The sequence below is a fragment of the Crinia signifera genome, chromosome 3, assembly GCF_055691185.1.
Source record: "Crinia signifera chromosome 3, ASM5569118v1, whole genome shotgun sequence".
Taxonomy (NCBI): domain Eukaryota; kingdom Metazoa; phylum Chordata; class Amphibia; order Anura; family Myobatrachidae; genus Crinia; species Crinia signifera.
The window spans coordinates 239220629-240374061 of NC_139219.1; the positions used below are offsets into that span (position 1 = coordinate 239220629).

At 41.7% G+C, this 1153433-nt stretch overlaps 2 protein-coding genes and 1 long non-coding RNA gene across 10 annotated transcripts in view; all 3 read right to left on the reverse strand.

Annotated features, from left to right (window-relative positions):
• Positions 1-4389: 4389 nt before the first annotated feature.
• NAALADL2 (N-acetylated alpha-linked acidic dipeptidase like 2) lies at positions 4390-575139 on the reverse strand. Its single transcript, XM_083177727.1, has 14 exons — positions 575012-575139; positions 337387-337897; positions 264219-264474; positions 254514-254633; positions 235373-235523; positions 191724-191864; positions 182184-182276; positions 171793-171998; positions 169279-169410; positions 139535-139675; positions 92291-92386; positions 32082-32175; positions 19033-19228; positions 4390-5105 (listed from the first exon to the last, which is right to left on the reverse strand). Exons 1-14 carry the CDS (start codon positions 575052-575054, stop codon positions 4907-4909), a joined length of 2379 nt encoding a protein of 792 aa, XP_083033853.1. The 5' UTR covers positions 575055-575139; the 3' UTR covers positions 4390-4906.
• Positions 575140-815800: 240661 nt separating this feature from the next.
• On the reverse strand, positions 815801-817291 carry LOC146062684 (uncharacterized). The gene is made up of 3 exons (XR_014471463.1): positions 817086-817291; positions 816899-816990; positions 815801-815861 (listed from the first exon to the last, which is right to left on the reverse strand). It is a non-coding gene; the product is annotated as an uncharacterized LOC146062684 (long non-coding RNA).
• A 204874-nt stretch (positions 817292-1022165) lies between these two features.
• The window catches only part of NLGN1 (neuroligin 1), a 966435-nt gene continuing 835167 nt past the window's right edge, over positions 1022166-1153433 (reverse strand). For all 8 annotated transcript variants that reach the window (XM_083177733.1, XM_083177732.1, XM_083177734.1 and 5 more), the window contains 3 exons: positions 1032962-1033174; positions 1025857-1026646; positions 1022166-1024735 (listed from right to left, as the gene is read on the reverse strand). In XM_083177733.1, coding sequence (XP_083033859.1) covers positions 1023919-1024735; positions 1025857-1026646; positions 1032962-1033174 — 1820 coding nt within the window. In that variant the 3' untranslated portion in view covers positions 1022166-1023918. The remainder of the gene's footprint in view (positions 1024736-1025856; positions 1026647-1032961; positions 1033175-1153433) is intronic.

A 1153433-nucleotide genomic window follows, 5' to 3' on the forward strand; every position in this document is an offset into this window, starting at 1 on the left:
CAAAGGATATATAGACTATGCTGCATAGTCTATTTCTACTTTCGATTCCATGCATCAGGTTCACATCAGGATTGGGTGTGTGCAAACATGGTACGATTTGCATGAGCTTAGTATCGATTTTGACTATATAGTCAAATTGCATAGCCCAAATCGTACCGTGTGTACACAGCATAACAGTACAGTATATCTGAAAGCAAGAGGGAAGAAAAAAAATATTTTTTTATTATGTACAGTATTAAAATATGGAGTATCCTATCACAAGTATAGTAAATGTAACAATTGCAGTACATTACAGAAATAGTAAAATAGATACTGTAAATCGTTATGAAAGTGAAACAAAATGTCTGCATAACTATCCTACTTTTATAAGAAAATGGAGTAAACAATACACATAGGTACACTTTTACAACCATTACAATGTTCAAAATACTTTTTATTTTTCAAAAAGCAATATATTTTATAATGTATTTAGATTTGGATTAAAATGGATTATGCCATTATTCATTTTAAAACAAAGTAGTAAGAACATAATCTGAGAGAGTAGGTAAAAGGAATTCAGCTTGTCATAGTTTAGGATTATGTAATGACAATTGCATAATATTGCTTAGAGATAATGTAACATTTTTCTACCGCTGTATAAATTATTAGGAGGCTGCAGCACTCAAAGAGAATGAGTAAAACGTGTAGTTTGTAAACCCCTACAGAGCTACAGCACTATGCGACATCAGTGTTTTGCCCTTTATGTTAAATAAATACTCACCGTCTACATTTACATGCGATGTGATTGTTTTTTGTTGTATGATTTTTTTTCCCTTTTGATTTTAGAGATGCTGTAATTCTTTAAATCTGTTTCTTGAACTGGTATGCCTAATAATTTCCCCAAAAAATAAAAATCTGCTTCAAAATCTGAAAATTTAGTTTGATTTGAAAAAAATAAAAAAAATAAAGTTGAGATTAGGGCCAGATCTTCCAATATGCAGCTGTAGTAGTCAGGGTAAAGGCACATGGTCCTGAGGAAGAAGCCTGCTAGGGCTGGCTTGAAGAAATATGATGGCTGTCTCTGTCTGCTCATTACAGCCTGCTAAGCAGTTTACTGTATACCTGTTGCACCCTTTTATATGGCCATCAATGTCATCTGTCAGGCACAGAGGTGTATAGGCATTGACACCCTTCTCTCTCCTTACATTCCCTCTGACAGTCAACTGTGCAAGCACCACCTCCTGGGCTGTACAAGAAAAACTAGGAATTAAATAAGTAGAAGCCAAGTGGATAAGAGAACTATTTAATGGCTTCTTGGTCTGTGATTATGGTAAAAGGTTGTTATGAGAGGGTATAAATGGATGTGAAAGTGAATTTATTGAAAGGTGCAGGGTGACAGGTAGTTAATGGGTGCATAAAGTGAATATATTCATATTTACTGTAAAGGTTGTTAATTGGTGCTAAGACGGGAGTTAATAGATGCTGTGAGTAAAATGTTATGGGGTGCTGAGAGTTTGGGGCGGGTGGGTTATTGGGTAAAAAGATAGTGTATCAATGGGTCCTTGTTAGGGGGAGGATATTGAGAGTAAATGTATTAATAGATACTAGGGATTTTAATGAGTGCTGGGGAGATTGTATTAATTAGTGCTGTGAGGGGTTAATAGGTATGTGAGAGGGGAGTTAATGATTGCTGTAAAAAGAGAGATATTTGGAGCTGATAGTAAAAGTATTACTAGATCCTCATAGGGGGAGGATCATGGTTTCTAAGAGAGGGTTAATGGGTGTTTGACATGAGTGGAATAATGCCGTGTTCTCACTGCGAGTGAGAAAGACACGGCTTTTACCCGGCATCAAAATGCCGGGGACTGCCGCGCTGGACACGGGTTTTTACGGCAGTGTGAACGGGTCAACCTGTGTCTGCATACCCGGATCTCAGACACGGGTAAAAAGAAGGGTTTTACCCGTGTATGAGATCCGGGTATGCGACTCGTTCACACTGCCAAAAATCCCAGGTTAAAAGGCAAATTCCCGGGTCGACATGCTAGACCCGAGAATTTGGCTGCAGTAAGAACGGGGTATAATAGATGCTGGGTGCGGGGAGGAGAAGGGTGCTTACAGTGTAGACAAAATTTTAATGGATGATGTGAGGGGAATTAATTGATGAATTTGAGATGATCAGGTTGATGAGTGGTGAGTGGAAAAATTGATTGATGGATGCTGTGTGGGGTAAGGTTAATGACTGATTACATGAATTGTTGGAGAGGAATGGGTTAATAGATGCTGGATGGATGATAAATGGCATTGATAGAGATGAAGGTTAATTGGTATATTGGGTGCATTGGTTCTGCAACAAAGTGTGTTACATTTTGGAAAAGATGGGATATATAAACCAGTGGCGCAATAAATGATACTTAGAATTTCTGTGTATCCGGACTCTTTTCCTTGTGAGATGGTGGTGGTAAAAGTGTGTTACATGTACAAACGGATTGTGCATACAAAAATGACTCCGTCCATTGTAATAGACTGAGATAAATGCCTGTGTGGTTTTATGTAAATTAATTTAAGGAGTGTATCAGTATGGTTAAAGTAATATCCATTTAATTAGGGATAACAATGTAAAGCTTTGCTAAGGGTGCATACAAACTTCTCTCCTGCCCTTTTTAAGTTATGTAGAAAGGTTTGTCCATGTTCAAACCAGTTTGTCTTTGGTTGAGCTAAGTTCATACACAATCTAGTTAATTTGTGCATGAACTAACAGATAACAAATAGTAGATGAATTTCACATTTTTAAATCGTTCTATTCTATGAAATGTACTATATTATGAGTAAAAAGGTTAAAATGTGATGAACTTTATGCTGTGAACAAAGTAATAAGCACAATTTGTATTAACAAAGTCTTCAAAATATTTTTAATACAAATTGCAAATCTGAAATGCAAATCAAAACATGAAAAACAATCTTTGAACATCAAAATGAAATCAGCATATGCTACAACAAGACCTCAAAAACATAAAAAATGCTTGAACCAGTGAAATTTGATACATTTTTGGATCAATTAAATATTTTCGAACATCTGGAAGTGCCCAATAATATGTTGCATTATAAATACTTGACAATTTTATATATCCCTATTGAATATATTATACTTCTCTGAATATATTATACTATATATTAAACTATGAAGTAATGTGGTTACAAATTTTAATAGCAATGTACAGTACCTATCCGTCATAAGATATAAATTAAATAGTGTGACAATAAAACTGTAAAAAAAGAAAAAACTAACAATAAAAATTCAGCATATTTGTATATATAAAGGTATTGCTGGCTGTTCGGCACTCCTGCTCACAAGCACAGATACCTAGGTGCCCTCCGGATCCAATAGGTAGTTAGGAAGCAAGCAATCAGCGGCACTCAGTAGGATTTTGAAATCATTACATTGTTATTTGCACCTTGACAAAGGGGCTAGTCCCCGAAACATTGTGCTGCTGATTGTTTGTTTCCTAACTATATATACATATATATATATATAAATAGATGGCGACCTGGCACTCCGGTTACTGCTGGCAATGGCCTGTGTGCCCCTGCAGATGTATACAAATGCTGGTGGTGATCCTAACTCTGTGGAGAGAAATCACTAGCATGGCATTCCAGGTCTTGTGAAAACAAAAAAAGCAATTTATTGTGCAACGGTTTCGGGGACCAAAACTCCCCTTCCTCAGGCTGTCTGCCTGAGGAAGGGGAGTTTTGGTCCCCGAAACCGTTGCACAATAAATTGCTTTTTTTGCTTTCACAAGACCTGGAGTGCCATGCTAGTGATTTCTCTCCACGGAGTTAGGATCACCACCAGCATTTATATATAGATATATCTATATATATATAGTATTCCAGTAAATTAACCAGAGAGGGGCACTCACCACCAATTTGCAGGTAAAACAACTCTTTTAATTGACAAAATACAGCATGATGTCTGTATTTTGTCAATTAAAAGAGTTGTTTTACCTGCAAATTGGTGATGAGTGCCCCTCTCTGGTTTAATTTACTGCAATACTACTTATATTTGGAATAGTGACTATTCTCTCGTGGAGCACCCCCTCATAACTTTATACTGGATGTGAGTGCGGATTCCTGGAATACTATATATATGTATATATATAACAAATTGGTAAAAAATGATAGTTAAAAAAAGGGAAAAATACACTTTATATAGTACCTTGGTAAATTTGCCCCTATATCAAGGATGGTTAAGATATTTACTCTGCATTTTTAATTTATACTTTATACCATTTCTAAGACATTCATTATAGGTTTAGAAAGTACTTCAAAACAAATCAAGTATAAAAATAAAAACAGTATTTATAAAAAATATACATAATATAAAAAAAAACAATATTTTTGCTATATGGATGACTAACTTTGTTAAATAATAAAATAAGGCTCAGTTTAAGTATACGTAAATTTTCAGTACATGTAATTTTACACAACATTATGCAGTTAATCACCAGAAAACAGTGGGAAGTTTTAACAAAGGGAAGAATTTCAATTAGAAATATATTGTGTATCTTTTAGTTTTGCATTTCGCGTTATTTATAAGGTATTTCATCACAGTTCATTCCAGCAGAACAAAAATCTCAGTCTCAAGGACTGACTTTTATATTATAACACCTCCACAATTGTTTCTTCAGGAAAGAGCAAAGTTGTCCAATTTTTAATGAAACATACTGTTGACCCTGTTTCATCACATTATTTGAAATAAGAGGCATTTGTACACAGAGATTTAAAAAAAACACAGTATATATGAGGTTTTTGCTGCTCTCTGCTCCACATACTGTAGAATTAGATATATCCCATTACCCGTGTGTTAAATATGACCTTTATTGAATCTGTGTGTGACAATATTCTTGTGGCTACCAACCAAGATAGCCTGTCAGTCTGTTCTATCTAAGCCATTCTCAAACACGTGTAGACTTTCTTTGAAATATAACTGAGCAGAGCTAATGCAGTTCAACACCTCTTGCAATGCCGTTAAAAGTGTTTCATTTGACTTTGTAATCTTGCAATGTTCTTGAGCTTCTTGAAGTATTGAAAACCAAGTTGATGTTCCATCCAGTTTGTACAAAATGTTTCTAAATGGAGAACAGGAAAATAATGTTAAGGCGTTATCATATTACAATATATACTATAGTAGGCTTTAGAAAATACTATTACATATACAATAAGCATTTATTATCTTTTTCAAATCTTATATGGCAATACGTGTACAGTATATCTTTCATGTTCTCCCCCAGTTTTAATGTTGTTGCTACAGAATTTATCATTAAATTTCATTTGTGTTATTTAAGTTTCAAAGATTCATCATTCGTAAGGGTATATTTACACAAGGAGTAAGCCTCTGCCAGAACAACATATCCATAGCGCTGGTGGGCACTGTCGGAGGCTGGAGAGAGGAGGAAGGGGATGGGGATGCGCGAGCAACTCACTCGCTCAAGCATCCCACTCTGAAAGGCAGCGGGGAGCTGGTGCTTCCCTGTCTGTCTCCACTTCAGGGAGACAGGCAGGGAGCGGGGGAGAGCAGGGGAGAGTGGGCAGCCAGCTACAGGGCTTCCGACAGAATGGGGTGATCGAGCGCTTTATGTGCGCGTGGCCCATTCTGTTGGACTCCGGCGGCTGGCGGGGGCAGCACATGGCGATTCTATCGCCAGTAGCCGCACTAAAGAGAGTGGCTCCATCTGTACTAAACTGTTGATTTTCCAGACATGGCAATGTTGTCCATAACAACCAATCAGATTCTACCTATCATTGAACTAGTAGCTTGTAAAAGATAATAGCTACTATCTAATTGGTTGCTATGGGCAACATCTCTATATCTTAAAACCTGCATTTTAGTAAATATACTCCCTAAGCAAATCTGAATTACATATGTGTCCACATACATCATGGTTTTATTGTGCCATGTATGGCACAATTTGGCATACCTTGTACTCTGCAAAAGTCACACTTTGTGATTTTTAGAAAGTTTCAGCAATTCCCCTATTAGTCTATGGTCTTAGGATTCAGCCAACTAAATATAATTATTAGTTTAATCCATTACAACATAAAAACATAAACACACATGTATATGTCACACATGCATACACACTCTAGTCTCACCTACAGGTGCATGTTGGGGATGGGTTACAACATAAAAACATAAACACACATGTATATGTCACACATGCATACACACTCTAGTCTCACCTACAGGTGCATGTTGGGGATGGGTTAGAAGAGCGGGTACAATAATATTAAGCCCTGCCTGCAAAAAGGTATGAATTGTGGGTCTATTGGGAGGGGTGTGACTAAAAGATACCACACCAATGGAATCTTGTCATATTGGCTCTGTGAGGCTTTGTAGTATCATAACCGTTCTCTTTTTTTATATGGCAGGGCTTTTGATTTTTTGTGCAGCAAAATACATGCAAATTGTGTGACAGTGATTCATTTATATTTTATTTGTAAGGTCTTCTGAGATTTTGGAGCATTTGTTAAAACACCATTAAAGTCAAAACTCCATAAGTTTTTGTCTTCAATATAACTGCCATTTTAAAAAACTGAAAGCAAATCCATGCATTTAAAAAAAAAATGGGTACTTATGTAGTATCTGGGCGTCCGATTTAGAAATCAGATCGGATCGCATCGCATCGCATCGATTCAATGTTAAAATGGTCTGAGTCCATTTTAACATAGAATTCAATGGGAAAAAGAATTCAATGGGAAAAAGGGGTCCTTTTCCTTTCCCCACTATCCAAGTGGGCATGGAGTTGGATATAAACCTGTGGCGAGCGTAGCGAGCCTCCGAGCCCGAAGCGTGGCGAGCGTAGCGAGCCCCGCGAGGGGACACAGAATACTTTTTAAGAAATATGCGTTCGCTCGCCACGCTTTGGGCTCGGTGGCTCGCTGCGCTCGCCACGCTATATAAAATCAACTCTATGCCCACTTGGATAGTGGGGAAATGAACAGGACCTTCTTAACATTGAATCCTATGCAAAATTGCATCGAATCGCATCGCATCTGATTGTATGCCTTAAGGTAAGGCATACAATCACAAAATCGGACGCCCAGATACTACATAAGTACCAAAAAATGTATCTGGTAAGTAAATCAGATGATGTATGGAGTCATAGAGATTGGTTGTGGAAGGGAAGTCAACAGATTCACACAAACCTACTTTAGCCAATGTATTAAATTTTAAGAAACCAGATTATGTTCAGCAATACACTAGCATTGTATTGGATGTAACATCATATGCTAATTGGTGTACTGTTTGTCCTCTAATAAACTGGATGTATCTTGAGGTATCTTGCATTTATGTTGTATAAACACATCAAACACATGAAATACACACTAATATATTTTATTTGTGCCTAAAGCAAGGTTTTAAAAAATTAAACAGTTTGTGAACAATCTCAGAAACTATGGGCCTTATTTTGGTTCACTCTTTCTGACAAAATCCTTCTTAGATGGACAAAACCATGTGCACTGCAGGGGGGCAGATGTAAAATGTGCAGAAAGAATTAGATTTGGGTGAGTTATTTTGTTTCTGTGAAGGGAAAATACTGGCTGCTTTATTTTTACACTGCAATATAGATCTCACTGTGAAGTAAAACCCCACCCAAATCTAATTATATCTGCACAAGTTACATCTGCCCCACCTGCAGTGCACATGGTTTTGCCCATCTAAGAAGGATTTTGTCAGAAAGAGTGAACTAAAATAAGGCCCTGTATTAGAATGCCAAGCAATCATGTCCTTGCACATATTTCGTGCCAGTTATAAGTTATTTCTCCAGTAGTGCCAGTTACAGATGTAGCCAGTCGTTTTTAGCAAAAAAAAAAAAAAATAGGCCCTATGTTTGAGAACCTCTGATCTATACAGTAGATGTAGCCATACTCATTTATCCACATCTTGGCATGATTGGTGCGACTAGTGTGCCCTTGAATGAGATGCACCTGTGCATGAATTTACTTTTAATGAGTGGCCGATCAGAAGCGACTAGTCCCAGCACAGCAAAATACAGGCTATCTCTGTCACAGTTCAATTTATAAATTACAAATTCCACAAAATGTGAATGCAGAAATTCAATGAAAACTGTGAATCTTGGTGTAAAATGTATAACATTCATATTGCACTACTTTGGGAAGTCGTGTTCCTCCTTAAATCAATTCACAACTAAAATGCCAATCACTACTGATATGGCAACACAAAAAAATTCATAACTCATATATTTATTTATATTTATTTTATCCTTCTGACCATATTTTTTCCCAGTCAATAATGTGATCTTTTTTTGTGTAGGTTAGAAAATTGGTCAGAATCTTAAAACTGGTAATAAAAATAATTATCTTTAAAATAGCATACAGTATCAGCAAGTTGGTCTGGTAAATATGATGGAATCTATCTTGATGTCAGTATATGCCTGCAGGATGCCTGTGGCTAGCATTCTGTCCACTTGAAAATAAATGAGTTCCGTACAAGGAATTCATTTGGTTTTTAATGTACATTGTAGTTGATATTTTTCCATCACTATTGTTGTAATTTTCATCATTGTACCCTTCAAAAGCTTATCCAATAAAAGCAAACATTACTCATTCAATTGCATTTATTTAAATATTTGTACACAACTAAAAGTTATCTGCTAATGTAACTATGATGTTCGTCCAAAATACAATGACAATTGTGAAAAACCTAGTGCTCAATCAGCAGCTAATAAGTCTTATGGTGTCCACCCTATGGCACCCTATGGCACCAATCGCAGAATCCAAAGTAACAAAGTTCAGACAAACCAGCGCTCAAAAGACTTGGGGGCTGCACGCTGTGATTCAAATCCTTTATTATTGATCACTCCTCTCCTACTTTTGAGGAACCCCAAACCGAAACTCACATTAAATTTCTGGCAGGTGTACGCATAAAGGTATCTTTCAGTTTTCAAACTGCATCCAGTTTATTGCAGAAAAGACAAAAGAACACTTACATTAGTATTACACGAGTTCACTGAAAGGTATCTTTAGCCTCATGGAAGGATGACAATAGTCACGCTCTTGGTAATGATAGGTAAGAAAAAAACGTACATATTGTATGGATTCAATCTTGCGTTCTTTGAAAGGTATCTTTTAATCCAGGGGTACCAATGACAGTCTGCCTCCACAATCAAATAAAGGGGATTTATTGATACAGACAAAAACTTTAAAACAATTAAAAACAGTTCACAAAACAAGGTCCAGGGAACACAGGGTCCACTGATTGGAATGTGGTGCTTCACGCTGCAGACGCCTGAGCACCTCCTCCAGATCACAGCTGTGTTGCGGTTTTGTCCCAGTCCTGGCTTTGCGGCTGAATCGATCAACGCGTTTCTAGTGCTGAGTGCACCCTTTCTCAAGATGGAGATCTTGAAAAAGGGTGAAGACGGCACCAGAAATGCATTAATCGATTCAAAATAAACTGAGTGCAGTTTGAAAACTGAAAGATACCTTTATGCGTACACCCGCCAGAAATGTAATGTGAGTTTCTGTTTGGGGTTCCTCAAAAGTAGGAGAAGAGTGATCCAGAATAAAGGATTTGAATCACAGCTTGCATCTCCAAAGTATTTTGAGCGCTGATTTGTCTGAACTTTGTTACTTTGGATGATGTTTGTCCTGCACAACAAGCTTATTATTATTATTATTATTATTATTATTATGTAAATAAAAAAGGATAACAATTAGCGCTGGAAACGTAACCTATTGGATGTACAGAAATGGTAGTGACAGGGGCACATTAACAATGGGGCGGTTGGAGCTGCGGCTCCATTCCTCCGCATAAAAATAGGCCCACGATCATGGCACCAGACAGACATTAGCTGGCCACATAGTTGGCCACAAATATTAAGTATTAAAAGTCCATTCATATTTTACACATTTATGCAATTTTTGTACATTTATATATTTAGAGAGACATTGTGGGATATAATGCATGGGTTCTACATGCTTATGTGGCATTGGTCTCACCTACTTGACTTCTCATAATAGGCCCTTGATCTCTTCTAACTCCATGCCCATTAGGACCTTATTCCGTCCATGGGTTGTGGACAAGTGGAAAAACCTTCCCATAAGACAGTAGAGAAATTTAAACATGCATAAGGATATCCTTACAAAGGAATAAGGATCAAATGGGCTCTGTGGTAACAATATGGTAAACAATATGGGGTAGATTATATGGGCCAAATGGTTGTTATCAACAGTCAAATTCTATGTGTCTTTATAGTTAGTCTTGGAGAGAGAAACTACCCAGTCTGCTCCTGCCTTCAATTTTATGTAACATGGCAGATAAGAACTGATGGCTGGTATGTTATCCAATTTATCCATCTCCAAAACGTAGTACATCTCCTCAGTGAGGTTGCAATGCAAATACAATGACTGAAAATTATACTAACTCAAAGATTATACTTTATAAGGCAGTTGTTAGATAACTATTACTCAACTGTGTGAAACACTAAGAATTGCCAGTGCCACTCAAAAGTTATTGTTTTGTATAATGTTTATTCTATGTTTAATAATAAATAATTAAATACACTAGACCAACTTGTCCTAAAGACAAGTCGGAACCCAATTTCCCTTGAGCTCCCCAGGCAGCTCCCCGTTTTTTTACATGCTATACATTGCATGCAATTTGATGCATGTAATTCCCTGGGAGCTGCAGGCGGGGCACAGGAGAATGAAAGAAAGCCCCATTCAATAGAGTGGTCTGTCGTTGAATGGCTGAGAAAGCTTTCTTAGTCAATGAGCCGCTGCCCAATCTTTTGTATGTTTTATTTTTTTATTAAAACATTCGCCACCTGCCGGGGATGCAGAGCGGGAAAAGCACTTCTCTTTCTCCTTGCCGTTGCTTCCCTGCTCTGCAGATAGGTATGTGCCAGCGGTGCGGCACCGCTTGCACACACCTACGAACAATGGCCCTTATTCTGGTTCACTCACAGAGTCAAATTCCTTCGATTTGGGTGGGGTTTTGAGATCAATATTGCAGTGTAAAAATAAAGCAGTCAGTATTTTCCTTGCACAGAAATAAAATAACTCACTCAAATCTAATTCTCTCTGCATGTTACATCTGCCCTCCCCCCCCCCCCCCCCCCAGCAGTGCACCTGGTTTTCTCCATTTCAGCCGGAATTTGCCTTTGCGAGTGAACCAGAGAAGGGCCTATATCAGATGCTATACTTCGCACCTGCTAAAAAGCACACGCAATATTGCGCTGACGGCTGCACATATCACTTATCTTATGTGCAGCCCATCCAACCTCTGACTCCAATCTGATGGGCAAGGGAATGTGCATCTGATCGAATCAAATGTCATACACATTTGGATTGAATTCACTCGATTTCTCAGCCCGATCTGCGGGAATCGGATGAAATCTGGCCCAAATTGCATAGTACCTTTAGGATTATGTATTTCTGATAAATTCCATTGCTCAATTTTCCCAGTGATCTCTACACCACTGCTGCTGCAGCAATGTAGGACTCGTTTATCAAAATGGGTGCATTGTGTGTGGTGTAGGCCACACATACTGTACCCATTATAAATATGCCAGTGAGTCTCAGTATCATGCTACTACATCAGTATAATGCTTGCCATCATTAATTCTTTTGTAAAATAGATTATAAATATTTTAAAGTTAGCAGCTTCACTGTCGCAGCAGTAAAGGTTCCAAATTTCCACTGGGTGCAAATAAGACGAGCTAACTTATAACCTGGGTAAACATGATTCCTTGCCAGCTTCTGTGCTGGGTTTCTGAAAGACAAGATGTTTACTAAATATAGAAACATGGCAAGACAAAGACAGATCCATTGGGACTTTACTTGTGAAACAGATTTGGTACGCTTTGCTGCAGAATCCTCATAAAGAGATTCATAAACAGACATTTGTTCATATAAGAAACATTTTGAACATAATAACAGTTCTAATTCAAGCCAGGGTTATTTTATGCAAATAGCTTCAAAGCTTTGCCAATACATTCTGTTCTGTTTTGTATCCAAAAATAATAGATACACAGTTTGCTTTTCTTATTGTTTTGGAACAATGATTCTTCTGTACAGAAACTTGTTAAAAACATAAGAAGCAACTTGCAGAGTAATCTTTGCCAAAAGTCCCTAATTTTCAAGGACATTTCAGGTTATAAAGTGTTGTTAGATATACTACCATAGGGTAAGTGTAATATCCCAAGTAATATAGGCATTGGTGAGTTTCTGGTGAGTCTGGCCAATGTTTTAGGGCAATTATTTTAAAGGCAATTATTTTAAACGCAAAACCAACCAAGTTTTGCTTTTTGATTAATTACCCCTTTAAAATATTTGGCATACTTGCTGGGATCTCAATGATGCCAGCACCAGGCAGGCTATTACATCTACCAGTATGACTTATTATAAATGACAGCAATCTACATTAATGCATCTGTGGTTAAAGGTTTGTAAGAAATTAAAAATAATTTAATATACAAAATAAAGAAATAAAGAAAAAAATATTATTGTGAAAATGAGTGCCGCCCTAGCGTGGAGCTGTTTGGAGTTTTTTTGTTTTTTTTTACAAATCTTGCATCTGTGCATTTAAAGTGGGCATGGCTAGAAGAATCATGAGATATGCCATACCAGCTTAAAGTATATCAAAGTATCAAATTACAATCTCCTGTCCACTGATGTGATTATGTGAGATATACATATATATATATATATATATATATATATATATATATATATATATATATATATATATATCCTTTTTAATGTGTAATGAGGCAAAAATACTAATGAACTAATAGCACTAGGACTCCAATATATAGAGAAGCCTTTGCGATGGCTTGGGGGCTTATCATACAGTACATTTGCGCAAATATATGTAACCAATATCTCTGAATTCTATTATCATGTAGTGTTCTAGACTGGTTAGTAATACCATTCAGCGAAGCTGGGGTAAACCATGGATTCTTATTTTCTCAGTATTACCCCTCCTTTCCATGCACCTGAATGGTATTACTAAACTAACTGAGCATCTGCCACTATCTACATATATGAATAGTATCTTTATTTTCTCTTCGTGTGTAGTTTAGTTGACTACACGACAACGGGCAGCACGGATGGTGTAATGGTTAGCATTACTGCCTCACAGCACTGAGGTCATAGGTTCGATTCCCACCATGGCTCTAACTATGCGGAGTTTGTATATTCTCCCCGTGCTGGCGTGGATTTCCTCCGGGTACTCCGGTTTCCTCCCACAATCCAAAAATATGCTGGTAGGCTAATTGGCTCCCAACAAAAATTAACCCTAGAATGAATGTGTGTGCGTGTACATGTGGTAGGGAACATAGATTGTAAGCTCCACTGGGGCAGGGGCTGATGTGAATGTTCAACTATACTTTGTAAAGCACTGCGGAATATGTATGCGCTATATAATAAACTGTTAATAATAATAATAATAATGTCCTATTAAAGACCACTTCATCTTCTTCATTGTGAATATAACTGTTCTTGAAATTAGAATGTCTATGTTCATGTTCTCTTCTATCCCAGTTGTCTCACCCCAGTTTGTCTGCTCCGAACCTTTAGAATGTAAGCTCTAACGAGCAGGGCCCTCTCTCCTTATGTACTTTTCCTAGAATATATCTCTGCCACTGTTATAATTGCATGTGTCCACTGTTGCAACTGTCTTTTTTATTTACCATTTACTTGTTCCAATTTGCATTTGTACTGTAAATCACAATCTTTCTTGTATTGTTCTTTGTTCATCTATGTATTGTCAGGCATTGCGGAACCCTTGCGGTGCCATATAAATAAACGTTAATAATAATAATAATAATAATAATAATAAATATGTCACAAATTTGAGTACACTCAATTGTGGTCCATGCACAGTGTCAATATAAGCACAATACACTTTGCCAACAGGTGCTTGTTTTACTCTATATTAGCCCCATTGCCCCATCTATATTTGTGCACTTATTGTACAGGGTTTAAAAGGATATATCAGATGTTACTTCTTTCCATTCAAGCAACAACCTGGTAGACACATTATTGTGTTCTGTTTGTCATATTAATATTTATCTTACATAACACCTTTTTCTTTTGCTTAATTTTATTCCAGTAACGATTACAATTTAAAATGATAAAATCAAGAATAAAATCTGTAAAAGACACAAAGCAGGGTGACATGAATTGTGCTGTTAACAAAATCAAATCTTCACTTCTATAAGGATCTTGTTATCAAGTTTGAGTAAAAGTTGTAACTGTGCACTGTCATAATGAAAAATGAATCCTGTACTGCAAAAAGTTTATTTAGAAGTGGGCTATACTTCGAAATTGGAGGTCTGGCCTTAGTTTATAAAAGAAACGTAATACAATTAATCCTGTGGAAACCAACAATACAATAAAGTATGTTCACTGTATGGGTAGTAAGAGTGGAGAAATCTCTACCAGGCACAAAGAGATATAGAAAATGATTGAATGCATTTTTTACATTAGACTATATATTTACCAATAATGATTACATTATATATTTGGTTACATTGGTTAAGGGAATTTAACTATTGCATTGCATACGGTAGGGTACAAGGTGTCACATACAGAGGTATGGGATGCAAAGTGAGTTATAAATGTGGGATAGGGTGTCAAACACACACAGGGGTGCATCACCTACACCCACGGTAGTTACACCACTAGTAGGTTTTAAATGATGCAGAAGAAAAAAATTTAATGAAGCATATACCCACTTAATATATCATTATATATAAATAGCGGAAAGTGATAGGGCTACTCCATTCAAGATCCACAGTTGGCCCCACTCCATATTAAGTTTGATTACAACTGAGCTGTGCTCCACCTCCTTATGTCTGTTTCCTGTCTCACCACTGCTTGCTTCCTGTTTTCTTTACTTCAAATTTTACTCCTCCAGTCACCCTTCAGCCTCAGTGTAGATGTTCTCCTTGTCCTATCCCCACTGTTTATGTCTCTATGACCCGCCTCTTATCCATTCGTCTCCAATGTGTATGTCTCCATGTTCATAAAAGGCATTGATGAGCCTTGGTTAAAAAGGCTCATCAATGCCTTTTTATCCCTTAAAAACCACTGCTTATCGGTAGATACTGTATATTGAAGAACTTCTATCACTGTGTGATTGAAAGCATCTTAATCAGTTGCACTACGATATGGCATGGGAGCTGTACAGTTAAGACAGCTGAGTGGATTGTTGGGACTTCACTTCCAGTGGTGGTAGATATTGAGAAGAAACGTTGCTTATGACGGGCACAAAGTATTCTGAAGGATCAAACTCACCTGTCTTAGAGATTATTCACACTCTTGCCATCCGGTAGGCATTTTAGATGCCTTAAGGCTAAAACAGGTAGATCAAAAATAGCTTTTTTCCAAGAGCCATTGTGCTATTGAATTCTTGTATCTGACATAGCAGGTTTTCTTAATGTATAGTGGGGGGGATTAGGTTTTATATATTGCTGTATGCTCTATTGTATCTGACTGATGCTAAACTGTATTATGTTACTATGCATGGTAATAACAATATAATATTGTATCGTAAAATCAACTACAGCTCATATTTTGACTACCAATACAGATGTAGCCCCTGCCATCCTTGGCCGGGGCTCGCCAGACCCTCCCCGCTGGCGAGCGCTGGCGGACAGGGGTTACACTGAACTGGAACATGCATGCGTCCCACATGCATGCACGTCCCAGTCTCTCGGCGGGGACGCTGCATGTCCCTGCCTGTCTCCGCTTAAGGGAGACAGGCAGGATTAGGGGGGCGCTCGGGGCGGTGACGGATACCTATGGCGACGGTGAGGGAGGCGGCGGGGACCGTAGACAGGCTCCATTGCCAGGGTTCTCGTGCGTGCGTGCCCCCTGGTGGGATGGCGGGGGCTGGGGAATTGCCCGCCCCTGCAAAGATGGGCTGAGCTCCAGCTGTATATTTATGTTTTTCTGTTTCTCATGAATTAGTTGTATAGAGATTACTTATACATTTGTGATTGTTGAAAATAAAGAACAAGGTCAGAGAAAGTCAATTTCTAAGTCAAATTTCTCCTTAGCAAATTCAGTACATAATCAGACATCAATAAATGTAATATATAGGGAAATGAATATTAAGCAACATATCTGATGAATATTAATTAGCATTATCATTCCACTTGATTTAAAATAATTCCAAAATTCATTAGCGATCACAAGTTACAGACTATGGGGGTTATTCTAATTCACTCGCAAAGGCACAATCACTCTCTAATGGACAAAACCATGTGCACTGCAGGTGGAGCTGATGTAACATGTGCAGAGAGAATTACATTTGGGTGGGGTTTGTACTTCAAACTGATATCTATGTTGCAGTGTAAAAGCAAAGCAGCCAGTATTTACCCTGCACAGAAACAATAAAACACCCAAATCTAACTCTCTCTGCACATGTTACATCAGCCCCGCCTGCTGTACACATGGTTTTGTCCATTAGAAAGTGATTGTGCCTTTGCGAGTGAACTAGAATAACCCCCTATGATCACATATTGTATAGCATATCCTATTAGTAGTTACAGTATATTAAGCTTAAAACACATTTTGAATATGTGTAAATAACTATATTGTTACAAATAAATGAAGCCAAAATGCTTGAATATTTCTTTATGCTCTCTATATAACCATATATCATCAATTCCAACATTTATAGACCTTTTACAAAGTAAACATTATTGAATAAAGGTCAGGATTGAAAATGAGTGGTTTTCACAAGTTAAGTAGAAGCATCAAGCCTTTTACAGTCTTTCATAGTCTTCTAGAGCAGTGATTCCCAACCCTGGTCCTCAAGTACCCCCAAAAGTGCACATTTTTCAGGTCACCCAGCAGGTGCACTCATTATTCAGACACATTTTAAAAGATCCACAGGTGGAGCTAATTATGACACTTGTGATTCTGTGTGGAGACCTGGGAAATGTGTTGGGGGTTCTTGAGGACCAGGGTTGGGAACCAAAGACATTGATACTCTGAGCTGAACGTAAATACCCACAGGGTGTTTGAATTTTGAAAATCAACTTCCAGTGAAAAATTAGAATCTTTTCTCTCTATTATTTATCTAATTTATAGTTTTGAGCTATCGCTATGATTATATACAATCAATACAGTTATTCATGAATCAAAACAAAGATTACATTTTCTGCAATGACAATAAACGCAATACCACCTGTGTTCTGACATTGTAGTAGACAAAATAGTTTATTGTAACTCTAGATTAAGGTTAATGTTGGTTTCATTTCTATTAAGATTAGCATGTCCATTGTAAGAAGAAGGCATTACAAAATTAGCATTTTTGTAGACAAAACAAAAGGAGAGTAGTGTCATCTTGCAAGGGACACAACTAAATATGTGTGGAAAAAATACATGAATACTTTATAGGGACAGCATGCTCAAAACTGTTATTTGCATAATTACACTCAGTTGACAGTATATTCTAGACATGATTTTACATGATATTACACAGCTTATTGAGCATACTGTATTTAGGTAGCTGATTTTGTCTTAATATATTTCCAGTAATTTCCATACATGGCCATATCCAAATAATATAATACTCTGTGACATTACATGTACCATTCTGTATTACTTGCTACTAAGCCATGACTCAAATCTATTGTGCCAAGGTCACCTGTCTCAATGTAAAAACCAACAGCGGATGATCATAGGCGCTGTATCCCCACTGTATGTGATAAATCCTTAGAGCAAAAATGTTTAGCCACTTCAACTGGACTCCACAACATGGTATTTCTTCCGTCTAGTCGTCCCCAATAGGACACTGTTAACTGACCTGTAACAAGTGCCCTATGTGCACATAATGGTTTCTTTAAATCTTCTCTAATACAGCACACAGATGCGATATAGAATCACCATGGTCCCACAGCCGGTGGCCGTTAGATTGGACACTCACCGAGGGTACAGGCCCTGTGTTCCTTGAAATGTTTCTTTCAACGGATTACTCCCCAGCATCTGGTGCGAATAGTAGTCAACTCCAATGGTCCATAATAAAACACTTTATTTTCAAGAAACAATGTCCAATATTCAATAAAAGCAGGATAAAAATTCATGTATCTCGACAAAAGGGAAGACACCTGGTACTTGCGGAGACTCTTGGGTACCTTCCTATCCGGATAGAGAAGGATCCCCCAGGTAGCTGAAGATGATTCGCAGCACAAAGTTCCACTACTATAAGATTTAGGACTCTTGTGGATGATCAAGGGCTGCAGTATCTAAGGCACAGTCATTATTCTAGTACTTTGTCTCAATGTGATTGACAGTAATACTCTGTTGAACACTTATGGGGATGCAGTCAGGATGCCAGCACTCAGTATACCGCCCAGACAGAGTGAAAACCCGCCCAGTGGAAGTCTGAGAATGGCTTACAAAAATATTGCAGATTGTCATCCAGCTGCAAATCCATCATCAACTGATTTCTCCAGTCTGTGCATAACCCTGAGCCTTCCACAACTCTGCGACAGATACAGGCTGATTGAGGATGGAGCTGACATCATATACCCTCCCCGAGAACACTTCGGCACGTCTGCATTTTCCTGATACTCACAGAAAATGGCAGGTTACCGCCCACAAATGCTGCTTCCTGGCACTTAAGTTGCAAGGGGACTGCAAAAAAAGAATTGCTGATGTTTGTTGCTGTTTGGCCTCCTGCATACATACTGCTATCCGTAAACATGCGTCATCATTCGATAATCGTTTGTCTTGCAAATTTGCACAACAGCAACCAGCCCTGAATAACCCCCATAGATTCTTTACCTATATAGAGTTTTTCTTCTTTTAATACTACTACTACTACTACTACTACTAATAATAATAATAATAAAAAGTCACAGATGAATTTGCCTGTATTGCTTAGTTGTACTGTAAAATGAACATGTGGAACCAACATTTCTAAGTTCCGTGAAAGAGTCCGATCACAATTTAAATAGCTTGAATAATCCAATCCATTCATAGCAAAATCCTTTTCTAAAATTCTACACTTACCTAGAAAATCCTGGTGGGGAGAAATTAACCAGGAAATTCTTTTCCATATTTTGAAGAATATCGTTTAACATTCTGACTCTGGTTGGATCCCTCTCTTTTGGGTCATTTGCTGGACGCATTTCATTAGACTGGAATAATTGTGCAGTTTCTCTTAAACGCCTGGCCATTTCCATTAAATTAGCAGACATGACATCACCTAATACAGATAACAACATACAGTAATCAATAATACAGTATTATGCATTTAATATTGATTTAGCATCACCATCATGACATTCGGTTTAACTTAAAATTAGTTTAAAGCTCATTTTTGCATGATATTTCATATTCACAAATAGCACTCTCCTATCCAGTGAAAAAGATTGATTTATTCACTTTTTGTAACATAAATTTATTGTTGCTGCACAGAAAATACGAGAAAGCAGCATTTTTATGAGATTTGAATTACATGGAGTAGCACATCCAGTGATAAAATTGTTGAATTTACAGCAATACCAAAATGGAAACATTGTAATAGCATAACACCTATAAATTAAGTTAACATGCTAGTTTATATTAACAGTTTTATTTATGGGTGAAAATTACTTTAGTTTTAATAAGGTTGGAAGTAGAATCTGCATAAAGGCAATAAATATATTTTGTACTTAAACAATAAAGTTTAGAAAAAAAGAAATACAATTACAGTTAGTAGCCAGCTTGACAGACACGAAAATAATGTAGGTGTCCAGACTAATATTCTCTTTTATGGAAAAGTCCTTGAAGTTTGGGGTCTGCAGAGACTCGGAATTTAATGTTTTGCTAGGAACTGAAATCAATATGTGTATAAGGGATACATACAGTATGTGTATTTTAGTCTGCTAATTAACTGTTCTAAATGCAAAAAGTGTAATAAGCAGTTATCATTGATGTGATCTGATGTTTGTTATTGATCTAAACAGTGTGTACTCTCAGTAGGACAGCAGGAGTCAATTACACGAAGATGTATTTTCCTTGTTAATGTTTATTTCTATTCTGTAGCCTCTTAAATCATGATATAAGATAGGACCATAATGCTACTGCATATTTTGCAAAGACTTAAGGGGGTATTCAATCCAGGGTATTTAACACCCAAATTAATTCCAGTGCTGATTTTTAGCCTGGGCAAAAAAAAAAAATTCACGTATTTTGCCGAATTTGCGGCCATTTTCGTCCATCCTGATTCGCCCCCACAAAAAGCGAAATGGTATTGGTGAAAAATAGACTCAAAAATGTGATTGAATACTAATCGGCAAATTATTGCCGATTTTTTGTCTGGCCAGGAAATTCAGGTGGGATTTAATACCCATCTTATTTGGGCAAAATCATCAGCCCTCCAATACACCTAAAATTGTGTCATCATTACACAATACACAATACTCTTTTAATTATTTTAATATTTTGCTATCTTTATCCTTTCTGGAAACTTTTTTGTGTACAACATAGGGAAAACAGGTACAGGTACAGGGCGTCTCAAACACTGTAATGCCTGGTAAGACCTGTGTCTGCAGCACTGGTCGTACTACTCAACCTCTACATTGCTTCAAGGGAAATGTGAACTTTATAAACTTTAGTCCTGGGCACCCTTTCTGTCTGGGCCCAGGACTGGAGTCTCCGCAGCCCCCCTTGATGGCTGACCTGCACATAGTATAGACATACTGCATAGGCCTTCATTTAGAGATGGATGCATTTTTTTAGTAAATTCTGTAAGAAATGTCTACTTCAAAATACAGCAGCATTTTTGCATCTTGAAATTTTGACATTTTAGGTATTCAAATCTCTTTACTTTTCCTCCATTTTAATCCTCAATATTATCATCTTTAGGGGTCCATATTCAAACAACCAATCAAAAGTCATTAAATAATGCAGCTTTTTACCATAATCCTCGTATATCTTTATGCCTGTTCACCAGTAGAAACAAAGATATATCTCTTAGCAACTGGGGATGCATCCAAGTCACACAAGGGGCCAAATGCAATAGAGTTCGAGATTGGCTACTGTGAGGGATGCCAGCGAATTTGGCTATTTTATTAAAGGGGCAATCATTTGCAAGGGATGTATATGACTTGCATATGATTGCGCTTTTACAAAACATCTGTGTTCAGACTGCATCCTGCATGGCTGCCAAACTTGGAGGTTATTTCATTTGGTCCAAGATAATTCTAGGTAGTGTGCAGTGTTTTCAAGGATACATTTCACTGTATTGAACTTTTTCCACACACTGGGGTCTACGCCCTGCTTATTCTGTCCAGTGGTGTAATTCCATGATGTCCTGCACTTGTCCTGGCTGTCCAATGCAATTTTAAAGTGCTCACAGGCTTTCTGGCAGCATGGGGCAGTGATATTGGATTTATATAGGGTGACCAAGGTTGGAGGGCCAACCTCCTCCCGCTGTAATTATACAATTTTGATACATTATACTGCACAGCACTATGGTGTATTTTCTACATTGCATCCCTGTTTTTAATTTGATACATTATAATGTATTCACAAGCAGTTTTTACGATATGTATATGCATTGGTAAGTGGTTAGCAAAGTCTTAGTGTTATCTGGTCACACCCCTTCTGGAGACTGGCCACACCACTAAGCATGGGCCCTTACCACTGCATTTCCCAGGTGGGCCTTTCATGCTCTGGCCTGACACTGAGGGAAACTGTCGTTTATTTGGATTAAGGTGGGTTTACATGACCCACTCCACCAATGAGTATTGGGAGAGTCCTATTTAAACCTGCCCCAATGTCAGAGCATCAATTCTATCCCAAGTGTATGGACATGTCTCCATTCTCCATGTCTCCATACTCTGCACTTCTGACTCATGGATTTTATCATTATTGTAAATTATTGCTGTTTCGCAGTGTTTTTTGTGTAGAGAACTTCGGTTTCAAAGGCATTATGCAGTTACTATTTGTTTCATTGGTCTTAAATTTCTCTGCTTTATGGATTATATGCTACAGTGAACCTATCATCTACACTCCAGAGACTACCTTGTATACTACTGCATATTTCTTGTGCTAGTTTCTCCTCCAATTACCTTGCATACTTAACCACCAGCAATAATCCTGCAAAGCTCCTGCTTCGCCTTTCATTCCTTTGGTGCTTGTATGCTTTTAGCATTTCATGCACAGGTTAAGTTTCCTGTGAACTGTGACAACTTACAGTACCCTTGGCCATCCCAATCTACGTTTTTAAAGAGGATTCCCCAAGTGTAAGAAACACTCAAAGCTAGATAGGGAAACATTCTGGTATACAGGTATGGAAATGTATAAGCTCACACAAAAACATTGTGGTTTCAGAGTAGAAAACACAAGAACTGGAAAACAACAAATAAAATATAAATATCTACTGTATTACTAGAGCTAATTATATAACATAATAGTGTCCACTGTTCTAACTCTAATCAGCATAGGCAAAAAAAAAAAAAAGAGAACAGTGGAGCATTGCCAAGGATATGTTCATATCATCTCTGCTTTCTCTCCGTCTACCCTAAGAGAACAATGTATTTTACTACAATGTATTCAAGGGGCCAAGGTATGGAATCAAATATTGTCATAGAAAATGAATACTCACGGCAGCCCCCTCCTCCACAGAGGTAAGAGCCACCATTGCATATATATATATATATATATATATATATATATATATATATATATACTGCATATGTATCCACCGTTAGGAGGAGGAGGAGACCCTATCTCTGTCCACCCTTTTGTCTGTGTACTATATGTATCCTTTGTGTCTTTCTCTTTATTTAATTCTGTATTTGTTCCTCTCCATCTTGTTTTGTACCCCTTTTTGGGTGTTTGCATTTTTTGGTGTTTATGCATACCTTTTACCCTTTAGGAGGATATTCAATCTCCCACCGCCATTGCCGATGGGGGCGATGGTGGCAGGGTTCTATTCAATGCTGTCTTCCCCGACAGCATTGAACGGGATCTCTGCAGAACATGCCCGACTTCACAAGCAGTCGTTCTGCCAATTCCCGGCCGCAGCTCGCCGATTCTCGTGGCTACGTTCCCTTCTCTGCACTGGGCAGACAGGACATTGAATCCTGCCTTCAATATCCCTGTCGAGCTGGCCGAGAACGGGACAAGGCCAGCCCGGCAGACGTGAACCAACATTGAATTCCCCCCTTAGTGTGTTTGTCTGTCTTCCTTTGCACCTTTGCTTCCAGCTATCCTTACATTTAGCTTTAGTAAGTACCATACATGTGGAACCATCATCATAGAAAAAGACCACTACTCAATAATTATTGTCCAATGTTTAAAGTTGTCAGCCAGCCCCTGAACTTTATTGTGTGAAGCAATCAGCTTAAAATAGTTATGGCCTATAGTCCAACTGAAACCATTCATTGATCATTCCAAGCCACTTCATAATTTACTATATAACCATGTTTAAAATCATTAAGCCACAAGATCCTTTTAATATTCTAAGTGGCATTGGCATGCAAAAAAAATACGCTTTTGGGGATGTGAATCATTATATTTACATTTTTACAATTAGCTTACAGTAGGTGAGAGGCACAGCTCATCTCAAAAATATCACAACCATTGCAAGCCTTATCTGTATGCATAGAACAGCCATGTTCTAATGCAAAATGTTTACAGATGAAACAGCTTTTATTGAGACATTTAAATTAATTATCACAAATAGATTTAACACTAGCACACTGTTTCCGTGTAAATAAATCTGTATCTGCAGTTAAAGTATATGATGTGTACCATATACAGTATTACAGCATAGCCTACTTCACCTGTGACTATTTGCAGTGCAATGTCTTGAGCATATCACCGCCAGCACCAAGGCTAAATGTCTCCTACAGAGAGGGTTAAATTCACCTTGATCATACACCTGTAACATATAGCTATCTATGAAAAGTTGCTTTCCCATAAATTGAAGATTTGTTTCTTAAACTGTCCAATCTGCAAAACTGTCCAAAATAAACCGTCAAAACTTTATACTGTGTGCATAGTTGAAAAGTGCCAGTTTGAATCAATCTATAAATCATCAATTCTAAAACTAACACTTTCATTGCTATGGCTTACTAAAATCTCAAACTGGAAGACAGGTTGAACATTTAATTGGAATACGCATCTTGCACAGCTTCCCTAGCAAGCACTGAAAGTGTTAACTCATTTTAAATGATGTGTTGTAGACACCAGCAGTTCTATCTGACCTATTTACCTGCAGCACAATTATATAACTTGGTGTAAAAGAGGAAATAAGTATATTAATGAGATTGGCCCTAAGCAATCTTCTTGTGTGATCTGCATCATGGGATGTATTAACTACTCACTACAGTATTTCTCATACAGTTATAGCTTATCTGTCTGTGAGATAAAGGATGACTATCATAGAAGTTAGGCAGAGGAGCCATGAAACTGCTCTTACTATAAATGTATCTGAGTTATCTTTCAGTAAACTTTAAAAATGTGATGCTTAATAAATAATTTGTATGTTTCCTCGTTTCAGGAGTCATAAAGCTCCCCTTCCAACTTTCCTCATATTCTCTCTACCTAGTGTTTAAAATAGGTCTTAAAATGCCCCTATAGCAAACTATGGGCCTGATTCAGACCTGATCGTATGCCTGCGAATTTGCATGGACAGCATTCAGTTTAGCCTCCGCCCTGCTCCAGTGAAATCCCGCCTTGTGAATGAATGTGCTCGGTGTGTAAATGGAGGTGTATGGCTGCACATCCGTTTGCACGAGAGTGAACATGTCCAAATCCGTTGGAGGCGGCAACATTTGAATGATTTAGCCCAGGACTTAATTGGCTGCTGTGATGAAAACAGACACATCCGAGCTGGTACTGACTTCACACCCTCCTTAACAGGCATTGGCAGAGCCTAATTAAGGCTGAAGGGATCCTTAAGACAAGGGGGGCCCCTAAGGACTAAATAAATCAACACACAGACATAGCATACATACAGCAAATGCACATGCACAGATAGCATACATACATCCACCTAACACACATACACACATACATACACATCATATAGAAATAAAACACAAAAGTGGTATGTACTCGCTGGAAAGAGGTGTGGTCACACAATAAGTATTACGACCTAGGTTTGGGATGCCCCCAGGCTTTTATTGAATCACAGCATCCTTTATTATCAGAATTTTATTCATGACACCCCTTCGCCAGAAATTTCTTATTTAGAAATTTTAAAAATGTATTAATTAAGTAGCTTCTGTTTATACAGTATGTCATGCATAGTAATAATTATGTGGTGAAGGACTTCTGTTTGTTCATATATTCTATGATTGGCAGACACCAGCATTGGTTTTCCTTTTAACCTTCTAACCTATGGCACCCCTGCAAGTGTCACAAGGCCAACACCCAGTTTGGGAACCATTGCCCTAGGCATCCAAATACCCTAGACATTGACCTAGTTTGCATATGCCTAGGCCCGTCTCTGGACATAATAATGAAAACATTTTTGCTGTTCTCTAATATGAACTGATTGGAGTGCATTTTCAAATTTAACCTATAGGACATTTTATATATAATAAGAAACATTACAGAAATGGTTTCCTAAAACAATCAGATCAAAGCAAATACAGGGAGGTGGCTAATTTAGGATGATCTTTAAAGTGAGGCAGTATACATAAAAATGGTGCATTCCGTTACGGTAGTGACAAATCCCCAAATGTAAAAGTTGAGTGCACTTCTTGTAAGGACAAATGTAATAAATAGAACTATTTAAAGGTTGACAAATCGACTGCAGTTTGAGTGCAAGTATGCTGGCAGAATGATCATTCCTGTTTGTTCCTTCATATTTGTCCTATAATATAATGAGTTAAGACAGCTTTTATTTATTGCATCCTCTTTGAGATACAGTATTACCTCCTACTCCACCAGACAGGTTGTAGCTCTTATATCATTCAAGATTTGTAGCACTATTTCCTGTGATTTAAAACAGACTAGTACAAATGAGTACAAAGTGTTGCTTTCACTATTTGTTTCCATCATGGCTCAAGATACAATCTTTGCTTTTTTCCAAAAATAATTTGTCCTTTTTTTTTTAACCAAATACCTAGACCAAGGTCATCCATTTTCAGAACACAAAGCTTTCAAAAGTGTCCCGATAAATCAACTCCAACAAATTACTCAGCAGTAAATTATCTGTCCTTCCTGCAACTGTAAGAACAGAGCGAGAGTGATCTGCAGCTATGAACCAGTATAATAAATATGTGGAGTGGATGGCCACTTGTCATACTGCGTAAAGTACAGGTCACAAACAACATAGGTGCTCAATGGACCTTCATTATTGAGAAAAAGCTTTAGCTATTTTCTTTCCTTTATGTTCAGCTTCATTGTATAAAATACATACAGTATAACAGTACTAATCTTGTGAACACAGAAAACGTTTGTACTAATGTATGTCAATGAAGTCAATTTTGCCACAGTTATGCAAGAATGCACCATGGAAAATGTTTAAGTGAAGAACCTGTGTTATCTTGAAAGCTCTCTGTTTAGTTTAGCTAGCTTGGGATATATAAAGTAAGCAAAAGAGAAAAAAAAGCATTAAATATCATTTAGAGCAGGCATTTCCAAACTGTGGCCCTCCAGATGTTGTGAAACTACACATCCCAGCATGCTTTGCCATAGTTTATTCCCTAATAGCAAAACTGAGGCAAGGCATGATTTCACAACAGCTAGAGGGCCATAGTTTGGAGGTGCCTGATTTAGAGTTTGCCTTAAATGCAATTTAATTTTTTCACCACACAACTTGCTCTCTCTTTATTGCAACCGTGCGTCTTTTCATGATATGGGTTTCTTGTCCTGGTGACAGGCACATTCTGCCCTTATGGTATGGCATACGTCTCAAGCACCAAGTGAACAAGGGGCCCGAGACAAAAGGAATGGTGTTGTGCTCCCTAGGGTGCACGGACAGGCGCTACCACGGGTGCTGTGCCAAGAGCTGCCACTTAAAAAGGGGTAGTCGGCCCCAAGAAAACAGAATAAACAAGAAAAAGAAGTGGCGCTGGTATTGATGAAATAATCATACAAATATTTAATAACAATTTAAATAACATATCATTAGACATTCACATACAATAATAAAAGGTGGGTCAATAACTGGACCAGAGGCTGAATGGATTGGACCCGAGCAAGATGGAAATGGGTAGTAGCTGGGGTAATAGGGGGAGTTGCCCAATATTTACCACTGTTGGTGATTATGATCCAGTCCCACAAACAGATTTCCAATGGTCCTCGAATGGGTGCGAGTGTGGGGGCCACAGTAGGTTGGAGGCCCAGTAGATGTTGTAGGGCTGTAGACTGTTTAGGCCGCAGTGTCCCACATCGCTTAGAGGTTCCAATAGGGGGATAGGATCAAATAGCAGGTGTCCTCAGGGTTGGAAATTTTAAGACCAACTGGTCAAAGATCTCAGTCTGTAGTGACCAACCGCGATTCCTGCTTGGAGAGATATCCACGTGGTGTCGGCAATAGTGGACCGCAAGTGCGGGATGGTATAAGGGCAATTGTTTCCCAAAGCTTGGAAATGGGCACCCAGTGCACTGAAGGTGGACCTTCAGTGCACTGGGTGCCCATTTCCAAGCTTTGGGAAACAATTGCCCTTATACCATCCCGCACTTGCGGTCCACTATTGCCGACACCACGTGGATATCTCTCCAAGCAGGAATCGCGGTTGGTCACTACAGACTGAGATCTTTGACCAGTTGGTCTTAAAATTTCCAACCCTGAGGACACCTGCTATTTGATCCTATCCCCCTATTGGAACCTCTAAGCGATGTGGGACACTGCGGCCTAAACAGTCTACAGCCCTACAACATCTACTGGGCCTCCAACCTACTGTGGCCCCCACACTCGCACCCATTCGAGGACCATTGGAAATCTGTTTGTGGGACTGGATCACAATCACCAACAGTGGTAAATATTGGGCAACTCCCCCTATTACCCCAGCTACTACCCATTTCCATCTTGCTCGGGTCCAATCCATTCAGCCTCTGGTCCAGTTATTGACCCACCTTTTATTATTGTATGTGAATGTCTAATGATATGTTATTTTAAATTGTTATTAAATATTTGTATGATTATTTCATCAATACCAGCGCCACTTCTTTTTCTTGTTTATAAGGGGCCCGAGACATACTGTAAGTTGGTGAGGGCATGTACTGTATTATGCTCAGTGGCACACACTGCAAAGGGTGTAATTTAACCCACCTTAGCAGATGTCTTGGGCCCGGCTGTCACAAACCTGACTTGATTCACATTTATTTCCTGATGCTGGCCTGGTTCCTAGCTGCTGCTGTTGCAGCTGCTTTCCATTCCTCAGTGATCAACTCCAATGAAGCTTCCTGAGTTCTGCACCAGTCACATGTTCCAGGTACTCAAGGTATAATTCTTGGTTCTGGCTGCTGCTGCAGCTGCAGACAATTAGCAATCACCTGGAGGAATATAAGCCAGCTTCCCAGAGTCCTCCTTGCCTTGAACAACTGTTCATTCTGCTTCCTGAGTGGTTACCCCAGAGACAGAGAGTTCCAAGGCTCCTGGTTATCCAGTCTCCTGTGATCCCATCTCCAAGTGTCCTGCTGCTGCTACTGCTGCTACTTACCTGGTTCCGGTCATCTCCAGAGACTCCTGCTATTCCATCCTGCGGTTGAGTGAGCAAGCTATTCCCTGCAGAGGATACCACTGGCACTGGCCAGCAATCTCCACTAGCTCCCAGGCTAGACCCCTTGGCTCCCAGGCCAAACTACCTTCAAAACCTATCAGTGACTTTCTTCCATCTCAGTCCTGATCTGCCGACAGGCACTTTCTACCTCAGTCGACACTCAGCTTCTGCCGTCTATTCCTGACTAACAACATCTGTGTCATCCCTGACGTCCATCAGTTGCAGCATCTGAGTATTGTCACGTTATCATCTATTGTCGACATTGTGTCAACTGTTTCCCAAAGGGCCTCCAGAGACTCTGTGCTTCCGTCATCTCCTGGTGACTAACAACATCCGTGTCATCTCCGACGTCCACCAGTTGCCGCATTCAAGCATTGTCACACCTACATCTGTTGTCGACATCCTGTGTCAACTGTTTTCCCAAGTGTCTCCAGAGGTTCTGTCACTCTCTCCAGGTTATCTACATCATGTACTGACGACGCCCAGGTCATCACCACTGGCTCCCAGGCCATCCCGCAGCTCCCAGGCTGCCAACTGTCATCACCGGCTTCCAGGCCGTCTCGCAGCTTCCAGGCTGCCAACTAAAACTCCAGCTCCCAGGCCATCCCGCAGCTCCCAGGCTGCCAACTGTCATCACCGGCTTCCAGGCCGTCTCGCAGCTTCCAGGCTGCCTACTACAACTCCGGCTCCCAGGCCATCCCGCAGCTCCCAGGCTGCCAACTGTCATCTCCGGCTCCCAGGCCGTCTCGCAGCTTCCAGGCTGCCAACTACAACTCCAGCTCCCAGGCCATCCCGCAGCTCCCAGGCTGCCAACTGTCATCTCTGGCTCCCAGGCTGTCTCACAGCTTCCAGGCTGTCAACTATCTTCCCCGGCTCTCAGGCCGTCTCCAAAGACATTTCCTCATTTCTCCAGTGTCCTCACTCCCAGCCCGCGTCCAGAGGACCAGGACAGGGGGCCGCGACCTGCTTGCCAGACGCAGCCAAGCCCATAGTTCCTTGCGGGACTCCCTGGTGAACACCGCTGGTAAGTTAGACTCCGCGCCCCTGCTTCTGGTCTCCGCCAACCCTCTGGTTCGCTCTGCTCGGGTTCCCAGTGTATGTCAGATATAAAGTCTCTTGCTCAAATCTACTCCCAGAGTTCCTCCTGTGTCAGCGAGGCTCCCAAGACTCCAGGCTTCCCAGTCTCATCTGAGAATCCATCCAGTTGCTATACCTGTGCCTCCAGTCGTCTCCCATCTGACTGTCGACATCCTACGTCGACAACTCCCGCAGCTTCCAGACTGTTCACTGTCAGTAGCCAACACTGAGTTACTGTGCCCTGCTTTCCCTGTGTAGGTCATACCAAACCTTCTATATCCTGCTACCCAGCGCCCTCCACTGGCCCACCACGGTCACAGCCGAGTACACAAGAACCCTCGGTGCTGACACCGGGTAATTTGAATCCCTCTTTAAATAAGTGCCCTGATCACCTCAACACTTGTAGTGGCGGTACTGTGACATGCTTCTGCTCCTGTTGTGACCAACTCTGTATACATAACAATTGCTAATTTTTATTGCATAGATGCAAATGATTTATATGGCACATAGTGCCTGATTGAGGCTTGATTGGACGTTGGCCTGTTCGCTAGGCTGTGAGTATACACAGCTAAGCGAACAGGTCTGAATAAGGTCCATAATGTACATGAAGCTGTCCATCGGTTTGTCTAGAAAAAGCTGTTATTACACTGTAAGTTGTAAATGTCTCTCACGCTGTGCTAGATCATTTTGGATAACCACTGAGCTACAGTATGATCAAGTTTGGTTTTCAAATATACGTATGCAACACATGATCATTATGATAATTACAATTGGTACAGTGGATAAGATTAATTAGATCAGGAATTTGTCTTTTAGCTCATCTGTTATCGAAGTCATCACTTTCTGGATGAGGTCAGAGGAAGATGTAGCAAGTAATGTTGTCAGGAGTATATATGCACATACCATGCAGGTGTATAAGGGTCTCTACTGTGTAGCGTGATGTAGATAAGGGGTACTACTGTGCAGCATAATGTGTCTAGAGGGCACTGCTGTGTGCACTTACCCTTTATTTTGGATGGTATGTAGGGTGCAAATTAATATTTTGTATGGGGGCCATGAACACTGGCCCAGGTTAAAGCCTTTGTATGAAGCTATATTATGTGAAAAAGTCTGGAGATTTTGTTATTTACCCCAGATTTATGTACATACTGTAATTTTGTAATGATAAATCTGATATGCGACACATATACATGATAGGAATTTCTACGATGCACCATGTACAGCTTTTGTTTATGAAAAGTTCTCTTGGTACTTGTGTAATATCTGGGCGCCCGATTTTTTTTATCGGGTCAGAAAAATTGGGTCGATTGCATCGCATGCAACCAAATCGCATGAGATGCGATGCGATCGGCCCGATTTTTACATTGGATCCAATGTTAAATGGTGCCTGAGACCCAATTTTACACTGGATCCACTGGGCATTCAACATTGGACCCAATGTAAAATCGGGTCTCAGGGACCATTTAACATTGGATCCAATGTAAAAATCGGGTTGATCGCATTTCATGCGATTTGGTTGCATGCGATGCGATCGACCCGATTTTTCCGAAAAAAATCGGGTCCTTCGCATCTGATTGTATGCCTTAAGTTAAGGCATACAATCAAAAAATCGGGCGCCCAGATAATACACAAGTACCGTTCTCTTATATTTCCCATTTGTCTATTTATTATTTAACACTAATTATATTGCATGGTTAAAGTCGCAGCCTAGCATCGCTGGTATGGATTCTGATGCTTTGCTGCATATGCGGTGCACATAAGATGCAAATATAAAGAATAGAACACTCTCTATGGGCATTTCGCACCACATTGAGGACAGATAAATAGATAGATACATAGATAGATGGAGAGAGAGAGAGAGAGAGAGATATACCAAATATTTTACTTATTGCTCGGTGAATACCAGTGTAAGGGCCCCTTGAATTAGATTACATTTACAATCTCTCATGGGTCCGGTGCCTTACATATATCTCTATTAAAAATCCAGCAAGTTTTGGCTTGTGAATGTTATAGAAAATAAAATTGGCTCTGCTTCAACAAGTAGTGTCCATTTTAAATTTCTGTTGTGCAGAAAAACAAGTTGTCTCCAACACAATGTAACCTTCATCTACCCTCTGATAAGTATTGCTGAAAAGTAGTGAAAACATCTGATTGACAAACCAACCTTTTTAGTGAGCCCTGGGAAAAAGAAAATGTGCTTATACCAAACAAAACAATAATAAGTGCAGACCAATTTATTCTTCCTATACCCCCACCAGTATATTTTAGCAAACAAACAATATGAGCAGCAGAGTGTACCTTGTGGATTACCTTTAATGTTCCTCTGAATTTCTAATGCTATATCTAAAGCATTAAAAGGTAGAACGGCATCACTAGCAATTCGGAGAACCATTTCTGAGGTCAGCTGGAAAAAAGAGCAAAACAAAGTGCTTAATTATATCATTTATTCAGCATACATTTAGAATGTAAGACATGTTACAACCATAAGTGTACATCCGTTTTTAATGCTCCTGATCAAAATGTATTGTAATAAAATATTAAAGTATATTTAATTTAAATTGTGATGCATTTAGGATGTAGTGTAATGCTACAAGCAGGTACAGACTGGGGCACTTAAATAGTCAGTCTAGTGGGCAAGTTTGCTTCAGGCATGTGCACGCTAAAAGGGACATGGCCACATCTCCTGGGGTGTGGTCAGGGCAGTAGAGAGCCTGACTGGGCCCAGGTAATTTTCATGGGGCATGTCCAAATTGTGGGAGGCATGGCCATACACCCTTAAAATATATTACAGAAAAAAAATAGCACTTCCATGGCCACACTGCAGCCCAGCACACAGCATGTGCTGTGAGAAAAAATAAAAAGCTGCTGCAGCTGCTGCCAGGTAATGGGACCCCCCCTCCAACACTGGGCCCCTCCATCAGATCTGGCTCGGGGTAATTAGTACCCCCTTCCAACACCACTGGGTTTGGCATTCCAGCACAGCCCTGCATTTCTATATATTGAGCAGCAAAGCAGAGTGCTGGGAGGTTGAGCTGCTTACCCATCCCTTGACTCTCTTACCCATCCCTTGACTATCTGTTTGCCATGTGCCTAAACAGCAGTACTCAGCCGGGCTTTTAGTGTGGACTGGCCTATCAAGCAATCAGCCATTCTGGTCTTTGCCCGAGGTTCCAGGTGGCCAGTCTGGACCTAGCTACAAGTGTATAATACATTTTCATTAAACTTTAAATAGCATGTACAATTTTTTCAAACCTCTAATGCAAATAAGAATTTCATAAAATGTTCTAGGTCGACGTCATTCAATTTGCATAAGTAGTAATCAAATTCATAAGCAGTCAAGCTATATCATTCACAATACAAAATCAGACACCTGGATATATTTACAGCCTGTGCACCATATATCTTGGATTTCAGACAGCAGATATGCTCACTACTATATTGTTTAAGTCATGCACATTTTATTATGTGTCTTAAGAGGGAATTACTACTAAAGGATGGTCTGTATTCCAGGACTCTGAACACTCTATAACATATTCCTTCATATTGCTTTACCTTTAGGACTATGATGCTTCATAGTCTTTCCAGCCATTATACCATTTCATATTTAAATATGCATCTTTTTTCACACAAGTCTTATGCTCTTAATAGTACAGCATGTGTTCTAAGATGACTGCTTATTCATTTGTATTGTATTAGGAAAATACAATATATGGATTAATAGAATGTATACTACATACAGTATAATGCACTTATACAAATGGATAACTTTTGGGGAGCATGCAAATCTCACTGGTATGTTTGAAAGGCTTGCTCCCAATGTTTGTTTTATGCCTTAAATGCTTCTAGGTGTACCCCTCCCAGTTATTAGGTATTATTATTATTAGTGATGGAGGCTATAGTGAGGAGAAGGTTAGTTCAAGCCAAGAGTGGAGGAGGCCATCATTATTTTTGTTTTTTTTATATCTTTTTTTAATTTTTGTATTTGATACTGAAATGGATACAGTTTCCTAGTGGCATATATTAGTATCTTCCCACTATGCCTCATGTGATTTTTGGGCTTCTATTCCATATTTAAGAATTCTAATGACATATAAATACTGTCTCAAGACCTTGTACAATGTCATTCCCATGCTTCTTTTTTTGTTAACTTAAACGTAGTGTTGTATCCTATACAACCTTGTAATGATTGCCAGTTACTGCATCTCACTATAAGGAATATGAATGCATTTATGAATATGATTGTGCATTTGGTCGGTGATGTACACTCTAGTCTGAGTATTAATACTAAATCTGCTGCCATAAATTGAATATTGGAGACAATTGTGCTGTGTAATATAAATTGGTGTTTTTTTGTGGCCACGCCCCTTCCCCATGAAGCCGCTCCACTATATTTTTGGCTTGAGCGTGCAAATGGGTGTATGGATCATGCAATCATTAGCCTGGTTACATCTGTACATCCTAAAGTACATATAATAGAAAACACAGATATCTAAGTTATATAAACTTGCAAACATTGTAAACCACCAATCAGAGCTTTGATAATCCTACATTATATGATAATAGCACTTAGTTTGGGTCATATGTTTATGTATTTCTAAATTGCAAGCTAACTTACCTGGAGGTCTCCAAAGGTTCGCCAATATGGTACTACAAGGATCAGCACATCCTCTAACTACTGATCCATATGCTCATACTATGCATTAGGTTATATACAGTATATATAAATGTCTGATTTAGCTTTATCCTGTCATTGTTTGGAAATATTATTATAACATTTGATTTAACCTACTATTGCTACTTAATTAAGTTGCCAACTGAAAGCTTCTAAATGCCAATTAAATGTTCAATAAGAAAGACACTTAATTTTAGGTACTGAAAGATAATTAGAGCAGTAAAATTTCATTTTAATGGAGTAAGCAAAACTGTTTTGCAGACAGGTTAACCCCAGAATTGCTTTTTTTAAGCTTTCATATTTAATAAAAGAAACATAAACATTAAATAAAGAACATATATGTGATAGTACTAATATGTATGATCAGAATTTTATGAATAGATAAATTCAAAGTCATCATTTATGATGGCCAAACATATAATTCTGTTTTACAATCTTATAAAGTTCATTGCACTTACTGTATATGCTCATAAGACTGAAGTAACCACCACACACAATTATTTGTATAGGGAAAAAATATATTATCCTTGCTCCGACATTGAAATCCCTAATGTTACAAGCCCGACAGTCGGGATCCCAAATTACAGGGCTTATTTTCCCTTGTGGGGGACCACAATCCTTATAGAGGGAGAAAAGAATAGGTGGTGAGCATAGGGTTTTGAATGTGCTCACCCTCCGGTCGGGCTCCTGACAGTCAGGAATCCGGTGATGTGGAAACGGCTGTCAGATCCCAACTGTCGGCGGGTTGTACCATACCCAATGAAATATAATGGGGCAGATTTATTAAGCTTGGAGAAGAGATAAACTGGAGATAAAGCGGAGAAAAGGTAAAAGGAGATAAAGCACCAGCCAATCAACTCCCAACTGTCTTTTTCAAACACAGCTGATTGGCTGGTGCATTATCTCCTTTTACCTTTTCTCCGCTTTATCTCCAGTTTATCTCTTCTCCAACCTTAATAAATCTACCCCAATGTCCCAAAGTATTTCAAGCAATTGGAAATAACAGGTCCTCTGTAACCTGTTTTGCTCCCATAGGGAGCTTTTTTAATGCAGACAAGTCGAGCCGTGTTAAAGACAGGGATACAAGTATATGATCCCTGCCAAAAACAGTCAGCAACCACAAAAGAACTAAACCCACTATTACCAGTATTCCCCTTACTTTTTTATATATATATATATTCTTTATTTTAGTTTTTCAGAGAAAAATGTATTTGTTACAGACTGTTCAAACATGGAAAGCTACACAGACTGAAATATGATCGTGACAACATATAGCACTATATTTGCATCAGTATAGGGAGGACATTCATCGTACATCAACCAAAGCTACATCAGATTCTATCCTTACATGGTGGGGAATCATATTTCTATTTAAGGAAAAAGGTAATCCAAACAGTCTCAAGCGCATTTTTCCCTGCTGCTGTTTAACCCAAATTGGAAAGGCTCAATCCCAATACACTTTCAAAATAGAATGCAAAAACAATATGTAGACGGGCTGACCACAGCGCAGGGATAATATATTCAATAAATCTGTAGGATTTGTAGGGAAACAATTTCTCCAAAATGAAGCCACGTGATTTCCGTTATCTTTAAAAATTTAGTCACTTTATTTTGCAAAATAAGATAAGATTAAGAGAACATCTAAATAATAATAAAAAGGGTGTTGAAACGCACTGTATGTCAGCCCATTTCAAAGCCGAACATAAATGCTCACCTAATAGTATTGTCAGCTTTAATATCATAGACTCCATTAAGGGAAATTGGAGAAGGGAGGACAAGAAAAGTGACCTAGCCCGTGCAGAGATGTGATGGATCTATGAGCTGGATACATTGCACCCAAAGGGGTTAAATGGGGAGTTCGAAGTAAAATGGTTTTTGTGATCGGCTCCCCTTTCCCCTTTCCTCCCTTCATATGTATGATATATTTTTTGTACTTCTGCCTCTTCATATTTTATGTATATATTTTATATTTTATATTCTATATATATATTTTATGCACATTATTATTTTTGTGCACATCATTATCTTTGTGCAATATATTGCAGCAGATAATTTTTCATGGTATTTTAGATGTATGTACAACTTTAAGAGAACCCTGGGTGATGTATAGTATAAGGGCCACCCAGGAACCAGTACACCGGAGCTCTGGGGGAGGTATAAATAATTGGGAGCTGCGGCCTCCAGCTGCACCTTGAGAAAGACCGATTACGGTAGAAACGCGTTGGTGAGCAGCTGGAGACCGGAGTTCTGAGAGGAGACAGCCACCAGACACAGGGGAGGAGTGCCGAGGGAGACGTTTGCAACCTCGGGCGGCTTAGTAAAATCATTAGCCGGGGAGAGACCACATACCAACAGTGGAGCATCGTGACATATAAAACATCTTTGCCACGACCCTGCCAGACTGCGAGCGCAGGCAGATTCTGACAGGAGAAGGCACACCTGTTATCAGCGATCCGTGCACCTAGCTCCAGGGTCTCTTCTGTTTTCCCTTACCACCAGGAAAACCAAATTAGCACAGGGAAAACCCAAAGGCTAACCACAGTGGAAGTGTGGCGCCTTAGGGGAGGAGTACCAGTGTGGAAAAATCCTGCTTAAGATCAGTGGATTTAAAAGGTGAAAAATCACATCCCCCAAGAGGTCCGGTGAGCTGTAAAATTTTCTCCTTACAAAGAATTTTTTTCGATGTTTTTTTCATGTGTTTGATGTTTTGTGGATTTTTTATATATTTTTACTGGATTGGTCTGATGGTTTGATCCATTTTTTTGCAAAATAAAGTGACTACATTTTTAAAGATAACGGAAATCACGTGGCTTCATTTTGGAGAAATTGTTTCCCTACAAATCCTACAGATTTATTGAATATATTATCCCTGCTCTGTGGTCAGCCCGTCTACATATTGTTTTTGCAATCATATTTCTATGTCTAAACAATTAAAACATTTAGAAACTGTAGTCGTATTAACATCAAAATTGACAAGACAAAGGAGATAGATGGGAGGGGGTTGAGTTTGGGAAGAAAGGGAGGTGGAGTAATGGGCATGGGAGAGGGGCCTCCAGACTGGGTATGTTTGGTAGTGAGGATTTTCTCCGGTCTTTTTGATAGTTTGTATTGGCGGTCAGGTTCATGGGGATTCTATTCATATATGGCCTTTTTAGGTGGTAGTGGTTTTAAAGTCGAGCCAAGAGAGCTAAGTGGCCGCATAATCTGAATGTTTTTCTAATGCTGAGTAATATATATCCTCCGTGGCTCTATAAAATTATTCTCTGGAACCATTCCTACACCATGGGGGACTCTGGAGCCCTCCAATGGACCGGTACCACAGCTCTTGCTGCATTGATAAGTTGTTTAAGAAGTGATCGCTTGTATTTTGAAGGAGGAGTGGTGGTGTTGGAGAGTAGCCAGAAGTCAATATTAATGGGGGTTTGGAACCCCAATATCTCAGAAGAAAGTCGGAAAGCTCTGTTCCAAAAGGCCGCGATCAGGGGGCAGTCCCACCATATATGTACCAGGGTCCCCCGTTCACTGCCACAATGCCAACAAAGGGAGGAGACTGAGGGAAACATTTTATGCAATAGAGTGGGTCACCGATACCACCAGTAAGCAATTTGTACTGCGTTTCCACTACCTCCAAACTCATAGAACAGCATGTCATAATGTCACAATGCTTTTTCCAATTTATATTTATCCCCGGGTGGGGGGGGGGGGGGGGGTTGTTTCAGAGTCCCAGGTTTTACAATAGGAAGGGATGTCTGTGGTATAATTATGTAGTATAATCTTGTAGATAACTGATATGACATGGACAGGTTCTGAGGAGTGGGAACACAGCACCTCAAAGGGTGTAAGATCTTTTGCCAATGGATCAGCCTCTGTTAATGGAGAAAATGATGTAGTTGGAAGTAAAACCAGAGTCTGTTGAAGGAATATTAGTATATGTGCATAGGTCACTAAAGTAATTAATCTTTCCCTCTGAAACCAAGTGTATCACCCAGGCCCGCCAGTTGCATCTAGCATACACCCCTCTCGTAATGCCTGGTGGGAAGCAGGCAGCCTTGCCTAGTGCCATTGGATATGGTTATTGGGCTGAAGAGTAATCCATTAATTCTTACCTGAGGGAGATCTATATAGGGCAAGGATTTTATGCAAAAAATTCTCACCTATTCCCAGGCGACGCAAAGTGGCCTCCATAAACAACAATCGAAGGCCTTTTTCGGCGTCCATGGAAAGAAGCATTACAGGGGTCTTGGACGTCTGGGCATGTGCTATCAAATCAAAAACCCTTATGGTGTTATCTCTTGGATAAAACCAACCTGGTCAGGGTGTATCACCCTCGGTATCAATGGGGTTAGGCGGTTTGTCAACAGCTTGGCATATAACTTAACATCTACATTTAGTAGAGATATGGGTCGGTATTCCCCTTACTTTTGATGCAGTTGGAGGGTAAGAGTACCGCACATATAACAGCTGTGTGCCACATCTTAGACAAACATTAAATCATTTGCATAATATATTCATATCAACGGCATTAAATCATCTACTGTGCTGAAATTCTCATATAATCATGTTGAACTGATATTATGAATCAGATAAAAATGTGTAACTTTATTGAATTCATTTGATTGGACTCTCTTTTTAACTGCCAGGTGTCCTATTATAACGTATATATTTTATAATAAATAAATGTGATGATATATATTTAATAATAATATATTTTTCTTTTTCTTTTTTTTTTAAACACACTTTATTGGAGGACACACGTCAAAATATGAACATAGTCTGAAGCATTAACATCAGTTACAATAAGTAAGTGACATAAACAATATACAGTTTCAGTATATCACAGAGAGGCGGTCCAGAGAAAAAAGGAAAAAGAAAAAAGGGGGAAGAAGAGAAAAGAAGGGGAAAGAAGAGGTAGATTTAGAATTTTTGTTTTATAGAGAGAGGTTGAAAAGAAACGGGAAAAGAGAGTGTAACAGGATTCCCATTTGCATTTGAATAATTAGTAGTCTACATGGCATATAAAATAAAAAATTGGTAGAAGAGGAGGAGGAAGGGAGAGGGTAGGGTAGAAAGGGAGGTACGGGAGAGAAAGGGAAGGGGAGGGGGTGGTCTCCATTATCAGGGGTCGAATGGCGGTGGTGAGTTCTGTTGGGACAGCCAGGGGGTCCAAACCTTATGGAAGGACTTAAGCGAATGGCGTATGTTAGCTGTCATAAACTCCATTTTGTAAATATACCACACTCGAGAGAGTATTGCTTGCATTGGGGCTGGGAGGGGTTTCTTCCAGTCAGCCGCAATTTGACAGGTCATTGCTGAAGAAATGTGCCTAAGTAATTTGTGTTGGTGGTAATTGAGCGCGGGGGGTTTCAGCGGTAGAAGAAAATATCTAGGGTCTAAAGGAACGGCAATTCCCAACAAACTTTTAAGTAAATCTACCACTTCTCTCCAAATTCCAGCAATTTTTGGACATGTCCACCAAATATGAAGAAAATTACCTTCTGTAGGACAGCCTCTCCAGCATCTATCGGATACATCAGGAAACATCCTATGTAGTTTGGAGGGGACGTAGTACCAACGATATAGAAGTTTGTATGTGTTTTCCTTAATTTTTACACAAATCGAACTGGTGGCCGCATTATCGCGTATTTCCTCCCAGTCTTCGTCATCTAAGGAAAGACCAAGATCTCTCTCCCAGGCTGATTCATGGGGGGCCCGAGGGGAGGATACGTAGGGGTCCAACAGAGAGTAAAGTGCGGAGATTAGTCCTCTAGAAGAGGTGCGCTTCCAGCAGATGTATTCAAAAGATGTCAGAGGTCTAGCATTTAGAATAGATAGGACTTTGGAATGAAAGTGCCGGATCTGTAGAAAGCGAAAAAAGTCCATGTTTGGAATTGCCGTGCCCTCCCGAATGTCAGAGAATTGAGGGAAGTTCGTATTGTCTGAGATATCATTTAAATAGTAAATACCATCTTTTAACCATCTGGATAGGGAGGAGCGTCCCAAGCCAGGGGGGAAGGCTGGGTTGTGGAATAATGGAATTAACGGAGAGGGGAGTGGGGCTAAGCTATATGTTTTATTCATTTTGTCCCAGACTGATAGGGTGTGAGATATCACTGGGTGAGACGTAACTGAATGCGGGCGTTTAGGTCTGGGCAGCCATAGCAGGGATGACAAAGTGGACAGGCCTATGTCTTCTGATTCTATGTTCACCCATACCTTCCGTGCTCCCCAAGGATTACACCACTGAACAGATTGTGATAATCGTGAGGCGTAATAGTATCTTCGAAAGTCTGGGATCCCCAACCCACCCTGGCTAGAGGGCCTCTGAAGTAATTTCAGTCTTATTCGTGGACGTTTTTTATCCCATATAAACTGGGTTGATTGGTGTTGTAAAGATTTGAATACATACGAGGGGACATATATGGGTAGGGTCTGAAAAAGATATAATAGGCGTGGGAGAATATTCATTTTAATTGAGTTGATTCTGCCAATCCAGGAAATAAAATAAGTGGACCATGTGGAGAGGTCTGTTTTAATCGTATCTAATAATCTCGGGAAATTGGCTTGAAAAAGTTGGTGGTGATGGTGTGTCAGGTATATGCCTAAGTATTTGACCTTCTTCCTATTCCAGTTACAAGGTAACAGGTTCATTAAGTCTAATTTAAGGGGTCCGGGTATATGAAAGTCAAGGACTTCGGTTTTCCCTACGTTTATTTTGTAACCAGAATACAGGGAATATTGTTGTATCTCAGCTAGTAGGAGGGGAATGGAGCCCGCTGGATCGGCGAGGGTTAAAAGCACGTCGTCGGCGTACAATGCTATCTTGTGCTCTGAAGAGCCAGTTTTGATGCCGTGGATGGCAGTGTTTTTGCGTATCCTCGCCGCCAGAGGCTCCATAACAAGGGCAAAAATTAATGGGGATAATGGGCACCCCTGACGGGTGCCATTAGATATACTGAAGTGTTCAGACCCCACCCCGTTAACGACCACCCGAGCGGACGGCGTGCGGTATAGGGCCTTAACCCCTTCCAGAAAGGATCCCGATATGCCCATCCTTTCTAAGACTGAGAAGGCAAACGACCAAGAAATACGGTCGAATGCCTTTTCTGCGTCCAAGGCTAGAATCAGGGCTGGGATTTTCTGCTTCTGAATTACATGGATGAGGTCGATCGCACGCCTTGTGTTGTCTGACGCCTGGCGACCAGGAATAAAGCCTACCTGGTCTGGGTGGACCAGGGATGGAAGCAAAAGTGCCAGACGACCAGCTAAGATTTTTGCGTAGATTTTTAAATCGACATTCAATAATGAAATTGGCCTATAGTTCGCACAGCTGGTTGGATCCTTGCCCGGTTTTGGAATCACCACTATATCCGCCAGGGTGGTCTTGGGAGAGAAGGAAGCACCCTATATTTTTCTTTTTCACTTCACAAATAATTGCCTGTGGTGGTTACTTTAGCCATATCAGCATATATCCGCAATGATCATTTGAACTGTTGTATAGGTTTTCAGGATTCACTTGTTTGCAGAGGTGTAAGTTCATCCCAGTCACCCCCGGAGGCAAGTTGGAATTTGTTGCCCCCTCCCCTTAAAAAAAAGTGTGACAGCGGCCAGGGGGTCTTGGTCGGACTCACAAGATTCAGCGGTCTGCAGCATGAATCAGCATCGCATGTCACAGTCCTACAGCAGCGGGGGATGCTTATTACAGCTGAGTGGTACCAGGCAGGTACAACTCCTGTCACCTTTATCAGGAGTTGGCAGGGCACCTGGGACAGAACCAAGCTAAATATGCAGGTACCCCATTAAGGCTTGGAACCCAGAGGCAGACAACTCCATTGCCTCTGGGAGTTATGCCTCTGACTTTTGGCGAATCCTACAGTAAGTCCAAGGTTGTGTTCATACACAAGCACTTTTAATCACTGCTGTTGAGTATCGATTTATCTGTATTATACAGAAGACAAACTTGGTTTTAAAACAGCAGCTTTTACAATTTGGTCTATAACATGCTTTGTAATCTTTTTTACATCATTGTATGAGGAATACAGGAAAAAAATAGCAACAATTTGTATCTTGTAAGTCTTATCTCTGTTTATTTTGCCTACTCTACAATGAGCTAGGAAAAAGCAGTCATTTTGCACTGGACCAAGGATCAATACTGTTTGCAATTAGTGATTAACCCACAATGCTAAGAAATTGTTCTAGTTTGGACAAATAGATGAATGCGTTGGTGGTGCTCCCTGGAGTCAGTATTAATGCAGATACACACTGAGAAGATGGACTAATTTTGAGCTAAGCTGGAGATTTAAATACATGTAGTTTCTTCTCTAGTATAACAGAATTGCTTGCATTTTTTTGGAAAGCCGATATAATTATGGTGATATGAATTTCTCTACAACCTCATATACCAGGAGAATTAGAGTTGATACCTATTTTCCAATTACAAGGTAGACCTTTCTATTATTTTTTATTTTTTTTTTACAGAAACATACAGAATTAGTGCTGCAATCTAGAATTCACCTAATCACTTTTCTTTTTGTTTGTACAAAATCTTCAGCTCCACATGATTTAAAACATGTAATTGCCCATTTTTCCCAATTATATTTACTGGAATGAACAAATATACTGTAGATTGCCCAGATTCCAAATGACAACCCTGTGTAGAGTAATTCATTTTTTAACTTTTTATCTGGAGTATGTTTAGAGTTGATGTTTCTCAAGATTAAAAACAACTGAGGCAACATTTCAAATCCTAATTAAACCTTGAAGGAAAACAGTACATACATCTGTCAAACATACCTTCAATTGGCATCAAAGTGACACACAGTAACACATTCCTTTAAAAAACTTAATTTTCCTCTCTACTTTAGTAATTATCAATAAATGGTACCGGAGTTAACTTTCCTGGATCAGTAGAAGACAATCGGTCAAAATTGACTTTGGTGGGATTACATGGAATATAAATGTATATTTTCACGTTCATAGATCAAGTACACGCTAAATGTTTAAGCTGATTTTGTTTCTTGTATACTGTATAGGTATTGTATTGTGGTACATTTTAAGAAGCTGTTAGCTAGGCATACTGCAATGATCAGCCCTTGAAAGTCAGTTTGCATATAGATAATACTAAAATAAAGCTTTTATGAATGAGCAAACATTTTGCAGATGATTCCATAAAAGATATAAAGTACCCCAGAAAGAGCTAGATTATGATATTTAAGATTATCAGATATTGATTATAGATATGTCAAACACCAAATTAACCTCCATGGCCACTTTGAGGAATATTTCTCTTTTGCTTATTCTCTACTGCAGACCAGTCTCAGATCTCATGAGAGATACTGTGGGTGAGATTTAATAGGATGAGAGATTCAGAAAGTGAGAGATTTGGTGAGAAATCTCCAGTTTTTTTAAAGCGGCAATCATTTACACTGCAAAACCAGTTTGATTTTGAAGTGTAAATTATTGCCGCTTTAAAAAAACTGGAGATTTCTCACCAAATCTCTCACTTTCTGAATCTCTCATCCTATTAAATTTCACCCTGTATGTTCTTCAGTGAGAACAAACATTTACGGTATAGTGTAGCTTCAGGCATACTGTTAACCAACAAGATTTAAGAAATAACAGAGACAAATTTAATTTGACAAACCGGGGAAAATTTACTAAAGGAAATTTGTAAAAAAATAGGTGTATTTCTATCCAGAAATATACTTATTTTTGACATTTACAATCCCGAAAATATGGCAATTTGTATTCTTATTGATAGCACATCAATACGAATACGAATTGTCGTATTTTCGGGATAGTAAATGTCAAAAATAAGTGTATTTCTGGTTACAAATACACCTATTTTTTTTACAAATTTCCTTTAGTAAATTTCCCCCTGTGACAATGTCAAAGCTCATCTTAAACTTCCTGGGATTGTGCTAACTTTTTAAGTATGTACCGGACAGTCAATATGAGCAAAAGTAAGCAATCTGTTGGATAGTTTAGCTTCTCAAGTGCACCTTCTGTTTTCAGTTGTGGGACTGATGTTAACCCTTTGAGTGCCAACATCTCTATGAGAAATGTGCAGCATTGTTCACATTTGTTATTTTAATTCAAATAAAAAAATGTTGTGTAAAAAAATGTATTTCCTATATAACTTAAACATTACAGGCCATTAAAATGAATAATAATGTTTGTGTGCCAATTTTTCCACCTATTATGACAAATTCATCTCTCACTCAAAGGATTACTAGAGAATTATACCCGTTAGTGTAGCAAATATTGTGTGAAATTCCTATAGATTGCAACCTTCAGTTTCCTAATGCTGTAATTGTTTTTTTGTTGCTGTTGCACTCCTGCTAAAGTAAAAACCCCTCCAAAAATGTTGACATCCCATGTACCTGCTGTGCGGGCTTATACAATTGGATTTCTACTGGACAGGGGGACAGGCCAATGTTGGAATCCATAGGTGAGTATGAATTAATGTTTGTAGTGTGAATTAAAGTTTTATTACTCTTATGTCTGTGTTTTTTTCACTATTATGTTTTGTTATAGAACTATAAGTACCAGCGGGCCCCTTTATGCCCCGCATGCTGGGATTTGTAGTGCCACAACAAAACACAGTAGTTTATGCTATAATGTACACAAAACATAAGCCCGGTGCCCACCACACTGTGGCACTGGGGACATCCCCAAGCTTCAGCCCAGTCAGTATGTATCCTGGAGGGGAGACCCCTTCATTTGGGGTCCCCACTCCCCCAGGGTCCCTGCCTGGGCTGATCAGTCAGTGGGATAATGATTTGACCAAGCTAACTACTATAGTTCCCACGGCTGTGGCATTACCTCCAGGCTGCTTGAACCCGACGCTGGTTGTCAAAGTACAGGGGACTCCTAGTAATTTGTGAACCAGGACCACCCCTTGAGCCTGGTGCTGCTTTAAGAAATAACAGGGAACCCTAAATTCATTGGCCCCAAGTTTATAAAACCAGGACCAGTTCTTTGAGCCCGGGGCTGGTTATAGTCATGGGTAGGGGGCATGCTGTTTTTTAAAATTATTAATTACATTTTTTTTTACACAGGTCAGCATTGCAGGGATCTGACTGATCCATGCAATCTTGCCGCTTTGTACATATTTGGCGGCCGTAAATATGGCTTCCAAATATGAATACAAATGCATATCAATACCGATGGATACGACCAGCTACAACATCGGAAAATACAAAACTTGCCCTATTCATGACTCATATTTTCTCCAGAATACGGCCATTGCTGGTCGTTTCCATCCATACCCAGGATTGCACATATCCTGGAAAAATAGAACATTTCCCCTACTGTCTCATTTGCACACCATATAATGTGTGCCCAGCATTTAACATTTAAGTTCCTCATGCAATACAGTGACTTCTCCCTGTGGAACAAAATATGTTAAACGATTTAATAAACCCCAATAAAATAGTTTGATAAGTAGGAATGAATAGTAACCTGTACTTGTAAAAAAAATGTTTTTTGAAATATAATTGATTCGTACTTAAAATCTGTTTTTTTTTTTACAAAACACAATTAAACTAGTTGTAAACTGCTTGAACAAAGTTTCAATGAGACTCTTACATCATGATTTACTGTAATATACATTACAAATCAAGAATTAGAAGTAGAACTGTGCAGTGTTCTTGAGTACAATTAGGAGTCAGTGGAACTGTTATTGTATTGTACATACAGTACTTTATTGTTGGAGCAGTACAAAAGTTCACAAAAGCCCCCCAGATTGCTTGTATGGTGGAACCCAACAGTACTCCCATAATATGATGACCGAGAGCAATTGTACATCATGTCAGTGCTTTGTCGGAGTCAGCATACTATTCCCACAGTGAAATATGAAATATATCTGTGTTTATTAGTATAAGAACAATAAAAGAACAGAATGTACTGAGTACTTCAATGTTTCACTCAATAATTCACAGCATTCATGCCATTTAATCAGGAGCAGAATTAGTAATGTTATGTAATAGTGCTATATTTGTCAAAAATAAATATTCAACACACGATTCAGATGACTTAGTCAAGAAATACATTTATACACACAAAGGAAACAAAACAGTTCAATAAAATGTTGAATCAATAAAACAAAGTCATACAAACTAGTACTGTATTTCATTGGGATTCAACAGTTTTTCTTTGATAATCATGGCATGAAAATGCTCCATATAGATCAGGCATGTCCAAAGTCGAGCCCGGGGGCCAAATGCGGCCCGTGCTGTAATTTTAAGTGGCCCGCAGCCTCCTGCTACAAGCAGGAAGAGCGTCAAACGTGGGAAGCACAGCACAGGACAATAAAGGTGGGGCACTGGCGAGCGTGCCTTTAGCTTGCTGTCTGCTGCAGTGAGGAGGTGCCGGCTGCCACAGTCAGATGTGTTTGGCGTTCTATCCCTGCTGCTGCAATCGTATATCACCCTACTCCACAATCACAGTGACAGCAGTGTTTGGGGAGGGGGGCAGCAAGGGGGAAGCTTGCTCCCGTAACATGCAGCGAAAAGAGAGGGCAGCAGCGGGAGCCCAAGCATATCCTGTTCCTGCTTTGCCTCTCCTTCATCTGACTCACACAAGGGTCTGGGAAACATACAGAGAAGAGAGGGGGCAGAGTGGGGGACATACACTGAAGGAGAGTCAGGCTGGGGGACATACAGTGAATGGAGGCAGTGATAGCTATTCAGAGAAGGGGAAGCAGCGGCAGGCTGGGGGACATACAGTGAATGGGGGCAGAGTGGGGTACATAGTGAATGGGGGTCATACAGTGAATGGGAGTCATACAGTGAAGGAGGGTCATGCTTTGGGACATACAGTGAATGGAGGGTCAGGCTTGGGGACATACAATGAATGGAGGCACTGATGGACATTAAGAGAAGGGGGCAGGCTGGGGGGAAGAGCGAATGGGGGACATACAGTGAAGGAGAGGCAGGCTGGGGAACATACAGTGAATGGGGGCAAGCTGGGGGAAATACAGTGAGGGGGAAGGCTGGGGGATATAGAGTGAATGGGGGCAGAGTGGGGGACCATTCTGATGTGATTAATGATTCAAAGAATGTCAGGCTGAATGGTCGGCCCCCACACATTTACACTTCACCAAATCTGGCCCTCGTCGCAAAAAGTTTGGACACCCCTGATATAGATATATTCATATTGGGTCAGGTCTTTATCCTTGAATAAATAAAACAAATACTGTAGGAATCCTATCTATTTGGGTAGTTTAGTTATATTCAATGAACTGCAACTGAACATATCACAGATAATTAAGTACAGGACTACCAAGAGTTTGAGCAGGACCAAATGCTAATTGGCACTAATGTAGAAGAGAATGCAGCTACACCTTTTATTAAACATTTTTTTTATAGAGGACTGTGTTGGAAAAGTCATTGGCCTTATTATTCACTGCATTGCACTTGTAAATAATAGGCAAAACCAAAATTGTCTGAAGTGGTTAGGATAAAAGTGTATTACTGATATATTTTTAAAAACTAAGTTAAGCAATTTACTGTATGCCTACCTGTCATCCTTAGGTTCGGTTATGTGGTAGTGTAGAGTTGTAATTCTGATTGTCCAGGGGTCCTGCAGCAGGGCAGCTGCACACCATCCAAGCATTAGTTTAGTTTGGTAGCTTATTGGTTGCTCCTCTTTCAAAATTGCACCAGCTGCACAGGTCCAATGCTGGTGATAGTTTCTTGCTACTTTGGAAGAAGTCCTAGCCCTCTATGCTGGACATCCTCCTGAGATCCTGTCCTGCGTGGCATATATTTTGCCTATATCAGGTTTTCTCTTGTCTTATTTATTGTTGTTTGTGTCTGTGTTTATGTAATAGTGATTTAGGTTTACCACATTTTATGGATACCTTTCAGTAGAATATAATCTGCATCTGCAGGTCATTTTCCATTATGCATAATGCATGTTAATTATTATTATCAGTGCCCAATTCCTGCCTTACCTCTGCCATATTCCTAGTCTGGCCTATATTACTAATCTAGTCTACTCTAGTGACTACTTTGGTCACTTACGGTTAAGCTCACACTGGCACCAGTAACATAAATCCTGGTGGCATCCCAGTACCTGTAGGCATATAAAGCCTTACAAGAAAGTGGTTGTTATAGGCTAGAAGGCCTGCTTGTGTCCTCTGTGAGTCTTACCCTTGAGTGCACAAGGGTTAATGTCCAGAAGATTGTCATCAAGTGTTCACACTACTCTGTGGTGTCTACCAGTCCGGTCACTCCTATCCAATCTCCACAGGTACTACCTCAACGCCATCCCAACTTGGTACCTTTTTGTGTTTGTATATTTTTGGTTGTGTGTTGGGTAGACACACGAGTACTGAGTAGGAAACGCTTCTCTGAGAGTGTGCAGAGTTCTGACTCACATCCAATTTTCTGTTTATTTAGTAAGATGGGAATTCTATTGAAGATAGATGATTTCCCCAAAGCAACATCCTATCTATGATCTTCTAGATGGTGCAGGCATGGACAAACTATAGCCCTCCAGCTGTTGTTAAACTATAAATCCCATCATGCCTTGCCAAAGTTTTGCTATTAGGGAATGCTAAAACTATGGCAAGGCATGCTGGGATTTGCAGTTTCACAACAGCTGGAGGGCCACAGTTTGTCCATGCCTGTGCTAAATTAATATGAAGCAGATTTTGATTGGTTGCCATCTTAGTAAATGAACCCCCAATGGCGCACACATTGCTAAATATTACAATTTCTGTGCATAGGATTTCCTACACACATTTACCACCTTGGTTTATCTTCTACTCCTGAAAATGTTTTTTTATATCTCAGAATACTAGGACATCATATTAAGAGCCGTATGCAGCACTGATTGCATAAGTGATCAGTACTAGTGAAAAATGAATCCTGCAACAGGCAGAGGCATTCGTGGGAGGGAATGAAGTGATCGGCATGACGAGGGCTAGGACTACCCATATATGCAGTTTCCTAGGCACCGCAATGTCCTCTGTGATTGCAAGCCCACATTTGGTCAAACTTACTCAAGCATGCAGTCGCCAATGAACATCATGATATATGGTTGGGATGGTCATTAAGAACTGCAATAGCATCACAGTTTTAGTAATCGCAAATGCAGGGTGGAGGTGGTATGCAAGAATCAGATATGCAAAGCTGCTTAGCATATGCCATCAATACTATTTGAGGGCCTATGTCCACAAATACATTGCATTCACTGTACTAATTTGAGAAATAAATTTTTTCATCAAAACTAAAGCTTCAAATTGAAGGAAACAATCCAGGCACACATTTTACATATTTATAGCACAGTTCTTATATTAACATAACAGTTTGCCTCTATTAATAGGATAATTGTGGTGTTCCTTACTGCATGTATGCTGTGAGTTAAACCACAGCAATCAATCAAGAGGAAAGATTGCAGCATTGATTTAAGCACAGTGACTAATAATGCTGCAGAAACATACATCAAATCAGTGTAATACAGTTAGACAGAAAAGTTGACTGATTTCTTATTTATGGGCTAATTTTTTGATATTCTTTCCCTGGAGTGTAACACTGAATAAACACACACACACAAAATGAAGAAGCATTTCTCTCTCACAAGCACATGACACAGACTGACTGATAAATAATTAAAACAGAACTATTTAAGATTTGAGAAACATGTAAAAAGTGATGTGCAAAGTCACAGTCACGCAGTTCTGGCACTGTACATGACAATTGAATGGTGCACCTTAATAGATTATTAAAGAAACAATAAAAAAAATGAAGTATACACGGTTCAAACTCAGCTTGACCAGAGAACTGTGGTCCTTATGTCTCTGCTGATTCTCCCCCATCCCCACATGCCAGACCTCATCACAGCTCCTGTGGGAGCAGTGTTGGACAGGCAGGTACTGCACTGTGAGCACTTCTGATGTGATCGGAATGTATGAGGCTGATGATCTAATGTAATTGACACTGCCAGCCATAACCCTACTTGTGGCTGAAGGTCACACTGTTGGGTGGCAACAGGCCATGTTCACAACTAGGCACACAAGTTTCAATGAGTTCAGGTTCCAGCACTATGGACTGTGCAGGCATGGTGGGAGGGAGAATAGCTGTAGTGTGGTCAGGAGGCAATTACAGCTAAGATTGCCACAATGTCACTAGCGGCAACAACCATGTCTGATATCTGGGCAGCACCTGAGAGGGAAGCATCTGCCCATGCCAGTCATTTAATAGGTCATCAGACCCAGCAGCAGCACTGCACCTCCAGCTATACTGTACTACTGAATCCAACTCTGAATACTCAGGGCCAGTGCTAGGGTGTCTGGTGCCCTCCTGCAAAATCTATATTTGCGCCCTTCCTCTCCTAAAGGGACAGCGCACAAAAATAAAGGCTGTGTTATCATAACGAATGATCATAGCCCAGTTTAATTACATCTTACAGTGCCCATGATTCAGAATACACCACATAGTAGTGTCCCTTGTACAAAATACCTGCAGAAGTAGTGCCCCTTAAACACCATGCCCACAGTGGTGCCACTAAAATACCCACAATAGTCCCCTTTATACATAACGCCCACAGTAGCGCCCGTTACACATAAAATGCACAGTGGTAATGCACCTTATACACATAATGCCCTCAATAGTAGTGACATAAGGTGTGAAGAGAGCAGAAGAGGAATTTCCCATGAGAAGGGGAAATGTGAGAGGAACAGTGAGTTGTGAGGGGAACAAGGGAAAAGTGGCTGCTGTTGGAAAATGGATGGAGAATAGAAATGATAGATGGGGTACAAGGAAAAAAGATAGAAGGGAGAAATCCAGATGCTGGGCAGAAAGAGGGTAGGATGGCCATATACTGGGCAGAGAGAGGGGGAGGGGTAGCCATATACTGGGACATATGTGGGGAGAGATGATGGGGAGAAAGTGGGGGACAGATGTTGGGTAGAGGGGGCAGTTGCTGGGCAGAGAGGGATGGGGGAAATGTGATATGCAGTGAGAGGGGAAGAGATGATGTGCAGGCAGAGGGGCAGATACTGGGAAGAGGGGTAGATGGGGACAGATGCTGGGGAGATACTGATAGGGGGTAAAGATTATGGGCAGGAAGATGGGAGCAGATGCTGGGAAGTTAGGGGGACAGATGTAGGGGAGAGGGGGGCGGATGTCAGAAAGGGGCAGATTCTGGGGAGAGATTGGGCGTGCAGATGTGGGGAGGGGGCAAATGCTGGGGAGAGAGGGATTGGGGAAAGATGATGGACAGGGAGAGGGGTCCAGATGATGGACAAGGAAAGGGGGTGCAAATGCTGGGCAGATAGAGAGGGGAAGGTATGCTGGGCAGAGAGAGAGGTGGAGATATGCTGGGCAGAGAAGGGGGGTATGCTGAGCAGAGAAAGAGGGGGTGATATGTTGGGCAGAGAGAGAGGGAGATATGCTGGGCAGATATATGCTGGGGAGAGAGAGAGGGGGAGATATGCTGGGCATAGGAGGGGCAGATACTGTGTAGGGAGAGGGGGGACAGAAGGTGGGCAGGGAGAGGGGAGACAGATGGTGGGCAGGTAGAGGAGGAGACAAATGCTGGGCAGGGAGAGGGGGCAGATGCTGGGCAGGGAGAGGGGGGGACAGATGCTGGGCAGGGAGAGGGGGACAGATTGTAGGCAGGGAGAGGGGGGGACAGATGATGGTCAGGGAGAGGGGGGACAGATGGTGGGCAGGGAGAGGGGGCAGATGCTGGGCAGGGAGAGGGGGACAGATGGTGGGCAGGGAGAGGGGGGCAGATTCTGGGCAGGGAGAGGAGGGCAGATGGTGGGCAGGGAGAGGGGGACAGATGGTGGACAGGGAGAGGTGGGACAGATGGTGGGCAGGGAGAGGGGGGACAGATGGTGGGCAGGCAGAGGGGGCAGATTCTGGGCAGGGAGAGGGGGGACAGATGATGGGCAGATAGTGGTGGGCAGAGAGAGGGGGAGAAATGCTGGACAGGCAGGGGGTGGTAGAGGTAGAGGTAGAGAGAGAGAAAAGCTGCACAGCCACAGACAGTGGAAGCAGGGGACACACTCACAGCAGACAGCCTCAGGTCCATGCTTTGCCTGTGAGATCCTCCGTGTTCCATGGAGCTCCTCCAATAGGGGTCTCTCATATTAAGCATGTGCCGAGCTCCTCCAATCACAGCTCGGCACATGCTGTCCTGGCCCTGATGATAACATGAGTGGGGAGGGGCTCGGCACCACAGTCACCAGAGGAAGGTGCAGGCCAGGACATCCCCTCCTGCTGCAGTGCTGCTATATCCCGACATAAGTTCTCTCTCCCCTCTGCTGCCAGCGCTGCTGCTTGCTATGCTATACACTGTGACTGACAGGCGCAGCAGCAGCTGGCAGCACCTTACATCACTGCACACAGTGGCAGAGCCGCAGGGCAGGGAAAGCACCTAAACAGTCCAGGGCCTACCTGCTTTGCAGGCTCTGCTGAGCGGGTAGCGCCGGACCTGTGAATACTGTACCTTGTACAGTAGTCAGCGGCGTAACTATAGCACCGCAGCCCCCGCCACCGCGGGGGGGCGATGTGCACATGGGGGTGCCGGGGGCTGCGGTGCTATAGTTACACCCCCCCAATCCCCCGCAGACTTACCTATCTCTCTGGTCCCGGCGGCTCCGTTCTTCTGCTGAGGACCACCACAAAATGGCCGCCCCCATATAGCACACAGTTCTCTGAAACTGTCTGCTGTATGGGGGTGGCCATTTTGTGGTGGTCCTCAGCAGAAGAAGAACGGAGCCGCCGGGACCAGCGCGATAGGTAAGGCTGCAGGGGATTGGGGGGGGGGGGGTTTTGCATTGGCGGCGGGGGATTGGGGGTGCTTGGCAGGGCGGCGGCGGGGGGGGAGCCCCAGACCCCCCTAACGGCGGGGGGGGCGCCCAAAACTTAGTTACGCCACTGACAGTAGTTGTGATTATGGTGGATCTGGATGTAGAAGCACAAATGAAAAAAAAACAAACAAACATAATACTGCTAATAATGAGAAGCAGCATCACTAACTTACTGCTTTTCATTGGATATTTGACATCTGGCCAAATAGTGGAGAGAGATAAAGTCAAAAGATTTAAATGACAAACTAATTACCATTTTCCCTACTACAATCTGCAAAATATTTGAAGCCAGTTGGTTGGTACAGTATCTTTCCATGTTAAGATTTGCTAAATCTTCTCTGCTATAGAACTGTACATTAAGTTAAGAATATTCTATTCACATTACTTATCTGATATTTATATTCACTTTACAACAGAACACAGATTCCCATTTTGATTTTTAAAGGAGAAAATAACAGATGTTTTATTTAATTGCATTTCACTTTATTTAATTTCATTAGTGTTTTGTGTGGTTAGCAACTTACTGTAGTGCAGCTTTCACATTGATTAATGAAAGTATTGGAGCTCTTTTCTCATTTCACTATATTATTATATTGTATCAGATAATACAGTATTATTTTGCAACTTTAAAATGAACTTATAACAGTTATAAGCCATATCTCTAAAGGCCCCCATTCACTAGGGAGTAGTATTGCATGCGGTACCTAACATGCAATGGGAAGCGGTCATCTATTAGAATAAACTTAGGTCTACAGTCATTAGGTCAACCCCACTAGGTCGACTGGCAGGAAGGTCGACCTGACTTAAGGTCGACATGGGCCAAGGTCGACATGACTTAAGGTCGAATTTGCATAAAGGTCGACATGAGGAAGGTCGACTGGTCATAAGGTCGACATGGGTTTTTCACTGTTTTTTGAGCCGACATGTGCCGACAGGCGGTATTTCATGCCCTACCATCCACTAGGGTGTGGTGGGAGAATAAAATAGTGTGCCGAGGGCAGCGAGGCACCGTGCCCGAAGCATCGCGAGCGAAGCGAGGGTCCGATTCTCATTGCCAACTGTGTCCATGTCGACTGTGTCGACATTCGGATCAAAAAACAGTGAAAAACCCATGTCGACCTTATGACCAGTCGACCTTCTTCATGTCGACCTTTATGCAAATTCGACCTTAAGTCATGTCGACCTTGGCCCATGTCGACCTTAAGTCAGGTCGACCTTCCTGCCAGTCGACCTAGTAGGGTCGACCTAATGACTGTAGACCTAAGTTCATTCTGACAGATGTACCGCTTCCGTGTAATACCCCGTTTACTCACCCAACAGATGCCGAGCAGTAAGATTGCATACGATACATTGTATGCTGTCCTTTTGCATACGATGTATCATATGCGATTCCAGTCATGGGTAAGGGCTGCAATAAATATTCATGGCAGTTCCTAGGATCTGCGACTGCAGTGTGAGGTGCCCTGCAATGTGGCTTGCATCACAATCACAGTAGAAAAATGACATGCAGGGGGACATTTACCAAAATGGATTCGTAGAAAAAAGGTGTATTCGTAGGGAGAAATACACCTTTTTTTTACGAATTTGTATTTTCGGGATTTACAATCCCAAAAATACAACAATTCGTAGTCCTAAAGATGGAACATTCGTATTTGTAGTTACAAATACGAATGTCTACACCATCGATAGAATACGACAGAAATCACCATTCAAAAGAATGGTGGTTTCTGATTTACTAAGCAGCCGTATGGATAATACGGCTGCTTAGTGGTGTAAAACACCCACGCAAATACGACAGGAAAATAGAACACCATTTTCATGTCGTATTTGCGTTTTTGCCTGCACGGATCAGTCAGATCCGTGCAGGCTTCGGTGTAAAAAAATAGAAAAATTAAATAAATTAAAAAAAAAACGGCGTGGGGTCCCCCCCACAGCCATAACCAGCACCAGGCTGACGGAGCCTGGAGCCGGTAATTAAAAATCAGGGAACCCGACAAATAGGGTTTCCCCGATTTTTAACAACCAGCCCCAGGCTCCTGCTCTGGGGCTGGTTCCCAAAATACGGGGGACAAAATGACTAGGGGTCCCCCGTATTTTAAGAACCAGCCCCAGGCAAAACCAGCCAGCAGGGTAATGCCACAGCCGGGGGGAGACTTTTTATACAAGTCCCCCCGGCCAAAGCATTCATCCCTACCGACCAGTCAGCCTGGCCAGGGGCCCTGGGGGAGTGGGGACCCCCCCAATAAAGGGGTCCCCCCCCTCCAGGACTTACCTGACCAGGCTGAAGCCTGGTGCTGTCCTCGATGCCCCTGGGCGGTGGGCATCGAGCTGATGGTTTTGTGTAAAAAATAGAATAAAAACCATTGTTTTTTACTGTGGCACTACAAGTGCCAGCAAGCCTCCCCAGCAAGCTGGGACTTGGATAACCACAAGTCCCAGCCTGCTGGGCATTAAAGGGCCCGCTGGGTCTTGTAGTGCCACCGTAAAAAAAATAGTTAAATAAAACACAGACACCCATTTTAAATAAAAGTTTAATACACACATTACATACATACTGATACTTACCTTTCTTGATCCCGTAGGTAGCCCTGGTCCTGATGTCCTGTGTCGTCCTCCAGGTCCATGTCGGCTGTCTGCGTCGTCCTCCAGGTCCATGTCAACGGTCCGTGTCGTCCTCCAGGTCCATGGCGGTGTCCGGGTCCGAAGAAATCCATGTTGGAGCTGTGGAAGGAAATCCTACTCACCTGTTCCTGCGCTGAAGAAGTCTTCTCTTGATCCGACGTAGTCCAGGTAATCTTCATGCTGTCGCCAGTCCCCGCTGTCTGCGCTGTCTGTGCATCGCGCTGAGGAGAGATGCTGAAGTTTCATATTCGGCGCCTCTCCTCAGACTGAATTCTATTGGCCGCCTAGCAGGCCAATCAGGAGCCGACTTTCTCGGCTCCTGATTGGCCTGCTAGGCGGCCAATAGAATTCAGTCTGAGGAGAGGCGCCGAATATGAAACTTCAGCATCTCTCCTCAGCGCGATGCAGAGACAGCGCAGACAGCGGGGACCGGCGACAGCAGGAAGATTACCTGGACTACGTCGGATCAAGAGAAGACTTCTTCAGCGCAGGAACAGGTGAGTAGGATTTCCTTCCACAGCTCCAACATGGATTTCTTCGGACCCGGACACCGCCATGGACCTGGAGGACGACACGGACCGTCGACATGGACCTGGAGGACGACGCAGACAGCCGACATGGACCTGGAGGACGACACAGGACATCAGGACCAGGGCTACCTACGGGATCAAGAAAGGTAAGTATCAGTATGTATGTAATGTGTGTATTAAACTTTTATTTAAAACGGGTGTCAGTGTGTTTTATTTAACTATTTTTTTTACGGTGGCACTACAAGACCCAGCGGGCCCTTTAATGCCCAGCAGGCTGGGACTTGTGGTTATCCAAGTCCCAGCTTGCTGGGGAGGCTTGCTGGCACTTGTAGTGCCACAGTAAAAAACAATGGTTTTTATTCTATTTTTTACACAAAACCATCAGCTCGATGCCCACCGCCCAGGGGCATCGAGGACAGCACCAGGCTTCAGCCTGGTCAGGTAAGTCCTGGAGGGGGGGGACCCCTTTATTGGGGGGGTCCCCACTCCCCCAGGGCCCCTGGCCAGGCTGACTGGTCTGTAGGGATGAATGCTTTGGCCGGGGGGACTTGTATAAAAAGTCTCCCCCCGGCTGTGGCATTACCCTGCTGGCTGGTTTTGCCTGGGGCTGGTTCTTAAAATACGGGGGACCCCTAGTCATTTTGTCCCCCGTATTTTGGGAACCAGCCCCAGAGCAGGAGCCTGGGGCTGGTTGTTAAAAATCGGGGAAACCCTATTTGTCGGGTTCCCTGATTTTTAATTACCGGCTCCAGGCTCCGTCAGCCTGGTGCTGGTTATGGCTGTGGGGGGGACCCCACGCCGTTTTTTTTTTAAATTTATTTTTTTTTCTATTTTTTTTACACCATGCAGCCTGCACGGATCTGACTGATCCGTGCAGACTGCTAGAAATAATTCGTATTAGCAGCCGTATATACGGCCGCTAATACGAATCATTACACCATCGGAGGGTTACAAAGCAGTCGTATATGACTGCTTTGTAACTGATCCTCCGGAACACGACTTTGCATACGACTTAAACAGTCGTATGCAGTCGTAGGGAAAATACCAATACGAAAAACTAGGTTTTTCATATTGGTAAATTTCCCCCGCAGTGTTTAACTTTTCATGGGATCTGTCACAGCAATGTGTCAAAATTGCAAAAAAAATGCCCATATCGCAGTAGTGGATGGCGGCCTTAAGATGACAAACCGTAAACCTGGTGCATGTTTTCTAAAGATTAAATCAGTATCGTCTGCTGATACAGATATGTTTATACACCCTGTACCCTGTACATGTCCTATACCGTCTTGAACTGTAAATGCCCCTATACATTGGGTTTGACTGTCCTTAGGACAAGTCGGACCAGTTTGCCCTTGATGTGTCAAATTATACATGCAATAAATCGCATGCGATTTATTGCATGTATATCTCTTGGGAGTTGGCGGGGGTGGGCAGTGGGGTCCGTGGGGAAGGCAGCGGGATCCCTGCGGCGTATGGCAGGCAGCGGGGTCCCTGTGGCACTGGTCAGCGGGTCCGTGCGGTGGATTGGAACTGAGTGAGTAGCGCTATTCGCCGGGTGGCGGAGTGGGAAGCGTTGCTGAATTTGGAAACACTGCCCAGGCGCTGATTGGCTGAGAGTCAGCCAATCAGCATCCAGTCAGTGTTTTCAAATACAGCAGCTCTTCCCGCTCCGCTGCCCGGCGAATAGCTATATTCACTCAGTTCCCATCCACTGGACCCCCTGACTAGCACCGCAGGGAGTCAGAACCCCGCTGCCAGCCGCATGCTGCTTCCCAGCTGCCGCTGCCTGCCCGGTCAATCAACCAGCTGGTCGGACCCTGCAGCCCACCCCCCTGCTGTATGCATCGGAGGTCCCAGGACGGGTTGTCAGATGGTAAGCAGGTCCGACCACCTGCTCGGGTCCGATGCGCACAGGACTGTGCATCACACCTGAGGGGACATTAAACTAAGCCGATTTGGGCTGATTTTACGGCCCGATTGCTCGCAAATGGCCCAAATCGGGCAACATCGGCTTGGTGTATGGGCACCTTTAGTCACCATTTTCTTGTTTTGTTTACTTGTTTATGAACTGTGTAACTGGGTACTATGTGTCATATATAAATAAATAAATAATAATAAAAATAATGATTATGCGTGTATGAACATCTTCACTTAAACATGTTTTTTTTACGTGTGCATCTTTGCTGCTAACATTCATGATATCCAATTGTACAATAATTCCTAGGTTTTAACTATACATATTATAGAGCTTCATGTGAGATAGTTGTTATTGGTGTTTATCTCTCTGCCCACATTTACAATTACTAGTTCTCTAGAGCAATCTCTCACTTCAGGACTACTGTAAACATTTAGAATAATAGCCCACTGCTGTTGATTTTACATTATAGTTATATTAGGGTAATCGTTAAAAACAACAGGAAGCTGACAAGAATGAAATCCAATACAAGTGCACATAGTGTTAAAGAAAATCCTTAGCAATTGTCTTATTATATTTAAATAAAATTTGAGTGTTTAACTTGCAGAAAAGACCAAGCAATTATAGTGCTGAGCTGATGAAGGACAGAATATAAGGATGGTTTCAGTTTTAAACAGGGTTTAAAGTGGTCATGCAGAGGTGGGGGAAATCAATTCTCTATGCCACCTAATTACCCCCCACCCCTCCCCCAATTAGGCAGAGACAGGGCCAATGGTTTTGGCATCACCCTGCAAACTAAAATGCTTTTCTGTGAGAATCACTGTGCAAGGCCAACGTGGAGGTTAAAATGTTCCACCTCACCATTGGAGGTGGTGGAACTTCCACCCCTTCCCTACTCACTTTAACCCTTGGTTTAAATTACTGTAGTATCAAATCTACAGGGTAAATCACTTAAATCATGTGGTTGCCTGAAGCTTCAAGGCTATAACTTATACAACAAAGTGTCCTATAGGCCAAACTTATACTGGACAAGGCTGTTACAGTATTTGTAATACAGTAAAAATGACTTACCAAAGATAAAAGAATATATAATTACTGACACATTGAATATGTTGGATAAATCATGTTTTTGAGATGTTCTACAGAGGAATGAAGACATTTGGTAATAAAATATACGCTTACATTACTTTGGGCCTAAAGGTAAATTTACCATTTACCTGCAATGAAAGGAAAAGCAATATCTGTAATATGTACTAACAGACTTGGTTAAGTTGGACCTACATATAAACATTTAAAGACCTGTGGAGAACAAGTTTCAATATATGTTTCTCAAATGTGAATATTTTAGTATCTATAATTTCATCTGCTAAGTGAACAAAAGGTTTGTATATGATGGATAATATGAGTCAGAAAGAAGGATGATCACAGTGACTAGTGCTACTGATAACTATCTCCCTATATCTTTGTTGAAGTGAGTACGAGATGACAGATTAACCCTCCATTGTTCTCCGTATATATTGTCCATAAAGCCCATTCAGAGTAATAAAATATTTCTTCCATGTTTCAAAAATTTAATGCTAGCATTACTAAGTGTACAACAAAATGTCAAGTGGTGCCGAGGGACACAGGAAGAATGCAATTTGATACCATATGTTGAATTATAACTTTCTAATTTTTCCTTTTCCACAAATTAGAAAGACACTTGCATAATCTTTTGAAGATTAAGTCTTTTAAGATCATAGCATATAATACTGCTTATTTCTGTTGCAGAGACAATATTACCATTCTTGGTTTTACACTATGTAAAATATATTATTAATTTTTAAAGTGCTCAGTACTATCTTTATTAATGTCTAATAAGGGGGGAATTCAATGTGGGGTCACGGCTGTGGAGTTGGCTCCACAGCCGTGACCCTTTCCCGTTCTCGGTCTACTCGACCGAGAAATCGACGAGCTGCGACCGGGAGCTCATCAATTCCCGGCCGTTCTCGGCAGAACAAGCCCAACTGCTTGTGTAGTTGGGCTCATTCTGCGAGATACCCTGTTCAATGCTGTAGAGGAAGACAGCACTGAATAGGGTCCCGCAGCCATCTCCCCCATCGAAAGATTGCTGCGGGAGATTGAAAACCCCCTATATACTGTATGTCTAAATATGTGCATTTTTGGTACTTGTTTAGTTTCATGGCGGCAGCTCGTGCTGCTCTAGCTAACCTGAAACACCCCTACCATCCACGCCCTCCTGAAGCGTGTTGAGATCAGCGAGCCCTGCCAGGGGACGCGTGATGCATCCTCCCGACCTTTTCATACCCCCACCATCCACGATGGCGTAGAGTTGATTTTATATAGTGTGCCGAGCGCAGCGAGCCACAGAGCCCGAAGCATGGCGAGCGCACACGGATAACTTCACATGTATTCCGTGTCCCCACACTATATAACATCAACTCCACACCGACGTGGATGGTGGGGGTATGAAAAGGTTGGGAGGACGTGTAACGCATCCCACTAGGCTTCACAGGAGCTTAGGAGTACCAGCGCTGGGCTGCCTTGGAGGAGTCAGCGTACGACGCTAATAACGTACATTACAGAAGTAAGGCGGCACGTGCTGCCACCCTGAAACTAAACAAGTAAGCAGCTGGCAAGCTGCCAGAATTCAAACAGTCGCTACATTCATAGCGTAGCTTAAGGCAGTCTGGCAAGCTGCCAAGATTCATAGCTAGAGCGGCACGAGCTGCCGCCGTGAAACTAAACAAGTACCGCATTTTTTATTATTCAGCCTTAGCATAGTTTAAATGTTGCCCTGAATTTTAATCTAATTTATAATTAGATGGTATAGTGATCTATGTACTATGCCTTGGATAAATATAAAGTCAATGTAGATAAAGTACCAGCCAATAAGCTCATAACCACCATGTTACAGGCCATATTACATGACAGTTAAGAGCTGCTTGTATCTTTGTCCTTTTAATCGCTCTCCCATGTTTAGTGGATAAATCGAATAGTGTTTTATTGCACTGATTTACTGTATACTGATTTTTTTTCTAGGTTGTGGAGTCTGTAAAAAAGGACAGTCAGACAACCTATGTGGTGAATTTCTTGATCACATAAAGTATGCAAACTAGATGCATTCAGCAACATCAATATTATGACAGTATACTAATGATTGGGTATTGAATAATTGTAGGAAAATAGGAGCAACCAATCAGAGTTTTGATGTCTGATTGCACAGCCAGTGGATTAACTGTAAAATGTAATCCTAATTTAGACCTACTGTGTAATGGATGCAAGCATAGAAAAATCTGGCAATCTCTCTCTCTGTCTGCATAGCATTTGTCCCCATTTTCTATCTCTTTGCCCAGCACCTGTCCCTCCTCTACCTAGCAGCATCTGTCAGGACGCCCAGCGATACCCGGAAGTGTGGATTCCAGTAGCACTGGACACTTACCCCTGGGCAATGAGCATGTAACCCCCTGGGCATTGAGCATTTAATCCCCCCTGGACAATGAGATTTAGGGTAACAAACATATAATCCCCCTAGGTAATGAGCATTTAATCCCCCTTGGCAATGAGCTTGTAGTAGTTACATAGTTACATATAGTGACATAGTAGATAAGGATGAATAAAGACTTGCGTCCATCAAGTTTAACCTAGGTTTAATAGTTTATCCCTTGTTATTTTTAGTGTATTCTGATATTTGTAAAGACAGATTATGATTCCTATTTGTACCCCTGGATGTTTTTAACCAATAGATGTTTGTCCAACCTTATTTTTAAACGTATTTATCTAAACTTGTGCCCACATGTCCTAGAATCCTTCCTTGCAGTAAAAAGGGTGCTTGACAGTTTCCTATATTGGCCCTTGATATATTTGTACATGTTGAGTATGTCTCCCCTTAAATGTCTCTTCTCTAGTGTAAACAGTCCCAATTTGCCCAATCTGTCCTTGTAGCTTAAATTATCCATTCCCTTGATTATCTTTGTTGATCTTCTTTGGGTTTTTACAGTTCTATGATGTTCTTTTTATAGTTTTGGGCCCAGAATTGTACTCCATATTCGAAGTGTGGTCTAACCACTGCTTTTTAAAGTGGCATAATTACTTTTGATTCCCTAATTTCCATACACCTTTTTATAAACATGCTAGAATTCTGTTGGCCTTTTTTGTTGCTATATTACATTGAGCACTTCACCCCAGTTTGTTATCTATATGGACTCCTAGATCCTTTTCAAATACTAAATTTATCCAATGCCTCCCCACTTAGGTTATAACTAGCACACTGGTTATGTCTCCCATGGTGCATAGCCTTGCATTTATCCACATTAAACCTCATATTCCACTTTTTTTGCCCACTCATCTAGTTTATTAAGATATTTCTGAAGCGCGGAGACATCTTCGGTTGATCTAATCGTTTTACTCACTTTTGCATCATTAGCAAAGATGGAAACATTGTTGAGTAATCCCAGCCCAATATTGTTAATAAATATGTTAAATAATGTGGGCCCTAATACTGAATCCTTTCGCACTCCACTTAGTACTGGTATCATATTTGAAACTGCACTGTTCACAACCACTCTCTGCTCTCTATTATACAGCCAGTTCCCTTCCCATCTACAGATTCTTATCCTCCATTTTATTTATCAACCTCTTGTGTGGCACTGCATGGAAAGCTTTATGTGGTATAATATGTATTGTGCATTATGGTGTGTGATATAATGTGTAATTGGCATTATGACATGTGGTATAATGTGTTAGAAGCATAACAATATGTGCCATAATGTGTAATCGGTATTACGGCGAGTGGTACTACGTGCAATAAGTATTACAGTGTGTGGCATAACGTGTAAAAGGCATTATAGTGTACATTTTTGCAGCGCGTGTATTTGCACCAATTCCTTTCAGGCACAGGGCAACAAAATGTCTACTTATGGCACTGCTGCTACTAGGCACATTATGTGTATGAGGCACTGCTACTAGAGGCATTCTACACCATTTTTTCAGTGTGTGTGTTTTCAGCATGCGCTGTCTCTTTTGTAAAGAATGGGAGGGAGCAAATTTATACTTTGCAGGGTGGAGACGAACACTGTAGAACCGGCCCTGATGATGATAAAAAAATAATAAAAAATTAATTATCAACATTTTAACAAATACATTTTCAAATAAAGTTTTGAGATGCTATTATATAGAATAGGTTATAAATGTTACATACATTAAGAGCTAACAAATTAGGTATTTTTATAGCTGGAGCATGGTTTATATGAGTTAACATTATTAGCTATCTCCTGATTTTCAAACAAACCCCAGATATGTTTTTTTATTTTTTATTTTGAACTACAGCATCTGAGACGGCCCCCATCGTGGATTAGCACTGCAGGAGATGTTGTAAAGTAATGTACTGTATTTCAGGTCAAGTCGACCCCCTCCACCCCTGGCGGGAGGGGAGGAGGCGGTTGACTTCTGCTGCATACTGTACACATTACTCCCTGGAAGAGACAATAGTGCAATGGGACAGTAGCCAAATCAAGTCCTCTTATTCTACAGTACCAACACTTCATGAACACCTACAGTATCTGGGGCACAGGTGTTCTCGTTACTGACTGACACATTATAAAGGATCCACAGGTGGAGCTAATTACTTCACTTACAGTATGATTCTGTGAGGAGACCTGTAAAACATTAACTGTTTTATTTGTCTAGTTTTGTTAAAACTGTTACATTTAATGGTCTAGTTTTATTAAATACCACTTTCCAAAATATTCGAATAAAATAAAAATTTTACACTGTAATCGAACACGGGTCTCCAGCATGTAGAGCCGCGCAGCTATCCACTACACTACGCAACACAGTCATATGTACAGTCTGTAGAGTGCTGATATAATCAGTGGCATCCGTAGCCCTATTGGTGAAAGGTGAAACTCAAGTGGCGGCAGCTTCTGAGACGGTCCCTTTGCGGATTAACGCTGCAGGAGAGGTTGTAAAGTAATGTACTGTATTTCAGGTCAAGTCGACCCCCTCCTCCCCTGGGGGAAGGGGAGGAGGCGGTTGACTTCAGCTGCATACACATTATGTACAGTACCAACAGTTCAAAATATTCAGCACTGGCTATGTGAACGTGAAGGTACAGTAAATATTTGTATAGGATTATTACACTACACAGCCCATTTGCTGGCAGCGATGTTCACGCGCGTCTCATTTGCACGCGCATCTCATTTCACATGCGCATCTCATACTGTAAGCGTGCTCTGTACGGCGAATGGCGGGATTCCATTGGCACATTACAGTATATCATTCCGACGCTAGCTTGATGGAGCATTAGCCACCCAGTGGTGGCGGATTGTATTGCATGGTGTGCACCCATGCCCCTTGTCTCCTTTTGTTACTCGCTGATTAATATCTACCTTTTCTACTCATATAGATGTTTGCAGAATGCATTAATATATTAATCTTATACATTTATAAAAATGTAAGTTTTTTTATGTATATTCATATATTCTCCATTATGAAATAAAACATTGTTTTGAGTACTTTTATTTATTTTGCTTCTTGTGAAGTACAGTACATTACCTGTAATTTAGTCAAGCCGTGTTTTCCTCATCACCGCAAGGGGTATTCGCATTATAATTTGAACACATATAATTGTCTACTGTAAGATCACATGATTACAGCACCTACATATTCCAAGTCCTTTATTACAAAGCAATATTAGAACATTCACTAACCCTGGCTACAGCAGGGCTTGTAAATTCATGGCTACAAAAGTGAATATAAATTTAACAAGATAGTTTCTTTCTTTGCTGTTCTATTTTGATGTTTGTGAAAAGATTCTTGTGATTTATCTTAATTATTTTATATACATAACGGTCTTATACCATCAACTTGTTATGCATTTTTGAACCCCTAATGCCGAAAAAGGTCATCAAAGGGGTATGAGTCATTAAGTATATCCATATTAGGTCAACATCATAGGCGAATCTAGAATTATGGTAATGGTTGGTCCCAGATCCAGACACAACAGCAGAGGGGACCTTTGCGCGGCGTAGCCGCATGGCAAAAAAGGGGCGTGGCCTCATGGGAGGAGGCGTGGTATCACAAAAAGGGGTGTGGTATTACACTTTAGCCCATACACAGTAATGCCCATTACACATTTTAGCAAACTCCGTAATACACATTACACAAAAAGCCACACGCCGTAATGCCAATTACACATAAGGCCACACACCATAATGCCCATTATACATTGTGCCACACATCATGATGCCCATTACATACTATATAACAAACCGTAATGCCCATTACATATTTGCCACATAAGTGCTGCTTACCTACGTGCTCATTGCTCGGGGGTTCTTGCTTGATGGCACCATAGTACCCATTACACATGATGCCGCACACCATAGTACCCATTACACATGATGCCGCACACCATAGTACCCATTACACATGATGCCGCACACCATAGTACCCATTACACATGATGCCGCCCACCATAGTACCCATTACACATGATGCTGCACACATAATGTTCCTTACACATGATGCTGCACACATAGGGGGAAATTTACTAATATGGAAAACCTAAAAATTCGTATTCGTATTTTACCTACGACCGATTACGAATGTGTACGAATGGTATTGTTGTAGAAAAAGTCGTGTTCCGGGCTTTAATTTACTATGTAGTCGTAATTGAAAAATTCTTATTTTTCGATGTCGTAGCCATTCGTATTTTGTTTTACAAATGTTTCGTATTTTTGTAGAATCGTAAATTGAAATACAAATGTCCTAGGGAAGTTTGTTTAAAAACCAGGATATTTTACGAATTTTCGTGAAATGAAATACAAAAAATTGTATTTAATTCCACATGCATCACTATGAAAATGAAACCAGAATCGTGATTGGTGTATTTGTTTTACACTTGGGAGGTCTCTCACAGCCATATATAAGTCGTGGAGGCGCCAAAACTTCAGTTTAATGTATAGCACACACTGTTTGCATTACAACACAATAGCACAGGTTAGGTCTGCAGAAACACTGCAAACCACAATACTCATCACTCTTTACAAGCGTTTGCCACCATTTCTGCCCTTGTAATTCCCAACCTTACTTTTCCAGATTTTTGTTCCCAACACTTACATCAGACATAACATCTGTAAGTGTGTACAGAACTATATATATATATATATATATATGCAGACAATAACATAATATCTGCTCATAACCTTCAATAAGAATTAATGATTCTCCTCACCTAATTTGACACACCCTTGTTTGCACAGCTCATCAGTGCAGCAGCTTACATCATTTCTTCATTACTCTGAAAGTCCAGAAGGTTACTGCTTTTCATCCTGGTTTTAGCCATTTGCAATATTACAGTGTTGTAAACATTATACCCACTAACTGCAGTTTTTATTGATCATGTGACCTGCTAATTGAATGTGTATTAATGCTGTGCGTCACTGATCTTGTTTAGGAAATCACAGGTTCAATCACATACATGTATGTTTTACTGTGTGAGTGCTTCAGGTGGGCTTTAGCTGCTCAAGGGTTATTAGTGGACATACATTTATTCTGCTCTCAGCACACCAAAATTTCACAATCCACATTTTCAAACTCTTGTGCAGTGCAGGTGGGGCAGATGTAACATGGATATAAACAGTTGTATATATTTCTATGATTTTTAATTCCTGTGCAGCCTAAATAATGTACTTATTTGTAAAAACACAGCACTTTACATTTCTGCTTCCACACACCCAATCCCAGGGCTGGCGCCACCACTAGGCAATGGTTGGAAGCAGGGCAGGAGGGAGGGCTCACTGCGCTGTGCGCAGTTCAGTCCCGATGCATGTTAACGACATTTTCCTCCACGCGTACAGCCGTTCAGCGTCTGAGGGTGAGCCAAGTGCTCAGCGCTGCCCGGCTGAGTGGCTGTACGCGGTGCGGGTGGAGGAAAATGTCAATTAACATGCATAGGGACTGAGCTCTCCCTCCCGCCCGCCCGCTCGCTCGCTGGACCGTCACCCGAGGTCCTCCTTAAGGGTGAGTGGTGTCCCCCCCCCCCAGGAGCAGCATGGCGGCCATATTCCTCCCCCACCCCCCCCCCCCGTAGAGCGGGTGAGCGCCGGGGCGCCCCCCCCCGCCTGGGGCGCTCCAGTGCCTTGCACCGGCACTGCCCAAGCCAATTGTATCTGACTCTGCACATGTTACATCTGGCCCACGCACTCTGACCCACGTTGTTGAAAACATTGAACTACCATCATAACAGAATAATAGGCATAGTGCAACGCTAACACAAAGTCAATTTGTACACTATAAATGTTACATAAACTCATGCCACAACACAGCATGTTTTCCTGCATGAGTGTGTGTTCTTCTCACACATGTGTATGGGGCTTGTTCTCCTGGGCTGGCTGGTACCAGGATGTCAGTTGCTGGCCATGTCTTTGATCAACTTAGCTGATGTATGAGTCACCATAACTGCTGGTTACAGCTGACTTTACAACAGTAACAGGTGTATTTGATCAGCTGTGTGTAGTGGTGCCTCGCTGACATCTGTCTTAGGGCCAGATGTACTAAGCTTGAAAAGTGATAAAATGGAGAGTGATAAACAACCAGCCAATCAGCTCTTGTCTGACAATTTTCAAACACAGCCTGTGACATGGAAGGTAGGAGCTGATTGGCAGGTTGTTTATCACTCTCTATTTTATCACTTTTGAAGCTTAGTGCATCTGGTCCTTAGAGAGATAGAGAGAGAGATATGGGGCAGATTTATTAAGCTTGGAGAAGAGATGAACTGGAGATAAAGCGGAGAAAAGGTAAAAGGAGATAAAGCACCAGCCAATCAGCTGTGTTTGAAAAAAGACAGTTGGGAGCTGATTGGCTGGTGCTTTATCTCTTTTTACCTTTTCTCCGCTTTATCTCCAGTTTATCTCTTCTCCAAGCTTAATAAATCTGCTCCTATAGAGGGAGACAGAGACAGATTATAATGTATTCATAATCACACAAAAAGCCAGAGAGATAAACACACATGTGTAATCAATTCCCTATGTATTGCATACAGCAGTTTATACAGTATTAGGGACTTACCCAGTAGCCAGCCCTCTGCCATTGGTCCGGCTTCAAACTCATCAAAGAGGACTGACTGGCCGAGGATATAGGAGTCATGACATGAGCCAGGGTAGCCTGCAAACACACTCATGATCTTAAGATTGGCATCACAGACCACCTGCACATTGGTACTTGTGCTTCCATGTCGGTTATAATAGGAACGGGCAGTATCCCGAGGTGGTCTCAGCGGAATGTGTGTGCAGTCAATAGCACCAAGCACATTTGGCATGCATGCAATGCGATGGAATGCTACCCTAACATCATGCCACTCTGTCTCCTGGCTTGGGAAGCAGATTAAGGCATCTATATGTGGCTGAAGGGCTTCAAGCACCTGGGTCAGGTACCTGGACAGTGTGGGCTGAGATATGCCAATGCCTTGGCCAGTGACATGTTGAAAACTGCCAGATGCCAGAAAGTGCAACACAGCCAGCAGTTTGTGCAGGCCTGAGACAGCGCATGAGTCGTCTTCTTCCTTGGCACTGCCAAGACATCAGGTCTCTCAAAGCCCACACTGAAGCACCCTGATATAGCATATAGTCTGCCATGCTAGAAGTCAGGAAGTGTTTGTAGGTAGTTATTTGGCTTTTATAAGGCACACATTTGGGATTACAATGGTCTGTGATGTATTGTTAAAATGATAACACATGTGTCCCATTGAAGCAGGCAAAAGACACTTCAAAATACACCTTGCAAAGGAAGGTGTATTTTTTTTCACGAGTTTGTTTACGAATCGTAGGTGTTTACGAATCCGATTTTACGAATTCACGAATACGAATTTTTAGTAAATGGTGAAAATACGCCTAGCCAATGCAAAAATCAGGCGTATTCTATCGATGGTGTAGACTTTTCGTAAACATGCGTAATCGTATTTAAAAATACGAATACGATCTCAATATGACATGTTTACGACAATACAAATTTCACGAATCTACGAATTTTGCACTTGATAAATGAACATTTCACGAATACGACAGAAATTCACGATTATTTCCCTACGAATACGACTTTTTTCTACTTTAAAATACGAATCCATATTAGTAAATTTCCCCCATAATGCAACTTACACATGATGCTGCACACCGTAATGCCCCTTACACATTAAGCCACACATTATGCGTTATGCCCTCACATACCGCCACTTGTAGCGTCCCTTAAGCAATGCCCCCAAAAGTGCCACTTACTGTAAATTTTTATATGAGCCTTCGCTGCTGCTGCTGCAGGGAGAGATGGAGAGCGGTGCAGCTGCTTCTATGGGTAGAGGAGCAGAGCGCAGAGCACGCTCCCAGTGTCCCCTCTAGCCGAGTGGACATTTGAAATATTGTGTGCGCTGTTGTTGTGCGTGACGTCGGGGGAGCACGCCGGGCGCCGGCACAACATGATTAAAGGGGGGGCAGGCTGAGGTGAAAGCGGAGAGAAGAATTGGAGCGGAAGCTGCAGGGGTGACAGTCATTGACAGCTGGGCAGAGAGCAGGGGGCTGCCCGGCTGTATTCAGAGCACTGCAGGTCACGGCTGTTTGAAATAATACCCCTTTCACAACAGAAAATGCAGGGATTTACCCGGGAATATGGTCCAAGGATCATGCAGGGACATTCCCATGCTCACCCCTTATACACCAGCCTAGTCCCTGCCTTTTCTGGTGTGAGGTGGAGAGACAACCACTCCCCTCTCCCTACCCCCCTTTAACCAACCAGCTATATCTTCGGAACCAACTGACCCATTTACATGAGACCAGTATCATATTGAAGAACTTTTGAGTTGGCTTCAAATGATTTTGGTCCCGTGAAACTGGGCTGTTTGGTTCCAGAGAAATATGCCCTCAAAGAACATAAACAGTCATGAAATTACATTTAAGAAATGAAAAAAATGGTGTAACCTCAATATCCCTGGAACCAATTAACCCATATGGATCCAGCCTGCTATCAGATTGAAGGCCCAGCGATTTGGGTTAGACTGAGATCAACCTCCAGTTTCAGTGATGCCGAAGGGAGAACTGGCAGCCGTTGAACTGGGTGGGGGTTGGAATTAGCGGGTCCCATGTTATCCTATAGGGAAAACGTTCCAGGTTTGCCTGGCCGTATCTCTGGTTCCCAGGGGGCTAGAGACACGGGGCTGGGCTCATTGGAAAGCCCCATCCCTCAGCTACAAAATGGGCTAATGGGTGGTCCTGTTCCCCCCCAGACCACCCTCTAGATTTGCCTATGGTCAACATGCATTGGATTGACCACTGAAGGTTGACATGGCTTAGATTGATGCATGAAAAAGGTTGACATGGCTAAGGTCAACAGGATTGGAAGATCGACACAGGCATTAGGTCGCCAATGGGAAGATCGACAGTCCAAAGGTCGACATGAGTTTTCCACTTTTTTTGTCCAAAATCTTGAAATAGTCTAAATGGACACCGTCAAAGTGTGCCATGTCACCTTGCATGTCTCACTGCGCTTGCCATGGTTCAGGCATGGTGCCTCACTGCACTTGGCACATTATTTTATTCTCTTGCCATGCCATGCCTTTTGGATGTCGACTTTCCCATTGTCGACCTTATACTTGTGTCAACATTCCACTCCTGTCAACTTTAGCCATGTCGACCCATTTCAAGTGCCAACTTAATCTATGTCAACCTTGAGTGGTTGACCCAATGCATGTCAACCTAAATAGGTTTGTCCTAATGACCGTATCCCCATTAAAGTTAGTATGAATAGATTATTATGGGCTTGTTCCAACCATTGCATCTGAATCCACAAATAAAACATTATGGGGCAGATGTATTAAGCCTGGTGAAGAGATAAACTGGAGATAAAGTGGAAGGAGATAACGCACCAGCCAATCAGCTGTGTTTGAAATATGACAGTTGGAAGTTGATTGGCTGGTGCGTTATCTCCTTCCACTTTTTCTCCAGTTTATCTCTTCGCCAGGCTTAATACATCTGCCCCTATGTATGTCTCATGTTTTTAATAAGAGCCATCAGTCCAATACTTTTTACTAAAACTACAGTATAATACAATATATACTCTTTGGGGGAAATTTACTAAAGGAAATTTGTAAAAAATAGGTGTATTTGTATCTAGAAATACACTTATTTTTGACATTTACTATCCCGACAATACGTTAATTCGTATTCGTATTGATAGCACATCAATACGAATACGAATTGCCGTATTTTCGGGATAGTAAATGTCAAAAATAAGTGTATTTCTGGATACAAATACACCTATTTTTTTACAAATTTCCTTTAGTAAATTTCCCCCTTTATGTTTTCTAGAAAGATGTCCATTATCAAATACTTATTTCTTTATCTGTATTTACCTGTAAAAATACAATATTAGTGATTTCTAAAATGAATTTATGATTACAACATAAAACTAAAGAATTTGGCAAGGAACTATCTTCTTTTAAGATTCAGAGTATAGTATTTAGAATTCAGTAAATGATGGCCTTGTCCTCAGTCATTGTGAAGGAGAGTCACTGTTACTATATTATTCTCTTGGTGAAAACCACAAATGAGTATCACATTAGCTGCCATATGATTTAAGGACCAACTTCCTTGCAGGACAATGTAATTCATTTATAGCACACTCAGGAAATGTCACATTAAATACTCTTCTAAATACTTCACTTTATCAGGCATTAATATAAATCTTTCAAAGGAATAATAGAATTAATTAAAATAAAAAAAAGCCAGGCTGGTTAGCAAAATTCAATTCTATTACATTTCTAATTTCTAACATAATACTACTTTATAGTGTTTATGTCTGCAGTGTTTATGGATATAGTTTGCATTAAAAATTTACATTTTCAGTGCTCAAACTGTGCTAAAAGTAAATTGATGTTAATAAAGGTTTATAAATATCATTCACTTACACAAAAGAACTGAGTAGAGTAGATAGTGACATTTTGTAGCCTTAATGAAATGATAATAGTTAAACCTGAATTGCTTACAGTTGTTACCACATTGTGTTCTTATTTTAACATTTTTAACTTCAATAGTGAATAATTGATTTTCTGTTTGTTTAAACCAAAGGGCAAACTTTTAAAAATATTTGATTAAAAACTATAGTGAGATGAAGCTCAGTGCGAACGTAGCTGCGAGTTATTTGATGTTTATTTTATAGTTCTGTTTTTCTACTTCCTGTACACTACGTAAAACATAAAGTATGAGCTTTATGTGTCATTTTAAAATGGGGTTTCCAGGGTTGGTGTAGACTGTTGTCAAAGGCTAACATTGCACAATAACTAAGTTTTAGGGGTTCACCTATTGGTCCTAAGGCATTGGGAAAGAGGATTTTCTCATTTCACCTGAGACTATTTGCATGGAATATACAGTATAGCTGTCTATGGGCAAGTGATTTCATGACATGTGTATACTGTAGTGCAGGAATCCCCAACCACGGTCCTCAAGGCACACCAACGGTGCAGGTTTTGTAGATATCCAGGCTTGAGCACAGGTGACTTAATTAGTATCTGAGGGATTCTGATTAAACCATCTATGCTGAAGCCTGGATATCACTAAAACCTGCACTGTTGGTGTGCCTTGAGGACCGTGGTTGGGAATGCCTGCTGTAGTGTAACAGTGAGTTTTTAGGGAGAGAGTTGACACATAAGATACTTATCTGGGGAGAGCATATTTGCACAAAAAAACAGCCAATCATGGGCAGGCATTGGGAATTCGACACTCATGATTGTCTGGTGGGTGGGCCTAGCCCCCAGTCTGTGGGTGGAGCCAAGGATGTAAACACAAGCTCCACTTGTGTCTACGGCTACGTGTGGAGCCGGAGAAGCACAGAAGACAGCAGGTGAGTATAATTTCTTTCCACAGGAACCCTTTATGGATTCGACATGGAGGACAGGCCTATGAGGGATGTCATATGTGACTATGAGTGGATTATTGTAGTCTGAAATTAAGTTTTACTTTTCATATGTGTGCATGTTTTATTTAACTATTTTTAAGGTTGTGGAACTGCAAGTACCAGCATGCCCTTTAATGCCCAGCATTCTGGGACTTATGGTTCTCCAAGTCCCTTCATGCAATGCAGGCTTGCTTGGACTCATAGTTCCACAACAATACATAATAATTTTAGTCTATTTTTTACAACAATGCCATCAGCCTGGTGCCCACCACCATGTGGCACCAGTGACAGCCCCAGGCTTCAGCCCAAGCAGGGTTAATCCTGGAGAGGGGGACTCCTTCATTGGGGGGTCCCCACTCCCCCAGGGTCCCTGCCTGGGTTGACCGGTCAGGGGGTAAATACTTTGGCCATGGGAACTTACATAAAAAGTTTCTCCTGGTTGTGGCGTTACCCTGCTGGCTTTTTGGGCCTGGTGCTGGTTCTCAAAATATTTGAACCCCTAGTAATTTTGTCCCCTGTATTTTGGGATCCACCACCTTTGAGCCTGTTGTTGGTTTTTAAAATTTTTGGAATCCCCTATTTCTTTTGGCCTGTGATTTTTAAAACCAGGAGCAGCTCTTGGGGGAAGGGGACCCCACGCATTTAAAAAAAAAATATTTATTTTTAGTATTTTTTTACACTGAAGCCTGCACAGATCTGACTGGTCCATGCAGGCTAAATACAACTCATTTTCCAGGCATCATTTTGACTGAAAGGTGAATGAACATAGTCAGAGCCAAACATAAATGTAGGCCGTCATATTTGCATGCGACTGCCTACGAATATACCTACAGTATTTCAGGCACATTCAGGTTAGTAAATATCCCCCTGTGTGTCTCTGATGTAGTGAGGTTTGTGATACCCAGCATAGCTGATGATACTTGTGAGTCACTGATGTGTGATGCACACTTAAGAGATTCGAGGTTGTGAGAAGTAACATACAGAAATACCTGGAATATGAATAAGCACATAATAGAGCTGAGAAGAACCCCATTTTAATAGAAGTTATGGATGATGTCCACATGGAATGCAGAAACATAAAGAAAATACAGATCTGTCCTTATACATTTTTTCTGCAGTTTTGCCAAATTGACCATATTGGCATACCAGGTTTCATGATATTCAGCTAGCGATGGGCAAATTTATTGCCATGATCTGTCAAAAAACATCTTAGGTGTATTGTGATACAACATGGATGCATCAGGAGATGGTGCTGTTTAATTTATTATATGGCATGTATACTGTATATCTGTGTGCAAATGAGTTTATGAATCTGCATATAAAATGCTACAGATGGAGCCATCCTCATCTAGCCCTTTAATAGGATTAAGTGAGTAATAGGATTAATAGGATGCTAGTCCCCTACTGTATTGTTCTATGTATTGTTTTGCATCTGAGAACAATAGGCCTTGGATAGCCATGGCTCACCATGGCTATCCAGAGACCGCGAGTCGAGGATGGCTCCATCTCGATGATGCAGCGTCCATAGATTTTTCCATGTCAAGTTCCTTTATGTTTTATATACAGACCCAGTCTCACACACATATACATGTCACATATCTAATTAATCAGCAGTTTCTTGAACCACATTGTTTTGTAGCTAAGACTTTGTTTTGGCAAGAAAAGATGTCCAATGCCAGAACATGGTACCTGACAGCTCACTCATGCCAGGAATATCCCACTGTGTGGTACATTAGGGCTAGATGTATGAGAACGTATCTGTACTTAGAATCAAGTTTAGCACACAGGGAGCTGAAAATAACAACTTTCTAAAAAGAAATGTTCTTAACGAACATTCACATTGAATGCAGAAGCTTCAGGCATTTAATAATGCAAATAATTTGACAATAGATCTCACTATTGCAGACTAGTGCTAGAGTAATAAGTCCACTCTCATGGAAGTCCTGAATGAAATGCATCAGGACTGGCTGCACTCAAAGCATTCAGTAAGGTACTGGCATAATTGGACAGTGTTCGGATGCACAAGCTAGCACAGGAGAATAATCAGAAGTCAATGGAATACACTGGACTGTGGAGCCCAACGCTGAAACTGCAAATGGGACAGCAGGAAAGAAACAGCAGAAGAGTAGTAGCGACTAAGACACTTTTATTGGAAGCTCTGGCTGTTGATTGGTCTCTGAAGGAACATGCAGGAGATTTGGACTAGACTTGGTTGAACAGCAATCAACTATTTATTAGTGAACAGCCAAATATTTATTATTATTATAGCTTGTAATATAGGGTCAATTCTAGATCAGTTGCAGTGATCCGTATTCTTCCCCTGCCCCAATGGTCAGGGTTTGTGCATGTGCATTTCTGCACATGTACAAACCCCAACATCGAACAGCTGCAGCGATTTACACACTTGCAGGGTGTCACATGCCACCGTGGCAGGCACAGTACTAACCCATCCATGTCCATTGGCCAGGGGGTTAGACGTCCTTGTTGAAAATAAGCACTGTATTTTATTAAAAATATGTATTTTAATTTATGTTTGCACATCTTCACTGCATGCCTCTTCAGATTTTAAACCTATGCCCACATCTATTTAATAGAAGGGTCTCCTTGAAGCATGCTGGTTGAACTATTGGGGTTCAGCAGTAAAAAAAAATACATTTAACATCCTTAGTTATCCCATATTAGATTAAATAGGTTGGTGTAGAACTTTTTCCCATATATTCAGATTTCCTTCCCTTGAATGTAACATGTGCAGAGAGAGAGTTAATCCACCTGTACATGGAGCGATAACTCTATGCATTTTCAAATAGATTGAATCGCATCTAGTTCAAAATGCATGAAATGGATTAAAGCATCATGCGTTTTGTACTAGATGTGATGCAATCTAGTTAAAAAAGCATGGACAGCACATACTTTATGTGGTGCTTGATGGGATGTGCGCGGGAGTGTGCAGCGCATCGCATCGCCCCATCCCATCGTGTGTGGGCGGCTTTAGATTTGGGGAAGGTATGCTGACACTGAAATCTAAATTGCATTGTAAAAATAAAGTAGCCAGTATTTACTTTGCACAGAACTAAAATAACTCACCCAAACCTAACTCTCTCTGCACATATTACATTTTCCCCACCTGCAGTTCACATGGTTTTGCCCATTTTGAGAACAAATTTGTCCTGTGGTCAGGTCTGAATTAAGCTGGCCATACACCTACAGATTTATTGTCTGATGTAGCTGGTCGGAATAAAAGCCTGGTTATGGATGAGAGCAAATGACAGTTGACTATTTGCTTGCAACTGCTGGAAAACTGACAAACTGTCATTAAGATATTACGAGATTTTTGTTCCAACCAGCACAATCTGACAATCATTCTTTAGGTGTATGGTCAGCTTTATGCCCATTGTGTAGAGAAAACAATAGGAGACGGCCCTGCTTTCAAGAAATATACAAAGAGAGGGAAATAAAAATGAAAATCCACTTTGCTACAAATATTCCCTTCTAGTGTTATGAAAACAGAAAATAAATACAAAAACCAACATACAACATCAGTGCTATAGCTCTAGTTTATAAAAAAAAAATAACAGTATTTATTATTTATCCATAAGGACACATTTGATGGACATATTGAAGAAATAACCTTCAGCAATATTGCATCAAACAGCAGTCTTTTTCAGTATTAGAGAAAGATTAGGGAAATGTTCAGTAATGTCATCCAACATGACAAGAGAAATGGTACCACTGAGACAAACAACATGGTGTGTGCTTGAGGATGTTTAGACATAAAAATGTGCTCTAACTCCGACATTGAAAAGTGTGATTTTCTGTCTCAAGTGTTTAATCCACATAATCACAGAAACCGTTGAAGGATAAGTAAATACATTTGGCACAGAATTAAACCCATCGGTTAGTTGACTAGCACAGTGGTCAAATTGTGTATTTTTGTTTAGTTTAGTTTAATTTTTAATTATCTCACTGAATGCATTTTGTATTTTTATACACAGTTATTATGAAAAAAAAATGTTTTCAATACATGCAGCACACAGACATTCAGTGGTGTTAAAATGCAAGCCCTTGGCAGCTTCTAAAAGTGTTAATTAATTAGAACATCTTTTACGGCAATATTTCAGACCCACATGACAGATGTATCTCTGATAGTCTTTTGGCAGCCTCTGCTATAGGCAAATAATGTGACAGGTGCATCTCTGTGCTACGTGCTTTGGAAAAAATATACAAGTGGATGGACTGAAGATCTCATACTAAACAACTCTTACACCATTTTATAATACAAAACATACATTATCATCTTATAACATAGAGCTGTGGTTTTGTAAAAATACAGTAGAACCAATCTTTTAATACAGTACTGTATGAACAATTAAAGACTTTTGATAAACAAGGATCATCATATGCAAGATTATCTTGCATCCTGGTATTTTATGAGTCATTTTTTTTCTTTACAGCTATCTTTAGTTTATGCGGTTGTCATAAAACCATTGAGGTTTCCCTTTGAATGTTGATAGATGGACAATGTTCCAGTGATGGCACAGAAAATGAAAAATAAATTACAGGGCAGGCTATGATCTCTGAACAAATTAGTCTCACGGACTATAGTATATATATCAACTAGCTTTGTCAGTATTAATATACAATCCTGTCAGTTGCATTTCTCCAATGATGAACACACACAAGTGGAGATGCTATAAAATTCTAAAGTAGACTACTAAAATGCATTGTTACAAAAAAATGTAATAACAGTAGTTTTTATCATTTTAGTTTCTTGAGCAACAGAGTGATTTGATTTTCTTATGCAGTTTAGATTATCAATCATTTAAAAATTGATTTAAAATAAGAGCAACTGATCTCAAGTGACAGTACTTTAGGTGTAGTAAACAACAGTTTATGTCTATATTTTCAATTAAACAAATTCTCCAAGAATAGAAATGGATATATTGTTCAAGATAATTTACAAGTTTCATGAAGCGAGACACAATATGATCTCTTTTTATATTTTTTTACTCGTTTTTTTTATTGTAATTTTATAGCAAAATACTGTAACACAGCATCATTAACGGTGGAAAAAGTCTTGTGGCATGACAAAAACATAGTGCGACTACTGAAAGCTGAACATAGGGGTGCATGCCCATACTTTACATGTTATTCAACTGTAATCATTTGTACAAACAGGCTGATTCACCGACCGTCGATATAGATTCAATATTGGAGAGCACAGGGAGACAGGGTGTCAATCGTATAGGATAAATGTGACGAATGAGGACCCTCAGGATAGATATAGCAAAAATATTTATATATGCTATGAGGATGTGCTACCACTGGACATGGTGTATAAGAGCATTTGGAAAGAAAAGAAAGTTTGTCCTTTTATTAAATTACTATAAAAAGGCTGCGAAATATATATTAAAAAAATATATAAATATATATATATATATATATATATATATATATATACATGTAAAATTTAGTGATGTTTAGACAAAACAAAGACAGTGGTGTTGTTAAAAAGGATAAGGTGGTGAGCAGGTGGCACACTGCTATTTAATTTTAACAGTTTCAATAATTGCTATGAGTTTTGGACCAGCGTCTTAGTGGTAAATAATTCAATAAAGGTGTTGACAGTATTCTAGTGTTGATCCTTTCATTTTGGCTAAATAGCTATTTAGCCAAAATGAAAGGATCAACACTAGAATACTTTTTTTGCAGCCTTTTAATAGTCATTTAATAAAAGTAAAAAAAAAAATTTTTTATTTTTAATAATAGTTTTTATTGAACTTTTAAAATACACATACAAAAAGATCAGGGTAAGGACTAAAATTAAATGGGGTTAGGATAAAGATAAAGGGGGGGCCAGATAAGACATATAAATAACATGTAAATGATAAGTGAGGGACAGTATAATTAATAGTAGATGATATTAAACACCACATAATGCACATTAAATGTGCATATTAATGATCAGGTAAGCCAACCTCAATATACGCAAGTATCAAACATAATTTTATAAGCAACTAGGTGCACCATATATAGGACAAATTGTATTTTCTTTCCCATAGATTCAATATTGGCAGCTGGCTTGCAAAGAGGAAGGAACGGTCTTGGGGGGGGGGGATTTTGTAGAAATAGGCTGAGCTGCACAGTCTATTTCTAATCTAGATTCCGGTGCCGGAATAAACAGGATAAAGTGCAAGGTGAAGGCTATTTATTATGTGCAAAGTGTACTAATACTAATAATTGTAAATGTTGGTGTGACTGGCAATTCTGGATAGGGACCTATACTGTTAATCACAAACTGACATTGCTGATTTTGGTGATACAGTAGAGATTACGGTACTTGTTTCCACATCGCATACCATAAGGCATACGATGGTATGGTATGCGATGTTAGCCGATGTTATACAATTTTAAATTGTATACCATCGAATTGTATGCCATTGTATGGCATATACAATGGTATACGATTTTAAATTGTATAAGCACCCTAATGGGTGTTTTCAATGTTAAATGTGCCCCTATAAGCTAAATAATTGCATAAGCTGCGCTCGCCACGCTTCGGGCTTGGTGGCTTGCTGCGCTCACCATACTATATAATATCAACTCCACGCCGATGTGGATAGTGGGGGTATGAAAAGGTCGGAGGACATGTACCGCCACCCCTCGCAGGCTCGCTGCGCTCGCCACGCTTTGGGTTGGCGTTGATAGTGGCAGTGGCGTGGGGGTGCATTTAACATTGTAAGCACCTATTAAGGTGCTTATACAATTTAAAATCATATAGGGGGGACCATTTAACTTTGAAAAAACCCATTAGGGTGCTTATACAATTTAAAATTGCATTGTATACAATGGTATACAATTTTAAATTGAATACAGTGCCATACAACTGAATATCGTGGGCGCCGTGCTAGGAAACAAGTAGCGAGATTACACAATATTCATAAAGAAAAGGAAGGGATAACAACAACAATTATTTAAGGGTGAAAATATAGGAAAATATTTGTAATTACTTATTCAAGATAATATAGACTCACATGCCTCTCCTCCTGTTTCTATTTCATACAATATAGCACACAGGTGGGAAGTGAAAACAGGAGCAGAGGCTTATGAGTCCATACTACCTTGAATAAATAAATGTACAGTTCTAGAGGCCTGTTTTAAAGTCTCACGTTACAGAATAGCACTGGCCAATCTAGAAATATGGGAATGGGTGGTCCTGAAAAGGGTGTGTGGTCTCCTTAAAAGGGGGTGTGGCATTACACATTATACCACATACCCTAATGACCATTACACCTTATAGCAAAACCCGTAATACGCATTACACATTATACCACACCCTGTAATGGCCGATACACATTATTCCCCATGCCATAATGCCTGTTTCACATTATTCTTCAAGCTGTAATGTTTATTACATATTGCCCATCCTTCTGCTTGGTACTCTATGTTGCGAGTTTGCAACGGGTACCAATATGTCCTGCCTGCGCATGCACATAATTGCTTATGCAGGCCTTCACTGCAGTCGCCCTTGGAGACTTGCTCAGTCTCCATGGCGCTTGCAGCAGGGGAGGCATACAGGAGGTGAGTAGGAGGCATTGGCATGAAAACACCCTGCATTTCCTGGTTGTACACACGAAAACCTGGGTGCACCCAGGAAAATGCTGGGCATCCCCGTGCAAACCGGGGTGGCTTCCTGGCTTCCATGGGTGGGCAGCTAACATCATGGGATGTCAGTTGCCCAACCTATTTACAGAGCAGAGCGCCTCTAATCTAAGTCACCAGAGAGTGAGTTACTGTAGATTAGCAAGTGCTTCTGAAATTATTTATGTGGCCTGTGACCATTGAATTATTTTGGGTCCCCAATGCAAGCCTGTGAATGAATGTTTATGCAAAACATCCATTCGCAGGCCTGCAGGAACTGGGTGGGCAGCGATGGGTGGGTGTTCACTCGGAAAAATCACTGCTTTGTGAGTCAACCACAATGAAGGCAATTATGTCATGCACTGTAATGCCCATTACACATTATGCCACACAATGTGATGTGCTCATATATTGTGCCGCACACCATGATGCTCATTACATTTTATACCAAATAACGTGATGTGCTTATACATTGTGCCACACACCATGATGCCCATTACATTTTATACCACACACTGTGGTGCCCATTACATATTATGCCACATAAGTGGCTATTTAATAATGTATGTTTAACTAAGGTCACAGCAACCATTATATAAACTAAGGTCACGGCAACCATTATATATACTTGTTTTTAACAAAACTCATGCATAGATAGTTTTAAGACTATAACAGCACCACAAAGTATTTTATCACAGTCAAGTAAATGAATTAAGGTATACGTTGGCATCAATTTGTTTTTCAATGTTTTTAATTGTGAATTACTTAAAAAATATAGAAATATTTTAAGTTAATAATTGTATTTAAAGTAATGTATTACTACTAACTCATTGGATGTGCAAACTAAAATGTATTACAATATAAACAAAATGTCTTTATTTTCTTAGTAATACTAAATAACATATTTCTACAAAAAGATGTTCATTGTGACTCATTCTAAACAACATCAAGTGCTCCTTTTTGGGTTGCAGATTCTAGGTCAAGAGAACTTGTAACATTGGACAATTGTGGTATTATTGTCAATCTACTAAGGTAGACTTTACAAAAATGTGAAACTTATGTGCATTGATAAAACTCTTGAAATGTGCATTTAGATTCCACTCCAGCTACAACCTTTAAATAAGTGGAGCACATTTTACAGTCCTTAGCAGGAGTATTTACTGGCTGACAGCCATTTGGATAATGGTATATCAGAAATAGAAGTCAATTGAGTTTTTCTATCCATGCCATTAAGTCTCCATCCATCCGTTCACCTACAGCATCCTACAGTATGTAGGGTGAGCAGCCAAACCAAAGTTAAAATTATTCTGCAAAGGATTGCACTTTGTTACACTTTTATCAGATGTGACTAAGAAACAAAAGATAATAATTATGGAAAAAAATTACTTGGTCAGATTTTATAATTAAAGCCATCCCTTAAAAAACAGCAGAATTCCTATAGTAATAAACCAGCTGTTTTTGAAAATGGCTGCTTTTTATTTAACATGCATCTTTTTTTTTATCTAACCTTACTTCAGCTCATAAAGATTTGATTGATACTGAGCACATATAATCAGTGAATGAGGATTTCTATCAACTTGGATACAGCTGACAATTGTTTTATTGGCCACATAAACAAATATGCAAAGTAATAGCTTCGCTGACAAGCAAATAAAAACAATGGAATAAAAACTCTACATCTTCATTGCCCAATACAATTGGATGACAATTCTCTATGGTGTCTGTGCTGAACAAAATAGAATTTGTGTTTTGAGTCTACGGATTCAAACAAAGTTACCAACCACATTAACTTAGAGGAAAGATTAGTAATGCTTACAGCAAACACATCTCCATAATACTGCCAATTACTGCTTAAGTTGTTTATTTTCAAAACAATGCATGTTAAATTGAATGATGCGGACTAGTTAAACAACAAAACAAATGGTATAAGAACAACAGGAAATGTTACTATTTTTGATAGAAATAGGGCAATCAGCAGATAAGGTGAACAACATGGTTCTCATAGTGGACAACTTTATGGTCTCGGCACTGAGGTCATTATAATACTATATATGTAGAGTTTGTGTGGCTTCTGCTTTCCTCCAACATTGCAGAAACAAATGATGGTAATTATCTTATGATAAAATTTACAGTCATTTTATGTTTTCATTTTTATCCATGCATTCCCTATGAATTTTATCCATGTCATAAGGAATGTATATTGTAAGGGCAACTGGGGACTGGTACTAATGTTGATGTCTGCGGGGCTATTGTATTGCCGCGTGCTGCAGCCAGGACCCACATATTTACCTGTCTGTGCAGAGGTCCCGGCCTGGTTCCCCTCCAGGCTTCTGTGAAATAAAGATAGTCCATCATAAAATGTCCGCCCCCATACAGCAGACAGTTGTCTGAAACGTTCTGCTGTATGGGGGCAGACATTTTTTGATGGTCCGTTTTCATGCCAGTAGAAGCCAGGAGGGGAGCCATGACTGACTGCAGACAAAATCTGTGGGTCACTGGCACAGCAAGCGTAGGGTAAGGCACAGGGGACATGGGGGGCATGGGCGGTAAGGGGTGGTGTTAACTTTACTGGGGGGGTGCTACCTAAATTTAGATAGTTACACCACTGCCAGAGCCCTATACCTCATTCAAAGTGGCTACAATTTCAACATGCTAAACTTTTTGGGCAAAAACAAATGGGAGAACTTATTTTGCCGCATTTTACAATTCATTATGATGCTGCCAAAGTGGGTAGGGTATGGTAGTGGTCAAAGACAACTGATGTTAAAAAGTGAGTTGACTTAAAGAACAACATTTTGTCCATACCTATCCAGTACTCATGGCAATCCAAGGTTCTATAGTATCATTGGTCCACCTCTGGCCCATTGGAACAGACTGTGGAAACTCTTTCATGTGTCTTTCCTATTTCCCACCTAACCTTTATATTTAATAACCCTGATTTTCCAATGGGAGTCACTGGTTCCACTGTTTCACATGACAACAATGCAAGGTACAGCAGGATGACTAGCTGGGGAATTCACTGCAAGCTTAATTGGATCTGCCCCATGTGAGATTTGGATATATTTGCAACTGAAGCATTTTGTGTAGGGGAGGGTTGTTTGTCCATCTGCCATTAGAACTATGACCCTTTTTGAGAACCCTTTAGGTCTTGCATATTTTCTCTCAAGGAGTTATAAACTCCTTATACCTTTTTCACATTGCAAATGTAATGTCATCCCCGAGATTTAGACCCAGTTCTGGCCCAGAAGTGACCCTGCATTTGTGATAAATCATGCTCTGTCATGAATTGAAAAACAGCACGCTCACCTGAGTGGATTGGGCAAAAACTCAGGGTCTACCCGGGATATTTGTGCTGTATGAAAGAGGTATTATTGAACATATGTACTCTGCTCTCAATACGTATGCTAGTGATTGAAGTGTGAACTTCAGATTTTTTTGATGATGATTGGACTAGAATCTTGTAAAATACCTATGCTAGCTCTGTGAGTTATTCTGTAATTGAGACCTCTCTCTTTAACTATGATATTTCCAGTGCTAGATACATGTTGGTGGTGTATTGAAGAAATAGACTCCCTGCTGCACATCTGATAGGACTGCTGACTACTTTTTTATTTTTGGGACCAAGCAGTATCTATCTTCAGACCAATGGTGGGCACTGAAGTCTCATCAACCCCTGGTTCTTGCTCCTCCTTATACCCTGGCCCTCTGGTGACATAAAAAAAAGCTTTATTGATGTTCCCAAAATGTGCAGCATAAGCTGTAATTCCAGTTCACTGGCAGTCTAATTCCCATCCCAATATGAAGGAAAGGTTCACCTCCATTGACATTGTATATGTCCATGGAGGATCTCTGGTTGACCTCTGAGAGGACACAGGAGTCAAAGCTATGTGTCATCCGTGGTTGAAATTGAATTCCGCACAATCACATCTGATGAACACTGTCTACACTGGGTTTCCTATTTTGTTTTCTATACTTATTAAGCTGTTTTCGTCACCTCTGCAGACAACTGGACCTTTTCAGGTGTCCTTCTGTTTTTATTCTGGGGCTCCAGCCTCTTTCCCTTTATCCTCTCCTTCTGTCCATTCCCCTTTTTTGTGCGTTGTATTTGTTTTTGTTTGTTCTTGTAAAGCTTGTTTGACTGGTATTGGGCAGGGTTTCATGGATATTGTTGTTATGTTTTGTACATATTTAAATGATCCACTTTTGTGGTGTGTGAGCTTTGCATGTTTGTATGCTGTATGTACTGCTTTAAGACTATTTATCAAATGTTATTCCCCAATTGAATAAAGTATTGCATTCTTTTCACTGAAAGTGTTTTTTAAAACAAAATGTTGGTGTGTATCAGCAATGGAATTATATATGGATAATATAAAGTAATAATAGTGATACAAATGTTTTGTGTGGGTCATAAGGGTGTTGCTAAGGGTTATCTTTAATTTGACTAAAGAAGCAAAATAAAATTTTGGTCTAAAGGTCTAATTTTCTGATGGATGTGTGTGTGAGCTGAGAGATTTCTAAATCTGGAAATAATCTGTCATTGAATGACAGAACTCATATCATTATGCATATTTCGGTGTACTAAAATAATAAAAACACCAAAGTAAAAATATACACACAAACAAAGCATGAAGCATTCTATTGCATGAAACGACATATACTTTGTAGATAAAATATTAGAAATAATTTTTGAAGTACAGTAAAAACACAATATTTTTTATTGTAAGTCTCAATTTAAGTTTATAAAGCTACTAAGGCCACAAGAAATATGTTCACTCAACTTTAAAATACCAATTACACACAATCGTCCAAGAGATATTGCATAATTCAAATCAAAGTAGTCACCAAAAGTCAAATGTGTAATTTGAAATGTATTTTCCTTTACATAAGTGGCTTTAAAAAGCTCATTTTAAAGGCAATGTTAATCTGATGTGACACTCAGTCTTGGAAATAGTACTTTAAATGCAGCAGGATTACTTTAATAATAATATATTGGGAGGAGGTCTCTGCTAAGGGAGTACTACATCATTAAAAAAATTGAAATATTCATTGGTTTTCTGCATCTCGAATTATATCATTTGAGAATTGAGTGTTCCCATATTTCTGAACAATTTAGAGAAAGAAGATATTTTAGAGTGAATTTATACAGCTATGTAGATTTAAGATTTATTTTACATGCCAAATACAGGTGTTAATATAAATAACTTAATAACTTAAACTGTGATGCTAAATATATAATTTTCTTTAATAACACATAGAACTAGCCTTTTGCAACCTCAGTATTTGGGTAACTCCAGGTTTACAATGGTTTATTTATTAAGTATTTTTTTTTAGAACTAACTGTTATGCAGGATTTATAGAAAATATTAGTCTAAATACAATACTGAAATAATAACACAAGTTTACTCCACATGTCTGGTGTATCTTCTATGTGGCAGTTTGACTAACTTTATGGTATAGTCAATAACCAATCCTGGGGTCAAAGAGATAGTTTAAGAGAGTAGTCAGTATATAGAATTGAGGTACTGAGGTTAGGTCAGGGTCCAAAGCTAGCTTCAAGGGTGGCAGTGATCCAAAGTATTTTCTTTTAAGTAGAGCAGAGGTCAGAGAAGGCAATGATGTACAGCAGGCATGTCTAAACTATGGCCCTCCAGCTGTTGTGAAACTACCTTGCCACAGTTTTGTTATTAGGGTATGCTAAAATTATGGCAAGGCATTCTGGGATGTAGCAATGTGTTGTACTCTTCGCAAAACTAAACATATGCCAATAAACACACTATACTGCTGGAAGTGATTTAAATAATATGTTTTATTTTGCAAATGGATATAATAGTTTAAAATGAGTGATTAATATTCAATGGACATTTAGCTAATACCGGTATACATACTGGGAAATGGTTTGACAATACAGGACACACATACATAAAACATACATTTTCAAGCAGTGGGGTAAAAAAAACTCCTTTTTAAGATAATGAGTGCTTCTGTCCTTTGGGGATCACTTTTTTCCCTTTTGTAGGTCAATTTAGCCTTGGATCTTTTGGTGCACAAAGTTCAATTTGTATCCAAATAATGGTCGCTTACCAGGATGCTGTGAATGGCTGAGGGTCTGCCGGCAGACTTCCCAGATGGACTGCGTGGTAACCTGCACAGTTCCAGTGGGATCCAAACTGTTCCAGATCATCAACTAGTTTCACCTAAAAAAGGCTTCGTCAGGAAGCTGAATAAGTCTGGTGCCTCTGCCACTCCTCCTAATATACGTGAATCCTGGGGCTTAGAGCGTGTTAGCATCACTTCCGCCCTTAGTCAGTGATGCTGCCATCTCGTCACTTCCGTTTTCTCCGTCTGGCTGTGGGGCTCTCCCGCTGTCTGTCAATGCGGGATATGTGTCTCGCGTCACTTCCGCCCTTCTTCTCTTCTATTGACCATTCGGCAATCAGGGTTCTGGGATCAATATGGTGAAGGCCGGTATAAGGTCCACCAGGAAAATTAACGCATCCTGTATCAAGCTTTGGAGAGATAAAGTGGAGGTTTCCCAAAGCATCCAATCAGCTTCTGCCGTTTCAAACACTGTGGGGTCTATGTACTTATCTCAGAGATCTACAGACAATTCCTTTGACTTCATGCTTAGATTGTGCTCTGAGATTCTGGGATGTGTAGTTTCACAACAGCTGAAGGGCCACAGTTTGGACATGCCTGATCTAGACAGAATAATAAGGATAAGAAGGCAGGAAGCCAGACATGAGGCTACTAGTATGCTGAGCTACTTTACCATAAGAAATGATTACACTGCATTGCCCACCTTGCTAATTAAAGGCATTCATTGCAAGTAAGGAACACTGAAGAGACTGGGAATTGTGGTATGGTGTGTCTGCTTACACAGAACCTTGCTGAAACCAATAAAATCATAAATAAATAATAATAAATTATATGTCTTTTGTTCAACAAGAAAAGTTTTAGATTTTTTTTACATTTCACTTTACATACAGTATTGCTTTATGTTACTCAATGGTAACAATTCAAAGATAAATCAATTTTCATTCCATGATGTAAAAAATGAAAATGAATAAAGTGCCAAGGGACAATATAATCTTTCATAGTCAATGAAGAAAGCATAATATTATTCTGCAAAAAGGCAGAAATGGATTTCCTCCTAAGAAGTCCTGCACTTGCTCATTTTGATGATGAATATTAAAATGTATCTAAAGTTCAGACAGCTTTTATCATAAGTTTCCATAAACGTATTTTTTAATGTCATATAAGTTTATTTTATTTTTAATCTTTTTATTGCGGTATTTTCATAAATAACAGGTGGAAGAGAAAGCCAGTATACATGATTGTTCAATCCATCTTCACATGTGTATATAGAGAAAGAAGCTATGATATATTTATGACACATCTCAAATGTATTCAATGGACAGTATACTAATATCAGATATTGTTTTGAACATACATGTTATCTTAAGAGGTTATACCTAAACTAGACTAATACTAAAGTTATACATAGTATTTAACTTCTAACACCACATAGACAGACAGGGAAGGAGAGTATAGGAAAGGAAAGGAAAGGGAGAGAATAGGGGGAGAGATGTCTAGTACAGTTATGTGAATCCACAAGTATTCCTTTTAGTTATTTCTAATCCAGAGAAATTTCTAAGGTAGAGGCAATATGCGTTTTAGTGGTATCATCAAGAGTATTAATAAATAAAGGCCATTTCAAATAACATTTATAAGCACCCTTTTGCAAATCCAGTCTTGCATATTTTCTTTCGAAATATAAGATCTGTAGAAGTTTTTGTTTTACAGACGACAATTGTGCAGCAGATTTTTTCATCCAGAAAATCAATATGCATTTTCTTGCCACTGTTTTTATTGTTAACCTAAGAGGAAGTCCATCTGCCAATTGTATAAGTTAAGTCCCATACATGCTGAAGGGTCCGCTCTCCAATTTACAGAAAACACCTCGTTAATAAAATTGACAGTTTTACACCAGAATCTTCATATTTTGTAACAGGCCCACATACAGTGAGCATAGTTAGCCTCTGCGATACCACATTTATTGCAGTGACCCATCTCCTCTAGCAGTGACCCATCTCCAATAGTAGTCTATGTTGATATGGTGTTATGTACTGTATGCTCGGTGAATGTTTCGCATATATACCTTTTGAAGATAAACAGATTTGAGAAGTTTTATATATATTGTATGCAAGTGTGTGATGTCATCTAACGTTTGTATAGTTTGTTGTCTGATTTCCATTTTCCTAACAATAGTGTCCACTGTGACATGTTGTTATAACATATTTTCATTATCATCTGATATAAATATTTTAATTTATATATTTTATATTATATATTTTAATAGCAATATAATTTAAAAGTGAGTCTATGAAGTTCACCTGCGCCAAAATAGTTGTAGCGGGGTATGTAAGTGCTGGGGCCTTAGTAGTAGTTAAAAAATGGAGAGAAGATGGTCCTGTCTAAATCTAAGTCTGTGTAAGAGATCACCTGTCAAAGATGATAAAGTAAAAATAAAAATAACGGCAAACTCCGTTTAACCTCCCCAGCCCTCTAGCTAGAAAAAATTTAAAAGTTTACAGTTAAGTCAGCTAAGACATAGAAAGTGATTTCTAATAGTGAACAATATTAGCAAACACATCAATATTAAACATATATAATTTTTAACCCTTTCACGAGAAAACACATGTCATCGTTATAATTAAGCATCCATTTGCAGGACGTAAGCCAAACACTACCCTAATCCATTGAGATGGTTTCATCCATTAGGAACGTCAGTGATATAAACATCAATTTAACATGTAGTATTGTTGGCAAGGAATTCCTCTGCATCTTTTGGAGAGTGGAAATCTTTGTAGCTTGATCCTAAAAAAATTCAGGGTACATCAAGTAAAATTTACGATTGTCCTTTGCTAGAATATTGGCGAAAAGGAACGTCTGGTTTTGGATAGTTCAATTGAAAAATCCTAAAAGATGCGAAGTGCATGGCTTTTCCATTTGATAGGGTTTATTTTTCCTAGACGCAGCCCATATTGCTTGCCTGTGCAAAAAATTAAGCACTTTAAAAATGGCTCGCTTGAGTTTGAGGCTTGAAATGACCCAATCTGTGTAGTCGTTCTATTACAATGTCTGAGCATTACAGAGCAATATTGAGTAGGGTAGGGAGTGTATTGTGTACAAAATGTTCAAGCTGGAGGCCTTTTACAGTTTCTGGCACACAAGAAACTGTCCAGCTGTCCAGCTGTCCAGGTCTGCTTTGTTCTCTGTAATAGTTTTTTTTTGCTGCAGGCATCCCTTGGGCGTTTATCCACATCTGGCACCATGTTGTGATCCCCTCTCCATTTCTCCTGCTGCTGTTGCTGCTGTGCAGGAAAGGCTTTCATCGCCGGGGGGAGCCTAAGTATTTATCCATGGCAGCGGCGGGCTGGCAGGGTGAACGGGAACAATGTCTCCGTGTTGCTGACAGCGTGATGGATGGTAGGGTTGAGGCGGGTAACAGAGTGGCGGAGAGAAACTGCTCACCTCTCCATGCCGGAACCGGAAGGCAATGTCATATAATTTAACAGAGAATTATTTAATTTAAAGCAGCAGCATGTGCCCACTACTTACATACTGAATCCATGTGCAAAGATTCATAATTGTTATTAAAATTGCTAATAGGAACTTCTGCTCTTAATACCTGAAAACACGTGGTTCTGAGATTTAACTTTAGGAAGACTGTGTAGTTCTTAAATACAGGTCACATTATGAAATGATGGCTATAAACAGATTGTCATTAGCACTACCTTTAGATGGAACAGATTGTTCATTTTATGAAGTCAGGATGTTATGATCACAGCTGTCCAACAGGAAGGGAATTCAGAAATCAAATAGTAAATCCCAGAGCACAAAAATGGCTGAGAATAAATTGAGCGCAAATGGATTGGATTTATCATGGATTTACTTCACTGTAATAATGAACTTAATATTTACACCTGCAATTTCCCTACAGACCTTTACAGAGATACAACAAGTTACATTTCTTGGATAGTTATGCCATGATAGTGAGCATGCAGCATAGAAAAAAATGCATTCTCCAATGTCCGAGGACAAAACAAGGTACGTTAGTTTTTATAACTGGTGTAGTATGCTAATAGTTGGCTAAACAGATGAAAGCCCTGAGAATGCAATATGGACTAGTTCATCTTTCATGCCTCCATCTTTTATGGACTCTCCTTATTCCAATCATACTACAGTATATCTGTAGAAGCCACACTCATATGTCAGATGCTAATCCTCACTGTATGATTTGATACTGGTGGCTGATAATGTCTCTGTCTTTCAGTAGCCACACACACTTTCCACACTGTCAACTTTTGTTAACTGTTATTCCACTATCTTAGTGTTGGTAGTATCTATTGTCCATATTAATTTAACTTTCTATTACTTGTCATTGTACATTTATTTGTATCATGCATAGAGGGGTTTATTTTGGTTCACTCCTTCTGGCAAATTCATTCTTAGATGGACAAAACCTTGTGCACTGCAGGTGGGGTAGATGTTACTTGTGCAGAGAGAGTTAGATTTGGGTGGGGTTTTACTTCAAAGTGAGATCTATATTGCAGTGTAAAAAGAAAGCAGTCAGTATTTTCCCTGCACAGAAACAAAATAACTCACCCAAATCTAATTCTCTCTCTGCACATTTTACATCTGCTCCCGACCCTGAAGTGCACATGTTTTGTCCATCTAGGAAGGAATTTGTCAGAGGGAGTGAACCAGAATAAGGCCCATAGTACCAATGTTGGTTGCAGCTAAGTGAATTTCTTCTTCTGCACACGTCTATATGACGCACTGTGCATGCACCCAGATAATGTGCACACAGAGTCAGAGATGCTTTTGAGGCACATGGGAGACATACAGTCTCAGAAATATGAAGTTGGGTGGGAGTTCCTGGATGGGGACATGGAAGTGGCTTAGTGCACACAAAGATATATATATATATATATATATATATAACCAAAATCCCTGCACTATCACCATTAACCCCTTGTCCCAGTTCCCCTACCCCATTGTTGGTTTGCTATTTACTACTGCTGCTTATATTGCCATTGCCTTGACAAAGGACCGCACCAGGACCGAAACGTCATCAGGCTATCGATTGGATTAAACTCTGGACTTATACTTTCATGAGAAGACTGGTTAGTGCTGTTTTTCCCTCTTTTGGGATTTCTTATCTTATTGTTATACTCCTGTGAGTGCCTCTGATATTCCTTTATATTGTTGAACACTGCAGAGTGTTCTAAGACAGGCACCAGGGCCAGTGGTCAACAGGAGGGGTTCAGTGCTGGTCTCCCCACTGCTATATATATATATATTTGTCACTCTTACCTTGGCAATATACTCATGACGGTAAAAGTAAGGATCCATTAGTTGAGTCCTTTTTTCATCAGTAATAAAAAATACTTCGGAGAGGAAGTTTGAAACCTGAAACCCGAAGGAAAATGCATTGAATACATTATTTATTATAATACAGAAAATACATGTTATGTTAGTAGAAAAATAAAATAAATTACAGATAGCTATATGCAATATGGGGAGATATAATAAGCTCTGGAGAGTGATAAAGTGGAGGAGCGACAAAGTACTACCCACTCAATGCCTAACTGCCATGTTACAAGCTGCATTTGAAAAATAACAGTCTGGAACTAATTGGTTGGAACTTTCTCTCTCCCCCTCTCTCTCTCTCTCTCTCTCTCCACTTAAACACTTACAACAGCTTAATAAAAAGCCCGGTACTTGTTTCCTATCTGGGCGCCCAGGTTTTCTACGTACGGCACCGTAATGAAATCGGATCGCATCGCATCGTACACATACACGATATTGAACGATGCGATGCGATGCGATGCGATCCGATTCGATTTCCCATAGGAAACAATGTGAAATGGCTCAATTTAGCCAAATTATCATAGGAACAATAGTAAATGGGCCAAAAACACCCCTGAACATTGAAATGTCCCCCCAAAAGTAGTTGACGCCACCCCGCCATCAACGTGAACCCGAAGCGTGGCGAGCGCAGCGAGCCCGCGAGGGGCGGCGGTACGCGTCCTCCGACCTTTTCATGCCCTACTATCCACTAGGGCGTGGAGTGAGAATAGAATAGTGTGGCGAGCGCAGCGAGCCACCGAGCCCGAAGCGTGGCGAGCGCAGCGAGGGGACGCGGATACCTTCACAGTTATACGCGTCCCCTCGCGGGCTTCCCAGGTGTCCATGGCGACGCGGACACCTGGGAAGCCCGCAAAGGGACGCGTTTACCTGTGAAGGTATCCGCGTCCCCTCGCGGGGCTCGCTGCGCTCGCCACGCTTCGGGCTCGGTGGCTCGCTGCGCTCGCCACACTATTCTATTCTCACTCCACGCCCTAGTGGATAGTAGGGCATGAAAAGGTCGGAGGACGCGTACCGCCGCCCCTCGCGGGCTCGCTGCGCTCGCCACGCTTCGGGTTCACGTTGATGGCGGGGTGGCGTCAACTACTTTTGGGGGGACATTTCAATGTTCAGGGGTGTTTTTGGCCCATTTACTATTGTTCCTATGATAATTTGGCTAAATTGAGCCATTTAACATTGTTTCCTATGGGAAATCGAATCGGATCGCATCGCATCGCATCGCATCGTTCAATATCGTGTATGTGTACGATGCGATGCGATCAGATTTCTCTACGGAGAATAGCATGGTGCGCAATTAACTTAGCGGGCGCCCAGATAGGAAACAAGTACCAAAAGCCCTTATGCAAGATTTGCCCATCTCAGCAAGGTTAGAATTAGATATTACTGTGGGTGCAGAATACACTACAGTACTTTGGAATAATGCAAAATGTGTATTTTTCTTAGCATCACTGAACATAAACAAAACACGGTACTTCTTTACTTTCACGGCGCCAGCATGGCGCTGCGCGTCAGAGTCCCATTGCGGGGCTCGCTTCGCTCACCCACGCTGCGGGCTCGGTGGCTCGCTACGCTCGCCACGCTAATTAAAATCAACTCCATGCCAACATGGATAGTGGAGGTATGAACTATCCATGTTGGCATGGCGTTAACTTAATTTATTTTACTTAATTAGTGGCGAGCGTAACCCGGAAGTACGCGCGGCGCCATGCTGGCGCCGTGAAAGTAAAGAAGTACCCAAAACACACTTCTCAAACATGTGGTGGACGCAAGTTTTGTCAACCCCTGTATCATATACCTACATTCCTTAATTCAAACAAGAAGTACATACAGTATAACAAGCATGTGGCTATAGGTTAGTGTAATATAAGTAATGGATGTTCGAATAATGAGATAAACATGATAAATCTGCACAATTCTGGATTGCAGATGGGAAAGCTTGACCAGTCGGGTAATAATAATGACATTACTCACTTTTAGGCAGCTTTCATCCAAATATCTAATATGTGGTTCAGGTTCTACATTATCCACATCTTCTGCATAATCAAATACTGTATGTCAACCATGTTGGCAGCTTCAGTGCCAGCTAGAATTAACAATGTTGTACTGTATGTCTGTACTTTCTTATCAGAACTTGAAACAAGTGTCTACAATGTTCTCATAAACAAATATTAGGTTGATGCTTCTGAGATCCTGAGTCATGTCAGCCAATATTCTGACACCATCTGGATCAATCTAGGGCCCTTATTCTAGTTCAAAATCTATCTCTCTCTGCACAAATTACATCTGCCCCACCTGCAGTGCACATGGTTCTGCCCCTTTGAGAAGGAATTTGCCTCTGCGAGTAAACTAGAATAAGGGCCTATGTGAGAATACAGCTTAGGATCGTTGAAGTGCTGCAAAACTTTATATTTACTCAACATACTGGACCATAACTAAAATACAAGATGCCTAGCAGCAAACTGTAAGGGTTGGTACTGTATGATGCCACTACCATTTTTCATTAAAAAAAACTCGCTGGTGTATCTGACCACTTATTATAATATGTATATATTGTTTGTTTCCACAGGTTTTAGTTAGTTAGCCTTTTATCCGTCTCTCAATCCCGGTTGATGCATTGTCCTACATAAAGACCTTAGGGCATTGGGGTTTGAGCGGGCCTAACACACTCCTTCGGACGTGACTTCTATAGGTGAATTCTAGCACTGCATGCATCAATCGACTACTGGGAGAGACAACAGAGTCAGATGTGGTGCGTGGTCAGTCTCCTTCTGTATTTGCAAAAGGGGATTCCCCAGAGTCCTAACATCTGCGGAGTGATGTGCAGGGTGATTACCATCAGAGAACCAGGCACTTCTTTGACCTCTTTATTCCAGGAGGTCCAGTGGGATACAGGAAGATTGTGGGGATACCCAGGTAGCTGCGATGGCAGTGCAGTTTCCTGGTGATGACCGGTATTCCTGTACAGCAACAGTGGTCCTGCCTTTAAAGAGACCGGAAGTCCTGAGAATGGGTTAGTCTGTCTCTTTTCCACCTTACCCATTATTCAGACCCCAAATGGTTTTGTGTGTACAACTGTCATAGGACACTACAGGGACTCCTGGGAATAACATATTTTCCTTGTAGTGGATTGGCAGCATAAACAGAATACCCCAAAGGTCCGGTAGATTCCAATTACTTTTACACTGTTTTCCTGCAATTGTGACTTTTTAAAGAAGTTTTTTTTTTGTGATTACTTTTTAGCCTTTGGATAAAAAACGATTGTGTGTGAACTTTTAAAGAAAGAGAAAATATTCTGTCCCTTTTTTCTGGAGATCACAAAGGTTTTTTTTAATTGGTATGTGAGTCATTCTACAATGCCAAGTATTCTCTAGATTGAAAGCCCAGCACTGTGATGTGTCTCTCTCTAATTTTCTATTTGAATCATTTGTGTTTTGTATAGTTTTGAGTTGAACTAATGTTTTTGGAGATCCAGGAGCAGCAGGATTGAGTTTAATGCTTGAGGTTGTCTGTCGTGAATAATATAAATTACCCACCTTGTCAATTTTTATTTTCTCGGGTGGTCCTATGCTTCAATTCCGGTCATATATTTACCGTTTGTGTCTCTAAATCTTAAGCCAATTTATGCTTAAACAGGCTTATCTAAATATGTTGACTCAGATGAAATAAACGTTTAATCTAACAGTTCAGGCCCCTTTTGGATTTGTTGTCAGTTAGTAATGAATGTACCTATATATTTTATACAACTTTGCAGCAGCAAAGACATCTAGGAATAATAATTTCTTAGACATGCTATTTAATTCTCACTAACTTGAATAAAGATCCCTTCATGCAAATTGTCAATATCAATAAAGATAGCATCACTCAATATTACACTGCTACACATGCTCTTGATTGCGATACAAATGGATTTGTGCCATATGGCTCAATCATTATCTAGTGCATTAGAATCATTACATTCTTTCCATAAATGGAATCACTGATCAGGTGTAATCAATGAAAGGTTTTGTTCTTTCATATAAAATTTGTGTAAAATAGTAATTTATCTTATTATTGTACATGAAAATGCAAGATGATTACATGATTGATGTTGACAGTCACAGAGTTGGAGCAAACCAGATTGTAATCCTGATGATGAAGCAGCTTGTGATAAAAAGGAACAATCTATTGATGTTTACTGTTATTGCTTTATTTTAAAGCAGAAATCGCATTTTATAGTTATGTAGTCACTGGAACCAAACCAATAAAATAAGGGAGTAAATTGCTCAATTTCTAAAATATTTTTTCAATCAGTGAACAAAACAAATACTTGGTAGAAGTTTTAAATATGAATATAATTTTTTTCCCAGTTGGTTCCGTTAATATCAGTTTCTTTATTTTCATATTAACAACATTGCAAGGATAGTGTTTAACAATAGATACAAGCAAATATACATGTTCTCATGGGATGCAGTGTAAATCCCGGCGGTCAGGATCCCGGCGTTCAAAATCCTGACGCCGGAATCCCGAGCGCCGAAATCCCGACACTTTCTCCCTCCGTGGGTGTCCACGACACCCTCGGAGGGAGAACAAATTAGTGTGCCGAGCGTAGCGAGGCACCGGGCCCGCTGCGTGGCGAGCGCAGCAAATCCACAAGGGGGGGCGAACCAGGTCCCCCCCTTGTCAGGATTTCGGCGGTCGGGATTCCGGCGTCGGGATTTAATAATGAATCCGTTCTCATAGAGAGAATTATTAAACCAAAATGATGTAGATTATTTAGGCGTAAACCAAATTTTATGTATAGATATGTCAATCATTTTCTGGAGTGTTTGGCTCTCTTGTCATTGTTATTTTTTTATTAAGTCATTTTAAAGTGAAATTCTGTTACACTGTGTAGTGAATTCCTGTCAAAATAGATATTGTGCCTCCTGAGGAAGTCTATATATTTTATACAGCTTTACAGCAGCAAGAAGATCTAAAAAACATTAACTGTTAAGGGCCCCTGAAGACTGAGTTTGGCTTTTCCTGCTTGATAAAAAAGTGTAATAGTAAACTATATTTATTTTGCTCAACATTAGTCTAAATAATATACATAATTTAGTAAGGTAAAACAAGTTATATGGCCTACACACGGGGTAACACTGCTGAGTGATCTGAGCAATGTCGGTAGCTTAGATTGCTCAGCAAGATCACTCAGCACACCAGTGATGTACCAGCGATATGTGCTGAGTGATCTGACAGGGCCAGTGTTCTCTGGTGAGAACACTGGCCCTGACCAGCGATTAAGTTGATTTTTTCAGCATGCTGGATATTAATAGCCGGGCGATATTATATATTATACATTAATTGGATGACATCATCGTTTCGCTATTGCTATGGCCCCCTACACACGGAGCGATGTAGGGGCATTTTCTAAGCGATCTAGTGAGATTGCTTAGAAAATGCCCTGAAATGTCCTGAAATCACTAAGGCCCTTATTCTGATTGATGCGGACTTTACCGCGTACTTACGGATCGCGTCTTTCTGACGTCTGCGCATGCGTGGAGAACGCTACGCGCATGTGCCACGCCTTGACTCGGTACCAGTCCGGCCAAATCCCGTCCAAAACTGTTCACCGCTATCAGTCGGGAAATAGGGGCGTATTATGGGCGTCATGCGGAATGACACATGGGCGTAGTTTCAAAGTGGGCAAAACGGGGCGGAAACATGGGCGGACACGGGGGAGTACACTTATGTTGGGGGGCGTACATTCGGAAACCACTCCGAATGCACGCGATGAAAAAAGGGCAGAAATGTGCGGTGTCCACAAGTGTACTATTGCTTTGCGGACACCACTCGTTCATGCGGTTGGCGAACGTACGCCTAATGACTCCAACCATTAACACCTGAACCCAATAGAATCTACTCCTTTACTCATTACTCACTAATAGGACGCTTGTCAGTGCTTTAATTGAAACCATTGCTGCTTCAAGGAACCCGTACTAAACACCCACATATGCTGTACTTGTCAGACACTTTCAAACTGCTAACAATGGACATGACAGAATATTAATACTAGCAATACACATGTGTATTTGACATGTACTCATGAAACCACACATTTTGGGTAAAGTAAACACATTTATTTATATTCATGTCACAGTCAATGCCAGTGTGATGCAATGACCATAAAATAATACATACAAACAATAAACAACATGGCAGGAATGCCGCAAAATAAATAATAATACTAAACAAATATAATTGCACACAGATGGACTCCAGCACCTCCTATGTGCCACTGCACATGCAGCCAGTGGGAAATGAGGAGGCTGCTGGCCCTTCTACAGCAGGGCAAGCTGCACCTGACCATTCAACAGCAGGGCACCCTACACCTGGCCCTTCTGCAGCAGGCCAACCTGCAGCTGTCTCATATGCACCATCAGCAGAATCATTTGGAACACAACCGGGGACTTCACAAGATAGTACCATGGCCATCACTTCAAGTACAGCTGACAGTAATGCCAGGCAAAAGAGGGCAACAGGGGAACCACAAAGGACATATGAAGCAAGGCCTCAGCTGGTTCCCCTCAGCACGTGATTGGACACAAGAAGCTGACACACACAGCACAATGGAAGATTTGGGAACACATAACGGCAGAGATTAATGCAGCCACAAGTTCATTTCCGACCACGTTTGGCCTTGGTAGGCTCCTTGGCCTGTGCAGCAGCTCTTCGGGGACGGCCAGATGCTGGGGCAGGTGGAGCAGATGATGTGGAGGGGTTGGCTGGTCTACCCCTCCTGCCAGCAGGGAGTGTTGCCGCTGGTAATGCACCAGAAACGGATGCCATTAGGACCCTGTTGCTGGTAACCAGCTCCACCATAAGCTCATTATGGTGGAGGAGGAGATCATTTTGGCGGGTGGCTTGCTCGGCCAGCACCTGAGCACTTGCAGCCATGGCCTGCATGCTCGCAGCCATGGACTGCTGGGTGCTGACCAAGCTCGCCAGGATCTCCTCGGTCCTACGCACCCGTTCTGATGCCAAGTCTCCCTGCTGGTTGATGTCCCCAAGCACCTCGGCCAAGGCGGCCAAATCGGCTTGGCCCGATGCCTGCTGCTGCACAGGCCTACCTCTGGGGCCAGGTGGCACGGACTCCTCCACCTCCTGAACAGAGTCGTCACCAAGCGGTGGGGTGTCTGTGGGCAAAGATAAACACAATTAGGAGACATTCTACGATAATTACTTGCACAAGTTTATGGCATGACCAATATTTACCTTCCAGAAAAGACGCAAACACTTCAGCTGGGGCCTCGCTATCCATAGTGCTCACCCCCCGGATCTCCTCAACTGATATGCAGCTCTCGGCCATCACCTCCAGGGGGGTGAGCTCTAGCCCTGATGGCATGGGGCCGGCCCCAGATGTCTGGCTGTGGTCCCACCGCTTGGTCAGCTTCCTCTTCAGGTTGGTTTTGAAGTCCTGCCACCTGCAATGTAAGTTGACATATTAATACATGTCACTCCCAATGTTAGCTGTTGCAGCCATTGCTCTGTGCTACATATTACAACATGTGATTATTGTCCCATATATAATATTACATGCAACTATGATATCAACCGTTACAATACACATTCACAATCACCGTACTCTAACTCACAATGAAATTACATGGCAATAATGTATGTGTATCGTAACAACCTCACGGGACATTTGCTAAATGCATCTAAGCATCAATTCAAACATTACTTGGCTATTACTGGCCACATGTATCACAAAACAACTTGCCTCTTCTTCACATGGTCCGTCTCACGAACTTGTGGCGCTACTTCATTAATCTCTGCCGTTATCTGTTCCCAAATCTTCCATCTGCGTGTGTGTGTCAGCCTCTCGGATGGACACTCTATCCAATCACGTGCTCGGGGAACCAGGATGGCCAGCTCCTGTGCTTCATATGCCTTATTTTTTTTGGGTGGTTCCGCTGTTGCCCTGGCTCGCCCCTTGCCACGTCCCTGGCCACGCCCCCTGGCACCAGTCGCTGCACTTGAAGTGCTGGCCATGGTACTACCTTGTGAAGTCCCCTGTTGTGTTCCAAACAATTCTGCTGATGGTGGATATGAGCCAGCTGCAGGTTGGCCTGCTGCAGAAGGGCCAGGTGTAGGTTGCCCTGCTGTAGAATGGTCAGGTGCAGGTTCCCCTGCTGGAGAAGGGCCAGCAGCCTCCTCATTACCCACTGTCCGCATGTGCAGTGGCACATAGGTGGTGCTGGAGTCCATCTGGTCAAATAGTTGCTGCAGCACTGGGTCCACCTCTGGTTGGGTTCCAGACATGTTAGCAACAACATTGTCACCTTCTAATACACCTTTATATACTGTTTGTGTAATCTGTTTGGCGGACATCAGCGGCAGCTGCGTTCCGTGCGTGAGCGTACGTCGCTGGTTTTTCGCGCCGCATACGGTGGCGGAAATTCCATTGTGTAAAACCTGGCGAAAGTTCGACATGAAATACTGGTCACCAATGCTAACATTGCATCGAATCTTCTGATACACCTGTGACTATTGCTCAATACACATGCTATTTGCTAGCATGACATGACATTTCATTCATGACTACTGTGGTATTGTGGCGTTTTAGTGCAAGCTAAAAGTAGCCCATTCCCTTAGAGAATCCAGGCCACAAGTCATGCAATACTCATCTCTACTGTTATAGACCACACATGTGAGAGCCCTATAAATAATGTCTTCCTGCTAGAATCATTTGTCTTCAGATCTGGACTTGTCAGGGTCTAAGGTAAGCTCTTCCATGCTCCTTGTAGATATGATATCCATTAACAATGTAAGTGTATGAATGTATGCACTATTGCCTCACTGACTACAGATTGTTGGGCCAGCAAAGTGGTGTATTATTATTGCAACATGTCACATGTTCACTATTTCACTCACAGGGCTTAAACCTGTGTGGGTTCATCTATTGCAGGACAACATGTCCCAGCAATAGATGAAATGTGTCATAGTACATGATGTCTGCAAAAAATGCTGACACCTTTATCTGTGTGTTTTGGACGGTGTGTATTGAGTTCATATTATTGTGTCATCATTAGAGAGTCAAATGGATCTGCGGGATTTCATGGGGCGGCCATCTATTGTACGTATTGAAGGCTACAAATCTATTTGTAGTGGGATATGGCCATTATGTGCATAGGTGCATCAGTATTTATGTTCATTTCTTTATAGGTTGCAGAAGCTATTATGCGCTACATGGAGAGGAGGCTAAGGGCACTTGCGGCTCTCCCCACTCGTCGGCCAAGGAGGCCAGGACGTGCTAGAATCTATCGCACACGGGTGACTCTGTTTGCTATGCCCGATGATGAGGTACTTACTAGGTACCGGTTACCGCCACATGTCATTCTGGATCTGCTCACCTTAATTCAGAGCGATCTGGAACCTCTACACGGGATCACGACAGCAATTCCGCCTCACACACAGCTGCTGGCGGTGTTGCATTTCTGCGCCTCAGGATCATTCCAACAAGTAGTGGCAGTACTTGCTGGAATATCTCAGCCGGCCTTCTGCCGAATCCTGAGGCGTGTGACGTCGGCCATGTTCAGGCGCAAGGGGCACTTCATGGCCATGACATTTGCCACCGAGACCCTGCGCAGAAGCCAGCAGGCCTTCCATCAAATTGCTGGCTTCCCTAATGTGATAGGGGCTGTGGATGGCACCCATGTACCATTTGTGCCTCCATCTCGAAGTGAGAAGATATATAGGAACCGCAAATTGTTCCACTCACTGAACGTGATGGTGGTATGTGGCCCATCCATGGAGATTCTCGCCTTCAACTCGAAGTTTCCCGGAAGTGCCCATGACTCTCATGTCATCCGACAAACCGGGATATGGCATAGACTCCAAGAGCTGGAAGGCCGTGATGCGTGGGTTCTGGGTGACTCCGGTTACCCATGTACGCCCTGGCTACTTACGCCGTACAGCTACCCAGCACCGGGCCCACAGGAGGCATTCAATCGGGCGCATGTTGCCACCAGGCAAGTGGTGGAGCGCTCAATTGGCCTTTTAAAAGGTCGATTTAGAGTGCTCCACCGCACTGGTGGTGACTTACAATATGCGCCTGAAATGGTGTCGAGGATCGTGGGCCTGTGTATATTTTTCCACAACATTGCTGTGCGGCGTGAGATACCCTTTGATGAGTGGGAGGTACCATCTGAGCCGCAAGATCCGCCCATGCGCCCATCCCGCGCCCCTGAATGCCGGAGGGGATACCAGCTGCGGGACTCTGTGGCGCAAAGATACTTCAGGTACATGTTATTGAGTTGACAGAACACACCAATTAATGTACAAATCACCCCTTCAAATAAGTACAGTGTGTTAGTTGTCAGTGTTACAACACGAAAATTAGCCAGGCTGCCCTCCTAATGGCAAAGAAATAGGAGATATTTATCATATGTGCTTAGTTTGGGGGGAAGTTCAATATAGGTGCTAATTATTATACCTTGGACAAGGGATCTTATGTGTTTGTTATATCTTCATTATTGTAGTTGATACTATCCCTGATGACTGGTGAGTACATTGATTTATTCTATCATGTGTTGGGGATTATTTCCTGTGTTGATGTATGATTTGTTTGCATATATACATATATATCTATATATGATGTTGGAATTTATTCACATGTTTCAACATTTCAAGGAGCATGCAGGCAGGCAGGCAGGCAGGCAGGCAGGGCTGGTGTATAATGCTGGTTTCAGGATACCTGCAAGTGTGTGTATGTGTCTTTTACACATAAATGTACGCATACACATAGATGCATAGAGTAATTAATGCTAACTACAGCTATGCGTTGCTAAGCTATAGCACGCGTTGCTTGGCGGAGCGCGGCCTTATTGGATTTGCTAAGGGCATACACACTGTGTTTTATATATATCAGATTTGTTCATTGCCATACATCAACACTACGGTTTTGAAGGCATGCGAATTTGTCACCATTTGTGTTGGCGCAGAGACGCTGTTAATGTCAAAATGAACAATAAAGTTATTATCACAAATAACTGTGATCAACCAATGCCACCACCTGATTGGTTGATAGATGCCATTGTCAACATGGCGGAGACACGAAGGGCAGAACCCTTCACGCATGAGGAGCTGCGAGTTCTTGTCTCCGTCATGGAGACAAGGCTGGGCCGTGCAGGGCCCTTTATAACAAACAGGCACAAGCGGAGGGCCTATGCTGCGGCAGGGCGCCGAATTTACGCCCGCACTCGGGTGCGGAGGTCCCTCGGGCAGCTGGAGAGGCGGTGGTCGGACCTCCGCAGGCGCCAGCCCCAGCTGCTTCACCAACTCAGGGGCGAAATAGCTGAGTGTGAGTATTTTAGCTATGAAATTTCGCACTTACAACATAGCATATATAAACAATAAAATGTGTCTCATGATAAGTGGGTGTCCATGGGTTTAAAAGTCCATAGACTGTTATGTGTGCTTCTTCCTGGTTAACATGCAGTCATGTGGCTTTTATATGTAATGGCATAGCATTGAGGATTCTGATGCATACAATGTGCCAGATCTAATATGTGTTACACATTGATAAATGCCTGGGTTGTAATGTGTGAACAAATTACTACCAATCACATACTAATTTAAATGTCACTATTTGGAATCCATTAACAGTAAGGAGCTACTTTCCTGCATCGTTTGCCATCATTATCACCCTTCCATGTATGTCTTGTTTTGGATTAATAAATGTGCCCCAATGAGCCAACATTGACCATGATGTTTTTTTCTACCACACAGCACGAGCCCGAGCCCAACAGGCCCGTCAAGAGGCGGAGGCAGGCCTGGCCCAGGACGAGGGCCAACACCCCGAGGAGGACGTGCCGGCAAGGGTGGAGGAGGAGGAAGTTGGCCAGGAGCAAATGGTGGAGGAGGAGGTGGAGGAGGAGGAGTTGCGTGAGGAGGTGGAAGATGAGTTTGTGGCGGAGGAGGAGGTGTTGGTGGCGGAGGAGGAGGAGGAGGAGGAGGAGGAGGAGGTGGTGGTGGTGGTGGAGGAGGAGGTGGAGGAGGAGTTGGAGGAGGAGGTGGAGGAGGAGTTGGAGGAGGAGGTGGAGGAGGAGTTGCAGGAGGAGGATGTTGTGCCCGAGGAGATGGCGGAGGAGGGGGCTGAGGAGGCCACAGTTGCCCCGGACACCTCCAATTCAGAGGGGGAGGAGGCGTGCCAGGCACCGGAGTCGGCGCAGATCGGTATGTTGACATAATGCATAATTCATGAAGTAGTTGTACTGGTATTTGTTTTTTAGCACTGGTGATTACAAATTTTGGGCCCATACTAATCATATAGACCCCAAAGTGGGTAGCTACAGATACAGGTACGGGTTAGATGGGGTGTCCAAGGCATCCCTTTCATCCAGGACACCTCTGAATTACACAGGTTTGTGGGATGGGTTGGAGGTCCATTTTGACTGCCACATAACCGTTGTAGTTAAACTGGATCCTGGAGTAAAGGGATGAGTGGATCATTTGTGGCTTAAATTCACCTGCTGCAAGCGTGGATTATGACCCATCAAATAGTGGAATCTATATTGTTGGTGAATGTTATTTATAAACTCTAGGATGTATGCTATAAATGGAGTATGGCCCGGCCTACCTTGGAATGGAGTCAGAAGTTGCCAGTGTCCCAGGAGCCTCCTCTACCTAAACACCCCCTGTACTTCCGTTTTTTTTTTGGCCGTCACAGAATTGTAGGTTGGTTTAGACAGAATTATGATTTTGAGGATGTGTACTGTGCATTCCTTACATTTGCATAACTCCCATGCCACGAACCATCACTGAACTTATAGACTGTGCAGATTGTGACAAGTTCTTATTGACGGAGCCCATGACCTGCTTGTCATTGGTTAGTCATGGGTGGGTTGTGACTGAGAAGAAACAATATGACTGTTATGTCTTCTGCAGAGTAAAGTGTATAGGCCAAAAAATACAGTATGTAGTAAATAACTTAGCATGTATGTATATATGTGTCATATCTATTTATCTATGTGTGTCTCTATCTCTCTACATCATGGGTCCTCAAAGTGCGGCCCTCCAGATGTTGTGAAACTACAAATCCCGCCATGCCTTGCCACAGTTTTAACACTTCCTTATAGCAAAACTGTGGCAAGGCATGCTGGGATTTGTAGTTTCCCAACATCTGGAGGGCCGCAGTTTGAGGACCCATGCTCTACATAGATATATATATATATATATATATATACACACATGTCACCTAGCATTTGTGCAATTTCTGTCGCAGTATGTGAAATGTATGCAAGAATAACATGACTAATTGTTGCCCCTTTGACATGCCCACAGATGACACCACACCGGCAGATGAGGGTGTGCATGGGGCCCTCCGGCGACTGGAGCACCATCTGCGGCTGGCGCAAGCAGACCTGCAGGACCTGAAGGACCTGCTTCTTTAATTTCTAATTTTATATTTTTTTCATTATGTTATTTGTCTCGTTAATAAAATTCTTTATGCAAGTTCACAGTTGTTGGTTTTATTTGCACTTTAAATAGTATATGTGTAGATTGTTTATAATCTTTTACACAGGGTGTAATACAAAGCATTGCACTTACATTGCTGTAAGGGTTAATGTGTGCAATGCATGTGTTAGGCATGCTTGTAAGGATATATTGGAATCTAATTGATTCCAATTCCAAATAAGCAGTTTTTTATGAGGATAGGTAATTGAATAAGTGGGTCATGTGATGTCTTGCAGAAGATACTTCATAGTGGGTTGTTTGGCGTAAATCCTCCGCTTACGTGCGGTAGCACCGCTTGGCTCCCGGTCGGATGCGGTATTCCCGAGCATACTCTGTAATACTCTGTAATACCGTGCCGAATCGGAGTGTTTCTCCCGCACACGCATGATTTCTATGTCGTCCGTAAACACGCCCTGTTCTTAAAGAGTGAGTCCGTCCGAATGCGGAGGACACGTGGGCGTTTCTACGGACGATGGCCGCATGCGGCAAAACACCGTGGCGTGCGGACCGCTCCGTAAGAATGCGGGAATTTCCGCACAGATCAGAATAAGGGCCTAAGTGTGTAGGCCCTATAAAAAAGGAATGTGTGGTTAAGACACTTATCAGTTAAGACACATGTTATTAAACTCTGTCCTCAGGAACCCACATGGTGCATGTTTTCAAGGTCACCTGCTGATGTTCCGGAAAATGTGATCTGGGTGGGGTCCTGAGGACCAAGTTTGAGAACCACTAATATAAGGCATTTCTTCCACTTTTTCATCAAGTGAGATACATGGTAAACAGAATCCTTGGGCGAAACGTAATAGATGGCAATTTTTGGTAATGTTTAAAAATCGCACCAAATCGCTCTTTTTGCCGCGAATTCACATATGTAAATGATATGCAAATTCACAGCAAAAAGTGAGATATGGTGCGATTTAGTACAATTTTGAGACTTGAAAATGTGCGCATTTTCAGACATACAATTTTGTGCACAAAAAACCCCCCAAAACAGCGTGGGGTCCCCCCTCCCGAGCATAACCAACCCTGTGCTCAAAGAGCCGGTCCTGGTTTCATAAAATCACAGGGACAAACAAGCTGGGGTTCCCTTGATTTTACAAAACCAGCACCAGACTCAAGGGCCAGTCCTGGTTCCCAAAATATGGAGGACAAAATTACTTGAGGTCCCTCATTTTTTAAGAACCAACACCGGGCCCAACATGCCAGCAGGGTAATGTCACTGCAGGGGGGGAGACTTTTTATACAAGTTCCCCCAGGCCAAAGCATTCATTCCTCTGACTGGTCAACATGGGCAGGGGTCCTGGGGAAGTGGGGACCCCCAAAGAAGGCCCCCCTCCAGAACTAACCTGCCCATGTTGAAGCCCGGGGCTGTCCTCGATGCCCCTGGGCGGTGGGCATTGAGCTGATAAAATGGTGTAAAAAATAGAAAGAATCCTATTGTATATTGCTGTGGAACTATGAGTCCCAGCAAGCCTGCACCGCATGCAGGAACTCAGAGAACCACAAGTACCAGCATGCGGGGCAAGAAAGGACCCGCTGGGACTTGTAATCCCACAGTAGTACAAATAGTTAAATAAATACACACACATACTGACAGTACAACTTTATTGCACACAGAGACCATCCATCCAATACTCACCTATGTTGCCACGGAGCATCAGTCCCCTTCTCCAGTAGTATCCATTTGGGTTACCTGTGGATAGAAAACATACTCACCAGCCGTCTTCAGGGCTTCTCCGGGACCCCTACACCACTGTAACCAAGCTCAGGTCTTCTATTTACTACTTGACAAGGGGGCTTGATGCTCTGTGGCAACATAGGTGAGTATTGGATGAATGGGCTCTGTGTGCAATAAAGTTGTACTGTGTGTATTTATTTAATTAGTTGTACTACTGTGGGACTACAAGTCCCAGCGGGCCCTTTATTGCCCTGCATGCTGGGACTTGTGGTTCTCCAAGTCCCAGAATGCGGTGCAGGCTTGCTGTGACTCATAGTTCCACAGCAATATACAATAGGATTCTTTCTATTTTTTTACACCATTTTATCAGCTCGGGCTTCAACATTTAGGTTAGGTCTGGAGGGGGGGACCCCTTCTTTGGGGGGGTCCCCACTTCCCCAGGACTCCTGCCCATGTTGACCAGTCAGAGTGATGAATGCTTTGGCCGGGGGGACTTGTATAAAAAGTCTCCCCCCTGCTGTGGCATTACCCTGCTGGCTGGTAGGGCCCGCCGGTGCTGGTTCTTAAAATACGGGGCACTCCTAGTAATTTTGTCCCTCGTATTTTGGGAACCAGGACCGACCCTTGAGCCTAGTGCTGGTTTTGTAAAGGGGGGGGGTTTGTCCCTGTGATTTTAGGAAACCAGGACCGGCTCTTTGAGCCCGGGGCTGGTTATGCTCAGGAGGGGGGACCCCTGTTTTCCTGTTTTTTTTTTGTATTTAACCCACAATGATCTGTGCATGGTTCTGCCAAATTCGCCAGTCAGAACCTGGTCTAATTTTTTGGCGATTTATGGTAACGTTTACCAAAAGTCACAACCTATTATATGTGCGAGTTAGATATTTTGTAATAGGAAAACATCTGGATGCGAATTGAAGTGTGGCTAAAAATCGCCACTTGAAAATGTGCGATTTCGCAGCAAAAAAGTGTGATTTTCTTTACCGCAAATCGCACCCTATTACCTGTACGACTTTTGGGAAAAGTGCGATTTTGGCTGTTTATGACAAAAAAAAGCACATGTCTAAAAAAACGACCTCTATTACATTTCGCCTTATGTGTCTAAATTCTTCCCTTAAGGATTACCCAAATGTACTGTATTATTTTGCTTGGCAGAATTTTAGGTACAATTCTCAGGCCTGGTTCCCAGGCCTATTGCGCACACTGCCAAATATTAACTGATAAAATATTGTTTCTGGTAGATTATATGATATGATCTAGACAATATCTATTGTGTATATCAAAATAATTGAGTCATAAGTTTCTTTTTATAGCATGCTGTAAGTACTTTCTCTTTAACAAGCAAAAGTTATAAACTATTATTACCTATACAGTATGTTCAGATTTATGCATTGTATAGCTTATCTCCCACAGTATAACTTTCATAGTGCATCTACCATTGCTGCCTCACCTTTTATACTTGTGAATGGGAGGTAAAACTTATGGACATGGCGGTTATGTTGGGAAACCCCCCCCCCCCTTTAGCATTAAGTCCCTTCAAGCACCCATTTTATGTTATCGCTTCTAGACATAACCAATTCCACCAACGGTAATCCTATGGAGTGCGCCCAACATGGCAGCCTCATCTGGCACCCTTTGTGGTAGGAATATAAACAACTCATAGAAGTTATTACCCAAATGTCTGCTTCAACTTACATTTATTGTGCTCTCTACAGTAGGATTTAAATTTTACTTCTGTATTACGCTTCTTTTTTATACCTTATTATTATTATTATTATTAGGTAAAAAAATTGAAAATATTTCAGCATTCAAATTCTCTTGCTGAATATGGTATAAAACCAATTGTTGATGCTTTGTCACATTACAGTATGCACGTTAGATTAACGACAAAGGAGGCCAACTCTAATATTTACCACAGTTATGCTGGCAATGTTTCCATACCCTATACAAATTAATTTTGATCCGCAAGGGAATGTAAACATCTGCTATAATACAGTTGCTAAGCTACAGTAAATATAAAGCCAAAAATATAACACTACTTTATGGTTATGTTTATCTTGCGGAAACACATACTGAATCTTAATCTAACTGGAAATATGCTGCAATAAAAAAAAAAATTGGTATGTTGTAGGGTGATAGGATTTTCAGTATGTTGTTCCCTCAGATGAACTATTTATCTGGTTTTCAATTGCACGGCTATATTGTACAATTTATCATCAGTTCTTGTACAACTATTGTTTTCAGTTATTCATTTAAAGCAAGCTTAATTTTCTTCACTCAAAGTTACCTTGTTTATCATTTATATTTAGTTATAAACTAACTGATACTGTACAGATAGGATACTGTTCAATAGAAATGCTTAGTCCCCCAAAAAAACAGAACACTGATGGTTTGTAATTCAGTTTAAAGACTACATTAAAAAATCAAACACATCATTATATTCCTGCATGCCTGATACAATATAATAATGGAATTTCTAATGCTGCATTGCAGAATAAGTAGGATGAATTCCGTAGGACGGCAGACAATAAATGTGAGTTAGTGATCCGTAACAAAAATATTTTCACTTTTGTTTTTCAAGCTATGACAGGATTCCATAATCATATTAATCAGTTAGTATAAAAATAGATATCATAAGTGAGTCATAAGCTACAGCGGGATATAATAAGCTCTTTCTTATAAGATTAACAAAATTATTTTATTGTTTACTTGCAATGTTTGAACTAGAGGACTATAGATTTTCAATGCATGTATATGCTAAAACGCACGTATAATTATTAAGTCAGTAATTACACTTTATTTATAAAAGTCTAAACTGGCAGATGCTCACTTAGCAAATATAAATAAACTGAATACTCTAATTGGCCATTCATTTATTCAGTATTTAAAAAGTCTAACCTGTTATAAATAAGTTTGATTTCAATTATTATTTAATGAAATGTGACAAGTTTAAGCACATATTCAGAATACTGTAGGGTTCATTTATAAATATTCAGATTTTATATATACTATTTCACACAGCATCATTTTGAAAAAGATTCCATGCTAAATTAATAGTTTCCCTGCTGATTGTTATTTGGCATCCCTGCTGCTTGTTCTAGTTTTTCCTGCATTCCTAATAATGTTTAGGGCAATTAATGACGTGACTATAAATTTTTAATATTTTAATTGTTTTCATGCTACAAACAGTAACTATGTATTTACTTTAGAGGGATAGCTTGTGAAAAATGCAACATACTGTACAGTAGTGTATGTTAATAATATAAAATGAATAGCTATCTAGCTACTGTAGATAGATAAAGAACCAGAGAACCCAGGTTTACCATAGTAAACTTACCCACCTTAATACACAAATGATTAAAAAAAATAATAGGTACTTGTTTCCTGCGCCCATCGCATAGCATACTTAGTGGTATGTGATGCGTGCAATGCGATATTCATGCTAAATTAAGAGTGCTTGTACAATGAAATATCGCATAGCATTGAATGACAGCAAATGGCTTGCGATGCAATGCAATTTTTAATTGTACAAGCACCTTGATGGGTGCTTACAATGTTAAATGCACCCCCATTGTCAACGCCACCCCCACTATCAATGCCAACCCGAAGCATGGTGAGCGCAGTGAGCCCGTGAGGAGTGGTGGTACGCGTCCTTCGACCTTTTCATATCCCCACTATCCACGTCGGCGTGGAGTTGAATTTATATAGTGTGGCGAGCGAAGTGAACCACTGAGCCTGAAGCGTGGTGAGCCCCGCGAGGGGACGTGGAATACGAGCCCGAAGCGTGGCGAGGGGACGTGCAATACATGCAAAGTAATCAGTGTCCACTCGCGGGGCTCGCTGCGCTCACCACGCTTCGGGCTCGGTGGCTCGCTACAATATATAAAATCAACTCAACGCCGACGTGGATAGTGGGGGTATGAAAAAAGGTCGGAGGACGCATACCGCCACCCCTCGCGGGCTCGCTGCGCTCGCCACGCTTAGGGTTGGCGTTGATAGTGGTGGTAGCATTGCCAATGGGGGTGCATTTAACACTAAAAGCACCCATCAGGGTGCTTGTACAACAAAAAATCAGATCGCATCGCATGCATCGAATGCCACTCTATTGCATGCAATGCGATTGTATAAGATGTAATACAATCAAAATCACGGGCGCCATGTTAGGAAACAAGTACCAAATAATGAGATTATAGTCCGTGCATTGATCAATGCACTTAAGCTTGCAGACCACCGCAAAGAGACCCAATTTCAATGCAAGTTCTTCTCTGATACCCAGACTCTTAAGAACCTGGCAACTGCTGTTACATCACAGTTAAACTGAACATATGCTTGCTTCCTGGTTTAGAGCTTTTAAGGTTAAACGATCACCAACATGACTTCTGAACTACCACTAAGGATGCAGCTGTCACAGGTTTAACCTCTTCAGTGGTATGCTCTTAAAATTTTCATGCATGCCACTGATTCCTAGGTGCGTGCTAGTGGTGCCTTCAGTGGTGCACGATCTGGCAGCACCCTTCTTCCTTAGTGGTAATACATGAGTTGTATTAGTGATTGTCTCACATTTAAAAGCCATGGATTAGTTGGCAGGTGAGCTCTTAACCAGGAACCAAGCATATGTATTCAATTTTACTGTGATGTGATAGAAGTTGCTAGTATCTTAAGAGTCTGGGAATTAGAAAAGGACTTGCAGTGAAATGGGGTCCCTTGAAGGTGGGCTGCAAGCTTAAGTGCATAGATCAATCCCATTATTTCCATGGACTTGCAGGAAGATGTTCTTTGACACGTTTCTCTACCAATCTGCCACATGCCCACCAGAGAAGCTACCTAATCAAAGATGTATTTGGCTAGTGAACAGAAGTACCGGTTAAATAAGGAATCTGCCAACATCTGCAATGAACATGAACCGATGCCTACAGGCTGCTGACACATATCACCCAGATAATCTGGATATACACATTTACAGCCTGTATCTGGGTCAAATGCTGCAGCTTTTTAAAAACCGAACTAAGGCTGTAAAGATCCATACCTTGTGAGTATACAAATAATACCTGCTATATGAACTCTGAAATATGTTTTGTACAGAACTTTTCTCTAAATTTGGGACTTATATATCAATAAATATCAAGTATTTAACCAACTAATCCCATTAGGAGACAGCTCATCTATCTCGCTTCTTAGAAGAATAGCGTGTTGTTTTAAAGAGATGTATTTTGCAATTGATATTAAATATTGTGAATATTTTTAATACTCACAATAATTAATATTATTTTTCAGTCCAGATCGGTTAATCCAATTATTGAGAAGGGGACATAAATAAACCAGTTAGCGCTTGCACGTAATGTTATTTATTTTGAAATCCTGGATGTGTGTGTATGTATATACAGTTGTGCTCATAAGTTTACATACCCTAGCTGAATTTGTGATTTTCTGGCCATTTGTCAGAGAATATGAATGATAACTCACAAACATTTGTTAGTGGTTGGGTGAAGCCATTTATTGTCAAACAACTGTGTTCACTCTTTTTAAATTATAATGACATCAGAAACTACCCAAATGACCCTGATCAAAAGTTTACATACCCTGGAGATTTGGGCCTGATAACATGCACACAAGTTGACACAAACAGGTTTGAATGGCTACTAAAGGTAACCATCCTCACCTGTGATCTGTTGCTTGTAATCAGTGTGTGTGTATAAAAGGTCAGTGAGTTTCTGGTCTCCTGAAAGTCCCTTGAATCTTTCATCCAGTGCTGCTCTGACGTGTCTGGATTCTGAGTCATGGGGAAAGCAAAAAAATTGTCAAAGGATCTGCGGGGAAAGGTAATGTATAAAACAGGGGTGATATCCAAACATTTAAGAATGCCAATCAGCAGTGTCCAAACTCTAATTAGGAAGTGGAAAATGAGGGATTCTGTGGAAACCAAATCACGTTCAGGTAGACCAACCAAAATTTCAGTCAGAACTGCAACAAAATTTGGTCGGAAAGTAAAAAAAAATCCCCAAATAACTTCAGCTGAAATACAGGACTCTCTGAAAAAAAGTGGTGTGGTTGTTTCAAGATGCACAATAAGGAGGCATTTGAAGAAAAATGGACTGCATGGTCGAGTCACCAGAAGAAATCCATTACTGCGCAAATGCCACAAAGCATCCAACTTACAATACTCTAAACAGCACAGAGACAAGCCTCAAAACTTTTGGAACAAAGTCATTTCAATGGATGAGACCAACATTTAGCTTTTTGGCCACAACCATCGCTGATAATTTGGGGATGTGTGAGCTACAAAGGCACTGGAAACTTGGTCAAAATTGATGGCAAAATGAATGCAGCATGTTATCAGAAAATACTGGAGGAAAATTTGCACTCATCAGCCCTGAAGCTGCGCATGGGACGTACTTGGATGTTCGAACGTAACAATAATCCAAAACACAAAGCCAAGTCGACCTGTCATTGGCTACAGCAGAATAAAGTGAAGGTTCTGGAGTGACCATCTTAGTCTCTTGACCTCAATATCATTGAGTCACTCTTAAGAGAGGCTCACTTGTTCAGTTCATGGAAGAGAGCCCAAAAATCTAAATCTACTGGCTTTATGGCAAGAAGAATGGGCATTTTTAATATCTGAGAAAATAAATAGCCTCATCCACAACTACCATAAAAGACTTCAAGCTGTCATTGATGTTAAAGGGTAAATACACAGTTTTAAGAACTGGGATATGTAAACTTTTGATCAGGGTCATTCGGGTAGTTTCTCTTGTCATGATTTAAAATGAGTAAACACAATTGTTTGACATTAAATGGCTTCCCCCAACCACTAACCATGAGTGAAAGAAAAGTTTGTGAGTTATCATTCATATTCTCTGGCAAATGGCCAGAAAATCTGAATGTTGCAATATGTAGACAGGATCCGAGGGACCTTGGAGGGGTTACCCCAGGAAATGAGGCGGCACTCGGTCGACTTTTTTAAAGAAATTTTATCAAAGTTGCAGATCAAAACATAGCAATAGTCGTCAACGTTTCGAGACTGCTAGAGTCTCGTCCTCTGGACGTGCGCTGAAAGGTGCAAGGTGCAAGTGCATATAGCAGGGGAGAATACAGAGTCGTTAGGCTCTCTTACCTTATATGTGCTGCGTGTGTGTAGGAGACGCTGTTCCCCGCCGTCAGGACTGAACGCTCAGCTTCCGGGTGCGTGGCTCCGCCTCTGTGACGTGGCCGTTGCCTAGACACCATTAGACGCTGTGTGTCTGAGTTCTCTGGCGTCTGGGGGAAGCCATTCTCGTAAGACCAGCTCGAAACTGCTGGAAAATAAGTGAAAATGAAAAACGTGCATAATCAAAACATAAGACGTGTTTGTAGCAGCATTAAAACACATTGGCAGCGTTAAACATGTGTATGGGAACCATATGGACTATATTTTGGGTTATATGTGAGAGGTCCAATAGCGCACTTTCTATCGGTGCTGGGACATACAGCTGGCATCCACTGCACTTTCCATGCTCACGTCACATCATGATACAAATAAATTTACATTGGGTGTCACTTGATAAACCATTACATATAGCTATATGTGCCTGTTTAGCGATGTGTATCATGTATATTGGTTAATCCAAGACAATACAAAGGGTGTTTTTTAAGTGGATGCTGTACTGATAATATATTATTTAGTTTTTTAGTTTTTGGGCAGAGAAATGACTCTGCTTACAACTTAAGACATTTTAAATGAATGAGTTCCAGGTGATTTTTTAATTTAATCCTGTTGGTGTCAGCGCGTTGAGTCGGAATATCCATGCCGACTCTCGCTGTGTCAACAGCTTCTGTCGATCACCTCCCCGTGGAAGTGGAGGGATGTGATCTATGATCATGCTTTTCAAGCTTTTCAACTTGTGGCCACACAGTTTAAAGTGCTTGGCCACTGGCTGTTCTATTTTATCACCACTGATGCATGCTTTTATAGCTGAGCGGTGCAGTGCCATGCGCTCCCTGAACGTCCTGATAGTTTGTCCCACATAATACTTGCCGCAAGGGCATATGATTATGTATATAATGTATTGGGACTTGCAGGTTACCACGTGATTAATCCTGCATTTTTGTCCTGTAATAGGATGAATGAATTCTGAACCTGCTAGCATCATGCTACATGTAGTGCATGTTGGGCATTTATAGCACCCTGGTTTTTTTCTTTGCACGTTAAAGATGGGATCAGTGATTTTAGGGGTAATGTTGGTTTTTACCAACATGTCTCATAGGTTTTTCCCACGTTTGTAGCTTGGCATTATTGTTTTATTTTAAAAAATGGGCAGAGTTTTGTCTGTGGTAACCAAGGGCCATACCGCTTTGGTCACTCTAGGGAGTGCCAGGCTGGCAGGGGTGTAAGTTGTCACAAAGGAATTTTCTCAGATGGAGATTTGTTGGATTTTTTTGGCTTGAGCAGCAGATCACGAGGTATTCTCATCACCTACATTTTTTGTTGTTTTAATATTGAGGGGTCGTAGCCTCTGTGTATAAATTTTGTGACCTGGTTATCTAAGGCTGTCTCGAGTGCTGTTGGCTCGCTGGTGATCCTTGCCACCCGGATCATTTGCGATTTAGGAAGCGCCCTCTTTAATGGAGGGGCATGGTAGCTACTGTGTTTGAGAAGGGTGTTCCTATCGGTCTCTTTGTTGAAAACCTGTGTGGTTATGGCCTGGTTAATCATTCTCCAAATTAACCTGTCAGACAGCCCCATTAAACTAACCCATGTAATGAGCAAAACCAACATTAATTACTTGGACGTTACTGTTTCTTTAAAAGATCAGGCCATAACCACACAGGTTTTCAACAAAGAGACCGATAGGAACACCCTTCTCAAACACAGTAGCTACCATGCCCCTCCATTAAAGAGGGCGCTTCCTAAATCGCAAATGATCCGGGTGGCAAGGATCACCAGCGAGCCAAAAGCACTCGAGACAGCCTTAGATAACCAGGTCACAAAATTTATACAGAGGCTACGACCCCTCAATATTAAAACAACAAAAAATGGAGGTGATGAGAATACCTCATGATCAGCTGCTCAAGCCAAAAAAATCCAACAAATCTCCATCTGAGAAAATTCCTTTGTGACAACTTTCACCCCCGCCAGCCTGGCACTCCCTAGAGCGACCAAAGTGGTATGGCCCTTGGTTACCACAGACAAAACTCTGCCCATTTTTAAAAATAAAACAATAATGCCAAGCTACAAACGTGGGAAAAACCTACAAGACATGTTGGTGAAAACCAACATTACCCCTAAAATCACTGATCCCATCTTTAACGTGCAAAGACAAAAACCAGGGTGCTATAAATGCCCAACATGCACTACATGTAGCATGATGCTAGCAGGTTCTGAATTCATTCATCCTATTACAGGAAAAAAATACAGGATTAATCACCTGGTAACCTGCAAGTCCCAATACATTATATACATAATCATATGCCCTTGCGGCAAGTATTATGTGGGACAAACTATCAGGACGTTCAGGGAGCGCATGGCGCTGCACCGCTCAGCTATAAAAGCATGCATCAGTGGTGATACAATAGAACAGCCAGTCGCCAAGCACTTTAAACTGTGTGGCCACAAGTTGGAAAGCTTGAAAAGCATGATCATAGATCACATCCCTCCACTTCCACGGGGAGGTGATCGACAGAAGCTGTTGACACAGCGAGAGTCGGCATGGATATTCCGACTCAACGCGCTGACACCAACAGGATTAAATGAAAAAAATCGCCTGGAACTCATTCATTTAAAAAGTCTTAAGTTGTCAGCAGAATCATTTCTCTGGCCAAAAACTAAAAAACTAAATAATATATTATCAGTACAGCATCCATTTAAAAACACCCTTTGTATTGTCTTGGATTAACCAATATACATGATACACATCGCTAAACAGGCACATATAGCTATATGTAATGGTTTATCAAGTGACACCCAATGTAAATTTATTTGTTTCATGATGTGACGTGAGCATGGAAAGTGCAGTGGATGCCAGCTGTATGTCGCCACACCGATAGAAAGTGCGCTATTGGACCTCTCACATATGACCCAAAATATAGTCCATATGGTTCCCATACACATGTTTAACGCTGCCAATGTGTTTTAATGCTGCTACTAACAACGCTTATGTTTTGATTATGCACTTTTTCATTTTCACTTATTTTCCAGCAGTTTCGAGCTGGTCTTACGAGAATGGCTTCCCCCAGACGCCGGAGAACTCAGACACACAGCGTCTAATGGTGTCTAGGCAACGGCCACATCACAGAGGCAGAGCCATGCACCCGGAAGCTGAGAGTTCAGTCCTGACGGCGGGGAACAGCGTCTCCTACACACGCAGCACATATAAGGTAAGAGAGCCTAACGGCTCTGTATTCTCCTTTGCTATATGCACTTGCACCTTGCAACTTTCAGCGCACGTCCAGAGGACGAGACTCTAGCAGTCTCGAAACGTTGACGACTATTGCTATGTTTTGATCTGCAACTTTGATAAAATGTCTTTAAAAAAGTCGACCCAGTGCCGCCTCATTTCCTGGGGTAACCCCTCCAAGGTCCCCCAGATCCTGTCTACATATATATATATATATATATACTTATATATGTATACTTTATATATACTGTATATATTATATAAGACCCCTTACTCGCTCTCAATCTGTATAGATTTAAAATGATTAAATAAAATAACAGGGCAGCCTTTTCCACAGATCCCCTGTTGGCAAGGGGAAGAACAAGGAATCTATATAAACAATATATATTGTATATACTGCCTCCACAGTTATGGTCTTTGTGACATCAAGAGAATCATGTAAAAGACTCATACATTTGGGAGCGACACTGCACTATTGTTATATATATATATATATATATATATATATATATATATATATATATATATATATATATATACACACACAAAATTCAAATCCGCGCAAAGTCTGGGACTTTTTGAAGAATGTCCGTCCCAAATCATGCAGTGCAGCTCACTTCAATCGAGGCTTGTCTCAGCCTCAATACCAAAAGGTGCATGTAAAAGAAACAGAATAAGGAGCGCACACGTGAGTAAGTTTATCACAAATTTACTAAAAAGTGTAATATCTCACATACATTTCAATAAATAGCAATCAGCATGGGGTTTCACATTCACACACAGCACACTGCGATCTAGGGGCTGGATAGCGTCTCCGGCAGATGGAACAGAGAGGCAGCGGTGTCCGTGTATTCCACAGGTCCTGGAACACACGGATGCCGCTGCCTCTCTGTTTCATCTGCCGGACTCACTATCCAGCCCCTAGATTGCAGTGTGCTGTGTGTGAATGGTGAACCCCAAACTGATTGCTATTTATTGAAATGTATGTGAGATATTACACTTTTTAGTAAATTTGCGATAAATTTACTCACGTGCGCGCTCCTTCTTCTGTTTCTTTATATATATATATATATATATATATATATATATATATATATATATATATATATATATATATAGGAACGTGGTATGACTTCTGCGCCTTCAGTGTATCAATAATCCCTCTTAGTTAATCAATATATGCGTACCATCAAATGAGTAGGAATTCTCATGTAGTGATATCTTGCTTTACAACGATCTCCTTCCCTAGCTTTCTCTCCTGTAGACACGTCTCAAGAAGGCGTTCCAGGCATAGGGAAAGTCGATGGGGGAGTGTATTATTACAAATATTCACTTTAGGGTGACTTAGTTGAATAATATTTATAAGTGCTTGTGCATGAAAAATATATAATTGGTGAACAACACCACCTAGTGGAATATTTAAAATGATCCACGTGCTGATCACCACGTGGATCATTTTAAATATTCCACTAGGTGGCGTTGTTCACCAATTATATATTTTTCATGCACAAGCACTTATAAATATTATTCAACTAAGTCACCCTAAAGTGAATATTTGTAATAATACACTCCCCCATCGACTTTCCCTATGCCTGGAACGCCTTCTTGAGACGTGTCTACAGGAGAGAAAGCGAGGGAAGGAGATCATTGTAAAGCAAGATATCACTACATGAGAATTCCTACTCATTTGATGGTACGCATATATTGATTAACTAAGAGGGATTATTGATACACTGAAGGTGCAGAAGTCATACCACGTTCCTATTTTTACCTATTGGTCTAATGGAAATTAGGCCAACCTGATGACATCTGATGACACAGTTTGAACTCTGGAGTGTTTTTAATAATTTTTAAATAGACATTTTTTGCGTTTTTTGCACACTGCACTGTGCACTTTATATATATTTATATATATTTGTAAATCACTGGTTAACACTTAGTGAGTGGCAGCGCTGTCTGTGCACCACACACCATATATATATATATATATATATATATATATATATATATATATTTAACCCCTTCCTGACAGAGCCAGTTTTTGCGTTCCTGACAGAGCCCTTTTTTTCAAATCTGACATGTATCACTTAAGTGGGTATAACTTTTTTTTGCTTTTACTTATCCCAGTGATTTTGAGATTGTTTTCTCGTGACACATTGTACTTCAAGTTAGTGGTAAAGTTTGGTCGATACAGTCTGTGTTTTTTTGTGAAAAATACCAAAATGTCGTAAAAAAAATGGAAAATTTTGCGATTTGCAAAATGTTAAATTTTCTGCTTGTGAGACAAATAATCTTACCACTCAAAATAGTTAATAACTAACATAGACCATATGTATACTTTATGTTGCCATCATTATTTCAACCTCATTTTCATTTTTTTGGACACTAGGAGGCTTAAAATATGAATAGCAAATTCTCAAATTTTCAAGAAAATTTCAAACACTGATTTTTTTAGGGACCAGTTCAGTTCTGATGTGACTTTGAGGGACTTGTATGTGAGACACCCCCATAAATGATGCCATTTCAAAAACTGCACCCCTCACAGTATTCAAAACAGCATTTTGGAAGTTTGTTAACCCTTTAGGTGTTTCACAGGAATTAAAACAAAGTGTAGGTGAAATTTCAAAATTTCATTTTTTTTGCAGAGTTTCAATTTTAATAAATTTTTCTAACGAATACAGTAGATTTTACTAGAGAAATGTGACTAAAAATTGATTCCCCCAATTCTTTGGTTTTCATAAATATCCTATATGTGGCCCTAGTGTGCACGGTGACCAAACCACAGGCTTCATAATAGAAGGAGCACCTACTTGATTTTGGAGCCTCCTTTTTATGAGATTATTTTTTAGGCACCATGTAGGTTTCTAGGCACCATAAGATGCTAAAAGTTAGGAACCCCCCCACAAGTGACCCCATTTTGCAAACTACACCCTTCAGGGAATTCATCTAGGGGTATAGTGTACATTTCAAACCCCCAGGGGTTTCACCAATTGTGGTACAACTGGGCAGTGAAAATAAAAAAAATAATTTTTCATTTTCACAGCTCAGTTGTATCAAAATTGGTGAAACCCCTGGGGGTTTGAAATGTACACTATACCCCTTGATGAATTCCCTGAAGGGTGTAGTTTGCAAAATGGGGTGACTTGTGGGGGGGTTCCACTGTATTGGTGCAACATAGCACCCACCATTCATTCCACCAAAATCTGTGCTGCAAAATCCAAAAATCACTCCTTCCCTTCTGAGTCCTGCCATGCACCCAACTGGTATTTTTTGGTCACATGTGAGGCATTGCCGTACTCGGGAGAAATTGGGGCACAGATTTTGGGGTGCTTTGTCTCCTTCATTCCTTGTGAAAATGAAAAATTTTGAGCCAGATCTGCATTTTTGTGTAAAAAAATGTAATTTTTTACAGAAAAATGCAGTTCTGGCTCAAAATTTTTCATTTTCACAAGGAATGAAGGATACAAAGCACCCCAAAATCTGTGCCCCAATTTCTCCCGAGTACGGCAATGCCTCACATGTGACCAAAAAATACCAGTTGGGTGCATGGCAGGACTCAGAAGGGAAGGAGTGATTTTTGGATTTTGCAGCACAGATTTTGGTGGAATGAATGGTGGGTGCTATGTTGCACCAATACAGTGGAACCCCCCCACAAGTCACCCCATTTTGCAAACTACACCCTTCAGGGAATTCATCAAGGGGTATAGTGTACATTTCAAACCCCCAGGGGTTTCACCAATTTTGATACAACTGAGCTGTGAAAATGAAAAATTATTTTTTTTTATTTTCACTGCCCAGTTGTACCACAATTGGTGAAACCCCTGGGGGTTTGAAATGTGCACTATACCCCTTGATGAATTCCCTGAAGGGTGTAGTTTGCAAAATGGGGTGACTTGTGGGGGGGGTTCCACTGTATTGGTGCAACATAGCACCCACCATTCATTCCACCAAAATCTGTGCTGCAAAATCCAAAAATCACTCCTTCCCTTCTGAGTCCTGCCATGCACCCAACTGGTATTTTTTGGTCACATGTGAGGCATTGCCGTACTCGGGAGAAATTGGGGCACAGATTTTGGGGTGCTTTGTCTCCTTCATTCCTTGTGAAAATGAAAAATTTTGAGCCAGATCTGCATTTTTGTGTAAAAAAATGTAATTTTTTACAGAAAAATGCAGTTCTGGCTCAAAATTTTTCATTTTCACAAGGAATGAAGGATACAAAGCACCCCAAAATCTGTGCCCCAATTTCTCCCGAGTACGGCAATGCCTCACATGTGACCAAAAAATACCAGTTGGGTGCATGGCAGGACTCAGAAGGGAAGGAGTGATATTTGGTGGTGGAATGAATGGTGGGTGCTATGTCGCATTAGCAAGACCCCCGAAGCACCAATACAGTGGAACCCCCCCACAAGTGACCCCATTTTGGTCACCAGCTTTGGGAGGGGGGCTGGCGCTGCGGCTGGCGGGGGGGTGGGAGGGGTGCTGGCGCTGCGGCAGCCGGGTGGGTGGGAGTGAGGGGGGCTGCCGGGTGGGAGGGGGGGGGGGGCTGGCGATCGGTGGTGATCGGTGCTGTACTTAACAGCACCGATCACCACCGATCACTGTGTTACCGAGCGGCTTAGCCGCCGGTAACACAGAAAACGCTGCAATTGGCTGTTCACATTTGAACAGCCAATCGCAGCGATCGCCGCGAGGGGGGATGTCTGCTGTCAGGGACAGCAGACATCTCCAAACTGTCACCGCGTCTATAGACGCGGTGACAGTTTAAAACCATGACGTATATATACGTCTTCGGTCGGGAAGTACCTCCCGACCATGACGTATATATACGTCATATGTCGGGAATATCTTTCTATATATATATATATATAAATATATATATATATATATATATATATATATGTGTGTGTGTATGTATGTATGTATATATATATATATATATATATATATATATATATATATATATATATATATATATATATATACACACACATATATATACACACATATATCTGTCTATATATATATATATATATATATACATATATATATGTGTGTATATATATATATACATATATACACATACATATATGTGTGTATATATATATATACACATACACACATATATATATATATATATATATATATATATATTTATATATATATATTTCAGTGCCTTTTTTTAATTTTTTTAACTCATTGCTGGGGTGGGAGGGGGGAAGCGCTGCGTGCGCTGAGGCTCCGTGCTGCTGCTGCTGCCGGGGGACCTGGCGTGCTGCTGCTGCTGCCGGGGGACCTGAGGGAGCTGCCGGGTGAGTGCCCGGCGGGTGGGAGGGGGGTGCTGCCGCTCGGTGGTGATCGGTGCTGCACCGATCACCACCGTTTTCTGTGTTACCGAGCGGCTTAGCCGCCGGTAACACAGGAAACGCTGTGAATGGCTGTTCAGATTTGAACAGCCAATCACAGCGATCGCCGACCGGGGGGGGCACCCCTGCCCCCCCTGGGCGGCGAGGGGGGATGTCTGCTGTCAGGGACAGCAGACATCTCCTAACTGTCACCGCGTCTATAGACGCTGTGACAGTTACAAGCCATGACGTACATGTACGTCAAATGTCGGGAAGTACTTCCCGACCATGACGTACATGTACGTCAAATGTCGGGAAGGGGTTAAATACCATACAAGTGGCACTCAGATCATCAGAAAAAAATCAGTCAAGTCATGAAGTTATGTCAACGTTTCATTTCCCAAACTGAAGTGTCATCAGGATACCAGATCTGTAGGATCCGGCCACGCTGCTGTGCAGTAGTGTAACTACAAAATATTTGACCCCCTGTCTGAAAATTTCAGCAGTGCCCCCCCAACCCCCTCACCCCCCCAAACCCCTCACCACCACCTCCCGCCAGTGAAGTTTACCCTCACTCACCCATCCGCTTGCCGCTGCTTGGTCCACGGGACCTGCAGATCTTCTTGCCTGTGGTCTTGGCACTCTTCCTGCTGCTAATGAAGAAGCACTGGGAGTCAGGACTGCAGTCAAGTAGATCTGTAGGTCCTTGCAGGCTGCAGTGTTGCAGTGATAGCCCCACAGACCCCTAACACCCACATTTACTCAGCGCCTCCCCGCCACCGCAGAGTCTGCAGGGCTATTGTTTCACCGCTTCTGCTGTGTATGACCCAACACAACCTCCTTGCGCCCAAGTGGGTCCCGCTGAACGGGACCTGCTTGGTAACTATGTGAGGCCCAGCGCATAGCCATTGCTGGGATCTATACATGTGGCCACTATCTAATACCAGCCCATTATAATCTGTTAAGGAGCTGTACTCCGTTTCAACACTGCTTCAACGGAAAACCTCTTTCCTGAAATATTACTCTATAAACTAACATAAAAGCTTTCCTGTAAGTCACATTTTTTTGTTTTTACAAAATCCACATACTGTACATAAAATGTAAAAAGAAATGCTGAAAACTATTGCTTTCATGTCACTTTTACAAAAGAAAACTCCCATTATATTGATTTAGATTTTTATACTTTATGTTAACAAAGTGATTTTTTTTTTTTTTTCAAGAAAGAATTTTTAAGCCCAAGAGTGTAACAGGGAATGGTAAAAAGTGGACAAATTCCTAATGGGATGAAAGAAAAATTTGCAATTCGGTTCTGACTTAAGATGCTTGATGCATTTTATTTTATTTGAAAGAAATATGCCTGTGAGAGATGTAATGAAACTTAAAAGTAACCTTCAAAAAATGTATGCATATTTAAAGATAAATAAAAATTGCTATGTATGCATTTTAAAGAGGACACAATGTCAACCTGTCAAAATTCCAAACTACTCAATATATATAACGTATGAAACACATTTACTGTAAAAAAATTAATTGTATTAGTTTGATGTGCCATGTAATTACACAATGCCATCCAAGTCTAGATTTTCTATGGTGGGTGGATTTTTATAGTTCTTTCTTTAGTAAGTATTTAATATTTTTATATGTTTTGTAAGATGGTGAAAGACCAGATAGAAGACGTATAAAACAGGTGTATTTATGTCAGAAAAAAATTATATAGCACATTCTCCTGAGGAAACCTCATCAAAGGAAAAAAATGGACATGCTAAAAATGTTCTGTGTTTTGCATCAATGTAGGTTTGGAATTGTTCATATGTGTTTTTAGGGGTCAAAAGGCGATATAATAATTACAATGCAAATTTTGCTTGGCAAACAATTAACAATGTATTTCATCGTGATGGACTAACAAAAGATGTCTCCAAACAAACTGCTGCAGAATATGATTCTCTGTTCAAGCATCAAAGAAGCAGGAATGAATGTGGGATAAACTTTACAGTGATAAATACGTGAAAAACTTAACAGGGTGGATTATCAACAGAGGATCAGTACACCTTCACAATAAAGAGAAACAACACAATGGTTGTTACCAACACAGCACCATCTATTGCCCCGAGTATAGTCTCTCAAACAAAGATCAGATTGCTGAGGTTGTTATATTCCAGGTTGTTATACCCCTTTACAGCTGTGCTTTAGCCCAGTGGTCAGGGAACTTGGTCCTCATTACCCCACGCAGTGCATGTTTTGCAGGTCTCCTCACAGAATCACAAGTGAAATAATTAACTCCACCTGCGGACCTTATAATATGTGTCTGTGAGTAATTAGTACACCTGTGCACCTGCTGGGTTGCCAGCAAAACATGCACTGTGTGGGGTAATGAGGACCGAGTTCCCTGACCACTGCTTTAGCCAAATAAAAACAATTTCCTTAGTATCCGCTGTATCATGAACATAATTCTGAGTTGGGAACAATGCAAAAAAAAAAAAATAATGGTGCACAAGGATAAACCATATGCGCAATGCAATGGGTGCAGAACAAATGTGTCCCCCTTTTTCATGTATAGCAGCATTCTATAGTGAGACCACAATGCTTAACCCTTTCAGGACCAACATCATGTCAGGCTCAACAGCCCTAGCGCTAATAGCAGATTCAAAGGCGGGTCACTTTAAAATAAGAACTTTAACATCATTCAAAATTCAATGTAGACCATTTTTTAAACAAACAAAAAAAATTAATTTAAACTTTTAAACCAGATTGTTCGAATTGCAAAAAAAAAGAGGCTGTACAGATGTAGCCCCTGCCATCCTTGCCCGGGGTCCGCCAGACCCTCCCCGCTGGCGAGCGCCGGCGGACAGGGACTACACTGAACTAGGAAGCGCGTGCGTCCCAGTCTCTCGGCGGGAACACTGCTTGTCCCTGCCCGTCTCCGCTTCAGGGAGACAGGCAGGGTTAGGGGGGGGGGGGGGGGGCGCTCGGGGCGGCAACGGCCAGCCCTGAAAAGATGACACAAGCCCCATCTTTAGATACACGCACCAGCTGGCTCATTTTTAAGTGAATGCATAGCGGGAGTATACACTGATTGTATGCCTCGCTATGTTGCATGTTGTATGTCGCATCACAGCGACAAGAGAACACATCTGTAAAGTACATTCATTATTTTTGCATACCGAATAAATACTATCTGCTTTTGCATGTAGCCCAAAACAAACATACAAATGTGTGTCCTCATATGGTTTTGCTGCAATGCATACACACCAGTCATGGCATAACGGGAGCAGGACTCTGACAGGCCTGCTTTACCATTGAGTCTTTCATTGAGTGTTATATGAGCTGGTTGTGGTGCAGAAACACATGGCATGTTGCAATGCACTCTCATCACAATGCTGCAACAGCAAGCTGTTATACACAACAAAGCTGTATTGGGACACATCTGTATAATAATAATAATAATAATAATAATAGTAATAACAATAATAATTATTTATTTTATATAGAAAAGTTCTACGAATATAATTTACAGTGCTTTACACTTGCCTTTGATTCACAAAACATAAAACAAGCTTAACTAGGTATATTAGTTAAATACTTGTGTAGGGAGGTAATGCTGCCCATACTCTTGTGAGATATTGTATACAATCATTCGATTTCGACCACTTCTGGCCGATAAATCGAATGATTGTATGCATTTTTAAGGGACTTTTCGACGTGATGCGTGGGCATGCCGTTGAATGTCGCGTCTACAGATATTATGTGCTGCACATAATACCTTTCAAATTGTAGGAGCAGTCACATGTGGTTTTTAACCACATGCGATTGCTTGAATAGAATCTGGGGGTGGGGGCGGAGGGGACGCATTCAGCGTTGTGGGGTTTGGTGACCAGGGGCCCTAGGGACCGCTGGCAACGTACCTGCGTCTCGTATCAGGGGGCAGAGGAGTAGTGTAGCGCTAGCAGTAGCACTTGCGGGAGGCGGGAGTCAGTGGTATTTTTTAAAATACTGGGCTGCCCTGTGATTGGTTGAGAGAGCTCAGCCAATCACAGGGCAGCTCGGTGTTTTCAACAAATCTTCTGCCACCGCTGACTCCTGCCACCTGCAATCGCTACTGCTAGCATACACTACTCCGCCGCCCCCTGCCTGCCCTCTTCCAGAACCCGATGTGCCATCGGAAGATGGCATTCGACATCGGGTGCCTACTTTTGATCCCAAAAATGTGATCGGATTCAATGGACATCGTACTTCGATGTCGCATCGAATCCCATCGCATAAGTGTATGGGTAACATAAGACTTGAGTTTATGGGGTCAATTCAATTAGGTAGAAGTTGCAAGATACAAGCTTCAATATGATGTCAATGAATATATCTAAATTAATTTTGCAGTCCTAAAAGCAACTTGATTTAAAGAAGTCAAAGAAAAGTCACTTTATTCCATTTGCATCTCATTTAGGGTGAGTAATGATACTGATAATCCTTATTTAGGTTTAAAATGTTGGAAAAACATGCTGCACATTCCTAGTATACCAGATTTTTCTAACACAATTACTGTGCATTAATGTGTGGATCTGAGCCCTCAAACATTGCACTGGACCAAAGAGTAGCTGCCAGGAGGAAGAGATAGGAGCCTACCATAGTAGGAGATTGTGAGCTTAGGAAGTGTGGTACCGGTTCTATCATATGTATGTATGTATTTGGTGTATTTATTTATTATATGTTTAACCTTTTCCTGACCACTTATCTTATTTAAATGTTTGAAACAGCCTATAATATAGACCATCTGTACTGTTAAATATTAATTATTTTCAGGGCTGTTACTACTCCCCCAATACTTACTGGAGATTTTGGATTACATTAGGATACCCCCCATCTTAAAATCCTGTGTGTGCCACTAATTTTACAGGCAAATATTGAATAAAGAGAAGTGGTGAATATTCTATTAGCCCTACTGTATTTCTCTTATAATTGTATAGTTTCTTAAGTGCTGTTTGTGGAATATTTTATGCAAATTGATGTTAATAAGACGTGATTTTTGATATGCATGACTTTTATTAATAAATTCTATGTATTACTTCAAGTCTCTTTAGAATTTATATTTCTTTCACTCCTTTCACTATTATATATATTTATATATGTACAATATATATTTTCCATTGTGTATTGGGTGCCACATTTTGCATGGCTAATCCTTACATTTTTTTCTTATTAGATATATATAATGAAATGCAGATTTAATAACATTCTCTAAGATATTTAATTAAGCGTATATCAAATCTAGAAAGCAAAGGAAAGACATTTCTTTCATATCAGTATAGATTTAAAAAAAAATGTATGCTAATACAGTATAACAACATCAGACACAAACCTTAACAAACAGAAGCAAATCCAGGATTATGCTCCTAAAAGATTCAGCTACTGTATGTAGATGACATGTAGATGACAAACATACCAATAAACATGTTTTGATCTAAGTAAACTTTTAATCCATTATTGTTTAAATCAAAACTAAAAAGACTGAAGGTTGCATCCTAAGTGCCTTTTTGCAGTAATATAGAAAATGTAAATGCTTTTAATATATTAAACTCTTTCAATTTATAATTTAGAAATATAGATTTACAACTTCAGACTGTTTATGCCAAGGTCTTTCAAAGAAATTATTATTTTCCCTTCTGATTTTATAGCAAGTGAAAAACAACATACTCTCAGAATATCCTAATTATTAATTTGTCAGATTTTGTATAATCAATCAAGCAAAAAATATGTAGAAACATATCAAGACTATATGAAGATGACGGATAAATTGCAGTCACATGACAGAGGGTAAAGAGGACCATGTTTATGAGAGTTTACACTCTAGAGCAGGGGTGACCAAACCTGTCCTCAAGATCTATCAACGGTGCATGTTTTCCAGGCAACCTGTGGAACTATAGTAGGAATGAATGCAGCAGGTTTTAAAATGTGACAGTTAGTAATGACTACAGCTGTGTAGCAGCTAGGTAACCTTGAAAACGTGGACCATTGGTAGATCTCAAGGACCCGTTTGGCCACCCCTTCTCTAGAGTTAGAAGGTAAGGCTATGACAATAGATGCGTTAGGGATAGTATATCAGATGGTTTTACTCAGAAATACTTTGATTAGTTGGGCAAAGAAGAGTCTTTAATGAAAAGATGAATTATGGGAGAGAGCTATCAAACTGAAAGTTGTGGGAGAGTTCAGCCAGATCAGATAGACTGTTCCTTAAAAGAACAGCTCTAGCAGGCCAGAGTGATAATCAGAGAAAAGGCCTGAGGGAGTGGGACATGTTCACAGATGTATGAGTCAACTAACTGGAAAGGATTTTAAAAGTGACAGTGAGTAGCATGAATTGGATTCTGGAGATTATGAGATACTGGTGTAGGAAGGAATTGCACAATGGTGAGAGGTAAATCAAATAAATCTTGGCACAGCATTTAGAATGAAGTGAGTGTGAATGTATCAATGAGAGGGGGAAGAGGTTGCAGCAATATAAGTTAGAGGGAATGTATTAGGGATTTTGTAGCAAAAGAGATACATTTTTGGAATCTACCAATGGCAACTAGGGATTTTTTTCAATTTGCAAAGACACCAGATGGGTTATTAACACAGGGAGAAAAGAATGTTATAAGCTCAGTTTTCGATATATATTAAGAAGGATATGGGCTATAAATGGCCACTGAACATGGGAGGGTGGGAGAAGAGAGAGAGTTGAGAGGAAGGGTAGGAAGCTCTGCAGCAGGAAGCCCATGATGAGATCCATCTGCAGGATTGTGGGGGCGGAGCTATGGGAGTCGCAGTCCCCCAAGTCTTGAGCCTCTTGGGACCTGCTTCCCACAAGCACTGTCCCTGGTGGCGGCTCAGCATGCCCTGAGCCCCGCTGCCAGGACCAAGCAGTGATGCCTCCTTCCACAGCTGGTTGTGCCACCGAAACAGACACCCACGCAGGTTGCTTCACTGTGCTGCAGGTGGCTTACCCCAATAATCCCAGTGTTACACCATTGGCTGACAGAATAAAATAGACATATGGCTGCTGATCTTATTCTGAACGGAAATGAAATACCCTACGCGTTTCGTCCATTAGGACTTCATCGGGGACATGTCAGAATTAGGTACATTAAAGTAAGTGGTCCCACCAAAGAGAATTAAAAAATGACTAGTGGAGGTGATCAGAAGGTTTATAAAAAAGGGGTTCCCCCAATATGGGATTAGCCAGTAGATGGACTTTGGCAATGTAAAACAGATGATGGAAGTTGTCACAATACAGTGGTTGGATTTTAAAGAGGAACAATCAAATTCACTGTAAGTCCTGTAGCTCTGTCTCTCCTGCCTCAAGGATTAGAGTTTGACACACTCTAATCCTTATTCAGAATTCATTCAGCAGAATATATATATATATATATATATATATATATATGTAATGAAAAAATCCAATACCGGCTCTCCCAGCTTTGTTACTATGCTGCCCTGGGTGCCCACCGCAGGGAGGTGGAAGCCTCCGCAGTAATACAAATACGTCTCAGCAGCACTCCATGGGTCAAAAGATTCAAACTGCAACAAGCGGCTTAGGTTTTAAACGTCAACGTTTCAGTGCCCAGTTTAATGTAGCGGCACTTTCGTCAAGGCATATTGTATGCCTTGACGAAAGTGCCGCTACATTAAACTGGGCACTGAAACGTTGCCGTTTAAAACCTAAACCGCTTGTTGCAGTTTGAATCTTTTGACCCGTGGAGTGCTGCTGAGACGTATCTTAACAATATCAAACAGAAGAACTTTCTTTTAACAATTTATACTGAGGCTGCGATACCACAATGTTACCCGAGGACCGGGTAACTTACATATAACATACACTTCCCAAATGTGGTTCAGCGCCCTTTACTCAATTGATAGTCCATACGTCATTTCTCCAAGATTCTGTTGTACGGCCAGACGGTCAATCAAACTTTGAAGATTTTAATAAATTGTTATCTTGGAGAAATGACGTATGGACTATCAATTGAGTAAAGGGCGCTGAACCACATTTGGGAAGTATATATATATATATATATATATATATATATATATATATATAAATATGCAGGGTTGGAGCAGCACAGCCACACAAAGAAACAGTTGCTTGATGGGTGCTACAACCTGGTTCCAGACATCCCTGGTTCCATAAATATACAGCGTTTGGCGGCACTCCCAATAATGACACAGCAACAGTCAGGTAGTAGGCAACGTTTCAAGGTCTTTAATACCTCGTCATCAGGACCTGATGACGAGGTATTAAAGACCTCGAAACGTTGCCTCTGTGACCCTCGTGAGTACGCTGTGCCTGACCAGTGAGGTGGCGTGAAAGTATTTCCACAACAATTTGCAGGTAACAGATTTGAAAATGATATGTCTATGTATATGAGAATAGTATCATTGCACTAATAAGAGCCGATAAGATGTAATTAGTACAGCATATTGCACTTCCGGGGTGTGGTATAATGGTTGGTCAGCTGGAGGGGTATTTAAGTCACTGAGTGGGCAATGGTATGTTTGCTTTATTCTGCCAAGGTGGTCTTGAAAAAGGTCCCACAGTGGACCGAAATGTCGACATCGCCCTGAGATATAAATACATTTTCTCCTTCTGATGATAATAAAGTCTGGTGAGTGCTCTCTGCATGGTTGCTATATTAAAATGTTGTTCTAATTGGACTACCTTTTTGAGATTGACACCCCAGCCGTTGCCATGGATAAAATTATGTGCTGTGCTACTCTGCTCTGGAATATATATAGATCCCCTGTGAGGCATGCTGATCCCTGCATAGTGCGTGGATACCAAACCCTGCCCAGCCTGTCTCGGCTGTCTAAGGCGGTGGGACGCACAGTTGGAAGCCGGTGGAAAGCAAGTTTGCTGCCGCCATGGCAACGCTGTTGCGGAGACCGGAAGTGCAGCTGAGAAGACTTCCGGGAGACAGTGCACGCAGCGGGAGACGCTGCTGACAGGTAAGGTCTTGGGGGTATATATGTGCATTGTTTGTTCTATGTGGTTGCTGTAGGAGGTTCTGAGGAAGGCAGTACGCTGCCGAAAGTACTTAACCGCTTAAATACAGTTGTATTGTACTTATACAGTCTCTGAGTGCTCTCTTTATTGGAAGTATATATATATACCCCATATACACCCCATTCGCAGGGATGGCGAGTGTTGTGGTACTCTGTATGTGTGTATATATGTGGGTTAATTTTTATTAACCTTTGTTACTGTGATCATAGCTTTCTCTTTCACCCCAGATGAGCTAATTTATCTGTAACCTGTTACAGCTGCCCCTTTAATTCTAAGTCAGGTGTTGTGTTAGGTGACTGCCTCATCTTTAAAAGCCATAAGGCACTTGGCAGGTGAGCTTTAAACCAGGAAAATACACATGTCCACTTTAGCTATGATGTGTCGGCAGTTGGCAGGCTCTTGAGAAACAAATGCTAGTGTAGGACTTGCAGTGAAATGGGGTCTCTTGGCGATGGGCTGCAAGCTTAAATGCATTGATCAATTCATGAACTAAAACCCCATTATTTATTTGATTGATTGTATACTAAGGTGAGTTAGTTCATTATGAAGAGTGTTGAGTCCCTGTATTTGTATTTATTAGAGCATGTGGTCACAGGCCACTTTCACCCCAACCTGGGAATGGCGAGTGCTGTTTGCACCCCATTCGCAGGGATGGCGAGTGTTGTGGTACTCTGTATGTGTGTATATATATATATATATATATATATATATAGGTACTTGTTTCCTATCTGGGCGCCCAGGTTTTCTACGTACGGCACCGTAATGAAATCGGATCGCATCGCATCAGATTCGGTACTCGATGATGTACGATGGCATACGATGCGATCCGATCCGATTTCATTTTAAATCGGATCGCATCGCATGCGGTGCACAATGCGATGCGATCCGATTTAATTTTTAGTGGACTGATAATGGCAATTTACCCATTACCAACGACACCACCACTATCCACGTGATCCCGAAGCGTGGCGAGCGGCGGCGGTACGCGTCCTCCGACTTTTTCTTACCCCCACTATCCACGTCGGCGTGGAGTTGAGAATAGAATAGTGTGGCGAGTGCAGCGAGCCACCGAGCCCGAAGCGTGGCGAGCGCAGCGAGCCCCGCGAGGGAACGCGGATACCTTCACAGTTATACGTGTCCCCTCGCGGGCTTCACAGGTGTCCGTGGCAACGCGGACACCTGTGAAGCCCGCGAGGGGACGCGTTTACCTGTGAAGGTATCCGCGTCCCCTCGCGGGGCTCGCTGCGCTCGCCACGCTTCGGGCGCGGTGGCTCGCTGCGCTCGCCACACTATTCTATTCTCAACTCCACGCCGACGTGGATAGTGGGGGTAAGAAAAAGTCGGAGGACGCGTACCGCCGCCGCTCGCCACGCTTCGGGATCACGTGGATAGTGGTGGTGTCGTTGGTAATGGGGCGGTAAATTGCCATTATCAGTCCACTAAAAATTAAATCGGATCGCATCGCATCGTTCAATATCGTGTATGTGCATTTGTGGTATCCGATTCGATGCGATCCGATTTTTATACGGAGAATAGCATGGTGCGCAATTAACTTAGCGGGCGCCCAGATAGGAAACAAGTACATATATATATATGTGTGTGTGTGTGTGTGTGTGTGTGTGTGTGTGTGTGTGTGTGTGTATTTTAAATCTTTGTAAAATCTTTGTAAGTAGTAATAAAATGATGACGATACAATAATAATTTAAATATAAAGCAAATAAAGAATAAAATAAATAAATTAAGAATGAGTGAGAGGGTCAAGTTATAATAATTTCATCAACATTAATTTCTACATGCCAGCAAATAATTGTTAAATTGTTTTCTTTATATTATAAAAACAATATCTGAAGATGTTTAATTAAAAAAGCTTTTTCTCTTTATCACATTTTCCACAGATAACACTTGGATGAAGCTTGAAAATAGAACTGACGTTTCACTTGGCTCTTTAGACCAGAAACATAAGAATAGTGGGATTAGTGTTAGTAATTTATAAAGGTGATACCTTCATACTGTGAGCACACACTGGAAAGTATGCAAAGCTTCATTATAATTACACACAGGGTGCCAAAAATATCACACAGCTCCATATTTATTCAAGAATCCATGGACACTGAGAGAATTTCAACTTTAAGATGATGTACAAAACAAGTATTTCTCTGTCATCGAATGTCAACTGTCATCATTAAAAAAAACTCCATTAGTCTTATATGATGTATTTTGAAGAACCCCCCCCCCAATCCTTTCTGTCATACTACCTAGAAATATATTTGTTTTTATTGATTATAAACTAAGTGCTAAATACAAAGATCTGGAGCACAAACTGTTTTGCAGCTGTTAAGTGACAGGAAAAAATGTGCATTCGACCAAAAGCTTGCCTTAAACATTGCACTTAGGTGAACCAGCAAATTCAAATTTAAAAATTCTTTATTAACATAATGCTTGTAAGCATATATATTTCAACTAGGTGATTCATCGCGCCCTACGGGCGCTCTTCACACCGTCGTAAGGGGCTGCGCCCCCTTAATTTGTGAACGTTTGTATATGAGAAATATGGTTAGAATTGTATGAAAGATGCCCTGTATTGCAACTTAGGTGTCCGCGAATTGCAGGAGGGGGGGTCGCGGAGGGTGCTGTGAATTGCAGGAGGGGGGGTTGTGGGGGGGTGGATGCTGCGAATCGCGGGAGGGGAGGGATTGCAGAGAATCGCGGGAGGGGGGTCGCGGGGTGGGTTGCCGCATATCGCGGGAGGGGGGTTACGGGGGCGGGGGTTGCGGCGAATCATGGTAGGGGGGGTCGCGGGGGGTGTGCCGTGAATCACGGGAGGGGGGGTCACGGGGTGGGGTGCCGAGAATCGCGGGGGGGTGTGTGTGTGCCGTGAATCACGGGAGTGGGGGTTGCGGGGGGGGGGGGGTGGGGGGGGGGTGTGACGCGAATCGCCACAAGAAAAAATCAAGACAGAAAGGTCAACACATGTAAATGTTGACATAAGTGTGGCACTTCATTGGTGTCCATGTCGACACATGAGAATGAATATGAAAACATTCAAAAAATGAAAAAAAAAACTTCAAAAACTCATGTCAACCTTTTTCATTGTCGACCATAGCCATGTCAGTGTTTTCCATGTGCAATTTAATTCTGGAGCTGCCGCGAATCGCGGGGGGGTGCCGCGAATTGCGGGAGGGGGGGTCGCGGGGGTGGGTGCCGCGAATCGCGGGAGGGGGGGTTACGGGGCGGGGGTTGCGGCGAATCATGGGAGGGGGGGTCACGGGGGTGTGCCGTGAATCACGGGAGGGGGGGTCACGGGGTGGGGTGCCGAGAATCGCGGGGGAGGTGTGTGTGTGTGTGCCGTGAATCGCGGGAGTGGGGGTTGTGGGGGGGTGTGACGCAAATCGCCACAAGAAAAAATCAACACAGAAAGGTCAACACATGTAAATGTTGACATAAGTGTGGCACTTCATTGGTGTCCATGTCGACACATGAGAATGAATATGAAAATATTCAAAAAATGAAAAAAAAAATTCAAAAACTCATGTCAATCTTTTTCATTGTCGACCATAGCCATGTCAGTGTTTTCCATGTGCAATTTAATTCTGGAGCTGCCGCGAATCGCGGGGGGTGCCGCGATTTGCGGGAGGGGGGGTTGCGGGGGGTGGGTGCCGCGAATCGCGGGAGAGCGGGGTTTATGGGGGTTCCGGTGGGGGGTTGCCGCGAATTGCGGGGGGGGGGTCGCAGGGGGGTGCCGCGAATCGCCGGAGGGGGGGTTGCGGGGGTGTGTGACGCGAATCGCCACAAGAAAAAATCAACACAGAAAGGTCAACACATGTAAATGTTGACATAAGTGTGCCACTTCATTGGTGTCCATGTCGACACATGACAATGAATATGAAAAAATTAAAAAAATTAAAAATAAATCTTCAAAAACTCATGTCAACCTTTTTCATTGTCGACCATAGCCATGTCAGTGTTTTGCATGTGCCATTTAATCCTGGGGCTGCTGCGAATTGCGGGGGGGGGGGTGCCGCGAATCGCGGGAGGGGGGTCGCAGGGGGGGTGCCGCCAATCGTGCAAGGGGTGGTTGCGGGGGGGTTCTTTTTGCCGCGAATCGCGGGAGGGAGGTCGCGGGGGGGTGTTTTTTCCGCGAATCGGGGGGGGGGGGGGGGTCACGGGGGAGGGTTTGCCGCGATTCGCGGGAGGGGGGGGTCGCGGGGTGGTGGTTATGCCGCGAATTGCGGGAGGGGTCGTGGGGGGGTTCTTTTTGCAGCGAATCGCGGGAGAGGGGGTCGCGTGGGTGTTTTTGCTGCGAATCGCGGTAGGGGGGGTCGCGGGGGAGCGGGTGTTTTTGCCGCGAATCACGGGAGGGGGGGGTGCGCGGGGGGGAGGTTTTGCCGCAAATCGCGGGAGGGGGGCGCTCACCTGGTGGCTGTGGAGTAGCAGTGCTGGGCAACATGGGAAGGCAGTGGGTGTCTGGCACTGTCTGTGGGCTCACTGGGCTGGTTCTCTGTCACATACCTCCCAACATGACCCTCTCCAGGAGGGACACAATGCTCTGTTTCTAGACTTCCCCTTAATGAATGATTGCCATCACCTGTTTTAAACAGGTTAATTTCTCAGAAAGGTGTTCAGCACAGATGAAGGCAATCACACATTAAGAGGAAAGTCCAGGAACAGAGCGTTATAGACACAGACACCCACTTTGAGTGACAGATGTAGCCAAATATATAGGAGATTGCAATGCAGACATTTTAGAAAAAAAATGTTTGGCAAGGGATCAAGATGCTAAAGTGAATATTTGTGAGAGTCAATTGTTGGAAAGTTAGCAATGCAAATGTCAAAAAATATTGGTTAATTTTTTTTTAGTGCTAATATATAAAATAGTAGTAGTAGTAGTATATTAGAGGGAACTAAGGTGTACTGTACATAAAGCAAAAGATAAACAAGGGTAGTTGCGCTAGATGACAAAATCAGGTAATGGAACAATTTAAGAAGATAAATGAAATAATATAATTTATATTAAGATAACACTTTTGTACTTAAAATTAAAATAAAACTGGCTTTAGTAGCCTTTAGGTAAAAGTAAATGAAATAACTGCTATAGATTGTGCTATTGTTTAATGTGAACTGTTCTTTCACAGTCACCTCAACTCCTTATGTGTCCTTTCCTTTTTTGGGCCAAAAAGGTGCAATTGGTCCCGTTGTGGGATCTTGTGTATTTTCCCACCACAGCTCTTCCTCCAATCCAAATAGGGAGATGATTTTTCCTCCACAGTGATGGAATATCTGAAGTCTGGGGGTTCCCTTCCACAGGCCAGTTGAAGAGGTGGTGTTCCTCCACAGCTAATAGCAAGGTCTGTTTGGGAGTCCTGTTTCCTGGGTCAGCTCTAATGGGTATGGCTGTCACCGCAGTTGGAGCAAGGCTCTCAGAGATGCATTTAGGATCGAGCTGAGCAGTAGCAGCAATTCCAGGTGTAACAATAACAAGTGCCTTGCTCCAACTGCGGTGACAGCCATACCTATTAGAGCTGACCCACAATACAGGACTCCGAAACAGACCTTGCTATTAGCTGATGCTGATTGCACAAGTGAGCGACTTATTTGTAGACTGCTTATCAGAAACAGAATCACTTTATTGGCCATGCATGCTCTCGTACACTTGGAATTGTCTGTGGATACAGTGCAGCTTTAAGCATGGTACAAGATGGATAACAGGACATACATACATACATTGCATCAGTTGCACATACAAATGTAAATTCACTTGTTATGATTTGCAAGGTCATAACATGTGAATTGACATTAGTATGCGCAACTGATGCAAGGTTTGCTTCAACCGAGTCAAGGTGTTGCTGCAATCCCGCTTGCAGTAATGATTTCATGGTAAATTGACAGAAAGAGAGGTGTTTACCAGGAGAAGTTAAAAAATTGCAGGCTTGACTTTTCAGATTTTGTATCTGCTGCCAGCTACAAGCTCATACATACAAAAACATGGTGCCTGTGTCACTACTATCATGTCCAGTTGAAGTAGCCATAGGGCTACCCATAATCTCAATAATTCTTGTTTTTTGCGCATAGGCTGCAAATCTGTACGAAATTTTAGCTTACTTTGTGGTGGGTCTGGTGGGCTTATCTCCATTTCTGAATTAGCAGCTCCATAGCCTAAAAAAATGCAATTGCCTTTACATACTCTGGTTCAGGCCATGAGGCTGTGTTGCCTCCATTAGGTTTTATATAGTCATTGGGCACTGGGTATTCAACCCCCACCGCTATTTCCGAGGAGGGAAATAGTGGTGAGGGCCTATTCAATGTTATCTTTCCCGACAGCATTGAAAAGGTGTCTCGTCAGAACGGACCAACTTTATATGCTGTCTGGCCTGTTTTGCCAAAACCATCCATGGATTATCAAGATCATGGTCATATCTCAACAATCCACGGCCATTTTTGCGGACATGCCCCCTTTCTCAGATCAGCACGTGGGACATTGATTCCCACCTGCCGATAAACAGGTGGGGGGCCGGAAACAGGCCTTGATCCTGACTCTCGGGATGTAATGACAGTCAGGACCCAGGATTGAATACCCCCCTATATGTCTGTTGTGCATGCCTGCAGTTCGGGTGCCAGGGGTGGCTGCATTTACGGTCACTGCTAGCCACAGTGATTGGGGTGCAGCTACTAGAAAAAATATAGAATTCAGCGCTTGAAGTGCCGGTATATTATACCATTGAGTATAGGTAAAATCCAGAACGGAACTCAAAACGCCTTATCAGACAGGTTCCATTCATCAAAATGCCATTCCAGAGCTTGTAGTGCCTGTCCCACCACCAGAGAGATGTGGAGAAATTACAGCCTCCCCATATGGTCTGGACTTTTTCGGTTTCAGTATGACTTTTTACTACCTTATGATGACTTAAAGTATTACATATTTTAAAAAATGTCTCTAAATCCAATACCATGAATAAAATGACTGTGTGCACAACCTAAGACATTCCACTTCCCAGTACATTGTCATGTGGAAGACAAATGCATTTGCTACTTACAGACGGATGAGGGTTTATTGCATTGTTTGTCACTCTGCTACAAAACATTAAATGAAGCCTCCCAGCCACGGTACATGTGGATAATGTGCACAGTGCACCAAGCAGCGGTACCCTCATTTTTTTAAGACAGAAATGTATTATCAAATTGCTTTGGGCACAGAATGCACATCACATTCAATGCTGCTTCTCAGATCACAGCCAACAGTTTAATAAACCCTGCTCCATATTCATTATGTGTAATTTGAGTTAAAGTGTGGAATACCTTGGTTTTACTATGTTCAAAAACAAAGTGAGCAGCTGGAATTCCAAGCTGGTTGATGAAGAAATCAGCATCTCCTGGTATCTGTGCGGAGCTAACATTACACTTGCGGCAGATCTCCTTCTCAGTACAGTTGGCTTGCACCTGAACATAAAAAGAATAAATGTATGCCAGCATTAACACAACTCTTCTTAAAAACCTGTTTCAATAATCATGAAACCCACATGACATTCATTTAACAGACAGTAACATTTATATTGTACGCCATTCAACCGATATATTGCTAAATGTTAAAATGTCTGTAGAATACAACATTGTTAGATGATTTAAAGGGAAATGATGTGGCTAAGTGCTTTCTGGTGTTTATTTATTTTCATTCTTTTTCATTCTCTTCTTCTTATGCGCACTGTTATACAAGTCTTGTAATTTATTTCTTATTAAATTTCTAAAAACCACATACGGTATTGTAACCGGTTCACCGTTCAGACAGGACACAGCAGGCAGTTTTCTGTATTTGTGCATGTATTTAATGACATACATGCCACAACTCCACTTTACAGCAACATAAGGTTCATACAAACAAACAACATCAAAGGGTATTTGTCCAAGCAGCGCTCCTTGCGCGCGGTGCATCAGTGGCTTTGGGCAATGGCAGTCTAAGCCTCTTGGCGCTACAACCCGTATGTCTTCTTACTGGCCCCTTGCTCTGTTTCTAGACTTCTCCCATAATTTATGATTGCCATCACCTGTGTTGAAGCAACGTTCTTATCAATTAACCTGTGTGAAACAGGTGATGGCAATCATACATTAAGAGGGGAGTCCAGTAACAGAGCATTCTGTCCCTCCTGGAGAGGGTCATGTTGGGAGGTATATATTTGGGTTACATTTTAATTAACCATTCTGTGTTTATAGCTTTCTTATGCACACCAGGTAAGCTCATTTATCCTAAACCTGTGACAACTGCTCCCTTAGTGGTAATGCAGGAGTTGTTTTGGTGATTATCTCGCCTTTAAAAACCATAAGTTATTTGGCATGTGAGCTGTAAACCAGAAAACAAGCACATGTTCATGTTAGCTATAATGTGTCAGCAGTTGCCAGGTTTTTTAAAAGACTGGTTGATAGAGTAGGACTTGCAGTGAAATGGGGTCCCTTGGCCCTCATGAACTAAAATCTCATTATTTATTTGACTGTTTTTTTTATTAAGGTGAGTTATCCTTTTACACCAAGGCAAAAACCCATGTTGGACCCAGGTCAGCATTGGTATAAAAGGGGCCAACCCAGGTCCTGACCAGGGTTTAACACTGGTTGGACCTGGGTCGTGGGCGGTGTAAATGGTCCCAACCCAGAGCCGGTATCCTGACGATAGTGCCATAATAAAAGACCACTGAAACATTGACACGAAAATCGACACTGTATCTGTCGTTTATTTCTTTATTTAGCTGAGTGCCACACCAGATCATCTCCTATGCCTTGCTTCACAGCTATGAAGGCACCAGCGACAGCTATTTCATTCAGCGTGGAGTGCCGATCCCGCAGGCAGCTATATATATAGATATAGATATATTTAAAAGCTATTTGGAGTGTAACTATATGGGCATCATTAAAATAAATTCTGATTGAATAATCTATACCTTATTGTATAAGGTCATATGCAGTTCTCCATCCCTAGTCAATATCCAACAGAGTAGAACACTATTAGTATTAACCCTTTGAGTGCCAAATGAATTTGTCAAAATTGGTGTGAAAATTGCCAAGCAAACAATTTTATTAATCATAATGACCAAATATGTTTCAATGCACAATGTATTCAACCTGCACTGTATCTGACCTGAATGGAATGCCATTTTTATGGTTTAGTGAATTTTAGGAAACTGCTCATCAAAAGGGGATTGGTACGAAATCCCGGCGGTCGGAATCCCGACGTTCAAAATCCCGACGCCTGAATCCCGACCGCCGAAATCCCGACAAGGGGGGGGCGTGGATCGCAGGGATTCCGATCGCAGGGATTTCAACTGCATCCCATCAAAAGGGCTGATTGGTCTAGGCTGCTTTTGGGTACAGATTGCCAGCCATCAGTGTCCCAGGGCACTAAAAATCGGCATATGCTGGGGGTATGTGCACTTGTGTAAAGAACATCTACATTTGCTATTTTACACATGGTTTAAGGTTTTTTTTATTTGTTAACTACTACTTCTATTGAGCAATATTCCACACACAATGCTTAGTACATTTCTGTGTTATATTGAAAGTTCTTGCAAGATGGTTCAGTTGGTTAGTGCTAATCCATTACTAATTTAAAAATAAATGTAATAGAAAGAACTGTTGTGTGTTTGTGCCGCTGCTCTGTTGCTTATATTAACCTGATAGCCTTTGGCCTATAATGGTAAACAATATTGTGAACTGTGAGGTGGTCAAACTGGAAATCATGTTATTGAGGCAAAAAATAATCGAGGAGCGAAAAAAGGCAAAAATTATGTTATTTTAGTGTTTTTATCTTTTTTTTTATTGCAGGTGAGGCAGTTTTGGCAAATTGAAAACCGTGATGGTGGATTGGACCCAAATCTAAAATCACAAAGTGTGCACATGTTTTGAGCAGAGCAGCAGTATATGCTGTGGGTGTGTGCACAGCATCTATCCAGTGAGACAGAGAGGCTTGAGGTATGGCCAGCAGCTCTCAGAGTGCTGTCATTACGCACAAAACTTCCTTGGTGGCCCCAAGCAGGACCTTGAGCTGAAGTGTAAGGGAATGTAGAAGGAGAAGGAGATCTGCACCCAGAGACAACACTCATTGTGAAGGGATTTTCTTACACCCCTATATATCAGTAGCAGCAGAGAGGGGCACATAACAGCATGCATCTCAACATTGGTGTCAATGGAGGAGGGACACTGTGGGGTGTGGCTTCACAGTCAAGTGGTGTGGCCTATGATCGTGGCTCTCTTACAAGGTCACTCCCCCATTTTTGCCACTGTGGGAGCTTGCTGCCTATACAGGGGTGTAAGAAAATCCCTTCACAATGAGTGTTGTCTCTGGGTGCAGATCTCCTATGCAACCATGTTATACTAGAAAGAAAATACTGGAAATAAAGAATTAACAAAATATATAATACTGTATTTAATGTAAATACAGTGTTTAAAAGCAATTGTGTTGTCACATTCCTTTTAACACATTCTCTGTGGGGAGACTTGTTTACCACACTGTCACTGCAGGAAGACCTTTTAAACTCCTTCTACATTCCCTAACTCTTCAGCTCAAGGTCCTGCTTGGGGCCACCAAAGAAGTTTTGTGTGCAATGACAGCAGTCTTTAGTCACTGCAGAAAATCACTACAAAATGTGTAGAGAGAAATCTGTTCTTGCTCATAAGCCCTCTCAATCATTCCTCCTTGGTGTCCCCTGACAAGTGGAGTCCAATGCTTCCATTGCCTCTGGGTGCTATGAATTGCTCCTGTATGTCATAGTAATATCAAACTGAACACTAGCAGTTCACCATTTCTCCTATACGTAATGGCAATGGAGGCCCAGAGTGGAATTTACAAATAAACACGCTCGTATAGTAAAGTAAATGCTATTGTCATCAAATCACACTGTAAAATCACAATTCGTCAGATGATGTATAGAAATGCTAGAAATGCAATGATCTTAATAATATTCTTATTGAAATACATGTATTATATAGGTGTAATTAGGCATCTAGTTGACCTGACATGAAGAGAGAAAAGTTCTTCTAGCAGGTGCCTGCATAGGTATCCATAGTATAAGAATTACATCTTTGACAGTGAGCATGCATACATCCAGTTGGCAGCCAGCCTGGATCAATGCAACCTTCATGTATGGTGTAGACTGCATAGTACCGACCCAATTGTGACTTCTTTGTAACCAGTGAGAAACGGAATAAGTGCAACCTTCAGTAATACTTTACTTGGGAAAGAGACACTTCTCAACAGAATCTCTTTACAGAGTAGCAAAACAATCAATTATTTGGTAAAGATCAGGACCTTGATTTACATAGATTATATTAACTGTACAGCAATTTCAACAGCTATACCAAGACTTTTGTATATTAACCCTTTGCGTGTCAACATTGCTGTGAGAGATCCCCAAAGGATCCTCTACAAATGCCAGCATTGCTCACAGCGACCGTTGTGTTTTTGGGGTTCAATACAGTATTTACAGTAACTAAACTTCAATTCATTTTCTTGGTTATATTTGTGTTAATTTATACTAAAAGAACAGTCGCTGTGAGTGGCGGTGGCATTTTTAGCAGATATTTTGAGGATCTCTCACAGCGATGTTGTCACGCAAAGGGTTAAACAATCAAGTAGCAATCCACCCCATCCTAATAGAAAACTCATTGGCTGAACAGCAGAGCAGCGAGGTCGTCCTCACTTCGAGGGTAGATTTAATAATGCTTATTAAAATAGACAAATGGTGTTGTTTCCCAGAGTAACCAGATTCTATAATTTCCTAGAATGCAATGCAATGAACAATGCCACTTTTTTAGTAGATATATTACCGAATGAGGACATTCCACTATTGCATCAACAAAACTTGTTTTTGCTCCTCAATTTTTTTGTACATACATCCATTTTCTGTAGTATTATTTCTTCATCCTATTACAATTCTACTTTGCCTGACAGCCCACACTTGATCCCAAGTATGATTTTTAGGCTGCTGCACTATCTGCAAACAAAAGCAGTGGTCCATCAATCTAGCACACTGGCGTAACTATAGCACCGCAGCCCCCGCCACCGCGGGGGGGCGATGTGCATATGGGGGCACCGGGGGCTGCGGTGCTATAGTTACACCTCCCCCCAATCCCCCGCAGGCTTACCTATTTCGCTGGTCCCGGCGGCTCTGTTCTTCTGCTGAAGTTCTCTGAAACTGTCTGCTGTATGGGGGCAGCCATTTTGTGGTGGTCCTCAGCAGAAGAACGGAGCCGCCAGGACCAGCGCGAAAGGTAAGGGTGCGGGGGATTGGGGGGGTTTGATTGGGCGGCGGGGGGCGCCCCCCTAACGGCGGGGGGGCGCCCAAAACTTAGCTACGCCGCTGATCTAGCACCATTTTGTTATTAGCTAATGCAGTCACATCTGATTGTATGAGCACATTTGATTTGATTTAACAGTTTGATAAAAGATTTGTGTATTTCAATAAACAATTTTTTATTAATACTCATTTTTCTTTTTTATATCCTGAAATGTTAACAATTGGCATACAGAACATAATGGGGGAAATTTAATAGGATGAGAGATTCAGAAAGTGAGAGATTTGGTAAAAAAAATCTCCAGTTTTTTTTAAAGCGGCAATCAGTTACACTGCAAAAACAGTGTGAATTTGCAGTGTAAATGATTGACGCTTTAAAAAAACTGGAGATTTCTTAACAAATCTCTCACTATCTAAATCTCTTGTCCTATTAAATTTCATCCTGTATACCCATTAGATATGGCATTTAGTTTTTCATATCCTTTTATAATTACATACCTTTTAAACAACACACACCTATTGTATCTAAATTAGGTTGAGTCTCTCATTTCCAAAAATCCAATATCAGAAATATTACAAAATCCAAACATTTTTTAACATGATTGAGATAGTGACACCTCTGCTTTCTGATGGTATAGTGTTATACAAAATTCAGTATTTAGTCTTGGGTCAAACCTACAACATATCTGATATATGCAAATATTCCAAAATATGAAAAAATCCAAAATACATCTGAACCCAAGCATTTTGCATATGGGATACCAATGATGAGCACATATGAAATAGTGTTTTTACATTAGTGCATGGTTGCCTTCTTTTAAGATGCCCTTTCCAGGATAGGGCAGCCAGCTTGGGGAAGCAGGAGCAAGGCTGGTGGTGTGACACTATTGGTGGTGTAGTGGTTGCAGGGATCACCAAAGGAAGGCTTTATTGGGGTTGTGGCCATTGCGATCACATCATCGAGGCCACACCTCTGTTGTGAAATGCCAGTACTAAAGGCATTGCAGAGCATGAATTGCATCACTTGATATCCAAGGACCCCCAAACCTAGGGGAGGGGGAATTTGCAGGAAACTAGGGACATTGTGCAGGACGTGCCCACCGTTCCAGGGGGCTCGGGAGGCAGTCTTCATTTTCTGGAGCCTCCAGGCCATTTCAGGAGCGTAGGCAAGTATGCATTTAGTGTGATTCTGACATTTACACATTTTTCTAATGATGACAGAGTGCAGTAAGCATGTGTTTGTTCAGTAGTAAACAGATGCAGACCAGAAAGATGTATAACTTGTGGATGGTAAGCAGCAGGTCTAAGTAGCGAATGATAACAATCCCAGCACTATCAAATCACTTTTAGTGGGTTTTATGTATGCCTTGCTGTTGCCTTTAGGTATTTTTTTTGTTTTTCAGGATACTTCATCAAAAAGGTATAAGGTATATTGTCCTTTTATGTTCATGTCTAAACAAACCATTTTTAATTAGCACATGAGATGTTTTACATAGTTTAATGCATATAAGAGTATGCATTTGTTATACAGAAATGGTAAGAGGATGTATGCTTTGTAGCCTAGGCCTGGTGCAAACCAGATGCATATACAATTCTTACTGAATAGCAAACATCTTCCAGTAGCTTCCACTATATTGCCTATAGTTGCAATTATTGTTTGTATTCTAGTAAAAAGCAATCTGCACATGTGATTATTATTATTATTTTTAATAACTCTGCTTCAACTGTTTTTTGGGATAAATAAAGGGAAATTCTAAAATTGATCTCTAATCTTCTTTAATTGTGACCAAGTAAAATTAGAATTCTAACCCAGAACTTTGTCAATACAAAGGGCCTGATTGAAACCTGCAGCCTAGTGAACAGGTAAACACCACCCACCCCAGGCTGAATGCCCGCCCTCTGCCGATTGACCCAGGCCGAATGCCCGCCCTCTGCGATTGATTCCCCTCTCTAACATACAACAGGATGTGTACACTAATGTATGCCCTCGCATGTGGCCGCAAGGAGGAGAAATCATTTGATGGTCGCTCACCATCAAATGATTTCTCCTGCCTTCGCTAGGAAAAGTCAGCCTGAAATGACTTTTCTAGTGTCCGCTATCCTACATATTCGGGCTGGGTGTTGACATCATGTGACGTTAGACGCCCGCCCCAAGCAGGAATCAACATGCCCCTGTTTGCAGAGGAATGCCCAGTGTTTTTATGGGGACACCAATAAAATGCTATGGCGTTTCCCTGCTCCAGACCTCTGCCCTTCCCCTTCCCTCTCACTATGGAGCAAACAGCTCGGTGAGCGCCAAACTCACCAAAGCAGTTCTCTCCCGTGTTTTGTGCATGTGCAAACCCCGACCATTAGGGACGGCAACAAATTTGGCCCATAACCAACTGACCTGAATCAGCCCCAAGTTTCAAGACACAGAGAAGAAAAAAAAATCCCAGTTTATACAGTTATAGAAGCATGATGGGCCTGATGTATCAAATGTCGAGAAGTGGAGAGTAATAAACTACCAGCCATTCAGCTCCAAAGTATCATTTTTCTGACCCAGCATGTAACATGACAGTTAGGAGCTGTTTGGCTGGCTGTTTATCACTCTCTGTTTTACCGCCTTTGAAGCTTGATCTATCTGGCGCGATATGTATTATGTATCCTACTTATACAGCCAAATCCACATTGACTACTTCACTTTAAACAAAACTAGAATTCTTTTATTTATATATATAATTTACAACATTAAACAGAACAGAATATTTCAGCTCTACATAAATTATGAATAATAATATGAAAATAATGAATCCAAATACTAATGAGGGAGAACTAGTTTCTCTATTAAATCATTTAGGCATTGCTTACATAGAACATTAATTGACATCCATTACTATATATAGTGACTGGGTTGCTTTGTTCTTCCCTTCAGTAACCATAGTCATTTTATAGCACAAAATAAGACTCCTAGTAATGTGAGCTAAGGCTGCATTATGCTCTCAAAGGACCCAGGACCACATTGTATGAAATGTCACTAGTACAAGAGAAATTATCTTTGAGCCGCATAACAGTCGAAGTATGTTTTTAAGTGGCTCAATAATGAATTCAAACATAGTAATATATTTTAAAATTAGTCAAAATCTTTATTAAATGTACGGCCTACAGTATAAAAACCCTTGACTATTCATAATAAGATGAATGTATTTATAAAGAATATCTTTTTTGCAGACAATATTTTTTTGATAGGATGTTTAGCCAAGTCATTTATATCTGAGAGTTGACACATAATTGCATTGCTGTATATATTAACGATGAAAGTCATTTAGTTTATTGGTCATTTCGAAGAAGAGGTCATTGCCTCTTGTTACAGAATCACCAATAACATGCTCTGTACTGTGTTTTATTATGCCAGCTAATGAAGCTCTTGCATCCTAGATCAAGGTAAGGCAACACAATTGTTATTTTTGAATAATGCATGTTTCCTGTCTGCTATTTCATGAAACCCAATGCTCATTGTAGACATTTATGCTTTTATTAGTCACCTCTACCATGTTCTCTGTGACATTTCTATAAAAATATCCATGATCCCAGCATGTCCCAGATTTACATAGTCCAATTATGTTTTCTCTTTTTAAAAATAACAAATGCTCAATATATTTAGTAATAAATTAGTCATAGTTAGCCCAGCGTGAATTAGACAATGTGAATGTTTTGTTGTGCAGGAGCAAAAAAAGCTAAAGACTCACTAATTACAGAAAGCCATGAGATTACTTCCTAAAAATGAGCTGATTGAGCTCTACCATTGTTAAGTTTCTTATTGAAAAGGTCAGCACTAATAGCTAACATAAGGTGCCAAGATACTTTAAAATACAAACCCATTCAATGCTTAGTTTAAGCTTATAACCTTCTATGCACACTTACTGGGATTTTTTTAAGCACATACAGTACTTTTAATATGTATTACCATAAGTGCTTCAAGTGTAGACAGAAAAATCAAGGAACTTGAGAGGTTTCTGGGAGCAAAGTAAAAATATTTTTAAAAGTTAAAACTCTGAGGCCAAAGCAAAAAATTGAATGTCATACTCTGCAACAATGTATGGCAAATAAATGTATTGAGTGATGTTAGTGGTTAAAATACAAAGTTTTCTGGGTATTTGCAAGACTTAACACAATCTGCTAAACATCCATTTGCATGCGTGCGGGGTAACTCAGTGTGTGAAGAGGGGGGGGGGGGTCATTCGTGCAGGTGGCAGGTGGTATTTAAAGCAGCTTTGCGTGAGAATTAGAATGGTCTCCTATATGTACTACTTAATGTCAAACAAAAACATATTTGTTAACCCTTTGAGTCCCAACGTTGGAGATTATTAAAATATCTGCTAAAACTCCCAGCATCGCTCACAACAACTGTTCTTTTAGTATAAATAAATACAAATACAGCCAATTCAATAAATTGACATTTACAGTAGTTAAATATTGCATCCAAGTTATGAGTGATGCTGGCATTTTTATTGGACATTTGGAGGATCTCTCACAGGCAAGTTAGCACTTAAATGGTTAAGCTTGCTAGAAGGGCACATATAATAATGTCTGTATCATACTATCGCAATTCAATAAAATAATAATTGTATGTGTGGACAGAGGTATAACTCTGGGAGGCAGTGGAGTAATCTACCAATGGGCTCCTGCTCCCAGGAGGGCACCTCTCCTCCTCCTCTGCAAGTTTGAATCAGTTAATTAAAAGCCGTCAATGTTGCTTCTGTGGCTGACTCCCCCTCCTAGCAGGACCATAGTTGTCAAACTCTATTTTAAACATAATATACATAACATACAGTACATACACATATATATTTATATAAGGTGCTGTGTGTGTGTGTGTGTGTGTGTGGGGGGGGGGGGGGGGGGGGGGGGGCGCACCAACATTTATTTTGCCTCCGGGCGACTGGGACAAACTTATGCCACTGTGTGTGGAATATATAGGCATATGTATTTAAAAAGATTGTACAGTACAAGAGTAATGACTGTAGCAGAAGCAATGTGGCACAACAAAATAATGTAGTCTAAAGAGAATATTTAGCTAGTTTTGAATAATTCCCTTTATAAATGTAAATAGCATATTTCATGTTATGTTTCCTAAATATAGAGTTTCAGCTGAGAATATATTTTCAATATGAAACAATATTATTGAAGGCTTGGCCTTTTACAACTACTTTATACATAATGATGTACTTTATAAGCATATTAATCTTCTTTGTGTGAAAATTGTACAAGACAAATGTGAAATTGAAATGACATGACATCTAATAAAATGTTTGTTTGTTTCACTTCTGCTATCACCATATCTATTTTGTTACAAGAGCCTCAGTAATGTATATTTAATTTGATTTAATATCTGTGTTCTTTCCTAATGTCCAAAACAACAAGACATTCTATTAGTTAAAGAAATACATCACAGTGGTGTAAGTGTGCTTTATGCCATGAGTTGTTACTTATCTGTGGAACAGCTGCTGAGTATTCTAATCTTATTCGTCACTCTTGTTCTGTGAACATATGTTTTATTGCAGAATTGTCTAATTTGTCATTGTTTCATTTACAGTACAGACACAGTATATTCTTTAGTTAGTCTTATGGTGATTTGAAATGAGGGTCAGTATGCATTTTATATGCTTGTTTCAAATTAAACCCCAGTGTGATTTGAACTGTTTTCGTATTGCATGTGCTACACGATGGCTGAGGTGATCGTTTAAGGTTAGTATGATATTTTGTTAGCCTACGGGTGTAAAAGGGTTGGGTTTAAGGGGCCATTTTAAAGTTTATATTGTGGGTGTCCTAGTTAGAGGGTCTCTATCTGAAAACTGAAAACATTAGCAGTAAAGCACTCTGGTGTGCCAGTGTTATATACAGTATATTTAGATGTTCATATCTGTAGTTTTGTGTTTTTCACCCTCATTTCTTCCTTTTCTTTCCCATCATCTCTTTCCCGCCTTATCACTTTCTCTTTGCCTCTTTCCCCATATATGACGTTTATGCTTTGACCAATATGTAGTGCCAGTGTCAGGTTTTTAGTTTGTGTTGTACTATATACTGGGGCCATACAAGAAAAAAGGGGTTCGACAGGAGAATGTCTGCGCACGGGATTGCTGCTGTGTGTATGTTCTGTGGGTCACTACACACCCACTCCTACAATACACCAAAACAAAATGAAAATACACTGCAGCGCTATCCCCTACTCAAATTTAGTTTGACACAAGTGGGTCTTTAGTGTTACTTGTAGCCAATTGGATTGTGTGTTCTCTCCAATAAATCTTCAAGGTAACACTTAAAGAACCCTACTGACCTCTAGTGGGGTCCCTATGTTCACATAAGGGTATCTTTATATTCCATCCAACCGACACAGCTCTTCCTAGTTCCGCTGACACCTTGTATTAAATCCTCATCATCACTGAAATGTATCCTTTACTGACCTGTATATAAGGCCCTATTTGCACGTAAAGGTTTCTTTTACTCCAAGCTTCCAAAACACTTGACACTCAGTTTTCATCAATCATATGGACATCAGAGATCCTATGGACAACCACTCACCTCAAAAAGAGGCCCTATTTTCACCAAAAGGTTTCTTTGGTCTTTGCCCAGCAACAGAGAATGTCATCAACCAGGATACTCCGTAAAAAAGGTGTTTATTCCAATTAAAAACAGACAATAAAACAAGCATTAAAAATTACACACAGTTGTGTGAGACCCAAAAATCACACTCCCTCCCTGCATCCGGAAGAGGGTGAAAGGTGTTGCTTAAATGGAAAAAGTAAAGCAATGGTCTCACCATCAGATGTGTCCCCTCCTCCTCCTCACCTTGACAGGTGTCAGCGGAACTAGGAAGAGCTGTGTCGGTTGGAAGGAATATAAAGATACCCTTATGTAAACATAGGGACCCCACTAGAGGTCAGTAGGGTTCTTTAAGTGTTACCTTGAAGATTGATTGGAGAGAACACACAATCCAATTGGCTACAAGCTACACTAAAGATCCACTTGTGTCAAACTAAATTTGAGTAGGGGATAGCGCTGCAGTGTATTTTAATTTTATATACTGGGGCCGCAGGGAAGAGCTGGCATGGACTGAACTGTACGAAAATATGAGGTTGTATAATGCTTCTCCTCATTCAGTAGCACCCTAAACAATGAGCAAAGCAGACAGAACAATACTAGGCTAACTAGGTATTAAAGAGATACAGACATAGGTCCACATTTTACAGGTTTGCGGATCATCTAAATGCCAACTGCTGGAAAGTCCGCCCACTGCACACCACAAATCTCCCCGCGTGCATGAGAATAGATGTTTGGCATAAACATCCATTTGCAGATTGCATGCGGGGCAGAAATTATTCTTGTAATCACACACGTGTATTCCAAGGCTTGAAATGGGACTTTGAACCTTTTCTCTAAAAGAGCTTAAACATTGTAATTTATTTTATTGACATCTTTAATATTTTTTAATATTTGGTATTGTATTTCTTTATTTATTCTTTCTATCTAGCCCTTTCCATTCTATTTAAGAGCACTTTGTTTTTATACTTCCTACAATTTGCCACGCCCATTCGCACAAAGTGGCTGCACATATGCAGTTGCCCAAAATTGCTCCTCTGTGTGGAAATGTAGGGGAGGATAGTGGTTAGAATTACCTCCCTAGTGCAAGATGCGTAGCTAAATAAAATTGTCCATACTGTAGATGTTCCCTTGATGTTCCCAGTTTGCATGCATAGAAATTAATATGTAAATGTATATGCATCTTTCAAATATATCAAGGGTTTAGGTGGGAGACATTCTTCATAGGAAGAGGAGCAACAGAACACGAGGATATGCACTGAAACTAGAGGGAGGAAGATTCAGGAGAAATTTGAGGAAGAATTACTTCACAGAAAGAGTAGTAGGTAAGTGGAATAGCCTCCCATCAGAGGTGTTAGAGGCAAATACAGTAGTACAATTTACACATGCTTGGGATAAGCATATTGATATCCTTACAAAAATATAAGGATCAAATATGGTTTGAGGTAACATGTTTAAACGAGGGACAGACTAGATGGGCCAAGTGGTTCTTATCTGCTGCCAAATTCTATGTTTCTATGCATCAGAGCAGTCTCCACTCACCTATCTATATGAAATCTGCTACCTGTAACTATCATTATCATCACCACCATTATCCTGCTACATTTGTATTAGCCTATACGTGGAGCAAAGACCTGGAAACAGACATGACCTGCAGTAAGTTGACACATCCTCACTGAAATCTGCCTACATAAGAACACCCAATTATAGTCCATGTACACCTTCTTATTTGCAAGCTGAAAGGTGCTGGAAATGTGTGACTGTGCAATGCTTTCTGATGAAATCTTGATGATGAAACACATAGTAGGAAGTAGCCTGTCTTCTTTCACCTCTATCTGTGCATTAAAGCGTGGACATTTTATATCTCTTGGTCCATTCTGCAGGATCTTAGACTGAAGCTTGTGTTTGATATACGACCCAGCTAGAGCTTTACGTGATAAACAGCAATATTGTAATCTGATGTAAGTACAGTTCAATACGTTACTTATGTATGTATGTATGTATATATATATATATATATATATATATATATATATATATATATATATATATATATATAAAATAGAGTGCATGAAATTTCAATATCCAGATCCGGGTTAAAATCAAAACAATTTGGTTTGCTGTACTGAAGCCTTTTTCGATTGCATATACATTTTTTTGTGCTAAATATCCTTTACATAAATATACTTAGTTTTACATATGTATGTCTTGAATAAACACTATTTTGGGCAATAAAATGAATGCTATTTTTATTTTATTGTAGACATTTATAGTAGATATCAATATGTTATTACTTAGCTGCTATTAGATGCACCAATTTTCTAAGCAACCCTTAAAAGGATTTTTTTACACATCATAGAAGAGGAGAAGGTGTATTCACAGTGATAGGGAGATAGCTAAGGTTTTTGTTCATTGCAGGTTGTAACATGTATGCTTGTAAAGTAATTTTCTTTTTCCTTCTTATTTAATCCCTTATACAAACAAGTTCTCCTATTGTGAGATGCTGACGATAACTACCAAAGTTCTGAAAATACATATATATTCTATATTGTAGATAGAACAGATACCTTCTTGGAAAATGCATACAAGCAATAATAAACTCCTTGCTGAAATAAACATATTGCTATCAATTAAGTGTATTTGTACTTCAAGCTTCCTATACAATTATTGTCCTTCTTCTGTATACCGTGCCTGTATTTTGCTATTTCTAATTTATCAGCCAGGCTGATTTTTGAAAAAAGATGTTTCAAATAAGATAAGTTGATTTTGGGAAGTTATTCTGTTTCTGTTAAAACACTCAAATTTTTACAATAACAAAATAATGTAATGTTACATTTTTAAAACTTGGCAAAGAAAATGATGAACTTTAGGAAACAGTAATGTAATTATTATTTACAAAAATAAATCCCATTCCTTTCCAAACTATAAATAATGCATACAAATACAAAAACATTCAGTGGAGATGAAATCAGTACCCCTTGTACATCCATCTGCTGCTCACTCCGGACACTAAGGGGAACAATTACTACAGCTGATAAAAATTGAAAGAGGTGATGTTAAATACATTTTAAAAAGTTGATCCAATGATCTCTACCATTTTCTAGGATGCAATTGAGAAATTATAGATATAATCTGATTGGTTGCTATGGGAAACATCACCTCTTTTCATTATTAGAAGCTTTAGTAAATTTAATGGGAAAATTCAGGGCCGGTGCAAGGCTTCTCAGCACCCTAGGCAAAACTTCAACCTACCCCCCCCCCTGGGAAGGTGGCCAAGTCCCCTGCTTTTCCTGGAGGTCCTCTGCACCCACAACAGAGTACAAGGAGAAGGGGCAGCAATGTAGGAAGTATGACTCAAGGGAAAGTATAGAGGTGAGGTCTTAGAAGTTCCACAGCCAACGCCTGCATTAAATACTACAAGGATCCTCATAGATATCCTTGATTTTTTTATTTGCAGACTTGGTGGCGCCCCCTAGATCCCGGCGCCCTAGGCAGATGCCTAAAGCTGCCTAGTGGTAGAGACAGCCCTCGGAAAATCAGCATTTGAGGCTCTTCCTCTAAATTGTACTTTATTAGGAACATGTGCTTCTGAACTGTCTGACTCATGTCTAAATCCCCATGACTATCCATTTACTCACATTCCATTCTTTGTGCTATCTTGCAATGTGGCAAAAGGTCTATGATTACTATAGAGACATGCCTTTTATGCACTACAGCAATTTAAGGAACGTTGCATTAAGCTAAGTGCACGTTACATAACCAAATGATCTCACTATTCTGGGGAGAATTGTTTTTTATAAAATTGAAACAGAATTTCCTTTTGTAAAATTTACAGTATATTAGTAGAACGGTGAAGCCGATATCTCACCAGTGATAAATACTTGGTTTACAAGACTTAGGTATTGATGAAACCAGGTTCTGTACAAGACAGATTTATTAAGCACAGTAAAGTGATAAAGTGCCTGGTTCTTTATCACCAACCAATCAGCTCCTTACTGTGAAGTTACAGGCTAAGTTTGAATTATTATAGCTAGGAGCTGATTGGCTGGTGTTAATGTTCCCGCCACATTATCACTTCACTAGAAATAATAGCTGTGCCCCACAGAGAGATGGTTCAATTCCAGGCTGGTAGAACATTCTTCATGGGCTTATAAACAGGCAACAGTTCAGGTCATTTCAGCAAAGGCATATTACATGACATGACACAACACAAAACAGTTTTTTTCTGACTTTTGCTCTATAGCATTGTGCTAGGTCATAACTGCCCCTAAGCACCCTCATCATGTCACTGCCCAGATAGTGTCACGCCTAGACACATGCCTCATGTGACTAGGTGGAAATACACACTGCATGCATCCCCAGCCCATGGGAGGGATGCTTGAACATCCGCGGCCCTCTCCGCCGCACATCGCTGGCTACCGCATATGCACTAGCAAAGGTCAGCTCTTGTGTTAGGAGCTGTCCTTTGCGTTGTGGCCGGAGATGCATTTGGGTCCCTGGCGGCTCCCCCATCCCACCCTGAAACAGCTGGATCCTGCTGCGGGCGGGTGGGCTCTCCTCCTCCTCCCTGCACCTGGAAGAGGATATACAGTGCAGGGAGGAGGATGTCACAGGTCTGAGCAGCACAGCACTGTGATGCCCGGACACAGGTGAGGGGGGGTCGTGCGAGGTGGCGTGGGTCCGTATGGGGTGGTGTGGGTGGCGTTAAGAAGCCCATAGGCTTCCATGCGGTATTGCCAGGTTTTGCTGGTAATACCCCCGCAATGAAAACCAGCCGTGTGGGTTTTCCTGCATATCAAAACATGGTAAAACTCCCGATAACGGGGGTTTAACCGCATATTTCGTTTAGAGAATCCCACCCCATGGCTTTTACTAAATGCATCACAATCCTACTTTGATACAAAAGGAAGACAAAAAAAAGTATTTATTGATACAGTAATTGTAAAGATACAAGTAACTTGTCACTAAAATTACTTTCTGCCATTGTTCATAGGTCCAGGATCTAAGCTGTTTTATTCAGTGCTGCCTTTAAAACCCAGTCAGCATGAGCTTTCTCCTCACCTTCCATCTTTTAAAACCAATATTTTGAAGCATTTATTAATCATTTGCATTAACACTCTGGAAACAACCAATTTTTCGTATGCCTACAATTTGGAGAGTAATCCATGAGACATACTTTAACACAATGATTGTTTAGGATAAAGTGCTGTTATACACTAGAGCAGTGGTTCCCAACCTGGGGTACTAGTACCCCTGGGGGTACTCTACAGACCAGTTGGGGGTACTTGAAAATAATATTGGTAATGGCGGACAATGAAAAGCTCTTTTGATGGCTGAAGAAGACCCATTGCCATGGTGACAAACCATGTTGTGTCATATGCCTGACCAGCAATCCACTGGGAGCTTCCCATGCTGCCCTCAGACATCAGCAGTCATCTGCCCAGCACTGACAAAGGTGGAGGAAGCAGCGGCATTAATCCTACCGGTGTTAGCGGGAATCCTGGAGATAATACACAACCAGTGTCTAGACACAGAAGGGCATGATTCCTGGCTGTATACTACTCCTCCGCTCCTCCTTAATATAAGGACATGCATAAGGATCCGCATACCGCTAAGTACTGTCCATATTTCAAAATGAGAGGAGGGGGTACTTATCAATGAAAAGCCTAATCAAGGGGTACGGGAGAGAAAAAAGGTTGGGAACCACTGCACTAGAGGGTTCATTGCTTACAGCACATGGATAGAAAATGGGATTGTATTGGGATCCTGGCATTTAGAATGCATGTAGCCATAGGACTGTTGGGTAGATGGTCATGATTCTGACACCTTTTAGGTAAGTATATTAACTCTCCACTCCCTACCTGCAGCCTAACATTAACCCTCCCCCACAGCATAACCCTAACTTTACCCCCTCCCAAAGCCTAACCCTAATCCTCCCCAGTATTGTTTCAATCAGTATGCAGGCACTCGGGATTCAGGTATTGGCATTGTCAGTGATGATGGGATACTGGAGCTGGAATTTTGACAAGTGTCTCTATTATGATTACTGGCATCCTGTCCACCGGATGCTAACCGGATCCCAAGCATCACCCCACATATGTAAATAAGAGCACACATGGTGTATACACACTGTTTTGGTAGAGGTAATTAGGGGATGTTGCATTTATTTATTTCTGCATGACATGCTTTTTAAAAAACAGCATATGGATAACTGACTCATTTAGTATTCCACCTTCAACCATGGTAACATTGGTTTCTAATTGAAGATACAAAAAGGTCACACGCAGCTAGAGCTAAGTTCAGTAATTGCTTGCTCAGTGTGTTTCAAATGCCAGATTTACAAATCAAAATAGTTGAAAGTGTGCAAATGTATTAAGCGTTAACTATTTTAAATGTGACAAAATGTATTACGATTTACAGTCAATTGCTGCAGATAGCAAAGCAACTAGCATTTTAATTAAATAAATGTAAATCTGTTGAATTTTAAAAGGGATTTGGTAATTATAATTCACTTAATGAGGATGCGCAAAAAAGGCTGAAAGAACTTGTGCTAGTAATTTAAAGTTCAGCAATGTCAGATGCATCCAGAAGTTAGAGAATAATCCAAATACAACATTCCCTGCAACTCTCTACACTCTGCATATTAGTTGCATACGCAACCATTTCAAACAACAAATATTGAGGTACAGTAGCAGTAGTTTGTTCACTTTATTTTCGCATCCTCCTAGGATTGTGTGTTATTAGGATGCCTTTAGTGATATGTACACAAGATTTGGTTTTGAATTGTATTTAAAGTTGCCCTTTTCTGTATGCCCTCTTCACAGCGCTCCCACGTGATCAGCCGGCCGGGGGCTGTACTGTTGCACCTGAGGATGGACGTAGCCTGACGTGGTGACGTCATCACAGGGCGCCTGATACCGGAAGACCAGCCGTGAAGCTCACGTGTGGGGTGTTGCCGGAGTGGGGGTAAGTTTGTACTGATTATGCATCTATATATGTTTGCACTTGTTGTATATGTTTTGTTATTCACCAGCCGCATTGTCCTGACGACGGGGCTTGACCCCCGAAACGTAGACAGGCTCAGCACCTTTTCTGGATTAAAATTGGTCCACATTTTGCCACATAAAACAAGTCTCCGAGTGCCTTTGTCTCCCCCAGCCCTATAGTTGTCTGCTGCATCCCATGCAGCTTTCTGACCTATGGCAACGGAGCAAGAACTTTTCCCCTGCAGCAGAAGCAAGTCCTGAGTGACGGTTCTCTCCCCTCTTTGCTATTTGTTCTCACACCCTGTTTTCATTGGACCCTAGTGTGAGTACAGAACCTGGCACCTGGCAAGCTGCTTGTTTCACCCCAGTCACATCTCCCCTCATCCCTGAGTGTGATCAGACATCGATTACCGAGACATACCTCCCTCCATCCTGAGGTTGAGGTCGGTTGTACAGGAACCACTGCTTCTTAGCAGTTACCTTTGTTCCTCATTGGACTATGACGAGCACACAACCTGAATTCCCTGCAGCAGCAGCGTATGTGTTACAGTGTGACAACATCGATTTCTTCAGTTATTCCGAAGCAGAGGCGGACGATATCTTACACAAGGACTCAGCCTTTGAGGAGACTTCCCCTGATAGCAACGACGATACCTATAAGGAGTGGTACAAGTTGAAGAAAAGGGAACTTGACTTTCTTTACCACTGCCGCACTCTTTCAGACTACTACAGGAATAAGCAGATTCCACGCGGCTTTAGAGTGCATAACACCCCCACTATTGGCCGTTACAGTGTTCCATTTTGTAAAAAATGGATCTCTATTCTTAATAAGTGTTCCATGGACCTTATTTTGTTGGTAATAGAGGAATCCACTAAAGAGTATAATCTGACAAAAGAGAAAATCGCCACCTTTGAGGCCGCCAAACTACCGGCATTAACCTCCGACACCAGCACTCAGTGGCTTGATAAATTGAAAGAACAACTTGATACGTACAAATCCGACCTACTACGTTTTAAGAAGGAGAAACTGCGCAAGGTCCAGCTCGATTACGAGCAACACTCAGTCTATCCTTGGCTTGGCAATCTATCGAGACCTCCTGCCCGAAAGAGATTTGGCAAACAATTCACACCTCGCCAACAGTTTACAAATTATAGCACCTCTGGAAGTGACACCGATTCCACTCAAAGAACTGGCACCAGCACTACCCGCGGTCCAAGCCCTTTAGGGGTAAACACCCGGGCTGGGGGCAGATCCGGCCCAAAAGACCTACCAGACGAGGGGGCCAGAACCGTCGAAAAAACAAAACGAAAACCCCCAAGGGGCCGCAGGACCTAATCTTTAACATTTCTTCTTTTCCTCTCACAACATCGGAGATGGCGGTCCTAAGTAAAGGCCTGTCGTTTGTACCGACACGAGGTCCCAACAAATTCCAGTGGAAGGTGGACACTTTCAAATTGCACAGGAAACTCAAATTAAGGGAGCACTTCGCCAAACAGTCCTCAAGTGCCCAGGAAGTATCTCTACCGGAGCCTATTAGGAACTTGGGTCCTAAGTCGAGATTTGATCCCATTTCTACCAACACGTCCCTCAAGACATTTAATCGCTTATTGGACTCCGCGCTCCCAGATCCCCCACCCCAGGTACATGCTAACCTTACTCCACCTGAACAGCTGGCCTTGAGAAATCTGAGCCAGAGAACTGATATCATCATACGGGGGGCAGATAAAGGGGGAGCAGTGGTAGTCATGGACACTAGTTACTATCGGGAAGACTGCTACAGGTTGTTAAATGATCCAGCTACTTATGAGAAACTGCGTGGCGACCCCACGGCCAGGTTTAAAAATGTGTTAGATAGCATTGTATTACAGGCTGTCACTGAGGGCACTATCTCAGAGGTGGTGGGCAATAAGCTACTTACCAGGTTTCCTGTTACTCCTATCTTTTATAGTATTCCCAAAATACACAAGGATGCGCAGCGTCCTCCTGGCAGACCCATCATTTCTGCCAGGGGTTCGCTGTGCGAACCAGTTGCAGTTTTTCTTGACACTTACCTGCAACCATGTATTCAAAATTTGCCTACCTACCTTAGGGATTCTACCTCATTGCTTCAAAAATTCAGGGATCTGTTACCATCACAGACCGAGACCACTCTTGCTACACTCGATGTAACAAGTCTGTATACCTGCATTCCCCACATGGAAGGGATCAGAGCAGTTATAAACCTCATACAAGATAATCCAGTGTACCTAGGCCCCAATGTTACCTTTTTTGCAAAGTTGCTTGAATTTACCCTCATGCATAATTATTTTTATTTTGATGGAGGCTATTATTTGCAAAGGACGGGGTGTGCGATGGGTTCCCCGGTAGCCCCGTCCTTTGCAAATGCTTACATGTGGCATGTAGAGAGTGATTTGTTCCTGACCAACCCGGTGGTGGCACCTTTTTTACAGATGTATGTGCGCTATATAGATGATCTGTATATCATGTGGAGTGGTCCCATACAACCCCTTGCAGATCTGGTCACTGCCCAAAATCAGTCCTCTCACCCCATCAAACTGACCATGACCACCAGTACCACCCAAATCTCGTTTCTTGATCTACAAATTTCCATGTCAGGGGGTATCGTGCATACTTCCCTGTTTGTCAAACCCACTGATCGGAACACCCTCCTTAGACACAATAGTTTTCATCCCCGCAACACCGTTGAGAGCTTGCCATATTCTCAGTTCCTAAGGGTGTGCCGGATTTCCGACACCCCCCGGGAGACTGAAAGGCAGCTTGATATTATGGTCAAGAAATTCGAGGAGAGGGGTTACCCCAGGTCAGGCCTATTAAAGGCCAGAGCCAAGGCACTTACACGTGATCGTGATGACCTTATCTCTAACAATACCACACTGTCAGAGAAACAACCATGTGTACCATGGGTGCAAGGGTTCAGTACCACCAGTAGAGATACCGCCCGTAAAGCTAAAAACTGGTGGGACATTGTTACATCTGACCCAGATCTCCCCATGTTCAAAAAAGTTAAGCTCATGCCCAGCTACAGGCGCTGCCCCAACCTTAAGGATCTTCTTGTGAAGACTGAAATTACCCATTTTGACACCCCACTCAGAAACACTAGGCCATCCAGAGTGGGTTGCTATCGCTGTCTGGGCTGCACAACATGCAGCTATCTATCTACCAGCACTGAAATCCGACATCCCCACACTGGCAAGAAATTTAAAATCAAGTGGCCCCTCACATGTACCACTAAATTTGTGATATACGTTATTTATTGCCCGTGTGGTCTGTTTTATGTCGGTAAGACAGACTGTGCCTTTAAGGTTAGGATGGCACAACATCGTTGTGCTATCAGGGCAGCACTGCAAACTGGCAAGAGCGACCAACCAGTGGCCAGACACTTTTTGCAATCGAAACATAGCATGGCCACGTTACGGTACAAAATCATCGATCATGTGCCAGCCGCAATTCGGGGCGGAGACCGATCCAAGAAACTTTTGCAACTTGAGTCAGAGTGGATATTTAAACTTGACACCATTCATCCACGTGGCCTCAATGACACTCTGGGTTTACACAATTTTCTTTAAGGACATGGTTTGTCATGAAGGACATTGTTCCTTCACTTTATACCATGTCACTTACAGCTTAGGTGGGTTTGACAACACCCCCTTATGATCCCTTCCTCTGGGCGTCCAGCATGACTTATACCAGTCACACATCCCTTTTTGGCCACATGCTACTAGAGCAGGTACATCTACCCATTTTTTTGTCATAATGTGTATGCCTGCTTGGTGCTCCTGTTTTATTGGTCCATGAGTTTGTATCATAGATGCTGATTACATCCATATGGCATACATCTACTATCAACTATTATGCCGTCAACATCCTCGATGACCCTTAGATGTTTTTACCTTTTTTTGTTTTATTCTTAAATATATATATATTTTTTTCATTTTTATTTATTCTTTTCATTTTCTTCATTTTTTATTTTGCTCATGTTTATATATATATATACATATCATGGTTGTTTCGTTCTTTATGAATCATACCCTGTGATGTTGACACTGCCCCACTAGATGGCAGTCATGTTTTGTGTTTCACATATCCTTCACTTCGTTTTTGATTTAGTTTGTTCACTTTATTTTCGCATCCTCCTAGGATTGTGTGTTATTAGGATGCCTTTAGTGATATGTACACAAGATTTGGTTTTGAATTGTATTTAAAGTTGCCCTTTTCTGTATGCCCTCTTCACAGCGCTCCCACGTGATCAGCCGGCCGGGGGCTGTACTGTTGCACCTGAGGATGGACGTAGCCTGACGTGGTGACGTCATCACAGGGCGCCTGATACCGGAAGACCAGCCGTGAAGCTCACGTGTGGGGTGTTGCCGGAGTGGGGGTAAGTTTGTACTGATTATGCATCTATATATGTTTGCACTTGTTGTATATGTTTTGTTATTCACCAGCCGCATTGTCCTGACGACGGGGGCTTGACCCCCGAAACGTAGACAGGCTCAGCACCTTTTCTGGATTAAAATTGGTCCACATTTTGCCACATAAAACAAGTCTCCGAGTGCCTTTGTCTCCCCCAGCCCTATAGTTGTCTGCTGCATCCCATGCAGCTTTCTGACCTATGGCAACGGAGCAAGAACTTTTCCCCTGCAGCAGAAGCAAGTCCTGAGTGACGGTTCTCTCCCCTCTTTGCTATTTATATATATATATATATATATATATATATATATCCAGGATGCTTAGTAAAAAGCAGGGGCACTCACCAGTTTAGCTTCAGTCAGCAATTTTAATGCAAAGAATCACTCAAAAAGTCGACGTTTCAACCCTCAAGGGGCCTTTGTCAAGACATAAAGGTTAGCCATCAGTACAGCAGACAGAGAAGATATATATATATATATATATATATATATATATATATATATATAAATATAAACACACACACAAGATGGCCATTGCGAAAATTTAGCATGCAACTAAAATACGATTAATTTCATAGTGAGGTTGGTGGTTTGTAATAGATGAAAGAAGAACTGGTTTATTTGCAGCCATTTCGAGTTGCTGAGCAAAACTGATCATTAGCTGTGCCATACCAATGCATCCAGGGAAAGCACTCTAGGGCCAAAAGTACATTTTTAACCTTGATTTATAAACAAACAATGTGCACTTGTAAACTAACAATTCATCAGAAGCGGAGAACTTAATATTAGTACTGTCACGACTGGGAATTGGTGGAACCAAGCATGACCTAAGTGGTTAGAGATGTTAGATAAATACAAGTGGAAGACTACACAGATGCAATAGCATAAGATGAAGAAACTTTATTCACACAATGGTAATGACGGTACTGTTATGGTTTTTGGGTGTTACCCCACAGCTGTGACCGCTGTTTAGGATAGCCACAGTGAACCCTATACTGCCTCTGTTGATCTGTCCCAATGGGTGGCAAGTACCTACAGATGCAAAGGCTTCACCTTTAATCACCATGTTGGTTGAACAAGGTACTTGAGATCCTCCAGAGACACGAAAGGCTCCTGAGCAAATCCCAAGGAAATTAGTAAATAAAACGTATAAGTGACCTCATCGCAAACCAAGGACGACCTAAGAAAATACACCATGTAAAAGCACAATATAACGCCACACAACAAGACAGAGCAATCGACACAAAGCGATGCATACCTGTACTTGCAATGCCCAGGAAACCACCCTGCGTGTGTGAGTAATAAACCAATAGGTAGTTTAGACCTGCAGCAATCATCTGGCAATTACAAAGGGAATGTACCTATATGGACCAGAGAGATCTAAAAATACTGTCCACTAGGTAACTGGCAAAAACAAGTAGGCCATGAATAAACCAGGGCTCCAGGTGGAGCACTTACAGTGTTCCAGGACTGGGACTGGAAGCAGGCAGGAATTTCCAGGAGCAAATTAGTCCAGAATCTGCTGCAGGAACCTGGAACAAACTGGAGGGCAAATGAATACCACCAAGGTGGAACTAGACTGCTGAAAGCAGTGAGCAAGAAACTGGTAATAGAAGCTTGGAAAAAGACAAAGGAGCTGGAGATAAAGCTATTACCGGCTTCAGGGTCTGCATCTGCAAAGAACATAACAGGAGCAAGCACCAATTAACACATGCCTCCTGAAGCAGAAATTACTGCATCTGAGACCTAAAGTTAATGAGCTAATTAAGTTAACAATCACACAGAATAGAGCTGCAATAGCACAGACTCACCACAGGAGGCCACCAGTGAGTCCCATACCAGAAACAGAATCTTGGTAAGCTCACAGAAACTTAAAAATAATGAGCCACAGTGGTGGCTCATGCCAGATACAGGCGAAAACTTGAGAGAGGCTGAATATAAGAAATAAAGTAATACTCAAGGTGAGGTTGTAGACTGTAGCTTAAGAGTTAAAGACTGTGGCTGTGAGGCTGAAGAATTGAAGACTGATTTTAACACTGAGGAAATGAAGACTGTGGCTTTATCGCTGAGGTGATGAAGATTGTAGAAAAGGATACTGTGGCTTTAAGGCTGAGGAAACAGGAACTATATATTTGAAATCTGTAGATACAAAACTGTGACTTTAAGGCTGTAGAAAAGGACACTGCTACTTTAAGGATATAGAAACAAGACTGTGGGTCTAAGGCTGTAGAAATTACACTGTGGCTTGGAGACCAACACTGGAGATGGTCTTGGAGAACAACACTGGAGTCGGATTTGGAGAACAACACTGGAGACGAACTTGGAGAACAACGCTGGAGATGAACTTGGAGAACAACGCTGGAGACGAACTTGGAGAACAATGCTGGAGACAAACTTGGAGAACAACGCTGGAGACAAACTTGGAGAACAACACTGGAGATGAACTTGGAGAACAACACTGGAGACGGACTCAGAGAACAATACTGGAGATGAACTTGGCGAACAACATAAGACGAACTTGGAGAACAACACTGGAGACGGACTTGGAGAACAACTCTGCAGACTGTCATATGAAGCAGGTAATGGAGTATGGGACTTGAACCGGTGAATAACCAGAGGACTGGACCGGAGACACAGGAGTAGTACAGCAGACTGTGACATGAAGCAGGTAATGGAGTATGCCAACTTAAACTCCTTGGGTTGCACTGATTGGACAGCAAAGCAAATGGGAATTGCAAAAACTGGAACAGATTCTGAATGGGACAATCAGTGTGAAGCAGGATACTTGCATGATTCTACCCAGCAGGTAACTAAGGAACTAATGGTTGCAGTAGATCTCACACAGCTAGGAAATCTACAGGTTGTCACACTCTGGGGATTTGTAGGGACTGGCAAATGGGGAGTAACCTTAGAGGAGATGGGGATTGGATGGCGGAAGCTTGGTGGATGGATATAGTGTTTCCTCATATACTAAGTGCCGGATGAATGGAAGAGAGGTTATGCAGAGGTTAGAAGCTTTAATGATAATAAGGTCTTGTGGTACAATCAATGAATAAACTGGAAAAGCATCAATCAATAATAACTGGCAACGTGAGACAGTAAGCAACAGGTTATACAGTAGCAGTTCGTATAACAAGGTATGGTCTGTTGCATAGGACTTGGATGAGGAACTGTACAGAAGTTAAAGAAGATTAAAGAACTGGAAGACCACTGTAGGAAGTTGTAGACAATGGCAAGGACCATGGAGAATACTGTAACGAGTAGAAATGAGTGAAGAACTTGGAGAATGTCTGTAATTAACTGTGAAGACATGGGGCTGTGAAGACTTGGGGTTGTGGCTGAGGTTAGCTGTAGCACTGGGAAGCACTTAGAAACAGCTGAGGATAACTGTAGAACTGGAATACACTTGAAGATAACTGTGGTACTTGGAGCCACCTGTGTATAACTGAGGCTCACTGCAATACACTTGAATATAACTGTGGTACTTGGAGCCACCTGTGTAACTGAGGCTCTTGGAAATGACTGAGGATAGCAATAGCACTGGGAAATAACTGTGTCTAACTGAGGCACGTGTATAACTGAGGCACGAGGCACTTGGATACAATTTAGGCTGCACTTGTATACAGCTTGAGAGTAACTGAGGCAAGAGGCACTTGGATACAACTTAGAATAACTGCAGCACTTGTACATAGCTTGAGAATAATTGAGGCACAAGGCACCTGGATACAATTTAGAATAACTGTGGCACTTGTATACAGCTTGAAAATAACTGAGGCACAAGGCACTTGGACACAACTCAGGATAACTGTGGCACTTGTATACAGCTTGAGAATAACTGAGGCACGAGGCACTTGGATACAACTCAGGATAACTGTGGTACTTGTATACAGCTTGAGAATAAATGAGGCACAAGGCAATTGGATACAACTCAGGATAACTGCGGTACCTTGAATATAGCTGAGAGACCCTGTGAGCTTTGGAGAACAACTGAAGCACTTAGAGGTAATCTCAACAGGAGAGAGGTGGGTCCCCTGTAGCACACTGGTGGGTCACTGTGGCACTGTACTTTTAAGGAACACCGGACAGGAGCATTAGCAGGTTAGGCAGAAATACTTGTGGAGTGCAAAGTGACTGAACCACTCTCCAGGAGGTAGACTGAAGCACTGACAGGGAGACATTGGCCAGATCCCTTTTTTCATGGAAAGACACACGGGATTGACTGGAGAAAACCCCTGGCAAGGGATTGGAGAAACCTTCGTCTCCAACATGGCTGCCTCCATACTGGTGACACTGCAGAGAACCAGGCACACCTCCTCCACAGACACGCAGCAGTTCTGCTCCTCCACTACACTGTGCTACAATGGCGGCCTCCACTGCCACACCACGCTGCCCGGATACCGCCTTCTGTGTGCACCTGCTCACTGGCGTTCCGACCACACCACATGGCCCGCAAGGCAGACAGCACGCCTACAACCGGCGGTAAGCCTGTGCGCGCTGACACAGGTACTGTATCAATTAGCATTACTACACAGTCTTTCAGGAAAGGAAATGTCAGCAAAATTGCAGTCTGGCCGCAGCAGGGCTGGAATACTATAGAACATAGCAACTTAAGAGCAGACATGACAGGCCAGGTATACAGGATTTATGCAGGATCATGACAGGTACCTCAATTATCGATTTTGGTTAAGTATGAAGGGAGTACAATGGAACGCCATTTCAATGTATGTCTAAGATGTTTCCTTTAATTTTAGACATACCTCAGGTGGGGCCCTTCCCCTATTATTATTATTGAAGAGGGATCCGGGTCTCTGGGCAATCTGCCTGCAGAGACGGGGAAGGATGTATCAGGGTGTGTGTATAGAAGCCTTTTCTGTAATCCCCACTGCTGGCTGCACCTGAAGTCCGGAAGGTACTGTAAGCAGCCTTTCTTCTCACTTTTTTATGCCCCAACTTTTAGCCCAAAGCTATAGGTTTGCAAGCAGGGGTGTGGTGCAGGAGGACGGTTCTCTGGCTTGTACGGAGGTCCACATGCTGTCATCCTGCTGCAGCTGCATGGACTGGCGCTCTGCTTCCAGACAGGACACATATCAAGTGCGTGAGTCCTGCAGCAGCACTGATGTTACTGTATCAGTGCTGCTAGTCCTATAAGCATGTGGAATCTGCTATGACACTGGCATTTTGCAGGTACCATTCAATGAAGCTGCCAGTTAAGGACCTGTGAGGCATCTATTTCTTAAACTAGAGACTTTAATGTACTTGTCTTCTTGCTCAGTTGTGCACCGGGGCCTCCCACTACTCTTTCTACTCTGGTTGGTGCTGTTCTCTGAAGGGAGTAGTATACACCACTGTAGGAAATGTTCAGTTTCTTGGTAATTTCTCACATGGAACAGCCTTCATTTCGAAGAACATGAATAGAGTGTCGAGTTCTCTTTTTTGGGCCATTTTAAGAGTAAAATCGAACCCGCAAATGCAATGCTCTAGATATTTATTTATTTATAGTTTCTTATATAGCGTAGCAGATTTCGTTACGCTTTACAATAGTAGACAGTGATAAAACAAACTGGGTAACAACAGACAGACTTGGAGGTTAGAGAGCCCTGCTGCAAGCTTACAATCTATAGGGACATAGGGGGAAACACAAAGACAGGCACCAGTAATAGCATAGCAGTCCCACCAAGTTACAAGTCCAGAAGGGAAGATATACAGTATAATAAATAAGTGCCTCAGAGGGTTATGCATGTCAAACTTAGATATGATAGGCTTGACTGAAGAGGTGAATTTTCAGGGAACACTTGTAGATAGTCAACTAGCTAAATGGAAGCCTAGCTTCTCTAACAAGCAAACCTAGTTTAGCTGTGCTAACATAATTCCACAAGGGTTTTCAAGGGTTTTCTAATCATCCATTAGTCTTCTAACGCAATAAGCAAACACAATCTACAATTAGAACACTGGACTGATGGTTGCTGGAAATGGGCCTCTGTAGATATTTCTTTAAAAACTAGACAATTGCAACTATTATAGTCATTTATCACATTAACAATGTATAGAGTGTTTTTGTGATTAATTCAATGTTATCTTCATTGCTTTTCTTTCAAAAATAAGAAAATAGCTAAGTGACCCAAAACTACTGAACGGTGGTGTATATAACATGAAAAGAATGCAGATAATTAGCTAAAGGAAAGCAGAAAGGTCACATAGAAAGTTTAAAAAATAGGTCTGGAATGATATCGAACAGTGGTTCCCAAAATCTGTGCCATTGCACCCTGGGGTGACTTGGGACATCAGGTTGATAGTTCAGATCTTATAAAAAATATTCATTGTCAAATGTAATAGACAAAATCAGTGCTTGAGGCTGCCAATCATAAACCGTGTGGACAAACACAAGCAAATATGTTCCCTCACAACATAATTAAACCTAGGTAAAACCTATTAACACAATTTATTTAATTTAATATTTTTTTCTACATTGTCATGAAAAAAGTTCTGATACTGTAGGGTACCGTGATTCAAAAAATTTTGGGAACCACTGATATACAGTAGAACATTGTAGAGGCACAGGATGTATGAGCAAAAATTAGCACAAATTAAAAAAAAAAGCATGTGGAAAATATGATACAGGTAATACAGTAGAAAGTTGGTCACTGGTGAGTTACTTTGACACAGGTGTTTTATATTACATTATACCATGTTAATAGAGCTACAGTAGTCCTAGGCAATGACATGTTCAATACAAGCCCTTCAAAATTCTCACAGCTACCATAGAGAGTAAAGTTACCTTTCTCGTGACTTCAATTGCCAATTGTTGAAGTGACGGTGATGAGAAAAAATTGAGGCTGCTGTTACCACAAACTGGCTTTCTCAAACCAATATATGCAACTGCATTGCTAGCAAGAATTCTCTGGAGATCCTGTAAGACAATTTACAGTATTTAAATAATTTCACAGATCCATACATGTATATTTAACAATAGGAAATGCTTTTTCAGACTTCTGGATAGAATTGAATTCACATTTATCTAGAAAAATCAACACATCCACTCAACATTTACTTAAAAGCTTTGAGTGCAAAACTATTCCTAAGGTTAACTGCCGGAAAAGGGTATTAAAATAGGTTCTTGACATAAGGAACACATCAAACATAGTCATTGCTAATGCAGTCTGCTCTCCACTACAAAACCACATTGTCACTTATAAATTCATACTTAGGTCAAAAAGACCTAAGTAGAAAATAAGTTAGATAAAACATTGGAACTGTTTGACTATGCCAGCTTGTTTGTCCAACAATGATACAATTTTCAGAAAATCTCATAGTGTGACTAGGACAAAGAACATAACCACAGATGTACTGTAGCCATGCAGGGTTGTCATGTTATTCACTCTCTTTTGCCCTATAGGTGTCTAGTGTGCCATATTAGCAGGTAGCGGAGGTTTTTTTTCCCCTTGTCATTTTTAGCTTAAAATTTTAACATTCTTGTGTTAGTTGTGATTGTATTGTGATGCAATTTCACGAATGCATTTTTTAATGTTGCAGTGGCATTAAAAAAAAATATTTGATTGATTTGACATGGAAGCTGACACACAAATGCTGGCCCATAAATGCTGACACCCAGACATGCAGACAGACACTGAAACACAAATAGGAATATGGCCTCTGACACATAGACAGATGCTGACATGGTGACACACAGACCCTGAAAGATGTTGACACAGATGCCGACACCACCACAATGACAGATGCTGACAGACAGACGGATGGACATAGGGATGCCAATCCAGGGCCATTTTTTCAATCACAGTATTCAGGATTGAAAAATAATCAGGTACTTGTTTCCTAGCACGGCCACACCGATTTCCATCGGGGTGGTTGTGTCGGCCAAATCGCATGCGATGCGACCCACGCAATCGACGCAATTTTTTAATTGAATCAAATGTGAATAGGGTCCCTAGGACCCGATTTTACATTTGATTCAATGTAAAATATTCCCTACACCCCCAATTTGACACCCTCAACGCCACCCCACGATTGATGCCAACCCGAAGCGTGGCAAGCGCAGCGGCGGTGCGCGTCCTCCGACCTTTTCATTCCCCTACTATCCACGTCGGCGTGGAGTTGAGAATATAAAGTGTGGCGAGCGCAGCGAGCCACCGAGCCCGAAGCATGGCGAGCGCAGCGAGCCCCGCGAGGGGACGCGTATTACTTCACAGGTATACGCGTCCGCTCGCCACGTTTTGGGCTCGGTGGCTTGCTTTTTTGATTAATATTAAATATTTTATTCAAACAAATCAAGTTAAATGTATGAACTTTAATTGACGGGATCCTCAACGAACATTGAGAGGCACTTATTCTTCCACTGTTTTATAACTCCCAACATTTGAACACATAATTTGAAGACAAAATACAGGTATTGTACACGACACTGCTCCATTTAATTCCTCAATACAATGCCCCTGTCACATGCAGTCTTGTCGTCCCTAATATAGCATACAAGCAGGCAGGACATTTGTTTAGGCTAGCTCACTTCATAACTGTGAGATGATTGGCTACATGTTGTTATATCTTGCACACTTCGAAACCAGGGTCATCTGGCCAAGTAGGAGGTACAAATGAACAAAGTACTATGGCCTTAGTGAAATGAGAGCTGTGATTTGCAGGTGCTTATTATTTCCTATACAAGTGGAAATGTGTTTGAAATAAATACTGTAAACTCCACAAACAGGCACACATTTAGTGAAGTACAGTATCGGGATCATTGAGATATATTTCAAAATAATTAAAAATATACAAAATTGATAGTTATTTAAATATGAGAAAAATATATTAATAACTTACTATAATAAAGAAAATGGTCTTAAATGCATATTTTAATTATTTATTGGAGGACACTTTTCAAAGTGATACTACAGCAGAGGTGTTACTAGGGGAGTGTGAGGAGGACACTCCTTGGGAGTGACACCAAAAATACTGTCTCCTCTTTGGAGACTGGGATTTGAGTTCTGCATTCTGACATCGTTGTGCAATGTCTGGCTCCTGTCACTGAGAATAAGCCAGCAGTGCAGGGAGTCTCCAACAGCAGACTAAAACTCCTCGAATGCTGAGTCGTCCATATAGTAAGGCCACATGATAAAGTCACATCCCCTTTCCTTGAGGCCCCACCTCTTTTTAGCATGGGGGGGATATTTGGCACACCAGGTATCATTGAACCCAATAACACTACTGGCTTTGATATATTTCAGTGTATTATAATGCCGTTTGAATTTGGACAAGTTTTGAAATAGTTTTGCTTATTTACCTTTCCCCATTTGTAAGATCCGATGTTACCAAATGGATTCCCGCCCCATGAGCAGAACACAATTGTCCTATGGGGTCGCCATCCTGTCTTAACCTTTTGAAGTATGGAGCTTATAATTGACAGCATAACTGCAGCTCCACTGGCCCACTCCTGTGGGTTTCCCTTGTATCCATCACTGTGGGGGCTACCAAGCATGATATATCTGTCTGGAGAAATGCATTTTATGTAAGTAAAATATTAGTAAACAATTTTACACAATGTTTTCTTCATTGCATCACTCTAATAATATTGTTGGTAAATTCTTAAACGTTTGTAAAGTTGAAAAATGCTGCTCAATAACTTTCAAAATGTTTATTCAAATAATGTAACACATTTATCATAATTTACCCCATTTGTAAAATATTTTATATGGACATATTAACCAGTTCAATTGTATTATTATTCATTTGTTAGATCAAAGAAGATAAATTACTAAAGGGTTTCTTGATGTATTTTAAACCAGCATTCAGCCATCATTTTGTAATGTGTTAATAAACCGCGAAACATAACATTTACATGTGCAACAGTTCTAGGAAGTTAGTAAGTGGTCATAGAACTTATCAAGTTTTAGGGAGAGGCTTTCAAAATGTTTTAGTCCAACCAACTTTAGGATACATAAGGATAATGAAAACTTTTGTGCTAAATTCAAAAACCTCAGTTGGGGCAAACAATCAAAGTCTAAGATTGTGTTGGTCACAAGAAAAAGTCCTGCATGCAATTTGTTTTACAATAAGAGGAGCGCTGCAAATACAGTGCATCTCCTTATATCCGCTACAGTGTTGGCTGTATCTATATGTTACTGGGTGACAATCCCGGTTATTAAGAAATCTGCTATGTATCAACTATTACCCCCCTATCTTTTTATATCTATTAAATCTATCAATCAAGTTATCACAACCCAGAGGGGAGACGCAATGCAGGAATCCGTGCACGGTGGTACCAGGTTTGCCCAGCAGATTTGCCTTGGCGATTTGTTTAACGCCATGCTGTAACCAGTCCACACTGTTTTTACTTTGGTACAAGCAAAACTTATACCAACTTGTGGCTCTACTATTTGCTCCATTAAAAAAATTGTTTTAATGCACCATGAAGTGCATCTTCCCATGTGTTTGTATTTATCTTTCAATATAGATCTATCTATCTATCTATCTATCTATATATATATAGATATATATATAGTGTGTGTGTGTGTGTATATATATATATATATATATATATATATATAAAACAGTGTATGTATGTATATATGAAAAAAAAAAAAATATATATATATATATATATATGTATATATGGGGAGAGAGAGAGAGATTCATGGCAGTCTGGCAATCTCCCAGCTGGTGCAGCTACCCCAGTGCCTTCTGGATCAAATTTGTAGAGAGAAGCAGAAACAAGCAGCAGCACTGATTTTCCAACAAATGTTTATTACAAGTTGTCCAAAACCAACGTTTGGGGGCTGGCATGCGATGCGATGCGATCGACCCGATTTTTACATTGGACAGGGCCGAAACTAGGTGTTTCGGCCCCCGGGTCGGCAGTCATTTGGTCGCCCCCCCCCCCCCCCAAAAAAAAAATCACTGCCTTGAGGTCAGGTAGCGGGGGTCCGGGGACTGGAGAAGGTTAACTCTGGCTCCTAGCGCTGACGGGCGGTGGGCGGGAGACAGATTTTGAAAAGACTTGCCGGACGCTGATTGGCTAGTCTTTTCAAAATCATCAGCGCTTCCCACCGCCAGGCAAATAGCGAGCGGCTGTGTATGTGAAAGCCGCCAGGCAAATAGTGAGAGGCTGTGTTGGCTGAATTCAGCCAATCAGCGTCCGGCAAGTCTTTTCAAAACCTGCTTCCCGCCCACCGTCCGGCAGCGCTAGGAGCCGGAATTAACCCACCAGTCCCCGGGACCCCGCTAGGACCTGGCATTAACCCACCAGTCCCCGGACCCCCGATGCTCATCCCAGGGACCACGCTGCTGGGACACCACACTAGCGCCCCCACCCTCCAGCGCCCGGTGCACGTGACCCCCTAGCCCCCCCCTAGTTACGGCCCCGCATTGGATCCAATGTTAAATGGTCCCTGAGACCCGATTTTACATTGGGTTCAATGTTAAATGCCCCCAGACCCCATTTTTTATTGTATACCCACCCTGTTAATACCCCCACTATCCATGTGGGCATGGAGTTGACTTTATATAGTGTGGCGAGCGCAGCGAAACACTGAGCCCGAAGCGTGGCGAGCGCAGCGAGGGGACTCAGAATACATGTTAGGTAATCTGCGACCCCTTGCGGGGCTTGCTGCGCTCGCCACCCTTCGGGCTCGGTGGCTCTCTGCTCTCGCCACACTATATAAAATCAACTCTATGCCCACATGGATAGGTGGGGTATGAACAGGGTGGTTATACAATAACAAATGGGGTCTGGGGGGGCATTTAACATTGGACCCAATGTAAAATCAGGTCGATCGCATTGCATCGCATGCGATTTGGTCGCATGCGATGCGATCGACCCGATTTTATCGGGTCCATCGCATCTGATTGTATGCCTTAAGTTAAGGCATACAATCAAAAAATCGGGCGCCCAGATAATACACAAGTACCGGTGTGGCACCTTGACAAAGGGGCGTGCCAGTCCAGAATCGTCGGTTTTGGTCAACTTGTAATACACGTTTGTTGGAAAATCCCTTTGAGTGCCACTGCTTGTTTCTGCTTCTCTCTCTCTCTCTGTGAGTGTGTGTATATATATATATATATATATATATATATATATATATATATAAAATCAGTGTTTCAGCATCATGTAAATTTGCTGAGATACATTTTAAAATACAATTCAGCATTGCATGTTATGGACCAGTAAACCGAATTCACTAAATGGTAATTTTAGTATTATTCTAATAATACTAATGTCACCCTTTTTGAGAGGATAAAATGCTGAGTAAATACATTTCTGGTCCAGAAGCAGGCATCCTATCATCTAACTTAGAATTAGGAAGGAACAGTAACTAATGTGTTACATAATATACACTACAAGTGCAGGTTAATGAGTAAACCATTAACCCTTGTTTGACTTCCTAAAGAGCACTATGTAATTATTGCCTATTTATTTTAAAACTAATTCTGCTGTAGCTACTTGCAGGAACTTGGCAGGGGTCTTCACTTCAGGTAAATATTGATAGAATAATAACACAACTGCACATTCACAATAGCTTAATAGTAATAAAAAGGTGAATATTGATAGAATAATAACACAACTGCACATTCACAATAGCTTAATAGTAATAAAAAGGCTTGATTGAATTCTTTGTTTGTCTCCTTTTAATGTTATGTCTTTGCAATAACACTTCTGACATGTGTTTACTGTTATGTCTCTTCTCCAACATTTGGCATCTTAATTAATTACCCCATTACTTCAACAATTTTAAAGTGAAATTCTTCAAAATAACCCTCAAAACTATTATTTGAACATTTACGTCCTTGATTCCTTAAATTGCTATTCTTTTTTTTTAATCAGCTAATTACTACTTGCAACAAGATAAAACACACATGCATTTCACTCCATGCTTACTTGCCATTCTCAAACTATGAACTGAAATAGATAACATGTTAAAAAAAACATGTATCTTAGATAAACTGTCCTTTCATGAAAATCATTTATTGGTATTAGGGGGCCTCGGGCCTGATTCTGGTTGACTCAGCAAGCTTCAAAGATCGCAGTTTACAGAGTCCCAGAGTGCACACCATGCCAAAAAAATGCCCCTCCTCACCACTGTATACCCTTGTATGCGCTTGCAGAAGGATAAATCATTTGATGGCTGGCAACCATTAAATGATTTCTACTGGACTCGCAAATATAAGTCAGTGGAGACTGACTTATATTTGCAGGCCCTGGGACGAAGACAGGGCGGGTGGCAGACATCATGTGACATCAGCTACCTGCAGCGGCACACTTCATCCCACCTGCATTTGCATTGGAGAGCCTTCTAATTTCATGGATACTCCGATGAAGCACTGGGCGTTCCAATGTCCCAGTGCCACCATGGCCCCTGTCCCACCTCCCCTCAAACAGCACAGTGACAGTGCAGTAGGATTGGAGACAGCTGAAAACAGCAAGTACTATACTGTATAAACTGTTTTCTCTCTCATGTTTTCTTTTGCGTTTTTTTCCTTCTCTTCCACTTATTGTACAGTATTCCAATTGTAATTGTATTGTGCTGTTTTATTGCATTGAGTTGCATTGTACTGTATTGGGTATTGTATTGGTTGTCTTAGGGTTTTCTTCTGTGGGGTCTGTATAGCTATATCATCACTGCTACAAGCAGTACACTTTTTGTCACTTTCCTTCCTTCCCCCTCTCTTTACTATTTATTATTTTTTTATTTATTTTCTGAAATCGTTATTGGTTACCATATAGATTCACTCCAGTAGCATAGCTCCCAGATTTTTTCATCGGGTCGGAAAAATCGGGCCGATCGCATCGCATGCGACCAAATCGCATGCGATGCAATTGACCCAATCTTTACATTGGATCCAATGTTAAATGGTTCCTGAGACCCGATTTTACATTGGGTCCAATGTTAAATGCCCCCAGACCCCATTTTTTATTGTATACCCACCCTGTTCATACCCCCACTATCCATGTGGGCATGGAGTTGATTTTATATAGTGTGGCGAGTGCAGCGAGCCACTGAGCCCGAAGCGTGGCGAGCACAGTGAGGGGACGCAGAATACATGTTAAGTAATCTGTTAGGTCAGGCCGCTGGCACTTCCTCCTGGCCCATGTAGCTGTAGTACTCTCCCTAAAATAATCATGAGTGGGGTTGGCAATCTCACTCAGTGCGTATCTTGCCAGATGTTTAAGCACTTGGATCAAAAGATCCAGGGAGTGGTTGTGAACAGTGCAGTTTCAAGTATGATACCAGTACTAAGTGGAGTGCCACATATTGGGATGGGATTACTCAGCAAATTGTGCATCTTTGCTGATGACACAAAACTGAGTAGAGTTACTAATTCAAGTGAGGATGTCTCCGTACTTCAGAACGATCTTAACAAACTAGATGAGTGGGCAAAAAATTGGAAGATGTGGTTCAATATAGATAAATGCAAGTGTATGCACCTTGGGAGACATAACCAGTGTGCTAGGTATAACTCAATTACATTGAGTAATGAAAAGGATCTAGGAGTCCAAATACATAACAAACTGGGGTGTAGTGCTCAATGTCACATAGCAACAAACAAGGTTAACAGAATTCTAGCATGTATAAAAAGGGTCATGGAAACTAGGGACTCAAAAGTAATTATGCCACTGTACAAAGCATTGGTTAGACCTCACCTTGAATCTGGAGTACAATTCTGGGCCCCACACTATAAAAAGGACATCATAGAACTGGAAAAAAACCAAAGAAGAGCAACAAATCTAATTAAGTGAATTGAGAATTTAAACTAGGAGGATAGACTGAGCAAATTGGAACTGTTTACACTAGAGAAGAGACGTTTAAGGGGGGAAATACTCAACATGTACAAATATATCAAGGGCCAATAAAAGGAACCATCAAACACCATTCTTACTGCAAGGAAGGGGTCTAGGACACAGGGGAATGAGTTTGAATTAGAAGAAAGAAGTTTTCGTTCCCTTAGAAGGAAAATTTTCTTTACGGTCAGGGCAGTCAAACTATGGAACTCCCTTTCTGGGGAGGTGGTGTCAGCAGACACATTAAATACATTTAAAATAAGGTTGGACAAACATTTATTGGTTAAAAACATCCAAGGGTACAAATAAGAATCATAACTTGTCTTTAAAAATAGCAGAATATATTATATAACAAGGGAAAAGCTATTATAACCTAGGTTGAACTCGATGGACGGCCTTATCTACTATGTAACTATGTAAATCGCAGAGGCCGTCCGCAGTCAAGGTTTGGACATGCACACAAATGAGAATGTGCAAACCCTGACCATTGGACCATCGGCCCTAATTCAGACCGATTCGCAGGGGAAATTTATTTCTTAAAATGGACAAAACCATGTGCACTGCAGGTGGGGCAGATATAACATGTGCAGAGAGAGTTAGGTAATTTTATTTCTGTGCAGGGTAAATACTGGCTACTTTTTTTGCACTTCATTTTAGATTTAAACTTCAACACAACCCACCCATATTTAACTCTCTCTGCACATGTTACATCTGCCCCACCTGCAGTGCACATGGTTTTGCCCATTTTGAGAACAAATTTGTACTGCGATCAGATCTGTTAAATGTGATCACCACTTGCTTCCTTATGTCACTGTAGTGGCATCTTAAACATACACATCTTTTTCATTTGTTCACCATACCTTCCAACATGACCCTTTCCAGAAGGGACACAATGCTCTGTTTCTGGACTTCCCTCTTAATTCATGATTGCCATCACCTGTGGTGAAACACCTTTCTTACCCAGTAACCTGTTTAAAACAGGTGATAGCAATCATACATTCAGAGGGAAGTCCAGAAACAGAGCATTGTGTCCCTCCTGGAGAGGGTCATGTTGGGCGGTATGGTTCACTGACCAAACACTTCCTCTCTCCTCTTGCCAAGGTAATTGGATGAGCAATGGTTGACAGTCATTGCATGTACAATGGAAGGCAGATGCTGGTATGCATAATTATAGTTCTTTTTTTATTGCTATAATTTTATTTAAGCATTGTGTAGTGTTAAGGCAATTTGATTGCAATTACTAAAGCTTAATTGATAACTGCATGTGTTACCAGCACAAGTTTATATTCTGTACAATACATAAAACAGTCCAGTTAATTAATCTCACCTCCTCAGCAAACAGTAGTTTTGTGTACCAAAGAATATAAATACATGTGATGCCCATGGGTGAGACAAGCATCAACATTATTTTCTTTAGAGAGTCAATATATAGGCAACCATTAAAAACTAATAACCATGTGTGTTATATATGAAGGAGTCAAAAAGAAAGCAACATACACCGATCAGCTGTAATATTAAAACCACTCACAGGTGAAGTGAATAACATTGATTATCTCATTAAAATTGCACTTGTCTAGGATTGAGATATTGGCCCTTATTCAGATCTGATCGCAGTACAAATTTGTTATCAAAATGGGCAAAACCATGTGCACTGCAGATGGGGCAGATGCAACATGTACAGAGAGAGAGTTAAACTTGGGTGGGGTGTGTTAAAACTGAAATCTAAATTGCAGTGTAAAAATAATGCAGTCAGTATTTACCCTGCACAGAAACAAATGGGATGCAGTTAAAATCCCGGCGGTCGGGATCCCGGCGTTCAGAATCCCGACGCCGGAATCCCGACCACCGAAATCCCGACCACCGAAATCCCGACACTTTCTCCCTCCGTGGGTGTCCACGACACCCCTGGAATGAGAATAAATTAGCGTGCCGAGCGTAGCGAGGCACCGTCCCCCCCTTGTCAGGATTTCGGCGGTCGGGATTCCGGCATCGGGATTTTGAACGCCGGGATCCCGACCGCCGGGATTTCATACTGAATCCAAAAAAATAGCTCACACAGATCTAACTTTCTCTATACATGTTGCAAATGCCCCACCTGCAGTTCACATGGTTTTGCCCATTTTGATAACACATTTGTACTGCAAACAGATCTGAATAAGGGCCATTGTATATTAGACAGCAAGCAACCAGTCAGTTTTTGAAGTTGATGTGTTGTAAGCAGGAAAAATGGGCAATGGTAATGATCTAAGTGACTTTTACAAGGGCTGACTTTTGATGGCTGGAGGGCTGGAGTCAGAGCATCTCAAATTAAGCAACTCTTGTTTGGAGTTCCCAGTAGGCAGTACCTACAAAAGTGGCCAAATTAGTGTTCATGGGCACTCAGATCTCATTGATGCATTTGGAAAGTCTAGCCCATCTGGTGAAATACCACACAAGTACTACTGAAGTAGTTGCTGTAAAAGTTAATGCTGACTATGACAAAAAAAACTGGTCAGAATGATCATGCTGACAACTGTCCACTAGTAAAAGTGCTTTTTAAGGGAATGTAAGGAAAATCAGTACTTGATTATGGAAAAATAGAAGAACGTGGCCTTGTCTGATGAATCCTGTTTTCTTTTACATCATGTGGACTATCTATTGTGTGTGTGTGTGTGTGTGTGTGTGTGTGTGTGTGTGTGTGCACAATTTGCTAGAATAGAGAAGAGATGGCACCAGGTTGTCTTATGGTAAGATTGTAAGCCAGGTAGTCAATGTGATGCTCTGGGCAATATTCTACTGGGATACCTTTGTTCCTTGCATTCATATGGTTGTTACTTTGACAAATATCACCTACCTAAACTTTCTCAAACCAGACTTGCTTCACATTTATTTTCTAGTTTTCCTGTGTCTCTAGGCTTGTTTGTATCCATGCTGCTGCTGCAGCAGCTTTGCATTCAAGGCTTATTAAAAAACATACAGGGATTACTGACACTCTAATTCTAGCACAGGTCACATGATCCAGGTATATCCCTGTAGTTCCACTATCTGAATCTGGCCTAATTGCGGCTGCGACCTGTAGCCAACCAGCTACCTTGAAGTATATAGGTCAGGCCACTGGCACTTCCTCCTGGCCTTGAACAACTAGTCTAAACCCTGAGTGACTCCCCAGAAGTCAGCCTTCCAGTTATCACCAGCAGATATCACTACTGTTCCTCAAGCCACCCACCTGGTCATCAACACCCCAGTCGAGGTGCCAACTGTCAAGTCAATGCAGTCCACATTTCCCAGGCCAATAGTGTCCACAGCTCCCAGGCCAACACAGGTGTCGACTCCCAAGTCAACGCAGTCCACGGCTCCCAGGCCGATACCATCTTTGCTCCCAAGCCGACACATTCCCCAGTTCCCAGACCAACTCCATCATTGACTACCAGGTCGACAGTCATTGACTCCCCTGCGAGTGTCCCTGGTAAACACCATCTGTCGGTTTAGACTCCACATTGAGTTATACTCACGCCTCTGATCAGAGTCACATCAACTCCTCACTTAGCTGTGTTCACAGTGCCCCATGTTATTGAAACTGCCAATAACTCAAGTCCCCAGTGTTCCAGCACCCAAACTGACTCTACCACCGGCTCCCAGGCCACACCCCCAGTTTCCAGTCTGACAATGATACACAGGACTGCCTATCACTAGTATCACCCACTGGCTATACTCAATCTCAGTGAGTGAAGACTCTTATTTACACATTCGGGATAAATGGACCAGGACAGAGGATATAATGCCCTGCCATTCTACAATAATTGTTCAAGAATGGTTTGAGAAATATAACAAAGTGTTTGAGACTTGGCATCCAAATTTTCCAGATTCGGATTTAGAATCTAGGGTATATGATGGAAAAAGAGTATGAGCCATGGAAGCCCAATCTTACAATTTACAGAACTTAAGGTATCTGTTGCGAATAATGGGGGTTATTCTAATCCACTCTTTCTGACAAAATCCTTCTTAGATGGACAAAACCATGTGCACTGCAGGGGGGCCAGATGTAACATGTGCAGAGAGAATTAGATTTGGGTGAGTTATTTTGTTTCTGTGCAGGGTAAATACGGACTGCTTTATTTTTACACTGCAATATAGATCTCACTTTGAAGTAAAACCCCACCCAAATCTAATTATCTCTGCACAAGTAACATCTGCCCCCCTGCAGTGCACATGGTTTTGCCCATCTAAGAAGGATTTTGTCAGAAAGAGTGGATAAGAATAAGGCCCAATGTCTTGTAACCAGATACCACAGTACAGGACAGAACACTTTAGAGTTCTTGTGGAGATCATTTCTCAACTGGTGAGAAGTGTATTTATATAAGTACAAGGGGGGGGGGGGTCTACACAATAATTGGTAAGTTGGTTTTAATGTTATAACTGATTGGTATATGAATTACAATTCAGTTATTTTATTTTATGGTTTATGACCTGAAACGGCTTTCAATAAACATTTATGGAAAACATTAGATGCATTTATGCATTCATACATACTGTAACTGCCCGTTAAGTGACTTGCTTTTTTGCAAGTTATCATTGGATGAATGGTTATCCGTGTTACAAAAGTGAAATGCACAGCACTGTAAAGCTAAGTGCACTATGTACATGTTGCTTTGTTTTATATAGAAAATACCATACCCTAAGTATTTTATGCTTGTTTTTACTTTATGCTTTTTGCTTTTTGTTTACTTTACATGAACTGCTGTCTTTTCATATATAATCAGAATGTGTTTACTTATAAAGGTTAATGGAATACATGTGGCCTTATGACAGCACCAGTAATGGAATTCCATTAATGTTCAGTTAACCAGATAGGCATGCTTATATATCTAAAGTACATTTTTTCAATTGTTCAGCTTGGAGAAATATGAAAAAAAGCTTACCTGGAAGAAGTGATCCTCTAAGGAAACCAATTGCGTTTGATATGCTTTTGTTCATTTGAATGGACTGGATATTTAGTTTGAGCATTATAAGATCTTTAGAATAAAAAACAAAAGTCAATTATAAATTGTTATTCCATCAAAAAACTGTACTATATTTGTAAAATATGTAAATACACAAAGAAAGAAATGTCCCGTTTATTTAGACATACCATACTATCCCTTTAAAAAGGCACACAAATGCATTACACCTACAGTAATAGTTGGGTATGGGGGTTCAAACAGAGATACAGTATGCAATTTGCCAGTAACTAATGAAGGGGATCAATCAAATTAATTACGGTACTCAAATTTTTACTATTATTATCATTTTATAGGGTACCACAAGGGCTCTGTAGCACTGCATCTGGAAAACACTACCGACACTAATGCTGCCCATGCACTTGTGAGATATTGCATGCAATCATTCGATTTCAACCACATCTGGCCAATAAATTGAATAATTGTATGCATTTTTATGGGACCATTCGATGCCATGCATGGGCACACCGTCTATTGTTGCATCAATAGATCTTATGTGCTGCACATAATATCTATCAAATTATAGGAGCAATCACGTGTGTTTTTTACCACATGCGATCACTCAAATGCAATCTGCATGTGGGGGGCAGAGGGCCTCTGATGGCTGCCCAATGTTTTCAATAATTCTGCCACTATCGCTGACCCCCCCGCCGCCCACTAGCTCTGCTTCTAGTGCTACACTACAATGTCACCCTCTGCCTGCCCTCTTCCAGCTCCCGATCGACATAGAGTGCTGGAAGGGCGTACTTTTTGTACCGCAAGATGCGATCGGATTCGATGGACATCGCACTTCGATGTTGCATCAAATCCGATCGCATAAGTGTATGGGTAGCATAAGTTACAGAATGAAATAAACAAGTTGACAGTTTCACATAGAGCGAATACATAATTACAGTGTGAAGTTAGCATAATTATGTGAAAAAGATAAATAGGAGTATACCGGAGAGTAGATGGGGTAGAAATCTAGAGTTAAAAAAACTGCTTTAAGGGCATGTTTATAGAATAGGCTAGGTGTAAACCTAATGGACCAAAGGAGAGCCTTCCAGAGAATGAGAGCATTCCATGCAAATATCATTAATGCAAGAGTGAAAAGTGGTTATCAGGAAGGTGGTGAAGTGACTGTCATTACCAGTGTGGAGAAGGAATGAGTATGTAAGTAAATGAGGCTGGAGATGTGATGTAGAGTATGTATAATTTGGTGCAAAGACAAAACTCACCTAGAAGTTGGTCCCTATGTTCATAAAAAGGTTTCTTTATTGTGGATTCCAAATGAGGACAGCTCACATCCAGGTACAAATACATATAGATTTATTCTAAAAAAAATTATAAAAGCTGGGCACAACGCTTGATGATTAACCCTCAGTCTCCTCATTCGGAGTGATGAGATTTAAGGCTGATCCAGCCTCAAGATGTCAACAGAAAGATGAAGGTCCCACATTTGCAAGTTCAAGCAAAAAGCACCAACATATCAAACATATAGGTCCTTATTCTAGTTCACTCTTTCTGACAATTTCCTTCTTAGATGGACAAAACCATGTGCACTGCAGGGGGGCAGATGTAAAATGTGCAGAGAGAATTTGATTTGGGTGAGATATTTTGTTTCTGTGCAGGGTAAATACTGGCTGCTTTATTTTTACACTGCAATATATAGATTGGGCAGGTCCCATCTTGGCAGGGGATGGTGATGGCGACGCCAGCCGCCATCCCCCGCCAGCGCCATCCGCATAGCAAGAAGGGGACGAGCGCACACGAGAGGCCGCGTGTCCCCTTCTGACGGCGCTTACAGACGCTCCCCCGGGTCACCGCCGGCTTGTCGGTGGTAACCCGGGGTCCCCGCCGCCTGCCCGCACCCTCCTAACCCTGTCCATCTCCCTGAGACGGACAGGGTTCCCATCGCACCGCCGACAGAGATTGAGACTCGCGTGCACGTGAGACGCACGCGCGTCTCAGTCAGATGGTGAGGCAGGCTGCTGGCGGATCGCCAGCGCTGACGTTCTGGCGATTCGCCAGCAAGGAAGAGGCCTCCCCCATCTGTAGATCTCATTTTAAACCCAAATCTAACTCTCTCTGCACATATTACATCTGCCCCCCCTGCAGTGCACATGGTTTTGTCCATCTAAGAAGGAATTTGTCAGAAAGAGTGAACTAGAATAACCCCCATAGTTCTTCCTCAGGGATCACCCTTAAATCTCATAATTCCAGGTGAGTAGACTGAGGGTTGATCATCGAGTGTTGTGCATAGCCTTTATGAAGTTTTAAGAATAAATATATCTGTACTTGTACCTTGTCTTTGTGGGTTCTAAAGCTTCTAGTATATAAAGATACCTTTATGTCTTCAAGTGAGACTAGGTACGTCTCACATGGTTTTCACCTTAGAAGATTAAGAAATTTATTTTGCCTAAAATAAGAATCTTTTTTTGTCCCTCTATGTTTGGAGATCAGGAATACCACCTCTTCTGGAAAGGACATTTGGGCCTATCCTGGGAACAGCGCAGAGGAGACTCATTTTTTTGTGTCTAGAAATACATCCTTATTCAGCTCATTCTGGTGGCCACAATGTTCTTTGTGTGCATACATGACTCAGAAGTGCTAAAATTGACTGGTACAGAAGTAGCGGTGATATAGATTGCAGGGCAGCTGATCTTCAGAACAGCTGTTTTTGCATGTTTAATTGCTTTGGTGTTTTAGCGTTAACTGTTGCTGGTTGGATATTTAATTATCACAATGTCCACAATGTTCTTTGTGTGCATACATGACTCAGAAGTGCTAAAAATTGGTACTTGTTTCCTAGCACGGCGCCACTGATTTTGATTGTATTGATCGGGTCGGAAAAATCGCCAACCAAATCGCATGCGATGCGACCGATGCGATCGACCTGATTTTTACATTGGAATCAATGTAAAATGGTCCCTGAGACCAGATTTTACATTGACTTCAATGTAAAAAGCCCCCAAACCCCCCATTTTAATAGCAAACCCCCCCTGATGGTTGAAATGGCCCCCCATTGTTAACGCCACCCCACTATTGACGCCAACCCGAAGCGTGGCGAGCGCAGCGAACCCGCGAGGGGCAGCAGTACGCGTCCTCTGACCTTTTCATACCCCCACTAGCCACGTCGGCGTGGAGTTGATTTTATATAGTGTGGCGAGCGCAGCGAGCCACCGAGCCCGAAGCGTGGCGAGTGCAGCGAGCCCCGCGAGGGGACGCGCATAACTTCACAGGTATGCGCGTGCGCTCGCCACGCTTCGGGCTCGGTGGCTCGCTGCGCTCACCACACTATATAAAATCAACTCCACGCCAACGTGGATAGTGGGGGTATGAAAAGGTCGGAGGATGCGTACCGCTGCGCTCGCCACGCTTCGGGTTGCCGTCAATAGTGGGGTTGCATTAACAATGGGGGGACATTAACCATACTTTCTAACCCTATACAATGAGAAATTGGCCATATTGGCCCATTTCCCATTGTTCCCTATGTAAAATCGGGTTGATCAACCCAATTTTAACTTTAAAAATAATTTAACATTATTCTCTATGGGAAAATTTAGGTTGATCGCGTCGGTCGCGTCGCGGCCCATTATAATGGCCCGCGATGGACCCGATCAACACGATTTTCTAATTTAACATTATTCTCTATGGGAAAATCACGTTGATCGCGTCGGTTGCGTCGCGGCCCATTAGAATGGCCTGCGATGGACCCGATCACCTCGATTTTGTCTTTCACCGGCAAATACACTGGTGATTGACATAAAATCGGGTCCATCGGGTAGATCGCATGCCTTAAGTACCTTAAACTTAAGGCATGCGATCAACCCAACGGGCGCCGTGCTAGGAAACAAGTACCCTAAAATTGACTGGTACAGAAGTAGCGGTGATATAGCATGCAGGGCAGCTGATCTTCAGAACAGCTGTTTTTGCATGTTTAATTGCTTTGGTGTTTTAGCGTTAACTGTTGCTGGTTGGATATTTAATTATCAGGGCAGCGCTCCCCCCCCCCCCCCCCCCCCCCCCCGATGAATGGGACCCTCGGAAGTAAACTCTGGATATTAACCAAGGATGACTTTAACCCTTTGTGTGCCAAGCAAATTTGTCAAAATAGATGTAAAAAATTGTCAAGCAAATATTTTCATTCATCATAATGACCTGTAGCGTTTATAATGTTTATAAAAATTTTAACGCAGTATTCAGTCTGGGATTTTGACTGTCGGACCATTCTGACAGTCAGAATCACGGCCGGTTTTCACTCTGATAGAGTGATACTCCACAAGTGGAATTCAGTGTTCCACCTGTCGAGTGGTGAAAAGTGGTCATGACATTGAAGAGGTACGTGAATAGTCGAGAAACCCCCATAAATTTGACAATCCAAAGCCAATTCCTGTCAGATCTCTTTTGTGGAAATCTGCCTTCAATGCTGTTGGAAATTTTTGACATTTACTATCCCGAAAATACGGCAATTTGTATTCGTTTTGATAGCACATCAATACGAATACGAATTGCCGTATTTTCGGGATAGTAAATGTCAAAAATAAGTGTATTTCTGGATACAAATACACCTATTTTTTTTACAAATTTCCCCCTTAATGTTAGCAATGTATGGTTTTGACACCCTTTAAAAATACTTAGATGTTAGATATATCATTCTAATTCATACTAAGAAGGGCCTCTGTATGGAAAAACATGTATATATCCTGCTTATTTCTAATGACTTACATTTCCAAATTAATTTTGTACGACATATTAAGATATTTTCTTATGATGGTTTTCCGGTAAAATTGCACAGCTCAAATATAATAAAGGCATCTTTTTAAAAAAGAAAAAACTTAAAAAAAATCAGTGAAACTAATGCCCACAAAAATAAATAATGTCTCAACAAGACAAATACAAGCAATCCAATATGACAGGTAAATTGCAAAGGAATGCTTTTATGCTGGTTAAAACAGCAACAGTTACTTGTTAAATTGATTTCATGTACGGCAAAAGTTTGCTAAACTACTTTAAACTGCGAGACTTGCTGACAGCATTTAGAAAATCTTATCAAGTTTAAAATTGTTTTATTTTTTTAACATCACATTTGGAATCAGAAAAAATATCTTCCAGTGGAAGGTAAAGTTAACAGTATTTGATTTAATTATGAAACTTGATAATGAAAAATAGTCAGTGACTTAGTAGATGGGATAAGGAAAAATAAAAACATGGGGGTAACTGAAAGCAATGAGGAATTTCAGGGTCATGTTGACATCTAAAAATTACAATCAAATAATGGTGCTGGTATTATGTTTTATAATAAGTTATCTATTCTATAAAATACCTGTTACTAGGTTCAACATTGGTATTTCATTTGCTTATTATGTAGTACAGTGCCATGTCATATTAAATACATGAAAAAACCCTATATAATATATCACACTGCTGGCTGGCTATCACTATGTACACTATGCCCTTACCATGAAGGCTTATCGGGGAAGCCAAAGAGAATAGTGTATTCATTACTGGCCAATGCAGTCACAGAAAAAAATATTAGAGAGTGTACACAGCAAAATATGATAAGCCCGTTTAAAAAGTAACAATGATTCTACAAACCTCACTAATGGAAGAATCATCAAGCTTACCAACCAATGGGGGAAGGAGGAGATCACCACCTTCTATTTTGCCTCCCAGTGCCTAGTATAAACTACATCAATGCTACCTACTGTGGTCTCCTTTAAAATAACGTCAATTTAACACTGGATTCTAAATACAGATGGAGTCTTAAAGTGGACAGTGTAAAGGTAATTGTGAATCCAGATAGATTTCCTGAAATCAGCCATATAACTGTGAGTTTTATATCTCCAGATGCAATTAATGCAAACTCCCTTCTTCCAAAATATTCATAGATGGCCATTGGCTGCTCGGTATACTAGAATTCTATGGTTTTTGTACTACAAGGTCTACAGCGAACACATTTTTATTTCATTACAAGTTGTTTTCAACACATGTTGATTCGTTACTGAAAACTATATGAAATGGATGATTGTGATTTCAGTGTTCATTATCAGGAAACATACTGCCGATCCATGATTAGACGCTATTGTCAGTTTGTGTAAATCAGCAATTAAAGTAACACAGATGTAGCATCAAAAATGTTTAAGATAGTATACTTAGCATATTAACGATTACAGCTCATAACTGTATATGTCTGTTTCCATGCTTTATTAAAAAAAAAAAAATTACATTTAGACAAGCCTTCAAAATTACCATTTATCAAGGACACATCATCTGGAGCATATACATTTTGGCACATCAATATGGGGTTTGTTACTGTAACATGGTGTTACATTAGGGAAGTGGATTAGGAATGGAGGCCTGCCTCTGATCTGGGAATACAGTAAGGAAGAGCAAGTAATTGTGCACCTGCACAAACAATGCAATTTAAGCATTGCAAACATATATTTGCATATAGGGTAAATACTGTCTGCTTTTGCATGTATTGTAGCCCACACATGATGAACATCTTTATGTGTGCACTGCTATTTAGATGAAAGTTTAGACACTTTCTTAAATCTTAATCTCTCTACACATTTTAAATCTGCCCACCTGCAGTGCAACATGCTTTTATTAAGGTTCACTCTTACTTGCTGTTTATTATGTTATTCACAAACCAGAATCAGGTTCTGAGACTGTTATTATGGAACTAGTGTTAAATAATAGAGACTGATCTATAACAGGGAGAGAGCATTGTACAATATATTATTTGAGTTTTACAACCTGGCCTATACTGTTGGACAGGGGCAGATTGGAAAATAAGAGTGGTCCTGGAGAAATTTCTAGAAGTTGCCTAAAATGGCACAAAATCAAATGTAGGTGGAACCAACAACAAAACAGGCAGGATAAATACATCACCGTACCTGTGTGAAAGCTGTTGGTTTCAATATACCTGGCAGTATATGTTGTGACAAACCACAAACTTCCACATTTCACATAACACCCCACCTCTCCAACTGAGACTGACCACAGACCCCAAAGCAGAATAAAAACTCATTACCCTAATCCCCAGAATATCAAAAATATATATCCCCACCCCTCCACCTGTGGAGCCCAGAAGCACCCCATAAAATGTTACACCCCCAGATAGCAACCACTCCTGTCCCTTTAATAGATGTCATAATGGATAGAGATGGGTGCCGGCCTTAGATGAGTATTTGCAGCATTAGATACTTTGCTGTGTGAAATGACAAATGTTGTGTGTGCGGCAGACTCAGGGGGATGGGGCCACTATTTTGGGCAGTGCCACATCTTAAAAAGAAAGTCATTGGCTGACAGGTGGCCTCACTGGTGCATCTGCCTCTGGTGCATCTGGAATCTTCAGTGTAGAGTCTAGGGCCAATCCATCCCTGCTGTTGGAGCAGGTATGTGTGGTATGATACAGGTATGTGGTGGGTGAAAATGTGGGTGATGTTATGCATGTTCTTAGCTGAACACAATCTTGCATTAGTACAAGGTAGTAAATCTGGCTTCTGTGGCTACTCACAAATACACACTTTGCATCCTAGTGTGCCATAATATATAACAGAATGGATGCGTCTGTGTGAGCTGTCACAGTTTTCAAAATATCTATCATAAAATTTGCAGGTTTGCAGCTGTTTTTAAACCCTACACTTACAAAATCTTGGGGTACGAGTGATAAAATGAATTTAAACCTTAATGGAATATAGGGGGTTATTCTCGTTCACTCTTTCTGACAAATTCCTTCTTAGATGGACAAAACCATGTGCACTGCAGGTGGGGCAGATGTAAAATGTGCAGAGAGAATTAGATTTAGGTGAGTTATTTTGTTTCTGTGCAGGGAAAATACACTTTGAAGTAAAACCCCACCCAAATCTAATTCTCTCTGCACAAGTAACATCTGCCCCACCTGCAGTGCACATGGTTTTGTCCATCTAAGAAGAAATTTGTCAGAAAGAGTAAACGAGAATAACCCCCATAGTCTTTAACAGAGACCTGAACTTTGTATGCTGAAAGCTCACACACAATTCTGATTGCAGATAATACGATATAAATGTATTTTTGTCCTCTGTTTTTGAAATACATAATACATAAAACACAAAAATTGTAGAATAAAATCAATGCAATATTTTAAGTAAACAGGGGGCCTATGTTTCCATTAACGTAGTTATTCAATATGCAAGCTAGTTTCTTTACCAACATCAAACCATCATTACTTTATATCTTATATGAAACGCTTCACTGTGATTTTTGTTTATTCACATCGTTATTTTGTTGCTTTGTGTCTCTCAAAATGAAATCTTTTTTTTTTCATTTAGAGAATGAGTTACCCTAGGCAGACCTAGAAACATTACAGATGTTTTCCTAGTAGAAAGTCAAGATCAAATTAAAGAGTACACAATGATAGATTTCTGTTGAGAGAAAAAATAAAGTGTATGCTGGAGGCATTTGCAGGAACTGCCCTTGGCTTTAATTCTAGTAATGCTAGCTGACATGATTCAGTCATAGTGTTAGTTGTCCAACAATATGAATAAACTCTATTCTGGTCTACTATCATCTTACAATGGTGATTTTATACAGAAGAATAGTTTTGCTGTATTTTATTCAATGTTGTGGTGCTGTATAGTAAAGCACTTCTATCAACGGTAATAAATACAGTACACAATACTTATGCTGTCAGTGATAATGCACATGTTGTAAGGTTGGAATATGTGAAAATGTAGTTAATCTGATCCTCTGCTTATCTGTAGTAAGTGAAGAGCAATACACATAAGGGGGGATTCTAGTTGACCCAAAAATCTGCGCGTCCTCTAAATGCAGCCAGGAATGAGTGTCTGCCCCCCCTCGCACATTGACTTCCCTGCACACATGCGAATGGATGTATAGCATAAATATCCATTCACAGCTATGCGTTTGGGGCCAGAATCATTCAATGGTCGCCGACCATTGAATGATTTCTACAGCACTCGCAAATCTAAGACACCTCTCTGGAATCTTAGTTTGCGGCATGCCTGTGCGTGAAGTGCTCGAGCAACTGACATCCACTAACGTCAGCTGTCCACCCCCGGCACCGGTGTCACGGGCGCATTTCCATGTGAACACCCACCGTTTTCATGGGAGTGCCATTGCAACGCTGGCCGTTCCCATAGACGCAACTCCTCCGCCCGCACTGCACCAAATGGCTGCACATGTGCATAAACTTTTAGGCGCATGCGCAGTTGCTAAACATCGCTCCCCTATGTGAACACGCAACTGAATCAGGGCCATACTGTGCAACTGGCTAATGTGGTTTGAAAACTACACATAACTTCTTCTAACCTTTTGAGATAGAAAATGAACTGTGTTTATAAACATATCATCCCATATTAATATATTGAGTAATGTTTAATGTTAGGTGTATTTCGTATTGTATTTGAATTCTATACTCTAACAAATGATTCTACTGAGCCACGACACTTAAAAGTCAAGTTAAATGCACATTACCTGTCTCAGGCATTTTAATTGGGTGGCACTCATCTGTTATTGCATTTTCTGTCACAGTAAATAGTCTTCTCAAAAGTGATACAGTTACAGGCTGCACCAACATTGATGTCACTTTTGGATTCATTTCCCAAGAGTTGGCATCTAAATAGTAATAATAATAAAAAGTTAGATGATAAAGTACACCTATAAGAATAGAACCAACATTGGCCAAGGAGAAACATGTTAATTAGCACATTGTATAATAAAATGGTATTAAAAATATATGTTTGCAGTATTGTGCAATGAATCACAGTTTATTTATTTAAATAATTTATTTATTTACAGTTTCTTATATAGCGCAGCATATTTCATTGCGCTTTACAATTGGAAACAAGGTACGTGTTTCCTAGCAGGGTGCCCAGTATTCTTACGTAAGCTACAATAGCAAAAGCGCATTGCATTGCATCTCATGGGCCATTATAGTTTGCATCCACTACTGTTTTGATTATATAAATTACGTACAGTTTTTATATAGTGTATAGATAACCATAATAAGAGTTTTGTTGTGTAAACATTTTATGGCTATTATTGCATTTAATGGGTCTTTTTTGTTGTTTAATTTTTTATTTGTGTATTTTACTGGTCCTATAGATTTAGTGTGATAACCAAGTTGGGTCACTGCCTCTCAATGTTTAAATGTACTGGGTAGACACATTTGGCTCAATGTTATCGCCGCTGATTTTAGTGGCTGTGTGGGATGCCAGATGTATTCTGAGTTTTTTTACAGGTTCAACCATTTACAAGGCAAAACCATGCCTTGTAAAGATTGCCTCCTTAAAAAAAAACTCTGAGTTCTGCCGGCATGCCACACGGCCGTTGAACTAGGAGGCTATTACATTTGACCAATGGTCTTATGTTACCATTAAATTGAGACATGGAGGATTTTAATATGTTACTCTTTTGGCTATAACATCTCTTATGATTTGGATAAAAATTTGATTTTGGGCATTATAAGTGTTTCTTCTTACAGTATTTTCTGAAACAACCTTTTTTCAGTTTACTTTGGGAACCATAGGGGTATTCAATTACGAATCCAAATGGCAGGACTTTCCCAACAGTCGGATTCTTGTCCATTTTCAACACGTTACAACTGTAACTCCACAGTCTGTATTCAATGTCCTGACAGTTGAGTGTCGGAATGGCCGCATTTTGTCGGAAATGGACAATAAATTGTCAAAATCAGCTGCAAATTCGATAATTACTGTATGTCTCCAACAATTCAGATTTGACTTTAAGAAAAGCATTTAATGCTGTTGGAAACAGAATAGGCGAGAGACACTATTTCCGCCAGCACAGATTGAATAGCTCCCTATGAGTTCTATAACAAACTGTTTGGATGACAGTTTTGCTCTATGCCATGTGGATTGCAGTCATTTGCTGTCTTTTAGAAAATTTGAGCCTGGAAATGTAAATGCCCAACTCCTATCCATGGTCTATGCCAGTGTTTCTCAACCTAGGTCCTCAAATACCCCCAACAGTGCACGTTTCCAGGTCTCCACACAGAATCACAGGTGACATAATAAGCTCCACCTGTGATCTTTTAAAATGTATCAGTGACCTGAAAAACATTCACAGTTGGGGGTCCTTGAGGACCAAGGTTGAGAACCACTGGTCTATGCTATTTATTATTTGTAGATACTTATGCAAGTTACTTCAATGCTCTTCCATAAGTTTTTTGTTAATACAGCATATTTAGAAAGAATAGTAAAGATGGAGGAGTTTGTAAAAGAACATTTAATCCTTATTTAGTTGAGGATATATCTAATGATCTTGATCATTAATAGTCCTTAGGGGTAAATATTCTGATTGAGGTTTGATATAAAAAAAACTTATAATAAATGATTGTACTAAAATATAATTATTAGAAACAAAAAGGCTGGTGGAAGAGCCAGGTGGCGTTTGCTTTTAGGTAATGATAGACATATCATGTGAGCCAATCAGGAAGAACAGCCTTTTTTCTAGAATGGATTTGCACCCTGTCCAACCCTTTCATTTTTAGCTGTAAATGTTCTTTTTTATAGCTTATTGTGTTCTTTTCTATGCTAACTTTGTCTTTCAGTCCTGGAATTATTGGTCATTGGTGGTCATATTGGAAATGAGACTTTCTGCACAGCAATCCCCATTGGCATGTTTTACTACTGAAAGGATGGGACATGGGAACTTTCTCAAGGATGAGTCCTGGGCCATGCCAATAATAGTATTGGTAACATACTTGTGGTTCAAATAAAGGAATCCATTTTTGTAGCTACAAAACAGTATTTTTAAAGACTTTTGGAAGTGTGAGAGAAACAAACTAGAGGGAGAGCACACCTGGAGTTGATACTACCTACAGTAATTGAACAGATATTTTATATAAAGTACAAGTTTGGTGACATTACGGGAATGGTGATGTGAAAAGAATAGAAGTCTACTGCAAAATAAAATAACTTTTTTGTTCTTTCTGCCAACTCTGTATTATTCCTAGATTTTGCTATAAGAGCTTTTTAACAGCTCCTCACAACTCAGGTCTGAAGGACACAGTGTGAAACTGATATAGAGAATCAGTAACACCATTACTGTGAGCTGCATGGATTTTCTTCCTTCAACCTGTACACTTCCTTACATAGTGTAATTATTACAACCTCCCAACGGCAACATGTAAGAGCAATTAAAGAATATTCTGTAACTTGTATGGCACTATAGCGATGACAGGTTTTGAAAAATAGAATGATTTTCATAAGTTGCTAACAATATCCGTTGTTCATTATTCTAAAAATATCACCTTAATACATGCACACTTCTATCACTCAATCCAATTAATTTTGCAATATAAAAGGCTAATGCTGCTCCTCACCTCTATGGAGGGAATTCAAATATTGTATGTACTGGTGTGCACTAGATGACAGAGCAAACCAAGTGTTGGTTCAATCAGGCATGCACAGCCACCAGCGCTGATATTACTGTTATATTGTTCCATTTTGACAGGCTGATAAATACAGTAGTCTTAATTTTGCATATTAATGAAGTTATACTATATAATATGTCTATTACATTTTCAGGACTGACAGAAATGAAAAATCTAAACACAAGGCACAATAAAAAAGAGAACATGGAAAATAAGACTTCTTTGATGCTGTAACATAGAACACGTGCACACGGAACTGTTTTTGGAGCTTTAGAACAATTAACAGTTTTGGTAACTTTGTGGTAAATGTTCTGAATTATGGGTTTGAAGCAGTGCATGTACAGCTAATAGCAAGCTATGAGAATCTGGCTACATCTCTATAGAAAATCACAGCTAGAATTTGATTGGTTGTTATGAGTAATGACTTCACTCTAGAAAGCCCTCTTCACTCTAGAAAGCCCTCTCTAATTTCTTATCTAAAATCAGTAGTTAAAAAAGTTTTCAAGAGTGATGCTTTTGTCCAAAATTTGCTCAGCACACAGCGATGTGTCAGCGCTGTGTGCTGAGCAATCTGTCAGAGCCAGTGTTCTCTGGTATAGGCCCTCACTCTGATCGGTTTGCTATGTTGTGAATTCACAACAGTGACCAATGTTTTCTGCCTGCACATGCACATAAATGCTGGATGAGTCCAGGAAACCGCTGGGCGTCCCAATGCCAATGGGGATGGCTATTGGCCTACTGTGGGTGGGCAGCTGACATCACAGGATGCACTGATCAGGGCGCCGCTAGTCTAAGGCACCAGAGAGAGACTTAGATTAGCAAGCACCACAAAAATCATTGGATCATCAGTGACCATCCAATGATTTTGTGCACCCACGCAGGCTGCGAATGGATGTTTATGCAAAACATCCATTTGCAGCGCTAGAGGGAAATCGGCAATTAGCGGAAGGAGGAGTGTTACAAGTCATGCAAAGCAGCAAACTAATGCTGCTCTGTGAGCCAACCAGAATAAAGGTCATGGTGACACTCCCTGCTGTATCTGCCCAGTGATGCTCACTCAAAGTCTCTTGAGATGATGATGCACATTTCAGAAAACACATCAGGGAATTGGGGAATTTCTGCTCGCTGACACAGGACAGATATTGGTGAGAGTGCTCTGAAAAGACTGCACTAGCACGGACTGTATCAGTGGTCGGAGCACTCATCAGGTACTGGATGCTGGACCCATAACGTATTTATGAGCTCTAACAAAGCCTTGTTACCACTAATACATGCACATAGAGTGGGGGACTTACAAATAACGGTACTTATGTATTATCTGGGCTCCCATGTTAAATGCACCTAATTTTTTCATACCCCTACTATCCAATTACGCATGGAGTTGATTTTATATAGTGTGGCGAGCGCAGCGAGCCACCGTGCCCGAAGCGTGGCGAGCGCAGCGAGCCCCGCGAGGGGATGCGGTCTCATAAGAAAAACGGGAGCCCAGATATTACATAAGTACCCAAATAACATACTAACCGGTTAAATAATATGTTTCATCAAGGAAAGCATGCATAGTAACTATCCTAACAGGAGCTATTGAAAGCCATTGAGTGTCTACTCATTGTATATGTGTGTCTGTCTTGTCTGTGTTGTTGGCCATATGCTTAAATATTTTTAATAAATTTATTATTTTGCACAGCGCTGTTTCAGTGTGTTTGGTGTTAAATACGGAAGACACTGAGCTGTGATGGGGCACTGGAGGAAGAGAAACTGAATGTGGCCCTCATGCCATCTCTCCAGAAATCTGGCTTTGATTGCTGTCCACTGCCATGTGAGAGAGGAAGTCCTGGAGTACTGGCCTAGTGAGAAATTTCCTGTACTCATAAATACCAAATCCACACATAAGGAAATCTACAATAGATTAGGTACTTGCGTAGTTTCATGGCGCCAGCATGGCGCCGTGCTACTTCCGGGTTCTACGCTTGCCACAAACTATCTAAAATAAACTAACTTCATACCCCCACTATCCATGTTGGCATGGAGTTGATTTTAGATAGCATGGCGAGCGTAGCAGCCACGGCAAAGCGTTATCACGCTTCAGCCATCTCCCTTGTCCCCACTATACACGGAAGGGAGCTGTATTAATATTGCACTGTTCGATTGCACATTTTTTGATCTCTTTGTTTATGTGATCTAAGTTTGTTTTTGTCCGTTTCAGGAACACCCAATCCGTTAGTGGCAGGCGTGGTGAGTATCCATGACGACAGGACGCCAGAACGTAGCACCCAGAAGGTAACCATGGTGACTGCCCCGCTGCCAGATGGACGTCAGCGTGACGCACGCATCCGGAAGTGATGCACGGGGAGACCCGGAAGCGCCCTCCGGAGCCAGCGGGCGGAAGCGAGACGCCGGGACACCTGAACCGGGGTAAGTAGTGATTGTGTTCATATATATAATAATGGAAGCCACACTAGCACCAGTCTTTCTTTGGATAGGTAATCTAAAAACCATTGGTATTTAGAGTGTACTGTATGCTTGGCCAATTGTTTCTCCTTCGTAGCATATTTCTTCATGCTGCTTAAAGAAAAGAAAGATTGTCTGTCTGACTAGCACGTAATTAAACTTCTAAGGCACAATACTAGATCTGAACTTGTAAAACAAGGGATTTTCTTTTTTACAGAATGATAAAACATTACGTTTTACTATGTACGCTAACCTCCCGTGGCACTAAATGGATTTTTAGAAAAGTAGCTTCCAGGTAGATATTCATGAAAATGTAAAATCACAATGCATGTACATTCACATTCTTGGAAGTTAACCCAAATGCAATATTTCTGACAGTGTGGTAAAACCTCCTTTGACATTTTGGTAATATTTTATTTATACATATTATAGCAGTTAGACAAGAATCGGCATTAAGTATGCTATTATTGTTAATGTAAAAAAAAATGAACCTCACAAAATTTTATAAAATGTTCATAATGTCAACACTTTCTAATGTAGAAATTGTTGAAATGACTACAATGTGTTTTTAGAGTGCTTCTATGGCTAACCCTAACACCAGGTCTAAAGTTCACATTTTGCTGGTGTCGACAATAGGTTAATTATGTCAACTGAATCAATATCAACTCTCTGGTGTAGACATTGTGAATGTTGACACATCGATTGGATACATTACAACTGCAATTTTTATATGTGAGACAAGATCTTACAAGCTTCTCCTTACACAATTTCAATACACATCTTAATAATGGTTATATTTACTAAAATAAGATTTTCATTGATTTTAAATCATTAATAATTGATAGCTTCCAGGGTTAAACACACATTAATGTACCAATCTTGAAAAATGTTGATTAAAAAATCACCTGTTAGTAAATCTGTGATTAAGACCTTGAAACCCAATGTCAATTCATAAATTGAGATTGAATTTGGGTGCCCCATCAGCTGAATCAGGAGCAGAAGTAGGCTTTGGTGATCTGGTGCCACAACATGCTGGTCACATTTGATGGCAATTACTCAAACTCTGTCTGGAAGATCATCAGTAACAATGAATACTGGAGTCACCATTTTGACCCCGAGAGCAAACAATAGTTGGCCCAGTGGACACCATTGGGAAATATGCCACCACAGAAGTGCTGACATAAATGCTGCACAGCCAACCAAATGGTGAATGTTGAGACCAAAACTAGTCATTTACCTACTGTACCAACCGTGCAGCAATGAACATAGCTGGGTACTGATATACCAATCAATGCTTTCTTCATGTTCTGGAAGCCATTTCAAGGTGCTGCACAAGAACATGCTCCTATCTATCACAACAATGCACCTACCCACAGCTACAGGATGGATATGGATGTTCTGGCCCAATAACACAACTATGAGCTTTATCATCTCCTATGTAGTCCAAACCTGGCTCCCTACAAATTCTTTGTGTTCCCTCAAATCAAACGCAACATGCTTGAGATTCATTCTAAATTGTTAAAAGCTGCAGTGGAGACCTTCTTTCAGCATGTAGAAGACACTGGATCACATTTTGCTGCACTTCACTTTCTTTTCAATTGCCTTCTTTCTGCAGATATTTTTTCTCATGATTTGTTCGCTTCTGTCTTCAATCTTGTCTGTTGCATTAGTGGCTCCTCTCTCTGCATCCCTCACTGAAAATATTGACCATAACGATTTCATGCCCAACATTCAGTGTGACCACTGGAGGAGGACAGGGGGAGGAAGGATGCTAAAGGTATTGCCGTAAGCAACATTTTATTTTTGATTTGCCCTGCCTTTGGCTTCCCTGGGTCCTCTATGCTTGTAAGTAAGTAAGTTTAATTTACATAGCGCACTTTCTCCAACAGGACTCAATGCTTGTGTGGCCCCAGACTGTAGCCCACCAAGCCTAGTGTAAATGATGGCCCTATTTTTAGGCAACACAGTGAACACCAATAATTGAATTGTGGTTGCATTTATAATGTTACATGTATATTGAGGATGAAAAATGTTATAATTTAATTTCACATCCTCATCCATCTGAGCATTCTGCTAATCTATCAGCTTCCCAGATGAGCAAATGCTTAGTTATTAGTAACATTACATTAAGGTGCAAATTTCATTCACACCATAGCAACCAAGCAGCATCTCCCTTTTATCTGTTTTATTCCAATCAGCAATAAGCAAATGGCTGAAATTCCCATACTTGCATTGTTTGTAAATAACTGTCACCTGCTAAAACCCCTTCTTTTTATCTAATTGCAGGGAGGGAACCCTGTGTCTTTGTGACTAAATAGACTTCAATATATATGTTTTAAAGACTTTCTAGCGGTCAAGCCACTTATGTGCCCCATACTGTAAATAAGGAAACATAGAAAGGATTCATTTTAAACAAATATCTAAATAATGTAATCTATAGTACAGCAATTATTTTATGAATTTTATGTAAAATTCCACTACATATAAATAGAATTATACTTTTATTATATATATATATATATATATATATATATATATATATATATATATATATATATATATATATATATATATAGACCATATTTACCTCTTTGGAGTTATCTTCACCCACCTGCATATATATATATATATATATATATATATATATATATATATATATATATATATATATTTGTCTCATTTGTCTGTTTAACAAAATGTATTTTCAATGTTGTAGTAATTTGACAATATAATAGTTTATTGCTCTTAATCAGCAATATATATGTTCAGCCATAAACAAACAATATAGTTTGCCTTTATAAATGTTGCATCCCTGCTAACCCCATACACTGTATATATGTCAAATCATATTTGACTTTAATTTCTGTTAGCAAAGGAATGGTGCGTTTCAAATTTGACCGTTTGCCAGATAGCTACAGAAATCAAAGATGCTAATTACCTGATTAACTCAGTACTGAATGATCATGCACTCAAATGCCTAGTTTATGGTTTCAGTAAGACCTAAAACTATCCCTTAATGACCATTCAATTTACTGAACAGTGAAAGGGTCTCATGTGATCATCTTTTGCGGGTAAGGAAAGCTTTATCAAAGCTTGTGAAATGATCAAAGAAAATAGTTCACATTAATATTTATCAAAGGAATGCTTGGAGCTGCATGTTATATCAGGAAGAGTACTTCATGCTGTTAGTAACAACTTGAAATACCTGGAGGTAAACTATAGGGTAAGTAGCTGACATACCAAAGCTTTTACAAAATTAAGAAACATGTCTATAAAATGAAGATGGGCACCTTATATTAACACATCTAGTGAGCATATTAAATAATGTACCATTGAACAAAACCTTATCTTCATTAGTCATTTAAATGATGTGTTTCTTTAGTACAGATGCAGCCACGCTTATCGCTACTGTTGGCCCACCATCTTGGCTTCGTTGTCTGACCATGGCGCACTAAGGTGTACTATGGAAAAACATGCAAAAGCATGTTATTACACTGGTAGCAAATGCTTTACTAACGAAAAATACAGTACACTAATGCGGATGGATATGTGAAGCACCATTGCCATTTTCCCGCTGTCTTTGCTTTCCCTCTACTTGTGTATACCAAGATTAGCTCCATAAGCATGGGCTCCATCATGGCCAATAGTCTGGGCCCACCACCATTTTGTAAATATGCTACATATTTGCTCATTCAGCCCCAGGGACTCCGTGGGGTAATGTATTGTGACAAGGATCACTTACACGGTAGTTCAAATGAAGACTTTATTCTTTAATTTATAAAGCAGGTCACAGCATACCAGATTAGTTCCATAGGCAAGTGTAGGCTGCAGCATACAGGTAAACACAGCATGAACAGAATCTTGCAATTGCTTTAGTTGTCCCTGCCATAGACCACAACCCAGCCTATCGCTTGGGCAGCTAATCCACCTTCGAGAGCATTTGCACTCTGCCCTCGAAACACTTATATCGGGAAATCGCTTCTGCTACTGCTCTAAAACGTGATCTGGATCCTCCACATTATTCTCATTTGGAGATATGCTGTCTCTGTCACACTATGACAAGTTTAGCTTCATAAGGGTGAGCTAAGCCCAGCATACATTTTCCTAGTCCATGATGCTGAATATGTGATTAAGTAGCATATTTACAATATAGTGATGGGCAGACTACTACTAGATTTTCAACAGTGTTTAAATTGAATTCATTTTTTAATACAATAGTTAAAAAAAAGTTTTTTGAAATCTTTCTTGTATCTAAAGCTGACCATACACTAGGATGACTTCTCCCCTTAAAGAAGTCCCCGGCTATCCCCCCTGGAGCTTCCTGGGACCTTTCCTGGTGGCAGAACTGCATGTGATATATTGCATGTGGTCATTTTGCATGTGGTATATCGCATTGCGATCTAAGATAAGCCTGCCCAGCTTGGAAGCAATCCAAGAGATTGCTTATGCAGTTGGTGTGACTCACAGTCTCCGTGCGATGCGCACAGACCACGCATCATGAACCTATGCTTCACAGAAACCTGGCTGGAAGACCATATTGCTGAATCCTCAGTGACTCTGTCAGGCTTCGGCCTCTTCAGGGCCGACCGCGACAAAGAGCTCTCGGGCAAATCCAAAGGAGGGGGCATCTGTCTGTACATTAACGACAGGTGGTGCACAGACATAAAGTCCCTGGGCAAGTCATGCAGCCCCCAACTAGAGACTCTTACCATCAAATGCAAACCTTTCTACTCCCCTCGGGAAATTGCCTCTATTATCCTAGTAGGAGTATACATCCCCCCACAACCAAGTCCAACAGAAGCCCAACTTCAGCTGGCCACTCTGATAACGGACACCGAACTTAGACACCCAGACTCGCTGCTCATTGTGCTTGGTGACTTCAACTGTGCCAACCTGAGCCAGGAGCTCCCAAAATACACCCAGCAGGTCACATGCCACACAAGAGAGGGGCGAACGCTAGACCACTGCTACACCACCATAAAGTCTGCATACCGATCCATACCCCATGCAGCACTGGGTCTCTCCGACCACTGCATAGTCCACCTTCTTCCGACATATATCCAGAAGCTAAAGTCTGCTAAGCCTGTTATCAAGTCTGTCAAAAACTGGTCAATCGAGGCAAAAACAAAGCTTCAGGCCTGCTTCGACTGTACTGACTGGATGGTGTTCGAAGCCTCTGCCTCTGACATAGATGAACTAGCGGATGCAGTCACATCCTACATCAGCTTCTGCGAGGACTTATGTGTACCAACCAAGCAAATCCGATCCTTTAACAACAACAAGCCATGGTTCGGTAGCCAGCTCAGGAAACTCCGCCAAGCGGAGGAGGCATAGAGCAGCGGGGACAGGACACAGTACAAAGAAGCCAGGAACTCTTTGACTCGGGGTATCAAACTCGCAAAAAGGGAATATACAAACAAGCTGACACACAACCTCACAGCAAAGGACCCTGCGGCAGTATGGAAGGGCATGCAAAACATCACAAATTACAAGAAAGCCCAAACACAGTCTGAAACCAGCCATGAACTTGCAGAAGACCTGAACAAGTTCTACTGCAGATTTGAGCAGGCCGTACCTCCCCCACTCCATCCCAAAGACCACCACACCCAGGCCCTCCACGTGGACCAAGGCGAGGTAGAAGCAGTACTCAAAAGAATAAAACCTAAGAAGGCTGCAGGACCGGATGGTGTGTCGCCATCCAGCCTTAGGACCTGTGCAGCTCAGCTCGCCCCCATCTTCACAACGATATTCAACTCCTCCCTGGACTTGTGCAAGGTTCCTGCCTGCTTCAAACGCTCTATCATCATCCCGGTCCCTAAGAAAACACCCACGAAGGACCTAAATGACTTCAGGCCAATTGCACTAACCTCAGTGGCCATGAAAGCATTTCAAAGACTAGTACTGAAGCACCTGAGAGAAGTGACAAACTCTCACCTTGACCCCATGCAGTTTGCCTACCGTGCAAACAGAAGTGTAGAGGATGCGGTCAACCTCGGGCTGCACCATATTTTACAACACCTCGACCACCAAGGCACCTATGCAAGAGTCCTATTCGTGGACTTCAGATCAGCATTTAATACTATCGTTCCCGGCATCCTGCAGCCAAAACTCCTCTCCTTAGGAGTCCCATGATCAACATGCTCATGGATAGTGGACTTTCTAACAGCAAGGGAACAGGTGGTCAAAGCCGGCGCCTTCTCGTCCAGCACACGAACAATCAGTACTGGAGCCCCCCAAGGATGCGTCCTCTCCCCTCTGCTCTTCTCTCTCTACACGAATGACTGCACCTCAGCTGAGCAGTCAGTGAAAATCATCAAATTCGCAGATGACACCACTATCATCGGCCTAATCAAGGATGGTGACGAGACCGCGTACAGGCATGCAGTGGAGAAGCTGACACAGTGGTGCAGCAGCAACAACCTCGATCTAAACCCCACCAAAACAGTTGAGATGGTGGTTGACTACAGGAAAAAAACAAATGCACTAGCCCCGCTAACAATAGCCAACGCAGTGGTGTCGCGGGTTGATTCCTTCAAATTCCTAGGGACAACCATGTCCAGTGACCTAAAATGGGGATTAAACATAACCACAAACATCAAAAAGGCCCAACAGCGCCTGTTCTTCCTGAGGCAACTCAGGAAATTCAACATCCCACAGGAGCTGCTGTGCGTATTCTACACCGCCATCGTGGAGTCTGTCTTATGTTCCTCGATCACAATCTGGTACGGTGGCGCAAGCGAGAACGACAAACAAAAACTGCAGAGGGTAGTGAAGACTGCGGAAAAGAACCTAGGGACCGACCTCCCCCCGATATGGGATCTGTTCTCATCCAGGGTAAGGAAACGTACTGAGAAGATCGCAAACGACAAGCTGCATCCTGGTCACAACCTGTTTGACATCCTACCATCCAGAAGACGGTTCAGGTCCATCCCTGTCAAAACGTCCAGGGATGCTTCTTTCCGTTAGCCGTCCATCACCTGAACAATCCAATCAAAGCGAATGCAATCCCAATATCAACAGCCAAACAACATGTCCCTACTTGGCGACCTGACCACCATAGTCGTAGCTAGAAATTAAATGCTTATAATGTCTTTATGTAATATATGTAATGTCTCCCTCCCCCCCTTTTCATCCCTGCTTGATGCTGCACTGTAATCCACAAAAAATTCCTAGTGTGCGCAAGCACACATGGCCAATAAAGTTGATTCTATTCTATTCTATTCTATCATATCGGAAATGCTGTCATTCATATGCAATTTGGGCTCTTTTCCTGTGATTAATAACAGCAATTGCAGGAAAAGAGCCCACATTTTATACAAATTCCCTAGTTTATGGTGACCTTTACTATATTGCTGATGCTAAACATATGGATTATTTAAAGGGTTATTTAAGCATTATTATCGTCATAAATTTGTATGGTGATAGTATCGCCTGGATAGTGGGTAATACAGGAAATACACAAAGAAGGGACATACAAGGTAGAGGAAATAAATGCAGACAACAAAGATTACAGAAGATCTTGCTTAAGCATTCTAATAAGAGGACACAGGGGGGTTATTTTGGTTCACTCTTTCTGACAAATTCCTTCTTAGATGGATAGAACCATGTGCACTGCAGGTGGGGCAGATGTAACTTGTGTAGAGAGAATTAGATTTGGGTGGGGTTTTACTTCAAAGTGAGGTCTATATTGCAGTGTAAAACAATGCAGCCAGTATTTACCCTGCACAGAAACAAAATAACTCACCCAAATCTAATTCTCTCTGCACATGTTATATCTGCCCCACCTGCAGTGCACTTGGTTTTGTCCATCTAAGAAGGATTTTGTCAGAAAGAGTGAACCAAAATAACCCCCACAGTGAGGATAAGGGGAACAAGGGAACTAGAACTAAGATTAGAATTTGTAACAGGAATGAGGTCACTATATTGTGCATTGTATAGGTGGCAGTATAATAAGCTCTAACAAAGATATGAGTTTTAAAAAAAGAGTTAAATATTTTGACTGATTAGGACAGTATCTTAAGGCCTAGCAGAATATTCCAAAAGTGGCATAGATATAAAGAGAGATGCTTTCTTAGACACAAGGTGAACCTAAGTGGACAAGAGGTAGACTATTTTGAGATGAGATTTGGCATGTATAATTGGTTAGTGGTGTTGATTGTGTGTGTAGGTAACGCTACAAATTTAAATTGGATTTTGAAGGGCACGGGTGCTTGCATTGTGATTTGTAATGTGGTGGCAAAGGTGAAGTGGAAGACCAGTCTTTATGCAGCATTTAAGATGCCATAATAGAGTTTGATGAAAATTGTCTGATCAGAAGAGGCTGCAGTAGTGGAAGATGATGAGTGGCTTGGGGGACAGAGGACATTGTGACCTTATAGGGAAAATTGAGTGGAGGTGTTGATCTTGGAGGAGAGTGGAGCAAGCTCTGTTTTGTAAATATTGAGTTTTAGGTAGCATTGGGATATCAATTCCCACCATGCCCCGAACTGTGTGGTTGTATATTCTGTATGTGTAGAATTGTATGCGCCACTGGGACAGGGACTGATGTAAATGTTCAACTATTCTCTGTAAAGAGCCGTGTGTGCTATATAAATAACTGGTAATCATAATAATAATGGTAATTATTCATGGAATACTGTATGTGCATATTTTATTTTTCTATTATTTGAAACACTATGCCCTGGATGGTGTGCACTGTCCCCTGTTGTAATCACTACTTTATATATATATGGGACAGTTTGAGATCCCAGTGTGAGGAGCTTTGCTGGTATAATGGTAATGAGATGCCATAAAATGGCTTCCCTACCTAGGGCACCCTTATGACTATAACACTCACACTATATAGTTCCCCTTTACATAATGTTGTTAGATGTAGTTTCCCTTTACAGAATATTTTAGAATGTACTCTATATACATTTAATTCTATAGTGTGAGGCATAAAGTGGCATATCCTCACATTACATTTAATACTTTAAGATACTAAAATATATACAATCAAATGAATGGAATTGCCTATGGTGTGATTCACTCAGACACTTTTAAATGCAATCTGGCTTTAGGTAGTCACCTCAAACATAAAAATCTAAAATCACATTGATGGCACTGTTAATAAGGGTGTTTCACAACCATTCAGGAAATATGCTCAGAGTTTGCAACGCACACTGGGTTTTCAAAGAGATAATTAGACATGGCAGCTCACTTATAATCGCAATCCTGTAACACTGCCATTAAGAGATCTTCAATAAAACATTGTAGGTAATGAAAAGGCAATGAATGTTCTATTGTCAGTTCTAAGTTTTAATCATAAGTAGCAATAATACAGCACATATCTTAAATGAAGCAAATAAATGCGATTGGAGGACAGAATATGAAACTGCTGCAAACCATGACAACATTCAGTCTTGGATTTAGAGGAGAAAATAAAATTCTATTTGGCGATGCTTTCTTTAATCTACCTGTACTAATAACTGCTAGTCCCTGTGGAAATTCATACATATGGCATTTTTCAGCAGAATGGTAGGTGATAAAAGCGTTATAGGGTTGTTGATAGCATTCTGCTTTTGGATTTTTTTTTCAGTTAAGGAATATAATGTTAGAAACTAATTTTTGGTGCAAAATTGTAAAATTGTTGATTAAATAAATGGAGTGTAAATTGAAATAAAAATTCAAAAAAAAAACAGTCATGCACTACTTCTAATAACACTCATGGAAATGATTGTCAACTTTTCCTTTACCTATAACTATATAATAATTGTAAGTGGTCCCATCCCTGACATGCACAGTTTCAACTTATCAGCTGCCACTGGTGATTATGGACATGGGCAACCATCTAGACTGGATAGTCTATAAGTATAGCAGGGATTGGATGGTACAGGGAAGAAGGGGGGGGGGTGGTCAGTATATAACATCCATTTTATTATTTTCAAATTCATATATACTACGATCCCTTGAAGAAGGACTACTAACAGTACCCAGAATTTCCCTGAATTCATCTGGGGGTCGAGCTTTCAACTTTGTTGCTCCAACTCTATGGAACTCTCTTCCTCACACAGTGCGAGAAGCCCCCACTGTAGAATCCTTTAAAAATAGACTAAAGACGTACCTATTTACTCAAGCATTTCACTGATATCTACTGTTAAGCTTGTTGTGTATTTTGAGCTATAAAGACAATGGTGAAGCACTTTGAGTACTATTGGGAGAAAAGTGCTACATAAATATCATTATTATTATTAATATTATTATTATTATTATTATTATTATTCTCATTATTTTCATTATTAAGAAATAAGTTTATTGAATTATACTAATATTATATCGGTATGTCCAAATAGTGATATATCTGAAACACTAGCATTTAAAAGCAAAAAAGACTGCGCGATGACAGTAATAACAATAATAACAATACAACAAAGCCAGAACAAGACTAGACAAATTGGAAGGAGAATCAGCAAGTGACATGTCAGCATGAAAAATAAGATTCAACAAAGTACAGCATGTCATAGACTTAGGGACCGATTCAGACCAAATTCGTCCCCGTCAATGATGGTGGGGGTCAGCACATGCACATAGGTGATAATGCGCATGTACAAAACCTTTGGCAACATTTTCATTTGACAGGGTTGACAAGCAGGGGGCATTGTGGGGTGCACCCACACCCAATTTCGGGGAAGACCATCGGTTTTAAAAGTAAGTCCTGGCTTACTTTTATCTGTGAACAGAGGAAAAATCATTTGATGATGAGTAACTATCGAATTATATTTTCCTCTGTGTGGGCACAATAAAGCGGATCTGTAAGTGTACACATCCCCTCACAGCGCACTAAGGGGATCTGACCGGTGGTGGGGGTGTGCATTTCACAGGGGGGGAAGTTATCCTGCTCCCATGGCAGCAAATATATACACAGCCTGGTGAGCAGGTCTGAATCGGGCCCTTAGCATGGAGATGATGCACAGGCCAGAACTCAGAAGTCATGAAAAGATTCAGTAGAATTTTGAGTTCAGAGGAGAAACGTGACAGAACTGAACTTGAAATGGTGCATAATAGTATTATTCCAGAACCCATTAAAGAGGTCAGTGTAGAAATGTGTCAAAAATTATAAAAATTGTCGGATGAGACACAATCGAACAGGAAAGGAATACTTGTTTTCATAATTACAGTACCAATGGAAGAGAAGGCAAAGGCAAAGGCAAATTTGGTGGACACAACATTGTTCTTAAGCCATTTAGGGGGGTATTTAATGTGCCCCCGCTATTCCCAACGGGGGAAATCGCGGCGGGTCCCTATTCAATGCTGTCTTTACCGACGGCAGAACGAGCCCAACTTTCGAAGCTGTCGGGCCCGTTCTTCAGATAACGGCCATTGGATTGTCACGATCCTGGCTGCAGATTGACAATCCATGTCCGTTTTCGGGGACAAGCCCCCTTTGCACCAATCGTCAGACAGGGCATGGAATCCCCATCTGTCGTTCAGCTGTTGATCAAAATGCAAACGGGCCAGGATCACAGCTTTCGGGAGGGATCGACAGCTGTGATCCTGGATTGAATACCCCCTTAGTATCGATATTTGAGAAGAAAGGTTAATTTTACAGGAAAAAGTCAACAAACTGTGATATCTAGATAATGACACAAACAAGTGGCTCAGGCAAACCACAAGTAGACAACATAGCAGATGACTGCAAACTCTCATATGTACTAAAGCAGGGGTAGCCAACTCCAGTCCTCGAGAGCTACCAACAGTGCGCATTTTCCATGTCTCCTCACAGTATCAAAAGTGAAGTATTTAGCTCCACCTGTGTTAGTCAGTAATGAGTGCACCTGTGTACCTGCGAGCTGAGCTGGAAAACGTGAACTGTTGGTAGCTCTCGAGGACTGGAGTTGGCTACCCCTGCAATAAAGTGCAATGTTAGTTACATTCCCCTAATTCTATTCCAATACCAGACATTTAAGCAATACACTGAAACAATGATGGAGGAATGTGCTCCTTTTTAGATGCAAGAGTGGTATGAATAGACTATTGAGCATTAAATAGTAATTATTTACAGTTTCTTATATAGCGCAGGAGATTCCGTTGCACATTACAATTGTATACAGTGATAAAGCAACCTGGGTAACAACAGACAGACTTGGAGGTAAGAGGGTCCTGCTGCAAGCTTACAATCGATAGGTACATAGGAGGGAAACACAAGGACAGCCACCAGTAATAGTATAGCAGTCCAGAAGAAAATTTATATAATACATAAGTGCCTCAGAGGGTTATGCATGTGGAACTTACTGTAAATATGATAGGCTTGCCTGAATAGGTGAGTTTTCAGGGAACACTTGAAAGTTTGGAGACTAGAAGAGAGTCTTATTGTGCGTGGAAGGGCATTCCATAGGGTGTGAGCAGCCCAATGAAAGTCCTGTAATAGTGAATGGGAGCTAGTAATCCATGCAGAAGATAGATGCAGGTCTTGTGCAGAGCGGAGTGGTCGTGTTGGGAGATATTTTGAAATAAGGGTACTTGTTTCCTAGCACGGCCACAATCTTGTGGATCGTGTACCTTTAAGTTAAGGTACACGATCCACACGATGGACCCGATTTCCTTTGAAATCAGGTCCATTTGGCCGGCTAGGCACAATATCGGGGGCATCGCGTCGGTCGGGACCATTAACATTGGTCCCGACGCGACCGACGCGATGCCCCCGATTTTTCCATAGGCTTCAATGTTAAAAAATATTTTAACATTGAAATCGTGAGGATCGTGTCGGGAAAGGTAAAATATCGGGGGCATCGCGTCGGTCGGGACCATTAATATTGGTCCCGACGCGACCGACGCGATGCCCCCGATTTTTGCATAGGCTTCAATGTTAAAATATTTTTTAACATTGAAATCGTGAGAAAATGTGAAAAATGTGAAATGGGCCAATATGACCCATTTCACATTATAGATGTCCCCGTCGTCACCCCACGATAGACGCCAATCCGAAGCGTGGCGAGCGCAGCGAGCCCGCGAGGGGCGGCGGTGCGCGTCCTCCGACCTTTTCATTCCCCTACTATCCACGTCGGCGTGGAGTTGAGAATAGAATAGTGTGGCGAGCGCAGCGAGCCACCGAGCCCGAAGCGTGGCGAGCGCAGCGCGCCCCGCGAGGGGCCGCGTATAACTTCACAGGTATACGCGTCCCCTCGCGGGGCTCGCTGCGCTCGCCACGCTTCGGGCTCGGTGGCTCGCTGCGCTCGCCACACTATTCTATTCTCAACTCCACGCCGACGTGGATAGTAGGGGAATGAAAAGGTCGGAGGACGCGCACCGCCGCCCCTCGCGGGCTCGCTGCGCTCGCCACGCTTCGGGTTGGCGTCTATCGTGGGGTGGGGTTTACGCCGTTAAATTTGGGGGGGTTGGGAATATTTTACATTGAATCCAATGTAAAATCGGGTCCCAGGGAAACGATTTACATTTCATTCAATCAAAAAATCGGGTCGGTCGCGTCGATCGCATCGCATGCGACCAAATCGCATGCGATGCGATCAACGCGATTTTTCCGACACGACCACCCCGATGTAAATCGGTGTGGCCATGCTAGGAAACAAGTACCGAAATAAGTAAAGAGATATATGCTGGTGTAGTATGGTTAATAGCTTTATATGTGAGTAGAAGTATTTTATATCAAATATGGCAAAATACAGGCAACCAATGGAGGGACTTGCAGTGCGCATCAGCAGACAATGAGCATTTTGCTAGGAAAATCAGCATAGCATCAGCATTTAAAATGGATTGTAGTGGCAAGAGTCTGTTCTTGGGAAGATCAGTTAGGAGACTATTGCAATAGTCAATGTGGGATATAATGAGTGCATGGATAAGAGATTTAGTAATGTCTTGTGTGAGATAGGGTCGTATTTTGGATGTTTTTTAGATGCATGTAACATGATTTGGAGACATATGGAATGTGGGGAACAAAGGACAGTTCGGAGGCCAGGATGAGCCCTAGGCAACAAGTTTGTGGGGTAGGGTAGAATGTTGAGTTAACAGTTATGGAGATATCAGGATGGTAACTGTTCTTGGTTGGTGGGAATATAATTAATTTTGTTTTGGAAATATTGAGTTTGAGGTGGCAAGAAGACATCCAAGATAAGATGGCAGAGAGGCATTCAGTGACTCAACCCACAACCACTGGTGACAACTCTGTGGTTGATAGATGGATGGATAGAAATGTTTTGGGATACTAATAGGAACAGTGACTCAAACACAGGCATTAGCCTGCAACTGTGATCCTGCACTCAGTAGAAATAACTCCGGGTTCTTACTTCTGGTGACCATGCTGCCTGTTTGATCCTCCTATCCTGCCTCCGTTCCCATCCGTTCCTACTTATCCTATTGTTTTTCGTTTGTCCACCCACCTCCTTTTAGTTTGTTAACTCTTATGAGTAGGGCCCTCCTTCCTCCTGTACTCACCCTACCTCTTTACCTCACCTGTGCTCCTGTCTGTTCTTCCCTTCCTCTACTTCATCTTCAGTCTCCTCGACAATTTTGACACCTACTTCAGAACTGATGCTGATTTTAGTTCTACCAGCTATACCCGTATTTATGCTTTATTTTATCAACACACCCTGTACGTTACCTTGTAATTTGTTTTTTGTTTGCTATGTACGGCGCTGCGGACACTTTGTGGCGCCTTATAAATAAACATACTACTACTACTGTCAGATGGTTGATGTTTGCCCGATGTGTGTCCAATGATTGCACCTCTGTATGTAAGATGTTATTCAGAAATGCATATTATTGGAGCCTCTATGCAAGTTGTTGGCAGGGCGGGCGCCCCAGCACTCACCCACTCCACGGGGGAGGGGGGTTTGATAATGCGGTGGCGGCCCTGTGCTCACCCGCTGCATCGCTCTACGGGGGGATTCACTCCATGGGGGGATGGTGCCTTGTGCCGGGTGATGCGGCGTGGCCATCACCGCCTCATCACTACATGGCAGGGACGGAGGGGGGGGGGGGGGCAGGTGAGGGGGGAGGAGAATTGCTGCTCACCTCCATGGCCTGGCGCTCACTCGCTCCAGCAGGGGGGTTGAGGTTGATGCGGCCATAGCTGCGTTGCTCCACGGGGGGGGGGGGGGGGTTGTGGGGGGGGGGGTAATATGCTAGGTGGGGGGATGAGGGGTGGAGAGTTGACACTCACCTCCATCCAGGAGGCAATGACTCTTGCTCATAACTTCCGCCCTCCAGTGGCCAGCACCCTAGGCAAATGCTTAATGTTGCCTAGTGGTGGTGCCGGCCCTGGTTGTTGGTCATGCATATTGTGGGAATCTCTATACAGATCACTGCAGCTGTGACATTTGCACACAGCAACTGCATACAAATGAACAGCTGCGAAGGCAGCATGCATCTATCTCTGAATGAGGCCCACAGCACAAAGACTTGCAGCTAACAGACTATTAACAATTCACTACCACCATAGGGGACAGTTAGGGAGAGCACCTAGGGATAGACACTGCCTGCTCTGTTCCCTATTATATATTGCTGAGCTTTTCTTCTATTCCCCAGGTCTTCCACCAGGAGAGCTATAATATACTTTACATAAAGATATTTGTGTTTTCATTCTGGGCACTTCATTCATAACACTCACATTTTATTTTCTCATATTCATTGCTCTATTCTCACCATTCAGGTTATTAAACACTGGTAATATTTAATATGTCATATGCACATACTGTACAAACTGTATATGCTTTCAGCTTCTTTACTTTTCTTGTACTCTGCTGCCTGTTAATATCTATATGTTATTCCCAAAAAAACTCTATAATGTTGTCCCTATTGTAGTATTTGTGTCAGCCCCACTCGCTGGCGGCATCCCCGACACCTCCACTCCCCTCTTACACAGGTTCCCCAGAAGCCGCTCTCCCCCTGCATCAGCATCCCTTCTTCCTGTAGCTTGGCAACCAGGAAGGCTGTGGTGCTTCCACCATTAGTCATGTAATCCTGTTTAAGGGATTCAGTGCAGCCCAGCCCCGCTTACTTTTTCTGCTGCTATTCACCTGCTTGCCTTCAGCTGCATTCTGTGCCCTGGCTGGTCATCTTGTTGCCTGCCGCTCAGCTCCTGGGATTTCATTCCATGCCTGGTTCTGGTTCTGGTTCACAGTATGTGCTCGTTTGGGAGCCCTGGCATTTTTTTCTATTTATCTTTATTGGCAACTTTGTGGACTGTATTGTTATTCCACTGGTCCTCAGTTGCATATGGTGGCTCTGGCCAGTCCAGAGTTCAGCACAGGTTGGCATTGTATATCACTATTTGTGCTTACAGGTTTTCACCAGTTTTTGGTACCTGTCATACTTTTGGTGTGGTTTGCTGTGTCTTTTGCGTGGTGTATATTGTGTTTTTGTGTGGCTTCTCTTTCTCACTCTCGGTTTTGCGACAAGGTCGCATTTAAGTCTCATTTCCCTGGTATTGGCTCAGGAGCTGTTAGCCATTGTATTTCCCAGTCAGGTCTTGTTAGCCAGTTTCCACTTTTTGACGGTTCCTATAGGATCACTAGTACAGATGGAGCCAGCCTCTTTCAATCTTGGTGCCCGCCAGATCCTCTCCTCTGGCGAGCACCTGGCGAACAAGGACTGGGACGCGTGTGCTTCTCACAGGCATCCCAGTATCACGGCGGCTGGCCAGCGTCTCCCTGCCTGTCTCCGCTTCAGGGAGACGGGCAGGGTTGGGGGGATCGGGGCGGCGAGGTGGACCAGCAGTGGTAGCAGGGGAGGTGGGTTTCTACGGGGTGAATGAGTGTCTCATGCGCGTGCGCCCCTGGCGGGAGCCTGCCACTGGCAGGGACTGGCGATACTTTTTCCAGCCCCTGAAGAGGCCGCCTCCATCTGTACCTTGTCCTTTCTTAAGGCCTGGTGGCACCAGTGTTGGGGCGTCCTTAATTCGCCCCTTCAAACGTGGCTATTGTAGGTGAAGCTTTAGCATTGGCAGGTACTAGACACCCTCTAGGATTGATCAACAGAGGAAGTATAGGACTTGCTGCGGACGTCCTAAACAGCGGTAACAGCTGTGGGGTTATACCCAAAACCGTAACAATTTGTTTGTATAAAGAGTTTCTATTTTCTATAAACTCCTTATTTATTGGCTCTTTTTCTACACACTAGAGTTTTCAATGTTGCATTTAAATGGGAGTCAAAGATGACATTGAAATGAATTTCTGCAGATGTGTTAGTGTAGTGCTTGAATGTATTTGGTGCTGCCAAATGAATTATTACCCAAAGTGCAGATAGCTGTAACCCACTGGCCATGGATCTGCCTAATGGGGGAGGGGGAGGAATTAGTTCCACCACTTCACAAGGACCACTGTACTACCCCTTTTCCACTAGCAATAGGGGTCGCACCTGGGATTTTGTACCTTGGTGCAACCTGACTTGCAAATGCTTTCCCATTAGAAGCCTGACCTGGCATAAAGCTGTGCAGGTGATGTCAATGGGAGGTGGGGCCGAGGCAGTGCTGGGACATGAGAGCATCTACCAGTGGTGGCTTTGTATTGCAGTGAATGGGACCCAGGTCGCATCAACCTGGGTTAACCATTTCCACTGCCCCTGCTCCGGGGTCCAACCCAGGTAACTATCCAGGTTGGAGTCTTAGGTCAGTCAACCCACTAGCAAGAAACCCGGGTGGATGTGTGTCCCCACACATTGACCCAGGTTACATTTGCTAGTGGAAAAGAGGTATAAGCCCTGTCTTAATGAGTCTAATCACTGCTACAAAAGAACAATGCAAGAGTACATTCACATTTACAGTTTAAGAATGTACAGGTATGCGACATAGGGCTACAGTTATCAAACCTTGTAGAGAGATAGCATGTAGTGCTGTTTACAAGCTCTTTTTGAAAATTGGCAGGATCTGATTGGTTGGTATTTTTCTCTCTTTACTTTAACTCTCTTCAAACTTTGATAAATTTCCCCCTTGGCCAATAAAATGACACAAAATGGATTCCATTAAAAGGGGGCACGCCATGTCTTACATCATGTATTGCTATGCTTAATCTATAAATTGTCATTCCCCAAATCCACTATGGCCCTAACTTCGCAGAGTTTGTATATTTTCCCCTTGCTTGCGTGGGTTTCCTCTGGGTGCTCCAGTTTCCTCCCACAATGCAAAAATCATGGGTTTGGGCACCCTAACCAGGACTTTAGACAAAACATTCACAACCATCTGTCTTTTTTTGTTTATATGTTTATTATCTTTTTTGTTTATATGTATCTCCTAATTGTATACTTTATAAAACAGTTTAAATCTAAAACGTTGCTGTACATATTCCAGAAAACTATTATGACACAACGGTTACTTCAGTGTTGTGATTTATTTTTGTTCTTTCTGTAATTAATTCTTTCAGTAATAACCAGTGCCTATCACACTTGTAACCTGTGTAGTGTACCCAAGATGTTAGCTCACCTGGCGCTTTCATGGGCAAGATGAACAACAAATAGAACTATTAATGCAATAGATACAAATGGAACCACACTCATTCACGCAGCTTCCGGCACCCCATTCAGCATGCCACAGCGTGAATGAGGTGCACGTGTGTTTGAGACGCTTGCATGCCCCATTCGCAGCAATGGATGCGTGAGCGTGTGAGATGCTCACGCGTCCCTATCCTGGCAAGTGGCAAGCCAGCTCAGCAAACAAGGGTAGCTTCATCTGTATATTGTATCTTAATCTCATTATCCTACACATTGTTACATACTGTACAGTATAAGTAGTGGCTGCCTTACCTGGTTCTCTCCTGTGTGTTGTAATGTATGAACAATGGCCCTGGCTCGGGTTGGCTCAGTAAGCTGTGTACATACCAGCTTACCAAGTGACTGAGACGCTGCCTGGCTGAACACCCCCCACCCCGCCTCTGAGTTTCCTTGCTACCATGCGAGGGTATGTATGTAAAAACACATCCCTTCTTATGCCTCCACTGGCAGGAGAAATCATTCGATGGTTGATGGTCCTCTCATGATTTCTCCTGCCTTTGCAAATAAAAGTCAGTGAAAACTGACTTTTATTTGCGAGTGCTATTGTGATAACTTCATATATGGGCATATAATGCCATACTAGTTATCCTTAATATAAGATACTGAAAGTTGTGTTGTGAAAATAGATGCTATCCCCACAGGGGACAGTGGGGCAGATGTATTAAGCATTAACCAGAGATAAATGCAAGGATGATAAAGAGAGATAAACCTCCAGCCAATCAGCTCCTTACTGACTTTTTTCAAACACAGGCTGTAACATGGCAGTTAGCAGGTGATTGGCTGGACGTTTATCTCTCCTTATCACCCTTGGATTTATCTCTTGTTAAAACTTAATACATCTGCCCCATTGTCTGAGTGATGAACAATTCCCAGCAGTCTCTGCAACTGTTTAAGAGGTCAGGAGTTGGTCACATGACCAGGGTCAGGAGATGACAGTTGAGAGGGAGCAACAGTAATGCAGTGCAGTCTTTGAGGGGAAGATGGAGAATCTCTGTGGAGAGGGGCAGTGAGTGGTGAGTGTGAACCTGGCCCCAAAAAGGCAGCCAAATCCAACATCAGGCCAAACCTCCGCTTCATACTTAGAAGGGAGAAGCTAATATAGATTGACAGCCCACGTCCATGTCTCCCCTATATAAAAGCTCCGCCACCATCAGCATAGCAGCAACTGACTGACAGCTGGAGGGACATTCGTAGTGATGGCGCTGTGAGGAAGGAACTTCCATATCTGGGCTAAATATTTATACAACTACTACCCAGTCTATAGCCCTGTTGCCTAGTATAAAGAGAGACTAATGATAAACATCTCACGTTGTCAGAAAGGAGTAGTTACTGCAGACATAGTGCTCAGAAAATTGGATACTGACAGGTTGTAACCATACTTGCCTACTTTTGAAAACGGGTTTCAGGGAGATTATAGTTGGTAGTAGAATTTTTTGCAAAGCGTCCCCATTGAGGGGGCGTGTCATGCTCCACCCAAAGGGTGTGGCTAGTTCCATATATGGAGAGATTGTGAAAAGAGATTGTGAACATGGCACCTAGAAGTGTGGGTGTGTACTGCTATATCTGAGTGGAATCTTTTAAAATGACTTATATCCAAATGTAGATGAGCCCCAAAGCAGTTAGTAAGAGCTACTATACTTGGTAAAGTGCTGAGAAATGGTGCTAATGATTCAATATAAATGTATCTCTCTCTCTCGTTCCTTTTTCCCCCAAAAGTGTAATGTAGGCTAGGTAAAATGAGGGAGATTGCTAGACTAATGAGGGAGAGAGGGAGATTGCTGTTATTTCAGGGAGTCTCCTGCAGAATGCAGGAGGGTAGGCAACTATGGTTGTAACAGAGCAGCTAAAACAGTACAGACTGACAGCTTATACCCACGCCCTGGCTGCAGCACCTTAGGAGATGTTAATACAGTACAGACTGACAGCCTATACCCACGCCCCGGCTGCAGCACCTTAGGAGATGTTAATACAGTACAAGCTGTGAAGGTTAACACAGATTTAATAAAGTAAAAGTGCATATGAAAGGCCTCAGAAACAGTTACTACAGCTCACCTCAGAAGGATACATGGTGACACAGTTAATCATAAGTCAGGGAGAGGAACAGATTATACAGGAGGAGCTCTTGTCTAAAGCATTAAGGAAGAGACACTACTAGTTACCCTGCACCTCGCTAATGTTAATCCCAGTGCCTGATGACAGTAACCAGTTTTCACTAAACTCACAGTTACCCTAGCTGAATAAAGAGGTTATACAGAAAAGCTAATTACAGTGAAAACCATTCAGTTTTCTTCACTAGAGTTCACCAATAAGAGTCTGTGCACAGTGAATAGATAATAGTCATTGGCAATTGAAACAGCGTAGGAGAATTGCACTCACCACCAATTGCAGTTGAGTACATCTAAGAACATTTATTCTAGCGTACATGTCATCTAGCTAAGTTAACTCATTGAGGATACAAATTAACTTTTGGTACCTTAGCCTTAAATGCAAAGTCAGCCAGCACAATTCTACTCAACATTTCCACCATTTGGAAAACATTTCTTCTGATAACTAAAGACCCTTGAAGTGAATTACCTCCCCAGGATATTAGAGAGCAGGATAAAAGACAGATATAATTAGAGGAGACTTTGCCATAACTCTTATAGAGCCTTTATTGGGCCTTCTTCAGTATTTATTTACCTTTCAACTTAGTTCGGAGATATTAACTAAACTTCTTCAAGGACTTGTCTAGTGCGAGTTCATTCAAGAAAGATAAAAGAAAAGAGTTAACTCTTAGGGAACTTATAGGCTGTAGCCAAATCATAAACTTAATGCATTAAGTAACCTTTAGAAAGGTGGTTGTTTAGATAAACATAGAGGGATAACCATTTGTATCGTTGTATTGTGATATTTATTGTGACCTGGAAAAGTGCTGTTTGTTCAGTGAATATTTTTACATCTGATTAACTTTGAATCTTTATAGCTACAAGGAAGCCGTGTTCCAGTCTAATAAAACTTCCTTTATTATACCTTTGTAATTTATTTTTGTGAAAATTATATGTTTATGATACTTAAACCCCTGTAAGGAAAGAAAGAAGATACTCACCTGTGATAGATTTCACACTATGACAAAGACAGGGCAGGTGGCTGATGTCCTGTGATGTCATCTGACTGCCCCCAGCAGGCATCAGCCTGTCTGCATACCCATGGTCCACTGCCATAACCGCCCTGTCTGCCCTCCCTCTCTCCACAAAGAATGGTCCAGCGGGTGTGTAACTCACTGAAACTGTTCATTGTCGTCTTCTGAACATGTGCAAATCAGAGTCAGAATCAGCTTTATTGGCCAGGTATACTTGCGTATACTGGGAATTTGATTTGGATGTGGTGCAACAGCCGTTTAGGTAACAGTTAAACAGTGACAGTACAGATATAACACATACAGGTATATGCTCGATGTGCCCTGGGGATTGTAGATGCAGGGAACATATATTCGCTGAGCTGCACAGTGCCTAGGCAGCCATTAGCGGCGCCACTGGTCATTGCAAACAGCCAGGTAGGTAACAATATAAGCAGAGACAGCACAGTTATCACACAGGGAACACCTACCTGCCGAGCTGCACATTGCCTAGGCAGCCAACAACAGCGCCACTGGTCATTGCAAACAGCCAGGTAGGTAACAGTTAAGCAGGGACAGTACAGTTTTAGGTTGCTATGCAGTGTGCGAGACAGGGGGGACACAGGACTGAGTGGCACAGTTCATGGAAGCCATTTTCTGCAACATCTTGATCATGCTGCTCAAAGGCAGCAGTAAAAATAATAATTTTATTTATATAACACTTTTCTTCCATAGCTGGCACACCCTGCCAGCTTGATGGTACAGCATACAGGCTTTGCATAAAGTAATACATAGCTTTCATCAGCTTAGAGGCTGGGAGAGATGGTAATTGGTGAAAAATAAAAATAAAATGAAGCAATGTTCGGGTGTAAGTCCATATTCAGTCCAAACTCCAGTCAAACGCATGCTTCAGCTGACATGCTTACAATGCAGGCTAGGATGGCAGGCAAGCCCTGAGCAGGCTTCCAAATATTTCCAATTTTAAAGGAAAGTTTGGGCTGCTGGTACAGGGGGTGGGGCTAGTGTTTGAACAAATTGGGTGAGCGGCCGCCGTTTAACCCCCTCGCCCCCGGCATTGAATACTACCCTTTGTGTTACTCTCTGTCAAACTGTTTAATGTAGTATAATATATGCATAGTGACCACATTGACTGGAACACATAGAATACTGTAGATAGATATAAAAATGTATCCTCTAGTATTCCATATCTATATTGTTACGGAAGATCCTGAGGCATCAACGACAACAAAACTATCATCTTGCATTTAATAATATGTGCCAGAAAGTCATGCAGCCATAAACACTATGTGCTTGTGTCAATCAAGATAACAGGAAACATTTCATTTTTGTACTGGACTTAAAGTAGATAAATGCCACATGTACACATCATCTGGTACGTCTTCATTAATATGACAAAAACTCTACCCGTAAGATACAAGGATGATATTACTCATACTGTATCTGCAGTAGAATATAATATTTAATATAAGATGATCATATTAATGTCAAGATGCATTGTCACATACAGTAGACATCACTTTACATAGAAGCTTTAGCTATTTCCCCAAAACGACATAAACATGCAGCATTTTTGCATTTGTGTCAAAGAAAACAGCAATTAGTAGTTGCTAATAACCAGCAATTAGTCTCATGTGACTTAATAGTGTCTTCCAATTACAGCAACTAGTATAGCTGTGATTGCTGTAAGGTTGGGGATGGCATTCCATGAATTTTGTTTGTAAATATTAGTCCCACTAATTTCGCTGTGAGTATTCAAGATTTGTCAGCGAATTGTCAGCCCAAACTTTTCATCCTGGAACTTTAATACAGTACAGCAATTAACTGAAAGCTATCTGCTAACTTACAGTAACTCAATGGTGTATTTGTAATCAGCGCAGATGTGATACTAAGTAGCCGTATATTGAAAGAAGAAGCCTTAATTAGATCTAGTCACACAACACTGATCTTATAATTATGTGATAAGTGCATGGTTCAAATACATCTCTCCTAACATCTACAAGGATCAGGATTGTAACCAGAAAAGAGGAAAGATGCAACAATGTAAAAAATCCACAATGAACAAATATAAATTTCAATGCACAATGGTACTGATTCAACAGAAGTTGCAGTTTTGCTAAAATGGCAAAACCGCAACTGTTGTCCCACGCATGCTGAGGGCTCGCCCAGCAAAGACAAAGGCAATTAGATTGCAGAAATCACTGTGGTTGCAGAGGTACCTTCTCAGCCTGGCTGGGAATACAGTTGCAACACCAGTATTTTTGAAGTCGCAGCAGCGATGTGCAATATCACCTAGCTGTCCTGAAAATAATATTTCTTATCCATTTCTTATCCATTCAGTGCAGCGCTGTACCTTCCTTTTTTTCTTGTTCTTGACTCTAATTAGGGGTTTATGGTAATTCCCCTATTGGCACAGCAGCAGCACTGAATATCTAATCAGCGCTCAGTATCATTCTGTGGAGTTTTTCGTTGTCCTGAAAATGGTCTGGACACTCTTGCATTGTCCTGACCAGGCCCAACAATGCCGCATCGCCGCCACCACTGCAGTTGTATTCTATCAGGATGTGAATGCACTTTGAGCTTCATGCTGCGGGTGCTGCGCATGGGCTGATGTGTGAAAATCACCTGAATACAATTTATGGACTTCTGCGAGGCATATTGAATTAGCCACAATGTACAGTGTCGACCCAGTGTACATACAAGAGCATGCACTGAGGAAATATTTCCAAGAAGTACATGTCCGTGTGCATTGAGACACAAACATCTGTGTTCTGTAGGAACAACCAGGCTTCTCCTGGAGAGGCAACAATTGAAAGTAGGATGTATGATCTAAAACTGATGTTAGACTGCAAAGTTGATGTTTAGGGTGCCAAACCCATGATTTTTGCAGTGTGGGAAGAAACGGGAGCACCTGGAGGAAACCCATGCAAGCAAGGGGAGAATATACAAACTCCGCACAGTTAAAGCCATAGTGGGAATCAAACCCATGACCTCAGTGCTGTGAGGCCGCAATGCTAACCTTTACATCATCAATGCTGCCCATACTATCTTTTATGTTCTAGAAGGTGTTAAATAAATAAGAAGTAAATTCTGAGTGGATGTTAGTAAATTCCTACCTATGTCTATGTTTATTTTTGCTGAATAAATAGTTGACCCTGTTTAAGACGGGAAAAAGCAATAAGATTTTATTTTTTACACTGTCTAGTTTATCCCAGATTGGGTATGGCTCATTTGGTCTACAGCATGATGGTCGACAAGCATTAGGTCAACACCATTAGGACACATTGGACAGATACACACAACAGAACACACACACATAACACAGCACATGCAGTACAACACAAACCCACATACATTACAACACACACCAAAAAACAGTACAACAAACACACAGAACACACACACTTTAACATTGCACAGATACTGAAACACACAGAACACACACTTAAACATTGCCAGGATACACACAACATACTACACATATATACAGTATGTAGCGCACCTCACACACTTACACATTGGACAGATACACACAACACACACACACATAACAAACCTCTAACAGTACAACACTCACCCACATTTACTACACACACCCTAAAACAGTACAACGCACACAAAACACACGCACTTAAACATTGCACAGATACACAAAGACACAACACACACATACAGTATTTATGTAACACACCTCACATACTTACGCATTGGACAGCTACACACAACACACACAAACACCCACATACACTACAACACACACACACAAAAATAGTACAACACACACAAAAACACAGAACACATAAAAAATAATTGCATCAAAGCATACCCTCCAACTGTACTGAATTTGCAGTTTTTTTAACAGTCTATACTGGGAAATAAAAAACGTATTGAATATACAGTTTTTTTCCCATATCCGTCTCTCCAGTCCTCCAGGCTGTCACTGCGCTCCCTGGCCGGCGGCACTGAGAAATCTTTGTCCTGGCCAATGCACCCGTTGATCAATACAAAGTTGGTACACTGCACTCACCCTGTTAGTCAGTTAGATGTTAGGGGCTGCTCTGCCTTAAGGGTGTCCCAGACACTTTTGGTTCATAGATAATGTTTGGTCGATGGGCATGAGTGCTGCCTGTATTTGTTTGAATGTTATGAGTGTAAGAAGTTGAAGTATAAGACTGAGATGAAGATTTGTCATGTTAAAGTGTACAATGTACTCAATAAATCATGAAAAAATATAGGTGTACATAGAAATACAATCAATAAATGAAAGTAGGATTAAAAAAAAAGTTCTGTTTCAAATGGAAATTGTTTCGATGGGGGTGGTTTGCGAAACAAATCTATAGGTGGGGGATATGAATATTGTGGGCTTAATTGGTGTTTGGTACACCTACAGGGGGTCCCCAGTTTATGGGAAATTTTCACTACAGTGTCACCGTAAAGGGATTCCCAATTGGGGTCCAGGTGGTCTTTTAGTGACCCCTTTACAATCCTGTAGGTATCTTCTTCTTGAACCTACAGTCTCCCTCAGTGATTGACTATCACTGAGGGAGACTGTAGGCTCCATTAGTAGAGGCCTACGGGATTGTAAATGGGTCCCTAGAAGACCACCTGGACCCCAATTGGGAATCCCCTACGGTGACACTGCGATGGTGACATTGTATTGAAAATGTCCCAACAATTGGGGACCCCCTTTAGGTGTACCAAACACCAATTAAGCCCACAATATCCATGTATAGATTTGTTTTGCAATCCACCCCCATCCAAACAATTATCAATTTGAATCAGAACTTATTTTTTAATCCTACATTCATTTCATGGTTGTATTTCTATGTACACCTATATTTTTTCACGATTTATTGAGTAAATTGTACAACGTGGTAAATATTCATCTCAGTCTTATTCTTCAACTTCTTACACTCATAACATTTAAATAAATGCAGACAGCGCTCATGCCCATCAACCAAACATTATCAATGCTGTTGATGCTTGTGATGGCTGGATCCAGTGGCGTAACTTGTGTAAGGCAGCCCCCGCCACTGCTTGGAGGAGCGGGGGCTGCGTGGGCGCCGGAAGCCTCTCACTCTAACCTGCAGAGCTGAGGTAAGGTCCGTCCTGTCTCACTCCGTCTCTCTCCCTCCCTTCCTCCCAGCAGCAGCAGCATTACAGGCAGGAAGTTCGTCTGTGTACACAGTACACACAACCTCCGTCCGCGCAGGCTGGGCAGCTAAGGAATTGTCCCTCTCCCTGCTTTCTGTTCTTGACTGTCCTGCTCCAGCGGCTGCCTTCTATTCCCCTGCACTCTGCACTCTGGTTACAGAGCCCTCCCCTTCTACAGGCTTCAGCACAGGAGCTGAACACAACAATAAGGTTAACTCTTTCAAAACCTGGTTTTCTACAGTGGTATGCAAAGCATTCAGTGTATGTGTCATCACATGTCAGCATATTTGTGTCAGTGTCTGGGTGTCTGTATTATGTCTCTAGATATCAGCGCCTGTCAGCATCAGTGTCTCTATGTGCAGTCCGTGTGTCAGCGTATCCCTGTGTATAGGCGTCTTTCAGTGTCCATGTGTCAACATATGTGTCTGTGTCGGCGTCCATGTATCAACTTGTCAGCGCCCGTGTTTTAGGATCTGTCCATTTGTCAGTATCTGTCTGTTTGTCGCCGTCTGCGTGTCCATGCGTTAGCATCTGTGTGAGGGGCTGGGGGCATGCCAGAAGCTCACAGAGCGCTTAGCATGCCTCCATAGTGATGAAAACGGGAGGCATGGCTTGTGGGAGCATTATTCCCAATAAGCCTTTCCCCCTCTCAGTGAGGTCACACCCTTTTTCTGGCGGCAGTGCGACTTCGTCGACAGCGGACATCTCGCCCGAGTTCAGTGCAGTACAAGATGTCCGCTGAATTCTGACATTTTTTTTAAAGGGGAATTAGCTTACAAGGCAAAACCATGCCAAACCATGCCTAGTAAGTTAATTCCCCTTTAAAAAACATCAGAATTCAGCGGATATCTCGCACTGCACTGAACTCGGGCGGCATGAAATTCAGGCCATAGTGTAAGGTGCATTTAGATTTGTGGAGTATAAGTTTAATGACGGCATGTGGCATATAGTGCAAGGGGCATTATGATGTGTGACGTAATGTTTAAGGGGCATGGGGGGGGGGGGGCGCCAGAAACTTTTTTGGCTGGGGGGAGCAAAATTTCTAGTTACGCCACTGGCTGGATCAGTAGATTGGCCTGGCGGGTGTAGGGAAGAATTTGGCCCATTGCACCCATTTCCAGTGGTGCATTGCAGTCTGGGTAGCGTGGGTCATGTCATGATGTCACGTGGCTGGACCAGCAAACCTGCTTCCGCACTCAGGGGCTGCCCCACTGTTTGGTGGAGACATCGGATGCATGTGCTTTACAGATCTCCAGATATCAAAGATTGCTGCAGCAACTCTGTGGCAGGAGTGGTGAGGGGAGCAGCAGTGGCAGGGAGCAGTGAATTTTTAATTAATTATGGTGCGGTAAGTAACACCCACACTGGTCTCCACGCACTTAGTGCCTGTAAGTACATACCTTAGAAACTGTACCCAGGGCCGGCCTTAGGCATAGGCCAACTAGGCAATTGCCTAGGGCATTTGGAATGCCTAGGGGCATCAGCAGCTTCTGCTGATTAAAATGATATGCAGCATGCCTATATTCTGTGTGTGAGTGAGGCTGTATCTACATATGAAATAGTGTATTAATGGAAATCACTGTAACATAGCATTCCGTATGCAGGTACAGCCACAGTCGCACACAGAATATAGGCATGCTGCATATCATTTTAATCAGCAGAAGCTCCTTGTGTGTGCTGGTCATAACAATGCAAATAAGACGAATTTTCAGCAAAAAAGGCACCGAATGGGTGTGCTGGTTCTATTTAAAATATTGCGGGTAGGGACACCAAAATGATGACTGCCATGATGAGGGTTGATGGTGCTGGGAAAGGGGAGACGGAACTAGTGGCAGTGCTAGGGGGCAACAGTCAAAATCTTGCCTAGGGCGTAATTTAGGCTAGGGCCGGCTCTGACTGTACCATTGAAAGTATAGAAACGGAGGTGTGGCCACACAACCTTCTCCGTGGCAACGCCCCTTTCTGGGTTGTTTTTTTTACCGATTTCTGACCCTCAGATGTTGGAGGGTATGTCATAGGTGCTAAATCTCAGGAGTGGATGTGGAATTCATGGAACAGTGAGGCAGATGTATCAAGCCTTAACAAGAGATAAATGCAAGGGTGATAAGGAGAGATAAACGTCCAGCCAATCAGCTCATTACTGACTTTTTTCAAACACAGCCTGTAACATGGCAGTTAAGGCCCCCATACACTATACGATTTGGGCACGATTTCACCCGATTCGGATGAATCGGGCCATGAAATCGGGCCAAATCGCATGGTTTGACAGCCCCCCCGATCCGATGCGCGGTCCTGTGCGCATCGGATCGGAGTCGGGCAGTCGGACCGGCTGCACATAAGATTTCCTAAATCTTATGTGCAGCCTCCGGGCGGGGGACCCCAGAGCCAGGCAGGAGGAGAGCGGGCAGCGTGAGCGGTGACAGACGCTGGGGAGGGCGAAGCTGGAGAGCCGGGCTGGGGACACAGGCAGCAGCGGGCGGGGGTGGACGCCGGTGAACGGAGCTGGCCGGGCGCAGCATGACCGGGGACGGGGAGAACGCTGCAAGAAAAAAAAAAAACATTACAAATGAATTGGAAGCCAGTGATTGGCTGAGAGAGCTCTCTCAGCCAATCAGCAATTGGCTGAGAGAGCTCTCAGCCAATCACTGGCTTCCAATTCATTTGTAATGTTTTTTTTTTTCTTGCAGCGTTCTCCCCGTCCCCGGTCATGCTGCGCCCGGCCAGCTCCGTTCACCGGCGTCCACCCCCGCCCGCTGCTGCCTGTGTCCCCAGCCCGGCTCTCCAGCGCCCCCCCACCGCCCGCTGCCTATTTGACAGCTACAATGCCCGGCTCCCCCCCTGTTGCTCCCCAGTGTCCCTCACCCCGCTCTCCCCCTGCAGCTCCCCGGGAGTTTTATATGATAAATCGCATGGCGATTTATCATATGCACAACTTGGCACATCAAGTGCCTTATCATGATGGAAACCTCCCGGGGAGCTGCCGGGGAAATCGGGTCCGACTTGTCCCTAGGACGAGTCGGGCTAATGTATGGGGGGCCTTACAGTAGCAGGTGATTGGCTGGACGTTTATCTCTCCTTATCACACTTGGATTTATCTCTTGTTAAGGCTTAATACATCTGCCCCACTGTGTTTTAAACAACAAAACCCCAACAGCTTTCATTGCCGTCATAGAGTATCAGTGCAAACACATTCTAACATTATGGTGAAGGCTTTAACAAATTACAATCTTAGGTCTTTGGCGTAGCATGAGATTAAATTTTACAGCAATTTTGGTAATAAAAAAAAAACAAGGTTTTCCCGGGCAACGCCAGGTGGGTCAGCTTGTCCATGAATAAAGGAAAAAGTAATTGTGAATTCTCATTTGTATAAAATTGGTTTCTACATATATGAATTAAAGCTTGCACCTAAATGGAAATTGCAATCTATAAAGCCATCCACAGCTGATGGTCTATTGAACAGATACATACATTTTATGATTATCAAGTGCAAAAGACCTGACTGTCCTTTTTGATATGATATGTTAATTAATGCAAATGACAGTGAGTGTAAGCCTATCCATTTATGAAACGCAATGAACAATCCAATCAAATGCTTGACCTGAATGAAATGGTAAATATTGCGAGAGCAGTAGCTGAATACAACATGAGTCTACTCCTTCCAGCTAGATAAAAAATATTGTCTAATGTAGAGAACCACTTAGCTAATTAATGCCACTAAATATTGTACAACAGCTACAGCTACAAAAACAAAATACATACACTCACCCTGATGAATTCTGGTAAGAAGCAACACATCAACATATTATGTTGCCTGAAAAATACAAGCCATTAAGAGAAATGGCAAATAACCTGGTTCAAGTTCAAGATGTTTGCATGAAAGATTTATTTGGGACACTTTGTTTTGCAATGGAATAACAACCTGTTCTTTCTGTCACTGAGATTAATAATGGAAAGGCAGAGGTTTTGTGGCCAATAAACTCATGCTTTTTGTGAAACACTGGTCAGTGAGAATGTAAGTAAGCAAGTAAGTAAAGAAGCATAACAGTTAAATGCAAGTTTGTCATAATTTCACCTGCAGTGCATGTGTTGAACTAAATTCACATATTCATCTATATGCGCAATATTGTTTATAGAGTAGTGCACTACTGCACAGTCTTTTTGTTCTCTAGGGAGGTTTCATGCCCTATGCCAAGATGGCCACAAGATCTCTACTGAGCATGAGTGGGTGATAATGAGACAGAAATCTGTTGCTTAGTTCCTAAGAGAGAACTAGTTATTAGAGCACCTGCTGTCAAGCTGTTCCTGCATACCTTCACTGCTTCTTGTTTGAAGCATACAATCACACATTGGTGATCTGTGTAAAACCTCACACTGCTCAATCACCAGTGAGTATTGTTGTACCTGATATATATATCTATCAAAACAACTAGTTAAGGAAAATCAGGGCTGGATTTAGACCTTATTGGGCCCTAGTCAAGAAACAGGTTTGGGATCCACTGAAATTATCTGTAATACAGTATTTCCACCCTTTTAGCAATGCCCCTTACACAGTATGCCACACAGTAATGCACCTTACACATTCTGACACACACCAGAATGCCCATTACACATTGTGCCACACCGCAATGCGCCTTACACATTATTTTGCACACCATAATGTCATTTATACATTATGCCACACATAGTAATGCCCATTACACATTAAGCCACACAACGCAATGTTTCTTACACATTTTGCCACAAACCATAATGCCAATTACACATTATATTACACCATAATGACTCTCTGCAATGCCCATTGCACATTATGCCACACATCATAATGCTCCTTACACAGTGTGCCACACTCTGTTATGCCATTTACACATTATGCCACATACCATAATGTCCATTACACACTATACCACACACTTTAATACCCATTACACAGTGTGCCAAACACTGTAATTCACCTTACACATTCTGCAAGACACTCTAATGCCCCTTAAATGTTATGCCACACACACCATAATGACCCTTAAATGTTATGCCAAACACCGTAATTCATTCTACACTTTGCTGTGGATTTGTGATCTGTGGCTGATATTGTGACAATCCACGGCCGTTATCGGCAGAACAGGCCCGACAGCTTCTGAAGTCGGGCTCCTTCCATTTCAATGCTGTTGCTAAAGACAGCATTGAATAGGGAGCCGCCGATATTTCCCATGTCGGAAATAGCGGCAGTACATTGCATACCCCCCTAAGACTCTTGCTAAAGCAATATTACTGTGTTACTGTATCATACAGCCCACTAAGCACTTCTTACAATGGGGCAGATGTATTAAGCCTGGAGAAGAGATAAACTGGAGATAAAGTGGAGATAAGGTAAAAGGAGATTAAGCACCAGCCAATGAACAATGTTTAAAAATGACAGTTGGAAGTTGATTGGCTGGTACTTTATCTCCTTTTACCTTATCTCCAGTTTATCTCTCCTCCAGGCTTAATAAATCTGCCCCATTGTCCCTCTTGGAAAGTGTCATGTTGATAGGTATGATTACCCACTGCCCTCCCTTTTACATTAGCAGTCACTTTACATGTGGCAGCCATTCTGTGGTAAATTTCTTGGGCCCGGCAGGGTACAAAAGCAAAATAGTTTGAAAACTCCAGCTCTAAGGTGATGAATCACCAGGTGAAGTATCTAAAGGTGCACTCTCTGCCAAACAGAGCTAGATGATGACACACAGGCTGAGACACAGTTCACACAGCAGTGCTGGATTCCCAGTAGTGGTGGGGTGTGGAGCTCTTCACCTAAATGTTTCAATGCCCTTCTGGCATCTTTGTTAATAGTTATTTGAGGTATGCATTTTACCAATCTTCTTAAGGTTCTTAAGGCATCAGTTCATATTTGCATTGGATAGAAATGATTTGGAAAATATATGCAAAACAAAGCTTTCCCCCCAAATAAGTAGCGATAGGCCTATTGCAAGTAAATACGATGTAATCCCTGAAATAAAACTAGATCAAATCAGGAGTCACAGTGGCACTTGCAGTTGTTTGAACATTGTGCAAAGCTATATAATCCAATAGTCTTGCTTTTGATTTACAATGCAATTATTTGAAATTCCCATTTACTGAATTTTTAGTCTTGGAACAGGGATGGGATGATGACTTACCATAAATTCTGCTGTGCTCCTGTAAACGCTCAAAACTAAATTCCATGGGGGGGGGGGATGCTAAATTTTGAAGCCAAATACAAGACATCATTAATTTCTTGGCTATAGAATCTGATCATTCCAGTATGAATTTACAGTGAAATATTAAGTACACCAATCCTAAATTATTTTATTTATAATTATATTAAAGACCCTTAGTAAAATGAGGTTTCTACATAAATGTAATGGTGTCCAAACATTGAAAAGAAAGTCGAACAACATTAATAAAAAAAAAAAAATATATATATATATATATATATATATATATATTTTTTTTAAACATTATTAAACATATGCAAAAATTGTCCTTTAACTATGCCCTTACTATATTATTGAAGGAAGAAAATGTGTAAAAATAAAATCATAGCTTTAAAAAATTATTATAATCCTGGATGTCCATAGTGATATAGACACTGGAACAAGTTTATTTTTGTCCGTTATGTTTAGTTTTATTGACTTATTGCAAAAATTACAAAGGGAGGATTAATTATAGCTGTAGAACAAACGAACAGAACAAATTAGGGAAAAAAAATACAAAATAAACATAGAACTCTCATATCTGGAAGCTGATTTACTTATTTACTTATCTTTGAAAATAGTAAGTTCTAAATGCTTTCGACTGCTATCTGATGTATCCCTCTGGATGGGTGAATATTTGAGTGTCCCACCATCGTTTATAATTCTTTTTGCAAATCAGTCCTTTTTTTGCAATGAACTTCATTGAGCATTAAATTGAAATGTTCTGCTTCAACTAAATGGTGTGCTGCCTATCATATATCTACAAGGATACATGTGTTCTATATTATTCTACTGAGGATTTCTGCACCCGCTCCATATAGATATCAATGAGTGCGGTCCATACAAGTTTATATATATATATATATATATATATATATATATATATGTGTATATTTACACAAACACACACATACACACACAAGCATACAAAATGGGCAAATACACAAATGGTCAAATGAAATATAAAAGTTATTTTGCAGTACCAATGAATCATTTATTCCTAAAGTTTTTTCAGTAATAAAAAGGGGAAATATCCATAAATGTAAGACCAAGTACTGTGTTAGTGTACGTACATATTAATATGGCAGCACTTGTACTCATGGAAAGGTATATATTTCAACATTAGTCAAAAAATGAGCAAGGGCAAAGCTAAAATGTAAAATGTTGCATTTACTTTGGAAGCTCCCAGGGCACTTCACAGAACACCAGGTCAGGTATAGTAATATATTGAGAAAATGTACAAGTATTTTCCCACTGAGCTGTCAAGGTACTTCATGCTGTGAATATCTAACACCCTTGTCTGACAGCCAGGAAATGGCTTCACATTTATTTCATCTTTACATTTACCCAGACACCTGGTTTATTATTGTACTTCAGATGATTTCAGGACAAAGTAAATCTATTTAAAATAAATTAATATTGGACCTAATACCAGATAATATCCCCTATACAGTATGAATAGTCTCACCTAAACTTCAGCAAGAGATGCACATTTTTAAAATGTGATTATTTTCTGAGCAAATGGGAATGTTAACATGTAGCCACTTTTACAGTATCAGAATAATCCAAAAAGAAACTATTGGATTTTGTATTTTTCTGTATACCGTACAACAAAAGGAGATTGAAAATATTGTCTGCATGCTGTAATTTATGGGAATTAGTCATCCTACCATCTTTCATCCTGATTCTGCAGCTGAGTCCATGACAATTTAGGGATGATTCTAGTCATTCTACATTATGGATGTGCTTGCTGCTTTGCCTTCAGTTGTTTTGGCAATAAGGTAGTTTGCTTATTTTATGTAGGAAATTGCTGCTTTCTAAAATACACCAGTTTACTATATGGCAGGGCGCTCCTTTTTATTACAACTTTCCCATTGCCAGTGTACATGCTGGGGAAATGTTATTTACTTTATTTGAATATTTATATTAAAATGAATTTTAAACTTTGAAAATGTATCTTTAAACTATTTAAACGTTTTGGGGGTACAACGATGGGATATGGTCACTAGGTTGACCCTGTTGGGGTCGATATGCATTGGGTCGGCCAATGAAGGTTGCAGGGCTTAGGTTAGTGGTTCCCAAACTTTTCTGCATCACAGCACCCTATATCAGAATCATATCCACAGCACCCCTAGGCCAAAAGTTTCGGTACTTATGTAATATCTGGGCTCCTGTTTTTCTTATGAGACCGCGTCCCCTCGCGGGGCTCGCTGCGCTCACCACGCTTTGGGCAAGGTGGCTCGCTGCACTCGCCACACTATATAAAATCAACTCCATGCGTAGTTTGATAGTAGGGGTATGAAAAAATGTGGTGCATTTAACATGGGAGCCCAGATAATACATAAGTACCAAAGTTTCTTATTGGGAAATGAAGACAAAAATATTCAATAAATAAATTATGTTTAAATGTCAACTTTAGGTTTAATTATGTAGTGAGTAAGAAGATTAGCTTCTGTTTATCCAAATAGTTTCTGACTGGCAACCACAAGCACTGGTTATGTTTATTATAAATAATTTGAATTGGTCCTGGATTACCAAGTCGAGGCACCCCAGGGTGCCACGGCACACAGTTTGGGAAGTACTGGCTTAGGTCAACACATTACATAGGTCAACATGGCTAAGGTCAACAGGGAACCGTGTCCCCATGCATGCTTTGGGCACGGTGCCTCGCTGTGCTTGGCACACTATTTTATCCTCCCACCACGCAGTAGTGGATGGTAGGGCATGAAATACTGCCTGTCGGCACATGTCAGCTCAAATAAAGTGAAAAACTCATGTTGACCTTATGACTGTCAACCGTGCCATTTTCAACCTAATGCTTGTGTCAACCTTCCAACCATGTGGACTGATTTCAGACACCGACCTAAGCCCTGTCAACCTTCAGTGGTCAACCCAATGCATGTTGACCTAAATTAGGTTGACCCAATGTTCCATACCCAAAGTGATACGAAGCTGCTGAACTCCATTTCAAAATGTAGATTACTGCATAAGAAAGGGAAGTGCCAAGATTTATCGATCAATTATCACAGAACAATTGTGTTGAATCGTACAGCAGCAAGACTGGGCATTGCCGTCTACATGCCGTATCATGTGTATTTACTCTGTTATTTTTTGTCCCATAGGGACCCGCTGCAGGCAACATCAGCAAGTTCCAATCGTTTTGGGCACCCTTATGCCCGGTTTCAGCCATTCCTGCCATCCCGTCTTCTCACACAGGGCTAGGTGCACTATAGCACCTGCCCGCTCCCCCCTTCTCACTTCGACGCAGTTTTCAGCGTCTGTGTTACCATGGCTCCCACACTCTGGGTTTTCCTGACACACCCCCCGGTGACCCCGACCTGCAGTCCTGTGCGCCTCATGACGTCATCGACTACCCGCCAAGGCTGTGCTGGTGTTGGTTGCACGAGGTTCCTCTGACCCCCCACATCCCTATAAATGTAAGTACTTTGTTTCTCACTTGCCATGTCTTGATAAAGGGCTTTGCCCGAAACGTTGACACAAGCTTTTGGTGTTTGACTATTTATTTGTGTGAATCTGCCGCCGTGCAGTATTGACAAACCTTGGGAGTGCCATCCTGCCTGTTTTTGCTCTCTCTCTCTCTCTCTCTCTCTCTCTCTCTCTCTCTCTCTCTCTCTCTCTCTCTATATATATATATATATATATATATATATATATATATATATATATATATATTAGCTATGACACCCATAGCATTTTTAGAAAGCAACAAGGAAAAAGAAGCAATATGGATAACTAGGATAACTAGCATCAGCAATGATCTTAAAAGCTTTTATTAAACTACATCCTCCAAATTTGACAAAGATTAAAAAACGACCAAAGTATATCATAAAAACTAGCTATATTTTACATGGTATGAAGTCAAAAATGACTTGGCCATTGCTCTAACAAGCAATCATGATTCTTTCTGACTCGTATTCTTTCTTTCACATTGTAATCTATAGCTAGCAGTGTTTTGCAATATAAATGTATTTTATTATTTCACATGTACAATATATAACTGGAATTTACTTGCCACTTCAAATAAAATATAATTTTATTATTAATACAACTGCTGGTTGGAGTGCTATTCTCATGAAGATTGATTTGTACACTTCTAGGATAACTGTTGTAGTACACACTCAGTAATTTCACAGCATTTACAATGCTTTCCGATCTAGTTTAAATATTCTGTTTGGTATAACTTTGTAGACATTTATTTGTATGGCACTGATTTTAATACTATGCAACTTTCTTAATGACAATAATGAATGCAACACAAGTAGATAAACATGTTGAAAAAAACTGCCATAAAAGCTTTTAATTGGGAAGGAACTAAGAAACAATGGATGAGATTTGATAGGATGAGAGATTCAGAAACTGAGAGATTTGGTAAGAAATCTCCATTTTTTTTAAAGCGGCAATCATTTACACTGCAAACCCAGTTTGACTTTGAAGTGTAAATGATAACTGCTTTAAAAAAAACTGGAGATTTCTTACCAAATCTCCCACTTTCTGAATCTCTTATCCTATTAAACTTCACCCAATATTTCAGGTTAATGTAACCTATCTAAGGTTTCAGAAAGAAGGGCTATGCCTCTTGTACATATCGGTGGATAATTATAGCAGAAAGTTGCCCACAATAGCTTACATTTATCAGTCTATAATTGTAGGCAGATTCTGCTCACACCTCCTGTAATCTGTTGCTGTTACTAATTGAATCAATACAGTGATAATACTGTAGCCTTGTCTACTCTTCTTGGAATTCTGTGAATGCTTCTACACACCATGGTGAGTACACAAATTTTTCTTTCAGGCATATTTAACACCGACAGATTCCATCTTATATAGACTGGCAAACTCCAGAGTAAGTAATTTCATCGTTTTTTAGTATGAATGATGAAATATACATAAATGTAAAAAAAAAACAGTAGTGGTCACTATTGCCTCAATTTTGAGTGTTAGAAATAACATCTAAATACAATGTATAACATGAATTATATAGATTTAAGACACAAGGTGAACAATATTATCCCAGGTTTAAGAAGCAAGAATCAGGGTCAGACACAAGGCGCATTTGTGCAGTCAAGCCTCAGGCCTGTGGTCAGTTTAGGTGGATATAGAGCTTGTGCCTCTGGTAAGTTACTCTGGGCATCAGACCAGGTCACTGTTCTCTTATTTTGAAATCAGGTATGGAAATTTTTGGGGGATCATATTACCTTCACTTTAAAATGTCCACTTTCACTACTGGGGACAACCTAGACAATATATGAATACGGTATCAGAGTACAAAACCATCATGCAAGAAGAAAATGTAATAGTAACTCACCAATTTTAAATGATTCAGAAGTAAATTGGATTCCTCCATTTTTTAAAGATACCATAAATGGTTTGTTGTTAAAACTTTGTTCCTCAGAATTATCACATGGGTCAATATAAATAAGCACTCCTCCAAATCCAATTTCTTCTAATAATGAAATCTATTAGGGAAACAAATGGAAATAATGTATCTTAGTTATTCTAACTTTTACAGATCTCACAAGCTTGTGTGTCATGATCATCTCAAATACTATGATCATAACACACACGTTAACAATGTGATTACACTGACCTATGCTAATATACATATATAGCTGTGTACAGATGTGTCCACATACATAAATCCTCAAATTATGGTTAATACAGTAGTTTCATTTGATGTGCTACAAACTTTTTTATTTAGCTGCACCATGTGTCCCACCAATGACTTCTTACAAAATGTGACTGACACCCGTGGCTGATATTGCTGTGCGGGAGGCAGGAAGTGATGTGGTGTACATCCCAGCTCCTGGTGGATGTGCAATGCTACAAGTGGAAGCAGCTTGGGTCCTGTTCTGACAAGTAGAGTATTGAAGCCCATATCAGAGGAGAGAATTATTGCAATTATTTCCCTGCATGATGAATTACCAGATTACTACATCTATCTGGATCATTATGATGACATTTTATATTTTATCCCCTGCACATGGTGAGAACTACAACTATTTACATTGGTTTGGGAACCCTGGAAGCACTGAACACTGTACGTATATTTTTTCTGATAACGAACCATGTTTACAAAGTATAGTCCCCAGCCAAGCACTTTCCCTGTCTTACCCTCAGCTCATTCAATACAACAACATCCAAGCTATATAAAAATACTTTTAATACTTTTATTTTTGAACATTATCATTGTTTTAGTCAAGTCACTATAATTCTGAAGGTCATGGTGGAACTCCCAATGTGAAAAGATCTACTGTAGTTGCAATACACATTAAAAGGCAGCTATTACATGAAAAAATATTTTTATTACTGAGATCTTCATTTTTGTATATTAATGCCACCCGGCCAAAAATATTATACCGTATGTACAAATCCTGACATAGTCATCCTGAGGTGTTTAAGGGCTAAATGTATGAAGCCTTGAAAAGTGCTAAAATGGAGAGTGATAAAGTACGAGCCAATCAGCTCCTAACTAGTATTCATCATATTCTACTTCATCATATTTCCAGGTTTAGTATATCTGGCCCATAATAATTTATTAGTATATATATATATATATATATATATATATATATATATATATATATATATATATATATATATATATATATATAATGGAGTTTTCCACACCAGTAGGTATGGAAGCAGAGCACTCTCCTTAAATCACAATTCAGCCATGTGATAAAACGAAAAAGTATTTAATTTCCAGCTCGGTCAACACAGCATATAGCAATCAGAGTATACAAGCCCCGACGTTTCGGTCCCAACATGGACCTTTATCAAGGAGCATTTTTCAATGAAACATCATGTAGTCAGCGGCGCAGGAACAGCCTGGACAAGGGCAGGGTCAGCCAGCTCTTGCCCTTGACCCTGCCCTTGTCCAGGCTGTTCCTGCGCCGCTGACTACATGATGTTTCATTGAAAAACGCTCCTTGATAAAGGTCCATGTTGGGACCGAAACGTCGGGGCTTGTATACTCTGATTGCTATATGCTGTGTTGACCCAGCTGGAAATTAAATACTTTTTCGTTTTATCACATGGCTGAATTGTGATTTAAGGAGAGTGCTCTGCTTCCATACCTACTGGTGTGGAAAACTCCATTTATCTAATTGGGGCATGCTGTTGCATGTTCCCTTGCCGGGCACCCCACTGCTGTCTCCATTTGGGTGAGAGTGCGGTCATTCCACTTTTTCTATATATATATATATTTTATGAGGGACGAATTCTGTATATGCCCTATCTATCTATCTATCTATCTATCTATCTATCTATCTATCTATCTATCTATTCCAACCATTTACACATACAAAACAATGCATGTTCTATACACAGACATTTATGAATAAACCGCTGTAATTAGTATGTAATCCTGACCTCAGAAAGCAATCTTCATATATGGCGTTATAAAGGGTAACTTGCAGACATGCAGGGCCGGCGCCACCACTAGGCAGCTTAGGCATTTGCCTAGGGCGCTGGCCACTGGAGGGCAGTAGTGAGCAGCGGCAAATCTCTGGCTGAGAAGAGCAGCAGGAAGAAGTTGGGAGCAGGTAAGTGAGTCGTCCCCCCCCCTACGCTCCCCCTGGATCATGCCCCCCCATGCTGGTCATTGTCTGCGTCCCTCTGTGGTGGGAGTAGCGCCCGTACAGACCCTCCTTGAGCCCACCCAGTGCTACGGCCTTTGCTGCATCTCTAACACCCCCTCCTGCGCCGCATCTCCCGCCACCAACTCGACCCCCAAGCCCCCCTCCCTGGTGGTGGCCGCATCCCCCCCCGTAGTGAAGCGGCAGCGCCATCCGCATTGAAACCCCCCCGGTGAAGCAGCAGCGCATGCACCCCCCCATGGAGCGGGTGAGCGCACTGGAGCCCCCCCCCCCGCCTGGGGCACTCCGGTGCCATGCACCGGCACTGCCCACATACTGTAATGTATTATTACCTGAAGGATGTTTGACTACATTTTATGCTGCTATGCCACTATACAAGTGATCGGAATGTGTGCTTCTTAAACTGCATTTATTGATTGATTCCGCTGCCGATTTATTCACATAAAAGTGGAGTTAAGCCTCTTCAGAAAGATATTTGTAATTAGCACTTAAGCTTTCTGGTATCTTTACAATGATAAATGCTCACTGGTCAGCAGACATTAATATTTAATAGTCAGAGTATTATTATTTTACAGCATCATAAAGTTTATTGCTTTAAATATGTTGAATACCATGACACATATAAAAGAGTGCAGCCTGAAACTTCTTTCTGCAAAAAGGATGGATTTGATATATAGTTTTTATGATAAATAGTCCCATGACAAACAGCATTGTGAATAGCTATATTCTGGCACCATCTTTTTTAAATTATTCTCAAAGTCAACATATTGTAAAAGCTTCCTTGTTTCGAGTTAAGAGCATGGCACATGCATCACAAAGAGACATGGTAAGCCAGCACTGAATACAGTTGTCTTCATTTTGTTATGGGAGCAACTTCAATAATGTCCTGGTGCATATTTCAGAAACATATTGGGGTTTACTGTATTTACCTAGATGGGAGTTCTATTGAAGTTGGGATGTTGCCCAAAGCAACCAATCAGCATCTACTTCTTATTTATTTTGCACCTTCTAGAAAATAATACAATCTGATTGGTTACTCATAGCGGTATCATATCTCCAATAGAACTCCCATAGTGAATAAACCCCATTATGTCATTAAATACATGAGCAGTATTTCTTCCCCCCTTTGGTTCACTGTCTTATAACAACACAAAATGTATCCAATTATGCAGAACACATAATATATTGAAAATAGTTCTCATATGCCTTACCCTCTTACATTGCACTATATTATACAACATCACATTAATAATGTCTAATTGTCATTGAGTGATACTAAAGGCTAACACTGTTCATCACCTGTGTGGGGGGAATTCAAGTGTTTTGCTTGCAAACAGCCACTAGATGGTGCTTAACAGAGAAATTCAAGTTTTTATTCATTTGAGCTTGCACAGCTGTTAGCGCTGACATTACTGTCATGTTCTGTTATTTTGATAGGCTAGTGACTAGTTCAACAATAACTCTGTCTGCATTAATTAGTGACTACAACCAAAGCTATTGAAGTTCCCATGCAAAACTGTAATAGTGAGTAGACATGAAAGGAGGCTTTATCGGTGAAGTGATAAAGTGTCTGGTTTTTACCACGACACCCCCACTATCAATGCCAACCCAAAGTGTGGCGAGCGCAGCAAGTCCGTGAGGGGCGGCGGTACGCATCCTACGACCTTTTCATACCCCACCATCCACGTCGGCGTGGAGTTGATTTTAGATAGTGTGGCGAGCACAATGAGCTACCGAGCACGAAGCGTGGCGAGCGGGCGCGGAATACATGTAAAGTAATGCGTGTAATATGTAATACACCTATTAAGGTGCTTATACAATTAAAAATCGTATAGGGGACAATTTAACATTTAAAAAACTTATTAGGGAGCTTATACAATTTAAAATCGCATCGCATTGCCTTGTATGCCATATACAATGGTATACAATTTTAAATTGAATACAATGCCATACGACTGAATATCGTGGGCGCCGTGCTAGGAAACAAGTACCGCCAAAACTGTTGAGGGTGGTTATGCCAAGATCAAAACCTAATCTTGAATTAGAAATCAAACCAAAATACGGGAGTCCACACACATATGTAAATCTTACACTGTAATGTTGTAGCATAAAAAAGGAAAGATTCATCTGGTCACAGCATTAGGAGGCTAATGCTTAAAGACAAAGATAATTGTTTCCCATTAAGACAAATTTGTTAAATTAAAATTTTCCTATTTAAGACTTGTCTTTCACGTTTCTGTTAATATGTCTAATTTTAATAAAATGTGAAATTACATTTAATTGTATTCTGTATTTAGAAAAGAACTTCTCTGTGTTAATGACTCTTTTAAGGAGCCTCTATAATCAGCTCTGCTGCAGCTGATACATCCATTGACAGAAGTCAGGAATATACTGTATCACAGTGTCACCTGCATCTGTTTTGCAGTAACATTAATGCATTTTTTAAGTAATAGGCAACCTCCTCTATTCACCATTCTGCATCTCTCGTCAGTTTATGGTGGTGTCAGGTGTGACAAATCTATATACAGATGGAGTGCCTGTCAGCCAGCCTGAATTGCCCGATCTCCTGTGCTTGCTCAAGCTGGTGGACAGTAGCTCCATTTGACTGAGAGGAGCAAGCGTCTAACACGCTTGCGCCTCCCAGTCAGCATTGTGGTGGGGAGCTGGTGGAGGGTAGCGGCATGCTCCAACAGAATGGGGCATGTGAGCATCTCGTGCTTGCATGCCCCCCTTTGTCAGATGGTGCACATCGGTAATTGGCAATTCTATCGCCAGGAGCAGCTCCATTGAGAGCTCCTCCATTTGTACCTGGGACTTGTTGTGCATAACTAATTTGTAGTAGGATAAAGTAACATCTGATCAATGTGGGATTGAGGGTCAGATTCAATAATCCTGGTGAAGGATAATGTGGCTGGTCCCTTGGGACCAATTCAGACCTGTTCATATGGGTCAGAATTTGGCCCCTTCTTTGATGGTGGAGGTTCTGCGCATGCGCGTATGTGCGTATTTGCAGACCCCCTGTGTGAACATCTTTGACAAGTATCACATTTGCCGAGGCGTTAACATGGGCAGGGGATGGGGGGCAAACAGGGGATGGCATCAGGTGAACGGACAGCATTTTATGGTTGTTTCCATGAAAACACTGGGTGTTTCCCTGGGAATGGCATGGGGCGGGCTGCTGAAGTTACAAAATGTCTTCGTCAATCAACAGCAGAAATAAAAATCTGTTTAGACTGACTTTTATTTCTGATGGTGAGAAAAAATGATTTGATGGTAGGTGAGGGGATGCGGGCGGCACTGGTGACAGGGGGCGGGCGTTCAGTGGAGTGTTGGGTGGTGCTGACCTGTTTGCTAGGCTGCTTGTGTATGCAGCCTAGCAAACAGGTCTAAACCAGGCCCATTATTATCAGCCAATCAGCTCCTACTTGTCATTTCTCAAACCCAGCCTGTAACTTGACAGGTGGGAGCTGATTGGCCGGTGATAAATTACCAGCCACTTTATCACTTCACCAAGCTTGATAAATCTTTCCCTCAGTCTTTAAGCATCTGAAGTCTACTTAGTTCCATCACCCTGTTTTGACTCTATTATTGGTGTAACTGACAGCTATGGGACTACGCATACAGTATTGTAGCGCAGTGAAGGGGCTCATTACTTCCCATTCAAAATACGTTTCTTTGTTCCATGCACCGTATGAAGTTTTATTTTCACTTTACTACATTATACCACTTATAAAATTCTTTATTGTGTATCAAGGAACATGGGATTGGGCTTATTGCATTAACAATGTACTCCGTTGTGCCTAAAATCAAACACATAATTACTATCTGTCTCTTTTATTTTCTCTTATTAATGCCTACTATTGGATCATACAGGACTGTTCAATTTGTACTCCTTTTATGTCTGACTCACGGTACAGAATGTCCGATACAAAAACAGATGCTGAACTTAGATAACACAGAAATTACAGGTGGATCAAAAGGTTTATTTGTTCAAAGAAAAAAGTAAATAATTTAAGGAAACTCTGTCAGAAATAGCCAAAAGCAGATATCTGCCACTGCAATGCCGTTATTATTATTTATCAAGTCTTACCAGGAAAAAAATACATTGTTGTCCCATTTATTTCAAGGTTAGCTCAGGGTTGAATATGGAAATCCAATTGCTGGTTATATAATGTTACTTATCTAAAGAGATTTCACAGTTATAAACTCAGTTTTAATACAGAGGAAGTGAGAAACCTGTAATGTTATGTATTAAAACCTTGACACTATTGAAAATGAATTAGAGCATAATAGTTTTTTTTCTTCGACTTAAACAAAACAACAATTTTTGGGGGATAAAAAATATTCCAATATTCATAATCAGGTGGCACTAAACTAAAAAAAATAAATAAATAAGAAATACTCAATAAAGGATGAAATAAAGATCATATAAGTATCCTAAAGTGTTAACAACAACAAATTATCCATCTGTACAAAATTACATTTAATGGTATCTTTATTATAATAATAAATCCTGTATCTATGTATCCGATCATTTCAAGTGGGCTTTTCATATTATAAATCAAGGCTTTATGACTCCTGGGAAATAAAATTATGTTGAATGCATCATTCACTTGGATGCTATACAGCTTGTCATACTGTAAGTGCATGTGAACAGCTACACCCCAGCCATGAACACACTGAAGGTTGTAATGTCAATCTTGCTGTCATGGGTGCAGAGGTCATGTGGTAGCATAGTTGCCTATGCCCGATGGCACCTGTCTATAGTTTTTTTATAATGAGGCAGAAGTTGGTAAATACATAGAATACAGATATAACCGCACTCATCGTTGACAATATACCATTTGTTGCAGCAAATCTGCACCCAAAATAGACACAGGAGCATGGCGATCGGGCAGAACCAATTGCCGCTGATCTCACACATGGCAATTGATGCGGCAACGAAGAGTATACATCTGTATGACATCAAATAATAACTACTTGACCCATCTATACAGTGGCACAACTACAGAGGGTGCAGGGGGATGCAGCTGCTATGGGGCCCTGTGGATAGGGGGAGGGTGGGGACAAGGCAATCCCACTACACCCTCTTAAAAATGTGTTGCTCACTTTTTTATTTGTCATAGCGCTGTCTTGGTGGGTTCAGGGCCCTGCAGTGGACTTATATGGAGACATAGGTGTACGCAGCACATTGTATTAGGGTGTGCACTGCTAGCAGCACCCATGAGCATGTTTAGCACTAATGTTCCCATTTCCGAATGGGGGTTCTAAAATGTCAGGGTTGAGGGCCACCAAAAGCAGAGATCCTTTTCTTTCATATGACAAGGTTTTACGTGGATTCAAGCACCAGAACCAGAGATATGGGGAACTCAAAGGGATCCCATTCATCCCATAGGACACATCCATGTTTAACCTGGACAGTAATACATGCCTGACCGGGCGCCATTGGGGGCATTATTTGGCTATATAAGCTGACAGTTTGTGAGATGTGATGCGTGATACTAGGACCTGCTGGCAGCTGGGTGGACGTGCAGGTGGCGGCAGGCAAGTGTGAGAGTGTAGCAGACATTACACACCCCATGTGTACACCTATGCATAGAGGGAGAAAGAAGCCGGAACTTCAATCAGCAGTGCCCTGTTGGGTGCAGGGCCTGTAGTGCACTTACACAGAGGGAAGAGGGAGGGGGAGGCAAAGCCACTTCTTCTGCAGATTCCAGCAATGTAGCTGAGCATGCAGTAGCAGCACCACTATACTGTAGGCTCAGCTACACTGCTGGAATCTGCAGAAGCTTTGCCTGTGTTCTCCCTCCATGTAAGTACACTAGTACTGGGCCCTAAATCTGACATTGCAGTGCCAACTTTCTGTGTAATTACAATGCTGGGACCTGTATCCAACGGCAGTGCTGATTAAAGTACCTCAACCATCCTCCCTCATGTAAGTGCACTGCCAGGGGCACCTGGAAGAGGGGACAGCTCCTTAATACTTAATGCTGTTAAGCAGCTTTTTAGCTCTTCCAGGTGTCCCTGCTGCGCTGATACATCGCTGATCTTTTCTGCTTACAGCGGCTGTCAGCTCAGCAGTTCTTCCAGCTGCTCCATGCTGACATGCTGCTCAGGTCTCTGGTGTGTCAGCTCAGTGGTGGGGCGCAGACAAAAGGGCAGGGCGCTTTCAAAACAGGCAGGGTGAGATGCCCTGCAAACAATGCTAGTGGGAACACAACTTTACAAGGCTCCATGTATCGCTATACTACCCTCCTTCAAGTGCTGCACACTGTATCTGTAAGGACTGGAGCCACAGCAAACAGAAAGTATAAAAGTAGGTGTTAAGGTACCTGAAAGTACATCAAATAGGAAACAAGGGATATGAATTCTATGGCACCAAAAAGTCCATTTATGTCACTTATCACAGCACCCAATTTTACACAAAAATTAGACTCATGCCAATTAGAAGGAAAAGCTATAATAAAAAAGACAATACACACTACAAGATATCTTTCCAGTCTGGCTGGTTGGAATAAAAATATGGAAATTTCTGGGTACAAATTTATAATTAACCATTTGCTCCCAAAAGCTGGAAAATGGACAAAAGCAGTCTTCTGCATAAATTGATTAAACCAATTTGTCTGAATTACCATTTTTGTCTGTTTTCCATGTTTAGGAGCAAATGGTCAATTGTCATTTGCTCCAAAAAATGTCAAATTTTCATTCCAACCAGCCAGATTAGAAAGATAATCTTATAGTGTGTATGGGCCTTTACAGCTCTGATTAGAGAAAATAATTTTAAAATATCCCTTAGGTTAAATTTTAGCAATTAGAAATACTTACCTTGCTTTGATAACAATTTTGTAGAAAAAGAGAACTGTTAAAGTGATTTCTATTACTTCAATCTGTTTTGAAGCAAGGTAATAAATAAGCTAATTTGTTGTCAGATCTCCCGGTTAGAAAGATTCAACGCAGTTTACTGTATACAGACCTTCACATTCATTTAAAGAAATTAGATCTACCAAAATTTGATGCAAAAATTAGATCATTTTCTCAATTTGTAGCCTTACGAAAATAATTTTTAAGACTGAATCTCAAAAAGAAAATAGTCAACATATTGTTGGAGTAAAAACAAATAGCTATTATTAGTAGTGTAAAGAAACCATCCCACCCTCCATAATTTACTGCTGACATGTTTATACCTCTGGACACAGATCTAGGTACACTGGTAATTTTGTAGATTATTCAAAAACAACCAACTTGTTTTTTGCTATTTCTTTTGTATGTTTGATTGTTTTGTGTATAATGTTTTAAATAATTAGCTTACTTATTATTTTTGTAGTCGCTAATAATAACAATGCTTAGATATTATAAAAAAACATATACACTTGCTTCTGTATCTTCTTTACTCACCTATAATAGAAACGTAAAGGTGAAAGTTGTTGGACATGTTGATGTAATTTGAATTAGAATTTCAATACTGTAGATACTATTGGAAAAAGTCACCATAGGATAATTCCATAGCAGGCCAAATACAGTTATAGCCAGTGCTATTTTTCATCAGGCTCCAGTAGGAACTGAGGCCCTTATTCTAGTTCACTCTTTCTGACAAAATCTTTCTTAGATGGACAAAACCATGTGCACTGCAGGAGAGGCAGGTGTTACTTGTGCAGAGATAATTAGATTTGGGTGGGGTTTCACTTCAAAGTGAGATCTATATTGCAGTGTAAAAATAAAGCAGCCAGTATTTACCCTGCACAGAAACAAAATGACTCACCCAATTCTAATTCTCTCTGCACATTTTAAATCTGCCCCCTGCAGTGCACATGGTTTTGTCCATCTAAGAAAGATTTTGTCAGAAAGAGTGAACTAGAATAAGGGCCTCAGTTCCTGCTGAAGCCTGCTGAAAAATAGCCCTGGTTATAGCTAAATTTATTAGACCATTTCAAAATTCAGATAAAATTCATATAAGAGTGAGAGCTTGCTGTACATTACTAGATTTTCCCCATTGTCTGACATTGCAGACCGTTGTTGTAATGCAGTAAGGAAACAATTATGATTATGATAACAGAACATTACATTCATGGTTCCACACTTTTGTGAGTGTGGTATATTAAAAAAGACAAACAAAGTTATTTAAATATATTTAGAGACAGAGCATATTCCTTAGAGCAATATAATCATTTGAATGCACTGTAGAGTCTAACAAGTTAGTAACCATTTGTGAATTGTATTTCTTCACTCAGCTGATACTTTTTCTGCTCCACTCCTCTTTAGTTTTTAAATCTATACAATTTGCATAAACAAAGGTTTACGAGGAGCTTCAATTCATACAAAACTGATTTTGAAGTAGTCTCCTCTTTGTAAATATTATTCAAAAATATAGGACTACTGCTGTGATGGGTGTGCCCAGCTTTGCTTACCATAAAGCGTTCACACTTGTACTGCACATGCTCAAATCATTGAAAATGATTTGCCTGTCAATCCTAGCTAGCCGGTTGTGACCGTTTTATTATGGATTTACATCTGCAGCTGTATTATGGACTGTTGGAAGTTATTTAGTAGACAAATCAGCATTTGAATACTACTAATTGTTTACATAGTAATGAACATACTATGTTACAGTACAAATATTTCCTCTAAATCAAGTTATCTTCTGTGATATCAGAAAATATTGAGTAACTGATAAACATAAAATTAAGTACCACTTTTAGGACTGATCAGTTGTTTTTCTTTATTATACTGTATTTATGGTATTATATGTATCCAGCATTTTAAACTTTGTTTTAACCATTTTAATGCATTTTTACAATGAAACCATCTCTAATATTTGATAGATTAGCCAATTGGAAATTATAATTTTTGTTTTTATATAGCCATTAACAGGAAATAATAGTACTTGGTATTAAGAATTATGGCTCTACATTTTTTTGTTTGTTGATACTGAAGTCCTTTTTACAGTGCTCTGGATATTAAAGTGCCTATGTAGGGTTTATTTATATTTTTGTAACACTGACAGACTACAGGGTATTTATGATCTTTGAAATAACAGGTTGCCCAGTCAACTTGCAATCACTTACAAATAAACGGTTGAAGAGTAGTTTAAGATTGGAAAATGCCAAATGTGTTAAGAGGGTGGTACAGACATTTTTTTTTTCAGTATCTAGGTATTTCTGATTCATGCTTCAATGTAACTGTTTTTAGAATGAGGTCAAAATGCGATGACAGCAAGAAAAAATAAAACCACATATGGCATAATGAATATAGGCCCTTATTCCGATCTGATCGCAGTACAAATCTGTTCTCAAAATGGGAAAAACCATGTGCACTGCAGGTGGGGCAGATGTAACATGTATAGAGAGAGTTAGATTTGTGTGAGTTATTTTGTTTCTGTGCAGGGTAAATACTGGCTGCATTATGTTTACAATGCAATTTAGATTTTAGTTTCAACACACCCCACCCAAATGTAACTATCTCTGCACATGTTACATCAGCCCCACCTGCAGTGCACATAGTTTTGCCCATTTTGAGAACAAATTTGTACTGCAATCAGATCTGAATAAGGGCCATAAAGCGCCAGTATTTCACACATATGAAGTAATTCAGATTGTAATTGAGAGTGAGCATTGTTAAAGGAATCTCTGTGAATTCTAATCTCCTTTACTCCAAACTATTCCAAATATACAATACTCTTATTACCGATAATTCATTCCAGTGATAGAATATTAAATATGCAAATGTGTGAAGTTTGTTTAAAAACTAGTCAAATATAATAGGATAAATTCAGTTCTCAATAAAAAAAAACTTCAGGAAACAAAGGATTCATACAATGGGAGGCCATTGCTTAGGAGCACAAGTAAATTATATTTTCAAATCACATCCTGTAAAGACCTGACACTATGATTACAACCCTTTTAGTAAGAGTAGTAATCAAAAGCAGCCAGAGTAGATAACCCGTTAATGCACTGTCTCTAATAGAAAGTCTAAAGTTATTGTATGGCTTTGTTATTATTGTACTGTTCAAAAATCTTAACTATTTGTTCGTTGGAATGATTCTGTAAATCGAAATAAAATATAATGAATCATAACAAATTTTAAATTTCTTTAAAATTAATTGTTACTTATGATGCATAGAAACAGAAATCTGAATAACATGTTGTTGTAGTGTTACTTAGCAAAGTCAGTATATATAAAACATATATCTTGCAACAATTTCTGCCATAGCCAGTTAAACTAAAAAAGTTTTCAAGATATTTGAAAAGTCCAACCATTGTGGTAATCTAAAATTCATCTGCCTTTTTTAATATGACTTTATCCACTTTATGGCATGGAAATCTCAACGGATTAAATATAGCATATTATGTTCTGTACAGTATATACAGTATACTGTAGCTTATGTTCTTCTGCGTACTTACTTTCCAGGGAAATCCTGACTCAATATTATATTTAACTTAATATTATTATTTTTAAATTATAATGTCAATACACTTACATTTCAAAAATGTATATAATATATTGTATGGGGGGGATCTTAGAATGCACACCCTATATACATGATATATCACATCTTTTGATTTGAAGGAGAACTGTTGGTCTCTTCTCCTATTGGCTTTTAAGATCTAGAAACTCACTGTAGACATAACTGAATGTCCATTTTCCCTCTCCATTGTCCTTCTCTCCAAGTCCATTTTTTTTCTCTGTGAGCATGTTCTTCTCCCTTCTTTTGGGTTATATGATATTGTGCACAGATGTGTAATAATTATCTGTATCATTATATATATATTCATTGTTATGCATTGTTTTTTACAGTGGGAACTATTTATATAATATGCTGCTTCCATTGCCCCTGAGGAAGTCTTTTTGACGAAACGTGTTGGGAATTTCATCTACGATCAGAAGTCTGAATAACATTTCATTTAATCATGAATACTGTTCTGAAACCCATTTTTATTGTGTCTATTGTTATTAGCATTTTTTATTCTTGAGAATTTTTTATTATTAAATAAGATTGTAATTTTTAAATTCATTTCTGGACGCCCTCCCTGATCTTCTTTCCTTTTCTCATTTCTAAAAAGCTGGGTCTCGCCTAACAGGAGATCTTTCAGTGGTGCAGCTTTTATTCTATCTGGGCGCAGTTTGGGGTCCCCTCTATTTCTTTATATATATATATATATATATATATATATATATATATAGGATAGTGAAGAAACAACAGCGGCACTCTGGGGATTTTTAGAAAAAATATATTTTCAGCAAAAAAAGCTTCCAACGTTTCGGGGTATGTGACACCCCTTTGTCAAGGTTATACGTGCATTGGAAGCTTTTTTTGCTGAAAATATATTTTTTCTAAAAATCCCCAGAGTGCCGCTGTTGTTTCTTCACTATCCTGTACTTCTGTTCCTGAAGGTTACCTGTACTGCTGGAGGAGTGCCAGGCCTACACCTCTACCTCTATATATATATATATATATATATATATATATATATATATGTGTGTGTGTGTGTGTGTGTGTGTTTCAACTGTATCTACTCAATCTAGTTTATTTTAACTAATATAAATTATATAAGACAAAGGACCTTATTATACTTAGTTCACTTCCCTGCATGTCCGCACAGAGAGCGATGGATGTTTGAATTATGCACATGCGCATACGTATTTCTGTGCATGTGCTGGGTGCGAACAGGCATGGCAAATTATAGGTTTGCAGTCCTAGTCACACCCATCAATGTGGGCAGAGGGTAGCGGTGGATGGACACACCCATGGGAATGCATATGTTTCATCAACAGATGTCAGCTGCCCACCCTGTCCTCATACAGGCCACACACAAAGCTAAGAGTGCCTTAGTGTTGCGTGTACGCTCCACATCATTCGATGGTCAGCATCTATCAAATTAAATGGTTCTTGCCCACTAGGCTACGAATGGATGTTTATGCAAAATATCCATTCGCAGCTATGCAGGCAAATTCGGTGAGCATAGGGGGTCAGACGGCCGTGTGAGAGGTAATCAATCCAGGATTGCTTGCGGAGACAATTAATATGTTAAAATGCCAAGAGATAGCAATAGCCTTGGGAAGAGAGAGATCCACTGGACTTTGCCAGTGGTTACCTCTGTAGCCGGCCAGCCTGTGATGAAGAAATGGTCACAGGTCCGCAGCTGTGGTTCCTGCCTGGCCAGTCACGTGAGTGCACCACGTGGTCCGGTAATCCCTGACATACGTTTCGCTGCGCTTGGTCACAGGGGGACACGTAAAAAAAACACCTAATATATCTGTGATGTAAGGGTGCCCCCACCCAGAGATTTCTTTTTTTCTCCTCCTCTCTTGGCATTTAAACATATTGCTACCCTAACTCCGGGGTGCACTACTGACTGTCCCACATATTGGCACCAACTGGCAAAATTAAGCCAAAAGGTGCTCAAGGACCCACATACCTTACACCCCAAGGTCTCAGTCAGTTTTCACTGTATTCAATATCATTGATCACATACAACCACCAGTGCGGTTATACTCAATCCTTCCCTCTCCCCAACATCCCTTCTTTCCATTTATGCAAACAGGACACACCGAATAGCCTGTGTTTGTCTTGAAAACAGCCCTCCGGAGTTGAATTGTCAACACAAAGTATACTGTTCCATTATAATTAAAAGCATTTTTACCTGCTATTGGTGGTGAGTTCCCTCTCTGGCTACCCACTAAATGATCAGTGGATTAACTAGGTGTGGGTTATATGATTACATTATGTGTTATTCATTTTTCATACCTTAGGAATGATACTGTATTGATGCATTTTAAAACTAAAGTATGCACTTTCTTTAGTTGTTTCTCACTATGAAATTTGACATTGGGGCTGATTCATATGTGCACATAGAGCAGCAAATTCAACCCCTCTGCCGATGGTGGGGGTCTGCACATGCACATAGGTGCTAATGGACATGTGCAGATCCCTTCAGCAAATGCCTTCAGTGATATTTTCAATGATCGGGGCGCTCGCTGCTTGATTGAAAGGCAGGGGGCATTTCCAGGGGTTGACACCTAGCATTTCATGGGCGCGCCCAAAAGTGGTGGTTGTGCCCATAGAAACACTGGGTGAGCCCCAGGGAACACAGGCATTTCCCTGCCTGCTCAGAGTGGACAGCCAACATCAGCGCCCGCCCTAATTCGCAGAAGACCATGCAGCCGAAAAGTAAGTCCTTCTTGGCTACCCTTCAGCTGCGAGCAGAGGGAAAATCATTCCATGGTAAGTAACCATCTAAGGATTTTTTCTCTGTGCGGGTGCATGTGAGCGGATGTGAAAGTGTACATATCCACTCAAAGCGTAGTGAGTGGTTTTGGGTGGCGGGAGGTGTGCGTTGGCAAGCAGGTCTGAATAATCCCCTCTATTTGTTAATAAAATCACTTTCTTTTTATTTGATATTCATGATTCTGGGTCTATTATGCACTTTTAATCTGTGTCCGCAGATAGTTACTGGTGTAGTTGAGAAGGAAGGAGGCCACCATCACTTTTATGGCATCCATTTGGGACACAATGGGTGCATCACTGATGTGGCTCTCTCACCTGGGACCTCACATCTTCTCAGGCTTCATCTCATTTTTTAATGTAAGATGTTTTTGGTTTGTTGTTCAGTCGCCTTGTGCCCCGATGCTATAATGCACTCATGATTTCAAAGTCTCAGAGCACTGCTACCTTCTTCTTCAATATACATATTCATCCATACCCAGAGGGCCAGGCTATTACATATCTATATAGTTAGATACACTTACTGTGCAACCACCGCACAAGCAGAATAAATGATAATCACTTGTTTTGTAGCAGAAATTAATAATTTGGTTTAACTTAAAGAAAAAAAAAACTCTGTAATACAGCAGTCCCATATTGTATTATGCATAGAGTACAAATGAAAGTAGAAACGTAAATTAAAAAATACATCCACAAAATCATATAATATAGACATGAACAATGACAATGGCTTTAATGAACCATTTAGACTCTATTTCTAGTGGAGACAACTAATATCATCACCATCATCACCAATATATATTTTATGTATCCCTGTTACAGAATTAATACAATACTACATCTGCATAGGCTTCCAATATACAGTAGCCAGAGAGCACGTGCAAAATTGTGCATTTGATAATTCTGTACAGCCAAATCAGCGAGAGCTCATCTCATTCACTTTGTTACAAAACCAGAAACTGATATTTTAGTTATGTAACTTCACAGATATAGCTTTAACAGTAAATACAATGAGTTAGCATATTATTCTATTAATATGTTGTAAGCATTTTTCCTGCACGGTAAGCAATTAAATTATTTTGGTTTCTGCAATAAATTAACTAAAGGTATTTGACATCAATCAGGTTTTGTTCCTAGGGAATTGTAGTTCAATTTTACTTAATTGGAATTGGGCATTGTGTATATCTTAGTAGCAGTGGGTAAAACCTATTATATACATGGATAAACTGGGAATATAGAAACCCATGAAGAGCAGGATCTGCTTGCAAGAGTTTACAATTGAGAAGAGGATACAAGTTACAAACAAATCTGTATTGGTGGTATAATCATATTAAAGGCAATATGTGTATGGTACATTCACACACTACTAAAGGTAATCCTATAATTAGCAAGGTCTTGAAAATTTGTCTGAAAATTCCAATAATTTTGTTTTTGGCCTATCAAAATCACAGAGTTGAATGAATTAATATTTGTCATCTTCCCAGATTTATTCATAAAATACAAATAATAATGTAAATTTTGTTTTCAATTACATTGGTTAATGGGATTCCTCCCAGTGATGATGCAAAGATGATGCTTGACCCTTGAAAACTCATATGTTCCCTGATGAAACGTAATTTCCATAAAGGTTCTAATTGCTGGGCGACAGTTCAGGAAATATATAATACTTTGAATAAGATGCTTGATACACTTGCATTGCTTAGTTGTCTACATTGATTTTTTACTGACTACATCAGTGGTTGAAGTGGGCTTTAATCGTAATACAGTAATGAAATTCCAATGACCTTTTCCTTACTGCCACTTCTAAATTGCCACTACAATCACTGGACGGCATGTCATTGTACCCAGTAATCACATATTTTTGTAAGGAGCTATGGCCATGCTCTATTGTAATTTACTATTTTTGCTGGTATGTTTTAGCACTGATGTATGGAAATTGTATGACCCATCACAGGTCTCACATGTGGGCCCATTCAGACCCATTCATACGGGTCCAGATTAAGACTTGTTTTCGATGGTGAGGGTTCTGCAAATGAGCATGCGCGAATATGCGCATGTACAAACCCTCTGTGCGAACGCCTTAGGCAAGTATCACACTCGCTCAGGCGTTCACCCGGGCAGGGAAGGGGAGGGGCAGGGGCTGGCAGCAGGGGAACACTCAGTGTTTTATGGTGTCCCCATGAAAACACTGGGCAGTCCATGGGAACACAGGCCATCGATGCTTGCTGGGGATGGGCGGCTGACATCACATGATGTCAGCTCCCCCAAAAACAAAAGATTGTATGGGAGAAATATCACACCTATATCTTTAGGACCTTATTCAGGTGCATGTGCTAGGTGCGTTCTCATGATAATGTGGCCATGACGGACATGCAGGAGACGGGCAGCTGACATCACCGGATTTCAGCTGCCCACCCATTTCCTCCTGAAAATGCACTCATATGTAAGGTTGCTCAGAGCAACCTTACATATGTGTGCATCTTCAACATCTTTCAATGGACGGCGACCATCGAAATATGTAGGAGGTTCCCACTGACCTGCGAATGGATGTTTATGTGAAACATCCATTTGCATGCTGTGCTAACGTACATACCTTGCGAATGGTGCGGCAACGTACCACCATTCGCAAGGCGGGGTTTGGCGGACTCATAATAAACCAGAATAACCCTGTAGATCGTAAGCGCTCTGTATTCTGTTTCTTAACTTCACTTTCTTTTTCATTTACAGTATGTGCTTTTTCTGCTTTTATGTATAATTAATAATTTTGTATAATCTGTCTTTCTAACTGCCTGGCAAGGTCAATTATTCTAGCATCTTACAAATAAAATGATTATGATGGTCTTCACTAAATGACCTGTTCCATTACAACATTGGTTTTTACTGCTACAGTACTACTAATTTCCGAACAGATTTTGTCAGTATGACATCTTATTTTTAATTGCAGTAGATGGTTTCTTATAAGAAAAACAAATCTACTGTAAAACATAGAGTTAAAAATCAAATCTTCAGACAGAGATCTCCTCTAAACCCAAGGGAAGTAGTTTATATCATACAATCATCATACGAAACTGATTGTTATAACTAGAACACTGTTATCTCAGTAGTCTGCAAAATCTCAAAACTCCATTGGAAATAAGAAACAAAGCCCGTTCTCTATTTTATAAAGGTCAGAAGAAGGTTATTGATGCTGTGGTCTAGGTAAGCTGGTAAATCTTTGCAAAATAACTCACCTCTTAAACACCATATACAGTATATTGAACAGCTGTTTCTCAATAACTGTGACAAGAGTAACACAGCCTGTAATAGTATATGGTGTCAAGGGGTCGCAAATAACTCCATAAAGCATTCAAATAACAATTGAATTAAATAATGTGATAAGCATCATGTTTTTTTTTACCTTTTAGATTTATGTTTTCACATTAACATATTAAGTTACAATTATTTAGCTACAACCAGTTATACAACTTACTAAGCCTTTGCATTGAGCAATATCCTATTTCACTATACACAGGGATTGATCTTGGTAAATAAAATTGTTCTCTCTGCAAAGAACCTTTTTTCATAATTGAGATCACACAAACTGCATTTTATCATACAGTACAGTATATGCACTGCAGCTTTCTACTAACCTTGTATAATAATGGTAGAACTCCTAGTTTCAATAAAGCAATAGATTTTCTTGAAATATTCTTTAATCGTATTACTTGTAGATCATCCACAGTCCCATATTGCACATCAATAACTTCACCCTTAAAAACAGAGCAACAAAAGGATAGATTAATTGTTTGGGTGAATAATGTAGGAAATATAGCATACACTCCATTTACAATATCACTGCATAACAAGTTTCTGGCCAACAATCCTGCCCTTTTCCTCCCTATTCCTCTCTAAACGGTCTTACTTTAATACCGTTATATCCTCCCAGTCCTGCAACCCCATTATATCTTTGTTAATTTCATTCCTTCATCTGCAACACTCTCATCATTGCCTGTCCTGTTTTTCTCCACCCACTTCACATCTAAAAGGAAATCCATATGCCAGGACATCACATCACACTAGATACTCTTTAACCCATTTTCTTCTTGGCTCCCTGTCCCCTTCATAACCTAATTCAAACTCTTCACACTCACTTATAAAGTCTTCACATAATCTATTTATCTCTGATTTATCTCCATTGACTCCCACCCAACCAATTAACTCAACAATTGAGTATCATTGCTCCTCCAAACGTATTACTTACTCAGAGTCCATATCCAAGATTTTGCACGTATATCTTCAAACCAATTTCATCTCTCCACATCTCTACAAAACTTTAATGGTCTCTCAAGAACCTCTACTTTATCAAAGCCTTCCAGCTTACACTGTAACCTATTGCTGCGTGCCCCCCAAACAGCTATTACTACAATTGGGACTGCCTCTGGAATCCATTTTGCAATGAATACAGATAAGATTAAAATAAGTTACATTTATGAAGTATTGTAGTGTGTGATACCATGTGTTTAAAAATACACTTGAATTATAACATTTATATGCTATAAGTCACTTTGAAATAAACTTTACACATTTCTTGTGAAAGTAAGTCTTATGTGATGAAATACTTTATGCAAAGCAGCAGTCATGCACAAGGTGTTATCTGTCATTGTTTTACAGAAGTCATCTTTTAACAACTCATCAACTAAAGATATATTTCACAAGGTTTGTATCTAAACATAATTTAGTCTCAAGTCTGACAGTGCACTCTGATATGTATCGTTAATTAAAAAAGCATGTGCTTCACCAAAGAACCACTATCTTAAAATGTGTTGCAGATACCAAATACTGTACAACAACACGCTGTTGGAGTAGAGTGCTAAATGAGGTCTTCTCTCTTGTTGCAGCAAGGTCCTAAAGTGCTGGAGTTGTTGTGTCACAATGTGACCTCCAGCCTGAATGTTTTACACTTAATGCTTGACATCTCCATATCCATCCTTCATAGAAGAAAGACAAGCCCCTCAGAGTTTCCCAGGAGAGGCTGCTACTTAGTCACTAAAGACCCTGCATACTCCTCTTTGTCATCACTGCTGTGTGTATAGTCTATGTGGGCACATAACCAATGTACAGTACATACTTTTTATGTATACAGGTGTGTGCTCCCTTATATGCAAGCCTCTCACATTTCCCCCACACGCTCCTGCTATCTTATATATGCTATCTTATATACATATTGCATTATATGGTTTTATTCCTTGGATGTATGCTTGGTTTTGCTTAATTAATTAGTCTTATTGTGCTTACATTCTCTCATGCACCCTGTTTTAGCCTATACTTCATAGCTTATGTTGACCATATCCCTAGATGATTAGTGACAGGTGTGTTGGTAACTGCTCATCTTTAAAAGCATAGTCTGCTATGAGTTTTATACCAGATAGCATGCCTGGTATCAAACATTAATGTGATAGCTATGTGTATTGTAGCCATGTTCAGCAATAGTGTTAGGACCTGCAGAAAAGTGGGAACCCCTGAAGGGGGCTGCAGGCTTAAAAGCATTGATCAATTCATGAACTAAATATCCACTATTTATTAATATCAGTCAATTTAGTGAGTGCAGAGCCCCCTACATTGTATGTGTATGTATATATATATATATATATATATATATATATATATATATATACTGTATATATATATATATATATATATATATATATACATTTTGTAGGGATAGCACTCTCCAAACACATCATCATCAGCCGGGGTGCCATATGTCAGAAAGTCACCAGTATCCAGGTACTTCCAAATTTGTATGGGAAAGATTGGAGACACTCACTGGACTTTCTTGTAGCTTTTTAATGGTACATATCACCTCAGTTAATCAGTGCATAACAGTGGGCATAGGTCGACGTTTCGGTCCAATGCAGGACCTTTCTCAAGACCCCCTTCCTGCTTTCTCCAGTTTGCTTAAATAGCAACCAGTGAAACATATCAGCCACTCCCCCTATCAATACAGGAAGTGTATATACTATGCCTGATGTTTGTACACCAACGCTCACTATCATAGGGTATCACTCCCACAATGCTGGCGTTATGTAAGCCAAATTTATCAGCTGTATCACATAATTAACATAAGGGTAACTTACAGCTATATTCTACATTCTTAACCAGTGCGCCCGTCCGGCGTGCGTTCTAATGGGCGGAATTGATAGGGCAGAACCGCTCCTAATCACATCACTTCTGCCAATACACAATACAAGGACACCTCTTATCTACACAGCTGGGCTGTTTTAACTGCATGGAATGCACGGCCATGGTTAAATGCGCACCACCTACATAGTCAAACTGCGCTCACTCAAGTAGAACGCACGGCCATTATTCCATGCATTCCATCGATGCATATCAATGTATAATAATGTTATTATACATTGATATGCATAGATGGAAAGAATGGAATAATGGCCGTGCGTTCCATTTGATTAAGCGCCATGGATGTATTTGCAAGGTAAAACTTCTGTGTTTTATATGTTATTATAAACTGACATGCATAGATTATATAGCTGTTTGCGATTGCATAATTAAGAGCTTGTAAGTTAAAAATAACGCTTTTTACAGTTTATACATTATTATACATTGATATGCATAGATGAAACGCATGGAGCAATGGCCGTGCATTCTACTTGAGTGAGCGCAGTTTGACTATGTAGATGGAGCACATTTAACCATTTAACCATGGTGTAGATAAGAGGTGTCCTCGTATTGTGTATCGGCGGAAGTGATGTAATTCTTGGGAGCGCTGGTTAAGAATGTAGAATCTATCTATAAGTTACCCTTATGTTAATTCTGAGATAAAGTTGATGAATTTGGTTTAAATAACGCCAGCATTGTGGGAGTGATACCCAGGGGAGGTGCCCACCTGCTCCACTTGGGGGGGGGGGGGGGGTTCGAGCAATGAAACCACTGCTGCGCTCTGGGGGGAAGGAGATCTCAAAGTGAAACACAATGGTGAGAAGGAGATCTCACCACACGCACTGATACACCATTGGAGAATTCACCGCCTATGGGGCTTAGCAGCAGCCAGCGGTGTGTGATTGGTCATCCGTGGAGTGACGTTGTCATCAGGAGAAAGGAATCTCCAGGCAACGGGGTCCATGATGGGACAAAGCTATTCAAGTCGCACAGCCAAGAGGGCAGCTGGGATCTCCAGAGTTGGGGAGTGGAGGAAGCGCATCACAGCCCAGAAGAGGAGGAGGAAAGATAGGACGGAACAGGGCATAGCGCACAGTATACAGGTGTCAGAGGTAAAGAGATGTTCAGTAAAAAAGGGCTCAGGTCATGGTACAGAGCAGACTGCTGCACCTGCAGAGCCATTAGGTGAGGCCGGCGCTATGCTCCGGGGGATGGGGGATGCGATGTGGCCGGGGGTGCTTTGCGTAGGGGGGGGGGGGGAGGGACCAGCGCTCACCTCAATCCAGGGGGGTCCCTGCTTCCAACCACCACCCTCCAGTGGCCGGCGCCCTGAGCAAATGCCTAATGCTGCCTAGTGGTGGCACCGGCCCTGTTAATACCTTATGATAGTAAGTGTTGGTGTACAAACATCCGGCAGAGTATATACACTTCCTGTATTGATAGGGGGAGTGGCAGATATGTTTCACTGGTTGCTATTTAAGGTCCACATGAGGCAGGGGATAGTTGCACACTGGATAGAGCAGGAAGGGGGTCTTGAGAAAGGTCCTGCATTGGACCGAAACATCGACCTATGCCCACTGTTATGCACTGATTAACTGAGGTGATATGTACCATTAAAAAAGCTACATGCAAGTTTGGTGAGTGTCTCCAATCTTATATATATATATATATATATATATATATATTATCATAGGTGTGCGCACATTAAGTCTTATGGGTGCACAGGCACCCCCTAATGCTGTGCCCACCCTTATGAACACATCCCTACCAGTAATACCTTTTACCAAAGACTTTTGCTTTTTAGAACTGTATTCCATTGAAAGAAGCGCCCATCAATCAATTATGTGTGTTTTGCATTGTTACTTGTACCAGACCATTGTCATATCACTACATATCATCCATATATGTTTTTTACTTTATTTGCATGTATTATTATACTGAGAGCCGTTTTATATATTGTAGTGAGTACCAATAGATGATGGTAGACACGCCTGATTGGCGCTGTTAGACACACCTAATGGGCGGTGTTATCCATGCCCATTATGTGGTGCTAGACACACCCCTTTGACGGTGCACCCCCTAATAAAATGTGCTGCGCACGCCTATGTATATTATACTGAATGGAAATGCCGGGTCTCCATAGTGATACATGTGTCACTATGACAACATCCGGTACTGTGTGTCTGCCTGAACAGCCCCCTGCGTCCCGTATACTGGCGCTTATGGTTCCTATCCCCGTGACTCAGTTCTGGGTGCAGGTACCTGACGCGGGGTGGAAGTAGGGAGGCGGTGTGACGGCGGCACAGAATCTGACATGTGAGTATGGTTCATTCCACTTCTATTTAAGGCTATATTGGGCATATACCTGTTGACACCCTTTGAGAAAGGCGCTGAGCGCCGAAACGGCCCGTCAGGGTATTGGTTTGACCCACGGCTGCTGCCACGAATCAAGATCCATGCTGTTTTCATGTAGATCTGCTGCTGCCCATGTTAAGTATTATGGCCTTATACATTGCCTCTAAATAAATGTATGCTTTTCTGCTTTGTTCATCAAGTGGATGTGCTGGTCCTATCATTGGCTGAATGCTATTGGAATAAGACATTATTGATTTATGACCTGGCACTCCTAAACCTCCATTTGAATTGTGTGCGTTTCTAAAAAAAAAAATATATACATATATATATAATATATATATATATATATATATATATATATATATATATATATATATATATATATATATATATATATATGTGTCCTGTAGATCGGCACTGCTGCTGAACAAAAAGATAAAATAGACATGTGAACCATAATATTTTAATCAATTTTATCTTTTGCACTTCCAATTTCTTATGAAAATGTATTTTCAGTTTGTGTGTTTCTTTTTTAAATGATTAAAATTATAACCACTGAAAAGTTTAGCTGTTTCAGTTGCTAAACATTACAGAAAGCCACACACACTTATATTTTCTTCCTGTATAGATGAAGCACCTTTTATTCCATATTGCACAATGACCCCGCACTGTGGAAGATGTACCAGGTCGTGTAATTTTAACTTCTCACATTTGATCACACTTTCTGAAACACTGTAGAATCAGTCCATCTGTTTTTCATTTAAAATATTTATTTATTTTTTTCTTTATGTTTCACAATGCCAAAGATTCATATATGCGTAACATTCTAACAGGCATAATAAACATAAGTATATACTTTTTCAAAGATTATTTTTATTGAAGCATGAAAGAAAACAGAAGAAATACATAATATACATGTCAATGATAATAAAGCTGAGCTCTGATTAATTTTAATATTAAGAACAATATTATATTAATACAATAATTTTTTTGAGACTTAAGAAATGTATTTAAAATCAAAATCATAAAGTCTTTGCATCCTCTTTGGCATCATTTCACTTGTTTATTACAAACCCTCAAACTAGAAAATTAAGGTGTGAAGAAAGGGGATTAATTATAAATTCACTAGGGGGGATATATCAAGTCTTCTAAAAAGTGTTCAAGAAGACAACTTGCCTATATCAACCAATCAGCTGCTACCTATAATGTTTTAGAATGTATGTGATAAATGCTAGATACAGGTAGAAGATGATTGCTTACTTAGGGCAACTCCTCTTAGATCTTCAAGCTGAACACCAAACCTGTGCACCAAATTGTCACATGCTAGGACATCCTTAGACTATGGCCCTGCCTCCTCCCAGCATCCATCACACTCCTAAACGTAAAGCAACGCTGAGGATAATAAGGTGAGTATAAGGTGAGTATAAGGTGAGAAAAGAGTGGCTGTTCATGTTCTTTGAGGGCAGATTTCTCTGGAACTAAACGGCCCAGTTTCACGTGACCAAAATCATTCGAAGCCCACCAAAAGTTCTTTAATATGATACTGTGTGTAAATGGGTTCGGAAGATATAGCAGTTAAACGATATAGCCGGGCTGGTGTAAAAGGGGCCAATCGGGGAATGTCCTTGCATGATCCTGGGACCATATTCCCAGGTAAATACCTGCATTTTCTGGTGTGAAAGGGGTATTATTTCAAATACCCAGGACCTGCAGTGCTATGAATACAGCCAGGCAGCCCCCCTCTCTCTGCCTGGCTGTCAATGGCTGTCACTTCTACCCAGCGGCGTCTGTCTTCCAGTTAGCACAAGCATGTATTCCCCCTCGGCAATGAGCATGGAACCCTTGGCAATGAGCATGTAGGTAAGCAGCACTTATGTAGCATCATTTTTAATAGGAATTATGGTGTTTAGCATAATACATAATGGACATTGTTATGTGTGGCTTAACATGTAATGGACATTATGGTGTACATTTTTAATGCATGCCTTTGGCATGCAATGTCCCTATTTATGAACCATATTGTGAATTATAGCTCTATCCATGTAGCATTATGTGAATTTTGTCTCAAACCGTGTGGCATTATGTGAATTTTGGCTCATTCCATTGGTCATCATGTGTAAGGGGAAGTAAAATAGGGCCTAGTATTTTGTTGCATAATGTGTAGAAGTTGTATATGGTGTGGTATACTACACTCAAGGACATGCCCGCTTTTGAGTGGCCATGCCCCTTTTTCCGGACGCACCTTCAGCGCGCACACAACTATATCCTTCACTTATGTCGCCTGTGTACTTTAAACACCAGGGCCTATTTTTAATCCCAATCCCACCCTCTATCCTCTCTCTCGTCGCTCTCTCTTGTACACTGGCACCACTAATACACCCCCCCCCCCAAACCCTCTCCTATCATGGTGCCTCCCCTGTCATTTTCTCCTGGATCTGCCCCTGTACCTTTTGAAGCATAGCAGATATTTACTTTTTTTCTTGCTACTGTCCCTATAATAAGACTGTGACACCCGGGAGTAGATATTCCAGAAGTTAACAATTTACAAATAAGTATTATGAAGTCTGATCCTTTGGTTAGATGTGTTACTGGTGTCTGTAGCTTCTAACAGGAATACTGTACATTTCACAGGCAACACACAATACAGTTCAAAATGTACTACACACAGATATTAATTACCCATTTTCTCCATAGGAATTTCAATTAACTCTGTAAGCTTTTCTCAGATGTAAGAACTTGAGGGGATTAGCCCATATAATAGCAATTTCGATTAAACTCAATATGCATGTTATCCATATACCCTTTTCATGCACAGAACAACAAAGTACATGTAATCTGACATTCCTAACACACTATTAGAAGTTTAAAACAATCACATTTAAAATACATTGAGGATAGTGCACAAGTTATCTTCTAAAATGAGCTAATAAAAGTCTGGAGTGAATGCAGAAACTAGACAGACTACAATAGATAAAGGACCTTATTCTGGTTGATTTGTTCGCATGTACGTTCGCACGCACTCATGCGATCAGTAGTCGCACGCACACAGACATGTGAAGCGACGGGTGTGTTCGCAACGGTACCCAAAGGGGAATGGACTCAAATTACCTGCACACTTGCATGCTCCTAGGCACATAGCCGTGCCCTCAAGATCATGCACTGTGTGTGTTTGCGAACATCCTCTGTTAAATTCGCAACTCTAACCATACGCAGGCTGAACCCCTTCTGAGCACTACAGTAAATTACATGATTTGGCTTATTTAATTGTGTTTATTGCATGTAATTTACTAAATTACTGGCCATTAATAATTGGCAAGGAAGCTTTTTTTTACATGGATGATTAATGTGTTTTTTATGTATTACTTCTGCAACTACATTGAAATATATGTCTCCTACAAGCGTGCTGCATATGAATGTAAACAACTCATATACAGATGAATCACCTCTCAGCCAGCGATGGGGCTCGCCAGAATGCCCCCTGCTGGCGATCGCCAGCGGAGAGGTGCTCGATGACTGGGATGCGCGAGTGTCTCACACGCAAGCATGTCCCAGTTTTCGGGCAGCGGGGGACAGGAACCCTACCCATCTATGCTTCAGGGAGATGGGCAGGGTTAGGAGGGTACTGGGAGGCAGTAGGGAGGGAAGTTTATGCGATCTGACCGACAGACCCCCGCTAAATGCCAGTGGCTCCATCTGTATAAAAAAAGATTTAAGCTTAGTTAAGAGCTGATTGGCTGGCTGTTTATCACTTTCCATGTTATCACTTTCAAGGCTTAGTACATCTCACCCTCTCTCTTTCTCTCTCTCTATCTTTTTTTATTTAATCGATTGACCCCCAGACCCAGAGTTTTTCTGGACCTAGTTTTCCGGTGTAATATATATATTGTAAGATATACATTTACCAATTGCCTCCCCAAACACATCACAGTCTGTGACTTGCTGGCAGTAGGTGAGGCTCCCTTATTTATATTTTGGACTGTGCTGTAGCCCCAGGTTTGCAACTGCCACTGGCAAGGAAGTTCAGGAACAGAGCATTTTGTACCTCATGGAAAGGGTTATGTTTGGAGGTATGATGTATAGTCTGCATAGAAGTGGTCATTTTGCCTAAGGGATTATGTCAGGATCTGCTCACCACTCCTTAGACTCTCTCTCGCGCTCTCTGTCAGCTGCTGGGCTCCAATAAGGTGCCTCCTCACTGACTGCCTCGATTGGGGCCAGATGTACTAAGCTTGAAAAGTGATAAAATTGAGAGTGATAAACCACCAGCCAGTCAGGTTGTAACTGCTATGTCACAGGCTGAAAAATGTCAGGTAGAGCTGATTGGTTGGTGGTTTATCACTCTCTACTTTATCACTTTTCAAGGCTTAGTACATCTCGCCCTGAAGGAAGGATCACATTGGTGCCCATCAAATTAGGATCTCTGCTCCTTGTGAACACAATGAAATCAGGATATGGACACTGTGGCCTCTTCTGCTCCAAGGTACTGCACCACTCTCTCATCCTCCTAAGATGGCTGCCACCTAACAGGCAACTGTTCCAACCAGCAGTTAAATCTTTCTCTGCTATAAGTGTAATAGTGTCCAGCCGGTGATACAGTCAGCTGGTGAAGGGGCACAAAAGTCACACTACAGTTCGTGGCAGCTCCAATCAATCAACCAATCAGCTTCTAACTGTTTTTTTCTCTATGCCCCTGAAACAACTTTGTTTAATCCCAACAATAATGTCATCCCGCTTTATACCAAATATACTGTAAAACTGACGAGATCCACCAAAGCTTATAAGTGTTTTATTAAAATGACCATGATAAATAGTCACATTACCTCCAGAGTTCCATTGGCAGAGTAAGCAGCATACAGAAACTCCTGACTTTTGGTCTCTTCATCACACTTCTGTCCGCCTGGATAATAGCACTGGCCATTGTTCAGAGTGATTGTATTTGGAGAGGAGCCTGGTAGGTCAAGTAATACTGAATAATTTACAAACTGAACTTCTTTTAAGCCCAGTGAAGTCCATAGAAGTGCAATTTTTTTTGCTGGGTCTGAGTCTGTATTATTGACAGAACTCTCTGTGAAATATCTGCAAGGCAAAAAGAAATGTTTTGTTGGATATGTAATGTATTTAAAAATGCACTGCAGACCTTTCTTCAGTATACAGTAGGGTTTTAGTCTATATAGGAACAAAAAAACAGATATTCTTGTTCTCGTCTCTTATTAACTATAAACAGATTTTTCAATAACAGGTGGGAAAAATGTCATTCTGACTGCATTTCGCATATTGAGTTTAGAACATAATAAATAACTTATCATTTAGTCTATTAATAATAAATCATACTCTGAGGTGTAATTTCACAATGTTCTCTGTTGATCAAAGAGTAAATAGCTATAAAATATAGTGCTAAAACAAGAATATAGAGTAATAACAACACATATACAATAAATTATTTAGAAATTAAAGGTCTCGTATAATTTAATTTTCTTGATTTTTTTTATAATCCTATATAATTAAGGCTAGCACTGCTCCTCACCTCTATGGGGGAATTCAAGTCTGTTGTGCCCCAACAGCTGTTTGGGTTGTTGGTACTGAAATGTCTGCCAAGTAGTTCTGTCATTTTAACAAGCTGGTAACTAGTAAATTTATAATTTAACACAATGTGGAAAATGGCAACAGTGTAATTGAAGTTTATGCAGTTATGTAGATGTTATAACATTTCATCTTTTCCTTTCATAACATTTGAATTTTTCAATGCCAATATACTATACTGTATTTCAGGGCTGCCACTAGGAATTTTGGGGCCCGGGACTGATTTCTAGTCCAGCCCCCCCTTCACTTACTGCCTAAATCCTGCTCCCTCATCCCCTCCTGCTGAACGCAACAGGTCCCCAAGACTTTTTCAATGCAGGATGCCGGTGGCCAATTAAAATGCAGCACCAGCTGGTGAGCCAATCAGAGCTCTGTTGGCTAATGGTAAACAATCTCTGATTGGTTCAAAAGCCAGTGCAGCATTTCAATTGGCCGCCGGTGTCCTGCATTGAAGAAGCCTGTGCTTCCTTCGACAGCACAGTGGAGGCAGTTGTGGGGGCTGTGTTGGGCAAAATTATTTGCCCGGGCCCTTCCCAGGACAGCTGTACCCCCAGCACCCCCCCAATTGGCGGCCCTGTTGTATTTTTAAAACAGATTATGCATCTTAAACTGTGTAATCCTAAAGAAAAAAGCAGCATGAATTAAGGCTATGGGAAAAACATTTGAGCAGTTATTCAAAATATGGAAATATATAACGGAACCTTGCTTGTTTCTGGTGAAACTCTATAGAGTTGCAAATACTAAAGGAGCAAGTTTTTCTACCTGTAATATCCCAAAACAGGATCAGCTGCAAGACCCTCACTATTAATTGTACCTACCACAAAGTTACTGTATGTGCGTTTACCTTACTTTAGTGATTTTTTTTGCACATTAATATAAAAAAACAACTATATCTGAGATTATTTTTGGCTTTCTACCACTTGCTTATAATACACCTGTACTTGCTACGTAAAACATTGGTATTTCCATGTCTGAAAGATGTTTTATCAACAGATGTTGCTCGGTAAGGTCGTGCAAGCCTTACATACAATATGAAATATGGTTATTTGAGAAGTTTAAACTGTGTCCACAAGCTTAGTGAATATTTATGGAGTAATAAAGCAAAAAAACAAAAAAAAAAAACAATGTTTTCTCCTGTTTAAACTGGTTATTCAGCCCACTTAAGCAATTTCCAATTTTTATCCTGGAAATATTTATAAAAGGGCTCTAATGCACGAATATTTATAAGAACTTTATAGAGGATGATTTCGCAAGAAAAAACTTTTAAACAAAAATATGTGCATTTTAAAATGAACTGGGATTTATTTGTATGGTTTTTATATTTAAGTGAGTTGATACATGATAATTTGACATATTCTAGTTTTATATTGTAAATTTGCCACCAGCTTCATAAGAAACCAATATACAGTAACTGCATCCACTTTTCAAATATGTCAGAGATTACTTCCCAGAGAGTCCTATATGCTCACATGCACTCAGTTGATCCCAGGTCTTGTGTGCCATTGTGCAGCCTGTCCTTTTAGATCTAGGTCTCGATCACATTGCACGCAAATCGCATGCAATTTGATCGCATGCATTGCAATCTAGTTCAAAATGCACAGGAATATTGTACCCTGTATGGGCACCTTTAGGTGCTAGTTCATTTGTGGTTTATATCCATAGGCGTGCGCACATAGAGTGTTAGAGGTGCACTGGCACCCCCTAATGCTGTGCCCGCCCTTATAAACACCTCCCTGCTGCTAGCAACCAGCAATACCTTTTACCAAAGACTTTTGCTTTTTAGAACTGTATTCTATTAAAAGAAGAGCCCATCATTCAATTATGTGTGTTTTGCATTATTAATTGTCATATCACTACATACCTATGTCATCCATATATGTTTCTGACTTTATTTGCATGAATTGTTACAGAGACTAATAAGATTAAAAACTGACTGAAATAGACAGTAGATTATGTTGTGGCTGAGAGACTTTTGATGATGGTAGCCACGCCTGATTGGTGGTGTTAGACGCATCCAATGGGTGTTGTTAGACATGCACAATAGGTGGTGCACCCCCTAATAAAATGTGCTGCGCACGCCTATGTTTATATCTGTTCATTTGATCTTTCTTTAAGGCTTAGTAAATACACACCTAAATCTTTTTCTGCTGTGCAGGTTCTCTACATATCTCTGACCACCAGTGACTACTGTTGTGTCTTCCTGAGACATCCAGCAACTATTAGTGCATGTGCTGACCTTGCTATGATAATGCTTTATATAGCCTCCCATACTGATATGATTCTAGTTAAATTATACTGTACATGTTTTCCAACCACCATGACCTCAGTTTGTGACTCCTACAATTATGCAAGCAGCCTGGCTGATTTGGTCTACAGTATCAGATCCTCTTTGCCATTTGTTTTGTACTGTATACCTGGTTTACCTCCAGTATATTGTTTGTATGCACCAGTCTTAATACAGGATAAACCTAAAGAGACTTTATGTGCTGTGCACCCTCGTACCGTGTGTGGGTACCTTAAGTTTAATTTTTCAAACATGGGACCCATTTATCAATGGCTGATAAAACCCATTGCCCATGATAAATGTTACTCCAGCCAATCAGCTCCTGTCATGTGTTCAGCTAACTGAGCACCATTTATCATATTCAACATGTTTTATCATTCATAATGAGTTTTATCACTCATTGGAAAATGAGCCCCACAGACTGTAACATGACAGTTAGGAGTTAATTGGCTAGTAATTTATCTCCATCTACTTTATCTCTCTTCAAGGCATAAACAGATCCCCATAGGCGTGTGCAGCACATTTTATTAGGGGGTGCACCGTCAAAGTGGTGTGCCTAGCACCACCTATTGGGCATGTCTAACATCGCCCATTGGGTGTGTCTAACATCTCCAATCAGACATGTCTACCATCATCTAATGACACTCATTACAGTATAAAATGTTTCTCAGCCACACCATAATCTCCTGCCTATATCAAATGTAATCTTCTAATTAATCTGTGTACCAGAACATGCAAATAAAGTCATAAACATATATGGATGGCGCAGGTATGCAGTGATATGACAATGGTCTCTAGTACAAGTAACAATGCCAAACACACATAATTGATCAATGGGTGCTCCTTTTACTGGAATACAGTTCTAAAAATCTAAAGTATTTAGTAAGAGGTAATGCTGGTATTGCTAGCAGCAGGAAGGTATTCATAAGGATGGGCACAGCATTGGGGGGTGCCTGTGCACCCCTAACACTCAATGTGCGCACGCCTACGCAGATCCCTTTGTTTTAAGCATGTAGGGAGATATGAGAATACAAGAGAAGAATATGTTTTATTCTGTTATTATGGTTTGGTTCTGTATAGTGCAGTGATGTGTGGCGAGGTGAGGCATAGCTTTCCCTGTCATACTCCAGTATACTCCAGGGATTTCACTATAAAAATGAAATGAACATTTACATTTAATAACTTCTTTGTATTATTCTAATCATTTTTATAGTCATAATTTTGAAGTAAAAAGTCTATGGCATGTGAGGCAGTGCCTCCTCTGACAGTGGCGCCGAGATGGGGGTGGCAAAAACGTTTTCCCGAGCCCAGGTCTGATGGAGTAGCCTGGGTCCCACTCCCCATTCCCCCATTGCAAGCAGCCAGGCAGTTGGAGAGAGAGAACAAGATGCCTCTGCAGCACAGCCTCTCCCCCAGCTCAGCACATGCTGCTCAATGCTGTGTGCTGAACTAGGGAGAGATAGAGGCAGCTGGAATGGCAGCCTATCTCTCCTTTTGGTGGTGTGCTATACCAACTGCACTCCCACTCTGCCCGCTAGAACAATGGGTTTTTTTTTCAAAGGGGCATGGCTATGATGCCTCGAAGGCCATGTCCCTTCCCAGTCACCACACCCCTTCATTTTACTGGTGCCCAGGCAATCTGTCAGCATCCCTGATCAATGGTACAGTATATTATTGTTCATTGATGCAATTCTGATTGTTGCAATCATCCTCTCGTATTCTGAAATGGTCACATCAATTGCACTGCATAGCCCCCTGCCTTCCATTTGTGCAAGCAGCATTCATCACTATTATCTGTGTTTGCACTAGCCATATAAATGGTGCAGGACATACAACTGAAGTCAGATGATCTCCACATACACTCACCGCTGAATAACCCTAAGCACTGTCTACATCAGGGGTGGTCATCCTGTGGCTCTTGAGCCACATTCGTTTCTTTTCTTAATGAGATGCGGCTCCCCAGCCACTCTGCCATGCTGCTGAACTCCCTGCTAACAGAGGCTGTCAGCTCTTCCAGCTGCCCCCTGCCACACTGACACACTGCTGAGTTTTCTGCTAGCAGCGACTATCAGATCCTCCCGCCAGCAAAGAGCCCCTCCGTGTATAGGCAGTTGGACTACTCCTGCAAATTTGGTGAGACAGGAGGACTAGATTTGCTTTTCCTGCCTTGGAAAACCCAGTCCTCTTGCTTGTATGAAATTATAAATGGAGATGCCAGGAAAGGATCCTTTTAGTGGCCATCTTATTTCAGCTTCTCAGTGGTGTGTTTATGCTGCTCTCTCCAGTGCTTCACCCCATTGGTCCAGCTTCTTTCCTAGGCCTGTAAGTTATTTAAGTCACTATTGGTGGATTCTGATTCAGCTGTAAGCTTAGCCTGCAATTGAGTGCTGCAATAATAATATAATAATGTCTCATTTGGGATTTAGCAGTGCATAAATGGGTTGCTAAGATTAAAATAAATGTGTCACAAGTTGTTATAAATAAATTAAATAAGCTGCTGGTTTAAAATAAATAAGAAGCATAAAGGTGCTGCTAGTTTGAAGATGAGGTGTCACAAGATGGTTTTATATAGCATAAATAAGCTAGGCCACAACCTATGTAAAAATCGGGGCATGGCCTTGTGGGAGCTAAGCCAAGTCCACTTTTTGCATGGTATCTGTTATTTGTCTTACCATAACATATTTTTTGTCTCATTACCTCTGATTGGGTATCCACCCCCTGGTATACATTCCCACAACCCCACTTCATGCAAATGCCCTATTTCTGCCCCAATAGAACCCATTATACTAGGGCTGGGCAACACCGGCCCTCCAGATGTTGATGAACTACACATCCCAGCATGCCTTGCATCAGTTTCAGCATGGCCACATAGCAAAACTAATGCAAAGCATCCTGGGATGTGTAGTTCATTAACATCTGGAGGGCCGGTGTTGGCCAGCCCTGGATTATACCATAACTGAGTTGTACAACTCTGGATTGCTTGTAAATGTTCTATGTTGTCTTGACCTCAATGCCTGTACAGTTTGCTAATCTGACTGCTTAAGTTATTAAATGCATCCTGGAATCAGCCCCCAAAATATGATATCCTTCTAAGCAGGTATGCAAATGAATTACACAGGCTAATTTATTAATGGAGCAACCACACACTGAACTTTATATCCAGAATCTTTTTGACACATTCCATTCAAGTTTTGGCCGCATGAGACCAAACAAATGATAAATAAGTGCCTGAAAAAAATCTAATATGTACAGTATAACAACATTATTTCGAGATTTTGGAGGGAACTCAATTGGAAAAGGAATGTAGCTTCAGGCTTTAATGCACATGTCTATTTAATTGCAATCCCTTTTTCACTCAAGACCAGGGCTATTTTTCAGCAGGAACTGTGGCCCTTATTCTAGTTCACTCTTTCTGACATAATATTTCTTAGATGGACAAAACCATGTGCACTGCAGGTGAGGCAGGTGTAAAACCCCACCCAAATCTAATTATCTCTGCACAAGTAACACCTGCCTCACCTGCAGTGCACATGGTTTTGTCCATCTAAGAAATATTTTGTCAGAAAGAGTGAACTAGAATAAGGGCCACAGTTCCTGCTTGAGCCTACTGAAAAATAGCCCTGCTCAAGACCCCTGTTAAACACCGATTAAAATTAACGTATTACTGTACATTAACAAGATACATGTTCCATGATTCATGTTTTAGCAAGGCCATGGCACCTGCCACCTGCACCTATCAGGGAAATCCCTGATAGATGCTGCTGGCGAAGGCTAATTGAATAGCACCTGGGGATCAGTCGTCGTGTGGTAAATTACAGTGGCTAATTGAATCCCCCCCTTAGTTGATTGACAACTATGGCCTTTTTGTAGAGTAAGTCTAACTTACATTCTGTATGTATGTTTCTTTTTACCAGATAGGCAAATGCATGCTAGAATACAGTCAAAGTTTTAGAACTTGCCATAAAGCTTCCTTCCTGTACAAACATGATTCAATATTTAGGTACATTGCTTAGATTAATAGATTTTGTGTAAACATCTGAGATATGATGTACAAAGTGGAAGAGATTGATTTGTCTGCGCCATTGTGTTCTGCAGGGGAAAACAATGCTTCGAAACATAATACCTACCACTGAGACATAAAATGTTTAGTCATAGGTATTAAGACCCATGCAATAATTCACATTTTAAAATTAATTTGAGAACCAGAAGTGTAATTGGAGTTAAATGACTTATCTGTTCAGATCAGCTTGACATAATTCATTACAAATGACACATTTTTAGAAGATTCAGTAGGCAGCTTTAATCTGGCATGTATGGAATTTCAGAGGCAAAATAACTGATATTTCTTTTAGCTTTTCTAAATGATTTAAACATTTTATTAAATCATTTCAGCAACTTGAAGAGTCACAGAGGAGCAGATCAATTCTTTAACTTCAACTTTCAATATTGCCTGTGAGGAATAAAACATATTGGCCTAGATTCATCAACAGATACTGTAAGAGAAATGGCCCAAACCCTATGCATAATAAATCAGTTTCCCAGAATAGTACAGAGTTATTTTAGACACTGATAAATCAACAGCAACGAATGCAAAAATGGAACATGTGTACAAATCTTTTTGTTTAGCATTTTAGCATTAATCAATAAAAAGTTAAAAGCCAGTGACATGCTAGCTTCAGGTTAACAACACAATTACAATTTTTTCCTGGCACTCATTATCTTTTATAGTAATTGCCGAGAAAGAGCCTTAAGGTGTGACCTAAAGCCAGAGATTAGTCTAACAAATGAATGTAAAAAAAAATTAGGATGTTTTACAGTTATAAACTGTCTTCCTTTATGGTATAAAAATTGATGATGCACTGTGGGCATTGCAGTAAAATAAAAGTGAAATACAGATTGTGATAATAGTAGATTTGAAAAGATTTAATAACAGAACAAATTGCAGTATTAATACTAATGTATTATAAGTTAAGTATTTAATGGATGGGGGTACCGCAGCAAGATATTAAGCAACCATGGCTGTCATCTATATATAAAAGGCTAACTACTCCTCACCTCTATGAGGTGACGTACTGCAACTGACCACTAGAGGCCACTCAACAGGCCAAATTACACTTTTGTGTGCTAAAAGAGGTCAAAACAGAAAGTGAAAGCAGGGACACTGATCTGTATCAAACATGCCGGACATGGAGCGAGGGAGCTGTGAAGACAGAGATTGGAGGTAGGACCTGGTAGGGACTGGGGGTAGGGTGCAGAGTTTGTGGGCTACAAATTGTCACAGCTCAAAGTATGGGACTGTGTGAGTTGATAGACCAAGGAAAAAATCTATATCCCCCACAAGTCTACGGGAGAGAACGGTGGAAAACTGGATCCACTATTGACAGAACAGATTTGGGAAGGCAGACAAACCACCAAAAACTAGACCAGTGAAAGCTGTGTAATAGGCAGTAACATGACAAAGATGGAGAATGGTGAGAGAGGTAACAGACCCAGGTAAAGTGGCCCAAAATCAAAGGACACCAAACTAGCCAAACAAAGAGAAGATTTATATCTCTGTAAGCAGGTATACCAGAGAAAGATGTGCCAGTTGGAGCTGAGTGGAAGTTGACTATATGATCTGGTGAGGAGGGAGGACCTACAAGTCAGACAACTGGGATATGGTCCTGGGACCAGAGCCTCCCTTATAAGAAGATATGATGAATACACATTTTGCTAATAAACATATTTGGATATTAGGGCTTAAGGGATAGGGGCAGAGGAAATAACAAGGAGGGTAGGAGATAAGATACCCAGTGTTTAAGGCGTTGTTCATTGCAGAGAGCTGTAGAACTACAAGTGCTAGCCTAACCAACATTTCTGAGTAATAAAAAATAACATTGGGTGGTCACTTGCATGGACTTAAAGAACAATAATTCCCAGCTTGTGGGGTATGGTCTGTCTTCTTCTCCAGTAGTGTATCCAGGAGGTAATAGAAAAAAAAAGATACATGACCATCAACATCAAATCAGGTGGAGAGCTCTTCTGGAGCTCAGCCCTGATTGGTTGAGGAGAGTCACAGTGTGACGTTAGTATATGGCTCCGGAGGTCACATGTATTTTTTTTAACCCCATGGACACCTTACCGGAGAAGAGGACCAACCTGCAAGGGAGCATGGCAAGGTGAGTATATGTATGTTTGCATGTGTGTGTTAAGGTATGATATTAAAGTTGTATTTTAAATTTTAACATTGGTCATGCTGTTCGATTACAAGTCCCAGTAAGCCTTTTAATGCCCCACATGCTGGGTCTTGTGGTTTTTTAAGTCCCTGCATGTAGGGGAGGCTTGCTGGGACTTGTAGTTCAACAGCACAACCTAATGTTATTTTTATTATTCTTTTTTTTTTTACACCAAAATAAACAATATCAGCATGGCACTCACTGCCAAAGGGTGCTGGGGACAGCCCTCATCTTCAGCCCTGGATGGGTAAAGCCTCAGGGGTCTTTTTTGGGTGGTCCCCACTTCCCCAGGGACCCCGTGCAAGTGCCCAGTGCAGGTTTCTTAAATACAGGGGAATCCCATCACTTTGTCCCCCTGTATTTGTTAAACCAGGACCGGCTCAAAGAGTCTGGGTTTGGTTAAGTTGGGGGGACCCCATGCCATTTTATTATTTTAGTTTTAGTTTTAAACACTTTTAAGTTTTCTACAACTCAGAAGCCCCAGGACCCAGGTGTACCCATACTTCCAGCTGTGTGCCCCCTATGGATATCTTCATGTAGATGAGGGAGCCAGGAGTGCAGTCTGTGATGGCAGCAGTGCCAGCTGCGGCAGGTAGGTGGGACATGAGAGGCACAGAACTCGGGTGGGGGCAGAGCTGCATGATGACCCCTCACATCTCTCATCCAGTTATGCAAAAAGTCTGAGTAACTGATTTTTTTTGACTGTAGACTTTATATTTCTTGGATCACTGACTGAGAGATTAGAGAAGTCATCACCCTGACGGTCAGCAACATGGAGTCACCTCCTCATGCTGAGATGGTTGTAACCCACTTTGGGGTCAGGACTAATACTTTGAAAACCTCTTCAATAGACCATGACCATAGTTAGATTCATGGTATCAATTACCCGAATAATTCCTCTGTTTTACCAGTGTTTGTGCCTGCATATTTCTGGCTGCCATATCTGGAGATCCCACCAGTGCTTTCCAGTATATCTCAGAGGTTGTTGGGGCTAAAGTCTATCCAGCTGGTAAAAGAGCAGTTCTTCACCTCTGACAATCCTGTGGCTTCCTCAATATGTTATCAACAAGGCAGACATCATAATGATGTCCTAGGATCAGAGATATCTACCCCCACATCATCACACCCCTGCTGAACCCATCATCCCCCATCCCCCATCAGCCCCTGGCACAGTAACCCAAAAGGAGACACGCTACTGCAGCCGGCACCCAAGCCCTCTATGGAGCCACGGCTGTCCATCACCCTCTCTTTGATAAAAGCAGCTGCAATCCAGCCAGGGCCATCAGCCGCAAGCCGGTTCCAGAGGTAAGCATGTCATCTCCGCACTGCCGCTACTAGAGATGGGTTGGTCATGAGTGAAACAGATCTTTTGAATGGTTCCTTTAAAAGTGTCAGTGAGCCGTTGCTCACTAAAAGATGAATGGTCATTCTTCAGTTCAGTTTGCCTGAGCACAGCAGTGCCACACATGGTAGCTTAGAGGAACTGTACTGACTGACTCAGGGCTGTAGTTCATTCATCTCTGCAGAGTCCAATCAACACCATGTCTGAGCTCAGCACTGCCACCTGTGGCATCTGAGATGTACTAACTCCAGAGAGTATTGCATTGGAGCTGCTGAGTGCTGAATAACAGGGCTGCTGCAAAACTTGAAGCACCACAGGTCCCAGCAGAGGATTTGATGCTGCTCACAGGAGTGTAACCAGTACCATAAGCAGCATAGTATCACAGAAAGTTGAGTAGAGTTTGGATAGGCAGTGCACTTTTTTTTTATTTTTTTGATCTGTGTTTGCTGTGCTGTGTAGTACTTTTAACTTTCATTTTACAGCACCAGATTCATGAAGTATGGATCCAGTGAACTGGGCTCCATCTGTTTGTGTCTTCCACATGCTTTACTTCCTGGTGTATCACACCTCTATTACACCACTAACAGCCGTGTGCTACATCATTGTCTGGTATCAAATGGCCCCCTGTCTGGCTTCATGTGGTGTTGAACACATTGAGGTTTGATGCTGTGGAGATAATCATTTTAGCGGCTTTATCAGACAAATGAGGTCCGGCGGCATATAGGATCTTATCGGTGTTCAGCTGTTCTGCTTACTGTTGGTTACTAGCTAAATTAAAATTTTCGGCTTATTAAATTAACATATTGGGGGAAATTTACTAAGATGAAAGTTGTATTTGAAATGGGATGAGCCAGCGAGCTGTCCAATAGAACCGGTTCTATTCACTAAGCGATCAATCAAGCACCACTCTCTTTAGTGAGTCACTTTGCCCATCTCTAGCTGCTTCAGTAGTCCAGGCACATCAAGGACACTTGCGGCTTACGTTGATACCCAGGCACTGGTAGAGCCGGCTGTAGGCTCCCAGCACTGCTCTTCCCAATGGAGTGTTCTGACACCTTGGACACTGTGCTCTATTGTCCATCGGCCTGTGGTGACCTGAGACCATCAATAAAATCACATACACTGACGGCTTCATTTGGAGACCACAGTGAGAGCTTGTAACACTGCCCAGGCTGACATTTCCATCCTGGCACAGCCTTGCAGCCCGGGACCATGGACCACTGGTGTGCTGAGAAATACTACCAGTCCAACAACATCACCCAGGTAGTGACACACTGTCTCACAAATGTATTGCAAGCAGGTTGCTTTGGCTATTGGGGCGTACATCACTATCTACAACACTTTTATAAAAAGTAAAGAGGAGGACAATACAGTAGATTTAATAACAAATTAGATAACCTTATACCCTTGATGTTGGATAGAAAGGACTTAATTTGTGAGTCAGGGACATTAGGTGCACTCACTTATTGCCTCCCCCCTCATCAGTGATAATTTGATGTTTTTACATATTTCATGTTTTTTATTTTTTATGTCAATTCATGTTTGTGTATATGTTTTCTAGTACCCGTTCAGTGTACAAGTGATTCCAACGGGGGATTTTTGAATGTGGTGAACAATTGTTGAGCCACAGTAAAAAAGCCTAATGGTAAAATGAATTATTATATATGAAATAATTGCATATTATTTTAAATCAATTGTTTGCCTGTGATGTAAGTGCCACTTGGATCCCTCTTGTTTTCTTTAGACTTCATAATGAGTCAAACATTGTGGGTTTGGATTACCTAAACTATACTACTATACAAACTATACTGTAGGATTGAATAACTGACATTCATCTTTACAGGATTGTAGGTTGCAATAGCAATGTATAATCAGTATATTATTTGCCAAATCTGTTTGTACTTGCTCCCACTAGTTTTCTTGGTGTGTACATTCTTGACAACAGTAGGAAGGTATGAAAATGCAAAGGAGGTCATTGCAAAACATTAGAATGCAGAGCAGACTAACCAGCTTCAGTGTCTGATGGGCTGGCCTAGTTGGACATCTGAGCGTCAGCCACTAGGAGGTTTGGCTAAGAAGCATTGCCTCCTTTTGCTCTGGTGCCATGAACAAGATGCCATCACTGAGGTGAGTGGTTTGCTTTCAATATCAGGGCCAATTTTTGGCAACTGTTTTTTGTTTAGGTTACAAACATTGGTACTTATGTAGTATCTGGGCGTCCGATTTAGATCGTATGCGATGCGATGGTCAAGATTTTTCCATAGGATTCAATGTTAAAATGGTCTGAGTCCATTTTAACATAGAATTCAATGGGAAAAAGGGGTCCTTTTCCTTTCCCCGCTATCCAAGTGGGCATGGAGTTGGATATAAACCTGTGGCGAGCGTAGCGAGCCACCGAGCCCGAAGCGTGGCGAGCGTAGCGAGCCCCGCGAGGGGACACAGAATACTTTTTAAGAAATATGCGTCCCCTCGCGGGGCTCGCTTCGCTCGCCACGCATCGGGCTCGGTGGCTCGCTGCGCTCGCCACGCTATATAAAATCAACTCTATGCCCACTTGGATAGTGGGGAAATGAACAGGACCTTCTTAACATTGAATCCTATGCAAAATCGCATCGAATCGCATCGCATCGCATCTGATTGTATGCCTTAAGGTAAGGCATACAATCACAAAATCGGCAGCCCAGATACTACATAAGTACCCAAACATTTTATACACTATTCCTTTAAGCAATGGTTTAATATATTAAAAATTAAGTTCATGTCTCATGCAAAATATACATTTTGTATATTTTATTATACTGCCCTGTATCATTCTCCTGCACTGATGTAGTTAACTATATCGGTGGCAACAGGAATCACTTTAGTGTGTACCCAGCATTAGATATTGGGGGAAATTTACTAAAGGAAATTTGTAAAAAAATAGGTGTATTTGTATCCAGAAATACACTTATTTTTGACATATTATGTTTAAAAGTGATCATTTTGTTAGTGTAAACCAATATAGAAGTCACAGCTTTGCTTTAAAAATAAAAGGAATAGGTACTCGTTATCTTTGAGTTGCTGACGGCATAAGTTCGCAAAGTGGCGCAGATCCAACAAACTTGAAAGGCAAGTTATAACTGTAGACGTTGCTCTGAGCACAGCTAGGAAAAGTGCGCCACCATGTATCCTGCTGTTTTTTCTCCATCTATCTAATACTTCCAGCAGTAATAGCTGGTGGCTATAGTTGTTATTGTTTTTGAGTTTTCCTGTGAAATCATTAAAAACATTAAATAAAAAGGACTGAAAACGTACACCTTTTATTCCTATAATGAACACCAGGCACATCTGTGGGCATAACTACCCAGCGAGTGCAGCTGCTATGGGGCCCAGAGCTGAGAGGGGCCCACCTTCCCAAGCAAAGTAACATGTGCTATATACATTTTTCATCATATGGTGGTACAAAGGGGTCCACACAAACCTTTGCTATGGGGCTTACAAATACCTCGTTGCCACACTTGGCACATCATCAACACTGATCTCTCCAAAGGCATGAGGTTGTTAGGTTAACAGTGTCTAGGTTGACAGTCATTAGGTCAATCACTATTGGTCATCAGGCAGTAGGTCGACACATGCAAAAAGTTGACATCCATTAGGTCGAAGTGGTCAAAAGGTCAACATCATCAAAAGGTCGACATGAAAAAGGTTTAGCGTGAAATTAGTTTTTCATATTTTGTTTTCTTTTTTAAAAATTACTTGTTTATAACTTACTATCCCAGTGGCTGAGGCAATGGAGTATAATAGTGTGCCAAGCACCGGTAGGCACTATGACCAAAGAATGGCGAGCACAGCGAGCCATGCAAAGGGATCCAGTACACTTATCCAGTGTCCATGTCAACATACGTCCACATAGACACAAAAAACCTTGTGTCAACCTTTTGCACATCGACCCTTTGTTAGTGTCGACCTTTTGGCCATGTCGACCTAATGCAGGTCGACCTTTTTCACTTTTTCAAACGTGGTCGACCTAATGACTGTCGACTTAAATCTTGTTGACCTAACAATCCATACCCTCTCCAAAAGAATTAATGTCGATGTGTAATTAACATGCACATTCTGATTTATGGTGCTGCTATTTGGATATTCAGGTCATGTGTGTTTTTTATGCATGATAGAACTTTTCCATATGTCACATCAGGGCTGGTGTTCCCCAATGGGCCTGACTGGCCAGTTGTACACACACTAAGCATGGCCTAAAGTGTTGCCATGTAATATTTATTTATTTTATTTATTATCAGTTTCTTATGTAGCGCAGTATATTCCTTTGCACTTTACAATAGGAGACCATTATAAAACAAACTGATACCTTTGACTGGCCTTCTGGGGCCTGGGGTCACTTTAGACAGGGTGGTCCCCTCCCCCTTGTTATTACTGGCTGCAAACTGGACAGGAGAATATTACTGTCAAAACTCAGAGTAAAGGCAGTATAAACATGGTGAATGGGTAACTGCAGGGGGGGATTAATATAAACATATATATATATATATATATATATATATATATATATATATATATATATCCTACCTGGATCCAGCCAGGCCAGGAGGTACCGTGATTGTATTACTAACCTTTGGAAGGCACCCCGGCAAGTTGTTCTCTTCTCCAGAGTGCCGAACAAACAGCGAAAGTATATATATATATATATATATATATATATATATATAAAATACCACATGAAAAGCCTGTGTTTGTCCCTCTGTACCTTACTCTGTAAGAGCCCTGACAGGCTCAGTGCTGCCTCTAATTAAAAACCCTACAATGATGAGGTCACTGCTGCTGCTGTACTCCAAGGGCGTGAGAAGCATATAATGAGCTCCACCAAGCAGAGCTCAGAACAAGCCTCTCAGCCTCTGACCTCTTGTGCAAAGTCTCATAGGACTTAGTCAACTACCAGTAATGCACTGCACACTTGTGCAATCAGTGTGCCTTGGCTCCTGATGCTCAGAACTATTAATCATTGTCACATTGGCAGATAGGCAAAGCTGCAGCACTACCCCACTCCCATGCACAAAACTTTTAGCTAAAAAAAACCCCACAGGGGGCCCCTGATAGATGGACCACAAGAAAATGATGGCACACAACTCTCTCCTCCAGGGGTGCCATCATTTTCTTGTGATCCATCTATTGTGGTTACCTGGCCGGCAGTCAGTGGCCACCTACCACCTTTCAGGTACTGCATATATTTTCATTTACCTTACCAATCACCCATGCACTTTCTTTTGAATAAATATAATGCAACTGAGAAATATCTCCTGTATTTTATGGTATTTTAACACACTGGGAGTGTGAACCAATTGATAGAGGATTAGAGAGCTAAATATACCTTTATATGAAAGAACCACTTTGTGGACACGTGAGTGCGGTACGCTCATTACATCAAAACATTGTCCAGGTGGGGGTGTAACATTCGTCACACTGCTGGTGACCTGACTGAAAGATACCTTTACACATTTGTCTTACTTCATCGCTGTGTGAGTAAGGGTATCCTTAATCATTGGGACCCATGTACCCCGTGTTTGTATCCCAATCTTCCTGGTTACCAACCTTGCCCTCTCAATTTCTCCCATCTTTTTCATAATGTATATTATTCAAGGAGAGTGTGAGAATATAATGTACTTACAGATAAAAATATAATCAAGGTTACAACATTGCCGAGTAGAATTTACCCATAAGAAATTGTTTACAGTTTGCATTTGGAGCGCTTAAGATGCACACATTTACATTGGCTGAGTTCTGAAAAAAAGACAAACATTATAATGTCTTAGACTCTAAAATCAGTATCCCATTACATCCCAACCCTAGGCTGATCATTCTTACTGTAGCAGTCAGGGGAGGTTGCTGGTAATGTTAAATTGAATTTACTCTAGGAGGCTTTAGAGAACAATTTAGATCTGTAGACCTAGGTCAACTTTAAGGTGTCCTTGGGAATATGTTGCTTCCAGTGGGAAGCTTATTTCTCCTTTAAAAGCAATGTCCCATCAAATAATCAAGTTTAGGCAGCATTTCAATTAATTCTAATTCTTTTTAGTATGCAAAATTTTTTTTAAAGAATTGAACTAAGTGCAATCTCTTTCTATTAACTCCTACATGTTCTGTATGTACACGTTTGAGGGGATAAGTGAAGCGGAAAGGTCTAAGCAAACAAATAACCTATCCAAGCATTATAACATTACCAATTATGATCTAATGCTCCTAACAAACTGAGAAAATGTGGTGTCCACTGTGTGTCTGTAGGAAACCCATATATTCAACTTGCAGGACCATTGCGATGATGACTAACTCTATCATGCCATAACACGAGGACATCTGTGAATATTCCTATAATACTAATGAGGTTGCTATACTGTGTAGTATGTAATCAAGCATCATCAGTAAGTACTTATTTTATGCTCTCAGTTTCCAATCATTTTAGTGTGCTTTAATATTCAGCCCCCCTTTAATTAGTCTGATTACTTTCTGTTCAACAAAAAAACATACTGTACAGTAATTTTCTAAAAACAAACCCACAAAATACTAAAAATGTACTTTTTATCTGTAAGTACATTATATTTAGAAGAAACACACACACACACACACACACACTATTGGTAGTAGTATAGAAGTCCAACTCATAAATATGCATAAAACTCCACTTCATAGCGACTATCTAATCTGCATTTGTCATCTTAAAATATCAGAATGATTTCAGAAAGCAGAGCTTGGGACTTGACAGAATACAAACAAGATGCTTGGAACACAACCTAAATTCTCTACCCTTGGTTATGTCTAGATAAAGTTCAAGTTGTCTCCTGCTAGATGAAGCATGAATCCTGTGAGACATTGCTACAGTGGTGTTGTTCCATGAGATAGGAAGCAATCCACGCTCAATGTCATTCAAAAAAAAAAAAACCTCAAGAAAAAGAAAACTCAAATCCCTTTTATACTCATTGTGTATCCAAAGATACAAACGAACATACATTTTTTCATAATATTTAAGTACTGTAATAGCACATAGAAAAACTATTGTTTATTTCTGTAAGACAAAAAAAATTACTTTTGTAAACTAGTAAAAGCAAAAATTATATAAAATTAAAATTGTGACTTTAATTAACAAACACTACACAGTTTCCAATTTAAATTTAGCAAAAAATGTTCTGTGAAAACATATCTAAATGCACTTATTATGTATCGGAGTGATAAAGACAATGAAATGAAACAACCTTTCTAATCATTTTAATGTTGTATTAAGATTAATATTATTTTAATGTTGCAAATTTTTATAACTTATATATGGTAAAAAGCTATTAGCTTGTGGAGTTTAATTGTCTAAGAGCCATTGTTTTGTTTCTTGCCCAGAGTTCCTCTACAGTATTTCCTCCCAAAAACATAATGACTTTGATTAAATAATTGGGAATGTACAGTAGCTTAGTGACCCCCTCCCGCAAAACACACACACACACACACACACACTCTGGACCTTATTCTGGTTCACTCGCAAAAGCAAATTCCTTCTCAAATGGACAAAACATGTGCACTCTAGGGGGGCAGATGTAACATGTGCAGAGAGATTTCGAATGTTTATTTTGTTTCTGTGCAGAGTAAATACTGGCTGCTTTATTTTTACACTGCAAGATAGATTTCACTTTAAAGCAAAATTCCACCCAAATCTAATTCTCTCTGCACTAGTTACATCTGCAGAGTAATTATAAACCCATGACAATGGCTTTCATGCATTGGCAAGGGTTAATACGCACTCTACCAAGAGTAATTAATTGATAAAAACTGGTAAAAAGTACTGGCCAGCCATTCAAACAGACAGAGACCTGTCAAACCTTAAAGACACAACATTAATGCCCTGCTTTAGAAGAGGTACAAACATCAGAGTTATGGTAGTAATGCAGATGCAGATGACATACAGCTGTACTTATCCTTTGCTCTGGGCACTGAGAACCCAATAGCAACCCTAAATGGCTGTCTAGCTGAGCTACAGGAATGGATGAGTGCCAGTTGGCTGAGACTGAATCCTGATAAAACAGAGGTCCTTATGATTGGACCTCAACATCAAAGGACAAGACTGCAGCACAGCCACCCAACTGGACTGACATTTGGGGGTACAGAATTACAAAACTCTGATCATGTGCGGAATCTTGGCGTGGTACTAGATGGTGGATTGACACTTAAACATCAGATATCAGCCACAATCAAATCCTCATTCTTTCATCTGAGGAACATAGCCAGAATCAAACACTTAATCCCATCTGAAGACCTGCCAAAAGTCTTACATGCATTTGTATCATCTCGTTTGGATTACTGCAATGCCCTTTACCTTGGTCTACCAGCAAAAGAACTGCACCGATTACAGCTGGTACAAAACACATCTGCCATGCTGTTAACTAAACAGCCCCGCTCTAGCCACATTACTCCCATTCTCTACTCCCTTCACTGGCTGCCAATAAAATGGCAAATAATTTTCAAGATCAATCTACTGAGCTTCAAAGCCCTACATGACCAAGGCCCAAGGTACCTGAAGCAGCTTCTGATTCCATACTGTCCCACCCGATTACTGTGGTCTGTAGATGAAGGACTTTTAGTAGTACCTAGGATCTCCCGTAATTCGTCTGGGGGTCAAGCTTTTAGCAATTCAGCTCCGACTTTATGGAACTCACTTCCCCGCACAGTTCGAGAGACCCCCACTCTAGAATGCTTCAAAAACAGACTCAAGACTTTCCTATTTACTCAAGCGTGTCCTTCAGTCCCTTAAGTATTGTTTATGAAAAGCTTTTCTGTACTGTATTAAATTCATTCTATCTGTTAAGCGCCTTGAGTCCTATTGGAGAAAGAGCGCTATATAAATAAAATTATTATTATTATTATTATTATTATTATTATTATTATTATTATTATTATTAGTACGGACCAATATCACTGGTGTTGATAAAATACCCAGCTCCCATTTCCAAACACAGCTTTTCAGGTTCTAACAAGCTGAGCTCCACTGTATGCTCAGCAGAAGGCATAAAACAGCATTAAATTAAAACAAAAAACAACTTAGTCCTCACTCGGGGCACTAGCTCATTTCTTTGACCCTCTTTAAAATGGGCAGCTAGTCCTCATCACAAAGTTTCAAAGTTCTCCTTACCTCATGCAGCTGTATACAAAGTCTCCTTGCATACTCAAACTAAAGATCACAAGCACACTCACAGAGATTTTGTGGTCTTTTCTGCCACCTGCAGATTTAGACACTGTCCACCTGGCCCCAACTGGTCATCTTGTGCACTGAGCTCTTTGGCTGCCATGGTCCCACTTGGACTGGATCCACAGTCAGTCTGACTTCCACAACACAACATGGACTGTACACAAAAGCAGCATTTTACTTGACTGCAACATTCTCTCCTGGACTGAATCCTTACACAATGACACCTGATAAAAGCAATCAGTCTCTCAGTCTTATAAAGTCATTTGATACATTTCTCACAGATAGAAAGTAAAACCTTGTGTATAGTTAGTGCTCAGATGAGCTAGGAATTGTGTTTATGGTTTGCTTTTACATTAGTAGAACATAAAAATAGTTGCAGCTACTGTACCAAGGCCTGATTCAGAGTTGAACGCTAATTAGAGAATTTGCAAGTTGAGCAATTATTGAATTACTGTGCATGCCTACCAAGAATCAAATTAGTGACAGAAAATGCATATGGATTGTAATTTTAATCCTCTCACAGTTTGACTAACATGAAGCCGGCATTTGCGGGTGGAAACTTTCCATTTGCTGGGTGTGTCCAGGCCTCTTGGGTTTGTGACGTTAGTGATGACCATTTCCAGCCGGTCTCAGTCACAGTTAGTGAAAGCCCCATATTCCTCCCGTTTGCACAAACAGCAAAATTCTTTTGATTTTCCTGGAATTGCATATGGATTTAAAAGTGGATGCCGATTAGGAATTCTTTCTAAATTCTCTCGCAATTTTGCAAAGGGTGGTTACTCTTTCTGTGTAGGTGGCAGCTTTCCCCTCACAGTCCATTGCGAAATATCACATTAGCAATCAACTACGAATCAGGCCCCAAGTACACTGGGCTTACATATTTTCTATTTCAGCTGCTAAAGAAAGTGCACCACCTGTCTACTCCAGCATACGGCAAAACTATCTGCTCTGCCTACTATACACATAATCTTTCTTGCTTTGCAGCATTTGTCCCCACACCTGTCTACAACTATATATATACCACATGGTTTTAAAATGAAAAAGGTCACCGGCAAACTGCTAGCGTGCATCTATAGGGTCCTTCTGCGGCATCCGTGTTCCACCAAACACTAGCGGTCAGCTTTCCTCTCCTGCATGTCCGGCTGTTCAGTGCGTCTGGGAGGTGCCGACCAAACGCGTTTCATCAGGGACTTCGTCAGTCCACTAACAAAGTCCCTGACGAAACGCATTTTGGCGGTATCATGTGGTACTCAAGCCCACACTAATGAACAGTGGAGTACAAGACGTAGTTAATTATTTTGATACTTTTGTATGGTAAATATTCCTTTATTAAACATGATATTACACCATGAAGTGCTTCCTTCTGTTTCCACTTACAGATGTACTTTAATCCTGTGTGGATCCCAGGATTCCCTTATCAGTAGGAAGCTGCGGTCTCATATTGACTCAAAACCTGGTGCCAGGAAAAGAGGACTCTGTTGGAGTACACTCATTTTAATGGGGCTATAGACACTGAATTTGTATAAGGTCTTATAAACAAGGCATCACAGCTAGCGCACCTTTAAGTTTTTGGTTTGCATATATATACACACACACACACCCACTTTAACCCCTGCCAAGGGGTATACAGTATTTACTAAAGTACGGATTTGGATCAGTATAGATGCTACCCTTAGAAACTAATAAGACTCTACTTATTTATATGGCAGCTTTTAGAAGATAATAACAAGAACCTGATTGGTTGACAGTTGCAGAAGTCACATTGAAAGCTGATGCTTGATTGCAGTGATTGCATCTATGGGGGTATTCAATGTGTAGGTCGCGGCGGTCGAGCTTGCTCGACCGACCGTGACCCTGTCCTGTTCTTGGTCAGCTCGACCGAGAACATGTAGGCGGGATTCAATGTCCCTTTGATAAAGCTGCCTGGAGCAGCGAAACCGGTCAAAAATCTGCCTCACCTTGCCTAACCAGCATTCACAGAAGGACTATTTTGGGATTACAGACCCACCCAACACCCTTTGGAAAACCATCATCCACCATCTGCCCCCACTTGCCCCCCCCCCCCCATCACCCACCTTTCCACCTCTCCAATTGGATTACAAACCCTGCAACTACAGTAGAGGTCGAGGACAACACCCCTCTCAATCCATCAAGCGGCAGGAGTTGGTGATTCGTGCCATCTTGGGCCACTCCTAAGACTAACATCTTGTCCTCCCTCCATATTGCACGTTTGGGGATACCATCACAGCTCCAATTGGACGTTGGTCACTTTCCCCGTTGCCAGGTGTGGGACATCAGTTTACACTCAATTTGGACGTTTGGGACTTCCTGGGTCGAACCCATCCATATGGTTATGGTCTGGTGAGAAGTTGCTTTTATTCTTAAAACATTATTGTTTTTATAGCCTGTTTACTTTCTGGCTTCATCATTTTAGAAGTGTTAATAAATTGTGATAGATCTAACCAATCTCCACCTCATTTTTATGCATAAATTTTGCACATAATACCATCTAATTAGCGCAGCCCAAACCTTTTTTCCTTTTTTGCTTGTGTACTTCCCGTACAGGACTAACTATCCTGTCCCAGGGCAGCTGCTTAGAAAGACAACTCAGGTCAGGCGCACCTGACCCACAATCCCTTTTTCTAGGGATTCAATGTCCCGCCTGCAGTGGGACGAGAAGGGGGCATGGCCGTGAGTTGCGGCCGGGAAGAGGCGAGCTGCAGCCATCAGAACGAGCCCGACAGCTTGTGAAGTCGGGCTCATTCTGGCGAGAAACCCTGCTCAATGCTGTCAAGGAAGACAGCATTGAATAGGGCCCGGCGGACATCTCCCCCGTGGGGAGATGGTCGGCGGCGATTGAATACCCCCTAAAGGTGGTGTAACAAAATAGTAGAATACTGGTGCCATCATTTTTTCCATTCTTTTGTCATTTGTTTTACGATTTAAAATATACTGTTGAATCAAAAATCTAATGCAGTGTCTAATTACTACTATATATGGAATAATCAATGATGGACACCAATTACTTTTGTAGCTTTCAAATTATTTAAGTAAGAAATACAGGTTATTCTTGTTTTATGGAAGGGTACCAACAATTTTGACCATGTCTGTATTTTTTCTATGTAAGAAGTTATTGCTGTTATGAATTTATTATTCTTCCAAATGTAATCTACTTGCCCTGAACACATTAAATGAAAATAAGGAATTTGAATCATTTTCTCTTGAGCTTCATTCATATTGTGGAAAATAATGATATATCCTGGTCGATATATATAACAATGACAGCTTCTGAATGTCTAACTTATCAAAGGCTGCAAGCTCTTACAATACATCGTTACATAATGTAGTTGTTCATCTTCCATTACTAATGGTTTAAAGATCTGTATTTTTGGACAAGAGCACTCAGGAAATAATCTATCCTTCAACTAACAAAAAAAGAACAAAATTGAAAACAAGAGCACAAAAGCAAATCTTGTATTACTGGCATCAAAATAGCTTGTTAAGGTATTGGTCTTGAAATATACGTCAAAAGTTTACACAACCCAGTTACATTTTCTTTATACTACATTCATTCTCTGAACATTGCCTTTCCTAACTTGCATCCTTTAGCATTGCTGAACGTCCACCAGATGGAGTACATTCAGAATACTTAACACTGGCAATTTCTGACAGTTTCATTATAAATATAAATTACAAAAATAAAATACATTTTTAATCTCAAACATTTACAATAATCCTTTGTTTTTAAATCTAAAAAAATCCAGGTTACAAAATAAACTCCTTATATTTTACCATCTAAAAGCAAATAGATAGAATCTGATTAATTGCTATGGGCAACAGTCCATCTTCAATTGAACTACCATTTTAGTAAATGTAACCCTTAAATTGGCAAAACCCAGCAATAATGAGCGAGATATGAGCAATAAGCAATATTAAAATACGGTACTTGTGTATTATCACGGCGCCCATTGCATCGCATACCACTAATTAAGGTATGCAATGGTATGCAATGGTATGCGATGGCATGCGATGGACCCGATTTTAGGCTTTTCCCGGGAAGAGTGTACAATTTTAATATCGCGTTGCATCGCATGCCATTATAATGGCATGCGATGCGACGCAACGCGATTTCAATGTTAAATGCCCAGGCAGACCCGATGTTTAATTGTATACCCACCCTGATGGGTAATAAGTATGTTATATGCCCCCCCATTGTTAACGCCACCCCACTATCAACGGCAACCCGAAGCGTGGCAAGCGCAGCGAGGCCGCAAGGGGCGGTGGTACGCGTCCTCCGACCTTTTCATACCCCCACTATCCACGTCGGCGTGGAGTTGATTTTATATAGTGTGGCGAGCGCAGCGAGCCCCGCGAGGGGACACACATTACTTCACAGGTATTACGTGGCCCCTCGCCACGCTTCGGGCTCGGTGGCTCGCTGTGCTCACCACACTATATAGAGTCAACTTCACGCCGACGTGGATAGTGGGGGTATGAAAAGGTCGGAGGACGCATACCGCCACCCCTCGTGGGCTCACTGCGCTTGGCATGCTTCGGGTTGGCGTTGATAGTGAAGGGGCATTAACAATGGGGGGCCATTTAACATTGTCAGTACCCATCAGGGTGGGTGTACAATGTAAAATCGGGTCTGGGTGCATGTACAATTTAAAATCGTGTATAATCGCGTCTCATCGCATCGCATGCGATTATATGGCATACGATGCAACTTTTTGGTTGTACAATGGCATGCGATGGAAACGGGGGCGCCGTGATAATACACAAGTACCTAAAATACTCTTATTAAATACTAAATATTAAAATACTATTATGCCACACCATAATGCCCCTTACACATGATGCAGCACACCATAATGCCCATTACTCATTAGACCTTATTCAGGTCAATTCGTAGCAGTGCTATGTTTGCAAGAGGACCGATGTTGTCTTACTACACATGCAAGTTTCTGTGCATGTGCATACGCAGGGTGCATACACCCCTGGTGAACAGTCTGTTCGCAAGGTGCATGCACCCAGGACAGCAGGCGGTGGGTGGAGAGTGGCGTTGGGTGGCTTCATTAGCATATGGGAACACCCAGAGTTTCATGGGAGTTCATGTGAGAATGCTGGGCGTTCTCCTGCTAATGAGGCTGTGATGCGGGTGCAGGGGGCGGGCAGCTGACATCACCAGATGTCAGCTGCCAGCCCATTTTCTTCCCAGAGTGCACGCATATGTCAGGTTGGTCAGAGCAACCTTACATATGCGTGCACCTTCCTCATCTTTCGATGGTCGGTGACCATCGAAAGATGTGGGAGGTTCCCTTTGGCCTGCGAATGGATATTACTGTGGGTACTTGTGTAGTTTCACGGCAGCAGCTCTATGCTACGTTTTCAATGTATCCTAAGATATGTTGTCAGCGTAGCTGGTGCCGTGAAACTACACATGGGAGCAGGGAGAGCAGGGTTTTGGGTGTTTTTTTTTTACTTACCACCCTCCTGGCGGTAATCGCCGTGGGTCATGGTCCCTCCCCGGTGGCAGCTTTCAGTCCCCTCCTCCAGCAGTCAAACACCGGCACCAGCAATGTACTTAATTCAGCGCATTGCATGGTTTCCCAGCTCCCCAAGCGTCACTACGCTAATTGAGTACATTGTCCGCTGCCAGTGCTGGAGGAGGAGGACTGAACTATGGCGCTGGGGAGTAACTGCCAGAGGAGGGGGACTGAACACTGCCTATCGGTGTATTGCGGGGACCCAGTGGACGCGGTGGCTGGGCCGGAGGAGGGTAAGTATAATGCACCACAAATACATATTTCCCCCACTTTCCACGTCATATCCCCACTATCCACGTCATACCCCTAGTATCCACGTCGGCGTGGAGTTGATTTTATAAAGTGTGGCGAGCCACTGAGCCCGAAGCGTGGCGAGCGCAGCGGGCCCCGCAAGGGAACGAAAGAGGAGGGAGGGGACGTATACGCTGCGCTCGGCATGCTTCGGGCTCAGTGGCTCGCTGCACTCGCCACACTTTATAAAATCAACTCCACACCGACGTGGATACTGGGGGTATGACGTGGATAGTTGAGATATTAACCATTGTGTAGTTTCAGGGCTCCAGAAGCACTTACGTAGTTTACGTAGGCAGCATAGTGCTGTGTTGGTTTTCTCAATACAGCACTACGTAAACCAACTAACTGCAGCTGTGAAACTACACAAGTACCTTACTCTGTAACATCCATTCGCATGCCCTGCATGCTACTCATGCTTGCGAATGGGTGGTGGCAGCCATCCATTTGCAAGGCTGAGTTTGGTTGATTCGCAAGGGTGGGAATTCGCATCCGAGCGAATCAACCTGAATAACCCCCATTATGTCGCACACCATAATGCCCATTACAAGTTATGCTGCCCACCATAATGCCCATTAAACATTATGCCGCACACTGTAATGCCCACTACCCATGATGCCACACACTACAATGCCCCTTACATATGATGGTGCACAACGTAATGCCCATTACACATGATGCCACACACTATGCTATACATAATGCCCTCACATAATGTCACTAGTAGTGCCCCTTTAGCAATGCCCAAAATATTTGCATACATACATACATACATACATACATACATACATACATACATACAGGTACTGCATGCTAGCATGAGGCCATTTAGTTTAAACAGCAAGCCACCACTGCACCACTACTCCATCTCCATTTATGAAAATTGTTTAATACTATAAGTTATTTTAAAAATGACATTATCTATTAACTAATCTATTTGTTTACTCTCTGTTATCTAATAAACTGTACTAAGAAATGACAAGGACATGACAGGTTCAAAATATTGAGGCAATGTGATAGTGGGCCTTATTCAGATCTGAGCTCAGTACAAATTTGTTCGGAAAATGTGCAAAACCATGTGCACTGCAGGTGGGGCAGATGTAACATGTGCAGAGACAGTTAGATTTGTGTGAGTTATTTTGTTTCTGTGCAGGGTAAATAATGGCTGCATTAGTTTTACCCTGCAATTTAGATTTCAGTTTCAACACACCCCACCCAAATCTAACTCTCTCTGCATATGTTACATCTGCTCCACCTGCAGTGCACATGGTTTTGCCCATTTTGAGAACAAATTTGTACTGAGCTCAGATCTGAATAAGGCCCAGTGTGTGTGTGTGTGGGGAGGGGGGGGTGGAGAGGGAGGGAGAAAATGGGCATGTGAGGGAGAATCTGATGGACTTAGGTGCTTAAGAATGAGCATTGTATGATTTCAAAGACAAATAAATCATCCAGAAAATGTATTTTGCGGTTTTTACTTTTAACATTTGTAACAACTCAAAATTGTGTGCTTGCCTCTGGACAGCAGTGGAGTCTAGGTAAATCATAACATGTAGGCTGCATCCTTGACAGGACTTATCCAGAAGAAGGTAAGGGTTATTATTTTTATTTTACAAAAGTTAAGGGTGCACAAGTGTGGGAAGTAATCAGTAAGGTTAAAATGATACCAATGCCACTTGCATAAGTCACAATGAGTTAAGGAGGAGTCACTCAGGTGAGCGAATCAGGACAGCTATTCTTTCCTTTTGCTATTCTGGTGACTGCCACTTTCCCCAAAGCATCTGACCACACCTTTAGTTTTGAATTAATATCTTACCCGTGCATTCCCACTGGGAACCCTTTTTGCCCTAGTCCAACACTTTTGATAAAGGGGTGTTGTGTGTATCCAGAGTAATTGTTCAGTGACAACTTACAGACTAATAACGACTCTGTACTTCCATTTTTGTTGCCATTGATATCTGCAAAATACATCAATGAGCAATTCATTCCTGCCTTCCTTGTTGCACTGACAAGTGTTTGGATGGATAGGTGAATTGCAAAACTATTCAGAGCAAATGAAAATTAGAGACAATAAATACATTTTTAATTCCCCATCGAATGTTTCTTTTCTCATAATGGATGTTCACTTCCATATACAATTGCATACTGTGTGATATGGTACATTTATTAATGTACTCAGACAAAGTATAAGGAATTCACTTTTGCATGATAATTCCTTATAATTCAGGAAATACAATATGGAATGTATTGTAAAAAAAAAAATTTTTGTAAGTGAATGTTTTTATTTAGCCTTAGCAAATAGTCATATTAGACTACGCATAATGTTATTGCAGAAAAAAATGATTTTATTGTGTAGTTGAATAGAGTTTCTCAATAAAAACACAATCCTGTTCGTTTACAATCACGAGCATCAAGGAGTATAATATTCAAATAAAGAAAGCTATGTAGAGTATAATAAGTATAATCAATCACTGATCACATTTTGTGTATTCCAGTAGGCACTAATATATTTCGGACTTCAGCCAAGCACGGAAATGAATATTGCCTTTTTCTAAACATGAAGTATTTATATAACAGCTCCATAAAGACAGGAGAAATTTAAATTGTATAATACAAAAATCACATTAAAGAAAATATTGCTAGTGTTTTGTATTCTAAATACCATTCAAATAATTTGTTTATTAATTATTTATTAATTTTCTAAATATTATACTGTAGTTGTCTCTGAAACTACACAAACACACTATTAGAAATATTTAATGACAAAACATGCATATTATTTTATTTATGCCTGTGAATGTATTTCATCTTATTTTGTAACTATAAAAGCAATATAGCTGTAATGGTGTATAACAGGCCATTGCTGCATTCTCACTTCTTATTCTTCTCAGGACCCCACACAGTGCATGTTTTGCAGGTCTCCTCACAGAATCAAATGATATAATTAGCTCCACCTGTGGATCTTTTAATGTGTCAGTCAATAATGAGTGCACCTGTCAGGTGACCTGGAAAATGTGAACTGTGTGGGTTTCTGAGGGCCGAGTTTGACAACCACTATTCTAGATCTCTCTGCTGCCTTTGACACTGTTGACTACTCTCTTCTCATACATACACTACAATCCCTAGATTTTCACAATACTTTCTTGGTTTTCATCCTACCTATCTAATCGCTCTATCAGTGTTTGCTCCTCTGATTCTACCTCCTATTCACTACCTCTATCAACCTCTACATCCTCTCTTGGCAAACTAATCAACTCTTCTGGATTTAAGTGTCATCTACATGCTGATGATACTTATATCTATCTATCCTCCCCTGAATTGTCCCCATCAGTATTGCTCAGTATCTCTGGATGCCCATCTGACATTTTATCTTGGATATCATCTCACTACCTCAAACTCAACATTTTCAAAAAGAATGAATTATATTCTCACCAGCTAAGAGTAGTTACCATCCTCATATCTCCATTACTGTTGGCAACAAGCTTGATGCCTAGGGGTTATCATTGACTCTGAATTGTCTTTATTCCACACATTCAGTCTATCTCTAAATCATGTTACGTGCATCTGAAAAACATATCTAAAATTTGACTTTATATCACACAAGACACTGCAAAAACTAATCCATGCACTCGTTATCTCACGCATTGATGATTGCAATAGTCTCCTTACCGGTCTTTCCAAGAACAGACTCTCGCCACTACAATCAATTTTGAATGCAGCTGCGAGGCTGATCTTCCTGACTAGACATTCAACATCTGCTGCCGCCTCTTCCCTCTCATATATATATATATATATATATATATATATATATATATATATATATATATATATGTATGTATGTATATATGTGTGTGTGTATATATATATATATATATATATATATACACACACACACACACACACACACACTGATACAGGGGGCTCAACACTAAACTAACTCACCTTGATATACAAATAATAAAATAAATAATGGGGTTTTAGTTCATGAATTGATCAATGTTTAAGAGACTATGTGTTAGTGTAGGAATTGCAGTGAAATGGGTTCCCTTGGCGATGGGATGCAAGCTTAAATGCATTGATTAATTCATGAACTAAAACCCCATTGTTTGTTTGATTATTTGTAAATTAAGGTGAGTTAGTTTATTATGGTGAGTATTGAGCCCCTGTATCAGTATTTATTAGAGCATGTAGGAGGGGCGGATCCAGAAGAAAATTACAAGGGGCACCATGATAGGAGAGGGTTTGGGAGGGGGAGTTAGTGGTGCCAGTGTACAGAGAGCAGCGAGAGAGTGGAGGAAAGAAGAGAGAGGGCCGGAATGAGATAAAAAATAGGCCCTGGCATTAAAAGTACAAATGCCCACCTTTATGTAAAAAATGAAGGATGCAGTTGTGCGCACGCCGAAGGTGCCCTCCGGAAGAGGGTGTGTGGCAACTCAAAAGGGGGAATGTCCTTGAGTGTAGTGTACCATACCATAATATACCAAATCTACACATTATGAAACAAAATACTAGAACCCATTATACTTGCCAAACGGAATGAGCCAAAATTCACATAATGCCTCACAGATTGAGCCAAAATTCACATAATGCCACCTGTATTGTGCCAAAATTCACATAATGCCACATAGATTAAGCCAAAATTCACAATATGCTTCAAAAACAGGGACATTGCGCGCCAAAGGCACGCATTTATTTATTTACAGTTTCTTATATAGCGCAGAAGATTCCGTTGCGCTTTACAATAGTACTCAGTACTCAGATGTAGTAAGCCATTATAATGTGGCCTTACATTGGGCTATTAAGCCCAGACATATATGTTACTGCTAATGGGATTGGTTTGGGAGTGTGGTGCCCCCTGTGTTGGTAGGGCTTGTCTGCTCCAGGTTAGCACACCCTAACACTTTATTAACACTTATTTTTTTCCTATCACATTGTATATATTTTGTATTTTGATCACACCTTCACTTCCCTACATAGCACCTATGTGCTTCGTATTAACCCCCACTAATTTTCATTTGTGTGCTGCCCTGGAGTACTCAGCCTGTGTCGGCATGTTGGGGGCCCACAACTCAGACCCAAACCCAGTATTAGGGACCCCCAGTGACAGAGATGGCGTACGGCCTGGGGGCTTACCCCTATATCTGCAGATATATGCAACCAAAATCTCTGTGTTATCTGATTATTATGTAGTTATGTTTCACTCAGTGTGCAATTGGGATACCAAATGTTTTTTCCTAGACAGAGTTACCCCTCCCTTTTGTCGCCTGAGGGACACACCTCTGATTGAGCAGCTTACCAACAAAAGTGTTGTGCGCTTTACAATAGTAGACAGTAATAAAACAAACTGGGTAACAACAGACAGACTTGGAGGTAGGAGAGCGCTGCTGTAAGCTTACAATCTAAATTTACACCATAATGCCAATTACACGTTAAGCCACACACCATAATTTCCATTACATATTATGCCAAACCGCATAATGTCTATTAAAAGTTATGCTACATAAGTGCTGCTTGCCTAAATTCTCATTGCCAGGGGTTCCATGCTTGTTGCCATGTGGGATTACATGCTCATTGCCAAGGGGGAATACATGCTTGCGGTCACTGGTCATCATCAGTAGACATTTTTACAGGGCAGACTAACCTGGAGACTTGCTGCAGCATGCTTAATATGGCTGTATGTGTCTCTGAGAAAAGAGCAGGGATTACAAACAGATCGAGGGCAGAAAACCTCAAAGTGCATCGACGCCCAAAACTGGGGGAGGGAGTTTACAGGAAAGAACAGCATCCCCTATGCTGGTCTTCCCCTTCCTGGTTCTAATGTGCCCTGTGCAAAATGAGTGATTACACCCAGTCTGTGCTCAATGCCCTGGTGGTCTAGTGGAATCCCTGCTGCAGGCAGCAGTGTCCACGCCAGCCGCCATGGGTCGTCTCCGAAAACTGCGGTGGGACATCGACTTAAATGCTTTCGCAGAGAGCTCTTACCTGCCTCTTGATGCTGGCCATGCTGTCCTTTGGGTTCAATCACCTGCAGTGCTAGCAGGCTGTGATGTCCCCCAACTGAAACACACACATCATGAAGCCAGCAGAGGTGTTGGAGCTGCAGTGCTGTAATTACTAGGACTAACAAAGATGCTTACTCATCAGTGTAAAAATGAAACACTTAAAAAAATTATGGGATTGCTCCAGCAATCCCTGCTAAATAACATGGTGCACCAGCATCCTGCTGGCACCAACAAAAAACTGATGAGCTGAACATGGAGGCGGGGTTATATGGAAGAGGAGCTGTGCATCCTGGGAGTCTCAAGAACTTAGCTGATTGGTGCCCAGTCCTCTGGATCAGCCTACAATTCTGATGTTATTCCTGTAGAACCATGAACCCCGAAGAAGAAAGAATCAATAATCTTATGTCTATTATCTAACTTAAAGATACCAGATTCTTTTGCAAGAGTTCTTCTTTTTGAATGATAGGTTTGCTACTCACTCAAAACTATTAGAGAAGAACAGATAAAAATAAGAATTAGATCTGATTTATAAGAATATCAGAAAGCATACTTGTGGAGAAACTAAAGATTGCATATGTATAACCAAATATTTATAAGCTCATTTATTAGATTCATCCATTATTTCACGCTGACAGGCTGACATATTAAAACACATAGAAAGTTATTTTTCTTCTACAAACATTAAGATGCAGAGAAATGGAAGGTGGTCATTCCATGTTCCTAGTAACAATTACTGTACTAACTGAAGTGCACAGACATCTTGTCACTTAAACCCTGACAGCACAGTTGTGTTACTATGCAATGTCCACTCGTAGTGTTTTAATGATCATGAATGCAATGTTTTATAGATTTCAATGTTTATGGTATTTGAGGTCTATTAGTATTTAAAGGACACGGAACACAAATTGCAATCAGTATACTTTGGTAGATCATTAAAATAACACAATGGGTAAGGTAATGCTGCATAACAATGTGCTTGCACAGATTTCCTGTCACTTGAGTTGAGATACAGTATAAAAGATGTGCAATCGCTGCATTGTTCTCTCCTCCCCAGAGCTCCAATGGTTAGAGGATGCCAATGAATGACAGGAAATCCATCTTACTGTATTCCTGTGAAGACTGTTCTCCCCCTTGGCAGCTTTGCAACAATCTGGTATATTCTAATTCATAAAATGGGGACAATTCAGTTGTGTGCCATGCTCTTGCCTGCACTTAAAGTGCCGCCGGTTTGGTGAACTTGTTTTGCATAGCCCCATAGGGCTGCATACAAATATCAGTGAGTTGAGATGAGATCGGGCTCAGATGATATCAGATTTCCTGGCATTCAAGTGATGCAGTGAACGGGAGACTGCAATTACATTTTGTGGAGAATAGGGCCTGATTCAGACTTGATCGCTAGGCTACGTATATTTGCTGAATAGCGAGCAGGTAAATGCCGTCCTGCCAAGTGAATACCCACACTAGCATGCGAGCGGATGTGTACAGCTCGCATGCGGGCTCAATGAGGAGAAATCTTACATTGGTCGTTCCCCATCGAATGATTTCTCCAGCCTTTGCTCTGAAGAGTATGTTTATTCTTACTTTTCAATTGCAAACTATCTGCGGAATTGGGGACAGGTATGTGACATCAGCTGCCTGTCCCAAGAAGGCACGAGCACACCTGGATTTGCACGGGTATGCACAGTGTTTCCATGGGTGCACCCACCATTTTGTGGGCATGTCCATAAATCGCTGGGTGGTCCCCTGCATCTGCCCCATACCTGCACTCTTCCTGCCATCCTGTTGCAAATGCCCTGGCAAGTGTGAAACTGGCAGAAGGCCTTTGATCCCTGGGTTTGCACATGCGCATATTCACACATGTGCATGTGAAAGCCCACACCATCAGCAGGGGGAGTAAATTCATCCCTGAGCAATCAGGTCTGAATCGCCCCGAAAATATGCCAGAACCTGTCCAGTTATGTGCCTGTGAATAAACTTCTAATACTGAATAACATTCAGTAATCATGACAGATATATAGGCCCTTATTCTGATCTGTGCGGCCAGATCAGAATATGCGGCCAGGACCGTGCAGGCGAATCCCCGCCTTCCATACGGATCGCCACCTCCGTCCGTACGCGGATATGTGGCGGTCCGCATGAAAGTGGACGGGGATACGCCTCCTCCATCTTGGGAGCAGCCCCTGCATTCGATGGTCGCCGAACATCGAATGCAGGGCCGCACGCTCCACCAGCGCCCGCCACCCTAGACCACACGGACACTTGTCCGTATGAAATCATGTATGGGGGCGGGCAGCTGACATCCGGCGATGTCAGATGCCCGCCCCCTACACATGCGTCACGGCTTCATTACCATGCATACGCCCTGCGTTTGCATGGGAACGCCCATGAAACGTGGGGCGTATGCATAGGGTAATGAGGATAAGTAGCCCCTCACGCCCCTCTCCGCCCCCTGTGCGGCGTCTAAAGAATACATGCGGCGAAACCGCTTGCACATGCGCAGAGTGACCTCTGCACATGCGCAGTCGCCAACCATCGGCGGTACGACCGCATGCGGAAAAATCAGCACCGATCAGAATAAGGGCCATAGAGAGGAAAAAGGCAATAATGGCAGGATCAGCTAAAATATAGGATATTGGGTCCCTGGATAAAAAATCCGATAGCAGAGTAAAGATGGCCATACATATACAGATTAATAGTCAGATCTGGCTGGTTGGAACAAAACCCTGGTAATTGATGAGAGCAAATGACAGTTAACCATTTGCTTTGAAATGCTTGAAAATTGCCAAAAACTGTCACTCAGATATGATCAGAATTTTGTTCCAACCAGCCAGATCTCACAATCAATCTGTAGATTTATGGCCATCTTAGCTCTATGTAAAGATTTACACATGATACAAGGATAAATAAAATAACATTAGACTAAAGTTAGAAAAAATGGCAATCACTAGCACTACACCTATGCAAACTGTGCTGCACACACATCATAACAATGGACTATGGAGAATGCAGAGTCAATGTGCCACTAACTGATACAACCTCATCACCTAACCATAGCCATTTTGCTAATCCCATAATAGTTATAGATTATAATAATGCAAGAAAGGACTGTGTGGCACCAATGATACAACCAAGAACCACCCCACTAAAGTAAAACCATTCTGCACATCCAATATATCTGAAGCAGTCCTGTCAACTGATGACCAGCACATCACACAGTAGATTTTTTTTTAATTTGCTCCCTCTGTAAAAATAGTTGTAGAGTTTAGTAGAGCTACAGAATCTGGTATGATAGGAATGACACACAAGATTCAGAATTTCAAAATGCTACTCTCAAAAACAAGTGTCAAATTTATGGGCAGAGGTTCCTAATATAATAGATATTACAATATGTATTCAGTTCTTGTTTAGTTTCACAGCGGCAGCATGGCCACGCGCTACTTCTGGGTCTGTGTCCCCTTGTGGGGCTCGCTACGCTCGCCCACGCTGCGCTCGCCATGCTGCGGGCTCGGTGGCTCGCTGTGCTCGCCACACTATGTAAAGTCAACTCCATGCCAACGTGGATAGAGGGGGTATGAACTATCCACGTTGGCATGGAGTTTCTTTTAGAAAGTGTGGCGAGCACAACCCGGAAGTAGCGTGCAGCCATGCTGCCACCGTGAAATGAAAGAAGTACCATGTATTCAATTAAACTTACTTTGGATAAGTATAGCAATAAACTAATAATATTACAATTACAATAATTTTCACAATATGTTCTACCATTGACAATAGATTGCAATAGAAGGGGGTGTGGCCTAGCGGTGCAGTGAGGATGACATGTTGACACACAGCTCCTGCACATAATATTTTTTATAAGGGTTTTCACCCCCTCTTTAACCCCCATCACTTTATAAAAGTGGTCCCCCTGACCCACCGAGTACACCCCCGGACTTTGAGGAGACACCGCAGAGCATGGAGTCATTTTATCTGACTCTACGGGTTGCAGCCCTCCCCCACCCTGTGGCCAGGACCTTGCTCCCATCTCCATACCTGGTGCATGGCTCCGGAAGACGGGTTGACACGCAGAATGGAAGTCAGTGGATCGCACTGCCAGCCTCAGTCCCCATCCCTACTCCTGAGATCTCCTGGGCACTAAGAGGCGGCTGTGCTTGCGGAGACCAGGAGGAGGCCATGGCTGAGGCTTAGATGCTGGAGCTCCCAAGATGCAGGGTACAGAAAGTACCCCTCTTGGCTCCCTACATAGGAGACTCTGCTTAACACTCACCCGTTGGCTGAGTGGTCCACCCGCTTTCCAGACTTAGCATGGTCCACCTTGCAACAACATTGTGCCCTAAAACCCCTCACCGACGCACTTCAAATGTTGGACTTGAAATATCGTTGGGGCTATCCATTCTCACTTCAGGTAAACCATAATGGTAAATCTGCAAATTTATCTAAACCAGCGGACCTACAAAACTTCTTTCTCACACTGGGAATTCAACTCATAGACCTTCCCGATTGGGAATTACATCTTCAGCAACCGGATATACCATCCCTGTAATATCAGAATGACCGATGGAGGCATGTTCCCTCTCCAAAAAGAAGAAATAAAAAATCACCCACCACACCTTCCTCTTCCGCCGTCACATGACTTATCTACACAGCTGATCAGTTGGTGAGATGAACGTTTCACCTGTTAATACCAATCACAATGTTGCCTGTTGCAGCCCTCTTTGCTACAAATGTGTTTTTTTCTTTCCTCCTCTAGGAGATGTTTTTGAAGACTGTCACTAGTTTTCACACTCATTGCATTTCATCTAGGTATCTCTATTCAGTCTGTCCTCTGACATTCTTTTTTTAGATTGCACTGTTTCAAGCCCATTTCCTCTGAGTTAAGAAATGTTACATGCGTTTTGATATGTTAGACAGAATGTCTCATTGGTTTAATGACTACAGTCCTCCTTACTGTCTCTGATAAAATTATACACTGACTGTAGGTTACTAATTTCCCCAGTTATCATTCACCACTTGCATAGTTATCAGAACACATTAGATTCCTATCCTTGGAATTCATCTTGCACACCCCCCGTTACAACCCCCATTTTGCTGCAGTCTGGAAAATTGGACCGGGAATAGACAGGATTCCTTTCCCGACCCAATTGCAGCTATATTCTCTCCTTCATGTTTTATTGTTAGACCCAGATTTAATAGTACACTTCCTACTGTTACCCCATGACAATTCCTAATACTCTAAAAATCGCCACATTCAATGTAAAAGCCCTAAACATCCCAGAGAAGAGGTATAAACTACTTAAAACCTTAGGGATGACAAAGTTGACATGCTTATATTCTGGGGAAGCACTTTAAACGGGGTTACGCTCCTTCAATTAAATGTCATTACTACCCACACATTTTTTATGGCCAACAATCCTGCTGGGAAGACACTAGGAGTGGCAATTTTGCTGGCCAGACATTTGGCAATAACTAATTTATCTACTCACAAATTAATAGAAGTGAGAGGTCTGTTGGTTAAATGTGATATCTATGGCCAACATTTCTTGTTACTTAATGTCTATTCCCCAAATGTTAAACAACCCTCTTTAAACTCTTCTACTCTTGAGAAAGCAGAATCCCTATTAGAGGGAATAGTTGTGGCGGGTGGGGACTTAAATTGGACTCTAGATCCCTCTAGAGCAGCGGTGGCCAACCCGCAGCTCGCGAGCCGCATGCGGCTCGCCGAGCTGTAAACTGCGGCTCCAGCCTCCCGTCTGCAAAGCAGGGTTTTGAATTTGGCGCCAATTCGGCTGCCAAATTCAAAACGCCGCATCGGCGGCCAATAGGAAACGACCGCGGTGAGCCATCAGCGCTCGCCGCGCCGTTTCCGCCCTGCCCCCGGCGTCTGACATCAGACGCCAGCGGGAGGGCGAAAAGTCTTCTCCACGCCGGCGGAGCGCAGGAGCGCTCCTGAAGACGCGAGAAGCCGCCGGAGGATGGCGCAGAAGACGGCGGCGGGGAGAAGAGTTCCGGCGCCGCTGAAGAGGCCAGAAGATGCCGGGATCAAGACAGAAGATCTCCGGCGCCTTCTGCAAGAAAAAAAGAAGATGGCTCCCGGAGAGGCCAGCGGGGGTGGGAAGCAAAAGAGCTGACGAAGCTCCCCCCAGCGGCCTCTCCCAACACCAGGTAGGGGCCTTTGGCCTCCTACCCTCCATCCACCCTAGACCACCGGGTGTCGGGCACTAGGCCCGTGGGCAAATTCAGGCCCTTCTGGCCTGTGTGCGCATTAGTCGGGCCCTCTTGGCCCGTGGCTCATTTATTTGTTGGGCCCTCCTGGCCCTCTAGGTGGGCCCTTTAGTTAGGAAGCTGGGCCCTCCAGCATAGGTGTTGCACTGTGGGCAACACCTGTGCTGGAGGGCCCAGCTTCCTAACTGTGGGGTCATATGATGTTTGGCACTGTGGGGGGGCATATGTTTGGCACATTGAGGGGCATGTGATGTTTGGCACTGTGGGGGGGCATATGTTTGGCACTTTGAGGGGCATGTGATGTTTGGCACTGTGGGGGGCATATAATGTTTGGCACTTTGCGGGGCATGTGATGTTTGGCACTTTGAGGGGCATATGATGTTTGGCACTTTGAGGGGCATGTGATGTTTGGCACTTTGAGGGGCATGTGATGTTTGGCACTTTGAGGGGCATGTGATGTTTGGCACTGTGGGGGGCATGTGATGTTTGGCACTGTGGGGGGCATGTGATGTTTGGCACTGTGGGGGGCATATGATGTTTGGCACTGTGGTGGGCATATCTGGCACTGGGGGCATAAAGTTTTGTCATGTGGCCACTCTCCTTGTGTCATATGACCACGCCCCTGACCACTCCCCTGATCACGCCCCTTTTTGGCGCGCATGACATTGGCTCTTTCGCTTGACAACTGATATTTTTCGGCTCTTTACCTCTGACCGGTTGGCCACCCCTGCTCTAGAGACTCCTCAAATAAAGCCCTATATACTGTAGACCAGATAAAGAGTATAGGAGAGTGAGGCGTACCCTTTTGGAACATCAGTTGATGGATACATGGTACAACAGGTATAGACAACACATTTTATTCATATGCCCACCAGACCTACTCAAGAATCGACTACTTGTTTCTCAACCACAGGTTTCTTCATTTACTATCAGACACCTCCATAGGTTCAATAAACTGGTCGGATCACTCCCCGGTCTACCTCCAGCTATCTCTCCCCCAACATTCCACAAAACTTCGGTTGTGGCGTTTTAATGACACCTTCCTACAAGACGCCTACGGCAAATCCCATTTAGAGTCGACTATTGACACTTACATAACAAGTAACGACCTAGCAGAGACATCCAAATAATCAGTTTGGGAGGCAAAAAAATGAGTTTTATGGGGTACTTGCATACAACTAGGTTCTTACCTTAAGAGGCAGAAAACAAAGAAAAAAGATACAATTAAATTGATAGAGAAAAACTCCCTAAACCCATCTTACTGTGTTGAACTTGAAGAGGCTCGGGCCGCTCTCTACAGACTTCTCTCAGACTCACTAAAACTCTCCTACAGTAAATGTAGAAGTTGTCACTACCAATGGGGAAACAAACCTGGCAAACTTTTAGCAAAATGAACCACAATATTTATTCACTATATTAAAGATGATCAAGGCTCCATACATAATGAGACTCGCAAGACAGCTGAAACATTTAAGACATATTACTCTAAATTATATAACCTATCAGCTAAACAGAAGACAGATGCAGATCAGTTGGCCCGTCTGGAAGATATATAGTCACTCGATAAGCCATTCCTTGTAGAAGAAGTGACCACGGCCATAGAGTCCTCTCCATCAGGCAAAAGCCCTGGGCCAGACGGCTTTTCCATTGCATATTACAAATCCTTTAAAGAGAAACTAGCCCCCCTTCTCACACAGACCTTTAACTCTATTTCTGATAAATCTAATTTCACCAAATATTCATTAGAAGCACATATAACAGTTTTCCCAAAAGAAGGTAAGGATCGTAATATCTGCCCGAGCTACAGGCCCATCTCGCTCCTAATAATTGATATTAAATTATTTGTGAAACTGATATCAAATCGCCTGAAACTCCTGTTGCCTAAACTGATCCATGGAGACCAGTTTGGCTTTGTGGCAGGCCGTGAAGCCAGAGAAAATACGACTAAGGTTATCGACCTGATACATTATGCCTCAGTTTCCTCAACACCCTCTATAATTCTATCAACAGATGCTCATAGGGTTGATTGGGGATTCCTGAATGGTGTTCTATGCCACCTCAGCCTGGGCCAGACTTATTTACAAAGAATAGAGGCTCTGTACAGAAACCCTAAAGTGAGGGTAAGGATAAATGGATCCCTGTCAGACCCGTTCGACATATCGAACGGCACTAGACAAGGATGTCCATTGTCCCCCCTCTTTTTTGTACTCTGTATAGAAGCTCTTGCTAGAGCTATTAGATTGAACCAAGATATCTAAGGGCTAAAGATAGGGGGACGGGAACAGAAATTGTCTCTTTTTGCCGATGACTTACTAGCTGTTATCTCAAAGCCAACCATCTCCCTTCCAAACCTTATGGCGGAATTCCAGAGGTTTGGAGAACTCTCAAATTTTAAAATAAATTATTCAAAATCTCTAGCTATGAATCTAACAACTTCCAATCACATAATTAATACTCTAAAACTCTCCTTCCCCTTCACATGGAGTGATGTGAAATTGAGATAACTTTTTTCCCTCAACTTTATACCCTAATTAAAACCCTTTAGTCTTGAATATCAGAGATGGAGAACCTTAAATCTGTCATGGTTTGGTAGGATACATGTGGTAAAAATTAATTCACTTCCAAAAATTCTGTATAAACTCAAAACACTCCCAATAGATATCCCTACGTCTTGGTTCCAATCCGTTCAGAATCTAATTTGTTAATTTTGTTTGGGGACGTACGACCCCACGCTTCAAACATTTTGTTCAGGCAGAAATACATCAGAGGAATGCAACTTCCACATATTCCAGGATACCATCAAGCGATTATACTAAATAGGATTTTGGAGTGGACCAGTGCGAAAGACACAAAATTGTGGGTATCTATAGAAGAAAAGTGTTTCTTAAAATATAGAGATCATCCCATGGCTACCTACTGTTCCTACAATAGTTCACCCAACTGTTACGCCCACCCTTAGGATGTGGAAAAAATTCTGTGGTCTCCCTCACATATCATCTCTCCCCTCACATCCTTTATCTATAATCATAATTTCTCCCCAGGCCTTCACACATCCTCTTTTGAAGCCTGGACGGAAGCCGGTATCTTTAGGTTGGGCCAGTTGGTAAACCTATGTGGTGTATGCACATTCTGGGATGTTCAAGAATCCTGGAATCACTCTTCCAGTGAATTCTGGAAATATTTTCAAGTTCATCATTTTATTACCTCCTCTTTTAAACTTTCGGACCTATCTAGGAACTTGACTTCTTTTGAACGCTTATGTGCCGACCCTCAAACACCTACACACACCATTTCACAACTATATACAAAGATCATAGATAATATTTTCCCCTTGTCTACCATATTTATGACTACTTGGGAAAAATATTTACATGTTTTAACCCACAATATAGACTGGGAGACTATATTTTGTAACACTCAAGCAAGCTCACTCAATCTAGACACATTGGAGAACCTATATCAGAATATATATCGATGGTATAGAATTCCCTAAGGACTCCACAAAATGTTCCCAAATGTGTCTAACAAGTATCGGAAATGTCACATTTGGTGGGAATGTCCTTCTCTTGCTATTTTTTGGGACAAAAATTTTCCAGTCTACAGAGGCAATTCTTAAGGGGACAGTAAATATTACATCATCAGATAATAAAACTTATAAAAACTCCCTTCTGAGACACCTGAATAATGTGGTCAAGGCTTTAATTCCCATTTACTGGAGATCTCATAGAGCCCCTTCTATTAAGGATTGGTTCAGGAAGATAGACTACTATATGGAGATGGAAGACCTCTTGTCCTTTCCCTTAGCCAATAACTCAACATTTTCTGCAACCTGGCTCCCCTGGCTGAAATTGATAGAATCTCAAATATACTCATCTTTATTAAAATTTACCCATTTATATGCTATATTTAACAATCTTCCTTGACAATAAACCGCTTTATAGCCCCCTGACACATTGTTAAATACAAATTTTCTTCTCCCTAGGACCGCACGGTTTCCACCCCCCACCTCTCCTCCCAATTCCCCCAATTTCCACCTCTCTCTATTTTGCTCCCTTCTTTCTCACTCACACTCTCATCTTTACTCGGTTGAAATTTGGTGTATGTATTACAAACCATTATTTTTCGCTTGATAACTCTACTGTTAAATTGATTTTCTGAGTATATAGAGGTACTATCACATGCCCTACTTTGCATACTATTCTACTGTATCCTCTATCTATCTATCTATCTATCTATCTATCTATCTATATATATATATATATATATATATATATATATATATATACATAGCTGAAGATATAGCGGCACTGGGAGACTTTTCAAACTTCTTTATTAGCGTGCAAACATACACAATGTCCCGACGTTTCGGGGATCAACCGTCCCCTTCTTCAAGGTGTGTAAACAAGAAGAAGGGGACGGTTGATCCCCGAAACGTCGGGACATTGTGTATGTTTGCACGCTAATAAAGAAGTTTGAAAAGTCTCCCAGTGCCGCTATATCTTCAGCTAATCGTATCTACATCTTAATAGAAGGCACGGAAGCAGCTGCAAAGACAAGCAGGAGTGCCGGACCGTCTACAAGTATATATATACATATATATATATATATATATATATATATATATATATATATATATATGAAAACAGACAGGCTGCGCTAGTCCTTAGAGATGTTTTCAAATCATAATTGTAGTACGGTGCAGCATCTCCAATAAACCGATCCCACGGATAGAATATAGAATTTTGTATGCAAAAGAATAAGAGATAGCGCACAATGAGCAGTATATTCAGGTGCAATTTATAAAGAAATAGCAGCTCACGTACATATTAGGTAAAAGATAAACAGCTTGCCAGCATGTATACACAAGGAGCAGCAGGTGGATGTCTCTTCTCAAACAGCGCTGAAGCTGCAAAGCATCCTTCGTCAAAGTCCAGACGAGACAAAACCGGTCGGGCGTGTTTCTGCTGTGACATACTTGGAGCAGGGAGTCTGTTTGATGGGACGTTGGAGGCTTTGCGGCTTCAGCGCTGTTTGAGAAGAGACATCCACCTGCTGCTCCTTGTGTATACATGCTGGCAATCTGTTTATCTTTTACTTAATATGTACGTGAGCTGCTATTTCTTTATAAATTTTACCTGAATATACTGCTCATTGTGCGCTATCTCTTATTCTTTTGCATATATATATATATTGGGAATTAATATTAAACAGGATATGACATCACACCTACCTCCCTATATATAGAGATCAGCCACCAGACTCTTTCACTTGCTGGCTGGACCTCAGAGAGCACACACATTCAGGATTACAATTGGGTAAGTCATTATTTTTTAATATGACTGCTTTGTGGAGGTTATTGAGGTTGACTTGGGCTAAATACGTGACTTTGTAATTTTTGACTATTAGGAATATCTCCTAAATTTTGCCTGCTCTTGCTGAGTTCATTTACTAAGAATTTGGTTGGAAATCAACAGAGTGCCTATTCGGGACTATAAATATTTCTGAGTAAGTGCTCTTTAGATATTATATTATTTATAATATTATTTATAATAAATTCAAATTACACACTACTATGTTTCTAATGTGAATTAAGGCCATATTCCAGTGAATTAAAATCAAAATCCTCTATAATTAGGTACTGGAACAGCCTTACAATATATAGATCCTTCAGTTTATAGGTGCAGCAGCACCCAAAGACGGTTCTCGTCCTATTACTATAAACCAAGGTATGTGTGTCTATACATCTATAAATGTTCCACCCCTTAAATTAATAATTAATAATAAAAAATATTATAAGATCAGTGTTGTATTAAGGAATACCAATATCCTTTTTATGATCCTAATAGGCATACAATAGCACTAAAGGATTAAATTTAGTCGCTTCCTCGTCCAGTAAAAACAACTATCTCTCAGAGCCTAATTGGGCGTTGAATGTTTAGAAGGTATGTACTGAACATCCCATTTTTTTAACTCCATTTTTTGAATTCCATATTCCATATTGTATATCATCTGTTCCCCCTATCCCCTTTGAAAAAAGAAAACCCCATGAATTGCATATGAATTGGGTGTAAATTACTTTGTATATTTAAATTTGTAATTGTTTTTTGTATATACTTTGTGATGTCTAAAAAAATTGTATACTATGTATTTTATAGAGAAAAAAACCCTGATGAAGTCTCCAAGTGAGACGAAACGCGTCAGGTTCTGTTTTAAAGCTCTGTGAAAATAAAAAGAAAATTATTCCACAAGAAACAAGAAGCTACAAGTGTTCTCTGTTCTTAATTTCATTTATTGGTTTTATCCATTTATTATTGTGTATGACATCACACAGTGTAAGGGCGCTGAAGACACTATTGTTGGTGTGTTTGTGTAAAGTTAGTTCCTACTAGTGGGGAACTAAGGGCCTTATTCTGATCGGTGCGGCCCGATCAGAATATGCGGCCACGACCGTGCAGGCGAATCCCCGCCTTCCATACGGATCGCCACCTCCGTCCGTACGCGGATATGTGGCGATCCGCATGAAAGTGGACGGGGATACGCCTCCTCCGTCTTGGGAGCAGCCCCTGCATTCGATGGTCGCCGAACATCGAATGCAGGGCCGCACGCTCCACTAGGTCCCGCCACCCAAGACCACACGGACACTTGTCCGTGTGAAATCATGTATGGGGGCGGGCAGCTGACATCCGGCGATGTCAGATGCCCGCCCCCTACACACGTGTCACGGCTTCATTACCATGCATACGCCCCGCGTTTGCATGGGAACGCCCATGAAACGCGGGGCGTATGCATAGGGTAATGAGGCTAAGTAGCCCCTCACGCCCCTCTACGCCCCCTGTGCGGCGTGTAAAGAATACATGCGGCGAAATCGCCTGCACATGCGCAGAGTGACCTCTGCACATGCGCAGACGATAACCATCGGCGGGACGACCGCATGCGGAGAAATCCGCACCGATCAGAATAAGGCCCTAAGTGTCTACAGCGACCATTTATTTTATTGTATTAGCGCATATTGGAGATTCTGCTTTGATATATATATAGGTACTTATGTATTATGTGGGCTCCCATGTTAAATGCACCCCATTTTTTCTTACCCCTACTATCCAACTACGCATGGAGTTGATTTTATATAGTGTGGTGAGCGCAGCGAGCCACCGTGCACGAAGCGTGGCGAGCGGACACGGTCTCATAAGAAAAACGGGAGCCCAGATATTACATAAGTACATATATATATATATATATATATATATACCTGTCAAATGTAAACACCAAAATTCTGTATCTGTATTTCTAAGTGATACTGTTCATATGTTATAAACTTTTATGATAAATTAATAAAAACAGTTGAAACAAAAAAGATTGCAATAGTAGTATGTATAGTAGTGTATAGTACAGCTTTAAGCCTCTTACAATGAGTAGAGAGATGCCATTGCTTTATTTACTTTGTCTTGTATGAGGCGTTCTACTGTTTCATGCAAATATAAATGATTAATCTCACCTATAGATTCAAAGTTCACACTTGGATCCACATAAAATGTCTTTTCATAAATCGTTTAAAATGTAACCATAGTCAGACAAGTGTTAAATGTAAGCTGGAATCATGGATATTGCATTGATTTATGAAGCAATCAATTGCTTCATGAAATTAGCTGTTCTGTTGTTAAAGGAATATGAAGGATAAATGACTTAATCTACTATGTAAGTAGTAAAGCCATGATCATGATATGGTGATAAGAACATATCAGCACGTATCTTAATGTACTGTACATGATACATGTACAACTACCTATATTATATCTGCAGGTTGCAAAAAGAAAGATTTCTTATGTTTACATTTTCCATTTGTACTCGTTTCATCTCACAAATATATAATATATACAATTATGTCTTTTGTTATAAGATAACACAGCTTTATAATTGTATTCATAACGTTATTACACATGCATTGTTTCATCGCAGTTGCAATGTTATTATTCTGCCTTTAGAATTGATCTATTGATCCCAAAATAACATGACTATCCAATAGCAAGCTATTGATAACATTGTAGTTTACTTATTTAGCAATACACAGTAAGGTATTTATTTTCAAACAAATTATATTGTTAAATGAACATGAATTGTCATGCAAGATATGGGGGGGGGGGTAGGTATTAAATCCCAGGTCCCGACTGTTGGTAAATCCCGACCCTGGGACCCTGGCCCGTTTTCGTTTTGCTCACCAATTTATCGGCAGACAGGATTCAATGTCCCGCCTACCGATCGGCAAAAAGGAGGAGTGTCTGCAAAAACGGATGTCAAGATCTGGCTGTGATTTCAACAATCCACATCTATTTTCGGCAAAACAGGCCCAACTGCTTTTTAAGTCAGGTCCATTCTGTCGACCTGCCTCTTCAATGCTGTTGGGAACAACATCATTGAATAGGCGCCTGACGCTATTTCCCCCGTTGGAGATAGCGGCGGGGATTGAATACCCCCCATAGAATGTTTCAATATAATAATCCTTCAAAAGCATTGAAAAGAGTTAATTATTCAGAGTTCTGAAAAGATCTGGAGCGATCATCTGCAGTTTAAAAGGACTGTTTTATATGTAAAAATTCAAATTAGCTGCGGTTATGTTTTGGCCAAATGATTACATTTGAATATATATTCTGAACAGCAAGAAACCTTGTGTGTATATAATTTTACTTGCCGCGTTTTTCCTCCCATTTTGGGAAATCCCTGCTGAGGATCTCTTATAAGCTCACAGTAGCATGCGGTGGCATCACACTGCTAACTATAGAGACAGGCTTGACTGCGCTGTCCGTCATGCTTCATCATATCAGTCTTCCATTGCATAGCATTCAGTACTCACACATGGGCTGCATCATGTAGTTACAAACAGCACTATAAACACATAATAACAAGTACTATTTTGGATTATTTTTATTAAATCCACAATTCATTGCTTTGCCCTCTATTTGTATAAAGAAATGTACAGCAATGATTATCATAAAATAGGCTGTCCAATGTGTACTCTACCATGGTGATCTTCTCTTACTCTTTGGTCTTGATCCAGTGGTAGATGATGTTTGCTACTCTACATAGTAAATATTCACAGATGTAGGCAAGCTTATCGTTTCCCTGTTACAGCCGTTTGTGCATATTTGGTACGCCAAAGTCATATCTGTGGCATGAAAATGCCACTCTGCGACATCACCGCTCAATGGTTTTCTATGAGGAGCGGGAGCGCATGGTGACAGGATCTCGCCAATTGGCGTGCTGACATACTTGGCAATTGGCGTGGCAACAAAAAGCATGTTTGCATCTGTAAGTGCTCTACTTTACCCTCTGAAGGGGCAGATGGAGATGAAAAATGAGCATGGGAGACCTACGTAATCAGCCCCACGGACCCGTGGTCAGGTTCTTCCCATGGTCAGGTTCTTCTTAAAAAAGACCCTACCATGCTGCATGCAGTTTGTAATGCAAGTCTGCCTGGCAGAGAGTCACTGAGGCCAAGTGGTATATCACCATTGTATCTTGCCGGGCCAATCTGGTTAGAGTGTTTTTCTCTTGTGGAAAGATAAGCTAAAATATAATTGATAACAGGAACCCAGACTTGAATAAGTTGTGTAGCATTTTTCCTTTGCTCATCTCACTAAAGTTGAGATACTTAAGGTAAGAATTATAAGATACACAAGATCTACTGGAAAACATTTTATTCTAGGATATGTCTAGAGGACAGTACTGTATATCCATTACACTTGATGTTTTGGAATGCATTAAGCAGTGTGGCTATTGAAACTGATCAAATGGCTGGATACTGATAACAGTGCCAACTAACACTTGGTTATCAGGACTCTGCGTTGTTCTGATGTACTGCATTACATGTTGTGAATATTTAAATATGAGTTAAATTCATATTAAAACATTGTATCGTTGCTAAAGGTGTCTGCACTACTGATATTTTGTTTTGTTTCACATGTATCATCTGAGGAACAAGCACTTCTTCTGATTATAATTAAGCAAAAGGGATTTATGACTTTATGATATCATCACTCTCTATGATAAAATACTTTTTAAAATGAGGGTGGTTATTGCTTTATTATTTGTATATGATCCAAGGAGGATATCCAATTAAGTATGATAATCTAACACGGTGTCCCCTCAGAATAACTTTCTGTTTGACTGTACATGTTCCCCCACATGTTTATATTGTTTATTGTTTATACTGTATACTGTTTACTTGTTACCCACCTGGCTGCTGCACAGCAAACCAAAAACAAATTCCTAGTATACGCAAGTATACCTGTCCAATAAAGCTGATTCTGATTCTAAAACATTGTACCTGATGTTTCATTGATAGATTCTTACAGGATATAATGCAAGAACACCCGAAAACATTTTTGCATGAAAATGTGGCTGCTTTTGGGGATATTATTTTGCCTTCCTGTGGCAGGCGAAGCAAAATGCCTAATAAGACACGCCTTGCACCCGCTTATCACAAGTTAATTGAAGTGACAAGTTGTTGTGCAGGCGTGTGCACTAATTGTTTGTACTGGTAAATTATTTTAGGAACCTAGATAGAGTTCCTTTAAGTGTGTCTGTGGGGCTCCTATGTCTTGTCAATTTGTGCATTTGCACAGACTTTGTTATTGCTTTGTGTATTCAATTAAACAGAAAAAGGTCAAATACATTTTTTTTTAATGAAATGTATTAGTTTTAAAATGATTTTCCCTATTTTTTGTTTACTACAATCATCTATTCTCCCAAATCTGTGTTCTCCCAAAACACCCCTAATATCTGCTTGTGTTTTGTCAGTCCATCCTTCACCCCTATATATCTATGTGTCTCTAGTCATTGTCCTTTTAACCTGCTCTTATGGGACTTCTCTTATGTACTATATTTCTGTTTCTGACTTTGGTCCAATCACATAGTTTTCTGCTAGGAAACGCTCTCAAACACATAGATTCTTACCAGTGGGGTAACTACTGTAAGGCAGCCCTAGCAGCCGCTTGGGGGAGCAAGCAGCAGCAGGGTCTGTGTGGGTGCCGGCACCCACTTGACACACTGTCATGCTGCTGCCTACCGCTGCCCACTGACTGAGCACTGGATGCGAGTCAGCTGCGGGTGGTGCCATGGCAGAGATGACAAATTCCCCCACTGATTCAATTGACTGTACACAGAGCCGGCTATTGGCTACTATGTACTGGATGGGCAGGTGGATGGGCATGCTAGGGCAGCCTGGGATGCATCGGAACCAAGGGAAGCAGCAGTGTATTCTGGTCTCTCTTTCTCTCTCCTGCCTGCTTCGGTTTCTCCGTTATGCGTGTGAAGTCATCACGTCACACGCTGGGGAAACATGCTAAAGAGGAGCTTGGAGGGGGGGGGGGGGCACCACACACTTTTTGGCAAGGGGAGAAAAATAGTTATGCCACTGATCCTTACATGTGCATTACAAGAAAATGGCTACCAGTCTTACACTGTGGACAGGTAGGAGACGATTGTCTTTTACAGGAAGGTAAATCCCATGAAAACCCTATTTGATCAGCCAAATCATATGCAAGATAAAATAGTTGATAAAATAGTTGATAAAATAGATTACAGAATATGCATATTATATGTAAATTGAATAAAGTATACTAATACAGTATCTGCATATAGCTGGAAGCCAAGATAAATAAGAACTTCCAAGACATGCTATCTCCTGCCAAGTCATGTTATATATCGTTTTGCAGATTGTTTATGCCTCTGAAGATATGGGTTAATTGAAAGAAGCCAATTAATTAAATCATGTTTTATTTCATGAAGTTTGTTTAATGTGCATTAATGTAAACCAAGTATATACTCTATATAAGCAGGCACACACAACACATTAACTAATTTGTATAAACACACTATGATTTATTTTGGGCTGCTTAATGTACAATAATTAATTTCGTACAGTGTACACCAACAAAAAACAAAGACGTGCACAGAGCTAGTAATACACCTGTCAGTAGCTGTATCCGGATGACTCGGGACTTTTGCAAATGAATTCTAGCGATAGTGGCTGCCACTACGAGCTAATCGCTTCTGATTGGTTGATTGTGGACTGACCTCTGAAGGTTATTCTTTCATCATTTATCTTGCCTATATTATGATATTTTTAGGGGTGAGCTGAAATATCATAATATTTCAGCTCACTGGTTCTTTTTGCCAAATTATCACAATTTTGGATACCCAATAAATTCAAGAAAAACTGAACCCACACATCCCTAGTTATTTTGTATAGTGCATTATTTTCCTTCCTTCATTTATAAAGATGCCTCCTTACACTACTTCATGCGTACCCCCCCCTCCCCCCAAGCTTTTGATTGCAGATTCTTTTGTCTTCGGACATGTACTCATAGCTGCACATGCCTCCATTGCACAGAACTTGAACTTCCCACCCTCCCTTTGCAAAATTATACGTAAAATACACTATGCTTTTCAAATGGAGACCCTGGGAATTCCTTACTCCTCTCATGCAACCTCTCTTTTCACAAAATGGAAAAGTTGGCACGTTTATACAACTGATGGAGAAGAAGATTCACTACTTTCAGAAACTGATTTATATTATTAGAGTGAGCTGCGGTTCTCATCTGTTCCTATTGTTATTGTCATTTTGTAATAGGCGCAATATTCATGCACGCGTTTGTCCTATTTTTCGTAACTAAGATTGGTAAATTGAATTGTGAATTTGTGTTGTTATATGCCTTCACGCTCCCTACTAACCTTTTTTTTTCTCTCTGTCCCAGGTTTTTTTTCTACCCCATTTACTTGTTAGATTTTTGTCTTTTTCTGTATATGCTTAGTACTACCATTTGTTGTATTGCTACAAAATTTTGGCGAACGAGGTCCTGGGTTGACTTGGCCATTTCAATCACCTTTTCACTGAAAATACTGTACAGTAGTATGTGTCTTATCCGCACAAAAAGATCTATTGGAAGCAACAAAACTACTTTACTAGAGTACCTTCTGCAATTTGATGTTCAACATGTGTACAGCTGTGTGCAAAGGCATCTAAATCTATATATAAGAAATGATATTGCACATAATATGTCATCAATTAACTAATTACTTTGCCCATAACCCATAAGTTAAAAAAATGCATTTTTCACCTGTGAAGGGAAGGAAGAAGAAATGCAATTCAGTAATGTGATCACTTACTCCTCACCTCCAGTTGATGGCTTTCTACAATGCAGCATCTGGGTTAACAGATGTTGCTGTCAATTTGTCAAATTTATGAGCAATAGATATTAATGCAGGCCACTTGGCATACCTCCAGTTCTTCACGTTATTACTTTTATATTGCTATTTATATTTACATTTATTTCTGAAGTGCCATTGAGTAATCTACAATTCATTCTGCAGAATATACCATGAAATGCAAGCAAGCACTTTAACGAAAGGGCAAAAATAGCAAGACAATAAGACTAGGATGACTTTCCATGTGTATCAGATATTGAATTACTAACAACCTGGTTTTGTCATGTAAATGATTGCTGCTGTATAAAATATGGGCAGACCCACAAGAAGTCCTGCTCCTCCGGCAGCATTACATTTACCCCCCCCCTATGGGAAGTGTGTAGATGGAAAGATGGGATGTAAGGTCAGAGCAGATGCTATTATAAAAATCATTTAGTTAAATTATGTATTAAATGGGGAACTATGGGGTTAATTTACTAAGATGGGAGCTCTAGTGAAGATGGAATGTTGCCAATAGTAACCAATTAGATTCTACTTCTTATTTATTTAGCACATTCTAGAAGATAATAGATATACTGTAATCTGATTGATTGCCCATAGCAACATCCCATCTTCAATAGAACTCCCATCTTAGTAAAAAAACATATGAATTCTTTCTTCACTTATGATGGAGGTACTTTGACTTGTATAGTTATCAAATCAGATATTTAAGTAAGTAGTAGGGGCACTACATTTTTTAGTTTATTTAATAAATGGAGATACAGTATGTGTACAGTACTTCTTCAGTAATGGAGGCACAATGAAAATAGATCATGTTAGACTCATTTAATTAGCTTCTATGAGGAAGTCAGTGGACTTAGGGAAATCTGTTGATGTAATACTTCTTGATTTTGCTAAAGCTTTTGATGGTGCCTCATAAAAGATTATTATTAAAACTAGGTAATTTAGGGTTAGGAGATAAAATTTGTAATTGGATTCAAAACTGGTTGCACAATTGGGGACAGAGAGTGGTGGTAAATGGCATATATTCCAGCTGGGGTAAGGTCCAAACTGGAATCCTGCAAGGTTCAATATTGGGACCCACCTTGTTTAATATATTAATTAATGATATAAGAAGTGACATAGTGAGTAAAATTGTAATATTTGCCTATGACACGAAATTGAGTAAGGAAATTAACTCAGGAGAGGATTTTGGATACAATCCAAAGTGACTTTATTAAACTGGAAAGATGGGTAGAAAGGTGGAAAATGCAGTTTAAGGTTGATAAATGTAAAGTAATTCATTATGGGAACAAAAATGAACATCCCATCACACAGTTTTTGTGTTTATTATAAAGCTAATGGAATTTTAAAACTCTTCAGCTATAGAAGCAAGTGCATCATGAGCCTTAGCAGTTGTTGAACTGGCTCTGTTAATTTATATGGTTTTCTGCTCTGTGAATGCATTCCAAAAATATCACTTACAGTTGGTTATGGAAATTCCAGCAGCCACGGAATTTCACAAGGAAATTTACCAAAGGTATATTCAGGCACTTGAAAGGGTTGCTTATCTAAAATCTGCTGCTTAGTAAGGGGATATAGTCAAGACCCATAAAAAGTTTAACAAAAGAAAAAGGACCAAAAGCAATGGAACAGTTCTATTCTTAATCTGTATATAATTGAAATGATAACAGTGGGATTCTCTGTGAAAATGTATATACATGTAGGTACATTTAATAAAATACAGCAGCACATAGACAAGCAGTGGCACTCCAACTGACTTTTAAGGTGCTTTTATTGTACAAAATATATTAATAAATTATATTAAAATATATTTTGAAATAAAAGCAGCACAATATCACATTGGGGTATACACATTTGTTTTAAATAGCACATTCAGGGTGATATTCAATCCTCGCCGCTATTTCCAATGGGGAAAATAGTGGCGGGTGCTTATTCAAAGCTGCCCTGCCCCACAGCATTGTAGAGGCAGATCGAAAGAACAGGCCTAATTTTATGAGCTTGTGATTGACTGGAGTGATGACCGTGGATCATACTCAGTAGAATGTTAGTTGGTCCGGTACCATTTAAATTTTCAGATGGGGAACACACCATAGTTGGAGTTGTGGTGCAAACAGCTGTAGTATAACCCTCTCTATAACCCTTTTGCTGGTAATATGCAGCTTTTTAAAGGTCTGGAACTTCAAGAACCATAGGTTCCAAAGGTGGAAAGACTAATTTTGTATCAAAAATTTTGCAAATGGAGACTGCATAGCGAGATACTTGATTTTAGACATCTGTAGCAATAATCTTGATTGAAACAACTCAATTCAATAATTAACAGGTGTGGCCAAATACCTTTGTCCATATATTGTATCTTGCCATTTCAAGCACCTTTTAATGCCCATTTTTGGTAAGTTTTCTGGAAGTATGGGGGTGATTCTCATTGCATCAGAATGGGGGCAAATTGGGTCCCATTCTGATGGTGGGGGGTCTGTGGATGTGCAAGAGCATATTTGCACATGAGCAGACCCCGGCAACGAACAGCTTAGGTGAGTTACACACTCGCCGGACCATTATTTGTGGGTAAAGCTGGCCGGGGAGGAAATGGGGCTCGTCCATGGGAACACAGCTGATGTCACAATACGCAAGGTGGCATACAGTACTTGCATGCAGAAAGAAGCATTGCAGAGTCAGATTTTGCAGTTTGTAAATTACCATTTTTATTTGCTTGAAATGATTTTGTTTAATAAAGGTAGCTGAGAACAAAGATGTTCTAGAACAGGCATGTCCAACGTTGGCCCTCCAGATGTTTTGAAACTACATATCCCAGCATGCTTTGCAATAGTTTTAGCATTCTCTAATAGCAAAACTGTGGCAAAGCATGCTGGGATGTGTAGTTTCACAACATCTGGAGGGCCAACGTTGGACATGCCTGATCTAGAACATCTTTGTTCTCAGCTACCTTTATTAAACAAAATCATTTCTCTAAATGCAACTGATTTATTCATTTTGAACTTCAATACAAATGCTAACTGGGATCATTCTGCACCTACAGCATGTACAGTAATTGATAAATTACCTTTTTAATGGTTGTTTGTTCAATTGTAGGTTACACTTTCAATAGAGGGGGTTTACTTTTTGTTTCCATGTGACTGTGCAATAATATGAGATGACTAAAAATAATGCGCTTCTGTAAATTTCTAATAAACTGCATCATGTTGTTATGGGAACTAGCTATATCTTTCTCACTGATCTCATGAAAGATGCGTTAACACAGAAGTCTAATTTTTATTTGATAGCTGCATGACATATTCACTTCATAAAAGCAAGGGTTTTACTAAAGAAGCATCAGACATTTTAATCAAATGAATAAATCACTGACATGTATCTGAAATTATCGCAGAAACCTCATCACAGGGAAAATGACATTTAACAGATCAACTATAGCTATAGCTGTAAACTCCTAAATGTAATTTAGAATCTATAGAAATAAAACAGTAAAATTAAATAAAAATAACTTTTGTAATTCATTAAGCTTATACTGTATACCCAAACCTAAAAGTAAGGTAATCCTCCAAGCAAAGTGATAGAGAAATAGTGAATTATTGAGAGCTTTTCCATAAAACCCTCTATTAGAGTTTAATTTTTATCATTACAGTTTTTAGAACGATCAGTCTAAATAAAACTGTGGGTCCTGACCCCAAAGATGGTCCCAAACTTCTCCTCCTGGGTATGCGACTGTGATCCAAGGAGTTTAAAAAATAATTTGAATTGTCTGTTACTTTAAACTCATTGCATTATTTTGTGCCTCCACAATGTTCCAATGCATGTACTGTTTGCTGACCACTACTAAAGGTAACCATCCCCACCTGAGATCTGTTTGCTTGTAATCAGTGTGTATGTATAAAAGGTCAGTGAGTTTCTGGTCTCCTGAAAGACCCTTTCATCTTTCATCCAGTGCACTGATGTGTCTGGATTCTGAGTCATGGGAAAAGCAAAAGAATTGCCAAAGGATCTGTGGGAAAAGTTAATTGAACTGTATAAAACAGGAAAGGGATATAAAAAGATATCCAAGCAATTGATAATGCCAATCAGCAGTGTTCAAACTTGAATTATGCAGTGGAAAATGAGGGATTCTGTGGAAAACAAATCACGGTCAGGTAGACCAACAAAAATTTCAGCCACAACTGCTACGAAAATTGTTCGGGATGCAAGAGAAATCCACAAATAACTTCAGCTGAAATACAGGACTGTGGTGTGGTTGTTTCAAGATGCACAATAAGTAGGCATTTGAAGAAAAATGGGCATAATGGTCGTGTCGCCAGAAGAAAGCAATTACTACGCAAATGCCATAAAGCATCCCACTTACAATACTCCAAACAGTGCAGAGAAAAGCCTCAAAACCTCTGGAATAAAGTCATTGGGAGTGAGGAGACTAAAATGTAACTTTTTGGCCACAAACAAAAACATTACATTTGCAGAGGCGTCAACAAGGCCTATGATGAAAGGTACACCATTCATACTGTGAAACACGGAGGTGGATCACTGATGTTTTGCGGATGTGTGAGCTACAAAGGCACTGGAAACTTGGTCAAAATTGATGGCAAGATGAATGCAGCATGTTATCAGAAAATACTGGAGGAAAATTTGCACTCATCAGCTCGGAAGCTGCGCATGGGATGTACTTGGACGTTTCAACATGACAATGAACCAAAACACAAGGCCAAGTCGACCTGTCATTGGCTACAGCAGAATATAGTGAAGGTTCTGGAGTGGCCATCTCAGTCTATTGACCTCAATATCATTGAGCCACTCTGGGGAGTTCTCAAACATGCAGTTCATGCAAGACAGCCTAAGAATTTACAGGAACTGGAGGCTTTTTGCCAAGAAGAATGGGCAGCTTTATCATCTGAGAAAATAAAGAGCCTCATCCACAACTACCACAAAAGACTTCAAGCTGTCATTGATGTTAAAGGGGGAATACACAGTATTAAGAACTAGGGCATGTAAACTTTTGATCAGGGTCATTTGGGCAGTTTCTATTGTCATTATGATTTATAAAGAGTAAACACAATTGTTTGACAATAAATTGCTTCACCAACCACTAACAATGAGTGAAAGATACGTTTGTGATTTATCTTTGATATTCTCTGACAAATGGCCATAAAATCACAAATTCTGCTAGGGTATGTAAACTTATGAGCACAACTGTGTGTATATATATATATATATATATATATATATATATATATAAACATAGGCGGGATGCCGGCACTCTGCTTCATCCTCAGAGTCTGAGCCCCGTGCCTTCAGAAGTGACCCGCAATGCTGGGTCAATAAATATCAGTGTAGTAACTGCGGCACTGGGGACTTGGAAAAAATACAACACACAGCTTGTGTCTATTTGACGTTTCAGCCCCTCCGGGCTTTTATCAAATGTAAGCTGTTTTGATAAAAGCCGGAGGGGCTGAAACGTCAACTAGACACAAGCTGTGTGTTGTATTTTTTTCCAAGTCCCCAGTGCCGCAGTTACTACACTGATATATATATATATATATATATATATATATATTGCAGGAGGAATCCGCACTCAAGGCCAACCCCTGTCAGCGTGTGGGGTGCTCAGCTATAGAATATTGCAAGGATATTCCAAATATAGTACTGGGGTAGAATCAAATGATCCACAGAGAGCACTCACCAGTCAAATGTACAATTTTAATGGTACAGTACTTTTTTTGCAGGGTATAATAAACCTTACTGTTGCAGGCAGTCAGTCGACGTTTCGGCCACTAGAGGGCCTTTGTCATGACAAGTCAGCTCAAGTCAGCAGATATGTCCGTACAGCACAAGAAATTCTATGACCTCATACTGCTCGTAATTGAGGAATCCAAGAGGGAACTAATTGCCACACGCAAGAAGATTGAATCGTTTGAAAGCACCAATCTCAACACCATAAAGAGCGATAAATCGCAGGACTGGCTAGCCCGTCTAAATACACAAATAGACCAGTATCAAAAAGAACTTATTCAGTTTTAAAAGGCGAAGTGTGATACTGTCAATCGCGATTACGCTGAATTTAAGGTGTACTGTATAGCTGGGCATACGGCCGGGAACAGCAAGAAGGCAAGAGACGCACACAGCGACGAAGGTATCAATTCGACACAGACAGGTCCAGTGACCAACCTTCATCTAGTGATACAGAATGTGTCAAGCGTCCAAGAGGCAGAGGCCGGGGAAATCAGCACCCCCCTCTAGGTGTTTTAACCCGGGCGAGGTGGGTCAGGTACGCAAAGAAAAAATGCGTCCCAGATGACATAACCCATAACTTGTCTTCAAGAACTCTCTCCCCTGCAGAACACACTGTCCTGAATAAAGGACTGTCCTTTGTTCCCACCACATCCCCCAACGACTTTGAAGATAAAATCGACTTATTCAAATTTGGAAGGCGTCTAAGACTGAGAGAACATTTTGGCACCAATCCCATTAATACGGGTGACCTGACCATCAGGTTGTCTAAAATCTCTACTTTTGACCCCAAATCCAACAATGTGGCTCTCAAATCTTTTTTGGACTACATGGACAATACTATAGTGTCCACCCCCAACAAATCTGGCGATGACACCCAGAACCTCACTGCTGATGAGCGTAAAGCCCTCAAAGACTTGGGGGGCTACACTGACATCGTGATACGCTCGGCGGACAAAGGGGGTGCCCTGGTAATCCAGGACACAGCAGATTACAAGTCCGAGATATACAGACAATTATCGGACGCCACCGTTTATCGTGAATTGAAGGAAGATCCAACTGCACTGTTCAAAAAAGAATTAGATGATCTGCTACAAGAGGGCACATCGGCCTTGATCATTCCAGATAAAATCAAGGATGTATTATCTACCGACCACCCTAAGGTACCCTTACTCTACACGATCCCTAAGATCCACAAGGACTCCAGTAAACCTCCAGGTCGGCCGATCATCTCGGCAAGAGACTCATTCTTCTACACTGTGTCACAGTTTCTGGACATGTTTCTGCAACCGGTTGTGCAGAACTAATCCACCTACCTGAAGGACACCAACACCTTCTTAAAAAACTTGATTGCCTTACCGTGTCTTTCCACAGGTTGTTTATTATGCACAATTGATGTGGTTTCCTTGTATACCTCGATCCCACATCATCGTGGTATAGAAGCGGTCAAACGTGCTGTTTTGGTGAGTGCAATGTATAAGGGCCCTGATGCTCTGTTCTTTATTCAGTTGCTTGATCTGGCATTATCAAGGAACTATTTTCTGTTTGACAACAGGTTTTATTTGCAATGCTCGGGGGTCGCTATGGGATCTTGTGTGGCCCCCAGCCTTGCAAATATATTTATGCATGAAATTGAACGTGACATCTTCCTCTCCAATCCTGCAGTTGCCTCGGCCATAATTGCCTTCTACCGCTACATAGACGATATTTTCTTGATTTGGTCTAAAAGTGAAAGTGAGTTCCACGACCTGATGACGTTAGCTAACAGTTGTGACAATTCCATTAAGTTCACATACGCATGTAATCCCACATCCATCAATTTTTTGGATGTCACTGTGACCCTCAACTCCAACAATGAATTGCAAACTACTCTGTATAAAAAGCCAACAGACCGTAACACTATTCTCCTAAGCACGAGCCATCACCCTCCTTCCCTGAAGTGGGGTCTCCCTTACTCCCAATTTCTGCGAGCTTTCAGAATCTGCAGCAGAATTGAGGATGCAGAGGTTGAGATCAATTCTATGATCACTGATTTCCTCTCAAGAGTTTACCCGTATACGCTGCTCAAAAACACTAAAGCCAAGGTGCTCAGACTTAACAGGAACACTGTCCTTAACACTGTTACCACCAAAAACCTAGATAATAAAATTGTCTGGACTCAAAAATTCACCACCAACAGTAGTAAGCTGGTCAAATCTGCTAGAAATGTGTGGCCCATCGTATCCACCAATAAATCCCTCCCCAGTTTGCGCAACAGCTCCTTCTTGCCCTCCTACAGGAGGGGTAAGAATTTGAAGGACTGGGTAGTGCATAACGATGTGAGTAAACACTGTCAGAAACCACAACCGCATTTCTTATCCCGTAATAACGGGAATTACAAATGCATTGGTTGCACGACCTGCTCTAGCCTAGAGAACGGCGATCATTTCTTCCATCATAGGACAGGAGAAAAATTTCTCATTAAATTTCCCCTCACATGTAGCAGTCGCCATGTCATCTACTATATTAAATGCCCGTGCGGTCTTTTGTACATAGGCAAAACCATTACTCAATTTAAAGAACGCATCGCTAACCACAGGTCAGCGATCAGGGCTGCCCTAGAAGGGAAAGGTGCCGAGCAACCGGTTGCTAGGCACTTTAAAGAGTTCAAACACCCGTTGCCTTTGATACGCTACAAAATGATTGACAGTGTCCCTATGTCCATCAGAGGGGGGGACCGTGATAAACTACTGTTGAGACTGGAAGCCCGGTGAATAGATCGCCTGCAGACGGTTCACCCATTAGGTCTCAATGAGCATCTCTCGCTACTTTGTTTTCTTTAATTAGTGTCATTTCCAGCTCGTTAATGGATCTGACCATGTTGTATTTAACCCGCACTCTGATTCTGCAATTGTTTGTCATGTCCACCTTTCTGTGATGTCGACCTATGGTTGATGTAGATTCTTTCATGTTGACCAGTGTTATATATATTTTTTTATCGTGCATATATCCGCAACAGTATTTTGCATTATGTTTGTACCGCACTGTCCATGAAGCCTGTAACATGTTCCTGTTCGTCAGTTTCTGCTGCTGATATGTCCCACTGTTTTTAATCATATTGCATTTTTTTCACTAGGTTCTTGGGTTACCTGTCACTCTCCCACTTTCACGCCCCCTGCCCTGACTGACACCGACACCCCACCGGCGCCAGGATGACGTCACAGGGTCCGGGTTGGCGCACTCACAGGGAGTCATTCTTGTCACTGGGTGGTTTGTACTTGATTGTCTGCATAAAAGTAAGTACTTCAGTTGTGTCATGCATGTCTTGATAAAGGGTTTCAGTACCCGAAACATTGACTTACCGCACTGCCTGTTGGCTGATTTATTTGCGTTGTACCTGTTGTTGGATGGATGAGTGCCGCATACCACAGTGCTTTCTATATATATATATATATATATATATATATATATATATATATATATATATGGAAGAAAGGGTTTTTGACTCTGCGCTGGGTTGTGTGTGCAGCACCACCAAAATTCCTCCTGTTAGTGAGGAACGGTGTAGTAATCAGGAAGGTGGTGGGTGATTGGGGTGCGCTACCTAGTAAAGAATCTGTACCTCCCAATACAACATTTCAATTTCAAAACAAAATACACATTTCTGAAATAGTGTTCTTGTATTTGAGGATGTTCCCAATGAATAGGCTCAGTCCATTTCTGGGTAAATAGTTGAAATGTTGTATTGGGAGGTACAGATTCTTTACTAGGTAGCGCACCCCAATCACCCCCCACCTTCCTGATATATATATATATATATATATATATATATATAAATGTTTTGCTTAATTTACTGCAGCTGTTACTTATTAATTGATTTTATCAATATGTTTCTTAAAGGACATGGCTGCCATTGAAAATAATTTGTGGCAGTTACTGCCGGCGGCAACCTTGGATAAGTGTAAGATGCAGGTGGCAGCTAATGCGTATAACCCAAGAATATGTGTCATTATCATTGAATCACATCATATTGATTCTGCTCCTAAGATGTCCATTTACTGGTATTATTCTCCTCATCCTAATCACTTAACTAGGAAGTGGGTATAATGTTGCAGAACCACCTACATTTCACTTCCAGGATCCTGGGAAACCACACAAAAATGCCAATGTTCCAGGAGGATCTTACTTACTCTCCAGAGGTTCCAGTAGAGTAGGTAATTATCAATAAAGTGTCAGGCTTATGAACTTCACATCAAAGCATAAAAAAGTAGTTTGTCCCCCATGTAGTTTCTCCCCAGGTTAGTAAATCTCTAAATGAAAAAAAAACAATAACAAATCATTATCAGCATTGTCTCTTTCACTTAGTGTTCCAAGACCAAAAGTTTCATCAAAATTTCACATCACTGATCTCTTCCTATTAAAAAACAATTTTCTTAGAATTTCTTTCCTCTCAATTACATTCTATCCATATGACAAATTGGTTTCAAGACCGCTGAAAAAAAGCAAGGTAGTCTCCTATTCAAGAGACTTTTATAACATACAATTACTTATATGGATTTATACTTTGACAATATCATTTCCATTACCCTCGATCGATTCATAGCAAAACTGCTTAACAGCCTTCATATATGTCACTTTAGGTTGAGTACTGAAAGCACAATAGATTAATGCAACAAAATATGATTCTGGTAGTTACACTGTGCTTGCCAGCAGTTTGTATTAACTATAACTGACCTTGAGTTTGATCTGTAAAGTATTAGAGAGAGAACTGTCAGTCAGAGATGTTGCCTAATAGTTTGTAAAGTGCATCTTTCTATAAGAACAATTTTTGAAAAAGGCTAAAGGGATTTATATGTAACATATTTAAAAGAAAGCTGCAAGCAGAGTTGATGCACTAGACATGGTAGTTTTCCACTAAAAAAAAAAATTCAGAATTTCAGATATAAACGGTATTGCCGACCAGTGTAATCTTTGCGTGGGTGGTTATTATTTTCATTACTATTGCACTATTGATAACTTAGAATATTAATACACAAATCCTAGCATTATTCCCTAATTCGGAATGTCTGCCAACACTCAGAATTTCCTACCATTGCGTAACTTTACTATGAATCATAAACTCTGTTTCAATATATCAATTAAGAATGATCACAGTAGGCAAGGCAAGATTACAAGTAGCATGTGCAGTCTTCCCACAGATAAGAAGTCATTACATTATTATCCATGGCCATAGACCACATAGGTTCCTTACAAAATAATAATAATAATAATAATAATAATAATAATAATAATAATAATAATAATAATAATAATAATAATAATAATAATAGTAATAATAATAATAATAATAATAATAATAATAATAGTAATAATTAATATTATTATTTAAAAAAAATGTCACCCATGTCTCTGTATTATTTTATATTATTAAAGCAAAGTCAACAATGATGTATCATATAAAATTATATAACTATCACAATATTCCATAAATAAATACTGAAAATACCTAAATAAATATAGTTTAATTCGTAACATAAAACAATTCAATCTCAAAGACTGTTATCCATCCAAATTTACAGTTGTAATAAATTGATGAGTTTATTCCCCAAATGAACGTCATGAAGAAATAAAATCAATAATATACCTTCTGGAGCAAATATGCTTTGTTTCACTAATGTGTGCGATTCAAAATTGCACATAACTATTTTATGAAGTTCTTTGTAGCTCCCAGTGAAACCTAATATAGTGCCATAGGCAGAAAATGAAGCTACGCAAGAGAATAATTAATAGCTTGAAGGTTTCAAGTTAAAATCAATTTAGATTTGGTTGACTACTATTCTACAAAGGTAAACTTCATGGGAAATATAATGCTGTATAGTTTTGTTTGATGGCTTTTTGTTCTCGTTAGGCTCTATATTTGGATTAACTTGGAATTTCAATTGAGCATTAGAATTTAGCATAACAAAAGTCTGTGTCAGGTGCTTAGATATTCAATATGATTGTTTTACTATCTGATTTGCTTTCATTAAAATAAAAAAAATGTTGAAACTTAATATATTACAACGCATAAATAAAGCTGTTTTCTTCAATATTAAATGTTATGTCTACATACTAATACTGTGAATCTAAAATATGCCATGGCATTTGTTTGAATCCAGCTGATGGATGACAGTTTTGAACGATTATCATTCAGTGCAGAGGTGTAACTCTGGGAGGCAATGGAGTTATCCTGCTCCCAAGGGGGCACCTCTCCAGCCCCATGAAAATTTGAATCAGTTCATTAAAACCCATTTATATCATCATGTGGTTGACTCCCACACCTAGCAGGACACACTGCTTTTTTCTAAACATCATTTTTGCAAGTGTCACACCTGTATTGAGCTATTTGCTTTTACATAGGAAGTAGGTGAATTCTACCTATATGAAGTTACTACAATACATAACTCTGCCCAATAGTACTGATTTTGAACTAACAATTAGATACAGTCAGAACCTGCATACTTTCAGTGCAGGAGCAAATAGCTCTATCAGTAAAGTGTCTGTCTCCAGTGAAACAGGTCACAGGTTCTAATCCTAGGCATGACTGCTAAGCAATGTACTGTATTTGCTTAAAATAAATGATAATGAAAACAAATGGGGTGCAATGTAACAAGACTCTAAATATTTCCTGGATTGTTCTTTTACATATTCATGGGGGAACCAGTATTTTTTTTGCCGCAGGGCAACTAGGACAAATTTACGCCACTGATTCAGTGTATGTACATGATCAATAACTGTTCAATATTGAGTGCTGGAAACTAAATCGGGACTGTTTGTTATCATGGCCAAATGTTCAGTTGGCCAGAATATCACTGTTCTGATTTCTTTTACTGAGGTTAAGATCGCTTACACACATCATTCACTGTATGAAGGCACACACATTTGTTCTGTCGCTCATGCCAATGGTTGGATCAACTGCTTTGGTTGATTAGCGTACTAATACTACTACTCTTTCAAATATATGATTCTATATAAAAAAAAGATCAAGTACACAATTGCACTGATATAATACTCTTTGGTATAATCCCTAGTTGAGTGTTTATGTAAAAATATAACTAGCTATGAGTCCAGTGTGTAAATGAATGGCTTTGTCTATAGTTTGACAACTGCAGCTCCAACAATTGACCTGACTTTATAAAAAGGAGCCAGAATTAGTCCCAATATGACTAATGCACTACTGTCACTATAACAGAGTGAATAGCCTCAATACTGGACCCCAGGGGGCTAATTCTGATTAGGATGCAAAGTGACTCTAATTACGACAGCCAAGAAAGGCACATTTGCTACCTTACAGTAATTTGAGAATCTGTAGAGTAAACTCAGGTTCCACGCATCTGCTAGCAGAGAGCCAAGCTGATTTAAGTCCACCTGCTGTCACCATCAACATTAGTAAGAGCCCTTGCTCAAGTGGCTCAGAATTGCAACTAGCACAAAACATGGTGGTTCCTTGTGCAATTGCATGTGCACCTGTAACTAAATTTATGTGTATGTGTATTATCCCACCATTACAACCTTGAAGGAAAGAATAGAAATCCTAAACACATCACAATTTATTTAACACAAGCATAAACATGCATTTACATTCATAACCATTTGAAATAATTTAGGGGCATATTTACTAAGCCTTGGAGAAAGAGAAAGTGGATGGAGACAAAGTACCAGCCAATCAGCTAGGTGGGTACTTTATCTAAATCTCTTTCAAAGACTTAGTAAATAGACCTCCTTGTCACCACTGTTTGCCTGTTTTACAACCCCTGAAGAAGACAATAGTGTGCAATATGTTGCTAAATTGGTATTATATTTTATGATTTCATAATGAGCCTATTATTACACCTATTATTCCTGAGAAGATTGAAATCAGCTTGTGTAAGTAAGTAACCTTGGTAAAATGTTATGGTTGCATTGTAATATATGGGATTATCATCAGGTATAGCATATGTAACGCTGCTGAATGCAAGTACCTAGATCATGTAGGACTGTAAGGTCATTGCTGCTGTGTTGCCATGTATTCAGGATACTGTATTTATGAAAAACAAATTAAATTCACCAAAAAAATGCAAATATACCAACTAATAGTAACATCAATTTTGAATACTAACTCTTTGGTGCAAGATGTAAACTGATGTTGATCACTGCTCATATCTATTTTCTTAAAGTGATCTTTCTTAAAGTGATCTATAAAACACACAATAATGCAAATAAAGTGACAATGCTATAACTTAACTCCCATTTAAAAAAAAAATATGCACAGTATACTGTAGAACTGTATATATGCTACACTTTTGGGAAGAGAGGACCATCCATATCTTGCACTTGAAGCCAAATCACAATAGATCACAAAATGTGACTTTGTCTGTGGTTGAATCTTATGTTTGCATTTATCACTTATTGCATAGTATCATGTTAATGTACAGAACATTTTAAATGCATGCACAAATTTAAAATAGATCAACAGTGTCCAAAGTTTAGAAATTCTACCTCATACCACTACAGCATTGGTGCAATTTTAATTGGGTACCTGTCTTTGAGGAATGTGTGTTCTCCCTGAGGGCCAGATGTACTAAGATTCAAAAGTGATAAAATGGAGAGTGTTAAACAATCAGCCAATCAGCTCCTACCTGCCATGTCACAGACAACATGACAGGCCGGAGCTGATTGGTTGGTTGTTTATCTATCTCTAGTTTATCACTTTTGAAGCTTAGTGCATCTGGCCATTTGTGTTGTTTACCTCACATATGCTAGGTTTTTTGGCCAAACAAAATGAACCCAAGTGTGTGTCTGTGTGTGTGTGTGTGTGTGTGTGTGTGTGTGTGTGTGTGTGTGTCCATGTAGTGGAGAACATAGATTAAAAACTCCACTGGGGGGGGACCCATATATATATAACTGTTAATAAATATTAATTAATAATTTAATATTATGGCTCCTTACTAGAGATGAGCAAAACTGTTGCAACAATACTTACAGTAAAGCATTAAACAGTATAACAGGGCATTGCAAATAACTGTGAATAATCTAATCTTCACCTTTTGCTTTGAATTCCTCAGTGTAATTGTAGAACTGCATTTTATGGGATTTATATTCTATCAAAGGATCTGGAATGGCCATATGGTTGTGGTGTGGTTGGTGGAATGATGGTGATTACGCAAAGCCATGTTACGCAGGTAAGGCAATGTTCTTGTAAGCATTTTTGGGGGGCTCATATCTGTTCCATTCTGGTGAATGCTGTTTGTAGATATGTACTTCTCAGAAGTAAGAATCCAAGTTGACCTTTATCAAGTAAACTAAATAAAGAAAGCAGTCAAGGCTTTCAAATCTCCTCTGCTTCTCATTTAGTTATAACTCATTTATTGCAAAAGAGCTGGGCAAGCAGCCAGTAATTGTTACATGAGATGTGAAGAAGCTGAGAAATTAAAATGTTCTAGAGTTTGACAATTTTCTGGTTGGAGCATTGTTAACAATTTTCAATGAGGAAACTAGTCATTTTAAAATAGCATTCATAGGTGTTGTATTTCATCCATAAAGTGGCAGGCAAATTAATAACAATGATTTGTAAAGCATATTCTTTATAAATTGTGTATATCAATTAAAAAAAGGAATCTAGACACTATTTAAATTACTAAACATGTTTATTGTATTTTAGCTTTTATCATCATTGTTTTACTATTTTTATTAAAACACTTAGGGCCAAAAGGAAGATTAAAAATTTATAAAATGGAGAGTGATAAACCACAAGCCAATCAGCTCTAACTGTCATGTTCCAGGCTGGGTTATAAAAATGACAATTAGGAGCTTATTGGTTGGTGGTATATCACTCTCTATTTTATCACTTTTAAAGGCTTGGTACATCGCACCCTTAATATTTTGAAGCTGGTGAATAACTTTAGTATTGTGAGAATATGTTACATTTTAGTATTATATTATACAGTATATGCGGTACAGTGTGGGTCTATTTTGCATATCAATGCCTAAGGCTTCTATGAGATGTGTTTAAAAGAAGGGTGCATAATTTTAATTGCAAGAACATTATTTAATGTCATTGATGTAATCATAGTTCTTTATTGCAGCATTTCAGTTTTCAACATGCACGCAAAATAATTTACAGGCGTTTAAAAGATCTGCAATACACAGAAACATAACAAACTACATAATTTCCTATTCCAAGCATACAGTACCTTCTTTTAAGTATTCTTTGAATGTATTAAATATATTCTCTTAAAAGAAAAGGATGTTAAATTATAGCTGCACTGGTTAAGGTGCAGTAATCTCATAGCAAAGAAAAATTGCCACAATGAAGGACATCGTAATGAGGGTGAATGATTTCCTATACTGAGTTAATGATATTTTAGTTGGCTGGTTCATAACCTTCAGTGGACAAGGCATATAAAATCATAATGAAAACATGTTTTGCTGTATATCATATGCTGAAAGATAAATAGATAAAAGACTATTACACAAGTAATAAAATGAATCAAATCCATGGAAAAAGTTCACCGTCTCTGCCAAAAACGATTTTAAGAATATGGTTTTTCTTGTATCCTGTTTCAAAATATTAGATTATTAAGTCTCCAGTATACAAAATAACACCTGGGTAAGTGTTTTCTTTCATGATACAGAAACCATTTATAGCAACCACCATCCTGTTATTCATAATATTTATAACCGCATATTGATGGTTTCTAGCGGGTATATAAATCAGATGGATAAATGGCAATGCACTTACAGGTTATACTTAAAAGTTTAAAGGCAAAGTCACACATTTTAAAATATTTATTGTATGATTTTTTTAATTTAGTATATTTGTATATTATTCTGTAGAAACAGGTTTCTAATTCTGTAATAAGGCATGGTACAAACAGTAATTGAATGGCCCATTTAAGCACCACCATTGATCATGTTGTAGACCTTCTGCTAAATTCATTAGAATCGAAAGAACACCAGCTTATCACATCTCCCCTCATTGTAGATAGAAGTACTCTACTCGTTGTTTTCTCAAATATTCAGAGGCTATGAGGGAAAACAGAATATTATGAAAGAGATAGGATGACCCTTGACTGTTTGTAGTTAGTAAGCAAAATCACTGCCTCCCTCAGATATGTATGATCCAACAGTAAGTAGAACCTAATATTTTTACATTTACTTTCTTGCATAAAACATAGTAATAAATAAATGTTTGATTTTTATCTCGTTAAAATAAAGTCTAGATGACGAATAACACACAATGACCAAACCCCAAAATAGCTGCAAATAGTGCAAACAGAATGACAATTCGGGCAGCACGGACGGTGTAATGGTTAGCATTACTGCCTCACAGCGCTGTGGTCATGGGTTCAATTCCCACCTTGAACCTAACTGTGCGGAGTTTGTATATTCTCCCCGTTCTTGCATGGGTTTCCTCCAGGTACTCTGGTTTCCTCCCACAATCCAAAAATATACTGGTAGGTTAATTGGCTCCCAACATGTTGTAGGGAATATAGATTGTAAGCTCCACTGGGGCAGAGACTGATGTGAATGTTCAACTACAGTATACTCTGTAAAGCGCTGTGGAATATGTATGCATTATATAAGAAACTGTTAATACATAATAAATAAATAATGCCCAAACTGACTAAATGCTATGTGCAGATTTGTGACACATGAAGCATTTAGGAATGATAAGAGTGCAGTCAAATGACGTCACATTTGATATCACATGGTTATATCACCTATGCAACCCATTAGAGTGCAGAAGATCACACAGAAGTAACAAGGTCACATGTAGTTACAAGAGTAACACATTATCATAATAACCAATAACAATTTTATATACTTAGAAAGAGACAGAAATGATGGTCTTTAGACATTGAATTAGCACTTGCAGTATGTGTCTTCTAATTAAGAAAAAATATTTTATTAAACATATTGCTATACACAATAGGCCTAATTTATGATTGTAGGGAATTGCACAGGAACAAGGAAATGGCTGTACAAGTCGGTGTAATTTAAACTCAAATGCTTCGGGAGGCATCTGTAGGATATAGAAATGTCCTGCATGCATCAGGTGCATCATTGGTCATGATTCGTCATGTTTGACATACCCCCATTTCGAAAAATTGTGTCAGGTGCTGTTCTCTCATATGTCAATAATCAAATCTGAATTACAGTAGTTACATTATACATAATGCTGCTGAGAAGCTACAATATATACACAGTTAAAACATGCACTGAAACCACTAAGGCAATACAAAGCTTAAATGAACAAAAACATAGGGCGGTATTCAATGTGAATACCGGCGAGGTGCAGCGAATCCTGTTTAGGATTCGCTGCACATTCGCCACGTTCCGGAGCCTCGCCGGCTCCGGTATTCAACGAGTCAGGGGCTCGCTGCCCCTGACCGGCGAATATGAGCTCCTGCGGCGAACGCCGCAGGGAGCCTGAGGACGGTGGCAGGCAGGGAGATGGAAGTCTCTCTGCCTGCCCCAGAGCGTATGTGGGGGGAGGTGGGCTCCACGGGTGCCAGGCAGCAGGGGACCGGGTATATTCACTACACCCGATCGTGCATATGTAACGATCGGGTGCAGTGAATATATGAATATCTAATGAGCGGCTCGGCTCCGGCGCCCCCTGCTGGCTGCTGTGTAAAAAAAAAATATATATATATAGATTTTTTTTTAAATTAAATATATATTCATGTGCTTACAGCACATGAATAAAAATAGCATGCCCCTCCTCAGAATAAAATTCCTGATTTTTTGACACCAAATGTAAAAAACAAAACACTTTATTTTAAAAGTTCACATTCCACTTTTCCATAAAAAGATAGCGATTGCTACTCGGTGAATCATGGCGAAAATAACCTTCAAATGTATTCGCCATCTGGTCATTGAATAGGGTGATTCACCGTTTTAGTCAAAAATTCGCCAAACAGCACAATCAGGCGAATCAGGCTCATTGAATACCGCCCATAGACTGAACTTAGTTTTGCCCCACTGTCCCTTATACATTACAACCAGAGCAAAGGAGTATGCTTGATCCATGTTTATAGTAGAATTCCCATCAAAGTACAAAGGCTCTAGAGAAACACAATGTAAATGTTTACTCTTCACATGTAAAGTGTAACCTGGTGAAACTTTAGATTAGGGGTAGCCAACTCCAGTCCTCGAGAGCTACCAACAATTCATGTTTTCCAGCTCACCTCACAGGTACACAGGTGCACTCATTACTGACTGACACATTTTAAAAGATCCACCCACAGGTGGAGCTAAATACTTCACTTGTGATTCTGTGAGGACACATGGAAAACGTTAACTGTTGGTAGCTCTCGAGGACTGGAGTTGGCTACCCCTGCTTTAGATCATTACCCAAATCATTAAAAATCCTTTTCCCTTAAGATACTCCCTGGTTTAGTGACCTTTATGGCATATAAAGTAATCGAGAGCGTGGGAAGTCCAGGACTGTTTATTACAAGGGGAGATTTTGTGCGTTTCAATGTTTCTTGTGCAATGAACAAAGTACCCATATATATTCATTTGAAAGTAAAAGTAAAAAAATGCAAATGATTTCCTATTATATCTAAATTAGAAAACTCGGTAGTTTACTAAGCTCCCAGAATAGACCCCCACAGTGTACAATCAGTAGGTCCTCTAATTTATCTGTGAGTAGCACCAGGTGATACAGTATATTCAGAAATATAATATGTATTAGCAAAGACTGGCACTGAGTCTAAGCCTTAACAGGTCTTTGCAAGAGCACTATTTTCCCAAATATCACATAAAGGATGATGCTGCTGGAAGAAGGTAGAAGGGCAATGGCACCGCACATAGGAACACTGGGCACTAATACAATGGTTTGCTTATATTGTACTGTACTGTATGTCAACTGGGCATTGGCATCTAGTTTAAGGAAGTCATGAGCATGATGTGGATGTGTAGATGTTATTGTGGGCTATTCTGATTTCAAATGGATGTCTTGCACCAATGTTACAAAAAGATCACATGTAGGCCAAACATGATGATAAAAAATGGAATCCCTTCCTTTCACTTTGAAAACTATAGTAAAAAGATGACAATTAGAATTACAGCAGGTAACTGAATGTATTTTACATACAGATACGTGACTGTACGTGTCCAGGATGGTCACACAGTTTGTATCTATTGAATATGTTAGCCAAGGTAGTAAGCTAAATGGGCCTAATTCAGACTTGATAAAAAATCTTATTTTTTCTCACATGGAGAAAACCATATGCACTGCACTTGGGCTGAAGTAACGTGCAGAGAGAGTGTTACATTTGGGTGTGGTGTGTTGTAATCTGAATTGCAGTGTAAAAATAAAGCAGCCTGTATTTACCTTGCAAAAAAGTCAAAATAACTCATCCAAATCTAACTCTCTCTGCAGATGTTACATTTGCCCCATCTGCAGTGCAGCATGATTTTGTCTGAATAAACCCCATTTGTTGGTGCTATAATGAAATTACAATCTGAGCCTACTCAAGGTACATACACTATGCAGGTATTACATCTTATGCTCAGAAGTTTGGCATGTAATTAATAAAGGATGTATTGTATGGGTATTTTGGATGAATAGTTTTAATCCTAAACTCTATGTTCATTGTACCTGTCTAAAACTATTTTTGCTTTATATATTGTGCAATATTACACAATTGCATTCCATAATCATTGCATGACATTTCACTTCCAGCAATTAGAATTCTCCTTCTTGGCATATTTTAATAGGGTACAAGAAAATATCTCTACCCACCCTCTTCCTTTGTTAAATTCCTTTCAACTTTCGATCTCATTGGAAACACGCCAATAGTGTGCATGGAAACAGACAAGGTAATGTTGCTCATGTTGAAATAACAGTCACTGAATGTTTAAAGTGAAACGGCTTGCTTGACCCCAAACAGCATAGATTTATTGAAGAAACATCATGTCAAACAAGCCAAATTGATTTTTGTCTGTGCTAGTCCAGAGTAAAGTTGTGGATATAGCTTGTCTAGGATTCAGTAATGCATTTGACATACTAGGAGCAGATGTGTAAGCTGCAAAGGTTAGCATTATCTTTGAGTTCAATTTACTGAATACTGTCTGTTATTGGACAATGACTAGTGGTGGTGGACTGTTGTAGTCAATAGGGCACATTTACAAGAGAAAGAGGCCAAAGTCACAGCTTAATAGACCAACACTAAGTTATTCTTTGATGATCTATAATGGCAAATTGTACTTGTTAGGTGTGCAATATTGTTCATGACCTTCAAAGATGGATGTTTGTCTATATTTGTTCTCTATTCATATTGTTATTAGTGAAATACAGGCTTATTAAAATACAGCACCAAGAACAAGCATTTTTAGACTGCATCAACTTATGTTACCAAATTGTTTCTGTAATCTACAAACACAATTAATAAGAAGCATAATATAGTATTGGCTTGGCTTGAAGTAGGCCATGGAGTGTCTATCACACTATTGCATTTAGCATGCATGCTTTATCTGGTCACTTTGTAAATCACACATTACATGTCTTTGACCTGGTCAATGACCATTTCTGTAATGGAACATATAACTTAACATTATAAGTGGTAATAAGGCATATTTGCCAATATTTGATGCTTATTATCAGGAGACTTCTGTTCAATTCCAAAGGAATGATTGAGTGATCCACTAGTAAGGGGAAGGGGGGTAAAACTCCTCACATGGTCACTTTTTCAACACAACAGATTGCAGTAACCCACACAAAGTGGACAGGCACAAAATGGACAGAGGTATGAGTACCCCCCATCCTGCCCAGTACACTAGGAGATAAGCAGAATGCTGGAGAGTGCTGCACTTTTCCAAATGTCCATGGAAATGCACATTCATTTTTGAGTGTCCTTGATAGGACATTTTCAAGAACACAATTTGACTGATAGAAAATATCCCCTCTTTCCCCTGTTGGTCTATAGGACATACCAACTGTGGTATTAGAAAATAATGCAGCTATAAGATGCATGACTATATAAGGAAGTATAGGCTGCAGTTAATGGCATCAGGAAACTTCAATCAATCTTCATTTAAGAGCTTCCTTAAACAGCCCTAGTGGCCCACAGTAAAGCAGAAGGCATTGTCCACCAAAAATCTCACACTTACTTGCAGAATTAATCTGAAACCCTGGACCCAAAAACATTTTTGTATTCTGATATCAATTTGATTTTTAGTAGGCTTTTTTATGAACAGTATACAATTAATGAGAATATTCTCAATACCATAAACAACAACAAAATCTTTTAATTATAACACTGAGCAATGTAATGTAACCGTTGCCGAAAATATATATCATTGTCATCAGAAACAATGATAAATTGCAGACACATACTGTAAAAAGTAGGATGCACATACCTGTAATATTGTTCAATATGTTCTTTTGTGATGCCATTTATTATCTCATTGATAACAGAGAGTTCAATTGAAGAAGCAGTTTCAATTGACAATACACAGTTACTGGATGGATTCTGTTTTGCAAAGTATCCTATTAATATTCCCAAAATAAATGTACATGTGAATGTGCAAAACATTTTTGGAATTGTACAAAAGTGTTGGGAGGGCTTTGGTTTTGATCCTGCCCAATGGGAAAAGTATTCTGGCTCCTCATCTAATCGTTGGAAACGTCCCTTAGGTGAAATTGACAGTTGGTTGGAGGTAGCTGTGTGAGATGGATTTGCCGAACTGTCCTCATGGTGGTGAGTGAAACCATCCGGCTGAAAGTGACTAGTTCCAAGTTCCTCCAGCTCAGTCTCCATGTCCCATTCTAGCTCCAAAGTAGACGAGGGAATGTCATCATTCTCCAAATAATGCAGATCTAATCCAGTTTTCATGTCAGCTCCTATTTTTTTATATGATGAATCCTTTCCTGTATAATAAAGACAGTGAAAAATGTTATGCTATGATACAGTATTCTATTATTTTAATGAAAAATCACTAAGAATGCCTTATGTCAAACTAAATATATATATATATATATATATATATATATATATATATATATACACACAGTCCAGTACGGAGCAGCACTTCCTCAATAGGTTCAAACAGATAGCGGTGCCTTCCAATTGTCCCCAAGGGGACCAAACATATCACCCAGACGGCGGCAATCAGCAAGAAATAGACTCAGGATAACAGCAGTATTTCCAATGTTTCGAACCTCTTTAATGGGTTCTTCCTCAGGACACAACAATACTGCTGTTATCCTGAGTCTATTTCTTGCAGAGTGCCACCGTCTGGGTAAAAAAAAAAATTATATATATATGTATATATAAAAGGTAGCGGTGTACGGCACATCCTCTGAGGAATAATACTTGCTGGGTGCCCTCTTGAAAGTAGATCAATACAACAGGAAGGTAAGCAGCACTCCAATTGTTTCATTGCCAAGCTAGGCATCGAAACATTACAATTAAAATAGTCTTTGGATTATTATTGTAATGCCGTTTACCTTACTGTTTATGTTATATACACACACACACACACACACACACATGTCGACTGTGTTGATATTTGGGACAAAAACTGTAAAAAAAACCATGTCAATCTTTTGACTTTAGACCTTGCCCTTGTCTAAAGCCCAATGCTTGTGTAGACCCAATGACCCTGTCCACCTAAGTCCATGTCAACCTTTTCAGGTGTCAACCTAAGCCCATGTCAACCTACAGTGGTCAACTCAATGCATGTTGACCTTAGAATAGTCGGTCCTATGGCCCATACCCCTTTCTATCAGCTCTCAGCATTCCCTAATGTGCTGGGAGCCATAGATGCACCCACATTGATGTACAGGCACCTTACATGAGAGATATGTCTATGTGAACAGATATGGGCATCACTCCCTCAATTTACAGGTTGTGTGCCATTCTAACCTGTGTTTTCTGTGTGGTTGTAGGTTACCTATGGTCTTGCCATGATGCCTAGATCCTGCGTCACTCATCCCTCTGGGACAAATTCCATTGAGGACAGATGACAGATGGATGGTTACTTGGTAGGTATAATTTTATTTATTTAACATGCCAATGTTTCTCACTAAAACTTGTGTATTTTTGTGTTTCACGTTTTTCTTCCTAATAACCTGGTGCATTATGTATATCACACTGTCTTTCTTCTATTAAACTTAGTTTATTCTTATTTGGTGACATATATAGATGTACAATGCAATTAGTTGAATCGTGCAATGTTTTTTTTTATAACAATTTATTAATTTTGACTGTACCCATGTGTAATAAGTCAGATTGGACTTAATTGTGTTGTCATTGGTAAGAAATCAAATATTTCAATATTGCAGGTGATTCAGGATATGGGTGTCACACTTGACTCATGACACCTCTGCAAAATCCACAAGGCCCTTCACAGCACCGCTATAATGAAGCACACATTGCCATCAGGAATGCACCTTTGGGGTGCTAAAATGTCATTTTACGTGACCGATCAGCTGATACACTTTATGTGTCACACAGTATATGACTGTGTTGAAATAGCATGTTTCCTGCAATTTTTGATTATGACAATTCAGTTTCTCTTTAAAAAAATATTCCCCCCAACCCCACCCAAGGGATTACAAAGAAGAATATTTTAAAAACACAGAAAAAATTATTTTACCTCTGGCATGTCAGATAAAAATGTCAGTGATTGTGAGAGTCTGAAATTGCTAAATAACATTTTACAATATGTCCAATCTAAATCATTGTAAAGCATTTAAACAACACATTTATCACAATGATAAAATATTTCTCTTGTAGAGTAGACTGAAAAATCAACTACTGTATGAAGCTTTTCAATAGTCTTTAAATGCCTCAAATCAGCATCAAGTGTGTTTGTCCTTATGTTGATAATCACAGTAGGTTAGACTTAAAGACAGTAGAATGCTTTTTAAATGATTGACTGGAGTGACCTGCATAATATTTCCATTTACTAGTTAATAGAGCTGCTTTATTTAAGTTTAATCAGCATATTCCCAATGTCAAAAGTCATGTAATAGTTTAGTTTAATATACTGTATTTTGTGAGCATAAATGAAACATGAAAGAGGTTTTTCTCTGAACAATGAAAAAAAACCCAGATAATTAATTGGACAATACTAATGTAATTTTTAATAAACAAAAAGCAATAAATATATGCATAGACAGTATGCCAAATAAGCAGTCTATTATGATTACTCCAACATCCGAAACACACACAAACATACTTAGATACTTATAGATACTGTATATACAGTATATATTCTCTGCTGTGGATTCATGCTGCACACTTCACCCTACCAGTCATTGACAACATCTATAAGTGCTTATTCGGAAATGTATACAAATTTGACTCTTTCCATACATTGGATGTAAACTAAGAACTATTACTAGTTAAAAATCGGTTTTCTAAAAAAACGCCCCTGATGAAGTCATGGCTATGATGAAACGCGGTGGGGTTTCTGCTTTGACCGAATGATGTACACCATAACAATGCTAAAAAGGATGTTGTATTGACATACCACAACAAATACTTGTAAACTGTGCTTGCATATCTGTGCCTGAGTGGCAATTCTTATGTTTTTAATACTTTTATGTATTAAATTTTCATCTTTGAACACAGTTGCTTATATTACTCTAGTGCCCTCTGAAACACTCCTTTTCATTGTTTCATCGGGTTCTATATAACAGAGGACCCTTCAGAGGTGCTGCTCTTAATACAGTGAGCGCAGATTGGGGACCCATTTATATATATATATATATATATATATATATATATATATATATATATTCATGGTATGGCCGGCTCTCCATCTTTACATATAACAAAAAACTATGCCTGGGTGCTTCCAGTGAGAGCACAGCTGTGATCCCCAAAATAGACAAGATATAAGGCCTTTTAGTTAGGCAACATTTCAATTGCTAACATGCATGATGAAAATTGCATCTTAGCAATTGAAACGTTGACTAACTAAAAGGCCTGGTGTTGTTATCCTGAAGTCCGGGGAGTGCCACCTTATATCTTGTATGTATGTATATATATATATATATATATATATATATATATATACTACTGTCTATATATAGTTCCGGGGTCCGGCACTCCAAGTTAACTGAAAGACGATATTCACTGGTGCCTTCACTTAAATGGTTTTACACCATTTCTGTATAGATATACAAGGGTGTGGCACTCAGCTTTGAAAATGTCCACTCGGGGAGGCAGGATTTCAACAACGTTTCAGTTTCTTTCATTTCAAACTGTTTTCAAGTGACTTGAAAACAGTTTGAAATGAAAGAAACTGAAACTTTGTCGAAAGACTGCCTCCCCGAGTGGGTATTTTCAAAGCTGAATTCTGCACCCTCGTATATCTATATATCTAGATATAGATCTATATCTATATCTATATATATATAGATATATAAATATATCTATATATAAATATATATGTAGCGTGGTGATCCGGTACAGCCACTTAGTCAGAATTCCTTTGGCGGGTGCCCGCAGTCAGCATACAATAGCAGTGCTATAGACCTCCAAACACTGCAGCACTTTGAAAAAACGTGATAAAATTTATTAGAAGCAACGTTTCAATACAGATAACTGTATTTTCCTCAGGCTGAGGAAAATACAGTTACCTGTATTGAAACGTTGCTTCTAATCAATTTTATCACGTTTTTTCAAAGTGCTTGAGTGCTGCAGTGTTTGGAGGTCTATATATATATATATATATATATATATATATATATATATATATATATACAGTATACGCACACAGTATATACTAACAATATCCAAGTCTTGCACTAATTATTTCAAAAGAACTATATAGATCGCCCACTATCTTCCAAATCCCTTTGTTGCGAGGATCATAGATTAGAAATATACAACAAAGAAGGATTGGTGCCCATATATTGGTCACAGCTTGGTAACCTATAAAAGGTCTGTATAATAATCCACATTTTGTTAATATTATTATTAAAAGACCATAAAAACGTAAAATGGTTTCACATCAATTTTCAATGGATCTTCACAGTTTATATAAGTACCCAACACGTTTCGTCATACTTTTTCAACACATGTCCAAAAAATCCAGACAACATTGAATACTCCCTTTAGATCTTTATCAGCCCTGCGCCCAAAGACAAAAATATACTGAATAAAATATTATTATTATTGTTACTAATGTAATTTCTGCAAGAAGGCTGATTATAGAGTATGTGACTGATGTTTCAGTCAGTGCCATTCACCAGACCATAAATCGTAAGACTATACTGTACTTTTAATACGGTCATTAGGTCTACAACAACTAGGTCGATAAGCATTGGCTCGACACCCCTAGGTCAACAGGCAACAAGGCCGACATGGGTTTAGGTCGACATGGGTCAAGGTCAACATGTGTCTAGGTTGACATGGGTCTAGGTCGACAGGTCATTGGGTCGACACAAGCATTAGGTCGACATGGGCAAGGTCGACATGGGGTTTTTCACTGTTTTTGAGCCGACATGTGCCGAGAGCGGTATTTCATGCTCTACCATCCACTAGGGCATGGTTGGAGAACAAAATAGTGTGATGAGCATAGCGAGGCACCGTGCCCGAAGCATTGCGAGTGAAGCAAGCAATGCGAGTGGATGCAGTGCACTTCAAACTTTGTCCATGTCGACTGTGTTGACATTCGGGTAAAAAAAAACAGTGAAAAACCTCATGTCAACCTTTTGACCGTTGACCTTGCCCATGTCGACATTATGCTTGTGTCAACCTAATGTCCTGTTGACCTAGACCCATGCTGACCTTGACCCATGTCGACCTAGACCCGTGTCGACCTTGCTGTCTGTTGACAGTGGTGTTGACCCAATGCTTGTTGACCTAGTTGTTGTAGACCTAACAACCCACACCCCTTTATAAGGCAAATACCTCATTTCACATTTGTACTGCCGCATTCCCAACAAATCTGATGGGACAGTTCTGATTTGGGGACCTTGACAGCTGTGATTTTCAGGCAAATGTTAGCATCTGAGGATGGATAGCGGTGGTGTTTGGATTGAGTAGGCAGGGTGTGGACAGATCTTGGGCTTATTATATCCCAATATTATATTTGGGATGCATTTACAAATCTCCAACTTGCTCTATTGCTAGAAATCCTGGTCTGGATCTAGTAGACTCTAAACATGGAATCCATAGTGAATACCAAACAACACCTGATTATTGTAGTTCTGGTGTCTATGTGGGTGGGGGAATGGGGTGCACAAAAGACATCTCTCACCAACCCTCAGATTACTCAGGATGCCCAGCACAATCGCACTGCTGAGGCTGGTAAATCTGCACAGGAAGACACAGGCACTCCCCTCAGCACACTTAAAAAACAGGACTGACAGTCACCCCAACCCCCCCACACACACACACACACAATTTTGCATGTCGCCAACCACTCCTCTAACCTGCAACAGACCAACCACTCCTCTAACCTGCAACAGCCTGTCAATCAGACTGATGCACCCAGAGCACTGTGAGCAATGACATCAAATTAGAGGCCAGATGCACTAAGCTTCAAAAGTGATAAGTTGTCACAGAATGTGTTTGAAAGATGTCAGATAGGAGCTGATTGGCTGGTTGTTTATCACTCTCCATTTTATCACTTTTGAAGCTTAGTGCATCTAGCCCTAGATCTGCAAATGCACAGTACCGTTTCTGCGCATGCACAGATAACAAACCATTGAAATGTGCATTAACATCAAGTTAACATACATTTCTGAATCAGGCCCTTTTACGTGCTATTGATTGTATGAATTGTGTAATAAAGAAAGGGAAAAGATAAATCAGGCAGACTACTGCAATACACTTTACAATACACATCTACTGTATGAAGAAACTGCTGCACAGTATTTGCCAGTCAGTTCCCCAGTCTGGTACATTTTGTAATATACAGTAAATACAACATGTAAAAGTTATAGAAACAATACATCCTATTATCAAACATGCCGCCCTTCCACTATCCAACTCAAAACCTGTGGCTGCTTGCTTGTCTCCATTGCTCTGTCCCATTATAACACTGTATGATTGCACTGACCACTTCGGATATAACTTGACACATCAATCCATTGCTATAAACTATGTCATATGTGTAACATCCATATTCATGGAACACATTAGTATATTTGACGCCTATCTGCACATTCACTTTCACCTGCAAGGGACTTAGCAATGCCTGGAGGACCACGCTGAAGCCAAGAAGACTGGTGTTAGACTCTATTTGCTGGTAATGATACTGTTTAAGGTTCTTGTGTAGTTTCACGGCGCCAGCATGGCACCGTGCTACTTTCGGGTTGGGTACGCTCGCCAAACTATCTAACATAAAGTAACTTAACTCCATGCCAACGTGGATAGTTAATACCTCCACTATCCACATTGGCTTGGAGTTGATTTTAGATAGCGTGGCGAGCGTAGCGTGGCGAGCGTTGCAGCCACCGAGCCCGCAGCGTGGGCGAGCGAAGCGTGAAACTACACAAGTGCCCTGTTTAATTCTGTCTGATTACTGTCTGAAGATGGCATAACCGGCGCAGTCACATCAGTATACTGTATACTAAATGTAATATATACTTTAATGATGACATGGTCTTAAATGGAACCCTTAATATGTTTTCTGGCACTCTGTAGTTGCTAGGTCTTGTACACATAAGTAGAATGATGACCAATATACTGTAATTACAATTAGTGACCAAAGAACAAAACTAGAGATAGCAGGTAAACCTGTCATACAGGAGAGGTACAACATGAGCAGACATAGGACCTTCTCGTAATTGATTTGGTCCTCCATGCGTTCGCATGGAGGACCAATGGTGTGTGTCTGCACATGTGCAGACGCAGGGTGTGTGCACCCATGGCAAACATTCTGTTCCCTGGGTGCAAGCACCCTACACAGCTGGCGGGGGGTTGGAGAAGGGTGGGGGGTGCCTGGCAGCCCGATTACCATATGGGAGCACCCAGCATTTTAATGGGTGTTTCCATGAGAACACTGGGCATTCTCATGGTAATGAGGCCATGATGCGGGTGTGGGGGGCTGGAAGCTGACCTCAGTGGATATCAGCTGCCCGCCCTGTCCTCGCACAGGGCGCCCGTAGTTTAGAGTCATCATATAGGTGTCTGAACTGCGAGCGCTGGAGAATCATTTGATGGTCGCCAAACATCAAATGATTTCTTCCTGCCTACGAATGGATGATTATGTAAATCATTCATTTGCAGGCGTGTGGGGATGGTCACACGTGCAAGGGTGGGCAGCCGGCACTGCGGGCCGCGTCTGATGAACTCGCAAAGCTGCGAATTTCACAGCCTTGCGTGTAAATCAGAATAAGGTCCAAAGTTTCTTGGACAATATAAACTTTAAGGCCAGGGCAATCGACCACCGGGGTTTCGACCGCCGGGATTTCAACTGCATCTCAAATACTGGATGCTTTATTTTTACACCACAATATCAGTGTGAACACACCCCACCCAAATGTAACTCTGTCTGCATGTGTTACATCAGCCCCACCTGCTTTTGAAAACCAACCCGAATCACCCCCATTGTACACAGGATAGGAATAACAATCTATAGAAAGCCCCTGAACAATGTCAGGCCTGCACTTATATGGGCACTGTTACTTTAAGACATATGCATAATCTAGATTCAGACCACGAGAAGCCCAAAATCAGCCTTGGGCAATGCTGTTAAAATTCTCTGTGGCTGCAAGTGGATGACACTTGGATTTGAAGTAAGTTTCTATAGTAATTGTCACTGTCATTTTTTTTTTCACTAGCCTGAAAAAATTCTCTTTTCAAATGTCTTTCATAATGCTTTTCACAGAAGATTGATTTATAATATAAAAGGGTCTAAATCTGGACACTCCTAATCACCTTTTATACTACTGGCAGCATGCAATTGGAAAGCCTTGCATTTTGATTGAAACCTTTCAGATTTAACCATTATAAAAGCAAAGCATTGTTCATTATTTGTTGATTCTTTAAAAAAAATACGCCACCCACATATATATATATATATATATATATATATATATATATATATATATATATACAGCATATAACACACAATACAGTAGGTGTCTATATATAAATATATATATATATATCTATATATATATATATACTGTAAATACGGAAAATATATATTTATTATATTAGTTTTCTAGACACCGACTGTATTATTTGTAGTATTGTGCACACACATACACATGCGCCTGTATGTATGTATGTATATATATATATATATATATATATATATATATATATATATATCTAGAGAGAGAGAGAGAGAGAGAGAGAGAGAGAGAGAGAGAGAGAGAGAGAGAGAGATGGAAGGAAGCGCTATATAGTGCAATATTAATTTGATAAAATGGATTTATTCCAAAGTAATTAAAAATAAGCAAATATTACAGTGCTCATACCCTGCTTTTCAGCAGTGTGGTCTAGAATACCACATGGTTTAAGATAATAATAACCCGGTCACCCGGTCACCGTCAGTCCAGGATGCCGCTTCCCAACAGGGTCCGCTGTGTCGTCTTTGTGCCGCCGGCACTTCACAGAGCAGATCAGCGTTTCACCTTGTTCCATGCGGCAGGACTTGCCTCTGGTGTACAAGTTGCGTCTGGTAGGGCACGCCCAAACACTTTTCGTCAATGACTTCGTCAGTATCACACATCCTTATATGTATGTATCACACAGCCTTAAAGTAAAATATTTTCTAAAACCCAGTGAGGAACAGAGATTAATTTGTCTTCTTTTTTGCACAAATGATATTTCCATAGCACATGTATTTGATCATCAGCAATCAAATAATGCATGACAGTAATAATGTAATAATATTTATCAGATATTTCCCTTTTACTGTTTTATTTATGTATATGGCCTTCGATGTTGAAAGATCTGACAATGAGCCCTTTGTTTTATTGTCATCCTACTTATCATTTGTATCTGAAACATATTATGTTAATTACATGCCAAACAATACTGTAGATACAGCTGGGATTGTATACAAAATAGGGAGAACGTTGAGGTGAGATGCAAAATTAAATGTACTCAATTAAATAATGGTAAAACTAAATACATTTTTCTGGGGGGGGGGGGGTTTATATTAAAATACACATTGATGTTTACCAATATAATATAAGGCACTAGGTATATGGGGTTAAATGCATTGTTGTTTCATTGTCATCCCCATTTGAGATGATGATGCGTTCCACTGGAAATCTCAAGGTGGAGTGTACGCTCTGTTTATTTCAAGTTTGTGGAAGGGAATTTCCGGGAACAATGGCAGCGCGTTTTACCTGAGAGATGGGTGGAACGCAAGCTGCTATCAAACCGGATTTGACCTATGGAACTTTTGGGGAAATGGCGTTGCATTCCACTGGTGGGAGGTGGAACGCAAAGCGTTATTACAGCGGATTTGGCCCTCATTTTGTTCTGAATGAGGACTACGTTTAACATTCTAAGAGCGCTAGGAGGCTCAAAATGAATAAGGTTAACCAAACCTGGTTGTTAAACACTTTATGGTTAAATTTGCACGTTTTAATTTGCAAAGCACTATGGGCCAAAATAGCAGTGCATTGTAGGGTGATTGTTCTAATTGTAGCCGTTTTTGTTTATTCTTATTAGTAGTAAAATTTAGATAGCCTGTTCAAATAAACCCCAAGGAGCTATGTGTATACACATCTTTATCCAATGGAAAAAAGGCTAATAAATGGTACAAAAAACACTTTTACCTACAGTAGCAGTATGTTGTAGTTGGGTCATATTGGCCCCGCTCCCCCATTTGACCCATGAATCATGGCAAATTGCCATTAGGAAGCAGGGCAGAGTAGATCAGGTCAGGGCAGGTAGTGATTGCTCCACTAATGAAAATTATAGTACAATCCACAGCTGTCGCGGAGGGATATGGCACTACAAAATACAATGCACAGGTACTGTACTGTAGCATGGCCTGACAAGTGACCCAGTACACAGTACAGTAAATGCAGGTCCCTTTTTAATAAAATAATATTTCAGGAGAACCTACATTATGACATTCTACAAGCCCTGTGCGTCCTTTTCCACTTGTGATACAAATAAATGCCAGTCTCCAAAATTGCTTTAAGTACCGGCTCCAATGTAGAGCTTGTGTACATCGCATAGTGGTTAGACAGCAGCCTGGGTTTAAAACCAGGGAAACCGTGGTAATTTTTTTTTTTGACTTTTTAATAATCACTACACTATACATTTATTATTAATATTATTACTACTACTACTACTACTACTACTACTACTACTACTACTACTACTACTACTACTACTACTACTACTACTATGTACTTGTTAAGCACTACAGAATTTTTGTGGCATAATATAAATAAAAAGTAATAATGAGAATAACAATAATAATAATAATAATAATAATAATATTAATGTGCTTTGGACCTACGGATATTTGTATAATATATGCCACTATAAAATGTACCATGTTTCTACATATGTTTTTTTTTATTTACTTTATTATTCTTATTTATCCCTTTTATTATAGCATATGGTAAGATGGCATTTCATAGGCAACCAACTCCAAGATAGAGCATGCAAACAGATGCTATACCATTAGTGCAGCCGAGGCAGTCAGAAGAAAAATGTCCATGGTATTGTAAGTTAACAGAATCAGGCTTGATGAAAAAAAGTGGGTGTGGCTTAGAAAAAGGAAATTGAATCACCACCAGGTGATAAAGGCGCTGGAGAGATGGGGTGCTTTGTTGTTAGGCAGCTCACACGTAGGGGGGTTCAAGCCCCTGGGGTGGATATAGGAAAAAACAAAAGGTTTGTGTGGAGCGCCAAATACAGTTAAAACACTGGATATTTGAAAAATAAGTGAATTTGATTAATTGGGTATCACAAAGTAAAAAAACATTTAATAATCACAACAAATTAAAAACATATACAATACTATGCACGTTGATTTTACACCTAAAAGACTGGTAATTGAGCTTTTGGAAAGATAGGCATACAGTATACCACTTGTCGTATAAATGAATAATGATAGGATACTTAAGTGAGTCCCGCTTGTTCCAAAGTCTTGCTACTCAATGGTTTGGGTTTGTTGAAGTCCCAGTAAGGGGGGGCAAGGTAGGGTGGGGGATGGTGGAAGTCCGGATTGGCTTGTACTTGTGGGATCCAGTTGGTCCTGCTGGAGACCTTGGTCTTTGGTTCCACTGGTGGGCTAGATGTAAATACCTCACTGCAGGGATGATAAGGCTCCAGAAGTTTAGCAGGTGGGAATCCCCAAATTGTACATCCAGATTGGAAGGATCAGCATGGATTGCTGGGTCCGTAAATAGCTGGTAGCTGGTTCAAGGGGTATTAGTGAGTATCTAGATGGTGGTCAAAATTGCAGACAAGGGTTGACCTGACGCGTTTCGTTGCGCTCTGGCAACTTTCTCAAAGGTATGCCACTGTTATCATGCTGTGGGTTTATATACCTGATAACAGGAAGTGCATCATCAACATACAGGAAACAGTTACCCAATTGATCATAAAAAATTAAATACACAATAATAATAAATTTATATGCATCTTATAAACAATATCGATATATTTAAGTCACATAGGAGGCAGTCTGATAGTTGTACATAACCTTAATAGGCATAAAAAGCATTAAGTAGGCTTCAAAAATACCTTTTCCGGTCGTTGGAACGCACGCCGTGTCCAACTTCCGGTTTTTGGAACGCACCATATTAATCTATGGGGGAGCCATATAGTTGTGGTACGCATGTTGTATAACATATTTATTGGTTGCGTATTTGTGCGCTTAATTATTAAGGTCTTAAGTGGGATTGGGGGAGGGAGTCTCACAATTTCGCGCTGTTTATAAACTGCGCTTAGAGCCGGCTATTAGATGCCGGAGCGTCACTTCCGGCACGTGATGCGCACTTCCGGTGCGTGACACGCACAGAGGGAGTGAAATACTTCCTCATTGCGTCTCACTCCAGTGTTACTAAGCGCTGGAGGAGAATTACCAAGGGGGAGTTGATGAAAAAAAGTGGGTGTGGCTTGTCTGACCTAAAGCGAGGTACACACCTTGCTGGTGTGACCAAGTGATGTGGCAATTCAATGTAATGCAGAGTTATAAGAAAAGATAATTGAGGGATACCTACAGAATGTGTATAAACGCATAAGCTAAATAAGTGATCTAATTGCACAATCCACCCAGTTGCAGAAACCACGCTAACGTGACCGAGTAGCATACAAGAATACTAACAAAACTAAGCACAGCAAACCATACAACAGATAAAAACTCCACAAAAGAACCGAGCATCTAATAAAAGAAAGAAGATGCCCAAGCAGAACTCATGGAACCCTGACAGGCTGACCAGAACAGACCAGAACAGGCAGATGGAAGGAATTGGATGCGAGACCAGGGAACAGAGGAATCCTAGGCAGTAACAGGTCGGCAGCAGGAGGTATAGCAAACAAGAAGCTATAACCGGTGGGGATATAATGAACTAACTGCCATAAAAAGGCAGCACAAGCCACTCTGGAAAGAGCCTGTTAGCTCATCCCTCCAGGCCAGCCAGCGGTGCCAGCTGCGGTTGGCATGCAACCCAGCATGCTGGTAATTAGGCACCTGCCGGGTACGGATGCAGAAGTGAGTGAGTAGAGTCTCTGGTTGCTGAGCGATCGGCTAACCAGACTCTACAGTGGCGGGTGTGCCATGCCACAATCTGCCACACGTCTGAGGAGACCTGCCGCAAGGGTCTGAAGTGACAGCAGCTAAAAGCAGAGGCATTAATTAGTTGTTTAATAGGTGAAAACATTGTTTAATAAAAGGCAGTGTGTGGTGGGCAGATTTGGGTGATTAACAATGTTTAAAGCAGTATAATGGTCCATGAAGATTACCACAGCAATGTGAACTTGAAACTTTGTTGTACCTACTGTAGATCAAGTACAATCTGAGTGGAATGTTAACTGCAGAGAGTTGATCATGAAGCAAGAGGAGAGATCGGCAGATGTTGCACAATAGGCTAAAGAGGTTTGGAGGGAATGAAAGAAATAGAGTGGTGTTGGATATAGAATATATTTTTTATTTAGGACTGGTGAGAACAGTGCTTATTTAAAGGTGGATGCTATCAGAGAGACACAGATTAAAGAGAAAAGCCAGAGACAGGTTGGACTGGCCCACAGGTGCACACGGTAAACCTTTCCCACAAGGATCAGGTTCTGACTGTGCACTTAAAGTACACATTATACATACTGTAGGTTACCTTATACTGCAAAGGGCGACAGGATGTATTGTCTACTGCTGCCCTTCAAAACACTGACCATGCAGTAGGGGAGAGGGAGAAAAGGGGTTGGATAAACTAGGGTAGAGATGGTATGAAAAGACAATGACATGCATGTAAAGACTTGAACTTCAGTTACTGGAGATAATAATTTCAGCAGAGTTGGCGAGTATAGGAGTAGGTCAATGTGGGATTCGCAAAAGCAAAAAATTCCACCTTTGGCGCTGTATGACTTAAAGCCGCAGGAGACTATAATGTTGGTCACCGGACCACACTAGATAGACAGAAAAATACAAAAGGAATAGTCTCACTTTGCGCTGATAGTACTGTCCCAACAAAATGGGTATGAGTCCACGTAATTTCCAGTAGTTTTCTCCCAAGATTTTTCAATGTGGAAAAAACAGAAGGGTAATGCAACAATATTAGGGTATATTGCAATAAATGGCAGTCTCTCTCCAATAATGTGAAGGGGACTATGAGGAAATAGTGCTCCCACAACAGCTCCCAAACGGTCCTGGGGAAATACGGGGTCACCTCACTCGTGTATAGATAAGCGGATGCTTACATGTATGCTTACATGTGAAAATGCAGGTGACTCATATAAAGGTTTCTTTCAACAGATGCGAAGTCTCACCATATCATTCCAATAAAAACGATATTTATTCAATATAAAACGGTGTAGGATCACAATTCATACAGCCAATGTACCATACTTGTTGGAACCCGGGTATATATGATGCAAATGAAACGAAAGGTACTCCAAAATCACCGAACAGGATTAAAAGACACTTAAAATATTCAACGCGTTTCGGCACACTGCGGTGCCTTTATCAAGAAGCGTGTCTATAGAAAAATATATATAAACAACATATTCTAAATACCAATAACGGCCATAGAATAAAACAACCATATATCAAGATATAATCATAACATGATATGGGCTTACCAGCAGCGAGTTCTCTGGTCAGCATAAGTGTGGGGGACTGTTTGCACAGCTCCCTCCACGTGTGACAGGGAATCCGGCAGAGCACTGCTCTCTGTTGTCAGGGTTTAAAAGCCGGCAAATAGGAAGTGCGGGGGCGCATCACTTCCTCCATATGTGGCTAGTGTGTGCTTGTAATTGAATTCCCCTGTCTGGCACGCTGGACGTTAGTGCGGCGGCGGCCATCTTTATTGTGGGTAATGGTGCCCTTATTCCATAAACGGAAAAACGGACATCTACTGATATGCAAACATAAAGCCTTTATAACGTGTGTGATGTTCCGGAGTGACTCCGTTCCGTTAGGAACGGTCTTTTACTCTTTTATCATAATCTAAGAAGGATTAGTATCCCAGTATGATTTTCTTATATCGGTGGCCATTTTTGTTAAGGGATAATTTGCCCTTCTTCATTATATCAGGCTAGAATGCCAGTTGTTAACATGTAATAGATGTTATAAACCCAACCATCCAGGTACCCACTAGTTCTATACCTTAATTATAATATGAAGTACATATAATTACATGAACAATAATATACAGAAAAAGAAATACAAAATAACAAAACAAGTACATAAATGATGAACTGAAAAAAATTTACAAAAACCATCTCAACTCAAAATCCACGTTTAAACCTGTGGGTGCAAGGGTGTTTAGATCAAAAATATATCTCATTTCTGTTTGAGCTAAACGTATATCCCTATTCCTAGTTCTCCAATTGTCCCGAACCCAGGATATGGCACAGAACATTTTTATTCCCTCAGTTTTACATTGATGTTTTTCTTTGAAATGCATAGAGAAAGGGTGACTCACATTACCATTCAGAATGTTGCGTACATGTTCTGCCCACCTTACTTTGACTTGACGTTTGGTCTTACCAATATAAGCGAGATTACAGGTACATATTATGGCATAGATTACATAACTGGTGTGGCAAGTAATGAAATCCTTGATTTCCACCCAAATACCATTAATCTCTACTTTAGTAAATTTGGTAAGTGAAGCTTTACATGATTTGCACATCCTGCAATCGCCGCAACGGTAAAAGCCTTTGTTTCTGGGTAGGAATCTTTTACCGTCCATATGTAAAGCACTAGTAACTAACCGATCTTTTATAGTTGGTGCTCTTTTGTAAATAAATATTGGTTTTGTTGGTAATGTTTTTTTGAGAATCTCATCTCTCAGGAGAATATTCCAGTACTTCCTGAAAACTCCTTCTACTTGTTTATGCCTTTTATGATACCTTGTATTAAAGGCTATAGTGTAGTTTTTCTTTCTTTCTGAGTCAGGAGCTTTGTTTGCTAAAAGGAGATTTCTGTCAACATCACCAATCTGATCGGCCACACTCTCCAAATTTTTTATATCATACCCTTTAATGACAAATTTATTTACCATTTTTTTGGCTTGTTCTGTATATTTTCTCTTTGAGGAACAATTTCGTCTTAGACGAGTAAACTGTCCTTTAGGGACATTATTAAGCCAGGTGTTCAGGTGATTACTGGTCTTGGGAATATACGTGTTGCAGTCTGTCGGCTTGTTGAAAGTGCAAGTTTCTATATTACCATCAATAATCTCTATTTGTAGATCCAAAAAATGGACTGTACTTTGGCTAATATCAAAACTTAGTACAATGTTTGCCTCATTATTGTTGAGATATGTGCAAAACTTTTTAAGATCTTCCTCACTCCCCCGCCAAATAAATAAAATGTCGTCGATGTACCGCCACCAATGCACCAGGTCCGCACTCCAGCCATGCCCCGTCCATACGTGGGACTCCTCCCATCTTGACATGAACAGATTAGCATAGCTGGGCGCGAACCTGGTGCCCATGGCGGTACCGACTAGCTGTTTGTAAAAAGAGCCATCAAAATTAAAATAATTATTTTCTAAAATGAAGGAAATTCCCTCTACAATAAAACCTCTCATATTGGCATCCATATTACTGGTGAACAGGGTTTTTTTGATAGCCTCTATACCCAAATGGTGTAAAATAATAGTATAAAGGGATGAGACATCCGCTGTCACCAAAAAGAAATTGTCACCCCATTGTACTTCTGTAAGACGATTTAAGATATCTTTCGTATCTCGTAGGTGTGATCTTTCTACCGTTACAAAAGGTTGCAGTTGATGATCTATATATGCTGAAAGATTTGCCGTGATGGAATTGGTGGCTGCCACAATTGGCCTCCCTGGTGGCTTTTCAGCATTTTTGTGAATCTTCGGTAGAAGATATAGAACTGGAGCTGAAAAATTCTCATTAATCAAAAATTCTTTTACATTTTTGTTAAACGTTCCTTCTTCAAACCATTTTACAACAAAGTCTTGGTACACTTTGAAGATACTATTAGATGGGTCACTTTTAAGTTTCTTATATGTGACTCCATCATTGAGTTGATGGAGGGCCTCTTCTTTATAGGAAGCCAGATCCATGATTACAATGCTGCCCCCCTTGTCCGCAGGCTTAATTATAATGTCCTTATTTTTTTGTAAGGATAAGAGTGATTCACGTTCACTCTTGGTCAAATTATTAGTGCGGTTAGGGGGCAGCATTTTAATTCTATTCAGATCCTCCAAGACACTCTTCTGAAATGTTTCCACACAACACCCTCTGCTGTGTGTGGGATTGAATACTGATTTTTTCTTGAAGGGTTCTGAGATAATTTCATTATCGTTGTCATTAGTATCGTCGAAAAATCTCTTAATAGCCAATTTTCGCACAAATTTCTGTAGATCAACGTATAAATCAAAATGATTTATGTCATTTGTTGGGCAAAATTTCATGCCCTTTTGCAACACCTTTTTCTCAATCTCATTTAAGACATACGAGCTGAGGTTGAAGATTTTAACACCTTTTTCTTCCTCAGTTTCGAAGAGACTATTATTATCAGAAAACGTTCTTTGCTTCTTTTTCTTTTTATTGTTTTTGTTGCTTCCCCCTCTCTTGCCTCGTTTCGATCTATGTGAGCAGGTCTTAGTTTTTGTTTTTTCTAAAACTGTTCTTTCTATTTGTTAATTATTCATTTTAATAAGGTTTAATTGTCCCTTTTTCTGAAACGTCCTCTCTCTAAAAAAGGCTTACGGGTTAGAGGCGTGTTATAACCATCCTCTCTTTGTTCATTGAGGCTCTCGAATCTGTTATATGTCTCAAATACAGGTCTCGGAGCTTTTCTCCATTTTTCATTAGGGGAATCTGTTCTTACTTCAAAATTGCGATTTCTTTGTCTGTTATGAGGAGGAACATAACTATTGAATGATCTATTCCCATCATGCGGTTCCCTCCGCCAACGGGACCGTTGGTTCAGAAAAGGTTCCGCACGGTGTAAATTTTCTCTTTCATCTCTATTTTTATAATAGTATTTTGAGCCTTGATATTTATCTGGAGGGGGTTTATAAGAACTTAAAAGTGGTGGAGATTCTTTTTCAGCGTTGTGCTGTTTAAATTGTTTGTTCCTAGGGTAATTTTGATTTCTTTTGTTAATAACAACTCGTGGGGTGCTAATTTGTTTAGCCTTATCTTCAAATATCCTAGTTTGTACTTCTGGATGATCTCTCCTAAATTTTTTTGATTTTTTAAGCATGAGATCTCTCTCATTCTTTTTGATTTTTTCCACTGTTCTCATCTCTAATTGTTTATAATCCTCCATGTCCACAAAAGGACCCACTAGTTTTTCATATTCATGTATTTGTTTTTCCAATTCCTTTAATTCTGTCCTTCGTTCGACTAGAATAAGGTCTATGAGTGCGAATGAACAATTATTTACAATTTCTTCCCACTTGGTCTTAAACATTGTAGAACCAGTATCAAAGGATGCTTTTTTGTCAATCCTGAGGCCTTTAGGTATAATATTTGCGGCTACATATTTTTCAAGACTAACGATCTCCCACCACGTCTTGTTCTCTTTTAAGAGGACATTCTCTAATTTATTCATAAGTCCCTCTAGAGTCGCATCCTCTAGATCTACATGGTGGGTATCGTCACTGAACGAAAAAGCATCCTTGATCAGTCTGTTTCTATTAACTCTATGTTGGAACATACTGCTGCCTAAGTGAAATAAACGGTGAAAACACAAGATATACAAAAGCAAAAAATTCCACCTTTGGCGCTGTATGACTTAAAGCCGCAGGAGACTATAATGTTGGTCACCGGACCACACTAGATAGACAGAAAAATACAAAAGGAATAGTCTCACTTTGCGCTGATAGTACTGTCCCAACAAAATGGGTATGAGTCCACGTAATTTCCAGTAGTTTTCTCCCAAGATTTTTCAATGTGGAAAAAACAGAAGGGTAATGCAATGTGGGATTCGGCATAAGGATGTATTAATTTTGTCTTTGAAGTATTTATTTATTTACAGTTTCTTATATAGCGCAGCAGATTCCGTTGCACTTTACAATAGTAGACAGTGATAAAACAAACTAGCTAACAACAGACAGACTTGGAGGTAAGAAGGCCCTGCTGCAAGCTTACAATCTATAGGGATATAGGAGGGAAACACAAGGACAGGCACCAGTAATAGCATAGCTTGTAGGTCCATATAATACATAAGTGCCTCAGAGGGTTATGCAGCGGTGTAGCTTGGTGCCACAGTGCCCGGAGCAAGGGCATACTTTGCGCCCCCCATTTGTAGCAGGTCAATAGCCACCCCACCTCAGTGGCAAATGCAGGATTTTCATGAGGGGGTTTCCACACACACACACACACCTATATTTTCACCAACTCACTTATAGCCAAACACACCCATTTCAAATACTAAAATATAATTAACATAATAAACTTTTTTGCAGTGCTGTGCTACTGTACCTGGTGTCCCCTGTGCAGCCTGCACTGCACACCATCAGGGGGGGGGGAGGCAGTAGGCTCTGCATGCTGGGCTTTCAGCACTGCAGGCAGAAGCCAGGGTCATCAGCGCTGTGGCCGGGTGTCAGGGTCATCATCACTGCGGTTGGGCGCCAGGGTCTCCAGCACTGCGGGTGGAAGCCTGACTTTCAGTGCTGCTCGCAGGAGACAGGGTTATAAGCGCTGTGGCCGGGTGTCACGGTCATCAGCGCTGCAGGTGGGCACCAGTGTCATCAGCGATTGAGGCGGAAGCCTGACTTTCAGCGCTGCGGGCAGGAGACAGGTTTGTCAGCACTGCGTGTGGGCGCTGCAAGCGGGAGACAGTCTCCCGCTTGCAGCGCCCACACGCAGTGCTGACAAACCTGTTTCCTGCCCGCAGCGCTGATAACACAGTTTCCCGGAGACTGTGTTATCAGCGCTTCGGGTGGGAGACAGGTTTTTCAGCGCTGCGGGAGGGAGCCCCTGCCTCCCCTTTCACTGAGCACGGCAGTACGCCACTGCGGGCGGGCGGTATACATCAGGGCAGGGATGCCGTTTGCGGTGCGTGGCTCCGGCGCCCTGTCAGCTTACTGCGCCCGGAGCTAACGCTCCGCCCTAGCTACGCCTCTGGGGTTATGCGTATGGAACTTAAATTATGATGGGCTTGCCTTAAGAGGTGAGTTTTCAAGGAACGTTTGTAGGTAACAAAACCACAATATATACTGCAGCATATATATATATATATATATATATATATATATATATTTCCTCTTAAATATATTCATGGTGTTATGTAAATATTTGCAAATTAGTGTGTTTTTCTTTTTTGCATTTTTAATTTATAAAATATTCTTTGTTCTGGACATTAGCTAGCTAGAAACTTGGTATTATAAATGTTTACAGTACCAAATATAAAACCTATTCTGACGTGTTGTGCTACTAACACAATGACACAAAGCATTCATACATGCACCTTTTGTCAAGGAATATGTGTACTTGCATGAAGTATATTGTTCTTCTACAGTGCAGTTTTTTTTTCATAAGAAAAGCTGTCAAGATAAAAACAATGTTTGTCATGTACACTTACAGAGGAATATTACATAAACAACAGAACGTTAAAGCTAATAATTGTGTTGTCATAGTAACTGGGTTATCAAATGGGAATTCTGGAAATAAAGAAATACAATATGCTGTACAGTACAAGATTATTTTTAAAAGTTCATTATTCCTAGAAGCTAAAAGTAGTGCCTCTGCCTCCAGGACATGTGCGCTATGATATATATCGGTAAGAGTTTGGGGCAAAATAGCTGGCAAGACTCTACAGAGCAATGTAACTATAATATGCTTTAGTAACCTTTAACCTTGCTCCAGACTGTGTTAAAATGAGCTGTCATATTTGAGAAATGTCAGAGCCTGGTCCTTTGGTTCTGTCAATGTTTATACCATAGAAAGATTTAGGAATTGTGCCCTCTGTTGTTACCTGGATTTCAAAATTCAAATTTCTTGCCATTAATAAACATTTGTAAAAAAGTATTTGATAATAAAGCCATATTTCTAGTCCAGGTTGGTACTAATTATAAATAAAATAGGAAATAATTACTTTTTTCCAAGTAATATTTGTTACTTGCTACAATTAGGTTTATTTGAGATATGCAAAGCCAAGTCAATGACTTTCTTCTTCCCTGCTCTAAAATACTCGGTCAGAGTAAAATTACATATGTATGTTCCTCTGCAACCAGAAATACAGCACTGTGTCTGTGTACTGCATGTTAGTATTTACAAAATGCTTCTACAGTACGTATTGTTTATAGTTATTAAAACTAGGAGATTTAGCACCTATGTCATACCTCGCAACTTTTGTCACTTTGAAATTGGGACCCGTCGTGCCGAAAAAGCAGCCAGCCTGGAAAGGGGGCAGAGCTTCCAGGCAGGTTGGCATGGCATGGCCTCATGAAGAGTGGCATTGGTCTATCACTGGGACCCACATTTTCATAATTTTGGGGGCATGCCCAGCACTTCCTAGCAGCTGGGCAGCCCCACGGTTCCCTCTGTGCACTTCCTTCCTCTCTGCACTGAAGAGATGCCATGCGTAGGCGCACACCAACTCTTCAGTGATCACTGGCTGCTTTGCATAACAGAGCAGTGGTGATCTCCGGCTCCCCCCCCCTGCCTGCAGGACATTGCTACCCACGAATGGACAGCGGGATAGTCTCTAATTAGTGATATTGTTCTGCTGTGATCGGGACAGTTATGAGGTATGCCTATGTTACATTTAAGAAAGTAGAGAGCTATGGACACATATAATCTCATTCTGTGTATTTCTTTGAAGTTTGCCCCAACATACAATATTTATAAGTATTTATTATAGCCAGGGTACATATAAGAACTAAGAAGCTCCTTATTAGTAGAGATGTGCAGTTTGGTTCTATAGAAATCTGAATCCACCGAAATGTCATGGATCTGAATAACTGAAATGAAATGTAATTTTTTGCAATCCAAAACTTGAAATTTGGATTTAAAATCTAAGTTCCAAATCACTTTGAAGATTGTAAGCAGGACACGGATCTGATCTCCTCAGCGGATCCAGTTTAGGTTTTGGTTTGCTGTAGATGCACAAAATTCATGTGGATTTACATTCCTATAAAATAAATCTCTACCTGAAAGAGATGAGACATTCCCTGTTAATAATGTACATATTAATAATGACCAAAGTATTGTTCTTCTGCTAATAAGGGAAGAGTCTTAGCTGCAGAATAGGATGAGTATCTTCTTACTGTGCTCATAATCATTAGTTTATTTATACTGAAATTGAATTTTGTGTTAATGCTGTTTTTACAGTAAGAAAACACGGCTTATAGCTCTATAGTTATAGTTGTTAATACATGTTTAATAGTCCTTTGTGAAATTCAATAAAAAAGATGTAGATCCAGCAGACTAGAAAAACGTATAATGATAATCCTGGCACTATCATATGTCTAGTGTATGTGCGGCTCAGAAACAGTGGCGGATTCAGGGGGGGGGCACCCGGGCACGTGCCCCCCCTGTCAATAATTTTGTAGATGAGGACCAGAGCTTTCCAACGAGCCTAGCCCCATGTCTCTAGCCCCCCGTGAACCGGAGATATCGCCTGGCAAAGCTGTAACATTTTTTCCCCATAGGATAATATGGGACCCGTCAATTCCGACCCCCACCCGGTTCCGACAGCTGCCAGTTCCCTCCCTGGCATCACAGGAGCTTGTGACTGATGTTATTCAATTCTAAATCGCTGGGCCTTCAATATGATACCAGGATGGTCCATATCGGTCAATCGGTTCCAGAGATATTGCGTGTAAATCGATTTTTTTTGTTTTTGAAATGTAATTTCATGGCTGTTCATGTTCTTTGAGGGCAGATTACTCTGGAACCAAACATTCCAGTTTTACTGGACCAAAATCATTCAAAGCCCACTCAAAAGTTCTTCAATATGATACTTGTCTCATGTAAATGGGTCAGTTAGTTCCGAAGATATAGCCGGTTAAATGAGATAACTGGTTAAAGGGGGGGAGGGGTGGTTTTCTCTCCCCCTCACACCAGAAAATGCAGGGACTAGGCTGGTGTAAAAGGGGCCAACCTGGGAATGCATTTTCTGGTGTGAAATGGGTATTATTTCAAATAGCTGGGACCTGCAGTGCTCGGAATACAGCCAGGCTCTGCCACTGTCAGTGGCTATCACTTATGCCTGGCGGCTTTCCCCCATTTACCACGAGCATGTATTCCCCGTTGGCAATGAGCATGTAATCCCACATGGCAACGAGCATGGAACCTCTGGCAATGAGCATGGAACCCTTGGCAATGAGCATGTAGATAAGTAGCACTTACTGTATGTAGCATAATTTTTAATAGGCATTATGGTGTTTGGCATAATACATAATGGACATCATGCCGTGTAACTTAACGTGCAATGGACATTATGGTGTAAATGTTTAATGCACGCCTTTGGCGGACAATGTCCCTGTTTATGAAGCGTATTGTGAATTTTGTCTTAATCTGTGTGGCATTATGTGAATTCGGGCTCAATCCGTGTGGCATTATGTGAATTTTGTCTCAATCCGTGTGGCATTATGTGAATTTTGGCTCAATCTGTGTGGCATTATGTGAATTTTGGCTCAATTCGTGTGGCATTATGGGAATTTTGGCTCAATCCATATGGCATTTTATGAATTTGTCTCAATCCGTGTGGCATTATGTGAATTTTGACACAATCCATGTGGCATTATTTGAATTTTGACACAATCCATGTGGCATTATGTGAATTTTGGCTCAATCCATTTGGCATTATGTGAATTTTGGCTCAATCCGTGTGGCATTATGTGAATTTTGACACAATCCATGTGGCATTATGTGAATTTTGACACAATCCATGTGGCATTATGTGAATTTTGACACAATCCATGTGGCATTATGTGAATTTTGGCTCAATCCATTTGGCATTATGTGAATTTTGGCTCAATCCGTGTGTTATTATGTAAATTTTGGCTCAATCCGTGTGGCATTATGTGAATTTTGACTCAATCCGTGTGGCATTATGTGAATTTTGTCTCATTCCATTTGGCATCATGTGTAAGGGGCAAGTATAATGGGGTCTAGTATTTTTTTGCATAATGTGTAGAAGTTGTATATGGTGTTGTACACTACACTCAAGGACATACCCCCTGTTGAGTGGTCACACCCCCTTTTCCAGAGCGCGCCTTCGGCGCGCGCACAACTACAGTACATCCTTCACTTTTGTCACCATGGTGGGCCTGCGTACTTTAAATGCCAGTGCCTATTTTTAATCCCATTCCTACCCTCTCTCTGCCGCTCTTAGCATGTACACTGGCACCACTAACACTGGCCCTCCCCCACCTAAACCCTCTTTTATCATGGTGCCCCCCCTGTCATTTTATCCTGGATCCGCCCCTGCTCAGAAACACTGCCATCTGTTGGCAGCGAGTGAAACTACATTTACTAGCTTTGGAAGAATTTTCTTTGAGTGTGCTTACACTGCCATCTGTTGGCAGCAAGTGAAACTGCATTTACTGTACTAGCTTTCAAAGCATTTATTTGTGCAGGCTTACTAGTATATATATTTTTGTCTAGTGCAGGGCTGGGCAACACCGGCCCTCCAGATGTTAGTGAACTACACTTCCCAGGATGCTTTGCATTAGTTTTGCTACGTGGCCATGCTGAAACTGATGCAAGGCATGCTGGGATGTGTAGTTCATCAACATCTGGAGGGCCGGTGTTGCCCAGCCCTGGTCTAGTGTCTGATTGTGTGTCTCAGAAACACTGCCACCTGTTAGCAGCACGTGAAACTACATCTCTTTCTCTTACACACATGCACAAACACAGAGGCAATCACAAGGTAGCTGACTAGCCTTCAAAGCATTTGCTTCAAAGAGGCTTACTCGTATAGCATATAAATGATGCACCGTACTAGACTTAAAACAAAAGCATGCTCCATCCATAACTGTCTAACTTAATGACTTTTTGAATAACTACAAAAACCTGTTAAATTGACAAAGCTAAGGCATACTGTACCACTACATGTACAATTTTTTTTCTGAATAAAGCCCTAAATAAAACAGAACAACAATGCCCCTAAAATACAGAAATACAGAACAAATGTACAGTAATAGTAACTAAAATTACACTGTGGCAAAGCTCACAAAGTACAGTTCTACATGGTTTTGATGGAGACATAGCTTTTATCAGTGGCGGAACTACCAAGGGTGCAGGGGGTGCAGCTGCTATGGGGGCCGGCGGCTTGGGGGGGGGGGGGCAGGGCAATGGACAGCAAGCACTCCCTGGCACCCTGCTTAGGGTATTTTTATTTCAAGGGAGCCGCTGCCGCGGCCGCCTGTGTGAGGCTGAACTGCTCACCGGAGAGAAAGTAAGAAGCCAGCTGGGGGGCGAGGGGATGGGGGAGAATGCGAGCCTGGAAGAGAGACTGTGAGGGAGGAGGGTTTGTCTGCTGCCTAGCTCTGGCACGGTGACGCCGGACTCCTGCACCCAAGGGGAAACTCTCCTCCCCTGTGAGTTTGAAACTGTTAATTAAAAGCCATCCATATCGCTTCTGTGGCTGACTCCGCCTCGTAGCAGGACCATAAATACATCACATTTGCATACACATGCATACATACAGTATATTTATATAAGGTTGGTGCTTGTGTCTTGGGGGGGGGCAATAATATTTATCTTGCCCCCAGACAACTGGGATGAACTTATGCCACTGCTGCCGCCAATACCCTCCCCACCACCTACACTCACTGTGGGCCCACGGCAGCCCCCGTTCCAGGCTCCTCATGCTCTCCATTCTCCCCGCTAGTGACAAACTTGTAGAGATAGCGTAGCGACATTTTTAATTTGCTGCTGTCTGTGAACTAATTACTGTTTGCAGATCGGTAGTCGCTCCTGATTGGCTGCTGGTCCGTGAGTTGTGATTTAGTTCAGAAGAGCAGAAAGTTCATAATGCTGCAGCGCTGTCTCTACAAGTTTGTCTGCCAGTCCTCAATCTGCTTGACTCAGAGACAGTCCTAATAGCAGCAGTCTCCTGCATTTCAGGAGTGCTATATCTGGGTCTACAATCTCGTGTCTTTGGGCGTGAAACACTAGTCCCATTTGTCCACCTGATGGTGGCCCTGCAGCAGCACGCACACCTGCCCCTCACACCTGCTATTGTCACATTATTAAATGGACCCCCATGCTCCAACATGTACTGTACTGCCCAGCAGTAAGGTGATGGTGCACAGGCCTCTCATACTCCCACACCTGTGAAGCAAAGAGGAGCCGCGGTGCCTGAGGAGCAGCGTGGCACAGAATAAGAAGGAACGGTGTGTCACATAATGTGTAATGGGCTTTGCGGTGTGTCGCATAATGTGTAATGGACTTTGCAGTGTGTCGCATAATGTGTGAGGGGCAGTACCTTTTGAAGCGAGGCCACACACCTTTTTTTTAGAATGTGTCCATTCTTTATATTTAAAATATCTATTGGAGTGCACATTTTTACTGTTCCCACTAATGGTGGCCACACATGGTGCGATGCGCACTGGTAGAGACCTGAGTTAGGGGTGGCCCCATTATAAATTTTTCTATGGGGCCGACAAAGTTCTAGTTACGCCCCTGGCTCTTATTGCTGTCAGGCTGCACAATGAAGCTGCAGTTAGACAAGTCAAACATAGTATTTGTGCAAAGCAGCTTTATATAGGTAAACAGGAAACTTTTAGCCTATGGGAAAGGAATAATATGAATTTAAAACCAGTCAAAAAAAAGATAAAACTGGGTGGAGTTTAGCAGGTGTAAATTTGCTGGTTCTGATTGGTTGGGAATCAATAGTAGACCCATTGAACTCCTCAGTTGGTACTAGTCACCATAAGCAAGCTCTACCATACATATAGGTTTTTTAGCTAAAGTATTTATTTATTTATTTATTTACAGTTTCTTATATAGCAAAGCAGATTCCGTTGCGCTTTACAATAGTAGACAGTGATAAAACAAACTGGGTAACAACAGACAGACCTGGAGGTAGGAGGGCCCTGCTGCAAGCTTACAATCTATAGGGATATAGGAGGGAAACACAAGGACAGTTACCAGTAATAGCATAGCAGTCCCACCAAGTTACAAGTCCAGAAGGGAAGCTATATAATACATAAGTGCCTCAGAGGGTTATGCGTGTAGAACTTAAATATGATAGGCTTGCCTGAAGAGGTGAGTTTTCAGGGAATGCTTGAAAGTTTGGAGGCTAGTGAAGAGTCTTATTGTGTGTGGAAGGGCATTCCATAGGATGGGAGCAGCCTGATGAAAGTCCTGTAATAGTGAATGGGAGCTAGTGATCCGTGCAGAAGAGAGACGCAGATCTTGTGCAGAGCGGAGTGGTCGAGATGGGAGATATTTTGTGATAAGTGCAGAGATATATGCTGGTGCAGTATGGTTAATAGCTTTATATGCGAGTAGAAGTGTTTTATATTGAATACAGTAAAACATAGGTAACCAATGGAGGGACTGGCAGAGCGGATCAGCAGACGATGAGCATCTTGCAAGGAAGATCAGCCTAGCAGCAGCATTTAAAATGGATTGTAGTGGTGAGAGTCTGTTCTTGGGAAGACCAGTTAGGAGACTATTGCAATAATCAATGCGGGATATAATAAGAGCATGGATAAGAGATTTAGTAGTGTCTTCTGTGAGATACGGTCATATTTTGGATATGTTTTTTAGATGCATGTAACATGATTTGGAGACAGATTGAATGTGGGGAAGAAAGGACAAGTCAGAGTCGAGGATGACCCCTAAGCAACGAGCTTGTGGGGTAGGGTAGATTGTAGAGTAAAGTAACAAGTTAACCTTTTTCTTTTCTTATCTACCTACTTATAGAGATAGCTCTCTTTTGCCAGATATTTGATGCTGCTACTTCCTGGCTGTTGCCAGGGTGACAATGATGATACAATGACTGCCACATCATAACTGAGGGCCTCGCAATCACATACTGTATGTTATTAGAAATCCTTCACTTTAATGAATCTTGGATTTGAAGAACAGTGCTGCTTTGTTGTGACTAAAAGTGTACATGCAGTGGCGTAGCTACGTGTTGGGCGCCCCCTGCCGTTAGGGGGGGGGGCGCCCCACCCCCCCGTCGCCACCCCGCCGAGCACCCCTACCCCGCCGCCCCGCCGAGCACCCCTACCCCGCCGCCCATGCAAACCCCCCCTCAATCCCCCACAGCCTTACCTATCGCGCTGGTCCCGGCGGCTCCGTTCTTCTTCTGAGGACCACCAGAAAATGGCCGCCCCCATACAGCAGACAGTTTCAGAGAACTGTGTGCTATATGGGGGCGGCCATTTTGTGGTGGTCCTCAGCAGAAGAACGGAGCCGCCGGGACCAGCGCGATAGGTAAGTGACAGTCTGCGGGGGATCGGGGGGGGGGGGTTAACTATAGCACCGCAGCCCCCGGCACCCCCACATGCACAGCGCCCCCCCCCCCCCCGCGGTGGCAGGGGCTGCGGTGCTATAGTTACGCCCCTGTGTACATGCATATTTGCAAATAATTAAAATGGTAAATTGCAGAATATAATTTTTACTTTCCTAAGAGTTTGCCTTTAAACTTGGTAATTAATCTGAAAGTTAGGCTGCAAAGTATATTTATATTTTGTTTATCTTAGTTAGTAAACTAAAGCCCATGAAGGCACAGACAGTTTGCTTTAAATAATGTGTTTTATTTTGAGTCATAAATTAATTCTTTCCTCCGATAGGATAGAAATATAACTTTGCTGATTTTTTTAAAACCAATATATTGCTATGAATCTAAATATAAAATATTGTTTTCTGATAGCAGAAAAAGTGTGGTAAATTACTTGCATCACTGCAGGGCTGGTAAAAATGTCAGTCTCTTCTTAAGCAATCCATTTTAAAAGCTACAGTTTGCACATATGAATCACTGATAGTTGTCACATTCTCAAGATTAACTGGATTTATGATGACCCTTAGTTTTTGCTAAACATTTGACTGTCCTGCCAACAGTGCCTGACAGGGTGTCCCTCCTCCTTCCATAAAGAGATCCCAAAATCAATCACCAGTCTTTGTCTATTACTGTATGTACCTACTATTACACAAAGCTCCCCTGTGGTAAGGTTTATTTTCTGTAGTGGCTATGCATAATTTTTTTTCAATATATTTTTTTGTTTTATTGAATTAAAATAATTCCCTTTATTAAGGCAACCTTTATTGCAATTTTCTTGTTTACATAACATAAATGGAGTAATGATGGGTACATGAAACCGTATTTGTGTCTTTCAAACAAACAATAATATAATATAGTAAGTAATATTGTAAATTATTAAAGGGTATCACAGAAAGGGACTTTTGTTATTCTATGGGTTTTTTATCAACTGATTGCAAACCTGGTCATACTGTACTACAATGATTACTGTCATAAGGCATTAGTTATTCATTTCACTCATACACAGTGGTGCAATTAATGGGGTATGGCGTACATGTAAGAAATATATTGCACGTCCCCCCGACCCACAGCCGCTGCTTTTGCACACTGGCTCATCAGCAGAATGGAAGTGATGTGACAGCTGGGTAGAGTGCAGTGGGCTGCCCTCTGAGCAGGTCTACGGATTTTTGAATTATTGTGCTGAGTTGCCAGCCAATAGGAGATTACGACAATATTTCAAATAGATGGGGACCATAGGGTAGAGGGGAAGCAGCGGCTGCAGGCTGCAAAAGCAGCGGCTGTGGGTTAGGGGGAAGTGGTTTCAAACAGCTGCATAATAGCCAAAAAGAAGCTGGGTAACCCACCAATGTACAATGGGTAACAAATATAAATAATAAATCAGTACATGGAGGAATCATATAAAACTATATTTAGTTTATCAAAATGAATATTATATATAAATATCATTACTGATAACAATATTTTATTCATAATGAGAGTGTAGAAACAGAAAAATATGTTCCAGCACTAATAACTTTTATTAAAGACACTTAGAAATTGTGAATTATAAAAAACCCTTTGTGTGTTACTGTATACTGGTTAAAAAAGTTAAATCAATATATAAAGTTAAATATGCACAGGCTCCTTTCAGTTTGCCAATGGCCTTACCCGATAAATGGCTATTTTAATAAAATGCAATTTGAGTTTTTAATTTCTTACAAAATGGTATAAATTACCACATTTTGTGGAAATTCAAATCTATGTAAATAATTTGGATTTACAGATGTATCCACTTATATCTAGCCTCCTTGAATGTTAAATGGCTCTTCTAGTCATGTCTAATTTGCAAAACAATCTAAATAGAATGCACAACCAGCTTTTGATGATAAAAATGATATGCAGCATACCTAGATTTTGTGTGCAACCGTTGCTGTACCTACATATGAATGGTACCCTACAATGTTTTCCTAGAAAACATTGTAACATGGCATTACATATGCAAATACAGGCATGGTCGCACACAGAATATAGACTGCCACATATCATTTCAATCATCAGAGTCTGCAAGGCCTCTTTTTGGCAAAAATAGATTCCCAAAGCAAACAGAGTTGCACGGGACCTTGATATTCACTCACACCAGGCACCTGCCGATGTCTGGCATATTGACACAACATGAATGATGAAACATCTGTAATTACAACTATTAGTGGAGTATCAATGCCTCCTAAAAAGATTTTGAAAAACTTCTCAAAAAGTCAATATATTTTTTAGTTAAATTAGCAGAAGACTCGTATTGTTCCATTAAAAATAATATGGTGGACTAAGATATACCAATGGAATTATCAAATGTTATTTGTGGACTACAGTACACTTAATATAAACAGCTGAGCTAATTCTGTCTTCAGTAAGCTGTTTACATAAACTTAACACATTAATAGTTGTGTAATTACTGTAACATCCATTGTAACATAGATGTTCTTTGTAATCACAATTTAATAGTGGAGTCTTATAGTACCATGCATCTCTTTTAATAGCATAGTGGTAGATGTTATCATGTAACCATTTAACTCACTGATCAGTTTATTTATGTAAACATTTTCTATACAGGTTGAGTATCCCTTATCCAAATATCCATTATCCAAATTATTCCGAAAACCATACTTCTCAAAATGTACTTTTTTTTTGTTGCAAAAAACCTACTGGTACATCTGCATGTTGCACTATTAAGGACATGTTATGCAACTGCCACTAAATATGTGCAATACAATGATTGCTTGGCATTTACATTCAGTGTCTGAGATAGCACACAAACTTTGTTCCATGTTTTAAAACCTTGTTTCAGGCACAAATAAAATATATTTGTGTGTATTTCATGTGTTTATACAACAAAAATGCTAGATACCCCAAGATACCTCATTCAATATAAAAATATTCCAAAATACGGAATAATCCATTATCGAAAAATTCTTCTGGTCCCGAGCATTTTGGATAAGGGATACTTTACCTTCATTTGCATAAGTACGAAAATTCCAAGTGGACTGGTTTACAAATGTACTGAGGTCATGTTGATCACAGACTGTTACTTTGCAAATATAAGGAGGGAAGTATATTCAACACAGACTAAGTATATTGTTTGAGGTTACTGTATAAATATATTTGTTCAGTTCTGTAGGTTAGGTATATAGCATATCTGAGGTCTCATTTTATTTATATAGACCCAAGATGCAGCTTTATGTATCTGCTAATGAATCATCAAGCTTACATCATGCCCTATGGGAATTGTATAGATTTATCTTGTGAAAAACACAGAAAGAGGGTTATTCCTTAGGGTGCCAACAGTCTGACCTGGGACTACATTCCTAATAACTTGTGAGATGAAAGAAGCAGATAACCTGTATCTGCTACTAACACAGTATTCGGCTGCTAGAAGCATATTGTCAACTGCTATTAGTAGACATTATATAGGAAGTTAATGCTTTAAGACCTGGGTCCCCTGCTGATCTGTCCAAGGTACTCAGTCATAAAAATCTACTCCTGGACTTTGTGTATAGCAACCATTATCTGATGCCTGGTTGCAGCTGCCGTTTATCACTTTTGGCAATATTGTACTCTATATTGAAAATGCATAATAATACCCTGATCCCCAGGTAGCTCCATGAAGATCACCCGACTATATAATTGTGCTTAACACTCTTGCATACAGTAACCATAACATTTGTTGGATCTTTACCTTCAGAAAGACCCAATCACCACTTCTAAAGCATTGCTCAGCTGTCAGCTGTTAAACAAAAGGCGCATGATTATAAAGTAAAACAACTACTTGGTAACTGACTACATAGCAAATAATTCAGCCATTAATTAATCTAGAGGAGAAATTAAACAAACACGTCAAGGAGGATTTCTTGACACATGTTGCACACTTGGAAGATTTTGTCAAAAATGGCTTTCATGTGCGAAACGTGAATTAATAAATTTCCCCAACATATTCCCATTTACGGATAAAAATCTCTGTGTTTTTATGGGTGCACTGATCGTGATTGATTAATTAATTGATTTATAATCCTGTGCATTTTTTTTTAAATTAATTTAGAAACATAAATATATTAATATACAGCTGCTGGATGACTTCACATATACACTAAACAACCACAGTACAACTTGAAACTAAAAGGCGCACTAAAACAAACTTCAAGATATTGCAAACACATACTGTAGTTTGTCATTCTGATACACAAAACCAAAAGCAAGATCCCACAGTAAATCTTTCAGATGACAAAGATTTCAATAATCTTATTAAGCCAACCAGACATGCCAACACGGGGGCAAACAGTTTTCATATATTAGGCATATTGAATTTCTAAACAAATATAAGTGATGAAAATAAGACAAGATGAGTATATTTTTGTGTAGATTTCGCAGTGCACTTACAACAATACTGCTTCTTACTTGTAGCCACTGATATCACGGAAAACATCATAAGATCTTGTAGATACTGTATATTCTACCATAATACAAAATGATGGACAATAAATCAATTTAATAGTCCTTCCCAAGTGTATGAAAGGTAGGGTTTATTTGAGACAAGAAAAATAAGAAAAGTATTCAACTATTTGATTATACAGTAGCGTTTGATAATCTTCTGTTCTATTTTATAAGAATAACTTTTTTTTTTTTTAAAGAAAACAGCTATTGGCAAAGCCAGTGGGGCATTCCATCAGTGAAGAATATATGTTACATGTTCATGTGCTGGAATATTGCAGCCTGATATCTCAGTGTGTATTGCTTCACAATTTACCTGATACAGTACCTACTTTATAGTGTACAAAAAATATATTTTATTGTTTTTTTGGGGGGGGGAATGGTATGAGTTTTTTGACAGACGGGACTCCGATGGCTGTTTCTCCGACATCAGAATCCCGACTGTCAGGAGCCAGACTCGGGGGCGAGCTACTCTGCGGGCTCAGTGGTGCTCACCACCTATTCTATTCTCCCCACGGGGGAAAATAGCCAGTGCTAATAGCCGGTCGGAATTACACTGACGGAGAAACGACCCTCAGAATTCAAAATGCGGATGGGTCATCCTCCCCCCTCCCCCTTTTTTTACATAATGGTACATTATTTACTTATATTTATAAAGCAACAATCACAATATGCATAAATGCACATTAATGGGATTCTAGGTACTTATGTATTATCTGGGCTCCCATGTTAAATGCACCCCATTTTTTCATACCCCTACTATCCAACTACGCATGGAGTTGATTTTATAGAGTGTGGCGAGCGCAGCGAGCCACCGTGCCCGAAGCGTGGTGAGCGCAGCGAGCCCCGCGAGGGGACGTGGTCTCATAAGAAAAACGGGAGCCCAGATATTACATAAGTACAGGATTCTGATACAAAGATGTGATGAACGATGAAAAGATAAAGGTCTCCTTGCCTAAATGAGCTTACAGTGTGCTTTATCATTGATAGAAAAAGGTAGCATGTCGTTATATCACCAACTAGGGTATAAGTGACATGTGAAGGTGAAAGGATTAATCGCATCACAATAATATGGTCTATTTAAAAGCAGCAAACATGTCTTTTACACATCCTGACAACATTAGTATTGAATTTAAGAGCTGATACTTTTAGGAAGACTTCAGTTACTCGTTGACTAATTCCATAATGGAATCAAAACATTATTTAATCCTAGTTATTCTATTCTAAACAAGTCTCTGCATTTTATGTATTGTTATAAAAATGAAGCCTATCTGACGTGTTAATTACCTTAGACAAAAGAGAGCACACTATTTAATATGATTTATTAGGACACAATTCCCAGTGCTTATTGAATAAAAATGGTGATAACATATTGACATACAGATATATCAATACAAAGTCATTTGAATTTTTAAGCATCTTCTTGCAAATCATTATGCACTTCCCCATCAAACTTTGTGCAATTGCACCAAACTCAGCACTTAACATCATAAAATAGCACTTATGCTGCAGTTTCTGTGTTTGCGGTTTGTAAATTACCTTTATTGACTTCAGGGGTGCATAATAGTTGCCAGTTGGCAGCTTTACTATAAACTACAGCAATTGTTTTGTTTTAATGTTTTGTTAATAGCTATCATTATAAATGGATGTAAAAATTATGCTAGTGTAATGAAAATGTGGACATTTTTTTATCTGAAAATGTTGCCAGCTCTCAGAAAAACCCACACTGATATTTAAAAAGTTATAAAAAAAAATCATTACCTGTACACAGCTCTTTAAAAATCATTCCTTTTTTATTTATTACCAGTTATTTATATAGGGCACACATATTCTGCAGCACTTTACAGAGAACATTAATAGGTGTATTCTAAATATGTTTTGATTCAATTTAGTATATCACACTATATAAAGTATTTGGAATTGTGTTCCTGGCAAATTCATTTTTCCAAACCTGCCAAGAAAAAAAAAACCATAAGAATTCCGAAGACAGAAAAAGTTGAACTGATCTCTGTGGTTGCTCCAGTGGAGCACACAACAACACACACTAGGCAAACAACTCTCCTCCTTGCATATAAACTAATGATTAACTAAAATTCAGAACACAAACTCAAACAATTGAGACAGATCACTACATCACAAACTCTCATCAAAGCCTTTAATATAATCCTACACCATGCAGAGAGACAAAATTAAAGCATTAATATGTACTGAAATGCAATAACGTTTGGATGAATGTTAAAGCAAAACTTGTATTAGTTTTACAAGATAAATTTTCAAACATCTGCTGTAGCTACTAGTGGTCAGAGAGAGTGAATTCAGACTGATGTCAAGAAAAAAAATATTCAGTGAAATGAATTAATCAGATTTTTGAGGATCAGCAATTTGGCTAGTTAGAGTGGGACACCTCAACATTTTATGTTCAATATGGAAAGCTGAGCAAATAAATATTAAATTAATCACAAATTAAGTAATTAATCATGAATCATGTAATGCTATTGACCTTTTAGTTTGGAAATATTAGGGAAGCGGTGGATCTTACCTCTGTGGAGGAGGGGGCTGCCACAATGCCCTCTCCTCTGCCACCGCTGCTGGTCCCTACAGCCGATCCCAATGCGGGCTCTACTTCGGGACTTTTTCATATGCAGTAGCTTCTTTGGTACTGTGCATGCGCTGTCCCCCAGCCTCTATGGGCTGCTTCGGCAGCAGTCCACAGACCCATATTCAGGGTCCCAGATCCAGGGAATGTGCAGTATTGACCTTGGTACTGCACATGCACAGAACCCCATTTTTATGGGCTGCCGCACAGCAGCCCATAGAGGCATCTTGGAAGGAACACACTAATGGGACTGCCTTGGGTGACTGTCAGGTCAGACTTCCAATAGGAAGTCACTGCCAGTCACAGTGAAGCCAGCGCAGTCTCACAGACTGCATCTGGCTTCAACAGTGTCGGATTTTACCTGTGCAGCCCTGCAGCCCATAGTCAAAAACCACCACTGTTATAGGGACTTCCACCTTCAGCAACTCTGCAACCAACCAACTTTTACTGTCGAATGCATCATTATTTATGTGATATATCAATATAAAGGACCAATAGCACACTCAGGGGGCTTTCCAGGTGACCAGAAACCACCATGCACTCCATCTGATTGGAAAATATAAAAGAAACACACTGGCAGCCCAAAATAAAGCCTGGTGGCTTGAAAACATGACCGATCCTGAAAACCCAAACAACCCTTTAACTTAAAACACACTCTGACACTTCTATGTGTATTTATGCTGATTTTTAAAAGCACAATGCTTTTACTAGCATGACACAGCTAGTAAAAAAAAGAGATATTGGGCATAAAAGGGCTGAGAAGTGGGATTTTACAACCCAGCTCTTCTTAATAAAACCCCTGAGGCAGCAAGACACTTTTATATTTTGCTGCCAAATTGACAGGAGACATTGCGGATGTCTTCATTGTATTTACAGGGCCACCCAGCAGCCATGTGGTGAGCCTTAATTTTATCCTCCATCATGTGTAAGAGCTATCGTGCACACCTAACCTGTGCTACCCACCCCCCACACTTCCCACTGAGTGACAGGTTCAAATTGTATCAGAAAGATTCAGACTTGTTCACAAGGCTGTGTATGTTTACAGCCTAGCGAACAGTGAAGCGCCACCCTGCCGAATACCCACCACCTGAGTACCCTTGCTAGCATGCAAGAGGATGTGTATGCGAACACATTTCCTTGCATGCTGCCAAACGGGCAAAAAATCATTTGATAGTCGCTAACTGTTGAATGATGTTTTCCCCAACGCTTGGCCGGAGACAAATTCAGGCATCTGTGTTCCCAGGGGATTGCCCAGTTTTCTTATGGGGATGCCCATAAATCACTAGCCATTCCCCTGCTACCACCTCCTAACCGCCCCCTCCCTCCCCTCACAGTGCAATACTCACTAAAGGTGTTTGCACAGGGGGGTTGCGCATGTGTATACCCCCACCATCGAAAACGGGGCCGAATTCGGACCCAACCGAATGGGTCTGAATCAACCCTGATATTTCTTGCACTGCTTTCTTCTTTACTCAGGCCAGAATGATAGCTGGCAGATTAATAGGCATACATAATGGTGGTCATGGTGAGGTGGGGAGGATTTCTATTAAGAGAAGATATTATTGCAAATGAAAAAACCCTAAATCTGATAATCCTCTTTTACCTGAATGTGTGTGTAATGGCAATTCATAACATACAGATGGAGCAGCTCTCAATGGAGCTGCTCCTGGCAATAGAATTGCCAATCGCCACTGTGCGCCCCATTCTTTTGTAGCCCTCCACCAGCTCCCTGCAGCCTCCTGCTGCTCACCTGTTGCCTCCTGCAGCCCCACTTGCCCTGCCATATCCCTGAATCAGAGACAGGAAGGGAATGCACTCCCCGCCACCACATTGACTGGAACGCACAAGGGTGAGAGACGCTGGCGCATCCTAGTCAGATGCAGCTCCTGTCTGCCAACCTGCACCAGATCAGGAGGATCTGGCGATAGTTCAGGCTGGCTGACAGGTGCTCCATCTGTATGCCACCAACTATATCTATACATGGTAGGGTGGTTACAATGTAATGGGCCTTGAAGAGGCTAAACTATGGTGTAAGCAGATTGGTCCCTCTCTAGTATAATCTAGTTGTATGAAGTGGAGTCTAAATGAGACAAAAATAGGTCATTTACAGGAATCTTACTCTCTCTAGTGGACCAGTTTTAAGACCTAATACTTGATTGCGTGCAAGGTTAGAGATAGCCTTTTTCTAACTGTTCTTCATTCTTGCTTCGGGATGCGGTCATCTATTAGAATTAGGTCTACAGTCATTAGGTCGACCCTACTAGGTCGACTGGCAGGAAGGTCAACCTGACTTAAGGTCGACATGGGCCAAGGTCGACATGACTTAAGGTCGAATTTGCATAAAGGTCGACATGAGGAAGGTCGACTGGTCACAAGGTCGACATGGGTTTTTCACTGTTTTTTGAGCCGACATGTGCCGACAGGCGGTATTTCATGCCCTACCATCCACTAGGGCGTGGTGGGAGAATAAAATAGTGTGCCGAGCGCAGCGAGGCACCGTGCCCGAAGCATTGCGAGCGAAGCGAGCGATGCGAGGGTCCGATTCTCATTGCCAACTGTGTCCATGTCGACTGTGTCGACATTCGGATAAAAAAACAGTGAAAAACCCATGTCGACCTTATGACCAGTCGACCTTCCTCATGTCGACCTTTATGCAAATTCGACCTTAAGTCATGTCGACCTTGGCCCATGTCGACCTTAAGTCAGGTCGACCTTCCTGCCAGTCGACCTAGTGGGGTCGACCTAATGACTGTAGACCTAAATGCAGTCTGACGAATGATCCCATTCCCTTGCTTCTTTATCACATACTGTACAATTGGGGCAGATGTATTAAGCCTGGTGAAGAGATAAACTGGAGATAAAGTGGAAGGAGATAACGCACCAGCCAATCAGCTGTGTTTGAAATATGACAGTTGGAAGTTGATTGGCTGCTGCGTTATCTCCTTCCACTTTTTCTCCACATTATCTCCAGTTTATCTCTTCGCCAGGCTTAATACATCTGCCCCAGTATTAGTACATAAGGCTCTGATTGGACTGGCTACAGGATACGTGTATTCTTATTATGCCACTCCTCTACATACTATAGTTCATGTATAGGCCAAGAGGATTAGAATTGTTTTACATTCTGCAGTTGATAGTTTTTTGCATTTGTTTTGCATTGTTGCTATTTGCCTGTTATGCATAGTTTTTTTTTTGTGTTGGCATTTTCTGCAAAATCCCTTCATTTGATTAGTCCCCACTGTGGCTATGTCAGAAATGTTGTATGTTCAAGTAGTAACTGACAGAGACGGTGCCCCTATGGACACTTATGCTGTCATGTATGATTATTTTAAGGCTTCTGATTACCTTACTGTAAACAACATCCCTCTCTATTTATAAACAGGTGTTTTAAAAAGCAGGAACTAAGCTACAGTATATGGCTAGCAAATGCAAGGTGTGTGCAATTTCGCAGAATGTTTTTGTATAAGAACTCACTTATACCTAGAATTGATAAATGGTCTTTCATGTTTTTAGTTATTTCAGGACTTTTGCTAAAATATATAACACATATTTTGAAACTGGTAGCTTTTGTGATTTTTAAATGGTCTTCCAGAGTGATCAAAACATGACTATGCAAATACATTTCTGTTCTATTAGACTAGCTGCAGAGGGAAGCAGTGTGGTCCAAATGCATTTTACTGTGGTCAACTCTTGTTAGAGTCTCCTGGGTTCATAAAGGGCAATTAGTAGACAATGCTCCAAGTTAGAAGCCTCAAATAAAAGATTCATACAAGGCACTACTCTTTCATTTAGATGATAAAGGAGATACAGTACAGTAGCTTTAGGGTAGTGTCAAACTAGCAATTTTTCACCTGCCGTTTTCCACATGGGAAAATCATTGAGCCTATTAGAGATATATGAGAGGAATTGCCATTGACATTACCCTTTGGCTGGGTGCCTCTACAAATGAACATATCTATTCTATATTACAAAAGTACATCAACGTCTTCACAATAAGATCTAACACGGAGAACAGATTTTTGGATGGATTTGTATTGTGTATTGTAAACACATTTCCAATGTACAGCAAATGATATAATAAATGACATGATCCGATTGCAAAAACACAGTGGGTTCAGTTTCATCTAAAAGAAAGTCATGAAGCTACTTGTGTAGCATAGAGTTAGGCAGGGCCGGCACCACCTCTAGGCAGCTTTAGGCATTTGCCTAGGGCGCCGGCCACTAGAGGGCGCACCACACGCTGCAGATTAGTGTTTGAGATTCCTTAGGTCAGCTCCCCCCACTTCCCAAGGAACAGAGGTGCGGGGGCTACCTAAATGTAACTTAAATGGCTAGGGCTGCATGTAATAGGCCAGCTCCCGCTCTGTACTACTGGACAGTGTGCACTGCGCGCTGTGCTCCGACTGACAGTCCCACAGTGACCGTCCTGCATGTGATCGTGAGCTGCCCTCCGCCACCGCCCCCATGGCATATTCACCCTATCACTGGCCATTCTCTCTCCCCTCCTCCAGCACCCGGCATATCCCCGCAGTTGCATACCAGCTGCAGCACAGTTGTAATCAGCCCCACCCCCTTCCTGTCATTGCTGAGTTGCTGCCAAATCCGAGGAGGAGCAGCAGCAGCCCTGAGCCAGGCCTGCTGGGAACAAGCTCCCCCCAGCAGTGAAGGAGAGTTGGTGCCCTGAGCTGGGAAGAGGAAACGACCTGCACTGATGGGGAGAGGGAGACCCGGAGCCATGGAGTGGAACCATGTGCTGCTGGAGGAACAGGAAGATGAAGCCCTGACAGGTACACATTCAGTGATGGCTGGCACAACACATAAAACTCTTATACCCCCCCTCCCCCCCTCTGGTCCTCTATTCCCCCCCTCTCTGGTCCTCTTATTCCACCCCCCCCCGGTCCTCTTATCACACCCCACCCCCCCCCCCCCCTCCACCCCCTCTGGTCCATCACTGTTGGAGACATGCCTGGCACCTATGGAGCTGCTGAGCTTACCACAAGATCTCTATGTGAATAGATGCACATGGCATCTATTGCTATCCCTAATGACCTAACCCAATCCACCAAACAAACTTGAATACCCTCACCCAGAAACTGCTAAATTATCAGGCTGGGAAACTTACAAGATGCCGTGGCCGCACTTTTCCCCTGAGGGGCTCTGTATTTTGTGTGTGTGTGTGTGGGGGGGGGGGGGGGGGGAGGGGGGAGGGGGGGTGTAGGACTGACAATTTGCCTAGGGTGCCGAGAAACCTCGCACCGGCCCTGGAGTTAGGTGTTGCATAATGATATACGATAAAGTACCTTTTTCTGAAATGCTGTTAGAACATCTCTATCCAAAAGGAATATTATTTTAAAGTAAACCGGGAATTGTAAAGTATAAATATACTTTCTACAATGTACAATAATAGTATTTATTGTCTTAGTGGTTCTTTTTTTGAATTAAGTGTTACTGATAAAATATTTAGATAGCTTTTAAGTAATGTCCCTGGATTTTATTGTGATCATCTTCCCTTTAATATGAATGTCGAAAGACTCTTATAAACTGAAGATAGGTTAGAAAACTAAGAACATGAGAAATCTGTTTACCATAAAAGCTATGCTACAAAGATTACTGTCATCTTGTCTTTAATGGGTTTTCAGTATTACCTCCTCAGTAAATTGAATGCTTTTATACCTCCACACAGATAGAAATGAGAATGATTTTTTTTTCTATATATATTATGATGTCCTATCTGTGATGCTTATATTATGCGAACTTGTACACCTGGCATTGGAATAATTACAATCATTCTATTGCAATCACAAGTGCATTCTTTACAAGTTACTCATCTCCTTTACTGTCATCACAGACACTGGTGGAAGCTGTCGGGAGGTTTTACTGTAATCATGTGCAAATCACGCAGAGAGTGTTTTGAAATTGTATGTGTGTGTAACACCAAGAGTACATCAAATTTCCAAGCTTGTGTGTCTTTCAGGCAAGTATACAAGAGCTTCTACATTGAAACAGATATTAGTTCCCAGCGACAGCAGCATCTTTTATTTTAGACAACAGAGAGGGTGTTGGGAGGGCAGACATACAGAGGCAGACAGGGTGATTTGATAATCCTGGCTCTACCATGGGGAACTTGAATAATAATGAAAAAGAATAAAATATGCAAAGGTTGAGAGAAAGCATATGAAACATATTTTCATTAGTTGAAGATGGTAGTCCCTAGGCTATTTCTTTTAGAATGTGAACCTTGTTATGCACACTGTGTGAGCATTCAGTGTAAACACTTGGGATGGCAAAACATATTAATGCACAGCAAGGATTGCACAGAACCCAGTCTGCTAACAAACACTCTATGCCAGGCATGTAACCCTTAGAGTACATTATTGCTTTAAACATTCTACATCATTGGCATCATCTGAATTCCATAAGACTCATCTGCTCTGCCAGCTGCTGAACATACTGATATTGTTCTTACATAGTGATTGTGATTCCTTAATCACCTCACGTTCCATATTTTAAATAATGCTAAGCTTGTATATTGGAGGTCATTTATGAATAGTGAATAGTTATTGCACTGTCTTGGAATGTGTGTGGCAGGCAGGACTATATCCATCGCATCCTTGTACAAGCTTAGAAGATACAGACTGTGGGAGGTAATATAGTCAATACATTGAAAGATTTGGGTTTTTGAAGAATTAGCACCAATAACACGTCACAAAATTAAGCAGAAAGTTCCACATATGAAAAATATACAGGTATACATTGACCAGGTGTGTACAGTATAAGGTGCATACATACCTAATCCCAGGGCTATTTTTGTGCAGGCTCCAGCAGGAACTGAGGCCCTTATTCTAGTTCACTCTTTCAGACAAAATATTTCTTAGATGGACAAAACCATGTGCACTGCAGGTGAGGCAGGTGTTACTTGTGCAGAGATAATTAGATTTGGGTGGGGTTTTACACCTGCCTCACCTGCAGTGCACATGGTTTTGTCCATCTTAGAAATATTTTGTCTCAAAGAGTGAACTAGAATAAGGGCCTCAGTTCCTGCTGGAGCCTGCACAAAAATAGCCCTGCCTAATCCTGACAATCTCTAACTGAAAGGGTTTGGAGTGGTGATACAAGGGGTTATAGAGATGCATGGTTGCATCATAAAAACAAGTAGAGCACTTTGAAACACTCCAATAGTTAAGCTACATTGTACTTAAACACTTATATAAGTTACATGTGATTTATAATAACCATTTCCATTTTTATATTCTTGAAATATTTTCTGATTTACATTCCACAGTCAGCACTTTGCTTGGTGTGCATGTGGTTTGTGGCACTTGTAAGCAAGAGGTGGCTATGTCAATCTTTTACCTGGTACTCACTGTCTGTCACTTAATACGATTGCTTCTTTTTTTTTCTATTAAAATATCAACATGCACTCAGATAAATGAGCACTAATTGGGCACTATAAGGGGTATTACAGTCTTAACGGACAAAGGGCCACATGTACTAAGCTTGAAAAGTGATAACATTGAAAGTAATAAAGTGCACGCCAATCAGCTCATATCTGTCATGGCACAGGCTTTGTTTGAAAAATAACAGTTGGAGGCTGATTGTTTTTTTTTTTTTATCACACTCCATTGTATCACTTTTTAAGGCTTAGTGCATCCCAACTATTCTCAAGTTTAGCAAGTTTTGGAATTGGACAGGTCTACAGGTTATTACATAATAAGCTAAAGGCTACTACAATATGTGCATTGTATACTAACAGCACACTTTAGATCTACTGTAACTCATTAGATTGACCCACACATTTCCAACAATAGTATGTTTATTGGTCATTAAACAAGTGACCCTGGGCCAGATTCTCTAAGCTTCAAAAGTGATAAAATGGAGAGTGATAAACAGCCAGCCAATCAGCTCCTACCTGCCATGTCACAGGCTGTGTTTGAAAAATGTCAGGCAGGAGCTGATTGGCTGGCTGTTTATCACTCTCTATTTTATCACTTTTGAAGCTTAGAGAATCTGGCCCTAACTGTGTAGAATGGACTCCTCCATCATGGCTTTTGAAGGAAGTGATTTTGATGGTACTGTATTTCTATGTAATGTAATTCAACTAGGTGCCTCACTCTAGTTCCAGGTAATAGTTTGTGCTGTATAACAAACTGAGGCCCGTTTAGTATTTTTGGAGCATGAACAGAATTACAAGAAAGTGATTGCTGTTTTTGTAGGTCAGTGTGGTTGTTTAGAAAGTTTCAATCAGTCATTGGGAGGGCACATTTTCATAGACGTTTATCCCAAGTTTGAGTGAGAGAAAAAAAAGTAATGCTACACTAATTGTTATTAATTTGTCAGTATTCTATTTCATATGATTATGGATTATGCATAAAACAGCCCAGTGCCACTTTCCAGTCATTGTGCACTGCACATGCTGACAAAGATGCCTTGTGGATTATCGCTGACAAAGCTGTTATAGAGTAATTTGTTCATTTTATTTTCATTAAAACCAAAATCCTTAACTGGAAGATCTTTATACTGTCCCACCACTGTTGCAAAGTTAACATCGAAACCATTATATCGGAACTCTAATCATATAACATATAGTAGGTAATAATAGTAGGAAGTTCTTTCAGTTGGTAATGTACAGTACTTTAGGATTTTTTGAAAATATAATATAGAGTAGTTACTATTTCAGTATATACTATATTGTGCATAAAACATTGTAACTTTGAAGTTACAGTAGTTTAAGGTATAGTGTAGTATAATTTAGTATGGTAAAAAGGTAGAATAGCATAGTGAATACAGTAGAGAGGCTCTAATACTGTAGGATGAGATCATATAGACCCTTATTCAGAGTTTGACGCAAGTCAGGTAAATGTTGTGTCTTAAGTAACAATGGATCCAATGAGTTATGTTAATGCTGCAGGTGCCATCTGTAATGAGATGCCTACTAATGCCTTCTCAGATCCACTGCATACTTCTGAAAACTCAGCATCATGGAAAGATTGGGGTCAATGAGTGGTTCATTGGACACATTTGCAACTCTAGGGTTTCTCAGACTGACAGCGGACAAACCTCCATTGTCAACATTACTCCCCGTCACTGCTCAAAGTTTGCACCTTACAACACCTGACTGCATCATGTCACACTGCAGCTTCAAATCATATGCAAATTACAAAACATTGGTCATTTGTGAACAATTTAAAATTCATTCACCTTTGAATCAGAACCATAGTGTTTCATATATGTAACTATGTTTAATAAAGCCAGAAATGCTGCTGGGACGAGGGCTTCCATGGTTGGTATTAGGTGATGCACTGTAAATCTCTACCATTTTGGGGGGTTTTGCAGTATAACAAGTTAGTTAGGGTACAAAAGATGTGTTTGCAGGTCTACTGGGTTCCATTTAATGGGCATACATTTCTCTTCACAAAGCAATGTGAAAGTAATGACTTATTATATCGTCATATTTATTATATGGTATACTTTACAAACATTTCAGGATGAAATGTTGCCCACTAAAGATACCTTCTTCCCCATCAAAAAGACATCACAAGGTTACGTCCTCGTTTTACAGATCAAATGGTATTCTCCTGCAAACTGGTGGGGTCCACACTCATATACCCTTTAACATCACAAATGCCAGGTCGAACCCAGAATTTGGACATGGGTCTGTCTGGGGAGCAACCCAGCATTTGCGAGGTGAAGCTCTCCACAGCGACCCAGCAATACGCCGAGTCGCTGATGTCATCGCAGGGCGGGTTGAAGTGGTGGTGCATCATCTGGGGGCAGCAAAGGAGGCAGCGCTTGGAACAGACACTGTCTCCTCCCTATAGTGTGAATGGGACCTGGGTCTCTGGACCCGGGTTACCCATTCACACTGCCCAGCAACCCAGGTCCGACCCAGTTAAAACTCTTCTTTTAACCCGGGTCAGATTGCTGTGTTGCTAGACCTGGGATTTTTCAAAAGGCCCTTTCACACCATACAGTAACCCGGGTCGGACTCAGGTTATTTATGCGGTTTGAAAGGGGTATTATAAATGACAGAACTATAATAAGGGAATACTGTATAATTCACTTATTAATAATGTGGTCAACTGCTGGGCACAAAGTTGTCATTTACACATTGGATTTCATATGTGCAACTACTCAGGAAACTTAATTTGTACATGCCTAAAAGAGTCACCTTGAGGTCATGCAATCTCAATAAGCTTTCAATATCACCTTGACACAAAGCAGTGTTAGCCACCTGGCTGCAATATAACAAGTCCCAAGTAGAGGAATAACAGTTTTTTTCATACATTGAAAATAAATTGCTTTATATCAGATATCTGCATTTGTCACCAGACAAATGACATACTCAAAATAAATGCGTAATCTAGGGAATAGCTCTACAGGAATGTGATTTATCTCATATAACATGCTTATTAATATATGTACGTTTACTGTCCTTGCACCATACTGTGATGCCATGAATATGCACCTGGTCTGTACTGATATCCATGTCTTGATTGTTATGTTTGTATCATTTAGGATGCAGCTGTCAGATTTCAGTAAAATTGATGTATTCTGTATTTTGTTTATCCATAGTCTCATGCTGTTTATTTGCAGTATAGTTTTTCTATTTGCCTAATTTATGCCTTTTTTGACAAATAAACTGCAATATTTTCTTTAACCCTATTTCCAGAAAACATGTGTAGGCCACGCATGAGCTGCAGACATTTATGAATTATGCCTTACATAAAACATCTCTACACAATGGTATGCCTTTTCAAATAAGCAGCTGCTGTAGGCAATTCAGTCTTAGTTGACAATAGTGATGTGTGCATTAGATGGAAAGCCCAGATGTTCCTCAAGATGGTGCTACGTCTCTTGTCATTGACAACCTCTCACAAGAACAGCCAAGAAAATAGACAACTAACAATCATTTGTAAATAAGAAAGCCCTTGGCAAATGTTTTAGAGAGCCACTGTGTAAAATGCAAATTATTTAATTATCTTTGCAGATTTTGATTTTCAGTGTGCCTATCATTCTTAAAAGGTAATCTTATCTGCATGACAATTAAAAGTGGAGCTGTTATGTTTTCTAATAATTTAACTGATCATTCAAGTATCACTTTCAGTTGAAATATAAGATTTATCAAAGCTGAGAGAGAGAGAGAGAACACCAGATGTATCAAGCTTCAAAAAGTAATAAAGTGGAGAGTGATAAACAACCAGCTCCTACCTGTCATTTTTTAAACCCGGCCTGTAACATGAAAGTTAGAAGCTGATTGGCTGGCTACATATCACTCTCCATTTTATCACTTTTTGAACCTTGAGACATATAGCCCTGAGAGAGAAAGAGAGAGAGAGAGAGAGAGAGAGAGAGAGAGAGAGAGAGAGTCACAGGATCACAGGATTCTGGGATCCTAGACATTTTTAAGTACATCAACCCTCAGGATTAATATAATTAAACCCTGGGTATTACTCGATTCAAAATATAGTGGGGTTTTCGAGGTGATACGTAACATCTTGATTCCAGCTGCTTAATTTGGTTGCTCAGGCACTGATAGGTTGGGATCAGTGACTGAGAGCAGCTGTACCATGAAACTCCAGCTGTTCTACTGCAGACGACCAAATGATGTGTCTGCTAACAGAAGTGCCTTCTGAGTGCCACTATTATATAAGGGAATTGAAAATGGAAGGGGCAGAGGGAGGGCAATGCCAAGTGGGGTGAGGGATAAGAGGGAGAGCAGGAAGAATTTCAGGTGGCACAGGGAGGGGTGGGGGGGGGGCAGATAACATGGATGGTAGAAGGGGTAAGATGGATAGCAGAAGGGAAATAGGGGAGATTGATAGTTTAGAAGACAGGAGGGGGAAGATAGATATCAGGAAAGAGTAGTGTAGAAGAAATCCAAAACTCAACATTAATCACAAATACTCAAGATTGGATCCTGGTAGTAGTGAAATCCTGGAATTACCAAATGATTTTGGGATTGAAATCCCTATTCATAACTCATGAACTGAGCCGGTATTATGGAGATAAATTGTCCTCGATTGTCTAGGTGATTTAATGCAGTCATTTTTATATTATAGCTCCACAAATATTCTATTTGTGTTTTTATGTTTATTTTTTTTGTATTTGCAATTAATTATTTTGTTTATACTTTTAATACACAGGACCAAATGCACCAAGCTTTAAAAAGTGATAAAGTGGAGAGTAATAAACAACCAGCCAATCGACTGGTTGTTTATCACTCTCCACTTTAACATTTTGGAAGCTTGGTGCATCTGGCCTACTGGTGCTTATATAGTCCATTTACCTATTTGTTATTCTAATGAGCTGGCACTGTGCTATCTACACTTTTGGCCCTTTTTTTGGACATTTTTCTGGTTGACATCCACTGATGCCAGCTGCCCGCCCCGAACCCACATTATGGGTGAATTTCCATGGGAACACCCAGCATTACAAGACTGGGCACCTCACCCCGCCCCAAGACCCTTGCCCACATTGCTACAGATAGAGCTATCCTCATCTAGCCTTTTAATAGGATTAAGTGAGCCAGAGCTGTCCGACTTAATCCTCTGCTAATCCCCTACTGTATTGTTTTATGTATTGTATTGCATCTGAGAACAATAGATGATAATACGCCTTGTTGAGCCATGGCTCTCCAAAGTAAGGACATTCGCCTTGCTTGCTCGCACCAAGCAGCTGCACATGCGCATAAATGAGTATTGTTCTATGTATTGTATTGCAGCTGAGAACAATAGATGATAATACCCCTTGTTGAGCCATGGCTCTCCAAAGAAAGGACATTCACCTTGCACACTTGCACCAAGCAGCTGCACATGCCCATTATGAGCATGTGCAGACACTCAAGATCGCTCCCCTGTGGAAACATGCAGGGGAGCATGCAGACTAGAATAAGGTCCATGGGCTAGATTCTCTAAACTAAAAATGTGTTAAAAAAAACCCTTTATCGTGGTTTTTACTGCATTGTGGGATGCTCTAAAGATCCCCTGCCGGGTTACCGTAACAGGGGGCATCACCAGCAAAAGCTGGCAATGCCCCATAGAAGTCTATGAGCTTCTATCGCAACCCACTGCCGCCCCTAACAGACCCCCGCCACCCTGCAGGGACCCCGCCGATCCCCGCTCACCTCCTCCATGCACTGTAAATCCTCTTCCTGGTGCAGGGAGGAGGAGGAGAGCCAGCCCACCTGCAGCAGCCGCTGCACTCGCCAGGTAAGGTAGGGAGGGGGGAGTTTCCGGGACCAGCTGGCTCACCGCAAAGGACAGCTCTTATTGGAAGAGCTGTCCTATGCCATAATTATTGCATATGTTAGAGCATATGCGATAATTATGTCAGCAATGTGCGGCGGTGTGCGGCAAAGGGCGGGCACGGATGTTAGAGCATCCCGGTCTTTCGCCATTCCCAGGAGGTTCCCAGCACTGGTGACTATCCAGTGTCAGACAGTAGCTATTCAGTGTTATCTATCTATCTATCTATCTATCTATCGATCTACTTATTCATCCTCATACCTATGTACTCACTAGATGGCACGTCAGAATATATCGTGCTTGTTTTTCTTTCTAACTTTATACTCATCATCCATACTGGACCTTAAAAACATGACACAAACCATCAAGAGTTCTAAAGGATTGGATATATTCCTTCCCTCTAGTGAAGTTACTCCATCGTATGTCCCATACTGTCACCCTGCCAATAGGTTTATAGTGAGAGTTTATATTACAGCAACTTTTCATTATGTCATAAATATGTACAAGATAATTACTACACTTAAGCATTTGAATTCACAAAACACCATCTAGCTAAGGAATAAATTAATAGTAACCTGTTAGCAAAATTAAAATAAATGAAGGATCAATTAATATACTTAGAGAATTGTTGTAAAGAGCTAAATAAATCTTGCATAAAATAAGATCCTGTACTGTACAGTAATTAGCATAGAAACTGCAAAATACACAAACATCTAAGCTGAAAACAAATATTGTTTTAAGGAGTATTGATGCATGTTTACAGTAGTTTAGTATGTAAAAGCTCAAAGCATATTTATGGTTCCCAGACAAATTAAAACTATCAGCAATGCTACCAAGTCCTGATTTAAATGTTCCTCGTAGCTGTTATATTTTATGAACAGGGACATTATTAAAAATAAAAGATCTCCACTGGCACATAAAAGAACACTGTTAAGAGATTAAATGTCAAGCAAAAGCCACATAAAGGCAGAATTTAGTGAGTTCCGAAAGGATTATCGGAGAACTTTTCTATGACCTGCATGTCACTTACAATAAAACCATCTGCACTGAAATAATGCAAAATTAAATGCATATTTAATTTCAAATGTAACAATAGAACAAAAAATAGCCAAAGGATTTAACTGTCATTTTGTATTTTGTTGTTTTTATGCTTTAGGGGATAATGTCACAAGAACAAAATAAGTGCCAGTATTAAAGGTCATGTCCTATACAAGTAGAAATGGGCTCCAGCAGTGTGGTGAATTGGCTTAGCAAAAAAAGAAAATATCCAAGTAGCTGGTTTTACTCAAAAAGATCAATCTAAATTCATAAAATATCATTAACTTAAGGTGCCCATACACGTTACAATTATTGTATACAATATTGTATACAATATCGCATCTCATCCGATCTCGGTTTTGCCATAAGATGAGATCTAGTACAAAAAGTATGTGCAGTACATACTTTTTGTACTAGATCCCATCTCATCTGATCTCATCGCAAAACCGAGATTGGATGAGATGCGATATTGTATACAATATTGTATACAATAATTGTAACGTGTATGGGCACCTTAAGTCTCCACATTTGTTTTCCCTTTAAACAATATGCTGATAGTTTAAACCAGAAATTAATTTATGACATTTCTGTGGTATGCTGTAATTAGAGTAAAAATTGCAGTTCCTAGTCACATTTGTGGAATCCTTGAATAGGATTTCCTAATGCATATTTATAAACTCCCAATGACAATTTAGAGAGCCCATTGAATGATTTCACAATGGTTAAATTAGGTTGTATTGTTTAAGCAACAAGCAAAACATTAACAACCTTTGACAATAATATGGGAGGAGAAAGACAAGCACAAGAAATTTTCTGTAAAAAAAATGACCTTTACCACAATTTTTTGCCCAATGTCAATGGAAGACCATTTTTATTTGCCCCAAACTGTAAGCATTTTTGGGAGAAAATACTGTACATAGAATTCAAGATAAATTCATGTGTGTTTGCATTTGCAAAACAGATAATTTATTGGGGATAATTTTGGGGGACCTCATGAAGTCCCAGAAAAGAATTCCAATAAGTGCCATCATTGTGGCTAATTGGGCAGGCCCTAGATGTTCAAATAGCCGCAGTAAGCCACTACTAGATCTGAATTCCTTTTATGGTAATTTATATTGGTGTACAAAAGCTCAAGTAAATTTATAAAGATAAAGCCACATAAACATTTATCTTTGTATAGTAGTATAATAATTCTTCTTCTTCCCACTATAATGCTCATATTGCCAAAACAGTTCAGATAAAACCACACAAATTTCTTGTACAACCATGGGGGATTTCAAATCAGCCGCTGCCATTCCTGATGGGAAAAATGGCGGCGGGGCCCAATTCAATGCTGTCTTTACCCAACAGCATTTAACAGGGATCTCGGCAGAACGTGCCCGACTTCACAAGCAGTCAAGCACGTTCTGCCGAGAACGGCCAGGAATTGACGAGCTTCCGACCTCAGCTCGACGATTTCATTCCATTTCTCAGGGCCACACCCCCTTCTCGGGACTCGGCAGGCAGGATATTAAGTCCTACCTGCAATATCCCAGTCGAGCCGGCCGAGAACTGGACAGGGTACCCTACATTGAATACCCCTATAAGTATGCTCACTGTAGGGCATGATACAAACTGAGGTCCCAAAAAGTATTTTGCGATGCTAATACGTTGTGAACCCAAACTAACAATATGCTCCTTTTACAGTGACCACAGTAAATTAGCAAGATTTGCACCAGCTAAGTGGCAAATTAGCCTCTCCAGTGGCTCAAATACAGTATAATGGCAAAACACACATAATTCATGTTCAAAAGAAAGATACTAATAATAATATTCTGCTGCAAACCAAATGGAAAAAAAAATACTTGGAAAATATTTAAACACACACTTACTACCTATACACTACAACTTACAGATGCAAAAATATTAAAACCTGAACTCCAGTCCCAGGCCCACACAGAAAGGGGTATAGAAAGAAATGTGGTGATCAGTGCGCTACTATCTGCAGCTGGTACTGGGACTTGTCAGGTCCCGAAATGAGAGCAAGAAAAAAAGGAAATGTACCAGTGCTGGCTGAAAAAATATAATTAGAACGGTATCCTGTACAATAAATTTATTAAAATAATTTCTGTAAAAAGCTGTATTATTTATAGCTTAGTATATGTATCAATGTAAAAAAGGGGGTTACAATAAAATATTGGACATTCAATATGCATCACAAATAGTATTATCAGGCATATATTGGTATATTACCACACGGACATCTCAGATGTAAGTCCCATTGGAGCAGGTGACCAGGTGGCCAATGACAGTCCCATAAACAGAGTCCAGTTGTTGTATTGGTTTCTCTGGTAGGGATGATGGTAAAACCTGGAGGATGAGTGTAAATTCCAGTCGCTGCCTCGGATTGTAGGTCCGGATGGGAGGGTGCAATTGCACTGGAGAGTCCGTTTAGGTCTGAAATTCGCCTGGCTTGTATGGATGCGTTTTTAGAATGTGGTCCAATCTTAAAAGGGGGATTGTAGATGGGCTCAACGCGTTTCTCTGGGTTCAACACCCAGCTTCTTCAGGAGCAGTGTAAATAATACAGCTTTTTACAGAAATTATTTTAATAAATTTATTGTACAGGATACCGTTCTAATTATATTTTTTCAGCCAGCGCTGGTACATTTTACAAAGTGCAATTTGTCATAAACAAAGTTCACATTTCCCTTGAAGCTATGTAGCGGCTGGGTAGTGTGGCCAGTGCTGCAGACACAGGTCTCACCAGGCATTCCAGGTGTACAAGAAATAGTAGGGGGGGGGGGGGGCTTTTTTATTTTGTCAGTCCCAGGCCCCACAATTCCTGATGGCAGATCTGGCAGTAGAACTCTGCTAGCATTCTTGCTGCTGAATTCCACTACAGCACTTCCTGACCATTAAGGGTTTCATGTGTATTGGGTGATAATCTAGGGTCAGTGGGGAAAACCAATGTGTTTTGTGGTGTGCATCGTGTGGACATTGTAAATTATCTCCAGTATTGTTTTAACTTTAGAATAAAATATCTTACCATAAAATACTGTACATAACTGAGTGAAACAACAAAAGATAAACTTCTGTTACTTTGTTCTAAATACTTAATTGCTAAATAATAAAGGGAAGATTGGAAAGGAAGAACATGTAAATCACAGAAATCGTTGAATTTTTCATGAAACAGTATTTAATGAAGCTTTAATTTTTTCATCAATAGCGAATCATAAAAAACTGTCCTCACGCTGGATAGCGAGCACCCTCATTAAAGCTGCACATGTCATCACTCGTTGTTTAACACATACTATTATTTCCATGGGAATATAATAGATTTTGAATAATCGTGCATAAATATTTCTGATTATAAACTGGCTACAGGGACAATGAGGATCCTTTTATTCAAGGAGATGTAATCCCAATTGACCTTTCACTCGCTGCTAGGCAATACAGTACAGTGCACAGTTTTACGATATGTTCTAACAATGACAAATGATGGATAAAACCAACAGGTCTGTTTATATGCACAAAATCCTCATTGTTAAAGGAAAACCTATTCACATATTTGAACAATACATTCAGATTGGAATAATGAGCTCTAATCCTTTTCAATATACACAAGAATTTCAGAGCGTTGAAAGATGGTATCTGTGTGATAAAGCAAACTGCATCTAGGCATTTTTCCTATTTATTAATATACATAATCAAAGAGAAATGGTCGGTCCTGTAAAACAAATAATACAATACTGTATGTACAGAAATGGAATGAATAGGTAAAAACACATGCAAAAGCATAGTTTTGAAGGACAAATAAAGGCAGATATACGCTTTGTTAAAATTAAAGGGAATTCCTGTTTTCTGTTTATTTCCAGCAATTGGTTATACTATGCAAGTAAGCAGCGTGTGTAAAAACAGTCTTGGAACGGGTGATTTTCCTCACAGCCTAAATTTGTATGTGCTTCGGAAAAAGGGTCTCACACCGGTATTTAACTATATATTTAAAGAAAGACATATACAGTATGGGATTATTCTAAATTGGAAGCAAAGTAAAAAAGAAAGCAAGTAACTGTAACTCGGTAACCTATGTCACACCGCAGGTGGAGCAGATATAAAATGTGCCGAGAGGCTTGTATTTGAAAGCGGTGTGCCTAAACACATATCTCTCTGAATATGGCCTCCAATATGAGCAAATCTGCTTCTCTGTATGCAACCACTATCAGCAACTCGCCAATATCACTCCAATAAAATGCCCATACTGTGAATAGGTAACCCCTTGTAACCCCAAGGAAAGCATAACACATTTATAATACACTTGTTGGTGCTTGCGCCTCAGCAACGCTGTACAAACACCATTATATTGGCCCCCAAAGAATTAAATAAAAAGCATTGACCCCACAGGAAAAAAACCTGACTCCCAACAGGTAACAAGAATGCTGACCTTCAATAAGGGGTAAAAAAAAAAACAAAGAAATCAAAAACATGCCCCCACACAAATAAACACACTGGCCCCTAAAGAAAAAAAAAACAGATAAACATTGGCTCAAACAGAAAACAATACACATGGCCCCAACAGGAGGAAAAAAACACACTGACACCAGACCAAAAAAAAAAAACCCCATTAAACATGAGCCCCCACAGGTTTAATATAAAAACAGGAATAATATAAAAACAGACCAGGAGTAGTGGTGTGGGAAGCAGTAGACCAACTGGAGTAGTGGCTGGGAGTAGAAATAGGCTGTGAGGGGTATGGTTACAGTTAAACTGTAGGGAGGGTATGGTCAGCGTTAGGCTGCAGTGGGGTGTATGGCTAGGGTTAGGCTGCAGGGGGATATGGTTAGAGTTTAGTTTGCGGAGGAGGTGTATGGTTAGAGTTAAGGGGTGCACACACAATGCAATTCGGCCAGGTGATTTTGACTTGATCGTCAAAATTACCTAGAAGGTTAGCCAGAATCTCCCCATATGAACACATCAGGCAATAACGATGTGTGGCCAAATAGACTGTGCAGGCAAGACAATTTTCACTAAGCCATCTGTCAGTGTATTTGGCCTTGGCTGAGGGAAGGCAGGATGTAGTTAGCCATCTTATCTCTAATGGCTAACTGCATCTTGATTAGGGACTCAGCTAGTGAAAATCGCTGAGACAAGTATTGTGTGTACACCCTTTAGGCTGGGGGGGGGAGGGAGTATGGTTAGAGTTAGGCTGTGTGTGGGGGGTATAGCTAGAGTTAGGCTGCAAGGGGTGCATTGTTAGAAATAGGCTCTGAGGGGAGAGGGGTTGTATCATTATAGTTAGGCTGTGAGGGGGTGTATATTTAGAATTAGGCTGTGAGGGGTTATATAATTAGAATTAGGCTGTGAGGGGTGTATAATTAGAATCATGCTGTAAGGGGGTATTGACAGAGTTAGGCTGTGCGGGGGTGTATTTCCAGGGTTAGGCTGCAGAGGGGGGGGAGTGAAGTTGCTACTAATCCGGCCCTCAGTGGCTTGAAGTGAGGTTGATCTAGAGGAATTTACTGGACCCATTCACTTCAGTATCTGCATCCCACCAGTGGGACATCTGGTTCCAAGGTTCCTTTCATGCAACCAGAGGTGTAGCTAGGTGCTTCGGTGTCCAGAGCAAGGGTAGTATGTTTTGGTGCCCCCTGCCTTTTACTGAATTGGGGGGGGGGGGGGGTGGCCAACATAATACATTTTTGAAAAAAAAATGTAGGGGTGGTTAATATACCCACCACTACAGATGGAGTCTTCTTCAACTAGCCTTATCTGGATATCCATTGCGAGCCATGGTGAGCAAAGGCCTATTGTTCTCATCTGCAATACAATACATAGAACAATACAGTAGGGGATTAGCATTGGATTAATTCCAACAGCTCTGGCTCACTTAATCCTATTAAAGGTCCTAGATGAGGATGGCTCTATGTGTACATCACTGACCCCTATATACACTACACTACTGACCCCACTATATCCTCTGCCACATTACCAACCCCTCTACACATGGCATTATATTATAGGGGGAACAAATTGAGAACTATAATACATATGCAACCTGATTCTGATTGGCACGGTCCCAGGCGTGTTCGCATGGGGGACCGATGTTTATGTTCTGTGCATACCGCTGATTAGAGAGCCAACCAGAATGACCCCATGATTCACAATGTATATTCTGTGGATTAATTGTATATATAAAGGACTTGGCCAGAGACTGATGCAGTTTGAGTAGGTACAGTATATCTGCTGGTTCCGTAGAGACAGCAGTGATAATGCTGTATGTAATGCAGTAGGTGGCATCTATTAAAAGCAGATGCCTCCTGCAGCAGTAGTTATCCGACCTGTATCCTAGGATGCAGTATCTGATCACTCTCTCAACATCGGGTAGTTTACGACACCCACGGGGACATGCAAGCAACCTGTCACAGAGGCCAGGAAATTTCTGTAAAACCATACAGATCCTTCTCCCTAAACAGTGGTGACACATGTTTGGGAAAAAAAAGAGAAGGGGAAAGGGCTTTTGGGACCATTGAATGTCTTAGCAGACCTAATAAAGTATTGTAATAGTATGCCTACTATAAGCAGCATGTATCTGTATTTAGAGTGGAAACTGTCATAGACAATAAGAAAGAATATGTCTAAAGACTACAACAATACAACCAAGTTGCTTATGTCCATCCCTACAAAATCCATTCTAGCTTTTCTTGAAATAAAGCTGATGGTAAAGCACATATACTGTAGCAAACAGAGATACTGGGCTGCTCCCAGAGACCAGTGAGTGCGGTGCCCACTATTACACAGTAACAGGTGGCAGGAGCTGCATGTAATTTTAAAGCACAATGTGCTGTCACTGAAGAGGAGTTGGCACTTTGGTGTCACCTCTTGGTGGGTAACAACCAGGTGTGGACCACACAGCCCCCACCCCCATTGTGACACCACTGCATCAGCATTACATGCAGCTCAAAATCAGACCCATTGCATGGCTTATATTCATGTATGTAAAAGTGGTTTTGATTAATTGTAATGGAAATATTAACAGAGAAAATATAAGGTAAAAAGTTTATGGTAATGATTAAAGTTAGCAGAATGAATATTTATTATTGCACAAAAACCATTATTTAGGGCAACTAGCTGTGAAGAAGTTGAAGGACCCATTTCCCCTTAAGGCACTCTAGTGAATCAGAGGCAAACAGTAAACATCTTATTAAACAACAAGTGCGGAAAAGCAAAAGACAGGAGCCTCTAGAGTCATGTTAATTATCTCAGGGTTGGTGTCAGTAAGAAGGCTGTCTGGCAGTTTCTAAGGCAGTCAGATGGTAGAGCCAACATTTAAACATCCCCAAGGTCTTGCAGTTACAACACTGTCATATTTCAAATGACAGGATATACTTATGAACACACCGACATTAACCTCCTCAATTATATTCAATGTCAAGGTTTCCTAAGTAGGCAAACCATTCATTTTTTATGTATATAGTTTAAAAAAAAAATACATGAAAGTAATATTTCCTGAGTGCAAGGAAAGCCTGTGAAGACACACTTTAACATCTTATCTATAAAAAAGCATTTAAAAATGTCTCTGTAAGATGCAATGTTTAAGAAAAAATTAAAATAAGCATAATTTGTCTGATGCATTATTCACGCTGTTTGTGAATTGTTAGTTTTTGTCACCGATCTATCTTAATATATGCCATGGTAAGTATTAAGCATAGCTATTCATGTATTTTCATATGTAAACATGTTTGTAGTGGGAGGGACAAGACTAAGCATTTAAACATTAAATACCGTAGCACACTGGATTAATGATGTTTGACTCACGATAGCCTTCTTAGGACCAGTTTGATGTTGACGAATTTCTATGTCAAATTAGGTTAATGCATACAGGCAATGGTATATCAGGGGGAGTGCACTGGGGCTCCCTGAGGACTAAATGTTTTTCCCTGTCACATTCTGCCTTCCCTGCCTCTTTATGTCACCTTCTGCCTCTCTCTGTACCCAGGATCCATGTTGCATATTGTGAACTTGGGTTGGGTGAAGGAGTGGGAATTATATTTTTGCACTTAGGCCCACCACCCACAAGTGCCCGCCACTGCATAAAGTTTTTTTCTGTATATTTTGCACTATAACAAGGGATACTGTATAGTTACTGTGGAGATCAATCTGAAGATCAAATAAACATCCAATCCTTGTGTACTTTCATCAAAAGGATCAGGAGGTCCAGTAGCTCATATTTAAACAGGACATAAGCAGCGACCTGTCGATCTGAACGTTTTATTTTAGGTTGCTTTTACTTTAAAAAAAATGTTAACTGTTAAAAGTGTCAGGAAATATTGCAATATATTTTTAATTGTAATATTTCTAGGCTAGTTTGTGAATGTTCAAATATTCTCTCTGTAAAGCGCTGTGGAATATGTGTGCGCTATATAAGAAACTGTTAATAAATAATAATAAATAAATAATTCTTGCTCTGATACTGGTTACATTTTGCAATAGAATGTATGGAGTGTGTCACTAGCCTAACTGGACTTAGTTGGTCGAAAGGTTAGGAGCTGCCTGGTGACCTGCTTGATACTGGTCACCTGGTTTCATTTCAGTATCCTTGAATATCCCCAGTGTGTGATTCCTGTGTGTTGTTAGGTCCCTATTCTCCTGTTATCCTATTAATTCTCCATAAAAAAATCCCACTTTAGGACGTACCCTTTAAATACAACCAGTCTTGAAAAAGCCTGAGAGCGAAATGCGCATCGGCAGTTCAACTCTGTAAATTGTTGTACTTGTAAATAATGTGTGTGTGTTGATATTGGTGTCCGTCAGATGATAACCTCATAGCGTGTATCTGAGGCAGAGACACAGCCTACCATTAGCACGGCATACGCGCCGGCTGATATCAAAAGTAAGGGAGCGAGTCCCCAAGCTGAGCGGTACACTTATCGGAGCTCATAGATCGGAGCCACGATAACAATAATAATAATGTACACACTACCCAATATAGGATACACATCTGATCTCTATGATGCGTACCAGCACTGTCTATTGATATATATGCGGCAGCACTGCAACACGAGGTGCCCAGAAATTCAGTGCAGAATATTTGGTGATACACCCCTACTGTGCGGATAAGAACCTGTGTATAGACAGTACTTGTGACACATGGAATATAGGCACCAAGTTATAAATTGATCCTTATTATACGGCCAGCACAGTCTACATATACATATGCGGCCAGCACTGTGTATTCACACATGTTGCAAACGATACCTGGTGATGCACCCTGAATGCACAGTATGTATAGCAATAAATATACACAGCATACAATTACGTTGAATAAGGGTTATTAATATCACACTACAGGTATATGCTGTGTATGATGATACACAGTATCTAAGTGACTAACATTGCAGCATCGTCACAACTGAATGATGAGAGACAGTGTAGTGCTCTGATCATACCCACAATAACAGCGTATCTATATAGAGAATCAAGTGATTTGGGGATCAGCCCTGACCTCAGGCTACAAGGGCAAAGTAACTACTGTATATGTAACCACATAATGAGTGTGATACAATCTATCAGTAAGTTAGTTACACCATGTGGGACATAACCTGTACAGACACAGGAAAAATACCAGCAACACAACAGTTTAAAGTACATCTGACTTGAAGGACACAGTGGTACAGCAATCATATACCAGGTACCGACACACCCACACACATTACTACAAGAAAATATATATACTGTACCTGTCATAAAGGTCTAAAAAAGGCTCTTACCATACGGCGATTTACAGAGTAAAACGATTTTTTAATTTTCTTAAGTTCTTTTCTATACTTCATCACTTTGTTTTTAAATATTTTGCTTCACCTATCACTGACACAGGGACACCGATCACCAAGTCAAAGAATTAATAAAATTGAAAAATGACCATTGGTGAAGGACGGTTTCATGATCTTTAATTATTATTATTATTATTATTATTATTATTATTATTATTAATAAACTTATTATCCAGTGTAATTTTAAGTCTCATCAGACTAGGTGGATGAGGAGTGCATCCAAGATGAAACTGATTTTCTTTTCTTTTGTTTGTGGACATCCTATTAATTCTCCCCATTTTCATCACAGCTAAAACCCGAGGTCCCAAGCCAGATCTAAAGAATTCCAGAATCATGAAAGAAAGGGAGTCTGTATGCTTCAATTTTCATTATGTAGATGGTTGACCAATGGCCCCCATTCTAGGCTAGTTGTTTTTTGTCAAGTGTTAAGTGTCACAACTGCATACAATAGTAGCCTGTTATTTCTCCATTTCTGAAGGCAGTGAAGGCGGATTTCGACAAAACAGATCGACTTTATTTATTAACGGTTTCTTATATAGCGCACACATATTCTGCGGCGCTTTACAGAGAATATGTAAACACTCACATTAATCCCTGCCCCAGTGGAGCTTCCAATCTATATTCCCTAGCACATGTACATTCACACACAGCCATAGGTTCATTTTTGTTGGACTTTAAAACCAGTTGGATTTGTTTTGTCAGAACTGGCTATGGCTTGTTGAATTCACGGCCGTTTCTTGACAATCCATGTTCGTTTTTTGCTGACACACCCCCTTTTTGCCACTCGACAGGTGGAACATTGAATTCCGCCTGTCGAGTTGCAGGCGAGCTGGCCAAAAGCAGCCTGGGATTACGACTGTCGGGACATTCCCACATTGAACACCCCCTTAAACTGGGTTGGAATCATTAGGGAGCTAATACTACCAAGTACTAGCAGTGAGGTTCCAGCATGATATGCGCTAATAGTAATAATCTGTGTGCAGTCAGTTGGGTTTTCCCTTATAAATTATTTCTGCTTGAAACATACAGGCATTATTGCACAAAGCCCCGCATCTCCCGCTTATCGCTGCCTATTACATGTAAAACCATTTGTTCAATTGATAGCTGCATGGAGCATGCTTTACTGAAATAGCCAATTTTTAGCAATTTTGCAGGCTTACAAATATCCTGATGTATTAAATTCAAAATGAATAAAAAATAGCCATAAAGATTAATTTTTGAGCATTACCCACAATATTGATTTTTTTCCCATGTTGTGAATACAAATCATTGGATTTAATAAGCTGACAGATACTAGAGTGCTGCCAAACACAGCAAAAAAAAAAAATGCCAGAGAGTAGACATTTATGTGACAGACGAAATGGCACAAATTGCTTGGTGTATGTGCTAAGCTGGCTGCAAGAAAGCAGCTGACAATGTAGACTGAAGCTAGTTCTGTGAAAAGAGCAATGCCCAGTGTGCTGAGAGATCAGGAGCAGGTGGATTGTGCTAATTAGAAGAAAGGCATTAATGGGTCCTGTTTGTGAGTCCTCTCAGGAGAAATTGTTAAATTATATTTGCCCTTTTGACTGGCAGACTTTAGAGGGGAAGTGTGTTTATAATGTATTTCTTTTTCAAGCTTGCTAGGATTACCTACAGTGGGAGGGGGGAAATGCTCTGTTCCTGGACCTCCCTGGTAATGTATGATTGCCATCACCTGTGGGGAGCTAGTTAATTGATAAGAAAGGTGTTTCACCACAGGTGATGGCAATCATACATTACCAGAGAAGTCCAGGAACAGAGCATTTTCTCCCTCATGGAGAGGGTCAGGTAGTATGTGGGACAATCAGGTGCTGTCAGAGCTTCTATCTCAGCTGCTTCGAGGGAGCAGTAATAGTAGCGCTGTATTGTGAATACTGTAATAATTCTAGGCATAACCAGTTATTATGATAGGGACGCACACTGCGTTCATTCGTGTAGTGACCTGCTGACCTGCTTCTGGGAGTATATGCAATTAAAAAAAACAGTAACCAAAGTAAAATAATGTGTGTGTATATATAAATATATATATATATATATATATATATATATATATATATATATATATATATATATATATATATAGCAGACAATAGGACCGGCAAACAACCACTGCTCCAACGCCAGTATGCTTTGCTGGGTGCCCCCACTAGGATGAATGCTTATGCGGACGGGGGGAGGTGCGGCACTCTCAGTCAGAAATAAAGACTTGTAAGTCTTTATTTCTGACTGAGAGTGCCGCACCTCCCCCCGTCCGCATATATATATATATATATATATATATATATATGTTTATGTATTGTGATCCAAAACAATAATATTAATAGTTAGTTTACTATTATATGAATACAGTTACAGTTGTTATACATTAATACAGACATTTAGAACTAACAATGAGAGCATTTACAATTACAGGCAGTATGTGAGTGTATGTATAGTGTATAGTGTGGGAACCATGGAGGGGGTGTGACTCTAGGCCGGCATCATGGAGGCGGCCATCTTGATTACATAATGCAATACCACATGACTGGCAGCCATTTAGGATGGACAATAACTCTTTCCCTATATTCATGAACACATTTACTTACAGTGCATTATGGGTCCTAACATACACAAGGTAACCACCAGCCTACATTATACAAGGTTATCTATGCATTCTAGAGAGGCTTACCTTAATTGTATATCATGATTTAAAAACCCACTTCATTCTACTAATATAAGTAAATACATACAGTATGCACTAGTTCTGATGCACAACAAAAAATGTACACAGTGTGATACCTGTGTCCTTCATGTCCTAACTATTCAATCCTGCCAATATGTATATATTACAAACTTAATCTACCAAATTAGGCATGCCCAGTTCCCAATCATAACAGCTACAGTTTAGTTCAGCCTTTCCACAGCATCCAGAACAAAAAAGGCATGATGTAATCACTTTAATTACGATAATCTAATACAGATATTTCACCTACAGTACCAAGCTAACCAACACTCCAATTATTCCAGATACAGTATATTCATACCTAACCATATTTGATATTAACTATGTTTCCTTTAAACTTCTATCAGTAAGTTAATACACAATGCTCCAAATCCAATCCATATTGCCAAGGGGGGGTATCATAGAAATTAAACCACTACTGGGAAACTTGCAGCACCAATGGTGCCGCTCAAGGCACTCATTGCAGAAGCCAGGAAATCTGACAACAGAGATGCATGACCTCTTTCCACCCCCTAAACATCAGTGAAACACCTCTGTTTTCCAAAATGGAGCCCATTGAAACCCCCTAAATGGCATCAGTCTTATGTCGGAATATGTCTTATGCCCCAGGATCTATTTGCAGAGAATGTGTCCAGTGTGATGAGATATAACCATACCTGAATGATAAGCCATGTTTTGTCTGTTTGGTGAAGAGTATGTATTGTAAAGCATAAAGTATGCAGTGTACTGTACCAGTCTGTATTTGAAAGCTGGGTGAACCTGGGCCAAAAACGCTACACACACCTTCCTGAGGTGCAAGCAGAAATGTGACAAAACTAGTGCTGCAGTGTAGGTTGCGGGCTTACCACATGAGCCGAGAGCATCTCATCCATATAAGGGGATTAAACAGTATTATTCTCTTCACTTCTCTAATACACACCACTTCTCCTGCTAACTGGATACTACCTCCTGCCTCCAGGTTTTCAAGACCCATTTCTTCACAAAACTCAGCCAACTCTTATCCTAACCCACTGTTATATGTCCAGTGTCTTCCCCATCTGTGTCATCCCTGTCTGTGTGGCCCTCACTTTTAGCATGTAAGCTCTCATGAGCAGGGCCCTCTTCCCTCATATGCCCTTCCTTCTTTTACTAACATCAAATATTTTATTCAATGGCATCTAATCCCTTGGTTTTATGCCATCCAAATACTTATTTTTGTATTTTTTTGCTGGGGGTTTTATTACTTGTCCTATGTGGTATTGAACTGTAAGCCACTACAAGTCATCAGTGTAGTGACATGGCATATCACTGAGATACTGTAATATCTTCTAAATGAATGCAAGACTGAGTAAGCTACTGTATAGATACTGTACATGCAATCAGTGTAGTGGCATGGAATATCACTGAGATAATATCTACTACACTAATGTAAGGCTGAGTAAGCTACTGAATAGATACTGTACAAGCAATCAGTGTAGTGGCATGGAATATCACTGAGATGATATCTACTACACTAATGTAAAGCTGAGTAAGCTACTGAATAGATACTGTACAAGCAATCAGTGTAGTGGCATGGAATATCACTGAGATACTACAGTATCTACTACACTAATGTAAGGCTGAGTAAGCTACTGTATAGATACTGTACATGCAATCAGTGTAGTGGCATGGAATATCACTGAGTTAATACCTACTACACTAATGTAAGGCTGAGAAAGCTACTGTATAGATACTGTACATGCAATCAGTGTAGTGGCATGGAATATCACTGAGATAATACAGTATCTACTACACTAATGTAAGGCTGAGTAAGCTTCTGTATAGATACTGTACATGCAATCAGTGTAGTGGCATGGAATATCACTGAGATACTACAGTATCTAATACACTAATGTAAGGCTGATTTAGATAATGTATAGATACTGTACATGCAATCAGTGTAGTGGCATGGAATACCACTGAGATAATATCTACTACACTAATGTAAAGCTGAGTAAGCTACTGAATAGATACTGTACAAGCAATCAGTGTAGTGGCATGGAATATCACTGAGCTACTACAGTATCTACTACACTAATGTAAGGCTGAGTAAGCTACTGTATAGATACTGTACATGCAATCAGTGTAGTGGCATGGAATATCACTGAGATAATATCTACTACACTAATGTAAGGCTGATTTAGCTAATGTATAGATACATGTGTAGTGGCATGGAATATCATCGCCTTCTTCAGTTCTTATTCTTCTTCATAGCATAGCTGGGCCTCTCACTGTAGTAATGAAGTGAGTGGCACCTATGTCAGGACACCGGAAAAGTTTCCCCTCAATTTGGATCTCTTCAGGATCTTCCAGGAGAGTGGACAAGTACAGTATAAATTACTGGCATATGCCAACATGCGTGTGGGAATTTTTTTTGTGAATGCATTTTACATGGCACATGTGATAGCAGCCAAGTTCGCTGGTGGTAATCATTTATAAACAAAAAATGCCTTGTAAATGATTGTCACCCGGCCTGCATCCCGCTCCGCTCAGCTCCAACGAACTCAGATGCTATTACATATGCCCCCAAGTCTGTGATTTTGAGCCCCATTGCCACGTAATGACACACACAAACTTCCAACATTCTACTGTACAAATATATAAAGATCCATTAAAGTTGAAATACACATACACAAATGTACAGTACGTGCACACAGCTGTCTCGGGAACTATTCACAAAGGATATCAAGCCAGGTGAAAAGGTAGCTCACCTAAAGTACTCCCAACTTTGAAGCTAGCGTGTTGCAGTACTATTATACATTATTAATAACGTTCTGAACATATTTCAGTGTATGGATCTTTTGCTTTTTAGTTTTAAAGTTAGATTTTACATGTTCTTTTTTCACAAAAATATTTTAGATAGATCTGTTCAGTAAGTCCCAGAGCACTTAGTTCAAAAAGCTGAAAAAATAACAACTGATTTTTGACCATGCTACCTTACTTCTGAGACTTTAGAGGCTATAAAGTATATTCCATATTAGTTCTGCAATAAAAATCTGGTTAATCTCTTCACTAAATAATTCAAGAGCAGAGTGAGCAACGGTGCTGTTAAAAGTTTGTTAACATGCATTTTAAAGGGGAAACATCACTGAAATGAAATAAATTCCATCTATTCTATTCTAAGTGTTTCATGAATTACAACTGTTGATCTAAGACCAAGGGAAAGATGTATCAAATCTTAAAAAGAGAGATACAGTGGAGAGAGACAAAGAGCCTGATTCAGACCTGTTCGCTAGGCAGCATATATTCGCTGCCTAGCAAAGAGGTAGATGCCGCCATGGCAAACATCTGCCCCCTGCTGAGCTAATTCCTACATTTGCATGCGAGTGGATGTCTATGCTTACACATCCACTCACATGTGGCCGGCAAGGGCAGACAATCGTTCGATGGATGCTCTGCCTGGACCTACTTCATTTCCATGCTGTCCTCCAAATTCGGGGTGGGTGCTGACATCATGTGATGTCAGCCGTTCACCCCAAGCAGGCGATGACATGCCAACGCAGGGGAACGCCTAGCATTTCTATGAGTGAGCCTATAAAAAACTGGGCATTCCCCTGCTGCCACCCCCTGCCTGTCCCCTTCCCTCTCTTATAAGGTCCCATAATTGGACAGTGCATGTCAGAGCACAAGCCAAGCATGAAGTCAAAGGAATTGTCTGTAGACCTCCAAGACAGGCACAAATCTGGGGAAGGGTATAGAAAAATATCTGATGCTTTGAAGGTCCCAATGAGCACAGTAGCCTCCATCATTCATAAATGGAAAAAGTTCAGAACCACCAGGACGCTTACTAACTGCTAACTGGCCAGCCATCTAAACTGAGCGATTGGGAGAGAAGGACACTAGTCAGGGAGGTGACCAAGAACCTGATGGTCACTCTGTCGGAGCTACAGCATTCCTCTGTAGGAAGGACAAACATCTCTGCAGCAATCCACCAAACAGGTCTGACTGGTAGAGTGGCAAGACTAAAGCCACACCTTGGTAAAAAGCACATGGCAGCCCACCTGGAGTTTGCCAAAATGAACCTGAAGGACTATGAAAAACAAAATGATATGGTTTGATGAGACAAAGATTGAACTCTTTGCCGTGAATGCTACATGAAGCATGATGGTGGCAGCATGCTGTGGGGATGTTTCTCAGTGGCAGGAACTGGGAGACTAGTCTGAATAGAGGAAAAGATTAATGCAGCAATGTACAGAGACATTCTGGATGAAAACATGATCCAGAGGGCGTCTGACCTCAGACTGGGGTGACAGTTTATCTTTCAGCAAGACAATAACTCTAAGCACACAGCCACTATATCAAAGGAGTGGCTTCAGGACCTCTGTGAATTATCTTGAGTGGCCCAGAATTGAATATGACATCTCTGGAAAAATCAGAAAATGGATGTGCATCGGCGCTTCCTATCCGACCTGATGGAGCTTGAGAGGTGCTACAAAGAGGAGTGGGGGTGAAACTTCCCAAAGATAGGTTTGCAAAGCTTGTGGCATCATATTCAAAAAGACATAAGGCTGTAATTGCTGGTGCATCAACAAAGTATTGAGCAAAGGCTGTGAATATTTATGTACATGTGATTTCTTCATTTTTTATTTTTAATAAAATTAGCAAAAATTAGCAATCACCAACGGTTAGGTGCTGATGTAAGGAGTATGGAGTAGATGATATTATAATTAAGAGAAGGAAAAGCACATGTGGGGAGTGGAATCTGCTTTCGAGAGATTCAATTCTAAAGGGAAGGGGCAGACAGACAGGGGTAACACAAATGTGGTAAACAGTGAGAATGGAACAGAGGGTTACGATGAGAGTTGGCTTGGTTTGGGAAGAAGTGGGTGTGGATATCCCTTTTGAGGTTTTATAGAGGTGGAGAGTCTGATAGAAAAAGTTAGAGAATTACACAGATAGGGAACAGCACATGCAAAATCTTGAAGGCTAGATTGGGAGGAAGTAATCTGTTGGCAGAAGAGGTGGTTTTTCTTTGTGGAACAAAGTGGGTGGTTGGGAGTGTGAATACAGATAAGGTCAGAAATGTAAATTGGAGAGAAATGGTTATTGTTGCTATCAGATGCAAAACAAAGGCACTGTTTAAAATGTAGGTACAGATTAACACATTATTAAGCATTGTTGTATTTTACATACTAATAGCAGCATCAATTCAAAAACAATATTGAGCATTTACACAATAGCCACTACCTTAATTGTAATATGTAACATAGCTATGTCAGAAGGTTGAAAGCCTTTGCTAGCATTAGATGTGCACTTTTAGTACTTAATTAGCTGATAAAACATTGGGATCCTGCAAGGTGCAACTCAAGTGCCTTGCTTACTAATGTGTTTGGTATTCTGCAAATGAATCTTCATGACAATTATATCCCTTGTTACTGTCAAAAGGCTACCATACCAATGTAATAACCAAACATAATAGAGTAGATGCCACTAATCAAGAGATTATTCTTTAAATAATTACAGGATTAAGACATAATCATCACCCAAGATATAATATAGTGCAGTACTTTTATGTGTATACAATCAGCCACTGTTCAAAAACCATGTGATTTCTACTTGGCATTGCTTCAGATCTGCTACTGTACAATGGAGATTTGTTCATAGCTGAAGTTTTACTTTTACTTTTGTTAAAAATAAAAGACAAAGTTACTTTTCAATCATCAGAAATGTGATTATAGAAAATTACTTTTAAAAATAGTTTTTGTAACAAGGGCATCTTATATCAATATATAAATAAATAGTAATATCATTTGTACATAAACGGACGTCGGTTGACAGTAAGTAGGACGACAATCAATAGATTGACCACTGTTGGTCGACAGTCAAAAGGTCGACACATGAAAGAGGTCAACATGCAGTAGGTTGACATGGAAAAAGTTGACATGGAAAGGGTCAACATGAGATTTTCGTGTTTTTTTTTTTAAAGATGTCTTTTTACCTTAACTATCCACGTGGACATACAGGGAGAATATTATAGCATATCAAGGTGTCTATGTGTTGACATAGACACCAAAAAACCCCCCGGAAAAACTCATGTTGACCATTTTCATGGCAACCTTTTCCATGTCAACATATTGATCGTGTCCACCTTTTGATGCATGTTGACCCTTTTCATGTGTCGACCTATTGACTGTTGACCTAATTACTGTTGACCTTATGACCCATACCCTGTGATCCTGAACGGTTTTAAGTCACAGAGGGGCAGATGTATTGAGCCTTAACAAGAGATAAATCCAAGGGTGATAAGGAGAGATAACCGTCCAGCCAATCAGCTCCTTACTGCCATGTTACAGGCTGTGTTTGAAAAAAGTCAGAATGGAGCTGATTGGCTGGACATTTATCTCTCCTTATCACCCTTGCATTTATCTCTTGTTAAGGCTTAATACATCTGCCCCATTATGCCAATTGCTTAATTTTTTATTTTTATTGATTAACAGTATTTTATATAGCACAGCATATTCGTTCTTCTTTACAATAGGAGACAGCGATACAACAAACTGGGTATTTACAGACAGTCAAAGGTGGGAGGGCCCTGCTCGCAAGCTTGCAATCTATAAAGAAATAGGTATTGATACATAAGGATAGATATTCTTTATTGCATTAATTGCATCAGAATGCAAATGTTTTTGGTGTGCTGTATGATACGGTGACCCTGACGTTTAGACAGAGGTCAGGAGGATGAAAAACATGAAAAAGAGAGTGGATTTGTGTGGACTGTACAGTGGGGATGTGATTATATAGGAACGGTATATGAAGATTAAGTGGCTGGTTATATAGAAAGAGAGAGAGAGAATAATATTGCGAACTGGCACTCTCCTCAGCTGGTTCAGCTGCCCCAGTGCCTTCTGGACGTATTTGTAGAGTAGGTAAAGCAAGACAGCGGCACTCGTAGGACTTCTATTATTAATGCATTACAACATTGCTGGGATGAACCTAAGGAAAAGTAAAAAGGAGTCTCACTGTGTGAACAGAACTTCTGCTAGTCTGCCTGGTGAGAGGAAGAAGTCTCACAGAGAGACTCCTTTTTACTTTTTCTGGATATACGATTATGCATCAGTTTATCTGGTTCACATAAATATAATGTAATAGGGAAGGAACATTGGAGTAGTCCATAAACCCCTTAGGTCATTTCTGCTAATTAATATCAATATACTATTAATTTGGATCAGTCCCCCTGAAGACACAGAAAGCTAGGAGGTTTTCCTTGCACGTCTAAAGAAACAAGGACACACTGATAATAATTTTTCCTTCAAGATATATTACATCTTCCTGAAATGGAGGATTTCTCCCTCCAATTTTAGGAAATATTAGTCCTTAAAATTTTTGGAGTTTGTTACCATGATGACGTCATTGTAGACGAAACGCGTTGGTTATTATTCTTATCATTTCTGTTTCATCTGTGATAACACGCTGAAGATCTTAATAAACGAATATTGGATGAACCCCACACACAGACATACACCAATCTCACCACTCTCAGGTTGGGGTGCAGTGCCTAGTGACCACTTTGCTTTAATACATAAAAGATAGAGAGCCCGTCTCATGCACACCTTTGTAAGCTTATTTATCTTAGACCTGTTATAGCTGCTTCCTTATTGGCAATTCAGAAGCTGTGTTGGTGACTGCCTCACCTCTTTAAAAGCCATAAGTTAGTAAGCAGGTGAGCTTAAAGCCAGTGAGCATACATTTAGTCTGACTATGTGTTAGCAGACCAGGTTTCTAATGGTGTGTACACACGGTCAGATGTGCCTTAAGATGCAATCCACAATCCGATCCGATCGGGATCGGATCGCAAGGCACATCCGATTTGCATACAAGTCTGACTATATATTTAAATGCTTTGTTAATTGATCATTCTGCACACTGCTTTAGATATCAGAAATGTGTTTTGTCAAACTTAATTTTGCAAGTTAAAATGCAAATCTCTGTTGCCTATGTTTAAGGGAGGAATATCTTATAACTCTTAATGACACATGCTATCTTACATGCTATTCATAGGAATGCATGGATGTTTATGTAAGCAACTTTTATTACCATTCATTGTAGTAGAGGGGCTGGGATTGGGTGGGGCGAGTCCAATTAATGAGTGCAGATGCAATTAAAGATCAGTAAATAGGCTGTGGGCATAATAGTTTGGAAGTGCATCATTTTTAAAGTGCGGCATAATTTAAATATAACTGTCGCGTTATACTGGCGTTACACTGAAGTGAAACAGAAGGACAGAAATAACAACTGAGAAAACCAAAGACTGCTTTGAGTGAGTTCAATTCATTCTCACAACATACTACCTCTGGCTGCTTAATCTGGCTATTCAACCATAATATCATCATTTTTACATCTGCAAACAACTTTTACTATCACTGTTAATGCTTGTATTTGCACTGTCAGTTTTGAAAATGCCAAGCTGTACCTCTAATGTCTTCACCTCCCCTGCTCTTCCATTGATAGTAGGTGTCCCCCAAAATTGTATTTTTGGCCCTCTTCTTCTCTATCTCTATACGTCCTCTCTGGGTGAGATTATTTGCTCACTCAACTTCCACTATCACATCTATGCTGATAACACTAAAATCTACCGCTCCTTCCCTGATCACTTTCCCTCTATCCTCACTCATATCTCCAACTCTCTCTCTGCTGTCTACTCTTGGATGACCCAGCTCTTTTTTAGACTTAAAATATCAAGGACTAAGCTGACCTCTTCCCACCCTCCTGCATAAAACCTGACCATCTCTCATCCTAACCTACAGTTTATGCTCACCTCTTCCCCTTCTGTTTCACCCCAGTCTGTCTAACCCTCCCCTTTAGAATGTAAGCTCTCACAAGCAGGGCCCTCTCTCCTTATGTGCCGTTCTTAGAATATATAAACCACTGCCACACTGATGCTTGCTTCAGTGTCCTGTCCCCTGATGCAACTATCCGTATTAACCATGTACTTGTCCTAAACTGTCTTGTGCTGTAAATCGTTATGTGTTTTTGCTCATAACTATGCTTTGTAAAGTGCTGCGGAATCTGTGTGCGCTATATAAGAAACTGTTAATAAATAAATATATAGTGCAGATCTGCACTATATAGTCAAGGCAGACAGGACTTTCTGCCTTGCGATACATGAACGCGCATTGGGATCGGATCGGGATCGGGATCGCAAGGGTTAAAACCCTTGCGATCTGCATCCGATTCCGATCCGATGTTGACTATATCGTCAACATCGGAAGGCAAATTGTACCGTGTGTACACACTATAAGAGTCTGGGAGGTAGAGAAAGACTTGCAGTGAAATATAGTCCCTTGGCATTGGGCTGCAAGCTTCAATGCATTGATCAATATTTTAACTAAAACCTCTTTATTTACTTATGCATTAAGGTGAGTGAGTTTACTATGGTGAGTTCTCGGCTCTCTTCTTTATATTTGTGAGCGTATATATTGCAAACTCCAAGCCATGGGGTCAGATTTCTAAGAAATTATGATGGAGATGGAGAGCGCACACATTAGACTAGTATAAAATAACCTTAAAAATATAAGCTTGCATACATCTCAGTCTAGAACAGCATGTATGTTGCAAGAGATCAAAAGATTGATTCACTGCATAAATAGACTGGTTTCTCTGCTCTGTTTCTGATCATCCGCAAGACTCACGCCTTCTCAATAGTGGATGACGTTATTCCATCAAGATCAGTAGGTTTCTCCAACATTTTTCGTCTCACGACTTAGTCAGGTTCAACTTGAAAAATATGCACAGTAATTAGATTGTGGAAGTTGTTGAATAATGTGTGTATGTAAAACCAGGGACAAATAAAAGAAGCCATGTAAATATTTATATTCTTGTTATTTTTTCTTTTTTGATTATTTTATATGTAATATTGCATTTTTTAGATTTTCTTGGTGTGCACAAAAGAATAAATAAAAAATAAGCGGCTGTTATTGAAATATGAAGTGGCATGCAAGATGGAATGCAAATATAGCATCACCAACGGGGAATAGAAAGTAGTGTGATATTACATTGATTTGGGATATGGTCATTGGGTCTACAGCAAGTTGGTCGACAAGCATTGGTTCAACACCGTTAGGTCGACATGGGGATAGGTCGAGATGGTTCTAGGTCGACATGGGGATAGGTCGAGATGGGTCAGGGTCAAAAATGGTTTAGGTCGACACAAGCATTAGGTGGACAGGTTCTAGGTCGACAGTCGAAAGGTCGCCATGGGGTGGCAGATACAGCATATTTCCACATGAGGATAATGTGGAAAATCCAGACCAGGTTCTAGAGCAGCAGCAGAAGGATATTTAGATCTAATCCAGGCTTCCTAACTGATGTGATCAGGGTTGGTCTGATTTAGCAGCACCTGTGCCTTTCTGATATAAGTGTTTCCAGGGCAGGTGGTCATTGTTCCTGATGGTGGAATAGCTGCCCAGGTGATAGGCCGGGGGTGTGGGCTACAGTAGAGACCACTGGAACATGCTGAGGAGTTTGTACTATACTGTGACATCTGTATACTGCAATGCTGTTTCCATCTTTTCCTATGCAGTTTAACTGGTATACTTTTTACCGGCTACAAAATAAAGACCAATACTTCATCTATTATATGTGATTCCTTGTCACAATAGATATATGATCAATAACTTTGATCCACTAACCAGGATGCAAATGGGGAAATGAGGCCGTATATTGAATAGGTATGGGATGTTAGATCTAGAGTGTCTAGGTCCACAGTCAAAATGTTGACCACTATTCGTCCACAGTCAAAAGGTTGACATAAGCAAAAGGTCATGCTTTGGGCACGGTGCTTCGCTATGAATAGAGAAGGTATGGAATTAATATTTGGATATCCTCTGTATATTTATGATCTCAACTAGATCAAGGGAACGATCCAAATTTGAAAGTAAACTGCAGATACACTTTTGGCTTGGGTAGATTAAATTGTAATTATTATCAAATTATTACATGAATGAATGTTTATTTGACATATGTAGTAGAATAAATGAAAATTAGATTGGATTAATCTGTTCTTTTCAACAGTTGATAAATGTTTCCTGAGTAATAAAGTTCAAAGGTAAAGGAATCATTTCCAATGTTAGTAACTGTTGTAAACATTTACTAATTGCCTGGTATACCCAACCTGGTATTCATTTCATTTGTCTCAGAATTACAAATTACAATTCTCTTCTACAAGGCAGTGAAGCAGCACAGTTCTGACATCACGCAGATTACCTGCATTAATCTTCTGGATTTATTGCCAAGTTTTAAAAGGTGAATTAAAATTAATAATATGAAAACAAATGTAGGCAGGCAGGAAGCATGAAATCAGACCTTTGCGCCTTACATAGATTGCAAATGAATTAGAAAAATTTGCAATTCTTTGTCCATCCTCCTCTACCTACAGATTTAGTTGTGTTATTTATTTATTGATTTCATGAATTTGTATTTAACTATAAGAAAAATTACGGACAATATCTAAACAATGTATTTGCATAAATAAAAATTGATCTAATAATGTATATACATTAATGTGTCAAGGGACAATACGGATGTGCCATGTTGTAGGCACTCATGTACCACCGTCCTTTGGCAAACAAACCAGCTTCTATTACTATCAAAATTTTTAACTCTTGCATATTTGAGTAATTTGGCCTTTATTTCCCTTCGAAGGTATTCTTTTTGGCCACAATTCTTTAATGACCACTTCTGGTCTGACTCCTACAAAGAGTAGATGGATGCAACTGGGTCACACTGGTTTCTGCCAGCTTTGATGGCACTGCTGGACATCTTTCAATTTTACAGGGAAATAACCATGATGTATCATTTAATTTGATTTTATGTGTTTTTAAGTCTATGGTGCTCAATGTTGCCCATTACTTTGTGCTTCTTTAAAGGAGCTTGAACAGCACATATTGAAGCCATATTCTGCTTTGAAATATTTGCCTGGCAGAGACATTGCAAATGCAGCATAAGGACCCTGTGTCTTGCCATGGTGTATGACCTGTGACATAAAACTGTCTCACCTTTGTAGTAGAGTCCATGACTGCAAGTTTAAGTGTAACAATAAAAACTAATGAAGTTTTCAAGGCTAAGGTTGGTCACAACAAATATTGACTAAGATGTCTCTTCTGTTAAATCACTTTGCATTTTGCTAACTGCAAGAAATAACAGGCATGCCATGGGGTCCCCTCAATGCTGCACCATGCTTTCAAGCTGGAGGATCAGTTCAGTAATAGTGCTGCCTGCTGAGGAGCGCGTCGAGGCTAGGACACAGAGAGTGAGTGCGTAGCTGATGCTGATCAGTGCCCCCTTCTCTCTCCTAGACTGAGGGCTCTGCTGGGAAGGTTGGGATGTGACTGACTAAATGATCTGCCAGTGGGGAACACAGTGAAGCAATAAGGGGATGTTCTGCCAGTCCCTGTAATGGGGAGAGTCAAGCAAACAGCAGTGGGCACTGGTAAGTGACCCAAAGGGGACATGGCAAATACTGGGGGGATGGAGAAATGGCTGACATTAGGGTGAAGGAGGTAGGGAAGCCAATCCCAGGGCAATTATTCAATCCTGGAATTCGGGATTTGAAAAATACACAATCCTGGGATTCCCGGGATCCTTGGATTGGCTTCCCTAATTAAAACAAAAGCCCCGGCTGCCCCACATTTGCCTTGCCTGGCCAGGTGTGGCCTGGAGCTGGGCGGGTGTGCGGCTGGAAGACGGGCGAGGTTGTGGCCAGGAGCTTGGTGTGTGTGTGGCACTTAGCCTGGCGAGTGGCAGGGAGCCAGAACGGAACAGCAATATGGGTGGGCATTATGGCTAGAGGCTGGCAGAGCATCTGAGTAGCTGTGTGGCCTGGGCAGTGTGACCTCTGACCAGGTCACACTGCACAGAGCCACATAGACAAGGATGGGAGAAACCGGGCATTGTCTGAGTGAGTGCTCAGACGAGAGCAGACTCAGTGTTAAGGTGCGTACACAAGGGGCAATATGATCGCTGGCAACATATTTCTAGCAATGTATTGCTCAGTGTCCCTTTTTCATCTGCGACCAGGGATCTCTGGTCGCAGATGAAAATGTCACACTGCCGGGTGAAGAGGCAGTGGAAGTCAGTGGTCGGAGGAGCATGCTCCTCCGACCAGCGACCATTCAGGGGCTGAAAACGGGAGCACGCACCCGGCGATTTATCGCTGGTGCACACTCCAATCATTGGCAATATGGTCGCTCAGTTACCATATTTCCAGCGATATTTGCAATAAACGCCTCCGTATGTCTAATGCTGTGGTCATTACAGATGGAGTATGTCCCATCCTTGCAGGGGATGGCACTGGCGATACCAGCCACCATCCCCCGCCAGCGTTATATAGATGGCGAGAAGGGGACGCGCGCGCACGAGAGGTGCATGCGTCCCCTTCCGACAGCGCTTCCATCCACTTCCCCGGGTCCACGCCGGCTTGTCGGTGGTAACCCGGGGTCCCCGCCGCCTGCCCGCACCCCCCCCTAACCCCCCCTAACCCTGTCTGTCTCCCTGAGGCGAAGACGGACAGGGTTTCCTTCGCCCCGGCGACGGAGACTGAGACGCGCGTGTGCGGGAGACGCACGCGCGTCTCATTATAATGGATGGCGGACGTTCTGGCGATCCACCAGCCAGGATGTACAGTACTCCATCTGTATGTGTGTAAGGGAAGCTACTCCTGTGAGTATTATGTACCTGGTGCAGTGTATCTTCCTATTCCTGGCGCAGTGTGAACAAGTGGCAATATGTGGTGTAATGTGAATAATGGACACTTCTGTGTGGTGTGATGACCACACCCCTTTCTCAAGGAGCCATGCTTCCTTTTTTCTAGGCACATCTGGCACGCACTTAGCCTATTTTATGTTGGGGGGTTGGGGCACTGATTCCCTTTTTTGTGCAAAAAAGGGAATCGTGCCCCAACCCCCCAACATAAAATGTCTATTCATGGCACTATATATATATATATATATATATATATATATATATATACGTCCACATCTGCCAACAAGCTTAATGTTTAAACATTAGGCTCCAGTGCCATTCAGTACTTCTTACAAATATCATATAAGGAAGGCACTCGGAGGCTTGGCCACACTTCCAGTCATGCTGCCGCTATTGCCAAATGAACTGCTTTTGTTAGCTTTACACTGGCATGTCTCATCAATGAAAAGCAAAGGGTACACCAGCAGGTACATGGCGGTTCCAATGACAATGGCAGCAGCAAAACCGGAAGTTCGGCCATGGAGCGCCCATGCCTCCAGGTGCCTTATAAGATGGTTGTTCACTCTTGTTCATTAATTTTCTAAATATATTGGAAACACACATACGTAATGATGTGAATGAGATCAAAATAATCTGCAAGTAACTATGCCCATAACAATATAAATTTTATCAACTACTCACTGTGGATCTGTTTGATTTGTGAATGCTCTACCAACAATAGCAAAGTTTAGTGCTGAAAATGATGGTATATTTTAAAAACAGACCAAGCAAATACTTATTTATGAAATATAATGTCACACTGAATAAATAAGAAAAATAAAATCCCAAAATATACTGGCTTCTAGCAAAAAAATTAACCTAAGCGTGTATGTGTGTCCATGTGGTAGGTGATATTGATTGTAAACTTTACTGGAGCAGCGAGAAATGTGAACCGCCAACTACTTTCTGTAAAGAGCTGTGGAAAAGTGTGTGCTGTAATATAACTTCCAACAAATATTCTTAAAGACAACCTCACTGAATTTGAGAAAAACCCTTATTGTCTCGAGTGATTGGGATATTACCGAATATTATCTTGAATTGTTCATCTCTGGATACAACCATAGTGATATCCGATTGCATTTCTCGCCCCTGATGAAGTCATGATTATGACGAAACACGTTGGGCCCTGTCATCAAATAAATTGAACAACTACAGTACAGTAATAAGAGCTGTACTCATTGTTCATCACGTGTATCTGTATATTACCTGATTACAGGTTATATCTGTATATTTTTATATATATCTGTATATTTTATTAAATATCAATTTATTTTAAATTGTCTTATATTCTGAAGCGCTCTCTGAAACTCATTTTCTTTACAAATTATATATATATATATCCAGAGAAAAGGGGATGTATGGCGCCACCTGTGTTTCTGAACTAATATGCACCCTAGTAATTGGGTTATGATAGGTAGCCTTTTAAGAAAAAAAAGGGGTGTCAGCTGGCCTTTAAGAAAAACACCTTGGTAAGGGGTGTATACAGAAACAGCAACAAATTGGATAAAGGCAATAGCGACTACATATACCTATACAAGAAACGTATCCGTTTGTAAGATACAAAAGATTTTATTGAGGTACAAAATTTGTGCACAATAGCACTATTTAAAAGAACAAACAATGAGTCTATATAGAAAAAACACCTACTATATAAAATATGCGAATTGGTATAAAATGGCCTACATATGAGATCGCTAAAAAAGGGGGGGGGAAGAGATAAATATATAAAAATATATATATATATAACAGGATAAAGGAGAAAAACGTTTTTTAAAAAAAGATGATATCGAGTATCACTTATCTATGTGGGAGGAGTCAGCAGGCAGTACCCAACGCGTTTCGTCGCAGAGACTTCATCAAGGGGTCTCACCACACGCTTTTGAAAAAGGAGCGCAGCTCCAAAACATTAGGCCTTTCTGCTCAAATACATGTATTTGAAAAGACCTCTGAGTGCCGCCTGTTCTTCGTTCTACTATATATATATATATATATATATATATATATATTTTTTTTTTTTTTTTAAATAATATTAGTTAAGTGGTTAATCAACTATGATCCGCTTAATATGCTTAAAATGACAAAATCACATACTGTAAATGAATTATACATTTATAGTATATTCATAGTAGCGGAAAGTACTCACTTTTCCCACATTTTGTGATGTTACAGCCTTATTCACAAATGGAATAGATTTTTTTTTTCTTAGAAATTATAAACACAATACCCCATAATGACGTGAAAAGTTTTGGGGAGATTTTTACAAATGTGTTTAAAATAAAAAAACTTTAAAAAATCACGTGTCCATAAGTATTTAAAGCCTTTGCAATGAAGCTCACAATAGTCATCAGTTGCATGCTGTTTCCACTGATCATCCTTGAGATGTTCTTACAGCTTAATTGGAGTCCACCTGTGGGATATTCAGTTGATTGGACATGATTTGGAAAGGCACACACCTATCTATATAAGGTTCCACACTTGACAGTGCATGTTGGAGTACAAACCAAGCATGAAGTCAAAGGAATTGTCTGTAGACCTCTGAGATTGTCTCAAGGCACAAATCTGTGGAAAGGTACAGAAAGATATCTGCTGCTTTGAAGGTCCCAATGAGCACAGTGGCCTCCTTCATCCATAAATGGAAGACGTTAGGAACCACCAGGGCTGAATCACACGTCTATTTATACTACTTGTGCACTTTACTTAGGGTTACAATTAAAATACCTTACATATTCAATGGCATAAGCAATGTACACCATTATTACTATGGGCCATAGAATGAGTAAAGCAACTTTCACAATAAGCTGTCGTTTCATTTTATTTTATGAGCATTATTTCAGCAATAACCCTACATTTTGTATCTGGCTTTGCCTGGTAGAATAAGTCTGCAGGGCTGGCTGCAGTACCTTGGTGGTAATGTAATATTGAACCAAAATTATTTCAATCTCGACTCATTACAATATCACTAGTTGATAAATTGCCTAGCATTGGCTGCCATAAACTAGGTGCCAGTAACTCGTACAGCTGGAACACCTGCCACCTTGACAAATCATGCCCCACGTCTGCTTCCAAATACACAATTTGCATACATTACAGAATATCTTCTAAAAGTTACCAATAATACCTCATAGCACACAAATAAAATGTGTCTTTATTTCAATCTAGATGCACAGACAATGTGCTGTTTTTTTTTCCACCTGAAGCGATTGCGCAGTGTTATGGGACATTTATGGAAAAATACTTATTTGTTAAGTACAGTTCCTGCAATGTTTGTAGCAAAGCGGGATTCTCAAGTCACAGCTGTTTTACTGTAATAGCCGGGGGGCAAAGTAACACTTTGGAAATGAGAGGCATATGTAGATTCAGGCAAGAATACAAAGGCAATATTTACAAGGGAAAATGTGATGCAAAACATCTCAGAGAAAACTGCTTTCAGCAAATATCTACATAAATTAGAATTTAGATGATTATTAGCATATTTCCATGGGGAACTGCCTCAGTCTTTTATATGCTATAGTTTTCCATGTAAATTGCATCACTACTAAAATTACATTAGAAGTAAAAAGAAAAGAAATATATACAATTTCATAACTGTCTTTCTATCTATGACCATCATTTATCCCATTGTTAATACTAAGAACCTTATAAATGTATTTATTTTGTAACAGTTTCTTATATAGCGCACACATATTCTGCAGCGCTTTACAGAGAATATTTGAACATTCACATCCGTCCCTGCCCCAGTGGAGCTTACAATCTATATTCCCTACCACATGCACACACACACACACACACAGACATTCTAGGGTTAATTTGTTGGGAGTCAATTAGCCTACCAGTATATTTTGGATTGTGGGAGGACACCGGAGTACCCGACGGAAACCCATGCAAGTACGGCGAGAATATACAAACTCCGCAGCTGGGCCTCCTAGCTTATGATAGTTTTTGGGGTGCCACACCCTGCACCTAGATATAGCGCTAGGGACCCCCAATATACAGAGAAGCCTTGACGCGGCTTGGGGGCATGTCATACACCTGCGCAGGTATATGTAACCAATATCTCTGAATTCTATTATCATGTAGTGTTCAAGATTGGTTGCTAAAACTATTCAGTGTGCCGGGGGAACCAATGTCTTGTTACTTACTAAGTATTAACCCCTCCCTTGCATGCACCTACAAAGTTTTACTGAACTAATTTGAGCATCTACCACTATCTGTATGTATGTTGTGAGAGGCAGAGAGGAGCTTGTATTAGGCGGAGATGCAGGTCCTGATATGCCACATGGAGTAGTCTGGGGTTGCTCCAAGGTAGGTAGCTCTTAGTTCAGATATACCAAGTAAGGAGCCATTATCATGTGGCTCCTTGCTGACTAATTGTAGAGCCAATTTAGGGTAACAGTGGTGTGGGGTGTGGTGCCCCTGGACTGGTTGGGCTGGGTGTCTTTAGTGCGGCATGCCATTACATTCTATTAACACTTTTCCCTCACTAACACTATCTCTCTCTTATTTTAATTACATTTCATTTATCTCTCTCTTTATGTATAGCTTCGGCTTCCTATCACTAATTATTAACACTTAGTATCTCACTGGCGTGCCGCGCTGGGCCTCCTAGCTTATGATAGTTTTTGGGGTGCCACACCCTGCACCTAGATATAGCGCTAGGGACCCCCAATATACAGAGAAGCCTTGACGCGGCTTGGGGGCATGTCATACACCTGCGCAGGTATATGTAACCAATATCTCTGAATTCTATTATCATGTAGTGTTCAAGATTGGTTGCTAAAACTATGTAGTGTGCCGGGGGAACCAATGTCTTGTTACTTACTAAGTATTAACCCCTCCCTTGCATGCACCTGAAAAGTTTTACTGAACTAATTTGAGCATCTACCACTATCTGTATGTGTGAGCCAATTAGCCTACCAGTATATTTTTGGATTGTGGCAGGACACCGGAGTACGCGGAGGAAACCCATGCAAGTACGGCGAGAATATACAAACTCCGCACAGTTAGGGCCATAGTGGGAATCAAACCCATGACCTCAGTGCTGTGAGGCAGTAATGCTAACCATTACACCATCCGTAAATGGATAAATGCAGGGGTGGATCCAGAATAAAATAGCAGGGGGCACCGTTAATAGGGTTAGGCACTCTGTAGAGGTTCAGGGTTAGGCTCCAGGAGGGGAGCTTTGGGCTAGGCACTGGGGATAGGGTTAGGGTTAGGCTGCAGGATGGGAGGTTATGCACTATGGGAGTATTAGGGTTAGGCTTTGGGTTGGTTTGGTTAGGCTGCAGGAGGGAAGCTTTGGGTTAGGCACTGGGGAGAGGGTTAGGTGTAGGCTGGAGGAGGGGAGCTTTGGGTTAGGCACTGGGGAGAGGGTTAGGGTTAGGCTGCAGGAGGGAAGGTTATGCACTAGGGAAGTATTAGAGTTACAGTACAGTACGACCTGGGAAAATATAGGGAAAACAAAGCAACCCTCTTCTGAATGATTTTATAATAATTTTTAATTTCAATTTATGAGTCTAATTAAGCACCATTTAGTTTAAGGCATACCTAATAAAAGTTAATTTTTATTTGCTATACATATACAAATTACAATAAAGAGTGCCCCAGAAAAGACATAATCAGTCTTCACTTGCACCCCTTTGCAAGGCCCCTCCCCCTAACAAAGTATTAGGGTTAGGCTGTGGGGGGGGGGGGGGGGGCTGTTTAGGTTAGGCTGCAGGATGGGAGGTTAGGGTGAGACACTTGGTAGAGTGTTAGGCTGTCGAACAGCAGTTTAGGATTCAGCACTATGGGTGGTTAGGTTTAGGATGTGGGAGATAGGTTAGGTTAAGGGGGGTGGTTAGGGTTAAGATGCAAGAGAAAACATGAGTGTGAGACTCTGGGGAGAGGGATAGGCTATGGGAGGGGAGGTTTAGATTAGGCACTGGGGAGAGGGTTATGGCAAAGCTGTGGAAGTGGAGGGTTTGGTTAAGCACTGGGGAAAGTGTTAGGCTGCAAGATGGGAAGTTATGCACTAGGGGAGTGTTAGGGTTAGGCTTGGGGGGGGGTTAGTGTTGGGCACTGTGGAGTGGGTTAGGCTGTAGGAAGGGAGGTTAGGTTTCAGCACTATGGGTGGTTAGGGTTAGGCTGTGGGAGGGAGGTTAGGCTAAGAGGGATGGTTAGGGTTAAGCTGCAGGAGGGGAGGTTAGTGTTAGGCACTGGGTAGAGGTTTTAGTTACTGGGATGAGAGGTTATGCACTAGAATTGTTTTAGGGTTAAGGTGTGTGTGTGTGAGGGGTAGGTTAGGCAGCAGGAGGGAGGTTAGGGTGAGGAACTTAGGAGAGAGTGAGCCTGTAGGATAGGAGGTTAGTTTTAGACACTAGGGGGTGAATTTATGAAGCTTGGAGAAGTGTTACCTATCCCCATAAAGAATGTTATGAGCAAGGTGATAATGGTTCAGCCAATCAGCTACAATATGTAAATTGACAGGTAAGAGCTGATTGGCTGAACCATTATCACCTTGCTCATAACGTTCTTTATGGGGATAGATAACACTTCTCCAAGCTTCATAAATTCACCCCTAGCTGTGGTATAGTTTAGGCACTGTGGGGTTGTTCTGGTTTGATGTGGCCAAGAGCCTTTACAGATACTACAGTGAGCTGCAGTTAGCAGTTAGCAGAATTGGGCATGTAGTAGCAGCCAAAACTGCACTGTATCTTTGCACACCAGGCAGCATGTTCCAAGCCCATTCTGCATTACCCATATCATTGTCTTAAGATCTGGGCAGTGCATCAGCTGGGTCTCATGCTGCAGAAGCTGTTGTGTAACTGCCTGCTGCCAGTAAACAGCTTCCCCAGCAGCACATCAGGTTTAATTTAAAAAAAAAGAAAAACACAAACAGAAGAGCCGTAAAATGACAGGGCCTTGGTGCCCCTTAACTCTGCCACTGGATGTATGGAATTATGGTCATGTAGTTAGAAGTTAGCATACAATATACTAACTGTGAAGACTGATCAGGTAACTAGATCACATGACACTGAATAAACAGCGTAAACAGTTTTAAATACTGATAGAAATGGATGTCATTTCTATGTAACTATTTGAGCATAAGTAATATTTATTCTGAACAACAAATAAGATTTTTACATAAATCACTACAAAAAACGCTAAAAGACTGTCAAAGACACATTGTGTGACATCTCATGTCACAAGTCTCCTTAACAAGTATACAAAACACAATGAACACCGACTAAAGAGTAAAGAAGCTACTTAAGCTATAAGTAAAATTTCCCACGCACACTGTAATCTGTAATTAACTTTTCATACTAGCGTTTTACAAAAATCTGAAGGAAAAGACAGATGTTTGGAGAAAGAATGGTTGAAAAAAATAAATCAGCATTCATAATATGTTGACATTTACAATAAATACATAATATACCATTACAAATAAAGGATATGATTCTTTAAACACCTTATTTGAATGACTTCTAAAATAAAATTCAATACAAATTTGCAGGGATTTCGTTCTATTTGAATTTCAAACAGAATTGTCTCAGAGTAACTCTTATCACTGTGGAAGGAATTAAATGACTTCTAACATGTAATTAACCTATACTGTAAGTGGATGTTTAGTTTCATGCAATCAATTTACTTCTTATTGAATAAGAAAAATAGTTTTTTTCTAATGTCATGCACTGTAGATTTTAATAAGGTAACTTTTTACATTTAAAAGTAATAATACATGAACTAAAAATACATTATAATTAGCTTTTTGATGTTTCTGGTCTCAAAGTAATTCTACACCAAACTATGGGGTAAACTTACTAAGGCAGGAGTTCTATTGCAGATTCTACTTTTTTTTTATTTAGCACTTTCTAGAAGATAAAATAATCTTATTGGTTGCTATGTGCAACATTGCATCTTCAATATAACTGCCATCTTAGTAAATTTACCCCTGTGTGAATTGGGGCTTCTTAACTACTCATCTGTGTAGCATAGCAACAGTATGGGGACCATGTCTGTTCTGTCCATATTCTGCTCCTGGGACCTGTACAAACAATATATATATATATATATGGCATGTATGTCCGGCACTCACATATGCAGGTATAATGCTGCCACTGGTGACTTCCTCAGTAAACCATATGACATATGCATCCCCCTTAGCAGGAGAAACAGCAGGCGGCACTCAGCTAAAAGCCCGCTGAGTGCCGCCTGCTGTTTCTCCTGCTAAGGGGGATGCATATGTCATATATATATATATATATATATATATATATATATATATATATATATATGTAGGTATCGGTCGGCACTCTTGCTTGCTGAGGCAAAGTTCCGTGGTGCCTTTCAAGTTTTAGTAGATAAACGCAGAATAAAGAGGCGGCACTAACGGGGTTAAGGTGAAAAAAGGTTGTATTAAAACACAAACAATGGTCACATCAGTTGCCCGACGTTTCGAGGCCAGAAGCCCCTTCTTCAAGGTGTGAACAATATATATATATATATATATATATATATATATATATATATATATATACACACACATATATAGGAATGTGGTGGTGCGGCACTCAAAGCCAGATACAGAGACTACAAATGGGGCCATTTATAACAATGTTTCAATTTATGACTACAGTGCCGCCGCTATATATATATATATATATATATATCAGATTAATAGAGAGCCGTCACTCAGGACTTAGTTTAGCTGTATAATTAAAACAATACAAATCTAAATACAATGCCAAAAGAATATAGCCCCTCCCCACCAAATAAATGAATTAATACGTTAGAATTGTATTCCTAGTAAAACAGAAGAAATTACAATTGTCCAGCGCCTGATATACATATAAGTGACTACTTGTTTTAAGGGGGTTAACACTATATACTGCAGTGTTAATAATAAACAGCTTTTAGTTGTAAAGACTCATGAGTTTTGCTACTTAATGTTGCCATCCACAGTCGATACAGTCGAAGCAGCCATCCATCATAAAAAGAACACAACAGATAAATTGACTTTAATTTACTATTTTTTATAATGACATGCATCACATATAATAATGTAGTTCACCATTAAGGAGTACCCCAGATAATTAGATGAAATATGGAGAATAAAGGGGATCAGGTCATTTTGTCAATTCGTTCACAGACAATGCTAACCACAAATAACAAAATGTGGTACCATAGTAAAATCAGAATGATAATTTATTGTGTGAAGATACTGTAGTAGGAAGGGGCAGGTAAACTTGATATACAGATACTGTATACACTTTATATGACTCCATCTGGGCCCCCTCCTCAATATTTGGCGGCACTGTACATTACGTTCAGTAGAGTCACTAGGAGACTTAGCGCTATCCCAGAGTCTACTACGGATTCGCAAGATTTTTTTACTGGCCATACATGAAACCCCAGGAAAATGGCTACTTCTCCATTTTCCTGGTGATTTTTCTGCAGCCCTTCTGCTGCCGACTTGGGATTATTGAGGGTAATTGTTTAAAAATGGGAGAAGGGTGTGTGGTGGATCCTAGCGGCCAATTTGCACTTAAAACACATTGCATACAAATATGCCAGTGGGCAGATATTCTTGAAATGCCGATTACTGACAATACAGATTTACTTGGCATAGCAAATGAAGATAAGGCAATTATGATGCGTGTTACTTTGACAAGGTATCCATTAATCTTGGCAAGGCAAAACATGAAACAAAAGTCCAACCAAAGTGTCTTTGCTTGGCAGATCCAGAAAACATGAACAAGTAATATGAACACATAATATTAACAGGAGCAGGAATCCAGAAAACATGAACATCAATGAACTAGCATTGATTGCTGGAAACAGACAGACTAAAGAGAAAGGAGTCAGGTGTAGTCCAAGCTGGTAATTGAATCATCAATTACCTGGCACCTTGGAGCAGAAGAGTCCAGAGAGCAGCACCTCTGGTAAAGATCAGTACTGTAGCTTACATAACAGTAGCCGTGGTGACCCCTGGTAAAGGGGGAAGTATAGTTCCGGGAAAACGCGCACATAAAAAGAGTATTAATAGTATCACACTAGTGGAAATGACTTTCAAAACTTGTTGTTAGAGTAAATGAACACTTTTTTTTATGATAAACAGGGTCAAATGTTAGGACAAGGATGCAAAATGATCATGTAAGGTCTCACAAAGAGACATTATTATTGAATTTCGCAGATATAGGCTTAGTTGCCGAATTCTGCATAATATAACTAAATAAAATGAGCTCTGACTTGCACAGCTAGTAGATTAACTATGGCAGCTCTGACACCCAACAGAATATACATATACAGATCTGTCTTCCATTTGGCAATTGTGTGTTCTCCACTGGGACACACCATCTACACAACAAAAGAATGTCAAAAGTTTAAAAAAAATATGTTGGATTTTATAGGTTAGGGACACCTCACTCTGTGGTTTGTGAACTCAGCAATAGTTATCAGTAAGCAGATTTATGCACCCACTAGCCCAGCTCGTCAGTCTGAGCCACTCTAGACTGATATTTCTTTCACAATCTATCAGAATACTCCCAGAATACTTCTAGGTTGTTTATTTCCCACAATGAGCATCCATGCAGGCATACTCTGCCATGAATATTTTACTTTTAACCAGCTTGAACACATGCATTCACCATAATGAAAAGCACAAATCCTTTACCTGAGGGGTTTTTATCTTAGCGTTCGGTGCATGTTATACAATGCAGACATCATAAATAACGAAGTTGGTTTCTTATATTTTGTCCTCTTACAGTGGTGATGATTTTTCACAAGGCAATTTTTATACGGCGTACTTGCTAAAATATATACTATAACTTGCAATTACTTTTTAATGTGAATACTTTAGTTGTGTTTTTATGTTTTTTTATATTATAATAATAATAATAATAATAATAATAATAATAATAATAATAATACATTGATGATTTCATAATTGTTTATTTTACATATACAGTACTTTACCTACTCAGTATAATTTTACGGTACACAAACTGAAAAAAATCATGATAACAAAACTCCAGAATAAATGATCTTGATCCATATTTGCCACAATGCACCGAAAATAATCCAATACACAATGGAATATTTTTTTATATAATAAATGACCCTGATTTGTATAGTTTTCACAATGCACATAATACAATCCAATATACCATAGCCGACTTTTTAGAATAAATTACCTTGATACTGTACATATTATCCACAATGCACCAAAAATAAACAAATACACAATGGAATACTTTTTATAATAAATTACCCTGCTCCATATTTGCCACAATGCATCAAAATAAACTTATAAACAATGTGTAAAACAAATGTTAAAAATGTCTAAATAGATCAGAGACTTTACTATGTAAAGTATATGTATAGCAGGGACATAACTACTTGTGGGTGAGTGGTGCTCCTAAAACAGGGGTGGGGACCCTTTTTTGTATGGGGAAAAAATCCTTCGGGGCCATATGGAAAAATTTCTCTTACAAATTGTCCTGCTGCAGCAATCCCACACTCCGGCGGCTGCCGATGAATAGGACTGACAGTCTCTAGCTGCTGTTGATTAAGAGGAATCTCACAAGAACTACCAACCTCTCTCGAGAATTCTCCTGTACTTGACTCCCGGCAAAAAGCCGCCTGGCGGGCGGGCCACTCAGACTGGCTACGGGGGCTGCATATGGATGCATGGATCAGCAAACTACAAGCCAGTAATGCCCCCCACAGCAGCCCAGAAATAGGACACTGCTGTGATTTCCAGGTGCTGGTGACCATGCCTACTGTGCGTCACGTCACAGGCAAAGGGTGCAAAGAGTGCTACAAGTGCCAGGTACAGCACTGATGTAAACCTTGTTCTCTTTGGTTTATTGTTGTAGAGGGGAAATTCATTTGGAACCAATGCATAATTGCTCATTTTGGCATGATGTATGAAAAATGTACAGTTTGCATAAAATCCATAGGCTCCATTTGTGCATTTTAATACTCATCTCTATGGGCTGCAAACTAAAATGTATGATTTAGGGGTGGTGTAGAGTGCCATTTATGGCATATAAATGCTGTCACAATGGTACATCACTGACAGTGCCCACATTAAATTGACCCTTATTTGGTCTTTGTGTTTTAAACAAAGGGGATAATTCTTCAAACATGTGTTTTTAATTGGCAACTAAACTGATAAATGTAGCAAATAAGTTTAAATATTATGCTGGGACTGCAAATAGAATTTACAATAGTGTACAAATAAATTGCTAATAAAAAACCAGAGAGTGAATAACTAAAAAACAAAGAAATATACATATTCATGGTTTTCACACATTAGCGATAGATAACATTCCTTATTTTACTAAATATCACAAACCCCCAAAGTTAAAGTGGAAAATACAGATGGGGATTCATGTTGTTTCTCATTTTATAAACCAAACAAATCGTAAACATTAAACAGTGCTGCTATAATGGGTCCAAAATGCTCATTAGGATTGTAGTAATAATGTTTCCTTTAGCAGAACTAACTCTCTGAGTTATTTCTCTAAGGCATTTTCAAATATATGAATGTAAGATGAAAAGAAAACAGACAGTGCGCTTATACGTATAAACACATTGCCTACTTACTGTTACATTACACTTCAAAATACTTTATATAACAAATTCTGTGTGTGTGTATGTATATATATATATATATATATATATATATATATCTCCATCCAAGAGAATTGCATACGCACGAACCTGTATAAAAAAAATACAGACCCCAACACCATCCTTCACTTCCACAGTTATCAGCCAGTCTCCATCAAAAAGGGTTTACCCTTTTCTCAATTTTTAAGAATTTTTGAAATTTTTAAGAATTCATAGGATCTCAGATGACATCACCAATACAGAAAAGGAAATAGATGAGATGATTGATCAGTTCTGTGTTCGGGGTACCACTTGGATGACTTCTTATTGGCTAAAAAGTTATGTATTTACCCAGAACACAGGCCCTTAAATCAGGCACTGTGAACACTGGGTGCAACACTACAATGTTGCACAAAAAACTATCCAAAAATGTACCAGGGACCTGTGGCCTGTGATACAAACATACAGAGACCTGAAATCCCTTAAACATACTAAAATTATGACTAGTTATAAAATTTAAGGGATTGGGTAGTTAAATCGGATGTGATTCCCCTGTTGTCATACAACCTGACAATTCAGACTAAGAGCCCTGGTTGTTATAAATGCACAGGGTGCACGACATGTTGTCACATGATTGCCACCAAATGGTTCTTTCATCCACATACAGGAAAAAAGTTTAATATTAGACATGTGTTAGGCTGCAATAGTTCATTCGTTATCTACATGGTCAAATGTCCTTGTGGTCTTTGCTATATTGGCAAGACCATGAGGACATTTAAGGAAAGAATGGCAATGCATCGCCATTTGATACGAGCTGTTTTGAAAGAAAAAACCTCTGATCAGCCATTGGCACAACACTTTGCGTCTGCCAATCATAATTTAGCAAATTTTAGACATATTATTATTGACCATGTCCCTCCTAGCAACAGAAGAGGGGACAGGAATAAATTGCTATTGCAATTGGAATCCAAATGGATTTTCTTGCTTGACATGGTTAAACCCAAAGGGTTAAATTACCAATTAAATTGGAATATATTCTTGTAATTTCTGTATGTGATGATTGGTTTAAAATTTGATTACTACAATGTACTATATGAAATATTCCGCTAATATCGCTCTGTTTTTTATGTATATATATTTGTGTTTCTGATTGTTGTTTCTGCACGTTTATGGTGATATGTCCACATATATTGTAATGTTAGCGTGCATGTTTCCCTGGCAACTGAGAGGCAGGACGTGGCTTGATGACGTAGGGTTTAGTCCCCGCGAGTCACTACTGGCCGGTTTGTGATTGTGGAAACGCCTACATGCATGTGGTTAAGGTATTCAAGGTGAGCTTTTGTACATGCCTGTTATCTCCTGTGTATGCTGCCTGACGAAGGGAAATAAATTCCCGAAAGCTTGCAAAAAAGGTTTGTTTGTATTTCTTCATTTCAAAATCCGCTGGGTGCCGCTTCCTGGATTCCGCTTGTATTATACTTGAGCTGGACAATGCGGCAGCTGCTGCTGAAGATAAGGAGGGTGCCAGTCATATGGATTCGTATATGTATATATATATATATATATATATATATATATATCGTGGAAAGACCGCACTCTCACCCAATCAAAGCAGCAGCGGGGTGCCCAGCAAGGGTACATGCAACAGCATGCCCCTAATAATAGTCCAGAATATCCACACACAGCGGTGCGGATGCAGAGCACTCTCCGTAATCACAAATCAGCCTTGTGATAAAAGAAAATAAGTTTTTTATTCCAACTGGGTCAACACAGTTATGAACATCTGAACATCTGAAGTATATAAGCTGTTTCGGTCCCAACATGGACCTTTATCAAGGAGCGTTTTTCAAATAAGCAACAAGTAGTCAGCGGCGCAGGAACAGCCTGGATACGGACAGTCATTACACCGACGTCAGAATCCCGACTGTTAAAGCCCTGACAGATGGGCTGCGGCTATTCTCCTTCATGGGGGTCCATGACTCCCATAGAGGGATAATAAAATAGGGGGTGAGGGTAGCAAGCCACTGTGCCTGCAGCATGGTGAGCACAGCGAGTCCGCAAGGGGCTTTGTTGTGCTCGCTCCACTGTCTGAGTCCCGGCAGTCTGGATTCCGACATTGGGCTAAAACGCAATTAAAATGGTGCATGGCCTACATCACAAAACTTACCCAGAAAGACTAAAACAACTTAATATGTATAGTATTAATATGTATAGTTTAGAGCAGAGAAGGGAAAGGAAAGGGGGGAAATTATAGAATCAAATTGTATATCAAATATATCAAGGGTTTTAACAAGGTACAGGAGGGAAACATTCTTCACAGAAAGAGCAGCAACAGAACACGAGGACATGCACTGAAACTAGAAGGAGGAAGATTCGGGGGAAATTTGAAGAAAAATGACTTCACAGAAAGAGTGGTAGATACGTGGAATAGCCTCCCATCAGAGGTGGTAGAGGCAAACACAGTAGAGCAATTTAGACATGCTTGGGATAGGCATATTGATATACTTTCAAAGGAATACGGATCAAATATGGTTTGAGGTAACATGTTTAAAAAAGGGGCAGACTAGATGGGCCAAGTTGTTCTTATCTGACGTCAAATTCTATGTTTCCATGTTTCTATACATTGTAATTTAGCCAACATATTTTACATAAAACAAATGTAGATGTGAAATACAAACTAGGATTTTCATATATATCACCTAAACAGAATGTCATTTTGAATGTTTTACTGATTATACAAATACCTTTACCTGTATAATCTTGATGGGTTTATACACAGGTAAATACGGTAGTGTTCTACTCATGTTTTCAAATAAAGAAAATAGAAAATGCCTGCAGGATGGAACAGGTAGAAATAAAACACAGATATGGTTATTGCACTTATGAAAAAACATGCTTTTTATGTTCTTCACACTATGAACAATTACAGCAGTAAATCACCTTGAGATTCAAAAGAAATTGAAACAGAAAGATGAATCTGTTTCCTCCAGATCATGAGAGATATAAGTCAAGATAAAGTAAAAATGTCCTCCTATAAAATATTCCAGTTGAAATTGTTGGCTGAAGTAAAAACACTGTCAAGTTTAATAGTTTGCCCGGCGTAAAGCAACTGCTTACAGTAGACATGTTCAGCTATTAAAAATTAAACAAAACATCTTATGCTCTTCTAAAACTTAAGGTTGTTTACCAAGGACAAACACAAAGTTCTTGCTAATAAAAGCAGACAAGATGATGCTGGTAGTTATTTTTTATTAATTAAGTATGATGCTCATGGTGTTGGTTAACATATGGAAGATGATGGCAGCCCTTTCCAATTGTACAAAAAGACAATCAACGGGATGTTGCTACAATTTATTCTCTATACCAGACTAATGCGGGCTATACATCTATGGCCTTATTCCCCATTATGCAGATCCGATATGTCAGAGAAGCAGTGAAAAACAGAATATTAAAAATATTTAACTAGCCAATGGTGATCATTTTATACGAGCAACAAGTTGGATTGTCAGGATGGGGAATTGACCCAGAAGATGCATAATATATGAACCTCTTAACTCATTTTAATATAACTCCACTTGTCTGACATGTAGAGGAAAGAGATTCTAGCCATTATAGATGAGGAAGTGGAGGAGGAAGTGGCATACAGCATACTATATATATATATATCGAATTTTCCACAAAAGGTAAACCATGCGCCACATAGAGATATTAGTCCAGTATTAATGGAACCTCCAGGCAATTCACTTGGGTTTTTTTAAACACGAAAAGGACCAGTTCGTCCCTGCAGCAACCTTTTTCCAACAGTAAGCCTCTGGGATCCACAGAGGAGATTTCTAGACAACCAAAGAGAAGAAAAAGGTGTGCTTCATAGTGCATTAAAAGAGACAATTTATTTTGGAAATAAAACAATTCCCAGGTACAGCACAATGACAGCCTCGTACCAAGTAGTAAAGCTCTGTGGACTGGCTACCACATGATGTGTACATACGATCCAAGGCAAAACTGCTCACAAGTCCGGACTCTCTGGAACTCCCTTCAGAACGCCGCCAGGCTGGTTTGCTGTGCAGAGGACGGGGGATGCCACCGGAGCAGAACGACACAAGGAGGTGTGTAGTGGGAAGGGTGAGCGACGTAGGCCACGCCCTGACGCGTTTCATCACAAGACTTCGTCAGAGGGCATGGCTACTACGTCCGCTCGCTCGGGTTTTATGGTACAATGACCACAACCAACAGCCCATGATTGGCTGAATCAAAGGAGGCGCAGCCGCGTACTAGATTGAGGCTGCAGTTCTGATTTACGTATGTAAACATAACGGAGCTGTTGTGTGGTACAATGACCACAACCAGCAGCCCATTATTGGCTAAAGCAGAGGGGTCGCGGTCGCATACTGGATCGCGGCTGCAGTATAGAAACATTTGTATATGCATAATGGAGCTGTTTTGCCGTGGATTAACCTAATCGGAATCGCATAGATATCATTAAAAATGTACATACATAGTATAATACAGCATATTTACATAATATAACAGATATAAAATTACAAAATACAAAAAACAAAAAAATATATATCCATATACATATATAGAGCAAGTCCAGTTATTACTGCTAGGCTGCAACAGTCCCGTCTAACATAATACAGCATTATATATCACATGTATACTGGTGACCCATTTGGTATCACCATGGCAGATGGAGGTGCAGATGATAAATTTGCAAACACACACACATATATATATATATATATATATATATATATATATATATATATATACAAATAGCATAATAATACAATATTTAAGAACATGTAAAAAACATGTGAAAAACATGTGAAGAACCAAGCGATCAATTGGCTTGTGTGTATAGCCACACCAATATATAGAGGAGCTATGGAATAAAAGATACAGAATAATACAAATACAAGAATACAGAAATACATGTAAAACTATGTGAAAAATCCAGCAATTAGTTAATAAAAGGCGTTACTTCATAGCCTTCATTTAAGCCTGCAGGGGCGAGAGTGTTCATTTTAAGGATCCACATAGTCTCTCTTTTTACCAGGAGTCTATCGTGGTCTCCCCTCTCTTTCCTTTCACAACCAATTCAATCCCTTTAAACGAAAGGCTACTAGGATCGCAAATATGCTTTTCCTTAAAATGTCTAGGAATGCTATGGTTGAGCACTCCGTGCTTGATATTCCTCAAGTGCTCGAGGATTCTCACTTTAAGACAACGCTTAGTTTTACCAATGTAGTTAAGCCCACATCCACATGATAATAAATAAACTACATACATAGAATTACAGTTAATACATTTTTGGACTTTGAAATCCGTGCCAGTAATGTCAGGACCCTTCTTCATATAAGGACACACCTTGCAGCGGTTGCAAGGAAAACTCCCCTTTAAAGATAAAAATGTACTACTGATAGGTTTATCAATAACATTTTCAAGCTGACTTTTTGATATAAGAGATTTCAAATTATTAGCCCTTTTATACACTATTTTAGGAAAATCTGAGATGGCATCTTTCAGGATCTAATTTCTAATTTCAAAACGTTCCAATGTTTTCTGAATATACATTTAATTTCCTTCTCGTCTGTGTTATATTGGGTAATAAACAAAACTTCTGAAGATCTGTTGGGATTTTCAGAATAGGGAGTGTCCTTCATCTTAGTCTGGAGTAGATGGTTTCTTTCGAGCTTTCTGGCCCTATCTAATGAAGTTTGAATAATACTGGTGGGATACCCTCTATCTTTGAACCTATTCACATAAATTTCAGATTGTTCCTCAAACCTGGTGAAATCTGAACAATTTCTCTGTAAACGGAGAAATTGGGAAAAAGGGATATTTTATATTTCCAGGCATTGAGGTGACAGCTCGTGTAATCCAAATAACTGTTAGCGTCCACTGGTTTGAAAAAGTGGACGTTTCAATTTTAGGATTATCTGGAAAATTCTCAGTGCTAAGCACAACATCCAGAAATTCTATCTTTGATCTCTGGAAGTTGGACGTGAATTTTAAATTAAAGGTGTTAATATTTAGCACATTCACAAACTCATCAAAGGATTTAGCTTCACCTCTCCATAAAATTACAATATTGTCTGTGTAACATTTAAATAGGACGATGTTGCCTCTCATATCGTCATCCAACGTTGTGGTTTCCCACTCGTCCATATAAACGTTAGCCAGACTAGGGGCACATATCGTCCCCATAGCGGTCCGGCGTATCTGCAGTAACCACTGCTCGAGGAACTCAAAATAATTATATTTGAGGACAAATTTTAAACATTCACATATAAAATTATTTTTAACGTGAGAGATAGAGGGATCTCTTGACAGGGCGCGCTGTTCAGACTGCATTCCCTTCTCAGGGGGGATGCACGTGTTCAGTGCTTGTACATCAATAGAGGCAAAGCAAAAATCAGGTTCCCAAACAATTGTGTCTGGTATCTGAAGCAAGTGGGTGGAGTCCCTTATATACGTTTAAATTTCTGGTACATATTTTTTAATAAAACAATCAACATACTCAGATACACGAGACGTTAGTGACCTGATCCCAGCCACAATGGGCCATCCAGGGGGGGCAGTAGTGCTCTTATAATCTTTTGGCAAGTGATAGAATGTCGCCAAGGACGGGGAGTTGTTATACAAATATCGATACTCGTCCATATTAATGGCTTTCTCAGCCAAACCTTTCTTTAGAATACCCTCAAGAACTTAAAGGTATTCCCTAGTGGGGTCACAAGGCAATTTCACATATGAATTAGTGTCAAGTAACAGCTTATATGCTTCATCGACATAATGACTCTGGTCCATAATGACGACACCGCCGCCTTTATCAGCACTCTTTATAACGATGGAGCTATCAGTTTTTAGCCCCTTCAGTGCTATTGATTCCTTAAAACTCAGATTATGACGGCTTTTGATGCTGGAGTCTATTTTTGCCAGATCTTTCTTAACCAATTCAGAGAAGAGGTCAATATACGGGCCCCTTGACTCTAGTGGGTAATAGGTAGATTTTAGTTTTAAACCAGAGCCGATTTCACTCTCTGGTGGTTTTTCAACTATTGGCTTTTTTAGAAAATGCAGTTTCAAAGTGAGTTTACGTGTGAATAAATTCAAATCAATTTGTAAATCGGCTTTATCAGGTCCATGTGCCGGAGCAAAGGACAAACCCTTCTGTAACACTGAAATCTCAACATCAGTAAGTATCTTTTTAGAGAGATTAAAAATACCAGTATTCTCCAAAGACCGTTGGTCTATGTATTTGCTGGCGTGATGCTTGTACTGAGATTTGTTGGATGAGCCGTTGCTTTGGTTCCCTTCTTATGGTATCCCTTTCCTCTACGTCCCCTAATCGTCCTTTTTAATGTTAGGGGCGTGCGGTTTGGGGCCGTTAGCGGGGGATATTCCGTATGGCACTGATCTAAAAAAAAAATATTTTCTTGTGTGGGTTGTAAGGCCTCAAATCTATTTTTATGAGTCCAATTTCTAGATTGGCCATTATTGAAAAATGGCTTATTCCAATATTTTTTAGGGTCCCGGTTGGTAACCGGCACTTTTTTCCATCTATATGGTGTATGGTCTCTATGCTAAGGTGGCCTATATCTTTTAGGGGTTAAGTGTGTCTCATTACTAATGGACACCCATAGCGAGCGGATGTAGTAGCCACGCCCTCTGATGAAGTCTTGTGACGAAACGCGTCAGGGCATGGCCTACGTCGCTCACCCTTCCCACTACACACCTCCTTGTGTTGTTCTGCTCCGGTGGCTTCCCCCGTCCTCTGCACGGCAAACCAGCCTGGCGTCATTCTGAAGGGAGTTCCAGAGAGTCCGGACTTGTGAGCAGTTTTGCCTTGGATCGTATGTACACATCATGGGGTAGCCAGTCCACAGAGCTTTACTACTTGGTATGAGGCTGTCATTGTGCTGTACCTGGGAATTGTTTTATTTCCAAAAAAAAATGTCTCTTTTAATGCACTATGGAGCGCAGCACCTTTTTCTTCTCTTTTGTTGTCTAATATATATATATATATATATATATATATATATATATATATATATATATATATGCATGCAAAAAAGAATAGAGAAGACGCACCAATGAGCAGAAAGTAACAACACTTTACTTATGTAATAAAGCTCACATACATTGGGGTTAAAAATCTTATGCTTGCCAGCCAGATACGATTTTTCACCGTCACAGCCCAGACATCAATATGTGGAAGCACCGCCGTCACTCAGCTGCCGCCGTCAAGCCACAGACCAGGGACCAGTACAACCAGAGTCAGGAGGATCGCCGGCTGGATCGCAGGTGGAAACAGGACGTCTCAGCGTCAGACCAGAAGGAAGCCACGCCCAACGTGTTTCGTCACACTGTCGGACTTCATCAGGGGGTGTGGTTACAAGAGGTGAGTATCGGGTATTTATACCCACCTTCTCTTCACAGGTGTTAACTATCTATGGCTAGTTTCATTCAATTAGCAGCATAATCTCACATACAATCAAAGTGCCACATGTTTACACAGACATGTATCATTATACAATCAAATACATAATATACAATGCAAAATACAGATCATTGCCGACATCTGACAAAAAACATATACAAAATACAGAATTCTAGTCCATTTAAAAATATACATATATATATATAGTACAAAAAATAAATATTAAAAAACATTTTATTAGATCTCCAATTCATTTAAAAAAAAAAAAATATATATATATATATATATATATATATATATATATAAATATCAATATAAAAATCAATCTATAAAAATGTGCAAAAAGGCATATGTAGCAGCAAAAAAGCGAAAATTTATATATACGCATATATTTATCTCAAAAGTCGGCTCCAATCTGTAACGAAATACATATTTAGTACATAATAAAGAAAAACAGAAAAACATCAATATAGAAAAATAGAGAGAACAGAAGAAATAGGAGAACAATTAGAATGTAATATACTATTGCAAGCAGGAGACCAAAAAATTCAATATACAGGTATGACAATCACCAAATGCAGAGTCGGCAGGGGGTCAGAGCTCCCTCTTATGGCCAAAGCTACAGAGCACAGCTCAACAATGCAACTATAGCCAAGGGAGGTCGACACACCATGTCAACTATTGCAAAAAGGGGGTGATGTCACAACCCTCGTTCAAACCACGTGGGGATAATGTACCTAAAGTATAAATCCAGAAGGTTTCCCTTCTACTGAGTTTTTTTAAAACATCTCCACCACGTTCATCTAAAGTAACATGCTCTATAGCTTTAAAAGACATGCTATCTAAGTCAGAGTCACAGCATGAAATGAAATGACGTGGGACGCTATGTAGGGAGACTTTATTCTTTATGCTACGAGCATGTTCTAAAATTCGTATTTTCAATTGTCTCTTGGTCTTACCTATATAGCGCTTACCACATTTACATTCCAACAGATACACAACGTTGGTAGTAGCACAACACATATGACTTTTGATGTCAAAGATCTTACTGTTGTCAAAATTACCAAATTTAGATCTCTCCCTGCTGACATGTCTGCACATTTTACATCGATTGCAGGGGAAGAAACCATTAGTTTTATTCAGCCAGGTCGAATCATTAGTAGTTCTTAAATTGCTAGGGGCTAAAATCGATTTCAATGTATTTGCCCCTTTAAACACTACTTGTGGTTTTTCAGGGATAACAGTTGGCAATTTTTTATTATTTGCCGAAAGTGCATAAACGCTTAATTAAGCCTCCGGGACGGCCGATAGTGGCTGGTATCGGATCAGCAACTTCAGCACTATCGGAGTTTGTTGATTTGCACATACGTAAATATGTTTTAAATTTACAGTCTTATCTCAAAGATTCCACGCAAGTTCTACGGTTTCTAGATGATTTTGAATGGAAGGAGGATTTTTTGTGGTGCACTATAGACGTTGAGGCGTTGTACACCTCCATACCGCATACAGGAGGTATGGCGGCTATTGAATACTACCTTAATAGAGATATGAGTTTGGACGCGGGTTTCAAAAAGTTCTTGTTGGAATGTGTACATTTTGTGATGAAGAACAACTATTTCATGTTCCAAGGGGAGTATTATCTCCAGCAACGTGGGGTTGCTATGGGGACCCCCTATGCCCCCAGTCTCGCCAATCTATATCTTGGTGAGTGGGCGGAGAACAATGAAGAAATAAATGTGCATTTTAAGGATCATCTAAAATGCTTTAAGAGATATATAGATGATCTCCTTATAGTATGGCAAGGAGATGTGGAGTCCTTTCAGACATTTATGGCTAAATTGAATATTAACAACTATAATTTACGCTTTACCAGTAATGTCAACAAAAGCAAGATTGAGTTCTTAGATCTGGTTTTGGATACTTCGGATTGGCCTAATACCCCTAAGATTATGTCTTATACATTTTTGAAAGCTGTCGACAGTAACAGCTATGTCGATTACCACAGTTGTCACTATCGAGGTTGGCTTGATAATGTACCCTATTCACAGTATATGAGGGTAAGAAAAAATTGCAGTACAAATGATACATTTGAGGAACAATCTAAGATTTTTGACAAAAGGTTTTCTGAAAAACATTATCCTGAAGCTTTGGTTATGAAATGTAAAAATAAGGCCAGAAATTTAGATAGAAAAAATTTACTGGAATATAAACCAAAGGTAAAGGACGATTCTGAGACTTTTGTGCCTTTTGTAACCTCTTATAATTCATTTGGTGGTCAGATAAAGGGTATCCTTAATAAACATTGGGATATTTTGCGTCTAGACCCACTCCTCAAAACTGTTATCCCTGAAAAACCACAAGTAGTGTTTAAAGGGGCAAATACATTGAAATCGATTTTAGCCCCTAGCAATTTAAGAACTACTAATGATTCGACCTGGCTGAATAAAACTAATGGTTTCTTCCCCTGCAATCGATGTAAAATGTGCAGACATGCCAGCAGGGAGAGATCTAAATTTGGTAATTTTGACAACAGTAAGATCTTTGACATCAAAAGTCATATGTGTTGTGCTACTACCAACGTTGTGTATCTGTTGGAATGTAAATGTGGTAAGCGCTATGTAGGTAAGACCAAGAGACAATTGAAAATACGAATTTTAGAACATGCTCGTAGCATAAAGAATAAAGTCTCCCTACATAGCGTCCCACGTCATTTCATTTCATGCTGTGACTCTGACTTAGATAGCATGTCTTTTAAAGCTATAGAGCATGTTACTTTAGATGAACGTGGTGGAGATGTTTTAAAAAAACTCAGTAGAAGGGAAACCTTCTGGATTTATACTTTAGGTACATTATCCCCACGTGGTTTGAACGAGGGTTGTGACATCACCCCCTTTTTGCAATAGTTGACATGGTGTGTCGACCTCCCTTGGCTATAGTTGCATTGTTGAGCTGTGCTCTGTAGCTTTGGCCATAAGAGGGAGCTCTGACCCCCTGCCGACTCTGCATTTGGTGATTGTCATACCTGTATATTGAATTTTTTGGTCTCCTGCTTGCAATAGTATATTACATTCTAATTGTTCTCCTATTTCTTCTGTTCTCTCTATTTTTCTATATTGATGTTTTTCTGTTTTTCTTTATTATGTACTAAATATGTATTTCGTTACAGATTGGAGCCGACTTTTGAGATAAATATATGCGTATATATAAATTTTCGCTTTTTTGCTGCTACATATGCCTTTTTGCACATTTTTATAGATTGATTTTTATATTGATATTTATATATATATATATATATTTTAAATGAATTGGAGATCTAATAAAATGTTTTTTAATATTTATTTATTGTACTATATATATATATATATATGTATATTTTTAAATGGACTAGAATTCTGTATTTTGTATATGTTTTTTGTCAGATGTCGGCAATGATCTGTATTTTGCATTGTATATTATGTATTTGATTGTATAATGATACATGTCTGTGTAAACATGTGGCACTTTGATTGTATGTGAGATTATGCTGCTAATTAAATGAAACTAGCCATAGATAGTTAACACCTGTGAAGAGAAGGTGGGTATAAATACCCGATACTCACCTCTTGTAACCACACCCCCTGACGAAGTCCGACAGTGTGACGAAACGCGTTGGGCGTGGCTTCCTTCTGGTCTGACGCTGAGACGTCCTGTTTCCACCTGCGATCCAGCCGGCGATCCTCCTGACTCTGGTTGTACTGGTCCCTGGTCTGTGGCTTGACGGCGGCAGCTGAGTGACGGCGGTGCTTCCACATATTGATGTCTGGGCTGTGACGGTGAAAAATCGTATCTGGCTGGCAAGCATAAGATTTTTAACCCCAATGTATGTGAGCTTTATTACATAAGTAAAGTGTTGTTACTTTCTGCTCATTGGTGCATCTTCTCTATTCTTTTTTGCAAGTTTTCCCCGTTGGATCATTGGCACGATCCTAGAGAGAGACTGCACACATTTGGGACTCTGATGTGGACTTTTACCTGAAAAGACACTGAGACTTTGCGCTGGGTATCTGTGTTTATATATATATATATATATATATATATATATATATATATATATATATATATATATATACATTGGAATCCGCACACAATTCACTGGTTCATCACGGTTGTGCTCACTCCGAGGCACAAGACCACCACATAGAATTTTGAAAGGAGGTCACTCATCAATTCGCAGATAAAACTTCTATTTATTCAATTCATTAAAATATTGAACCTCAGATAGTCGTCAACGTTTCGGTCCGCATTTCAGACCTTCTTCAAGACAGACATTACAGCAGCAAGAGATCTTACTCCAACAAAGACCTAATTTACACTGGTCCCATGGTGAACTTACATACCCACCCAAACAGGAAGTGCCGTCCAAAAACCAACAGAAATTCACTCAATTGTAATTTGCTTATACATAGAGATAGGCTAACTCCAGACTTATCCCAGACTAATCTGCATATATATCCATCTAGAGACATAGAGGATACCAATTATCATAACAAATATTCAAAAGGAACCCCCACTGACACCAGGTATATAATATCGACGTGCGTTCCAACTCCGTGGAACGCAACGCCATATTGTTTCCGCCACAGGCGATTGGCTTAATTCAGAATAAATGGCCAAATACATTAATCTACCTGCATCACCAGTCAGCAGACTAGATGTGTGTCCAAACACTGTCCCCCCATTCGGCATCACCCGACAGTGCCGCCGGACCGATCATCCGTGCAGCCTCGTTCAGTACTCCACAGTAGCACATCATCCGGATGTGACATGTCTGATGTATATCCGGTCATCTAAGGGGCACAGCACACACATCTAGCCTGCTGTTGTAACTAGAGATGAGCGAGTTCGGAATATATATATATATATATATATATATATATATATATATTCCTCCTGCCTAGAGGAATACATCTTTAACTATCATATTTTTAAGTCCAGAAGTTATGTCTGCCATCACAATGTTAGCGGCAGACTCTACCCCCTGGATCATATACAAAAAATATTACATACAATTTTGCAGACCATGCTGCTCGTTCAATCCTCTAGGTGCTATGGTGTCGAGCCTGAAGATCCACCTCGCTTCAGCCTGCAGGAGCATCCTACCCCTATTGTCTTGCCACTGGTTGGTCACTATTGCCTGAGCTCAAGGCCTGTCTAATGGCATGGCGATGGTTCGCCATTCGTTCTTTAAATTGGCATTCTGTCTTAGTAGTACAATCCACATGGGCAAGACAGAACGTATACAACAAACCTGGTAGAGCAGGTGACTGAGTGCTTAATCTGTAGCTTGCGGCCTGTGTGTGGGTGGCTTATGGTGTTCCCCACCAACATTGAACTGCATGTAATACACCCAACACACCTATAACAACCCTTAGGCCTTGTTAAAAAGTGGGCCGGAGCCACTTTTTTGTCCAGGTTAGGCACATCAATTTTTACCAAAAGATCCACCAGACTTTTGCCTCTTTTATATGCGGGCATAATGCTAGAGCCCTGCAAACTTTTTAGATCTTTATCTGTGGCCACCATAGGCCAAAGCTTTTTGACCTGTTTTGTTATTTCTTTGCTGCCATCCGCATGCTGTGTCACCCAGGGAATGCGTTTTTCTAGTGATTTATCTTTTTTGGTTGCTGCAGATAATACTTCACTTCTAGTCATGTGAAGCATTTTTTGTTTGATTTTGACTAGCTCTTCACTATTATAGCCTCTCTGTTCAAACTTGACCTGCATAACATCCAGATCAATTTTCACCTGTTCTTCTTCGCTAGTTATCCTCCTTACCCGCAACATTTGGGAGTAAGGAAGACCATAGCGCAGTGATCTGGGATGGCAGCTTTCTTGCCTCAATATGGTGTTACGGTCTGTTTCTTTTACAAACAAGAACGTGCTGATCTTACTGTTTTTTATAATGATTTTTACATCTAAATAGTTAATAGCTTCCCTGCTCATATTATAGGTGAGCTCCAAAAATCTCCAAAATGGCCATTAACTCCTCCTCACTGCCCAACCAAAAGATGAGCAGGTCGCCTATGTATCGAAGATATAATAATACCTTCTCTACATATGACGTCTGGTAAATGAGTATTTGATCTATGGTGTCCATGTATGTATTGGCGTAGGATGGGGCCACATTGGACCCCATCGCCACACCCTGCCGCTGCCTGTACATTTGACCATTAAAATAGAAAAAAATCCTATTTAATACCAGCTCCAGGAGATCCAGAAATAAACTTCGATCTGAGCGGTGAGCAATATGACCATTTCTATTATTATTATTACGTGATCCCACCGCAGTCTTCAAGCGCAAATTCGACCAGTATTTGAAGGAATCTGTCACTGACAATTTGATTCCAGACAACATATGCAACATCCTGATCACCGACTTTCCTAAGGTCCCTGTCCTTTACACCTTGCCTAAGATACACAAGGACCCTGTGAATCCTCCAGGACGACCCATCATTGCGGCCCGTTATTCACTCTACTATACTGCAGCGCAGTTTTTGGATCACTTCCTCCATCCTATTGTTCAAAAACAATGTTTAAAAGACACCACTGCCCTATTGAATCTGCTATGAGACATTTATTTATTTATTTATTATTTGCAGTTTCTTATATAGCGCAGCAGATTCCGTTGCACTTTACAATAGTAGACAGTGATAAAACAAACTGGGTAACAGACAGACTTGGAGGTAGGAGGGCCCTGCTGCAAGCTTACAATCTATTAGGTATATAGGAGGGAAACACAAGGACAGGCAGCAGTAATAGCATAGCAGTCCCAACAAGTTACAAGTCCAGAAGGGAAGCTATATAATACATAAGTGCCTCAGAAGGTTATGCGTGTAGAACTTAAATATGATAAGCTTGCCTGAAAAGTTGAGTTTTCAGGGAACGCTTGAAAGTTTGGAGGCTAGCTAAGAGTCTTATTGTGCATGGAAGGGCATTCCATAGGATGGGAGCAGCCCGATGAAAGTCCTGTAATAGTGAATGGGAGCTAGTGATCCGCTCAGATGAGAGACGCAAATCTTGTGCAGAGCGGAGTGGTAGAGATGGGAGATATTTTGTGATAAGTGCAGAGATATATGCTGGTGCAGTATGGTTAATAGCTTTATATGCAAGTAGAAGTGTTTTATATTGAATACGGTAATATACAGGCAACCAATGGAGGGACTGGCAGAGCGGATCAGCAGACGATGAGCGTCTTGCAAGGAAGATCAGCCTAGCAGCAGCATTTAAAATGGATTGCAGTGGTGAGAGTCTGTTCTTGGGAAGACCAGTTAGGAGACTATTGCAATAATCAATGTGGGATATAATGAGTGCATGGATAAGAGATTTAGTAGTGTCTTGTGTGAGATACGGTCGTATTTTGGATATGTTTTTAGATGCATGTAACATGATTTGGAGACAGATTGAATGTGGAGAACAAAGGACAGGTCAGAGTCGAGGGTAACCCCTAAGCAACGAGCTTGTGGGGTAGGGTAGATTGTCGAGTTGTCAACAGTGATGGAGATATCAGGATGGTAACTGTTCTTAGTTGGCGGGAATATAAGTAATTCAGTTTTGGAAATATTGAGTTTGAGTTGGCGAAGACATCCAAAATGAGATGGCAGAGAGACAATCAGAGACTCGGCCCAAAACCACTGGTGACAACTCTGGGGTTGATAGATAGATTTGAGTATCATCCGCATATAAGTGATACTGAAATCCGAAAGAGCTGATTAGTTTGCCAAGCGAGGAGGTATAGATTGAGAAAAGCAGAGGACCTAAGACTGAGCCTTGCGGAACTCCGACTGACAGAGGTAGTAAAGAGGAAGTAGAGTCAGAGAATCGAAAGAGCGATCAGATAGGTAAGATGTGAACCAGGAAAGGACTGTATCATTAAGACCTAGGGAGTGTAGTGTTTGTAAAAGGAGAGTGTGATCCACAGTGTCAAATGCAGCAGAAAGATCTAGAAGAATAAGCAGTGAGTAATGGCCTTTAGACTTAGCTGTTACCAGATCATTCACCACTTTAGTCAGTGCTGTCTCAGTGGAGTGTTGAGAACGAAAGCCTGACTGAAGCGGGTCTAATAGGGTCCAAAACAAGAATTTTTTCTCGATTTAACAGCGCTACAATGAGACCGCTGCTGGGTCGCTAGCCAGGAGCACCACTCCTATAGATACAAGCAAGCAAAGAATATAGAGTAGCTTCCCAGCGCTGGTCTATTCTTCTAGATATTATTCTCCCCTAAATTCAGGATTTGCTTCTGGGGTGTGTTGCTCATGGGACCACACTGACCTTGGTGTTGGTCCCTATATGCAAAACAAGGTTTCTTTCAGAACGCTCCTCAGACCAGATCCTTCTGTCTTATAGTAGAGAGGGAGAAAGTGGTAAACCAATATAACTGACCTGATAATTATTCCCTATATGCACATCATGGTATCTTTTATGGCTCCAAAACCTTCTGTTAGCTCCTCTATTCACACTCAATGAGTTAGGAAAACTGTACTGACCTGGCACCAATGCCCTATGTTCATATCAGGGTTTATTTAATGCGTCTCAGGATTCAAAGCCAACATCAAACGTCAGAGATTTCCAAAACTCCAAAATCCAAAAAACTGATAAAAAGCCAGTATGGAGAGGGACGGAAAACTCCAAAACTTAGACCCAAAAACAACCCTCTCTTCCGGATCAGAGAAGGACGTCCAGGGGTAGGACCGGTGGAAATGGTCTAGTCTAAAGTTGTCCGTACCTCATCCACACCACACCAACGCGTTTCAAAGTAAATTCTTCCTCAGGGTGTGTTAATGACATCTCTGTCTATGGTTTATATACCCTAACCTCTCATCTGGGGGTGGGAACAATCCTGCCCCAGTTCCAGGTAGGTGCTAAAAACCGGATAGTACTCCTTTATACAGATGCTCACAAAACAAATTATTAAAATCCAAAATACATCAATCTTATCCACAACGATCATAATATACACAATCCATAAAAAATATTTCATAAAATACATACAATCAAGTAAAATGAGGGTGTGCAAACATTAGGGTATACAGAAGTCCATCACGGGTTTCCGTGTGTGTCTGGCAATATCTTCCAGCGCACCGCTCGTTTTCGCGCCGCTGGCTGTGTGTGCAGCTAAACTGTAGGCTCCGGCAAGGAACGTCTTCCTGTCCTAATCGTTCCGTAAGCGGAAGTGCGGTCGCGTCATTTCCGCTTCGATGGAGCGCATACCGGTAGTTCATTTGACACGCAAGCCGCGTAATGCGGAAGTTCAATGCAACCATTCAGTTGTTTAATGGAAATGCATCGCGAATAACATAAAAGAGAAAAACAAGGTGTAAGTCATACAAATCAACAATCTTCACAATGATAACAAGTTTATGAAAGCATTAAAGGAATTCTCAACCGCTTATCCCTACTTAAATAGTATCTATGGCAGGCAGGATGATAACATTGGTTCAAAGAAACCATTTAAGCTCAAACTCGGCGTTGAGTCCCTGTGGAACCAGGGTCCTCAACTCATATATGGTACGCATCTCGAGTTTGGCCAAAAGTGTATCTCTATCATCTTGCCTCCATATCTTTGGTGCTGTTTTGATTCCACAGAAAGAAGATATATGGTTAACATCACCATTATGTAAATGTTTAAAATGGTTTGGGATACTATGCGTCTCGAGGCAGTTTTTGATATTTCTAGCATGCTCTGCTAGTCTGATTTTTAATAGCCTCTTGGTGCGCCCCACATACTGCATCCCACATGTACATTCTATAAGGTAAATGCAATATTTCGAATTACAAGTAATAAAATCCTTGATCTCATATTGTTTGCCGGTTTGGTTGGACTTATAGTGTGTTATTTTACTTGTGCTATGTTTACAACTTTTGCACAAGCTACATATACCACATCGGTAAAAACCGGTCGATAAAACATTACCCTTTAGGTTAGGTGTATTTATTACACTCCGGACAATATTCTCTTTAATATTCTTTGCCCGCCTGAACACAAACCTTGGTTTGTCCTCTATCATCCCCTTCAATAATGGATCCTTGGCCAGTATTCCCCAATGTTTTTTAACCACAGACTCAACCTGTTTATACTGAGAATTATATTGGGTTATAAAGGGTATATTAGCATTGGCAGTTTGGTGGGTAATTTTATTATCAGAAAGCATTATTTCTCGATCAATATTTTTACATCTCTCTTTTGCACTCTCTATTTTTTCTTTATCATAACCTTTAGTTATAAATTTATCTTTAAGGAGGGTCGCTTGTTCCTCCAGCCTATAGTAACAAAAACCCACTCTTACCTCAAAGACACTATAACCATTATAAAAATACTTAGTGGTATAGAGTGGAAATCCACATACAAGTTAGTTACAGCGGATGCGACATCTCTATACTCCATAATTGAACATAAAGCTGGTTTGGAGGCAGTACAGTATCATTTAGAAAAGGAGGAATGTTCAGCGGATTATATTGAATTTGTTCTTAAAGGGATAGAATTAATCTTAACAAATAATGCTTTCTGATAATAAAATTACCCACCAAACTGCCAATGCTAATATACCCTTTATAACCCAATATAATTCTCAGTATAAACAGGTTGAGTCTGTGGTTAAAAAACATTGGGGAATACTGGCCAAGGATCCATTATTGAAGGGGATGATAGAGGACAAACCAAGGTTTGTGTTCAGGCGGGCAAAGAATATTAAAGAGAATATTGTCCGGAGTGTAATAAATACACCTAACCTAAAGGGTAATGTTTTATCGACCGGTTTTTACCGATGTGGTATATGTAGCTTGTGCAAAAGTTGTAAACATAGCACAAGTAAAATAACACACTATAAGTCCAACCAAACCGGCAAACATTATGAGATCAAGGCTTTTATTACTTGTAATTCGAAATATTGCATTTACCTTATAGAATGTACATGTGGGATGCAGTATGTGGGGCGCACCAAGAGGCTATTAAAAATCAGACTAGCAGAGCATGCTAGAAATATCAAAAACTGCCTCGAGACGCATAGTATCCCAAACCATTTTAAAAATGTACATAATGATGATGTTAACCATATATCTTCTTTCTGTGGAATCAAAACAGCACCAAAGATATGGAGGCAAGATGATAGAGATACACTTTTGGCCAAACTCGAGATGCGTACCATATATGAGTTGAGTACCCTGGTTCCACAGGGACTCAACGCCGAGTTTGAGCTTAAATGGTTTCTTTGAACCAATGTTATCATCCTGCCTGCCATAGATACTATTTAAGTAGGGATAAGCGGTTGAGAATTCCTTTAATGCTTTCATAAACTTGTTATCATTGTGGAGATTGTTGATTTGTATGACTTACACCTTGTTTTTCTCTTTTATGTTATTCGCGATGCATTTCCATTAAACAACTGAATGGTTGCATTGAACTTCCGCGTGTCAAATGAACTACCGGTATGCGCTCCATCGAAGCGGAAATGACGCGACCGCACTTCCGCTTACGGAACGATTAGGACAGGAAGACGTTCCTTGCCGGAGCCTACAGTTTAGCTGCACACACAGCCAGCGGCGCGAAAACGAGCGGTGCGCTGGAAGATATTGCCAGACACACACGGAAACCCGTGATGGACTTCTGTATACCCTAATGTTTGCACACCCTCATTTTACTTGATTGTATGTATTTTATGAAATATTTTTTATGGATTGTGTATATTATGATCGTTGTGGATAAGATTGATGTATTTTGGATTTTAATAATTTGTTTTGTGAGCATCTGTATAAAGGAGTACTATCCGGTTTTTAGCACCTACCTGGAACTGGGGCAGGATTGTTCCCACCCCCAGATGAGAGGTTAGGGTACAGTATATAAACCATAGACAGAGATGTCATTAACACACCCTGAGGAAGAATTTACTTTGAAACGCATTGGTGTGGTGTGGATGAGGTACGGACAACTTTAGACTAGACCATTTCCACCGGTCCTACCCCTGGACGTCCTTCTCTGATCCGGAAGAGAGGGTTGTTTTTGGGTCTAAGTTTTGGAGTTTTCCGTCCCTCTCCATACTGGCTTTTTATCAGTTTTTTGGATTTTGGAGTTTTTTACCATGTTTTAATAAACCATTCAACACTTGGAAATCTATGACGTTTGATGTTGGCTTCAAATCCTGAGACGCATTAAAGAAACCCTGATATGAACATAGGGCATTGGTGCCAGGTCAGTACAGTTTTCCTAACTCATTGAGTGTGAATAGAGGAGCTAACAGAAGGTTTTGGAGCCATAAAAGATACCATGATGTGCATATAGGGAATAATTATCAGGTCAGTTATATTGGTTTACCACTTTCTCCCTCTCTACTATAAGACAGAAGGATCTGGTCTGAGGAGCGTTCTGAAAGAAACCTTGTTTTGCATATAGGGACCAACACCAAGGTCAGTGTGGTCCCATGAGCAACACACCCCAGAAGCAAATCCTGAATTTAGGGGAGAATAATATCTAGAAGAATAGACCAGCGCTGGGAAGCTACTCTATATTCTTTGCTTGCTTGGGTCTAATAGGGTGTTGGAGTTAAGAAAGTTTGTTAGGCGAGAGTAGACAAGTCTCTTGAGTAGCTTGGAGAGGCATGATAGCTGAGAGATAAGACGATAGTTAGAGAGAGAGTTAGAGTCAGAATTGTGTTTTTTTCAGAATGGGAGTAATCACTGCATGTTTGCGCAGAGACAGAAAAGTACCAGTAGCAAGAGAGAGATTGCAGATTTTAGTTAAGGTTGAAATAAGCACAAGAGATAGATTTTTAATGACTTGTGCAGGTATAGGATCAAGAGGAGAGGTAGTAGAGTAGGAGGATAAGAAGAGTGCAGATACTTCCTTTTCATTTGTGGGCTCAAACGAAGAGAAAGTGCCAGAGGGTTCAGGTGTGGCAGAAAGAGGGTTAGAGATTGTGGAGCATACCATTTCATCTTGGATGTTATCAATCTTGTCCTTAAAGTAGGAGGCAAGTTCTTGTGCACAGATGGTAGTCGGTGGGGGAGGAGGGGGAGGGTACAGAAGAGACTTAAATGTGTTAAAAAGTCGCTTAGGGTTGGTGGCATGAGAAGAGATGAGAGATTGGTAGTATGTTTGTTTGGCAGTGTCCAAAGCATTGCAGTAGGAGTGGTAGCTAGTCTTATATGTAAGGAAATCAGTAATATTACGAGATTTACGCCATTGGCGTTCAACTTTACGTGACTGATTTCGTAGTTGTCTTGTTGTGTTGGAGTGCCACGGTTGGCATCTAAGCCTACTTTGGGTATAATGGGTAGCTGGAGCTACTTCATCAAGGGCTGTTTCAAGAGTCTGGTAGAGGTGGGAAACAGCAGAGTCAGGAGAGGTAAATTTAGAAATTGGTGAGAGCTGCTGTTGCAGGGAGGTGGAAAGTTGTGGAAAATTAATAGCATTAGTATTTCTGCGGGTTAGAGTAGGCTTGCATGATTTCTGTGTCAGTGAGCTTGAGGTAATGGAGGAGAGTGAGAGAGTAATGAGATTGTGATCAGAGAGAGGGAAGGTAGTGTTAGTAAAATCAGAGACTGAGCACAGCCTGGTGAAAACGAGACATTTCACCATTGCCAAGCAGATGGCTACTATGTACCATTGACGTCATATCCCTGTACACCAGCATCCCACTCCATAGAGGGATAGCAGCTGTAAGAAGGGCTGTACATGACAGTGGAATATACACTGGCCCAGACATTGACTTTTTTATTAACCTTTTGGATCAAGCTTTATCTAACAACTACTTCCTCTTTGATAATAAATATTTCATCCAACTGTCAGGGGTTGCAATGGGATCCTGTGTAGCCCCCAGCCTCGCCAACATCTTTATGTCCGAGTTAGAGAATGACCTGTTCTTCTCACAGCCTGAAATTGCCAACAACATCAAGCTATACTACAGATATATAGACGATACTATTGTTCTATGGGATGGCACACAAGCTGGCTTCAACAGTTGCATGGAGGATATTAACAGCAAAGATCCGGACATCAAATTCACGATGAATTTCAGCTTTGAATCCATCAGCTTCTTAGACTTAATAATCACCCTGACAGCAGATCTACGCTTGGTAACATCTGTCTACCACAAACCTACAGACAGAAACACTGCACTTCTAGGCAGCAGTTTCCATCCTCCCGCATCCAAATGGAGCCTCCCTTACTCCTAGTTCTTGAGAGCCAGGAGAATCTGCTCAGAAGATGCCACGGCTGTCTCTGAAATAGACATCATGTCAAAGAAATTCGCAGCAAGGGGTTACCCACTAAAGCTTCTCAAAAATACCAAAAACAAGGTATTGGCTCTAAACAGGGACGATTTATTACATCCCAAGGACACGGCCAAGCAACCAGACAGAATGATCTGGTCCCAGTGTTATTCCACAGCCAGTGCTGAACTCGTCAAAACGGGCAAACAATTCTGGCCCCTAATTACAATGGATCCCCACTTGAACTGCTTCAAAGAGACCACCCTAATGCCAGCTTACAAACGCAGCAAAAATATAAAAGAAATGGTGGTATGCAATGACATTTCAGATTTGAAAGAAGCACCCCCTCCATCCTTCCTTAAAAGAAAGAACGGCAATTTTCGGTGCCTTAAATGTGTGACCTGTGGTGGGCTCACTCCACATCCCATAACACCCACACTCTGGCACCACTGTGATTGGTTGCCTACTTCACGTTATCACTAGCGCACACATCAGTCCACACACGCACACACCAGCACTTCAACACTGTCACATACACAGGGGCCGAGACGCCATCCCCTTACAGGTCAAGTTTCAGCACCCTGACCAGCGGCACACTCATTCCCCCCAGCGCGCTGTGGGACGGGACACGCAGCACATCACGGTACTGTATACCGTACACCCCTGGCTTTACATACACCCGCAGACCGACTAGACACTGCGGGCTGCCACCATCCTTGCATACCTCTCTCTGTGGTCACCCCTTCCTTCACACACATTTGGTTGGTGTTTTATACACAGTGGCTTTACTCTTTACTTTTCTTTATTATTTACATGTCACTTTGGTAACCTAGGACACAGTGATTGACACACGCCCCCAGGTGATGTAGGAAACGCTGGTGCAGGAGCGCCAGTGATGTCATCAGTTCCCCGCCGGGGGCCAGCACGGGTGGTGGTGACACAGAGTGATTTGACTGTTTGACTGCTATATATGTAAGTACTTTTGCCTCACTTGTTATGTCTTGATAAAGGGCTACCCGCCCGAAACGTCGATTTGCACTATACTTGTGTTTGTTGCTTCATTTGATCCCTGCTGCCGTGCAGTTTAAAAACCTTAGAGTGACTTCAGCGTTCTACTTGCTATATATATATATATATATATATATATATATATATATATATATATATATATAACATCACTTACCCTGCCTCCAAGAAGGAAAGGAACGGACCAGCACTCACAGGTTTTTGAAGAAAAAGTTTGTATTAGTAGTTTACAGCATGGTATAGTACAAGCAGGCTGACCCATCAGCCTGCTTGTACTATACCATGCTGTAAACTACTAATACAAACTTTTTCTTCAAAAACCTGTGAGTGCTGGTCCGTTCCTTTCCTTCTTGGAGGCAGGGTAAGTGATGTTATCAATTTCATATGGACCCTGCACCACTACCAATGCTTATACCCGCATCGGAGTGCCGTCTTGTACATCTCTCTATATATATACACAGTTATATATGTGTTTTATGCAGTTTTCTCCTGCCAAACAGTATAAAACTAAATTTTTCTAAACACTCTAAACAAATACACAGAGACAAAGTGAATGTTCTCCAGTGTCTTATTATTTCTCAGACCAACCTCTCCGCAGTTCACCAACTGTAGAGACGCTGCTGGTCAATTTTCTAAAGCCAAAATGAAAGTAATGAACAAGGACATCAATTCAATTATTTAATGCAGGATAGTGAGGTGCAAACAAAGCTCAAATCCATTTTCCCTTTTCATAATGTTGTGCATAGCAGGATTGCATCTTTTTACAAAAGACTAATCTTTTCTTCTGAATAATAAGAATATTTGGCAGATCAGGGCATCATTTATTTATACAAAATGGTTCAATCAAAATGTTGCGTTAGACACAGTTCAAAGACTTTGTGGTGACTTTACCTTTCTGAGCAAAACAATATTTAATGAGCAGTAAGTTGCTAAAAAATGCAAATATTAAAGTTGTTCCTCATTTTGCTTTTGGATTTCTGTATTGTAAAACTATATTAACTTTAATGTTTGTTTAAAGTGGTATTAGTCACTACTCTCTGTCTGGCATTATTTCCAAATAATAGTCACACAAGACAAATGGGGTTTTGTATTTCAAATTACAAACTCCACAAATATGACACATTAAAGACAGCCCTGTTCTTTCCTCGGTTAATTCAAATCTTAAATAAGACCTGTCACCAACATTTTATAAAAGAATGCATTAAAGCATTTTTATATAAAATTGCAGGTCTGCAGACTTTCCCTCTCGCTCTATATAAATGCTGACACAGCAGCTTTTAGAGCAAAAGAGTCAGCGGGGAATGACTTAATATATCTCCCACTCTGACCAAGGATTTTGTGAATGCAGAGCAAAATGAGGCTCTGACTGCTCAGTTAGGTGATGATATTAAGAATGTGCAAACGTTTTATGATGCATGAATATTTATGCTCACGCCACACACATTATCAAGACGATGTTGCTCAATGCTGGATCTGAAAGTGGAATGGTGAACTAGGTAAGTAAACTTCTACACTAACAGGAAAAACCCCAGATTTACAATTCTGGTAGTTAGCGAGCAGCATTCGGGGGTTCTCATCGGTTCATTTTAATGTACAGTAGCCAATTTTGAAGATATCAAAGTTTAAGTTCAAGTTTTTACAGTGTGGAGAGACATACAGGATGTATTCGGTGCTTTGATCCACCTTTCTTACCCCAGCCCCTTAAGTATTGATATGACAATGCTAAATCTTCTCCGTCAATGGAAAAGGTATCGAGATGACTGACAGACTATTTCTACAGTAGGTCAACAGTCAACAAGTTGACACTAAAAGGTTGACAAAAGCAAAGGTTGACATGGAAAGGTAGACTTTGAAAAGGTTGACATGATTTTGGAGTATTTTGTTTTAAATTTTTTAATATTTACTACATGGACCCCATCTTCTGTTGCAAAGCATGCGCTGGGATGCAGTATACTAATTCGGAGTACATGTGCTCAGGTGTTGATATGGATACCAAAAACATGTGAAAAACTCATGGCGATCTTTTCATGTATTGACCTTTTTCATGTCGACCTTTTGCTTTTGTCACCTTTTGTCAATGTCAAACTTGTTCAATAATGACCTTTGCTGTCGACCTAGACATTGTTTGTGAGCTATACCACAGCCAACGGAAAAAAAATTATATATATATATAATGACCACTACATAAAAGGAAGGGGAAGCATGGCAAAGTTGCATAACATAGAGTGGGTTGAGGGCATTGATTGGGTCCAGATTAGGTTCACAGCCACTAACATCCACAATCCCAACACCGACGGGGTCCTGAGGGCTCACAAAGGGATCCAGCCACTGCAGAAAGTGGGTCAGGGATGCAAGATATGGCAGATTTGCATAACATATAGGGGGGGAGAGGACATTGAGTTCATGAAAAAAAATCTGTGGTCAGATCCAGGAGCCCACCAGAGACAGGTGTATGCCAGTCACACCATGGGCATGGCGAGCGATTTCACTTAAAACAAAAAAATAAAAGAAGGATAAAGTTCAAGTAATGCTAATTGCACAGCCAAACCAGAGCAACGCCGGTTACCTCAGCTAGTAGGATTATAAATGTAGGTGTTTACTGTGTGCAAAACTATAACAAAATGGGGATTTTTATAATATTTCATTTACTCTGCAGCACACACAATATATTGTATCTGCAGATATATTGGACCATCTGCCTGTGTGTACACTTGCTGCAGGTACCACCGACACAGCTGGATGTGCAAATTCAAATATATGCACAGCTGTGACATCAGGATGACACATTGAGTGACCATTCAGTAAATGTGTGTACTGTACTTATCTGAATCGGCCACTCTTCAGGTCTGCTGAAATGTAATCCAAGTGTGTTCACAGCTAGCAGTAGCAGAGTAAACTCAACCCATGCTAACCGTGCCCCCAAACATGTCACAAGGAGGACAGGTCACTGGCCCTAGGAAGAAGAGTGATGCCTGAAGCATCCTAAGGACACTCTTCATGGCTATGCTCTACTGGCTGCAGGATGGAATTACTGGCATCCTGCATGCTAAAATAGGGCAGCAATGGTACCACTTGTGCACAATAGACCCATATGTACACTCACTGATGACTGATTATTCAAAACTTTTAATAGTAGGAATACTGTAGGCTATATTCTCAAAACTTAACATATAAAATGTAAATCCTTAAAAACCAAACCGGTGTATATTAATGGCATGTTTCCATTTCCTCACTTACATTAATATACTTATGTCTAATAGTTCCTAGAAACAGTCTACAACATTGTGTCATCTCTCTGTCGCCCCTTCCCAGTAGATGATAGCTCCTCTAAGCAGAGCCCTCTTCCCTCCTGTTGTCACATTTCACTTACAGCTCTCCCTTACTCAGCAACCATCGCTGTACGCGTACTCTCCAGATGGCTATGGCTCATCTCTATCTATGGCTGACAGCCTCTAGTAGTTCACTGATTACTCTCTCGCTACTCGCAGCTGTATTGTGTATGGAATTGTGGTGCTCTTTGTTACCTGTAATCTATTTTTATTATTTATTTACTGTTATGTTAAGTTTTCTCTCCCTGTACTGTTCTATTGTATGCCCTTTGTATGGCGCTGTGAAACATTTGTGGCACCTTAGAAATATAATATAATATTAACAATTGGGAATAAATAGCCTGAATCAGATTTCAGTGTTATTTTAACTAACTGTTATGATTATAAGAAGTAGGATGTGGGCAATGTTCACTCCTGAATTAGAAAATAGTTATTTTTCACCATTGCCAGAGAGGAATTATACCTTGGTCACAAATGTCTTTGTTCAGCAGCAGGTAGCCTATCTTGTGACACTCTCAGTGCTGGTGCACTTGCACAGTCCAACCGAGTATGATTGCTTCCTATATTTGAAGCTTGTATTCAGCTCTGCTGGCACATGCTAGCATAAGGGGGTATCTGCTCATTGGGTTTGCACTACAAATCCCACCCTGTCCCTGTTGTAGTGATTACTACAAACTCCACCCTGCTCCTGTTATAGTGGTGCACCACATGTTCCAGCCTGTTTGTGCTGTAGTGGTGTACTGCAAATCCGTAGGGTGTTCCTGCAGCGATTACTACAAATCCAAGTCTGTTTCTGGTATAGTGTTCTACTACAGAAATTATTCTGTTCGTGCTTTATTTAGCCTGAGTCTCTACAGTATATTTCTGTCTATCCACAATTGTCAACTGAGTATAAAATGGTTTCCAGCTTTTCCTGTGTTGGTGTAGTCACTCTCCTGCTCAGCTCAGCTATTTCCAGTACCTGTAGTACTGTGTATATATATCATCATATTCTTGCTGCTGAGCCATCCGCCATCAATACTATTCACAAGCACGGCTCCTACTCATGGGTATTCTACAATAGTGTTGTGCAATCTACACTGCTCTGTTGCATCCTGGGTGTTCACCAGCACCCATGTACTTCTCTGTACACCATGTTCTAGAATTTGATGCGATGCTATTGGCAACATCCCATCATCAACTCCCATCATAGTAAATTTACCCATTCAAAATAAAAAATAAAAGCTATTTTTTGTGTTATTAAATAATCTTATAAAAAAACAGAAGCATAAAATTAAAATGCAAAGAAGGTTGCTAAAGTTACATTTGAAATGACATTTATTTTACTCTTTTACTTCAAGTGAAATGTGCACAGTGTTCGCATTGTGCATGTGCGGTGGCTATTAGTGAATAACACGAAGCTAGTGTTTTGGGGCAGAAACATGGCATTTTCTTGGTGTGTTTGTGAAATTGCAGGTATACGCAGGCATTTTTGGGTGGGTCTCTGATGTCAGCAATGACCACTTCCAGTCTGGTTCTTTAGCAGATAAGCGGAAGCCCTAGACTGTCGCAGATGAAAAAAAACTGTTCAAAGGTTCATTTTTTGGAAAAGGATCTGCAAATTTATCACTGTTTGCAATGCTTTCGCAATTATGCAATGGGTGGTTATTCTTTCTGTCTGGGCTCCGACTTTTGAGCGTAGGCATCTGATTTTTTTCTAACTAGCAATCAATGCTGAATTATGCCCTTTACTATGAAATACTTTGTCAGAAAGAGTGAACTAGAATAAGGGCCTCAGTTCCTGCTGGAGCCTACTGAAAAATAGCCCTGCCCACTATCCACGTCGGCGTGGAGTTTATTCTATAAAGTGTGGCGGGCGCAGCGAGCCACGAGCCCAAAGTGTGGCGAGTGGGACACGGATTACTTTACATGTATTCCGCATCCGCTCACCACGCTTCGGGCTCAGTGGCTCGCCACACTTTATAAAATCAACCCCATGCCGACGTGGATTGTGGGGGTATGAAAAGGTCGGGAGGATGCGTAACTGCATCCCCTCACGGGGCTCACTGCGCTCGCCATGCTTTGGGGTGATGTGGATGCCGTGGATGCTGTGGTGCCGTACGTATGTAAATTGGACCTACTGCTAATACACAAGTACCACAAAAAAGACCATGCATAAAGTAATATTTACACATTTCCGGGAGAAATCATATCCATAAATGTTTGTCAATCAATCGTAAGGGCTGCTTGGCTATAACTGAAACAGAAATTATCTGAAGTATTTATTGCGATTCAGTTTAATTTTGACCGCCGGGATTATAACTGCATCCCTGTCTAACATACGTTAGACATTTTATATAGGGTACTATGCAAAAAATGTTTTTTTGTTAAAAATCTTTAATGATTTTGGCATAAAAAAAAACAAAGTACTTTATATCTATGAACGTTTATGCTTTGTAGTTGTAATCTGTTCATTGCATTGCTTTTTAGCGAGCACAGATGCAAGTGACAGAGCATGTGCTTATGTATGCAAACTGCTTCCTATTGAAATTCAAGCGTCACAGCGCCTTCACACTCACCATAAAAACTCAGCCTGTTTGCAGATTTGAAAACATATGTGATGCCTCTCAATGGGGAAGAGCAGCTATAACATAGGCCATTCTACTCCCCATTAGCTTATTTAAACATTATATCCTATACATATATGTACTGTATGTGCATACAGTATATACATACACAGGCATGTGTGCCCTGCCCGTTACAACTATAAATTGCCTTGATCTATCATTTATGTTTTACAGCATTTATACTGTATGAATGTATAGATATGATAATTGTGAAGGATACTGTAAAAGTTTAGTCCTATACTTCAGCAAAAGGGACGATAAAGTTATAATATTGTTTTTGCAAACAAAACTTTTTTTCTGACAAGATGAAATCAAAGTTTTTGATTGTTTTGCTGCTGCCTGTAACAAAACAATAAGGGATCCAACACATACTTAACTTTTGAAGGCTGACCTCTGGCAAGGCTGGGGTGAGGTACAACCAGATGGGCTGCAGTTCCCGGCATTACTTTGTGGGGAGCTATGCTACAATGACATGATTCACAGCAATTTATCACAGCATCCCACCTTGTACACATCACAAACAAGAATGAGAGGCGTTGTCCTGTTTCTTAGAAGTAAGGAGACTGTCACCCAAATACAGAATGCGCAAATACAGTATGTGTTACAGAGAATATACTTGGGAAAAGTACAGTATGCATACCTACCAACTAAAGCTGCCACCCCCTAGGGAGAGCTGCCAGGTAGGCACACCAGGCATGGTCCAGGGATAGGGGCAGTCCGGGGGCATGGAGATTCAATCACAACATTGCTGGCCCAACTCCTGCTACAAAATACCAACATTACTGGCATTGTAAAGTGGGGACATGGCTGCAATAATGTGATTCAGCCTGAATTTACTTCCAATCTGCCCTCTTTATCTCCATCACAGGGCAGCTGTGTGGGTGAGGGGAGGTGATCAGGTGTGCGGCTTGAATAGGTAGGATGCAGGAGACTTGCCCAATTTATCAGGTGGCCGGGAGGGCCACACAAATTTATGGAGCCTCCTGGCCATTCCTGGAGAGCAGGCAAGTATGACAGTGCTCAAAATATGAGTGCATGGAAAAATAGTGTATTTCTGTACCCGCTGTAGGCATTTCTTCATAATCTGCAGATGCACCTAGTTGGCTACAAGCCATCATCAGTGTGTACTTGCACCTACCTATAGTACAGGGATATTTAGCATGCAGATCTACAACTGCTGTAGAATTACACAATCCAGCACCATTTTAGAATGCCCTAATAGTAAATCTGTTTCAGGAAATGCTGGGATGTGTTGTACAACAGCAGCTGAAGTGACGTATTAAAAAATGCTCCTGCTCCTGATCACTGAATAGATAATGTGCGCATGTGCACTGAATCTATCAGTGCTGGAGACTGGGGTAGCCCAGCAGCTAGGAGAGTGCTAAGCAAAACTTTGAAATGCCAAAAACAAGGGTTGCAATGATAGGCCAGGCCCCCTCCACTGGGGACAATGCCCATCACTCCAATGGCCCCTCCCCTTTGTAGCCCTATTCACATTATCTATCAATATACCCCCAGGGGAGCCCTGCCTATTTTATCAGAACCGAACTCATCAATTTCTGACAACAGACCTGGTGCCAGAGTCACCACACGCGGCTTCTGTTGTGCTGCTTTGTACCTTCTCTCTTCTGAAACAGTGATGTGTGAAAGAAAGGACATATAAAACTGGGACCAAACTAAACATTGTCTGGTCCAGTCTGAAGTTATCTCAAAACACATACAGTATAGCAGTTATTAAGGCGCTATTAGCCACAATGCTAACATGGTTAAATTAGATGTCATTAATGCGAACATTTTGACATTAACAATATAACATTATGTTGATCTATTGAATGCCGACATTTTGACCATCAACACAATACACTGTTATAGTTTTTTTGACCTGACGAAGGGCAATAAAGCCAGAAAGATTGTTTGAATCAACAAAGCTTGGTGTCCCGAAATGTTATTAAGAAATCTGCTTTAACCCCTTCCCGACATTTGACGTACATTTACGTCATGGTCGGGTTGTACTTTCCGACACATGGCATAAATGTACGTCATGACTTTAAACTGTCACCGCGTCTATAGATGCGGTGACAGAGGGACGATGTCTGCTGTCATCTGCTGCTGACAGCAGACATCTTCCCTCATTGCCCAGGGGGGGCAGCGATGCCCCCCCCCCCCCATCGGCGATCGCTGCGATTGGCTGTTCAAATGTGAACAACCAATTGCAGCGTTTTCTGTGTTATGTGTATAATTTTGACTCTGCTGCCCCCTAGTGTCCAAAAATAAATAAAAGGAGGTTGAAATAATGATTGAAACATAAAGTATACATATGGTCTATGTTAGTTATTAACTATTTTGAGTGGTATGATTATTTGTCTCACAAGCAGAAAATTTAACATTTTGCAAATTGCAAAATGTTCAATTTTTTTACGACATTTTGGTATTTTTCACAAAAAAAAACAGACTGTATCGACCAAAATTTACCACTAACTTAAAGTACAATGTGTCACGAGAAAACCATCTCAAAATCACTGGGATAAGTAAAAGCAATAAAAAGTTATCCCCACATAAAGTGATACATGTCAGATTTGAAAAAAAGGGCTCTGTCAGGAAGGATAAAACAGGCTGCGGCGGTAAGGGGTTAAATGTTATTAAGTACCATCTGCTCTTTGCATTATATGTATATATATATATATATATATATATATATATATATATATATATATACTAGGTGATTCATCGCGCCCTACGGGCGCTCTTCACACCGTCGTAAGGGGCTGCGCCCCCTTAATTTGTGAACGTTTGTATATGAGAAATATGGTTAGAATTGTATGAAAGATGCCCTGTATTGCAACTTAGGTGTCCGCGAATCGCGGGAGGGGGGTCGCGGAGGGTGCCGCGAATTGCAGGAGGGGGGGTCGCGGGGGGTGCCGCGAATTGCAGGAGGGGGGGTTGTGGGGGGGTGGATGCTGCGAATCGCGGGAGGGATTGCAGAGAATCGCGGGAGGGGGGTCGCGGGGTGGGTTGCCGCAAATCGCGGGAGGGGGGTTACGGGGGCGGGGGTTGCGGCGAATCATGGTAGGGGGGGTCGCGGGGGGTGTGCCGTGAATCACGGGAGGGGGGTCACGGGGTGGGGTGCCGAGAATCGCGGGGGTGTGTGTGTGTGCCGTGAATAGCGGGAGTGGGGGTTGCGGGGGGGGGTGGGGGGGGTGTGACGCGAATCGCCACAAGAAAAAATCAACACAGAAAGGTCAACACATGTAAATGTTGACATAAGTGTGGCACTTCATTGGTGTCCATGTCGACACATGAGAATGAATATGAAAACATTCAAAAAATGAAAAAAAAACCTTCAAAAACTCATGTCAACCGTTTTCATTGTCGACCATAGCCATGTCAGTGTTTTCCATGTGCAATTTAATTCTGGAGCTGCCGCGAATTGCCGGGGGGGGGGGGGTGCCGCGAATTGCGGGAGGGGGGGTCGCGGGGGTGGGTGCCGCGAATCGCGGGAGGGGGGGTTACGGGGCGGGGGTTGCGGCGAATCATGGGAGGGGGGGTCGCGGGGGTGTGCCGTGAATCACGGGAGGGGGGGGTCACGGGGTGGGGTGCCGAGAATCGCGGGGGAGGTGTGTGTGTGTGCGCCGTGAATCGCGGGAGTGGGGGTTGTGGGGGGGGGTGACGCAAATCGCCACAATAAAAAATCAACACAGAAAGGTCAACACATGTAAATGTTGACATAAGTGTGGCACTTCATTGGTGTCCATGTCGACACATGAGAATGAATATGAAAATATTCAAAAAATGAAAAAAAAAACTTCAAAAACTCATGTCAACCTTTTTCATTGTCGACCATAGCCATGTCAGTGTTTTCCATGTGCCATTTAATCCTGGGGCTGCCGCGAATCGCGGGGGGTGCCGCGATTTGCGGGAGGGGGGCGGTTGCGGGGGGTGGGTGCCGCGAATCGCGGGAGAGCGGGGTTCATGGGGGTTCCGGTGGGGGGTTGCCGCGAATTGCGGGAGGGGGGGGGGGTCGCGGGGGGGTGCCGCGAATCGCCGGAGGGGGGGTTGCGGGGGGTGTGACGCGAATCGCCACAAGAAAAAAATCAACACAGAAAGGTCAACACATGTAAATGTTGACATAAGTGTGGCACTTCATTGGTGTCCATGTCGACACATGAGAATGAATATGAAAATATTCAAAAAATGACAAAAAAACTTCAAAAACTCATGTCAACCTTTTTCATTGTCGACCATAGCCATGTCAGTGTTTTCCATGTGCAATTTAATTCTGGAGCTGCCGCGAATCACGGGGGGGTCGCGGGGGTGGGTGCCGCGAATCGCGGGAGGGCGGGGTTCACAGGGGTTCCGGTGGGGGGTTGCCGCGATTTGCGGGAGGTGGGGGGTCACGGGGGGTGCCGCGAATCGCGGGAGAGGGGGTTGCGGGGGGGTGTGACGCGAATCGCCACAAGAAAAAATCAACACAGAAAGGTCAACACATGTAAATGTTGACATAAGTGTGCCACTTCATTGGTGTCCATGTCGACACATGACAATGAATATGAAAAAATTAAAAAAATTAAAAATAAATCTTCAAAAACTCATGTCAACCTTTTTCATTGTCGACCATAGCCATGTCAGTGTTTTGCATGTGCCATTTAATCCTGGGGCTGCTGCGAATTTAGGGGGGGGGGGTGCCGCGAATCGCGGGAGGGGGGTCGCAGGGGGGGTGCCGGCAATCGTGCAAGGGGGGGTCGCGGGGGGGTTCTTTTTGCCGCAAATCGCGGGAGGGAGGTCGCGGTGGGGGTGTTTTTCCCGTGAATCGGGGGGGGGGGTGTGTCACGGGGGAGGGTTTGCCGCGATTCGCGGGAGGGGGGGGGTCGCGGGGTGGTGGTTATGCCGCGAATTGCGGGAGGGGTCGTGGGGGGGTTCTTTTTGCAGCGAATCGCAGGAGGGGGGTCGCGGGGGTGTTTTTGCTGCGAATCGCGGTAGGGGGGGTCTCGGGGGAGCGGGTGTTTTTGCCGCGAATCGCGGGAGGGGGGGGGGCGCGCGGGGGGGGGGAGGTTTTGCCGCAAATCGCGGGAGGGGGGTGCTCACCTGGTGGCTGTGGAGTAGCAGTGCTGGGCAACATGGGAAGGCAGTGGGTGTCTGGCACTGTCTGTGGGCTCACTGGGCTGGTTCTCTGTCACATACCTCCCAACATGACCCTCTCCAGGAGGGACACAATGCTCTGTTTCTAGACTTCCCCTTAATGTATGATTGCCATCACCTGTTTTAAACAGGTTAATTTCTCAGAAAGGTGTTCAGCACAGATGAAGGCAATCACACATTAAGAGGAAAGTCCAGGAACAGAGCGTTATAGACACAGACACCCACTTTGAGTGACAGATGTAGCCAAATATATAGGAGATATATATATACACACACACACACATACACATTCTGCTGTTCAGTGTAATTGACTATATTAAGGAGCAGAATTAATTTAATCTGTCATTTTATTGTGGTGTATTGTGTTTAAATATCAGTAAAAATACACAGTAATTCACTTATATTAGACTAATAGAGATTAGACTATAATTATCTTTGGTGGAGATTTTATGCTTATTATGTAAAGCAACTGTTTGTTCTTCTTAGAGAAGAGGTACAATTAGCTTATAAGCATCAGAATATCAGAGATCTAAAGCCTTATAAGTCACTGCTTTACATTTATCTCTCTCTCTCACTTATCAGATTTTTTTTCTATACAAGATTCATAACCAAATCTGACTTAACTCTTGTCTTTCTTGCTATTTTCTTGTCTAATACTTGGCACAGTCCACATTTCAATGGCAGATCCTCTGGGAGACTACAGATGTGTCTGCATACATGGCCGTGACCTTGTACATGTTTAAAGCCCCATTTTACCCTGTAAATGGCTGCCAATGCATGCTCCCATGGGGCATTAATGACCCGTTCCACTGTCTGTATATGCACAGACGATGAACCATATCATTTAAAAGGGCCATATTGGCCCCCGCTCCTCCAACACATGGGATTTGTGACAACTTCCCGTACACATGTAATCGCTGCAAAAACATGTCTCCTGGGGATGCTTATCAAGAATTATGCTTCAGGGGCCTTAGCATAACCCTTGATCCCAGCCGGGATATATTGGGAGCCCATTCTAGTGGTTAGGAAAAAGTTAGAATAGTTAGAATTTCCGATTGTTCCCTGGAACTGGGCCAATGTAATGGAGTGTGTCTTTATTGCTCCGAATGTAAACCAGATCAGACATCTGACATCTGATCAGTATTTTTAGGGCAGGAAGAGTAAAGGATTTTTCAGACCAACCGGAATGCAATGTTCAGTATTACATTTTCAAGCCAGGATGTAATGGTAGCCAACGTAACACAAACAGCTCTATAAAGTCATAATGATTCCCATAAGATGCAATTAATAGTGGAAAAAAGGAAAAAATTATAAGTAGAGTGCATGAACTATTTTGACAGAAATAAATATATTTTGCCTTTTAAGGTTAAAATATTTTTCAAACGTTTATTTGTTACAATTGTGTTAGAAGTTTGTACTTGTAAGTGGATTTAAACATTGTCAAATAGAAATCACCCAAACAACTCAGTTCTAATTATGTCCAGCTTTATAGAGCTGTTTTGTATCAGACTTTCAAACTTGACTCGCGCATTACATCGGCCGGGTTGCATGATTAACATGGTGAAAACATCTGACATTTTAGTGGAAGCTCTTATTCCAAGCCAAAGCATCTGCCTCTTAAACCCCTTTCATACCGCACAAATAACATGGGTTCAGCAAAATAACATGGGTTAAAGGGAACCATGTTACGAAGCAGTGTAAAAGGGTAACTCGAGCGAAAAGGGTCCATTTCACGCTATAGGAAGGAGGCAGCATCAGCTACAAGCGCTGCCTCCTCCCCCATTCCCGATGACTCCTCCTCCACCCCCTTTGCGACATTAGAAACTTAGCTTATTGCCAGGTCACTGTGGGGGCTAAACATCGCAAATACCTGGTCGCTCCCGAAATGGACCCGTGTCCAATTTTCAGTTGGGACCTGGCATTTGCGATGTGAAAGGGGTAATGGGGAACTTGGATGCTATTATATTAACCGACTTTGTAAATTGTTACATTTTTGCAGAACAAATAGATATTTCACGAGATCAATCCAAAATCGTCTCCCAATACATACCGGCGCATGTGACTGTCATGTTACAGTATACTATTAAAATAACAGAAAGAAATGACTCTCTGTTGCCATACCTCCCAACTGTCCCAAATACTGCGGGAAAGTCCGGGTTTTCGGGGACGTTCCTGTGTCTCTCCCGCAGCTGGCAGTATCAGATGCTGGCCGGTGCTAAATAGATGATGTGCACATGCACACAGCATCTATTCTCGCAGCCAGAGGTGCTCGGAGCATGCCTAGAGGCTCACATAGCTTCTGGGCCATGCCCCAACAGCATCAAAAAGGGGGCATGGCCTCGCAACAAGATGTGATGCCCCCTTTACGGTAAGCCATGCCCCCTTATTTCAGGGCACCTCGCAACTTTGTCCCTCCCTGCCGGACCTAAAAGTTGGGAGGTATGTGTTGTGGAAATAATAAAGTAAAGATGTTTAAGGTTGATAATGTTTCTTTAAATAGAAGTGAAGCAGTAAATGAAAAGCATAACAATCCAAGATTCTAAGCTACTGAAACACATTTACTGCTGAACTTTTTATGTATAGTCTGTGACACCAACAGCTGTGTACTTTCCCAACACATTGTAGGTCATCGCATACATTCCAAGACTTGGACAGATCTATGGTAAGTATACAACCTCTCTCTGCTTCTGCAGATTCTTTCCTACATACAGATACATTCAAACCACAGCTTATAGCAACGGAAAGCTTCACTTTATATACTTGTGTACAATAACCCATTATAACCCAATTATTTATAAAGTAGAGCATCACATTGTCTTTGTACCCTGCAGAACAAAATAACAGAGAACTGACACTCACGTCTCTTCCTATGGCAGAATGCCACAAAATCATTTTTGGGCATCTGCTTGATCTTGTCCTCGTACATCATCTTTTCAGTTCATACTTCCAACACTGTCATATGCAAAATCATCAGCGACTTTAGCTGCCAAGAGGGTTTATTTTTAACAGCTTGGACCTATTTCAAATTTGATAACTTTTATCTCAAGTGTATTTGTAATTCTTTGACTCTCTGTGTTGTTAATATTAACAATATTTGGATTAATGTTGCAAACATGAAATTAGGAACAAACTTGGGGGGTTATTCTGGTTGATTTGCAAGGCTGTGAGCCTTGTGAGTCCACCAAACCCTGCCCGGCAAATGCTGGGGGCACCCCCCCCACACACCTCACAGCATGTGTTCGCAAGCACAGGCTGCAAATGGATGTTTAACATAAACAACCATTCACAGGCTGTGGGGGAACACCCACATCATTTGATGGTCACCGACCATCGAATGTTGTGGAAGGCACACACACATCTAAGGTTGCTCTGAAGTAACCTTAGATGTGTGTGGGCTTTCTGAAGGAAGTGGGTGGGCAGCTGACACCCGGTGATGTCAGCTGCCCGCCCCCGGTGCCCACGTCACTGGGTGATTTCCATAGGAACACCCAGCGTTGTCATGGGAACGCCCATGAAATGCTGGGCGTTTCCATGGGCAAGTCCCCCCAGCCCGCCCCCAGTTTGTTCACCGTGACCTCACGCACCCTGCGTCTGCACATGCACAGAAATGCATCTGCGCATGCACAGACGCAAAACATCCCCCCCGTATGATAGAAGGGTCCAATGCGAACGGACCAGAATAAGGTCCTCGGAGTGTGTAGAATGAGGAAACTGTGAGTGAGTTTTAATAAATTTGTACCGATATTTTTGTATTATATGTAATCACCCCATTGGTGCTTAAACAGTTACAATTGCGGGTTGTTGCAGTAGACAATATAAAGGTAAAGTAAATTGTGTACATAGATAAGGCCTATTTCTGAGTGCACATAAGACTGAATACAGATGCATTTAGTGAGTTTTGACAAACCATGCATGCTATATGGCAACCATACACACCTCTGCATATTTCCTGAGGATTTTGTGGTTTATTTATTAAGATGGGAGTTTTTTTAAAGATGGGATATTGCTGATAGCAACCAATCAGAATCTAAAAGGTAATAGATAGCAACATCCCATCTGCAAAAGAACTCCCATCTCAGTAAATAAAGCCTTTTGAGTGGGACACATCTCAGATATTTATGGTGCATTATCAGAGCATTGCTGCTGAATTAGGCCCCATATTCTTAGTAGAGATGAGCAGTTCAAACTTTTCAACTACTCGATTCTTTTTGCCGAAACTATTAGAAGTTCAGATTAACCTTATTGGCTACCCAAAACATGTGAGCCGTATAGCTACTAAGATGCCATTTTGATATCCGAACATAACTGAGCATGGGGAAGGGACAAGGCCTCACATTTGCCCCACCTGCAGTGCCTGCATGTTCTAATTACTTTGCATCCCCGTGTATTCGCACAGGAGACCGATGTTGGGCATATGCGCATGCGCATTTCTGCACATGTGCATATGCTGGGTGCATGCAGCCATGGCGAACAGACTGTTGACCAGGTGCATGCACCCAAAACTGCGGAATGCCCAAAGTTTCATGGGCATTCCCATGAAAACACTGAACATTCCCATGGTAATCGGCCTGTGACGTGGGTGCTGGGGGCAGGATGTCAGCTGCCCACCTACTTCCTGCCGAATGTCCACGCATATCTAAGGTTACCTGTGCGTAACCTTAGAAATACATGAACCTACCACATCATTCGATGGTCGGCGAATGGATGTTTATGTTAAACATACATTCACAGCCAGAACGTATGCGGCATGACAGGAGGAAAGGGCATACCGCCATTTGACGGGCGCTGTGTGGTGGTCTCACAAGGCTGCGAATATTCAACCAGAATAACCCCCATATTCCTGCGATCAGGTCTAAATTAGGTGCAAAGTGTCAATGAGAATGATAGAAACTGCTATACCTTATGGAAAAACTGGGGCAGTGCAATGCTTATGCATTAGAAAACACATTACCACACATTACCATTTAATTTACAATACATTTGCATTCAAAAAGACTATATGCTTCAGTTAAATCTTTACATTTAATTTGTGATTCATCGGTCATAGCTAGTAATATCTGCCTTTATATGAAATAAACCATTAAAAAAAAAAAAAAGTACATTAATTTGTGTTATATAAAGACCTCTTCATAGTAGTTAAAACAGCATATTTTTTTCTGTACAGTACAATATGTTCCTGATGGTGCAACCATATTGAACAGTTAAGCACTGTTCTTAAGGCTGCGATTGTCTCTTTCAATGCTGTGCAATACTTTCAATATGAAACATTGTGGGCTCCAGAGGTGGGGCTGCAGCACAATTCAAATATGGGAGCCACACCAACTGCCAGTGAGTCCGTTTGGTATGACGGTTGGTGGCAGTTGGTGGGTCTCCCCTATTTAAATTTTGAACTAGGCTGCAGTTTCACCTCTGGAGCCACCACTGAGCAGAAGATTTCACTAAAAATGAAACCTCTACTGTATAATTTTGCTACATTGTTATGCAAGCTTGCATGCTGGATTAATGATGCCTACCACCAAACTTTAATAACAAAACACTCACATGCTCTGTCAACCTATCCCCATGTATGACCAGGCCCAGGCATGACTCTGATTGCGTGAGGCCTGGCCATGCACCCTTAAAATAAAATACAGATAAAATAGTTACTTTACCACCTCCCTGGCCACACTGCAGCCCAGCACACAGTTGCTGGGTTAAGGAGAAGAACTGCTGCAGCTTCTTCTTCCAGCTAATGGGGGGAGGACAAGGGCCCCCACTGAGCCCTTCCATAAGACCTGGGCGTGGGTATTTAGTACACCCCTCCTCCTCTTGGCACATGTGAGTATCCTCGGTAGTATCACAAATATTATATTGCTTCACCATGCAATCTATGCAGGTGCACGTATGCACAACGAGTCCAGACCAATGGACATAGGGGTGTGAAGGTAATGCAGATGAGGGATCTATTTCACTGATTCAATTGGGAAGTAATGCCACAATGCGGACCTATGACACGGGAGCATTCAAGACTATAGGGGAGGGGGGTCAAAAATAGGTCAGGGTGGCCATTACTGTTCTGCACAGCAGATAGAATGGAGGTGATAAACTTGCAGTGCACCATATATTTTTACATCTGCAATAATTGGGAGGGGGGCGTGATGGCATTTTTGGGTCTCCAATCCAGGCTCAAATAGAACAGGGGCCCAATTCTGGGGTCAATCATGTATAATTTGTCATAAAAAAAGTAAAAAATTCTTTTGAAGCAATGTAGAGGTTGAGTGGACAACGGAGGTCTCAACAGGCATGCCAAGGGTTCAAGATGTGGAAGGGGGCGCTGCCTATTTCGTCCATATCGAGCCTCGCAATTTCTGATATCAGCCCTGGCAATATGTGTACTTTAACTATTAGTGCACTTACTGTCTGAAATGTACGTTATTATCTGTACTTATCAACTTGCAGCTCCATTCAATACTTTCAGATAATACAAATGGTAAGATCTTCAATTCTGGATAGTTTAAGTTTAAGAGATAAAGAAAATTAAGAAATGATACTGTATGTTGTAATATTGATGACCTGTTAGGCCGTTCTTCCTTTTGTATTTTGCATCCTTTTTGTCATCTTCTATTTTAATGACTTACTTTTGTGTACTATTTTAATCATGTGCTTAATCTTTAACGTCCTCTGTAACCGGCGATGCTACATAAATAAAAGTAATGAACATTTCATTTAGTGCTGGAAACTGCCATCTCTGCAGCACATGCTTATTCCATTTCTTGAATTTAAAATGTAGAGGCATGAAATTGTATCATTTAGTACTCAGTAGTTCTTAATTTCAAGCATGAACTAACTGACCAGATGATACAGTACCAGGTAATATATACATTTAAATGTTTATTTCCATTCCAAGGATGTGGACTAAGATTTATACTTACTAATTTTGAGGTGGAAATGGCATGCATTGTAGTAACGAGTCAAATGGTAGAGCTGATGGAATACAAAAGTAATAATTTTTCACTGTGCCATTTTCTTTCCTTGAGTAACTATTTCAATCTTTTCCAGGAGAATAGACAGATTTATCAAACTACATTTTCAGAGGCAATGAATTATACCACTGAAATTAAATTCTTCGACCCTCTAACTATTTTTGCTTTGTGATGAAGATGCATTTTGCTAAGGTATAAAACCATAGAAGCAGTAGAACATAATACAGAGAGAATGAGAAACTTTAAAAAGCGGTTTCAGTTTTGAAGCTTTAAGATGCACTGTGTAAAATAAATATTTGGACGCAGAATGTCTATTTTGTCCAAGACTGACATTTAGGTAATGTTCCACTTGATCTGTTGATCCACCATTGCCAGGTACACACTGGATTGCCGAAGGGGGTCTTAATGTACATTTCCCGGTACTGAAATGTAGTACATCTGGCCCATAGTCACCTGTTGACATAGACCCCCAATTAGTTTAGCACCTACCCTCGCCCAGATCATTTCACTCGCCATGCTTTTGGCCCACTTTACCATTCCCGATCGAAGTCTGCATGAATGTTACTGTATGAAAGTGTCCCAAAAATGAAAAAAAAAAGTGAAAAACTCATGTTGACTTTTTCTTGTGTCAAGGTTTTTTGCTTGTGACGACCTTTTGTCAATGTCAACCATTTTGCTTGTTGAACTTTTGGAGTTGACATATTGATCGTCGACCTACTGTAGATAGTCTAGACCTGTCAACATAATACCAAGGATACAGTAGCACACTGATTTCTAACAGATCCTACTGGTAATGTGGTTGCTTGTATGCAGAACTCCTGTGGATATCTAAAGCCCCGAACACACGGTGGAGATATATTGCTGAGCAATATATTGCTAGCAATATATTGCTCAGCAATATATTGCCCAGTGTCTCCTTTTGATCAGCGACCAGAGATGGTCGCTGATGAAAAGGAACCTCTGCTGGCGGTGCCGCAGAGGTAATTAGCTGGTCGCAGGAGCAAGCTCCTGCGACCAGCGATTAGAAAGGGGCTGAAAATGGGAGCGCGCACCCGGCGATTTATCGCCGGGGCACACTCTTATCACTGGCAATATGATCGCCAGCGACCATATTGCCAGCGATTTCAGCCCCTATCACCCCCGTGTGTACACAGCTTGAGACCCGGGCCATAAGAGATTTAAGAGCCTTGTACCTGAAATTAGTAAGCATGCTATTTTGATTTTTCATTATACTCCATCTGGGAATCCTAGATGTCTATCACATGCTGTAGATATCCTCAGTGGATAAAGATAACAATGGCATATACAGTAGTGTAATCTGTATTGCTTAATTATTTGGCAAAACAATCCCTGTACAGTTAACGATCAATTTACAGTAAAATAACAAAAAAACACAAAACGTCTCCATCCGGTAAACAGTTACAGGTGGCAGGATATAGATGTGGAGACTAAAATGGCTCCTAGAGAGCATGACATGTTTTATTTTCGATGTACAGTATGGTGCCTTAGAATTTTTTTGCAGGGTGGACTCAATTACATCGAAGGCTTCATCCAGACCATGAGACATAGCACTCATATATTGTATTTGTATATATGCTGCCTAGTAAGCCGGTATATATGCTGCCCCCCCCCCCCATGAATGCTCTCCACACACACACCGATTCTTTCAAAACTATTATACTTTAGTATAATATTTATAGGTTTTCAGTTAACCCATATATTTTAGCTTACAAATCTAAGCATTTACAACTTCACAATGAGAAATTGTTAAATTGCTTAAAAAACAGATGAAAGAAAAAGAACATCCCTTATTACTAAATATTATTTTCATCAGATACAATGACAATGTGTTTGTCCCTGAAAGCATTTGTGTCTGTGGAAACATCTATGTTATACTGCTTCTACATTTTACTTTGATCAGCTTTTAAGAAAGGAATTTTAGTTCTATGAGGAAGATACTATTCAAATTGACCCTATATCTTCAGAAGAATAAGAATATGAAGCATTACATGGAATGAATTCCATTTGCAGGATTGAGTCAGATTTATAAAATGCATTACAAAGCAATGATCCACATTTTTTCTTTTCTTTCAGTGCTCCTATTGTTAAATGAAAAACTCAGTAACATCTGAAAGACAGAGAAATATATATATTTTTAATTTTATTATTGTTTTTAACCCCTTCACGACATTTGACGTATATATACGTCATGGCCGGGAAGTACTTCCCGACACATGACGTATATATACGTCATGACTTTAAACTGTCACTGCGTCTAGAGACGCAGTGACAGAGGGACGATGTCTGCTGTCCCTGACAGCAGACATGTCCCTGCATGCCCAGGGGGGGCTGCGATGCCGCCCCCCCGTCGGCGATCGCTGTGATTGGCTGTTCAGTGTGAACAGCCATTCACAGCGGTTTCCTGTGTTACCAGCGAATCAGACGCTCGGTAACACAGGTGTCAATCACCGCCGGGCGTCAGGGGGCATGAGGGGGTCATCGGTGACGATGACACCTCACCCCACCCTCACCCCACCTGCCCCCAAGGCTGTGATTGGTCCGTGGGACCCACGGACCAATCACAGCCAAGGCGCGACATTTAAACTAACGGTGACTGCGCTGCAGACGCCATTCCGGTCTGGAATAGCGTGCAGAGCGGTCACCGTGCCTATCTGCCGTGATACTGACCTGATCCTTGCTAATACTTACCTGATCCTTGCAAATACCTTACCTGATCACTTGATCACTGCTTGTAGCGTGCTGGACGCTTCCTGGATCTGACTTCCTGAGACTTCCTGCTGCTGCTGCAGTGTGATAGAGAGATAGAGAGATAGAGAGAGAGATAGAGAGAGATAGAGAGATAGTGACAGAGAGAGCTATATTTTGTGTCTGCTACCCCCCCTTTTTGGGGGTGCAGGTTTTTTTTATATATAAATAACTGTGCTGCTGCTGCAGTGTCATAGAGTGATAGATAGTGATAGATAGTGATAGATAGTGATAGATAGTGATAGATAGTGAGAGATAGAGAGATTTGTGTCTGCTACCCCCCCTTTTTGGGGGTGCAGGGTTTTTTTTATATATATAACTGTCAGTGCTGCTGCTGCAGTGTCATAGAGTGATAGATAGTGATAGATAGTGAGAGATAGAGAGATAGAGAGAGATAGTGACAGAGAGTGATAGAGAGTGTATATTTTGTGTCTACTACCCCCCCCTTTTTGGGGGTGCAGGTTTTTTTTTATACATATAACTGTCAGTGCTGCTGCTGCAGTGTCCTAGAGTGATAGATAGTGATAGATAGTGATAGATAGTGATAGATAGTGAGAGATAGAGAGAGATAGTGACAGAGAGTGATAGAGAGTGTATATTTTGTGTCTGCTACCCCCGCCTTTTGTGCTGATCACTATATCTGAGGTGATCAGCAACTTTTTGGGGGCGCAGAGGTTTTTTTTTTTATATATATACATGTACCTGTCAGTTGCTGCCAGTTGCACTGTCAGTTGCACCAAAGGTTGTGCACCTGCTGCCCCTCACTGGTAATCAGTGTCGCATCACTGATCACCTTTTTTTTTTTTTGTGGGTGCTGTGTGGTCTTTTATTTAATTTTTTTTTTACACACACTGTGATTTTGTGGGTGTCCTGTGGCCACTGTGCGCTGATTAGTGACGTACATCACTGATCAGCTTTTTCGGCACAGGGTTGATCTATTTTTTTTTTTTTATCAAATTCCTGTTGCCTTTGAGCGCTGTTCAGTGACGGACGTTACTGACCAACATCTGTGCTCAATTTTTGGCGCAGGACCTTTTTTTTTGTTTTTTTAACCCCTTCAATTTTTTTTTTTTTAACCCCTTCAATTTTTTTTTTTTAACCCCTTCAATTTTTTTTTTTTTTGTATAAAGTATTTTTTTTTTTCTGCACTACATACACACTACACACTACATACCCCCCGGGTTGAAATAAAGTTTGTACCCCCCCCCTACACTATACACGTGTTGAAACATTTCACTACCAGTAACACAAAAATAAAAATGGCATCCCAAATGTCATCCCAAATGTCATCCCAGTCATCCAGAAGAATGTATTCAGTGGAGGAGGCATATGCCATGCTTGCCTCTGACTCTGACACAGCCAGTGAGGCAAGCGGGGAATTTGAAGGATTCGTCTTAAGCTCCTCTTCCTCCTCTGGTGATGAGGGACCCCCTCAAAGACGCCCCCGTAGAGCAGCTGAGACCCCCCCCCAATAATTGATCTCGTATGGACCCCACCACCAGACAATTTTGAGCCCCAGGTTCCTGAGTTTTTGGCCATGCCAGGAATCCAATTTGATTCCACAGGTCTCAGAGAAATTGACTTTTTCAAATTATTTTTCTCTGATGATTTTATAAATTTAATGGTGGACCAAACTAATTTATATGCCCAGCAGTTTATTGCTCAAAACCCCACGTCATCATTTGCTAGGTGGACCCCTGTAGATGCAGTAGAGATGATGACGTTTTGGGGTCTGGTGTTTCATATGGGCATAGTAAAAAAGCCACAAATTAGGCAATATTGGAGTACAGATGTTCTGTACAGCACCCCATTTTACCGTATGGCCATGCCCCGGGCTCGATTTGAGACAATCCATAAATTTATACATTACACCGATAATGCACAGTGCCCACCCAGAGATGATCCCACCTTTGACAGGCTATTCAAAGTCAGGCCGGTCATTGATCATTTCAGTGCCAAATTTGCAGAGCTATACATCCCTGATAAATGAATTAGTATCGACGAGTCCCTTATACATTTTAAAGGAAGGGTTAAATTCCGCCAGTACCTTCCCAGTAAGAGGGCAAGGTATGGCATAAAAATGTATAAGCTGTGTGAAAGCACCACAGGGTACACCCACAAGTTTAGGGTATATGAAGGGAAGGATTCAAGAATTGAACCGCCAAAGAGTGTCGTATTTGTGTTTTAATTAATAAATCTTTTATAGGGTTATCCTCAAGCCATCTAGTTCGACCTTGTTGGTAACGTACTAACGCACTTCTAACTTGTAAATACCTGTAGAACATTGACGATGGTAAGTTAAATTCAGATTGTAGGGCAGCAAAGGTTTTAAAAATTGCGTTATGGTAGAATTGACCTATGGTTGTAACTCCAAATTGAGCCCAAAGCCTACCCCCTTGATGCTTAATTACCTCCTCGAACTCTTTGATTAAAAATATAGAAGAATCTGGATCTATCCCTACACCATCCTTCATATTATTCAACACTTTCCAGACATTTAATGCTTGTTGTAAAATTGGGGGATACTGTTTCTGATTCCTAGCTGAGAGGAGTATTTGCATAGGAGAAATCTTAGAGTCTATAATTTGGATAAGCCTAACTAACTCTGGGGTCTGACTACCTTGATCAGTCCACACTTTTAGGTGCACTAATTGTGCAGCGTAATAATAAAACTTAAAGTTAGGAAGAGCGAGGCCACCATTATCTCGATCCAAACACAGGGTAGCCATTTTGACCCTCGGCCGTTTATTATTCCAAATAAATGAAGATAAAATACTATTGAGAGTCTTGAAAAATTTGTCATTAAGGTACACAGGAGTTTGTTGCAACAGATATAAAATTTTAGGGAGCACTACCATTTTAATCAAATTTACACGACCTAGAATAGAGAGAGGAAGTTTAACCCAGCTTTTACATCTATGTCTAAGTTCTGCCAAAGCCGGTAGCAAGTTATCTGATATAAAATCATCAGGATTGTTTGCAACCAAGATGCCCAGGTATTTAAACCTGGATACGATGGGCACCGCGCTCCCCTCCAGAGGAAGCTGGTCCAGATTGGCTGAACCTATGGGCAATATGTGGGACTTGGTCCAGTTTATTGTTAACCCCGATATTTCCCAAAAATTTTTTAAATGGTGGAAGACCTTGGGAAGATCATTAGATGGGTCTTCCAAGCCCACCAATAGGTCATCCGCATAGAGGAGAATAATGTTTCGGTTGGGGACAGTTCCCCGCGGAGAGGGACACAAACAGCCTCTGAGAGCTTGTGCAAGTGGTTCCATTACTAACGAAAAGACCAACGGGGACAGGGGACATCCCTGTCTCGTACCGCGGTATAGTAAAAAGGAAGATGATTTTAAACCGTTTATGCGTATGCTGGCTGTAGGCTTGGCATATAGGATCCGCATCCATTTTATAAACCCTGGGCCTAACCCCATAATCTCAAGTGTCTGCCAGAGAAAGGACCACTCGACTGTATCGAATGCTTTATTGATATCAAAGGATGCTACAGCCGCGCTCCGTCTTTCTAACCTTATATTCTGGATATATGTAAAAATTCTACGAAGATTATGAGCGGTAGACTTACCCCTCATAAATCCCGACTGGTCCGGGTGTATTAACTCCTGTGTAACTTGACTTAATCTATTTGCCATTATTTTGGCTATGATTTTCATATCAGTTGAAAGTAATGAAATTGGTCTATAAGAATTTACACTTGTGGGGTCTTTACCCTGCTTCGGGATAACCACAATGGTGGCCTCAGCCATTGATAAAGGTAATACCTCATTCTGATCCATCTCCTTACAAATTTCCAGAATTCGTGGTCCTAATAGTTCCACGAATTTCTGGTATATTTCTCCTGGAAGCCCATCGGGTCCCGGAGCTTTGCCTTTGGGCAGAGACCGAATGACCTGATTAATTTCTTCTAAGGTAAATGGTGCATTTAGAAGGGCCTGTGAGTCCAAAGACAGCTGGGGGAGAACAATGGAGGTAAAAAAATCTGCAGTCCCTTTTTTGGATACATTATTATTAGAGATATAGACTTGACTAAAATGGGTCACAAATTCTTTTAGAATATCAGGAGTGGACGTCAAGGTCTGGCCAGACTCTGTGCTAATCTTGGTAATTATATTTGAGGAAGCATCCCTGTTAATCATATACGCCAATGTCCTACCAACTTTATCTGAGTTAGAAAAGTTCTGACTAGCATTTGCCCTAAGCCGTCTATAATTAACTCCTTGCAGATATTCCAGCCAGGCCCCCTGGGCTTTAAGCCAAGCCTCTTTATCACTATCCTCACCCGATGCTAAATAGGTATTCTCAAGACTGGATACATTCCCACTCAGCTCCGCGACTTTACTGCGGTGCTGAGCCTTTAGATATGCAACTTGTTTAATCAATATCCCTCTTAAGTAGGCTTTAAAGGCATCCCAAACACATATAATCGGGGCAGAGCCCTGGTTGATCTCAAAAAATGTTTTTATCTCTTTTACAATTATTTGTTGATCCATCTGGGTTAACCAGAATGGCTGGAATTTCCATGCCCTCGGGCCTTCATCTTCCTCCATATCCCACACCATTAGCATGGGAGAATGATCCGAAATACCACAAGGAATGTACTGAATGGAGGAAATTTTAGGAAACACAGTATCAGAAGTCAAGATCAAATCCAGTCTAGAGAAAACCCGATGGGCGGGAGAGTAACAAGAATATTGCCTAATATAGGGGTTACGTTCACGCCAAACGTCTCTCCAGCCAACTTCAGCCATAAAGTCGGCAAATTTGGTACTTCCCCTATTAATTTTATTGTCATTGTTATACCAACGATCCAATTGAGGCGACATGATATTATTAAAATCGCCTAGGCAGATTACTAGATTTTCTGGATATTCCATAGAAAAAGTTACAGCAGCACGTATGACCTCAAAATTAAACGGAGGAGGAATATATACCGTTAGGAGAGAAATATCAACCTGGTTAATTCTACAATCAATGAACACATAACGGCCCTGGGGGTCGGTTTTAATTGTACGAGCTGTAAATGCAACAGACTTTTTCACGAGAATTGACACTCCCCTAGAAGAAGATGTAAATGGTGCATGATGATAGAAACCTATCCATGGACGTTTAAGGGCATGGGTTTTATTACTGCTAAGATGAGTTTCCTGGAGGCAGATAATATCTGCTCCCAGGTCTTTACAGTGTTTGAGGACTAGTGCCCTTTTAATTTTGCAGTTAAGGCCTCTAACATTCCACGTAAGGAATTTTACCATAATACAAATAAACTTAGATTAAGTTCCTTGCTTAATAGCATGTAGTACCATACCCTAGCATTCATAGTAAATAAGCATATACCTCGGTAAATAATATGGCTAATGCGGCAGCAGACCTTCTTACAATGATTAAAAAAGAAAAAAGGAAAAAAGAAAAAAGAAAAAGAAGAACCCTTACCCACCCCCCACCCTGTATTACCCAGTAGCCCAGGCATACCTACAATCCCCTCTGGCTCTCGCCCCCCCCCCCCCCCCCCCCCCCAAAAAAAAAAAAAAAAAAAAAAAAAAAGGAAACACACAAATATTACACTACGAAATTAAATAAGAAATCGGGCAAACACAAAACCAACGACCACCAGGCACTCTTTGGCTAGGTTTTATAGTTCTATAATGTCTAACCAATATGAGAATAACCTAGACGATCTGAGGCAGAAATGGGCCACGGAAATTCCTAATATTAATGACTCAGGGTGGCAAGCTGCGTTGATCATGCCCAAACTTGCGACAAACTCTGTCCGCATACAGCAAGTCCAATTCAACATCCTACATAGGACATATCTTACTCCAAAGAAGCTGAAATCCATGGGAGGCACTGTCACGGATCAATGTCCTAAATGTGGTATGCTGGGTGCATCATTCAGGCACCTCCTCTGGGAGTGTCACCAAGTACGTAGCTTCTGGGAGGCGGTCATAGGAGTTTGCCAAGTATTGGGGGTTTCCCGCGATGTGCTAACAGATTCCAATCTACTGTTGGGGACCTGGTCTGGTACGAGGTTTAATAAAGGGTTAAAGCAACTGTTAATAAATCTTAGTGCACTTGCTAAATTAATTATTGCACGGTATTGGTTGGCTCAGCGAGGGCCAATATTTCAAGAATGGTTGAATACGGTTAATAGTACTTATGAACACGAAAAATTTCACTATGCTATCAAAAAAAGACAAGATGATTTTCAAGCAATTTGGTATCTTTGGCGATCTTCACCTTATTATGTAGTAAATATCCATTTGTAAGCACACTTAAATGGTTCTTGCACTATTTTTATAATACTATTAGTTAAGAAAGTTTTCAATACAGGTCGGTAAGATCTGTGTTCACTTCTATGTTATTCTCTTAATAGGTAACTGTAATAAGTAATATATGTGTTGGGAATATGTGTATCAAATAATTTTGCTTGTCACTTTATAAATGTTTTTTTTTTTTTATTTTTTTTTTTTTTCCTTGCTTTGACCCATAAATCATGCTAGGCTATGCCAACAAGAGCTAAGGGGTTAGTTGGAATTGTTAACTGTACCATGGGGGGACCTAGATGAGTAGAAATAGGCAGTATCTTATCTGTTTTATCTAGCATAAGTGTATCAATGTAATCTGATTATATTATTAGATTTTGGCTGCGGCAGCCTGTCCTACGATTGTAATGTAGTTTAATGTTGTTACTTATTTTTCTTTTTCTATGTAATGTCTTAAGAAACTATAAATAAAGACTGAATTAAAAAAAAAGAATTGAACCGCCAGAATGCCCCCCCCCCCTCGTAGGTGTTAGTGGAAAAATTGTCTGGGATTTAATGCACCCCTTCCTGGATAAGGGTTATCACCTCTATGTGGATAACTTTTACACTAGCATCCCCCTGTTTAAGGCCCTTGGTTCAAGAGGTACAGCAGCTTGCGGTACTGTGCGCAAGAACCAAAGAGGCCTCCCCAAAACGCACATTGCCCAAGTAATGAGAAGGGGTGAAAGCAGGGGAATATGCACCGAAAATATGTTGTTGGTCAAATATAAGGACAAGAGGGATGTCCTTATACTGACAACAATTCATGGAGACAGTACCACCTCCATCCCTGTACGAGGTACCAGTACCCACACCTCAAAACCAAATTGTATCCTAGATTACAATAAGTACATGGGCGGAGTGGATCTTTCAGATCAGGTACTGAAGCCGTACAGTGCCCTGCGGAAAACAAATATCTGGTACAAGAAGCTGGCCGTGTATATCATCCAGATGGCACTGTATAACGCTTACGTGCTATTCCGTTCTACCGGCCAGAGGGGGACATTTATGCACTTTCAAGAGGAAGTCATAAAGGGCCTAATATTTGGGAACCAGCAGGCAGAGGGCCCCAGTACTTCTAGTACTGGCCCCCGTATTGTACCAGGGCAGCATTTTCCCAACGAAATCCCCTCCACTGCAAGAAAGGGCAGGACACAAAAAAGGTGCAAAGTTTGCTATAAAAAGGGAATAAGAAAGGAAACTATTTTCCACTGTAAAACTTGCCCCGACAAACCCGGCCTATGTATAAAGGAGTGTTTCAAAATATACCACACATCTATGGATTATTAGGTTCATCATTTCACCGTGCTTCGGGGGTCTTGCTAATGCCACATAGCACCCACCATTCATTCCACCAGAATCTGAGCTGCAAAATCCAAAAATCACTCCCTCCCTTCTGAGTCCTGCCATGCACCCAACTGGTATTTTTTGGTCACATGTGAGGCATTGCCATACTCTGGAGAAATGGGGGCACAGATTTTGGGGTGCTTTGTCTCCTTCATTCCTTGTGAAAATGAAAAATTTTGAGCCAGAACTGCATTTTTGTGTAAAAAAATGTAATTTTTAATTTTCACTGCCCAGTTGTATCAAAATTGGTGAAACCCCTGGGGGTTTGAAATGTACACTATACCCCTAGATGAATTCCCTGAGGGGTGTAGTTTGCAAAATGGGGTCACTTGTGGGGGGTTTCCACTGTATTGGTAATGCAACATAGCACCCACCATTCATTCCACCAAAATCTGTGCTCCAAAATCCAAAAATCACTCCTTCCCTTCTGAGTCCTGCCATGCACCCAACTGGTATTTTTTGGTCACATTTGAGGCATTGCCGTATTTTGGAGAAATGGGGGCACAGATTTTGGGGTGCTTTGTCTCCTTCATTCCTTGTGAAAATGAAAAATTTTGAGCCAGAACTGCATTTTTGTGTTAAAAAATGTAATTTTTCATTTTCACAGCCCAGTTGTACCAAAATTGGTGAAACCCCTGGGGGTTTGAAATGTACACTATACCCCTAGATGAATTCCCTGAGGGGTGTAGTTTGCAAAATGGGGTCACTTGTGGGGGGGTTCCACTGTATTGGTAATGCAACATAGCACCCACCATTCATTCCACCAAAATCTGTGCTGCAAAATCCAAAAATCACTCCTTCCCTTCTGAGTCCTGCCATGCGCCCAACTGGTATTTTTTGGTCACATGTGAGGCATTGCCGTACTCGGGAGAAATTGGGGCACAGACTTTGGGGTGCTTTGTCTCCTTCATTCCTTGTGAAAATGAAAAATTTTGAGCCAGAAGTGCATGTTTGTGTAAAAAAATTTAATTTTTCATTTTCACAGCCCAGTTGTACCACAATTGGTGAAACCCCTGGGGGTTTGAAATGTACACTATACCCCTAGATGAATTCCCTGAGGGGTGTACTTTGCAAAATGGGGTGACTTGTGGGGGGGTTCCACTGTATTGGTGCTTTGGGAGTCTTGCTAATGCAACATAGCACCCACCATTCATTCCACCAAAATCTGTGCTGCAAAATCCAAAAATCACTCCTTCCCTTCTGAGTCCTGCCATGCGCCCAACTGGTATTTTTTGGTCACATGTGAGGCATTGCCGTACTCGGGAGAAATTGGGGCACAGACTTTGGGGTGCTTTGTCTCCTTCATTCCTTGTGAAAATGAAAAATTTTGAGCCAGAAGTGCATGTTTGTGTAAAAAAATGTAATTTTTCATTTTCACAGCCCAGTTGTACCACAATTGGTGAAACCCCTGGGGGTTTGAAATGTACACTATACCCCTAGATGAATTCCCTGAGGGGTGTACTTTGCAAAATGGGGTGACTTGTGGGGGGGTTCCACTGTATTGGTGCTTTGGGAGTCTTGCTAATGCAACATAGCACCCACCATTCATTCCACCAAAATCTGTGCTGCAAAATCCAAAAATCACTCCTTCCCTTCTGAGTCCTGCGATGCGCCCAACTGGTATTTTTTGGTCACATGTGAGGCATTGCCGTACTCGGGAGAAATTGGGGCACAGACTTTGGGGTGCTTTGTCTCCTTCATTTCTTGTGAAAATGAAAAATTTTGAGCCAGAAGTGCATGTTTGTGTAAAAAAATTTAATTTTTCATTTTCACAGCCCAGTTGTACCACAATTGGTGAAACCCCTGGGGGTTTGAAATGTACACTATACCCCTAGATGAATTCCCTGAGGGGTGTACTTTGCAAAATGGGGTGACTTGTGGGGGGGTTCCACTGTATTGGTGCTTTGGGAGTCTTGCTAATGCAACATAGCACCCACCATTCATTCCACCAAAATCTGTGCTGCAAAATCCAAAAATCACTCCTTCCCTTCTGAGTCCTGCCATGCGCCCAACTGGTATTTTTTGGTCACATGTGAGGCATTGCCGTACTCGGGAGAAATTGGGGCACAGATTTTGTGGTGCTTTGTCTCCTTCATTCCTTGTGAAAATGAAAAATCTTGAGCCAGAAGTGCATGTTTGTGTTAAAAAATGTAATTTTTCATTTTCACAGCCCAGTTGTACCAAAATTGGTGAAACCCCTGGGGGTTTGAAATGTACACTATACCCCTAGATGAATTCCCTGAGGGGTGTAGATTGCAAAATGGGGTGACTTGTGGGGGAGGTTCCTAACTTTTAGCACTTATGGTGCCTAGAAACCTACATGGTGCCTAAAAAAAAATCTCATAAAAAGGAGGCTCCAAAATCAAGTAGGTGCTCCTTCTATTATGAAGCCTGTGGTTTGGTCAACGTGCACACTAGGGCCACATATAGGATATTTTTGAAAACAAAAGAATTGGGGGAATCAATTTTTAGTCACATTTCTCTAGTAAAATCTACTGTATTCGTTAGAAAAATGTATTAAAATTGAAACTCTGCAAAAAAAAAGAAATTTTGAAATTTCACCTACACTTTGTTTTAATTCCTGTGAAACACCTAAAGGGTTAACAAACTTCCAAAATGCTGTTTTGAATACTGTGAGGGGTGCAGTTTTTGAAATGGCATCATTTATGGGGGTGTCTCACATACAAGTCCCTCAAAGTCACATCAGAACTGAACTGGTCCCTAAAAAAATCAGTGTTTGAAATTTTCTTGAAAATTTGAGAATTTGCTATTCATATTGTAAGCCTCCTAGTGTCCAAAAAAATTAAAAGGAAGTTGAAATAATGATGGAAACATAAAGTAGACATATGGTCTATGTTAGCTATTAACTATTTTGAGTGGTATGATTATTTGTCTCACAAGCAGAAAATTTAACATTTTGCAAATTGCTAAATTTTCCATTTTTTCACGATATTTTGGTATTTTTCACAAAAAAACACAGACTGTATCGACCCAAATTTACCACTAACTTGAAGTACAATGTGTCACGAGAAAACAATCTCAAAATCACTGGGATAAGTAAAAGCAAAAAAAAGTTATCACCACTTAAGTGAGACATGTCAGATTTGAAAAAAAGGGCTCTGTCATGAAGGCACAAACTGGCTCTGTCATGAAGGGGTTAAAAAAATTCATGATTTTTTTGTATTAAACAAGGCAGACGATAAAAAATTGATGGCTATATCAAAATGATAAACTGAATTCAGCTGTATGTCAGAGTCAGTAAAATTATGTGAAAACACGAGTTAATGCAAAACTTAGAGCAATGCATTAATGGTATAATTATGCAAAACATCACTTTTTGTGGGATTCAGTATGAAATCCCGGCGGTCGGGATCCCGGCGTTCAAAATCCCGACGCTGGAATCCCGACCGCCGAAATCCCGACAAGGGGGGACGTGGATCGCCCCCTCTTGCGGGCTCACTGCGCTCGCCACGCAGCGGGCCCGGTGCCTCGCTACGCTCGACACGCTAATTTATTCTCCCTCCAGGGGTGTCGTGGACACCCACGGAGGGAGAAAGTGTCGGGATTTCGGCGGTCGGGATTCCGGCGTCGGGATTCTGAACGCCGGGATCCCGACCGCCGGGATTTTAACTGCATCCCCTTTTTGTGTACAAATAAAAGTAGAATAACTTGTAACTACAATGCAATTTGACACACTTTAATATTCAGAAATGTTGAACTGATGTCAGTGGTCATAGACCAGTTATACTCTTTTGCAGACGGATGTGAACAGCAAAAGATTTAACTGTTAAGGGGTGTACACACGGAGCGATTTTTGCTAGTGAGCGACTAAGCGGTTTGACTAAATGCACCAGTGATTTTGACTAAGCGATTATGTCTATGGGTGATTTTGACTATGCTAGAATTAACTTACAGTACTTGGTTGGTATTTAATTGCAGATCGCCTAGTGAATATCTCCCTCAGCAGTGAATACCAGCGATTTTGACTATACATCCAGTGATCTAATCAAAATATTCTTGTCTGGCAACTCTTTATTACTAAGCGATATTATAGGGCGATTTGTCTAATCTCAACAGCGATCTTTACTTACCGTCTACGCAAGTTTGACTATTTAGTCAAAATCGCTTAAAAGGATTGCACCGTGTGTACCCCCTTTAGAGTGAGAGCCCAGCTGGCTCTGGTCACATTTCATGTGATCATGCCGGATACGGGGGTTTGTTATCTTTTACTTAGATGTAAGACTTTTTACATATAGCAAATTTCTTAAATATTGTGAACATAGAACTATGGGGCCGATTAAGGATCACAATCTGAATTTGGCCCCAGCCCCGATGGTCGGGGTTTGCGCATGTGCAACCCTGGCAGCAAATGTCTTTGGTGAGTTACACACTCGCTGGGCCATTCGCTGCGAGAGGGCCGGGGTCATGTAGGGGGTGAAAGCAGTGGAATGCCCAGCGCTTTATTGGTGTCCCTATAAAAACACTGGGTGTTCACCTGGGAATGCAGGTGGGCCAATTTGAGGGGAGGGAGTGGAGTGACGCTGCCTGACTGTTGCTGACAGGGGCAGCGTAGAGGAGAGGGAAGGAGCCGGTTTGGGGATCGTGCTGCTGGCGCTGCTGCTGGGGGGTGAATGCAACTTTCGACCTCACATGCAGACGGCCTCCTGGGAAAGTTCCCAGTAACTTAAATGGCCAATCCGCCCCTGGCAACAACAATTTCAAATCTGCTGCGGACCAACAGCAAATCCGTACCGGCTTTGAGAGTGCCAAATTTGAATTTTGAAATAACATTGTCAGTGGGGTTTTTTCAGTCAGCGCTCGACATGCCATACATATACATACATATTGAAAGATAGCTAGGTGATAACAATAGGATGAGATATCCAGCTGCATGCCTGTGCTCTGTCATTCTGATAATAGACCTGTCACGACAATTTTTATGGAATATAGATGATGTTGCATTGTAATGTAAATAGCATATGTAGGGAACACAGGCATATATATGTGCAGAGACTCTGCATACAGTTGAAAAATTATAGGTACAATATAATAAATAAAGCAAAATCACCACAAATAATTTAAATATATAATTAATTTCAGTACAAACTCCTCGGGGCTAGCGACTTACTTCACATGATGTCAGCACACACCCCCTCTTCAGCAGACTCGGACGGAAATAAATGTCAGTTTAGACTGACTTTATTACTGAAGGGAGATAAATCATTCGATGGTCGGCGACCATCGAATGATTTCTCTCCCCTTCGGCCTGATGCAAGGGGCCGTGTACACATCCCCTCACATGGGCCCTTATTCTGATTGATGCGGACTTTACCGCGTTCTTACGGATCGCGTCTTTACGGCGTCTGCGCATGCGTGGAGAACGCTACGCGCATGTGCCACGCCTTGACTCGGTACCAGTTCGGACAAAGCCCGTCCAAAACTGGTCACCGCAATCAGTCGGGAAATAGGGGCGTATTATGGGCGTCATGCGGAATGACACATGGGCGTAGTTTCAAAGTGGGCAAAACGGGGCGGAAACATGGGCGGACACGGGGGAGTACACTTATGTTGGGGGGCGTACATTCGGAAACCACTCCGAATGCACGCGAGCAAAAAGGGCTGAAATGTGCGGTGTCCACAAGTGTACTATTGCTTTGCGGACACCACTCGTTCATGCGGTAGGCGAACGTACGCCTAATGACTACAACCATTAACACCTGAACCCAATAGAATCTACTCCTTTACTCATTACTCACTAATAGGACGCTTGTCAGTGCTTTAATTGAAACCATTGCACTTCAATTGCTGTAAGGGTTAATGTGTGCTATGCATGTGTTAGGCATGCTTGTAAGGATATATTGGAATCTAATTGATTCCAATTCCAAATAAGCAGTTTTTTATGAGGATAGGTAATTGAATAAGTGGGTCATGTGATGTCTTGCAGAAGATACTTCATAGTGGGTTGTTTGGCGTAAATCCTCCGCTTACGTGCGGTAGCACCGCTTGGCTCCCGTTCGGATGCGGTATTCCCGAGCATACTCTGTAATACTCTGTAATACCGTGCCGAATCGGAGTGTTTCTCCCGCACACGCATGGTTTGTATGTCGTCCGTAAACACGCCCTGTTCTTAAAGAGTGAGTCCGTCCGAATGCGGAGGACACGTGGGCGTTTCTACGGACGATGGCCGCATGCGGCAAAACACCGTGGCGTGCGGACCGCTCCGTAAGAATGCGGGAATATCCGCACAGATCTGAATAAGGGCCAAGGTACTGAGGGTATACTTCTGCAGTGACCGAGAGCCAGGTATTACCTAGTAACATAGTTAATGACATCAGTCCATCTAGTTTAACCTATATTGGATCTCCTGTGATGCACAGTATTCTATTTGTAAATGACCCAGATGGAGTAACTACCAATCTGATTCAAACCCCAAAATGGCAGTCCTATTTCTCTGTGGGTCCACTACCATACATTGTAATTTGTAATTAGAACCGTGGATATTCTTTTCCGCAAAAAAATTGGGTTCTTGTTTTGTTTCACGGCGGCAGCATGGCCGCCCGCTACTTCCGAGTTCGGTGCTCGGAATCTAAAATAAAGTCCATTCCAGCGTGAATTGGTTCATACCCCCACTATCCACATTGGAATGGAGTTGATTTTAGATAGCGTGGCGAGCGTAGCGAGCCACCGAGCCCGTAGCGTGGGCGAGTGAAGCGAGCCCCGAAAGGGGACACAGACGCAGCTGCGACTGAGACGCTGCCGCCGTGAAACTAAACAATTACCAAAAATTGTCTAATCCTTTCTATTGCAGAGTATTCCATATCTTAACTTCTTACTCTAAAGAAAAAACCCTTCCTTTACTAGTTGTGACATTGCCTTTGGTAAAATGATGTCAGTGACTGAACAAACCCTACTCTAGTGGAGAAAGCAAGGTATATGCTTAAGGATGCAGGTCTAAACAAACAGTTTAAGGAGGAAACCATGTCAACAGCAGATTATCTACAAATCATAACTAGTGGGGTGGCATTATTTTAATTTAAGTAACACATTTGTTTTAATAATTTCACCTCTTTACTAAATAATAAATAAAGACACAGACAACCAAGTAGAATTGGAAAGAAAGGTCACAGCTCAATTTATTAAAATTATATTAATTGTAATTAAGACCAAGGTGGCGTCATGAGCAGTGCTCTTTTGCTACAACCCGCAAATAGTTAGCTTACTATCCAAATGGGAGTGGCTTAACCACCCCCTGCACTACAGTGTTGGGTAGAAACCATTTCCCCTTAACTGGCAGAGTGCTAGCCCCTCCATAAGATGGCGACCTGGTCCTCCCCAAGGTATTGACCGACACGTCTTTCTCAAAGGGGAAATGCTAGTGAAAACTAGTTGTGCTATAAAATTGAGCTGTAGACGAGCTATGCTCTCCACCAAAGCAAGGTTACCAACCAAAGCCTGCCACCTAACTAAACCTAGCCATCTGGGAACTACCAAATTATTCAACAAAACCTTTTACTTTAATGACTCCATAAGGTCTGTGACAAACAAATCAAGCCCTGTAGGGTTGAGGTGAACCCCATCAGATCTAAAAAGCTCCACCTTTTCATAATGAATTTCTGGATGCTTTATAACCTTACCTCCTAATCCAACAACAAACCTAGAAACCGCTGCATTCAACTTCCTCCGTACCCTATCCAGTGCAGCTCCTCCCTGATCAGCCCTCCAGAAACACCAAGGAATTACCTCAGATGAAATAAGATGAACCTTTGGCCAATGATCCTTTATGACCTGTAGATCATGAATCGCTGACCTAATGAGCCCTTTACATGTCCCTAAGTCATTACCTCCGGCATGTATGATTAATGTATCCAGAAACCGCCATTTGCGATCACACTCCCACAATGTATATAATAGACTATGCCACCGAAGCCTTCTTACCCCAACCCATCTGATATTAAACTGGCCAGAAAAACTATTTGGGTGTCTAGCTGATCAAAATACAAATGAGTGTCCACACCCTCACAGAATTCCCAATCACACTGGTATGAATTAAATAGATAAACTGACGTTAATAACTCAAAGAATCTTAAAACCTGGCATAACCTCTCCCCTTCCAGCCAGCTGGCTTTTGGGATGACTGAAATACAGACATGGCTGTATTTTCAGATGTTACCTCTTTGGCTCTGTGCGATATTAAATGTGTAGCACTATCCCTTACTTGTTGAACCTGGCCCAGCTCTCAACTGAAAGGGCTGCCTCCTAGGTGGCTGTGATTCTGTAGGGATTCTTGACTAGTGCTTTACCTCTGACCACACCTCTACATCCTTAAAATCCAAATTAGAGACTTTCTTTCCATCCTGCTTCTTACAAAATACCTCATCATATTACTGCCAAACATTATGCCTACCGGAAACATACATGCCCTATGGAAATACTTTAAAATGTTTAAATACTCAGATGGCCTTGTCTCAAGATAGCAGGCTGAAAAACATAAATACCAGAAAGCCAATTTTGATAACTCCTTTTAGCTTCCTCAGCAACAGGCCCTGATGCCTTTGCCCTATCTAATGTTTTTTTTAGCTTCATGGGTGATTGCAAACATATACACAAATCTACCCATTCTGATCCTTTCTCTAACCTTTGACCTGAATCCCCTCCAAATAGCCGAGTTTGTGCAATGAACTGAATCACCGGATGTGTCCGGTAATGAACTAACTACACTACCGGACTGCCTTTTCTTTTTCCCTTTAACTTGCTGCGCAAAACAACGCATACGCTTGTGCAGCTTGCCACCTGAGCTTGAAGAATCTGAAGAAGATTCCATAGAAGAATTTAGCGCACCTGTGGATAAACATGAAGCAGAAGGTGTAAAAAAGTTGAGCAGACATCGAGAGTTAATCTCCATTGCATGGTGCGCCCACCATGTTTTAACTCAATGAATCCATTTGTGCTGCTGAATATAGCAGCTTGATATACTTAAGATGCCTGTAAACTGGGAAGAGGTGTATCAACAGGCAAAGGGGGCTGACTGATGCCTGCAGACTTTACCAGTGGCTATGCACTCTTCATATAATATTTTAGCTGCTTTGATTACCCCTTTACAAGTTTTGTTTGATTCTTTGTATTTTGCGAACGCCTCCTCATTCAAGCTATTTTTATAGAATTTAAAGGCTCTGGTTTTATTGTTGATAGCTGACCTTACTTCTTTGTCCAACCATGGTGGCTTTTTTTTGTTGAATTTACCTTTAGTTACTTTAGGAATGTATTCAATAGTTAGTGAATCAAGCACCTTTTTTAGAGTATCCCACATTTCCTCTGCATTTTTTCCCTCCATAACCGTTTCCAACCCAATTCCTGTTAGGGCTTCAATGAATAATTCAAAGTTCGCTTTTCAGAAGTGTAGTATTTTTGCAGATACTTTTTGATGTAATTTACTGAAGTTGATTTCCAGTGAAACCATATTGTGATCACTGTTCCCTAATTGTTCAATTACTTTTGTGTTTGAAACTAAGTCTGTGTTATTTGTTAAAACTAAGTCCAAGAGTGCCTCACTACGAGTTGGAGTTTCCACCGTTTGTGTAATAAACTGATCTTTAAGTAAGCTTAAGAACCCATTGCTTCTTGCTGATTTACCTGTTTCGTTTTCCCAATCAATGTCGGGTAAATTAAAATCCCCCATAATTAATACCTGACCCTGATTTGATGCTTGTTTGATTTGGTTTAAAAGAAGACACTCTTCCCTTTCGTTTATATTTGGTGGTCTATAGCATGTGTGTGTGTGACACCTTTTACCCAAATAAAAATGTGTAATGGGCATTACGGTGTGTGGTATAAATTGGAATGGGCATTACGGCATGTGATCTTATGTGTAGTGGGCATTAAGGTCAGTGGCATTATGTGTAATGGGCATTACAGCATGTAATATTATGTGTAAGGGGCATTGCAGTGTGTAAAATTATGCGTAAAGGGCATTAGCGTGTGTGGCATATGTAATGAGCATTACGGTGTGTGTCATTATGTATAATGGGCATCACAGTGTTTGGTATAATGTGTACTGGGCATTATTGTGTGTGCTATAATGTGTACTGGGCATAACGGTGTGTGCTATAATGTGTACTGGGCATTATGGTGTGTTCTATAATGTGTACTGGGCATTACGGTTTGTGGTGTAATTTGCTCTGGGCATTACGGTTTGTGGTGTAATGTGCTCTGGGCATTACAGTGTGTGCTGGAATGTGTACTGGGCATTACGGTGTGTTCTATAATGTGAATTGATACTACTATGTGACCACACCACTCCCCCCCCCCCCCCCCCCAAAAAAAAAAAAAATTGCCCTAAATTTTAAACTGTCCCTGTTTAATGTCACCCTTCTGCTGTCTGTAAGCACATAAATGGCTTCTGATTAATGTTTTTCTTTCTGTGCAAAACCAAATGCCAAATGTGTGCCTTTATATATATATATATTTTTTTTTTTTGGGGGGGGGGGGGGGGGAGACACTAAATTTATGTCTTGCCCCTGGCACCAGAAACCCTAGTTTCGGCCCTGGTTAGCAGAGAATGAAACACTACATCTATTAGCTTTAGAAGCATTTGCTTTGAGTGGGCTTACTAGTAATATATATATTTATATAGTTTTAACCACCCCATCCTCCCAACCAGGGCATAAAGTGGTTATACAGAGGTGGGGGAACTCATTTCTCTATGCCACCTAATTAATCCAGTACCCCCATTAGGCAGAGACAGGGCCAGTGGTAGGGTATTTGGAATTACTGTGCAAGGCCAATGTGGAGATTAAAATGTTCCACCTCACCATTAGAGGTGGTGGAACTCAGTTTCCCCCCGTTCCCCCTCACTTTAACCCTCGCTCCAAACAAATCCATGTCCTCCTGTGGGTAACTGCATTGCTATATCACAGCCTTTTGAACATATGTACCGTTAAGATAAAAAATTCTAATTCAGTACCTACTTTAAAAGAGAATATTTTATTGTATTCTAAATATTATTAACATAAGAAAAAGACAAGCTGGAAGCAGACTTTTTAGATTAAATTCAGTGCACGATTAGCCGTTTTTGAGTATTGTTGTAAATGGATTATGTATATAATATCTTCAGAATAATTAGCAAATAGAAATAAATAACATTTGTTGTTAGCTACATTAGAAACTGGAATCAGAAAAGATTAACCCAAAATCATACTGCAATCCCTTGCTGAAATGCAGCCATAGATGCTAAGGAAAATAGCAATAAAATTCTCAGGATATTCCAAAAAAGTAAATAAAACATGAAATGGAAATGTGTCTTTCTGATGTGTAGTACGAATAACAGTGTTATTTTACTTTGCATGTGGGATAATCTGTGCTCTGCAAAATGTTAAATAATAAATACATTTACCCATACATGCTGACTTTCAGTCTTCTTGCAGTACCTGAGCAGCGCACACAAATTAGTTCTACTGAATAAGCAACTACTACTAATGAACAGTAAGTGGTATAAATGTCACTAATCTGTCATCTACTTAGTCACCAAGATTTAAACTGGGGACACTTAAATCAATATAGGATGAGCTTTGAAAGTAGGAATTCTTTTTTGAAAGCCTGGTGCTTGAATAAATTGGGCCTGTGACTGTTCATGAAAAGGAAAAAAATTTACAAAGGAGAGCAGCGCCTTTAAACTACAATGATTGACACAATTGATGGTGAAAAAGTTTATAAGACATAAAATTGATAAAATACAATACAATGAATAACAATTAGTTGATTGATTAGCTCGCTCCTGAACATTACTTTACATGAATATGAATGGAGGGAATATTACCAGGGGTAGATACTTGGGTCACCGTCCATGGAAATGGGGAAGGGATGAGGGGAACACAGGTCCTCTCTATTGACACGGTCCTTGGTGTTATGCCGCTGGAGGAATCACCTTTGATAAAGCTACAGCCAGTAGTGAAACGCGTCAGGTGTTTCTCCACTCCTGGACAGAACGCTCCAATTGGGAATACCCTGCCTGGTCACTGTTTGTTACCACTTCCAGCAAGGAGACCTCTCCAAATTCATTGGAGTCTCCCACCATTAAACACCATTGGACCCTTTTGGATCCCACCAATTTTTGGGACATTTCCACTGTGACATCTACCTCCATCCATTGTCCCACCACCCCCAGTGGTCTGAGGGGGACACCACGAACCCTCAGAGGTCTATTGGGACTTCAGGAGCAACAACTTCCACCATCTGCCCCATTGCCATTCCTCCAGCGGCCTGTGAGAGACGCCGTAACACCAGAGAGGATATCGGGCTGTCGGGAAAACTAAAAGTTGGACTCCTCACAGATTCCTCCAGTGGCATAACACCAAGGACCGTGTCAATAGAGAGGACCTGTGTTCCCCTCATCCCTTCCCCATTTCCATGGACGGTGACCCAACTATCTTCCCCTGGTAATATTCTCTCCATTCATATTCATGTAAAGTAATGTTCAGGAGCGAGCTAATCAATCAACTAATTGTTATTCATTGTATTGTATTTTATCAATTTTATGTCTTATAAACTTTTTTCACCATCAATTGTGTCAATCATTGTAGTTTAAAGGCGCTGCTCTCCTTTGTAAATTTTTGTCTTTCTCTAGTAGAATATTAGGGATTGACTACCCCTAAAAAGAGCAGCTGCCTTTGTGTGAAAATCAGTTCTCATTCTCAAGCGCCCTGTCTTTGTCTCTAACGAGACTAGATTTTCTTGTTTTTGTTCATGAAAAGGAGCCTGGGATCTGCTCCCCAGCAGCTGACTATGAGGATTGTGATTAGGCATGTCCATGGCCACTTTTCGGGTTTTGGGTTCTGGATTACCTTCGGGTATTGGGTTCTAATAGGTTTTGCCAAACCACCCTTTTGGGTTTTGGGACATGATTTTTTTTTTTTAAAAGGTAAAATCGCAGAATTTTGTGGGTTTTTTTTTTGCTCCTACACTATTATTAACCTCAATAACATTAATTTCCACTGATATCCAGTCTATCCTGTATACCTCACATCTCACAATGTTGTCTTTAGGCCAAAAGGTTGAACTGAGGTACAGATGGAGCACCTCTCAGCCAGCGCCGTGGCTTGCCAGAATGCCCTTGCTGGTGATCGCCGGCGGAGAGGCACTCCTTCTGACTGGGTCTCGCGAGTGTCTCACACACACGTGTGTCCCAGTTTCTGGGCGGCAGGGGATGTGAACCCCACCCGTCTCTGCTTCAGGGAGAGGCAGGGTTAGAGGGGTGCGGGGAGGTGGTGGGGACCATCAGACAGCGGTGGGGACCAATGGTGAGCTCTATCGAAAGGGGAAGCGGTGGCTGGCAGCTGGCGATCCGATCGCCAGACCCCCGCTGAATGAGCCCAGCTCCATCTGTTGCTGGATGACTATGATAAGCCACACAAGTGGGCGGCACAAACACTGGACAGATATGGCACACTTAGCATCACCCCTGGACTGAGAACACATGGCGGCACACATGACATTATATGACACAGATGGGCTGATACAGTACACATGGAACCCCTGGGCTGATACCGCACATATGGAATTATACGGCACACATGGTGACACTCCTGCAGTAAAAAGAAAAAAAACGTTTTTATTCTTTTAATAAAAAAACAGCAGCACCCCTGAACTGATACGGCACACTTTGCAGCACCCCATAAATTATACAGCAGACTTGGCAGCAACCCATGAAATATATGACACACTTTGCTCACCCCAGAAAATGTGCATCACACATGCGGGCACCCCTGGACTGATACAGGACACATGGGGGGCACCCATGGAATTATACAGCACACATGCGGGAACCCCTGGACTGATACGGGACACATGCGGGCTCCCCTATACTGATATGGGACACATGCGGGCAGTGGCGTAACTATGGAAAAATCTCCCCCCCGCAACAACCCTTTTGCGCCCCCCCCCCCCCAGTTCGACCCCCCCAACCCCCTTACCCCCTGCACGTAGTGCCGCTGCGTCTGCCCAGGGACCTTCAGCCGGAAAATCAGTCTGCGCTGCGGCTTTCCGTCTCCCTGCTCTCGCGGCTCCTGCTGTGATAAAAAACATGTCACTCAGAAAATGGCTGCACCCGTACAGCAGACCGTTTTTAAGGATGCTAGAGGAGGCCTCCGCCTCCTCTAGCATCCTCAAAAACGGTCTGCATTAAGGGTGCAGACATTTTCTGTGTTTCACCTTTTTTTTTGCAGACGGAGCCGGGAGAGCAGGGAGACGGAGAGCCGGCAAAAGATCCCGTGGCAGGCGCAGCGGAACGGTAACAATAGCCCTGCAGCCCCCCCGGCGCCCTCACCTTCCAAGCGCCTCCCCGCCACCGCGGGGGCTGCGGGGCGATAGTTACGCCACTGCATGCGGGCACCCCTGGACTGATATGGGACACATGCGGGCACCCCTGGACTGATACGGGACACATGCGGGCACCCCTGGACTGATACGGGACACATGGGGGCACCCATCGAATTATACGGCACACATGAGAGTACCAATGGAATTATATGGCACATATTTTGGCACTCCTGCACTGATACGGGACAATGGGCAGCACAGCTGGACTGATATGACACACTTACCAACCCTTGCAGGTTAAAAAAAAACAACACTTTTTTTATTTTAATTAAAAAATGGGAGCAGCTCCCCTGGACTGATACGGGACACTGGACAGGACACCTGGACTGATACCAGGCAGCGCTGCAGTAAAAATATATATTTTTTCCAGAGAGCCCTTACTTGTCCTTCACAGCTGTTCCATATACCAGCCCCCTTAGTAGTGCCACATAATAGTACCCTTAGTAATGCCCCCTTAGTATAGTTTCCACAACAGTAATTCCCCCTTAGTAGTTGCACCCTGGCTACTCAGTAGTTCCCCTTAGTAGTTGTACCCTGCCCGCTAAGTAGTTCTCCCTTAGTAGTTCCCCTCTGTAGTTTGTCCCCCTCCCCTCTCTGCAGACAGCACAGACACATCCGTGCTGTCTGACTTTCACATGCTGAATGAAGAAGATGGCACCGGAGCTGGGACTAATATAGAGATCTGGATCTTGCAAGAATCTGAAGCAGAGTGATGTTGGTTTGCCCGTGCGCCCGGATCCAAGTCAGACGAGAAGCTCTGAGCCCCACTCGGATCCGGGCATGGATCCCTGGTGTTCGGGGCAGGCTCGGATTTGGGCAATCAGAGCCCACACATCTCTAATTATGAGTGTAATTTATACTCTATCTCTCTGTATATTCCCCAGTGCTTTTACAGAGTATATTTAATATTCACTTTCGTCCCTGCCCCAGTGGAGCATACAACCCTTGCAAGCACGGGGAGAGTATACAAAGGGGGTTATTCTAGTTGATACAATCCCATGCGTGTTCATGCAGGGGAGCGATGTTGAGCGACTTCGCATGTGTAAAGTTTTATGCGCATGTGCAGCTGCTTGGTGCGAGCGAGCACGGCAAACTGCTTGTTCGCTGTCCCGTTTGCACCTAGCAGTGTGGGCACTCCAATGAAAACGCTGGGCATTCCCATGTAAATGGGCCAATGACGCGGGTGCGGGGGGGGGGGGGGGGTCGGGCAGCTGATGTCAGCGGATGTCAGCTGCCCACCCACTTCCCGCACAGGGTGGTAGTAGATGTGAGACACCAGAAAGGAGTCTCACATCTGCGAGCGCTGTAGATATCATGCGATAGTCGGCGACCATTGCATGATTTCATCCCTGCAGGCAAGTTGCGAATGGATGTATATGCAAAACCTCCATTCACACGCGAGCGAGGAAAATCGACGTGCGAAGGGGGGGATTGAGTTTGTGATTAGTTCAAAAGAAAAGAGCAGCTACCAACAAGAAGGGACAGGTGTCCTAACATGAGATGAAATTGGAGAATGGAAAGTATGCAGGGAAAACCTGTGCGCACTACATATGCTAGTTGCCTTGTAGTAATGGCATCGGCTACATGTGATTTTTTTTTAAGAAAGTAAGCTGAGTGCTGGGGTTTTGAATAAAGCAGCCCTTAAGCAGCCCATACATGCTGCTATTTAGGGCATGCTTTCCGTGCTGTACTAGCACAGATCGCATTGCATTGCCTGTGCACACGTTGTGCATGCAAAGCGATGCAATGTGATGAAACCTAAGTACAAAAATTATGTGCAAGCACATACTTTTTGTACTGTGCGATGAGGTGCCGCAGGAGTGCGCACCTCAAAGCACACATCGGAACAGCACGCATAGCAGTGTGTATGGGCAACATTAGAGATGTGCAGGCTCTGATTTACTCTGATTTACTCTGATTTTAAAGCAGGAGCTTATTGACTATCCCAAATCACATGACAGTTGTTGACAGTTAATAGCCAATAAGATCCTGCTTTGAAATCAGAGTAAATCAGAGCCTGCACATCTCTATATTGAATATATATATATACAGTATATATACAGATGGAGCCGGCCTGGTCTTTGCAGGGGAATCGCCAGCCGCCATCCCCCGCCAGCCGCCATCTGATCTGCGAAAGGGGACGCGCGCGCATGAGATGCACGCGCGTCCCCTTCCGCTGGTGCTTCTCCCGGGTCCCCGCCGGCTTGCCGGCGGTCACCCGGGGTCCCCACCGCCTCCCCGCTCTTCCCCACCGCCTCCTCTAACCCTGTCCGTCTCCCTGAAGCGGAGACGGACAGGGTTCCCGTCACCCCGCCGCCTGGAAACTGAGACACGCGTGCGTGTGAGAAGCACGTGCGTCTCAGTCAGATGGAGCGCCGTGCCGCTGGCGGATCGCCAGCTGAGACAATCTGGCGATTCGCCAGCAAGAGGGAGGCCGGATCCATCTGTGTATATATATATATATTATCAGAAAAAAGCCAAACGCTTACAAGTCCTGATGATTGAAAATAATTGTGTGTGTGTGTGAGGGAGGGGGGGGGGGGGGGGGGTGTAACCACTTCTGTATTAGCCTACAGCAGCTCGAACACTTACTCGGACCCTGTAGTCAGCATGAGTAAAATACACAATATTTTCTTCCAGGTAATAATAATATATTTCAAGCATTGCTAAGTGTATATTTCTTTATTTTTTAGAAGCAAGCAAACCTTCATAAAATATACAAGATATAAAAATTAGTCTTGTGAAATATTGCTAATTACAGGTAGGTTTTATATTCCGTTTTATCATTCTTGCTTTCAGAGGGCTCGTAAACTTTAGTCTTTGCTGTCCTGACTTATGTACTGGCATTTTACAGATGTTTTACTCATCTCATTTGTTCTTCTATTCAAAAATAAAACATGGTTTCCCTGGAAACGGCCACATTACATGATAGTTGAGTTATCTCTGTTCTGCAGAATGTTTTCTTAACTTCTGTAAGAACAAAACCCGCACACATTGATAGAGAAAGCGATTGGAGTACTATTTATCCAGGGCTTAAAGTGGTCCTGGAGCGGTGGTTAGGGGAACTCCTTTCCCCTAACACCAACCCCCCCCCCCCCCCCCCCCCTCCAGGCAGAGACTAGACTAGTGCCACCAGGGAATCATATACACATTACACTGAATGTAGTGTAGATTCATATTACACCACATTCTAGTGCCCCTTCTGGATTCTGCACTACTGTGGACATTGGGCCGGATTCTGGTTCACTCGCAAAGGACAAAACCATGTGCACTGCAGGTGGGGCAGATGTAACATGTGCAGAGAGAGTTAGATTTGGGTTGGGTTTTTACTTCAAAATTATATCTATATTGCAGTGTAAAAAAAAAAAAGCAGCCAGTATTTACCCTGCACAGAAACAAAATAACACCCAAATCTAACTATCTCTGCACAAGTTACAGTAGCCCCCCTGAAATGCACATGGTTTTGTCCATTAGAGAATTTGCTTTTGCGAGTGAACCAGGATCAGGAGTTCTACTTATACACATCTGTATCTTTCAATCAGCAGCTCCGTGTCCTGTGTCACTCCAAAAGCTTCCCCACCTCTGAGACCCTCCACCCACATTGTCTTCAGCAAGCACAGAGCCTGCTCCTTTTAGTGGCACTTCTTCACTTTAGCGGCGGTGATGGCAGGACATCACATGCACCGTGCCAGAAGAAGCTGCTAGGACAGGCTTTTCTGTTGGAAGGCTTTTCTGTACAGGGCTGTGATAGAGGTGGAACTCCATTCCCTCCACCATAAGAGGTAATGGAACTCAGTTCCACCCCATTGACCCTCACTTTAACTGTTGTATTTATCATGATTTAAAAGAAGCATACCTATTCCACAGTGTATTTTGATAAACACATACCATGTTAATGTTAACTAGTTTGTACTGAAATTAATGATATATTTTAATTATTTGTGGTGTTTTTGCTTTATTTATTATATTGCACCTATAATTATTCAACTGGTACTGTATGCAGAGTCTCTGCACATATATATGCCTGTGTTCCCTACATATGCTATTTACATTACAATGCAACATCAGCTATATTCCAGGAAAACTGTTGTGACAGGTCTATTATCAGAATGATAGAGCACAGGCATGCAGCTGGATATCTCATCATATTGTTATCACCTAGCTATCTTTCAATATGTATGTATATGTATGGCATGTCGAGCGCTGACTGAAAAAACCCCACTGACGATGTTATTTCAAATTTGGCACTCTCAAAGCCGGTAGCCAATCAGAAGTAATTTACTGTTGGTCCTCAGCAGATTTGAAATTATTGTTGCCATAAGAGGACTGTACACCTACAGAGTGAGCTGTCATCTGCATTCCTGCCTGGCGCGTGCAGAGTGAGTGGCCTCTGCAACCCCCCTGCCCACCCTGGAGCCTGCAGAGTGAACGAGCAACCTCCACAACCCGCTCCTCACCCAGCACCTGCAGAGCTCCACAAACCTCCTCCCCTCCCAGAGCCTGCAGAGCGAGTGAGTGGCCACTGCACTAATACCCCCCTTTCTCATTGGGTGCCTACAGAGTGACTATTTACCCTCCCTACCCAGCACCTGCACAGCTCCACAAACCCCCTCCCAGCCTAGAACCTGCAAAGTGAGGGAGAAACCTACATGACCCCCTCCCCACCCGGCGCCTGCATACTAAGTGGTGACCACAAACCCCCTCACCACCTTGAGCAGCCTCTGAAACCCAACTCCCACTCTGCAGCTATACAACAGGCAACACACTGCACTCCTCTCCCAGGGAACCGCTGTGTCTAGTGCTGGAGGTAGGAATGGTTAAAGAGAAAAACTTGGGGAATGGGTAAAAAAAAACAGAATGCCAGACCGGACATGCTCCGTTGAACTGATTCTACTCTGCTAGATTATTTGAATTGATATAACAAATTTGAGCAAAACTGGCATTTTTAGCAGATATTTTGCACATCTCTTGCATAGATGTTGGCACTCAAAGGGTTAAGGGGCTTATTTTGAGTTGGGAGCAAAACAATATAAAGCTAAAAACTTTGAATCTGGAACAAACTATGGGCCTTATTCTAATTCACTCTTTCTGACTAAATCCTTCTTAGATGGACTAAACCATGTGCACTGCAGGTGGGGCAGATGTAACATGTGCAGAGAGAATTAGATTTGGGTGAGTTATTTTGTTTCTGTGCAGGGTAAATACTGACTGCTTTATTTTTACAATGCAATATAGATCTCACTTTGAAGTAAAACCCCACCCAAATCTAATTTTCTCTGCACAAGTAACATCTGCCCCACCTGCAGTGCACATGGTTTTGTCCATCTAAGAAGGATTTTGACAGCAAGAGTGAACTAGAATAAGGCCCTATGTTACTATGCAAGGGGTGCAAATACATTTATTAATTTTGCATGCAGGCTAAATACTGTCTTCTTTTGCCTGTAGCCCACAAATACACGATAGCTTTATTTTTACTCTGCAGTGATTATATATATATATATATATATATATATATATATATATATATATATATATATATGTAGAAGTAGAAGGAAGACCCCTAGACAGAGAGGAGGGGACCCATATGCAGGCTTCGAATGGGCCCCCTTCCCTCTGGTGGTACAGTAGATTCCGGCATCATGCCAGGGTCTGCACATTGACAGCTCTCTGGGAACAGTTACCACGTTCCCAAGGACACTTATTTTGGTAATGCATGAATCAGTAGAAAATAGCGAAGGCATCCATTTTCCCAGTGATTTTTGTTTCTGGGCTGCCACCACTAGACCACTGAAGCGATAGAGAGGTGAGTATAAATAAATGGGTGCAGGATGTGTGGAGTGTTTTCCTCCTTGGACCCAGGGGCCTTTGTACACAGTACAAGTTACACCCTTTATATATATGCCAACACCTCTGGAGAGATGTTGACCCATGTCATGTCTGGATAGGTTAACAATTCACTGATATTTGTAGGAACAGGGTCTTAGACCTTTCTACCCCATCCCATAACTACTCATTTGGGTTCATGCTGAGCAAAATTGGTGTCCATATCATTTGCAGAATGCTCCTAATACCAGTTCTACGACAACTTGGGACTGATAACAAAAATTATGGTATCCTCACTCCTCAACGACTATCAGCCTATCAGAAAGTGCATCACTGTACAGACCTTGTTGTGAGGTCTTTTCTTGTTGTGCTACGCCCCTGATGAAGTCATTTTGACGAAACGCATTTAGTTGTTTTTAATAAAGGATTATTGATTTGAAAGAGGTCTACATCTCATCTCATTTTCTGGGATTGACAAGAAAACGTCTTTTTAAAGTAAATATATATATATAGTGTGATGATGGCCCAAGACTTCACCCTATGTTCAGCCATTGTGGCTCTCCCCTGCATAGGTAAGGGCCTGTATACAGAAGAATCAGTGGCACTATTGTATTTGGTGCAAAAAAACAGCACTGTCCTTTTTATCCATTAATGTAACTACTACTACAATGGGAGCAATAGATGGGAGCCAGGCAGAAAGTTAAACAGGGTAAACTGGAGAGCGAGAAAGAGAAAGACAGGGGTGAAATCCAGCAAAAAATATAGGTTAAATAACATAAAGATATGTTTCACTACAGATTCCCTTCCTATAGCAGTGTGCTGTAGCGGATTGTGAATCATATGTATCACATAATGCCCAGGGCATATTCATCAATGCCAGATTCCAATAAGCTACACATCACAGTCATCTTCCATTATATTGTATGCATAGTTGACGATTATGCCTTGCGATGCAACAACTTGTGTGACACAAGACCCAGCAAACTGCTTATCAAGAAAATAATCTGAGACAAATGGAGGAAATTTACTAAAATGGGATATCTACTACACATGGGATGTTGCTATGGGCAACCAATCAGATACTATCTATTATCTTCTAATAAGTGCTAAATAAGAAGTAGATTCTGATTTATTGGTTGCCCAAGGAAACATCCCATGTGAAGTAGAACTCCCTTTGTAGTAAATTTCCCCCAAATTTCTCAAAACTGCAGGAAGGTGTTAATGAATAATATTTACAACATATTGGGGCAGATGTATTAAGCTTTAACAAGAGATAAATGCAAGGGTGATAAGGAGAGATAAACATCCAGCCAATCACCTCCTAACTGTCATGTTACAGGCTGTGTTTGAAAAAAGTCAGTAAGGAGCTGATTGGCTGGATGTTTATCTCTCTTTATCAACCTTGCATTTATCTCTTGTTAAGGCTTAATACATCTGCCCCTTAATGTGGGATGGCTAGATAGATAAAGATCTAATCTATCTTTATCAAACTTTCTATCTTTATCAAACCGTATGCCACTGTATAGAGACTAATGAAATACCTAACAGAAATTTGCTCTTTACAGATGTATCGGGTCTTGTCTTTGCTGGCGATCCGCCAGCAGCATGCTGCTGGCGGATCGCCAGCAACACGGCGCCGCTATCTGACTGAGACGCGCGTGCGTCCCCCACGCACGCGCGTCTCAGTGTCCGGGCGGCGGGGCGGCGAGGCGGATGCAATACTGTCCGCCTCCCGCTGGATATGCTGGGGGGGGGGGACCCGAGGAGGCTGCGGGGGGCAGCACCGTCGGAAGTGAACACGCGCGCACCTCGTGCAAAGATGAGACCCGACCCATCTGTATGTGTAAAAAAAAGAAGGATAAAACTACTGCATGTTCTATTATGTCATGCATGCTCTATTGAAATTGTCTCTAATAAATCCAATTGTATAACATTATTGCAAAGTATTATACAGGTTGAGTATCCCATATCCGAATATCCGTTATCCAAATTATTCCGAAAACCATACATTCCAGAAAGTGCAAAAAAAAATTGTTTTTGCTAAAAACTCACTGGGGACATTTGTAGCAGCACTGCTGAGGACATGTATATAAAACTAGCACTATATATGTACAAGAAAATAATTGCTTGACATTCAAATTCAATATCTGAGATATACACAAATTTTGTTTCATGTTTTGAAACCTTGTTTTTTGAACAAATAAAATATATTTGTGTGCATTTCATGTGTTTGATGTGTTTATACAGCATAAATGCAAGATACTTCAAAATACATAATTGAAATATTAAAATATTCCGAAATACGGAATAATCCGTTATCCAAAATTCTCCTGGCCCCGAGCATTTTGGATACGGGATACTCAACCTGTAGTAGAATGTGACTTAATATTCTGCATTTAGATGACTCCTTTAAACATTAACATAACCTATTTAAATAACCATAGAATTCATGCTAAATGGTGAGACACATACGTTTGTGCAATACAAATAATAAGATGTAACAGAAGCCACCTACTGTACATGATTTAAGTCACGGTTACCTTCATAGTTCAACAAAGCTCTCACTTTGTTGATTTCTTACTGTTGTTGATTTCAAAGCTCTGGGTGATTGATGGTTTCTCTATTCTCTGACATTTTTAATACACTGCCAGGCTTGAACTTTCCTCCTGTTAGATTTGACTTTCCTTTGTCCTGTGGTGCTTTTTTGTCCTTGAGCTCACACATCTACTTCATTCATATTGTAATCTCTTTAGGATTGTTAGCTATGGCCCTGTGAGTCATTCGTATTACAAACAGCCAAATGTAAATGTTTGCTGTACCTCTGTCACCTACAGTATCTGTTTATATGTTTCTAAATGCTATTCTTATCAGTAAGTTATAATACAAATACATACTGTATTAACCCTTTGAGTGCCAACATCTCTGTGAGAGATGTTCAAAATATCCGCTAAAAATGCCAGCGTTGCTCACAATTGTTATATAAATTCAAATAAAAAATGTGTAAAAAAATAAATAAAAAAAGATTATATTTCCTATATAAACTAAACATTACATAGAGTATCATTACGAGGAATAAAAATGTTTGGTTGGCATTTTTCATACTTATTTTGACAAAATCACTTGCCACTCAAATCTTTAATATGATTATTTTCATATATGATGATATATGATATTCTTATTAGTAATTTATCATACAAATACATATTAATTAAGTATCCAAAGCTTTAACATGATTATTTCCATATACAATATGATTATATATGATATGCTCCATTTAGTAATTAGTACTTTATTATACAAATACATATGAAGTATCCTTAGCTTTAACTTGATTATTTCCAGAAGACTATTTTATTTTGTATATTAAAATATGGTAGGGTTTCAATTCCTCCCCTATAATAACATTATTTGTTAATAGAGCACCGAGTTAAATTGTACATACAGTATCATTTCACATTTTATTATACACTAGTGACAGAGAAACGGTAATTATGGGCAATGACCACATACTGTACATTATTTTTATCAACTCGACAAGCTAAAAAGCTGAAAAACCACTGATCAGGGGCTATGGGACATTCTTGGAAGAGCTGCCCTGTTTATAATACACAATCTATTGAAAAGAATGGGACATTGGTAGCATAGGATGCGTTTTTTTAGTAAAGGTGTGATTTTTCAGTAGCGGGAGCGTGTTTTTTTTTTTTTTGTAAACAAAACGGCATGGTGTCTCTCCCCCCCCCCCCCCCCCCACCAGCATAACCAGCCCCAGGCTTTCTGAGTTGGTCGTAGCTCCAACAGCCAGTAGTGTGATGCCACAGCCAGGGGAGACATTTTATAGAAGGTAAAGGTAAAACATCACCACCTGGTTGATCAGCCCTGGTGGAGTAGGGTCTCCCTCAATACATGGATCCAACCCAGTCTTTAACTGTCCAGGGCAGAAGCCCAGGGATGTCCCCAGCAATCCTGGGTAGTGGGTAGGGTGGCCAATCCCGGGATCGGCGGGATCCCGGGATTTGGCCCCCAAAACGCCGGGATTTCAATCCCGGGATTGGAGTTTCCAATCCCGGGATTTCGGGATTAGATTGTGCATGCGCAGTCTAATGCCGGGCAGCGTCTGAGCGGGTGCTCAGCAGCTGCCCGGCTTCTCCCGTCCCGGGCAGCGCGGCTCTGCGCAGCGTGCCGACGTCAGAGGTCACGCTGCACAGGCCGCATAGGATTTCTCCATGTTGTCTGTGAGCTGTGACTGACCCCGGGCACGAACACCCGCCCAGCCACAGACCAGACCGCCGGCGCCCACCCGCCCAGCAGCAGACCAGCCCGCTCCCCATCATCAACACAGCTCCCACCCGGCTCCATCTCCTCTGCTCGCCCACCCACCCACCTGGCTCCCGGCCGCACCACGCAGTAAGTACATATGCGGGGCGGCCGAGGCATGTTTTTTATATTAGGGAAGCCAATCCCGGGATCGGGCATTTTTCAATCCCAAATTCCGGGATTGAAAAAATGCCCCGGGATTGGCTTCCCTAGTAGTGGGTGTCAGGCTGATAGTTTTTGTGTAAAAAAAGATAAATAAGAAATAACATTGGGTTGTGCTATTGAATAGCAAGTCCCCCCCACATATAGGGACTTGGGCAACCACAAGTCCCAGCATGTCCCCCCCACATATAGGGACTTGGGCAACCACAAGTCCTAGCATGCGAGGCACTTGGACTTGTAGTACAACAGCATGACAGCATTAAAATTGACAGATATCAATACCCTCAAAAGTACAGTTTTAATAACAAACTTGAAAGCACACAATTATACATGAAAACATACATACGCACCTTGCCACACGCTCCCATGCAGGTCAGTCCAAGGGGTTGAAAATAAAAACCACTTCCCGAACCATGTTTAGGATGCAATTTGAAAAATTGCACCCTATTACATTTGTTATTTTGATGTTTTCAATAATAAAACATCTGGATGCGATTTTTGAAGTGTGGTTTATTGATCAAGGCAAAATGTGCGGTTTTACCACAAATTGCACACTTCTACATGTGCGATTTTCAGAAAATGTAATTTGATCCAAAAAAATCACACATTCTAAAAATCGCACCTATTACATCTAGCCCATATAATGGTAGTTTATTTTCTGAGGTATGTCTCTTATGCAATTACAATGCACAATCATTTTTTGGGACTGGATGTGGTAAGGCAACATACTATTAGAAACAAACATTTAGTATATACAATTATGCAAATAAGGAGTATCATTATCTTCATTACATTTATCGCAATTTCTTTGTCAATATTTTTATTTTATGACCAGAATATTTGTGTTTCTAAGTGTATTTTCTCAAAATACATCCCATTGAAGCACAGTCTAGGCAAGATCCAAATTAACAACACCTCAAACCAACATTTCATTTGTGCACAGAGTCATAGGGGTGGAGGTTCTGAATACCAAGAAACCCCAGCTGACAGACCTATATTTTTTCCATGATTTAATCACCATACCTTCAGTAGTAGGCCAACCTTCTTTCAAAGACCCTTGAATTGTCGGTTGTTCAATGGGCACTTGTCTTCGCTATGTGCCTAAAGGCCGCCATACACTAGGCCGACTTGTCCGAAGGACAAGTCGGACCTAATCTACTGACAACTCCCCTGGGGGGGGTCACATACGATTTGGCACTTGATGTGCCAGGTTTTGCATGTGATAAATCGCATGCGATTTATCACATGCAGTGCCCCCGGGGAGCTGCTCTCAGCGGGAGCCGGGAGCTGAGCAGGGCATGGGGGCTGCAAGCAGGCAGCAGACGCAGTCTGTAGTACCTGCGGTGGAGGGAGCCAGATGCCGAGCGGGGGACTGCAAGCAGGGAGCCAGGCAGGGGAGGCAGTGGGCGCACTGGTCCAGGCGGTGAACTCCGCGAGGGGACCAGAGAACAGAGACCGGGTAGCATAGGGGAAGCCGGGCAGCAGCGGGCGGACATAGAAATGAATTAACAGTCAGTGATTGGCTGAGAGCTCTCTCAGTCAGAGAGCTCTCAGCCAATTACTGGCTGTCCATTCATTTTTATGTGCCTGGCTTCCCCTACGCTACCCGGTCTCTGTCTCTGATCCCCTTGCGGCGTTCACCGCCTGGAAGTATCTATTTGCGGCATCCCCCCCCCGCCCAGGATAGTGCGCCCACTGCCTCTCTAGCCAGGCTCCCTGCTTACAGTCCCCCGCTCGGCTCCCTCCACCGCACATACTATACGCTGCGTCCCCTGCCCGCCTTGGGCTGCACATAAGATTTAACAAATCTTATGTGCAGCCCGTCCGACCTCCCGAATCTGACCCGATGCGCACGGTACCGCGCATCGGGTCAGATGGGATGTCTGCACATGCGATTTGGCCCGATTTCACGGCCCGATTCCTCCGAATCGGGCCAAATCGGGCCTAAATCGCATAGTGTATGGCGGCCTTTAGCAGCTACTGTGTTCTCCAACTCTGCCTCAGTTCCTAATTTCACTATAGAGTTATTATTTTGTAGATCTCTGAGTGCCTTTATCTCAGGTACAGACAAGTTATCAAACATAGTACTCTTAGCTACATCTGAATAATAACTCTGTAGTGATAAGGAATGCTGACAAAGGTGGGGCAATAGTTAGATACAAAGGGCAAATGAGTCAAACTCATTGTCCATCTTTTTATGGGCTATTGAGGATACCATGGTGTTAACACTAAATAACCAAGCACTTTTTAATAAGAATATGTTTATACCTACTTCTAAGTCTAAAGCATTCTAAAATATGTTTTGTACAATATGTATACAGTATGTACTGTTTATGCATGCGGCTACGCTATGATGCTAGGATTTAGTGGAGTATAAATAAGCAATAAATAGGGAGTATAGTTGTCATGGCAACAAGAGAACAAACATATGGGCGTTCTTTGTAGTGGAAATGCATTTCTGGAAAGCATGTGTTTTACCGATGTGGTTACATATGAAGCAGTGCACGTTTTATTTATTTATTTATTTTCATGGATATTTGTTTCCTTAGTCTGGCTTCTGGTTAAAGGTCTTTTAACCCCTTGGGTGGTATGCCACAGCGGGCTGTCCCGGGCATACAACTTTGCATTAGGTGCATGCCAGTGGTGTCTCCAGCGGAGCACCACTGGCGTACTACCTTTAGGGGTCCTCTCTGTCACCCCCCTCCCCCACTCCTGTCACCTACCCCACCCCCACCCCCTCCACTCCGGCAATCGTACGCCAGAGCTCCCCTGCCACCATTCACTGTTTGCAATTGCATCAGTGACGTAGGCGGCAGGCTCGGGGATGGTCAGTGCGGCTCGGGGGGGGGGGGGACTAAGGAGAGTTCAGGCACCCAAATCCTACCAAGCCACCGCAAAACATCCCCAGCCTGCCACCTGTGTGATGATTGCCAGCGGCAGGGGGGAAGTGGCAGCAGGGAGCCGGAGCGGAGGGGAGCAGAGGTGAAGGGGGTAGCGGCTTCCTACTATCTGTGGCGGGTTTTGCTTGGACAGGACAAACCTGCCCTAGTAGGTTTGTCCTGCCCCAGCAAAACCCACCACTCAAGGGGTTAAGGTCTAGCACCTGACATTGTCATATTTCTACACAGTGGTGATTTTCTCATATATTTTTTTTAATGCAGATTGCACTATGACTATTTTAAAATACATTTGATCTATCTATCTATCTATCTATCTATCTATCTATCTATCTATCTATCTATCTATCTATCTATCTATCTATCTATCTATCTATACATTTTCATGTAAGTCTATCTACAATATGTACACTAGTTTAATTGACCTGGCATATACTGGGCCACCATGCTTAGCTCCACCCCCTAATGTACATACTGTGTTTGCCTCTGCATTTAGAAACCAAGTCATTTTTATGGAAAATAAGGCATTTGTGCACATACGCTGACAGCTCACCACAGTGTCGAACTGCTATCTATTTTTCTAGTTAGTCTTGGTGGATTACAATGTGCCCCATGCAGGCTGCTCCCACAACAAACAATGGTGTTTTAAGTAAGGTAACAAAACCTCTCATGTGTTTAAGGTTCTCAATTTCATTCTAATTTCCAACCAGGCCAGAGCAGGCCTTTTTTTTTTAACCTTGTTTTTTTATTTTTATATTCAAATCAGTACCTTAGTATAGGAGGACTTTAGAAAATTAAACACTGATGATTGGAAACATTATTTGAATATAATTGTTGCTGAAAAGCAGGTTGTAAATATAAAAAAATAGATAATATCTAGTCATTAGTATAGCAGATTTAGGGAGGGGAGAGGGGGATACTGTCAAACAGGATAAGGCAACATATTTCAGTGAGTCAATCCGGATCTATGGAGATTTAAAAATGTATGAAATATAAAAAATGTATCCATGAAAACTTTTCAGAATTATGTCTTTACATTATTTAGGCAGAAACTTATAAAATAATCACTGAACATAATTGTAATACTTATATGTTAAAGATCTGGCAATACAGATAGATTAGAAATCGTGTGTACCTCTAAAATGTTTTTTTCAGAGATGTTCATGCACAGTCATATGTGCTAAAGTTAAAATCAAGATAAATAAAGTTTTTGAATATACAGATGTAGCGCCTCTCATTCAGCCGGGTGCTGGCGATCGAATCACCAGCCACCAGCCTACGCCATCTGCCGGAAGAGTGTACCTGAACTGCCACAACTTCTGGGTCAACTCACACCCTAAAGCTCACACCACTAGCATCATATGGTATGACTTTTTCAATCCCTTATTAATATTCTTATTTTGTTTTTAATTTAATTTTATGTTTCTATTTTACTTATTTGTGGAACACGTGTATTTTTGGTTTTAACATATGCAAAATAAATATATTGAACCTGATACACATGCATTATGAGGATAATATGCAAAATCTCTTTCATTTTGATAAATACATCCATTGAATATCTGCGATCCAGTATCCCACCCCATCTGTATTCTAAAGTCAAAGTTAAAATCATATACAAAATATTTAACACATGAAATGTATCAAGGTTATGTGAAGGTTTATAATACAGTTTATTACAGTAGCTTTGAATTTATGATCTTTAATTTATACAGAGTTGTATGTGACCCCACAATGGTCCTGTGGTAGTTTCACTATAGCCTCAAATCATAACTGTGTTCTGTTCCGGATGGCTTACAGTATCTTCCACTATGACATATATTCCTGCATGCCTCTTTTCAAATTATCTTACTGCTACTGTCAGTCCTGTCTTCTCTTGTAGTTCAGTAGATTTCTACTGACCATCAGATGAGTATACATCCTGACATTCCGCAAATTCTATACAGATTGAGTATCCCTTATTCAAATATCTGTTATCCAAATTATTCCAAAAATGTACTTTTTGTTTTTGCTAAAACCTACTGGGTACATCTGTAACTACTGGGAACATGATATGTAACTGGCGCTAAATATGTACAAGAAAATTATTGCTTGCCATTCAAATTCAGTATCAAATTCAATCTTTGTTTCATGTTTTGGAACCTTGTTTCATGCACAAATAAAACATACTGTATTTGTGTGCATTTCATGTGTTTGATGTGCTTATACAACATAAATGCAAGATACCTCAAGATACCTCTTATAAAAATATTCCAAAATATAGAAAAATCCATTATCCAAAATACTTCTGGTCCCAAGCAGTTTGGATAATGGACACTCAACCTATATTAGAAAATATATTAGGCTAGAGCACAATGGGGTTTGACTGAATCATAAAGGACATACCTACTTTGGTTTGGCCATGCCCATGATAGGTGCTTTTATACAATATTTATGGAGGCATAGCCTTTGCTGAGTGAACCAATGGAATATACCCAAACCCTTTTGATGATGAAAAATTAAAACTACAATACAGAATTTTAAGATTAAACATTCTGATGGATGATAAGAGCTAAAAACTGTACTATATTACACTCTACAAAATAGGAGGTAAATTGTACGGTATAACAATGACAACAACGAGCACTGACCCCTGTCATACATACAGTATGCATATTCGAGGCTTAGGGAAACTTTGCTGTTGATAGGGCAATGTAATGAGAAACATGTATCAATTATTGGCAAATGCCGACATTGGAATATATTAAGAAAACTGTAAATACAGAAGATGTTGAGCATATTAGTGCACACTGCAGAGGCCTATTTATTTTAGTTGTATTTATGCATGATTGCAGAAAAAAGGCCAATTAAATTAATTTACATTTTTGTAAGTTCCCCAGTGTAACTGTACGCGCTAAGGAGATGATTTTTCATGCATTACTTTGAACCAAATTAGTACAAAAAGGAACATTCTAAAATATGCTGATTCTTCATTTGATTTCAGTTACAACTAAAAGCTAACCCACCACAATCTATCTCTTTCTAATCGTTTCATTATTGTAGGAGGAAGATATGCAGATGAGCAAATAACTCACACTGAGCAGTTCTTAGTATAATACAGTACATACAGTATATTCACCCGTACTCTAGTTTGATTTCACATAGTGAGAGGCAAAGCTGGGTAGGTTGGTCATGTGCCCGTAGGTGCTGAAGGAGGTTGTAGTTGCTGTTAGGTGAGATATGATTGAAGATGGATGGAGAAAAGGTGAACATTCATCCTTCACCAACTCCATTTGTGCCCCTGAACCTCACATGTAATGTGCAGATTTAAATAGTGTGTATTTTGGTGCACTGTTCACATAAAACCTTTGTAAAGAAGGAGCCGGAGACAGTGGTCTTTTCCCCACTGCTCTGCTAAGCAGCATAGCGTGTGTCAGGGGGTACTCTCAACTGCACCCCCCCCCCCCCCCCCCCACCACCGCGGGACACTGCCAGCCATGGGTGCAACAGTCACAAATAAGTTGAAAATCGGGACAGTTGGGAGGTATGCAAGCACATACATTATACATCGCTGAAGTCCAAACACATAATGGAATGCTCACACAATATACCACACTGCAGCACACTCCCCCCCCCCGCCACACACACACAGTAGGAACATTCATCATTCTAAATTATATAGCCCACACTTACTGCCATGATGTACTCACAGGCAGCAGTAGGCAGAGCATCAGTCACAGCCTCAGAGTGTCACAACCATGAGGCCACTGTGCGGCTGATCTCCATGGGTCAGAGAAACATGTAACAGGCTTCTCCAATCAGAGGTCAGCACATGCTCAACTGACCCTTTAGCACAGCCTCATGGCAGTAATAAATAATTCATAAGTACATTGACCCCATTGCATGCTGCATCTGCTGCTGCCAGTTTACTTCTCTGGGACTCCAAGAGTCTCTGGGCACCTCTGAACCTTGGGGCCCAGAATGGCTGTCCCCTTTGTCCCCCCTGTTACCATGCCTAGTTGGTACAAAGGTCCTCATTTATATTTGTACCTATTGCTATACAGGCTCGTTCCAGCAGTAGCATCATAGGTGTCCCTTTTTTTCTACTTACAATCTGACAGCTAACAGTCGATTCCGGAAAGGGCCATGAGTTGCCAGAATGTTTTTGGAAACCACTTCCTGGAAACTCCAAGTTAACACAACTAAATGGTCTCTTCCTGTCAATCTTTTCGTGATGGAATCTTCATTGTGAGCGAGATGGCAGCAGTATGTTAGCACTTGAGCATTGTAATCTCAGCACATGCACAGTCTACTGGTAACAGTCTACTGGTCAACTGCATGATAATGCCATAGCATACAAAATTTAATTAGAACAATTGTGCACCACAATGAATGAAACTTCCAGAATAAAAATATAATAAATGAACATCATTGAAAATCAAAACCAATGATCATTTTTTGCAGTTTTTCAGCATCGGATGATTATTCAGGAACATACTGTGCACTAAGCAATGTCATACATTCAGTGGCGTAGCTACGTTTTGGGCGCCCCCCCGCCGTTAGTGGGGGGCGCCCATACCCACCCCCTGCCGCCGCCCCGTCAAGCACCCCCCCCGGCCGCCCCGTCACCCCGCCGCCTATGCTAACCCCCTCCCCCGCAGTCTTACCTATCGCGCTGGTCCCGGCGGCTCCGTTCTTCTGCTGAGGACCACCACAAAATGGCCGCCCCCCTACAGCAGACAGTTTCAGAGAACTGTTTGCTATATGGGGGCGGCCATTTTGTGGTGGTCCTCATCAGAAGAACGGAGCCGCCGGGACCAGCAAGATACGTAAGTCTGCGGGGGATTGGGGGGGGGGTAACTATAGCACTGCAGCCCCCGGCGCCCCCACATGCACAGCGCCCCCCCGCGGTGGCGGGGGCTGCAGTGCTATAGTTATGCCCCTGCATACATTGGCCAGATTGTTCAGACAAATATATCAGTGCATAAACAGATTTACAGAAAACTTAAATATCCCATACTAAATATAGTTCAGCTACAATAAAGATCTAGCACATAATACAGATGGAGTACACTTGATTGCCATTGAATTCTCAATGTATTTCATAGCTATGGGAGGCAAAAATGACATCATACTATCAGGTACTGTAGGTTAATTGATTTTACTTCACTAATCAAATGATTACTTTTATGCGGTTAATTAGGCATTATCATGTATGATGTACTTAATCAAACTTCAATTCACTAGCATATTTTACAATGTAAGTTTGAATAATTTTGTTACAATTATGAGTAACTGGATTGGAAGAAATTATTATTGCAGTTATCCATTTGCCAATAAGTATTCTACACTCATTTATTAACTATTGGCTCGATTCAGAGATGTATGCAAATACAGTTGAGATGTATGCAAATGCTTTAATATGTATGCAAATGCAGTTTCAGCTGCGATTCAGTAAGCAGCGGCTGTGCAGAAATATACAAATGTCACAGCCACCGGGATTTATTATTTATTTATTAATTTATTTATTAACAGTTTCTTACAGTATATATAGCACAGTATATTGCATTGCACTTTACAATTGGAACAACAGTAATTGAACAAAACTGGGTAAAAACAGAAAGACATAGACATACATATGTTGAAAGGCCCTGCTCATTAGGAAATAGGGATTGATACACAAGGATAGGTGTCATCTATTGCATAATGTTCTTGGTGAGCTGTATGATATGGTCACCCAGCAATGTTGACCAGGAGGTCAGGAGGATGGGAAAGGGAACAGTGTCCGATTATCAAATGACTGCGCATACGTCTGGGCCTCAGCGTGTCTGAAGTGTTGGCACAAAGCAAAAAAAAAACAGCAACTTTTTTATACGGCAACCCAGCCATCATTTTATTAACAGGAAGTCGCCATTTGTGGGTGGTTTTCGGCCATTTTCGGGGAGTGTCAGGAAAAATGCAGGCATTCCCGGGTGTTTTCAGGGAGGGCTCGATTAGCCTGTGTCTGTCCCAGTTGTTTTGGGTTGGTCAGGGCTACACAAACACGCACTGCACACAGTTGAAAAACCATTTGATGGTGAGTTTCACAGAGAGCGGGATCATATTCCGGTGGGGTGGTGGCTATCTAGTTGCAGGACACTGCAATTTTGCATAGCAGCGATCAGTTCTGAATAACCCCTTAGTTCATCTAAACGTCACCCGCCACCTGCTGAAGGTCTGCCCACAGCCCACACGCAGATTGCACCCACACTCATGTGATTGGATGTTTTGCATAAACATCCCTTTGCAGCTTGTGTGCAGGTGCAAAATCATTCGATGGTCGCCAACTATTGAATGATTTCTACAGCGCTTGCAGATCTAAGACACCTCTTTGACTGCAGGCTCCCTTTACGACAGGGATGGGGAACCTTCGGCCCTCCAGCTGTTGTTGAACTACACATCCCAGAATGCTTTGCTACAGTTTTAGCATGGCCAAATAGGAAAACTGAAGCAGTGCATGATGAGATGTGTAGTTCAGCTGAAGGGCCAAAGGTTTCCCATTCCGGCTTTACGAGAAGAGGGTGGGAATCTGACATCCACTGTCATCAGCTGACCTCCCCCTGCACACAAATCATGGGTGATTTTCCATGGAAATGCCCAGTATTTTCATGGGAACATCCATGAAAACCTGAGCATTCGGGTGCGACTGCGGCCCACCATTGAAAAAGTCCTGCAACCAGGACGAAACGCGTTTGGACACCCACCCCACGCTTTTATCAGCTTTCTATACTGACCACTGCCATTGTGTATTGTTATTAATTAACCTGTGCTTTAATATAAAGGGACAGTAGTCAGTATCTCTTTTTTTTTAGTCATCTTCCCCCGTATGTCCACCTACTTGCACTGCACGGATACCCAAACATCAGAGTGAGATTCGCTGATACGTCGATACCACATGGTAAGCTACTACCATCATTTCTTCTGCACACAATTTGCATATCCTGAACTCCTGCCGTTATCTTTGGAGGTACACGCATCCACTCCAGGGTTTTGATGTGAAGGAATCCAGGCTACCGCTACACCACTATCAGTCATTAAGACATCAGGCATTGCCACATCGTGGGACAGGTTACTATACCATCACCCACTCTCCTGATCACTACCATCAACATCCAGCCTACAGTTATTGCTCCCAGTCTATACACCATCCTAACACCCAGCCTACAGTTATTGCTCCCAGTCTATACACCATCCTAACACCCAGCCTACAGTTATTGCTCCCAGTCTATACACCATCCTAACACCCAGCCTACAGTTATTGCTCCCAGTCTATACACCATCCTAACACCCAGCCTACAGTTATTGCTCCCAGTCTATACACCATCCTAACACCCAGCCTACAGTTATTGCTCCCAGTCTATACACCATCCTAACACCCAGCCTACAGTTATTGCTCCCAGTCTGCACACCATCACAACACACAGCCTACAGTTATTGCTCCCAGTCTATACACCATCCTAACACCCAGCCTACAGTTATTGCTCCCAGTCTGCACACCATCCTAACACCCAGGCTACAGTTATTGCTCCCAGTCTGCACACCATCACAACACACAGCCTACAGTTATTTCTCACAGCTCCCCATCATCTGTTCACCCCCATTACAAAACTTTTTAACTTCTGCAAATCCACACCAACCCCAGAGCACCAACACTCCCACTCCTATTGTATATGCTACTTTATTTGTTTTACTATGAGATATTTTATTAAATATATAAATGTGCCCTTTTGCTATATAGAAATTAAGCACATATCCATCCATGTGTACACCCCATAGCGATGGTGATGTGCGGTTCTGCACGTCGCCATCACCCTCTCAGATCTCAGCACATACAGGCAAAATCTAGTTAGATAGCCAAGCATGTGAATATAGAACACTGGTTAGCACAGATTGCTCAGCACACATCGATCTAGCCAACGGGAATATCAAAGGAAGTTGTCTACCCTAAATCTCTTAGCACGCATCGCTAAGCACAAGATGAGTCATGTATGGGTTTTTGGTGCTTAATAATTACCACCAACCTTAAATTGGACAACATCTGGTGATGTCATCTGCCAGCCCTCAGCAGCCGCATCACTGCCTAATCTCCATGGGAACTCGTTTTCATGGGAACACCCATAACGCTGGGCGTTCCAATGGGCATGTCCCCTCGCTGCCTCCCCAGGCCTGCACTGGTGGGTATGAATGGGAAGGCGAGCTAGCAGTTTGCCATGTCTGCCCGCATCCAGCGTATGCACATGTGCATTAGGGAAACATTAGAATAAGGTCCTATATGTGTATTGCAGAACTGCATTCAAACAACATTCATGGTTTAATACTGTACATATATTCCAGTAAATTGGAGTGTGTATGACAATTGCAAAAGCTCCATGAGTTATACTGGATTTATTTATTAAAAACATAATTATTTTTATTTATTTATCATGAATAATTTAAGCCATTATTTAAGACAATATTCTACTGATGAAGCTGCCGTGCGGATGCCAGGAGAACTCACTAAATGTCAACAGGATCCTGACGAAATTATTTATACTCACTGGTTAGCCACTGTGTCACTGCCTGAATATAGACACATCAATTACTGTTGCATGAAATTGAACTTTATCAAGAGTATGATGTTAGCGATGGTCAACAATTTGTATAGCATAAAATAAATGCTTAGCTTCAGATTTGGCTTAATTTATACATTCATGCTCCAGCAGTTCAAAGTGATGGAGGAGAAGTTTCTGGGTACAGTTTATGAACAGATTTAATATTACAATTATAATAGGTTCTAAGGGAAGCAAACTAATTTCTGAGCTGAACTGTGTTTTTTTGTTTTTGTGTATGTACAGGTTGAGTATCCCTTATCCAAAATGCTCGGGACCAGAAGCATTTTGGATAATGAATTATTACGGATTTCAGAATATTTTTTTATTTCAATTAGGTATCTTGATGTATCTTGCATTTATGTTGTATAAACACATCAAACACATGAAATACACAAATATATTTTATTTGTGCATGAATCATGGTTTCAAAACATGAAACAAAGTTTGTATACTATCTTAGGCACTGACCTTGAATGACAACAAATAATTTTTTTGTGTATACAGTATTTGTAGTGCCAGTTACATATCATGTCCCCAGTAGTGCCAATTACATATCATGTCCCCAGTAGTGCTGTTAGCAAAAAAAATGACATTCTGGAAACTATAGGCTTCTATTGGCTCACAGCGCAGGACCTGAGACTGCACAAGGGGGGAGAGCGGTGCCTGATGAGGGTAGTCCAGGCAGGCAGATAACCCTCCCCCACCCATCCAGTTTGTGATTCCCTGCCCTCCCTTATGCCCAGCTCACGATGAACTCCATCACCCAGCAAACTCCTGCCTAGTGCAGCGCCGCACCGAGGCCTCCCACAGCGACTGGGAGAGGGCAGCTGAGGGGCTGGACCGGGACAGGGACTGAGAGGAGCAGGAGGATGAGGACAGGGCCGGTGACAAGGAGGCCAGGCTCACCCTTATGGAGGAGGTACTGCTGCTGGCCTACACGGGTGCATGCTAATTGAGCTGGCATTCAGAGGACGGATTTCCCTGGAGGCTGGTGGCACCTTGACAACGGGCATGAAACCCCCTTGGCATTGATTATGAAGCCCCTGGCATCAAGCATGTAACCCCTGGCATTGAGCATGTAGGTAAGGGGCACTTATGTGACATAATATGTAATGGGCATAATGTGTAATGGGCATCATAGTGTGAGGCACAATGTGTAATGGGCATCATGGTGTGTGGCCTTATGTGTAATGGGCATTTCAATGTGTGGCCTTATGTGTAATGGGCATTATGGTGCGTGACATAATATGTAGTAGGCATTACAGCTTGCAGAATAATGTGTAACGGACATTATGGGATGCAATATAATGTGTAATAGGCATTATGGAATTTGCTATAATGTGTAACGGATATTATGGAATGCAATATAATGTGTAACTGGTATTACAGCATTTGCTATAATGTGTAACAGGCATTACGGCATGCAGAATAATGTTTAACGGGCATAATAAAGTACGATATTATGTGTAACAGGCATTACGGCATTTTTTATAATGGGCATTACGGTTTGTGGTATAATGTGTAATGCCACGCAAGGGCCCCTGCTCTGTGTTTATTTGGATCTGGGACCATCCATTATCACATTTCTAGATTCACCTATGGTTGTGATGCGTGGCGGGATGTACCGCAAGTGGTGGGCTTCATGTTTCTTTCTAAGGAGGTTATGACATATATATATATTTCAGCTTACAATATGATATGCACTTAATAATCACTCCTTTGTCCACACATTGAAAAATGTTAAATCTAACGATTTTGTCTTGCAAATCAGAATAACCATTCCCATTTGTATTTACTACTTGAAGTTTATTTGTAATTTTGGTGGCAGTCATGGATTTGTTTGGTAATGTATTATTGGCTTAATTTAACCTATGGTAAATTGCACATTCCTTCACAGTATAATCTTTTTAAGGTCAGGATGGGGGGAACTGTGGTTCTCACATAGTGTTTGTGAACAAGGTGAGTTTATTTTTCCTATTCTCATCATGAGCTGCCTGAATGGTAGATGCATCTAGTACGTGACAACTTCATTTTCTTCATCACTGCTTGGTATGACTTCCCAAGATGCTTCTGAACATAGTTTGAATAACACAATTTCCTTTTATGATTCTAAGTCAACTGAATCTGAAAACACAGATTGCTTTTCCTTACACACAACTGACACATTTGCTCCCATTATAAAAATAGAAAATTAAAGTAATGATGTAGAGTTCATGTAAAAGACATCTAATAAAAGATACATATTATGAAGTTTGCAGAGCTGGGTACATCTCAATTAAATACAGATGCAAATACAAAATAAAAGAACAAAATACTTTCCAATTTAAGAAAAATATAAACTAAATAATCCATATAGACTACAGTAGGGTAGTAAATAAAGTACCAACCAGCTCCTGTCATTCTTAAAAAACAGCCTGTACCATGGAATTATCAGGGGCATCGCTTACCCTGTTGACACATGGTATGGCTTTGAAGGCTCTATGCATTTACCTAAGGAGTAAACTACAAAAAAGGGTGTGGCTTCTTGGGATGGAGCATGACTTTGTGGGGTGGGGCGTGGCTTTGTGGACTTAGTGTGTTGTCTGCACCGCTGGCTCCTACACAATGACAGGAGCTCATTGCTGCATGTAATGTTACAGTGCAGTATCTGTCTCCTGTCACTGAGCAGGAGCCTTCATTTTGGTGTACGTCCTCAGTGGACAAGTGTACAACCTGTACGCCACTGGAATGGTTTGACTGGTACTATATCTCTGTCCACTTTTTCAATCTCCAAGGCATAATGAATAGATCCCATAATTTTTATAGTAGCAATCAGTGAGATCAAGCACTTTTTCAATTATAATTGCTGTCATCTCTCAGCCTATATTGTGAGCACACCTGAATCTCTATAATGCCTTTTATATAAGCTGTCAAATCATCTGTTCCATCGCCTTCCATAAAATCTGTGTGCTACATTAAAGTGGTAGCACATGTACAACAAAATACCCTTACGCTACTTAGCCTAGGTTTGCTTACTTGATCCCTTCACCATACTACATCTCTAAATATAAGGAGTCATAGTTATACAATGACATTAAATATTATGAATGGAAACATATTATAAAAAAAATTGTGGAGTATAAAATATGTATTTCAAACTAAATAAGATAATTATGCCCAACTCTAAATCAGCCCCTGAATAATGAGATTTATGATATGTCAGAGTTACTAATTGTTACCAAAATCACTGACATGGCTGTATACCGTGCCCAAAATTACTTGTTATGTAGGGAAGTTCTGGTCTATATTCTACTGAGAAACATGATTTGGAGTCAACAAATTTGCTTTCCCCAAAAGTCTATATCGGAGTTATTTCAATGTCCACATAATTGCCACTGTATCTTGTCAGAATTTATGTACATTCAGATGTTTTCTAAGAGTATGCTCTTTGCCATGTGAAATTAGTACAATTGGGCTTAACCATTGACTCTTTCTTTATGTCTAACACTGCTTCTTTGGTATTATATTGGTCTTAGGATAACGTGAACCGTTGTTCAATGTTTGTGTAATGTTTAATGTTGTTTTCCCAGTTATTTTAGAAAACAAATCTCTTATTTTAAAGCTGTGTACACGATGTATGATTTTCACTATATAGTCAAATCGTACAGAAAAATAGCCAATATGTCAGTGTTAACCCTGCATGTGATTCTAAAATAACTGAGAAAACAACATTAACCATTTGAGTGCCAGCATTGCTGTGAGAGATGTGCAAAATATCTGCTAAAAATGCCAGGGTTGAAGTCGAGGAAAATGAATCACTTAGTTATTGCCGTCAAATGACTTGAAGTCAATTAAACAGAGCAGGGGAAAACCTCTTGGAATGCAGGTAGGCTGATTCCTACCGGGAGCAGGCATCTGATGTCACATGACGTCAGCGCCAGCCCCCTCTTCTGTGTACTCCAGCGGAAATAAAAGTCAGTTTAGATTGACTTTAATTTCTGAAGGAGAGAGAAATTATTCGATGGTCGGTGACCATCGAACGATTTCTTTCCCTTTTGGCTGCATGCAAGAGGATGTGCAAGGGGTGTTTAGCGGGGGCGGCATGAGGCGTTAAGCAGCTCGCTAAGCAGCTATTCACACCCCCCAACACTCCATGTCTACCTAATCCCTTATTCTGCTCCATGTTACTACCTCAGTCCTTCTCTCCTAGTCTCCTACATCTTCTTCTCTCCTCTGACTCCCATACTCCCCTCTACTTCCCTTCCCATTCTGTCCTGATACCTCACTGCCCCACCACAGGCTCCACACATCAGTTCTGCCCTCTCCCTACTCCCACTATCACCTCACCTCTCCCCAATCAGTATAACACTATACTCCCTTCATGCCTGACTCCTGCTATTTCCCTTGCTAGCTCAGTGGACATCACCATAACTACACCTGCTGTATCCCAGCTTTCCAAATCTTTCTTGCCTGAGTGCTACAGCAATCTGATAATCTCATTCACATCTGCCCCAAAAACTTATACCCCTTATCATGTGCCTTAAGGAATGCAAGATCGGTTTGTAACAAATTACACCCCACTCATGACCTTTTTGTTTCCAACTCCCTCCAACTCCAGCACTCTCCACTGGGGGTCTCACATTCTCACATACTCCCCGACCAGAGGTCCACCATGGTGGTTGGGTTGGAGTCCTTCTACTCTCTAGTTACTCCTACCAACTCATACCCCAGAACCATCTTATGCATTCTCTACATTTGAGATACACTCTATAGGCCTCTTCCAACCTGTTAATCTTTGACTTGCTGTTATTTACCACTGCCTGGAACTCCCTCAAAATTTCTCAACAACTTTGCCTGCTGGCTTCCACTCTTCCTTTCTTCTGATGTCCCTCCATTATCTTACAGTAAGTGACTTTAGCATTGCTATCAAAATTCCCTCAGAAACCTCTGCCTCAAAACTCCTTAACCTTACATCTTCATATGCTCTCTCCCAGGGGACCTCCTCACCCTCCAATGAAAATTGAAGCTTACTTAATCTGGTCTTCACCTACCATTGTGATATTTCTTATTTCTCCAACTTCCCATTCCCCATTTCTGACCATCACCTACTCTATGTTATCACTAAGCATAACATTGAGGCTACTAACACCAACTTCCTATCCTCCCTGTTTGACACTTATCTCTCCTATTCTGAGTAACAATGGAGGAAATCACGCTCTGAGGCAGACTTCCTCCATTTCAAACGTATGCTTTTATCCTTCAGTGCTGCCCTTTCCCTTGAAAAACAATCATGCTTCAAGAACCTAATCTCCTCCCAATCTGAAAACCCCAATGCCTCTTTGAAACTGTAAGATCATTCCTCTGCCCACCACCACCCCCCAAAACCACCACCAGACCATCAGCAATCAACTACCTTCTCTCCCTCCCAATCCCTCCTCTCCCTTACCAATCCTAGCATCCTTCTCCTATGTATCTGGTGATAAAGTCATGACCCTTATCCATTCCTCAACCCTCACCTTCTCCACATCTGGCTCTATTTCCTCCCACCTCCTCCCCTTCCTCTCTCCCTCTTCCTGCTCCCATCTTCCCTAACTCTCCAATCTATCCCTTTCATCTGTCACTGTCCCATCTGCCTTTAAGCATGCTAATGTCTCTCCTAAAAAAAGACCCTTGATCCTAACCCTCTCTAACTACTGACCCATTTATCACCTCCTACAAACTCCTTGAGCGTATTGTCTATAACTTCCTTACTACCTTTCATTCCTCCCACTCCCTGCTTGATCCACTGCAATCTGGCTTCCGTTCTCTCACATGAAACTGCTCTCACAACAGTCTGCGATTCTCTTCATGTTGCCACTACTATCTGCTTATTCTGTTTGACCTTTCTACTGCTTTTGACACAGTGGACCACCCTCTCCTTCTCCAAATCCTTCACTCTTTGAAGTATCTGATTAATACTGCTCTCTCTTGGATATCTTCCTGCCTTTCTGACTGCTCCTTCTCTGTCTCCTGTAATGATTTCACCTCCCCTGTACTTCCACTGAATGTAGGTGTCACCTCTATGCTGATGATACTGAAATTGATCTATTCTCTCCTGACCTCTACTCTGCTCTCCTTACAAGCCCTACACTGTTTCCCCTTCCACTTCAGAATAGAATTCAAGCATCTTACACTCACTTACAAAGCCATCACCCATTCTACTCCTACCTACATATCTGACAGTATCTCTCTTTACATTCCTACCCACCCTCTTTTACCATGTACTTGTCTTAAATTGCATAGCATCATAATTCATTATTTTCTTGTTTTGCGCCCATCTATGTATTGTCAGGTGCCGTTGATACCCTTGAGATGCCATATAAATAAACGATTATAATGATAATAATAAAATACCAATGCATGGCCCAAAGAGGTTGGTAACACAAGTAGAGATACTGTAGACTGTGCAGACAAGACAATTTTGACTATGTATATGTGTACAGTGTATTTGGTCATAGGACAGAATTGTAAGTGAAGATAGTTAAACTCTCATAGTCAAAATTGTACAGTCAAATGCAGCCATGAGCCAGAAAATAACAAGCACAGAAATCTGCTGCTATCCCCAGATTTACATCACAAAAGCAGCGTCAATACCAAATGCCAGTATCTAATGACATCTTCATATGACATAGTAGAATAAGGGCTAAACTTCATATTTTTACAATGGGTACTTGCACATGCCCAGTTTATTTTCTTATTGAGAATTTATAATTATCGGTAAAAGTACCAATATTTTAAAATATTCTCCAAGCAATTAATAAGCCAGTGTACAATTTGGTGACATTCTGTTTTGCTGTAATCTGTATTGCTGTATTGTGGCATATATACATACAGTATGTAACAGGGTCCGAGTTTGCCAGAGCTGTGGTAGCTTGGTTACTCATGTAAAAGACAATTTGGTGAAACCCTCAAACTTCAGAACACTATTTTTGGAATTTGCATGAGTAGAGTACTGAATCATGTTAATGCTGCAGTCAATATATAGAAACACTATGTGCTCCTACTATAGTAATGGTGTATCAAGTTCATTATGTGATGTACAGTATGAGGCTACTGAATATTAGCAATTTTTTCCACTTCTGAAGTTGTGAAAACCCAGGTTTTTATAGAAGTAAATAATCAGCATATTAGTACTATAGTACATTGCATTAGCACATGTAGGGCCTATGTAAAATGATTCTACTGTAGTATGCTGGAGGTATGGAATGCAGACCAATCTAAGACTTTTTTTTTAAAGTGGAAATCATTTACAAGACAAAACCTTGCCATTCACTGTAAGAAACACAGAAGGCTGAATAAGCCTGAGGTGACATAAACCACTGAGGGTTCTCCCAGGGTACACTCTGCTGTTGATCACATGCTATTGTAATGAGGATGGGCACAAGGCCTATCAGAGCAGTGGGAGGGTTTAGACAGGGTAGGAATGATCACGAGTTTAGAGTGACCACCCTCTGTTCAAGAAGCTGGTAAGGCAAGAGCTGCATTTGCAGCACTCTCTCTAAAAAAAAAAGTATCTTATACTGTCTCTCTATCTTTTGCTAAATCTTTCTAAAATCTTTCACCTTCTCTCTCCCCTGTTAGATTCTTCCTTTTCTGTCCTTCTCTTTCTAGCTGGGTGCAAGCCCAGTGTAACATACAGACAGGCAGATCCCAGTGTAACACACAGACAGACAGACAGAGCCCAGTGTAACACACAGACAGACAGAGCCCAGTGTAACACACTGATACAGAGCCCAGCAGCTACATAAGGCTAATTTACTGCATCTTTAATTACTGAATCTATAGTTAAATGTACAGCAAAGCCCAGCAAATACAGATCAAATGAAAGTATGCATTGCCTAGCCAAAGTCTATGTGTGGGGTGTCTGTGAGTGAGCATGTGTGCTCATGCTGCTCACATTTCTGTGATACTATCACTATACTATTAGTCCAGATGCCCAATCACTTACTGCTGCTGCTACTGAGTCCTGAGCATACTGCTGGGCTAAATCTTCTGCTGGGATCTGTGTAGGTGCTTCTGCAGCAGCCATGTTATTCAGCTCTCATTATGTAATATACAGGAGGCAGTACATGTTAGCTACCACAGGTGGCAGTGCAGAGCTCAGACATGGTCTGGACTCTGCGGATCTACATTGTCCTGATGACTCATGAGTCATGCAAATAGTTCAGTAGTTCAATTAGTTCACTTCCTACAGATCCTTAAACTAATCTCTGACTCATACAGCCATAATGAGACTGTACAGTGCCTCTGGGCTGCCATGTGTGGCACTGCCGTGCTCAGGCACATGTATTGTGTGTATGGAGCAGAACTATAGTATGCACTGCCATGCTGCCTTCATATTAGGTCACGAGCTACACTCCCAATCATGTATAGTATGTTATATACTGTAGCTCTGTTTACTCCACAGGACAAAGATGGATATGGATGAACCTTCATAATACATAAAGTGGAGCAGTTTCCCCTAGCAGCCGATCGTCTTAGGTCACATTTAGACTGTGCAAGATAAATGACAGAAACTTACTGGATATTTTGCTAACTCTTTACTTTATCTCTCTCTAAAGTCAGTTGCATTGGGGCAAAGGGACATGTTATATACTGTATTTTAAAAGCAAAAATAGTGACAGTATATTACTCTGAATTTGGGTATTTTACTTGCATATTATGGAAGTTAAAATAATAGCCAAAATGGGATAAATATTGCAGAGCTAAACAATGAATAGGTCCCTATAGTGCCGCTTTCGCCCTTCCTAAACATTTTAACAGAGCTGTATTTTAAGGCGGTATTCAATACGGATCTGAGCCTTGACATTGCAGTAGATTGCCGTTTTTGAATGCCATTTGAATACCATTCACATCAGTCAACCCGTTTTGATCCCCTCAACACGTTTCAAGGCAGAATGCAGGGGGCAGGTCTGTAGTCTGTTGTTTTGCTAAATACCGTTTCGAGCCATTCTCACTGCATAAAAAATGTCCCATAAAACATGTAGGACTCTGCTTTTAAAGTTTTGAAATATCGGTTATCTTTAACTGGTAAATCAACTCTGGCACTTTCCGTTTGCCTTAAACGTGTTTGAAATGTGAAACAACGGCATTATACCGTTTTACAAGTGCAGTGTGAAAGGGGTATAAGGGTGCTGTATAATTTACTGCTTTTCTAAAATGAAAAATAATCTGATTTATTAAACCTATCTGATCATTCTAACAAGACCATTACTCCTCCAATGAGCTAGTATTAGAAATCCCTGCTCTGCGTGTAATAATGTAGTCTGGTTCATCTAGTTCTAATCGCCCCTCTCAGTCTCTGAGTTGGTGATGGAATAATGAGCCAGACAAACTGCTGTATATATGCTCGAGTGTAGGTCGACCCGAATATAAGCCTAGGCACCTAAGTCTTCAACAAAAACTGGGAAAGCTTATTGACTCGAGTGGGACCCTCACTTGAGTATAAGCCGAAACGGGCATTTTCAGCATAAAAAATGTTCTCAAAAAGTTGGCTTATACTCGAGTATATATATGGTAATCTTCTGAACTAATCTTTTGGGGGAACTAGATCATAATGAACTAGACATAATAGTCACAAAAATTAACTAGATTTCCCATCACTAAGGAGTAGGCCGGGGCAATGGCGCCTGGACCTCCTAGTAGCCTGGGGGGTCGGACAGAGCTAGTGCCCATGGCGCAACTTCCCGGGGGCGCGGCAGGGCCACCTGGATGATACCACTGCCCAGTCCCCGCCATTGCTCCTGCCACAGGCACTGCACGCCTCTCTGGCATTCCAAGACGGGCCAGCGGGGTGGCGGGAGACAGGGATGTAGGGCTGCTAGTGCAGGCTACTGGGGACGGCCACCCCCCTATTGTGGGACCCCAGTCACTCCTGTCCATCCCCGGGGACATGCCTCCTGCAGGACCGGCCAGGCGACAATGGCTGCAGAGGACCAGGCTGGTCCCACAGCGCTAAAGGGGGGTCTAGGGTAGTTCCCAAAAATACTTCCCCTCTGTTGGCTGACGCGGTGCAGGGCCCCTGCCACCTACTTCCGGTAAGGGAGTACAGCAGTTTATGGCCCTTCTGACTTCCTTTATGGACCGCATGTCTGGGCTTTCCCCTACTGGGGCTCTGCCAGCTCCCAACCCTGCCATTTTGCCAGCCCCTGCTGAGCTGCCTGGGGTTACAGCCTCTTCACAGGTGGCGCCCGTAATTGTGTCCCCAACTAGTGCCGTGGCCCGGGAGCTCAGGCCGGTTGCCACTTCGGCCTCGCAGGGCAGGCCGGCTCCTCCTCTGGCAGTTGTTCCTGGAACCTCGGCTATCGGGACCCCTGGCGTGTCCACGGCACTTCAGGTGATCAGCCCGGAATGGAGGGGCTAGCTATGCGGGCTATCGTGCCCAGGACACTGTGGTGCTATCAGGAAGGATGGCACGAGGGGGAACAGTTTAGGCTGTCTGCCCCTTCTGCAGGTAAGACACCTGGTGCGGCCATGGGGTCCTTTGTCTGGAGTTTGTACTCCTTGGGGTGTTCTGTTGCCTCAGTACGCAGGATGCTGGCAGGGGTGTCTTATCTTTTCATCTCTGCATGGTAGGGCGGACCTGTCCCGGTCCTTTCTGGTGTCCAGGGCGTTGCGTGGATGGCTGCGCACCTCGCCGGCGCTCCCAGACTGCAGGCGACCAATTGATTTGGCATTGCTCCCAGCCTTGCTGGGTGCCCTGAGGGACATTTGCTGGCCTGACTATGAGGTCCTGTTGTTCCGAATGGCGTATGCAATGGCTTATCATGGTGCCTTCAGGATCGGGGAGCTGGTGGCGCCGTCAAAGCGAATGCCCTCACCACTGACCGTGGATGACCTGGTGGTCCATGTGGATTCGGTGCTATGTCACCTGCGCCGTTCCAAGACGGACCAGGCTGGTAGGGGGTGGTGGCTGTCTTTGCTCCCATGTGCGGTGGAAGGGGTGTGCCCCGTGGCGTTGGTTACGGCCTTCGCACAGGTGCACCCAGACCTACCTGGTGCATGGTTGATGCATGATGATGGGTCACCGCTCACCAAGTATCAGTTTTGCCACGGATTGGGACGGGCGCTGGAGGCCACGGGTCTCGATCCAAAGGAATTTGGGTCGCATTCCTTTCGGATTGGGGCTGCTACCTCGGCGGCTGCGGAGGGCCGCTCCTATTCAGAGATTCAGTCTCTGGGTCGATGGCACTCGGCAGCATTCCGTAGGTACATTCGGCCGACTTTATCTATCACTGCTCACCATGGTCGACTGGACGCATAAGCGCTCGCCAACTTCCAGTGGGGGCCTTGAGGTGTGTTTTCACATCCGCCCGGGGGCACAATTTGGCTTCATTTACAATCTGACATGGCGTACCTGTTAGTTTACTCCGGGCGGTGTGTTTTGTGCCTCAAGAGCTGGTCGGCCACGGATTTCTCTTCCCTCTCTCTCTCTAACCTGGTTGGTGTGTGAGTGCTGGTTGCAATTGAGTCCCCTACTAACTAACCTCTTGTGTGCATATTTCAGGTCGACAGGACGTTAAGTCCGTGTGGATGTTGGGCCATTCCTTTGTGTACTGGGCCTCGCAGGCGGATCTCGCCTCTGATGTATGCATGTTCCCACAAGCTGAGGAGGTTAGGTGGCTAGGAGTACGGGGCATGAGGTGGTGTGCGCTGCAGGCTCAGCTGATGCTGGCCGTGAAGCAGTTTGGGGTCCCGAAGGTCGTTATATTCCACTTAGGCGGGAATGACCTTGGGCGGGGATCCGCTCTGGAGCTGCGCTCCGTGATTATCCGGGACCTCCACATCATTGCCCAATTTTTGCCATCTTGTGTGTTAGTGTGGTTCTCCATGCTCTCAAGGAGAGTTTGGAGGAACGCTAGATTGTGCCCCCGCCTGGAGCGTTCACGTAAGAAGGTGAACTCTGCGGTTGAGAGATACCTGCTAGTTAACGGCGGGGGTGTCATGACGCCATCGACTTCCAGTGTCCAGAGCTGTACAGGAGCGATGACATTCATCTGAGCACGCAGGGCGTGGCTCAGTTTTCTAGGCAACATATTGATGGTTATCTTCAAGGTGCTGAGCGTTATTAGTGGTGGCGGTGGCTGCGGCCTAGGGCCTGGCTGTGGCGGTAAAGAACGGTCATTCTTTAAGAACTCTGTATGTGTGTAGGTAGTGGGGTGCACTCTCCCTCGACATCGATTGTCATGGGCCATGCTTCTGTCCGGGGAATGGCCGTCACCACCAGGCCTGGTGGCTGACCAGGGAGAGTGGTCACCCAGCGTTGTATGTATGCTTAGTGATCTTTAACCCCACCTTTCCTATAGTGACCGTTCTTTAGTGCCGCCACCATTCATAGTCTTAGTTAATTGTCAAAATAAATTTGACATTCTTTTTGAAACGCCAGCACTTTGTGTCGTGTCTTTATTTTAAGTTAAGTTATATAAGGTTTAGAGTTAAGTTTGTATTTAGGTGTATCAACCGTCGGGGTGGGCCAGGGGGATACCCGATGGTGAGTTTAAATGATTGCCTCCTTAAAACATAAATCAGAGATCAGTCAGCATTCCGTACCTCCAACAAACCTGGATGTCATAATCTCAACAGGGTGAATAGGAGGAGCCATCCAGTCCCTAACTGCAGTTCCTGTTCTTTTTTTCCCAGTCTGAACCAGCCATGCTACTCTTCTGTGGGCCCACACCCTGAAACCAACAGTAAACTTATGTATAATATTTTAAGTCCCTACAGGTGCAGATATTGACCATGACAATGCACATACAGAATGACATGTTGCCACTTATTTTATGTAATATTTTTTCTTATGTTTCTTCTACAGGTTCTTGTATAGGCATACGTGCCTACTTTTGAAAACTAGTTTCAGGGAAATTATAGTTGGTAGTAGAATTGTGCACAGCGCCCCATTGAGGGTGTGTCATGCTCCACCCAAAGGGCATGTCTAGTTCCAAATATGGAGAGATTGTGAAAAGAGATTGTGAACTTGGCACCTAGAAGTGTGGCTGTGTACTGCTACATCTTAGAGGAATCTTTTTAAATGACCTATATCCAAATGTAGAAGCCGTTAGTAAGAGCTACTATGAAGAAGAAAATATGAACAGCGCCTCTTTGCTACAATGAAGTACACACAACCAAATGGTTTAAATATTTATATTATTCTTCTTTTTCCTGGTAATCTATTGTTAGGGTCTGACTACCCCTAAATTGAACAGCAGCTCTCTCCTTAGAGGATCAGCTCCTATATAGGCGCCCTTGTCTTTGCCTCCAGTAAGAGCGACTATACTTGCTAAAGTGCTGGGAAATGGTGCTGATGATTCAATGTAAATGTATCTGTCTCTCATTCCTTTTTCCCCCAATAATGTAACAGTGTAATGTGGGCTAGGTGACATGAGCGAGATTGCTAGACTAATGAGGGAGAGAGGGAGATTGCTGTTATTTCAGGGAGTCTCCTGCAGAATGCAGGAGGGGAGGTAACTATGATGTAACAGTGTAATGTGGGCTAGGTGACATGAGGGAGATTGCTAGACTAATGAGGGAGATAGGGAAATTGCTGTTATTTCAGGGAGTCTCCTGCAGAATGCAGGAGGGGAGGTAACTATGATGTAACAGTGTAATGTGGGCTAGGTGACATGAGGGAGATTTCTAGACTAATGAGGGAGAGAGGGAGATTGCTGCTAATTCAGGGAGTCTCCTGCAGAATACAGGAGGGTAGGCAACTATGTGTATAGGTGGAGCATATTTAACTTGGACTATCCACACAATGCAGTCCTTTCCATCAGAAGACTATGCACTGGCTCACCATGAAATGCTCTATATTATTCCTCTGTAATTCGAGGCATCATTAGACATGGCAGCTCAATTGTTTAACATACTGGTAAAATACATGTTTTTAGTTTAATGTTACCTGCTAACGCTCTGCAGGGAAAGTGATAGCAAAAAATGGTTGTTTAGCAATTAAATACATATTGTTCCTTTCTGAAGTCCGGAGCTGGCACTGCAGCAGTAAAGAAGTCTCTGGGAACAAGTAGTGGGTGCCATGTTCCTGGAGACTGATGCATGTGCAATAGACTCTGGCTTTATGGAGACTGCACATATGACTTTTACTCTCTTAAACCAATCCTTTCTTACTTATAAGCATATTGCAATGTAACAGATGTATCTCATACAGTATATGCCAACACAGTCATAATCTACCCTGATTTTGTGAGTTCTCCAGAGTAGACAACATTCCTGGATCCTATTTACAGCATTTCCCCAATAAAGTGAGCAGGCTTGTGATATTGCATCATTATGCCCCCACCACTGCTGTATAATGCTGAGATTTGCTACACTATGACATGCAGTCAATTGCTTTATGATGTTATACGCTTTGCACCACCTACGTAGCCCCTCTTGATTCTTAGGGTAGCAATAAAAAGTAGGTTTTATGCATCAAAGATGGCCATACACCTTAAGATGTCCAAGCAGCCAGGGGCGAATTTAGGGGTCAGGCAGCCCCTAGGCACAACATTTTTGCCCCCCCCCCCCCTATTATAATGTTATCATTATTAAGGTATGAGTCCTAACTTGCCAGTATACTGTAACCGTACAATGAGCCTAATGGGTAATGGCTGTAGGAGGGTCTAAAGACGGTGTTTGTTCCCCGAAACCATTGAAAGTCTCTGAGTGCCATTCTTATCGTCTGGATGGGGGAATTTGGAATAAATATATATATATATATATATATATATATACACAAACATATACATAAACACACATGTATATAAATATATATATATATATATATATATCTCCAAGAGGACAGGCACACCGTTCCCAAGATCCAGCTGCCGAGGTGCAGACGCCCACACACAAGTAGATATGATCCAAACACAGCGGCACTCAAACGGACTTGTATAATAAATGAAAACACCAAGCAAGGTATTTAGGTCAAAAGTAGCGACGTTTCGGAGGTTAATCCTTTATCGAGCAAAGCCAACACCAGAATGAATACAGACACTCACATAAATAGTACCTGGTCTCCTTGTAGCACGACAGCGTCCACCGGCGTGTCCGTCTCTCACTAGCTCCCGCACTTCCGGGTAGAGCATCAGCGCGTCAGTATACACCCGACATCCTGGGGGGCGTCCTGGTTGCTAGGCGACCATTCACTGCCGGGACGCTGTAGCTTGATTAGACATCTGCTACACAACGTCCACCGGCACGGTTGTCAATCACTAGTGCCCGTCCTCCCTGGGCGGGACCTGGCGCGTCACTACCTATTGCTGCCTCGGAAGGCGTCCTGGTTGCTAGGCGACCCTCCTGAGCCGGGACGCTGGAGCCTAGGAGATGAAAAACAACATAAATAACTGTGCAAAAAAACAAAGGGGAGAGAAAACAAGTGAACAAATAGATACAACAGTGCACCAATAAGCTGATTGGAGATATCATTATAAGCAACAAGAGAGCAACATCACATAAACATATTCAGCGACCATTGTTCATTTAAACCTCTTGGCCATACAGTATCCAATTTAAATATCCAGCGACTCTTCAGTTGCAGAAGTCGTCTGGCCCGATCACCGCCTCTGATGTCCAATGGTACATGATCGATTATAGTATAGCGGAGGCTAGACAGAGGGTGTTTAGCAGCAACAAAGTGGCGAGCCACCGGTTGTTCATGTTCCAAGTTGTTTTTATTAATGGCTGCCCGAATGTCAGTCCGATGATTTGCAATACGTTCTTTCAGTGTACGGATAGTTTTTCCGATATAGCACATGTCGCATGGACAACGAATAAGATATACAATAAATGTGCTGGTACATGTCACTGAAAGAACGTATTGCAAATCATCGGACTGCCATTCGGGCAGCCATTAATAAAAACAACTTGGAACATGAACAACCGGTGGCTCGCCACTTTGTTGCTGCTAAACACCCTCTGTCTAGCCTCCGCTATACTATAATCGATCATGTACCATTGGACATCAGAGGCGGTGATCGGGCCAGACGACTTCTGCAACTGGAGAGTCGCTGGATATTTAAATTGGATACTGTATGGCCAAGAGGTTTAAATGAACAATGGTCGCTGAATATGTTTATGTGATGTTGCTCTCTTGTTGCTTATAATGATATCTCCAATCAGCTTATTGGTGCACTGTTGTATCTATTTGTTCACTTGTTTTCTCTCCCCTTTGTTTTTTTGCACAGTTATTTATGTTGTTTTTCATCTCCTAGGCTCCAGCGTCCCGGCTCAGGAGGGTCGCCTAGCAACCAGGACGCCTTCCGAGGCAGCAATAGGTAGTGACGCGCCAGGTCCCGCCCAGGGAGGACGGGCACTAGTGATTGACAACCGTGCCGGTGGACGTTGTGTAGCAGATGTCTAATCAAGCTACAGCGTCCCGGCAGTGAATGGTCGCCTAGCAACCAGGACGCCCCCCAGGATGTCGGGTGTATACTGACGCGCTGACGCTCTACCCGGAAGTGCGGGAGCTAGTGAGAGACGGACACGCCGGTGGACGCTGTCGTGCTACAAGGAGACCAGGTACTATTTATGTGAGTGTCTGTATTCATTCTGGTGTTGGCTTTGCTCGATAAAGGATTAACCCCCGAAACGTCGCTACTTTTGACCTAAATACCTTGCTTGGTGTTTTCATTTATTATACAAGTCCGTTTGAGTGCCGCTGTGTTTGGATCATATCTACTTGTGTGTGGGCGTCTGCACCTCGGCAGCTGGATCTTGGGAACAGTGTGCCTGTCCTCTTGGATATATGCATACAGCTGCTTGTGGATTACAAGCGTCTGTGGACTGTGGCACCCGCCATTTATCTTCACTATTTGTACATGTCAAGTGATTCCAACATTAAGTCTGTGCCGCTGTTATTGAACCCACTCTAGGGTATATAGGATATAACAGCTGATTTTATCTGTGGTGAAGATACATCTGACTCCAGCTGCGTGATTTGCAACATGGCCTCGGGCAGTGAAGGGTTCAATATCTCGGCCTTCCCATTGGGTGAAAGACTGAGATTTTCTGAAGATGAATCAACTGCAGTATTATTTAAAGAGAGATTTGCAGAGGCTTTGGAAGCACCGTCAGCAGATGACATATTCAACGATTTATTTAAACTCAAGAAAAAAGAAATTGAGTTCTTATTGCATGGCATTACTCTTTCTGAGTACTATAGGGCCAAAAAGATACCTCGCGGATTTAGGATCAAAAATGTTCCCACGATTGGGCGTTATAATACGGAGTTTTGCAGACGGTGGGTAGCCGTTTTGAATAACTGTTCTTTTGACCTCATCACACTGGTCATTGAAAAGTCAGCGCGTGAAATGGTTGAAATTCAAAAGAAAATTGAGGAGTTCGAACAGAAGCACAAGGAAACACTTGTTCAAGACACATCCACTGATTGGATGAAAAAACTTAATGACCAATGTGAGACTTTCAAGAAAGACCTTGTAGCCTTCAAAAGAAATAAGTTTGATAAAGTAAATAAAGATTACGCTGAATTCAACGTCTACCAATGGGCCTCCGGCTCCACCAAGGCATTTCGGAGAAAAACACGACCAAGGAGACAATTCAATCGAGGTACCCAAGATACAGAATCAAGTAGCGAGTCAGCATCCTCGCAACATGCCGACAGACAAAATCGCCAGGTTCCAAAAAACGGGCAACGCCCCCCCTCTGGAGTGAGAACCAGAGCGGGGCGAGAAAGAGATTCCGACCCACTCGTCGAGGAGGAAAAACTAGAAGGGGCAACCAGAACGACAAAAAATCGCCAGAGAAAGCCTTAATATTTAACCTTTCCAACAGGACCTTGACCGAAGCTGAAACCACGGTGCTCAACCGGGGACTTTCATTTATCCCCACCCATAAATTCGATGAATTTAAGTGGAAGGTCGATCTCCACAGACTGAACAGAACTTTGAAGCTCAAAGACCACTTCAGCAAAAATACGGAGAGTGGTATCGACTCTCCGGCTGATCAGCGCGATCCCTTTAAAAAGAAATCTAAATGGGATCCACCACCCTCGAATTTATCGATTCAGAGCTTTATAAAGGTTATGGATGTCAAGGTCAACAATGAGTATAAATTACTCCCCCGCCACTCCAACCTCCCGCGTGCCGAATGGGATGCCCTCAAAGCATTGAAATCATATGATGACGTGATAATCCTTCCTGCCGACAAAGGCGGGGGGATTGTTGTGTGGGATCTGGAGTCTTATAAACAAGAAGTCTACTCCCAATTGAATAAACCAGACACCTATTTTGCACTTGGCACAAACCCCACACCAGTTTACAAAAAAGAGCTGGATGACATTCTCGCCTTGGCTGTGTCGACTGGCTCCATGTTGCCCAGTACGAGAGAATTCCTAACCACGGAATTCCCTAAAACTCCGTTTCTATATTGCCTCCCCAAGGTCCACAAGGACTCGGAACACCCACCCGGCCGCCCGATTATTTCGGCTCGTGAATCCTTATATAGTCCTATCTCAAGCTTTCTGGACCATTTTCTGCAGCCATGTATCCAAAGACTTCCGACCTATCTACAGGACACAACGTCCCTACTCAACAAACTCCGCCAATTTGGAGATGCCATACCCAACATGTGGTTATGCTCGCTGGACATTTGCAGTTTATACACCAGCATACCACATGATGGAGGGTTGGTGGCAACTAGCAAGGTGTTAAAGGATGATCCACTGTACAATGGTCCACCTATCGAGTTGTTCACTCATCTATTGCAACTGACTTTAACAAGGAACTTCTTTCTTTTTGATAGCAGGTACTATCTGCAGCGAACGGGGTGTGCGATGGGGTCTCCCGTCGCACCCTCGTTCGCTAATGCGTACATGTATGAAGTAGAGAAGGAGTTCTTCCTTGATGCCCCATGTGCCAAGGACATTGCCCTATACACTAGATACATCGATGATGTCTTGTTGTTTTGGGTAGGCACTGAGAGTGACTTCATCGGATTGATGGAAGATATCAACAGCCGTCCAGGTCCTATTAAATTTACATACAATATGAGTCAGGCTTCAATTCATTACCTCGATGTACTGATTGGGGTTCAGGATGGTAAACTGACTACTTCTGTCTTTTCAAAAATCACCGACAGAAACACACTGTTGGATGCAAGAAGCCATCATCCCCCGGCTCTAAAAAATGGGCTTCCAGTATCCCAACTAATCCGGGTTAAGAGAATCACCAGTGAACCTGACCAGCTTACAAGAGATTTGGACATGATGTCCAACAAGTTCAGAGAGAGAGGCTACTCCAGCACGGTCCTCAAATCGGCCAGGAGAAGAGTAGATGCTCTATCACGAGACTCACTATTAGAAAGAAAAACTTCTAAGGTCTCGACTCTCACTGACAGGATTGGATGGGTCCGTGATTTCAACAACGCTGATGAATGTATCTCTAAGACATCAAAAGCATTATGGCCTGTGATCAGCAGTGATAAAAATTTGGGTAAATTCCGCAATGCCTCCATCATGCCCTGCTATAGACGGGGCCCCAACATTCGGGACTGGGTAGTCCGTACAGAAATTTCAAACAGACTACCTTCAAACACCCAAGTCAAAAGCGGTGGGTGTTACCGCTGTACGGGATGTACTACCTGCAGCGGTTTAAATAACACCAAAGTATTTTATCATCCTCACTCTGGCTCGAAATACTTCATTAAATACCCATTGACATGTACCAGCACATTTATTGTATATCTTATTCGTTGTCCATGCGACATGTGCTATATCGGAAAAACTATCCGTACACTGAAAGAACGTATTGCAAATCATCGGACTGCCATTCGGGCAGCCATTAATAAAAACAACTTGGAACATGAACAACCGGTGGCTCGCCACTTTGTTGCTGCTAAACACCCTCTGTCTAGCCTCCGCTATACTATAATCGATCATGTACCATTGGACATCAGAGGCGGTGATCGGGCCAGACGACTTCTGCAACTGGAGAGTCGCTGGATATTTAAATTGGATACTGTATGGCCAAGAGGTTTAAATGAACAATGGTCGCTGAATATGTTTATGTGATGTTGCTCTCTTGTTGCTTATAATGATATCTCCAATCAGCTTATTGGTGCACTGTTGTATCTATTTGTTCACTTGTTTTCTCTCCCCTTTGTTTTTTTGCACAGTTATTTATGTTGTTTTTCATCTCCTAGGCTCCAGCGTCCCGGCTCAGGAGGGTCGCCTAGCAACCAGGACGCCTTCCGAGGCAGCAATAGGTAGTGACGCGCCAGGTCCCGCCCAGGGAGGACGGGCACTAGTGATTGACAACCGTGCCGGTGGACGTTGTGTAGCAGATGTCTAATCAAGCTACAGCGTCCCGGCAGTGAATGGTCGCCTAGCAACCAGGACGCCCCCCAGGATGTCGGGTGTATACTGACGCGCTGACGCTCTACCCGGAAGTGCGGGAGCTAGTGAGAGACGGACACGCCGGTGGACGCTGTCGTGCTACAAGGAGACCAGGTACTATTTATGTGAGTGTCTGTATTCATTCTGGTGTTGGCTTTGCTCGATAAAGGATTAACCTCCGAAACGTCGCTACTTTTGACCTAAATACCTTGCTTGGTGTTTTCATTTATTATACAAGTCCGTTTGAGTGCCGCTGTGTTTGGATCATATATATATATATATATATATATATATATATATATATATAATATATACACACACACATGTATACAGTATAAATATATATATAATATATACACATATATATATAAATATATATATAATATATAAACATATATATATATATATATATATATATATTTATATATACATATATGTGTGTGTATATACACACACATTACATATATATAGATCTCGTTCAAATGTAACTTTAGCCCACCTCATAACATGGAGTATTAACTTTATGTGCTATGACTGTCTCAGTCAGTCTCTCAGACACTGACTGACTGAGCGCAGGATTAGCTCAGCTCAGCTGCTTTCCACGCCCATTGGATACACAGCAGCCAATAGGCTGTGTGTATACAGTAGCCAATGGGCGCTGGAGGCAGTGAGCCTGAGCACAAATCAGCTTACTCGGCGAAGATGCAGCCTGGGGGGGAACCATGGATACAGCCCGACAGCCACGCCGCTGGTGATCTACTACTGTCTGTGTGCATGGCAGAGCGGGAGGGTAGCGGCGGGTAACGAGCGACGCTGCCGCTGACATATGATGATGAATCATGTCAGCGGCGGCGCCACTTGTCACTTGCCGCTTCCCACCCGCTCCGCCTCTGCCATGCTGCTATGTAAAAGAATGGCAGCCCGCAAGTGCCGCCCTTGATTTGTGCCGCCCTGAGGCCCGTGCCTCACGGGCCTAGGCACAAATCCGGCTCTGCAAGCAGCCACAAATGTACTGGTTTACGAGAAATCTGTTAATGAATGAAAGCAAATGACAATTGACCGTTTGCTCCCAAATTCTGTAAATCAGAAAAATAACTGATGTTCAGAAAAATTGGTTAAATCAAATTTATTTAACCATTTTATCTGTTTGCTTGCGAGCCTGTTGTTTTCTCCCATTCATTGCCAGATGGGTGGTTGGGTGACTGAATAGAAATACAGTTACCTGATATGCCCTTAAAAAATGAGTAACACTAAGTACATTTTGTACCATTACCTGCTATAATGTAGTTTTATTTCAGAGTAAAGAGTCATGAATATGAATTAGTTTTTGACTTTACATATAATTTTCATACCAATACTTTAAATAAACTAAAATGTCACCTGATAAAAAAAAAAAAACACGAAAGAGAGAGGTTTCAATAGCAGAAACTATGACATGGCCCCATAGACCCATTGAATAAGTGATAACATTGCATGAAAATACATATGTATTAAGCTTACAGAGTAGAGTATTAGAACAATATGTCTTTGCTGTCATCATAAATGTACAGGGATTTTCTTTTGCAAAACAATGAGGTATAAAATGTTGTTACTGTTTGCTATTGTTATCCATGAGGCCAAATAAAAGGAAATACAGCAAGTAAAAGAAGCTGTAAACCACAGGTCTCTAAAATGTGCCACTAACATAATATGGTTAGAAGGTATTTCAGCCTCGGAGAGATCTGTAGCTTGCCTTTATCGGCCCTTGCGCTGGAATAAAGTGAGGCTCTAAAAGTAATGCAACATCAGCATTTCTGCTCCCAATATGTTAAAACCCAGGTTTTTATCTACATAGCGGCATAAAGAACTTTATCTAGAAGAAACTGACAGTCTTAAGCATAGATTATAAAGGAGGAGCAATAATGGTAAGTTCCAATAAGGAAAAACTAGGTGACCCATGCAAAAATTTCGCACGCAATTAAAATACGATTGATTTTATAGTGAAATTGGTGGTTTGTAGTAGGATAAAAGAAGAACCGGTTCATTTGTAGCGATTTTGAGTTCCCCGTCTTGCACTGAGGTCCGTGTGAGCTCAGGCTGTTGCAGCTGCATGGAGCTCCAGGGCTCTGCTGCTGGACAGGATGTGGCGTCAGTGGACAGCATCCGTGTTGCGTGTGCACATCTTGCAGCTAGGCTGAGCAGCAGGATCTCTAAGTAGCTAAGCTTTGTTTTTGGTGTCAGTGGGGGGGCTGAGACTGAACAGTGGTCTGGTAGCAGCACAGGCGGTAATCTACCAGTGTTGCTAATGTTATTAGCATGTGGAATCCATGTTTTTCGTACACTGAGCATATCTGGGGAAGCAGGAAAGTGGTGGGGCAGAGCTTACTTTGGCAAAGTACATTTTTAGCTTTGATTTTTAAACAAACAATACAATGTGCAATTGTAAATTAACAATTTGAGTGGAGAACTTCATCTTTAATATCGACTAATTTATCGATTTTAGTTTAGTATGAACATAGAAAAAGGGATCATCATCAAAAATCACCTTCTAGAAATAATATATACAGAATGATGATTGTGGTTCTATTGTTTCCTCATGTTATGCAATGCATTGGGACATTCATAACTCCAGAGGGGAGGTATGTGAAGGCCTAACACAGTAATTAACATTGATTTGTAAACAAACAATACAATTTGCAATTGTAAATTAACAATTCTTTAGAAGGGGAGAATGTAATCTTTCAAATGGTACCTCATTTATCGAGTTTGGTTAAGTGTGAAGAGAGAAAAAAGGAGCGTTATAAAAAATCACCTACATTGACACCATGACAATATTACAGTTTGTGCACAAACATTCCCAAAGTAGAGAAATTATCTGAAGCACATAACTGTACTATTTCTCTAAAACCACCCTTTTCTTATAAAATGATTGCATAGTGTCAACTACTGTATTTCTGTGGTTTTAACTAACCATGACAGTAGGGGACAGCATGCATTGGTGTGATTCTTTATATTATTTACTTATTATATACTTAATATATACATACAAACATAAGCATACATACAAACTTTTTTCCTCCCAGATAAGAGCTCTTGTACTTCAAAGAGTAATGGGGGGCATGCATAAATGGAGGGAGCGGTATAGACAGATGGTGCAGATGGAGGGAAATGGGGCATAGAAGGAAGGGCAGGGCACCATATGAGGACACAGACTGAAAGATGGATTTGGGGTACATAGAGGAATGGACAGAGCAACTTATGGGAGGACAGACTTACAGATGGTTGGGGGGGCATAAAAGTTCTCGGCAGCAGCGTCTCCTGGCAGCGGCAACTCCTCCTCCTTATGTTGTATAAACAGAACATGCACACTTTAAGAAATAAATTATTTCAGCGACAGGTTCTGCCACACGGCTGTAGGTAAAATTATTGGTTTGTTTGGGCCGCCACAAAACAAGCTGCCAATGCTCCAAAAAGCACCTAACGCAAACAAAAGAGGTGCAAGATGGAAGTGTCCTTCTGAAAAAAGATGTTGATGGTAAATATTGGTGGTAGGGACAATTCCACATCGCACCTCTTTTCTTTGCATTATGTGCTCTTTGGAGCATATTTTGGCACAAATTTGAAAACTTCTATCCCGTCTGCCACTGCAGTGCCACTCCTAGATGTGCCACATGTTTGTGCCACCCTCTCAAGTCGCTTAGCTTAGTCATTCAGCTACCTTGGTGCAACCTTTTGCCCTAAAAACAATATTTTCAGCTGTGTTCAGAATAGACACTTAGTGGAAATGAATATTATTGAGGTAAATAATACTGTAGGAACAAAAAAAAATCTGTAATTTTTGAAGTTTTTATGATTTTTTTTACCAAAAAATACAGATCCAAAACCAAAATGGAAGAGTAGTTTAACTAAACCAATCCAGACACAAAACACGAATGGAGATCCAGTTTCAAAACCCAAACACAAAACCCGAAAAGTGCAAATCCCTAATATATACAGTTACAAACACACACACACACAATTCTGTACATGCACATGCATACACATAAAGCATACATACACACAGCAGACACACATGTAGCATACTGCAGATACAAATACAACACAGTATGTACGCACACACATACTGTAGCAAACAATTGTACAGTATGCACAAACACATATTATACACTCACAGCATATACACACACAATGACAGACATAACATACTGTACATACACCCAGCATACACACATCATGTATACACACATTACTATACATATACTGTACACAGCATGTACACACACATTACATTCATACACACAACATGTACTGTACACACATTTCTGCCATTCCCGGGGACATCTCTATTGCACCTATGCAAACCACTGGGACCACCGCATCATTTTCCTGATGATTTTTTTGCAGCTCCAGTTGCCGTGGTATGCCAGATGAGTAAGTATAATTCTATGGCCCTCCTGGACTCAGGGGCATAGGCGAATCTAGAATTATGGTAATGGGTGGTCCCAGATCTAGATATAACAGCGGGGGGACCTTTGCGCGGCGTAGCCGCGCGTCTAAAAGGGGGCGTGGCCTCATGGGAAGGAGGCGTGACATCATAAAAAGGGGTGTGGTATTACACTTTAGACCAGGGGTGTCCAAACTTTTTGCGATGAGGGCCAGATTTGGTGAAGTGTAAATGTGTGGGGGCCGACCATTCAGCCTGACATTCTTTGAATCATTAATCACATCAGAATGGTCCACCACTCTGCCCCCATTCACTGTATGTCCCTCCTTCACTGTACATTCCTCACTCTGCACCCATTCACTCTGTCCCCCAGGCTGCCCCCCTTCTCTTAATGTCCATCTGGAGGCTGCGGGCCACTAGAAATGACAGCACAGGCCGCATTTGGCCCCCGGGCCTGACTTTGGACATGCCTGCTTTAGACCATACACAGTAATGCCCATTACACATTTTAACAAACTCCATACTACCCATTACACATAAAGCCACACGCCGTAATGCCAATTACACATAAGGCCACATACCATAATGCCCATTACACATTGTGCCACACATCATGATGCCCATTACATACTATATAACAAACCATAATGCCCATTACATAATTGCCACATAAGTGCTGCTTACCTACGTGCTCATTGCTAGGAGGTTCTTGCTTGATGGCACCATAGTACCCATTACACATGATGCCGCACACCATAGTACCCATTACACATGATGCCGCACACCACAGTACCCATTACACATGATGCCGCACACCATAGTACCCATTACACATGATGCTGCACACATAATGTCCCTTACACATGATGCTGCACACATAACGTCCCTTACACATGATGCTGCACACCGTAATGCCCCTTACACATTAAGCCACACATTATGCGTAATGCCCCCACATACCACCACTTGTAGCGTCCCTTAAGCAATGCCCCCAAAAGTGCCACTTACTGTAAATTTTTATATGAGCCTCTACTGCTGCTTTTGGGAGAGATGGAGAGCGGTGCAGCTGCTTCTATGGGGAGAGGAGCAGAGCGCAGCGCAGAGCACGCTCCCACTCCCCTCCTGGTGTCCCCTCTAGCCGAGTGGACATTTGAAATATTGTGCTTGCTGTTGTTGTGTGTGACGTTGGGGGAGCACGCCGGGCGCCGGCACCACATGATTAAAGGGGGGGGGCAGGCTGAGGTGAAAGCGGGGTGAGCGGAAGCTGCAGGGGTGACAGGCTGACCCCTTATACACCAGCCTAGTCCCTGCATTTTCTGTTGTGAGGGGGAGAGACAACCACTCCCCTCTCCCTACCCCCCTTTAACTAACCAGCTATATCTTCGGAACCAACTGACCCATTTACATGAGACCAGTATCATATTGAAGAACTTTTGAGTTGGCTTTGAATGATTTTGGTCCCGTGAAACTGGGCTGTTTGGTTCCAGAGAAATCTGCCCTCAAAGAACATAAACAGTCATTAAATTACATTTAAGAAATGAAAAAAAAAAAAAAAACGGTTTAACCTCAATATCCCTGTAACAAATTAACCCATATGGATCCAGCCTGGTATCAGATTGAAGGCCCAGCGATTTGTTTTGACTGAGCTCAACCTCGAGCTTCAGTGATGCCGAAGGGGGAACTGGCAGCCGTTGAACTGGGTGGTGGTCAGAATTAGTGGGTCACATGTTATCCTATAGGGAAAACATTCCAGCTTTGCCTGGCAGTATCTCCGGTTCCCAGGGGGCTAGAGACACGGGGCTGGGCTCGTTGGAAAGCCCCATCCCTCAGCTACAAAATGGGCTAATGGGTGGTCCTGTGCACCCCCGGACCACCCCCTAGATTCGCCTATGCTCAGGGGGACCTGTACTAGAAAAGCCAGTGGGATGTAAAGCCCTTTATATAAAAAAATATATGACTAGGTTTATACTTAGAATCACATTTCTAATATAACACCCCCTTCTTAATACAGGCTGATTCAAAAGTCGCAGTACACCATTTTGTTTCAAAAACTGTGCAGGAAATAGGAAAACGAAATACTCCAGTTAGATATGTTCGGTACATACCCTAACATATAAAATATTGCCCACCTCACCCACACCTTACTGGAGTATGCAGTTTTCCCATTTCCTGCACAGTTTTTGAAACAAAAGGGTGTACTGCGACTTTTGAATCCCCCTGTACATTAATCTCTTACCTGTCTTAACTAATCATATATCATCAGGGTTCCATTGGTTTATGGATGTCAGTTTTCATATCTGTCATAATACAGTAGGTAATAATCTGTAACTGTACAATTCTACAGAATATATGTGGCTTGTAATATAATAATAATAACTGAAATTTAGATCTTGTACGGTGTATTCAGTATTTTTAAACAAGTCCCATACAAATTAATTCAGAGCTTCTGTGCTGTAAAAATGAATACAGATAGAGGTTTTTGCAGGATAATTATTTTTCGATGTCTACAATACAAAATGAAAAAAATGTTTTACAGTCTACTCAAGGTCTTCATTCAGTAAAGGCTTCACAATGACATTTTAAAAGCAAGAAGTCAATAGGAATCTTCAATATCGATTCTCATATCTTGAATATTTCTAGTAAACGGATTACAGTACCTTGCAGAGATAAGATTCTGAGTAGTATTTTTAATCACAATGCATTTAAGTAGTGCACAAAGTAGTAGAGATATCCCCAGTGTTGTTTGTAATGCTGCATTTATTCAGTACAGTTTTATTTGTGCAGATAGTTATATTCACCTGAACCACTGGACATTTCAATTTAGAAAGTAGAAAGAAAAAAAGAATTTCAAAGGATGTATTCCAATGATAATACAAAATACATAAATATCATTTTAGAAAAAAAAATATCTTAATGCTGATTTCTCCTCTTCTGTTGAAGGAGTGAAGTTTGCAGAAGTGTAATGTATTATTTCCTGTAGCTTAACAGCCAGGCTATATAAAATATATTTTATTGACTATGGGTAAAATGTGTCATATAAATTGGTAAGATTAATGCATTTCTCAATTAGATTAAATGAATAGTATATTTTACAAGTATAAACTGTATCATTCCACGTATATCTTATCTGGAGACAGGACAATCTTTCTGTATAGGCACACTGGGCAGCTGCCCAGAGCCCCACAATTCAAGAGCCCTTTGAGCAGGTTCGGTTGCTGGTCACACAATCGGAGCAGCCATGAAGCTTTGTTTAGCTCAGGGGTGGTCAATAAGCGGCCCTCCTGCTGTTGATGAACTACACATCTCAGCATGCCTTGCATCAGATTCAGCATGGCTAAATAGCAAAACTAAGGCAAGGCATGCTGGGATGTGTAGTTCATCAACAGCTGGAGGGCCACTTATTGCCCACCCATGGACTAGCTCAGGGGTTCTCAAATTATTTTTCTGTGGGACCCAGTCTGACAATAAAAATGATTACAGCATCCCAGCAAGTTACAGAAGAATGGCCGCCACGTGATGTCAGCAGATGGCACAGGCATGGCAGCATTGTGAAGGCATAAAATGATACGAGGAGTCTGAAGTAAAACTCAGTTTAACTAGTTTTCCAGACTCCTTGGATGAGAGATTAGAGAGAAATGATCAGCCAGGTGGTCAGCATCATGGACTTGTGACCCCATGCTGGGATGGTTGTGACCTACTTTGGGGTCAGGACCCATAGTTTGAGAACCGCTGGTCTAGCTGTATTTCGGGCTGCAGAAAGGCAATGAATGGCTGACAGTATGCGGATTGGTGAATGGCAGGACCTATGCACCAAGCAGAGTGAATTATTCTCTACCTTCCTCACAGCCTGCAGCCAGACAGTAAATGGCTGTCAGTGTAGTTATCAGTGGATGGCTTGAGCTATTCACAAATCAGAGCCATTCACTGTATTGAAGCATGTTTAGAGCTGGCATGGGACCACAAACAAGGCATCACATGCATTCTCCTGGTGGGAGTCTGACACTGTTGCTTTTTGATGACTGCTGTCTCTGGCTGTTAAACTTCAGATCTAGAGCCCTGGATAATCCTGGACTTCAGCCCATAGGCTTATCGTCTGTACTTACAAGTACGTCCAGTGGCGGTCTTTACCTATGCATTGCAGTACTGCAGCCCGCAGGTAAAATGCATCACTGTCAATGTCCGTGAGAATTCAGTGGCTTCACTGTGACTGGCATTGACTTCCTATTGGAAGTCTGACCTGACAGTCACACATAGCAGTCCCATTAAGAGGTGTACCCTTCCTCTGTTGCTGCCTCTTTGCCATCTATGGACTGCAGGCAGCCCACAGAACCTGGGGTATCCGCATGTGCAGTACTGAGGTGGATACTGCACATGTGTCAGTACCAGTGCCTGGCACTGGTACTGGCCAGGTGCTCCCCGGGGATCACCTGGCCCCGGGGAGCATCAGGTGATCAGCAGGGGAAGAGGGGAATGAGCATTGTGTCCAATGCAAGCCCCCCATCTTCAATAAGGTAGGAGCGGCTGCTTTGTATGTGTTTTTCATTACAAACTATTTCTGCTATTGTAAACTACCAAAAAGTAACCACTAAGCAAACATTATAAACCCAGACAAAACTCAGTTTTCTTCCAAAAGAAAGAATATATTTCATAACTTAAAACTGTGTAAAAAAAAAAGGAATAAATAAATATTTTTTTTTTTTTTTTTAAAGTGTGGGATCCCCCTGTCTGGCTATAACCAGCTCTGAGGTCATTGAACCGGTCCTGGTTTTAGAAATTCAGGGGGACAAAAAAGTTGGGTCCCCCATATTTCTATAACCAGCAGCAGGCTCATGGGCCAGTCCTCCGACCAAAGCATTAACCCCTGACTGGTCAGCCTGGGGCTGTCCCTGGTGCCCCTAGGCAGTGGGCACCAGGCTCAAAGCCAAAATGTTTAACAAAATAGATATTAAAACTATTGGGTTAAGCTGGTGAACCACAAGTCCCAGTCTCACTGGTACTTGTAGTTCTACAACTCAACCAATAGTCAAATAACACACAGACACCATAGAAAAATAAAACTTTACTTCTTACTACAACCACTCATTCTGAGTTCCTGAAAAAAGTTGGACATTCTAGTCTCCGATTTAGAGCCACAGCAATTAGCATTACATTCTGGCCCTTATCTCTAAGAAGTATATTTATCACTATCCACGGGAGGAATGTAATGCTGTCTAATGTGGGGTACACACCACGACGACCCGCTCACGATGCACATTGTGAGCGGGTCGTCAGTGTTTCTTCCGATCCGATGGCGACCCGCACCCGGCTGTATGGTCGTTCTTCAGATCCTACCTGCTGCAGGCAAGATCTGAATAACGACCGACCGACCGACCTGCAGGACCTCGCATCGGATCGGTATCGGTCCACACCAGGACAGAAAAGGGCCCAATCACCACACAATCTACATCCAATTGGTCGGAATTGGATCTAGATTGATGGGATCGGGCCCTAGTCGTCCTGGTGTGTACCAGGCATTAGTTGATCGGCAGTGTGGGATGCCGGCCAAACAACATTTTTTTTTAAGTGGCAATCACTTACAAAGCAAAACCATGCCTTGTAAAGGATTGCCTCTTTATAAAACATCCAAGTTTAGCCGACATACTGCACTGCCGCCCATCTCGGGCAGCATTATATTCAGCCCCTCAAGTGAGGAGGAGACATTATCAAATTGCTCCAATCTGTGAAATGATAATTGAACACTGTACATTGCAAGGTTGTATCAATTATAGCATGCAGGAACAGAGCTTGCAGGAAAGTTATTTTCCTGAAAATGCACGAAGCAGCCTTTTTGGGGTATTTTTTACTGCCACCAACCCCTTTGCACCCAGCAATCAGTGTCCCGGTGTGCGCTGTCTGGCTCTAGTCTCCTGATCACCAGCTTCTAGCTCTGTGAACCCTTCATCTGATCTGTGTTGTTCTGTAAATGCCAGTTACAGCAGACATCAGATGACTGGGGCCACAGTACACGTTGTTGCTGAACAGATGACCAGTTAGTGTCTTTAAAAAGAAAACTTTTTTTATGATTAGCCTGTGGCTTTATTTAACACACGTCTGATCGTAGGCACTGGTTCCCAACTCTGCAGAACAGAGAATGGAGCCGGAAACAAGAGAAAACCTGTTTCGGGATAAAGATATCACAAGTCTTCCTCTGGTATTTTTTCACAGTTTGGGAAATGTGATTTTTTTTTGGGAAAAAAAAATGGGAATGAAAGGTTTTGGAGTAGTTTTCATAGAAACTGCTTCAAAAGATCTTTAATACATTTCAGTAAAACTAAAATAACATGAAAAGTTTGTGAAAATAACCAGATTCACATAATATTAGTAAACAAATTTTTAATAAATGGAGATGAGTGGGATCAGTTTTCCGATAAATCAGCCTATATGAACCTTTGGGTTCTGAGGGAATCTGTGCCATGGGTCCTGCTTTCTCACCAGGGCCCTTATTCTGATCGGTGCGGATATTCCCGCATTCTTACGGAGCGGTCCGCACGCCACGGTGTTCTGCCGCGTGCGGCCATCGTCCGTAGAAACGCCCACGTGTCCTCCGCATTCGGACGGACTCACTCTTTAAGAACAGGGCGTGTTTACGGACGACATACAAACCATGCGTGTGCGGGAGAAACACTCCGATTCTGCACGGTATTACAGAGTATTACAGAGTATGCTCGGGAATACCGCATCCGAACGGGAGCCAAGCGGTGCTACCGCCCGTAAGCGGTGTATTTACGCCCAACAACCCACTATTATGTCAATTCTGCAATACATCACATGACCCACTTATTCAATTACCTATCCTCATCAAAAAATGCTTATTTTGAATTGGAATCAATTAGATTCCAATATATCCTTACAAGCATGCCTAACACATGCATTGCACACATTAACCCTTACAGCAATTGAAGTGCAATGGTTTCAATTAAAGCACTGACAAGCGTCCTATTAGTGAGTAATGAGTAAAGGAGACGATTTTATTGGGTTCAGGTGTTAATGCTTGTAGTCATTAGGCGGTCCGTTCGCCTCCCGCAGGAACGAGTGGTGTCCGCAAAGCAATAGTGGCCTTTTGGACACCGCACATTTCTTCCCTTTTTGTTCGCGTGCATTCGGAGTGGTATCCGAATGCACGCCCCCCAACATAAGTGTACTCCCCCGTGTCCGCCCATGTTTCCGCCCCGTTTTGCCCACTTTGAAACTACGCCCATGTGTCATTCCGCATGACGCCCATAATACGCCCATATTTCCCGAATGATTGCGGTGACCAGTTTTGTACGGGATTTGGCCGAACAGGTACGGAGTCAAGGTGTGGCACATGCGCGTAGCGTTCTCCACGCATGCGCAGACGCCGTAAAGACGCGATCCGAAAGTATGCGGTAAAGTACGCGTCAATCAGAATAAGGGCCCAGGCTTGGAAGCAAACCATAATCATGTCAGTATTGGATCTTACAGATTTTAGATGTCTCTCCTGCGTGGTTTTGGGTGGCATTTCACACACATTAGTCTGCTAGGGGAGAAATTTATTACAATTTCAGTTGTTTTTACTGGCGCACTGCCCAGAGTTCTCAATGGCAGCATTAGTCCTCATTAACCCATTATTAGTGCACAACTAGAGTCACACTTGTGCTACCAAGGAAGCTTTAAAGCGAGGAGTCACTGTTTGACATGTCCTTAAGTAACTTGATATATGATTAAATTGGATGTAGGCAGTCAGAGAAACTTTTTTTATAGTGCATAAAGGAACAACTATATATATATATATTACTATCATTTTTTACCTAAATCATAAAAGGCTAACATTGCTTTTCACCACCATACGGGGGAATTCAAGTGCTGTGCATGCCAGATGTATGATGACCTCTGAAGCGGACATGTGTATAACATCTTAAGCTTTATAGTTTAAAAAAACAAAGAACTTTGTGTTTTTATGTGCCCCGCGCCGCAAAGACTAATACAAAAGGGTATCAAAATTCATTTTGAAATGGTAAGTTGTGGGTGTGGGAGGAAACCAGAGCTCCGACGAAAGCCATGCAAATTTGGAGTGTACATATAAGTCAACAAAGATGTCTCATCATAACCAGGAATAGAACTCATGACCTTAGTGCTGTGAGGCAATAATGCTAACCACTACCGCATTCCTGGTAAATACTGTATGTCACAGTATCTTTCATTGATACTTAAGTAGGTAATACAGAAGAATACGGATATTGTTATTCTATAATTTGAGATACCTTAAACAATGAAAATAAAAATAAATAGTCCTTAGAATTCAATGAATAAGCCTTGCTACATTTTGTTTTCTTTAGGCTACGGCACTGTGATTTCAGTTATAGAAGATATTATTTGTTGACAAAGCAAGTTCTCTTCAGAAGACAGTAAAGGTCAATATGCTATTACATTTATTGAACAATTAAACTATGCAAGATGCAATTTTAAACTTAAGCCTGAAGGCAAGAGTTGAATTATTAAATAATGCATAGCTCTGTTGTGTTCCATTGTATTCTGTTTCTAAACATCATACACATACAGTCGTTATTAATGTGCATAACACGAAGTATAAAAAGATGTCAGTGTTTAATACAATAAAAAATGTTGGTATTATAAAAACATGAAGTGATTTGTGTACATACTGTACAACATGCAATTAATCTTGATATACTGAACACCATAAAGACCATGTACTGCATTAATGGTCTCACAGGGCCTTATTCTAGTTCACTCTTAGAGGCAAATTCCTTCTTAGATGGACACAACCATGTGCACTGCTGGTGGGGCAGATGTAACTTGTGCAGAAGAGAGAGTTAAATTTGGGTGGGGTTTTTCTTCAAAGTGAGAACTATGTTGCAGTGTAAAAATAAAGCAGTCAGTATTTTCCCTGCACTGAAACAAAATAACTCACCCAAACCTAATTCTATCTGCACCTGTTACATCTGCCCCCTGCAGTGCACATGGTTTTGTCCATCTGAGAAGGAATTTGCCTCTAACAAGCTAGAATAAGGCCCATAGTCTTGATACTAGAGAGAAGGTAAAAGCAATTGTGCAGCTTGTGGCAAACTGGAAAATGTGATTCTACGTCTAAGATATTGGGGTTATATTGGAGGGTTGACTTTATTTGACATTCTTTGTACAGAAATAAAAGACCATGTCCTCATTTAGACAGGCCATGCTAACCAGTCACTAATGGGAACCTCTTGTCTGGATATAGTTTCGTCCACAGTGGACTTGGGACCCTCGTAATTACCAGCATTCTACATCCTTACAAATAACAAATTCACACACACACACACACACACACACACACACACACACACACACACACACACACACACACACACACACACACACACACACACACACACAAGGATTAAATCTCTTCTAGCTATTACAACAGCCAGGATTGCATACATTGTATGTAGTAGATTGGTTATATACTGGAAGGTTGAATAGTGTACTTGAGAGATTTCATTACTATTAGTGTAATATTTTCATCAGTTTTGCTCAGACCAATAGGAGCGTACAAAGCTATTGGGCCATATGTATTACAGTGGGCCAGATATGATACAGTGAAGAGTGATACACTACACACCAATCAGCTCCTAAAGTCCCATACACACTGGGCAATATAATGAGGGATATTGCTCATTTTGGCCCTTCTGAACGATTTTGTTCATTATAATTGGCCAGTGTGTATGCTGTGCCCGACAAACGATAAGGTCTCCTGCGTGTCCATGACAACCACCATCAGCTGCACATGTACAGACAAGGGAGGTGATTATTAATGAGGGCCATCATGGCCTCTACGGATCCCCATGGCCGCTGATTTCTATGAAGGTCACATAAGTATAGAGTGCATGTACCCTATCCGTCATTTTTCAAACACTGCTTGTAACATAGAAGTTAGGAGCTGATTGGCTGGTACTTTATCACTCTCTACTTTAACACTTTTCACGGTTTAGTACATATGTCCCAATATGCTCCTGTTTACACAAATTACTAACTAAGGCACATAAAGGTGTCATGCCAATGGGTGGTACAGACCGTGCACTTAAGTATTCTCTATGCACTAGATCCCGCATAACCTCAGACATTTGTAAATATTCTATAGCCCTATGTACTATACCAGCACAACACCTACATGTTGACACATAACCATAACCATGTCTATGCTACATAAAGCAGGTGTCTTCAATCCATGGCCAGTGTACCGAGCTGTTCTCCATGGCCCCCCGACTGGGATAATTGAGTGCTTCCAAATGATATAGTAATATCTCACAAGGCATTTTGTATTGCTTAAATGGGCTGCTAGATTTAAAGGGGCTATACAGTATGTACATTAAATGGGCTGCTAGATTGAAATACAGGTGTTATATACATTAAATAGGCTGCTAGTTTAAAGTAGAGATGATAAAAAGCATAAATTAGCTGCTATAGTACTTTGAAGCTGAGGTATCACAAGATGGTACATTGTATAGCGTAGATGTTCTACTACTATAAGGTCTTAGATTCCTCTAAGAGTCTAAATACCTCAGTATAGCTTAGTGGCCCTCTGGAATTGTTGAATTGTTTAATGTGGCCCACACTGTCTCAAAAGTTGAAACCCCTGACATAAAGCCTAAGCCTTCTACAGAAGAATTGTAGAAGATAGTGGATAGTGGAGACGGACAGTCGTGGATGCCAGTAGCATACAGTATTGCTACAATGACTAGTTCTTCTTTCATGTCTCCTACCACTAGTTACTGTCTCTGTTCATTCCAACCATACCACACCACCTTTAGTTGTGCCAGTCGCCAATGGCTGCTTTAATGTTGTTGGCAGATAGTGTTCCTGCCCTAATCTCTTCATGGAGAGAAGATCCCCATCACTTCTAGTGGTAATAGATTTTTCATGTGGACAGGGTCATTTTTACCTTTTTTGCATGTCATTATATCTTATTTGTGTAATATAATCTCTTCAATGAACAGAACTGCATAATACTGTATGTGGGCTGATTATTATTATTATTATTATAGTATTTATCATTAATTTGTACAGAAAGTACAAAAGTTACATTAATATTAGAAGGATTTCTGTGTATGCAGAGATTGAGAAGAAGAGTTTGCATACTGCAAATGACCAGTTTAGTTTAATACAGTTGATTTTTCTACTGTCATCAAGCAGTGCGTGACCTCTGTCAAGTTATTTATTCTGCTATCCATCTTCCATGTAATAGTAAAAGGGTCTAAAAATAAACATCACATGTGAAGAAATCCATATCACATTCTATATAAATACCTATAAAAGGTGCAGTTTGGTATTCAATTTGCTAATTGAATCAAATAATGCACACAGCATGTGCTTCTACGCATGGTTTGTATTTAAAATAAGTTTAAAGGATATTTTACCTGTGGCGGTAGATATATTTGCATGACTGTACAGAAAATAAATCATCTATGTATGCTAATAATATCCCTCCCGCATAACCTCACCTCCCACAATGTCACTGTCTATTGATGAAACAACGATCTCTTCTAGCACCTAAGCATGATGCCTTGGCGTTATTCTTCACTCTTCCCTCTCCTTTAAAACTCTCATAGTCCTGTCATTTCCTCATCAAAAATATTTCCAGGATCAGGCCTTTTCTCACCCAGGATGCTACAAAGACCCTCATCCACTCACTAGTCATCTCCAGACTGGACTACTGTAATCTCATTTCTGTCCTTCCTGACAAAACACCTGCACTCCAATTTATCCTCAATGTTGCTCATGTTCCATTTCAAATGTACTAATGTATGTCCACCTCCCATCTCTTACAATCTACATTGGCTCCCCTTTCCCTTCAGAATACAATTCAAGCTCCTTGCCCTCACTTACAAAGCCACTACTCATTCTACTCCCACCTACATATCTAAACTTCTCTCTTCCCACTCCCGATCTTTCCACTCCACTGATGCATGCCGCCTCTCCTGCCAACTAGTTACTTCCTCCCATTCCTACCTCCAAGATTTTGGTAGTTGTGCTCCTTATCTGTGGAATTCTCTACCTCCCCTTATCAGACACTTCACCTCCATAAAAAACTTTAAACGGACTCTCAAGACCAACCTAATATTTGCTTCAGTGTCCTTGTCCCCTGATGGATCTGTCTTTTAAATACCATGTACCTGTACTTGTGCTAAATTGCCTTATGCTGTAATTCGTTATTTAATTGTTTTATTTTTTTACTCATTTATGTGTTGTTAGGCAATGCGGAACCCTTTTGGCACCATACACATAAACATTAATAATTAAATGTACTTTTTTTTAACACAGTTATTTCTGGTAGCATTATCCAATAGCTGGCACCACAACAAAACTATTTAATTGCTTCTGCATTCAGATGATCAGCTGCTAACGCTGGCATTTCAGCCCGCTACTCATGTGAAATGTGTTAAAAGTGACCAACCCAAATGTGATTATATGCATTGCGACCATTACTTTGGTTGGGTTGAGCTGCTTTAAGCAATTGAATATGGCTCAAACCACCCCCCTTTCTGTCACTAGAGGGGAGATCGGTAGCGATAAACAATTGAACTCCTTCTAAACTGTGTGAACTTTTAATATACAGTAACATCAACTTTAAAACAGAAGCTATTCTATTTAAGATATTCTATTAGAAGCATGTCAACCTAGAAATTTCTGCTGAGAGGTTATTGAAAAATCTCAGATATTGTTATCTATCTGTTAAAGGTCAATCTTAAAATATATAATATATATAAAATGATGAGTGATTGATATATAAAAGGTCAATCACTCATCACCTCTATGAGGTGAAGTACCTGCACTGACCAATAGAGGCCACTCGACCGAGCAATTAACTCGTTTGTCTGCTAAAATGTGTCATAACGAAAAGTAAAAGCTATTTTTGCAGGGACACTGATCTGTTTCAAATTTGATGAATATAGAGAGAGGAAGCTGTGAAGACAGAGATTGGAGGTAGGAACAGATAGGGACTGGGGGTGGGGTGGAGAGTTTTTGGGCTTAAAACTGCCACAGCTCAAAGGTAAATTAAAAACGGCCACAGATCAAAGTGAATGTACATTGCAGAAGCCATAATTTTGAGTTATATATAATTTAACACACTTTTAGAAATGAAAGAAAAAAAGGACAACCAAAGCTGGCTATGTTTCTCAAATATTTTTGAAAAGTATGAAGGTTTCTTTCAAATAAACATTTTTTTAGGACAATATAAAAATCATATAAAATTAATTAATGTTTCTCATGGTTTAAAAAAAATAGTAATAATAATATTAAAATAGTAGTATACCCTTAAGACAGATTTCATGTTACTCCTAGATCCAAGATAAATAGCAGAGGGTGTCTGTTAAACCATGACAATCATTCATTGTTTTTACATGATTTTTATATTGTCCTAATAAAATTGTTTATTTGAAAGAAACCATCATACTTTTCAAAATTATTTGAGAAACATAGCCAACGCTGGTTGTCCTTTTTTTCTTTGATTGTTTATTACAGATGAAGCGGGTCTCTTCTTTGCAGGGGATGGCGATGGCGACGCCAGCCCCCATCCCCCGCCACCCACCATCTGTATTTGTGAAAGGGGACGCGCGTGCACGAGATGCATGCGCGTCCCCTTCCGACGGCTTCCCCCATGTCCCCGCCGGCTTGTCGGCGGTCACCCGGGGTCCACACCGCCTCCCCGCACCCCCCCCCCCCAACCCTGACCGTCTCTCTGAAGCAGAGACGGACAGGTTCCCATCGCCCCGCCGCACGGAAACTGAGACGCGCGTGTGGGTGAGACGCACGCGCGTCTCAGTAATATGGAGAACCGGGCTTCTCCATCTGTATATAAGGACTGACAAACCTTAAACCAGCTGCAGTTAGCCACGCACCTTATCCCTTTTTATCCTTTTCTACACTTTTAGAAATGATTATACAAACAATAAGTCAGGAGACTGTTTTTCCACAAATGTATAGCAAACACTTATAAATGCTTCCTATCGGAGATACAGTATGGTGCAGAGAATATACTGTAGGAGCACAATTTCAAATGTTCTTACTCTCCCTATATCATTCTCCCAAGAATGAACGCTCAGGCTAGATTATTAGATATATGTAACTCTGCATTGTTATGCCATGGAAAAGCACTGCCAGCCCCAACCCGGATTAATAGAGACAAATGAAAGAATACATAGTTGCAATTATTCTGCAGTAAACTAATCAGACCAATTTCTAAGACTATGCAGCCATAAAATACTTTAAGTATAGACAACATGTGGCTACTCATTTTTCAGTCCTCATTAGGGCTACTTCATATATTTGCAAAGGCATTACATTGCTTTAATTTTGTAAAGTAAACAAATTGTTTTTACTGATGACAAATGTATAGAAATCTTGCGTAGGCATTTATGGAATGCCACTAAAAATCTCTGGGTTGTACTGTAGTAAAAGATTCACTATATGGCTCCTCACAGTTTGTAGTAAAATGAGGAAACCAATTTTTCATTCCCATGTGAGAGAACTGCTGGTACAAAAGATCTTTAAATGCCACCACTTATTGTATGGAGCTTGAGTCTTGAAGGAAAATACTATTAATTAGGTGAGCACAGAAATCACAATAGCGTGCTTTATCAATATGATCAATACCCAGACACACAATGAAATACCCAAGGGAAATCTGTCTCTTTTATTTTACACTCCCTGTTCACACATTTATTTAGCATTTTATCTTAGTCCCTATATTTTGTGTATTACATTTTTATGTGGACATGTGATGTTCTTTGATGATCAATGGGAACATAACTAGTTCTAAGCTTCATGTTTTGAAATAGAAGATTCAAAAAAATATTTTAAGGGCTAAGACATTTCATAATTTAACAATCCCTTAAGATAATGGTTTGTGAGCCTTATTCTTTAACATATTGATATAGTACCTGTGGGTCTTGGACCTAAGCTACTCTGTGCCTGTGAATAATGCACACATTGCATTGGAAATGTTATATGGCAGTAATCAATATGGAGTCAGCTTGTGTCTAATTTGCATTTTATAGATTTTGAAGTAATATTGTGTCCAAATAAAAATATAGCAAGAGACCATGAGGCAGGACACTGCAAGGGACATTACTGTCCCTCTGATGACCTGTGAGAAATTAGCACACTGGTTCAAGTGTAGTTATTATGCATCAAATTACATTTTGCAATGTTACAGTTTATTAAGCTCTGGGAAGAATATGATGGAAATAATTATACATTGTATTGATAAAAAGATAACATTAATAATATTTCTTTAATATTTATAACATCTGTGAGTGATAACTCCCCAATGTGAAATGGTTGACTGGATAAAGAGAGTGGATCAATATATGGATTTAGTGTGATCCACTAATTGATATGTTTTGCATACTAATGGCCACAGGTGATCAGATAAAATGCCTGTAAGACTTAAAGACATTTATCTGACAGCCAGACACCCATCAGATATCATGGACATGGTATTATCATAGGTATTTAAACTTTACATGCCATTGCCAGTATTGAGTCAGTATCACTCTGCCTTGCATACTGCATTATCATAGGTAATTGTGCAATTGTATTAAGAATTACAGTGAGTTAGAATGTATTAGTGGCTGGGATGTATGCAACCTCTTACCATTTGTTTATATTTATTGCTAGTGGGAGAGGGGTACTGGCTGGTTGTGGTCTCAATCAATGAACTTAGAAACAGCTTTTAGTATTCATAGAGGCTACCAGGCTGACCATTGAAAGCTGACTATTGATATTTTAACAATTTTGAAAGTAGGAAGATTTTTAAGTAGGGAGCAAACAGTTACATAGCTTAATACAAAAAGGTGGGACAACCAGCGCTTGATAGAAACTTGATCGTGAGCTGGAGATCAGAGCACAGCTGACGTTGCTGGTGGATTAATAACCACACTTACTTTATAGTTCTATCTCGAGTTCACGTAACAGTTTCTTTAAGCAGGAAAATATGTTATCCTGGACACTTACTTATTGGTTCAATCACGAGTGCACAAAAAGGTATCTTTGTTTCTTCCAAACATCAACATCAATCAATGGAATTAAGCAGATCGGGTACAACTTACTTTTTATTTCAGACTCGCGTTCACATAATGGTATCTTTAAAATCAGGATCCAGTCTCCAGGGATTGGTCACAAAGATTTATTCAAAGATATAACACGATAAAAACACACACGGAAGGGGATCCAGGACACTGCTGCGGGATGGAAGGTTCTTTGTCTCAGGCGCTGCAGACGCATAGGACAGAGCCGCAGACGGTTCCCGTTCACCTTGTCTGACGCGCTGGAATAAGGTGAGCCAGCAAGCAGCACTGACGTCAACGCGTTTCGGATTCCTCCTTCTTCAAGACGTACTGCTGTCTATCACAGTATTTGATTTATACTGAATGGCAAAGTCACATGATCGTGTTTCCACCTATCATGGTTCATACCTGTAATCTATGGGACCCGGCTCTTTTATACTAATCAACATATTACCGCATGATAACGGGAAATACATACATAAATACATGGCATTACATATCAAACATATAATATGAGTATATAAAAGTACAAATATTACAAAAGTACAAAGCTACAAAAATGTAATAAAACATCAATAAAAAATATTTTTTATATAAAAACATCGGTGTCATAAAAACATTGATACAAAAATTCACATATATCATAGTAATATATAGAGCCGGGTATCAGAGAGGGACAGACAAACACAGAAACAAGATATTAGTAACAAATATACAACAGAACACCCTAAAAGAATATATCCTGTTAGATAAACCATTTATATTCGAAATCTACATTAAGACCTCTCGGAACCAGTGTTTTGAGTTCGAATATAGTCTTCATTTCTAGTTTTACTAAATCCTGTTCTGTGTTCTTGGTCCTCCAATTTTTGTTACATATTTTAATGCCACAAAAATGTTTTAAAAATTTAACATCACATGCATGTTCTTTTTTAAAATGTAAAGACACATTATGAAGTTCATTCCCTTTCTTAATATTGCGAATGTGTTCCCCTAATCTTTCTTTGAGCATTCTGCCCGTTCTGCCCACATATTGGGTACCACACACACATTCCAACAAATATATGACATTTTTAGTCCCGCAAGTAATAAAATCTTTTATAGTGTATTCGTTTTTGTGCACTCGTGATTGAACCAATAAGTAAGTGTCCAGGATAACATATTTTCCTGCTTAAAGAAACTGTTACGTGAACTCGAGATAGAACTATAAAGTAAGTGTGGTTATTAATCCACCAGCAACGTCAGCTGTGCTCTGATCTCCAGCTCACGATCAAGTTTCTATCAAGCGCTGGTTGTCCCACCTTTTTGTATTTGCATATTGTTTCCATTGTTTGGAGGATTGGATGGCCTCCAGGGGATAATACTCAGCTGCTTTTCCACTAGCGCTAGTTCCTATCATTTTCTTGTCAGCATTCTGGTTGTTTGTCCATCTAGATTTGGAACTTAGCTGCTTGGAATTATGTTTAAACATCGGAAAATCCGTGTAGAAAATATTGATAATTTGTTCTCTAAAGGGATAGATGAAATGCCCTCTGTGAGTGATGAAAATCTAGATAATGTAATGTTTAAAATTGAGAAATTACTTATAAAAGAAGGTAAACTATGGTGGGAAACCGCCACCCTGGAAAGATATCTAAAAGATAAAATCATTCCAAGGGGCCTGAGAATCGACAAATTACCATCATTCACCACAGAAACAGAATTTTTTAAAAAAGATTGGCTGGCAATTTTAGACCATTGCGCCAATTCATTAATATAACTTATTATCAAAGAGAAAAATCATAATCTAAAAACTACAGAAAAAGAAGTAGAGGATCTCTACACTCTCATTAAACCATACGCCAAATCAGCTGAATATAAAGAACTTGAGAAAAATATTATGGCCAAAATAGATAAAAATGAAACCGAATTAAAAAATAAAAAGTATAAAAAATATTTGAGAGATAAGAAAGATTATGAAACCGGAGATCAGTATAAATGGAAGGACAGTAAAGCCCCAATAGAAAGTGAGCTTCCACCTAAACGTGATATCAATGCTGTAGAAACTAATCAGGTACAGAACACCCCACGCAGAAAATTTGATAGGTTTAAATCTAAACCATCGATAAATACCAACCATCGTATCAATTACCAGACAAATTTTCGCCCATATAACCAGGAAAATACTAGGTCATGGGAAAAGAAAGATAGCCCCAATTATAACTATCATTGGGAAGGAAATAATAGAGGTGAGAACCCCCGCCGCCCAAATCAAAAATATACGAAACCAGCCGAACAAAGGCAGAGATATTATAAGAGACAAAATGATCAATTCCCTGATACTCCAAACAATTATGGTTGGAGAAATAAACAGGATGAGGGAGAGAATAGGTCCCGTAACTATCAGGGAAAAGAAAAAAGATTAGATTCTAACAATCATTTTTTAGACAGGGGCTGGCGGAGAACCAACTTCAACTAAAATCTTTTACTAAAAATAAAAGAGGTAAAAGAGGTGGTTCCAATTCTAATTTAAATCTGTCAAAAAAACAGCGTGCTAAAAATAAAGGTATCACATCCATACCAAGTACCGTGGGAGAAAGTCCTACAGAAGAAAGTAATATTACTAATGAAACTGAAAATAACAGCGAAAAATCTCATAAAACAAGTATATTTAACCTGAGCGACTATGTTCTTACAAAGGAAGAAGAAAGTATCCTTGAGAAAGGGCTTAAATTCTCTCCTTCTAATCATACCAATGAATATGAGGTCTTTACCGACCTGCAAAAATTTATAAGAAAGCTCACGTTGAAAAAATTCTTCTCTGATACAGAGGAGAACGATCCCGCTGTTAATATAGTGGAGGAACAGGTTAAAGTATTTAAAAGAAAATCTACCTTTTTCCCCAGATTTAAAAAAGGATGTTTCATAGATGTCTTTGAAAACTTGGTAAAAGATGATTTAGAAAAGGTTTCCTTGAAAAAAGTAAAAAACCCCAATCTTACTAAATCTCAAAAAATGGCCATAGATAGTCTCAAAAACAATAATCAAATTATCATCAAACCGGCCGATAAGGGCGGAGGGATAGTCATCCTGAACAGGGATGACTATCATGCAGAGGTCATGAGACAACTTTTGGATTTAAATACGTACAAAAAGCTCTGTTCAGACCCATCAAGCAAAATTCAAAAGAAAATGGATATCTTCATCCAGTTATATTTGTCACTGGATGTTATTACAGAGAAGGAAGCTGAATATTTACATGTTGAAAACCCTTCAATCCCAGTGATCTATGTTCTTCCTAAGATCCATAAATCTGCCACTAAACCACCAGGCAGACCTATTGTGGCCAGTATTGGATCGATTACATCGAATCTGTCATGCTACTTGGACAATAAAATTCAGCCAATAGTAAAAACTACTAAATCCTACGCCAAGGACACTATATCGGTACTTAACAAAATTAAAGATATTAAGTGGGAATCACATTTCAAATTGGTAACTGCGGATGTAAAATCCCTCTATACTATTATACAACATGTAGATGGTATAGAGGCTGTAAAATATTTTTTGGTGAAGAACAATACCAACGAAAAAATGGTTAATTTTGTCACAGAGGGAATAGAGTTGGTTTTAACAAACAACTTCTTCTGGTACGAGGGAGACTTCTTCTTGCAGGTAGCGGGTTCAGCAATGGGTGCCAAGCTGGCACCAGGATATGCCAACCTGTTCATGGCTCATTGGGAGGATGAGCAGGTATGGACGGGTCATCCCTGGGTTGCCAGCTTGGCCCTATGGACCCGCTATATAGATGATATTTTATTTGTCTGGAGGGGTGATGACGAATCCCTACAAGATTTCTGTCAATACCTTAATAATAATTTATATAATATTGAACTGACGTATACTATCAGTGACAGAGAGATAAATTTTCTGGACCTTACAATTTATGTTGAGAATGAGGTCATAAAGACAAAAAACTTCGTAAAGCCCACTGATTGCAACTCCTATATAGGATGTGATAGCAATCACCATAAAAAGCCTCCCCAAAAGTCAATTCCAGCGTTTAAGACGGAATTGTACAGATTTGGAGGTATTTAATTCGCAATCCCGCATTATGAGAAAAAATTTCTTGGATAAAGGATACAGTCCATCAGTGGTCAATAAAGCTTTAGAACAATATAAGACCTGTTCTAGGAATGATTTGTTACAAGACAATCCAAAAAAGGTGAATAAAGAAGAGCAAGAAATAGCCTTTATCACCAAGTTTACTTCGCAACACAAAGTAATAGAGAAAATTATTTCCAATCATTGGAATATTCTCACCAAAGACCCTCTGTTAAACAAACATCTAGGTCCTAGCCCAAAATTTGTATATAGACGGGCAGACAATTTGCGGAGCATGCTGGTGAGAAGTGCCTTACCAGTAGATAAAAGACCTTCACGTATAACATCAAAAGGCTTTTATAGATGTGGCCAATGCTCTATGTGTAAAACTTGTCAGACAGAAAATAAGATCACCCAATACAAATCTTCTGTCACGGGACATGAATACACTATAAAAGATTTTATTACTTGCGGGACTAAAAATGTCATATATTTGTTGGAATGTGTGTGTGGTACCCAATATGTGGGCAGAACGGGCAGAATGCTCAAAGAAAGATTAGGGGAACACATTCGCAATATTAAGAAAGGGAATGAACTTCATAATGTGTCTTTACATTTTAAAAAAGAACATGCATGTGATGTTAAATTTTTAAAACATTTTTGTGGCATTAAAATATGTAACAAAAATTGGAGGACCAAGAACACAGAACAGGATTTAGCAAAACTAGAAATGAAGACTATATTCGAACTCAAAACACTGGTTCCGAGAGGTCTTAATGTAGATTTCGAATATAAATGGTTTATCTAACAGGATATATTCTTTTAGGGTGTTCTGTTGTATATTTGTTACTAATATCTTGTTTCTGTGTTTGTCTGTCCCTCTCTGATACCCGGCTCTATATACTACTATGATATATGTGAATTTTTGTATCGATGTTTTTATGACACCGATGTTTTTATATAAAAAATATTTTTTATTGATGTTTTATTACATTTTTGTAGTTTTGTACTTTTGTAATTTTTGTACTTTTATATACTCATTTTATATGTTTGATATGTAATGCCATGTATTTATGTATGTATTTCCCGTTATCATGCGGTAATATGTTGCTTAGTATAAAAGAGCCGGGTCCCATAGATTACAGGTATGAACCATGATAGGTGGAAACACGATCATGTGACTTTGCCATTCAGTATAAATCAAATACTGTGATAGACAGCAGTACGTCTTGAAGAAGGAGGAATCCGAAACGCGTTGACGTCAGTGCTGCTTGCTGGCTCACCTTATTCCAGCGCGTCAGACAAGGTGAACGGGAACCGTCTGCGGCTCTGTCCTATGCGTCTGCAGCGCCTGAGACAAAGAACCTTCCATCCCGCAGCAGTGTCCTGGATCCCCTTCCGTGTGTGTTTTTATCGTGTTATATCTTTGAATAAATCTTTGTGACCAATCCCTGGAGACTGGATCCTGATTTTAAAGATACCATTATGTGAACGCGAGTCTGAAATAAAAAGTAAGTTGTACCCGATCTGCTTAATTCCATTGATTGATGTTGATGTTTGGAAGAAACAAAGATACCTTTTTGTGCACTCGTGATTGAACCAATAAGTAAGTGTCCAGGATAACATATTTTCCTGCTTAAAGAAACTGTTACGTGAACTCGAGATAGAACTATAAAGTAAGTGTGGTAATTAATCCACCAGCAACGTCAGCTGTGCTCTGATCTCCAGCTCACGATCAAGTTTCTATCAAGCGCTGGTTGTCCCACCTTTTTGTATTTGCATATTGTTTCCATTGTTTGGAGGATTGGATGGCCTCCAGGGGATAATACTCAGCTGCTTTTCCACTAGCGCTAGTTCCTATCATTTTCTTGTCAGCATTCTAGTTACATAGCTTAAGCCTGGACTTATACTGGACTTAAACTGGACAGAAACTGACAACCAACTTGGTATCTTGGTATCAAAGTGACACAGAAAGACAGAAAACAACAGCAACTCAGAAAACCAAGGGACTGCTTTGAGTGAGCTCACTTCATACTCACAACATACTACGCCTGGCTGCTTAATCTGGTTATTCATCCGTAATATCAACATTTGTACAACTGCCCAAACTTTAAATAGCACTCTTTATGCTTGTATTTGCACTGTCTTTTTTGAAAATGCACAGCTGTACCTCTAATGACTTCACCTCTCCTTCTCTTCCATTGATAGTAGGTGCCCCCCAACGTTTTATTCTTGGCCCTCTTCTTCTCTCTCTCTCTCTACATGTCCTCTCTGGGTGAGCTTATTTGCTCACTTGACTTCCACTATCACATCTATGCTGATAATACTGAAATCTACTGCTCCTTTCCTGATCTCTCTCTCCCTCTATCCTCACTCATATCTCCAACTGTCTCTCTGCTATCTACTATTTGATGACCCAGTGCTTTTTTAGACTTAAAATATCAAAGACTAAACTGACCTCTTCCCACCCTCCTGCATAAAACCTGACCATCTCTCATCCTAACCTTCTGTTTATGCTCACTTCTTCCCATTCTGTTTCACCCATGTCTGTCTAACCTTCTCCTTTAGAATGTAAGCTCTCACGAGCAGGGCCCTCTCTCCTTATGTGCCTTTCTAAAGGTGCATACACACGGGCTATAATTGCTGTAAATTTGGTCCCTGAGCGACCATATTGCCAGCGATTGGAGTGCGCACAAGCGATAAATCGCCGGGTGTGTGCTCCTGTTATGATCGCAAGCTCCTGTGACCAGCTGATTCCCTCTGCGGCTCCCCCGGCAGAGGTTCCCTTTCATCAGCGACCATCTCTGGTCGCTGATGAAAAGGAGACACTGAGCAATATATTGCTAGCAATATAGCGCTGAGCAATATATCGCCCCCGTGTGTACACAGCTTTAGAATATATAAACCTCTGCCACCCTGATGATTGCTTCGGTGTCCTGTCCCCTGATGCAACTATCCGTATTTACCATGAACTTGTCCTGAACTGTCTTGTTCTGTAATTCGATATGTGTTTTTTCTCATAACTATGCTCTGTAAAGCGATGCGTTATATAAAAACCTGTTAATAATAATAATAATAATGGACAAACAATGTGAGATAGCTCACAGTGAATGGCCACATGATATTTTTTATTTATTTTATTTATTACCAGTTATCTATATAGCGCACACATATTCCAATGCTCTTTCAGCCCCTGCCCCAGAGGAGCTTACAATCTATATTCCCTATCACATGTACACACATACATTATATGGTTAATTTGTTGGGAACTACTACTAGTATATTTGGATTGTTGGAGGAAGCTGGAATACCCGGAGGAAACCCACACGAGCACACGGAGAAAATACAAACTGAGTAGAGTTAGGGCCATGGTAGGAATTGAACCTTTGGTCAACGTGCCCATATCAGGTGAATGCACAGATAATTGTATGCCCAGCATTAGTAAGGATACTTACATTTGTGACTGATAACACACCGCCAGTTTAAATGAACCAATTCACTCTACTGTATACAGTACTTCAGTTGTTAATAAATACAATGACTGTAATTTTAATTTAAACGTGAAGACCTCAGCAGTGATCTCAAACCATCCGATGGTTGACAAGGTAAAAAATAATTATTGTGTGGTGTTTGGTTTTCAATGTGACTGACTGATATTTTTTTTTTTAAATGATCAATTATAGAGATAAAACTATTTAAAAAAAAAGCAGGTTATTTGTTTCTAATAGAATATTTCCTCATTAGCTTTGTCTGTTTAAGAAGCGGTGCTTGTCTTGGCCCTTTAGTAATGCCACATTTTTCCATCCAGAAATTGATTGCATTCTGAAGGTATTAAAGGTTTCAAATCCCTTCACTTGTGAAAAGCTGCGTGCATGCATTTCACAGGCGAATCACCCCTGATTTATAAGAAAACAAGGCTTCCCATTCATTGGAATGTCTTAGTACTGCAGTGTTTAATACCTGCAAAGTACCGTGCTTTTCAGGTTTCCAGTGTGCTAAGATTCTAAAGCATTATAGTAATCTATAAAAAACAGTCAGAAACAATGTATATTTTCAGATTAAAAAATATATTTTATTGTCTTCTTTCTAATACACTTCTTTTATCTTTAATGCCAGTGGTATGAGGGAGATAATTCAGAACGTATTATCATAAAGGTGAATACTGCTACTGAAGCTTTTGTGATAGGAAACAAAGGCAGTTATAAAGATTTTCTTTTTATCCAGTTATTATTTTACAGTCAGCTGGACAAGCTTTGCACCTTCAAGCTTTATTTTGTATGTTTGCAACAATCAGGCAACAGTTCAAAGATTTACAACCATAGTAAGTTTATTATTTTTCCCTTTTATTTAATATAATCAATATTACTGCCTCCTTCTTTCTCGCTTACTGTGATCTGTAGATGAAAGACTATTAGCAGTGCCTACTAAGATGGGAGTTCTATTGAAGGTGGGATAATGCCCATACAGGGCCGGCGCTACCCACTCAGCGGCTCCTGCGGTGCAGGGAGGTGCCGGACTGAAGAGGCGCTCAAGCCTCTCCCTGCACTACCCCTCTGCTTCTGCCGGGACACAGTGCCTCCTGTACTGCGCCTGTCATACAGACAGCGCTGCCTTAAGCACAGCAACAATGCAGAGCTGACTACCGCATCGGCTATCGCTTAATCGGGTCTTCCCCACGTGAGTATCCCCTTTACCAGTATTTTCAGCAATAGCCTTGGACACCGCTGGGGCAGCTGCAATGTTGCTGTGCTTTGCGCTGCCTGTGTGGCATGCGCGGGACACGCCTTGAGCTGCAGCTACAGCATGGACAGCCCTGCTTTCTCCTCACTGCCTGGGGTATGTGTACTGGGCTGGCTACCATCAAGCCCAAAACTGCTGGGAAAGGGGGGAGGGGTAAATTTTGAGGTGCGCCTTTGGCGTGCACTATCACTGGTTTTGGTGTCTCTCTCTGTGTGTGTGTGTGTGTGTGTGTGTGTGTATGTGTTTGGGGTACCAATTAGTTTTCTAACTAGGGCACCAAAATGTCTACATATCTACATATGGTATTGCTGCTACTAAGCCCAATATGTGTTTTTTATTGTGCGTCTTCAGCAGGCATTGAGGGCGCACATTTTTAGTTTGCAGGGGGGTGCTGAACATCCTAGAATCGGCCCTGTGCCCATAGCAACCAATCAGATTCTATCTATTATCTTCGAGAATGTGTTAGATTAATAAGTAGAATCTTAATGGTTTCTATGAACATCCCATCTTCAATAAAACTCCCATGTTAGTAAATTCACCCCAAGTGTAACTGTTTCCTCAAGCATTTTAGTATGGGTCTAATTAAAAGTTGATCGCAAATGTCAAATATTTTTCAAATGGACAAATCAATACTGCACTGCAGGTGGGGCAGATGTAACTTGCAGAGAGAGTTACACTAATTTGCAGTGTAAACTAAAGCAACCAGTTTTTAGACTGCACAGAAACAAAATAACTCACCCAAATCGAACTCTACCTGCACATGTTACATCTGCCCCACCTGCAGTGCAGCATGATTTTGCCCATTTGAGAAAGATTTAGCATTTGCGATCAACTCTAAATCAGGCCGTATATGCTTTTAGCTCCTAAAAACAAATAAACTAGAATAAAAAATACAAGCAATGCCAAGCTCTTTCTGTTATGTTTATTTAGTATCTTGTGTTTTTTAAAATTCAAATCTAAAGCACTTTGGGGAGAAATCAAGGTACCTGTGTAGTTTCACGGAGCCAGCATGGCGCCGTGCGTCTGTGTCCAGCTGCGGGGCTGTAAACTCCATGCCAATGTAGATAGTTTGTACCCCCACTATCCACGTTGGCATGGAGTTGATTTTAGATAGCGTGGTGAGCGTAGCAAGCCACCGAGCCCGTATCGTGGGTGAGCACAGCGAGCCCCGCAAGGGGACACAGACGCAGTAATTGAGTGGATTTCCTTTTAGTATTGCTTGTAAGGATGGAATTTAATTTTTTTTTTTTCTAGTGCAAGAAGTTTGGCTGCAGATACCACTTTCGGACAAAAGGCCTGGGTCTATCTACCTGCAAATTTCCCAGGTCTCCCATCTCAGTCATTCATACTGCACCAAAACCCACACTGAACCTGGATCTGTCCTGGAATTTGGTGTGTGTTTAAAGGGGACACTTTCATGTATATTATGCAGCCTTTGATATTTGTTAATGTCACATTTGTGGTTTTATTTCCTATTTAAATCCATTTTCCTGTAAACCTTTGCTACTTACTAGGAAATTATTATTCGTTTTTTTTGTTATTATTACGAAGGTGCTCCCATTCACTTTCCCCCTCCCTCACCCAGCTATTTGTCAGTATTACCATTCCTCAGGTGCAGATCTGAACTTCTCGTATGTAAACTTCCTGTAAGTATACAACATGTGCACAGGCTACTGTGTAATAGCCTAAACTTAGCTGAGTTATACCATATCCATTAGCCGAAAAGACAGTCAGACACTTTTCTTCCAAATTGCATCTAAAACCTTAGATTGGGTGTGCTCACACTACAGGTGACCCAAGTCAGACCCTGACAAAAACAAAGCAGGGACTTCAACCCTGGTTATTTCGTTTCACACTTACTTCATCAACAGCGCAGGTTGATGTGCATTCATGGGCAAAAATCTGGGATTTTGCTGGACTTTATGTCGGAATAGGGTATAAGTAGGCTTGTACTGTAATTGTGCAATGACTATTAATTCTGGCAATATCTTGTACAGTGTGGCCTCACCCCTCAAAACAGCAGTCAGAGAACACCTATTGGTATAAAGGTGTCTTCTGGAGAATTGGTCTGAGTTTAGAGGTCATGGAGTTTATTTATGAAGTGGCATCTTTGTTGCACAGTGGGTATGAGGTGTAAGTTTTATATGGGTATAAAGCCAAACTTCATATACTGTAAATATAACAGTTTATGGAAAACACTGGAGGGACCCCTAGTATTTGAACTCGGGAATGGATTTATACAACTTTGGTCCTAAAACAAGATTGATACCCCTTTCACGCAGAAAATGAAATTCTCATTACATACACGGCTTTTTCTGTGTGAAAGGGTCCATCCAGATCTTAAATGCCGGGTCTCCGACCCTGCAAACTCCAGGGTTGGAGACCCGGAGTTTAAGATCCGTATCAACCCTTTCACACAGACATAAACCCCGTGTAATAGAGCAAATTACTGGGTCTAAATTTTAGACCTGAAGATTTGCTCTCCAGTGTGAAGAAGGTCTGACATTCCGTGGCCGAATAACCCAGCGCTTCAAATGCGGGGTAATTGCCGGTAAATGCTGGGTTATTCAGCAGCCTGTGTCTGAAGGCGGCATAAAGCACTGCAACACAATTAAATGGCCAACTTTGCTTGTAATTGTTTATGCAGATCTATTGTTACTAGGCAGATCTATATAGTAAAGAAAAAAGATCAATAAAACTTTTGAACAATCCTATAATTCATGCATGTCTCCTATTCATGTGTTCATAAGAAAATACTCTCTTATTTGAATCTAATATTATACATATGCATACATAATATTTATAGTATTGAATGTTGAACATATATTACAAGTATTGTACTGAAGACAACTGTATTGAAGAAACAGAGAAACAAATTAGAATACATGTAGTATCATGAAATGCACAATAAGATCAGCCAACACAAAGAAACTAAAAGCGTCATCCAACACTTTAATTAAATGTAAACCACAGTTGGAAAAGTGTGACCCCTCTTGTGGCGGATTTCATAAAGCCTACCCATGTTTACTCAGAACTTTTAGTTACAGACAGGCACTAGCTGTAAGTGACCTTAGTGGAAGGGGTAATCTGACAGCCAAAGCCAAGCATGCAATGTAATGAGACATGCAACGTTCAAGGGAATCAAATTCATGCTGAGATTTATTCTATGATCCTTGTTACTCACAGCAAGTTACTGTATGATAATGTAAATTAGACATTCAGATATTTCTCTTTTATCTTTTATATAAAACTACAGCCCAGGAATTATCTTTACATGCATTCGTACACTGGATGTGTTTTTCTCATATTAAACATTATTTAAAGCTCTATGAATTCTGCCTTTGATAAATGTTCAACACATGTAGAAGTATTGTCACAATATTATTATTATTATTATTATTATTATTATTATTATTATTACCAGTTATTTATATAGTGCACACATATTCTGCAGCGCTTTACAGAGAATATTTGACTATCCACATCTGTCCCTGCCCCAGTGGAGCGTACAACCTACCGTATATTCCCTACCACATGTACAGATGTAGCCTGTCTCATTCAGGTAGGGGCAGCCCTCTCCATGGGCAACAGAGTTCCCGGCCAACGTCCGCCGCCTCCTCCCCCGCCACCGCCGATGGTCTCCCTCACCACCACGACCCCCCCCCCCCTAACCCTGCCCATCTCCCTGAAGTGGAGACAGACAGGGTGCCACTGCCCAGCCACCGAGAGACTGGGACGCGCGTGAGGCGCAAGTGCGTCCCATTTCAATGGATTTCCTGTCTGTCAGCGCACACCAGAGGGGACATTCTGGCGGGCGCCGGGCAAAGATAACAGGGGCCCCATCTGTACACAACACACATGATAGATAGATAGATAGATAGATAGATAGATAGATAGATAATAGCATTCACAAAACATCAGAACCACTTATCTCTAGCTTCAGCCTGGTCTCTCAGGGCAAATGCAGGAGATAATCAGAAGCCATATTATGCTATAAAATTAGAGACTGAGGGGCATACAGTATTTACTAAAGTGTGGGTTTTTCAGAAGTGATGTTGCCCGGATTAATCAATCAGATTCCAGCTATTGTCTTCTGGAAGGGGCTAAATCAGACGTATAATCGAATAGGTTGCTAAGGGCAACATTTCCACTTCGGAAAACCCGCACTTTTAACTACACCCCTGAGGGTGGGATTTATGCAGGGCAGGATTAAGCTTTTGGAGAGCCTGGGGCACTAAAAATCTCTTGGGCAGTAGTGTTTGGTGCTCCTAATTTAACTCCCCCCCTACCCCGCCCCAACCCCAGTGTATTACTTACAATCCAACAAGAGGTAAACAGACAAATCACTGATTTCTCCTGTGGTTATTCTCTGATCGATGCTTGCTGCCATCCACATAAAGGAGGACAATAACTTGACACATTTAAGCATAGCTGTAGAAGGTGTGCAGGCCCCAGAAGGTTAACTACAGTATGTGCTCAGCTGCTGCTGGTGAATGCAAGAACACACATGCATATACTATAAGTTTCAATTTTTATGGGAGCCCCAAGATGCACTTTATGCATCAGTGCTGCTACTTGCAGTGTTACATAATGATAGCTTCCCGCAGACATTATTAAAGTGACCCATCAGTGTGCAAACAAGGGTCAACATTTTTGAAAATGGAAAAAAACAGCGCATACCACCCAAACAAAGAGATTTGGTCTCAACTAAAGGGGTCTTGAATTTGTGAGAATGACTCTTCTGTAAGCCACACCTCATGATTTCACCACTATGGGGGCATGCCTCTCTGGGCGGTATTCAATGAGAATACCTGCGAGGTGCAGCGAATCCTTTTTAGGATTCGCTGCACATTCGCCACGTTCCGGAGCCGGCGGGCTCCGGTATTCAACGTGTCAGGGGCTCGCTGGTCCTGACTGGCGAATATGAGCTCCTGCGGCGATTGCCGCAGGGAGCCTGAGGACGGTGGCAGGCAAAGAGATGGAAGTCTCTCTGCCTGCCCCAGAACTTTGTGGGGGGTAGGTGGGCTCCCCGGGTGCCAGGCAGCACAGGCTGCCCTCCGGGGGTGCCAGCAGGGGACGTATATTCACTATACCCGATCGTAACGATCGGGTGCAGTGAATATATCAATATGTAATGAGCGGCTCGGCTCCGGCGCCCCCTGCTGGCTGCTGTGTAAAAAAAAATATATATATATATATATTTTTTAAAATTAAATATATATTCATGTGCTTACAGCACATGAATAAAAATAGCATGCCCCTCCTCAGAATAAAATTCCTGATTTTTTGACACCAAATGTAAAAAACAAAACACTTTATTTTAAAAGTTCAGTCTCAGTCTCAGTCTCCTCGCTGGCGAGGCTGCTGGCGGGTCGCCAGCGCGTACGTTCTGGCGACCCGCCAGCAAGGATGGGACAAGACCCATCTGTACCCTATATAAGGATCATCTTTTATGTTTACATTGTACATATGTGTCTCTCATTTGTATATACATATGGTTGTTGTTTGAGGATCTGTGAATGCATATTTGTAATTGAAGCATTAGTAAGTTGAGCACCCCCCCCCCCCACACACACACACATACACACACACAAACACACACACACACACACACACACACACACATTGTCATTCAAATTACTTTCAAAGATTCCTGACAATAAGAACCAATTTGTGGAAATATTTTAGATTCGTACAAGTAATGTATGGTACAGTAACAAAGTAAGTCTATTTTGTTCATCAAGTAGGCGTAATAAACTAGTTATACTTGTTTGGAGTAACAGCTCCTTCTGACAACAAGCAAACTAAGAATAGTCTTAGCTGTCACAATTATATGCATACGAGTTTCCCACCTGTATTATAAGTTTAACTGTAGAACATTATACATGTCTATATCAAGTACATTTGCTGTAGACTGTGCCAATATATTTTATATTTTGAAGACGTACTGTATACAGTATATTGATTTTATTACATAAACTTAACAAACTTGTGCTTGAACAATTTTACTTCTGACATTTTATAACAACGAGTTAGCAAAATTGGATTTCCTTTTAAAACTACTTTTTGCTCTTTGACTTAGAAGAATTTTGTATCATTTTAAAATGTGTCATTTACTTCACCTATGACATGCCAGGTTTTACTGTTTCAGAGTACAGTATATTATCTGTGCTGCAGAAACTATGCATTACTTAAAAAGAAAAAAAAAAATAATAACAATTGCATTTTGTCATTTGGCAAGCTCTACTATTATAGTACTGACATTGATTTTAATTTGTTTACTTGGATTGTTTGCCCATCACACCCACTGATGTACATGTAGGCCTTCCATGAAAAGGTAAACAGTACAGCACAAGATCATTGGAAAAATGCCCAGTACTAACAGAAGGTTGTAATATGGTCAATGCAGTAAGAAGATCAGGTAACTCTTTGGAAAATGCAGTGACAAAGAATGACCTTGTAATTGCTGCTGGATCAATTGCTTGTCCTGGTTGATCTCCATGGTATGTCAGATTGAAACAGGAATACGTTCTCAGTGCCCTGTTACAAGACCTTTCCAGTAGGTTAATACAAAACTATGCTTCTATACAAGAGAGATGCATCTCTTAGTGGGGGTAGCAAACCCGGCAGAATACAAACCATCTCATGCATTAGGATGTTGTGTATCAGTCTTTGCAGTGAAGAAAATACTGACACATTTGATTTAAGTGTAAAGCTGGCAAAACAGAGCTTGGTAAATATAGATCAATAATTACTGTATGCATATTCAGCGCAGAGAGCAGACTTTCGGCATAGGCCTCCACAGACATTCTTAGGCATATTAGTGATATCAGAGTACAGTAAATAGTTTTGGTAGAACAGATGAAATGTGTGTGCTGAGGTATTTTCACTGCAGTGTGAGAACGAAATATGTTTGGCTCAGGTTACACAGTAAATCAGACGGGCCCTGAACAGTTCTGGCATCTTATATAGTCAGGTGCAATAGAGGCCAGTGTCCCCAGAGAACAAACATCTATTTCATTGCTTACATTTAAAATAATACATTACACTGCCAACAAAAGAATTAGGCAAAATGAAATATGTAGTTTATCTACTCAAATTTACTGTGATAAATATTTAAAACATATATTAATTGGTTATAAAGAGCTACTGTACATCTGAAAGTAAAGTATAATTCTCTGTTCCATCCAGATTTACCAAGAATACATTGCAGAAGAGACTAGAACAAAGGTGCAAAAAGTACTGTATTTATGAATGGGAAAAATGTGCCTACTGATAGCAACAGTACACCAACCCCTTAAGCAGTGGCGAACGATAGCACCGCAGCCCCCGCGGTCATGGGGGGGCGCTGTGCATATGGGGGTGCTGGGGGGGCTGCGGTGCTATAGTAATCCCCCCGCCCCCCATCCCCCGCATGCTTACCTGTCCGCGCATCCCGGCTCCCCTCCTGGCTTCAATCAATGCTATGGAGTCGGACCACGATAAAATGGCCGCCCCATAAAGCAGACTGTTCTCTGAAACTGTCTGCGGTATGGGGACGGCCATTTTATCGTGGTCCGTCTGCATAGAATTTATTGAAGCCAGGAGGGGAGCCGGGACGCGCGGACAGGTAAGCATGCGGCAATGGGGGTAGGGGGCACGGGGGGCCGGACGGATGGGCGGGGGGGTGTGCCCCCCATTAATGGCGGGGGGCGCCCCAAACAAAGCTACGCCGTTGCCCTTAAGGCAGGCATGTCCAAACTATGGCCCTCCAGCTGTGGTGAAACTACAAGACCCATCATGCCTTGCCATAGTTTTGCTATTAGGGAATACTAAACTTTGGCAAGGCATGCTGGGATGTGTAGTTTCACAACAGCTGGAGGGCCATATTTTGGACATGCCTGCATTAAGGGATGGAACTGTAGGTCTCTGTTGCAAAATCTAAACTATTGTTACTTTGGTACTTATATGTTAGTTGGGCGCCCACTAAGCTATTTGCTTAGTTTTCCGCGGCCGCTTGCCACGCTTCAGGCTCACGCTTGCTACACTATATAAAATCAACTCCACACGGAAATGGATAGTGGGGGTATAAGCGTACAAACTATCGTGGGCACCCAACTAACATATAAGTACTGTTACTTCTGATAACATCTCTCTTCTTAACATAAACCATACAAATATTTTACCAGCATTGCTGCCTTTTAGGAGGCTCCCAAATAAAGAAGAGCCATATAACTACTATAAAGGCCATATTACTTTTCTAGACATATAGTAAGCATCCAGTACCATTTATTACATAAGTATTAATAGCCACAGTATTTATATAGCACCACTGTTCAGGGGCATAAATTCCAAAGGCAATGGAGACACCTGCCTCTTGGTTCCAATCCCTAAATGAGCATCTGCATATACAGCAGCGTACTCACTGTTGCTGCAGAGCTAATCAACTCTGTCCCAGGAACACTGCTAGTGATCATTTGCAATAGGAGAAAGGATGTCTCCTCCCTGGTACCACTCAACCTGCACTGAAGCAAGGAAGGACGCATTCACTGCTGCTGCTCGACTGTGCCACCCAGCAATGACTGCAGATTGATGCTGCAGATGGATAAATCTTGCCAAACTGACCCTGACCCATGCCCATTGTCACACCTTTTTTTATGGGGAGTGGGGCACCAAATTTCTACTTGCCTCTGGGCAACTGGAATAAACTTATGCTGGCCATACACTTGTCCAATTTGCCCACTTTTCCCCTGATTCGTGACAGATTGGGAGGAGAAATCGGGTGAAAAGGAGCCAAATCGGATGTTTGATATCTAATCCAACTCAGATGAGCGGTCATGTGTGCATAGGATTTGGAGATTGGATCTGCTTGCACAACTGACCTCTAACACGGCCAGCCTCCCGGCACTGGGGAATGGGATTGCATGCATTATATGGCATGCAAAAGTACAGCATTTGATTTATTGCATTTGATCCTGCCGCACGGGAAGCTCACTGGTGGTTAAAGGGAATTCTTATGTGACTTCTCCCTCCGAAGTCGAATAAGTGCATGGGGGTCTTTACACCTCTGCCCCTGTACAGTATATTACTACTGGTACCTCTATTGCTTCTCAACCGATTCCAGGCTGAAGGAGTTACAATGAGATTAAGGGTGAGATTCTCTATTACAGAAATGCGGTAAAAACCCCGTTATCTGGGTTTTTACCGCATTTCTGTATTCTCTAACCCCCCTCCGCAGTGTCACCACTGTCACCACTGTCACCACTGCGGAGGGAATCGCCAGCAAAAGCTGGCGGTTCCCTGCAGAAGCCTATGGGCTTCTTACCGCAGCAGTGTGTGAGGGATCCGTCACGGATCCCTCCCAGCATGCCCTGCGGCCGGCGCGTCAGTCTGCGCATGCGCAGACGGACTCCCGGGTCATAGACCCTTGAAGTCCAGCAACGGCGCCGCATCGCAAGGGACAGCTCTTACCGCAAGAGCTGTCCCTTGCGTTAATGACCGCATATTTTAGAGAATATGCGGTCGTTAGAAATGCGGTGGCCGGCGAAGAGGGCTGCGAATTTTAGAGAATCTCGCCCTAAATCTGAGACTAGCAGATGTAGTTTATATACAAAATCATGTGCCACCTTTTCTTACTACTGTGATTCAACCTCTCCTGGCACACAGTAGTGAAAGAAGAAGAAGAAGGCCAGGACACTGCGACCAGATTAGGGCCACCTGTACAGTTTAATGCATGACTTTTTTTTTTTTTATTATTATTTATCTGTGCTTACACTTTTTACACAATTATAAAGGTTGTGTTAGGAGCAAATATGCCAGAAAAGTAAAACATTTCCTTTCAGAATATAGATACAGTAGTATCTACTGTTACTTCCTGCCTTTCCCTGTAATACTGTACAGCAAAAAGAAACTTTCACTTTCTCTACGAAGCCTCATTTAAATCTTGAACTACTGGGACTGCCTTCATTATATGTCATTTTTATATATTTATTTTTATTTAAATAGATTAATATGAATATATACTGTTAATCTACCTATCCACATACTTTAAAGTATAATGTCTCACATAACTGGGTATAATGTCACCCCTCTAAATAATTCATCCTACAAAGTACATACTATACGTTTGGCTTATACCATATTTCCATGTGTTGTCTTTCTGTAAGCATTACATTTCAGTGCAGTGCCTCTAATATATATTAAACATTCATTTATTAATCCTGACAACATAGAACTGATACTCCATAAATATGAGTAAACAGAAAGAAAAAGCAAATTGAAACAAACTCATGCGTCTGAAATACATAGAACACAAACGAAGAAACGAGATGATTAAATATAATGTTTATGAGCTAGCTGAACACAATGTCACATTACTAACGCAAAACATAAAAATTGCACTAACTATTTGATCTGATACAAGCCGAGCCTGTCAAACTGACAGGTACAAGATGTCTGGACTGCAAATTTTCAAGAGAGGGGCATGCCAACTCTAGCACACTGCTGCATATCATGTTAGCACTCACACATTACGTTAACAAAGTGCCACAGAAAAAAAAACAACATTACTCAGAACACTTTCGCCTTTTCAATCACACCACATTTTCAATTAGTCATGCTTTAGGTATGAAAACACCAACACATGCAGTTGCAAGAGGCAATACAAATTTCACAGACTGCAGAGGCTAATCTAACACCTGAACTCTGGAAAAAATCACTTAAAAAGCTGTTGAACTTACCTTGCAGAGACATACTGGCAGAATTTGATTCCTTTTCACCCATTGTAGGTATAATGTAAAAAAAAGCAAAAAAAAACAAATGAAGGTAGCTGGTTCACTTTGAATAACTTACTGTGCAGGCTGTGACCTCCTGACTCTGTAGCGTACTGTAGTGCTGCAATAGTATACCTATTTAGTTAGTGAATAATTAGCAACCTGTTTCCTGAGTTACCTGAGCTTGCCTGACCTGTTTCTCTATCAACTGACATCATATCCTTTGATCTACAGTACCCTGTTCCAGACAACATGCCTTTATTTCTCTTGTAACGTATATGTGCTTTAATAGATTTGTTATTTAATATTGCAGTCTTTAAATAATTATTGTTGGTGCATTTTTCTGGAGGTCATTTACAAAGTACAAAACAGCAGCACGGCAGCTCTAGACCCGCCATGCTCTTTTATTTCACCAACTGCACCCAGCTGAATATGCAAACAGGCTCATAGCTTTGGAGGGAAGTGCAACCATGAGGTTTAATTTGGCATAAATTATTATAATCAATTAATAGGAGAGAGAGAGAGAGAGAGTCCATTGCAGATGTGGTCACATTGCCATGCACATCTATTCCCATTCTGCAAAAAGGCTTAAGGTGCCCATACACGGTGTAGAGTATCGCATGTGTTTTGAACTAGATGCAATGCAATCTAAGTCAAAGAGCACGGAGCACATTGCACTGTGTGGGCACCTTTACAACTAAGGTAATGGATACAAGTATATGGTGTATAGGAAATTTATTGAAAAAAATACACAATGAGTCTGGCAAGATGGGGGGTAGTTACAGTTACTGAACTGTAACCGGGGTAATGTCCAGAGCTCAGGGTACTCCCGCTTCACCCAGGTGGTGTCTGCGGTCTGTTCCCCCGAAGAAATAAGAATTGTAGTCCCGCACAATTGTCCAAACATGCACTTCACTTCGTCCGTAGCACAATAGAGGTGGCGTGGGGGGGGGGGGGGGGGGTTGGGCAATATAGTCTCTGCGGGTCTAGGCAAGTGCTGCCGTGGCACCAGGGGCCGGCGTCCCTAGCACCCCCGGTGGTGCACTGACACACTTACCTGATACCTTCCGGCTTTAGGTCCTACGATTGTCCCTCGATGCGGCTCAAACGAGCGTCCTGTGTGGATGTGTGCAGCGTGCGGAGTTGCTGGAATTTGCTGGATGTCCTTCCGTGTCTCTCCCACGCCGGTGGTACACACTCCCCGAAGCCGCTGGGAAACGTGCAGCGGGAGTGTTGTGTCGGCGGAAAGACACGCGCTCAACTCTCATGTGAGAGGAGACTTGTGTTGAGAGGTGCTGATCCTCTCCAGTCCATGAACCGGACTCACCATTGCTTCCTGAAGAAGACCCAGAGGGTCGATACGCATTCGAGCTACACCAGTAGGACCTAAAGCCGGAAGGTATCAGGTAAGTGTGTCAGTGCACCACCGGGGGTGCTAGGGACACCAGCCCCTGGTGCCACGGCAGCACTTGCCTAGACCCGCAGAGACTTTATTGCCCAAACCCCCCCCACGCCACCTCTATTGTGCTACGGACGAACTGAAGTGCATGTTTGGACAATTGTGCGGGACTACAATTCTTATTTCTTCGGGGGAACAGACCGCAGACACCACCTGGGTGAAGCGGGAGTACCCTGAGCTCTGGACATTACCCCGGTTACAGTGCAGTAACTGTAACTACCCCCCATCTTGCCAGACTCATTGTGTATTTTTTTCAATAAATTTCCTATACACCATATACTTGTATCCATTACATTGGTGTTAGCGCAGGTTTCCAATCTCTTCCTCTTGCATATCACTAGGAGGGGGCCTCCCTCTATTATTGGTACCAGCAGCTGCACTAATATACCTAAATCAGAGCGCCATTCCACATTTGTTTTGTACCTTTACAACTAAGCAGGGGACTTTTAAGAGAGGAGTGGGACTGTGTTTAGCTTCCTCCATCCACCAGGCTCCCTTGTCTCAGTCAGCAATGCTGTAGAGTCTGAACTATACAGAGCTCAGACTCTAAAGCGTATTGCAGATCTCTGATAAAATGGCACGGTGGCCATTTTCCCAGTGATTTTAACATGGCGTATGTGCAAATCACAAAGAAAATTGCAGACATTTTGTCTGTCAGTTTTACAATGCTGCTGCCTTGTCATGGGCAACCGGAGGGGTTAGTACTCAAGAAATAGGTGCAGCATGTGCAAATGCCGGTGCAGATAAGAGATAGCAAATTTTGAGTTACCTAATAGACTGAATGCAGCCGCGGTTAGGTTTTGGCTATGACCCCAGTCCCTTTCTGCCTGTGAATGGATGTTATGCACATGCAAGTGAGGGAGCAAAAACCGGGACTTATGGTGAGTAGGATTAAACAGTCTAGGCTGGTATCAATTACTAAACAGAGAACCTGAGAATGCTATTGGTGAAGATCACCCATTTGTGACTTTCGGCCTTATTCTAGTTCACTCTTTCTGACAAAATCCTTCTTAGATGGACACAACTATGTGCACTGCAGTTGGGGCAGATGTTACTTGTGCAGAGAGAATTCGATTTGGGTGGGGTTCAAAGTGAGATCTACAGTATATTGCAGTGTAAACATAAAGCAGCCAGTATTTACCCTGCACAGAAACAAAATAATTCACCCAAATCTAATTCTCTCTGCACATTTTACATCTGCCCCCCTGCAGTGCACATGGTTTTGTCCATGTAAGAAGGATTTTGTCAGAAAGAGTGCACTAGAATAAGGCCCTTTATGCATATGCTGATATAAATCAATTACTTCCATGTATCCAATATGCAATTAATGACATCTATCAGTCCCATACATGCAGTAATACAGATTGTGACATCCTTAGATGTCACCATCAGTCACACCATGAAATTTGCTTCAGCATTTTGGCAAGTGCAATTTTTCCATCTGGTCTCCTATGTGAGTGGCCAGGTGCCTGTGTACACAACCCCTTGTATAGACAAGCAGTGACACTCACATAAAACACCCATTAGACAGAATATCTGTATAGGCAGAGAGGGTGTGTTACATCAGCTCTAGCCTTGATCAGCCTGTTTCTATCACACACTGGTGGAAGGGTCAGAGTTATGCAAAGATTGCAGTCACTGGAGAAAGCATTTGATGGCTAAGGAGTTGTGTATGGATTTTCAGATGGATGAAAATTGGCAATATTTTTTCAAGCCATTCCCAGTTTTGTACAGGGCAGGTTTTCACTCTGTCGGGGTGAAAATAATGTATAATTTATGCCCCCTCTTCCACTCCAATCCAAGTTCACAATATACAACACGGCAGTAGGTGGCAGGGAGAGGAAAATGGTGACAGTGAGAGGAAGAGGGTGACAGGGTAAGGCAGGGGGAGGTAGAATGGACACAGAGAAAGAGTGTCACACTGGAAAACAGAGGGTGATGGGTACAAGCACAATATCCTGCATTGTGCAGATAACAGGGGGCAGTTATCTTTGTGGAGGCAGGAACACAGTGGTCCATGCTCTGTCTTTGACAGGACCCCAGCCCTTGGCTTTCCTCAGTTTAGCACTTGGTCAGACATACCCTGACAGAGCCAAATACACCATTTGTGAGCTGCTGTTAATTCACAAACAGGTGAATCAGAAAAATATACAGCTGTTTGGTAATTACAGTAGAAGCATCATGTGACTGATCATCAGCACTCATAGCTGGCAGGACTCTATCAGTCCGGAACATAAGGTCATCCCGGCCTTCGTTAGGAAAGGGCCAGGTCCCTCAGGCAGTGGGGACCACTGTGCTCCATATCCTGGGCCATTCATCGAACATTGCTCAAAATGGTCTGCAGGAGGGCCAGGGGATAACTCATTGCTGGTTTGGGCAGCAGTGGGTCCCTTCGTCCTCGGGGGCCCCCAGTGAATTTCACCTGCGGCACCAATGATAGTTCTGCCTCTGTGTGGAAAAGAAATACAGCAGGCATTCCGATGTGGTGACTGGAGGGTATTCTGAAGTAAACACAAAGAAATATTTGGATTGTGCTATAAGAGTGTCGTGGCAATGAAAGATGCTGCAGTCTCAGACACATATAGTTCTTCAGAGGCCATATTCAGTTGCATTTACTGCTCCTGCCAAAGGGCATGTCCAAGGCCATGATCATATGCATTCACTGCTCCTCCAAAAGGGCATGTCCAAGGCCATGATCAGATGCATTCATTGCTCATGCCAAAGGGCATGTCCAAGGCCGTGATCAGATGCATACACTGCTGCAGGTCTAAGGGAGCCCCGTCGGTGGTTCTTAGCAACATAAGCACAGCCTCTCTGGCTTGCCACAAGCTATATCTGGGCTGGATACAGACGTGGACTGACTTTACATGGCAGCCATTAGGTGTGGTAATGTATGCTTTTTCTTCCCTGTTTGGGCAGTCCCACACAGAATACATATTTCATTATTCTAATCTATGATGATACTGTTACAGATCCCACGTCCAACCCGGCATTGTGACCTGGCTTCTCAGCAACGTAAGCACAACCTCTGTGGTTTGCCACAAGCCATATGTTGGCTGGATACAGACTTGGACTGACAACGTGGCAGCCATTAGGTGTGGTAACATACGTCCTTTCTTCTCTGTGTGGGCAGCTCCACACAAAATACATATCATTATTGTAGTCTATGCTGACACTGCCACAGATTTTTGCCCCCTATGCGATGAAAGATCGTATAAGCACCATAAAGGGTGTTTTTAAGCACCCTAATGGGTGCTTACAAAGTGAAATGCACCCCCACGCCCCCCCCCCCCCCACTATAAACGTGTACCCGAAGTGTGGCGAGCGCAGCCAGCCCGCGAGGGGCGGTGGTACGCGTCCTCCGACCTTTTCATACCCCCACTATCCACGTCGGCGTGGAGTTGAGAATAGAAAGTGTGGCAAGCGCAGCGAGCCACCGAGCCCGAAGCGTGGCGAGCCCGGCGAAGGGACGCAGATACCTTCCCAGGTATCGGAGTCCCCTCGCGGGCTTCACAGGTATCCGCGTACGCTCGCCACGCTTCGGGCTCGGTGGCTCGCTGTGCTCGCCACACTTTCTATTCTGAACTCCACGCCGACGTGGATAGTGGGGGTATGAAAAGGTCGGAGGACGCGTACCGCCGCCTCTCGCGGGCCCGCTGCGTTTGCTTCGCTTCGGGTTCACGTTTATCGTGGGGGGGGGGTGGCGTGGGGGTGCATTTCACATTGTAAGCACCCATTAGGGTGCTTATACAATGTTTAATCGCGTCGCATCGCATTGTATGGCATTGTATGCCATGTACAATGTCATACAATTTTAAAATTGTATGACATTGTACAGCATTGCGCGATATCGCGTCGCATCGCATACCATCGTATGCCTTATGGTATGCGATGCGATGGGCGCTGCCAAAATACACAAGTACCCCTACTTCTTTTGTCCCCCATATCTCTGAATCCAGGCACAAAAGATTTGGGGGGTGGGCTATGGGGATACCACACATAGCTGTTTTTTTTTTTTTTTTTTTACTTTTACACACAGAAGCATGCACTGATCTGACTGATCTGTGCATGCTTCTGTCAAATTTGCCTGCCAGAAGCAGGTCTATTTTTGTGCCTTTTTTTAGACAGGACAGGTGTGCAATTTTTTGGTCACACTTAGCATTCCAGTTCTAGAACCTTATTCAAAGTCTTCTGGCAAGGTCTTGCAATAAGATTAATGATGCACTGATGAACTACCATTGCCTGCATAGTTGCACACATTAGCCTGGTTGCTGACTTGTGCATGCAGAGGAACTGAACTCCTAAATAAGGACTTTCTGCTCTAGTAAATTTATACAGTTTAAAAATCAATTATTAAAAATACTTTTAAATGTATGCAATCATTTTTTTATTAATAATGATTTTATTTTTTTATTGAAAGCCTGACAAATTCTATAATAGGCATCTTATGCACAATAGTAATTTATTTCCTGTACTATACATAGTGAAAATGAACTGCATCCTTCTGATAAATGTGCACTTGTATTGTGGGAATTTTGTTTTTATCCAAAGCAATTGCAACTGTGGATGAAACATTTGTACACTACTGATTGAGTTTACTCAATTAAACAAGTTTGCAGATACTGGGCCATATGTAATAGGGTGTTAGAATCAGTCAAGTGAGAGATTTTGGAAGATTTTTCCCATTGTTTTAAAGGGCAATAAATTACATGGCAAAATCAATCTAGTTTTGCAGTGTAAATGATTGCCGCTTTAAAATAAAAAAAGGGAAAACTCTCCCAAAATCTCTTTCTGATTGTAACACCTTATTACATTTGTCCCACTGTATGTGACATCATGTCCAATTGCAATTGAGAAAGTCCACCCAAACAGATGAAAATGTAAGACTTGTTCACTGCTATCGGTCCTATAGAGTGTTTTCTTTCTAATTCACAAAATTGTAGAAGAAAACTAAATTTTTACTTTTAGTAAATGACTTTCAAAATTTACTACAAAACAATTAAGTGCAATATAAATAATTAAAATATAGTTACTGAAGAAATAGAAAATAAAATGTTTCACATCTACATAGGAACCTTACTGCTGCTTGAAATAAAGATATTTTATGTTTTAAAAATGTTCTTTTCTTACATTATGAAAAAGTCTCATGTGTGTGACATTAACATAGTTTTACCTATTATTTTACAGTTAGAGCCTCCGTTGAACTACATGCAGAAGAACACTTAGGACGATCAGTGTAATGAGGTGTCCTTTCCGAACCAACTATAACAAATACTTTAAAGCATATGCATGTTCACGGTGATAAGACGGTCAATGTTGAGGAAGACACTGGTCATCTACTGTATGCTATGAGGATGAGTCATCGATGAGGATTAAACACAGATAACAGCTGGTGATGAATCAGAAGCCTTTCCACTCTGTTATGATGGGAAATATAGTGAAAACAAAAAAATGAAAATAAATGAATAAAAAAATGTAAAACCATAAATATATTAATTTCAAGGGAGACGTGCTACTATATTGGTAAGAAATGTTTACACAGTCTTAGTGCTGCAGCTATTCATTATACCTGTTGAAACAAAAATAAATATTTAATTGAATAAAATGTGTCCATGCGTTTTGCTAACAACTCATGAAAGTGATAATGGGGCAGATGTATTAAGCCTGGCGAAGAGATAAACTGGAGATAAAATGGAAGGAGATAACGCACCAGCCAATCAACTTTCAACTGTCATATTTCAAACACAGCTGATTGGCTGGTGCATTATCTCCTTCCCCTTTATCTCCAGTTTATCTCTTCACCAGGCTTAATACATCTGCCCCAATGTGACAGGTGATTCAATACATTCTCTAGGCATGTTAAAGAAGATGGTTTCGTTATAGTCAATATCTTAATATTAACTATGAGTTTATCTCTTTTTAGACCTTTTTCAGACCTTATTGACAACTTGAAATATTGTCAGGGCCAAATTAAGGCAAAAACTTGGTCCAACTCTTGGTGTCCTCCTCTTGGCTCCTCATTAAAATCCAACCTCCTCCATCATGCATCCACCGTATTGAACACAGGGCAAGGAGACTGAGCTGCTTGGCCAGTCATCCATACATCTCAGCCTCAGACTACTAACACAGAGACATATCAATATTTTTATTTAAAGATGGTATTTTAACAATTAATGTAGGATTTTTTTTATATGACTCTTCTTACCTATTAGTATATACTCTTACAATACAAATATAATTAAAATGACATACACATGTGTATCATTCTCTGTATTAAAATACACATAACAAGGCTCACCCTGCAGGTGATATAAACTCCAGACAGTACGGGGGCATTTTACTGAGATGGTAGCTCTATTGAAGATGGGATGTTGCCTAAAAGATGGCTATGGTCGAATAGTGACAGTAATAGCATATGTATACATCAATAACTAATTCCTAGTTAAGGGTTGTTTACCAAAAAAGTGCTTTGGAAGTGTATGCACCTTAAGTTAGGTCAAAACATACCTATTAACCCTTCATTAAAAAAAATCTCATAGTATTATTTTAACTAAAATCTAGTCTAACGGTCCTAATTTATAGGTAACACCACACTTAGATTGTAACAAAATGATTTAGTACCTTGTAGGAATATTATAGTGTTATCAAACCTATGTTTTGGTATTAAGTGAAGAGAATATAGCCATAACTCTGGTGATACCTGGACTATACATAACCCAAAAGGATACAATATTATATGAAAAAGTCACACTGAAACAGAAACATTTATCCAACTAGTATCTAAAATTCCTCTTATCATAGATAAAATAAAATCTAATATACTGTAGTCATTGTGTTTTTGTTTTTTTTGTCAATCTATCTCTCCTAGAGCTATTATAAAGAATACTAACTCTTGGTTATGTAAAGAGAACCTTTCCGGAAACACAGGTTCTCTATTATTATAAAGTGGATAGCTCTAGTAATGAAAGATGCAAGAAAGGACACCGGCCAACAACTACTAAATTGGTGGCTAAGGGTATCTATTACAAATAAATGTGGAAGTGGTTCATTGGTCCTCAGCATGGAATCTTGCTAAACATTACTGTAAACCAACTGATCTTCAGAAGGTCATGTTTCTCAGTGCAACCACCAGGAACAGATTCCTGAAAACAACTCATTGCTCATCAGAAGGCTTTGCATCTATCAACAGCTAGTGAACATTAGAATGTTCACTAGCTGTTGCTAGATGGAAAGTTTCCCGATGAGCAAAGAATTGTTTCCAGTGATCTATGAGCTTAATTTGAAGGAATGGGATTGCCACTTAGTAACAGCAACTATTGTGTTTCTCATTTCACCTATTATAATGTCTATTGTTTCTGCTTCAAAATGATGGATATCTAAAACTTTGTTATCTCATTTTACATAGACACTAGAAGGATCAGGAAAAAGCCTCAAACATTTGCTCTTAAAGTGGTTAAATGACTTTGGAATCATGTCATCATCTTGTTTTTCCCAACAGTTATATAGTAACATTCACAAGTTGATCTACGTGTTTAAAGCATTCTTAGTCAAAGACACTGGTTATGCCAAAAATAGTATTATTTATATTATGGTTATTGGTTTGTGGCCTTCCACAACTGGGTGTGGATGCACTTTCACAAAACCACAAATATGCAAGTGAATTATTCATGCACACAACACGTTCCTCTTCATTTCTCCTGGATTTGTCAAAAGGAAATTACATTTCTTATTGGCATATGCCTCCAGCAGAATTTGGGGATTTTACTACCTATTCTTATTAGCTGGTTTAGCTGTCACCTGTTGCTAGGTGACAATCCTATTCCCAAGAAAAAATCCAACTTCCAGGTCATTGATTCCTGCTAATGTACATCATTTTGTTCTGGGTTGTCCAGTAGTCAGGTACACAGTTCCAATCTAAAACTGGCCTGTGACATTTATCTACTACTGTCCCAATATCTACATGTTTATTTGCTTACTTGAGCAATACAGTATATTCTTAAAATATCTTGGGAAGCTTATAGACTATTTGCATCATGATAACTGTCAGGTTTGTCTAAACTTGTGCTCCTGCTGTGTCATAAGTGGGCCAGTGGTGTCCACTGAGAAGAAAAACTTGGGACGGCTAATACATTATATCACTTGCATATACTGGAAGTGAGGTGAACAAGCAGCCTGGACAATACTCATGGATACTGAGGACACAGGCAGTATTAGAGAATTGGTGGATACCCGAAACAGAGGCCCAGAATCAAACCCTGTGGTGGTCTTCTCCTGGAAACCCAACAAGGGATATGGGTTTCGCTGCATCTGGCGGGCAGGTTACAAGTCTCTGTCATTGCATGTGACTGCTGAACTTGACAGAGAAATAGCTTAGGTATTGGATTGGGATCTGATGGTCTAGGTTTCAGTCTGAGGCTGGAACTCTATGGTTTGTGTATCAGCATGATAATTGATGTTCAGGGTATTGGCCAGGGAACCAATAGTCAGGTATTGGCCTATAAAACTATGGTCAAGGCATTGGCTTGACAAGATGCTGCAGGAGACTAGCTGAAAATCATAGTAATGCTCTGTGAGGATGGAATCACAGGTGCAGGATCAACTACACAACTACACAGAAGGTGGATTGATCAGGATGTGCAGCAGGTGAAGCAACAATTAACAAATCTACAGGAAGTGACAAGTAGTTCAAGGCCCTGGAGACTTGTCAGAGCTGCCTCCTTAGTGGATGATGATTAGAGGAGTTAGGCACATGACTGCAGAAAAACAGAGGTTTGGACCAAGGCAACAACTCAGTGGATTGGTTAACAGAGGCAGGTGATTGCTCTGGGGCTTGTGGTTTGTCGTTCAGTGATCAGCAGATCACAAGTGCCATAGCAGTGCCCATAATGCAAATACCATGTGGAACAAGCAGGGTGCATAGTGGAGGAATGCTTCCGTGGGTATCAGTGAGTTAGCAGTCAGAGCAAAAAAGAGGTGTTACCAACGTGGTGGTGAACTAGGCGCGTGATATGAGTGGTTTCTCAGGATTCAAATAGCAGCTGCTTGTTAGTGGTTATAGCAGACCACTTTAATAAGGTAAACAAGAGAAAAGCAAACAAGGAAGCAGCGCTTGGGTTTATACACTAAATGCAATGGATTGATGAAAAATTTGAAACATTTATTTAAAAACATTAAAAAGAGACAAATTGACATATATGGCACTTTTAAAACTGTACCACACACTCCTTCTATAGGCTTTGGCTGGCTGATTAATGTTTAATCAGGGTCCAACTGGCCTGGCGCGGGACCAAATAAATCCCTGCTGCAGGGATCCTCTTACTACCATCAGGAATGGTGTCATGCATGGTTGGTCTGGTTCCTCCGTTATTGCCCTGGGTCACTAGTTTTAATTTAGAGACTAAAAATAATGTATTAAAGCTCAGACAATATCTGTTTATGCAGTGCTGCAGATTTTGCTGTGACAGTGTCCTCAAATTTGCTGAATGACATAAGACACAGTCACTCGGCCAATCCAAGCACAGACAAGCCCCCATCCTACATTGACAGGAATGTCGGAATTTGCAGGACTGGAGCAAGTACAAAAAAGAGTTTAGTGCCAAAACTGTGTGTGTGTATGTGAGCCACAAGGTGTGTGTGTGAGAGTTACAATGTGTGTGTGTGTCAGTGTGTTTATGTGTGAGGGAAAGTGGGTGCAGCACAGAGTGTAGATTAGATTGTGTCACAGAGGCACAGTGTGATTCAGCATATGTGTGAGATTTAGAGTTATTCTACAATGTATGTAAAAGAAGAGGCACAGAGTATACACCAGTTTATGTTTGAGGCATAGAGCATGCATTGGCAAATGTGTGAGAGCCACAGAATGTGCTTTGGGATGAGTATGAGTGGCACAGTGGACGTAATAGTGTAATAACCTTCTTGAGTAAGTATATACAGACCAATTATAAGTTCAAATATTTAGTAAAATTGTATTCACTACAATATCAAACAGATGCAATTATTATACAGACACTGTACAAAGTTTGTTATACAGGAGGCCAACTGGATTCCTCTTGTGTTTTACAAAACCAGCTTCTCTTAGCCTAGAATCTAAGCGATTAGTGCAACATACACTACAATTTCAGTATATAGCTTTAAATTTAATAAAATAATATTATTAACTTGGTATTTCACGTTGAAACATAAAAAAAACCATAGTAAAAAAAAACACAAATTTTAAATTGTGCAATTTGGTCTATACCCAAAGTCAGTTATGTGCACTCAAAAGTCCTTTTGATAAAGAGCTCTTTTCTAATGGTGTGTACACACAGTAGACAGCCGTACTATTCAATCCCAATGCGATAGGATCGAATCGGGATCGAATTGCACGGCAAGCCATGAGACAAGCATGCAATTTTGACATTTTAATACAGAAATGTACTGTGCTGCCCTAGTTAGGGTTTCTCAAGTTGAATCCACCATTTTGTATGGATGTTATATGATGTATTGTTATATATTTGTTATCCTTTGCTGCCATCTACTGGCCAATGTTATATTTACCTCTGTAAGTTAATGTAATTAGCATATGTATGTGTCATGTGACTACTCCTGTTCTGTAAGCTCACTTCCAGTTCCTGTGTCAGCCTCATGTGTAGCAGACATGTTTTCCTGAGCTGCAGAAAGGATTTTGCTTTGACCTCTATGTATCATCCCTCAAGGTATATCTGTGCATCATCTCAAGGTACAGCAATAAAATATCTAAAGCATTACTATTGTATCCTCCTCACTGGATCCTTACATGCAACTGGTGTTGCTAAGGGAATTTAACATAGCGAGTTCACTATCTTCCACTGTTTGCATAAGGGTTGCCACTCACAACTATCAGAGACTTCCTTCACGTGCATCTGTGGCAGAATAGTCAAAGCAAACCTAAGTCTACAGCATCTGCATGTATACACATAGTCTACAAGCAAGTTTAGAGCTGGCCACCATCTTTTGAGAATATATGGCCACAAGTGCTTCCTAACTCAGCTCTCCACCTATAAGTTAAAGCACAATTCTACCTTCAAGAGGCACGTCTAAGCAAGTTATAACATGTCCACAAAAGTTTCTGTGGATTCCTTCGTGGCTGCACAAAAGCAAGTCCATCATGCCTCTGATAACTCAGACGTACAGGAAGTAGAGTTCAAGCTTACTGAAGGACAATATGTACGCCCTAAACGTGTGTTCAAACCTACACAAAAGATTAGAGAGACTTTTGAGACAACCAGAGACGAATTTAAGGACAATTTAGATGACTTATGGGAAAGAGCGGAACACCACATAGCAGCTCTTCCACGCTTTAACAATGATGCAACAGAGTTAACCGCGGTTTTGAATCGCTTATCTACCACCTATTATCGCTACCAGAGACTGTCCGCAAAATACATCACATTTCTGGGTAATTCTGATTTTGATGATGCCTCAGCAAAGCTAGCTGAGATAGAGACTCTACTCCAAAGAAATAATGCTTTAGTTCAAGATGCCAAAAATAAAGCAGAATTCCGCATCGCACACTTACAAGAAGTTAGGTGACATCGATCAACTTCAACCAAGCTTACATCCTCATCTGCCAGATCGTCTCGTTCCAGAAGGTCAGCTTTACATGAGAAGCTAATAGAAATCCGTGCAGATACAGAAGAAGCTAGTGTAAGAAGTTCTTTTGCTAAGAAGGAAGCAGAGGTAAGAGAAAAAATGGCACGGATGAAGGCTGAGGCAAAGATCCTCCAAATGGAAAAGGAAGAAGCAGCTGCCTTAGCCAAACTGAAAGTCCTTAAACAAGCATTAGGCCAAGGTACTGATCTGAACCACTACATCCCAGGAGAAGTAGAAAACCCAGCAGACCGCACTGCTATTATGTGCTAAAGCAACTAACACTATACCTCCTGCTTACCATGAAGATTCAGCTCTCAAAACAGAAGCTTCTAAGTTGCACATACCGATGCCACCCCCAATCTTCAATGCAGACATACCGACACAGCAACAGGTGATGCCACCTACCCATGACAAGGTCATTTCTAGCTACAAACTAGCAGATTCCCCAGTAAATAAACCACAGCTTAATCCCTATGCTACATCATTTTGGCCTGACATATCTCAGCCTTATACGCCAGAGAACTTACATGCTCCAGCGGCACCACAAGTTCATCCAGCAACAAGGAATGGGAGAACAGACATGTCTGACCTTGCCAGATACATGATACGCAGGAAGCTTATAAACACCAGTCTCTCAAAGTTTGATGACTCTGCTGAGAACTATAGAGCCTGGAAATCGACCTTTGAAGCTGTAATCCATGATCCTAACTTCACCGCCAAGGAAGAACTTGACCTGCTCGTCAACTGGTTAGGCCCAGAATCTGCAGAACGCATCAAGACATTAAGAGCAGTTCATACCAGCCACTCAGAGGAAGGACTTGCTGCAGCATGGGAGAGACTTGAACAGACTTATGGCAGTTCTGAAGCTATAGAAAGTGACTTATTCAAAAGACTTCAAGCCTTCCCAAAGATAACTAGCAAAGACAACCACAAGCTCCAGGATCTAAGCGACCTATTAAAAGAATTAGAGCTAGCCAAGTTAGATCCTCGTCTGACAGGACTGAGTTACCTTGACACTGCTCATGGCGTGAATCCAGTGGTGTCCAAACTACCTTATGGCATGCAGGAAAAATGGGCAGACCAGGGTTCCAGGTACAAAAGAGAACACAAAGTGTCCTTCATCCCTTTCTCTTACTTTTCCAGATTCATCAGTGACCAAGCTCGGAAGAAGAATGATCCCAGCTTTGACTTCACTGAACCTATTCCAGCAGCTTCATCATCATCCTCAAGGTATGATAACACTGCTACCAAACATAGAGATTTAAGGAGAACAGTATCTGTCAGAGAGACTAACGTCCCACTTACTGCGCCCTCCTACACCAAACAAGATGCTCCTGCTCTTAAACAAAGGGACTCCAGTCGTGTGTGCCCTATCCACAAAAGGCCTCATCCACTAAAGGAATGTCGTGGGCTTAGGGCTAAGACTTTGCAAGAGCGCAGAGAAACTTTAAGAGAGCTTGGAGTGTGTTACAAGTGTTGTGCCTCTTCAGACCACATTGCAAAAGACTGTAAAGCTACTGTCAAGTGCACCGAATGCAATAGCGATAGACACGTTACAGCCATGCATCCCACTCTACCTCCAGAGAACACACAACTTTCAACAGTGCCTAACCCCGTTACAAAACATGGCGGGGAGCTACAACCTCAAGACTCAGCTACACCCACAGTTTCCTCATCATGCATGGAAGTATGAGGGGAAGAGAACAATCCCAAATGTTGTGCTAAGGTTTGTCTGGTCAAGGTCTACCCAGAAGGGCAATCTGAGAAAGCCACCAGAATGTACGCCATTATAGATGAACAGAGCAACAGGTCTTTAGCAAAACCTAAATTCTTTGAGATCTTCGGTATAAAGGGACAAGCAATGTCATATTCCATTGACACCTGCTCCGGTCATACAGAGACTTTCGGCAGAAGGGCCACTGGCTATGTTATCTCCTCAATCAAGGGGAATACCCACATACTCTTACCAACATTAATTGAATGTGACCAGATACCTGATGAAAGAGAAGAAATTCCTACTCCAGAATCTGCACTTCATCATCCTCACCTTAAACACCTTGCTAAAGAAATTCTTCCGATGGACATGAATGCTGACATTCTAATACTACTGGGAAGAGACATTCTGAGGGCCCATAAGGTACGCCAATATTGCAATGGTCCAGACGACGCCCCATATGCACAAAGACTTGATTTAGGCTGGGTAATTGTGGGCGATGTGTGCCTGGGCAAGAGCCATAAACCTTCTCAAGTTAACGCTTTTAAAACTTATGTGCTCTAAAACGGTTGCACAACTCACTTCAAGCCATGCTCACATCACTATGAAGTGAGAGAAAAGTTCTCTGACCTCATCCAGGTGCCAGAAGTAATTCCTACACCTTATGATAATTTAGGAAGATCATTGTTTTGCACAACGCAAGATGACAACAGAATAGCCTTGTCCATAGAAGACAAAGAGTTTATTAAGATAATGGACAGTAGATTTTGCAAGGATGAATCCAACCACTGTGTTGCACCTTTACCCTTTCGGAATGTTAGAACAAGACTCCCAAACAACCGAGAACAGGCTTTATCCAGATTCATGTCATTGCAACGTACATTAAAAAGCAAGCCTGAAATGAAAGATCACTTTGTGACCTTTATGAATAAGATACTTCAAAATGACCATGCAGAGCTAGCTCCACCCTTGCAAGAGCATAAAGAATGCTGGTATCTTCCCTCCTTCGGAGTATATCACCCATGTAAACCCAAGCAAATCAGGGTGGTATTCAACTCAAGTACCAAGCATTGTGGCTTATCTCTGAATGACGTTCTCCTCACTGGTCCGAACCTAACCAACAATCTGATAGGAGTGCTTATGAGATTCAGAAAGGAGCCAGTTGTCATTACCGCAGACATTGAACAAATGTTCTATTGTTTTATTGTACGACAAGATCACAGGAATTACCTTAGGTTTCTATGGCACCGAGACATGATACCAGCCAGGAAATGGTTGAATACCGCATGAAGGTGCATGTGTTTGGTAACAGTCCTTCACCCGCAGTCGCTACATATGGCCTACATAGGATTGCCCCTGATGGCGAATCAGAGTATGGAAAGAATGCCCGACACTTCATTGAAAGAGACTTCTACGTGGACGACGCACTCTAATCTTTACCTACAGCAGAAGAACCTATAGATCTGCTTAAAAGAACACAAGGTATGCTTTCTAAGGCTCATCTAAGGTTACATAAAATTGCTTCCAATAGTGCTGCTGTCATGAAAGCTTTTCAACCCAGCGATTATGCCACATAATTTAGAGACTTGGATCTCGGCCAAGGCAATCCACCAGTACAGAGAAGTCTGGGTTTGCAGTGGGACTTGTTGCATGATTCCTTCAGGTTTCAAGTAAGTTGTGCAGATAAGCCATTTACCAAGCGGGGAGTCCTCTCAGTGGTGAACAGCCTATATGATCCACTGGGATTTATAGCACACTTAACCGTGCAATGCAAATTTCTGTTAAGACAGCTCTGTCTATTGAGGACTGGGATGCTCCACCACCTACAGACAAACAGTGAAGCTGTGAGTCTTGGAAGGAATCTCTACAAACCTTAGATGGGGTTCATGTACAACGATGTTACACTCCAATGTCTCTTGCCACAAGCCAGAGAAAGGAAATCCACATATTCTCAGATGCATCTACTGAAGCCATAGCAGCTGTCGCCTATTTGAAGGTAATAGACTCTTGTAATGAAACTCATGTTGGATTTCTATTTGGGAAGGCTAAATTAGCTCCTAGGCCTGAACATACCATTCCTAGGCTCGAACTTTGTGCAACTGTACTGGCTGTAGAGATTGCAGACTTTATACAGCAAGAGTTGGATATTCACATAGATGATGTTCAGTTTTACACAGATAGCAAGGTTGTTCTGGGTTATATAAGCAACCAGATGAAACGCGTCTATGTTTATGTCAGTAACCGCATTGAAAGGATCAGGAAATCCTCTAAACCTGAACAACGGCACTATGTTCCAACCCATCTCATTCCTGCAGATTGTGCCACCAGGCCAGCATCTTATAGTGCCTCTAAAAATTCTTCTTGGTTGACTGGCCCAGAGTTCTTGCAGAACCAGCCTGAATAAACTTCCCTACAAGATGTCTTCAGTCTCCAAGACCCTGACATCGACCCAGAGATTCGTCCTGAAATAAGTACCCTTATTACAAGGTCCAAAGAAACATTTAGTTTGGGCTGCCATCGCTTTAAACACTTCTTCAGATGGCTAAAGCTTGTACACGCCATCACAAGGCTCACCCATGAGACTCTAACCACATTTTTGCCTGAAGTGACTGCTATCGTCAATTCAAGACCTCTTGTTCCTGTATCCATGGATCCAGAGACCCCTGTTATTCTCACTCCAGCAACTTTTCTCACTCAAAAACTTGGAACTGTTCCTAGTCCACCTGAAAACCTTCCATATCAGAAGAGGTGGAAACATGTTCAACATCTCGCCTACTGTTTCTGGAGCAGATGGAAAAGGGAATACCTTACTCTTCTTTAAGAACTTTGTTTAATTTGTTTCATCATTTAATACGTGTTTGAAATATATGTTCACTGGACTACTCCATATACACATTCCAGTATTGTTGTGTTTTGCATTTGTGTATTTTGTCTTTCAGGTCAGAACCATCGTTGATTATATCATGGACATTAATCCATAATGTTAAATGGTAAAGTGAAATCCTAGGATTTCAGACGGGGAGTGTGCTGCCCTAGTTAGGGTTTCTCAAGTTGAATCCACCATTTTGTATGGATGTTATATGATGTATTGTTATGTATTTGTTATCCTTTGCTGCCATCTACTGGCCAATGTTATATTTACCTCTGTAAGTTAATGTAATTAGCATATGTATGTGTCATGTGACTACTCCTGTTCGGTAAGCTCACTTCCAGTTCCAGTATCAGCCTCATGTGTAGCAGACATGTTTTCCTGAGCTGCCGAAAGGATTTTGCTTTGACCTCTATGTATCATCCCTCAAGGTATATCTGTGCATCATCTCAAGGTACAGCAATAAAATACCTAAAGCATTACCATTGTATACTCCTCACTGGATCCTTACATGCAACTGGTGTTGCTAAGGGAATTTAACATAGCGAGTTCACTATCTTCCACTGTTTGCATAAGGGTTGCCACTCACAACTATCAGAGACTTCCTTCACATGCATCTGTGGCAGAATATGTACTATATAGTCAATGCAGCCCTGACTATCTGGCTTCCATTTGTGCTGTGCGGGAGCACGCACTGGGATCGCAAGGTTAAAAATCCTGTGCGATCTGCATGCGATCCCGATGCAATTTTGACTATATGGTATGACTATATAGTATTGTATGCTGAATTGTACCGTGTGTACACACCATAACTTATCTCCTTAGAATAATAAAACTTGAGGAAATGAACTCTCAAAAAGGTGTTTCTGCAAAGAACTGCCTTTCCTTTAACTCTTTGCTTCTCCATTTTAATCTGCAGGGTTTTCAATGTACTGACTCTTCCTTAAGCTGTTTAACTGTCATGTTTATTATATTGTATCCTAAGCAGATTTATTAACCAGAATTGGGTTATATAGTGCACTGTGCTGCATTAATTAAGTTCTTGCTGCAGATAATATCTAAATTCCAATAGTTCGGTATAAAAGGTAATATTCAGGCTGAGTTGCTCAAGTTAATATAGAAATAACTGGACTGTGTGATAACAATTCTATGACTGACAAACTAGTCACTTTGGGTCTAATTGTGGTTCACACGCAAAGGCAAATTCACTCTGTAATGGACAAAACCATGTGCACTTCCGGTGAGGCTGATCTAATGCCGTGTTCACACTGCTCATGTGAAATACATGGCTTTTACCCAGAATTTCAATGCCGGGGACTCCACTGATGGACCCCCCTTCTCACTGCCAAGGAAAATTCCCGGGTGAAGCAGTTCTACACGGTAATTTGCCTAACACAGTCTCAAATCCAGGTAAAAAGCAGGGTTGGAGACCTGGGAATTTCGACACGGGTTGACCCTCTCACACTGAAAAAAACCTGTGTTAAAAGGCAAATTGGTACTTGTTTAGTTTCATGGCGGCAGCATGATACGCTTGAATATTGGCAGCTTGCCAGACTGCCTTAAGCTGCGCTTGTAGCGTAGCGACTGTTTGAATTTTGGCAGCTTACCAGCTGCCTAGCCGCCTTACGTTATCAGAGTACTCGTTTAGCTTCAGGGCAGCATCGCGTTCCGCCTTACACTGACTTCTCCGTGGCAGGCCAGCGCTGCTACCCCTAACCCTCCTGTCAAGTGAGCGCCTCTCACACAGCGCTTGTGGCCGCATAATATGCCCTTTCCTGTGGAGAGGGGATCATGATGGTGCCAGCGGAGAGGCGCTCCATCTTTGTGTTACGTAGGAGCGTTTTAGACTCTACAGTAGAAATGCAATCATATGCTCCATGTGTGTGATAGGTTTGAGCTCCTCAGATGCTCAAGCAGCAATGCAATGATACCCTACTGCCTCTGACCTCTGAGTAGCTATTGCTCAGATGTATGATATGGCAGGTTTGAATGTGTTCCTGAAACACCCCCACCATCCACGCCATCCCGAAGCGTGGTGAGAGTAGCAGTATGCGTCCTACCGACCTTTTCATACCCCCACCATCCACGCCGGCGAGGAGATGATTTTATATAGTGTGGCGAAAGCAGTGCACCACCGAGCCCAAAGCATGGCGAGCGGACATGGATAACTTCACATGTATTATGCGTCCCCTCGCAGGGCTCGCTGCGCTCGCCACGCTTTCGGCTCGGTGGCTCACTGTGCTCGCCACATTATATAAAATCAACTCCACGCCAACGTGGATGGTGGGGGTATGAAACGGTCAGTAGCACGCGTACTGCCGCCGCTCGCCACGCTTCGGGATGGCGTGGATGGTGGGAGTAAGAAATGGAGGCATTTGCCAGTATGCAACATGGAGCATTGGCAAATGCCTTCATCATTTTGCATCAGACGCAGGAGAGCCTCATTGCTTGAGCATCTGAGACGCTCCTACGTAACACAAACATGGAGCGCCTCTCCGCCAGCGCTCTTATGATCCCCTCTCCACAGGAGAGAGGATATAATGCAGGTACAAGCGCTGTGTAAGAGGAGGGTTAGGGATAGCAGCACTGGCCTGCCACGGAGAAGTCAGCTAAAGGCGGCATGCGATGCCGCCCTGAAACAAAACAAGTAGTCTGATACTGTAAGGCGGCTAGGCATCTGGCAAGCTGCCAAAATTCAAACAGTCGCTACGCTACAAGCGCAGCTTAAGGCAGTCTGGCAAGCTGCCAATATTCAAGTTAGAGCGTCTCGTGCTGCCGCTGTGAAACTAAACAAGTACCGGCAAATTACCAGGTCAACATGCTAGACCCAGGAATTTGCCTAGCACTGAGAACGGGGTATTACATTTGCATATAATTAGAACTAAACTACATTATTTAATTGTATTGTATACAATGTGGTACAACAGTGATGCAATGCGATTTAGTGCAGAAAGTATTGCCTGCACATACCTTTTGTACTATAAAATTTAAAGTACACAGAAGCGCTCCTCGCATACAGTCACATTGCATTGCAAGCCCCATAGAAACGGTGCGATTTGAACTACATACGATACAATGCTCGCTTCTGCGCTCAACACATCGGACATCACAGAAATCTGTGCATTCCGTGCTTCAGTACTAGATTGCATCCTGTCTAGTAAAAACAATGCACGGTGCTGTTGCACATTGTACGCTTTTTGTACTAGATACAATGCAGTCTAATGCTAAAAGCACGGAGTTCATTGCACCGTGTATGGGCAACTTAACTGCTGCTCACTTTCAACTGTCATCCTCCCGTCATGTGACCAGCTCCTGATCTCTAGAGCAGCTGCAGAGGCTGGTGGGAATTGTCTGCCAGTGAAATGACAATCAACATTAAAACATTGCATAGCAGGGTATTACAATAGAACATGTGTGAGAGGCACAGAGTGTGCACCAGTATACATAGGAGGCACAAATGGACCGAGTCAGACCCATTTTTTGGGTCCGAATCAGCCACGTTGCTTATGCGCGAATATACATAAATGAAAACCTCCTGTGGGAAAGCCTTCAGTGAGTATTGCACTCACCGAGGTGTTCGTTTAGTAAAGGGAGGAAGGGGATGGCAGTAGGGGAATGCCCAGCGTTTTATGGATGTCCCCAAAAATCTGGTAGCATCTCCCTGTGAAAAAATGGAGACTCCAAGTACCGGTAATAGAAGTCCTCTATTACCGGTACTTGGAGTCTCCATTTTCCAGTCTGGGATCGTTTTTACGTTGTGGTAGCAGTCTTTGCCATGGACATATGACTATATGCTTGTTTTTATTTACCATTGTGATTTATTTTTACATATTCAATTTTCATCATTACCAAAATACTGCACAATGATTTCTTTCTGTTGATACACCCCTCACTATCAATCCAGAATATTTGGGAAAGGGGTTGTCATTTATATCATTTCAGGTTTATCATCCATCCTTTGAAAAGCATCGGGCAATTATTTCATTGAAAGTTACTGTATGTATTATTTTATTTATGTTTCTGCAAACATGCAAGGGTAGCACTGTGTGGCTTCACAAACCCTATACTGTACCTTTCAGATTGTCACTATTGAGTGTTGAATTGACAAAACACTTGGTGATTCTGAGTAGCTGATGTTCCTTGTCTTGCGCTGTTTTTTAAATCACCCATCTTTTTTTTTGCAATACTCAGATTGACAATGTTGGGAGGTATGCATTATCTTATAGCTAGTTCAAGTAGTCTTTTATGGAGATTCCTGGCTCCTGTTTTTGCAACATCTGGACAGCTTCCAACACTGCTGAAGCTCTCACATCTCTGCTCTGCAAACCTTAGCAGTTCCCACAGTGCTGTCTTACTCTGAGATTGCACGGACCTACTTTAAAGCAGTATCCTTCTATAAGCTTAATTTCTGTTATCAACTATCATTCACCTGCAACAAGCCCTGCATATCATGTCCCGTTTACAGATTCACCCTGCATACAGTCAACTGTTTACCACACTGCAGACCATAACTCCAGCCTGGAATTATTTCACTCTGAAGATCTTCCACCCAGTCACCCTGTGTGATTAACTACAGCCTGTACTTCTGTATTCGACACTCATCTTGCCACTATCATTACCAGCTACAGTACCTGCTTTACGTACATCTGCTATAATCTTTTATTAATGCTGCTGTGACCAGTGCTCTGTTACTGCCTGACCTGCTTTTAGATGGCTCATCTGTATTTTGTTTCCTTGGACAAGGCTCAGCAGGGCTCATTGCATTACACATTCTAGCATTGCAGCTAGACTGTCATTTTAGCATTCTTTCACTCCTAATATGAGAAAAAAAAAGTTTTCTATTTTCTATAAGTTTCCTCTGAAACTCTGGTGTATCAGTAGTAGTAGTAGTAGTAGTAGTTCGTTTATTTATAAGGCGCCACAAAGTGTCCGCATCGCCGTACATAGCAAACAAAAAACAAATTACAAGGTAACGTATAGAGTGTGTTGATAAAATATAGCATAAATAGGGGTATAACTTGTAGAACTAAATTCAGCATCAGTTCTGAAGTAGGTGTCAAAATTGTAGATGAGACTGAAGATGAAGTAGAGGAAGAGAAGAGCAGGGCAGGAGCACAGGTGAGGTAAAGAGGTAGGATGAGTACATGAGGAAGGAGGGCCCTACTCATAAGAGTTACCAGACTAAAAGGAGGTGGGTGGACGAACGAAAAACAATACGATAAGTAGGAACAGATGGGAACGGATGGAGGGGTAGGGTAGGCAGGATAGGAGGAGCGAAAGAGGTTAGGAGGAGGAGGGATAGGCTTGTTGGAAGAAGTGGGTTTTGAGGCAGCACTTGAAGGAGGTAAGGGAATCAGAAAGCCTGATGTGTGGCACGAAGTTGTTTCAGTGCAGGGGGGCAGCGCGAGAGAAGTCTTGGACACAGGAGTGGGAGGAGGTGATTAGGTGAGTGGTCAGGCGGCAGTCAGTGGTGGAGCAAAGAGGACAGGAGGGAGTGTGGATAGAGATCAGTGAAGAGAGGTAAGGAGCAGTGGAGGAGGAGAGAGCCTTGTAGGTGGTGGTGAGGAGTTTAAAGAAAGAGTCAGAAAGAAATGGGGAGCCAGTGAAGAGATAGACAGAGGGGGGAGGCAGAGGTACAGCGGCGGGAGAGGAAGATGAGCCTAGCAGCGGCGTTAAGAATGGATTGGAGAGGGGCGAGGCGTGCGAGAGGAAGCCCGGAGAGAAGGATGTTGCAGTAGTCAAGGCGGGAGATTACAAGAGTGAATGAGATTTTTGGTTGCGTCAGTGGAGAGGAATGGTGAACCAGGAGAAGACCGTGCCAGTGATGCCAAAGGAGCGAAGGGTGTTGAGCAGGAGAGGGTGGTCAACAGTGTCAAAAGCAGCCGACAGATCAAGCTGGATGAGGATAGAGAAGAGACCTTTGGATTTAGCCGATAGTAGATCGTTAGTGACTTTGATCAGGGCAGTTTCAGTGGAATGTAAAGGGCGGAACCCGGATTGGAGGGGGTGTAGAATGGAGTTACCAGTAAAGTGGATTAGGAGACAATTATAGACCAGACGTTCTAGGTGTTTGTAGGCAAAAGGGAGGAGGGAGATGGGCCTGTAGTTGGACGGAGAGTTGGGGTCCAGATTTGTTTTTTTTTGAGAATTGGGGAGACAAGAGCATGTTTGAAGGAGGGGAAGATCCCAGAGGATAGAAAAAGATTAAAGAGGTAAGCCAGGTGTGAGCAGACCGACGGACTGAGACGACGGATAATATTGGAGAGGATAGAATCAAGCGGGCAGGTGGAGGAAGAAGCAGATTGAAGGATAGAATGGACTTCAGCGGCAGTGCTGGGGTAAAATGAGGACAGGAGTGGGAAGGAGAGAAGTGGAGATGTAGGAGGGGAGGATGGAGAGGGTGAGGTCATGGCAGCAGTGATGGCAGTCCTGAGAGAGGAGATTTTGGTTGAAAAATAGGTAGCAAAATCAGCGGCTACGATGGGGGACAGAAGAGCTGGAGGAGGGGGGAGAGCAAGGAGTTGAAGGTGGCAAAGAGCCTGCGGGTTTGGATGATTGGGAAAGGATGAGGGACTTAAAGTAGGATTCCTTGGCCAAAGCAAGGGCAGAGCTGAAGGAGGAAAGAAGGAATTTGAAATGGAGATAATCCGCGAGGGAGCGTGATTTCTTCCAGAAGCGCTCAGCAGTGCGAGAGCACTTTTTAAAGAATTGGGTGATAGGCGAGTGCCACGGTTGGGGGTTGGAGCATTGAATGGGGATAGAGGAGGGAGGGCAGGCATAGTCCAATGCCGAAGATAGGGTGTCGTTATAGAGGAGGGCGGTAGGGTTCGGGCATGACATGGCGCCGATTAGGGCGAGAAGAGGACACAGCGTGTCCAAGACAACAGCAATATCAAGTGTGTTGACATTATGCTGTGAGAAAATTGCGATTGGGAGGGGGGGTGGGAGAGGGGGAAGCAGTGAGGGAGATGAAGATGAGGTGATGGTCAGAAAGAGGAAAAGCCAAGATAGTGTAGTCAGTAAGGGAACAAGAGTGGGAGAAGATGAGATCGAGGGAGTGTCCTTGGATGTGGGTGGGAGAGGTAGTCCACTAAGATAGGCCAAGAGAGTAGCAGAGAGAGAGGAGTTTGGAAGTGCCAGAATCAGCGGGGTTATCCAAGGGGATAATAAAGTCACCAAGAATGAGAGAAGGTAGGTCAGAGGAGAGGAAGTGTGGGAGCCAGGTGGCAAAGTTGTCAAGAAATTGGGAGATAGGTCCAGGGGGACGGAAGATTGCAGCGACACGGAGGTGGTAGGGGTAGTACCTGCTCATTGTAGGTCCATGATAACAATCCTAGTTGCATATTATATTAGCTGTCATACTTCCACTGAGTTCCAGAATTCAGCATCCAGTTCAGACTATGGGCCCGATTCAGACATGATCGCTTCTATCCAAAATTGCAGTGGCCTGTGATTAGATAGTCACCTCCTGAAAATAGTCAAATCTCCGAACCACTTACTAATAGATTACTGAGCTGCAAAGCAATTCACAACTCACTCACGATCGAATGATTTCTCAGGTCTGTGCAAGTGTGTGTGTGTAACTCTGACCATTCCATAAGTCTGCAACAGATACAGGCTGATTTAGGCCACAGCTGACATCTTACATGCTCCCTGAAAATGCCTGGGCACACCTGTGTTTTTCCTGACACTCCCAGAAAATAACTGATTACCACCCACAAACGACTACTTCCTGTCAATAATACTGTGGGCAGGTTGTAAAAAATAAATATATATTTCACAAATTTTAAGACCCAAAAATATTTTATTATGCCCTCTAATTTAAAAAATAAAAAAATTTAAATCAAGCTTTATTTGTGTAAAATAAATGATCTAATACATTTTTAGAAACATGAAAATGGGTATAAATATATATTTGGGTCAATTAAAGGCACTTTTTAAAAAGGTGCAAGCCCAATAACACTTGTCCCACTTATAAAGCACCCTGATATATATCTGTCATATACCTTGTACCAACATATCCATCACTTTAAAGTTTTTAATTATTTGGGGTAAAAAGTGCAAAAGTCATAATTAGTCATTAAGGGGTTCTGAACCATGTGTTTAATTAAGACCAATTAGCACGGTCAGCGTTCTTTTAAGCTGCCGCACTGTTAGAGTGAAATACCACCTTGCGGAAGCTACTGGGCAGCATGGAGCGGATAACACACACCCTCCCTTTAAATGCTCAGGCATGGCTATTATTTTCTTGGACACTCCCAGTGTTTTCCTAGACACACCTGTATTTTTCTCCCACTAAACGGCCAATATCCACCCTCAGATGCCTACTTCCTATTAATCACCTTGTGAACAGCTTGTGAATAGAAGAAGTAGCCGGATTTCATCGCAGCGCGGCCGTGCATGTGTACTATGGGCCACACGCACTGTATCAATAATGGGAAGCCATGCAATGCAGGACTGCATTACCCCTAAGTTCTTTACACATTTACCCTAAAATATGGGTTTTTCCCAACTTTTCACCTGCTCAGATTAGATGAAGAGAAACTCATGATAAACCCTATGGACAATTATCATATGCAAGAAATTGCATAGCTGTGACAAAGCAGGTCACAAAAAAAAGGTTCTCACAGTTAATTGAATGCCCCTTCAGTGCTAAAATGTCCAAATAGCAACTATTTAAAATGTTGAAAAAAATAAGCAAGACTGCAAATTTAATGTGAATAGTGATTTTCTGGCAACTTTCTGACACATTTTATTTTCACTGGAAAATCGGCAGAAAAACTATTTTAGTGCAAATTCAGAATCCATTACATGTTCCCTTTTGGGATGCATGCTGTTCTTTTGTGGAGAAGATCATTTCCAGGAAGATTCTGAGCAATGTAATAACTTTCCATCACAAACAATTGCCCCCTCTAATAAAGATACCATACAAGTATTGTCTCAAAGGGCCTTATTCTGGTCTGTGCAGCTGGAGCCGAATATGCGGCCAGGACCGTGCGTCCTAAACCCCGCCTTCCGTACGGATTGCTCACTCCGTCCGAATGTGGTAAGCCGCTGACCGCACGGAGCACGAGTGGATTTCTCATGTATACACCTCCTCCATCTCTGGGAACCTCCCCCATCATTCGATGGTCGCATACCATCGAATGCAGGACCGAGTGGTCAGGCAGCTCCCGCGAGCTCAGACCACTCGGGCATTTCTCTGTGCAAAAGCAGGGATCTGGGCGGGCAGCTGACATCCGGCAATGTCATATGTCCGCCCCCTACACGTGCGTCACGGCCGCATTACCATACGTACACCCAGCGTTTTCATGAGAACGCCCATGAAACGCGGGGCGTATGCATATGTTAATGAGGCCAAACAGCCCTTCACGCCCCTCTCCTCCCCCTGTTTGTAGTGTAAACAATTCATGCGGAATTTGGACGTATGTCCCTTTCGCACATGCGCAGATATGCCTCTGCACATGCGCAAACACAAAACATCGATGGAACGAACGCACATGGACATATCCGCACCAACCAGAATAAGGGCCAAAGTTAAACTAAATAATTAAAAATGGGCATTAGAATACTAGACTGCGATAGAAATAAAAGGTATACAACAGGTAAAGAAGGTAGCATAATGTAATAGATGATGGAACAGGGATAACTCTGAGAGGAAAGTCTACACAAAAAAAGAAAATTAATAAAAAAATATATATATATATATATTTTATTATGTTTTGCACCTGCTGCAGCAGTGATAGTTCTGCTCCCACACAGTCTTCATTTCACATTTGTGTGTATAATATTTTGACTGAAAATCTTCAATCACCCTTTACACATGTAAATAAATGATTTTGAAAATATCATTTTCTTATAATGATTTTACATTCTTAATTGTTCAGTTTTGTAATGCACATCTAATTAGACTTGTAGACAGTTTAATGTGAGGTTTTAATGGGCAAGTATCAGTTTAAAGATCTTTTTCTAGTGGTATATAATATAGAATGTTGACAGGATTTCAATAATTCTTTATTAAAAATAAAAGTAATTGATTCTTTTCTACTCTCGTCTGCAGACGATTTATGGGTTGGGAGCAATTTTCTTGTCCATGAATTTGTGAATAACAGAAAAACACTGTACAAGATGCTAGTTGTTGTATACTGTAGAAGGAGAAGTTGACTTTGAGCTTGATTCAGAGAAGGACATAAACCTGATGGATTTCTTACATCTCCGATGGTGGGACACATGCACACGCGCAGGGCCCATGCAAATATTGTATGCATGTGCTATTTGATATAAGTCCATCTCTGAATAAAACTACCACTACTGTATATTTAAATAGACCTGTGCTTTTAGTTTAGTTAGTTTAAACTCTGATTTAAACCCGTCTCAGAATTGGAACTGTACCATCCTGCTTTTAACGTCTATGGCTGGAATGTAATTGGAAAAATTTTTGGTCTTATTTTGTGAAATATGCAAAAAAGTCAGAGATGTTGCAAAGTTGGCCAATGAAACATAAGACCTGCTGCAGACATGTTCGCTTGGCTGCGCATACTCACTGCCTAGCCAACAAGAGCTGCCCACCGCCTCTCCGAAAGACACCCCCCCCTACATTGCCGAATCCTCGCACTAGCATGCATGGAGATGTGTACTCAAACACATCTCCTCGCATGCATCCCTTTGGGAGGGGAATCATTTGATGGTCGCCATCGAATCATTTCTCTCCAGTTATGTAATAATAGTTAGTTTAGACCAGGCATGGCCAAACTGCAGCCCTCCAGATGTTGTAAAACTACACATCCCAGCATGCCTTGCCATAGTTTTAGCATTCCCTAAAATCAAAACTGTGGCAAGGCATGATGGGACTTTTAGTTCATAACAGCTGGAGGGCTATAGTTTGGCCATGCCTGATGTAAACTGACATCTATTTCCGCTGCTGATCACTGAATACAGGGCAGGCGCTGATGTCAGCCTCCCACCGGGAGCATGCATCGACCCGCCATCATTCCCAGAGGAACGTCCAACGTTTTCATGGGTACGCCCATAAAATGCTGGGTGTTCCCTTGCATCAGCCTCCTGTCCACCCCCTCTGAATAAAATGTCCATTCACTCCCGGGGTTTGCGCATGCAATGTCTTGTGTTTCCAAAAAAAATGCAATGAGAAGTATGATCAGGTTTGCATTCGGAGCATTGAAGACGCACGCCTTTACATTGGCCGAGATCCACCAAAAAAAGTCAGACATGATAATGTCTGACTTATTGCGTTTTTTTCCCGGTCCCTAAAATTCTGTCTCTTACAGATGGAGTGCCTCTCAGCCAGCGCAAGGAATCGCTAGAAGCACTTAGCTGGCACAGGCTGGCAGAGAGGAACTCCATCTGACGGGGAAGCGCGAGCATCTCACACGCGCACGCATCCCCGTCAATACGGCGGCAGGGAGCGCTTTCCCTCCCTGTCTCCGCTTCAGGGAGATGGGCAGGGATCATGGGGTGCTGGAGGGGGCTGCGGGGGAGCTGCAGAGGGTTGCAGAGGGCTGCAGAGGGTGGCTCCAACAGAACGAGCTGTGCAAGCATCTCCTGCGCCCCCTTCCATCGGCTGGTGAAGGCTGACAGATAGCGATTGTATTTGGATTTTATATAAAAACAACAGTGTTAAGAGTACAAACTGTAGCCTTCAGCACTGGACTAGAGGAATGTTTCTGGTACTACAGTATGTAACACAGATTAAATACATGTTTTATAGATAGAAAATAGCGATCAGTATTTATTCTTTTATTAAAGGTTGGACATCAGACAGGTAACTTTAATCATACATCCTATCACAAGGACTGCTCGCTCCCCCTGAGATGTTTTGTTTCTATGGTGACCTTCACTGCTTGCATTTTGGATTTCTTGACAAAGGCTGTGCAAGCAGAGAACCGGCATGACTGATATAAATGTCATTTGTTGTCAGCTTGCTCCTTTTTCTTTCACTGGTTGTGCTGCCGATTGTCAGTAGGCAAATAACCTTCAACCTAGATTTTATTCCCTGCTGGTTTATCCCCTCCATCAGTTTGGGAAAATATTCCATCTTAGAATGCAGGCCCCCCAGGAAAAATCTGTCACTGTAGTGAAGCCAGGTGCAGTCTGTGAGACTGCACTGGCTTCACTGTGACTGGCAGTGACTTCCTATTGGAAGTACGACATGCCAGCCACCAAGGCAGTCCCATTGGGAGGTGTTACCTTCCTCCGGGATGCCTTGTTGCGGGCTGCCGGGCAAAACTGCAAAATGCGCATGCGCAGTACCTATATCGGTACTGCACACATGCTGGTCCCGGTGCCTGTAACTAATATTGGACAGGCGCCGGGATCATGATTACTTCTATGGGCTGCTGCCTTAATGACTCACAATTGCGCTGCAGAGCAGCTGATTTAGGCAAGTAAATACACCTACCGATCAGCCCATGATGTGTTGGTCAGGACATCCAGCTAAGCAGGCATGCAGATTTATTTGTCCAGCTGTGAAATCAGTCCCTGTAGCAAATGTCCACAGTTAGATGCACCAATATATATTTTGATATAAAGTACAGTATCAAAGTGATATATTTGTGAATGACATTATTCACAAACATATTGAGTGTACACACCTGCTTTCTGGCTTGCAATATACAGGTTGAGTATCCCTTATCCAAAATGCTCGGCAGCAGAGTTTTGGATAATGGATTATTCCGTATTTCGGAATATTTTAATATTTCAATAATGTATTTTGAAGTATCTTGCATTTATGCTGTATAAACACATCAACCTCATGAAATGCACACCAATATATTTTATTTGTTCAAAAAACAAGGTTTCAAAACATGAAACAAAATTTGTGTACTATCTCAGGCACTGAATTTGAATGCCAAGCAATCATTGTCTTGCACATATATCGTGCCAGTTACATATCATGTCCTCAGTAGTGCTGTTACAGTTGTCCCCAGTAAGTTTTTAGCAAAAAAATAATGTTTTTCCACTTTCTGGAATGTATGGTTTTTGCAATAATTCGGATAACGGATACTCGGATACGGGATACTCAACCTGTATTGGTTGCTTTAATGGCTGATATACTGTACAGCCTAGTGTGTACATAGCCTAAGGGCCAACTGAGAATAAAACTACATTTTATATAACCTTAATTCTAACTGCCACTGTTAGTAAAAACAGAAAAAAACTTTAGTTTACACAAGCAAGTAAAAAACAGTAAGCTATTTGCTCTATTTTGTCTGTCAGAATGAGCAACTTTACTACATCAATCTGATAACCATATTTTTTTAAATATTCAATAGTGCCAATATAAACAGGTTTTGCAGCAAATAGTGTAAGTGGAAACAAAGGTGTAACTACCATAGGTGCAAGGGGTGCAGCTGCTATGGGGCCCAGAGCGGAAGGGGGCCTATCTTTACTGTATAAGTTATATTTTCTATATACATTTATCGCCAATATTTGGTATATAGGGGCCCTTACAAACTTTTGCTATGGGGCCTGCAAATATCTAGTTACGCCCCTGAGTGGAAACATTTCATTAAGTTTGGCTCTCAGCTGAACACCATCACAACCGTACAGTGTCTCTAAGACAGGCTGACATGGGGCCTTATTCTGATCGGTGCGGCCCGATCAGGAATATGCGGCCGCGACCGTGCAGGCGAATCCCCGCCTTCCATACGGATCGCCACCTCCGTCCGTACGCGGATATGTGGCGATCCGCATGAAATTGGACGGGGATACGCCTCCTCCGTCTTGGGAGCAGCCCCTGCATTCGATGGTCGCCGACCATCGAATGCAGGGCCGCACGCTCCACCAGGTCCCGCCAAACAAGACCACACGGACACTTGTCCGTGTGAAATCATGTATGGGGGCGGGCAGCTGACATCCGGCGATGTCAGATGCCCGTTCCCTACACACGCGTCACGGCCTCATTACCATGCATACGCCCCGCGTTTGCATGGGAACGCCCATGAAACGCGGGGCGTATGCATAGGGTAATGAGGCTAAGTAGCCCCTCACGCCCCTCTACGCCCCCTGTGCGGCGTGTCAAGAATACGTGCGGCGAAATCGCCTGCACATGCGCAGAGTGACCTCTGCACATGCGCAGACGATCACCATCGGCGGGACGTACGCATGCGGAGAAATCCGCACCGATCAGAATAAGGGCCATGGTGATTTATACATTTCCAAAAGAAAATGATTTGGGAAACATTTTCTAGACATCAGAGTGAAAGTTCATAAGTAAAGAGTTAAAACACAAGTGAAACTGTGGAAGCAGCCTTGCAGTTTTAGGTTTGGCATGTAAGGTTTTCTAGCCCTAACGCACAGTAATATTACACAATGTATTAAACCCACTGCCATGTTCTGTTCCTCGTGTTTAAGTAGAACCCTTGACTTTCTCTCTAACTTGCGTTATGATTAATTTATCTGTCATATAATTCCCTACAGGACCAAAGATTATTCTGTTTGAGCTGAGAATAGCTCTTTATAGCATGCTCAGTTTAGTGAAAGTTTTGGAAAATGTATTTCAGGATCCAAGCCAATTACTTAGCCCAGCACTCTCTGTTTGCATCTGAAATTTGGTAAGAATAACTGTAGACATACATGTTACGCTGGTGATTATGTCATATATCCAAACTGTCCCCAATTTCATGGAACAGTCCATTGGTTTGGAAGGGGTGAAATTTCATCTCAGTCGCCCAGAGGCTAGTTGGGGTTTGGTGCCCCCCCCCCCCCCCTAAATATGGTGTGTGTCGACATTCCTCTGTGCATATCATCATCAGAGTCCATTACAGCGCAGGCTAAGCTGTACCAGGCAGGGGCTATTGCAGATGTTAGCAGAGATCTTGGTATAGAGCCAAATTACGACAGTTGTGCCGAAGAGCTCCATTGCAAGACCAATGGACACACACGGATCCCGTTATGAACCACACAGGTGCTGCTTTACATGCAGGTGTACCTTCAGGGCTGGACTGTCCATTGCCTCTGGGCGTTACACCCCTGGGGAGGGCAGTTGGAAGTCTCCTGGCCCGTCGCTGCTCTGCTGAGTGCACAGTATCTATTCAGGGAGGGACAGGGGCTGGGGGCATGACCAGCAGCTCACAGAGCACTGGCCATGTGTCCACAGTGGCAAATGGGGACGTGACCTCATGGGATTGTAGGCCACACCCCCTGGCCATGAAGTCATGCACCCAAATTTTGGGTATACAGTATACTGAGGTTTATGAAATGGGCCTCTGATTTATTTCAAAGTCAAAAGGTTCTATTTTAATATCAAATCAACCTTTCAAGACCCATCTAAAATAAAACAAGGTTTGGTGGTAAACTACTTTTTTTTTTTTATAAATTAATAATTAAATATATATTCATGTGCTACAAGCACATGAATAAAAATAGCATGCCCCTTCACAGAAAAAAAAATCAGATGTTTTGACACCCTAAAAAAAAAAAAAAAATATTTTAAAAGATCACATTCCAGTTCACCTAAAAAAGATGACATATTCAAAACGGTGAAACATGACGAAAATCACCGGAGAAAGCCATTCTCCATTTGAGCATTGAATACACTCTCTGCAAATTTGACTAAAAATCCCATTGAAAACCACCGGCGAATTGCGGCGAATCGCACACGGCGAATCGACATATATTCGCTGTTCATTTTCAGCAAATTGTCTAGGGCGAATTGATTTTTATGAGAGAAAATTTGCCATTACCCAGACGAATTGGCAGATTTGCTGTAAAATATGGTGAATCTGAGGCATTGAATACTGGATTTTGTGTTTGGGATATGCTGTTTAATTTAATCATTTAAACAAGGTTCAAATAGTATAAATACTGTATATCTCTTTTACATTTGAACATGAACTAGAGAGTAGATGTATGAAGCAGTGATAATGGAGGAGAAGTGAGACAGGGGAGAAGTGACCCATGGCAACCAATCATCTGCTCTGTATAATTTTATATTATGCAAATTATAGATGTTACTTCAGTGATGATTGGTTGCCATGGGCCACTCATATCTAACATGTGCTCATACACTTGTTAGATATTGCATGCAATCATTCGATTTTGACCCCATCTGGCCGATAAATCGAATGATTGTATGCATTTTTAAGGGACCTTTTGACGCGATGTGAGGGCATGCCGTCGAATATTGCATTGATAGATCTTACGTTCTGCAAATACAATCTATTGAATTGCAGGAGCGATCACATGTGGTTTTTAACCACATGCGACCACTGGAATGCAATCCACAGGAGGAGGGCGTGAGGAACGCTTTCAGCATGGGGTTTGGGGAGAAGGGACCACTGGTGGCGTTGGAGAGGGCAGGCAGAGGGCAGTGGAGTAGCACAGTGCTAGAAGTAGCCCAAGTGGGCAGAGGGCGACAGGGGTGAGCTGGGTCGGCAGAATTGTTTAAAACACTGGGCAGCCCTCTGATTGCCTGAGAGAGCTCAGCCAATCAGAGGGCTGCCCAGTGTTTTAAACAATTCTGCTGCCACCACCGATCCCCGGCGCCCACTAGAGCTACTTCTATGGCTACGCTACTCCTCTGCCTCTGCCTGCCCTTTTCCAGCACCCAATGTGCCATCTCAAGATGGCATCTGACATCGGGTGCTGAAAGGGGGCACTTTTTGCACAACAAGATGCGATCGAGTCGCATATATCACATAAATATATCCCATCAAATCCGATTGCATAAGTGTATGGGTAGTAATACATCTAACCCCTAGGTCTCAAGGATTTTTTGCCCCCCACTACCACCACTGTCACACCAACTAAGCGATGGACATCACTGTTGAACTAGTAAATGTATTAAATGACTGAGAATTGCAATGGAGAAAAGCTAAGATAGAGCAATTGTTAATACTGTACTGTAGATGCAGTACTGTATATCAATATTGCCATTATAAACTATAGAGCTATAGAGTTAAAATGTAAATGTGATTTACTTGATGCAGCTCTTTTGGATTTACTATTGTACTGCAACAATATTTATTTTCCTTAATCTTTTCTTTATCAAGAAGTGAAATATCAGTAATGCATACATAGAATAATATAATAAAATGTTTTATTTTGTAAGATTTAATCGCAGAACAAATATAGTAAAATCCTTTTGCTAAAAGGTAAAAATAGTGGTGCAATAAATAAATAGTGATGTAAATAGTGTTTTATATCACAGTAAATCCCAAACTATGATTATAACCTTTGTAAATATTACTGTAGTATTTCCATGTTAGCTATAAACATGTTACCACTGGAGACATCATTTGTCATTGCAATAGAGATAAAATATAGTTTATACTTAATCACGTTTCAGAAAGGAGTCTTAAGGGTACTTAATTCACCAGAGATTTACTGAACTAGATGATATATCTTTTGGTGTTTTAAAAAGTGATGAACTAACCTGACATTTTTATCCACAGAAATGTAATTTACTTCAATCCAAACAACCCAATGGGAATATCGGTTGTTTCGAATGGTGCAAAGTGAATAAAAATATACATGAGTTTTGAGTACATGCTGAAAATTGTATAGGAATAGTTATATGTGACGCAATATGTTTTATTATCGCTTAAGCGTCTGAATGAAGGATCTGTAACACATTCTTCTTTTGTATTGATTTTGTATTCGTTGTCTCTTTCTACTTACTTTTTTTGCCTCCAGAAACCGATTGAATGTGTATCCATCAGTTCCAGGAGGACGAGTATTCTCATTACCATTCCACTTTAAAAAATCTGTCTCCCCGTTTAAAGTACAACAACGGCCATTTGTTTCCTATAAAATATTGCACGCCAAGCAAGAACCCTGAATGTATAATTAGGATCCACTTGCAGCCGACTGATCCATCATGTCTTGGAATTCATACGCAAACCCAAGTTGTTATGACGATAACACTGATAATAATGTAATCCCCTCTACTGTTACACAATGAGCCACCGTGTAATATGCATTAAATTAGGGAGAAAAATCAATATTAACTGAGAGAAAGCTGTTGTAATCCACTGAAAACACAGTAGTTGCTTGATAATGAAGAACCAATTTTAAACAGCAAAAGCATCTTCTAAGGCTTAGCATAAAAAACTCACATCAGGAAGGGAATCTATAAAACAGAAGCGTTTAATTTTACTTTCAAAAGACAAGAAAAAACAAAAACCCTGTACAGAGAAAACTCATTTAGCTTCCTGTGTTCTACATTATATTGCATTCCCCATTGGTAATGCTAATCATGTCTATAAATGCAGTTAGAGGTTATACACTTTTTGATTTGATGTTTTATGTTTTACCTATTTGTCTATAAATTGTATAAGCAATTTTACAGAGACCAGAAATATTTGTATTAAAGGATAGAAAATTCTAACAAACATAAACTGTACAGTATATATTATCATAGACCAGGGGTGGGGAACCTCAGGCCGGGGGGGCCGTATGCGGCCCCCTTAGCCGGCCTAAGTGGCCCTCCCACCCTCCTGGCAGCTTTACCGGAGTCAAGTACAGGGGAATTTTCGCGAGAGGTCGGTAGTTCTCGCGAGATTCCTCTTAATCAACAGCAGCCGGAGACTGTCAGTCCTATTCATCGGCAGCCGCCGGAGTGTGGGACATCTGCAGCAGGACAATTTGTAAGAGAAATTTTTACATATGGCCCCCGAAGGCTTTTTTCACCATACAAATGGCCCTTGGCACCCCTATCATAGACAGTTGGGTATCCTTATCTGGAGTTCTTCAACCGTAGTGGTAAATTAATTAAAATGGGAGATCTATTGAAAATGGCATGTTGCCCATAGCAACCAATCAGATTGTACTTCTCATTTATTTAGCACCTTCTAGAAGATAATAGATATAATCTGATTGGTTGCTATGGGCAATATTCCATCATCAATATTACTCCTATTAACAGTTCATTATTAACAGTTATATTATGTAGCGCACATATATTCCGCAGCATATAGAGACTATTGGAACATTCACATCAGTCCCAGTGGAGCTTACACTCTATATTCCCTACACGCACACACATTCATTCTAGGGTTAATTTTGTTGGGAGCCAATTAACCTACCAGTAAATTTTTGAATTGTGGGAGGAAACCGGAGTACCCGGCAGAAACCTACGCAAGCACGGGGAAAATATACAAACTCCACACAGTTTCGGCCATGGTGGGAAATCAAACCCATGACAGTGCTGTGAGGCAGTAATGCTAACCATTACACCTAATCTCAATATTGTCTAAGTAGCCAGTCATTATTGTTTTCTTTTTATTCATATTTATTATTATAGGCTATTTTACTTTCTTTAGAAAAAAGTCTTGAGCGCTCTTATTCCTGCTGCTGCTGAACCCTAACAGGAAACTTCAATCCTATTGTATTTCCAAAAAATTGTCTAGAAGGTGTATTTATGGGTTTATTGCAGCACTGGAAACATATGTTAAAGATTTGTAGGATATGCAGGATTAATTTCTAAATTATTCCAATAGGGACCTCATAAAATTATGTAACTTCCACGGTTTTCTTAAAAATAACCCAGTCTCTTTATTTCTTAAAAGAGCCTGTGAGAGAAAGCCACCAGACACAAGGGGAATGGTGTCGGAGCCGACGAGTGTGATTTTTCCAGCACTGCAGTAAACCCTTATATACACCTTCTAGACTATTTTACTTTCAGTTTTGTGGTGTTTATCTCATATAGGGTGGGATGTACTAAGGGTAAAATGCGGGAAAACTCCATTTTACTGCATTTCATATGTACTAATACCCCGTTGCCATGTTAATGCAGGGCAGGGTATCACCACCTTTGGGTGGCGATACCCTATAGAAGCCTATGGGCTTCTATCACCGCCCAATGCCAGCCTGATGCCAACCCACTGCCTCCACCGTCCCCCCTCTCCCCCTCCCTCTGACTTACCTTAGTCCAGGTCCTCCTGGACCCAGAAGGTAAACCCTTTCTCCCCTAGTAAAGCAGCCGAACGTCCTTCCGGCTGCAGGGAGGGGAGAAGAAGGCTCCGGAGACAGCCTGCATAGAATAATCCATTATCCATTATCCAAAATTCTTCTGGTCCCGAGTGTCTTGGATAAGGGATACTCAACCTGTATTGGGAAGTTCAAAGATCAAGCAAAATGGTGGAAACTTGCTAAAAAAAAATACAAAGCATTAGTTGGGATACATATGAATTGTCGGTACTTGTGTATTTTGGCGGCGCCCATCGCATCGTATACCATAACGCATGCGATGGTATGCGATGCGACGCGATGTCATTGGTTAGTGTACAATGGCATACAATTTTGAAATTGTATGCCATTGTACATGGCATACAATGCCATACGATGCGATGCGATTAAACATTGTATAAGCACCCTAATGGGTGCTTATACTATGTTAAGCACCCTAATGGGTGCATACAATGTTAAATGCACCCCCACGCCACCCCCCCACTATAAACGTGAACCCGAAGCGTGGCGAGCACAGCGAGCCCGCGAGGGGAGGCAGTACGCGTCCTACGACCTTTTCATACCCCCACTATCCACGTCGGCAAGGAGTTGAGAACAGATTAGTGTGGCGAGCGCAGCGAGCCACCGAGCCCGAAGCGTGGCGAGCGCAGCGAGCCCCGCGAGGGGATGCGGATACCTGTGAAGCCCGCGAAGGGACGCGTTTACCTGTGAAGGTATCCGCGTCCCCTCGCCACGCTTCGGGCTCGGTGGCTCGCTGTGCTCGCCACACTAATCTATTCTCAACTCTACGCCGACGTGGATAGTGGGGGTATGAAAAGGTCATAGGATGCATACCGCCGCCCCTCGCGGGTTTGCTGCGCTCGCCACGCTTCGGGTTCACGTTTATAGTGGGGGGGTGGCGTGGGGGTGCATTTAACATTGTAAGCACCCATTAGGGTGCTTATACGATTTTTAATCGTATAGGGGGTCAAAATTGCATCGCATCGCATGCCATCGGGTACATGGCATGCGATGCGATACGATACGTTCATCGTACGATGTACATCGGGGGCGCCGCTATAATACACAAGTACCGAATTGTCTATAGTCACTACATGGACAGAGATAATTTAGACAGTAGAAAGTCAGCATCAGGATTCTGACATGACAATATCACAAAAGTACATTAAGTAGATTATCAGGGTGCACTGAGACTGCAATGTTTATAAAAAGTGTAGCACTTTATTAGTATGCACTTAGATATGTTATTTAATTGTTAAAACGGTGAAATAGAAAATAAAGGATAGTGAACAAGAAAATAAAATGTGTATATACTGGAATAAAATGATCTAACAGTAACTGTTGTCTATTTGTCATTTTTTAAGTCAATTCGATGAAAGCAAAGTGGTTGTTATCTCTCACAGGTTATCTTGTTGCTCTTATAATTCACTAAGTCCAAATGCCTATTTTACTCCTTTCACACCGGCCACCCGGCAATTACCCGGCATTATTGAGTACTGGGTCATTTTGCTGGGTGAAGCCTGACACCAGTTCACACCAGAAGCAAATTCCCGAGTTAAATCTTTTCAACCCGGGAATTTGCGGAAAAACCCGGGTCTTAAATCCCGGTACTCCAACCCTGGTCAAAAGTAGGGTCGCAGTGATGGGATTTAAGACCTGTGTTGACCCTTTCACACCAAAGAAAAACACAGTTTTTGTTAGCAAATTCCAGCTTGAAAATCTTTAACCCAGTAATTTGCTTCAAATGTGAAAGGGGTATTAGTGTTCTTCAGTTTGCATAAGGGCTAACAATAGATGCAATTGGCTCTGCTGTAACAGATTCATGCACCAAGTGCTCTATTATCACACAATGTGTCGCTCAATGTTTAATATCATTATATCCTATATGTGTATCTTTCAGTGGGAGTACTATAGTCACAATTATATAGCTGCTATTTGATGATATATATATATATTATACTATAAACTCATTATATTTCAGAGAGTGAGTATATACTAGTCAGCTGTTTTTAATTGTTGCAGTCTATACAATTTGATTACAGTCATTAGTATTATACCTTAGAGAACTTAATTATCCTTCTGTATTAATATAGTTGCTAATGATAATACATAATGTGCTATATAATCACTGTATTTAAATACCAGCTTCAGTGAGTGAGTTTCTATTAGTCAAATGTTTGTTACAGTGTACACAATAATGTTTCAGCTGTTAGTATTATACTGCAAACTTCTGTTATTGTACAGTGTTAATTGTGTCAGGGTTTTTTCATTTAGTTTTAGTCTTAGTCACTTTCCTAAAATTTGACAAAACTAAATGTCACATTTTAGTTAATTTGTTTTACATTTTATCTTAGTCAAGTTTTAGTTAGTGGATCTTTAGGGACCTTTCATCTAATTTTAGTCATTGATTTAGTCATAGCTTTGCAGTTTATTTATACTGTAATGGGTTTTGCTGAAGATCATGTGTATTTCATTCCCTTGAATACTATGTATACTTTCACTATGTGTTTAATAATCTAGGTATTAAACAAGTGCAACACAAATGTTATTTTCTTCACAGAAGGTCATTTATTTTCTGTAAATATCAATGCAAGAATACAATTGTTTTTTTTTATTAAAATGTAATTTAAATAATGAAAGAAAAAATACAACTGTTATGAGCCACTGCTGTGGCTCATTATTTTCAAGTCATTTTCTGTGAGCATTCCAGGATTCTCATGTTCTGGTATGAGATTCTATTGTGGCCTCCTGTGGTGAGTCTGTGCTACTGCAACTCAGTTTTGTGTGTTGTTCTGCACAGTCGCCTAATTCAGTGGTTCTCAACCTCGGTCCTCAAGGACCCCCAACAGCGTAACTTTTCCATGTCTCCACACAGAATCACGGGTGAAATAATTAGCTCCACCTGTGATCTTTTAACACGTGTCAGTGATTAATGAGTGCACCTGTGCACCTGCTGGGTGACCTGGAAAAAGTGCACTGTTGGGGGTCCTTGAGGACCGAGGTTGAGAACCACTGGCCTAATTAGCTCATTACCTGATCTGGGCAGCTCACCTGCAGGTAATCTGTGCTTCAGGAGGCTTGTACCTTTCCAGCAGTGCTGATTGGTTCTTGCTCCCTTTTATACTAACAGCAGACCCAGACCTATATCTTTCTGGTCACAGTTCCCAGGTCTAGCTTCTTGCTTACTGCTTCCAGCAGTCTGGTCAGTCAGTTCCATCTGCTGTCCTATGTTCCAGGCCTGTTTCCCTGTGCATGCATCCAGCTTCCATTAGTTGCCTAGCCTGCCTCCTCTCTCCTCCACTCAGTCCCAGCTTGGCTTGTGTCAGCTAGACTGGAGATTCATCTGTCAGCTCCTGGTTTGTTACAGGTATCCGTGAGTTTTCCTTTCTAGGAAACCTGGTTCTTGTATCTTCTTTCATCTTGCTTATATGTTATTGCATGCTCTCTGGTGTGTCAGTTCTTGTTCTAGGAACACGCCTCAGGCTATATCCATATACATTGTAGCGCCACTATCAGCGCTATTCCATGTCCTGGTGCCGTAAGGTCTTTGGCCTCTTAGCGGCATATTTCGTATTTTGTGTGGGGTTATATAGCTCTTTGCGTGGTTTAATATTTTCTGTGTATGCGACTTGGATGCTCAGGTTGTTTTGCAATTAGATTGCGGATGCGACTAGATCGCTACTGTTTTTGGTTAGTACAGTGCCTAACAGTTACAGTGGCTGTTCCTTTTTTATTTAACTTGTTAGGTCATCATTAGCCAGTATCCATTCTTGTTATTATTCAAATATTGCTGACACTTTGTTCCACATAAGACCTGGTGACACCTGAGTTGGGATGGACTTAATTGTTCCTCCAAACACGGCTATTAGAGGTGAAGCCTTAGTCATGCAGGTGTCAGCCATCTATGGGGAAATTCGATGGAGTCAGTGTAGGGTCCACCATAACACTTCTAAACAGCGCTTAGGCAAAACGAAGGCTGCATAAGCCAGAGTGTAGTTAAGAGCCCGGGGATTTAGGGGTTAAACGCAGATACACAAGCAGCATCAGAGCAGTGTGTAATTCTTAGACAGGTTAGCATGTGGTGCTTATGGGCCAATCAGCACCCAGAGGGGAGGCAGCTTAAGTGGGGTATATAGGGTCCAGCTTAGGGGGAGGAACTTCCTCTTGGAATCCGGATTTCACACAGTGCAGCACGCGAAGCTAAGTACCTTTTAACTTGTTTTTAGGCCTGTTTTCACTCGCGCAGCTGCAAGTATGTCCGGCCGCCCCAAGAGATCTGCCCCACCACCTAGGTGGTTGGCAGACGCAGCCCGCCCGCTGGTGACTGTACCAGCGCGCGGGGGAGGCAGGGGAGGCAGCAGGACGGCCGCAACCGCGTCATCGCGGGTGAGCGCGCCGTCTCCTGCACGTTCTGCCTCTGGGGGACATGGGTCCCCACCGCAGGGAAGCGTCTCCCCAGCTCAGCAGGGCTCTGCTGGGAGCGGGGAGCGCGCTGCGCCAGCAGCACATGGTGGGCACCCAGCAGCGAGTAGCGCTGCTGGGGACAGTGCTCTGGCGCCATCTGCTGGCGTTTCAACGCCAGCGCGGGGTATGCAGACCCCTATGGGCACCCCGCGCGCTTCAGGCAGCGGGGTGAGCGCTGGGAGGGTGTCACTCAGCGGGGGGATGGGGGGGTGCCCCCCAGGACTAGCACCCCATTAGTGCAGGGTCCAGGGAGTCCCCTGCAGGTCATAACAGGGGGCCCCACATGGAGCCCTCTGCGGATGAATGCAGGTGGGCAGCGCGGTGCGGGTCAGGGCCCTCTGGCTTCCCTGACAAACATACTGGCCACGGGGAGAGGCTCTCTCATCCCCCTGGGCTGGGACGGTGGCCGTGGGGACGCTTTCGTCGGCGGCCGGATGGATGGCGGTGCCCCCCCCTTCCAGGGTTGGCAGGCCCCGCAGCAGCAATGGCATCAAGGCCAGCAGCCTTTCCCCGCGGCCCCTCAGGGCTTCGCCGGGGCCCCGGCGGGGCAGGGGGGACACCAGGGGTTTGGCCACACGGGTTTTGGTGCAGGTCAGCAGGCATACATGCAACCCCCCGGGCAGCAGCAACAGCAGTGGGCTTTTCCCGGTCCGAATGCGGGGGGTTACCCGGGGTTCCCCATGCCCAACCCACAATACGGGCCCTACACAGGGACCCAGCAGCCCCCTTTCCCGTACTTTCCCCAAACAGCGGGGGCAGGTGGAGGGTTTCCCGGGGGGTATTTCGGGGGAGCATGGCAGGGTGCTGGTACACCACAACAGCAGGGCCCCGGGGTGCCGCAGCAGGCTTTTCAGGGGGCGGCTTACACGCACCCCAACATGTATGCCCAGGCTCAACAGGTCAACCAGGTTTATGCGACTGGGGGCCTGGGGAGCACTGGTACAGCAGCGGGAGGGTCTGTGAGGGTGACGGGCTCAGGATATGGTCCTAACACTGCACCTTTATCTCCCGAGGTATCCTCTGTCGGTGGCAGGAGTGGCATGTTCGGGGGATCGTCCCAGGAAGAGGACGCAGAAAGGTCCAGGAGGGCCCCGGAATCCAGACCGCCAACACCGGTGACGGCTCCAGCCATACCCAGGGTCCTGGCTCCGGCCCCCAGATCGACCGAGACCCCTGCATCCACGTCAAGGGCAGAAGCATCCACTTCTGCAGGGACAGGGGCCACAGCACGGGCGGATCCCGTGGTCCAAGGCGAAGCTTCTGGAGATGGTGAGAATGACAATACTTCAGAGTGTGCATCCTCTTCCTCTCACTCCTCAGCCAGTAGCGACGAGTCTGGGTCCCCCAAGCGCCCGCGCACGTTTGCTAAAATGGTTGCACGCGCGGTTGCGAAAAAAGTGGGTGGCACTAAGCGGGCTAGGAAAGAGGCGAATCCTGAAGTAGCTGCCACAGCGGGCGATATGGTCCATTGCACCAACACCGCCATGGCCAGGGGCCTGCGTAAGGGTGTAAAGGACAAAATAAAAAGGGGAAGTTTGTCGACTTCTTTACACTGACAGTCGACATGAAAAAAGACTTTGAGGCAGCCAAGAAAGCGGGAAGTGGTAGCGAGGCGGCCTTTAAAGGCTTCCACAATTGGCTGAAGGGCTTTTTAATATTCTCCTCTTGTTACCTGAGCACAAGGCCTGGGGAGCACGTGAACGTCTTACGCTACCTGTTCCTTGTGAACGAGACGTACACGGATTATAAGGGGCTGGCGTGGCGGAACTACGATGAGAAGTTCCGCCTCGCCCACGCCGGGTCAAGGGTCATGCCCATGGGCTGCAAGCACGTGGAGATATGGCTCGAGGTCATAGGCAAAGGGCAGCATAGCTCAGATACGTCGGGTAGGAAGCCATTTCCTGCGGCCAAACCCGGGTCCAAAGCCGGCGGCAAAGGGAAGTGCTTTGCGTACAACGAGGGCAAATGTGACAGGGGCGCCAAGTGCCGCTTCCGTCACGACTGCAGTAACTGCGGGGGGGCGGGGCACCCCTCCAAATCCTGCAGGTCCGCGGCCAAAGGTGGGGATCACGGGGACGCCGGCACTGGCGGAAAGTAAGGCCCCTTCCCCAATTGTGGTAGACGCCCTGGCCCGTAGGTTAATGGCGTACCCTAACAGGGCTGACGCTCGGTTTTTGTTGGACGGGTTTAGTTTTGGTTTCCCCCTCCCCATCCCTGACGGAATCAGAGTTTCCTGCATTAGGAACCTCAAGTCGGCCAGGGATTTTCCAGATGTGGTCCGCCAGAAGGTCCAGGCTGAAGTAGCCCTGGGCAGGATGGCGGGCCCCTTCCAAGGGGACCCCCTCCCTGACATGTGTTTTTCCCCTCTCGGGGTGGTCCCTAAGAAGACCCCTGGTAAATACAGGTTGATTCAGCACCTGTCACACCCCCACGGTGCGTCCATAAACGACGCCATCCCGGATGAGTTCTGTAGTGTGCAGTACCAGCTATTTGACGAGGTGCTGGGCATAGTCCGGGGTTTCGGCCATGGAGCACTTATGGCCAAACTGGATATTGAATCCGCGTTTAGGCTCCTCCCATTACACCCTAAGTCCTTCAGGTTCATGGGATTTAGGCTAGATGGAGGCTGTTACATAGACAAGTGCTTACCGATGGGCTGTTCTGTCTCCTGCTCTTACTTCGAGAAATTCAGCACGTTCCTGCACTGGTGCATACAGAGCAGTACAGGCTGTGCGGGCGTAGCCCACTACCTGGATGACTTTCTCTTTGTGGGACCAGGAGACGACGGCACGTGCGCCCATATATTGTCCCGGGCGGTTTCCCTGCTAGAGGAGCTGGGGGTCCCTATAGCTGCGGATAAGACGGAGGGACCCACCAGGGTCCTGTCTTACCTTGGCATAGAAATAGACTCGGCCGCGGGGTGCTGCCGCTTGCCCGAGGATAAGGTGACAAAGCTTCAAGGGCTAATAGTTGAGTGCTTGCAGAAGAAGAGGATACAGCTGAGACTATTGCAGTCCCTGCTGGGGTCCTTTAATTTTGCTTGCCGCATCATTCCCATGGGGCGGGTATTCTGCCGCAAGCTCGAGAGGGCCACGGCGGGGGTTCGGGACCCCCACCACACGGTCAGGCTGTCACGGGAGATGCGAGACGACATGGAAGTGTGGTCCACATTCCTGGGGCAATTTAATAGGGAGCTTATATGGTCCACGGAGCCAGAATCCAGCAAGGAACTGCAGCTCTTCACTGATGCGGCTGGCTCCACGGGATTTGGGGCTTATTTCCAAGGGGCGTGGTGCGTCGCACGGTGGCCACAGTCTTGGATTGACAGGGGTTTCACGGTCAATCTTTTGCTGCTGGAACTGTTCCCCATCATAGTATCAGTGCAGCTGTGGGCAACAGAATTGGCGAATCGGAACATAGTGTTCTGGTGTGACAACCTGGGGGTGGTACACGCCATTAACAATCAGAGGGCGGCTTCCCCAGAGGCCCTCAGGTTGCTGCGTTACCTGGTGCTTCATTGTCTGAAGTACAATATACATTTTAAGGCTAGACATGTCCCAGGCGTAGAAAACACTATAGCTGACGCCCTGTCTAGGTTTCAGTTTACTAAGTTTCGGGAGCTTGCTCCCGAAGCGTCACCCCTGGGGCTTAGGTGTCCAAATCTTGTATGGCAGATCATAGAATCGGCATGAAGGGTTTGGCACTGCTGTCACTGGCGCCCTCAACCCGCAGGGCTTACGAGGCGGCCTGGAGGGATTGGGAAGAGTTTCAGTCGGCGCCTGACACTAGCGGTAAGTCGGTGGAGGACCGGTTACTCGCATTCGTATGGGGCCATTATGTAAGAGGCAGATCAAAGTCGGCTATGACGGCGGCTTTGGCTGGTATAGCTTTCCACAGCAGGCTGAGAGGGGAGCAAGATCCCACAGCCTCTTTTGTATTAAGTAAGGCTTTGAGGGGCTGGGCTAAGCAGCGGCCAGTGCCTCCTGACACTCGGCGGCCTATAGACGAGCGCATGCTGGGGGAGCTAGTAGCAAATCTAGATAAGGTGGCTGATAACCCCTTTGAAGCTGCGCTCCTGAAGGTGGCCTTTGCATTCGCCTTTTTCTGGGCATTCAGGATTGGGGAGCTGGTAGCTGCGAGCAAGAAGGCCCAGTCTGGTCTTAGGTCGGAAGACGTGGTTCTCCATGAGGACCACGTCCTGTGCAGGATACAGAGATCCAAAACAGACCAGTTGGGAAAGGGTAGTTGGGCCACCCTGTGATCCAGTGTGAACCAAGCCATTTGTCCTGTAGCATTATGCAGGGACTACATGTCTCTTAGGCCGGTTGGAGCCATGCAGTTTTTGGTGCACACGGATGGTGTGCCCCTCACCCGTTTTCAGTTCGGGGCTGTGTTTAGAAGGTGCTTGACCGGCATAGGCTTGAGGGCCCAGGATTATGGGACACACTCCTTTCGCATAGGGGCCGCAACATGCGCAGCTGCGGCGGGGCTTCCACCCTCTGCCATACAGAAGGTAGGGAGGTGGAAGTCATCGGCTTATAGGAAATATATAAGATTAGATAAGTTAGATAAAGTAGATAAGTTGTAGAATGCGCCTGTTGCGCCAGCCCAAAAACGTAAGTTTACAATCGGTTCTGGAACGGCTATCGTTCGGGAATCGACGGTGTGGAGTGAATTTTTTACTTTTTCCTCCGAGATAGAACTAATTCAATTCGGCTGTCACCAAAGTTCACCGGAGGTTTTTTAAGTTTTTCACCTTCACTTGGGCTGTTTACTGTATTCTGGTTGTGTTACAGTGTATAATATATTGATGTTAACGTTAGGTTTTTTCTCTTTCAGCTTTTTCCCTTTCCTCATCACATCAGGGGAGAGTTTGGGTAGTGGGCCACTCATATATTTTTTGGGCGGCCAGGCATCCCATGGCCTCCAGAGCGTTAGGCTTGCTACGAGCTGACTCAGTGCAGTGGTTTGGGGTTAGGGGACTTCAGTGGGGTGGGCTTTATAGCCTGCTGGTTTCCAAGGCCCGCAGTTCAGGTCCCCCCAACACATTGATTATACATCTAGGGGGCAACGACCTGGTTAAAAATACGGGGCTCTCACTCATGTGTAGCATAACGGCTGACCTGGAGCGCATTGCGGCCCTCTGGCCAGGTGTGCGGTTAGTGTGGTCTGATATCGTCCCCCGGCTTCAGTGGCGGGGCTGCAGGAATGCAGTTGCCATAGATAGGGCAAGGCGGAAGGTGAACCACGCTGTTTCCAGGAGGGTGAGCGCCATGGGGGGTAGGGCAGTGCGGCACCCCACGATAGTTAGGGAGTCGGCCCACCTTTATAGGTCAGACGGGGTCCACCTGTCTGACGCGGGCATGGAAATTTTCCTGGGTGACATCTTTTCTGGCATGACTCGGCAATAGGAAGGCATTAGGTCTAGTTTAGGGGTGGCGGGCCTGGTCCCGGGCGACCTTGTTAGGTCTGGGGAGCCTTGGCAGTGGCGAGAAGGCGCTCTCGACCAGCAGTCGGGTGAGGTGTCAGGTGGTCACCGTGCGGTATTACCCCCCCCTTGCCAGGACGGTGGGCGAGTCCCGAAATGAGCGGGGACGGTGGGCACTTCCTTGAGGTGTCCGCGCCTTACCTTAGAGGGGGCGGGGAGCCGTCACGGTGCAGGCTGTACCTTACGTAAGGGGTGTGTTTGTTAGATTGGAGCGAGGCAGTCGCTGCCATTGACATACACCTCTGACTGGTGCTGGTCTCAAGTGCTGTCTTGGCCATCCCTTTGATAGACTAACAAGGGTCATACCACCTAAGTAAATAACTTGACCATTTTAAACTTATGCCATGGTTGTCTGAGTCTTATTTTTAGATAAGGTGTCCGCGTGAATTATTTCTAGGAAGTTATTGTAAAGGTAACAACAGAGGGTAACCAATATAATCCCTTGGGCGCCTTATGGTTTGGGATTCACACCCAAATAATAACAACAACCTGCCTAATACAAGTAAGTAGTACAGTCTTAGTCTACTGCAAAATAAAATTAAGCTGTACGAAAGCATATTATAATATATAGTTATTTAGCTAAATGTAACTAATTAGCTAGCTACAGTACATACACTGATGGAGTGATTCTCATGACAGAGAGTTGCTGCGCAGCCGCAGTGCAAGTGAGTAATTCTAGGGTTAAAGAGGATGAATGCAACTGTATAAAATACAGTATTATTAATGAAAGATTCGAACAAATCAACACTAGTGCCTCCGGCTGCCTGTGATGTCAGCAAGTCCTTAGCTATATGGGACTGAGCTGCTGGTGCTTGGGCAGATATGATCTGCCTGCTGCACACTAAACACATTGCCCAAAGTTTCCCCTTAATACTATGCAAAATAGTTAACTTTGTATCACATAATTGACAATTTCACAACAGTTATACAGAGCCTATGGCTGTTTTATCAATAAGGCTTCCATATAAATAATATTGGCTTTTGAATAAGTTTGCCATATAAATATTATTGGCTTTTGAAAAAGTTTGCCATATAAATATTATTATTATTATATTATATCACATAATAATATTCCTTAATTCTAAACACTAATAACCTAACCCCACAATTATTACTATTACTCTAATAACAAATAACAAATTGTTAGATTTCATCTACTATCTTATTCAAGTTTGTTTATATAAGCAAAATCAAATCGAAATCGAACAGAAATTGAACACATTTGATATCGATTCGATCCCGATGCACGGCTCCACGGCATCAATATTTAATAGAAAAAGGGACTGTTCAGGCAAGACTACATAGCACATATATGTACTATATAGTCTAAATCGAATGTGTACACTGCACCATGCGATTCGATCTCGATCGAATCGGGATTGAATAGAAAAGAAATTGCACCATGTGTACATCCCTTAACACTCTCACAGCTGGTGAGCAATGAGTGAAGCCATGAAGTGCAATCTTGTGGCATGTTGTAAGGCTACCCCCCATTCCCTACAAGGTCACTTTGCTTTTAACATATACATCTTGAGCATACTTTCCAAAATCCAATATTGTCATATGCCCCTGAAAAAAGGTTTGGCCTAAGTAAAAAGGGGTCTTGGCTTAATGGAAATGCAGTGATAGTGAGCCGTGCCTTCCATTTTTGTCACTGTGGGAGCATGTCCAGTGCTCTCTGAACTGTGAGACATGCCTCCAATCCCATGAATAGACATTGAATAGACCTTGTACACATGCAGACAGCACCTATTCACCAATGGCTGACAATTTGGCCCACCGGTGGGACAGGGGGACATTCCTCCATAAAAACGGAACTGCCCTGCAAAAATCGGTAGAGTTGGGATGTATGGTCTTGGGCAATATTTTTTTTAAATCTTTCCACCGAAACTAATAAAGCAGTGAATGCAGTGAATGCGGTATATTGCATTACCAGACAAGCTGATTTCACATCAAATCACAGTACAACAGCCTAGACCAGAGGTTCCCAAACTGTGGGCCTTATTCTGGTTGAGGTGGTCCGTTCTGAATTCTTTCGTAAATGACCGAACGCCACACACGGCGGACATTCTAAGAATACACGCCCACAGCATCCGTTCGGACGGACTCGCATAGAAGAGGGAGTGTCTTCAGACTGCATCCAAAGTGCATGTGCGGTGGAAACTCAAAGATTCTGCATGGTCTTACTGCGTCCGAACGGACGGGAAGCTGACCGTACGCACCGAGTTGGTGTATTTCCGCAAACCTCACTAATCTATTCGGAAGTCATGCTTCTGCAACATGACATACTTATCCAATTAGCCTACCTCAAAACACATAGATTATTTTTAAATGTAATCAATTACTTCCTAATGTTATGTGTAAAATGTAAAAAGTTTTATACACACTCTTTATTATTTACCCTTATGTTCCCATGTGACAAGTAACATGGTGAAACTATATTATAATTTGTTATTATTTAATAAATAATTTTCTCCCCCCCCCACATGTGTGCTGTTTCCGATTACTGTAATAGTGAGATGTGCATTTCTCTTTGGTTAACAGAGTTATGTCCATTGCTTGCAGAGTAAATGTGGGTCAGATAGCAACAATCCAGTCGTGTTTGCAGCATATATTCTAGTATTTTGTAATGGGCCATTTAGGCAGCAATGCTTCCAATTGAACCGGTGAAAAGAGTGTAATTAATCACTAATGACTAGAGGAGTGGATTGTATTGTGGTCAGCTGAGAGTGTTTAAGGTGCGGGCGTACTAATTGGGCGATCCGAATGCCTAGCACATGAACCAGTGCTCTCCGAAAACTGAAACTTGCTTATGGACTCCGCAGATTTCTGCCGTGTTGGTTCGCTTGCACTCGGTGTCCGGTCCGAATGCACGCCTACCACTGTTCGTGCACTCCCACGTGTATGCCCAGATTTACACCCAGTTTTGCCCACTTTGAAACTGCGCCCTTGTGTACGCCCACATGATGCCCATATTATGCCCATATTTCCCGAGGGAGTTCGGTGCACATTTGTAGACGGTATTGGTGAGAACGAGTGCGCAGACACTACGTTGCACATGCCCATTGCGTTGCCTACGCATGCGCAGATAGCTAAAAAGTGCCTGTCGATAGAATTTGGAACGAACCGCACCAAGCAGAATAAGGCCCTGTGTGTCACGGTTACCTGAGGTGCCTCAGAGTACTTGCAGGAGTGCCTCGTTTTGGTGGTCCAGAACCGATTCAATTAATGTATAGTCAATGTAATAGGCAAAATCAATGCTTGTGGCTTTCAATTTTAAAATATGTGGTTAATCAGAAGTTCATCCTATCCCTCACCAGTATAACTTATAAGCACAATGTATTTAATTTAATATTGTTTTCTAAAATTCTCGGTAACAAACTTTGCACCTAGGGGAGCTGTGAAAAATATTCTGATACTCTAGGGTACCCAGTGCAAAAAAGTTTGATAACCACTAGCCTAGACTAATAAATATTAAATGTTCCTTTTCTGTTGGAAAAGGCAATATAAGAAATCAGATTTTGTTGCTATGCTATTCCAGCAAAGCATTTCATAAACAGCTGCAAGATGGCTTGTAGCTTCAAACTCCTGCAATAACACTGCTTAGTGGTTCTCCAACCTATATACAAATATTGCATGTTGTCATGTGTACTGTATAGGTTTCCTATGTGATCTCACAGCTTTTGGCAATGTAGTGCAGTGTGTATGAGACTAAGCCTTTTATGTTTTGTGGCATTCATAACATGATGTATGGGTAACATTAGGATAGCATAACTCAGTCCACTGACAGGAATGAAGGGAAGATTACTGTAATTAGCAGTTAATTCACCAATAAATTATTTTGTGAGATCTTAAAACAGTAAAATATCCTGTTTTCCTGCGGGTTACATTACATATGTGGGAAACAATAAAATCCTAATTTATTGTACAGAATAGATAATGTAATCATATCATGAGTAATGCATGATTATGCAACAAACTATGCTCCTGTTATGACTTGCTGTCTATCAAACCATGAACCATAAACCATGCTGTGATGCTTATGCCTCCCTGGGGTTTATGCCACAGGGGTTACTTAGTAGCTGACAATAAGAGCATACAGTAGGCCCAAAAGTGCTTTTATTATTACAGAAACCACCAAATGCACTTTGCTAACAAAACAAGGTCATTTACAATGCAGTAAACAATTGTTTATTTTTGTTGGTCAAATTTTGTGTGTGGTTGGGGTTGTTTTATTTTACTATTAATTTGAGTCTGAAGAATATTGCAAATGACAAACCTGAAAAAGACAGAAAATATGTACTAAAATAAATCAAAATATATCAGAATATCCAGGCCTGATGTTGATTTAAATGCAAATTGACAGTATATGCTTCTGCTTTGTGTATAGATAAGTGTAAGTATATTCAAATTATCCTGCCACCCCTAGCCATACAGTACATCCCATACGTTTAATTTTCAGCTCATCGTTGTCATCATCAATAGCCTATACTTAGAGCAAGTGCTGTGCCTGATTTGACACAAGCGGAATTATGCTTTCACCCAGTCCGGTATGACCCACAGTTATGTTGACACTCACTCAGTGAACTTTGCCTACATGAGAATGGGCCTTATTCTGGTTAACTTTGTCTGGCAAATTCCTTCCTAGATGAACAAAACCATGTGCAGGGGGGCAGATGTAAAATGTGCAGAGAGAATTAGATTTGGGTGAGGGGGGGGACGGGGAGGTGGGGGACAGCAATGAAGTGTTGGGGTCCTCCAGTTGAAGCTAATGCACATGCGTCTCGTGCGCGCGCATCCCCTTCAGGCAGCTGGTGGGGGCTAGCTGCTGGCAAATTCACTGCCAGACCCTGCCTGAATCAGAGGGGCTCCATCTGTAATTGCATGTTCTTGGTTCTGCACTATGCACACTGTAAAAAGGCACAAGATATTGGGGAAAATATTGGCAGGTCAGTATTCGCCATCCCAGACCTGCTACAGACCCAACTCCCTTTGGAGGTGAGTCTGTATTGTCTGAAATGGCCATGGATTGTCGAATCAGCAGACATTTTTCACCAACATGGCCACGATGTCACCGATCCACGGACTATCCGATACTTGACAGCCGGAAAATTGAATTGCAGCTGTCAAGTTATAGTCGGACACACCACAAACATCCCAGGATTTAGACTGTTGGGATGTTCCGATAGTCAGAAACAACCTCTAACTGTAATTTTTCAAACATAGCTAATTGGCTGGTTCATTATCACCTTCTATTTTATCTCCACTTTATCTCCACTTTATCTCTGTACCAGGCTTAATATATCTGAATGACATTGGAGGAAATCACGCTCCAAGGCAGACTTCCTTCATTTCAAACTTCCACACCCCTAGAAGTAACCCATTGGCAGGAGAGGTGGTGTGCATTTGTGGAGCGAAGAGGGCTGATGGGAGTGTAAAGAGAGATAAGGTCAGATATGTTAATGGAAGTAGAATGGGTTATGGCTTTATAAGTGAATGTGACTGTCCTCTCTTTCCCACTATATTTTCCCTTAAAAATATATATTTAAATAAATAAAAAGCTAACACAATTTCTGCCAGATGTATGTCTCTGTGTATTTTTGTATTATTATTACAGGTACAACACTGATTTTCCGGCATCATCGGTTCCAGCACTGAGCTGGATTATCAAATTGAAGGGAGACCCCCGCAGCGCGACCCCCGCGCAGCTTGATTCCCGCCTCCCCAATCCCCCGCAGCTTGTATCATGCTTACAAGCCTCCACAGCGCATCTCAGGCTCACCTCTGCAGCGCGGCACCGCCCCTCCCCGCAGCATGACTATCCCCTTCCACAATCCAAAACCTCCCACTTCCCTTCTAAGCCCTCCTGCTGCCATCCTAAGCCCTCCTACAAATGATTTTACAGTTAAAACGCATTAAATACTACCTTCCCCCTGGCACCCAATGTGTCCAGATTAAAAGAGGTTCCAGACTATCGGTTTCTGGAAAATTGGGGTTGTACCTGTATTATTATAATTATTATATTGTTTTTCAGTGATATGCACATAGCACATAACTCAACCGTTATGCAGGCCCACCATGATGACAAAAGTGAAAGATGTAGTTGTGCGCACCGAAGGCGCGCTCCAGAAAAGGGTGTGTAGCCACTCAACAGGAGGCATGTTCTTGAGTGTAGTGTACCACACCATATACAACTTCTACACATTATGCAACAAAATAATAGACCCCATTATACTTGCTCCTTACACATGATGCCAAACGGAATGAGCCAATATTCACATAATGCCACATGGATTGAGCCAAAATTCAAATAATGCCACATTGATTGTGTCGAAATTCACATAATGCCACACGGATTGAGCCAGAATCCACATAATGCCACACAGATTACATGCTCATTGCCAAGGGGGAATACATGCTCGCGGTAACTGGGTGACAGCCGCCGCCAGGCAGAAGTGATAGCCACTGACAGTGGCAGAGCCTGGCTGTATTCAGGTCCTGGCTGTTTGAAATAATACCCCTTTCACACCAGAAAATGCATTCCCAGGTTGACCCCTTTTACACCAGCCTAGTCCCTGCATTTTCTGGTGTGAGGTGGAGAGAAAACCACCCCCCCCCCTTTAACCAGTTATCTAATTTAACCGGTTATATCTTCGGAACCAACTGACCCATTTACATGAGACAAGTATCATATTGAAGAACTTTTGAGTGGGCTTTGAATGATTTTGGTCCAGTGAAACTGGAGTGTTTGGTTCCAGAGTAATCTGCCATCAAAGAACATGGACAGCTATGAAATTACATTTCAAAAATAATAAAATCGGTTTATCCGCAATATCTCTGGAACCGATTGACCGATATGGACCAGCCTGTTATCATATTGGAATTGAATGAGATCAACCACAAGCTTCTGTGATGCCAGGGGAGGAACTGGCAGCCGTCGGAACCGGGTGAGGGTCGGAATTAACGGGTCCCATATTATCCTATGGGGAAAAACGTTACAGCTTTGCCAGGGGATATCTCTGGTTCCCAGAGGGCTAGAGACACAGGGCTGGGCTCGTTGGAAAGCCCTGGTCTTCAGCTATAAAAATAATACCGGGGGGGGGGGGGCACGTGCCCGGGTGCCCCCCCCTGAATCCGCCAATAACGGTGCCCACTAAGGTAATAGCGTAGAGGAGGACACTGCATAAGAAAATCGTATCGCATCGCATCCACTTTGTGGTCATGCGATGCAATGCGATACGATTTTACATAGTAATTTATTCACTGCTCTCTGTCAGTGAACAAATTACATACATCGTTGAATGCAAGGTGACAGGGTATTTGTACATTAAAATGACATACAATGTAATTTTGTACTGTGATTTTGAAGCCCCCCACTCCCCACCCACAATATCCACGCTACCCTTAAGCATACAGCCACCTCCCCACTATACCTGCCACCCCGAAGCGTGGCGAGTGAAGCGGAACGCGTCCTACGACCTTTTCATACCCCCACTATCCACGTTGGTGTGGAGTTGATTTTATATATTGTGGAGAGCCCGAAGCGTGGTGAGCGGATGCAGATTACTTTACATGTATTCCACGTCCCCTCGCGGGGCTCACCACACTATATGAAATCAACTCCACACTGACACCGGGGGTTGATAGTGGTGGTGTTTTATGAACACATTCACCCCCACGGAATCATGCAACTGATACAGTAAGGATGAGATGTGTTGACTAAGAAGTATAATTTACTTAAATAACTCATAAACCATAAAATAACATGTAATAAAAACAATTTATTTAAAACAGTAAAGATTTATTAAGGAAATGTAATCACGATCAAATAATTTAATTGTCCTTCGGTAGCAGTGTCAGGGCGTGGCGGATACGCTGAAAAGGGTCATCCCCACCCAAATGAACTCCCCAAGGTATGATTGTATCATGTGCCATGCGGTGGCCCGATGGCATTTATTGCACCATTTACATGCGCCCCACATCCTTTCAATGTTCTGTGTATGGACCCCCGTTGAAGGGTCGATGAAATTGCATCCGTGGTTCACATGGGAATGCTCATATCTGGCTAATTGGAGCTGCTGTGTGCTATATGCCCTCCAATAGTCCGTATATATATATATATATATATATATATATATATATATATATAGTATATATAGCTGACATCAATGTGGTGGCATCGCGGGTCGCCAGCTTCATCAGGAAGCACTGCCCTGTTTTCCTGCAGATTCCCCCAAATACCCACTACTGGGGTAACATCCGGCCTACAGTACATTGCTTTGCATCCTGACATATAAGGTTTCGTCCACCTCAACTATGCGATCTGGGCCACCGACACGGCGGTGTGGCTGTGCCATTAGATCCATCAGGTAGGCCTCCCGCATCCACTTATTGTACAGTACTTCTGATTTCTTGGACATATCCAGCTGTTGCTGGCAGTACTCTATCGAGAAGATAAACCTCACCAATATGAGGAATGGTAAGCGACACATACCTTCCTTAAGACTCAGCCGCATACTGTGTCCATTGGCGCAATTCGCCGCCACCGGCAGTAGATGATTGCTCTGAAAGAAATCAATTGCCTCCATCTCCGTCTGCAGCATTGAAAACAAATTCAGCACAGCAGCCATTTCAGTCGAAATTAGCAGTCGAAATTAGGAAAACACCAAGAATAAATCACTAGCTCACAAATCTACGTCCGCTTCTCTCACAAAATCACCTCAGAGGTGATTTTGTGAGAGAACAGTGAGCCAGGGAGTGGGAGACAGTGAGCGGGAACGGAAGTTAGTGAAATCGCATCGAATCGCATCGCATTGCACGCATCGTATGTCAGTATATTGCATCATGCGATGCGATTTCAGTACGTTAGCGTACATACAAAATGTTGGTGCCGTGCTAGGAAGTACCGAAGTTTTTATCATTTTTTTCTTTGGAGAATTGTTTTATTTAGATTTATGTGTCTATGTTAACATTATTAATGGGGTGATTTACTAAAGGTTACTAACAGTGTTTTCCACCATCCCCTACAATCACGTTTCAGAAAAACAACCTTTTTACAGTATATTTTACCTGCACAAGTAATTGCACCAGATAAAGATAAATGATATCTCTAATCATGTAAGATGGCAGAAACACTTAATAAACCACCCCTAATCTCAGGTGTTTTCCATGCATTAACAAATGTCATTAGCAGGCTAAAACTTTTCTTTAAGCCATGAACCTTAAACGTTCACTTTAACCGCTAGATCGGGGCAGGCCAGTCATAGCAGCAGTCCTACTGGGTTTTCTGGTGTATATTACTACACCAAGCTGCTACAGTAACATACAATGTAATTCTTGGTTAGTGGCATAGCCTAGAAATACAATGTTGTGGGGAGGGGCCTAGCTAATGTACGCAGAGAGTTGAGCAGAACACAGATCTCACTTTATGATGTACTGGGCATGTGTCATCTAAACACCAGTTACGTGTGCCAGTTCATGTCACTGCTATAATAACTTACACAAAAAGATCTATAGCAGTTTAGAGTCCAATGCAGCTTGGTGGCATATCATAGGAATTAAAGTTTGGGGGGAGGTGCCAACTAAAGCTATGCAGAGAGATGAGAAGAGTTGAAGATCATTATAGAACAAGAATAGATCTATCCTTATGACATGCTGAGCATGCGTCTTTAAATATAGAACATTCACAGGGGTAAATTTAATAAAATGGGAGTTCTATTGAAGATGGAATTTTGGTATGGGCAACCAATCAGATTATGTATATTATCCTCTAGAAGGTGCTAAATAAATAATAAGTAGATTCTGATTGGTTGCCCATAAAAAGAACAAAGTACCATGGACAAAAGGAGAAAACAATAGGGGTTAGAGGAATTAAAACAAAAGAACAGGGATAAGAAGATATAAGAAGATAGAATGTTTCATTGCTAAATCCAATCTATCCTGACAAATAATCCTGATATTTCCTAGGTGCTTTGTATTCTAGCCAGGCAAGCAATATACTATTTTTCTTGGGATAATTGTCTGGGTGCGGGGCCCCCTTGAGCTTGTCTGGCTGGACCACTCCAGGGCATCGCTACTTTACACATAGTCTCACATAAAAATATAATTTTTCTATGTATGTCTTTTTTTATATGTATTTTTTCACATATTTTTTCACATTTTTTTATTTTTTGACACACCCTTTATCACTATTAGTTGCTTACACATACCCTACATTCTATGACACTTTACACTCTATTACACTTCACAGCTATATTTTATTTATGTAATGCCCTGGGGTGGTTTTGCTGGACTGGCTTGGGGGTGCCCTGCACCCCAGGCATGAACCCCATAGTGCTAGGGACCTGCTCTAATGAGGAGACCTTAACGTGGTGAGCAGGTAGATATATTTGGCCAAATGTATGCTAACATCCTCATAAATGAATTATAAAAGGAATACGTGTTAGCAGTAATGATTGCATAGTGCACCTGCAACCCCCCTCTGTTTTGCATATAGCTAAAAATCTCAGCAAGGTAGCACCTCTCATTACAGGGCAATGCAATATACTATATTGATGTAACTCCTGACAGCTATCTTGCCTGGATAGCAATACAGTATGTCATCCATATCCATATAAATATTGTGGCAGTCCAGTCCGGATGCCACCCCGGGTGTTTGCAGGACAGGGTACAGTTGTTTGGGTGCCCCGAGCCAAAGCGACGTGGGTTTAGGACTTGAGATAAATACCCTGCAATTTCATACTGCACATGAGATCCCATCCATGCAGGTCCAGTCCAGGTGTAAGAGCAAGTACTCCCGAGAAACAGGCACACCTGTGCCACACTTTTTTAAAGCTCGTTAGGGCAAGGGTTCAGGGCTCCTGATGCCAACAAGTGGCCAGGCAATTAAGAGTGGGCCAGTGGGTTAGAGAAAGGGAGCATGTGATTGTGTACAGCATATGCTTTTTGTGGACCGGTACTTGGTTAAGATGGGATACGGTCTTATTGTCGACCCGACTTAGGTCGATAGTCATTAGGTCGACACCTTTGGGTCGACAGGCAAGAGGGTCGACAGAGTTCTAGGTCGATATGGATGAAGGTCAACAGGTGTCTAGGTCGACATGGGCACGGTCGACACGGTATTAGGTCGACAAATGCGTTAGTCGACATTAGTCGCGAGGTCGACATTGTTTTTTCCACTGTTTTTTGAGTCGACGTGTGCCAACAGGTGATATTTCATGCCCTACCATCCACTAGGGCGAGGTGGGAGAATAAAATAGTGTGCCGAGCGCAGCAAGGCACCGTGGGGCGAGGGGCTGCAGTTAACTTCCAACAGTGTCCATGACAACTGTGTCGACATTCGGGTAAAAAACCTGTGAAAAAATTCATGTCGACCTCGTGACCGGTCGACTTAACCGATGTCGACCTAATGCATTTGTAGACCTAAACCCATGTTGACCTTGTCCCATGTCCACCTAGACACCTGTCGGCCTTCATCAATGTTGACCTAGAACCCTGTCGACTCAACCGACTGTTAGTCAAAGATAGTGAGTTTCATTTCCCTCTGCCACAATGCGGTGTATGCAGATAGACAATATAACTGCACTTCAGCCAGCATTTTAAATATATCAGAAAGAATGTGTCAAGGATGTTTGGTCCTGCGTAGAAAGATTCAAAAGGGACGAGAACTCTCTCGAGAAGTGAGTTTAAGACAGGGCTGGGCAACACCGTCCCTCCAGATGTTAGTGAACTACACATCCCAGGATGCTTTGCATTAGTTTTGCTATGTGGCCATGCTGAAACTGAAGCAAGGCATGCTGGGATGTGTAGTTCATCAACATCTGGAGGGCCGGTGTTGCCCAGCCCTGGTCTAAGAGATTGTTGGAAAAATGGGGAAAGGGGGAGGGGATGGGGGCCAGGTGCACAGGACTAATTTGCTAGCAGGTAAGAAGGTTAAACTCCAGTCAACATGTGAGTGAGTAAATTATGTTATAATCTCGTTGTGGAGGTGCTCCCGGGGAGTATGGTAAGTACAATTGGAAACGGGTTGATATTCAAGGGAGAATATCAGGAAAGAAACTCCCGGGTGGGGCACTGCCTTCTATAATATAAACGTATCAGTCTAAAATATCAACTTTATTAATACTAAAATTGATCCTGTTAATGGATCAAGAGACGAACATGAGACGAGGACATACAGATAACATGAATAGAAAAAATTGAGAAAAGATCGTGAAAATATGATATCTGGGTCTGAAAATGGGCTAAATGCCTCTGTTCAATATGGCTGTAATATCAGCGTATTCCTGTAAAGGATTATTTCAGACTAAGCACGTCTTCAATTAACCATATTGGTTATCATAAGCACATATCTAATAAATGCGTAACAAATGGCACACTGTCTGGCAGTACAACTTATTGTTATCTTAATTACTTTCTAATGGTCGAAAACTGTGTATAATCTCACTCTAATTGGACTGCAAGATCCAAGAGAAATTGAGAATTGTGGTGAAGTACCTGGGTTGAAAATGCTCGCCTAGTGGCTGCTGCCTGTGCATATGATGGCAACCGGACAACTGCACAGTTGAGCGGACTCTGCGAGCGTCACAGGTACAGGAGTTAAGACAAAAAGGAGGTTTCTGCTGTCTCCAGGGGTGACCAACCTGGCCCTGTTATACAGTGACAGCGCAGAGTCAGGTAATGGGTCCCCTGGGGATGAGAGAACCCCGACTATGGGAGATGCCAGAAAAGAAGAGCAATTTCACTTTAATCCCAGGTATACGCTACTGTCCAGTGTGTACGCATGTAGACGTAGTGAACAATGGTTGAGCGGTATATCTGGGTAGTGAATTGCAGAAGGAAGCACAGGGTGCACTCTGGTATTGTTCCTAGTGGGTCGCTGCTATACCGTGCAAAGGTAGTAAAAAAGGAGGAGATTTCAGAAAATGCACAATCTGTACTTCACATAAGACTGAATATCTTGCTCTAATTGGCCGCAAGCCCAAGAAAGAAATGGGCTAACAAAAATTGATACAACTCCCAGTCAGATGGATATCTATGATAGAATATACACAATGGTTTAGAATGCAGTCCTGGTCTGTAGTCTTGTGTCGGCACACACTATGTGTCGACCTTACCCAAATACACTATATTCAATGTTGAAATTTTTGATGAATGGAGGGAACAAGTCCCACGTATGTGACAGGGTGAGAATATATATGAAGGAAAGAATCCCCTATAAATACGGAGTCACACTTTAAAACCTTAAGTCAATCAATACATTCAAATATAGCATAAACTGGTATAGGCAGGGTGACAGGGTGGGGTAATTGGAGAGAGAAATCCTCCATGCAATACAGGTTCACAATTTAGTGCATGCAACTCCCAGTCAGATGGATATCTATGGTGGAATATACACTATGGTTTAGAGTGCAGTCCTGGTCTGTAGTCTTGTGTCGGCACACACTATGTGTCGACCTTACCCAAATACACTATATTCAATGTTGAAAATTTTTGATGAGTGGAGGGAACAAGTCCCACGTATGTGACAGGGTGAAAATATATATGAAGGAAAAAATATATATGAAGGAAAAAATCCCCTATAAATACGGAGTCACACTTTAAAACCTAAGGTCAATCAATACATTCAAATATAGCATCAACTGGTATAGGCAGGGTGACAGGGTGGGGTAATTGGAGAGAGAAATCCTCCATGCAATACAGGTTCACAATTTAGTGCATACAACTCCCAATCAGATGGATATCTATGATGGAATATACACAATGGTTTAGATTGCAGTCCTGGTCTGTAGTCTTGTGTCGGCACACACTATGTGTCGACCTTACCCAAATACACTATATTCAATGTTGAAATTTTTTTAAATGGAGGGAACAAGTCCCACGTGTGTGACAGGGTGAAAATATATATATGAAGGAAAGAATCCCCTATAAATACGGAGTCACACTTTAAAACCTAAGGTCAATCAATATATTTAAATATAGCATCAGCTGGTATAGGCAGGGTGACAGGGTGTGGTAATTGGAGAGAGAAATCCTCCATGCAATACAGGTTCACAATTTAGTGCATACAACTCCCAGTCAGATGGATATCTATGATGGAATATACACAATAGTTTAGAATGAAGTCCTGGTCTGTAGTCTTGTGTCGGCACACACTATGTGTCGACCTTACCCAAATACACTATGTTCAATGTTGACATTTTTTAAATGGAGGGAACAAGTCCCACGTATGTGACAGGGTGAAAATATATATGAAGGAAAGAATCCCCTATAAATACGGAGTCACACTTTAAGACCTAAGGTAGATCAATACATTTAAATATGGCATCAACTGGTATAGGCAGGGTGACAGGGTGAGGTAATTGCAGAAAGAAATCCTCCATGCAATACGGGTTCACAATTTAGTGCCTAGGTGAATCAACATGTGATATCAATAAATATAGGTAGGGGGTTGTATTGCCATAACCCTGTAATTCCAACCATTAAAAAGCAGATAATGACAGTATTGCCCTGAGGGCTGTTGGTAACTCACGGACACCGGTTCCCGGGTGCAGCGCTGGGAATATCGCGCTGTCAGGGCAGTAGTAGTAGCCAAGTAGATATGTGTGAAGCGTGCAGGGTCCCGCTTGTACACAGCGGGGTCCTAGGACACCGAGACGTACGTTTCACGTAGGAAGCTTTCTCAATCGGTGTGAGCATTTTCAACCCAGGTACTTCACCACAATTCTCAATTTCTCTTGGATCTTGCAGTCCAATTAGAGTGAGATTATACACAGTTTTCGACCATTAGAAAGTAATTAAGATAACAATAAGTTGTACTGCCAGACAGTGTGCCATTTGTTACGCATTTATTAGATATGTGCTTATGATAACCAATATGGTTAATTGAAGACGTGCTTAGTCTGAAATAATCCTTTACAGGAATACGCTGATATTACAGCCATATTGAACAGAGGCATTTAGCCCATTTTCAGACCCAGATATCATATTTTCACGATCTTTTCTCAATTTTTTCTATTCATGTTATCTGTATGTCCTCGTCTCATGTTCGTCTCTTGATCCATTAACAGGATCAATTTTAGTATTAATAAAGTTGATATTTTAGACTGATACGTTTATATTATAGAAGGCAGTGCCCCACCCGGGAGTTTCTTTCCTGATATTCTCCCTTGAATATCAACCCGTTTCTAAGAGATTGTTGTAAGAAATTTTTCACTTGGAAATAATGCCAAAGATCTCCAATAGTGGGTGCTATTATCATGTAGCATTAGGGGTCACCAGTATCAGATAATCCTTGTCATGGCCTAGTAGCTTAACCATGTCTTTGGAAATATATTGCAACTAAGATCTCTGAATTCTCTATTATATTGTTGTGTTTAAGCCATATTGCTAATACTTTTTTGGGTGCAGAAGGAAAACGTATTTATTTTGCCATTTGCAATATAGAAGGAGTGAGAGAATCCCATTCTGGTGTTAGGATAATGTTAGAGCCATTTCTTTTCACTCAATACAGTTTATAAAGTAGGAACATTTGAAGATCATAGCTTAAATTTCATGGTCATAAATAGTTTTCTGAAAGTATCTATGTAAATTAATAACTACACATACTGATGTGCACATTTTTAACAAATATCTGTTTAGAATTTATTGCAGAAATTGGCTTCTGTGTCATCACAAGGTCGAGAGAAGCTTTTTGGATGGATGGTCTGATGAAAAAGTTGGTTAGGTATATGGAGCACCAATTTAGTTGGACAGACATTTGGTCAGTTGATCAGTTAAATGGTTGGAGGAAATATGGTCTGGTGTATGGTCAACATAACAGGGGCTACAGCAACAAATCAAATAAGAGTATATGGCATATGGTTTCTAGAACTACAAGAGAATTGTATCTTCTTATCAATGGATAGGATAAAACAGTCAAGATAAGATCCACTATATTGACATTTTTTTTGCAGTAAGCAGCAACATTTGAAAACCATTCTCCAGAAACATTTGATCTAATCATCTATACAGTCACATCCAAAACCTACCCCCTCAAAAAGGTGGTGGACTTCAGAAGGAAACCAAATGCCATGCACCCACTCATAATATCTGACAGAGTAGTGTCGAGGGTCGACTCCTTCAAATTCCTAGGAACAAAGATTTCCTGCGACCTCAAATGGGGTCCCAACATCATTACAACTGTCAAGAAGGCTCAGCAGCGGTTGTTCTTCCTGAGGCAACTTAAGAAATTCAACATCCCGCAGGAGCTGCTGCTCATCTTCTACACTGCCATTGTAGAGTCTGTCCTTTGCTCCTCGATCACAATCTGGTTCGGAGGAGCAAACGAGAATGACAGACGAAGGTTGCAAAGAGTGGTCAGGGTGGCAGAAAATATCATTGGGGCGGAGCTCCCCACTGTCCAAGAACTATACCTAGCCAGGGTCAATAAGCGTGCAGGAAAGATCTTGGCGGACAAGCTACACCCTGGCCACAACCTGTTTGAACCCCTTCCATCAGGCAGACGTTTTCGGTCCATCCCAGCAAAGATGACAAGAACTACAAAAGGCTTCTTCCCAATAGCTGTCCACCAGCTAAACCGTATTGAACGTACCAAATACTATATACTAACTCGAACTGTTCTAGATATATGTGAAATGTATGTGATGTATGTTTATGCCTCTCTTCCCACCCCCTTTGTGTTCCCTGATTGATGCTGCACTGTTACCACAAAAAAATTCCAAGCATACGCAAGTATACCTGGCCAATAAAGATGATTCTGATTCTGATTTAAAGGCATACCACACTTGTGAATGCTTCATGGGGAGCGGGTGTAGGAAAAGAGTAAAGCTTAATCCTTGGATCCATAGAAAGTCTAGATGGAGCACAGTTCATTGTTGTATAATAGATGATACACAAGGGCCCTTATTCAGATCTGATAGTAAAAATTTGTTCTCAATTTTGTGCAATGCACATGGTTTTGCCCATTTTGAGATCAAAATTGTACTGCGATCAGATCTGAATAAGGGCCTAGGTCTCCCTTGTCTCCCTTATAGAAACTACTCAGAATTTGTGCTAACCTAGGCATTACCCTGAACAAACTATTTATCTTGCATTTCTACTGAGACAATTTGTTGATTTGTCTTTGACTTGATTTGACTTGAATTTAAAAGGCAAAACTTGGTTATTGTGTCTTTTAAATTACTTCTGCTTTAAATTTTAAATTGCTGGAAATCCACCAGCTACTATAACTCGCTGGCTATGATATATGACCGTTTGTATTTTAATTAAAAAGCTAGCATGGCAGTTTCTATGAACTTTCTGAATGCATGTTCATAATTTGTATTTACGATAATATTAAAATTACCTATACGGCAGACGTATAAGGCAGCACAGGGCAGCACCACTGGACTAATATGGCAGACTTACAGTGGGGCAAAAAAGTATTTGGACAGCCACCGATTGTGCAAGTTGACAGAGGTCTGTAATTTCCATCCTAGGTACACTTCAACTGTGAGGGACAGAATGTGCGGGAAAAAAAACCAGGAAATCAAATGGTATGATTTTAAAACAATTAATAAAAAATGGAAAAAATACAAGATCACTGACAATCTAGAGTAAGGTGAGGAATCAGCCTAGAACTACATGGAGGGACCTGGAAAATGACCTCAAGAGAGCTGGGACCACAGTCACAAAGGTTACTATTAATAACACACTACAATGACATGGATTCAAATCCTGCAGCACCCAAGAGGTCCCCCTGCTTAAGCCAGTACATGTCCAGGCCTGTCTAAAGTTTGTCAGTGACCATGTGGATGATTCAGAGGAGTATTGGGAGAATGTCATGTGGTCAGATGAGAGCAAAATAGAACTTTTTGGTATAAACTCCTCTCGCTATATTTGGAGGGAGAAGAATGATGAGTGGCAACCCAAAAACACCATACCCACTGTGAAACATGGAGGGGGAAACGTCATGCTTTGGAGCTGCTTTTCTGCAAAGGGGACATATCAACTGATCTGTATTAAGGAGAGGATGAATGGGTCCATGTACCAAAAACCTCCTTCCCTCAGTAAGAGCATTGAAGAGGGAACGTGGCTTTATCTTCTAGCATGACAATGACCCCAAAACACCACCCTGGCAACGAAGGAGTGGCTCTGTAAAAAGCATTTCAAGGTCATGGAGTGACCTAGCCAGTCTCCAGACCTCAACCCATTCGAAAATCTTTGGAGGGAGTTGTTTCATGGAAGAGTGGGCCAAAATACCTGCTACAGTATGTGCAAACCTGGTCAAGAACTACAGGAAACATTTAACCTTTGTAATTGCCAACCCAGGTTATATTACAAAATATTGAGTTTAACGTTTTGATTTCCAAATATTTATTTTCTGCAAGTATATACAAATACATTTTTTAAAAATCATACAATGTGATTTCCTGTTTTTTTTTTATCCACATTCTGTCTAATTATTTTCCACATTCTGTGGCTGTACAAATACTTTTTCACCCCACTGCATATGGCAACATAGTGCAGCACTGCTGGACTTATACAGCAGACTTATATGGCAGATACGCTGGAATCATACAGCAGACTTACTGTATGCAACAGACTTATACAGCAGCACAGAGTAGTACCACTGGACTTATATGGCAGCACTGGACACCACCACTAGACTTGTACATCAGACTTACATCGCAGCATAGGGCAGCAATGCTGGAATATACTGCAGCACAAGGCAGCACTACTGGACCGATACAGCAAAATTATACAGCAACACAGGGCAGTGCTGCTGGACTTATGCGGCATAATTATATGACAGCACAGGGCAGCACTGCTGGAGTTAAATGCCAGACTTATTACAGCAGCACAGGGCAGCATCTTTGGACTTATTTGGCACATTGAGTAGCACCCCTGGACAGCTACGGTACACTGGTTGGCACCCCTGGATTATATGGCACACAAGGTGGTACTGCTGTAATTATACAGAACACACAGCTGGACCCCTGGAATTATACAGGACACATGGCAGCACCTCTGGAATTATATAACACACATTGCCTCACCCCTGCAATTATATAGCACACATGGTGGCACCCCTGGACTGATACGGCACACATAGCAGCATGCCTGGAATTATATTATTATTTGTATCTCCTCCGCAGCCCTCCACAGCCCTCCCTGCAGTCCTCCACTTATTGGAGCTGTCTGAAATCACAGCCAGAATGTAAATGGCAAGATCGCTGAGCAGGGCTTAAAGTGGTCATGCAGAGGTGGGGGAACTCATTTCTTTATGCCACCTAATTACCCCCCCCCCTCCCCTCCCCCCATTAGGCAGAGACAGGGCCAGTGGAAGGGTTTTTGGCATCTCCCTGCAAACTAGAATGCATTTCTGTGAGAATTAGTGTACAGGGCAAATGTGGAGGTTAAAATGTTCCACCTCACCATTTGAGGTGGTGGAACTCAGTTCCACTCCGTTCCCCCTCACTTTAATCCCTGTCGCTGAGACTTATGTACTGTAGAATCCGGGTCTCATGAGAATCCGACAGCAGGATGATGAGGTCTAGCCTCATTCTGGATACAGAAAATGATGCAAAGGAGTGAGCCATCCGTGAGTCTGCCTTTAATCAGGTAAGTTTAGGGGGGTTTGGTGCTCTAGGAACCTAACCCGCTCATCTCTAATTAGAAGTAATACTGCTATGATGGTAATCCTTAAGCTCTGTCTAATGTGCATTTTTGTTAACTTGGTTCTAGTTACGGTATCATAGTTGTGCTAATATTGTTAACTGGTTTGAATAGTGGCCCTTAAGGCCCCCATACACTAGCACAATTTGGCTCGTTTCTACATGGTTTGGATGCATCGAACCGATAAGTTATGTAAAAAGTTTAAAATTGTCTTTTACTAACAATTCCAAACTGATGCCTGGTCCCGTGCGCATTGAATCGGATACAAACATTGTCAGTGCTGCAATAAGGATTTATTGTACCTGCAGTGGTGAATATACATCATAGGCAAAATCATTGGCCGCATTCAATGTGTCACATGTGATCCAGCCGCTGGGGAAGGCTAGCAAGGTAGCATGCAATACCTCATACTAATTAATGGCGTCCTTTAAATATTAGGTAAGGTTAAGTTAAATCCAACAGTTTTATACTTGCATAAGATTAAATGCATCATATTTCATAAATGAATGCTGTCCATGATTCCTTTTTCTTATTACAGAGAACAGACATTCATGTTTTATAAAACTGAATAATCCAGAATAATAGATGATGATGGTTTATGTTTAACATATAGGGGGAAATTTACTAAGATGTGTATTCCAATTCACATGTGATGTTGCTATGGGCAATCAATCAGAATCTACTTCTTATTTATTTAGCACCCAGAAGATAGTAGACAAGATCTGATTGGTGGCCCATAGCAACATCACATGTGAAGTAGAATACACATATTAGTAAATTTCTCCCATTATATTATACTGAATCATTGTTTTATACAAATTCTAAATCAGGGGTATAAAAGTTAATCCAGTTGAATAAAAGAATAATAAAAAATAAATTAATAGAAAATAATATCATTAATTGCAGTGATATTCTGGTAAAAATTATTTAAATAGGGAAAACTATGTTTCACTGTAAATGTCCTGTTTTTGTTTTTGTAGCATTGCCTGCTAAAACAATCCACAGTGTATCTGGGTTGATTGTCTTAGCAGTTTGATTTCCAGGGTACTGTACATCCGTCTTACGTTTGCAGAGCATTAGAAACTCTTGTCCCAGGAGAAATCCTTGCAAACAGTTTTTTAAGGCTAAAATTATACATGATAAAATATCCAACGCAGTAGGACTGACAACACAAAAATTGCTCAAAAACAGCAGAGAAATCTTGGGCTTCAATTAAGAAGATTATTTTATTGAGCATAAGGTGATACTTATATTACATTTCCATGGCAACCTACTATACTGCAATATTTCCAAACCTGTTATGTTGAAAGCTAGAAAGTAAATGTGAAAATATTGTCCATTCTATGTTTTAATAAGGACATTTCTGTGGGAGACAGTAGTGAAGATTTACTAATATGTGGTTTTACAAAACTGCAAGTGTTATGGCACTTTTATATGTAGTTTGTAAACTGTCAGATTTATGAAATGCAGAACCGCACATCAAACCGCATTGAGAACCATTTCTTAAACTGCCATCCTGATTTTTCCAAATCAATAATAGAAATTGTGCAATGTATCAGTTCGGTTTACAAAACTGCAGATCAATCCACCACAGAATAGCTTCTGATGGAAAAGATTGCTATAGTCTTCCCAGTGGCGTAACCCCGTGCCTTACCTCTCTACGCAGCAGGGACTCGCAGAACTTTTCATCTGTGCAGTCCCGGATCCCCTCCTGGCTTTTGCAATGAAAAATGGACCATCACAAAATGTCCACCCCCATACAGCAGACAGTTTCAGAGAACAATCTGCTATATGGGGGCGGACATTTTATGATGGTCTGTCTCCATAGCATCAGAACAAGCCAGGAGGGGAGCCGGGACGAATACAATTACTGTAAATCTGTGGCTCTGGGCGGCGGCATTACAAAAGCCCCGCATCCCCCGGCGCCCGCACTTACACAGCGCCTCACCACTACCGCGGGGGCTGTGGGGCTATTGTTATGCAACTGAGTATACCGCATGTGGTCTGAGCTACCTAACCTGGCAGATCATAAAAAAGAAAAAGCTTTATGTCTGTATTGCTTACCTTGTTATCTGAAATGCAGTTATTAAAAACAGGAGAATAAATTCATAATAAATTCAATTCACTTATATAAGATTATGATGACATAAACGGTTTACAGTGTCTAGGTCAACAATGGGTCGACATCAAATGGTAGACATGATAAAGTTGACATAGACAAAAGACTCGGCGGAAATGGTCAATACATGAAAAGATTACATTCATTTTCAAGGGTTTTTTGTGTCAGTTTGTAGATTTCAGTACATTGACCCCAAATTAGTGTACTACATCCCCTCTGGTGCCTCGCTGCGCTATCGCTAATGCTGCACTCAGCACACTTTTCTAGCGATTTGGATGGTAAATTATGAAAGTTTACAAAAATTCAAAACAACTCAAGATGCAACAAAATGTTCCACGATCATTGCCATGCCTGCTTGTGTCAACTTTTTGTCTATATCCACTGTGTCTATATCGGCCTATTGACTGTCAACCTATTGACCAGATACCAATTTTTATTTATGCAGGAGATAATATTAAATTATACATCTATAAAAAAAAAAAATCAGCCACTAATAATGAATAAATAATATGCTAGCGTACAACTCTAAAATAATCAATTTCTTAAGGGAGCTAGATAAAAATAAAATCAAATAATTCATTTGTACGAGGGGAATATAATATGACTGCATTGATTGATTAATTAAGCAAACACAAATATTTTTTTATTATTCCAAAGGTAACACTTTACTGATGGGAAGTATAATTTATACTATAATTTAAACGTGTGGCACTACAAGTAGAAACATGCCCTGGCATCAATGTGATTGTTGGTGTTTTTTATCAGAATCTGTCGTTGTGCTTATTTATGCCCCAGAATGAGTGACTGATATACAGTAAATTTTGTTTACTGGCTGCTATACAATCTTCCTTTACTTTAACATATGACTACACATAGATATAAAAGACTGCTATGGGGGCCATCTTTACTGTCTAATATGTTTTACATACATTTATCACCATCAGTTGCTAAATAGAGGCCCCTTCCAAACTTTTCTATGGGTCCTACGAATATCAAGTTACACCCCTGACTATGAGGAAAAATGGATATTTACAAGGAGAGAGAGAGAGAGAGAGAGAGAGAGGGAGAGACAGATAGATTTTAACAGAGAGAATATAACAATATACTGTAAATGTGTTCTTAGATATATGAACTTATTAACTGTGATGTAAAGAATAGTAAAATGGGCATGTTCAATTATCTTCAATTTTTCTTTTAACATCTTCCATGATTTAATATGTGCCCTGGCGGCTGCAGTGGCTACAGCATGGCTTCTGGGTCCTGTCAGTCAAGTGACCGTTACATCTAACAGTCATTTCATCCTTCAGAATACCAGTAAGTATTCTAAGAACCAAGAACAAGGCAAATCATCATGTTCGTGGTGGCAAATATCTTATGTCTCAAGTTTCTGTGTTGTCAGATCTCACGTGTTTTGGTGTCAATATACCATATGTCCCTCCCTCATGATCACATTTCACACTGTTTGTAAAATAAAAGACCATCATTAGCACAGGACAACATTTGCATGCTATTAGGAGTTGGATGATTATTATAAATTATAATACATATAATTCTACAGTTACATTGTTTAGTGGTGCCTTTGACCTGCGAAGAGTTACTGGTAATCAGTGTCTGCAGGCATCATGGTTGTCAATGTTTATCACACACACACATACACACACACACACACACACACACACACACACTGAATGGTGCACAATTGCAATCAAATTAGGAGGCTACTTCTAAAAAAATATGGAACAACTGACATCAATTAAAATAAATACAAATTTTTATGAGGAAGACCTGTGCCACCAATTACAACAAAGATAAATGTCTCCTGTAATGGTGGATTCTAGTGGGGTTGAGATAATAATGTGTAATAATTATGATGATATTAACAACATTGTGGAGGGGTTGATGAGGATAATAAGCCTTGCATGGTCCAAATGTGATGATGAATAACAATGCTGTTAACTGCCTAAAGCCTTCTGGTAGATTGGTTTGTTGTTGGCCCAACAAACCAAGCACTTCATCCACAAAAGGGCTTAAACTGTGTGTCCTTTTAGTGTACTGTATATCATATCAGTGCATGGGACATCATCAGGACAATTCCAATGTGCACCACTTTTTTTGTTTCATTATTGTCTGTATTTTTCAAAGGCATTATTGATGGTCTTCTGTCTCGCACTTGCCAGTCCTTTAGCAACTCCTGCTTCCTTCTGATTATGTTGCCTTCTGTGGGCTTGCCTTGCAGAGTTTAATAAATTATTTACAAAGAGTAATAATTATATAATTATTTTTTGAGGGGGCAATGCTGACTTTTTTCACAGACAAAAATGTTTTGGTAATTGCACTAATACATTACTACTTTCCTAGAAAATATTGTATCATAGCATTTTGTAGGAAGATACAGATGCGGTCCCACACAGAATCATATCATTTTAAGCAGCAGAGTCAACTCACTAACTCCAGACATCTCCTGTTGTGTGGTGTATTGAGGTATGCATGAGGACATCTAGGCTGATTTAGAGTTTGCAACTCTGCAGTGCAACAATTAATTTATTGGCTTCTCTTTCAACCCTTGACAGGAATCATTGCCTATTGAAATGATATTATTTTATGGCCTTTTCTCTTCCTAGAGACAAATTTAAATCCTTTTTAATTTTTCTTGAATTAACGGTTTTCAACGACTCTTGGGGCACCACCAAAGATCTTCACATGACTACTGGTACATAATCTTATTTCTGCCTTAATTAATGCAGACATGCCTTTGCATCAGCATAACCCTATATATACTGTATATCTTAAAAAAAAAGAAGAATTCAAAATTAATCAATTTCAGTAAATTTAATAATCAGTCAATATTTTACCTGCAAGCCACTGCATACTACACCTCAGTTATCCTATACTGCCCTAGGACCTCTTCTTAATAAATACAATTATTCTTTCTGTGGGGTGATATACAGTAGTGTATCCTGTCTACCACTACTGGGCCATAATGTTTATTAGATGTGCTATATTCTTTTAATGTAACTGCAGTGTGTTTGTGCGACTGCTGTCAGCCAGCTAACCTTAGCCAATATTGTGGACAATTTTGTGAGCTGTGATTTGGTCAAAATTGACTGTAAATAGTAGAAATATATTTTATTGAGGTAATAATACTATAGGAAAAAAAGAAGGACCAAATGGATTTTAACTGCCTGTTAAAAAAAAAATTGATAGTGATAGTGGTTTGCCAAAACCAAAACATGAGGGTCCATGCACATCTCTTATATGTCTACACTTTTCTCTACTGCAACCTCATTAATCCAATTCAAAACTCACAAACACTAGGTAAATATACTAATTTAACACAATGAGCTTCCAAAACTCTATGCATATTTCTCACCAGAAAACAATCACAGCCATAAAAAGCAAACATTCTTTTATTTCCTGCAAAACATACAAATTAATCACAAATGTTTCACCAAGGCACTCCCAAAGAACCTGTCTACGTTTTTTGTGTTATGGTGAACTCTGTGGAAGGCGTAATAAGTAAACTGTACTATTCAATTTGCATGGAAAATGCACTTTGTACAGCTCGCACATTGTAGTAGTTAACCCATATGATTCTATCTGAGGTGGCTTTGGGTTATTTACATGCATGGTCCCACTGTAAAACTCGCTAATAAATGAATATGCCCATATATTATGCTTATTCACATACAAATTTATATATTTTTCTTTAGAGTTTAATTGCCATTGAATACTGACCTCTGCTACCCCATTCATACAGCATATGCCGGGGTTGCTCCCGGGATTAGGACACGGGTCCATTCCAGGAGTGACCTGGCATTTGTGGTTTGCAAGTTCTGATGCCAACCCCGTTAATTACCGGGTTGGTGACATCACACGGGGCGGGGCCAAGTGATGGCACATTGTCGAGGGACAGGGGGAGGAGACAGTGTTTGGAGCTGAAAGCGCTGCCTCCTCCATACTTTGAATGGGACCCAGGTCACACAACATGGGATACATATTCACACCGCACCATACCCCGGGATCCATTCACACCAGCACTACAACTGAGTTGTTCCCGGGGCCAACCTGGGAAAAAAGAATGGTGTGAATGGGGTGGAATTGTTGTAATCACAGTATATGCTACTTATGTGGATGATATAGTCAGCATTATCTTTAGTTGCTGTGGATACAAGTTTTAGGTGGGACAACAAATCATTGCATCATTTTAATACACCATATTGGGTGAAATTTAAAAGGATGAGATATTCATAAAGTGACAGATATGGTAAGAAATCTCGAGTTTTTTAAAGCAGCAATCTTTTACACTTCAAAATCAAATTGGTTTTGCAGTGTAAATGATTGGCGCTTTAAAAAAATGGAGATTTCTTACCAAATCACGCACTTTCTGAATCTCTCATCCTGTATTTCTTTCACAATGCCGTTCATCATTATATATCATATAGTGGCAATTATATTGCATATCTTTGTATAGAATATAATAACTTCAGTAGATATTTAACTGTGTTCTATATTTCCCACCACACACATACAGCCTACATGCATGTTTTTGAGCTATGGACTATAATCAGAGTACCTGAAGGGAACAACATAAATAATGGACAGAGAGTGCCTTAGCTAGGATTTAGCCCATGAACCTAGCATAGGAATATATATCTATGTGAACCAACCAGTCTTTCCAGGGCACATCTCTCTCTGCACCCAATCATGCTGCACCAAGCCTGGTACGCTCGGAGTGAGTGACAACCGTGGGACACTCTTTCCAAAATCAGAGAGACTGGCCATGTAGGGCAACTCCCTCTACCCAGTGACCCTTCTCTGGCTACAATAACACTGGCTGCACCAGGACAAAACTGCCACCCTGATTGCAGCATCTGCCACAGTCAATCTTCTGAGAGAAGCTTCTGCAAGGAAGAAGAGGTTGCATTGGGAGGGTGGGGCCTACACAGATATAAGTACACCCCTGGACCCTAGTGCTGGAAGGCAGCAATGCCAAATATTCTGCTTCATTATGTCTATTGCAATAGCATCAGTTGTTTTGAAGTACTGTATAAAGCAGATGTTTAGAAGGCATTGGGTCAGACATTAAATAAAGATCAAGGGTTATAACAGTATAGTCTCTTCTTAAGAATCTGTAAATAACTGTTCTTGTTATGATATCTGATTGTAATGCATAATATACATCTTCAATTAGTGTGAACAAATGCATACAGCAAAGGATATCCTATTAGCAGAACTGTTAATTTGTTTGCTGGGGATATCCTATTAGTCCCAATGCCATTTTCCCTTAGCCCTGATATCAGGTATCATGCTTTCCTTGCCTGAGGCATGCAAAGCATAATCCCTGATAAGCAGCAAGGTTTATTTACTACGAATGTGCTAATCTAATTGTGTACTTGTAAATTAACATATACATTGCCGATTATAACTATAGCCATTTATATCTATTCTACTTATGTCGATCGGAAGGCTACACGTGGAGCACTGCAACGTGTCTAAGTATGCATGTAAGTAGCCCTACAGAGTGCATTATGTGTAAGTGGCACTAAAGTGCCATGGTATGGGGGTGCAAAATTTATAATTACATCATTGCGTGTAAAGCATTAATCTGAAGCATTATGGTGAGTGGCATAAAAGTGAATTAAGGATTATGGTGTGTGGTATGTTTCAAGCTGAGTATCTCAGCTTGAAAAAGGAGATATTATTCCAGTCTCCGAAACGCGTTGCTGCTAATCTTATGCCACTGCACTTTCTGAACAAAGCACCTTGGCACTCTACACTTTATCCTGGATGCACTTTATTGGAAACGCACCAGCACTTGTGGACCCTGGAACCAATCAAGAAAAAGCTTACTGCGGTGGTGCCGCAGACTTTTACCATCTTAGTATAGCCCACCGCAGTGCTCATATATGGTGAGATACTGTACCCATTGTATGTTTGATTGTGTATACCCAGAAACCGGAGTGGAAAATTAGTTTTCCGACAAGTATTGCATCATTGTCCCCTTTTTTGTTGCATTATTCATGTGTTTGTTGTATTTTAATAAATCCTGTAAAAATTGGATTTGAGTATTTGAACATCTTTCAGGCAAAGTGCGCCACACTTCACATATTGTTGTTTTGTAGAATTTGTATCTGGGAGGTGGTGTACCCCCATAACATATTGGAGTGGGCTGCACTAAACCTGATCAATTGCGCTCTAATTACCACAACACTTTCTGTTTTGCTATTGATTGGTTTGTTAAAGTGTGCATGTCCTAGTTACACAACATAAGGGTGGGTGGGAGGGCCCAAGGACAATTCCATCTTGCACCTCTTTTTTACCATTATGTGCTTAGTGGGGCCTAGTTTTTCAAACTGCCATCCTGTCTGCCACTGCAGTGCCACTCTTAAATGGGCAATGTGTTTGTGGCACCCACTTGTGTTGCTTAGAATAGTCATCCAGCTACCTCAGTGCAACCTTTTGGCCTAAAAACAACATTGTCAGGTGCAAGGTATTCAGTATAGACTGGAAATGAGTGGACATGAATGTTATTGTGGACAATAATAGCATAGGAGCAAACAAAACCCCAAATTCTGCAATTTTATGTTTAAAAAAAATTCTGATCCAAAATACAAAACACAAAAAAAGAAACACTGAAGGGTGGTGTTTTGGAACAGATCCAAATCCAAAACACTGCCAGAAATATACAGATCCAAAGTGGTGCTATAGTATAATACATCAGCCCCAATATTCTGTATAGTTACAGTATAAAGTTGTCTTAATATCACCAATCTGTCAGTTTTCTAATACTGTAAATGTATTTTCAGAATGAACTCTCTTTCTTCCCTTAAGCAGATACAGCGGCATACAGTATGTATCAAATATTGGAAAATGATAAGTGAAGAGAGATAAAGTGCCAACCAATCAGCTGTCACTTTACATGCTAAGTTTGAAAAATAACAGGAAGTGATTAGAATTTTTTTCTTTCCAAATTTAATATATATGATCCACAGTATGTTAATTGGTATTACTTCTGATGTCACAATAAGGACATACAGTAAGTCAAAATATTCTATTTATATATATATTTTTTTTTTCAATGTTTAAGTACTTTTTATTTGTTTAATGTAAAGGTTATCATTTAGTAGATTAATAATGACAATGCTATTGAGCTCACGATATTTGTTATGTCTAGAAATAAACATTTATGTTTTATATGCAACATGGTTACTCACTGAAAGGAGCAAGGGAATTAATTTCTTCAAGCATATTGCAAATATTTTTTGGAGAAACAAAACCTGACAATCTGAATTCCCCCTGCATGCCTGTGAACTTTAAAAGGTATTAGGGGAAGGCTTGAATAGCAGAGTCCCCAGTGCAAACTCCTGCAATCAAATCTTTTACCCTATTAAATGTTTGCTATAGTGTTTCTAGCAACAGGTTGTGATTAAGCTCCCTACTCTCCTTTGTCATTTAAATGTAAACATACTAAATAATAATGACATCATGCATAATATCTACACGATTCCTTATAGTGTATGCACTGTTTTGAAGCTATTAGTTTATTAGTTATGTTTGCATACCACCCAAGATTTGTTCGCTTCAAAGAGGGACAGTGCGTGCGCCAATGGCGCGTGCTGAAAATTTGGGGTTCAGTCTAGCCAAAATGGGGCATGGCCTGCAGACGCGACACTGCTGTGAGGCCATGCCCCCATTTTAACCACTGTGGAGGCATGCTCAGCAGCTCCGTGAGCTGCTGGCTATGCCCCCAGCCCCTTTGACTGCAGGAATAGACGCTGCACATGGATGATAGTAGGGAGGGACACCCAACTGCCCCCCCTCCTCCGTCGTGGGACCCTGCCGGCCCCGGCAGGGATATGGGAATGTCCCAAATAAAGGAACGTACCCACGATAAGCAGAACAGTTGGGAGGTATGTATTTGGTTTGAGATCAATCAGTTAAATAAAAACAGGCAGGACCGTCAATAGGAGTCAGCAGTGTAAATATGTGGGTGGACCCATTATCCCGCACCCAGGGCTATTATTGAAAGAACTTACATCATGAAGCAACTGTTAAAGGAGAATATATACTAATATTCTGGGTGTCTTGACATTCATTCACTGAGGCATCACCATATTCAGTGCACTATGATACGGCGTCCTGCAGTCACATGACTGGTGCTATGGTAACAAATACAAATTCTGAAACTAAATAAAGATTACGGAATAGAGGGAACAGACCTTACATTTCTTCTATATATGATTTTTAGATGGTGTTAGATAAGTGAAAGCTACGACAGAAACTATTTGGTACTGTAGCTGTGGGAAATGCATCCAACTCTTTAAGTGTCTTGATACAATGGGGCAGATGTACAGTATTAAGCCTTAACAAGAGATAAATGCAAGGGTGATAAAGAGAGATAAACGTGAAGCCAATCACCTGCTAACTGCCATGTTACAGGCTGTGTTTGAAAAAAGTCAGTAAGGAGCTGATTGGCTGGACGTTTATCTCTCTTTATCACCCTTGCATTTATCTATTGTTAAGGCTTCATACATCTGCCCCACTGTGGTTTATTTACTAAGATGGGAGTTATATTTAAGATGTGATGTTGCTACTGGCAACCAATCAGATTAAATCTATTATCTTCTAGAAGGTGCTATATAGATAAGGAGAAGATTCTGGTTGGTTGCTATGGGCAACATTCCATCTTCAATAAAACTCTGGGGTCTATGTACCAAGCCTGGGAGAGAGTTAAAGTGGACATAGATAAAGTACCAGCTAGTCAGGATTAAACTCTCTCTCTCTCTCTCTCATTTTTGCTTTGGGAAGTCTCTGAGTGCTGTATGTCATTCCTAATATATATATATATATATATATATATATATATATATATATATATATATATATATATATATATATATATATACATTGACTATAATATTTATAGTGCACACATACACATATCTGGAAACCCTCCTTTAGAAATTCGACGTTTTCCCCTGCCTATTACGCCTCACACCGTATTGCCTATTACATATTAAGCCACACACGTATTATTGCCCATTTCATTATATTCCCCCCATAAGTATGTCCATTACATATTATACAGCACACCATAATGCCTATTACATATTAAGCCACATACCATAATGCACATTACATATTATGCCACAAACCAAAATGCCCACTACATGTTATGACTATTATATGTTAATGACTATTACATATTATGCCACATAACTGCTTCTTATTTACATGCTCGTTGTTAGGAGTTACATACCTGTTACCAGGTGTTTCTATCTTAATGTCAGGGGTTACATGCTTGTTGACAGAGGTTACACCACGTTTCCTGGGGGTTACATGCTCCTTGCCAGGGTTTTCATGCTCATTGCCACAGGGAGGAGGGTTAAATGCTCATTGCCAGGGGTTTCATGCTAGTTGCCAGTGGTTTCATGCTCATCGCCTCAGGGTGATTAAATGCTGGTTGCCAGGGGGAGTTACATGTTCATTGCCATCGGGGAATAAATGCACATTGCAAGGGGGAGTTACATGTTTGTTGACATGGGTGAGTTTTTTGCTTGTTGCCCAGGAGGAGTTATATGTTCATTGCCATGGGGAGTACATGCTCATTGTCAGGGGGAGTTACTTGCTTGTTGCCCAGGGGTGCATACAGTAGTGTTACATTCTCAATGCCGGTGTTGCACACTGCACGCCAGCATTCCAGGAATCCTCACTTCTGGGTAGTCCAGGGTGCTGTGCACTCCCTTGTCAGACGCTAGAGGTGCAGGAGCACCTCTAGCGTATGTCTATATGTGTCCTGGCAGCTCAAGGGGGATCGTAGTGTATGAGGACATTTACACACATAATGCCCCCCAGTAGCAACGTTGCCTACACACATAATGCCAGCAGTAACAGTACAGCTTAACCTCATAATGCCAAAATTGCAGCACCGCTTACATGCATAACACACCCAGTAGCAGCACCGCAAAAAAGCATAATGCCTCTAGTAGCAGAGCTGTTTATATGCATAGTGCATAAAGCCCACAGGAGCAGCCCTACCGACACACATAATGCTCCCTGTAGCATGGATGCTTCTATACATATGGGCTCCACTTACTTGGCTATTCACGTAAATCCAAACCACTCCAATGTAAGCCCATGCCCTTTGTGCAGTTTAGCTTAGCACCAGGTAGCATCGCCCCCTTTACAGGACCCAATGTCTTTGGCTGTTAAGGGTTGGTGAGCTCGGAGTGCTCAGCTATCTGCTAGTGCCCCTGCCTGTCCTACACTGTGACAAGCAAAGCGGCAGCCGACAGCGGCACTAACAGCATCAGTAGGATACAGATCTGGGAGAGCTCCTCTCCATCCTGGTGCCTCCCTGCACTCCATCCTTCGCTGAGCTAGTAGCATCAGCCCTGTCCAGAGACTCCATGCTTCCAAGTGCAAACTCTCTATGTCTGTCACTCCTGTGAGTTACCATTCTGTTGCCATTCCAGTCCCAGTCTAGTTCATGCTCAATCTGGTCCCAGACTAGTTCCTTTTTTTAAAACTGGTCCCAGTCTGTTCCATCTCAGTCTAGGGTACATGTATGAAGCTTGGAGAAGTGGTATCTATCCCCATAAAGAATGTTATGTACAAGGTGATAATGCTACAGCCAATCAGCTCCTAGCTGTCAAGTTACATATTGGAGCTGAATGGCTAGAGCATTATCACCTTGCACATAACGTTCTTTTTGGGGATAGATACCACTTCTCCAAGCTTCATACATTTACCCCCCTGTTCCCAGTCTGGTTCCAGCTCAGTCCGAATCCATCTTATTCTGGATCCAAACCAGTTATAACTTGTATAAGCAGTATCTAGATGTCTAGAATTACCTGCCCTAGTGTCTACGGTGACTACCCAGTGTTAGTCTGTATCTGTTCCTAATTTGCCACCTGCGGCCATCTCCAGTACTTCTTCTAGTCCACAACCAATCCAGGTTTTGTTATCTCAGCTACTGTATTGGGGATTATTCTTGTTGGCTTGGTAAGCTGCGAGAACCGAGCACCAGAGAAGCCGCCCTTTGCCCATTTGAGCACCCACCTGTCTGCTGTCAACAATTCCCCTCTTTAACATGTGAGGGGATGTGTACCAAAGACACATCCCCCCGCATGTCTCCGCAGAAGGAGAAAACATTCGCTGACCATTGAATGATTTTTCAGCCTTCAGAAAAAAAATTCAGTGGAAATTCACCTTTGTGGCCACCAGGCCAAAGATGGAGCGGGCGGCTGACGTCCTGTGACATCCGCTTCCTGCCCCCAGCAGGCATAGACCCGCCCACATACTGATGGGAACACCCAGCATTTACATGGGTATGCCCACAAATGCTGGGCTTTCCCAAACCCTGCCGCCATCCACCCCCGGGCAGTTCACAAAGGGGACCTGCACATGCACATCATATAACATGCACATGTGCAGAGCCCCAAACATCAGAATGGGGCATAATTCAACCCCTTCCGGGGTCATTTAGAATGAGGGCCATAGTGCGTGTATAGTATATAGATATATTATATACTGTATATATGCAGATAATATAAAACAGTCTTGCTGCATTACAGTCCATTCCGTGAAAATAAGCTTTTAAGCTTTTTAAGTCCACTTTTAAATACAGAGACAGTAATGCAGACAAATATATTTATACTATTCAGATGGAGCAATTATTTATGAGACAGTATTAAAATGTTCATCAATGTGCACTGTTCCAATGTGTGCAGACCTTTATCTCTCCAATCAGAATCTGAGTCACAGCCTTAAGTTGCTGCAAGGGCTGAAGACTTCAAATGACTGTATTTTCAAAAAAAATCAATAATTATTGTATTAATAATAATAATAATAATAAATATTTATATATATATACATACATACATACATATTTGATTCATATGTACTGTATACTATGATTTGTGTAAAATGTATATTTTGTAATTTTGTTCTTATTCTATTTACTCATCACAACATTACTTTCACACACCAGCAGGCGTACAGAAATTCTCCAGTGCATCAAAACCTATATGAGCCATCCTGAATTAATTGCTTCCTTCAATCTCACTTCAGTAATAAGTCTCTGTGGGAATTGATAGAATTAAAAAAGTTCCTAGCAGACTAAGTTGAATCACTAGTGTGGAGTATCCTGTTAAAGTGCTGCATTTTATTCCACACAGTTGCTGTAATAAACCATACTTTTTACATTTGCAGAAAGCACACACACACACACACACACACACACACACACACACACACACACACACACACACACACACACACACACACACACACACACACACACACAGTATCCTGTAAGTTGGGAAAAAGAATTGTTGCAATTTTATCTTTTTGCATTTACTAGTAGTCAAATTTAAAATAAGGCATTTTTACACATTTGTATTTGAGGGTTTTACAGTTGCAGTTGCATATTCTACTGCAGGGGTGTTTTAAAAGAGGAGAGGACCCACATGCCACCTTCGCTGCTGGCCCATTCTCTCTGATGGCGAGTAGACTCTGCGCATGCGCAAGTTTCTGAGAACATGGCGTCCGTGCCTAGTTCCCGGGGACCTAGCAAGTGCGCAAGCGCTGCCATTTTTCGAGAGATTTGTGTCTTTGGTGCAGAGATGCCGCAGCAGGACTCTGGAGGCTTATGGATGTAGTATCACTTGAATTACAGTATAAATGATAGATATGTTAAATTATACTGCCCAGGTCTATGGTGTATTCTCTACAGTGCAATCCTGTTATTAATCTGGTAGATGATCATGCATGCACTATTAGTATTTACTAACTATATTTGTCAAGAGGTCCAGACCAAACCAATTTGATGGCTGACCGCACCTCCTCTAGAGACTGGCCACTCCCCGGCATTCTCATGGTGGGCCCTTCATGGCCCAGTTCTACACTGCACATACCCATACTACGTTATTCATACAGCACATAATGTACCCTACTATCCCTGCAATATGCATACCCTACTGTCCCTGCAACATGCATACCCTAATGGTGTCTGCAGTATGCATAACTTAGGGTCCCTGCAACACGTACCACCAAATCTACTTGCAACATGCATACCCTACGGTCCCAGCAACACACTAGAATGTTCCAGTAACATGCTCAGCCTACTCTCCTTGCAACATGCATATCCTACTGTCCCTGCAACACACCACTGGCGTGCGGTGGGGTGAGGCAGGTGAGGCACAGCCGTTCCTGTCATACTAACGTATATGTTGGAGTGCCTCACCTTGCTACCTTTTCTGCACATCTCTTATCAAAACTCATAGAATCTCTAGCAGTGTATACTGCTGCACATGTCTATAATGCCGGCATGTACCCTATGGCTCATATATTGTGTGCAAATCTGGCTCTGGTACTTGCCAGGGACTCCTCAGCCATTTACCTCACCGCACGTCCTTGCAACACACATACCCTAATGTTCCTGCAAATGCATACCCTAATTTCCCTGCAACATGCATACCCTACTGTCCCTGCAACATGAATAACCTACTATCCAAACAACACATACTGTACCCTACTGTACCCTAATATACCTGCAATATGCATACCCGACCTTACTGTCCCTGCAACATGCATACCTTAGTGTACCTGCAACATGCATTCCCTACTGTCCCTGCAACATGCATACTGTACCTTAGTGTACCTGCAACATGCATACCCTACTGTCCCTGCAACATGAATAACCTACTATCCAAACAACACATACTGTACCCTACTGTACCCTAATATACCTGCAATATGCATACCCAACCTTACTGTCCCTGCAACATGCATACCTTAGTGTACCTGCAACATACATACCCTACTGTCCCTGCAACATGCATACTGTACCTTAGTGTACCTGCAACATGCATACCCTACTGTCCCTGCAACATGCATACCTTAGTGTACCTGCAACATGCATACTCTACTGTCCCTGCAACATGCATTCCCTACTGTACAAAAGAATTTGAGTAGACACTAGTGTGTATACTCATAGGAGCGCTTAAAGTGTTGTGACCTCAATCTGAAGCAGCTGCTTGAATGGGGAGGGTCTGTCCCCAAAAGTATATATAGAAAAAACAGCACAAAAAGCAGCGCTACCAATTAAAGATGAGTGAATCAGATACCAAAAAGTAACAACAATTTATTAAAAACATTAATTAAAAATACACATATATAGCAGCATTAATTATCCCATAGTATATGCATCACAAGTGGGCACAAATGGAGTGTGTGCACATAAACATTTGAAATAATGGCAATAAAAGGTAACCAGATCTCACGTGTCGGTATTGTACCCCATCCGGGGTGGAGGATTAAAGTCCCGCACTGTCCACACTAGGTAGTTCCATATGAATTGACGGAGTCCAGAGTAACGGCGATTTGTATTCCTGTGGGCTCACCGAGGGAGTGGCTGTTGTTATATGAGCCTACCTTCAACCTCGCGGCCGGATATCCAGGTAACGTCCAAGTTGGTGATAAATTCAGCCGTGGACTTCCAGGTGTTGTTTGGGAAAGATGGTGGTCAGGTAATTGAGCAGGAACCTCCAAAGTGTAGGTTGAGATCTTGGTAGCAAGGGGGGGCCAACACGTTTCGCTGTCCAAACGCCAGCTTTGTCAAGGCATCAACAAAGCTTGACAAAGCTGGCGTTTGGACAGCGAAACGCGTTGGCCCCCCCTTACTACCAAGATCTCAACCTACACTTTGGAGGTTCCTGCTCAATTACCTGACCACCATCTTTCCCAAACAACACCTGGAAGTCCACGGCTGAATTTATCACCAACTTGGACGTTACCTGGATATCCGGCCGCGAGGTTGAAGGTAGGCTCATATAACAACAGCCACTCCCTCGGTGAGCCCACAGGAATACAAATCGCCGTTACTCTGGACTCCGTCAATTCATATGGGACTACCTAGTGTGGACAGTGCGGGACTTTAATCCTCCACCCCGGATGGGGTACAATACCGACACGTGAGATCTGGTTACCTTTTATTGCCATTATTTCAAATGTTTATGTGCACACACTCCATTTGTGCCCACTTGTGATGCATATACTATGGGATAATTAATGCTGCTATATATGTGTATTTTTAATTATTGTTTTTAATAAATTGTTGTTACTTTTTGGTATCTGATTCACTCATCTTTAATTGGTAGCGCTGCTTTTTGTGCTGTTTTTTCTATGCATTCCCTACTGTCCCTGCAACATGCACACCCTACTATCCATACAACACATACTGTACCATAACCTACTATACTGTTCCTTGCAGCATGCATACCCAACTGTCCCTTTAACATGAATACCTCACTGTCCGTGCAATATGCATACCCTACTGTCCCTGCAACATACATACCCTACTATCCATGATACACATACTGTATCCTACTATCCCTGCATATATCCATACTGTAGTGTCCCTGCAACTTGCCCAGATGGCAAGGATCCCATTAAACAGCAAATTTCACCGCAAATGCAGTGAGTCAACTGCATTTTGTGGCGAGTCCCACCATTTTGATGGCCACACTCAGCGTTTCCACCTCGCTGAACAGAATCAGCAAGGTGGAAACGGCAAGTGAAGGGGAGGGCGTTGAATACTCTGATGGCGAGCTATCAGCACTGCTAGCTGTATAGTTCAGCTTCAGGGGATCACCAACGACATTGAATACACCCCTTAAAACGAGGGGGAAACAAATTCAAAAAGCTACTTCATGTGACTGCCCTAATTAAATTGATACGGAACGCTGGTGAATATGAAAATGTGCTATAACACAACGGTCATGGCTTTTAGCCACTCCAAGTTCCATTGTGCTTTAAGTACAGATACTGTCAAGATCAGTTCACTGTGAAGGCCAGGTCATCTATTATCTAATAGTTCTTACAATTCTGAAATTCTAGTTTTTGTCAATGTTCTGGGCTTAACTAAGCACAAACAAGATGAAGTGGTGTGTCCCTGCAGAATGCTACTGTATCCCTGATGACTAAAGGTGTCATTTATGAATAACATCAACAGTGTCACAAGCAAAGCACTTCCACGCTATCACATCTCCTCACAATGTTTCATGGTTCTAACCAGACATCCAGATAGCTTGCACTCATAAGGTGGGTAGAGGTAAAAGTCAGACCAAAATACAGATTTCCACTGGTCTGATTCCACTGTTTGTGTTCTTTAGCCCAAGCAAATAGTTTTTCTTTTAGCACAACGGACAAGCACAAGTTCTCTGAACAGACATTTTTGTACCTAATGGAATGGGTCATGTTGGAGGGTATGCTTATCTGTAGCCCCAATGTGCCCAAAAAACATGGCAAAGCTGTTTAACAGTAAAGACGTGAATTACTGTAAAACTGATAATGACATAACCAGTAACAGTTAGTAGTATTAGTCTGAATTATATGCTTGTCTGTAATGGTTACATAAAACAATAAAATGTAAATTTTATATATGAGAGAGAAATAGAAATCCAGTTTATTTAGGGTCATTTATTGCTTGCTTAAACAAAATGAGTTTTCATGGAACTGTTCTCTGTCCATAATCCATCACTCATGTTACGGACTGCTCTTAAATTGTTTCCATAGGGAACAATGCACATTCCCATACACTAACACTGTACAAAATGTTATATTTTCCATCTTTTCCTAAGTTACAGTATATTCTTCCTTTCAGCCAATAAATCATGAAAGTACTGTAATTGCCAATCAATACAGGAATGAACAATGACTGCAGTCTAAATGAATCCAGTGAGGCAGGGACTGATGTGAATGCTTAAATATTCTCTGTACAGAGACATATACTATACAAGCACTGTATGGCATATTTAATTGACAAAAATACTAATGCTTTGTATGTCATTAACACAGCAGAATTTATGTGGTGAACACTTTAATACCAGTATTACACCTTGAGTATATCATTCATAGGAGATAGGAGGAGTTTTGGAGAGAGATAACATGGACGGAGATAAAGTACCTACCAACCGGCTCTTAGCAGTCATTTTTCAAACACAGCCTGTAGCATGGCAGCTAAGAGCTGATTAGCTGGTACTTTTTCTTCTTCCTCTTTATCTCTCCCCAAGGCTTAGTACCTAGACCCTAAACTAATTAAGATATGAAAAGCAAAAGGGACAGATTCAATTAGTTGTGGTTAATTACTTTAGGCTAATTAAATAGAATGTGGCTATTCAATTACAGCCCACAGCAGCCCATGATCAACCAGCATGTTGCACTTTCACAGACCAAGGGTCAAAGAAGAATCTATGTTAGGCAACCTTTATTTATTTTATTTATTAACAGTTTCCTATATGGCACACACATATTCCGCAGCGCTTTACAGAGAATATTTGAACATTCACGTTCCCCATTGGAGCTTACAATCTATTTTCCCTACCACATGTACACGCACACACAGACATTCTAGGGTTAATTTGTTGGGAGCCAATTAGCCTACCAGTATATTTTTGGGAGTACCCGGAGTAAACCCACACAAGTACCGGGAGAATATACTGTCATTTATAGACCCAGGCAAAAAGCCCAAAGCTATAGCCATTTTCCCTGTGTGGTAAATTACCTCGGATAATTAAATCTGTCTCGTAAATTTAGTAAAGTTTCTAAAAGTGAAAAGTGGGCATGTCGCAAAAAGGAAACAATCATTTCTCTATTCCAGGGAACCTCAAACTATTTTGCTCTGGGACCCCCATCAGACAAAAAAAATTTAAGGACCCCAGCAAGTTACTGCAGAAGTTCATCACATCCCATTTGTAGTCAGCAGACAGGACATGCATGGCACAGCAGCATTGTGGAGACTCAAAATGATTGGAGGAGTCTAAAATAACAGACAATTCAACAGATTTTCCAGAAAAGTCATCAGCCTGATGGTCAGCAACATGGAGTCGCGACCCCATGCTGAGCAGGTCGGGACCCACTTTGGGGTCAGGACCCACAGTTTGAGAACCTCTGCTCTATTCCATCCTAGGAAACGATACACAGAATCTGATTGGTTGCTTTACACTTTTAGTAAATGTACCCACGTGTAAATATACCAACACACGTAGCGACAGGAGCTTTGTGCTGATCACTTAGATCACTCAGCACCGATTGCTCAGCACACAGCACTGCACCAGCGATGTGTTCTAAGCAATTTGTCACTACCTGTGTTTTCAATAGAGGGAACACGGGTGATAACTATATATTTCAAACATGCTTGAAATATCTAGCTCGGCGATAGCAACGCACGGGCCATGCATCACTATCGGTATGGGGCATACACACAGTGATTTGTGCTCAATTTCAGAGCAGAGACAAAAGAAAGGAATAGTTCGCGCATCCAAACAGATGCTGCAGGGAACCCAGTAGTACCACCTACTACAAGATATATACTAGAGGAAATAAAAAAGGTGGGGACCCTGCGCTTCTTATTAGGGTAATCAAAGTTGTATAGGGGAAATGTTCTCCTTTTCCCAATCTTCTTTTGAATGATAATAAATTTTTGTTCTTTCGCTCGAGTTCCTCAATATGGATCACCTCGGGAGAAGAAGAAAAAATCTAATGGTGCAGATTTCCTGGAAACTTAATGCACACACGACGTTTAATAACACAAATGTAAGGGTACTCGTACCATGTGTGGGCCTCTCCTATAGGCCAAGGAATTCAGCATAGATTTGGGGTCACTTGTAGAATTCAGGAAATCATTTGCTTTTTGGGTCCTGTTCTCTCGTTTTCCTCAGAAATATATAAGGAAAACACTCATAGCGTAACCAACCAATTTATTCATAAACACACAATAGGATAAAATAAACAAACAAACAAAGCCTGGTACCGTGTCTGGCCTTTCACCAAAGGCCGGTTTAGGAGCATAGGGGGGGTCAGATGTGATAACCCGGGTGGACCCCTGCATAGGTTCTCCAAACGCTGGTCCCGGTGTACAGATTTCCAGGCAGGTTCCCAGGTGCCTCAAAAGAACACCAACGCGTTTCGACTGTTAGAAGTCTTCCTCAGGGTGTGTAGAGGCAAACACACTGTACCTGTTTATATACCTAGGTGAGGACCTCCCATCCAGGTTGTGCTTCCTGGGTTACGGGCTTACTTTCTAGTACATTTTACAGATGAGGTGTGCTAGAATACAGCCCATACATTCACTATATAAGTTCCATAATAAATATAAAGAAAAAGCTTAAAATAAACACATGAAAAACCGTACGGAACCCTCATCACGGGGTTATGCATCCGCCGGAAGTGGTCGTGCGTTCCAGCGCAATGGAACGCACGGCCTTTACTTAGAGATCTTATTAAAAAAAACCTACAGTGCTCGTGTAGACAGTAGGTGTACGTTATGCCGGGATGTACGTAGGAGACTTCAAATGGGGGTAAATAATGTATCTGAAAACACTGGCTTTTCATGTCCTGCAACAGCGGGACCGGAAAGGACGTATGCGTTCCATGCGTAGCGGAACCTGGAACGCAACGTCTCTTACTTCCGGGATACATACATAATTTGGTCCTCCGTGTCTCTGCAAAGCTCCAGAGGCAGGGAGTTTGATGTACATAAGCCCCATAGGTACATCCCTCGATCTCCCCTGCATATTAATAAAGTGCTGCATATCGATACAGTGCTCTTGTCAGAAATATAAATAACATTAAAAAAACATGATAAAAACATGATAAAAAACATTTCTGCAAAAGTGCTTAAGTGCATACACAGGTTGTGGAAGGCTGTTTTTAAAGGAACCACTTTATCTCGAAATCGGCGTTTAAGCCGTTTGGTTCCAGGGTACCTATTTCATATATAAGTTTCATTTCACTTTTTGCTAAAAAATGTTCACTTCCTTTTACTCTCCAGTTTCCTTCCACTTTTTTTATTCCCATTATACTTTTAATTCCTTCTATTGAGCAATTATGCTTTTCTTTAAAATGCTTTGATACTGAGTGGTTTTCATATCCTTTTTTATATTTCTGAGGTGTTCGCCCCATCTTTCCTTCAATTTCCTACTGGTTCGGCCCACATATTGCAGGTTGCAGGTACACTCTAAAATGTATATACAATTCGTGCTATTGCACGTAATAAAGTCTAAAATTTTAAAATGCTGCCCGTTTGAATTTGATTGAAATTCCTCTACTTTAGTGGGGTTTTTTTTGATGTGAGTGACATATCAAGCAGTCTATGCAGCGGTGGAAACCTTTTGTCTTGATTCTATCCGATCTCTTCTCCGTAATGGCACTTTTAACTAATCGATTTTTTAGATTAGGTGCCCTTCTGTATATAAATAATGGTTTTTCAGGTACAATGTCCTTTAGGATTGGATCTTCTTTCAAAAGGTACCAATGTTTTCTAAAAAAAATTTCTACTGCTTTAAAATCATTATTAGAAAACACAGAGAAAAAAGAAGACTTGTGTTGGGGGCACTAGTTTTAAGAGATGGATTCGTTTATTATATTACATTAAAAATTAACTTTTAATATGGTCACTTAGAAAAAGGTCCCATAGTACCCCTTCAATAATAAGTATGAACGGGGTATAGGAGCTACAGAGGAAAAATGTTTTTCCACAGTTAACAAACAACACATAAACAAACTAACATATATTCAATGCACACAGGAAATATTTATTATATATATGTACCTTTTTTAAATGATACTTTCACCCTTTAGGTTTAATTTTAAGGCAATCAATAATAATTTCCTTCTAGTAAGTTGCCTGACTTGGCTCCTGAGGTTAATGCTATGAGACACCGTTCCTAGGGAATACCCTGTATAGTCACTTTTATTGCTATAATAATTACATATACCAAGTTTGGTAGAAAATGAATTTAAACCGTGAGCTCCGGGCAGAGTCCTCTGCTTATTTTCCTATTCTCACTATCTTGTTACAGAGGATGGTGAGATGTGGAGATTTTAAAGGCAGAGAAGCTGGTTGCTCAGAAATGATAGGTTTATAATTTCCTTCTGCTGCTTGCTTACATTGGTTCAGCAGCACTGATGTTAAATAACATTTGCAGTGCCACTGTCCCGCTGCCAGCTAAGTGAGAGAGGAATGAAAAGTGAAAAATAGTTTCTCTGTGCAAACTATAAAGGGAGTGACTGCAACATGTTAACAGTTTTTTGAAACAATTGATATTTAGTGGCTGTATGGCAGTAATGTTACATAGTATCAATTTGGATTGCACAGAGGAGAAAACAGTTTAATAGAGATTGACAGGGTAAGGTTCCCATATAGATTCTGCTGTCATCTCATCTTTTACAAGCGGATGAGGGATGAGAGATCTTTTGGGACCACATCAATCTGAAAGAGGGTAGATAGGATGTAGACTCTCTACTACTCCGCGTTTAACATGTAGAGAAAAGTCCTGGTGCCAATGCGTATTGCAGGACATATACTACCGGTCCCGCGAGTGAGAGGAGTCCACAGAAAAATAGTAGTGGGTAGCCTTTGAGTACCAGTGCAAATTACAGCGTTACGGATTGACAGTTAAGGGTCTAGTCATGAAATACAAGTGTAGATTATTTCCTATATACATATATAATAACCATCGTTATAGCGCAGGGCTGATATTGCTATCTAACCAGAGCTATATTGCTCTGAATGATGCGTTTTAAAGTGCCACCAGCGATAAGCGTTTGGGGCGCGACTTTACCCTCTTTCTAGTGCAGATACATTTGCAAATGCCTAGGTGAGTGGTACTTGTTATTAGTATATATTAGGTTTTACTCATCTGGTGCTGGTTTTCAAATCGTTGCTGCCAGCGGCAGGATAGACCCGGCCGTTTGCGTAGCTCCACTGCTGTCTGCTGATTCAGCTGATACATATGCGTTTGGCTCCTTCTAAGTCCCCTTTATTGGTAGCAGCAGTGTCTCCTTGTCCCTCCGTCCAGGAGCGGGTAATCCACGGTTAGAGCTATCTGGTACTGATTTCCAGATTGTTGCTGCCAGCGGCAGGGCAGATCTAGCCGTTAGCGTAGTGACACCGCAAACTGCTGGTACGGGCGGTGCATACGCGTCTGGCTCGTTCAGTGTCCTCTTAAGTAGCAGTGGCAGCGTCTAGCTTTCTCTCCTTCCCGGAGCAAGTTGCCTAAGGATATTGCTGTGTGCAAATATGCGGGAACTCTGTCCTTCCGTCCAGGAGCGGGTTGTTCACGATTAGAGCTGTCTGTTGCTGATTTTCAGATCGTTGCTGACAGCGGCAGGGCAAACCCGGCCGTTAGCGTAGTGACACCGCAGTCTGCTGGTACAGATTGTGCATAAGCTTCTGGCTCGTTCAGTGTCCTCTTAAATGGCAGTGACAGCATCCAACTGTCTCTCCTTCCAGGAGCAAGTTGCCTAAGGGTGATGCTGTGTGCAAGTGTGCGGGAAGACGCGTTTCGCCCGTGCAGGGCTTGATCACTTCCTGTCTTTGAGGTGCTGGGGTTTTCTCTATTTATCCCCGCAACCTTTGTTAATTGATCCGCATTTTTTGAAAAAAGAGGCGGAGAGGATAATAGATTAGCTTGATTGAAATATTAGTCAATAACAGCTTGTAAATGGAGGCACGGAGGGTATTTATAGAAATATATATACGTTTTATAGATAATAATAATTTTGATAAGATATAAAATACTCCGTAAAGAGATCTGGTAATCTCAGGGGTGTATATAAAGTAAGTAAAAAGTCCTAATTTGAGCCAGATTACGGAGAATAAACCTGATAGTTTTTAAATCAGGTATAAATCATTCAAAAGTAGAGTTGAAAAAAGAGAGAAATAAGTTTATATACATGCACATATATAAAGGTATATAAAGACACTCGTAATATAAAATTCCCTGAATTGTATGTAAATATACAGTAGAGCGTCATAATTCAAGTGGTGTAAAATACAATAACTTTAATTAGAAACCTTTCTCCTTGTAATGTTAAACCCGTATATATACACACACAATAGGCATATTTATTTTCAAATTATATTATATCGAGTGTATGGTTAAACCAATGGTGGTAAAGTAGGTGTACCCAAAGAATATGATCTTCAAATTATTGGATGGATATTATTGAAAAAAGAGGAAAATAATAATAGTAGTAGTTACTAGTTCTATAAGGTATTTGGTGTATACACATAATGTACTATGCTATATATCAAGAAAATGGGGGTTTCATAAGTAGAGAATTGTAAAGTAAGTCCGTTATTTAGGTGGGGGAGACAGATAAAATAATTATATCATATAAGTGTATAAGATATATTTGTGAACCACCTAAGTAGATATAATTGTGGTATTAACCTCCTCAAGGGGTCTACAAACCCAGCCAAACCTAGAATTATTCCTCACGTGTAAAAAATCAGTTAATTAAATGGTCAGAGATGTGACCAAAAAAATATATATAAAACTGGTAAGATCTAAAATGTGAAATTATCGTCCTGTGTGTATTATGGACCTAGTCTGTGGATTGGCTGGACAGAGTAAATACTAGTAGGGGGTATATCCCTAGTAGCTGTAATTAATCCCATTGGTGTATTACATTTATCCTGATCCTGGAGAAAAGTAAATAATTTTGATGTATAATACATAGAGGGGATCCTAAAGGGAAAGAATTTGGTAGTTCTGTTAATGTTAAATGGTCCTGAAATTAGGTTTATAAGAAGGAGCTATAATTAATGTTTTCATTAAGGCCCATAGGTGTCAGGGTTCCCAATGTGAAAATCCAGTAGCTCTCTCTTTTCAGTAATTCCTTGTTTATATCTCCACCCCTGATGCCCAGATGAACGATTTCCAATCCAAAGGCCTTCAGGAGACTTTGGTCCCCATTGTGTTTGTTGAGGAAATGTCTTGCCACTGAGGTAAGTTGTTTCCCCCTTCTCTGGTCCGTGGCCGCATTCCTAATGGTCCCCAGGTGTTCTAAGACTCTTTGCTTTAACATTCTGCTGGTCATTCCTACGTACTTCATCCCGCAATCACAAGAAAGGCAATAAATTGTACCTATGGTCCGGCAGTTGATGTAGTCCCTGATTTTATGTGTGACCTCATACTTGTCTGTTACCTCCTTCTTCCTCACCATGTGTTTGCATGCTTTGCATACTCCACATGGGAAGGAGCCCATCAGGATAGGTGGTCTAGGTTTCTTCTTCACGTAATGGCTTTTAACCAGGTGGTCTCTTAAATTAGGCGATCTCCTCCAGCTTATCTGAACTTTATCTCCGAGATGTTTAGTAAGATCCGTGTCCAAGTGGAGGATATGCCAATGTCTCTGTACACATTCTTTTATCTGCTTCCAGTGCTGGTTAAACCCGCTGATGAATCTTGGTGGTTGCTCCAATGATTCCTCTGGGGTTTTCTGTTTGAAGAACAAAGTCTCCCTGTCCTTGTTTCGCAGGGATTGTTGTGCTTTTTTGAGGGATCTGTTGCTGTAAAAATGTTCACTTCCTTTTACTCTCCAGTTTCCTTCCACTTTTTTTATTCCCATTATACTTTTAATTCCTTCTATTGAGCAATTATGCTTTTCTTTAAAATGCTTTGATACTGAGTGGTTTTCATATCCCTTTTTTATATTTCTGAGGTGTTCGCCCCATCTTTCCTTCAATTTCCTACTGGTTCGGCCCACATATTGCAGGTTGCAGGTACACTCTAAAATGTATATACAATTCGTGCTATTGCACGTAATAAAGTCTAAAATTTTAAAATGCTGCCCGTTTGAATTTGATTGAAATTCCTCTATTTTAGTGGGTTTTTTTTATGTGAGCGACATATCAAGCAGTCTATGCAGCGGTGGAAACCTTTTGTCTTGATTCTATCCGATCTCTTCTCCGTAATGGCACTTTTAACTAATCGATTTTTTAGATTAGGTGCCCTTCTGTATATAAATAATGGTTTTTCGGGTACAATGTCCTTTAGGATCGGATCTTCTTTCAAAAGGTACCAATGTTTTCTAAAAAAAATTTCTACTGCTTTAAAATCATTATTAAAAGTTGATAGAAAAGGAAGGGTGGGTTTCTTAACTTCATTTTTTGTTTTATATTTTAATAAATCTTCTTGGGGGATATTTTCAAATTCATTAATTAAAATGTCAATTTTAGGTTCGTTATATCCTTTACTAATAAATTTATTTTTCGTTTCGCCCACTTGTTCTTTGAAGGTTTTTTTCTCTGAACAGTTTCTTCTTATTCTCTGTATTTGACCTTTTGGGATATTTGCCAACCACTTTTGGTGATGGTGGCTTTTCATACTGATGTAAGAGTTACTGTCCGTGGGTTTACTATAATTTCTGGTTTTTAAACAAGAGCCCTCAATATAAATAAATAAATCTTTTATTAAAAGTAAGATTAATGTTATAGGGGTTTGAATTTAAAATATCACAAAATATATCTAAATTTTCGTCACTTCCTTTCCATATAAAAAAGATGTCGTCGATAAAACGTATCCATAAAAGAATGTCACCTATGTGGGGGTTATTTTGCCAGATATTACTCTCCTCCCACCATCCCATAAAAAGATTGGCGTAGGATGGGGCAAAGCGGGTGCCCATAGCTGTGCCTTGCACCTGCATATAAAATTGACCATTGAACCATAAAAAAATATTTTTTTAAAATGAATTCTATGATTTCCTTGATAAAATCAATTTTAACCCCTTCCCGACATTTGACGTACATTTACGTCATGGTCGGGAAGCACTTCCCGACACATGGCGTAAATGTACGTCATGGATTTAAACTGTCACCGCGTCTATAGACGCGGTGACAGTTTCAACATGTCTGCTGTCCCTGACAGCAGACATGTCCGTGCATGCCCAGGGGGGGCTGCGATGCCGCCCCCCCGTCGGCGATCGCTGTGATTGGCTGTTCAGTGTGAACAGCCATTCACAGCGTTTTCCTGTGTCACCGGCGAATAACGTTCGCCGGTGACACGGGATCAGAGGTGATTGGTGCTGTAAAGTACAGCACCAATCACCGCGGGGTGTAAGGGTGACACTGGTGTCACCCCACCTCACCCCGCCCGCCCCCAAAGGCCGTGATTGGTCCGTCGGACCGACGGACCAATCACAGCCAAGGAGGGGGATTTAAACTAACGGTGACTGCACTGCAGACGCCATTCCGGTCTGGAATAGCGTGCAGTGCGGTCACCGTACCCCCCTGCCGCCATACTGACCAGAACCTTGCTCCATACTTGCTCCATACTTACCTGATCGCTGCTTCATCACTGCTTCCTGGATCCTGTTGCTACTTGTGCCTTCCTGTGAAATTGTGCTGCTGCAGTGTACTAGCTAGATAGAGAGATAGATAGAGAGATAGAGAGAGATAGAGAGATAGAGAGAGATAGAGAGAGATAGAGAGAGATAGAGAGAGAGATAGTGTCAGAGAGTGCTATATTTTGTGCTGCTGCAGTGTGATATAGTTATAGATAGAGAGAGAGAGATAGAGAGAGAGAGATAGATAGAGAGGCCTAGTGACAGAGTGCTATATTTTGTGCTGCTGCAGTGTGATAGTTATAGAGAGATAGAGAGAGATAGAGAGAGAGAGATAGAGAGAGATAGTGACAGATTGTGCTATATATTTTTTATATAACTGACTGCTGCCCCCTCCTTTTGTGCTGATCAGTATAAATTAACTGATCAGCAACTTTTTGGGGGCGCAGGTTTTTTTTTATATATAGATATACCTGTCAGTGCTGCTGCTGCAGTGTCATAGAGTGATAGATAGTGAGAGATAGAGAGATAGAGAGAGATAGTGACAGAGAGTGATAGAGAGTGCTAAATTTTGTGTCTGCTGCCCCCGCCTTTTGTGCTGATCACTATATCTGAGGTGATCAGCAACTTTTTTGGGGGTACAGAGGTTTTTTTTTTTTTTATATATACCTGTCAGTTGCACCAAAGGTTGTGCACCTGCTGCACCTCACTGGTAATCAGTGTCGCATCACTGATCACCTTTTTTTTTTGTGTGTGTGCTGTGGGGTCTTTTTTTAATTTTTTTTTTACACACACTGTGATTTTGTGGGTGTCCTGTGGCCGCTGTGCGCTGATCAGTGACGTACATCACTGATCATCTTTTTCGGCACAGGGTTGATCTATTTTTTTTTTTTTTTGATCAAATTCCTGTTGCCTTTGAGCGCTGTTCAGTGACAGACGTTACTGACCAACATCTGTGCTCAATTTTTGGCGCAGGACCTTTTTTTTTTTTTTTTAACCCCTTCAATTTTTTATTTTTAACCCCTTCATTTTTTTTTTTTTTATTGGTATAAAGTATTTTTTTTTTTCTGCACCACATACACACTACACACTACATACCCCCCGGATTGAAATAAAGTTTGTACCCCCCCCTACACTATACACGTGTTGAAACATTTCACTACCAGTAACACAAAAATAAAAATGGCATCCCAAATGTCCTCCCAAATGTCCTCCCAAATGTCCTCCCAGTCATCCAGGAGAAAGTATTCAGTGGAGGAGGCATATGCCATGCTTGCCTCTGACTCTGACACAGCCAGTGATGCAAGCGGGGAATTTGAAGGATTCGCCTTAAGCTCCTCTTCCTCCTCTGGTGATGAGGGACCCCCTCAAAGACGCCCCCGTAGAGCAGCTGAGACACCCCCCCCAATAATTGATCTCGTATGGACCCCACCACCAGACAATTTTGAGCCCCAGGTTCCTGAGTTTTTGGCCATGCCAGGAATCCAATTTGATTCCACAGGTCTCAGAGAAATTGACTTTTTCAAATTATTTTTCTCTGATGATTTTATAAATTTAATGGTGGACCAAACTAATTTATATGCCCAGCAGTTTATTGCTCAAAACCCCACGTCATCATTTGCTAGGTGGACCCCTGTAGATGCAGTAAAGATGATGACGTTTTGGGGTCTGGTGTTTCATATGGGCATAGTAAAAAAGCCAGAAATTAGGCAATATTGGAGTACAGATGTTCTGTACAGTACTCCATTTTACCGTATGGCCATGACCCGGACTCGATTTGAGACAATTCTTAAATTTATACATTACACCGATAATGCACAGTGCCCACCCAGAGATGATCCCACCTTTGACCGGCTATTCAAAGTCAGGCCGATCATTGATCATTTCAGTGCCAAATTTGAAGAGGTGTACATCCCTGAAAAATTTATTTGTATCGACGAGTCCCTTATACATTTTAAAGGAAGGGTTAAATTCCGCCAGTACCTTCCCAGTAAGAGGGCAAGGTATGGCATAAAAATGTATAAACTGTGTGAAAGCACCTCAGGGTACACCCACAGGTTTAGGGTTTATGAAGGGAAGGATTCAAGAATTGAACCGCCAGAATGCCCCCCCTCCCTCGTAGGTGTTAGTGGGAAAATTGTCTGGGATTTAGTGCACCCCTTCCTGGATAAAGGTTATCACCTCTATGTGGATAACTTTTACACCAGCATCCCCCTGTTTAAGGCCCTTGGTTCAAGAGGTACAGCAGCTTGCGGTACTGTGCGCAAGAACCAAAGAGGCCTCCCAAAAACGCACATTGCCCAAGTAATGAGAAGGGGTGAAAGCAGGGGAATATGCAACGAAAATATGTTGTTGGTCAAATATAAGGACAAGAGGGATGTCCTTATACTGACAACAATTCACGGAGACAGTACCACCTCCATCCCTGTACGAGGTACCAGTACCCACACCTCCAAACCTAATTGTATCCTGGATTACAATAGGTACATGGGCGGAGTTGATCTTTCAGATCAGGTACTGAAGCCGTACAGTGCCCTGCGGAAAACAAAAATCTGGTACAAGAAGGTGGCCGTGTATATCATCCAGATGGCACTGTATAACGCTTACGTGCTATTCCGTTCTACCGGCCAGAGGGGGACATTTATGCACTTTCAAGAGGAAGTCATAAAGGGCCTAATATTTGGGAACCAGCAGGCAGAGGGCCCCAGTACTTCTAGTACTGGTCCCCGTATTGTACCAGGGCAGCATTTTCCTGATGAAATCCCCTCCACTGGAAAAAAGGGCAGGACACAAAAAAGGTGCAAAGTTTGCTATAAAAAGGGAATAAGAAAGCAAACTATTTTCCAGTGTGACACTTGCCCCGACAAACCCGGCCTATGTATAAAGGAGTGTTTTAAAATATACCACACATCTATGGAATATTAGGTTCATAATTTCACCGTGCTTCGGGGGTCTTGCTAATGCCACATAGCACCCACCATTCATTCCACCAGAATCTGAGCCGCAAAATCCAAAAATCACTCCTTCCCTTCTGAGTCCTGCCATGCACCCAACTGGTATTTTTTGGTCACATGTGAGGCATTGCCGTACTTGGGAGAAATTGGGGCACAGATTTTGGGGTGCTTTTTCTCCTTCATTCCTTGTGAAAATGAAAAATTTTGAGCCAGAACTGCATTTTTGTGTAAAAAAATGTAATTTTTCATGTTCACTGCCCACTTGTATCAAAATTGGTGAAACCCCTGGGGGTTTGAAATGTACACTATACCCCTAGATGAATTCCCTGAGGGGTGTAGTTTGCAAAATGGGGTGACTTGTGGGGGGGTTCCACTGTATTGGTGCAACATAGCACCCACCATTCATTCAACCAAAATCTGTGCTGCAAAATCCAAAAATCACTCCTTCCCTTCTGAGTCCTGCCATGCACCCAACTGGTACTTTTTGGTCACATGTGAGGCATTGCCGTACTTGGGAGAAATTGGGGCACATATTTTGGGGTGCTTTGTCTCCTTCATACCTTGTGAAAATTAAAAATTTTGAGCCAGAACTGCATTTTTGTGTAAAAAAATGTAATTTTTCATGTTCACTGCCCACTTGTATCCAAATTGGTGAAACCCCTGGGGGTTTGAAATGTACACTATACCCCTAGATGAATTCCCTGAGGGGTGTAGTTTGCAAAATGGGGTCACTTGTGGGGAGGTTCCACTGTATTGGTGCTTTGGGGGTCTTGCTAATGCGACATAGCACCCACCATCATTCCACCAGAATTTGTGCTGCAAAATCCAAATATCACTCCTTCCCTTCTGAGTCCTGCCACTTTTTGGTCACACATGAGGCATTGCCGTACTCGGGAGAAATTGGGGCACAGATTTTGGGGTGCTTTGTCTCCTTCATACCTTCTGAAAATGAAAAATTTTGAGCCAGAACTGCATTTTTGTGTAAAAAAATTAAATTTTTCATTTTCACTGCCCACTTGTATCAAAATTGGTGAAACCCCTGGGGGTTTGAAATGTACACTATACCCCTAGATGAATTCCCTGAGGGGTGTCGTTTGCAAAATGGGGTCACTTGTGGGGGGGTTCCACTGTATTGGTGCTTGGGGGGTCTTGCTAATGCGACATAGCACCCACCAAAATACCACCAGAATCTGAGCTGCAAAATCCAAAAATCACTCCTTCCCTTCTGAGTCCTGCCATGCACCCAACTGGTATTTTTTGGTCACATGTGAGGCATTGCCGTACTCGGGAGAAATTGGGGCACAGATTTTGGGGTGCTTTTTCTCCTTCATTCCTTGTGAAAATGAAAAATATTGAGCCAGAACTGCATTTTTGTGTAAAAAAATGTAATTTTTTCATGTTCACTGCCCACTTGTATCAAAATTGGTGAAACCCCTGGGGGTTTGAAATGTACACTATACCCCTAGATGAATTCCCTGAGGGGTGTAGTTTGCAAAATGGGGTCACTTGTGGGGGGGTTCCACTGTATTGGTGCAACATAGCACCCACCATTCATTCCACCAAAATCTGTGCTGCAAAATCCAAAAATCACTCCTTCCCTTCTGAGTCCTGCCATGCACCCAACTGGTACTTTTTGGTCACATGTGAGGCATTGCCGTACTCGGGAGAAATTGGGGCACAGATTTTGGGGTGCTTTTTCTCCTTCATACCTTCTGAAAATGAAAAATTTTGAGCCAGAACTGCATTTTTGTGTAAAAAAATGTAATTTTTCATTTTCACTGCCCACTTGTATCAAAATTGGTGAAACCCCTGGGGGTTTGAAATGTACACTATACCCCTAGATGAATTCCCTGAGGGGTGTAGTTTGCAAAATGGGGTCACTTGTGGGGGGGTTCCACTGTCTTGGTGCTTGGGGGGTCTACTAATGCGACATAGCACCCACCAAAATTCCACCAGAATCTGAGCTGCAAAATCCAAAAATCACTCCTTCCCTTCTGAGTCCTGCCATGCACCCAACTGGTATTTTTTGGTCACATGTGAGGCATTGCCGTACTCGGGAGAAATTGGGGCACAGATTTTGGGGTGCTTTTTCTCCTTCATTCCTTGTGAAAATGAAAAATTTTGAGCCAGAACTGCATTTTTGTGTAAAAAAATGTAATTTTTCATGTTCACTGCCCACTTGTATCAAAATTGGTGAAACCCCTGGGGGTTTGAAATGTACACTATACCCCTAGATGAATTCCCTGAGGGGTGTAGTTTGCAAAATGGGGTCACTTGTGGGGGGGTTCCACTGTATTGGTGCTTGGGGGGTCTTGCTAATGCGACATAGCACCCACCAAAATTCCACCAGAATCTGAGCTGCAAAATCCAAAAATCACTCCTTCCCTTCTGAGTCCTGTCATGCACCCAACTGGTATTTTTTGGTCACATGTGAGGCATTGCCGTACTCGGGAGAAATTGGGGCACAGATTTTGGGGTGCTTTTTCTCCTTCATTCCTTGTGAAAATGAAAAATATTGAGCCAGAACTGCATTTTTGTGTAAAAAAATGTAATTTTTCATGTTCACTGCCCACTTGTATCAAAATTGGTGAAACCCCTGGGGGTTTGAAATGTACACTATACCCCTAGATGAATTCCCTGAGGGGTGTAGTTTGCAAAATGGGGTGACTTGTGGGGGGGTTCCACTGTATTGGTGCAACATAGCACCCACCATTCATTCCACCAAAATCTGTGCTGCAAAATCCAAAAATCACTCCTTCCCTTCTGAGTCCTGCCATGCACCCAACTGGTACTTTTTGGTCACATGTGAGGCATTGCCGTACTCGGGAGAAATTGGGGCACAGATTTTGGGGTGCTTTTTCTCCTTCATACCTTCTGAAAATGAAAAATTTTGAGCCAGAACTGCATTTTTGTGTAAAAAAATGTAATTTTTCATTTTCACTGCCCACTTGTATCAAAATTGGTGAAACCCCTGGGGGTTTAAAATGTACACTATACCCCTAGATGAATTCCCTGAGGGGTGTAGTTTGCAAAATGGGGTCACTTGTGGGGGGTTCCACTGTATTGGTGCTTGGGGGGTCTTGCTAATGCGACATAGCACCCACCAAAATTCCACCAGAATCTGAGCTGCAAAATCCAAAAATCACTCCTTCCCTTCTGAGTCCTGCCATGCACCCAACTGGTATTTTTTGGTCACATGTGAGGCATTGCCGTACTCGGTAGAAATTGGGGCACAGATTTTGGGGGGCTTTGTCTCCTTCATTCCTTGTGAAAATGAAAAATTTTGAGCCAGAACTGCATTTTTGTGTAAAAAATTTAATTTTTCATTTTCACTGCCCAGTTGGACCACAATTGGTGAAACCCCTGGGGGTTTGAAATGTACACTATACCCCTAGATGAATTCCCTGAGGGGTGTAGTTTGCAAAATGGGGTCACTTGTGGGGGGGTTCCTAAATTTTAGCATCTTATGGTGCCTAGAAACCTACATGGTGCCTAAAAAATAATCTCATAAAAAGGAGGCTCCAAAATCAAGTAGGTGCTCCTTCTATTATGAAGCCTGTGGTTTGGTCAACGTGCACACTAGGGCCACATATAGGATATTTATGAAAACAAAAGATTTGGGGGAATCAATTTTTAGTCACATTTCTCTAGTAAAATGTACTGTGTTCCTTAGAAAAATGTATTAAAATTGCAAATCTGCAAAAAAAATGAAATTTTGAAATTTCACCTACACTTTGTTTTAATTCCTGTGAAACACCTAAAGGGTTAACAAACTTCCAAAATGCTGTTTTGAATACTGTGAGGGGTGCAGTTTTTGAAATGGCATCATTTATGGGGGTGTCTCACATACAAGTCCCTCAAAGTCACATCAGAACTGAACTGGTCCCTAAAAAAATCAGTGTTTGAAATTTTCTTGAAAATTTGAGAATTTGCTATTCATATTGTAAGCCTCCTAGTGTCCAAAAAAATTAAAAGGAAGTTGAAATAATGATGGAAACATAAAGTAGACATATGGTCTATGTTAGTTATTAACTATTTTGAGTGGTAAGATTATTTGTCTCACAAGCAGAAAATTTAACATTTTGCAAATCGCTAAATTTTCCATTTTTTCACGACATTTTGGTATTTTTCACAAAAAAACACAGACTGTATCGACCCAAATTTACCACTAATTTGAAGTACAATGTGTCACGAAAAAACAATCTCAAAATCACTGGGATAAGTAAAAGCAAAAAAAAGTTATCCCCACTTAAGTGAGACATGTCAGATTTGAAAAAATGGCTCTGTCAGGAACGCAAAAACTAGCTCTGTCAGGAAGGGGTTAAAAGGATCAAGGTTACCTCCATTTTCTAAAAAATACTCAGTGGCTCGAATTCCTATATCGTGTTGGATAATAGTGTATAAGGATGTGACATCTGCCGTAACCAGGGTGCAGTTTGTAGATAAACTAATTTTCTTTACTTTGTTGATTACATCAATGGTATCCTTGATGTGGGATTTCAGTTTTATTACCTCTGGTTGTAAGAATGAGTCCACAAAATGGCTTAAATTAGCTGAGATAGAATCAGTGCCGGCAATGATTGGGCGTCCGGGTGGGTTTTGTGAATCCTTATGTATTTTCGGAAGTATGTACATCACCGGCAATACTGGATTTTCTTTGATGATGTACTTACTTTGTTGTTCCGAAATTGCCCCGGTTTTTAAATGATTCTCAACAATTATTCTTAACTTCTTTTCAATCTTCTCCGTCGGGTTTCCTCTTAATGTTTTATATGTTTCCTTGTCACTTAAAAGGCGTAGGACCTCCTGATAATATTTCACCGTATCCATAACCACTACTGCGCCTCCCTTGTCAGCTGGCTTCACTGTTAGGTTTTTATTCTTTTCTAACCTAGTGACGGCTTCTTTTTCTTCTCTGTTTACATTGAATGTATGATTCTTCTTCGGTTGTAAACGGTTTATTTCTGAACACACAATTTTATTAAAACTTTCCACCATGTGTCCCCTACTAAATGTGGGGTTAAATGTTGATTTCGGTTTGAACCTATCTATTTTTATTTCTTCTGTATCTTCCACTCTTTTTTGACCCAAAAAATATCTCTTTAGACTAAGATTTCTAATAAACTTTTGGATGTTTATATAAGTGTCAAATTTATTGAGTTTATTATTTGGAGCGAACTTTAAACCCTTTTCTAAAATCTTTCTTTCATTTTCATCCAATTGGTGTGAGCTCAGATTAAAGATTTTTGTTTTTTGGTCAGGGTCTTCCTGTGACTTAGAGGTATTTCTTACTTTTTTCCTACCTCCTCCATTCCCCCTTTTTCCTCTTCTTTTACATTTGTAGGTCTCTGTTAGTAAGGATTTCTTCTCCTGTGGTTGTTCCCTAAAAAATCTTCCCTTCTGATGGTTTCATAACGATTTGAAAGGGTTAAAGGGGAGCGATAATCTTGAAAGTCTCTTCTCCCCATTTGATTCCTTCTGTTGTAAGTGTTATCCCTACTGAAATCTTCATAGGGCTTCCGGTAATCTCCTTTCCTGTAGTGACCTCTCTGTTGTCTATACGGAGATTGTGGGGGTGGGTTCCTATAGTATCGATTACTATAATTTCTATTCATCTCTCTTCTTCCTCTTTCATCGTTTGTATAGGTGTAGTTTCTATTTCTTGGTCTTTCGAAAACCTTTTTATCCCATCTTAATTTTTTATTTATAGTGGGAGTTTGATGAATGGGACATGAAGATCCCTCCTCTTCACTTATAAAGCTCACTTCTTCCTCTAATTCAATTATCTCTTTAGAATTGCTATCTTTTATAATATCCTTTCTATCTCTTCTGTATTTTTTCTGTTTTCGATTCATGAGTTATTTTTCTTAATGTATTATTTTATTTTCTAAATTATGTTCTAACTCTTCACATTCCTTTAATTTTCTGAAAGGATCAATATCCTCTCCTACTTCAGAGATTTCTTTTTCCAATTCTATCAAATTTTCTCGTCTTTCTTTTACAATAACATCCATTAGTGAAAAAGAGCATGTATCTAAAAATTTTTGCCACTCTTTTATAAAGTTTTCACTGATTTTGCTTGTCACACAAACCTTATCAACTCTAAGTCCCTTTGGTATAATTTGCTCCGCAATATATCTTTCAAGAGTGACGGTTTCCCACCACATCTTGCTTTCACTAACCAATAATTTTTCCAGTCTTCTAAAGGTCTGATGCAGATCTATGTCTACTGTTATTTGATCTGGTTCATTACTAGGTTTAGTGATATCAAATACAAAATCAATCATTAACCTACGTTTTTCTCTATACCCCAACATGGTGCTGCAGACTATTAGGTGGAGTAGCAAAAGAATATAGACAAAAGAAAGGAATAGTTTGCGCGTCCAAACAGATGCTGCAGGGAACCCAGTAGTACCACCTACTACAAGATATATACTAGAGGAAATAAAAAAGGTGGGGACCCTGCGCTTCTTATTAGGGTAATCAAAGTTGTATAGGGGAAATGTTCTCCTTTTCCCAATGTTCTTTTGAATGGAAATAAATGTTTGTTCTTTCGCTCGAGTTCCTCAATATGGATCACCTCGGGAGAAGAAGAAAAAAGCTAATGGTGCAGATTTCCTGGAAACTTAATGCACACACGACGTTTAATAACACAAATGTAAGGGTACTCGTACCATGTGTGGGCCTCTCCTATAGGCCAAGGAATTCAGCATAGATTTGGGGTCACTTGTAGAATTCAGGAAATCATTTGCTTTTTGGGTCCTGTTCTCTCGTTTTCCTCAGAAATATATAAGGAAAACACTCATAGCGTAACCAACCAATTTATTCATAAACACACAATAGGATAAAATAAACAAACAAACAAAGCCTGGTACCGTGTCTGGCCTTTCACCAAAGGCCGGTTTAGGAGCATATGGGGGGGTCAGATGTGATAACCCGGGTGGACCCCTGCATAGGTTCTCCAAACTCTGGTCCCGGTGTACAGATTTCCAGGCAGGTTCCCAGGTGCCTCAAAAGAACACCAACGCGTTTCGACTGTTAGAAGTCTTCCTCAGGGTGTGTAGAGGCAAACACACTGTACCTGTTTATATACCTAGGTGAACAAACATTTATTTCCATTCAAAAGAAGATTGGGAAAAGGAGAACATTTCCCCTATACAACTTTGATTACCCTAATAAGAAGTGCAGGGTCCCCACCTTTTTTATTTCCTCAATTTCAGAGCAGTCTAGTCAGATCGCTTAGAATATAGGCAAAAATCACTATGTGTGTAAGCTACATTAGTGTCTAGTGAAGTAAAAGGCAAAGCAGATGGGAAATTGCACAACTGACTGCAACATCTGTAGCCAGGAGCAGGCAGTTTATTTAGACCAGGGGTGGCCAAACCGGTCCTCCAGATCTACCAATGGTCCACATTTTCCACATCAACTAGCTGGTGCACAGCTACAGTCAATACTAACTGTCACATTTTCGAACATGCTGCATCCATTCCTACTATAGATCCATAGGTTGCCTGGAAAACATGCACCATTGGTAGATCTAGAGGACAGGTTTGGCCACCCCTGATTTAGACACAGACAAGGGGTCTCAATAAACTGGATTTAATAGCATCTGAGTTTAGCAGCTTTGTGGGTTGCTGTCCAAACCTGAATGTATTTTTATAGGGGCAATCATTTACAAGGTATGGTTTTGCATGGTGACAGCAAAATAAACAATTCTAGAGACCTGTAACTTTGGTTGTAACAGAGGTTCTGTAATGTTGTGGGGCACAATTTATTTTTTTTTGCAATTAAATCAAAGCTAATTGCTATGTGCTATTGAGGAATCATTTAAATACTACGTTGCAGTAATTATTTTCTGATAGGGGTGGTGACTGCAAGAATGCCAATGTCCCAATGCATAGAGCATATGTAGTTGCCAAAGTTGTTTTGGTGAGAATGACACTGATGTTAACTATAATTGAAAATGTAAGGGAATGAGAGAAATCTGAAGTTCAGAGACATTAAAAGTCGCCTTAGAGAACTGGATCTTAAATATTCAATGTTATATCCATCAAAGCTGCGGGTTATTTCGGAGGGTGCTACAAAGTTCTTTTTTTACCCAGAAGAGGCAGCACAGTGGCTAGATAGCACTTTTCCGGGCAGAAAACAAATATGATCAAATGTGACCAGATAGAGTAATGATTGGGGCAATGTGAACATGTGCCGTGAGGCAATTAACATATGAAATATTGTATACTTGCCTTAATATGGATAGATGTGGCATTGAAGGCTGGGGAACTTGTTTCGGGGGGTGGGGTGGGCGGGGAAAAGGTAATGAAAAAGGTATAATCCTATGTAGGTAAGCAGGCATGGGGGGGCAAGAGTGGGCCTCGGTGGTGGCCATTAGTTTTTTGCCTCTGGTATCATAATAACGGTATAAGGTGGTGGGTGTGGGGGATAGGTATGCCTAAGGGTACAGGTTATACAGGGTGGGGGAGCGGGGGGGGGTATTTGTAAGTGTATATGTTTGTGTATGTCCATGTCTGTTCCTGGAATGTCCACACCCGGACCAAGGCCCCTAAAGGGATCCTATGATTTCCCACATCCCAAAAAATCCTATACCCCTGAAAACAAAGTACTATGCTATATATATTGGTAGTCAATTATGGTTAAGATATTGACCTGGAACGTCAGGGGACTGAATGACAAAGTAAAAAGGGCTTTGGTGCTTAGACAGTGTAAAATAATGGAGGCAGATATTATCTGCCTGCAAGAGACCCATTTAGTTCAAGATCGGGTGATTTCGTTAAAACGGCCCTGGATTGGTCCCTCATACCACGCGCCCTTCTCTTCAGGGGCAAGAGGGGTAACAATATTGGTAAAGAAGGCGTTGGTATTTGAATGTAGAAGGGTTAAAATTGATACAGGAGGAAGATATATATTTCTGGAATGTAGCATGGAACAGACACATATATGTATTCTCGCGGTATATATCCCTCCCCCCTTCTCCTATGAAGTGGTAAAAGCGGCTGTGGAGTTCGCGGCACAGTACCCTGATAGTATGGTGATTTGTCTAGGAGACTTTAATAAGGTGTTGGCACCCAGACTTGATAGGTGGAATAGATCGGAGGAAGAGATATCCAGGGAGGGAAATAGATTCGCTGAGTTTATGAAGGAGGTGGGATGGCGGGATCCATGGCGGATTAGGAATCCTGACCTCCAACAATTTTCATGCTATTCCTCTTCCCATAGAGCTTTCTCCAGAATAGATATGATCTTGGTTTCGGAAGGACTCCTCAATAAAATCTCCCAGGTAGAATATAAACCCCGAGGGATTTCAGATCACTCACCCCTTGTTATCCAACTGGACCTGGATATCCCAGTAGGTTTCCGGCATTGGAAACTTCAGCCTTATTGGTTGGCTCAGTTGGGAACTCCGGAAGAATTGGATAGTAAGATGGCAGGGTTTATGTTGGATAACAGAGGCTCAACCCAAGCCGGATATGTATGGGATGCCTGTAAAGCCTTCATAAGAGGGTTCTTTATATAAAAAATCGCCTTTTTGAAAAAAAACACATAGAGCTAGATCTTTAGAGCTTGAGGGAAGAATGATTGCTCTAGAAAATATTTTTCTTGTAAGTAAAACTGATGAGGCCAGGTCTGAATGGTTGAGGGCACAGCAAATGTGTGGCTGGAATATATGCAAGACATAGCATGCCGTAAAATGGCAATTGGGGCTCATAAATGGTACTCTGAAGCAGATCGGGCCGGGAAATTTATGTCCTACCTAATTAAGCAGGATAAACCCTCGAATATTATCCCCATCATGAGGAACGAATCTGGTGTAATATTGACAGAAACCCCCAAAATAGTGGCAGAATTTGTGACATACTTTAAAGAAATTTACCGTTCTAAAATACGATGTAGTGAGGGAGAATTGGAGGAATATTTGGGTAGAATTGATATGCCACAGTTGTCCCCAGAAGCAAGGGAATATTTGGACTCACCAATAACTCAGGATGAGGTGGTTTCAGCGATAAAAACACTTAAGGGTAATAAAGCCCCTGGGCTCGATGGGATTCCTGGAGAAGTGTATCAGAAGTAGATTAAAACATTAGGTCCCCAATTGTTGGAGGTTTTTCAGGACATGAAGGGAGCTGGCTCAATCCCCCCTTCGATGTCAGAGGCAACAATAATTATGATCCCCAAGGGTGGTAAAGATCTAACAAGGGTTGAATCCTATAGACCAATATCACTCATAACAACTGATGCAAAAATATATGCAAAGATCCTCGCGAACAGATTAAGCCAGGTGATTAGTCAGATCATTCACCCTGACGGGTTTTATGGCAGGCAAGTCCACCATGATAAATTTACGTAGGGTCTTCACATATATTCAGTGCATAGAACAAAAGAAACTGGATGCGGTAATAGCCTCGTTTGATTTGGTAGAGTGGAGGTTTTTATGGGGGGTTTTGAAAGCATTCGGAATTGGGGAAGGGTTTATTAATCTAGTATCCCGGTTATATCAGACTCCAAGGGCCCGGATGTCAATTAATGGGTATACATCTCCCCCCTTTGGGCTGTCCAGGGGTACACGGCAGGGGTGTCCCTTATCCCCACTGCTGTTTTCAGTGGCCATGGAACCCCTGGCGTGTATGCTGAGATATGCCCTAAGGGGGAGTGATTTGGAAGGTGGCACCGGAAATAATTTAATATCATTGTATGCGGATGACCTCCTGGTGGGAATGAAAAACCCCCAGGAAAATCTTCCAGTGGTAACCGAGATTATACGAGGATATGAGGAGTATTCAGGACTAAGTATGAATTGGACCAAATCCCACCTCCTACAAATAAGTAATAATGGAAATAGCTTATCTTATGATAATGCCCAGTTGCAGAAGGTGGATAAGTTTAAGTATTTGGGGATCTGGGTTGCTAGAGGGCCACGGGATTTTATTCAGGATAATATCGTGCCTTTTATGGAAGAACTAAGGGTTAAATGTAGATGTTGGGTCAGGCTCCCAATCTCCCAAATGGGGCGAGTTAGCCTAGTAAAAATGGTTATTTTACCGAAATTTACATATATAATTCAGCAGTCTCCAGTGTATATAAGAGATGACTATTTCAGGAAAATAAATAGCCTAGTTTCATCACTAATTTGGCGGGATAAGAGGCCCAGGGTCAGGTTGGAAGTTCTCTGCAGGGATGGAGATAATGGGGGGCTTGCCCTGCCTGATTTTAGGACATATTACATGGCTGCTCAATCTGTTCATTTGTGTTCATGGATCAGGCAGGAGGAAGCATCCTATGAATTATTACATCTTTTTGAAACTGTGGACCCGGAGTTGACACCCCTGCAGAGATTGATGGCTAAGGGTCTCCCCAGGAAATATCCCCCAATAATTATACAGGCTGTTAAAGTTTGGAGATGGGTCAGTAAAACGTGTAATGCAGAGGGATTAGATCCAGACACGCCAGTTTTTTCAATACAGACAGTTAAGGCTATTAAACAGCAGCAAGGAGGTAGGATATCGGGAGCATACGGGATAGCAACAATGGGACAGATATATTGCGAGGGAAGGGTGAAATCCTTTGACCAGTTGCAAAGTGAATATCGGATTCCAAGAGAAATGTTTTTTAGGTTTCTTCAACTACGGAGTGCCCTGAATCAATTTAGCAGGAACGAACGGGTGTGTATTATGGAGTCTCCATGTAAAAAATGTATTAAACAACTGGGACAGGGTAAGCGATTATCTAAATTGTATAATATCCTACACTCATATGCTCAAACTGAGGAATTGGAGATGGTACGGGCAAAATGGGTTGAGGATATGCCACAGCTGGAGGAGTTAAGTTGGAAAGGGGCCCTCTCTGTTTATAAATTGGCTACCAATTCAATAAAAGTACAGCAGGTACAATTTAATATTCTGCATCGGATATATATTACCCCAGTGAAGTTAAAAAGATTTAGTGGGACAAAATCTGATAAATGTCCTAAATGCGGGGAAGATGAGGCTGCATTCTGGCACCTACTCTGGAGATGTCAGGTGGTGGCCAGATTCTGGGATAGGGTAATTCAAATTATGGTCCAGGTGGGAATTCCTAGAACCCAATTAAACGAAGTGAATGTATTGCTAGGGGTATGGAGGGAGGGCGTAATGTCATGTGATTTGAAGCAAATAGCCAGGAATCTATCTGCCCTGGCAAAAGTAATCGTGGCAAGATATTGGATGGCTGCCAACGGCCCAGAAGTGGCAGAATGGGTGAATCTAGTAAACTCCACGTACGATCATGAAAGATACTTATTTGCATCACGGGGGAACCCACAGAAATTTAAAAGGATATGGGGGTATTGGCAAAGATCTACCTACTATATGTTGACGAAGGGTAATTTAGTATAGGAGGGTTATATTGGGGTTGAGCATGTTATTAGGAGGTGTGGAAGGGAAGAGTGCGAGTAATAGATTTGTAACACATAAAAATAATAGAGATAGTATCACGGATTGAACAAGCATTATAGTATTGATAAAATATGAGTGGAAGTGAAACAATTTATACATATATAATTTCTGTGTTTAAGACTTGAGAGATACACTGTATTGGAGGTTATTGAATAGCACTATAGTGTTGATAAATATGAGTGGAAGTGAAACAATCTATACATATATAATATTGGTGTGCTTAAGACTTGAGAGATACACTTTATTGGCGTTTACACAAAAAAAAAAAAAAAGGTTCGAGAGGGTAGGGTATGGACGTGATGTCAGTGGGTGGGATGAGGTTGGGGTGGGGAGGGAGGGATCGGTAAAATGGCTCACATATTACATATATTACACGTGGGGTTGATATAATACTGTATATAATAACATTGAGTATACAAGGGGAGGATTTTTATTTATTTGCCGTAATTATGTACCCTTACCCTTTGCCCCCGCACATGAAGTAAGAGCTGGTTCTCCGTATAGTACACTATGACGATATGGGCTATATTGAAAAGTTAAGTTAAGGGGGGGTGGGATTTACGGGATGCTGGGTGGGGGAGGGGATGGGAGTGTTGAATTACAGGAACCTATTTGTCATGTATTGTGTGTTGTAATGTATGTCGCTATGTCTAAATGTATTTGAAAGTTTTAAGCAAAGAGATGCTTCCTTTTTATATGGTGTTTGTTGAGAAAAATAAATAAAGACTCAATTAAAAAAAAAAAGGGAATGAGAGAAATACTGAGCATTTGTACAGTATTCTATAAATTACTTATGGGTTTTTAGGTAGTTTTTTTCCCAATGGTGAGATCTTCCCAAGTGGGTATAATTATTCCACGGAGGTTCTCTATAATAGTAATGAAGAGTAATATGATAAAATATACTCTGTACATCTATACTCGTACCAGTTGTGATTGAACATATGGATATATTATACATTACTCACTTTCTGTGTATACATTATTTTGTACATTTTACGGAGGTGTTATATTCTTTTTATATGTTTCTATAATAAAATGTACATTATATCTGTTCACTGGTAGGCTGTGCTCCTGCCCGGAGAGTATTATACTGTTTTCTGTGCTATCTGTAATTTACCTGGTCTGGAAAAAAGCATTTATTGGATATCTGGAACAATGCCTTAAACACCGTTTCCATCATTAGCGTCCAAGCATCAGTTACATCATGTTAATGAGTCTTTGCATCCCTCTACACAAATCCAGACATTGGTTTATCCAATACTCCATTATTAGGTGCTCTACTAAGACATTTCATGTTGGCATTTCCTTTTTTGTGGGGGGGGGGGGTCTGCTTCTCGAACTAGTTTGACAAACTAGGCCAAGAATTGTCATCGTAGATGTTGGCTTGTATTTTATTTGTTACACAGGTCCAATGTGACAGTGTACCGGTAGTGTGAACATTTTATGGGTAAAAAAATTAAAGTTGTCAGAAAATCTAATTAGAGTCTGTTCTCCAAAGTATTTCATTTTAATTTATATGAACTCAAATTGTGGATGTTAACAGTTTTATACTGCTGTTTTAATGCAGTGGTTTCTCATTTTCACATCTACATTGTGTGATATCAGCAATGCTCATTAGTGTTCAGTGTAATCTTATGACAAAGTGTGGGTAATACTGTGTTTCTATCAAGCCTGCTCTAAGTTTGCAGACATTTTCAAGCAGTTTTCTATAGAGAATAACAGTAACATAATCTAGAATTATTAAGCATTCTTGACACTTTCAGTGAGTGTTAGAACAAACAAAACACATACTGTATTTTGTTTCACATTTTTGTGGTAACAGTTATGCATACTGTAAATGTCTCATTTTACCTACCTCCATCCTTATCTAAATGGAAAAAAAAGTATTTAAATGAACAGAAACACTTTACTGAAAAGTACCTAAAGCTGGACATTGCAGAGTCCCTAAAGGTATGCATCATTCGGTTGGTTTTCTAAGGAGATGTGTGACAGTGTTTTTCTTATGCAATAACAAATGTATTTTTCATTCAGTGTCTTTTTTTAATGTTCATATTTTTGAAACAAATGTCAGGGAATGCTAGCACTTGTGATTCTCCGGGTGCCACCATGTTCTGGCAGCCAATAAAGTTGTGTGAGATTGACGCCATGTGAGGGTGTCTATCAGGGGTCGCCTAACAACAGCAGCTGCAATGTTGGGTTAGTTGTACCCGATGTATAAACAGAAAGAAAAAATAGAATAGAATACAGATAACTGGATGCCACATTGGGACATTGGAACCATCGGAAACATCAAGTCAAGTCTGACCAATTCAGCTGATTGACAGAAGGAATTCCATCCCATAGGGTGGCCCACATCAGAATTTATGAAGTGGTAAATATACCATCATCTAAAATTTTGCAAGACATTACTATATTGATTATACGGCAATAGGAACAGGTCCATCATGCAGAATTTTATATAGTTGTCCAGCCAGTAAAAAGTGACATCTTTTTATTTTCCTGTTTATTGTATGCAATTGCTCATAGCCAATTTTATCAGGCATTAATGTATTTTATTCAAATCTATTAGCCAATAAAGTTGTACCTGAAAAAGCTTAATGGAACATGTTGTAAATTGCAACATTTCTTATTTTAAGCATATCTGCTGCCAATCAGGGGCGCTGACAGGATGGCCAGGCCAAGGTAAAATGAAGGAGGTTTGGCCACCAGGAGGGGGCATGGTAACTGGAGGTCTGTGACCACACCTCTGTGGAAAAATATATGTTTGTGCAGAACAAGTGGGTAGGAGGGATCGTGCATGCTCGGAGAGAGAGGACAGGCTGCTGCTGCAGTGCTGCCTCACTCTCCAGCTCTGAAGAAGCCCCCCCTTTCTACGCCACTGCGGAACTTTTGAGAGGTTGGCCCAGTAATAATTTAGGCCCCATCCTCCACTCTCCAACTCAAGGTCACAATAAGCCACACAGCAGTGGGAGGCAGCTGTGGGACCCTTAGTCATCAGAGGCTACGGTGCAATGCACCTGTTGCACCAATGGTAGCTCCGCCTCTACTATTGCCACAATACCCAGGAGTCCTGAGATGTATCCTATTGCTACCTGGATGGGTCTAGTTTTTTCTAAAGTGGATGTTGGCTTGATAATACTATACTCACTAAATATATGACTTATATGGAATTCCCAACTAATCTAGAGGTAGAGCACATGTTTTTTATGTTCAAATTATCAAACTAGAATGTGACTACAATATAAATTGCAAAAGTAATATTACATTACTTATCATAGAAACGTTGCAGGATTCTAAAGTATTTACCTCCCAGTGATACCAGATAATTGACACAATTACTGTATCCTTTTGCACCACTTGTGTATGTTATATGCTTATGTTAACAGTTTATAGCAAAAGTGTTGATTTCCTACTGGCTACTGGTAAATTCCAGTAGTTTCACCTGACAGAGAGATACAAATTCGCCCCTGATGCTAACAACTGGCAATTCTCCACCAGTACTCAGAAAGAAAACGATTGTTAGCAAGAGGCAGACAATCTATTAACACAGAGATTTCTGGTGGGGGGTACACTTTTGAATATGATTAGTTTAAAATATTACTTTTAATTAAATTCTTAATAAAATAAAGAGGTTGTGATGCCCAAAACATACATAACATAGGAGGTTATTCTGGTTGGTGCGTAAATTTCCGATGCAAATTATTTCGGAGCGGACCGCATGCCACGCTGTGTGGACATCATACGAAGAAACGCCCACCAGTCCTCCGCATTCGGACGGACTCACACTTTAAGAAGAGGGCGTGTTTACGGACGACATCCAAACCTTGCGTGTGCGGTGGACACACACATATTCTGCACAGTCTTACAGCGTCTGCACGGTCTTACAGCGTCAGAATGGACGGGAACCTGCCCGTACGCACCGATGCGGTGTATTAACGCAAAACTCACGACTATTATCTGAACTGGCATGTGCCAAATAACATGCTCTTAAAATTTTATGTTTTCCCTAACTGTAATAAATTTTTCATTTGATCCCCAAATGTGTGCTGTTATTGGTGAATGTAAAAGTGACATGGATATTTATATTAGTGATAGCAAGTTCTGTCCATTGCTTGCAGTGTAAATGTGTGTAAAAAATGCTGCCGTGCTTTCAGCATAGATTTGTGTGTTTTGTAATGGTCCATTTAAGCTGCAATGGTTCCAATTGAAGCAATGACAAGAGTGTAATTAATGAGTAATGAGTAGAGGAGTGGATTGTATTGTGTTCAGCTGACATTGGTTCAGATGCGGCCGTACTAATTGGGCGTTCCGAATGCCTAGCGCATGCTTATGGAGACCGCATATTTTCTGCCTTTTGGTTCGTTTGCAGTCAGTGTTCAGTCCGAATGCATGCCTACCAGAATTAGTGCACTCCCTCGTGTACGCCCATGTTTACGCCCAGTTTAGCCCACTTTGAAACTACGCCCCTGTGTACCCTCCGAATGACGCCCATATTACGCCCATATTTCCCGAGTGAATGCGGTGCACTTTTCTGTACGGTATTAGTGAGAACAAGTACGGAGACCGTGCGTGGCACATGCACATAGCGTTGCCCACGCATGCGCAGACGGCTAAAAAACGCCATCCGAAAGAATTCGGAAAATTACGCATCGACCTGAATAAGGCCCATAGATACACAAAAAGGAGGGAGGGTATTTATCTAGTGACTAATGTCTGATTACATTTAGACAGTAGATGTGGTATTTTATTAAGAATTTAATTAAAAGTTATATTTTAAACTAATCATATTTCAAAAGTGTGCACCCCACCAGAAATATCTGTGTTAACAGATTATCTGCCTCTTGCGAACAATCGTTTTCCTTCTGAGTATCTGATTATTATTTGATTGCTTGGAGGCACCTCCAACATTGGAATTAAATAGTCTCATTCATTGAGAATACTATATACAATTGTTGGTTCTATGCAAACTATATTGTTACTTTTCCTTTAGTGTCCTGTGCGGGACATTCTCTTTTTGCCTAATGCTCCACCAGTTTCAGAGATGGAATAACCATCTGGTTATAGGAACAGCTCCTGGATGAGTGTTCCCTCCTCTCCACCTCTCTGTCTACTCAATAGCTTCCCCAGAATGATAATTAGTAGAGATGTGCGCTGACCCACGTGTATTGATTATGGGTCTGTATTAATTTTATGTTTCGGCTTCATATTTTCCACCAGAAAACCGAGCGCTTAGATTCCATTGAGGTTGTTTAAGTAAGAGAAGTAAAAGCACATGAGGGTAAGGGCCCTGCTCCTCAGAGCTTACATTCTAAAGGCGAGGGGCAGACTGACAGGGGTGACACAGAAGGGGTAGAAGTGAGCATGGAACAGTGGGGTTAGGATGATATTTGACTGGGTTTTGTGAAAAGGTCTCGAGAGCCTGTTTGAAATTTTGTAAAGAGGTAGAGTCTGATTGGAAGAGGTAGATAATTACAGAAAAAGAGAGTAGCATTTGCAACCTCTGGGATACCTAGATTATAGCAGCAACAGGTAACCATATACATACATTATACCTAATATTAGGGACCCCCAGTGAAACAGAGATGCCTTGACGTACGGCCTGGGGGCTTAGCCCTATATCTGCAGATATATGCAACCAAGATCTCTGTATTATCTGATTATTATGTAGATATTTCTCACTCAGTGTCCAATTGGGATACAAAATGTTTTTTTTCCTAACCAGAAGTACCCCTCCCTTTTGGCACCTGAGTGACATCACAATCTGATTGAGCAGCTTGCCAACAGAGGTGTTGTGTAGGATGAGAGTTGACTCGGTTTTGTGAAAAGGTCTTAAGAGCCTGTTTGAAATTTTGTAGAGAGGTAGAGAGTCTGATTGGAAGAGGTAGATAATTACAGAAAAAGAGAGTAGCATTTGCAACCTCTGGGATACCTAGATTATAGCAGCAGCAGGTAACCATATACATACATTATAGCAGCCACATAATGTCACTGTCAGTGTATACTGTACATGTATAGAAGTAGCAGCAGCATGTCACCATGCCATATAACCATTGCCATTTTAAACTATTGCTTGTGTCCAACTTTTGTCAATGGCGCCTAGTGCATATCAACCTTTTGACTACTGTATGTCAACCTTTTGTCTTTCGACCAAAAGCCGTCACCTAATAACTGTAGACCTATCAACTGGTACCAATCACCATATACATACATTATAGCATCAGCATGTCATAGCAGGAGCCAAGATCCAGAGAGGGGATGCTGAATATTAAAAATGGCAGAAGCAGTGGCGTAACTATAGTCCCGCAGCCCCCGCGGTGAGAAGGTGTGGTCGCCGGGGGGGGGTCTGCGGGGCTATAGTTACCCGGGTCACAGCTCCTGCCACCCCCTAGAAAAGTTAACACCCTCATTACCCCATTGCCGCCACCACCGCCTCTAACCCGGACATGCAGATCTGTCAGGTCCCCGGCTCTTCCGGCTATAGCTGCTAATAAAAAGTGACACAGTAAATGGCTGCCCCCATACAGCAGACCATTTTTAAGGTTGCTAGAGGAGGCCGCCGCCTCTTCTAGCATCCTCAAAAACTGTCTGCATTATGGGGGCAGCCATTTTCCGAGTGTTGATTTTTCTGGGGAGGAGTGTTAACTTATGGGGGGGAAGGGGCGCCCAAAATTCCCGGCGGGGGCGCTGTATATGTGGTTACGGCACTGGGCAGAAGAATCTAAAACCTGTGAGATCTGAGATCCAACAGTGGGAGTCCCTAAGTCACATCGCCGATCCTCTCAGATGCCAGAAGTTTGGGTGGGCTAGGTTCTCTGAGACACGAGCCAACTCATCTTTAATAATTAGTGCTGCTACATTTTTGTGATCACTATTGAAAATGTATGTATGTAAGTAATATCAAATTGAAGAATTTATATTCAGCAGTTTAGTACCATACTTTCTGACCTTCCTGTGCATGGATAATTAACTGCAATATTTAAGGACTGCTAGGAATCAGCCACTTCTGACAAACTGTTTTCAGGCAAAAAATATTTGTTTTTGGCATCCAAATTGGATAAATATCAGAAAAACCTCTGAAAAAAAATTGCAAAAAATGTCAGTTCAAGCACACAATGATTCTTCAGAATAATTCATTACAGGACTATGGGCCTATTTCAGCATGCACATGCACAAGGGAAATTCGCAACTAAAAATGCATATGTAGTGTAAAGGTAATAGAGCATCAGTTTGAGTGATAGGAAGCCTGTTTTGGACAGAAACCAGATGTTTTGTAGGTGTGTTTGAGTAAAATACATACGTGCCCAGGCTTCTTTGTTGAGAGTCTCTGACATCATTGCTAACGACTTCCAACCTGTCTCAGTCACAAATTAATGGAGGCCTCAGACCTACTCACATTTGTACAGACTGCATAGTCTCTTCAGTGTTTCAGGAAATGTGAATGGATTTTGGAATATATATTTGCAATTTTCACAAATTTGGTTGTATTTTTTTCTTTCTGTCTGGGCAGAAGCTTTCTCCTCACAGTCCCCTGCAAATGATTTGATTAGCGATCCATTCTCAATTAGGCCCAATGTATGCTTACTTTTTATTGATGGACAAGTTTCCACCCATATGTCACATGACTCTTTTTCAAAGTGTTCTTTTATTTACAAGGCTGCATGTACATGTACTATGGTTTTTATATAGTTTAAAAATGTACTGCACAGTTTACTTAAAATCAGATTTAAAATCAGTTTTTCAGTGAAGGCAGTCACTCCCACCATAGATATGGGAAGCATATTGTATTATTAGCTGAAGTTCTCTTGCAAAATAATCGGTATTTATGTAGTATCTGGGCGCCCGATATGAAAATCGGGTCGGGACGATCGCATCGCATGCGACCAAATCGAATGCAATGCGATCGACCCGATTTTTCCTTAGGATTCAATGTTAAAATGGACTGAGTCCATTTTAACATAGGATTCGATGGAAAAACTGGTCCTTTTCCTTTCCCCACTATCCAAGTGGGCATGGAGTCGGATATAAACCTGTGGCGAGCGTAGCGAGCCACCGAGCCCGAAGCGTGGCGAGGGGACGTGGAATACTTTTTAACGAATCCACGTCCGCTCGCCACGCTTCGGGCTCGGTGGCTCGCTGCGCTCGCCACAGGTTTATATCCAACTCCATGCCCACTTGGATAGTGGGGAAAGGAAAAGGACCCGTTTTTCCATCGAATCCTATGTTAAAATGGACTCAGTCCATTTTAACATTGAATCCTATGGAAAAATCGGGTCGATCGCATTGCATACGATTTGGTCGCATGCGATGCGATTATCACATCGCATCGAATTGCATGCCTTAAGTTAAGGCATACAATCCTCATATCGGGCGCCCAGATAATACATAAGTACCAAATAATCTTTGTGTGACATTTTTGTGACATGTGAGTGGTAGTTTTTAACAAAGAAAATACATGTTAATATTCCATTTCGGTTTTATTAAATTACAGTTCTGTCATATTTTTGTCACAGTAATGTATATTGTGAGAACCTTTAATATGCTACTGGAAAGGACTAGGACAGGTGCTAAGTATTTTGGGATAGCATACTGTCTGACTAGAATAACTTTGCAGGCACAAAAGAGGAATAAAGGAGAAAAGATGTAAGGATTGTTTGAACATAACACATGAAGGAACATGAAACATGTTATTTTTATCTCTCTGCTATGAATGAGTTGTGTTTCAAAATGGCCATTGCTGTAAAAAAAAAATATCTGCATGGTGTCACTACATAACTAAGAGAATAATGGGCCTGATTCTGTTTCACTTGCAAAAGCAAATTCTCTATCTAATGGAAAAAAGCATGTGTACTGCAGGTGGGGCAGATGTAACATGTGCAGAGAGAGTTAGATTTGGGTGGGGTGTGTGCTTCAAACTGATATCTATATTGCTGTATACAAACAAAGCAATCAGTATTTACCCTGCACAGAAACCAATTAACACCCAAATCTGTCTCTCTCTGCACGTTACATCTGCCCCATATGTGCACATGGTTTTGTACATTAGAGAGAGAATTTGCTTTTGCAAGTAAACTAGAATCAGGCCCATTATCCTTGACCTTCTTAGTGGCTTATGGAACTATTCAAACAACGTATGTGTTATACAGTATTTTGCTCATGAATACAAACTATATACAATACTTACTAATTAATTTATAAATAAATTGCATTATTTGCATACATAGTGTGCGAGTTGACTTTGCATTGGTATGGACACCAACAATAGTACCGCATCTCGCACCTCTTGCGCCCTATTCCCCTTCCCAAATCTGTACAGAGCTGCAAACACAATGTGAAAGTCTGTTCTGCAGTAGAGGTTGTTGCTGCAATAACTTATTGGTCGAAACCATTACCCGTAATTGGAATGGGTAATGTGTTTCTACCTGTTGAATAAAACAATTTTGTTTCCACATCTATATATTTGTAATACCTATAATACCTGTTCAGAGATTTTTCATGCAGTTTCAAGGCACAATTGTATTGCTGTTTTTTATTTTCTAATGGAGAGAATAGGATTAATAAACTTGATTCTGCCTAAACACAAGAAAAGGCTAATTATAAATAATCCTATTCAGGAAAACATTTCAGTTGACTGAATTTTGTGGTTTTGTTTGCCAACATATTAAACTTAAATATATTATTTATCAGTTAATTAAAGCTGTATATCAAATTGGTTTACACATAGTAGTTATTTAAAAGTTATTTACATTTTTTTATATTTTAAAAAGTTTATTGCTGTTTTCTTGCATTTTAATGTAAACTTCTTAAATTGAACAAAAGAACATAAGGGTTTGTTGATTTAAAGGAATAGCTTCCAAATCTGGAATCTGCACGGTATATAAGCCATGTCTACCTTTTTCATGTGACGACCCAAGACTTGACCTTCAGTGGTCGACCTAATGAATGTTGACCTTAGTTTGGTAGACTTAAATGATCCACACCCATCTGCACTCCCAAAAGAGCCTTGCAGGTCCACCCGCTGGACAATGCATTGCTTTATTCTATATAGAGCACTAGGTGACAGTGGCATAACTTCATCCCAGTAGCCTGGAGGCAATGCAGATGTTGCAGGAGATGAGCGAGAGAGACAGCAGAGTAGCAAGAGAGGCAGGAGATGAGCAAGAGAGACAGGAGAGGAGTGAGAGGGGCAAGAGAGGAGCGAGAGTGGCAGAAGAGGAGCAAGAGGGGCAGGAGATGAGCGAGAGAGACAGGAGTGGAGTGAGAGAGACAGGAGAGGAGCGAGAGGGGCAGGAGATGAGTGAGAGAGACAGGATAGGAGTGAGAGGGGCAGAGAGATGTGTGGGGGGAAGGGACAGAGAGATTTCTGGGGAAAGAGAGGAAGAGAGACATGTGGGGAGAGGGGCAGAGAGATGTGTGGAGAGATATGGGCAGAGAGACAGGAGAGGAGAGAGAGAGGCAGAGAGAGATGTGTGGGCAAAGGGCAGAGAGATGTGTGGGGAGAGAGAGAGGCAGAGAGACATGTGGAGAGAGAGGGCAGAGAGATGTGTGGGGGAAGAGGGGTAGACAGTTGTGCAGGGAGAAGGAGCAGAGAGACAGGAGAGAGAGGGGCAGAGAGATGTGTGGAGAGTGAGGAGCAGAGAGACATAAGAGAGAGAGGGGCAGAGAGACATGGGGAGATACAGGGGCATGGGAAGACAGTGTTAGCTCATCCGGCCAGTTATTAAAGATGCACCCCCCCCCTCCATGCCAGTACCCCCAGGCATAAATCTGCTGTATACTCCAGTCACAATGGCCTGTGCTGTCAAATGCCAATAACAAAAGCATCAGTGCCCAAGAGGAGCAGTTTGCAGCAGCTCCTCTATAAGTCTACAATACTGTGCATGCTTCTCACTGTGATTATAAGGAGGCTGCGAGTGAGGCATTAGTGCAGGGGAACAGAGACCAACAAAAGAGCAAAGGGGAAGCCAGCATATAGAGCCAAGCAGGAGAAGGGGATTCAGCACACAGAGACCTGTGGGAGGGGAGCCTGTACATGGAAACCAGCAGGAGAGGGAAGGGGAGCCTGCACACAGAGACCAGCGGGAGGGGGAGGTGAGCATGTACACAGAGTCCAGCAGGAGCAGGAAGGGGAGCCTGCATGCAGAGTCTGGTGGGAGAGGGAAGGGGAGCCTGCACATGGAGACCTGCCAAAGAGAGGAGCAGAGCCTGCACACGCAGTCCGGCAGAATTGGGATGGGAGCCTTGCACACAGAGTCCTGGAGGAGAGGAAAAGGGAGCCATGCACATGGAGTACAGTGGGAGATGGAAGGGAAGCCTGCACAAGGAAACCTGTGTAAGAGGGGAGCCGGGACATTGGGACCTGCTGGAGAGGGGAGGGGACCCAACACACCAAGACCTTTGAGAAAGAGGTGCCACTTATGTTGATTGGTGCTCCATAACAGGAGCAGAGACAAAGGAGACAACATAGCAGATGCTCCCTTTTAGGGCTGGAGCCCAGCGGCAATGATGCTAATTAATTTAAATAAGAACTGGATACATTATTGCCCCCTAAGGGAGTCCTATAGACATGGCTTACTCAAGCCAAATAGGTTGAACTCAATGGACTAATGATTTTTTCAACCTTAATTACTATGTTACTATGTTACTTTGTTACTAATTAGGAGCATTGGTTTGGCTGATGAGGAGATAACAATCTCTGACTTGTGGACAACAATCTTTTTTTTTATTTCTAGGCCTAGGAGGACACTTGGAGCATTGATGGATCGTATCAGGGAATTTGGATTGATATCTGGGTTTGAGGTAAATTTCGATATATTCACTGCACTCTATTTAAAACCTGGCTATAAATGCCCATAAAGGTATGGGGAAACCCCAATTTAATGGATGAGCAAAGCCATTACCTATTTAGGGATACAACCAAAAATCGAACTAATGTGTACGCTAAATTTATTTAAGAATTATGCGGGATAATACTGAGTGTTGGTGCCATTTAAACTTCTTTTATTTATGGTGTGGGAATTTGGTTAAAATTATTTTATTCCCCAGGGTTTTATATCCTCTAAAGTCTCTCCCGCTCCTACTAATCAAGAAAGACACTCTTGAGATAAATAAAATTATTCCTACATTTACGAGAAGTGGTTTAAAGAAGTGGTAAATTCATACCTCCATTTCAAAAGTGCGCACCATCCCTCATGGGTTAGGAACATTCCTAAAGGTCAGATGATGAGGCTGAGACGTAACTGTTCGCAACTTCAAACATATAAAGACCAAGCCAAAGCTTTGGGTGAATCCTTCATAGCCAGAGGTTACCCCATTAGCCTGGTAAATAACTCAATAGAGGAAGTAAGTAAAATTGAAAGGGATAAATTATTAAAAGGAAAAGAAAAGGCTAAAACCTCACCCCCAGAAGAGAACAGGAATAAATTTCCATTTATATCAGTATTCAATAATCAATATAAGGATATACAAAGAATTATACACAAAAATTACTCCATTTTACAAAATGATAATATATTAAGAGGTTTGCTACCCGCAAGGCCATCTTTTATTTTCAAGAAAAATAAATGTTTAAAAACGCTATTGGCACCTAGCGTACTAAAAGAAACAGAAAAAGAACCTATGTCATCACAGAGCCAATGGCTCCCTAATATTCCGAAAGGATGCTATAGATGTGGTAGGACGGGGTGCATCACCTGTAAACATATAAAGAATAAAGCCACCACTGTAGAAATACCAGGTGAAACAAAACCTGCAGTGATAAAAGGGTTTATCAACTGCAACACAGAATATGTAATCTATCTGTTGATCTGTGGATGCGGCCTCAGATACGTTGGCAGAACCACAAGGGCTCTAAGGACTCGTTTCTTAGAGCATAGAAGAAATATTGTGAATAATAACCTGATGCACAGTGTATCACGCCATTATAGCGAGCATCACAATAGTAATCCAGACTGTCTAAAACTTATAGGTTTGGAACAAATAAAGAAAACAAAAAGAGGAGGAAATAGATATAAGGTTCTGTGTAACCAAGAGATATTCTGGATATTAAAATTTGGTTCCCTTTTCCCAGACGGACTGAATGAGGCCCTAGAGTTGAATGTGGTCTTATGAATGAAATATAAAATCTTCTTGATAACATCGAACCACATTACTGGAATATAATCGACCATACTTGGTGCCCCCTAAACCCCACATAACGTGATGGATTAAAATAAAATAATATATATATAGAGTGATGATATACAGTGATAACTGGTAAAAGATACAGTGAAATGAAGTGTATGTAGGGAACTCATTCCGTGTAAAATCAGTAACATCGGAGAATCGAATATTCAAGGTCCTGAGGGATAGTACAAATATATAACAAAATATAACAAGTGTTGGCTAAAATATGGAAATTATGATTACCCACTCCTCTCACTGCTCTCTCCACTCCTACATTCCCTTCTTCCCCCCCCCCTTTTTTTTTTTTTTTTTTTTTGAGAAAGATAGAGGAGAATGAGTAGAAATACTACCTAGATGTAATAATCTGAGCCTCTTATATAGTGACAAAATAGAAACAATATATATCTTCTCATTACCAAAATCAGAAAGTATCATGGGATATGTAGTCCTACTGTCTAAAAATCCCTCATAACATTCTTTCTTTAATTAAACATTTGTCTATCTATTTCCCTTTTTATAACATCTTCCCCTCTCCTCTCTGTCAGAAATAAGTGACATCTACACCCTCAGAAAGGTAACACTACCTAATACTATAATAAATGAATGTATAATAAAACTATTTGGGCGTTTATACTATCATAGAAATATACAAAGAGTTAAGGTTTAGCCATTGTATTTGAGATATATTGTGTAATTTTTTATTATTATTTTTTATTATTATTCCTCCGTGTTGGAGAGCATGATGGGACATGTAGTCCAGAAATCTGATTAATACCAATACCCACTAAATACAATGATATATGCATGATATTAACCCCTTCCTGACAGAGCCAGTTTTTGCGTTCCTGACAGAGCCCTTTTTTTCAAATCTGACATGTCTCACTTAAGTGGGGATAACTTTTTTTTGCTTTTACTTATCCCAGTGATTTTGAGATTGTTTTTTCGTGACACATTGTACTTCAAGTTAGTGGTAAATTTGGGTCGATGCAGTCTGTGTTTTTTTGTGAAAAATACCAAAATGTCGTAAAAAAATGTTAAATTTAGCAATTTGCAAAATGTTAAATTTTCTGCTTGTGAGACAAATAATCATACCACTCAAAATAGTTAATAACTAACAAAGACCATATGTCTACTTTATGTTGACATCATTATTTCAACTTCCTTTTAATTTTTTGGGACACTAGGAGGCTTACAATATGAATAGCAAATTCTCAAATTTTCAAGAAAATTTCAAACACTGATTTTTTTAGGGACCAGTTCAGTTCTGATGTGACTTTGAGGGACTTGTATGTGAGACACCCCCATAAATGATGCCATTTCAAAAACTGCACCCCTCACAGTATTTAAAACAGCATTTTGGAAGTTTGTTAACCCTTTAGGTGTTTCACAGGAATTAAAATAAAGTGTAGGTGAAATTTCAAAATTTCTTTTTTTTTGCAGATTTGCAATTTGAATACATTTTTCTAAGGAACACAGTACATTTTACTAGAGAAATGTGACTGAAAATTGATTCCCCCAATTCTTTTGTTTTCATAAATATCCTATATGTGGCCCTAGTGTGCACGGTGACCAAACCACAGGCTTCATAATAGAAGGAGCACCTACTTGATTTTGGAGCCTCCTTTTTATGAGATTATTTTTTAGGCACCATGTAGGTTTCTAGGCACCATAAGATGCTAAAAGTTAGGAACCCCCCCACAAGTGACCCCATTTTGCAAACTACACCCCTCAGGGAATTCATCTAGGGGTATAGTGTACATTTCAAACCCCCAGGGGTTTCACCAATTGTGGTACAACTGGGCAGTGAAAATGAAAAATTATTTTTTTTACACAAAAATGCAGTTCTGGCTCCAAATTTGTCATTTTCAGAAGGTATGAAGGAGACAAAGCACCCCAAAATCTGTGCCCCAATTTCTCCCGAGTCCGGCAATGCCTCACATGTGACCAAAAAATATCAGTTGGGTGCATGGCAGGACTCAGAACGGAAGGAGTGATTTTTGGATTTTGCGGCTCAGATTCTGGTGGAATTTTGGTGGGTGCTATGTCGCATTAGCAAGACCCCCCAAGCACCAATACAGTGGAACCCCCCCACAAGTGACCCCATTTTGCAAACTACACCCCTCAGGGAATTCATCTAGGGGTATAGTGTACATTTCAAACCCCCAGGGGTTTCACCAATTTTGATACAAGTGGGCAGTGAAAATGAAAAATTACATTTTTTACACAAAAATGCAGTTCTGGCTCAAAATTTTTCATTTTCAGAAGGAATGAAGGAGACAAAGCACCCCAAAATCTGTGCCCCAATTTCTCCCGAGTACGGCAATGCCTCACATGTGACCAAAAAATACCAGTTGGGTGCATGGCAGGACTCAGAAGGGAAGGAGTGATTTTTGGATTTTGCAGCTCAGATTCTGGTGGAATTTTGGTGGGTGCTATGTCGCATTAGCAAGACCCCCAAAGCACCAATACAGTGGAACCCCCCCACAAGTGACCCCATTTTGCAAACTACACCCCTCAGGGAATTCATCTAGGGGTATAGTGTACATTTCAAACCCCCAGGGGTTTCACCAATTTTGATACAAGTGGGCAGTGAAAATGAAAAATTACATTTTTTTACACAAAAATGCAGTTCTGGCTCAAAATTTTTCATTTTCAGAAGGTATGAAGGAGAAAAAGCACCCCAAAATATGTGCCCCAATTTCTCCCGAGTACGGCAATGCCTCATGTGTGACCAAAAAGTTGCAGGACTCAGAAGGGAAGGAGTGATATTTGGATTTTGCAGCACAAATTCTGGTGGAATGATGGTGGGTGCTATGTCGCATTAGCAAGACCCCCAAAGCACCAATACAGTGGAACCCCCCCACAAGTGACCCCATTTTGCAAACTACACCCCTCAGGGAATTCATCTAGGGGTATAGTGTACATTTCAAACCCCCAGGGGTTTCACCAATTTTGATACAAGTGGGCAGTGAAAATGAAAAATTACATTTTTTTACACAAAAATGCAGTTCTGGCTCAAAATTTTTCATTTTCAGAAGGTATGAAGGAGAAAAAGCACCCCAAAATCTGTGCCCCAATTTCTCCCGAGTACGGCAATGCCTCACATGTGACCAAAAAATACCAGTTGGGTGCATGGCAGGACTCAGAAGGGAAGGAGTGATTTTTGGATTTTGCGGCTCAGATTATGGTGGAATGAATGGTGGGTGGTATGTGGCATTAGCAAGACCCCCGAAGCACGGTGAAATTATGAACCTAATAATCCATAGATGTGTGGTATATTTTAAAACACTCCTTTATACATAGGCCGGGTTTGTCGGGGCAAGTGTCACACTGGAAAATAGTTTGCTTTCTTATTCCCTTTTTATAGCAAACTTTGCACCTTTTTTGTGTCCTGCCCTTTTTTCCAGTGGAGGGGATTTCATCAGGAAAATGCTGCCCTGGTACAATACGGGGGCCAGTACTAGAAGTACTGGGGCCCTCTGCCTGCTGGTTCCCAAATATTAGGCCCTTTATGACTTCCTCTTGAAAGTGCATAAATGTCCCCCTCTGGCCGGTAGAACGGAATAGCACGTAAGCGTTATACAGTGCCATCTGGATGATATACACGGCCAGCTTCTTGTACCAGATTTTTGTTTTCCGCAGGGCACTGTACGGCTTCAGTACCTGATCTGAAAGATCCACTCCGCCCATGTACCTATTGTAATCCAGGATACAATTAGGTTTGGAGGTGTGGGTACTGGTACCTCGTACAGGGACGGAGGTGGTACTGTCTCCGTGAATTGTTGTCAGTATAAGGACATCCCTCTTGTCTTTATATTTGACCAACAACATATTTTCGGTGCATATTCCCCTGCTTTCACCCCTTCTCAGTACTTGGGCAATGTGCGTTTTTGGGAGGCCTCTTTGGTTCTTGCGCACAGTACCGCAAGCTGCTGTACCTCTTGAACCAAGGGCCTTAAACAGGGGGATGCTGGTGTAAAAGTTATCCACATAGAGGTGATAACCTTTATCCAGGAAGGGGTGCACTAAATCCCAGACAATTTTTCCACTAACACCTACGAGGGAGGGGGGGCATTCTGGCGGTTCAATTCTTGAATCCTTCCCTTCATATACCCTAAACCTGTGAGTGTACCCTGAGGTGCTTTCACACAGCTTATACATTTTTATGCCATACCTTGCCCTCTTACTGGGAAGGTACTGGCGGAATTTAACCCTTCCTTTAAAATGTATAAGGGACTCGTCTATGCAAATGAATTTATCTGGGATGTACATGTCTTCAAATTTGGCACTGAAATGATCAATGACCGGCCTGACTTTGAATAGCCGGTCAAAGGTGGGATCATCTCTGGGTGGGCACTGTGCATTATCGTTGTAATGCAAAAATTTAAGGATCGTCTCAAATCGAGCCCGGGGCATGGCCATACGGTAAAATGGGGTGCTGTACAGAACATCTGTACTCCAATATTGCCTAATTTCTGGCTTTTTTACTATGCCCATATGAAACACCAGACCCCAAAACGTCATCATCTCTACTGCATCTACAGGGGTCCACCTTGCAAATGATGACGTGGGGTTTTGAGCAATAAACTGCTGGGCATATAAATTAGTTTGGTCCACCATTAAATTTATAAAATCATCAGAGAAAAATAATTTGAAAAAGTCAATTTCTCTGAGACCTGTGGAATCAAATTGGATTCCTGGCATGGCCAAAAACTCAGGAACCTGGGGCTCAAAATTGTCTGGTGGTGGGGTCCATACGAGATCAATTATTGGGGGGGGTCTCAGCTGCTCTACGGGGACGTCTTTGAGGGGGTCCCTCATCACCAGAGGAGGAAGAGGAGCTTAAGGCGAATCCTTCAAATTCCCCGCTTGCATCACTGGCTGTGTCAGAGTCAGAAGCAAGCATGGCATATGCCTCCTCCACAGAATACATTCTTCTGGATGACTGGGATGACATTTGGGATGACATTTGGGATGACATTTGGGATGCCATTTTTATTTTTGTGTTACTGGTAGTGAAATGTTTCAACACGTGTATAGTGTAGGGGGGGGTACAAACTTTATTTCAACCTGGGGGGAATGTAGTGTGTAATGTGTATGTAGTGCAGAAAAAAAAAATACTTTATACCAAAAAAAAAATTGAAGGGGTTAGCAGACACAAAATATAGCTCTCTCTGTCACTATCTCTCTATCTCTCTCTATCTCTCTCTATCTCTCTCTCTCTATCTCTCTATCTCTCTATCACACTGCAGCAGCAGCAGGAAGTCTCAGGAAGTCAGATCCAGGAAGCGTCCAGCACGCTACAAGCAGTGATCAAGTGATCAGGTAAGGTATTTGCAAGGATCAGGTAAGTATTAGCAAGGATCAGGTCAGTATCACGGCAGATAGGCACGGTGACCGCTCTGCACGCTACTCCAGACCGGAATGGCATCTGCAGCGCAGTCACCGTTAGTTTAAATGTCGCGCCTTGGCTGTGATTGGTCCGTGGGTCCCACGGACCAATCACAGCCTTGGGGGCAGGTGGGGTGAGGGTGGGGTGAGGTGTCATCGTCACCGATGACCCCCTCATGCCCCCTGACGCCCGGCGGTGATTGACACCTGTGTTACCGAGCGTCTGATTCACTGGTAACACAGGAAAACGCTGTAATTGGCTGTTCACACTGAACAGCCAATCACAGCGATCGCCGACGGGGGGGCGACATCGCAGCCCCCCCTGGGCATGCAGGGACATGTCTGCTGTCAGGGACAGCAGACATCGTCCCTCTGTCACTGCGTCTCGAGACGCAGTGACAGTTTAAAGTCATGACGTACATTTATGCCATGTGTCGGGAAGTACATCCCGGCCATGACGTAAATGTACGTCAAATGTCGGGAAGGGGTTAAGAAGCAATAACGACATTCTCTCACCCTGAGCTGATGTTGAAACAGGGTCTACTAATGTAACTAGAATGTGAATAAAATTATATGTGTGAAACTGCATAAATATTGTCTCTAAAAACGCAGATGCAATATGGGGATTGTAGTATCCCAGGGACATACAGCAACACTATGGCTAGTCTGTGACATCTACAAATAGGAATAAGCGTGACATCACTTCCGGAAAAGGTGACTATGGGTATTGTAGTCACAACACTTCCAGAGATAGCTGAACAACTACCTGTATAAACGGAACGTCACTTCCGGTATGCGGAGGACGTTACCAGGGAGACAAATCAGATAAAAATAGAAGTGTTTCCCCTTGCTTGAATAAAACTATAAATGAGGATGCTGACTTATAGACCTGCTTGACGCTATGTGCACAATAGGAACAGCATGTGTGATGATCCTGATACTGGGTATAACTGAGCTGTGGTTATAAAATCCTCAGCAACAGTGAGACAATCAGTTGCATAGACGGAACGTCACTTCCGGTACACTGAGGACATTGTCATGGTGACACAATAAACAATAATGGAAGCGCTCCCACTTCTAACTCTCTAATAAGAGATTTTTTATATACATAATATGATTTGTGCTGAAGTAGCTCTGAGAGTATGAATAAATGCCCACATTAAGCAAACAGGGATTAGAAACTGACAGGAGCTAAAGAATTGAATCAACTTCCTCCGATCATGTGATAGGAGGTGAAGACAGTATTAACATAAAATGATGTCATTGATTTGACCTGGAAGTGAACCCGAGAAGTCACTTATAATTATTTTATGTTTTTTATGATAAATAAAATGGTTTTCCATGTGGTATCAATATAGAATGTACTTATGGTCTGTCTCCAATAGGTAGGAAATGTTTTACGTGTAATATTATGTAAGAAAAATGAGTGAATCCGAGAATATGCAAATGAATCCCATAATGCACTGGGTATAAATACAGGCCCAAATCCTTAAAGTGTTATGCCTTGACAAAGCTGACGTTTGGACAGCGAAACGCGCTGGCCCCCCCTTGCTACCAAGATCTCAACCTACACTTTGGAGGTTCCTGCTCAATTACCTGACCACCATCTTTCCCAAACAACACCTGGAAGTCCACGGCTTAATTTATCACCAACTTGGACGTTACCTGGATATTCGGCCGCGAGGTTGAAGGTAGGCTCATATAACAACAGCCACTCCCTCTGTGAGCCCACAGGAATACAAATCGCCGTTACTCTGGACTCCGTCAATTCATATGGGACTACCTAGTGTGGACAGTGCGGGACTTTAATCCTCCACCCCGGACGGGGTACAATACCGACACGTGAGATCTGGTCACCTTTTATTGCCATTATTTCAAATGTTTATGTGCACACACTCCATTTGTGCCCACTTGTGATGCATATACTATGGGATAATTAATGCTGCTATATATGTGTATTTTTAATTATTGTTTTTAATAAATTGTTGTTACTTTTTGATATCTGATTCACTCATCTTTAATTGGTAGCGCTGCTTTTTGTGCTGTTTTTTCTATTTACGAGAAGTGGTTAAAGAGCCAGGATCAGTATGTTAAAGTTAAAACAACATTGATCTACTGGAGGCATTTACTTTCCCAATATCACGGAATACATATATGCTCTCACCTACGTTATTTACGTGATTGGATTCATAGGGATGGTGGATACTGTAATATTGTTATAGAGGCTGCTTTTTTAATTGGTCACAATATAGTTTATTTCTTCCATATGAACAAGGAAGATATTCCCTTTACTATTCAGGGTAACCTGCTCTTGATGCCATAGACACAAGTAAACTCTCAGGTCTTATTTTTACCTTTTATGAATAACCCTTCTTGTCAACATGGACTTGCACACTATAATTTTTCACTATTATAGAAACATGGCCTACAAAGTGTACGGCAACTGGTAAATTGCAAAACTGGAAAACCATTTGAGTTTTTACAAGCAGTGGAACAATTCGCAATATTGAGACCCTTCCCCCTGGCATATATGCAAGCCCAGCACTATATACAGTAGCTGGTTAATCTTAATAAACCCCTCATTCCTACGTGCCCTTATTAATAATGACACTCTGCAAACAGGATTAACACATGGAGAGACAATTCCCCCTTGCACACTCCTAAAAACTTTTAAGAACATTGTACCTGTCTGTTGAATTAGTCAAAGCAGAATTATTCTTGAATATACTCCACAAAACTTATTTATCACCCCACTGTCAAAATCTTATGAGAATGATACCAAATCATTCCGGCCCTAGGTGTGGTTCCCAGGAAGAAGACTTGTTCCACTGCTTGTGGGACTGCCCAATTATTAGGAGGTTTGGGGTTCATATTTGGCGATACATGATTCAGTGTTTAATGATTTGCTAGCCCCTGACTCCTGAATTGGCAATGTTTGGTATCACATCTGACAGAACCAGAATTACACAGGGTGTTGGAAAAGTATTTATAATTGTATCTGCAGGTGCTAAAAAATGTATCATTCAATTATGTATACAACACACAGCCCCCCATTATCACTCTTTTTAGCCTCTTTACAAAAGGAAAAGTTTACTGAAAAGTTTTTCGAAACATGGGAAAGCTATATAGAAATTCTGTCGACATCGATGAAGGAGCATATATGGAAGTGTTTCGAAAACACGTTGGGGGAAATTTACTAAGATGTGTATTCTACTTCACATGTGATGTTGCTATTGGCAACCAATAAGAATTTACTTCTTATTTATTTAGCACTAGAAGATAGAAGACACGATCTGATTGGTTGCCCATAGCAACATCACATGTGAAGTAGAATACCCATCTAAAGTAAATTTCCCCCATTGTGGTATGAAACGCGAATGTGTGGAAATTACCCTCCAATGACCCTCCAATCTATATCATGATCTACCGTAATATTATTCCTCTTGCTGGTATATTCCTTAGTTTGGGATAGAAACTGTTTTAAGTCCCAGATCCTGACACTTACCTTTGTTTGTTCTTTAGTGCTTTATACTCTTTATATATACTAAACAGCAAGTATTAAACAATGTATACAGAGATTATACTTTAATTGTATTCTTTTTCTCCATGCTTCAATAAAAAAAAAGTTTACTAAAAAAAAAATACATTTGAAACAAAACGCTAACTTCAGAGCAGAGTGATTCTGAATAAAAATGTATAAATAACGGGCTTTTCAAGTTTTTTTAAATACATCCTTTAATCGAAGAGTGGATGCTCCAGATGTATTTGGGTGAGATGGAATATTCAACTTCAGGGTATTGAATCTACTCAGACCATGCAAAAAAGAAAATGTAAAGGCAAATAATGCGAAAAATTGTTTGTGATACAGTATGTTGGTCGTTAGTGTAGTACCTAAGTGGGAGAAGGACATACCAAATTCACAATTTAAAGTAGAGTGAAACATCTGTCTGGGTTTTTCTTCCTTTATGAAGTTGGTGAAGTCACCAAATAGAGGTATCTTTATAGATAGTCTAAAGATGTTGTATAGAGATAAATTGCAAATCCTGACTTACAGCTTTGGGTGCTAAGGACAGGCCCATAGTGGTTTATTTCACTTGTTCAAGATGGATTTTGGGTCTGCGCTTTATCACATCATCATCATAGCTCAAATATGGGGCTATATAAGGCAAATTGCATGCGCTATATCACAGGTGCTAACAACAGCCACAATGTGCACCTGATGCCTGCGATTCTTATTATTCCTATGTGCAGGAGATCCGTTCTCTAAAATCAATCCGATGTGCACAGGACCGCACATCTGATTGGTAGGGATGTCAAATACATGAGATTTGGCCACTTTTCATCTGATTTCTTGGCCCAATCCATCGTAATTGGATGAATGTATACAAATTGCACTAGTGTATGTCATGCTAAAGTGTTATGGTTCTTGTTCAGTTGGATAGAATACCAAGTACTCTGGAAGGTTTTCACCAGGGAACCCCACAAGGTAATTTGGACTTTATGGCTCTCAAAGCACTGGTCGTGTCCCCTTGCCTGAACAAAACTGGACACTAGCCTTGTCCTTTAACTGGACAAAACTGATGTAAAGTTTCTGGAACCATCTTAGTAAATTTTCAACTTAGGCTGTAATGGAATCTGGAAATATGGAGCACCGCAGCCACATCGATGCAGATGGAAATGGGGGAGGGGGTAGAGACCAGACAGTGATAGTACAGTGTTATATCCTCTTAGGACATAGATATTTTGCTGGAGTACTGAGAGACACCGGAAGGATACATGGGTATACTGGACTGAGGACCAGGCAATAGATGGATGGCTCCAGCTGGACTGGAGACATGGGTAAAGAGGTAACGACAGTGTATCCACAGGTTTATGAAGACCAGACCAAGTTCATGAATCAGCAGCTAACACTGGCAAAGCATGCTAGGGCTGAGAGACTAATAAAGAGTATTGGATCCAATCAGGCGCAAAGAGCCAGCTAGGCACCCCAATTCTATTTAATCCCTATTGCAGTAAAATACTTATAACAAAAGTCTACAAATAAAGGCCCTTATTCAGATCTGATTGCAGTACAAATTTGTTTGGAAAATGGGCAAAACCATGTGCACTGCAGGTGGGGCAGATGTAACATATGCAGACAGTTAAATTTGGGTGGGGTGTGTTGAAACTGAAATCTAAATTGCAGTGTAAAAATAATGCAGCCAGTATTTACCCTGCACAGAAACAAAATAACTCACACAAATCTAACTCTCTCTGTACATGTTACATCTGCCCCAACTGCAGTGCACATAGTTTTGCCCATTTCTGAATAAGGGCCTGTGTGTGTGTTGGGCGGGGGGGGGGGGTGTCTTAGGGTTAAGTTGTGGAAGAAGATGGTTAAGATTAGGCTGTAGGATAGGAAAGTGAGGGGTTTTCTGTGAGAGGGGTTAGTTAGGGTTTGAACACTCTCTGGGATTCTGAACATTGGGTCGATGACTACCTGCATTTCATACTAAACCTGTTTATGTGTTTGGAAATCGGATACCTTCACCTTCTTACAAATGCACACATTTTAAGTTTACATCTCTTTATTGAGCTGAAAAAGATGCACACTACCAAATAAATAATAGATTGGTTGCTATGGGCAACGTCTCCTATTTTTTTTTTAACAGAACAAGAACTACTCTTAACCTAATATATTATCCAATCTATCAGATTCTTAGTCTTATACCAATGTAGATAGTATTGCACAACCATAAGGTATCAGCTGTCTGATACTGTAGCCAGAAGCGTAACTCTAGGAGACAATGGAGTCATCTGCTGCCGGGCTTCTGCTCCCAAGGGGGCATCTCTCCTCCCCTTTGAATTGAATCAGTTCATTGAAAGCCATTGATATTGCTTCTGTGACTGACTCTTCTTTCTAGCAGGACAATATACATCACACTTTCTTTATTTTAAACATAATATACTTTACATACATACATTCACGTATACATACATATTTATTTATATAAGAATGTGGTGCATTTATGTGTAGCGGGCACCACTATATATCTTGCCTCCGGGCAACTGGGACAAACTTATGCCACAGACTGTAGCACAAATGATCTTATGCTGCAGGATGCATCTCTATGAAATAGACGCTCCTAAATGTATCTACAATATGAGTGCTGCATCCAAAGTATCAGGAACCAGGTTCAATCTGTTTTATTTTCTGTCAGTTTCTGTTTGGCATTTTGGCTCACTGGTGGCCTCCAGTGGCAGGTCTGTTGCCATTACAGCTTTGTGTTCTGGGAGCTTAATTTATTCACTAGGCTGTGAGATATTAAGCTAATCAAGCACTTGCTGGGAGACTGCCTAGAGATCCACCAGGTGTTATCAATCATCTGAGGCCTTGATAAGGCATGCTCTTCTTTGGATCTCTGCCAGTTATAGCTTGCTGTTTTCTGTGCTGGTAGCTGCAGATCTACTGCTCTCTGGTCCTAGGTCCTGCTCCTGTTCCATTCAGTCTGGATTCTGTCGGAGTCCTTCTCACTTCAGTCTGGGTCCTGTTTACAGTCTTGTCCTGTGTCGTCTGGGTCCAGTCAAGTGTCCTATCCTGCTGCAGTCTGGATCAAATATCATTGTCCCCTTGCTGTCCTAGTCCAGGGACCTCCAGCCGTGGTGCAGCCATTGTCCAGCTGCCGTCTCACTGCGGTCACCGTGCAGCCGTAGTCCAGCCGTTATTCAGCTGCCCAATTGCTGCGGTCAGTGTCCAGTCTTGGGCCGGTCACGTAAGTGCTCCAGTGGAGCCTGGTTCCTTATTCTTTATTCCTACGGGCAATCGGCCCTTCCTCCTTAGTTATAATCATTATTATCCTGGTTCTGCTCTCCGTGGTTCGGAGAGGCCGACAACTGTGGGTTTACGTCTGTTTTGGGGTGCCGTCACTTTAAGAGTACTATTTTTATGTTGGCGTGTGTTTGTTTTGGTGGCGCCCTATTGTTGCTTTGTTCTGGTGTTTGCGACTCGGTCGCGCTGTCCCGTCCTTGGCCTGGTGCCGGTTAGTCAGGTTTTTTTTCAGGTAGGCCCGTTAGTTAGATCTGCCTTTTGAGATACCCCCTGGCGATCGCTCACCCCTTGTCACCACATAACTCCTATCGGGGTCAGAGCAGGCTTAACCGGCTCCTTCGAACACGGCGGCTACAGGCGAAGCATAGCACTACCGCAGGGGTATTCCATCTGCCCGGGGGACTCAACAGAGTCAGTGTAGGGTTTCGCTGTGGCCATTCTAACCAGCGGTCCCGGCTACAGGCTCACACCTGATCTCCAGCTCCCTGCCTCCTGCAGCACCACACCAACATCCTCACGTTACTGTCTCCGGACTCCCACGGTGGGTAACCCCCAAGTCCGTAACAAAAAGATGCAGCATCAGATCACCATTGTGATCATCACTTAGCCTGCATAAGCTGAAGCTTACTCAGACTGGCCAATGGAACAACTCTGTTGAGGAAAGGAAGTCTGTGTTGTCGCAGCTTGTCAATCATGCTGCGGCTAAGGGGTACTTTGATGGATCACACAGGACCCTTTCTGCCATGTGTACACTCCAAGCCATTGGATTTCTACATAAACCATTGGGTTTAGGTACAAATCTGAATCAAGTCCTCAGTGTAAAGGATTAAAAAACATAGCATCATAGATTTTTATCTAAGGAGTCTATTTATCAAATCCACAAGGAAATGAGACTTTTAATTTACCACTTCTTCTATTTAAGAAAACCTCTCTCAGTGATAATTATCTTCAGCTATAGCGTAACTGGGGACATATTGGAATGAAACACATTTGAATTTATCATGTACAATGATAGACATACTTGCTTGTATGTCACTATCTGCCTCCCAGAAGAGTGGACAAATCTACCGACATGCCCACCCACTGCCCCTTCCAGACTGCCACAGACCCAAAGTTGCCAACACCATTCCCTGATGTGAGTCATGCTGCATAGCTTCATTGTGGCCTTGCCTCCTGCTTCACAATGTGTTATGTAATGGGGCTGTGATCAGGAGGTTACACCCCTATTCCACATTCTTCCTCCAGCACCCCCCCCCCATCCTATGATCCCCCAGAGGGGGCCGGTAGAATGTCAGCATGGTGATGCTACAGTATTGTGATAGCTGCCTGGGCACGTTAATGGGAAGATAATGCTTTATTACAAGAAAATAAAGGGTTTATTTTATTTAAAAATAAATCAATCCTATTTCTGTTTATGCCATGTCTTCTAAATACTGAGTCCATGTTTTACTACCTTATACTCATTTTGTTTTGCAACTACAACTCTAAATGAAGAATGAAAAGAGGAGTGATTGCTATGTTTCTTCATTTGCAAGACTTTTGCAGTGATTTATATTGCAAAGTTCATGTGAGGGTTTGCAATTCACTTTACACTTACAATCAGAATACTTTTTAATACCTAATTTAACTTTTAATTAAGCAATTAGCACTCAATATGCCTCATACATCTTTCTTTTACAAAGTCAGCATGCTATTTTATTGTCCATGGCTTAATTTAAATGCCAAACATGTGAGTAGCAAAAAGTCACATTAGAATACATGTTTATACAAGATCACATTACTATAGCTAAATATTGGTCTGTTGGTCATTAAAAACCAATCAATCTCCCAAACCATCTAATTGTCAAGTGTGCATTTTACTCTAAGTGGAGAAAACAAATTCAACGAAATAAAGCAGGCCATTTAGCTTTTTCATAAAGCAATTTGTGAGAAACCCAAAGTAACTATATGCACTTCCTGATCTAACCCAGGTGAACAAATGAAAATAGATTATCAGATGCAAATTACAATTCTGTGCCAGCCACACTTACTGTACATTAGCCAACACATCTGAGTAAGTTAGTTATGATAAATACTAAAGGTAAATTCTACAAATATATAGTTTATTTAGATCCCAGTAATATCAGACATCGATTTTTCCCGCACACCATAGAGGTGCACAGTAAAATATGGTAATTCACTGGGATGTGCGCTACTTAACATAGCATCGTACATTGCAGATAATTGATATCCCCCTTAGAAAACAGATGTGGTTTTAAACAGATTACTTGTTTAAAAAAGTGATTCCTTCTGTATGCATGCCAAATATAGACAATTATTACATTAACATATACTGTAACCACCAAATGTGTTAAAATATAGACAAACACTCCAAATGCAAGATTTAAAGTGGAAAAGAAAGTTTTGCATGGAAGTACAGTTTACACTATAATTATCCTGATCAAGTTCCACATTAAACTGAAGTCACTATTTTGTTCTGTTGTTCTGTTGAGGGAGCCTGGAAGGGGGAAGCGGGGTATTCAATCCCAGAAGATATTAGTAATCAGTATTCATTACCGTCATAGGCGAATCTAGAATTATGGTAATGGGTGATCCCAGATCTAGAAATAATAGCAGAGGGACCTTTGTGCGGCGTAGCCGCACGGGGGAAAGGGGCGTGGCCTCATGGGAAGGAGGCGTAGCATCACAAAAAGGGGTGTGGTATTACACTTTAGACCATACACAGTAATGCCCATTACACATTTTAGCAAACTCCATGTGACATCCCAGAAATGCATAAATATTATAATAAGTATGTAAAATGTATTTATTTGATGAAGATCCCTCACAGAGGGAACATATAGGGATTCAATCCAATCATAGAGGGAGAGTTTAGTAATATATAAGAAACCCTTTCTGGAGGGGAGGTGACTGTCTTGATGGAGAAACTTCACCTCTACAAGGCTGCGGACTGTACCAATCTCCTGAAGGGAGAGGGGAGGCTGATAAGTAACAGTTAATCTGAAGGGAGCAAACAGGCAGAGTGAGAGCCCCACAAGCCCAGGATGAGAGGGGTTAAAAAGCAGAGCTGCATGTGACAGTTTGAGCAGTTGCTGAGGAGAGAGACATATCAGGGTTGTGCACTGTCATGAGAGCTGCAGAGGCACCAAATGTGGCAAGAATTACCAAAAGGCGACTCCCATTTATGCAGCACAATTGTCCAGTGTTTGTCCCCATCAGGAAGCAGCGCCATCCTGCTGGTCAAGAATCCCATAGAGGGGCTTCAGAAATGGGCTGTGTCATAGGCCTGGCCTAGCTGATTGAGGCCAGTGGTGTGCAGTTACGCAGAGCCCCTCTAATCCACAAAAACAGTGAGTGAGTCAAGCCCCGAATACCCCTGAAAGGCAATAGGGGTGGACCCGAAATTATTCCCTAGGGTTTAAGAACAGACTTGGGATAGAGAAGCAGACTTTGCAGCTTGATTATAGGGCCCCACAGGACATTCATTGCTAATTAAACTAGGAGATATAATACAGCAGCAGGCAAGAGCAGCATAAAGGATCTATAAACAGAGTTGTCAGTGCAAGAAACATTAAAAGTTAAACTCAGGATTATAACTGTGAATACAGGGAGAAGATCCATTTATTTGCACATAATAGATATTTCCTTTAAGAGCTAAATTGCGCAATTTAGAGAAAAAGACTTGATTTTTAATGTTATAGTAATATTGTTATTTTAGTTATTTATTTTAATAATTTATTAGTTGTGCAAAACTAACTATTAAATGTAACATTTAAATATTGTCAAACTGGATTGTTGTAATATAATAAACCCTGTTAACCTTTATCTTAGCCTTTGTAAAATTACCTGAAAAGAAAGATCTGAGCTAATACTAGAATGTTACATCCGTAATACCCATTACAAATAAAGCCACAAGCCGTAATGCCAATTACACATAAGACCACACACCATAATGCCCATTACACATTGTGCCACACATCATGATGCCCATTACATACTATATAACAAAACGTAATGCCCATTACATATTTGCCACATAAGTGCTGCTTACCTACGTGCTCATTGCTAGGGGGTTCTTGCTTGATGGCACCATAGTACCCATTACACATGATGCCGCACACCATAGTACCCATTACATATGATGCCGCACATCATAGTAACCATTACACATGATGCCACACACCATAGTACCCATTACACATGATGCCGTGCACATTAGTACCCATTACACATGATTCTGCACACACAATGTCCCTTACACATGATGCTGCACACATAATGCCCCTTACACATGATGCTGCCCACATAATGCCCCTTACACATGATGCTGCACACCGTAATGCCCCTTACACATTAAGCCACACATTATGCGTAATGCCCCCACATACCGCCACTTGTAGCGTCCCTTAAGCAATGCCCCCAAAAGTGCCACTTACTGTAAATGTTTGTATGAGCCTTCGCTGTTGCTGCAGGGAGAAATGGAGAGGAGTGCAGATGCTTCTATGGGGAGAGGAGCAGAGCGCAGCGCAGAGCACGCTCCCACTCCCCTCCTGGTGTCCCCTCTAGCCGAGTGGACATTTGAAATATTGTGCGTGCTATTGTTGTGCGTGACGTCGGGGGAGCATGCCGGGCGCCGGAACCACATGATAAAAGGGGGGCTGGCTGAGGTGAAAGCGGGGAGAAGAATTGGAGCGGAAGCTGCAGGGGTGACAGTCATTGACAGCTGGGCCGAGGGCAGGGGGCTGCCTGGCTGTATTCAGAGCACTGCAGGTCATGGCTGTTTGAAATAATACCCCTTTCACAGAAAATGCAGAGATTTACCCGGGAATATGGTCCCAGGATCATACAGGGACATTCCCAGGCTGACCCCTTATACACCAGCCTAGTCCCTGCATTTTCTGGTGTGAGGGGGATAGACAACCACTCCCCTCTCCCTACCACCCTTTAACCAACCAGCTATATCTTCGGAACCAACTGACCCATTTACATGATACCAGTATCATATTGAAGAACTTTTGAGTTCGCTTCGAATGATTTTGGTCCCGTGAAACTGGGCTGTTTGGTTCCAGAGAAATCTGCCCTCAAAGAACATAAACAGTCATGAAATTACATTTAAGAAATGAAAAAAAAAAACGGTTTAACCTCAATATCCCTGGAACCAATTAACCCATATGGATCCAGCCTGGTATCAGATTGAAGGCCCAACGATTTAGGTTCGACTGAGATCAACCTCAAGCTTCAGTGATGCCGAAGGGGGAACTGGCAGCCGTTGAACTGGGTGGGGGTCGGAATTAGCGGGTCCCAAGTTATCCTATAGCGAAAATGTTCCAGCTTTGCCTGGCAGTATCTCCGGTTCCCAGGGGGCTAGAGACACGGGGCTGGGCTCTTTGGAAAGACCCATCCCTCACCTAAAAAATGGGCTAATAGGTGGTCCAGTGCACCCCCGGACCACCCCCTAGATTCGCCTATGATTACCGGCCATTTTGGCTGGGACTTGCGTATGCAGATTTGACTTTTTAAACAGTCAAATCTGCATTATCGAAAGCGGCCAGTGGATTGTCGAATCTGAGGTAATTTTAGACTATTGGTGACTGTTTTTGATGGTATACAGATGGGACATTCAAAAGGTGGAATGTAAATTTGACCTATGTTTGTCGAAAACTGAAAATATTTCCCCCTTTAAGAAATATCAGCCAGGATTAAATACCCTCCTATGTAATACTTGCCTGGGCTTTCTATCGTATGCCAGTTTTTGGGGTGCCGCTCCTGCACCTAAATATGCAGAAAAGCCTTGATAGCTTGAGGCTTAAATCATACATTTGCGCAAATATATATAACCAATATCTGAATTTTATTATCATGTAATGTTCAAGACGGGTTACTATTACCATTCAGTGAGCTGAGGGAAACCATGGATTTCACCCAAACATCAAGGAGACAAAGCCACTTTTTGCTAAATTTACTAAAGCTCAAAATGAAAAGAGTTGATGTTGCCCACATCAACCAATCAGATGTTGTATAATTTCTCTATTGCATACTCTAAAATAATAAACAGAATCTGATTGGTTGCTATGAGCAACATAACCTCTTTTTATTTTTAGAATCTTTAGTAAATTTACCCCTTTGTGTTATTGCATAGACAGTTGTGTGGCCTGAATAAAGCCCCCATTTCCTTATCGGGAGTTATGGGGAAGAGGACTGATAGGTCATGTCAATCTCTGCTGTCTGGAATATTCATAGGAGAGCTTGTAAATTTTGCGAGAGCTGAAGTCAAAACAGTTACGCATGAGCTATCAAATAAATAAGTAATCGCCCATGCTATTGGCCCAGTCAGGTATACATTATATGATGGTCACAAGAAAGTTCTCTGTAGTTTATTTTGATGACATGTGATCTCAAGAATCCATTGAATGTAGCCATGAGAATTCCCTCTACATTGTATGGCGGCCATAAGAATGCACTCTGAGTTGTATAGTGCACACCAGGCACAAAGTTATATAGATGAATAGAAGGATATACAGTACCTACCATCATGATTGGGACATGCAATATTTTAAGAACATTGAGACAATATGGGACCTATTTTTGGGGGGTAATTTATCTTCATAAAAATTGAACCTTAATTGTTCCATTAGGATTTTCATCCTCTTGCTCTAACCACAGATCAGAATGACTTGATACCACCTGTAATTATATACTACACATTCTACAGAGTTGAGAACCAATAGCAGGTGCCACTGATGTACTGGCACCTGATGGTCCAGCACCTCTTTTAATTTGGGAACATCAGGTGCCGGGGGAATTTAGGCTGCGGGAGGGTTTAGAGGGCTAGAGGGGAATTCGAGCAGCAGGGGGGGAGGGTACAGGCTGCGTGGCTAATGGGCTGAGGGGGAGTGTCCCTGCAGGAGGAGGGAATCACGCTGTGGGGGGAATCGGTCTGCGGGGGGGTGAAATGTCTGCTAGGGTGGGAGAAAAGGTGCAAGGAGAGTAGTGATGTTATGGAAAACACTGATATTCCAGTAAAATGGATAATCTGGCAAACTAATGCTTTTTTCTACTGTGCATACAGTCACACTGTGCACATGCTGTGATGGTCTTGCGATGATGGTCGTGGTGTGGATTAGGACACAGGTGCTCGACAGGCAGTGATCTTTTGGGGAAGGTGAAGGGGAACTGACAAATAGAACATAGGCATGTTGCAAAAGATTCATAGGCAACTGTATCTTTGAGTATAGTTTCACTGGCCCCCGCAGCTTAGATGAGATATATATATTTTTTATGATGTTTTTATTTAATGTGCACCAAATCAGTACAGTACATTTAATTAATTGGTACTTGTTTCCTAGCACGGCGCCCACTACGGCATTTGCCGTCGGAGAAAGTCGGCTCCTGATTGGCCTGCTAGGCGGCCAATAGAATTCAGTCTGAGGAGAGGCGCCGAATATGAAACTTCTCAGCATCTCTCCTCAGCGCGATGCAGAGACAGCGCAGACAGCGGGGACCGGCGACAGCTTGAAGATTACCTGGATTACGTCGGATCAAGAGAAGACTTCTTCAGCGCAGGACCAGGTGAGTAGGATTTCCTTCCACAGCTCCAACATGGATTTCTTCGGACCCGGACACCGCCATGGACCTGGAGGACGACACGGACCGTCGACATGGACCTGGAGGACGACGCAGACAGCCGACATGGACCTGGAGGACGACACAGGACATCAGGACCAGGGCTACCTACGGGATCAAGAAAGGTAAGTATCAGTATGTATGTAATGTGTGTATTAAACTTTTATTTAAAACGGGTGTCAGTGTGTTTTATTTAACTATTTTTTTTACGGTGGCACTACAAGACCCAGCGGGCCCTTTAATGCCCAGCAGGCTGGGACTTGTGATTATCCAAGTCCCAGCTTGCTGGGGAGGCTTGCTGGCACTTGTAGTGCCACAGTAAAAAACAATGGTTTTTCTATTTTTTACACCGCTATCAGCTCGATGCCCACCGCCCAGGGGCATCGAGGACAGCACCAGGCTTCAGCCTGGTCAGGTAAGTCCTGGAGGGGGGGGACCCCTTTATTGGGGGGGTCCCCACTCCCCCAGGGCCCCTGGCCAGGCTGACTGGTCGGTAGGGTTTATGCTTTGGCCGGGGGGACTTGCATAAAAAGTCTCCCCCCGGCTGTGGCATTACCCTGCTGGCTGGTTTTGCCTGGGGCTGGTTCTTAAAATACGGGGGACCCCTAGTCATTTTGTCCCCCGTATTTTGGGAACCAGCCCCGGACCTGGAGCCTGGGGCTGGTTGTTAAAAATCGGGGAGCCCCTATTTGTCGGGTTCCCTGATTTTTAATTACCGGCTCCAGGCTCTGTCAGCCTGGTGCTGGTTTCGGCTGTGGGGGGGACCCCACGCCGTTTTTTTTATTATTTATTTAATTTTTCTATTTTTTTTTACACACTGCAGCCTGCACGGATCTGACTGATCCGTGCAGACTGCTAGAAATAATTCGTATTAGCAGCCGTATATACGGCCGCTAATACGGATGGCTACACCATCGGAGGGTTACAAAGCAGTCGTATATGACTGCTTTGTAACTGATCCTCCGGAACACGAGGTTGCATACGACTTAAACAGTCGTATGCAACCGTAAGGAAAAAACCAATACGAAAAACTAGGTTTTTCATATTGGTAAATTTCCCCCTATATGTCATTTAATTGTATAGTACATTAAATGCCATTATAACAGGTAAAATCAGATAAGATATCGGATGCGATCGCATCTGATTTTATATCGGACCCGATTTTTGTAATGAATTCACTGACAGAGAGCAGAGAATAAATGACATAGGAAAATTGCATCTCATCGCATCGCATGCCAAACAATAATGGCATGCGATGCGATTTGACTACGTTTGCGTACGTAGTAAAATCGGGCACCGTGCTAGGAAACAAGTACCAATTAATTAGATGAAAAACTATTATCTGTTTAAAGGTGCTTAAAACAATCCATTACTACAGTATATGTAATATGCCTCCTATAGTCTCCACTAATTTTGACCATTAAAAGCTTTATATAATCAAAATGGAAAATACAATTATTATTTGCATGTATTTTCAAAATGTAAACTCTTTTCTTAATCCATTTTGATATTTATAAATCCAACAACTAGTGCCTAAATGCACTGTGTTTACATTTTTTTTTACAATATTAAATTTTATTGAGTTATGTAAAACTTGGAGTACAGCAAAGAAAAACATGAAGAACGATAATGGAAAAAGTGGCAGGGGGTGAGACAAGACATTTACAAGAGTTAGGTACTGTATACAGTACATGAAAACATACTGTACTTTGAGCAGCAAGCACAAAAACATATTTATATACTGTATCTCTGCTAGCTCCCAAGTATGCTGCCTATGCTGTTATTTTTGATTCCTTCAGTATCAGACCCTTTCTCCCACAAGGTTGCTACAAAGCTCCTCATCCACTCACTGGTCATTTCCAGATTGGTGGACAGCCAGTTTATTCTGTTTCCATCAAGTAAACGTAATGTGAGGTTCTCGGTAGGCTATGAGTTCTGGGAATGGTGTCCTGGTCCATAACACTCAGTAACAGGTCCAAGGACAGCAGCCACCAATGTAGAGGAGTCACAGTTAGAGAGGATCTGCAGAAAAAGCAGGAAGATGGGATGCAGCTGTGGTCAGGAGAATGAGGAAGCATCCAAGATATCATGTAGTGGCCTCACCAGTAAGGTGTGCATACAGGAGGTCTAGAGAAGTTTCCAAGATGGCAATCAAGTTGCACCCACGAAAGAGCCATGCTCCTGTATAGAAGCAACTTAGAGTAGATCAATAGGAAGTCAGATACCAAGAAACTCCTCCCAGTCAGGTAGGATTTGGAGGGTACTAATTTTCTGATTTAAAAAGCAATAGGCTAGTCTTCAGTAGAGTTCTAAAGGTGTGAATCTGCCAACACAGCCTTGTAAACCATGCCAGACAATAGATTTTCTGAGTAACCATAACATCGCTATAAGGACCCATGGTTTGATTGTTGTTTGTCCAATGCTGCATCTTTGTATGAAAGCGGCAGACCTCTGAGCATTTCTCTAGAAAATTAAGTCGTTGCAACATTTGTACATCTTCTCAGATCCGCTGTGATGCAGTTAGCGTTCATCTCTGAATCTGATCTGTACCTATAGTAGACACATTCAATATCAGAACCAAGCATTTATATAAATACTATTATGGGAACAAAATATTCAACCACAATCAAATCCTCTTTCTTTCATTTGAGGAACATAACCAGAAAAAGTCATACATGCATTGCATCATCTCAATTAGATTACTGCAATATCCTCTACCTGTTCCCCCAGCAAAAGAATTGCACCGATTACAGCTGGTACAAAACACAGCTGCCAGGCTGTTAACCAACCAGCCCCGTTCTAGCCACATACCAAGGTAACTCCCTTTCTCTACTCTCTTCACTGGCTGCCTATAAAATGCTGAATCATCTTCAAGATTAACTTACTTGAGTCCTATTGGAGAAAATATGTGATATAAATAAAATAATTATTATTATATAGTAACTGATATTGTTCATTATTTGCTAACTTATCAGAACAATCACTGAACCACAAACTGAACTACAGATAGAGCTTCCCTCAGCATTGCTGAGCGCTTGACAGATCCCCTTAGCTGGCGAAGGGCGGCTATGTGTGGGAGATGGCGGAAGGGGATGCACAAGCGGCTCACACGCTCGAGTATCCCTGTCAGCAAGTGGCGGGGAAAGGGTGCTTCTCTGCCCTTCTCCACTTCACGGAGACAGGCAAGTCTTCTGATAGAATGGGGCTTGCCAGCATCTCATGCACGAGCGGCCCATTCTGCCGGACTCCGGTGGCTGCTGGCGCATGGCGATAGAATCGCCAGGAGGCACTCTTATGAGAGCATCTGTACTATATATGAATTTAAGAGTTTCTCATGTAATTCCTTCAAAAGTCATTTTTTATTATAAATAGTTTATTAAGATCTGTCACTTAGGTAACAAATCAAGATTTAAAAAAAAAAAAATTTTTCTTCAGTGCAGCCCTGCCATCTAGGTAATATGCTCTCTTGAGAACAAATTAAGCTGACTCATAGATGTACTGTATGACAATTATTTTACAATCTTCCTGAGAAAACGATTTGTGTGTCTGATTCATTATCAAATTAGCAGGGTTTCCCTTATAGAGTCACACAATTTCTAATATGCTTAACATAGTAAAATATATATCTCAGCTAATGAGCAATTACAAGTACAAATTGGAGGAAAAGTACAAATTTGGGTTCGGGTTATTTCATTCAACAGATTGAAATAGATTAGATTTATTTAACTTTAATACAAGGTGGTGCACCATCTTTTTCATTACTCTGATCTTCCATGGTGTCAAAGTTATTAAAGCTCATGAACCGACAGCAAAATGTGTAGATGTGCAATAGATTTATTTGGAATAAATGTGTCTGTTTAGCTGCCTTACGCCTACAGAAGTGCATACCCAGCTTCCCCTGTGGGATCATATTCTGAGTAAGTAAATAAGTCATTATTTTAGTTGTCTGCACTTATAATGTGTTTATTATATTTGTTTAATGTTTGTACAGGTTTGCATGGTAAGTGCACCTCATTGGCGGAAAAAAAGCATAGACGAATCCAGAAATAATGACTTCTCAAAGGACACGTAAATAACTCTCACCCTATTACATTTGGCCCCAGGAATTTATACTAAAGTTTCTATAGATAAAGGATACAGTAGGTATTGCGCATAACAACCAATGAGATTCTACCTGTCATTTAACTAGCACATTCTTAAAAATAATTTATACAATTTGATTGATCGATATGAGCAATGTCACCAGTTTTTCTATTTATTAATTTATTTATTAACAGTTTCTTATATAGCTCAGCATATTCCGTTGCGCTTTACATATTTCGTTGTGCTATTTAGAAACTTTACCATATTTTTTTAGACTCCCCATATAGCTACCTCATTTCCACACCTTATAGCTACTGTAATAAAGATATCGCATCCTGTACTTGCACTTACATAGCTATGCTATATAGTATATCCCATTCTGTATTGTCAGATCAATTGTCATTGCTTTGTATCAAGTAATGTGGTGACAGTAACAGAAATTCACTCTCTACGATTAATCTGACTCCTAGTGGTAAATTTACAAAACCTTCCAAAAATGAAAAGAGGTGATATTGCCCATAGCAACCGATCAGATTGGGGGAAACTTACTAATATGAAAAACCTTTTTTCTCGTATTAGTATTTTCCCTACGACTGCATACGACTGTTTCAGCCGTATGCACAGTCGTGTTCCGGAGGGGAATTTACAAAGCAGTCATATATGACTGCTTTGTAACCCTCCGATGTCGTAGTAATTAGTATGAGCTGGCCATATATACGACCGCTAATACGAATTTTTCAGGCAGTCTGCATGGATTAGTCAGATCCGTGCAGGCTGCAGTGTGTAAAAAAAATTAGAAAAAATAAATTAAAAAAACGGCGTGGAGTTCCCCCCACAGCCAGAACCAGCACCAGACTGAAAGAGCCGGGGCCGGTAATTAAAAATCAGGGAACCCGACAAATAGGGGTTCCCCGATTTTTAACAACCAGCCCCAGGCTCGAGTTCCGGGGCTGGTTTCCAAAATACTGGGGACAAAATGACTAGGGGTCCCCCGTATTCTAAGAACCAGCCCCAGGCCAAACCAGCTAGCAGGGTAATGCCACAGCCGGGGGACACTTATTATATAAGGTCCAGCAGCCAATACATTAACCCCCTGACCGGTCAGCCTGGCCAGGGGCCCTGGGGGAGTGGGGACACCCCCAATAAAGGGGTCCCCCCTCCAGGACTTACCTGACCAGGCTGAAGCCTGGTGCTGTCCCCGATGGCCCTGTGCGGTGGCCACCGGGCTTATTGAAGTGTAAAAAAAATAGATGAAAAACTACTGTTTAAAACTGTGGAACTATGAGTCCCAGCAAGCCTCCCCTGCAAGCTGGGACTTGGAGAACCACAAGTCCCAGCCTGCGGGGCATTAAAGGGCCCGCTGGCACTTGTAGTTCCACAGTAATAAAAATAGTACAATAAAATAAATACACACTGACACAATAAAAATAAAACTTTAATACATCCATTACACACATACTGATACTTACCTATCTTGAGCCCGTAGGTAGCCCTCGGTCCTGGTGTCCTGTGTCGTCCTCCAGGTCCATGTCGGCAGTCCGTGTCCTCCTCCAGGTCCATGGCGGTGTCTGGGTCCGAAGTAATCCATGGTGGAGCTGTGGAAGGAAATCCTACTCACCTGGTCCTGTGGTGAAGATGTATTTTCTTGGTTCGCCGTAGTCCAGGTATTTTTCAAGCTGCCGGCGCTCCCCGCACTCTCCGCATTGGACTGAGGAGAGACGCAGAGATATTTCATACTCTGCGCCTCTTCTCAGGATGATTTCTATTGGCCGCCTAGCGGCCAATCAGGAGCCGAATTTCTTGGCTCCTGATTGGCCGCTAGGCGGCCAATAGAATCATTTTTTTTACACTAAAGCCTGCACGGATCTGACTATCCGTGCAGGCTTAAAGCAAATACGACAGGGAAATCAAGATGTTTTTTCCTGCCTTATTTTCGTGGCTGTTTCACGCCAATTAGCAGCCGTATTATTAATACGGCTGCTTAGTAAATCAGGAACCACCATTCTTTTGAATGGTGATTCCTGTCGTATTCTATCGATGGTGTAGACATTCGTATTTGTAAATACAAATACGAATGTCCCATCTTTAAGAATACAAATTGCTGTATTTTTGGGATAGTAAATCCCGAAAATACAAATGTGTAAAAAAAAAGGTGTATTTCTGCCTACGAATACATTTTTACGAATTCATATTAGTAAATTTCCCCCATTATGTCTATCATTTCTCTATTGCATCCCAGAAAATGATTGATAAAATCTGATTGGTTGAAATGGGCAACAGCCACTCTTAATTTTTAGCAGCTTTAGTAATTTTACCCCTAAGGCTTAGTACACAACTGACCGATGTATCTGCCAACTGGCCTTCACGTGGCCAGTGTGGCGAAATCTGGAAAACACTTACCTATTGGTCACTCAATGTGCCTGCACCACAACTGGGCAGGCAGGTATTTTCCCACCAAGTGAAGATGTCTGTCAACAGTGGTCCCTACATCAAGTGTACGTGCAGTTGGCTGTTCAGATACAATATATACAGCCTCAGGGCCGAAACTATGATTACTGGTGCCTGGGGCAAGCAAGTAGTTTTGTGCCCCCCCCCCCCCCCACCCAAAAAAAAACACAGCAACACTCAATTAACACATATAAATAGAACATTAGCAAAATGTGCCATGATACACTGTAGTCAAATCTACTCTTATGCACCACATTCACTGCCAGTGGATGGACCTTGCTTCCTTTAAGGTGCACCACAGCCAGCGTGTGTCCCCTGTCCACCAACCTGTATGTCCACCAGCTCCGAGTCCCACCTCCAGTTGACCTCCCTCCTCTGCTCCTCTCACCTTAACACGATGGCTCTTCCCTCTCCAGTGTCATTATGTTAATCAGTGAGACAGTGTAAGGATCCTGGGGCAACCTCGCCTGCCCTAACTCCGTTGCCTCAGACTAGGGTTGGCGGGCGCGTGCAGAACTAGGCTTCGCCAATAATAGCCGCGTTCGAAGGAGCCAGTTAGTCTAGCTCCAACCCCGATGCCACCTGGTCTTAAGAGTGACAATGTGCCCACCAAGGCCAGGAGAGAGAAAGGGTACCAGCTAACTAATGCCCACATGAGGCAAGGGGCCCCCGGGCCCCCAAGGGGGTGACTACACAGGGAGATTGGGAATGCTCCCACAGGTGATGAGACGAGGTAATCTATGGCTGGATGCAACAATGCGTGACGTGGTATATATACACAATGGCAACAATGCTCAGAAGATGGTATGAATAAAAATAAACAATGGCAACAATGCTCAGAAGATGGTATGCAATAATAATAAACCTCAACTGTACTATCCTGCACTGCGAGGGACAAGCCCCACAATGCAGACACCCAGGCTGGTATTAGGGAAACCAGGAGACAGGAGGAATACAAGGCAAAAGTCCAATGGACACTTAGCTGCAGCAGGGCAGGATGCAGGAACCAACACTGTGAGACTCTGGAGGACTCAGGAACACCAAGGGATTGCTAAGCAGGGTCCACAAAGCTGGGACAGCAAAAGTAGCACACAGGACTAAGGCTGGGAGCTCTGAACTACAGGCTTGCACATGGCTGACTCGCTTGCACATGGCTGACTCAGGACTGACAAGACAGTATAACTGGCAGGGCTACACAGGTCCAGATCCTTTATAAAGGCTTCTGGTAATTAGCGCAGCTGTGCACTCCAAGCTAGCCTGAGGATGACACGCCTGTGCCCAAGTGACACATTATTGAGTGAGCTGCAATGGCACAGGCTGACCACTGGAGGCCACAAGAGAGTAAACGAATCCAGGGAAAACAAACAAACTCCACACAGAAAATGTGAACAGCACATTCCACCGATCCGCTGGAGTGTCCAGTGTCCCCTAGCCTCCCCCTCCAGTTTCTGTCCTATTCTGTGCTTCAGGGCCAATGTAAGGGGTTAAATGTAATAGGTTGCAAGAAACCAGGGGTGCATGAGTTTATAGAGAATGGCTGTGTATTTGAAGCTGCAATAATTTACAATGCAATTCGAGGTTGGTTTTGCCTTATAAACTCCCAAATGTAATAGGGTGAGAGTTTCAGAAAGTGAGAGATTTTGGGAGAGTTTTCCCCTTTTTTTTTATAGCAGCAATCAATTACTCTGCAAAACCAGGTTGATTTTGCCATTGCTGCTTTAAAAAACCCTATGTACACACCTGCCAATCTATCTGTATTTGTATTTTTCTTTAACCTATATATTTACAGCCACTTGGAAGCCAACATAAAATTGTATTTGCGTATGCAGGAAAAGCCTTATCCATTTCCCTTTTGAAAGAATAGATGTTTTTCTTTATATGCCTAGTTTCAGCATTATTTTCTTCGATTAAGATAATTATTTATGGTCTTAATTGAAATCACTGAATTTGTTTGTCAAGAAATTTTATAGCAAGAAATTTCAAGTCATAAAAGGGTAAGCAAATTATGCATTCCCATCAAACCCTAGCCATTAAAAAGAGAGCTGCACTTCTAAATAGTGCCGGCATCATGTCCATATGTTGGTAAACATAATGCACCATAAAACAGGCTAACATAAACAGCAATCCAAAGTAAATATCTTGAATTAATTACTCTCCATGAAGTTCGTGTATCAGGCACTGGGAATACATTTGGATGAGAATTCAAAGGAGACAATTTACTCTGACTTAACTTTAATTCCAAGGGTTTATATTTTGTTATTGGAACTTTGTTTCATTTGCCCATGTATCTAAATATAAAGATGGGCATATTCTGTCATTCATTTGGTGTCTCAAGTAACTTACATTTCACAAGGTTTAAGCATTTGTCTCCCATGGCCTACATTCATCTACTTTTTTTGCGATCAATTATTGCACAACATGCAACACCAGTGAAATATAGGGCCTGATTCAAACCAGTTTGCTAGGCTGCGTGTAATCGCAGCCTACTAAACAGGTAAGCGCAGCACACCGCCTGGCCGAATGCCCGCCCCCCCTTGGCGCACAAATCCCCTCACTAGTATACGAGGGGAAATGTAGTCGGTACTTGTGTAGTTTCACGGCGCCAACATGGCGCCGTGCGTCTGAGTCCCCTTGCGGGGCTCGCTTTGCTCGCCCACGCTGCAGGCTCGGTGGCTTGCTACGCTCGCCACCCTATCTAAAATCAACTCCATGCCAACGTGGATAGTGGGGGTATGAACTATCCACGTTGGCATAGAGTTAAGTTACTTTATTTTAGATAGTTTGGCGAGCGTACCCAACCCGGAAGTGAAACTGGCGCCGTGAAACTACACAAGAACCATGTAGTCAAACACATCCCCTCACATGTGGCCGCTCAGCCAAAAAATCATTCCATGATCGCTGACCATGGAATGATTTTTCTGCCGTTCATAATGAAAAGTAAGCCTGGACTGACTTTTCATTCACACGCTGTGATGTCAGTTGCTCGCCCCAAGCAGGCATCGCCACGCCTCCATGTGCAGGGGAACAGTCAGCATTTTAATGGGAATGCCCATTAAAACACTGGGGGTGAAATTTAGTAGGATGAGAGATTCAGAAAGTGAGAGATTTGGTAAGAATTCTCTAGTTTTTTTAAGTGGCAATCATGTACACTGCAAAATCACACTGGACACTGCAAAATCACTTTCTGAATCTCTAATCCTATTAGATTTCACCCTCTGTATTTTTTGCTTCCAACCCCTGCCTGCCCCCTTCCCTCCCCTACTGGAGTGAACAGCTCAGCAAGTGTGAATTTCACAGAAGCTGTTCGCTCATGTGGTTTGCCCATTTATGTACGTGTGAAAATGAGCATACGCAAACTCCAAACATCGGGAACGACTTGGGCTTGTAAAGTATGGGTCTGAATCAGCCCCATAAAGTATCATTTAGTATGCACATCTTAAAGAGTAATAATGTTCATGTTCATATAAGTTAAACACTAGAAACTTGATTAAGACTATTCAACTGCAATAGTCATGACTGGCCAGCCTATTCTGCTGACAGGTTCATCATGCAATAGGGGAAGATGGGGCTACAGATGGAGCGTCCCTCTTCCTTGCAGGGGCTGGTGGTAGATTTGCCAACCGCCAGCCCCCGCCAGCTGCTGGACGGGGACGTGTGAGAACAAAAAGCGTGTGCTTCCCCTCGGTCCCTGCCGCCTCACCGCTGGTCCCCAACGTGGTCTCCCACCTCCCCGCTCCCCCCTCTAACCCTGCCCGTCTCCCTAAAGCAGAGATGCAAAGAGATGCATTCTGACAGGAAACTGGGACGCTCTAGCATCCGCTCGCCAGTGGGGATGGTCTGGTGAGTCCAAGCACTGAATGAGTGGCACTACATCTGTAGTTGTACAGAGGCAAGTTGTTGCAATGAATCTAAAACTCCACCCATATTGTGCAGTGGCTCTTGCATCTGGGAGTTTGAATATGTAACTGTCACTTCTCAGTGAAACGGCGCTAACGCTGTTTCACTGAGAAGCAGTTTTTATGCTTTACAAAAAATTTAGAACCCAAAACATTTAGGGGGTGCTTTGGCAAAAACCATTAGAACCCAAAACCTCAAGGTAATCAGAGCCCAAAACGTGAAAAGTGTCCAGTGCACATCCCTAGTTTTTACTGCCCCACAGTGCTACATGGCTGTAAACTTTTAGAATTATGGAATCGGTACTCCTGCACATTGCTTGTCTGTGTTTCAAATTCAGGAGGTGTGGCTTCACAGCAATGATGCAAATGAAAGCCACATCCATATTTGTTGTTACTATTGGGGCATGCTTAGCAATCTGTGAGCTGCTGGCATGCCCCAAGTCCCACTGTCTGCTTTAAATAGATGCTGTGTGCAAGTGAGTTACAGGAGGTCCCCCAACTGCCCCCAACACATAAAATTGCTAACCCTCTATTACTATTTATTTTTATATAGTGTGCACATATTCCACAGCACTTTACAGAGAATATTTGAACATTCACATCAGTCCCTGCCTCAGTGGAGCTTACAATCTATATTCCGTAACGCATATACATGCACACACAGACATTCTATGGTTATTGGGAGCCAAGTAATCTACCATTATATTTTGGATTGTGTAAGGAAACTGGAGTACCCCGAGGATACCCATGCAAGCACGGGGAGAATATACAAACTCCGCACAGTTAGAGCCATGGTACGAATCAAACCCATGACATCAGTGCTGTGAGGCAGTAATGATTTTTTTTGTTAAAAAAAAACATGTTTTTATTATTAATAATAATTTACACCCCATATAAATAAAAAGAATATTGTTTTGTGTTAATATTTCTGTTTGGTTGTGATGAAATATTTGTAAAAAATATATTTGAATATTTGTATTTTTTTAACAACTATCCCCACATTCCTCTAACTTAATTAGAGCTTGTAGCAAGAGGTAATTCAACAGTTACAATAATGAATATAGGATATTGCTGCATTTCAGCATTGCACATAATTGTATGTAAAATGACAGATTGCCCAAGTGATTGGTTCATCAGATGCAGTCACTGCTAAACAGGAAATAATAAAAAGGATCTCATATATACAAGATATGGGTGAATGATTGTAATGAGAGCTCCATTATGATGGATGAACCAGTGATGTGGTTCTGCAGTGACAGTGTAGGCATACAGTATGTTAAGACATGCCAATAGTGCTCTAGTACTCTGCAAACATCACACACATTTCACTGTTACTGTGCACCTGTGTTTTAAGCGATGTTGGAGAATGTATGTACAAATAAATGTAAAGGAGAACTTCATTTCATTTTCTTATCTTCCAAATACAGTAAATAGTCTATTTGGAATTAGCAGCAGCATGGTTGTACTGTATAGGATGTATTAAATATAATCAGTCAATTCCGCAGATACATCAGCCTGGACATTGTACTGCATAATTGTAGCTACAAGTTCTAACATTTATAATAGTTTTGCATGAGTGATTCTTGGTCATAAATTCTGCATAGTAACTGCCCATACAGTGCAAAATTCCCTTATGTGCTGATGTTAAAATAAAAAATGTCATCTTGAAGCTTAACAGTCCTGGAGACAAAAAAATATTTACACAATCTTTGTATTGACCTTGAATGTTTATACTGTATTCCTGCTATTTAGTTCAGCCTTAGATACTCTACCTTGGTTTCATCACAAACAACCCCAGTCTGTATCACCTTTCTGTATAGTGCAGTGGTTCCCAAACTGTGTGCCTGGCACCCTGCGGTGCCTCATGACACTTGCAGGGGTGCCTTGGGTTGGTGGACCAAGATCAATTCATATTATTTATGGTAAATGTACCAGGCAAACTCAGTGCTAGTGGCTGCCAATCATAATATATGTGGACAAACAGAAGCAAATCCTGTCCCTCACCAGATAACTGTGACATATAAAGTAAACACAATGCGCTTAATTTAATATTTTTTTCTGAATTTCTCGATAAGAAGCATTAGGTCTAGAGGTCCCTTGAAAATATTTTGATGCTCTAGGGTGCCGTGATTCCAAAAAGTTTGGGAACCACTGGTATAGTGTATGCTCTGAATATGCTTACTAATATTGAGGTATGGGCACATACAGTATTTACTTATTGTAACTCATTTATACCACTTTCACATCGCAGACCCGTTTTAAAAACCGGTATTTTAAACCGGTAATTAAAACGGGTCAGAGCCTTAATAGTGGCCAGATTACCGTTTTAAATGCAGGGTCAGTGTCATTACACATTGCAGTTGAAACGTTTCATTCTGAACACGTTTCAGCTCAGTGTATATGACATAACAACATGTAATCATTGTAGCGCAGGTACCATAGGATAGAGGATGTCTTTTGGAATACTGTTGTCCAATTTTGTTTGTGGTTGTGGTGGGGAGCGCTCCGGAAAAAAAACACCACAATTTTGCAGCTGCCCCCCCCCCCCCCCCCCCCGTTAAAAGACCTCCCCGGGAGCTGGCAGGGGGGTCCGTGCGGCGCGGAGGTACCTGTTAAGGGAGAGCCTGGAGGTCCCTGCGCCTGCGGCGCTGAGTTAAAAGACCTCCCCGGGAGCTGGCAGGGGGGTCCGTGCGGCGCGGAGGTACCTGTTAAGGGAGAGCCTGGAGGTCCCTGCGCCTGCGGCGCTGAGTATGATGCTGCCGGGGTCCCTGCAGTGAAGTGGAAATAACGCGCTATCTCCAGCGGAGATAGCGCGTTATTTCCACTTCACTGCAGGGACCCCGGCAGCATCATACTCAGCGCCGCAGGCGCAGGGACCTCCAGGCTCTCCCTTAACAGGTACCTCCGCGCCGCACGGACCCCCCTGCCAGCTCCCGGGAGGTCTTTTAACTCAGCGCCGCAGGCGCAGGGACCTCCAGGCTCTCCCTTAACAGGTACCTCCGCGCCGCACGGACCCCCCTGCCAGCTCCCGGGGAGGTCTTTTAACGGGGGGGGGGGCAGCTGCAAAATTGTCCGGGGGGGGGGGGGGCTATCAGTGCTTGTGCTTGTGTTGTTTGCCTGAAATACCGTTTCAGACAAACTGCACACATTCACATTGCACAAAAAACGGCAAGGAACCGTGTAGGACTCTGCTTTTTACACGGTTCGAAATGCCAGTTAGCTTAAAACGGTAAATCGGCTGTGGTGCATTCACAGTGCACCCTTAAACGTTTTAAAAAGGGAAAAAAACGGCAATATACCGTTTTAAAAGTGCGATGTGAAAGGGGTATTAAAGAATGGCAAAATGCTAAGAAATATATAAGCTCTCTAGTCCTATGGCAGAACTACCCACACTGCAAAGGGTCAGGCCACTTCAGAGACAAGCCTTCCAAACATCCAATCTGTGTTTCTTATCATGCACCAGAGATGGCAGTGGTACTTGAGGACTGGAGTTGAGAACATCTTGATCACATGCTTACCCATGTACACCACTGCATAAAAAATGAACATACAAGGTACTCATATGCATGTAGGGAATTAAAGCCATGGTTCCGGACAAGAAATGGTTATATACAGTAGTGGCGTGAGGTTTTTTGTGTGGGGTGGAGGTCTTAGTAATCTTTTCTGTGTTTAGGTTCTGTTTGCTCTTAAATTGGCGATGACTGGTGAGTGGTAGCAGAAATATTGACACAAAGGGTAGCACTTGCATCAGTGCTTGCACTTGCATGGCGAGTTATCCTTGTCATCCATTAAGTCATCTTTGATATCCTCGCAAGGTGTAGCACAGCAGTAAAATCATCAGCAGTCTCATAGCCTCAGCTCATCTGATCTAGGTGACCCAGATGATATTGTGCTAATATGGCAGTCCTCTGGGGTCTTCACCCTCAGAGTAGGGAGTAAATTTGCTTACTATAGATGAATGGCATGGGTGAGGAAGTCCTAAACTAATTGGGTTAGTGCAGAGGTTTTCAAACTATTTTGCTCTGGGACAATAACAATAATTAGAGGACCCCAGCAAGTTACTGCAAAAGGTCATCACATCTTGTGTAGTCAGCAGACAGCACATACATGGCAGCATTGTGGAGGCACAAAATGATGGGAGGAGTCTAAAATAACAGACAATTCAACAGATTTTTTCAGACTGGCACCCACAGGATTAGTGAGTTTGTGTGTTAATTTCATGTTAAATTGACCTTCCTTTTCCACTTATAAATGTATGTGTCATCATTTCTGTTTTAAAGGTTTAATTAAGCACTGGTAAGAGGGGGTACATATCAAATGATGGAAAGTTAACACAAAATTGGAAAAATCTAATTGTATTTGTAGCCAGAGAATGCCTTCCTACAGTACAGTAAATACCTTCTCTTTCATTCTGTCTCTCAGATAGCATATGCATACATTTTCCATCAGCATTCTTATAGCGCATGCCAATCTGTTACCTGGATCACCATCAAATGATTTAGAAAAAAATCCAAAAATGTATAATGAACTGCCAAAATTTAGATTACAATTTAACTGTTCATTTACTCTAATCAGCTTTGTTTGACACAGTCTGTTTACTATAAAAGCATTAATATATTTTCCCACTACTGCTGTCGCCAATACATTATTCTAAGATGCTGCAAGATGAATGAAATATTAAGAGTGAAAGTGTACAGAGAGGGATAGATAAAATGTAAAAGTGGTAAGATTTGTAAGTAAAGTATATATCAGTAAGACCTGTACTGTGTACACACTAAGCGATATAACATTCATACAGGGACAAATTATATATCATCCTATCCATCTGTAAGTTAGTACACAGCTAGAGATGGGCAAAACGGGTCACTAAGAAGAGCTGGGATCTAGTTCTCAACCCGTGAAAAGATCCGGATCTTTTAGGAGGATCAACGGCTCACTTTGAAAAAAGGGGTGATATGATAATAACGAAGCATAATTTGTTTTACCATCATTTATTGCCATTTTTTATAACTTTTTTTTAAAACAGTGAGCTGAACAAATAAGAACATACATGACCGAGTAAAACACTGATCGATGGCTGGGTGCAGAATCGCCATTGATGGCAACCATCGATGGTGTCTGCACCGATGGCCATTCCTAGCAGCAGCAGCCTTGTTATTTTTTCTTTCACTGGCAGTCGCAGCACTGTGCTCAGTCTCCAGAGTTAGTACATCTCAGCTGCCACAGTTGGCAGTGCTGAGCTCAGGCAAATGCATTGTAATGAAAAACGAAACTGAAAGCAAAAGAATGACGTTTCACCATTTTGGGATCGGCGGTTCACTCACTTCTTTATGGGATCCATCCAAAAGATCTGCTTCTTTCGTTAACAACCCATCTCTAGTACACACAATGAGGGTTAATCTGGTTGATTTGCAAGGCTGTGAATTTGCATCCTTGTGAGTCCACCATTCGCAAGGAAAACTTGCTCGCAGGGGTTTGTGAAGGGATGTTACACAATAACATCCATTAGCAGGGCAGGGGAACCTCCCACATCTTTTGCTGGTCGCTGACCAGCAAAAGATGTGGAAGGTGCACGCATATTAAGGTGATTTCTGGATTGAGCTATTTATAGGATAGAGCAGAGACCACTGCAAGTCAGTCATGCACTTGCAGTGGTCTCTTCTCTATCCTTTTCCGCTTTGCTAAGTATGGATTTACAATATTACTTTGATGATGTACCTACAGCAAGATGGATTTTACTGAATTTTTTCTAAATATAAACAAATTAGTTTTTTTCATTGCAAAGGTGTGCCTGCCTCTAATTGTTCATCAATATTACCCTCTATATGGTTTGAGCACCCGCTCATTGGACTTTGGAGTGTGCAAATTGCATTTGGCCGTATATATGTATATATATATATATATATATATATATATATATATATATATATAACAATAAAATTATAGGTGCGCTGACACTTTTTCTGTCCTTATAGAAACACTTAAAAGTGATCCTTATCCACACTCAGTCCAATGGGTTAACTTGTTTAGGGCAGCAGCTCCCCTCTGGTGAACCCGATTCCCACGGGAACTTCAGAACACTTCCATCTAAAACAAATAGAGGGGGCGCTTCATAGTGTAATACCGTTTATTCAAAACAGGTGGACAATGCTAACAGCAAATCTCCTATTAGGAAGGTAGAACCCGTACCGAGGTGTTCCTCCGGTGTGGGCTGGCTACCACAAGATATATATCAAATAACCACTAGCACAAACTGCAGGCACTTGTAGCTCACTCACGGGACCTCTCACTGCTTCAGGAGCACGATGTCAATTCCGGAACCTGAGGCGCTGGGTTCCGGAATTGACATCGTGCTCCTGGAACAGTGAGAGGTCCCGTGAGTGAGCTACAATTGCCTGCAGTTTGTGCCAGTGGTTATTTGATATATATCTTGTGGTAGCCAGCCCACACCGGAGAAACACCTCGGTACGGGTTCTACCTTCCTAAAAGGAGATTTGCTGTTAGCATTGTCCACCTGTTTTAAATAAACGGTATTACACTATGAAGCGCCCCCTCTATTTGTTTTAGATAGATATATATATATATATATATATATATATACATACAGTATATAATCCACAGCGATATGTAGCACTCCAGCCTCTGTAGAAGACGTGAATTTTTATTTTAGCTCACACAGCTGTGTGAGCTAAAATAAAAATTCACATTTTCAACAGAGGCTGGAGTGCTACATATTGCCGTGGATTGTATGAGCTGTTTTCAGCTGAGTTGTGGGCACCCGCTATCTATCTATCTATCTATCTATCTATCTATCTATAGATAGATAGATATATGTATATATCTCTATATATATATATATATATATATATATATATATATATATATATATATATACATGGGTTAAAGTGAAGGGAAACAAGGTGGAACTGAGTTCCACCACCTGATTGGTAGCGGGAACTAGTTCCCACTCCAACACAGCCTTGAACAGTAATTTCAACAGAAAAGCCTGTGGCCTCCTTTTTTGGCAAGGTTTAAGTAATGTAGAAGGGTCACTAAGAGGAGCAGGCTCTTTGCATGTTGAAGACAATATGAGAGGGTGCTGGAGGGGCACAGAGAAGTGGGAAGCTGCTGGAGCTGTACAGGGCATGCAGCTGTTCAAGTGACATTTAGTTTATTAAGAATACGAAAAATTGTGGTACAGGTTGAGTATCCCGTATCCGAGTATCCGTTATCCGAATTATTCCGAAAACCATACATTCCAGAAAGTGAAAAAAATAATATTTTTTTGGCTAAAAACTCACTGGGGACATTTGTAACAGCACTACTGGTGACATGATATGTAACTGGCACTATATATGTGCAAGAAAATTATTGCTTGGCATTCAAATTCAATATCTGAGATAGTACACAAATTTTGTTTCATGTTTTGAAACCTTGTTTTTTGAACAAATAAAATATATTTGTGTGTATTTTATGTGGTAATAAAATATATTTGTGTGTATTTTATGTGTTTATACAGCATACATGCAAGATACTTCAAAATACATAATTGAAATATTAAAATATTCCGAAATACGGAATAATCCGTTATCCAAAATTCTCCTGGTCCCGAGCATTTTGGATACGGGATACTCAACCTGTACTTGTTTCCTAGCACGGGACTAAGGCATACAATCAATGCGATGGACCCGATTTTGTGTCAATCACCAGCTAATTTGCCGGTGAAAGATAAAATCGGGTTGATCGCGTCCATCGCGGCCCCTAATAAGGGGCCGCAATGCGACCGACGCGATCAACCCGATTTTCCCATAGGGAACAATGTTAAAAAAAAATAAAAGTGAAAATAGGGTTGATCGCGTTGGTCGCGGCCCATTATAATGGCCCGCGATGCGATCACCGCGATCAACCCGATTTTACATAGGTAACAATGTGAAATGGGCTAATATGGCCCATTTCACATTGAATATGGTTAAAAATTATGTTTAATGCCCCCCCCCCCCATTGTTAACGTCACCCCACTATTGACGCCAACCCGAAGCGTGGCGAGCACAGCGAGCCCGCGAGGGGCGGCGGTATGCGTCCTCCGACCTTTTCATACCCCTACTATCCATTTAGTATTAAAATGGGGGGTTTGGGGGCTTTTTACATTAAAATCAATGTAAAATCGTGTCTCAGGGACCATTTTACATTGATTCCAATGTAAAAATCGGGTCGATCGCATTGCATGCGATTTGTTTGGCATGCGATGCGATCGACCCGATTTTTCCGACCCGATGGATACATTCAAAATCGTTGGCGCCGTGCTAGGAAACAAGTAGCAAAATTGTATTTGTATTCTTACCACGAATGAATACAAATGAATACGACTGGTGTAGTCATATTTTCATTCGTATTCCGGAGGATAATTTACTAATCAGTCGTATCTGACTGATTCGTATTATCAGATGGCTTATTGCTTCGTATTTTTCCGATACGAATTCGTATTTTTAAATACAAATTTGTATTTTTAAATACAAATTCATATTTTAAAATAAAAATTCATATTTTTAAAATACAAATTCATATTTTAAAATACAAATTCGGATTGGTTTTAGCCTGCATGGATCAGTCAGATCCGTGCAGGCTGCAGTGTAAAAAGTGTAATAAAAATATCACAAATTCACATCTCATTAAATATGCAAATTAACAGAAAAAAAAATGCAATTTAAAATAGTGCGATGTGTTGCGATTTCGGAAAATTACAATTTTTTCACATTCCATTAAATCTCGGCCCAGGTATCTCATAGCCCACACTGAAATGGTCTGTGAATGCAAACCTTGTGCCATGTTTGAAGCTGAGAAGTGTGTATGTGGCCTTTTATAAGTCACACTTTTGTGATTTTGATCAGCTGGGGGTTATTTTCAGATTTTTTCCTCATGTTTAAAATTCTAAGATGTGAAATACACTTCCAAATCAAGGTGTATTTTTTTGGGCGTATTTTTTTTACGATTTGTATGCGTTTACAATTCATATTTTTTACAAATACGAATTGTTAGTAAATGAATAAAGTACGTTGTTTTCATGTTAAAAATAGGCGTATTTAGTCAATCCTGAAAATACGAATCCGCATTAAAAAAATAGTATTTTGCTGTACGAATACACATTTTTTATTACCTTAGTAAATTTCCCCCTTAGTGTATACGGGGCATTGCTGTGGGTATTTTGTGTAAGGGATACTACTACTGTGGGAATTGTGTATAAGAGAGACTATGGGTGACATTCTATGGAATGCGAGAAAAGCGCATATATTTATCGCACTCTACATCGCCGCACTTCGCACTTTCTGAATTCGCATTTTTTGGTCATAATTCGCATATTTAATGGGATGCGCATTAGAGGGTAAAAAGTACGATTGAGTGCGATAATGTGCGAATTTTGGCATGAAAATGTGCGATTTTTAGGCATGAAAATGTGCGAATTTGAGCTTATGTGCAATTTTGGGTTTGTATTAAAAAAATTGCGTGGGGTCCCCCCTCCTGAGCATAACCAGCCCCGGGCTCATTGAGCCGGACCTGGTTCCAAAAATACGGGGGACAAAAAATCTGGGGGTCCCCCGTATTTTGAAACCAGCACCGGGCTCCAACAGCCCGCAGTGTCATGCCACAGTCGTACCATGAGCACCGTGGCTGGTCAGCCTAGGACGGGGTACCTGGAGGAGTGGGGACCCCCCCAATAAAGGGGTCCCCCCCCAAGGCTTCACCCATCCAGGGCTGAAGCCCGGGGCTGTCACCGGCGTCCCTGGCCAGTGGATGCCGGCCTGATGGTGTAAAATCTTTGGAGAACCACAAGTCCCAGCATGCGGGGCATTAATGGGCCCGCTGGGACTTGTAGTCCACCTGTAAAAAGAATGTTAAAAGAAAACACACACACAGAAAAGTAAAACTTTATTACATACACATCCACACACCTCACTTTTACAACCACATACTCACCGATTCAGGATCCAGCGCTGGTCTCCCTTCTGCTGCAGAGCCGGCTACCCCCGCACTGACAGCGGGGACAACCAGCTTTCTCCGATGGAGCTAACAGCTTCTGTCGCGTTGTCCCAGCGCGACACAGGCTGAGAGCGTCTTTGGCGTATGCGTCTCCATGGAGACGCATAGCTCAGCCAATCAGGGCTGAGCTATGCGTCTCCATGGAGACGCATCGCCCAATCACGCTCTCAGCCTGTGTCGCGCTGGGGCAACGCGACAGAAGCTGTTAGCTCCATCGGAGAAAGCCGGTTGTCCCCGCTGTCAGTGCGGGGGTAGCCGGGTCTGCAGCAGAAGGGAGACCAGCACTGGATCCTGAATCGGTGAGTATGTGGTTGTAAAAGTGAGGTGTGTGGATGTGTATGTAATAAAGTTTTACTTTTCTGTGTGTGTGTTTTCTTTTAACATTCTTTTTACAGGTGGACTACAAGTCCCAGCAGGCCCATTAATGCCCCGCATGCTGGGACTTGTGGTTCTCCAAGTCCCAGCCTGCAGGGGAGGTCTGCTGGGACTTGTAGTTCTCCTGTATAAAGCGATGTTAGGATTGAAAGATTTTACACCATCAGGCCGGTGTCCACTGGCCAGGCACGCAGGTGACAGCCCCGGGCTTCAGCCCTGGATGGGTGAAGCCTTGGGGGGGGGCCCCTTTATTGGGGGGGTCCCCACTCCTCCAGGTACCCCGTCCAAGGCTGACCAGCCACGGTGCTCATGATACGGCGGGGGGACCTTATGTAAAATGTGTCCCCCGGCTGTGGCATGACACTGCGGGCTGTTGGAGCCCGGTGCTGGTTTCAAAATACGGGGGAACCCCAGATTTTTTGTCCCCCGTATTTTTGGAACCAGGACCGGTCCAAGAGTCCGGGGCTGGTTTCAGAAATACGGGGGACCCCTACACTTTTTGTCCCCCGTATTTTTGGAACCAGGTCCGGCTCAATGAGCCTGGGGCTGGTTAAGCTCAGGAGGGGGGACCCCACGCAATTTTTTTCTAAAAAAAAACACATTTTTTACCGCAGAACCCTGCACAGATCTCAATGATCAGTGCAGGGTTCTGGCCAACTCGCATATCAGAACCTGGTCTGAAAAAATGGCGATTATTAGACACCTTAAAAGTGTGATTTGCGAAATCCCATTCCATTAAATAAGCGAATTGTATACTTTTCTATTGGAAAACATCTGCAAATTTTTACCGCACTTTCAGTACGCATGACTTATCGCAAAAAATATGCAATTTAGGGACCTTTTCGCATCATATTAAATATGCGAATTCAAGGAAAAATGCGATTTAGCCGTTTTTTGGAGAAGAATTTGCACAAAAAACAAAATCGCATTCCATAGAATGTCACCCTATATGTGGCATAATTGGTATAAGGTGTACTACTGTTTAGCGTATTGTTCATAAAGTAGGGCAGAAATGTATAGTTTGCAGGGGTGTACAAAACTCTAGCACTGGCCCTCGCTCCACATAATAAGGGGAGGGGCGCTGGGTGTAAGTGGAAATGAGTTCCACAACCTCTTCAGGACCACTTTACATATTTGTACTGTGCATTTGCTTCAATAAAATACATTTAAAACAAAAAAATTGTACAGTGTCAAGATGTTCTAACACCTATTTTTCTGCATTGATCCTGTGCAACTGAATACATCACTGATGAGACTGAATAACCCCCTCAGGACTATGCAGCAAGTAATAGATGATATGCCAAATGCTAATTTATTACATTGCCTGTGCTCTATGTATATGATGGCAAAACATCTGGATGTCATTTGTGAGTTTTATGAGACCAGGGGTACCCACTATGAACTGTCTATCTTTGCCAATGATCACCACCCTGGTAGATCAATGAGCTTCATAGGGTAGTTGAAAGGAATAGAGGAAGAGTGGTTAATTAAGTTTTATGGTGAGTTTGGGGGTTAAAAAAAACAGTAACCATACTGTACTAGCACATTTCCCAAGCAGTTTTTTGGTAGACTTACAGTAAGAAGGCATATTAATGAACCGTCAATGTAATTAGATAAAGAATTCACCAAAAGTAAACAAGTTCATAATAAATAACAAGAGTAAATGAAATTGAGAATTAAGGGAGTCTCAAAGGAGATGGAATACAAAATATTCTTACAGTGCAAAAAAAATCCTCAGTTCTTTTTTATTTTCTGTAATAGACACATTAAAAATGCTTCCATATTGATATTTTGTGAAATAAATGTATATATTAAAGTCCTCTTGGTTTCAAATTACAGATGCAGAAAATTGAATGTCATACAAACACTATGATGATGTATTTTGTAAGTGCCACAAAATACTCTCAATGGTAATGATCTTTACATGAGAAAAGACAAGCATCAATTATATAGTTTTATAATTTCTGCTACCCCAATTAGACGACATAATTGCATTTCCATGAAAATGCAAATGAGACCATCCCTTCAAGTGTACTCAGAAATCATAATTGTATCATTTGTTAGGTGCAGTACGTAAAAATAAATGCTAACTACTAGTATTTAATAGTCTTAAATAACAGTTTCAATATCAATCAGTGTATAAATTTATAGATGCTTTTATACAAGGATATATACTCCATTACTCCAGTTTTTGAATGCTAATGTTTGCCAACTTCAATTAAACTAAAGTATTAATTACACATATTTATTAAACTCATTTTGTGGTACATCCCCCCAAAAATCCACTTTGGACGATACCTGCAAAACTGAAGCAAGTTGTATAATAGGAATTCTGCAGCAGATCACAATAGTAGCCACCATAGGTTTCAATGGTGGTTATTCTGGTTCACTCACAAAGGCAAATTCATTCTCAAATGGACATGTGCACTGCGCAGGGAGATGGGGGGGGGGGGGGGGGGGTTAGATGTAACATGTGCAGTGAGAATTACATTTGGGTGAGTTATTTTGTTTCTGTGCAGAGTAATTACCGGCCGCTTTATTTTTACACTGCGATATAGATCTCACTTTGAAGTAAAACCCCACCTAAATCTAATTCCCTCTGCACCTGTTACATCTGTCCCCCCTGCACTGCACATGGGGCCTTATTCTGGTTGGTGCGGCCGGATCCGAATATGCGGCCAGGACCGAGCGTCCTAAACCCCGCCTTTCGTACGGATCGCTCACTGCGTCCGAATGCGGTAAGCTGCTGACCGCACGGAGCACGAGTGGATTTCTCAGGTATACACCTCCTCCATCTCTGGGAACCTCCCCCATCATTCGTGCTCAGACCACTCGGGCATTTCTCCGTACAAAAGCAGGGATCTGGGCGGGCAGCTGACCTCCGGCAATGTCATATGTCCGCCCCCTACACGTGCGTCACGGCCGCATTACCATACGTACGCCCAGCGTTTTCATGGGAACGCCCATGAAACGCGGGGTGTACACATATGGTAATGAGCCCAAACAGCCCTTCAAGCCCCTCTCCTCCCCCTGTTCCTAGTGTAAACAATTCATGCGGAATTTGGACGTATGTCCCTTTCGCACATGCGCAGATATGCCTCTGCAGATGCGCAAACACAAAACATCGGCAGAACGAACGCACGCGGACATATCCACACCAACCAGAATAAGGCCCATGGTTTTGTACATTTGAGTAGGAATTTTCCTACCTGAACCAGAATAAGGGCCAATATACTGTAGGCTAAAGATCGCAAATTTTCTCAGGAGAGGGATTCGTGTGAAGTGAATTACTGCACGAGTGCAGCAGAGTGCCATGGGCACAGCAGCAGAAAGTGATCCCATTAACCTATTACTATGAAGTATAGTATAGTATTTTTTAAACACCACTATACTATTAGACATTCAGTTGGTTTATTTAGTTTTTACCTATTAAATTATTATTGATATTAAATTGAAATATTTGTGTATAAAAATGGTAACTGACTTTCTTGTTCTGTCCACTATACCAACCAGTTACATTTGCTGGAACATTATATCAATCAATCATATCATTATAACATTATAACAATTCGCTAATACCATCAAAGCTGGTTAAAAGACACAAGTGTATACAAAATGTGAGACTGAAATTAAAGCTATCATTTAAAAGGGACCATTAGAGGCTCTTAGTTATATTATATTATAATTGGTACTTGTTTCCTAGCACGGCCACAATCGCGAGCATTGTGTGTAATTTTTAGTGGTATACGACGCGACCGACGCGATGCCCCCAATTTTCCCATTGAATTGCATTGAAAACAGTGAAAATCGTGTCGGTCGCGTCGTATGCGGCTAAAAAAGGCTTAAATGGAGCAGACGCGATGCCCACAATTTCCCCATAGGAAACAATGTTAAATGGCTGGTACTTGTTTCCTATCTGGGCGCCCATCGCGGGCATCGCGTGTACATCGCATGCCATTATAATGACATGCGATGCGACCGACGCGATTACCGCGATTTTACATAGGGAACAATGTTAAATGTCCCAATTGACCCGATTTCACATAGGGAACAATGTTAAATGTCCCAATTGACCCAATTTCACATAGGGAACAATGTTAAATGCCCCCCCCCCAATTGTTAACGCCACTCCACGATCAACGTCAACCCGAAGCGTGGCGAGCGCAGCGAGCCCTCGAGGGGCGGCGGTACGCGTCTTCCGACCTTTTCATACCCCTACTATCCACTAGGGCGTGGAGTGAGAATAGAATAGTGTGGCGAGCGCAGCGAGCCATTGAGCCCGAAGCGTGGCGAGCGGACGCGGATACCTTCACAGGTATCCACATCCCCTTGCGGGCTTCACAGGTGTCCGCGTCCCCTCGCCACGCTTCGGGCTCGGTGGCTCGCTGCGCTCGCCACACTATTCTATTCTCACTCCACGCCCTAGTGGATAGTAGGGGTATGAAAAGGTCGGAGGACGCGTACCGCCGCCCCTCGCGGGCTCGCTGCGCTCGCCACGCTTCGGGTTGACGTTGATCGTGGAGTGGCGTTAACAATTGGGGGGGGGGCATTTAACATTGTTCCCTATGTGAAATCGGGTCAATTGGGACATTTAACATTGTTCCCTATGTGAAATCGGGTCAATTGGGACATTTAACATTGTTCACTATGTAAAATCGCGGTAATCGCGTCGGTCGCATCGCATGCGTTTTTTTGTCAGCACGCGACGCGACCGACGCGATTTTTTTGCTTGCGATGCCTACGATCAAAATCGTGGGCGCCCAGATAGGAAACAAGTACCAAATGGCTCAATGTACCCGCGATGCCCCCGATTTCACATAGGGAACAAATGACTCAATTTCACCAAATCATCATAGGGACCAATGGTAAATGGCCCAGAAACCCCCCAAAACACCCCTGAACAGTGAAATTTCCCCCCAAAAGTATTTTACACCACCCCACGATCAACGCGAACCCGAAGCGTGGCGAGCGCAGCGAGCCCTCGAGGGGCGGCGGTACGCGTCCTCCGACCTTTTCATACCCCCACTATCCACGTCGGCGTGGAGTTGAGAATAGAATAGTGTGGCGAGCGCAGCGAGCCACCGAGCCCGAAGCGTGGCGAGCGGACGCGAATACCTTCACAGGTAAACGAGTCCCTTCGCGGGCTTCACAGGTATCCGCGTCCCCTCGCGGGGCTCGCTGCGCTCGCCACGCTTCGGGCTCGGTGGCTCGGGTTCGCTTCGGGTTCGCGTTGATCGTGGGGTGGCGTAAAATACTTTTGGGGGGACATTTCACTGTTCAGGGGTGTTTTTGGGGGTTTCTGGGCCATTTACCATTGTTTCCTATGGGAAATCGGGGGCATCGCGGCTAAATAGAGGCATTTAACATTGTTCCCTATGGGGAAATCGCGGGCATCGCGTCGCGGCCATCGCACCAGATTTTTTTAGTGCATGCGATGCCCGCGATGCCCCCGATTTTCCCTTACGATGCCCACGATCATGATCGTTGTGGCCGTGCTAGGAAACAAGTACCTTATAATTTTATATTTATATATATATATATATATATATATATTTATATATATATATATATATATATATATATATATATACACATACATACTGTATATTTTTTATCGGATTAATTTACAGGTGGCTACCTAAAGAAATGCATTTTATTGTTTACTACATTTATAATTTATATATTATGTTTGTAGGATATTGTGTGTGTTCAGTTCATGGTGCCCATAAAACTAATAGTGCAGTGTTTTCCTGTTCCTGGTTACAATCTTTTTTTTTTTTTTTCACATAGGTTGAAGCATAATGTAGATATGTAGATTGTTGACTTTAATGATACAAAATACAACTTTCTATTCTGTTTGTTTGAATTTTTGAAGAGTGTACTTTAATTTCGATGCAATAATTATATAGAAGCAGATAGTATTTTAAAATTCAGTATATAGAAGCAGACAGTATTTTAAAGTTTTATTTATTACCAGTTATTTACATAGTGGGTGAAATGTAATAGGATGAGAGATTCAGAAAGTGAGAGATTTGGTAAGAAATCTCCAGTTTTTTTAAAGTGGCAATCATTGACACAGCAAAATCACACTGGTTTTGCTGTGTCAATGATTGCCACTTTAAAAAAACTGGAGATTTCTTACCAAATCTCTCACTTTCTGAATCTCTCATCCTATTACATTTCACCCAGTGTTTTACAAATACTATTTGGCCATTCACATCAGTCCCTGCCACAGGGGAGCATAAGGCCCATACACACTGGGCGACTTTGAGCTGAAAGCAGCTGTTTTGTCATTTGAGCTGCTTTCAGCTCAAAAGCCGCCCAGTGAGTATGGTCAGGCGATGGGCGATGAGCGCTGATGCGTGTTCCTGTATCATTACCCACCACCGCAGCTCATCTGCTGGTATTACCAGCAGATGAGTGATGGGGTGAACGACTTCCAATAGTGTCCTGCTATGGAAAGTCGTCCACCCCCTGTGAAAATCGTTGGGCAGGGGGAAAATTGCTCAGTGTGTATGCACTGAACGGTTTTCAGGCCATTGATTTTAACATCATCGCATAAACGCCAGGCAAAATCACCCAGTGTGTATGCACCTGTACAGTCTATTCACCCTACTGCATGTGCACACACATACACACTACAGCTAATTTTATATAAGCAGCCAATTAACCTACTGTGACATATATTTTGGAGTGATTACAGAAAGTTCTTGATTACATGCTTTAGAATATACAGTACATACATTAAGTATCTTTTGAAATCATGTTGACATATATAACTGTTGCTCTGTGTGGTTGTAGTGCTAGCAGTGTACAGTGTAGTGCTACCTGTAATAGTCCTTTAAAATAATTGCCTTTCTAAAGACAATTTGATTTAAAAAATAACATTATTTGAACTCTTACTTTCATCCTTAATCTTATATATGAGAAAACTAGTACGATCCAAAGCACTGGCTTTACCTTACCTCTTTGGCACCAATTGGCTCCTAGCCTTAGAGACACTGGGCTGTCCAACATAAAAAATGTATTAGAAGTGTAATGGATGTAATGTGTGTAGATTTATGACAGAAGACTCTGATGTCTTTTACACTTGAATAGTCCAGGAATAATATTTTTGGGTACTTATGAGTTATCTGGGCGCCCGATTTTTGATTGTATGCCTTAAACTAAGGCATACAATCAGATGCGATGCGATGCGATATCGCATCGCATCGCATCGCATGCGACCATCGGATGCGATGACCCGATTTTTCCATAGGAATCAATGTTAAAATGGACAGAGTCCATTTTAACATGGAATTCAATGGGAAAAAGGGGTCCTCTTCATACCCCTACTATCCAAGTGGGCATGGAGTTGGATATAAACCTGTGGCGAGCGTAGCGAGCCACCGAGCCCGAAGCGTGGCGAGCGAAGCGAGCCCCGCGAGGGGACGGTATTCTATGTCCCCTCGCGGGGCTCGCTACGCTCGCCACGCTTCGGGCTCGGTGGCTCGCTACGCTCGCCACAGGTTTATATCCAACTCCATGCCCACTTGGATAGTAGGGGTATGAAAAGGACCCCTTTTTCCCATTGAATTCCATGTTAAAATGGACTCTGTCCATTTTAACATTGATTCCTATGGAAAAATCGGGTCATCGCATCGCATCGCATCGCATCCGATGGTCGCATGCGATGCGATGCGATGTGCCCGATCCGACCCGATTTAGAAATCGGGCACCCGGATAACTCATAAGTACCTATTTTTGTGTTTGGATGTCTGCTTGCCTCAAAAAATATTTTTTTTAACATCCTTTTAGGTGGAATTCTTCATGTTGTCTTTTATACTATACATATAGTTACATTTGCTCTTTTTATACATGTGATTAAATAAATACTCTTTTTTAACAATATGGTGTGTAATGATGCCCGATTTTTTTTCAATCTGCATATGAATATTTTACAGAGCCATGCATTGCAAAACCCCTGTGAAGAGTAACAAAGATACCCTTAGTTAATGTCAGTCAAGGTATTACCCAGTCTTTCTTAACCATTGGGGTTGAATTTATCTTCACCACTGTGAGTGGGGTATGCCCATCTTACCCTCAACATATTCTTCAAAATATTCCTTTTTTGACTTGTGGCACACACATTTATGACTTTATTACACATTTCTGTCAAATGTATTTTTCTTGTATATGCTATGGAGTTTATCCATGCCACTGAAAAGTGAACCCCTATCAAGAAATCTTCCGAATATCTCCAACTTCTGCATCACGGGGAAAGTATTGTATACAATTTCAATACTTTGTAATATAGCGCTTAAGATTGTATCCATTGTTTCATCTCTTTGGAAGATTCTGTGAGATTTTATTTTATGAGACTTTGTAAGATTCATGACTGCACTGAATTAAGTAATCATACCAATATTGAGGGTCTATAAAATTAAGGATTTCATGAATTGTATGAGCACCAGGGTGATCTATCAGTTAGAGTGTAACTTGAAATGAAGAAAACAGGAACAAGTTAGGGGTATTAAAAACAGATTGAATATTCACTCCATACCCAAACATTTTATAAAACAACATGGGCCGGGTGTAATAGCCTCTGAGTTTGGCGGCTGTGTGAGTTGCCGGCAAAACCATGCATTTTAAATGTTTGCCACTTTAAAATATTGTCCATGTTTTGATGGCATCCCACCAAGCGGCCAAACTCAGGGACTATTACATCTGGCCCCATAATTCATATCGATCATATACACGCATGAGATGGATTTATATTCTTAGTGAGTCCACATGGGTTAATTAATTCTCTTGAAATAACATTGTTCCTAAATGACATGTCACCAGGAGTCTCATGCATATAAAAAAAGCATTGGCCGTAACAGACATTTTATGCACCCTCCCTTCTACATGTGCAGGTGTTACTTATGCAGATTTAAACTTAAACCTTATTCCTGTAAATAAGTGCATACTGTATAAGTATTTATTGTTACACTATATCTGGGTTTTATGGTTTAGGGCAGTGGTTCCAACCCTGGTCCTCAAGTACCCCCAACAGTACACGTTTTCCAGGTCACCCAGCAGTTGCACAGATTATTCAGGCACATTTTAAAAGATCCACAGGTGGAGCTAATTATTTCACTTGTGATTCTGTGTGGAGACCTGGAAAATGTGCACTGTTGGGGGTACTTGAGGATCAGGGTTGGGAACCACTGGTTTAGGGGGGTATGCAATCTGGGATCATGGCTGTCGATCCCCGCCGACAGCCGTGATCCTGGCCCGTTTTCGGTCAGATCGACCACATAACGACAGACGGGATTCAATGTCCCGTCTGCCGATGGGCACAAAGGGGCGTGGCCGTGAAAACGGACGTGGATTGTTGATCTGCGGCCTGAATCACAACAATCCACGGCCGTTATCGGCAGAACGGGCCTGACAGCTTCTGAAATCAGGCTCATTCTGCCGTGATCCCGCATCAATGCTGTCGTTAATGACAGCATTGAATAGGGAGCCACCGCTATCCTCCATGTCAGAAATAGCGGCGGCACATTGCATACCCCCCTAATCTTTTAAGAAACATTTAGTTCAATGTAATTCTGCTTTTAATAAGAAATTTACTCTGCTTTTACTAAGAAATTATTTAAATTATATTGTTTTTAAATGAGTTTTTATGCAAACCTTTTAAGAATTTTAAGTTAGCACACTATTATAGTGTAGCAGGGTTCTAAATAATATAGCCTAATAATGTTAATCAGATACAAATGAACTATAGAGAAATGTTTAATGATCACAATTAAGACATATAACTATTTATTTTGTTTGTGTTATACTCCATTTTCTCAATGTGATTTGAGGTCCTACCCTACGTAAGATGGAGTTTTCTGTAAACTCCTATGGACAACTTAAAAATGGCCACGTTCTTGCACTCTAGTTGACCTAGTGATGATTTTGACACCAGAAGATGGTGCTGGTCCTATTTAATAATAATAATATAAACCGGACATCTAGTGACTTTAGATAGATACTGCAAAGGACTGTGGCCTCTGTTTTATTGAACCACTGGCTAATAATGCCTTCTATAAATGTTTTTACTGCACTTTGTCCCACAAAGGTCACACAATATCTGCAGATGCGCGGTGACAACCAAAATGGTGCAGCTGAAAAAATTACTGTAACTGCAACAGAAGGCAATTGTAGTTAGGTTTCCTGCTATAAATATCAGTCCTGCACAATGAAATATATCCTCCTGATCAGGTCAAGCTATTTGGAATTGCACCGGCACATTCTCTATTTGTTCTGCTCAATGGGGGTTATTCTAGTTCACTCTTTCTGACAAATTCCTTCTTAGATGGACAAAACCATGTGCACTGCAGGTGGGGCAGATGTTACTTGTGCAGAGAGAATTAGATTTGGGTGGGGTTTTACTTCAAAGTGAGATCTAAATTGCAGTGTAAAAATAAAGCAGTTAGTATTTACCCTGCACAGAAACAAAATAACTCACCCAAATCTAATTCTCTCTGCACATTTTACATCTGCCCCAGCTGCAGTGCACATGGTTTTGTCCATCTAAGAAGGATTTTGTCAGAAAGAGTGAACTAGAATAAAGCCCAATGTAAGAACCTTTTTATAATGTTTATTGTCATATGTGTGGTTGAAAAAAAATGTTATACAATGGAATCATGCATTGCTAATGCCCACATGCCAATTTTTGACTATGTGACTATTAAGACTAGAAGGGACTCCAGAGACTCCAGATAGTGAGAAATGTTGTTCAGTAGGTGTTATTGCTATTTGGCCTATGAGACAAGAGGGGTACCCATTCAAAATATTTATCCTCATTATGTTCTTCATCGTTTTCCTTGATAACCATAGGATACTTATTTATTGTTTTCCCAAATGGGAAAATATAAAAATGAAAACATATATGCACATGTATAAACCATGCGAGGTACAGGAAATAGTCAACAGAATGGTGATGGTACATGGACTGAGTGACCATGGGTCAGATGCATCAAGCTTACAAAAAATGATAAAGTGGAGAGTGATTTAAAAATCAGCTCCTACCTGTCATTTTTCAAACCCAGTCTGTAACCTGGGAGTTAGGAGGAGTTGATTGGCTGGCTGTTTATCACTCTCCACTCTATTACTTGTTGAAGCTTGATACTGTACACCTGGCCCTATGTATTTCTGACAACCCTCAAGTATTAAAGCCTTTGTTTAAAGTTAATCAAAACAGAATGGACTCTGATCTGAGTCTGACTATCCACATATCTAATCGGACAGCCATCAGCACAGCAGCACATATTACATCCTTAATGGCAAACTCATGGTAAGTTATTCAAGTATCAACAGAATGGTGATGGTCCCTCCCTGATAATCTGACTATGAATATCTGACAGCTGTCAAGTATTAAGCCTTTGTTTAAAGTCTAATTTAACAGAATGGACCATGATCTGAGTCTAACTATTAGTAATATATATATATATATATATATATATATATATATATATATATATATATATATATATATATATAAATAGTGAAGAAACAACAGCGGCACTCTGGGGATTTTTAGAAAAAATATATTTTCAGCAAAAAAAGCTTCCAACGTTTCGGGGTATGTGACACCCCTTTGTCAAGGTTATACGTGCATATAACCTTGACAAAGGGGTGTCACATACCCCGAAACGTTGGAAGCTTTTTTTGCTGAAAATATATTTTTTCTAAAAATCCCCAGAGTGCCGCTGTTGTTTCTTCACTATCCTGTACTTCTGTTCCTGAAGGCACCTGGGTTACCTGTACTGCTGGAGGAGTGCCAGGCCTACACCTCTACATCTATATATATATATATATATATATATATATATATATATATCAGAGACGGGCGGCACTCAGGTGATGGTGAACAAAACCAAGAGGGTTTATTTGTGCATACAGGCAACGTTTCGGGGCTGCGCCCCTTTCTCAAGCCAAACGACAACAAGCCTGTATGCACAAATAAACCCTCTTGGTTTTGTTCACCATCACATGAGTGCCGCCCGTCTCTGCTTCCCATATACTAGGGCAGGAGACATCCTGCTCATAGGAGGGCACCAGGGCAGCTTCACCTATCAGCAACAGGGAGTGCCAGATACAATTGTCACACGTATATGTATGTATGTATGTATGTATGTATGTATGTATGTATATATGTGTGTATATATATATATATATATATATATATAGAAAACGAAGGGATTGGCACTCAGGACCGATGGGGGGATGCCGGGGTGCCTTCCACATAGGGGTATACAATACAAGTATCCACAGAGATTCCTTTGCAGGTCCCAAAGCAGAAGAAGAGGCGGCACTCAAAACGGACTTTTTTTAAATCAAATAAATCTTTGTATTAGATCATGAAATAACAGTGCAGTTCGACGACGTTTCAAGACCAAAACAACGGTCTTTTCATCAGGTCCATACAATAATTACATTGTGCAATATGTGATCACATATTGCACAATGTAATTATTGTATGGACCTGATGAAAAGACCGTTGTTTTGGTCTTGAAACGTCGTCGAACTGCACTGTTATTTCATGATCTAATACAAAGATTTATTTGATTTAAAAAAAGTCCGTTTTGAGTGCCGCCTCTTCTTCTGCTTTGGGACCTGCAAAGGAATCTCTGTGGATACTTGTATTATATATATATATATATATAGAGAGAGAGAGAGAGAGAGAACTGCAGCAAGCAAGCAGCGGCACTCAAACAGGATTTGCAAAAAGTCAAAAGTGATAATTTATTGCTCCAACGTTTCGGGGCTCCAAACCGCCCCTTTGTCAAGGTGTACAAACAAATAAGTGACCATACAGTCCTACCTTAAATACCAGCAGGAGTAAGTGCAAGATGATCCCCCTCCGTGGAGCGCTCCCCGGCGTCTGACGTCAGTTCCGGTGTTACTACCCAGGAAGTGACTGTAGTCTTGGTAACCTGGACGCTCAATGCGCTCCCAGCGCTGACTGGATTGTCCTGTCTGCGTCTCTGGTTGCTATGGCTCCCGGAATACCGGTCATAGCCGTGGCGCTCCCCGGCTGGGGAAATAAACATAATGAAAAAACAAATTAGTAAAAGCATATCAAAAGAGCAAGTGAATGTAGCGTGCTAAGTGTTTATCTAATTAAAAACATCTGAGGGATTACTGCGGAGGACGGGAGAGGTAATGCTGGGATCAGCTCTGATTTATCCCCGCTTCGACATTACTAATACAAATGCAGAAATACGTTACTGACAATATAATCAACATACTGGGGGTGAACTATCCCCCTGAGACCAGACTGTCCCCACACCATGAAGAGCTGAAAGAACTATAAGATATATTAATATAGGGACAAAAACAAAATTTTTTCAAGGGAAGGTAGAGCCAATCAATATAGAGGAAGGGAAAAAGAAAAAAGAAAAAAAAGGGGGGGGGGGGGGAGAATAAGACAAAGGGGGGGGAAGAGATTAAATGGGACATAAAAGAGACGGGGAAAAAAATAGACGGGGAAAAAATGAAAAAGGAGAAAAATAAATAAATAAAAATAATAATAATAATAATAAAATAAAATAAAAATAAAAATAAAAATGAAAATAAAAATAAATATAAAAAATAAAAAAATAATATAAAAATTAATTATTAAAAATAAAATAAAATAAAAATAAAAATAAATATAAAAATAAAAATAAATAAAAGGACAAAATATAAAAAAATTATTATATAAAAAATAAAAAATATATAAAGTACAGGAATATTCAATGGCAATCCTTGCTTGTAATACTGCTACATGCACTGAAGTACTAGAAGCCCTCTATTGTATCAAAGGAACACGTTGTAATTTAAGCGTTCATTTAGTCCCAGTGGTTTGCTGGATTTCAGTGTGTGGATCCATTTCGCTTCCAGGCGCAACAGATCTCCATCTCTGTCGCCTCCTCTTTTCTTCGCCGGAATGTGATCGATGATGAGATGTTTGAATTCTGTCATTCTATGTTTCATTTCCGCGAAGTGTCGGGCCACTGGTTGGTCCGATGTTTTCCCTGCCAAGGCTTGTTTAATGGCCGAGCGATGGAGTGCCATCCTCTCCCGTACTGTTCTAGTGGTTTTACCCACATATATAAGGTGGCAAGGACAGGTGACCAGGTAAACCACGTGTGTAGATAGACATCCCAGTACATGTTTGATCTTGAACGTTCTGGATTTCATTGCGTCTTGAAATGTACTACTCACTATCATGTGAGAGCACGTGGTGCACTTGGGGCACTTGTAGCACCCTGGTGGTCGGGTGAGGAAACAACAGCCACCATCCCAGAGCCCTCAAAAAAGGCCTACCTAGGTCTCAGATGATACGGGCAGCACGCATTACCAGTGATCCAGACCTGTTGCCCAGAGAATTGGACCATATGATTGACCGTTTCAAGGAACGAGGATACAGGTATAGAGACCTGGTAACAACAAAAGAGGAGGTATTACAGATGCCGAGAAGCGAATTACTTATGCCCAGACAGAAAGATCCGAAGGCAGTGATACCATGGACATCCAGGTACAACACATCTAGTCCGGTACTAGCACGTGCCACCAGAGCACTATGGCCTATAGTAGCCACAGATAAACATCTGCCCGATTTGAGCAGGGTAAAACCCATGTCCTGCTATACAAGGGGCAGAAATATTAAAAGCTATATAGTACACACGGACATATCAGAATTTTCCACCCCAACGCCCCCAAATTTCCTCACCCGACCACCAGGGTGCTACAAGTGCCCCAAGTGCACCACGTGCTCTCACATGATAGTGGGTAGTACATTTCAAGACGCAATGAAATCCAGAACGTTCAAGATCAAACATGTACTGGGATGTCTATCTACACACGTGGTTTACCTGGTCACCTGTCCTTGCCACCTTATATATGTGGGTAAAACCACTAGAACAGTACGGGAGAGGATGGCACTCCATCGCTCGGCCATTAAACAAGCCTTGGCAGGGAAAACATCGGACCAACCAGTGGCCCGACACTTCGCGGAAATGAAACATAGAATGACAGAATTCAAACATCTCATCATCGATCACATTCCGGCGAAGAAAAGAGGAGGCGACAGAGATGGAGATCTGTTGCGCCTGGAAGCGAAATGGATCCACACACTGAAATCCAGCAAACCACTGGGACTAAATGAACGCTTAAATTACAACGTGTTCTTTTGATACAATAGAGGGCTTCTAGTACTTCAGTGCATGTAGCAGTATTACAAGCAAGGATTGCCATTGAATATTCCTGTACTTTATATATTTTTTATTTTTTATATAATAATTTTTTTATATTTTGTCCTTTTATTTATTTTTATTTTTATATTTATTTTTATTTTTAATTTATTTTATTTTTAATAATTAATTTTTATATTTATTTTTTATTTTTTATATTTATTTTTATTTTCATTTTTATTTTTATTTTTATTTTATTTTATTATTATTATTATTATTTTTATTTATTTATTTTTCTCCTTTTTCATTTTTTTCCCCGTCTATTTTTTTCCCCGTCTCTTTTATGTCCCATTTAATCTCTTCCCCCCCCCTTTGTCTTATTCTCCCCCCCCCCCTTTTTTTCTTTTTTCTTTTTCCCTTCCTCTATATTGATTGGCTCTACCTTCCCTTGAAAATTTTTTGTTTTTGTCCCTATATTAATATATCTTATAGTTCTTTCAGCTCTTCATGGTGTGGGGACAGTCTGGTCTCAGGGGGATAGTTCACCCCCAGTATGTTGATTATATTGTCAGTAACGTATTTATGCATTTGTATTAGTAATGTCGAAGCGGGGATAAATCAGAGCTGATCCCAGCATTACCTCTCCCGTCCTCCGCAGTAATCCCTCAGATGTTTTTAATTAGATAAACACTTAGCACGCTACATTCACTTGCTCTTTTGATATGCTTTTACTAATTTGTTTTTTCATTATGTTTATTTCCCCAGCCGGGGAGCGCCACGGCTATGACCGGTATTCCGGGAGCCATAGCAACCAGAGACGCAGACAGGACAATCCAGTCAGCGCTGGGAGCGCATTGAGCGTCCAGGTTACCAAGACTACAGTCACTTCCTGGGTAGTAACACCGGAACTGACGTCAGACGCCGGGGAGCGCTCCACGGAGGGGGATCATCTTGCACTTACTCCTGCTGGTATTTAAGGTAGGACTGTATGGTCACTTATTTGTTTGTACACCTTGACAAAGGGGCGGTTTGGAGCCCCGAAACGTTGGAGCAATAAATTATCACTTTTGACTTTTTGCAAATCCTGTTTGAGTGCCGCTGCTTGCTTGCTGCAGTTCTCTACACCTACCCACCGGAGGGCACCCAGGTTGCTGCTGAACGAGAGGTTGAGTGCCGGACTGACAGTGAATCTATATATATATATATATATATAATCTGACAGCTATCAAGACAACAGCCTTAAAGGCAAGTTTAAGTAAAGTAAGTTATTGAGCTTATCAGCAAGAATGGAGAATGGATGGACCCTGATCTGAGCGGGACTATGAATATCTGACAGCCCCCACCCTGTCCCTGCATCAGCAATTAATACAGTATTAATATTAACTATATAAAAGCCTTTAAGATTAAAGGCACATTTAAGTAAAGTAAGTGATTGAAGTAATCAACTAATGACGAAGATACTAATGGAGTATGGATGGGTCCTGATCTTAGCATGACTATGAATATCTGACAGCCTCACCACTGCATGAGCAAGTAATACAATACTATTAATAGTAATACATTTCTTAAAGCCTTTAAGCACTCAGATTTAGGAGATCAATTATATACACCGCAGGAGATTTTAAGGCAAACTTACCTAAAGTAAGCTATTGAACAAATCAACAAGAATGAAGTATAAGTGTAGACTCCTGATCGGAGTCTCATTATGAATATCTGACAGCCAACATCACTGTCAGCAAGTCAAACTCCAATACAGTATTAATATAACTATTAAATCCCTTAAAGGTAACCTTATGTAAAGTCAATTATTGTACTATTAAAAAAGAATAGGCCAGATGCACTAAACTTCAGAAGTGATAAAATGGAGAGTAATAAACAGCCAGCCAATCAGCTCCTACCTGCCATGTCACAGGCTATGTTTGAAAAATGTCAGGCATGAGCTGATGGTTGGTTGTTTATCACTCTCCATTTTATCACTTTTGAAGCTTAGTGCATCTGGTCCTTTATCTTTTTTTCTGGGGTATTCAATGTGTGGCCACTAATCCCAATGTCGGAAATAGTGGCGGCTCCCTATTCAATGCTGTCTTTAGAGACAGCATTGAATCGGGATCACGGCAGAACAGGCCTGACTTTAGAAGCTGTTGTGCCTGTTCTGCTGATAATGGCCGTGGATTGTCACAATCCTGGTCGCAGATCGACAATCCATGGCCATTTTCGTGCCCACACCACCCTTTGCACCTATCGGCAGGCGGGACATTGAATCCCACCTGTCGTTCACCTGTCGATCAAAATGCAAATGGGCCAGAATCACAGCTGTTGGGAGGGATCGACAGCCGTGATCATGGATTGAATACCCCTCTATACAGTAAATATCTTTGAATACAGTAAATGCCAACATTGCAAAGTCTTATTTACCATGCATGTCCTTATAATATTAGCTAAATACAGAGATGTCCAATAGTTTAAACTCCCAGGCCTGTATGTACTTCTGCAGATGATGCTAGCAGCTGAAATTGCATGTTCTGTATCAAATTGTCATCAGAAACTCATAAGCCTTCTGAAGACACAAACCACTTTTTCCATTGCTTACCAATAAATGGCTTTCATTAGATCCTCATCAGAGTGACTCTGTTGGAAAGAAGATTACATAAAAGAGCCTTTTATTGCCAGTTCCAGTGGCTCTTGTAGTCTTGGTTGCATGTCACAGCACTGTCTATCTTGTTCATTGCAGTGCAAGATATAGTACTCGATCACATTTACATGACAAGTCACCTTCACCACCATCTCCAGATGTAGATGGATGGAAAGAATTGAGACAAAATCAATGGTAACAGTTGACCTCTTCTGATTTTGTAAGATCATTTATGGCCCCTGAATGTTTAAATATTCAGAATGTCGGCAAATACATTGCTAGCTCTGAGCTCACTAATCATTGTTCGCACAACAACTTAGAGGTTCATCACCATTTCCAAATACTTTCTTCCCAGTTGTACAAATTTAATTGCAGCATCAGCTGTGATGGAGATGATGTATTGAGGACAAAGAGATTCTGCAAAGAGTTTGGCTGTAATGTGCATCCCTGTTGTTTAGATTTTTTTTGCCTTTGATTTTGCTCACAGTTGCATGGCCACCAGCAAGATGTGGCTATTGCCAGGCAGCTGCTTATACAGGGCAACTGGAAAAGAGAGGGATAAGAGATACGTGCTCTTCCCTCCTCCAGGCTATCATAGTGACTTAGCGCCACAACACACTGCTTCTGTGGAGCTAATGATCTTTGCCAGGACTGTCTGGCAGGTGCTGTGTGCACACATTGTTTGAGACCTTAGCACAGGCACCTGGAGTCACCCATCTATGTCCTGCTGCAGTGCAGACAGAAGCCAAATGCCAAGGACAAAAGATAGAGCAGCAGCAGAGCTGTCTGTCACAGTGCACCCTTGCAATTCTACCTCTGACAGTGTGCAGGTCTGAGTCTCAGGCAGTACACAGAGGAGATCCCATCAATAGACTTGCAAATGAGGTCAGTACCATAATTCGTTTGATGCTAGCTAATAAACAGTGAGTGTTTGGGATATGTGCGTGTCACAAGTCCCCTCCACCATCCCGGTCTCCAAACAGAACCCAGTTAATTTAGATAAAGAATATTTATTAAGCTATAAAAGCATAATGCTTAGGTGGCCACCTATAAATACATTAATACAAACATTTACAAGCTCCTTGCGAGCAAAATGCTTAAGAGGACCCATACCCAGTGGTTTTATATCAGCCCATCTGAAGTCCATCAACACCGATCTTTGTGCGTATTTGCAAGCTAACACCTCATAGACGTCTTCAGCCTTCAGCCCAAGCGAGTGCAACAATGTCAGCCTGAAGTGGAGCTAGTAGCACTGCAGGTGAGAGACGCATTGTATGCACATCACCACTATCCGTGAGTTTCCAGGCGGGTTGGGCAAATCCATCAGCAGGACCCATATTGAGGATGTCGTGTTCCAAAATCACAGCGACACAAGTGGCTTGCTTGTGACAATAACTGGGGACAAACTTTTCAAAAACTACAAGTGATCAGCGCAGTACACACTACATAATAATTATTTTGTGGATCAATATGTTTTTATAATGTATTTATAGGTGGCCACCTATACATTACACTTTTATAGCTTAATAAATATTCTTTATTTGTTTTAATTGATTTGCTATTTTATTGTTAAGTCCATGGTGCGCAGCAATTCTATCTATTTCTATATTCTTTCATTTTTGACCTGTTGTCCCACTCAAGTGTGGAAAACAGGGTCCTAAATTAGATGCGTGTGTACTGACACATCCGAGACCTGCAGCTTTTTCAAATATACTGTAAATGTGTTGCAAATGTATTTTTTATGTTCTTTTTTAATTACTTCAAATAATTGAGTGTGGTTTGGGCTCAAACAGAAATCCCCCATATCCCACACCCTGCATCACCTACTTATCTCTTCCCTGCTTCCAGATACCCTGCCTCCAGATATGAGCCCTCCACTCCATCTCCCTACACTCCCTGTCTCCATAAGCCACCTTTCTCCTACTTCACTACTTCCAGAACATCCCTCATTCAGTCTCCTTTCACCAGTACCACAGAGTGGTACCCCTCACTATTACCAGACATTCCTTCTTGCTGCTAAACTTACTGTCATACAACCTTCCCTGTTTCCAGACTCTAGCAACCCCCCCCCCCATGCCATGCCCCCCTCCCCCTTCACTGCCAGCCTCTTTCCCTGAATGAATGGCCAGCATGCACTCTGTTTGAGGATATGTCAGCAGTGTGGTATGCCTGTCCCCTGTAATCACTAATCACCTTGTTTATCATAATTTTAAGTTCTAATCTTCCTATTTTAGCTTTCAATAAAAAAATTGGGGTGTATTTATATTTCCTTATTGTTATTCTGTATTTATACATTTTTCTGTGTACTGCTAAAATGTATTGGTATGCACTGAAATACATTTATTAATTTGTGATTGTATACAAGAAAAACATGATTTTATAAAATTGTACAGAAAATATAGTTTCTGCATAATTTTTTCTATCACCACTATGGATAAGTAGCTAAGAATAGCTTAATGCACGTAGAGTGCAGGTTCCATTATTGTCAAAGGGGACAACAGTTTGAACATTACTGTATGTACCAAGCTAATGGGATACGGCACTTCCTGTGAGGTCATGCCCCTTGTTACAAGGCACAAAAAACTCCCCCCTCCACTTCCTGTAACATTGTCATTTTGTCTTGGATCCAACCCTGAAGATGTGGGATAGGAAATAGAAAGAGACATATACAGAGAGAGATAAGAGACAGGGAGAGAAAGATAGAGACAGTGAGATAGAGAGGAGGGGTAGGGAATAGAGAGTGAAAGAGGGAGAGAAAGTGAGAGAAAGATGCGGAGAGTAGGAAGGAAGGCATAGGGAAAAGGTGTAAGGTACTGTATGCACTCTCACCTCAGTTTAGTGTGAGTAGTATCCACATTGTGTGATCTTTAGAAGGTTAAGCCAACACAGCAAAGTGCAGGTGTGATTGTCTTCTAGCATCCACATGACACCATTCAAGGTGTGCCTGCTGCAAGACCACTGAGCCTGCAAGCCACACACCCCTCTTCCGCTCCCCACTGCATTCTCCATGGTTGTATTTCTTTCTAGAAATGGGGAGTTATATAATTTGTACTGTAGCTATTGCCTTCTATCAGCATGGTCATCCATCTATCATGGGAGAAGGATGTTCAGCTAAAGGGTCCCATAGGAAGAGATAGACCTTTAGGAACCACTGCTGTGCACGAACAAGCCGTGGGCAGTAGTAGTAGCAGCTACGACTTCCTTAAAGTGATTGCGTGGCCAGCATCATTGGTGGATGCCGATGTATCTCCCACAGGGCTGTGAGCTGAGCATTTTTTGCCTAGTTACAGCCCTGATGTTTGCGCTGTACCATCTCACTCATCCAGCCTAGGCCACTTTCCATTTTATTGTTTTAAATGGACATACCTGTTATTTGTTTTATAATCTTGACAGTTTTTTTTTTTTTTTGTTCCTTCATGGTGTCTTCACTGATTTTTGTAGCTATGTGAAGGCAGTTCCAGTGAGATTCTTAATACAATCATTGTCCTAGCTGGATGTCTATTATTACCAAACTCTAGATCAGCATTAGAATGTCCTAGGAATTTATTTTAAAATATGAGCAACTAGGTAACTAACCAAAGCATCAAAATAGTTTCTAGTTTAATTTGGCAGTGCCTGTAAATTGAAGTTAATGACAGCATTTAATGCTATAAATGTCACAGTAATTTTAACCTTTTGTAATATGTGTCACCGCTAATGAAATCCTTTTAGATCGGCGACAAATTTTGCATTGTAAAATTAGTTTTAAACCGACAGAGCTATAAAAAGCCCCAAAAAAGTATATAGTAACTAGGATAGCTTATAAATCACATGTATTTATTTAATGTGGAAAATTTAATTTAAAAATATTCAGAACTTCTTTGTACAATGCTTTGACCTATCACTGCCAGTAAATTATTACCAGTATCTCTGATTAAATACTGCGCATACTATAGGTCCATTAGAGACACAACTAACCCCTGGCTGCGTTGCTGTGATTTACCACCTAAAGAATACTCTGTACACAGTTCCTTTGCTGTGTTTCAATGTTGCCTCACTTGTATCCACAGATTCTGTATTTTGAGGCTGTGGACAATCTTCTTTTATTGCTAATGACATTACGGGGTAGTGTAAACAGGACATTTTCTCTAGGAGCCAGTGTTGCAGGACTGGAACAAGCACATTTATTAAGGGCTAGGGGGCCTTATTCAGACCTGCTCGCTAGGCTGCGTATATTTGGAGCCTAGTGAGCAGGTTAACACTGCCCCGGCAAGCGCACCCCCCCCCCCCACATACACACGCACATACCACCGCCACCACCCGAATCCCCTTACTACAATGTGAGAGGATGTGTACACATACACATCTGTCTGTACAGAGGAAAAGTCATCTGAAGGGGCACATTTGCTACTGACGAAGCCGGAAATTTATATCCGGGGAATCGTGTTGGGCACCTTATACACCACCAACTGGCATTATACCATCCATGGCTGTTTTTCGTGAGAATTCACCACTGCATCACTGGACACTGCATATGGGACTATTGCCTTGCCCCTAAATAATCAGTTTATCAAGTGGATTACAATCTCAAAGACTCCAGAGCTAGAATTTTCAGTGCACATAAATGAGGATGTAGGAGGCACATTTACATACGTGGGACATCAACATCTTCCAATCCTCTTCAGACTCCATCAACCAGTGCGTCATCATGGAGTGGTAATATAAACATAAATAATATCCATCCAACTGGAACTGTGTGACCTCATACAAATATACAGCAAAATACAGTTCTAATTTTTTATTTCATTTTTTATCATGTTTGAAATAATATTTTTTTTATTGTGGTATATATTTTTGAGAATATTGTTCTTTATTAAAAACAAATTTTAAAGAGAACCATCTTGTAATCATTCAGCCATGGCACATTTCCTTTCTTGATTATAAAATTTTTAGGGGAGTGACTACCCTGTGCCAGCTGCTCTTAATTGTGCAACACACAACCTTCTTTATTTCTCTTTTTTTACTACTGAAGAGATGGCTGTCCTGTCCAAGGGACTTACATTTGTCCAAACACATAGACATAAACCTTTGAGTTTGAAATTAAGCTCTACAGATTTCGTAGACAGCAAAATCTTATAGATGTTTATGCAAGGAAGGGGGCTTCTGTATTCTTCCCGCTTCTATATTTAAACCCAAAAGCACCTTTGATCCACCCACAGTGAACCCATATATTGAAACATTTTGTAGGCTTATTAAACATAAGTTAGGCCTAAATTTAATGAGAAAAAAATGTATTCTCCAATATGACAAGGGCTGAGACTAGCAGTAAAATTATTACATGATAATAAAAATATTATCATCTGCCCCACTGATAAAGGTCGGGGCATAACAATCCAGGATCGTTCGGCCTCATGTCTCAGAGGTCATGAGGTAGTTACAAGACACCTCATGTTACAAATGACTCACCTATGACCCCACTGCAGCATATAAAAAGGAGATTGATTATATTATCAATATGGACTCCACCAATGGGTGGATAGATGAACAGACTGCAAACTTCCTTAAACAGGATTTCGAAATAACACCTGAGCATATTACCAAAGGTCCACAAGAGCCTGGTCTCCCCTCCAGGGACACCTATTATATCTTCTATGGGCTTGTTGGGACAACCACTTTCCCAATAAATTTACTTTTATTTGCAGTCAGTAGCAAAGGCTACCCCACATTACATTAAAGAGACCACCGACTTTCTCGTTCAAGTTAAATAATTTTGGTCTGCCTCTGCCCAACTGCCTATTGGTCACACTCGATGTGAGCAGTTTATACAACAATATTACCAATGATGAGGGTGTATCTGCCACTCGTGATGTCATTATGGGTAATCCAAAGTATAAAGAGACCTCTGGTTGAATATCTACTGTAACTGATGTACCTAATTTTGCAAAAAAAATCTACTTATTGTTTAACAATGCCTTCTGCCTGCAATGTAAAGGTATGGCTATGGGGGCGAATATGGCCCCAGAATATGCCACCCTGTATATGCATAAATATGAAACAGAACATATCATGAACACCCCTATTTTTTCATCATGTATCATGCAATGACAATTTCCAATTTTAGGGTGCTCTATCTTGCAACTGGTGAATAGATCTCTCCGTAATGATTTTTAATGTTTGGGTGTAGCCCTTGGCAACAAGGTGGTCTCTGTAACAGGCAATTGTCCCGTCTAAATTCAACTTCTTTCAGAAGACCCACCTGTTCTTAATAATTTTACGGTGACGGCCTATCTACCATAGTCCATGTACGATTTTCATCCAGTGCTAACAGCTCTGTATCAATTGCTGACTTCCACTCTGTCCAATCACTCCTTGACTTTGCTTCTTGGATGTTTTGAGTTTAACATTAAGCTTTATTCATATACTCCTCGCTGTATCTCTTAGCGGGTATGCCTTTGTTACTCCTCATGGAAACTCTGTTCCAAGATGGTTTTTCCACTTTTACAGTCTCTACATTTTCTTCTGGCTCCACTGCCTTAGTTAGTGGCGCTGTTTCCTGGAGCACCACATATCTGGATTTTAGAAGATGTTTGTTTTCTGTATCCCAAAGTATGTATCCTTTACTTTCTTTGCAGTAGCCAAGTATTATGCATTGTATGGATTTTTGATCTAGTTTTCTTTTTTTCTCTTTCGGTATATGTGCAAAAGCTTTACTTCCAAAGACACAACGATGACTGACACTTGGCTTTTTCCCGGACCAGGCCTCCGATGGCTTGTAACTGCCACTGTAGGTGTTCGATTCTTTGGTAAACTGCAGTAGATATTGCTTCTGCCCAAAATATTTTCTCCAGGCCAATGTCACTTAACATCATCAGTGCTCTTTCAACAATCTGCCCTCTCACTCACGCCATTCTGTGCCGGTATGTAGCCAATTGTTAGTTGTTGCTTTATGCCATATTTTTAAAGGAATTTGGCTAACACTTTATTGTCATAGACTTCAATGTTGTCAGATCTCAGGACCTGTCTGATACTCCACTAAGGGATTTGTACTCTACAATTTTTCTGACTACTTCACTCTTTTCTTTAAAGAGGTACCTGTGCATCATTCTCGTAGTGTCATCAATGAGAGTCATAGAGTATCTGTAGCCACTAATCGATTCCACTTCCATGGACAACACACAACAGTGTGCACTAGAGCTAGCTGTGTCTCTGCTCTACTGACTGATTTGGGAAATGGGTTGTGAGTTCGCTTTCCTTTATGCACATCTTGCATACAGGTCTTTAAGCGTTGCTCACTGTGATTCCTGTTACCATTCCATTCATCAGTTTCTGAACGTTGTCATATCCCAGATGACCTAAGCTTTTGTGCCACAGCTCTATTGATTCACTGTTGTCAAAGGCCATCATAGCTGAACAGTCCCTCTTTTATAATGCACCATACACCTGCCCTTTTCAAGTTGGACCCTGTAACCTTTTATCTCCAATATGCTGATGGCGATGAAGTTACTTTCCAAAATCTGGCACAAACAACACATCTTGGATGTCTGTAACAACTGTTTATCCTCCAATTCTTAGTCTACTGTCTAAGATGTACAAAGCTTGTAATGCAGTAAGGACCTATTCTCAATCCCTCAAACTGTAGTGGATTCACACTGTGTCAAAGAATTGATCCAATGTTGATTGCAGCTAAAATGTCTAGTGGTTCCCGAGTTCACATACCAGCAATCCTTCCTGTAGTTGTCTGCTACGTTCAGTGCTGACTCGTTTTACTGCTTCTGCGTACCACAGGTATTTTTTTCCGGCAACCTGAAGCTTTGTGTTCTATCTTGTGATATACAAAACACTTGAACTTGTGCTTTTTAGGTTTCCCGCACTTTGCGATCAAAGCAGAACCCTCAGTTATGGTTTCAACAGGAATATGCTCCTGGAAATGCAGTAGCTTGGCTATTACAATTTCAGTCATTAGCTTGGTGTTGTTAGACTCTAAGGCAACTACTAAGAAGTCAAGTTCTGCCATGAGATTCTGCAGAATCACCATGCTACTTCTTCCTCATCCACCTGTGCTCCCACAAATGCCAACTGCTGAGCTATCAACAAGATCTTGTCGATGTAGTCATTCATATTGCAGGCACTCAACTTCGTTCCATATAGCATGCCCCTCAAACTTATTCTTCTCACCAGACCTTTATCTTTGTATGCACTTTGCAGTCCACATGTCCTTGGCGGACTCCTTCCCATTAATTAAAGAATAGACATGCTGCTCCACAGCTAAACCTATAGTTCTGATGGCTCTGTCTACCTCGTCTGGGTCTGGACTATCTCCTGGCTGTACAGTGACCTTCAATAGCTTTTCCCTCTAAAGCTACATCTCCATGGCTAACTTCCACATGATGCAGTCCTCCGAACCTTTCAGCTTATTAACGCTCATACTGTGCCCTGTGTTATACATTTTGTTAAATCTTCTATAAAAAAATGTAAAGTCAGAGTTATCTGTGTATTCTTTTATATTCAGTGCTATAACTCAGCTTTTAGGGGTTAACCTTCCAAGCACGCATAACATTGGCAGAGTAAATAGCGGTGCTTGTGGTGTTGTTAGATGACATACATTTTTGGAAGCTTCCCCAGGAATTTTGGTTTATTGTAGTAATGAGCACAGAGTTAACAGGCATTGAATGGTTAAATTGCAGATATGCACTATAGCAGTATATAGCATATATATATATATATATATATATATATATATATATAACAGTATAACAGGCAGGTGTTCACAGGTGTATGGTGCAGGTACTTATCATATCCTTGTAGCTGCAGTGGATGCTGGAGGGTAATTGAGGTCTCTTAGTAGCAGGCTTGAAGAAGTCTGCACAGTAGGCAGATTTGTAGCTGCGGCTCTATGCACAGGGAACTCTCCCAGCAGTGATTGACAGCTCCCTCTCTGGCGGGGATAGCTGCCGGGGACTCAGGACACTCTAATCAAATGGCGCCATTCTGTCAGACGCACTGTGAGGGCTCAGTTACTGTGTGTGCTGTCACTCTAGCTCTCCCTGTCACACCATAGGAGCGCTGTGGTAAAGGACACAGTGTGGGGACACACTGAAGGTGCGCTAGAAGGGGATTTGCTGGGCGTGCTGTCTCTCACAGCGCTTAGGGATGCCAGGGACCGCCCACACCTGAGGACAGGGTGGGCTCTCTCCTACTGCAAATGAAGACAGGTGCACCTCTCAAACAAATCTAATCCCCCTTCTAAGTGCCTAAAGCTAACCACCCTCCCTGTAGCCTAACCATAACCTTCCTCTGCACACAGCCTAATTCTAAATGAAGCCACAAATACCGAAACCTAACCCCAGCCTGACTCTAACCCGCCTGCATACTAACCGATCACGATGCAGTCTTGCGGTATTCGGGCATCGGCTTTTGAAATTCCACGCAGGTCTTCTAAAGGCAGACATGATGCTGGCATCGGTATACTGAATGAATTTTTCACAATTGTTTTAATTTTGTGAACTTTTTCCCACCTCGTCCACTTGGATTACAGTTGAGGACGGTAAAGTGTGCCAGATGATGTCATGCAAAGCACAAGGCCCGAACCATGGTGAGCGAATTGGGCCGTTTGTAGGTACATGTTACACTAATTTATGTTACAATTGACTCAAAATTGTAAAACCTCATGTTGACCTTTTCATGTGATGATCTTTTCAACGTAAACCTTTTGACCATGTCGACTTTTTTCATGTCAACCCTTTAAACCATTTCGACCCACTGTATTTTATGTACACCTTCTGGTGTCGACCTATTGACTGTTTATATTTTGTATTAGCTAAAACACATAGTTTTATGAAAAAATAGAATCCTTTTATTATAAGTAAGCATAGTTTGCAACAATAAGAAGAAAATAATGTGTAAGAACAGAAGTAATGTTGTTTTAAGGATCACTGAACATATGTAACAAAGTAGACATAAAAGGATTTACAGGTTGATAGAGCATAAAGGTGTCATTATTCATGGTTGTAGACACTTAAGCGAAACATTATATAACGCAAGATAAAGTGCACAATTAATGTCTTTAGAACAAGTTGGAATGGAAGTGATGGTATTTAGTTTGACAAGCAGTTTAAGAAGAGGGTATTTGAACCATGTTTTCCTGATTATTAATATGTTCATTTAAAAAAATACCAGTATCTAATGCAGGGTACACACTGGGGAATATCAGTTGAACAGCTGATATATCACGATCGGGTCAATGTTATACAAACATGTCTGTGAATGACGTCATTTACAGACACATCGACTCTGTGCTGTACAGCAGATGTCCTGTATGCAATATTGCCGATGCATTTTGCTGTGTAGGCATGGCTGCAGGAACTGACATCACAGCTGGGTGAGCAAGTCAAATGCCTGCACAGCTTAATTTCAGGGCAGACAGTAGGCGGGCTGTACAAAGCAGTGGCGGAACATCCCACCGCCCTTCGCACCGATGCTTATCACATAATTACTAATATATGTGGTGAGCGATGCAAAGGGCAGCTCTCCCAATAAGAGCTGCCCTTTGTGAACCCACAGAAAGTCCAACTGCGCATGCAGGGGCTATAGTAAATTAAAAAAATGCATTAAAAACACAGAAAACAGGGTTTTACAGCATTTTCGTTTAGTACAACCCGCCCATTATGAGGCCAATCACTAAGTGTATGTGCTTACATGAATTGTTGTCATACTGCATGAATTGTTGTCATACTGCATACCTAGCTTTATGCAAACAAAACATAATAAGGGAAATTTACTAAGATGGGAGTTCTATTTAGGATGAGATGTTGCTATGGGCAACCAATCAGATTCTATAATTTTCTTCTAGAAGGTTTTCAATAAATGAGAAGTACATTCTGATTAGTCACCCATGGCAACCCACTGTCTTATAACAAGATTTTGTTGATGCATAATAAGCAACATTGTAAAGAACAAAACAGTGATACATGGCTTCTGTGATTATGCCATGTTTTAAGGGTACTAAAAATTCATATAGAAACCATACCTCCCAACAGTAGCGGTGGTACACCGAAGGCGTGGGACATGGCCACTGCTCTAAGAACTGCTTGCAATGCTCCCAGGCGCCCTGTGTATCACTGCACATTACATCGGACATGGTTTTGTCCATTTGCTAAAAAAGCAGCTTGGCATGTTTCAACATAAATGAAGAAGAATATGCAGCGCTTGGTTAATGATTCGAACAATTGTATTAATTCAAACAGAAATGTATTAAATAAAAAGAAAGTTAAATTGATATTAAAAATGACATTAATGTGCATGTATTAAAATCAATGAGTCACTGAGACCTGAGTAGTTGTAAATAGTATAATCTGCTCTGGTCAGTCAATCTTCCAATGGGGAATCCACTTGTAGGCCAATGGTAACCTCTGGGATTAATGGTGTTCCAAAATGGACACTGGAGGTATCCCAGTCCGATGTAGGACTTGCAAATGTGAGGGGATCCTCTCGAACGTGTATAGGTTTTTGGGAAGTCCAGTAGGGGCCAAAGTGGTAGCTGGAGGCAATTTGTAATCCACTGGAGGTGTGCCAGTCCAGTGAGGACTAACAAAAATGGGGGGATCCTCTCTAAAGTGCACTCATACTTGGGGGTATAAAGTGCTCCAGGTGGGGGATGAAAATAACAGCAGGACCAGATGAATAAGCAGGTAAAGTGCAAAGTGCGGATGTAGGTCTCAGGAGTATCACCAACGCGTTTCGCTGTCACTTAAGGGACAGCTTTTCTCAAGGTGACTGTTGGAGACCTAAGGCTGGGTATAAATACCCTCACTGATTGATACTGCATGACCTCATTGTGAATTTAAATACATATTATACATAAAAACATGTAAACAAACTCAGAGACAGACTTGTATTAATAAAACAAAAATTCAAAGTGCAGTACATCTGGATTTTGATCATAGGAAACAGTAAATTATTCAATAAAAAAAATGGCATAATAACCTATAAACCGGAAATGGAAACTCACTTCCAGGTTCAGTAACATGTATAAATAAACTGGGTTTTATACACACATAGGGCCTTATTCTGGTTGGAGCGGCCAAACGTGCGTACGTTCCAAAACAACGTACGCTATCCGTACGCGGCCGTTGGGGTTAAGTCCACCCACAACTCAGCCGCATACGTACGGGCAGAAACAACGTCGAAGGGGAGTGGCGTACAAATGTGCGTACGCCAACGTACACGGACGGGCCAGCCCTTACACTACGACAACTGGCGTACAATTGAGCGTACACCACCGTTTACGGACGTCTCTCGTCCGTCTTCCCACCGACTTCTTGCGGCTATCTGAGCGTACGCCAGCTTGCACGGACGGGTCCCTATTGTTTTCAATAGAAAACTCAGCTTATGTCACTGCTCGTGAGAGTGAGCGTACGTCTGTGTACGCTGACATACCCTTCACATATATGGACCTGCAAATCTTGCCTTTCAACTATAATTATGAAAATTAATTAATTGATTGAATTAATTAATGTGCAAAATAGTGGCCATGGGCTTAAAACATTGCTGAAACATCCTTTGTAGGTGTTAGATGTGGTTTATGTTATTGTATCCTAAATACAAAACCTATGTTTGTATAAGAGTGAACACGTTGACACATGTCGACTTGTGTAGATTGAGTGTGCTACTGTGTAAAGTCTATGAAAGCACGTAGTGAATGTGTATAACTGTTTAATAAATACCTACCTTAGCATATATAAGCAGGTCTTACAAAGATTCTTACCTTAAATTAAACAAACCTTTAAATGTAGAGAAGTATAGAAAGATAAGCTTCCAATGTGTTTGAGTGCTGTGTGTAGGCTTGCAGGTAGTGAAATCATGGTTTGGACTTAATCGACTGCAGCATTGGGTATTACATTCAGGTGTATGTGTTTGGTAGTAATCAGCGTAAATTAGCAAATCCAGGCGCACGCTGGCATGCGGTATCTGTAGGGGTGGTTTGAGATGGCGGTTGGCGGCCGCCTGTTTTGTGTCCGAAATGAACGGTGCCTTAGTCGATCATGCGGTAGTAGCACCGCTCATTTTTGGTGCACACCCCCGTGTACGCCCATATTTACGCCCATTTTCCCTCATTATTTCGGCCGCTCCCCTCTTCACGCCCCTATGCCGCCCCCAATGCCCGTACACTCGCGTATAGGTTTTTTCGCACGTAGAGGCCCGTCCGTAAGAGTTTTGGAGTGTTCGCGCCTGCGCATTAGCGAATGTACGCATGCACAGATCATAAAAAATCCCGGGACGTACGCGTACGGCCTGGCCGCTCCAACCAGAATAAGGCCCATAATGGGGGAATTTACTAAAGGAAACTTGTAAAAATTGGTGTATTTGTATCCAGAAATACACTTATTTTTTACATTTACAATCCCGAAAATACGGCAATTCTTATTGATAGCACATTTTTTTTACAAATTTCCTTTAGTAATTTCCCCCCAATGCGTCTATTCTATAGACCCGATTTAAACCACTGCTTAAATTAGATACATTCAATATATGTATATATATATGTTATTGATTTGTAGTCAGAACCATAAAAGAAAAGTAATGGGTGTAGCTGGAACGCATATCATTGACAATGCGGAAGTGTCCAAATACACTTAACTAAAGGGGATGAAGCACTGGAGCATGTATTTCTATAAAACCGTAATTTTTTTTTCTTTTTCAAAGCTATTGAAACATGCCAATTTCTAGGTCTGTTCAATCTCCCTAGCAGTGAGTAGAAATGTACTGTAGGCACTCTCATGATGTGTACACATGCAGATGTCATGATGTGTACACATGTGCAAATAGTCCCCCCCATGCAATGTATTCTCTATGGATCACAGCTGTGTCTATTCGCACATGCCCGTGAACATGCACGCTACTCATGGCAAACAAGTTGCACCCACAAGTAGCCACAGGTGCGATCAGTGTGGCTACATCAGTATGAATACCCTGCGTACATCTAGCAGATTTGCATACTACAGAAGGGCACCTAGGGTGTTACAAAACGTAAGGGATCTGGACCGTTATTAGTATGCCGCGCCATGCTTCCATTCAAGCAATATTTTGTAAATTTATACTGGCATGATTGCAAGTAAAGCTCTCGGTACACACCAATCCTATTTGTGTGAATAAAGACATCATGCAACATGAAAAAAGATGCTAGAGTGCGAAAGTTCAAAACTAGCTAGATGAATGAGGACACATCTGTGGTACACTTTGAAGAATATATATAATGTAATTTGTCCACTTGTTATAATGATATCTGCTCATTACCATGTGCTTTATAAGCTATGAGCTGTGTCAGATATAATTGTGGGATTTAGTACAGTTCATCTGTTTTTCTTTCCTCTGTGATTTGTAACTGGTTTTGGTGTGGGGGGTGCCATTAATACATTCACAAGAATTTTACTGTAATATAACTGCCAATACAGTGGCGTAACTAGCTTTTTTGCGCCCCCCCCCCCCCCGCCGCATATTTGTTGGGGGTACCAGGGTTGGGAACCACTGCTCTATTGCATCCACGGAAATATAAGACCATATCTGATTGGTTGCAATGAGTAACATCACCTCTTTTCATTTTTAAAAGCTTTAATAAATTTACCCTAAGTGGAAAAGGTTCCCATATTAACTAATCATTTTCTAGCTGTCATTTATCAAGTACATTCTATAAAATAATACATAAAATCTGATTGGTGCCATTGGTAAAAACCTGTAGAAGGTTTGATAAAACTCAACCTTGCTCTGCTTATTAACAACTGATGCCTTACCCTTTGAGTGCCAAAATCTCTGAGAGGTGCCAGCATTGCTCACATTTGTTAAATATATTAGAATAAAAAATATTGTGTAATAAAAATATTACATTTCCTATATATGCTAAACACTACAGGTCATTATGACGAATAAAAAGATTACATTTCCTATATATGGTGAACATTACAGGTCACTATGATGAATAATAATATTAGATTTCCTATATAAGGTAAACATTACAGGTCATTATGATGAATAAAAATGTTTGCTTGCCAATTTTCGCACCAATTTTGGCAAATTCACTTGGCACTCAAAGGGTTAACAGCAGCCAAATGAATTCTTAAATGCATATGTGATACTACTATAGCAAGGCAAACATTTAATAAATACTGATATATTAATGTAATGTCACAAAAGCATTTCAAAGTCTGATGTACTGCAGGTCATTGACGGATAAAACTGAAATTGCTAATAGCTTCTCTTTCTGCTTAGTGATAAAGGTGGCCAGCTGAGTACATCCATTGTCACCTTCTGCTTTTCTAGTTCGCAATGATTTTTTTCTTAGTATATACAGTATTTACATATCAATGTACAATCGATGAGCCAATCACAGAAATCCACTCCATAACATTCATATGTCTTTGATTAATGAAAGTTTTTTCATCACTTGCTGTAACCTACATTTTGCCAGCGCATACAGCCATAAATCAATATGATGGTTCTATCACTCATGATAATATTTTATACAGTTTCTCCTCAAGGAATATCATGTGAAAAACGTTGTCTTCAGCTCAAGGAGATCACTTATCAAAATGCCTATAAAAAGTCGGAATACCTAAGTGGAAATTCACAAAATACTTAAATACAAACAGTTCAATTAAATATATTTTACTTATTCTTGGATATACATTTTATGATAGAAATACACACATTATTTAATACAATGACATAAAAAAAAAATATATTTTGCAGCTTTTCCTGATACACAGAGATTATCCCAATGATTTGAAAGTAATTTTGTAACAGATCGATATCAGTGTGGCATCTATACCACCTTTGTCTAGAACAGGGAGGTAGTAAGTCACGTGGGGCAGTGGTTCCAAAACATGACTCTCAGGGCGCCCTAGCAGTTCAGGTTTTAACGATATCAATGGTAGAGACCTTACAGTAGTACATCAAATTGACTGAGGTAGTAATTATGGGTGTGGATCAGTTGGTCACCAAAATGTTAGACAGTTATTAGGTCGACACCATTAGGTCAACATGCATTTAGGTCGACATATGTCTTGGTCGACATGCAGGAAGGTCGACATGAGTCTAGGTTGACATGATATATATATATATATATATATATATATATATATATATACGCGTCTGTCGGAGCTGCACGCTGTTTTCTCACACTTCTATATAATGTCTCATGGAGAGGTAAGATACTGTTGTTTGTTGAATACCTGCACTTTTGCTATTTTGCACATATGGCCTGATGAAAAGTCTGTTCCGGTCTTGAAACGTCCTCATGGACTTTGTAAATTTCACTTGAAAAATATGTACCACCTAATACAGATTATTTTGAGAAAAATCCATCGGAGTGCCGCCTATCATCTCTCACTGGGCTCATTAGCTTAATGTGTGAGTGTCTGGATTTATATCATATTGCTGGAAGGCACCATGGTTCAATCTCATTGTCTGGAGTGCCAAACAAATTTCAGGACATTATGTATATATATATATATATATATATATATATATATATATATACACAGTATATAGGAATGGGAGGCGGCGGCACTCAAATTAATATAGGCAATATACTGACATAATAGACTGACTAGAGACTGTAGGCTCAGGGGTCCCTGATACGAGCATTACTTACTGCACATTCCGGATACCTGGGAGCTGCCCCCAGTCACTGAATGCCCTCCTTAATCTGTCATACATTCATACTCTGTCAAACATACCCTCTTACTGTCACACATACTTCCTCACCATCACATATACCTCCTCACCTCTCACTTATGCCCTTACCATCACGCATACACCCTCAAAGTCACACATACCCCCTCACCACTACAAACACCTTCTCACCCACATACCCAGAGACCCCACAATAACCCCACAATAGTCACACACAAATAAGGCCATGTTTCACACATACCCCTCGCCATCACATACAGTATACCCCTCACCATCACACATACCCCTCACCATCTCACATACCCCCTCACCATCAAATATATCCCCTCACCATCACACATACTCCCTAACTGCCACACATACCCCTCACCATATTTACTCTTACAACACCACACATACCCAGAGATGCCACAATAACCAAATAAGTCAAAAACAAATAAAGCTATTTATCACACATACCCCTCACCGTCACACATACCCCCTCAACATCATACATACCCCTTACCACCCACCATCACACATACCCCCTAACTGTCCCAATACCTCTTCCCCAAAAGGCATATACCCTCACCTCTCACTGTCACACATTCCCACTCACCCTCACTGTCACACATGCCCAGATACTCCACAATAACCACTCAGCCACACACAAATAAGGTATGCGGCTATGTGCTATTATTTATCTGAAAAATGTATGCTAAAGGACCACTTAGGATGTACTGTATGCGTTCCAGCCTTGGTGACTGATAAAGTGGAAAAAGATAAAGTACCAGTCAATCAGCTTCCAACTGCCATGTTACAGGCTGTTTGAGAAATGAAGGGAGCTGATTTGTTGGTAGATTATCTCTCTCCACTTTATTGCTCTCCAAAGCTTAGTACATCTGACCATTTGAGAGAGAGGTTATATGACTATAATGGTTAGCATTATTTGGTACATAGAGATTGGGGTACTTGTTACCTAGAACGTCGCCAACAATTTTGATCCTAGGCATCGCAAGGTAAAAAATTGCGTCGGTCGCATCGCATGCGGCCACAAAATCACATGCCACCCTGAAGTGAAATGGCCCCCCCAATTGTTAACGCCACCCCACGATCAACGTCAACCCGTACGCGTCCTCTGACCTTTTCATACCCCCACTATCCACGTCGGCGTGGAGTTGAGAATACAAAGTGTGGCGAGCACAGCGAGCCTCCGAGCCCGAAGCGTGGCTAGCGCAGCGAGCCCCCCGAGGGGACGCGGATAACTTCACAGGTATCCGCGTCCCCTCGCGGGCTTCACAGGTATCCGCATCCCCTCGCCATGCTTCGGGCTCAGTGGCTCGCTGCGCTCACCACACTTTCTATTCTCGACTCCACGCCAACGTGGATAGTGGGGGTATGAAAAGGTCGGAGGACACGTACCGCCACCCCTCGCAATTGGGGGGGCCATTTCACACTTCAGGGTGGCTATTTGGGGTCTGTGGGCCATTATGTAAAATTGGGTCAATTGGGCCATTTAACATTGTTCCCTATGTAAATCGCGGTAATCGCGTCGGTCGCATCGCATGCGTTTTTTGGCCGCATGCGATGCGACCGACGCGATTTACCTTTTACCATTCATTTCTATGTGAAATCGCGGGCATCGCATCGGTCGCATCGCATGCCATTATAATGGCATGCGATGTATATGCAATGCCCGCGATGGGCGCCGTTCTAGGTAACAAGTACCAAGATTGGTTTCATAAGGACTGAGTTTTCAGTAGCAAGAACCTACTCATAAATATACACAGCTCATTTTTGTTGTGTTACTTGGTCCTAGTTAAAGGTTCATGGGGCATCATCTTAAGGTAATATCTGTATTGTAAAATGCTATAGTTTAAGTAAACACAGTGGACAATACATCACATTTTATAAACATTCTCTACGCACCCCATTGCAGAGAATGCAGATGTAGCTTTGACACTTATTGGGACAGTCACGTTTTTATGTCAGATTTTGCCCCTACCCTTGAATGACATTCTTAATTCATGCCAATGTCACCTCATTGTGCTAGTGCAGGTTTGGAGATTGACATCTCTGAAAATATTTTTAACTGCTGTGCAATACACATTCCACTGAATACAGCATATATTATGTGCAAGCCTGATATTTAAATTAATTAAAAGAGGAATTGACTGGCCTTTTCAGAAATGCAGATGGACTAATTTTTGTAATGACTCTTTGAAAAGATTTATTTTTAATGACGCCAATATGTGAATTATGGATTCTGAGTGCAGCACAGATATGCACTGGGAAAGGCATGATAAAGATTAAACTACAGTATAGAGCTGATGCTGTTGTTTAAGCATTTTAATGTTTTGACTTCAAAATTATTAACATTTTTGGTTTAAAAAAAAAAAGGCAATTCGTCTGATTTAGAGTTGGACATAAATGCATTTGTGGCTAATACAAATCTGTATCACCATGCTGCACAAACATTGTAAGATGTATACATATTTTTTTGGGGTGTCTTATACACTTTGTACACATGGAAAGACACGGACATGGACACTTAAGTGACTTGACTCTTGATTTTCTCCTTAGGGTACATCTTTTTAGAAGTTTAGAATACCTCATGCACAATTTAACTCCGATGAAACCAGAAGCGCTACCTAACAGCTTCTATTTGACTGTTTCATTATTGACAGACATGATAATTTCAGCAATTCCTTATATTATACTGTGTACAAATATTGTAATCTAAATTTCGTATTTAAAATGAACACTGATCAGCTACGTCTCTATAACATAGTTGGGCATAAATACTGTACATGAATGTGAATGCCTGACATAAAAATACTAAAATGCTGAGAGTTAGATGTATCTGGAGTTATGTGTGACAAAATGCGATCAGCAGGGATTATTTTCTAATCAGCTGTTTTACTGTAATTGTAACCTTTTTTAACAGGCAATGCTCAGCCCTATTTATCTATATTACCTTTATAAAATGATATTCTGGATTTATGCCAGGGCTGCAACTGGGGGGGGGGGGGGGGGGACCATCATATTTAACAAAGCTAGAGAGTGACAGTGCCATTACAGTTTAACAATCAGGAGGGGGGAGAATTGGGTGAGGTGCACTGCATTCCCCACCCTGACTAACTGCCTGTAAACAAAGGCTCCCTTAGCCTCCCCTTCATCATCCTCTCTTTAAGCCCCACTATACCCTACATTCAAGGGCGTAACTACCATAGGTGCAAGGGGTGCAGCTGCTATGGGGCCCAGAGCTGAAGGGGGCCCATCTTTTCTGTCTAAGTAATATGTTTTACATACATTTATCACCATCAGTTGCTAAATAGGGGGCCCTTATAAACCTTTGTTATTGGGCCTCCGAATATCTAGTTATGCCCCTGGCTACATTGCATCTATCTTACTCTCTGTAGCCTCCACGATATCTGGCCTCATCTCTATCATCCTCTCCAGGTGCCCTAGTTTTCCTTTATCATTTTCCCTATATCCCCAACTGCCCTTATATTCCCTCTTTCAATACCTCTAACCTTTCCCCACTACCCTGTGCATCCCTGTTAATATACATCCTTTTTTTTTAATTTGTAGAGGGGAGGAATTGATACCATTCACCAGGAGATGAAAATACATTTGAAGATAAAAAAAATCTGTCGGAAACAAAATGAAACCCAATGACTTCAAACAAATACTGCAAATGAAGTGTGAATTTCCCTTATGTCCCGTACTAATCAAGGACTAAAACTGCATTTATAACAGAAATGTCACAATAACATTTCTTATAGGATTTAAGTACCAGGGATGTAACAAAAGCAGAAGTGTGTTAAAGCACTGTTCCTGTAATCTCTAAGCAACCAGCATTAATTCACAATATCTGCTCCTTTACAGCTGTGCAGCATCAACCACCCACGAGCAGCGCTCCATGGGTATGGAGAGATTAGTTTATTAGGTTTTATAGAAGGAGGGTACAATGTTAGTAGCACACACATACACTACTCTCTAAGAAGCTATAGTTTAACCTTATCCCCACATAAATAATATACTTAGTCTCTACATGTATCTTTAAAATATAGTTATGTATTTTGATACCCTAGACAGCAATTTAGAAATACAGTATCTACTTCAGAATATGTATGGCACCCATGAAAATGCTTGGATGAAACTGACCTTGGTTCACTTTTACTTCATAAGAAACAAAAAAAAATTCTCTACCTAAAAATGTATTTCGGTACTTGTTTCCTAGCACGGCCACAATCGCATCCATCGTGTACCTTAAAGTTAAGGTACACGATGGACGCAATGGACCCGATTTCCTTTGAAATCAGGTCCATTTTGCCGGCAAAGGCAAAATCGGGGGCATCGGGTCGGTCACGTGCATTAACATGGCCCCCGACGCGACCGATGGGATGGATGCGATTTTGCCATAGGCTTCAATGTTAAAATATTTTTAACATTGAAATTGGGAGCATCGCGTCGGTCTTGTGCCATTATAATGGCACAAGATGAGATGGACTTGATTAAGTCCATTTTACTTAGGAAACAATGTGAAATGGGCCAATATGACCCATTTCACATTGTATATGGCCCCGTAATGGGTTACGCAACCCCATTGTGAGCGTCACCCCATGATTGATGCCAACGCGAAGCGTGGCGAGCGCAGCGAGCCCGCGAGGGGCGGCAGTGCGCGTCCTCCGACCTTTTCATACCCCTACTATCCACGTCGGCGTGGAGTTGAGAATATAAAGTGTGGCAAGTGCAGCGAGCCACCGAGCCCGAAGCGTGGCGAGCGCAGCGTATACCTGTGAAGTAATACGCGTGCGCTCGCCACGCTTCGGGCTCGGTGGCTCGCTGCGCTCGCCACACTTTATATTCTCAACTCCACGCCGACATGGATAGTAGGGGTATGAAAAGGTCGGAGGACGCGCACCGCCACCCCGCGCGGGCTCGCTGCGCTCGCCACGCTTCGGGTTGGCGTCAATCGTGGGGTGCCGTTGAGGGGGTAAAATTGGGGGTCTGGGGAATACTTTACATTGAATCCAATGTAAAATAGGGTCCATGGGGCCCTATTCACATTTGATTCAATGTAAAAATCGGGTCGATCGCGTCGGTCGCATCGCGACGCAATTTTTCCGACACGATCACCCGATACAATTCGGTGTGGCCGTGCTAGGAAACAAGTACCTGTATTTCTATTATATGAGTAACTGTCTAGTGCTGTATGGCTGAGCTACGGAAAAAGGAATTCCCATTCTGAATGTTAATAATACAATATGGTAGATTGGCTCTAATGGTGCCCATACACGTTGCGATTATTGCATGCATTTTGAACTTTTTAGTTCAAAATGCATCGCATGCAGTACTAATCGCACCATGTTTAGGTTGTCCTGGCGATGCGATGCCCATCCCCGCGGTACAATATTGTATAGTACAAAAAGTATGTGCAGCAAGTACTTTTTGTACTAGATCGCATTGCATCACTTTTGTAGTACGTTGCAATGCGATGCAATGCGATGTGGGGAGGGGGGAGCACAGGGGACCATTAGGTGACTATATACAGATGGCGCCGGCCTTATTATTGCTGGCGGAGCGCCAGGACCGTGTCCCTGGCGATCCGCCAGCAATCTGGCGCTCTGGCTGAATGAGACGCTCGTGCGTTTCCCACGCACGAGCGTCTCAATAGCCGGGCGGCGAGGCGGCGCGGCGGGTGCAGTCCTGCCCGTATCCAGCTTCAGGGAGACGGGCAGGGCTGCGGGGGGCTGCGGGGGGGCGGTGTGGACTGGCGGGGACCCGGGGAAGCCGGCGGGGACCCGGGGAAAAGCACCGTCGGAACGGGACGCGCGTGCACCTCGTGCACGCGCGTCCCCTTCCGACATACAGATGGCGCGGGGCGGGGGATGGCGGGTGACGAGTCCTCCGCCATCCCCAGCAAAGACAAGCCCGGCGCCATCTGTACTATTAAAACAAAACAAAAGGTTAAAATCGCATCGCACCGTACTAAATACACATCGCGTCGCATACAAGTGGCAAAATCGCATAGCACCATTGTAAAGTACAAATCGCATAGCACACTACAATCGCAATGTGTATGGGCACCTTACGGAAGATCTGGGGCCGGCAGTAACTGTCACAGTCAATAATAAGATTGACATAGATGTATGAAGCCTTAAAAAAAGATTAACGCGTGGGTAATAAAGAGTGATAAACCTCCAGTTAATTAGTTCATAACTGCCATTTTTCCACCACCGCCTATAACAGGACATTTAGGAGCTGATTGGATGGATGTTTATCACTCTTCATCACTATCGTGTTTATCTCTATTTAAGGATTAATACATCTGCCCCCTGATACTAGATTGTAGGGATTTATTTACTAAAGGTGCCCATACACGTTACAATAATTGGATGCGTTTTGGCCTACATCGTATTGCATGCGATTTGCGTGCAATTTGCCTGCAATGCGATCCAAAGCTAGTTCAAATAGTATGTGTAGCACATCATTTTTGAGCTGTGTGATGGGATGTGTGTGGGAGCGGCATCGCATTGCACCTGCAAAACAAACCATGTATGGGCACCTTTAGGTTGATTTCCAGCAATTTTTATCAATTTTAAATCAATTGAAATCGACCTAAATACATGTTGTTTTTCAGGGGATAATAAACCCATTTACTAACAGATTATTTCTGAAATGTCTTTGTAAAATGTTAGTACAATTGTGGTTTATTTCTTCCTGAGAACATTACATTAATTTACATGGATAAAAACTGACTTTTAAATAAACCCTTTGTACTCTAAATGTATCTTACATCATTTTAACACTGTAATTAAACCGTTGAAACCATCCCGTGTCACATATCCTTATAACCCACCTTATATCACCCTACGGTACTTTTTATTCCTCTTTCTTCTCCTTCCCAATCTGCTATCACCTTATGTATTCAACTTAATTCAATTTGTTTATTAGCAATGGGACTGATGCTGAGCTGGATGCATATGTAATGTAATTTATCCCCGAGATGCAGGGAAAAGTAATGTATTTATGCACATATGCTGAGGCATATGCATAGCAAGATGCATACTGGTCTCCACCAGCAGCATATGGGTCCAGTTTTCATTAGGCATATGTCACATACCCATGATTTAACCATTACTTTTGCTAGAAACATACATATTTGCTATAAGGTTTCCTGAAAATGTTCTTATACAACTAAAAAAATGCTGAAACACGCAAACAAAAACAATCACATCCAATGAAGAAAGCACATACTGTAGCTTTTTATGTGAGTTTGCCATCAGCCAATAAAAAGCAGTTCGGTATTGTAGTTGACCTTCATCAGAGTATATTTCCACCAATCCGTAGGCACCCCTAATTGATGTGGCTGTACAGGTGGATACGCATCTCTGCTGGTATGCACCTGTTTGCAGTTATGCAAAAATGTCCTTACTGTGCACTGCCTGCAATAAGACACCACTTACTGTACTTTTATATATGTCATCCTTGCGCATATTGTACTTTTCATGTTGACTTACTGTAGACACTATTTTAGGAGAAAGAAGGGAAAGACTCTCTTTTTGTCGGGGCACTCTTATCATGAAAAAAAATTTTTAACAGTTCAAAAAGGTATTTATAAGTATGGCAGGAGGGAGACACAACAGGGCCCCAAAACACTGAGCAATTATTGAAGTAATTAGCGCAACATTTACTTTGCATAGGTGTATGAAAAGGTTTAAAATAATTTCTTTAATAGTATATTATTAAAACTAAGCACTAAACACAGACAAACAATGACATAACCAAAAAGGATACATTTAACATAAAACACGTAATGAGCTTGTATTGGCAATGGCACTCACATCAATGGGACCTATAGAAAAACGTTTCCCCTGGGAGAAACACTCCCCTAAAAGGGCAGTGATTATATTCGTACTGGGATCTCAGTCCTTGATTTGAATGCCTTCCAAATTCAGCTCTGGTATTGACAGTTTTAGGATAGGGATCAGTTTAGTCACAGAAAGAAGAAAAATACATAATTATATGGCTCCTTGGAGCTGAGGTGACAGAATAATTGAGTCTGTCCAGCCACAAGAGGCTTTGCTTACTCTGGGTGTCCAAAGTGACGACACACTGTTCAAATACAGGCTGCCTGTGTCGATTCTGTCATGACACCGCTACCGGTCATATAAAGAAACTGTCTTTTGTGAATAACTGCTGTGTCCAAGTCCCTATTGTTTGTCAATCTATATATATCTCTATGGTGTACTTATACAAATGGTAGAGTACATCAACTTGTACAGTAAGGTTATAGTCACACATCAATCAAAAGATAGCGAAAATATAGTTTCTATAAGTAAAGGAAAAACACTGTCTCCTCTCCCTTAGAGAGTAAAGGATGTTGTTTGGAAAGAGCGGAGAAGGGGAAGTCGGGAAAGTAATAGAATTGAAAAGAGAAGACAAGAGAAGGAGAGGAAAGCTAGAAGAGATCAAAGAGAAATGTTACCTCAAAGGTGACAGTTCACCAACTTTATATACCTATAGTGTGCTGGGAAAGATGAGTTCTCGCAGTGAGGTCTCCCTCATCTGTTACTCGTCACCACCCAGCATACCAGCTGCCATCTGTAATAGATGGGCCCTCTAGGTATTGTGGGGAGTCGGACCTATGCTCCCTGATTTAACCCCAAAGGACTGCTGCTGCCCAGCTCTAGATACCTATGACCAAAAAGGGGGTACACCGATTTCCTCAGTGGGGTCTCCCCCCTCTGTGTGCTCAGGTATATCTCAAATTGGTTGGCTTCCTTTAGCAGATGATGCCAAGGGGCTTTGGAGGTATTGCGGGTGAGAGAGTCCTAGTATTAGGGGTTACAGGGAGAGAGGATAACACAAGGGAGGAAAATGTGGAAAACTGCTATCCTTGGGGTGGGGTAGGTTCCCCTGGTTAGAGTGAAGCCAGTGCAGGGTGAATCATTCCCTTATCTTTCAGGATGAGTGTTTCCTAAAACAGATGAGTTGAATGAGTGCAACTATGTTGCTTAGGGGCTGAATTGCGCTGCTGTCCCCCACTTGCAATAAATTGTATAGGTTGAGGGTGAGCGGCAAGCAGCCCAGAGTATGTAGTTACAGATGGGTAAGAGCAGTTACAGGGAGCCGGAGAGGGAGAAGGGGGTCGAGCAAAGTAAGGGGGAGAAAAGAGAGGGAAAGAGTAGGGAGAGAGACACAGTGGATACCTATAATTTCACCCCGGGGATCAAGTCCCTTCTTTCTCATAAATACTATTCATACTCTCTAGGGAGCACCTCCACAACCTCTATTTAGTGAAAGGACGCTAGAACCACTAGCCCAGTAAATTCATCTTAGTACTGTGGATACTGTATACCTCTCGCTGTTACTCACAATATACATCAACCTGTGCACTGGTCCACTCCCATACATCCCTTTCCCCTCAAAAGTAATTTACTGTAGACACTGTTGACCCTATCTTCCATACCCCAGAAATGTGTGTGCAGTCATTGCCTGGTCATGAGCTACAAAAACCAGCATAAATAAAACATTGCTTCATACCCAATGTGTCATAATGTCAGGTTTTAGACCCCATAACTGTATAATATTTTTATATCGCTTGTAGACTATAGGAAACGAAGGCTCATGCAGATGTATTAATAAAACATGTAACGAAACAGGGGCTCCAATAGGTATCATCAAATTTCTGGTTCAGTAGCCAGCTGTTCTACTGTGCATGCTGGTTATAAGACTACGGATTTGAATGTGGCCTTTGGAGAACGTGGATCCTATGTCCTGCAGGCTATTAGCAAAGTGCCCGGCATTACTGCAACTGTGTCAGTACAGCCTCCTGATCCATTCCAAGGATATTTTTTGCAGATCTGTTCTTGTCTGGCAGACCCGCCCACTCAGCATGACCTTATGCACACAAGAAACATGGCTGGCATAGGATACCATAAGGCCCATTTAAGGTTTTGCATAGCAGAAAATCTTAAATTATTTGAATTAGTTCATAATTCAATAAAAGTTTTCTGGTTCAAAGGTAATATATACAATTGTATGTTCAATGTATTGTCAAGATTTGGGGCCATTTCAGTTTGGGATTGAATATCACTAAATTCACATCTTGCAGATAAACTAAAGATTAAAGTAAATTATATATTTTTTCTTCCATTTGAGCTTAATGATCAATTTTGTAGTACATATAGAGTATTACAAATTAATTGTTTTAAGTTATTCAGTTACAAGTCTTGAGACCCATCTGATGGACTGGCAAAAGTCTATGCTTATGTAATTCTTGTTCCACCTACCCTTCCTAACCACAACAGGGCTTAAAGCTGCTACAGCAGCCAGAGCAGGTCTCCAACTATCAACCTACCCTACACAACCACAGTAGAGCAGAAGCTGATGCAGCAGGCACAGCTAAACTCCAACTATTAACCTTCCACACCACAGCAGGGCAGAAGCTGCTGCAGAAGCCAGAGCAGTTATCTCACAATCCACCATCCCATCCCAACGACTGCAGGGAAGAAGCTGCTGCAGCAGCAAGAGCAAGTCTCCAACTATCCAAATTCCCTTCCCAACCAGAGCGGGGGAGAAGCTGCTGCAGCACCAAAGAGCAGGTCTCTAACAATCCACCTTCCCATCCCAACCACAGCAGGGCAGAAGCTGTTGCAGCAGCCAGGGCAAGTCTCCAACTATTCACCTTCCTTTCCCAACCACAGCATGGTAGAAGCTGCTGCAGCAGCCAGTGCAAGTCTCAAACTATCCACCTACCCTTCCCGTGCAGGAGGTGGGCAACAATTCATGGGCATATGCACAAAAACACTGGGCGTCCCCATGCAAACAGGGCAGCTGGCTTCACTGGATGTCAGATGTCCACCCTGTTCTCAAAGCAGGGTGCCACAAAACTAAGGCACCAGAATGTGACTTAGCTTAGCCAGAGCTTCAGGAATCATTTGATGGTTGGCTGCCATTGACTGATTTTGGGCCCGCATGAAAGCCTGCGAATGGATGATTGTGCAAAACATTGAATCGCAGGCCTGCAGGGACATTCGACCTACAGCACAGGGTCGGCATTCGCATGCCGGGTAAGCAGTGTCATTTGGCTCACAAAGCAGTGAAATACCGCTCCTTTGCAAGTCAACCAGAATTAGGCCCTTAGATGATACAGAAATGTGCACAGTGTGCTTTCAAGAGTTACTGTGAAACATCCATACACAGACACACACACACACACACACACACACATAAACATCATTCAATTATACTTATTATACTTATGTAGATTTTTACATTAGCTTGAGGATCAAATGGCAATGACTACAAATTTTGCTGTAACAATCCAACTAGTCATTATGGTTTAACCTACCTTGCTTTAGTTTTTCTCCTCTTCTTTTTGTCTATTTAAAGTTCTAGAACATTGGTCTCTACATCCAATCCAATACACTGACTTGAGATGAGACCCACATTGAAATAAATTTGAGCATCTGTATAGAGGAGAAGTTCTACCGAGAGGCCCCGGTAAAATTTTGGGGATGTGACCTAATCGCGAGAGGCATAACCACGCCCCAATGGGTACAATAGAGTGCAAACCTTCTGTATATAGTCAGAGGGCAGGGGGATGATTTGAGCCCTTCATCCAGGGCAATAAAAGGGGTGAGTGCTATCAGTGTGATAACTCGCCCTTTACCTGCACAGCAAAGAGCAGAGGCTCAGCAGTAGCTGGATCCCCAGCACACTACAACATTGTCATACTGAGAGCTCAGCATGCTGCTGCTGCTATTGCCGCCTGAGGTGGAGGGGGGAAGTGCCACAGACCAGGACCCTTGTGTGGCCCCACCATTAGACCATGGTAACTAGTACCCCCCCTCTCCGCTGCCAAATAGAGGAGAAGGGGAACACATGTACAGGGACACACATACAAAAGTGCAAATAAAAAATTACATACTTGCTGTAGAATTGTATAGAAGAGGTGTACAGTCTTCCATTACCTTTGTTTATCTCTAATTAAGCGCATTGGCAAATATCCCATAATGGAATTGATATTCACAATAAATAATTATACATTGGTGTTGTTGGTAGGTCGCCATGATTTTCAATAGTGTGCTACATTATTACACCATAACATTTGCAAAGAATGTGTTGCTTGGATGACATTAAAACATAATAATGACCAATGTTGTAGCATGGTGCTCATTATCTGTTGGTAATATCATAAATCACAGCAGCATTCACACACAAAGTATACATTTTGGGAAATAGACACATTCATTTTGTGGCTAGAATATTGTAAATGCCTGCTTCTAACAGTAATAGCACAAAATGGTGTATATTTGCTGTCTAAAGCACCTTCTACAGAGCACTATCCATGACATTTCTAAACCATCTATCACCTTGGTTTTCACTCTGGCCTCTGTTATATTGCAAGAACAATCTGTATTTTACTTTATGCTGGAATTTTCAGTCTATGGATTGTCTTGAGACATTCGCCAAGGAGGATTTCACCCTTCTTAGTAAGCTCTAACAGCAATCAGCAGAGTATTACACGACCTCCACCTTGCTAAATCCCAAAGACACTGCTCTTGTCTCATTTTGCATGGCCCTTTGGCTGCCTCTGATTTTATGGACCACTCACTTTCCTAAACACTTACTATTCCCCTGATACTTCTAACATAAAACTTGAACTGAATATAGAGAAATGAATGTGGATTACAGCCATTGACATTTTATGTTACAGATTTTTTTTTTGACTGTAGACTGCTATTTTGAGATGCACTTCATTTTCCTATGACTATAAAAATGATCCCTGTTGAAAGACCTTATGTTTTCATCAGTCAAGTGGTATGGTGTTATACTTTTTTTAAATAAAAAAAGTACTTAATTATTGCACAATGGGCCTGATTCAGAGCTGATCAGATAGGGCCGCGTTTGTGCGTGAATATATGCACATGTGCAAACCCCATGCACAAAAGCTTTCGGCGAGTATCACACTCACTAAGGTGTTTGCAATGTCAGAGGAGAGGGCGGAAAGGGGACTGGGGCAAGGGAACACCCAGCATTTTTTTGTCACCCCCCCCCCCCATTAAAACACTAGGCGTTACCCTGTGATCACAGGTGGGTCAATGCCTGCTCGAGGCATCATGACATCAGCTCCCACCCTGAATTTGGCCATCTCCATTGAAAGTCAGTCTAGACTGAAGTTTATTTAAGAGAGGGAAAAAAAACCCTTGCATGCAAGAGTGAGAGAATCAGAAAGTGTGAGATTTGGTAAGAAATCTCCAGTTTTGTGAAAGCAGCAATCAGTTGCACTGCAAAACAAGTTTGATTTTTCAGTATAAATGATTGCCGCTTTAAAAAACTGGAGATTTCTTACCAAATCTCTCACTTTCTGATTCTCTCACCCTATTACATTTCACCCCATTTCTCTTCTGAAAAGGTTTGGTCAAGGCACAGTAGCATTCTCTAGCGACTTTAGCATCTTTTTGATACTCAGAAGTTTACTAAAGCCAAACATGATTGTTAAAACTCAATCCAAATAGAAATAGCCAAACACACAAAAAGAAGTCAGTAGACCACAAAACTAAATTAAAAGATTTTTTCATAGACAAGAATACACCAAGAATTAAGTTTTATAACATAAAGCAAACCCAGAACAAAATAGAAGTCTCAAATAGACCGCAGGTGAGCTGTGTGTTCTGCAGAAGCCTGCACAAATCAGTGTGTTACTGTATAACTAAATGTATAACCATATGCTTAAAAATTCACAAAATAAATGTGTTTGGTCCTGCCACCAAAGTATGACCAACACACATCTCAATGAGCCAGTTCTGGTCCCCGATATACAAGAAAAAACTGTGTGGGCCTCCCCCATAATTCCATGAACTGGCACCCGGCTCATCCAGTGTGGGTAAGGTTGGATAAGGCCATTTATAGGGGACATGCTATATAGGGTCCCTTGGCCAAAACATTAAACTCCCTCAACTAGTCAGCTGGAACTGGGGACAGAGTATAACAAAGTCTGGGCTGAAGACTGGGTATGAGGTTAGAGTGAAATATTGTTTGTTACAGTGGGACTACAGGTCACAGCAAGATTGAATACTCTGTGTGTCTTTTCATTTTATTTTACACTGTGGGTACAGGTGCCAGCAGACACCTTAAATTTAATGAAAATCTCTTGCACGAATGCACCAAGCCGCCTATTGGTAGATACTTCCACATGTGGTGAGCCTAACACCAGACAGCAATAGAATACATGTGGACTACCTTTTACATTTGGAGGACCTGGTGATATCTGGACCTGTTACCTGTTGTTTCCGTTTGACCGTGATTCCCGGGACTCATTGTCATTGTGCGCACTTCAGAACTAAGTTTACTCTGGATCTCCACCATCTATGGTAATGGGCCATTTTACTCCATGTCCTACCTATTTGGTTTTTTTTTTAATGTTATTTAAATGTTAAATGTTATTGTGCTTTGATTGTGATTTTATTGTGATTTTATTAAATGGTATTACACCATATTATACTCTCATTGTTTTTTGGGACCACACACATCTGCGAAGCCCATCTTTTTGGACTGCATGACCTGATGTCCATTTGGGTAAACCTGTGATTTATACTAAGGCAGAGCAGAGGATCCCTGTCCTCTAAAGAGGAGGTGTGGTATTTATACATCTTTATCTCTCTCTTTTAAATAAAACGGAGAAGAGGATCACCATCTACAGAGAAGAGGTGTATATTAGAAGCGCCATTAGAAGATATTTCCAATCAGCCAGCAGACACTTGTTGGTCTATAAGTGTCAAAATGTTGGACACGCTTGCCAGCACCTGTAGTCCCACCATATTGAAGAATATTTAATTCTATTTTTAGGGGTGAGGGGGATAGCTGCATATGTCAGCCCAAGCCTGGGGTAAACTTGGGAGGGTGGACCACTTTATTGTGGGGATTCCAAATTCCCCACGAATCCTTGCCTGACTAGTTGAGAGAGTTTAATATTTTGGCACCATGTGGCATAGGCTGGAATAATATGTGAGAGTGCATTTCATGTTTTTATATTATTTAATCCATTCTAGAATAATACAACACTGGATTTAGAACAGGGATATCCGAATATAGAGGATTGATGAGTTAGGGTAAGGTACTTATAATTTCTTCACTAAGGCCTTCCACTATCTGTGCCAGCTACTGGATATCACTGGATATATTTATATCATTATTGTTTTATGGAAATTACCTGATCAGACTAATTGTAAAACATTTCCTTCTCATGTCTCATGTCTGCTACTCCCCTGTCTCCTCATTGTGTACCTCTTTCGTTTTTATGATCATGTTGGATTTATGTGATTTTAATATGTTCTGAAGCACTTGCTCTGTTTGATGCTCTTGTTATTTATTAGGTAAATGTTTTTAAATGCTGTCTGCCCGGCACTGCGGACTCTGTGGCGCCTTACAAATAAATGATGATGATGATGTATGCATTTATTGAATATATTGTGCTATATATATATATATATATATATATATATATATATATATATATATATATATATATATATATATATAACAAATTGTATGTATTCTTTACAAAGCCTAAATATATTTCTATTTAAATAGATTTGTCTGCATTGTCTGTTTTGGAAAATATTATTCAGGGTTTTTAATGTTTGTAACACAGCTTCAGTATTTAATAAAGTAAATGTACTAATTTATTTTGAAAGATTTCCCATTTTTTATATGTGCTGACTTTACACTAATGGGAAGTGTCAAATAATATGATGCTTATTGCAGTTTTCTTTAGTCATAATATTATTTTACTGTAGACAGTTTAACTGAAGCTCCAGGCAAGCTTCAGCATATTATATTAAATACATCTCCTGCATGAGGATACATGTGAAGTGTTCTATAATATTAAATGTATGATGTGCCAACTTGATGATGATATATTAGATTGTTATGTAGATATTTCAAAAAATATTAAATCATTTGTTTAAAAAAAGTGGCCTTAAAAGAAGGTGGAAAAGTTTTTTATTATGTGGGAAACTTATATTACAACCCCGTCATTAAATATGAGAAAACAAATCCACTCGGGTCTCAAACATACGTCATGGTACTGTATCTATTGCCATTATTAGGTGGGGGATCCACCTTTAACATTAATGTTAATACATACACATACTGTCCTCAATTGAATGGAGGTCGGATGGAGAGTGGGAAGGGGTGAAGAGGGCCACAATTTTTCTTTTCTTCATTCTTATTTCTGATATAATTAACTTTATTGTCATTAATATTTGGTTGAAACTCTTGCACACTTGATATTGTTAATTTATCCTGAATAAGTATAAATATGTGTATAACATACATTTAACTATAAGACAATATCCCCTGTACTCTACATAACCTATGTCAAATGCCAATTCGATTGTATCTTTTTAATTTGTCTTTGTTGTATTTGGTGCTTCAGTAAAAACATATTGAAGAAAAAGTGGTCTTAGCACATTGTAATTGATGCAGTTTGATAGGCTATAACAGGCTGAATGGGTCACTCCGTATAACTGCCCTATTGGGAAATAGCAGCACAGGGTTGAACAGTTTGTTTTTGTTGTTATAGAAAGCCTGAAAAACATCCATAGAAAGTGGTCATATGAAAAATGTTAAAGTGTTTCCTCCCAGTATAGGCAACCATAAACAATTTGGGTATGCTGGTGTTTCCAGATTAACAAGTGCTAGTATATATAATAATAATAATAATAATAATAATAATAATAATAATAATAATAATAATAATAATAATAATTATTATTATTATTATTATTATTATTATTATTATTATTATTATTATTATTATTTATTAATAATAATATTATTTGTATTATTATACAATTACTGTATTATTATTATTATTATTATTATTATTATTATTATTATTAATATAATAATCACAACCAATCTTTGTACACCTGTTCAGAAATTGGTAAACCAAAAGAATTGCATGTCATAGAGCAGGGAATGCCATATGAACCTTTGTCCCTCCAGCTGTGTTTCAACTTTCAACTACACTCCCTAGGATGTGCTGCAAAAGTTTTAACATGGCCAAATAGCAAAACTGTAGCAGGGCATGCTGGGATGTGTAGTTCAACAACAGCTGGAGAGTCAAAGGTTCCCCCTCCTTGTCATAGGAGGTATGCCACTATAGGAGCTATTATACTTAAAAGTGATCACTTGTTTATTTAAAGCTGCTTGTTTTTTTTCAGATAAACGTCTATTTCTCATGCTAATTAACCATCTAGTCTCAGTCTAGTAATTGCAGTCAGCATTTTATACATATACTAGGAGGAAGTATGTTGGAGAGGGTTAGAGGAACAATTGACCATGATATAAAATGTGTTGTACACAGTCATAGGACAGCATGGTGGGACAGCACTGTAGAATATTTGTCCAAAGAGTTCACCTAGCCATGCTATGTGAGTCAATGACCTCAAGATCCTATCCACATTGGAATGCTGTATTCAAACCAGTATGGCCTGCAGTACTACTGTCAAGTCATCCAGCCACTTGGTAAACATTTGGTGAATTCTAAGAGCTACAGGAGTCTTGGATTCCTGTTCTTTCAGCTGCACCTAGACAGCAAATAAGCAGCAATCTGGTAGCAGGCAAAAGAAAGGGAAGCTATTTTTTACCGAATTCCGTTCCAGTTTCATGAGCTATAAAAAGATTACCTCGATTCAATTCATTCATGGCCTTCAATCTTTGTTGACTTTTTCACTGCCACAGCTGCAACCTCTTCATCTATATACTCTCTGCGGAAAACAAATAATAATCAATGTTTCTTGAACTGAGCAATGAAGCAGCATTGATCATTCTGTAACACAATGCAGAAGATGATATACTGTAGCATTGTATCTAATTTAAACATTCAGACAGACTCCCCAATTTTGATGAAAACATTATGAAGTTCCTAGTCCTGGAGAATAAAGTCAGAATTCAGTATACTTTGGGCACTATTTAACATTGCACAGGGACATCTGTTTTCACTATACATTAATGGCTTGATTACGCAAGGCTCACTAGGCAATGAGCGTTTGCTGCTTAGCAAGCCCTTAAATGCCTCCCGCTGACTGGCCAAATGCTCGCTCCCCCACGGCCAAATCCCTGCGAGCAGATGTATGCGAACATGTCCCCTCGCCAGTCGCCATCGAATGATTTTGCTGACCATCGAATGATTTCTCTCCCCTTTGGAAATAAAAGTCAGTCTAAACTGACTTTTTTTTCCGATGGAGTCCACTGAAGAAGGGGCGGATGCTGACATCCAGTGATGTCAGCCGCCCGCCCACGTCAGGCATCAGCCCACTGGCATTCTTAGGGGAACGTCCAGCATTTTCATGAGGACGCCTATAAAATACTGGGCATTCCCCTGCAGCCTCACCTTGCCCACCCCTCTCTCCCCACAGTGAACGGTGCAGCAAGTATGTAAATTGCCGAAGCCGTTTGGTGCTGGGGTTTGTACATGCACAGAGACCATCGAGACTGGGGTCGAATTCGGATCGCACCGAATAATCCTGAATCGGCCCCTAAAGTGTTGACATTCACATCACACAACCTGCACCTGTATTTAAAACTATGTAGTCAGGAAGATCTGTATGGTGGTACAATGAGCATGTGCTTTTGTTACAGAGGCTAGGAATTAGGAAAGCCAATCCTGGGATTGGGATGGACAGGTTCCTGGGATTCTGCAGGTCAATGCTGAGCTTTGAATCCCAGGATTGGTGTTTCCAATCCTAGGATTTTGGGGATTAAGCCTAAGATTACCTTCACCAGCGTTGAGTATTATTTCTGTCAGCCAAGACACTGACCTTGGACCTCCTACATCTGTGCTCTATGACTGTAATGATGACACCAAGGGTCATTATGTAAAGTCACTTGCCAGGTCACCCCTTAATCATTTACAATTAAGTCTGGCATCTGCTTTCTCAGCGACTGGGTGGCTATTAGATTTACCATCTAAGCAGAGACCTGGCTGAGATGACTCACATCTTGGAGGATGAAGTGGACCCTCTCTCATGCAGTGCAGCCTTAACAAGCCTTAATGTGGAAGAGGACTGATTGAGAGTCACCACTGCTTGCTGATGTCTGCCAGTGCTTGGACCCTCTGCTGGTCCTGTCTCCACTGCCAGTTGTAGAGCAAAGCAAATCTGAAGCATGCTGTTTTACAGGGTGAGCTATGTACATTTCTGACAGTTTGGAGAAAGAGAAAGTACTCTCTTTGTGGGGGCACTCTTATTCTTAAATAAGAGTGCCCCCACAAAGAGAGAGTTATTTCTCTCTCTTCAAACTTATATTTTATTACTCTCTGGGGAGCACCTGCACTTGAGTTATCATTCTCTTTACCTTTTGGTTTATAATGACCTTTATAGTGGATTTCTGTATCAATACATATTGCAGCTTGTGCACGAACCCCCTCCCCATACCTTTTTCCTTCTCCATTAATTTCTGACAGTGTCACACACACGCACTTTTATTCACATAAGGGACAGTGGAATCCTGGGATTTAGTTTTTTCATTAATGCAGGAGATCTGATAAAAGTTGCACAATTCCCTGCAAATGCTAATCTCTCCACAATTCCATTAACAAGCCAACAACATGCCCACAGCAAAGTCATGTTGTGTACAAATGACCAGATGCCATAAGTCTATACCCACTCCATTATTTTGGTAACTATCTAATGAAGTGTTTCTATTTTCAGTTCCTTAAAGAAATATCTATCTATATCTATGTCAAGGTTACCTACCTGACCCTCTCCTTCAGGGAGAAAATGCTCTGTTCCTGGACTTCCCTGCTAATGTATGATTGCCATCACCTGTGGGGAGCTAGGTAATTGATAAGAAATGTGTTTCACCATAGGTGATGGCAATCATACATTACCAGGGAAGTCCAGGGACAGAGCACATTTTCTCCCTGAAGGAGAGGGCCAGGTAGGCAACCCTGATCTATGTTTATCATACTTCATACCTCCTAACATGACCCTCCCCAGGAGGGACACAATGCTCTGTTTCTGGAATTCACTCTTAATTTATGATTACCATTACCTCTGTTGAAAAGCCTTTCTTCTCAATTAACCTGTTTAAAACAGGTGATGGCAAAGATAATTTAAGAGGAAAGTCCAGAAATAGAGCATTTTGTCCCTCCTGGAGAGGGTCATGTTGGGAGGTATGATATTTGCCTACCAGACCCTTTCCATGAGGGAGAAAATGCTCTGTTCCTGGATTTCCCTGATAATGTATGATTGCTATCACCTGTAGTTTATTGATAAGAAAGGTGTTAAGGATGGTTCTTAAATCCATGTTATCACCACTCCCTTGCTAGTCAGACCAGACAGAGATCATCACACGCCATAGGAAGTGAGCACTCTGATTGGCTACACATACCCACCCCAGGGTATTTCAGAGACTTCTGGACAATCAGTCAGGTTGGCCTTGAGAAAGCTTGTGCGAAGTGTATGCCAGCTATCAGTGTTACGACCAAAATAGTCTGTACCAGCTGCAAGCGGTGCAATTCTTTTGATGGGAGACCCAGTGACATAAATGCATGTATGACTTTAGGCAGGTCTTCTGAGGGAATTAAGTGCTTGATTCTGGCTATATTCCTTAGATGATAGAATGAGGATTTGATTGTGGCTGACACCTGATGTTAAGTGTCAGGCCATTATCCAGGACAAAACCAAGAATCCACACATGATCAGAGTTTTTTAGTGCTGTGCCCCCCCAGCGTAAGACCGGTCAGTTGGCTATGCTGCCGTCTTGTCCTGTGATTTATCTTCAGGACTTCTGTTTTATCTGGGTTGAGTCTCAGCCAACTGGCACTAATCCACTCCTGGAGCTCAGCTAGGCAGCAATTTAAGGTTTTTATTGTGTTATCAGTGCCTGGAGCAAAGGACAGGTACAGTTGTGTATTATCTGCATAGCAGTGGTAGACCAGGCCATGATGTCTGATTATGTCACCCAGTGGAAGCATGTATACTGCAAAAAGCATAAGAGATAGTATAGAACCCTGTAGGACATCACAAGACAATGGCACTGGTGGCATAGAGTATACTCCTGATAAAACTCTCTGTGACATGCCAGCGAGAAATTATTTGAACCAGTTATGGACTGTGCCACCCAAACCACAGAAATTCTTCAGGCGCTCAATTAGAATCCCATGGTCAATGGTGTCAAATGCTGCAGAGAGATCCAGAAGGATTAGGATTGAACAGTCTCCTCTATCCCTTGCATTTAGAAGATCATTGAGCACACATACCTTTTATTACCTTACTGATGCCTTCTTATATAGGACTTTACTTGAAAGAGCCGGAACCACAGCTCTGGAACTACCTGTGATCATCACACATATGTATTAAAACTCTACCAATCTGTTATCTATTAAAAACAGGTGTAATATGACACAACTATTGTTGACACATATATGTCGACAAGTGTAAATGTACTATTAGGATATCTGTGAATAAAAATATAGTCCTATAATTATAAAGGTGGTTTCTCCCCATAAGACTTTATTCAAGGGGAAAGTGTGATATTTGCTTCGGTATACAAACACCCAGTTAAGTCAATTACTGAATCACCTTACTGATACCACCTTATATAGGACTTTACTTGATCGAGCCTGAACCGCAGCACAGGTACTACTTGTTATCATCACACATATGTATTAGGGCATTACCAATCAGCCATTTATTAAAAACCATTGTAATATATGACACAACTATTATCGACACATATATGTCGACAAGTGTAAATGTCCTATTAGGATATTCGTGAATAAGTGTGAGATCTGCTTTGGTATACAAACACCAATCTAGGATAATTACTGAATCACCTTATTGATATCACCTTATAGGACTTTACTTGAAAGAGCCTGAACCGCAGCCCTGGAACTACTTGTGATCATCAAACGTACTGTATGTATTAATACACTAGCAATCTGCCTTTTATTAAAAACAGGTGTAATATATGACACGACTATTGTCGACACATATATGTCAACAAGGGCATGCTGAAGTACTATATCTAGAAAATACAAACACCTGGGAAAGTAATCACTGTCGAAACACATATGTCAACAGCTTTGTGCTGAAACGGAATAAATTGTTGACTGTTAGTCTAAATTTCTGACAATATATATATATATAATGCCGACAAGGGGAGCCCACCCCCCCGCCGGCTCGCTGCGCTCGCCACGAAGTAGGCCCGGTGCCTCGCTATGCTTGCCACACTATTTTATTCTCCCTTTGTGACATCTATAGAGGGACATAGTGCCAGCATTGCGGAGGTCAGGTTTCTGGCGTCTGTATTTCGACCGCCGGGATATTGACTGCATCCCTATAAAACAGGGCTGGGCAACACCGGCCCTCCAGATGTTAGTGAACTACACATCCCAGGATGCTTTGAATTAGTTTTGCTATGTGGCCATGCTGAAACTGATGCAAGGCATGCTGGGATGTGTAGTTCATCAACATCTGGAGGGCCGGTGTTGCCCAGCCCTGCTATATAACATAATCCTTGTTGACAGTTATACTATCTGCTCTCCTGGCCAGCAACTACTGCATGAGGTACAAAGTTGCACTGAGCCTGGATACAATACTGTGACTCTAGTCTTTCATGCATCAAGTGTCTAAAAATTCTCAGCTGAATGCGTAGCTTTCCCTGGTCAACAAAACTGGATTTAAACACGTCACTAAAAGTGTGCATATCACCTCACTGAAGTACTGTATTAGTGGCAGACTTGGCTGTGTGTATCAACAGCAATATATACAGTAGTATTACAAGTCAACACTAAACCGATATTAAGACTCCCTGACAGAGACATATTGATTCATAGCAAACTACTGTGACAACTTTATTATGACTATTGCCACCTTAAAATCTTGAACGGCACCTAGAATATTTGAAAAATAAAATCCATTTAGGAGTATATTACATACTGTATAGTGCCCATTCAAAGTTAATAAATAAGTGATATTGACACACTATCATCCCACAGTGCTTTGCCAGCAAGCCACCTTATTTTAACGCCCCATATTCCTACTTTTTTTCTCTTATTCTTTTTTGTGTGTGTTTTATATTTTGCAACTTTTAAAATTATTCCAATAAAGCTTACATTTTATGGGACCTAATAGGTTAACCACATAATCGACAACCTTTTTCTACTTCGTTTTTCCTATCATAATTTTTTCTCTAGTGGTAGCACACCCCCGCATTACCAACTCTTGACTTTAAATAATTTATTGTGTAATACATCAGGGGGTCCACCTCCCTCAAATAAGATGAGGGTCCATTGTGAGTGACAACCTCTCCTGACTTTTCACTCCTCTGATCATGCTTTTGCAGAAGCAGCTGGAGAAAGTGAAGGAGGAGCTAAAGCGTAGCGATTCTACAAAGCATTTAGGTCTTGTGGAAGAAGCTCTTCATTCGCTTTGCCAGGATATGAGGGTGGTCAGTCTATTAAAGTCAGAGGAATACATTTTGGCCACCTTGGTTTAAAGCAGGCATGTCCAACGTTGGCCCTCCAGATGTTTTGAAACTACACATCCCAGCATGCTTTGCCACAGTGTTGCTATTAGAGAATGCTAAAACTATTGCAAAGCATGCTCGGATGTGTAGTTTCAAAACATCTGGAGGGCCAACGTTGGACATGCCTGGCTTAAAGTGTATGTTAGGTCTCTGTTTCCATCGGACGCAAGTCCACAGTGGTGCAAGACCTGCTGATCATCTGAAGCAGACCATGACATGGCACCCTTTCTTAGCGCTGCTCACACGCTTCGGCGTGACTGGTTTACATGACATGGCTCCGCCTTAATTTTCTCCCACACCTACAACTAAGATTTTCTACCCAACCTGCTGGCATTGATGCAGGGTAGGCAGGAGCGAGTTTGGACATCTGGTATGGACTGGAGGACCTGCCAACAATTGCAGACAAGTTTACTGTCGCTGTATATGATGCTATCAAGATTGAAAAAAATGGTGGAGATTTATTTTGGTGACGGCATCCAAGTAGGCATGTCATACAGTTCTTACCTGTACTGGCAGGCAAAAGAGGCAATTTGGAAGCCCCTGTGCAAACTGGCTCTATTTTACCTGAGTTGTCCCTTCTCCAGTGTGTACTCCAAAAGAGTTTTTAGTGCATGCAGGAACCTGGTCACCTGGTCACCGAGCAACAATGGAGGTTGTTGTTAAGATGATGTTCACCATCTTGGACGAATTGATAATCTGTGAGGATGAGGAAGTACACACTGAAGGGATCAGAGGATGAGGACGACATCTTGCCTCTGTAGAGCTGGTTTGTACAGGAAGAGAGATGAATTGCTACTTTTTTGTGGGGGCCCAAACAAAACAATCATTTAAGCCACAGTTGTATTGCAGACCTTGTCGTTGAAAATGATTGGTTTGTTAAAGACAGTGTGCATGTCCTATTTATGCAACATAAGGAAGGGTGGGATGGAAGAAGGACAATTCAATCTTGCACCACTTTTTTGGGCATTATGTGCTCTTTAGGGCCTAGTTTTTCTCCTCCTAGGTGTTTGTGCCATCGACTTGTATCACTTAGTCATCCAGCTACCTGGGTGCAACTTTTTGCCCTGAAAACAACATTGTGAGGTGTGAGGTGTTCAGAGTAGACTGGAAGTGAATGGAATTGAATATTGATGAGGTTAAAAATAGCGTAGGAGCAAAAAAAAAAAAAGTGGTTTTAAAAAAAAACCTACAGATCCAAAACGCGAAACACGAAAAGGGTGGTGTTTTCAAACAGATCCAGACCTAAAACATGGCTGGAGATACGTCCCAAAATCCAAAACATGACCTAAGCCCATGTCGACCCAATGCATGTCGACCATACAGTAGGTGTGTCGACCTAACTTCCATGTACATGGAAGACAGGATGGAGGAAAGTACAAACAGCCAGATTCAGAGGTGCACACAGCTACATTTTGGAGACTGTTTATACATTGTGTGGCTGCGACTCGTGTAGTTGCCAAACAACTCCAGTACATCCAACATCATCATCGCAACCATCTCTAGCCCAACCATCTCTAGCCCCCGACACACACATATGCACACACACACACACACACACACAAACTCAGTCACAAAACAAATATATATATATATATATATATATATATATATAGTCCAATCTGGAGTAGCACTCCTCTCACATAGTAGATATCCGGTGCTCGCCACAACCCACTAGAAGCAGGCAACAATAGCAACAGCGTAGAGGTGGCAATCGGTTAGTCAGAAATGAATCACGGACCCCCTTGTTAGGTCAACGTTTCGAAGCCTTTAATTAGACGCTTCTTCCTCAGGACCAAAATACTTTTGTAACAAGGGGGTCCGTAATTCATTTCCGACTAACCGAGTGCCACCTCTACGCTGTTGCTATATATATATATATATATATATATATATATATATATATATATATATATATATCAAAAACGTTCTGAAGACATAATTCAGTAATGATTAGCAAAAGAGCATATTGAATAAATCTGAACATATAAATTACCAAACAGAATATACTTATTTATTTAGCACCCTCTAGAACAGAGGTGGGCAATAAGCTGCCCTCCAGATGTTGATGAACTACACATCCCAGCATGCCTTGCATCAGTTGAAGCATGGCCAAATACCAAACGTAAGGCATGCTGGGATGTGTAGTTCATCAACAGCTGGAAGGCCACTTATTGCCCACCACTGCTCTAGAAGATAGTAGATAGGATCTGATTGTTTGCCCATGGCAACATCACATATGAAGTAGAATGCACATCTTAGTAAATGTCCCCCAATGTGTCTGATTCAAGCTGCTGAGTTTGTGTTTCACTGCACATGTGTCCCAATGATTACTGCACATGTGACAATAGGGCAATATTGCAGGCAGATGCATTCATTCCTTGGCAATAACAGGGGTTATACAGATGTTGGTGTGTCGTGGTCAGCGACTGCATGAGGACGCAGTTGTACTGACACAGGTGCCCATTTACAGTGCAAATTCAGCACATACATAGGGCCTGTGCAATGGTTTGTTTTGCTATGCACAACAACAAATAAGTCCTGCAGCCCGTTGGCATCTCAGTTGGATGTCTGTCAACTACAGTATTGGCATAGAGGTGTCGCAGTGGCAGTGTCAAAAGATGCAAACTGCTCCTGCCTCGGAATCAGGCCCTATATAAGACAATGGTTACTATTTTTTTGATTTACAAAGAAATGAAGCTCTCCCAACATCAGAGGTTCTCATTTATTTTAAGTTTTTCGGCTCACATATGCTTCAAATGAAATGCCGAGGCACACGTGCATTTTCCCTGACACTCCCAGAAAACGGACAGTTAACACCCCTAGATGCCGGCAATTAATCAATTTGCATATGGCCATTGATAAAAAAAGTAGCAGTATTTTATGGCAGGATGGCCTTGTGCATGTGTACTATGAATTTACAGTAATAACCCCTTATGTTCCAAATATCACTGAGATGCAATTAACATCATGTGCACTGGAGGTTAAAATGTCAGAAGTAGTATGTTTTTTAAATAAATCTTTTATGCTGGCGATACAACAGCCAGGGTAGCATTAGGGAAGAAAAATACAAATGTAAAAGGACCACGCTCTGTTGCTTGAAATATAAACAAGTGTTGCGGAATGCAATAATCCTGCTTTCTCATTGAACACTGGATATTCAACTTCCTAAGCTCACAGAGCACAAGTGTCTACTAATCTCCATTCCCTGAAACTGTGTATGGCTCAGTGTTAAACCTTGGATGATGGGACAGAAAATACTTTCATTCCAGACAGATTTTGTACATTGTCATATAAATCTCAAAGGATAATATGAAGACAACCTTGTGCTTTCCAGTTACTGGGGTCATTGCAAATGTAGTGACTGTTCAAGATGCTTTGCTGAGAAGCTTTTGTGTGGTTTACATATGTATGATCCTGCCATTGCTACTTCTGGCATGTTTTAGGGGTCAATCCAATTATCACGGGAGCGGAGAACTCTTTGCATCGACCCAAATGCAAATTTGTGCAGCCCATTTAAGGTGTGAGGTGGTGTCTTTGCTGGCATCAAAACAATGTGGCAACAGCACATTGCACCCTTCGTAGTTAATAGGATTGACCCCTAATTATTAAAAGGTTTCTAAATTTAAAGCAAAAACACTGGACAGTTTCTAATATACCTACATGGTAAAACATATTGCCCTCCCGGATCTGCAGCATAGTCCAGATATTTGTTGTAATTCCTTGCAGCCTTGGAAAAAGCAGGATGCAGAGTAACACATCCCAACCCCCAACTTCTCCTGGAGAGGAGACAAATAAAGTAGGTAAGTACTGTATGTGGTAAAATGAAATGGATGGGGCATTAAATATTTTGGTAAACAAATGTTGCTTTTTTTTAGCTTAAAATGAAATAACATTGGTAGCATTCGGACAACAACACTATCTGCATGTTATTCTGGGAAGATCTTAAAAAGGGGTTAAACCCAAGTGACCTGGAAGCAGAAAGTAACCAATTAATGTGGTTCCTGAACCAATTTCCTGACTGCATACTATGATTAATAAAGGGATCCGGACGGACATCTCCAAATGTCTTGGTTTTGCTCCCCTTTAATGTACACTCCTACCATCTGTATTGAGCCGTGTCTCTGAATGCCTTTCTGCTGTTTCATCCTGGATGTCATCTCGCCACCTCAAACTTAATATCTCAAAAACAGAATAAATGATATTTCCGCCAATAAATAGTAGTTACCAACCTGATATCTCTATCACTGTTGAGAAGATGACAATCACTCCTACCTATCAAGCTCGCTACCTAGGTGTTATCCTTGACTCAGAACTTTCCTTTGTACCCCACATTCAATCTGTCTCTAAATCATGCCACATGCACCTAAAAAAACATATTTAAAATTCGCCCTTACCTTACACAAGACACTGCAAAAACTCTAATCCATGCTCTCATCATCTCACGCATTGATTATTGCAATAGTCTCCTTATTGGCCTTCCCCAATACAGACTCTCACCACTACAGTCCATTATGAATGCAGCTGCAAGGCTAATCTTCCTAGCCAGACGTTCATCGTCTGCAAAGCTACTCTGTCAGTCACTTCATTGGTTACCTGTATTCTACCGTATTCAATACAAAATTCTTTTACTTACACACAAAGCCATAAACCAAACTACACCAACATACATATCTTCTCTTATCTCAAAATATCATCCAACACGACCTCTACGCTCCTCCCAAGATCTGCGTCTCTCATCCACACTCATTACTCACTCCCATTCCCGACTGCAGGACTTTCTACAGGCTGCACCCACTCTGTGGAATGCCCTCCCAAGCACAATAAGACTCTCCTCCAGTCTCCAAACCTATAAGCGTTCCCTAAAAACTAATCTCTTCAGGCAAGCTTATCAAATTCCAGAACCAGTCATAGAACCTTGCATTCTGGTGGAATCGATGCAATAAAGAATACAGTATCTATCCTTATGTATCAATGCCTATTTCCCTATAGATTGTAAGCTTGCGAGCAGGGCCCTGTTTTGACTGTCTGTAAATACCCTGTTTTGTTGTATCACTGTCCCCTTTGTAAAGCGCAACGGAATATGCAGCGCTATATAAGAAACTGTTAATAAATAAATACTGTATGTTCCTTCAACTGTACAACCTAGAAGTGCACCTAGTTGTACCACCACTTCTAATAACATAATAAAAATTTAATTGAATTAGAGTTATTAGAGTTATTACTAAGAAATGCTATCGCCACTGCCAGACATATTTTCTATTGGTGATCTCTGATAAGGCCACAGGCCACTTTCCTTTGTGACAACAATGTGGCTAAAGAGGCATGGCCTCGTAGGAAAGGTGTAGCTTCAGAGCACAGAAGAGGGTGTGGTCACATGGCCCAACCCCAATTTTTCTCACTCCGGAAGGCCATAAGACGATGGGCTGCCTAAGAGTTTATCTGTATGCAGTGCTGGATCCTACACTGTAACAGAAGTGGAGTGCTTCATGTAGTGTTATAGTTCAGCACCTGACCACTGTCATTTTTGGTGTCACTCCTCAGCAGCATCTGAGAGCGGTCTGCACCCCCAGAACCTCTCTAGTGATATTACTGAGTCAGACTGCTAGTCCCAAAGCCTCTCTAATACATTCACTGACTAAGGTGATATATTACTTCAAATTTTCATAATTGGTAACTAAAAAGGCCCAATCACACTGGGTGATTTTGAGCTGGTATTACCAGCAGATGAGCAATGACGTTGATGGTTTTTCATAGTGTTCTGTTATAGAAAGCCATTCACCCTGGGGAAAATCACTTAGATGGGTGTATATCGCTCAGTGTGTATGCACTGAGCGATTTTCAGCCCAGCAATTTCCACCATCATCGCTGAGCATACATGCTATGCAAAAACATCCAGTGTGTATGCACCTTAACTCTCTTCTATTATTTGTTGCATTTACTGCTGTTGACCACTCTCCTCTCATCCTAACACTACAATGATTAGGTGTTCAGGACACTGGGGGTTGTTCTGATTGGTACTTGTGTACTTTCATGGCTCCCATCGCATGCCATATGCAGTGGCATGCGATGGGATGTGATTTTTGCAGTTTTTAAGCATTTTTAAAAATCGCATGCGATCGCATGCTATTTTTAACAGAAATGCATCCAAATGCATTGAAATTAGTATCAAACATGTTCATTGGCCCCCAAATGTCATTTTTCAGGCTGTACCACCCCCACTATCAACGCTAACCCGAAGCGTGGCGAGCGCAGCGAGCCCGTGAGGGGCGGCGGTACGCGTCCTACGACCTTTTCATACCCCCACTATCCATGTTGGCGTGAAGTTGAGAATAGAAAGTGTGGCAAGCGCAGCGAGCCACCGAGCCCGAAGCGTGGTGAGCGCAACGAGCCCCGCGAGGGGACGCGGACATCTGTGAAGCCCGTGAGGGGATGCGGATACCTGTGAAGGTATCCGTGTCCCCTCGCGGGGCTCGCCACGCTTCAGGCTCAGTGGCTCGCTGCGCTCGCCACACTTTCTATTCTCAACTCCACGCCGACGTGGATAGTGGGGGTATGAAAAGGTCGTAGGACGCGTACCGCCGACCCTCGTGGGCTCGCTGCGCTCGCCACGCTTCGGGTTCGCGTTGATAGTGGGGGTGGTACAGCCTCAAAAATGACATTTGGGAGCCATTGAACATGTTTGATACTAATTTCAATGCATTTGGATGCATTTCTGTTAAAAATCGCATGCGATCACATGCGATCGAATCGCATGCGATCGCATGCGATTTTTTGCTATGCGATGGACATCGTGGGAGCCGTGATTCTACACAAGTACCTTCTGATTCACTTGGAAAGACACAATCACTCTCTAATGGACAAAACCATATGCACTGCAGGTGGGGCTGATGTAACATGTGCAGAGAGAATTAGATTTGGGTGTTCTATTATTTCTGTGGAGGGTAAATACTGGCTGCTTTATTTTTACACTGCAATATAGATATCAGTTTGAAGTACACCCCCCACCCAAATCTAACTCTCTCTGCACATGTTACATCAGCCCCACCTGCAGTGCACATGGTTTTATCCATTAGAGAGTGATTGTGCCTTTCCGAGTGAATCAGAATAATCCCCAATATACATGTTTGGTCCACAGTGGTTCTTAAACTTGATCCTTCACACCCCACACAGGCCATATTTCCCAGATCACATTTTGAAAATCTCAGGTGACCTGAAAAACAGGAACTATAGTGGTACATATCTTGTTGCTATAGCTGTTCCTGTTGCGCCTCTTTACCAAGGTGTAGCAGGAAGCCGTATTACTAAGGTGTATTACAATCTAAAATTATTTTTTCTTTGATTTTTTTTTTTTTTTATATTTAATCACCACTGCTGCAAGACAGGTTGAGGGCCGTGCACTTATTTACAGGGTGAGAGAGAACATTTAAGGTAACGTCACTTCTTGTAGATAATCCAGAAGCTGGTAGCAGTAGTGGTGGTGCGTGGCTGACGGATGCACACTGATTGTGCTGTACAATCCACCAACCGCACACCACTACTGAAGGCACAGCTACACTTTTGGATTCTATACAAGAAGGTGTTTCTCCTCCCTCCCAATAAGTAAACCTGTCCTGTGGTGGTTAATGATAAAGAAAAAAAGGTACTTGTTTCCTAGAACGGCGCCCATACGATTTCCATCGTATGAGCTCCTAAAAATCTCATCGCATCCCCATGGAATATTGCGGCATGTGATGCGATGCAATTCGAGTTTTACTTGTACAAGCACCTCATTGGAAGCACCCATCACATCTCATGGCATGGGTGCTTGTACAATTAAAACTCGCATCGCATTGTATCCCATTTGCTGGCATGCGATGCTATGCGATATTTAACTGTTGGGCCCTGTAACAGCTGAATCCCCTGCACCCTCTGTAGATAGAGGGTCCAGCCAGTCTGTCTACCTATGCCCTATGCCCTATATGCCTCCTCTCCTCCAGATAACTAAACCCCCACTCATCTGTCTGTCTATATCACCTCCCATCTATCTCCTCTCCTGTCCATCCATCTATGCCCTCCATATGGTGCTGTTTGTCTTTCTGTCCGCAATTCCCCTGTAGGTCTGTATATGTTGACCTACAGGTGGTGCTCTATCTGTCCATTTGTCCATCAAAGCCCCCACCCATGTGCTTACTTTCTATAACTTTTTCCAGGGCCTCTTTTAGTTCCCAATCCACCCTTGATTGACATGTTGTAGAACTACTGTGCCCAGCAACATTGAGTAAATGCTGTCTTTTCACTACTGTGACAGATGTGTAAGGTGTTTGTTTGGAGTGGAAATTAAGTTATACCTATTTTTTTTTTTTATTAGATTCTCTGAGAAAACAGCTCCTCAAAGGCACCCATTTACTCACTTCTAGAGAAATGAAAAAAATGTTAGAAATTTTTTTCTCATCTCGAATCGCAGCAAGAAGGAATGTTAATTAAATAAAACTGTAAATCAATAATGTAGAATCTAACATAAAAGACAACCCAATAAATGCGGTACACTTCCTACCAACCTTTTCACACCCCCACTATCCACGTCGGCGCGGAGTTGATTTTATATAGTGTGGCGAGTGCAGCAAGCCACCGAGCCCGAAGCGTGGCGAGCTGACGCGGATAACTTCACATGTATTGCGCTGCGCTCCCCACACTATATAAAATAGACTCCACGCTGACGTGGGTAGTGGGGGTATGAAAAGCTTGGTAGGACGCATACCACTGCGCTCGCCACGCTTCGGGCTGACGTGGATAGTGGAATAAACAAGGTCGACAGCTGTTATGTCAACAAGTGCATTGTTAACAGGTTTATAAAAGCTTTGATAAAGCTGCCTGGAGCAGCGAAACCGGTCAGGATATCTGCCTCACCTACCTCACCACATTTATAGGTGAACCACCCTGGGGAAATAGATCCATCAAAATATTCGGAAGGACCACCACCAGCTTCAATTGCTCCCCACTTTTTTCACCCCACCAATTGGATTACAAATATCTCTGCAACAATAGTAGAGGTTGAGGACACAATTCTGCCCACAACATCTGGCGATAGGAGTTAGTGATTCGTGCCATCTTGGGCCACTCCTGGTATTAACATCTTTGTGCCCTCCCTCCATATTGCAAGATTGGGGACTGTACCATCAACATCACTGGACACTCTGAACATTCCCCACCACCAAGTGGGTGCCACCAGTGTCCACCCATCTGGACGTTTGGGACTTCCTGGGTCTAACCCCCATGTGGTTTGGTTCGGTGAGACGACAATTTTACCATACATGTTTATTTATGTCTATTGTTTTTAGCCCGTATTTTCTGGCTTGCAGGTTTTAGAAATGTATTAAAAATTTGTGATAGATCTAACCAATCTCCCAATTCATTTTTCTTTGCATATTATTGCACCTAATCAGTCATTTAATTAGCGCTGCCCACCCCCTTTTTTTGTCTTTTTTGTTCTATGCATTGTTAACAGGTTTAATAGTGTTTTGCACAGTGCACCCCTATGTACCCCTATACCCAACAAAATTTAGATGCTAGAGCGTCTAAATTTAGATGCAGCCTTTGTTAGAGTCTAAATTAAGAAGCTACAGAGTCTAAATTTTGATGACCCCTTTGTTAGCGCGGTGTGCCAGGGTGTCTACTTTAGACACCCCCTTTGTTAGCGGTGTTCCGGGGTGTCTATTTCTCTGTGGAACTACAAGTGCCACTATGACCTGTCAGCACTGGGTTGCTGCAGAGTCAGCATAGCGCTGCTGCCGGTGCTACGCTGATAACGTAGCTTGGAGAACTACAAGTTCCACAATGACCTGTCAGCGCTGGGCTGCCGCGGAGTCAGCGTAGGATGCTGATAACGTAGATTACAGTAAGTAAGGCAGCTGACGAGCTGCCATGATTCAAACAGGCGCTACGCTGATAGCGTAGCTTAGAGAAGTAAGGCAGTTCTGCAAGCTGCCAAGATTCAAGCACAGAGTGGCGCGCGCTGCCGCCGTGAAACTAAACAAGTAACAAACAATATTCACACTGTAACACCCCAATAAGTGTTCCCCTTTGCTCGCCATTAGTCGGGCATGGTGCGTTGATGCACCCGGCACCAGTTACTATTCCCAATTGTAGTTCACTTCACGTGGATGGTAGCGTGCAAAAAAGTAAAAGAAAAGAATTATGCTGTGTTGACCATACAGTATGTGTGTCAATCATTGCCATATTGACCATTTGCACCAGTCAACCTTTTGTACATGTCGACCTTAGACAAGGTCAACCTTTTACCTTTTAATCTTATGACCATGTCAACCTTTTACAATAGAAAAAATAGAAAGGGAGGAGTGTGTTGGTGTTGCAGCATGAGGATGTTGGTGTGCAGAAAGGCATGTTAGTGTTCATGGTGTACTGTAAGTTAGTGTGAAGGTGTCATGGTGTTGTGCAGGGGGACTGATAGTAAGAGGGGAATTACAGTGGGTAAGGCAATCAACAGGCAACAATGATGAGTGATAGGATTTTTTTTATGGGTGAGGTATATTGTTAGTGAGGGAAATAACAGTTAACAGGATTATAAATAGGGGAGTATGAGCGGTGCTGTGGCCAAGGCACTGGGCCCTGAGGATAGCATTGTTGCTACCCCAGGGGTACCTGAATTTGGCTTGCAGGATTCCTGAAATAGTGCTACTACGGAACCACCCAGGGAATCCAAGGAATGCACCCTCTAGATTGGGTAGTTCTCTACTACCAGGGCTGGCACCCCCACCCCCTATATATGGCACCACAATATCATTGGTTTGGAGGATAAGGTCTGCACAGGGTGGCATAGAGCCCTTCTCAGGCCCTGACAGTGGGTAATGTATAAGGTAATTTAGTAATTTAAAAAATGAATTTTTTTTTTTTTTTTTTAACTATTAAAAGGAAACAGAGCCGTAGTTAAGGTGGGGTGATGTGACACTGCCAAGGGTGATTGCTAAAATGAAAGAGGGGGGAGGTGGCTCCATAGCACACACTTGTTCTGGGTGCTGCTAAGTCTCCATGCGCTACTTTAGTGCACAAGAGAACGGTGTAACAGACAGTTTTGATGCGAGATTGTTAGGGGTATATTTATTAAGGTGCAGATTAATAGAAGTGGAGATGTTATCTATACGATGGACAACATTTCCACTTTTATAAACTCGCACTTTAGTAAATATACCCTTTAAAAGTGGACTCACAACCAGGATACACTTAGAATTTCATTACTATTTAAATTCAAATACCAATCTGAATACTGCAGAACAGAGTCCATTTAAAATGTGTTTGTAGGAAGCAGTAGCCAACATACAGATTAGGTGGGTCTCTCGCAGTTCAGCGGTTCGACTGGGAGAACTAGAGTATTATTAGACATGCTAATCTTGATGCCTGCTATAAACCAAGCCATGCCCACATGGAATATGTGAGTGTATGAGGCCAGTACAGTGAAATTATGTCACTTACAAAATCCCATGCTCCATCGCTACCTTTACACAGGTTATTAATGCAAAAGATCTATATGTCTATACCAGTAAGGATACAGGGCCTTATTCTAGTTTGCTCTTTCTGACAAAATCCTTCTTAGATGGAAAAAACCATGTGCACTGCAGGGGGGCAGATGTAAAATGTGCAGAGACAATTAGATTTGGGTGAGTTATTTTGTTTCTGTGCAGGGTAAATACAGACTGCTTTATTTTTACACTGCAATATAGATCTCACTTTCAAGTAAAACCCCACCCAACTCTAATTCTCTCTGCACAAGTAACATCTGCCCCACCCAAAGGCGTAACTACCATAGGTGCAAGGGGTGCAGCTGCTATGGGGCCCAAAGCTGAAGGGGGCCCATCTTTACTGCCTAAGTAATATGTTTTACATGCATTTATCACCATCAGGTGCTAAATAGGGGGCCCTTAGAAACTTTTGCTATGGGGCCTACAAATATCTAGTTACGCCCCTGGCCCCACCTGAAGTGCACATGGTTTTGTCCATCTAAGGAGGGTTTTCTCAGAAAGAGTGAACTAGAATAACCCCTACAGTTTAATGTTAGGCTCTAACATTTCCCCCTATACCAAGTCTGCTTTATATTCCCATACTCAGATATCCAGCATATACTTTAACACCCTGATACAGAAAGATGTGGTTCTATAAGACCACGTCATGTCATTTTTACAGCTTGTACTGAGGTTCAAAAGTATCCTTAATGAAAAACACAAAACATATACTGTAGTACATAATTATATATAGCATACAAATCAACTGGGGCTGACATTTTCTTTTGCCAAATGACTGTTATTTATTTCCCCAAGATGCCTGTTTTATTCCATTATCTTCTGTTGCTACTAAAATGTATGTGTTATTTACTTTAACTGCAATTTAAGCATATGCTTTTCTTTGAGTCGCGACACGTGTGAAACATAACAATCAGTTCTAAAGCCATGGCAGACACCTGCTGGATGACAGAAGTCACTCGCTCAAACAATCCAGCTACCAGAGAGGATTACAGTAGCGCACAACCGCTGCCACTATCAGTGAAACAGCAAGTAGCAGACAGTTAATTTTACAAAAACTTAATGGAGCGCACGACTCTAGCTGTTTAATACAAGCACTGTCAAGGCATGTAAGCAAAAAGTCTCAGCTGTCACCAATGACAAGCTGAGCAGAATTATTTGTCATGCTAGAACAGATAAGACTTTGGTAATATAATGCATTATCTGGCTTCCATAAGGCTCCATGATATTACCTTATGTATGGAACCATGTGTATGGTATACTTTACTTTTTGCTTCTTCCTGAGGCTATGATTTAAGCAGCATACTACTTATTAGGATTATGCATGCATTTTATTTCCTTCCTGCAGCACATAGGCATCTCTGTTACATTGCCTATATCTGAAGCCTGATATTAGAAGTTTTATGGATGCAGGAGGAAGACATAGGATGGATTGCCCTCTAGTGTCTATTTCCTTTTGGTCTTTAAGGGACACTTGTCTCGCTTCAATAGAACATAATGCTGCAGTGACAAGCAGTACGGAAAGGAAATTAGCATTATTATTTATCATCTGACTTTTATGTTACGTAACATAAATGAAAATACTTATGATCGTGCTTGACGATGTAATTTCTATTTTTAACATCTACCAGCAGTACTGAATATACCGTATTTTAGTTATTTACTGTAAGTGAGAAAGGTGCCATCATTTCTGACCCTGTCAAACAGATTTATTCACCTCTGCAAATATGGAAAAGATCATACAATGGGCCATTGAGCTGACTGAAAAGTGAATTGAAAAATGTCCTTAAGAGTTCCCTTCTACAAATATTTTTTTTTTTATTTGGTAATAAATAAACTATTAATTAATTAATAAATAAATGTGATTTATTTGATAAGAGCATCTTGTCTATATATTATTACCATGGCTTTTCTTACTATAATAATATTGATTGAATGAGTGACTAGGGTCAGTACACCTCCTTATTGCCAATATGAATATGTAAGTCAGTATACTGTATCCACAGTTTATAAACAGGCTTAGGAAAAACAACATGTACAGTACTGTAGCTAGTCTGATGATCACAATGTTCTCAGCAGAACCGAATACTTCCATACATGAATTTGACTTTTAGAGAGATGGTGACCTGTCTAAACGCCTAATGCCAGAATGCCAGTGACAATAATATTGTGATGTGATGAAGGGATAGGGGGCACCAGGGAACCACAGATTGAAAGTTACAGTAGGTATGTGATGGATCGGATTCTCCAACCAGAGCTGTAACTATACATTTGGGTGCCCTGGGCCAACTTTAATTAAATTTATTTTAAATCACACATTTCTGAGCTGTCATACCCAGGATCTTCAGCCTCTTTTATTTAAAGCACGCATTTCAAATCCAAGATTCAAACTACTGACCTTCCACACTGTAGTCAGACACAGTTCTCATGAAGCTATTTGCTCCTGCATGGAAATTACAGTATGACATCATTTTGAAGTGTGTTCCTTAATAAAATGAGTGTGTGACTGAAGGTGCTTAAGGGCGTGATTGGAAGATGGGGACTACCAGTGATGCTGGTGATTAAGGAAGAAGAATTTGCAACTGAGATTGAGTAACACAGAACATTGTCTGGTTCTGTAGAAAAGCGCACCCTGCCTAGCTGTGCCCTGTGTGGTGGCACATGTTGCACCACCCTAGCTATATCCCTGTGTTCAACAACACAGAATTGTAAATCCAGTTCTTGCCAAACTTCAGGGAGATTAAGATGTCGAATACAGCTCTAGGTGCAACAAATTTCAAACATGGCAGGATTGCATGCAATATATCACATGTAATCATTTTGTATGTGATATATTGCATGCAACGAAAAGCCAAGCCTGCACCGCTCAGAAACAGTCCTGCAGATGGCTTCTCCAGCCAGTGCAACTCGGAGGCTTCGGTGGGACCTCCTGTCATTTACCTGCAATTTGGCCTCTTTTCCTGTGATTGATCACCACATTTAGGAGGTTATTCTGCTTGGTGCGGTCCGTTCCGAATTCTTTCGGAGCTGACCGAACGCCACGCTGTGCGGACATTGTAAGAACAAACGCCCACAGGTCGTCCGCATTCGGTCGGACTGACTCTCTAAGAAGAGGGTGTGTTTTCGGACAACATCCAAACCGTGCGTGTGCAGTGGGAACACAAAGATTATGCACGGTCTTACAGCGTCCGAACGGACGGAAAGCTGGCCGTACGCACCGATGCGGTGTATTTCCACAAAACTCATGACTGTAATCGGAACTCATACATCTGCCACATGACACAATTATGCAATTAGGCAACCTCATAAAAAAGGGATTGTTTGTAATTGTAATCAATTAATTATTATTCCCTTTATGTTTTGGCATGTGCCAAATAACATGCTAAAAATTTCTTATGTTTTTTGTCAAATGTAATACATTTTTATTTTACCCCCAAATGTGTGCTGTTATCGCTGAATGTAAAAGTGACATGTACATTTATTTAGTGTTACACATTTCTGTCCATTGCTTGCAGTGTAAAATGTGCAGTGGTGTTTGCAGCATATATTTCTGTAGTTAGTAATGGGCCATTTAGGCATCAATGATTCCAATTGAAGCTATGAAAAGAGTATAATTAATCACTAATGATTAGAGGAGTGGATTGTATTGTGTTCAGCTGAGAGTGCTTCAGGTGCGGGCGTACTAATTGGGCGAACCGAATGCCTAGCACATGAACAAGTGGTCTCCGCAAAGTGAAACTTGCTTATGAAGACCGCATATTTCATGCGTGTTGGTTCGTTTGCAGTCGGTGTCGTGTCCGAATGTACGCCTACCAGAGTTAGTGCACTCCCTCGTGTACGCCCAGATTTACACCCAGTTTTTCCCACTTTGAAACCACGCCTTTGTGTAAGGCCGAATGACGCCCATATTACGCCCATATTTCAGAGTCGATTCGGTGCACATTTGTGGACGGTATTAGAGAGAACGAGTACGTAGACCATGTGTGGCACATGCACATTGCATTGCCTATGCATGCGCAGACAGCTAAAAAGCGCCCTCCGAAAGAATTCGGAACGGACCGCACCAACCAGAATAAGGCCCTTAGAGACACAAAAAAAAAGGATTAAGAACACTGAAGAGGGTACTGGGGCTGGGTTCAGCATCTTAGGGGCACTTTAAAAGCAGGGCACTGGGGACTGGGCTGCAGCACCTAATCTATTTCCTATGGGCTCTTTGCATTTAAAAAAAAAAAACAATTTGGAGCACTGTTGTGCAGGCAGTGGTACTGTGGTGCACTGTGTAGTGAGGGGTAGTATAGCGCTCACCTTGAAGGGTTTTCTGATATAAAACTTGGAGGGGACTAGTCTCCTGCAGTATTCTGGATAAGACAGGGGTGTAGAGACCTGCGCTCTGTAGTAATTGTGTACTCGACTTGTGCAAGGCAAATGACAACTAGATGTTTTAATTTTAGTGTACTTGAGATACTTTTTTGGTCACAATGCGTGTCTCAAATATTACAAAACGTGTCCTAACAGTGCTTCTGAGGCACTTGGCTAGGTGCGGGTTAGCACAGACGGGGCAAGATTTATTGCGTTTACCGTTTTTGACAAAATGCGATTTAAACTCAAATCGCCGTGTATCGCCATTTTTTAATATCGCATTTTTCCCCAGAAATCGCGTATTGAATGGCTGGCGCAAAGCTGCCTGAAAAGTGCGATACATGGCGATAGACGGCGATAAGGTGCGAATTGAGTCAATGTAATACGCCATAAAAGTGCGATTTCCGGGTTCGGTCATGTGCGTATTTGCGGCCAACCGGAGTGCGATTTACACCAATACACCTGAACAGCCCATACAACATGCCTATTGGCCCACCTTAGTCCCTTGCAATACGCATCACACCCCCTATATAAAGGGGTGCAGACGCCATTTTACCCTCTGAAAGGGAGTAAGGCATTTGAGATGGAGAGGAGAGGAGGTTTTGTAAGGTGCAGAGGAGGCAGAGGGACAGCCAGCTTGGGCCCAAACACCCCAACCACTGGGAGAGGTAGGGGAGTGAGAGCCAGCACTGCCAGAGGCAGGACAGAGAGAGCCAGCATGCTCACAGCAAGAGCTGCGCCAGGGAGAGGCCACATGGTGGAAGCTGAGCAGGTGGCTATGGAGGATGAGGAGGAAGCAGGCACAAGCCAGGTGTCCTCACAGGAGGAACAGAGTGCCAGGCACACAGAGGAGGAGCTGCAAGAGGGGGATTTCTCTGAGGTGGACTGGCCTGTGCAGGAGGCAGAGGAAGCTGAATTGGAGGTGCTGGAGGAAGAACCAGGACAGGAGGAGGAGGAGGAGGAGGAAGAAGGTGAGGCTGGAAATGTGGAGGAGGATGATGCAGCTTGTACAGCTAATGGGAGGAAAGTCAGGTTCTCATATGAGGAGAATATGGCCCTGGTGCGTGCACTCCTGCCCCTGTATGACCGCCTACTTGGTCCTCACCATCATCGTACAAGTGTGGCAAGGAAGAAGGGGATGTGGTACAGTATCACCTCTGCGGTAAATGCAGTTAGCACACACAAGAGGAGTGTGCGCAACGTCAAAAAGCGTTACAATGACATCAAGCGCCTCCTCAAAGCCAAGCTTGCCCTGGAGAAGAAAGAGGCCTGTCGCACAGGAGGTGGCCCTAGGCAGGAGGTCCGCTTTAAGGCATATGAGAGGTTGCTACGCCGAATCATCCCACCGGAGGTGCTTCCCGGCATCCACATTGCCGACACAGACAGGTCCCCCACTCCACTGCCAACTGGTAAGTGTCCACACATGTCAATGTAACATTTTGCTATGTCATGTGCGCATGCTATTATGCTGCTATGCTTTATGTGTCCAAAAGATTGCTGTGTGTGGAACTACATCTCCCAGCAAAATCACATTTTGCTACCTTGCATTGCTAAATAATGGACTCTGCATGTTGCTGGGTTATGTAGTTCCACAGATCCTATTTATGTGTGCTGTCCTAAACACTGTAGGCCTGCAGTGTACTTGATTGTTAATCCTTATCAATCCTCTGGGTAGTTGGGAAAGCACTTTACAGTCACTTTTACATGTGTAATCTGCTGGTCTTTCCTGTTATTTGCAAGTGGATTTAAAATATTGTTCACAGTCATAATACTGAAATAACCACTTCAGTTCAAAGTCTTCAAATTCCTTATGTAATCATATCAGGGTCCAAAAGTTTGATTGAGGAAAAGTTTGTATCTGCATAATGCGAAAAATGCCAGTTAGGTGCAAATGATAATAATAGAACATGTCTTCTTCTTTCAAACAGCTCCAGCTCTGGAGTCCCAGCCTGCTGTTGACCAACATCAGCCACATCCGATTGGTGACACTGTCCAGTCTGCAGGTGAGCTATCATAGTGTTACACACACACATTGCACAAATCACACATGCCTGTCCCCACCACAGTAGCCTGTGCCAATGCATAATGCATGAGCAACACCTAACCATTCCAAATAAGGTAACATGACCCACCATACACCAATCTGCATAGCATACTTACCACTCTTTTCTCATGTGTAGGTCCTTCACAACAACCAACGGATCCCATGCAAAATATCGACGACATGAGTGAAATCATACTGGAGACGGTGACATCGTTGGAGCCTGCACAAAACCAAGCACACCCAGTCAATGAAGCCCCCTATACGCAGTCACATAGGCAGCAGCCCACAAGCATTGCACCCACCAACACCCCCACTAGTGCGGAGGAGTTGGCGCAATCCATCCATATTTTTAAGGGGAAACAACTCGCTTTTATGGAGGTGCAGACCACCCAACGAGAAACGGTGAAGGGGTATGTGCGGAACATAGCTCTGCAAATGAGAATAATTTCACAAAGTGTGCGGGCTAATGTAGGGACACAAATTCGTCTTGTCTCTACATTAGACACACGCTTAGCAGAAATTGGCCAAGCCATTCAGGGTCAAACTACTAGTTTTAGAGGTCTAAATACCAACATGGTTGAACAGACCCAAGCAATTAATGGGCAAACAACTGCGTTGATGTCCCTACAAACGCAAATCAGCCTCAGTGCTAATACTTTGTTAGGTCAGCACCAAACCACATCTACCCAAAGCAGTAGTGTATCCTCCACACCCATGAGTGGGTCCCCCACTACTCCCCCACGGCGTAGTGTCCGTACTAGGGGTGGTGGTGCCACTACTGGTAAGGGTGCGAATACCCGGGCAGTATTTAAACATGAATAATCTTCTTTGCATTTACATGTGTATCATGTTTATTCTTTTTTGCATTCACTGTTGCAGTGATTCTTCCTGCAAATGTTTCATATGCTATGGCCTATGGCTAAATGTTTCTGCAAGTAAAAATTATTTGCATCCAGCAAACTTGTTGTCATTTTTTTACAAATGATTACCCACACTGTTCTATTATGTATTGTCAACTAGTCACATTTTAGCAGCCACGGGACTTTGGGTTGTGTGTGCTTATTAGTAATGGGATTTAAAGGAAATAGTCACATTTGAAGGGGATAAGCATTGGGAATTGCATACTGTATGTAGGCGCCACTTGTTTTGCAACATTTCACGCACCTGAGATCAATGATCCATGTCACCTCCATCCTTTAAGCCTATGTTAATTTGTAGTTGCCAACATTTGTACACACAGAAAACTACAGTACTTACTTGACATTGTTATAGGTGTTATCATGTTGCCAGCCATAAAGTATGCTGTGGTGGGGTAGCTTGCAGGGGTTGGCCATATTGTTGGTCTGCTTCTGGGCAATTAACATGGACAGGGAAAAATGTAATGTTACCAATGTATGTGTGTTACAGGTTCCCCATTAATATTCATTGTACACACACAAATTACCTGTGAAATGCTGCCGGATCATCCGTGTACGAACCACATCCCCCCTCCGTGTACCTCGCACTACAACATCAGTAGTTTGAGCTTCCTGCACGACTGCTGCAGGGGCCACATCAACATAATTTGGTTGACCCAAAGCTATGTTATGCAGCATGCAGCAAACCTGGACAACCAAAACCACTTTGGCAGGGTGGTATAGCAGTGTATCTGCTGACCTGTCCAAACACCGAAATCGGCTTTTCAGCACCCCAAAGGTGCGTTCCACTACATTGCGGGTAGCAATATGTGCAGCATTGTAGCGGTGCTGTGCAGGGCTTTGTGGGTTCCGCAGAGGTGTCATGAGCCACGAATGACACCCATATCCTGAGTCACCTAACATGTAAAGGGATTTGTGTGGTCACATATCATGTGGGTAATTGGTACATAATAGTAGCAGCCTATACTACATTGTTTGGGCTGGTATAAACAATTACAACAGAAATGACTCTTGATTAGAAGGTTCCACACATGGATGTTAAAGGTAAAGACATAGGTAAGCAAACATCATGTAAACAGTGGTAAGTGACTTACCAAGTAGCCAGCCCTCTGGCATGGTGTTGTTGTGGAAACGGTCCCAGAGAGCTGAGTGCCGCAGGATATAGGCATCATGGCAGTTCCCGGGGTAGCCTGCAACCACACTGAGAATTCTGAGGTTGGCATCGCAGACCACCTGCACATTGAGGGAATGTCTGCCCCTGCGATTAACATAGACATGCTCCCTCACGTGCGGGGCCCGAATCCCAATGTGGGTGCAGTCTATGGCTTCCAGCACATTTGGAAATGCTGAGAGCCGATAGAATGCCACCTTCAGGTCCTGCCACTCGGACTCACATCGTGGGAATGTGATATATGTGCGCCACAGCTTCTTTAATGCATTTAACACTTGAGAAAAATGTTTAGAGAAAGTGGCTTGTGACACCCCCAAGGCCCATGAGCTCACAGACTGAGTGGAGCCTGTGGCAAACAAGTGGAGGGCGCACATTAATTTCTGCAGCCCAGACACTGCATAGTTGGCCCCCCCACAAGGGTCCAAATCATCTCTCACCAGCTCATATAAGTTCAACAGGTTCTGTCGGTTCAACCTATACATGTCCACCACCTGTTGATCAGAGAGGGAGTCCAGGTACACCCTAGCACGGTACCGACGAGAAGCACGGAGTGGTCGGGGTACCTGGATCTGGTGGGCAGCAGCAGCATCCCTCCTGCGTAGCTCCTCCAAACGGCCCAGCTCACACACTAGCACCTCCAGTCCACTGTGCAAAATGTCCATCTCAAACAGCCTCACAGGTGTCCATAATCATGTGGGAGTATATGTAGGGGAGTTAGTAAGTGGTATGTGAGTCACCTGTGAGAGATTTAACCATTTCTACGCTCAAACGGTGGCGATTTTTTGCAAACCGCCACCCTGGACTTGGTCTATTTTTTTTTTGGTCAAAAATCGCACTTTGCTGTAGATTTCCAAATGCGGCAGACATTAAATTAGCGATTTGTATCTTTTTCAATGGGAAAACATCTGGATGCTATGTTGTAAATCGGCGCTTCAGAAAGTGCGAATTAGCGGCAAAAAGTGCGATTTATGCTACAAATCGCCACCCATTAAGTAGTCGATTTGAAAAAAAAAAAGGGCCGTTTTTGCGATATAAATCGCCAAAAACCCAACAACGATCTCTAATAAATGTCACCCACTGTGTCTTAATCATAGTAGTGCTGTTTCTGACATACTAGTGCATGATAATAAACAATGAAAAACAATAAGGAAAAACTTGGAAAATAACTTGCACAATACAATGATGTTATGCCTCAAATAAAAAATTAATATCTGTAATGTCAGCAAAAAGTACAAATGGGAAAAAATATATGGGGAAAATAAGAAAATAAGAAATGTTTCTATAGTGAGGATGTCCCCAGGAAGTGCTGCAGTACCTGCCATGGGTACATGTATCCTCAACTACAGATGTCTCTTATGTGCAATGTCAGTGGGGGAAGGTATAGGACATCCAGAGGGCAGGTGTTGGATGGAAGTCACTGGGGGCAGGGGGGCCGGGTGCGAACCGGTGGCACCCTGGGCTGGCGTCCAGTCTCTGAGTGGTGCACCCAAGTACCTTAAGTCCCGTTCTCTTGCCTTGACCGTCATTCGTCGTCTGCACCTTCATCTGCCGGGGACAGCGTCCAGGACCTTCAAGCACAATAATAAAAAAATGAAGAGACAGTGTGCCTATAAGCATGTGAGTTGCAGCAGTGTGTAAAAAAGTTAAATAAAGAAGAAAACTCAGTAGGTGCAGTGCCACCAAGTAAATAATATATGTGCAGTCTGAAATTGTCTATTATTAAAAAATAGAAATACAATTATTTTTTAAAAACTTTTGCCTTTTCTGGACCAGGCAGTGGAACTCTGGGGGTTATTTTGGTTCACTCTTTCTGACAAATTCCTTCTTAGATGGACAAAACCATGTGCACTGCAGGTGGGGCAGATGTAACATGTGCAGATATAATTAGATTTGGGTGGGGTTTTACTTAAAGGTGTGATCTATATTGCAGTGTAAAAATAGAGCAATCTGTATTTACCCTGCACAGAAACAAAATAACTCACCCAAATCTAATTCTCTCTGCACATGTTACATCTGCCCAACCTGCAGTGCACATGGTTTTGTCCATCTAAGAAGGATTTTGTCAGAAAGAGTGAAGTAGAATAAGGCCCTATGTTACAATAACACTCAATAGGTGCTACACCACAGTGTTTATAATATAAGCATTGTGTCACAGTGTGAAGTCATTTGTTATATAGGGGGAAATTTACTAAGACGTGCAATCAATCAGAATCTACTTCTTATTTTTCTCATTTTTACTTTTTGTAAAACTTGTGCATGTTCAGGGACAGGCAATGGCACTGTTTTACAGTATCACCTAGTAGGTACTGTATATTTTATGTGGATCACGATCAGGTAATGGAGCAGCAACCAAGTTCTTGTGCTGTGGTAGCTGCTAGTCATTTTCTACTAACATCCACAATTTCCACAACATCTGCAAAAAGTGGTCCATGGGGCAGAAAGTTTAAGATAAGGACCTTGAAATCTAAATATTTAAAAATGTAAAAGAAAAATTAGAAGTGCTACATTTAAAATGGAAAAATTTGCACCCACAAAATAGAACACTAAAATGGAAGAAAAAATTGTGTTTTTACAAATTAATGAGGAGAGAGTATTGGCTATGTGTCTATTTGTTCTCACTTTATACATAGATAAGACTCCTTTCACCATTTTTGTACCCTCTGTAAATGTGAGGATGCTACAGTAGTGTGAAAGTGAAAACTGAATAAGGGGGATACTGGTGTACAATCGGATGCTCCTGAGGATATTGATGATGAGGATGTTGATGATGTTTTTATCAAAGTCAGCCAACAGTGGTAGCAGTTCTTGTCCATGATAAAAAAAAAGAACAAATGTGATGTCTGAGCATAAGACCAAAAAAAGACACTTCATGGGTGTGGAATTATTGAAGAGTTGAGTTGTTAAAACCACCACTTATTTTTATGACAAAATTTGAAGATGGCAATGCTTTTACTAACAAGAAGAAACTTTTCATAAAATCATTGCCCTTTTAAGTATTGTGCATAAACACACTCAGAAGTGTTGGATTTAACAACCAGATTCTATTTAAAAATAAACTCCCCTGTCCCTTATCTTAATAAAGCAATTCAGAATTTTAGATAATGGGGAATACAGTAGGTCATGTCTACAACTTGAAGGAACAATGGCCAATACGAATGTCTTGGAAGTCATTAAATAATTGCAGGATTCATAACAAGTCCATTTTAAACTGGAAAGCCTGCCTCCAGTGATGTGTGGTTAGGTGAGGAAGATGCAGCAGATCCTCCCCAGTCATACTCCAATATACTCCAGAGTTTTGACTATAAAAATTATTTAGAAATATCTTTTTTTTATAAATAAAAACTCTGGAGTGCAAATGTTTATAACAGAGGAGGCATTGAATCCCCTCCTACCTTCTGTACATCTCACACAACATTTCCAACAGTATATTGTACTTTGCCTGTGTATAATTGTCACATGTACCCTTGGGCTCACATATGTGTAAATTATGTTCTGTTATTAGCAAGTTCCTCCACAGCCATTTATTTCACTACACGTCTAGTCATTGCCTGCCATATTTCAGATGCATTTTCTCAAGATTCCTTGAGTTCCTTGAGTATGAAATCATGAAAGAGATATGCTAAAATTTCCTTTTAGCATCAAATCTCAACAGTATACTATCGGAGGTTATGTTGGCTCTTGACACCACAATATCGGCAATTGCAAACTGAATGCTGAGAACTGAGTAACAACCATTTGATTATTGGTTAGGTTAGAGAGCATAATGGATTGGAGGTTGGAGTAAATATTCCTTGCCAAGAGCTTTAAAAAAATGGTTCAAAAGGGTAATGGCACAATGTGAGTCAACAATTTGTGAAATGTAAAAGACTTCCCCTTTAAATAGAAAAAAGTTAACAAGGGTGGGGACTAGATAATACATTAAATATTTGTAGTATTCCTAACTGATACCATCAAAGCGTGGACATTTTGAAGTTTGAGTCAAATCTCCTCCTCCCCAATAACAGCATCAAGGAGGTCCATCTGGTGGGTAGTCAATTTGGCAGAGGAAAAAAAAACCTTTTTTAGAAAGTGTTGGTTCATTAAATTACAAGATATAAATGCACATAACTCAGCAAGAGTCTATAGACAATGCAGATTATGAAAATATGACGTTAGTGAAGATAAATAACCTAATCATTCACTTAGAGCAGGACAGGGCAATAACAGGCCCTCCAGCTGTTGATGATCTACACATCCCAGCATGCTTTACCTTAGTTTATCTATTTGACCATACTGAAACTGATGAAAGGCATGCTGGGATGTGTAGTTTATCAACAGATGGAGGGCCTCTTACTGCCCAGCCCTGTCTTAGAGGGAAGGGGTAGAGGATAAGTTAAACTGCAATCTAGATGTTAGAAATTACATGTTTACAATCTACAGTATTATACATCACAATCTAGCTGAGTATAGCAGGGCAAATTTGATACTGTACAGAGATTTGCAGACATAGATGGACTAAATGTTTGCCTTTTACTGTAAAAGTGCATACACACTGTACAATTTTTTTGACCAATTTGGTTGAAAGACATTTCCAGTGAACCCAGTGTCCTGGACGAAAGATGTTGATGAAAGATATTGACGACAGACAAAAGATGAAAGATCTAGCTACAGTTTATAGGCTCGTTTTGAAAGATATCCAAATTGAGCTGCATGCACAGTTGACGAACAATCTTGATAAACAACTGGCATGTATGCGCATCATCATTCATCGTTCGCCGGTTGTCAATATCTTTCATCAACATCTTTCGTCCAGGACACTGGGTTCAATGGAAAGGTCTTTCAACCAAATTTCTTCAAAAAAATTGTACAGTGTGTATGCACCTTAATAGTAACAATGGTGGAGGAGTCTTGAAAGATAGGCAATTTGAAATCTCAAGTCTGACGAAATTGCATTGGTACTTGTGTAGTTTCAAGGCGCCAGCATGGCGCCGTGCTACTTCCGGGTTCTACGGTCGCCACAAACTATGTTAAAAAAAGTAACTTAACTCCATGCCAACATGAATAGTTCATACCTCCACTATCCATGTTGACATGGAGTTGATTTTAAATAGCGTGGCGAGCGTAGCGAGCCACTGAGCCCGCAGCGTAGGCGAGCGAAGCGAGCCCCGCAAGGGGACTCAGACGCACGGTGCCATACTGGCGCTGTGAAACTACACAAGTACCATAGCATTTTATGATAAGCAATAAGGATTCTCCTTGTCACTGGAATCAAGGTATCTAGCAATCTGAGTTCATTGCAGCGAACCTTATATATACTTATATACTTTTGTCTTGCTAAGTATTCCTGCTCTGAGCTATCAGCAGGTCTTGTGGATGAACATGTTTTGAATTTGCTTAGATTTTTGTGTTCAGTGATGGTTAAGGTTCAGTCTCACTGACCTAGTCCATTAGATAATCACACTCTACATGAATACTTAATGCTCATTACACCTTCAGCACCTTGCCTGAAATATAATGTGATTGTTAAACTACGGATATTGAAGTATGACTTAGCTTTGAATTTTAATTTCGTTAATCTGCCCTTTTAACCTTTCCCATACATTACTTAAGTTACATGCTGTCCTGTATTTCATCTAATGTTCAGTATGAAATTGTGCTCACATTAGTAATTTATTAATCTATCCAAATGAAACCCTAAAACTCCTGTAGTTTAAAATCCCCCAAAGAGCAATGATCTGATCTTTTTACACAGACTTAACAATCCATGCTTGTAGGGATTATCATGTTATGTGTAAAGGTTCAATAGATTCTGTTTTAAGATGACACTCTTGATACTCTACTGATAAATTCTAATTTTAAAATCAGGCTCTTTAGAGGTGTTTCGAAAATTGACTTAATACATTCTAACCATATTGAAATAAAAACTGAACTCAAATGCTTTATTGGTTCAAAAACATTATTTACAAGTTCAGAAACAAGGTTGTTGTAGGTTTAATCACTTCAGGTATTAGTCTTGCACAAATTGACTATACCATTCTAATTTCCAGAAATACAAAATAGCAGTACTGTATCTCCTATCCTGTTATGACAGCATTTTCAGATACGTGACTCAGAATATAAAACTCCTTTTCTAGATTAAGCATACCAGCCTATACTATTTTGCAGTACCTAATACAATTTGTTGTCATGAAATAGAAGACAGCATCGAGAAGAACTGAAAACATAATTATTTTTTACTTTACTTCAGATGGGGAACAAACTATCGCTTAAGCCTTACCACAGATATATTACACATAACAAGTTCTCTTGAGAGACATGGCAGGAAAGCTGTTAAGCTTTCAGACCTAATGCTGAATGGCTAAACTCCCATGAGCATTCTTAAATTTTAAAATAGATGTGTGCTGTAAAGAAATCTTGAGTAACCTTTCAAGAAAACAGAATCAGAACATCCTATAGAATATTCTGTATATAGGAAAGAACATTTTAATCTGCCCTGTTTACAGTATTATTACAGTGGCATGACTGATCGTAATCAGTTGTGGATGTACAAAGACTTAGGCCCTGTACACACTAAATGGCCCGCATCACCGCCAATATCGTTAACAATATCGGAGGTCTTAGGCAAACAATATAGTGAGTACACACTGAACAATATAGTTTATGATTTTGGCAATGGCCATGGGTGATCACACTGAATGATATTGGTCAGCGAGGTCACCCCACTCCCCATGCAAGTCGTACATAGCCAAAATCAACCTGAAAGTCCTACAGATGTAGCGGGAGACATCTTTGCAGGGGATGGCAGAAGAGTCGCCATCCGCCATCCCTCACCAGCCGCCGTAAGGGTACGTGCGCGCACGAGATGCGCGCGCGTCTCTTTACATCGGGGCTCCCCCCGGGTCCCCAACACCTCGCCGATGGTCGCCCCGGGTCCCCGCCGCCTTGCTGCACCCCCCCTAACCCTGTCCATCTCCCTGAAGTGGAGACGGACAGGGTTCCGTCCCCCCGCTGACGGGAAACTGGGACGCACGTGCGTGTGAGACGCACACACGTCCCAGTCTCTATCGCCAGTGCAAGGGATCTGACGAGCGCCGGCCAAAGATGTCTCCCGCTCCATCTGTACAAAGCCAAAATCAACCTGAATGTGTAACGATGCATGGGATTAATGACAATGAGCACACATGCTAGACTTTTTTTTTTAAAGAAATCGCTCAAAAGGGCCCTTCTGATAGATGTCTTTTAAAATCTCAGCTTATGTGTCTGGGGCTTTAAAATCAGTATTCATGGTAGATAACCATTCAAATCTTTATTTTAACATAGCAATTGCCATAAGAGAGCTTTCAGCTATTAGCAATACACTAACAACGGGCAGGCAAATGGCTCCCTGATTTTATTAAAACTCATATACTGTAGTTTATAAAGGCAGGTAGTTGGAATGATATAGTACCAAAAAGTATTGTCTACAATGACTAGACAAAGGACCAATAAGTCAGCCTCGTAATGCAGTCTCTCTATAAGATAAGTAATTTCTGTCTCCGAATAAGAAAAAAAGGAACAAGGAATTAACCACAATAATTCTACAGAATTTAATATAGAAAATATTATACAACTTATCTTTCTGGCCCATCACAACCATCAGAGCTCTGTAGACATGTTACCTTTTAGTAAAAGGATGTCACATATAGCATGTTGGATGGACCTAAATAACTTAAAAACACAAGTGTCACTTAGTTTTCAGTTTAATAATGCTCCATATTTGGTATACTGTATAATAATATTCATGAATGTGTTTTCTTAGCCATCTCTATATTTTGGAAGGGTACTTCCAGAGTAATTGCATTATGGCGATGATTTGGGGACAACGATATAAGGGTGAACAGTAGCCTAGACTAGAAGGATCATTTCCACAGGATTCCTCAGAAGAGATATAATATGGGAATTGATGGTTCTTGTGTTTACTGATCATTAGTATATATGTTGCATTGGGATTATTACAGTATATGTGAGGAAAGAGATAATGATATCAGCAAAAACTGTGGTGTAGTAAAATAGTAGGTCAAAGAGAAAATAAATATGGATGTGGATCATAGGGTCCAAAGTTATGAATCGACATGTGAAAATGGAATGGACACAAGTGTTGTGTCAACACAGGAATAATCCTCACATGAAAAAGTTGACACAAGTTTTTTGAATTTTTTGGTGGCAATTTGTAGTTTTCAACATGTGGACCCCCATGTGTACTGCATACTCTTGCATGGCTTACTTCCCTTGCTATTCTTTGGGCTCTGTGCCTCACTGCAATCGTCACACTTTACCATTTGGAATCATAGTCCATGTGGATGTTAAATTATGAAAAAGGTTACAAAATTAAATGAAATCATGAAAAATTCATTTTGACCTTGTCATGTGCCAACAGTTGCCTCATTGACCTTTTGCTTGATTTGACCTTTTGGTTTTGTAAACATAATGCATGCTGACTTCTTGGCTTTTCTGTCCTTCAGTAGTGCAGTGCTGCTCAATATGATAAAGCATTTGGTCCACCACAATGAATTATTAATTGTACCAACTACCTGAGATTCTGTGAAAGTCATCCCTGACTTCTTTCATACCAGCACTATGCTGATTACTTCAGTATTACAGGTAGCAACCAGAAGTGAATTGGAATGGGGCAGATGGCCTTAACTGTGGGACCTTGAGTAATTGGAGCCTGTCACAATCTCAGGGCCAGTACAATATTGCCCCTTGTGCCCTGCTATTGCTGGTCCTGGAAACAAGACAACCACTGGATAAGGAAAGGTTTTTATTGGGTGAAGATTACAGAATAGGTTCGAATACACTGAAAACAATGCAGTGTCAAAGAGTAATATTTCCTATAGTACTATATTGTAGTTCATAATTATATTCTAAATACTGTATCACAGTTCCGTTCTGTTACTATATACTGTACACTGGAGTTTGAAGGTATGAAACCTTACTTTTGAGTTCAGTCTTTATGGCCTTTTTCAGAGTTGCACAAAATATACAATAACAGTGGCTTCCTGTCAGAGATGGATGAAAGTGTATGACTGAAAACTGGTCTGTGGCTATTGTGTCACTGATGACTTTACGTGGTCAAGCTACAGCTTTGCCTTCTTCTTTGTGTTGTTTGTCCTACCAATATACTAACATGTGTATTTGTCAATACCTACTATCGGTCTCTTCTCTAGTGGGTTGTCTGACCAGAATTCCAGGATCATCTACAACACCTCAGTGAGCTTAAGATAAGACCAATTGAACTTATCAAATGTGAGATAGCCCAGTTGCCAAACAGTTATGTCTTCTAAGGACAAGTGATGATTCTGAATCAGTATTTTCACCTCTCCAGAACTCTAGAGTACAAAGTTTGATCTTTTGGAAATACAATACAATAAGATTATACTAAACATTTATCTAGCACTTTAGACAATAACTAGAATCTGATTGGTTTCTATGACCATCATCTCTACTTAAAAAAAAAAAAAACACTTTAGTAAATATTCCCCCAGAATATATATGCATGGAGACCATGCAAATTGCACACAGGTAGGGCTTTGGTAGGAATCAAACCCTTTACCCTGTCACTGTGATACAGCAATGTTATACCATGCTTTTGATTGTAATACACAATTCACCTGTTCACATACATACTTGTAAGCTATTTAGCTTAATATACAGAAGGGCTTAACTACTAACATAAAGATGGAGAATCTGGCCGCTGGCGATCGCCGGCGGAGAGGCGCCCCATCTGACAGAGACGCGCGAGCGTCTCACACACACGCGCGTCTCAGTCAATGGGGCACCTCTCCACCGGCGATAGCCAGCGGCCAGATTCTGGCGCTGGTGGAGCAATAGCGAGAGGCGCTTCATCTGTATATGATACAATTAACAGAGATTAAGTGGTTTGAATGTGGGGTCCGGTTGAATGACAGCTCAGAGGAGACCTCTTTGATTTCAAATTGATTTAGTAAATTAACTAAATCAATTTTAAATCAATCTAAATGTTGTATTTCAGGGACTAACTGGCACATTTGCTAACATTTAAAAATCAATATAAAAAATCTCCTGTTAATGCACAGTTTAGCCCCGAAACACAACATTGATTTTGATTGAATTCAAATCTTTTCAAATCGTTACTTTATGGTAGTGTGAGGGCATTGAGATGGGGATGAGTTCTGTGGGGCAAAAGGATGAGGAACAACCTATCATTGTCTGAAAGCCATATTACACATACCTTGTCATTCTGTTACTGATTATGACAATAAGTCCAACATTGTTGGATAGTATCACATAGATCGCATTAAAGCAAGAGAACTAACATTTTACACTAAATCGATTAAGCTCTGAAGGTGCCAAATGCAATATTTTCTGAACTTTTGAGCTAATTTTGAGTCAGACGTGTCCATGGCTTGATGAAGACGTTTTCTCTAGGTATACATAGATGTAATAATACAGCTTGGTGTATATTTAGTCAGAATCAGCCCCTTAATTGCTATTGTGAGAAAAGAATGTAGCTGTTTATGCATTAAGCATATGGATGTTGCATTGGCGATCTCTAAAGTATGTAGGCAAATTACCATTTACCACTACCATTACCATATAACACCTTTCTTTGAAACAATGGGGTTATTAGCTTCAATAAATTACCATGGCCAATGAATCCCCCTAGGGCATGGGTGTCAAACACAAGGCCCGCGGGCCAAATCCGGCCCGCCAGACCTCGTCATGTGGCCCGCGCGAGGAGATAGCACGCAGAGCAGTGTGTCCCAGCTCCTGCCTAGGCCACCTCCATTCACCCACCGCACCGCGGCCGCCTTACCTGTTCCTCCACTGTCGGCGGCCATGTTCCTGTAGGCACATATGTATGCGGCTACAGAAACATGGCCGCCGGCCTCCACGGCTACATGGAGGAGGGCCCGGCCGCCTGTTCCCTCTGATGCCCGGCAGTGACAGACACTGGGTGGGGACGTTATGACGATGACGCCGCCCGCCCATGCGTTTGTAGAGAAGTAGGAGCAGGCAGGGAAGCTGGACCGGGAGTCGGGGACAGTGTGGTCACAGCAAGCAGTGAAGAAAAGCTGGAAGCCGCAGCAGCTGCAGGACAGATGGAGAAACAGTAAGTGAGGATGAGGATCACACTCACAATAAAAAAAATATATATATCTGCTGTTTCCTGAGGTGTCCCCGTGTATAATAATAATAATGCCATGACACCACAGGCTGCTCCTCCTGTATAATCATTTATGTGTCATGGCATTACTTTTATTATAGTATACAGGGGGAGCAGTCTGTGGTGTCATGGCATTATTATTATACAGGGGGACCTACAGATACAAGCGGCCCTTTGAGGGTGACCAAACTGCTGATGCGGCCCCTGATGAATTTGAGTTTGACACCCCTGCCCTAGGGCATATTTAATTGGCCCTGATAGTCAGGAATTATTGGGATTATGCTTCACGTGCCTCAGGTGAAATCCCAGATAACCATGTCTATCAGTTCTGTTTTCCTGTGGTAATAGATTGGTCCAAAAACTTATCCAAGATTCCATGTATTATAGCCATATTTACTGCAAAGTACAAACATTCTATAATTGGATAACAAAAAAATACCACTGGGCTAAAATAATAATTAGCCTATAAGGAAAATGACTGCAAGCAATAGCATGCCCTCTATGGGGTTTTTTCTCATTTCTTTGTTTACACAGAGGACCAATGTTTTCTATTTATGCGCATTTGCAGACGCAGGGTGCCAGCAGGCATGGCTAACTACATGTTCGTCGTCCCACTCGCACCTAGCAGTGCAGGCAGGGGGCACAGCCCATGGAAACGCCCAGTGTTTCATGGGCATTCCTATGAAAACGCTGGGTGTTCCCATGCAAATCGACCAGTAATGCGGGGGCGGGCAGCTGAAGTCACTGGATGTCATTCTAGTACATTGATGTATATTCTTGTTCACTCTTTCTGACAAATTCCTTCTTAGATGGGCAAAACCATGTGCACTGCAGGTGGGGCAGATATAACATGTGCAGAGAGAGTTAGATTTGGGTGGGGTTTATATGAGATCTATATTGCAGTGTAAAAATAAAGCAGTCAGTATTTTCCCTGCACAGAAACAAAATAACTCACCCAAATCTAATTATATCTGCACCTGTTACATCTGCCCCACCTGCAGTGCACATGGTTTTGTCCATCTGAGAAGGAATTTGCCTCTAAGAGTGAACTAGAATAAGGCCCATAATTGCTTGTTAATTGTCTTTATGTACAGATTTGATTTATCTAAGTGGTACACAAGTCATACTGCCAATGAATACTGATTTTCACATTTTTGTTTTCATCTTTAAATTAAGAGAATCTGCCACTATAAATTAACATGACTAACTTAGTATTACATCATGACCTATATACAGACTGTGCCACTCATTTGTTACAGTGGTAGTAACACTATTTCTTTGTTTTGCTTTGTCATTATTTGCATTGCACTAAAATCTAAAGACAATGATTAATTGGGCACACATGGAGGTTACTATAGATAGAAATTGCAATGGTTTTGTCACTAATCAGATATATATATTAATTTGAACCAGCACTAGTGATGTTATAACAAGGGTTGACTCTGTTCAGTGTACATGATGAATTAATAAGTAAATAAAAAGAACATTTACATTTGATAAAACTCTATTATAAAAAGTCACAGGTTCTCATCTCCAGTCACATTATCTAATAGCGATTAGAGAGTAAATCAATGACATTATGACAATATAAAATAAATCATTTCCACTCTACTATAGTACACTTCTTAAGAATAGAAATGTTTAATGGACCATACAGTATATTATAGAGTGCAGGTAAGCACAAAGTTAATGTTAGGGCTTTTTAATATAAACAAGCAGGGGATTCTGCCTGCTGACCTCAATTTGTTATATAAATCCATTCAAACTCAAGCATACAGATTGCAAGTTTTTTTTTCAAAGTATGAGTCACACCAGAATAAGTGTGCAGAAGGAAAATGATAACTAATAGTGACAAGTTATCTACGACTCAAAACACTCCAGAAATCTCTGTAGGGCATTTAAAACAAAATTTAGCTCTCTAAAGGTGCCCACAGACGCATCAATTATCGAATGCGTTTTGTACTTTTTAAGCACAAATTGCATCTTATGTACAATTATTGGATGGTGTTTATGGGCTTGTGCAATGCGATAAGCCCGATATTGTATGTCTAAAAAAGTACGTGCTGCACGTACTTTTTAGACTACATCTGAAATTTAACATTACAAACATGGGTTCATCACATGCATCCAAGTGCACATCTCATAGCAAGCTGGAAGAAAAATTGTATAGAACCATTGTACAGTCAAAAACGCATAGCACAGTACAATTGTAGCGTCTGTGGGCACCTTTACCGTTTCATATCTTAATTGTACTGACTAGGCATCAGGTGAACAAGTTGATCTCTAGAGATTGGAGAAACTGTTTTACAGGGACACTATAATTAAAATTTAGAGAAAAGGTAACTTTTAGGGCATTATTCAATGCAGCCGGCGAGGGTGTAAACGGCAGAGATTGACGAAAACAAGAACCAGCCACTCACCGTATTCAATGTTCTGGGGAAATCCTAGCTGTCAGATGACGGCAAGGATTTCCCCAAAACAGCGAGGCTCGTGCAGGGAGCCCGCTGCATTTAGCCAGGGCGGCCGCACACACAGTTTCCACATTGCTGTAAAAATCCAGCGACGTGATATGCGCAGGGGAGTCAGTTGAATACTGACTGTGATAGCTGTGACAGCGAGCGGTCAGCCCTGTTTGCTGTCACAGCTCGCAAAAAGTAATACATATACCCCTTAGTGTTTAACATAGTTTTTTCAACCACACTAGTGTGCCCTGAGCTGTTCTCAAGTGTGCCACCAGATCTAGTGATGTTTACACCAGTTTACAGCTGCCACCACCAGTTGAACTGCTATTTACTGGTCTCTTGCTTTCATGCATACTGTACCTCCCAACATGACCCTCTCCAGGAAGGACACAATGCTCTGTTCCTGGACTTCCCTCTTAATGTATGATTGCCATCACCTTTTCAAATAGGTTAATTGATAAGAAAGGTGCTTTAACACAGATAATAGCAATCATAAATGAAGGGAGAAGTCCAGAAACAGAGAATTGTGTCCCTCCTGGAGAGGGTCATGTTGGGAGGTATGTTTAATGTGACTTTATCTTATTTTTGTTACCTGTGGGGACCAGAGTGATTGTTTTTTTTCATATGGGGGCCAATGGGTTTGTCTTTTTTTCTTGTGAGAGCCAATGTGTTTATCCCTGTTGGGTTCTGATGGTGTGCCTTGGCAATTTAAAAATTTTGTTTTGCATGCCAGGAGTTTAAACATTTTGAAAATAATTTGTTTAACATAACACTATGTATGTCTTGTTGCTATAGGCCAGTTTTAATTTACAATTAAATGAGTGTTGAAGTAGACCGCCCCTGCGACCTTGTCCATGTCCCTTACCCGCCCAGTGGTGCATCCTGAGACGCTGTCCCCAGTCATTCCTCGTGGCATTATGTGCAAGGTATTTCCTTGGGGCTTAGTCAGTGTCCCACGCTGATCCCAAGCTGATTTTACACTGCATGACACTTGCAGTCAGATTACTAGATTCATCCAATGATTTCTCTGTAACATTGATACTCTGACCTGTGCACTTGATCATCTGATCAAGGTGTGTGCAGGTACTTCCTGGGGTTAATTGATGTTGTGACTTGCAGTCAGTCACAGACAGGCAGGAAGATATAGGTCAGGCCTCTGGCCCTTCCTCCTTGTCTTCAACAACTTGTCTAATCCCTGAGTACTCCCCTGAAGTCAGCGTTCTAGGCTCTAGGTTCCCTATTCCAGAGCCACATGTAATATATACTGTACCTGCGATCTACCTCAGCTGCTATTAAAGCTCCCTGGTTAATCATGTACCTGCCAGGTTACCTCCCAGCTAATAACATCTATAGCTTCCAGGAGAAGAGGTCTGAGCTTCCCAGCTTCCACCAGCAGAGATTACTATTAGCTCCCAAGCCATTTACAGTCAACGACTCTATAATCGACATAGGCATCGACTCTCAAGTCTACACAATCTGTCCATGGCTCCCAGGCTGTCAACATCCATCTCGACTCCAAGGCCGTCGACATCCACCTTGCCTCCCAGGCTGTCGACATTCCTCTCAGGTCCCAGGCTGACTGACACAGACCCTGTCGGCTCCCAGGCCGATGCAGACCCTCTCGGCTCCCAAGCAGACACAGACCCTCACAGCTCCCAAGTATCTTAGGCTCTCAGACTGTCGACATCTCTCTTCGGCTCCAAGGCTCTAGTTCAGCAGCACTCAGCCATCACTATCCTTCCCTCAGTGATTAGCCAATTAGGTGTGGAAACTCTGTCAGTGGGCCAAACCTTCTTCGGGGGTCCCTGGTGAAAACCATCTGTGAGTTAGAGTCTGCGCCTCTGTTCAGAGTCTCTTCAACTCCCCCACCTAGCTGTGTCCTCAGTGCCCAGTGCTCTATGAACTGCCTTTATCTTAAGCCTCCCGTGTTCCAGTTCCCTGACCCTTCCACTGGCTCACTGCTGCCACAGCCAGGGATACTAGATACCGAGCCCTGACAAGTCTGTATATTTTTGACATGCAGTAGTATTGGGAATGATTATCTCCAAGCCCACATTTCATATGTATTCAGTTCTCAGTAGATAAATGATGTAAAATAACCTCACCAAGGCCACATCAATGCCCACTTCAGTTTATAAACATGATTAGAATCTTTTAGCCAGGTGGGGCAATAAGATAGAGCTGAACCTGATCATTGCCTCACTCCTATATTACAAAGCCAGCGTTGGAAAGCAGGTGGCCATGGTACATGCAGTGGGGGGCAATCAGGGCCATTGCTTAATGTCACCTCTTGACAACTGCCACTTACTGCTATTAAAGTAAATCAGAGTGCTTGTGAGCAGCACATACTGTAAGTGCAGTGACAGAGCAAAGACTGCTGCTGCTCAGAACAGCAGCATCTCTTCCCAGTCTAACATGTGCTGAAGAGGGTCCAGAGAGACTGCTGCCACTACAGTAGATCTGTATAATATACTGGGAGTGAATAAATCTTTTCCTCAGTATCAATTTATTCCTTCAGTACCAAAAAGGATAGTATTGCCTCCAAAACCTTGATTGGGTACAATTTTGAAGGGAAAGGCAAATAAGTTCCCCAGAGATTATCTTGTCACTACCAATAGGCAATACTCTGATGAGTATTATGTAGAGCAAGGGGTGGGCAATAAGCGTCCCTCTAGCTGCTCAGCATGCCTTGCCTTATTTTTGCTATTAGGCATTGGTAAAACTGATACAAGGCATGCTGGGATGTGTAGTGCATCAACAGCTGGATGGCCACTTATTTCCCACCTCTGATGTAGAGCCTGATGTTGTTTTCTAGGGAACCAGCTACATTTAGTAGTGGACCTTCCTGATCTTTAGTTTCCATTTTCACCAATGCAAAAGTAAGGTGGTATTGGAAAAAAAACGGAATTTGCTGTACAGTATATTTTATCTTGTGTCTAATCATAATGTGCAATATATCTACAAGTCTAAATACTTTTGAGCTAACAGTAACAATATATCTTAAATGTCAAATAGTACTGTATATAATACACAGCATGGATATATAACAAAGTTAATTGTAAACATTATTGAATATGGCAAGCTTACTTGCAAAGGTCATATGATCTGCACCCCAGGTGAATCCACTTCTGACATCCAGTTGATTATGAACATTAAACAGTTAGGTCCATATACTGTATATTTGGACACAGACAATACTGTATTTTCATAATCTGAACTCTGTACATTACAGTACCTCATACAGATTTTATATTAACCAATGGAGATGTGATTGTGTACATTGTCTGCATTAATTGAAGGTGTTACGCAGTGAGTATTGTATGACAATTTCAAGAACTTACTGAAAACCATTTTTAAACACAATCCCCTTTTTCAAGGGATCAAATATAATTAGACAAATATACATAATTAAAACTAAAAGGTTCATTTTTAATACTTTGTTGAGAATCTTTTTTTCAGGCAATGACTGCCTTGTGTCTGGAACCTATTAATATCACCAAAGGCTTGGTTTCCTTTGGTATGCTTTTGTAGGCTTTTACTGACCCTCTGCAGTTGTTCTTTATGCCTCTATTTATGGCCCTTATTCTGATTCGAGCGGTACGGCCCGCGTGCGGCCGTACCGCCGATGTTTTCCGTCTGCACATGCGCAGAGGTCAATCTGCGCATGTGCAGGCGAATTCGCCGCACATACCGTTACTACGCCGCAAAGGGGGCGTATAGGGGAGTGAGGGGCTTCATGCCCTCATTTCCCTATGTATACGCCCCGCGTTTCATGGGCGTTCCCATGCAAACGCGGGGCGTACGCATGCTAATGAGGGCATGACGCAACTCATGGGGGCGGAAAGCTGACGTCGCCGGATGTCAGCTTTCAGCCCCCATACAAGCTACCACACGGACGATTGTCCGTGTGGTCTCAGCTTGCGGGAGCTGCCGGGGTGTGCGGACCTGCCTTCGATGGTCGACGACCATCGAATGCAGGGGGCAGCTCCCAACATGGTGGAGGCGTACGCCCCGCCATTTTCATGCGGATCGGCAGCCGTCCGTGTACGGACGGCCGTGCCGATCCGTCTTGTAGGCGGGGATTCGTCTGGTGCGGTCGGAGCCGCATATGCGGCTCGACCGCACCAACCAGAATAAGGGCCTATGTCTGCAACAAATTAAATTCATGCTCAATCAGGTTGATATCATTATGTTTTAGGTCAATGTCCATCTGTACTGTGAAGCGCCATCTAATAATCTTCATTAAATCTGGCTGAATCTGAGCAGAAAGTATCCCTATACACTTCAAAATTCATCTGGATGCTTCTGTCTTCAGTCACATAAAAAAATAGTGACCAGTGCCATTGGCTTCCATACAAGCCCATGTTATCAAACTACCTGTACTATGTTTTACAGTTGTGGTGGTATGCATTGAAACATGAGCCATTCTTAGCCATCTATATAACGTTGTTCCCATAATGCTGATACAGGTTGAATCTGCCCCAAAATACTGCTCCAGAACTGAGCTGACTTTTTAGCATTTTGTTGGGCATAATCTAATCTGGCCTTTGTATTCTTGAGACTTAAATTTGGTCTGTATCTTGGGGTGAAACCTTCGTATTTGCTCTCATGGTCATTTTAGTAGACATAGAAATTATCCTTTGTGAAAGGGATATTCACTTGGGTTTATGTTGTAGAGGGTCTTTTAACCATGGAACCAGCTGAGACCAGCTACAGCTTATAGTCTTCTGTAGAAGCCCAAGCATTTTATATTGCTGATCTCACCATTGTGCTGTCCCCCCCCCCCCCCCCCCCAAAAAGTGTTTTGGCTGCTCCTATACTTACTGCCATCTCTCCAATGGATTGTTATTGTACACTGCTCAAAAATAAAGGGAACACTTAAACGAAACAATGTAACTCAAGTCAATCACACTTCTGTGAAATCAAACTGTCCACTTAGGAAGCAACATTTATTGACAATCAATTTCACATGCTGTTGTGCAAATGGAATAGACAGCAGATGGAAGACACCCCCAATAAAGGAGTTGCTCTCCAGGTGGTGACCACAGACCACTTCTCAACTCCTATGCTTTCTGGCTGATGTTTTGGTCACTTTTGAAAGCTGGCGGTGCTTTCACTCTAGTGGTAGCATGAGAAAGAGTCTACAACCCACACAAGTGGCTCAGGTAGTGCAGCTCCTCCAGGATGGCACATCAATGGGAGTTGTGACAAGAAGGTTTGCTGTGTCTCTCAGTGTAGTGTCCAGAGCATGGAGGTGCTACCAGCAGATAGGCCAGTACATCTACTGTCTACTCAAACGGTCAGAAACAGACTCCATGAGGGTGGTATGAGGGCCCGATATCCACAGTTGGGGGTTGTGCTTACAGCCCAACACAGTGCAGGACGTTTGGAATTGCCAGAGAACACCAAGATTGGCAAATTCGCCACTGGTGCCATGTGCTCTTCACAAATTAAAGCAGGTTCACAGTGAGCACGTGACAGACATGACAGAGTCTGGAGACGCCAAGGAGAACGTTCTGCTGCCTGCAACATCCTCCAGCATGACCAGTGGGTGGGTCAGTAATGGTGTGGGGTGGCATTCCTTTGGGGGGGGGGGGCACACAGCCCTCCATGTGCTCACCAGAGGTAGCCTGACTGCCATTAGGTACCGAGATGAGATCCTCAGACCACTTGTGAAACCATATGCTCTTGCAGTTGTCCCTGACTTCCTTTTAATGCAAGACAATGCTAGACCTCATTTGGCTGGCGTGTGTCAGCAGTTCCTGCAAGAGGAAGGCATTGATGCTATGGACTGGCCCACCCGTTCCCCAGACCTGAATCCAATTGAGTACATCTGGGACATCATGTCTTGCTCCATCCACCAATGCCACATTGCAACACAGACTGTACCGGAGTTGGTAGATGTTTTAGTCCAAGTCTGGAAGGAGATCTCTCAGGAGACCATCCGCCATCTCATCAGGAGCATGCCCGGGCATTGTAGGGAGGTCATACAGGCACGTGGAGGCCACACACACACTACTGAGCATCATTTTTACTTGTTTTAAGGACATACATCAAATTTGGATCAGCCTGTAGTGTGTTTTTCCACATTAATTTTGAGTGTGACTCCAAATCCAGACCTCCATGGGTTAATAAATTTGATTTCCATTGATAATTATTGTGTGATTTTGTTGTCAGCACATTCAACTATGCAAAGAACAAAGTATTTAATAAGAATATATAATTCATTCAGATCTAGGATGTGTTATGTTAGTGTTCCCTTTATTTTTTGGAGCAGTGTATTTTAAGGATACCTTTTTTCCACTTGCACTGAGAGTTTATGTGGCTCCATGTTGTGGAGTCACATCAACAGCTTCCAAATGAAAATGTCTGTTTCCAAATACTGTACTCTATGTGTGCCTGAAAAGTTGCAATCTTCATTCACATAAGTAGATGTAAAATGTTTCCATAAATGGATAAATGTATTTTCTGCTGTGCTATACTTCACTTTGTATTCTCATCATAAATGGCCGCCAAATTCTGCTAAACTAATCATTAGGCTGCAAAGATCCAATCAGAATTATGAAGATATGCAAATGATAAAAATCATTACATCAAAGGATTGTATTTTGGTTAATAGGTTGGAAAATGTTATGTATCTGTGAAGGACATTTAAGCAAGTTAATAACAATTGGACAATGTCAGAAATGAAAAGCAAATGAAAAAACATGGGACATCTTCAATATTTACTAAATTGCCAGATGAAAAAGGTCATCTTAAGGAGACTGTGGAGAAGTAATTATGCAAGTAATTCATTTGTTACAGAATTAAGAACCTTGCTAACCCTTGAAATGAATACTGGTTTTGTGATAAGTTACATTTCTGCTAGTATTGTATATACAACACACACTATTTTTGTTATGTTTTGTTTTTACAGTTATACTCACAAACACATATGATAATATTTCAGTAATATTTTATGAAACAGATAAATCAATCTGACTACAGCAGCTGTAATTTTTTTTGTGTGTGTGTATTATGCACACTGCAGAATTTAGGAAGCCAGCCATCTTAAATATCAAGCAGTAGAAGCTGATATATTTGTCTGGAGATAACTTGATATTGCTGGGGTAGTAGTGATGGGCAACAGCAAAATGGCAGATCCACAGATAAATAAAGTTCTAATGAAAAGCACTAGGGAAGCCATTCCAGGAATCCCAGGATCCTCCGAATCCCGGTATTGAAAAATGCCCACGGATTAGCTACCCTACTTCTAACTAAAGAATTTAGAGTTGTAGTCAAAGGCAAACCCCATACACCCGGGGCAACCCGCACTCCGTGCTGAGCGATGGGCTTAAGCACAATCATTTATCACAAACCGTGGCACACCTGAGATGCACACCGTAATATGTGTTGAGCAATCTCTGTAGTGTGGGGCTTTGCCTATTATTTATAGCACTGTGTTTCCCTGGGGATCTCTAATCTCGTTGCCCGGGGCTATAGACATGGAGCAATCAGTGCTCCATTTCTAAGTGATCTAGAGAAAATTACCCCATGTGTGTATGCCCCTTAAGAGTTACATTGAGTTTGCACAGAAATCCAATATGAAATAGCAAAGGTAACTAGCCAGCAATTTCAGGTGAACACAGGTGGAATTCACAGCAGTGATAACTGCACAGAACACACAGAATACACAGAATACCAAGAAGCAACTAAAGCAAGGTTCAGTAATCCAGGCACTTAGCTAAAATGATACCTTCAGAAACGCAGCTTGGAAATAAGGAACTGTTGCAGGATCAGGGTCCAAATGATAAAGCTACAATTAGAAATGATCACTGGCTGGGAAATGCAGAACTGATCACCTTGTAACAGGAAACAGAAACTTATGATACAGTATACAAGAGACTAAGCTGCATGCTCAACCAGCATCCTGGCTGCTAGGCAACAGCCAGGACTAAGATCCTCCACAGCCGCTCATAGTCACAGTTGCCCAGCAACCGTCATATCATCAGGCAGTGTGGCATCCGGTTCGCCTGCAGAGATGAGCTGCAGCAAGCTCATAACAAGTAATTAGATCGCAAGCTTCACTGGACAGGAAAAACTCTTGATTTGCTGTAGCAATTATATGAACTGTGTAATATTATTTTAAACATGTCAATATGTTTTACATCTATTTGTTGCACATGACTTATTGATTGAATTTTATATAAGGCCTATTGCTACTATTGCGTAAAATGTGTGACTTAATAACTATTGCTTAGAACTAATAGCATGTTTTGCTTACACTGTGAACCGCACTAGATCTCTCATATAATAGTTTTAGGATAGATCTCCTTTGTGTGGAGGTCTCTCTGTATAGGTCTGTGATGATCCCGGGATCATGCAGCAGCGCAGCGCGACTTATGCCTCACGCAGAGCCCCGGGGTCACTCCGAGTTCCAAAGATCGCACAGGAATACACAATAGCAAAGGTACAAAAGTATTACCTTTATTTTACACACGGGATATACATGTAAAATCAGCAATTACAGTCTATATACATTATATACAGAAAGGCCATCAGTATTAGTCACGTTATCAGAACCTTACCACGTTACCTTCAGATTAAGCTCAGATGGGCAGGACCCGCAAGTCCATGACTCTCCCAGCGCTGGCTCTCATTCACATCTCTCCCTCTCTCCCTGCAAACACCAACTTACATCCCAAAGGCACCCCTCTCCCCCTCCCTCAGGAAATCTTAACCCTTCCTATGCTGGGTGCAGTTGCATGAATGTAACAGGGTCTCCTATTACCTGTCCAGGGGCTGATTAACTCACTCCCTTCATCTGGCTTTGAAGCTTGTGTATGTGAGGGATTTCACACCTTCATGTAAACAGATCTCTTCTCTGGAGACTGACCCTGGTGTTATCCATCCTTTAGCTTCTTGTTATTTGGGGGGGAAGTGGAAGTCTCTGCCACTACCTGTTGTCTCTGTTACTAAACAGCCTATAAAGAGGTCCTTTGATCCCTGAACCTAAGACTACACAAAATAAACACATTCCAATCTAAACATTTGGTCCATTCTAGCCAGACCATTTGTCTCCACATATACAGTTGCATTATTTGAGTAATATACATTTGGGAAGACTGCCATAATTAACTTCATAGTCACAAATCCCTTATTCATGATACCATCGCAGTTTACTAAGAACAGGACCTGGAGGCAGTGACGTAACCACGGGCAATGCTGATCCTCCCTACCAGTTTCTCCTGTGCCCAGAAAACTATCTTCTTGCCTTCATATGCATATGTAACAGTATGGGATACAGTATACAAAGCTTTGGGAACATATTACAGTCATTTACATAACATGAGGGAATATTTCCCTCCAGTAGCACACATACTCAGCCTAATGGAATAACCTATTTGGATTATTCAGTATAACATCCTATTATTGTCCGACATACAGCCCTGTGATGTCCCCTGTATACAGCAGTCTGGGGAACACAGCTCAGATATGAATACAGTCAGTGATAATATCCGGTTATCGCCGGCATTTCGCAATTCTCTTTGCTGAAGCGCAGAAAGAGGCGGGAGAACAACATATGACGGAAAGGGGCGTGGCCTGGTTTCGTCACACAGCACCCCTGTTGTTTACCGCCGCTGCGATTCACGGCTACACAATGTCCCTGCGTATTGCTTATCCCTGGCCCTCCTGGGCTCAGCCATTCACAGTTTGGCGCACAACCTCCAGTACTCCTGGTACAGGGTTTTCCACTGTCAGGTGGGAATGTTTCCTCCTCGCCTTCCCTTTTGGTTGTTCCTCCTCCCTCCGCCTCTGGCGCAACTGGGAGGGGCCCGATCTGTGCACGCAGACCAGCATCCGGGAACCTGGCCGCTCTTAACAATAGTGCTGATGTTGGCTGCAGAGGAGCGGCGGGTACCGACAATGTCCCTCCCTCAAACGCCTTCACATCCACCCCACTTGGGTCTGAAACCTCCCCCAGCCCCTGAAGCTGCTGGGCCTCCCCTGGGCAACCTTCCATCCATGTCTGTTCATCCACCTTGCAGGGCCTCAGCACACTCTGCCCCCACCTGCCCTCAGCATTAGGCAGTGGCCCAGGGAATTCTCCTTCACACCATGGCTGCAGAAGAGCAAGGGGTATCCGCAATCCTTCCCTGGCTCTTCCCTCAAAAGCCCCCACAAACACCTCCCCCAGTTCTAGATGGTCCTCTGGACCCTTACGTGATGCTTGAAGGGCCTTGCTGGTGGGATCCTTCTCCCCCACCTCCCAGGGCCTGAGCACACCCAGCCTCCACCTGCCCTCAGCAGCAGGCAGCGGTCCTGGGGATTCTTCTTCACACAATGGCTGCAGAGAAGCAGGGGGTATCCGCAAGTCTCCCCCTGATTTACCCACAATCCCCCCCCTTTGGTCGAACACCTCCCCCAGCCCTTTGAACAATAACTGCTGGGCCTCCCCTGGGCAAACTTCCATCTTCCCCAGGGTGCACTGCTTCCCCAGCCTGGCTATGAGAGAGGCTGGTGGGGTGGCATTGTACGGCAGCACTGCTGGCATCTCCCTTACAGCCCCAGGTACAAACTCACATTCTCTTGCTCGTGCCATGCTGGGTGGTGAGGTGTCTTCCTCTGAGGCGCAGGGGGGTGCTGAGCTATGCCTCTGACCATCCCCTCCATGTTTGCTTGCTTGGCTGCCTGTTTGCGGCAGCGGCTCCCCGGGCACATAATTACAGTCAGTCACTCTTGCCGGGGACTCACAGAAGCGCTGCACCCCAGCCTCTACTCCCTGCTCTGGCACCCCGGTCACATACCTGCCTTTTGACTTCAGCTCCTCCTGGCTCTGATGGCTAAGTGGGAACAGTCCTGGATAATCCTCCTGGGGTGGTAGAGTGGCAGAGCACACACCAGACACATTTCCTTCCATCTCCCCCTGCTGAATATGCTGGGGCTCCTGGGGCAAGATGCCCTCATTCGCTGGGCCACTGGTGGTCATGTAGGGGAGAAGTACTGCCCCCTCTGCTGGGGCACAATCATTGCAGACCCCCTGGCCGCTAGTTCCAAAGTCTCCATCTCCCCCATCTGCAAAAGGGAAGATGTACTGCCATTCTTCCTGGGGTGCCATTTTTGGGTGCACCCCCATCCTTTGGCTAGCTGCTTGGAACAGTGGCTGACCATTGGTTTGTACCTCCTGTGGCGAGGACTCAGCCATCCCAGTCCCAGCCTCCAAGATCTGCTCTGCTCTGGGGCTATTCTCTGGGGCAGCCCCTGCACTGTATACTGGCACTGCTCCATCTATGACAGGCTCCGTGTGCACCAGTCCATCATCACCATGTGGGGCCACAGTGCCCAGCTCCGCCACACTACTTGGCACAATGCAGGGGGAATAAATATCCCCTCCCCGATATCCATCTGCCACAATCACAGTCCATGATGTTAGGGCTCCTTTAGAGTCCGGGGTCCCTGGTGCGATATCACAGGGACACTCCACAGCTAGTTCCTCATTTCCCAACTCACTGAATGGGAACAGTTCTGTGATTTCTCCCTGTGTCAGTGGGGGATCTAGTTCTGTGGCTCTCTGAGGATGCATAAGCTGCAGCAGCCGACGTTCCTCTGCCTCCACCCTCTGACACTGGTCCAGCCACTCTGGGGAATTCAGTTGCCCCTGTGCCAGGGCGACCCTCTCTGCATTATCATAACAGTGCAGGAGACACTGCAACTGCTCCTGGACGCTTTTCAGTTCCCCTGGACACAGGACCCAGTTCCGATACGCGCTGAACGCATGTAGCGGGTCCTCTTGTTGCTCATACACCCATCGGATAAGAGTGCAGTGTGAGCGGCCTTCAGGGGGTGTGCTGCATCGTAGCCTCCATTCGTCAGTTAGGTCCTCCAGACTCATTCTTGCTAATGGAGCTCCAGATTCTGCAGGCCACAGTTCCTCTGCCTCCCCCCCTGGGATCTCGGTAGTGGACCCCTCGGTCATCCACCCCGGTGGCACCATCAACTCCTCCTCCCTTTGAGTTCTCTTCGCGGGCTCCTTCCCAGGAACCACGTTACCCGGTGCTGGCACGCTGGCCGCAGCGATCCGGCTTCTATGCATTAGCTGATGCGTGGCGTTACTTACTTCTGTGACAAAAGCCTTCCACGCCACCGTATGCAGCAGGTTTCCTGCAGCAGCCTCAAATACATACTGCTCAAATTCATCGGTCAGGTAAGCTGCTTTCTCCTCTGTAGTAGCTCCTGTCCATACATTAATCCACCGATATGCTGCTTCCCAATCCTCCCAGAGGGGCTGCATCAGCGTGGATGGGCTTCTCCAGTCCCATTCCTCAGCCAGACGACTCCATGACGATTCCTCATCTATGAGCCTCACTGCTCTGGGTGACTGTGGGCACCTCTTGCCTCTCTTTGGACGTCTCTGTCCTTTTCCTGGCCCCATTCTCCACACGGGCTGCACTCGTAGAGCTTGGTCAGCGTCACTTGCTGGACCCCCTTACGTCAGCTTCCGTTTCTGGGCCACGGCACACTCCGCCGTTCCCTCGCTTGCAGGGATTGTCCCCTGGACAAGCCGGCACTTAAGCGGAATTCTTCCCTCGCTTAATGCCCTCGCAAAGTATACTTTTTCTTCTCACCGGCATCCTTGTTAGGAACAATGGTTACCAGGTCCCTCAAACATGAGCTAATACTGGCCAATTACTGGCTATTGTGTTTCCAGAGCCTGGTCGCATCAAGATACGAGCCCCTAGCTCTCCCTCCTTTGGGTGTGCGATCCCCACCGCTTGCCACCAATTGTGATGATCCCGGGATCATGCAGCAGCGCAGCGCGACTTATGCCTCACGCAGAGCCCCGGGGTCACTCCGAGTTCCAAAGATCGCACAGGAATACACAATAGCAAAGGTACAAAAGTATTACCTTTATTTTACACACGGGATATACATGTAAAATCAGCAATTACAGTCTATATACATTATATACAGAAAGGCCATCAGTATTAGTCACGTTATCAGAACCTTACCACGTTACCTTCAGATTAAGCTCAGATGGGCAGGACCCGCAAGTCCATGACTCTCCCAGCGCTGGCTCTCATTCACATCTCTCCCTCTCTCCCTGCAAACACCAACTTACATCCCAAAGGCACCCCTCTCCCCCTCCCTCAGGAAATCTTAACCCTTCCTATGCTGGGTGCAGTTGCATGAATGTAACAGGGTCTCCTATTACCTGTCCAGGGGCTGATTAACTCACTCCCTTCATCTGGCTTTGAAGCTTGTGTATGTGAGGGATTTCACACCTTCATGTAAACAGATCTCTTCTCTGGAGACTGACCCTGGTGTTATCCATCCTTTAGCTTCTTGTTATTTGGGGGGGGAAGTGGAAGTCTCTGCCACTACCTGTTGTCTCTGTTACTAAACAGCCTATAAAGAGGTCCTTTGATCCCTGAACCTAAGACTACACAAAATAAACACATTCCAATCTAAGCATTTGGTCCATTCTAGCCAGACCATTTGTCTCCACATATACAGTTGCATTATTTGAGTAATATACATTTGGGAAGACTGCCATAATTAACTTCATAGTCACAAATCCCTTATTCATGATACCATCGCAGTTTACTAAGAACAGGACCTGGAGGCAGTGACGTAACCACGGGCAATGCTGATCCTCCCTACCAGTTTCTCCTGTGCCCAGAAAACTATCTTCTTGCCTTCATATGCATATGTAACAGTATGGGATACAGTATACAAAGCTTTGGGAACATATTACAGTCATTTACATAACATGAGGGAATATTTCCCTCCAGTAGCACACATACTCAGCCTAATGGAATAACCTATTTGGATTATTCAGTATAACATCCTATTATTGTCCGACATACAGCCCTGTGATGTCCCCTGTATACAGCAGTCTGGGGAACACAGCTCAGATATGAATACAGTCAGTGATAATATCCGGTTATCGCCGGCATTTCGCAATTCTCTTTGCTGAAGCGCAGAAAGAGGCGGGAGAACAACATATGACGGAAAGGGGCGTGGCCTGGTTTCGTCACAAGGTCCATTTACCATCCTGATTAATTCAAATTAACAGGAAAAGTTGGCATAAGTTCCAATACTTGATCTTATTAGATACTTTAAAGCCACATGGGTATTCTGCATTTTATCTTCAAAACAATGAGAACACTTATTTAAGGTTGGAAATAAATATTGTCATTTTCAGTGTATAAATTCAGTATTTTTTAAGCCTTTCACTCTGGAAAAGAAAGCAATAAAAGCTTAATAGAACAAGAATATTTCATTTTTTTTTAAGACTGTACTGAAAAACTACTGTATAGTACAACCACGAACACAGTTTTCTTAACAAATTCAATATTCAGTGCTATCAAGAGTGACGGTCCTGAAAATTTTCACATGATGGAATGCATCTCATTATGGAATTTCCTGTCTTCTTTCACTTCTATAATTGGACAGTTAGAACAGGAAGTTAAACAAAACAAGTTTTGTCAATTGAAACTTATTTTGATTTTCAGCAGATTTGTTAATGTAAGACATAACTGTAATGTATTTGACTACTTTCCTAAGAGTTTTGGTATTATAAATAACAATAATAATATTAAAAATAAAATCATTAATAATATAATGCTTACATGGAACCTCTGGATGTATTAAAGCAGATAACATAGAGAAAAATAACTTTTCTTTATGTTATCTGCAAATATCTAAAGATTTTTATTTTACTGTTATAGCTAATTATTCAGATATTATTTAAAAATTACTAAGCGCACTTCTGTGACTTACAGTATGTTAAACAAAAAATGATTCTGCGGTACAGTGTGTAAACAGCTCATATACAGTATTATGTTACAAAAGTAGCGTGCTATTCGAATATGAAAATAATGTACTTATATGTTTAAACACTGTGCTGATATAAAATACACACTTAAATATCACAATTAAAAATCCATAAAACAAACGGTGTCCTCTTTATTTTTATGGGAAAATAATGGACAGACAGAAGTACAGTCATTTCATTCTGTGCAGCCCTTTAGGGATAAATGAGGTGAACCTTGTGTCCTGCAACAGATTTATAGGCACAGTTCTTTATACAGAAAAGTGATGCCCTAATCTACCCCTATCTGTCTGTTGTTGTTGCATATTACCATGGGTACCATGCAAATTAACAAGGTAGCTTGTTAGTTGTACTTGTTGCAAGACGATCATGATCACAGCATGGCTTGTGATCGAGGCAACTCTCACAAGGCTATGCCCCCCAACAGCAAGGCCACACCCCTAATTTGGGGGTGTCTTTGGTGAAAATATCCCTCCTGCGACTAACACAAAGTTGGGAGATATGATATATATAAAAATATATATACTGTTGCTGTAGAGCACTGTAGGTTTTTGAGTGTCTGAAAAGTAAATTATATTTATTATAAAAAAAATGTTTTGCAATTCTTAGAATTATATAATTAAATGAAAAGCCACTCATATTAACTTTAAGATCAAAAAAGTTTTGTAGCCGGCAAAAAAAAAATATATATATACAAATAGTTTATATATGCCATGTAGAGGTTGATTTATCAAAGAGAAAATATTCAAAAATTATTTAATAAGAGATGCTTTCAAATAAATGGGCATTCAATCTATTTACCGGTTATTACAGCCTGCAATGGCCTTAACCAAATAGCAGTAGTGGTGACCATCGCTGGTTCTCCATATGAGATCTTCACTATAAACCACTTTCAGAAAAATTATGATGGTAACATCCATTTATTTACCTGTTTTAAACTCATGTTTGGCTTTAGGAGAACCTGCTTTGGAAGCCTAAAACTAGTTCATATGTGTAACTATTTACTGCGATGTTCTGCTGGACAGATTTCCTCAGCTACCCTGGCCACATTTCAATGATAAACTGGAAACAAGGCTGATAAATGGAAAATTAAAATCAATGTAGACAAATGTGAGGTCATGCACTTTGGGAACAGAAAACAGTGCCATACATATAAACTAAATGGCTAGGAATGACACAGTGATATGTGATATTACCCCTGTATAAAGCATTAGTAAGGCTCCACCTTGAATTCAGGGGCAGATTTATTAAGCCCAGTGAAGAGAAAAAGTGGCTGGTAATTCATCACCGGCCAATCAGTTACTAAATGCAAGTTACAGGCTGAGTTTGAAATATAAGTGTTAGGAGATGATTGGCCAAGTGATAAAGTACCAGCCACATTATCATTTCACCGAGCGTCATACATTTTTCCCTCAGTGTTGGATTAAAGGAACAGTTAGCCAGGCTAGGAATGTTTACATTGGAAAAAAGGTGCTTAAGAGGTGACATGAATAATAACTATAAATACATCAAGGGAAAATACAGAGAGATGTCAGATGTTCTGTTTAACATGAGGTCTTTGCACAGGACACTTGGGCATTCCCTAAGGCTGAAGGAAAGGAGATTTCACATGTAGCGAAGGGAAGGGTTCTTCACAGTTAGGGCAAGATCTGGAATTATCTGCCAGAATAGGTTGTGATGGCTGATTCACTTAATATATTTAATAGAGTTGTACATATTTTTAGTGGAGAAACTCATCTGGGGATAGTAGGGTAAATTTCAGCCAAAGTCTCAGGGAATGCTGGGGACAGGATACTATAGAGCATTTTTTAAATAGGTTGAACTCTATGGACTTGTCTTTTTTTCAACTTCTTGAGCTATGGTACATTGTTACTATGATACTAAAGAATAGTGAGAGAAGCTTTGTGATAGATTGCCTAATATTTTTTTAGTAAATCATTGATATAGCTTTTCTGTTTTGTAAACCTAGACCATGTAAAAATGTGAAGATATATCAGTTACTATACACCATGCTGAGCTTCACTGCAGAACAACTATTAAGCCTCCACATGCTAAGAGAGCGGTGTCATAGATTCCCATTAGCATCTCAGTTCCCATGCATGCATCTCCAGTTTAATGTCTATTTGATGCTCTGCATCAGTATTGAAGAAAATCATATTCTCCTAGATTTTATAGCCAGGAGCTAAAACAGCTAATCTCTCCCTTATCTAATAAACTGCTATTGTTTCATTTACTTAAAGCCCTTCTCTGTGGAGTTGTTCTGCTTTTTTTTCCTACTGTTTGAATGAAATATGTCTTTTCTTATTCATTTGAATTAGGAACTAAATGTAGCCATTATAAACAAAGGAAATGTTTCATGTTTATGTATTTGTGATTTCATTATTACACAGTTTCTTAGTGTATGCAATATGTACATCTGTGTATCTACGGGGTAAATCAACTAAAGCTTCTAAATGTTAAAAGTGGAGATGTTGTCCATAGCAACCATTCAGATTCTAGGTATCATTTCTCTATTGCATTCTAGAAAATGATAGACAGAATTTGATTGGTTGCTATTAGCAACATACCCACATTTCACTTTTAGAACCCCTGCAAGATGCTACATTTGTACTGTCAACTTGTAAATGGTGAATTCTAGTGTAAAAACGGACACGTTTATTAAAGACTCATATGCAGCCTAGTTTTTGTGTCTTCACATATACAACAATCTTGAATACAGTAGATTAAATCAAGCATGTACTTTCTGAGGAAACCGTCACTTGATTTGAACGGAGAAACGCGTCAAGAAAAAGGGGAACATTTGCTTTTAATCATCCCATGTTTATTTTGGACTTTCACCACAATCAGTGGCAACTTCAATCCAATAGATCCCACCTGCAGTGACAGACAGTGAGGGACAACGGAGCAGCTGACGCCTGTCTCCCAAACCTGGGGGCACAGTGCAACATTAACACCTTTTCCAGCGAGAGACCCACGGCGGTTTCTGCCGTTCCATCGCCCATATCCAGCCGGGAGAGTGCAAGGTGTGGTCCGGAGGCCGGAGGTATTCCTGCTTGCTAGGAGTTGGCTTTTTCACCATCAAGTCACGCCGGTTGTTAGTGACTCCTCAACATCTCATTGCGGCAGAGGTTGCTCCCGACGCGGGCTCCCACCACAACAGAGCAGCGCCGGTGGTAGCGACCTCCAACTAAGATCTGCCCGACCATCCTTCCACCTGCACAGACCTACCGATCCCTCACATCTGTAAGTTACCATCAAGCTCCTGTCAGCAGCTCCTTACCATCAGCCACTTGGGTATCATTTGGATTGTGTCCACAAAATAACAATTGGTAAACAGTTGATACTACCACACTGATCTAAATAATCCTGCCTATACAAACGGTCCTAGGATAAACCAACTGACTGATACTAATTATAGACCTAGCTATTTGAGACTCCTTACCATAACAATACCTATTAAGGACTCAAGAGAGTAAGAACTCTGGGATTAATTGTAAGATTATAACTGCATGAATTTAACTGTTTCAATTTGGTAATCAAGATAAACATGGTATCAATTTTAATTATATTTTATTATTGATTGTATATTACCTTGTTTTTTAAGATTTAATAAATTGTGTATATTAATATAAATGCGCTCTCTTTTCTATCTGTAGCCCTCCTACATTTTGACTGTCTGTAAATACCCTGTTTGTTGTATCACTGTCTCCTTTGTAAAACGCAACGGAATATGCACTGTATAAGAAACTGTTAATAAATAATAAATAAATAAGCGCATTGGGGTTTTATCGGGCTAAATTAGAACTAGAGAAAATTGTATATATACACATATTCAACTGGGGTAGTGCTGGGTCATTAAAATGTACGTGGTGTGGGACTGGAGTTTAATAGATGTGTGCATCATTACTTCTAAGTAATGTATGGTAAACTGTGTGTACAATAAGTCCGACACTTATGTACATTAAATAGTGCACATCTGGAAATATGCGTGTACTAGTGTACGTGTAATGTAGTTATAATAAGTTATTATAAAGCTAGATGTTTATCTACATTATAGTGATTCTTTTTAATTTATTGGTTTCTAATTTATTTATTTTTAAAATTTTTGGTTTATAATTTAAAAAAATATATATTTTTACTATACTTTTATGGGTTTTTTTTTTTTTTTTATAAGATTGTTACTGAGGTTTTAGATTATGGATGAGTTAAATTAATGAGTCATTGTGTCTGACTCCAACAATTCATATGGAGATCTATTCTAAACAAGTTTCTTATTGCAAGACAGATTCTAAACAGTTCTCAGAACATACTGAGAAAAAAAATGGATCAGTATACAACTGGATGTCTCGTGATAAATGTGGTCATCATATGAAGTAAGAATACTGTCAATGTGGGGGGCGTGGCATGGCGAGCTACCAGGGAGGACGTGATCTCCAGTGGCTCCTGCCCTATACAGCTTAACTCTTTAAATTTTTCATCCTCGATCCCTTCCCCTCACCCCTTGCCTGTCCCATCCTATCCAACCTCTGCCCCGGCTGTCACTGACATTCGCTGCGGAGCAGGGCTGTGCTTCTAAGCGCCGCCGCGGGTTGCGGCCTGGTCGTGGGGCTGGAGCTGGGGCCTCGATTTCAGCCAGGAGGAACGCCACTCGGTCACCGTCTGACTGTGCGGGGAGCCGGTTACTGAGAGAAAGATCCGGAGAGTGTCCCCCACTGCTGTCTATCTCAGCCACATGCAGGGAGAGAAGCTGTGAGTACCCAGCTACGGGACAACCAAGCGGCCTGTTCTCTCCCCAGCCCTGTCTGCGGTGGAGGACGGCCGCCATTATAGCTATACTACCACCGCCATTTTGGGTCTGGGTATCAACCCTTAAATTACTTCAGCAGAGATAGAAGAATTTCTGTGCTGTGGCCTGGCTCAGATGATTACACCCTGCTGTTTTATGAACCCTGCCGTCTCCATCCTTGCTTCCCTCTCCACCGGGATAAGGGACATGTGATAAGTATTGTTTAAATTGTTGTTCAACAAAGCAAAGTTATTGTTTCAGTTTTTCATATAGTTAGGTTATATAAATCACACAAATAAGATGTAATAATACTATTCTATATTGGTTTCTACCTATATTGCTAGATTTTATTTGCCGTTTATCATAGATTATGCTTAAATAAGTGAGTTGCAGCTCTATCTTTTTCCCTTTGGGAGCCAAGCCACCCCCCTAATTCTACACATACTACTGCAAGTACCCCGTTTTTTCTTCTCACCTGCAGTAGTCATGCAGGTCCTATACGCTGGACCTTTTTGTTTTGTCTTTCCCTTTACTTCCTCTTTTACCCCTGTATCTGTATCCCCCTTCTCCCCATGTCTGCTACGCATCCACGATTTAGCCCTGTGAATTTCACCAGTAGCAGAGGCTATACTTCATTGCCACAAAGCCATCCACTGTTGGAACCTAAAACCCTCCCATCACCCCACTTAATTTAACAATGCCTATCTTTCTATCCTTAAATCTTAAGAGGTTGAACTCCCCAAACAAACATAGGTTGGCTCTTTTCTATTTTTGTAAGCAGAAGGCGGATGTGGTTGCTCTCTAGGAAACACATTTCAATTTCAATGCCTCCAAGATTCAAACTTCCCCACAGGTTATTTTGCGAACGGCCCATTTAAACAAAATGGTGTAGCTGTTTTATTTAGCAAACACACATCATTTGTCCACCACACCCATGTCACTGATAAAAATGGTAGATATTTGATATTGACTGGCCTACTCGAGGACAAACTAACAACTATTGTCTCCCTATATGCACCTAACTCAAACCAAATTTCCTTCCTACGCAAATTGTTTCTACTTATACAGAAAACCTCTAAGGGCTCCTTGATAATATTAGGAGACTTTAACCTACCCCTAGATCCCAAATTGGACAAATCCCACCAACCCACATCCCACCAATCCCCAATGTCCAACTTATCTATGGCTTTCCTCCGACACCTGGAGCACAACTTACCCAACTGGTCGTGAATACACCTTTTATTCCCCAGTCCACAACACATACTCCAGGATAGATTATATTCTCTGTGACAAATGGACTTTACAATTAACTACCGATGTCAACATCCTCCCAATCACCTGGTCTGATCACGCACCTGTCAAGTAGAAATGTACCCTGAACCTGTCCAAAATCCACCCCAGGCCATGGCGGCTTTTCCCACACTTATTGAGAGATCCCATAGCAAAAGACACTATACTGAAATCCAACAACTCCTATATGGCCAACAACTTCCCTCATGACACATCTGTCATAAACCATTGGTGTGCTTTCAAAGCGGTCACAAGGGGAGTAGCTATACAAGCTGGAGCTAACTTGAAGCGTAGACTAGTAAAAATTCAGCAGGACTTGGAGTCCAGACTAATAGCACTTGAGTCCCAAAATAAAAGTTCACCCTCCAGCTCCTTGAAAAAGGAGATAGCACAAGTGCGCAGCCAGCTCCAAAAACTTCTCCTCGCCCGCACCCAATCTGTCCTGAATAGACTTAGACACAAGTTCTACCTTTTGGGTAGAATGCACGCCCGGAAGCTACGTGCCCAGCAGGCTAGAAATAGAATCAAAAATCTCATCAATTCCAATAAAGAAAAACTTATTAACCCCAAAGATATAGCAAATCAATTTGCGCAATACTATTCCCGGCTTTATAACCAGTCCGCTGACTCTTCCACACCACAACCCACCAGAGAAACAATCTCTGTCTTTTTGGACAAATTACAGATCCCATCCCACACTCCGGAACAATTAGATTCTCTTAACGCTCCATGGTCGCAACTGAAAATTGGCCATTAAATCCCTCCCCAGAAATAAAGCCCCAGGCCCAGACGGGTTTATTACTGATTTTTACATCACTTTTAGTGACCTCCTAACCCCGCACTTGACTAACCTTTTTAATGAGCTTTCCTCAATAGGCTCTTCCCCTCCAGAACTTTTAGAAGCCTGTATTGTAACTATACCCAAACCAGGCAAGGACCCAGCCTTGTGCCAAAATTACCAGCCTATCGCTCTACTAAATTGTGATATCAAGCTGTTTGCCAAACTAATGGTACTTCGCATCAACCAATTTCTCCTGTTGCTGGTGCACCCGGGCCAGACGGGCTTTGTACCTGGAAGACAGGCCTCTGATAATACCAGGAGAGTATTCAACTTTATTGATTCCCTATCGAAGGAGCAGGACCTCCTTCTCCTATCCCTTGATGCCGAGAAAGCGTTTGACAGACTTAATTGGCACTATATGCAAAAGATGCTTTCTCGGTTTGACTTCATAGATCAGATTCTCACATCGATCCTGACGCTCTATAGATCTCCCTCGGCCCGGGTGTTCAGCAACGGTTTCCTATCCGACTCCTTTAAAATTTCAAAAGGTACCAGACAGGGATGCCCCTGTCCCCCTTTATTTTTGTTATATCTATAGAACCATTAGCCATCACTATACGTAACGAAGCCAACTTTCCTGGTCTGCAGATGGGTCCAATTAGTCATAAACTAAGTCTCTTCGCAGAAGACGTACTTCTATTTGTCACCAACCCTGCTAGATCCCACCCCTCTCTTCACATAATACTCACCTCCTACAGTGCAGATTCCTATTATATACTTAATACCACTAAAACAGATGCCCTACTGATTAACCTCACCAGATCCCTACCCCACTTACAAGCATCCTACAAATTTAACTGTCAGACAGATTCTATAAAATACTTGGGCATCCATATTTCCCCCGAACACAACATAATCTCTCCCCTCTACTCAATACTTTGGCCACCCTTTCCAAATCCTGATTATCATACGACATCTCCTGGATGGGACGTATGGCTGCATTTAAAATGTCCCTGCTTCCTAAACTGATGTACTTATTTCGCACCATCACCTACACCTTCCCCAAGAGATCTATACAACTTGCCACTTCCATCTGGACAAAATATGTCTGGACAGCCAAACCCCCTACCATGGCCCGCTCCAAGATGTCACTCCCTAGAGCCTATGGCGGACTGGATCTTCCCAACTTATTCCACTATCAATCAGCATGCCTCCTGGCCCCGATTAAATATTATACTGAGTCTTCCACCCCTATAGCCTGGGTAACAATAGAACAAACCCACTCCCCCCTAAATCCCACTATCTGATTTAATCAATATCCCAAGACCTCCGCAGCTAAACATGTTACCATCCACTAAAGCAACTCTACAAGCTTGGGACCACCTATTGTCCACCTTACCCGCACAGACAACCAATATTCCTAGCATATCCATTACTACATTGGCAAAACTAATACCTAACCTCAACTTAAATCTCTGGAGGTCCCATGGCGCGGCCTATCTAAGAGACATTCTGGATGCCCACTCCTTGCTTCCCTTTGCTACCTTACAACAACAATTCTCATTGCCCCCATCTGAACACTTCCACTACCTCCAAATAGCACACTGGTGGAGAGCCCACTTTGCTTTATATTCTCCCTTAGATGCCTCATCCCAGATAGTCTTCTCTAGACCACTCTCGACAAACTCCAGAGGCGATATTTCCTTCTGGTATAAAAATTTGATAACTCCCGCCGCCTTCTCTAAAGTGGCCTCTCACCTGAAATGGGAGGCTGATTTGGGTAGAACATTCACTCCCGCCCAGTGGCGTCGGATCTTCCTAACCTCCTACACAATGTCCCTGTGCCTGAACCACACAGAGATGCACATCAAGCTCATCAATAGACTATATCTAACTCCAGACCGTCTCCACACCTTCTGGGCTTCTTGCTCCAACAAATGCTGGAGGCTGTGCGGCTGCATAGGCAATATATTCCATATCTCCTGGTCTTGCCCTAAGATTCAGAACTACTGGTCGGATGTTTTCAACTAAATCTCTACGGTTCTTAAAACCACCATTACTCCCGACCCAGCCACAGCTCTATTTCACATATACCCCCCCGGAGATCTCACCAGAGAACAGATTTGTTTTGGGCCATATACTGATTGCCGCCCGGTAAAATTTAGCTCAGCAATGGAAACAATCTATCCCCCCTTCACTTCTTCAGGTTATCCTGAAAACAAATCACCACTTTCTCATGGAATCCGGCTACGTTCCATTTTCATCCTTATCCTCCTCTCCTCATATACGCTGGCTGCCTTGGCATATATATGTTGCAGAAGGGGAAGGTGCTAAATTCTTCCCTTCCACTTCACTCAATGATCTGCTGCAGTTCAGTCTGAATGAAACCACCGGAAGCCCAACAATAATAGGCCCTCTCATGTGCTTATATGTGTCTAGGTAAACTTTTGCAAACATCAAAGTATATACTGAACCTTGTATAATGTATATGTTTGTTGTGTGCAACAAATTGTTCTACCAATAATCACTTTATGTTGTGAATTTCCTTTGTTCTATATTGCTATGTTTTTCTTATTTTTGACTAAATCTGTATTCTGCGTTAACTCCCCCCCCCCCCCCCCCCCACACACACTGTTCCTTCTTTCTTTTTGTACCACATATTATAAAGCTGTCATAGTCAAAATTTATTGATGGAAAAAAAAGAATACTGTCAATCTGGCTTAGAGTAATGTTCATATAATAAGAAGTCATCCTCCATGTGTAGACTATTACATAGAGAGTATATCAATGTCTCTGTATGGGCTAATGTGTCATAAAACAGCCCCACTGGCTAATACTTAAAAAATATAGACAGTGGGTTGTTCTCCTTAAGTCCCCTTGGTGCCAATGTGCCCAATTGGTGAATCCATCTGCTCTCGGTTTTCTTAAGGAGTAATCTTCGGTCTCCTCCTCTAAGTGGGTGAGGTATCCAATCAATTAAACAACATCTAAGTGTTGAGATGTGGTGGCCAGCTGATAAAAAATGTCGAGGTGTAGGTAATTCTGCTTTCCCAGATTCCATAGCTGCTCTAATGGAATTGCGATGATGCACCATTCTTTCGCGAAACTTTCTGGATGTCATCCCTACATATGCGAGGCCACATGGGCAGTTGAGAAGGTAAACAACATGATTCATGTAGATGATAGCGAATCTTGATAGGCTTGCTAAAGTGTGGATGGGGAAACGTAGATCCCGGAGTCATGCTTTTGCGAAAACAACCAGGGCATTTTCTGGTCTGTGTTCAGACTCAATGTGGGCCTCATTAGTATTTGTTCGAGATTGGGGCCTTTTTTTATAGGCCATCTCCGGAGGATCGTGGTGTTGTAGTTTTAAAGACGGGTCTGAGGACAGTATGGGCCAATGTTTTTTGATGCTGCTCTGGATCTTGGTAGAGGCATGATTAAAAGTGTTCACATATATCATCCGTTTGGTGTCTTTTGGTCTAGTAGTAGAATCTAAAACAAGGAGATCTATAATCATATTATGGATATATATATATATATATATATATATATATATATATATATATATATATATATATATATATATAATTCCCTGCTATTACAATTAAGTTATGAAATATATATTTAAAACTATGTGTGCATGCAATATTTTTCAACTCCAACAACCCTATGACCCATACCCCAGCAAGGCTGTAACAGGACATTTGACTATGTGCCTGATTCAGACCTGATAGAATGACACATTGGTACTTGTGTATTATCACGGCGCCCATCGCATCGCATGCCACTAATTAAGGTATGCGATAGCATGCGATGGGACCCGATTTGAGCCTTTCCCCGGGCTTGAGCATACAATTTTAATATTGCGTCGCATCACATGCCATTATAATGGCATGTGATGCGATGCGATGCGATCATGCCCGATTTGGGCTTATTCCCATGTAAAATGCCCCCCAGACCCAATTTTTAATTATATACACACTCTGATGGGTAATGACTATGTTAAAAGCCCCCCCCCATTGTTAACGCCACCCCAATATCAACGCCAACCAGAAGAATGGCGAGCGCAGCAAGCCCGCGAGGGGCATCGGTACGCATCCTCCGGCCTTTTCATATCCCCACTATCCACGTCGGCGTGGAGTTGATTTTATATAGTGTGGCAAGCGCAGCTAGCCACCGAGCCCAAAGCGTGGCGAGCGCAGCGAGCCCCGCAAGGGGACACGGAATATATTTGAAGTCATCCGCGTGCGCTCGCCATGCTTCGGTGCTTGGTGGCTCGCTGCGCTCGACACACTATATAAAGTAAACTCCACGCCGACGTGGATAGTGGGGGTATGAAAAGGTGGGAGGACGCGTACCGCTGCACTCGCCATGATTTGTGTTGGCGTTGACAGTGGGGTGGCATTAACAATTGGGGGGCATTTAACATAGTCATTACCCATCAGGGTGGGTGTTCAACCAAAAATCGGGTCTGGGGGGGCATTTAACATAGGAATTAGGCATCTGGGTACCTGTACAATTAAAAATTGGGTCCAATTGCGTCGCATCGCATGTGATCACATCGCATGCGATGCGACGCAATTATTTTGGTTGGAAAATGTGGGCGCCATGATAATAAACAAGTGCCGACAAATTTGTTCTCAAAATGGGCAAAACCATGTGTACTACAGGTGGGGCAAATGTAATATGTGCAGAGAAAGAGATAGATTTGCGTGAGTTATTTTGTTTATGTGCAGGGTAAATGCTGTCTGCATTCTTTTTACAATATAATTTAGATTTCAGTTTGAACACATTCCACCCAAATCTAACTCTCTCTGCACATGTTACATTTGCCCCACCTGCAGTGGACATGGTTTTGTCCATTTTGAGGACAAATTTGCCTGCATTGAAGTCTGAATTAGGTCCTATACAGTATTTCCAGATATTTTATTTTGCCATTTAAATAAGAAGTCATGGAAGCAAGATTAAAAACTTGAACCTATTACTGTATGCAGATACAGTAGATTTAATGTATAACTAGAACTGGACATTTGGATTTTCTTGAGTAGAATTGTTGATGAAGTTTTAAGATCAAGATGGCAAGAAGAGCATCATCAGCATACTGTATTGTACAGTAAAAGCAATTTTTTTATTATTTCAAACGAACACTCAAAATATTGGTATTCACTGTAATTTTGGCAAGCAGATGTTCTACAATAATCAAAGAAGATAGGTGGTGACTGCGCTAATAAACAAGTTATAACATAGTGTTCATAGCAATAATAATGTGTTTAATAAACAAAATGTAACATATACACTGTACAATAAAAATATTTCAGTAATGATTTAAAAATATTTTTTGGATTTTTAAAAATAGGGGGAGGGGGGAGAGAGGGACATCAGGGGTTGACTCAACTGGTTTGAAAGTCCATACGGTACCATATTTAAAAGCCGGCTGTTAAGGTTATAGTCCTTTTCCATTTGTGGTAACACCTCACTGTTATTTGATGGTATTGGTGGCTCCAAGTAACCCTGTGGGCTGTCTCAATGGAGGGTGCAAGGTCTCCTACAGATTTTGTAGCCCAATAGATGGTATGGGGTATCTCTGCTTTATACCAACTGGCAACCTAGCGCATGGTAGTCTTATGACTCAAATTTAGCTCCTTGTACTTTGCACATATTTATGGGTCAGTGTAAGCTTATCCACTGTTTTTATGCGCAGTAAACTACTGTATGTTGAAATAAGTGAGTTTCATTTAATTTAACAAGTCACAATTTTTAGACCTCATTCATTTAAACTTTTTTGCCTGATGTATTATACATATGATATTTTTGATTAGTGCAGGCTGCTAATTTATTTGTATGCACTGATATATTTTCATATGAAAACTATTTATGATACTGTACATTGTTTTTCTGCATCTAAAGAAAGATTTGCAGTGATGTGTATATGTTTAATAATGTCAATAATGCTGGAATTATCAAAGAGTTTTGCTGCCAGGGTTTACTAGTTCCGGATGAATTTAAAAAAAAAATGAATAAAGTATTTTTAATAATTGCAAATATTTTTAAATTCTCATTAATTATGTATGGTGATAATATGACATATTTGTCTTCATTAAAAACCCCTAAAAGTTTGGATTGTGGTGTACCCAGGTCAGCACTCAGACCATGTAAACTTGAATTAAAATAATTGTTATCCAGGGCGGTTAGGACATTTTTAAGCATTATAGTAGGTGACGGAGAATCCATTAGAAACATGGGCCAAAGCTGATTTAAGTGTTTTTAATTAAAAAAAAAAAAATATTCAGAGATATTTCTTGTAAAGAAATGTTTGTTTTTTTGGAAGGCACCCAGAATGTAAATATGCTTTTATGTTTGGGAATATTCACTTATATGGTTGCCGCCATCCATCAGTTTTGGCTGGTAAAACCTACTTATCACCTTTATTTAAAGGGCTCATATAAACAGACCTGGACAGACTGCTTCGGTAGCATTATCGATCAATGGGCAGATCCAATCTTGTTTTGGGAAACATCCAAGATGGTTTTAAAGAGAGAAATTATATTCTTTATAGCCAATAAATGTCATAACCGTGATTTAAAAAAATATCACATATTGTTTTTCCTATACATATCTTAGTACACTTATCCATAGAATTGCACTGATGAGGACAGAAGTACTGTACAAATTATATCATGGCTATCACAATTACTTCTACCTCAATTCCTTTTAGTTTCACTATGGACAGTGCAGATTTTTTCATCATTATAGGAAATTATACTGCCACCAATCCAAACCTGATGACTTCTGACTGAGGCTATATTTCTTACACTTACAGAAAGCATAATTGGGTTTAGACCTAACTGCTATGAAAAGTACTGTGTCTAACCAGTTTTTGCTTAAATCACCATGCCAAGATACTTTATGTGAGTATATCATTAAAAAAATGACTTCATTGCTCCTTGACCTTTATTGCAGGATCAACAGAAAACAATCCGACTACCCAATCTTGAACCAAGCGCATGCATTATTATTTCTTAAACCCAAAAAAGACCCCAATTGCATTTACTTTACTGTCAAATTAATAAGACCATGCATCACTAAGGCAGGGGCTTTCAAAATGCTATGGAGCAGTAGCTGTTTCATCTATAATGCCCTATAACAACTCTACTAATGCATGATCAAAAAGCTTTCAGCACAGTTTTTTTATGGCATTTTTTAAATAGTTGTTTGAATGATTTGGGAATTTAGGACTAAGTTTGCAGCTCTTATGGAATATTTTTATAATACACTACAAGTATCTGTCCTTTTTTGCCTCCTGTTCAACCTGTCCTCAGATCTAATGTGATGGGTATTACAGGACTGCATAACACTTCAGGGCATCCAGACAGGGATGAAATGTCAAAATATCTTTACCTGCAGATGATCTTTTATTTTATATGAGCAATCCCACTTCCCTCAACACATAAATGGTTACAATTGCTTTGTTCCACCAAGTTCACAGATTTCAACTTACTGTTGATATATTAAAACTGTATACTTAAAATAAGGAGCAACCACAGCTGGCTAAATCCTGGCCAAAGCATTTTTTTTACAAAAATGATATGTATCCTGCACAGAACCTTGAACAATGGGATCATATTTTTCCAACCTACAGTACGCCAAGCAAATCTCTTTAAATGGTTTAATTTCTAAAATTGATAGTTCTCCTACAATATTTACATCTGATGACTAAAAATGATGCCAAACGTATCAATGCTTACATTTACTCATTGATCTGGTAAAAGTGTTGGCCTATTTAATTAAATTGCAACTACTTGGGGCAAATGGGGAAATTACTATATTAAATGTTGATGCCCCAAGCCATGATGTTTAAATACATTTTTTAAATGTATAAACATTTACTTAGATGGAAAAAACCATTTATTGTCAAATATACAGCAATTCTTTCTGACTTTTACACTCCTGGTTCAGTGTCAATACCTTCTTCTGATGTTGTCATTGCTTATTTTATCAAACAAATACAATTTAAACCATATAAATCATTCTACAGTATTTATGGGGACTCTTAAATTCATATATGTGGAGGTGCACTATAAGTTCTTATACTGTCTTTATCTCACTCCTAAATTGAGACTTAAGGGCCCCATACATCAGCAATTAATTGTGACAATTTTCAGATATGGAGATGATTGCCACAATTAATTTTAGATGTGTGGGCTCCCCCTTTTGGCAATCCCAATCAAAATCGCCAATCGATTGCTTAATCAGGTTTTTAAACATGCTTAATAGTCTGGTATTATCTGCAGATCTTTTTTATATGTGTGGGCATTCCCAATTCGTCTTCTTCATCTATTTACATTATGAACAGCTGAAATGACAATCGATTGGGGCAATTTCCAGATATGAAGATGCAATCTTTAGATGGAAAAATCTGCCGATCACTGAAATAAATCTGTAATGTGTGGGCAAGTCAGATAGATTGTAAAATCCATTTATCTGGCCAAAATATCCCTATATCTGAAAATCCATAAATTGTGATTGCTGATGTATGGGGCCCATTACAGTATCACTAGAATCTCTAAAGAAGCTGATTTGTTTTAAGTGTAGTCAACCAGATGTGGATCTGATGCATTGCATGTGGTTTTGTGCAGAAGTACACTTATCATCAAACCACACTATGGGTTATGTTTGAATTGAGGCCTGAGTGGTCCTTTGGGATATTATATCATTACCTAGCTTATATCACCTCCCCAAGGGTATGCACCAGTTGTTGGCTAATATTGTGTCTGCCACAAAAACACATTATCTCAGTGAATTTTATCTACTACATTAACTGTAGCTCTTTTACACCATAGAGTGTCCTCTTTATTCCATATGGACTGGCTGAAAAAAGTTAATTAACAAAGATAAGGGGGAATTCATTTCCACCTATCTTCCACATGTTAATACTCTCCCCCACTTACATTAAGGATACCCTCTGATCTTCAGTTTGTTTGACAGACTCAGCGGCAAATGCAGGACTTTTAGAGGGGGGTTTCCAAAAGTAATCCACAATCTCCCACACTGCAACACATTGGAGTAAAGGAGCCCATACACGGTCCGTTGTGTATGGCTCCGTTCTGTACTGTGCGATGCGCGCTCCCACGCATCACATAGTACGGTACAAAAAGTATGTGCTGCACATACTTTTTGTACTAGGTACACATCGCATTGGATCGCAGTGCATGCACACTGCATGCACTAGGGATGCGATCCGATCCGATGTATGCTGTTTAAGTCTCAAACGGATCCGTTAAACGGACCGTGTATGGGCAGCTTAAGTATGCGAGTCTGGGGGAGCGGTACCAGCCCTGAAAATTGGTCTTTTTATACACTGGATACTTTATGTAATACAGTATTAATATTTTACAGTACAGATGGTCTATAGTATAGGCTGTTTTAAACAATTAAAGTGGTCGGGAAATGTTTAAACATATAATAAACAAATACACAATTATAATAGAACCAGTACTGCACTTTCTAAGCTCACAATCTCCCACTTCATGGTAAGGCTCCTGTCTCTTTCTCTTGGCAGCTACTCTCTGGTTTTTGCACTATTTGAGAGTTAAGATCCACACATACAGTAAATGTTGTCTAAGAAGCTGGTACACTAGGCATGTGCACTAGCCCTATTCTGTCCCTTAAACTGCATGATGTGGTGTCAGCTCTATTGATTATATTATATACCATGCTATTGTTATTGTCCTAATTTAAGGCACTTGTAAAGAGAAGGGGGGGGGGGGGTTTCGAGGCAACCAAAACCCCCTTGCATTTGCCTACTATGAGACTGAATGTAAAGAAGAATGATATCCTCTGGTAATACCCCAGATTATGATCATGTTTATGATTATGTGTTGCTTTGCTTTGCACTTTACTAGCACTCGGGGGGGGGGATTGTCGCAAGCATATAAGCTCCTGTCCACCAAAGCTTCCATCCTCGGTTCCCGGAGAAAGCGCGCCCCATGGACGGGGAGGAAGGCGGTTAAGTAGTCCCCCCCCGGCAGGCCCCGCCACAGCACCCGCACTGCCCTGGCACTGAGATGGAAGGGACGTGGAGACAGCACTGAGATGGAAGGGATGTGGGGGAGGGGGACCCGGCTCTGGATGCGGCTCAGGATCGTCGCAGGAGTCAGCTCACCCCCGGTGCACAGTTGGCCACGGCATCGACCCCCAGAGGATACCCACTGCCACCCACCCCCCCCAGCCAGGACAGGACACCGCCAAGGCCCCCGCACTGCCCCGGCATGAGGAGACGGAAGTGGCGAGGAGAGGGACCCAGCCCAGCTCTGGAGATGGCACAGGATCGGCCGCACGTGGCAGCTCTGCCCCCAGTGCACAGCTCACGGCATCGATCCATCAAATGGATCCATATCCACCAATACACACCGGGAGGCAACGCCTTCCCCCCCCGACGCCTTCCCCCCTCACCACAAGGCAGGAGAAGGTGGGCAGCAGCATGGAACTTAGCCCAGGGAGGGCCCAACTCCAGCCCCCAGCCTCACTGTCTCTTCCCAGGCCCAGTGACTCTCTCTGCCCCCACCACCTTCCCATCCTCACCACACCATCCACCACGCTGGCTTAAGTTTCTACACTGGTTTCTCCCACAGGAAGATGGCCTATTGAGGCCTACAAGATGGCGCCGCAAATGGCTGCCAAGGAACTGTGCACTCAGCTATGTTAGCCCGTGTCTTTGCTCCAATGTTACCTACCTGGCTGGTGCAGTGACCAGAGGCGCCGCTGATGGCTGCCTAGGAGCTGTGTTGCTCAGCAGGTAAGTGTTCCCTGTGTGATATACTACTGTCCCTGCTTATATTGTCACCTACCGGCTGCTGCAATGACCAGTGGTGCTGCTGATGGCTGCCTAGGCGCTGTACAGCTCGGCGGGCATGTGTTCCCTACATGTAATGTCCTCAATGTAATGTATGCAATGTCCTCTTCCCCCCCATCCCAGCTTGATGCTGCACTGTAAATCCGCAAAAAAATCCTAGTGTGCGCAAGCTCACATGGCCAATAAAGTTGATTCTACTCTATTGTTTCAGACAATAAAATGTCTGCCTCCTAAAAAATGTCTATTATTATTATTATTATATTTTTTATTATTATTATTATTATTATGATTGCTGTTATTGCAATCTACAGTTTTACAATAAAATATAAAAAAGAAAATGTGATTTTATTGGGCTGTGTATAGCTTTGCAGTTATACTGTACATTCTCATGGTTTGACTTTCAAGTTCAACTAGTTTGTTTCCAGTATATTTCAGATGTTCTCTTCATTTGAACAACACACTTCCTACAGTATATTATGTTCTCACCTCATAAAAAGACTAACCATACATAGTATTAATGATGCCTAAACCCATATTTCCATCAGTGAGAATGTCAGAAAAAAACATATAATGTTAAGTAAATTGTGTTTATATCTCAGTTAAGTGGTAATAGACAGAATTCACTTCTGCTTGTCAACAATTTGACTATTACATTGGCCACAAATAAATTAAATTTGTCATGGCCCACCAATCAAGGGCACCACAGCAAATCTCTCAAGGCACTCAATGGTGCCATGGCACACAGTTTGGAAACCACTGCTCTACACAGTAGTTCTATAGCATGAAAAAGATATTGAAACTACAATTATCTTTGAAACTGTTACCTGCTTCCAATTATGTGGATATGTGTCGTAATATTTCACGGGTGATATCCCTCCCTTTATGGAAGAAATATTATCGGTCCCTTCAATTTTTCTGTTTGCCAAAATCTTTATAATCTTTGGCAGAATAATTCTACTAATATTAAATACTATAATAGCTTATTAAGTATATAACCTTTTCCTCAAAATTTGCAGTTTTGGGTATTCTTTATCACTGAATGGTGTTCGGAAATTAGTCGCAACAATTTCAGCAGTGGCCAAAAAGTATCATCCACAAATTAATTTAATTAATACAGATGTGTCTTTATATACTGGGGCTTTAGTTAAATCAAATAGACCCTATTGGCACATCAAGTCCCAGGTAACATTGGCGCACCAAGCTCATTCTCACTCAAATGTGTGTCTTATTTCTAAAAATAAAATAACTAAGCTACAAAATTACAAGCTTATTGCACAATTTGGTGTGTGACACTTGGAAACTAGGAGTGAATGAGTCTTAATCTCTTTATGAAGTGCTGCAATGCAGCGAATGGGACTCACACCAAGTGCCATTGTGATTCATTTGTAATATAAAAGATATTGAAAACATTTTTTGTGAACTCATCCACCACTGAAACCCCCATGTCCATAGTCCTTTATGAGAAAAGTGGTATCAAATGAAATAAACTCTGAAAAGCTATGGGGTACAATGCAACTTAAGGGGTAGATAAGATAACAAGTCGAATCATCCACAGCTGGAAAACATGAAAATATTAATACATTTCCCAAAAACTTCAATTTGTATCATAATGAATAGCTGCAATACAAGAGGCAAATAACCATTCTTTAATAAAAAATAAAAAAATACACCAGAGTTAAATACTGTAAAGCTTTTATAGAGATTGAATTAAAAAAACAAAACAAAAAAAACTTTGCAATCATTAAGATTCTAAGGTTTGACCCAATTTTAAAGATACAATTATTTCATTGAGGTATGTTTCACGGTAGAATAGCTCGTTTTAAAGATTTGTTTAATTATATATTGGCACAATATATTTTGTAATAAAGGCTTTCTCTATTAACTTACTTCATGTGCATGTCTTAATGTTTCTTTAGGATAACCCCAAAACTAGGAGTTTATCTAACTTTCTCATGACTTGTAGACCACGTTGAATGAACAATTATTCTTTAGTCTTTTTATGTAATAAGTTAGCCTTTCTGGATACTCTTTTCCATGATTTATGTGAGCATATTATATAGAAAGTAATTGTTAGTGTGCAACTTTTTTGAAGGTGCCAGTGCCTTTCTTTGAACTCCGGACTGATGGAGTCAGGGAAGTTTTAAAGTATGTGTAAGCGAAATTAAAATCAGGAATGCTATGGAGCAAACTCATCTGGCAAGTCCTCACGCTGTACCTTTAAACTGTACCTATTTAAGTCAGAGTGCTCTTTTGCCATTTAACCCATGGGTCACAGGCATAGGCGAATCTAGAATTATGGTAATGGATGGTCCCAGATCTAGACATAACGGCAGGGGGACCTTTGCGCGGCATAGCCACGCTGCAAAAAGGGGGCGAGGCCTCACGAGAAGGAGGCGTGGCATCAAAAAAAGGGTGTGGTATTACACTTTAGACCATACACAGTACTGCCCATTACACATTTTAGCAAACTCCGTAATACCCATTACACATAAAGCCACACGCCGTAATGCCAATTACACATAAGGCCACACACCATAATGCCCATTACACATTGTGCCACACATCATGATGCCCATTACATACTATATAACAAACCGTAATGCCCATTACATATTTGCCACATAAGTGCTGCTTACCTACGTGCTCATTGCTAGGGGGTTCTTGCTTGATGGCACCATAGTACCCATTACACATGATGCCGCACACCATAGTACCCATTACACATGATGCCGCACACCATAGTACCCATTACACATGATGCCGCACACCATAGTACCCATTACACATGATGCCGCGCACCATAGTACCCATTACACATGATGCTGCACACATAGGGGCAGATGTATTAAGCCTGGCAAAGAGATAAACTAGAGATAAAGTGGAAGGAGATAATGCACCAGCCAATCAGCTGTATTTGAAATATGACTGTTGGGAGTTGATTGGCTGGTGCGTTATCTCCTTCTACTTTATCTCCAGTTTATCTCTTCTCCAGGTTTAATACATCTGCCCCATAATGTCCATTACACATGATGCTGCCCACCATAGTACCCATTACACATGATGCTGCACACATAATGCCCCTTACACATTAAGCCACACATTATGCGTAATGCCCCCACATACCACCACTTGTAGTGTCCCTTAAGCAATGCCCCCAAAAGTGCCACTTACTTATATGAGCCTTCGCTGCTGCTGCAGGGAGAGATGGAGAGCGGTGCAGCTGCTTCTTTGGGGAGAGGAGCAGAGCGCAGCGCAGAGCACGCTCCCACTCCCCTCCTGGTGTCCCCTCTAGCCGAGTGGACATTTGAAATATTGTGCGCGCTGTTGTTGTGCGTGACGTCGGGGGAGCACGCGGGGCACCGGCACCACATGATTAAAGGGGGGGGGGTGGGCTGAGGTGAACGTGAGGAGAAGAAATGGAGCAGAAGCTGCAGGGGTGACAGTCATTGACAGCTGGGCAGAGAGCAGGGGGCTGCCTGGCTGTATTCAGAGCACTGCAGGTCACGGCTGTTTGAAATAATACCCCTATCACAACAGAAAATGCAGGGATTTACCTGGGAATATGGTCCCAGGATCATGCAGGGACATTATACCCCTTATACACCAGCCTAGTCCCTGCATTTTCTGATGTGAGGGGGAGGGACAACCACTCCCCTCTCCCTACCCCCTTTAACTAACCAGCTATATCTTCGGAACCAACTGACCCATTTACATGAGACCAGTATCATATTGAAGAACTTTTGAGTTGGCTTCATGATTTTTCACGAATGGTCCCATGAAACTGGGCTGTTTGGTTCCAGAGAAATCTGCCCTCACAGAACATAAACAGTCATGAAATTACATTTAAGAAATGAACGGTCTAACCTCAATATCCCTGGAACCAATTAACCCATATGGATCCAGCCTGGTATCAGATTGAAGGCCCAGCGATTTGGGTTAGACTGAGATCAACCTTGAGCTTCAGTGATGCCGAAGGGGGAACTGGCAGCCGTTGAACTGGGTGGGGGTTGGAATTAGCGGGTCCCATGTTATCCTATAGGGAAAACGTTCCAGCTTTGCCTGGCAGTATCTCCGGTTCCCAGGGGGCTAGATACACGGGGCTGGGCTCGTTGGAAAGCCCCATCCCTCAGCTACAAAATGGGCTAATGGGTGGTCCTGTGCACCCCCGGACCACCCCCTAGATTCGCCTATGGTCACAGGGTGGCTCATCAGGAGGCCCATTCTTAATGTCATCTTTACTTAGCAGAGTGATCAGTGAATAGATGGTGGCACAGTGTCTACTTAGTGGGAGAGGGAATTGGTACATGCCAAAAGCTCAAATAGCACTGGGATTTCCCTTAGCATGACTTAAATGGGGTATAGCTCATGGGTACAACATTTTCAACATTTTCCCTTGAAGCAATGACCCCTTCCGCTAGTTGTGTATGCTAGTTGCTGCTATGTAATGGCCATAAAAAAGAGGGTAGCTTTTCCCAAAAGTTACTGTTAGCCCAATTCAGGGATTATGGGTTTAGCTATATTGTAAGTGAGACTTTGTATGCAAATATATGCTAATTATGCGGTCTCTGCATCATCAAACAAATGAGCAGCTGTACTGTGTGTCCATTGAAATTAAGCCTTCAGGTCCATGGCAACTGGGTATTTAGACAAAGTCACTGGCTGCAATACATACTCACACAATGTTTACAACACACCCACATTTGACTTACCACCCCCTGTTACCTCCTATAGCACACTGTTTATCACTCTCATCAACACTGCTTCCATAACTTAATCAGATGCTGTGGGGTAAATTTAAAAAATACAAATCCTTGTCGAAACGCTTTGGTATCTGTGTTTTTAGGAGGTCCACATATACAGTCTGGGTGCTGGTTGAGGTGAGCTTGTCCGGGTTCATTGGTCACCTTGACTACAGCCCATTTTTTCCATTCTGTACTGTGTATCATCATATGTGGATCTTGTATTTAAAATTATTTTTGAATTAAAAGAAAATAAAAGGACCATTGTTTTGGAGCCAGGAGGAGTTTTTTTTAAAGAAACCGTGATAGGAGTTGACACATCTAGCTGGTGTAAGCAATTGTGTGAGCATCTATTATCGATCTGTGGTTGTGGTGGAATTACATAAAGATACCTTTATGTGTGTATAACAGTTGGAATGAATGTAAGCTTGAGGTAAGCTATCCTTCGTATCTGCACATTGTGGTGACCCTCTACAAAGAAGTTTATAGCACCACCCATAAGGAAGATAGAAAGAACTGTTACTCCCCATATTGGAAATGATTTTACTTTTGTGAAACCTGCTACACTATATTCCCTCTCTTCTCTCTCTTGGTTTTATATGTCCTTGAGAAAATAAGGAGAGGAAGAAAAAAAGAAGAGGGAATTCATTGATCCTATCTACCCATTTATCCTTTTTACGTTGTGGTCAGTAAGCGATTAGAGCGCCATTGGAGAAACCATCATACAGTATTGTGTTTTTTGTTTATTTATATATCAAGAGGTTTGGCGACCTTTTATATTGGTGTGTTTTCTAATAGCTGCTCTAGGCGCAGTTCTGAGGTTTGTCTCTTATTGTATTTTCCTATAGCACACTGTTAATCACTCATCAACACTGCTTCCATAACTTAATCAGATGCTGTGGGGCAAATTTACTAAGATTGGAGTTCTATTAAAGATGGGATGTTGCCCATAGTAACCAGTCAGGTTCTACTTCTTATGTATTTATCAACTCGTAGAAGATAATAGATACAATTTGATTGGTTGCTATGGGCAACATCCCATCTTAGTGAATTTACCCATGTGTCTCTCCTTGATTTCTTTACTTCTTATATCTTATTTCTCTTTGACCTAATCTATATTTATTGAAATGTTATGCTTAATCCAGTTTGTTTTCTAGAGAGCCATTAAGGTTGTCAAGCAATGCCACCACTGATTTGATGCCAGTCATGACAATTTGTAATTGTGTAATACTGGGTCATAAAGATGACCAAAAGGTTTTTGGGGGCACACTGTACGGATGATTATTGAAAAATTAAAAAATAACTTTTATTAGGATACTTAGCTAAAATAACGGCACATTTAGAAAAAAAGACATTTGTAAAAGAATACAATGTATATATATCATTATTAAGTGCAATCACAATTTTAGATGTCAATAAGAAGATAATCAAGTGTGAAAATGAGAAGTGAATAATTACTCCACTGTGTCAATAAAATCACAGACAATTAATCAGCAATATTACAGCATTCAGAACCTTAATTGGATTAGTAAGTTCAAATGACGCATGACACAGGAAACCACCAGTCTAAATAATGCGAGTAATATAACTTGTAATTATACAATACTGTATGTGGCGGTCCTCCTTAGTGTGAGAGAGCAACTCCGGGGTTGGGTACTAGGTCACAGATAGATTGGGAAAATCCGGTAAAAGTAGGGAGTGTAAATACGGTGCTCCTCCAACTGGACAAGAGTGCTTCTGCTGACTCCAAGTATTCCCTGTTGGTCTCCCAAACAGGGACTGGCCCGGCCAATCACTGCTTAGCTTCTAAGTTCGGATGGTATCAGGCGACCCAGTGATGTATGGCAGTAACGTTTGTTATAGATGAGAGTACACTGATGTCTTTATCAAGGGCTAAGACATGTTTCTGCTTCTTTTCCATGTGCAGTCTACACCCCTCTGTTGCGGAATTGCATTGCAGAGAGGTTAGAAATAAAACAGCAAATGAAAGAACTGCAGAAAATTAGTGAGAAGAGAAGACTGGTGGGTAAATGTGGGTGGACCCCCCTTCTGCTTCTACTGATGATATCGAATGATGGTTGAGAGTGATAGGGGTCAACGCTATAGTCCTTTAAATGATATAAATATGAGTAGTATCTGAAGGGCCAAGTATATAAATGTTTAAATCTAGTCTAAAGCAAAGACGCTGCTTAGCTAGAATACAGTAAGGAATATGATACTTGCTAGATATTTACATGTAAGATGACTATACATAGGCGTGCGCAGACCATTTTCTTAGGGGGTGCACCATTGGAGGGGCGTGTCCATCACCGCCTACTGGGCATGTTCATCATTGTCTATTATTAAACATAATGCCACACACTGTAATGCCCATTAGACATATTGCCACACACAATAATGCCCATCACACATGCCCCCTATGCACACACAGGTATATACATACAGAGCCCCCACACACATAGTATACATATACACAGCACCCTACAGTATGCTCAAACATACACCCCCTCTATACACACACACACACACACACACACACACACACACACACATTATACATACAGGCACAGCATGCACACACATACACACACACACACACACACACACAGATGTATTGTAGTATACACAGAGCCCCCTCCCACACACCCACACAGCATACATACAGTAAACACAGCCCCTCTATGCAGACACACATGCAGTATACATACAAAATGCTGATACATACACACACACCTTTTTGACATAATAAAAAGCAGGCAGCATGATTAAAGACAAATATAAAAATAACTTTTTATACACACCCCCCCCCCCCCATAAAACAAAGCCATAGACTGCCCAGATAATATACAAATCCCCCTGTTACAGCACCTCCCGAGTCCCGATAAGTTGAGCACACCTGCAGCAAATTTCAATCAGCAGGCAGGAAGTCCTCTCTTCACTCCTCCGTCCCAAGTCCTCACCCAGGCAGCGAAGCTGTGCACGTCAGCTCCCCCTAGAGGCAGTCAGGGGCGTCACTAGATACAGATAGTACTGTAGTATCCTGCTGCAGCAGCCTCGGCCACGTCTGTCACACACTGCAGCCGGCCCGAGCTTGCTCCCCGATGTCGGCTCCGGCTGCAATTGTGAGGGGGGTGCCCATCATTAGGAGGTGCCTGTGCACCCCTGGCACCCCCTGTGCACACGCCTATGTGACTATACCTGTAGTAAGTAAATATGAGAGGAGGGCTAGCATGACTGAGATTATGTAACAGGAGATTTAACACTGTAAAAGTTTTATTTGATAGATGCGGATCTCATGGGATTTCAGATATAAAAGTAATATAGCAGTTCAATTATACCATCTAGACTAAGTTCGCAGATAATTGCAGAATGCACAAAATCTAACACAATATACAAATGTTGGTAGACAGACTAAAACAATAACTGGAACATAACATGTTTTTAATTAAAATGTGTATATTATAAGAATATCATAAGAAACAATTAACTTTTTCATTTAATTTTAATATTTATATTACAAATTACTTTGGAGTTCTGTGAGCTGTATGAAAGCACATAAGATGGTTTCCTGATCTTTTTATATTATTATTGAACATCACAGCAGAGTTTAGTAAGCTCACATTAAAATGAACAGGTGATACATTATCCTAGCTATACTACTGTACCTACAATACCTTTATTTATTTGAAGACTAGTTTGTGGTTTGTAACATCCCCAAATATCTGCCTGCTGTGGTGGATAGTTTGAAGCATCACTGGGACTCCCACATGTGTTTCTTGCATTAACCCCTTCCTGACAGAGCCAGTTTTTGCGTTCCTGACAGAGCCCTTTTTTTCCAAATCTGACATGTCTCACTTAAGTGGGGATAACTTTTTTTTGCTTTTACTTATCCCAGTGATTTTGAGATTGTTTTTTCGTGACACATTGTACTTCAAGTTAGTGGTAAATTTGGGTCGATACAGTCTGTGTTTTTTTGTGAAAAATACCAAAATGTCGTAAAAAAATGGAAAATTTAGCAATTTGCAAAATGTAAAATTTTCTGCTTGTGAGACAAATAATAATACCACTCAAAATAGTTAATAACTAACATAGACCATATGTCTACTTTATGTTTCCATCATTATTTCAACTTCCTTTTAATTTTTTTGGACACTAGGAGGCTTACAATATGAATAGCAAATTCTCAAATTTTCAAGAAAATTTCAAACACTGATTTTTTTAGGGACCAGTTCAGTTCTGATGTGACTTTGAGGGACTTGTATGTGAGACACCCCCATAAATGATACCATTTCAAAAACTGCACCCCTCACAGTATTCAAAACAGCATTTTGGAAGTTTGTTAACCCTTTAGGTGTTTCACAGGAATTAAAACAAAGTGTAGGTGAAATTTCAAAATTTCATTTTTTTTGCAGATTTGCAATTTTAATACATTTTTCTAAGGAACACAGTACATTTTACTAGAGAAATGTGACTAAAAATTGATTCCCCCAATTCTTTTGTTTTCATAAATATCCTATATGTGGCCCTAGTGTGCACGTTGACCAAACCACAGGCTTCATAATAGAAGGAGCACCTACTTGATTTTGGAGCCTCCTTTTTATGAGATTATTTTTTAGGCACCATGTAGGTTTCTAGGCACCATAAGATGCTAAAATTTAGGAACCCCCCCACAAGTGCCCCTATTTTGCAAACTACACCCCTCAGGGAATTCATCTAGGGGTATAGTGTACATTTCAAACCCCCAGGGGTTTCACCAATTGTGGTACAACTGGGCAGTGAAAATGAAAAATTAATTTTTTTTACACAAAAATGCAGTTCTGGCTCAAAATTTTTCATTTTCAGAAGGTATGAAGGAGAAAAAGCACCCCAAAATCTGTGCCCCAATTTCTCCCGAGTACGGCAATGCCTCACATGTGACCAAAAAATACCATTTGGGTGCATGGCAGGACTCAGAAGGGAAGGAGTGATTTTTGGATTTTGCAGCTCAGATTCTGGTGGAATTTTGGTGGGTGCTATGTCGCATTAGCAAGACCCCCCAAGCACCAATACAGTGGAACCCCCCCACAAGTGACCCCATTTTGCAAACTACACCCCTCAGGGAATTCATCTAGGGGTATAGTGTACATTTCAAACCCCCAGGGGTTTCACCAATTTTGATACAAGTGGGCAGTGAAAATGAAAAATTACATTTTTTTACACAAAAATGCAGTTCTGGCTCAAAATTTTTCATTTTCAGAAGGTATGAAGGAGAAAAAGCACCGCAAAATCTGTGCCCCAATTTCTCCCGAGTACGGCAATGCCTCACATGTGACCAAAAAATACCAGTTGGGTGCATGGCAGGACTCAGAAGGGAAGGAGTGATTTTTGGATTTTGCAGCACAGATTTTGGTGGAATGAATGGTGGGTGCTATGTTGCACCAATACAGTGGAACCCCCCCACAAGTCACCCCATTTTGCAAAGTACACCCCTCAGGGAATTCATCTAGGGGTATAGTGTACATTTCAAACCCCCAGGGGTTTCACCAATTTTGATACAAGTGGGCAGTGAAAATGAAAAATTACATTTTTTTACACAAAAATGCAGTTCTGGCTCAAAATTTTTCATTTTCAGAAGGTATGAAGGAGAAAAAGCACCGCAAAATCTGTGCCCCAATTTCTCCCGAGTACGGCAATGCCTCACATGTGACCAAAAAATACCATTTGGGTGCATGGCAGGACTCAGAAGGGAAGGAGTGATTTTTGGATTTTGCAGCTCAGATTCTGGTGGAATTTTGGTGGGTGCTATGTCGCATTAGCAAGACCCCCCAAGCACCAATACAGTGGAACCCCCCCACAAGTGACCCCATTTTGCAAACTGCACCCCTCAGGGAATTCATCTAGGGGTATAGTGTACATTTTAAACCCCCAGGGGTTTCACCAATTTTGATACAAGTGGGCAGTGAACATGAAAAATTACATTTTTTACACAAAAATGCAGTTCTGGCTCAAAATTTTTCATTTTCAGAAGGTATGAAGGAGAAAAAGCACCCCAAAATCTGTGCCCCAATTTCTCCCGAGTACGGCAATGCCTCACATGTGACCAAAAAATACCAGTTGGGTGCATGGCAGGACTCAGAAGGGAAGGAGTGATTTTTGGATTTTGCAGCTCAGATTCTGGTGGAATTTTGGTGGGTGCTATGTCGCATTAGCAAGACCCCCCAAGCACCAAGACAGTGGAACCCCCCCACAAGTGACCCCATTTTGCAAACTACACCCCTCAGGGAATTCATCTAGGGGTATAGTGTACATTTCAAACCCCCAGGGGTTTCACCAATTTTGATACAACTGGGCAGTGAAAATGAAAAATTACATTTTTTTACACAAAAATGCAGTTCTGGCTCAAAATTTTTCATTTTCACAAGGAATGAAGGAGACAAAGCACCCCAAAATCTGTGCCCCAATTTCTCCCGAGTACGGCAATGCCTCATGTGTGACCAAAAAGTGGCAGGACTCAGAAGGGAAGGAGTGATATTTGGATTTTGCAGCACAAATTCTGGTGGAATGATGGTGGGTGCTATGTCGCATTAGCAAGACCCCCAAAGCACCAATACAGTGGAACCCCCCCACAAGTGACCCCATTTTGCAAACTACACCCCTCAGGGAATTCATCTAGGGGTATAGTGTACATTTCAAACCCCCAGGGGTTTCACCAATTTTTATACAACTGGGCAGTGAAAATGAAAAATTACATTTTTTTACACAAAAATGCAGTTCTGGCTCAAAATTTTTCATTTTCACAAGGAATGAAGGAGACAAAGCACCCCAAAATCTGTGCCCCAATTTCTCCCGAGTACGGCAATGCCTCATGTGTGACCAAAAAGTGGCAGGACTCAGAAGGGAAGGAGTGATATTTGGATTTTGCAGCACAAATTCTGGTGGAATGATGGTGGGTGCTATGTCGCATTAGCAAGACCCCCAAAGCACCAATACAGTGGAACCCCCCCACAAGTGACCCCATTTTGCAAACTACACCCCTCAGGGAATTCATCTAGGGGTATAGTGTACATTTCAAACCCCCAGGGGTTTCACCAATTTTGATACAAGTGGGCAGTGAAAATGAAAAATTACATTTTTTTACACAAAAATGCAGTTCTGGCTCAAAATTTTTCATTTTCACAAGGAATGAAGGAGAAAAAGCACCCCAAAATCTGTGCCCCAATTTCTCCCGAGTACGGCAATGCCTCACATGTGACCAAAAAATACCAGTTGGGTGCATGGCAGGACTCAGAAGGGAAGGAGTGATTTTTGGATTTTGCGGCTCAGATTCTGGTGGAATGAATGGTGGGTGCTATGTGGCATTAGCAAGACCCCCGAAGCACGGTGAAATTATGAACCTAATAATCCATAGATGTGTGGTATATTTTAAAACACTCCTTTATACATAGGCCGGGTTTGTCGGGGCAAGTGTCACACTGGAAAATAGTTTGCTTTCTTATTCCCTTTTTATAGCAAACTTTGCACCTTTTTTGTGTCCTGCCCTTTTTTCCAGTGGAGGGGATTTCATCAGGAAAATGCTGCCCTGGTACAATACGGGGGCCAGTAGTAGAAGTACTGGGGCCCTCTGCCTGCTGGTTCCCAAATATTAGGCCCTTTATGACTTCCTCTTGAAAGTGCATAAATGTCCCCCTCTGGCCGGTAGAACGGAATAGCACGTAAGCGTTATACAGTGCCATCTGGATGATATACACGGCCACCTTCTTGTACCAGATTTTTGTTTTCCGCAGGGCACTGTACGGCTTCAGTACCTGATCTGAAAGATCCACTCCGCCCATGTACCTATTGTAATCCAGGATACAATTAGGTTTGGAGGTGTGGGTACTGGTACCTCGTACAGGGACGGAGGTGGTACTGTCTCCGTGAATTGTTGTCAGTATAAGGACATCCCTCTTGTCCTTATATTTGACCAACAACATATTTTCGGTGCATATTCCCCTGCTTTCACCCCTTCTCATTACTTGGGCAATGTGCGTTTTTGGGAGGCCTCTTTGGTTCTTGCGCACAGTACCGCAAGCTGCTGTACCTCTTGAACCAAGGGCCTTAAACAGGGGGATGCTGGTGTAAAAGTTATCCACATAGAGGTGATAACCTTTATCCAGGAAGGGGTGCACTAAATCCCAGACAATTTTTCCACTAACACCTACGAGGGAGGGGGGGCATTCTGGCGGTTCAATTCTTGAATCCTTCCCTTCATATACCCTAAACCTGTGGGTGTACCCTGAGGTGCTTTCACACAACTTATACATTTTTATGCCATACCTTGCCCTCTTACTGGGAAGGTACTGGCGGAATTTAACCCTTCCTTTAAAATGTATAAGGGACTCGTCTATGCAAATGAATTTATCTGGGATGTACATGTCTTCAAATTTGGCACTGAAATGATCAATGACCGGCCTGACTTTGAATAGCCGGTCAAAGGTGGGATCATCTCTGGGTGGGCACTGTGCATTATCGTTGTAATGCAAAAATTTAAGGATCGTCTCAAATCGAGCCCGGGGCATGGCCATACGGTAAAATGGGGTGCTGTACAGAACATCTGTACTCCAATATTGCCTAATTTCTGGCTTTTTTACTATGCCCATATGAAACACCAGACCCCAAAACGTCATCATCTCTACTGCATCTACAGGGGTCCACCTAGCAAATGATGATGTGGGGTTTTGAGCAATAAACTGCTGGGCATATAAATTAGTTTGGTCCACCATTAAATTTATAAAATCATCAGAGAAAAATAATTTGAAAAAGTCAATTTCTCTGAGACCTGTGGAATCAAATTGGATTCCTGGCATGGCCAAAAACTCAGGAACCTGGGGCTCAAAATTGTCTGGTGGTGGGGTCCATACGAGATCAATTATTGGGGGGGGTCTCAGCTGCTCTACGGGGGCGTCTTTGAGGGGGTCCCTCATCACCAGAGGAGGAAGAGGAGCTTAAGGCGAATCCTTCAAATTCCCCGCTTGCATCACTGGCTGTGTCAGAGTCAGAAGCAAGCAGGGCATATGCCTCCTCCGCTGAATACATTCTTCTGGATGACTGGGATGACATTTGGGATGACATTTGGGATGCCATTTTTATTTTTGTGTTACTGGTAGTGAAATGTTTCAACACGTGTATAGTGTAGGGGGGGGTACAAACTTTATTTCAACCCGGGGGGTATGTAGTGTGTAGTGTGTATGTAGTGTGCAGAAAAAAAAAATACTTTATACCAAAAAAAAAAATGGAGGGGTTAAAAAAAAAAAAAAATTGAAGGGGTTAAAAAAAAAAATTGAAGGGGTTAAAAAAAAAAAAAAAAAGGTCCTGCGCCAAAAATTGAGCACAGATGTTGGTCAGTAACGTCCGTCACTGAACAGCGCTGAAAGGCAACAGGAATTTGATCAAAAAAAAAAAAAAAAAATAGATCAACCCTGTGCCGAAAAAGATGATCAGTGATGTACGTCACTGATCCGCGCACAGCGGCCACAGGGCACCCACAAAATCACAGTGTGTGTAAAAAAAAAAAAATAAAAAAAGACCCCACAGCACACACACAAAAAAAAAAGGTGATCAGTGATGCGACACTGATTACCAGTGAGTGGCAGCAGGTGCAACTGACAGTGCAACTGGCAGGTATATTTATAAAAAAAAAAAAACCTCTGCACCCCTAAAAAGTTGCTGATCACCTCAGATATAGTGATCAGCACAAAAGGCGGGGGCAGCAGACACAAAATTTAGCACTCTCTATCACTCTCTGTCGCTATCTCTCTCTATCTCTCTATCTCTCACTATCTAACACTCTATGACACTGCAGCAGCAGCAGTGACAGGTATATATATATATAAAAATACCCTGCGCCCCCAAAAAGTTGCTGATCAGTTAATTTATACTGATCAGCACAAAAGGGGGGGCAGCAGTCAGTTCTATAAAAAATATATAGCACAATCTGTCACTATCTCTATCTCTCTCTCTCTATCTCTCTCTATCTCTCTCTATCTATCTATAACTATCACACTGCAGCAGCACAAAATATAGCACTCTCTGTCACTAGGCCTCTCTATCTCTCTCTCTCTCTCTATCTCTCTCTATCTCTCTCTATCTCTCTCTATCTCTCTCTCTATAACTATATCACACTGCAGCAGCACAAAATACAGCACTCTCTGACACTATCTGACACTATCTCTCTCTATCTCTCTCTATCTAACTAACGCTATTACACTGCAGCAGCACAAGTTCACAGGAAGTCACAAGTAACAGGATCCAGGAAGCATCCAGCACACTACAAGCACAGATGAAGCAGCCAAGATATTTGCAAGGATCAGGTAAGTATTTTGCAAGGTTCTGGTCAGTATATCGCGGCAGATTGGCACGGTGACCGCACTGCACGCAATTCCAGACCGGAATGGCGTCTGCAGTGCAGTCACCGTTAGTTTAAACCCCCCTCCATGGCTGTGATTGGTCCGTCGGTCCGACGGACCAATCACGGCCTTTGGGGGCGGGCGGGGTGAGGTGGGGTGACACCAGTGTCACCCTTACACCCCGCGGTGATTGGTGCTGTACTTTACAGCACCAATCACCTCCGATCGCGTGTCACCGGCGAACGTTATTCGCCGGTGACACAGAAAGCGCTGTAATTGGCTGTTCACACTGAACAGCCAATCACAGCGATCGCCGACGGGGGGGCGGCATCGCAGCCCCCCCTGGGCATGCACGGACATGTCTGCTGTCAGGGACAGCAGACATGTTGAAACTGTCACCGCGTCTATAGACGCGGTGACAGTTAAATGCCATGACGTACATTTACGCCATGTGTCGGGAAGTACTTCCCGACCATGACGTAAATGTACGTCAATTGTCGGGAAGGGGTTAAAGAGTCAAGTTACTTAACCTCTTACAACCGATAATTTGTGTCTTCTTTGTATTTATGTATTGTGTACTTTTTCTGCCATTCATTTTCACAATATTATAGTTGAAAAATGTTATCCTAAATTATAATTCTTTATCAAATTTCTAAGAGTGCACCCAAAAATATTTTTTTCTTTCATCTGTTTTCTGCTATCTTGCAAGAAATACCTCTGGTATCTTAGTGTACTCTATAAATCCTGGGAAGCACCACCAACCCATACAACACTACTGTGTATCTATATTACTACTGTTAGCCCATATATTACCTGGGGTATGGATTGGTTGGTCGACCTAAAGTTGGTCGACAGTCATAAGGTCAACACCACTACGTCAACATACTGCAAGGTCGACATGGGACAAGGTCGACAGGTCACTAGGTTGACACAAGCATTACGTCGACATGGTTTAGGTCGACAGTCAAAAGGTCGACATGGGGTTTGTCGATCGTTTTTTTACCCGAATGTTGACACAGGATTAAGTGCACCACATCCCCTCACTGCGCTTGCTGCACTCGCCATCTTTGGGCACACTATTTTATTCTTCCATCTCACCCTAGTGGATGGTAGGGCATGAAATTCCACCTGTCGGCACATGTCAGCTCAAAAAAAAACAGTGAAAAACCCCATGGTGACTTTTTGATTGTCGACCTAGATCATGTCAACCTAATGCTTGTGCCGAACTAATGACCTACCGACCTTGTCCCATGTCGACCTAGACTCAAGTCGACCTTGCAGTATGATCAGTGGCGACCTTGCAGTATGATTAGTGGCACCACTGGTCATTGCAGCAGCCAGGTAGGTAACAATATATGCAGGGACAGTATAGTTATCACACAGGGAACACATACCTGCCAAACTGCACAGTGCCTAGTCATCCATTCATGGCGCCACTGGTCACGCAACAGCCAGGTAGGTAACTCTATAAGCAGATACAGTACAGTTATCACACAGGCAACTCATACCCACCAAGTTGCACAGTGCCCAGCAAGCCATCAGCGGTGCCAGTGGTCGTTGCAGCAGCCAGGTAGGTAACAATATAAGCAGGGGCAGTATAGTTATCACATAGAGAGCACATACCCACTGAAGCTGCACAGCACCTAGGCAGCCATTCAGCGGCGCCACTGGTCATTGCAGCAGCTAGATAGGTAACAGTATGAGCAAGGACAGTACAGTTATCACACGAGAGACACCGGTATACATATGGCTGAGTGCACAGTTCCTACTGTAGGCAGCCATTTGTGGCATTATCTTCTGGTAGGGAGGGCCAGCGTGGGGGGGAGAGTCAGAGTCAAAGGGGCCAGGGGGTTCCGCTGCTGCTGAGTTCACCCAGAGCTGGTGCAGCCTGCTGGGGGGCCTGCAGGCTGGAAATCCCCTGAACGGCCGGGGTAGGTGGGGGGGTGATCCTGCCAGCCTCCGGGTGTCATGCCGGGGCCCCCATGGCCAATGTGGCTCCAGACCTGGCCGGGGGAGGGGGTCGCTGAATGAGCTGGTCCTCGCACTGCGTCCTGACCTGTGCTGGGCCCTCCAATGGAGGTGGTCGATGGTACTGCCAGCGGTGCTGGATGGTGCTGCCGGGGGTGCTGGATGGTGCTGCCGAGGGTGCTGGGTGATCGATCTGCTGCCGGGTGCTGCAGTGCTGCCCGCCTCCGGATGTGAGATGCTGCGTCCTGCGATTGGCATTCCTCTCAGCTTCCTCCGGCCGCTCGGCGCTTCGGCGCTCACTCGCCTGCCTCCTTCCCATCTCCTTCCTCTGCCAGCCTCCTCTGCCTTCTCCCTAACTGCCCTGCCTGCCACGCCGCCACGATGCTCCGGAGGCCGGGGATGGAGGAGCTCCGTGGATTCAAGCAAAAAGGAGAAAAGGAAATGTCTTTCTGTGTGGTGCACCTCATGAGAAAAATAGCATAAAATTGAGCTTTTATTAACTTATATTAAAAGACAAAGAGGCGAAATATAGACAAAACAGTGAAACATAAAACACGGACAGTGTATTAAAAAGGATAAGCAAATTTATCCTCACTCAGAGTGGCCCAATTCCCCTGTGGTCCCCTTTAAGAGTTTGCAAACGGTGTTTCTTTTTTAATTAGAACCGTGCTGACAGGCAGTGAGTACTAGTATTGTGGGAATACAACATGCTTTACTATATGTGCCCTGTCAGATTGGAGTTGTGTCCAGAAATCTGGAAATGCCTATCACCTTAAGCACTATGGCTTGGAAACTGTGTAACCAATATAACAATTAATCCCAGATAGTGTGGTATTAATTAGGGAGTTACAGAGGCCCCTCCAAAAAGCACACCAGTGTCTGAGCAATCACCACACAATTGGGACTGCAGATCTCCCCAGCCTGCGGTAGCCAATGAGGACTGCCACTCCTCTGGCACCCCGTGTTAGCCGGGGGCATAGAGATGATACACTGGTGGTTAACCCTTCAAGAGCTAAGGCATGCGGTGGCGTGTCAATTACAGCGCCGTCCGAGTTATTGCCCGCTCTAGAAGGTAAGGAGGGAGCTCATACACAGCGAGCAAGGCAGGCGGCAGCGTGTCAAGTACAACGCTGTCCGTCTTATAGCCTGCTCCTAATAAATACAAGGTAGCGGCAAAAGTAAACAGAGACTATGGTGAGCGGCGGTGTGCCAAATACAACGCCGTCCGACTTAACACCAGCTCTGTAAAACAGCAAGCTGCAGTGCAGACGTCTCACGCTGCAGCCTGAGACAATTAGTGAGCCCAGTGGAGACTGGCGTTCACTCAGTCTAAAAATAAAACTGGACACAATCAAAATGCAGTATAAGTGGGGAGGGGAAGAGGGAATAACACACTGAGGGTTAGGTCAGTGTACACTTCGCAAACAGAGCTTCATCAGGACCAACCTGGCAGGTCCCCGGAAGCCCATTATATACCTGCTGCCTTAATGATTGATTCACATGAGGTGTTGCAGGTGGGTGTGTGCAATACACCCATTCATTGGTTATTCGTCCCGTGGGTGTGTGTATGGTAATCCACATTCTAATGCTGGATTGAATCTTCTCCTTCTCCTGTTTGTTAGGTGTTAACTGTTGCGGTTAATCTCCCCACAGGGACATCATTCTCGCATCTAAATTCTACTCCGGATATTCATTCATTCTGTGCTGGAAACACCACATATCTGCAGGTGTGTAGCCTCCATGCAATATTTATACATAGCATGGTTTCAGACCTGAATCTTATGGTGAACATAACGTGCATTGGGAGAATACCATACACATAGGGATATGCTAACATAACAGCATCCTGATGCTGGATTGAATCTTCTCCTGCACGGCATACACACCACATATCTGCAGGTGTGTAGCCTCCATGCAATTTTTGTACATAACATAATTCCAGACCTGAATTTTTTATGGTGAACATAACATGCATTGGTGAAATACCGTGCACATAAGGATATATACAGGCATGTACCTGACTTTTTCAACATATGTGTCACACACTGGTAATAATAAACAGGTGAAAAAATGTTTATTAGAAAGACGAAGATGACCAAAGCACTAAGATTTTGTTAGGTGTTAACTGTTGCGGTTAATCTCCCCACAGGGACAACATTCTCGCATCTAAATTCCACTCAGGATATTCATTCATTCTGTGCTGGAAACACCACATATCTGCAGGTGTTTAGCCTCCATGCAATCTTTATACATAGCATGGTTTCAGACCTGAATCTTATGGTGAACATAACTTGCATTGGGAGAATACCATACACATAGGGATATGCTTGGGCATGTGCCCGACTTTTTCAACATATATGTCACACAATAATAATAATAGAGAAGTAAGAAAATATTTATTAAAGAGATGATTTTGTTGAGTGTTAACTATTGCGGTTAATCTCCTATCATTCTCATATCTAGATTCCACTCTGGAAATTTGTTCACCCTCTACTAGACAGGTTGATGGGCGAAAGGGAGAAAGACGGGTAAAAGGACAAGTATAACGAGAAAAAGAAAAAGATATATATATATATATATATATATATATATATATATATATACTTGCTAACCCGTGAGAACACAGGGGTAAGTTGTTCTACAAGTCAATTGGCTTGGAGGTTCCTTACATATATCACATGTATGTTAATCTCTGTTCTATATGATCCGTCAGAGTTTGGGACCTTAGTAAGGCTGAATGTTCAAGGACTGAGTTCTGCTTGTGGTTAAATGTACATTGATGTCACATATCCATGCCTGCTAAGGTGTAATCTGGGTTGGTGACATACTGGTGACGTCCCCATAGTTCGGAGGCCAAAGGAGGGGGGGGGGGGAGAAAGGGGAAAGAGAAAAAAGGGAGGAGAAAAAGAGGGGGAGGTGGGTCCACCTAACCAGCGTAACTGGTGTTGTGGCAGCATATGTCCTGTGTACCTATGGTAGTGTCACTCTAAGGAAACCGCAAATGTTTCCATACTGGGTATCAAGGTGCCATACGGATCTGATGCCATCTGCGCCAGCCTCAATAATCTTACGTGATAAGCATACACCTCTGAGTATGTAAATGTTCATCTGATATAATTAGAGATGTGCGGTCATGTGAAAATGTGTAAGGACATTGATAGCTATGGTCCCATGCCAGGGAAAGTGAAAACAAACTTAAAAATCAGGTGAGAGTGAAAAAAACAGAAACAAAAACCACTAGTGATATCTTCCTGGAACAGGAGTGTCTTGTAAGTGTTAAATGAAGCCAGGGGAATAATTCCCTGGTGAATTGTGTAGGTGAGGGGTATACCTGAAGTGATGGATTAGGAGGTATAGTGTGTCCCATCTTCTTGTGGGACTACACCACACCATCATTGGTGTGCCGTGAAAATGGGGGAAGGAGCATGAAAAATTGTCCCCTGTATACTATAATGTGTGATCATTAATGAGGTTGGGAATATGTAACCATACTTTTTAATGGGAGTGAATAAATATAGTGATCGGGGAGACACAGATTCCACTTGAGGAGGCTTGGTCATGGTATCTGAGTGTGGTAGGTCGGACTTCAAGAAAAGCACTTCAGGGTAAGAAGAGGGACAATGATAAGGGAACAATCGGCAAATGATGATTTAAAGCGATTCCTTTTACAGATAGACCGAGAAATTGTTCTCTTCATTGAGTCCCTTAGGGGACATTGTGTCCATCAAGAAGATTAGTCGAGTCTCTTGCTTCAAGAGCTTGCGGTTCCAGTCTCCTCTCCTTATTCCCATCACAATTTTCATCATACCAAATGCCTTCAAACCCATGGGATTACTTCCATGATATTTGAAGAAATGCCTAGCAACAGGTGTCAGGGCTTTGAACTGGGATCGATCCCTGGGAGCATTTCTGATGCTGAGGTGGTGTTCTGACAGTCTCTTTTTGAGTGGTCGGCGGGTTTTGCCAATATAGTGCTTACCACAGGGGCACTCTAAATTGTAGATAACCCCTGCGGTATCACAGGTGATGTATTGGCCTATCCTCCACGTCTTCCCGTATCTGTCAGTTTAGGATTGACAGGGAATCATCAGGGAACATGTTTTGCAAGTGCCACACTTGAATGATCCCTTCTTTGAGATGGTAATCTGGGGTTCTTTCGCCGACCACTCAAAAAGAGACTGTCAGAACACCACCTCAGCATCAGAAATGCTCCCAGGGATCGATCCCAGTTCAAAGCCCTGACACCTGTTGCTAGGCATTTCTTCAAATATCATGGAAGTAATCCCATGGGTTTGAAGGCATTTGGTATGATGAAAATTGTGATGGGAATAAGGAGAGGAGACTGGGACTGCGAGCTCTTGAAGCAAGAGACTCGACTAATCTTCTTGATGGACACAATGTCCCCTAAGGGACTCAATAAAGAGAACAATTTCTCGGTCTATCTGTAAAAGGAATCGCTTTAAATCATCATTTGCCGATTGTTCCCTTATCATTGTCCCTCTTCTTACCCTGAAGTTCTTTTCTTGGAGTCCGACCTACCACACTCAGATACCATGACCAAGCCTCCTCAAGTGGAATCTGTGTCTCCCCGATCACTATATTTATTCACTCCCATTAAAAAGTATGGTTACATATTCCCAACCTCATTAATGATCACACATTATAGTATACAGGGGACAATTTTTCATGCTCCTTCCCCCATTTTCACGGCACACCAATGATGGTGTGGTGTAGTCCCACAAGAAGATGGGACACACTATACCTCCTAATCCATCACTTCAGGTATACCCCTCACCTATACAATTCACCAGGGAATTATTCCCCTGGCGTCATTTAACACTTACAAGACACTCCTGTTCCAGGAAGATATCACTAGTAGTTTTTGTTTTTGATGGCACGGATATGTGACATCAATGTACATTTAACCACAAGCAGAACTCAGTCCTTGAACATTTAGCCTTACTAAGGTCCCAAACTCTGATGGATCATATAGAACAGAGATCAAAATACATGTGATATATGTAAGGAACCTCCAAGCCAATTGACTTGTAGAACAACTTACCCCTGTGTTCTCACGGGTTAGCTAGTATATATATATATATATATCTTTTTCTTTTTCTCGTTATACTTGTCCTTTTAACCGTCTTTCTCCCTTTCGCCCATCAACCTGTCTAGTAGAGGGTGAACAAATTTCCAGAGTGGAATCTAGATATGAGAATGATAGGAGATTAACCGCAATAGTTAACACTCAACAAAATCATCTCTTTAATAAATATTTTCTCACTTCTCTATTATTATTATTATTGTGTGACATATATTTTGAAAAAGTCGTGCACATGCCCAAGCATATCCCTATGTGTATGATATTCTCCCAATGCACGTTATGTTTACCATAAGATTCAGGTCTGAAACCATGCTATGTATAAAGATTGCATGGAGGCTACACACCTGCAGATATGTGGTGTTTCCAGCATAGAATGAATGAATATCCTGAGTCAGAGGCGTACCGAGATATTCGTAGGCCCCATAGCAAAAGTTTGTAAGGGCCCCCTATTTAGCAACTGATGGTGATTAATATATGTAAAACATATTACTTAGACAGCAAAGAGGGGCCCCCTTCAGCTCTGGGCCCCATAGCAGCTGCACCCCTTGCACCTATGGTAGTTACGCCCTTGTCCTGAGTGGAATTTAGATGCGAGAATGATGTCCCTGTTGGGAGATTAACCACAACAGTAAACACCTAACAAAATCTTAGTGCTTTGGTCATCTTCATCTTTCTAATAAACATTTTTTCACTTGTTTATTATTACCAGTGTGTGACACATATGTTGAAAAAGTCAGGCACATGCCTGTATATATCCTTATGTGCACGGTATTCCACCAATGCACGTTATGTTCACCATAAAATTCAGGTTTAAAATTATTTTATGTACAAAAATTGCATGGAGGCTACACACCTGCAGATATGTGGTGTGTATGCCGTGCAGGGGAAGATTCAATCCAGCATTAGAATGTGGATTACCATACACACACCCACACCCACAGGATGAATGACCAATGAATGGGTGTATTGCACACACCCACCTGCAACACCTCATGTGAATCAATCATTAAGGCAGCAGGTATATAATGGGCTTCGGGGGACCTGCCAGGTTGGTCCTGATGAAGCTCTGTTTGCGAAGTGTACACTGACCTAACCCTCAGTGTGTTATTCCCTCTTCCCCTCCCCACTTATACTGCATTTTGATTGTGTCCAGTTTTATTTTTAGACCGAGTGAACGCCAGTCTCCACTGGGCTCACTAATTGTCTCAGGCTGCAGCGTGAGACGTCTGCACTGCAGCTTGCTGTTTTACAGAGCTGGTGTTAAGTCGGACGGCGTTGTATTTGGCACGCCGACGCTCACCATAGTCTCTGTTTACTTTTGCCGCTACCCTGTATTTATTAGGAGCAGGCTATAAGACGGACAGCGTTGTACTTGACACGCTGCCGCCTGCCTTGCTCGCTGTGTATGAGCTCCCTCCTTACCTTCTAGAGTGGGCAATAACTCGGACGGCGCTGTATTTGACACGCCACCACATGCCTTAGCTCTTGAAGGGTTAACCACCAGTGTATCATCTCTATACCCCCGGCTAACATGGGGTGCCAGAGGAGTGGCAGTCCTCATTGGCTACCGCAGGCTGGGGAGATCTGCAGTCCCAATTGTATGGTGATTGCTCAGACACTGGTGTGCTTTTTGGAGGGGCCTCTGTAACTCCCTAATTAATACCACACTATCTGGGATTAATTGTTATATTGGTTACACAGTTTCCAAGCCATAGTGCTTAAGGTGATAGGCATTTCCAGATTTCTGGACACAACTCCAATCTGACAGGGCACATATAGTAAAGCATGTTGTACTCCCACAATACTAGTACTCACTGCCTGTCAGCATGGTTCTAATTAAAAAAGAAACACCGTTTGCAAACTCTTAAAGAGGACCACAGGGGAATTGGGCCACACTGAGTGAGGATAAATTCGCTTATCCTTTTTAATACACTGTCCGTGTTTTATGTTTCACTGTTTTGTCTATATTTCGCCTCTTTGTCTTTTAATATAAGTTAATAAAAGCTAAATTTTATGCTATTTTTCTCATGAGGTGCACCACACAGAAAGACATTTCCTTTTCTCCTTTTTGCTTGAACCTCGATCCATGTCCAGTGGTAGCACACCCTCTTCCTAAATATAAAGGAATAATTCTACTTCCATGAGGGTCCTGTCTGAAATACATTTGTAAATAAACCTGTGCGACTGACCGTCCTTTCCCCCTGTCTCCCAAAAAACGAGCTCCGTGGATTGTAGCACGGAGCTCCACGTGCATGCGACCCCCCCTGGCCTCCACCCTGATAAATACAATAACAATACTGAAACCAATAACACGTTAAATACTGTAGTTATTTGCCCTCTCGTTTTCTTTCCTTTGTTTCCTGGTTTTACATATGAATAAGTGTGTTGTGCATTTCCTATCTGTAAATGTATTCATAGTTAATGCAACAAACATGTAATGGTTAGCATTACTGCCTCACAGCACTGAGTTAGATTCCCACCATGACCCTAACTGTGCAGAGTTTGTATTTTATCCCCGGGCTTGCGTGGGTTTATTCCAGGTACTCCTGTTTCCTCCCACAATCCAAATATACACTGGTATGTAAATTGGCTACCGACAAAATTAACTCTTAAATATCTGTGTGTGTGTGTACATGTGGTAGGAAATATAGATTGCTGGGGCAGGGACTGGTATGAATGTTCAAATATTCTCTGTAAATCGGTGAGGAATATGTGCGCACTATATAAATAACTATTAGTAAATAATAATAATAATAAATAAATAGACATATTAACTGTTTGGCATATGGGTGAAAAGACATCACCTCAATTTAAAATTATATATTGATGTGTATATATAGATATATCTATATATATGTATATTAGATTTATGTATTCCCATCGACTGCTGCAGACTCACAACACTGTTAATCCATTTTTAAGCTAAAATATAACAGAACAAATCTGACATCTTTAAGCAGCCAACACACAGATGCTGGAGATAACTGTGTCTACCTTGACTGTCACATTGAACAGGCATACAGGATTAGAGGGTGACTACCGTACTGTACATGTTGAGGTTACTGGTGCCAAGATGATATCAGTCCACTGTTTATTGTTCCATGATGTCTAATTGTTCGAGTGCAGCGCTAACAATCCCACACAGAACACTCTCATCAGCAGAATTTAAAACAAGTAGTGAATAAATGTTATTGAAAGAGTAATAAACCATCACAGTCTTTAGGTCAAGGGATAGGTTCTGGATCATCAAAGCTGTTTTCAATGTCCTGAAACAAAATGTGAAAAGCAGACTAATACAGACAGTTTGTGACAAAGCTGACACCCAATATTCCAAAAGGAATGGAATCAATTGTGACATTTTTCATTTATTTGTAAATGCCTCTTTGGCAGTACACTCACTCAAAACGACAATTGCCTCTTGCAGAATAAGGGAGGTGATGGCAAAATAGAGGAATCCTGACAGTTGTTTTAATGAGATTCTGCATTAGGGCCACTTTCTTACACTTTCCCCGACAAGGAGCATGCCCTTCACTTTCAATCTCATATCCTAGTAATTTAAAAACTGTTAACCTTATGAAAAACTAAACTAACCTCTTTTTAATCTGCATGACTGGTTCATTTTTTCATTACATCATGCAATTATATGTGAAAGTAAGGAACCCCAAGGTGTTATTTGTGCACTTGTTTGCATATACTGTATACTGTAGGAAAGTCACACTGTTTCTGCAACTCTTATACATGCAAATGTAGTTTCTGCTGCGGATTTCGGGGCATATCAACCATGCTTACACTAAGAAGCAGATGTTGGTAAAATAAGACGTGCAAAGTGAAAGTCACAGCAAGTATAAATGAAGGAATACAAACCTGAAAAAATTCAGAAGGAGTGTATTTTTAGAAGAAGCACTGGCTCAAACAGCCCGGGTCTGGTTATGCTTAGAATGGGGGGACCCCATGCATGTTTTTTTTTCTTCATTTTAAATCTTTATAATCTTTAAATCTTCTTTGACTATTACATACAGAAGCATCGCATGGATCTGACTGATCCATGCATGAATCACCTTTCACAATGTTTGGCTGCCAGCAAATTCGGCAGCAAAACCCAAATAACTTCAAACACAAATACAAATCCTGAGGACATGGAAGCATAGGTGTTTATAAAAGTTATCATGTATCATCTAATAGAATGAGTTGTTTTAACCAGCTGCTGCACAAAAACAAATAAGGGGTGTCAAGCCCCTAAGGCAATAAAAAGAAAAGTGGAATGGGCTGCGCTAAACACTTAAAATTCAATGGATGAGATATAATTATTTAATACACATATTAATAACAATAAAAATCACACAGGACGGTACCTTGATAATAATTAATATGGACACATCAGAATAAGCCACTGTTTTGCCCATGTGATTACTAACATTTTTTTTTTAAGATCTCTTCAAAACAATTCTTTATTCTTTCCGGATTCCTCTTCTCGTTATTGTCAAGACAAACATTTTTAAAATACCATCCACATGTGGAAGGTACTATTCAGTTTTTATAAGTGAAAGGAAGAGGTCTCTGGTCACAATGGCAAGACACGTAAGGCGTAATAACTGAAATCTTAACAGTCATCCAATTTCACTGTGGTGGAAGTTCTTAGCATTAAGCATTGCTAGGCATTTCTGCATGTGCTCCAATCTGTTTGGGATCTTGAGCAAATAAGTGGATATGACCAGGGGCACTAAGAAATGGTGGTGGTGCCATAGGAGGGAACATGTGTGGGTCAAATCCTATACCCAATTCCGGACATGGTCACTGGTAAAGAATCTCCGGCATTATCAGCGATGCTAAGTAAAGCAGGATCTGTAGGTTCATTCACCCAGACATGCCGGCATTTTTTCTTCTTCTTCTGCAGGGTGTGCGTCTGGCTCTTAGTCTCCAGAGATGGATGCAAACAATTGGCGATGTCCTATTTCTCAGCTTCCACACTCTGCTCCTCCCCCAGGTCAGTGACATTCTCGTACTTTCTCCTCAAGGTCTAGGTACCTCTTGGTAAGTATAAACACCCACAAGAAAAAAGAAGTATTTCTGTGAGTGCACTGAGGACCAAATAATAACTATAATAAAAATTAACCTTTAATATTAATCTTCTAAAAAAGTCTCAAATACAACCGGTTTCCATCCCATTGAGGAAATTTTCTGAGGGTAGAGGACTTTCTACCAATAGACTGGTGCGGGAATTTTTCTTTTTGTGTGTATCCATATCTGTAACTGGTTTATGACCAGGTTCCAATTCCGAGCACAGTAAAATTATAACATAGCAAGTTGCTTATTATAATAATTATTTAAAAAAAACGGACTTTGATAGTCCAACAAATACCTGTCTATCTCCCAACAATATAAAATCCTGTATTGAGGAAAATAAAAAAAGATAAGAATGTCATCCTTCAGCCTCAACCAAGATCTGTCCAGTAGACAAGAAAAGTGGAAAAGTAATCCAACACTCCCATTTGGAGGATTCCTAAGAGACATCGGTGGGGGTAATGAACATAACTGGACTAATGATCTTTTTACATTGAAAGACCTTCTGATGAAGCAAACAAAAGTACATTGGAATAAAATCATGTTTGATAGTTACCAAGCCAATAACCTCACTCCAAGAGGCTTGCGGCCGAAAATATTCCCAGCGTTTGAACTGGAAGATAAACTTAAACAAGAATGGGAAGAGGCACTGTTAAAATGTTCAACAGACCTCATAAAGATACTTATCAAACACGATGAGAACAAAATGATACAGCTAACGGAGGAAATAGGCAAAATAGGAGAAAAATTAAAAGAATTTGAAGGCCTAGAAGTATTCCAGAAGGCTTACCTTAAACATAAGAGTGAAGTTGATAATTTTGAAAAAAACTTGGTGGAGAAGAAACAACAAAAATTTCAGCGAGATCTGAACGACTATAAGAACCACACCATTTTTAAATGGAACACCAAAAGACAACAAAGACCGTACAGAGGCAATTATCAGCAATACTCAACCTCAGAGGCAGAAACATCGGAAGGTGATTCTTCAGAAAGTTCTCAAAGCGGAAGAGATAACAAGGGGAGAAAACAAAATTCCCGTCATTTTTTAGGGATAGGCAATGCTGGACACACCAGCATCCCAAGAGAACAAGACGAGGAAGGAACAGCAAGAAGAAGAAAGAAAAGGGAGAGGGGAGACTGGGGAAACAACCCACACAAACGTTTCTATCCAAACAACAGATAAACCCAGCGGAAAACTCCCTACAAATCATTAATCTCACGGACAAGACACTCAACCAACATCATTTGAGTGTACTGTCAAAGGGATTATCGTTTTCCCCTGTCAAAAAAATGGACAGATTTACTGTCGAAAAAGATTTGAATCTCTTTGTTAGGAAGATACTACTCAAAAAATTCTATACTAACAGAACTTCTGAAGAATCACGGAATAACACTGATATTGTAGATCCCTCTGAGGAGGAAGCCCTCAGAATGTTGGAGGAACTTCTGGAAGAAAGCAGGATAGGTGATGGAGAAAGAAACATCTCGCACACAAGGGATACATCACTAAAGAAAAAATCGACATTCGTACCAAACTTCCAAATCTGTCCACAAGCCAAAGTATACTTGGACCTAGTGTCACGTGACCTAGATAAACTTCTCATAGAAGGGAAAAGAATCCAACACCATAATATCACCAGGGAAGAATTTGATGCCCTCCAGGAGATAAAAGACTGGGACAATGTCGAAATAAAACCCTCAGATAAGGGGGGGAACATTGTTCTGTGGGGCACCAACCTATACTTGGAAGAGGTCATGAGACAATTGAAAGATCGTAATTGCTACAAACTCCTGACATCGAACCCCACAGAAAATTTCCTCACACAATACCAAGAACTTGTGGAAAGCCACTTTAAGGATGGCACGATCACCAAAAGAGAGAGAGATTTTCTGTGGGTAGACAATCCCAAAACACCAACTTTCTATGCTCTCCCAAAGGTGCACAAAAACCAGACTAAGCCCCCAGGAAGACCGATTGTATCGGGAATCGGGGGACTAACTGAGAATGCGAGCACCTTTGTGGACAAACACCTTAGAAATTTTGTGGTGGAACTTCCCTCGTACACTAGGGACACAATGGATATCCTTAAAAAGATTGAAAACATGACTGTCACTTCAGATACATGGCTGTGTACATGTGACGTGGAGTCCTTGTATACAAGTATTTGCCACGAATATGGTGTCCAAGCTGTCAACTACTTTCTTGATTTTAGAGAACGTAGTAAATTTGATGATTTTCTCATCTCTCTCCTGCAATTCGTTTTGACCAAAAACTATTTTGTTTTTGATGAAAAGTTCTATCTCCAGACCCGAGGTACAGCTATGGGCAGTACGTGTGCCCCGACGTACGCCAATCTGTACCTCGGGTGGTGGGAGAAAGAGATAGTCTTTACAACTGAGAACGACGAGTACACTGGCCACGTCAACTGCTGGTTTAGGTACATAGATGATGTACTTATCATCTGGGAGGGCAATCCGGAACTCCTCAAAAACTTCATCCAGAAACTTAATTCCAATCCATATAACCTCAGATTGACTATGGAAATGAGCCAGGAGAAAATCACCTTCCTGGACTTGACAATAGAGGTGGATGAAGCCGAGAATATTACCTCCGATATGTACCGGAAAAAAACAGCGAGCAATAGTATTCTCCATGCAAAAAGCTCACATCTACCGGCAACTATCCGTGGGGTTCCCAAAGGAGAATTTCTTAGGACCCGAAGAAACTGTTCTAGCAAAAATCTTTTTGAAATAAGAGCAGGGGAACTCACGGACAGATTACGCCAGAGAGGGTATAGTCATAAGAACATTAAAAAAGGATATAGAGCGGCCAGCACCAGTGTGCGTGAATCCCTTATATTTCCTAAGACTAAAACCCCAAATACAGTGGAACAGATCCGCTTTGTGGGCACTTTCTGTGATGAGTGGCGGGAGATACAGGAAATTCTCCAGAAACATTGGGGGATACTCACTACAGATCATGATCTGGCCAGTACCTTAGGGAACCGTATACAAACCAGTTGGAGAAAATCTCCTAATTTGAGAGACGAACTTGTGCACAGTCACTTTGAGAGGAATAGGCGCAAGAAGAAAAAATACCAGGGCACCTTCAAATGTGGCGACTGCAATACATGCAGATACATCTTACCGACAACAGAGATCAAGGACAGATACGGCAAAGAATTTAAAATTTACGACTTTATAAATTGTAAAACGACCGGGGTGATCTATTGCCTAAAATGTCCATGCGGTTTGCAATATATAGGACTTACGAATAGACAGCTTAGGGTGAGACTGATGGAACACATCAGAAACATCAAAAATGCTGAACGTGACCAGAACAATTTTAAAAAACTCACGAGTGTCGCGAGACATTTTCTGAAACAACATGGAGGAAATCCTGACAAGTTACAGGCTTTTGGTATAGAAAGATTACATCTGGGAATAAGAGGAGGAAATGCAATGAAAGAACTTCTTAAAAAAGAATCCAAATGGATATTCCGTATGAACAGTGTTGAGCCCTGGGGTTTGAACGAGATGAATCAATATACCTGCTTTCTTTAAAACTTCGAAACCTTAGAAACTGGAAAAATTTCTCTTATCCACAATATGCCCGGAACTCTGTGGGAATACTGTACGAAAAGGACAAAATAAGGACATATATGAGGTCCTTTTATGGTCCCATTCATGTTTTATGTATTTTGTGTTTCTTGTTAGGTGCTGTTTGGTACCTCCCATATATGTACTTTTTCTCCTCTCTCCTTATCTCCCATTCAATGTCATTTTATGGAGATCCTGTCCCTTTACTCTTTCTGTATGAAGCTTAAATTTAACATATATACAAGTAATAGGAACTCTATAAACATATAATATATGACAATAGAAATATGCCTCAAGCTCTATATGAGCTCTTACAATTATAGTAAGGGTGGAACTTTAGGGAAATCAACGTATGGAGGATACACCCTCACCTCCAAAGAATATATTATAAATTTTACCACGATGCTTGATCCTTCCATATGATGCACCTTCGATGGTTGATTTCTATAGTATGCACCTTGATAACACTATAAGAAATATCTCCCCTTTTTCTTTTCCTCCGTCCCTCCCCCCCCCCCCCCCCCCCCCCCCCACCACCACAGGAGTGAGCCCACAAGGTTTTGAAGATGATCTGACACAACACACAATTATATTTTATTTTTTTCTCTCCTCACCTTTACAAACCCCCCCCTTTTTTCGGTATGACATGTTTAAAGTAGGCTCATAGATGAGCCACAAGTTGATTTCACTTTGGATTGTGAGATGATACTCACTATCCTCTATTGAATATAATATTACAACTAGTTTACCTAGTCACCATTCACTAACACAAACTGATTATTTAGTCACAATTAGACTTTCATATAATCTATCTAAAGCACCCACACAACCACCAAGGTTTGGCAGATTTAGGCTCAATGCATGGAAAAACAGCGCAAATAGGATCATAACACTATTCTGACCCTTACAACCCAGAGAGAAAAAAATGGACATACACCGACAATTAGGATAAATAAAATTATGGAAGGTTATTATGATCCTAAAATTTTAATAAAACTATCATCGTTTATAACATGAATGGGTAAAGACAGCGTTGGCATCGATGTTAATAAAATAAAATAAAGGGAAGAAATATCATCCACATAGGGTAAATTGAGATCCCCCTTGAATTCCAATAGAGTCAATATAAATTAAAATGTAAAAATATATGAACTTAGAATTATATATAATTTCACTGCCCCTACAAAAACGGGATCTGAGAGTCTGTTTAAAGATACATAAAGATACATTGTAGTAGGGTCATTAGACACCTTAACTCGATTTTAATAAACTTTAGGAATTACCTAAGACAGACCCCCAAATCAATTATGAAACAATATAAAGGAGAAGAGGATATAAAATCCTTTTACAAAGGAGAAATGGATCAAACAAATAAACATCCTTACATATAAACAACTTAACTAAAAAATAAATTGGAGACTATGCCTCCTGGTTATAATGTAAGAGTAAGAAGCAAGAATACAGTAACACCGCAATGTTACCTGAAGGAGGAGAGCACTATGACGTGACCTGAAATGACTATCCAATCATGATGGAGGGCGGGGGATTTAAACCTGCTAGGGAGAACAGACGGGTTGATGCCTTGAAAAAGCTTGTGTGAAACGATCGTAGGCTGTAGTTAGAGAGAATGCTATGTGTGTGTAGTTAGCCAGAAATATTATTAATGTCATATGCCTGTTTGGTTCACCTTAAAAATGCCAACTCAGTAGCGATATCGGATGTAATAGTGCTGTAATATTAGCCACTTTCTAACCCCGTACAGGGGAAGAGACTCAGCGCGCCACAAGAGCCGGGGGAACACTGAACGTGTTACCCGGCTGCTATTGAAGGGCGGCAGTGGCATGTATCTCGGATTGAGCGGCAGATGCCGAGAGATACAGCCACTGAGCAGGGACAGGGGAATAGCGTGTTTTAAGACGCAACCCCTGATCTGCTAAAGTCTCAGTGACAAATTCTGTAATCACTGTAGCGCTGGACAGGCGGAGTGAGTGGCTGATAATAAGCGGCACTTCGATATACTATTTATTTCACTTGTACTGATGTGCCTTTTTGCGTGAGCGATAGAGGAGATGTGAAAGCCCTAACATTACACAAACACTGTATAAATAAGTCCACCTTTTTAGGGGATTATTATTAAATAAATATATAAAAAATTTTTGACATTGGATGGTGTGTATGGTGTGGGGCAACTTCCCTCTTTATCAAGCCGACGCAGCGCGGAGTACAGGGGACACATTAACCTGTTCCCTGCTCCTGTGTATTTACTGTCCTATGAGAAGCACCCTTACAATCAGTGATAAGAACTAAGACCTTTTTGGTCAATAATAACAGACGCACAGCTCCAATAATTTAAGTTGGAATACAGGTGCTGACATCCTGATTTGTAATTTGTGCATATAGCGTGTACTGCGTGTACCCTACACCACTGAAGGGTAGAAACTCTGACAATGTGGTAGTTAAGGGGATAAACCTTATAAAAGGATTATCGAATATTTTCAGATCAGTTACAGGATACATTTTTAATTCAGTGTTGTGGGAACTATCTATGGAAGTAACGATTGTTGGAAACCCGGCGGTAAAAATCGCTATAATCACGGGTAGGAATTAGAGGTACTCTTAATGTCCTATATGACAATATTTATAGATCGTACTTGATCACTAAAAACGGCGTATAAGGCTGGCATGGATATATGCACACAACCTTTATCCCAGCGGTAACCCGCTTATAATATGGGTGACAAATCCTTTTGGATGTGCTCAAACAATGCCAAACCTTTGAAACACCATTAAGTACCCCCACTCCGGTACTAGGGAATCCGGCGGATAAACCGCTTAAACACGGATACCCCATTTCCATAGAATTTTTCCCACTAGATATACCTGACACTGTGTATAAAGACATAAGACACTCACAGTAATACTGGATAATTAAACCTACCAACTGTATCCTGTACGTAACACTGCATAGTGATGCTTATTGCATGTACCCATAGATATGATTGAGTGGTGCTTACCATGGGAGACATCATACCTATTTAGACGCTGAGGTGAACTTGAAAGGCTACTTTTCTCTCTGGATCCTTAGGAGCCATTAATCTCCTCGTGTTATGAAAAAGCCATATCCAGTGAACCCACACAATTAATGTAAACGCATAATTTGTGCATAAGGGAAAAGTGATCTTTTATTTAAGACAATAAGGCTACAATTCTTGAGATTTATGAAAAGAAGCACTATAAAGTTTAATATTGAAAATCACAGACTCAAACACACACACATTTGCATGTCTCTCTTTCTTCTTTTTTAATCTTTACACGTAGATTTTCATCTCTTTATTCACATTCTCTTTTTTTAATATTTCACCATAACAAGGATATCAGGTCTCTTGTATTTGAGACTTTTTTAGAAGATTAATATTAAAGGTTAATTTTTATTATAGTTATTATTTGGTCCTCAGTGCACTCACAGAAATACTTCTTTTTTCTTGTGGGTGTTTATGTCTATATTTAAGTAGTGGGTAGCACCCCTCAGACCTTGTTTGGGTAAAATACCGGTTTCCATCCCATTGAGGAAATTTTCTGAGGGTAGAGGACTTTCTACCAATAGACTGGTGCGGGAATTTTTCTTTTTGTGTGTATCCACCTCTTGGTAAGTGTCTCCAACATCTCCTCTGCTCCCTGAGCAGCATCCACCTGGTCATTCAGCTCCTCATTGGGCTTCTCAGCCTTGGATGACTCTTCCTGCAGCTTCTTCTTTTGCTGCCGCAAGGTGTCCATCTCGGCATTTTGTTTTTCCAGCTGGTTCTGCATCCTGACCTGGTCCTCCTTCAGACATTTTCTTCCTCGAGCTGCTACACCTGGTAGCTGGATGCTGCCTCGTCTGAGCCTCTCTCTTTCTCATTTTCCATCCCATCCGCAGAACTCTACTGAGCATCCTTGGCTTTCTTGGTGGTTCCAGGGGAAGGCATCGGGTCCAATGACGACTTCAGTGAGGGCTCCCTGGAGGCAGCGGCCTTAGTTTTTTTTTATTGAAACTGTTATCCTTTTCCTGCTCCGGAGCTGTTTTTAGTCCTGCCTCCTTACGTAGACCGGGTGTTGCCTCCTCTAACTGGCACACCCTGCAAATTGTGGGATTTGATCTATAGTAATACAAAAATAATATTTTAATATGTTAAGCATTGCCAACCACTAAATTGTTAACAACAAAATCTTACATAATGTCTTTTTTTAAGTGTTAATAGGATTAACTCAGAAAGACCAGTCACACTAATTCTCTTTTAATCCCCTTTCTGTACTGTTCTCGCTATTGTATTGCAGCTTAGAACAATAGATGAAAGGAAGCATTTTCTGCGACCTTGTTGCAGAAACGAAGTCAAGAAGAACCTGGCTCTATCTACATATTAAAATAATCAATTTATTGCCTAAGAACAGTGGTTCTCAATCCTGGTTCTCAAGTACCCCCAACAGTGCATGTTTTGCAGGTCTCCACACAGAATCAGTGAAATAATTAGCTCCACCTGTGGATCTTTTAAAATGGGCCTGAATAATCTGTGCACCTGCCGGTTGACCTGGAAAACGTGTACTGTTGGGGGTACTTGAGGACCAGGGTTGGGAACCACTGGCCTAAGATGGGTAATAATGTTCAACACTATCTGTTGCTATAATTTTCTTCCATTTATGGATTGTAGAGCTAGAATATTTCACATCATTCTGCATATACTCAGTTATTGTGAAGTTTTGTTAATTTATTCATTTCTTTACATTCCTCAAGCAAGAATTGCTTTTGTTGCTATGCAACCAATAATGCAGAGAATTGTGTTTATTGTGATCTCATCTCATAGCTTTCTATAGACAAGGCTTTTGTCCCTTTATCGGCTTAAACCAGTCACATGGCAACTCTGTGACACATGACTTGGATCCCAATTTACTTGGAGTGCATTTCAGTGCCCCTTTAAAGTCCAAAATCCATATATCAGAGGTTCCCAATCTTTTTTGATTCAGGGCACCCTAGAGAATCAGATTTTTTTTCACGGCACCCCTAGGTCCAAAAAAAAATGAATTAGATTGGGTTTATATGCGATTCTTAGCGGCAGTTATGTGGTAAAGGGCAGGATTTGCTTTTGTATGTACACATTCTATGATTGCCAGCCACCAGCACTGGTCTTGCTCATAAATAATTAACCATTAATAATTTGAGTTGGTCCTGGACCACCAAGCCGTGGCACCCCTGCATGTGTCCCGAGGCACCCCAGGGAGCCACGGCACACAGTTTGGGAACCACTGCCATATATATTTTATGGCATATGTTAATAGTTTGTGTATAATCATGTGTAATTGAAAAGCCTTTTTTTATTTTTATAATGTTTAAATAAATGTGATATTATCTTTTCAACTAATCTGTCCAATTTGTAAATGCCTGTTCCATTGTTTCTTTCCTGACAGCTAGAATGTATGCAATATAACTGTCACAGTCTTGGGCACAGAATAGTGTATACCAGACCGTGAATTGGCAGGGGTGCGGAGTCTAACCGTACAAGTGGTTTTCGCCAGTGACCCCTCCAAGCGGGATTTGGGCTTCACTGCACACAGTATGCCGATCACGGTCCCCTGGTCAGGTATACCACATGATGCTGGTAAACCCTGGTAGACAGGTGGAGTAGAGTCAGGGTTACTCATGGTCTTCATAGCCTGGTCAGGATCAAACAGGCAAAGCAGGTACCAAAGGATAAGGCAATAGGAAGTCCTAAGGTCAGGCCGGGTCATACACGAGGAGGCACAGTTTGCCGTACACTGGAAGCAGACAATGGATAGTCACAAGGCAAGCCAAGGTCATACACTGGAAGTCACTTAATACGGTACTTTAGGAGCAGACAATGGATTTTATTTTATTTATATCTGACTTTTTTATTTTATTTATACCTGACTTTTTTATTTTATTTATATCTATATTTTTATTTTTATTTCCATTTTTACTTTTATTTTTATTCTTATTTTTATTTTTATTTTGGTACTCTTTACCTAGCACGGCGCCCACGATGTCCATCGCGGTCATTGTGTGTAAAAAATCGCGGGCATCGCGTCCATCGTATGCACTAAAGTAACGGGTGCGACGCGACCGACGCGATGCCCGCGATTTCCCATAGGGATCAATGTTAAATTTTTCAATGGACCCGATTTTTCACTTCAATGCCTCAATGCCCGCGATTTTGCCATAGGAAACAATGTTAAATGGGCCACATAGCCCAAATAGGCATCCTTAGCAGTGAAATGTCTCCCACAATTTTTAACGCCACCCCACGATCCACGCGAACCCGAAGCGTGGCGAGCGCAGCGAGCCCGCGAGGGGCGGTGATACGCGTCCTCCGACCTTTCATACCCCCACTATCCACGTCGGCGTGGAGTTGAGAATAGAATAGTGTGGCGAGCGCAGCGAGCCACCGAGCCCGAAGCGTGGCGAGGGGACGCGGATACCTGTGAAGCCCGCGTAGGGCCGCGTTTACCTGTGAAGGTATCCGCGTCCCCTTGCGGGGCTCGCTGCGCTCGCCACGCTTCGGGCTCGGTGGCTCGCTACGCTCGCCACACTATTCTATTCTCAACTCCACGCCGACATGGATAGTTATATTTTATGACTCTATTCTTTCAGTGCGTTCCCGCCAAAGCAGTCCTTTTTCTCTTTTTGTCCTAAAACATTGTAAGCCTGACTGCTGGGAACAGCACCCCCTCCTATTGATATATTAAAATTTGGGGTATTCTCTCTGAAAAAAACGTGGAAAATATTTGGTGTGCAGGCGTGCAAACAAGCTTCCCAGCGGAGCCACAATCAGGGTGAGGATGGCGCAACACAGGTCGGCAATTGATCTGTCACTTAAAGGCAGTGATGTCGACCAACCTGTGGCATGCCATTTTAAATAGTTATGTCACCCACTGGCCTCCTTGAAATATTTTATCAGTGATCATATTCAAGAATCTTTGAGGAGAGGAGATTGGGTCAGACAGCTCTTGAGATTAGAATCCAAGTGGATTCTTAGACTGGATGTTACGCATCTGCAAGCTTTAAATGATAAAATAAACTGGAATGCCATCATGTAATATATGCTCTTTATATATGTTTTTGTATTAATGTATGTAATGTTTTTTATGTATACTTTTTTGTCTCCGCTCAGGTCTGGCTTCTCTCGGCGGCTGTCCTCTGTGTCTTCCGGACTTGCGCATCTCCCACACTGTGGTAGTGACACGCAAGCTAATTGGTCACTAGGTAACAGTTTTTTTCACAGAGACGGAACTACCATGACGCGGACATCCTGTGTGCACGGGACACAGTGGATTCAGCGTGCTGGGGAGCCAGTCCTGACTGTTGGTATATTAAGGGGTAAGTTTCACTTGTCATTTGTTGTCTATACCTGATGAAGGGGGTCATAACCCGAAAGCTTGTCTTTTAATACAGACATTTCTTGCATTACAAAACTGCCTCTTGAGTGCTGTGTCTTTTGGATGTATATGCTACTTTAACTTACTACTTTTGGAGAAACTAATTGAGTGCTGGCTGAACTGGACTGCTAGATAGATAGATAGATAGATAGATAGATAGATAGATAGATAGATAGATAGATAGATAGATAGATAGATAGATAGATAGATAGAAATATATATGCTCTAAACATCCAAGGGTAAAACACCTTCCAACATACAATATATAAATTTAATAGCACTCACGGTTCAGCAGTTACAGACATCATGACGGCATCAGGCAGCAGCTGAAGACAGCATAGAGGAAAACATATATATATATGTCTATATGTCTGGTTGATCCGGCACTCCTTCAACATAGACAACTACCTGGGTGCCTTTGCATAAAGATAAATACTTTGACAATGGTGCGTGATTGATCCCTGGGTGGGGGAAATATATATATATATATATATATATATATATATATATATATATATAGAGAGAGAGAGAGAGAGAGAGAGAAGGTGATTGGTACTCCATGAGTAGACGGTGAGGACCTGGGTGCCCTCCACACTGGAATGCAGAGTACGGCGGCACTTGCATTTATTATATATATATATATATATATATATAGATGCACACAGTATATTGATCTGTAAATATACAAATGCAAATAGATCCTTACTATATCCCTATTTTACGTAATAGGCCATGCCAGCTGTAATAGGGGTTCTAAATCATTTTGCTTTAGAATATCTAAATATTTATTGGTGTTTTACTGTCATATTTTGTGATCTCTCCCTTCTGATATTTTTTTTCCTCTTCGTAGCCTGCTGATTGTGCCTAGGAGAACAGACTCAGGTGCATCTTAAACAGCTTCATTTCCATCTTTGCCAAGGGACAACTAGAGGGAATACTGTACTGTACTCTAAAATTGCAGCTGTGAAAAACAGTTGAAAAGCTTTGTTTATTTTTTTTCAATAATTGAGAGATTTGAGGAAGAGTGGGGTAGAAAAATATAGATGTAATCACACAGCAGCAACAAGGAATGAAGAAAAGTCATACAGAAGAAATGGTAACTAAACTGTTTAGAGGGATGGTGACAGAATATAAACAGTTCAACAAATAGGAAAGAAAACATCTCCATGCGGAATCTCAAATTTACTGTATAAATTAATAGATAAAAGGCAGCCTAAGTTATTTTTAATTAAACAACAATGTTATTGGAAATTGTAGAAATTCAAACTAAATTATCCTTATTTTAGGCAAGTGTGGAAAAAAATGGTGCAAAGTAAGAATGCTTTCAAAAATAGAATGTTCAAAATCCAAAGTGAATGAACAGAAGATTCATTCACTTTGGATTTTGAATATTCTATTTTTGCATACAAAACAGCATCAACTCTTCTAGGTAAACTTGTACAGTTTTTGAAGCCAAAATAAATATATATATAAGAAGTAGGAGATAAATAACAGTTTTCTGTTATTAGTCACATGCTCCTATAGAGTACTGATCTGTTAATGTGTGCAAATTGAGTTGTTCTAAGACTCAGGGCCTGATTCATCTGCAAAGATGAGTATCCTGTCAGTCACACATCCATACGCAATTCATGAACCATCAAATAATTTTCATTCTGTGCAAATGTGAATAAGTCTGACCATTCCACAACTCTGTGATAGGCTGATCGAGGCTGGAGCTGATGTCACACACTCTCCCTTAAAACGCCTGGCCTGGGCATGCATGCATTTTTTTTCAGCTATTCCCAGACAACAGCAGGTTACCTTTCCCGCAGACGCCAACTTCCTGTCACTCAAATTGAGAGGTGATTGTTATTAGATCCTTTCACTAATTTTGCAGACGGAGCACCTGATTCAGACCTGAGGAGTAAGTTGCCACCTGGACAGAAAAAGTAATATCACTGACCCTCCTCAAAAACACCTGGGCATGCCAGCATTTTGTCAGAAGATGTCAGCTTTTCACCCCTAAACACCGTCATTCTTTCAGTCAAACTGTGATAGAATATGATCCATACACATTTTCTGTCTCTAATTCTCCTTGCACATGCACCTTGTGAATGGTATGCATGCGCAGTCAATCAAAGATTGCTCAATTTGCAAATTCTCTTATTAGTGTTCATGTCTGAATTAGGCCCATACATTGGAAAATGCATAGTACATATCCTGCGCCAATCTGTAAAAGTTTCAGTTGTGCATAAACCATTTGTTTGCATACAATCCTAAATCTCGCCTGTAGTTCTGCTTTTATGTGGCCATGCCACAAAATATTGTTCTACACTAAATTTCCATTTTAAAAAGTTATAAATGACAGATGAATTAACAGTGGATATTATATTCTGTTTTGTGATATTGTCAAAATGGACCACATTCCACAAGCAAAAAATTAGATTGAGATCTAAATGTGGAATGAGGCAAATCATTTTGTGTTGATTTATTATTTAAACAGTTAATATCATTTATTCCATGATTTACAATGATAGGTTTATTTCAACAAAATTTAGAGGACTGTAGGATAAACTTTAGTATAAGCAGTAGCAAATTACAATTATTTCAATGCCAAGTACAATTTGCTTATTTGTAATCATGTATTATTATAGTTTCAAAGAACAGAGTGTTCTTGAGTATAAATTCATCTATTTAATAAGATGTAGGAAATATCCTTTTTTTGTTTTCTATATAAGTCAGAAAAGGACAGAAGAGAAAACAAAAGCACAAAAATAATGTTTCCAAGGATTAGATTTTTAAACATTTATATAATGTACGTAGGTGTTTTTTGTGCTTTTTTTGTATTTTGTTAAATACAAGAGACTACTCTTAAGCATTAGAAACTTTTACTTTTGATTGAGGTTATTTATTTATTAAGTTACCTACAATACATAGTGCCAACATTTTCCGTTGTGCTTTTTTAACAAATACATTAGCATATATTGCGAGCTACTGTATCTCAATGCCTTGTCTGCAACAAAATTAAAGGGGTTATTAAGTCCTGCGATCACATAGCCATCGTCCCACCTGAGTAAAATTCCATCAAATGCAAAGTTGTGAAAGACTTGCAAAAATATTGCAGATCGGCGAATAGCTGCAAATCCATTCCCAACTCACTCAACATTAAATTAGTTTTTCCAGTGTGTGTCGTGACCTAGGATCTAATTGGCCGGTGAAATAGAAACAGGCTGACCGAGGCCAAAGCTGACACCACACAGCTTTCCGATAACCACTTTTGCATGCCTGCATTTTCCCAGACACTACCAGAAAACGTTTGGTTACCATGCCTATCTGTCTACTTGCAAACGACCAGCTATCAAAACATATGCTTTTTTTTCTCTAAATAGCCTTGCGCATGCGTGCTATGAACCATACACATGGCAGTCAATCAATAACCTGCCACAATGTGAAATCATAGGTCTATGGTCAGGTCTGATTAACCCCCTAAATAGAGTACACTTAAGTGAAATAGAGTCCACACTATTTAAATGAAATCATTAACGTGCTTTTTTCAAAGATTTTCAAAGCAACTTTTAACATATTTCACAAACCATTGCGTTTGCTTGTTTTACTTATTATGAAGGGTTTTACATTTACAAAAGACTTTTTGTAAAATTGGTGCACAAGAAAAAAGATGTAAACTAATGTATATAATTACGTATTAAGAAAGGTGGGGGCCTGGGTGCAGTTTCGTTCTGAATACTCTTCTCCTGGTGTCAGGAGTTGTAGACTGTTGCACTGTGCCAGTCTGCTATGGGTAGGTCTCCAGGGTTAAGGCCTCCCAGCCACTTGATCGTTCAGGAAGAGGCAGTTGGTCATTTTCCAAGTGGTCAGTGCAGTCCTGCTGCTGCCAACATGGGACTACTGAGATGTGCGGATTAAAGAACACGGGTGCAGGGTGTGTGGTGTGTGACCCAAGACCCCATGATTACTGCATATCAATCCCCAATAATATATACACTGCTAATAGTGTAGCAACTACTCAGATTAATTTTTCTGCAGCGGCATAGAAAAATCTAATATCATTTTTGCCATGCTATTATATGTTTGGAAAGAAATTGTAATGAGAGTGACCTGTGTCAAGTTTATTGAAATATCATGAACATACCAGGAATAGTATGCATACCAAATAGATGTTATCAATTTATCATGTCGGTTATCATGAAGAATGCTCTGTTATTACTCTTGAAATGACAATTCATAATCTGTGACAAGTGAAAAAGGATATAATACTTTCATTTATGATAAATATGCATCACACCACACAATTTCGTTGGCACAAACAATTCCTGTATTAATACATTGTCCTTTCTTCTTGGTAGTTACTTAACCTTATAGTGACTATCTTGAATATAATCTATTTTCTGTACATAATTTGGATAAGAAGATAACATACCAATAAGATAACATATGTGATTATGCAGAATGATTTATTTTAGGCAACTATATAATATTATAATTTCATTATGTTTGTAGTAAATTATTTAACTCATGAAAGCATGGCTATAAACACATACTTCCATCTTAACATTGCCTATTATTATTTATTTATTATGAGTTTCCTATATAGCGCAGCAAATTCTTTTCACTTTACAATTGGAAACAGTGAAACCATAAATTTGGTAGTTACAGTCATAGAGGTAGGAAGGCCCTGCTCGGAAGTTTACAATCTATAGGGAATATGGCATTGATACACAAGGATTGGGGTGATCTATTGCAGGGTCCACCAGATTTGAAAGGTTCTTGGTCGGCGGGCTGTATGATATGGTTACACAGCAATGTTGGCTTGGGGTCAAGAGGATGGGAAAATGAAGAAAGAGAATATAAATGAGGATATGTTTGACCTGTACACTAAGGATGTAACTGTATAGGAAAGTTTATAAAGATTACTGGTTGGAGTACCGGGTGTTGCCTGGGATTTTAATAATGTTTGTTTATAAACAGCAATTTAAATATTAAACACACAGTATAAATAACATTAGTTGTTTCATTAATTTATGTTAAAGTGCAGCAAATTATGCATCTCCTGATATACTCTGTGCTGCTGGTGTACCCTGCTACTGTCACTATATAACTCTCAGTGTGTGGGTTCGTTGTATCTCCATTTCCCTCCTCACTTCATGTCAATGTCCCTGTCACATGCAGCCCTGTCATCATTGACGTATCATGCATGATAGTCTGGGATCTTGGTAATCGGAATGAGCATTTAACAAAAAATGTGTTTTTTGTTTAATTAAAAATGAACTGTAATTAATTTAAATTTCAAATTTTTTTGTTTCAAACATTTTTTGTTTTAAAATGCTCATATGCAAAATTTCACGATCTTGGCTTGTAAACTGTGGACTTGTATATAAAGACAGACAGAAGGACAAATTTTTGCTTTTATATAAAAGATGTTGGTGGCTCCGGAATATAATAAGGTTGCCTGAAAAGGTAAGTTTCTAGGGAATACTTTAAAGTATGAAGACTAGAGGAGACTCTTATAGTGCATGGGAGGGCATTCCACAGAGTGGGTGCAGCCCAAAGAAAGTCCAGCAATCATAAATGGAAGTGAATAATGGGCCTAAATCAGACCTGATCACAGGACACATTTTGTGTGCAAATGGACAAAACCATGTGCACTGCAGGTGGGGCGGATGTAACATGTGCTAGATTTAAATGCGTTATTTTGTTTCTGTGCAGGGTAAATGCTGGCTGCATTATTTTTACATTGCAACACCCAAATATAACTTCCTCTACACATGTTTAATCTGCCCCCCTGCAGTGCACATGGTTTTGTTCATTAGAAAGATAATTTGCTTTAGCAAGTGCACCAGAATCAGGCCCAAAATGTGCCATGGGATCATGTCTGAATTATGCTCATTAGTGTGGCTGAGAAATGTAGATTTTGGGGTTAAATACTGGAGGGAGTATTTTGGCTCAGTTTTATCATTTATAAAAATAATGGCATACAGTACAAAGGTGTTTCTTTTAACATTCTTCAAATTAAAGTACCTGGGTTTTAGTTTTCCTTTTTCTTCTTATTATTATAAAGTTATATAAAAGATAATATGAAGGGGGATTGGCACAGGCAGCAATATGGTGAAAAATGTATCAAATATTACCAGCATTAAAACAGCATTATTGGTAATTCTATGCAGTACCTAGTTGGTGGTGCTTCCAAGTTTTTTCAGTGTAGCTACTGCAAAAATAAGTTAAAGAAGACCAAAGAACAAAGAGGTTTTTGGTGCACAATTAAAATAATCAAGGCGGAAGGACAGAAAATGAAGCATAACGTTTATTAAAAATGTTTTTAAAATTATGTCACATATTCAATAATCAAGAAATTAAAAAAACAAAAAACACAAAGTACATACAATGAAATTGTATTGTATGTACTTTATTGAGTTTTTTTTTTATTACTATTGAATATGTGAAGTAATTTAAACATTTATTTTGAATAAACATTGTTTTAACAAATTAATTTTCCATCCTTCTACCTTTATTATTTAAAGTGTGCCCCAAAAACCTCTTTGTACTTATTTGGTCTACTTTGACTTATATTTTCAGTATTATAAAGTAATATCAAGTAATTTAATTACATAACAAAGTGTTGATAAACATAACTAGCAAATATAGAAACATCACATATTGTATACAAAAATACATATGTTCCTAGAGCCTCTAACCAACTAAACTAACATTCACCGTAATTTAATTATTTTGCTTATGTACTAATCACATTTAATTACATATAATCACATCAAATATAAGAACAGCATTCATTTCTATTTTAGTGTCATGATTAAGTATACACAATCACAAACCTATTCAACTTGTACTCTCATCCGCTTTCCTTTATATACTTCCAGATATCTCTGTAGATTTGACATTTTAACATTAAACCGCCATATAGTAAATGGGGCAGTTTGGACCACAAAACTGTGGTTGATTTATGGTGATGAGCAGACAGATAGAGTTATCCGTAAAAAACTATATTACATTAAACATAATCTTGCAACTGACAACTAAAGAGCAAATCAGTAGAGCAGTTAAATAATTCTTAATATTTAAGGTACCCTTATTCCTTGTCAGTATTATGTCTTAGGCTGCAAAACAGAGTTGTAATAGCTTGAATTACATGTGTGCTGTACCTTTTGCAATAATTCATTAATCAGACAGTGTTCTTCATTAAAGCATACTGGATTTGCTCCATAACTTACAGTATCACCAAGGCCAGTAGTGGATGCTGCATTAATCAATTGACAGTGTTTGTAAATAACTCCTGCTGACTAAACCTTCAAGTACTATATGTTTATGGAAAATACTGCCTTGGCTTATACAGAAATAATGAAACACATTTTGTAGACCTGTCAGGTACCTAAGCTTCATTGATGAATACTATTACTTACCTCATCTCTCTGTTTCATTTATGTCTACTGACATAAATCAACCCTCCTATTTTCATGTCACTGTATGCAAATGAGCAAAGAAAAAAATAGACGTTTCTATAAAAATAAATATATTATAAATGTAACATACAACTGAAATGTATAAAATGGATATTCTGTACATGAGTCTATTTTTGGTCTTCTAGTGCAATACAATGGATTAGCAATTCAGATCAGTGGTGTAAGTTTGTCCCAGTTGACTGAATGGGAGCGAATAATGGGCCTATACACACACACACACACACGCACAAACTTCTATAATATATATATATATATATAGAATTCAGCCACAGAACTGATTTTGATGGCTTTTAATCAATGGATTTAAACTTGCAGGGGAGGAGAGGTGCCCCCTTGAGGAGCAGGAGCCCAGCAGCAGATGACTCCATTGCATCCCAGAGTTCTGCCTCTGATTCATATTGTAGCCTAAAATGTAACATAATATTTAAGTGAAAAATGAATGGCAATAGGCACAATTTACGTTTTCAAGATATTAAATAGGGGCATCAATGTTTTTTCCCACAAGATTTGGAATCCTCTTTCTATAACTCAGCTGCTTATTGACTATCAAAATTAATGCTTTGTGAAAACCCTGAAGTTGGTTAAGTAAAATAAGTAAGTCCTAGATCTAGCTAAAAAGCCACTTTCATAATCCAACCTAGACTTAACTAATTACAAATATTACTGTCATTTCCTGAACAGCAAGCATCTGGGGCATTTCTACAGTCCATCGAAGGATTTCTCCTGCTAGTGCCCACAAGCAAGGGGATGTTATCAATCACATCCCCTGGCATGCTACCAAGGTGATTAGGGCAGTGGGGAGGGCAGGCATTCATCAGGGTCATGGGCGGTGCTTAACCGCTTGCTATGCAGTGTATAATCAAGTGAATGTCTAATGGTTAATTAATTGATGCTCATTAGCAGAGGTACAGTAGGAGCCACTCTCCCCCTTGCCACCAGCACACCAGATTTTAGTAGCTGACAAGCACTGGTGGAGGGCGGGCCCGGCAGATATGGATGTGTGAGCATCTCACACACTCACGCATCTATTGCTGAGATTGGGGCGTGCGAGTGTCTCGACGTGCGTGCATCCCATTCTGGCAGATAATGCAATGGGAGCCACTCAGATGAGAGCAGCCCCATCTGTATATATAAAGGAGAAAAATTTGTGGTGGTAAGGTGCACTTGCTAACAGAGGCTAGTAAAAGGGTAGTCAGTCCCCCCAAAAATATACCAGTGCTGGCATGTTTCTCAAATAATTCGGTGGATGATGGATTCTAAGTATTATAAAATTTTAATGAACATTGAACACACATTATAAAAACAAACACATACATGTATTTTGGTATGTGGAAAGGACACACTAAAGGTAAATATTGGGTGATAAGATGAGCCCTATAGACACTTTTAGACTCCTACTGTATATCCAGGATTATATGTATCTGGAAGGGATGTCTCTTTTATAGCAGCGATATATTACCAGGTGGCCGGTTCCAGATGTATATTGAAATAGCAATTTTGTATTCTGGTAGCTTGTCCGGTAAACCTGGGTGGAGTATTGAAGTTGCTGCAGGTCCAATCTTTAGGTTGTAACAAATGACCAGGTAGAGATATTAGTCCCGTATCCAGTGCTTTGTACATAAGATTTGTAATCCTCATGAGTCTTAACAGTGTCAGGGTGCTGGAATATTGAGAAGCTCTACCCGTTTCTCTGAGAAAGGTCTCCCAGCTTCCTCAGGAGCAAGTCCTCAGGAGCAAGTCCTTGCTTATCTATAGGGCTCATCTAATCACCCAATATTTACCTTTAGTGTGTCCTCCACATACCAAAATACATGTATGTGTTTGTTTTTATAATGTGTGTTCAATGTTCATTAAAATTTTATAATACTTAGAAACCGTCATCTACTGAGTTATTTGAGAAACAAGCCAGTGCTGGTATATTTCTTTCCCATCTGTATATATACAAGTTCCAGACACCTTACCACTCATCTCTGATAAAGCTAAAGGTTGGAAGCAAAACGCATCGGTGCTGCAGGCTGCCACTCTTCAGGACTCATTATCCAACAAAATGGACTTTCTGTTCTACATTTGGATACCATACAGTCTTTACTGCAAAACTAGAGAGGACTCCTTTAATTCCGGATTCACTGGGAAGCTGCTCTATATACCTACCTCCAGCGGCCTATCATATCTGCTGTACCAACTAGAGAGGATCGAATATTGGATTGATTGGGTACAGCTCCATGATTCTCCTCCATGGCGATTACCTATGGTAAAGTGCACTTTCCTGCACACCCTCCCATTTAACCTACTTCAATTATAGATGGTCAAACTTACACTATCCTGCAAGTGTGGAACCTGGTTAATTGATGTATGTGTCTGTTTATTTTATTGATTTAAGTAAAAATGTATTTTAATATTCACTTGAATTTATCTTATTTTAAGCACTGCTATTGTTTTTGCTTACCTTCCAGTGAGTTTACGCTGCCTAGTGAGCTGGACTGAATCAGGCCTTATTTCAGTGTTTTCTGCTAATCCATATATGTTTATGTACCCTGTACCCTGTAGTCTATTACAGTATATTTAACTATAATTTACTTTTTTTTTTTTTTTACATTTAGATTTTTATTGAATGCGAAAAATTAGATACAAAACTGTAAAGACAGCTAATTGAACATTCAATTCAATTGAACATTTTTTTTTTTTTAGGGGGAGGAAGGGGTGGGTACACAACAAATAGGAAGGTAGAAGAGAGAGGGTTAGGGGGGAGGGGGGAGGTACAGCATAGGTACATTATTATAACATTTTTTTTAGCGTAAACAAAAAGGAAAAGCAACACAATGTATGCATAAGAAGCTCATCATGTCTGTCAGATTATCGCATAGATCTAATAAGTCCAATTACAGACGTAACATATATGTTAAGACCTGTCCAGTGTTATTTGGGGGGATACTGCTTGATACTCTGTCCAAGTTAGCCACTTCTTGGTTACGGGTGATGATAATGATGCATTGATAGATATACCCGCAGCTTCAAATTCAAAGTGCGATTGGACAGCTCTTTCTATGTCCGTAATATGGGGTATAGTATCAGTTCTCCAATTACGAGCTAGGAGTCGTTTGGTGGAGGACAATATATGTCCGATTACATATTTATCGGAGGGAGAGGTCATGTCTGATAGCAAGTGGAATAGTGCAACTTTTGGCTGGGGGGTAATAACCCAGCCCAGAATTGTCGAGATAAGGTGAAACACCTGTTTCCACAAGTCAGATATCTTAGGACAAGACCAGAATATATGGTAGATTGATCCTACTCCGCCACATTGGCGCCAGCAAAGGTTAGAGTTTGTAGGGCTTATCTTGTGCAGTAGAGCTGGGGTCATATACAATCTATGAATGAGTTTATAAAATTGCTAAGCATGGGATATACATTTGGAGACTCTAAAGCAGCCCTGGAATATTGACTGCCATTCTTCCTCTGAGAGGATCGAGCCTATGTCAGTTTCCCATTTTAACAGTGGAGAAAATTTCGTAAAGCTTTGGGGAGTAACTAGAAACGCATACCACCTAGATAATGCACCTTTATTATTTAGCTTTTGAAGGAGATCATCGATGATCCTAGGCAGTGGTTTGAAGCTATAAGGGGGAGCTGAGACACTTTGCAGCCAATGGCGCACTTGTAGGTATTTGTAAAAGTCTTTCCATGATAAAGCATATTTAGACTGTACTTGGGAGAAAGTTTGTAGTACGCCCGCTTCCATGATGTCTCTCAACGAAATGATGTCGTGGGCCACCCACGTGTCCAGAGACAAATCAGGTATAAGGCGAGCCAATCCCCTCATTTATAATTTACTGTTTTCTGTTTTGCTTACTCGCTTATGTGTTATGTAATTGTGATACCTTGTGGTGCTGTATCAATAAATGATAATAATTAGAATTTATTGTGTGCTGTTAGTCCTCGTTAATTAAACATTCCACCATGTTTTCTTCTATCACTCTGAAACTACAGAAGGCTGAAGCCTTGCTCTACTGAATTTGTTGTGTTTGAACTTAAGGATTCATGCTCATGGCAATGGTCAAAGCAGGGTAGCTGACACCCAGTAGACCGATCATCTCCGGCATAAAGTCCTTGTCATTCAATTTATCAAACTATATAGACTATGCATTACAACCACTGGTCGGCCAACAAAATGCTTCCTGAAAGATACCATACACATCCTCCAAGTAATACAGAATATACAATGGAAAGAGAGTTACATCCTGGGAACTAGTGACTAGTAATATACTGTAACATCATTATACACCTGCATCAGTCATGAAACAGGATGTGAACACACAAGATGGATACTCTCCAATATGAAAGAAATTTCAAACCAAAAAATAAACTTTATCATTGAAAATATCAAATTCATTCCACATCACAACTATTTTTGGTACGGTGGCAACTTTTATAGACAAAAATGCAGGACTGTGCTCAACTACGCAAAATTGTTCATAGCTCGCTGGGAAGACATGACAATTTGGCGCAAGAACAGATATAGGGCCTTATTCTGATCGGTGCGGCCCGATCAGAATATGCGGCCGCAACCGTGCAGGCGAATCCCCGCCTTCCATACGGATCGCCACCTGCCGTCCGTACGCGGATATGTGGCGATCCGCATGAAATTGGACGGGGATACGCCTCCTCCGTCTTGGGAGCAGCCCCTGCATTCGATGGTCGCCGAACATCGAATGCAGGGCCGCACGCTCCACCAGGTCCCGCAACACAAGACCACACGGACACTTGTCCGTGTGAAATCATGTATGGGGGCGGGCAGCTGACATCCGGCGATGTCAGATGCCCGCCCCGTACCCACGCGTCACGGCCTCATTACCATGCATACGCCCCGCGTTTGCATGGGAACGCCCATGAAACGCGGGGCGTATGCATAGGGTAATGAGGCTAAGTAGCCCCTCACGCCCCTCTACGCCCCCTGTGTGGCGTATAAAGAATCCGTGCGGCGAAATCGCCTGCACATGCGCAGAGTGACCTCTGCACATGCGCAGACGATCAACATCGGCGGTCCGTCCGCATGCGGGAATATCCGCACCGATCAGAATAAGGCCCATAGAGACAACCTGATCTGCTAACATCTCTTCATAGACGATGTCTTCTTTATATGGGACGGCCCTGAAGAAGAACTGCAGAGTTTACAGAATACACTAATAAGAATACAATCAATATAGAATTCACTATGACCGTAAGACGAGAATGTTTCACCTTTCACTATTTAGAAATTTATATCACAAATAATACAGTACAAACAAGAACCCATATCAAGAAAGTTTCAGGAAACAATATGTTACCCACTTAAAGCAATCACCACAGAAAATGATGCCCATTGGGGCAGTTTCAAAGAGTTAAAATAAATTGTACAGAGAACACCACCTTTACATCCCAAAGCTATGCCACGAAACAACATTTTTACAGAAAGGATATGAAGAGAAGCACCTGGAAGCTCAAATTGCCAAAGTAGAAAAAATGGAACATTCAGAGATGATCATATACAAAGACAGAAATAAAACCAAAGAACAGGACCTTCTTTTCATCATGCAATTTTCAAGCAACTTCAAAACAAGAGAGAAAAAAACACTGGCACATATTACAACTTGACAAAGATTTAAAACCATTCGAAAAAGTCAACCACAAATAATATACAAAAGAGCTAAAAATATTCAACAGACATTATTGATGAGTTTCATTCCACTAGAAGAAGAAAAAGAGGAATCACATCTGAGAAAGGGCTTCACCCACTGTCTGAACTGCACTGCCTGCAGGAACCTAGGTTGTACCATGACCAAACCACTAACATCCTTCAAAAATAGAACACACGGGAAGTAATACAAAATAAAACAAAACACTTCTTGTAATTCAGAAGAAGTGATTCACTTGTTACAATGTCCCTGTTGAAACCAATATGAAGGCCAAACCAAGTGGAAAGTCAAAACAAGACTGTATGAACACATCTACAACATAAAAAGAGGACTCCTCACCCACAGCATGTCAAAACATTTCTTAGAGGCACATAATGAAAACCCTGCTGGAATAAAATGTATAGTAATAGAAAAAATAAAAAGAAATTGGAGAGGAGGAGATATTTAGTTACTTATCATTATTATTTATTAACACTTTCCCAAAGCAGCCCACAGTTACATTTTTTATTGTTTTGGGCATTGCTGTACTTAAGTCAGCAGGCATATTAGTAGTTTTTGATTTTCAAATGGGTAAAACAAAAAAGGCTATTAATAGTGTATTAAAAAGTTTATTTGATCATTAGCAAATAAGAAGTAAATAGGTCTTGAAATGTAATAGTACAGGTATAACAAACACAACCATCTTATTCAAGCTAGTGTATGTAAAAATCTTTGTCATTATTTTTAGCATTTTATCTGTTATACAGCCTGTAGTTAACCTGTTGCTTTTAGTTTTTCACTTTCTTGAATTCACACAGTGATCCTAATCAGTATTGCAATCTTCATATGACTCAAATGGCCTTTTATGTACATGCACTAACACTTTTTTATTTTTAAAACAAGTATTTTCGACTTCCACACAAAGCATTATCACACTCTAAAGATTTTTCAAAATAACTTAGCAAAATGTTTTTCTGAAGATTATTTACTTTTTTATATTAATGAATATGTTAGGCGTTCTCTGTGTTGTTTAGATGCAATTTTACACATATTTTAAGCATGATATTACAGTAAATTATCTGTTAAACCATTTTTCAAGACATTATATCACGCTTTCCTTGAATGTGTTGATAGATACATTGTAGCATTACGGCACAGATTGCCTGATTTTGATTTGAAAGTAAATTGTACAGTACTAAATGAAAAAATACAGTAACTGTGTAACCGAGAAAAGCCATTTAGCACCGCACATGGGGCAGATGTGTAATGCATATATAGATTCAGATTGGGGTGTGGTGTGTCCAAACTGAAATCTGAATTGCAGAGTAAAAATAAAGCTTCCTATAGTACATGCTAAAGCAGCCAGTATTTACTCTGCACAGAAACATTTTTTAACGTACGAGGGGTGTGCAATGAGTTTTCAGACACATAAAAAGTTTTTTTTTACATTTACAAACAATGTGAACATAAAGGTCCATACACACTGGGTGACTATGCCCAGCATGTATGGACAGCAATGATGTCAATAACTGCTGCGGGGAAAGCCGCTCAGTGCATACACACTGAGCGGCTTTCCCCCTGCCCGGCGCCGATGGAGGGGGGAGGACGGTGTTTCATAGCGCAGAGCTATGCAAAGCCATCCTCAACGCCACCCATTTGCTGCTATTACCAGCAGATGAGCGGCTTTCCCATCGATGATGTGGGAGCACGCAGCAGTGCGCAATGAGTTTTCAGACACATAAAAAGTTTTTTTATAAATTGCAATTTGTTTGTGTGGGTGATTTCTGGAATGTAGAGTGGATGATCAAGCTCCTGGATGCATTATTGGGGCAGAAAATCCACCACTTTATTGGTGATATGGGTAGGTGCAAAACGAGTAGGGGTCCCCCGTATTTTGAGAACCAGACCCAACCAGCCAGCAGGGTAATGCCACAGTCAGGGGAGACTTTTTATACAAGTCCCCCCGGCCAAAGCATTCATCCCTACCAACCAGTCAGCCTGGGCCGGGGTCCTGGGGGGGTCCCCCCTCCAGAACTTACCTGCCCAGGCTGAAGCCTGGTGCTGTCCCCGGTACCCCTGGGCTGTGGGTACCGGGCTGACTCAAGTGTAAAAAATAGAGTAAACCATTGGGTTTTGCTGTGGAACTATGAGTCCCAGCAAGCCTGGAATGCATACTGGGACTTGGAAAACCACAAGTCCCAGCATGGGGCCCATTAATGGGCTTGCTGGGGCTCTTCATTCCACAGCATAAAATAAATACACACTAGAAAAATAAAACTTTCTCAAATCCAAAGCCCACACATACATACACTTAACTATCTTGATCCAATAGGTTACCCTCCGTCCGTCCTTCTGTCCATCGGGTTGGTCCTAAAGAAATCCTGTGGGTTACCTGTGGAAGCAAATTATACTTACAAGTCTCCTCTGGCGTAGATCTGTCCCCTTCGTTCCATGTAGGATCCCCAGGACTTGGCAGAAAAACAAACTGCTAACACAAACCACCGGACTGAGCAGGAGTCCACTTTCTTTGTTTACATTGTGCGACTCTGCCCCCGAATAGTGCTATTGGTGGCCCAGCAGCTCCTGATTGGCCGCTAGGCATTGAATATACAGAAAAAAAGATGCTTAGCATGATAAGATATTGCAAATGTATTGTAGTACTTAAAATATTCTATGATAGCCATCACTTATTTCATGTAGCTCATACAGAAGAACAAGCATTAATGAGGAAGATTATATGTAGAAAAATTTGCTCTTTAACTCCAAGAGCAATTACTATGCTCCAAATCATAACAAATATTTCCAAGAAACCAATCATGCTTCATTTTTAAGAGAAATTCAAGTGAAATGTTTTGGGTTCAGTTAATGATTCTTAGCTACTTTAAAATGAGTAATTAGTTCAATTCGGGTCAATATATTAATGTGACATTACGTGACATTGGCCCATATTCTGGTTGACTCGCAAATTTTGCAACCTTGCCAGTCAAACGCACAGTGCCACCCCCCCCCCCCCCCCCCGAACCCCCGCAGGCATGCAAATTGATGATTTGCATAATAATCTATTTGCAGCCTTGGGTGCGGAGGACAAATCATTTGATGGCCGGCGACCATCGAATGATATCTTTAGCACCTCTATGGTGTTGCTGTTCTGCAGGCACCCTGTTCGAGGATGTCAGCTGCCTGCCCCCCTCACACACGTCATCGTGAAAATACCATGGGAACGCCCAGCGTTCTCATGGAAACACCAGTGAAACGCTGGGCATTCCCATAGGCAAATTCCCCAGCCTGCCTCCCCAAGTCCCTCTGCACCCCCCGTCCGGACTTCTGTGTGCGAGCGCTGTGTGCTATAGCATATAGCGGCTGCACATGCACATAAATGCCTATACACATGCGCAGTCACGAACAATCGTCCTCCGTGCAAATGCGCAGTGGACCGATTGCTTTGTATAACATGTTGAATAAATTCCAATTTTTAAATATCATTGGTTGATTGGTTGCTATGAGCAACATCTCATTTTCAATAAAACTCCCAAATCAGTAAATTGACTCCTTTGTTACCCCATACTTCACATAGCAAACATCTATTCCAGAAACCAGACAATGCTACTCAACTGAACCATTTGTTCTCACAGTGTGTAAAAACTCCAACACCCCTGTCTTGGAACAGAATAGAACTAAAATTGAAGAAATAAAGTACCAAAGGAGGGTCAAATGTAAAATTGTTACATGAGTTTGTAACTTTTTAAATAAAATGTGCACTGTGCAGCATGTGAGTGCTAATCCATGCAAGTAATGGATGTGCATTCTGCAGGGTGAAAACCAGACATGTCCAACTTGCAGCTGATTGCAATTAACTCTCCAGCTGTTGTGAAACTACAAGTCCCATCACACCTTGCCACAGTTTTGCTATTAGGAAATGCTAAGACTATGGCAAGGCATGCTGGGATGTGTAATTCCACAACAGCTGGAGGGCCGCAGGTTTAACATGCCTGGTGTAAATGATAATGCATGTAGGAATTGCATTCTGCAGGCTGTAAGTAATGTTACTGGGTATAGGGATTATTAGCCTGGTACTGCAGAGGACAGCAGTGGTTAACTGCACATGCTTTGCAAGCTGGAGATGATTAGCAGCGTAGAACCTTAAAAGAATGCTAAGCCTATACAGATACAAACTAAGAAAAGTTGAAGCAGATAACAGACACTGATTAACTCAGAACTTGAGTGTGCACAATTGAATGCACATCAGATGGCAGATACAGCAATCCAACCAGGAATCAGGAAGCAGAGCTTCTGGTATTGGAACCAGGAAATGGTAAGATACAAATTGTACTCGCAATGAGCAGAGTCAAGTAAGGGTTTTATGTAGAGTAATGATCAGTCATTGGTGACTGGTGTGAGTTAAAGCTACACTTTGTGAAAGCTACAGATGTGTCCCTCTATGTGTCCCTCTACGGTCCTTGAGAGCTACCAACAGTTCACATTTTCCAGACAACCTAGCTGCTGCAAAGGTGCACTCATGACTCACTGACACATTTTCAAAGATCCACAGGTGGAGCTAATTACTTCACTTGTGATTCTGTGAGGAGATCTGGAAAACATTAACTGTTGGTAGCTCTCGAGGACTGGAGTTGGCTACCCAGCTCTCTACAGTCTTGCTGCTTTTAGCAGCATGCTGTAGTGGAATCATAATGAGAATGCATTATGGAAAAAGAACTTGCATCAGAGCTGGGTACCAGTGAAGTAAATGGAAGCGAAGTCTAAGGCATATTGAGAGTCGGCATTCCATGCTGGTCTTGTCCGTGTTGCGATGCATATGCATAGCTGCAAGAATAATTAGGGACACATCTGCAGCTACTCAATATGTTTAGGTTTAAGGAAGTTGGAGTTGGGAGGGCTGGAACAGATGAAATGACAGAACTGCATCAAGTGAGAGGGGGTCAGAATTCATTGAGTGACAACAAAGTTGTTTGTAACAAATCCATTATTTGTTTAATATAACTAAATATATTAAATATTTTGTGATGAAAAAAGTATTGGACTTGCCAATACGAATCTAATAAGTAATAAGTTAGTAGTTCTTTGCAATATATCCCACTTGGGCGAAAAAAAAAGTTTCAGTGCAACGGACATCATTTTCATACAAAGTCTTCTAAAGTAGAAAAATAACTGGAGAAATAAGGAAACTCTGGGCCAAATGTAATAGGGTGAGAGTTTCAGAAAGTGAGAGATTTTGGGAGAGTTTTCCCATGTTTTTTTAAAGCAGCAATCAATTACACTGCAAAACCAGGTTGATTTTGCCATGTAATTGATTGCTGCTTTAAAAAAACATGGGAAAACTCTCCCAAAATCTCTCACTTTCTGAAACTCTCACCCTATTATATTTGGCCCACACTATTTGTATGTGAAACTCATCCAAACACTTATGTCCTGACACTTCAAATTAAGCTTTTCTTTATGAAGGGTTTAGTTGACCTGACACCTGCGGGTGTTATACTGTATGTCTTGGTCTGCTTCAGTAACCTTTATTTTGCTTTGTATTTTAGTAAACTGGTAATACACTTCTATGAAACCTTCTAAAATCTTCCTGTCAATTATCATTTGGGAAAATACAGTGATACCATAGATATCATAAAGTTCAATTCCAATGCATGTCATGAGAACTGTTTCACACATAAACAAACTGAATATAAAAACAGTAGACTTCTATATTAATAAACATGTTCTACAGCGATTTACAAGTGTTCCATGTCAGACAGCAGGCATTTACAAATTTACTAAATCAGTGAACTGTATTTCTATAGCTACTGTATAAAACATTCAGGGCTATTGTACATTAGAATGAGGATAGTGTTAGTTTGAAGAGATTTCTCCCTTTGAAAAACATTTTCCTATAAAATATGCACTGTATGTGTGATCACCTTTTCATTATGTTCTCTAGACCCATTAGCGAGTGAGTCAAAAACAGAAAGTGGTAGAAGGGTGGTAGTACTTTTCTGTTATTAAAAATTAAGTAAATAATTAATAAATAATATAATTAAACTGAAAAGCTCCTGTCACTTTAAAACCCAGCCTGTATCATGGCAGTTAGGAGCCTATTGGCTCATTGTTTATCACTCTCCACTTGATCACTTTTTGAAGCTTGGTGCATCTGGCTAAATACAGTATGTCTTGTAACCATGATATCAGGTAAAAGAGATCTTTGATCAATGAAGTGAAACTGAACTATGCATATCCTAGAGCTGTTATTGAGCTAAATATTGCGGTAAGATATTAAAGACCCTGGGTGAAATTTAATGGGATGATAGTTTCAGAAACTGAGAGATTTGGTAAGAAATCTCCAGTCTTTTTTTTAAAGTGGCAATCATTTACACTTCAAAATCAAACTGGTTTGATTCAAATCAAAATGATTGCCATTTAAAAAAAAAAGAGATTTCTTACCAAATCTCTCACTTTCTGAATCTCTCATCTTATAAAATTTGGTACTTGTTTCCTAGCACGGCCACAATCGCGGGCATCGTGTACCTTTAAGTTAAGGTACACGATGCCCGCGATGGACCCGATTTCCTTTGAAATTTTGCCGGCAAAGGGAAAATCGCGGGCATCGCGTCGGTCGCGACCATTAACATTGGCCCCGACGCAACCGACGCGATGCCCGCGATTTTGCCATAGGCTTCAATGTTAAAATATTTTTTAACATTGATATCGGGAGCATCGCGTCGGTCTTGTGCCATTATAATAGCACAAGATGAGATGGACTTGATTAAGTCCATCTCACATAGTAAAAAATGTGAAATGGCCCAATATGACCCATTTCACATTATATATGTCCCCGTCGTCACCCCACAATTTACGTGAACCCGAAGCGTGGCGAGCGCAGCGAGCCCTTGAGGGGCGGCGGTGCGCGTCCTCCGACCTTTTCATTCCCCTACTATCCATGTCGGCGTGGAGTTGAGAATATAAAGTGTGGCAAGCGCAGCGAGCCACCAAGCCCGAAGCGTGGCGAGCGGATGCGTATACCTGTGAAGTTATACGCGTCCCCTCGCGGGGCTCGCTACGCTGGCCACGTTTCGGGCGGAGGACGCGCACCGCCGCCCCTCGCGGGCTCGCTGCGCTTGCCACGCTTCGGGTTGGCGTCAATCGTGGGGTGGGGTTTACCGTGTAAAATTTGGGGTCTAGGGAATATTTTACATTGAATCCAATGTAAAATCGGGTCCCAGGGACCCTATTCACATTTGATTCAATTAAAAAATCGGGTCGGTCGCGTCGGTCGCATCGCATGCGACCAAATCGCATGCGATGCGACCGACACAATTTTTCCAACACGACCACCCCGATTGAAATCGGTGTGGCCATGCTAGGAAACAAGTACCTAAAATTTTCCCCCGTGTGCTGTACCAAATGAGTTCTCCACTGGGAATACCAAACAGAAAAGCCTCCCCAATCGTAAATGCTTGACCTCATCCATCTTATCTAAAAGTGGCTACAGTCAAAATCTATAACAGGGTCACATATTATGGACATGGGCATTATGGATCAATAAATATGGTATCTACCTACATCTCCGAGCATGTGGGTGAGCCATGCAGAAACTATAATAGGAGACCAATTGGTTGAAATGATGGAGAGGTATGTAGCACTGAGGAACTATTAAGTGTACCCCACTAGGTCCTAGTTATGCAATGGAGAGACTGGTGCATGGGAGAAGGATGCTGGGCATTGCAAAGAAGACTAGACTGTGAGTTTGGAACCTGAAAGAAAAGGTTTATACTTCATAATAGACTTGATAATAATAACGTGATACAATGTTTTTCCGATGTGGTGGTTTGGGCCATATTGCTGCTAATTGTCCTATTACCTTAGAACTTATACAATGTGATACTACTTTTGTCAATTGAAAAGTGTCTTTCATTGCTCAGCTAACCTTCACTGTAGACCAACAGACTGAGACCGATACGAAAATGTGTATAGTCACTATAGGAAGGAACCAGGTAGAGCAGGGATGTGCAACACCAGCCCTCCAGATGTTGATGAACTACACATCCCAGCATGCCTTGCATCAGTTTCAGCATGGCCACATAGCAAAACTAATGCAAAGCATCCTGGGATGTGTAGTTCACTAACATCTGGAGGGCCGGTGTTGCCCAGCCCGAGGTAGAGGGTGTGTTAGATTATGGGAGCCTTGTTACTCTTATGAAAGCTGAACTAGTGTACTCCTTAAACTTTAAGGGGAAAACTGTTGGTTTTACTTGCATATCTAGATTTACCTGTAGAGAGGTATAGTTTTTGGATTCCGCACAAGGTGGAGCGATCATATGTGGACTAAATCGAGTTATGGCACTGTTCAATGGGAGGTTTCTGATCTATGATAGGTTTCTGTCCTCCCTGAGCCCGCATTAGGACACCTGCATTACGGTTTGACATGTGTACCGCCCTAGTCAAACTCCCCACCTGCCACTACATAGTTTTCTTTTGGACAGATAATCTTCAATACAATATTACATGTAGAATAAAATCACTTTTACTGGATATGGTGTTATGTGTCATTTATGCACAAAAAAACAAAGAACAATGCCAGTATCTAGATGCACAGTTTGATTTCCATAGAAACAAAAACAACTGGGTTACGAGTAAATTCGAGAACCAGCTAAGAATTCTCTGCCAGGATGGTACCTGAAAATGAGGCAAAATGTAATCTGCCTATATTTGGATTTTTGGTGTTTTGTATTTAAAGTCCCTCCATAATTGTTCGGTTGCCATCTCACACAGAAAACTGGAGGGAGAGGGCAGGGCTGTAGGTTGGCAGAATTTCCTTTGACTCTGCCTGGCTGTCAATGTCATCAGTGAAGAGCTTTGGGCTGCAGTGTGACTGCCAGTGAAGAAAAAGGAATGTGGTGTACTATGTCAGTTTCCTCAGTGAAGGGGTGTCTGCTGCAGCACTTTGTCTTGCAGTTTTAGGCAAATTATCATTATAAAGAAAAAAAAATAAGTGTGTTTGTTCAGGACAGGTTCAGGCACTAGTAAGAAAAATCCAATAGTTGCCACAGTTACGTACTGCACTGTCAAAAAAATGAAATGTGCATTGTTCAGGCACTGTAGTTAAAAATGTCCATTAGCGGCCACCATTCCTTATAGTGCTGTTTAAAAGAAACATGTTTTTTCATAAGTACTGTATTTACAAATGAAACACTGGCTACAATCTAACATCGATGGGGAATTGTCATGACTAGGCATAAAATAAAAAAATCCACCACTTACAGTATGTGTGGAATAAAGGTTACCTAAATACTGACATTGTAAAGGCATTTGTTCCATTTGTGAGGCCAAAGTTAGTAGATGTAGGGAAATTCTAGGCACCTTCTCCCTGTTACATTATTTCCTCAAAGTTTATGTACTGTAAGTTACTGTATTTATGGAATCATCCTCTAAATAAACCAAGCAGTTCAGTATCAGTTACATTGGACCAGCACATAAAATCTCTATCACCAATATCCTAAACATCACCTTCCTTATTAATGATCAGAGGTAGTCCTACCAAATAAAATTGAGTTGTTAGGGGCCCAAACAAACAAAGCACCTCAGCCACAAAATTGTTGGTCCTTGTCACTGAAGTGTTTGGTTTGTTAAAATTTGTATTTTAAGATTGGGTGGAAAGGCACAAGTGCAATTCCATCATGCATAACTTGTGGACTAGACAGGCAATAAAAATATCTCAGTCTCTCTATCGCACCTCCTAAATTTACTACAGAGCTGTGTAGCAGAGATGGTCATCAGGTGAGCATCCTAATCTTTATGTAAAATCTACTTTGCAGCTCTATATCGCAACTATCCATTTTCTTAGCTAGTATCAACCCTTGCATGTACTTTTTTAATATTCGACATAAGGGTGCATGTAAGGGCCCAAGTATAATACAATTCCATCATGCACTACTTTTCTTTTTATAATGGGCATCTTTTGGGGGATCTTTTATTGATAATATAATATTTATTTGCATAATTTTTAATCATAAAGAATACAATGTTAATACAATAGGCAACAATTCCTGACTAGGGTTGCAATGAAAGAGAAGCCAAAAAAATGAATAGTTGCAATGAGGCTGCAAACTCCAAATCAGCCTTTGAAAGTTGTGGATCAAAAATCATTTAAATAATTAATCAGAACATATCAATAATTTATTTACCTGCCTTCCTCTACACACACACATACCCCACATCATTAGTATCCCATAATTACTAAAAGAAACGATAACCATGGTTAGTTTTTTTATTGCCCATTTTCTACTACACAGTGCAGTTGTGCTGTATACAGAGGTATCCTCCACCATCTTGCTTTATAACTGATTTACCTCTGCCATGTCTTTTTCTAATAAATCCATTTTTATACAATATTATTCATGTGCTGCTATCCACTTTTGACTCTTCCACAGCCTTAAAACCTTTAAGCACTCCATGCTGAAGCTTACTACTAATTACACTACTGGGCACACTCACAGCTGTCTCAATGTCCACACTTGTTCCTCTTGCCTCAACTATTTCATTATGATCAGAGGTGTAACTACCATTGATGAAGCAGGTGCAATGGATTTGGGCCCATGAGGAATAAGGGGCTCACTGCTGCCCCTGTCAACCTCTTCCGGACACCCACTGGATTATCTTCTCACACTCTCCCTCCCCCTGCCTCTCCCTGTCACCCTCTGCCTCTCCCTGTCTCCCAGTGCCGTGCTGTATAGTGTGAATTTGCGTTGGGGTGGAGGAAAGGAGCCAAGCTATATTTTTGCACCTCAACTCACCAATTCCGCCACTGTTTATGTTTATCCTATTAGATAATTGTCATGAGCTAGGACCTTCCTACCTTTTGTTTTCAAGTATGTTACCATGTCATGTGTTCCCTGTTTTCCCAACCTTACAACATGGCAATATTGATTTAGCTCATGTATCCAAGCTTTTCTATCATTACTTGTATCTTAACTCCTGAATAATATAAAAGTGAATGTTATGCTTCTGAATCTGAGCAAAGTATTATTTCTACTTCTCGCATGTTTGTTTTTCATTAGACAGATGCTGTGCCTATTGCCTCAGATGACCCAGCATGCCTCTACACAAGAGTACAACTTTTACTGTATAATAGGGTTGTAGATGTATATTTTTACCAGCTTGCAAACTCTACAATATTACATTTCATGTTAATGTCTATGTATCATGCAAAAATGAATGTAGACAATAGTGGCAATTAACTGAAAAAAATAAAGGTTTCTTTTTAAATAAGAAAAACCTAAGGGTCTTTCATTGTACAATCATGTTACGCACTTCTTATACAGGAAACTGATATTGCTCTTGCTATTATTCCACCAAAACTCACATAATGTAATTTTGACAAAGTAATACGTATATTTTCATATTTTGTCACACTGATATTTCGAGTCCCTATGAACCATAAACTGCCAAGTCAGGGACAGAGTAGGGAAACTATACTTATAACACAAAAGGTTGAGCAAATTGAGTGGGCTGTGTTCAAACAGAAAGCTAAATTGCAGTGTGAAAATAAAACAGCCATTATTTACCCTGCACAGAAACAAAATAACTCACCCAAATGCAATTCTCTCTGCACATTTGTCCCAGGATGGTTTTGCACATTACAGAAATATATTGCTTTTGAGATCCTTAGAGATAACCCCCTAATTTAACTTCGGTCTCAGTGGGAGTTAGCGGCTAACTCAGCACACAATGCAGATTTTCTGAATTCTGCAGGTCTGCGCATGCGCGCACTCAAGGCCATAAACTACGATAATATTGTGAAAAATGTGATCACAGTCTGTGGAGTGACAGTGGGCAGCTACAGGGTGGTCACCAACTGTTCAGTGGCATAACTACTGTAAGGCAGCCCCAGCTGCCGCTTGGGGGAGCAAGCGGGGTCTGTGTGGTGGCCGGCACCCGCTCAACGCACTGACATGCGGCTGCCTGTGGCTGCCCACTGCCTGAGGAGGCGAGTCAGCCGTAGCGGGGTGCGGCCATGGCAGAGATGACAAATCCCCCCACTGAATCCCCCCACTGGCTGGCTATTGGCTACTGTGTACGATGATGGGCGTGCCAGGGCGGCCTGGGATGCGTCGGAGCCAAGGGAAGCAGCAATGTCTGCTGGTCTCTCTTCCCACACACTGGAGAGGAGCCAAGGGGGGCTCCACAAGCTTTTTGGCAGGGGGGAGCAAAATTTATAGTTACGACACTGCAACCATTGTGATACCAATGACAAAAAAATTTTGGGGTGCGACCCAAAAAATGTCCAGACTGCATCTAGCTTCTCAGCTAACCTGGGACATTTCACAAAATTACAATTCATCCTGAATCAGTTCCTTAATGTGGATTTTAATTTGCAGCATAGGACTAGGTGAAAGCACAGAAAAATCCTTATTTTAATGTCAAAATGGCAGGACAGACTGTAGGACCTTTCATCACTCCTAATAATGAATGACAATGTACTAGAGATTTATAAATTGAAAAATATAATCAATAAGATCAAAAAGATATATTATTTCCCTCAAATAACAGAAACATTTATTTAAATACTGTCCTGCTGTCATATTTCATGCTTTTTGGGGTTTAGGGTGATTTCCCCATTTTTTCAGATACTTTATATACTGTAAGTGACAAATTGCAGAATTAACACACAGTGTAAGTTACTTGTCATTCCTAATTGAATTGCGCAAGAATCTGCAGTGTGCTTGGTAATATCCCACAAAATACATATACAGTAATGTTAACCTAATATAGGATATTTAGGGGTGCGGGTATACTGAACACGCTAGGTACATGTAATGAGAGGTACTACCCTGCTGAAACTTAGTGCTACACACAAGGGAAAAAAAGGAAGGTCCACTATTCAGACTTTACTAATTAGAATTGTAATACATTTTTAAATTAAATATAAGGGTGCATACACACTGTACAATTTTTTTGACCAATTTGGTTGAAAGACATTTCCATTGAACCCAGTGTCCTGGACGAAAGATGTTGACAAAAGATATTGACAACAGACGAAAGAAGAAAGATCTAACTACAGTTTATATGCTCTCTTTGAAAGATATTCAAATTGAGCTGCATGCACAGTTGACGAACAATATTGATGAACAACTGGCGGGTATGCGCATCATCATTCATCGTTTGTTTGTTGACAATATATTTTGTCAACATCTTTCGTCCAGGACACTGGGTTCAATGGAAATGTCTTTCAGCCAAATTGGTCAAAAAAATTGTACAGTGTGTATGCACCTTAAGTTTTTTGCATAACTAACAATAATTAGCCAAAGTTATGGGCTTACCCACCATGTCCAGGTAACCTTATCATTACTTAAGTCCCTAACCTTTGAGTTCAAATCTAGGGTGTGGGACATCCCTGTGTTAGCACAACCACACTACTCCATGGCAACACACTAGTGAAAGATAACAAGTGAAGTGCTAAAGAGTGATAGATAAGTGAAAGCATCAACTATTAGGGGCATAACTCCCAGACACAATGAAGATGCCTGCTGCTGGGGTCATAGCCCTAATGGGGCATCTGCATTTGCAGTAACACCTGTGTGGTTGACAGTAGGATCAAAGTGTGAATGCTGCTCTTACAACGGAACTCTGTAGAGCCCCCATTGCTGTAGAATTAAACGTCTCTATTCCAGGAACCCTGCTAAGGCCTGCAATAGGGACAGGATAGCGTTGGGCTGCAGATTGTGCTGCAGATTGTGCTGCAGAAAGCAACAGTGCACTCGCCACTCCTGCTCGACTGTGAGATGGAACCCATCCAGGCAAGTTATCTATGTGAAAAATATTACTTGGATAAAAAACTAAAAAGTCCTATAAAGTTCTAAAATAAGTTTTAAATCGTGATGCCTTTATGCAGCCCAGTCAAAGCAATTCAGGGGGCCCCACCCTCCAACTCTCACCCAACATCTCGACCCAACATACTAAAAACATTTATACAGGTTCTACCTATAATAGTGTCTTTCTCAATGTTCAGTCAGTAAATACAATTATTCCTACTTCCTACTAAAACAATCTTGAAAAATGTATTGCAAAAATAATTACACTACTAATTATTCAAATAGCGCATCTGCGTTTTTATAATATTTGCCTGCAAGCACAGGGCACATAACCCGCTGCTAATTGAAACTCCGCCTTACTGTTCTAAACACTGCAGTGATTATGAGAATTATTTACCTTGCACATACAGTATTAGAGATATTCACTCTTAACTTTTGCCATGCATTCTAATTATTATCCTGTATTAGCTCTTTTTTAGATGACAATTTGTTTTTCTCCAACAAATGTACCCATTTTGCTGCAGTAGTTAGCCCAGCTTCAAAACAATATAATGAGCAAATGTGAGATGCGAGTGAAGTGTTTCTATGTTTATGCTAATGTGTTATCAGTCTCAAAGGGATGGACAGAAAGAATTTCCACAACATTTCATGTAAGGAATTGGTTATAACCGATATTATTATGTGCAATATTTTTTTTAAAACTACAACACATACTGTATTTAGTTAATAATCGTTTAAAAATACTTAGCATAATGTGGGAAACCTTAAATTAACATAGTCCAGGAATGAATGTGTGGTATATACTGCATTTACTTATCAAGAGGGGAATAAAAATGCTTATTATCATAGAAAAAACTATATATACTGTATAGCATGAAGCACATGATTTTGAGGTATACCTGAAAGTGCAAAATAAAAATCTTCTTATTGCAAATAACACCTGACACCGAAGTACATGCTTGATGGCAATGCCGGTTTTAGCATATTGTAATTATGTGATAAAGGTGAAGTAAGAGTTTATTAATTCAATGTTTCGGGGTTGTCCTCCATTGCCACAGACAGAATTACAAAGAAAGCAGCCTACAATGCAGATATATATACCCGACAACCCTAGCAGCTCTGTCCTAACACCAAGGAGTCATCACCATGCAATAGAGCATAGCCTTGTCAGTGGACTTTTCAATTGTCCCCCTTTTTTACATATAATGATACATATGGACCTTCAAAATCTCCCTGGACGTTCGATTATTTCGCCCCATGGGACTCTATATCATCCAATTGTTGTATACTGCAGTATGACAGGATCCTAAACTCCTGCAATCAGCAACTTTCATCCTACAGTAGTTGAAGGACAATGCTTCACTGTTAAGTACTTTAGAATCTTCACATTTTGAAAATTTTGGGGCAATAGATTGCATGTGCATGGCAGATGTCACCAGCCTTGTATCCCACATGATGCATGTGTAGAGACAGTTAGACTTATAATAGACAACCCTCATTAGAGGGGTCCACCCATCAAGCAGTTCCTATTACTTACTTTAATTCTTGCTAGAAATTATTTTTATATGAGGTTAAGTTTTATATCCAGGTATCAGCCTATGCCATGGAGTCCCCAGTGGCCACCTTTGTAAATAAAATAATAAAAGTTATTAAAAAAATAAATAAAAATAATAACAAAGGGCAATAAATATCAGAGGTCACCTTATACCTGCATTATACTAATGACCTGCTCATCCTTTAGAACAGTAGCATCAATATTCTTAAATCAGTGATAGTAATGCACTTTTGATGCCAAGTGTAGTAAAATGTACATACTGTAGAACATCAACTGTCACTATGTTCAATTTCTTGATGTGAACATCAAACAACAATCTGGCATTATTAATATTGTACAACCAGGAACATGGTTCTACGGACCAAGCGTTTCCATCCCACCACTGTACATAACAATCTTCCTTACTTCCAATTTTTGAGAGTAAAAAGAATTACTTCAGACCTAAACAGATTGACCCAGATTGTTGGAAACATTGTAAATAGTAGCTATTCAAGAGTAGAATTAGAACACATCAGAATTAAAACAATGGATATACCTCAACACCAGCTGTTACACTCGAACAAGCAGTGCTTCCAAAACAGTAGTACCCAGAGAGTACCATGGGTCAATCGCTTCTCTACCAAAACTGAGCTAACCACTAGGGAGGTATTCAATTTGGGATTCTGACTGCCGGAACACCCCGACAGCCAGAACATCCTGACAGTCAAAATCCCAGGCCATTTTCAGCCAGATCGCTTGCAACTCCTCAGGCGGAATGCAATGTTTTGTCTGTCGAGTGGCATAAAGAGGGATGTACCAGCAAAAATGGCCATGGATTGTCGAGATACAAAACTCTACAATCCACAGCCATTTTAATCAAAAATGATTGGAATGATTTGAAAGTCGGATCTGTTTTGTCAAGATCCGTAAAAAGCGCCCGGGATTATATATCCCCCACAGACATGGTCCATAAATGCACTGGATAAGGAGCTTTCCAAACCATATATTCTATTGCCAAAAGTGTTTTATTCTGAGCCATAAAAGCTCTTCTGCATGGTCACCAGCCATACAAGAGATAACACAGTGGGACAATATTGACCATCTTGGATTTTCAAAAATGGCATTACGGCTTAGACAGTGTGATGCTTTGGAGACAGTCTGATGGTGGAGGAGCAATGAAGAGCTCCCAAAGATGCTCTAGAAGTCCTAAACAGGCTGCAACTATGCAAAAGAGTTAAAGGCCATCACCCCCAGGTGGAGAATAAAAAATATGCTATAGAAGTCCTGGATGAGTGGGGCCATGCAAAACAGCTTAAAGTCTACCATTCCCCAGGTGAAGAATGAAGATGTTTCTGCTATTCTGCATGCAAAATTCTTCAAGGGAAAGGGAGGAGCTCCCTCTCCTACTCTGGCTGGATCACCTTTTGTTTATTTGTTACAGTCAGTAGTCAGCTGTAGTACCCAGACCTTGTATGCAGTGCCCCCTCTTCCAGGCCTGTTGCAGTGCCCAGGGCTTGTTCTCAGTTGTTACTCCCTGGTTATGCCACTGATAATAAGGTTTTTGTGCATATAATATGTATATATGTATTATGTACAGTATATATGAAAAAATAAGATACTAAACAAAAGGGGTCATGTGTGAAACACAGATTTGTCTGCTACAATAGCACAATTTGAAAAAGGGCTCATTGCTTTTATGCCACCTTGATTTTGCTGACAGGGAACCTCACTGAGCATGAATGGGTCCAGTGCATGCTCAAGAACTTGCTGATTAAAACCATGCTGTGCATTTACTGGAGCCATGTTGAGAAAAAATCCGATTGGTGTATAACTACATCTGAAAAGAGATTTTTTTTTTCTGATTCAGACATACTGTATGAGCTCAGAAAGATTGGTGACCCAATAGTGATAAACTCCACTAACCTGTGGGCTCAGTGTCACCTATAAAAAGAATAGTCACTTTACGCTCAAGATATTTTTAAGACAAACACAAAAATATAAAAATATATATTTACAGTATATTTCCCATTTGCTGTTGACAAAGAATTAGATAACTGCTCTAGTGAATATGGACTACAGATAAATAATTAAGAGGTATTCTGTGGGGGAGAGTCTTGCACATCACACTGCCTTAACAATTCATCATCAAGGATGAAATCCCTTGTGTATTGCATACTAGCATTTGTTACATGTGAGTGCATTACTATATGTCAATCAATGTTTTTTGTTTGTTTTTTAAAGTAACCCACTATGTTGAACTATTTATTTTAGAACCAAGTCATGAATTTTCATCTATATTTCTTTGGTGGATGTCTTTATGTGAATCCTAATCCCACCAAAGTGAGTATCTGTCCAAACTAACATTTATATGACAAGCTGTGTATGCAATGTACTCTACTTTATATTTATTTTATCTGTTATCTGTTTGTAAGAGGATTTGGAAACGTTGTTGACAAATGTTTACATAATGACATCTTTCTAAGGTGAGTAATTCAGCAAATGCATGTTAACTGAAAAGAGCACTGTGGTTTATATTTATTTTATCTGTTACTTTAGGATTTTTGTATATGAGATGTGTGCAAGACATTTCCAGATGTGCAGTGCAAAAGTAGAGAAGACACAATCTGAATGTTTTATTTTGAACTGTAATCTCTAGAAATATCAAGGCTCAGAATTAGTGTGGCCAATCTGAGGATCGGTGGGATCCTGGGATTTGGTCCTAAAAACACAGGGAGTTGAATCATGGGATTGGAGCTTCCAAACCTGGGATTCCAGGATTAGCCTGCGCATATGCAAATTTAATACAGGGCAGTGCTGATCGCCGCTCCTGACCCCAGCTCTGCAGCTCTGCGGCAGTGTGCAACATGATGTGATGTCAGAGGTCATGCTGTGAAACCCACTGCTGCTCAGAACCCATTTGCCACACCACCCAGCTACAGATCGCTGCAACCCTGCTCGGCTCCCAACCACCACATCACCACCAGGTAAGCTACACTGCAGGGCACCTGGTTTGGGGTGAGAGGGGGGGTAGATTGTCATTACTTTAATGATTTAATTCCCGGCAATTCCAGGATTGGCATTCCTACTCAGAACTGTATATAAAAATCACTGCGCATTGAAAAACTCAGCATGTTCACTTCTTTCACAAACTTGTAATGGAGATCAACAAAATCCACTGAAGAGCCTTGATCTTCTATGACTATGAGGGTGACATTCTATGGGATGAGATTTGTGTTTTTTGGCGAATATTAGTAAAAAAAATGGCGACATCGCATTTTTCCTTAAAATCGCATATTTAATAGGATGCGCTAAGGGACGATATCACATATTATGTGCAATAACTCATGCGGACCAAAAGTGTGTGAAAAAAATCACATTTTTATTGCATCCAGATGTTTTCGTACAGAAAAGTATACAAATCGCTTATTTAATGGGATGCTGACCTTTAAAGGTGTCTAATAATCGCACTTTTTTCAGACCAGGTTCTGTTGGGCGATTTGGCTCAGAACTCACTTTGGTCAAGTGCACAAATGGTTAATTTCAACACAGGTGCACTCAATTTCACTCAGAAACACCCCTACATATACCCAACATCATTAAGGACACCTGTGAGGGTTTGAGACATGGAGATTTTGCAGAGTGGTTTGGAGTTGCTGATTTGTGATGTGGCCCATTTGGAGGAGCTGCGCAGGAGGGAGGAAGCTGCACACCAGCTCCAGGTAGCCCCCCGACTACTGCGTACCCCAGGTATGTATCGTGCTTGGCTGTACCTGGACTCCATCTCGGATCAACAGGTTGTGGGGATGTTTAGGCTGAACCGCAATAACCTGTTGGACTTATATGAACAGGTGAGAGATGATTTGGGCCCTTTCGGGGGAGGCACCTATGCAGTGTCTGGGCTGCAGAAATTAATGTGTACCCTTCCTCTACTATTTGGCCACAGGCTCCACTCAGTTTGTGACCTCATGGTCCTTGGGGGTATCACAGCCCACTTTCTCTAAGCATTTTACTCAAGTGTTACTTGCTTTAAAGAAGTTGTGGCGGACATACATCAGATTCCCACGTTCTGAGTTGGAGTGGCAGGACCACAAGGTGGCTTTCTATAGACTCTCAACATTCCCTCACGTGCTGGGAGCTATAGACTGCACACACATTGGGATTAGGGCACCGCACATGTGGGGATATGTCTATGTCAATCGGCGTGGGCGGCAATCTTTGAACGTTCAGGTGGTATGTGATGCTCATCTCAAAATCCTAAGTGTTGTAGCAGGCTTCCCTGGGAACTGCCATGATGCCTATATTCTGAGGCACTCAGCCCTCTGCAACCGATTCAACCAACAACAAATGCCAGAGGGCTGGCTACTTGGTAAGTACATTTTTACATTCCTTCGGGATGGACAATCTGTGAAAGGAAAGATGGGCAGCCATTATCTACCTTGCAATGGATAAGCATTTAAGCCAAAAATGGATTGAAATGACATTACTGGACAATACTTCCTTTTAAGTTCCTTTTTAGTTAAGGACTACATTATTTAGTCCCCACATTATTTGACATATGTTTTACACCTGAATTTTTTGTTAGATTATCATTAAACTATTTGACACATTACAACTGGTGGATAATCTGTGGTATGTAGGCATGGCAGCTAAACCACCTGTACACGAATGTTTTTTGGGCCACATACATGTTAAGCTGCATCCATGTCCCACTGTGGGACTAGAACACATTAACAATATGGTGTCACACAAGAGCAGAGGTACAGATTGTGGCAATCTTGTTTTGGTAATGAAGCTCCCTAAAGAAGTCAAGGTACTTGTGTAGTTTGGCGGCGCCCATCGCATTGCATACCATAAGGCATACGATGGTATGCGATGCGACGCGATATCGTGCGATATTGTACAATGCCATACAATTTTAAAATTGTATGACATTGTATATGGCATACAATGCTATACAATGCGATGCAATGCGATTAAACATTGTATAAGCACCCTAATGGGTGCTTACAATGTTAAATGCACCCCCTCCGCCACCCCCCCACTATAAACGTGAACCCGAAGCGTGGCGAGCGGCAGCGGTACGCGTCCTCCGACCTTTTCATACCCCCACTATCCACGTCGGCATGGAGTTGAGAATAGAAAGTGTGGCGAGCGCAGCGAGCCACCGAGCCCGAAGCGTGGCGAGCGGACGCGGATACCTGTGATGGCCGCGAGGGGACTCCGATACCTGTGAAGGTATCTGCGTCCCCTCGCGGGGCTCGCTGCGCTCGCCACGCTTCTTGCTCGGTGGCTCGCTACACTTTCTATTCTCAACTCCACCACCACACTTTCTATTCTCAACTCCACCTCCACACAACTGCCCTCGCCACACTTTCTATTCTCAACTCCACACCGACGTGGATAGTGGGGGTATGAAAAGGTCGGAGGACGTGTACTGCCGACCCTCGCGGGCTCGCTGCGCTCGCCACGCTTTGGGTTCACGTTTATAGTGGGGGGGGTGGCGTGGGGGTGCATTTAACATTGTAAGCACCCATTACGGTGCTTAAAAGCACCCTTTAGGGTGCTTATACAATCTTTCATCGTATAGGGGGCAAAAATCGCATTGCATCGCATGCCATCGGGTGCATGGCATGCCATGCGATTAAAACATCGCGCGATGGAAATCGGGGGCGCCGCCAAAATACACAAGTACCGAAGTCAATGTAGAGTATGCATATTAGTGCTCTCTGGCTTCATTAGTATTTACAGCTGAAATTCCGGACAAATTCCCACCAGATGTGACTGTCCCACCAGAATCAGAATGGTTGGCCGATTTTCCTACCTAATCTTGCAGCACTCACTATGTGTTGTTACTGGTTTATTCAGCTCAGTGTCTGCTTGTTTAGATCATGGAATATTGTGCCATTTTAGAAAAACAGTATAGGTACATGAAATATGGATCGTATAGCGATAAGTGAACAATTTTTTTTTCTACTTAGCAAGCTCCACCATTAAATCAGTAGCATTAAAGCTTAATAATTAAATAAAGTTCCTGCATTGCAATGAAAAAAGAACTGTAGAGAAGGATGATTACGGTATCCAGTACTTAGCTTCTTATCTGGAAGCCCCAAGGCCCACTTATTTGATTTTGAGTCTGTTGGCTGCTTGGGGTTCCTGGACTTTGCATTCTTTGCTCTGTCTATCCAGGACCTTTATTCCTTCTGTGCCCCTTTCCTTCATCATGTTTCTCCATCTCGCTCCATTGTGTAAAGGTATATCTGCTCTCTGCAAACACGTTGCTTGTCATTATTTGTTTCGTATTCTGTATCCAGCTTGTTCATTATCTGTACTTCGTGTTCTATGCCACACTTAATAAATATCTCTTAAATCTTATTCACATTGTATCCAGTTTGCTGTATCTGTGAGACTAGTCTGTTTGCGCAAACCTAGGATTCTACCATCCCAGGTGATCTCTCCTGAAGAGATTGTGAAAGAATTTGTCATCAAAATGTTCAAAGCGTTATTCATTGCAATGGCAGTAAGAAATATATATAATTATTATTCAATATTTCTTTAAAGATTTATTTTCATATAATATTAGTGGTACAGAAAAGATTCTGCAATCCAAAATAAAATGTTTCACTCAGCCTTAGTTTCTATAGCAACATTACCATCTGTAGCATTTATCCTTAGTACAAATATATATAAATATTCATAAGGTAATTTAAAAAAATATGCGTCAGTAGCCCATAACCTTTAATTGGCACTCCTTTTCAAATATTATTTTCTGTAAAGGTTTATTCGCTAACTGTTCTAGAAGATTCTGATTGTGTGTCCAAATATACTATATAACACATATACAATTGTAGTGTGCTATGAAAATTCCAAACTGAATGGTTCTAGATTGCAGTTTGATATTATCTTTTAATTCATGGTACTAGAGAGTAACTTCATGGATAGAGTTCTTGTGCTAAGGGAATGCAGCTATGCCCTGATTCGGATCGGTTTGCTAGGCTCCGTATGTTTGCAGCCTAGCGAACAGGTACACGCTGCCCAATTGAACGCCCGCCCCACAGCACCGGAATCCCATCGCTTGCATGCAAGGGGATGTGTTCCCTAACAAATCACCTCGCTTGCGGCTGAACGGGAGAAAACTCATTCGATTGGTCACGCACCATCAAAGGATTTATCTTCCCTTCACCAATAAAAAAACTGACTTTTATTACAGCTGCAGATTGACGAAAAGAGGAACAACCATAAATCACTTAGTGTTCCCCTGCTGCCGCCCCCTGCCCATCCCCATTCCGTCCCTTCTGGAATGAAAGCCCCCGGGTTTGCGCATGCACATATTCACGAATGCACATGTGCACAAACCCCCCACCTTTGAACACAGAGCCGAATTCAGACCGGAATGAACCGATCTGAATTGGCCCCTACATACAGTAGATGAGCCAGGCTTTAGAAAAAGATGCAGTGTGGACTCTTACCAATGTTGTAAGAATTGAAGCACCATAGAATGATTGGCAGAAGAAAAATAAAACACGAGGCGTTAAATGTACTCAATTTGCTAAAAGTGAAAAATGGGCATGTTGCGCATAGCATCCAATCAGATTTTGTATTTTATTTTATATTATTTAATAGAGAAATTATAGCTAGAATCTGATTGGTTGCTGTGGGCAACACCCCATCTCTTCATTTTTAGAGATTTTAGTACATTTACCCCTAGAAGGAAATTTCAGTTCTCACAAATATATTTATCACAAGAAATGCTTAAGTTTGAAGCATAATTATAGCAGAATTTAATTTATTAACTATCATTTACAACCACAATAATCTGAGTGCCAGTTTTCATACTGTGTAACCAATGTTGGCTCCTACAGTACCTGTTTTGAGTAGGGGACTGCCGCCTCTCATGCCTGGAGAGGAGGAGGTAAGAGGACAGCCAAGCCATGGCACCAGCACAATAGGTCTGACAGGTGTCTGTACCAGCACATGTCAGGAGGTGACTTGACTGTGCATGAACAAGCCCCCAGCTTCTATAGACTGCATCAGTGGCAGCCCATAAAAGCTGGGTTTGGCTTCCCACAGGAAGCACACTCTCTGATAACCAAAGCCCAGTCTGAGAGTACAAAAGGGAGGGAACACCTTATGAATGGACTAACTGTCCTGTTACAGGTACAGTAACACAATACAAAATCATTGTCACACACAATGCACACAGTGCAGTAAACAGACTACAACTGGCTCAATTGATCTTACTGAGGTGGCAGATTTTCAGGGTGACTACAGTCCTACACCCCATTCTGCCACTGTGTAACTCATATTGGAATAAAAAAAAAAGAGAAAAAATCATAGTGCAGTAAAATCCTATAAACTCAGCAACGTGGGACTGATTCAGGTCCCGTTGGATCTTCAGCGAATGTCATGTAGTACTTTATGACCCCACTGGACCTGCATGTGCAGGACATGTCTGTGATGTTGGATGCATATTAACAGAAGACAGTCATTGATTGTAAGCCTTCTGCCAATTATGGTGGGAAAGGGGTGTCAATAGCTACAATTTCCCAAAATGGAGGTGTGTTTTCAGTAAGTGATGACAAAGATTTGCCTCTTTGTTGTATCAACTGCAGTCGGCTTGTGCAATCTTATGGGTCACTCATCTGGCTGATGGTCTAGAATGCATCATGTAACACTAATGCAACCAGGAGGCATCTAATTATACCAGATGAATCCTGCCCCATTAACATGTTAGTGCTATCTGTGCTGCTACCATGTTAGCAGCAGTGATAACACCTCCAAATACATCTGAATCAGACCCTATGTTTGACCATGGAGTAGTGATAGAACATATGCAATCCAACAGAAAATTATAGAAAATTATATGGGTATCCCATTGTAGTGAAGTAGTATAGTGCAACATCAACTTTGGAAACTGTATTCCAACCTTTGGCCACACCACAACAGAAAGGCAAATGTTCTCCCCCCAGACACAGACAATGTCAGATCAGAATTAAACAAAATATTGTTGAATTTATTTCACTAGTTGTAATGGATTGTTGGTATCAAATGTTTTTTAAATGTTCAATAAGTGCTCAATTAATCAAAGGAAATGCAATGATGTGCAAAACATTACTGAACATCATACTTGTTTATCTGTTTGTGACTAACAATAGGTGAAGAAATAATGGACACACAAAGTGGGAAAACAGTAATATATAAACTGTTTTATCTATGCCTGATTTAACCAGTTATCTTTCGGGCTGGACGGTATATAAAATATTAAAGAGAAGATATATAGGTACTTATGTAATATCTGGGCTCCCGTTTTTCTTATGAGACCGCGTCCCCTCGCGGGGCTCACTGCGCTCGCCACGCTTCGGGCACGGTGGCTCGCTGCGCTCGCCACACTATATAAAATCAACTCCATGCGTATTTGGATAGTAGGGGTATGAAAAAATGGGGTGCATTTAACATGGGAGCCCAGATAATACATAAGTACCGATATATATAATCGAGTAAGTCTTTGGAGGGACCTATTGTGTGCACACACGGTTGATTAGGCTTGCTATTCGATCCTGATGTGATCAGATGGCATTGGGATCGAATCCCACAGCAAGCCACCCGACATGCATACTATTTGGACAATATAGTGCAGATCTGCACTATATAGTCATTGCAGCGCTGTCTATCTGGGTTTCGATTTGTGCAGTCACAGGTAAAAAACCTGTGCGATATGAATGCGATCCTGATGCGATTTTTACTATATAGTCAAAATCTCATGATGATTGTACCTGTGTGTACACACCATTAGCTTCACATGTGAAACTTGCAAGACAATTTGTGCTGTGTCTGGCAGGCTAACAGATTCGGAGAATTAACATTGATGTTTGACAGTGTGTGTTCCTTAAATTGCATGTGATTGAAGACATTTAAAAGACATATTGGAAAAAAATTAGTATATCAAGTTCAGTATAATTCTAGATTGTTGTAATGTTCACTTATAATGTGCTCCAATAAACTGTATTTCTATATTTGTATTTAATAAAGTGTGAATACATATTTCCTAACTGATACAGACTAAAATGAATGACACCTGTCATTAAAAGAATGCACACAGCAGCAATCGGTTCTGGATAAATGGTCGATAATGTCTAGGTCGACAATCGCTAGGTAGACCACTAATGGTTGACATTGAGAAGGTCAGCACCTAAGAATGGTAGACACAAACTAGGTAGAAACTGACAGTAGGTTGACACAAGCGCTAACCCATGTTAACTGGGATGGTAAAGTATGAACAAGTTGGTTTAAAAAAAAAAAACATGAAAAACGTGTCGATCATGTTCACATTGACTTCTTGCTTGTGTCGACCTTCTGTCAATGTTGACCTAGTGTATTCTTAGGTGTTGACCTACTCACTATCAAACTAGTTATTGTCGACCTGCCAACTGGATAATGATGCGATCTTGAGCACGTGAAGATAACACAGAATGTTGACGACGCAGTGTAGAAGCAGAAAACAGATTAGAGTACAGAAGCTGCACAGTTATGTCTCAAAAGAAGAAGATTTATCACTCTAAAAGGTCCAAAACAATTCCTATGGAAATGCAATTGAAATGTAAGAGATTGTGGAAAGTCACAGTAGATCCCAGTGAAAGTACAAATCCAGATGTTATACAGATAACTATTGACTTAAGTATGTAGCGGGTTTTTATGATTGCATCGCTCTCCTACACATTCGCACAGGGGAGCGATATTTCCCAACGGCGCATGTGCATAAACTTTTATGTGCATGTGCAGCCACTTGGTGCGAGCAGGTGTAGTGATTTGCTTATTCGCCAGACCGTTTGCACCTAGCAGTGTGGGCGTCTATGGGCATCCCCATGAAAAGCTGGGTGTTCCCATGTAAATGCACTGGTAATGTGGATGTGGGGAGTGGGCATCTGATGTCAGTGGATGTCAGCTGCCCACCCTCTTCCTGTACAGGGAGCCTGCAGATATAAGACACCAGAGAGCTTGCTTAGATCTGCGAGGCTTGCAAAATAATTTGATGGTCGCCGACCATCGAATTTTTTTTTTTCCTGCATGCAAGGCTGAGAATGGATGTTTATGCTAATCATCCATTTGCATGCATAGATGGCATGCAAAGGTGTGAATTTCGCAGCTTTGTGTGTCAACCAGAATCAGGGCCATAATGTACTACACCAACCTAAGTGAATGCAGCAGTATCAAAGATTACATAGAAAAGACAATGTCTGGTTCTCAGCAGTTAACATCTCATGGAGTTCAAAAAGAGGATAAAGAGATTGCTACAGAAATGCTACAGAACATGATGCCTGAGTGTGATGGCCAAGTTGTGACACTGGAAGCAAACACAGAAGAATAGCAGCTGGAGCACCACTGAGGTCACAACTGACTATGAGGGATTAAAACTGGGGGTGGCTGGATGATCCCCCTTCACCTAGGGACTAATTAATTCAAAATCCCATTGTTCTACCCTAGAATAGTGTCAGGTATTGGCGCAAAAAAGGAGCAGGGGCGAACACATCATGACTCATCTTCTATTCAACCACTCATGTACTCCACCTATCAGGGGAGACCTTTACCTTAGACCACCCTTTGCAGGAAAGACTTTAGGGGTGGAAATTGAAGCATGTATTAAAAAAAAGACACTAGACAGCTCAGGGTGTATTTTTGTTTCTTGAAGCTACTGGTTGTGGAATTTAAACTTTGGCCCAATCACAGTGTTTCCTTGCATAGGGGCAGGTCTTACTGATGTGATTCAAAGAGTTTTACCCCCATCACCTACCACCTATTTCTCCTATATTGGCATCTACCAGAGAGTAAAATATTAAAATTGGTAAGTATGCCTTTAATCCAGGAACAATTGTCTCTACATTTCCATAGGAAACTCATGCTACTGTAAGTTTGAACAGTAACTATGCATTGGTCAGCTTATTAATCAAACACAGTGCAAACAAATAGCAGATGTGGTGATTTACATGTGACTATGGATTTAATCAGGCCTTCTATGTTGATTTCTGTTACATAAAAAAATATCAAGTTCTATGGTGCATATACAGCACTGACTCCAAGGAAATGTCAGTCTAACTGTATAATGAAATACTCCAGCAGAAAGTGATGTTACTGACATTATTTCTTATGTTTAAAATGATAATGCATATGGTCTGTGGGAGTCTGCATTGCAGGAGAAGAGGAAGAAAACAGCAATTATTCACAAGTTTGTATTTTAAAGTTATAGTGTGTGTACTTGAAGCTGCTGTACACTGTTTTTTTTTATTTATATTTTGGAGAATTTATAGTCTATACAGTTGAGATAAAGGTTTAGGGAGGATTGAAAACACCTACTGTAGGTTGGGAAAGCAGTGCAGTAGTCAGTACTGAAGTCTCACAGCTCTTGAGTTCACTAGGCCCTGTATGAGCTCCTCATCCTGCACTCTTCACTAGGAAGCAGGTGGTAAGCTGGGGATCTGGTCAAATTTATGTGGATGTGTGGGACTACATGAAAATGTGGTAATCTCCTGGTACTTTCATAAAAGTAGGCAAGAGAGGGATCTAGGTGTCATTATTTCAGGGGACTTAAAGGCAGGTAAGCAATGTAACAAAGCAATGAAGAAGGCAATTCAGTTGCTTGGTTGCATAGGGAGAGGTATCAGATGTAGAAAGAAAGAAGTAATAATGCCACTGTATAGGTTATTGGTACAACCTCATCTAGAGTACTGTGTTCAGTTCTGGAGGCCATATCTCGAGAAGGATATAAATACATTAGATACTGTACAAAGAAGGGCAACTAAAATGGTACATGGCCTACATCACAAGACGTACCGGAAAGACTAAAAGATCTTAATATGTATACTTTGGAGCAGAGAAGGGCAAGGGGGGACATGATAGAAACTTTCAAATATATCAAGGGCTCTAACAAATAAAGGTGGGAGACATTCTTCACAGGAAGAGGAGCAGCAGAACAAGAGGACATGCACTGAAACTAGAGGAAGGAAGATTAAGGGGAAATTTGAGTAAGAATTACTTCACAGAAAAAGTAGTAGATAAGTGGAATAGCCTCCCATCAGAGGTGGTAGAGGCAAATACAGTAGTACAATTTAAACATGCTTGGGATAAGCATATTGATATCCTTACAAAAAAATAAGGATCAAATATGGTTTGAGGTATTATGTTTAAAAAATGGTTAGACTAGATGGGCCAAGTGGTTCTTATCTGCCATCAAATTACCTCCCACCTCACCTGATTTTAACAGGACAATACCGTTTTGGTACTCTTTACCTAGCACGGCGCCCATCGCGGCCATCGCGGGCATTGAATGCACTAAAAAATCGGGTGCGACGCGACCGACGTGATGCCCGCGATTTCCCATAGGGAGCAATGTTAAATGTCTCAATTGACCCGATTTTTCTGTTCAATGCCTCAATTGACCCGATTTTTCCATAGGAAACAATGTTAAATGGCCCACAGAGGCCAAATAGGCACCCTAAAGTGTGAAATGGCCCCCAAAATTGTTAACGCCACCCCACAATCAACGTGAACCCGAAGCGTGGCGAGCGCAGCGAGCCCGCGAGGGGCGGCGGTACGCGTCCTACGACCTTTTCATACCCCCACTATCCACGTCGGCGTGGAGTTGAGAATAGAATAGTGTGGCAAGCGCAGCGAGCCACAGAGCCCGAAGCGTGGCGAGCGCAGCGGATACCTGTGAAGCCCGCGAAGGGACGCGTTTACCTGTGAAGGTATCCGCATCCGCTCGCCACGCTTCGGGCTCGGTGGCTCGCTGCGCTCGCCACACTATTCTATTCTCAACTCCACGCCGACGTGGATAGTGGGGGTATGAAAAGGTCGTAGGACGCGTACCGCCGCCGCTCGCCACGCTTCGGGTTGTCGTTGATCGTGGGGTGGCGTTAACAATTGTGGGGGCCATTTCACACTTCAGGGTGGCTATTTGGCCTCTGTGGCCCATTTAACATTGTTTCCTATGGAAAAATCGGGTCAATTGAGGCATTGAACAGTAAAATCGGGTCAATTGAGAAATGTATCATTGTTCCCTATGGGAAATCGCGGGCATCGCGTCGGTCGCGTCGCACTCGATTTTTAGTGCATTCAATGCCCGCGATGCCCGCAATTTTTTTACCTACGATGCCCACGATCAAAATCGTGGGCGCCATGCTAGGTAAAGAGTACCACCGTTTTTTGAGACTATCCCACATCCCACCCATGGTCAATAGTGTCTACATGCTGTGCGTGGGGCTCGGAGCATAGGCAGCAGCTTACAGAGCACTGGCCATGCCAAGAAAGTGACAGACGTGGGAGGTGGGAGTTAAGGAAGCATAATTTCTGTAAAGCCATGCCACCTTTAGATGAGGCTATGCCATCTTTTAGGAGCCAGTGCTGCTACGCTGCACAGAAGTTTGGACTCCGGGGACTGAGATATTGGAAGGTGTGCTAGTATGGTATGGAAGTTGTATGCAAATTATTATGTACCTTAATGTGTAAGTGTGGACATTTAGACTATAAGATATAGTGGAGCGGGGACTGACAAATACTTCTGTATATACAAATATTCTCAGCACTGCTTATGTAAAAGCAAATCTCCACCAGCTATAGAACTTTGCAGAAACTATATAAAATTTTGGACATTTGGTTGAGTTTTTTTCTCATAATCTTTACCTCACTGTTATTACATGTATTCTAGTTATGAAAGTTATTACTTGTACCTGTATCCCTGTATACCAGGGATATCAACATGTGCTTCTTGTTGGCAGGGCCATCTAAACATAAAAGCTCAATGAGCATCTGCCAAAGGCCCCCCCCCCACAATCCGAGGGGCCTTCGAGCTGGGTAGGATTGGGTTGTGGGCATCTGTTCCTGAGCTTCTTGGGAGTCAGTAGGGAATGCTGCCTGGTCACTCTTATTGTGAGTTACACACACAATCAGAGGGGTCAGGCAGAATTCACTTCATGACAGTGAAGGGCTTTCATGCTGATTGGTGGATGGCTGGAGCTATCCACCAATCAGAGTGCTTCTATCAATTCACTGTATGAAAGTACGGGACCACAGAATGAGCACATGGATTGTAGAGGCCCCTGCATCAGAGTTGCATGTTGAAGCTCCTATAGTATATTTTGGACATTGTATACAAGCATGGCCGTGACCTGCATGTGGCTAATGTCTTCTAGTATTCATCTCTGAGGCTGATGATGATGATAATGAGCTTCATAAAATTTAGATGGATAATCTCTTTTCTCTACTGCTTGATCAGCTTTGTGAGGTGCCATGGGGACCTCTGCTGTAACGTTATGTTAATGTACTGTATGTTGAATGATGGTCTCTTCTGCTCCAGGGAACTTGTCATTGGACCTCTATCCCTTCTTTTTTCCAATGCATGATGAACTAATCTCCTTCAGGGTGCTTCTCATAGTACAGCGGTATCTTCCATTCCCTATAACAGTTTTATGCCACTCAGGTGCATCATGGTTATCCAGATGTGGAAGCTACCAAGGTGAGGAAAACAATGCTTTATTATGCCCTACTGTACCATGTCTGCTGACATCAAGCATGTTGTTGCTGCTGGTGCTCCTTGCAATGACTCTTCATCCTACTCAGACTAAGGACACTCTCACACTACATTATGGGGGTTATTCAGGTTGATTCGCAAGGCTGCGAATTCGCAGCCTTGTGAGTCCACCAAACCCCGCCCGGCGAACGCACGCCCCCCGCCGCCCCAGCAAAGTGCGGCTTCGCCCGCACAGCAGTGAATGGATGGTTTTTTTACATAAACATCCATTCGCTTTGCTGGGGTGTCTGCCCACATCATTCGATGGTCACCGACCATCGAATGATGTTTAGCGTGCACGCATATATAAGTGACTTTTCAGTTGCGTATATATGCGTGCACGCTGGCGTGATATGGGCGGGCAGCTGACATCTGGTGATGTCAGCTACCCGGCCCACACACCCGCGTCACTGCCTCATTACCATGAGAACGCCCAGCGTTCTCATGGAAACGACCATGGATTGCTGGGCGTTCCCATATGGTAATGGGGCAGCCCAGCGCTCCCCGCCCATCTCCGCCCCCCCCCTTGCTGCCAAGGGTGCGTGCACCCGGTGACCTGAAAGGTCACCGTGGGTGCATGCACCATGCGCCTGCACATGCGCAGAAACACGCCTGCGCATGCGCAGACACACAACATCGGTACTGCGTGCGAATGCGCGCAGTACCGATGCAATCTGAATAAGGCCCTATGTCTCTTATATCTCTTGGTGCACTGTTACTGCTGACATTTTTGATTGGGGGTGGCACATGGTGATAGTGGACCCATACTCTGGATAGTTTGAGTTAAGCTATTTCTATAACATAACAAGTTTAGCTATACTTAAAATGAAAAGGCACTACCACAGTAGCTGGTCATGGATAATGCCTTGCTTTTTAAGCGTAATGTGACATTATTGATAACCCCATGGAGCCACTGTCTAATGGGCTAGCTGAAACCTAAGTCTGATAAACAAAACAACATATTTAGAAATGTTATAGAGATGAGTAAGATCTGTACTTGGTACTCTTGAATTTGAGAAATATTCCTAGACATGCACCTTCTTCCTCTGCACAGTGTCTATTACAAAGTCATTAGTAATACTAATGGCCAAATGTAAACTTTAGCCAGAACTGGAACCCAATGTGCATGATGAACAATTCCAGACAGCAATCAAAGTCAAGCTCCAGCAGATCCTCACACAGTCTAAACTACCTGCATCCGGTACTTCTTTATTTTCACGGCGCCAGCATGGCGCCGTGCGTCTGAGTCCCGCTTTGAGTCTCGCTTTGCTCGCCCACGCTGCGGGCTCGGTGGCTCACTATGCTCGCCACGCTATTTAAAATCAACTCCATGCCAACATGGATAGTGGAGGTATGAACTATCCATGTTGGCATGGCGTTAAGTTCCTTTATTTTACATAGTTTGTGGCGAGCGTAGAAGCCGGAAGTAGCACGGCGCCATGCTGGCGCCGTGAAAGTAAAGAAGTACCTGCATCCTAATAAGCCTGCGTGCATAGAAACACCGGTGGCTTTTGAAAAGCTTAGCAGATAAGAAATTCCCTCCCATCTGGGCATGTCCCAGGCCAGCTACATATTAATGAGTCTCTATGTGCCTGGTGGGACTGAGCTTTGTAAGTTCTGGGGATTTGTTACTAGGCACATTAGTTATTTTCCCAGTCTATTTACTCCTAACTACAATGCAGGTGGTCAATAAACCATGGTCTGCAATAAGGTAGGGGTGAATCTTTAGACAGGGCTTTGTATTAGGGATGCTGGTCATTAGATATGGGCCTTCATTAAAGGTGTAGTCATTAGGCAAGGTACTGCATTAGGAGTAGGGGGAATTAGACAAGTGTCTGCCTTAAGAGTTTTGAGTCATAAGAGAATTATGGGTGGGAGTCAGATATGTATCAGAACCCTCCCCCCCCAACTGTACCATTTTAGTGACAGAAATACTGTACTGCCAATGCAAGCCATGCAGGGCTGTCCTATGGGGACTATGGGGGCAACCTGGGGGTAGATAAGCATCTCTGGGAGGATGCTGTAAGGTCAAACAAATTATTTAGACAGGGGGGTGGTCTTTCTCACACAGTGCATCAAAACATCTACTTATGGCTGACTCTAGTCCCAGATGATCCAGTGCCTACACCTAGTGCAATATCTCTTAGGAACAATCCTCCCATTTGGTCTGATTATTCATTACCAGAGGCCTTATTCTGGTTCACTCTCAGAGGCAAATTCCTTCTCAAATGGACACAACCATGTGCACTGCAGGTGGAGCAGATATAACATATGCAGATAGAATTAGATTTGGGTGGGGTTTTTCTTCAAAGTGAGATCTATATTGCCATGTAGAAATAAAGCAGCCAGTATTTTCCCAGCACAGAAACAAAATAACTCACCGAAATCTAATTCTCTCTGCACGCGTTACAGCTGCCCCTCCTGCAGTGCACATGGTTTTGTCCATTTGAGAAGGAATTTGCCTCTGAGAGTGAACCAGAATATGGACCCAGATCTGGCAGGCTTTCCAAGCTTAATCTCGTTATCCAGAACTGTATTTCCTAATGTCCAGCTTTTCTATTCAGTACTTACAGAATGCATCTCTATATTGTTGCACACTGTTTTGCACTCAACATTGTTACAAGTTAAGCATACAAACACTGTTATTTGAAAGAGAGGATGTAGAATAGTAAATGTTATTCAGCTGTCCTCAACCTGGCGGCTTGCTCTTTACTCTAGAAGTTGCCCAGTGGTAATTGGCATTCTTAATCCTGTGTAAGCGGTTTTAGGGGCCAATTCAGACATATTCATAATAAGCCAAATTTGGCCATGTCACCAATGTTCAGGGTTAACGCATGCATAAACCCGGAGAGCAAATGGCTTCAACGAGTTTCACATTTGCCGAGCCATTTGTTCCAAGAAGGGAGGGCCAGGGGTGGTCAAGAGGCAGCAGCAGGGGGGGTGGCGGCGCCTGCTTGAGATGGGCAGCTGATATTTGTGGGCACCCCAATTTTAGAGAACAATGGCCTCTAGAAAAGTCAGTCCAGGCTGACTTTTCTTAGCAAAGGCAAGAGAAAGCATTCGATAATGAGCGACCATCAAATGATCTCTCGTCCTATCAGCCACATGCAAGGGGATGTGTTAGCGTACACATCTCCTCGCATGTTAGAGAGGGGACTCACGTGGCAGGGGGCGGGTATTCGGTCCTGTTTGCTAGGCTGAATACATACACAGCCTAGTGAACAGGTCTGAATCAAGCCCTTAGAGTAAAGACGAGGTTTACACAGCTCCAGCATCCTGTCATTCCTCAGTGATCAAAGAAAGATGTACGTCTAAGAACAAGAGATAGAGAAAAGGCCATTTGTTGTTTTGTGATGTCATGAATCATTGAGTTTTGTGGTAAAACAGACTAGTAATGTGCCTCCTTCCACAAACAATTGCAAAAAATATAAGTTTATATTACAGTACAAAATGGATAGATTTTCACATAACTTTTTAGTACTTATACCACTATTTTTAAAGGAAAACCTTGTGTGCCATTTAAACACATTCCATAGTAGCAGATATAAATCTATGGTAAGTCTAACCAAAAGTTAAGGTAAAGTTGTGATACCAGAAATAAATCTGGGGTCATTGCCAACATACGTGCTTGGCATAGAAATAGACTTACCTTTATTTGTTTTATATATATATATATATATATATATATATATATATATATATATATATATATATATATATATATATATAGATAGATAGATAGATAGACATATGTATATTATCTTATTATATTTACATCAATATTATCTGTGAACCATAGATAGTTCACCATATATAAACCTGTATTTTAACAGCTGGCTCGCATAAGAACCCATACTGTATATAACAAAGTGAATCTTACTTTTCTACAATATTAAGAAAGTTATATGCAAGATGAATGTGTAGAATGTTTACAGAATTTTTTAAAATACATAGACATAAATACCTGTCACACTCGCCAAAGAGAGGGTCGATATTTGCTTGTTAGCACTGCTTCCTGGCAGAGGTGAAAGTATAATATTTTGTTCCCAAACACAGTGAATTAGTAGCTGTAGTTTTCTCATTTTGGTTACATACACTCTGAACAAAGGTACATTTTTACTGAACAAGACCTTCTTTTCTTGTACTGCAGGATTATATATTGTTAAAGGTTCACTTTAAAATTACACTTACAAAATACCATTTCTTTCCCAATAAGGTTCATTCTCTATAGGGTAGTAATGAATGTACTGTACTCTTCTTTATTTTTTAGATTAACTGTTTCCTTACTGAATACCTTTAAATTCTCAGGCAGATACATTTATGTAATAAAGTTATTTCCGCTAAACAACAATCAACTTACAATACAGTCTCTAAAATAAATTGGTGTGTTCTAGCCAGATAATGTACTTTAAATAGGTACACATAAGTTAATGTAACCCTTCTGCTAATATCAGGTAAGTACAAACATTTTATTTGTACTACACGGGAGCCCACATTGGGATCAAATCTTCATCGAATGTAGAAACACCATTAGCTGTTCATTAAATTTTTTATTTGATTTTGCTTCTATTAGAGGGTACACACTGTGAGATATACTATATTTTTCTATTTGATTTTGCTTATACATGGTGAGTACCCCTTATCCAAAATACTCGGGACCAGAAGAATTTTGGATAACGGATTATTCCGTATTTCAGAATATTTTTATATTTCAATGATGTATCTTGAGGTATCTTGCATTTACATTGTACAAACACATCAAACCCCTGAAATTCACACACATATATTTTATTTGTGCATAAAACAAGGTTTCAAAACATGAAACAAAGTTTGTGCACTATCTCAGGCACTGAATTTGAATGCCAAGCAATAATTTTCTTACAGATATTTATTGCCAGTTACATATCATGTCCTCAGTAGTCACAGTTACAGATGTAGCCAGTAGTGCTTTTAGTAATCATTTTTTTTTTTACATTCTGGAAAGTGTGGATTTCGGAATAATTTGGATAAGGAATACTCAATCTGCAGAAGCAAAATCAAATAGAAAAATCAAATAGAAAATCAAATGTTTTTTCTACAATCAATGCAGATTCGATCCCAATGCGTGCTTCCGTGTAGTGTAAATCGAATAGAAAAATAGTCTTGTCAGGCAAGACTATATAGTACAGATCGGTACTATATATTCAAATCCAATGCATTTTGTGTACTATTTGATTCGATCCCAATTGAATCGGGATCAAATCACAAACAAAATCGCATTGTGTGTGCCCACAGTATAGGCCAAATCGAATAGAAAAATAGTGCATATCTTACCGTATGTACCCTCTATTGGGCTTCAATACGAATGAGATTCAGAAGTGTGATTTCCCGCAAGTTTGTATCCAATTTTGCTTATAATATAGGCCCTTATTCAGATCTGGTTGCAGTACAAATTTGTTCTCAAAATGGGCAAAACCATGTGCACTGCAGGTGGGGCAGATGTAACATGTGCAGAGAGAGTTACATTTGGGTGGGGTGTTTTGAAACTGAAATCTAAATTGCAGTGTAAAAATAATGCAGCCAGTATTTACCCTGTACAGAAACAAAACAACTCCCACAAATCTAACTCTCTCTGCACATGTTAAATCTGCCCCACCTGGAGGGCACATGGTTTTGCCCATTTTGAGAACAAATTTGTACTGTGATTAGATCTGAATAAGGGCCATAGTCTATTAGTGCTACACAAATTAACTTTCCTAAAAAGCAGCATTCAGTTATCTGATAGATTTTCCAAATTTACTAGTCACCCCTGTTTGTTTATTTCAACAATGGATGTCGTCGCCCCACTCATCTGTGGACTCCCTTCTCTAAAATAGCAGCAAGCTATTGTATGTGTATGTTTGACATATTACATTGTTAAAAAGAATACTTTTGTATTTGATTAACACAAGTACTCTTGCAATGCTTCTTAAACAAGCAGAAGTATGTAAGTAGTATTTGGTGCAGTTAACTGCTGGAGAAAAAAATGAAAGTGAAAATCACACATTTTCAATCATTAGTAACTAGACTAATAACTCTGCTCCCAGATGTATATTATAATTAATAATACAGTTAGGACTTAAGCTGGCCATACAGCAGAACGATTTCTGTCCCAAACGCATGATTTTGATGGGTCGTGCGATGCATTGCGCTATTTTTTGGTGCACATCGTGAGGTGTTTAGGTACGATGCATGGTCACGCAGGTCGATCCTCAGATCATATGTGCTGCACTGCAGATTTGATCACTTGTGATTGGGTGCAGATCCTGAGTGGGTTTTAGCACATGTGATCGGACGTTCAATGTATGACCCATGTCATTTGACTGTTATTTTCTCAGACAATGGCCCTTATTCTGGTTGGTGCGGCCAGAGCCGCACACGGGGCTCCGGCCGCACAAACCAATCCCCGCCCACCCTACGGATCGCCACGGCCGTCCGTACACGGACGGCTGGCGATCCGCATAAAAATGGTGGAGGCGTACGCCTCCACCATGGTGGGAGCTGCCCCCTGCATTCGATGGTCGTCGACCATCGAAGGCAGGTCCGCACGCCCCGGCAGCTCCCGCAAGCTGAGACCACACGGACAATCGTCCGTGTGGTAGCTTGTATGGGGGCTGAAAGCTGACATCCGGCGACGTCAGCTTTCCGCCCCCATGAGTTGCGTCATGCCCTCATTACCATGCATACGCCCCGCGTTTGCATGGGAACGCCCATGAAACGCGGGGCGTACACATAGGGAAATGAGGGCATGAAGCCTCTCACGCCCCTATACGCCCCCTTTGCGGCGGACGAAATACGTCTGCGGCGAAGGGGGCTGCACATGCGCAGATTGACCTCTGCGCATGTGCAGAAGAAAAACATCGGCGGTACGGCCGCACGCGGGCCGTACCGTCCGAATTAGAATAAGGGCCAAAGTGATGCATAAAAATCGATCGTGAAATGACCAATCGTATGTGGCAACTGGATCATACCATACATCACTAGAGCATTGCGTGTGAAAAATGCACCAAATGGTGAGTATAGGACTGCCGGGAAGTTTGAAGGAAATCATGATACGATCAGGATCGCAGGCTGGTTGTTGTGATGTATGGAAAGCTTTAGTATTGCACAAGGTGATTAATATCATTTACATCAACAGCAATGCAGTTGAAAAGTTATAAACCATCATTTGGAAATAGTTAACAAGTAAAAAGTAAGTATTGGCTTAACCTTTCTTCAGGTGGAATTGTTTATGCTGCCCCCTTATTCGTGTAGTGTTCTGCTACAGATATGTTGTGGGTTGAGGTGGCTTGTATCACACAATGCAATTATAGTTTTAAACCTATTAAACCGATCAAGCAATTTACCCCATTATTTTTTTTCTGAATAAGGATAATTGTGCATTTTCTCTGAAACTTTTATACTTAATTTCTCTCTGTCATAAATTTACTTTCTTTTCTTTTTAATGCACAAAATATCTGAGGAAATTTCATTTTCCATTGAAAACTTATTTTACTTTCGGCTTACACCAGTCATCTTTTATTCCAAAGAATGTCATCTTACAGTATAATAGTTTTCTTTGTACTAAATTTTATGCGCTATTATCTTCTCTTGATTGGGTATGCCATTGTGCCTAAAGGATACTAATCTTGCCCTTTGAAGAAAGCTCATTATTACTAACTTGTGTTATTTCATTCCAAATTGTATTTATGTTATTTCAATATTCAGAAATACTTGTCACTATTAGCCTATCATATACCTATATATATGTAAAACATAATTTTAGTTGAAAAATAACAATTAAATATGTCATTAAGGAAAGTTGGTTAAAGCTTTTATAAAGATCCATAGCACACGAATACTACAGTATTTGAACATTAGCATCAGTTTTGTATTTGTCAACATGGCAGATATTACAATTTTCAGCACCTAATTTGGGCAATATGATGACATAATATGACAATACTGAATGATATATAAATTGTTGTGGGTGTTCAAATTATTCCCCAATAAGACTGAAACATAATATACATTGGGCTGATTGGTGGCAATGGAAATGTTGGGGTACTGTAAGGCCTGCAAATATGTACTCCATTACGAATAAGTTTGCAATAGTGCGGGTGGAAGGGTCTCATGCATACAAACATGAATTAGGGCCTGTATAGGATGAACACTAAATATACCCTGGTTACACAGTACATAAACTGGAGTTACATGTGTCTAAGATGGTAAATGGTCCCCAAACACAATTGTCACACTTTATTTATATTTGAAAACAGGATTGGCACTCACTAGCAACTGGTTGGCTAAAATAGCAAACCTCCCAGATCTTGCGGGCGGCAGGGAGACTGAATAGAAATGTTCCTTCACATGATGTACAGTAACTACAGAAAAACTGTGCATGCAAACAGCAGTGGGACTTGTGCCCTGGTAGCCTATGATCAGCTGTGCATGGGCTTGATTACCTGAGGCCAATATTCAGAGGCTGATGGCAATCCCATTATGAAGAACTATTGTACAATGTAAAGAAGGTTAATATCAAGCATGTCATAATCTGCATGAAAGCGATTGAGACCAGTTTATAAAATTGACCTGTAATGCTAAACAAAGCAAGTTACAATGGTATAGGACATTCTTGGGTACTTATGTATTATCTGGGCTCCCATGTTAAATGCACCCCATTTTTTCATACCCCTACTATCCAACTATGCATGGAGTTGATTTTATATAGTGTGGCGAGCGCAGCGAGCCACCGTGCCCGAAGTGTGGCGAGGGGACGCGGTCTCATAAGAAAAACGGGAGCCCAGATATTACATAAGTACCCATTCTTGTGTACTGAAGAAAGAAAGTGAACAAGTTATATTGAAATGGATAAAATATTTGATAACTTCTTAAATGTTTGATTATCTCTAAGTTTCTTTTTAAAAATTATAATAACATTAAATTAGTTTTAAGAACATTAGCATGAACAAAAGTTAACATGAATATGAACAATTAAATGACAGTAATGTATTGGGTTAAGTGTTATTCAATAGCAACTTTTCAGTAAAGTAAAACTCTTTAGTTTCAGACAGTTATAAGACGATATAACTGTTATATTCATTGTCCAATGTTCTCAACTTTTCTGGTCAATTTGAGCGCATTAAAGGCAAAAAAAATTATGATTTCATGTTTATAGTATTTAAAAGAGTAACAGACAGTCCTGGCAACAAGAAATGTGTGGGATAGCTAAGATGATGTTGCTAGGCAATCCTACTCCATAGAACAAATAGCATTTGCAAGTCAATGGATCCTGCAACTACTGATAGCTCATTAGGATGCTCACCACCAAGCTAAAGCTAGTGGGCAGACCATCACATACCTGGTGGTTGGTATGAGAATGTTTGTTTTGAATATCTAAATCTTAAATCTTTATTTCAGTTTCAGAGACAAATAAAAAGTTTAATAGTGATGAAAAAGTAAGATAAAAAAACTTAATTTGGATACACACTATAAGATTATCTTTCCAATCTGACTGTTTGGAATAGGAGCAAATTATATATGGCAGGAGATGATTAGCACCATTTAACATTTGCAATTAGCATGGCGGCTCCTCCTTTGGTGTAAGAGGTAGGCTGCTGCTGTGCCAGATCCCGAAACCTGTACAATGTATTTCACAGATGCCAGGCACGGTGCATACTCAATAGTGACAACAATAATGTGCAAGAGCCTGGTTTTCTTGGGCTGCATTGGACTCAACCCATAGAAGCTGGACTGTGTTGCACAAAAGGCAGGGATTGGCTTCCTACAGAAAGTCTGCTCTCTACTTTTCGCAACATAAACTGGCAGTCCTGAATGAAAGAAACACCTACTGTACTAATGGAACTAACACCTCCAATAGGAAGTCAATGCCAGTCACAGTGAAGCCACTGCAGTCTCACTGACAGCATCTGACTCACAGAAACTGAGCAGCATGGTGGATTTTACTGGTGGAACTGCACTCCATAAGTAAATTCCCCAATAGTAACAATAACAAGAATATCACTTGTCGCTAAATATGCCCCTAAGAAGGAAATACGTTTTCCTCTATTCTTCTAACAACACATTTCAAAAAATGTTTTAAAGTGTGTCACAGATGATCTCTACATTGTATAATGGTTCCTAGGATGCTCACTATAATAAAAACTGTCACTTGAATGCTTGCTTTTTTGTACAGTGTAATCTAAAATGTTATCTGTATTCAGTGGTGCAAGTAGGAAAAAGGTCTTAGTGGTACTGTGCCGCGTGCCAAAAAATGGGCGTGGTCAGGGGGTGTGACCAGGGGCGTGGCCATATGACACTTGGGGGAGTGGCTGGAATATTGCACGCCGAAGGCACGCGGCCAAAGTTTACACAGTAATGCCTGTTACGCGTCACACACCCAATACATATGACCCATGCCATAATGCCCACACGCACCCACCTCCCACCGACAACATCTCCGCCACCACCCCCGACAATCTCACAACAGCATTAACGGCCGCACCACCCCACCCCCACCCATAGCACACCACGCAATACATCCTTTCACAGGTTAAAGGGGCGCAGCCCCTTACAACCTAGTATAGAACATTATTAGTGAATATCAGAAGGGGTGGATCCAGCTGTTGATCCATTCAGGTCCACATACACAAAATACAGGATTCAGTACTGAATCCCGGCGGTCGGGATCCCGACAGCCGAAATGCCGACAAGGGGGGAAGTGGATCGCCCCCCCTTGCGGGCTCGCTGCGCTCGCCACGCAGCGGGCCCGGTGCCTCGCTACGCTCGGCACACTAATTTATTCTCCCTCCAGGGGTGTCGTGGACACCCACGGAGGGAGAATGTGTCGGTATTTCGGCGGTCGGGATTCCGGCGTCGGGATTCTGAACGCCGGGATCCCGACCGCCGGGATATTAACTGCATCCCCAAAATACATACACATATATACACAAAATAAACATACTGTAAACAAAAAGACAAAGGCAAGGGAGACACAGGAGAGAGAGAGATAGATAAGTTGAGAGACAGAGAGAGAGAGCGAGCGCGAGAGATAAGTGGAGAGACAGAGAGAGGAGAGAGAGATAAGTGGAGAGAGAGATAAGTGGAGAGACAGAGAGAGGAGAGAGAGAGAGATAAGTGGAGAGAGAGAGATAAGTGGAGAGAGAGGTGGAGAGAGAGATAAGGAGAGAGAGAGAGAGAGATAAGGAGAGAGAGATAAGGAGAGAGAGAGAGATAAGGGGCCTTATTTTGGTTCACTCTTAGAGGCAAATTCCTTCTCGAGTGGACAAAACCATGTGCACTGCAGGTGGGGCAGATGTAACTTGTGCAGAGGGAATTAGATTTTGGTGGGGTTTTACTTCAAAGTGAGATCTATTTTGCATTGTAAAAATAAAGCAGCCAGTATTTACCTTGCACAGAAACACAATAACACCCAAATCTAATTCTCTCTGCACATTTTACATCTGCCCCCCTGCAGTGCACATGGTTTTGTCCATCTAAGAAGGATTTTGTCAGAAAGAGTGAACCAAAATAAGGCCCATGGAGAGAGAGATAAGGAGAGAGAGAGAGAGAGAGAGATAAGGAGAGAGAGAGATAAGGAGAGAGATATAAGGAGAGAGAGAGAGAGAGAGATATAAGGAAAGAGAGAGAGAGAGAGATACCTCATCATCAGCAGCAGCAGAGGTGCCCGGGAGCTTGGACAGGTCTGGTGTTATCTCTCCAGGTAGCAAGGAACACTGGGGGCGGCGGCGGAGTCCTGGGGACGGCTGTCATGGTATTACCTACATCCGACAAGACTGCTGGGGCCGTGGAAGGAGCGGCGGTCCGTGTGCAGGGTTATGGGGAGGAGAGGAAGGGAGGAGGTGCTATCTGCCATCGCAGCTGTCAGCTTGTCAGGTCAGGTGGTCCGCGTAGCTCCCGTCCGCGGCCCGCACACCTGACCTACGCCGCCGCTGTGCTGTTTACAGATTTTAAACAGCGGCGGCAGCATGCAATGCATGAGAAAAGTCAGCACAGCCATTCAGCCGCTTAGCCTCAGTTACAAGGTGCCTTGTAACAGAGGCTAAGCGGCTGATTGGCTGCGCTTATTTTTCATATAACAAAGGCTGTGGTTGGTTAAAAAATGACAGCCGGCCCCCGGGCACTGAAATCATACTGGCCCGGGTGCCCTGCTGCAAATGATAGACTATGGACGGCGGGGGAAACTGCATTGCGGCCTCGGTAGCTATAATGCCCAATCCGCCCCTGCAGGGAGGGGAGGGAGAGAAGCGCAATGCGCTCCCCTCCGCTCCGAAAGCAATCAGCTGTGGCGGGGCGGCGAAAACCACGCCCCCCGCCACTTACATATGCGCGCATGCGCATTAAACACTTTGGGGCAGATTTGTTATGGCGGTACGGGGTACCGGCAGTATTTCTTTTAACGGTACGCCGTACCACCCCGTACCGCCATACTTGCAGCTCTGTCTGTATTGTATTGTGTCAGCTAGAAAGTTCTCTGCACTGTATGGTGGACAGCACAATGTACAGTATATTAAGTGGCTTCCTGGCAATGTATATACTACATTCTGTTAATTTCTTAAAGATGAACAAGTGTAGGAGCGTTATTCTCTATTTAATAAACTACCACTGCTTATTGTATAATAAAAATGGTAAATGTTTTTGATCAAAATATGAGGTGCCTACATACTGTAATGTGGGTTATACTATTGTAAGGCAAAGTGAAATGCAGGTTTTCCTGTACTTACAGTACCTTGCGTGTTTGGTATATTTTCCAATGTGTCAGGTAGGTAATTACTTGTCCTTTTGTGCCATAAACAATGAAGTAGACTCCAGAGCATATTGTGGTATACCTAAAGATACTGGAGCTGAGACTAACAAATGTAACATCAGTATATTTTGGGCCTGATTCAGAAATGTGTACACATCAGAACGCTCAGCATGTCTATTAGCAGCCACCCATCTGTCACTTTATGTAAATGTCCCTACAAACTCCTTCACTAATGTTCTTCTATGAGACTGACTGTGCAAGGATTGACAGCCCCACTTTCAGCACCTTTCTATGCGGTACAGGTTGAGTATCCCGTATCTGAATATCCGTTATCCGAATTATTCCGAAAACCATACATTCCAGAAAGTGAAAAAAATTTTTTTTTTTGCTAAAAAACTTACTGGGGACATCTGTACCAGCACTTGATGTGTAACTGGCACTATATATGTGCAAGACAATGATTGCACGGCATTCAAATTCAATGCCTGACATGGTACACAAATTTTGTTTCATGTTTTGAAACCTTGTTTTATGCACAAATAAAATATATTTGTGGTTATTTCATGTGTTTGATGTGTTTATACAGCATAAATGCAAGATACTTCAAGATACATCATTGAAATATTAAAATATTCCGAAATACGGAATAATCCGTTATCCAAAATTCTCCTGGTCCCGAGCATTTTGGATAAGGGATACTCAACCTGTACTATCAGTTGGTGCATCCGTTAAATTCAGCATTGGGCACAGCATCGAAACTTAACACGAATCAGGTGCAGTTTACTGTAGATATTAGAATGAACAACGTATGTTTTCTTTTAAATGTGAGGAGTTATGAGTCTTCCTGACATATTAGATTGTTAATTGAGGCAGATGAAGGCCTTTTGGTTAAAGGCCTGTCACAATATCAAAGATGCTTGAATTAAGAGCCTGGCCAAGCTTCATTAGAATGGAAATGCCTCTCTGGGGAGGATGTTTGGAGGTCAGCAGTTTTTGTCTCTCTGAGAATATCATATGACCACAAATCCCATTTAAACAAGGTCTGTTTCAGAAGGATTCCAGATCTAATTAATCAACTAATCAGCAGAGATTTGGATGACATTATTTTAGGTGTGATATTCTGCTGATGTGACAGATTTGCTATGTGTTATTCTTTAAGTTTTCCTGTTTACTAAGGCAGTAAATGTATTTTGTTACTTTTCCATATATGCTCTAGAACACAATCTTTTTTAGGAGGCAAATTAACCATTTGGGTTAATCTACAACCATATTCATTACTAGATAGAGAAGTGGGTTGTTGTGCCGCGCTCTGTCACTGAAAGCCCATCTCCCTAGAAGAAGGCATAAGAGCCGAAACGCGTTGGTGGGTCCAGACCATTACCACCGTCACTTCCAGTTAACCAGAGAACCGATACCTGTGAATACCCCACGACAAGGCGAGCGGCGGGTGCACACGGAGCAAGTGTAACGGCAGTAGTGAGTATCAACACGAGGAGGAGCAGGGTGAGCCAGCAGGGTCCGGTAACGAGGCAAGCGGTCACCGCAAAGGACAGCAAGGCATCCTGAAATGGAGAGCCGCGACCCTCATATAGACAGGGAGCAGCGTCTGTGATCACTGGAGCTCGGTAAGCCTTGCTCTGCACGGAGCTGCCGGTGCTGAACAGGACAAAGACAGAGCACCCATAGTCCGGGACCTGGGGTTCCCCAGCCACCTCAAGCAGAAAAAAACACTCCCGAACACAAAGCACTGCGCGCACAGGTACCAACATTCTTTTTCAGACCAAATCACCCAAAAGGAGTACAATTAGCAGGACGCCGCTTCATTATTGCACGCGCGTCCCCTGGCGTCGGCTGGCGTCGCCATCGCCATCCCCTGCAAAGAAGAGACCCGCTCCATCTGTATATATATATATATATATATATATATATATATATATAGTCGATGTCGGTCTGGTACTCCCATACAACAACGTATTAGCTGCAGCCGGTGCCCTCACAGGAACGATACATACAGAGGCTGGAGGTGCGGCACTCAAGGCTTAGATACTGATCAATAAACACACCGTGACACGGTAGATAAGTGATCAACTTTTCAAATAACTTTGTATTTTTCTTCAGGATAAAGGTCATAAAAAACACACATACCTTTATAGGTGAGTACATACAAGTGCAAACACAACAGGCCAGTGAGGAGAGGCCCGCCCTTCCGCAGGAGGGGGGTGTGACATCATCATTGTTCGTCCAGCTCAAGCTGTAGACGCTAAGTGGTTACCATAGTGATGTGCAAAAATCTACACGGACAGAAAATCAACATTTGTTAAACTCACAAATGATATACATTTCAAAGACATATAATGCATGAAGGTTATATCAATGAACGTATTAGCAGGTAAGATACTAGTGGTTAATAGAACCAACATAAAAGTATAATTGTCTCACATCGCATTGTGAGACAATTATACTTTTATGCTGGTTCTATTAACCACTAGTATCTTACCTGCTAAATACGTTCATTGATATAACCTTCATGCATTATATGTCTTTGAAATGTATATCATTTGTGAGTTTAACAAATGTTGATTTTCTGTCCGTGTAGATTTTTGCACATCACTATGGTAACCACTTAGCGTCTACAGCTTGAGCTGGACGAACAATGATGATGTCACACCCCCCTCTTGCGGAAGGACGGGCCTCTCCTCACTGGCACGTTGTGTTTGCACTTGTATGTACTCACCTATAAAGGTATGTGTGTTTTTTATGACCTTTATCCTGAAGAAAAATACAAAGTTATTTGAAACGTTGATCACTTATCTACCGTGTCACGGTGTGTTTATTGATCAGTATCTAAGCCTTGAGTGCCGCACCTCCAGCCTCTGTATATATATATACTGTATATATATATATATATATATATAAATCAAACGGAATACCGGCACTCCCAGTTTCTTTGAATAAACAATATGCCCGGGTGCCAGAGACGCGGACAAGTCCGAATATCAAAGGCAATACAAATGAAGCAGCACTCTCGGGTCTTGTAACACCAATAATCAATGGCAGGACACAGCGGTCTCAAGCAACGTTTCGATATTTAATTGTCATCAGGCTCAAATACAATACAAAAACACCTTACCTATATAGCACCCCCATCACCGTGTGGTCAGGCAGCTGGCTTCCGTCCTCCGTCTGGTCATGAATGACGTCACTCTCATGCGACGCGCACCCGCCGGTGCGCTCAGACTTCCGGACCGGTTGCCATGCGACCCTGTAAACAAAGAAAAAGTGACATACATGTGAGTTTAAAACTGGATACTGGAACTACATAAGAAAACCAATTAGAGGACAAAAAATTAGAAACAGCATAAAAGAATATCCAAAGACCATTATGCTAAACAAAAGTACAGAGACTCAAACAAGTTTAAAGAAAACAGGAGAAGCTGCAGTGCTCATTTAATCCAAGTGGGTGCACCGTACTGAGACGGTGTATCCACCTGGTTTCTTGCTGTAATAAGAGTTTGGCACGGTTACCTCCCCTGATGCTAAGTGGGACTTGATCGATAATTTTATATCTCAGGGCGGCCAAACCATGACCAAACTCCCTGAAGTGTAGGGGAACCGGCTGCTCATTTGACACTTTTTTCCCTTCCAATGATTGTCGGATGGTCGACCTGTGTGTCGCCATCCGTTCTTTAAATTGCCTTGTGGTCTTCCCCACATAGAGGAGACCACAAGGCCATTAAATAACATAGACAACGTGGGTACTTGTACACGTTAAGACTTGGCGGATCGGTATTTTTTCACCTGTATGGGGATGGGATATGGTGTCACCCGTTTCCAGATATCGACATGTGGTGCAATTGATGCATTTATAGCATCCTGGTCTTTTGGTCAAAAAATTAGTTATCCCCTGCTTTTGATGTTTTGACACATCATTGCGTACAAGCCAATCTTTAAGATTGCGTTGTCGCTGAAAGCTAGGAAGAATAGTTCTTCTAGCAAAAGATTTGCTATTGGGATCTTTCTGGATTAAAGGCCACATGTCTCTAGTCATCTTAACAATCTCATGACTGACTGGACAAAATTTTTGGACAAAAGGTATTTTCTCCATCATGTCATTGGTCTTTTTGTGTGGCATCAAAGTATGTTCTCTGGGGATTGTCATTACTTTATTTTTGGCATTCAACAGATCTTTTTTGTTATAACCTCTGACAAGGAATTTTTTGATCATAAGATCAATCTCTTTTTCAGTTTCTCGTGCATCATCACATATTCTGCGTACACGTAGAAACTGTGACATAGGTAGACCTTTTTTAGTGGCTACCGGGTGTTGACTGGAATTATGGAGAAATGTATTCCTGTCAGTGGGCTTTTTATACAATCCGGTTTTGATTGTGCCATCTTTGAGAGAGATTTGTACATCTAGAAAATGTACCGAGGTGGAGCTGATCTCGTATGTGAATTTTATAGTAGAGTCCAATGCATTAATGGACTTAACTAATTCCTCAAACTCATGCTTGGGACCAGTCCATATCATGATCAAATCGTCTATGTAACGATTGAGGAAAAAGATATTTCTCGATATGGAAATGTCATTAAAGAAAAATTCTTTCTCCACCTCAAACATATAACTGTTTGCATACGCCGGAGCTACGCAAGAACCCATTGCGCAGCCCCGGCGTTGCAGGTACCAACAGTTGTCAAACAGAAAATAGTTACGGGAAAGTGTCAAACTGAGCAGTTCAATGAATAATATTAAATCAGGACCTTTGTACACAGAGCTATTACATAACAATCTGCGGGTAGCTTCCACCCCTGCCCCATTAGATATGCAGGTATATAAACTAACCACGTCAAGAGTGCACAAAAAACTGTTAGCAGGAATAGGTGGTAAATTTTGAAGTTTCAGGATCAACGATGTTGTGTCCTTTAAATAAGTGGATTGTCCTTGTACAGTGCTCTGTAAATGAAAGTCCAGAAATTGAGACACCTTGTAATACACTGAGTCCCTGGCGGCGATGATCGGCCTGCCAGGCGGGTTTATAGCATTTTTATGCAATTTTGGGATTGAATATAATACTGGTGCTGTCGGATATTCTTCATATAGGAGTTTGGCAGTAGCGGCAGTGATCATTCCTTGTTTCGCGGCATCCTCAAGAATTTTATACAGTTCACGGTTGAACATCTGTGTAGGATCTTCATTAAGAAGCTGGTAAACTTCTGTATCGTTTAGTTGTCTTAGAAGCTCGGATTTGTAGTCCTTCAGGTCCTGCACCACGATGCCTCCCCCTTATCAGCTCCACGTATGACTATTGTGTCATCTTTACTCAAATCTTGTAGTGCCTTAAATTGGTTTTTCGTAAGATTGGATGGTGTGGGGGCAACTTTACCACCAATTTGTGCGGCTTTATAATCAATCACTTTATTGAACGTTTTGAGCGACTGTGTGTTAGTCGGTGGATCAAAGGTAGAAATGTTCCTGATTGGCAATTTATCATAGGGGGTTACATTCGCGGTGACTGACCTGTCAAAATGATCTTTCAAACAAAGTTTTCTATTGAATTTGTAGGAGTCAATTCTCCATTGAAAATCATCGAAATGTGTGGAGGGAACAAATGTAAGTCCCTTGCTAAGGACAGCCATTTCATCCACAGATAGAGCACGACTGAACAAGTTGAAGATTAGTTTTTGGTTTTGCTCTTGCTCTTGTTTTTTGAGGATGCGGAGGTATTGGCCTCCTCTTCTAGTGGGACGCCATGTTTGACCCGGCCTGCCCGGGTCTTTACCCCTAAAGGGGGCTTCCTCTTTTGGCTATTGTCCTCTGACTCACTTTGTGTCGATTGCTCCGCACTGGAGGTCTCAGTGTCGCCCCAGGGCTTTCTTGCTTTCCAAGGTTTTCTTCGGATTTTATTAGAATAACCTGATGCGTTGTTTGTAGCCCAGGAGTAAACGTTGTTCTCGGTGTAGTCCTTCTGGACAATATCAAGCTTATTCCTTTTGAACCTAACAAGTTCTTGACGGTAGGAATTAATCTGACTTGTCAACTTATCCAACCATGGGGTTTCCGTGTCGTTTTTGAGTGTGTCTAAATACGTAGACTCAAAAGTAGCAATTTTATCTTTAATTGCAGTCAGTTCATTTGTGGCTTCAGAGATCACCAAAAGAATCAGGTCCAGGCTGCACTTATTGAGTATCGCTACCCACTTTCTACAGAATTCTTGGTTATGTTTTCCAATGGTGGGTGCGTTCCGTATGCGAAAGCCTCTGGGAATTTGACCTGATCTATGGTAATCCGACAGCGTGACACCATGTAAATAATAGTCAACCTCTTTTTTGCGCAGTCTTAGCAGTCTGGTGTATAATTGCTCAGCTGGTTCCTGACCCTCTGACTGTGCAAATCGATCTTTAAATCTGATGGTATCAGCATCTACATCAGAGTAGGTAAGTGTTTCACGAATCGGCAATACAATGCTTTTAAAGCCGGCAGTCTCCTGTGTCATATCGAGTAAACTTAGGTGGTAATCAAATGAGTCAGTATCCAATCACCAGGGCGGGATGGAGTCAAAACAGTCAGAATGGGTGCCTTGAAATGGTAGCAGGATGAGTTCTACACAGGAAGCAACCTGTGTATGCGGATCCAACACCAAATGTAAATCAAACGGAATACCGGCACTCCCAGTTTCTTTGAATAAACAATATGCCCGGGTGCCAGAGACGCGGACAAGTCCGAATATCAAAGGCAATACAAATGAAGCAGCACTCTCGGGTCTTGTAACACCAATAATCAATGGCAGGACACAGCGGTCTCAAGCAACGTTTCGATATTTAATCGTCATCAGGCTCAAATACAATACAAAAACACCTTACCTATATAGCACCCCCATCACCGTGTGGTCAGGCAGCTGGCTTCCGTCCTCCGTCTGGTCATGAACGACGTCACTCTCATGCGACGCGCACCCGCCGGTGCGCTCAGACTTCCGGACCGGTTGCCATGCGACCCTGTAAACAAAGAAAAAGATTATAAAGCCGCACAAATTGGTGGTAAAGTTGCCCCCACACCATCCAATCTTACGAAAAACCAATTTAAGGCACTACAAGATTTGAGTAAAGATGACACAATAGTCATACGTGGAGCTGATAAGGGGGGAGGCATCGTGGTGCAGGACCTGAAGGACTACAAATCCGAGCTTCTAAGACAACTAAACGATACAGAAGTTTACCAGCTTCTTAATGAAGATCCTACACAGATGTTCAACCGTGAACTGTATAAAATTCTTGAGGATGCCGCGAAACAAGGAATGATCACTGCCGCTACTGCCAAACTCCTATATGAAGAATATCCGACAGCACCGGTATTATATTCAATCCCAAAATTGCATAAAAATGCTATAAACCCGCCTGGCAGGCCGATCATCGCCGCCAGGGACTCAGTGTATTACAAGGTGTCTCAATTTCTTGACTTTCATTTACAGAGCACTGTACAAGGACAATCCACTTATTTAAAGGACACAACATCGTTGATCCTGAAACTTCAAAATTTACCACCTATTCCTGCTAACAGTTTTTTGTGCACTCTTGACGTGGTTAGTTTATATACCTGCATATCTAATGGGGCAGGGGTGGAAGCTACCCGCAGATTGTTATGTAATAGCTCTGTGTACAAAGGTCCTGATTTAATATTATTCATTGAACTGCTCAGTTTGACACTTTCCCGTAACTATTTTCTGTTTAACAACTGTTGGTACCTGCAACGCCGGGGCTGCGCAATGGGTTCTTGCGTAGCTCCGGCGTATGCAAACAGTTATATGTTTGAGGTGGAGAAAGAATTTTTCTTTAATGACATTTCCATATCGAGAAATATCTTTTTCCTCAATCGTTACATAGACGATTTGATCATGATATGGACTGGTCCCAAGCATGAGTTTGAGGAATTAGTTAAGTCCATTAATGCATTGGACTCTACTATAAAATTCACATACGAGATCAGCTCCACCTCGGTACATTTTCTAGATGTACAAATCTCTCTCAAAGATGGCACAATCAAAACCGGATTGTATAAAAAGCCCACTGACAGGAATACATTTCTCCATAATTCCAGTCAACACCCGGTAGCCACTAAAAAAGGTCTACCTATGTCACAGTTTCTACGTGTACGCAGAATATGTGATGATGCACGAGAAACTGAAAAAGAGATTGATCTTATGATCAAAAAATTCCTTGTCAGAGGTTATAACAAAAAAGATCTGTTGAATGCCAAAAATAAAGTAATGACAATCCCCAGAGAACATACTTTGATGCCACACAAAAAGACCAATGACATGATGGAGAAAATACCTTTTGTCCAAAAATTTTGTCCAGTCAGTCATGAGATTGTTAAGATGACTAGAGACATGTGGCCTTTAATCCAGAAAGATCCCAATAGCAAATCTTTTGCTAGAAGAACTATTCTTCCTAGCTTTCAGCGACAACGCAATCTTAAAGATTGGCTTGTACGCAATGATGTGTCAAAACATCAAAAGCAGGGGATAACTAATTTTTTGACCAAAAGACCAGGATGCTATAAATGCATCAATTGCACCACATGTCGATATCTGGAAACGGGTGACACCATATCCCATCCCCATACAGGTGAAAAAATACCGATCCGCCAAGTCTTAACGTGTACAAGTACCCACGTTGTCTATGTTATTTAATGGCCTTGTGGTCTCCTCTATGTGGGGAAGACCACAAGGCAATTTAAAGAACGGATGGCGACACACAGGTCGACCATCCGACAATCATTGGAAGGGAAAAAAGTGTCAAATGAGCAGCCGGTTCCCCTACACTTCAGGGAGTTTGGTCATGGTTTGGCCGCCCTGAGATATAAAATTATCGATCAAGTCCCACTTAGCATCAGGGGAGGTAACCGTGCCAAACTCTTATTACAGCAAGAAACCAGGTGGATACACCGTCTCAGTACGGTGCACCCACTTGGATTAAATGAGCACTGCAGCTTCTCCTGTTTTCTTTAAACTTGTTTGAGTCTCTGTACTTTTGTTTAGCATAATGGTCTTTGGATATTCTTTTATGCTGTTTCTAATTTTTTGTCCTCTAATTGGTTTTCTTATGTAGTTCCAGTATCCAGTTTTAAACTCACATGTATGTCACTTTTTCTTTGTTTACAGGGTCGCATGGCAACCGGTCCGGAAGTCTGAGCGCACCGGCGGGTGCGCGTCGCATGAGAGTGACGTCATTCATGACCAGACGGAGGACGGAAGCCAGCTGCCTGACCACACGGTGATGGGGGTGCTATATAGGTAAGGTGTTTTTGTATTGTATTTGAGCCTGATGACGATTAAATATCGAAACGTTGCTTGAGACCGCTGTGTCCTGCCATTGATTATTGGTGTTACAAGACCCGAGAGTGCTGCTTCATTTGTATTGCCTTATATATATATATATATATATATATATATATATATATATATATATAATCTTTATGTAAAGTCCGCACTCTAGTAGGTATCCGGTTGAATGGGGGGTGCTCCTACAGATGACTGAACATCAAAGCATATATTGGAGGAAAAGGGCACTCACCACTTTGGTAAAATTTCAAACGGTTTTTATTCCATAAGGTAGGTAAATGCTGACATACCGACGTAACGTTTCGGTCCAAACCAGACCATCATCAGGATATACTGCAGCCAAAACAAATTTCCTTCAGACAACCAACCTGGCATCCATCCTCAGGAGAGTATTGAACCCATGACCTTAGTGCTGTGAGGCAGTAATGCTAACCATTACACCATCCGTGATGCCCATATTATATCCGATTGCCCCATCACTGCTGATATACAAATTTTATTATTATTATTTTTTATACATATAATATATTTATATATAGAATAGTATTCCACAAACATGCTAATAAAGATACACAATTATATAATATGTACTGGGGGCAGCCTATCATACAATATTTCCTGTACAATAGGCTGAGGAAACCGCCAAATTATATGACGGAAAAACGTGTCAAGAGACCCATATACAAAGATTGACATTATTGTCTTATCAGTGAAACAAGCCTCCTATTTGCTGGTGTTGTGTCGGTGTTGTGCTTATAGCCCACCATGCAGGCTACTTAGTACTGAAGCCTACTAATCCAACTGCTGCAGAGGTGCTGTGATCCAAGTCTGCCCTGCTTACCACCTGAGACCAGAGATTCATTGAAGTCTGCTGCCGCACAGGTATATCATCGGCTATTGACACTTAACAATTTACACTGTGAGCAGTTCCCTGGTTACACTGGTGCTAGTTGCTATTTGCTATAACATGTGACCATGTTGCCTTTGAACAAGTTGTAAGATCGCGGCCAATAATATAATCATGATCTTAAATAGCCTTATGGAATCATCAATAATAAGTAGTTCAGAAGTCCTTGAATGTATTATTTTTTATAAAAAGTCTGATTCAGAAAACGTTGAAAAAAATTGTATCAATGTTTTATGGATCAAAGACAGCGGCGTCCCGATCAGCCTGGACAGCAGGGAATATACTTTTGTTGAAAAAGTTCCTCTGATTGCCTTTGTCCATTTAAGCTAGTCACATACACATTTGTCAAGACGATTCTTTACATTTATCAATTTATGTAAATTAAGCCTAGAAAATAACTTTTACATATTAAAATTAGCTTTCAACATTAAAAATCTAGATTTTTACTATGCAGATGACGAATACTGAAAAATGTATATATATCGAAGGAAATTTCCCGTAACTTGGAAAACAAATAAATTGGCACTGTGTCAAGAAATAAACTAAGTCTGTGATATAATAGTATCTGAGTATTATGGCATATTGATGTTATGATGAGACATTTTGTCTCATATTCACATTATGGATTTTAGCTGAGAGATTTATGTCGTTTTTGTTTTTTTTAAATAACGCTACTTTATAAACCACTCAGCTAAATCACAGAGAACTCTTTGCACTTTCCAAATGTCATAGGCATTTGTTCCTACAGTATGTCTTCCTTATTTTTTTTTACAATTGTATGCAAAGTATTCGCTTTTATGCTATATTCGCTACATATTTCTGCCATGTTATTATTTCCTATGCCAACTATGCCACACCAAGTATATCCGTTTTGGTGTAATTGTGTTCTAAGATAGAATTTCTGTTCTGCTCAGGTAGCATGCTAACATGCTCACAGGGATCTAATTATAGTAAAAAAAAAATCAAGTTGACAGTTCTGTCTGCGTCATAGAAACAAAATGACAGTTGCTGTCAGTGCTCGTCCTCACTTTTACAGACCTGTATATCTGTAACAAAATTAAAGTTTGATGTATTAGTTCCTATTTTAATTAAAATACTTAAGCTTGCAGCCCACATCATGGATTATCCAATTTCTGTAAGTCCTAGAAATACATTTTATTTAACCACAAAATGCAATTATTATTATCAATTGCACTTGCCCACAGAGACTGACATGCAGCAAGGCTGGCTTCTATGCCACACCCAAAAGGCTTTATATACAGTAGGTTTAATGGATAACAGACAGAACTAAAAATTAGTGCCAGGAGAGAGGGGACGTGGCTTGGCAGGCAAATGGGACAGCAGTGCCTTACTGGAGCTCCTGGCCTGGATGGCCAAATATACTTTAATTTTTTAGAATGAAATCCTTACAGTCAGCTCAATGCCCCTTTATCACCCCCCTTATTAGTGCGGACTGAGACTGCAGAGCTGGGGAGGGGTCCCTCCTGGACCCTTGCAGGTTGTAGCCTAACTTCACTCCCTAAAGCCGGGAGCTACATTTTTCAGCCCACTGCCGGAAGTGCCCACCCGGAAGCTAGACAACGGGGATCTTGGGCGGCCTTGGAGTGACTATTAGTCATGGGCAAAACGATTCATTGAAATGAGTTGAGACACAAGGCTCAGTGAAGTGAAGTGTGTTGAATCAGTGATTTGGGTCACTGCTCATTTGGTTTTGCAGGCACAGAGAGACAGTGCAGGGCTCACAGCATACTCAGGGAGTTGCACTGTCTCAGCCACTCAGTGTGCTGGAAGGCAGGAAGTAAGACAGTGGCTGAGCTCACAACTCATTTAGAATTGCAGGCACAGAGAGACAGTGCTGGGCTCACAACACATTCACTGAGTTGCAGAGACTCAGCCACTCAGTGTGCAGGGCAGAAAGGAAGTAAGACAGTGGCTGGGCTCACAACTCATTTAGAATTGCAGGCACAGGGAGACAGTGTTGGGCTCACAACACATTTACTGAGTTGCACAGTCTCAGCCACTCAGTGTGCTCTGGAAGACAGGAAGTAAGACAGTGGCTGAGCTCACAACTCATTTAGAATTACAGGCACAGAGAGAGACAGTGCTGGGCTCACAACACATTTACTGAGTTGCAGAGGCTCAGCCACTCAGTGTGCTCTGGAAGACAGGAAGTAAGACAGTGGTTGAGCTCACAACTCATTTAGAATTGCAGGCACAGGGAGACAGTGCTGGGCTCACAACACATTTACTGAGTTGCACAGTCTCAGCCACTCAGTGTGCTCTGGAAGACAGGAAGTAAGACAGTGGCTGAGCTCACAACTCATTTAGAATTGCAGTCACAGAGAGAGATGGTGCTGGGCTCACAACACATTTAGTGAGTTGCAGAGGCTCAGTTTAATAGTGATTGTGCAGTGCTTATGCAATGATTGTTAATAATATACTAACATAGATTCAGTGTTATGTTTATATATTATTAATAACCATTGGTTGCATCTCAGTTACTAAATATGCACAAAAACTTTCTCTTCTCAGCCAGAGTTAAACAGCCACACTGCTACTGCTGCTGTTTCGACTCATCCAACAGTGAGTGTCTCGAACCACGCATTCAGCTTAATGATTAGAGTCATTGAGTTATGGCAGCGATTCACTAGCCATCTCTAGTGACTATCCCTCTACCCAGGTATCCCCACTGAAGCTGGTGAGTGCATGTGCCTCCTCAGAGACTCACGGTCGGTACTTACCTTGGTGGCTCACAGTTGGCTGGGGGTGCTGCTGCAGTGATGCGGTCCTCTGCTCATGGTCTGCTCTGTTGTTGCACCGGCTCCCTCTCCCTTGCAGCTGGGCGGTCCCGAAACGGCGGTGCACTCTCCCCATTGACTGAGCTATCCTGCTGCTGTAGTGTGCTGGGCATACCTGCTGAGGGTGGGGTGCACTTTTGCTGAGTGCTGGACTGTGCTGCTGCGGGGGAGCACCCCTCTTCACACAGGCTGGTCTGCTGCAGAAACACATTTTTAAGAGAGTACAGCTCTATTGACCCCTGCAGCCCCTGACTCGGTTGTAGGCAGGGAACTCAGCACTTTGCTGCCTCCAGTCATATGCTATTATATCCATTAACAGTCCTCATCAGGCTGCTCCCTATCATTCCAGGTCACTGTACTCCATGCTACTCAGCTCCCTCCATAATCGAGAGGTCCTTTCTCCTACAAAAATCTATACAGGCATTAGAAGGTTAAACTACTTGCTCCTTGTCTTTCAAGTTAAGCCAATACTATTGCTGCGCATTGTTTTCATCATAACTCTTCGGATCCTTTGCACTCTCCATATATAGTTGACATGCTCACCACTGTATATCTACCAATCTATTGAGCTGTTCATCTGACTGTCCTTGAGCCATGGCCCCTGCCCTTAACCCACCCACACAAAATGGGAAGTGGTGGCCCGTAGCCGAGACTTGGAGACATACAACATGTTAATCTGTTTGTTCTGTTGCCTGTTGATATTGCATGGTTCGCACTCTGCTACAACTTTGCCTTTTTTTCACTTGAACCTTGTGTTATTAATGGGAAAAAACAGAAAAGGGGGGCAGTCATCTGGTGCCAAGAAATCTGCAGTCATGCCTTTGCAAACTGATTTGTTTCGCTACCTTTCTCCTGACCCTCTCAATGCTGACACAAGCCTTAACCCTGATGTTTCTATATCCTGTGATTCTGTAACAATGGCATCCCTGCCATCTGATGGCTCTGCAAGTTCACAGGAACCCACTATGGCCGCTATCTTGGCTCATCTTCACTCTCTTCCAACCAAAAAGGACCTTCCAACGAAACCAGACTTTCTGGACCTTTAACAAAAGATTGGCGCCACCAAGTGTTAGATGTTGAAGACCACTTGACCGAAGTTGATTCTTTCAAAGGATTCGGTATGAAATCCTGACGGTCAAAATCCTGACTGGGTCAAAATCCGAATGGGTCATAATACCGACAAGGACAAAATCCCAACATTTACAATACTGACAAGGACAAAATCCCGACATTTAAAATCCTGACACGGTCAAAATACTGACATATAGAATGTACAGGTAAAACTGTCAACATGACTTTGGGTCGACAGGTCGCGAGGTTGACATGGGTTTTTTCACAGTTTTTTTACCCGAATGTCGACACAGTCGACATGGACACAGTTGGAGGTGAACCGCACCCCTCGCATCACTCGCTTCACTCGCAATGCTTCCGGCACACTATTTTATTCTCCCACCACGCCCTAGTGGATGGTAGGGCATGAAATACCGCCTGCTGGCACATGTCGGGTCAAAAAACTGTGAAAAAAACCATGTCGACCTGACGACTAAATGTTGACAGTTTCACCTGTATATTCTATATGTTGGTATTTTAAACTTGTCTGGATTTTAAATGTCTAGATTTTGTCCTTGTCGGTATATTAAATGTCTGGATTTTGTCCTTGTCGGTATTATGACCCATTCGGGATTTTGACCCTGTCAGGATTTTGACCGTCGGGATTTTGCCTGCATCCCATTTCGAAGACAACTCTGCAATACGGTCTCAACCCATGCTCAAAAATTGAGAACTATCCAGCAGTGGCTAGATGACCAGGAAAACGGTAAAATATACAAAACAATCTTCAGTCTTCCTGAAGATGTCCAAGGTCCGGGTACTGTTGACTCCCTTACAAAAATACTCACTGAGATCATTGATGCTGCACCAGATAACATACTGTAGGCTTTCCTTCAGAAACACCAAGAGACATCATATGCCGCATACACTACCATCATGTTAAGGAAGACATCTTGAATAAGATGTAAATTAAAGGGTTTTGAATTTAATGGCTCGAAGATCCAAATATATCCTTATCTCTTGTGGCATACTCTTCAACAACGCAAGCTCCTCAAGCACCTCACTGATATACTCAAGCAGAAGAATATATGGTTTTGCTGGGGCTTCCCACTAAGCATCCAGGTTAATCATGAAGGCCTCCAGATCATGCTACAATCACCTGATGATGTGGAGTCATTTTGTTCTTCCCTCTCCATCCATACACCATCACTAATGGACTGGTCCCAGTTATATTCTCGTTTAGATACTCCTAATCCTCCAGCTGCTCATGCTTCATGGACCCCGTCACTGGCCGTAAACGTGGACCTGCTTCTACACCCTCCACTCGAACACCCTTTGGCACATAAGAGATTACCGTAACAGTATGGTGGTCTCATTGTCTATCTAGTACTCCTGCTTTTCCTTGTTAGTGTTCCATGCTACCCCAACTTCGCTAAAGTGTTTATGTAATTCTCTATTGACACACTTATTCATTATTGCTATAATGAGATTATATGTTTTATATTTTGTTTCTGAGTTGCTGGCTACGGCCACTCTTCCCCAGATGGGTCATTCCGTAAACTGCCCTTGGAGCATGGATTACCTCCTGTTTCCCATTTGCTTCAAGAGTGGACTTCTGTTTCCATTGTTATGTTTTTTTCTTCAAATCACTAAGTGTTCTTTTGCTTCCAATTTCCCCTTCTTTTCTTTTGCTTTCTTTTTCTTTCTCTCTTTCTCGCTCTCCCTACTCTCCCTTCTCTTCTCAGTCATCTAACTCATTTGTATATCTGGTTGTTTGGAAATGGATTAATGCGCTGGGTGCTGCCTGATCCTGTCTAGTGAATATGTCACCACATATACAAGAACATAGGAAAAAAGGAAATGTACTGACAGTTTTTTTTCAGGCGCTCCACTCTATTACAAATTCAACGATGTATCCCGATGGTGTTCCTCAATAAAGAAGGAAATAACCAAAATAGTGTGTTACCCCAATAATTTGAATATCACACAAAAGAATCGTACCCTCTATTTAGGTCCACTTTTTCAAGCAGACCCTCTGCGCTCAATTGGAGGGAGTGTTCCACTCCGGGTTGCAATCTTCTATTTCTTTTGTATGGATCACCATGTAGAAAGAATAAAGATTTGCCTCCAATGGTGAAATACAGTTTTATTCTATAAAATACAAGTTTAAAATACAAAAATGGGTGCACACGATGGACTCTCACCAGAATCAATTGTCCACAATACTGTAGACAAAACAGCAAAAGGATGGAAAACCACAGGCGTCCCTGGATGCTGGGGATGGAAATTCTCCTGGTGATGGGTCCACTGGATGCAAGTCCCTGCTGCCAACGCGTTTCAAACAAATTTTGTCCTTTCTCAAGGCATAGAGACTCTTTCCCATGAGATTGGCTAGACTCGATACCAACGGGTCGATTTAAACGACTAAAGAGAAATTGCACAGAGCCAAAAGTCTTTGAAAAACAAGCTGAAGAGATGAAAAATAATTTTTTATCAAGTGGTTATAATAAACAAGAATTAGAGAAAGCAATAGTCAAAAACACTGGATAGGAAAGAATGCCTTACAAAGAAAGAGATATGTAAGAAACATACCTTTAAGTGGTCTTTCATCACTGATTTCACAACACAACACAGTGATGTTAAGGCCATTTTGGGGAAACATTGGTCAATCCAAAAGAAAGACCCAATCATAGGCATGTCCTTACCGAATCAACCTAAATGCATCTTCAGGAGAGCACCTAACTTAAAATCTAAGCTAACCAAAAGTCTTCTACCAAGCTCACCTAAAAGAGACATTGTGTCAACTAAAGGTTTCTTTAGGTGTGGCTCCTGCCTTGGGTGCAAATGCGTGACCAATAAATTCGGGAAGAAACTTACCGAATTACAGATCAATGGACAACAGTGCAATATCAAGGACTTTTTAACCTGTCATTCCACCAACATTGTCTACGTGATTGAATGTACATGTGACAAATTTTATATTGGACGTACAAGTAGATCTCTGAAAATCAGATTAGGAGAACATCTATGTAATATCAGGAAAGGCCGAGAAATACATGCACTGTCAATGCACTTTAAAAAAGAACATAATTGCGACCCAAAGTTCATAAAAAATGTTGCTGCTATTAAGAAGATCACAATAGGAGACAGAGGGGGTAACATCGCCACAAAATGGGCCAAAAAATAAATGAATGTCATATATCAATACAAAACATTAGCCCCAAATGGTCTTAACAAAGACTTCGAGTTGAAATGGTTTTTATAAATGGAATTATTTTATGGATTGGACAGATTTTAAGTGTTTTTAATCCTCCTCCATTATTTTTATCATTTTTTCTGATCTCTTTTAAAGTTCTCACTGTATGGACTAAATATGACGATAATATGTGCAATACTCCTGGATTTGAGGTATATTAATCCTGTTCTCTTTGATTTCCCCATATATCAAATTACGTGATGGATTGGGGACTTGTGCGGGGAATAATAAAGCTGGGGATACAATCTTCGCCGGCAAAATGGCGGTGGAACGCAGAGGACTTCCGGTACGCGGCAATGGAACGCAAGCTGCTTCCGGGATCACAAGAGAGACTTCCGGCACGGTCTTGATGCACCACTTCCGGCGGACGTCAGTGTACTGTGGAAAACGCCGCAATTAAGGAAAACATGTGAGGGAAGGGCGGCTGCCTGCTCACATGTCCCGGAACATGAATCCACCTTCGACTTTTGTTTTACATAGGAATTAGTGGGCTAGCGAATCCATGTCTGGAATTAGGCATTACCTTGTTAAGTGGATAGAGAGGTATAAATAACCTCTCATGGGAAAGAGTCTCTATGCCTTGAGAAAGGACAAAATTTGTTTGAAACGCATTGGAAGCAGGGACTTGCATCCAGTGGACCCATCACCAGGAGAATTTCCATCCCCAGCATCCAGGGACGCCTGTGGTTTTCCATCCTTTTTCTGTTTTGTACAGTATTGTGGACAATTGATTCTGGTGAGAGTCCATCATGTGCACCCATTTTTGTATTTGAAACTTGTATTTTATAGAATAAAACTGTATTTCACCATTGGAGGCAAATCTTTATTCTATCTACATGGTGATCCATACGAAATAAATAGAAGATTGCAACCCGGAGTGGAAAACTCCCTCCAATTGAGCGCAGAGGGTCTGCTTGAAAAAGTGGACCTAAATAGAGGGTACGGTTCCCCACTTGGGGATTCTTTTGTGTGATATTCAAATTATTGGGGTAACACACTATTTTGGTTATTTCCTTCTTTATTGAGGAACACCATCGGGATACATCATTGAATTTGTAATAGAGTGGAGTGCCTGAAAAAAACTGTCAGTACATTTCCTTTTTTCCTATGTTCTTGTATATGTGGTGACATATTCACTAGACAGGATCAGGCAGCACCCAGCGCATTAATCCATTTCCAAACAACCAGATATACAAATGAGTTAGATGACTGAGAAGAGAAGGGAGAGTAGGGAGAGCGAGAAAGAGAGAAAGAAAAAGAAAGCAAAAGAAAAGAAGGGGAAATTGGAAGCAAAAGAACACTTAGTGATTTGAAGAAAAAAACATAACAATGGAAACAGAAGTCCACTCTTGAAGCAAATGGGAAACAGGAGGTGATTCTATTAGTACATGTTTTTCTTTTAAAAAATTATGACTCCTACACAACCTAGAGCAATAGTCTTATGCTCCCATAATGTTAAGGGCTTGAACGTTCCAGAGAAACGTTCCACATTCATGCGCAAACTCCACCAAGAAAGGGTGAATGTAGTATTTGTGCAGGAAACGCATTTGAAAGCTTCTGTTGCCCCTTCTCTTAAGGACCACTACAACCCCCATGCCTATCGCAGTGCTAACCCGGTTAGCAAATCCTTAGGTGTAGATTTACTTCTCTCCTTGAGACTTGTTATCTCTGATGTGTCTCATCATGTTCTAATGGAGGGAAGATGCCATGTCTTAAAATGCAAAATTTATGACCAGCAGTACACTTTTCTAAATGTTTATTTCCACTAACCAGAGCAGAGGTAGTTTTGTGCAGCTATGCTGCGCCTTGTGGAACAATTGAGAAAGGGCTTCTTGATTTTAGGGGGTTACTTAAATTGGCCTCTTGATCCCATAATTGATTATTCCTCAAAGACCTCTAACAACCCCATGAGAGACCATCATAAAATCCATCAGCTTTTTATGAACATCAACTTGTAGATCTCTGGAGGATTCAACATCCTACCAACAGGGATTATACCCTTTTTTTCTGTCCCCCATGCTAAATACTCCCGTATTGATTATTTTTCCATCGACCATAGATATTTACATTTTTTTCCAGATAGTCATATAGGTCATATCACATCACATGGTCTGACCATGCTCCGGTCTACACCTCTGTTTGCTTCCCTGAAGCACCCCCCAGAGTCTCAATACAATGAGACCTTACTCCATGACCCTTGTCTCAAAGACGACCTCTTGAATGCTATTAATGATTATATCTATTTTAAAGACAAACCTGACACTCCCCCTGTGGTGGTCTGGTAAGAACAAAAATGTGTTCTCAGGGGAAAGGCTCTCACTAAAAAAAGAAAAGATGGCCCAACATACAAAACTGTTAACACGCATTCAACATTTTGAATCTTCCCATAAATCTTCATTAGATGGGGCTGTGTTGCTACAACTTACTGAGGCTAGACTGGCTCTTAACAAGCTTTTATAGGATAGAACTAAACTGGACTTACGTATATATCGACAAAAAATCTACCAATGGGGTGACAAACCAGGCTCCATGCTAGCTAGGGCACTGAGATCACAAGTACAATCATATGTGCATTCATTTCAGGATCCAGGGTGTGCCCCAGTTCACACATTTTTTCTTAAATTGCAAATGCATTCCAAAATTACTACACAACTCTTTATCATTTGAGAAAAGACCAGTCTCAGAGTGATCTTGTTGCCTCCTCTGAAGCTGTTCAGGCCTATTTGTCCTCTGTGGACTTCCTGCAACTTGCAGAGGACGATTTGATTTATCTTGAACTGATTTACTAATGAAGAACTGGACTAAGCCTTGTCATCCACCCCTATTGGGAAGAGTACAAGCCCAAATGGATTTCTAGTGAGATACAACAAGACACATCGCTCCCCAAGTATGCCCCTATTTCTAAAAGCCTGCAATGCAATTTCTGCTGAAACATGATTTTCTCCCCAGTTGCTGGAAGCTCATATATCTATAATTCCCAAAGATGTTAAAGACTGTTCCAGCTATAGACCTATATCCCTCCTTAACAATGATATTACATTATGGGCCTTATTCGAGTTCACTCTTTCTGACAAAATCCTTCTTAGATGGACAAAACCATGTGCACTGCAGGGGGGCAGATGTAACATGTACAGATAGAAATAGATTTGGTGATTTTTTGGTGATTCTTTGCAGGGTAAATACTGGCTGCTTTATTTTAACACTGCAATATAGATCTCACTTTGAAGTAAAACCCCACCCAAATCTAATTAGATCTGCACAAGTTACATCTGCCCCCCTGCAGTGCACATGGTTTTGTCCATCTAAGAAGGATTTTGTCTGAAAGAGTGAACTCGAATAAGGCCCTATATGCAAAATTACTTGCTAATAGGTTAGTCGAACTTCTTCCAACCTTAATTCACGGGGATCAAGCAGGCTTTGTACGTGGTAGGGAAGCCAAGGATAATACCACTAAGGTTATAGATCTTATTTATCATGCAACTAGTAAGGGAATACCCATAATTCTTCATCGTCTAGGCTTAGGACTCTATAGCCTACACTGGATTCTTTCTCTTTACCACTCTCCCTCTGCCCAGTTTCAGGTCAATGGAGCCCTGTCAGACCTTTTTCCATTAGAAATGGTACACGCCAAGGGTGTCCGCTTCCCCCCTTATTTTTGTCTTATGCATGAAGGCATTGGCGATGGCGATCCGGTCTGCTGAGAATATTAAGGGTTTTCAGGTTGGTGGTCATGAGTACAAGTTGTCGCTACGTGCTGATGATCTTCTGCCCATTATATCCTTACCAGTGACTTCTCTCCCTGTCTTTATGCATGAAGTTGATTGGTTTAGTCAAGTGTCAGATCTCAAAATCAACTCTACCAAATCTGTAGGATTGAGCATTTATATGCCCCACCCTGTTATATGTGGTCTTAGATCATCCTTCCCATTTCTTTGGCACCCATCCCAACTTAAATATTTAAGTGTTATTCTGACACCCTGTTTTGTGTAAATTTTCTTCCCTTGCTAGAGCAGATCAAAAAGTACCTCCAAACATGGTCACCATTAACATTATCCTGGATAGACAGACTGAATGTAATCAAAATGTATATTCTCCCTAAGGTCCTATACTTGCTACAAGCCTTACCTATTTTTATCCTGTCTTCTTTCTTTAGATGTTTACAAGGTAGGTAGTGGGACAATTTATTTGGGGACCATCTAGACCCTGGATGTCACGGCTTACAGACCGTGATATATGGTCATTTGCTGATATGCAACAGGAGTCTCACCTTTCGCCACGTTCATACTGGCTCTGCCTCCAGGCTCATCACTATATCACCTCATTTAAAATAAATAGCCCCAGGTGGACTCCTACTAAATTTGAATCCTTCTAATACACTACCCTTATATGTTTCGGCCTGGCAGGAGGAGCTGGGATGAAATCTGAAGTCCAATGGGCCTGCATCTTTTCCTATGCTTCAGTGAGTTCCCAGTCACTCTTAGTCTTAGCAACTCAGTATAAACACCTTGCTCGCTGGTACCGCTGCCCACTACAAATACTGTACATCATATATTTCCGGCTCTGCTTGCTACATGCTGGCATTGTGGCATAGACTTTACACCTTTGGTGGTCATGTCCTATCCTAATTAACCATGCTCCATCACCAGCCTGACTCTGCCAGATACACCTGAATGTTGGTTGTTTAACCTGATGGATATACACATCTCAGTATAAAATAATTGATCAATATATGCTAATAGAAGATCTAACCACTTCTATGAGCTTGCCCTCTTCCGATTATACATCCATCTGGTTTGGCTGGCTAGCTTTTAAAGAAACCCCTACATACACTGTATAGCAAACATGTATCCTCCTTTCATTAAAACAGTTGAACCTCTTATCGTCTTCCCACCCTCTTTCTTCTTCTCTTTCCTCTTCCTTTCTCTTGTCCTTTTTCAGATTTTTCTTTCTTCTATTTTGGTCTGCGATCTAACCTTTTTATATATACTGTTGATATTGTAATGTTACACATGTGCAGAACTTGATCCTTGATTATGTTATTATTGTGATTGTCTGCTTATTACTATCTCGCTGTGTCAAGAAATGCATAACTTCTTTGTTGCCATGTGTACATCGTACGTTGATTGTGGTCTTTATTACTCAATAAAACAGATTGCACTAAAAATGTGCCAGATTAAACCCTGTGAAGACCCTAGTCACACAATATCTTGGAATCTTGGAGTCCCCCAATCCAAATTGTTGCCCCATGCAAATGATCTCCTAATACAATTTAACAAATCAAAACTTTACGATCTCGAAACTGTCATTTGTATATGATCTCTATGTTTTGTGTACTTTAAGTTGTCAATGAGTACATTACATTAATACAGAATTTTCTCTATAAAGTCTTTAATGCAAAGTTTTTGTTTCTTTTTAAGAAAGTTTTTTGTAATTTTATTTCAAGATTCAATCAATAGTATTTTGTTATTTTGCCTTTGGGCCCATAAGCTGGTGCCTACTCTGCTTTTTTGGTCAAGCTTCAATAGTCAGTATGCATCAGTGAAACGTTTCAAGTCTGTGTCATAGAGACCTTAAAGTCTCCCTGTTAACCGCAGCATAATTGACAATGGGGCGGTGATGAGAACTGTTCTATAAAATGAGGGCCTGTTGGAGCGGAGAAGGAAGACTCTGCAGGGGGAATTTACTAAGATGTGAGTTCTATTTCTATAGGGTGTTGCTATGGGAAACCAATTTAGAATCTACATATAATTTATTTAGCATTATCTAGAAGATAGAGAGTATCTGATTGGTTGCCTATAGCAACATCCCATCTGGAAAATAATGTTCTTAGTCTTAGTAAGATTCTTAGTCTTAGTAAATTTCCCCCTGCATGTTTGGGCACAGATTTCTGAACCCCTGGCTGAAGAATTTAGGTGGCCAGTCTGAGTAAGCTGAAGCTAGCTCAAATGGTTGAGGGCTGCGACCATCCCAATGGTAATCCGTAGACACAGAACACTGATCAGTACTGCATGCTGAAGGCATTTTTCCTACAGATGCCTCCTGCAGCATTAGAATATTTGAGCACCGCCTCTGGGTCCAAAGATGCTCTTTGTTTCTACATCTGAATCAGGGCCTTGGATAATGCATTCAGTATACCTAAAAGTCATTCTTCAATGTCAGACAATGCCTAATAGGGTTATGTGTATTGACAATGTATAACATTATTAGATACTGATACTGCTTGCAATTTCTCACTCAAAGAAGTAAAGTTGTTCTGTAGTGCCATCAGTATTTCATCTGGGATCCATCAATTCAATCATTGACAAATCTATAATTCAATACTTTCTAATTCAAATACAATACTTTCTCTGATAGGTTTTTCCGGTCCACAAAGTGATGGATTTCTAAGCATGTGCCTCACTTTCTCTCATTCACAGCACAGTGCACAGGTGGATGTATGTTTTAAAAATGAGGTCAAAGAGAATTCTTTGAACTCCCATATTGGATTTTAATTATTAAAGTAGTTAGATATTTGACTTCAGTGGATCTATCAATTTAATGTACATCATTTTCTGAATCACAATGAAATCCAAACAAGACAAATGTAAATACTTGTTAATCTTTAATAGTAAAATGTTTGCTCCAGAAATGCCAGGTTATTATTTATCTGTTCTAAAACATACAATGATATGTATCTTACCAACTATACCCTCACTCATTACACCTATCAGGGATTACTCCATGCAGGACAAAAATTGGCAGAAAAACATGCATTTACTGTGTGGCTGACTATAGATGATGCTATAAGGTTCTGTCAATATTTCAGTGTCCGATCTGACAATACCCTATAACTGAGATAAACGTTATATATCCCAAAACAGTATTCTCACATCCACAATCATCACTATTTAGATTGCCTCTCACTTATCTCACTATGGGCCTTATTCTGGTCGATGCGTAAATTTCCGAATTCTTTCGGATGGTGTTTTTTAGCCGTCTGCGCATGCGTGGGCAATGCTATGCGCATGTGCCACGCAAGGTCTCCGTACTTGTTCTCACTAATACCGTACAGAAAAGTGCACCGCATTCACTCGTGAAATATGGGCGTAATATGGGCGTCATTCGGAACTGCACAAGGGCGTAGTTTCAAAGTGGGCTAAACTGGGCATAAACATGGGCCTACACGAGGGAGTGCACTAATTCTGGTAGGCGTGCATTCGGACAGAACACCGACTGCAAATGAACCAAAAGGCAGAAAATATGCGGTCTCCATAAGCAAGTATTGCTTTGCGGACACCACTCGGTCATGCGCTAGGCATTCGAACGCCCAATTAGTACGGCCGCACCTGAACCAATGTCAGCTGAACACAATACAATCCACTCCTCTACTCATTACTCATTAATTACACTCTTGTTATTGCTTCAATTGGAACCATTGCAGCTTAAATAGACCATTACAAAACACACAAATATATGCTCAAAGCACGGCTTCATTTTTTACACACATTTACACTGCAAGCAATGGACAGAACTTGCTATCACTAATTTAAATATCCATGTCACTTTTACATTCACCAATAACATCGGTGTGTACGGGCAGGTTCCCGTCCGTTCTGACGCTGTAAGACCGTGCAGAATATGTGTGTGTCCACCGCACACGCAAAGTTTGGATGTCGTCCGTAAACACGCCCTGTTCTTAAAGTGTGAGTCCGTCCGAATGCGGAGGACCGGTGGGCGTTTCTTCGTACGATGTCCGCACAGCGTGGCGTATGGACCGCTCCGAAAGAATTCGGAAATTTACGCACCAACCAGAATAACCTCCTATTTGCTGCACTCAATAAAGGGATACGCTCATTAGTTCGATCCTATTCTGATTGACATGCATAGGGTTGACAACCAGGTTTGGAAGGTTGACACAAGCATTAGCTCGACAATGGAAAGATCAACGGTCAAAAGGTTGACATTTTATGTGTCGACCTAAGCCATATTGACCTTCAGTAGTCAACACAATGCATGTCAAACTAATATAGGTCAATCCAATGACCCATACACCTCGATAAGATCTGGTAGCAAAAATGTTTACATTTCAATGCACTAAGTTGTCAACTGCTTTGTGCACAACACAAAACTTTGAACAAGTATAAAATTCATATGCAACAGTGAGTTTAGGTTGCAGGAGTGGTGGGTTAGTAGTACCCCAATACATCAGGATTCTAACCGCCAGAATCGTACTGTAAATTTATTGGTCAGGATCTCGAGTGCTGGTATTTCATGCCCAACCATTTTTGACTGCAAAATTTTCCCCGGCCACCCTTTTGTGCGTTATTTGCCTTTAAGGTTCTTTTGGTGGCTATTTCTGGCAGGAAACAATAGCAGTTTGGGTGCAAGGACACTGATATGGGATTTTGTTGCCTTTATTGACTTCAAAGTGGGTCCCTTGTAGGCACTGGCAGCACTAAGGTTGGTGACACAGAATGTCCCAATGAGTATCCATATGCATGCTGATTAAAAAGGGAGCTTTTCCTCATAAGGAGGGGCATGGAAACTAAGAGATATCACATTTTCATTGCTCTAGGGCTGTAGCTAGGACTCAGAGCTGCCCCCAGGGTCTCTCTCTACTCTTCCAGCTCCTCCTTAGAGACAGAAGCTGGGTGCTGTATGGTCATGTAACAGTGCAGTCACTGAGGAGTTATTGCCGGCAAGAAAACCCAAGAAAACAGTCACTGTTCGTGAGGCCGATATTTTTAGTGGATATTTTGCACATTCTCACAGCAACATTGGCAATCAAAGAGTTCATACAAAAAATAACCCCAAATGAGTATGTATGTATCTATGTCATACTTGCCTACCCTCCCAGAAGCTGTGGGAGGCTTCTGATTTTTGTGGGTAGCCCCCTGCAGTCCCAGAAGTGTAGGAAGCTCTCCAGTGTCCTAGTGATTGTATTTTACTCACTGACAATCATCCAAGCAGTGGTAAGGGGCTAAATGCCTGCATTGTGTAATTTAACTCTGCTCCATCACACGGGACCCACAAATCAGTGCCTTCCTTAAATTGGGGGCAGAGCCTAATGACAAGATCATTTGACCCTGCCCTTGCAGTGCCCTGGAGAGGAGACTTAAAAAGAAGTTGTTTATAATCTATGGGATAAGGAACATATGTCTATAGCAGTGATTTCCAACCTTTTTACCTTGCGGCACACTAAATAAGATTTAAAAATTGCCAAGGCACACCATGAGATCCCCACAGGGCAAAACACATTGGCCCCCACAGGAAAAAAAAAAACCTTATGGCCCCCCATATAAAAAACAATCACACTGGTCCCCACAGGTAATAAAAATAAAATACATTGGTCCTTTACATGAAAAGAAAAGACCAGTAAATAACAGTTGAACTGGTGGTGGCTGTAAACTGGTTTGGGCATCTCTAGATCTGGGGGCACACTTGAGAACAGCTCAAGGCACACTAGTGTGCCAAGGCACAGTGGTTGAAATACACTGGTCTATAGTTATTGTGGGGCAGGGACCAGTGTGATAGATTAAACTATTGACTGTAAAGCTCTGAGTAATATTTGTGCAGTATACAGTATATGTCACTGTAAATAAAAATATAATAAGTGTTTGCAAAGGTTGCTTGTCTATCCTAGTTAAGTTGTATGTTGCTTCTCTTGTGGAAAGTTTACAAGAGGGTAGTGGTGCCGCGCTCTGCCCCTATAGTCCCTTTTGTTGGTGTTTATACCGCCCAAGTACCCCCAACACCACGAGATATAGAGTATTACTTCTGTGTTTATGTGTCCACACTTGTAATCTGTTTATATCTCCTATCCCCATTGCATTGTGTTATCTTGTGGCAATATACGTGGTGACATACATTGTATAAACATATCTGTAACAAACGTTTGGAATGCTTACAATGTTTATGTTTTTTTGAGTAAAGTCACATTATTTTTCACAACAGACCACAGTTTCCATTCATCATTTGTCCCTGCACACCACACCAACAAAAGGGACTATAGGGGCAGAGCGCGGCACCACTACCCTCTTGTATACTTATCAAAACTAGCCGCACCAGGTCAAATGGCTGGTGCCGCCGCTAGCACCGAACAAAGCACAGTGCACAGGTTACCCCCAAGTATCTTGTGGAAAGTTGTCCAAGTCAACTTTCTCAATGCCGACATCCAGACCATGTCAACATTTTGGTATCAACATTCTGGACGTGGACTTTATAACCCCATACTCAAATAACCACACTTTAAGATATGTTATTTCCCACCACTCACATAAGCCCACTGTGTTCTAGCCTGATTCAGACCTGTTTGCTAGACTGCATATACTCACAGCCTAGCAAACAGATCAGCCACACCCTCCAACCTGCTGAACGACTGCCCCTGCTGCCCACACTGCCCAAATCAACTCACTAGCATGTGAGGGGCTGTGTACGAGAACACATCCCCTCTCATGCAGACAAAGGAGTGAGAAATCAATTGATTTTTCTCCCCTTCAGTAATAAAAATCACCAAAACAGATGCGTGTGCTGTCATCATGTGGCATCAGCCATCTGCACTGAGCAGGCATCGACCCGCGGAATTTCCAGCATTTTCATGGGGATGCCCATAAAACACTTGACGTTCCCCTACTGCCGCCCCCTGCCTGCCCCCCATTCCGCACTTCCTGGAGCGAACGGCTCAACGACTGTGTAACTCCATTCACTCTGAATCGGCCCCTATGTCTGCACTGTGCTTATGCCTGTTATTAAAAACTCTATCATATTAGTCATTTCAAATTCAGCATTTATATGTTACCAAGTTTGCTGAAATAACAGTTTGCTTTTATTTTTAACAACCAGGCAGAAGCCTACACTAATAAGGAGGAAAACAGTTTATCTTTGTTTAATTGGCAAGTATGCATGTACTGTATGAGAGATGAACTCCTTTTCCCAGGAGGAGCGTACAACATTGAAAATTAAAGTGAAAACAGCCTTTCACACATCTGCAGATGTTTTCATCTTAATGTCAAGGAATCGTTTGATGATGAGTATAATATAACATCGCTATTAAATATGCATGTTATTATATAACTTTGATGACATTTGTCACTTTCTGAGACTTAGAAACATGGCTAGATGCAAAGGGAGAACAGCTTTCACAACATCTGGTAAAAAAACAAAAAATATCCAACTTGCTGGAAATCTGGCCAGATTCTCCAGAGACGGCCATGGCAGAAGGAGGCTGTAAATTCACTTTGTGTTTGTGGACTTCAAGAGAATGTCAGACAGGCACCACATCAAAGTTACATAGGTTTAGCATTAATATTGTGTAACTTGGGATGGTGAATTTTTATTTATCAACTACTGTACTTTAAATGCTTTTGGGTAGTAGTGGTTGGACAGCCAGGTCAGCAAAGCCTATGAAATGTACCAAAGGGGACATAGATAATTAAGGACAGCATAGGCCTCTAACTAATATCACTGTAAAAAGGTTTACGGAGGATACGGGAAAAGCAGAACTGTTAAATGAGTTCTTCTCATCAGTGTTTACTAAGGGAGAGCAGACTGTGGAACGCACACATACCACAAATGGGATGAACAAGCCGGACCTCGATATTGATTTCTCTACCGAGGAAATAATATTGAGGCTCAGCAAAATCAAAACAAATAAATCACCTGGGCCAGATGGGATTCATCCTAGGGTACTAATGGAATTAAGGGAGGAATTAGCTTCCCCTCTACATTATATCTTTGATAATTCACTATCATCAGGAAAGGTACCAAAAGACTGGAGAATAGCAGAGGTAGTGCCATTATTCAAAAAAGGAAAAAAAGGAGGATCCTGCTAATTACAGACCTGTTATTGTAGTTTAACATCAATAGTGGGTAAACTATTTGAAGGATTTTTAAGAGATGGTATCCAGGAATATTTAGACCTTCATAGTTTATTTAGTAATAACCAGCATGGGTTCGTGAAAAATTGTTCATGCCAAACTAATCTACTTGGTTTCTATGAAGACGTTAGCAAAAACCTTGATAATGTAAACGCTGTAGATGTGATTTTCCTAGATTTTGCTAAAGCCTTCGACACAGTACCACACAAGAGGTTGATTAAGAAAATGGAGGACCTGGGATTAGGGGCAAATATCTGTAGATGGGTAGGGAACTGGCTTTGTAATAGAGAACAAAGAGTGGTCATGAGCAGTGCCCTATCAAATATGATACCAGTACTAAGTGGAGTGCCTCAGGGTTCGGTTCTAGGGCCCATTTAAAAAAAATAAATTATTAACGATATTGGGATGGGGTTACTCAGCAATGTATCCATCTTTGCGGACGATACAAAACGGAGCAGAGTTAAACAGGCTATCCTGGACTGCTTCCAAAATACGCCTTGGTACTCCCTCCAACTCTTACAGAATGCTCCGCCAGTCACTTTCAACTAAACTCCCATATATAGACCACAACACATTCCACCTCTCCCTCCGCCTCCATGCTTTTTCATATACTCCATATCTTTAATCTATCTTCTCCTTGCTATTTGCACACCGATTGGATCTCTCCATGGATGGGTCGACGGTCCGGGACAGTTGCTGGGCAGGTACTCTGATGTGACATCTGGTCACCTGCCATGTTGAGGTAGGACCAGGTGATTTAAGTGTTTATATGCTTATATTTGCATTATGTCTTATTTTTTGTTTTTCTTTTTTCTATTTTATTGTATTACTACTTTCAATTATGTTTCAGGTACTCAGTTACTTTGATCACTATACTGATTCAATGATATAGTTAAATTGATAGATGGAAAATTCATCCTAAAATATCAGCCGAGAAATTATCGACTGAACTATTTACAGCCATTTTCATTTAGATGTCTCGGGAGACCACTCCACTCTCTACCTACATAGTGACTTGTTCTAAAAAGTTAAAAAGTTTTTGACCCTCACAAATGTTACTTTAATGTCATCATCCATGACTGGATGTGTTGTATCATAACCCTGTTTTACGAGGTTCAATAACAATATTTAAAAAAAAAAAAAAAACTGAGCAGAGTTATTAAATCGTCAGAAGATGTCACCATGCTTCAAAATGATCTTGACAATCTAGATGAGTGGGCAAAAAAATGGAAGATGAGGTTCAATGTGGACAAATGCAAGGTCATTCACCTTGGGAGACATAACCAGTGTGCTCGTTATAACCTAGGAGGGGATGAATTGGGTAAGTCAGTACTCGAAAACGAACTAGGAGTCAAAATAGACAACAAACTGGGGTGTAGTGCTCAATGTAATATAGCAACAAAAAAGGCCAATAAAATTATATCATGTATTAAAAGTGGCATGGAAACTAGGGACTCAAAAGTAATTATGTCTGTACAAATCATTGGTTAGACCGCACCTCGAATAAGGAGTACAATTCTGGTCCCCACACTATAAAAAGTACATCATGAAAAATTAGAAAAAATCCAAAGAAGAGCAACAAAGCTTATTAGGGGAACGGAGAATTTAAGCTATGGGGAAAGATTAAGCAATTTGGGACTATTCACACTAGAGAAGAGACGTTTAAAGGGGGGACATGATCAACATGTATAAATATATTAGGGGCCAATATAAGGGACTGTCAAACAACCTTTTTTTTCTGCTAGAATAGAATCTAGGACACGAGGGTATGTTTAATAAGTAACATAATCTGTCTTTAAAATATCAGAACATACTATACAACAAGGGGTAAACTATTATAAACATAGGTTAAACTAGATGGATGCAAGTCTTTATTCAGCCTCACCTACTATGTAACTATGGGCCTTATTCTAGTTCACTCTTTCTGCCAAAATCCTTCTTAGATGGACAAAACCATGTGCACTGAATGGGGGCAGATGTAACTTGTGCAGAGAGAATTAGATTTGGGTGGGGTTTTACTTCAAAGTGAGATCTATATTGCAGTGTAAAAATAAAGCAGCCAGTATTTACTCTGCACAGAAACAAAATAACTCACCCAAATCTAATTCTCTCTGCACATTTTACATCGGCCCCCCTGCAGTGCACATGGTTTTGTCCATCTAAGAAGGATTTTGTCAGAAAGAGTGAACTAGAATAAGGCCCATAGGCGAATCTAGGGGGTGGTCCGGGGGTGCATTTTGTAGCTGAGGGATGGGGCTTTCCGATGAGCCCAGCCCCGTGGCTCTAGCCCCCTGGGAACAGGAGATACTGCCAGGCAAAACTGGAACGTTTTCCCTATAGGATACCATGGGACCCGCTAATTCCGACCCCCACCCAGTTCAATGGCTGCCAGTTCCCCCTTCGGCATCACTGAAGCTCGAGGTTGATCTCAGTCGAACCCAAATCGCTGGGCCTTCAATCTGATACCAGGCTGGATCCATATGGGTTACTTGGTTCCAGGGATATTGAGGTTAAACCTTTTTTTTTCATTTCTTAAATGTCATTTTATGACTGTTTATGTTCTTTGAGGGCAGATTTCTCTGGAACCAAACTGCCCAGTTTCATGGGACCAAAATCATTCAAAGCCAACTCAAAAGTTCTTCAATATGATACTGGTCTCATGTAAATGGGTCAGTTGGTTCCGAAGATATAGCTGGTTGGTTAAAGGGGGGTAGGGAGAGCGGAGTGGTTGTCTCTCCCCCTCACACCAGAAAATGCAGGGACTAGGCTGGTGTATAAGGGGTCAGCATGGGAATGTCCCTGCATGATCCTGGGACCATATTTCCGGGTAAATCCCTGCATTTTCTGTTATGAAAGGGGTATTATTTCATACAGCCGTGACCTGCAGCATCCGCTCCAATTCTTCTCCCCGCTTTCACCTCAGCCCGCCCCCTCTTTAATCATGTGGTGCCGGCGCCCGGCGTGCTCCCCCGACGTCATGCACAACAGCAGCGCGCACAATATTTCAAATGTCCACTCAGCTAGAGGGGACACCAGGAGGGGAGTGGGAGCGTGCTCTGCGCTGCACTCTGCTCCTCTCCCCATAGAAGCAGCTTCATCGCTCTCCATCTCTCCCTGCAGCAGCAGCGAAGGCTCATATAAAAATTTACAGTAAGTGGCACTTCTGGGGGCATTGCTTAAGGGACGCTACAAGTGGGGGCATTACGGTATGTGGGGGCATTACGCATAATGTGTGGCTTAATGTGTTAGGGGCATTACGGTGTGCAGCAACATGTGTAAGGGGCATTATGTGTGCAACATCATGTGTAAGGGGCATTATGTGTGCAGCTTCATGTGTAAGGGACATTATGTGTGCAGCATCATGTGTAATGTGTACTATGGTGCGCGGCATCATGTGTAATGGGTACTATGGTGTGCGGCATCATGTGTAATGGGTACTATGGTGCCATCAAGCAAGAACCCCCTTTCAATGTGCACGTAGGTAAGCAGCACTTATGTGGCAAATATGTAATGGGTATTACGGTTTGTTATATAGTATGTAATGGGAATCATGATGTGTGGCACAATGTGTAATGGGCATTATGATGTGTGGCCTTATGTGTAATTGGCATTACGGCGTGTGGCTTTATGTGTAATGGGTATTACGGAGTTTGCTAAAATGTGTAATGGGCATTACTGTGTATGGTCTAAAGCAGGACTGGGCAACACCGGCCCTCCAGATGTTGATGAACTACACATCCCAGCATGCCTTGCATCAGTTTCAGCATGGCCACATAGCAAAACTAATGCAAAGCATCTTGGGATGTGTAGTTCATTAACATCTGAAGTGCCGTGTTGCCCAGCCCTGGTCTAAAGTGTAATACCACACCCCTTTTTGTGATGCCACGCCTCCTTTTCATGAGGCCACGCTCCCCTTTTGCAGCACGGTGTAGCCACGCAAAGGTCCCCCTCCTATTGTGTCTAGATCTGGGACCACCCATTGCCATAATTCTAGATTCGCCTATGATAAGGCCCTAGTAAGTTTGCAGGCTATCAGAACCATGCATACAAGCTGCATCCCCATACACAGTGCAGTCAGCAGCCTCACTGCTGTATCTGGATGTTTAGTGAAGAAGATGGCACTTCTGTCTGGGAAACTAAGAGGGATGAGTGCTGAGAATTTATTATATTTAACAATACTTATATAAAAAGAGGCACATTTAAATCCTGGTTCCTTGTTTATCTTCCATGTTCCATCTGTGTAGCAATGTTTTCATGGGTAAATAGAAATAAAAGAAAACCACATTGTGTAATTAATTTTTTAACATTCTTATTATGAATGTGTATTGAGTTTTGGTATTTTTCAATGTGTTTAAGAGGTGGTTGTGTGGAATTCTTCAAAGAATGAGGGCAAGTCTGATGAAGATGTTCATTTGAAAGAAATTAGGTCCTATGATTAAAATTCTAATAATGAGGATTATGTCTCCTTAGGATGATGTACCTCAATTCACTCATAAAGATGTAACAAAGAGCGTCAAGGTTTCTTTTGTGCCCAGTATATGGGCATTTTTGCCAGATTGCATCCTGAGATGTATGTTGAAGAAGAGAGCATTGGGCCTATTGAGGCAACACATATCACTTACACTCATATGGGATGCAGTTAAAATCCCGGCGGTCGGGATCCCGGCGTTCAGAATCCCGACGCCGGAATCCCGACCGCCGAAATGCCGACACATTCTCCCTCCTGGGGTGTCCACGACACCCCTGGAGGGAGAATAAATTAGCGTGCCGAGCGTAGCGAGGCACCGGGCCCGCTGCGTGGCGAGCGCAGCGAGCCCGCAAGGGGGGGGGGCGATCCACGTCCCCCCCTTGTCGGCATTTTGGCTTTCGGGATTCCGGCGTCGGGATTCTGAACGCCGGGATCCCGACCGCCGGGATTCAATACTGAATCCACTCATATGGGTGTGATTAAGTACATCTTTCAATAGATATTGTGCAGTGTGTTTACTCCGGGTACTCCGGTTTTCTCCCACAATCCAAAAATATACAGATAGGTTAATTGGCTTCCAACAAAAATTAACCCTAGAATGTCTGTGTGTGCCTGTACATGTGGTAGGGAATATAGATTGTAAGCTCCACTGGGGCAGGGACAGATGTGAATGTTCAAATCTTCTCTGTATTACGCGTTGCGTAATATGTACAGTATGCGCTATATAAAAAACTGTTAATAAATAAATAACAGTGTATCCCAGGGAAACGGTCAGATGACCAAGCATCACCAATTAGATCTCCTCGCTAATGTGGGAAAGAGGCTTGGAGCAGTGTAACAAGAGTCCATTGTTCTCTCAGCATCCATGGTCACATGGCACGCATCTACCTGTAGTGTGTCTCCGTTCATCTCATACTGAGGCTTGGAGTGCGTTCACATGACCGCCATTAGCGGGATGTTCGGCTACTATGGGAATGTGTTAATTTTTCCCTGTCAGTCACTGGTAGCATCTCTTATTGGCTACAATATCTTAGTGTTTCAGGTTGCCTAGGAGATACTTAGGGGGAAATTTACTAAGATTGGCTTTATCCCAATTTGAACTGGTACGAACAGGATCGGCCATATACAACATGAAAATATGAATGAGAAATACGACAAAATTACTAAGCTGTCGTATTCTTATAATTCGTATTTTCCGATGTTGTATCCATTCGTACCCATTCCTATGGATATACCATACCTTCCCATGACCCATTCCAGGAGGGACACGATGCTCTGTTTCTGGACATCAATGTCAGTGGCAGTTGCAGAGTTCTAGGACTGCAGCACAGTCCAAAATTCAGATAGGGGAGCCCCACCAACTGCCACCCTAAATAGCCCAGTCTGGAGTCACTGGCAGGTGTAGCTCCCCTATTTGAATTTGCGACAGTGGTGCAGTCCCGCCTCTGCAACTGCAACTGGCAAGGATGTCCAGGAGTAGAGCATTTTGTCCCTCCTGGAATGAGTCACGTTGGGAGGTATGGATATACATATTTAGTGGCTGTAAATATGTATGAAGTGGCAACAATGCACGGATCAGTGTGATCAAACTATGCTGTCCTGTGTAAAAAATAATAATAAATAATCAGGTAGGTCCCATCTCTATCATGACTTCATGACTTCAAGGTTCAATTTTAATTTTATATGTTTACACACAGGACCTTATGCTGGCTCACTCGAAAAGGTAAATTCCTTCTCAAATGGACAAAACCAGGTTCACTGCAGGTGGGGCAGATGTAACTTGAGCAGAGAGATTTAGATTTGGGTGAGTTATTTTGTTTCCATGCAGAGAAAATACTGACTGCTTTATTTTTACACTGCAATATAGATCTCACTTTGGAGTAAAACCCCACCCAAATCTAATTCTCTCTACACAAGTTACATCTGCCCCCATTCAGTGCACGTTCTTTTCCATTTTGAGAAGGAATTTGCCTTTGCGAGTGAACCAAAATAAGGGCCCTAGTTCATTTGTTTCCCCCACATTTCTAGAATGGGTTTGGGTTGGAGCCACATCCTGCCGGGCGATTATGTTAGAGTCATGTTGAGGGGCTTCAGAAGATTGGGTGCTAGTGTATTCCACAAGGTCTTGTTTTTGCTGAAAATAAAAATAGGTTCTCTGGGGAGTGTTTCCTCCAACAGAGGATTATGCTTCAGTCTATTATAATTTTTCTTTACAATTTTTCTCCGTATTCTTGCACTAGAAAAATATAGTAAGCAGACACCCACGGTCATTCAGAAAAGCATCTGTATCAGGGTGGAGTTTCCCTTTATTTATATAAAATTAATTAATGAAACTGCATTTTATTTTCAGACTCCTGGTCATCTCCACATTTAACTGCCGCAACCTTAATACAGCATTTGCAGGAGAATAGCAAGTAAAAAAGACACAAATAGTGCCTCTGGTTTTCTCCAGGCAGCGTTCTGTTTTTCCACATCTGGCCTGAGGGAACTTCTCATTTGCCTAATATTCTCACTGGAGCAATTACTATGGGCTAAATAATGCAATATAATCCTGTTTGTAGTATTTTTGCTATAAGGGTTTATCATTCTAGGCATATTATTATGTACTGTATAATACCGTAAAATGGCCACAATTGCAAATTTGTGTAATGATATCATGTACCATTAAATTCAATGAAGTGAAAGGTAATCAAAGAGGACAAAGAGGATAAAGATATGTAAATTATATTACTTATAAAAACAAGCAAAACTCCGCACCATTCAGTGAACTCTTCAGTGCACCTTGACCTTTATTATGTATTACAGGATAAGTAAACCAGAAAAGTGTATGTAGATCATATCAGGTAAATCGAAAATGTATTTGCTGCCAGTGGTTTCTTTCAGAATTGCTCTTTATAGAAATAGATAATAAGAAATGACCCTTTTGCTTATTTGCATATTTAAGGTTCGTACATAATGAGTTAGTGCATTGTACTAAAGTAGAGCTGCTGTGAACTGTCAACATTATTAGCATTCCTGTTACTATGCAACACTCATTTAATATTTCTAGGCATTCATACTTAAAGAAGAGCGAAAGTATCTTCAAAAGTGTTCAGCCAAACATTATCATTGCTCTACTATGACTGCAAAATTTAGTACATTCTGAAACCAGATACAGGTATCAAGGCATTGAATTTATGGATTTACAAAACGTCAATTGTCCGTGTTGCTCTCTCATACTCAGGAATTATACACTGTGTATTTATCCTGTCAATTAAAATCCCTGAAAGTGAAGTTTCTCTTTAATGAGAGATAACCAATTAATGAAGCCAACATTTCATATTGAAACTTTTTGACATCTATAGTTATAACTGGGGTAACTGTAATACAGCAATTGCAGAAGAACCACACATAGCAAAGACTAATTCAAAGTTGACCTTGTTTTCTGTACACCTGGTCAAATGAATATTCTTGTTTGCAGAATACTCTTTTTGAAACAATTGCTATTGCTGGACCAGCTCCTGGTAGGGAATAGGGAAAAACCCGATTGAGTAGCCATTCAATTGCTGGTGGCTGTAGCAGCAACCTTTACATTAAATGGAGAAGGGTTTGGTTGTTTTCCTACTCCCTGTTCTGGGTTTCAAGAAAGGTAGGGAGGGGAGAAACATTGGGCCTATTAATGCTCTCAATCCAGGGGTTACAGGAGCTCTTGATAAAGAGCATAAAAAAGCCTGGTTCCCAGGGAGTGGAGAAACACTGGGAATAAGTAGATTGCTCTCGTTCTGAGGATTTATAGCCACTGATGGAGTCAGCAATTAGCTCAGTTTAGTATCCCTTCCAAAGTTAGGGGTTGGAAATGACTTCATAAAGGGCCTAAAATCTCTTTGCACATACTGTACTACATTTGCCCCACCTACAGTGCACATGGATTTGTCCATTTAATAAACAAATTTTTCCCAATGAGGTCTGAATTAGGCCCACTGAACAGAGAACCTCATGGCTGGCCACTGGAAGGCCCCCTGCCTGAAGCCTGAAGTGGTACGTGCCCCTGGTGGTACCTGAGCCACTGGTGCCAGAAAATGCACTGATGTGGGCGTCCCCCATTGCACTAGTAAGGAACTCATCACAACACACTTCCACTTTCAGCCCGCATTTCACATTCCATGACCTGGCCTTCTGGCTGACAGGGCTAATTTTTCACACCCCCATCCCAGATTTTTGTTTATTTTTCCCTTTTCACATTTGCAAGTTTTTCACATTTTTGTATGTTTTGTCATGTTATTTTGGGTGTGGCATGACCCTTATGGGCTCTCCTGCTATGTCCTGAGACTCATTCCTTATGTAGACAACCAAGGTCACCCTGGGGATTGGGGAATTTGGTTGTCCACGTAAGGAATGAGTCTCAGGGCCTACTGACCCTCAGTAGGCCTTTTGGCTCTGAGAAACTATGGAGTATTGTAAAGGGTTCATACATCCTATGCCCAAAGCACTTTTGATTCACACATTGGGTGATGAAGTAAAGCACGCTGAGGACAGCCCTAGCTATAAGTGGTCTTTGTTTATTTTTCAACATTTCATATACCTGTATTTTTCTTTTTTGCCATTAATTGTGTGATATTGAGCACTCATTAGGCCCTGTGTCAGCATAATTTTCCAATGTATTGCTTTGTGTGCTCTACGAAGAATTAACAATAATAATTAAACATGCCAAAGAAGATATATGGGAACATCTAAGACACATTTCTGTCAAGTAACAGCACTCCAGTCCAATCAACGGCAGCACAAGAGCCAGCAGCAGTTATAATAAGGTACAAGGAATTGGAACAGACATAAAATGAATTCAGTAAAAAAAAAAACAATTATGGATAGATGCAAAAAGACACATGCAGGTCTACACCAGTAACAAGCATTATACTACAAAATGTATATGAATATTTTAATTAGAGAATATTTGTTCCTCCATTAGGATACAGGCTTAGGTGCTATTATTATTTAAAAACCACTAGTTGATTTCCAAGATTTGGGCATGATGCTGAGTTGAATGCAAATTTGGCAATAGATTGCACTGCGTTCATGGAAATAAATACATTTTATAGTCTATATGCAGAATTGTACATGTTTGTAGTGCACTCTTACCCAAACTGTATGCTTAGTTAGATACTTATCATCATCATCATCATCAACTACTTATATTTGATGTCTATAATAGGCCTGGACAAAGTTGATTATTCTTCCATAAGGGCCATATTAAGTGTTGCATGGGTGTAGAGCTTAACATGATCAAAGGCCTACTGTGAGAAGTTATAGAGGTGTGATCAGTGCTGTGTTGCAATTGCCGTGTGGTGTAGGCCCTATACTATGAGCCCTAGTGGCAAAATATGTAAAAGTAATAATATTGCATAATTTTGAGTGGTCAGCTGGGTGGTTGAAGGGCCTAATTTCAAGTGGCATCCTGTGGCTGCAGTCCCATGCACACCACAGTAAATCCATTCATGGCTTATGTTTAGCATATGTCCATAAATGAGCTGCATTCTTGGACTCAAAACAGACTTGCTTCTGTTTGTAAGAAAACTAGTTGTTAATCAGCAGAAATTGACGTGCTTAGTACATTTTCCCCATAGTCCACCATCTCTGCACTGTGCATTGGCAATGGAACCTGGCAAATGCTTCTCTGTGGGCACAGCAGAAAAACTCAGCTTTTGCTTTTTGTCCCTGTTCTTTCTCCTGGTGCACTTTATTTGCCGGACTCAATAAGGAGGCAGAGAAGATTGGGTGGAAGCAGGTAGACAGCAGTCTTCACTGCTCTTCTCCGGTCAGAAGGTTCTTTGCGTAATCCTGAGATGGCAAATGGATTTTGAAAACAGTGGCGTAACAATAGTCCCGCAGACCCCCTATTGTTACGCCACTGCCGCCTGCCGGGACCTGCCGCATCTGTGGCTATAGTCCCGGCTCTCCTCCTGGTTCCGACTTGCTGCTAATGAAAACAGACACTCACAAAATGGTTGTCCCTATACATCAGACAGTTTTTGAGGATGTTAGAGGAGGTGGTGGTGGCGGCCTCCTTTAGCATCCTTAAAAACTGTCTGCTGTATGGGGGCAGCAATTTTGAGAGTGTCTGTTTTCATTAGCAGCAAGTCGGAGCCAGGACCGCAGAAAAGACCGGTGGGGGACGAGGGTGCAGCATGATGTGGAGTGGTAAAACAGGGTTGGAGGGTTACTCTGCTGGGGGGGCTGCCAATATTTTCAGCAGGGGGGGAACAAATGTAATAGTTACGCCACTGTTTGTAAAGCAAAACTTTAGCTGCTTCTGTTAAAAGCTCACCACATACTAGTTTATGTGGTAATGATCCTGGTATAGATCTAGAGCACTGCTGGGGAAACCTCCCTAGTAACTCCTTCTGGGGGGGCAGTGAAAATTTTGTTACTACTGATAAAGGGCTTTTCACTGTTCCTTGAATACACCACAAAGAGGCGGAATATCAACCAATCATCTCCTAATGATTGTTTTTTCAAGCACAGCCTGTAAAATTACATTAGCTGGTTAGTTGGTACTTTGGGACCAATTCAGACCTGATCACACAGTTCTGAATTCTGCCCCTATTCCGATGTAGGGGATCTGCGCATGCGCATAGTCTCTAATGCACATTTTCAAGCCGCAGCTGCAAGCTCCTTTGGCTGATTATTCCTTTGCCTGATTGACAGGCAGGGGCCATTTCAGGGTGGACCCTCAGCATTTCATGGGCCTGCCAACAAAAATGGTGGGCATTCACATAGAAAGGATGGGTGGGCCCCAGCAAACCCAGGCATTACCCTGTCTGCTCAGGGTGGGCACATGATGGGGCATGTGTTTAGTAGGGTGGCGTTATACTGCTCACTGGGCTCTGTACACACGCTGCCCAGCAAACAGGTCTGAATCAACCCCTTATCTTTCTCCACTTTATCTCTATAAGATTTGATACATTTTGTCCATAATTATGCTTTAATGGATTGACAAAATGCCATGGAAAAACACATAAATAACCATATACATGATAAATGCAATTTACAACATACAGTAATAATTATAAATACAAGGTGATTCAAAAGTCACAGTACACCCCTTTGTTTCAAAAACTGTGCAGGAATCGGCAAAACTGAATACTCCAGTAAGGTACATATGTTTGGTTGTTTGGTACATACCCTAAGAGGTAAAAGAGAGCCCACCTCACCCATCCTTACTGGAACATTAGTTTTCCCATTTCTTGTACAGTTTTTGAAACAAAAGGGTGCACTGCGACTTTTGAATCACCCTGTAGTGGCATATAATGTATAAATAGTATTCACCCAAACTTAACATACAGTAAGTACAATCTTTCCAATGTGTGATATCTCTCACCATACACTCATATTGCCCAACCTTCTCAAAAGAATCAAAATGAAAAGTTTTTCTATTTTCTTTTTGATATATTTTATGTACTTTGGATCTGATTGACTGTTATTTATATTTTGATTCTATAATTTAATGATCTTTAATTTTAATGCACCCACATGTATTTTTTTTCTAATTGATGCCATTATTCTAAATACAGAATTAACTTGCAGCTTTATAACTCATATTCCCCCCAGCATTTACATAAAAATGATCCACTTATCTACAGGTTAACCTATGCTGCCTCTAAATGTTCTGCTGTCTGGTTACCTTTAATCATCAGATTGTACAGATGTAGCAAGTGTTCGCATGACACCTGGCACAATGGTATTAATAAACCATGTAAATCCCTAGCTGCATTTTCACATTGCAGTAATGTGATGTAAATGTCTAAATAAGCATTACTGGTTTGCATGTAGAGTAAATGGCTATTTTAGTGATACCACATTGCAGAAGTAATTTACTCATACAATCCGTTTCCATGATTACATTTAAACAACTAGGCAAAGGTCCTCCAAATGAATAACCATTAGCAATGTAAATAGCATGGACTGGTTAATCCTCATTTGTGTGCACAGCATGATGACCCCAAGCAATAGTAGAAAACAACACAATGGGTCTGTCAAGCTGGACTTAAAAAAAGGAGGACCACATCATGGGATTTGCCTGCCAGTCCCAACCTGGTCAGCACTGGGATTCAGTCTGCAACCTCAAGAAAAAATTTTGGTTCAACAAAAATGTGTGGGTAAACTAGTTCCATGCTAAACTGATCTAGGGCTCTTCCTGATCCCCAGCCCCCTCCCCTGGTGGGGAGATCTTGGTAATGCAACTTGCAGATGCTGAAATTGGATATTTAATACAAGTAGCTTCATACAGGAAAGGCATAAACCTTGATTTTGAGCTTAAATATGTTTTTATATATATAATTAAGCAACATGTATGTCTTAACTTTTATATTTATTTATTTGTTTCTTTAACAATAAAGTAAATGCATGTTGAAAAAAAAATAGCCAAAGCCACTGTGTTACTTCTGTTGTTCCTGAGTGATTGTGTTGATAAAGTTATCCATGGCACCAGAAGTGGAAAGTGGCAGTGGTTGAAGTAGAACTCTTTGTAAATATCTTGATAACTTCCCAAACATTACCATATGTTCTTATCAAAATGTATCATTTTTTGAAGCTTGTTACATCTGACCCATGGTGATTTGTTAAAAAGGAATACAAGGAACTGAAACATGTTATTCACCTTCTAAAATCTCCAGTAAACCATAACCAAAGATGGATACATTCCGTGTGAATAATTATATGTGTGTAGTATATGAGGGCTTGTACTCTATCCCCTTGTTTGGTGAAACAGCAGCTCATATTTGTGACATTCACATGCATGTACTACAACTAAGAGATATTACAAAACAGGTTGTTTATTTCTCATTTGAATGCTGACTGGGGATCATCATAAGAAAGATCTTCACCTCTTTGGTTTGTGGAACATTCCGAGTGACAATTCAGTACTTACCTGCATGTCAGGGTTAGTGCAGGTAGAGATTCTGGGCACAGCCCACCATCTCCGAAAGGGATGAGCATGCCCCCAGGGTGATAAAAATAGAGCATACAGTGATACCATAGAATTTAGTGTAACAAGTACAACCTTATTCATATACAAGTTATGGACTTCATATGATTCATTTTTGCACCAGATAATAATCTACCATAGAATGTAGTATAATTTGACAGAATATCTTTTTATTTTAGGATATGCATATTCCACATTTGCTGTAAACTTGGCCCATAATTAACATTTCCCTATTCAGGGCTGTCTTAAGCTCTAACTAATAGGCCACACCACCAAGTGTAAGTACACTATTCAAGGAATGGGGAGAGGTATGCTATGAAAACAAAATTAGTTCCAAATCTGCCAATAGGAAATCATACAGTATATTTTTTTCTCTCCACCACACAAATTCCCCTCTCTTTCTCTTTGACTGTTTCTCTTTGCTTTCCTCCCTTTTCTCTCTCCTCCCTTTTCTCTCTTTTACCTACCCCAACACTTTCTCCATATGTCTTCTTCTCCCTCATCCACTTTGACTCTCTGTATCAGCCTCCTCACTCTCTCCTGGGCATCTCTGACACGGTTCCGTTCAACAGTGATGACATCCTTTATATCAGCAGACAGTTTTATTACATGGATGACATTTTATCTATTCCATTAAATAAAAATGATGCAAAATAAAGCAAAATATTAAGAAAGGCATTGTAGGGTGCCTAAAGCTTTTTGTCATTCTGAAACAAACTATAATATATTATGCTATAATAAACTATAAACTGTTTGTTTGAATAATGTTTTTACATTGGTATTGCCTGAGTGGAAAAAAGTATGTTATAAAGTCTATAAAATAAGTGTGGACGATGCTTTTCAGTCACCTGCTATCTTAAGAACCCACCTATAGAAATGCCCTAGAGATAACAAATTTCACCTATTCCTCTCATCACAAGATGATAAATGTTCCACCACCCACATTAAGCTGAGTGTTACTGTTGGATGTTAAGTGTTTGCAGTCAAGGATTTTAGCCAGCCATTAAGATTCTTCCATATCAGAGTAGACATTTTTATAATGGATTTCCCTTTGTACAAAGGAGCATTGCTATGCTGTAACATGTAAAGGCCTTCACCACACTGTTATCAGAATAATGGAGGCACTGTACAAAGTTGCTGTAAAATGCACCATTACGAATTCCTTTCACTTTATCTAAAGGACCAGATTATGAAATACAGCCCCATACTGCACCATTAATCCTCCACAAAACAGACTATGCATTCACAAAAACATTTTGGTCTATGCCAAACCCAGATGTATTGAGTAAGCTGCCAGATGATGAAGCGTGAATAACCTGTCAGTGATTGTTTTGTTTAAATACTCCTGGTGTGCTTTGTGTAACTCCAGATCAAGATTGAAATTGAACATAGTGATCTGATATTTGTGTGTAGCTGCTCATCATGGAAACCAAATTCACATACCTCCCAACATGACCCTCTCCAGGAGGGACACATTGCTCTGTTTCTGATCCACGCCCCCCCCCTTATCGGGATTTCGGCGGTCGGGATTTAATACTGAATCCGTGATCGACACATTATTAAGAGAGCTTAACGATACAGAGAACATTCTAGTAAACTGAACATAAAACAGAGATCATACTAGTCACTGCAAGTCAATACAGGGAGAATCCTAGTGACTGCCGCTAGGGATGCTTTTCTATATCAATAAAAAATAGACCCTTCAGGCTGCAGTAGTTGACCATCTGCAGTGAAACATCCTTGATGGAAATAAATTGTCTCTGCTGTTAAGCATGAAAAATTATTATATGACTCTGCAATGATTGAGTGATATGTGAATGTGCTCTTGTGTATTGCTGTGCTATTTAAGATATACCCTTAAGATCAAGACATCATGGTGATTTAGTTATATACGTGTGACCTTTAAATGGATAGAGCCAGCCATCCATGACCATCATGATTGATGCCTTTTATATTGCCCTGATCATTTGTTAAACTTTAGTATATAGTATATAACTGAGCTTGTGGTTCTAGATTAATTTTCTGTGGAGTTCATCTTTATTGTACTCTTAATGAAAAAACATATATATATATATATATATATATATATATATACATATATATATATATATATATATATATATATATATATATGTGTGTGTGTGATGTTGATTTAGTATAGGAGTATTTTTTACTCAGCTGATTATAAGAACTTGTTAGTAAATAAGATCAGCAGATGTTCTTTCTTTAATCAAGATTGTGTGATTTCTATTGATTGATATTAGATTAGTAGTGGTTTATGTAATCCACAATAAAATCATGTTGTAATATTTCTGTTGATTATTACATAATTCTAAATAATTCTGTTAAATATAATACCAGTATTATTTAGCTAACATTGGGCCTTATTTTGGTTCATTCTTTCTGACAAAATCCTTCTTAGATGGGCAAAACCATGTGCACTGCAGGTGGGGCAGGTGTTACTTGTGCAGAGAGAATTAGATTTGGGTGGGGATTTACTTCAAAGTGAGATCTATATTGCAGTGTAAAATTAAAGCAGTCAGTATTTTCCCTGCACAGAAACAAAATGACTCACCCAAATCTAATTCTCTCTGCACATGTTACATCTGCCCCCCCTGCAGTGCACATGGTTTTGTCCATCTAAGAAGGATTTTGTCAGAAAGAATGAACCAAAATAAGGCCCATTGTCCTTATACCTATACTTATGACTTGCAATGTATGTCAGCTTAGATACTGTTGATCTGGCATTTCCCAAAAAGTCATAATGCTGATGGAAGCTATAATTTTTGGTGATACTATCTGAAAATTAGGCTTTCACAGTGTGATTTTTTATGTCAGAATACAGACAACTTTTTAAAATGTCTTACTGGTAACCCCTTATACTAACCAACATAATCAATTTACTTATCTGAATAGATGGTTAATCTCCCTGTGAGTCTTCCAAAAGCCAAGTGGTGCACATGGGGTACATTCTTACTATCCAGAAATCCCCATGATGGATCAATGTTTTATTATTATTATTATTATTATTATTATTATTATTATTATTATTATTGAGTCACCTGCAGCCATCGGTGATTTAAGCTTTGCCCATCACAGTTTTTGGTCATGTCCCTTATTAAAGACCCACAAATTATAATGCATTTGGCATCTCCGCCCCCATAATTGACCCACCTTGGCCATTCTGTTGCTATTACCTAGGGCAGCTGGAGCAGTAGCAGCAGACAAGCCAGGATGGTAACTATTGTGGGTGGCCGTGTGTGTTTGTGTATCTATTAGTTATGTGCAGTGAGGCTGGTGAGGCGCAGGCTAGTATCAGAACCAGATTTATACACAGATATTTGAACCTGAGGATTCATGAAGGAAATAATATTTTTGAACCTGAGGATTCATGCAGGAATTATACAATGGTGCATCAACTGTACTGTTAGAAATTTGCTGAGTTTTGCACTGCCACACCTGTCATACAGTATTGCAGAGTTCTGACTATAACAATAATTAGAATAATATGTTGACTTTGACCATGTAAACCTTTTTTCATGTGTCGACTTACTGCCTGTTGACCAATAGGGGTCAACCTATTAACTGTTGTCCAAGCAATTGTTGACCTAATAATCCAAACCCACTGTTATCCATCTAATTTTTATGTTTGACATGCAAGGTCTGTGGTGTTTGGTTATCTGTTACCAAATGTCAGTAAGTGCCCAGTCAGATACATGCCTCTTTGTTCAAGGTCTTTTTGTAATTGTGCGTATGTGACTGCTGAACTGAATTCTACTAGACGACAAACATTTATTTGAATATTGGCAAACATAATGGAATGAAGTGATTTGATATACTAACAGCCATGCATATGCAATGATTGCCTCTGTTACAAAGGGCCTTATTCTAGTTCACTCTTTCTGACAAAATCCTTCTTAGAAGGACAAAACCATGTGCACTGCAGGGAGGCAGATGTAAAATGTGCAGAAAGAATTAGATTTGGGTGAGTTATTTTGTTTCTGTGCATAGATCTCATTTTGAAGTAAAATCCCACCCAAATCTAATTCTCTCTGAACAAGTAACATCTGCCCCACCTGCAGTGCACATGGCTTTGTCCTTTCACGAAGGATTTTGTCAAAAAGAGTGAACTAGAATAAGGGCCAAAGTTCGTATTGTCTTTGTAGCATGGTGAGCAAAGCAAGCTATGTAAGGGTATATAGTACACTAACTGGGGGTCCACGAGCTCAGTGTTTGACATTGACCCCAAGAAACATGAAAAACTGTGTGACCTTTAGCTTATGTCAATCCTTTGTAGTGTTTACCTTGTGTGTGTCGTTCTTTTGGTGTCCATGTGTCAACCTAAACAACGTTGACTCTACGATCTATACCCCTCTCTTCTTAGCACTTCATCGGGGTGCATTGGTCATTTTGAGTTGCCAATGTTCTTTAAGGATATTCTGAACAACATATTATCTGTTTTTAATTGTTTCAATAAAGGACTCCCTTTCTCTCAATTTCTCAGGATTTGGCGGATATGCTCCAACACTCAGGTTGCCATTACTGAGATGGATCTTATGAATACATTTCTTGAGCATGATTATAGTAGATCAACCCTATGTGAGGCTTTTTAAGATCCCTAGGACTAATAGATTAGGTCCCAAAGGCAGATGATTGGAGGATAGAGTATTATTTCCAATTAATTATACGACTCAATCTTGTAATCTTGTGGATAAGGCTAAAGTGTTACTGACCCATCTTTCATCATGTTTAAAAATAAGTCAATTATGCCTGGTTATCGCAGGGGTAAAAACATCAAGAAATGGGTGGTACATATTGACATTTCACACTGTAAAAGTAAGACCCCATCACTTTCTATCTCATAACCAGGCAATTACAAGTGCCTGGGCTGTAGTACTTGCAATGCCTTGGAAATTGGGGATACTTTTACACATCCCAGATTGGTTAAAAAATATAAGATTCCCTTCCCACTTACCTACATGAGCACCCACGTAATATATTATATCAAATGTCCATATGGCAAATTATATGTGGGTAAGACCATTAGAGAGTTCAAGAAACGCATGGTGCTGCATCGTTCTAACATCAGAATGGTGCTAGAAGGAAGCTGAACAAAGAACCTGTAGATTGGCATTGCAAATAATTTAACCACAGCCTAGTATTGATGAGATGTAAAATTATAGATTGGGTACCTCCTTCTATCCATGGTAATGATCATAATAACATGTTATTACAAAGAGAGGCATAATGGATAGATAGGTTGCAAGCTGTCTTCCCATGGGGGGATTAATGAAATGTTATGCCTACATTGCTTTCTGTGATGGGTTCCATTTGTATTTGCTTGTCCTAGCTGCATCCATGTTTTTGTATGCGGTAGTTTTTCTGTATGAATATTGTGGCCTTGCAATATGTTCTTTCATCTTTAATATGTTGTCCTGTTGCTTCCATAGTTACTATGGTGACAGTTTGTTTGCATTCTGTACACGACCTCAGGGGGATCGAATGGGACACCTGTGCAGGATGCACCCTGATGATGTAATTGGGACCCCCGCCGGAACTAGCCTGCAGGAAATCCACTTGTGATGGGTGTTTGGTAATGCATTTAAGTGTTTTATGTGCACATTTTATAGGTCTAAAAGCTTTTTTCCACAGTAGAACAGCATTAATGGCGGGTCTGCCTAAATTTGTGGATGGGAAGGACAGGAGATACTTTCCAAAGTCTGACCTGCCATTATTGCTGTTCTACTGCAGAAAAATGCAGAAAAATTATATGATGTGATATTATGAATTTTTCATTGTTTGTATAGTAAAGAAGAATTATCTGTTGTTCTGATTAAAACATTGTACTTCTTTTTACTATGCCCCTGATGAAGACTTTAGATGAAATACGTTGGTAATTTGATAGATAATGGCAACGTTTAATATAAAACCTGCTTCTTGTCTAAAACTATGAGAATGTATTAACACTGGACATATTGGAAAATTGATCTCCCTTTTGAGGTGTGCAATATTGATATAAAAAAAAAAATTCTGTATTTTTTTTTAAATTTATTGTAAGGTTTAGACCTACATTATTTTAAAATATTGGGTGGTATTTTAATTTCCTATTGCGCCCTCTAATAATTTGACATTATATACTTGTGGGCAGTACGGATGGTGTAATGGTTAGCATTACTGCCTCACAGCACTGAGGTCATGGGTACTATTCCCACCCTGGCCATAACTGTGCGGAGTTTGTATATTCTCCCAGTACTTGCGTGGGTTTCCTCCAGGTACTCTGGTTTCCTCCCACAATCCCAAAATATACTGGTAGGTTATTTTGCTCCTAACAAAAATTAACCATAGAATGTTTGTGTGTGCGTGTGCCTGTGGTAGGGAATATAGATTGTAAGCTCCACTGGGGCAGGGACTGATGTGAATGTTCATAGTTTGTGAGTTATCATTCATATTCTCTGACAAATGGCCAGAAAATTCTGCTAGGGTATGTAATCTTATGAGCACAACTGTATGTATGTATGTATGTATGTATATTTATATATATATATATATATTTATATATATATATATATATATGTAGACTTTTTGTATGCCGGGCACAGCTTCCCTTCGATCGTTGCTTGGTCGGGTGCCGGTGTCATGGGGGTATGTAGACTTCTTGGGGTGGACACAGCACTCCAGACACGTAGATCTTCAAACGTATAAAGTTTTATTCAAGATGGCAACGTTTCAATGCGAGTGCATTATCGTCAGGCTCAAAATACATACAGACATACATTGATTAAATACCTAATCCAGGTGAGTCATGTGAGTAGGCCGGTGTTTGAGTACCGCCCCTCACATGTGTGAGTGTGCTTACAGGTACTGGGTCAGCCCCAACACGCCCAGAAAGGCCTGTGTTGCTATCCCCTGTACGTGAACCATTGTCCCTTACTACATTGTACAAGTGGTCGACATGATGCTGTAGACTTTTTAGTAAATTATGCACATATAAACATCACATTGGTACAGAATTATAATATGGTGCAGTTAATATGACACAATAAAATCACTGCAAACTAAAAAATATATATATATACCACTACACTCTAAAAAATTTTTTTGCGTCATGAATATGTTATGTGTATACACTCTGTCGACTGGCAGTATCCGTACTACATCAGTCTACAGAGGTAATAAAACGTGATATCACCAAACATCTGTGTTAATAGCCCTCTTGGGGGTCATAGGTGTAGGTTTTGGCTATTCAGGAGTTACATCTAAGGTGGGTTTTTAGTTAAAAAAACAAGAGAGAACACAGCCGCAATATATATGATTATAATAATACATTAATTCCCGAGTATTCGTTCAGCCCTTTGGGGGCAACAGTGCCCAGCCTGGCAATCCACCGTGCCTCACACCTGAGCAACTGTTGTCCCCTATTGCCGCCCCGGATAGCTGCGGGAATGTGGTCTATCATGCGATATTTGATAGCCGATAGACTATGATGTGCTAATAAAAAATGTCTGGAGACTGGCTGGTCTGAGGACCCCGTGGCTAATGCTTTACGTATCGATGACCTATGGGCCGTCATGCGTTCCTTAAACGGTCTTTCGGTCTTTCCTATATAGGAAAGACCGCAAGGACAGATTATTTGGTATACCGTGTAAGGCGTATTACAAGTCAGCAAATGTCTAATCGATATAGGTTTTCCTGTATGTGGGTGGTTAAACGTAGATCCTGGAATCAAATAGCTACAAGTAATGCAGACACATCTGATGCATCCCGTCCTATTGGAAGGCCTAGGGGTGGTGAACATCGATGCATCCGACTTAACTAGTATGTCCCGAATGTTTTTGGACCGTTTATAGCTGGGTAAAAGTGTGGTATGCGACAGACCCAATGCCGGATCAGCCTGGACCAGTGGCCAGTGTTTGCGTACTATGTGTGTTGACACCTGGCTGTGACTATTGTATGTAGTCACCCACGGTAATCTAGTATTAGATGTTTCTTCTTTCTTTTTGGACTGTAATAAGGTTTCACGATCTATCGCTAGTACTTTAGTTTTAGTAACTTCTAATTCCTTAATGGGATACCCCCGTTGGGCAAACCGGGTCACCATTTTGTCCATTTGGTCTACGGCTTTTGTGGGGTCTGACTCGATTCTTTTGACTCTCAATAGTTGGGAGTGGGGGAGACTGCGAATAGTGCTTCTTGGGTGGCAGCTATTATATGCGAGTAGATTGTTGCGGTCCGATGGTTTGGAGTACAAGCTGGTAGAAATTATACCCTCTTCTATTCTAATGAGTACATCTAAATAGTGTACCTCTTTGGGGCTGTATGTATATGTAAATTTAATGGGACTACCACTTTTATTTACATTATCTAGTAGAGAGATTAGGTCATCTGGAGGACCCCTCCACATAATCAACAAATCGTCTATGTAGCGATTAAAGTGAACGATTCTACCTGCAATCGATGGGTTGTCAAAGAATAACTCTTGTTCGAATTCGAACATAAAAATGTTCGCGTATGAGGGGGCTACCGCCGCCCCCATCGCTACCCCCATCAACTGCAGGTAGAATCGCTCCCCATAGACAAAAAAATTTTTGGTCAGGATTAAAGACATCAACTCCACAATGAGACCTATATCAGGGCCCTGATATAGGGAGTTGTTAATCAAAAAATGTCTGAGTGCTGACAGCCCTTGCGTATACGGAATAGAAGTGTAAAGTGCACACACGTCGACACTAAATAAATAGATCATATCTACAAAAGGAGGTATTACTTGTAGTTGCTTTAACAATTCAGTAGTGTCTAATAAATAGCGGGGGTGACCTCTGATACATGGTTGTAATACACTATCAATATATATAGAGGTGGGTTGCATTAATGACCCCCTGGCTGCCACAATGGGTCGGCCAGGAGGGTCTACCTCTGATTTGTGCACCTTAGGTACACAATAAAACTGAGGTGCCACCGGGTGTGATGGTATCAATGCTTTTTTTAATTCATCAGAGATCATCCCCGCGTCAAATGCTGCTTGTAACACATTCTGCAGTTCCCTTAAAAAGATCATAGTAGGATCAACCGCTAGATGTCTATACGTTAAAACATCATTTAAATGTAGCATGCACATATCATGATACTTATTCAGGTCCATGATCACCAGTGCCCCGCCCTTGTCTGCTGGACGGAACACTAGTGACCTGTCCCCGGACAGTGCCTGTAATGCCATGCGTTCAGATTTGCTGACATTATTACGATACACCGGTGTTGAATTAACCGCTGTTTTTACTTGAAAGTCAATCACTTTGGAGAACGATGTAATAGTCTCGTTATGTGACTGGGGGTCAAAGCCTGATTTGGGCATAATTTTACGTAATTGTTTGGGAATATGTTGGGATAAAGGCCCCGGGGTACTCACAGTCTCGGTCATGTTCAGCTGGGGTTTATTAAAAAATTCTTTAAGCCGGAGGGATCTCCCAAGTTGGTGGTGCTCAATCGTCCACTGCAGATCGTTGTGCCGGGTGGTCGGGATAAATGACAGACCTTTTGATAATATACTCGTTTCTGTTTTGGTCAATAAATGAGATGATAAGTTCATTATGACGTTTTTTTGGTCGCCTTGGGCGGTTTTTTGCCTCCTCTGCCTCTGCCTTTCGCCACCTCTCCTGGTGACTCGCCTGTGCCGTCTACGCGGGCTCTCGTGGTCACCCCTAAAGGGACAGGGGCTCCACGGTTTTTTGGCTGTCGGCTACTGCTGTCGCTGCTGGACGAATTGAATTCAGTAGAACTGGGCAAATGCTCTGGTTTATTGCGGCCCCGCCGGAAGAAAGGTTTTTTCCCTTCTCTCTCCCTATATGGGTTTGTCCAATGGTAGACGGTTTGAAGCTCATAATCCCTTTCCACTTTGATTTTTTTCTCTTGCTTGAATTTAATTAATTCTCTTTTGTAGACTTGGATTTCGGCATTGAGCTTGTCATACCATTTGTTGGATGTATCTGCTAATAGGTTTGCTTTGTGAATGGTTTCAAAAGTTGCAGCTTTCTCTTTGCAGATATTTACTTCTTTTGATGAAAACTCTATAATTAGCAACATCCAATCTAACGAACATTTATTGGCTATGGCCACCCATTTTCTACAAAATTCAGCGTCATACTTCCCAATTGTTGGGGCATTCTTAATGCGAAGTCCTCTAGGTATATGGTGAGCGCGATAGTATTCACTTAAGGAGAGTGCATGGTAGTAGTAATCTACTTCACGCTTCTGCAGGCGGAGTAGGTCCCGGTACAGTATCTCCAATGGGATTGCCTCCATCTGGTCCGCAATCTGGCTTTGTAGCAGTATGTGATCTGCTTCTGTCGGTGTGTAGCTGAAGGTATCTCCCGCTATAAGCGGTTTCCTCATTATACGTTTGAAGATCTACGTGTCTGGAGTGCTGTGTCCACCCCAAGAAGTCTATATATATATGTATATATATATATCCAGGGGTAAGGATCACACTCTCCTCCAATAGGTGGCAACTGCCGGGGTGTCAGCTCAGGGGTTCCAGACAAGTCCAGTTCTCCAAATATAGCCACAAAGATGCGGACACTTACCGGTCTTTCTTCAAAATAATTTTTTAATCCATATCACCACATCCAATAAAGTGCAAAGTGCATGACAGTGGGCCTAGGGCCAACGTTTCGGTCTGCCAACAGACCTTTTTCAAGGCCCCCACTATCTTCTCCTAAAGTGCATACAAAAGACAGAAGAAAGACCGGTGAGTCTCCTCATCTTTGTTTTGTGGCTATATATATATATATATATATATATATATATATATATATATATATATATATATATATATATATATATATATATATATATATATATATTCTTTCTTTTAAAGCCACCTTCTGATTTAAAAGTAGGGGATCATGTGACATTGATGGTACCCCAAAAATATCAGTGAGCCAGCCCTGGGGTTTAGATATAAAAATATATATATTTTTGATATCACCAAATCTCAAATTGGCCACACCCACTTGAGACCTGGCAAAATTCCAAGAATACAACAACCACACCCATCCCTATTTTGCATCATCCCAATATTGGGAAAAATTTTGATACACCAAAAATTGGCAGCGTTTTTGTAGCCACAGGTACCTAATTGGTTGTATGATTTCCAGTCTATATAAAAATAATGGCTAATATGCAACTTTAATTAACACAGTCTAAATTATAACAAAAACATTTATTAATAAAATAAAATATAAAAAAATGCTAGTATTAAAGACGTTCTAAAAAACTCCACTATCTAACATTTTTAAATAGGCAAATTAAAATAAAAATAAAAATCTTATTTATATTGAAAGTAACATTTTAATAATACAGTATTTGGATTCCCATAATTTTATGATTTCCTTTCATTGCAGGATTCAAATGAGTTATCACATTAGCAACTCATCTGTGAAATAACAAGAAGTCAGCATGGTATTTTCATACATTTATCACTTGTAGACTCTGCAAACTACCGTAGCAGTAATCATAACTGACATACAATTTTTGTGAAACTATTCTGGATAAAGAATATTAGCATTTTCTAACTTTTATACAATATATACTATAGATAATGTTTTATGGCTATTTTAGTAACTTGCAATTCAAGTCCTTCCAGTTTACAATCTCCCAAAAGCAAAAAATGAGTAACATTGCCATACTGGGAGAGCACGGATGGTGTAATGGTTATCATTACTGTCTCACAGCACTGAGGTCATGGGTTTGATTCCCACCATGGCCCTAACTGTGCAGAGTTTGTATATTCTCCCTATGTGGGTTTCCACCAGGCACTCTGGTTTCCTCCAACAATCCCCAAAAAATATACTGGTAGGTTAATAGGCTCCCAACAAAAATTAGCTCTAGAGTGTCTGTGTGTGCATAAAAACATGGAGCCGGCCGGGTTTTTTTGATATCACGATATTGTGACCAGCGCTTTGATATGAATATACTTAGCCAAGCAGCAGTTCAAAATAATGGGTAGTCACTCCCAAATAGTGTGTAGAAAGTTACAGGAAGTATAAACTTTGCTGAATAGAGAAACAGTGTATGTGCGGCGAAACGCGTAGGGTTTGAAAGACCTGTACTGCATCACTGGATAAACCACCCATTTTGCCCACCAAACAAACGGGCACCACCTTTGCAGTGGAGACTATCATTACAACCATTGTATCATGTGACCTGTCTCTCCAAACTCACCGCGGCAACACCACCTTTGGAGGAACGCCACCTCCTAACAGACCCGGTTCCCTATTGGCAAAGGAGAGGAAGAGACCCCCAATTTTCATCCACTGGACATTATAATCCATAAAACAAAAGGACTCCCCCAGTACTGGTGGACCACACAGGAAGGGTGACTATCCATATACTCAAGTTCAATACACTGAGTAATTGTCTATTTGCAGTAATTCCAATTATTTATCGCTACTGGTTTAATCTTTATGTATTTTATTTTATATATTAAATTGTATTTTTTATGTCATACACTGTTTCTCTATTCAGCGCAGTTTATACTTCCTGTACCTTTCTACATGGAGCCGGACTCATGTTTGTGGGGGCTGGTGATAGAATCACCAGCCCCCACCAGCCACCTGTTGGAAGCCATCGGTCCCTGTCGTCGACGACCCCCCCCTAACCCTGCCAGTCTCCCTGAAGCGGGGATGGGCAGAGTCCCGCCGCCCAGCCACCAAGTAACTGGGATGTACATGCAAGATGCTCACGCTTCCCAGTCTAAGGGAGTGCCTCTCAGCCAGCGCTCACCATTGGGGACATTCTGGCAAGGGCCAGCATTAAATGAGAGGGGCTATAGATTGTAAGCACCACTGGGACAGGGGCAGATGTGAATAGCCAAACCATTGAGAATCATTCAAACCCAATCTGAGGAAAGTAGGAACGAGATCACGTAGGTCAGTAGCATTGGAGCCAACTGACTAGCACAGTGTGGTGTATTATGGGAACTGGAGGCCCAGCTTGGCATACAATGTTAGCTGGGGATAGTTTGACATACAATATAAACTGGGAGCACGGTGTGGTATTTGCAGTAATGTGAACTGGTGGCATGATGGTCTGTCAATTTATGTCAACTGCTGAACATGCACAAAGTCTGTCTGGGACAGACTTCTGAACATTGGCTGCATTACGGAACTATGGGGGTGATTCTGTTTTGCTCGGTAAGCTGTGAAGCACCAGAGACGCCGCCCTGGTGAATACTACCCCCTGCCACCAAATCCCTGTGTTAACATGTGAGGGGATGTGCAATGAAGACACATCCCCTCACATGTCTCTGCTGCAGGATAAATCATTCGATGGTCATGATCATCAAATGATTTCTCCTAGTTTTGCAAATAAAAGTCAGTGGGAACTGACCATTATTTGTGAGCGATGGGAAAAAGATGGGCAGACCCCATGGGCTATCCCCGTCCACTCCTTGGTCCCACCCTGATGTATGCAAATAGCTTGGCAACTATGCTAATCACAAAGCCATTCACAAAGGTGGCCTGCACAGGCACATAATGTTTTCCAAAAAAAACATTGGGATGGGGCCAAAGTCGCTTTTTAGCCAGGGAATCAGAACCACCCCTATGTAAAGAAATATGGTGCATATTTCCGGCGTTTATTTAAAAAATATATATAGTAACGGTGCTATGGTACTCAAGATATTTACATAATAGTTAAAGTGAATATTGCCAACAGGATGGTAGGTAATTTCAACAATTCAGTGCAGGGTTTTCGGTAATGATACTGATGATATACACCATTGATCATAATATACTTAAATCAGGCTCTACAGTATGTATTTTCCCATGGCTGTATGTGATGTTTCTTATTTTAATATGGCTATAGAGGTAGACTCAGAGGTGGATGCTTTGCACAGCTGCTGCGACTTTGTACACAGTGGCTGTGCAAAGTAATGCAAAACCTGCAGGTTTTTTTCTTTTTTATTAATTAAAAAAAAAACTGATTGTCTTATGTGTGGGCCACAAAAAGCAGTGCTATTAAGGCATAAAACTAAAGATGAACTGCATTTTATTTATATAATACTAGTATAAAGTTTCTACTGTATGTAATTTCATCCAAAAAACACTGGAACATAAGGAAAGACATTATCATAGTTTTGTTACTTTCCCTTGATGTATCACCATCCGCCCTCCAACAAACCCCCCTCCCTGTTAAAAGCTTTCAAAACAAATGAAAAGATGAATCTTATATTTGGTCAGATTATAAAGAACTAAAAGTACTTATATAAGATACTCTAGAACCTCTAACCTATTTCGCTCCTCCTATCCTGCCTACCCTACCCCTCCATCCGTTCCTACTTATCCTACTGTTTTTCATTCCTCCACCCACCTCCTTTTAGTCTGTTAACTCTTATGAGTAGGATCCTCCTTCCACACGTACTCACCCTACCTCTTGACCTCACCAGCAATCCTGCCTAGTTCTTCTCTTCCTCTACTTCATCTTCAGTCTCCTCGACAATTTCAACACCTACATCAGAACTGATTCTGATTTTAGTTCTACCAGCTATACCCCTATTTATGTTGTATTTTATCAACACACCCTGTACATTACCTTGTATTTTGTTTTTTTGTTTGATATATACAGCTCTGCGGACACTTTGTGGTGCCTTATAAATAAACAAACTACTACTACTAGAAAAGAAGATTACACAATTTTTTGTATCCACTAAATAATCTGTATTTAAGACAAAATTGCTATTTGGTTCAGGTTTGTGAACCATGTCCTGAAATATATCCAGTTATTTTTTCATGTTTTGGGTGCTTAAAATGTTAAATGCACCCCCACGCCACCCCCAGTATTGACGTTAACCTGAAGCATGGCGAGCGCAGCGAGCCCGCGAGGGGCGGCGGTATGCGTCCTCCGACCTTTTCATACCCCCACTATCCACTTCGGCGTGGAGTTGATTTTATATAGTGTGGCGAGCGCAGCGAGCCACCATGCCTGAAGCATGGTGAGCGGACGCGCATTACTTCACATGTATTCCGCGTCCCCTCTGGGGGCCCGCTGCGCTCGCCACACTTCGGGCTCGGTGGCTCGCTGTGCTCGCCACACTATATAAAATCATCTCCACGCTGACATGGATAGTGGGGGTATGAGGTCGGAGGATGCTGAATAGAGAAACAGTGTATGTGCGGCGAAACGCGTAGGGTTTGAAAGACCTGTACTGCATCACTGGATAAACCACCCATTTTGCCCACCAAACAAACGGGCACCACCTTTGCAGTGGAGACTATCATTACAACCATTGTATCATGTGACCTGTCTCTCCAAACTCACCGCGGCAACACCACCTTTGGAGGAACGCCACCTCCTAACAGACCCGGTTCCCTATTGGCAAAGGAGAGGAAGAGACCCCCAATTTTCATCCACTGGACATTATAATCCATAAAACAAAAGGACTTCCCCAGTACTGGTGGACCACACAGGAAGGGTGACTATCCATATACTCAAGTTCAATACACTGAGTAATTGTCTATTTGCAGTAATTCCAATTATTTATCGCTACTGGTTTAATCTTTATGTATTTTATTTTATATATTAAATTGTATTTTTTATGTCATACACTGTTTCTCTATTCAGCGCAGTTTATACTTCCTGTACCTTTCTACATGGAGCCGGCCTCATGTTTGTGGGGGCTGGTGATAGAATCACCAGCCCCCACCAGCCACCTGTTGGAAGCCATCGGTCCCTGTCGTCGACGACCCCCCCCTAACCCTGCCAGTCTCCCTGAAGAGGGGATGGGCAGAGTCCCGCCGCCCAGCCACCAAGTAACTGGGATGTACATGCAAGATGCTCACGCTTCCCAGTCTAAGGGAGTGCCTCTCAGCCAGCGCTCACCATTGGGGACATTCTGGCAAGGGCCAGCATTAAATGAGAGGGGCTATAGATTGTAAGCACCACTGGGACAGGGGCAGATGTGAATAGCCAAACCATTGAGAATCATTCAAACCCAATCTGAGGAAAGTAGGAACGAGATCACGTAGGTCAGTAGCATTGGAGCCAACTGACTAGCACAGTGTGGTGTATTATGGGAACTGGAGGCCCAGCTTGGCATACAATGTTAGCTGGGGATAGTTTGACATACAATATAAACTGGGAGCACGGTGTGGTATTTGCAGTAATGTGAACTGGTGGCATGATGGTCTGTCAATTTATGTCAACTGCTGAACATGCACAAAGTCTGTCTGGGACAGACTTCTGAACATTGGCTGCATTACGGAACTATGGGGGTGATTCTGTTTTGCTCGGTAAGCTGTGAAGCACCAGAGACGCCGCCCTGGTGAATACTACCCCCTGCCACCAAATCCCTGTGTTAACATGTGAGGGGATGTGCAATGAAGACACATCCCCTCACATGTCTCTGCTGCAGGATAAATCATTCGATGGTCATGATCATCAAATGATTTCTCCTAGTTTTGCAAATAAAAGTCAGTGGGAACTGACCTTTATTTGTGAGCGATGGGAAAAAGATGGGCAGACCCCATAGGCTATCCCCGTCCACTCCTTGGTCCCACCCTGATGTATATAGTAACGGTGCTATGGTACTCAAGATATTTACATAATAGTTAAAGTGAATATTGCCAACAGGATGGTAGGTAATTTCAACAATTCAGTGCAGGGTTTTCGGTAATGATACTGATGATATACACCATTGATCATAATATACTTAAATCAGGCTCTACAGTATGTATTTTCCCATGGCTGTATGTGATGTTTCTTATTTTAATATGGCTATAGAGGTAGACTCAGAGGTGGATGCTTTGCACAGCTGCTGCGACTTTGTACACAGTGGCTGTGCAAAGTAATGCAAAACCTGCAGGTTTTTTTCTTTTTTATTAATTAAAAAAAAAACTGATTGTCTTATGTGTGGGCCACAAAAAGCACTGCTATTAAGGCATAAAACTAAAGATGAACTGCATTTTATTTATATAATACTAGTATAAAGTTTCGGTACTTATGTAGTATCTGGGCTGCCGATTTTTTGATTGTATGCCTTAAGTTAAGGCATACAATCAGATGCGATGCGATGCGATATCGCATCGCATCGCATACGACCATGCGATGCGATGCGATGCGATGACCCGATTTTTCCATAGGATTCAATGTTAAAATGGACTGAGTCCATTTTAACATGGAATTCAATGGGAAAAAGGGGTCCTTTTCATACCCCTACTATCCAAGTGGGCATGGAGTTGGATATAAACCTGTGGCGAGCGTAGCGAGCCACCGAGCCCGAAGCGTGGCGAGCGAAGCGAGCCCCGCGAGGGGACGGTATTCTGTGTCCCCTCGCGGGGCTCGCTACGCTCGCCACGCTTCGGGCTCGGTGGCTCGCTACGCTCGCCACAGGTTTATATCCAACTCCATGCCCACTTGGATAGTAGGGGTATGAAAAGGACCCCTTTTCCCATTGAATTCTATGTTAAAATGGACAGAGTCCATTTTAACATTGAATCCTATGGAAAAATCGGGTCCATCGCATCGCATCGCATCGCATCGCATGCGATATGGTCGGGTGCGATGCGATGCGATGGACCCGATTTCAAAATCGGCAGCCCAGTTACTACATAAGTACCAAAGTTTCTACTGTATGTAATTTCATCCAAAAAACACTGGAACATAAGGAAAGACATTATCATAGTTTTGTGACTTTCCCTTGATGTATCACCATCCGCCCTCCAACAAACCCCCCTCCCTGTTAAAAGCTTTCAAAACAAATGAAAAGATGAATCTTATATTTGGTCAGATTATAAAGAACTAAAAGTACTTATATAAGATACTCTAGAACCTCTAACCTATTTCGCTCCTCCTATCCTGCCTACCCTACCCCTCCATCGTTCCTACTTATCCTACTGTTTTTCATTCCTCCACCCACCTCCTTTTAGTCTGTTAACTCTTATGAGTAGTATCCTCCTTCCACACGTACTCACCCTACCTCTTGACCTCACCAGCAATCCTGCCTAGTTCTTCTCTTCCTCTACTTCATCTTCAGTCTCCTCGACAATTTCAACACCTACATCAGAACTGATTCTGATTTTAGTTCTACCAGCTATACCCCTATTTATGTTGTATTTTATCAACACACCCTGTACATTACCTTGTATTTTGTTTTTTTGTTTGATATATACAGCTCTGCGGACACTTTGTGGTGCCTTATAAATAAACAAACTACTACTACTAGAAAAGAAGATTACACAATTTTTTGTATCCACTAAATAATCTGTATTTAAGACAAAATTGCTATTTGGTTCAGGTTTGTGAACCATGTCCTGAAATATATCCAGTTATTTTTTCATGTTTTGGGTGCTTAAAATGTTAAATGCACCCCCACGCCACCCCCAGTATTGACGTTAACCTGAAGCATGGCGAGCGCAGCGAGCCCGCGAGGGGCGGCGGTATGCATCCTCCGACCTTTTCATACCCCCACTATCCACTTCGGCGTGGAGTTGATTTTATATAGTGTGGCGAGCGCAGCGAGCCACCATGCCCGAAGCATGGTGAGCGGACGCGCATTACTTCACATGTATTCCGCGTCCCCTCTGGGGGCCCGCTGCGCTCGCCACACTTCGGGCTCGGTGGCTCGCTGTGCTCGCCACACTATATAAAATCATCTCCACGCTGACATGGATAGTGGGGGTATGAGGTCGGAGGATGCGTACTGCAGCCCCCTCGCGGGCTCACTGCGCTGGCCACGCTTCGGGTTGGCGTTGATAGTACGGGTGGTGTGGGGGTGCTTTTAACATTGTAAGCACCTATTACGGTGCTTATACAATTTAAAATCGTATACCAATGTATATGCCATACAATGGCATACAATTCGATGGTATACAATTTAAAATTGTATAACAGCGGCTAACATCGCATAACATCGTATGCCTTATGGTATGCGATGGGATGGGCGCCGTGCTAGGAAACAAGTACCGCAGTGTGTGCTGAGCTGGGGAGAGAGGTTGTGCTGCAGTAGCAGCCTGTCCTCTACTCCCGGGTCCTGACTCTCTGTGCGGGACCTGGGACCCTCCACGGAGATGGGCATGGGTAAAAAGTGCCCGTGCAGCTGTAGCTCAAGGTCAATTAGCAGTATCTAAAATCTCCCTGAATTCATCTGGTGGTCAAGCTTTTAGCTTTGTAAGTCAGACCCTATGAAACTGGCTTTACCAAATAATTTGAGAGGATTCCACTCTAGAAGACTTCCACAACAGACTCAATACCTCTTTACACAAACATTTCACTAATATCCCTTTAGTTTATAATAGACATACAACCCAAATGCTTAGTTGCTGTTAAACTTATTTTGTATTTCGTGTCCTGAAGACAGGCTATGCCAGAAACTCAGTAGGCAGCACTTCAGATTTGCTTTATTCAAACATCAAGACCTGGATTGACATTTATTTTATTGAAATGTACATTGTGGGATGCAGTATCCATTGGATGGGGCCCCGGGCCAGCAACTAGCCACATCAGCAATTGGGGAAGTACTGGACTTTTTGGAAATATTATATATATATATATATATATATATATATATATATATATATATATATATATAAAGAACTGTTAGGTATGAGCGGCGCTTCTAAGAAATATAAGTTCCACTGTTGGTCCAGCAATATAAATGTCCCTAACCAGAGACAAAGTTCACCAAAGTCCAGATTGGGACTTCAAAACTAACAAAGCATCCGGGGTAGAGGAGGATCAAAATCTAAATAGAAAGAACAAAGGGGCGCTACATGGTGCATGTAAACAACACATTTAATGAGGAGACGATGTAACTCCAATAAAAAATTAAAAGCAATTGCTCATACCAATAAAACATACACTGTGGGCTGGTTACCACATGACAAGAACAATACCCGGGGCACACTGCTCCAATGTACACTCCACAGATGCCGAATATCGGGGAACCACAGACACTGGTTTACACTCTGGAATTTCAAACCTCGGAAGGTATGGAGGACGCGGACCAGGGAAGATGTCGGGAGACAGACGGGTATCTGAAGCCACGTGTTTTATCACACGGACTTTGTCAGAGGTCCCACACGCCCTCTGACAAAGTCCATGTGACAAAACGCATTAGGGCGTGGCTTCAGATACCCGTTTGTCTCCCGGCGTCTTCCCTGGACCGCGTCCTCCATACCTTCCGAGGTTTGAGATTCCAGAGCGCAAGCCAGCGTCTGTGGTTCCCCGATATTCGGCATCTGTGGAGTGTACATTGGAGCAGTGTGCCCTGGGTATTGTTCTTGTCATGTGGTAACCAACCCACAGTGTATGTTTTATTGGTCCGAGCAATTGCTTTTACTTTTTTATTGGAGTTACATCGTCTCCTCATTAAATATGTCGTTTACATGCACCATGGAGTGCTCCTTTGTTCTTTCTAATTTTTAAATATTATATATATATATATATATATATATATATATATATATATATATATATATATATATATATACACACACATATCAACAAATAGATAGAGAGCTTGTTTGATCAATGTCTCAATATACAGACTGAAATTGTATTAATCAAATTCCTTAATAGCATATATATATTTTTTACATAAAGAATGACAAAACAATAATCAACACATCAGCTCTTTAATGAGCAAAATCATCTTTTTCAGCATTGGAATAATATTGTTTATCCAGATTATCTTTATTTCACTCTGTGACCAGTTTTCTAGTCAAGAAGTACAAAGTAATTTCCATTAAGTAATATACAATTTTCTGTGTGTAATAAGCCTTTATTTTTTAAAAAGAGTAACTGAAAAGAAAGTTACTGCAGTTAGTTTGTCAGAGAAACGTATTTGCATTATCTTACAAACTATCAAAATTACTAATAATTTTGGAAAATGTAAAAAAAAATAACAAAGAAAAAGAAATAAGAAGAAAAAAAAAAGAAAAAGTACATTAACTGCTGTCTAATAGAAATATACAGGTAAGAGAGAAATTATTTCTTAGTGATGTGCTCTTAAGTCCACCTCTATCATTTCCCATATAAATGTACATCTGATACATATACAAATACCTTGAAAAGACTGTGATAAATACTCTTCCTGATAAACAATAGGGAAATTAATATCTCTGTGGTTGAATAATATTAGTATAAAATTACAGAGGCAGAATTGGATTTATAAATGTTGTTGGCACCCTTCATAATAGTGTATTCTTGGTATCTACATATGTATACATTTTACTTATATACTGCTGTGAGGTAACATCAATATAAAAAAAATTTACAGTGGTAAATAAAAAAAAATATACGATTTGTAATTTTTTTTTTTACACTTGTGGACATGCAACATGAGAAACATTATTTTTATTTTTTTTAATACCAATAGTGGGACAATTACTCAAGTTTTCTTTGGACACATCATCGTTACTTATCATATCCGATCTCAACTATAGTAAATAAAAATCAATTACCATTAAACATATTTTTTTTAGAAATTGCTCAGGCTGTTAAAAATAAATGTCATATTTTAAATACACATATCCTTTGGGATTTATAGTGGGAAGTGGGTTATCAATCTCAGCTAATAATATGAACCTTTAATTTCTAACTCTGTAAAATACTGAGGACAATACAGTGAATTACTGGACTTTAATTGCTTTACCCTCCCTTTTAAAAATCTTCTAAAGGTTTGCCAGATCATGTAGTAATATTTTATAAAACCTTTAATGGGATGAGAAAAAATTTAATTGCGGCTAATCAGCAGCACAGCCACCAAGCATACAAATTATCATGCACTTCGTGCTAAAATATCCAGTTTCCTTTATTCCCACAATTGATAGTGACAGCACTTAAGTGATAATGTTGTACCTGCCAGCATTTAAACCTCTTTGTTCTATTGGCAGTTTATAAAATGGGGCCGAAGTTAAGGCCTTAACAGCATTGGTGCTTTGTGCACTTGTATATGTTCTACACAATAAAACATTTTAAAATAAAAAAGGGTGAAAAATATCAGACATTCCATAAGTGAGTCCCTTGTGCATATAAATACAATTTAAGTCTTTGTCCTCTCTTCTTTTGTATAGCACATGCCTAAAGCCAATTTGAAACTTAAATCTTAAAATAAAGTTTAATATGAAGTAAAAACAAAACAAAATTTCACAACAATTGCTTCAATTGCTGCTGTTGTCCATTTTGAATATTTACATATTTTTTTTTCCAAAACTCCAAAAAGTTTTTGATATGTACTGTATATGCATTTTGCAAATTGTAATCCTCCCCATTTAAATAGCATGAGTCTTGTGGGTGGAAAATCCAAGAAATTCCCATTAAGTTCAGCTACTGTAATACATCAAAAATAAAGTCTGTTTTCCATCTAGTCTGGCTATACTCTGGTTGTAGAATGTGAATGTGGATGCGGATGTGGGTGTGGATGTGGATGAGGAAGTGTGTTATTCTGTCCTGCAGTAAAAGTATTGAAGGCATGTATGGGTTGAATCCCCGGTATAGTGTTAGGAATCATTGTTATAGTATTGGGGGTCATTAAGGGAATATCATCTGGAGATCTTCTCATTGCTAGAGTGTAGTCCGGAGGGCAGGCATTTCTAAGAACAACCTCATGAGGATGCATGGTTTCACATTCATGGTCCAAGTCTGTGTGCTTCATTTGTAAAGACATGATTTCCTCTTCTTGTGCATGGGCTATGTCATTAGTAGTGTTGCGTTGAGGACTACATCTCCTATGCACATCATGTCTCCTTTTATCCTTTTTGTAATATAATGCTGCAAATGCCAAAATGTTAAGAAATAGCAAAGATGCACCAACAGCAATAGTGACACTTAACTCTGTAGAATAGTCTCTTTCCAGCGAAAATGGACTAGGTTGTTGTTTGAAATTATCTTCGCTAATTGTAGGGAATGCTGAAGTTACAGGTACAAGTATTTTCCTGGTTGATCTAGAAGTGATATCAGTGGATGGCCCTTTAGTCGTGGTGAGGTCATTGATAACATGAAGATGTGGAACCAGCTCTAGCCACAGGTTTACTTTATTAGCCCTATAATGTTCTTTAACTCTGGGTTTTAATCCAATGTGAAGATACAGTTGGTCCTTTTGTGAGTATCTAGTCCACGCAACTTCTTCAAAACGATTTGGTTTTGTATGGATGAACTTTGTATCTTGAGGAACAGGTTGATTTGGATCCCTGTAAAAGACAAAGTGGAAATTTACTAAAGATGCCAAAATACGGCTGATCCTGGATACTAATGGGTATGACCAGCATCGGCCGTATTTCTCGGAAAATATGATTTGTGAATAGGGCAAATTTACTAATCTGCCGTATTCACCTGATTCATATTTTCTGATGTTGTAGCCGGTCGTATCCATTCATATTCATATTTGGCGTCCATATTTACAGCCGCCAAATACGTATAAAGTGGCAGCATCACACGGATCAGCCAGATCTGTGCCATGCTGCCATGTGTAAAAAAACTAAGAATAATTAGTTTTTTTTACCATAACCAGCATTGGGCTTATTGAACTGGTCCAGGCTTTAGATATTAAGGGGAACAAAAAATGGGTTCCCCAGGATTTCTAAAACCAAAATGTACAGTATATGTAAATGCACGATAAACAGTTTTAGTCCATAATTCAATTATAACTTATCTATGCTTCATTACAGGCCAACAAGTAGTAATTGAACACTTATTTGTAGGTACAAAAAACAGTATATAATATACATGTAACTCAAAAAGATCCTAATGTTATTGTGCACCGTGCATATGTAGAACTGATAATATATATATATATATATATATATATAATATAATTATATATATAATATATAAGAGTCATATTATCTATTCAATTAACAAAATTATTTCTTAACATCATGAACTGGCATCACCATTGACAGAATATAACATGTTCCGTAGATAATTCAATGTATCAATATATATGGAAGAATTGTAATTTTAAAAAACAATACAATTATGATTTTTGTCTTATGGTCTTGGAGTATGAAACCAATATAAAAGTATAATTTCTCAATGTTGCAAATCTATTGTACTCATGTAATATTGAATGCATATTTTAATTCTTTGGATATTTCTGTCTTTTTCATTAAATGACATCATTTAAATTATAAAGTTATTTGTAAATTTCACCACCAGCAAAGATGATAATTTTATTCATCTTTTTTTTTTTTAAATGGCTTCAGAAAATCAAATTATTGCAGCTCTCATTCAACAGCAGTGTTCTGTAAATAATTATGCAATTCTCTCTTCGAAGAGTACATTTAGGGAGGAGGAAATGTGCAGTACTTACCCAGTTTTAGCAAAGTTTGTCCAATATGTCATTACAACTGCACTTAACATAACATCATTTTTGGAGAAATTACAAGGGAATAACTCTGTAGGTCCAATCATAGGTATCCCAAAGACATAAGGAACTTCATCACCATGGGAAGCATCTGCCCAAGCAGGCACTTGATCTGATTGGCAATGATGGTAAAAGGCATAGAAATATGTTGGAGAACCAAAGTTTGAGTGCAGATCTGCAGTTGCCACTGCTGGTGCAACCCACTGATGGTCAGTGAACAATGCCAATAATGTCTTTCGTCTTGTTTCAGGATTATGCCGATCTGCCCAATCTGTATACATAAATTTTATAGTTTCCCTCATTATATCTTTTCCTTCTGTATATCCATATAAATTATCTACAAAATTAGAAACTGCAAAGTCAAAATCACTTGCTGAAATGCCATCCTCATGGTCGACAATGCTTTCCACAAATTTGAGTCCTTCTCCTTGGTTTACACCCAACATGATATCATAGTTGAGGAATTCCCCTTGTTCCATTAATATCTGAGGGTCGTCAGGTATGACATCACCATCAATTACTGGTCCAAAGGCTATGTGATACCTTGCTGGCTGTATGTCTTGGTCCACAAGTTCTCTGTAAGGCTTTTTCTGTAGACATTCCACTAGTTCTACAGTATCTGTCATGTTGCATCCAACTTTTGTTGCTAGAATCCGGGCATATTTAGCAGGCTGAAAACTAACTGCCCAACTTGACAGGGCAGTTCCACTTTGTGCAATTGCCCTTTGAAAGAGACCTGTGGTTAAAAAAAAAAAAAAAAAAGTTATTGCACATATACAAAAATAATAACATGATTATTTAAAAAATGGTGTTTAAATGCATGTAAATGAATAGCTAAACGACTTTGGTCCGATTCAGGCCTTCTCGGTGAGCAGTGAATTCAGCCCATTTCGATGGTGGGGGAGTGCACATGCACATAGTCGCTCATGCTCAGGTGCACATTTCCGAATTGAACACCTTCAGTGATTTTTACACTCACTGGGGAGTCAGCTAAACGATGGGCAGGCAGCGGGTTGTCGCTGAGATTCACCCAGAGTTTTATGGGCGTACCCACAAAAACGGTGGGTGTGCCTGTGGAAACTCTGGGACACCTTGGCCATGCCTAGGTGGGGCAGGTGGCTGACCTCACATGACATCAGCACTCGCCCCTATTTCAGCCATTACCATGAAGGATAAAAGTAATACAGGCTTACTTTTATCTGCAAAGGGAGGAAAATTAATTCGACAGTGAGCGATCATCAAATGATATTCCCCTGTGTGGCCACATGCGTGCTGAAGTGTACACATCCACTCGCATAGTGTTGCAGATATTGGTTGGTGGGGTGGGTGTGCGTGCGGCGGGGTGGTTTTTACCTGCTTTCTATGCAGTGAATATATTTGCAGCCTAGCGAGCAGGTCTGAATTACCCCCTAAGTGTCTATAAAATAAATAGAATTTACAAAACTACTAAATAACTTGCTTTCATGCAAACAAATGTTAAAATTAAAATGTTGAAATATGTATCTATACAGTGCATCCCAAAAATATTCACAGGGCTTCACTTTTTCCACATTTTGTTATGTTACCCGCTTATTGCACAATGGAATAAATTAATTTTTCCCTCAAAAGTTTCCTGCAAATTTATTAAAAACAAAAAACTAAGAAATCACAGGTAAAAAAGTATTCACAGCCTTTGCCATAAAGTTCAAAACTGAGCTAAGGCGCATAATCCTTGAGCTGTTCCTACAGCTTAATTGGAGTCCACCTGTGGTAAATTCAGTTGATTGGACATTATTTGGAAAGGTACACACCTGTCTATATAAGGTCCCACGCTTGATAGTGCATTTGAGAGCCCAAACCAGGCATGAAGTCAATGGAATTGTGGAAAAAGTAAAGTGCTGTGAATTTCTGGATTCACTGTACATAAATATTTTTCATTCAAATTACCAAAAAGTATACAGCTGTGAGCACCCATGTCCCATGCAACTCTGCTAATGTCTACCATTTTTTTTATTAAAATCTTTGCCGCAACATGTTGCGAATAGCAAACATCAGGAAACTGTGCTTATTCATTGACACTTGAATTTTGTATTTAAAATTGATGCTTCCTAAATCACTATGGTACAGAATAGTGTATAATGCAGAAGGTAAGAATTCTGTATGAGCCACTGAGTTTGTTTTTTCCACAGGTTAAATTAGGTTTTTAGGTTAGGTTTTTAACTAATGCCTAAATGTACAACAAATGCATTTGTTGTACATAAATGGCATATAATATGGGGAAAGTGTCATTTGAATGTGAACAACTCCGCATATGGGAGGAAATACTGTATAATAATTGGATTAAAAACTGGTTGCACAATTGGGGTCAGAGAGTGGTTGTAAATGGCATACATTCCATCTGGGGTAAGGTCCAAAGTGGAGTCCCGCAAGGTTCAATAATGGGACCCACCTTGTTTAATATATTCATTAATGATATTGGAAATGACATTGGGCCTTATTCTAGTTCACTCTTTCTGACAAAATCTTTCTTAGATGGACAAAACCATGTGCACTGCAGGTGGGGCAGATGTAACTTGTGCAGAGAGAATTAGATTTGGGTGGGGTTTTACTTTAAAGTGAGATCTATATTACAGTGTAGAAATAAAGCAGTCAGTATTTTGCCTGCACAGAAACAAAATAACTCAGCCAAATTTAATTCTCTCTGCAAATTTTACATCTGCCCCCCTGCAGTGCACATGGGTTTGTCCATCTAAGAAAGATTTTGTCAGAAAGAGTGAACTAGAATAGGCCCTATGTCACTTGAATTTATCAGAAATAGTGAACTAGAATAAGGCCCATAGTGAGTAAGATTGCAATATTTTCAGATGACATGTAATTGAGTAAGGAAATTAACTCAGGAGAGCATGTGGAAACACTACAAAGTGATTTAAATAAAATGGAAAGGTGGGCGGAAAGGTGGAAAATGCAGTTTAACGTTGATAAATGTAAAGTAATTCATTATGGGAACAAAAATGAACAAACTACTTATAGGCTAAATGGAATTATTACGGGGAATTCTGCTGTAGAGAAAGACTTGGGGGTCCTCATAGATTAAAAATTGGGTAATAGTGCACACTGCTCAAGTGCAGCAGCAAAAGCAAACCGGACATTGGCATGCATTAAAAGAGGTATGGATTCAAGGGATGCCAATGTTATAGTGCCTCTTTACAAGGCATTGGTGAGACCACACTTGAACTAATGTGTTCAGTTTTAGGCACCGCACCTTTAAAATGACATAAATGAATTGGAACAGGTACAGAGAAAGGCAACTAAGCTAGTAAAAGGTCTCAAATCACTAGAATACAAAGATAGGTTAACCAGGCTGAATATGTTTTCACTGAAGAAACGGAGGTTGTGATGTGATATGATTAGTTCAAATACAGGATTGGGAAACATATGGAACTGGGAGTTGATTTGTTCACTAACAGGCCTATACTTAGGACATGTGGGCATGTACTGAGGCTCGAGGAAAATAAATTCCATACTAAATTAAGTAGTGGATTCTTCACAATTAGAGCAGTAAAATTCTGGAACTCTTTGCCGGTAGGGGTGATTACAGCAACTACTGAAAACTGGTTGCTATTTTGGCCACTAAGGGAATCCTATAGATACTGTATGAATTACTCAAATCAGTAGTTACAAGTTAGATAGGCTGAACTTGATGGACTAACGTATTTTTTCAGCCTTAATTACTATGTTACTATGTTACTGGCTTCAATGCGCACACGTTGCCTGCCTGCACTTGTAGCGCTTTAAGAGCTTTTACAATATTTTTACATGTTATACATCTCATGTTTAAATGCTATGGTTTGAATCAATAACCCACATACTGCCTACCACACGGCTCTTTAGTATATGTCCCCGTCATGTCTGTTAAGTAATGACATTTTATGAAATCACAGCATTAGTGAATCCTATGTCTATAATATGTGAGGTGCAGTATTTTACTAATTTCTATTCAACTTTTGGATAAAGGATGATAGGAAATGCAATAAAAAACTACAACGCTATTACATACCTCCTAAAAATGGAGGTCTCCTAAACTGGATGGGAACAGGGCCATACTGTACCCTCCAGTGGGTGTTTCCTTTTTTGAATACTTTTTTTGCCATGTTCATCATGGAGGCACTTGACTCCCCTACATTTGGCATAGGGATACCACCCAGTCATGAAAGTTGGAAGGTACAGTTTTAGATTACACTACATATCTTCACTTTGACCAGGAACATTACATTTCTAATTAAATATTTTGACACAGGCTACTGTATGCTGACTTATCAGTGAAGGTATTAACTGTTTACTTGACATTTACTATTTACAGCAAGTGAGTCGTTTGCAGCTGACTGGGAATTTTCTGTTTAGTAAGGTTTTACCATCTAACTAGAAGTTTGTACATTTTTAAGCCAATGATTCAGGTTTTCTGCGCATTTTATTAAGTCTAAATCCTATTTATGTTAAAAAAATCAAATCAGTTTTAAAGGGATGATCTTTTAACACTGTGAGCCTAAAGCCCATATGTCAAATGTAAAAGTGTGAGAAGATAATTTATAGATACTTTTACTTAGGTCTTTAATAAACCTGCTAAGGAGAATAACCTCTGGGCCTGGAGATATGTCAACAACTTAGATTTCAGATATCCATTTTTGGGCTATCTCCCAAAGAGTTTTTTATGGCTGTACGTTCAAGTCATATATTAAAGATGGTTAATGAACTATTTTATGCCAAGCATTAATGAAAATTAAAAATAAAATGGGCATGAACAGAACCATTTTTATAAGTACAGTTTGTGCTGCCAGCCTATCTCTATAAGAAAATCTAAACAAGTCATTTGCACAATGTAAATGCTGCTTTACTGTTCTCTTTTGTTCTCATGGTAGGGATTTTATAGCATAATAAGTAAACTTACAAAAATGTCCTTTATTCTAAAGTCAGGGCCCCTATTAGGGCCACAAGGTTTCTAGTACTAGGTACTAGTACTGGTGCTAGGACCATTTGTTAGATTTGAGGACATGATCCATTGAACATGTCAGAGCACCTGTTGTGCTCCTACTAAAGTGCTGAAGAGGACATGCCCACAATATTATGAGGGTGACTCTAAATCTTCCAGTTAAATCCGATTCATCATACAGGCATGTGCCCAAATAAATTGTACTAGCAAACTCTCTTACTATCATTACGTATTATTGTTCAACCAATGCTTTTTGTCTGGATATTCCCAATTTTTGAAGCCAGAGTACATACAGTATATGATAGTTTAACATAATAATAAATGTTGAACAACATTGGACATAACTGAAAACCGTGAGTGAGATTTTCAAACCGCAAAATATTTAGAATTTCCAGCATTTTTCAAACAGTTGCATAGATTTAAAAAAAAAATGGTTTTAAAATAGTTTTATATACATAATACATGTATTCTGCATTGGTAGACCATTTGAGACTTGTGAAATGCAGTCATCTCCATACTGGACGGAAAGGGGCCTCCTTTCATCTGCTTCAGCAGGAACCATAATTGTGAAAAGACCAGTCATGCTTGCTACAATAAAACAAGCCTCATTCGTACTGTGTTACGCATTCCACCAGACTACATGAGGATTTGTATCACGGAAGATGAAATGGTTAGCATTACTGCTCCTCAGCACTGAGGTCATGACTTCGATACCCACCATGGCCCTAACTGTGCGGAGTTTTTATTTCTCCCCATGCTTGCGTGGGTTTACTCCGGGTACTCTGGTTTCCTCCCACAATCCAGAAAAATACTGGTAGGTCAATTGGCTTCTAACAAAATTAACTCTAGAATGTCTGTGTGTGCATGTATATGTGTTAGGGAATAGGTATGCACTATATAAGAAACTGTTGATAAATAAATAATAATAAAATTAGCAAAGGACAATACAGAAAGGAAATATATCATGCATTTATTTGAAATTTCAATACCTCCTCACCACATTACTTCATAGTTCGTAACTTTCTGCATTATCGGGAAGAGGGCAGCCAGTGTGTGTGTGTGTGTGTGTGTGTGTGCATGTGTGGCACTGCAAAGGAGGCAGTATGGCTGCTTGGTGGTCATGACTGCATCATTATTACCATGCATCCTAACAGGGCTGCCACTAGAAAATGCGGGGCCCACCTCTACCTTCCACTCCCAGAGTGCAGGTTTCTTCACTGGTGTCTAGAGCAGGGAAGCACAGTAGAGGCAGTCGGGGGGGGGGGGGGGGTGAACAGAATTAGTGGCCCAGGCCCCTCCCTCTCTGTTATATATATTGCTAAATATCTGTTATGTATTCTTCCACCATAGCCATATGTGATTTATAGTATCCAGGTATTTTATATATATGATTAAAAAAAACATGCATCTGTGCTTCCTGTATGACAAAGTACTTTGTCCAGGGTGCAGGGGCAAGTTTGTAAATTGTAGCTGGATTTTTTCTGAACTCTACATATGCCTATAGTACTCAAGGAAACTATTTAATTTAATTCCCGTGTGTGGAACAGAAAAGGACAAGGAAGAAATAACTGGGAGTAAAATAAAAAATGACTAAAAGCTCAAGGCTTTGACAATTTGGAATCATGCATGCAAAACATTTAAACTTCCTCCTCACAGACAGTAATAAATTCAACTCATGAATTTTCAGTGAGTATGTCTTATCTTGCAACTCCTCTTTTAACCTAGATAATGTTTCCTGAGCATCAACCATTAAAATAAAATTGTATTTTGCTTTTACAAGTCAAGGTTTCTTGTGAAAAGCTAAACTTGCCATTGAATAATAACGAAATGCAATTGACCTCATTTAGCAAGGTTCATTGGATGTTTCCCAAAAATACTTCTAAGAAAACAGACAAGAAACGCAGAAAGGCGTCCTTGTAAATTCCTACAGCAAAAATAAACACATCACTCAGAATAACTGTTATCATGCATTAAAAGTCAACAGAAAAAGTATAATGGTTTATACAAAATTGTGAAATAAAATGACAGGCATACATGGTGGCATGCAGACACCGAGATTTTTAAAATTTGCAACCTGCATAATACCTTTGGTTGAATTGCTCCAACGGTTACCTTCTGAGTAATGGGACAAAGTCAAAAGATTGACACATGACGCACCAGCACCAGATCCAAAAACAGTTATTCTTAAAGGATCGCCCCCAAAGAAACCAATATTTTCACTAGTCCATCGTAAGGCTTGTATAAGATCAAGGAGACCATAATTTCCCTTTGCAGCTTGATCACCGGTGCTTAGGAAACCTGAAAATGAGCAAATAGTTGATGTCAGATAATAATATTAAGAAAATACCATACCACAGATCTACAAATGGATGTCTTTAAGAAGAAACTACCAGACAAAAAAAAACTGCATGATCATCAGGCTTAATATAACAAATGTAATTTGCCCGTTCAATTATTTATTATCATTTATTTATATAGCGCAAACATATTCCGCAGCACTTTACAGAAAATATTTTACCATTCACATCAGGCCCTGCCCCACTGGAGCTTCTAATCTATTTCCCCTACCAAATGCACATACACACTATTGTAAATGCATTCACACATGCCAAGAGCCGGCCTCTGCTATGAGAATGTCTTTGCAAAGAATAAAAATAAAGCGACTGCTCAAATTATCACTTTTCTTCAATATCCTGATAAGATAGTTGTACTGTTCCTGCGATTAAAAAGGAGGCTCTGTAGCAGATATCTCCTGCACTCACCCTTCACATATTTCAGGGACACTTAACTTTTGTAAGTATCATCAAAAAGTCAAAGTGTTGTTAGTAAATAACAATTATAGTTTATATTTATGTATCTTTCATTATATAATTATTTTATACAGGGGCTTGACAACATGTTTTTGTCACAGCTTTTTTTTGTAAAATGAAGTATCATATCATTTCTAAACACCATGGCAACTGAAGGATGCAGTGGAGAGGAAGGAGGGGTTGGGGAGTTTTGAACTTGTGAGCAAGAAATTTCCCTAAAGGCTATGCCCCACACTGCTAGGCCACACCCTCTTTATGGCTCTTGACCAGCACTTCCTGAAAATTAGGAGTTATGTCATACAAATAAAGTACTTACATTCTTGTGTATATTTTCTGTAACACATCTTTGTAAATGTTACAGTATGTTATTCATTTAGAAATTGGCCGCCTAATGAAGTATAGGTGTGCCAGGCAAACACTGTTAAGGTGACAATAAATACATGTACAGTATATGCGTAACATCTACTTTATATTACCAGTAACTTTTATAAGTAGAAATATACATATAACATTAAAAGACCTTGAGATGTAAAGATAATTAAGATAGACACCAGTGAAAATAATGACACAAACACAATTTAGATGCCCCAGCATTGTGTGCATGGAAGTAAATAGGTATATTCACTCTTCTGTGGAGATCTACAAATCTTTGGGGTGCACCTGCAATCTATCTGAGATACATACGGATGACCACCAGTAAGGATGCCGCAGTCAGAAATCCGATGCAAGCATCCCAAAGGGGCGACTCCCGACAGTTATTAGGTAAGTATATGTACTCTCCCCTTGCCACCCCTAACCCTAACCTTCGGTTCTAGCAGCCTATCCCTACATTTTATGGTTTGTTTCAAAACACGCTTTGTAAACAGAAAATTCAACTAGCCATCATGTCATAACTTTACTAAAGGGAAACAAAAAAAGTATTAGTACATAAATAAAACAGACCACGTAAGTCTGAAGGAGTACAAGCCAAAATAACATAATAATGAATTAACTAAACCGTATCACTGTACAATACTTCTCCAGCACTATATGTAAGAAGCTCTGCTGAATGCCAAAGTGCTAACATTGTAATTAGTTGTTTCAAACTATAAGAGTTATGGGATGCAGACAATGCAATTTAACACACATTAATACAGAGTTACTCAATTATAATTATTAATATTGTACATAGTTCCCCTATCATAATACAGGGTTTAAGGATAACCCTGCTTTAGAACAGGTGGCTTAATTAATAAGATAACAATGTCAACACTCATTATGTTGTCATGTGAGTATGGTTGGAATGTTGATATTGAACAACATGTCCATGATGTTGACATTGACCATACATGCAAACAAGAGGGTGTAGATCCGCACAGACTGTGAGTTTAAATTGTTGATCGGAAAACCAACTAAATTACAACTACTATAGATATAATTTCTGGTAGTTATGGGGTTGGCGGTGCGCCCAGCGTTTAAGGTCAATGATTATACACTGGGGTTTTGTCAGGGAAGACCTGACAAAGAGAGAGAAACGCTTTTTGGGCGCACTCCTTTTTTGTAAATTTACAAGTATTAGATGATTATTTTAAGATATAACTATATAACTATATCTTAAAATAATCATCTAATACTTGTAAATTTACAAAAAAGGAGTGCGCCCAAAAAGCCTTTCTCTCTCTTTGTCAGGTCTTCCCTGACAAAACCCCAGTGTATAATCATTGACCATACATGGCAACACAAATTTTATGTTGACATTGTTAAAAAAAATGTAATTTTCTTCTCATTCTGGGTGGGATGTACTACATCTGCAGTGTGGAACATCCCACCACTTACTGCATAAATACTAATCGCATACAGTATCTACTTATATATATGATTAGCATCACAAAGGATAGTCCTCCCAATAAAAGCTGCCCTTTGTGATGTCAAGCCTTCCTGTTTTAGAATTTACATATCTGGAACTATAAGTCCAAAACCTACAGTTTTGGGACACATTTTTCCTTTAGTCATTCCCAGATTATCTGTAAACCTATAGTTACTGTAACCCTAATGCCACCATTTATAGTTACTCTTATGCTAATTATAATCCCAATCCTAAAGATATCCCTAAACCTCCTGGAAAGAAACATCAACATTTTTAAGTGTCGATGATAATGATGTTGATATTTTAACCATGTCAGTAGAATCAATAATAATAAATCATTTTGGATGTGTGATAAAGTTCTACTGAAAATAATACAGTGCCGATCTCATATTATTACAGTATATTGAGCTAAGCTTCAGCAACTCACAAAGTTTACACGAAATGCCTATTTCATATTTTACCATTATGATTGGATGATAAATGTGCTTCCATCTACTGACAAGTCACTGCTAGTGCTATTTTTACAGCTATAATTATGTTATTTGGGGGAAACACGGTTCATAGATGTCTTGGCAATTGAAGTTGAGCTTTGACCTTTGAAGCAAATCAAAGAACAACAGTGCATCAATGTCCTCATCGCACAGCAGCAGAACTCATTCCGCACACTTGTCATTGTGTGCTCATAAAGACAGATCTACCATCTCATATTAATTCTCACTCGCAAACAGGTTGTGTCCTCGGGTCAGAAATGAAGTAATCAGCTCAGCATGAACTGCAGGAAAACTGACAGTAGATTTGGCAGCCCCATATCTAATAGAGTATATCCTATAGCTCTCAGCTTCCTGCAGGGCTCATCCGTAACCTTTATAGTCACTTTTATTTTACAATAATTACAACCTGAAAATGCATTACATTGTTGTTTGTTTTTTAATAAAATTGCAAGTGACTTCCCAATTCAAACATATTAATATGCATAGGAGTCTGGGCAGGTGAAGGGAAAATGGCTCATTTCAATACAATGAAAACACTTTTTGTATCAGTATAATTTGGAAGTTCTAACAGGGTTGTATGGTGTTACATCATTTATATTTGTATGCATTGCTTGCAGGTCTTTGATGTACATTAAAATTCGCAATTTATAAGGTGTGCCCAAATGAAAAGGAGACTTTTGCTGTATCGGCGTTGTATCTTATCACAGTGGGTTCATGTGTTTGTCAGTACATGGCATGGTATTTTCTCCAATTGCGCATGTAGTGAATGGCTTTACCTCAGTTTTTTCATTTCTGGAGAGTTTTTTTGCGCGGTTAGATGCCTGATGGATTCTTCCAGATCAGCGCAAAGAGCTGTTATACAATTTCTTGGCGAGCATGCTTCAGAAATGTATTGCAGGATGAAGGCGATGTACGGAGAGCAGTGTTTCACATGGTGCACCATCTTCCGGTTGTGATTGCATTATGAGGCATTATGCGAAGGCATCAAGGACTTGCCATGGCCTGGGCATGCACACATTGTCACCAATCCTGCCATGATTTTGGCTGTGGAAGATCTCATTAGTCAGAATCAAAGGATCCCACATGTGAAATTGCTGATGCACTGCAATGGCAATTAAATCCATACCTTGCTCTGTGTACTGATGCAGATGGGTCAAGCAAACACCCATTATCACCAGCATCTGAATCCCTGACAGATGATTGGGTACCCACTGTGCCCAAACTTTGCCATTATCAAGCTTATTGTGGATTATGTGATGTACATTTCCCTTGCTTCTCGACAGTGCAGCAGCAATTTCACATGACAAATTAGATCCTCCACAGCCCAAATCATGCGCAAACACTGCTCTCCATACACCACCTTTTCCTATGATAAATGTACAGTATGAAGTATTATCGCCTTTTGCGCTACGAAATTGGATAACATCGCTTTGTGCTGATCTGGAGCAATCCGTCAGGCATCCAACTGCGCAAAACAACTTTCTAGGAATGTAGAAACTGAGACAAAGCTGATCACTGCACATCCCATACAACAGGGAAAAATGCAACGCCATAAATTGGCAAACACATTAACCCACTGCGATTAGATACAACACTGCTACAGCAAAAGTCTCTTTTTCATTTGGGCACACCTTATACTTGAATATACTATATATATATATATATATATATATATATATATATATATACGATTGATGGTGGTATTAGCGCTCTCAAATCCTCCTAATATTTCCACTATTGGTTTGTATATATTTTAAGAAAGATAGTCTTTATAGAATTCTTTCTATAATAATTCGCACATCTCCCTTATTCCAGGGCGGCTGCTCCTTCTCCAAATGGTTCTAGTTCCAATTGAACCCTTGAATTTTATCTGAAAAAGAGAGTGAGAAGGGCGTCTCCTAGTGCAGTATATAAATATATTTCTGTGAAGTAACCCTCCACCTGAGAGATAGATAGCACCCCCAAAATTTAAGGAGTACCGTGGGCAGTGGTATCCAACCACTGTGTTTTTAGCCTGATGTATTAGTCATCCTGCTGGCGGGAGTCATCCACAAAGGTCCTTAATCCTTATGTCTCATTTATTATATATATGAAAGACAAGAACATACAGGAAGCGAGGAATAGTGTAATACTGTTAAAAGGTTTAATTAAATTGGCAAACTAACAACTTAGTTGCGCGTACAATATAAAAAAAATCATAAAAGCTTATCTGGTGTATGCTCCAAGTTGCATATCTGAGCACAGTCACTGGTCAGCCGCCAGAGTTCCCTCAACGCGTTTCATCCGTGCCTTCTACTGGCTGGACTTCCGCAGGAGTATACCATGACATGTTCCCTAACCCTATTTATACTAATGCTGGTATCAGTGCTTCCGGAGCAGTTTCCCACCGCAAAAGCACCGGACTTCCGGTTTCGGAGTCCGTGGAACGCAAATTGCGTCACTTCCGGTCGCCGCTGTGGACCGCATGCAGCTTCCGGTTCCGGGCTCCATGAGCCGCAAGTTACTTCCGATATTGGATTTACCTAAGCCATCCCTCTCTGCCGGGGGTGGTTATCTATTCTGCATACTCCTCCTCCACCATGCAGTTTGTATGGTCTATTGATTTCAGGTCATACGCTACGAGAGTCACGTGATTTTCTATCTCTGAAGGACATTATCACGGGTCCACCTTCATGTGGGTCTGAATGGTCACAGTGCCAGCCCTCATGTTGTTTCTCCGTGGTGTTGTCCTCCTGGTTCCTTCGCATGATTTCTTTATTTCCAATTGCAGAGTGTGTTCTAAAAATTTATTTGGACTCTGGGACAGTACGTCTGCCACTACCGCGAGGGTGTAGTTCCAATATCCTTTTACTTTCACTTTTCCACTCTCTCTTCTCTCAATATCTGACCAAACCATACCAACACTACAGTAGAAGAACCAGTGGTGGTGGGATGTGTCCAGTGTTACAATTGCTTGCCATTACCAGTATATATAAATAAGGATATTTGGCAAGCAGTGTCTAAAACATTTTCGCACCTAAATTACTTATAAACGATTAGCCGTAATTCCGGCAGGATATATGTACATGTAGACTTTAAAAGTTATCCACAGGGTGTGTCCACAGCAGTTATAAAATGCATTCTATTTTAAAGCTTAACATTAAAAGTTATGTTTTATTTACTAACATTCATTCATCTATATGATTACTGTATAAAGCGTGCCCCAAAAAACCTACCGGTTCCCTTTTAGTCTTTCTTGTTAGACTATTTCTTTCAGTATACGTTCTGAACTTCCTTTGGGAGTACCACCAACCAATAATTGCTAGTCAGGTTTCCCCTGAATAGCCGTTTCTTATGTTGGTTTGTATCAATTGTTACCCCTCACACTGCAATTTTATAATTATCAAAGCCTGTGCCAACCCACCCCCTATCTAAACTTCAGGTTAGGGAACATGTCAGGGTATACTTCTGAGGAAGTCCAGCCAGTAGAAGGCACGGATGAAACGCGTTGAGGGAACTCTGACGGCTGACCGGTGACTGTGCTCAGATATGCAACTTGGAGCATACACCAGATAAGCTTTTATGATTTTTTAATATAGTACGCGCAACTAAGTTGTTATTTTGGCAATTTAATTAAACCTTTTAACAGTATTACACTATTCCTCGCTTCCTGTATGTTCTTGTCTTTCATATATGTAATAAATGAGACATAAGGATTAAGCACCTTTGTGTATGACTCCCGCCAGCAGGATGACTAATACATCAGGCTAAAAACACAGTGGTTGGATACCACTGCCCACGGTACTCCTTAAATTTTGGGGGTGCTATCTATCTCTCAGGTGGAGGGTTACTTCACAGAAATATATTTATATACTGCACTAGGAGGCACCCTTCTCACTCTCTTTTTCAGATATATATATATATATATATATATATACTTGTATGAAATAAATAACTGAAACAAAAATAATGATAAAATATGACTGTAAGTAGACTAATAAGACTCAATTTATATAAAACAGATCGCTTATTACAATGAGAGAGGTACCATCACTTGCAAGGTGGTCTTATCTACGAGCGTTAAGTAATCTCATTAATAAACAGTCTTCAGATCAAATCCCCTTGACATTCTCAGTTTACTAATCTTTTAATACAAGAGATTAACCATGTGTAAAGCTACTGTATGTGAGCAAACATCAGGAATTAACACAAATGTAAAGCAAAATATATATATTTTCCTTAATCGTGAATATAAAGTAAAATTAACCTAATGATAATGGAAGATAAATAGTTTAATACAAATTAAAAAAATATATGAAATACTCTATATACATTTCACAAATCTGCAGATCTCTTTCAAAGCTTGAGCACAGTTATCTCATTGATACATTGACTATAACAGTTCATAAACAGGAAAATAAAATGTACTGGCCAGGGCTGGGTAGCTCTTATATACAGAGCCATAACATACTGACTGTGTGTACTGTTGCGGATAGACAGATTTACATGTGTTATATAGTATGTCCGACAAAAGTAATTAAAAACACAGCGAGCTGTATAAAGATCTGCTACAAAATAAAACCAATCCTAAAACATATAATAAATAGTACTCAAGAAAACTATTGGGATCAACCTGTTTTTATATTGACTAGCAGCGGTAATTTATTGTAACTGACAAAAATTCTTCTTTTCAATGTAAATGGTTATTGGAAAAATTCCCTAAATCAACCCCCAATGCCGCATTAAAGTGTATTGGGGCCTACACATGGAGTGATATTCAGGATTGTTCTGAGCGATTTAACATCATTTCACTAAATCGCTCAGAAAATTCCTGCATATCGCTGTGTGTGGAGGGGACAGAGTGATGTCAATTTGCAGCCCCATGGGTCTGTATCTGGCGCTGATTAATAACCCGCACCCAGGTTATTAATCGGTCTGGCCAGTGTTCATATCTGAGAACACTGGCCCTGACAGACTGCTCAGCACACATCACTATGTGCTGAGTGATCATGTTGGGTGTTTTGAGCGATCAAGCATCACTCACTTCGTGTATAGGGCCCATATAAACACAGCTTCTATGAGAAATGCTGGTCTCTTTGTAAAGAAGGTGTGACCATGATGATGAAGGCAAATTGGCCATATGTTCGAGGAATAGATGTATATAATAATTTATTTATTTATTTACAGTTTCTTATATAGCGCAGCAGATTCCGTTGCGCTTTACAATAGTAGACAGTGATAAAACAAACTGGGTAACAACAGACAGACATGGAGGTTAGAGGGCCCTGCTGCAAGCTTACAATCTATAGGGATATAATATATATATAATTGCAGTTATGTTGAATTTTTTTTAAGATGTTTTGGCACAGAATTGGCTATTCTATTATAGTTTGTATAATTAGGGCAACATCATTGCAGCATTTGCTACTAGTCATGTCCGACTGGATCATCATTTTTATCATTTGGTGTGAGTATAAATACTTGCTTGCCTGTAATACTGTATTGCTGTCTTGCTGTATTTGAGTTAGATGTATATTGACATCAGGGACGTGCAGTCAGGGGAGGAAGGGGAGGAAGAGCCTCCCCTGTCATAATGATGAAAATAATAAAAAGAAGATATTTATATATCTTCTTTTATTATTTTCATCATTTCTCCCTCTCCGGCTGCCTCCCACCCTCTTACACTGCTGCATGTGAGGGTGGGAGGCAGCGGGAGAGGTGCCTCCCGCTGTTAACATTGAAACTCCGGGCAGCGTGGGGCGGGAAGGGGTGGGCAGGGGGGCAGGGTGCAGCAATGGGCTGTAAAAGCCCATTGAATGTGAATGGGGAAGCGGCATTCATACTGGTGCCGCAATGACAGGGGCACCAGTATAAACGCACGCCCCCAGATGTGATTGGGCCAGCAGATCCAGTGCTGGATCCGCTGTCCAATCACACATGCAGGAACCGTGAGAGGATGCAGCAGCAGCGCGGGCAGCGGGGAGTCCGGCGCCTGCTGGGAGACTGCCGCTGTCACTCACCGCCGTGGAGAGGACCGGCCGCCGTCACCGCCGAGAAGATGACAGGTGAGTCCGCCGGGTGGTGGGAGGGCAGGTGGGGCGCGCATGTACCGGCGGCGGGCGGCCGCTGCATACCTATGTATGTGACGTGCGGTGAGGTCAGTGCCTCCCCAGGCAATGACCTCACCGCACATCACTGATTGACATATATCAACTTAACATACACATGGGGGGGGGGGGGGGGTGTACCATCCTCTTGTGCATACTGCCAAACATTGTAATGATACTAATCGCATATGTACTAACATATGCGATTAGTAACACAAAGGGCATCTTTCCTAATAAGAGCTGCCCATTGTGATGAGTTTATGACACAGGAGTCCACTAAGCATGTGCAAAAAGGCCACAGTTGCTGCGAGGTATATTGGGAGGAATCTGAATGGATCGTTCTGATAGCATGGATGTTAAAAAGTAGTCATAGGTTTCTACCCTCTGCACTGAAGCCCTGGTATATTGAAGCCCTGGAAAATGCAGCCAAAGCCTGAAGACCAGCTATTGTCTGAATTTTTTGTCTACAGTCTGCCCATACTGTATAGAGTACATACTCATTTTTATTGATTTATTTTCTTACACATTTTTACAATTGTGTTCAAATGAGGCCCTTAAAGTGTGAATCACAACGAATTGAACATTATACAAAGTAGAGGCTTTCCATTTCACTGATGGACCATGAAACTGATGCATTATTTTAACTAAAGATCAAACATCTAAAATGATCACTAATTTCCTAGCAACTCTTTAAGCAACCAAAGGTTGTTAAGCACCAGCCTTCACCAGAAAAAAAACACACTTCAATTCCACACAAGTTAATTGAGGCTAGAATCATTTCAGCTACATCTATGGCAATTTCACATTGGTGCACTTCAATTAAGAAATAATAAGACTGCAAAGTAATTTATACTCATAGATTAGATGTCGTCTGTGAAAAATTACTGATTAACTCCAACCAGTCCTCTGGTGCATTGAAAAGCTACTTAATGGTGGTCTCAGTTCACCCTTGCCCCCAATACAACAGTCATTTACAAAAATATATAAGCAGTGCTCTTACAATTCATAGTTTCTGTTAAAATAGCTTGTTTTGAAATATCTAAAAAGCACTATCCCACATGTAAACTATACAATATATGATTTTTTTTCAGTCTTTTTTAGAAATCTATTACTATATGTAAATTAGATTATTAATAATTATAATAATTATTACTAATAATAATAATAATAATGTGTGAGATGTTTAGCATTATACGGAATTTCATTTTCTAAAAAAGTGTTAAGAAACAAGTACAGTTAGGGTGTGTACACACGAGGGCGATTTTGTGTAATATCGCGGGCAATATGGACGCTGAGTGACCATATTGCCCACGATGGGAGTGTGCACCGGCGATATATCGCCAGGTGCGCGCTCCCGTTTTCTCCCCCGTAGTGATCGCTGGTCGCAGGAACATGCTCTTGCGACCAGCTGATTTCCACTGCCGGGCTCCCCCAGCAGTTTCTTTTTCATCAGCGACCATCTCTGGTCGCTGATGCAAATGGGACACTGAGCGATATATCCACCCGTGTCTACGGGGCTTTAGTATAACAATACCGAGGTAAATGTTTCAGAACATGTTAGATATAATACAGTAGGTAAAAATTCTTAAAGATAAAGTACAATATTTATCTTGCCTCCGGGCAACTCGGACGAACTTACGCCATTAATCAAAACATAATATAAAAATGTACCAGTGTTCAAAAAATGTCCAAAAATGTATTGAATTACTTTTAGTCTTATCTGTCTGTGCCTCATTTCATAAAAAGGCATTCATGAAATTCCTAAATCTAAAAAACATAAAAGCTCTGTAAAGCATCAGTAGTGAAAAGCTATGACTTACAAACACTTTAAACATGAGTGCAGACGTTTGTATAGAGAATAGCATACAATATATTTGATATGGAAAAAAGAAATGATCTAGTACTGCATTTGCATATACTATTGCATTTAGTTTCTGGAGAAATAACTTTGTCAAACATGATATCAATGGTTACAGAAGTAATTTCAATTATTTTAACCAGTATCTGAAACAAATGGATTCAAACAATACACTAATTGTGTTTACAAAATCAATGAGTTCATTAATTGTTTTGACATCTGCAAATCGTCTAGCATGTTTCATGCTGTTCTTTCAAATCTTTTACAATATCTCCCTAAAACATTTAAATGTTGCAGTCTTGCTACTTGCCAGAAATGATTAATTGATTCAAGAAAAAAACATTTTCTTACGAAATAAAAAATAATTGGCTTATAGATCATTTAGTGAATTCCACTATTGATTTATCCTGAATGCAGTCCATCAATATTCAAAAGGATAGTGATAGATAGATATTGATAGGCTGTTTAATTTATATGCAAAGACAAAGCAAAGAGAATAAATAACCTGTATTTTTTGAGTATTATATTTCTTTAGATGTGTACATCAGGGCTCCTTAAAATGAAAAATGAATTAAGACAGCATTCTTTTCTGTACCAGCATCCAGTGGCTGATGACCCACTAAGGCAGAGCTGGTCCCTACACATAGGCAGTAGATATTGATGACTAGGGGAACATCTGATTCACTGTACCACTCGGTCCCGCGAGCATCGGGTTGGACCCTACAGATTGAACCTGCTGCAGGTTCAATCTGACAGATCGGACCCATCAGTGGCACATTGCGGTGCTTTTTAGCACCCATGATGTGTTGGCCGGATCCGCAGGTGTGTGACAGCTGTGAAGCACTGCTGTCACACACCTATGTGCAGCAGCGGGGTCCGGGCAGTGGCTGCTGGGAAGCAGCATCCATGTCGTGCTGAGCATTAAGTCAGCGGGGTCCGTGCGGGAGCTGGGAACTAAGTAGCACTATTTGCCGGGCAGCAAAGCGGGAAGGGCTTCTGAATTTGAAAACACTGGCTGATTGGCTGAATCTCACCACCGCAAGTTCCCCGGGGATATACATGCAATAATTCACATGTAATTTATTTCATGTTTAATTTGGCACATCAAGTGTTCCTGGGGAGCTGCTGGGGGGCTCTCAAGGGTAAACTGGTCTGTCTTGTCCTAAGGACAAGTCAGACTAGTATATGGGCACCTTTAGTTTCAGGTACTTAATGTGGTGGTGTACAGTTGTGCTTCTGATGTTTAATTTGATTTGTTTCTGGACCACCAACCTGAGGCATCACTGCAGAAGCCTCACAACACCCCAGAGTACCTAGGCACACAGTTTGAGAAATACTGGGGGCATGTCAGTAGGCAGGACATATAAATTCTAATTAGCAATTTTGGGCTGTATCTTTATTGCGGCCACAATAACCTTATTGCTGTAGTGGTTTCCAAAGCAGTAGTTTCTCTTTGTTCATTGTCGCTAAGCATGATTGACATCATGACATCACATAGCACCACTAAGACAGGCAAACCTAGGAGCAACAATCGCAGATTGCCTGAAGACATGAAATAAGTTACCGTAGAGTGGTGGCGTAAGAAAGAAACAGATTAGAACAGCGCTGAGTAGAATATAAAAAATAATAATTTATTAAAATGTTCATATAACATAGCCGGCAACATAGACAAGACAAACAAACATTTAAGGGTTAGTATAATATTTCCCAAACTTCTTGGTATTTATATAATGCTGATGGTTGCATACATTTTTATCAAAGTCTTAGCAATACCTTGAACCGGTTAGTAGAATTAGTAGAGTTAGTTGTATAGAACAGTCCCCACCTATGTGCACATATTAGTGTTTTTTTAGTAGACTTAAGTGGTTTTCCAAATAAGGTGAGGGTTCTGGCTCCAGGCTTACAGCGTACTGCCACGACTGCTGGTGCAGTCTCAGACTTGCGGTCTTTGTCCGGGAGTTATTCTGTTGGATCTTTCGCAAGCTGTTGCCAGGCACAGTCCCCTTCCTTGCTTCCTCTACGCGTTTCTCCGCCTTCAACACAGTCAGCGGCGTCCTCAGGAGGTAGATCTACCTCCTGAGATCTACCTCCTGAGGAAGCCGCTGAGTGTGATGAAGGCAGAGAAACGCGTAGAGGAAGCGAGGAAGGGGACTGTGCCTGGCAACATCTTGCGAAAGATCCAACAGAATAACTCCCGGACAAAGACCGCAACTTTCTCTGCACAAGTTGCATCTACTCCACCTGCAGTGCACATGGTTTTGTCCATTTGAGAAGGAATTTGTCAGAAGGAGTGAACCAGAATAACCCCCCTAGTTTGACAAAACCACTCAGTACTGAGAAGTAACATACATGTTCTGAGCAGCAAAACTATTTGTGAGGGAGCTCCCTGTTATAATATAAAAAGTTTGTGATTTAGTCACCTAGTACCATTTAGTGCCGCTTGCATTATGAAGGACAACATTTAAAAAAAGGGTTTGTTGTTAAGATGGTGGGAATAATGTGCACAGCAAACAACTGACATGCACAGGTACAGTATGTGATCATAAATATTTATATATACACTTACAATAATTACATTTGCTTATATCAGAAATTGAGTGCTACAAAACTGCAAAGAATAATGAAGATGAAAAAAAGACATAATTTAGAAAAATGGAAGAACTTTTCAATCTCCTTGATCATTTTAAATTGTGTCATATTAATAAAACATATGAAACAGATTTGCCTAACGTTTGCTTTCTTGCCTCCAGCCTTTTTGATTATACAACAGTTCAACAACCAAAAAATATATTGCAATGCTTGATAGCTGTACAGTGCTGTATATCATTAGTCTGCAGAGCTATGTGCTCTATGGTGTGTTCATTTTTTTTTGAGGGGGGGGGGGGGGGGATTTTTAGACTTGCTGATTGCTAGCATTAAAGAAGAGCGTTGGTTATCTCTATTAACCTTTTAAGCACATAAATAATACAGTATAAAATGAAATTAATAGAATATTATAGCTGAGAAGCAAAGATGCTAATATACAGTATTTAGTACCATAACACTCAATTGAATCAAATGAAATATTATGCCAAGCATATAGATTTGTCAGGTGTAAAACATAAAAACAAAAATGCATAAAATTAAGTGCTGGGAACCTCATTTCATATTCTAGAATAATTGGCTGATAAGTTGTGAAAATTGGAAGTGATACGTGTTAAGTTCATGAAACGATTTGTCTTCTGAAGCTATAAGATGCACAGGGCTTGTGTAAAAGGAAGCAATTAATATCTGGGCAAAACAAATGTGCAGAAGACTGATAAAAATGTCACGTAACCCCACTTAGTTTTGGTAATTCTATTATTTTTTTTATATATATTCAATACATTTTTATTGATTTCCAGTTACATGAAAACAGAGAAGAGAGAGAGAGAGAGAGAGAGAGAGAGAGAGAGAGAGAGAGAAAATAAAAGAAAAAAAGTACAAAATATTCCACAGGAAGTCACCTATTATACATGTATATGATAGTATCAAAGCATGAGTGACATCGTATCTGAATAATTAATGTTGTCAACAGGATAATTAAGATTTCTATGTATAACATACAATATAATATAACATACGAGGGCGGTCTCACTTCAATTAGGTGGCACGAGAGTTAGTAATAAATTACAGCAAGGTCTCACTGTAGATCATAGGAGAACATTTTAGAGGTATGAATAAGCAATGACAGTATAATGTTTGAGTACAGTTATACAGAACACAGGAGACATACCTTAATGGCAATTAATCATAATAGCAGACACCTCATAAGATAGGAATTATGGCATTATGGGTGAGATTTAATAGGATGAGAGATTCAGAAAGTGAGAGATTTCATGAAAAATCTCCAGTTTTTTTAAAGCGGCAATCATTTACACCGCAAATCCAGTTTGATTTTGAAGTGCAAATGATTGCCGCTTTAAAAAAACAGGAGATTTCTCACAAAATCTCTAATTTTCTGAATCTCTCATCCTATTAAATCTCACCCTATATCTCATGTGGGGTACACACTAGGACGACACCAGGAGACCCGCTCACGATGCACGATGTGAGCGGGTCGTCAGTGTCTCTTCCCACCGGCTCACAATGACGCGCGGGGCACAACCCGCTCACGATGTGCACAGTGAGTGGGTCCGATCCGATGGCGACCCGCACCCGAAAGTATGGTCGTTTCCAGATCCTACCTGCTGCAGGTAGGATCTGAATAACGGCCAACCGACCCGCGGGACTGCGCATTGGATCGGTATCGGTCCACACCAGGACAGAAAAGGGCTCAATCACCACACAATATACATCCAATTGGTCAGAATTGGATCTAGATTGATGGGATCAGACCCTTGTCGTCCTGGTGTGTACCCAGCATTAGATGTTTCTTCCATAGAATAATTAGAATTTAGCCAATTTGCCAATACAGAAAAAAAAAATTCTCACTATTTTAAGCAAGACTATTTTAATACAAACTTCTCGCGGCCCACAGATTCGTTGACCAAGGATATTCATGACGATATGCTTGGAGCTTCGCTGCCTAACCAAAGTCTGGCTATAGATACTTTAGCCAAAATACATAAACAGTATATAGATGAAGCTTGTAGTGTTGGAAAAAAGGATACAGTTTATGACACTGGAAGCAGATGTCATATTGTAAGACACATTTGGCAAATTACATTAGCCCTAGGGATACATTCGGATGACCTGCGTATGGGATGGTGGCATTCCAATAGAGGGAATACCAACAGGAGTCTGATTAGTATAATTACACTCTCCTTGACCCCCTAACCATAACACTCCCTCCATGCAGCCAAACCCTAACCCTTCCCACTAGTGCCTAACCCAAACCCTTGTACCCTTCCACCTAAAGCTTAACACCCCACCTTGTAGCCTAATCCTAACCTACATTCCAAATAGCCTAATCATATCCTCCCACTTCATCCTAACCCTACACCCCTTGGCATGCTTACATTTGGCATCCAGGCAGCCGGTAACACTCATTAATGTTGGGATTCCAGCACCAGTCTCCTGGCAGTAGTTGGGATGCCGGAATCAGTATATTGAATGCTGGCATCCCAAACCCCAGGATGCTGAATGCATCCCTAGCCCTAATATTTTGCAGTTCATGTCCTGAAAAAGTGAATTAAAAAAGTTGTAAACCTGTAAGACAATTTATCTAACATCAAATGGTTTGTAGGTTTTGGATAATAATAATTTTTTATATTGTAAAATACAGTGTACAAGGTCCAGGCTTTACATCAATAAGGAGACATGAGGTAGGACTCAAAGCTTAACCTTTTATCATCTCACACTGCTCTGTTCTGTCTGTCATACACTATTCTTTTATTCACTTTTACAGCAGAGAATACATAGCGACTATATTGTCCCAATACAGAGAGAATAGTTCTGATTTGAAGTTGCCTTTCCAACTCAACATTTGGGGCTAGTGTACATTGGGCCTAATTCAGACCTGATCACAGGACAAATTTGTTCTCAAAATGGATAAAACCATGCGCGCTACAGGTGGGGCTGATGTACCATGATCAGGATTTGCAAATACGCAGTTTTACCCAGAAATACCTTCCAGGGACTCACTTTTTTTGAATGGATGGGTCCCATGGGACTCACTCCGCTTGTATTGGTCAGGCAGCATTGTCAGCGAGTCACAGTGTGACAGGGCTCCTGGGTGTAAAGCGGTAGCAGCGGGGGATGGTGACTGCCAGGAATGGATGGAGGGCTCCCAGCAGCAAATGAGGTGCTAGCAGGGAGGGGACGCACCCGGCGCGGAGGACCCCAGCCCTGCCATAGGGGTCCAGCAGTAGCAGAAAACAATATGAATGATCAAATGACAGGTACTGTACTTTGAAAAAAGCTATGTGTTAATGTATTACATGTCTTCATGTTCAACTTGTGTGTGTGTTCATGTGTGTTACATTGTTTTACTTGTTTATTTTAAGACATTTACATTATCATTGTATTGTTGACTTTAACATTTCCCCACAGATTTGTTTCTCAAATAAAACATAATCCTTCATCTAGGCTAGCCATACCTGACCTTTAACCAGTCTTTCAGAAAAATGTCAGTGCTATATTATGGCGGACAAATATACTTTTGGTTGAAGAAATAAATAAATAAACTATAGTACTACAGTAGCTGCTGGGTTGTTATTTATGTTCCTTATTGCTTTCTACAGCATATGGGGAGACAAAACATACTGCATATCTGCCAACATAATACAGTTCCCAGTGAAACGTAGCTGCTGGGCTGGTGAAGCCATGTACACAATGCTCCAGTACTGTCTAGGCAGACCTTTACAGCAATACAATCCATACAATGATATATTGCAATAAATGTTAACATTTATCCTTCAAAACTAACAGTAGGTATTGAGAACTGCATTCAGTGCATAGAAAAAATGTGCTGTGCACTTGATCAAAAATGAAAAATAGAGATACAGTACTTCCAAGGACAGAAGCTTCACGGTGCTACAGGATCTAATATACTGTACTGTACATAGAGCCACAGTGCTCCGTTTTGGAGCTGAGAGGATCCATGTGTAATGTTATGTTTAAAGATGCAATGCTTCACACAAAAGCCCTATCTAGGGAAAAGATACCAGCGTTTGCCAGCCATAGGGCCTGTTGTTTTATAAAAAGTACCAATGCAGTAACTAGACATTTTTGGTGCCCTGTGCAAGAGTGAATGCCGATGGCACTTGTCAACAATTTAGGGGGGGGGGGGGGGTGGCTTTGTGCCAATTCACATTAAACCACACATTAGTGTCCATTATCCACCATGTGGCATGTGCTCTATCACACTGATGCACTGTAGCCTGTGCTCTCTCACAGTTACGCACTCCCTTACCCCCTGACCTGTGCTCTATCACACTGATGTACTCCCTTACCCTGCAGCCTGAGCTCTGTCACACTGACACGATCCCTCACCCCGTGAACACGTGTTCCCTCACCCTGCATGCTATCACAATGACGCAATCCCTTACCCTGCAGCCTGTGCTATAACACACTGATGCACTTCCCCAATGTGCAGCCTGCACTCTATCAAACTAACACACTTCCATACCATACAGCCTGCTCTCTATTACACTGACGCAATAACTCTCCTTGCGGTATGCGCTCTATTACACTAAAACACTCCCTCACCCTGCACCATGTGCTCTTTTACAGTTACGTGCTCCCTTACCCCCTGACCTCTGCTGTATCACACTGATGTGCACACACATACACACAAGTTTACAAGCAAAATACACAGACATTTACATGCAAGACACACACTCACACTTACCTTATGAACAGGTAGTGCAGAGGGCAGTGTCACTGGCTGGAACTGCAGCATCCTATACTCACCCTCTTGCTCCCTCAGCAGCAGCAGCCTGAGTCTCCATGTAGCTACACCCCCCAGTCCTTGTGTAGCTTTGTCCCCACTGAGTCCCCCATGTAGCTCCGCAGTGGCAAGATGCAGAACAGGGAGAGTGTTTGCAGACTATGGGCCAAATGTAATAGGGTGTGATAATCAGAAAGTGAGAGATTTGGGGAGTTTTACCATTTTTTATAAATTACATTGCAAAATCAATCTCCGTGTAAATGATTGCTGATGATTCTCACACCCTATTACATTTGGCGCCAGTGGCGTAACTAAAACTTTTGCGCCCCCCCGCCGGACAATTTCACTGCCCCCCCCCCCCGGACAATTTTGCAGCTGCCCCCCCCCCCCCCCCCGTTAAAGGACCCCCCCGGGAGCTGGCAGGGGGGTCCGTGCGGCGCGGAGGTACCTGTATTAAAGGAGAGCCTGGAGGTCCCTGCGCCGCCTAGTATGATGCTGCCGGGGTCCCTGCGCCTGCGGCGCTGAGTATGATGCTGCCGGGGTCCCTGCAGTGAAGTGGAAATAACGCGCTATCTCCAGCGGAGATAGCGCGTTATTTCCACTTCACTGCAGGGACCCCGGCAGCATCATACTCAGCGCCGCAGGCGCAGGGACCTCCAGGCTCTCCCTTAAACAGGTACCCCCGCGCCGCACAGACCCCCCTGCCAGCTCCCGCTGCACCCACATGCAGTGGGGAGCTGGCGGAGATCCACCAGCGCCCGCAGCCCCCCGGCGCCTCCCCGCCACCGCGGGGGCTGCGGCCTAATTGTTACGCCACTGTTTGGCGCTAGGTTTGTGTCGACGGGTGCACCTACAGTGGAGATGCGCTTTGGGCAAGACTCCACTGGCACACCTAGTTAGGTTCCTGGTAAATACACCCAAAATACCCAATGGTTGAAAATGTCTAACAGAAATAGCACTGACATAAAAACATTGGCAAGGTATGTGATGTCTTAAAAACATGATTGTGAACTGTTTTAATAGGCCTTTTATATGAAAGCAACATGTGATTTCGATTTAATTATTGTTAACGTAACTTATTTTGTTCCCTGGCCTGCCTTGGATTTACAGCAGTGAATGCCAATTCAATTTTAGCATCTTTAAATAAAACTTATTTTTATAAATGTTCTGCAGAGGAAATGATTTGTTGGGGAAAAAAACTGCTGCTTCAAATTATATATAATTAAATACTTCAGTATGAATCCCTGTGATTCCAGAATTGCAAGTCAATGAACATTTCAACAAGCTGGGAATGTCTCTTGAGATCCACATTTCAAACTTGTCTGAAAATGCAAAAGCAGCTTTTACCCTGGAGTGTGCAAGCACTCAGCTGCACGGAGAATCTCAGTATGGTGTGTCGTTACAGTTTAGAAAGCAAAACTATAAAACTTTTGTATGTTTCTAAGAGGGCTTGTGGCCTCATCTTGTTTGAAATGAAACAAGAAATGCACATGGGAGCTAAACAAAGCGCCATTTTATTATCTGCTGACAAACATACATACATATATTTAAAGACAGGGCACCATACACAAGCTTAGCATAATAGGAGAGGACAGGGGAAAACTAGCAACAACCAGCCCAAGGAAACACACCACAGACTGACACTGAGATGTTCTGACCTTGATACTTAATTCATACTTGTCGACTTTTTGGCTGCCCTTCCCAGGAGAGAGCAGCCAGCTCAGTGATGCAGGGGGCAGGGCTATCACCGGGAGCGGAAAGGGGTGGTGCAGGGGCGGAGCCATGGGAGGGCTGACTTGTTTACGGGCATGGTGAGAGTGATCGCATCATTTTAGCCACGCCCGGCCATGCAATGCCGGTATGTCAGGCATTGCGGTACTTATGTAATATCTGGGCTCCCGTTTTTCTTATGAGACCGCGTGCGCTCGCCACGCTTTGGGCACGGTGGCTCGCTGCGCTAGCCACACTATATAAAATCAACTCCATGCGTAGTTGGATAGTAGGGGTATGAAAAAATGGGTGCATTTAACATGGGAGCCCAGATAATACATAAGTACCGGCATTGCATTGCAGTGGGTAGGGCTAAAATTACGTGATCCATGTAATTTGACCCACAGACCCCCCTGCTGAGTGGGGGATCACGGGAGATGGACTGCTATGTGTGATGGTTGCCCCCCTATCTGGGAGGACAGGAGGGGGACACGATTTCTGGGACCCTGCCGGCCATTCCATAAGGGTAGGTAACTCTGACTTCATCCTGTGTTACGTCTTTGTGACCTCAGACATGTCACTTTCCTACAGTGTCCATGCATTGTACTGTACACTGGAATGGACAGAAAAACTGTTTTTGAGAAATTTGAGGATAACATTTACAAAATACACTGGATGTGAAGCACATATGTATAAGAGAGTATATGAACTAAAATAGTACAGATCAACGGCTGAAACTTATGAATATTTCTCTACTCCCCATGAATGCTAGAGAGACTCCCATATTTCCGGCAGTTCTCCAGTAATCTCAGTAGAGCGCCCATCCTTTTGGGCATTATGGCGGCTTGATACTGATGTTTTATTTGTGTATACTGGACCAGAGGCGTAACTTTGAGAGGCAATGGAGTCATCTCCCACTGGGCGCCTCTCCTAGCCTGTCTCGGCTGCTACTGGCATTGTGTAGAAATGGTAGAGTCCAGAAAACAGTTAAGAGTTACAAGAAAATAAATAAATATATATATATATATATATATATTTTTTTTTTTACCCAATAGTGGTATGGCGCCTAGAGTATTAATGTAAATGTCCAAATACAGTCTGTAGAATCCACATCCAATGAAGCAAACAGGAGATATCTTCCAATATTTATTTATTCGACTTCACAGGGTTTAAAAACGCTTGTAGAGAAAGGGTTTCTCTACTGTATTTGGACATTTAAATTAATACTCTAGACGCCATACCACTATTGGATTAAAGTATTGTGCTGTGTTTGTTCCCTAACCCTCGGAGAACTTAGTGGTGAGGCTGCCGAACAAAAACTAAACTTGTAAAACAGGCTTTAGCGCGAGTTGGAATATTGGGGATATACACACACATATAATGTCTATATATATATATATATATATATATATATATATATATATATATCACACAATCAGGAAAGGGAGGTTTGGGCAGATATAGAAAGTTTACAGCAAGTGGAAACAAATAAGAAAAAAACCCAGTAGAAACACAGGTGATCTAGGACCTAGACCAGCTCACCGGGCTGTAAATTTGCAGGCCAAGGGATTATCTAATGACCATGCATGCGCACAGTACGTAGTTTGCACTGCAAGCCGTCCAGCCGAAGGCTAGCCTTCGCTTGCTGATCACAGGGTGATTGACATCCTGCGGCCATTTGGGGGGGTGTCGCCAGCATTTTCTGGGTGTTCCCCAGCCAGGAGGAATGCTGACATCATCAGAGGCCATCCTTCTCTGTACGGCCTTCACAGCTCCCAGTACTGTAAGTCCTGGCTTACTGCGAGCAGGGAAAAATCATTCAATGGTAAATGATTTTCTCCCATAATTCTATTGGTTCTAGCCTGCCATAGGCTGCAGAGCCCAGTGAGCAGGTAGCCGTCTCCCCACCAAACACATGCCATATGCACTCCCCTGCACCTGAGCATAGCTCATACATGCATACAGTTTGTTGCAGAGCATGCACAGTGTGAAAATACGCCCAATATGTTATGCTAATGTTTATGGAAGTAGACTGTTTCCATCTTGTTTCAATTAGGGGGAGAAGTAAACATCCATAATCTCACCATCGGGTATCCCCCTGGTCCACCCCGTCGGTTGACACACTTAACTACAAACTTAATTTTAACCTTACATAACTTAACCTAAAATAAAGACACGACACAAAGTGCTGGCGTTTCAAAAGAATGTCAAATTTATTTTGACAATTAAACTATGACTATGAATGGTGGCGGCACTAAAGAACGGTCACTATAGGAAAGGTGGGGTTAAAGATCACTAAGCATACATACATCACTGGTGATCACTCTCCCTGGTCAGCCACCAGGCCTGGTGGTGATAGCCATCCTCCGGACAGAAGCATAGCCCATGACAATCGATGTCGAGGGAGAGTGCACCCCAATACCTACACACACACAGAGTTCTTAAAGAATGACCTTCTTTACCGCCGCCGAAGAAGAAGAGAAATAGGGAAGGGTGGGTGGGGCTTCTTGGACAGAGGGTGATCACTATAACTTGTGATCATTCCTACCCTGTCTAAACCCTCCCCCTGCTCTGATAGGCCTTGTGCCCATCCTCATTACAATAACATGTGACCAACAGCAGAGTGTCCCCTGTGAGAACCCTCAGTGGTTTATGTTCACCTCAGGCTTAATCAGCCTTCTGTGTTTCTTTAATACTGTACATGCAGTGCTAGAATCTGCTTCTGTTCATGCCAGAAACATACAGGGAATTGTGCCATCTTGTATACTGTATTATGTGTATATATTGCAATCCACACATTGCAGGCACAGGGATTCTTAACAGCAGTAACAAACAAACAAGACTAAGAGACAATGAAAGACGTGGTTTTCGGTGATAGTGTTTGGGTTCAGGGAAATTTGAACTCACACCAAATTTATCTTTTCAATATTTTCCAGATGAATGTTTGCTGAGATATACTGGAAAAGCTCCATGCTTTCTAAGCAAGATCTGTGGCGTTCCTTATTCTGTGCACGGCGTCAGCAAAGATTAAAACACTATTTATGCACATTTAAACTAAGTGAATCCAATACACTTTACAAGCTTTGCATCTGATTCAAAGGCCTTTTTATGTGTGTCAGGTATTTTAACTGAATAGAAACACCCATGAGATTCTAAATGAAATGTTGGCTACATTATAAGCATAAAAAAAAGAAAAAACCAACAGACATTCTCATCAGGCAGATTGTTTCATGGGCCTACTGCACAGGTTTCCTTAACAACATAGTTGATACATTACAATACAAGTGTAAGACGTTGCTCATATAAAAAGAAACAACTAAACACAGGTATCAACATTTTCACGGGACAGTCAAGGTTTTTCTAGGGGATATCCTGCGGTCTCGCCTGCAGGAAGCCATGTCCCGTGGTGGTGTGGAGCGGGGTAGTTATTTTATTTCCATGCAGGGTAAATAATGGCTGCTTTATTTTTACACTGCAATATAGATATCAGTTGAAGTAAAAACCCCACCCAAATGTAACTCTCTCAGTACTATTTCAAGCGACTTAAAGGCAGGAAAGCAATGTACAAAGCAATGAGGAAGGCTAGTCAGATGCTTGGTTGCATAGGGAGAGGAATCAGTAGCAGAAAGAAAGACGTAATAATGCCACTTTATAGGTCATTGGTACGGCCTCATCTGGAATACTGTGTCCAATTCTGGAGACCATATCTTCAGAAGGATATAAATACATTGGAGACTGAACAAAGAAGGGCAACTAAAATGGTGCATGGCCTACATCACAAAACTTACCTGGAAAGACTAAAAGATCTTAACATGTATAGTTTGGAGCAGAAAAGGGAAAGGGGGGACATGATAGAAATCTTCAAATATAGCACAGGAGGTAAATTTTCTTCAAAGGAAAAGAAGTAATAGAACACGAGGACATGCACTGAAACTGGAGGGAGGTAGGTTCAGGGGAAATGTTAGAAAGAATTACTTCACAGAAAGGGTAGTGGATAAGTGGAATTACCTGAAGGGTAAAAAAAGGGGCAGACTAGATGGTCCAAATGGTTCTTATCTGCCGTCAAATTCTATGTTTCTATGTTTCTAGGTGGGAGTCCCCCTGTTATTCATTGCTCTGCTTAGCAGAGCAGCAGCGAATAGACGCTGTTCATATGCTCACAGAGTTTATTCAAAGGAGACAAGGGGACTGGGCATGACCAGCAGCTCACAAACATGGTGCCACCACAGTGATGACAAATGGGAGGCGTGGCTCAGGGGAGCGTAATCCAGCCAGCCACACCCCATATACCAAAGTCACAACTTCCTTGTGGTGCAGCTCAAAGTACTGTAGTCCTTATTCGGACAAAGAAAAATTTACAAAGTATGAATTGACATTTTACAAAATGATTTAAATCAGTGGGCTGAAAGTTTAAGAGAATGCAGCATGTCCATTCAATAGAAACTGATGATCTCTCCAAGAAATACTAAATGACCCGGACTGCTGGGAGATCTATAAAGCTTCTGTACTAAGGAGACATAGGGCCTAATTCAGACCTGATTGCTGCTGATTAAAGTGGGCAATTATCGACACACATGTGTATGGGCAGCAATGCACATGTGCAATGCCTGCTGTGACATCAGCTCCAGCATCGATCGTAGCTGCTGAGTAAGTCTTTGGCTCCTCTGAGCTTGGAATACCTGTGACCAGTTGAAAAATCAATCGATGGTGAACATTTTACAAATGGATTTTGACATATTTGCTGGGCTGCGAAGTCTTTGCTAGATGTACAAATCTATTTGCACAGCAAGCACATTAAGCAGCATCTACCTGTTTGCTGGCCACTGCTAATTCACACAGCAGCGATCAGATCTGAATTGGGTCCAAAGTCAAACAGTCAGGGTGTGGCTACTGCCATTCAGGAACCAGCCACTGGAGGGGACACGGTTAAGTCATTAGGGTTGGCCCTCTGGGATTAACCATCAATAGTGCCATCCAGGTGCGGATCCAGGAGAAAATGACAGAGGGGGCACCATGATGGCAGAGGGTTTGGGAGGGAGGGTGTTAGTGGTGTCAGTGTACATGTAAAGAGTGCGGCAAGAGATAGGAGAGCAGAGAGAGGGTGGGAATGGTAGTAAAAATAGACCCTGGTGTTTACAGTACACAGGCCCACCTTGGCGACAAAAGTGAAGGATGTAGTTGTGAGCGCATCGAAGGTGCGCTCTGGAAAGGGGTGGGGTCACTAAAAAGGGGGTGTGTCCTTGAGTATAGTGTACCACACCATATACAACTTCTACACATTGTGCAACAAAATACTAGATCCCATTATACTTGCCCCTTACAGATGATGCCAAATGGAATGAGCCAAAATTCACATAATCCCAAACGGATTGACCCAAAATTTACATAATGCTACATGGATTGTGCCAAAATTCACATAATGCCACACAGATTCAGCCAAAATTAATTTAATACCTCACGGATTGTGCCAAAATTCACATAATGCTACATGGATTGAGCCAAATTTAACATAATGCTACACAGATAGAGCCAAAATTCACATAATGCCACACAGATTAAGTCAAAATTCACAATATGCTTCATAAACAGGGACATTATGTATTATGCCAAACACCATAATGCCTATTAAAAATGATACTACATAAGTGATGCTTACCTACATGCTCATAGCTAAGGGTTTAGTTTTCTTTGCCAGGGGTTCCATGCTCATTGCCATGTGGGATTACATGCCCATTGCCAAGGGGGACAGCTGCCGCTGCTGGGCAGAAGTGACAGCCATTGACAGCTGAGCAGAGTTTGGGGGGCTGCCCGGCTGTATTCAGAGCACTGCAGGTCCCGGGTATTTGAAATAATACCCCTTTCACACCAGAAAATGCATGGATTTACCCTGGAATATGGTCCCAAGATCATGCAGGAACATTCCCAGGTTGACCCCTTTCACACCAGCCTAGTCCCTGCATTTTCCGGTGTGAGGGGGAGAGAACCCCCCCCCCAAGAAACTGTCCTCAAAGAACATGAACAGCCATGAAATAACATTTAAGAAATAAAACAATCAATTTACTGGAAATATCTCCGGAACCAGTTGACCCATTTGACCCATATGGACCAGCCTGGTATCAGATTAAAGGCCCAGCAATTTGGGTTAGAATGAGATCACAACCTTCTGTGATGCCAGGGGGGGTGGACTGGCAGCCGTCGGAACCGGGTTGGGGTCGGAATTAGCGGGTCCCATGTTATCCTATAGGGAAAACGTTCCAGATTTGCCCAGTGATATCTCCACTCTGTCTGACAGCTATTTCATCAGTGTCAAACCATCAATGATTGATGTCATCTTTTTGGAGCAGTTTTCTTAATTTGTGCTTTCTCTTTCCTTGTCAAGTAATGGTTCTGTCTCCACTTTCAATGCACAGTACACTTTAGTATGAGACATGTCAAAGTAAACTATAGAAACATCTGTAGAAATACGCCACATAAAATGGTCAGTTCCTTTATCATAGAACCAGCAATACTCTAGAAAAAGCAGATGCACATAATAGTGCTTGGCCACTGCTAAAAGGAGAGGACACCTTAGGAAATATTTTCTCTGCAGTGCTCTTTAATCTGATTTTACACTTCAAAAAGAAAACTTTATTGAAGAATTTTCTTTTACTGCATCACAACCAAGTAATAATGCAGCAGCTTTTTTTATCAAAGCCCAAATTCCTGCATTTCCTGCTGTCAATCATTCTGTACTCTCTTTTTCTTATCTACTGTTTCTTGTGCTATCTGGCAGGAACATAATGATAAGAGCTAATAATCTGTGACGGATTATCAACTGTAACCAAGCGATTATAGGCAAGTCAGTGGTTTTTAATTTAGTATACTATTCCAATTAGGAAGAAAGGTTTTTAACATGAACCTTTGTGGAACTGCCCATTAGTATCTTATTAGTATTTTAAATGTGTTCCCACCAAACATATAAGAACAATTATACGTTTTTCAAATGTAAATCATGAACATATAGTAAAATACATTCTTCCACATCTCTCAGAGATTCCACTGCACAGCTGAACATAAAATACCTTGTTCCGTGTACCCCTGTCATTGTACTGCAGTACTGAGATTAAAATACATTGTATTGGTTGTGAAGCCTATCTCCCTATTTTTACATGCTAAACTGTAAATCTAAAGATGGACTACTGTACACACCATACAATTTAACAGAACAATGTTATCTGGATGAGATTGTCATTAGTTTTATGCTCCAATGGATTGAAATATGGCAGCCTATATCAGTGAAGGTCAGATAAAGAAGAGTTTTTTGAGTCTAATGTGTTTTGGAATCAATGCTCTGCTCAGAAAGAGCTTTCTGCCTCTGCCTCTGTCCTGCTGGGCTTTCCTTGTACCAGTCAGAAACTGGTTGGGCATATTTACCTAAATATCAGATATATTGTCTCGGAGGCAATCATTTACAAGGAAAATCATGCCATGTAAATTATTGCCCATTTAAAAAGCATCCAAGATAAGCGCTGGGTGGGGGGGGGGTGGAGGTTGTAACTCTGCTGCCATCATTTGAATAATGGAGACATCTGTGCTGCGTAAAATAAATTGGTATTATTTTGTGGCCACGCCCCTTCCCCGTGAAGCCACTCCCCTATATTTTTGGCTTGAGCACCCACCAGCCAATACATAAATCGCCACCTATGCTTGCATGGGGTGCTGGCGTGTCCCTTTCCTGGTAAGCAGCACTCCGCCTCACCAAATAAGCGTGGCTCCATCTGTACCAAAGTTCTTCGATATCTCTTGCAATTGACATTGGTAAATTACATTATTTATTGGGCCGGAGGGCTTGATAAATAGGCCCCTTAAAAGGTAGAAGATAATACATAGTCTCACCCTGAATGCCCATTACACTTCTGTAAAAAATGGTACAGCAATTCAACCCTGTATCTCAGAGAGCTGAAACTACATCTTGCAGGTCTATGACCCTATTCTAATGGGAACATAAACAGGACAAAAAGCTACAGTGAAAAGCATAGCATGTCGGTAATGGTTGCTGCAGTCTGTATATAATAGGTCATTGTTTAAGATACTTGTTAGCCAATACCCCAAAAACTCCTCAAATATCTTGAATAACAATAAAGATTTAAATACATATACAGTAGGAATATATATTTCATTTTCACCTATTTTGTAAAGAAGTCTTACAAACATGAATGTTTAATTAGTTACTGTAACTCAATAATACCCTTCTTGCAGTTCTACATACTATTTTGTTATCTTATATAGGATATGTTTTTTAATTTAAAGATTTGTTTTAATATATTTTTCTATTCATGGTAGTTGTTAAATTCCTGCTTTAATCTACAGAACATTTGGGTCATATATATGAATTAGTAATGCTATATACAATCTAGGCAAGGCCGTTTTTATTTCCTTTCCCACTACACAATATATTTAGATGAGACAAGATTAAAGATCACTGCGTGCTGTAGTGGACAGTAAAATTGATGAAAATTCAGACTGTCTTTGCTTCTCACTGTTTTATGTGCAGACATTTGTGCTCTGATTGTTGCCCTAAATTGTGCCAATAAAAAGCATCGTCTGATTAGAGCGGTAAAACACAGACCATCAACATAGAGCTGTCTTCTATTACTATTTAGCTAGAATAAGGCTTCAAATCACTGAAAGCTCATGAATATCATACAATACGTTCAAAAATATATTCCTTTTGTTACAATCAGCTACACATGAAAACAGTTTTCTTGCAATGTTTTATATTGCACATGAAATGGTGTTAATAGAATTGCAGAATAAAATATGCAACTTTCATCTGTTTCACTAGATGGCTCTCTTAACCATTTCTGCCTAAGCGAGAAGACAGTGAGGATAAAAGGAAACACAGACATTTGAATTAAAACCTTTAGTGTGCACACTGCAGCACATTGCTGGCTGCTCTTTACTCCTGCCGGTCTGGGCTTTTTGATTCAGACAAGGTAGATACATGCACTGTGGAAATAGCCACACAGCCTATGTTGGGACTTATGTATAGATGTACTGTATAAAAGATTTATGTTTGCACTCTTGTGCTTATTTATGGTCGCACCTGCAAACATGTTGATTGCTGCACTTACATACAAATACTTTGTGTGATTGTGGGTGCGATTATTCTCACAGGTGCGTGCAGTCACTCCCACGGTGTGTGCACATGTGTGTAAGCATCAAAACAATGATGAATGTTGTTGCTTCTGCAATTACAGAATGAGGGCTAAGCAATACGCTTCCAGATGAACATTATATTTACAAACAAAGAGAACATGTTTCCTAAGTATTTGCCAGAGGAGTCTATGCAAAGCTGCATGCTCTCAAATCACTTGTTGAAGCAGATGAACCAGGTCTCCACTGCGGCTACCAGTGACTGGAAATTAATCTCATATATCTTGCACTTGATTTGTGGGAATACAAAGAAATCACAAGGGGTTCAGGTCTGCACTGTATGATGTACAGTATAAGCAAGCTCCTGGATGCATTCATAGGCCAGAAAAACTATCAATTTCCTGGACATGTGGGAAGGTAAATAGTCATGATGGAGCATCATAGGCGTGAATTCTTTACCAGTGCCTGGAATGGCTTTCAGCACTTGCGGCAGGCAATAGTTAGAGTCCCAGTCCCCAGTGATGGTGTGCTGCTGCATGAGTGGTACCAAAGCTACATGACTAGTCTTAGCCACACGTGATCTGCTTACTGAGCTCATTTGCAAACTTAGGTGGAGGTGCACATCTAGCTGGGTCCACTAGCCCAATTGTTTAGTCTTGGTGATGAAACTATGGATCAGTAATTTGTTTATACTATAACACAGAGTTTGAGCGACTGCCATCAAACCTTGCTACCAATTCACCCAAGCCTCCTTGTACTCTCACATCAGCTGATGGGGTATCCAGCATGCAGAAACCTTGCTCAGGCCAAGCTCTTTATGGAGTATCAAGCAGATAAATCCTGATGAGATACCAATCTACTTCTTTAACTAGGTCACGATCACCCTGATGTCCACCTCAGCTATGGTAAGCAGTGCGGCAACATTGTCCTAAGTGACAAGTGGACACAGGCCAAACACAGAGCTTCTTGTCTTCTAGTTATCATCTCCCATGATGAAATTCTGCAAACCACTCATACACAGTGGTTCGGGACAATGCTTTCTTACCAAAAGCAACTCGCAGTCAGTCTAAACCCTCCTGCTGCTGCTGCTGCTGCTGCTGCTGCTGCTGCAGATAACTTTTTTAGTCATAGATCATTTTTCTCTCATGACATCTCTTGAGCTCCATAACGATTTTGTGAAGCAAGTAAACATCCCGACTACTTAATTTTGCAGTGCTGCTTATTTACAGTTCTGTGCTTTGACAATAACTTTACTCAGAGATTTCAGTTCACCACCAGGCAGTCAGACTGCATTGTCTCTACCTATGCACTCCACATCGAAAACGTATTGCACACCTCTCATATTCTTTCAGGGCCAAATTTAATAAGGATATTAAAACGAAACAAAATTGTGCAGTTATGTATAAAATATTTTTTTTTAAAGGCTCACATGAAATAAAATGTAAATCCAAATGATAGATAGATAGTTAGATATGGGACCTACAGTAGTGAATGCACATCCCAAGACTACAGAGTGCTTGGGGAAAGCCCACGAAGCACTGTTCATGCCCTCCGCCTGTTGACTAATGGGATGTAACACTAACTCAATGTTGCATGCAACAGAAGCGTGATGCAAGACCACTACCCTTTTTGTCTGCATGCTGGAGATGCACATACTACATTTTTTCCTAACTCCCCAATTCCAATTATCCCTATTTTTGTCAGGGCAGCCCTAACATATAATATTTAATAGTCCTAAGAAATATTCATTATGCTATGGCAGTTTTCATGTAAAAAGCCCAAAACAACTTGTAGTCAATTATAACAGTATGTGCTTGCAAAACCACTTCAACCTACTATTCATGCATAATTTAAACGCATATGAAAATACAAAAGTAAAAAATTGACCACTGAAGGACAACAAAAGCTGAGTGTAAAAACAATAAGTTGACCAAAAAATGTAATGTAAACATAACTTTCCAATTACGCACTATTTTCTTTAGAAGGTGTTAAGTATTACAAATTTAGATCTACCTAAACCATAACATTGCTTTGTTTTCTTTACTGCCTCACAATTATGGAAAAAAACTATTACGGATTTTATTTTATTGGAAGTGTTTGCTGGATTTTACATCAGCCCAGCAAGCTCTTTATCCCGTTAAGCACTAGATGAGTGAGCCTTGTATTCTGTAAAATAATGTGATTCTGTACTAAATGTTATCTTTGCACAGCGGTACCTGACATTGGCTGGCAGGAGCTCTTGTAAATATAGAAAACAAAAGCACTTTAATCAACATACAACACTAAGGTGTCACACACTAATCCAGATCATGGATGTATAATAAACAGAACTGCCATTAGACAACATGTAAGCAATAGAGCAAATAATATTTAAGAGGATTTAAAAAAACATGTTATTACACTGCATATACATATATAACTACACGTATAATAGCACAAGACGCTTTTAAATTATATTTATATAGTAAATATATCTTGGTTGTAACAACTCAAATTAAAATAGTTTTGCTATATAAATATTTTATTAAAATAATGTATAATGCCTTCACATTAAGGAGACAGTTTTTGACAAACCTACAGTATATTCAGAAGAATCCTGCCATTAACTAGTACCAGTAAAGTCACTAAGACATTTAATGTCTCAGTGATTTTACTTTTACTAGCTGCCACTTCCTTGAAAGCAACAGTCATACAGTAGCTCTGTATGTAAATGCAGCATGAGGTGTCTCTTAAATGATCTGAACTGCACCCTAGCACTCTGCAATGGATTACTGCAACACCATGAGGCAACTTGTTGAACCAATGGGTTTCACAAACTGCCTGTCGCCTCCTTGTAAACGGCAGTGACACGCCTCCATTTTCACAAATGGAGGATGTCTCTTGCCCAAAATGGCAGGAGACTGTCAATCACTGCCAGTCAGAACCTTGGTATTATGCGCATCAGAACGTACTGTAGAGCCTTTATTGATCTAAAATAGATCCAATATTTCTTCCCATTGAAATGATAGGTTAAATACTCAGTTTATATCTATGTACTTTTTAGGAATGTATGCCATATTACTACTAACTCTGCGTGACCCTGAATCTAATTCAATCAAAAAAAGAAAGCCTTCTACAGTATGGGCCTTATTCTAGTCCACTCTTAGAGGCAAATTCCTTCTTAGCTGGACAAAACCATGTGCACTGCAGGGGGCAGATATAACATATGCAGAGAGATTTAGCTTTGGGTGAGTTATTTTGTTTCTCTGCATATGTTACATCTGCCCCCCTGCATTGCACATGGTTTTGTCCAGCTAAGAGGAGTATGCTAATAAGCTGTTGGCTTGATTGAAGTTTTGGGGTCTATGTTTTAGGGGGGCTCTATTATTTTAAATGTGGAGATTTGTGGTTTGTCACAGCAGCTTAAAGATCTAGGAGCCACTAGACTGGAAAGCATAGTAAATCCAATGGCATCCACATCTATTAATTCTGATAATTTTGGTGTTAGTTCTGCCTACATTTGATTTGGTGCCTCCCACGTGGGGCCATGTTTAGAAATGTTTTCAAGGACACTTTTAGTTCCAAATCTACTCCTGGCTAGCATCCTGATGCACACAACCCTGACAGGGATCTGGTAAGAAAACTTGCCTTCCCTCTGCCCTCCTTCCCCACAGCCGATCAATTCATGATACAAAGTTACTACCTAACCCTAATGCTCCCGCCCCATAGCTTAATCCTAACCCCCTTGTACATGCAGAACCCTAACTGTCCCGCCCTGCAGCCTAACCCTAACCTTTCCCCCTGAAGCCTAACCCTAAGTGACCTGTTAGTGCCTAAACATACCCCCCCCCCCCCGATCCTACCCATGGCTTAACACTAAAGGAAAACATTTCTCGAAACAAGACACTGATTGGCTCTCCTGATCATTGAGCACTCTAAAGGTGCCCATCCACGCACCGATCCAGGCGGTGCGATATGTGCTTTGAGGTGCGCTCTCCCGCAGCACCTCATCGAACAGTAAAAAAAGTATGTGCTGCACATACTTTTTGTACTTGCTTTTCATTGCATCGCATTGCATGCACAACGCATGCACAAGGCATGCGATGCGATGCAATGCATGCTATTTAAGCTCAAAATGCACGCCCATATTGGGACATGTATGGGCACCTTTAAACCTCAACAAAGAGTATAGAAAAAAATTGATACAAGCATTTAGAAACCCAACTGCATGGAGCAGTTCCAGGGGCTCTGCTGGGGAATCACTAGGTAGAGTTTGATGTAAAAGGATCTTTATGCATTAAAGCATAAGTGATGTGCCTATGTAGAAAAGAAAACCATTCATTACATTTTGCTATAGTTTCCAACATGACATTGACTACAGAACATTCCATAACTTTAATAATAGGTAAAACATTAAAACAGTTTGTGTAGATGTATTCATTCAATAAAGTATATGTGAATTTGTACTATGCATTACATCCCAATAAAGATGTTTATGATGCTTGCTATACCTAAGGCTAATCCTATATAATAAAAGTCTAATGCTGTATCTCATCTCTATAGTGCACCAATGGTCACTAGATGGCGCCCACCAGAGCTCTGTTCAGGTGTTTGGCTCACAGCTGCTCTGTCAATTGGATGGCTGCCAACTAGTTTATGGTATGTCTTATAAGAGCAGTAGAAAATCATTTTTTAGAAAAATGTATTTCACAAGACAATCTGATTGGTAATCTATCCCAAAAGATACTGACTGGCAGCAGTAAAAGAAATATAACGCTTCACCAACCAGTCCTGTTTTTATGTAAAAAATAAAAAATTATATTTGAATATATTTATATTAAATAATAAAGCATTTTTTTTTTATAGAACTGGGTTTATTCAGTCTTTATTCTGACACTGTCATGGTGGAACTTGTCCTTAAAGAGACTTCCCTGTAGATGAGGCTTTCAGAAAGACCCATCAATATCTATTAACAGCCTGGAGGCTTTCATAAATTAACAAAAGCAAGTTGAATCCATATACATCTACGCAAATGCCCTAGTAGCGCTACTCAGTAAAAATCACACTGACAGCTTTCATTTGCCCAAACTTTAGTGGCAAAAGCTTACAATACTCTCTGTTTGTAACTAATGGCTGTTCTATTTATTTATTTATTTACTTTGAATCTATTTCTTTTTCAGTGATAACATTTCCCAGGAGCGACATCCTGTAAAGGGGCATACACACGGAGCAATTTTGTGTGCTTTTGTAAGCTACTGTATCTAGTAAGATAAGCGCAGATCGCTCTGTGTGTAGGCCCTTGAGCGATGGCGATGCGTGGTCCCGCACATCACTATTGCCTGCTAGTCAATGCATGCAGTCAGTCTATTCAAATTGCTTAACAAGTGACTGTCAATCACTGTGTGTACAGAATGAGTGATAGTGATCGCGATCTACATCATCCTGAACCACTACTCTGCCTTTTATTTTGCTTAAGGAAAATCACTTAGCAGTATTGCTTAGGACACATCGCTGCATGTATATGTGCTCTCTATGGGCGATCTAGGTATCGAGAAATCACCTACCATAAAGAGCTTAGCAAAAACGCTTAGCACATATCTCAACGTGTGTATGCCATTTAAGGCAGGTGTGCTGGTGCTGTGCTAAAGGTTAATATTCAACAATGAAATGTACAAATATTCAAACATCAAGTCAATCATTTTAAGGATGCCACACATGAGTCAATACTGTGCATTGTGTTGCAATAAAAAAATGGATATTTCTCTGTGCTTTACCAGTTATGCAGTTGCCATTCAAATTAGTAAATACATGTATTAACAAATGTATACACAAACAATGTTGATGTTCTGTTACATCGTGAAACATGACATTTGTAATGTGCAAGTTCAACCAATCATTTACTGTGTTCACATTACAGTCCAGTGAGCCTTGTTAAAATGGTTTCAAAACTAACTGTATATAACATTCAGAAAGGATAGCCCGGAGCATGCTTCAGGCACAAGGTCAGATTAAGTCAGTGAGATTGAAAGTTAATTTTGAAACATGTTTATGAGTCTAAAGATTTATTTTTAATTTGTACTAATAAGAATGAGCACTCATCCTTGACAGTAAAAGCTTTTAAAATTCATTATTTACTTATTAAATACCACCTGCTGTATTAAGATTGCTGTCAAACATTTTTTTTCTAAATGTCTCAACTTCGGGGATCCGTAATGTTACTTGCAAAAGAGCTGTTTTAGCAGATATAATCATGGAAATAGAAATTCACTATTTCTGTATATTCGTCATATTTCTGTGATTCATACATTAAGGAAATTAAATATGTGCAGTATTTTGTTCATATTGTCTATTGTGTATATTATTTTTTTATGTATATCTTATGTAGAGAAAATTAGATCTTGTGAATTAAAGAATATGAAATGACAGAAATATGAAGTGACAATATAAATTCAAATGTATATAGATACATCTAAATACAGTAAATTAATAATCTGAAATGAATTAAAAATAATTAAGATTAAATAACTGAGGACGGAGCAAGAGAATGTACTTAGATCTTTATATAAAGAGATTCCTTTGAGGAAGTTGTAGGATAATTGTAGGATAATTGAAATGTGTCAAGGGAGCACCATGAAAACCACCTTATTTCCATTACAATCTACATTCAGTGGGGCCGAGGGGAGGATTGTACTATTTACATGGGTCAGTGCCTGTTGGTGGGGTCCCAGATCCCACTGCCCCAATCCCCTCTGTGCTGTAGCTAATGGCACTTACAGTGGGAAGAGAGAGGACACTGCTACATTAGCTATGTGCTGCAATAGGTATAGGGTCAGCTGCAAAATCAGTGTCCATTCTCTCTCTGTGTGATATAAGGGGGATGAGGACTCACCATCCCCAGCCTGCACCACTGCCACCAGCAACCGTTCCTATCTCCCCCTGCCCTAAACCTGGCGTCCCCTTGTAAAACCTCCCTTCAATGATTACGCCCCCTCCAAGTACTTGGGCCCAGCACAGCTGTCAATGTCGCTATCTACCTTACATATTTATACAGACCAGCTACTTTAGGAATGCTACTTTTCATCTCTAAACACTTTGTGAGAACCACTTTCTAAAAGACTGGATAGACGCCATCTCCAAGTAATATTCTTCCTATGTTGACTACAAATTTGGATCTAACGTATTTGTGCACAATACAGATTGTTCTATTTGATACTAAATGGAGGAACTTCATTGACATTTGAATATCCCATTGTACACTCTCATGGTGCATCATTATACCTCCTTAAGCTGCGCATGCATTAGATGATCTTTCCTAACGATATGCACAATAACAATATTGTAAATTATAATTTTGTGCATATCATTTAGTGTGTACGCACTACATTGTTAACGATGCATGCTCCCACAGGTCAATATTGAGCCCCTCATCTCTACATGTAGTAAAATCTTGACTACCTGTATATTGTTAATGACAGCTATACTTCTGTATGTGGCCAGTAAAGATATCTTTTGGGAAATCTTTCAATTTACACAAAATATATCTCTTGTTCAGGAGTTCCAGGAAGATCAAGAGAAATCATTAACAATATTGTTCATGGAGCATAATATTTAATGTGTATCCAGCCTCAAGCCCAGTACACACTAGTCAACTGGCGGCAACTATTTCAGTGGTACCAATGGTCAAAAGGTATAGTACATACACACTGATCTATCGTTCAATGACATCACTGGGCCCTTCCGGTGCATGCAGTTGATGACGAGGTAGTCATATTGAGCTGCAAGCATGGATGAAGGATGGTCGGTAATGATGCAAGGAAGAAAGCATCATTAACGATATTGAGAATACACACTACATGTTACTTTACATGATAATGCTCAGAAGGTCCCTTCTGAGTGATATCTTTTAAACTACCATGTATTGTGTATGGGGCTTTAGTTAATTAATTTTTATTATATTTAATTTATTTTAGATTATTTATTTAATATATACAGGTGTTAATTATGTGTATTGTTATGTAGTAAGTTTGTCATGCAAATTATTGAATGCGGATATCCAATTAACTCCAATAATTTTTCTCCCCCTAGAAAAGGACGTTTTTTTTGACTGCTGGTCATTATTGGTCTATCCAATTAAAGCTAGATTTTGAGGGGGGGGAGAAAAAATGTCAAATTTTTGTCGACAGCACATGGAATCCGGTATAAGTACCCAATCTCATGTGTTGTCCAATTTTTAGCACTTCTTACACCCATAGCAAAGGTAAGCTCCGGCATACCTGGATGCATTGCTGCACGCTGAGCTGTCCTCTTCCTTTCACAAGGACAGGCTGGCCTCTAAAGTGGGAAGAAGAGTGAGATCCTGCTGCAGAGGAGTCGAGCACATCCTGGGAACCCATTATCTTAAGTAAATTATTGAAATTAATTGAATACGCCTCCTAAGCCATTTTTATTCTTGGATACCTAATTTATTCAAAATCATTTAAATTATAATTAGCACTATTCTCACCTTTTTTCTATTTGGAGCCATTTTGGAAGATTGACACCCTTTCTTTGAATAGTTGCTTCTTTTGAAATTAACAATGCAGTTTATCATGTATTTTGCTTAGTTGAATTGATTAAACTGGGAAAATGTATATACATTAAGTATTTAAAAGGGGATTTAAAAATAAATAGATTTTTCTTAGCATTAACATGCATATCCTATTGTCTTACATTGTTCGCTATCATCATTAGAAGTAAATAAAGCATTGATCACTGGAAACTCTTTAATAAATTAACCAAGAGATAAGGTCATGTTTTTGTCTTATCTGTCTTATGCAAAATATGTTTCATCAAATAAGGTTTGCCAAATTATATATCATATAATGAGTCATATATTAAGGTATGTCAGGGGCATAAAGCTGGTCAGACAGGCAACATTATTTCCTTTACACTGCATACATACTGACCGCTCTTTCCCAGCTCCCACACCACAGCCCGCAACATGTGAAGATGCAGGTAAAAATACACAGGTCCTGTTCATTGGCTTAAAGTTAGCAGCTGAAAGTGAGAATTGTCTGTATAAGCCATCACTTAATGTGTCACTGCGTAGTATGAAGTGGAGGGGAAGTAATAAGGACACGCAGTGTAATACACAGTGACTCATTACATCATATTAGTAGAGTAGTGTGTTTCCACAGGTTTTTGTTTTTAAGAAAAAAAAAAAGGGGAGAGTGGTTAGAAGAAAGATAATGGGGTGGGTGGGGCATTTTAGGGGAGATAAATTGGGGAAGATGTACTAAGCCTTGAAAAGTAATGAAACGAAGAGCTCTTGACATTTTGTAAAGACTATCCAATAACATGGAAGGATTTGGGAATAATAATAGTGGTGAGTATAATATGAGGAAGAATAAGGGGAAATGGAAGGAATGGGGAGATGGGAAGAATAGGGGTAACCGGTGTAATAGGGGGAAGAAGAGGGGGAAATAGGAGGGATGGGGAGATGGGAAGAATAGGGAAATCATGGGGATTGAGGAACAGGATGGTGAATCATTAAAGACATGAGGAATGGGGGAAATGTAAATGTGAAAGGAATAGGAATAGAAAGAAGAATAGATAGAAATTTGAAGAGTTGGCAGACTGAAAGTATATTGGGAGATGGGAGAAATAAAACGTAGAATGGGGGCACAAGGGAAGATCCCAATTACAACTCACAAATAACATTGGCAATAAATATAATTCTCAAATTAGTTATTTATAATGAGCCAGCATATTTTACTGTGCTTTACAACTGAAAACAAAGCACTAATAATAGAAAATTGGGTAATAAAAGACATATAATAGACTGCTGCTTCTCTCCTAGATCCGACAGGAGCATGTGCAGCAATGTCTCTTTAGTAAAAAATAAATAAATTAATAAATAAATAAAAATGAATGAATGAATGCCAATGGTATTGGAGGGAATTTAAGTGTGTCTACCTCCTGTACCATGCCATGAAGAAAGATAGGGGACCCCTCATTTAAAAAAAGGCCTGTTGCTAATAACAGCATTTAAGCTTTCCTTAGTGTGCCATTTTTTTTATGTGCTCCGTGTATTTTTATGAAATATAGTAGGATGGATAGAGCACTATTCTAAATGTATCTTTGTTCAGATATTATTAACACTTTTCCCCAAAGAAGAGCAAGTATTTACTAAGTGTTAATAAAACTGTATCTTTTATAAAAATGGGTTTGATTGTTGAACTGAGCTTTTTAAGTTTAAGCAAAATGACTTAACTGTCAGAGGCAAGATACCAACTGAATTCACTTTTATCTAAAGTACTTATACTTAGTCGTGCTCCAATGAATATAATTACAGAAAGTTTAGGAAATAGACCAACTGTAAAATAAAATTGTGAGGTTTGTTGGGAAAATTCATATACCATATAATACCATGACTATTTGTAGGCTTATATATTTCTTTTTACTTCAAAATGTACAAAAAGATCTTTATGTTTAATATAAGCTTGATAGTGTAACGATAATAGAAGATAAATATCAATGCATTAAAAAAAAAATCTAATTTATTTTTTAAGAGATTGCCCACACAGAGTAAGACATTATGATGTAGTAATTTTCTAGATTCACTGAACACATTTACTACAGCCTAGTCTTGCACTAGAGGATTTATTGGACAAGGTGGCATTGAAAACACTGTTAAAACACAAGGACTACAGTACTAAAAGGAATAAAAGTGTCTACATTTTAAAAAGCTGTTTCCAGTCCATATAGGATATTGTCAGCTATGTACTTTCAGCAGCAACTATAATCATCTGGCATTATTCTTTCTCAGCTATCACATGGTAAGTGTTTTTCAAAGTAGTGAAGAGAGAATGACTACTGTCAGGAACACTATGCTATAAAATAGCTATGTACTATCAAAAAGTAAAAATTACATATTTGCTCAAAAGAGAAAAATGCCTTTAAAAAAATATCATTTACAATACTTTTTGCAGAAGTTACATAAAATAACTTTAGTAGCGGAATCTGTATTTCTTGGATGATTACCATAACAGGTGCATTTAAGAAAAAAAATATTTAAAAGGTTGATCTTTAGTTGGCAAGGAAGACTATCTAAATCCTACTTTTAACCTTTTCATAGCAAAATAAAATAAGTGCCACAACATTTTATTCTCAATCATCACAATTAACATCATCACATTAGCGTGTAAACTGTTTACATATTTCAAAGTGGGGGGATTGTCAGGTACTAACACCCCCCCCCCCCCAACTCCCCTTTTACCTGTCAGCAGCCTCTAACCCTAGCCCAGCACATTCTGCTGTGTGCTGGGTCCAGAGAATCTGCTGCCATTGAGTGTACCAGTTTATTTGGCATGTAGGGGGGTTAGTGATCCCACTGATCATGACTACCCCCTGGATCACAAGAAACTTTCCATACTCACATATTAGGTCAGCACAAAAACATAATTTTTTTTAAAGGGGTTGTGGCCACACTTCCATGTTTAGGCCTTGCTCTCCAACCTTTCCGGGCAAAATATGGCCCTTCTCAACAGCCATGTCTTACATCATTAGGGTGGGATTTTTACTATGTGCATGCTATCTTTTTATTATATTACTGTATATGTATTTATGAGGAAATACAGTAATTAAGTGATAAAACTGTTTATTTCTAGATCTACAGTATAATAGGGACTGAAAAGGAATTGACTTTGTGCCTCTACCATGAAAGGTGTGGGGATAAATTATCCAGCCCCCTGGAAAAAATAAGAAATCCACAAGAGAGTCACAACTAATGCTAATGAATTAGATACTTGTATTCCAGCACTGGAAAAATACAGCTGTTCAAAGTGAACTTTGAAATATACCCCATGTTTGTGAACCCGAGTTTATTAAGCTCTAACTTGGGAGTAATATACTGTTGCTTGGTGTTGAAGAGAAAAACATATTTTAGATTGACCAAAAACAATCAGAACAATCTGCTTAACTCTGCAATGTAACATGGAGAAACATTGAGATTCTTAACACAGTTTTTGCCTTTTCTGCTCCATTGTAACTCTTTCCCTACTCTTTTTAAGAGCACCTGCCAGGCCTCTGACCTGTATGAGCCACTGTTAATTGGATCTGGTCTTCATCATGCTTGCTACAGTAGACTAAAGGAAAGGAGCAAGGCACTGCTGGAGCCATTTGTCGGCTCCCTTCTCATAACAGTATTGTCACATAGAAGCACAAATGTTCTGCACACAGTGTGGATAAGTGCACTGCAGGACCAGATCACATCATTAAATAGGTTTGTTTGTAATCTGCGGCTGCTATTCTATGCATGGTCCAGTACATGTCCATAGTGCAGAGAATATTACGGGTTCCATCTCTGTCTGGGCCTGGAGTACCAGAAGTCCCCCTTCCCCTCTGATGGCTTCCCTGGCCTTCACAGTCAGATCTGTAGGCAGCTAGGATGTGGTGGAACCTAAGAATTACAGCCTGTGTGCAGCTGACAAATCTGATGAATAAATGTGGTTCTCAAACTGTGGCACCCCGGGGTGCTTCATAGCATTTACAGAGGTGCCTTGGATTGGTGGTTAGGACCAATTCATACTAGTTATGGTCAATTTTATAGGCAAAACCAGTGCTGGCGGCTGCCAATCATACAATTTGTGGACAAACAGAAGCAGAACTCATCCCTTGCTACATAACTTAACCTAAGGATGATATATAAACACAATTTACTTAGTTTTGTATTTTTTCCTGAAATTCTCAATAAGAAATGTTGGACCTAGGGGTGTCATTAATAAAATTCTGATACTCTAGGGTGCTATGATTCAAAAAAAGAAAGAATTGGGAACCAGTGAATTAGGCTGTCATCCCTGTCCCAACGAGCCACGCAATATTTTGAAGCCTTCTGGCCATTCTGGGTGAGTAAATAAGTATGACCTATATGAATATTCATCTTGCATACTAAGGGCCTGATTCTGGTTCATTCAAAAAAAGCTAACTCTCTATAAAGGACAAAAACATGTGCACTGCAGGTGGGGCAAATGTAACATGTGCAAAGAGAGTTAGATTTGGGTGCGTTATTTTGTCTTTGTGCAGGGTAAATACTGGCTACTTTATTTTTACACTGCAATATATATATATATATCAGTTTGAAGTACAAACCCCACACAAATCTAACTCTCTCTGCACATGTTACATCTGCCCCCCCCCCCTACAGTGCACATGGTTTTGTCCATTAGAGAGAGTGAACTTGCTTTTGTGAGCAAACCAGAATCAGGGCCCTAAATACACAAATCTCTGCACAACGGCTCCCACTTATATAGACACAGAATTCCTTGGTGGCTTATAATGTCCTTATATGTTGGGTATTAATTGCCGGGCCATAGCAATGCGCAGGGTCACTACACTCGGAGCAATGGAGGGGGATTTTCTAAGCGAAATACTGAGATCGTTTAGAAAAGGCCCCATTGCATAAACATATTCTATAAACAGTAATGTATTGTGAAATAATACTGATTTCATTTGTATTATAGCAAAATGTGTGTTTTGTGAACCCTGATAATACTCGTTATAAAGTTAGAAGCATCTCAGAAAGGCAACAAAGAGATGGAGATAGACTTTTCAATTTAGAGCAAATCTAAGAAATTCTGTGAAGGATGGCATTTTACACTCAGCAGGCAAAATCTTCCTAACCCAAAGCTCAGCACAACACATTAAACCAATAATATATTTTCTTTTTAAATCCAAATAGAGCAATATAACAGGTTTCCATTTTAAGCTTGCAAAACAGATAGTCAAATGAGAACCAGCAGGGTTGTGGTAAATAGAGCAAAATGATATATATGCCAGCTAAACCATTCAGTGACTCCATACATGATTTCCAAGAGGTGTATCCAAAGACGTACTGTAGCAATTAAGTTCACAGTAAGCACTGAAAATTGTGATCTATTAGCGTAAGCTTATATGGAGTGCATTTGTCTCCAGGAAAAAAAATGTTTAATATTTTTATTTGTTCATTATTTACAATGTGGCTGCAAGTAGAGTTTACATTTCCAGCCACATCTAAAGTATTCTGCACATTCCTAGTATTAGTGCAAATCACAAGCGCTGTAAAACTTGAATAGGGAATGGAGGATGGCATCCCATGGAATACAGTGACCATGTTGGCAGTGACAATCTTGATACTTTGCTAGGCTGCGAGTATATGCAGCCCACCATGCAGGTCTGAATCAGACCCCAGATTTCTTCTTATAGACTGGGGAAAAACTGATTTTGTGTATGCTAATTTTTTTGCTGAGTACCACAATTTACTGGAATACTATAATAACTAATAATTGAGCCAGGACTTGTACCCGAGAGAGTCAGATATTTTGTATGTCGGTTTTTGAAGGTTGACAGGTGTCTAGGTCGACATGGGACAAGGTCAACATGGTTTTAGGTCAACAAATGCGCTAGGTCGACATGGGCTAGGTCGACAGGTTGCGAGGTCGACATGGGTTGTTTCAATGTTTTTTGTGCCGACATGTGCCGACAGGTGGTATTTCATGCCGTACCATCCACTAGGGCATGATGGGAGAATAAAATGGTGTGCCGAGCGCAGCGAGGCATGGTGCCTGAAGCATTGCGAGCGAAGCGAGGGGCTGCGGTTGACTTTCAACTGTGTCCATGTCGACTGTGTCGAAATTTGGGTAAAAAAACAGTGAAAAACCCATGTCCACCTCGCGACCTGTCGACCTAACCGATGTCGACCAACCGCATTTTTCAATCTAAACCTATGTCGACATTGTCCCCTGTTGACCTAGACAAGTAAGATAAATAATAGGAAACTTATTCAACTCAGAGGGGAGGAAAAGGGATTTCCTGTACAGTAGGTTATGTACTGTGCTATGTAAAGCATTGCGCTGTTGTTGCTAGGACTGGTACAGTTGATTGGCGTATCCAGGGTGCTTCATACAAATCAGGATAAAAGTATATATAGAGATCACTGTGTGAAAAACAATACACATAACAAGCTCATACAACGTAGACAAAATAAATGCAGACATGAAACCACAGGCTATGGATGTCTGAGTAATGGTATATATATATACAGTACTGTATTTTTACAAGCCGGTTCAAATGAGTACTAAAGAAAAAAAATGTATTTACTTTTTTCTAAAAGGACCACAGGGAATGCTGCACAACACATGCTGTCCAGTTAGCAATCACTTCAAAACATTGCACTTGAGAGTCAAATGTAAAGGAGTTTTATATTGTATATAATGAAGTCATTTGGGAAGTTGTCTGGCTAAATATGCAATACTTAAACTTTTCCCATTAAAATGGTGTATATAATACAGTATGGTTATGGTATAGGAGGTCAAAAATGTCTATGTCGACAGTCACCAGGTCTACCACTATGGTCGACATTGATCAGGTCAGCACCTAAAATGGTTGACATACCGTAGGTCGACATTGACAGAAGGTTGACACACGCTTAAGGTCGTCAGCTCTTTTTACTAACTCTGTAATATTCCAGTCCATACAATGCCAATAATGTATCAATGAGTATAATTAAAATGATATAAAATGCAAGCAGACACAGTGTAATCAGATATACTGTACATGCAGGCCTATTTGGCTTTAGCACAACTGGCTATAACAGTGGTGGAACTTGTGATTGACTGGCCAAAGTGCAAAGTATAATTTGGGCCCCCTCCTCTACCCCAACCCAATTAGTCATTGCTAGTCTGGGCAGCAATTGGCCTCTTAAGCCAGCCATACATCTACAGATCGAATGTCAGATTGGGCTGGTTGGAACAAAATCCTGGTAATGGATGAGAGCAAATCACAGATGACCACTTGCTTTGAAATGCTGGAAAACTGCCAAAAACTGTAATTCAGACATTACCAGGTGTTTGTTCCAACCAGCCCAATGTGACTATCGATCTGTAGATGTATGGCCACCTTAAGTGATCGGGAGCCCCGGTGCAATACACCTTCTGCACCAATGGTAGTTCCACCTCTGGGCTATAGTATATATGATACCTAGCATATAATATTCAATATGTTCTTGATTCAAGGCAACTTTTTTTAATTCTGATGAATTTTTTTATACAATTTTCTCTTTTAAACTATGAAAGTTGTAGGTAAGCGATTCATACCTGTTGTCATCTTCCTTGTTATACAAATGTTAGGTGATATGACACATGTTATTCTCTCTCGGCAAAAAATACTACTTTATCCTGATTAATTTATTCATTATAATAAACAATATTTTTTTATGTTAATGACATAATACAATTATGTAGGTAAAGGTAATTTTCTATTTCCATCATCCTAGCATCGTGCCTGCTCATAATTAGGAGCAATATAAACAGCAGGGGCTACCAATTGCTGTGCTGCATCTATATCTCAAAGCTTCATTAGCTATGCAGCACAATGGCTCAGACAAGTTACTGCAACTGGCATGGAGGAAACCATACATAGTGTAATAGCTTGGCACACATCCAACTGCTAATCTACCATGTGAGTGATATGACTTCAGTCCCCTATGACAATGGTATTTTAACATATTTTAGATGTTTTTCAGAGTTATTAGGATTTCAGCCCAGCTTCTAAAGCTATAATACTTTAAATAAGATTATATGCAAAGATATTTTCAGCAGGTTCAAAGGAAATGTAAATATGAAGGCTAATTGAGTAGAAGTTTCTGATACTGAATATATGTCACTTCTTCTTTAAAGAGAGGGTATTGCAGGGAGTAAGTGGCTATTGCCAAACACAAACCAGCAAATTCCGGCGCTAGAATATGTATGTTAATAAATAAATAAAATTAAAATTATGATATAACAACACCAATTGCTGCACGTGTTAAATGAGTTTGACTAAACTCAAAAGAAAAGAATACAGAGAAAAGTTAAACACTTTGCGATAAATGTTGTAAATGTTGCTCTGGGGGGTACCGGTGAACAATATGTAGACTGGACACACCTCTTTAAATTAGCATATAGTATTTATTAATAAAAAAAGCAATAAAAAATGACAGTAAATCTCTAAATATAGTGCACAAACATTAGTAAGCTGAATGTAGCATCAGAAGCATAGTTGTACTGTCAATCATGTTTGCAAAATTTGTATCTCCGCATAAAATAGTAAAGGGTTAGTAGCTTTATGAGGGTTAATGCTCAAGCCAGAAAGTTAGTAGCTGGAAGGCTGAAGTGAAGAGCCCCTTTTAGCGTGTATGCAGGACACGCACAAGGCAGTCTGATGGGACTTCACAATAGCTTATGACAAATTATAAATGGTAGGTTATCTCACCCTCTGTGGTAATGGGAAAGGAGGCGGGGATCCTGATGTCTCTGCGGCTCAACCCGCTGCAGCAAATAGATGGCCGGCTCAGATGGTTTGCCGGGTGGTGGGGAATGGTCTCAGCCCGCTTGTCTGGAAGTTTTAGGGAAGCAGCTTGGGTTAGGTACCACGTGGATGAGGCAATTGGCTCCGTGCCTGCCGAATCAGGCGAGTCTGTGGAGCCGATAATAGCGTCTCACGTGTCCAGGGACGTATCAGTCCGGGAGAGCGAGCTGGGGCAGCGGAGGTTGCTGGCGTGATGACGTCAGGCGGAAGTGACAGCTTAGTCAACGCGTTTCGTCTCTATGGTAACAAGATACTTTCTCTATGGTAACAAGTCTCTTGTTACCATAGAGACGAAACGCGTTGACTAAGCTGTCACTTCCGCCTGACCTCATCACGCCAGCAACCTGACCAGACATGTACAGTAGTACAATAAATATATAAATATTTTGGACATAGTGTGTAGGTAGGACAGATAAAGGCATATTTACTGTTTTCAGGTTTTAAACCCAATAACTATAATTTATTATCACTGCTGATTACTACAGTAAGATACATTCTGGACAATGCTTTGATGAGTAAGAAGTTAAATGATCCTAAAAAATGGGTGCATGGAAGAATGGTCAAGCTTCCCAGAGCCAGCCCCTACCTGTCGCCGACCATTGAATGATGTGGAATGTGCACGCATATCTAAGGTTGCTCAGAGCAACATTCGGTGGGAAGTGGGTGGTCAACTAACATCCAATGATGTCAGCTGGCCACCCCACGCACCCGCAACATGAAATGCATATGCTAATGAGTCACCCCACTGCCTTACCCCCCCCCCCCCCCTTCCGTTTGCAAAGATGGGTGAGTGCACACATTTATTATTGCAGTTGTATGCTTACTGGACTTACCACTATAATTCATTTTGGATGCAGCTGCGAGGCTAATCTTCCTCGCTAGTTGTTCATCATCTGCTGATCTGCTCTGTCTGTACCTCCATTGGTACCTGCTTTCTACCATATGTAGGTAACATTTATTAAGTGCCTTCCATAAAATTAAACAGATCAGCTGTATTGTTGCCATGGCCAACTTCTCTGTTGGATCACTTCTCCAGTCTTATCACTGCTTCAAAAATAGAACCCTTAGGGCCAAATGTATCAAGCTTCAAAAAGGGATCAAATGGAGACTGATAAACAGCCAACCAATCTGCTCCTAACTGCCATGTTACAGACTGGTCTTCAAAAATGACAGGTAGCAGATGAATTGCTGGTTATCACTGTCCACTTTTGGAAGATAGATACATCTGCCCCTCAGAGAGAAGAATGCTTCCTATGGAGCTCAAGTCACATTATCCTATTTTTCTACAAATCACTTGTAATTACTTTGAGTTAAACAATACCCAGAAGATATAGTAATAAGTCGGCTGGATCTGGTCAGGTATATACATCAGATAAGACATTCAAATTTACTGTATCAAAAAAGCTTTATTTTAATTAGATTGATATCTTTGCAAGTTACATCTCTTGCTACATCCATAATCCTGGTTTCATATTGATCAAATACACGCAAGAAAAAGTACCTACCAATCAGCATATAACTGTCATTTTTCAAACACAGCCTTTAAAATAAGTTAAAAGCTGATTGGTTTGTACTTTAACTTTCTACAATGTTTGATACATCTACCCCAGAGTCAGCAGGTCTGGATGTACTGTATAGTGCCCAGGGTCAAGTAAGGAGCCTGGGCACTTCCTAGTGTGAGGTTTACACTTATAGTAAATATGGATAATGTTGATCATAAGAAAGCTCATACAACAGTAAAGAATGGCTATAAGATGATCTGGAAATTGCTATACACATTTTTGTTTTGTGAAAAGCATTAAAAACAAAATGATTAGCTGAGCCTCCGGGCTTTGATCTGCTGTCATTTTGTAGGTTATGTTATATGTCAAAACCAATAAAATCAATTAAATAAAAGAATTCAACTAACTATCTACCAAGCATGCCATTTAAAATTAGTGTAACATGTCTGTTATCTTTCCTTGGTTTTCAAAGATTATTAAACAAAGTCTTTCTTAAATCGGACAAGACCTTAGGTTAATTGGCAGGTATGTAGAAAGTGTTGTGGAAGATAATGGCAACATTAATTGACCTTTCCATTTTCAGAGAAATACAGAGTGATACAAGACATCTGAGGCAGCTAACAAGGCTTTAATCTATCTCAGACAATGTATGAAGGATTCTTATTCTCATAAACTGGAACATTGTATATTTAAATTGTTTTATCACAGCAGAGCATGTTCCTAAAGAGCAAATGTTTGAGATGCATCATGTTATCTTGTGGCAGCCAATGAATTACACAGAGAGCAACTTGCCAATTAACAGCTGCAAGAAAGGTTAGTGTTGTCCTAAATGGACATACTAAAGTTTGGGATCACCGACTAAATATCTCACTTTACAACATCAATTTTGTCTTCTGTATTGTTACTTTTTTTCTGCCATAGAAACCATTTCCTACAGCCCACATTAATGCTGTCATTATTAGTCTGGTTGTCAAGTGGAAAATAATCGAGCAATACATTTTTTTTAGTACACTTACAGGCTTTTTTTAGTACACTTACAGGCTTTTTGAGATTAGTATATAGAGGAAACTAATTCCTGCTAATAATTTCACAAAAGTTGTAATAAAACAGAAGGAAATATGACATGGGTGACGCAATGCAGCATCGAGTTGGAGCCAACTCACACCCTGCCCAGTTCAACAGAAGGATTTTAATACTTAGTACTGTATGTACATGCATATGCTGAGAGACAGGCATCACAGGATGCATCCAACTGTGCAAGAGTAGCATATGTACCAGGTATACAATACATCCAGGTACAGTTACATGCAGGGGAATATTACAAGGGATGGGGGCCAGGGGCGTAACTCGATATTTGTAGGCCCCATTGCAAACATTTGTAAGGGCCCCCTATTTAGCAATTGATGGTGATAAATGCATGTAAAACATATTACTTAGACAGTAAAGATGGGCCCCCTTCAGCTCTGGGCCCCATAGCCAGGGCAGGCAACAGGGGGGGGGTCAAGGGGGACACCTGTACTGGGCCCCAAGCTTGTCAGGGGCCCCAAGGTTCTGAGGGTTTATGGACTAGAAGCATGGCTGCAGCAATGCAGTGCCTAGCAATGGTTTATAAAGGCACGTGCCTGGATTCCTTTAAGGGTACTTGCCTGGAACCCCCTCCGGTATTAGTAAATATTAATTAGGTTTCTTTTGTAACAATAAAAAAACACGTTCAATATGCAGTGTACTAAAAATGTTCTGCTCAAGGGGGCGGGGTAGTGGGCCCCCAAGACATATCAGTGTACCGGGCCCCGAGATTTCTGTTGCCAGGGACAGGGCGCCCATAGCAGCTGCACCCCTTGCACCTATGGGGTCCCATGTGCAATATCCATTCAGGCCCCATCATCTCTAGCCATCAGCACACACATCACTTGTCTACAGCATTGCTGCCGAAGGACTCTGAAGGGAAAAATGTTCAATAAATGACGATCAGGCCCCCATTATAGACACGTTATTGCTTACATGCAACCTGATCATTAGCACAAATATCATATTTAGATTGATTGGTTGATAATGAAAATCTTAACTGTAAATTTAATCAGAAGGTTGCACTAATTTTAAGAACATACAGTCTTGTTTTGAAATAGCATTATGTATTTTTTCCCTTTAGCTTTAAATATTTTTACACATTATAAATATTATTAATTATTTTAATAATATTTATAATTATAATAATAACCACTGTACTAATTATTCTGATTAATTATTTTTATATTTGTCTAGTCACATTATAGTTAAAATTAAGTTTTATTATCTGCAATATCTGCTTACACTGAATATAATGCACTGTAAGTAAATATACAGTATATCAAGCTAATAATTTTAGAGAATGAAGCAAACCCTCTTCTTATCTGTGATAAAATCTTTCAAATCATTTTAGCACATTGGTACAATGTTAGAACAATTAATGATCATTTTGGTCATTCTGATGTCAACAAATATAAATGTTTAAATATCAGTGAAAATTTGTGAATGGTATCTGATTCGGACATTCTGTACCTTATATTGTATTGCAAAGAGATGGCCACCTGTTCATGGAATCAGTTAGCAGATTCCTGTTGAGAATAGCTAGATAAAAATGTAACAAGCACTTCTCTGTAACAGATGGTCCAAAATGTACAAGAGAAATAGTATCATTCTGTACAAGTTTTTAGATTAACCGGAATTATATATATATTTTGTTGTTTCACAATTTATCACTCTGTTGGTCATCCTGAAGAAGGGGATTGTTCACCGAAACTGTCGACAATTATGACCTAATCTTGTACTTCCACTTTTTTTGATGTGTTTGCTTTAATCCAAATTATTTTCCACAAAATCCGGTGAGTGCTGCCTCGTGATTCCACTTTTTGTGGATCCAAAGCCTGCTCTAACTACTTCTCAGGAAGTCACCCAGGTGGTTGAACTTCTCATCCAGAGTGCCAGACCATTCGACTGATATATATATATATATCATATATACACATGTAGGGTGGCGGGCGGCACTCTCGGACCTTCAAATGCGTGAGGTGTCTGAACAAAGACCTCACAGCCAAGTGTTGTAACTACACTTGGCTGTGAGGCCTTTGTTCGGACACCTCACGCATTTGAAGGTCCGAGAGTGCCGCCCGCCACCCTACATGTATCTATTACATTGGGGAAGGCACCGGCACTCCAGACCACGGAAACAGTGCAATAAATCTTTTATTCCAGCAATGTTTCAATACATGAGTATTTTCTTCAGGTTTGAAACGTTGATGGAATAAAAGATTTATTGCACAGTTTCTATGGTCTGGAGTGACGCGTCATTTCGCCGTCTACATTTACCCCTGGATGAAGGCACCCGACAAGTACTCTACATTCGGAGGTGTGCCCGGCATTCTACAAAAGTCTATAAACATATACTGTATATATATATATATATATATATATATATATATATATATACTGTATATATATATATATATATACACTTTTTGTAAATGCATACGACTATATACTTTACACATATATATATATATGTGTACAGTATATACTCGAACTGCAGTGGCATTCATAGACTGGTTACATTTTAAAAAATTATTTTTATCCAACATTTACAATGCAATAAATTCCAACATTTTGGGGTGCTTGGACTGCTTTATCAAGGTGCAGACATATAGTAAGACTCCTACCTGCACCTTGATAAAGGCGTTTAAGCACCTGAAATGTTGGAATTTATTGCATTTTACCATTGGTCAAAAATCCTTTTTGAAACTGTATCCTGTCTCTGAGTGTAGCTGCTGTTTGTGGGCACCAGAGCACAGACCTCAAGGAGAGGAGAGGGTTGATGCAGACCATGCACTATACATTTATATTTATATATATATATATATATATATATACTTGGGAGGGCCGGGCACAACCACCGAATGTCTGCTACTCGTCGGGTGCCCTCGTCCAAAGGGTATGTAGACGTTCTTGTAGTAACGCGGCACTCCAGACAGTGTTCAACGTGCAGTAAAGGTTTTATTGAAGCATCTCAGCAACGTTTCAATACGACAGTATTATCATCAGGAGCCTGATGATAATACTGTCGTATTGAAACGTTGCTGAGATGCTTCAATAAAACCTTTACTGCACGTTGAAAACTGTCTGGAGTGCCGCGTTACTACAAGAACGTCTATATATATATATATATATATATATATATATATATATATACTAGTAAGCCAGCTCAAAGCAAATGCTTGTGATTGCCTCTGTGTCTGTGCATGTGTGAGAGAGAAAGAGATGTAGATTCACTTGCTATCAACAGATGGCGGTGTTTTTATATATATATATATATATATATATATATATATATATATATATATCAGAGAAAAACCGAAAACCGATTTCAAGTAATCTTTGTAGGTGCTAAATCACATAAAGTATTAAATATATGATTTTCCAAGAAAGAGATCTGCACGCCACCAATTTAAAACTATCAAAAATGTATCCTAAAAAAACAAACAAACACACATAACACACGGCATCGTCTTGGTAATAAAAAACCTACAGATTACTTAGTGCAAACAAACACCCCAGCATGGTGAAGGTAGAAGCAGGTAGCCGGCCCTATGGCAAATAGCTCAACAGCCTGTTTAGGTGGTCCAACCACCTTTCTCAAGAGCACCTGCTCTTGATAATCACTATAAAAACTTGTACAGAATGCTACCATCTGTTACTAAAAAAAAATCTTGGTACGATATATGTGATGTGGTTAGCATCCTTGCAAATAGGATGCCAGAAGTCAGAATAAAGATGCCAGCATCCCAAATCTATGCATATACCAGTAAATATCAAATATTTCGAGACAGGTTTATATTTTTAGAGATATCAGGGGGTTTTGATTTGTTTTACGCATTCACTCTCAAATGTCACATATGTGTAGGTGAGACTTTTGATGATTTTATGAAATGAACTGTGTTTAAATATGTAGTTTCTACTATGAGGTGAGGTGTTTAAGAGTATCTGCTGGATAAGTTCCTATTTCATGTGTTATTGTGGCGCCTAGGCACCCGAAGCCATAGGCATCTGAAGAATAATCCCTGTAAGTGCTGGTTATTAAGACTAATTGGATAGCCCATGGTGTACCTATTGGCAGTAGAAAATGACTGCAGCTAATAGGATACCTCCCTAAAAGTTTAAAGATTAATTAAAGAAAGCAGTGGATCAAAAAGAAGTTTCAGGCTAATACTGTAAGTTAGTTTTTAAACAAGTTACCTCATTATAATTACAGAGCATTCTACATTTTCTGCTTCAGCAATGTTTTTAGAATAGATGCGGCTGGTGTTGGTCATGACATTTTTTACTTAGTGCTTTATGGTTTTAAATTGGTTTTAAAACCATACATTCCAGAAAGTGAAAAAAAAAAACATTTTTTTTTTTTTTGCTAAAAACTTACTGGGGACATTTGTAACAGCACTACTGGGGACATTTGTCACAGCACTACTAAGGACATTTGTCACAGCACTACTGGGGCCATCTGTAACTGGCTCTAAAATGTGTAAGACAATGATTGCTTGGCATTTATATTTAGAGATGTGCAGGCTCTGATTTACTCCGATTTACTCGGATTTCAAAGCAGGATCTTATTGGCCATCAACTGTCAACAACTGTCATGTGATTTGGGATAACCAATAAGATCCTGCTTTGAAATCAGAGTAAATCAAAGTTAATTCAGAACCTGCACATCTCTATTTATATTAAGTATCTGAGATAGTACACAAACTGTATTTCATGTTTTGAAACCTTGTTTTATGCACAAATAAAATATCTTTGTGTGTGTATTTCATTGTGTTGATGTGTCTATACAGTGTAAATGCAAGATACTTCAAAATACATCATTGAAATATAAAAATATTCTGAAATACGGAATAATCCGTTATCCGAAATTCTTCTCTTCCCGAGCATTTTGGATAAGGGATACTCAACCTGTATCAAAATTCATACATCTTTTTTACATACAAATTTTTAGAAATAGCCTTTCCCAACTTTCATTCATTACAAATGTGCTAGATTGTCATATACTAATTAATTGTGAATGTGACTCTTAAATATTCAACACTTTACTTAATAACAAAAAACATAATTAAAGTATTATAGAATTAGAGGTTATTTAGCTAGAAGACCTACAGCCTTGTACAATTAAATGACCAAAGAAAACATTGGGGCAGATGTATTAAGCCTTAACAAGAGATAAATGCAAGGGTGATAAGGCGAGATATATATCCAGCCAATCAGCTCCTTACTGACTTTTTTCAAACACAGCCTGTAACATGGCAGTTAGCAGGTAATTGGCTGGACATTTATCTCTCCTTATCACCCTTAGATATATCTCTTGTTAAAGCTTAATACATCTGCCCCATCGTGCTTTAATAATGATCATGAATACTGAAAGTTGAATATAGTTCCTTGCATTTTTTTCAACTAATGGTGCTATAAAAACATAGGACCTAATTCGGAGATGCACTGCAAACCCAGTGGTCTATGTATCTCCTATGGTGGCATGCCTGGGCAAGAGTCCTTCTGCGCATGTGCAGAATGGGTACTGAATCTACGCATGCACTGCCCCCCTTAGCTACAGCCTGATTGACAGGATGCGTCCATTTGGGAGTGGAGAATGGGAAGAGAGGTGTAGCATTCCCCAAAACAGTGATGTGTTGCTGGGAGAGGTGAGACCAGGGTCTCCATCAACCAACAGAGACTTCTCCTCAGAGCAGACTCTGAATAAGACATTGCTGTCTTCACGTTGTTTTGTAGATCGCTACATCTTCAATTCTGTCAGCTTGGTTCTTGGTAGAAAATAGCAAAAATATGGGTAGCATAAATAAAACAAAAGGATCAGATTGCTTTCAGGCTAAACTTTAAGCTCAGTTGGATTTGATTTTTCTTGGAGTGAAAAAATTAAGAACATCATCTCTATCCACTCATTTGTTATTTTTGTCTTAACAAATTGTTTTTATTTCTGGAAAGAAGTGAGTTGATAAAGAGGTTTAATTGTCTGTCAGCGTGCCTTATGGTGCAGGTTCTTAATTTACTTCAGCCCTGAATCCTATTACTAGTTCAATTCTCCAGGCTACCCTCAATCTAAAAGTCGGGCTCTTAATTATTGCAGTACTGGCAAAGCAAGCAAATAAAGCACATGCATTCTCTCGTTCTCATTTTCATTCTCTCTCCCTGTCTTCCTTACGAATCTAATAGACTATTGATTTTTCATCCTCTAAGAGATCAGGCTCCACTTTTACCATTCAATCATGATATTAGCTGTCTATTAACTTGAATTTCATGGCCTGACAGCATGTTGACACTTCCAAGGCTGTTCATTCAACCAATCAACACAAAGGTATCACTTTTAATATTAAACTTCTGTAAAGAATGTTAATCTATATTTTGTCACATTAGGCGAGGCTAATTCTACATTTGTCACACCTTTTGTATCATTTTGAATGCTTTATTAGCAATAATACAGTAGGAAAGTAATTCAATAACAGAAAGTTGTTAAACTACATCAAGGGGAGTTGGGAATTCAAAATGGTCTGAATAATATTATGAAAGTGGCTTACTGTTGTAGGTAGAATCACACTGCCAATAGTGACAGGACATGGAGCAATGCAGGGCCGCCAATAGGGGGGTGCTGTGGGAACAGCTGTCCTGGGCCCCGGCCTCTGGAATGGCCTGGGCGGCTAATTTTGCCCACTACAACCCCCCTACTTCCTCAGCTGCGTTGCACTCAGTGCTCTGGACAAAGCAGGTCCTGGAGCATAGGCTTAATCAACCCAGGACCACAGTGGGCAATTAAAATGCTGCACTGGCTTTTGAGCCAATCAGAACTTGCGTACTGGCAGCCAATCAGAGAGGCTGCCGGTACGCAAGCTCTGATTGGCTCACCAGCCGGTGCTGCATTTTAATTGGCCGTCGGCATCCTGAGTTGAAGAAGCATGCGCTTCGGGCTGCAGCTCAGCGAAAGAGGAGATGAGGGAGCAGGAGCCGTGTTACTGTAAGTCAAGTTAGGATGGGGAGGCCGGACTGGAAATGAGTCCTGGGCCCCCAAATTTCTGATGGCAGCCCTGGAGCAATGCATACTCACTGACCATTGTACTGTCATAACTCAGGCATGGGAGGGCACATGGTTCATAATGTTATTCATCCCCCAAACCCTTCCCCTTGAAACACACTAGCAATGCTCTATGTATAGTGTTATGCATGTGGCTTCACACAGTTACCCAAAGCTAGGTGTGCCCAAACAGAACTAGTCACTTGAGAAAGGGGTGCAGAGCCCGAAACGTCGTCTAAATAAACCACTAAGATTTTTTGACACCTTGTACAGCCTCCTAGTGCCGCTTGTGTGTGGACAGTATATTATAAGGGCACGGTAGTGCCCTTATATTAAGGCTGAATCCAACGAACGGATTTTTCCCATAGGGAACTTTTCGGATGGGGGCATGGTGTTTGAGGGACTGCACCTCAAAAGAGACTGGGCATACTGAGCTGAAATTTGGCATGTAGGCGTAGAATCGTCAACCGGTGCTGCATGCCAAATTTCAGGGCGAAATATTAAAAAATGACCAATTGGGAGCGATCTAAACTTCCAACTGCCAGTTTTTTTCTGACTCTTCAGAAATGACACTTTGTCACCCATGTTAGTCTATGAGGGTTTTTTTGGGAAGGCATAACTCGGGGTAGGGGAACAATTGAGACTTGGGGTTTGTTTTATTAGGAAGATATTGTCCCAGTGGAGTGCCTTTTGGGGTTGAGGATTTTCAGATAGGTACAGTTGTTTTATAATTTAGTGAAACATGCCCCATTATAGAGATAGGAGCTCCAACTTGTTGCGCATGCGCAGTAAATAGCCGCCAGCCCAGCAGGGGGAGTATACAGAGAGGCTTCACTGGGTGTACAAACATGGCCGACTGTGAAGCAATATTGAGTGCAGTGGGCAGAACCTCCATAAACTGCCTGGACAGCGTTGAGGTACTGGGGGGACAGAAAGTGGGTGGCGCCGGCGACTCATTCATATTCCCTGCTATCCATCTCCCCACAGCCAGCGCCGCCTGCCCGGCTCATAGCCCATGCCTCTCCCTGCCCGACTGGTCCCGCTCCAAACAGCCAGCGCCACCTGCTTGGCTCGTCCAGCTCCCCACAGCCAGCGCAGCGCCAGAGGAGGAAGCGGCACGATGGGTGAGTTGCGGTGAAGGCAGCCCTCCCTGCCTTCACCGGTCCAGACAGAGCCTCCTTGACAAAGCAGGAGCGGTGCCTGGCTCCCTGCCAGCCCCCAAGTCAGGAGCAGTGACAGAAGCCGCCCGCCCGGACCAAGCCGCGCACAGAGCCGCCAGCCGGGAGGGAGAAGACCCTGCAGCCGCCCGGTCACCATCTCACCCTAACCCCCGGAGACAGCCACACAGCGTGGCCCAGGACCACTAACCCAGGACAGCCACTCCAGCTACAGGGGGACCCGTCGGAGGGCAACCGACAGCACCAGAGACACAGGGGGGTATCGGAGGGCAGGCAGGAAAGAAAAGTAGGTGCCTCAAGTCCTGGGGCAGGATTTTTCACATGATTTCTGTACGCTTCCCCCCGTGTGTATGTTGCCCCCCGTGTGTATGCTGCCCCCCGTGTGTATGCTGCCCCCCGTGTGTATGCTGCCCCCCGTGTGTACGCTGTGCCCCCCGTGTGTACGCTGTGCCCCCCGTGTGTACGCTGTGCCCCCCGTGTGTATGCTGCCCCCTGTGTGTATGCTGCCCCCTGTGTGTATGCTGTGCCCCCCCATGTGTACGCTGTGCCCCCCGTGTGTATGTTGCCCCCCGTGTGTATGTTGCCCCCCGTGTGTATGCTGCCCCCCGTGTGTATGCTGCCCCCTATGTGTACGCTGTGCCCCCGTGTGTACGCTGTGCCCCCGTGTGTACGCTGTGCCCCCCCGTGTGTACGCTGTGCCCCCCCGTGTGTACGCTGTGCCCCCCCGTGTGTACGCTGTGCCCCCCCGTGTGTACGCTGTGCCCCCCCGTGTGTACGCTGTGCCCCCCCGTGTGTACGCTGTGCCCCCCCGTGTGTACGCTGTGCCCCCCCGTGTGTACGCTGTGCCCCCCCGTGTGTACGCTGTGCCCCCCCGTGTGTACGCTGTGCCCCCCCGTGTGTACGCTGTGCCCCCCCCCGTGTGTACGCTGTGCCCCCCCCCGTGTGTACGCTGTGCCCCCCCCCGTGTGTACGCTGCGCGCCCCCCGTGTGTACGCTGCGCGCCCCCCGTGTGTACGCTGCGCGTCCCCGTGTGTACGCTGCGCGTCCCCGTGTGTACGCTGCGCGTCCCCGTGTGTACGCTGCGCGTCCCCGTGTGTACGCTGCGCGTTCCCGTGTGTACGCTGCGCCCCCCCCCCGTGTGTACGCTGCGCCCCCCCCCCCGTGTGTACGCTGCGCCCCCCCCCCGTGTGTACGCTGCGCCCCCCCCCCCCCGTGTGTACGCTGCGCCCCCCCGTGTGTACGCTGCGCCCCCTTCCCATGTGCGCGCTGTGATCCCCCCCCCTGTGTGCGCGCTGTGGTCCCCCAAACACCCCCCCGTGTGTACGCTGTGATCCCCCCCCCCTGTGTGTGCGCTGTGGTCCCCCAAACACCCCCCCCGTGTGTACGCTGTGGTCCGTCCCCCCGTTTGTACGCTGTCCCCCCCCCATGTGTACACATTATTATTGTTGTAATAATTATTATTATTATTATTATATTTCCTGCCCAGACTCTGTCCTCCCCATGCTGCCACCGGGACTCGTCGGGACCAGGTTCAGCCTCTTCCACAGCCTGCAGCCCTAACAGTCTGGTGAAGCCCCGGCCTTGATTTGCCTCCGCCATTCGGGCCATCAGAGGAGCAGCTGCACCCAGGTAAATCCATCCCCCCACTGTCCCTGTGTGTACCCTGTCCCCCATCCCCACTATCCCTGTGTGCACCATGTCCCCCCAACTGTCCCCCACACCCCTATCCCTGTGCATACCCTTCCTCCCACTGTCCCTGTATGTACCCTGCCCGCCGTGTGTACGCTGTCCCCCCAGTGCCCGCCGTTTATACGCTGCCCCCCCACCGTGCCCCACCATGTGTACTCTGTCCCCCCTGTACTGCAGCTGCACCCAGGTAAATCCATCCCCGCCACTCTGCGTCCCCCCTCCCTGCATCCTACGCCACTCTGCACCCCCCTTCCCTGCATCCTCCACCACCCCGCATCCTACACCACCCTGTGTCCCCCCTCCCTGCATCATACGCCACTCTGTATTCCCCCACCCTGCATCCTCTGCCATCCCTCATCCTACACCACCCTGCGTCCCCCCTCCCTGCATGCATCCTACGCCACTCTGCATCCCCCTCCCTGCATCCTACATCCCTCATCCTACACCACCCTGCGTCCCCCCTCTCTGCATCCTACGCCACTCTGTATTCCCCCTCCCTGCATCCTCCACCACCCCGCATCCTACACCACCCTGCGTCCATCCTCTCTGAATCCTACGCCACTCTGTATTCTCCCTCCCTGCATTCTCTGTCATCCCTCATCCTACACCACCCTGCGTCCCCTCTCCCTGCATGCATCCTACGCCACTCTGCATCCCCCTCCCTGCATCCTACATCCCTCATCCTACACCACCCTGCGTCCCCCCTCTCTGCATCCTACGCCACTCTGTATTCCCCCTCCCTGCATCCTCTGCCATCCCTCATCCTATGCCACTCTGCATCCCTCCTCCCTGCATCCTCCACCACCCCGCATCCTATACCACCCTGCATCCCCTCACTGCATCCTACGCCACTCTGTATTCCCCCTCCCTGCATCCTCCACCACCCCGCATCCTACACCACCCTGCGTCCCTCATCTCTGCATCCTACGCCACTCTGTATTCCTCCTCCCTGCATCCTCTGCCATCCCTCTTCCTACACCACCCTGCGTCCCCTCTCCCTGCATGCATCCTACGCCACTCTGCATCCCCCTCCATGCATCCTACATCCCTCTTCCTACACCACCCTGCGTCCACCCTCCCTGAATCCTGCGCCACTCTGTATTTCCCCTCCCTGCATCCTCCACCACCCCGCATCCTACACCACCCTGTGTCCACCCTCCCTGCATCCTACGCCACTCTGTATCCCCCTCCCTGCATCCTACGCCCCCCAGCATCCTACGGCACTCTTCGTCCCCCATCTCTGCATCCTACGCCACTCTGTATTCCCCCTCCCTGCATCCTCTGCCATCCCTCATCCTACACCACCCTGCGTCCCCTCTCCCTGCATGCATCCTACGCCACTCTGCATCCCCCTCCCTGCATCCTACATCCCTCATCCTACACCACCCTGCGTCCACCCTCCCAGCATCCTACGGCACTCTTCATCCCCCCTCCCTGCATCCTACGCCACTCTGCATCCCCCCTCCCTGCATCCTCCACCACCCCGCATCCTACACCACCCTGCGTCCCCCCTCTCTGCATCCTACGCCACTCTGTATCCCCCTCCCTGCATCCTACGCCACCCAGCATCCTACGGCACTCTTCGTCCCCCTCCCTGCATCCTACGCCACTCTGTATCCCCCCTCCCTGCATCCTCCACCACCCCGCATCCTACACCACCCTGCATCCCCTCACTGCATCCTACGCCACTCTGTATTCCTCCTCCCTGCATCCTCTGCCATCCCTCTTCCTACACCACCCTGCGTCCCCTCTCCCTGCATGCATCCTACGCCACTCTGCATCCCCCTCCATGCATCCTACATCCCTCATCCTACACCACCCTGCGTCCACCCTCCCTGAATCCTGCGCCACTCTGTATTCCCCCTCCCTGCATCCTCCACCACCCCGCATCCTACACCACCCTGTGTCCACCCTCCCTGCATCCTACGCCACTCTGTATCCCCCTCCCTGCATCCTACGCCCCCCAGCATCCTACGGCACTCTTCGTCCCCCATCTCTGCATCCTACGCCACTCTGTATTCCCCCTCCCTGCATCCTCTGCCATCCCTCATCCTACACCACCCTGCGTCCCCTCTCCCTGCATGCATCCTACGCCACTCTGCATCCCCCTCCCTGCATCCTACATCCCTCATCCTACACCACCCTGCGTCCACCCTCCCAGCATCCTACGGCACTCTTCATCCCCCCTCCCTGCATCCTACGCCACTCTGCATCCCCCCTCCCTGCATCCTCCACCACCCCGCATCCTACACCACCCTGCGTCCCCCCTCTCTGCATCCTACGCCACTCTGTATCCCCCTCCCTGCATCCTACGCCACCCAGCATCCTACGGCACTCTTCGTCCCCCCTCCCTGCATCCTACGCCACTCTGTATCCCCCCTCCCTGCATCCTCCACCACCCCGCATCCTACACCACCCTGCATCCCCTCACTGCATCCTACGCCACTCTGTATTCCCCCTCCCTGAATCCTCCACCACCCCGCATCCTACACCACCCTGCATCCCCTCACTGCATCCTACGCCACTCTGTATTCTACTCCCTGCATCCTCCACCACCCCGCATCCTATGCCACTCTGCATCCCCCCTCCCTGCTTCCTCCACATCCTCCACCACCTCACATCCTACATTTCTCTGCATCCTACGCCACTCTGTATTCCCCCTCCCTGCATCCTCTGCCATCCCTCATCCTACACCACCCTGCGTCCCCTCTCCCTCTCTGCATCCTCCACCACCCCGCATCCTACACCAACCTGCGTCCCCCCTATCTGCATCCTACGCCACTCAGTATTCCCCCTATCTGCATCCTACGCAACCCAGCATCCTACGCCACTCTGCGTCCCCCCTCCCTGCATTCTACGCCACTCTGCATCTCCCCTGCCTGCATCCTCCACCACCCTGCATCCTACACCACCCTGCGTCCCCCCTCCCTGCATCCTACGCCACTCTGTATTCCCTCTCCCTGCATCCTCCACCACCCCGCATCCTACACCACCCTGCGTCCATCCTCTCTGCATCCTACACCACTCTGTATTCCCCCTCCCTGCATCCTCCACCACCCCGCATCCTACACCACCCTGCGTCCCCCATCTCTGCATCCTACGCCACTCTGTATTCCCCCTCCCTGCATCCTCTGCCATCCCTCATCCTACACCACCCTGCGTCCCCTCTCCCTGCATGCATCCTACGCCACTCTGCATCCCCCTCCCTGCATCCTACACCACCCTGCGTCCACCCTCCCTGCATCCTACGCCACTCTGTATTCCCCCTGCCTGCATCCTCCACCACCCCGCATCCTACACCACCCTGCGTCCCCCCTCTCTGCATCCTACTCCACTCTGTATCCCCCTCCCTGCATTCTACGCCACCCAGCATCCTACGGCACTCTTCGTCCCGCCTCCCTGCATCCTACGCCACTCTGCATCCCCCCTCCCTGCATCCTCCACCACCCCGCATCCTACACCACCCTGCATCCCCTCACTGCATCCTACGCCACTCTGTATTCCCCCTCCCTGAATCCTCCACCACCCCGCATCCTCCACCACCCTGCGTCCCCCCTCTCTGCATCCTACTCCACTCTGTAATCCCCCTCCCTGCATCCTCTGCCATCCCTCATCCTATGCCACTCTGCATCCCCTCTCCCTGCATCCTCCACCACCCCGCATCCTACACCACCCTGCATCCCCTCACTGCATCCTATGCCACTCTGTACTCCCCCTCCCTGCATCCTCCACCACCCCGCATCCTACACCACCCTGCGTCCCCCATCTCTGCATCCTACGCCACTCTGTATTCCCCCTCCCTGCATCCTCTGCCATCCCTCATCCTACACCACCCTGCGTCCCCTCTCCCTCTCTGCATCCTCCACCACCCCGCATCCTACACCACCCTGCGTCCCCCCTATCTGCATCCCACGCCACTCTGTATCCCCCTCCCTGCATCCTACGCCACCCAGCATCCTATGGCACTCTTCGTCCCCCCTCCCTGCATCCTACTCCACTCTGCATCCTACACCACCCTGCATCCCCTCACTGCATCCTACGCCACTCTGTATTCCCCCTCCCCGCATCCTCTGCCATCCCTCATCCTATGCCACTCTGCATCCCCTCTCCCTGCATCCTCCACCACCCCGCATCCTACACCACCCTGCATCCCCTCACTGCATTCTACGCCACTCTGTATTCCCCCTCCCTGCATCCTCCACCACCCCGCATCCTACACCACCCTGCGTCCCCCATCTCTGCATCCTACGCCACTCTGTATTCCCCCTCCCTGCATCCTCTGCCATCCCTCATCCTACACCACCCTGCGTCCCCTCTCCCTCTCTGCATCCTCCACCACCCCGCATCCTCCACCACCCTGCGTCCCCCCTATCTGCATCCCACGCCACTCTGTATCCCCCTCACTGCATCCTACGCCACCCAGCATCCTATGGCACTCTTCGTCCTCCCTCCCTGCATCCTACTCTACTCTGCATCCTACACCACCCTGCATCCCCTCACTGCATCCTATGCCACTCTGTATTCCCCCTCCCTGCATCCTCCACCACCCCGCATCCTACACCACCCTGCGTCCCCCATCTCTGCATCCTACACCACTCTGTATTCCCCCTCCCTGCATCCTCTGCCATCCCTCATCCTACACCACCCTGCGTCCCCTCTCCCTGCATGCATCCTACGCCACTCTGCATCCCCCTCCCTGCATCCTACATCCTACACCACCGTGCGTCCCCTATCCCTGCATGCATCCTACGCCACTCTGCATCCTCCTCCCTGCATCCTACATCCCTCATCCTACACCACCCTGCGTCCCCTCTCCCTGCATGCATCCTACGCCACTCTGCATCCCCCCTCCCTGCATCCTCCACCACCCCGCATCCTACACCACCCTGCATCCCCTCACTGCATCCTACGCCACTCTGTATTCCCCCTCCCTGAATCCTCCACCACCCCGCATCCTACACCACCCTGCGTCCCCCCTCCCTGCATTCTACGCCACTCTGTATTCCCCCTCCCTGCATCCTCCACATCCTCCACCACCCCGCATCCTACACCACCCTGCGTCCCCCCTCCCTGCATTCTACGCCACTCTGTATTCCCCCTCCCTGAATCCTCCACCACCCCGCATCCTACACCACCCTGCGTCCCCCCTCCCTGCATTCTACGCCACTCTGTATTCCCCCTCCCTGAATCCTCCACCACCCTGCGTCCCCTCTCCCTCTCTGCATCCTCCACCACCCCGCATCCTCCACCACCCTGCGTCCCCCCTATCTGCATCCCACGCCACTCTGTATCCCCCTCACTGCATCCTACGCCACCCAGCATCCTATGGCACTCTTCGTCCTCCCTCCCTGCATCCTACTCCACTCTGCATCCTACACCACCCTGCATCCCCTCACTGCATCCTATGCCACTCTGTATTCCCCCTCCCTGCATCCTCCACCACCCCGCATCCTCCACCACCCTGCGTCCCCCCTATCTGCATCCCACGCCACTCTGTATCCCCCTCACTGCATCCTACGCCACCCAGCATCCTATGGCACTCTTCGTCCTCCCTCCCTGCATCCTACTCCACTCTGCATCCTACACCACCCTGCATCCCCTCACTGCATCCTATGCCACTCTGTATTCCCCCTCCCTGCATCCTCCACCACCCCGCATCCTACATCACCCTGCGTCCCCCATCTCTGCATCCTACACCACTCTGTATTCCCCCTCCCTGCATCCTCTGCCATCCCTCATCTTACACCACCCTGCGTCCCCTCTCCCTGCATGCATCCTACGCCACTCTGCATCCCCCTCCCTGCATCCTACATCCTACACCACCGTGCGTCCCCTATCCCTGCATGCATCCTACGCCACTCTGCATCCTCCTCCCTGCATCCTACATCCCTCATCCTACACCACCCTGCGTCCCCTCTCCCTGCATGCATCCTACGCCACTCTGCATCCCCCCTCCCTGCATCCTCCACCACCCCGCATCCTACACCACCCTGCGTCCCCCCTCCTTGCATTCTACGCCACTCTGTATTCCCCCTCCCTGCATCCTCCACATCCTCCACCACCTCACATCCTACACCTCTCTGCATCCTACGCCACTCTGTATTCCCCCTCCCTGCATCCTCTGCCATCCCTCATCCTACACCACCCTGCGTCCACCCTCCCTACATCCTACGCCACTCTGTATTCTCCCTTCCTGCATCCTACGCCACCCAGCATCCTACGCCACTCTGCATCCCCCCTCCCTGCATCCTACGCCACTCTGCATCTCCCCTGCCTGCATCCTCCACCACCCCGCATCCTACACCACCCTGCGTCCCCCCTCCCTGCATTTTACGCCACTCTGTATTCCCCCCCTGCATCCTCCACCACCCCGCATCCTACAACACCCTGCGTCCATCCTCTCTGCATCCTACACCACTCTGTATTCCCCCTCCCTGCATCCTCTAACACCCCGCATCCTCCACCACCCTGCGTCCCCCAACTCTGCATCCTACGCCACTATGTATTCCCCCTCCCTGCATCCTCTGCCATCTCTCTTCCTACACCACCCTGCGTCCCCTCTCCCTGCATGCATCCTACGCCACTTTGCATCCCCCTACCAGCATCCTACATACCTCATCCTACACCACCCTGCGTCCACCCTCCCTGCATCCTACGCCACTCTGTATTCCCCCTCCCTGCATCCTCCACACCCCGCATCCTACACCACCCTGCATCCCCCCTCTCTGCATCCTACGCCACTCTGTATCCCCCTCCCTGCATCCTACGCCACCCAGCATCCTACGGCACTCTTCGTCCCCCCTCCCTGCATCCTACGCCACTCTGCATCCTCCACCACCCCGCATCCTACACCACCCTGCATCACCTCACTGCATCCTACGCCACTCTGTATTCCCCCTCCCTGAATCCTCCACCACCCCGCATCTTACACCACCCTGCGTCCCCCCTCTCTGCATCCTACGCCACTCTGTATTCCCCCTCCCTGCATCCTCTGCCATCCCTCATCCTATGCCACTATGCATACCCCCTCCCTGCATCCTCCACCACCCCGCATCCTACACCAACCTGCATCCCCTCACTGCATCCTACGCCACTCTGTATTCCCCCTCCCTGCATCCTCCACCACCCCGCATCCTACACCACCCTGCGTCCCCCATCTCTGCATCCTACACCACTCTGTATTCCTCCTCCCTGCATCCTCTGCCATCCCTCATCCTACACCACCCTGCGTCCCCTCTCCCTGCATGCATCCTACGCCACTCTGCATCCCCCTCCATGCATCCTACATCCCTCATCCTACACCACCCTATGTCCACCCTCCCTGCATCCTACGCCACTCTGTATTCCCCCTCCCTGCATCCTCAACCACCCCGAATCCTACACCACCCTGCGTCCCCCCTATCTGCATCCCACGCCACTCTGTATCCCCCTCCCTGCATCCTACGCCACCCAGCATCCTACGGCACTCTTCGTCCCCCCTCCCTGCATCCTACGCCACACTGCATCCCCCCTCCCTGCATCCTCCACTACCCCGCATCCTACACCACCCTGCATCCCCTCACTGCATCCTACGCCACTCTGTATTCCCCCTCCCTGCATCCTACACCACCCCGCATCCTAAACGACCCTGCGTCCCCCCTCTCTGCATCCTACGCCACTCTGTATCGCCCTCCCTGCATCCTACGCCACTCTGCATCCCCCCTCCCTGCATCCTCCACCACCCCGCATCCTACACCACCCTGCGTCCCCCCTCCCTGCATTCTACGCCACTCTGTATTCCCCCTCCCTGCATCCTACACCACCCTGCGTGTCCCCCCCTCTGCATCCTACGCCACTCTGTATCCCCCTCCCTGCATCCTACGCCACCCAGCATCCTACGGCACTCTTCGTCCCCCCTCCCTGCATCCTACGCCACTCTGCATCCCCCCACCCTGCATCCTACACCACCCTGCATCCCCTCACTGCATCCTACGCCACTCTGTATTCCCCCTCCCTGCATCCTCCACCACCCCGCATCCTACACCACCCTGCGTCCATCCTCTCTGCATCCTACACCACTCTGTATTCCCCTGCCTGCATCCTCCACCACCCGCATCCTACACCACCCTGCGTCCCCTCTCCCTGCATCCTACGCCACTCTGTATTCCCCCTCCCTGCATCCTCCACCACCCCGCATCCTACACCACCCTGCGTCCATCCTCTCTGCATCCTACACCACTCTGTTTTCCCCCTTCCTGCATCCTCCACCACCCCGCATCCTACACCACCCTGCGTCCATCCTCTCTGCATCCTACACCACTCTGTATTCCCCTGCCTGCATTCTCCACCACCCCGCATCCTACACCACCCTGCGTCCCCCCTCCCTGCATCCTACGCCACTCTGTATTCGCCCTCCCTGCATCCTTTACCACCCTGCATCATACACCACCCTGCGTCCCCCCTCGCTGCATTCTACGCCACTCTGTATTCCCCCTCCCTGCATCCTACACCACCCTGCGTCCCCCCGCCCCTCTGCATCCTACGCCACTCTGTATCCCCCTCCCTGCATCCTACGCCACCCAGCATCCTACGGCACTCTTCGTCCCCCCTCCCTGCATCCTACGCCACTCTGCATCCCCCCACCCTGCATCCTACACCACCCTGCATCCCCTCACTGCATCCTACGCCACTCTGTATTCCCCCTCCCTGCATCCTCCACCACCCCGCATCCTCCACCACCCTGCGTCCCCCCTCCCTGCATTCTACGCCACTCTGTATTCCCCCTCCCTGCATCCTACACCACCCTGCGCCCCCCCCCCCCCCCCTCTGCATCCTACGCCACTCTGTATCCCCCTCCCTGCATCCTATGCCACCCAGCATCCTACGGCACTCTTCTTCCCCCCTCCCTGCATCCTCCACCACCCCGCATCCTCCACCACCCTGCGTCCCCCCTCCCTGCATTCTACGCCACTCTGTATTTCCCCTCCCTGCATCCTACACCACCCTGCGCCCCCCCCCCCCCCCTCTGCATCCTACGCCACTCTGTATCCCCCTCCCTGCATCCTACGCCACCCAGCATCCTACGGCACTCTTCTTCCCCCCTCCCTGCATCCTCCACCACCCCGCATCCTACACCACCCTGCGTCCCCCCTCTATGCATCCTACGCCACTCTGTATTCCCCCTCCCTGCATCCTCTGCCATCCCTCATCCTATGCCACTATGCATCCCCCCTCCCTGCATCCTCCACCACCCCGCATCCTACACCACCCTGCATCACCTCACTGCATCCTACGCCAATCTGTATTCCCCCTCCCTGAATCCTCCACCACCCCGCATCTTACACCACCCTGCGTCCCCCCTCTATGCATCCTACGCCACTCTGTATTCCCCCTCCCTGCATCCTCTGCCATCCCTCATCCTATGCCACTATGCATCCCCCCTCCCTGCATCCTCCACCACCCCGCATCCTACACCACCCTGCATCCCCTCACTGCATCCTACGCCACTCTGTATTTCCCCTCCCTGCGTCCTCCACCACCCCGCATCCTACACCACCCTGCGTCCCCCATCTCTGCATCCTACACCACTCTGTATTCCTCCTCCCTGCATCCTCCACCACCCCGCATCCTACACCACCCTGCGTCCCCCATCTCTGCATCCTACGCCACTCTGTATTCCTCCTCCCTGCATCCTCTGCCATCCCTCATCCTACACCACCCTGCGTCCCCTCTCCCTGCATGCATCCTACGCCACTCTGCATCCCCCTCCCTGCATCCTACATCCCTCATCCCACACCACCCTGCGTCCACCCTCCCTGCATCCTACGCCACTCTGTATTCCCCCTCCCTGCATCCTCCACCACCCCGCATCCTACACCACCCTGCGTCCCCCATCTCTGCATCCTACACCACTCTGTATTCCTCCTTCCTGCATCCTCTGCCATCCCTCATCCTACACCACCCTGCGTCCCCCATCTCTGCATCCTACACCACTCTGTATTCCTCCTCCCTGCATCCTCTGCCATCCCTCATCCTACACCACCCTGCGTCCCCTCTCCCTGCATGCATCCTACGCCACTCTGCATCCCCCTCCCTGCATCCTACATCCCTCATCCTACACCACCCTGCGTCCACCCTCCCTGCATCCTACGCCACTCTGTATTCCCCCTCCCTGCATCCTCCACCACCCCGAATCCTACACCACCCTGCTTCCCCCCTCTCTGCATCCCACGCCACTCTGTATCCCCCTCCCTGCATCCTACGCCACCCAGCATCCTACGGCACTCTTCGTCCCCCCTCCCTGCATCCTACGCCACTCTGCATCCACCCTCCCTGCATCCTCCACCACCCCGCATCCTACACCACCCTGCATCCCCTCACTGCATCCTACGCCACTCTGTATGCCCCCTCCCTGCATCCTACACCACCCCGCATCCTACACGACCCTGCGTCCCCCCTCCCTGCATCCTCCACCACCCCGCATCCTACACCACCCTGCGTCCTACACCACCCTGCGTCCCCCCTCCCTGCATTCTACGCCACTCTGTATTCCACCTCCCTGCATCCTACACCACCCTGCGTCCCCCCTCTCTGCATCCTACGCCACTCTGTATCCCCCTCCCTGCATCCTACGCCACCCAGCATCCTACGGCACTCTTCGTCCCCCCTCCCTGCATCCTACGCCACTCTGCATCCCCCCTCCCTGCATCCTCCACCACCCTGCATCCTCCACCACCCTGCATCCCCTCACTGCATCCTACGCCACTCTGTATTCCCCCTCCCTGCATCCTCCACCACCCCGCATCCTACACCACCCTGCGTCCATCCTCTCTGCATCCTACACCACTCTGTATTCCCCCTCCCAGCATCTTCCACCACCCCGCATCCTACACCACCCTGCGTCCCCCATCTCTGCATCCTACGCCACTCTGTATTCCCCCTCCCTGCATCCTCTGCCATCCCTCATCCTACACCACCCTGCGTCCCCTCTCCCTGCATGCATCCTACGCCACTCTGCATCCCCCTCCCTGCATCCTACATCCCTCATCCTACACCACCCTGCGTCCACCCTCCCAGCATCCTACGGCACTCTTCATCCCCCCTCCCTGCATCCTACGCCACTCTGCATCCCCCCTCCCTGCATCCTCCACCACCCCACATCCTACACCACCCTGCGTCCCCCCTCTCTGCATTCTACGCCACTCTGTATTCCCCCTCCCTGCATCCTCCACCACCCCGCATCCTACACCACCCTGCGTCCCCTCTCTCTGCATCCTACGCCACTCTGTATCCCCCTCCCTGCATCCTACGCCACCCAGCATCCTACGGCACTCTTCGTCCCCCCTCCCTGCATCCTACGCCACTCTGTATCCCCCCTCCCTGCATCCTCCACCACCCCGCATCCTACACCACCCTGCATCCCCTCACTGCATCCTACGCCACTCTGTATCCCCCCTCCCTGAATCCTCCACCACCCCGCATCCTACACCACCCTGCGTCCCCCCTCCCTGCATTCTACGCCACTCTGTATTCCCCCTCCCTGCATCCTCCACCACCCCGCATCCTATGCCACTCTGCATCCCCCCTCCCTGCATCCTCCACATCCTCCACCACCTCACATCCTACATTTCTCTGCATCCTACGCCACTCTGTATTCCCCCTCCCTGCATCCTCTGCCATCCCTCATCCTACACCACCCTGCGTCCACCCTCCCTGCATCCTACGCCACTCTGTATTCCCCTTCCCTGCATCCTACGCCACCCAGCATCCCCTCACTGCATCCTACGCCACTCTGTATTCCCCCTCCCTGCATCCTACACCACCCCGCATCCTAAACGACCCTGCGTCCCCCCTCTCTGCATCCTACGCCACTCTGTATCGCCCTCCCTGCATCCTACGCCACTCTGCATCCCCCCTCCCTGCATCCTCCACCACCCCGCATCCTACACCACCCTGCGTCCCCCCTCCCTGCATTCTACGCCACTCTGTATTCCCCCTCCCTGCATCCTACTCCACCCTGCGTGTCCCCCCCTCTGCATCCTACGCCACTCTGTATCCCCCTCCCTGCATCCTACGCCACCCAGCATCCTACGGCACTCTTCGTTCCCCCTCCCTGCATCCTACGCCACTCTGCATCCCCCCACCCTGCATCCTACACCACCCTGCATCCCCTCACTGCATCCTACGCCACTCTGTATTCCCCCTCCCTGCATCCTCCACCACCCCGCATCCTACACCACCCTGCGTCCATCCTCTCTGCATCCTACACCACTCTGTATTCCCCTGCCTGCATCCTCCACCACCCGCATCCTACACCACCCTGCGTCCCCTCTCCCTGCATCCTACGCCACTCTGTATTCCCCCTCCCTGCATCCTCCACCACCCCGCATCCTACACCACCCTGCGTCCATCCTCTCTGCATCCTACACCACTCTGTTTTCCCCCTTCCTGCATCCTCCACCACCCCGCATCCTACACCACCCTGCGTCCATCCTCTCTGCATCCTACACCACTCTGTATTCCCCTGCCTGCATTCTCCACCACCCCGCATCCTACACCACCCTGCGTCCCCCCTCCCTGCATCCTACGCCACTCTGTATTCGCCCTCCCTGCATCCTTTACCACCCCGCATCATACACCACCCTGCGTCCCCCCTCGCTGCATTCTACGCCACTCTGTATTCCCCCTCCCTGCATCCTACACCACCCTGCGTCCCCCCGCCCCTCTGCATCCTACGCCACTCTGTATCCCCCTCCCTGCATCCTACGCCACCCAGCATCCTACGGCACTCTTCGTCCCCCCTCCCTGCATCCTACGCCACTCTGCATCCCCCCACCCTGCATCCTACACCACCCTGCATCCCCTCACTGCATCCTACGCCACTCTGTATTCCCCCTCCCTGCATCCTCCACCACCCCGCATCCTACACCACCCTGCGTCCCCCCTCCCTGCATTCTACGCCACTCTGTATTCCCCCTCCCTGCATCCTACACCACCCTGCGCCCCCCCCCCCCCCTCTGCATCCTACGCCACTCTGTATCCCCCTCCCTGCATCCTACGCCACCCAGCATCCTACGGCACTCTTCTTCCCCCTCCCTGCATCCGCCACCACCCCGCATCCTACACCATCCTGCATCACCTCACTGCATCCTACGCCAATCTGTATTCCCCCTCCCTGAATCCTCCACCACCCCGCATCTTACACCACCCTGCGTCCCCCCTCTATGCATCCTACGCCACTCTGTATTCCCCCTCCCTGCATCCTCTGCCATCCCTCATCCTATGCCACTATGCATCCCCCCTCCCTGCATCCTCCACCACCCCGCATCCTACACCACCCTGCATCCCCTCACTGCATCCTACGCCACTCTGTATTTCCCCTCCCTGCGTCCTCCACCACCCCGCATCCTACACCACCCTGCGTCCCCCATCTCTGCATCCTACACCACTCTGTATTCCTCCTCCCTGCATCCTCTGCCATCCCTCATCCTACACCACCCTGCGTCCCCCATCTCTGACTCCTACACCACTCTGTATTCCTCCTCCCTGCATCCTCTGCCATCCCTCATCCTACACCACCCTGCGTCCCCTCTCCCTGCATGCATCCTACGCCACTCTGCATCCCCCTCCCTGCATCCTACATCCCTCATCCCACACCACCCTGCGTCCACCCTCCCTGCATCCTACGCCACTCTGTATTCCCCCTCCCTGCATCCTCCACCACCCCGCATCCTACACCACCCTGCGTCCCCCATCTCTGCATCCTACGCCACTCTGTATTCCTCCTTCCTGCATCCTCTGCCATCCCTCATCCTACACCACCCTGCGTCCCCCATCTCTGCATCCTACACCACTCTGTATTCCTCCTCCCTGCATCCTCTGCCATCCCTCATCCTACACCACCCTGCGTCCCCTCTCCCTGCATGCATCCTACGCCACTCTGCATCCCCCTCCCTGCATCCTACATCCCTCATCCTACACCACCCTGCGTCCACCCTCCCTGCATCCTACGCCACTCTGTATTCCCCCTCCCTGCATCCTCCACCACCCCGAATCCTACACCACCCTGCTTCCCCCCTCTCTGCATCCCACGCCACTCTGTATCCCCCTCCCTGCATCCTACGCCACCCAGCATCCTACGGCACTCTTCGTCCCCCCTCCCTGCATCCTACGCCACTCTGCATCCACCCTCCCTGCATCCTCCACCACCCCGCATCCTACACCACCCTGCATCCCCTCACTGCATCCTACGCCACTCTGTATGCCCCCTCCCTGCATCCTACACCACCCCGCATCCTACACGACCCTGCGTCCCCCCTCCCTGCATCCTCCACCACCCCGCATCCTACACCACCCTGCGTCCTACACCACCCTGCGTCCCCCCTCCCTGCATTCTACGCCACTCTGTATTCCACCTCCCTGCATCCTACACCACCCTGCGTCCCCCCTCTCTGCATCCTACGCCACTCTGTATCCCCCTCCCTGCATCCTACGCCACCCAGCATCCTACGGCACTCTTCGTCCCCCCTCCCTGCATCCTACGCCACTCTGCATCCCCCCTCCCTGCATCCTCCACCACCCTGCATCCTCCACCACCCTGCATCCCCTCACTGCATCCTACGCCACTCTGTATTCCCCCTCCCTGCATCCTCCACCACCCCGCATCCTACACCACCCTGCGTCCATCCTCTCTGCATCCTACACCACTCTGTATTCCCCCTCCCAGCATCTTCCACCACCCCGCATCCTACACCACCCTGCGTCCCCCATCTCTGCATCCTACGCCACTCTGTATTCCCCCTCCCTGCATCCTCTGCCATCCCTCATCCTACACCACCCTGCGTCCCCTCTCCCTGCATGCATCCTACGCCACTCTGCATCCCCCTCCCTGCATCCTACATCCCTCATCCTACACCACCCTGCGTCCACCCTCCCAGCATCCTACGGCACTCTTCATCCCCCCTCCCTGCATCCTACGCCACTCTGCATCCCCCCTCCCTGCATCCTCCACCACCCCACATCCTACACCACCCTGCGTCCCCCCTCTCTGCATTCTACGCCACTCTGTATTCCCCCTCCCTGCATCCTCCACCACCCCGCATCCTACACCACCCTGCGTCCCCCCTCTCTGCATCCTACGCCACTCTGTATCCCCCTCCCTGCATCCTACGCCACCCAGCATCCTACGGCACTCTTCGTCCCCCCTCCCTGCATCCTACGCCACTCTGTATCCTCCCTCCCTGCATCCTCCACCACCCCGCATCCTACACCACCCTGCATCCCCTCACTGCATCCTACGCCACTCTGTATCCCCCCTCCCTGAATCCTCCACCACCCCGCATCCTACACCACCCTGCGTCCCCCCTCCCTGCATTCTACGCCACTCTGTATTCCCCCTCCCTGCATCCTCCACCACCCCGCATCCTATGCCACTCTGCATCCCCCCTCCCTGCATCCTCCACATCCTCCACCACCTCACATCCTACATTTCTCTGCATCCTACGCCACTCTGTATTCCCCCTCCCTGCATCCTCTGCCATCCCTCATCCTACACCACCCTGCGTCCACCCTCCCTGCATCCTACGCCACTCTGTATTCCCCTTCCCTGCATCCTACGCCACCCAGCATCCTACGCCACTCTGCGTCCCCCTCCCTGCATTCTACGCCACTCTGCATCTCCCCTGTCTGCATCCTCCACCACCCTGCATCCTACACCACCCTGCGTCCCCCCTCCCTGCATCCTACGGCACTCTTCATCCCCCCTCCCTGCATCCTACGCCACTCTGCATCCCCCCTCCCTGCATCCTCCACCACCCCACATCCTACACCACCCTGCGTCCCCCCTCTCTGCATTCTACGCCACTCTGTATTCCCCCTCCCTGCATCCTCCACCACCCCGCATCCTACACCACCCTGCGTCCCCCCTCTCTGCATCCTACGCCACTCTGTATCCCCCTCCCTGCATCCTACGCCACCCAGCATCCTACGGCACTCTTCGTCCCCCCTCCCTGCATCCTACGCCACTCTGTATCCCCCCTCCCTGCATCCTCCACCACCCCGCATCCTACACCACCCTGCGTCCCCTCACTGCATCCTACGCCACTCTGCATCTCCCCTGTCTGCATCCTCCACCACCCTGCATCCTACACCACCCTGCGTCCCCCCTCCCTGCATCCTACGCCACTCTGTATTCCCTCTCCCTGCATCCTCCACCACCCCGCATCCTACACCACCCTGCGTCCATCCTCTCTGCATCCTACCCCACTCTGTATTCCCCCTCCTTGCATCCTCCACCACCCCGCATCCTACACCACCCTGCGTCCCCCATCTCTGCATCCTACGCCACTCTGTATTCCCCCTCCCTGCATCCTCTGCCATCCCTCATCCTACACCACCCTGCTTCCCCTCTCCCTGCATGTATCCTACGCCACTCTGCATCCCCCTCCCTGCATCCTACACCACTCTGTATCCCCTTCCCTGCATTCTACGCCACCCAGCATTCTACGGCACTCTTCGTCCCGCCTCCCTGCATCCTACGCCACTCTGCATCCCCCTCCCTGCATCCTCCACCACCCCGCATCCTACACCACCCTGCAACCCCTCACTGCATCCCACGCCACTCTGTATTCCCCCTCCCTGAATCCTCCACCACCCCGCATCCTACACCACCCTGCGTCCCCCCTCTCTGCATCCTACTCCACTCTGTATTCCCCCTCCCTTCATCCTCTGCCATCCCTCATCCTATGCCAATATGCATCCCCCCTCCCTGCATCCTCAACCACCCCGCATCCTACACAACTCTGCAACCCCTCAATGCATCCTACGCCACTTTGTATTCCCCCTCCCTGCATCCTCCACCACCCCGCATCCTACACCACCCTGCGTCCCCCATCTCTGCATCCTACGCCACTCTGTATTCCCCCTCCCTGCATCCTCTGCCATCCCTCATCCTACACCACCCTGCGTCCCCTCTCCCTCTCTGCATCCTCCACCACCCCGCATCCTACACCACCCTGCGTCCCCCCTATCTGCATCCCACGCCACTCTGTATCCCCCTCCCTGCATCCTAAGCCACCCAGCATCCTATGGGACTCTTCGTCCCCCCTCCCTGCATCCTATGCCACTCTGTATTCCCCCTCCCTGCATCCTCCACCACCCCGCATCCTACACCACCCTGCGTCTATCCTCTCTGCATCCTACACCACTCTGTATTCCCCCTCCCTGCATCCTCCACCACCCCGCATCCTACACCACCCTGCGTCCCCCATCTCTGCATCCTACACCACTCTGTATTCCCCCTCCCTGCATCCTCTGCCATCCCTCATCCTACACCACCCTGCGTCCCCTCTCCCTGCATGCATCCTACGCCACTCTGCATCCCCCTCCCTGCATCCTACATCCCTCATCCTTCACCACCCTGCGTCCCCTCTCCCTGCATGCATCCTACGCCACTCTGCACCCCCCTCCCTGCATCCTACATCCCTCATCCTACACCACCCTGCGTCCCCTCTCCCTGCATGCATCCTACGCCACTCTGCATCCCCACTCCCTGCATCCACCACCCAGCATCCTACACCACCCTGCATCCTCTCACTGCATCCTACGCCACTCTGTATTCCCCCTCCCTGAATCCTCCACCACCCCGCATCCTACACCACCCTGCGTCCCCCATCTCTGCATCCTACGCCACTCTGTATTCCCCCTCCCTGCATCCTCTGCCATCCCTCATCCTACACCACCCTGCTTCCCCTCTCCCTGCATGTATCCTACGCCACTCTGCATCCCCCTCCCTGCATCCTACACCACCCTGCGTCCCCCCTCTCTGCATCCTACGCCACTCTGTATCCCCCTCCCTGCATCCTATGCCACCCAGCATCCTACGGCACTCTTCGTCCCCCCTCCCTGCATCCTACGCCACTCTGCATCCCCCCTCCCTGCATCCTCCACCACCCTGCATCCTACACCACCCTGCATCCCCTCACTGCATCCTACGCCACTCTGTATTCCCCCTCCCTGAATCCTCCACCACCCCGCATCCTACACCACCCTGCGTCCCCCCTCCCTGCATTCTACGCCACTCTGTATTCCCCCTCCCTGCATCCTCCACCACCCCGCATCCTATGCCACTCTGCATCCCCCCTCCCTGCATCCTCCACATCCTCCACCACCTCACATCCTACACCTCTCTGCAATCCTACACCACTCTGTATTTTCCCTCCCTGCATCCTCCACCACCCCGCATCCTCCACCTACCTGCATCCTACGCCACTCTGTATTCCCCCTCCCTGCATCCTCCGCCATCACGCATCCTACACCACTCTGCGTCCCCCTCCCTGCACCCTCTGCCACCCCACGTCCTACTCTCACCCTGCATATTCTCTCACCCTGCACCACCCCCATCTCCAGTTACACACTTGTTATTTAAGGAAGATGGCTGGTGAGTAGGATTTCTTTCAACAGGAACATCACCTGGATACTACTGGACAAGGGGACCAAACTACTAGCAACATAGGTAAGTATCTAAATCATGTCTCCCAACTTTCTGTGCGCCGGACCCGGGACTATGGGGGCATGACCCAGAGGCTCTGTGAGCCTCTAGCCATGCCCCCAGTCCCCTGGCATGTGCACAGCGTTTATTCCCCGCTGCTTAGCAGCCGACAGGGGGGACTCCCAACAGCCCCCCCTCAACGCGGGACACTGCCGCCCGCGGGTGGGACAGCGGGACTGGCCCTAATAATCGGGACTGTCCCGCTAAAATCGGGACTGTTGGGAGGTATGTCTATATGAATGGGCTCTGTATGTATTAAAGTTTTATTTTTCAGGTGTGTGTGTGTTTTTATTTAACTATTTGTACTGATGTGGGACTACAGGTCCCAGCAGGCCCTTTATTGCCCTGCATGGTGGGACTTGTGGTTCTCCAAGTCCCACCATGCGGTGCAGGCTTGCCGGGTCTTATAGTTCCACAGCAATACACAATAGTTTGTTCTTTTTTTACATTTTACATCAGCCCGATGGCCACAGCCCACGGCCATCTGGTACAGCCCTGGGCTTCAGCATGGGCAGTTAAGTTCTAGAGAGGGAGTCCCCACTTTCCCAGGATTCCTGCCCATGCTGACCGGCCCTTGAGCCAGATTGGCTGTTGGCATCTCCATGGAGACGCCAAAAGCCAATCAGGGCTGAATGCTTCCAAAGCACACCCCCCCCCCCCCAGTCAGTGTGGGGTGAGCTGCTGCAGGACATGAGAGGCAACGCTGGAACCTGGAATTTATAAGTAGAGGTGTAAAATTAGTGTGTGTACAATAAACTTTTACTTTTCACTGTGTCTGTGTTTTATTTCAACATTCTTTTTACAGGTGGACTACAAGTCCAAGGGTTCCCATTAATGGCCCGCCGCATGCTGGGATTTGTGGTTCGCCAGGTCCAAGCATGCGGGGGGATGCCTGCTGGGACTTGTAGTTCACCTGCAAAAAGTAATGTTTTGTTTGCGTGATTGTACCATATCAGCCCGGCGTCCACCGCCCAGGGACGCCGGGGACAGCCCCGGGCTTCAGCCCTGGAAGGGTGAAGCCTATTATGGGGGGGGTGACTCCTTTATTGGGGGGGTCCCATCTCCCCCAGTGACCCCATCCAGGGCTGACCAGCCACAATGAGCATGATACGGCCGGGGGACCTTACGTAAAAAGTGTCCCCCGGCTGTGGCATGACACCACAGGCTGTTGGAGCCCGGTGCTGGTTCCAAAATATGGGGGACCCCCAGTTTTTTAGTCCCCCGTATTTTTGGAACCAGAACCGGCTCAAGAGTCCGGAGCTGGTTTCAGAAATACGGGGGAGAACCCTAAACTTTTTGTCCCCTGTATTTTTGGAACCATGTCAGGCTCAATGAGCCCGGGGCTGGTTATGCTCAGGAGGGGGAACCCCACGCCATTTTTTTCTCACCCTTTGATTCTCATCTGTATAATTACCAACTAATCATATTTATGTCCATTTTTTTATATATTGCAGACTTAATTTAGATATGGAGATCATGATAGAATTCATGTGTACCCTGTCCCCCCACTGTCCCTTTATGTACCCTATGCCCCCGTATGTACGTTGACCCTCCCCAGTGCCCCCCGTGTGTATGCTGCCCCCCGTTTTTGCGCTGTCCCCCTCCCAGTGCCCCCGTGTGTACGCTGTGCCCATCGTGTGTTTTCTGTGCCCGACTTGCCCCCCACATGTGTACGCTGTGCCCCTCCCCCTGTGTACATAGTGGGGAAGTACGCGGACACCCCCCCCCCCCCCCCCTGCAAGCCAGCCTCGGGATTCCCAGGATTTGCATTCACAGCGTAAGTCATCATGATTTCTTCAATGTCTCTACTTCTGCACAGGACACATTTCACCCTGCTCTGTGCCGTTCCAGTCCTGGCTGCTGGAGGGGAGCAGAAGAGGAGAACCGCGCGGTGCCAGCAGCAGAAGGTTAGAAAGCTCAGGAGAGTGCACTGAAGAGCTGAGGGGGAAGAAGGCTGCAGGGAACCTGGAACCAGAGGACCGGACAGGATGAATGAAGAGTTGCAGAGAGGTGAATCATCCAGAGTGTCCCCCAGAAGCAGCCTCCTTTGAAGCACAGTGGGCCAGGTTAGTAGCTACTACATACACATTCCACAGCCTATAACCCTACCCACACACACACACACCCCCGCAGCTTATAACCCTAACCATACACACCGCGCAGCCTATAACCCTAAGCATACACACACCCAGCAGCCTGTAACCCTAACCATACACACCCACCCCGCAGCCTATTAACTTAACTATAAAAACCCTGCAGCCTATAACACTAACCATGAACCCCCCCCCCCCGCACAGCCTATAACCCTAACCATACAGACCCTGCAGTCTATAACCCTAACAGTACACCTCCCCCCGCAGCCTACAACCCTAACCATACCCACCCTGCAGCCGATAACCCTAACAATACACCTCCCCCGCAGCCTATAACCCTAACCATGCACACCCTGCAGTCTATAACCCTAACAATACACTCCCCCCCCGCAGCCTACAACCCTAACCATGCATACCCCCCGCAGCCTATAACCCTAACCATACACACACCCCGCAGCCTATAACACTAACAATATACACCCCGCAGCCTATAACACTAACCATACACACACACCCCGCAGCCTATAACCCTAACCATACACACACCCCGCAGCCTATAACCCTAACCATACACATACCCCGCAACCTATAACCCTAAACACACACACACATCCTGCAGCCTATAACCCTAACCATACGCACCCCCCGCAGCCTATAACCCTAACCATACACACCCCGCAGCCTATAACCCTAACCATACACACACACCCCGCAGCCTATAACCCTAACCATACACATCCCGCAGCCTATAACCCTAACCATACACACACCCCGCAGCCTATAACCCTAACCATACACACACACCCCGCAGCCTATAACCCTAAACATACACACACACCCCGCAGCCTATAACCCTAAACACACACACATCCTGCAGCCTATAACCCTAACCATACGCACCCCCCGCAGCCTATAACCCTAACCATACACACCCCGCAACCTATAACCCTAACCACACACACCCCGCAGCCTATAACCCTAACCATCACCCCCCCCCCCTGCAGCCTATAACCCTAACCATACACCCCCCGCAGCCTATAACCCTATACACCCCCCGCAGCCTATAACCCTATACACCCCCCGCAGCCTATAACCCTAACCATACACACACCCCGCAGCCTATAACCTTAACCATACACACACCCCGGAGCCTATAACACTAACCTTCACCCCCCCCCCCGCAGCCTATAACCCTAACCCTATACACACCCCGTAGCCTATAACCCTAACCCTACACACACCCCGTAGCCTATAACCCTAACCATACACACACCCCGCAGCCTATAACCCTAACCATACACACACCCCGCAGCCTATAACCCTAACCATACACACACCCCGCAGCCTATAACCCTAACCATACACACCCACCCAGCAGCCTATAACCCTAACCATACACACCCACCCCGCAGCCTATAACCCTAACCATACACACACACCCCGCAGCCTATAACCCTAACCATACACACACCCCGCAGCCTATAACCCTAACCATACACACACCCCTGCAGCCGTACTAGTCGGTTGCGGAATAGTTTTTTCCCATCTGTTGTTTTGTGTTTGATTTGTAGTATGTGATATGATGAGTATTTTCCTTATCTCTCTTCTCTTTTCATTTTGAATTTCACTTATGCATTTTTAATGTTGTAGTGACAATAAATTATTATTATTATTATTATTATTATTATTATTATTATTATTATTATTATTATTATTACCCTAACCATACACAACCCCCCTGCAGCCTATAACCCTAACCATACACACCCCCCTCAGCCTATAACCCTAACCATACACACACACCCCGCAGCCTATAACCCTAACCATACACACCCCGCAGCCTATAACCCTAACCATACACACACCCCGCAGCCTATAACCCTAACCATACAAACACCCCGCAGCCTATAACCCTAAACACATACACACACACCCCGCAGCCTATAACCCTAACCATCACACCCCCCTCAGCCTATAACACTAACCATACACACACACCCCGCAGCCTATAACCCTAACCACACACACCGCAGCCTATAACCCTAACCATACACACACCCTGCAGCCTATAACCCTAACCATACACACACCCCGCAGCCTATAACCCTAACCATCACACCCCCCTTAGCCTATAACCCTAACCATACACACACACCCCGCAGCCTATAACCCTAACCACACACACACCGCAGCCTATAACCCTAACCATCACACCCCCCTTAGCCTATAACCCTAACCATACACACACACCCCGCAGCCTATAACCCTAACCACACACACACCGCAGCCTATAACCCTAACCATACACATCCCGCAGCCTATAACCCTAACCATACACACATCCCGCAGCCTATAACCCTAACCATACACACACCCCGCAGCCTATAACCCTAACCATACACACACCCCGCAGCCTATAACCCTAACCATACACACACCCCGCAGCCTATAACCCTAACCATACACACACACACCCCACAGCATATAACACTAACCATACACATACCCCGCAGCCTATCACCCTAACCATACACACACACCCTGCAGCCTATAATCCTAACCATACACACACCCGCAGCCTATAACCCTAACCATATACACCCCCCGCAGCCTAAAACCCTACCCATGCGCACACACACCCTGCAGCCTATAACCCTAACCATATACACCCCCCGCAGCCTAAAACCCTACCCATGCACACACTCCCTGCAGCCTATAACCCTAACCATACACATCCCGCAGCCTATAACACTAACCACACATACACACCCCGCAGCCTAAAACCCTACCCATGCACACACTCCCTGCAGCCTATAACACTAACCATACATACACACCCCAGCCCATAACCTTAGCCATACACACACCGCAACCTATAACCCTAACCACACACACCCCGCAGCCTATAACACTAACCATCACCCCCCGCAGCCTATAACCCTAACCATACACACACCCCGGAGCCTATAACCCTAACCATACACACACCCCGCAGCCTATAACCCTAACCTTCACACCCCCCCTCAGCCTATAACCCTAACCATACACACACACCCCGCAGCCTATAACCCTAACCATACACAAGCCCACTGCAGCCTATAACCCTAACCATACACACCCCCTCAGCCTATAACCCTAACCATACACACACACATCCCGCAGCCTATAACCCTAACCATACACATCCCGCAGCCTATAACCCTAACCATACACATCCCGCAGCCTATAACCCTAACCATACACATCCCGCAGCCTATAACCCTAACCATACACACACCCCGCAGCCTATAACCCTAAACATACACACACCCCGCAGCCTATAACCCTAAACATACACACACCCCGCAGCCTATAACCCTAAACACACACATCCTGCAGCCTATAACCCTAACCATACACACCCCTCTCAGCCTATAACCCTAACGAAACACACACACCCCGCAGCCTATAACCCTAACCACACACACCCCGCAGCCTATAACCCTAACCATACACACACCCTGCAGCCTATAATCCTAACCATACACACACCCGCAGCCTATAACCCTAACCATATACACCCCCCGCAGCCTAAAACCCTACCCATGCGCACACACACCCTGCAGCCTATAACCCTAACCATATACACCCCCCTCAGCCTAAAACCCTAATCATGCACACACTCCCTGCAGCCTATAACCCTAACCATACACATCCCGCAGCCTATAACACTAACCACACATACACCCCCCGCAGCCTAAAACCCTACCCATGCACACACTCCCTGCAGCCTATAACACTAACCATACATACACACCCCAGCCCATAACCTTAGCCATACACACACCGCAACCTATAACCCTAACCACACACACACCCCGCAGCCTATAACACTAACCATCACCCCCCCCCCCCCCCCGCAGCCTATAACCCTAACCCTATACACCCCCCGCAGCCTATAACCCTAACCATACACACACCCCGGAGCCTATAACCCTAACCATACACACACACCCCGCAGCCTATAACCCTAACCATACACAACCCCACTACAGCCTATAACCCTAACCATACACACCCCCCTCAGCCTATAACCCTAACCATACACACACACATCCCGCAGCCTATAACCCTAACCATACACATCCCGCAGCCTATAACCCTAACCATACACATCCCGCAGCCTATAACCCTAACCATACACATCCCGCAGCCTATAACCCTAACCATACACACACCCCGCAGCCTATAACCCTAACCATACACACACCCCGCAGCCTATAACCCTAAACACACACATCCTGCAGCCTATAACCCTAACCATACACACCCCCCTCAGCCTATAACCCTAACCATACACACACACCCCGCAGCCTATAACCCTAACCACACACACCCCGCAGCCTATAACCCTAACCATACACACCCCGCAGCCTATAACCCTAACCATACACATCCCGCAGCCTATAACCCTAACCATACATATCCCGCAGCCTATAACCCCAACCATACACACACCCCGCAGCCTATAACCCTAAACACACACACCCCGCAGCCTATAACCCTAAACACACACACCCCGCAGCCTATAACCCTAACCATACACATCCCGCAGCCTATAACCCTAACCATACACATCCCGCAGCCTATAACCCTAACCATACACATCCCGCAGCCTATAACCCTAACCATACACATCCCGCAGCCTATAACCCTAACCATACACACACCCCGCAGCCTATAACCCTAACCATACACACACCCCGCAGCCTATAACCCTAACCATACACACACCCCGCAGCCTATAACCCTAACCATTTACACACCCCGCAGCCTATAACCCTAACCATACACACACCCCGCAGCCTATAACCCTAACCATACACACACCCCGGAGCCTATCACCCTAACCATACACACACCCCGCAGCCTATCACCCTAACCATACACACACACCACAGCCTATCACCCTAACCATACACACACCCCGCAGCCTATAACCCTAACCATACACACACCCCGCAGCCTATAACCCTAACCACACACACACACACTCCACAGCCTATAACCCTAACCATACACACACACCACAGCCTATAACCCTAACCATACACATCCTGCAGCCTATAACCCTAACCATACACACACCACAGCCTATAACCCTAACCATACAAACCCCGCAGCCTATAACCCTAACCATACACACACCCAGCTCTTTTCCGACGGCTCCATCACCATCATGCCTGAGCTTCAAGTGAGGTCTGCTGCTCCTATGTTCATTTATTTTAATTAATTGGGGCGCCAGCACCTTAAATTACATTGTTTTACCATTAATTACATGTGATTTATGTATATTTTTGTGTATGACTTTATTATGTGTTTATAAAATATTTTTGTTATTTGAATTGAACGGAGTCTTGTGCCATTATTGGAAAGGGGGTCCTATATTACATTTACTTTAATCAAAGGTATAATTGCTAATGCTGTGTGTGCTTTCCAATTGTTTTCTTTTATTTCTTACAAGCTGATCTGCTTGTTGTCATATGCGGCTTTCCTTGGCTATTATTATTTTATTGACTATAGCACCAGAGGTATGGTGTGACTCACTACCTCCCTCACTTTTTTTTTAGACTAAAATAGTCTCTTATTAGAATTTGATCGTTACCAAAAAACAAATTTGATCATTGCACAAAACCAAAATGGCCCCTTGAGGGCTGCTGCGCAAGCACAGTCGTGTGTAGCTCCTCCCACGGTCCTTTGCAGGGAGTACCATGGGAGGAGGCACATGCGCAGCAGCCCCCCATCGACACTCCCTTTAACTCCGGCAATCCAGTCTGGAGACCGCACCACTGCCATGCCAGAAGGAGGAGGCCTGGCTCTGTGTTCCTGCTCAGCATCTGCGGACACCAGGAAAAATGGGAGCGGCTGCCTGGAACTCGCTGCTGGAGGGGAAACATCAAGTCAGACAGAAGGAACAGATTGATTGCCATCCGCGGGAGGAACCCTCAGCCTGGTGGTGTTCCATGACCTGGTAGGGTCAGCGTGTCATGTATAGGTAGGCATCATTGACTCTGGCACCTGTATCCTAACCCTGTACACAGACACACACACACACACACACACACCCATAGCCTATCCATACATTCATATATATACACACACACACACACACACACACACACACACACACACACACACACAGCCTAACCCTATATACACACATATATATATATATATATATATAGCCTAACCCTATACATACTCTCTCACACACACACACACACACACACATAGCCTAACCCTATACATACATACACACACACACACACACACATATATATATCCTAACCCTATACATACATACATACTCACACCCGCAACTGATCCATGACCTGGTAGGGTCAGCGTGTCATGTATATCTAGGGATAGGCATCATTGGCTCTGTGTGTGTGCGTGTGGGCAGGGTTATAACACAGTTGCCACACACCCATAGCCTATCCATATATGCACACACACACATGTAGCCTAACCCTATCCATACACCCACACACACATAGCCTAACACCATCTACACACACATGTAGCCTACCCTATCTGCACACACGCCCATCCACACAATCTATACATACACAAACACACCTGCAGCCTAACCCTATCAATTCATACACCCATAGCCTAACCCTGTCCATACACACACACACACACACTCGCAGCCTAACCCTATCCATACATTTATAATTTGTTCTCTGCCCCAGGCGTAGTCTCATTAAAATGGACATGGCATCACCAGAGAAGACTACCTTACACCCCAGTTTTTGGCCCTGCACTTACAGACCTTTGCCACCACAGGAATTTTTTTTTACCATATTAAGCCCATACAGTAATGTCCCCTGCACCATATGCCCCACACTGCAATGCCCGTGATACATTATGCCCTACAGCAGGGGTGGGGAACCTCAGGCCCGGGGGCCTTATGCGGCCCCTGTAGCTGGTCTGTGTGGCCCTCCCACCCGTCCGGCAGCTTTGCCGGTAGTCAAGAACAGGAGAATTCTAGCGAGAGGCTGGTAAGTTTTTGCAAGATTCCTCTTAATCAACAGCAGCCGGAGACTGTCAGTCCTGTTCAGTGGCAGCCACCGGAGAGTGGGACAGCTAGAACAGGACAGTGTGTAAGAGAAATTTTTACATATGGCCCCCGAAGGATTTTTTCCTCATACAAACGGCCCTTGGCACAAAAAAGGTTCCCCACCCCTGCCCTACAGTATAGCTTCTACACACTGACTGTCATTATCGCTGCCAGGGGTTTCATGGGATGGGTGTCTTCATTGCCAGGGCTTTCATGCTCTGGGATGGGTGTCATACTCATTGTCAGGGGTTTGAAATGCTTGTAGCCAGTGGTAATGCTCGTTGACAAGGGTGTGTTATTGTTAAACATTTTTAAAAATCCAGTGTTTATTCTTACAGTACAATTTACATTTCTGAGTTCAAAAAATAAATTGAAAAAAAGCAATGAAATTCCATAGACAAAATTTCACATGTCCCATTAAGGCTTCTTACACATGATCTGGCATTTCAGAAACCTGTTGTAACTCTTCCACTCAAACGCCAAAAAGCAATGAAATTCCGATCATTAAGGCTGACGCCTTAATGGACGTGTTCCTTGCGCAATACAGATATGGTACGCCATCACAGCCTGTGTGTAAGTGCAGATTCAGCACTCTCACAGAGTGAGATTGCTGTCACTCACACAATGGTGGAGCTGCTAATTCACAGATTTGTGTGCTCATTGGAATACACACATGCAGTCTATGCAACTGAAGGTCTGAGCAGTTATGTGGCGCACTCATCCTAATAAGTACCTGCAATCATCTAAAACTGTCTAGCCCACTGAGTTACTATAGTGTTCATTCTAGCACCCACCATTTTTGAAAACCCATGCAGTTCTGCTTCCCTGCTTGGGGTGTATCTGTCTGCTGTAGTGCTTCTAGCACAGTGTGATCTGTATATCAGCACTGAAAACCAGACCTGTGCTAGAAACACTACATCAGACAGCAACACCCCGGACAGGGTGGAGGAACTTCATGGGTTTTCAAAGATAGCGGGTGCTAGAATAAACAAAATTACTAGAACTATCCCACTGAGGGTCCAACATCTTTCACACTCACTACCTATATCCATTTCATTTAGTATTCACGTACAGTTACCAGAAACATCTTTCATAATTGCAAAAACTATAATACTCCCAACTACTATGCATCTACACTTTCTTCTCCTATACACCTTTATGCTGCTCTGTCTTCCCTGATACCTACTGCTGTGTGTATTCCCTCATCTGAACCAATGTGTCTTTCCCCATCTGTGCTGCTCTGTCTTTCCACACAGATGCCACTGTTTCCTTCTATCTGTGACACTGGCTTCCCCTCCATTAGTGATACTCTGTCTCCCCCTCCATCCATGCTGCTCTGCCTGCCTCATCCATGACAGTTTCCTTCCATCTGTACTGCTGTCTCCCCTCTCCATCTGTACTGCTCTGTTTTCCCTTTATCCCCTTTGCTCTGAACCCCCTCCCCCATCAGTGCTGTCTTTCCTCCAACTGCTCCTCTGTTTCCCACCCAATCGCATCACTCTGTCTTACCTTCCCCAATCTGTGCCACTGTTTTCCACCCATCTGCTTCATTAGTCCCCCATCAGTGCTGCTTAGCCTTCCTACCATCTACACATTTGTATTCCTCCCCATCTGCACCACACTGCCTCCTACCCCAATCAACACCACTTTTACCCCATCCTCTCAGCTCTGTTTACTGCTCAGACCTTCAGTTGCATAGACTGCATGTGTGTATTCCAATGAGCACACAAATCTGTGAATTAGCAGCTCCACCATTGTGTGAGTGACAGCAATCTCACTCTGTGAGAGTGCTGAATCTGCACTTACACACAGGCTGTGATGGCGTACCATATCTGTATTGCGCAAGGAACACGTCCATTAAGGCGTCAGCCTTAATGATCGGAATTTCATTGCTTTTTGGCGTTTGAGTGGAAGAGTTACAACAGGTTTCTGAAATGCCAGATCATGTGTAAGAAGCCTTAATGGGACATGTGAAACCGTAAGGTTTTTTGTCTATGGAATATATATATATATATATATATATATATATATATATATATATATATATATATATATATTATTATTATATATATTATTATATATAATATATATATATATATTATAATATATAATATATATATTATAATATATATATATATATTATAATATATAATATATATATTATAATATATAACATATATATTATAATATATAATATATATATTATAATATATATATTATAATATATAATATATATATATTATAATATATATAGCAGAAATGCCCAGCACTCATCCGTACGTCAAACAACTTGTGCGGTGCGCGCAATCTCTAGATAGAGAATATGTAGCAGACACTGTGTTGTGCGGCACTCGTCAAACTGACATCAGGTACATCGCAAAATAAATAAGCCAAAGGCAGTGCGGTAAGTCAACGTTTCGGGTACTCAAACCCTTTATCAAGACATGCAAGATACAACTGAAGTACTTACTTTTATGCAAACAGTCAAGTGCAAACCACCCAGTGACAAGAATGACTCCCTGTGAGTGCGCCAACCTGGACCCTGTGACGTCATCCTGGCGCCGATGATGTGGCGGTGTCAGTCAGGGCAGGGGGCGTGTATGTGGGAGAGTGACAAGTAGCCCAAATATCTAGTGAAAAGGAAAAAAATGTAAGGAAATCTATAAAAAATCATTGAAGATAAATGTATTACTATAACGAAATCAACTGGCAAGAACATGTAATAGGCTTCGTGGGAAATGCGATAAATAATAGCAAAATACTGTTGCAACTGTACGCACTTGAATGAAAAAATGGACATATTCATCAACATGAAACAATCAACATGACACTGGTGTCGACCATACAGAGAAACGGACATGACACAGATACAAAAGTACCAAGGTACAGATGTAAGCTGTAATGTAGAAAACATTGTAACATGAAATACACTAAAATTAGAGGAAACACAATAGCGAGAGGTGCTCATTGAGACCTAGTGGATGAACCGTCTGTAAGCGATCTATCCACCTTGCCTCTAATCTCAGCAGTAATTTATCACGGTCACCCCCTCTGATGGATGGTGGTATGCTATCAATCATTTTATAGCGTATTGAGGGTAATGTGTGTTTGAACTCTTTGAAGTGCCTCGCAACCGGTTGCTCGGCACCTTTCCCTTCTAGGGCAGCTCTGATGGCTGACCTATGGTTGGCAATGCGTTCCTTGAATTGGGTAATGGTCTTGCCAATGTACAAAAGACCACATGGACATTTAATATAATAAATAACATGTCGACTGCTACACGTGAGGGGATATTTGATGAGAAATTTTTCTCCCGTTCTCGGATGGAAGAAATGGTCACCAGTCTCAAGGCTAGAGCAGGTTATGCAGCCAATGCATTTAAAATTGCCATTCTTACGGGATAAAAAATGCCGTTGTGGTTTCTGTACATGTTTACTCACATCATTGTGTACTACCCAGTCCTTCAAATTTTTACCCCTCCTGTAAGAGGGCAAGAAGGAGCTGTTGCGCAAGCTGGGAAGAGATTTGTTCGTGGAAACCAGAGGCCAGATTTTCTTGGCAGATTTAACTAGTTCACTACTACTGGTGGTATACTTTTGAGTCCAGACAATTTTGTTGTCAAGATTTTTAGTGGTAGCTGTGTTCAGAACAGTATGCCTGTCGAGGCTGAGCACCTTGGCTTTAGTGTTTTTGAGTAATGTGTACGGGTAGCCTCTAGAAAGAAAATCTTTAATCATGGAATTAATCTCTACCTCTGCATCCTCAATCCTGCTGCAAATTCTGAATGCTCGCAAAAATTGGGAGTAGGGGAGACCCCACTTAAGTGATGGAGGATGATGGCTGGTGCTGAGAAGAATAGTGTTACGGTCCGTGGGTTTTTTGAACAGAGTCGTGTTCAAGGACTGGGTAGTACACAATGATGTGAGTAAACATGTACAGAAACCACAACGGCATTTTTTATCCCGTAAGAATGGCAATTTTAAATGCATTGGCTGCATAACCTGCTCTAGCCTTGAGACTGGTGACCATTTCTTCCATCCGAGAACGGGAGAAAAATTTCTCATCAAATATCCCCTCACGTGTAGCAGTCGACATGTTATTTATTATATTAAATGTCCATGTGGTCTTTTGTACATTGGCAAGACCATTACCCAATTCAAGGAACGCATTGCCAACCATAGGTCAGCCATCAGAGCTGCCCTAGAAGGGAAAGGTGCCGAGCAACCGGTTGCGAGGCACTTCAAAGAGTTCAAACACACATTACCCTCAATACGCTATAAAATGATTGATAGCATACCACCATCCATCAGAGGGGGTGACCGTGATAAATTACTGCTGAGATTAGAGGCAAGGTGGATAGATCGCTTACAGACGGTTCATCCACTAGGTCTCAATGAGCACCTCTCGCTATTGTGTTTCCTCTAATTTTAGTGTATTTCATGTTACAATGTTTTCTACATTACAGCTTACATCTGTACCTTGGTACTTTTGTATCTGTGTCATGTCCGTTTCTCTGTATGGTCGACACCAGTGTCATGTTGATTGTTTCATGTTGATGAATATGTCCATTTTTTCATTCAAGTGCGTACAGTTGCAACAGTATTTTGCTATTATTTATCGCATTTCCCACGAAGCCTATTACATGTTCTTGCCAGTTGATTTCGTTATAGTAATACATTTATCTTCAATGATTTTTTATAGATTTCCTTACATTTTTTTCCTTTTCACTAGATATTTGGGCTACTTGTCACTCTCCCACATACACGCCCCCTGCCCTGACTGACACCGCCACATCATCGGCGCCAGGATGACGTCACAGGGTCCAGGTTGGCGCACTCACAGGGAGTCATTCTTGTCACTGGGTGGTTTGCACTTGACTGTTTGCATAAAAGTAAGTACTTCAGTTGTATCTTGCATGTCTTGATAAAGGGTTTGAGTACCCGAAACGTTGACTTACCGCACTGCCTTTGGCTTATTTATTTTGCGATGTACCTGATGTCAGTTTGACGAGTGCCGCACAACACAGTGTCTGCTATATTATAATATATATATTATATTATATGGCCAGGTAGCGCCCCAGGCGGGGGGGCGCTCCGGCACTACTCGCTCCACTGGGGAAGGGGGTGTGATGCGGGTGCCGCGTTGCTCCACGGGGTATCGCTCTGAGGGAGGGAAGGGGCTGCGGGTGATGCGGCCGGCGCTGCATGGCTCCACGGGGGGAAGGCTGGCGGGTGATGCGGTGAGGGCTGCCACGTCGGAACCCTTGGAATTCAAACCCAGCCCATTTATAATAAAAGATTTTCAGCAAAGTCTTTCACCCTTCTGAAAATCTCTTGCTCTTTGGGGACAATAGCTCAGTGTGTACGCACTACTTTGGTGAAAGATATATCTATCAAAGATTTTGGCAAAGTCTTTTGAAATGAAAATCTTCAAGTGTGTATGGGCCTTTAGTCTGTGGGACTGTGTTTGGGAGTGCAGGGCTCTTTGGGCTGCTCCATGGCATCATATCGTACACTTTCCATTACCCCTTTAGTTTGTTTAGTATATATGTAGCACCCTCCACATTTATTATTACCTCTTACCTAGGTAAGTCTTATCACATATAATTTCCCCTATCCCTTTAACTATCACTTTAATTTCACACTAATGTGATGCCATGGGGTGGTCCTGCTGGGCTGGCCTGGGGGGCCCTGTGCCCTGGACCTGTCTCAGAGTAGTGTTAGGGACTTGTCCTATTGAGGTAACCTGGACGTGGTGGACAAGCCGATAATAATGGCCATCATTATGCTAATAACCTCAGAAATGCAATATAGCAATGATATTAAAAGGTCTAGCATTTATATTTAGTGTGCACCTGCAAACTCCTCCTCCTGCTGTGCACAGTACTTCATGTTGTTTTTCTATTACCCAGGCAACAGCGTCCCAGCTGAGGAGGGTCGCCTAGCAACCAGGACGCACTCCGGACCGACGTGAACGGAATGATGCGGTGTCGCCCACACGCCAGTCCGGAAGTGCGGGAACTATCGGCTGACAGCCACGCCGGTGGACGCTGCTTAGCAGACGGGGAACCAGGTACTATTTAGGTGAGTTATGTTTTCTGTACACTTGTTGGCTTTGCTTGATAAAGGATTAACCTCCGAAACGTCGCATTTGACCTAAAATACCCTGTTTGGTGGTGGTTTTTTTGGTTATAAAGTCTGTGTGAGTGCCGCTGTGGTTTGGAGTCTATTACAGTATTTGGGCGTATGCACCTCAGCTGCTGATCATTGGAAACGGTGTGCCTGTCCTGTGGTACATATAATATATATATATATATATATATATATATATATATATATATATGTTTCCAAATGGTCCGGCACTCCCCTCGTACAATGCAAATGCTCTTGGCCCGGGTGCCCCTCCTGTGGGAACTAAGTCCCATGTAATGCATTCATCCAAAAAAAGATGTCACTCCGGGTCTTATGTCAATTTCAAAACGATATTTACTGTTGCCTACGGCGTTTCGGGATTTACCCGTCTTCAGGACAAACATAGTAAATGTGCTGTAAAGTGACATATATATACATTACCAATCCAGGCGCCGCCCGCTCTCTCATCCGTCCTCCAGAGTGCTCCTCTGCCGACTTCCGGGTTCGTATGCCGGAAGTGACGTTGCGCCATCCCGGGGGGACGCGATGATTGACAGGCAGCCCTGCAATACAAACGAAAAAGATATAATGTGCATATAACAATATTATGTGCGTATAGACATATTATGGCAGACCTTGCATATAGAATATGATGCCTCTTGTGCTAGTATTGGTGGCTCCTTGCCTGTTGCTCAGTGCTGGTATTTTAAACGTCTGCTTGCTTTCTGTGTCTCAAATGAATTCAATTAGTGACCACTAGATGTCACTGTGTCGTGATCTAATCATTACTTTCATACAATAAAATCATAAATAGTGTTTAGATTATTAGTGTGGTTCTAATGTTACATTTAGTTATTATTTTTTTATTTTTTTATTTAATAAAAGGGAGTGATACTCTATTATCTTCTATTGTACTCATGCTATTAATAACTAATCTAAGGAACGAATTAAAAAAATATAATATGCTGATTCCTAGGTGCTGTGTCCAAATCAACTAAAAAAAGTGAAAAACAAAACCAGTGTGAAAACAACTAATAATAGTGGAAAAAGCTATTATAGTTAAGATGATTATCTGTGATTTTAAGATGCTGCACCTCTTGCTGTAATGGGTAGTTAGCTAACAATGCCTGTTCTATAGTTTCACCTAGTTCGATGTTTACTGATTTTTATGAATTTAATTTTTTTTACATCTGGCTGTCAGGTTACTCGTATATACACACAACTGACTGGCATTACTTGGGGAGTTCTACTATGGTATAAATGGAGGACTATCCTGTTAGCGTCCTTTACTCATTTACAAAAAGCACCCGTAGTAAATGGCTTCATTAAGGCCCTGTGGGCTCACGGTATTTAACCTGTCAATCCATCTACTCTCTAGACACAGCAATTGCCTGTCCCTGTCACCCCCTCGGAGGGAGGGAGGGACATGGTCGATCATGCGGTATCTTAATGTGGCCATGTTATGTTTAGCAGTGGCAAAGTGCCGTGCCACTGCTTGCTCACTGGTTCCACTGATTAATGCTGCTCTAATAGCTGCCCTGTGTTGCCCCATTCTTTCTTTAAATTGTCTTGCCGTCTTGCCCACACGGGCACGATAGCAAGTATACCACGTATTGGGAGGAACAAGTTAAGGCAAATTTGATTTTGTAGGCCTTTCCTGAGAAGGGGTGTCTAAAGGTGTCCCCATTTACTAGATAGCTGCATGTGGCACACCCTAGACACTTATAGCAGCCAGGTTTCCTTGATAGAAAGTGTTGTGGTCTTGCTTTTCCTCTGCCTGTGATGTCCGTTTTTACCAATATATCCTTCAAGTTGGGACCTCTGACATAACTTGGCATAAGTCTAGTTCCAAATAGACTGGTGAGCTCTGTATCACTATTGACAATCGGCCAAATTGTTTTGATCTTCCTGACCATATCCGGGCTCTTGTCTGTATAATGTGTGACCCAGGTGAACGGTCTTTGTTCTTCTGGCTTACGTCCTGTTGTCTTGCTCAGCAATTCCTGTCTTGTTTTTTTACAGGCCCTATTACGTGCTTTGATGAGATCTTCTTTTTTATACCCCCTCTCTTGGAATTTTTTTATCATCTCTTCCAACTGCAGGTCTCTGGTGTTGCTGTTACTATTGATCCGGCAGACCCTTAGGAATTGGGAGTATGGGAGGCTTGTGATGGTGTGCTTGGGATGGAAACTTTGTCTGTGTAACATCGTGTTACGGTCAGTCGGTTTTGAATATAGCTGGGTCTCCAGCTTACCTTCCCGTACACTGATTTGTACATCTAAAAAGTTTATGGCGTCTGTGCTCATATTGTATGTCAATTTGACCGGACTCGTAGATTCATTGTGTGTCCTTAGGATGTCGATAAGGTCTTCTTCTCTGCCCGTCCATAATACCAGGATGTCATCAATGTAACGTAAATATAGATGTATCCTCGATTTGATGGTAGCATCCTCAAAGAACAGTTTTTTTTCTACTGAGTACATGTAGGTGTTGGCATAGACTGGCGCTGCTGGTGATCCCATAGCACACCCTGAGTTCTGGTTGAAGAACTGTCCATCATGCAAAAAGCAGTTGTGTCTTAGTGTAAATTCCAAGAGACTTAAAAAAAAGGCTATTTGTGGACCTGTGTATAAGGGATTGTCCATAATCAACTCCCTGACTGCTTGTATTCCCTGTGCATGTGGAATACATGTATATAGATTTGTTACATCTATACAGGCAAGCACAAGGTTTGTGGGGATTGTTTCTATGTCCACCAATTTAGATAACAACATAGTTGTATCTTTAAGGTATGTATCGGTAGCCTGTACGCAGGGCTGGAGGTAATGGTCCACGTATACCGCTAATGGTTCGCACAAAGACCCCCGGGCCGAGATGATCGGTCTGCCCGGAGGCCTCTGTGCGTCCTTGTGGACTTTGGGGATTGTATAGAATAAAGCGGTTTTTGGCTTGGGTTTATGAAGCTGTTTTTTTAGATCCGGGGTGATAATCCCATCTTTTTCAGCCTTGATGAGAATGTCACCCAATTCTTTAGAGTATTGTTCAGTGGGGTTGCTTGTCAACAATTTGTACACATTACTGTCCGAGAGTTGTCGACTGCACTCTGCCCGGTACTCTTCAATCCCCTGAATGACAATGGAACCCCCCTTGTCTGCTCCACGAATTACTATATCCTCCCTGGAACTTAGCTTTTTTAGAACCTGTCTTTCTTCTTTGGTGATATTTGATCCACTCAGCGACATTGCTTCCTGTGTGTTTTTATCCATGAGCCTTGAAAAGGTCTTGATGGAAGCATTGAACGTTTGGGGATCAAAGGTGCTAATTTTTCCTAATTTTTTCTTTATGCTGTGCTCGTCAGTGTTGAGTGTCTCTTCAGTATTACCTTTGCGATCATAAAATTCTCTTAAGCGAAGCTTCCTTTGTACTTTGTAATTGTCCACCTTGACTTGGAAGTCATCTTGATATCTGATATAGTGGATCAAATATCACCAAAGAAGAAAGACAGGCTCTAAAAAATCTAAGTTCCAGGGAGGATATAGTAATTCGTGGAGCAGACAAGGGGGGTTCCATTGTCATTCAGGGGATTGAAGAGTACCGGGCAGAGTGCAGTCGACAACTCTCGGACAGTAATGTGTACAAATTGTTGACAAGCAACCCTACTGAACAATACTCTAAAGAATTGGGTGACATTCTCATCAAGGCTGAAAAAGATGGGATTATCACCCCGGATCTAAAAAAACAGCTTCATAAACCCAAGCCAAAAACCGCTTTATTCTATACAATCCCCAAAGTCCACAAGGACGCACAGAGGCCTCCGGGCAGACCGATCATCTCGGCCCGGGGGTCTTTGTGCGAACCATTAGCGGTATACGTGGACCATTACCTCCAGCCCTGCGTACAGGCTACCGATACATACCTTAAAGATACAACTATGTTGTTATCTAAATTGGTGGACATAGAAACAATCCCCACAAACCTTGTGCTTGCCTGTATAGATGTAACAAATCTATATACATGTATTCCACATGCACAGGGAATACAAGCAGTCAGGGAGTTGATTATGGACAATCCCTTATACACAGGTCCACAAATAGCCTTTTTTTTAAGTCTCTTGGAATTTACACTAAGACACAACTGCTTTTTGCATGATGGAGAGTTCTTCAACCAGAACTCAGGGTGTGCTATGGGATCACCAGCAGCGCCAGTCTATGCCAACACCTACATGTACTCAGTAGAAAAAAAACTGTTCTTTGAGGATGCTACCATCAAATCGAGGATACATCTATATTTACGTTACATTGATGACATCCTGGTATTATGGACGGGCAGAGAAGAAGACCTTATCGACATCCTAAGGACACACAATGAATCTACGAGTCCGGTCAAATTGACATACAATATGAGCACAGACGCCATAAACTTTTTAGATGTACAAATCAGTGTACGGGAAGGTAAGCTGGAGACCCAGCTATATTCAAAACCGACTGACTGTAACACGATGTTACACAGACAAAGTTTCCATCCCAAGCACACCATCACAAGCCTCCCATACTCCCAATTCCTAAGGGTCTGCCGGATCAATAGTAACAGCAACACCAGAGACCTGCAGTTGGAAGAGATGATAAAAAAATTCCAAGAGAGGGGGTATAAAAAAGAAGATCTCATCAAAGCACGTAATAGGGCCTGTAAAAAAACAAGACAGGAATTGCTGAGCAAGACAACAGGACGTAAGCCAGAAGAACAAAGACCGTTCACCTGGGTCACACATTATACAGACAAGAGCCCGGATATGGTCAGGAAGATCAAAACAATTTGGCCGATTGTCAATAGTGATACAGAGCTCACCAGTCTATTTGGAACTAGACTTATGCCAAGTTATGTCAGAGGTCCCAACTTGAAGGATATATTGGTAAAAACGGACATCACAGGCAGAGGAAAAGCAAGACCACAACACTTTCTATCAAGGAAACCTGGCTGCTATAAGTGTCTAGGGTGTGCCACATGCAGCTATCTAGTAATTGGGGACACCTTTAGACACCCCTTCTCAGGAAAGGCCTACAAAATCAAATTTGCCTTAACTTGTTCCTCCCAATACGTGGTATACTTGCTATCGTGCCCGTGTGGCTTACACTACGTGGGCAAGACGGCAAGACAATTTAAAGAAAGAATGGGGCAACACAGGGCAGCTATTAGAGCAGCATTAATCAGTGGAACCAGTGAGCAAGCAGTGGCACGGCACTTTGCCACTGCTAAACATAACATGGCCACATTAAGATACCGCATGATCGACCATGTCCCTCCCTCCCTCCGAGGGGGTGACAGGGACAGGCAATTGCTGTGTCTAGAGAGTAGATGGATTGACAGGTTAAATACCGTGAGCCCACAGGGCCTTAATGAAGCCATTTACTACGGGTGCTTTTTGTAAATGAGTAAAGGACGCTAACAGGATAGTCCTCCATTTATACCATAGTAGAACTCCCCAAGTAATGCCAGTCAGTTGTGTGTATATACGAGTAACCTGACAGCCAGATGTAAAAAAAATTAAATTCATAAAAATCAGTAAACATCGAACTAGGTGAAACTATAGAACAGGCATTGTTAGCTAACTACCCATTACAGCAAGAGGTGCAGCATCTTAAAATCACAGATAATCATCTTAACTATAATAGCTTTTTCCACTATTATTAGTTGTTTTCACACTGGTTTTGTTTTTCACTTTTTTTAGTTGATTTGGACACAGCACCTAGGAATCAGCATATTATATTTTTTTAATTCGTTCCTTAGATTAGTTATTAATAGCATGAGTACAATAGAAGATAATAGAGTATCACTCCCTTTTATTAAATAAAAAAATAAAAAAATAATAACTAAATGTAACATTAGAACCACACTAATAATCTAAACACTATTTATGATTTTATTGTATGAAAGTAATGATTAGATCACGACACAGTGACATCTAGTGGTCACTAATTGAATTCATTTGAGACACAGAAAGCAAGCAGACGTTTAAAATACCAGCACTGAGCAACAGGCAAGGAGCCACCAATACTAGCACAAGAGGCATCATATTCTATATGCAAGGTCTGCCATAATATGTCTATACGCACATAATATTGTTATATGCACATTATATCTTTTTCGTTTGTATTGCAAGGCTGCCTGTCAATCATCGCGTCCCCCCGGGATGGCGCAACGTCACTTCCGGCATACGAACCCGGAAGTCGGCAGAGGAGCACTCTGGAGGACGGATGAGAGAGCGGGCGGCGCCTGGATTGGTAATGTATATATATGTCACTTTACAGCACATTTACTATGTTTGTCCTGAAGACGGGTAAATCCCGAAACGCCGTAGGCAACAGTAAATATCGTTTTGAAATTGACATAAGACCCGGAGTGACATCTTTTTTTGGATGAATATATATATATATATATATATATATATATATATATATATATATATATATATAAAAATCGATAGATAGATATGAGAGAGAGAGAGAACAGTATATAAGGTGCGCCAAAGGTTTACCACCAGTAAATGAGTTAGTTATAAAATGTAACAATATACTGTAAACTGAATCCTTTAATATATTTAATGTCGTAAAATTTATAAAATACAATAAAAACACTGTTATTGCATATTTCATTCCATTTGATTGGTTTTCCTAGTTGACAACAACAAATATAATTACCCGACGCGTTTCGTCATCTAGACTTCATCAGGGGTAAATTTTTGATAGTTGTAAACAGAACTGATACATATTAAATGAGTCAGATAGATACAGTATACAGGTCCTCTCGGACTCCTTATGTTTGAATGCGATCCAAATACAATCAAATGAGAATATGAGTTTTGTGTAGCTGACAAAACTTTGGGATAAAGTAAACGGCTTTTAATTCCGCAAATCAAGACCAGGTAAGTCTCAATCAGCATGCATAATCGTGTACTCCTCCCGAGTAGCATTCACCTTATATACTGTTCTCTTTATCTCTCTCTTTTCCCCTACTAACAGAAGGGACATATAAAGTTGCAGCCTTCCTATATAATAGCACATTTAAGGGGCTATTCTCATATATATATATATATATATATATATATATATATATATATATATATATATATGCAAAAGAAAAAGAACAATGCGCTGTAATAATAAGTCCAGAAAAACCTTGCAGTGTCCAACAAATCGTCCAATCCTTCAATTAGGATAGTCTGTAAAGGCACTTAGGATATTGGTCCCAGCTGCTCCGTCTCTCATGGGGCAAATGAACCTGTATCCAGCAGGTAAGAGATTTCTAGAGAAATAAAGACGGGCGCTTCATAGTGCATAAATGTCGTTTTTTTTTAAAATTTATTCAGACATATAAAAACATGAAACATAGGAATGGGTAAACGTACCAACGGTGGCGGTTCTTAGTCACCGCGGTCAAACAGCTTATGAGTGGTGCATGCAAGCACCCACAGACTGGAGCCGGTTACCTCCGTTCCCGGACATACAGCAAAACAGCAAGTGGTGGTGTTCTCCTGCGTGGCCTAGCGCAGGAGAACACCACCACTTGCTGTTTTGCTGTATGTCCGGGAACGGAGGTAACCGGCTCCAGTCTGTGGGTGCTTGCATGCACCACTCATAAGCTGTTTGACCGCGGTGATTAAGAACCGCCACCGTTGGTACGTTTACCCATTCCTATGTTTCATGTTTTTATATGTCTGAATAAATTTAAAAAAAAAACGACATTTATGCACTATGAAGCGCCCGTCTTTATTTCTCTAGATATATATATATATATATATATATATACATACATACAGGCGAAAAATGGCACTCACCCACCTTCAAATAAATCACGGAAGCTCAAATGTGCATTTGCAACGTTTCGGGTTCTTTTATTAAACCCGTCGTCAGGCAGTACAGAATAACATAAACATAAAACAACACATACCTTTATACCTGAAGCATGTCACGCTGAACGCCCATCCAGTCCCTCAGTTTCCGCCCCTCAACCGGAAGTTTGGAGTGTGCAGTGCTCCTGCTTCCCCCGGGAGTATGATGCGTTGCCATAGTTACCTGGTGCGTCAGCGTGTGCGCGCTGTATACAATACAATTCACCTGTGATATAATACAGAAAAAGGTTTCTTACATATAATACATATTTACATCATGGTGGTTATACCTGTGCAGTTCTCTAATCAACAGCACTACTGTATCGCAATGTGATACTTTGTAAATTTTATAAAGAATTTATTGTTTTGTTATAAAAACATGCTCAAATTAAGCTGCTCGTTTAATCCTCTTGGATGCACCATATCAAGCCTGTGTATCCATTTGGATTCGAGGCATAATAGCTTTTTACCCCTGTCTCCCCCTCTGTGATCATCGGGAACATGATCGATAATCATGTGTTTAAAGTTGGATATGGTGTGATGTTCAGCAAGAAAATGTTTCGCCACAGGTTGGTCATTGCCCTTGCCACTTAGGGCTGCTCATATGGCCGACCTGTGGAGTGCCATTCGTTCTTTGAAGGGCAAAATGGTTTTACCCACATATGCCTTTCCGCATGGGCATTTGATCATATAAATAACATAAGGGGTGCTGCATGTTAATGGATATCTTATAGAATATTTGGTACCATTGTGCGGGTAAAAGAAGTGCTTCCCTGCTGTCATGTGACTGCAGGTTGTGCACCCCGAACATTTGTGGCAACCGTTGTCTCTCACACTGATACCTTTGGAAAGATTGACATGTTCCGTGACATCTGCTCTAATGACCCAATCTCTAATGTTTTTACATTAGGTTTTATGCCTCGAATCCAAATGGATACACAGGCTTGATACGGTGCATCCAAGAGGATTAAACGAGCAGCTTAATTTGAGCATGTTTTTATAACAAAACAATAAATTCTTTATAAAATTTACAAAGTATCACATTGCGATACAGTAGTGCTGTTGATTAGAGAACTGCACAGGTATAACCACCATGATGTAAATATGTATTATATGTAAGAAACCTTTTTTTGTATTATATCACAGGTGAATTGTATTGTATACATCGCGCACACGCTGACGCACCAGGTAACTATGGCAACGCATCATACTCCCGGGGGAAGCAGGAGCACTGCACACTCCAAACTTCCGGTTGAGGGGCGGTAACTGAGGGACTGGATGGGCGTTCAGCGTGACACGCTTCAGGTATAAAGGTATGTGTTGTTTTATGTTTATGTTATTCTGTACTGCCTGACGACGGGTTTAATAAAAGAACCCGAAATGTTGCAAATGCACATTTGAGCTTCCGTGATTTATTTGAAGGTGGGTGAGTGCCGTTTTTCGCCTGTATGTATCCTGTTCCGTTCAGGCACCACCCCTGCAAAATCCTGTGAAAGCAAGTGCCGGCTATTCGCTTCTATATATATATATATATATATATATATATATATATATATATATATATATATAGAGAGAGAGAGAGAGCGAGAGAGATAGAGATATGTATACATATATATACACAGTTGTGCTCATAAGCAGAATTTGTAATTTTCTGGCCATTTGTCAGAGAATATGAATGATAACACACAAACTTTTCTTCTTTTCTTTCACTCATGGTTAGTGGTTGGGTGAAGCCATTTATTGTCAAACAACTGCTTACTCTTTTTTAAATCATAATGACAACAGAAACTACCTAAATGACCCTGATCAAAAGTTTACATAGCCTGGAGATTTTGGCCTCATAACATGCACACAAGTTGATACAAACGGGTTTGAATGGCTACTAAAGGTAACCATCCTCACCTGTGATCTGTTTGCTTGTAATCAGTGTGTGTGTGTGTGTGTGTGTGTGTGTGTGTGTGTGTGTGTGTGTGTGTGTGTGTGTGTGTGTATAAAATGTCAGTGACTTTCTCCTGAAAGACCCTTGCATCTTTCATCCAGAGCTGCACTGACTTGTCTGGATTCTGAGTCATGGGGAAAGCAAAATAATTGTCAAAGGATCTGCAAGAAAACGTCATTGAACTGTATAACACAGGAAAGGGATATAAAAAGATATTCAAGCAATTGAGCAACAGTGTTCAAACTCTAATTAAGAAGTGGAAAATGAGAGATTCTGTGGAAACCAAATCACGGTCAGGTAGACCAAGAAACAATTCAGCCACAACTGCCAGGAAAATTGTTTGGGATGCAAAGAAAAATCCACAAATAACTTCAGCTGAAATACAGTACTCTGAAAAAAAGTGGTTTGGTTGTTTCAAGATGGACAATAAGGAGGCATTTGAAGAAAAATGGGCTGCATGGTCCAGTCGCCAGAAGAAAGCCATTACTATGCAAATGCCACAAAGCATCCCGCTTACAATACTCCATACAGCACAGAGACAAGCCTCAAAACTTCTGGAACAAAGTCATTTGGAGTGGTGAGACCAAAATTGAGCTTTCTGGCTAAAACCATAAACGGAGAGGAGTCAACAAGGCCTTTGATGAAAGGTACATCATTCCTACTGTGAATCACGGAGGTGGATCGCTGATGTTTTGGGGATGTGTGAGCTACAAAGGCACTGGTAACTTAGTCAAAACTGATGGCAAGATGAATGCAGCATGTTATTAGAAAATACTGGAGGAAAATTTGCACTCATCAGCCTGGAAGCTGCGCATGGGACGTACTTGGACGTTCCAACATGACAATGATCCAAAACACAAGGCCAAATCGACCTGTCATTGGCTACAGCAGAATAAAGTGAAGGTTCTGGAGTTGCCATCTCAGTCTCCTGACCTCAATATCATTAAGCCACTCTGGGGAGATCTCAAATGTGCAGTTCATGCAATACAGCCCAAGAATTTACAGGATCTGGAGGCGTTTTGCCAAGAAGAATGGGCAGCTTTACCATCTGAGAAAATAGAAAGCTTCATCCACAACTACCACAAAATACTTCAAGCTGTCATTGATGTTAAAGGGGGCAATACATTGTATTTAGAAAAATGGAAATATATTCAGTATTTTCATTGCGTCATGTCGACGGCTCGTAGCCTTTTCATCAGGACGGGCATGTAAAAGTGCATATAGTGCTGTGCAAAACAAAACAGCTGTTAAGCGTCTTACCTTATATAAGGGAGTATAATCAAAGTGAACCCTCTTGCCGTGGTCTGTGAGCCTGCTTCTGGGTTTGTTTTAGGTTCCTCCCCACTTTGACGTGCAGCCGTTGCCCAGCAATGTCGGATAATAGGAATTTGGTACTCACCGATAATTCAGTTTCTCCTAATCCACAGGGGACACTGCCTTTAAACCTTGGGGGATTGGGATGTGGTCTGGAGGAGCCGGCACTTTAAGAAAATTTGACCCACTGGCTACTTCCCCTCCCATTCCCCTCCAGACTGCAGTCTTCGGAAAAAAACTGTGTCCGAGAGGAAAGGAAACCCGGATACCTCTTGGAGGAACTTAACCAGACAGAAAGAACAAAGTTAATAACTTAAATAAATAAACCATCACCAGTGAAACCATGGGTGACATTCTATGGGATGAGATTTGTGTTTTTTGGCGAATATTAGTAAAAAAAATGGCGACATCGCATTTTTCCTTGAAATCGCATATGTAATAGGATGCGCTAAGGGACGGATATCGCATATTATGTATAATAACTCATGGGGACCAAAAGTGTGTGAAAAAAATCGCATTTTTATCGCATCCAGATGTTTTCGTACAGGAAAGTATAGAAATCGCTTATTTAATGGGATGCGTTTTCGCAAATCGCACTTTTAAGGTGTCTAATAATCGCACTTTTTTCAGACCAGGTTCTGTTGGGCGATTTGGCCCAGAACTCACTTTGGTCAAGTGCACAAATGGTTAATTTCAACACAGGTGCACTCAATTTCACTCAGAAACACCCCTACATATACCCCAACATCATTAAGGACACCTGTGAGGGTTTGAGACATGGAGATTTTGCAGAGTGGTTTGGAGTTGCTGATTTGTGATGTGGCCCAATTGGAGGAGCTGCGCAGGAGGGAGGAAACTGCACACCAGATCCAGGTAGCCCCCCGACTACTGCATACCCCACATATGTATCGTGCTCGGCTGTACCTGCCCACTTTCTCTAAGCATTTTACTCAAGTGTTACTTTAAAGAAGTTGTGGCGGACATACATCAGATTCCCACGTTCTGAGTTGGAGTGGCAGGACCACAAGGTGGCTTTCTATAGACTCTCAGCATTCCCTCACGTGCTGGGAGCTATAGACTGCACACACATTGGGATTAGGGCACCGCACGTGCGGGGATATGTCTATGTCAATCGGCGTGGGCGGCACTCTTTGAACGTTCAGGTGGTATGTGATGCTCATCTCAAAATCCTAAGTGTTGTAGCAGGCTTCCCCGGGAACTGCCATGACGCCTATATCCTGAGGCACTCAGCCCTCTGCAACCGATTCAACCAACAACAAATGCCAGAGGGCTGGCTACTTGGTAAGTACATTTGGCACTTGTGTAGTTTCACGGCGCCAGTCCCCTTGCGTCTGAGTCCCCTTGCGGGCTCGGTGGCTCGCTACGCTCGCCACGCTATTTAAAATCAACTCCATGCCAACATGGATAGTGGAGGTATGAACTATCCATGCTGGCACCGTGAAACTACACAAGTACCGTACATTTTTACATATTACCCTCTCTGTCCTTATTTATACCTGCTCAAATGTGTGTGTTTCCAGTTTCACAAGCATATTGCTCTTGTCACAGTGTCTCCTGTTTGCACAATGCACATACCTTACCATATAAGGCAATAACTTCCTATCTGTGTTTTAGGTGACTCAGGATATGGGTGTGTTTCCTGGCTCATGACACCTTTGCGCTCCCCAGAGGGCCCTGCACAGCACCGGTATAATGAATCCCATATTGCAACCCGCAATGTGGTGGAGCGTACATTTGGCGTATTGAAAAGTAGATTCCGGTGTTTGGACCGGTACGCTGCTTTACCACCCAGCAAAAGTAGTGATGATCGTCCAGGCTTGCTGCATGTTACACAACATAGCCCTGTCCCAACCTGCCTATGTTGAGGAGGAACATGCAGCAGTCGTGCAGGAAGCCCAACCTACTACACCTCAGAATGGCCCTTATTCTGGTTGGTGCGGCCAGAGCCGCACACGGGGCTCCGGCCGCACAAACCAATCCCCGCCCACCCTACGGATCGCCACGGCCGTCCGTACACGGACGGCTGGCGATCCGCATAAAAATGGTGGAGGCGTACGCCTCCACCATGGTGGGAGCTGCCCCCTGCATTCGATGGTCGTCGACCATCGAAGGCAGGTCCGCACGCCCCGGCAGCTCCCGCAAGCTGAGACCACACGGACAATCGTCCGTGTGGTAGCTTGTATGGGGGCTGAAAGCTGACATCCGGCGACGTCAGCTTTCCGCCCCCATGAGTTGCGTCATGCCCTCATTACCATGCATACGCCCCGCGTTTGCATGGGAACGCCCATGAAACGCGGGGCGTACACATAGGGAAATGAGGGCATGAAGCCTCTCACGCCCCTATACGCCCCCTTTGCGGCGGACGAAATACGTCTGCGGCGAAGGGGGCTGCACATGCGCAGATTGACCTCTGCGCATGTGCAGAAGAAAAACATCGGCGGTACGGCCGCACGCGGGCCGTACCGTCCGAATTAGAATAAGGGCCGTAGTGAGGTGTACGCAGAGGGGGAATCTGGTGCGTACACAAATCATCAGGCGTTACTTTTCTGGTAAGCACATGTGCCCTGTATTCCAACATGTACCTTTGCTGTAAGTGTACTCATAAACAAATTATTTTGCAATACCATCTGTTTCCACCCACATTTAGCCTAATACACAGAGCCCAACTGATGCAGCTGGTGGTGCTGACCTATCCCTTGCTGTAATCAACCTTGTAAGTACATTTGTAACATGTATGAATTAATTTTGCTCTAAAACATGGCTCACCTGGTGTTGTGGAACTACACGTGCCAGCATGCCCTGACACACTATAACCATTACAGTCCAAACAATGAGTGCCAGAGCTTGCTGGAATATGTAGTTCCACAACCTTTGACGGGCCAGAAGTTACCCAACACTACTTTTCAGCAATCCCATTGTCATATACCATTACACTATGTCATATTTCACACAACAATTGCTTTAAAAATAATACACAGACAAAATGGTATGCGTTTAGACATTTTTACTGCAGTATAGTATGTCATAAACAACCTGCATTTTTGTCACTCAAACATTCGAACTGTCGGGGGATGTAACAAGATGTATTGCATATTAGATGCAAATTAAAAATGTATAAAAAATATGAATTATTTTCTCCCACCATCAGGCCACCCTAAACCACTTATTGAAGCTGCACCCAGTTTTGCACGCCGCCGTCCGGTGCTCTCAGTGCCAGGATGGTCGGCGAGTGGGGAGCGCTGTGGCAGTGCTGCTGACGCAGGGCATCTGGGCGTTGCTAGGCAACGTCCCTAAACTTCCGCCCAGCTGCAACTCTCGCGCGCGCCTGACGTCACTCAGGCAGCGCGTAGTTTGAATAAGAAGCCGGCGTCTGCTGAGCACAGATGCCAGTTATAGCGTTTTGGTCAGCGTGTTCCCGGCCCTGAGCTCTTTCAGCAGCCCTTCTCCTTGGACCTGTTCCTGGGTACTTCTCTGGCCTGTCCTGCTCGTGGCTCTCATTTCCAGTCTGCTCCAGGGTCTCGATTCAGCCTTGTTGGTGTGCCTCCCAGGGTCACGTAAGTGCTCCAGTGGAGCCTGGTGTATTCCCTTGTGGAGCTGCCTAGTTCCTGTATCATTACTGTTTCATCTTACACCGGTTCAGTTCCCCTTAGGGGACGCTGGACTAGCCCCTCCGTGAGCTCAGCTTATGTTTGTTATTTTTTCCCTGCTTCCCAGATTCTCTCTCGTCCCCTCTTCCATTTAGTCATTTTTACGTTAGGCAGGGTTTCCGTATTGCTGTCCCCAGTGTGTGCTTTGGGGATTCGTTTCCTTGTACTCTTTGGTTTTATGGTGATTCCCCGTCAAGTATCCCAGGTGTTTGCGACTAGGTCGCGCTCCCGTCTTTGGCCAGGTGCCGGCAGACAGGGGTTTGTTTCCAGTTAGGCCCTGTAGCCAGTTTATCCTTTTGAGTTACCCCTGGCAATCCCTTATTCCTTGTCCACACATAGACCTAGCTGCATCGGGGTTGGAGCTGGCCTAACTCGCTCCTTCGGCGCGGCGGCCACAGGTGGAGCCTAGTTCCCGCAGGGATTTGTCATCTGCCCTGGGTTCTCATCAGAGTCGGAGTAGGTTTCGCTGTGGCCGTCCTGACTGGCGGTCCCGGCTACGGGCTCACGCCTGACTTCCCATTCCCCCATTCCCCGATTCCCATTACCTGTACTCCGGGCCTAATGGCAAACGTAACATTATAACCGGCCAAACAGGTCATATAAAAAAGCTTTATGTAACCAACTTCTGTTTAGCATTGCCGTCTGAATATCATGAATCCCACCTCCCAGACTTTCTCGGATCAGCTCCAGGGGTTAACCCAAATGGTCCGGGATCTTTCCTTGAAAGTTGCATCCCAAGAACAGAGGATGCGTCCTCCTGATCCTGGGGTGGCAGAACCTAAGGTAAACTTGCCTGATCGATTTTCTGGAGATCGGAGGGCTTTTTTCAACTTTAGGGAGAGTTGTAAATTATATTTCTGACTTTGATCCGGTCTTTTGGTTCAGAGTCTCAACGGGTAGGCCCGATCATGTCTTTATTACAGGGGGACCCTCAGACATGGGCGTTTGGGCTTCCTTCCAACAGTCCGGTTCTGTCCTCGGTTGACAGCTTTTTCAGTTCATTAGGGCTGTTGTATGATGACACCGATAGAGAGGCTTCTGCTGAGACTCAACTTTGAGCCCTTAAACAAGGGAAAGACCCTGCGGAGGTATACTGTACCGAATTCCGCCGTTGGTCAAATGATTGCGGGTGGAATGATTCTACCCTACGAAGTAAATTTCGCTGTGGCCTATCCGACATCATCAAAGATAGCTTAATCCAGTACCCTGTTCCTAGTTCCCTCGATAAACTTATGGAACTGGCTATAAAGATTGACCGTCGTCTCCGGGAGCGAAGGTCAGAACGGGGTGTTCAAGCACGGTCCCTTCCTTATGTCCCTCTGGGTCCGGAGGAGATTGACGAACCCATGCAGATCGGGGCAACTCGTATCTCTCCGGAGGAGAGAACTCGTAGGTTTAGTTCAGGCCTCTGTATATACTGTGGTAACAAGGGGAATATCCTTAAGAACTGTCCCAATAGGCCAGTAAAAGCCTTTGCCAAGTGAACGAAGAGAGGGTTTACTTAGGCCTGCAATTGTTTTCCTCTCGCGATTCGGTATTAGTTCCTTGTAGTATTTCCTTTCAGGATAATGAATTTTCCGGCACGGCATTTATTGACAGTGGCGCGGCCGGAAACTTCCTGGATATCAATTTGGCCCAGAGACTGGGTATTCCTCGTTTGAAACTCCAGGGCCTTGTCACGCTTCGGGGTTTGGATGGGAATATCTTGTCCAATGGGGCAATTTCTTTTCAGACTCCCCCAGTCCTGATGACTATAGGTTTATTTCATAGGGAGCAACTTTCGTTTTTCTTGATTTCTTGTCCTCTCGTTCCCATAGTCCTGGGATATCCTTGGTTAGTTAAACATAATCCCAGTATCGACTGGAGTTCAACGCAGATTGCCCATTAGAGCTCTCACTGTACACAGCATTGTCTTAATACCTCGGTCTTGGTGGCGTCTGTCTCCCTCTCTGGGATACCTCCCCCTTATCAAGATTTTGCGGATGTATTTTCTAAAGGGAAAGCAGACAGCCTTCCGCCCCATCGCCCATACGATTGTGCCATTCAGATTATCCCCAATGCTCCCTTGCCCAAGGGGAGATTGTATGCCTTATCCTTCCCAGAGACGAAGGCAATGGATGAATATGTACAGGAGAGTCTCAAAAAGGGGTTTATCCGCCCGTCAAAGTCCCCTCTTAGTGCAGGGGTTTATTTTGTGGCCAAGAAGGATGGTTCCTTAAGGCCTTGTATTGATTTTCGTGCCTTAAATAAAATCACGGTGAAAAACACCTATCCCCTTCCATTGATTACTGTACTTTTTGATCAGTTGCGGTCTGCAACGATATTCTCCAAGATTGATTTGAGAGACGCTTACAATCTCATCAGGATCGAGGAGGGCGATGAATGGAAAACGGCTTTTAGTACTCAGACTGGGCATTATGAGTACTTGGTTATGTCCTTTGGTCTCTCTAATGCCCCTGCCGTTTTTCAGGACATTATCAATGATGTCCTTCGTGATTTTTTAGGCCAATGTGTAGTCGTGTACTTGGACGACATTTTGATTTTTTCACAGGACGTGAAAACACATAGAACTCAGGTTCGACAGGTTCTGCAAAAATTGAGAGAAAATCAATTATTTGCCAAATTGGAGAAGTGTGAGTTCGAGGTCACACAGGTTTATTTTTTGGGCTACATTATTTCCTCTCAGGGGTTTCAAATGGACCCCAAGAAGCTTCAAGCGGTGGTAGACTGGGCCCGTCCTACCAGTTTGAAGGCTATCCAGCGTTTTCTTGGCTTCGCCAATTATTATAGACGCTTTATCCATTATTTTTCTTCTATTGTTGCACCATTGGTGGCGCTAACCAAGAAAGATTACTAGATTGTAAGCTCCTCCGAGTAGGGCCCTCTTCCCTCCTGTTGTCAAAGCCCACTTCTCTTCACATTTCACTCACAGCTCTCCTTTACTCCAACACTCAGTGACCATCTTCATACTCATCTCCATCATTGGCCTCAAGCCTCTAGTTGTATGTTGATTGGGTCCTCACTACTTACATTTAAGCTGTAATATGTATTGAACTGTGGTGCTCTTTATTTGTACTGTATTTTTGTTATTTATTCAATGTTATGCCAAGTTTTGTCTCCCTGTATTGTTCCTTTGTACGGCGCTGCGAAACACTTGTGGCGCCTTATAAATAAAATTATAATAATAATAATAAAGGCGCCGATCCATCTCAGTAGTCTCCTCAGGTTGAGCAGGCCTTTGAATTTTTAAAACAAGCGTTTGTCTCGGCTCCTGTTCTTAGACATCCAGATCCTAATCTTCCCTTTGTTGTGGAGGTAGATGCCTCCGAAGTGGGGGCAGGAGCAGTATTATCTCAAAGGGATCCAAAATCACTGGATTTACATCCCTGTGCCTATATGTCCCGGAAATTCTCGCAGGCAGAGGCCAACTATGATGTTGGTAACAGAGAATTGCTTGCCATCAAGTGGGCCTTTGATGAGTGGCGTCATTGGCTGGAAGGAGCAGTTCATCAGATTCTTGTCCTCACGGATCACAAGAACCTGCAATATATTGAGACTGCTAAAAGGGTTAACGCTCGACAGGCCCAGTGGGCGTTGTTTTTTATGCAAGTAGATAAGGCACACTTTTTCTTCAAACTAATTGGTTTTGACAGGTCCACGCCCCTTTTATACAGTTTGTCCACGCCCCTTTTATACAGTTTGATATCAAACGTGATACGCGTTTGATATGAAAGTGGTATAAAGCTATCACGTTTGATATGAAAGTGGTATAAATAATATTAACCCCCGTATTAAAATATAATTGGTTTGATACTGTAACTTCATACAGTGATATTGACTATGTCAAATAACACCACAGCTGTATAAATTAATTTATAAAGATCGCTTAATGATATCTTAACCAGCTGGAAGAATTTCTAAACATAATGCTAAAAAGATGTTAGAAAAATATGGTATACAACAGATATATAATTCGTAGAACTGTAGATCTTGTTGTATATCAAATTTGATTTGTGTAGGATGTCTCGCAACGCTGATCATCAAAACATATAACGTATATAATTATAACGTATTAAAGCCGGGTAATTGGTATCGCTCATAGATCTTTCACGGCGAATAATACAGACATATCATTACCAACTATAATAACACTTACCTTAGAACGATCCAAAAGCGCTACAACGAAGTGCCTGACCAACCGTGTATCAAAAAATAAAAAATAAAAAGTTATACTCCACACGATAACTTCCACACCATCTAAGGTCCATCTTGCTTTTAAAATGAAATATCAGAGTACATAACAAAGAGGTCTGGGTATACATCTGTTATGCATTTAAAGATACAGGAGCCATTCAGTCTGGGTCTGACATGTTGTAGGCATTTAAATTTAAAGACACACAGCCTGAGAAGTATAGTGTTACTTTTAGAAAGACATCAGATATGACGGATGACTGTAATTTTCAAAAGTAATTTTAAACACCGTATTCCATAGTCTTTGAAGACACAGACATTCACGTATGGAGTAATTAGCTTAGACAGGGTAGTAGTGTGTTTGCAATTAAATTCATTATACCTCTGAAATTTTTTTTTTCACATAGCTATCTGTTTAATTAGGATAGACAGATCAAAGAGAGGCCATGAAATCTTTGCAACAGAACATGTGTGCCATCTAGTGGCCATGTATTGCATTTGCAGTTTAGAAAATAAAATATTTGAATACATACATATAGATATATATATATATATCTCAATACTGATAAATAAAATAGCTATATACAGTATACATATATATATATATCTATATATAATGTTTATCAAATTACACAGATGTAGTGGATAAGGTATATATTTTAAATTAAAAGGCATACTCATATATATAGGGCTGATGTATGCTGTTGATAGTGAAACATATCTGTCATTTATTTAATAATAAGAATAAGGGTTTTATACAGGACAATTTGGTGTCAATTTATCGAGCAATATATTCTGAACACAGCTGTGTTTTGGATAATATGGTATATTATTTAAATCAAAAATATATTTTAGGGCAACATGGTGTATATTTATATATTTATATATATATATATATAATCACAGCTGTGATGGCGACATGGTATATATTTTAAATTAAAAAGCATGCTCATATATATATATATATATATATATATATATATATATATATATATATATATATATATATATATATAAACCATATCTGTCATTTATTTAATAATATTAATAATAAGAATAAGGGTTTTATACAGGACAATTTGGTGTCATTTTATCGAGCAATATATTCTGAATACAGCTGTTTTTTGGATAATATTCTATATTATTTAACCCCTTCCTGACAGAGCTAGTTTTTGCGTTCCTGACAGAGCCATTTTTTTCAAATCTGACATGTCTCACTTAAGTGGGGATAACTTTTTTTTGCTTTTACTTATCCCAGTGATTTTGAGATTGTTTTCTCGTGACACATTGTACTTCAAGTTAGTGGTAAATTTTCGTCGATACAGTCTGTGTTTTTTTGTGAAAAATACCAAAATGTCGGAAAAAAATGGAAAATTTTGCGATTTGCAAAATGTTAAATTTTCTGCTTGTGAGACAAATAATCTTACCACTCAAAATAGTGAATAACTAACATAGACCATATGTCTACTTTATGTTGACATCATTATTTCAACTTCCTTTTAATTTTTTGGGACACTAGGAGGCTTACAATATGAATAGCAAATTCTCAAATTTTCAAGAAAATTTCAAACACTGATTTTTTTAGGGACCAGTTCAGTTCTGATGTGACTTTGAGGGACTTGTATGTGATACACCCCCATAAATGATGCCATTTCAAAAACTGCACCCCTCACAGTATTCAAAACAGCATTTTGGAAGTTTGTTAACCCTTTAGGTGTTTCACAGGAATTAAAACAAAGTGTAGGTGAAATTTCAAAATTTCTTTTTTTTTGCAGAGTTTCAATTTTAATACATTTTTCTAACGAATACAGTAGATTTTACTAGAGAAATGTGACTAAAAATTGATTCCCCCAATTCTTTTGTTTTCATAAATATCCTATATGTGGCCCTAGTGTGCACGGTGACCAAACCACAGGCTTCATAATAGAAGGAGCACCTACTTGATTTTGGAGCCTCCTTTTTATGAGATTATTTTTTAGGCACCATGTAGGTTTCTAGGCACCATAAGATGCTAAAAGTTAGGAACCCCCCCACAAGTGACCCCATTTTGCAAACTACACCCCTCAGGGAATTCATCTAGGGGTATAGTGTACATTTCAAACCCCCAGGGGTTTCACCAATTTTGATACAACTGGGCTGTGAAAATGAAAAAAAATAATTTTTCATTTTCACAGCTCAGTTGTATCAAAATTGGTTAAACCCCTGGGGGTTTGAAATGTACACTATACCCCCTGATGAATTCCCTGAAGGGTGTAGTTTGCAAAATGGGGTCACTTGTGGGGGGGTTCCACTGTATAGGTGCTTCAGGGGTCATTCAACCAGAATCTGTGCTGCAAAATCCAAAAATCACTCCTTCCCTTCTGAGTCCTGCCATGCACCCAACTGGTATTTTTTGGTCACATGTGAGGCATTGCCGTACTCGGGAGAAATTGGGGCACAGATTTTGGGGTGCTTTTTCTCCTTCATTCCTTGTGAAAATGAAAAATTTTGAGCCAGATCTGCATTTTTGTGTAAAAAATGTAATTTTTCATTTGCACAGCCCAGTTGTATCAAAATTGGTGAAACCCCTGGGGGTTTGAAATGTACACTATACCCCTAGATAAATTCCCTGAGGGGTGTAGTTTGCAAAATGGGGTGACTTGTGGGGGGGTTCCACTGTATTGGTGCTTCGGGGGTCTTGCTAATGCGACATAGCACCCACCATTCATTCCACCAGAATCTGTGCTGCAAAATCCAAATATCGCTCCTTCCCTGCTGAGTCCTGCCATGCACCCAAATGGTATTTTTTGGTCACATGTGAGGCATTGCCGTACTCGGGAGAAATTGGGGCACAGATTTTGGGGTGCTTTGTCTCCTTCATTCCTTGTGAAAATGAAAAATTTTGAGCCAGAACTGCATTTTTGTGTAAAAAAATGTAATTTTTCATTTTCACAGCCCAGTTGTACCACAATTGGTGAAACCCCTGGGGGTTTTAAATGTACGCTATACCCCTAGATGAATTCCCTGAGGGGTGTAGTTTGCAAAATGGGGTCACTTGTGGGGGGGTTCCACTGTATTGGTGCTTCGGGGGTCTTGCTAAAGCGACATAGCACCCACCAAAATTCCACCAGAATCTGAGCTGCAAAATCCAAATATCACTCCTTCCCTTCTGAGTCCTGCCATTTTTTGGTCACACATGAAGCATTGCCGTACTCGGGAGAAATTGGGGCACAGATTTTGGGGTGCTTTTTCTCCTTCGTACCTTATGAAAATGAAAAATTTGGAGCCAGAACTGCATTTTTGTGTAAAAAAATGTAATTTTTCATTTTCACTGCCCAGTTGTATCAAAGTTGGTGAAACCCCTGGGGGTTTGAAATGTACACTATACCCCCTGATGAATTCCCTGAAGGGTGTAGTTTGCAAAATGGGGTCCCTTGTGGGGGGGTTCCACTGTATAGGTGCTTCGGGGGTCATTCAACCAGAATCTGTGCTGCAAAATCCAAAAATCACTCCTTCCCTTCTGAGTCCTGCCATGCACCCAACTGGTATTTTTTGGTCACATGTGAGGCATTGCCGTACTCGGGAGAAATTGGGGCACAGATTTTGGGGTGCTTTGTCTCCTTCATTCCTTGTGAAAATGAAAAATTTTGAGCCAGATCTGCATTTTTGTGTAAAAAAATTTAATTTTTTACACAAAAATGCAGTTCTGGCTCAAAATTTTTAATTTTCACAAGGAATGAAGGAGACAAAGCACCCCAAAATCTGTGCCCCAATTTCTCCCGGGTACGGCAATGCCTCACATGTGACCAAAAAATACCAGTTGGGTGCATGGCAGGACTCAGAAGGGAAGGAGTGATTTTTGGTGGTGGAATGAATGGCGGGTGCTATGTCGCATTAGCAAGACCCCCGAAGCACCAATACAGTGGAACCCCCCCACAAGTGACCCCATTTTGGTCACCAGCTTTGGGAGGGGGGCTGGCGCTGCGGCTGGCGGGGGGGTGGGAGGGGTGCTGGCGCTGCGGCAGCCGGGTGGGTGGGAGGGAGGGGGGCTGCCGGGTGGGAGGGGGGGGGCTGGCGATCGTTGGTGATCGGTGCGGTATACGCACACACACACACACACACACACACACATATATATATATATATATATATGTGTGTATATATATATATATATATATATATATATATACATATATATACATATATATACACACACATATATATATATATATATATGTGTGTGTATATATATATATATATATATATATATATATACACACATTTGCACATTATTTTTTATTTTATTTTATTTTTAACTTTTCCAGCAGCAGCATGATGCTGCTGCTGCTGCTGCTGCTGCTGCTGCGGGGGGGAGGGGGGAGGAGGGGAGCGCAGCGTGCGCTCCGGACGTAGCGGTGGAGCCGGGGGAGCTGCTGCTGCTGCCGGGTGAGTGCCCGGCGGGTGGGAGGGGGGTGCTGCCGCTCGGTGGTGATCGGTGCTGCACCGATCACCACCGTTTTCTGTGTTACCGAGCGGCTTAGCCGCCGGTAACACAGGAAACGCTGTGATTGACTGTTCAGATTTGAACAGCCAATCACAGCGATCGCCGACCGGGGGGGGCACCCCTGCCCCCCCTGGGCGACGAGGGGGGATGTCTGCTGTCAGGGACAGCAGACATCTCCTAACTGTCACCGCGTCTATAGACGCAGTGACAGTTAGAAGCCATGACGTACATGTACGTCAAATGTCGGGAAGTACTTCCCGACCATGACGTACATGTACGTCAAATGTCGGGAAGGGGTTAAATCAAATATATATATATATTTGTTATGTCTGTCTATGCCTTTGAAACACAACTCATGAATATTCAAATGAAACAAATGCAACACAGATGTGTTAACTGACTGAAGGGTATATATATGTTCTCCATGGGACCAGACAGCCACCAGTCCACACACACTATTCAAGACAGAGAACTTGAAGCTTTGTTCCAGAAGGGGTAAGTCTATTTTAAATTTCTAAATAAATATATATATATATATATATATATATATATATATATATATATATATATATATATATATACAATATTTCTAAATAGTGTAGTTTTAATATTTTATAATAGTATTAACAATGCATTATACATAGCAAATGTTTTATTTTGCGCCAGGGTTTTAACACGCTTTTAAATCTTAAAATGTAGCTTGTTATTGTATGCTAGTTATTACGAGGTGTAGTATGTTATTGTATGCTAGTTATTACGAGGCATAGTCTGTATAGAGTCTTACGCTGGTTTAGTTTGTTGTGGAGTTACAAAACTCAGCATGGCAGGCCTCATGTGTTGTGTGTGTATATAGCGATTTAAAAAAAAAAAAAAAAATGTTTTATTTAGTGCCAAGGGTTTTAACACGCTTTTAAATCTTAAAATAACACGCTTTTAAATCTTAAAATGTAGCTTGTTATTGTATGCTAGTTATTACGAGGCATAGTCTGTATAGAGTCTTACGCTGGGGTTTTAACACACTTTTAAATCTTAAAATGTAGCTTGTTATTGTATGCTAGTTATTACGAGGCATAGTCTGTATAGAGTCTTACGCTGGTTTAGTATGTTGTGGAGTTACAAAACACAGCATGGCAGGCCTCATGTGTGTGTGTGTATATAGCGATTTAAAAAAAAAAATTTTAATTAGCGCCAGGGTTTTAACACGCTTTTAAATCTTAAAATGTAGTTTGTTATTGTATGCTAGTTATTACGAGGCATAGTCTGTATAGAGTCTTACGCTGGTTTAGTATGTTGTGGAATTAAAAAAAACCTGCATTAGCGCAGTGGTTCTCAAACTGTTGGGCCTCCACAATGTGGCCATGTATGTGCTGTCTGCTGACTACACATGTGATATGATGAGATTCTGCAGTAGCTTTGTTGGATCCCCTGTAATTAATTTTTATTGGCTGATCTATAGAATACAATGTCAGGATGTATTCATAGATGAGGTTTTTGGTATTACGGCTTTGATATTTATAAATAGCTTCATTTTAATATTGTATCAAAGTATTATACATAATGATTTTAAATAATGAGCTAGTTATTACATTTTCATGTGTAAAACCGCACGCAGATTTTGGTATAACGGATGTATAAAGTGATTTTGTTATTATCGTGTAATTTTATAAGTTGGGTATCCACAATGCTGCCATGTATGTGCTGTCTGCTGACTACACATGTGATATGATGGGATTCTGCAGTAGCATTGTTGGATCCCCTGTAATTAATTTTTATTGGCTGATCTATAGAATACATTGTCAGGGTGTATTCATAGATGAGGTTTTTTGTGAGAGCGTTAATAGTTTTATGTGATTTTGTGCACGCAAATTTCGTTATGGATGATTATTGTTATCTGTTATTATCAACAGTGATTGTTGCAGAAATTGACTTTGAACTATAAATATTCACCACGACTTAAGCTACTGTACCAATTAACAAAACATCAACATGCAGGTGTGTATATGATATTTACAATAGTTTAACAATAGCTTATTGTATTGTTATTTCAACTTATTATTATTTATTACAGAGAAAGGAATACAAAACCATTAATGCAAATACAATAAGTCTCAGAGATTTTCAAGATTTACCCAGCTGTCAACAGCAATCAAATGAGCAGTCAAATACGTGTAAGTTTACAGATCAAAGACACATTGTTGTTACTAGGGCATGATTTTTTATGTATATATTATTTTTTATTAAAATTGTTAATTCCATAAATCAGTTTCAGATATCACAAATGACGCATCTGAAGTTGGATCATTTGGTTCGGATTTCACAGTCGGGCCGGATCTGACGACATTCGAAAACCCATACGCCGCATACTCTGATTTGTCCGAATCGCAAAAATGTAGGTATACAGATGCATATAAGACATCAAAAAAAAAAAAAAAATGTGATGTATGTTAAAAGAAATATACGGGGTGCGTGTCTAAATTTCCAAAAATATGTCTCTCTCTCACTCTCTCTCACGCTATCTCGCGCGCACTCTCTCGCTCTCTCTCATATATATATATATATATATATATATATATATATCCTGTTATATTCATTTTTATACCGCCTGTAATATTAATGTGTTATTTGTTCTCTGTTAGTATCGCCGATTATGTCGAAAGCTGATGCAGAACACATAATGGATGATCTCTGGAATTTACCATCGGCAAAACACTATAAACCGTTATACCAGAACCCGGCTATACAAGGTGAATTTTGACGCGTGGCTAGTGTTGTTTTTATAATGTGTTTTTGTGTTAAATGTTGCATATCGCCGCAAAATCATGAATAGTGTCCACAGGGGTTGTTGTTATCATGACTTAAATGGCATTTTTTTCTCAAGTCAACGAATGTGTCGTTAATTGATAATATATGTATTACAGATGCTATAGCTAGCCGGTATGAACCTACGGTACCTAGGGCCGATACGTGTGAAGCGGGACCATCCGGATACAGAGAACCGACATCGGGTGTTGGATCAAACGCCAAACAACCCAACAGCGCATTGGCTAAAGGTGCAAAAAGAGCCCAGATCAGCGATCAAGCTTTCTGGGCAATGTTTAAAGGAACCATGCCGGCGCAAACCTTTGACAAATACCCGTGTGTCATGAACCTGACTTGGTTCAGTCAGTTTCTGAGGTTTCTATGCCTGTTTGCTCCTAGCTGCTGCTGTTGCAGCTGCCCTGCATTCCCAGTGATTAAGTCTCCAGTGAACTTCCCTGAGTTCTGCAGCCTGATCCCTGACCCACACACACCTGTGCAGTAATCAGGTGTGTCTGTCTTTCCCCAGTGTTGATTAGTGCTGCGGCTGGCAGCCAATCACAGAAAGGCAAGGGGGATATAACTCAGGCCCTGGGCCTTCATTCCTTGCCTTGAACAATTGCTTACCTGTTCCTGGTCTCCGCCAACACTCTGGTTCACAGTGCCCTGATCCTCCTGTGTATTTCTCATATCAAAACCTCCTGCGTTCAACTATCCAGCGCCCTCCACTGGTCCACCACGGTCACAGCCGGGAACACAAAATATCCTTGCGCTGACAGTTTGTTCAAGGCCGATGGACTCGGTTCAAGACCCCAGTGTGGGACCAGCGGTCATCCAAAATGTTACCGCTCGGATAGAGACTCAAGAAGCCACTCAGCAGCGAGTGATAAAATATCTTCAAGAGGTATCCAGTCGATTGGATACAATGCAGCAGTCATTGTCAACTCATGTGTCGACTGTCCAAAATTTTTTACCACCCACTTCCCATTCCAGTCTCCAATTGCCGGTACCAAGCAAATACGACGGTGATTCCAAAACCTGCAGGGGATTCATTAATCAGTGTCAAATTCAATTTGAACTGTTACCTCACAACTTCCCCACAGCTAGAATAAAGATTGCATATATCGTCTCATTGCTTTCCGGAACTGCCCTCGAATGGGTATCACCGCTGTGGGAGAAGTCTGATCCTCTCCTTGCAGACTATGACAAATTTATCGAGACTTTTCGCCGTATTTTTGATAGACCAGGTCGCTCAGCCTCTGCTTCCACAGATATCCTTCAGGTCAAACAAGGATCTCGGCCCATGGGGCAATATGTGGTCCACTTTCAGACTTT

Excerpts from the sequence above, each read along its gene's own strand:
- NAALADL2 (XM_083177727.1), bottom strand. The coding sequence starts at position 575,054 with ATGGGTGAAAAGGAATCAAATTCTGCCAGTATGTCTCTGCAAG. Across the intron at positions 235,524-254,513 it reads TTCTACCATTATTATACAAG|ATTTCATTATTAGAAGAAAT; the intron begins GTTAGTAGAAAG and ends TTTCCCTAATAG. Across the intron at positions 139,676-169,278 it reads CAATTGAAGTCACGAGAAAG|GTGCAAGCCAACTGTACTGA; the intron begins GTAACTTTACTC and ends TTTTATGTTCAG.